We start from the raw sequence: 1,153,433 nt of genomic DNA, 5'->3' as shown, positions 1-1,153,433 counted from the left end.
TTAGATCTTAATTAGGCAGGAACTGTTATAATACTTATATAGTTTCCTTAAATTATTATAGAAGATTAACCCGAGGGCATTTTTTAATCTTATGCAAATACCATGTTGAAAGTAGAATAATAAGTAAAAAGAGTCAAGTTAATGAGGTTTGGGGAAAAAATCCTTTAAAAGAAAAACTGTATTTAAAATTATTTTTATTTTCAGTACCTACTGGAGAAACTGTGAACATATTGAGAAATGCATAAGTGTTTGTTAAAAATAGAAAGAATTTAACAATGAAGAGTTTCAACCACAATATTATAACTCTTCCTAGGTAGATGCCACATCAAGTTTGTAAGAGTTCAAAATACTTTATTCCAGCTGGATAGGATTTGAAATGTTTCTATTTTTTAAAATATTGTTTAGATGTTGCTGGACCTTTATTTTACTCATTTATTTATGTGTGGTGCTGAGAATCAAACCCAATGCCTCACACATGCTAGGCAAGTGCTCTACCACTGAGCCACAACTCCATCCCCTTAAATGTTTCTATTTTTTATATACTACAGTTTCTGTGAGAGTGAAGTAAAAAATATAAATATAAGAGCTAGAAAATTATGAACAGGTTACTTAGGTTCTATATAATCAGTTGACTAATATTTATGTGCCTAGAATGTTTTTGAAATATAAAGAATAAAATAAACCATGGCAGGTGCCTTCAAGAACATAATGAGTCAGAACAGAGCAGAATGTTCTAGGCAAAGCTCCAACTTTGGGTCATTGTTCATAGGATGGTGGGTTTGTACAACACCCTGGCCTGTGTAAAGTTAAAACAGACCATGGCTACATGCAATTCCACTCTGCTATTTAGCCTTAAAGTATGTGAGTCCAGAGCACCTCACCAAGTATAGCCAATTCTGTTTTTTCTTTAAAAGATGAAGCTGTTGCCTGAAGCATAGAGTAGCTATCTTTGCTTAGAGGTAGCATCAGGAAAGACTTCAGGGAAGAGGTACTTAAAGAGTCTTGAACTCATTCATTCACAAACTTCTTGAAAGTCTCCTACATTCCAGCAACCAGTGAGAGTACAGACATGAGCATTCAAAGAGCTCACACCGTGGTGGACAACCCAAGCAGACAATAGACATGATATCGTGGGAACTAAGCTATGCAAGAGGTAAGCCCAGCATGTAGATTTGAGAACTGGTGGAAAGTTATGACTGACCACCATCTGACTTGGATAACCTAGTGAATGGGTAATCATGATAGGCAATTCAGAAGGAAGAGGGTTAATTGGAGAAGGAGTTGTTGAACTCTTTTGTATATACTGAACGTGGGGCAACCCAGTAGTGATGTTGAGTCTACAGCTGATCTATAGATATGAAATTCAACAGTGAGGTCTGGGAAGGGGAGATGTCTGTTTGGATGTGGTTCCTGAAGAGTGAGAAAAGAATCAAAATTGGGAACCCCGAGAAACACCAACATTGAATGGGAAAATTGGAAAAGTGAATTTAACAAAGAAGGAATTTAGAGAAGGCTGAACAAAGGCAGAAGTATTAGGAAAGCAGAGATATAAGCATTTTCTTAAAGAATGTCTGGGTGATAGTGTTAATTGCTCAGAAAATTACTGATAAGAGAGGAACTCACTGGTGACCTTAGCCAGAGGAACTTCAGTGGACTCAGGGGCGGAAGCCAGATGGCCGTGAGTTGTGTAGAGAAAGCAAGGTGAGAAAAGAAATGAACTCTCTGGGGATTTTAAGAAGTTTGACTCAGAGGAACAGAGATAGCAACCTAGAGAGGATAAATATCCTTATATACTGAGAAGACTGAGCAGAAAAGACTGAAAATATGGAGGAATAGAGGAAGTAGGAAGCAAATATAATGAGAGCATTGTAGAGAACCTACTGTTAGAAAGAAGGATATGTCTTCCTCTTCATCCACAAAAGAGAAGGTGTGGATGTGGACAGGTACAGCTGTAAGTATGAGGATGAGTTATTAAAACCATTCAGAATTGATTTCCTGAAAATTTTATGCAAAATTCTGCATTGACTCAATGTCAAATCGTTTTAAACCGCAATTCTTTTCAACATGTTAGTTTTTATTTCCTATCACATTGACACCATATTATTAAAAAGGTTCCACCTAAGCCTAAATTTTATTTCTAATTGATTTTGGCATAGCATCTCAGAAGACTGCCTCAGAGAACAAGAAGAGCTGGGGGTTTTCCTCTTGGATTGGAGCTGTCTTAAAAGATGCAGGCAATTAGAAGGGTTAAAGGGAAAGTGGAGACTCTTCTTCCATCTGGAGCTGTCTGGAAGAAGGGGTAGGAAGAGTGAGAGAGGGAAGAGATTGGCTTCTCTCCACAGAGGACACATGTTGGAGAGTTGGGAGTAATGAGTTTGGATCATAGCAGGCAACAGATACATTTCCTCTCTTAATTTCACTTCTTTCTGTATTTTGTTGGTTTGTTTGTTTGTTTCATGCAGGGGATAGAATTCCATTTGGTAGCTTTCTCTTTGTTTTACCCACCTCTACCCCAGTCTAGTCCCATCTTCCCAAGCTCTGTTAACTTCTGATCTAGAAACTGCTTTCCCTGTTTTACACCTCTGTTCACAGCTGTCTGAGAGTTTCCTATTATACTTTATACTTTATACTATATATTATAAAATGCAGAGTTACTAGTATGGTCTGTATGGCTCCTCTTGTTTGTTTTTCCAGCCTTATTGAGATACACTTTGCATATTAGATACTCTTTTAAAGTGAGTGCCTTTAGTATATTCAGAGTTGTGCATCCATCACCACATTCAGTTTAGAACATTTCATTCCCCTCACCAAAAAAACAGACAAACAAACAAACAAAGACTCTGCACCTCTTCTTAATCATCTCCCTCCTAAATCCCCTCCTCTTGGCTCTAGGCAACCGCTAATCTACTTTATGTTTCGGTAGATAGGCCTATTCTGAACATTTCATGACATTTAAATCATACAATATGTGATCTTTTGTGACTGACCTGTTTCACTTAGCATAATGTTTTCAAAGCTCATTTGTGTCTTAATTAGCATGCATCAGTACTTTGTCCCTTTTTACTGCTGAGTAATATTTCATTGATTAAGTAGACCACATCTTGTTTTCCATTCATTGATTGATCTACCTTTGGGTTGTTTCACTTTAGGGCTATGATGAGTAATGCTCCTACTAACATTCATGCATGTTTCTTGTGTGGATTTATGTTTTCATTTCTCTTAGCAGTCAGATTGCCAAAATATATGGTAACATTGTTTAACCATTTGAGGAAATGTTGTTTGCCAATTATACATTCCAATGGACAATCTATGAAAGTCTGACTTCCTCATGTCCTAGCCAAAACTTATTATCTGTCTTTCATAATTTCCATTTTAATGGGTATAAATTGGTATCTAATTGTGGTTTTGATTTGCTATCCCTAGTGATTAATGATGTTAAGCATCTCTTCATGTGCTTATTGGTCATTTTTATATCTTTCTTGGAGATATTCAAGTCCTTCGCTCATCTTTAATTGGATTCTTTTGTTATAGAGTTGCAATAACCTCCTGTGTATTCTAGAGACATGTATTCTAACTGTTCACAATCTGGCATGTTTCTTGTACCCTTTCTCAAATTAGCATAGTTATTTCTCCCTCAGTCTAAAATAGCTTCCATTCTCTCACCCATATTATTTTTCCATAGCACTTTTCACTGCTGTAAACTGCATCGAGCATCTATTGATTCTTTGGCTTTGGGTTTGGCTCCCACGTGGGACTGTGCTTTCTGTATCGTCCATTCCTACATCTCAAACCCATCTTGTGAAGATGACAGGCTGCCATGATAGAACTTATTTGCCTTGGAACCAGAGTCCAATTCCCAGTAGGTGTGAGACCCTGGGCAAGGACTTAGTTTCTTAGTGTTTTTATCTTTTCATTTTAGGGATGGGAATAATTAATAGTTTTTGATTGATATAGTTGTGTGTGTGTGTGTGTTTACATGTGTACATATATATAATTTATAACAGTAGCTAACAAAGACATAATAGAATAAAGTAGTCAATAAATATTTTTGAATGGATATACATCTATAAATGAATTCTCCTTCTATTAATGAAATTCCTTTATTTTTTGTATCAGGATTACCCAAAGTTGCTTAACCACTGAGTCTCATCCCCAGCCCTTTTTTACTTTTTTAATATTTTTTATCGATTTTTTAAAAATAAATGACAGTGGAATGCATTACAATTCTTATTACAGATATACAGCACAAATTTTCATATCTCTGATTATATATAAAGTGTATTGACACCAATTCGTGTCTTCATACATGTACTTTGGATAATGATGTCCATCACATTCCACCATCCTTGCTAATCCCCTGTCCCCTCCTTTTCCCTCCACCCCTCTGCCCTATCTAGAATTCATCTATTCCCCCCATGCTCCCTCTCCCTACCCCAATTATTTTTATTTTGAGGCAGGGTCTGACTAAGTTGCTTAGGGCCTCACTAAGTGGCTAAGGCTGGCTTTGAACTTGTGATCCTCCTGGCTCAGCTTCTCAAGCTGCTGAATTTCCTCTCGAAGCAAATACCTAAAGGCTCAATCACTTTCATCAACATACATCCTTATCCTGACCACACAGGTGTGTTCTTTGTGGAACACATACCAGTTTTGCTTTGTATAAGGACTGATCTCTTTGGTGGTCTTGAAATTTTACTGACTGTCTACCATGTGCCATCCCTTCTGTGTGTTGCATCTGATGGAATCCTTGCAGCCCAGGGTACAGTTGTGTTATTGTCCTTTCTACCAGTTGAGGACCCTGAAAATTAGGGTGGTTAAATGCAGTTCTGAGATCACGGAGAAGTAAGTTGTCGGTTAGGATTCAAACTCCATTTGGTTTGGTTTAGTGATAAAAGTGTCCACATTCTGACTTTGCTGCCTTGGGCCGGGGCTCCAATTACTCACAAAGCATTTCCCAGGTCATTTGTCACTGTGTTCCCCAACATGCCAGTTTTATGATGTTTACTATATTTCAACATCTCTGTTAACTTAGCCCTTATTACTGAATTTCCAACATTCTATCCAGTCTATCTCTAATCTAAATGCAACACCTAAGTTCTCATTTTCTGAACTACTTCATTGTAGGTCTTTCTGTGATTTTCCCAGAAAAAGACATTCAAGTATCTAGCTTCCTACTCCTCTTTAAGCCGGAGCTACAGAGCAAGAAGAACCCAGACATTGGACATGGATTTGAATGTTAGCTCTTACTAATAGTACTACCTTAGTCACTCACCTTAAGTTGGGAATAATAACGTCCACCTCCTTCGATTGTGATAAGATTTAAGTAAGAAAATATAACTGTAAGAGGCCTTGTCCAAGTGCCTGAGTCAGGCATCAGTGTAGTTACTTGTAACCATTTCTGAAAACCTCGTGTAATTTCATTTTTACCTATTGCCTTCTTTGGATCATTGTAAGCATCTTCTATTATTTCCTGCTACCCCCATGGTCTGATTTGAAGTCTCTCTGTCTCCCAGTACATTCATTTAAATATTTGTGATAAATTATATTAAATGCTTTTTAAATATCTTTTCCTTTCATTTTGTTCTTCAGAACTGCCCACTTAGTTTTTGGGTTTTTTGGTTGTTGTTGTTGTTGTTATTGTTGTTGTTGTTTGGGTTTTTTGGCATTTGGAATATGCCCGTCACTTTTCTAATTTTAACATTTGATTGACCTGCTAATGACAAAATGTAAAACGTGAACATCTCATCCCCTGTGCATCCAAGTTAATAGTTTTATGTGTGTATTACATATGCTTTTGTCAGTTTTTCTTAATTTGTAAAATGAATTTTAATTTGTAAGTAAACTATTCAGAAGATTCTTTCCTATTTCATTAGTTTCCAGATATAATATCAATGATATAATATTATCTACTTTGAGTATTGCGTTTATTAATCTTATATGCTAAACTGAATGTTTTCACCAGCATCACTTTTTGCTCTGTACTGTGGATATTTGTACATTTTATTTATAAATATTTAGTTCATTGTTTTTCTAAACTTCTTATCACAGAGGCAGTGGCCTCACCATAGTTTGCTTTTTTTTCTTAGTAATTATTCAGTCCTCATTCAAAAAGGCAGTGCTCTGGCTGAGCCCCTAGTTGTGGAAGGGAAGCTGAGAGGAGTGTCCTTGCCCGTAGGAGCCTCCAGTCTGCAGTGGGTTCTGAACATGGGAACAGCGATCCAGGTGTGGGGACAGAGCAGGTGAAGCTTCTTCTAAGAACACAGAGCTCAGGCTGGGGCAAGAGGAGTTAATGAGATGAAGAAAACCTAGCCAGCTTACTCTGGAGCAAAGTCTTCCTTTCATGAGTACTGTTGTCATTCATTTTGAAAATATGTTTATGTGTAAGTTAGATCTTTAAAATCAGGGATTCCATAGTTCTTCTAAGGCATTTTACTTTTGTACATACCTTTTTGGAAAAAAAATTAACATAGCCCAAGTTGTACATAATGTGATAGAAAACCAAGAAGGATTGAACATGTAGAAGCAAAGAACAGTTTGGTTTCTAGAGACTGGGGAGTTGACAGGAAAAAGGGAAGATGTTGGTCAAAAGGTACAGTGTTTCAATTAGACAAGATGATCAAATGATAAGAATTTGAGATTGATGGATATGTTGATGAACTTGATTCAGTAAGTCCGTCTTTTATACATTTATCATAGAATGCCTTTTACCTCATAAATATATGCATTTATTATTTGTCAACATGTAACAAAAATAGCAGAATAAAAATTTAATTTCAAAAGAAAACCAAGAAGGTCAGATTCCCTCAGTAATCTGCCTCTGTGATATAGTGAGGGGCTATTGGTTGATGAAAACCAATGAAGATAATAGGCTGCAATTGGATAGCATAGGACAAAGAGGCTCAAGAGGACAGTGCCAACCTCTGATTGGTCATGTGAGACAGCAGGAAACCCAGTGTTCAATGACCAGCTTTATATAGACAGATTCATTATAACTCTTTAAAACCACCCAAGGAAAGGGATCAGTTAGGTTCCTGACATCCTCCAGGCTCAGCATATGACATATGACACTGTATATACAATTGCTAAATTTTGAGATTTGGGCATTCTTCTTCACTGTAGCTATCCACCCTAATGTTTGTACTTCTGGGGCAGAGGTTTTATCAAATCCATCAGTTGACACCCTAAGTCATCAATAAATAAATTCAGCACTCATGTCTCACTGAAGGTTTTTATTTTGTAGCCTCTTGATTTGTACAACAGAAAAATCTTTCCTAAAAAAAAAAAAGAAAAAATATATCTTTTTTATTAGAGTGGCATACACCACTCTCCATTCACTGAGAACTTTATCCATTGGCATAGTTTCCCCTTTTCTCCAGGAGAATAGGTGCTTAATGAAGATTTGAGTACCAAAGTTAATAAATTAATTAATTAACATCATTCTAGTACACTGATATTCATCAAATTTCTTACTTGTGGTATTTTCTTACATTTTGATAAGATTGATACTTTTAAAATAGCTTTGTGGAACAGCAAAACAATAATTCAGAAGGGGCATTTATTTCTCTAAAATCTTTCTCATGTGCTTACTGATATGCTGTGCATAGAGCCCTATCCTCCAGCTTTAATGGAGTATTGGTAAATAAGTTCAGGACACAAAATAATCTTTCCTGGCCTGAGCAGATCGATGCTAACATGTGTAACTTTGCTCAGTGAATAACTTGCTGTTTGAGAATCACCTTCTTTTTTTTTTACTAAAATACATTCAGCAGATGTTTCATTCTATAATTTCTCTTATTACGTCTCTCTTTCTAAAATATGTGTTCCCGTGACCAGTGTTGCAAAATGCCCTTAAGAGAGGCCTAGCGCTGAGATATTTACATGAAAAACAAGGCAAATTATATTTTTAGTATTAGACTGAAAGGTTTTTCCATCCTCCAAAGTTTTCAGGATAATGTGTTCTTCAAAATAGCAAAAATGACACATTCTTCATATATCAGTGTGTATGAGAAACACATTGTACAATTTAAAAAGTAAGTCAGAATTTACTAGGGGTGGTAAAACATTGACTGTCTCAAGGAAATTTGCATCATTGCTTGACATTTAAATTTGTTTTTATGACATAATTTATAATTAATTCATTTCCATATTTTATTTGCTTTCAGCAAATTTAAATATTGTGCAAAGTCTCAGATTTGTAATTTGTGAGCTTACATTTGTTAATGACACCTGTAATGAAGAAGTACATAATTGCTGTTTCTTTCTTGACATGAATGGCTTTATCTGAAGGGAAGATCAAGTTCAATAAGCTATAAAGTGGTTCTCAGAATGTACTTCAATGATGAGCCAGACATTCACTTTTTATCTGTTCCTTTCTATCATGAAGTAGTAAAACCAGAGCAAATAAATGGCTCTAGAATAAAGTGGAAGTGCTTCTGTTTCATGTGGATGCAGAGTAGTTAGCCTTTGGGATTTGAGATGCTTCAGTGTAGCCAATAGTGAATAGTTGAGGCAAAGTCTGATACCCAAACCATCAGCACAAGAATCACCTGGGAACTTGTTGGGAATGCAGATTCTTGGGCTTTACTTCAGAACTATGGACTCACTTGGACTTTAATGAACCCTGCAAATGATTCTGGTGCAAGCTAATGCTTGAGAGCCACTACTTTGAGAGCCTGCTCCGTTACTTTGCTATTCAGCATGGCCTATGCTTGAATCAGCAAGAGCACCCAGGCCCTTAGAGAAATGCACCATGTCAAGTGGGGCCCTGAGTGTCAGCATTAGAACCTGTCTGTTCACAAGATACCCAGCTGATCCTGAAGCATATGAAAACCTGAGAACCATTGATTTGAGTTTTTAAGGTTTAGAGCTGGGAACTGGCCAGTGGGAGAGTATTCTTAATCAGAGGCATTTTGGAAGCTTTCAAAGTAGAACTTCATCAATACTTTACTGTTTGTATATCCCTGTCTGCCTCCTCTGGAGTAAAGAAAAGGAAAGAGGAGTATAAACTTCTTGGCTACAGTGTTCAGAACTACATAAGGATGTACTGTATTTACATCATGAGATGGAAAGCAAAGTGTAAAAGAGCTCTTATCTAGGTAAAAAAAAATCATCTATTATACATGTATATACATGCACATGTACACATATGTAATATCCAACAATGATCTAGATGTTTATAAAAAGCATTTTTCCAATCTGTGTTTTTAAGCTTTCAGTTCTCTAATTAGCTTTTTATGTACAAACAAAGCTATTTTGAGAGTTTTTTTTCTTTTAGGTTGTTTTCTATCTTTGCATTTAATTTTCTGTCATACGAATTTTTTAAGAGAGTCTTTTTATCAGTGAAGGAAGCTGCAAACTTCCGAGGCTCTCCATCTTTCATCTGGATAGGGTGATTGTCATGGTGCTGAGGGGTCAGGAGACAAAGCTTTCTGTGAAGGTGATAAAGTTCGCCTCTTTCCAAGGCTTCCGCATCACTTTATATCTCCTGGTAGTGAACCCTGTGACCTGGCAGGCAAAGAATATTAGACCAAGTAAAACCTTATTGGTAAAAAATATTTTTATCATGGAAACACATGAGCATTAAAGGGTTTGAAAAAAAAAAAAAAAAAACCTTCTGAAGTCTTTGCACAACCACCCCCCATATGTAAATAGGACTGTCACTCCTGTGTTTGTCCACAGCTAGAGCTCCAGATGAACCAGTGTAGTGTGCGATGACAGGAACAGCTGACTCATTAGTAGAGAGCAGTGAAAGGTAATTAACCCTGGGAAAAGTACAGCTGCCGTGCGGGCTGTTCCTTTCTGTAGGATCTGATTAGAAATTAGTGTTAAACCACTGATTCTTTTTTTTTTTTTTTTTTTTTGAAAGACTGTCATTGATAATTCACTTTCACTCTCAGGTGTGTCCTTAGAAAAGGTTCTCAAATGTACTTATATACAAAAGGGCTCAAATCTAAAAAGCATTTTCTGATAACAGTAGACACCTGTTTTTCTTGTTAATCGAGAGTTCTTTCAGATAATATTATGTCTGACTATTGAACATCAGTAGTACCCCAACCCATATTCTGATAGTCAGTAAATTACTTGAAAGGATTATTATATATAGTTAATAAGATGTAGATAATTGCCATTTAATCAAGTTTTCTCTGCCCCCCCTCCCATATTTTCTCCGATGATGCTACTCTGAAGCAATGGACACTCTCCAGTTCTAAACCATTAGCTGTTAGGGAAGGTAAGTGAAGACTGTTTAAAAATAAACTTTCCTCTCAAAGAGAAGTAGTTCCAAACTTTTCTTTTCTCTCTTTTTTCTCCCTTAAATCCTAAATTTCTCATTGTCCTTCAAAAATCTGAGAGATTAAGGAAATTAATTTCAGAGGACCAGCAATGATGTTTGACTTGTTAAACATTGATATCTTTGTGGTAATTTGGGCTATATTTGTATATTTTCATCTTGACTTAGGTCTTCATATATCTGATAATGAAGAACATTAGTGCTTTAAGACACTGAGAATTCACATAAGTGACTAAAGTATGTGATAAACAAGATAATGCCCCACCTCCCTCACCCCAGCAAGATGTCCCTGTCTAATCCCTGGGACCTGTGACTGTGTTACCTTGTGCAGCAGTGAATGAAGAACTTTAAAATGGGTAGAATGCCCTAGATTATTCAAAAAGGCCTAACTGTTCCCATGGCCCTTAAGATAAAGGCAGAATGAGTCAGGGAGCTGTGGTGTGCCCAATCCACCATTGCCAACTATGAAGATGGAAAACAGGGACCATGAGCCAAAAGGATGCAGGGTTCTCTAAAGGGTGGGAATGGCTCTCAGTTTAGAGTAAACAAGAAAACAGGGACCTCAGCCCTGTAAGAGCAAGAACTGGAATCTGTCAATAATCCAAACAAGCAAGCAAATGAACTCTCCTGAGCCTCCCAGGAAGGAATTCAGGCTGTGAGACCATACCAGATCTATGATCTCCAGAACCGTAAGATAATAAGTCTGAATTGTTTTAAGCCAGTAAGTTTGAAAATTTTGTTACAGCAGCAATAGAAAACTAATAAATAAAAGAGGTCAACCAAGAGATGGGATATATTTTACAGAGAGCAGAACACAAACCTATGAAGAATTTCCTTTGTTTGAATAAAGAGAAAAATTTCTTTTGTTGTTGTTGTAGTTGGACAGAATATTTTTATTTTATTTATTTTTATGCAGTGCTGAGGATCAAACCTAGTGCCTCACAAGTGCTAGACAAGCACTCTGTCACTGAGCCACAGCTCTAGCCCCAAGAAAAAATTTTTAAGAAACCAAAATGGATATTCTGTAGAAATTGAAATATTTATTCTGTGGATCCTGAATGATGGTTATGGCCGACCCAGAGATTTTTTACCTTCTACTTTGTGATACTACTGCCCCTCTGCCACCCCAAATTCTCTACATATTTTTTTAAACATAGTGCCTATATCATGAGAGGTGCAAATATGTACATGGTTGATCACACCCTGTAGTGAGTGTGCATTGAGCTGAGTGTGAGTGAGAATATCCAGGAGTATGCAGGGGTGGAAGGACACACCTCTGCCTCTGAAACAGAGCTTAGTACATGGAGGCAGATGGGTGCTGTGTGAATCCTTGTTCTACCTCCTGCTACTGTTGTGAACACAGGAGAAGGTGGTGATCTTATTGAGCTTCCCTTTTTACATGTGTCTTCCCATAGGCCTGCCATGATTATGAAGGACAAATATTCAAAGAAGGTATAAGAGAATGCAAATGTGAGGGTGTTCGGTAAAGATGAGCTATATTTATTTAGAAAGTACTGCATTATTTCTCTGTTTTGATAAAAAGATGGAAGAAAGAGAATATTTTTCTTTATGTCTGTGCCATTTTTCTCCCCAATACAAACGTCATCAGTTTGGAGTATATGGCTATGCATGGTTTAAAATAAAATATAAGTGCACAATAGTCAGGACATTCTGGCAAATTTTGAGAGAGAAAAGGGAGGTTTTTCAGAACTAGGGATGACAGAGTTTAAAATGAGTTGGAGGCTTTCCTAGACAGTTTTCTTTCCAAATTTGGAAAAATAAGACAAACCGTATTTCTGTTTTACATTGGGCTTTTATTCCCACAAAAGGGCCAATTTAAATTGCCTTCATGTTTCACGTAAATGAAGTAAAAGTAGACATTGGGGAAATCTGACCATAAGATCTGTCACTCTTCACACTTGCACCTTTTTGCATTTTGTGATCAATGTTTTCAAAATAAGGAAAGAAAAAAATTGTAAAATCTCTTCAGCTGGCTTAGTAACAAAAGTGGCAAAACCCATAGTATCCCAGGTGTTCAACATCTGGGATGTTTTGTATGAAAATCCAATTAATAAACTATTATTCAAACACCTGAAAAGGATTATCTTTTGGTTTTATTACAATTAAATTCAGCAATAATTGAGCAACTACTATAGACATAAAGTTACATTGCATCGAAAGGTCAATAAGACACAGCCCTCATGGGGCTACCGAAGGCTTGGGAAAAGGAAATAGACTTGAGTAAGTTGACTATCAGGTAGAACACAGTAATGAAGATGAATGTGCCAATCAGAACACTGTTAGAATGTAGGATTCTGGGCAATGGTCTCCACTGCAACATGAATGACAAAGTGCATTTCCACAGGCATGGTTTACAGTTCTGACGCTGAAAAAAAAAAAATCCTTGGAAAGTTACAAATGAAATCAATAGGTTCAAAACATTTAATTTCAGCTATCTAAATCGACCATCTCGTCTCTTTGATCCTCTTGTAACTATATAAAAATATGGCTTTAATGCATTGTTTAAACCAAGCCAGTCTGACTATTGGTGTCCTTTCAATTGGTCTTTGGAGACATTTATTTATTTTAGTCAAAGTTCTCTGAATCTCTCTAGGGATAAATTTTTCAGTAATTATCATCTGGAAGCATTTCTAAGTCTGTGCTCTTGTTTCCTCTGTTCTAATACTTTGTGCATCCTACTAGAATCCTCACTTGCTGGTTTGTACTTGGGGACAAAAGTTGTGTCTTATATATCTTTTTATATCAACTGTCTAGCATGGAGGAACATATAGATTGCTACTCAATGACTGTGTATTGAACCAATAATAAGTAAATTTTTAAGAGAAAGATACTTGTATTAAAATAATCTCTATTAAACATCCTAATTTATAAAAATTAAAATCCAAGGACCATCCTGCAAAACTCTATTACCACATTGGCCTCAGTGATTGAGGCAGGTCTTCTTTGTAAACCTCAGTAGATTCTCCCATTCCATATTCATAGTCAGATAATGAAGATAAATGACTATATTCTATTATCTTAATTCATATTTACAGAATATAGTAATGATGTTAATGAAAAGCATACAGTTACTGTTGAGAAAAACAGCAGACTTGTTAAAAAATTATAAAGAACCTCTTAAAATTGGATAAGGAAAATGGAAAATTTCCAAGGATATCAAGGATATTGTGTGACAATCTATATAATAAAACAGCTTAAATAGAGAAAATTCCCTTTACATAATGAAAAGCCTCATTTTTGAATCAACAAGTGCTCTTTGAACTTTATTAAAAGTGTTTTGACATTATAAGGTTGTTTAGTATAGATTTACTCAAAATAGCACATTTAGTTGCAACACAAGCCTTGAAGTTAAGTGGTTAGTTTAATAAAACAGAGTTTCCATAGTTACCGCAGGAGAACAGCGAATAACTTTTATTTCTTAGGAAGCCAGGAAGGGGCTTTAGAGAAAAGATTAAGCAAACAGACCCAGGCAGGTTCATTATGCGTGGCTTCACACCTGATTGGCTTTTTAAAAGAGGAAACTCTCGATATTACAGGAAATTAAAGTGTTGCCACTAAAATCTCCAGCAGCACATTGAGAAGTCTGGACACTGCTTTTCTCTGGGCATTTTGAACTCTATTCTGAGTCAAGAGAGAAACTAGTTTAACCAGATGTCTCTGTGAGATGCATTTTTTGCTTATGGTATTTTGTTAATAAACCATGTCCTAAATAAATGGTTAAAACACTACATTGAAGACAGCAATGCATAGCTCTACATGACAGATCATGCAGCCTTTGGTCTAACTTTGTTATTCATGACCAACATTTTGATGAAAGGCCTGATGGGAGGGGAATTGAAATCCATGCTAGGGAAGATGTCTTCTTGTGCCGGCTTAGTCTCAGTTGAGCATTGAGATGTGCTTTCTGTGAGTGTTAATGGAGGTCACTGTCATGCTGTCCTTTGCTGAGTGTAACCCAAGGAGTTCTTCACAGTTGACTATTGAGAAACAAAATGATGTGGTTTCTAGAATCTCACCTTCAGCTCGCCAGCCTCTAAAGCAGCAGTGATTAACAGGACTTTTACAAAGTTTCTATGTAGTTACAAGGACAGTTTCAATCTTCTGTCATTTTTTTGCATTAGCTATGATTATGCTTTTACCACAAAAATGCATTTGTTTTAAAGGTAACAATACAGACTGGGAGAATAGCTTATGTTTCATCTATATTTATCAGCACTCACTGTACATTTGTGTCTTCATTACCAGGAAATATTAAGGGACATTGTGCCATCTATTCCTGTTTACAGTTTATTATGCAGAGATAGGAAACACTTAGCATGTAAAATGAATGTAGAAATTATTCCTGGATAGAAACACGGACATTTCCCACTCGTTGGCTCTTTCTCCTCCATCACCGGATCAGAGTGTAATTGTCAGTAATCAGGCCTGCTTGCTGCTGATAAAACCACTCTGAATGCTAGCAGCCTTCTTTGTGTGATGACTCAATTATTCCAGAAGTGCCTCATCAAATCTGCCCCATCAGCTGGGCTAATAAATAAGGAGAAGAAACTGGCCCCCCAAAGCAAATTATAAATCCATTTGCATTAACCATTTCGCTGGTCCATGATCTAGGCAGAAATAAGCATGGCAGATTGTGTTAAGCTTATTTGAATATGTTTATAATGTTTACAGCATGCAACTTTTTTTCCCACAAGGTGTTGGAATTATCAGTCATGAATGGCATCTAAATGTAGTTATGTTAATTACAGCAAGGCTTTAAGTATCTTTGAGGGCTATTTTGTTACTTAAATCAGGTGACAGTTAAAAATCTTGCAAGGAGAAATATAGGCCTTGTATAAGTTATTGGAATTGTTTAAGACTTTAAGGAGAAGAGATCTGTATTGTATTTTTACAGGGACTGAAAGGACAAACACAAATACTATCATGCCTACTAGTGCAAGTACAATTATCTCCTGTCTGTCACAGTGGAAAACCAGAAAGTTATTTTGATGCTCTGAATAACTTCGACAGTCTGCAAAGCAAAAACTGCCTGCTTTGGGAACAGATCAAACTTGCTCTATTACTCTTTGTACTTAAAATTCTACAGAGCAGAGATTTCAAAAATTTGGGAAAAAACAGTGAAAATCAACTCAATCCAAAGTATATTGTTTGACAAATTTTACTTTATTCTTCTTTCTAAGTGACTGTTCTGAATTTCGAGAAGTTTTGTTCATATTTGAACTTCAGTGATAACTCAGGGAAGCCAAAAGTATTAAAAGTGGATCATGAGGAACAATTTGATTGCCAATGTAAAAAATTTCATTGTATTGAACATATAGTGATTTAAAATCTGAAACATCCTTCCTAAAAGTAAGTGATCCCACTGAACCACTTTGCTCTGAGAGCTGTTTCCTGCAGAGTGATTCCAGTTTTGCAGAAGCTCTTCCTACTGTGATCAGGCACCTAATTATGGGCTGGTGGTAAAAGTAAAGCTTGTGGCCAATAAGCAGTATTTTTCTTTTCCTAAAACATTTTAAATAAAATTCAATATTTATTTTCATTTGCTCCAGCCAATGAAGCACATTCCCTAATAAACTAGGGAGCTAAGCAGAAGAAAGTCATTTTCAACAGCATAAATATTAAGTAGGAGTAGTCTCACAAAAATTTTGTGCATCAGTTTCTAAATATAGACTCTCTTGCTATGATGGAAAAAACAACTCTATAGTTCATTGATTTTGAAAATCCAAAATAAAGGATTTAAATTATCATTAGAAATTTCAAGGTGCCAAACGGCAAATGGAAAACTGGAGAATTCCATTGTATTTCCAGATAAAGATATGATCGAGATTATATATAAATATATGTGAGTATATATAATATAATAGTACATATATGATACAAAATTGGCTGTAACTTAAATTATCATACTGATTAATATAAAAACAAACATGGAAACTTAGAAGTGTAAAGAACTTGCCTTATTCTTTTAAAAAAATGAAACAGGCAAGGATAAAATCCCCCTTTTCATCATTCTAACTAATGAACAATTGGTGACATATTAAAGTTAGAACAAGCCAGGCATGGTGGTACACACCTGTAATACCAGTGACTTGGGAGGCTGAGATTGGAAGATCCTGGTTAGAAACATGGTTATTTCCCAATCATTGACTCTTTCTCCTCCACCACCAGATCAGAGTATAATTATTAAAGGCCAGCCTCAACAGCTTAGCTGGACTCTGCTTCAAAAATAAAAAGGGCCAGGAATGTAGTATAGTGTTCCTAGGTCCCTCATACCAGTAAATAAACAAATAACAGTGATTGAGAGGTTAAAACTGTTCAAAATTGTGGAGACAGGGGTTCAAGGGATAGCAGTTCTGAAGTAAATATGTTGGCATTCTTATGTTTACTTTCTAAAGACTAGATCAGTGAGTGGTCTTTGGAGATTGTATTAACATTCCAATCCTCAGAGAGAACTGTCATGCAATTCCTGCCTGATTGAGAACAAATGGGCTGGTTTCATTGGAAGGCAGACTGGGAAATTGGTGGTGGCAATGACCTCATATTAGTTATATTATGAGCCATAAGTGCTATATATATTTCACATTAATTCATTTGTCCGTTCACCAAATTATTCATTGTGTTTAGTTTGGAGAATCTTTAAAATTAGTTCATCCTTTGGGATAAGTAAATCTGTGGATCTGCAGTCTATAGGAATGCAGTGGACATATGTATCATTTCACTATAGGGGTGGTAGTGCACACCTGTAATCTCATTGACCTGGGAGGCTGAGACGTGTGGATCCTGGATAGAAACAAGGACATTTCCCACTCATTGACTCAATACAATTTGATGTATTTCCTGTTTAAAAAAAAAAAATAGCACAGCAGATTCATTACATTGTATCATATGTTTGAAGATCTGTCTTTTTCAGAAGCAGGTACTCATCCATGAAGCAGCTATAAAGGCCTGAGAGTCCTTAATTATTGGCAGATAGAAGAGCAGAAAAATGGAGTACTTGGTGATGACTATATGTAACAAATAAAGCCAGGTTATGATTAGAGATCACACTTAAGAACGGTGTAACTCATTAGGTTACTAACACCTTGGTTGTCATATAGTTTCATCTTTTAAGATTGCTGTTTCAGAAAAATATGGATTTCCATGCAAATGTGTTCATCCTGGAAAGTTTTGGGAACTTGGTCAGGTTTCCAAGTCTTGGGTTAACCATCTTAAAAATGTGTATTTCCCATGAATATTTTATTAAGCCCTTAAGTTTTATAAAACAATTTAAGATCTTCAGAAAAAAAGATTAAAGAATGGCAATTAATAAAAATGGAGTTTTAAAGGTATCTCCTGATATAATAGCACACGTGCAGAGGGGAGAGGGGACATTTCAGTGGATGATTCCTTCTGGTATCTGCCAAGAATGGCCTTCCAAAGAGCAGGTGGGTGGAGTTGTTTGTGACAGACGCTTGGAATGAGAGCACGTGAAGGGCTCCTGGTTCCCATTTGTATTTTGGTGTGCTTCGACTTCCTGAGCCCTTATGTGTCAAATCATATTCCTAAACTTATATTTTCTCCATGCCCTCTGCACACTTCTCCAAGCCGATCTCAGCTGTGCTGCCTCCGCCCTCCTCCCCAGGGAGGGGAGCCACAGCAGATGGGGTTAGGGCAGAGGGCTGATGCATCTGACAGCAAACGGCCGGGTTGTTGAGTGGAAGCTGTGAGCGTCAGGAAGCTCCTTTTCCCCTGAGACCCAACTAACCACTGAAGAAAGTTGAAAATGAGCCCTTTGAGAAACGCTATTAAAAGTAGTAAAAAATTGCAATTGTGCAGATGATGTGCTGCTGTGCGCTTATTCGGATGCTAATGAGTTTGACATTAGGGAACTCAGAGGCTTTACAGCTACTCCCTTATGTGATTCAATTCTTTATTGGCAATCTTTGAGAAAATAAATGGAAAATGTATTGCTAATAAATACATAACACGATAGGGTATTAGACAAAAAGCCATTACTTTCAGGATTTAGAAAGAGCTTTGTTCACCAGTGTGACTATTTTCCAGGATCTTTTGTTTTAGGTTAGTGTATGGCAAACAAAAGGGAATAGGCAGGTGGAGAGCTGCACAACTCTTTCTGAACTGAGGGTGCAGCAGAAAGGGCCAAAAACATTTGTAGAGAAAGCTTTTTTTTTTTTTTTTTTTAAAGTTACAATCAAACACAAACTAAGAATTCCCAAGCTCCTCTGCTACTTTTCAGTTGTTACACCATGTGCAGCAATCTGTTATGTCGTATGAGAGAGTTTTTATCTTCATGTTTCCCCAGGAACTACAGTTGCAGACTTAGGTTGACGAAGCATCTGCTTCATGTCTGGTCAAAGACTAGAAGTAACGCAGACATCTATGCTTCAGAGGCGGGGCTCTTCAGTATACTGCAAGGGGTAAAAGACGAGATGACAGAAATCTTCTGAAAGGAAGGTTGGTGGCTTATGTTTTAAAATTCCAGAACTGCCAGCCATAAACATTTAAAGCCTGTGGTATCTGTATATGTGGCATTGCTATAAACAGGCCGTCTTGTGCGTGTTGAGTACACTACATGGAATTTCAAAGTTTTTTCTCAAGGGCCAATAGCCTCTGAAAACAGATTCTGTTTTCATCCCTGGGGCCAAATAGAGGGGATGCAGCTCTGTGCATTGTGACTGAACCAAGTAAACCAAGGGTGAATTGTTGCCTTGGAAAGCAAGTGAAAACATTTGCCAAAAGATCAGTAGCATTTTATGATGGCCTCATTAGAAAAGTCTAAGTAACAAAAGGTTATATTTTATATTTTATGATTTCTTGAACAAATCTAGTCTCAAGTTTTTTTTTTTTTTTTTTTGGTGGTTAAAAATGAAAGTAATAGAAATACTAGGGTTCAGAATGTAACCAGTGGTGGATGCTTTGCCTAGCACATGTGAGGTCCTGTGTTCAATCCCCAGCACCACTAAAAATAAATAACGATAATAGAGCTAGATATAGCTCAGTGGTTGAATATCTGTTTAGCATGCAAAGAGCCCTAGGTTTGATCCCCAGCATTATAAAATAATAATAATAATAATAATAATGAGAGTCCCTTATCCAATTTCTCAACTAAATAGAAGACCTGATATATATTATATATATATATATATATATATATATATATATATATAGTAAAAATATTTTTCTGATTGATATGTAGTATTTTTCTGATTGATATGTAGTATCAAGTTTTTAGTATAATCCAAAGTACCAAGTATGTAATATAATCCAACCAAATTGTCAACTCATTGTTTTTCATTGCAATGTTTATTCTTACTCTTCTATTAATTTGTCCAGACACTTACTCCTTCCTTCTTTTATTTTTTCCTCTTAACAGAATGAGTTTCAAGCTTTCTCACTAAATTGGACAAAGACATTGAGTCTCTTTGACGGAGCAGGGTGAACTGAATTGTTTACAAGTTACTGGAGAAAGAGAACGGTATGGCTACATTTTCTATTTATTAAGAAGTAGATATACTGAAAGAAAATGAGATCAATTAAAGAATTTATATAAAGGCTCTCCTCTACAACAGTGTTTCATCTCTGTGAATTTGCTTTTGAACTTTTGTTAATGCTCAATTTAGAATTGTGATTTTTGTTATAAGCACAGTCAACTTAATATTTTAAACTACTGAATAGGTAAAAGTCTCTGAAGAAACCCTTTTGCATATTGGTTGGTATGTGTTATTTGTTCATGTATGTTTGTCCTTAAAGAAAGGTTCATTGTTAAAATAGTTTTAAAGATCCAATTTGAATTTATTTGTATTAGAAATTTGTTTGCTTAAAGACTAAGAGCTATTGTGAGATATTTGAAAAGATTTTAAAACAGGTGACTATTTTAAAGCACTACACATGACATCTGCAATTAATTCCTACAAACAGTAAAAAGTAAAAAGTTTAATAGTCCTTGGGAAAAATCTATTTAAAATAACATATCCCTATAGGATGAAGCTTATTTTCTAACACATATTTTACAACAGATACATCTCAAACTATCAGCAAGAAAAAAATTCAAAGGCCTTCTTAGTGGGTTACTTGCCCTATTTTTAAACAGGGCATATTAAAAAAAATTATATATATATATATATATATATATATATATATATATATATATATATATATATATATATAAAAATCTCCTGAAACATAAAGCTGGTGATTGCCCCCTAATGTCACAAAGCTGTGACTCTGAGGCCATGGTATGGCAACTAATAGAAATCCTTGGCACACATTGGTTACCTAAGGGAATAATAGAATTATTTACTGGAGTCGTTTGGCAAAAGGACACAAACATATGGCTTTGGTTTTATTCAGCATTGCCAGTTGTACAAAGTTACAGGACAAAGTCTACAACAGCAGTGACAACTCAGAAATCAGAAGAAAGAGTCAAAATAAATCCGCCTCCTTGTAACAGTACCCAAGCTTATCTCGGGTCTAAGATGTCTTTTGTGCCCAGTGACTCTAGAAAGTTCTCTTTGAAAAGCATCTCATCTGTGGGTAATGTGCATGAATGAAGCTCTCAGGTAGAACCATTTCCCAGGGAACTGTACTTAATCTGATAGCAGACTGAATCTGCTTCATCCTTGAGGTTTATATTCATGGGATATAAGAAGAATTAGGAGAAATAAGGAGAATTATCAAAAATCTAAAGCATATACAACATTGAATTCACCAGCATTTATACAGAGTTTAAAGACAGTACAGTAAGAGACATGCAGGCACAGAGAGTTGAAATCAAGAATAGTGTGCCCCAAAGAATGAAAAGTTCAAAAAAATTACAGATATATCATCATGGGTGGTATTTTTTTAAAATAATTTTTTGAGTATATATTTTTTAGTTGTTGATGGACCTTTATTTTCTTTATGTATGTATGTATGTATGTATTTATATGTGGTGCTAAGAATTGAACCCAGTGCGTCACACATGCTAGGCAAGTGCTCTACCACTGAGTCACAACCCCAGCCCCTAAAAAAGCATTTTTGTTACGATTCATTTTTTAAAGTTTATTTTTTGAATGTGCTCCTATTCTTCCTGAGTAATGAATAAATATATTAAATATAAAATTAACGCACTCGGTCCCCTTTTATAAAGTATTTTTAAGCTAAAAAAGAAAAAAAAATGAAATTAAATTAAATTAAACAGAGTAAGAGCAGAGAAAAAACAAATTTAAACATTCTAGGTTACCCTTGCTCTCCAGAAGTCAACATTCTCCTTCATTTAGCCTTAAAGCTCATTTCCCCATAATTTTTGCTTATGTGACAGGTAAGCATCTTGGCTACCATTTTAGGCTGGTCCAAAGCTATGTTTAGAACAAATTGAGGCCAGCATTATCAAAAGAAAGGTCACTCAATGTAGGGTCCTTTGTTCCTCAATCTGGACAAATTTCATCCCAACATACTGGCATCATCTAGTTGCTTCATTTTGAAATTTGCCTTTTCCTACTTCCCGGGTTTCTCTTTCTCATTTTTTGTGACTTCATTTGTGAAAAGTATCCACTGAGGAAAAAGTGTTCCTCCTGGAGAAGATCCTAGAACCTTTTCTTGGCAGCCACAGAACTTCCTCTCACTATTGCCATGAGTTCCTCAGGACTGAAAGAATATCTCACAAGAATAATGTTCTACAACATACAAAAGCACATTGCCAATTCAAATGTCTCAGGAGAGGCACACAATGAAATCTGCTGAAGAGGGGAAATCACTGCAAGTTCAATGTATGCAAAGGACTTCTCAAATTAGAAGTCTCCGCATGAACTAACTAGACAGCATTAAGATTAATTGTGTAAGGGTTTTCCAAGGGTGCCTTCAAAACATGATCACCAGGACTTCTTCTACAAATATTAAAAACTCAAGACTACTAGTAAATTATACTAGTAATGCGTCTTATAAATATATGTTGAGGTCATTGTACAGAGTTCTGCTGAAAGGAGAAAAAAAAACTCAATATCACCAAGGAATTTGTTTTAATCAGTTTTTAAGAAGCGATTGCATATTTATTTGGAGAGATAGGGGTTTTTTGTCTGTTTGTATGTTCAGTATTGGAGATTGAACCCAGGGTGCTCTACTACTAATCTACATCCTCAGCCCTTTTATATTTTGAGACAGGGTGTCACTAAGTTGTCCAGCCTAACCTCAAATTTGTGATCCTCTTGCCTCAGCCTTCCCAGTCACTGGGATTACAGGTGTGCATCACCTCATTTTAAATTTTTATTTATTTACTTATTTGTCATTAGGTTAAAATCGAATTTTGAGTGAAAAATAAAATATAAAGGAATTAAATACCAGTAAGAGGCTTGCATGAATGAAATCAAAATTGATTTTTTGAGTTTTACGTATTGTTTCTTGAATCTCTTCCTCAACAAAGAAGCAATTCTGAAACTTTCTGTTCAGCCCCAAATAAGGTCCCAGATCTGTGGCCTGGGGTAACAAGAAAGAGAACTCTTTGATGCCCCTGATGTAAAAAAACATATGGGCAAGTACAAGTAATTCAGAAACCACTTTGTACACTTCAGTATAGGTTTATAAGTATATAAAGATGTTAAATGGGAGTTTTCCACATTCAACTAAATAGTTCATGTTATTCTAAGGTCAAGTTTTCTTCTTCACTACAAATCTACTTATTTCCATTTCTAATTCGTGTGCGCATCCTTCCTCCAAATTTTGCTTTTTGACCTTTGGTATTTTATAAAATTCTTTCCCTCTTGCAATTTTTTTCATGTGTTCACTTCTTTCAGTTCACTCCCTGGAGAACTGAAACATGAAGCCTTTTTAAAAATTTTCTTTGTGACTTTATTATGAATTAAATGCTGAGCAAGAATACTTTTTTTCTCCTTTCTATTTAAATATTATATACAATATGTCCATATTTGTAGGTTAAATGAGATTTTTCTTAAAGTAAATGTTTCAGATCAGGAAAAATTAGAATAACAAAGGTTAACTTCAGTCTTCTTATCCCTGCTGAGAACTGGATTGTGAAAGCCAGAAAGAGCTCATTATAGGAATCTCAGCCTATATCTTCTATTGTTCTCATCCTTAAACTATGAAATCTGGAGAAGGACAAGAGATTTTAAAAAATAAAATTTCCAGTCAAGAAAAGGAATAACTCAAAAGTTTACAAAGTTAATTGCAGTCTTTTCAAAACTATTGGGTGGGGGGTGGTAAGCAATATAGATAATTAAACATTCTTTTGAAGTGGAAAAAAATAAACTCTCTAAGAAGTGGTATATTCAAGATTGCAATACGTGTTGTTTTAGGTCATTTTCTTGAATCATACTATGAACTTGTGACTCTTCTATCATTCTGGAAGAATTAGAAAGTATGATAATTGACCCCTAACTCTGGGTCTTGAGACAGGTACTGAAGTAGAAATCTCTACCTTGAATGACCCACCACCTGAACAAGGTACCTTTGAAGACAAGGGTTCATTTTATGAAAATAAAGTCTTTCCATTGGCAATTTATTCATGGAAATAATCCAAATTAAGAATACTTTGAATTTTCTATTCTATGTACAGGAACAAAGACCTGTTTTTGAGTTAGGGTGGATGAGGAGAGAGAACCCTCTCATAAGCGTTTAAATTCCCCACCCCTAAAAATAAAAATACATATACTTTAGTTGTCTGATACATGATTAGAAACTAAACTTAGTAATTATTCTTCCCCAGTTATGAAGGACAGAATGAAGGTGAAATAGATAGCTCATAAATAATGGCCTTGATCTATTTTACTCTTACTCAGCCCACAAGCTAAATTTGAAAACTTAGTTTTATGAATGACTTTATCAGTTTTTAAATGTTTATAGAGGGTGAATGTGCTACACCAACAGGAGAACAATAGCTTAACAAAATACAATTATGAGACCAGCATTCCAAGCACATTCATGGGGAGGTCCATGAATATTTATGCATTCCTTCCAAGGACTTTAATGTGGAGATGGTTGCATGGGGTGGAGACAAGACTCAGACCCTTGAATAGAGGAACTGCAAAATAGAATCTAGTTAAAAGTTATTAGAAAAAAAGGTTGCATTTGAGTATGTGTCTGAAACTTATTATGTATAACTTCGGGCATCCTTTGCAGTGTGTGCTTCGGTTTTAGTAAGAAACTCATGGAACTCAACCTCTCCTTTTTGCGGGGAGTATTTTTTTCAGGTGGCTGGGGAGAGTTAATAGCACCCATGTTGCAGGATGATAGACTTGTGTTATGTGGATGCCCTCCCATGGGAATAGCTTCCTCAGAAATATTTGATGGGTTTCATCTTTTTAACCCTCACATGCTACTGATCTCTCTTAATCTAGTTATTTGTGTAGCACACAGAAGGGCCTTGCATGAGTTGAGCCACTTTATATGAAACAGGGATGTTCCCAGGAGGAGGGGGATTTCACAAGGCAGTGCTCACCATCCTGAGTAAACCAGGCAGTGTCATATTTGTCGTAAACTCGTGCAGTTTTAAAAGAAGGAAAATTGACAGGGGAAAAAATCACCTCTGTTTTATTGTTGTTTTCTCTTATTGTGTAGTTTTAAAATATTCATAACAATGAACCATTTTATTTAGACGAAAGCAACTGCTGTTCAACCAAAGTGGTGAACACTTTTTGTTTGCTAATTTAAAAAGCAGTTCAACGATTGGTATGGTGTTTATTATGAAGCAATGACAAAAGAGTTCTGGTGGTTTTAATAGTTTTAGCTTACGAGAGGTGTCGTTAATTTCGTCTGTAGTGTTGCAGGTGAAAAAATGCACAATGGATAAATAGTCTATATTGGTTTAACTGAACATAATATATAGTGTGTTCTGGAGTTGTTTGTCTCAATAGACTATAGTAATCAAAAGTAATGAACCTATTATGTGCAGGACCTTGGAGAGCGTCGAATGGCAGTAAAAGTGTGGCACATAAAAGGTTTATTAAAGGAAATTAAAGTCCATCATTGCCACACCTGCTCCCCTATTATAAGTCTATGGCAGGTCAGTGCCTTCAATCACAACCTAGCCTCAGAGAGCAGAGACGCAGCTCCCATTACCATGGCAGTCACACTGCCTCTCTGCTCATGTCAGGATTTAAGGATGGGAGCCACGGAGTGCGCCTTCTGCCTGCCTCTTATTTTCAATGGACACAACAACTTATTTATATTTAAGAATTCTTTCTGATAGCGTGCAGAAGTGAATTAAACTAAGAGAATGATGAGCAGATTCTAGTGAAATGGATAGGTGTCTTCAAGTCAGAGTCCATGAAACTAAAGTGCCTTGAAAGTCTTTGCATCCCTTTGATAGTTTATTTGCTTGCATTTAAAATATTTAGTAATGATGGGAATTTGATACTGCCACAGACCTTCACCTTCTGTTTACATTCATATGATTATAACCAGTACGTTTTTTTTTTTTTGGAATTTGGGGTGTAAATATAGGTTTTATTGATAGAATTTTCTAATGGTATATTCTAGGGGCATTACATGAGTTTGGCTTCAAGTTGCTTATTTAGACAGTTATTTTTCCTTAGAAAGAAGTATGTATAGGGAAGGGTCTATAAATGTAAAAGAATCAGATTTTAATAAATCCATCTGAAATATTTTGATTTAGCATTTGAGGTTTTATCCCTTTCATAACCACAGTAATCAGACTTTTTTTTTTTTTAATCACTATAATGCCAGATACATTTGAAACACAAACACTTGTGGGCAAGGATATCAGCCTTCTTGTTGCTGTTCTCTCTGGTTTCCAGCATCTGGAAACTAGTAGTATTTGAGGGCAGTCACAATCAGTTCCCCAGAGAGTCAGAATGGAATTCAAGGGCAAGGAAGGGCACTCTGTTTTTCACAGTGACCTTCAGAACTTCTAACTGCATGTTTTCGTATTTTCGTCAATGTCAAAGGCATGACCTCAGAACTTTGTGTTCTTGTTACAGATGGATGCAGAGGCTGAAGATAAAACGCTGCGGACTCGCTCTAAAGGAACAGAGGGTGAGTTAGCAAACAGGTTTCCTGACACCGTGCCCACCATACCATGAAAGATGGGAGTGCCAGTGTCCTCTGTCCCTAGCGTGTAGTCAGAATGATTACACCTTCCTCAGGGCTTTTTTTAATTCAAATCAAGCCAGAATACTGGCTCTTGGCATTGAGAAGCTAAATATTATGAACTAAGAGTTAAAGGACTCTGGAAGGTCCAAATGATATATGATGCTCATTTTTACAAAATACAATCGTGAGTACATTTGAACCTCATGCAAAACATCCTAAGGTTCAGCAAGGGAGGAATGTTTCATGGAGACCTTCAGATTTTAAAAGTGACCTTAAATGACCAAGGGAAAAACTGAATTGTTAGTTTATTGCTAAAGCGGATTTTGATTTTCATGTTATCTGGTTTAGTAGCTCCCAATCTATACTTTGTTCAAGTAAAATGATGATGTTTGTTTTTTGACTATTCCTGCTGGGAATTTCCAGCAGCTCTGCAAAGTAATGTTTGGAAGGTTTAACTTGTCGGTTATCCCTCTCTTTTTGTAACCAACAGATGGTAATGTAATATTGAAATATAAACAGGCCCTTGATGATCTAAACATCTGGAAAACAGGATTGACTGGCAATAACACCCCTCAAGGAAAATAACTTTTATTATAATTAGCTATATTTTTGTGACCCTTAATTCTAAGTGGGAAACTGTAGGTTCACCATGGCTCTGACAACACTCTGGGTAGCTGTTTTCCCCACCCCACCCTCCTCAGGGTCTACCTTGCTTAAGAAGAGCTGAGCCCAGCTGTCACCCTCCACTTATCTGGAAAGATTTTGACATTACAGTTGAAAATGGCTAATCAAGTTGAACACTTTTGTTAGCTATCTGTTTACATATGTCAAGGTACTTAATTGCTGTTTAAGCAAAGTCCAAAATCACAAATATTTTTAACAAATTCAAGAATGCTTTCATTTCTTTATTTAAAATGTGACCAGTGCTTATCATCAGCGTTGCTACCCAAACTTCAGAATATTTCTGCACGTCACATAGGACTTTTCTCTACCCAAACATACTGTCTTGTTCTTCAATTTTAGTGTAGATTAGTTTTAAAGTAACCATATTTTTTACACTCATTTGAAATTTAGTAATTCTAGACTCTAAATTTTCATGAGGGTAAATGTCTCACTATTATACAAATTTCAGAGTTTCTTTCATTAGTTAAGCTCATACTTTTTTTTTTTTTTCTTTTTTGGTGCTGGGGATTGAACCCAGGTCTTTGTGCATGTGAGGTGAGCACTCTACCAACTGAGCTATATCCCCAGCCCTGTATTTGGAGTCTTCAAATCTCTTATTTTGACGTCTCAAAGCGCACTACTCTCTCATACTTTCTAAATGAGGGTCTTTAAATTTGCAATTCTTTTTTGGACTTCGAATTCTTTTGGCATATGCACACGTGTCTTAAATAGAGCCAAAATGTTCTTCTAGAAGTGAAATGACTGTTTCTTGTGAAGCGTGAGTAATCTTGAAAACCACCTGTTGCCTCCCTCCATATGCTGCTTATCCTGGGTGTAGGCAGGTATTTATAAACATGAACTCTTATAGTTCCTAGCGTCTCAGTCAGAAAAACTGAAGCCCTTTTTCTCTAAGTTTCTTATTTTTAAAAGGTCATTGGTATTAACATTTTTGAAGCTTATGAGCATTTCTTTCTTCCTTATGTAGAAAGTTTATGAAATAAAATCTTGGGACATATTCATTAGTAAAGCCTTGCCAGTTTTATTTGATTACTTGTTTAATGTCATTAAATATGTTATCTTGGGACTGGGTATAGCTCAGTGGTAGAGTGTTAGCTTAGCATGCATGAGTCCCTGGGTTCAATCCCCAGTATAATCCAAACACACAAACACACACACACACACACACACACACACACACACACGCTCACGCTCACACACACACATATCCCCACACAAAGAGAGAATAATATTGAAATTCTTTTGAATAATTTTCTATTAAAATAAAATTTATTTTAAAAAATAATTCAGATCTTCTACATTCTTGTAATTTTTCAATGAACCTCTAAAGACAGATACTTAAAAAGTCCAAACTGTGACTACAAGGCCCCAGGGCCACCCAAGATACTAAACACAATGAGCCATCCTGGGACATACTCACCTGTCCTCTTATCTCCAGAGGACCAGAACAGAGAAGCATTAAGCCATACAGTGAGAAGCCACGTGGGGTCTATACTAACAATTCATCATTATTATTTTTAGGTGGGTAAATACTTTCAATCACTTTTGAAAATTATCAGCTGATTCTTTCTCTTCTCTTTTTTTTTTTTTTTTTTGTTTTTTGTTTTTGTTTTTCCAATAGTACCAATGGATTCCCTAATCCAGGAGCTCAGGTAAGATCTGCCCTACATTATTTTTTCTCATATTGATTGGCTTTAATTATTAGAATGATTTATACTTTTCAAGCCTCACAATCCTTGTTTTAGAATAAGAAACAAGCCAAAGGGCTTATAGTCTCCGTCTAAACACCAAAGAAGCAGAGAAAGGGAGCATCTATACGGATAATGGATCCAAAACAATTTGATCTAATATTCTAATAACAAAACATGGAATCATTTTGGTATAATGTGAGTAATTTCCCACTTTTCTTTATAGAATGTGGGCTGCCACACACTTTTTATACACCTATATGGTTAGATTTTATACCAAGGGTCAGTGAACTGAACTGCCATCTGTGATCTGATTAATGGATCACTAAGATCCAAAGTTATACACTTTTTATTTTAAATAATTAGATAATTCCATAAGGTAGCCACAATTTGTTTTTTTTTAACCTACACATTACAAGGTAATGTGACAAATAGGTTTTTTGAGTGGGTCCATATATTTCTACCTTAGATATCATAACTAACACCTCAGACCTAATACTCTGAAAATTCCACCTGGTTTTGCAGAATAAATTTCAATTAGATTTTCTTTTACAGAGTCTTTGTTGAGATATAGTAAAAAAAGAAAAAAAATGATGAAAAATATACTTAAGAGGAAAAAAATAAAGAAAATGTGCTGATGATACATTTTTTTGTCAGGAACAAGATGATCCCCTTGCCCATTTTCAAGGTTTGCTATTGTAGTTTCAGAAAGTCCTAAATTCACTGTTTAGTCTGCCTTTTTAAAAATAGCAATGGTCTACATTTGTCCTTAGGGAAGTGTTTGGAAAATAGAGGATGTGTTACAGTATCTGACGCTCTTGAAATTTAGAAGGTATGCATTAACAATTTACATAGTTCTTTTTCCAAGCAACGGTCCTTTGTGGTTCCCTGGAACACAGGTTGTCTTAGTTACTTCCCTATTGCATATGACTCATTCTGCCTCAGCCTTGGTCCACCTGTTTAGAGGAACACATACCTATTACAATTCATCCTGATGCTCTTTTCTGTAGAAGTTTGCTTGTAGGGAATTTATGGCCATGCCTGTGTTGTTAATCTTATCATTAATTTTTTTATTTTATGAACTATTTTAATAAGAGCAGGACATGTAGTACATCCACACAATTGCTCATCCAAATTTCTATCTTTTTGGAGACTTTGTGTATTCTGTAAAAGGATTGAGAGAAATTTAAAACAATCAAGTGCTCAAAGTGTAAAAGATGTTTGCAGCACTGTGAGAGGGTTTCCTGATGGTCTACCACAGAAACAGTGTCCATGACCATGACCAGCACCCCAGTGAACATAACTGTCAGGACTTTTAGGGAATCAAAGCATTTCGAAGGCAAAAAGAAATCTTTTTAGTGATATATCTTGAAAATAACTTGAAGAAACAAGAATTTTTAGGGAATTAATGTGTGCACTGACCTAAGGAAAAACACATAATTCAGAGAAAATGGAAGGAATTAACAGAGAAACAAATTTATGGGGAAAAATGTTTAATATGACCTTTGTACAGAATTGGAAATTACTCTTTAAGCATGTTATCAGCATTAATGATTATAATAAACTAATATTTATTGAGGTCTTACATGCTGTACACTCAAATTTTGTCATCCAATTATCTCATTTAATCCTCAACAATAATCTCATAAGGTAGAAACAATGACTATTCAAGTTTTCAGAAAAATGAAGTGAAAATAAGCATTATATGTAAATAGCCCAAGGCTACAAACTAGTAAGCAATCCAAACTTCAGACTCACAGAACAGCTTCTCTATCACTAGGTTATGCTATCCCTCATCCATAATTAGTACCATCCAGAACATGAAATCAAAAAGAAGTAATTCATTGCTTATGTTTTTTTGAAATTCCACATTTTAACCTTCAGAGTTATCTTTCAACAACCTAGTTTTCTAAAATTTGGACAAAGAATTTATTTTATTTAGAAATGATAATGTTTCCTGTTCTCTTAGTTCTTTAGAAATCATTTATCTGTCAAAAATTCCATTTGACCTAATTTGTTATTAGACTGATTCAGAAAGATGTTGGTAATTTCTGGGAAGATTCATGCATGAAACAAATTCCCTTATTTTTCTTTAATAAGAATGAGTTAATAGAAATTACTGATAATTTTAGAATTTACAGTAATTTATGTTAAACAGAATGATCGTGTTTAGGCTGAAGAGGTACCAAGCCATCTCCTAAGTGGCTTAAGTTGACCTAGGCAAAATCACTAATTATTATTCTATATACATCTTGGGGATGGAGAGTACTGGTTTATTTTTAAAAACTTATATTTTTAGTTTCTTTTTTAATTTTTTTGCAACTTTTTTACAACTTTATTCATTCCCTATGATGCTCTTCTAATTTATTATACCGATTTATTGTGATTCAGAATTGCGATCATGTGCTTGAATTTCTGAGTACCCTTGGGGAATGTGGCATGTTTTCCCCAGTATGAAAGTTATGGCTATTTCGTAGAGAATACTGGCAACTTATTTAGTCCTTCTTTTTAGAATACATTGGACATGTTATTGCTTCCAGAGAGACTACTTACAAAAATACTAATACAAATGAAGCTAATTTAAATATACTGTATATTGTTCATGGCACTAATAAAAATTGATACTGACATTCTCATCTTCTTATTATACTCTATGTCAGCTACTATCATCACCATTAAAAAAGCAATTTATAACCACAGGCCCACCTTTAATCATATTCCTTATTAGCATTTCCAGTCTTTCCTCTAACACAATTCAGGTTACAGGTGGTGTCGAGAAAGCTCTCTTGCGTCTTTCTAAATCATGCCCATTGCATTATCTCTGCTCTTTTCTTTTATTACTATTATCCTTAATCTGAACCTCATGCTATTGCATTTACTAATATTGGTAATTGTCTCATGCATTGGCAAAGTGTTTTACATCAGTCCAGCCCCCTTCCTCTAATTAGGAAAATATATTCTCGCTTCTGAAATGGCTTTTCTATGTGACTCCTTAGAGAGACAAATGAATTCAAGGCTCTTAAGTATTTTAGAGTCACATCCCACTGTCTTTTTGTGGTTTATTACTGCTTACCACTTTGTTGATTTAAGTTTTGTAATAAAGTCTCTAATTTTGATGTATTTTTATTATTTTATATTATTTTATTTCATTTTTCACTTCATTTAAAACTCCTACTTGGGAGGTTGAGGCAAAAGGTTTGGAGGATTACAAGTTCAAGACCAGCCTGGACAAATTAGTGAGACCCTTTTTCAAAATAAAAAATTTAAAAAGTGCTAGGAATGTAGCTTGGTTGTAGAACACCCCTGGGTTCAATTCTCAGTACTACAAAATAACAGCAACAACAACAACAACAAAACATCATTTAGCATTTTCTTGTAACTTTTTAGTATTAAAATATTTTATGAGCTCTTCATTCAATAGGTAATAGATTTAGTAACATTTTATCAGTATGTGAAAGTTTTGAGATTTGGAGCTTTAGATGGATTTTTCTTTTTTCCTTCTATCACATTTCATTTACTATAATCTTTTTATCAGTTAAATATTTCATTTTTATGTTTAATAGTTTTTTCCAATTTCTTTTTTTTAATAATATTTACTTTAGTAGTCATGATTTTATTGGAACTTCCATGTTGAGTAAAGACTTCCAGAGACAACACCTAAAGAAAAAACGAACAGGAGTTTATTCCTGATAATATGCATTCTATAAATTCCTCATTCAGGTTAATTAATAGTTTTAATGACAAGTTTGGCTGAAAGAACAGAGAAATCTTCCTCTTTACTTTCATTACTATCACTTCCAGATGCAGGAGTATATTTTGGATATTTAATGGCAGATTACTATATTCATATTGCCAGTATATCTTTCTAAATATTATGGACAAATCTATAAATTACAATCTAAGAAATTGATATTTAAAGAAAAACCATTTTTTCCATAAGTCACTCTCAGGGAAAGTAAAACTGACAATCACAGAAGATGATGATATGGATTTAATTTAGAAGATCAATGACTATCCAAGGCAGGGGGAGGCACCTATGGCCAGTCGGTCCCTCTCTTCACCTCTCTCATCTTCACTCCTCAGTAATAGTGGGACTCAGAATTAACAGGCAACTTGGACTCCTGACACTGACACTCAAGGGAGATTATTTTGTTTTTACCATGTTATACTGACAAGGGTACAAAAGTGTCTTAAAATATGTCAGGTAAGCTTCTGAATAATGAAACAAAAGGAGTTTGTTGTTGAATGAAAAAACTTGACCAATTGTAATGCTATCACGTATTTGTCTACTTGCTAAGCCTCTTGCGGCATTTAGCTTGCTACAGAGTAGACCCTCAATAGGTGGGTGTTGAATGAGCTGTTGAAGTAGTATGTACAGTATCTAAGTGAAGACATAAAAAAAGGCTAAAAGGTATTTTTCAAGGCAAATGACATTATCTATTTTTAAGTCATGAGCTGAGTTTAGGGAAGTGAAGTACTGAATGCATGCTCTTTTAACTAAGAAGCAACTGAGCCAGCATTCCATTTTTACCCTCCACATTTTGGATGAGATCTTAATTTAAACTTTATCAATAAGTTAATAAATCAAGTTGAAACACATCCTGACCTACAAACAAACCCTGTTACTTTTTTTTTTATCTTTGCACAGCCAGTCACAGAGAACCTACTCTTCTTTCCTTCTAAATTGTTTTTCATGCATGTGATTTTAAATCTGTGTGAAGATATCTAGAAATGACACAAATATCTATTTTTCCCTCTCTCAAAATGTCACCTCCCAGGTGATGAGCTAGCAAGGGTCTTTTACTTCAGATTTTGCAGTGTAGGAGGGGTGAGTGACTTAACTTCCATGTGAGGTCCTTAAGAATCATTTTTAAATGGGCTAACAATGGAATCCATTCCTTCTAGCACATACAACTCAGAAGACTAAATGATTTTTGTTTTCTTCTATTTGTACACAATATGTATTGAGTTGGCCCTCAGTATCCGTAAGTTCTGCATTTTCAATTCAATCAACCATGGGATGGGAAATATTTAAAATTTTTAATATTTTTAATTTTTTAAATTACATCTGTACTGAACACATAAGACTTTATTTTATTGACATTGTTCTCTAATCAATATAATAGAACAACTAATTATATAGCATTTACATTGTAGTAAATATTAGAAATAATCTAGAGATGATTTAAGTGTAGGGGTGGATGTGCATAGGTTATATGAAAATAATACAGAATTTTATATGAGGAATTTGAGCCTCTGCAGATTTCATTATCTGAGGGGGTCCTGGAACCAATCCCCTGAGAACACTAAGGGGTGACTGCATGTATGTGTGTGAGTGTATGTGTGGGTGTGGGTGTGTATATGTGTGTGTGTGTGTGTGTGTGTGTAAATTGGAAGTATAAGGGAGGTGATATTTTGAGAGGAAAAAAATAGACATTAGTGTTATTTCTATATATTTTCACGCAGATTTAAAATCACATGTATGAAAAACAATTTAGAAGGAAATGACAGTGGCCTGTATATGTAAATATATATGCATATATGTTTATATATGTACTATATATAATATAGACTGTATGTATTATATATCACATATTATGGCCTATATATTATATGCTATATACATTTGGTATATCATATATCTAAGTGTATATAGATTATATATTTATATGTATTATATATTTTTTTTACATACACAGGACATTCCCCAGTTTAACTGTGTATATTCTATTTTAAATTATAACATCTCTCTTTCCAAAAAATATTATGAGGCTAAAAAAATTTGTCCATAGACTTAAGAGACTCAGAAACAAAATAAGAACAAGAAAACATGCTGTATTTTCTTTACCTTTTTTTCCTCCAGGTTTAAATATTATCACAAAGATATTGGTGACTTCAACCAACCATTGGTTTATAGAAGTCAAAAGCCCAAGGCACTGACATTTCTAGAAATCTGAGCTGAGGCAAAATATCAACTTTGCAGGCTGCATGTGAGGACTTACTTGCCCTATTGCTTTGAGATTTTTAGAACTCACTTACAGAGATACTGTGTACATCTATTTACCATTTTTTTCTCATAAAATAAATCTTTTTTACCAGCAGAATTTACTCCTCTTGACTGAGGCGTGACTATATCTTTCAATATTTGTCCACTCATTGCTTCTTCTGTGCCATTGTAGTATAGGTATTGAAGTGGGTACATATGAACAGCATTGATAATAAATTCAGCAAATTACATAATAACATGGCGGGAAGTGACACAAACGAAGTGCTATACAGGCATGGAGAGAAAGATCACTTCTCACTTGGGACTCAAAGGTGACCCTTGAGCTGTCTGTCCCAGAGCAACAGCAGCAACCCTGGGTACTAATTAGAAATGTAGGCTTTCAGGCTCCTCCACAGACTTGCCTTTTAACAAGATCTGTAAGAAACTAAGGTGCCTATTAAAGTTTGAGAACACAAGACTCCATGGCTTACCCAGCAAAGCTCTTCTCTCCATTGCTGTTGTTCAGTGGCAGAGGTTGGCAGAAAAGTCGAGTCTGGCTTCTTTGGAATTATCTTGATTTATGAATTCTTGGGAAATGTTATTGGTTGTTTGCATTTCTGTTTGATGAAGGGGAACAGAATAAGATATGTTGACAGTCATAGTAAAAATCACATACTTTTTGGTCTTTTGTGAGACTGTATTTTTATCTCTTGGAAGTGTTTGAAATTAACCAGATCTTCCTTAAATATTTGTCACATATCATTAGAAAAAAAATTTAGGTAAAGACACGTTTCAAACACCATTTTATATGCCTCCATAAGGGGCTCTATAGCCATCTAGATTGTGTTCTTGATATTTAATTGTTATTATGCATCAAACAAAACCTATAACCTGTCAATTTCTGTGTCACACAACTCCCTTGCAACTCTGGTATGTTGATGACAGATGATGCAGAGGCTCCTTTGAACTTGGTCAGGTATTTCAGAGTTAGTTTGTTCCTTTTGGTCCATCCCCAACCCAACACAAAATTATTTAACACCATTTCTCCTTTACCCTCAGTCCTCATTGAAGGAATACATTAACTTTAGTCATCAGAAAGAGCTCTTTTTATCTTTGTGTTATATTTTAAGTAAGACCTATCTGAGGTCCTATTTCAATTGTATTATATGCTTACAAACATGTTTCTAACACCTTGTAATGTTTTTCCTACTCTAAGTGTGAACAGAAATAAATATGTGCTATCATGTTGACAAAAATGACTTCTCCCTACAATAAAAACTTTGTATTCGGGTGACTTCTTCTAATTCTAATGTGAATTCTCATGTAGAATTTGACTGAGTCATGTAATGGAAAGAACACTGGGTTAATAGCTGCATTGGGTTCTGAGAGAACTTACTAGTTGTGTGACCTTGGAGATGAGTAAAAAGGTCAGCACTTGCTGCTCTCTAGACTAAGGAAATGCTTTTCTATAAAGCACTTTTACTCCTAATCTGTGGGTTCACCCTCCCCCACCCATCTCAAAGCATACTGAAATTGAACCTGTTGCTTTATTCGGCAGTGTCTTCTGAGTTCCTTTCTGCCTTTAAACTTGGGAATTTTCCTTGCTTAATTTTTCTCCGTGTTAATTTTTTCTTCCCTATAAAAGGAAATAATATTTTTTAAGCACCCACAGTCCACCCCAAAATTTTTGTTCTTCTAATCTTGTCACCATACTGTTTTCTAAGGAAATTCTATACCTAAGGGTGCTTCTCATTTTTCAGGTTATAGAACACTCTTTCAAAAAAAACAAAAATAAAAAACACTCTTTTTATCTCAACTCTGCAACAGACTGTGCCTAACAAAATTCCCTCCTTTGTCTTTTCCCATGTGGCATTTGTGCTTATCATTTAAATCTCAGGATTCACATCATCTCCTCCTTGAAGTATTCTATGACCTCCTAGGCTGACAGACATTTTTTTCCATTGTGTTTCCAAAGCATCTCTCTACTTGCCTGTTTTAAAGCACTTATTACTTTGAATCACAGCTCTTAGGTTATTCATTCATCCATCTGTCCACCCATTCCCAAAGAAGCAGGTGTTCTTCCATTGCGTTTATAGCTTTGGTTGGGGAGATGATAACAAAAGGAACACATCATATTTAAAAAAAAAAAAAAACTTTAATTGAGCATATGTAATTCTGCCTTCTTTATATGCCACCAACATCTTAAGGGCAAGGAATCTATTTCATTCCTTTTAATCCTAGTACATTCACTTGAGAAATGTTTATTGTACATTATCTAGCTGCTTATTTTGGGAATAGATTATGTTAGTGATGCATTGTAAAGACATTTCAGTTGAACCTATTGATTCTCTACAACTGTCTTAATAGTGCCTTCAATTTCTTTCTTTCCAAATTCTCAGGTTCCTTTCTTGGTTCTTTTCTGCCACTTAATTTTAAAGAAAATTTTATTATATTGTGATAAGAACACTAACATCAGATCTACCATCTTAGTAACCTAGTTCTGCCACTTTATAACCAGGACTATTCAGACAGAAAAGCTCCCATGGTCCCTCAACTACAAATCAACCTGTTTTCTGTTGAATTGTTTCTAATTTGCTTTTCTACTATCCCTAAATGTTTTTCTCCATCAGTATATTTTATCAATATATCAAATGTAAAAGTGAGGAGCATGGGTTGGGGATGTGGCTCAAGTGGTAGCATGCTTGCCTAGCATGCGTGAGGCACGGGGTTTGATTCTCAGCACCACATAAAAATAAAATATTGTGTCCACCTAAAACTAAAAAATAAATATTAAAAAAAAGTGAGGAGCTATTCTATTATAATCTCCCTTGATCTCATTTGGTCATTTTCAGTCAGGAAGAGAAACCAAAACTGAAACAGAAGTGCATGCTTCCTGTCCATTTGTGAGTTGCTTCTCTGAAGGGGTCAACTGAGTTAGTCTGTGGGCAGGAGTAGTCTTGCACTATAAGGTCACAAAGCCAAGACACTTCCAGGACTTGTGAAAACTTAGAAGAAATCAAGAATGAATGAGCTCAGTGGTAGAGAGCACTTGGCTAGCATATGCATGAGACCCTGGGCTCCATCCACAGAATGCAAAATTAAAAATAAAAGTAGAAGACAAAATGAAAGGCTGGAGCAGCTAGCTTCAGAAAAGTGTAGATAACAGATAACACCATTTGAACTGAGTTTCCTTTAGGATCTTCATGGTGGTTCTCATCACAAGGACACACCATACGATCTGTAGAAAGACTCAGAGATAGGATAGGGAAGCTATCTCTAGAGACTCATAGCAAAATCAAGGGCAGGAGTAGGGGTGCATCCTGTAGGGAAACAATTGCAAGGTGCCTGTGGGAATATGATCTTCACCTTCCCCCACTGTAGAAATCATAGAGTACACTCTGTTCTTCCAGGTTAATCCTGTGAGAATTGAGTAAACGTAGACTCCTGGATTCCTTAAAGTGCTCGTGATAATTGCTATACAGCCCCCAAGGATCCTGAGTCCTTGTTGTATGTGGAAGTGGCACAAAACCTGCAGTCTATCCCAAAGGATTACTCAAGCTTGAAAGAAGGACTGGAAGACTCACCTTCTTATGGCCACAAGAAACTAGATATCCCAGTACTACAGCCTCCCTGATTTCCTCCTACCTCTCAGACTATATCTGCTTAGTCTTCTTTCCTGGTCCCTCCTCAGTTACCTAATCTCTAAACACTAGATTCCCAGAGGTATATCCTTGATCCTCTTTGCTGGTGATTTCATTCACTCAGGGCTTTCAGCACATTTGCATGTAAATAAATTTACCTCTCCAATTCTCCTCTCTTCCCTGAACTTCAGACTGCAGACTCATCTCCAAATGGGTCCCCAGGGAGTATCTCACACTTCATACAACAGAACTTGAGATAAAAATCTTCTACCATAAATCAGACATGCCTACAGCCTTTCCCTGTCACAGCAAATGGGGAAGTCCAAGAACTTTGAGGACATCCTTCCTTGCCTCATCTCTGTACACTGTATGCAGTCTGTCCACATGGGACAATACCTCTAACTCCAAGTAAATCTTCAGTCTGTTTCTCACCACTACCACTGCCATTACCAGGCCCCCCAGTCACCACTGATCACCTGAATTATTACTCTTGCTTCTTCAAGGGTTTCTCTGCTCCAGTTCTTTCTCACAGTTACTTCATCACAGCATCCAGGAACCCCCCATTTGGTTTCCTTTTTATTTTTTTTTTCAGAGGAAAAGATGAAGTCTTTTCTCTGGTCTGTTCTCTCTCCTTTCCATTGCCTCTTGCCTTCCTGGGTTCCACAATCCAACCTCCCAGACTTGACACTGCCTCTGGCCTTGGAATGCTCCTCCTGGTGCCTGGATGCCATTACCCACACAGCTGAGTGTCTCCCCCCGTCACCTCTTCATGTTTTTACTTAAATGCCTCCTTCTCAACACAATCTTGCCTGACCTTTACAGTTGCAAGTTCTTAGTTTTCAGCTTTCTCTATCCCCTTTTCCTTAGTTTTGGTTTGGGGTTTTTGTTTTGTTTTGTTGTAGTTGTTTTTAGTGTGTGTGTGTGTGTGTGTGTGTGTGTATGTGTATGTATGTGTGTGACCTTCTGACATAGAATTTGGTCGTTTATTTACCTTGTTTATAGTCTACCTGCATTCACCACAATGTGTGTTGTGTGAGAACAGGAATTGTTATCTCTGACATCATAGATAACATCCACAACACCTAAAATAGTGCCTGGCACATATTTGGTGCTAGCAAAAAAATGTTTAATAAGTGAGTGGAAATTTTTGAATAAATATGTTCTGTATACTCTAGAATGAGACACAGAAATTCATAGGTTTTGAAAACTAACAACCAAAAAAATAATAAAAATTTACTGTAATAATTCCTGTAAAATAGATTTATGTTGGGAACACAATGGAAGGAGCAATTTATTCTGGCTGGGAGTTTGACCAGAGTTTGCAGGAGAAGCTCCTACTGTCACAGAGCAGGCACTCTGTAGAGATGTATTAAATTAGGCTGAACTACATACTCTTCAAGCAGCCTGGTTCTTGACTTGCTGGGGTTTTTTTTGTTTGTTTTTGTTTTTGTTTTTGTTTTTGTCAGCAGGAGGTGAAGGTGAGATCAAAAAAGGAAATATAGATAATAATAAAGATGGTCCCTTGAGTCCACATGAAAAACACTTCTTCTCTCCATTGCTTTGAACTCACTTCTTCTTACCCACCTTTAATAATATATTCCCAAATTTTAAAAAGCAATGTAAAATCATACGTCAGAGAAGGCATATATTCTAAGGGCTACATATCTTAACTTTTTATAATTTTGTGTTTTAATGACTTGGCTTTGATTTGCTTTTTGCCATATTTAAAACAGATATAGGGCAATTTCTTGATAATACAGTAGGGCCAAGCCTGCAAATAGGTTTTAACCTCATGATGCTTATTTACCGTGGGAACATCCTTATAAATAATGATTGACAGAAGAGCTCTCAGAAGTCTGTCCAACCAGTGTTGGGTCACATAGGAAATTGAGTATCTTGAGCCCTTCTCTGACTTATAGTGCTTCTTACTGTGTTAGTAACTGTGCAGACACTTTCACATATCCTGTGTCACTTGATCCTGAGCACCATGAAGTTGGTGCTACTGCCTACATTGCCTGTTTGAGTGAACTCTGTTTGAGTGAACCATGTTACTCATAGGTTGCTTCATTCCCAGAGAAGGACTTAGTCCATCTTATGCTGCTATAATAGAATGCCACCAAGGGGTTAAATTATCACAATAGAAGTTTATTTGTCTTATGGTTCAGAAGGCTGGGGAGTCCAAGTCCAGGGGATTACATCAGGTGAGGACTTTGAGCTGTCTTAACATCACAGAAGGCATCACATGATGAGATGAAGTGGAAAAGATGGCAAACTCCACCTTTTTAAACTAACCTATTCCAGAGATTGAGGCCTTAATTGTTCATGAGGCAAGTTCCCCCATGACCTAATCACCTCTTCAAGGCCCCACCTTTATGATGGCAGCTAAATTTCATCATGGGCTTGGAAGGAACATTCAAATTATAGCAGGGGATAACCATTTTATATTAATGTGAATGAGAATATAAACTGTTAAAAATATTATATGAAAAATGTTATGTGGTAGAATATTAAATCAGGGTGCAAACACTGGTAAAATGTTCTGTCCTACCCTCATTGGTGAATGGAAATGTTGGGGCACCCTGTGAAAACCTGCAAGGCCAGCAAGGTGCCCAGCTTGCCAGGGTAGATAAATGACAGGCATAATAGGATCGTTGCATTGGACACATTTGGGGCACTTGCAGCTCCCTAGAAGAGGAAGCAGGTGGATCAGGGAGGGGCCATCCCTTCCAGTTGTGATGGTTGGGAAGAAAAGCACAGATATACCCAGAAGGGGTTAGGGTTACAAGAAATGACATATGGAACACTCAGGCTTCATTTTTAATTGAGTGACTCTAAATCATGGACAGCCTTTAAAAGCAGTTATTTCTGATTCAGTAGCATAGTTGGCTGCTAAAACATTTAACAAATTTGTGTTTATACATATGTATGCATACACACACATACACACACAATCACACACACACAAAGGATACATTATACATACATTTATATATGCATAATTATAATAATACATCAAAGTAGATGATCCCTCTGAATTAAATACTCATTTGACTATTTCAACACATGGTCCTCCTTTTACGTATTATTCTAGTTTGCTTGCAAGGCCTATTGAATAATTTATGATGTGTTTTGGTGAAGGTGAGGATAAATGGGAGCTTTCCAAATATCAAAAAATTCTTTCTCATATTTAGCAGAGATCTTGTATATATCTATAGGTTTCTAACTTTTTAGTTCAAATGAAAAGAGGAATCCAGATTTATGGGCAGTCAGGTAAACATCAAGAAATGAAATGGAAATTTATGATACTAGTTTCAAGCAGCCACATAATCTTGAGAAAGTCTTTTATCTACTTTAAAGCCCTGAAATTACTAAATTACTCATATTACTGGAAAAAATGTATAGGTATGTATGTGTATATATTTATTTTTTCTTGTTTTCCTTTCCCTCTCTGGGTCTTAATCTCATGTTCCTATGTCTCTGTCTTCTAGACTTTCTTTGGTTTGCTATGTGTCTTTATTTCTGCCACTTTTTGGCTAACTCATTCTCTCTCTCTCTCTCTCTCTCTCTCTCTCACACACACACACACACACACACACACACACACCTTCATTTCTTTCCTTCTTTCCTTTTATTTCCTCCCAATCTTCATTCTTTTTATTCCCTTCATCTCACTGTGTATACTTACCCTTCCTTCTTTTCATCTTTTCTTTCATTCAAATTTTTGTTTCAAACATTCATTCTAGAGAACAGAAGGATATCAGTGGTTTATTTTTCTCAGTAATAATTAGACCCTATGTTTCTAGACCTTCTTTTAAAGCCCTCTTAAACTGACTTCACTTTACTTATGTGGCCCTGGTTTGAGTGTTTATGAGGATGATTGACCCATCGAAATAATGATGGATGTTCCAAACTCATCATCAGTTAACTCATTATCAGTGGATAATTGAGATCATTCTCATTAGTAAGGATGTGCCTGCCTCCTAAACAGAAACAGAAACTTAATCTTTGATAGGTTTGGATGTGGTGCCTAATAGAGATCATTTTTTTAAGTTGTTCACAGTAACCTTTCTTCCCCTTTAAGTTGTCTAGCCAATTCATTTGAACTCAAGTTTAGGTGCATTCATGAAATATTAATTACCTTTGGTTGTTTTGTTCAAGAGTAACTTGAGAGCAGACTTTTAAAAAGTGCATTATACAGTCATTGTCAGTTATTCCATTCTGGCATCCCCATTCAGAAATGAGAGCTAAAATTTTTGAAATGGAGTTTTGCCAGTATGGGGATATTGGTTCTGCAAAATATAAAGTTCCTGCTTTAAATGAAACAATGAATAAATGTTATTCATTTTGAAGCTCAACACATATGAAAAAGTTAACTATTTCTCTTTCCTTAGAAATGTGCATGCAAGTGTTCTGTTTCTCCATAAACTGCAGAAAGTTCTGGCACAGTGCCTAGAGGATACATAACAGATAGCCCGTGGCCTCCAGGAAGTTTCAGGCACTAATCTACAGCTGAGATACAAAGTCAGGGAGAAGATGCCCAGGATGTCAGTGCTTACAAAATTAACTCAGACATTCATCAAACAAAATAAGCTAGGATGTTGATTAAGTGGTGGGATGAATGAAGCTTTCTGCACCATTCAGGAGAGTGATTTGAAAATATAAAATTTCCTCCACTTATGATGGAGTTACATTCCAATAAATCCATCATTAATTGAAAATATTATATGTTGAAAATGCATTTAGTACTAAACCTCCTTGCTTAGCAACACTGTAGAGAGAAGCTTGTTCACCCTTGGGATCACATGGCTGACTGGGGGCTGCAGCTGATGTCCAGCGATCTTCCCTCATGGCAGTAGCCCAGAAAAGGTCCAAAAATCTAAGTTACAAGTGTGATTCTACTTGAGAGATTATCACTTTTGCACCACTGTAAGTCAGTTATTAAGTTGAACCATCACAACAAGATGGGTATTTTGAAGATACTTGTTTGGGTTTTGTTTGTTTATTATTGATTTTTAAAAAATGACAGTGGAATGCATTACAATTCTTATTACTTATATATCTCTGTTTGTATATAAAGTATGTTGACACCCAATTTGTGTCTTCATACATGTACTTTGGATAATGATGTCCATCACATTCCACCATCCTTGCTAATCCCCTGCCCCCTCCTTTTCCCTCCCACCCCTCTTCCCTATCTAGAATTCATCTATTCCTCCCATGCTCCCCTTCCCTATCCCACTATGAGTCAGCTTCCTTATATCAGAGAAAATATTCGGCATTTGATTTTTTGGGATTGACTAACTTCACTTAGCATTATCTTCTCCCAACGCCATCCATTTACCTGCAAATGCTATGATTTTATTCTCTTTTATTGCTGAATAATATTCCACTGTGTATATATGCCACATTTTTTTAATCCATTCATCTACTGAAGGACATCTAGGTTGACTTCATAGTTTAGCTATTGTGAATTGTGCTGCTATAAACATTAATGTGGCTATGTCCCTGTAGTATGCTATTTTTAAGTTCTTTGGGTATAGTCTGAGGAGAGGGATAGCTGTATCAGATGGTGGTTCTATTCCCAGATTTCCAAGGAATCTCCATATTGCTTTCTATATTGGCTGCACCAATTTGCAGTCCCACCAGCAATGCATGAATGTACCTTTTTCCCCACATCCTTGCCAACACTTATTGTTGTTTGTCTTCATAATAGCTGCCATTCTGACTGGAGTGAGATGATATCTTAGAGTAGTTTTGATTTGCATTTCTCTGATTAATAGAGATGATGAGCATTTTTTTCATATATTTGTTGATTGATTGTATATCCTCTTCTGAGAAGAGTCTGTTCAGGTCCTTGGCCCATTTGTTGATTGGGTTGTTTTTATTTTATTTATTTATTTATTTGGTGCTTAGCTTTTTGAGTTCTTTATATACCTAGAGATTAGTGCTCTATCTGATATGTGAGGGGTAAAAATTTGCTCCCAGGATGTAGGTTCTCTGTTCACCTCACAGATTGTTTCTTTTGCTGAGAAGAAACTTTTTAGTTTGATTTCATCCCATTTATTGATTCTTGGTTTTAATTCTTGCACTATAGAAATCTTATTAAGGAAATTGGGGCCTAATCCCACATGATGAAGATTAGGGCCTACTTTTCTTTCTATTAGACATAGAGTCTCTGGTTTAATTCCTGGGTCCTTGATCCATTTTGAGTTAAGTTTTGTGCATGGTAAGAGATAGGGGTTTAATTTCATTTTGTTGCATATGGATTTCCAGTTTTCCCAGTACCATTTGTTGAAGATGCTATCTTTTCTCCAGTGCATGTTTTTGGCACCTTTGTCTAATATAAGATAATTATAATTTTGTGGGTTAGTCTTTGTGTTCTCTATTCTGTACCATTGGTCCACCAGTCTGTTTTGGTGTCAATACCATGTTGTTTTTGTTACTATTGCGCTGTAGTATAGTTTAAGGTCTGGTATAGTAATGCCACCGGCTTCACTCTTCTTGCTAAGGATTGTTTTAGCTATTCTGAGTCTCTTATTTTTACAGATGAATTTCATGATTCCTTTTTCTATTTCTATAAGGAATGCCATTGGTATTTTGATCAGAATTGTATTAAATCTATATAGTGCTTTGGGTAGTATGGTCATTTTGATAGTATTAATTCCGCATATCCAAGAGCAAGGTAGATCTTTCCATCTTCTAAGGTCTTCTTTGACTTCTCTCTTTAGGGTTCTGTAGTTTTCATTGCATAGTTCTTTCACCTTTTTCATTAAGTTGATTCCCAAGTATCTCTTTTTTTTTTTTTTGAGATTATTGTGAATGGGGTAGTCTTCCTCATTTCCTTCTCAGAGGATTTATCACTGATATACAGAAATGACTCTGATTTATGGGTATTGACTTTATATCCTGCTACTTTGCTGAATTCATTTACTAGTTCTAGAAGTTTTCTGGTGGAGTTTTTGGGGTTTTCTAGGAATAGAATCATATCATCAGCAAATAGTGCTAATTTAAGTTCTTCTTTTCCTATACATATCCCTTTAATTTCTTTCTACTATCTAATTGCTCTAGCCAGAGTTCCAAGAACTATGTTGATTATAGGTGAATAAAGAGGGCATCCCTGTCTTGTTCCAGTTTTTAGAGGGAATGCCTTCAGTTTTTCTCCATTTAGAATGATGCTGGCCTGAGGCTTAGCGTAGATAGCCTTTATGATGTTGAGATATGTTCCTGTTATCCCTAGTTTTTCTAAGATACTTGTATTTAAGATTTTTCTCTTATATTTGAAGTTTGGGGTTTACGCTTTCTCCCAAGGAAAAACTAAACTAGTGAGGGTGGTTCCTCCAGGTGGGGAGGCACAGTCTTACAAACCTAGCCCAGAAGGCTGGGAGACCAAGGGCATCTCTTAATGCTCCCTTCTGCCCTCCACCCAAGTCCCCACCCTGTACTTAAGCAGCCCCTGAATCATTTGCTTTTTTAACTAACCATTTTTTGCAAGCATATTCTGCTAACTGAAATCTCTACTAGATACAGTTACTATTTCCAGTTATACAAAACGGTGTGCTAGGGAAGTTGAAGGAGAGAAGATTTCATGGTCAATATAAAAAAAACAGAATGTTGGTGATCTTATATATAAAGATTAAAGCATGAGATTTTTAGCTCCATTGTTGTAGAATTTCACAACTCCCATTTTACTTTATTATTATTTCCTGGTAGAAATACAAAAGTGAAAAAGAGAACTCAGATTATTGAAAAAGTCATTAGTTGCTTAGTGCTTAGGAAAGAGTCACTTTGAATTCAATTCTGTGAGTTCATTTAACTTCAGTTGTCAAGATGTTCATTACTTATTTTGTTTCATATTCATTTTTAACAGATATAATAAAATACTTAAAAAATGCCAACTAAAATGATGCACTAGTCTCTTAATATTTTAAAGTATGGTTATTTTAAATATCCCTTTTTTAAATATAGTAATTATTTTGGTAAATGAAACATTTATGAACTATGTGAATTTCATGTTTGTATTTCTCCATGCTAACATGATTTCTGTTTAATTTTTCTTTATACTTTTAGTTTTATACTGCTATTTGACAAAATATAAGATCATGTATATTTCATTATTTTTTATACTTAAGGGAAAATATTTTGAAGTGTTACTTAATAAATTAAAATAATTAGCAGTGTGGCTTTACTGAAGTGAAATTTACCAGTGTACACTAAATTTCTATTTGTATTTAAATTCTTTCTGAATTCTTTCAGTATCTTGATTCTGAAATCTATATTATGTCCATCTCTTACTTCCTTTTATTTTTTTTTTTAATTTCACAATGATATATTCAACTTACACTTTTTGAGGGAAATCCCCAAAACATAATCCATCATATTATGTTTCCAAAGACACCAGTGAACTTTTATATTTTGCATCACAGTATGTTAACTGAGTTGGTTCATCAATCCAAAGGTAATTAAAAGAAGATTGACAGTATGCACAATATTTAAGTAAAATCCATTGTTTGTCTTTGGATATCAATTAGAGAAAATTTATATTTTGTAGTAGACAGTTTTCCAAATTTTGGATAACGTTGTGTTTTAGTTAATGATTGAATAGTTATTTATTGAGAAAACTTGGACTCTATGAAAACTTAATTATCTTTAAAATTCCTTGGTTGTTCTGCATTCTTGGAGAGTATAATATGGGACTAGCCACTCCATAATATCGTGGTCATTTGGCCAATCTTTGTGTAGGCCTAGTAGGATTTCTCAACTCTCAATCTACTGCTAACTTACTTCTAGCTTTTTTTGAGCTGTCTTGCAAGCCTTGGTGGCAAGGAGAGCTAAGTATAGAAGCTCACATGGATCAGTAAGCTCTTGTTCCGAGAAGGGGGGGTTGGCCCTATGATTTGTGCATTTAATGGGCTTTTTTATGTATCTCCTGTAGAAAGGCAGTTTAATAGATTTGTGTTTGCACTGAAGTCCAGTTTTATATGCTTACATCTGGATGGAGTTCAACATTAATGAACATTTACTGAGCATGTTACTAAGACACAGGCCTTATACTATGTACAGGAGATATAAAAATGAGCAAGAAAAAGTTTCTGTTCTGTTGAAGATGTTTCCAGGTTAATTTGGGAAACAGCTATAATTTGGAGAGGTAAGTTTTATCATCAAGGTAAATGCCACATGCTATGGCAACATAGGAGCAATGGGTTGCAGAGAGTGTTCACCCAGCACAGAAGGGCAACTGGAGATTTATGGGAAGACTTTTCTGGCATGTGTGTGTGGTGCTGGGGATTGAACCCTGAGCCTTATGCATGTAAGGCAAGCACTCTACCAACTGAGATACATCCCTAGCCTAAGACTTCTTAACTCCATGTAACTATTACTTCATGATTCAGAGAAAGTTTCTTATTATTCCTCTTGATTTTTATTACAATATAGTTGATTTTTAACAACTTGACTATTTTAAGAAAGACCCCTGTTGTTACACAATTAACTTAATAATTCATAAAACTTAATCTTAAAGGAGAGAAAAATCATCTATTAGTTCTGGCCTTATGGGGAAAAAATCATCACCTCTTATAAACCTGATATTATCAAATAACCTTGGCAATGGAATCACTGTTGCATGACAGCAAAGCAACCATTGATAAATAGCAACAACTTATTAGATACCAAATTTATGACATGAGTAATAGGAGAAGCTTGAATTACATGCCTACTTTTGGGTACACTACAGCATGACAGAGCTCTTTAAACAAGAGCATGGTTCACAAAGTTTCTAAGACACAGCCAGAGAGTCTGCTCAAGAATTTTAGGGATTATCCTACAGAATGAACAACAGCTTCATAATCTTCACTGCATCAAATTAAATGTATTGTTTTCAGTGATCTGTTAACTCTCTTAGAAATCATTAGGCCTTTTTCAAATGGATGTGCATGACTTGGTCTTCCCCCAATATCCTGTCTCTGGTTTACTAAAAATGCAGCGAAAGGAGATGCGTACAGGTTGTTTATATATCCTATAGCACTGTGCACCATGGCTGAGGGCTTCAGGAAGTGAATTGACATTTTTCTGAAATTAAAAAAAATTAATAGCAAGAGAATATAGAATTTTACTGTCATGTAACATGTGGGGGATGATTACACATTTGTCTGAATGCTTAGCAGAAATGATTTAAGCACTTAGGTTTATCTTGTGAGATGTGTAGTGGGAAGAAAATAAACTCAGTTTCCTTTTTTTCTTAAAAAAAGTAAGGTTTGTAAATTTTAATGAGGGATATCTTAGATCAGTGTAAACTTTCTTATCTACTAAAACAGAAAAATGTCCAGTCCATGTGCTCCTGAACCCACACATATTATCTGTATCACTCCTTTGAAATTTAATTACACATTTTCTTGTTAGTTACTGTTGTCTTATGTATTTGCTTTCCATCTCCTTAGATTATGAGTTCTTGACAAATATAGAATATCTCCCACTTCTGGTTTTTATTATATTGATCTAATAACAAGTCACATATATCTGTGATTTTTTTTAGATTTTAGAATTGAATATATATATAATATACTGTTAAATATATATATATATTATATATTATATAGTATATATATATATTATTAAAGACTGACCATGAATGAATATTCTAATGGAGCATTATGATAAACATATGTCCAAGAAACCTACCGTGCTGTCACTAGACTAACATGTTTTTCACCATAAAGCACTGTATGTATTATTGGCTTTCTAAATGAATTATCATGAATTTTGTTCTACTACCTTGCTTAAAATGGAGTCAAGAGCAAACCCACATACTTCAGCCAAGAACACATATCTTCTAGACCTCACCTCACCCTGGCATCCAAAATAGAATCATATGATCAGAACAAAGACTGCAAGAGGAATTATATTCACACTCCCCAAGGCATCTTTGTCTTTGTTAACAAAGGTCAAGGGCAAGCTCCATAATCATCAGCACATCCAGCCTCACTACCAGTCCTGGCCTTCAGCCCACTAGGGCTCATCTCCACATGCCCATGCTGCAAGTTAGGTTCCCCAGGAGACAGACTCTGAGGAAGGAATTTGTGTGCATAATATTTGGGGGGTATGCTCTTGAGAACATTACCTTGGGGTATAAGGGAGGCAGGTCTGGGCAGAGGAAGAAGACCACCTTCAGTAAAATGAGTTGTAACACAGTTGAACTGCATTGCAGGATGATTGTAATGCAATTGTGAGGGAAGCTGCAACCTATCCTGCAGAGAGCTCAGTGCTAGATTGCTCTTCAGAGTTGGTCCTACCTTAAGGCAAGGGTGAATATGGGATTCCCCCTGGAGTAATATTTTGGGTTAAATGGTTCTCTAGCTGGGGGCAATTCCTAGAAATGGATTCATCCAAGGTCTGTCAGATCCCAGTACCCTCAGCAGGTGGAGAAAGTGAATACCCTAGTCCTAAAGAGAGGAAAGGGGAGTAGCACTATAGTTTCTGCTGCATACTCATACCTTTTCTCTTCATCCCTGCCAAGTACTTCTGGTTTACTTGGTGGCATGACTCAGATCTTCATCACTGAATCATCTGAGCCCCTCACCACCAAGACCTTCAGATCCTCTGGGTAATTAGCTATTGATTTGCTTTCATATTTGGGCCAGAAACATCTAGGAGACATCTTGGTGTGTCATTTGGGTGCCAAATATATCCTTTCCTGTCCCCAGAGCCTAGTAACAGCCCTTGTCAGTATCAGTAACTTTTTTCTGAGATAGTGAATTTTTTTCTTGCCTGCTGAAATCTCAGCATGAAAAGCCCAAGTGAAAGACAGTCAGAGCTTAAAGTTTAAGAAGACTCTTACAGTGTCTCCTGGCAGAACCTTCTCCCTTCAGAAACAAGGCTCTAAACCCACAGAATTTAAATTTGGAAGTAGGAAATGTACAAATCTTGCAAGTTGGTCACTGGGAATCATGATAAGTCTACTTCAAATTCAACCTTTTAGTTCTTGGATTCATGTATTCAGACTATTGAGGACACAGCATTATGTAATGGTCTTCCATATTGCCTTACAGGAAGGCACCTGATCTTGACAGGGTATTTTCTGCAAGCTAGTATTTCGGTCATGTCTTCTAGGGGCCCTTCCATCACTCCATCGTACCAGCAATTTCTGGACTGTCTAGTGTTTTATACTATCCATGGAGCTTGTGATTGTATTCCCGTGGTTATTTTCATAAGTAAGTTCCTGGGTCCAATGAGTGGTATGAGGATTTGCTTATAGAGAAAATATTCTAGATGCCCTCACACAATTGTACTGGCTGAGGTTCTGAAGGCAGGAAAGACAAACTCACACCTGAATATGTCAATTCCAGCCAAACTGAATTGCTGCCCCTTCTAGAATGGTAGAAGTCCAATGGCTTTCCTCATTTCCTCAAGAAATGAAGTTATGTTGGAAGAATCATTATATGTTTCTTTTGTAAGTCAATTAGACATTGGGCTGAGGGAGTAGAATATCAGTCTTAATGGGAGTTTATGCTGTTGGGTCTAACAATGCCTCAATCCCCTACCACTAATGCTACTCCATGAATAACTCTATTGTTCCAGTTCTGGGAAGGCTGAAGACAAGCTAGTCATTCTGTATGGTTGATGAGTCAGTGCTTTTTCCATGGGGTGTGTGTGTGTGTGTGTGTGTGTGTGTGTGTGTGTGTGTGTACACATTCTGGCAGGTGTTACCATGCAAGATTAAGACCTCTGCATTCCATTCTAATTATTATAAGTCCAATAACATGCCTGTGCCTCAGGCCTCCTTGTCCCTGACCTTCCAGGTATACCATTCACTCCTTACTCCTGACCGACAAGGAGCTATTCATTTGCACCAGGGATTCATATATTTTCTTACCTTGGCCAATTTTCTTTTCATACAAAGTGGAGAACCATATGTGCTCCTGCCCAGAAGCTTTGCCTATCAGGATTTCTTCTGTCTGTGCCTTTCAGAGCCCCTATAAGTATTGTCCAACAAATCATTTTCAGATTACACTGGATACAGAGACAATCATTTAGAAACTAAGTTTATACTTTTCCTTCCTGTGTAGCTGGTATGCAGGAGCCCCACAGGTACCTCTCTGTGGCAGTTGAGGATCAGATACTACCACCACAGTAAGAAGGTCATGGGGACTTGGCTGCCTGCTCACATGGCTTACTTGTTCCCTCTATATTTGCTTCAGTCTCATCTTGGACCTTTAATATTATGTTGGATTTTTTTAGATCTGATTGACATTATGACATGAAGGATCTAATAGAATTTGGTTCATGATGATCAGCTCTGACTTCACAGTGAGGGATTCTGTCTATAGTAGGACTGTGTTTCTAATAATATTATTCTCTGTTGCAAATGACAGGACTTACTCCAGGACCCTGTAGGTGTTCATTGTGATTCTTCCACTCAAAGCTAATTATCCATCTCCCTTGTCTCTCAATGCACATATCAGAGAAGCATTCTCAATTGTGGATATTCCAAATTCTGGGGTTGCATATTGCAAACCCCAGAACCTAAAAAGGACAATTTGGCAATGTGTTCCTTGTCAGTTTTAGGAAATGAAAAATGCAATAATTTGTCCTTTTTTGTAAATGAGCACCTGTTAGATCACTGGGCCCATAAGCACTTCATCAACTGAATTTTGGCTAGATATGTGTTATACCTCTCAGATGCAGATGTCTTGCCAAGGCCTCCAAAATACTGGTCACTTCTTACTTACCTGTTTTCATCAGCATAATTCCATCAAAATAATTACATTTTTAATTTTTCATTTTTGTTCTTTTTTAGTTATACATGACAGTAGAGTATAAGTTGACTTAGCTATACAAACATAGAGTACATCTCATTCTAATTAGGATCCCAGTCTTGTGGTTGTACATGATGTAGGGATTCACTGTGGTATATTCACACATGTACACAGGAAAGTTGTCAGAATCTCTCCACTTGTTCCCAACCTCTCTCCATTTCTCTCACTCACCTTTATCTAATCTACTGAACTTCTAGTCTCCCTAGCACCACACTTGTTGTATGTTAGCATTCACATATCAGAGAGAACATTTGACCTTTGGCTTTGGGGAATTAGCTTATTTGGCCTAGCATAATAGTCTCTAGATCCATCCATGTTTTGGAACATTTCGAAGCCATTCTTTTTTATAGCTGAGTAACATTCCATTGTGTATGTATATCACATTTTCTTTATCCATTCATCTGCACCAAAATAAATTATTAATGTGGTGGGCTGGGGATGTGGCTCAAGCGGTAACGCACTCACCTGGCATGCGTGTGGCCCGGGTTCGATCCTCAGCACCACATACAGACAAAGATGTTGTGTCCACCAAATACTAAAAAATAAATATTAAAATTCTCTCTCTCTCTCCCTCTTTCTCACTCTCTCTCACTCTTTCTTTAAAAAATTATTAATGTGGTGATGTAAGGCAGATCTGGATTACACAGGTCCCTTCAGAATGTACATGGCAAAGGACAGCAGCAGCATTAACAGAGCAAAAATACAGATTGACGCTCTTTTCCTTATCATTGAAATATTAACTGCTCCAGATTCTGCTGCTGGTAGGAATGGAAAAGAACACATGTGCCATGTTAGGAACTTCAAACTATGTATAAGTTGAGTATCTTTTATCCAAAATGAGACCCGAAGTGTTTTTGGAATTTTTTGGATCTTGGAATATTTACATATTCTAAGAAATATTTAATGTTGGGGAGGGGACCCAAGTCTTAACACAAAATTCATGTGTTTTATAAATACCTTATACAGATAGCCTGAAGGTAATTTTATACTAATGTTTAGTGTTCTTAAGTTTTGATTATGACCTATCACAGGAGGTCAGATGTAAAATTTTCCATTTCCAGTGGCATGCTGATCTTCAAAAAGTTTCTGATTTGGGGGCATTTCATATCTCAGATTTTCCAACTTGGAATGCTTGACCTCTGTTCAAGTCCGTGTTAATTTCCTAAGGCAAAGATCTTGTATTGTGGCAAAGCAGCTACAGCTGGAATTATTACTTATTTTGAGTTTGTGGTAGTCCACTTTCAAACTCCTGAGTCACACACCAATGTGAATTATATGGAAAAATTATATAGACAATCAGCCACACATTCTCTAATTTTTAAGAGTGGTACCCATCTTTACCATATCATGTTTTGGATTTACTTCTTGGGTTATAGGAAGGAAAACATTTTAGAAAATTCCCACTTAATATAACTCTTATGCCACTAACCAAGAAGCCAATATATTTCTGTTCCAAATATGCACACAGAGACTAGGCATACCACTGAGGCGGGTTTATAGAACCAAGATACCCTCTGGGACAGGGCTCCTTCAGTCCTTTGGTATCGTATCAGACAGTATATAACAATTCTTGAAATGCTTGCACACTCTTTTCTATCCAGGGTAATTATTCTCTAAGTACATGGCCAAGGGTCTTTATGGGAAAGGACTTGGTGGGACAATTGCTGAGTAGACTTGACTTGTTCTTGTAAGAAACTCCCTTAAGGGAAACTGGCCTGTCTTTTAGTTCATGGGTTCTAAAAATGAAAACTGTATCAAGCCCATAGAGTTGGCAAGAGATCATGACATGTTACATGTTACTGAGTGGGTTCCCTGGCCTGGGTAAGATATCCATTCCAAGGATTCCCAGCTCTCTGCCCACTTCCTGTCCTAGTTTGCAGTGGCAGTTCTGGAAATTCTGCAATAGAGTGAACCATTGCTTTTCTAGGCTTTGAAAAGCCAATCTAGCAGCATGTTAGTACCATCTCCCAGGGTCCTTGACAGAGTGTTAAATCCTGTAACATGAGAGATGGCTTCCACACCGACTTTCCCTTATCCAACTTGATGTTCCATGCCTTTGATCCAGCACCCCTGGGATCCAGCCCATATGTACTCCTTCAGCTCCTGCCATGAATATTAGCTAGATCCTGCAGCTCCTTTGGCATATGGACTATTTCTACCCTTAGCAAGCCAGATGATGTTGTATGTTGACCTTGGTTTTTGTTCAGAAGGCAAGACATGGAAATGAAAGCATGTATTATCTTGCAAAATAGAAATTTGGAGAAAAGGACGACTTCTGGGGCTCAGAAGGTCCAGGGCACTCTTAGGATTTAATATTTTTGAGTATTGTCAACCAAAATATCCCTATCTTGCTTCCATAGGAAGTGAGCATGTATATTTAGCATGTTCCAAAAGGCACATCTGACCTGTAACCTTCCCAAATCTTGAGTCTTTGAGTTCTTCCTTCTCAGCAATGTAAAACACACAGTTTAACCTCTTAACCTAAAAACCTTGCAGTTATCCTTGACTCTACGTTTTCTCTTACAGCCCCCTCTAATCTCTGAATAATTCCATTTCTCTTTATTTTCCAAATATATTCAGAATCTAACCACTCTTACCACCCCTATGGCTACCACCATAGCCCAAGTCACCTATCAACCCTTATCTGGATTATTGTAATAACCCCCTAGTCACTTTCCTTGTTTCTACCCTTGTGACCTACAGCCTGTTCTCAACACAGAAGCCAGGGTCACCCTACTAACATGAAAATCAGTACGTGTCACTCTGTCAAAATAATGCAAAGTCTTCACATCTCACTAAGGGTCAAAGTCCCTAACACGATCTGTAATTCTCAGCACCATCTGAATCTATTATTTTTGTAGCCTAATGTCCTATTGTACCCCTACTGACTCGTTGTGCTTGAGCCTCTGTGCTTGTCCTCAAAATTCTGTGCACAGTATTGCCTCAAAAACTTGGCACTGGCTTTTCCTTCTGCATAAAATTCTGTGCCACCATCTTTCTGTATGTTTTCTCCCTTATTGCCTTCAGATCTGTACTAAAATTCAGTCTTCTTAATGAGGCTTTTCCTTATCACCCTGTCTTCTATGGTTTGGATCTGGTTTGGATCCTCCTCTAAGGTCCATGTGTTAAAGACTTGGTGCTCAGGCAAGTGCTAATTGGAAGTGGTGGAACCTTGAAACAGTGGGGCCTAGTTGAAGGTCTTTGTCATTGTAAATGAAGCAATGAGGTGAAGAGTTTGGACATAGTGCTTCCACAATATATTGCCTTGCCATAGGCCCCAAAACAATGGTCTAACCAGTCATGGACTGAAACCTCCAAAACTATGAGCCAAAATAAACTTTTCCTATTTTTAAGTGGACTATCTCAGGCATTTGGTTACAGTACCTGATGTAAAGCTGACCAATGCACTATCTGAAGTTCTGACCCTTTTTTACCATACATTCCCTGTTGCTCTTTTCTTCTTTATTTTTGTTTTATAGAGCATTTATCTTCAAATTTTCTGTTTCCTTTTTCTGTATAGAAACTCCAGGAAAAGAGACTTTTTTTCACCTTTAATCAATGCTTTTCCTTTATTTGGCTCTAAATATGCATGTATTGAATGAATATCTTCTTAAGTATATAAACTGAAAGTACTGAAAGGATTGTCCATATACATTGAATCCTGGGATAGAATGTAAATGAACACTCAGACATGATTTATTAAAATAATTTACAGATTGGTTAATTATGCCAAATGTAACATGAATATCATTTGAGAACATATGCAAAAGAAACTTTCAACTAAAAAAATCACTTCTCTTCAATCATGCTTTATTCTTAGTGCATGAAAGCTGTCTTTCTATTTCTAGGTCAAAGAAAATGTTCCCCAACAATATCTCAACCTAATGATGTTATCCTATAAAAAAAATTCATTGTAATTTAAATCAAATAAATTTCATCAGTGGGTTTCATTTCTGGCCTCTACAAGTAACATGAGCATTTGGAAAGTTCTTTATGATTGGCTACCATGATAGACTGTGTTCATTCCTTAATTTGTTATATCTGTTTATTAAATCACTGAACACTTCAATACAGCTTTTGAAGAACAGTCTTAAATAATAATTAATAAGTCAGAATTTAGGTCCAGACTTGCTGGATTCCAATATAGACTCCTCCATTAATAGCTGTTTGAAAATTGATAAAACAACCCCCCTAAGCTTCAGAGACAAGAAGCCTAACCTCAGAGTTATGAGAATTCAATGAACTGACACATGTAAATAATTCAGAACAGTAGTTCGCACATTGTAAATACAGACACCTCTCTTTATCTGTTGGTTCTGCATTCAAGAATTTAAACAATTTAGGATTAAAAATACTTAGAAAATGACTGTATCTGTACCAAATATGTACAGACTATTTTTTATGGCTAGTGCCTAAACAATACAGTCTGACAATTGTTTACATAGCATTTATAATAGGTATTATAAGTAATCTAGAGATGATTTTAAATATATTGAAGAATGTGGGTAGTTTATATGCAAATTATATGTCACTTTATATAAGAGATTTCAGAATGTTGGTATTTGGGAGGGGAGGGTTTCTTGAACCAATCTCTCAGGAATACCAAAGGACAACTGCGCTCACTAACTCTTAACTGACTGATCATTAGCTCCACTGGATTACAAACGTACACTTGAAGTCTGGTCTTTTGACTTTGAATCTATAAGTACTTGAACCAAAGAAACTTGCAATTCACATTATCCCATGCTGCAAATTGACCTGCTAATTGATTTTTAAGTACCTTTTAAAAATTGTTTTTAGTTGTAGATGGACACGATACCTTTATTTTTATTTATTTTTAAAATTTTATTTATTTGTTTATTTATTGTGGCATCCAGGGTTGAACCCAGGTCCTTGTGCATGCTAGGCAAGCACTCTACCAACTGAGCTATATCTCCAGCCCTGATACCGTTATTTTATTGGTTTATTTTTATGTGGTGCCAGGGATAGAACCCAATGCCTCACACATGCTAGGCAAGCACTCAACCACTGAGCCACAACCCCCCAACCCCTTAAGTAACTTTTTGTTGAAATATAACCCACATGCAGAGAAATACACAAATTATATTATGCATAGCTTTATAAATTTTTACAAGATGAATACAAACTTTATTAGCATCCCAGGGGGGAACCTTCATGATAGCCCCAGTCACACCCTCACTAAAGTAAAGATTAATTGTGCTAGTGTGATGGTTTTAGACTTTATATATCTATTCTTCTGTTATTTTGGTTTCTTTCACTCAACTGTATGTTTACGGGATTAACTGGTCTTACTCAATTGCCTTTTCCTCATGGCTGAGAATTATTCAGGTGTTGTAATATTTCACCACATTCTACCCATTTTACAGTCAAAGGACTATGTCATAGTTCCCATTTTGGACATTGTGTTCCTGCGACTATTTTTGTGACACATCTTTTGCTGCATATAAATACACATTTCTCAGGCGTACACTTAGGAGTGAATTTCTGGGTCATTGGTTACATATATACTCAGCAAAGCATTTTTCCAAAGCCACTGTAACAGCTTACCTACACGGGCAGTGTGTGAGAATTCCAGGTGCTCCAAGTCCTTATGGACATTAGGTGTTGTCAGCCTCTTTATTTAGCCATCCTGGTGGGTATGAAGGGTACCTGATTGTGTAGAGACAAGAGAAACAGAACACCTCTTCATTTGTGTAATTGGCCAATATCCTGTTGTGAGGTGACTGCTCACGTCTTTTACCTTAAAAAAGTTGGTGGCCTACCTTTTTCTTTCTTGGGGAGAATTATTTACACATTCTGAAATATATACTATCATTTTTGATGTATGTATTACAGTGACCTTATCCCATCCAGCGGCTTGCTTTTTCACTCTTAATGGTATTTTAGAAATGGTTTTGAAGAGTGTGCACATGTAAAATGGAGTACATTTAGGAAGAACAGAGCTCAATGAAACATCACCAACCTGAGCATGCTTGTGTAGACTGACCAAGAAACAGAACATTGATAGGAAGCACACGATACTGGTTGGTACCTTCTGAATCACAAACATTTTTAAGTTTAATGTGTTCTAATGAATCAGTCTTTCCTTTAAATTTGTGATTTTCTTATAAACGTGACAAATCTTTGCCTAAGGCCATGAAGATATGGCCTTACATTTTCTTCTAAAATCATTATTACATTTTTTTTTCTAAAATCTTTAACAGTGTTAAGTCCATAATTCTTCTGGAATTATTTATTGAACAATCCTTATCCATAGGTGATATCTTCATTGAGCTCCATCCGTACTATTTTTTCCTCAGTGAAGAACATTCAACTTTTTGCCTTATTAAAGGAGGTGCTTTACAACTTCTATTTGGCTTCTTCATATTGCCAGCACCACTGCTTTTTGTGTTTCGGGATCTTTATTAAGTAAAATAGGTTACTTGAAAACAAGCACTGTGATACTGCTATAGTTGATCTTATAACCAAGATGCCTACCGACTGACAAGTGTGGGGGGTGGTGGAGCTTTATATAGCATGGATCTTCTGGACAAAGGGATTCACATCCTAGGCAAGACAGAGAAGGATAGTGGCAGATTTCACCATGTTGCTCAGAATAGTATATAATTATAAATTTATGAATTGTTTATTTCTGGAATCTTTTGTTTAATATTTTTGGATCCTAGTTGACTATGGGTAATGAACTAGGGGAAGAAAAGAACTGATGAAGGAAGACAGCTGTATATACTGTGAGTTACAAGTCAAAACATTATTTTTAGATGGACCTAGCACCATTCACCAAAGAAACAACCCTTTCCTCAGTGACACCTTTGTCATAAATAAATTAACCATACATGTGTAGGTCTATTTCTAGACCCAATAGATGGGACATTTATTCTGTCCCATCAGCTTATTTGTTTATGCTTGCCTTAATAACACCCTATCTTGAATATTATAATTTTATTTTAAGCTTTTACATCCAAGACTGGCAGTTTTCCAACTTTGTTTTGTTCTTCTTCAAGATTGTCTTTACTGTTCTTGCTTTTAGTAATTTCCACAGAAATTATAGAATTGTTAATTTCTTTTTAAAAAATGCTCTTAGGGTTTTGATAGGTATTACACTGAATCTAACAAATTTGGGGAGAACGGAAATCCTGCTCTACTGAGTAATTTATTCTATGTACATCTTCATTTATTTAGATCTTCTTTAATTTTCTCTGCTTTGTATGGGTTTTATACTTCTTTTGTAAGACTTACCCCAAGGATTTTATATTTCTATGCTATTTTAATGGTTTTTATTTTTCATTTTTATTTTCTAATTGTTTGTTACAGGTTTAGGGAAGTACAATTAATTTTTTAATAGTAACCTTATTAGATTTATTTCCTTACTATAAGATTTTATCTGTAGATTCTTTTGGATTTCCCTCAAACACAGTCATGTCTCTGCAATATAATAACTTTTTCCCTTTTCAGTCATCATACCTTTTTCTCTTCCTGTGAGCCTTTTTATTCTTGACTCAAATTCATACTTTTTAGCCCTTTTTGACGAGTCTATGATATTCTGCTTTATTCAAAGAAATCAGTAGAAATTTCTGCAATGAGTTTTCCATGAAAATGTTGGAACATAAATGATTTCCTTAGACTCAGGGTTTTATAATCTCCATTTCTATTTCTGTATAATTCTTTTATTGAGGGGCTCAGGCTATATCCATTGGTGGACCTACTCTTTTAAAATTGGTTTCTTATCTTGTGATAACTTGTATTGAGAATATATTACCACAAAAGCTGGAAGACTGCTTATTGGATAGAATTTAGGAATCTGCAGTTTTCTTATTTTTGTTGTTGTTGTTTTTTTCTGAAATCTGAAAGTTTAATGAATTTGTCCTAAACATGATTCCAGAACTGAATCTGGGTCTATAAATACAGATCCTTTAAATATATTTTAATAATATTAAAACATGAAATATGGTGTTGAAAGTATTTGGTGCACTGATAAAGTTCCCTGTTAGGGGGCGGGCGGTATCTGGATGTTTAAAGCAACAGTTTGATTGAATAGAACAATAAATGCAGAGCTGAATGTATTTTTTTCTCTCTTTCTTTCTCATCTACTAGAAAAATATAGATAATAGAGCTCATTTATTTCCTTAACATTTCAGAGCTCCGCAGATGGGAAAACAACCCAGTGGAAATGATTTCTGGCAACCTTGAGAAGATATGTTAGCATTTTGTGGCATTTCTCTCAGTGACATGTAAAGCATGGCTTTCCCTCATTGCAGTGTCACAGTGAAGTGTCACAATAAAGCCAAAATAGTGTGCCCTCAGGGAAAACTCAGAAAAGGGACCATTTTCCATGCACACACAAAGGGTAATATTTATTATGAAGCCTTTCATTTTAGCTCCAAATGCTGCCTGGGCTGTGAGTACTTTGCAAAGGAGAAATGTACAGAATGTGAGATTTAATGCAGATGCTATGTGTAAATCTGATGTAATTTATGTAAATATAAATAATATGTAAAAAGGTATAATGCACTTAGAGACATACATGCAATCATACTCTGCCGTGTGCCAGGTGAAGCTGCAGAGCAACAGCATGAGGCGGTGTTGATGGAGTCCAGGGAGCACTGGGCAAGGAGTCAGACGGCTCCATCTTTACCTCTTTTTTTGTCACTGTCAACACAGATATTATCTCCTTTATCCTCAAACACGTGATATAGAAATTATCATCTCCATTCACTAGAGGAGAAATTTGATGTTCGAACAGATTCAACTGATGTTGCAGATTACATGGGTTAGGATTACTGAAGATATTTCAGATGCCCTTAGTATCAAATACCATGATTTATTTTAAGCCAAACTTGTACTTTTAATAAAACCTTACCTATTCCTTCATCTTACATTTGCACAATTATTATTCTGACATAAATATTGAGCCCAGTTTTTATTACCGTTAAAAATCATCTTGCTAGGTGTGAAGTGCACATGATTGACTAAGGCAGGAGGATTGCAAATTTGAGGCCTGTCTCAACAACTTATTGAAACCCTATCTCAAAATGAAAAGCAAAAATGACCAGAGATCTAGCTCAGTAGTAAAGTACCCCTGAGTTCAATTTCCAGTACCCTTGTCCCCAAAAAAGTCATCTCATCAAGGTCAGCTACTTTTTCCATCCATTTAAGGAATTGTTGTTTTTTTGTTTTTTCCTTTTATTGATGCACTATAATTATACATAAGAGTGGGATTTGTTGTTATATATTTGTTTTCACACACATTACTACTGTAAGGGGATTCTTTCTTTTTATTTATTTATTTATTTATTTTTTACTGGGGACTGAGCCCAGGACAATTTACCACTAAACTGCATCCACAGTCCTTATTTATGTTGAGACAGGAACTAGCTAAGCTGCTGAGGGTCTTGCTAACATGCTGAGACTGGCTTTGAACTTGACCATATTCCTCCCTCTGCCTCTCAAGTTGCAGAGATTACAGGTGTGCCTTACTGCACCCAGCTAAGGGGATTCTTAATTAGTTTTGCAATATGTTTTTTCATTGCTACAACTCAATAAAATCTTCAGATTGTGTAATTGTCCTGTGTTTCTACAACCAATTCAGTGGGCAAGGCCTTGGAGTGAGCACCTTCCTTCTCATTAGAGAGATCACTGTTTTATCCAGGTTCTAATTCAATGAATTCTCAAATGCATGCAGAATTTTCCCCAAATCTGTTTTTCCCAATTCAGCAGAATTAAAGAGGCAACATCAGTTTTGGGGACCAGTAGACTTGGGTTCAAATATCAGCTTCATCAATTACTAAGTTATTTGATGATGGGAATAATATGTATCCTTATAAGTAATATTCACAACATGTGAATATTATCACCTGTTATTATCTTGCAAGGATCAAAGTCCAATTATGAAAGAAAGAAAGGATATTTTCTCCTGACTGACCAGTCCTTCTTAACTATCCCCACTATACCTCTCTCATGAATGAATGCTTCCTGATGCCAACAAATCTCCTCCTCCCCTCCTCACCCTTCTCCTCCTCCTTCTTCATTGTCTTAAATTTTATTGTGGTAAGAACATTTAACATCGTATCTACCTTCTTAACATGTTTTTAAGTGTGTAATACACATTGTTGTTACCATCCATATGATGTTACATAGCAGATCTATAGAGTTTATTCATCTTGTTTGACTAAAATTTTATGCCTATTGATTCTCCTCATTTCCCCCTTCGCTCAGCCTCTAGCAACCACTATTTCATTCTTTGATTCTATGAATTTGACTATTTTGTATTCCTTATATAAGTGGAAATATGGATTTTTTCCTCTGTGTCTAGCTTATTTCACTGAATTTATTATTAAATTTTCACGTACCTAAAAAAACTTTTCTTGTAGATGAGTAACCTTACCTTATCTCTGCCCCCTTCTCCTTAAAAAGCGAGTCTCTGTTGACCAGAAAGGCAGGTGTGGGGTAGTTCTCTTTGTCTGTTCCCACTCTCCACTGTACCTGTGTGGTGGAGACCCCAATGTTTTCCTTCACAGGTCAGCAGACTCAGTCATGCCCATCTCTATTCTCTGCCAAGTAGTCTTACATAGTATTTTTGGCTCTCATAGTTATCTGGTTATATCCTCTTTTGCTCCATCTTCAAGAGCACTTAAATTTGGACACTTCTGGTCACTTTAAATTTGGGTTTGAGATATTTTGTGAAAGCACATTAGTTTATTTAGGGAGCTCACTCATTTCTTCCTGTCAGAATAATTTTTAATTTTCCAATTTTTCATCTTTTTTTGAAAGATTTCTGACTCTTGAATTATCTCTGCTTCCGGCATCATTTTCTTTTCCTTTTTCTGAGAAACAATGACATTTTCTTTTCCCTTAGATGTTTTTGCATCTGTTCTTCTATATTCAGGAATTCATATACAACCATAACCAAACTGTTTTCATGAATAGGTCATCATCTTTGCACTGACGTTTATGCAAGAACAATTTAAGTTCTTTAACTGGTTAGTAATATTGCTGAGAATTCTATTATCTTTTAGAGATGGAGTTAGTAATATTACCCTGAGTCCAAGATTCTTTCCTCTGGATCTTTTCATCTAAAGCTTCTGCATTTTTCTTTGGAAAGCATTTAATAAATATCTCTCATAGACTTACTGTTGGCTAAACTCTCTAGTCTTCAAGGATCTTGCGAAGAAAATGTTTTGTCTTAACTTCATACGTAGAGTGGTCTGCATTTCCTAGCTATATGTAGGAAATCTGTGTTGAAAGGGCCACCCCTTCAGGAGCATTTCCAAATAAAACCATGTGAGAACAGAAATAAGGATAAACTGTTGTCCATTTTTGTGAAATCCTATCTTATTTCTCTTCTTTTTATTTGTTTGTTCTGTGTGCCAAATGGATGAGAATCAAAAGGCAGAATGTTATTTAGCATCTTTTCACTTTATGTGTGTATATGGAGGTGGGGGGAAGATTGGGAATGGATTGATTAAATGTTCATAGCTTGTCCCCTCATTCAATGGCCCCTTCATTCAAGTCCTTGCCCAAGATCTGTGGCACCTCCAGTCCAGGCCACAACTGTGGAAGAGATAAGCAGTTTCAGTGGCAAATAACTATTTGAAAAACCTTGTGATTTATCCATACTGGATGCATATTTTGTATCTGGTAGTATATTTTTCACATTAGCTGTTTCTTAGGATTAGCAAACCAGTGCAAATCTTGTTTCATCCCTCTCTGGGTATTTAGTGTCGCGCCAAGCAAAGCACAGATTAACATATGCTTACTTAGGATTAAGGATGATTTTTTTCAAAAAAATATCTTCTGATAGACAGTAAAATAGAATACACACAGTTCAAGGGATTCCACGGATGGGCTGTTTATGTTAGTGCCAATAGCTAACCCTAAACCTCCAGTCCCAACTTTCCAAAGGCTTTGGGTAAAGCCAAATTCCAAATACCAGCAAATGCTCTTTTACCATGTTCTTAATTTGCCCCACTCACTACAGTGTTGCATATGATTGCTCCATGGCGAAGAAGAGAAGGGCTGAAGAGCAGGCTTTGGGTGTCCCAGTCAACAAAAGGAAATCCCTGCTAATGAAGCCCCGACACTACAGCCCAAACATGGACTGCAAAGGGGACCGAGACGACAGGACCGAGGATGATGGCCTCTCTGAAACAAACGATCGCGCTGCTGCAGGTAGCGAGGGACAGTGGTCCTGATTTTATCTACTCCTTGGCGTCAAAGATTCAGTCTTAATTTATGTAGAAATTATGTTTGGTATGGTGTAAAAGTATACTTGGCATTTGGAAGAAAAACCAAACATTGATTTCATTCACTACTCACCTCTTGATGATCCATTTTTTAATTAGTATCTATAGGGAGGGTCTGTAGATAAACAGCATAGTCCTTGCCCTGAGTTCCTTCAAAAGCACTGGACTGGGCTATGAAACTTTTTGAAGAAAATAAAAGCCTTAAAGGTGAAGAGTATTTTATGTATGTAATATTGTAAGTATCTAATTGCTGAAAGACTCCTTCAAATTACAGGGCTTATTTAAGCCTTAAAATACCTTTCAATGCTCAAATTCTCTATAATGTTCATTGTTGATTATCATTAATGATTATTGTGTGTGTATGTATACACACACACACACACACACACACACACACACATATATATATATATAGCTGAACATTTATTTTTACTTATTTATCAACATATATAGTCACATATAGTATTATTTAGAGCCCAAAATATAATTGGTAGTTGGCAACAACAACATAGACCAAGGCAGGTGGTTTGTGACCTTAATATTTTTCATATTTTTGAATAAATATTTATAGCAATAGACCGTAGAAATAACCTGAAGTTATCTCCTAGAAGCTCCTTCAGTAGGAAAATTATATAGAAAATGTATCACCGTGCCCATTATTTCCAAAATAAATCATTTAAATTTACCTTTAGGTACACATTATAATTCATGCATTTGATTCTTAACTCTCCTTAAACACCCTTTGCATGCTAAGTGAAATGTGGTTATTTTGAAGCTTTAGAATTTCTTTCTCCCCAGTTCATAGCTATTCTCACTGGTCTTGTGAGCTCACATGCCTATAGGAGTTGGAAAATCACTGATGGCTTTGTGCATGAGACTGAAACTGAGGACATGCAGAAGTCTCAAAAAATAATGAAAAAGCAAATTCAGAGCTAAGGCTTAACTTAGTAAGAGATGAAATGAGGTATATGCATGTTCTAATAATTCTGAACATGACTTTTATGGAATCAAAATATACTAATATTGAGAGCCACAGCCGAAGGGGCCCCAGCCAGACTGTGGCATACTAAATAATTCTTTATGTGAAAAGAAATTATTATACAAACAAAAGGGCTTAATTTCTTAGATCATAATTATTTATTATAGTTATAGGTATTAATTTAAAAGATATAAAAGTATATTGACTGAACACAAATCTCAGGTCAGATTTATCCTATCTTGACTATCTTAGCTTAGAAGCAGTTGAAGATGCTGTGTTTAAAACAAAGTTGATTCTGGTGCAGTAAATCGTCTAGCTTTTCTGTATTTGGTAGATGGTATATATGTATGTATGTATATATGTATTTACTGGATACTGAGGACTGAACACAGGATCACTATAACACTGAGCTACATCCCCAGCCCTTTTTACATTTTAAGACAGGACTTCACTAAATTTCTGAGGTTGGCCTAAAAAAGGTTGATCCTCCTGCCTCAACCTTCCAAGTTTCTGGGATTGCAAATGTCCAATATAGTTTAAAGACTCAGGGCTCATCTATAAATTATAATCATTCTCCACATTTTTTTAATTTCCTTGAGATGGTCAGTTTTACTTGTTGATTCATGAAAATTACAGGTTGGGTCTAGTTTTAGGGAAAGTCATTGAATCACTGCAAATAGAGTTGAGGTTCAACTCACCTAGCTGGCATTACTTAGGCAAATATTTAAGAAAATGACTCTGATTTTGCATCAAATACCCTTATAAGTCAACGAGGCCAAAGACTGTGTCTAGCTTGCTGTCTTCTCACCTTCTACTATAGCTATTGATCATCATAGATGCTTAACATTAGCCAAGTGAATATATTGCTCAAATGTATTTAGTTAAGCATTCAGTTATATGCACTGCAGAATGTCTATCTGCAGGTTTACAAATGCTAAGTATTTTTATATTTAGTATTAAAACTACTTCTGATGATAATGAATATACTGAAATTGCAGCATTAGTGACCATTATTTTTTAGTTTTTCATATATTCCAGGCATACAAATTATATCACTTAATCCATACTACAGTGCCACAAAGATATATAATTATGGTCACAGTTTTACAGACGAGATCATTGGAAATCAAAGAGATTCAATGCTGAAGGTAACACAGCTTATAGATATTAGAAATAAAATAATTAGGAAACAATTGGAAGGACAAGCAAAATAATTATTTTCCAGTTAACCATGCTCTGTAATCCAATTCTCCCTTTCCTCTGATACCTTCAGAATGCTGACCAGGCAAAGTTTGACAATGTCAAATCATTAAGTCTCAATTTCTAGAAATGGCAGGTCATAGTTGTTGCTATTCCTGGTAAACAGAGCAAAGATTCTAAGTTGCTTCAACCCTCTTCAACCCTCTGCACAAGTTACCCCTACCCGCCAGAAGGAACCAGAGCTAAGCTAGTGCCCAACCTAGCAGAAGTGCTTTCCCTCTAGCTTCTCATTTACTCTGGATACTCTAGTATCTTTACCTGGCCAGATGTGTGCCAAATTTTATCTTCAGCTGGGACATTCATAATGACGGTATACAGTGCTCATGACAGCTAAGGTCATTTATAAACATCTTCTTCCATCTTACGGCACAAACTACATTCCATATTCTCAACTAGCTGTCTCAGAGAGATGCAGGTGGGTATTTAAAGGGACAGAAAAGAGTACGGACAAAACCATACAAATATCCCTTCTTCACTGGGAATTTGAGTTTGCAAGCACTATCCAGAAGCAGGACAGGAACACTTTCCCAATGCAGACCGGGAGAATGAGAATCAGCTCAAAGCGGAATTAACCAAGAAAGTGCATAGAGTTCCCAGCAATGTGACCGAATGCTCATGATTCGAGGAAATCTAGCCTAATCATAGAAGTTTTAGGGGTTGGAATGATACTTTTAACAGATCACCTCTCAAAGAATGGTAAATAAGGAATAAATCACTGCAGTTTCAGAATTTTGAATGATGAATTAATTTTTCTGGAGCTTTTTATTCCTGGTAAAATTTGGAACTTCAAAAGGTCTTGAAAACTTAAGTTGCCTATAAAAGTAAACTTGATAGTTATAAACAGAACTGAAATACAGTGATAATAATATCCCATTACACAGAAGAAGTCTATTCAAAACATGTTGTGATTTACAGAGGATTTTTTAAGTTGTTTTCAAAGCAGAATAGCCAATGTGTATGTAAGAATTCATCAGTGTATTGCTATAGGATTACCAAAGTATAGACCTTGGTTTAATGTAAACAAACAGGTGTGAACTTCTATATATGAGAAAAAAGCATTTTTAAAATCTGTATACAGGAAAGCCTCCCAGTCCCACTTCCTTCCTCCCCCATACTTTGAGATGCACACAGAACAGAGAAAAGCCTGTACTGTTCACAGTGACCCAACTACTTGGCTGTGTCCCCAAGAACACAGGAATTTTCCCACCTATCATGTTTATAGTACTAGCAAAGTCAAGGTTGGTTTGCTTGTTAGTTTTTGTGTTGTTGTGTTATTTGTTTTGTGTGTTTTTTATCTGTAGGATACGATTATCTTTTTCCATATTGCATATTAACAATGGTATTTCTGGTTCCTTTGTGTAAATTCACTCTTTTTTAAAAATTTTTTTCCACATTTTTATTGGTACATTATAGTTGTATATAATGATGGGATGTTGCTACATGTTTATACATGCACACAATATAATAATATAATTTGGCTAAACTCACTCTTGAAAATATTCAAACTTAGGAAAAGAATTGGCTGTGAGTAATGTTAGCAGTTTTTTCTGGGAGTGGCTGTGTTTGGTAAACATTAGTTATGGCACTAGTATTCTTAGGCTTTAGGTTGTAGAGTAGCATGTCATAGAGGTGAGGACATAGAGTTGAAGCCAGGTGGCCAGGAGTCTAGGGCCCAACCCTCTGCTAAGTAGCTATGTGGTTTTGAGCAAGCCCTTAGCTCCCTAGAACTGTGGTTTCCTGTCTATAAAATCGACTAGAAAGGACCTTTCTCATAGTTATTGTGAAGATTAATTGAAATAACAAATGGAATACCTTGCCAGGGACGTATCAATTTATTGTCCTAAAAAGGGTCGTTGAGTCATCCAGTCATTAGGTCATTGAACCATCCTTATTTTGAAGATGAGGAGTCTGTACTGGGGAGACCAGGGACCTGGTCAGTGTCATATAGGCGAGCAGCACTGGGATAGCAACTCGAACCCAGGCTCTGGATTGACATAGATTGAGTAAACTCACACCCCATGCATTTGTGCATGATGCACTGGCTGCCAGTTTTCAAAGGCAACTGCTGAACGGTTCCAGAGTCTGTGTAGGTGGTGAATCCACTAAACCTTCTCATTCTGTGGACCTTACTTTCCTTAGGCATTAGTTTTCCTGGTCATTCTAAATGAAGAACAGTCCCACCTCATTCCACATGCCCTCTGCCGTTACTACTGTTTTTGAAAATAATATCCAGGAATGGGAAGAAGAGCCATCATTTACAGAATGCCTTGTTAGGTGTTCCCATGTAACCTCACAGAGTGCACACAGGGTGATACTGCTGTCCTCCGGATTTGAATAGAGACACCAGGTTTAGATGAGCTGAGCTACCTGTCCAGTGGTCACAAAGAGGAACACCAGCATCAGAGCTTGACCCTCGGCCTGTGGGCTCTATAGAGCTTTAGTTATTTCAGTGGCAAAAGCTCAAAATACATCACTGTCCCACCCAGAAAAATAAAAACTAGCCTTTAAAAAAAAGGCAAGTGGCCCATCACAAAATGGGAATAACCTGCATGTGCTCACTGATCTGTCAAATTCAAAAGCAAACTCAGATTTTTCCTTATGACCACAGTGAAAGCCAGGTAGGTGTTTGGGAACGTGGAAAGTTGGACTGCAGCTTGAAGAACATCCCCAGAAGCCAGCGCATGAAATGCACGTAGGCACCTCTGTCGGCAGGCTCCTCTTTTTCTGAAGAATAATTAATAAATATTTTCTTTTAGCATATAACAAACAGTTGAACCAAACAATTATGTAAACTGGAAATGACCCAAAATGCTAGCAGTTGGCAGCCGCACAGTGAAGTGCATTGTCGTGCACATGTGCATGTTTGTCACACCCGCCTCTCTGGTGATCTGCACTTAATAGGAATATTTTAAACTATGTAGCTAAGCAACAGAGGTAATTGTTGCTTTCTAGAGCTTTTGTTAGCACTCTAACACAGCCCAAATATGCATAATTAGGTATAATGTCTATAAATCATTATTGTACACATGTGGGTAGTTAAGTGGAGTGAGAGAATAGTTCAATGAATTGAGCATATTCACTGAAAATGCTTTTTATTTGTTTTCTGTAGTTCATAATACTTTAAAATTATCATAACCCTTTACACTTTCTCTTAATAGCCAACCGTGATATTGAGAAAAACTTCATTTGCATTTTAGACTATGTTTAATATATTATTTAAACCTGGAGTTCCTCTGATATGAATTCAGGAGAGGATAGGCCCATCCTATCAAATATTGTGTGCCTGTTTATCCAGCCTCTTTTCTAGGAACTAAAATGTTAAATTTTTCAGTTTACGTTGAATAGATCCCAACAAAAGACTGCACCCTATAATCAGCATTATTTACAGGGGCCAGTGTTGTGACTGAATTCTTCCCTTCATCCAAAAATGCTTTTAGTTACTATGGCAATATTTACTTGATCCTGGCAGTCCAGTGTTGATTTAGGAAGATAATTACCAGAAAGGAAGATGATGGAGATGTATTTTTGAGTGTCCTTGTCAGAGACAATGTTTATAAAAAATTAAATGAGACAAAAAAGGCACATTGTCTTCCACACAGACACCCTCTTCCACAGCCCTCGCACCAATAGCTGTTCTTTTCTTCCTCCAAAGATGTTTATTAATACAGAATACACTTCACTTGGTGTCTTTAACAGTCTTAAAAGGGGCTTATTATTTTGTATTTCCCATCCCCCCATCTTGCCTTTCAGATACAGAAACAGTTCATCTTTTTCCTCTTTGTGTGTATGTGTGTGTGTGTGTGTGTGTGTGTGTGTGTGTGTGTTGTTTTATTTGTCCTAGTGGGTGTCAGAGAACCATTCTTGAGGTATTTGGTGCATTTCATAACCTGTTGTTTGCTGGGCACCACTCCACATGCTTTGGGTTGGGATTGGTGTCCCTAGACAGTCCAGACCCTCAGTTGGTGCATATGCATTGGGGTAGGATTGAGTAAGCTCACCACTCTATATCTAAACTGTCGCCCTCAATCAGTGAAGGGATGACTCTGACAGCTATCTTAGGATGGCAGCCATTTCTCTGATTGTGTTGGGTAGACTGGCTTTTGGGGCCTGCTCCAGGTCACAGGATACCTTGACTTTCAGAACCCAAGATGGTTCAATATGTACAGAGGACAACTAGCTTGTCTCTAGCCTCTCCAATCAACCCCTCCCCTCGTCTCATTTTCTTTTACACACGTGCTCGCAAGTATCAAACCAGGAAATGTGTTACTATTTAAGCTACTATCTGATAATCCTTATTATTCCTATTTGTGTTTTCCTCAATATGGAATTTTAGTGTGACAGTTGCAAAGTAAACAAGAAACCTGAAAGCTTCAGAGTTCCTTCAATTATCATCTCTATGTAGATGTATTTTGTATCTTAATTAATATTCCATAAAATCTGAGAGTACATCTGAGAAAAATGGAGAACATCAACCAAATAAGCTTTGAAAATATAATCCCAAATAAGAAGAGAAATGAATTACAGTAGATAGGGTAGAGAGAGAAGATGGGAGGGGAGGGGAGGGGGGATAGTAGAGGATAGGAAAGGTAGCAGAATACAACAGTTACTATTATGGTATTATGTAAAAATGTGGATGTGTAACCGATGTGATTCTGAAATCTTTGTAATGCTTTGAATAAAAAAATAAATAAATAAATAAATGAAGAATTTAAAACTCAAAAAAAAAAAAGAAAATATAATCCCATGCTAACACAGTAATCTGATGAATATTTTATTTACAATATATAGTATTATGCATATTCAATTTTTCTCATTGGCTAAGATGTGGGAATTCATATAATAGGTACAGTGGCAATCATTTTACCTCTACAACTCTACTGTTGTTAAATATCATCTTTTTGTCTTGGTCAGTACCTCCGAAGCACTTAGCTCTTAATGTACGAAAATTATAATAGTTAATTGATTTAAAGACAATTTCAGAATATTAAGCTTTTAAGTTTTATTTTAAGAGCATATATATTTTTCTAATGTTTATAAAATTAATAGCAACCACATGTTACACATATTAAGTATGTATTTGTGTATATATATATATATGCATGTGCATGCACATACATATGCATGGGGCTATATATTTGTGTATATGTGTGTGTGTAATATTTTTTATTCTTGATTTCCAAATATTGATGTTCTTTTTCTATAGAAGAAATCATGATAAAACCTGCGGATGAGAATCTTCATTCAACTGCACAAGAAAACTCCCCTCGGAAAGAAGACCAATATACTTGTTATCAAGAGCTGGTAGTCAAATCTCTAATGCACTTGGGGAAATTTGAAAAAAATATGTCTGTCCAGACTATAAGTGAAAACCTCAATGACAGTGGCATCCAATCTTTAAAAGCAGAGAGTGATGAAACAGACGAGTGCTTTATGATTCATTCTGATGATGGAAGAGACAAAGTGGATGATTCCCAACCTCCATTCTGCTCTTCTGATGACAGCGAAAGTAACTCTGAAAGTGCAGAGAATGGGTGGGACAGTGGCTCCAACCTTTCAGAAGACACCAAACCTCAGAGAGGCCCAAAGTACATGTTAGCAGATAAGAAAAAAGATCTACTGGAAATTCCTGAAATAAAAACAGAAGGTGACAAATTTATCCCTTGTGAGAACAGGTGTGATCCTGATGCAGACCGGAGAGAACCGCAGAATGCTCATGTGGAGCCCGTGGATGGCAAAGCCCAGCCTGCCTTCCCTGAGACTGAGGAAGAAGACAGGGAGAGCCTGGCCACAATGACAGAAGAATCCAGTGATCTGGAGAAAGCCAGGGGGAACCTGAGTTTGCTGGAGCAGGCCATTGCTCTGCAGGCTGAGCGAGGCTGCGTTTTCCACAGTACTTACAAAGAGCTGGACAGATTTCTGCTAGAACACCTGACGGGGGAAAGGCGGCAAACCAAAGTTATTGACATGGGTGGAAGACAAATCTTTAACAACAAACGTAAGAAAACGTTTTTTTTTTTTTTTTTTTCATTCATTTTAGGAAAAAATTACCTTAGGGTTAAGAGATTAAATTTTGTTATTTCTTCCAGAAAGCTTTTTGACCGCTGAATGTTCTTTTAAAGTCCCAGTTCATAACTGGGAAATAAATAATTTCTTATTTTTACCCCCTACTCTCTAGATTATTATTGAATCAAACTTGATTCGTTTTGCAGGAACTTCACACCGAAAAAATATTATTGCATGTATTTTTTTTAAATGTAATTGCCTTTTTTTAAGTTTTATTTTTTATTCTAGCAAACTAGACACAACAGCATTTACCATGTAAATTGCTTTTTAAAAACAGATCATACCTTTAAAAACTACTTTATTGGATATTGTGAGAAGTACAGTATCACTTGTTGCATTTCAAATCATTTTAATTATCAAATCAATTCCAGAAATTTAATTTTTTTTTTCCTACTCTCCTTCAAAATCATCTGGCCGCTTTTGAGCTTCAAAATGATATCAAGTTACTTGTAAGCCAGGCAGGGTACTCTGATCCTTCTTGGGATAAAACTGGGTGTAAAATGTGTTTGTAGTCTTCCCTGCTCTCTAATGCAGGGCCACAAATATCTGGGTCAAATTCAAATACTTTGAGGATACTTTAAAATCGCTCCTCAATCTTTAACAAAATTTTGTCCCCTTCTCTCCATGGAGTATTCTGCCCATTTCTCGCACCAGATAGGCCCAGTGGATTCCAACAGTTATGTGGAATTTCCCAGTAGTCTTGCAGGGCCTGGAAGTCCCATTTAAGATGATTATTTTCAGGAGCCAGATTCAGAACTCCATAATTTGCATTTTTTTTCAATAGTTCTTAGGTGATTCTCAGAATTAGGGGAAGAATATCTTAGAGAAAATCAAGATCATAGATCTAAAGGGCTTATAGGAATGCTATTTTGATATGGTTTAGAAGTTCTGATTATCTAGAAATGAATTGTAAATTTTGTCATTTAATTCCATTTGCGTACTCACCTGCAATCTTAACAAATAACGTCTTTCATCTCAGAGCTGAGAAAACAGAAAAGACTAAAATAATGTCATGTAGTAAGGAGCATGATCATAATGCGATGCAAATATCCTACAAGGGTTGGAATAGGGACAGAATACTAACAACTAACATGTGGTTCAGGACAGGGCATTGTATTTAGCTCTGTGCACTCCCACTAATATAGTTTTTTTTTTATTTGTCTGTTTTCTTTTAATGAACTACAAATCTGATAAAAAGATGAAATTTATTCTAAATTTTGCAAATCTGTAACTTCCTCTGTGTGTGTGTGTGTGTGTGTGTGTGTGTATGTATGTGATGTGCTAGGGATTGAACCCAGGACTTTGTAAATGTGAGGCAAGCATGCTACCAATTATATCCCCAGTCCAAGTCTGTAATTTCTAATATACCATGTTTCATTAATTCTAACATATATAGTTTCCCTGTTCTAATGACTCTGAAATCAGAAAGGTACACACTAGTTTCTTAACTGCATACAAAGTGATCTTCCGTCTTACAATTGATATCTTACAACCAATGAAATCCAATGTTTGTAGAAACTTTTTGAGCCATAGCTTAAAATACTTGATGATCTTCTGGCTTTTTTTTAATAATGCTTTTTAAACTTTTTTTGTTTTCAAAAACTAACACAGCAGTAGAATCTGTATTTATAAATGGTGGGTCACTTGGAGACATGACTCTAGGAGTCAATAAGATGTCCTGTGGCATAGGGTCTGCTCCTGCTTTAGGGTGTATAAGCCTCTGCAAGATCAGGACCAGGCTCCTATGAAACAGGCAAAAAAAAAGTGAAACCTGTATTACAGGGGAACTATAGGCTTAGATAAGGATGCTTGTGAGTCTAAAGTAAGTATTCACATTTCTGTTCCTTATTCCTGATGGGGAAGCACAAGAGGAATTTTTCTTCTCTAACATGCACTCTATATTAAGTGAGCATCCATCCCAACTGATAGCCCTCTTCTTCAAACAATTCTGACTTTGTGTACACCTTGGACATACAACTCCACTGTTAAGAACACTAGAATTTTAAAATATCATTTTACCCAAGCCTTCAGATGAGTCATTGATTCTACAATAAATTTCAGTATACTATGGCTACTAAGCATTTAGAGACCATAGGTCTCAGTGTAAGTAGAGTCATCATGTAATTTATTGCCCAACTGTGACACTTTTTAAGTAAAGGGGGGCAGTAGGAACAATTATGCAAGTCTACCAGTTACGAAGACAGTCCCAAGAAAACTAGGATCTAACATATACTAGAGTATAAGGTCACCCTCATTGTGCAACACTGTGCAAAGAAAATAAAAGAAGAACCAGCTTGAGAGTTGCCCTGAGCTCATGCTCTGGCTTCTTATCATGCGAACAGGTTCTGCCCTCCAGAGCATTTCAAATCTGCATCTTTGTATTGCCCAGCCAAGGAGAGACTTGAAGACAAAGGTGCATGGTGGACTGTCAGTGGCCCCACCTGGGCAGGTGCCAGCCTGCGTTATCTCCAACACCCTCTCTGGCTTCATGCAGACAAACAGCGTGGCAAGGACTGGGAATGCTCAGCGCCAAACCTTTCAATGCGGTTTAGAAATGTGGCCTCGCCTGGAGGAGATCCAAGAGAGGAAGGGCATCAAAATACACATTGTTGCTCTTCTGCGTCCTGTGAGCATCTCTCTGTTATGGTCTCAGCCCCTCTCGGCTCACTTTAATCAAACTTCAAGGTTTTTGACTAGTGGTCTACAGATTTTACATACCTAAATCAACTTGAAATTTGGCACCAAATTTAGAGTAAATGGAAACAGACATGCACAAAGTCACAGAACATCACAAACTCTTAATATGCTTTTTTTTGTCCTTTATAAAATAAAAAGACAGTAGTCTCAACATCAGTCATTGCTTTTGAATCCTATCTGTGGTTAATATAAATACCTGCTACTGAATGCGTCCCTATCTTTGGCTGCTCACTGCTCATTTACAACTCACACTTTCTGTGTCCTGACCCTTCCTCTATGGGTAGTACAGGCGGCAACTTGAAGGATCCTTGCTCCTCCCTCTTTCACTGAAACCATGCCCCCATATAATTGCATTACATACAACCTGCTGTGTCCCATCTGCCCAGGACTGTTTGTAATCCAACAACTGGGGTGACATGGTATCACAGAAGCTTGCCTACTTGCCATATACTGCCCCAGCGATGTTGTTCATATCCTGTAAGAGTAGCCTGTTCTGGGTGCCCCACTTGGAGCCAGGAGCATGCGAGGGATCCACATCCTCGAGCAGCAGGGCCCTTTCTCATACTCTATCACCAGCAGCTTCTTGGGCAGAATCATTTGGATTTTTTATTTTTGCTGTCAGCATCAAGCATTATGCCTGTTGCTTGGCTTTCTGAGAATCCTGAAGCCTTCCTGCAGTCCCCTTTTCTCTCTCTCCCATGGCTCACAGTCTTCTCATCCTTCTTCTAAACACCCTGAATGCTGATGAGGAACAGAATTCTCCATGATTGCTATCATTCCAAGCATGAATTAGGGGCAATTTGGGCTATAAGACAGTATTTCTGTTAAAGTTTATCAACCATCTCAATCACAAATATATACATTTGTAACTAAGGCCTCCTCTGCATTAGCTCTGACCTCATCAGTATTCCTGTTCCATACTCATTTATGTTAAGTATTTATATAACCTTTTATCTAGCCCTCCACACTGTGATGCCAGAAAAATTATAAAACTCCTGAGCGTGTCTTTGGCCCTCTTCTCTCCAGGCTCTTGTCCCATAGCAGGCTGACAAAATGTGTTACAAGGTAGCCCTTTCCATGCCTAGCTGCACCTGAGAACCATGCCACACCCAGCTGCACAGTAGCACTCTCCACACCACCAGGAAGGCAGCCCCTACCCTCTCTGTTTTCTGAAAGTCCCCAGCAAGATCATTGCTTTTCCAAGTCTCAGTTCTTGCAGTCAGTAAAATCAACAGCTTTTCACCACAGTCACTGTGCATGGAAACTAAGTGGCAGCCCATTGGGGTTTGGGAATCTCAGGACTTTGCAGTACTGGTTAGGCAGAACACAAGTCTTATCCAGACTCTCATCAGTTGCTCTGAAGGAAGCTACCTCTGCTTGTTCCTGAGCTTCTGGTTGGCCCTCAACCCCAGGGCCACCTGCTGCTAGTGACTCATGGGGACAAAGCCAGAGAAGCCTTTCTCAGATATGGTAGTTTGTTTTGTAATTTTGAATCTGGCTTTTTCCAGACTCTTTCAATAGGAGATGGTTTGGGATTAAATAAATATTTTTCTTCTTTCTCACTTTTTTTTTCTTTCTTTCTTTTTCCTTTTCAGGATCTTGTTCACCCTCTGCCATAGGGGTGATTTTTTATAATGAGGCTTTAACTATAATACGTGACATGACAACTTGAGACCATCTTTGTATTTTAACAGCCCCTTGCCCTGTGTCAGTCTTTGCTTAGGAAACCAAGAAAATTGAAAACATGTTTTATGTTTCCACAGGTCTTAGTTGAGGGTCTTATTCAAGGCAATGTGAGAAGAATGTTTATGATGGTAAAACTGAATGAAGTGAGAATGTCACCCTGCAAGGCCACTATTGAATAGGAAAAGAAAGAAGAATAGCCAAATGAATTTCTCAATTTAATTTCTCTGTAGATTCACCAAGGCCTGAAAAGAGGGAGACCAAGTGCCCTATCCCTGGGTGTGATGGCACAGGACATGTGACAGGGCTCTATCCCCACCACCGCAGCCTTTCAGGATGTCCCCACAAAGTGCGGGTTCCCCTGGAAAGTGAGTACTGCCTATTCCTAAAGATTTCATTGCTTTCTTAAAAGTACCAGAACATCACAATATTTGTTGCTTTCTTTTCCAATTTGGAATTCACAATGGAAACAAAGTTGTCTCTGTGTCAAGCAGTTTCCATCTAGCTGTATGTTTTAAAATGGAGTGTATTGGTAGAAAATTTGAGGGACAATAAGTCCAGCAGATAAAGAGAAAATTGCATTGAGAAGATATCTTGCTACCCATATTTCCTAAGAGAGGGGGTCTCATCATGCCACTGGGGTCATATGCAGAATCCCCAGGTTGTGTCAGGAGGCAAGGGCAGGAGGAACTTTAGGCCAGAAGTCTTTAGTTTCTATGTAAAGGAGTATACAGGGCAGGGTAAGTGAGCTAAGGGTTGTTGGTTCCTCTAGCTCTGGGGTATAAGGTTTGTCCCTAGTTCTTTGGTCCATGACCCTAGGATAATTAGGGAAAAGGACTTTGACCCAGAATATTAGAACCAAATGAGCTCCTTGGGTGTAGGCACCAGAGTTTAAGAGTGTTCTCAGCTAGTAAATTGGGTGCCTTCTTTAGGAGCTGGCTAACTCTGGGAGGGGCAGTTCCTCCTGGGTCAGCAAGTCCCAGGTGTCAAAGCATCACAACTACAAAAAATAAGCCATATTGCCCTGCGTGACTGCTCAGTTCTTTCTCAGCCTGAGGTCTGACCTCCAATATATCCAGGGTCAAGCTTAGCCTCAGGACATCACAGGGAGGTCTCCGCATCCTCCTGGCCTCCACGCATTGTGAGAACACGTACTCTGTAGTGTTGTCTTAGGACATCCTGTCACAGCTAAGAGCCCTGAGCAAAGGCAATCCTCAGTACATCACCCCATCCCTGTCCTACTGTGAACCAGGTCTCTATAGGTAAATAAAGGGCTGCCACCTTCCAAGCTACAAAGATGTAACATACTGTTTGAATCTCTTTATTGAGACACCTCTTAGGCCATACAAACTGAAAGAATAGGGACACCTTAGCATTCCCTTCCTTAATATTAAGAGTTAGCAAGTCACTAATCTAACCAAATTAGTTCTGTGCTGCTGAGTTAGCAATTCCTTAGACTGATTCTCTGATGATTCAGTCAGCCATACTCCTCTCCCTCCTCCCTCCCTGGTACTAGGCGTTGAACCCAGGGACACTCTACCACTGGGCTGCATCCCCAGCCCTTTTATTATTAATTTCTTTATGTTGAAACAGGATCTTACTAAGTTCTTAGGGCTGGTCTCAAACTTAGGTTCCTCCTGCCTTAGCTTCCCTAGTAACTGGGGTTACAGGCAGGTGCCACTCAGCAATACTTTCTCCAATACCACATGGCAGTGGATGGTGGTTGGAGAAAGAATCAATATAGCATCACTTAGGAACTAAAAAAGACCACAGGCAGAACTTCAAATTGGGGAAAAGGTGGAAAGAGCTATTTGGCAAATACTGTTCTCCAAACACTCCTCCAGGGGAAGCACTTGAATGTGGAAGGAAGGTGATGAACTTTTCAGTTTAAATTAAATATGAGCTGAATAGAGTCGTTTAAGTCTATGGTTAAATATTACTTGGAGTTCAGAGCAGTTAACATGATAAATCTTGCTAGATTTAATTTTTGAAGTTCTGGTGTTCTTATTTTTTTTCAACTAAATATATCTGGGGAGGGAGCATAGTGGATTATGTAACAAGTCATTTAATTGCAAAATTAAGAAATGAACATGTTGATTTTTTGTATGTTTATGGTAAATTATTCTTCTCTTTAATGTGCTATTTTGTGATTAGTTCTTGCCATGCATGAAAATGTGCTCAAGTGTCCCACCCCTGGATGCACAGGAAGGGGTCATGTGAACAGTAATCGCAACACTCACAGGAGGTAATTCTGATGATTTGCTAATGATTTTACATTTTAAAAAATTGAAGCTTTCCACCAATCAAATTATGGGCTGTGTGTTATGAAAATCACTGCATCACTATCAAATATGTTACCGCTTGAAATAGATAAGGAATAGTCTCAACTTTTGCAGAGTCAAAAAGAAAGAAAAATCACCTCATTATTTCCTTCCATAGAAGTTTTTTTATTAGCAGCCAATTTCAAAAATGAAAAACTGTTAAATTTGAAGATGCTGGTGTTACATGTTCATTTAGTCAGACAAATAAAATATATTCTCTTCTACGCTGGAAGCCCATCATTATAGTGTTGGTACTGAAAAGAGTTGCTTATGGGTTATCTTGGATCCCACCCCTTAGGCATTAAGAAAGAACCAAAAGGGCTTCCACATACAGTGGTTTGACTGTTAACCAGGCAATGAGGTAACATACTTCCATTGAGACTGCAACTAAAATAGAACATTTATGTGCATTTATATACAAATGCATTATGTGTGTGTATATATTTGCATATGAAAATGTTGATTGTTTTGTGTGTGCATTTTATGTGTGGACTGTGATTATGAGGTACTATTTGAATTATAAGCACATGGCCAAGAAAACTTCAATTTAAACTATAAGATTCAATCCCTCAAATTTGCTAAATATCCTAAGATAAATTATAGAGTTACCATGCTAATATCTATAGCTAGACCCATTGCATTTGGAATGAGCACAGACTGCTGAAAATATTAAAAGTTTCAGAATAATTTAATTATTGTTCCCTTATGTAATATTTTGATTTTTTAAAATGAGCTTGTTACCTTGCATCACTGAGATGGGGTTGGGGGACAAGTATTGACAATGTAGTTTGAAAACCGCTTTGGGATCTTTTCATATGAGAATAGTGCTAAGTGAACTATTAATATGACTTAACATTTAGTGTGTGCCAAGTATGCTGCGAGGCACATGCCAAAGCAAATCATATTATCATTTTAACTCACATCCTCCCGCTTTTCTTTTTTGAAACAGTCTTTCTGGTTGTCCAATTGCTGCAGCTGAAAAATTGGCAATGTCCCAGGATAAAAATCAGCTTGATTCTTCCCAAACTGGGCCATGTTCTGACCAGGCACACAGGTAGGAGCTCCCAGGAAGTTTCTGATGTTCTCTTCATGCCAGGATCCAGCTCAATAGGACCTCATGTCCCTTATGTGTCACTTCATTGTGGCCTGACCCTCATTTTCAGCCACCAGTGGACCTGTGTGGGCAGCTCATTGGAAAGGCTGGTCTAGAGAATGATACTTTCTCTCTTAAGTGAGCTAAGAGACCCTCCAGAAGTTTAACTTGAAATTGGTTTCTTTGCTAAGGCAACACAATATGGGTAGCGTCTAAAAAGAATAAAGCCTTCAATAATATACAGTGATCAAAATTCTGATTCATTAATGTAACACATCCCTCAAGTCAGGTAAGCTTCCCTTTGTGATTGACTTCACCTTCTCTGCCTGGAGAAAATACATCATAAACTTCTAATACCCCCTCAAAATATGTGATATTATATGTTTATCCTTAAGCCCCCCATATACATGTAGTTTTTAGAGCAAAATTTTATTCTATGATGGATAGCTATTAATAAAATAACTTCCATTTGTCCTTGTAGCTCCCATATTCTTTGTATCTATTAGTTTGGAAGATCTTATACCTAAATAATAAAATATGTACGTTGAAGTTTAATGTGACGGTGTATGTCTATTCTACAAAAATCAGACATGTAGGAAAAACGATTTCAGGATTGAGAGAAATGATCAGATAACTGTTGTTAATGAGGTGCTAAAATGTCAAAACAGCTCTTATGCATTTCAGTATTTTCAGGGCATAGCTTCCCTTAATATTTTGTTTCTATAGATTTAATTAAAAGAGTAAAAATTGGCATTCGAATCACATGAATAAAAACATATGTCAAGTGACAATCATGAATTACTGCTTAAGGAGCAATTAGAAATCTTAAAATGGGATTCTAGGTTAGTATTACTGTATGCTTTACTTTCTCCCTAAGTAGATTATTTATCAAATAGAGAAATAACAAAAAGTACACTTTGCTAATTTCATAAAGGATTGATGTTATTTTAGATTAGAACATTTATGCAACTTTAGGACTATAAACCAAATTACATATATAATAATAAAATTCACTAATCCTGCAAATATGTGTATGTAGAAGCTAAACTTTCCTTTATTTAATCCAAAACCCATCATTGAAACTAAAGCCTCACAATTTTTTTTGGAACTCAAAATTTGGGAATCAAGTCTTCTGGTGTCTACACTGTCCCATAGGCAGCAGGCATGATCATAACAATTAAATAATTAAAATTGTTAATTATTAGCAATGAATGATCATAACTATTCATTGCTAATAATTAACAATTTTAATAAGCAAAATGCATACACCAGTGCCTTAACACATACTTTAGTTGTGTAGTCACACATCACTTTTCTCTGCAGAACTTAAAGTGCCGACAACATGTTACTCATGACATCTTCATGAGGTAAATGGAGACTGCATATTCTTATCTTGCCAGTGGAAGACTGGAACACTAAATATGTAGTAGAAATCATAACCAGGCAGAGTCCAGAACATCCCTCCATCTCTTGCTCTGTGTCCAGAGTACTCTGCCTTCCTGTGTTGTGACCACTTTCCTGTTATTGTGCAGTGTCTCTGTGGGTACCTACGGGCAGTGACACTTCTATCTTGGAAATTTTGACACTCATACACTCATGATGATCTCATTTTATTTTGAACTACTTCCCCACTCTCTTCAGGACAAGCTTGGTGAAGCAAATTGAGTTCAATTTCCGATCACAAGCCATCACTTCTCCCAGAGCCACAGTATCGAAAGAACAAGAGAAGTTTGGAAAAGTACCATTTGATTATGCCAGTTTTGATGCCCAAGTCTTCGGTAAACGTCCCCTTGTACAAACAGGGCAAGGACGAAAAACTCCACCATTTCCTGAATGTAAGCTTCAAATTTAAATTCTTATTCCCCTCAAATGCATCTTGTGTAAATGTGTGATGTTGAGGGAGGCTGCTCAAGTATATACTATACTACTTAAAGCTGACAGGAAAAAAATAGATTGTGCAGCAAAATAAAATAATTGATCAGCGTTACTGCTTTTATCCTGAAGTTACACTGAATGTAGTGAATAGTTAATGAGTTAATTATTCTACAACTACTCAGCCATTGTTGCATCCAAATGTGGTAATTTTAAAGAAACATTTAATTCACATTTAGGATTAGGATTAATATATTTAAAAATGCAATGGCTATTGTGATACATTATTTTTATTCACGTTGAAATGATGGAAATTATCAGATAAAATATTGAAATGCTACTCAATATATTACTTAGGTCAGCAAAAGCATTCAGGCTGAAGATGGGGTTGGGAAAAGTGAAAGATCTAAGAAGAAATTCAATTCAGGAATCGAGATTTTTACCAGGAAAAAAATGTGCGTGGCTCTCATGGCATGTACTCACAAATTTAAGAATTAATATACAAATATTTAAAATAAACTAATACTCTACTTCTGCCAGGTTCATGTGGAAGATATAATGTATAAAACTTGGTGGTTTGGGGGTTTTTTGTTTGTGTTTTGGGTATCAGGGATTGAATTCAGGGGCACTCAACCACTGAGCCACATCCCAGCCCTATTTTGTATTTTATTTAGAGAAGGGTCTCACTGAGTTGCTTAGCGTCTCACCACTGCTGAGGCTGGCTTTGAACTCTCAATCCTCCTAGTTAAGCCTCCCAAGTCACTGAGATTACAGGTGTGCCACCATGCCCGGCAAAAACTTGATGTTTTTACTTACCTATTTCTTCAGGTTGTTTGGAGTACCTAAATATTCTGATAAAAAGGTGAGAAAATAAATATTGGGAACAAATACAGAAAATGATTTTTGCATTAGGTAGCTTAACTTCCATTAAGGAAGAAGCTTGATTTTTTTACAGCAATACAAACCCCTGAAATCCTTTAGATCTTGCACCTAGACTGAGTGTAAAACCAACAGTAAGGCTAGAGATGCAATTTGGAGGTAAAGCCCTTGCCTAGCATGTTCAAAGTTCTTTGTCTGACGCCAGCATCGTAAATGATAAAATCTAGCAATATATAAACAGATTTGAAAGGACTTTACCCATTGATAAAAAGTACACTTTATTCCAAAAGATATTTTGCCTATTCTTACCAAAAAATAGGTCCCAGCAAACTTAAATAACCAATGACAACTTGTTAGATTCAGGGGAAAAAAAAATGTTATACACACAAACAATGTTTTATATCTATCTGTACAGTTTTACAGATATATAATTTTATTTTTATGCACTTCATATATACACAAAAACATATGTTTAATGCACATACAGCCATTTAATAAGAACATTCTATATACTCACATAATATGGATATTGATTTTTAAAATGGCAAAGCATTCAAAGACATTTTTATATTCTTGTAATTATAGGAATAACATTTGGTAATATTTTATATTGGGTCTTATGAAAAACAATCAAATTTTTAAAATAATAAATACTCAATGAAAAATAAACAGGTGAACACTTTTGTATCAGCTCTTATTAAATCTTGGGTGTTTCTCCTATTACCTTGAGTAATATTTACAGACACCCCACAGTGAAGAGAAATATGTGTAATTCTATCTCTCAGTAATGCCTTGCTACTCCAAACAGAAAAATAAAATATAAACTCGGTCTTGATAACCAAATTGCCTTTCTGTTCACCTTGAGAACATTTCCTCCCTGTCCTTTGCTTATCTCGCTCTCCCTGAATATGCAAAATGCCAGCTCATTAAAGACTCCACCATCTATTTAGTTTCTTCTATTTGGATGAAGAACACTTTCTACTAGTTCAAGTATGGAACAAACCTTTGTGTCAACAAATAAAAATACAATTACGTATCTAAGTATAAATTATCATTGTGAAAACAAATATTGAAAGGATGTATTTTTTCTGTACTGGAATTATGGGCCCTATACATACATAATTTTTAGATATACATGCCTTAAACTCTCTGTAGTCCCTGATAGGTTTTGCTTGTAGGGTTTTGAGCTACATTTTTTGCCACAAATGTTGCCAGTGCACCTGCCCCATAACATTAGTCATAGAGTTTTTGTCATAAGAAATGTCAATACAAAAAATATTAAGAGAATAGGCATTCTCTCCCAGCAATCACATCATTTGATCTGTGAACCTCCATAAAAACCCATCTGAATAACCTTCATTTAACATACCAATGGATAATGGCTCATGCATTAATTTATTCTTCACATATTTTAATGCAAGAAGTTATATCTTTAAAAAACAAATCTATTTAATGACTAAAACCACGTACATGCAATTGCTAATCAAATCTCTCTTCAACAGCAAAGCATTTTTCAAATCCAGTCAAATTTCCTAATCGACTGCCTAGTGCAGGCGCCCACACACAGAGCGCGAGCCGTGCCAGCTCTTATAGCTACGGTCAATGTAGTGAAGACACCCACATAGCAGCAGCTGCTGCTATCCTGAACCTTTCCACCCGCTGCAGGGAAGCCGCAGACATCCTCTCCAACAAACCACAGAGTCTGCATGCCAAGGTAGGCCAGTCCAAGAGCCCGGAGGGTGGGCCAGCGACAGAACCGTGAGAATAAACTGCCTTTCATGTTCCTAACCACATTTGCCACCACTCAGCTCCTCCACCCTAAAGCCATCCCCTCCCTGTCTTAGGAAGAGGAACATTGACAGTGGATGAAGTTGGTGGGTCCAAAGAAAGAAAAGTGTGCATCCCTTGGCTGGTGGCTCTTCTGGAAAATGGGGTACCATAGTTTAGGGAGAAGTGAGTTATGGAGACTGGTAGGGGAGAATTTACAGATTTCAAAGCTATTTTTGTTAAGGGGATTTGATCGAATAAGAAAAGAGGATTGATATTAAAATAAATCTTGATCATAGAAGCTTTTGCTGCCTGCAAATCAAAGATGATAAGAAATATTTGATTAAACAGCAACTGGCAAAACATTTGCAAAACTGACCCATGAAATTTTATTATTGCACATGTTACTGTCTCATAACATAATATAGTCTAGGTTGTGGGAGCATTCTTAGAAGACACATGGGAACTCCTGGGTATATTAAATCAGCAGAGAGGTTTGAGAACTTGTAACACTCTAATCCAAAATCATATATTGTGATCTTTATGAAAACACTGCATTTCTGAAGCCCATGAAATATGAATCAGATTTTTTTCTACAGCTTCTCCTTTCCACATATGAGAAGTACATGGGTATGCTCATGGTAACCTGACTAATACATACACAGAGCCTTCATGCCTGGCCTTTTGCCAGTGAGAGACTTTGCAAGTGCCCAATGATCCACAAGAGGAGGTTGTAGGGGCTCAAGCTACTTCCTCCCACTGAAGCCAGTAACTCCTATTTACACAAAGCACTTCAATTAAAAGAAATTATTTCCCTACCTAGATGGCTGAAGCCAGCTGAAATAAAGTGCCCAGGCTTACTTGATAACAGCTTTTACCTTTGCTGTAAGTGGAAGATTCCCTAGCTTAAACTGAAACCCTGAAACCCAGACAATTAAAGCCTGTACCCTTTTTTCCCCTTTAAGAACAGCCTCTCTGGAGTGGTCAGCTGCTCTCCTGTGCCGTGCCAGGCCTTCAGGAGAGCAGGTAGTGCAGTGCCACCGAGCATTTGACAGAAGAATCAGAATTAGCTTCTGGACAAAACTGAGCCAAGTAAACCCCAGGAAGAGTTGGTGGCCAAAAAGCACTCAAAAACAATTTTTAAACAAATGAGGTTCTTAAACAAAGAAGATCACATTCTCTAAAAATATAAAGAAAATACCTGACTGTCTGAATTCAAAGGAATCCCAGCCACAAACTATTGCCATAGGCAAATGATTTGCAGGATTTTAAAATGCAACTTTATTTTTAAATCCACATTTTAAATTTGAGTAAATTTCTTTTTAAAGGTATATTCTAATAGAGATCTGGTTGCAGAAATACTAACATAGCTTCCTTGCTAGTACTTTATTTCTTGATGGTTTAAGCTGTCCTGTGAAAATAAGACTACTGGTATTATAATTATTAATGTCACTTAAAGTACTCAAGTAATGGTGCTAAGATGCATGCTTTCCCTCTGCACATGTAAATGTGCTCTGCTCCTCAGAATTCTGTCTTTCACCTTAAGATTCTTAGTGTTCCATCAGATTGCTCACATCAACAATGTAACAAAGATGGCAAACATTTGAGTGTTTTTTTCCTTATTAGTGTATATTCTCTTTTAAAAACACATTTCTGATCAGAAGACTGACTTTAATTGGCACAGTTTAAATAGTCTATTTCAAATGTATATTCTTCCACCCCTTGTGCCAAGGCAGTTCTGTGGAGTGGATTGGGCTTGCCTGGGGTAATTGTGACTCCACTGTAGGGCTCAGCCTCCTGCTACCAACTCAGCCAAGTCTGCAGAGACCAAACCATTGATTTGACACTGAGGAGGGAAGAAACAGAAAGTGCTGAAAGATGTTTTTAAAAAAAAGTGATCTGTCAGGAGTTTTAAAAGCCATTTTCTTATGAACATTATCTCCTTGGACATAGTGATTGTTAAAATAGAATAAATATGGCACCCTGCAACGTCACTGTGCAGAATCCTGCCAACATGTACATTCACACACAACTCTAACAATTTATAGAATCCTGCCCTTGTTGGATCCTATTTTCTGAATACAGAAGAATATCTCACCAATTCCTGAAACAAAAAAAAAAAATTTCTTCTAGTGAAAGTGAGAAAAAGCCAAGGCAATTAACTCTGAAAAATGGCCTCTGAGCAAACAGTGCCTACGTGGGTCCTTTCTGTTGTTAGTGTCACACTTTACTCTGAGCCTTCTCCTAAAGCAAGGTTGAGTATAGTCTTCCTCCCCACATTGAATGCTAGCCTGATTCTCCTTCTATTAGATTTGATTTTCCTCCATGGCAGATTGCTAGTATGTTTATCTCTGATAGCCCAGATAAACAGATCTCTTGATCTCTTATTTCTTACTTAACAGTGAGAATGTAGAAATATACAGCTTTTCCTTATACTTCTGTAATGGAGAGTTCTTGGTATATTAGAGAGACATCCTGGCAGAGAACCCATAGCTATACTCTCCAGAAGGTCTCTAAGTGCTAGATTAAGGGTAGATTAAGCCACATATCTTACCTTCAAGGAACTTACAGGCAAGCAAGATAAAAGAAATGACCCTCTGGGCCTGGGTATGTACCTTAGTGGTAGAGCACTTGCCTAGCATATAAAAGCCCCTGGGTTCAATTTCCAGTACCCCCCCCCAACACACCCTTCACAAAAAGTGACCTTCTGGTTATGGTACCTGACTTGCATTGTTTTAGATAAAGCATAGAGTTTGAAGAGATGAGATCAATTATTAATTTGATCATAACTTGGATGATAACTGATTTCTTATTTTCCCTTTGTTCCCATTTGTTCCTTACTTTTATGCAATGAATATCTCTCTTCGGTTGTTTAACACACCCAATAGGAGAATGAATTAAAGATCAGACTGTCACTTATTGGCACAACCTTTTAAAATCAAGTCAAATGCCACTAACTTAAAATTTGCCTGCGTGCCTACTTGGTGGGGCTAATACAGTTTTTTTTTTTTTTTCATGTCCTATGTGAGCACACAACTGACTCCCAAGGTTAGTGGGAGATCTGAATCGGTAATTTGCAAAATCCCCACCCTTAAGGAAAATCAAGGGAACACAGGTTGTTTTCAGAGGAACAGTAAAACTTTAGAGTTCCTGCATAGCCTAAAAATAATGAAAGATGATACAGATAAACGAAAATACACTTTTCCTCAGATATTTTCTTAGCCTCATACACTAAGACACTTTGCTTCTCTGTCCCTTCCCAGCACTGAAGGCGCCTACTTGTGTATGTTGTTGTTCATTCACCCAGCTAATCTCCACCAAGCTCAGGCGCCCATTGTGCTCAATGTGGAGAACACCAATGCTTGTCAGTCATTGCTGGTCACTGCCCAAACATAACCCTTTGCCTCCTAAAAGTAGAAGATTTTTAAAGGAATTATTTATCTGTTAAAATACCATCTGGCCTATGCATAATACATTGGCACCACCAAAATTGCCTGCGTGTGGTTTAAGTATCTTTTTAAGGAATCGGGTCAATAGAAAACAATTAGTACTTTCCAGTCTTAGAGGAATATCATAAAGGTTAAAGGTAATTCTGTGTGACATATAGTACTCTCATTGGTTCTAAGATGTCTATCATGTTCCACATTTTAATTTGGAATTCATATGAGTCGTGAAACATAAATGAGCCATGGCTTCCAACACCTCCCCTTGGTCTTGATACTGTGACTCCTGGCAAGAGCAGAGCACCTGGTACCTACAGGCAGGGAGTGAGCCTCATGGGTTTGCTGAGCAGTTTCCTCCAGTGCCCCATGAGAGCCGTGCCAGCCTGAGTCAAATCCGCTCCCCATTTTCCTTCCTTCCTCCCACCCTGATCGACAGAGGTAGGAACACGCTTCACAGTCTATCTTTATCCTCATCTGCTGCTTGCCAAGCATTCTGTTGTTTGTTTTGGTGTTTTCCCCACCTGTTTAGACAAAATGACATATGCACAGTGTGCCTTAAAAGAAAACAAAAAATTGACACTTGCTTGAAATGTTTAAAGTTCAAAGTCTGTTTTGTGCTTGAACAAGGCCTCGAAACGACATGATGTCGCAGCACCATTCCTGCTGCCTCTTAACAGGAATAGCCTGGTGGCCCTGGATGATTACAATCCAAACACAGTCTTCTCCAGTAACTTGAACATCAGGACAGATTGAACCATACGACGTGAGTGAAATGTGATAAGGGTCTTGGCCCAGGGAGCAAAAGGACTATTCCTATAAGTGCAGGAAAACTAGATACTTAATAACCTAGGGGTATGTCTCTTTTGATGTTCAAAAACCCTTATTAGCATCATTTATGGAACACCTACTATATGCCAGGCACTATACATAAACACTTTGCCCATATGAATCCATTTTAATCCTAATATTCTAGAAGTGAAGTAGCTAATATTCTCTAACTTTGAAGAGGAAGAAACAGTACTGTAAAGATACTAGATGATTTTCTCTAACTGGCACAGCTACAATTGTTGGAATTAAAATTTGAATTCTCATCCATGTGACTTCTTTTTTTAAAAGACCTTATGTTATATAGACTGTCGGTCCCCCCAAGAGTTTAATACTATGATTTCAAATGCCAGACAAAGATTTTCGGGAAGTGGCTGTAAATTTTATTTAAATTTTACACTATACATTAGTCACTTCTTCTCTGCACCCCATCATTCTGTTTCATTAAATATATTACACAAGCTTATAAGCTAAGAGTCTTACGGCTTGATTGTCATTGAGTAAGAATAAAATATTTCCATTTCATTTACTTATTAATAACCTACCTACTTCAAAAACATACTGAAGATAGCTTCCAATACAGAGAGGGTACTCCCCAGATAAAAAGAACAGAAGCAAGAAGGAAAGAACAGAGGCTGTGAGAGAAGGCCAGGGGTGAATTGCAGCAGAAACCTAAGTGGAATGACACTTAGGTTGCACTTCCTTCCTGCCAAGTCAAAAGATGGCAGGTGATCTCTCGTGGGTTAATAGAGAGTTTGAAAAAGAAGGAAAGCAATATGTCTTATTTTATCAATGTTGTGAAAATTAGGAATTTTCATAATCAGAATATTTAGGTAAAATGATAATGTTGTTTTCACATCAGCAACATATTTAAATGTATGAATTTTTATTCTAATTAGTTCTACATGACAATAGAATGCATTTTGACACACCATGCATAAGAGGAGCATAACTTCTCATTCGTCTGGGTACATGATATAGAATCACACAGGTCATGTAATCATATATGTACATAGGATAATAACGTCCAATTCATTCTATTCTCATTCCTACCCCCATTAAATGTATAATTTTTAATTGTCAAAACAAGATAATATTATCATTTGCTTGGAAAATAATGAAGGAAAACAGCTGTAAGCCTATTCTCTAAATACAAGTATGGTAATTTATGTGTTTTCCCTCTTAGTCTTCAAAAACAAATTGTCTCTTTTCCCTAGTTGTAAGCATAGCAGGAATGTCATGCTCTTTCCTATTTTCAATGATATGAAGATTTTCCATATCACTTGTTACTCAGACCTCATAATTAACATTTTACTGACCATATAATGTGTACCATTTCATTAACCATTTTTCTGTTGTTGGATAGTGATGTCAGTGCTTATTTTGTGGTACAAATAAAGATTATAATCATTAATTCTTTCAACTTTCAATTTAATAATAATAATATATACATATAATTATCAAATTTTCTTTCACTAGAAATCTATAGGCACAAAATAAGCCCCTTCAAGGGAGGAACAATTTATTTCTCAAGTTTATTTTTTCTCCAAAATATAGTATCTTAAACACATTAAAATGCTTTCGCAGTAATTTATTGAATACATAAAAGGTAGGTAGTATCACTCAAAAATGGCTGAAATAGATGGACCTTGATGATTTTCCCAGGATGGAAAGTATACCCTAGCCTCAAAAAAACTTAAAACATACATGTAAATACTTAATATAAGGATCCCAAATATCACTTTGAAGAATCAGAATGTCAGAAGGGGTAGGAGGGACAGGACCATATGAGCTGTGACTGTAGCCTCTTCCCTCCACTGGCCTCTCCCACCTCCCCCGCCCCTTTTGTTTTGCCATTTAGAGTTTCAAGCCCAGAGAAGTGATGCCTATTGATATTGCTCTGAATAAAAAACCATGCTATAAATGTGCGATCTCCCATCTATGGGCAGAAAGGGACCCTTAGCTGTTACTGTGTGTAATTGTTGAATGCATCTGTGTGCTTACTTAGAGCCCATCTGTACCCGGCTCCCCAACACGCAGCTCACTCTCCGAGTCAAGTCAGGTGCTCAGAGCAGCCGGCTGGGGCATGGGTCTACAAAAGCACCTCTTTTAAACATTAGGAGGGATTTTATTTTTCACTCAAGCCCTGATTACTCAAGATGTATAATCATAACAACTCCTAGAATTTCTCATATTTAAAAAAAAATTTACTATCTGGAATTCTTTTTCCTGTAAAAACTAAAATATATATGAGTGTTGTCTTGGAATAGTTGTATTTTTCAGAGAGATTGAATCTGCACTATTTATGGGTTTTTCACTATAAAACTCTGCAGCCCAGTCACATGGCTTCTTTTTCCTAAGCCATCTGTCACAGAGGTCTGGAATTTTATGTGAATGTTGGTTGTGCAGTCTTAACCCAAGTTTTTTTTTTAATTTTTTTATGAAAAATGTCAGCAACTACAATATTTAGCATTTTACTTTACGTTGGCCATTAAACTTGATTACTATAGCTCTCTTTCATTGCTATAGTTACATATCAGCTATAAAGCCAAAAATTGTTTTGATGCGTTTCTGGCAGAATACATTGTGAGATCATGGAAGGGAGAGAGCACATGGCACTGATATGGTTAATATCTTGGATTTTTGTAACTAAGGTTTATTAATGCTGGTATAAAAACGTATTTGATATTATACAGATGGCATAAGATGTTGTGGTTACTACGTTATTATCCAGGATAAGCTGTACTGTCAAATTCAGGGCTTAAAACTATCACAGGAGATTAAACTGTTTACTAAAAAGGGACAGAAAGATATAGCCAAAGCATCTTAGTACAACATATTAGAAGTGTATTTACCTCCTACAAATATAATGCACCATATCTAGCTAGTAGAATGAGAGATTGAAAATATGAACTTTGTGCATAAAACAAGCAAATAGACGAGGTGCTTTTATTTTTTTTAATCAGGCATAAATGACAAGTCAGACTAAGTGCTGCCCAGGACTCAGTGGCAAATGCTCAGAGGACAGAGGGTAGAAGTAGGGAGAAATTAAAATGCAACCCCAGGAAAGTAACTGTTGATGGTGGGCATTAGGGATCTTGCTAGTACATTCAGGACTTTTGCTTTACCAACCAAAAAGAAAGAGTAAAGAAACTGTCAAGAAGTTAATTGTGAATTGATAGATGATGTTGAATGTACCAGAAAGGTGCTATTTGACCTATTTGGAAAAATGAAAAGCATGTTCTTCCAGCTTTGTGGAGTTACTGCATGGCAATGTTTGCAATTCCTGACTCTATACAAGCCACCCTGTGGTGTGAATCTTGAAGCAGATCCAGAACACATGAGCAGTTTATTGGGACTTGAGCCAAATACAGAATGCAATACTGTTTCTTAAAAAATTAAAAATTGAAAAAGCTTGGCAAAAGGTATCACAAGGAGCAACATTAGTTTTAAGTCTCATGCTAAGCATCTGCAAAATAAACATCTTTTTCCTGAAGTTATCATTATTAAACCCCAAATAGTCACACCATCAGCTGCTACCTGAGGGCCCCTGAGTGTGAAGTCTGGTTGCACTGTCTGCCTCTCTCTTCTCACCCACCATGATTTAACAAAGCTTTCCAGTTCAAATAACCTAGGGTGAAACATTGCTTTCATATTTATATGATATTCCAATAAAGATTCTCTTCCAGCTGGTTATGTTTGCATATTTCTCATGTTACTTTAATATTGTGATGGGGGAGTTGGGGAGTTATATGTGCCTTTTGATGAACACAAATGTTAATGCTTTAAATGATGAATTTGGAATAATAATTCTAAAAAGTAGAAAAGAAGATTTACAGCTAAACTTTAAAAATGTGTACATACACAAAACAATTTTAGCCAATATTCTTAGTATTTGGAACATCTTATTATTTATATTAAGCTTACTTTATTTAAACCCAGAAACATGAAGCTCACTAATGGAACTGTTCTTAAAAGTCTGCCTAAGAAATGAACATTACCCAATGCAAATCAGAAAGCTTGATTTAAAAGCAGATATACTTCCATAAAAGCTTACATTTAAAATTATCCCTTAAAAGCCCCACATGGCTCAGCTATAACTGCAAACTGCTTAAATGTTTTTCTGTTTCCTGTTGTGTATCAGGGAGCCGAGATAGAAGTGGATGAAAATGGGACATTGGACTTAAGCATGAAAAAAAATCGAATCCTGGACAAGGCTGCACCCCTAACTTCCTCTAATACTACCATTCCAACACCTTCATCTTCCCCATTCAAAACAAGCAGCATTCTGGTCAATGCAGCATTCTATCAGGCTCTCTGTGACCAAGAGGGCTGGGACACTCCTATCAACTATAGCAAAACTCATGGGAAGACAGAGGAGGAGAAAGAGGTATTGTTTCAATGTGTCAATCAATAAGCTGGAGATAGATCATGACTGCAGAGTATTACTAGCTTTTTTCTCCTACATGATATTTCATATTCCTTTTTTATAGTATGGAATCCTATACCTTGTTTTAGATTGTGATTAAGTGATAGCTTTAAATTTCACATGAAATTTCACCTGCCTATATTTCACTTGCCTAAAATAATATTCATTATAGTAGCTCTTATCCCCATGACAGTGACAATTTCTGCACTGCAAGATTGATTTTATTATCTGTCCCATCATAAAGGGGAAATGCCAGCTCACTAATTCTTTTTGAACCAGAAGGTTGAAGATGAAATCCAATCAGAAACAGTTTTGGAACCATGTCAAGTCTGCTTCTTTGGTTTCATGAAGGAACTGTGTTGGCATGTCTGTGTATAGAGTCGTTGTTTGAAGTACTGGATCATAAATGTTGGATGTCTAAATTGTATCAATCCCAAAGTTGAGGAGACTTATTTGTGTATTTGGTTATCTCAGAGGTGGTTTTATCCTCAAAGCCAGAAGTTGTTACCTGGCAGAGCCAATTTAACCTTTACCTCTATAGACTGAATTGCTTAACTTGGCCTGATTCACCATGAACTACTTAGTGTCACTTAAAAGTTTGGACAGTTAGAACTCCCATTGTTTAAGCCGTCTATAATTGCAGGTGTGTACATAATAATTCCAATGAGTGATCCTATTTTGCTTTTTGTCAGAAAAGTAGTTGATGGGATTGTCATTTGATACGTTTAAAGGACTGAAATAGCCATTCTCTACAGAAGTATACACCTTCTTTTTCAGCTTTCTGAGTTCACAGACTTGCAGGAGGTGGGGATCTAATATGATTTTGGCTTTAACATCTCAGAGTGTGAGTCAGTATACGCAGTAGTGATCACAAGATTGGGCTGTTTCCAAATTCTCCTTCCTTTCCTTCCTTCCTCCCTCCCGCCTTCCCTTCTTTCTCTCCACACACTTTCACTGGCATCTCCAAGTCCAAACAGTGAGTTGCAGCAACAGATAGACCCACTTCCATGATGCATGTGCATCTCAGTCACACCTGTGCTCAGAATTCAATAGGAGGACTAACCCATATCCAAAAGCACTGGTAAACAGAGTAGCACAGGCAGACACCCAATATAGAGAGGACAGAACAGCTAACCCTGCATGGGGTTGTCAGAGATGGGTACCCAGAAGAAGTCCCACCATCCCTGATATCACGTGGAAAGATGAAGGGAGTCATACCACAGTGGCTTTTAGTCAGAATGTGCCCTACTGACTTTCTTCACTTTATTTTGCTGGGCTTCTAAAACTTCACCTAAAGTCTGGAATCAATCTGTCACAATACAGCAAGTTGAGTACCCCTTATCTGAATTGCTTGGGACAAGAAGTGTTTCAGAATTTAGAGGTTTTGCATGGACTATTGGTTGAACTTCCCTATCCCAAAATTTTGAAATTCAAAATGCTACAAAATTGAAAGAAAATTTTTAAGTATCATGTTGGCATTTTGGATTTGAATTTTCAAAATAGGGTTTCTCAAGCTGTATTTTAGGAAATACTTTTATTTAAATAATGTGTGATGATTTTAAACTGGAAAAGGTACGTCTCTTCTGTCCACCATAATAATCCACTGCCGTTCAGGCTTGTGCAAAAAAAAAAAACAAAAAACCTTACACTGAACTTGCATCTGTTTATAAAATCTAGAAATCTGTCCCCATTCACATTACTTGGTCATGCTGCACCACTTGTCTGAAATGGAAGTCTGAAGCATGCTAGAAAGTAGGCAGGTTGCTTGGAGGTAAAGTCCTCACAGGTCAAGATTGTTGATTTAATCCCACTACATACAAGTGTGCTTTAGCAAAGGGAGACACTCTTCAATTCACAAGACTGCTTAATCTCCAGCCAGTCAATTGCCAGTTAATCATGGCATATGGCACACACTCCCTTAAAGGCATACCTAACACTAAGCACAGGATCTGTGGATGTGGGTTGAGTAGAAGTCATTATTATCCATGAAGGATAATACTTTACAAGGTAACTGTAACTGCCTCCCTGTTCTTGCATGAATTGTACAGGGTCAAAATCCCAGGGTGTTCTAATCTCTGGGAGCATCTCAATGCCATGTGCAAAGTGGCATCTAGGATTTCTGTCCTTATCCATGTGACCATGTTGTCAAGGGACCTTTGTCAGTGCATTCAGCAGAAAGCTTCTTCAGTATTCAAACTCATGTCAGACAGAGAGATCCAGTCCTGAGTAGTAGTAAAGCAAATTTTCTTCAAGTAGATTCTCATTTTTGTGTAGTGTATCTTGTATTGTTTGGCATTGATTATAATTGTGTGCCCTTAGCCTTAGTGTCAACATTGCACCCCTTATATTCTGAATACCCCCCCTCCATTATCTCCTTGGCTATGTTTCCCATTACCCAGAAAGGCAAAAAATGAGTCTCATAACAAATATTTTATATTTACTTTCCAACTGTGTTTTTTCGCATAATTTTAAAAGACACTTTGATTCATCTTGACAACTTTAAAGATTCAACTGGAAAATGTTTATCTAATGCACATAGATTTGTGACAGTATTTCATATCCCTGCAAATACACAAATATTTGAAGGAGGGTTTTTTTAAGGTGTTTTTTGTTTTTGTTTTTGTTTTTGTTTTGAGAATGACAAACTGACTTCAGGTTTCACAGCTGAGTCTTTTACTGCTGCAATTTTCAACCTGAGTATTCTGAAATCTGGAATTTAGAACCTATGTCAAAATTCAGGGCCACTGACAGTGACAAGGAGGACACCAGAGATTCTCATTTTTGGACTCGAAGTGCTTGCCCTACGTTTGAGTTGGCAAAATATGTTTTTAGGCTGAAAGCTTATTGTCCCAGCTGTTGGCACAGGGTGAGTCATTGCTTGAGAAGCTATAGTTGATGGGGACACACACAAAGTGCTCCTGAATCATTGTTAACTCCCCAGTACAATTTCTCACCCTTGTACTTTGTTCTTTTATGTGTGCCAGGGTGATCTACTAACGGAGTATTTATCACATCCTGTTCTGAATCTTGAAAATAAAATGTGAGGCTTGATAGGTATTATTTTGAAAAGGTAGTTTGTATTCAGTGTCATCATGGAGAGGGTATTAGAAGGATACTATGTGCAACAAGAGTAAAGACAAAGAATGTTTCTATATAGTGTCTCATTATCCCAAAACTCCTGCAAGGCAGGATTGGCATCACATTTTTTTAGAGGAGAAAAGTGATGCTTGGGGAGTTATAGTTGTTGGACCTTGTTATACAGAATTTAAGTATTAGGTTCAGAAGGGAAAATGGAGAGAAGGGGGGAGCCGTAATGCACTAAGACACACAGAGAGAGGGAGAGGGGAGAGAAATTAAAGTTTACAAATAATGAAGAGATGGTGTGTGGCAAAGTGTGATGGAAGCCCATTGTCACTGATATTTTTGAGGGTGCAAAACCAAAGTCCTCTGACCTAGGCAGGTCTCCATATGTGTACACAGAAACCAGTTACAGCACTGGGTCTTTCTTGTCACTTCCCAGTGAGCTCTCTTGAATTGCTGCACGTGGCTCCGACAATACATCAAGAATGTTTGAACACCAGAATGTGGTGTGTCCTGCTCCTACCCGTCCTTCCCTTTGCCACTTTGCCACTTTGCCACCTCCTCTGTGCCACACACAATATACACACAACATTCACATGACCAGAAATCGAGTGATTATTTCTAATTCATTGTTATCTAGTTCATATGCACAACAGTTGCTTAATTTTGGTGGTAATTTTCAGAAAATATTGTCTGTCTCTCTCAGTGAAATAGCCTGTCCAGATGCCCCCTTAAAAAAAAAATCCTGAATTTGGAAAAAACTCAAAATATCTCAAAAGGAAAGTACTGAGAAATAACTAGGGCTGTCAGTTTCATTCAACTGTCAGTTCTCCAAAGATTTCAGGGCTTAAAATGTTAAAAGTGCCAGATGCTATTATCTGTTATTCATGTTATCATTATGTTCTGGTCTTTACTGAAATCAATATAAACTTCCATCTGTACCTTAAAGAATTTCATTGCATACACATACTTGAAACACACATGTACATACCATGTTCTCTCTTACATATTTTGCATAGGATAAAATTATTATTTCCAAAGTGATACTTTAAATTTTGGTTAAAAAAAATCTCATAAATGCTATCAATGATTTTACACTGGGTGCTCTTTAGGAATCCATCCAGTATAAAGTGTTTTTGTAACAGAACTAATCTAAGAATTCTTTTAGTGATGGCCACATGTATTTGAATATATACTCTCTGCAAGTTTCCTGTGGTAGAATGTGAAGCAAAGAAAAGTGAAAAAAGATGGTTATTTTACAAATCAGTTGCATACATGAGAACCTAGAGGTTTTTTTAAGTGATACAATATTTAAAAGGTCATCACCAATAAAAAATATATTTTTAAAACATTGTCACATATTATTATATCAGATTAAATACCATTCATGATAGTCAGGCACAGTAGCATATGCCTGTGATCCCGGCTACTCAGGAGACTGAGGCAGTTTGTGAGTTTGAGACCAGTCTGGGCAACTTAGTGATACCCTGTCCCAAATAAAAAATAAAAATCGTTGGTGAAATAGCTCAGTGGTAGAACTGCCCTGGATTTAATCCCCAGTACTAGGGCAGGGGGTGTGGGGGATATATATGTGTGTGTGTTTGCATATATATGTTTGTGTGTGTGTGTGTGTGTGTGTGTGTGTGTGTGTGTGAATGCCTTTTAGTCAAATATAATTCACACACTTTTGTAATTGATCATTTCTTTCAAAATCCTCCCCCTTCTCTTGCCTTCCATAATGTACAAATTCAGCCATCAAACAACAATGGAAACATTCATATGTTCCTGTGTAAATGTGCAAGGCTCCTCAGACTTTGTTCTGAACTCTATCATAAAGAAAATAATGAAATGATACTTTTTACTTAGTGCCATTTTTGTTAAAACGTCAGCATCTAAACAGAAAAACAAAGGTTCTTCCACACTGAGACAATATTGACCTTAGCTTTAGCTTTTGCCTCTATTTTCAAAAAGCCAAGACATTTCTAAATTAGAGTGGAAATTACTACCCAAACTGAATCAGATTGTCCCAAATGGAGTGGATGGGGGTGGGGGGAGGCTGATCAGGTTTAGCCTTTAAAATTAGGAATTGCTTTACTTTAGTCTTTTACACCGTAAAACTTTAAAAAGATGATCTTCAATCATGTGTCTTGCTGAGAATTCCATGGAGGTGACTTTAAAATATTAGCACTTGTCTTTATACCAAATAGATAACTATTTTGAAACATACACTTCCTTTGACTTTTGAATGTATATTTCCATCAGCTAGTATGTTTTTTAATTGTGAGATAAAAAATTATTTTAACTTGAATCAAAGTGTGAAATATGATATATCAAGAACTATGTAATGTTTTGAACAACCAACAATAAAAATTAATTTAAAAAAATTATTTTAAATCTTTTTTTAAATTTTTTTTAGTTGTAGACAGAGACAATACCTTTATTTTATTTATTTTTTTTCTTCATGTGGTGCCAGGGATTGAAACCAGTGCCTCATGCAAGCTAGCAAGCGCTCTACCACTAAGCCATAACCCTGGTCCTATTTTAAATCTTTAGAAAATATTATTTTTATTTTTAAATACCCTCTCATTATTTTAAAATTATTTCTGCCTAATAAATCTTCACTTTTTATCAATATTCTGTGTTATTCCAGTGACTAAATGTTTCAGGGGGAAAATGGTAGAAATTTTCTTAAATACCTGGAGAAAAAGCTAAAGTAAAATACACAGAACATACTAAAGATAAAACAGTAATATTGTCTGTTAATAGTATAATTGTACATGGTATCCAATGGATAGTGAGCATTTACAGTACTTAATTTGTTACCATTCCATACAGTCGTAGTCTGTTGGTCCAGTTAGTTCTTTTCATCTGCAGTTTCTTCTTTCAATGTGTAATTTGGACATAAACTTTACAAAATCAGCTAGTATCTTATTTTTCAGTAAAGTATCATGTAAATAATCTGAAGACGGAAATTGAACCAAACCAAGTTCTTTTAATTTGATCTAATAATAATATCACTTGAAATAGTTACCAGTGTATTTACTACAGCATACTCGTGTGTAAAATAATTGAACTGTTACCAAGTAAAGAATGAAGAATTTACATTTGCCTCGATGATGATATCAGTGTTCAGAATTTTTCATTGGTTTAGAAAATTCAGGAATTTTTGTTTTTCCATTGCTTTTGAATGTAGATTCAGAATCATTAAAATTATATTATGCTGCAGCATTTTTATATCCGTTTAAATTAAATGAAATTTGGTTCAAACAATCCAAAATAGTTTACTCACCCTAAATAGATCAATACTTTAAAGATTTGGAATTTGGTTTTCTATATTAGTTAACATGATTTTAATTTTAAATCCAGAAAGTATTATGTTTACTGGATATGAGCTTAATGATAAAAGTAAGCTAATTATGTGACTGAGGAAAACTGTCACGAGTTTTCTGTGATATAATATACCACTTGGTAAATGAATGATTTGGAAAGATTAGTGACTCTTATGGGATCAAGATCAATATTAAGCTTTAAAAAAAACCATGAAAATCAATAATATCCAACAAGAAATGCCATCCAATGATTAAAAGCATTACAAGATACTAAGTTAGCAAAAAAGAAAAGAAAAACAAGAAAGCGTTGTGAAAATAAAAGCAATTATCCATAAAAATGAAATTAAATGGCTAAATACCATGGCCCCAGCTATTACAGATTTAAACACATAATTTAGATGTTAATTATTTGTATATTGGAATGAGCATTCTGTTAACCTAGACTCGTATGTTTAAAACTCTGTGATTCATTTTTGAAATATTCCTTTCATCTTACTGCTGCTGTGACTGCTGTAAAGAATTATGCCTGTGTGCTCTAGAACTACTTATTGCACAGAAAAAAAATTGAAACATACTAACATATTCACTCAATTACAAGAAATGTCTCTATAATTGTATTTGCTAAGAACTTTTCAAAGGTATTCCCCAATGATTATAATTTCTCACTCTTCGCTTAGTGTAAAGGTCCCTAGCAATCAAACATATCCTTTTATTCATTATCTTATTTATTTCTTATGCAAATTCTTTGTAGTATTTCAGCTAAAACTCAAACCCGACTCCAATCACTTCAAATTGAGTTGTCATTTCAGGGTTCCCTAATGGCTTCCGTCTTTTTTTTTTTTTTTTTCTCCTCCAGAAAGACCCAGTGAACTCTCTGGAAAATTTAGAGGAAAAAAAATTTCCTGGAGAGGTCTCTATACCAAGTCCTAAACCCAAGCTCCATGCAAGAGATCTCAAAAAAGAACTAATCACGTAAGTGGTATCCAGTGCTGTACCCTGTAAAATCCTGGAGTCAAGAGACTCTAGTTCATGATTTTTGATAATAATATCTGGCTTGTCCATTTGACTTTAGGACTCTTAGGGCAGTTTCAATTAGTTGGTACTTAAATGTTCAACCTATCCATTGAAATAAGTGTGCTATAAAAATGTACATGATGTGGTCCTTTGCTAAGAGAACTGAAAATCTGTTGATTAAAAAATGAAATAATCTATGGGCTGGGGTTGTGTCTCAGTGGTAGAGTGCTGGCCTAGCACATGAGAGGCCCTGGGTTTGATCCTCAGCACCACATAAAAATAAATAAATAAATAAAGATGATATTGTGTCCAACTAAAAAATAAATGTCTAAAAAAAATGAAATAATCTAGAACAAGTAGAAATGCAGATATTTCGGTCTGAAGTTCCCAACTTGAGGTCCATTGACTCCAGAATGTCTAAGGCTTGGCTTAGGAAATCTGCTAAGCTTGTAACATTTAACTTGGGTAAAGGAGTGAATGATTTTCCTTGCATACTCTGAGGAGTGTTTTGACTCAAAAAAAGGGGTTTCAAGATCAATTACCCTGATTTGATCATTATACAATGTAATACATGATCCGAGCACACATCATACCCCCTAAATATGTACCATTTTCAAGTATCAATTAAAAATAAACATAAAATACAGACAGAGGTACCAAAAGCAGTACTAGTAAATGAATGAAACGCAGGAAACTATTTTTCATATATAAATGATTAAATACTAATCAACTATGCTTGTACATAAATACATTTATAGCTGCCAGTTAATGAGAGTTTCCAGAGAACAGTAACTTTTCCACTTAAGCACCAAGTGCTTATAATCCCTACTCTGTATCTCTCTGCATAAAATACTTAAATTTGTCCATTAAAAGTAAATTTAAAAACTTCTGACCCAGGAGACTCTCCACCTGGGTGCTCTCTCTTTTTTCTTTTACTGCTGAACTCAAGAAAGTTGTCAATAGTGTGTGACTCAGTTTTCCTCTTGAATCTTTTCCAGACAGGCTTTTATTTCATTGTTCCTGTAAAGCCACCATAAGGTCACTATTCTTGTTACATTCTGCAGGAAGCCCCTCCCATTTGGATGTCCTGATTCTCCTGTTCTACCATCTCTAACTGTGACTTCCTGATTCACATCCTGCAGCAGGGAGCTCTGTCTTCTCCCTTCCCCTCCCACTTCCCTCCAGCACACCAAGACAGAACCTGCCCCAGGTCCTTGCAGTTGCTATTCCTTTTCCCAGAACTCTGTCCCCAGGGCTTCTGTAGGACTCAACCTCTGCTCCCTCAGAGGTCTTTTTGCTACAGCAGTTCCTTACCTTCCAGTCTTAACATGTCTGCCCAGTTTTCTAGATCTTTTCTTTATCAGCAGCATTTTTCACCATCTGACATATGCATTTCCTTTCACCTCTGCTCTTTAGTGTCTGTCTCCTCACCAAGAATAAGGCCCGGAGGGCACCGGTGCTATTCCTCAAGTTTTTGTTCCCCGCTTGGAATTATAACTGTGCATAATATATACTTTGCAGCCTCTTATTCCCCAGCTACATGCACAGTGACCTGGGAACACATCTCAAATGTTGGTGCCAAGTACAGAGACTTTGAACATACTAGGCATCCAATGGGATTATTCCCAGTCCAGCATCAGTTTGCTGTGTCAACATGTGAATGGCTTTTACATAAGTTCAGAATGTGCATTATTTAAGGATTTCATAGGCTCAAATATTATGTTCTTGTATGAGTTCAATATTCACCTGAGACTTGTGGGTAGACACATAATGGATGGTATCAAACATATAGTAACTTAGATTCCATCAAACACTGTTTCTTTCCAAGAGACCACTTGGGTGAGCCGTCCACTTATTCCCACATGGACCTACCTATTTGAGCTTGCTTATCTTTGGATGGATTTTCTTTCTACACAGTATTTTTTAATATATTCAAAAATAGCAAATTTTTATTTTTTGAGGATGGATTGTTGGAAATTGCTGGAAGTCATTGCAAACTTAATGTCATGCAAAATATTTATTGTAATCTGCACTACTCAAGACACACATATATAAACAAAGCTAAATAAAAAATAGGAAACATCCCAAAGATTTTGAATGAACTTTTTGGCATATTCATGAATTCCTAGGAAATTAACTCTCTCAGAGACCATACAGGACACCTATTTTACAGGCAGGAAGAGTGTTTTGAAGGATATCATATATATATATATATATATAGTATTAGTATGTTTTATGAAAATCTTGCTACTTACAGTGTCACCCTACCTTATTATGTTTAACTTTGTTTCTAACATTAAATTAATTATACTTTAGAATTTTTTATTATGTCAACTATTTTTGAATTTGTGTAGAGCTTGAATGATACTCACTAAGGGAATTAACTAATTATCTGCCTTTAATTTTGATATTTTCATGTGCAAACCTTCCCAGAATATATCATCCAGTGGTTATTGGCATATGTTATCATGTAAGATTTTTCACCATAGATTTGGAATTAAATTTAGCTATCAAAATCCTAAACAGAAACATTTTCCACTATAATGTTGCCACTTATAATTTCTTTATTTTTTGACATTTATATACCACCAAACATTTTTTATAAAAATTATCAGTTAATTAAATGCATATCTTGTTACTGTGTTTCATAGGTAATGTACATGTAATTAGTCTAAAAATAATTGTAACTTCTTTCCCTTTTTTTTCCTACTTTTTTCTAGTTGTAGTTGGACACAACACCTTTATTTTATTTACTTATTTTTATGTGGTGCTGAGGATGAAACCCAGTGCTTTGTGCTAGGCAAGCACTCTACCTCTGAGCCACAACCCAGCCCCTACCTCTTTGCCTTTTGGGCAATGTTAATGTAATTGAAAAAATAAAATTAAAATTAAAAATAAAATAAAAGCAATACTGCTGTGGAACACTAGGTGGCGATGAATTCCGAAGTGGAGAGTGAGCAAATGAGACAGATCTACCTTCTCAGGATTCCAGATGGGTAATGCTCAGAAAAGAGTTGTGGATGAGATGAAGGGCACTAGCAAATAATAATAATAATAATAATAATAATAATAATAATAATCCTGTTAATTTATCTTTTATTTTTTTACATGTATTTATTTTAACTTTCTTATATCCTATCCAGAAAAAGGGGAGAGTTAGTTTACTCAGCTTGAATCAAGCTCTGAAAGCCAGACATCCCTTTGAGAGTTCTAATGATTGTAGAGTCTTTAGATTACCTGAAATTTATTGGAAAGTACCACTTGGTGGGGGATACTTAGAAAATAATAATTCAGAAAATATTGGAATGTTAAAATAATCTATTCCAAAATCTGCCTTCAAAAGATTAAATTCTTGGGGCTGGGGTTGTGACTCAGTGGTAGAGCGCTCATCTAGCACTTGCGAGGCCCTGGGTTCTATCCTCAGCACCACATAATAATAAAATAAACAAAATAAAGGGTTTTAAAAAAAAACTAAAAAATAGCAACTAAAATGGAAAAATAAACTTAAAAAAAAAGGTTAAATTCTTATTCAGAATGTATAGGTAAGACCTCACTCTGGGCAGGATATCAGAGAAAATAAGATGTACAAATGATGTAATTGATTTTTTTCTTCTGATTCTTAACTCTGCCACAAATAGTGCTAAGCAGATGGGGTCAATCTGCTTCCTCTGAACAAGTGACTCTTCAGCAGCATCAGAGGAAATTAAATGACTGAAAAACCAAGGAACCTACTAATTGTGGAAGGAAAACTTCTAAAGATAACTAACTTCTTGCATTATTTTTTTAAACACACACAAAAATCCCAAGACACGATCTGAGTTAGTGAAGTGTAGGGGCTTCCATTACAGTGGAGCACCTTTGGCAGATGTCCCGAGAGTATATTCTTGGGCTAGTCATGAATTAGGGATCGTCTTTATTGAGTTATACCTTTGGGTGAAATTGCTCACAAGCTTTGCCAACTAAACTTTCCTGTACTGTCAGCAACTTCCCCATCTAAAATATCCACTTATTTTCCAGTGAAAGATTTTCTTCTTTTGCTTTCAGTGTTTATGAAGTTATTAGGTTGCCTAGTTTTAAAAACTTACAAAAATTCCTTTCTGGAATCTATCATATAATTGGTGCCAGTATTCTTAAAATCTGTAGTCATAATAAAGCATGGATTTATAATGTTCATTTTTATAGAATTTATATTTTCAAAGAAATAGAATACTAATTGTTGCTGACTTACAAAATCACCAAGATATACATGTTAGTGTCATGTTCTTACATCATTTGAATCAGAGAATTGAATATGATGTTGGACACAGATAACTAAGAAAGTAATTCAGCATGCTCTGTTTTTAGTGTACTGGTTCTTATATAAAAGCCAATATAAATCCTTATTTCACTATTTTCTGCTTGTGCCCTATACAGTGTTAACTTATCTTGAAGGGAAAAGCTGCTTGGTAATCTATCAGGTAGGGTAAATGATTCTGTGAAATGCACTTGACTCCAATGTTGTGTTTTTCTATTGACCCAGCTGTCCAACACCAGGATGTGATGGAAGTGGCCATGTCACAGGAAACTATGCGTCTCATCGCAGGTACCCAACAACCTCCTGCACAGTCAGGTTTTCCTCATCTTGCTCTGTTGCAATTACTTATCCTCATTTGTTCTAGCAAGATATCATTTGGATCAGGAAGTAGAGATGAGTTAGCTAGGTTTGGGTTTATTTTTGTTTTTCAGAAATAAAATTATGACATATAGGAATCATGATTCTCGGCAAAAAAAAAAAAAAAAAATCTAGTGTAAGTGACAGAACCAGATTTAGGGTTCATGTCCAGCTTTGGTCCTATCTAAATCTAAGTGAAGGCAACAGAATGGCTGGAGTGGATCTGCCGAAGCAGTACCTTGATTCTGGGCAGATAATAACTCAGGACCTTGGAGAGATTAACAGTGCAAAAAGCTTTGTTGGAACTTTCTGTTTACCTTCTTACTGACATGATTTGCTTTCTTTTTGAGCACTAGTTTAAAACTTCCAGTCATCATGACTTGGTGCTGCAATAAGAAAGAACTTTGTGATCATTGTACCATGGAATTCCAGAACTGGGGAGTCTCATTGGATTAAAGCCCTTCATTTGATAAATAGCAAATCTGAGTTTATGAGAAAACAATTGAAATGCCAACAGACCCAGACTCTAATAGCAAAGCCAGATTCAAAGTTTTGTTTGTTTGTTTTCCCAATCTTTAGTCACCAGTAATTTAACATACGTTACAAACCCAGGATGCTCTTTGAGTCAGGTTTGTGTATATCAGTGTTGTGTATAAATATATATATATTTTTTCTTTCTCCTCTGTAGTGTTTCTGGATGTCCGTTAGCAGATAAGACTCTTAAGTCCCTCATGGCTGCCAACTCTCAGGAGCTTAAGTAAGTGTCAGGAGCATGGCCTCTTTGCCCGTTGGCTCTCCTCATTCTCTGTCAGTGTAACCAATAAGGAGTAAATTTTACCTAACTTAATGATAAAAAAAAAAAAAACTTTTCACCAAAAAAGTTGAAATAATATTAAAAAGTTACTATCATTTAATTTGCTTGCTTCGAGGGCATTTTATTTTATAATAGCTTTTAAGGGAATGATGTAATTATTAAACACAATACTTCTTTTTCTTTTCTTTTGTCTTTATTCTTTTTTTTTTTTTTTCCAGTACTGGGTATTGAACCCAGGAGTGCTCTACCACTGACTTACATCTCCCAGTGTTTTTTATTTTTTATTTTGAGCAGAGGTTGGTCTTGAACTTGCAAACCTCCTGCCTCAGTCTCCTGAATTACTGGGATTACAGGTGTACACCACCATGCCCAGAAAACTGTAGTTGTTAATTTCAGAATTTATTAAGTCAGACTTATGAAGGTGTGGCAAAGCATTTATATCATCTAATTTTAAGAAAATTACACATTTTACCTTTTGTTCATTTAAAATCATGCAACAGCCTTTCATTTTTGCTTGATAAACACATTTTTGGCTGATTTCTACGTCATCTCTAAGATCTCAAAGTCACTTGTGTATTTATATTTACTTATTGATTTTATTCTTTCTTGTGTATTTATATTTACTTATTGATTTTATTCTTTCTATTTTTATCTTCTCTATTCAAAATTTCTCATTTGTCTATTTTTATATTGTTTTATTACATATGTAATAATAAAAAAGTATAGTTCATCTTATGTCCTTGATAATGAACCTGTATAAAAATTTGAAGTTTTATTAACAGAAATAGTAAAGAAAACTATGAAGTATACAACATTTCTCATTTTCAAAGTGTTAAGAACAATTTGTTGTGCCAGGACAGATTCTAGAAATCATTTTATTGACTTCATTTTTCTAGACTAAACTAGAAGAATGTTCAGCAGAGATTCATAACAGATTGAAAAGTAAGATGCACTAGAATATTTTAATCACTTCTACATTTTCCACATCTTAATTATTGCTATCAGTTCTCTTAAGTATTTTCTCTAAACAGTATTTCAAAAACACGTTGGTAATACATTGAAAGCATGTAGATTGAGAGATGCCATGGCACTGTGCAGTATTTTCATTTTTTATGCAGGCATCTAATAAATACTATGAATGGTTTTTCCATATAAGATATTTCATTGACCTCTTGTTTAGATATTCAAGGAAAAGCTCCCCAGAAAGATTATTTGGCACTGGTATTTTCATAACTGCTCTGGGCTAATAAAGCAATATTTCACAAAAATGTTAATAGAAAAAGTTAAGCATGCAAACCTTTTTTACAATAGAGAGTACATATTATCTCTTTGAGTGGTTAATTAAAGACTTGTGCAGGTGTTTCCCGTTAGCTGGAAGAGATGTGTGTTGATATTTTAAAATTTCATTGCAAAATAAAAAAGTATTTATTCCCTATTTAGAAATTAATGTTTCATGAAAGTTCATTGGGATACAATTTAAGAAAAGAAATAGTATTCACAGGTTTCTTTGGATTACCACTTTTTCTCAAATGGAACTCTTGTTTGGGTGGAGATCTGAACCATAGGGACCAAAAATGTGAAATAATACATAAAGATAATCTGTGTAAAAACTTTCAGAAAAGCAAATATTTTGTGACGGTCTGTTTTCATTTCTATTGGGGATTTTTTTTAAAAGCAACATAAAGATGAAAATCTGTATTTATTCTAGTGTATTTTGAAACTGATTCCTAATCAGCGTTTCAAGTAGAAATATATTCCTTTTCCTCTTTCACCCTTCTCCTTCCTCAGTGGTTGATTGCTGATAATAGATAATAGTGAACTTGGGTAAGGCAAGAGGGAGCAGCAGGTGCAGGTTATGTACGTTCTCTGGTGATAATATTAATGCTCCAAGTCTCTGGAGTTCACATATACCACTGTTGTTCATGTGGAATTAGTGGGTTATCATGGCAGGACAGGATGTCAGAGAAAATAAATTATTCATAAAACCAATCTGGAAAATTGTTCTTCTTACATGAAAGATGAGAACTTTGCATGGTGTAGACAGAAGCCCAGCAGTAAGTTATGGGCTCACATTCAAGTTCTTCTCAATATAAGGTTTAAAAAAAGAAAACCAAATGTATAAGAACTAACAGCTAATGCCATTGTCTGCCCTGCATCATTCAGTAGTTACGTCTTAACTTTTTCTTTAAAAATGAATCCTTAGCCAAAAGCTAATAATATTTAAGCAAAAAGAATCCCACCAAAAGCAGCTCTTTATATTCAATTCTATTGAATGTGTCACAATCCTCCTCCCACCCCTAACCTGAGGGTCATGCTCTACTCCTGTGTTTCCAGGTGTCCAACTCCAGGCTGCGATGGGTCCGGGCATGTGACTGGAAACTATGCTTCCCACAGAAGGTAGGACTGATTCCTTTCTGAGAGGGGGGCACAGGTATCCACAGTAGTACTGAGATCACTTATTTGTGTGTTGTTCTTTGTTGGTTGTGTATTGTAGCTTGTCCGGCTGTCCTCGTGCAAGAAAAGGAGGCGTCAAAATGACTCCTACCAAGGAAGAAAAAGAAGACCCTGAACTTAAGTAAGTGCAATGGTGGCAGCATTGGGGTCAGCTGTGTCTTATTGGCCAATTGGAGGAGCCTTGGTTGGGATGCAGTTGAGCAACAACTGAATCCCGGGGAAGTCACACCCTGCTGAGCACCAGAACTACTGAAGCAAGAGTCAGATTGTTTGGAGGTTTGAGAACATTTTCCCATTCAGAACTAAATTTCCATATTTCTTTGACAATGCAAAAAAAAAGGTGGGAGATTTGAACTTTTCCCAGTTGTTCTAAAGGAAAGCTGCATTGTGGAAGTTCTCTAGAATGACAAATCCAGCCACATTTTCTCCTGAGATTTCTGTTTTGCATAAGGCAAAATTGTATCTAAGTTGAATTTTCTCCTCTAAGAAATATGCTAGCAGGTCTTGGGCAATACAGTGTAGTTATAGACATTTAAATCGCTTTCTCTACAAGAGTTCTAAATACAATATTTAAACATTTGCAAATCAAAAAAATCCCAGTGTCAGGAGCAATGTGCTATGTATCATTATCAAAGCAGTAAACTCTTTATACCCTTGATCTTTGTTCAGAAGCCATATAACTTAGTGCTTATATAGTTAGCTCTAGCGCTAAAAAGTACAGGCTTGAACTTGGCTCCATTTCTTCTAAAATAGATGAAGAGTCAGCTAAGTTCTATAAGCCTCATTTTCCCCATCGACAAAATGGGATAATAACACTCTCTATCCTGTGGGTTTGCAGTGAATATTAAAAGAGATAATGCATGGAAATTGCTTAGAACAGAGCCTTCGGACTATTACGACTAATATGATGCTGTTTGCTACTGGTGGTGGCCTTTTTTAAAGGTCTGTAATTTCATGAATTTCCTCCAGGATGGTATGGAACTGTTTCTGCCTTTTCCCCAGCTGGTAATGTCCTCTTGTGTCTCTCTAGATGTCCTGTAATAGGGTGTGACGGCCAAGGTCACATATCAGGTAAATACACATCACACCGCACAGCTTCTGGCTGTCCCCTGGCTGCCAAGAGACAGAAGGAGAATCCTCTCAACGGGGCCCCTCTCTCCTGGAAACTGAACAAGCAAGAGCTGCCCCATTGTCCCCTGCCAGGTTGCAATGGGCTGGGCCATGTAAATAATGTTTTTGTCACCCACAGAAGGTAACATTTGTTTCCTGCCTTTTTGTTTTGTTGTTACTGTGATTGGTTGTCATCTGATTGCTGGGGGTCAGGGGTGGGCAGCTTCCCTTCTAAATGTCATTAATTACAGCCCTTAATTAATTACATCATAACATTATCATGCTAAATAGATATTTGACTAGTCTGAAGAATAAAAAATGTTATTTTCTATATTTCTGAAAATTCACTATAGTTTTCGAGTGCCCTAGAAACTGTGCACTTGTGTTTTTTTTTTTTTTTTGTATTCTAAAATATCACATATGCTGCTATTTTAAAATTGTTCAGTCTTTTAATGGTTCACTTCAGTTCCAAGTGGTGATATCTACTCTATTATGTTATATAATTGTAAACTTTCACTTTACATATTTACACCATTCCCTCCCTCTCATGCATTGGCTCAATTTCAGGCCAAAATTGTAGTTATTTTGCTGCTAGGAAGATGTGACTCATCTACAGCAGCCAGAAAGAAAATGGCTTAGCAACTGCTAAGTGTACAACAGGATGAAGGGAGATTTAGAAAACCCTTTTATAGTTTCACAATGACTTAATTCCTTTATCACCAAGTGTCGTGTATTTCGACTGAGCCCTTTGTTGGACAAGAACTATCTTAGTCCACCTTTGGTTTGCTTTCTACTTAAAGAAAAAAAGCTAGAAGATTTATGATCTATTTCACCAATCAATGGGTAATGAGTTCCCTTTCTAGTCTTTCAGACCACTGTGCACAATGCTGACTTCAAAACCAGTGAAGGTTCAGGAAATCTTTGATGCTTTGTTTATAAGCAGTGTACAAATTGAGCAAAGTTGGAGCATCTTGACCCTGCTCAGTTTTTGGGATGTAGATCAAAGGCATCAGAAAATGAAGCCTTCCAGGAAGTACTTATTTCAAGGTTGTTATTGAAACTTGCTTACTGAGAAAACTTGAATTTCTGTGGGTTTTTTGTTTCTTGTTTTGTTGATATCTTTCAGATGCAGACTAAAATCTTCCATAGCTCACCTTGTTTTATTCTGAGTTTGGATCATTGTTGTGTAGTCAGGAACAACTGTAACAAATCAAGTGTGCCAGTAATTGTGTTACCTTCCATTTTGCTTTAAGAAGGTAGATGAAGATAAAGCTTACGTTGCCTTAATATGCCTTCATAGAATTTCAAATTAGGCCAAAGCTATATAAGCCCATTTTTTCCCCTGCCTTTCCAATATGTAGTTCCAAACCCTGAAAGTTATACCACAGACCTGCCAAACTCCATCTTCAAAAGATAAAGAACTTATAAAATATTTTTTCTGCCCAATTCTTTAAAATATTTTCACTAACTCAGAAGATAGATAAATATCAAGTGGCATTTTTTAAACCTAAGCCCCACTTCCATAACTACATGCTTTGGTTCTAAGTCATGTAATTATGGATGGACACTTCATTAACATTTTTACAACACTGTATCACACCCTGGAAATTTACTACAAGTTATCTAAACAAAACTGATCCTTTAGGGGAGAATGTCAGAGGACTTCAAAGGACATGTTACTACCCATTATGTTACAAACAGACGTACTACAAGCACCTCTAAATATGCAGTCTACCAACTAAATAGTCATCCCTTTCATGATAATTTTCTCAGAACACAACATGTAGCAATAAAACAAGACAAACTTGCATAACTCTTCAGAAAAAGAAATAATAAGAAAGTGTATATATCAGTCATGATTGACAGTGAGAAGCTTCCGGAATGGAAATTTGTGGTGCTGCATTCAGTTTGTGTCTCTCATTCTTATCCCCTGTCAAACAGTTTATCTTTTATCAAATTTGAGCAAACCACATAACCCTCACTTTATATATGATGTCGCCGATACTATTTATTATTATATTTTCATATATCAATATTTTTCATATTTCATAGAATCTTAACATAGAATAATTTACTATTCTTTAAAAATACAAGTGATTTACATTTATGAAGGGCTTTGCCCCAGAAATATTTTCTTCTGCTTTTCATAGTATTGCAAATTTTAGTTCAAAAATAATTGTTTTATAGATGAATTATAAACCACATTTCTATGGATGAAAAATATTTTAAATGACTGGTTAGAATCATTTTTATTTTGATCTAAAAACTGTTTGTACAAAGACACAACAAAAATGGAAAAGAATTAATGGCTGCTTGGAACAATGAAATTATCTGATCAGAAACGATGGCAACAGGTTTTGTTCAACGTTGTCATTATCATATTGGTGCAATTTAAATAAAACAGGTAACATTAAAGGAAAGGAGTGTCACTGAGGAGTGTGACTGTTCAATGGGAAGGGTCATACACACTGCCACAGAAAAACAGACCACCCGGCCAGGACTGCATCTGAATACACTTGCCGTGGCTTCCTTTATTCTCCTTTCAGGGTAGAGACTTTTAAAATGAAAAAATAATGTAACAGTTAAAGGGAAAAAATCAGAAACTTTCCCACAACCAGATTGAATATGTGATAGGAAAAGTGGAAAGTCATGTTTGACTTTTGTTCATTTGAGTCATTCTGTAAAGATCAGACTATACTTCCTATAAAAACAAGAACTAGATTCTGCTTTAGTTTTCATGGAATTTTGATCAGTTAGAAACCATCATCATTCATAATCCATACGTACAATTTTCTGTTTATGGAAAATAAAGTAACTACCACTACATCAGGGCACTCACATGAGTGCAGCACAGAACATAATGAATTAAATCACCATTATGTAGCAGCAATGACTATTTTTACTTTGATTTAAAGGGAAAAAAAAAACCCAATACATTTTCCAGGTCTGGGGGTAAATCTCCAGAGATAGGGTGCTTGCCTGGTTTGCAGGAAGCCCTAGGACCCATCCCTGGCACTGCCAAAGAAAAAGAAAAAAAAAGCCACTCTTGAAGGCCTTTTGCCTTTGCTCTAATAGATATTTATTGGTTACTTTGTACAAAGAGACTGTGAGCTGAGATATAATTAGTGGGCAGGCCAAAACATCAATGGTAAAAAAATTAATGATTTAAGTAAATCAAACATCAATAATAGGTATGAATAAAACTCTTTAATTTTTATAAGAATTAATATGTCTTTCACACATTAGTATAAATTCTGTTTTCTCAGCTTATCTGGATGTCCTCTCAATGCACAAGCTATCAAAAAGGGCAAGGTCTCTGAAGAACTAATGACCATCAAACTCAAAGCCACTGGGGGTAAGTCACCATCTCCATTGAGATCTAAATGGTAGCCCTCAAAAGGTTCAGCATGTTGAAGAGTGTGCAGTATGCAAAATATAATTTTAAAATACGAAAAGAATGGTAGAATTTGGGTAAAATATAACTGAGCAACAATTCCTTAGCTTCTCCCTTACTTCATTTACTTATTAATTTACCTTTTCCTGTGCTGGGATGGAGTCTGGGGCCTCACACCTGCTGGGCAAGTGCTCTCTCACTGAGCCACACACCTGCCTCTCTTTTACTTTCTAAAAAAGATCTACAACAGAGAAAGTCAGGAAATGGTATCCAGTGGATGGACAGGCACACATAGAAGTTGTGACCTTCAGTCTAATTAATGAGATGCCTCTCTCCCTTGCTCTGTGTGTGTGTGTGTGTTTTCCTGCTTGTCTCCTGTCAATTTTCAGGAAACACAATGTCTAGAGTCTGTATTTGAACACTTAAATGTTGTTCTTCTATACTCAAAAATTTTTTACAGTGATTCTGGATGACTTAGACTTCACATCTATATCTCTATTTCCATTTCCTTACATATTTCCCAAGTGTCAATCACTCATCAAAATTAAAATATGTAGTTCCTTAGTTCTAATTTGGATCTTCCCTTTTTTCTCTGGTCCTTGAGCACTTTTCTAAGATTTCTAATCAGCAGTGTCTCAGGTCTGCAGTACTTTCCATCATAGATCTTTCTAAGGCATCTGAGGAATGATGGCAAGGCAATTATTGTGCTTCAGAGATTTTATTTGTAGTGTCTTTGCCATGTGATTAGAATTGAGCTGGAGACTTTTCTCTCTCTGTGTGTGTGTGTGTGTGTGTGTGTGTGTGTGTGTGTGTGTGTGTTTGACGGGAATTGAACCTAGGGCTTCTAATATGTTAAACACATGCTCTCCCTCTGAGATACACCTCCGCTCAAGCTGAAGACTTTTAACTTTTGTCATTCTGTTTCCCTGAAAGCCCTGCTCACAGTTTTTAATGTGAACATGAGGGTTTACCCTGAAGGTATGCAAGATCCATGGGAGGAGAGCTTCCCTTTTGTAAGGACTCTGGAGCTTCCACAGTTTCCCTTCCCAGTGAGACCTTCATCTGCTTTATTTAAAGTGGGTTAAGGTGGGCTGGGATTGTGGCTCAGCAGTAGAGTGCTTGCCTAGCACCGGCAGGACCTGGGTTCGATCCTCAGCACCACATGAAAATAAAGGCATTATGTTGAGTCCATCTACACCTAAGAAATAAATATTTTAAAAATAAATTAATTAATTAATTAAGTGGACCCTTAGGAGACCAGGCAACACTCACTAGAGCTCGAATGAATGCCCTAGATTTTAGTGGGGGCTTGAGTCCCCCACTATTTTCAACATCCATAAAATTAGTAGGGGAGCTTTCCCCAATGCTTTGGGTTTCCCTAGGAAATACTCCCCACTCTCAAACACCTATATGTCTTCAAAATTGGGACAATTTAGTGTGTACTTATTTATATAGCACCTTAATTCAATTAGTATTTAAAGGCTAAGTAGAGCAAAGCTACAGGGAAAAAAAAAGCGACTTAAAAATTAATTGAAACTATGGGACAGAGGAAAATCAAAGATAAGAAGGCAAGATAGAGAAAGCCCAAGGATAAAAAAAAAACAAACAAACAAAAAACATGCTACCCAAGCCATTTCACACTCAGTAAATAAGGATCTCAAATCTGACTCCACTTTTTAGAAGCAAAAAGAGAATGTAATCACTAGAAGAACCATACTATAGTAAGTTAATTCAGAGCAAATCTCTTTCTAGAACTGAATGCATGAAGCAATATTTCCTATGAGTCCTTATTGTGAGCACAGTAACAGCACCTATTGCCTAAATAGAAATCACAGTGCTGCTCCTAATAAAGATAAAACCAGAACATTAAGCCTGTGGCATTACACCAAATTATGATGAAGCCATAAAAAATAAAAAGAAAAATTAAATTGCAGTAAAATATAAGGTGCATATGAGTTTAACCTTGCCTACGGTGTTAAACTAAACTAGATAAAAGTCATTCATTCTATTAGTTGAGTTAGATAATGTTTCAGGAGAATATTGCCAGTTCTCACATGGAAAGCCTAGGCCAAAAAATGCTAATATTTATTTTAAAAGAATTAATTGGTCTTTGGTTCTCCATCCATGCCATAATTATTATCACACTACTTTTTTAAAGGACCACTAGCAGTCCTTGATCGTCAAATTTAGTCATCTGCACAAGAAACAACACTTGCCCTTGGGCACAAATGAAGTAAAAATTAGGATAGTTGAACCATGTACATATTCTCACACTGAATAGATCCTTCTGGCTCTTCCCATTGTTCCTTAGTGGATATTAAATCTCCTCAGATCTTTAATTACAAATGTGGTAAAATTTACACTTAACTCATTTTTCCTTAAATAGAAAAAGAAGCCAAATTTTAGTCTGTAAAACCAATATAAAAATAAAGTTTCACTCAAGAAATATATTAGAATTTGTTTGAAATATAATTGATTTATTTTGTTTATATAATATGAAAAAATAACCACTAATCCCCCTTGTAAATCATGTACACCTGCTACACATAGGTGTTTGCATCACTCGTATAATTACACATAATACAAAGAACATGTTATTATAAATTACATAATAATTGACTGCAAATTAGGGACAGGTTACTACCAAGTAAAATAAGAATTATTGAGTAAAAAGAAAGCAGATTTTTTGCTCTTTCATAGATGGACTCTACATTAACAGCAGGATCATTGAGTAGTCACGTAAAATATTTAGGGGAGAGTTAATATGGTTTTCTTGGTCAGCAGCAATACCTAGCTAGTCTAACATTTGCCTCTGCTTATAAAGGAACATTAGTACATAGTTTTTTATTTGTATTTGCAAAACAAGTTACATATCTGTGAGTAAAGATAACATCACAATAGTGTCTCCTTTATCTTCAGAGGTTATGTCCCAAGACCCCTGTGGATCCCTAAAAGTGAGAATAGCATCAAACCCTATATATACTATTTTTTTCCTACATAACATTATCTATGATAAACTTTAACTTATTAATTAGGCATGGTAAAAGATAAGCAACTAATAATAAAATAGAATAATTAAAACAATGTACTTTAATAAAAGCTACTTAAAACTTATGAATTATTTCTAGAACCTTCCTTTAACATTTTCAGACTGCAGTTGACCACTGAAGCATCAGAAAGCAAAACTGAAGACTTGGGGGGGGGGGGCGGCTACTGTGATTTTGTGTGTGTGTGTGTGTGTGTGTCTGTGTGTCTGTGTGTGTGTGATGTCCCATCCCATGATGATACCTACCCCAGAAGCTCCAGACACTTTTTGTTAATAGGCATCGTCCTAGTATTACCATCTTTATTAAAAGACTTCATAAGTTTTTCCATTACTATAACAAAATACCTAAGATAAACAACTAAAAAAAAAAAGATTTATTTTGGCCCACAGTTTTGAAGGTTCTAGTCCAGAGTAAGTTGGCCTATTGCTTTGAGCCTGTGGTAAGGGAGCACATCATGGTGGCACATGTAGAACAGCAAAAGTGCCAGGAAGAAAGGAGAGAAAGAGAAAGGAGCTAGGGTCCCATAATCCCTTTGAAGGCACACCTCCAATAACCTAAAGGCTTCCCACAAGGCCCCACCTTGTAAAGTCTTACAGCCTCCCATTAGCACTACCCTGGGGATTAAGCCTTTAACACATGGGTTTTTAGGGGACATTCAAAATCCAAATTATAGCAGTTGTCATTATTAAGATCAGACATCAATAAAACAAAAAGAACCAACAGTCCAAGCTCTCACTTAAATACTATTCATGAAAGCACTCATAACTTAGCCAGTAACCTTTAATTGTGCTACTGGAAGTTATTGCCCAATACTACTTGCTCCAGCCAAAACAAGCAGACATTATAGATTCTCCCCTTCTCTTGCCCCAAACCTCCAACCTCTAATCCATTATGAATCTTGCAAATTCCTACAGATGATACATCCATTGTTCCTGCTCCCCAGGCCATGAGACACAAGGCTGTGAGACTCAGCCAGGACCACAGCAGTAATCTCCTGCTGGCTTCCACTCTGTCCCTCCTCAATCCATTCTCTACTCAAAAACCCAAGTTATGTTCTCCAAGTCAGTCAGATCACACCAACTCCCCCACTTAAAATCCTTCACTAGTCCCATTGCTCCTGGGATAAATCCAAGCTCCTTGGGAGGTCCTCTGTGGGTGGCCCCTCCACTACCTTCACCCTCTTGCAGTCTGGGAGCATCCCCTTCCTGTCCAGGACAACTGTGCACTTCCTGCTGCTTCAGTGCGATGCTCACCTCACAGCTCACTTCTCGTTTCCCTGCCTCCCCCTTAGCTCTCAAGTCTCAGATGAGAGAGTCTCCTCCAGTGAGGGTCCTCAGCACACCACCTGCTTCCTTCAGAGCTCCTGCTTTTTGTCTGCCTTACCAGATGTTATATAAGAAATGCCAGTCCCTGAAGTGGAATTTTATTGAAAAAAAAAGACAGAAAGGAAAAACAATATATCAAAGAAATATAGCAATCGAAGTTTTTGTTTGCTCAGATCAGAAAAATTTAAAGTGCTTGTAGCACTCCAAATACCTATTTCATTGAGAATCCACATATTTCAGTCCTACCTTCCTATTCTTACCTGTCACTTGACTGAGAGATGATTCTTCTACCAGTGTCCTAGACAGTTCAAGATGGTGCTCAAAAATGAAATAGAGTTCTCCAGATACAGCCCGTCAGCACAGAATAAATCCCATGTCCAGGATACTATAGTGTGGGCCTGGGTAACTCTATTCATTGTTTTGTTTTGGGATTTTTTGTTGTTGTTTTTGTTTTTGTTTTTATTGTGCAGTTCTGAGGATTGAAACCAGGTTATCACGCTTACTGGGCAAGTGCTTTACCATGGAACTACGTTCTCAGCCCTCATTGTTTTCTTAGTAGCTGTGTTAGGCTATTGATTCATTTTCAGATTGATCCAGGTACTAATATACATGCATCTTAGATGTTGGGTTGTTTGGTTGGTTTTTGTTTTTTGTTTTTTTTTTATTGAATCTCAGAGCCTAAAGTGAAACTAGTCTTGGAACATACTCTTTTCATTGGCCCATTCATCCCCCATTTTTATTTAGGTAGTTAATTTTAATAAAGCAATAATGACCTACAAAAGATCCACCTGTTTTATCACATTGTATGTAAATGTTCAGGGTTTGCTTTTTTTCTCTTTGCTTTATATTATGAAGAGTTATCCACATTGTTTTGATGGAGGCATAAAGCTTGTTTCTAGGTTAGAGTTTTGTGAACAGTACTGCTGTGCATTTCTTGAGCATGCATCCTATTGTGTATGTCCACCTGTCTGTCTTGAGTGCATACCTAGGAATGGAATTGCTGGGTCATGGAGAATATGAACCTTCACCTTTTAAGGTGAGGATTAAGGATTTTACTCCCTTTTCTGTTGCTATAACGAAATACCTGAGACTGGGAAATTTACAAAGAATAGAAGTCTATTTGCTTCATGGTTCTGGAGGCTGGGAAGTTCAAGAGCAGGGCACTGGCACCTCCACAGCATCTGGTGAAAACCCTCATGCTTCATCATAACAAAGAAGAGGGCATCACATGGCAAAAAGAACAAGAGCGCTATCATGGGTCTCTTTTTCTCTTCTTACAAAGACACTAATCCTATCCTCGTGACTTCATCTATTCCTAATTACCTCCCACAGGTCCCATCTCTAAAAACCATTAAATATGATTTTGGACATTAAGTTTCCAACACAGGAACTTTTAGGGGCACATTGAAGCCATAGCAGTGAGTTATAGACTATCTTCCAAAGTATTCACCCCAGGAAGTGTAAGAGTCTGGATCTCCACCAAATTGTCAAGCTAAGCCCCATGCATGTATCCTGCTCTCATGAAACTTCTTATTAAATCTAACTGCCAATGTTTACATTTATCCCTCTTCATTGTCAACACTGGTTTAAACTCATTCTTCTGGGAAATTACCTTTAATCCTATTGGTGGCATTCATAGTATCAACTACCATTCCCCACTTCCCCAATTCATGCTCCTGTGAAATGTTGATGAGAGCCAGGCTGGTGGTGAACACCTGTAAACTCAGTGACCTCCCAGCGACTTATAGGCTGAAGCAGGAGTATCACAAGTTGGAGGACAGCCTGAGCAACTTAACAAGACTGTACCTCAAAATAAAACAATCAAACAGAAAAGGCTGGATGTGGAGCCCAATGGGAGAGCACTTGCCTAGCATGTGCAGGGTCCTAGTTCAGTCCCTAGCACCCCAGCAAAGACAGACAACAAAAAAAAGCAATGATGGAGATAATGCCTATCTAGTCAGAGTCTACTCTGATTCCGGGCTTTGCATTTTACTGCTTTCATTCTCACTGCATAATACTATGCCTATTTTACAGAAGATGAAATGGAAACAAAAAGAAGTTAATTAAGTTGCCCAAATTCAAGGAGAAGAGAACTCACAGGAGTTGGAGTTTAGACCAGCTCCATCTCGGAATTTAAACTTGATGTTATTTAACTTCTGTCAGTGATTACTGAGGTCTCCTTTCACTGTTCTAAAGCCCTGAGTCTTTATATATGAAAAGTGGATGATGGGACATGCCCCACAGTGGGCAAAGAAGTGTAGATGCTAATGTAACTGAGCTGACAGTCTACTTTTCTATTTCCTCTTTTCTTCCTTGCAAAGAATTAAATCCCATGACTCCTCTTAACCACTTTTTCAAAATCCTTCATATGCAGGTTGTGATGAAAATGCTCACACTAAAGTCTCAAGTTTGAATGATCAAATGGCCAATTAGATGTAAAATGATTCACAATTGCCACTACTGCATATTTTCATTTTGAACTAAGCCTGAATTCTTCACAGGTATAGAAGGTGATGAAGAAATTAGGCATTTGGATGAAGAAATAAAGGAACTAAATGAATCCAACCTTAAAATTGAAGCAGATATGATGAAACTTCAGACTCAGGTAAAAATAAAACAAATTAGTTATCTATAAAATAATTATAATGTTTAGTGGAAGCAAAACATTGATCTTTCTAAGCCTGCAAATATCCTGACATCTTATAGGGAAAACACCGAGATTTTCTTGATTACACAGTTATTGTAAAATCCTGAACAGGTGGATCATCCCAGAGCACCATTGATTTGTAACTTTAGGCAAAGTTACACTTTTGCCCCAGTTGAATCAATGCCTTCATAAACAAATAAAGTAGCAGATCATTCTGTGAAGTGTCCTGTAGAGCATGTGGTGCTTCAGAAAAAATCATGAGAGTTAAGTGTCCTTAGGTTTATTTAAAATTAAAATGAAACATCACAACTGCTTAATTTTTCTAGAATATCTCTACATATATAAGTGTCTGTTAGAAACAGATCTTCCTGAACAAATGCTTTATCCAAAAATCTAAGCAGTTTATCAACTTTTCATTCTCCATAATGCCTGCCCCTGATTAAATTTTTGCAAATGGAAATCAAAAGTTAAGACCAAGATTTTTTAAATATAATAAGTGATGGAATAATAATAATAATTATTATTATGTAATTCCCAGAATTCTGTCTTCAGCCTGGCCTTCTCCACAACTTCTCCAGACATCTTCATACTAACTAATAACTATTACAAGTCAGAAGAAAAAGGAATGAGCCCAAGCAGAGGTGGAAAGGTCCTTCCCCCTTCCCTTCTTTCCTCTCCTTTCCTGAAATGCAGGGTTTTATGCCACCATGGTTACGGAGTCTCCCAGTATTCCTCAGCTTAGGTGACTTAAGACTATCATAATTCATCTGAAATGCCATTTTGGTGTTTTTATTCACTGTGAACACTGCAACAATCTCCCATGATGGCAGTCAGGTCCACAAAAAGCTTAATGCTTTGGTTTGGAAATCACGGGAGCTTCTCATGGGAACCATGAACAAGAAATGCAAAGGCCTCTGTCCTCATGGAGACTGAAATTTAGAAGGGGAAGATAGAAAGTAACAAAAAAAAATCATACACAATAAAGCCTGCTGGAAGGAGGGAGGAATGGGTTAAGTGTCTGGATTTCAGTATTAAATAGGACAACCAGACCCAGATGGGCCAGATGAGGTATGAAGGAATTAACCAAATAGTTATGGAAGAGAATATTTCAGACAGAAAGAAACACCAAGTACCAAGGGCTGGAGATTTGAGAAATAGCAAAGAGGAAATGTGTCTGCAGGTGAGTGAGCTGAGCAGACTGAGGGCCACTCACATGGGGCATCGTAGTAGGCCATTTTAATGACTTTCTTTATTTTTCTAAATGACTGCAGAACCATTGCAGGTTTTGAGCTAAGGAGTAGCATGGTCTTACTTGGCTTAGATTCTAACTTGCATTTGAAGAGGTTTGTTCTGGTGACTATGCTGAAGAAGGATCAAGAAGAGACTACATGAGGCTCTAGGCAGACATAGGACCACCCATGAAAAAACCATGCAGTCTGCACAGGTGACAGCAGCATGGCAACAGCCACATGGGTGGGGACAGTGGTCCCATTCTGTAGTCTTAAAGGAGATGCCCAATGGATTCAAGGTTTGAAAGAGAGTCCTGGGGACACCTTGAAGTCTGAGCATCACTGGGATTCCCACCAACTGGAAAGGAGAAGACTAGATAGAGTAGGTTTGGAGGAAATAGCAAATATTTGCTTTGAGGAAAATTGAGTTTGAGATATCTAACATAAAGTCATTAGGAGACACTGGATCTGCAATCCACAGAGAAATCTAGGCTGAAGATATAAGTCTAGGAATTATATTATTATATAATAATTAATATAATTACTTATGTTATTTATTATGATTAAATATTTATGTGATAATTAATTATTAGTGTAATTAAATAATTACTATATGATAATTATACAATTGTTAAGTATTATCATTATAATTATTATTATTCCAACATTTAGAGCAATATGATGGGAATGCAATTTGGAGCACTGCGGTAGTGGCATATGCATTCCTATATTCGGCCGTGCATTTTCCTTCAGAGACAGACCTTTTGTACTCCTCCCAAACTCTACTTCTCGTGTTCCTATATTATTTCCATTTAGATCACATCAATGGAAACCAACTTGAAGACAATAGAGGAGGAGAACAAACTCATAGAACAGAATAATGAAAGTCTGCTAAAGGAACTGGCAGGTCTGAGTCAAGCTCTCATTTCAAGCCTTGCTGACATCCAGCTTCCACAAATGGTAAGTTGAAGACCAAGACTTTGCTGCTCCATTGCAGGTATTGTAGGGACATCATGCAGTTGTTCAAGGGGCTGCCAGTTAGCAGAGAGATCTGTTAGCAGTCACAGAGATCTCCTGATTACATCACGGTCTTTCTCCCAGGAATCTCCCGTGATGGAAAGATGGTAGATAGGTACATTTAAATTATAGGAAGGCTAAGGATATTCTTAAAGACCAAGTTCATCTAAAGATGAAGGTTTATTCAAAGCCTGTTTTATAATATAATATGAAAGTTAGAGGACAAAACATCTTCACTGAAATATATTTCCAAGTGTAAAATTTCATGTCTTACAAAGTCTGAGACCCAGACTTTGCATTATCTGCCCAACTCAAGAATTATTTTAAAAAGTTAAGTTCCCAATAAACTTGTTTCATATGTAAGTATGCAGAACACAATTCAGTTCTCAGACAGCATAAAAACAGAAGTAAGAAAGCATTCTTACTTCCAAAATATAAACATGTATTTTTAAGTATGCAACTATTTAGAATTCATTAAAAAAAGTTTATTTTACATTTTTATAAATATAAATAAATATTTGGAGGAGGAGATGTAGTATTGAATATTTTTAATTTCTTCCAAATTTACATTCCTAGAATAAGTTTTCTAAAATTTCCAATTTTGTATATAAAATGGTTTAAAGATGCAGCAATATAATTAAGAAATATAGTTGGTTTTGCTTAAAACAAAACAAATACCTCAATTTACTCAGCTTTCTAGAATGGAGCCTTCATTTTAATTCCAATGTGTTTCTTGACCTAAAAAATAAATAATACAATAGTCCAAAGGAATTTTTTTTAATTTTTATGGCTACTATTCATATAATTACTGGATATCATTTTAATGTTATTCATCAACACTTATCAACTTCATACTTTAAATTTTAGAATGGCAAAATTTTGCCCTTCTAAATTTTGCCCTTCTAAAATTTAAATTTTTTTTCTTCAGCCCGAGCCGTGAAAAAAGATAGACATCATACAAGATAACTGATACCTTTGATAATCACTATACAAAGTACTCCACTGGTAATTCTTTAATATGCTCACATGAGATGTTGACAAGAGCCCTAAGGACTGCCATTGACATTCCCTTTCTGTAGTTGAGGGACTCTTCCATTATTTGATCAACGTTCCAAAGCCAGCATGAGTCAGGTGAGTCTGGCTTCATGCTAGAACCTTTATCTGCTCTGCCACCCAGAACCTTTTGTTAAGAGAATGGCACAGAAAAGGCAGAAACTAAGAGAGAGCCAAAAATTATGACTAGACAATATTAATAATCTAGAGCAGTACTTTGCTGAATATGAACAAATACTCTTCAAATTTAGAAAGCTTGCCTTCTAAATAGCAACAATGACAACAATATCATACATCTATAGTACTTAGACCTTTAAGAGTACTTTCTTCCAAGCACCTTCTGAAGTAAGGTGTATGTCATGCATGGATCTTTCAAAAGGGGGAAATGGAGGCACCAGCAGTGGCTGAGTTGGATTCCCTTTGTGCCATGAACCTCCTGTCACTCATGCATGCCATTTAGATCTAGTCAGTGTATACTCTTTGAAGCTTCACATTGGACAAAGGAGACACCAAATAGAATAAAGGTGAATGAATTTCAACTTTGTGAAACTGGTATTCTACCTGAAGAGACAGAGAGATAATAAATATATATTGCAATGTTGCGGCAAAAGAAAAATGGACACAAAGGCATCTGAGGAGAAAGTAGAAATATTTTCCATCCCAACTGGTTGGTAAGCAGTTTGCTCAGATCTTAATTTCTGAAACCCTGGCCCATCACTGTTAAAAGAGCCTACTGGCGCAAGCAAACCTGCCCTCCCAGCCTCAAACATCCACCTCCCTCAAGGAGAAGCGAAACCTGCCCTCCCAGCCTCAAACATCCACCTCCCTCAAGGAGAAGCGTCTTGTGCTGCACAAGTTCCATTGAGGCCACGGCTCCTCCCTAAAGAAATAACCCAGTTTTGAGTTCAGCTCAGTAGTGCACCTTATTTGGCTCCAAACTGACCTGCAATAATATTTCAAACAATCACGTTTCTCCAATCCCATAAAGAGGAAACAAATAAGTCCCAATACACACTCAGATCTCTCCATTTTCCCAAACTCCAGTAACTAGGTGAATCCTTGCCTTCCCTCCCAGATCCTGAGTCACTCACCTTCTTTCTTGTTACTTGATCTTCCTTTTGCCTCACAGTGATTGGTTCAATGTGTTTGTCTCCACTTAGGGACCTATCAGTGAGCAGAATTTTGAAGCATATGTAAATACACTCACAGACATGTACAGCAATCTGGAACGGGACTATTCCCCGGAATGCAAAGCTCTCCTGGAAAGTATCAAACAGGCAGTGAAGGGTATCCATGTGTAGGATCACAGTGCTGCCGGGCAACAGAGATCACCAACAGCAGTCAACTCCAGATGGACCTGTGAAGGGGTTCATGTACTGCTAAGGCTTGGAGGTTGCCATATGCATTTACAACTGCAACATTGCACTAATTTTTCCCCAGCTGACATAAAAAGGAAAGAAAAACTATGATAGACTCTTTGGATTAAAAGCAATGCAGTCAATGATTAGATCTTATTTATTTTCATATGTTTTTCTTTTATTTCTTCATTGCACTCTTTCTTTTGTAAAGTATATGTAAAATAAATGTGACATTTTTATATTTTATTTATTACTAATCAAAGAGTTTTTTATCTTTTAACTGCATTTTGAAGTCTGCCATATTTTTACAAGTGTGTTTATTAATTTATTTTCTAATAGGACTTAAATAGAAATGCTATTCTCAAATCATCTATCTTGCTGGGTTAAAATGAGAAAACAAAAAAAGTGTGAAAGAAATCCTTGTCTAAGGACTGCACTATGGTTCGAGTTTGATTTTTATTGCACACTTCTTTTTCCCCCTCTTCCACTGGTTTTTGTATTTATAATTGAATTTGCAGTAAGGTGAGCTGCGTGGAAGGAATAAGAAGATAAATGGCGCCCACTGGTGGGGAATCCGCACTCACAGAAGCACAGACATTGGAAAACAGCCTGCTCAGAATTTGTTAGCAATAATTAAATATAGCAATCAGCAAAGTATTCAGCTTGGCTGTGTGGTTTTAGTTCCTATGAATTATTTATTTGAAATGTCTTAAAGAAACATAAGCATTTTTTAGTGATGCAGATTTGTCTGTTTTTCAAGTCATATCACATAGTTGGCAACTCTTATCCTAAGACGAGAAATAATCACTTGATGTGACCAGCCAGGCTTTCCTGCCATATGTTGGTACAATATACAAGTGACAACATTGGTGTAGATTTGTACTTAGCAAATGCAAACACATCCAAATGGAAAATTTTGTAGATACCATATCCCCTGAAATAGCATTTATCTTACTGGGTTTGACTGGAAAGGAATGGAAAATAGAGTAAAATGTGAAAAAAAAAAATATTACTCCAATCTGAATGATTACTTTGAACACTGGCAACATTGCTATCACCATCCTTAGGAGACAGGATTCGATTTGATAAAAACCTTGCCATTGATACAAAGCATCCACATGCTTTCACGCACACAAACACACAGGCACATTCACACACACACACACACACACACACACACACACACACACACTCACAGACACCCATCCACACATAAAATTGAGCCCGCGATCTTGAATTTCTGAATGGGTCAGAGTTTAGTAGTTGCTATAGTAAAGGCAATGTCTATTTCAGGGACTGTAAAGTAGTTAAGCATTGTTTCAAAAGTTTTTTTATATTTATTTTTTTTAAGGAAAAGGTATAGACAACCAGCTAAACTGCCTTTTTGGTGTGCACACACATTTCATGTGCAGACGTGCCTCAGTGTAAATGTACACATGAACTTAGTGTGGGCTTAATTTTCTGTGCTATAACAAAAGTGTTTATTTTTGATTAGCCTCATGGATATTTAGATTGAATGTGATGGCATTCACAGGCTTGATATATTCCACTCTTGCTAAAGTTACCTGCACAAAAACACGAAAAGTGATATCCCACAGTAATTCCACCTCCATGAAATTGTGGTCATTGTTATGCATCAAGTGGGGCTTCTCTTTGGTTTGGGGTTCATTTGAACTCTTGAATCTTAGTTTAGTGAAGATGAAATGTCTGTTCTTAGGTAGGAAAGGTGTTTATTTAAAAATCAATTTTAAAGAAAAAGCTACCATATGTGCTGTCTATTATAAATGGGACACCAAACAAAATTTTCTATTAAAGTTATGTACTTGCAAACATTTTGCTATACAGTACTTCATAGATGCATACAAATGAGTTCACTTATTACAAAGACAAAAGTTTAATTTGCTAAATATTTTAACAAGTTTGTTATATATTTTATTTAATTTAAAAAGAAATCTCTTACCAACCTATGTATTTATTACTATAATTTACTATGACTTCAGGTTAATTTATTTGTGTTTGCATAGATTGAACAGGATGTTTTTGTGAAGTATGTTGGTATTTATTTGCCTCCTTTGTACTTGATGTGTTTTGTAATGTGCACTGATTTTTTTTCTTTTCAACTATGTTAATGATCGATACTGTAAATTGGGTCTTTTGTAAACAACAAAATGGCAATGATGTATGCATTTTTTTTAATTTGAGGTAGTTTGTTTGTATCCTGTTTCTCCAAACAATTAATATTTCTTACATCAAAGCAACAAAATTGTGTTCAGTGCTGTACATTTGGTGTATGGTAGGAAATAAAAATTGATAATGAGTTTGGCTGTGATCATTTTCAGGCTACTATATAGCTATTCCATAGAGACCTACGTTAACCTCCCACAAACCCTCAGTTCCAGAAGGAGCCCTGATGTGGTAGATGTGCCCCGGTCTGTGAGTAATTCAACTGTTCTTTTGTTCTGACAGCTGGTCTGCTTGGCTTAGGTTTTTGCCCCAAGTGAGGAGGACTTTTGGCCAGTGGGTGACTTGTCACCATCTTGGTGTGGCATATTCTCCAGAACAGAGATGCCTTGGACACAATGACACCTTCACTAGCATGAGTTCACCCAGATTCAGTGAGCACAAAGATACAAGCTCCACCCTTCTGATCCCTTTTTATTTTTTGTTTTGAAACAGGGTCTCACTAAGTTGCTTAGGCCTCACTAAATTGCTGAAGCTGACCTTGAAGTAGAGATCCTCCTGCCTCAGTCTCCTGAGTCCCTGGGATTACAGGTGTATACCACCGTACCTGGAGAGCTGGTTGAACTATTAAAGAAAAGTGATAATTACTTCTTGACAACTCCTATTTTCTTGTGTGTTTTTTCTCACCTAATGTCAAACAGCCAACCTAACTTAATTTTCCAGTTTCTGCCCAGATATACACCTCTCTGGGACTACTTATCTGTTATATGCAAAATGGTTTAGGTCCCCACAGGAAAACCAGGGCTGTATTGGGTAAACCTTCATATAACAAGGGTTGGCACACGACAGTTAATAAAGAGCATAGCTTTCTTTTAGTCACCAAGTTAACTTGTACAAGATGTGCAAGTGATGTAGCCTTTGAAAATGGACCACAAGATGAAAATCTGCTCAGCCAGGTTCTTAGCTTCCCCTTTGCTGAGTTACATTTTTACATCTCACCGTGAGTATGATTTTATATCAGTGAGTAGTGCTGGCAACATTTCGTAAGAGGAGTGCCCTTGCTATGGGAAATAAGGAAGGCATAATGAGTAGGATTCACCCATTCACACAACAGATGTTCAGTGAGATGCACGCTGATGCCAGGCCCACTTCCTGACTTTCCTGTGAGTTCAGCCTAATGGGTAGGGGACAAGGAGATACGCAAAAGGCATTATGATTGTGATATACGTGAGCTCCTACAGAAATAGTGCAAGGGTTCCCTGGCACTGTGATTTCCTGAGAAAAGTCCTGGTTCCAGATTAGTAGGGAACATTTGAGAAAAATCATTGTAGAAAGCAGGAACCTCATGCACCAAAACAAAGCAGTGTGATAAAACATGGAAGGAGCTGCTGAACATATTTAAAATAGCAAAGGAAAAAAAAAAAGTGGGGTTAGAAATGAGAAGAAAGGTAGCAAAAAGCCCGGGTAAGTAGGAGAGGGGGTTGTAGTATAAATGCCTGACTTCAGAGTTCAAATATCTGCAAATAGATGTCAGCATGCTAAAGAAAGCCTTAAGATCAGGACTGGGAGGTAGCTCCCTGGTAGAGCACTGCCTAATGTGTGTAAGACCTGGGGTTCGCCTTCCAATACCTCTCTCATCACCTCCCCCTAAAAAAATAGAAGAGTTAAAATCAGAGAATGTTAGGATGTCTGTTATAGACAATTTGGTCCATGAATTCAAACCATTAACATTCCAAAATTGTGTTCAGTGCTGTATATTTTGGGAATAATAAGAATAACAAATTTTTTCTTAGTCATTTTGAAATGATATGAAAATCCTGGGGTCTTCAGACATAGGACTAAAATGCTTCTATTGGAATCAAAAATCCTGAATGAAAAGAAAGGGGTGAATGATTCCTTGATCTGCCCCATTAGAAAAAGTTTTAATTAACTTGTTCTGGTCCATAAATATTTTATTAATATTCATAAAAACTAATGTTTTCCTATGTCTCTTTCCACACATTACATCTATTTGATGATAGTCTGGGAGCAGTACCCTGCTATTTCCTCTCATTATTCAGCAGATAATTATAAAGTAAGCAGATTTAATTGGCTAATAACTATCTACACTGTCAGACACAATCAATGATGCTTTGTAGACTTCATCTCACAAAATCCTCAAATTTGTGGAGTTGATATTACTACACTCAATTAACTGATGAGGAAACTGTTCGAAAAAAAGTTAACAACTTGCCCCAGACTATAAAACTAGAAAAACGTGTAGACAAAATTCGACCTCATGTGCATTCAATTGAAAAGCAAACCACAGCTTCTTTCCCCTGCTTTTAGGAAAACTGTAGTACTTTGTATAGTTTTACTATGGTCAGGATAATGGCAGAACTCACCCGGCCTGCATTTTCAGAAATGAGCAAGTAGACTTCTGGACCTAGTGGCTTTAGGTTCTGTGCCACATGTTGTCTCATCTGGAGAAAGAAAGAATTTGGTGAGATTAAGATATGTGCTAGGACCTTCATATATCCCAGTGAATCTATGCCTACCTGCTAATATTAAGTTCCTGCCTAAATTCTCTCTTCTAGTCTTCATAGCTTCATTGCAATGAAATTATTATGATCAGTGCTATACTGATAGAAACTGAAGCTTAAGAAGAACAAAGAATTTGCTTGATGCCCTAGAAAAATAAGTACCAAGAGCAAAATTCTGCTTAATTCTTACCCAAAGATGAGCTCCTATCCTTCAAACTCTATTCCTGCCTCCAGCCAACCCCTCTCAGGCTGACCGATGTCCCAGCCTGCCTTGTTAATCATGGAGTCATTGGGCAGGAGATGGTCTGTCCATCACCACTTCAGAAAAAGTTGTTCAAAGAAGTATCATTTTCACATTTAGACCACGCTATCTTAAATGTATTTTTCTTGTAAAGGCATATCATAAAAATGTGATGCCTTCATAATTTATTTGATGAATTGGGATTGAATATTTTAATATGCATTGCAAAATGGCCCAAAATAAGAAAAATGTAAATAACTCATTTTTCAGTTTCTTTCTAGAGCAAAACAACATAATTATTTTGTTCTGTCATTAGCTGCTTTGTGTATGACAGTTTGGGATTGCCCCCAAAAAATTAAAGGACACTTTCCAGTGACCTTTACCAGCTATTAAATATTTTAAAACATAAAGAGAATGTAAAGATCCCTGCTCTTAAGAAATAGCAGCTGTTTTAGTAGAGTTTTCCACTCAGATATGTATTATCATATGTAAAAGTAGTCATTTTCTTTCTGAGTGATTGCCTTTTTCAGTTTTAAATGAAATCCTTTGGATTTATAGGCTAGCTATTTTAAAGTACAAATAGGATATGTCACTCTAATAATGCTTTTAAAGAATCAAACTTTCAACTCTTAAAAAATCTTTGTAAATAGACTAATGCACTTGAATTTCAAAAACATGGAAGAGAACTGGTGCCTCATCAAAGACCTCAGGACCAGAATCATCCACATCCACACACCTGGTTGTGTACATGGGCCATGGTTGACTGTCTCTGGGCAAACAGTAACTATTGGATTGGCTTTATCAACATGAGCTCACTATTCCAGGAAATTCTTGTCCAGGAAGGAAAATTGAAAATACCTTCATTATATTTGTTCCAGGAACTTCCTAACAATCCACTTATCTGAACTAGGTAGAACTGAAACTTCTAGTCCCAAATAAATACATTGGGACAGCAGAGAGCATTAAATAATTGTTTTCTCTTGAAGACTTACTTTGTTGTTTTTTGTTGTTGTTGTTGTTGTCCTGAGGATTGAACCCAAGGGCATTCTACCACTGAGCTACATCCGCAGCCCTTTTTAGTTTTTGTTTTGAGACCGATCTTGCTAAGTCACCAAGGCTGACCTCAAACTTATAATCCTCAAATGTATAATGCCCCTGCTTCAGCATTCCTAGCCTCTAGATTTACAGATATGCACCACCACATCCACACCCCTACCTTTTAGTTTTGAGGTGGTATGTCCCAAATTAGAAAATATGTAATTGTCTAATCTGGGAATTATCAGGTTTTTTCAGTCATATTATAGATTCATGAATGTATCACATGTGCCAGCACAACTTGAAAATCTTCTCATTTTTGCGTTTTATTATAATTACCCATTTACATAACCAAGTTTTACTGTAGTGAAGCTGGTTGCTGTGATGCATTCCTATAATCCCAGAAATTCAGGAGGCTGAGGCAGGAGGATTATAAATTCAAAGTCAGCCCTAGCAATTTGGGCCCTAAGCAAGACCCTATCTCAAAATCAAAAGGGCTGGGAAGGTCGCTCAGTGGTTAAGTGCCTCTGGATTCAATTCCTGTACCAAAAACAAAACAACAACAAAAAGATCACTGCAGTGAGATCCTGTCTCAAAATAAAAAGGCTGGGGATGTAGCTCAGTAATACAATGGTACAGTGTCCCCAAGTTTGATCCCTAGTATTAAAAAAAAAAAATCACTCTGATATTGGAATGATTTTTTTTTTTTAGTATGAATTTCTGTGCCATACTGAATTAGAAAACCTATTTGAAATTGGAAAACCGAAAGAATATTTTAAGGAAAGAGCCAAATGAAGGTAACACAGGTTTATTTGGGATAAACCTGTAGAGTGAGGCCCAGTGGAGCCTGACACAGCCTGGGGTCAGCATAGGGGAATGAGGAAGGGGGCAATTTTTTTGGTTAGGCCTTTGTTAGGGAGTTGCAGAGAAGACTCTTCATAGTGTCACCTTCATAAGAAACCAGGTGTCTTTCAGGATTTCAGCCCCAGATAAAAATTTCCTTTCTCATGATGATTGAGTATTGTTTAGGGTTAGGTCAGGCTGGAAGGTGACTCTTGAACTAAGGATATGTTTCAAAATGGTGTTGCCTGTGTCAAGTTCTTCCTAACAATTATCAGGAGAGTCCCTTCCCTTTAAGCAACAGCAATCTTCTGTTGAGGAAAGTGAGTCTATGCCTGCTGCGGTAACGCATGCACAATCCTGACAATCTTAGAAGCTTCTAGAAGGGGAAGACAAACCTGGGATATTTACAGTTTGAAGGTTTTATTTTCTGAGGAGCCTTTCAATGGCAAGAGTAGGCAAGGTTTGTTTTGTTTATTCATTTGTTCACTTATTTTTTGAGAAAAAAAAATAAAAAGAAGTTTAGTTGCTTTGATAGCAAAGGAGAAGCACAGGGGACTCCTGTCCCAGAGGCTGTGATTCTGCCCCTCAGGGAGGACAGAGGTTTTTCTAAAGAGGTGATTCGAAGGCTGTTACATTCCAGGTGTCCCTGTCCACAGTTGTAATTCACTTGTTAATTTGGGAGACCGATAGCCATTTCTGCCACACGTGGTGGTGCACATCTGTCATCTTGACAACTTAGCAAGGCCCCAAGCAATTTCGTGAGACCCTGTCTCAAAATAAATAAATAAATTTAAAAAAAAGAGCTGGGGATGTGGCTTGGGTGAGACGGGTCTGGAAAATCAGGATCAGGTCTTCATTTTCCCAGTGTTGAAGATCGAACACCCGAGAAACGCTGAGGCAAGAGCAAAATTTTATTTAAAGGATAGAAGTGGGGCCAGGGGTGTGGGGGGGTCTCCTCTGGAGACGAGGGTCAGGAGCTGGTGACAGCGAGAGTGGCAGTGTCTTGCCCCTTTTATAGATTTCAGGTTTCCTTTCTTCTCAGGTCTCCTCCTCCTCTTATCCTGCCTACATGACTAAAAGTGACCAAAAGGGCAGGAAGAGAGCCATCCAAGAGGTGATGGCTTGTGCTGGGAAATGTGATTCTCCCCGTCCCCTGGAGGTTGCTAGCAACAGGGTGGTGCGGAGTGTTAGCTACCCATTTCCTTTTCTGTGATAATCAGCTGCCTATCTTTTTCCCTGGTCTCAATCCCTGGTACAAAAAATAAAGATTGAGTCATTTCTTGGATCTCCCAGTGTTATCCACGCCCCCCCCCCCGCACCCTCAAAGATGAGGGAGGGGAAGATGAGGAAGAGGGAGACAGAGAAGAAGAGAAAGAAACATATCCATTTTTAAAATAAGTCATAGTGGCAGAGCAGCTACTGCATCCAAAGCATGAGGTGGGCCATGGTTACTTTTCCCTGTTGTCAATTTCTACATTCCATTTCTATGGAAAACTGGCTGACGACATCTCCAAGCTGCTACCTACCGGGAGAAGGCAAAGTTGAGAGAAGTTACCCAAAGTCATTGTTCTCTCTCAGGTGGGGCATGGAGGTAAGGTGAATTCAGCATCAGGGCAGGTCAGAGTAGAGAAGGTTTATGATGAAGCCATTTACAGCTGCTTGTCACAGGTTCAGAGGTGATCTCTGAATGAAGCCTTAGAAAGGAAACAGCTATCTGATACTTTCTACTGGAAGCTGAAGGGTCTGAGGTCCATGTTAGTGGATTTTCAGGAAGCTCCTGAAATGATCAATAAATTTCTTTTCAGATTGTATCTTCCTGGAAAGAATTATCTGGAATAGTAAGTCCTGTGGATAAAGACAATGCATAGTGAAGTCATGTTAATTTGTACTGTAAACTGTGTAGGGTAGAGGGTTTCTTACCTCCATAGTAAATTTGCATATTTTTTCCTTTAGAGTCAAGGAAACCTGAGCCTTGGGAAAGGTGTGGGGACCAGGTAGGCCAAGTCAGCAGAGTTCCTTCTTTGCCCTTGCCCTTAATAGGTAGACCTATAAGCTTTGAGTACAACAGGTTCAACCAGCAGAGGACTGTGGTACATGGAGAAGAAATGTCTCATGCCAACCAAATGTTTGTAATCTTAGAAAGTCTCCCCACTGAGGCAGGTATTTGTGTCCTTATTTTATTTATGCCTTCCGTGAGGCTCAACAAAGATGAGGAACTTGTCCAAGTTGGCAAATAGAAGAGCTAGGATTCAAACTCTGGTCTGTCTGACTCTGGACATAATGGTTCTCCCACCACATTATATTGAATTGGATCGTTCATTGAGAAAAAGTCAAGCCAGGCCTGCTAATCTGAAAATCCAAGTCTGAGATGCACCAAAATCCAAAACTTTTTAGGCCTGGACATGACACCACAAGTGGAAAATCCCATATCATGAAACTGTGTTTCATGCATACAATTATTTTAAATATGGCATAAAGTTGTTCTTGGGCTAAGTGTATAAGGAATACATGAAACATAACTGAACTTTGTGTTTAGACTTGGATGCTATCCCCCAGATATTTTACTATGTGTATACAAATATTTCAAAATCCAAAAAATCTGAAATACTTCCAATTCCAAGCACTTTGGATAGGGGAAACTCAACCTCTACCAGCATTGTATGGGGTTGAAGAGGACAGCAGAGAGTGAGTTGGGAAGATCACTGGGGACGTGGCTGCAAAGGCTGATAAAACAGGACACCCTAAGCAAAGGAGAAGCATTGGACCTGCAGAGGAGGCCAAGTTCTAAGAGACGTTTTGAAACTAGAATTATTATGACTTTGACCTGAGTCAAGAAAATTGACACCTGTGTCTCATTTGGTTTCCTTATTGCTTAGGATATATTTTATTAATTTCAGATGAATAAAAATACTGATCCTCCAACTCTAGGTCTTCCAAAGTGTGAGAGACTGGCCACAGTAAACTTGAGGGGCCTGCCCCATCGATAGGAGGGGTGACAGTTTTTGCTGAACAAAGATGAAATACACTTGACAAACTGAAAATGAAATCTAAGTTATTATCTTCACAGAAATTCCACTTATCATTAGGTTCTTGAGGATTGCAAATGAGCTATGGGATAACCTGGCTTCGTGTCCACTGGCCAGCATTCCATTGATAGGGGTGAGGTTCGTCTCAGCACATGTATTTTCACATTATTTGGATGATATTGTGTGTGCAAGTTGATTAGTTTCCTTGTCTTATTTTGTTGTATTTTGATACACAAAAGTGAATTGAGAGCTCACAATTGATTCATTGATGCGGAAATCTACAGGTCTCAATTTCAGCACAAATATCTCAACTTAGAAAAACCTATTCCTGGGGCTGGGGATGTGGCTCAAGCGGTAGCGCGCTCGCCTGGCTTGCGTGCGGCCCGGGTTCGATCCTCAGCACCACATATAAATAAAGATGTTGTGTCCACCGATAACTAAAAAATAAATATTTTAAAAAAAAAATTCTCTCTCTCCCTCTCTCTCACTCTCTCTTTAAAAAAAAAAAAAAAAGAAAAACCTGTTCCTATGAAGCAGATACTAACATTCTCCCTTATGCTAAATGGGGAAACTGAGGCACTATTTTAGTTCATTTGGTGTTGCTATAACACTGCCATGGACTTATAAACAACAAATTTATTCTTCACAGTATGGAGGCTGGGGAATTCAAGATCGAGATTTGGTGCCTGGTGAACACCTGCTTCTCTTAAGATGGTCATCTTCTTGCTTCAAGTGACAGATGGGGACAAAGCAGCTCTCTGTGGCTTCTTTTATAAGGGCACTAATCCCATCTATAATCCCACCTCCCCCAACCCCCACCTTCTAACACCATCACCTTGGGAAGTAAAAACTTCAACATCTGACTTTTCGGGGCCAAGCAATGTTTATTGGATCTACACCTGGGACACTGAGCTTTCTTAGGAGCAGAGCTTGGGTTTGAACCATGGTGGATTTGGAGCCCACAGGTGTAAGCACTCTAGAGAGAGTCCTGTGTTGTTATCACCTAGGACCCCTGATATGTTTTTGCTGAATGTATGACTATTTTTGATCCATTATTTACACCTAGTATCAGTACTCACGGAGCACCTGCTAAGTGTGAGAAAAAAGTAGCGTGTTAGCACTAGAATAAAACTGGTGAAACTCGAATGCCAACCCACAAACAACTTCATTTACAGAGAGCAGCTGGCATTGCAATATGCCTCCAGATCTTAATGGAAATTTTAAAAATTATCTTTGGACACTGAATGCATATTTTTGTGTGCTTTGTGAAGAACTAGCAAGTGAGTTGGAAGGGTTCTCTCTAATAAAGGGGGAGATGGAGGAACTGCTTGAGAGTTTTTTTAAATGAAGAGATAAAGACATTTGTTAATCAGGGTTAATTAAAGCCATTTTTAAGACTTCATAAGGCTGGGTTTTTTTCTTTTCTTTTTATTTTTTTTAATGGAGTTTTACCAACTTCTCATGTCAAAGATATTCAGTGTCTTGCTTTTACTGAACCTGTAACTTGAAAGCTGAAGTGTTATAATTTCTAACATTGAGGATAAGGTAGCAGGATAAGGTAGCAGAATTTCCTGAATAAAACCAGCTATGGGTCCAGCATTCCTAACTCCTGAAGTCAAATCCTTCACAATACTTGATTATTTCTTTTATTCACTGAATAAAAAAATTAGTGGCCCATTATTTTTTGCGTTTAGGAACCAAGATGAATACTTCCCCCAAAGCTTTCAGAAACTTATGCAATGAAGAAACAAACTAGGAATCCATTTCCAGCTACTGTTCAAGTTAAATTTAATCTCTTGGTGCTTTGAACATTAGGTATTTGCCAATTTCATATCTTTGAAGCACTTACATTAGTAAGGAGTGAGAAATCTCACATTATTTCTGGGTCCAGATTGAATGCAAATATCCAGAACTTCCTGCCAGAGTCACCAAACAATAGTTTCCATCTTAATGACTTACAGTTATGTTAGAATTTCCTACTTTACTAGAAATAAAGAACACATAATTGTATTAGACAGAGTTGGTTCATCTGAACAAAACATAAAGCTGTATTAAGGTAGAAAATTATCTCTTTCTACCCTCCTCCAACAAGGGATGTTAGGCAATTCCAGGTGGGCCCAGTTTCATCTCTTCTAATATCCCATCACCCTATCACTAAATTGTATCCTTAAAGTTATCACATCACCCACTTGTATTCCAGACTGAGAGTAAAAAGGGATCCCCAGAGGGCTGGGGTTGTAGCTCAGTGATAGAGTGTTTGCCTTGCATGTGTGAGGCACTGGGTTTGATCCTCAGCACCACATAAACATAAGTAAACAAAATAAAGGTATTGTGTCCATCTACAACTAAAACAAATTCCTTTTTAAAAAGTGTGGGGGCGGGGATCCCTAGAGCTTAGCCAAGTCCCTTTAAACAACCATCCCAGATACCACATGTAGCACCTGTACTTCCTTTTTGCCAACTGGAATTAGTCACCTGGCCTGACCTAACTCTAGAGGAAGTCTTTTCTCCTAGGTGATAACCGGGCTCTAGCTAAGAAGTGAGAATAAGTTCTTTTCTTCATCAGGAAGAAAATGCAGATATGTCGCCTGAGCCAACCCAATGTGGAGCATGAACCTGTGGCTTATTTATCCTGGGTAGAATGGGGTGAAATTCTTCAAATAGTAGCAGCACCCATTTCACTGCAATTATTTTTTAAAGCTCACTATTTTATATATATATATATATATATATATATATATATATATATATATATATATATATATATATATATTCTGCTTGTTCAATTATTTTTTTAAATTGTCATTGATCTTCTTTCTTCCACTTGAAATTATTGGACACACTAAATGGATGGCATATGCCCAAATTTTGATATGCATTTATCTATCTGACTCTATTGGAAGAGGCTTAAAAGCCCAGTTTACGTGGAGGCCAATACCACTGAGTTCCACTCTCCATGGGTCATGAACTCTCCACCAGCGGACGAGCATGTGGTTTGAAATATCAAACACTTGTCATTAGTTTATGACTGTTTACTCAACTCAACTGTGAGCCAAAGGGGGCCAGATCTCTACCATGGTCACCATTGTTTCGCAGAAGAATGGAGAGTCACCAGCACAGTTTGAATAATTGTGTGAATGAAGAAAGAACGGACTGAGAGAGTGACACCTAAAACATCACCGACAGGTTGGGGGTGTAGCTCAGTGGTAGAGCCCTGCCCCAATGTGCACGTGGCCCTGCGTTCTATCCCCGCACCAATATAAATAGAAAATCATAATAGTAACCAAGTAAAATGTCACTAGATCTTGGCTATGTCCAGTTTTCCCAGTATAAAATAAGATATAACCCAGTTCTCCTCGGGTTCTTGAATGATCACAGTTGTGAGAGAACATAGAAATATTTTTTTAAACAGAGCTATCTCAATATTACTTTTCATATCAGTTGTGATTATTAAGAATCTTCCACATAGTAATGCTGTTTAGTTTTAGAAATGGCTGAGGTATCCTGAAAAATTATCAAACACACTGGAGACAATCCAACACCACATAAATTCTAGACTTTCTTTTCATTTCTACCATCTTTGTGATTGTTCAGAAAAACACTGAATTTCTCTAGTTCATTGTTTGCCCCTTTTACAATGAAATGGGGAAGTGACACATTTTAAAGTTCTAGAAAAAAAGTGGAGACCGAGGTCATCAGGAAGGGACTAGCAAAAAGTACAGGGTTTGAGCCCCAGCTCTCCGCGTACCAACCGTGTGTCCTGTGAAAGTGGGGACAAGAGAGATGGCCCTTGGCTCTCCTGAGGCCTGGACACACAATGCAGGTGCCTGGCCTCATCACCTCATTACCTCCCCATGACACATGCCACCAGGGGTCACACATTGGCCAGGGCTATGTGAGCCAGCCTCCTCTGACAGGCTCCAGGACTCTCCACCAGTCAGGGAATCTTCTGGAACTCCATTGCAGGCTATGCGCCTTCCACCAGCCTCTTCCATCTCAGAGCAGGCTCAGTCCAGACACAAGACTCTGCTGCCTTCAAGGGCAGGCAACCCCTTTGCCCAGTCATATCTTGGCAGCTATTTCTCAGCAACATGAATGAACAGATTTAGTCTCTGCTTCTGTTATGGAGTGAGATCATCTGTGGTAGTTTTAAAGAAGACAGGAATGAGTGGTGTAGCTCAGTGATAGAGCACTTTTTTAGCATGCTCAGTGCCCTACGTTTAATCCCCAACACAACAAAAAGAAAGGGAGGTGGCAATGCCAAGGACATTGGCGATATGACAATAGGACAAATACCTTGTCTTGCACACTACAGAGCAAAGTCCCCATGGGCTCCCCACCCCTCTGTACCTACTGATTGTAATCATGGCTAGGCTTGTCTCCACCACCTGAATACACACTCTTTCTAAATCTACATGTGGTGGCCAGGACAGGAAGTCAGAGAGGATGGAGATTCAGGAGCCCACGCAGAGCATCAGGGATCAGAAGAGGAATGAGGTGGCAAGGCTTTGAGCGCTGCCCAGGGTCTGGAACTTGGAGTCAGAAGCCCCAGTCCCAGCAGAGGCGGCATAGAGCTGCCTACAACACAAGGAGTCATGGGAGACCTTGAGGAATTGGCCCACCCTTCTGTGGAGTGCTTCTGCTATGGTATTTGCCAGGAGCAGTGCCTAGGAATATGCTTCCCTTCCTCTGGGACTGCCCTGGACTGTTGCAGGTCAGCTCTCTCCTCCCTGATCCACGCTGTCCTCAGAGCTAGCCAGAGTTCTCCTCCACGGGCCTGTTCCGTGGACTTACCCTGACATCACTGCCTAGCTTTCCCTGGAAATAATTCCTATCACCTTCACAGGAATCCCTTGTAACAGGGACTTCTGGAGGAGACAGCTAAGACCCCACAGGGACAAGTGGGAACAGCACAGTGGGCAGAGGAAGGACAAGGCCAAACACAAGCAGTATCCACTTCACAGTGGCCGTTTAACCCATCAAGTTCCAGATTTTTAAATCTGTGAATATTTCCATGAAATTGATAGATGTACATCAAAAATAGGGTTGGAAATAAAAATCAACAGCTCACATACTGTTATATAAATTAATGTTGTTATTAATAATTATCATATCATATACTATTGCTAGAAAATCATATTTATACAGTATATACTATCTGCAAGGTTTAGAGGTATTTGATATCTGGGACAAGGGGGGAAATGGGTTAATTCTGATATCTTAATCTTGGAGATCAGAGGCACAGGCAGGCACACACAGCCCCGTGAAAAGACAGCTAATTTCAGCCTTCCACCTCACAAAATACTACTTGATAGGTAGGTGGTCAGTTTTCTCCGCTCAAAACTTGTACAAAACTGACACACGTTAACAAAAACTGTACCATTCTTCAGTGAAATATTTGTTGTCTTAAAGTTAAGAAACATCTGCATCTGTATGAGCATGGTTTTATTTTTTACTTTTTAGCTCAAGGGTTTTGGCACTAAGTGGCAGAGCCTGAAAAATACTACAGCCTGACTCATGTTAGCTAATGTTATATAGATTTAGAAAAACAAATTGGCCAACACACAGTTTTTCAAAACTGCTATGCAATAATCTAATGCTAATTTCTCTACTGCAATTACATTTGGATCTGGCACCAAACAATGAGTAAATCAACTTTTCAATAGCCTTTTTTAGCCTGTTCCTATCACTGCATTATACACATCTCCCACGATGCTCTTAATTTCAAAACTCATTTCCTACTATCGTGGATATCATTTTTCTGAATGTCCCTTCATAATTTTGAGACTTGTTTCTATATTTGATTCCTCAAACACCTGATTTTGTTAGGACACACTCTGAAAGGAAAGCTTGTGTCAATATAGGTATATATTTTTACTCTTTAGTGAAAGGGTTGGTTTACATGGTCTATGGATAGAGTCTCATTAAAATGGAAAGGGGAAATTTACATGCATTTCATAGAGGGGAACAATGACCTACTTTCAACACCTTCCAACAAATCATTTTAATTTGTCTTCTATCTCTTTTGCTCCAATAATTGTCTTTCACTCAAGCCTATATAATATTCTATTTGAAAAATTAATCCAATTTATTCTATAATTTAATTTATTAAAAGCCCACATTAGTAGATTTAAAGTCAATTGATATCTATTTAGTCGACTCAAAACAATTTCCCTTGATAATTTCCTTTGTCTATTTATTCATTTATTTATGTGTGTGTGTGTGTGTGTGTGTGTGTGTGTGTGCGTGCACGCATGCATGCATGCGTGTCACTGTGGATTGAACCCAGGGCCACACTACCATTGAGCTACATCCCCAAGCCCTTCTTATTTTATGTTTTAATTTTGAGACAGAATCTCCCTAAGCTGTTTCAACTGCCCTCAAACTCGCAATCCTGCCTCCACCTCCTGAGTCACTAGAATTACAAGTGTGTGCCACCACACCTGGTTTCCTTTAATTTTCTCTAAAGTGTTTGTGGCTTTTTCTAAAAATATCCATAATAAAGTTTACCTTTATTAGCTTCTGGAAATCCAAACAAACAATCGGACAAAGTACAACATACAGCCATAGTGTGGCATGTCCCAAGAATTGCCAAGCAGACATCACACCGTGCACAACTTCCTGGGGGTACCCCCCTGCAGGGCATCCTCCCAAGACAGAAGGGTCCTATTCTCTGTTGTCTCCCTCCTAGACCCACAAAACGCATCTATCCAATACAGCACATGAAGCTGTCAAGATGGTGCCGTGTCTTCCCTTGGGGACACCACTAGGCCTTCTCAGAGAGAAAATGGAAACAGGGAGTTCCCTGAGGCTACTCTGGTGACATATATGCCTCATGCTTAAGTCACGGAATGACAGCTCAGGCTGTCATAGCAAAAGAGCAAAAATGCTCAACGTCACTAATCACCCAAGAAATGCAAATTAAAAACCACAAGGAGATATAACCTTGGATCTGGCGACTTCCACAGCTGAAATGTTATTTCCTCACAGTTTGGGAGTGTGGAAGTTCAAGACCAAGTTGTCAGCAGCTTGGGTTTCTCCTGAGGACTCTCCTTGGCTTGAATTGGGGGAAGGCCCAATTTGGCCCCTAACATTCACTTTGGCTGTGTTGTATGTACCATGCTCTTGTGGTGACTTTGGCAGGTCCACCAGGGACTCTAACCATAGGTTTGGAGTTTGCTACCATTGAATGTGTCTCCTGCAAAATTCGGGTTTGGGCCATGTGATAGTTTAGCAGGTGGGGCACTTAAGAGGTGACTGGGTTGTGAGGGCTCCTTCCTCATTCATGGGATTAGTGCCCTTTATAATTTAGCCAGTGTGCTCTTCTTCCATGTGAGGCTAGAAAAGAGCAGCCTTCACCAGGCAACCAGATATGCTGACCCTTTGCACTTGGACTATTCAGCCTCTAGAATGATGAGAAAATACAGTTTTATTCTTTATAAATAACCCAGTCTCAGTTATTCTCTTATAGCAGCACAAATGGACTAAGACAGATTTGTAAAATCTGGAGACTGCTAAATCAACTCTGTATTTCTCTCAACATCTCAGCCCTTCACTCCTAGGCAAGGAGGCCTGAAACTTCAGGTAATGCCCAAGCCAGTGAAGCCCCAAATGAACAGAGGGAGCATGTTTTCTCTGGGGACACTGAGGTGCTCTTAGTCTATACCTGTGGCAATTGACTATGGGTACGTAGCCAAAGTGGATCATGACTTTAAATCAAAGGAAATTCTCAAAAACCCAGGTGGAGAGGGTCCAGGATTCAGAGAGACAAGGAATGTTTAGATTTCTGTTTAGCAGAAAAGTTGGGCCTTAAACATGAAGATCAATGTGGAGCTAAAATAGATTTTCTTTTTTAAAAAAAAATAATAATTTTCTTTTGAGAAGTATCAGATGTCCAGATCTTTTGCCCAATTTTTTTTTCTTTGCCCAGTTTTATGCTTGGTTATTTGTTTCCTTGCTCTTGAGTTGAGTTCCTTATATATGTTGAGTTCCTTATATATATTAGTCCCTTATTAGGTGTATAATCACAAATATTTTCTCCTAATCTGTGCATTATCTTTTTACTTCGTTGTTTCCTTTGCATTGCAAAGGTTATTCAGTTGGATGCAACACCGTTTGTCCAGTTTTGCTTTTGCTACCTATGCGTTGGGAGTCCACATCAATATCAGGGAACATTTCCTTTACATTTTCTTCCAGTTGCTTTGCAGTTTTAGGTCTTCTGTTTTAGCCTTTTGGCCATTTTGAGTTGATTTTTGTAAGTTGTATGAGATAAGCATTCAATTTCCTTCCTCTGCATGTGGATATCCAGACTTTCCCAGCATCGTTTATTAAGGAGATTGTCCTTTGCTCAGATACCAATGGCCAAAAGATATATGAAAATGCTCAACGTCACTAATCACCGAAGAAATGCAAATTAAAAACCACAAGGAGATATAACCTTATATCTGTCAGAATGGTTATTATCAAAAATAAATGAATGATTTGTGTTACTGAATATGTGGAGAAAAGGGAGCCCTTGTACATTGTTGGTGGGAATATAAATTAGTACGGTCACTTTGGGAAACAGTGTGGCAGTTTTTCAAAAAAAAATAAAATAAAAATAGAATTTCTATAAGTTCCAGCAATCCTACCTCTGAGTATATATAAAAAGAATTGGCACCAGTATGTCAAAGAGCTATTTGTATACACTCTGATATTCATTTCAGAATTATTTATAATGGCCAAAATATGGAAGCAAACTAAGTACCTATTAACAGATGACCAGATAAATAAAATGTGTATGTACACTAGTCGAACACTATTCACCCTTTTAAAAGAAGAAAAGTCTGCCATTTACTATAACATGGACTGAGGTTGAGAACATTATCTAAGCAAAATAAGTTGGGCACAGTAAAATCTCACATATCTGTGAAATGTAAAAAAAAAAAAAAAAAAAGTGGATCTTGTATAAAAAGAGACTAAAAAGGTAGTTACCAGCTGGGCACAGTGGGGCACATCTGTAATCCCAGTGACTTGGGAGGCTGAGGCAGGAGGATTGTGAGTTCAAAACCAGCCTCGGCAATTTAGTGAGGCCCTAAAGAACTTAGCAAAACCCTATCTTTAAATAAAATATTTTTCAAAGGGGCCTGGGGATGTGGCTAAGTGATTAAGTGCTCATGGGTTCAATCCCTGGTACAGAAAAAAAAAGTAGTTATTAAAAGCTAGGGGAAGGGGAGAGATAGAAAAAAAAAAAGGAATATGTTAATTAAAGGATACAAAGTTTCAGTTAGATTGGAGGATTAAATATAAATGACCCATTGCATCCCATAAATAACACACAAATATTATTTGCTAATGAAAAAGTTTTAAAAATCACTTTCTACAATGATCCAATTGAAATCAAGACTTTTAGAGACTCAAATTCACAGGCTCCTCATGAGATCCATGGGAAGTTATCCTTTAAAAAGATCCTTTAATGAGCCAAAGAACCAGGTTGCAGACATAGCTGTTACCTACTGGCCACATGCTGTTGGATGAGTTTCTTACCTTTTCTTAAACTCAGTGTCTACTGTTGTATAAAGTACAGGTTTAATTGAGTTCTATGTTCATTGCATTTCCACCTAGGTATAAAAATCCCAGTTTCCATCAAACAACTCTCAGTCTCTCTATAAAGAGAGTAAAAACTAGACTGGATCCCTTTATAAATGTTGATCAGGACCAAGACCCTCTGCTCTGTTCAAGTTCGTAAGACGTGCACTGCACAAACATCCAGCTAGGAAGAGGGGGGGTCACAGGAAGGAGATGCTGAGGTGAAATGTGCATAGACACCATTTAATGGAGAGTGTCCTTGGGGTCAAATCCTCTAGGGGACACAGAAGCAGGATGGGGCAGAGGGACCAGTTGAACTGTGATGCTGTCACCACGAAGCCCAAGGGAGATCTTAGAGATTGGAGATCCCTGCAGAGCTATTCCACTTTGAGGCAAGGATGCCTGGCAGTAGATGTGACCTTAGATCCCAGCAGCCCTGCGGAGAGGGCCTGACTTGGCCAAGGCCACTCACTCCGGGAGAAGACCCAGCTACCAGCTGATGGTGACCTACCATCCCAGTGGCTGGTGGAGGGGAGGAGAGAGGGTGAGTACTTTAGTCTGATAGTGAGGAGCTTGGCACCCACATTCCAGGAAGCCCTCTTCCTAAATGTCTTTATTGCAAAACAAGACACACCAAGTGCTATGAAAGAGGGGGGAAAAATAGCAACCAAATCACCTGCTCTGAGGTCGAACAAAAACTCTCATGCTGCCAAAGAAATTTCACGGAAGAAGTAATATTTCAGCTGGGATTTTATGACTGTATAATTTTGGAACAGGGGAGGTAGATGGGTCTCCTAAGTAAAGGAAATAGCATGAAAAGAAGAATAAAAAAATGTAATGTGATGGATAAAGGGCTTTTTTTTTTCCATTTTGGGCAAATATAGGGTGGTACAAATTGGGTAGAGTAAAAAATCATTAAGGGAAAGGAACTGGAGGGAAACCCTGTCTCAAAGATGTGTGTGAATGAGAAGAGGCCAAATGTGAGCAATGGAAGTAGGAGGCAGAGGAGAATTTTCTGGTGTCCATGATGTGTCACCATGACATCCCCAAAACACTCAGGAATAAGGTCCAATAGCTAGAAATAAGGTTGACATTTAACCAATAAAGATCGCTTTGCTATTTTACCTTCTACAAGAGGAACTAATAGCTCTGGGCATCCTTGTTTATAAATATTATGGACTTTCTCAAAGTCTAGCTTCTGAAACATTCAGTTATTAAAAGAACCAGTGTCTTTAGTTTCTACCCATCTCTTATAGTCATTCCAGCACCTTCTCTGATACAAACTTAGGATTCTCAGAGGGACTGTGCGTTCCTGGTCACCATTCACTCAAAATTCTCACTTGCCCAAATTTCTGGTCACCCCTTGTGCAATGACAGTGCTAGCCTTCATCCATGTGGCTTGTTCCCCTCATGAACACAAGCAGTTTTCCGAAGAGCAGGGAACAAGACAGCCAGCGTTTACACAGCTTTGAAGAGGCTGACCTGGAACCAAAGCTGGGCCTTAGAGACCCCAAACTCATCTATTCCATCTTTACGTTAGTAGATTCAAAGAGGGAAACAAAACTAAATTCTAAGGACCATAGGCAGATTTTACTGAGTTTTAATGTCTAATATGCTCTTGTGGAGGTCGGGTACTGTGGATTGAACCCAGGGGTGCTCTACCACTGAACTACATCCCTCGCCATTTTTTATTTTAATTTTGAGACGGGGTCTCCCTAAGTTGCCCAGGCTTTGATTCTCCTGCTTCAGCCTCCCTGGTCACTGGGATAACCAGCGTGCATCACCACAACTGTCATTCACTACTAAGGTGCATGTCACAGTCTAGTTATTATATACAAATCATGAGCATATTCCTCTCATTCACATCTCCTGCCTCTTTAAAAAGATATGAGACTTTATATATCTTTATAAGAGTTACTTTAGCAACAATTGGGTAAATTACATATCATGATAAAAGCTTCCAATTTTGTTACAAACTCATGAACTATTCATTTTATTTAAAAAGTCAAGGTAATGAATTGTTGCAATTTTAACTATGCAATTTACAGTAATAAGCTTATCCTTTTTTGGATCCATGGAAAATCAAAGAAAAACAAACATGCTGCTACATTTCATATACACCAGAAATAGCTCTTTATTATATTTCATGAAGAACACAGGAATTTTTTTTCTGCCATGTATTTATTTTATCTGACCTCGGGCAAAAAAGAACAATTATGTTTTTATTATTTAATATGTTTACATTTTTTCTTACAAATTCTTTCATACAAGTCCATTAGCAAGTAAGTAGTGGAAAAATGTACTGACAATCAAGAAATACAAATATTACAAACAAAAATTTTTTTTCTGGATATTGAACCCAGAGGTACTGTACCACTAAGCTACACCCCCCAACCCTTTCTATCTTTTATTTTGAGACAGAGTCTTGCTAAAATGCAGAGATTGACCTCAAACTTGCCATCCTCTTGCCTTAGCCTCCTGAGTTTCTGGAAGTACAGACGTGCACCACCATGCCTGGTCAAACAGATTTTAAAAACATTATTCTCTTAACATGTACACATTATTTATCAGCAACTATTGCCTGTTTTAGCAATTTCCTTGTCCTCATCTTTTCCAATATTCCCTCAATAATTTGCTTAACACAATTTTTATAAATTTTTTTATCACTAGACAGGTAAGTTGAAAAAAATTCTATTAAAAAAAAAAACCTTTTCTGAAAATACTGAAAAAAATCTGTAATTTTCTCCAGATAACATATTGCTAGTTGCTTTTGTGCATCCTGCATTCTCAGAAAACATGAAAGGTGTATGTATGTGAATATTGCTTTAATTAAATATGCCAATCTCATTTCAGAGAAGAATGCAGGGGTGCTTAGCTGAGCAAAGTTGCACATGTCTATAATTTGAGCTCTTTGGAGTCTGAGGCAAGAGAATCACCATTTCCAGGCCAACCTGGGAAACTTAGTGAGACTCTGTCTCAAAAAATATTTTTTTTAAGGACTGGAGTTCTAGCTGAAGTGTAAAGCACATTTGGGTTATATCCCCAGTACCACCAAAAATAAAATCTAAAATACGCAAATAACCTATAATACTAGAAAACAGATCAGTGGTGTCAAGAATAAATTATACCAGACAATTAAATAAATGATTTTATTCAGCCTATTGCAATTTGAGTTGGTTTCTATAAGAATACAATTGTTTAACAACATTAAAATATTTACTGTTAAATTTTCTCAATTTCTAGGAAATTTAGGAATATTCAGTTTATATAAGCCCTTATTTATCTTCAAGACCATGTAATGTTCCTTGACTTAATAGATTTTACAATCTAATTCATTAATACCATCTGGAGGTAGGAAAATGTTATACACTCACAGAATCAGAGGTAAAGGTTTTTTGGAATTATAGACATAGTAACAGAACACACGGAGAAAAAGCTTATAGCTACAATTTAAAATTTCAGCATGGGTCAGAGGTAAACACAGAATTATGGAACTCACTGGTCCGTATCAGCAAGCTGTTCTCTTTCCAGGGAATATGAATGCTTAATTGATTTGAGTTCAAAATAGGCAATCAGAAAAGACTAACAAACCAGAATCTCTGTCATCTTGTTCTCAACAGACTCAAGTTCGTTTACAGAGAAGAGCAAATAGTTAAACCATCTATCCAAAAGAAGCTGGCGCCAGAAACCAAATGAGTACTCAAAAAGTGGTGTAATTAAAACCTTCAAACACTCCCAGAAGAGTATTTTGAGAAGTCACAGTCCTGGACCAAATATCGGACACACTGTTGGGTCTCAGGATGTGGAACTGAGCCCTTCGAAAACCTGAGTGGAATAAACAGATTCAAAGTGAGATCCAATCCTGTCCAGAGTATCATGCCCTTGAATCCAAAATGCATACATAGTTTTATTCAGGCTATAGCAATAGGGAGAATGCTCATTTCTAAGACACACCTCACAGAAAAGAAAGGGGGTGGGGTTTGTAAAGGCAGGTAGAGATGGATTCGTTCAGAGTCCTACAGGAGTCAAGAGAAAAGATGAGATGGGTCTTATATCAGAAGAAGTGAGGCCAAGCCATCCTTTATGGTTAGTTCCCACCCCCATCTCTTAAATGTAAAAATGGTGGGAAAATACATTCTCAGTAAACAAAAGATGTGGGAGGAATTCCTTAATCTTTGCAGTTTTTTTCAGGAGTCTAGGGCTCAGTTGAAGTATTGTCATCAGTTGCCTTGAATTAGGGGAAGGGTTTGGGAGGAAAGGACTGGCACAAGGAAATTTGAGGTACAGGGAGTACCTTCATTAATTTAACTGAGATGATGGTTTCATACATGTGGATGTGAAAAGTTATTGGACATTTCAAATGCATAGTTTGTTATGTATCAAAACATGCTTCAAGAAAAGTATTGCACAAATCTGATTAACAGATTTGCCTGACAAACACTTTTCTTCTCATGTGACAATTTTGTGAATTACTGTCTTAAGTTCAAAATTTTGGAAGTCAGACTACTATTTAAAAGATATGTGGCATGCGTTCAAAAAATGAGACCTTGTATCAAACTGTCCTCAATATTTAGAAACTAATAATCATTTTAAGAGATATAATTATACTATGTATCATAAATTTCTATCATCATTAAGAATTCTTAACATTCAAGTGCTTGACTTTTGAGTTATTTTCTCAAAGTAGCCATTGCCATTATATTATGAATCACCAATTTTTTTGTCTTGTTTAATCTACTCTGCTTTAATGTAATAGAAGCAGTTTCAAAAAGATATGGCCAAGTATAACTTTTGTCAATTAACTATATTTAAAATCAATAAAATAATTCAGTATTCATTTTTATTCACCTCATCACAAATTAGGTGAATAAAATGAATAATAATTTTTTAATGATTAATAATAATTTAGCATCTTCTTTATTTCTTTTTCTTAGGATCAAGAAAAAGGATGGAGGACCATATGCAAAGGTACATGTTGCTAGGAGAATCATGCATTTTATGTGCCAACTGATAGGTAAAGGTGTGTTTTTAAGTTGCTAGAATAGGATTCTTCATTGCTTCCTTGGGTGAGAGGTCAAGATGCGAACTAAGATGGGGAAGAAAGATCAAAAATATACAGATTATATACTAGTGTGGCATAATAAAATATAGTGTGGGAAGAAATGTCTTTAGAATGACCGTGGGCATCTGTTTTATATTACTGAAGGGAGGCTGAGCTGTATGAGGAGAGCCCATGTGGTGGAACAGGGCTTGGGATGCAGTTTGATGTCCTCATGGATCATGCGGGAAGTGGGATATGATCGTATGTTTTATAAAGGGGATGTACACATCAGCAGAGCACTCCATCAGGCCAATAGGACTGAAAACCATTTGAGCAAAAACCATTTGTACGTACTTCAAGTGGAAAGACATTAGCGCTATTGAATTATCTAAGACACTTGTACAGTCAATCTGCTATTTCGTTTAAGTTCTTTTTTTTTTTGTAATACTGCCGGTCAAACCCAGGGGCACTTTACTGTTGAGCTACATCTCCAGTCTTTTAGACAAGTTTTTGTTTTGCAATAGAGTTTCGCTAAGTTACTGAGGCTGGCCTTGAACTCTGCCTCGGCCTCCCAAGTAGCTGATCACTGGTGTCACCAACACACCATTATTATGTGTAATGTTTTAGTCATCAACATATATCCAGATTATATCAGCAGTATTCTTTTTTTCATGCAATCCAAATACTATCAAATTGGGACCTGGTATTGCCTATTTATTATAATTTTGTTGACATTGTCTTTGACTTTCCATATATAAATTACTTATAGCAAAAATACTTTGTCGGTGTTATGGGTTGAATCATGTCCCCCCAAATTCATACGTTGGATTCCTATTCCCTAGTACCTGGGAATGTGGCTATATTTGAAGATAGGGTCTTGAAAGGTGTATTTGAACTAGAATACCATATTGGACTGGGCCCATCATCAGAGTGGGCCCTAGTCCAATATGACTTGTGCCCTTATAGGAAAATGAGATTAGGACATAGATACATGCATATACATCTGTCTCTTGATATTCAGGGAAGACTAGTTCCACAACACCCCTCAGATACCAAAATTTCTAGAAGGTCAAGTTCCTTATATGATAATGGTATAGTATTTACAGCCAACCTACACACATCCTCCAGTATAATTTAAATCCTCTCTAGATTTATTTATGCTACCGAATACAATGTAAATTCTATGCAAATAGTTGTTATATAATATTGCTTAGGAATAATGATAAGACAAAAATCTTCATGTTCAGATGCACTAATTATTTTTCTGAGTACTTTCTATACTGTCTAGAAACTGTAGATCCAAGGACAGGTGGATGTGAAGGGCTGAGTATGCCAGGAGAATGCCCTGAGAAAGTGAAGATGGACATCTATACACCAAGGACAGAGGCCAAGAACAGGTCCTCCTCTCGCTCAGGATGAACCAACCCTTCCAACACCTTTAGCTCAGACTTCTTGCCAAAACAAAACAAAACAAACAACAACAACAACAACAAAAAAAAAACCTGAGAAAATAAATATCTGCTGTTCGAGCCACCTAGTCTGCCATACTTTGGTGTGGCACTTCTGGAAAACTAACATAACAGCCCATATGCTTTTAAGATATGTAACTGAGTCTGTTTATACCATATTGTAATGAGATTTAAACTTCAGGCCAGACCTAAGGTTGACTGTCATCTAAAGTCAGATATAGCAGCAAGCCAGCAAACTAACTGCTATGTTAAGCGGAGAGCAGAAGACCAAGAAAAGGAAGGATGGAGGAGACAGAGGAAGAGAAGGGAGAGGAGAAAGGAGAGGAGGAAAAGAATAATGAGGAGAAAAAGGAGGAAGAAGAGGAAAAGGAGAAGAGGAAAATGGAGGAAGAGGAGGAGAAAGGAGGAAGAGAAGGAAGAGGAGGAGGAATTGGGGGATGGCTAAGAGAAGAACATCATGCCCTGCTCACAGGTAACTGATGTTTCACCCACAAGCCACCTGTGGTTGCCCTGGGAAACAGCCCCACCTGGATATCAATACTGTGTACATTTCAGCCCCAAAGCAGCCAGGCACCATGTGCTGTTTACTTTCCCACTCTGAATGTACAATTCTGAAACTAATATACAAATAAATAAAGAAATAAAGTTTTCTTATCCAAAATAAAAGAGCTTTTATTCAGTTCTAATAAGCTTGAGGAAAATACCTGATCTAGAAGACACATTTTTGGATAAGAAAAAAAAAAAAAAGTTTGTCAACTTGCTGCTCTTTCTCAGTCAGGGTAACTTTGAATGACAGTCAATTTTAGGACAGGCTTGAAAGTTAATTTAAAAAAATCCCAATATGGTATAAAAAGAGTTACACATGGTGGGGGGGGGTTGTATTTGATAAACTTGTTTAAAACTAGTGGGAGAAATAAGGATAAGATAACTTATAAGGATAATAAGGATGATAAAAACTTTTGAATTTTCAAAATTTTGTCCTAGCATAAAACTATCATTAGCTAAAATGTGAAATAGAAAGGGATCTGTCATTTGTGATTCATTATCCCCTTACATTCTCAAGGTGATAAATTTTAATAAATACTCGAATACCCAATAAAGAATTGGAGTTTTAGTATTTTCCAAATTCCCTTTCCCTAGACGTTGGTTAGGAGAGAAATTCATTCTCTAGGTGCATAAATTGACAAAACTCCTGGGAGAATTTGGGAATAAATTTTTAAACGATGAAAATAATATCCTCAGGAGGCTGAGGTAGTAGGATCACAAGTTCAAAGTCATCTTCAGCAATTTCGTGATACCTTGTCCCAAAATTAAAAAATGAAAAGGTCCTGAGATGTAGCTTAGTGGTAAAACACCCCTGGTTTTATAAAAGTAATAATAACAACAACACAATAAATGTGAGTGGTCACCTCTTCTTGCTATTAAAAGTATACAATTCTTCATGGTAAGTAGATTTTTTAAACATTAAGTAGATTACTAAGACATGCCATGTGTAAAACCCTTCTTCAGAGAGATTAGAGTACCACTAGTAATTCAAAGAGTCGTACTTTCCTGTTGATTGTTGACGGTATCATACTCCTATAACTTTAGATTCTAGTGTTATGCATTGTTCAAAATTTCACTATATTCATATTTCTATTAAGCAATTAATCTCAATACTTTTTCCCCTTATGGGTATGTATAGGTTTTCTCTCCCCCACTATATAACATTCTCTTCTTGCCTCCTTTTTTTCTACCCCCATCTTTCTATTTAAGACATTTGCTTAGTATTGCCATTAAGTCATTTGATTAGAAATCAGGGATCAACTTGTATTAGTTAGGTTGCATTGGACTGAACATAACATATCCTGGCTACAGCTAGATGAAACAAGGATATGCGGCATCTTATATAACAGATTTCTAGAGAGATCATGAACTTCAGGGTTGATTGACTAATTGGCTTGATGTGTTCAACCAGCATCCAGGTTCCTCTCATCTCTGTGCTCTTTATTCCTGACAATTCCAGGCTGGTGTCCAGAGGACAAAGACAGTCTGTTCCTTCCTACAGCACTCCTTAGCAAGGAGGGTTTTTTTTTTCTTTTTTTTTTTTTCCTCGAATGCCTGCTACAGACTTCTCCTGTCTCTTCTTCAGCCCTTCCTTGAATCAGCTGCTGAAGAGGGAATGAGAGATTAGTTGGGTTCCTGTTCTATCTTTTCTGTTCTTTGTCACTGCACACTTTTGCTATGCAAAGTGCCGTGATTCCCTTTGTGCTGCCAGGACCCAGGCTTTTTGCTCTTCGGCTTCCCTGCATTTACACAGCCTCAAAGATTCAACCCACTAATCTGGACCTACCTCACTGGACTGATGTTGATCTCACCTCTATCCACAGATCATGACCTCTAAGATCTGCCCATGTCTCTTGTCCTTCAACCACTATCACTAAGCTGCCTGGTGGTTGATGACCTGGTCTGTCACCTTACAGTTGACTAGGAACATTCATCAAAACCCAAGAGCTCACCCAGCCTAGAGCTTTGCAGGACATAGCAGATCTGTAGAGATAACACAATTCAATGATAAAAGCGATGTTTCCAGAACCATCTCCCTAACAATTGAGCATCATTCTTATTTGAGCTCATTTGAATTGCAATTCTTTCTCTTCAACAGAGTTCTGTCTATTCAGTCACCCATTAGCTGAAACTCCCCAAGGCTTGGGTCCTTGCTGGATTTACCATCCAGGCAAGAGGAATCACAAGTTCAAAGTCAACTTCAGCAACTTCGTGATACCTTGTCCCAAAATTAAAAAAAAAAAAAAAAAAAAAAAAATGAAATGAAAAGGTCCTGAGACCTGACCTGCCCAGTTCCTTGCAAAACAAGCCAAGAATTTCATGAGACCAATACTAAAGCCTTAAGGAGCTTCAAGCAAGCCAGGAAGATCAAATGCTTAATATAAAGAGGTGTGAGTAGGGTCATCAAAAGACAATAGACAAGACTCAGTGGAGATGAGGTCAGAAGATAGAGAGCGGATGGAAGGAGCAAGGAGGGCTCTCTAGGTGGGCTCGGGAGATTGACACAGGAGTCTGGGGACAGATGCAGAGTGGATGCTCACATTCTTAAGGCAGTACAGAATAGTACTGACTTCTCAAGGTGGATGAGCGGGAGCTTGCAGAGTGCTGAGTGCCCCCTGTCTGGGCAAAGAGAACTTTTTCCTTCTCAGCTTTTGTCAGAGTGAATGAGATAATGCATACCTGGGTTGCAGAGGAACGACACATCCTACATCTTGAATTTATCCACATTCCCCCTCCCTCCTCCCTGGTACTATGTGGAAACAGATGTTCTGCATTATCACGGATCTGAACCCTGCCAGTTAGATAGCCTCGCCCATCAGTCTCTCCTCACCTCTGTCAATGTCGTGGCTTGGACTCAGAATTTCAGAAGTAGTGTAGGCTCTGTTATCCCCAAATTAATTGATTGTGTAATTAAAACAGTGCTTGGCACATTGACTATTAATATTTTATTAATATTACTATTACTATCCTTAGGAACTAGATCTGAGAAGCAAATTCATTACTTAGGATTTCTAAAATAAAAATGTATATGACTAAACTTTTATGTAGGTCAGGAAAGACATATAGGCCAAATACAATTTTGTGACTCTATCATTAGATTACTATAACCAAATATTTTTGTGCCTCACTTTTGAAACATTTTCCCCACACTAACCTAATTTCTTTGGAAGATTAGGTGATTTGACAATATATTACATTAACATTAAATTAATTATCTGCCTTCTCTAGGTGCTAAAATATGTTCAAGTAGTTAATATATAATTTTAATGATGAATTTTCAGAATAATTCAATTAAATTCCTTAGTAAGCCATGTGTACATTATTTCAAATTCTTTATTTAAAGGAGCACAGTCACATAGTCTAGAGAAAATTGTTTCATACTTCCTTCTGCTGGTGAAGGAATGAGAGATGAGTTGGGTTCCTGCTCTATCTTTTCTGAGGTTTAGATAGTTCAGAAAACTGTACTCTAGAACACTATCCACAAAAAGAAATTGCCATAATTTTTCCATTTAGTGTTCTAGACGGAAAGAGAAAGGACACTGAATTAAACTCAATTGATATATAATTCTAGTCTTGGGCCTACAACTTACATCAGATAGACCATTTTCATTCTCTGGCTCAGCTTCCTACAATAATAAAGAAAGAGCTTGAATTAGACCATCTCTTAGGTATTTTCTTCTTCTGTGATCATATTATTAAAATCCTCCTAGTGAAATAATTTCAACCACTGCAGTTATCTTGTTTCTGTGCTATTTTCCCTGTATCTCTCCCTCACACTCCTTTTTAACACTAGCACTGATGATAGAAGCTAATGTTCCTATAACAGAATGCATCTGGTCAAGGCTACAGTTTATAATGGATAAGTCAGAGCAAAACAAATTAAGAGGGTCGAGTTTGCTTTAAAAAAACATATTGGAACAAACAAAAGAAATTCTATGCCCATCAAGAGAATTATTCTGGAACTCGTAAACTCATTTAATCTAATAATTCCACATTAATATAATTTTCTATTTGAGGCTGAGCCACATGCAAGCTTATTTATGCATGAACAGAGCAAATCAACATCTTCATTCTAGATTTTTCAGCCACTTCTCCAAAATGACTGGAGGGAAGTTGTTCTACTGATGACAGATTAAATCCACAGTGGGAAAAGATTATACTGTGTGTTGAACTTTCTTAAGGTGAGCAGTTTCTTACTTTGGACAGGATAACTTTAACCTATGGATAATTTCTTTTTATTTATACCATTAGTAAGAAAATTGGTCTGGTGATATTTTTCACAGAAAAAAAAAGTAATATTTGTTTTTCAATTCAACTAGCTTAGATAGGGTTTTTCAAGATGCCTTTGATGTTCCTCAAAATTAATGATGTCTCCATTCTCTCTGATGAGCTTTTGGTTCTTTGAAAACAAACAGGGAGATGATCATTCTGTGATGAGGGTGAGGCCATTCAAGGTTTTCTATTACCCGTTTATCTTCCGTCCATGATTCTGTTAAATAAACACATGTTATTTACACTAGTTCCAATCTTCTGCTGGAATCATTTAAGCCATCTGCAAAAGAGAGTTCTCCTTTTTCTTCCCCAAAGGTCCAAATCAATCATCAGCCTCCCTTCTTTGGAAGGGCTGGTACAGAGGGCTTATCAGGTGATTCTCTGATGGTTTAGGTATAGCCAACACCCCATCTCTCCTCTCCTGGGGCAAAGATGATGAACGTTGGACAACTAATGGTTCTATTTTCCAGGAGTGTTCAATAGACCCTCTTTTAATCTAAGAAGGACACAAGAATTAAAAATACACACATTTAAAATATGCATGATAATATTTCAAAGAAAGGTGTGAACAGATCCTGATTTAATTTAATTTTTTTTAATTTAATTTAATTTAATTTAATTTAATTTAATTTAATTTAATTTAAGGACAACAGGTAACAACAGCCACAAAACCTGCCAACCCCACAGGGCTGTTTCCGTAAGAAAGGGAAAACAATTGTGCTTTTCAAGGATCCCTACAAGTACCTGATAATCCACTTGGTACCAGCGTTGTTGCTGTTGGTGGACAGGGATGATAAAGGGGAATACAGGGAAGGAAGAGAAGCTATTTTCCTTTCTTGAACAGAATTTTTGTACTTCCCACCTGCACACGTGCCAGTGATCATCAGTATCCCTTGGTTGGTTTTGTTTTGTCATTGGGCTTTCGGTAAGAAATGTTCCCAGAGGGGAATTATTTTCTTTCTCCAGGCTAGAGGCTGGCTTAGGAATAGTGAGAGCCCCTGTCCAGCAGCTATACTCTGAACACTCCACAGGGCCTGGTATGGGTAGGGAAGGTGAACTTTAACTCTGCTGATAGCCCACTGGTCTTCACCCTCATTGCTCAGATTTTTTTTTTTTCTGTGCTATCTCAAGAGGGACAGCCACTCTGTGTGCCTTCCCCATGATTCCTCCCTACTGAGCTCACGGGAGACCGTCACTAGAAGTGTTCATCTTGGGTATATTATATGCAGACCTGTGTTAGTTTTTCTTCATTGTGACCAAATTTGCCTCCCAAGAACAACTTAGAGGAGGAAAAGATGGCTTGGGCTCATGGTTTCAGAGATTCATTTCATGATCAGCTGGCTCCATTGCCCTGGGCCTGGGGCCATGGTAGAACATCATGGCAGAAGAGTGTGACAGAGGAAAGGTACTCAGCTCATCATAGACAGGAAACGGAAAGACCCGTAGAAGCACCAGGGACAAAATACAATCTCCAAAGCCATGCCCTAGTGACCTGCCTAGAGTTACCACCCAGAAGTCCTCTCAAATTGTTAATCCATTAAATGTATTAATCCACTGATTAGATTACCACTCTCCTAATCTGGTCACGTCACATCTGAATCTCCTGCCTTGTCTCATACTTGAGCTCTCATATGAGGGAACACCTCATATCCAAACCATAGCAAGACCCATATCGATGGCAATGTAAAATTTCTTATTAGCTTTGTAATAGCTGTGAATGAGGGGCCCTGAGGATTGAACCCAGGGTGCTCAAGCACGGAGTTATACCTCCACTTTTTTTTAAATTTTATTTTGAGACAAGGTCTCACTAAGTTGCCCAGGCTGGACTCAAATGTATGATCCTCCTCCTTCGATCTCCTGTGTAGTTAGGATTACAGGTGTGCACCACCACGCCCAGTTTAAAATTTTGTTTTACTTTTTATTGGCATATAGTAGCATTTTAAAAAATACGCAAACAATAACACAATATCAGTGAGTCCTTTCTTCACAGATCTCTAGGGTTGAGGTCTATGAAGGAGATGGGAAGCCAATGGTTATGACTAGGAAAGGAGCCAAACCATGGACTCCCATTCACTTTTCTCTTTTAATTTCTGAAAGTTATTATTATACCAGTATAGGTAATCTCCTATAATAATCTCCCACTGAGGGTCTGAGCTGTGTCTCTACACCGACCCATTTTTATTCCCCTTTCCCAGACCTCTTCCTGGCATTTCATCTTAGGCTTTACCTAAGATTCATCGATTCCCAAAATTCCCCACTCAGTAGGCCTGATGCCCATGAGGACCTCAGCTGAAGGACCTTCCCTGTCCTTTTATGAAATCCAAAGAAGTCTTTCCATTTAGTCATTAATTTAACCCAGCATGCTCAGTGCTTAAAAAAAGTGGATGTTTCATTTTCCCTGTTGTGTGCATATCTGCATAAAAAACTTCTTTAAAAATCCAAAGAATAACAACTTAAAATGTTGACATCCTAAAATTCAATTTTTAGGCTGGAGATGTAGCTCAGTGGTATAGGGCTTACCTAGCATGCATGAGACCCTGGATTCAATCCTCAGTACTGTAAAAAAAAAAAAAAAAAATTAAATTAAATTAAATTTTTAAATTAAAAATGTATTCTTAAAATTGGTAAATTTGAAGAAAAAGAAATAAAACCAGTATTGATAAGGGTCTTACAAAGTAAACTTTCTATTATGTGGCTCTCAGAAACATAAATTGTTACATTTCTGGAAGAAGATTTGACAATATGTATCAAAACCTTAAAAATGTTAGTACCTTTGATATAGTCTTTTTTTTTTTCTAAAACTAAGACTTTATGAAATAAGGATATGTACAAAGGTGTCATTGCAGCATTGTTTAATAAGGAAAATATAGGACTATTTCAGGGACAAACAGGAAGATAGTTTAGTCATTCATAGCACATTCATGCATATTAATGGTATATGATTTTTAAAAGGTGATACAGAATTGTGTAAAATAATATAAAATTTCTTGATATAGTCAGAAAAATGTAAAAAATGTCAAGTACAGATAACAAAATCTGTTAAGAAAATATCATCAGTGGTTAGCTCTTGCTGCAGGCCGGCTGGCTGCAGCAAAATAACCCGGGGGGGTGACGAACAACTTGTGTAGATTGATACAGCAGGAGAGCTGTTTATTGTAGGACAGGAGAGGTATTTATACATGCCACACAGCTTATCTTAATTAACATAAACTAGATACAGCAGTCAACCAATAAGAAATCTCCACACTTAATGTCTCACTGGCTTTACTTCACAAACCACTCCCTCTGGCATTTTGCCAGACGCCATCCTGACTTGTTTACAGACTCTAACAAGTTCTGGTTAATGAAATTATAATTAAACTATTTTTATTTTATTTTTTATGTGGATATTTAAATTTTACTGCCATAAACTCGTATTATTATATATTCCAATCTATTTTTTGGTAATTTTGTATTTTTTGCTGTCCTGAGGATCATGCTGTACCACTGAGCTACATTCTCAGTCCTCAAACCTAATTTTTAAAACTTACATGTTGACTTCATTTTTTAAGGCATCAGGATTTTTAATATACCTAGTCCAAAATAATATTAAGACAAATTATTGAAATGGCAGATATAGCTCTTCAGAAACAAAAAAACAAGGAGGAGGAGGAGGAAGAGGAGAAATCAAAGAAGGCATGAATAATTGAAAACTAGATAATTTAAACTGTATCTCCCTATCTTCTCTTTTTAACCAAACACACAAAAAAGATTCCCAACTCTTGAGTTGAATTTCAGTAATTGCTTATGTTCCTTGAAAAGGTTTTTGAAACATGAAATTTTCAAAATTAGGAGATTTTAGTGAAGGAAGTAGAGCAAAAAGTAGCATATATCCCCCCAAATAACCAACCAATCATGCACATATAGACCTATTGATTTGGTCAAGGTTGGCTATAAGCTCTTGATAATCCATATTCCTATTTAATTGAAAGAGATGGGGGGGACCAGGAATTTTGCTGGGGCTAAGACGGGGAATAAGTTGCTAAGGAGTGAGGTGTAGACCCCCTGGGTGTGTCTTGTCCTTGCATTTGACCTTTATGATCATTCTATTTCCTGTTAGTCTCTATACTCTTACTAAAAAGGACGCACCTCACCTGCTCACACCTGTATTTCCATTTCCCTCTGTGTGCCCTTGAAAAACTGCTGTGACTCCATTTTTGAGAAACCAGCCTCTACCTCAGAGCAAAGCCTGTCCAAGGAAGGGGGTGTGACCCTTGTCCTTGGAAAAACCCACAGAGCACTCCTAGGCACATACCCACCCTGCTGAGTTTGTCTGCAAATAAAAGGAGAGATCTGTGGCGCCAAGTGTCCCTGACTCAGTTAGGCTAGGTGAGGACCCATAGCAACCCCCTAGCAACCACCAATCATCATGAGACAAGGAAAATACCTGGGATGCCAGATGACCCCCACACACACACCAGTAGTTTATGGTGGTTGATAACATGTTGGGAAACCATGTAGTTTAGCATGTACTCCCCTCGCTCGTGGCCTAAACCAATCAGTTCAAAGGAATCCCCCTCTTGTACTAACCAATCACCCCTACCCATCTTGTTCCCACCAGTGAATGTGCTAATCAATGTTAAGAGTTGTTGTTTGACTTTCCCGCAGTGTGGAATGATTTGCTGTGTGATGTTGTGACGCATGGAGTATCTCCAAAAAACCTATAAAATCTCACTGAACAAAGGACCAGGACTTACTCCCTGGGACTGCTGCGTGGGGAACGGTTGTGAGTCCAGGCTTGCAATAAAGACTCTTATGTGATTGCATCAGATTTGGCTCCTAGAGGTCTACTGGGGTCCCACGAATCTGGCATTATACCCTGTGGGGTGACATTGGAGGTGCAAAGCGTTTGTGAGTGAAAAGAGCCATGAGCCTTTTTACTGAAGCTCTTCCAACCCTAAAGCACATCCAAACCTCAGGTTTTTGCTGCTTCTTGCAGCCAGGTCCTGGAGGATCCCCTTCACCACATCTTGCTCAGCCTCAGTGTCTTCATCCAGCAAGAGAAATTTTATCTGTTACAGGAAACGTCTTTAAAAAGAAGTAGCCATGTGAGCTCCTTTAAGGCAGGAATAGAGATCCTTTGTACTTCCCTGGAATCCTGAGGACTGCCCCTCCTGGCCTCTGACTTCCTTTTCTCCCCTCCCTTTCAGCTTCAAGTTTCAATGAGAATGCGGGGTAAACCTATTTGTAACAGAGAAGAAAAATCAAGTTGCTCTATGGGCATTTTAATTCAATTCCACACATTTCTTAGTCCCAGAATGTCTCAAATGGGAAAATGTGGTCTGAAAGTCTTCCCTCAGCATTCTCCAAACTACCATTTGGCGCCTGGATAATGATTAACACCAATCTAATAATAAGAGGACAATCTATTTGTAGATGTTTTTCTGGCAGTGACTGTGATGGTTTTAGTGCACTTTGAATCGTTAAAAAAAAAAAATCATCTTCTTATGTTATCCAACTGGTAATTTTTATAGTTTAAAAAAAATCTTTTTATATAAATAAAAAAATTAATTAAGAAAATTTTCTATTTTACTATGGCAAGAACTTTGCCTTCTGCATTTCTTCTCCCAAGTAAATCCAAATTATTCATGAATAATAATGAATTACATATGCTTCTTTTTCTTTGGATTTTAGGGTTGGTTTATGCATTTTTTCCACTTTCTAAAATTTTATTTTGTATGAAACAAATAACAAAATAAAATTACACAGTAGCATACATTATAAAGGCATGCAATAGGACATATGTCATTTGGAAGTCAGAGGTTGCATGAGACTGTGGTTTATTAGTTTGATTTCATATGATCTTTTTTTTTTTTTTTTTTGATACCAGGGATTGAACTCAGTGGCACTCAACAACTGGGCCTTATCCCCAGTCTATTTTGTATTTTATTTAGAAAAAGGGTCTCACCAAGTTGCTTAGTGCCTGGCTTTTGCTAAGGTTGGCTTTGAGCTCTTGATCCTCAGTCTCAGCCTCCCGAATCACTGGGATTACAGGTGTGCGTCACTGTGCCCAGCCTGAATATAATCCTTCTAACACTGTTCTTCCAGCTTTATGCCTTCGCTCCTTCTCAGCTGTATCAGTTGTGAGCAGGATGTGAACATTTGTTCACAGTTTCTATTTTGTTAATGGTGCCGACCTACCGAACTCCACTCTCCTTCTCCCTGCCTCCTATGATTCTGGCATCACACTGAACTACCACAGAATTACAGTATCAAACACCCATAATGTTGCATGCAGAACCCGAAGGCATTGGGTACTGCCTTATGCTGACAACTCCTAAGAGTGTGCCTCCAATCAGATGGAACCCCAAATTCAGCATCAAATTCAGTTTTATACCTAACACCAGCACTTGATCAACAGGCATTTCAAACTCAACCAAACTCAACCACAATTCTTATCTATAAGTTCCTACATGTAATGTCCTCCCAGTCTTCCCAGCCTGAAATTCTAGCAGCATCTTTCATACCATTACTAAGTTTTAAAACCAAGGGATGCTGTAAACTCCACCTGACACCCATTCCACAATTAATTTTCTTAAATAAATCTCGAACTAACCCATTTTTCTTCTTATCTGAACTACTAAGATGCTCCTATATTTGACATTCCATTCTGCTCTTAGAAGCCTAAATGATCTTTATGGAGCATAAATCAGATCATTTCACCTCAAACCACACTTGAAGCCCTTGGGATTCCTCTCACTGCAGTTTGAGAAGACAAAACAGAAACAACAACAACAACAACAAAAAAAAAATCCTAAGTTGCCAATGTGGCTTTTTCATGAGCTGAATAAATATGTATCTAACTGGACACAATAGTCAAGTCTGCAAAGGCTTCCTGTGTCCTTCCACTGTTCAGAGAAGGCAATGGTCCAGTGGGACTGCTGGCCCTGCAGACCTGGAGGCTGGAAGATTAACCCAAGCTCATCATATAGCTTTGTCACCTGGCATAATGCAGACCTGATGCATGTCCTCTGTAGGCTGGTAGATCCCCGATTCCTCCAACAAGGAGAGAGCCAGAGGACATATATTCTCCTACTCTTCCTCCCTGGCTCATAGTTTGGTGAACTCACTGGTCCCCTGGAATGGAAAGAATCCAGGACACTCCCTCTAATGGAGAGATCCCCCCATGGGGACTCAGCACTCCCCAGTACTCCCCCACTGCCATGGTCCTCACCATACTCCACCCCTCGGGGTTTTTCAGGGACCTCCTCTCTAGTCCTCATACTTGTCAAGTTGTTTTCTCTCCTATGTTTGCTTTTGTTCTTTCTCTGCCTGCAAAAGGCATATCCCAAGCCAGATGCTTTTCATCCTTAGGGTCTCAGATCAAATGGCATATATTGGGGGATGATAAACAGAACACAAAATAAGTCTTTATGATGGTGCTAAAGCCATATGTATGCAGTGGATGCATACTTCAAATTCTGAGTTTTGAAAAATTTACAATTTCGTTCTACAAAGAATGTGCCTATTTTCTACTCTGTGAATAGACAGACTTTCTTGTGTTGACTGTTTTTTAATTAATGTTAGAATAAATTCTTATTGTGTAAATTAACCAATAGGTGGCAGGACTTCAGAGAAAACTGACATTCTCCTGTCCCATTGCAAAACACTATCTGCATAAATCACCAGATGATTAACAAAGATATAATAGTTCTAATTCAGGGTTTTAAATTCAAGCTTTGCGTGTTTATATTTTAAATGCTAGGCTGCTTTCTTTCAATCTAATAATAATTTTTCAATTTTGTGTAATTTTAATTCAAAAACATTCCACTAAAAACATTAAATATGATGATATGATGCAGTGTTAAGGAAACCACAATATTTAAAAAGTAAGGGAGACACAATTTATTTTAGAATACATGGCTCTTAGTTTAGGGAGATACGATTTTTAGGGAAAAGATAAGGCCCCCAGGGTACAATCTGGAAGGAGATGAAAAATAAAGAAAGCTGATTTTTGCAGCTTAATAGAATGATAGAGAGATTAGGATAGAGAAATTGAGAAGCTCAGGGAACCAAGAAAAAAGGCAGGCTTATGAAGACTCCATGAGAGATCTCTCTAGGCAACGTCCCTCCCCTCTTTCCCTATAGCCTCTTTTAAACTTCTCTGCAAAATTTGCAGTTTCCTGCAGGACCCTGTCCTGTTGAATAGTGTATAATGTCTCCCTTGGGTCATGTGATCATGGGTGCTATAATGTACTATAAGCCTAGACTTTATTCTGATGTATATTTGGGTATTTTTGCAAATGTTTTATACATTTTGCAGAATCTGCCCTCAAATTTAAATCTACAAACAGCAGCTTGAGTCGAGTTTTGTAAATTAAAATAATTTTCAGGCCCACTGGAACATTTGTAGCCTATGTTCTCCTGGAACTCCTGTCAGGAGTTCAACAGTAATTGCACACTGCATTAATATTAAATAAGCCCTTTAAACATGCTGTTCTGAAGGTGGTGATGCAATTTCAGTCACTTTTTTCTCCTTATGCATGTGTAAATACCAAGTTGGTTTAGTAGAGAGGCACTAGGAGGAGACTTTGCCACAAGCTTTACATCTTATAATAATCCTTTGGTACACTACGTGGAAACTCCCAGAACTATGGTGTTGAAACAAAAGACACAATTGTGCTGTTTAACGTCAATGCCATCAGTGCTGACGTCAGTGCCAAGGATTGTTGATTTCAGTAATGAACTTAAGGCAAGAAGCGTGATATGTCACTGTTGCTGGTCAGAAGTGTGTTCTGGTACAGTTGCACATTTCTTGAGGCCATGTTACTAAGCAGGATGGAGAGATCTTAGGACCTTTATACCAGGCCACTATCAGGAACAGAGAAGCTTAGTTTTAGGACTTGCTGGGTTTTCCTCAAGATAGAATCAAAGCCTCCTAAGATAGGTCTCAAGATAGGCTAATTGAACCCCAAATTTGTGCAATCCTTCCTTTGTTTGAGACTCCTTTGAAGCAAGATGGCAGAATGAAACAAAAGTCCACATCTTATTTTCCAAAACCAAATAAAATAAGTAATAACAAAGCTTAAAATTAGTTAAAACTATGTAGGAATCCCATACAAAAGAAAGAGAACAACTTCATGTCATCTGTTCCCTTTGAAAGGGAAATATTAGATGAAGAAAAACGTGATACTAAAGATTTTGAGTGGCTCATGCTTTGCCTCTCAACCTACAGAAGTATAATGTATACAGGGGAGATAGTGAGTTAAGAAACCTCCACAATCTTTTATAGTTTAGAATTCTTTTCTGGTTTTAATTTTTTATTTGTCTAAATTTTTATTGGTAGATTATAGTTATATATATAATGGGATCTGTTCTTACATATTCATGCATGCACATAATATAACAATATAATTTGGCCAATATCACTTCTCGGCCCTTCCCCTTTCCCTCCCTTTTTGCTACACTAATGAACTCTCTTCTATTTTCATTCCACCCCCACACATCTTTCTTTTCTTTTTTCCTTTCTAGCTTCCACAAATAAGAAAAAATATGACACTAGAATTTCTGAGTTTAGCTTATTTCACTTAAAATAATGGTCTCAAGTTCCATCCATTTTCCTGAAAATGACATAATTTCATTCTCCTTTATGATTGAATAAAACTCCACTGGGTATGTGTACTTTATCCATGCATCTGTTAATGGACACCAACGGCTGGTTCCCTAGTTTGGCTATTGTGAATTATTCTGCATGTGTCACTACAGTATGCTGACTTAAATTGTTTAGGATAAATACCAGGGAATGGTATAGCTGGGTCATATGATGGTTCCATTATTAATTAGTCTATTGAACACTCCACAATCTTAATAATACCACCAAATTTGCAGAAAAGTGAGCTAATTTTGAGGATTACTACACACACACACACACACACACACACACACACGAAAGAAGAAATATCTTTTATGACTTCAAAGTTCACTGAGGCTTAAGGGGTAATGCCAGAACTTGTCTTAGTTTTGTTTTGCTTTCTGGGATAATGAGGAAGAGTGGGAGGGAATTGACCTAGGCTTGGAGAAATAGATTAATGCAAAAAGGTAATATCACAGTGTTGCATTATTTTCCTCATGTTGACATGCCAGAATACCAGAGACTGGGAAGCTTAAACAACTGAAATTTATTTTTCCACAATCCCAGAGGTTAGACGTCCAAGATCAAAGTATTGGCAGGTTTGGGCTCTCCAGAAGAGTCTCTCCCAGACTTGTAGATGGCCACCTTTCCTTATATCCTCATATGGCCTTTTCTCTGTGCAGACACATCCCTGTGTGTCTCTTCCTTTTCTTAAAAACACACAAGTCATGCTAGATTAGGTCCATTTTTTTTTTTTGGTGGGGGTGAGGTGGATAGCAGGATTGAACTCAGGGGCACTCAACCACATGTGGGCACTGTGGTTGAGTGGCACTGAGCCACATCCCCAGCCCTATTTTGTATTTTGTTTAGAGACAGGGTCTCACTGAATTGCTTAGTGCCTCTCTTTTGCTGAGGCTGGTTTTGAACTGGTGATCCTCCTGCCTCAGCATCCCAAGTCACTGGTATTATTGGCATACGCCACCATGCCCAGCTAAGACTCATCTTAATGACCTCATTTAACATAATCACTTATTTAAAGGCCCTATCTCCAAACACAGTCAAGACCTAAGGTACTGTTTGGACTTCATCATTTGACTGAAGTGGAGCACAATTTATTCCACAATAGTTATTGAAAATGAATTTTAATCTATCAGTAAGTCGAGCTTCAGTAAAAAACTGAAGACTTAAGAGAATAGGTTTTTCAGTTTCGGCAAAAAGAAAAAGTGGGGGAGATGATATCGAGGGATCACTTTACAGTGGTATTAGTAAAAAATATTTCGAAATCAACTATTTAAAAAGGTCCTAAAGGTAAGCAGCAAATGAAGAAACATTCATTCATTAAAACTCCATGAGAACAGCAAGAATCTATGGCATTTGGACCATGACCAACTTTGTCTCCTTCCACTGTAATGGAAACTCTACTCCAGGAAGCTGTAGCCAAGAACACAGAGCCCACTCTCCCTCTATCATATGTTAAAGGACAGAAGTATTCCCTTGGGAAAGGGCAAGATGCCAGCATTTCTTATTCTGCCTCTAGCAACCTGTGGTAGAGGCTAAGTTCTGAAAGGAGACATCTAAGAGATGAGGGCTTTGTTCTTCCACCTGGCCCCAACTTATGGGGTTCTATTTTTGAGAGGGATATACTGAGAATACTGGGGCCCTGATTGCCCTCAGCCCATCTCCATGCACAAAGCAGAGATTCCATACATGGATAAAAAACTGAAAAGATACAAAGTCACTATCACCCTTGCCAAGCTCCAGCTTCTTAGGCAGAAATGTCATTTCCAGAGTCATGGCTCAGAGGCTTTTTCCAGAATAAGAGGCATGCTAGAGATCTTCCCAAAGGAATTGACTTTATTTACAAAGTGTATAAGGAGATTCAAGTCCTTCAAACCAATGGAGGTCACCAAGAAAACAAGCAAGGAAACCAGTAGATTCATTAGTAATACAATTGTCCCTTGGTATCCACAAACAATCCCAGGAGCCTTTTCTGAAACCAAAACCTGCAAAGGCTCAAGTTCCTTATGTAAAATGGTGTAGTATTTGCATATAACCTACACACATCCTCATCTTTCAATTATCTCTAGATTACTTATAACTTAAGTAATGTAAATTGTTATTGTATTGTTTAGGGAATAATGACAAGAAAACAATATTTGTATGGGTTCAGTAGAGATACAATTTTTCCAAATATTTTTGATTTGTAGTTAGTGGAATTAACAGGTGCAGAACCTGTGAACAGGAAGAGCCAGTTGTAAATGCTACACCAAAGGCTATCTGGTTTACCAGAGATAACCAAGGGAAAAGACTGGTAAAGTTGTCCTGGGATCAGAACAAATCTCAAATGTTTATCTTCAGAAATCAACATTTGATTGGTCTGGTGTGTGGAACAGCGTATTTCCAAGAGCATTGTTGAAGCCAATAGGGCAGTCAGCTGGCAATTAGTAGAGCTTAACATCTGGACATGGTCAGAGCACACAAAGAGAACCTGCCTAAAGCACTGTCATCTCACAGTGATGTGGGCATACTCAGGTTGGCACCCCTGAGGAGCAGCATCCCAGGCTTCATACTGTGAGGAATACCTGCTAGACTGAACTCAAATAATCCAGCCAGTCACTAAATAAATAAATGAGCAATGTGTGTAATACACACCAGATTGGGGAGGAACCAGTAAGAAGCAGAGGTTCTACAACATATTACCCAAATGTCTAGTTTCCAGGATAAATATTGTGAGACATCTAAAGAAACCAAACCTCTGGTTCATACTCATTTAAAAAGAAAAAACAAAACATACAGCCTGCCTGTGAGAATGTCCAGATGTGAGATCCAACAGAGAGAGACTTCAAAGAACCCATTGTAAATATGTTAGAATAACTAAAGGAAAGCATGACTGAAGAGTGTATGTTGGTAATGCCTTCATCAAACAGAGACTATCAATAAATAGATAGGAGTCTCAACAGTGAACAAAATGAAAATGCTAGAGCTGAAAAGAATAATAACAGAAATGAAAAGTTAACTAGGGGGCTCAACAATAGATATGGGCAAGGAGAAGAATGAATAAGCAGACTTGAAGGTAGATCAATAATGATTATGTAAGCCAAAGAACAGAAAAAAGAATTTAAGAAAGTGAGCAAAGCCTCAGAGATATATGGAATGCATTAAACACGTTGACCTACATGCGATAGTAATGGCAGAGGAGAAGACAGAAAAATATGGAAAGAAGTGATGGTTGAAAACTCTCCAAAGAAAAAACATTAACCTACACATTCAAGAAGCTCAGATGCTTCAAGGAGAGTAAATACAAAGAGAACAACCACAGGAGACACGTTTTTAATAAAATTCTGAAAGCCAAGAACAAGGAGGAAATGTTGAAACCATGCTGGTACCTGGAAAAGGACCCATACAAGATTATAGTGGAATTCCCATAAAAAATGATCTAGTATGCATGTATAGTATACATAATACCCTAAAAATGAAGGAAATGTTGTCATCCACTACAACACAGATCAAAGTGGAGAGTCAAATGAAATAAGCCAGGCACAGGAAGTCAAATATATAATCTCACTTATACGTGGAATCGAACAATCTACTAAAATTGAACTCATGGAATTAAAGAGTTGAAGGGTGGTTCAGGAGCTTGGGACATTGGAGGGGGACTTGGGGTGATGTTGAAGAACACAAACCTTCAGTTAAGAGGAATCAATTGTAGAGAACTATTTACAATATGATGACTACAGATAACATGGATGTACTGTATTCTTACAAGTTCCTTTTAAAAGAAGATTTTACACATTCTCACCATTAAAAAAAAAAAGTAAGCCTATGAGGTAATGCATGTCCTAATTAGTTTAATTTTCCCATTCCACAGAGCATACATACTTCAAAACATGTTGCACACCATAGATATACACTATTTTGTCAATTAAAACATAAATTTGAAAAAGAAGCCAAAAGAAATGGGGGAGGGAGAAGTTGTTAATGATAAGAATCTTATCTCCCACAAAGCAAAACCAAGCGCATTCTCTTACAAAAACTTAGAAAACACGTTGCTAGCAGACCTACTTTACAAGAAATACTTAAGACCTCAAGCTGAAAGCAAGGGACCATCATTCTAATACACACAAAAAAACTAAGGGCTAAAAACGAATTACTTTTTGTTATTGTTGTTACCTAAGATTCATCTGATTTCATTTTTTATTTATTTTATTTATTTTTTTATTATTTCTTACATCACAATAGAGGAGTGCATTACATTCATAATTTTTTTTTTTTTGCATTGCAATTCTTAGTGGAAGGAGACGGTCATCATTATACAAAATTCATGTATGAAGATGTGAATTTGGTGTTAACATACCTTACATACACATTTGCTAAATTGTGGTATAAAGGTGTATTAAAAACTAATTACTAAACATCCTTAGGAGGCTCGAGCCCCCCCTGGCGCCCGGGACGCGCGCAGCGCAGCGCTCCCCGCCCTCCCGCCCTCCTCTGCCCACCGGCCCTGCTCGCTCGCGCTCCCTGCCGGCCGCCCTCCGTTAGTACGCTGTTGCCTCCGGAGCCACCCGCCTTCAGTCTCTGGCTGGGCGACTCTCCTCCGACAGGCGATCTCGGCGGCGGCACAAAGAGTCCTCTGAACGTTTCATCAGGAAAGTTCAAGGTACTTTTGTACAACTTCTGCCACACAGGCCGTGCGTTTTGCAGCACGTTTGTAAAAAAAAAAAAATAAATAAATAAAAGCATTCCTGAGAATTTGAACTGGACGCATGATGATGGGGATGCAAAGAGGATAAGTGGCCAAGACCCAGGAAGATCGTCCAACTCCCCCAGACCCTGACATGGAGAACGACCGAAGCAAGAGAGTCCTTTAACACCCCCGGGTTTCCCCCCAGGACCATGACTGCCCTCAGGAAGAAGCTGGTGATCGTTGGGGATGGAGCCTGTGGCAAGACATGCTTGCTCATAGTGTTCAGCAAGGACCAGTTCCCAGAAGCCTATATGCCCACGGTGTTTGAGAACTACGTGGCGGACATCGAAGTGGACGGGAAGCAGGTGGAGCTGGCTCTGTGGGACACGGCGGGGCAGGAAGACTACGACCGCCTGAGGCCCCTCTCCTACCCGGACACCGACGTTATCCTGATGTGTTTCGCCATCGACAGCCCAGAGAGTCTGGAAAACATCTCCGAAAAATGGACCCCAGAAGTCAAGCACTTCTGCCCCAGCGTACCCATTATCTTGATTGGGAATAAGAAGGATCTGCGCAACGATGAGCACACGCGGAGGGAGTTGGCCAAGATGAAGCAGGAGCCCGTGAAACCCGAAGAAGGCAGAGACATGGCCAACAGGATCGGCGCCTTCGGGTACCTGGAGTGTTCCGCAAAGACCAAAGACGGAGTGAGGGAGATTTTTGTGATGGCCACGAGAGCTGCTCTGCAAGTCCGGCGCGGGAAGAAAAAATCCGGGTGCCTGGTCTTGTGAAGTCTCGCTGCAAGCACGCCCTCAGGCGGTTGATTTCCCAGGGCTGTTTATTCATCTTCATGCATGATTCCTGACCTTTTTCATTTATCTCTAATTTACCTCGGATTACAAATCAGTATTTAGAAGCCAACCGTGATTATTAAGGATGTCCAACCTAACGTCTGACCCGCCAGGGTCCTTCTGACGGCTGCTCTAATAGCCCTCTCTGCACTCCACCTGACACACCAGGCACTAATTCAAGGAATTTCTTAAAGGTCTTGCTTCTTTCTAGAAAGAAGAACTGGCAACTTTTGTGAATTAGGCTGTAACTATTTTATAACTAACATGTCCTGCCTATCACTTGTCCCCTGTGAAGAACTCTGGTGACTCATTCCCTTTGGAGCTTTTACTCCTCAACAGATTTCATTGGCCTATCTCTGGGGTGGGCACCCAGTTTCTTGAAAATGTCCTCAGCCAGAAAGTCCCAAGTCCATGCAGCTGTGGCAGAGTTACAGTTCCGTGGTTTCATGTTAGTTACCTTATGGTTACTGTGTGATTAGTGCCACTTAATGTATGTTATCAAAAATAAATATATCTATCCCAGACTATGCGTAGTATTTTTTGTATAGTTGGATTTCCTGATATTGATATTTGTCATCTCACAGAAAAGTGTATTTTTTTTTTAGAAAGAAAGTGTATTTGGAAATAAAATCAGATGGAAAAAAAAATTTTTAATTATGTATTTATATGACAATATAAATGCATATTTATTCCCCTTTCCCTTAACTTATATAAAAATCAATTATAATAGATAATATTGTTAAAATCATATTGTTGGACTTATAAAAAATGCTAATAAGTCCCAAAGGATGTGGGTGAGAACAAAACTGTATTGGACTATGAAACTGACTCCAGATAGCTACTGAAAGTTACAGAACAAATGAAAAGAACCAGCAATGATAAAAAGATTAATATAAAAAAGTAAATACTTGCCCTCTTTTCCTCTCTCAGCTTCTTTAAGGATATAATTACATAATTTTATAGTAATATATTGTTGAATTTGTACATTTATAGACAAAATATGTACCTTTATAGATATAATATCATACTACAGAAAGCAATAAAGGGGAATAGAGCTACATAGATATAACATTTCTAGATCTAATGGGATTTAATTAACACAAATATGAAGCTAATTCTCATAAGTCAAGGTGTATATTGTAAGTCTTAGAGCAACCACCAAGGAAACAACCAAAAGAATGTAATCAATCATTAATAAAATGGACTGCTGAGGGTGTAGCTCAGTGGTAGAGGATGTGCTTAGCATACATGAGACTCTAAATTCAATCCCAAAGAATGCCCAAAATAAAAAGAAGTACATTATGGAGCTGGGGTTGTTACTCATTGATGGAGCACTTGCCTACCACGTGTGAGGCGCTGGGTTTCATCCTCAGCACCACATGAAATATAATAAAGGTATTGTACCCAACTATAACTAAAAAAATTTTTTTAATTAAAAAGGTATTTATGAAATACTTACTTAAATGAAAAAGCATGACAGAGGATTAAAAAGACATGAGACATAATAAAAACGAAAAATGGCAGGTGTAATTTGGACTATGTTAATAAAAATATTAAATATTAATGGATTAAATAACCCCAACCAAAATTTAGAGATAAATATTTTAAAAACCCAATTATATGCTGTCAAGTGGGAAAACATTTTTGATTCAAAGATACAAAACAATAATCAAAAATAAACAAGGACATTACTTCCAATCTTAGAGGGAGAAAAGGATTATAAAGGAATAGTTTAAGCAATTGTTTCAATAAATTAGATAAGTAAGATGAAATGGACAAATTCTTAAAGAAACACAAACTACTAAAATATATTCAAGAAGAAATAGAAAATCTGAATAGACCTATGATAAGAGAATTAGTAATTAAAAAGTTACCTTCTATGAAATGTCCAGCACAGCTGTCTTCACTCGTGAATTCTATAAAATGTTTAGCAAAAAACTAACGCCAGTTTTCGGTAAACTATCCCCCTAAAATGGAAGAGGAAGAAATACTTCTTAACTCTTCCTATGAGGCCAATAAAATCAAAGACACTATAAGAACACTATAAACCGGTATATCACATGAAATAGATGCAGAAATTCTCATCAAAATACCAGCAAGTTGAAAGTAGAAACATCCTAGTATTATAAGGTTTGTTTACCATCTGAAGATAAATTACCATAAAATATCATATAAATTGAATAAGCAAAAACTGCATGATGATCTTGAATAATGCAGAAAAAATCATTTGACAAAATTCATCATAAAAATATTCAATAGGCAGGGCATGGTGGTGCACACCTGTAATCCCAGCAGCTAGGGAGGCTGAAGCAGGAGGATTGAGAGTTCAAAGCCAGTCTCAGAAAAGCAAGGTGCTAAGCAACTCAGTGAGACCCTGTCTCTAAATAAAATGCAAAACAGGGCTGGGGATATGTTTCAGTGGTTGAGTGTCCCTGATTTCAATCTCCGGTAACCCCCCCAAAAAAAATTTAATAAACTAAGAATTGAAAGGAACTTTATCAAACTGATAAAGACATCTAAGAAAAACCAATTGCTAGCATCATATTCAATAGAAGACTGGGAGCTTTCTCCTAAGATCAGGAATTAAAGAATATCTGTTCTTACCACTTCTATCCAACATGATACTGAAGATTCTAGCCATGACAATTATGTAATAAGATAAAATAAAAGGCATCCAGATGGAAAAAAAGAGCTAAAAACTGTCTGTCTTTGCAGATGGTATCATATATTAATAGTATGAACCTTGAAATAATCATCATAAAGATTAAATGGGGTGATTTTTTCAAAAGGACCTGCATGGGACTCAATCAATGATAGCAATTAACAGAATTAACAGAATCATCTAGATTAAATTGAAATTTAGGTTGACTTATGAGGACGGAACTGGACAAGCAGAGATATATGCATGTATGAGACACATGGGTTATTTTTATTCTGTTTTTCCAGTACTAGGAATTGTAACCTGGGCCTTACAGATGCAAGGCAAGCGCTCTACCACTGAGCTATATCCCCAGCCCACAGGTATGAGACACAGGCAGATGGCTTCCTGGCATTGCTATACATGATGAAAATAATCACTGCCTTTTCTAAGATTTTGCCCAACATCTTACTAAGCACATTACATCTAATACTTCTTTGAATTCCCCTAGCTTTATAAAGTAAACAATATTATTATTCTTATGTTATAAATGAGAAAACCAAGGCTTAAAGAGACGAAATAACTTTCTAAAAACCTTTCCCAATGTCATGCAACTAGAATTAATAATATTGATCAACTTTCATAAAGCATTTTTAAAATAGACTCTTTTTAAAAATATTTTTTAATTGTCAATGGATCTTTATTTTATTTATTTATAGGTGGTGCTGAGATTCAAACTCAGTGCCTCACACATGCTAGGCAAGCGCTCTACCCCTGAACCACAAGCCCAGACCCTGATAAAGCATTTTCTATAAACTATTTTTTCTTATTTTACTAATTTAATCCTTTTTGCAATCCTGTGAGTGAGTGCTATCATAATCCCCATTTTACAGAGGAAGATGAAACCATTGAATCACAGATTGGTGAGTGGCCAGCTCAGGGTCACAGAGCACTTTGGGGCACTGGCCAGTCTCAGCTCTTCACCATTGTGCTGATCTACTCCTCAAGAACCAGGTGGGCTGAAATCAGAGTCTCCACTCTTGACAGACCACTGCTTCATGGTGGCTAATTTGGGGGGATGGTTATTTGGGTTTGAGAGAAAGGGGAGGAAGGGAGAAAAAAATGGACAACTCAAGTGGAAATCACTAGGCTTTTGCTTAGGCTGAAGAGGAAGGATCCCACTGCCACTTCATCTCCCACGTGTGAATGGAGTTTGAATTTTCCTGACACACGCAATTAAGGTCAATCACCATAGTGTCACATCTCAAGTCTAAAGTACATGCTTTTTCTTATGCTGAAATTAGTACGTGTTTTACGAATAATACATATTTTTAATGAAGTCGTGCTTCCTTTCCCCCACCAAAAAAAATACCATTAAGTGAATAAAATAAAGCAAAATAAAAATTTTAATGGATGCATGAAATGGTATAAATTTATGGGGTTCCATGTAACGTTTGGATAAATGAACATAATGTATGATATTCAAGTCAACCCGTCTCCTCAAACATTTGTCAGTTGTGCAGAAAACATTAAAAAATTCTTTGAGGTTTTTTTTTTCCATTAAATATATAGTACATTGTCACTGTGCAATAAAACGACAGAAGTTCTTTCTCGTCCCTAACTATAACTGAGTACCCACAGGTCAACCTTTTCCACCCTCCTTCCTTCTAACTGCCCACACCCAAGATGGTTCTCCAATCCCAGGGACACACACTGCACCCAGGGGTGGAGGTAATAGTAGTCAGAAGAGCCACAAAAGAAGGAAATAAATAAATGCTGGGAAGTCATGTCTTTTCATTTTATTTTTGTTATTTTGAGATATTTCCAACATATCAGAAGGCATTGAAAATAATGTAAAACACTATGTACCCGGAATCCCGCTGGAGAACACAGACACTATAAGACACATTTTGTTCTTATGTGTTTTGACATTCACTTCATTTGTTCAGTGCCCTTTATTTTAATTACATGACAAAAAGTCTGAAGTGACACCTGGACAAGTATTAAAATCAAAATATCACTTCCTTTGGCTGAAATTCAGATCAGCTGAAATCTTTGTGTCATTATTGCTACCAGCTATGACAGGTTTTTATTTTTACTAGCTCAGAAGTAAACAGAGTTGGAAAAGAGAGAGAGAGAGAGGAAGATTATTTTAAAATCAACATGCAAAACCTTCTAACAAGCTTCTGACATTTGCCTATGAATATACATTCAAAGAAGTCATCACTATTAATTACCTTTTATTTTTAAAATAGGCTTTTTGTTATTCACTAGAGATATTCAGACAATTATTGACAGTAACATCTACTTTTTGTTTTGTTTTTGTGATACTAGGGTTGAATCAAGGGCCTCACACATGATAAGCTTTTATTCTATTTTGAGACAAGTCTTGCTAAATTGCTGAGGCTGACCTTGAACTTGTGATCCTCCTTCCTCAGCTTCCTGAGTTCCTGGGCTTACAGGTATGCACCATCATGCCCAGTTTAGGCTTTTTGAATTAAGAAGTACTCTGAAAGAACTGATTGGTCACCCAGACCTAGCAGCAGAGAGATGCATGAACTAGCAGCAGAGAGCATTGTTATTTTGCAAATTAAGAACTTTTCAACATTCCACCAGGAAGAATAAATTTTGAGATATAGCCAGTTCTCATTGCAACCTAGTCTGGAAGTTAAAATAATCTTTCAAGCATATGGTTAAAATTCTTATAAAATTATCCTTGTTAGAAATTTGCAGATTTTGAGCAAAGCATTTGCATTCCAATTTATGAAGACTGGTTGATTTTTATCTTGGTAAATATTTCACCAAGATTTTTAAAACAAATTTTCTGTTGAAGAGTGTTTTGCTTCAATAAAGTTGGATGGTTGTCCTTCCCAATGTAAAATTGTTTAATTCTCTGATTTAGTGAGGATATATATATCTATCTATCTATATCTATCTATATCTATCTATCTATATCTATCTATATCTATCTATCTATATCTATCTATATCTATCTATATATATATATATATATATATATATATATATATATATATATATATATATTTCATGTTTACTTTTTTGAAAAATTATGGATTGGTCACAGTGAATTTTCTTTTAGACCTTTGAATTAGCCAAGAATTAAGATTTATCCATTATTTAAGATTTAAGATAAATTAAGATGTATCCAAATGTAACCTTGGGTATGAGAAAAGAATTTGGAAATAGAGCTAACACATTTTTCCTCAGTTTCCTGGAAAAGGGAGATTGTGGGGTTAAATCTGGATATATGCTTCACGCTGTATCGTTCACTCAGAACAAAAGTGAAAAATGAAATGGTATATGAGTTTGCTAGGGTTTCCATGACAGATTACCAGAGTCAGGGTTGCTTAAAAAGCAAGATGAAGGGGTCGACAGATTTGTTTTGTCCTGTGGTTGCCTTCTCCATATTGTGTTCATGTCATCCGTGCGTTTGGTGTTTCTGTGTCTTAATCACTTCTTCTTATGAGACATCAATCACAGTAGATTACAGCCTACCCTAATGACCTTATTCTACTTTAATTACTTCATTAAAGACCTTATCCCCAAACACAGCCACATCCTGTAGTGCTGAGATTGAGACTCCAACATATGAACTTGGAGACATAATTCAGTCCAAAACAATTAATTGAAGAGGACACTTCCAGAGAGAGCCCAGAGGTGAGGACCCAGCTTCTCATATAGCAGCAGCATGGAGCCCCTACCTGAAAGTAGCTCTGCTTTAATTCAACACGATAATTTTTATCTTCCTTTTCAATTCTGATTAAATGTTCACTACTACAGCCCCACCAAAGAACCAATTAAATAGTTACAGGAAGAGAAAAAAAAAATTGTGGATATTCAGCCAAAGAGAAAACATTCACTTTAATTTCTTAGGACTTCCATGTTTAGTTTCTCTTCTACCTTTATAATTTCTAAGGAGGCAGTGGCCTCTGCTGACTATGAAATCTCCACTCTGCTAGCAGAGATCAGTTTCAACAACCCCACAGGAGTCTAAACAACTTCCAAACCACAAGGTGCAATTAGCAGGGTGCATGTGACCCTGCGGTCTAGACTGTGTGTGCACGTCACTCCAGAATCGAGCTGAGTCCTGCCTCTGTGAGTGAAGAGGTGTGAGACTCTGCTTTTTGCCTTCACACTCTTTTTTTTTTTTTTCCAGAAGTGCTTAAACTTCAATCAAACACTTCCAAGCATGGGCACCTCCTTACACGTATAAAAATTATATATATTCTGTCATTTTATTTGCATGTATGCAGAAAATGGAATTTTCAACAGAATGCATTAAAGAATATCATTTTAGAGCGGAGGATGTAGCTCAGTGGTACAGCACTTGCCCAGCATGCTTAAGGGTCTAGGTTCTGGGTTTGAACCCCAGCACCACAAAATAAGTAAATTAATTAAATTTAAAAATACAAAAGATAATTTTATGCCTTGAGTATTCCTAACATTCTTAATATCTATGACTTGACAAGTTATGACTATCCAGTTTCCATGGCTAAGGAATTTCTTGGATAATCTTCACTGTCACAAGTGCACAAGCATTCAGTTCTAGGTCAAGTGTGGGAAAGGAGAAGCCCCAGGATAGGACCGTGCTGGGAGCAGTGCATGTGGCCACAGGAGTCAAGGAGCCATGGAATCCACAAAGAGACCCAAGAGACACAGAAGCCTCTGGATGGAAGGAAAAAACAATAATATAAAAATAATAATAATGGACACCCGGTGAGCATAATACTAGTTTCCTTCCTTCCTCCCTTCCTTCTCCCCCTCATTCTTTCCTTCCTTCTTTTTTTTTTTTTAACCCATTAGTGAGTTTCAGATGTTGTCTAGGAAGATTTGTGTAGTTTCTGAAGGATTCTATGTTCCTGCTGCTTATTTCACTCTCCACCTGCTCTTCACACAGCCTGCAATATTACCTGTAAGTTCAAACCTGGTTATTAAAGAATCATTAGATACTCGATGCCTGAGAACTTCAAAGAAAGAAGAGGGGAAGATCCTGAGGAAGAGGCAAGGGAGGAGCCTCAGGGATCAGACTTCACCAGCTCTGTCCTTTTCCACCAACAGAGGAGAGCTCTTGCTGGGGGAGGCAGGCTGCAGAGCCTCAAGCAATGCAACAGCCAGTGGCTGTTCAAGCCACCGTCACCCCGCAGAGGACGCCACCCTGGAGAAGGTGTGGATGCTGTAGCACTGGTCAGAGACTTGTCCACTGCTCAACCCTAGGAGGCCAGGGTTGCCAGTAAAAAAGGGTAAATAGAAATAGGGCTTTGATTATGCTGGATGGAAAGAAATGCACTTGATAAAACCGGCATCTGCAGCTAGTGAAAATGTCTAAATTTTGTAGGAAATTTTTCAAAATAATGAAAATAGGCAATAAGCATCCATGAGCTTTTCTTCCAGCTGTGACGAGCTTGATGGGTAAGTTCTTTATATTAAACAAAAGTCTATACAAAGTACAGCCTCATGGCTGACACTGGGGTGTGGCTGAAATAAAGATTGGCCTGATTTCTTTTTTTCATCAGATGTCAATCTGTCTTTGCCACAATTGGTCTCAGGTTGGTACAGCAGTGTGCTTGCAGATTGTATTAATGCCTGGGTCTTGTAGATTATATTAATTGCTGGATGTATTTTGTTCAGATTAACTGTGATACCAAGAGAGATTTCTTTTTATAAAGAAACAGAATCATTGCTGTTAAATTATATATATATATATATATATAGAGAGAGAGAGAGAGAGAGAGTTGCTTATGTATGTGTGTATTGTACATGCACGAGCATGTGAACATGTATGTGGATTGCATGTATGCAAACGTGTTTGCCTGCATTTGTAAATGAGTGTGTTCATTATGTAGGTGTGCATGTGGGCATGTCCATGTTTGGTGGGAGAGGGCTGGCAGAATGGTGTATATTCTATTTTGAGGGGAGGTGGATGGATACTGGAGATTGAACCCAGGGGTATTTTACCACTGAGCTACATGCCCAGCCCTTTTACAACTTGTTCATTTTGAAACAGGGTCTCACTAAATTGCTGAAGCTGGCCTCAAACTTGCAATCCTCCCTGCTTTAGCCTCCGGAATCTCTGGGATTACAGGCAATGTGCCACCATGCCGGCTCTATTAGCTCTTTGAATTCTTTAGAAAGTGAAGCCATAAGTTAATTGGGCTACCTGAATCCACTGGACTTCTAAGGTCCTGAAGGAAATATAGTCTGGCAGTCACAGCATGGCCTGTGGTTTACTACTGGAAACCACAGTGAGGACTTTTTGTCTGCTGAGAAGAATAAAAACTGGTGAGGATCATTTATGGTCTCTACTTTCTCACTGGAATTCGTTAGCCTATAGGACTTAACAAGGCTTCAAATTTGGAGCATTTTTGCATCGCTGGTGGTGTGCAATGGGAATATTTGTATTTGGTCTTTCAGGTCCAGATGTTCACTTTCAGATGTCCAGAACATCTATACTAGACATCTATACTGCTGGGCTGGACCAGGGCTGCAGAATAGAACAGAAAAGAAGCATCAGTCTTAAAATAGCCCCCTGGAGGGAAAAAAAAAAAAAACACCATGATGAGCGAATGAACAGGTGCAACTCCCATGCATCCAGAGTGGGGAAGGCCAGCTGGGGTGCCAGGGTACCCACCTTGGGAAAACTGGAGCATTGTTGACAGAGAAAACATTAAATTGCTGATTTCCTCCAACTACAGGCCAGTTTAAGAAAACAAAGACCCCAGGAATGTTCTCCATGCCTTGTTTCTGTGAGGCCTCCTAGAAGAATACACCTCTCACTCTGCCACTGCCCCACACTCACGGACTCCAAAAGAGATGTGACTTCCCTGGCTATTCTCAAGAGGAGGCATGGCTTCCCTCACAGTCCCAAAGGGAGCAGGATTTCCTTGATTGTCCCCAAAGAAGGCAGGAATACTCTAGTTGCTGAATTCCTAGAGTGTCATTCACCCTTTCCTCTCTAGTGACAACTGCCCGTCCTCAAAACCTGTCACCCCTTCCTCTGCAAGGGAGGCCTGTGGCTTGGGCAGTCCAAACAATTCAAGCAGGCAGGAAGGAGGTGGAGGGGAGGAGGCCTGGGGGTACTGCAGAGCCCAGTTGTGGCCTGTATTCCCATTTTAGGCTTATCAGCTGTACAGAGAATGTGACTTTGACCATGGGCCTGGTTTCTGCATCTAATTCTCCACTGGCCCCAAACTTGGAGAAGGGACCAAGGTATCCAGGATTATTGCCCCTCTATCTTCAACTGTGGGAATAAGGGTTTCACTGGACATGGCTAGGATGGGAGCAACAGGAACACCAGTTTGCTCAAATGCATTCAAATTTCTGCATTCCTGTGTCTATGACCGCTCAAATACTTGCACATATGCTCCAGGGAGACATGATGTCTGTCCCTTCATAGATTTTTTTTTCTTTTCTTTAATCACTGAAACTTAGCTAACAATATACCTGGTGGATAGTTGAGGGAAATAAAATCCACATCCGTGAATTTTTTTTTTTTCACTAGGGATTGAATACAGGGGTGCTCTACCACTGAGTTATACCCACAGCCTTTTTTTAATTATTTTTAATTTTGAAACAGGGTCTCGCCAAATTGCTCAGGCTGCCCTCAAACTTGTGGTCTTCCCTCCTCAGCCTCAGGAATTGCTGAGATTGTAAGCACCACCACCACTAATGAGGGCATAATTCTAAACCATGGTTCCAACTTCCTCCTCAATAATGTGTTTTTTTGTTCAGTTATTAAACCCCAGGGACATTTTAAAACTGAGCTTCCTCCCCAGCCCTTTCTTTGTTTTTTAATTGTGAGACAGAGTCTCGCCAGGTTGCTTAGGCTTTCACGAAGTTGCTGAGGCTAGTGTTGAACTTACAATCCTCCTGCCTCAGCCTCCTGAGCCATTGGAATTACAGGTGTGTACCAATTGCACCCAGCCTCAATAACATTTTGTGTGTGTGTGTGTGTGTGTGTGTGTGTACCAGGGATTGAACACAGGGATACTTAACCACTGAGAAATATCCCCAGCCCTTTATTTATTTATTTATTTATTTTTGTTTTGAGCCAGAGTCTTGCCAAATTGCATAGGGACTTGCAAGTTGCTGAGGCTGGCTTTGAACTTACTATTCTCCTGCCTCGGCCTCCTTGAGCCACTGGGATTGAAGGCATGCACTACCATGCCCCGCTCTCAATAACCCTTTTAACTGCTACCAACAGTAACAACAATAACAACAACAAACTTTGTAACACAAATCCCACTTTCTGCATTAGTGTTCCCTCCTCATTGTAATCATAAGTGTTTCTCTCTCTTTGGTGAACTTCCAAGGTTATCCATGCTTCGGTAATGACTTTCACTACATTCTAAGGTATTGAAGTCTTGGTGGCTTGTCTGCTACTTGACTCTAAGCCACACAGGGGCAGAGGCATGATCCTGGTCTTTGCTTGCTTTTCAGATAGGGTCTTACAAAGAGCACCTGGTGCAAGTTTGTTCAACGAGAGAAGTTTTTACCTCCTGTCAAAGGTATTTAAAGAGCTTAGCATTACTGCTCTGTGCAATCATCCTATAGGGAAATATTCTTTACCACCCAGAAATTATGAATTGCATTTCAGATGAAAGCTTTTGATTAAAACAGGCCTGGCTGGCAAAGGCATCTCATGTCACTGGCTGCAAAGTGTTGCCAGGATGTGAAAATGAGCCAGGTCCCATCCGGCTTTCGGATTTCAATAAACATCAATACTCATATGTTTAAAACTGAAGCAAAATCCCTCAAAAGATCTTAAACTGTGTGGAAGTGAAGATGAAAGATACTGCTGATCTGAGAGTTGGCGGGGCACACAGAATTTCTGAACCCTTTGATCAAGGCTGAAATGGGCTGAGAGTCTCACAATGAAAAAAAAAAATCATTGTGTAGCTTATGCCGCCAAGTTTCTACCTTTATAGATGAGGAAACTGAGGCCAGGGAGGATCTGTGATGGAATCAATGACTTCACAGCTGACCAGTGGTTGAGTAGAGTCAGAACATAGGTTTCCCTGGTTCCAACTGAGACTGGGCTGAGGGGCCATGACGATCTCTGCTGGAGACTGAGCCATGGAGAGAAGCACAAACGGTTTTGAGCACAAGATGCCACGATCAAAATTGTAGAAATAATGGCCTGGAGGTGATGCTTCAGATGAGGCCAAGGGTGGAGAAGCAGAGGAGACAGCTACACTACAGAGACCTGGGCCAATAAGAGGCATGTGACCAGGTGACAGCCATTAGCAGATAGCACGGGATGTATGGGACGGATTGGCAAACGCAGTGTACCATTTTATAAGAACAACTTCTTTAATCAATTGCTTTCTAAATAAACAACAGGTTACTAATGCTTATTCTGCTTTGTTAGCCTTATTTTCCAGTGCCTCCTGCTATGTTTTCCTTATGGAAAAGAATTAAGATACGATGAAATAAGAGGGATTTTTTTTTTTCCAAAAAGGAAAATGTAGCCACTTATATCCACCTCAAAGAAAGAAGCCAAAGGCATATATTCATAAAACAGAGCGTACATATGCTTTGGAACACTAGGCTGTGTGGCTGTGGAAAGACAGAGCTTAGGCAGTGACAGTGGCACCATTCCAAGAGCACACCGTCATTCTATAAGTAGCACAAATCAGAACACTCATAGCAGCCTGTTCACTTAAAAAAAAAAAAAAAAAAAAAACAGATCCAGGTGATATCAGCTTACAGTGATATTTTAATCTTCAGTTTCAGCTATTTGTGGTCAGTCACAGTCTGAACATACCAATATTTGTCTTGACTCAAGAGAAAGAGATCATGTTCATGTGATTTTATTTTTAAACGGGTTTTTGGCATATTGTCTAGGCTGGTCTCAAACTCATGGGCTCAAGCGATCCTCCTGCCTCAGCTTCCCAAGTAGCTGGGACTACAGGCGTGCACTACCACATGCAGCTACACAATTTTTAATATATTACTGTAATTGTTCTATTTTGTCGTTTATTGTTATTTTTAAATTAGGTTTTATCAACAGGATGTATGTGTGGGGGAAGAGTACAATATATACATGGTTGAGTGGCATCCTCTGTGTCAAGCACCATCAAAGCAAACAGCACAGGAGAATGGTACTCAATACCCCTTGCATTCATAAATACACACACACAAATACCCAGAATGTTCTAGAAAGGAAAAGTAAACAAGCCTTCATTGATCTATATCCATCCACACTGTTCAGATTTTTGCCAAGAATGTACTTATACGATATTTTTTGACAAAAATAAATTTAAAAGCGAGTTACTAAACCAATTATTTTTTCATCAAAAACAAAATCTGTACTAAATTTTATCGGCAAAAGCTCTCATGAGCCAGGCAAAGTGATACACACCTATATTCCCAGTTATTCAGGGATCCTGAGGTGGGAAAATCATTTGAGTTTAAGACCGGCCTGGGCAACATAACAAGACCCCATCTCAAAGGAAAAAAATAAATGCTATAATGATAATCTATGAAATATGTGGCTTGGAAAAGTTCAAGATGAACCAGTCCAAGAGACTGTAGCTGGGTGGCTGCTGGTATGGCATAGCACACACCTATCTAGGAAACCTTTGGATGTCAGACCCTTGAGACAGCATGGCCTTACCAGCTAGCTTCAGAAAGGACCCTGCTAGACCTGATACTGTATACCAGAGACTTGGAGATTCTTCTAAGTCTGGAGCTGGGGCTGAGGATGTGGCTCAGTTGTAGAGCTTTGCACAGCATGCACAACCCCCTGGGTTCCATCCCCCGCCTTACAAAAACAAACAAAAATCAGTCATGAACCACAGAATTTATTACCCAACTTACCGTACAGTTTAAGCAATAATGTTTGTGTTTGTTTCTTTTCTTTCTTTTTTTTTTTTACCTAGGTTAATTTATTTTATTTTTAAAATTTTAGCTAATACATGGAAACATAAAAGCTGTATGTATTAATGGGGTACAACACAATGTATAATATATCTATATATTGCATAATGTTTAACTTTATATAATAAAAGCTTTCTTTTTATTCAGTTGACCTTAGTACATCAAATAAAAAAGCTTTCCAAGGGCTCAGGGTGTAGCTCAGTGGCAGAGCGCTTGCCTAGCATGTGCAAGGCCCCAGGTTTGATCTCTATACTGAAAAAAAAAAAAAAAAAAAAAATGAGAGAGAAAAAGAAAAATAATCTTTCTATAGTAGTTGGGTTTTTCCAACTCAAAGAGCAGCTTAAATGATATTAATATTTTCCATTGCTTTCCTTTCATTCCTTTATTTTCTTTCTTTCCTTATCAAGAGATCTGAGGTCTTACTGGTCTAATTCTATTTTATTTTTGCTTTGAAAATTACTTGGACTCAAAAAAAGAAAAAAGAGTGATCTGGAAATTAAGTAGTTGATTCTTTTCAAGATTAATTGAGGATTGCCTGGGGGACTCTAATTTTATTGCAAATGTATTATCCTTAAACTACAGAACAATCACCGACTTACTTGAAGCTGTGGGAATTTTGTTAATATAGATCCAAACTAACACCGAATGTGCCCCCTTTTAAAATGAGAAAATAACCTTCAGCTCCTCTAAAATGTAGAGTTTGGCATTTTACTAAATTTCATAGGGAGAAAATGTAATGAGTCAATAAACCCAATTTGGAGGCTGGTTATTGTCACATAAATTAATTTGCCTGCTAAATGATCGGATTCACATCCACCTTTTTCCCCACCATCTGCCTCACAACAAAGTTGGCATTGTACTCCTTTGAGGATGGACTGTAAAAATGTCATTATTTAAAGGCTTATTATCCACCAAGTCATGTTTAATTCCAATTTCCCTGTGCTTGCAGGCTGACCAGGTAAAGAGCACAATTTGAAATTTTCAAATTTTTTTTTTTTTCCTGTACCAGTGGTAGACATCAGGGCTTTTCTTTTACTGGGCTCTGGTCCAAAGAAGCAATGATGCCCCGTGACCTTGGACTCCTGCTAGCAGACCACTCCCGTTCAGTGGAACCACAGCAGCCACGTTTCCATGGCTGGGTTTTGACTTGTCTCTCCAAACACTTGTGATCTGTGAAATCTCTCCTGACTGTCACACTGAGTGATCCCATCCCATTTCTCTGCACAATCAGGCACCTGGCAGCTCTGCCAAACAGAATGCTGGTTAGGGAGGGGTGGGCAGCCGCCAAATCTCTGCCCTAGCCAAGTCCTAAATGTGACCCTAATGGAATCCAGGGGCCAGGATCAGCCTGACCAGGATCTTCATACCAACCTTGTTGGGTGGGAGAAGGAGCAATATGTTCAGTAGGGAAAACGTGGTCGCTAGAGAAGAACTGTTTAATGTTTAAAGACTTTTAAAAAATCAGAAACTAAACCGAGAGTCATGAGTAACAATTAAAAAAATAAAAAGACTAAACTATCATGATGCAATTTTTTGGTTTTGCTTTTTGTGGTTTCATTCCTTCCCCTCCAGCAGTCAGAAGGTATTCGAGACACCGACCCACGCTGCACTGTGTAACTTCGGCCATTTCTGCCTCACCATAATAATAGGATGCAACTCAAATTTTCTTTTAAATATGTAAAAATGACTTTTACTTAAGATACAGATGATATATAATTGAAGGAAAGGATACTGGGAAATATAGTTGAATCACAGATTTTCACAACTTTATTTTTAACCCAACTGAAAGTTTTGAGGACTTACTGTACATTAAATATTCAAAAACAAAAGGAGAAAGTCCATTCCCACAAGACTCCCTGTCCAGACTCTTAGCAGCTGAGGCAAAAGGATCTATAGAGTTTGAGACCACTCTTGGCACCTTAGGGAGACCCTGTCTCAAAATTAAAAACATAAAAAGGGCTAAGGATGTAGCTCCGTAGTAAAGTGCCCTTGGGTCCAACCCCATTACTACTCATAATAATCTACCTCAGTATATATGAAAATATCATAGCCTGATGTGGTGGTACACGCCTGTGATCCCAGCAACTCAAGAGGCTAAAACAGGAGGATCACAAATTGGAACCTCGCCTCCGCAACTTAGTGAGAACCCGTCTCAAAATAAAAATTGAAATTAAAAAGAGTTGGGGATATAGCTCAATGGTAAAAAGTACCCCTGGGTTAAATCCCCAGTACCAAAAATGAAAAGAAAATATCATGATAGGTCCACTGGAAGGACAAGTTAAAGGATCATAAAGGGCCTCCCAGTGAGGTCCCAGACAGGAGGGTCCATAGGAGGGGTAGACATGTGACATTGAAGTCTGCAGCTAAGTGCAGGGCACTAGCCTGGGAGATGACTGGGGAGCATGCAAGAAATAGGAGGAAATTCAGTTCTTAAGCGTTTTGAATGACCCGTGCAAAAAACTTTAGAATTTGTCTGGTTGTAAATCCTCAAAGTTTTTTTTTTTCTTTTTGCTTTGTTTTGTTTTGCAGTACTGAGCATTGACCCCAGTACCTCATGTATGCTAAGCAGCTGTTTTACCACTGAGCAATATCCCCAGCCCACACTGAAGATTATTAAGCAGGAGAATAGCATGATCGGGTATATGTTTTTGAAAGCTCATTTATCCTTCCTACACTATAGCAAATGTATTGTGACAGGGGGTTGATATTTGAGGTATGGAGACCAGAGACCAGACTGGAGGCTATTGTGAATAAATCCAAGCAGGAGATTAGGAGGATTGGAATTAGTCAGTGACAATGGGAAGGAAAAGAAGGGGTGAGATGATGATGATGGGTAGGGATGATCCACAGCCATTGGTGAAATTAGGATAAAAGTCAAGGGAAGGGAGATGTCAACGATGACCCCCAAGTGACTGTAGATGACAATTCAATACAACACGTGGAGCGAATTTCCATTTCCGATGCAAGTTGCGAAAATGCAAAGCAGTGAGAGGCATTGATTTTTCTCTTTACTTGAAGGACAGTTAACTCTGCGGATGAGAAATAATGAGATTATATTCTCCCAACAGCATGGAGACGAAGCAGAAGGAAAATGACAGAAATCTAATCATCAAATATTATTTATTGCTCAGCCATCTGGAGAAGTATTTTGGGAAAGTGGAACAACAACAAAAAAATGCCCAAAGGGTGAGGAGGACATAAAGCAAGTGAGTTTGGGTTTTAATTTTTGAATTTGGATTAGAAAACAATGGAAGAACGAATAAAACATTAAAGCATGCTGGATTACTCAATTTTCTGTTGCTGTGACAAAATACCTGAGATAATCAACTTAAAGCAGGAAAGGTTTATTTTTGCTCATACTTTTGGTGGCTCTACCACTTCCCAATACAGCCTGGAGACCAAACCTTTAATGCAGGGGGCCTTGGGGGTACATTTCAGACCCGAATTATATCGCAGGCTAATTCTGTCTCTCCTGGCTAGCAGTTGGAGGTATCTCAAGGTCAGTTAGGAAAGGGAAATGTTGCCTAGAATACAGAGGGTCAGGGTTACCCACCTGTATGTGAGCCACCTCAGCACACAGAGAGAAAAAATACCCCATTGCAAAAGAATGAGGTGGCTTTTCGGAGCTTTCCATATCCAGGGTCAGTCTCTGAGTCAGTGCAAAATAATCTGTTCCTCTGTGAGCTTCCTCTCTAAGATCCTGCAACATCTGGCTGCTCTGAGCCCTGGGTCACTGAAGAACAACTGAAAACATGGCACACACTGAAAGAATACCAAGCCAAGCTCCCAGTACTGAGAGTTGTGGGCTAATGTGGAATTTGTGAGCTTAATTCAGATTGTGGAGACGAACTGTTGTGAGTGGATTTGTATCTCCTCAAACGTCACCTGTTCAAATCCTAACCCCCAGTACCTCAAAATGTGACTGCACTTGGCAATAGGGCCTTTCAAGAGGTAATTAAGTTAAAATGAGGTCATAGAAATGGGCCCTAATCCAATATGACTGATGTCCTTGCAACAGGAAATTAGGACACAGACACCCACAGAGAAAAGACCATGTGGAGTCACAGGGAGAAGGAGGCCATCTGCAAGCCAAGGAGCGAGGTCTCAGAGGTCAATGCTGCCTACACCTTGATGTCAGACTTCCAGCTTCCAGAAGGAGAGAAAAGGAGTATCTGTTGGTTCAGCCACCCAGATTGTAGTACTTTGCTCTGTCAGCCCTAGAAAACAAGCAAAGTAAATAAAGAAATCATCCTATAGATTCTTACCTTGAGACATTACATTATTTGAACCCACTGGTTTTATTCATTCCAAACTGGATAATTTTCAGATAGTACTTTCACCACTTAAGACTGCATAGACTCAGCTTTGGGGTTCATTTGCAGAAGGAATTTTGCAAATTACATCACAGCTTCATTGTAGTAGATTAAAGAGGTCCCTCCCAAGCACAAGGAAAAAAAAAAAAAACAAACTCATTCTCTACTGTGTTATTATGGAAACAATCCCAACATCCAAACACAGGTTGAGTAGATGCGCCGCTATTACAAATAAAATGTATTATAGAGAAATTACACGTATACACTATCTAATTTGCATACAGAAAATATTATGTCTATTGTAAAATTCTCAGTGAATGATTTACCTGATTGAGTCTACTTAAAAAGATTGCAGGGCTAACTCTAGCTTTGCATAACAGTTTAAAAAACTTCTATCCTCTACTTTGCTAAAATACTTTGGATTATTTACATATTATGAATGTTAGTGACAATGGTGCAAATCCATCTGAGTTAGTTGCTACTTGATTTTTATTTTATTTATTCAATTTTCACTTTTGTAAAGATCAAAAATATTTGACTCAAAGCTGCCAGTTCAAGGATTCAGGAAACACTTCCAGAAATTATCATTTACATTGTAATTATCATGTACATTGGCTTCATTTAAAATTTGATTCTATCTTAAATGTGTGGAAGAATAAGCATTTTTTTCCTCTACAAAAGAGTTCTGAATGACAAAACACACGTTAGGAGTTTTGACTCATTTTTAATTTTGGAACAAGTCTAATAATGACTATTTGGGGCTAACATGAAAACAAATTTTTATTGTTCAGATTTTTTATAGATCAAATCTTTATGTCTCTTAAGTTGTGTTTTCTTACAATTTCTGAATTCCTATCAAATATTTGCCCTATTTTCTTGTTCCAATTTATTATTATTACACTTCATGTCAACCTGTTAATTTTCATTCTTCCCTATTTTTTCTATAGAGTAAAAATTATACATCTAATACACCCTTAAACATTATCCTATTATTTTTTAATAATAAAGCAAATGTTTACCACAAAAAATGGTGATAGAGAATCAGCACCCAAATCCGTGAACATGTATATTTTCTTCCTGAAAATTGTGATAAATCTGAATACGAGTCAACTCAGAGGAGCTTCCTATTGGAATAGGATTTGTAGTCTTTCAAACAAGATGAAAAAATAAAAGTGAAATGTCAGGGATTAATTTAACACTGAGAGGATGTGCACGTGTATACAAATAACCACACATACACACTACGCACACACATCACCTACATACCACATATCACATACACATAAACCAGACACTGCATGCAAACACACCACAAATACACACATCACATACATATAGCACATACCACATAAAACACCGTCGAATACACACGCCTCATCTGTTTAACAGAAGTACATTTAGAAAGCTTGAAACAAATGGGTATTTGTCTTAGAGTCAGAGACGCCAGAAGATCTACAGCACATGGATCTCTAGTAGCAATTCTGAACCAGTGTCATTTAAATTGAATTCTCCTAACTCAATTTGATAATAGGATTATGTGGTTGGATACTGTTTGTCACCCAGAAGCAAGCACACTTTGCTATTCCCAGCTGTTCCAATTTGAAAAATACACAGTGTTTCCAAGACCCCTGGCCCTAACTGTTTATTTTAAAGACTGTGGAAATATCTACTTTGCTATTCAAAATAAAAGAGATACTTGTTCTTTTGTTTGTTTGTTTGTTTTGGGTAGTACTGGTGATTGAACCCAGGAGCATTGGCATCCACTGGCCTTTTGCATTTCTAGAATTGTATATCTGTCTCTGTTGGTTGTACCTTGTGGGGGGGCGGGGCTCTCTGGTCTAACTCCAGAATTTGTGTTCAGTTGTACAAACTGGGAACTTCAAGCATCTCACCCACTAGGCTCACCCTTTGAGCAGTCAATTTCATTAACCCCAGATATCTGCACTTGTGTGCATCTATCCATTGTCTATTGATCTCATTGTGCCACTGAGATACAGCCCCAGCTCTTTTTATTTTTCATGAGACAAGGTCTCAGTAAGTTGCCCTGACTGATCTCAAACTTATGATCCTACTGCCTCAGCCTCCTGAGTCACTGGGATTACAGGTGTGGGCCACAACTCCTGAAAAAGGAGCTGTATGTATTTGACATACAAATAGCATAAAAAGAACATCAAATGAAAAACAATTGTTTGATTTTTAAGAGAATCTAAACCATATTGAAAAAAAATCCAAAAAACTAAAGCCAATGATCAACGCAATGCAATATTTTGGTCTCCACCTTTTTATCACTACTTATAATAAACATATATCTCTATATATTTTTGTACCGATGATTGAATCCAGAGGCACTTCACCCACTGAACTACATCCCTAGCCTTTTTTTTTTTTTTTTTTTTTTTTTAATTTTGAGAGTTGCTTAGAGCCTTGCTAAATTGCTGAGGCTGGCTTGGAACTTGCAATCCTCCTGCCCAAGCCTCCCAAGCCACTAGGATTACAGGTGTGCACAACAGCATCCAGCTAAACATAAATGAAAAGAGCAGTCCACTCTTGGTTTTTTTTGAGCACACTTCAAATAGTATCTTAGTGTCTTATAGTTGAAAGATTGTAATATTTTAATGTAGGATGATCATATATGCAAAATCCCAAAGCTATGTTTATAAATATGATAGTAGTCTTCAAAGAGGATGGGAGCATTTTTATCTTTATAGCTTCTCTCTTCCCAATCTCCCAGAACCTAGCATATAGCTGATGCTCAATAAATATTTGCTGAATGACAGGATGGAAAGTTTCTAACACAGTGTGATCAATGACCAGAAAGGCTTTAGACAACTAGAAGATGCCATGAACATACTGTGTCCCTTTCATTCTCTCTATTGGATTCTACTTCATACTTATGGGAAAAGCTAAATATACAGTGGACATGTTCTCTGACTTAAGCAGTTATACTCCTTGCCCCCACTGGCAGAATACAATGGAAGCAAAGAGACCAATGAATAATGGATAGATGCACACACATCAGCACAGAATCCTGCGCTAGGTGGAGCTGACTGCTCAAAGCGTGAGCCTTTTGAGTAAGATGCTTGAAGATTCCCAGTTTGTGTGGTTGAACACTGTGGTGCATTATAGAGAAGACCAGAGAGCCCCTCTGGTCTTGAAAGGCATAACCAATAGAAATAGGTATAGAGGCTAAGCCTCAGGCTAGCATCATTCTGAATGGAGAAAAACTGAAGGCATTCCCTCTAAAATCTGGAACAAGACAGGGATGCCCTCTCTCACCACTTCTGTTCAACATAGTTCTCAAATCACTGGCCAGAGCAATTAGACAGATGAAAGAAATTAAAGGTATAAAAATAGGAAAAGAAGAACTCAAATTATCACTATTTGCAGATGACATGATTCTTTACCTAGCAGACCCAAAAGTGTCTACAAAGAAACTATTAGAGCTAATAAATGAATTCAGCAAAGTGGCAGGATATAAAATCAACACGCATAAATCAAAGGCATTCCTGTATATCAGCGACAAATCCTCTGAAATGGAAATGAGGACAACCACCCCATTCACAATATCCTCAAAAAAAATAAAATACTTGGGAATCAACCTAACAAAAGAGGTGAAAGACTTATACAATGAAAACTACAGAACCCTAAAGAGAGAAATAGAAGAAGATCTTAGAAGATTGAAAAATATACCCTGTTCATGGATAGGTAGAACTAACATCATCAAAATGTCGATATTACCAAAAGTTCTCTATAGGTTTAATGCAATGCCAATCAAAATCCCAACGGCATTTCTTGTAGAAATAGAGAAAGCAATCATGAAATTCATATGGAAAAATAAAAGACCCAGAATAGCAAAAACAATGCTAAGCAGGAAGTGTGAATCAGGCGGTATAGCTATACCAGACTTCAAACTATACTACAGAGCAATAGTAACAAAAACAGCATGGTACTGGTACCAAAACAGGCGGGTGGACCAATGGTACAGAATAGAGGACACAGAAACCAATCCACAAAATTACAACTATCTTATATTTGATAAAGGGGCTAAAAGCATGCAATGGAGGAAGGATAGCATCTTCAACAAATGGTGTTGGGAAAACTGGAAATCCATATGCAACAAAATGAAACTGAATCCCTTTCTCTCGCCATGCACAAAAGTTAACTCAAAGTGGATCAAGGAACTTGATATCAAATCAGAGACATGGCGTCTGATAGAAGAAAAAGTTGGCTATGATCTAAATACTGTGGGGTCGGGCTCCAAATTCCTCAATAGAACACCCATAGCACAAGTGTTAATAACTAGAATCAACAAATGGGACTTACTCAAACTAAAAAGTTTTTTCTCAGCAAAAGAAACAATAAGAGAGGTAAATAGGGAGCCTACGTCCTGGGAACAAATCTTCACTCCTCACACTTCAGACAGAGCCCTAATATCCAGAATATACAAAGAACTAAAAAAATTAGACAATAAGATAACAAATAACCCAATCAACAAATGGGCCAAGGACCTGAACAGACATTTCTCAGAGGAGGACATACAATCAATCAACAAGTACATGAAAAAATGCTCACCATCTCTAGCAGTCAGAGAAATGCAAATCAAAACCACCCTAAAATACCATCTCACTCCAGTAAGATTGGCAGCCATTAGGAAGTCAAACAACAACAAGTGCTGGCGAGGATGTGGGGAAAAGGGTACTCTTGTACATTGCTGGTGGGACTGCAAATTGGTGCGGCCAATTTGGAAAGCAGTATGGAGATTTCTTGGAAAGCTCAGAATGGAACCACCATTTGATCTAGCTATTCCCCTACTCGGTCTATTCCCTAAAGACCTAAAAAGAGCACACTATAGGGACACTGCTACATCCATGTTCATAGCAGCACAATTCACAATAGCAAGACTGTGGAACCAACCTAGATGCCCTTCAATAGACGAATGGATAAAAAAAAATGTGGCATTTATACACAATGGAGTATTACTCTGCATTAAGAAATGACAAAATCATAGAATTTGGAGGGAAATGGATGGCATTAGAGCAGATTATGCTAAGTGAAGCTAGCCAATCCCTAAAATACAAATGCCAAATGTCTTCTTTGATATAAGGAGAGTAACTAAGAACAGAGTAGGGACGAAGAGCATGAGAAGAAGATTAACATTAAACAGGGATGAGAGGTGGGAGGGAAAGGGAGAGAGAAGGGAAATTGCATGTAAATGGAAGGAGACCCTCAGGGGTATACAAAATTACATACAAGAGGAAGTGAGGGGAAAGGGGGAAAAATATAAGGGGGAGAAATGAATTACAGTAGAGGGGGTAGAGAGAGAAGAGGGGAGGGGAGGGGGGAGCGGGGATAGTAGAGGATAGGAAAGGCAGCAGAATACAACAGACACCAGAATGGCAATATGTAAATCAATGGTTGTGCAACTGATGTGATTCTGCAATCTGTATACGGGGTAAAAATGGGAGTTCATATCCCACTTGAATCAAAGTGTGAAATATGATATATCAAGAACTATGTAATGTTTTGAACAACCAACAATAAAAATTAATTTAAAAAAAAAAGAAAAGAAATAGGTATAGAGCTCTGGAAATGTACAAGAACACTGGGTCCCAATGAGACCTACATGGGCAATGGATATTTTCAAGTCAGAAAATCACACTTGGGTCCCTTGCCAGCTGGGCCCCCTAGAGCAACTTCTCCTCCTCCTCCCCTTCCTCCTCCTCCTCCTCCTCCTCCCCTTCCTCCTCCTCCTCCTCCTCCCCTTCCTCCTCCTCCCCTTCCTCCTCCTCCTCCTCCTCCCCTTCCTCCTCCTCCTCCTCCTCCTCCTTCTCCTCCTCCTCCTCCTCTTTCTCCTCCTCCTCCTCCTCCTCCCCTTCCTCCTCCTCCTCCTCCCCTTCCTCCTCCTCCTCCTCCTCCTCCCCTTCCTCCTCCTCCTCCTCCTCCCCTTCCTCCTCCTCCTCCTCCTCCTCCTCCTCCTCTTTCTTCTCCTCCTCCTCCTTCTTCTCCTCCTCCTTCTCCTTCTCCTCCCCCACTCCTCCTCATCTTTTTTTCCTGAAACTCCTAAAAATTGAGTTTACTTTCTTTCTTCTGCACATTTCCCTTCCCATAGCACACTCCACCTCCCTTCTCTGAAGATTGGCTGAGAGACTTTTAATTTCTCCAGTTCCATTTCTCCTCACTGTCTCAGATAAGAGAAACATGGCTTTACATTGTTTTTTTGTTTTGTTATTTGTTTGTTTTGTTGTGGTTTTGGTATCGGGGATTGAACCCAGATGTGTTTAACCACTGAGCTACGTCCCCAGCCCTTTTTATTTTTTTTATTTTGAAACAGAGCCTCGCTCAATTGCTGCTGAGGCTGGTTTTGAACTTGCTGGGATTACAGGAGTGTGTCATCATGCCCAGCTGTATTGTTTTTTATTCTGCCAAAAGTTGACAAGAAAGTAGTGAGTGTGGAAGAAAGTTGCAAAGGCTCAGGAAACCTCCCGAAAATAACTGGCATAGTCCTTAGGTGCGCTCAACACTGTTCTAAGCACTTTTTATGCATAGCCACATGGACCCTCATAGCAACCCCAATAGAGGTAATATCACAATTTGTCCTTTTTTTTAATAGGGAAAATAATGTTCACAGAGTAGTTATTCCATTACTTTTGATGTAGAAGAAGCCAGATCTTACTTCTCACATCAAACCCTTCTAAAACATCTGGGGATTTCTCTGCCTGGAAATTATTTCTCCTTTGACTCTTGGAGTTCATCACCTACATTCATCACCCCAGTCAAACATTCTTTTAGGATGTCTTACCCTCTCTGTGTGAAGTAAAGGGAGATGCACTTATGGAGGCGTTGTAGGTGTTGTTGTTGTCACCCTATGTAATAATCAGAGAGAGATTCTGCAAAGAAAAACAGGATATTTGGGAATAACCAAGTATTGCTTTAGGAATGCACATGCCCTGGAGAACCATGAACCTTTTCACAGAGGTGGAGGCAAGGGGAAATGTTTAGAGGCAAAATGTTACAAATTCACTTAAGCTGTTTGGACGCAGAGTTCATTGGTTTTGGAGAACTGAGGCAGGAGTTGGTGTCAGTTCATTGGTGGGGTGCCATTACTAGGTAAGTGCTCTGTCCACTGTGTCTTGTCTGAATTGCTTCAGACTTAAGAATGCCGAAGGTAAACTGTGTTACAGAAATCTGTGCATACAGGCAAGACATGCAAGGCATGAGTTGTGTGTACTTTTTTTTTTTTTTTTTTTTTTTTTGAGTTGTATGTACCTTGAGAAGAAATTTCTTTTAGATCTTTAGAAAGTCCTGGAGAAAGTACTTCTCTCAGACAGGCACCCGTGACTTTCTGGCTCTAATTTTGTCAGGGTCTGACAACAATGATTTCATCTTGGTATCATCAACTTTCTTATTTTATATACGCTTTCTTATTTAATTCTCATAGAAAATTTAGGAAATATTTGCCCAAGTCACAAAAGAAGAATATAAGACTTAAAACAATTTTCCCAATACCTGGAGCTGGCAGGTACCAGGGGACTTGATTCTTTGCTAGTGTATCATTCCATGCCACCTGTCATTTATCAGGCAAGTAGTGCATGATAAATGCTGCTGCTCACAACAAAAGATCTGTAGAGGTGAAGGCAAACAGCCTCTATAAATTCAGAAAATGAAGCCAGTTGCACAGGGGCCAACATCTAGAAGCTTGGGCTGGGCAGGAAGAGAAATAGAATCCAGGTGTGTACACAGATGTCAGAGTCCTGATTCCCACTGAGCACAGAGAGGGCTCCCTCCCAAATGTGGGCACTGAGTCGAACTGTGTAGTGGTTGTGTACAGCTTCCTTTGTTCTCACACCTGCCTCACGGGTAACTTCAATGTGGCCCTCCAGAGGCACCCTTTCTGCACCCCAAGAGGCAAAGGAGGAGAACTAGAATGCAGCTAAGCTTTATCCCTGTGCCCCCCAAACCCTGCCAGGGATTCCCTCACCCAGCTTTTCTTCATGCAAATGGCTGGATAAGCCCTTCCCTTCACTCTGAGTACCCCCTGGTGGTTTCTTATCTCCAGACCTCTTCTTTTGAAGGAGCCTTTTAATGAATCTACCCTAAAGATCCTCATGATATCTTCTGATTCCCGCTGACCCCTAAGTAATACCCACGTACAACTACAAAACCAGTGTGAGGACTTTTTAAAAACTTTTATTTTTGCTGAGATGGGAATCCAACACAGGGCCTTGTACACCCAAAGCGTATTCTCTACCACCAAGCGATACTCACAGCCCCGGAACACTATTTTTATCATATTTTCCTAACTTTAGAAAATTTTTAAAAAGAGAGAAAAATTATAGGAGAAATATAAGTACTTTCCTATAATTATACCCATATCTATTTAAAATTAATCGTGGTGGGTCTGCAGGGTATCGCTCAGTGGTAGAGCCATGTTTAGCATACACTAAGTCCTGGATTCAATCCCCAGAATGAAAAATAAGTTAATTAATTTAAACAATCAAATTAATTTTTGAATCATTGAAAGAATTCATTTACATGAAATTAAAAGGCCAATAGTTGTCAGGCATGGCTGCACAAGCCTGTAAGCCTAGAGACTTGGGAGGAGGAGACAGGAGAATCCAAGTTTGAAGCCAGTATGAGTAGCCTAGCAAGACTGTCTCAACCTTAAAAGTTAAAAGGACTGGGGATGTAGCTCATTGGTGGAGAGCTCCTGGGTTTAATCCCCAGGACTGGTAAAAAAGAAAAGCCAATAGTTCACACCTGCCCTGCCCCTCCTGGGTATTTTCCCCAAAGCCTGCCATATTCAACTCATTTAGCTGTTTCCTCAGCATTCACCTTTATGTTTCCCGTTGTAGGCAGAGTCTGCAACGTGTTTGTTGATTTATTTAGACACATCCTACTGGTATCAAGTGTGAAGGACAGGGATTTGGGGCTCTATCCTGGTGGCCCTATTTTCTCCCACTTTCTTCCCAATAGAATCATCTCTCTCTCTCTCTCTCTCTCTCTCTCTCTCTCTCTCTCTCTCTCACACACACACACACACACACACATACACACACACACACACATGCACACAAGAATCATCACATCACATTTCCTTATTAATGTGGGGTGCAAATGCTATTGACAATCAGTAGTTTTTCCACTACCGAGACAATCAGAGTACTATATATAGTTGTCTTAGTATCCAAGGGGGTTGGTTCCAGGACCACCTGCAGATACCCATGGTTGCCCAAGACCCTATGTATCTAATGCAGCATTTGCAGATAACCTTCATACTTCCTCCCATACACATCAAACCATCTCTAGATGAACTACAGTACCTAAGATGATGCTGATGCTGTGTAAACAGTCGTTATATTGTTTAGAAAATAATGACAAGGAAAAAAGTGTATACATGTTCAGTATAAATGCAATTTTTAATTTCTGAGCATTTTCAATCAAAAATTGTTTGAATCCCTGGTGCAGATCCATGGACACAGAGTACTGAATATGTACATTTTCTTATCTGTACAGTTTTATTGATTGACTCATTTTTTTCATTAGCTTTATTTTGTATGTCCCCATCACTAGTTCTTCTTAGCCTTCACCCCAGTGTCACTTAAACACTTCTGAGTACAGTTTAACACACCGTCCACATGCAGTTTAGTTAGTTTCAGATGTTTTCTCCTGGAAGCGCTTATGCTCAGGCTCCAGTGTAATACCTGGCACTGCCACAAGGCGGCCTCCTGGTACCCAGTGTCCCTCCTTCGGTATCACATGGCCTGTGCTCTGGAACCCGCCTCTCACTGTATTCTGGCACCTGTGCTGGTATTGGAAGAACCACCCTCATTTCAACTGACTTGTCTCATAAGCTTTTGGATAGCTCCCTTGTATGGAGTTGTCTTTGCTGAACCTTCCCAGGGTAGAATGAATTTTCCCTGTCATTTTGAAGGTATGTCTCCATTGTCTTTCTCAATCCCAGTGCTGATTTTGAGATATATGGGAACACTCTGATCTTCTGCTCTTTGTCCTAAACACTTACTGTATAGTTTTGCAAAAGGCTCTTTTCTTTATTGTTCCTTGTCTTTGGGAATCAAGATAGGAAAAAGAGAGGCATTAAACCCCCAAACTAATGTTCTTTGGCTAGGAAAAAATTACTTCTGCCAGGTGCCTTGGTGCAGGCCTATAACCCCAGCAACTAGGGAGGCTGAGGCAGGAGAACTGCAAGTTCAAGATCAGAGATCAGTCACAGCAATTTAGCAAGAACTTGTCTCAAAAAAAAAAAAAAAAAAAAAATGCCGGGGATTTAGTTCAATGATATATTACCCATTATTGGATTCAGTCCCCCAATACCAAATTTTTTTAAATTTATAAAATCAAAATAAACAATTATATATGTGTGTATACATATATATATCTTCCTCGTTTATTACTTCTCTTTTTTTTTCCTTTATAAATCTTTTATTTTTAATTGTGGTAAAATATACAGAGCATTAAATTTACCATCTTAGTCAGGGGTGGTGGTGCATGCTGTAATCTCAGTGGCTTGGGAGACTGAGGCAGGGGGATCACTAGTTCAAAGCCTGCCTCATCAATTTAGTGAGACCCTAAGCAATGCAGTGAGACTTTGTCTCTAAATTAAATATAAAAAAGGGCTGGGGATATGGCTCTGTGGTTGAGTGCCCCTGGGTTCAATCCCCAGTTACCAGTTATATATGTATTTTAAGGACACTATTCAGTAGCGTTAATTCCAGGCACATTTGATGCGCGACCACCATGACCACCTCCAGAGCTCATTTCACCTCACAGATCTGAAATTGCACCAATTTAACTACTTCTCTTTTTTTAAAATATTTTTTCTCAAGTTTTAGGAGGACACAACATCTTTATTTTACATTTATGTGGTGCTGAGGATTGAACACAGTGCCTCATGCATGCTAGGCGAGCGCTCTACCACTGAGCTCCAACTCCAGCCCTATTACTTTTCTTTTCTGATGAAGTTATTTAAGAGACCTTGAAATTCATAGACTTTTAAATTTTTGTTAGCTTCTCTATTTTTAATTTTTTTTATCTTTTAATTTAATTTTTTTTTAAGTAGGCTTTCTATTCCTAATCATCAACTGAGCTTTCTGTTCATTTCAGTTCCCACATATTTTATTATCCAGGTTTCTTCCTTGTTTTCTATTGGTGTCTTTTTCATTGCCTCTTGATATTTTTTTTTTTCTTGAATAAAATGTCATCTCGTTTCTCTCAGGGCATTAAATTTACTTCTTATTATTCTATTCTAATACTTTTAGCATCATTTTCCCCATTGAGTTTATTATTGTCATTATTATTATATCATTTTCCTTTTTGATCATTGACTTCCCTCAGATGGCCAGTGATTGTCGGCTATTTATTCACAACCAAGAATGAGTCACTGGGCCAGTAAGATGGGCTCAAGGTTGACTCAGCTGAGGAGAGGGAGGACTCCCAACTCCCTGAGGTCCAGGCATTTTCTCTGAGGCCACTCATTTTCTTCATGGAGGACTCATCCAATCTCCTACCTGGAGGAGATTGCCAAGAGCCAATCAGGAGGGGAGGGTAAACATTCCAGCATTCACCTGCAGAATTCCTCTCAGTTCACTATCTTCAACTCATCCCTACCCTTTGCTGAGCCTGTTGGCTCTAAGTTTAAGTGCAATAGTGTTCATTTGTACCAGGGAACATACCTCTAGTGTCCTTGTGGAACAGGAGGGGAGAGGAGAATCCAGCTGTTGCTTGGATTCCAGATGCTCTTCCTGCTTTCCGCCCCAGCCTCCATCCTCACCTGGTATGTCTCCTTCTGAGATCTTTCCGTGGACCCCACGGGAACTGGCACTGGCTGCCTCCTCACATCTGTCACAGCCCTTTTGTCCCCAGCAAGCTCTGATCTGGTTCCGTCCTCTCTGTGTTTTTATCACTCATCACTCTTTCTCCTGATGTAGAATAGACAACAGTATCCTTTATTCACTTTGATATGTGGACTCATGCCTTTCTAAGTCTTTTGCCTTCCTCTAGACGTAGAAGAAACTAAGAGTACAACTTCATGTGGTAGCAGCGGATGCTCGATATCATATGAGCATTATCTTCCCCAAAAGCTTTGAGCTTCCATTTCAAACTTTTCCCTTTTATTTCCAAGCAAAAACAAAGACCCTATGAATGGGTCATCAATTCAAATGACGTTTTCTTTTTCATGCAGCACAGAGGATGGAACCCTGGGCTTGACAATGCTGAGCAAGTGCTCTACCTCTGAGCTACACGCTGTCTTCACTGCCATCAGATCAATGCCTGGTTTTTATCGTTCCCTATTCTTTACTATTCAAAAGCATTAGAATTTAATGTGATTCATACAGCCAGGTTTTTCAAAACTTCTTCTCAAAGGGTAAAATAATTACTTTTCCTTTTTTGTTCTATAGGATAGTTTACATTGAGACATTATAGATAGTCTAGATAGGAACAAAACATCTAGAGAGGAAGCTATGCTCAGTGTTATGGTTTGGAGATGAGGTATCTCCCAAAACCTGCTGTGTTGACAGATATTCAGAGATGAATGATTAGATTATAAGAGTGTGACCTCATCTGCTTGAATGAACTGACTAGGTGGTTGGGATGGCAACCACCTAGTCTTCTCTGCAGCCCTCTCCCTCCCCTCTCTCATTCTCAGCTACCAGGAGCAGAACAGTTCCTTTCTGCCATGATAGTGTCTCAACTTAGGCCCAGAGCAATGGAGTCAGCACACCATCAACTCGGACCTCTGAAACCATGAGCCCAAAATCCCAAATAATTTTTTTTTTCTCCTCTAAATTGTTCTTGTCGGGTATTTTGGTCACAGAGAAAAAAAAAATTGGCTAATATCCTCAGCCAAAGAATAATATTCAATATTTTGACTGAATGCATAGAAGAGATTCTGTTAAGCTGTCACAAAGGAAAGCCAAAAGCTGACAGTCCTAGTAAATAAAATTTTTGTATTTATATCTGAATAGGAATAGTGCTGCCATTTTCCTAGATAAGGATTTCACTAGGCCCCGAGCTGTTAGAGCTGTTTGAAGAGCTATGCACCAAGATATGCATGGCTTTACTGACACAATGCCTATTAACCTACCTGACAGAAAGTTCAAGTTTCCCAAAAGACACCAAAAATTTACCAAGGAATTATGTATCTCTAGCTTGAAGTTAACTGGGGGAAAAAATTCCCTAAAACAAAAACAATTGACCAAACAAAAAACGGAACCGGATTTAACTTTTATTTGTGTCCATTTCTTCCACAAAACACAAACTATTTTTTAAAAACAAATCACATAGTAAACAAGACATGTACCTGGAGTTAGATAGGGCTAAAATTTTAGCAAGGCAAAGTGTTTTCACAAAGCAAGGTGCTTAGATTTTGAGCCTTGATTTTCTCTGTGAAATAAGAATATAAACAATAAGAACCAAATCTTGAGATGATGGAATTAAAACATCCTGAGAAGACTGAGTTTGTAGCTCAGGGGCAGAGCACTTGCCTAGCATGCATGAGACCCTGGTTTCCATCCTCAGTGCTGAATAAAAAAAAATGAAAAAGGAAAAGAACAGCCCTAGAAGCACAAAACTTGTGACACACTGTGAGGGTTAATTTTATGTGTCAACTTGATTAGACTGCAGGGTGCCCAGATATTTGGTCAAACATTATTCTGGGAGTTTCTTTGAGGATGTTTTTGGATAAATTTAACATTTGAATTGGTAGACAGGGCAAAGCAGAGTGTCCTTCTCAATGAGGGTGAGCCTTAAGCAATCAGTTGAAGTCCTGACTAGAAGAAAAGTCTGACGCTACCCTGAATAAGACAAAATGTTACCTCTCCCCGGTTCTGCAGCAGCTTCTGGCCTTCATACTCAAACTGGGATACTGGCTCTGAATATTTTGAACGAGTCTCTTTCCTTAAGTGGACTATTATAAGAAACCACACGAGCCAATTTCTTATAATAAACCTCTTTCTCTATATATGCATATGTGTGGGTGGTTTCTCTGAAGGACCCTGAGTAATATTCATGGTTAACAGTATTGCATCTCAACCATTAAGAGCTCCACCACACCAAGGGCTTCTATGGAGGCGCACACAGAAGTACAAGGGGCAGCTTTGCAAAGCCCACATGTCTTGATCCTTCAGTCTCTTGGATGGACTGAGGTATTTGAGATTTAGGGCTCTGAGTTATAGAATACCACCTGCAAACTGATACAGAACATGACCTAGGAAGTCTGAGGAATTATTAACTCAGAAAGTCTAGGAGGACCTATAATGTAACAAAGACTTAAGACTTTTTCACTTTTGCCTGCAAAAGTCAATGGGTGGCTAAAAGCAGGATTATTGATTTGGTACCTTTGCTTCTATTTTGCCTCCATTATTTTTATTCTGAATCACCTTGGATTTCAGGAACAAGGTCTGATCAATAAACATCTTGTGGTGACTTGAAGCTAGCTCCCCCCACCCACCAGCAACAGCATCTTTCTTACCTGGGACAAGGCCCCACCTGACCAATCCTGAGATAATGATGGACAGACCACACCTGATCAAGAGGACCTACTTTGGCAACTGTGAAAAGCCTCCAAACATATAAACCCTCAACCCTTACCCTTTTCTCCTTTCTGTAAAACTTCAAGGTCATTGTCAGTCTCTGGAAGACAGGGCAAAGGATTTGGGTCCCCTTGACTTGCAGGTGTGCCTACACTGATTAAAGCTCCTTCAGTGCTTTTTACCCTTGCCTTTTCTGTTTGGTTTTTTGGGATGAGTGGCCAGACCTGATCTGTTGAATCTCAGAGTCGGGGCGCTGGCCTAGGACTGTGATAACAAATCTAGTCTTTCCACAGCGCTTAGAATACAGGGAGAATTTTACTCCTTCATTGAACAACAACAACAACAACAAAAAACCCATCAATTAGCTCCTTTGAGGTTGTCTCAATCCTAGGTTCTGGGCAGAAGCCCTTCTCTCATGGGGTTTGCATTGTGGTGGAGACAGTAGAGGTGGGGAGCGAACTTGTCAGTGACCAGCAAGTAGAATGGAGGTGGGGGACCAGGAGAGGCCTCACTGGTAAGTAACATTTGATCAGAGCTGTTAAGGGTTAGATATGAAATGTCCCCCCAAAAGCCCATGTGTTGATGCAGGAATGTTCAGAGTTGAAATGATTACGAGAGCTGTCACCATCTGATGGATTAACAGTTTGAAAGGACTACTGTACCGGGTGGTAACTGTAGGCAGGGGGGGCGTGCCTGTAGGAAGTAGGTCACTGGGGCATGCTTGTGGGGTTTTTATTTTGCCCTTGGCAAGAGGACAGCGCTCTCTCTCTCTCTCTCTCTCTCTCTCTCTCTCTCTCTCTCTCTCTGCTTCCTACTGCCAACTTAGCTAAGCAACTCCCCTCTACCATGCCATCCCGCCATAATGATCCATGTCACCCAGGCTCACAGCAATGGGGCCAGCTGACAGTGGACTGAACCTCTGAAACTGCTAGTCCAAAAAAACTCTTCCTCCTCCAACTTGTTCCAGTTGGGTATTTTGGTTACAGCAACAAAAAGGTAACTTAGTCAAGATTGGAAGAAAAGTGAGAGTCAGTCAGGCAAAGTTGAGAACAGAGGAAACAGCAAATATAAAGGACTTGGCGTGGGAAGGAAGATGGGAGGCCAAGGTGGCCTACGTAGAGGTGTTGAAGGTGACAATGGCGAGAAGCTGTCCAGGCAGCCATGGGCCCCACTCAGGGAAATTGTAGGTCATCTTAAGCACTTTGGGCTCTACTCTGAGAATGAGCAGCCTCTGGAGGGTTTTGAGCAGAAGCGTGCCGCTGTATTTTTTTAGGTCTCTGGGGTTCCTGATGAATACTAAACCTAAAAAGAAAGGGACAAAAATAGTTAATATAGTGCTCATTATTTTATTATCATTAAATTACAAAGAACAATATTTGACACATAGATGAGTAACTGGAATGGAAAAGTCTAAGTGCTTCTCCACTTAGCAGATGGCAGAATCCCCTGGAGGCCCTGGTAAAACACAGATTCCTGGACCCTGCCCCCAGGGCTTCTGTCCTTGTCCATCTGGAATGCCACCCCAGGATGTGAATTTCTAACAAGCTCCAAGGGGATGCTGCTGTTACTGGCCTGTGTCCACACAGAGTAGCCTGGCCTAAGTGATCTGTATGTTATGTTTTCTTAACATCAGTAATAGGAAACTCAAAAAAAAAAAAAAAGGAATTCTTAGTTAGCCAACAGTTATCAGGAGGAAGCTGATATGTGAGTGGTAGTAATATGTAATTGTCAGCAAGCAATAATTGTTGGTAGATAAACATTAACCTATATTTTGATAGTGCTTTACATTTCAGAAGGAATTCATGATTTTATTTGGTTCCACAACGTAGAGCAAGAGAGGAAAAGGTGTGGTGACGTAAACCAATCTCCTACAGACACAAAAATCATGAATGAAGGAGCCTGAGCCTGGAGCCAAGTGCTCCAGAGGACAAGCAAGTACATTTTTCCACCAAGCATTAATGCCCTTCTAGAATCATGGAAATGAAGAATAAGGTCACATTGTAACCTAGAAAAGTAAAAGCCAACTAAAACTTCTGATAAGGTACTATGACCTTAAATTCAATTTTTTTCCTATACAATTTTATTATATTCTCCAAAACAAACAAACAAAAAATCTCTTAAAATATCTTCTTTAAAGCCAGATACAGTGGTGCCCACCTGTAAACCCAGTGACACCCAGGACGCTGAGGCAGGAAGATTGCAAGTTCAAAGCCAACCACAGTAACTTAGAAAGGCCCTGAGTAATTTAGTAAGACCCTGTCTCAAAATAAACAATAAAAAGGGCTGGGGATATAGCTCAGTGGATGAGACTTCTGTGATACTGTGATCCTCAGTACCATTAAAAAAAAAAAAAAAAAATCTTAAAGGACTGGAGATGTAGTTCAATGGTAGAGTTCTTGCCTAAGCCTGCATGAGGTTCTGGATTCAATTTCCAGTTATCACACACATACACAGCCTCTCAATATATACCCTTTTTTATGTATGCTCATTGAAACAAAATCATGGCAATACCAGATTATTGCTAATCAAAGTAAATCAAAAAAGGCATTGTACCTGCATGGCCATTGTTTAGGTAAGTGGACCCTGCATACTTCCAAAGACTCGATTATTTCTTTAACTTGTCTACTACAAACACTAAACTATTCTCATGGCAATTTTTAATTTTTTGTTGGAACAATGTGTTGTAGAAATATCTGCTAAACAAATAAACGAAAAACAAATATCTTACTTTATTGAGTGCTTTGAGATTTGAAGACCACGTTCATTTTTCAAAAATTCGCTGTCACAGCAAGCCTTTTCAAAAAAAAGTGTATCTAGGAGTTTTATAGTCATCGTTTTACAGATGAGAAAGCCGAGGCTCAGGAGGGCTGGCAGCCGGTTCTCAGTCACGCAGGAGCCATCTGTCGTTAGACATTCATTATTGTGCAATGGATTTGAGTGTCACCACTTGACGTTGCTTAAGATAATACTGAGATTAAAGCAATTTTCCCTAGAAAATGAATGTGTGTTAGGATTCTCCAGTTATAAGCAACAAGGGTGCACCTTTCATAACAAATAGAAAGGCACACACTGCCAGGTCCTCAAGTGGTTCCTAGAATTGAAGGGAAATAGCTGATGGAGGCTTCAGGAAGACTGGAATGGTGGGCAGCTCTGAGGTCCAAGCAGCAGGAATGAGTGAACACCTGCTCATCTGGTTCAGTGGGTGGGATGGCTAGAGAGCATCCAGTTGGTCTAGGTAGGTCACCAGGGATTGAATGGGAAAGCGGACAACATCTTGGTTTATAGTCCTAGCAAAACTGAGACAGTACGGGGGCGGGGGTTAAATCCTATTGTAAAAATGAAGGTGATGTGTCCAGAGGAGGGACAGCCACCTGCGTGGACAAAACAATACTTCCTGGTGCACAGCCCTGGCTTATTCTTGGTGATACTAAATGCAAAGTAGCCAAAACTAATCTGTGTTATCTTATTGCTAATTAGTAGGAAAATATGGTTTAATAAATGTAGAGTTGGGTAAAATCCCAAAGAAGTTGAAATTTCCAAGCCAACAGGAATAACTGTTTTATAATTGTTGCAGTTTTCTTCCAGAGAATACAGCTATCAGAGCTGAATAGAACGTTAGAAGCTCTGTAATTAATGGTCTGAATTAGGTTTGATTTTGTATTTAACCAAATTTTGAATGATTGAGGACCTCTGAGTTATACATTTTGAGTTTAAAGGATAGAAACCAGTTGTTTCAAGCCTGAAAATGATTTTGTACAAATAAAGCAAGGAAGTAGAATTTGGATTTCTGGTTTTTCTCCTTAATCAGAAGTCAAACTGAAAATGCGCTATTATAGAATGACAAGATGTAACTAAAGTCCAGCTAGAGTTTATATACTTAGTTCTACCTCAAATCCAGCTAGATTTTGTATACTTGTAATACATTTATTAATAAGTACATTTATTTTAATATATAAATATATTTTAATACATTTTTATATATATAATATTTATACTGGTATGGAAATATTTTAGTTGCTTTCTCCACCAATGCCCAAATTTAATCTCCACTTACATACTCCATCATTTATTCAATAAATATTTGAGAAAGTACTACATGCTAGACACTAGAATACAAGAAAGCAAGGATGAACAGAATCTTGAAGATATCATAATTAAACCAGTATGAATGGAGAACAAACAACACAACTTTTTGATTGCCTCTTACATAATGGCACCCCAAATAAATATGACTATTCTCATTGCATAGGAGGGTTGGTACCTAAAGTCTGCAGAGCTGAGAGTGGAAATGTTGGAATTCAAACACTGTGCTCCAAAGCTTGTGCTATTTTAATACGGTAAGAAGGGCTGCAGTTGTAGCTCAGTGGCAGAGCGCTTGCCTACCATGTGTGAGGCACTGGGTTTAATCCTCAGCACCATATAAAAATAAATAAAATAAATAAATTAATTAATTAATTTAAAAAATGTATTTTAAAACAAAGAGTTTTAAAATAAAAAAATATAGGGCTGGGGATGTGGGTCAAGCAGTAACTGTTCGCCTGGCATGCATGGGGCGCTGGGTTCGATCCTCAGCACCACATAAAATAAAATAAAGATGTTGTATCCACCAAAAACTGAAAAATAAATATTAAAAAATTCTCTCTCTCTCTCTTTAAAAAAATAATGAAATAAAATAAAAATTTATAATAAGAGAAGACATTCTTGGAGGAATTGGATGAGCACAGAACTGTCCAACCTCTGGGAAAGGCTGTAGGGGTTGAACACATAGCAATAGGGCCAAGGAAAAGCGTATGATTCATTCTTTTGAGAAAGTGACGTTCAATTTGGGTCTTGATGAATATGTATACTGTGCCAAGAGAGACGAAGAGACATTGCATATAGAAAAAAGAATTCAGCAAAAAACAGAATAGAGATCTAAAATGAGCAGCATTTTCATGGAATGGTAAATAGCCACATGGTAGGATAGATGCTGTAAGGGCTGCCTAAACATGACACTGAAAAGACAAGGCAGATCCAGTCCATGAAGGTCACAAAAGCCATCAAGACCAGTTTTCATTCCTTGCTGGCCAGCTTGGCTTTATTGTTTGTGTGTTTTGGTGATACTGAGGACAGAACTCAGGGGTGTTTTACCCCTAAGCTACTGGCCTCAAATTTGGGATCCTCCTGCCTCAGCCTCCCAAGTCACTTTTGGAAGCATAGTATGTTTAGATGAGTCCTTTCTAAAAATGAGATCACTGATCATGTGGAAAACAGGAACAGGAGAATCTGGAGTATAGCGGAGCAGAGTGAGGATCTGGCAAAGTCAGAGACACTGAAAAGTCAGGAGTGGTTGGAGATGCAATTGAGAAAGAGCGCTTCACGTTTGGGTTAAAAAGGGCCTGAGAAAGGGGAGTGGGTAGTAAAGCCATTCATCCTTGGCCTCTCAGGAATACTATGTAAGTAAAGAGCAAAGGATCTTTCTAATTTTGCTTGCTCGATAGACTTAGTACTCTGATGAGGCTGAAGGCTGTGACTAAATGTGGCCCTTTTGACAGAAGTTGCAAACTGATGTTTTTATTTTTTCAATGTCAAAGATACAGATTGTAAATCTGAGAAAGGAAAATATAAAAATATACACTGGAATTGTTGTAAAATTCAGAATATAAGTACATGCATTCTCAAAAATCATCAATAATGCACCTAATTTTAGAATCTGAATTCTAATTTTCAGGTATAATTTGGTAGTTTTTAGAAAACACACATTACAGAATGATGTGTATATACATATTAATTTTTTTGTCTTTCCAAGCATATTTCATTTACAGCCAGGTGCAGGGGTATACCTTTGTAATCCCAGCAACTTGGGAAGCTAAGGCAAGAGAACTGCAGGTTCCTTAGCGACTTAGAAAGACCCTGTCTCAAAATTAAAAAAAATAAAAATAAAAAGGACTAGAGATATAGCTCAGTGGTAAAGCGCCCATTTCAGTGAGGTGAGGCAGGGTAGAACACCTGTGTAGCCTGTGTAAAGCCCTGGATTCTATCCCCCATACCACCAATAAAAAAACAAAAAGATCACAACAACAATAAGACAACATCAACAAGAAGCCTAAGGATAGAAGAAATCAGAAATTTGTGAAAAAGGAAGGATGAGAAATACGAACTATTTAGGCCTCTGGTCTTTCAGAACTATTTTCACAAAATACGTTTTTCTCTTTGTAACACATATTTTACAAAATTGTTCATATTCCAGACATCTCAAATCCTGAGTAACACATTACAGCATCTGGGTCTATAGCAAAAGGAAAACAGGTAATGACATTGAATTACAAAGACATCGAAGAAATATAACACAGATACTTAAATATTATTGAGAGTGCTTAAATTAGATTGACACAATCCATTACATGGTATCAAACAAAATATTTTCCTTCCCACTTCCTTCAACAAAATCCCCATTCTAACTCCATTAATTTCTTTTTTTAATCTTGCCCTAAAGGCAATTATTTATTAATATTTATTGTTTAGTTTTTGGCAAACACAACATCTTTGTATGTGGTGCTGAGGATCGAACCCCGGGCCGCATGGATGTCAGGCCAGCACGCTACCGCTTGAGCCACATCCCCAGCCCCATCCATTAATTTTGAGACAAGGTCTTACTAAATTGTTGAGGTTAGCCTCAAACCTGCAATCCTTCTGCCTCAGCCTCCCAAGTAGCTAGAATGATAGGCATGAAGCACCATGCTCGTGCATTTTTATTGTTTTTAAACATTTTATGTTCAATAAGATTTTTTATATTATAGATACAATAAAAGAGTATTTATAGGTACTGAATGATATAACATTTTAAAGAATTCAGAAATTCAAACAAGACACTAAGTTTGATTTCCAATTCCAAAAAAAAAAAAAAAAAAAAAAAAAAAAAAGCCCTTTGCTGATATTTTCCAGAAGAGGAGACAAGGTGCAAGGGTTCAGTTTTCCTCAGGGTAATGCCTCGTGGACTTACCTCCATCCTAACAGAGTCCAGGAGGGCTCACCACAGACTAGCATGCTGGGGAAGAATCAGGATGGTAATTTGAGCTGGGAACCCTACTTCCTGCTCTCCACAGAGCAAACAAAGACCATAGTCTTCTGTTTCTTTCTAGGAAGAACAAATTTGAAAGAGGCCCCAGAATCTCCAGCACGTCTGATTGGTGGAAGTCATCTCCCACGCAAGGTCAGTCCATGAGGACCAGTAGATTCATGGGCTTTGTCAAATGTGTGAACGCCAACATGAAAGAGAGTCAAGAAAAACGTAAAACCAGGTGCAAATGTTCTGTCATAAAGATACCCACTGAGGTCAAAATAAAAAATGCATGAGCCATGCGAGAGTTTCAATAAATAAATAGAAAATGCAAAAATATTTAAAACAAATTAAAAAGCTGAAGAAAGCAACTAAACTAAAAAATTCACTAGGAAGGTTTAACAACAAACTAAATCAGGCAGAAAAAAAGATCAACAAAATTGAAGACTAGCCATTGAAAATGCAAGTTCAAAGCCATCTTCGGCAATTTATGGAGACACTAAGCAATTCAGTGAGACCCTGCCTCTAAATCAAAATGCAAAATAGGGCTGGAGATGTGGTTCAGTGGTCAAGTGCCCCTGAGTTCAATCCCCAGTATCAAAAAAAAAAAAAAAAAAAAAAATCAGTTTCAGCAATTTAGCAAAAGAATGATTCAGTCAGAGAAACAAAAGGAAAAATAGAGTGAAAAAAAAAATAAAGAAATCTTAAAGGACTTGTGGCATAGCACCAAGTGATTAGTATACAAATGAGGGAGTTTCCCAAGGAAAACAAAGAAAGGATCAGAAAGTTTATTCAAAGAAATAATGGCCCCAAACTCCCCGAATCTGAAGAAGGGATCAGATTCCCAGATTTAAAAAGCCCCAAGTCATCTTATTGATGTACCAATTAATCCATATCAAGATGAATTTTAATCAAAGTATCAAATTTTAAAAAAATAAATTTTGAAAGAAATGAGAAGAATCATGTACAAGGGAATGTCTACAAGACTATTAGTGGCCTTTTCAGTAGAAATTTTACAGGCAAGTAGGAAAGAGTATGATATACTCAAAGGGCTGAACGGAAAAAAATGCAAACCAAGGATACTAAAATAGTCAAGTATGTCCTTCAAAAATGAAAAAGAGATAAAGACACTTTCTCAGACAAATGTTGAGGGAGTTTGTCACCCCTATTCCTGTCTTGCAAGAAATGTTACATGAATTTCTTTATTTTCAATTTATTTTTATTTTTAGACATACATGGCAGTAGAATGTATTTTGATCTATTATATTCACATGGAGTATAACTTATTATAATTAGGGTCCCATAATTCTAGTTGTACTTGGTGTGGAGTTACACTGGTTGTGTATATAATTACATAAGAAAGTTTGGTCCGATTCATTCTGCTATCTTTCTTATTCTCATATCCCCTCCCTTCTTGTCATTCTTCTTTGTCTAATCCAATGAATTTATTCTCCCCTCCCCTTTTTGTGGGTTAACATCCACATAGCAGAGAGAACATTTGGCCTTTGATTATATGGGACTGGCTTAAGTCATTTAGCATGATAGTCTCTAGTTCCATCCATTTACTGGCAAATGCCATAATTTCATTCTTCTTTATGGCTGAGTAATAGTCCACTGTGTATATATACCACATTTTTTTTTTTTTTTTACTCATTCATCTAGTTTGGTTCCATAGCTTAGCTATTGTGAATTAAGCTGCTATAAACATTAACTTGACTACATGGCTGTAGTATGCTGATTTTAAGTCCTTTGGGTATAAACCAAGCAGTGGGATAACTGAGTCAAATGGTGGCTTCATTTCAAGTTTTCTGAAGAATCTCCATACTGCTTTGCAGAGTGATTGCATCAATTTGCAGCCCTACCAGCAATGTATGAGTAAACCTTTTTTTCCAACATCCTCACCAATACTTATCATTATTGGTATGTATGTATGTATGTATGTATGTATGTATGTATGTATGTATGTATTTATTGTAGTGCTGGGGATTGAACCCAGGGCCTTGTGCATGAGAGGCAAGCGCTCTACCAACTGAGCTACATCCCCAGCCCCTCATTATTGGTATTCTTGATAATTGCCATTCTGATTAGAGATGGCATCTTAGTGAAATTTTAATTTGCATTTCTATTTTTACTTCTGTTTAGTTCCTTTGCCCATTTATTGATTGCATTATTTGTTTCTTTGTTTTTGGTGTTAAGTTTTTTAAGTTCACTGTACATCCTGGGGATTAATGCTTTGAGGTGCAGATGGTGAAATTTTCTTCCATTCTGTAGGCTCTCTCTTCATGTTCTGGATTGTTTTCTTTGCTATAAAGAAGCTTTTTAGTTTGATACTGTCTGATTTATTAATTCTTGATTTTACTTTAGGAGTCTTGATGAGGAAGTTGCTACCTAAGCTGATATGATAGAGAGTTGGGCCTACATTTTCTTCTAGTAAGTGCAGAGTCTCTAGTCTAATTCCTAGGTCCTTGATCCATTTTGAGTTGAGTTTGGTGCATGGTGAGAGATAGAGCTTTAATTCCATTTTGCTACATATGGATTTCCAGTTTTCCCAGCACCATTTGTTGAAGAAGCTATCTTTTCTCCAATGCATGTTTATGGCAACTATGTCTAGTATGAGATGGCTGTATTTTTGTGGGTTAATCTGTTATTTATATATATATATATATATATATATATATATATATATATATATATATAAATATATATTATATATATAATGTTATATATAAATAATGTTGTAGATGAATACAATATCTTTACTTTATTTATTTATTTTTATGTGGTGCTGAGGATAGGACCCAGAGCCTCACATGTTCTAGGCAAGCACTCTGCCACAGAGCCACAACCCCAGACCCTAGGCTTTTTTTATCGGAAAGGTTTGATTACTGATTTGTTCACCGTACTAGTTATAGGTCTGTTTAGGACTTCTTTCTATTTATTCATGATTTAGTATTTGTAGGTTGTATATTTCTATGAAATTATCCGGTTTGTTGGTATATATTATGATTCTTTTGTGGTATCATATATATATATTATTTTTTTAATCCCAGGACCAGATGACTTCACTGGTGAATTCTACTAAACATTTTTTTTTAAAAGAATTAATGCCAATAATCTTCAAATTCTTCACTTATAATTGAGGAAGGTGGATTCATTGTTTGTTGCAACTAGGAAGAAGGAACAACCGTGGGAATCCATGGACATCTCAAGAAGAGGGGGTTTGGAAAGAAACTCTAGAGTCCCAGTAAAATAAACCAGATGCAGAAAGATAAGTACTGCGTGATTCCACTTATATGAGATATCTAAAACAGTCAAATTCATAAGAAGGACTGGAATATTGATTATTCAGGGCTGGGACAGGAAGAACTAGGGAGTTATTAATTAATAGGCATAAAGTTTCAGTTAAGAGGTAATAATAAAATGTCTCTGTTCCAGAGATATACTGTAGGACACTGTACTTACAGTCAACAATAATGTATTTTAGACTTAATATGTGTTAAAAGGATAGATTTCATGTTGAGTGTTTGTACCACAGTAGAACAATTTTTTTTAAAAAAAAAAATAACATTTTTCATATCACAAAATGACCAAATATCTCCCTCTCCTGGCTAGTGTAAGTAACTGCTGCTGCTTCATAAATTCACAGTTTAATCCTTGCTTCTCATTTTATAAAAGATATATTAAGCTATTCAGTTATTAAAAAAAAAATCCCCCTGCTTCCTGATATTGTCAATCCTCAGCAAAGCACCCCCCCCCCCAAAAAAAAAACAAAATCACCTACCTCAACTCTGAATCCTCTAAGAGTTTCTTTCCAAACCCCCTCTTCTTGAGATGTCCATGGATTCCCACGGTTGTTCCTTCTTCCTAGCTGCAACAAACAATGAATCCACCTTCCTCAATTATAAGTGTGTTCTTGGGGAGGCGAGAGGGGGGGGCGTTAGTAGTTCCTTAATATGATGCAGCTTTGTATTTGCTATTAAGTGTGAAAATTGAAAAATAAATTACTTGTACTCATTTTTCAAATGATTCAATACATTTTTTGAAGTATAGACTATTGAATGGAGGTGAAGTATTGAATATTGTAGAGATGAGACCAGAAACATCACATTTAGAATCAGATGGTCATTTACTGAGAATCACATTGTAGAGGACTATTTACTAGCAACAGGCAGGAAGTTAGCAGACCATGACGCTGGTTTGGGTTTTTTTGTTTTGTTTGGGATTTTTGTTTTTGTTTTAGTACTGAGAATTAAATCCAGGATGCTCTACCACTGAGCTACATTTTTTATTTTAAAACAGGCTCTTGACAAATTGCCCAGGCTGGTCTCAAACTTGGGACCCACCAGCCTCAGCCTTCCCAGTAGCAGGAATTACAGATATTTGCCAATGTGCCCTTCAGCACTGAGTCTTTCATGTGAAAACTAGAGACTCTGAGAACTGCAAAGGTCCTGGATTCTCAAGATAGAGAAAAGTGTGTGCATTGAAATCACAAACTGGCAAACTTCAACCAGGCTATTTATAAAGAATCACAATGTTATCTAGGAAAAATATTATTAAAGAACATTTTAAAATTTTTAAATTATCATTTATTTTGCCGGAACTTTAAACTTTCTTTCTCTAAAAACCAACAGGGGTGATTAAGTGAGATCTTCTATATTAATTAACATATCTACAAAAATGCAGACATTTGTCCTTTGTCTTCTGGATGCCTGCTTGGTGGCTATTTGGCTATCCGAGATATTTAGGCCAGGATTAACATATCTCTGAAGACTCATTGTTACTGGTTATAAAAATATTTTTCAAAATTTTTCTTGTTGATAGTCTCAATTTTTTTGTGCTTCATTGTTAGATCTCATTAGTTTTTTTTTTTTTCCTGTGTTTGATGTAACTGATAATGAGCTTGTTTTAGATGTGAGAGTAACAGCTTTATCATTCTCTTATTTTTAGCTTGTGCTTATGTTGGTGCTGTTATTGTCAGTTTATTATTTCTTTATAGGAGTCTTTTAAAATCTGATTCATTTTGTTATGTTTGGTTAGTTAACACTAGATAATGGGGTCTTCAAACCCAATCTAATAATGGGAACTAGGTATCGTGAACTAGACCCAACCAAACTTAAAACATTAAAATATGCTGAAGGGAAACAGAGAGACAGTGGTATTCTATATCCAGATATTATGGATCCCTCACTATTCTTTAAGTGGCCTTACACCTGTGACGGAATAGTCACCAGTTATCCAAGCTAGAATGGACTGATTAGGTTATGGCTCTCATAATCATTTCACCACTGAATGATCCTGCATTAACAGAAGCTTTGTGGGGGACACTTCATTTCCAAACTATAACCACCCCTGACCCCACAAAAGTGTGGGAATCACAATTGAATCAGTTTCCTATGTCGGGTGTAAGAATGAACATCTGGAAGGAATATACAGAGGCAAAATTCAAATAGTGAGACAGTGTCAGCAGACCAGACCTACCCAGATGGGGGCTTTAAAATCTAACAATTCTAGATGTCGAGAAAAATCCAGAAATGGAAGTGAGCCTTTTGGTATCACCCTAGGGCTACGATGACGATGACAAAACACCACAGACAGGAGGGCTAAAACAACAAAAGTTTATTTGGTCCCAGTTCTGGAGTCTAGTAGTGTAATACCAAGGTGTGGGTAGATTGGTTTCTCCGGAGGCTCCTCCTCCTCCTCCTTCTTTGGCAATGTGTATTAAATTCAGGGGCGTTTTACCATAGAGCTACATCCCCAGTCCTTTTTATTTTGAGACAGGGTCTCCCTAAGCTGCCAAGGCTGACCTTGAACTTGGTGACCCTCCAGCCTGAGCCTCCAGAGTAGCTTGGATTACAGGTGTGCACCACCACGTCCTGATGTGGCCTCTCATCTTCTCCCTGTGTCTTCACATGGTCTCCCTTCCCTATGTGCATGTTTGTGTCCTAACTCCTCTGCTTATCAGGACACCAAGCTGAGTATGGTATGATGGCGCATGCCTATAACCTCAGCTACTCCGGAGACTGAGGCAGAAGGATCACAAGTTCAAGGCCAGCCTCAGAAATTTAGCAAGACCTTGCCTCAAAATAAGAAAAGGGCTGGTGATATAGCTCAGTGGTAGAGCACCCCTGGGTTCAATCTCCAGTACTGGGAAGGAAGGAAGGAAGGAAGAAAAAATAAAGACCCTAGTAATGTTGAATTAGGGCTCATCCATATGGCTTCACTTTAACTTAATCATCTCTCTAGAGACCCAGTCTCCAAATATAGTCACATTCTGAGGCCTGGGGGTTAGGACCAACACAGGTGAGGGCCGCAGTGCAGTCCATATTATCTAATTTGGAGAAATGTTATCCCCACCATATGCAACACTTTCCGTTTTCATTTGAACTTATCATGAAACTTCTAAAGTGAATTTCCACGTTTCCAGGAGGAAGGAGCTCCAACTGCCCTGCCAGAGTACCACCATTGTAAAACAACAGGCTGATACTTTGGTCCCATTCAGTCTCTGAATCCCTAAATAAATTGATGAAATTATATTCCTAAAAATGCAAAACTGAAGATGAAACTCTAATGCCCCTGGTCTGTACTGCTCAAGGGATCACAGGCACACAGAGTCTGTCATGAACCCCCTCTTCATAAATCCTCCACCCAGTGTGCAAGGCCACCTACCTGGCCCCCTGCCCTCCTGCCTACCTGTGTTCCTACCCTTTGCCCCTTGCCTGCCTGAACCCCAGTCCCCTTGTCACTCACCCACTGTCCCCCTGCCTGCACTCTGCCTACCTGCCTGTGCCTACCTGCATTGGCCACAGGTGAGGCCAGCCCGCACTGGCTCTTCACCACGCTCACTGTAAATCCCATCTGTGACAGCTGTGGACATCAATAAGGCCCTCCTTCTACTGCCCCCTGACATGGAAAAGGTAGAGCAAAGAGAAGGAGAAAGAAGTCACAGGGAAGAATAGAGATATCTCTACCCTTAAAGACTGAAGGAACACCTGGGCATGTTGATTAAGAGGCCCATGACCGCCCTTGGGCTAAGGATCTTTCTGCCCTAGAAGAGAAAGGTGGAAGGGACCTGGCTCTGGAGCGATCGGACCTGAGTTCAAAATAGGTTCTGCCACGTACTAGCTATAGAAGTTCAGGGAGGTTATTGAACATTCAAACTTGCCCTGGAACTGTGCTGTCCGTCTTGGGGCCACGGATCACAATTGGTTATTCAGCACTTAAAGGGTGGGCTAGTCCAAATAGAGAAGAACCAAAACCGTAAAATTCACACAAGATCTCATTAACAATTTTTAAACTGATTACATTGGCTATACTGGGAAAATACGCTCTAATTAATTCTACCTGTTACTTTTACTTTTTTGGCTACCAGAAAATTTAATGTTACATATCTAGCTCACATTTTATTTCTATTGGACCTCACTGATTTACAGCATGAATCATATGAGCATCTATCCTGGGGCACCCAAAACAATCTGGATTACACTTGATGTTCTATGGAATTGTTCAGTTCAGCACTTTCCCTAGATGTGTGTGTGTGTGTTGTGCTGGGGATGGAACCCAGGGCTTCCTGCATGCTAACCACACACTTTACACTGAGCCACAGCACCAGCCTCAATTCTTTTTAAGATTATACAAAGTGTGGGGCTGGGTGTCGAAGACTAGAAGGAAATTCTCCTTCAAAAGATTAGCCTGACAGCCCCCTGGGAGACATCCTGCCCGGGAGGCATCCTGCAGCTACCTATCTCCCTGGAACATCCCATGGTTATCAGGATCATCAGACATCTTTATCAGGATCATCAGACATCTTGCACCTGGCAGTTTTACCACCCACATCCAGCAATTGCTGATTAGAGAGCTTCCCCATCCCCAGCATATAAATACCCCTGTGTGAACAATAAAAGTTTGCAGCTTGATCAGACCCCTGTCTTGCTGTCACCTTTCGTGTCTCTTGTCCCTTCATTCCTTTCCATCTAGGTTCGCTGCCCACGTTGATGTGTCCTGCCGGACGGGACAGCTGAGGATGTGGCTCAAGTGATAGCGTGCTCGCCTGGCATGCGTGCGGCCGGGGTTCGATCCTCAGCACCACGTACAAACAAAGATGTTGTGTCCGCCAAGTACTAAAAAATAAATATTAAAAAATTCTCTCTCACTCTTTCTTTAAAAAAAAAAAAAAAAAGATTATACAAAGTGGTACTAATAGTTGCATTAGAATAAGCTGGCCTGAGTTTGGGTTTGTAGGTCTACTCTCCATATTTCCAGCTTCTGTGGTGCCCTCAGCATGGGAGATGGGCAGTGAACAGAGGCTATATTTGATCTACGGTCAGTTTTGTCATAACAAATGTCTGTTCTTGATCCTCTCCAAAAGCAATATTATGGGCAGGGATATAGTTAAGTGGTAGAGTACTTACCTAGCATGCAAGGAAACCCTGTCTTCAGAACCACAGGGGGAAAAAAAGGCAATATTACTTGTATGGCTCTTTCACAGACATCTGCAGGCACTTGAGGATTAAATGAAACGCATTCAGAAATTCACATGTTTACAAATACTTGTGCATTTTGACAGCTGCAGCTGTAGACTGGAACAACTGCAGCTGGTGTGGACACAACTGTGAATTATGTCTGCACCATCCAAATCCATGTTGTTTCTGCTTCACAGTTTTCTTGACTGAGTAAGATTACCATTTTTAACATGTCTCTGTGTCCCATCAAAAACATTTTGTGTGATTCCAAAACAAATTATCTTCCACTTGGAAGAATTTGCATTATGCTTACTAAGTGCTTCAACACCTTGGAGAATTTTTTCAACTTAAAGTATTATGTGGGGCTGGGGGTGGAGTTTAGTAGCCCTTGCCTAGCAAGTGTGAGGCCCTGGCTTTGATCCCCCAGTGCTGGAAAACAAACAAACAAAAAAAGTATTATGGTCCAAAAGTCAATAGAAAGTATTGATAACTTTGTTAGCTTTAAATGCAAAAAAAAATTTAAAAATAAAATTGCCTATAGTCCTTTTTTGCTTTTAAAATAAAAAAAAAAATAGCTACATTGAAAAATCACATTGCCCATGGTACTTTTTAAAATTGGTTCAAGCATTCAAATATGCATAGTCCCTCCATATCTGTTGGTTTTGTGCCCATGACTTCAATAAAACCTTGGATCAAAAATATTTTTAAAAATTATATCTGTACTGAGCATATACAAATGTTTATCTTGTCCTTATTCCTAATCATGCAGTATAACAACTATTTATATAGTATTTACATCATATAAGGTGTTATAAGTGATCTACATTTAAAGTATGAGAGGATTGCATAGGTTCTATGCAAATGCTGCACTATTTTATATAAGGAACTTCAGCATCCACAGACTTTGGTGGAGAGTTAGAGAGATGACTGTACACTAAGAATAATGATTCTGCTCAATTTTAATGATCAAGTGATCCATATAGGGTGGCTTAAGATTTTTATTTAATGCATACAATTTTATGCTATTATTATGCTCTTAGAATTTGACAAATCATTTTAGTGTTATTAAGTATCACTATAAAATTTTAATGTGCTGAGCAGTAAATTAATTTTTCAAAGGAGAACAACTAAGAACAGAGCAAGGAGGAAGAGCATGAGAAGATGATTAACATTAAACAGGGAGGTGGGAGGGAAAGGGAGAGAGAAGAGAAATTGCATGGAAATGGAAGGAGACCCTCATTGTTATACAAAATTACATATAAGAGGAAGTGAGGGGAAAGGGAAAAAAAACAAGGGGGAGAAATGAATTACAGTAGATGGGGTAGAGAGAGAAGATGGGAGGGGAGGGGAGGGGAGGGGAGGAGGGAGAGTAGAGGATAGGAAAGGCAACAGAATACATCAGACACTAGTATGGCAGTATGTAAAACAGTGGATGTGTAACCAATGTGATTCTGCAATCTGTATACGGGATAAAAATAGGAGTTCATAACCCGCTTGAATCAAATGTATGAAATATGATATGTCAAGAGCTTTGTAATGTTTGAACAACCAATAATAAAAATAAAAATAAAAATGTATTAAATAAAAAAAAATAAAAAAAGAGAGAGAGACAAAATTTCCAAAAACAATAACAAAATGTTCTGTTTCAGGAAATCCAAATGTGGAAAATTTTAAATAATTAGGTTTCTTCTATCTCAAAGCTGGCTTTGAATAAAGTCTATTTTCCGACCAAAAAAAGAAAAAAAAAAAAAAAGTTAAGGGCCCATATTCATCCTCGAAGGTGTTCCAAGTCAGGCAGCCTACCACTCAATCACCTGACCCCAGGAACACTCATACCACATCTGGGCCTTTGGTGATCTAACACTGGACATCTTGGCTCAAGTCTACAGGTAGCTGATGGACATTTTTTTTTTGGTAGGTACTGGGGATGAACCCAGGGATGCTATACCACTGAGTAAATTCCCAGCTCTTTTTATTTTTTATTTTGAAACAGGGTCTTGCTAAGTTGCCCAGGCTGGCCTTGAACTTTCGGTCCTCCTGCCTCAGCCTCCCGAGTAGCTGGAGGCGTTTGTATGGGTGTGGACAGTTTTACACATACACATCCTTTCTGCTGCATCATTCCTCCCCTGACCTCCTAGCCTCCAGGGCTCCTCTGATGTCCCTCTTTCCCTCATATTTCAGCTTCATCTTCAAAGGCCTCAACAATCAGTCCCGGAGTTGTAACTGTGTTGAAGCAGCCTACAACTAGGAACTGAATTGTTACCATAGAGAATCTCTCACCCAGTTTGCCTTTTCTGAACAACTGTCCTTTCAGGGACTTCATATTGTGATATGGGACCAAAACAAGTCTCCTTTTCCTTGAAATGCACCAATTTTCTCAACTTAACCATTTTTATTACTTAGCAATAGTATCTTTCAAGTTAAGAGAACACTAATTAAATCAAAGCCCTAATGGCATAATTTTTAATCATTATTTAACTCCCCAATATATTTTTAAGTGTTAAACAAAATACAAAGTTTAATTAGGTCATGATTATATTAATTACATTAATTTACTAAATTTATTAAGACATCATCAAATACCGAAGATGGAGTAAAAGCGATCATGTTAATGAAAAAGATGACATTGGACTCAGGGAGATTGAAACCAAATTCCTTTACTGTGGATTAGATTTATGTTTTTAACATGGGTGGTCTTTCCAGGTATTTATTTAGATTTTATGGTTTAAAATGCAAAATAAAATCTTATAAGTCAGTAAAAATTCATCCTGCCTATGATTCTAAAAGATGTGGGAATCAGGTAAATTCAGAGGGGAAAAAAAAAAAAAGAAAGGCTTAGGTTTCCCTATCTCATTCAGTTTTAATTTCTCAGCCTGTGCTGTGAAGCCCTGTGCCCATTAACAGCAGCCCCTCCAGGAAAGACAGTGGTGGAGAGGCCCCCAGCCAGCCTCAGGAAACCAGCAGGCACAGAGCTTCCCCAACAGCTAGTTCCTGGATCAGCAACAGTGTCTGAAAAGGCTCAGAATTTCTGGACCTTTCTACAGCTGTATTCTTTCATGAACCACAACCACAGAAAGCTTATTAGAGATCAAGCTCAACTACTGATATTAAAACAGAGTCCCTGCAGGCTGGGTGTGTAACTCAGTGGTAGAACGCTTGCCTAGCATACACAAGGCCCTGGGTTCCATCCCCAGCACCACAAAAGGAAAAAAAAAAAAAATCCTTTGATTTGTGACCTTAGATCTGAGAGCAGTACTGAGTCTCTTTCTAATAGGAACTAGCCAACCAAGGCACAGGAGCATCAAAATTAATCATAAAAAAAAAAAAAAAAAAATCACCTGTGCTTGATAGCAGTTAACTGACAGAATCAAGTGGCTGAGGCATTGGCATCATGCTGCCAAGGATTCTATGGTGACCATGATCAGGAATAGCTTTTCTAAGTGACCTGGAGTGCTCACAGAAAATGACCAGCTCAGAGGTTTAAACTACCAGACAAGTCACAGTCACAGAACCAAGAAATTTTCCACAGCCTTCCTGAAAGAGCTTCTTATTTCTTGTAGCTGAAAATTATACACAAAATTTAATTGTGAAGGTTGCAGAATTTTAATATAAGTTGAGACCATAGCCTCACCAAGTCCCTTAAATGAAGAATTAGCATGAACTGATAAGGAATGGAATCTGAGACATTTTTGTTTAATTTTTTGATACTGGAGAGTGAACCCAGAGCTACTCCACCACTGAGCTACATCCCCAGCCCCCCTATTTTATTTTGAGACAGGGTCTCACTAAGCTGTGGAGGTTGGTCTTGAATGTGGCAATCCTCCTAACTCAGTCTCCCTAGTTGCTGAGATTCCGGGGGATCACCACTGTGCCCGGCTAATCTGAGACTTTTATAGGGAGCATCTAGTTGTCTCAGATAAAGTCAAGACTCCAATTCTCAAGTCACTCTTAATATTCTGTATGGGAATGAATCCTGATGATGTTAGACCAAGGAGAACGTATTATAATATTATATGGAGCTGAATTGGTTGAAATGGGAGCACTTCCTGGGGGTTCCAGATTTAGCTGGGTGCAGTAGCTCAGGCCTGTAATCTCAGTGACTTGGGAGGATGAGGCAGGAGGATTGTAGATTCAAGGCCAGCCTGGGTATATTAGTGAGAAGCTGTCTCAAAAAGTAAAAAAAATTAAAAGGGCTGGGGAATAGTTCAGGGGTAGAGTGCCCTGGGTTCAATACCCAGTACACCCTCCCTGCCAAAAAAAGAGAGAAATGTATTAGTGAGTGGACTGCTTTTCAAGGGAGCATCCTTAAAATTCTCTGTGGCTATTCTCTGTGTCTTCCATAGACCAGGTATCACAAAGGAAATGCCACCATTGAAATGAGTTCACTAGCTGGACCCAGTGGTTCACGCCTGTAATTCCAGCAACTTGGGAGGCTGAAGCAAGAGGATCACAAGTTCCAGATAAGCCTCAGAGATTTAGCAAGACCCTGTCTCAAAAAAATAAAAGGACTGGGGATGTGGCTCAGTGATAAAGTACCCTGGTTTCAGTTCCTAGTACTAAAGACGGAGAGAGAGATGGACTCCCTGGTTGTATAACAGTGGTCCACTTCACCTTTGAATATAGCTCTGAGGCTTATTTTTAAAAGGGACCTGTTTTCCTTTCCCCCTTCTCCTTCTCCCCCTCCCTAGCCGGGTGGGGAGGGGCATACAAGATTACTAAGAGTTATCTGTGCTCCACAGGAAGTTGTCTAGGAAGTGAATATCTTCCAAATTAACAAGTGAATCCTAAGGCATCAGCAGGGCACCCTGGGACCCCCTGTTAGGGCACACCTGGAAATCTAGCCTTTGAATAGCTCCTTTTAAATCCCCCATTCTTGTTGATGGGCAGAATCACAGCCTCTGGGACAGGAGTTCCCTGTGCTTCTCCTTTGCTAGCAAAGCAATAAAGCAAATTTTTCCTTTTTTTCAAAACTGCGTCCCATTACTAAACTGGCATTAATTGGCATTGGGGACAAGGACCCAGCTCTTGATTATAGTTGCGAGTGATATAACAAGATTTCCGAGGTCAATGAGCAGTGCCTAGCTTTCAAAGACAGTAGGGGGCTGGGGTTGTGGCTCTGTGGTAGAGCACTTGCCTAGCACATGTGCAGGCACTGGGTTTGATCCTCAGCACCTCATAAAAATAAACAAACAGGGGTTGGGGATTTAGCTCAGTGGCAGAGCGCTTGACTAGCCCACGTAAGGCCCTGGGTTCGGTCCTCAGCCCTGGAAAAAAAGAAAAAAGGATTAAAAAAAGGTCAAAAATAAATACATAAACAAACAAGCAAACAAAATGGTATTGTGTCCATTTATAACTAAAATAATAATGATGTTGATGATGATATTGATGATGATGATGATGATGATAAAATTAAAATAATAATAAAAGAATGGGTACTGTAACTGTAATGGACAACAGTTGAAATAGTCACCAAAATGTTATGACCCACAGAAATCATGGACAGTGGCTAATTGATCTCAGTGTCCCTACAAAGGAAAGAACTAGACAGCTTCTAAAATGTTACTTGATCTATAAAACAAGAAAGCCAGAATCTTGACCCATCATCAAAGGGGAGGTTATGGGCTGGGGATACAGCTCAGTTGGTAAAGTGCTTGTTTCATATGCAGAAGGCCCTGGGTTCAATCCCCAGCACCATAAGAAAAAAAAGAAAGGGAGAGTCGTTGTCTTTTTCTCAGCTCCATATTTAAGTCTTCAGACACATAATTTATTGACCAAAATGTAAGCAGATGTCCTTGAAGAAGGACCCTATAACACAAATACAAGTGTACACTACCATTCCCATAGTTCATTCCCATAGGGCCCCACAGGGGCCTGTGACCATTTAATGAAATTACTATGACCTGGAAAAACAGAAATACCCAGGCCTTTGGGGGATCACAAAGCATTGTGATTGACAATGAATTGACACTGTCTTTAGGAGACTTGAATTGCTACTGTGGCATATGAGTAAAAGTGGATAAATGACATTTGGGACCAAGTTTGAATCACAGTGGGCCAAACTGTCTGTGAACCAAACTTGTGGTTATTTTCCAACTTTTGCTGAACGTTTAATTAGAATAGGCCTATTCATCAAATGGCAGAATACCCATGCTGACATTGTGACCCTGGAAGCAAAGTTCACTATGATGAGAAAAGCCAAGTAGGAGCCCTTGAAACTTTCTTTCTCTTAGGATAGAAAATCAATACATGTTTCAGAAGGAATTGCAGAGATGTGAACCATCATAAAAAACCTGAAAAATGTAGTGTTAATAATAAATACATCTCTCTTTAATTTGACTACGCAACCTGTGCAGATGATGAATGGCTCTCTGAGATTATTATAAACATAATCATATAGGGACTGTAATTGCAGTTGCTATTCCTAATGTACTTTCTCCCCCCTTCCCTCCCCTCCACCAGTACTGATGAGTGAACCAGAACCTCACATATACTAGGCAAATACTGTACCACTAAACCATACACCCACCCCTTTTTATTTTTTTAGGACAGTTGCTCAAGGCTGACCTTGAACTTGTGATCCTCCTGTCTCAGCCTCCTGAGTAGCTTGGTTTATACGCATGCGCTTCTGCACCCATGTCTTTATGTACTATTAGTACTGAAGAAAATTAATATAGCCTCTAATATGCACCTGTTGATTTGAAAAATGCTCCTTTCTCTGTACTAAGTAATAAAGATACTTAGAAACAGTTTACCTTTCAGAACAACATTAACCTTCACAGTCTTACATCAGGGGCTCACTCTTGCTCTCCCTTGGAATATGGGTCACAGAGATGTTGATCATCTTGATATTCCATCAAATATCACACTAGTCCACTGCACTGATGACTGCTATGGTCTTAGTGTGTCCCCCAAAGTTCATGTATTAGTAACTTAATACCCAGTTCAATAATGTTTGAGAGGTGGGACCTTGAAGAGGTCATGGGGCAGAGCCTCATGAATGGATTATTGTCACAATCACAGGAAGAGAGTTATTAATGTAAGAGTGGATTTGTTGTAAAATTATTTTGGCATTCTCCCTCCCTCTCTCTCTGCCCTTTCCTCTGTCCCTTCACTCTTTTTCTCTCTCCCTCTCTTTCTCTCTGCCTTCTGCTTAGAAAGATGCAGCAAGAAAGCGCTTGCCAGATGCAAACCTTTCAACTTTGAATTTCCTAGCATCCAAAATTATCCAATCTCAGTTGTTCTATTTTAACCGCACAAAATTGTTCAGGGATCTAACCATAAAACCTTGGAGCACCACTTACTAGCTGTATAACTTCTGGTAAATTCAGTCATCTAAACTCTGATTTCTTCATCCGTAAAAAGTGAGAAAACACTGCTTTAAACTGAGGATTGAGCTGGGTACTGGGAGGCTAAGGCAGGAAGATTGTAAGTTTGAGTCCAGCCTCAGCAATTCAGTGAGATCCTGTCTCAAAATAAAAAATGAAAAGGGCTCAGTGGTAGAGCACTCCTAGGTTCCATCACTAGTACCCAAACAAACAACTGAGGATTAATACAATTCAAGTCAAACAAGTTTATTAATGAAAGCCACAATTCAGATGTAAAGAAATAAAACAATATTTTTCTATCATGGAAGTTAGCTAACTCACCACTGAAACAACTACTTCTGTTGATGGTGGAACTAATTTAATTTGGCCAGCCACTGTGATCCGTTCTCATGTAACCCCATCATTCCCAGGTAAACTCCAGTGATTGTCCCTTTTTGGGGCTTCCTTTTTCTGTTTTCTTTCTTAGTCTGCATGGTGGCTCCTGGACTCACCGGAAGCTCAGGTAGCAAGACCATACATAGCACCCTGTGCTCATGGGCTCCTATGAGGTCTTTCATCCAGCCTGTCTCCAGGTATGTGACTGTCTTTGATCCCTACTGCAAGACAGTGGGCAGACAGCTCAATAATAATGGCTCTCAGCGATTAGAGCCACCTTTTTCTCTGCACACATACACACCACCCAACACCCCAAGTCAGACCCTACCTCAGACTTGGTTAAGCTCCCTAGATCCCTGGGTATCCCTGGCCCAGAGCTTTAAGAAGTCAGAAGACTTGAGCCCATTGCCTCTGGACCTCAACATCCCAGGGTATCTGACCTCCCTCCTCACAGGGAAGGCGTGAAGAAAATTCTGCAAACACCTCAAGACACTGTGGACTTGTAGAAAGAGTGAAATGGAAATGCAGTGGTTTACTCTTTCCCTCAAGTCACTCTGTACTGTTCAAACATTTTTATTTTTCCTTCTTCTTTTTTCCCCCTGGTATTGGGGGTTGAACTCATGGGCACTCTACAAACTGAGCTACATTCTCAGCTGTTTTTACTTTTTTGATTTTGAGACAGGAAATGCATGCAGTTTGGGAAGATCAGGGCAATTCTCTGCTCCAATAATTGTGGGTTTTATTCACACAAAGATTATTGCAGGTTTACGGTAGATGAGGTTTGCTTCCAATTTATTATACATTATTCTATGAAGCATTTTTCATTATTCCGCATTTGTGTGAAAGATGATGTCTTTAGCAGGCAAGAAACAGAATGTGGCTAGGGAGTTTACCGAAAAACAATTGGTTCGAAGCCATGCTTACTGATGATTATCCTTATTGGAACAGGGACAAAAAAAAGAACTGGTTATGTATTAGCAAAAATCAAATTGTGATTTAAAGGCATTAATTTGGTTAACCAAATGTATGCGTGTGATTAAAATGCAATATTGCTGTGATTATAATGCAATCAGCAAATTATTAAACTGCAATCAAAATGTAAACAAGTCCTATGTGTCTGCCAGGAGACTCCTCAGCTCATTATTTTAACTGGATCTGTAAACTAGTTTTTAGTAAATAGACTCTTTCATATTTCTCAGCTGTCACATTCCATTTTTTTTCCCTTTTAATTTGTTAACTGAAAGAAAATATCAAGGACTTTTTTTTTAATGTAGAAATAAAATATTTTTTTAAAAAAAACTGTAGTGTATCTTTCCAAATGTAATTCTTAAAAGTATACAGATCAGATTTTAAATCTGTATTACTGTATAAAGCTTGATGTGCTAAAGGAAAAAAAAATAAAGCAAAACATCTTGCTCACATGTTTAAATCACAAAGATTAAGGAACATGTTAATGTCTAATGAGTAACACTATCTTCCTGATTGATAAATTAGTTTACAAATTAATTTTAAAAGAAAATAGTATATAAATGTGCCTTTCCCTCAACACAAACATGGGATATGATCACATCTTAAAAATATTTTCAGCAGATGTAGCAATGTTAAGATCTCAAAAATGTAACTAGAAAAACAGTTATTTTATTTAAATCATACATGTAAACCAAATTCCTAGCTCTCTTTTTTTCTGCCCACATCTTAAAAAACACCTTGGGGCTGGGGATGTAGCTCAGTGGTACAGCACCTGCCTAGTACCCTTAATTGCTAGGTAGAGTGCCTAGTGATGCAAAAAAAATAAATAAAATTTAAAAAATACCTTACTGTTTCTGTGATCCGAAATCATATAAGAAGGAAATCTAAACTCTAAAATATTTTACCCAACCAATCCCAGGACATGCCCTGAAAGAAAAACCTAGAATATTTTCATCAACAATGTCCTCATTTCTATTTCCACTTAATATTAAAGTGCCTATTGTTTAATATGAACCATCTTCTCCAGGCGTCTGTGGCATCCTGTAATCTAAGCTTCAATAAAGCTTTGTTCTTCATTGGGGGAAAAAAAAAATCTTGTAAGAAGCTCTGACTCTAACTGTGGTGTTGTAGGTGGGTCGGGCTGTCTTCAAAAGGTTGAGACACAAAGAGCTCATTTTCATCTAAGCAAAATAGAAAATCTTGGAATTGTTTTGATTAGGGTGAGGTCCCACTGGCAATTAGGGATTTGAGGCTTCACTTCCAGACAGCCAGCTTGAGAGCATGCATTGTCCATCTCACTGCCTAGAACACTTCGGAGTCATCTTCAAACTGACCTCGTGGTTAAGGAACTCATGACACCTCGTTTCTATGGTATGTCTTCACCCTTGAAATAACAATCTACTAAGCTAAAGAAAAAATGGTAAAATATAACTTTCAATTCTCACCTTTTAAACATTCAAACTTATATACAAAAATCACTGGATAAATATTATTAGGTATTTTATTATCAGCAGATAGATTTCATGAAGGGCTGAGTGTGTAGCTCAGTGGTAGAGTGCTTGCCTAACATGTGTGAGGCCCTGAGTTTTATCCCCAGCACCACAAAAAAAATAAAATAAATTAAAAAATAATGAGTCTACTTTTTTTCACATCTGCCTTTTAATTTGTCATATTATTCTGATGTTTTTTTCATTCTATAACTTATACATTTGAGTTGTTTCTGGTTGTAAATAATAATTTATACCACTATTTTTATACAAATGTTTTTTCCACCTTCAGAATAGATAAATAAGATGAATTACTTATGCAACAGATAAAATAAAAAAATACTAAAAATCATTATATTAGTAATATTAGCTGGGCATGGTGGCACACACCTGCAATCCCAGTCACTCAGGAGGCCAAGGCAGAAGGACTGCAAGTTCAAGACCAGCCTCAGCAATTTAGTAAGGCCCTAAGCATCTTAGCAAGGCCCTTTCTCAAAACAAAAATAAAAGGACCAAGAATGTAGCTCAGCGGTAAAATACCACAGGTTCAATTCCCAGTACAAAGAAAAAAAAAAAAAATCATATGTTAAAGAAAGAGTTCATCACAAGGACTCAGGAGACTAAAGCTGGAGGATCACAAGTTTAAGGCCAGCCTTAGCAATTCAGCAAAACCTTGTCTCAAAATAAAAAGTAAAGAGGGATAGAGATGTAGCATAGTGGTACAATGCCCCTGGGTTCAATTCCTAGTAGTGCAGCAGGGGGTAAAAAAAAAAAAAAAAAATCTCATTAAGAAAATACTGTGTAGGCCCTGTGCAGTGGAACATGCCTGTAATCTTAGCCACTTGGGAGGCTGAAGAAGGAGGATTGAAAATTTGAGGGCCAGCCTCAGCAACTTAATGAGACCCTGTCTCAGAATGAAAAATAAAAGAGGCGGGGATAGCGCTCAATGGTACAGCACACAGGAGGTTTAATTCCCAGTACCAAACCAAAAAAAAAAAAAAAAAAAAAAGAATCATGGAACTCAACACTAAAATAGGCAAATTTTATTCTATGTAAGTTATATTTAATGAACATGATTTTTAAAATGATTTTAGCTGGGCATGGTGGTGCTTGCTGGAAATCCCAGTGAATCAGGAGGCTTAGGCAGAAGTATTCCAAGTTCAAGGCTAGTCCAGGCAATCTAGGGAGATTCTGTCTCAAACAACTAATAGAGGTCAGGACTGGGGGAAGCAGCTCAATGGTAGAACATTTGCCTAACTTATGTGAAGCTCTCTCGTTCAGTTCAATTACCAGCACCAAAGGAGAAAAAAAAAAAAAAAACGGTGGTGGGAGGGATTGGGGGGGACGGGGGCGGGTACCAGGGATTAAACTCAGGTGTACTCTACCACTGCACCATGTCCCCAACCCTATTTTGTATTTTATTTAGAGACAGGGTCTCTCTGAGTTGGTTAACACCTCGCCATTGTTGAAGCTGGCTTTGAACTTGAGATCCTCCGTCTCAGAGGTTCAGGATGCTCCTGAGACACATGGGAGCTCAGAGGAACTCAGAATGAGGACAAGCTGAGCATGTTACATCCAGGACTGACAATTCTGAGAGCCTACATTTTCCATGTGAACCAGAATTTGTTTAGAGCAGAGAGAGAGCTGCATGCTGAGAAACAGAAACCACAAAGATGACCCATGAAACCCTGTGTTCTTGCCAGGAGGATGATGACGTGGAAGAAACGGAAAGGGACACTCTTTGTCTCCTAGTCCCACCTCGTTCATCAGTAAGCCAAAGGCAGGGGACCTTGGCAAAATGTACACGCGTGAACTAAAAATAAATAACTCCAGAGGCTAAGGCAAGAGGATCACAAGTTCAGAGCCAGATTTGGCAAGTTTGAGGTCCGTCTGGGCAACTCAGCTAGATCCCTTATCAAAATGAAAACTATAAAGAGGGCTGGGGATGTAGCTCAGTGGTGAAGTGCCCTGGGTTCAGTCCCCAGTACAAAAATAAGAGGAAGAGGAGGAGGAAGAAGAGGAGGAGGAAGCAGTTGTTTTTGTGCAAATGTTCTCACTGTTCTGTTAAGAATTAAATGTGGTGAGAAAAGCAGGCACATTAAGATTCCTATTTTGGGTTCAGTTCTGGTGTAAGTAGGGACGGTCAGAACACTGTATATGTAAACCTGAGTGATTCATTTTTAATTTTTCCTTCTTTCTCCTTTTTTTTTTTTTTTTAGGCCAGCCTTGGCAATTTAGTGAGATCCTGTTTCACAATAAAAAAAATACAAAAAAGGGCTGAGGATATAGTCTAGTGATAAAGCACCCCCGAGTTCAATCTCCAGTAACAACCAAATATATATGTATGTTTACATATCAACTTGAATAGTCTCCATAATCGAGAAAATGCACTATTTTAGATATATGCCAATATGTTTGACTTAATTCCATCTCAAGTAATATCAGATTCCAAATTAAGAGCGTTTTCTCTAAATTCGATGGTGGAGAAAATTGGTTTCATAAATAGGACTTAGAATTAGATGGAAATGTCTTGGTTCCGTGTTTCAAGAAAGTCAAGTAATGAGTCTCTAGATCATTAAACTCTTAATTTAGAGTTTCTCTGCCGAAACATTATTATTATTAAATAGTGAAAATATTTTAATGCCAATAATATGCTGTGAAGGTTTGAAAGAAAACAACTCATTTGGGGCCTGGGTATGTGACTAACATATTTAGTCTGCCTAATTCACCACCTAACGTGTTTATGTGAGCATGTTTGATGAAATAATCAGTATGGAATCTAACTTGTTACATTTTAAATCTCTGAGATTACTGTATGACTCCTATGAAATATGATTTGCCCATTCATGTGTGTCTTAATTTCACAAAGAATTTAAGAGTCAAATCAGCTGAGGAGGCTGAGGCAGCAGGAGCATGAATTTAAGGCCAGCCTTGGCAACTTAGCAAGACCCCTATCTCAAAATTAAAAGGACTAGCTCTATAGCTCAGGGGTAAAGCACCCCTGGATTCAATCCCAAGGCCTTAAAAAAAAAAAAAAAAAAAAAAAAGAAAAGAAAAAGAAAGGAGAGAGAGACAGCATACAAGGCTGCTGCCCACCAATACAGCAGGAAAGACAGGGGGATTACTTTAGGCCCAGTCCTGATATGAGTAAGGACCATCCGTCTGAGCACCATATATACAATCCTGAGCAATTTCTTTCCTTCTTTTTTTTTTTTTTTTTTTTTTTTTTGAGTACTGAGAATTGAACCCGCTTGTGCTTTACCACTGAGCCACATCCCCAGCCCTATACTTTTCTTTTGAGACAGGGTCTCATTAATGTTTCTAGGGCTGACCTTGAACTTGTGATCCTCCCGTCTCAGCCTCCCGAGTAGCTGGCTTTAAAGGCATGCACCACCACACCTGCCTATCTGAGCAATTTCAAAATAAGCCAGTTGCTTTCTTAGGTTTTCCCAGAACCAGATGCATAAAAAGGGGCTTTGGCTGGGCATGGTAGTGCACACATGTAATTCTAGCAGCTTGGGAGGCTAGGAGGATCACAAAGTCAAAGCCAATCTCAGCAAGTTAGTGAGGCCCTAAGCAACTTAGTGAGACCCTGTCCCAAAAAATAAATAGGGCTGGGGATGAGGCTCAGTATAAAGCATCCCTGGTTCAATCCCTGTCACCAAAAATAGATAAAAGGAATGTGTAAGTTGAGAGTTAATTCCAAGAATCCCCATAGAACAAATTTAAAAATAAAATTAAAAACAAAAACAAAAAACACCACCGTAGAGGAGTAAGGAAGTGAGATAGGAAGAGAAAGAAGTCAAAATGAGTGTGTTATCTAGTGGGTCTTCCTGGGGTTCTTGAAAGTGAGTACTGTGGCAGCAGGGACACCGGGTGTAGGGCACCAGTGTGCCCCATAGTGACGAAGTGGGTTTCTCAAGCTCTCTACATGAGCAGAGACCTTAAGAATACTAAAGGGGGCTGGGGATGTGGCTCAAGCGGTAGAGCACTCGCCTGGCATGCGTGCGGCCTGGGTTCGATCCTCAGCCCCAAATACAGACAAAGATGTTGTGTCCGCCAAATACTAAAAAATAAATATTAAAAAAAATAATAAAAAAAATTAAAAAAAAAAAAAAAAAGAATACTAAGGTCTGTATTTCATTTGAATTTCACTTGTTTTCTTCCTCCCCAAAAGAAAAAAGCTTTCTACTCCAACTTTCTTTAGGCTTTAGTGCCATGTCTTCTGTTGTGGGGCAGAAAATACACCGAGTTCCAGTTTTGTCCAAATTAAAGGATCTTTATTTAGCTGGCCAGCCAGCTACTGCTCCCTGCAGGACCCATAACTGTCTCTGCATGGAACAGCCCCAAGCCTGAGCATTTTAGGATATTTAAAAGCAAAAACTACATCTGGGTTGACGTAGCTGTAAGCAAGCAGGTACAGAAGCTGGACTGGGCAGTCAGCGAGACAATGTAAAGGGTACATTGGCATTTCCCATGGGACTTTCCAGGTTGGCATAGCAGCAAGCAAGCAGAAGAGAAGTGGGTCAAAATGACCTTAGTTGAGTACAAGTTAGAGAATGGTTACTAACGTCTACACAATCAATCTCTGACAAGGTACATCACCCAAGAAAAATGGAAACCAAAGAGAACACTTTTATATTGTATAAGAATTGCTATTTTGTTTTACCAAGTATGTTATGCTAGGTAACTACTAATGGGTACAGAGGTGGAGCTTTCCCACGGGAGAAGTATTTCTTACATGATGTGGAGTCTCAGGGTAAAATGGAGTCTGTTTGGTCATTGCCCATATGGCCTGGCCCATAACATTTCCATTTCTGATCTGGAAGAAAAAGAAAACAGTTTCTTGTGATCCATTTTGCCTCTAATTTTGATTTAACCCAATAAGTGTTATGACAGAGTATTTTTCATTGCTGTGACAAAATATCTGGGGAAAAAAAAAAACTTAAAGGAGGAATCATTAATTTTGGCTAATGGATTGAGAGAATTCAGTTTGTGGTTATCTGGCTCCAGTGCTTCTGCACCTGTGGTGAGGCAGAACATCTTGGAGGAGATGAAGGAAGAGTATGGCAGAGCAGAACTGCTGGGCTCACAGCAGCTGGGAAACAGAGAGAAAACAAAAACAGGGAAAAAGAATAGTCCTCAGGGGCACCCTCCTCCCCTCCCAGGGGGGCGGGGGGCGGGGGGGGGACCACTCTCCCTTCAACTAAGTCCCCTCTCCTTGAGTATTTTTGTTTTTAGTTCTAGGGATTGAATTCAGGGGTGCATGACCACTGACTTATATCCCCAGACCATCCATCCATCCATTCATTTAAAGACAGGGTCTCATTAAGGTGCTGAGGCTAGGCTCAGACTTGTGACACTCCTACTTTAGCTTCCCAAATCACTGGGATTTCAGGTGTGCGCCACTGTACCAGGCGCCACCTCCTACAGTTTCCGCCACTTCCCAAGAGTTCATTCAGCTGTGGATGCATCCGTGGGTTAATCTACTGATGAAATCAGAGCCCTCGGGATCTAATTATCTAATCCCCAAAACTCCACCTCTGAACATTGCAGCAGTGAGAGTCAAACCCTCCACACTTGAGCCTTTGGGGGATATTACAGACCCAAAGCATAACAAGGAGGTGCTGGGATCAAGTCACTGGAGCACACTGGGGAACTGCAGCCACCATCGAATAAGCTGGAGAAGGCTTCTAAAGAGATGAAAGAAGATCTCTGAAGAAAATCTAAAGAACAAAAATCTCTTTATCATGTATAATTATGATACACCAATAAAATATGTGAGAAAGAAAAGAAAGGAAATAAATGAGCAATAAAGAGATGAATTTTAAAATGGTAATGAGGCTTTTTTTTTCTTTTTTGGCTTAGCTCTCCAGCCATCTTGGCAGCTGCTGTTGGTTGGGGGCCCTTCAGTATCTAAGGCAGGAAGATGGTGACTGCAGGGGCTGGGGATGTGGCTCAAGTGGTAGTGCGCTTGCCTGGCATGCGTGCGGCCCGGGTTCGATCCTCAGCACCATATACAAACAAAGATGTGTCCGCCGAGAACTGAAAAATAAATATTAAAAAAAAAAAAAAAAAAAAAGATGGTGACTGCAAAGAAGATGAAAAGTCTCTGGAGTTGATCAACTCTAGATTCCAGCTTGTAATGAAAAGTGAAAAGCACATACAAGAAGACTCTCAAGATGATCAGACAGGGCAAAGTGGAATAAATTGACCATCCTCACCAACAACTATCCAGCTTTGAGGAAATCTGAAATATGCCATGTTGGCCCCAAACTAGTGTCCATTACTGAAGTGGCAATAATATAGAACTGGGCAGAGCATGTGGAAAATTCTACAGAGCATGCACGCGGACTATCATGGATCCAGGTGATTCTGATATCATCAGAAGCATGTCAGAACAGACTGGTGAAAAGTAAATCATGCAAAATGTTTAATAAAACTTGCCAGAGTCTTAATTAAAAATAAATAAACAAACTAAATTGCAACAAAGGCCTAGGTTGTAGCTCAGTGATAGAACACTTGCCCTGAGTTCATTCCCTCTCATTGCAGAAGGAAAAAAAAAAAAAAAAAGATATACAAGACAAGATCACTAGACATTGATAAATAAGTTAAAATCACTTGCCTCAAAGAGTAGGATTTGGGATAAGGAGTGGAGACAGTGATGGACAATTTAACTCTTAAAACTCTGGACACAAACATGTTACTTCACTAAAAGTAAAGGTAATTTGCCAGGTGTGGTGGAGCATACCTGTAATCCCAGACTCAGGAAGCTGAGGCAGGAGGATAGCAAGTTCAAGGCCATCCTGGGCAACTTGGTAAAACCCTATCTAAAAATAAAAAGGAGTAGGGATGTGGCTTAATGGTACAGGACCCCTGGGTCCAATCCCCAGGACTGCAGAAAAGATAAATAAATTAAAAATAAAAGTAATTGGATTGTAATCTCACAGTGCAATATCTAAATTAATGTAGTTAATTTGGAAATTTTATTTGCATGATACGCCATAACATGTACATCATTGTTGCCCACGCCTCCTTCTAAAAGGGCGGTTGCACTTTGTGACTGATTGGTAGATAGGCTCTGAAAAGTGTTCTTGCTTCTTTAAAAGGTATTAGAATTATAGTCGATAAAGGCTCATGGCTTTTTAGTGTAATCTTAGCAATTCGGGAATCTAAGGCAGGAGGATGGCAAAGTCTCAGCAACTTAATGAAAACTTGGCTCAAAATAAAATAAATATGGCTGGGGATGTTGCTCAGTGATGAAGCACTTACCGAACATGTGCAAGGCACAGAGTTTAACCCTCAATACTGAAAAAAGAAAGCTACTTCAGAGTTTTGTCACACAAGTCTGTGGGCTTGTGTATGCCTGCACATGTGTGCATAAGATTTTTCCAGTGATCACTAGAAAATAATCAGTATTTTATAAGTCCTTGAAGAACGTTAAGTGCAAATAAACTGAATGTTTTTCCCAAGAAATTCTCTAAATGACAGATACATCTCTTTTTATTTTATTATTTTTTTGATACTGGGGATTGAATCCAGGAGAACTCAAACCCCTAAGCCACACCCCCAGCCATATTTTTGTATTTTATTTAGAGACAAGATCTCACGGAGTTGCTAAGCACCTCACCATTGCTGAGGCTGGCTTTGAACTCGCAATGCTCCTGCCTCAGCCTCTAGAGCCGCTGGGATTACAGGCATGCGCCACTGCACGGGGCAGATATGTCTCCTACTGGACATTAGTAATTGAAATGCAAAGGTATCTGTACATCTCTGCACTGTCACAAATAACATACAATCTATCAAAATACTGTTCCATAGGGTATATTACCTTAGACATAGAATGGCAATACTAGACAGTAGTTGCCTAAAGATTTTTCTATGGTGTTGGTGGATTTCCACTGTGTTACCACCTCCCACACTCAGTCCCCTTGATAATCTTTGATGAATATTTTTTTAAAGAAAATTTTTTTCACAGCTGGGGATGTGGCTTAAGTGGTAGCACGCTCGCCTGGCATGTGTACGGCCCGGGTTCGATCCTCAGCACCACATACAAACAAAGATGTTGTATCTGCCGAAAACTAAAAATAAATAAATAAATATTTAAAAAAAAAAAAAAAAAAGAATTTTTTTCACAACACCTTTATTGTATTTATTTATTTTTGTGTGATGCTGAGGATCAAACCCAGCGCCTCCCATGTGCTAGGCAAGCACACATAGTAGGCAAGCACTTTACCACCAAGCTATAACCCCAGCTCATATTTGACGAATATTTTCACAACAGCTGATCAGAGTTGATTAAAACTACATACTAGAATTGTAATGCAAAAAAATACATAAATAAATGAATAATTTTATTTTTTAGAATTTTTTTTAATATTTATTTTTTAGTTTTCGGCGGACACAACATCTTTGTTTGTATGTGGTGCTGAGGATCAAACCCGGGCCGCACACATGCCAGGCGAGCGCGCTACCGCTTGAGCCAAATCCCCAGCCCTGAATAAATTTTTTTAAAAAATCTAAAAAAAAAAACAACAAAAAAAAAACCATCCACATACTATGCAAAACTAAGTGACCTATACAGAAACCAATGGAGTTCACATATTGGCATAGGCTACATTCGCTCTGTTGATAAAACATACACATTGTCTCACTTTGTGCAGCTAGAAGAACTACGTTAAACTCGTTTAACTATGTTAAAACCTCTGGTAGATTAAGAAGTGTAGAGGCTGGGGATGTAGCTGAGTGGCAGAGAGATTTTTCTAGCATGCATGAGGCTCTGGATTCCATCCCCAGAACCACCAAGACAAAAGATGAAGTGACATCTACTTTGCAATAAAACTAACAATTTAGACAAGGAAGAGATTTGCCAACGATGTCACAAGATAAATATTAGTAAGAGATAATCATACAGCTCCTTTTAGGAGTGTTCCTTGGACAGCACTTTGAAACACACTCCAAAATATTTTGAAGTGATAATTTTATAAGCACAAGGTACTCCCCATTTACAAGAGTTACGGTTATCCATCTCATATGAAAAAAATGTACAACTATCTGGGTGTGGTGCTGCATGCCTGTAATTGCAGCAAGTCTGAAGTCTGAGGAAGGAAGATGGCAAGTTTGAGGCCAGCCTGGGCAAGTTAGTGAAATCCTGCGTCAACATAAAAACTAAAAAGGGCAAGGTAATGTGCCTCTGGGTTCAATTTCCCCCATACCACAAAAAAATGTACAATGTTTTATTTCATATGATATCAGAACTATGGCATTGCCATGACCTTAAAACATTAGGTTTATAAAATTAATAAGCAACCTCATTTCCTTGAGGCACTATCCCTGAAACTTGCAGCCTATGCCACAAGGTGGCAGTAGGTCTCTTGCTTTAAGGAATCTACCGCCATTGTTTGGATTCAAATTTTTAACAATTTTGTAGAAATGCTATATGTAAATACAGTATATGAGTTCATCAAACCAGTTAAGCATAATAGATGTGAAGAGTGCATAAGGCAGTCTTATGAGCACGTACTCAGAAAGGGGATTTGTGTCTGTTCAATCCCTACCGTGCCCAGAACCTAAGGATGGTCTAACACTAAGTAGCTGCTCAACAAATATTTGTGCACTGGGTGAAGAAAGAATAGAAGAACCTTCTAGAAGTGGGTATAATTTGACCTTCTTCTCAATAATCACAACTTTATTCTCAGCACTACCATACTATATTGTGTTCATATACTTTTTTTTGTCACAAAAGTCAAATCCCTCCAAGTATCATTCCACACCCCTCAGGAGAAAATTTATTTCCTTTTTTTATCTGTTATATTTGTTCATTAATTTATTTTGTGGTACTGGGATGGGAAATCAGGGCCTCACATGGGCAGGGCAAGTGCTGAACCATTGACCTACACTCCCAGCCCCAAAGCCTTATTTTTATTTATTTAACATTTTTTAAAAGTGTTTTCCTTTTGTGGTGCTGGGGATTAAACTCAGTGCCTTGGGCTTGCTAGGCAAATGCTCTACCACCGAGCTACGTTCCCAGATCTTTTTAATGATTTTATTTTGAGACAGGGTCTCCCTAAATTGTCCAGCCTGGCTTAGCACTTTGAGCCTCCTGCCTCAGCCTCTCAAGTAGCTGGGATTACAAACATATCTGGGCCACCATCATCCTCCTGCTCATTTACTGGGAATTGATTCCAGGTGTGCTCTACCACTAAGTTGCATCTCCATCTCTTTTTATTTGGAAATAAACACTTACTAAATTGCTTAAACTGGCCTCAAAAATGGGATCCTCCTGCCTCAGCCAACTGAGCAACTTGAATTATAGGTGTGTGCCACCACACTCTGATGTGGGCCATATCTTTTTGGTCGTCCTATTGAGAAAATCCTTTATGACTTCTTTTCCTCATATAAATATTATTCTTCCATCTTATGCTAATGGTTGTGTTCTTTAGTGAATTTTCTCTAATTAAGTGGTGCTTGACTTTTGGTTCACATACCTTTGGAACATGGTAAGAAGTTCTGCACCGTCTGCCCTTCTAAAACAAAGTTTTTTTAAAAAAATTAAAACACAAACAAACAAAACCCCAAAGTCCTAGATAGGTTCACATTTCCCCAAAGACCTTGTATGGAATAAAACTTTATGGAAGTCCTTTGTACCTACTCATTTCTAGATACATATTTTTTTAACATTTTCAATTGGTACCCCAATAAGAAATAGATCAAACCCACAACTAATAACAAATTTTATGTAAATTAATGTTTATGTTAAATTTAATTTTTTAAATGCATGTAGAAAAATGGAAATAAACAGAAAAGCAAAACTGTTAGCAATTCACTTTTGCCAACAGATTAGAAATCTTTTGAAATATAAATACATACAGCACTGGGGGTCAAACCCAGAGACTTGTGCATGCTAGGCAAGTGATCTGGCATGGAGCTCTACCCGCAGTACTGCCTTCTGAAATACAATGTTGGTGATATTGTAACAGTGGTCTACTTTATGCTTTGAATATAACTCCTGCTGTTCCACCACTATGACTTATTTTTAAAAGGGCCATGCTTCCTTCTCTTCCTCTCTCCCTTCCCCATTCTAATCTCTCCTACAAATCTAATATATATATATATATATATATATATATATATATATATATATATATATTTCCTCTGATTTCAGGGGAAACAGGATTACCTTTCTTTCCCATTGTACCCAGAGTTATCTGTCCTTGAGCACATACCCTCCACAGGACCCCAGTAATTCAGACTTCGGGGATGGCACCAGAAGATCTCAGAAATGACTATCACCCAAATTAACAAGTGAATTAATTACAACTCTGGACTGAGAACATGTACAATGGACCCTTTGAATCACCTCTGTTTTAGTCAGTGTTTTGGCTACTGTGACTAAAAGACATCACCAGAACAATAGTGGAAGAGGAAGAGTTTATCTGAGGGCTCACAGTTTCAGAGGTTTTAGTCCATAGAAGGTCAGCTCCACTCTTGGGGCTCCAGGTGAGGCAGAACATCATGGCAGAAGAGTATGGCAGAGGGATGCAGCTCACACAGGGATTAGGAAGCAGAGAGAGTCTCCAGCCTCCAGGTACAAAATATATACCCCATTGTCACGCCCCCAATGAACCACTTCCTCCAGCCATACCCCACCTGCCTCTAGTTACCACACAGTTAATCCCATCAGGGATTAATTCACTGATTAGGTTCAGGCTATAACCCAATTATTTCTTTGCCAAACCTTCTTGTATTGTCTCAGATGTGAGCTTTTGGGGGACATCACGTGTAAACCATAACAACCTCTTTAAAAGTCACCTGTTCTCCCACAATGAGCAGAATCAGCCTTTGGAACAGAAGTACCCTGTATTTCTCCTTTGCAAGCAAAGCAATAAAGCTTCCTTTTTCCTTTTTCTCAAAACCATGTCATCATTATTGAAATGGCATCGGGGACAAAGACTCAGCTTTTGGTAAGAATATTACATCTATGTTATATACTTTTTCAGTTAATACTCATAAAAAAATACAGTTCTTAATTTAATGGATTTAAGTAACTGCATTAAACTCCCTTAAATATAAACATTTTCTAATTAGGTTATTTTAAATTTTGACATAAAATTTTGAATATATTTTATTACTCTTTGAATGAGTCACAGTATAAGATCATTGAATCCAATATTATGCTTTTTTATGACTTAAAAAAATTTTTTTAGTTGTTGATGGACCTTTATTTTATTTATTTATGTGTGGTGCTGAGACTCAAACCCACTGCCTCACACAAGCTAGGCAAGTGCTCTACCATTGAGCTACAACCCCAGCCCTTTTATGACTTTTTGATACATCCTGACAAATTTTCCCTAAATAAATAAAATAGTTTTTTTGTTTTTTATAGATAATTCATGGATGTGTAAATACATGTGCAATTTTTACTTTACATGTTCCAATATGCACAAGTTTCAGTTATCATGAGTTAGTTAAATAAGCCAGGCATGGTGGTGCATATCTGTGATCCCAGAAGCTTGGAGGCTGAGGCAGGAGGATTGCAAGTTCAAAGCCAGCCTCAGCAACTTAGTGAGGCCCTAAGTAACTCAGTGAGACCCTGTCTCTAAATAAAATACAAAAAAGGGCTGGGGATATGGCTCAGTGGTTGAGCAGCCCTGAGTTCAATCCCCAGTACCAAAAAAAAAAAAAAAAAAAAAAAAAAAAGAAGAAGCTAGTTAAATAACATAAATAACATTAGTCTAACAGCTCAAATTTCAATTGTTATGGTTACATAGTAGAAGATTTGACCTCAACTCGACTAAGGTGAAAGATCTTTGTCCTCCATATCTGGTAGACATGTACTCTTTACACTCTTAGAATATTTGAAGCAACAGCACAGTGTTCATTATTCATGGGGGAGTCCCCTGTTCATACCTAACGGTTTATGCTAGCAAAGGGATTCATGTTCATGGTGGGTCCATTGGACCTGTGATATTAGCCTAACCTCATACTGGGTGGAGTTGGAACTGACTTCAACCATGGGTAATCAATCAATCAATAATGACTATGAAACAAAGTCCAATAAAAACTGGTCATGGAAGCTTGAGAGGCTTCCCTGGTTGTTAATACTCTGAGTGTATTTTCATACATCTGGAATGAAGGTAACATGTCTGGGGTCAATGGAAGCTTTGCATTTGGAATCCTTCCAGAAATATCCAATATATGATGAAATATCATAATTAGCCAATTTAGAGATGGACATGCCTGCATAGCTCTGAGAACAGTTGGAAACATAATAAAAATACAGTATTTGTATTGAGTTTTTCAGGTTTCTGAGTACTTTCAAAAGCATTCATTGTCTTATTTATCACTGAAAATATTCCTGAGGTTTATCTGCTTCTTAAGAAAGATAGCTGTTCTTCTATGATTTGTGAGTCAGGAAATTCAAGATGGATGGATGGATGGATGAATGGATGGATGGATGGACAGACAGATGCACAAATGGGCAAACAGAACAGTGACAGATTCATGAGATCTTCCTCTTGGAAAGGACCTTCAAGATCCTGCCCTTGACGACCTAGTCCATAGTATCTCTGAAAGGTAATGAAGATTGCCCAACATCACAAAGCCAGTTTTATTGGCAAGGTGCCCTGATGCTTAAATTTTCCACTACTCCAAGGTGCTATTCCACATATCTGTAGAATGGGCTTTTAAAACAAAATGATCTACGGGGCAGGGTGGCACATGCTTGTAATCCCAGCTACGGCGAGGCTGAGGCAGGAGGATTGAAATTGGAAGCCAGCCTGGGGAATTTGGTGAGACCTTATCTCAAAATAAAAAAAAAATTTTTTCAAAGGGCTAGAGATACAGCCCAGTGGGAGAGCGCCTCTGGATCCAATCACCAGTACTGCAAAAATAAACAAAGCAATAAATCCTAAAGAAAAAAAAATCTTTCCTCTGGACAGCCATGGTAAGAAATCAAAACTCCTTCCCATGGATAATTATTCTCCACAAAAGTGGTGTTGAGAGCGCTCAGGTGTGTGTAGGCACTGAGTATGAGCCTTAGCTGTACACCATGGGCAGTTACACAGACAGTGGAGTCAGGTAAGTAAAATTACAGGTTTGGGGTTCATCTAGACCCAAGATTACCTCTTGGCCCATGTCATTACCAGCTGGTTTCTTAGCTACTTATCTAATCACTCTGAAATCCATTTCCTCACCTATGTACTGGGACTTGTAAAAGTAGCATTTGTGTTAAGAAGATGTTGAGAAGACTAACTTTGAAGTTCTGCATAAAGTATTTGCGTCAAGCACATACAAGTACTTAGGAAATTTTAATTATACTGTATATTTTTGCAGCATATGTAGCATTTTCCTGACTTTAGGATTTCTCTGAACCCTTTCACCCCCACCTCAAATCACAGCATTTCTATGTAGCCTATTCCATCCTTGGAAGTCTGACTGTGTGTGTGTGTGTGTGTGTGTGTGTGTGTGTGTGTGTGTTTCGGGAAGGGATACTGGACATCGAACCCAGGCCTTGCACATGTTAGGCAGGTGCTTTACCACTGAGCTACATCCCATAATTTTTTAAAAAAATTTTGAGATAGGATCTTGCTAATTGCTAAGGCTAACCTCAAACTTGAGATCCCTCCTGACTCAACCTCCCCAGTCTCTGAGATTACAGGTGTGCTCCAGTGTGCCTGGCAAATAGTCTGTTTGTAAACACAATAGAAGGTAAAACTGATTCTCTTCACTTTTGTTAGATAACTGCTGAAGTCTAAACAGTTGCCATGTTTCAGTTGTTGACCAACAATGGAAAAGCAACACAGGGAATTCTTACATTTTCTGTAGAGAAAAACTTACTGAGCCAGGCGTGATGTCACATGTGTGTAATCCCAGCAATTCTGGAGGCTGAAGCAGGAGAATTGCAAGTTCAAGGACAGCCGCAGCAATTTAGCAAGGTTCTAAGCAACTGAGATCCTCTCTCAAAAACTAAATAAATTAATTTAATTAAATTAAAAGGGGTTGGGATGTGATTCAGTGCTTAAGTGCTCCTGGTTTCAATCCCTGGTAGAGAAGAGGGGTGGAGGGGTGGGGGGATGGGTTGGGGGGTATACTAAAACAGTGATTGAAAGACCTGCTATTTGCATGGTATTATTTTACAATCTCCCTAGGTCACTTCTAAGGGAGCAGTTCATCTTCTTCCTAGCCATTCACTGGAGAAAAAGAAGACTGAAGGTCTATAAGAGTTCTGAGATATCCCAAGTACTCACCATTCCTGGTGGACACTGTTCATTATGAAAGTTATATCAACAGCATATTTTCAACTGTGTGGAGAATAACCAAATTGAAAGAATGGAAAAAACTCTGTTACAAGAAGTGTCACCTAAATGAAGTAGCATGCTTGAAACTTACTTATCCTTTTCTTTGTCCCCCCTTCTCTCTCTCTCTCTCTCTCTCTCTCTCTCTCTCTCCTTTTTTCTTTTTTTGTTGGTACTGAGGATTAAACCCAGGGGTGCTTTACCAGTGAGCTATATCCCCAGTCATTTTTATTTTTGTTTTGAGACAGTGCCTCGCCAGGTTGATGAGGCTAGCCTCAAAATGATAATTCTCCTGCCTCAGCCTCCTGAGTGACTAGGATTACATGCATGTGCTATTGTACCTGGCAAAACTTACTTATCTGAATGAAAATCAGTCCTTTTGAATAGGTGAAGTAGAGAACTTCTGTACATGAATATCTCCTCCTTCTTCTCAGTCCTGGGACAGGGTTTTATTAATTGCTGAGGCTGGCCTCAAATTTGCACTCCTCTTACCTCAGCCTCCGGAGTCGCTGAGATTACAGGAGTGCTCCACCACACCCAGCTTCCACTGCTTTTAATACCAAAGTTATTTACCTATCATGAAGGGTGAATTTATATTTAGGAAAAGTTCATGTGATTATACCATTATATAGAAATACCTTCTAAGCACTGCTATGTACGTATTCAACCCCATTTAGCAGTTGTAATGATGTAGCAAGCACCATTTTAGTGTTTCTCAGTTGTTATGAAAACTGAAATCTAAACAGCCTCAAGTTTTCTAATGACTATTTGCAGGCTGAGGATGTAGCTTAGTGGTAGAATGCCTGACTAGTATACTCAAGGCCCTGAGTTCAATACCTAGCACTGCCAAAAAAGAACAAGGAAAAACTTTGTTTATGAGCACTAAGATTTCAAATAATAGAGAAACCATTTGACATGGTAGAAACAATAGTGTATTCAATAATAATTTGAAAACAGGTTATTTTTTTTTTACCTTGTTGCAATGTTCCCAAAGTAATGGTTTAACAAATTTTGTACACAAAGTACCAGTACTATAGGAAGTCAAGCCCCTCATGAGGCAGATTTATTATCGTTCAGTCTGCTACTCAGCAACATTCTGGATCTATGGGATGTTTTTCCAAACTCCACCCCTCTCTGACCCTTTATTACGCTTTATTTTTCTTAATAGTGTTATCCCCATCTAAAATTTCTGTATTTTTTTCTTTTTTCCCCTCTTTTAGTGCTGCTGATTAAACCTAATAGTGCTTTTTCACTGAGCTATATACCCAGTCTTGTGTTGGGATGCAGGGTGGCTACTGGGGATTAAACCTAGGAGATGCTCTGCCACTGAGCTACATCTCCAGTCATTTTTTAAAATTTTATTTTGAGACAATGTCTCACTAATTTTCCCAGACTAGCCTTGAACTTGTGATCCTCCTGCCTCAGCTTCCTGAGTCACTGGGATTATAGGTGTACACCACTGCACCCAGCCACATCTGAAATATTAAATTGTGTTTATTTATATAACTAATTAGAACAAATTTTAAAAAAAGAAAAAAATTGGGTTTATTATTTATATATTCCTTTTCACCTTCGCTCTAAAAACCTATACACAGATTTTCTTGTTCTCCACATAGAGAATGGTGCCTAATCACAGTGAACACTCCGTGCATATTTGCTCAGTGAATAAATAAAAGTTAATTTTAAGCTATGAACACAAAATGTTATAACCTTTCTTGGTTCTCAAGTTATGAGGAAATGCAAAAATAAATGAATCATGAACTTGTCACCAGGAAAAAAATATGGGACTGCTCTCCTGGCCTCAAGCAAACCTTTGTCCTCCCTTGGGAACCATTTGTCAAAACTCCTTACCCTTTTCTAGAGAGTTCTGCTTGCAGGGTCAGCTGTTCTGAAACAGAACCATGTGACGCCGGTCTGCAGAAAGTCTCAGGTTCTAAGAAAAGATTTAATGTGAGTTAATTGGTTCAAGCTCAGAGAGAAACAAAGAGAGAGGTATAATTGGCAGCAGTTAACATTTGGTGAAGAGAGTGATAAATTCTATCTAAATGTTTGTGTTATTTTAAAACTCCCTCAAAATTGCATGCTATTTTCAATCCTGGTGGTTGGTGACACTTGCCTGGTACAGCTCAAGGCTTCCTTCTTCCTTCCGGAGCAGCTGCATGTTGCTACAAGAAACTACAAAGTCAACCTAATGGTTTCACTTTAAATTCATGGTCTGAGCACTGACATGGACCCTTGCTGCTGCCCAGGAATCCTACTGTCAAAGGAGAAGAGATGCCTCCAAAGAAAGGTCCGCAGAGTTCCCAGCAGGAAGTGGGGATCTTGATTCAGGCAGTGGGGTTCTTGGCATATGTGATGAAAAAGAATTTAGGCTTGTACCGGTCAGAGGCATAGACAGAGGTTTATTTAGCAAAGTGGATACACATTCAAGGGAGAATAGGGGCAATCTCAAGAGAGATGCCTTTGGGGTAGATCAAGGAAGGTGCATTCAAGGGGTAAGACAGGCCACCCTGAGAGTGAGAGACAGGTTTTGCAGGTTCCCAGGTCTTCTCTTAAAGGAAACCTGGTGAGGGGTGCTAGGGACAGTATGTAGGAATCACATCAGTGCAGTGATCTCAGGATGGGTTCTGGTGGTCTGTTCAGTCTCAGGGCCCTTAGGCTGATGTCTCCAATATCTGATCATGATCCGGAAAGTCCCCTGAATCATACTTTTCTCATTGTATCTCTCTTTACTTCATCAATTTATTTTTTTTTTTTTTAATTTTTTTTTTTAAAGAGAGAGAGAGAGATTTTTTTTTAAATATTTATTTTTCAGTTCTCGGCGGACACAACATCTTTGTGTGTATGTGGTGCTGAGGATCGAACCCGGGCCGCACACATGCCAGGCGAGCGCGCTACCTCTTGAGCCACATCCCCAGCCCTACTTCATCAATTTATTAGGGGACTGATTAATACTGCACAGGTAGATTTATGCATTTCTCAGGAATCTGGGTGCTATGGGCCTGGGAGAGAGACCCGCTTAGGGAGTGAGGCCTGAAAATGTGAAGAAATAATTCTTTAGGGTGATTTCCTGGCCCTTTCTTTATGTCCTGCCTACCTACTTCTTATTCCTTCTACCTCCCGACTATATTTCTTTAGTAGGAAGGTTCCCACTTTCCTGGGCAACTATTCCAAGCTTTTTTCTTCATTGAATCTTCTCATCCTTGTTGGAATCATTGATGAGAAACTGATGTGACTCCAATTTTTAAAATGAATAAATAACAGCAGCTTCTACCTCAAGGCCTGTCCTAAGGAAGGGGGCGTGACCTTTGTCCTTGGAAAAACCCACAGAGCACTCCTAGGCACATACCCACCCTGCTGAGTTGTTTGTCTGTAAATAACAGGAGAGGTCTTCAGGGGGCGCCAGGTGTCCCTGACTCAGTCAGGCTAGGTGGGGACCCATAGCAGCCCCCTAGCAACCTCCAACTGGCATGAGACAGGGAAATACCTGGGATGCCAGATGACCCCCAAGTAGTTTATGGTGGTTGATAACATGTTGGGAAACCATGTAGTTCAGCATGTACACCCCTCGTGGCTTAAACCAATCAGTTCAAAGGAATCCCCCTCTTGTACTAACCAATCACCCCTACCCAACTTGTTTCCGCCAGTGAATGTGCTAATCAATGTTAAGAGTTGTTGTTTGGCTTTCCCACGGTATGGAATGATTTGCCGTGTGATGTTGTGATGCATAAAGAACCCCTCCCCCAAAACCTATAAAATCTTACTAGAAAAAGGACCAGGACTCACTCCCTGGGACCGCTGCGTCGGGAACAGTTGTGAGTCCAGGCTCAAGCTTGCAATAAAGACTCTGATTGCATCAGATTCGGCTCTTGGAGGTCTATTGGGGTCCCACGAATCTGGCACTACAATCGAGACTCCAGAAGCCATGAGATTTGCACCTTTGGGCCATTCTACCACCAATCTGTACAGCAGCCACGCCATCCTCATGGTTCTGCTCATTTTGTTAGAGGACAAGGAATGTTCTCCCCTGAACCGGGTTACAGTGTCCACTCTCCACGCACACCGGGTTCAAATGTTAAAATCCTAATCTGCAGTACCTCAGAATGTGTCCTTCTTTGGAGATAGTCCTTCAAGAAGTAAAGTTAAAATGAGGTCATTAGAGGGGGTCCTAATCCTGTATGACTGGTTCTTCACAGAGAAAGGAAATATGGCAGCTGGGGCCCTGAGTTTGGTCTCTTTAAAGCTGAGGGGATGAGGCCTGGCATGAATCCTTCCCTCCAGGGCCTGAGAAAAAAAACAATTCTGAAATCACCCACTATCCAAACAGCCTCCCCTCCACATATCAGAAATTTAACCCAGGGCCTCACATGCGCTAGGCAAGTGCTCTACCACTGAGCTACAACCCCAGTTTTTGTTTGGTTTTTAATTTTTGAGATAGAGTCTCATTAAATTGCCCACGCTCTGCTTGGACTTGAAATCCTCCTTCCTCAGCCTCCCCAAGTTGTGAGACCAGAGGTGTATGCTACCATATCCAGCTCTGCCGCCACCATGATTTTGGACTTGGAACCTCCAGAACTGTGAGACAATAAAGTCTGTTGTTCAAGCTGCACAGTTTGTCTTACCTTGCTAGGGAAACAATGTAACAGGGCAGCTCTTTGGGGGAGTTGTCCTTGGCAGAGTTTTACAAGGGCGTTATACCCCTCTCCTTTGCTCAGCATTTTCAATGCTAAAGAGAGACCCAACCTAAGTGGTTGAGATGTTAACTGTGAAATGGTTCTTTAGAGTCACAGAACCCAGAACATCTGATGGCCTTTGCAAAGCCCCTCCCCTAGTTATCTGAGCATAGGTGGTCCAAGTCCATTGAAATGTTCAAGTCACAGAAAAAGAAAGAGGACACTCATACAGTATGACCACTTAGCACCTGACTGCCTGCCCTGCCCCGCCTTTATCTCCCTATAAAAGTCCTTTGGGTCCCTGTGCCCCCCTCCACAAAGGTCTTTGTGACAGGAGTCCCCTTTTCTTTTCCATGAGCTTGCATTTCAAATAAAGTCAGCTTCCTTATCTGGGCACCTTGTCTCTTGACTTAATTGACTTGTCGCAGGGGTGAACAGCTGGACCGGTTGGGTAACACTAGAGCCCTCCTTGTACCATGGGAAAATCTTGTCACCTTGCTTTGCTGCTCATTCCTACCTTCCCTAGACATTGCCTTCTTCTAACCACTTCTCTCAGATATCTTCTTGTCTTCTAGATCATTCCTCACCAGTATGGAAACTGTCCCTGGATCCTTTGTCCAACCCACCCAAATCTTCTCCATCTACATGTAACACCAACTTGGCTTCCTTGATTCTCCTTTCCTCTGAGCAAATCTCTTCTGGTTTTAGCCTTGATCACACCAATTCTTGCCAAGCTCACAGACTTTCCCGTGACTCCATGCAGTGGAAACTTCTCTGTCCTCATCTTAGGTAACCGCTCAGCAGCAATCAAGCACAGCTGCTTGGTGTTTGGGGGTGTAGCTCTGTGGTACAGAGTATGCTAGCTTGCATCACAAAACCAAACAAACACACAAACAAAAACCCCACAGAGTTCACCCCTCTTACAACACCCGGTCCCCTCAGCTTCTAGGTCTCCATCTCCCTTGAGTTTTTCCTCCTACCAGATTGGATTCTCCTTGATCTCCTTTGCTGGCTTTCTTCAGGAGTAGATCCTTGGCACTCCCTTCGCTCTGCACTTTGTCATAAATGGTTTTGTGGGGGAGCAGAGTATCCCACCCTAAATAGATTTCTTTGGCTATTTTGAATTGGTTATTTCCAGAAATTGCAAACTCTGCAGTCATAGGAATGGCTCTGAAAAAACCTGTTCTTTTGTAAAAGAAATTTGCATCTAGGTACCTCTAAAAAGGAAATGCAGACAAAGCACAGACTCCCTTCTCCTCCTCCTCCTCCTCTTCCTCCTCCTCCTCCTCCCTCCTCCTCCTCCTCTTCCTCCTCCTCCTCCTCTTCCTCCTCCTCCTCCTCTTCCTCCTCCTCCTCTTCCTCCTCCTCCCTCCTCCTCCTCCTCCCTCCTCCTCCTCCTTCTTCTTCTTCCTCTTCTTCTTCTTTTGCTGGTACCCTGGATTGAACCCAAGTGCATTCTATCACTGAATTACATCCCCAGCACTTTTTATTTTGAGATAGGCTTGCTAAATTGCCCAGGTTGGCCTCTGTCTTTCAATCCTTCTGCCTAAGCCTCCTGAGTTGCTGGAATTTCAGGTGTATATCACTGTGAGAAACAGAAAATCCACGGTCCATTTTCAGAATATAGCATTCAGCCTTAACTGGATCCATTTGTAGCTATTTTAATTATAGCCCTTCCCTTTGCCCACCCTAATTTTAAAATTAGCCAATCCCATACATTGTGTCCCTGAGTCCTCCAATTAGGGAGAAGAGCAGCACTGCCTTAGGTACATAAACAGGTGGACTGCCCTCCCAGGTACAACCTTCAGGGAAGTAAATGCCTTGCCCATCCAGTTTAGAGCACTTTCTTGTGGCACCTTGATATTTCTACCACTACCGCACCCATCTCCTTTTTATTTTTATTTATTTATTGCTGTAAGAAAGGGTCTCACTAAGTTGCAAACCTCCCAAGTAGCTGGCACTGCGGGCATGTACCAGCTCTGTGTCCTTGTCTAAGCTCCTCTGCCCTGTGATGCCCAATACCTGCCCTCAGACTCTTCAGAGTCCCCACAAGCCAAAAGGTGTCCCCACCAGATGCAGCCTCTGACTTTCCATCCTCCAGAACCATAAGCTTAACAAATCTATATTCTTTGTAAGTTACCAAGTTTGAGTCTTAAAAAAGAAGAAGAAGAAGAAGAAAGTAAGTAAAAAGGAACTTGTGACTTGTGTTTTGTTTTGTTTGGGCTCAGTTTCGCAATTCTCCTACCTCATCTGCCTCCTGGGATTATAGGTGTATGCCACCACTCCTGGCCCAAATCCTAGACTTAAGAGAAACAGCTGTCTCAATCCACACCTTCAAGAAAGTAGAAAAAAGATACAAGGATTAAGTTTCTAAAGCTCATCTGAGAAGTACAAGCCAGAATGGTACCGTAAGGGAAAAATCAAAATGAAGCCAAGAAACATGAGACAATTTATGGTGTGGTGCAAAGCTTCACAATCAGCCGCAAACCACAGGAACACTCTCTCACCCAGTCTGTCCCCATGCGGGACTTTGGAGCAGCCCACAGCAGAGTAAAAGGAAGGGCAAGCCTATTTATCCAGCTCCCACTGCATCCCAGTTCTCATTGTTCCAGGATCACTCTGCAGAGGACTAGCTCCCCCACTCCTGGCTCTTGTCATTTGTCCTCTCAGTGGCCACTTGGAAAGCTAATGGCCATGCTACTTAACATTTCATCCAAAATGAAAATGGAGGGTAGATCAACAGGAGTGGGCCACCAGTCAAGAGAAAAAGGAAGGAGTCAGGGGTAGCCGAACCACAGCAAGCCACCTGCAATCTTGGACTTTCTCTATCATTTCCTGGATAGGAGTTCATTCCAACTAAGTTTCAGCACTTTCAGAATGAGCTTCCTTTTATTGTTAGGAAGTTCTAATTATCTGGAGCTCCAATGTGATTCCCTGAAATCATGCTTTTATTTACCATTTATGAACCTTTTTACTAAGTGCCAAGCAATGGGTTCTAGAACATTCTAGATATTATCTTAAATTTTCCTTACAATAACCCTAGGAGGTTATTATGATTATTCCTAGAACAGAGTCGAGAAAAAAAAAATGCTTAAGTACATCAACTGGCAGGTCCAAGTTTCCATAACTAAGGTGGAGTAAACTGGCATGTGACTCTGAGATGCTTGGAAGCTTAAGCTCATGGTGTGCCAGACTGTCCTCTTTCACCACTCCGTTGTCAGGATTTTTCCTCTGAGTAAATCAGAAGCTTAGTCTCTCATCAAAATAGAACCCTTCAGGGTTGGGGTGTAGCTCAATGGTAGAGCACTTGCCTGGTAGCATGCTTCAGTCCCTGGGTTTGATCCTGAGCATGGGGCAAGGGGATATATATTCCTTCAAGCACTAGAGACCTATTCTTTTCTTTCTTTTTCTTTTTTCTTACAGTACTGGGGATTGAGCCCACTAGGCAAACGCTCTTCCTCTGAATTACACCCCAGCCTTTTTATTTTATTTTGTGACAAGTTGTATAGGCCAGCCTCAAAATTACCCTCCCAAGTAGCTGGGATTTTGGTGTGCACCACTCCACCTGGGATTGTGGCACACTATCTCTACAATTCCTGGTCCAGCCTCTGTAGTCCTAAAAACTTGCCATCCTCCTGCCTCCTGGGATTACAAGTGTGTGCCACCATGCTTGGCTATTTCCTACCTTTGAGTGCAAAAGAGAAGAAAAGCAAAAGTTGAAAGACCTAAGCAATCTCATTCTACTTGGGACCTCATTTTGCTCTGAAACTTAACCTCTGACCTACTGCAGTCCTAAAGTCAGGAAAATACCACAGAAAAACTCTGTGGAAACAGAGCCTCAGATGGTGATTACCAAAGATAGGCCAAGATATCAAAATATCTGAAATTCCAGATGGCTCCCACCTAGGTGTGGTGACCAGTATCTGAACTAGAAGCCCTGCAGCTTGGCACGCACCCCCCTTGCGACATCCTCACTGTTTAAACCAATCAATTTAAAATTGATTGTGTCAACCCCTTAAACTAATCAATAATCCTTTCCAGATTCTTTCCTGCCACTGGATATGCTAATCACGTTTTAGAGTTGTTTTATGATTTTCCTGTGGTGTGTGATGATTTGCTAAGAGATGCTATGATATATGTAAAGTCCCTGCCTTCCCCAAAGAGTGTATAAAACTGCTGCAAACCCTGGGCTCAGGGCCTCTCAGCGTCACCAGTTGCTGTGTGCGTGCAGAGGACCCAGCTAGCTCGCAATAAACACCTGTTTGCTGCTTACATCGATCTTGGTCTCTGGTGGTCTTTTGGGGGTCCCGAATTTGAGCATAACACTATGTTGTAGGATTTGGGGGGAAATTAACAAAATAACAATAGTTTCTGACTCAACTTTGACCGTCAGAAAATGACTCAGTGTTTTTGATGAGGGCTGTTCTTACCATAGCTTCATAACATATAAATAAGCAAGCTTTTAGGGCTGGGGATGTGGCTCAAGCGGTAGTGCGCTCGCCTGGCACGCGTGCGGCCCAGGTTCAATCCTCAGCACCACATACAAATAAAGATGTTGTGTCTGCCAAAAACTAAAAAATAAATGTTAAAAAAATTTAAATAAATAAGCGAGCTTTTCTGTTTTCAGTACAATTGATCAATAACTTTCATATGAAAACATTTGCCTTATCAGAGTCAACCATCAAACACTTCCCACCATACTTAGTGTCTCTGTCAACCTGTTTTCAGGCAAATAAATGTCAAATATTTCAAAAGGAATGTGAATTCGAAAGGGTCCCCCAGGAAAGACAAATATCTCCCAATACATTAATAAGTATTTCATGGGAAAGGTTCTTAAATGAATATATCTAGGCATCCAGGAAACAACAAATATGCTAGTCCACCTTAAGAATTCACTTTTACGTATGACAATAATGCCTTACAGAATTCTATGACAAAAAGTCTGTTTTTAATTTTTCTTCCTTCCTCCCTCCCTCCCTTCCTTCCTTCCCTTCTTTCTTTCATATTGGGGATTGAACCCCGGGGTGCTTTACCACTGAGGGACATCCCCAGTCCTTTTTCTTTTTTTTTCTTTTCTTTTTTTTTTAAAGAGAGAGAGAGAGAGAGAGAGAGAGAGAAATTTTTAATATTTATTTATCTATTAGTTTTCGGCAGACACAACATCTTTGTATGTGGTGCTGAGGATCGAACCCGGGCGAGCGCGCTACCGCTTAAGCCAGATCCCCAGCCCCCCTTTTTATTTTCCATTTTGAGACAGTCTCTGGTAAGTTGCCCAGGCTGGCCTTGAACTTGTTTGCCACCCATGCCCAGCAAGATTATTTTTCAGTGAGACATATTAATTAATTTATTTTTTATGGCAAATTAAGACCAGAGACTTTCTCACCTAGAAATACTTGAAGCTATTTTTAATTTTTTTTAATCATGGTAAAATATGCCTGGCATAGCATTTACAATCTTACTAATTTTTAAATGTACAATGTGGCAGTATTAACTATGTTTACGCTGTTGTGCAACCAAACTCCACTTTTAATCATTTCAAACTGAAACTTTGTATTTATTTAAACATTGCCCCATTTTTCCTGTCCTTAGCTCCTGGCAATCACTGTTCTACTTTCTGTCTCTAGAAATTTGACTACTCTTTCAGTGCCTCATATAAATGGAAGCATACGGTATTTTCCTTTTGTTTCTGACTTATTTCACTTAGCATGATTTCCTCAAGGTTCAACAAACACACCTTTTAAAAATATCTATTCAAAATAAGCCTGGCTTAGGAAACAATAAATACGCTGGTCCATCTTGACTGAGTCCATCTTGATAAGCAGATGCTAATCAATAATGGGGGTGGTGGTGAAGGAACTTTTGGTCAAAGATTTTTGAGAAAGTTCACCTCTGACTGGTGGCTGTATGAGTTTGCAACAGCTGCCATAACAAAGTACAACAGACAATAGAAATTTACATTATAATAATTCTGGAGGCTGGAAGTACAAGGCCATGCTATTGGCAGGGTTGGTTTCTTGGAGCCCTCCCTCTCTCTTTGGCTTGTAGACAGCCCTTATTTCTCTGTATTGTCACATGGTCACACATTTCAGTGTGCATCTGTGCCCAAATTTTCTCTTGTTATGAGAGAATGTTAGATTAGGGCCTATCCTAATGATCTCATTAATTTTTTTTTGAGACAAGGTCTTGCTAAATTGCCCAGGCTGATCTCACACTGGGATTACAGATGTGTGCCACTATAACTCAGTTTTATTATTATTATTATTATTATTATTACTATTATATTGTACTGGGGATGAACCTGAACCCAGGGCCTTCTATAAACTAGATGAGCTATCTACTGCTTAGCTACACCCCAACCCCTGCAGTCCCTCCTATCTTGTCTGAACTTCCCTCTTCCTTAGTAAATGGGCTTCAGAGGTTCAGAGAAGGATTTTTTTTTTTTTTTAAATGGCTAGGCCTTGACTAAAAAATACTTTGAAGTAGAATTGATGTTGGGTGTATTGGTGCATACCTGTAATCTCAGCTACTTGGGAGGCTGAGGCAGGAAGATCAAAGGTTTAAGTCCAGCCTCAGCAATTTAGCAAGTCCCTATCCCCAAATAAAAAATTAAAAGGTCTGGGGTTGTAACTCAGTGGCAAAACATCCCTGGGTTCAAATCCTGTACCAAGAAAGAAAGAAGGGGGGGAGGGAGAAAGAGAAAGAAAGGAGGAGGGAGGGGAGGGGAAGGGAGGGAGAAAGAGAGAGATGAAATGAAATTAAATGAAGCAGGCCTGAGATGTACAGTCTCATCCCAGGCTGCTGCTGTTACATCAAGTCAATGTTTTATTTGTCCACTAATTTAGCAGTCATCAATTGAGGCATTGCATGTAGTGCTCTAGATACCGAATCTGCACCGATGAGTGAGATAGACCAGGTGCTTGCTCCTGTGCAGTTTTTCTTATGGCGGGGTAGACAGTCCACTGACAAGTAATGAAAAAGTAATCTCAACAATGGTGAGTGCTGCTGTGGTGTGGGTAAGCCTTCCTTAAAGGCCCATCTGGTTAAGGTTGGTCCTCAGAGTGACACTATTGGAAGGTGGCGGAGTCTGTAGGAGGTGGGGTCCATTGGTAGATCCTTAGGTCACCGGAGGAGGATGCTTGAAGGGGATGGAGAATCCAGATCCCCATTCTTATGATGTAGATGCGGTGACCCCCAAAAGCTCGCATGTGAGACAATGCAAGAAGGTTCAGAGGAGAAATGAGTGGGTTATAGCCTTAACCTAATCAGTGAATTAATCCCTGATGGGATTGGTAACTGGAGGTAGCTGGGGTATGGCTGGAGGAGGTGGTTCATTGGGGGTGTGGCTATAGGATATATATCTGTGTTTGGCAGGTGGAGACCTCTCTGTCTGCTTCTGATCACCATGTGAGCTGCTTCTTCTACCACACTCTTCTTTCCTGTTTTTCCTGAAGAATGGAGTCTGCTGTCTGAGACCTCTGACACATGAGCCCCTAAATAAACAGTTCCTCCCTTACAATTGTTCTGGTTGGGTCCCTTAGTCACAGCAGTGAAAAAGCGGAAAACACTCTTCTTGTTCTTTTGGCTTCCCTGCTGGGAGGTCAGTGTTTTCACTCCACCGTGCACTCCCACCACAGTGGGCTGCCTTGCCACAGGCCCAAAGCAACAGAACCAAATGTGAACTAGAACCTCCAAACCTGTGAGCCAAGATAAACCTCTGCTCCTGATTAATTATCTTGTTTTTGTTTTTGTTTTTTTAATAGCCATGGACAGCTAACAGAAGTACTATGAAAAACTTTTAAAGAGTGATGGGATATGGGGTTTGCTTCATACTGGGGGACTGGGGAAGGCAGCCTGATTAGGTGACCCTCACTAGAAGTCCCTCAATGGAATGGTCCCTGAATGACATGAAGACCACCCAGATACAGACGTTGAGGGCAGAAACATGCCTGGGGTTTTTAAAGAACAGAGAAAGTAAGTCCCTGTGACTGTGAGGCAAGGAGTTCTGGTTGGGGAGGTCTGAGAAGTCTGTTGTTGTTTGTTAGTTACTGGAAATTAAAGCTAGGGGCTCTTTACCAATGAGCTACATCCCCGGTCCTTTTAACTTTTTATTTTGAGACAGAATCTCACTAGGTTGCTGAGGTTAGTCTCAAACTCCAGATGCTCTTGCCTCAGCCTTCCAAGTTGCTGAGTTTACAGGTGTGCACCCCATGCCCAACTTGAAAAGCCCTATTAACTGTTCTATGCAGCACCCCAAAGAACCCCCAGCTAGTAAGGAGGGGAGGGTTTAGTTCCAGCAGCAGTAGGGATCCAGGCCAAGTGGCCTCACGAGGCAAGGTCCTGGCGAAACCTGGTGGAGCCCTGACAGACATGCACAGTGCACATGACTGTCACACGGCACTGGCTGGAGGCCATCCCCAAGGGAAGCCTCTCTCACACATTTAGCCCAGGGCCTAGCTCTTGGAGAGGAACGTAGTGGTCAACTCATCCCCTTTCTGAGTCCTGAGTTCTGCAATAGCACAATCAGTTTTGTTGTTGTTTAATGCTCATGCTTCTTTTCTTTAATCCACTCTTTTCTCTAGACAATATACTCTTCATGCTGTGGTAACCTTGCCATTTTCTCTCCCTCCTCTATCTGTAGTTTTCTTCACTGTTTTATGAATTTCCCAATAGACAATGTTGGAATTTGAGAGTCATAGAAAGGAAAAAAAAACTTGGATGAGCAATTTTTAAGAAAAAATATAACATTGTTTTGTTTTGTTTTTTAACTGGGGATCAAGCTCAGGCGTGCTTTACCACTGAGCTACATCTCCAGCTCATTTTTATTTTTTATTTTGAGATAGGGTTTCACTAAACTTCCAAGGCTGGCCTTAAACTTGTCATCCTCCTACCTCAGCCTCCTGAGCTGCTGGGATTATAGGTGTGTACCACTGTGCTAAGTGCCTTCAGGTCTCTCTCTCTCTCTCTTTCTGTCTGTCTTTTCTGTATGGTTCTAGGGATTGAACTCAGGGCCTCAGTCATGCCAGGTATGTGGTCTACCACTGATCTATAGCTCAGCCCTCTTTACTTTTTTTTTTTTTTTTTTTTTTTTTAATTATGAGACAGGTTCTAAGATGTCCATGCCAGACTTGAACTTGCTCTCTTCCTGCCTTCCTACCCAGCTGTCTTGGGTAGCTGGCTGGTATTACAGGCATGTACCATCACGCACAGCACTTTCTGATTTTTTGTTTGTTTGTTTGTTTTTAAGGAATCCAAACTGACTTGAATTTATATCATCAGTGTTGCATTTATTTTAGAAAATAGTGATTGAATTTATACTGAGTATTGACTACATAATGAGTTTAGAACTGGGAAGGGGAAGTGAGGTGAGATAAAATGTACGTGGAAAGAAGGATGTATTTGGGAAACATGATGAATTCATTTTCTCCCATATAGGCAACCGGAGCTCAAGGAGGCATCAAGGGTGAAAATACAGATTTCCAAGTCAATAAATTCTATTCCATGGAACCTGGGTTTGGGTTCTTTGTCTCACAATTCGAAGAATGAAATCCATGGACCCAAAGGTGGGAGCAAAGTAACAGAATTTATTAGTGTTAATAGGAGGAAAGAAAGCAGAGCTCCCAAAGGGGAAGGGTCCCAAGAGAGGAATTCTGGAGAGTGGCTTTGTCTGGGGGTTTCTATGGATCTACAGGGTTAAGGGAGGTAGCCCCCTACCCAATCCTGGAGACAGCGCTCTTCATATGCTTTTTGGTCCAATCAGGTTACCATGCCTTTTTTGGTAGGACCTGGGTAGCAGGCAGTAAATATCTCACTATCAATTCTTTTTTTTCCTCTCTGCTTACTCAGGAGTTGGCCTGATCTAGAGGCCTGGCTTGTGTCTGTAGTTTCTCAACCCCTGTTACTAGAGACCTAACCTTGAAGGAGCCCAAGTTTCCTGCCTGTCCTTTTTAACCCTCTCTTCTGCCTCACTATTTAATTTTAAATAATTATATTAGGCTCAATCTTCCTTTACGAGTTAGAAAGAACCTACTCAGAGGCTAGCAGATACGACACTTCCACAGATTACACTCTACCTCTGGCCACTTGCTTACATGCAGGCACACAGGTACAGCACTGGATATACAATGTTTTTAATTTGTATCTGTGTGAATTGCTCCTTGGACTTTTGGCTAAAATCAAGTGCGGTCTCTGAGAGTCCAACCTGGAACCGTTCTTCCTCTGGGGTGATGATTGTGGCAGTGCAACTAGCTTCAGACACTTTTGTTTCTTTGAGACACTACTCCCTCCTCCTTTTTCTGGTGTTGGTTTTGGTTTTATTTTGCTATTAATACCTTTGGCCCCAGCCATCTGCCGGATATTTCTCACTCTAGGAAGTGGTGAGACAGGGGTAGATCTGTGGTGTTAGTTGACCTAGAACAAAATCAACTTAGTTGAAAACAAAGAAATTGTATTTATTTGGCGCTAATTAGGACTTCAATCTGGGGAAACACAGATTGAAGCAATCTAGAAAATATACTACAAGGTTTTACAGAACGGAGAGCATATTTATAGCTTGAAACCCCAAGGGGGTTAGAAATGACATCATTTGTTATCTTGTTATCCAGGAATTATAGTTGCCCAGGGCAAAAGTTTTGTTTAAAAAAAAAAATAAAACTATTTTGTAAGCAAGGGATTAGGAGAGGTTTGGTCAGGGTGGTTTGGGGAAAGTCTGTTGTACAGAAGGTCAGCAGAGGTTAACAATGTTTCCAAGGTCAATTTGTAACTTACATTTGAGAGCTGGGAAGACCAGGGTTTGTCTGTTACCTAGTTAGAAGGTTCAACTGCCAATGCATCTAGAACCTGGTAAACAATGATTTCCTGACCCTATTTTAAGTGTGGGAATTGACAGTGGAGGGGCGTTGGAGGAAGTACCACCAAAATGGAGAAAGGAACCTCATCTCAGCCAGGTGAATTCTTTTTTCTTTTTTTTTCCAATATTGGAAATTGAACCCAGGGTGCTCTATCACTGAGCTACATTGCCATCCCCAGCCTTTTTATTTTGAAAAAAAAAGGTGTCTACTAAGCTGTCCAGGCTGACCTTGAACTTGGGATCATTAGCTTCCCATGTAGCTGGGATTACACGCATGTGTCACTGTGACCAACATAATGTCTCATTTAATGTGTGTGTGTGTGTGTGTGTGTTTTCTTGGGGGATTGAATCCAGGGCCCCTTAAAAACTAAGCAAGTGCCCTACCACTAGCTACATCCCCAGCCCTGAGTTCTTGACTTTTGCAGAGAAAAATTTTCACACCATTTCACGGACTTATTCAGTAAAAGAAAGCAATAAACTAGGTGCAATGGCACACCTCCGTAATCCAGCAATGCAGGAGGCTAAGGCAATAGGATCACAAGTTCATGACTATCCTCAGTAATTTGACAAGGTCCTTAACAAATTGAGACTCTGGGGATGTGGGTCAATAGTAAAGTGGCCCTTGTTAAATCCCCAGTACACACACACACACACACACACACACACACACACACATGTACACACACACACAGGAAAAGAAAGCAAGCAATAAGGCAGCATATGCACTCAGAAGAAGAGTAGGCACTGGAGAGTGAGATTCACCTTTGGAATCTGGGGCTCTTCTTTTAAAGGAAACTTGTGATAGGGTGGGAATGGGAATGTATATGAAGATGACATCAGCCTGGTGACCATGGGTCACAGGACATTGCTGGTGGTCTGGTCTCTCCAGCATCTTCAGGTTGACATTGTCTCCTCCATCTAGCTGATGGCTTTACAATGTGCCTAAGTCATAGCTTTCTTAAACCATATCTCCCTTTGTTTTATCTAATCTGGAAATATGTGGCCTAGTCTAACAGTGCACTTAAGTTTTAATCAAAATAAGGCAATTTTAATAGATAAGTGAATTTACAGTAACTCCAAGATTCATAGATTTCTCAGAAATTTTGGGAGTGACTGGCCAAGAGGAGAATAACAAGTCTAGGGAATGAATCTGATCAAGGGGCTTTTAGATTTAAAGCTATAGTCTCTTTTTTCTTGCTCTTTTCTCCTTTCTACGTATCTATATTTCTTTTATCCTACCACAGGAACCAATACTACTCTGTTATTTTTTCTTGACACATTATGCCACATGACAGGTGAAATGTCATGGAAATGCAAGGCAATGTACTTTGGACTACCAAGAGACAGAACTCAGTCACTTATTCCTTCCATCACATAATGCACCTGTAACTTGAAGCACACATCTCTGATCCACTGGGATCCTGATGCCTGATACCAGGAAACATTTTGCTTTTGAATTCTTTCAAGGGGATTGGACATTCAAATGGGCTAACTGAAATGGAAAAGTGGAAAAGAGAGCAATATATTTTACAGATAAAATGCATAAAAGTATTCTAACCTCTGAAACTATCTGAAAGTCTTAACATTTAACTATATGTCTGTAAGGAAATATTAAATTTACTCTTTTCTTGCCAGGTACAATGGCATACTCATGTAATCCCAGCAACTTGGGAAACTCGGGCAAGAGGTTCATAAGTTTGAGATCAGCTTTAGCAACTCAGTGAGGCCCTAAGAAACAGCAAGATCCTGTCTCAAAATAAAAAATTAAAAGGGTTGGGGATGTAGCTCAGTGGCTGAACACCCCTGGGTTCAATCCTCAGTACCAATAAATACATAAATTTACTCTTTTGTCTGTGGAATTTCAATAATTTTAGTCTAAGAAGTAAACCAAACAATTAACAGATAAGGAAAAAAGAGCATATAAGTTTTACACATGCCTAAAGCATGGGAGTATTAGGCTCAAAAATGGGTTATATGGAGCTGTGCTTGGTGGTGCATGCCTATGATCCTAGAAACTCAGAAGTAGGAGGCAGAAGGATTGCAAGTTTGAGGCCAGCCTCAGAAAATTAGCAAGGCCCAAAGCATCTTAGTAAGACCCTATCTATCTCAAAATAAAAAAATAAAAAGGTTGGGGCATATGGCTTAGTGGTTGAGCAACCCTGGGTTCAATCCCCAGTACCAAAAAAGAAAGAAACTATATGGTTGACTCTATTATAGAGTGTTTAAGGAATAAGGCTTGAGTTTTGGGAGCAAAGGGAGGAGGAGTAGTCTGCAAAAGGTTGAAAGGAGGATGTGTACAGGGGGCCAGGGTTGTCTTATGATGTAGATAAAATCTCCAAGGTCACAGTTAACTGTGGTCCTCTCTGTCTAAGCCAGGTGTCAGATCCCCAATGTCTTCTTCCTGTGGAGAAACCCCTCCTAGGCTGAAAGGGATATACATCAGATAGAAATGTCTCTGTCTCCACTTTACCAGAGGAGATGGATGTAAATTTCTCTTACACAAGAACAGTGTTTCGCAAAGGACTTAAAATTAGCATATTACAGTGACTTAGCCACAGCAAGTTGAGACTCTGTCTCAAAGTAAAAAAATAAATAAATAAAAAGGCTGGGGATGTGGGTCAATAGTAAAGTGCTTCTGGTTAAATCCCCAGTACACACACACACACACACAAAAAAAAAAAAAACCCACAAACACACACACACACACACACACACACATATGAAAGAAAAGAAAAGAAAGCAACCAATAAGGCAGCATATGCACTCAGAGGAAGAGTAGGCAATTTACAATAGATAAACTTTGGAACCAACCTAGTTGTCCTTCAACAGATGAATGGATAAAGAAAACGTGACATATGTAGTTTTTCAGAATTAACCAATTCAAAATAACCAGAGAAACAGAGAAATATATTTGGGATGAATATCATACTTTCCCACATACCTATAATCATTGTGCATTAAAAAAAAAAAAAAAAAAAAAAAACTTAACACAGAACTTAGAGAAAAGTGGCAAAGTTTCACGTTAGACAGTCCCACTCAAGTGGAAGATGAAAATGAAATGTCTGGCTGTTACTTGAGTTGTTTGGGCCATTCAGCATCCAGAGCAGCCATATGGGGTCAGGAGCCATGTGGAATGTGGTTTTTCCTACCATTAAAGCATTCACCAACAGGAGGGATCAAAGATCAAGGGTTTCCCCCAGACAGGTGGTAACAGCTATGGGGACCTTTGAATGAGCTCACACCTCTCATGAAATTCAATATTTTGGTTCAGAGTAGTTTCCTGAACTGAAGCTGTCTCATCTTCTATAGAAGCCTTTTAAAAAATTATGTGGGGCTGGGGTCCCGGCTCAGTGGTAAAGCGCTTGCCTAGCATGTGTGAGGCACTGGGTTGGATTCTCAGCACCACATATAAATAAATAAAATATAAAGGTCCATTGACAATTTAATTTTTTTTAATCATGTTATATTCATGTATAAATATATCACAATGAATCCCACTATTACATGTAATTATATACAAATGAAAAGATTTTTAAAAAGATAAATTAACCTCCACTTTACAAAAAAAAAAAAAAAAGGAATAAATAGAGCTTCCGAATATCCATTGAACTGTTAGTAACAAGAGAAGACCACAGAAAGTTGTGAGGGACCTTAATGGAATAAAACTAGCAACACAGGAGCAAAGTTCTATGTTTACTAAGTTCTGTGTTTACCATTGTCACAACATGAATGTGCTACCAGACAGGAAAATGGGAAGAAACAGGGTAATCCATTAACAGTAATCAACTCTAAGATTGCTCAACACAAATTGCACTGACCTCTACAAACTTGAATCTGAACTTGGCTTATCCTGAATCCATTTTATGTACCATTAATATGAAATTTCTCATGTCTTAAGACAGTATTTGTGGACACTGAAGAGTAATTTAAGCAGGGGGAAATTACAATTCAAATATGGGCATCATAATGTTGAATAGTAAATGCTTATTAATTAAAACTGTCATTGGAAATTATTAGCAATAAAATTTTAATAACATATAATATTAATTGAGTAAAATTAATCTGCTAATAAAGTTTAGTATACTGAGTAACCTTACATGAAAAGAATTTAGTTACAAATATATTTATGTCACTGCATATACTTTAAGATTATAAGAAACTGTTTGAAGTTGGAGAGAGAAACAAGAATAGAGAAAGTAATCTGATTAATGACTCTGGATTTAGCTTGTTCTAAAAGTGTGACTTGAACTATTGCAGGTCGTGATAGTAGCCTCGGCAGATTATGTTGGATTCTCCTGGTGAAATGGGTTTCTACGAATAGGCTTTTTTATATCAAGAAGAAAATCATGAGTCCTAGTCCTGCAACCTATCCAAATAGAAAGTTAAAAATTCAATGAGTGTTTGCAGGTGTGAAAAATAAGGGAATCCAAGTGACTTTAGGAGGTCACAAAGGGAACCAAGCTGAGCTGGAACTTGAAAATGAATCTTGGGACAGGTGTCCAGTTAACCTTTAGTGGTGCCAGATTGCCTGCAATAAATTAAATCACTCCACCTCCTCTCCATTTGGAGAAAGCCTGCTTTACAAACAGCTGGGTCAAAACCTTCTTTCTTAAGATGATCGCTGCCTCTCTCTCCCCCACCTGCTGGCTCTTTCCTGGCTACCTTGAGCTGAGAAGCTTTCCTCGGCCATACCTTGTGCTGTGGAGTCAGCCGGCCATGGACTGAATCCTCTGAATCCATAAGTCGAAATCATTCCTCCTCCAAGTTGTTTTTCTCAGACAATGAAAACCCCATGGACAACATAATACTTTTTTCTTTCAACTGTTCAACATCTTTTATTTATGGTACGGGGGATTGAACCCTGGGGGCTACTTCCCTAGGTTCATCCCTATACCTCCTTACCACTGGACTACATCCCCAGGTTTATTTTCTTTCTTTATTTTTGAGATAGAGGTCTCACTAAGTTGCTGAGGGCCTTGCTATGTGGCTGAGGCTGACCGGGAACTTGCCATCCTCCTGCCTCAGCCTCCTGACTCACTGAGATTACAGGCATGCTCATCAGGCCTGGTTTATGAACGTATTTTAAAGAACTCAAGGAAAAAGAAAAGTCTGCTCAGCTGGGTGCGGCAGCACACGCCTGTAATCCCAGCGGCTTGGGAGGCTGAGACAGGAGAATTGCAAATTCAAGCCTCAACAACTGTGAGGCACTAAGCAACTCAGTGAGATCCTGTCTAAATGAACTACAAAATAGGGCTGGGGATGTGGCTCAGTGGTCAAGTGCCCCGAGTTCAATCTCTTGGTACTTGTGCCATCACTATAAATGTCTAACAATCCTCTGGTCCCAGGGAGGACAGGCACAGGAGCAGAGCTGCACTGGCTCAGCAAGTCCAGCCCAGGTGGCAGAATGAGAAGTTCATCTTCCACAGAGCAGAATATCCAGTATGGTTTTCATACAGACCCCAAATGTGTTTCCTCTATCCTATTTCTTCAAGAATTTGGAAACCCTTTGGACAGTGTCATCCCTCATTAGGCAAATGACAGAGGTGAGGAAGCCAGAATTGAGTGATCCCATAAACACCCAAGGCTGACAAGCAAACAAACAAACAAAAATCATAACCAACTTTCTTTTTGCCTCCTGCTACCTCTCACCCATTGATTATTTGCTGTAGCTCCTCCACCAAGTTATAGAAAATTTTGATGAGAACTTTGCAATATTCATACCCACAAAACAGTGATTTTTACCTTTGTTCACGAAGAATGTTTTTGCTTTTTTTTTTTTTTTTTTTGGTGCTGGGGATGGTACCAACGGCCTCAGCATGGTGAGCATGTGTTCTCACACTAAGCTTCACTCCCAGCCTATTTTTAAAATAAAAATTCAGGCTGGGATTGTAGTTCAGCAGCAGAGTGCTTGCCTAGCATGTGTTAGGCACTGGGTTCGATTCTCAGCACCACATAAAAATAAATAAAATAAAGGCATTCTGTTCACCTACAACTACAATTTTTTTTTTTAAATCCATTACTCTCCAATAGAATACTTTTTGGGGAAAATATGTGTACTTATGTTTCTAAAATCTGGATCATCATCAATGTTTTCTAAATTTAGATGTTCTCTATTAAGGTTTTGACATTTATGTCTAGATTTTTTTTTCTTTATTTTTCTTGCAGTACTAGTGACTGAACCCCGGGGTGCTCTACCACTGAGCTATATCCCCAGTCCTTTTTGAAAAATGAAAACAACCTTTCTTTAAAAATTCCAAAATTTTGTTTTAAGATATGATGTCTGAGTGGGCACGGAAGTCTTCATTATATACTAAATGTTTCATTTCAGCCATTTATAATTAGTAGCTTTCTAGGAATTTAGTGAATCCATAGTATATCCCAGCATTTGTGAAATGACTCATTATGTAATATTTTTACTTTTCAATATTTACATATATATGAATATATAAATACATATATATATATAAACGTGTACATATATTCATTCATATATATTATTGGTTTTTGTTTGCTTTGCGGTAAAAGAGATAAAAGCAAGAGCCTCCAGTGCACTAGGTAAGTGCTCTACCACTGAGTTACATCCCCAGATCTTTTTATTTTTAAAATATTATTATTTCATGTAAAAACAGAGTCTCACTAATTTGCTGAGGCTGGCCTCAAACTTGTAATCCTCCTGCCTCAGCCAATCAAGTTGCTGGGATTACAGGTGTGCACCACTGTACCTGGCCAGAGTGTATCTGTCAGCTCAGGCTGCCATAACAAACTACCATAGACTGGTAGGCTTCAAAAATTGAAATTTATTTACTCAGTTATTTTGTTTTTGTTTTGTAATATTGGGGATCAAACCCAGGGCCTCCCATATGCAAGGCAAGCAATTTACCAGTGACCAATACCTCCAACCCTTATTGTCTCACAGTTTCAAAGCTTGAAATCCAAGGTCAGAGTGTCAACAGGTAAGTTTCTGGTGAGGTCTCTCTTCCTGGCTTATATAGATGGATATTCTGTCCTATGCACTCAACTATATCCTCCCAAACTTCACAGGTTGATTTATCAAAGATTCTATTTCTGAGTTTTTAAAAAATGTGGTAAGTAAGTGATCTTTCAGGAAGCAATCATTTATCTTAGACTTGTGCTTATCTTCATTTTATCTATAAAGCAGGAAATGATTGTTGAGTGTAAAGCTATAGTGAATTCCTGAGATCCAAGGTTTTCTGTCAACAGCTTTGGCTGGATTGCCTTCACAGTGGATGGGTAAATCCCTGTGATGTGAGCGCACAATAAGGATCATCTGCTCTGGGACAACATTTGCATGCTGGTAGGGAGCTGTGTTTACTGGTTACATTTAATTAAGGTATAGGTTCAGCTTCTGTGACCACTCTGTTTTACATTAAATTATAACTTTCCTTCTTGATGTGCTATTTAATGAATAAAATATTTAAACTAGAGTTATGAAATTTTAAATCTATTTATTTATCTTTTGCAGGCAATTTCTTATTTTGATTATCGAATGATAATATCATAAAACATTTCAGAAAAAAAAATTTAGCAAAGAGATAACTGTAGCTGGGCGCTATGGCACATGCTTGTAATCCCAAAGGCTTGGGAGGCTGAGGCAGAAAGACCACAAGTTCAAGACCAGCCTCAGCCATTTAGTGAGGGCTTCAGCAACTTAGCAAGACCCTGTCTCAAAATAAAATTTTTAAAAAGGGGCTGGGGATGTGGCTCAATGGTAGAATGTTTGCCTAGCATGGGTAAGGCACTGGGTTTGATTCTTGGCACCACATATAAGTAAATAAAATAAAGGTCCATTGACAACTAAAAATATATTTTTTTTAAATACAACTAGCTGGCCAAAATTGTGAAAAATAAGTTCTGGTGGGTAGAGCGGCGCCTTGCTTCTCTCATTTCTGTAGTGAGCTCTGTGGTATCTCAGAGTTTACCTAATGCTTGAGATTTGAAGGAAACCTTCCACATCGTGAAGCGGCAGGTACACTGGGAGTAGACAGGGCTGGCCAGACATCATTAGTCCCCAGCTTTGAATGTCAGCCATACTGATCTGGTGTTACATTTTTTTTTTAAATAGCCAGTTATTAAATTAATACTTAGGAAAGTTATGTTGGCTGAAGGAGAAAAAAATAATCACAGAGTTAACAGAAAACTACTATGATTTATTATTTATTTATCTACAATTTAATCATCTGATCATCCAGACACTGGACAAAACACTGCGGATAACAAAATGTGAAGTCAAGTTGGGGGAGACCCCCTACTTATAGCTCTCTAGGGACTTCCAAATCTGTGATCCTGGGTGATGGCTCATCCTGGATTTACCTAACCTGAGCTCTCCCAGGTCGCACTTTCTAGCCTTCTCTCTGCCCACTGGTCTCAGAGCTCTTCCTCAGGTGCACCAAGCATGAGTCTCCTTCAGGACTCTTGCGTTGCTGTTTCCTTAGCTAGAAGATTTACACTCAGATGTTATCCCTGCTCCATGCTCTGCCCAAAAAGCTATCTCCTGAGACCTGGTAACAATTTCCCACATTTGGAGACTTCTGGTTCCTACATGGGTTATCTCTCAGCCTGCTTGCTTCGCGTCTCTCCATAATACTTATCCCTTCTGAAAACATCATAAACCTATTTACCCACTGATTTACTGTTAATCTCACCAACTAGAATATGAACTCCATCGAGGGCAGAGATTTTGTTTTATGGATGCCGTGTTCCCATGGATTTAAAATAGTGTCTGGAACCTAGACAATAATCAATAAATATTTGTGTGGGTGAATGAATGAATAAAGACATAATTGTTAGGGAGTGGGGAGATAGACATGCCACAAAAAAATTACCACAAGGAGGCACAAAGTCCAAATCCTTTGCGGGAGGTGGTAAAGAGTGAAGTCTTCCCAAACAAATGACTTTTGAGAGAACTTTGAAGATAAAGATTTTGGTGCTAGTGGAAAAGTAGAAAGGGGCATCCTATTGCTGGAGGGGAATCAACATGTGTAAAGGCATGAAGGTACAGCACTATTAAGTTCAAGGAAAGGTTGGATATTTGGTGCAAATACAAACAAAAGGGCATCATACGCTAGTGTTAGAAAGTGGAGAAATCACAACTATCATCCTTCACAGGAGTCAGCTCTTGGCTCACTCAAGTTAGATAATATTTTTTTCAGGGCTGGAGATCAAACCCAGGCCAGTTAAATGCTCTACACCCCCAACCCCAAGTCAGATAATATAAGGAGCATTACCAGATTATTTACAAAGGTGGATCCATGATTAAATACACCTACTAGAAATAATGCCATCCCCCAGGAGATTTGGCCATTGAGAGACCTGACAAGCAATGGAAGAATGACCAAACCCACTAAGGGCAACCAGAAAGGACACTGCCAATTCTCGGGACCTGGTCCCAAAGTAGCAGAGGTACTCAAACCTAGACCTTGCCTTCTCTCAGTTTCCTGTCATGTCTTGCTTTCTCCCATGGGACAAACCTAACTGGAAACCTAAGATGAGAGAATTTTGCTAATGCAGATCCCAGACTTCCTGGGCCACAGAACAGGACACAGAGAAAGTTCCAAGGGACAATGAGACGGTATCCATCATAGGAGAATTATCTTTAGTGGGGAAAAAAATGCTTTAATTAGCATTGGAGATATGTGATGAGACTCACAAGTCATGTCCAGGCAACCAAAACCACACATCACTAAATACTTCATATACAGCAGTGAGAGAAGTTTTACTCTGCCCATGGGAAGGAACTGAAGGAAGGATATGAGGACAGAGAAAAGAGAGAAAAGAACCATTGTATATAGTGTACACAGTGTAGCTTCTCCCCTGGAAAGAACCAAAGATGGCCAGTGATTTAGCACATCCTGGCCAGACACATTGTGTGTATGAGTAGGTCATTTATTTATGTTCTAGGGAACTAGGTTTCTTATATAGGACATCTTGGTGGTACTCAGAGATAGCAGCACCATAGAAACAAAATCATGGAGGTAGAGCAGGCCCTGAAATTCCTACAAATCTTTCAGGCTGTAGGATATTGTGAAACACTGTGAAATTGCTAAGGTTTGCCAAATTCTGCCTAGATTTTGCAGTTCCAAAAAGTGGTGGAATTTGCTTTCCAAGCAAAGGTCAAAATATACATGCATGTATGTGAAGAGTTGTGGTGGTGGCAGTGCAGAAGTTGGGTTGGAGTGGGAAGAGACTGAGGCAGAGTGGACCCCTCACCTATAGCAAAACCAGTAAGTTTGGATCTTCTTAAATATGTAATACCCCAAATTTAAGTCATAAATGTCATCATTAATAAAATCACTGAGACTCTATGGTTTCACATTTTCTTAGACCTTGTGCTATTTCATTTAAATCTCTCATTTGTTCAACTGCCACTAATCACTTCCTCTGCACATTATTTTTTTCTCTTCTTCCAGTTTATTTTGAATAAGGGTAACAACTTCTCTTCTCTCTCCCACACAGTGTGGTACCATGGTTCCTCCAGATCACCTTTCATGCACACTCCTTACCATCTGTTGTTTCTGTGAATTAATTATTCTAACCAGGGAATAACGGTTTCATCTTACTAGTTATAAATTTGTTTAAGAAGCTGGATGCAATAGTGCAGGGCTGTAATCCCAGTGGCTCTGAAGGCTGATTCAGAAGAATCACAAATTTGAGGTCAGCCTCAGGAACTTAGTGAGACCACAGCAACTGAGAGACCCTGTCTCAAAATAAAACAATAAAAGGGGCTACGGATATAGCTCAGTGGTAAAGTGTCCCCGGGTTTGATTCCAGTACTCACCCTCACAAAAAATTTCCTTAAATATTCTATTGTGTTGGAAGACAGAAGACAACATTAAAAATAACAAATTGCATTCTTTTATTTTTTTTAAAGGAAAACAATGTTTATAAAAGCTAATACTGATTTTTTTCATTAGTATATTTCTTCTTGTTTTTAGCTAAGATCAAAGTAGAATCCTGGGCTGTAGCATGGTAAACTTGAGCACTTTGAAAAGGCCAGAGATTTCATAATATCATCCACATGATCAAAATTAACTGTATATAACCCCAGTGTCCCACATGCTTATCTGTAAAGGCATGACTTAATAGGAATGTTGAGATTTGAAAGGCCATTGTCCTTGGTAAGGACAATAACTTCCTAGAATTCAAAAGTTTTGTTTCCTGTAATTTTCATTTTTGGGAAACCCATGAGTTTTATGAAATCTGATGTTTATTTATGGTACTGTTTTTAAGAAATTGTCAGACATGAGCCATTTTCTAGTTCTCATAAAAGGATACAGGTATTGAAGTGGTACCCCCTTTCTCCACAGAAAAGTATTAACAGGGCTTCTCCAGAAATCTTCACCACGGCTGATTTTAGGACTGTCAGCAAAAGTGTCTCTGCAAAAGGGTTCAATTTAGATAAACTTCATATTTTCCTGTCGCCCTGTTTCACTTGGCCATTGTCTGGGAGGATACCAGCACTCCAGGTCTGGACACCCCTTACTAGTTTTTCACAAACGTATCCAGTATAGTAGTTTGTAGAAATGTAAAAACATGGCCTCTGGCCTTGAGCTGGGGCTTCACAGAGATGTCTACGTTTTTAAGATAAATTACAAATGTGCTCCATGGTAACAGCTGGCAGGGGGAGGAAAGAAAGGGGAGAAGAAGCTCTCCCCTTCTCAGGTGTTGTCCTTGATGGGTTAACTTGCCCAAAACAGTGAAAGAAAAAGCTGCTTTTATGTGAACTTCTGCAGACTGTGAACTTCTGAGCCCCTCCCCTTACATGCTGGGTATAAAACTCTAACTCCCTGAACTCGGGGTTCAGGGGATTGATTGATTACAGCAAAAGCTGTGTCCTCTGAACCTGGCTGCAGCCAAACAAAACTGTTTCCTGCTATCTTTGGTGCCTTGCCTTGTCTGTCCCTACAACAGTATAAATTAAGACTTGTATAAAATTCACTTTCAAACACTCTTATCAACATACTTTCATATACTTAAGTATATCCCATGGCTAAAAGAATACTTGGTTGAATATCATGATTTGTCAGGAATTTTTCCTATTTTTGATAGAACTACTTAAGAAAACACTTTTGAACTTGCTTCCATGATACAGAACAAAGGCATTGAACAGAATGCCCGTGTACAAAATTGGGCATATTCTCATTGCAAAGACATCTTCACACCCAGACAAATGTTATTGTTTTGGAATACATGCATGAGCGTGCTTGATCCACTCAGTTGTTTCTTGGTAGTTTATAAAGCAATAAAGGAATTAAGGACTTTAAGGGTTTTTGTTGTTGTTTGTTTTTATTTTGGTACTGAGGTTTGAACCCAGGGATGCTATACCACTGAACTACTGTTATGCTCGAATTTGGGACTCCAAAAGACCACCAGAGACCAAGATCGATGTAAGCAGCAAAGAGGTGTTTATTGCGAGCTAGCTCCGTCCTCCGCGCACACACACAGCAACTGGTGACGCTGAGAGGCTCTGAGCCCAGGGTTTGCAGCAGTTTTATACACTCTTTGGGGAAGGCAGGAACTTCACATACACCATAGCATCTCTTAGCAAATCATCACACACCGCAGGAAAATCATAAAACAACTCTTAACATTGATTAGCACATTCACTGGCAGGATCAAGTTGGGTAGGGGTGATTGATTACTACAAGAGGGGGATTCCTTTGAACTGATTGGTTTAAGCCATGAGGGGAGTACATGCTGAACTACCTGGTTTCCCAACATGTTATCAACCACCATAAACTACTGGGAGGGTCATTTGGCATCCCAGGTATTTCCCTGTCTCATGCTGATTGGTGGCTGCTAGGGGATTGCTATGGGTCCCCACCTAGCCTGACTGAATCAGGGACACCCTGCACAGCAGATCTCTCCTGTTATTTGTAGATAAACAACTCAGCAGGGTGGGAATGTGCCTAGGAGTGCTCTGTGGGTCTTTCCAAGGACAAATGTCATGCCCCTTCCTTGGACAGTTTGCTCTGAGGTAGAGGCTGGTTTTTCAAGGCCACCTCAGCAATTTAGCAAGATTCTTAAGCATCTAAGCAAGGTCTTATCTTAAAATTTAAAAAATAAAAGTAAAAAAGACTGGAGTTGTAGTGAAAAACCAGCCTCTACCTCAGAGTAAAGCCTGTCCAAGGAAGGGGGTGTGACCTTGTCCTTGGAAAGACCCACAGAGCACTCCTAGGCACATATCCACCCTGCTAAGTTGTTTATCTACAAATAACAGGAGAGATCTGCTGCGCCAGATCTCTAAAGTATTGGGAAACCTTGTAGTTCAGCAGGTACACCCCTCTTGGCTTAAACCAATTGGCTTAAACCAATCAGTTCAAATGAATCCCCTTCTTGTAGTAACCAATCACCCCTACCCAACTAGTTCCCGCCAGTGAATGTGCTAATCATGTTTTAGAATTGTTTTATGATTTTCCCGCAGTTTGTGATGATTTGCTAAGAGATGCTATGATGAATGTGAAGACCCTGCTTTCCCCAAAGAGTGTATAAAACTGCTGCAAACCCTCGTCTCCGGGTCTCTCAGCATCACCAGTTGCTGTGTGTGCACGTGGAGGACTGAGCTACCTAGAAATAAACACCTCTTTGCTGCTTACATCGATCTTGGTCTCTGATGGTCTTTTGGGGTCCCGAATTCAAGCATAACACAGCTTGAGTCCATGCTATTCCAAAGGCACTGTGTCCCTTCCCCTATAGACATCTCCTCTCGGAAGCTGAGTCATCATGGAAGGAAAGTGAAGAAAAACTTGAAACCCTGGGCTAAGGCCTTGGGCCAGAAGTGCCCAAGTTGCCACTGTTCCATTTCTTTGATGAATAGTTAGTCCAACTTCATGGAGGCTGCTGGGAAACATAGCCAGGTGCTGTACCAGGAAAAGGGAGATTCTGTTCCACATCTTGCAATCCTGATGAAACTACTCCACATGGGTCACTGCTTTGGGTCTTGGAAAATGAGAGTAAGAGGGAGGAGAGGGGAGGGAAGAGAGGGGACGGGGGAGAGAGAAAAAGAGGAACAAAGTGGCTGCCCACACAGAGCTCACATTCTAGTGAAGCAAGAGTCATAAATGCATTCATGACATCAATTCACATAGCGACAAGAGCTATGAAGAAGATAAAACAGGGGCATGTGCAAGGGAGAGTGAAAAAGGGTAGTAAAAGGTAACTGCAGAGCATGTGTCATGCTGTGTATCTACTAGAATGATAACTATTAAAACACAGGAGAGCATATTTACGTAATTAGAGAAAGAAGTCTTCCCGGATTACATAAGATCAAAATCAGGTATTGTAGGCACCCTTCTGTGGAAGCAAGACATTCTTACAGATCAAATAGAATCTATTAATAGAAATTGAAATCTGGAGCCATTAGAGGTACAGACTGAGAACTGTTCAGTGAGCACTTGAGGTTCTGCTAGGAGGAAGTAGCAAAAAAAAAAAAAAAAAGCAAGAAAAGGGCCAACAGAACCCACATGAGACAAGAATGAAAATCCACAACAGATATGTAGCTGGCTAAGGGTTTCAATTTTAAATGAAGAAAGATGGAAAACAGAAAAGACTTTTTTTGCATGAAGTCAGGCATACTTGAATTACAAAAGACACTAAACCTATTCCCAAGTAATTCTTCTCATTCAATCCATTTTATTATCTATATTTATAAAGTCCCAGGTTGAAGAACCCTTCTAATTTAATTATGATTTTATTATAATAATAAAAATGACATCAACCTTAATAGTTTACAAAGATTGGAAAGTGGGAAGGGGAAAAGAGATGGAGAGACTGTGGAATAGGAAATGTAGGCATACACAGATTTTTCTTAAAGATAGGAAGATATCGTAGAAGAAATAAATTTACTAGAATAAAAAGATAGGAGTACAGCAACAAGGGCTAAGTGAACAGTCTTCGTACCCGTCCCTGGGAAAGGGTGGCAATGTCTAATGATGATACTAAACAGCAATGGCTTAGTGCATTTTCTGTTGTTGTAAGAGATGCTGAGGCTGGGTAATTTATAAAAACAAATAGGTTTATTTAGCTCATGCCACTAGAGACTGGGAAATTCAAGACCAGGAGGCTGTATTTGGTGAGGGTCTTCTACTGTATCATGATATGCTTGAAAACAAGTGGAAGGACAAAAGAGAGAGGATAAAAAAGGGATCAAGGGCTGGGGATGTGGCTCAAGCGGTAGCGCGCTTGCCTGGCATGCGTGCTGCCCGGGTTCGATCCTCAGCACCACCTACAAACAAAGGTGTTGTGTCCGCCGAAAACTAAAAAATAAATATTAAAATTCTCTCTCTCTCTCTTTAAAAAAAATAAATAAGTAAATAAGGAAAAAATAATAAACTTAGTTTAAAAAATAAATAAATAAAAAAAAAAATGGGGCTGGGGATGTGGCTCAAGTGGTAGCGCACTCGCCTGGCATGCGTGCGGCCCTGGTTCGATTCTCAGCACCACGTACAAACAAAGATGTGTCCGCCGATAACTAAAAAATAAATATTAAAAAAAAAAATTAAAAAAAAAAAAAGGGATCAAAAGTTTGATGACAAACTGCTCTTAATATAACTCAATCTCACAGCAACTACATTAACCCCTTGCATGAGGGGAGAGTCCTGAACATCTCTTAAAGGCCCTGCCTCTTCATACCATTGCACTAAAAAGTTAAATTTCAAGATGAATTTTGGCCTGGTTGACTCACATCCACACCATAGTAAGCAGTTAATATAGTTTTAGAGAAAGAAAAGGAGCATCACAAGAATTTGAAAAGGAATGATTAAAACTGGTGTTGCCTCGGGAGAGTGGGCCAGAGAATAAAGGAGGATGGGACAAGGGAATATTGATTCTGTGACGTCTTCTAGCAAAATTTGATTTCTGTTAACCAGGACATATGTGCTAATATACATTTATTCATTTTGGTGCTTGGGATTAAATCCAGATTCCTGTGCATACCAGGCAGTACTCTATCACAACTACATTTCCAGGCCTTGCACAAATTTTTAATTTTTTTTTAAATTTTATTTTTAGTTGTAGAGGGACTCATACCTTGATTTTATTTATTGTATATGGTGCTGAGGATCGAACCCAGTGCCTCGAACATGCTTGGCTGGGGACTCTACCACCAAGCCGCAAACCCAGCCCCGATTTTTAATTTTTTTATAAAGATCTTAATTGGCTTTATTTCTGACTCCAGAATCAGGCAATGCTTTGTTTCAAAAAATAGAATGAGTGTTCCCTCTGTTATAATTTGAAAATGAAAATGATAACCTTTCCAGGTATCACTATAAATAAATATCTGAGTCAGGTGGAACATCAGGTGAACTGTGACCTGCTTAGAATGCTTATAACAGGTAAGTAAGGATGACTCTAACTATCAATGTGCTACCTGAAAACCTACATCAGACTTTCCTGAGGCAGATGTTGCAAATTAAAATTCCTGAGCTCAACTTGGAACTCTGATTCTGAGAGTGGGAGGATGCTGAGAACTATCATCTTAATACAATATAGTTCCTCTTCTCACATTTAAAAAGATTTGGAGATTGGAAAGCATTTTAAATACTAGAATCTACATAAATCTGAGGTGTGAAGGCCACCTCTGTTTGGGATACAATGATACTTTTTATACCAACATTATTTTTAAAATGTAGGAGTTAGAGTTAATGCCATACGCAATAGACTGAATGTCTGTATATCTCTGAACTTCCTGTGTTGAAATTGTAATTCCCATGGATGGGTATTAAGAGGTGGGCGTTTGGGAGGTGATTAGGAAAGCAAAGCTGCCCTGGATGGGATTAACACCCTTATAAAAAGATCCCCAGAGAGCTTTCTTGTCTCTTCCACTATGTGAAGATGCAGTGAGAAGACATCTATGCATAAAACAGGAAGTGGGCCTCATTGAGGACTGAATCAGCAGGTACCTGATCTCAGACTTCTCAGCCTTCATAATTACGAAAAATGAATTTTCACTGTATGTAAGCTATGTATCTCTGTATCCTTTTTTTTTTAAAGGGAGAGAGAGAGAGAGAGAATTTTTTAATACTTATTTTTTAGTACTTGGTGGACACAACATCTTTGTATGTGGTGCTGAGGATCGAACCCGGGCTGCACGCATGCCAGGCGAGCGCGCTACCGCTTGAGCCACATCCCCAGCCAGTATCTCTGTATCCTTCAGGCTCTGGGAAACAGATTTGAGATCCCAGCAGGAGAAAGAAGATGTGAGGTGCAGTTGGATAATCGACAGGCTTTACTGGAAGTCCCAGTGAGGGATCTAACTATAGCCATCTTATAGCTATCTTGGGCCTGCCCCACACTTTGGTATTCTTTTACAGCAGCGTGAACACACTAGGGCACCATAGCTATTAGGTACCTAAATCTGTTGCTACCAGAGCTCCTGGGTCAGTAGTGAAATGGAAAGCATGAGCACGCAGGGTGATTTGGACAGTGATAGGGAGAAAGGACACATCTCTTATATGCAGGAGCAAAGGGGGAGTAGCCACAATTACGGTCAAGAGTACAGAACAGAAATGGGCACAGTGGCACATGCCGGTAACCCCAGCTAATTGGGAGGCTGAGGCAAGGGGATTACAAATTTGAGATCAGCCTTGGCAATTTAGGAAGATCCTAAGGGCTGGGGATGTAGCTCAGTGGCAAAGCACTTGCCTACTGTGTGTAAGACCCTGAATCACAGATACAAACTAATAAAACAGAACAGAACAGAGCATGGTTCCAGTGCTATAGCAGGTGAATCATCCAATATCCACTCCAGTGCCTTATGAAGGGAGGAATATATATATATATATATATATATATTTGGAAATAAAGTAGGACCTCTGTTTACTTGACTTATGGGACCTGGAGCCTAAGGACTATTTCTCTTACTGCAATTATTTTTTCCTCATGGCCTTTGGCTATGCCTTCTGGGGCTATTGTTGCCTGAGAAAGAACATGGTGTTTGAAACAGAAAATGGAATATTAGTATTTTTTTAAGATTCGGACCCAGAAACCATTTTTAATAATTACATGTATTTTTAGCAAGCATTTTAAAAAAATTGGGTGTGTTTGTATGTGTGTGTGTTGTTGTTGTTGTTGTTGTTGTTTTTGAGATAGAGTCTTGCTATGTTGTCCAGGCTGGTTTTGAAGTATTGTGCTTAAGACATCCTGAGTAGCTGAGACTACAGGCACAGGCCACCATTCCTGTCTATCAATCACTTATTAAGCACAGTCTGTGGTTCACTTAATATGTATTGATGACGTGTTTGACATTATGGTGTGAAAGGTAAGAGAAAATGTTTGCCCATGAAGATTCAATTCAGTTAAGAAAGCAAACAAACAATTATGAAAATGGTGAAGAAGTAGTCTGACTCAAGTTAGAACAGGTGGTGTACTTTACATGGTAAGTTCAAAGATGAAAATGAATCCACTTGTAGATACATCTGCAACTATAAGTAGCTTGATATCATCAGAGGGTTTTCGGGCTATGAATGACAGTGGAGATGTAGGCAGTGGCTCTACCTAGGCTGATCACTGGAATCATCCTCAGAAACTTTTTTTCTTTATTTTATTTGCAAAAACAGGCTGCTGGTTGCAGGATAGTTTGCCAACCTCTTTATAATTCTAAAGACTTTTTTTTTTTTTTTTTGGTGTTGTCAGATATGAAATCCAGGACTTTTATGCATTGTAGGTTTATGCTGTACTACTGAGCTACATCCCTACCCCCAGAAACTTTTATAACATTGCAAGGGGTCAGCAAACATGGCCAAGGAGGCAGCTCCAAATGTTTCTAACTCCATAGGGGGGGGAAAAAAAAATCAACCAGAAATGGTTAGAACCAGCTTTGCTAGAACTGTGGAAAATAGCCCACAAGTGAACACTGAATGAAGGAAAGATGGTATGAAAGCTTGGTGGCATTTTTATTTGCCCTTGTCATACCTCCTCCCAGGTTGGGGTGGTCTTAAAGATAGCACTCTATGTTCCCAGTGTGGACCCTGATCCCTGGTCTGGAGGGAGTAAAGCAGAGCAGACCTTGGTGGCAAAGAATTATGCATGTCTGTTCAAACCTGTCTGGGGTATTTGAAGTTCTGATACAGAGCAGTTATCAATTTAGAATTTGCAAATGCTGGGAAAGTAGAAAGCATTCCTCAAAACATTGTACAGTGAGCAAACTTTTGTTAGTTTTCCATTACAAAAATAATGTACCTCAGATAATTAGCTTTAAAAGGGGAAAGGTTTACTGTGGCTTATAAGTTCAGAATTTCAGTCAATGACCAGTTGGCCTTGTTGCTTTTGGTTGTGGTGAGGCAGCATATCATGGGGAGAATGTGGTAGAGCGACCTGTTCATCTCTTGGTGGCCAGGAAGCAAAAAGAACAAAGAAGAAGGTGCTGGGGTTCCAACTTCCTTTAAGGGCACCCTGCCAGTGACATAACTTCTTGTCAGTAGGCCCCACCTCTTAAAGGTTACACCACCTCCCAATAGTGCCACAGGGTGGAGATAAGCCTTTAATACGTGGACCTCTGGGGGCACTTCCAAACCATAGCATCCAACAACTCAGATGCATCTCAAAGGCATTATCCTCAGTGAAAAGAAAGAGCCAATCTCAAGAGGTGATTTACTGAATGATTCCATTTACATAAGAATTTTTACATAAAAAAAATGCAGATGGAAAACAAATTAATAGTTTTCCGTGGTTACGAATGGTAGCAAGGAATGGATATGATTATAAAGGGGTTCCAAAAGAAAGATCTTCATGATGATAGAAGAGTCTGTCTTGATCATAGTGCTGGTTACAGGAATTTACATGTGATAAAATTACATAGAATTATGTACACAGATTGTACCAATGACAAGTTTTTAGTTTTGATGGTGTTTTATAATTATGTATGATATAACTATTGGGGAAAACCAGGTGAACTCTCTCTTCTCTCTTTCCAACTTCCTGTGAATATGTAATTATTTCAAAATAAAGAGTGAAAGCTGAATGTGGTGGCCCATGCCTGTAATCCCAGTGATTTAGGAGGCTGAGACAAGGGGATTTCAAGTTTGAGGCCAGCTTCAGAAACTTGTCTCAAAAGAAAAAAGAAAAAAGTCTGGGAACTTGGCTTAGTGGTAAAGCACCCCTGGCCTCAATCCCCAGTACAGAAAGATCAAAATAAAAAAGCAAAACAAGGGGTTGAGGTTGTGGCTTAGTGGTAGAGAACTTGCCTAGCAGGTGTAAGGCTCTGGGATTGATCCTCAGCACCACATAAAAATAAATAAATAAAATAAAGATATTGTGCCCATCTACAACTAAAAATATTTAAAAACAGTGAAATGTATTCAAATAAAGAAATGATTAGAAATTTTCAAGAGAATTGAAATATATTGAACATGGACTATTTTTTTCTTACTAATAAAGAAAAAAAGCAATCTCTAAAAGAAGAAAGACAACAAATAGTCTTTAATAAAGCAATGATGTATGATATAACTAAATGAAAACTTGGGTTGATTTTAAGAAAAAAAGTTAGATATAAGAAAGGAGCATCAGTTTGAACAATTCTTTTTTATTTATTTATTTCTTGACTCGAACAACAGAAATTTGAACATTTCTTCATAAGTGGTAGATTGATTATTTCTGGAGAAGACAACATTTTCATAGCCTTAATAATAAGATTATGTTTTGTGGTTTTCAATTTTTGGGGGTGGGGGGGTACCAGGTATTGAATTCAGGGGCACTGGACCACTGAGCCACACCCCCAGCCCTATTTTGTATTCTATTAGAGACAGGATCTCACTGAATTGCTTAGTGCCTCACTAATTTGCTGAGGCTGGCTTTGAACTTTCCATCCTTCTGCCTTCACCTCCCAGAGCCACTGGGATTATAGGTGTGTATCACCGTGCCCGGCTGGTTTTCAATTTTTAAGACTTAACTGCTGTACTAAAATGTAAGACAGATATGGCTGTAGGACAGAACAAAATGTGGACAACTGTCTGTTCTTTTGACTTAAAATGTATTTTATTTTAAACTGATACATAGTGATTTTTACATTTTTATGGGGAACAGTATGACATTTCAATATGTTTATAATGTATAATTTTCAGGTCAGTGTAATTGACATTATCTATCACTTGAAACATTTAGAATTTTATGCTGGGAACTTGGAAAAATCCTCTGGTGCACAGAAGTGAAATCACAATTTACAAAAGTTGGAAGATAGAAAGGGACAAAGAGGGTGGGGGGGCGTTCAAGGGAATGAATTTTCAAATTTCAAAGTGCAGAGTCAGGAGAGTCCGTCTTTGTGAATGTTACTTTTTAAAGATGTTTTGGTGTATGATTTTGGGTGTTATGGTTTGGATGTGAGATGTCCCCCCAAAGCTGTGTGTGAGACAATACAAGAAGGTTTAGAAGAGAAATGATTAGGTTATGAGAGCCTTGACCCAATCAGTGAATTAATCACCTGATGGGATTAATTGAGTGGTGATTGAAGGCAGGTGGGGTGTGGCTGGAGGAGGTGAGGTGTAGCTTTGGGGTATATATTTGTATTTGGCAAGTGGAGCTGTCTGCTCTCAGATCATCATGTGAGCTGCTTTCCTGCATCATATTCTTCTACCATGTTATTCTGCCTCACCTTGAGCCCCAAGGAATGGAGCCTGCTGCCCATGGATTGAGACCTCTGAAACTATTAGCCCTCACATAAATTTTTCCTCCTTTACATTTGTTCTGTTTCAGTCCTTTAGTCACAGCAGTGAAAAAGCTGACAAAATATAAAATTATAAAGGTAAAAAGTAAGAAAATAAAAATACTAATAATACTGTAAAGGGGCATTAAATCTAAATCTTTGAAAAAGTCCAAAGTTGATAAAAGCTGATGAATCAATAAATAATGGCATAAGCACCTTGTTAAGATATAAAGAAAGAGCCAGGAGCAGTAGCTATTCAGGAGGCTGAGGCAGGAGGATTATAAGTTCAAGGCCAGCCTCAGTAACTTAACCAGATCCTCAAAATAAAATAAAATAAAATAAAAAGATTTGGGGATAAAATAACTCTGTTGCAGAGTGCTTTCTTAGCATGCAAGAGACACTGGATTTGATCACCAGTCCCATGGAGGGAAAAAGATATAAAAGAGTAGTCATAAGAGCTCAAATAAATGATTAAAAATTGTTAAATTAAGCAGGGTGGTACATATCTGTAATTACAGCTATTTGGGCAATTTGGGAGGCTGAGGCAGGGGGATTGCAAGTTTGAAATTAGCCATAGCAACTTAGCAAGACCCTGTCTCAAAATAAAAAAAGGTTGAGGATGTAACTCAGTCATAGGACATATCTGGGTTCAATCCCCAACACAATATACACACACATGTACTAAATTCAAATGGGTCTATTATATATATATGTGTGTGTATATATATGTAGATATATATGTAGATATTTTATATGGTATATATTCATACAGGTGCTCTTACATAAATAAGTACTCTTATTAAGGCTCTGCCCTTAGAACTTACAAAATAACTAGTCCTGGCTTTGAAGGGACACCTATCTATAAGTCTGGTTTTCAATACAAATGGCATTAGCTGCACAGTATGAGATAAATGAAGCCACCACTCTAGAACAACTTCTTTGGCTGCTAATATTTTTATGAATAGTAATGTAGAAAACTTGTAAGTCCTCTTGATACACTAATAAGAATTTTTCATTCGATATTTTATTCTACCATATACAGGTGCAAAGATTTTATGTATGTATTTTCAGCCACTCTCAAGTGTACTTGGGGGTGAAGCCTCTGTCTGATACATGTCCTTACCTTCTTTATAGCACTTAGTGCTCAATAACTCTTTGGTGCAAGCAATGGTTATTTTTCTTTTCCTGTATTATAATAGTCATTTGCTTCTAGTCAGACAATACTTTTCACTAATGAGTTTGCATTGTATGTTGCAGTTTAGATACTGCATATTGAATTCCATATCAGAGAAAAGAGGTTAGGCATTTTTTCACATATGGGTTTCTTAGTTTAGTCTTTTTTTTTTTTTTTTTTAAAGAGAGAGTGAGAGAGAGATTTTAGTATTTGGCGGACACAACATCTTTGTTTGTATGTGGTGCTGAGGATCGAACCCGGGCCGCAGGCATGCCAGGTGAGCGTGCTACTGCTTGAGCCACATCCCCAGCCCTTAGTTTAGTCTTTAAAAAGTCAACAAATGATTAACTTTCACAGAAGATATAATAATAAGACCATTAATGCAAGTATATGAGTTAGCTTATGGCTTTTCTTCTTAGCTACTGTGTAAATTCAAAGGTATCAATGAAAAAATTCACCTCATTAAACAGGCAAGAAAGACTTTATTCAAAACTATCTCAATACTCCCAGTATAGTAGGGTAGCTGGGGATTTACATGCAATGGGCAGGCAGGGTGAAGGAGTCAGTGGATGGAAAATTACAAAGACAGGCTTGGTTAGGTATTGTTATGGACTGAATGTTTGTGTGTCCTCCCATCCCTTATCCCAGATACATATGTTGAAGCCTTAACACCTTAGTTTGGCTGTATTTAAAGTAACCAATTAATTATATGAGGTCATAATGGTGGGGTTCTGATGCACTGGGGTTAGTTAGTGTCCTTACAAAAAAGAGTCACATTCTGCCTCTCAGCAAAGAGGTCACATGAGCATACAATGAGAAAGCAGATGTGTAAACTGTATGGGAGCGGTCATCAGAAACCATACATGCTGGGCTGGAGTTGTAGCTCAGTGGTAGAGCGCTTGCCTAGCACCTGTGAGGCACTGGGTTTAATATCCAGTACCTCATAAAAATAAATAAATGAAATAAAGGCATTCTGATCTCAGACCTCCTGAATTGTAGGAAAATGTCTGTTGTTTAAGCCACTGGCTCTGTGGTATTTTATCATGGCAGTCTGAGCAGACTTATCCAACAACGGTGTTGGGATTCTTGCTAACTGAGCTCAGTAGGCCAGGGGTAAGGCCTAGTTAAGAAGAGGGCTAGAAGTATCTTAACTAAAATTTGGCCAGTCTCTCCCTTTTAAGGAAAGAAGAGACATTATTTTTTCCTCTGAACAATATAAATTCATTTCTTGCTTGGTTGTTTTATGTTTACTAAGGGACAAGCTAAACTATCCTGTTGAGATTTGACAGTAGAAAATTAAAAAAAAAAAAAAATTGTAGTTGTAGATGGACAGAAAGCCTTTTGTATTTGTTTGTTTTTATGTGGTACTGAGGATCGAACCCAGTGCCCCTTGCATGCTAGGCAGGTGCTCTGTCACTAAGCTACAGCCCCAGTGGGACAGTAGAGAAATTTTGCTGAATGGTACAAGCATATAATGAAGGGCATTTCTATGAAAATAAAAGGAAACCAAAGACAAATGGCTGGATCAGATGATAAACCCCGTTTGAGAGTGCTGATTATGGGCTTGAAATGTTTTTAAAAGATGGAGTAAAAGTGACAGAGGAAATCTAGCAGCAGACCAATTCCTGGTCTTCAGTTTGAGTGTTTTGGTGATGACAAAGATATCAGAGAGGGTTTGGTAAGATCATCCATGACCATGGTTATTTTGTGAAGCAGGGCATGGCTGATGATGGAGGTCCAGTGAGCATCCTATGGGACACGAAGTCTGCCGATACATGATCATCTGTGAAAAGTCCTTCAAAATATCTTATTCAGATATCCAGCCTCAGCTCTCAAGGATTTTTTAGATTCAGGGAGAAAGGCCAGGCCAGCTTCAAAACAACTTAGAGACCAGTAAGAATGTGGAGAGCCAGGTTTTATTTACTTGTTTTTATGGAACTGGGGATTGAACTTCATACCTAGTAGGCAAACGCTGTGCCACTGAGCTTCATCCCCAGTACTTTACACCTTCTTTTTACAAAAAAAAAAATTAAAGCAGGATCTTGCTAAATTGTCCAGGTAGGCCTCAAACTTGCAATCTTCTTGCCTCAGCAACCTAAGTAGCAGGAATTACAGGCATGTGATACTATACCCAGTGACTGACAGGTTTAAGTCAGGAAGGTGTGAGATAGGAAAAAAAAATTAGAAATGTTTAGAGAGTTCTAGTCAAATACACAGTAGGAATTGAGAAGAATTGAAAATTTGGCAAGAACTCATAAAATGTGTGAAAGAGTAGAATCCAGTACAATTTGCAGGGAGGCAGCAGAACCAGGCATGTTGCAGGGTTGAAAAATAGCTCATAGACAACGAACAAGAGTAACATCTGACTGGGTGCCATGAAGCACACCTGTAATCCCAGGAGGCTGAGACAGGAGGATTGCAGTTTCAAAGCCATCCTCAGCAACAGCGAGGTGCTAAGCAACTCAGTGAGACCCTGTCTCTAAATGAAATACAAAATGGGGCTGGGGATGTGGTTCAGTGGTCAAGTGGCCCTGAGTTCAATCCCCGGTACCCCTTCCCTGTCCCTCACCCCCCAAAAAAGAGTAACACCTGTTAGCCCACAAGTGTGTTTATATTGAAATGTAAGCTTTCTTTTTACAGCCACAACCAATAATTTTCACACTGGATATGCTAATAGTCCATTAATGCACCTGCAGGAAACACTAAGGGTCTTTATTCCTGGCTACTATTTAAGTTATACAGCTGTAAGATAAACATATATGTTTATCTTTTTGGTACTGGGGATTGAACTCAGGGCACTTTATCACTGAACTACATTTCCAGTTCTTCCACCCACCTTTTTGGAAAATTTGAGACAGAGTCTCATTAAGTTGCTGAAGGTCTCACTAAATTCTGTGGCTTGCCTCGAACTTGCGATCCTCTGCCTCAACCTCCTCTCTGGGATTGCAGAGTCATTGCCCCAGCTAGCTAGATATATATTTATAAAGTATTCATTAATGATTTTTAATTTTTTTACTGTTAATGTTATTAGACTGAAAGGATCTTGAATCATCTTTTGAATTTTTTCTTGTCTGCTGTTGATTCTTTTTAGTGAAAAATAAAACTTTAAACTCCTGACTCTATTAAGTTGGTATCCTCACAGAGTTTTTACCAAGACTGTGACTAAGCATGAAGGTAGTGAGAAGTCAAGGAACATTCCTCTCCATCTAAGAATATGTTTTTCAGTTTCATAATCCCCCAAATAAATAAACTCTTTGGTATTTGGCTTCTTGTTTGAATATCTACCAGAGATTTTGCTCTTATTTTCAGAAAATGGACAATTACCTACCCTCTTGCAGATAGACTGAGCCACTGGAATAGTTCTGGGTAACGAGTTGTGGACAGAAGCATGTATGTCATTTCTAAGCAAGTTTACTTATTTGATAGCATAAGAAAAATGTAAGAGAACCGAGCAAGGGGCACATGCCTATAATCCCAGCTATGTGGGAGGCTGAGGCAGGAGGATGGCAAATTAAAGGCCAGTGGAGGCAATTTGGCGAGACCCTGTCTCAAAATAAAAAGCGGTGGGGATGTAGCCCAGTGGTAGAGTGCCCCTGGGTTCAATGCCCAGTCCTGGGAGGGAGGATCCCCACGCAAAACAAAGAAAAACAATAAAAAAAGAAAATGCAAGAGCTCTCTTTGCATCTTTACAGTTGTGGAAAGCACATATTAATGTGGCACTGTTTGGAATGCTGAGCCCATCCAGGGAGCAAAACTGCCCTAGAATATTATCTGATAAGTAAAAAACTGAAGTGTTGAACTAATTCCTTTTTGCATTAGATCATCATATCTAGAAGAGGCAGATGGATACAGCTGAATGAATAATTTGTTAGCAAACTAATTTGTCATCCAAACCTGAAAACTTTTGAGAATGAAAGGGGACTCAATAATTACATCAGAATAGCCAGTTTGTAAACTGGGACTATTCTAAGAAAATCAGGATGGTCACCTTACAAACGTGGTAAGTATGGGCTGGGGATGTGGCTCAAGTGGTAGCGTGCTCGCCTGGCATGCGTGCGGCCCGGGTTCGATCCTCAGCACCACATACAAAGATGTTGTGTCCACCGAAAACTAAAAAATAAATATCAAAAAATTCTCTCTCAAAAAAAAAAAAAAAACGTGGTAAGTCTGTATACACAAGTGTTGAGACCTCTGATTACCTGAGAGCTTTCCAAGAATATTTTCTAGTAATTAAAACCACAGTAGATGACACGAGTGTTAGATCATAAGATAATAGAGCTAAAGAGGGTAAAAATCTTAGTTTGGAAAGTTTGATGGGCCATCTCAGAGACGTGGGAGGCTGAGGCAGGAGGATCACAAGTTCAAGGACAGTCTCAGTAACTCACTGAGATCCTGTCTCAAAAAATAAAAGGGATATAGTTCAGCAGTACAGTGCTTGCCTAGCTTGTGTGAGGTCTGGGTTCAACAGCCAGGATTGGGATGGGGGGGGTGATTTGGGCTCTTACACATGATCAAATCATTGAAGAGGCTCTGTTGGTCAGGGGCCAAAGATTGTGAAATGCCCACTATCCCTGTTGTAGGGACAAACGAGGCAAGGCACCGAAGATAGCAGGAAACAGTTTTATTTGGCTGCAGCCAGGTTCAGAGGGTACAGCCTTTGCTGTAATCAATCAATCCCCTGAACCCCGAGTTCAGGGAGTTTCAGAGTTTTATACCCAGCATGTAAGGGGAGGGGCTCAGAAGTTCACAGTCTACAGAAGTTCACATAAAAGCAGCTTTTTCTTTCACTGTTTTGGGCAAGTTAACCCTTCAAGGACAACACCTGAGAAGGGGAGAGCTTCTCCTCCCCTTTCTTTCCTCCCCCTGCCAGCTGTTACCATGGAGCCCATTTGTAACTTATCTTAAAAATGCATCTCTGTGAAGCCCCAGCTCAAGTCCAGAGGCCTTGTTTGCACATTTCTTCAAAGTACTATACTGGATACGTTTGTGAAAACTAGTAAGGGGGTGTCCAGCACCTGGAGTGCTGGTATCTTCTTGGCCAGTGGCCAAGTAAACAGGGCGACAGGAAAATAGGAAGTTTATCTACAATGGACTATTTTTCTGACAGTCCTAAAATCAGCCATGGTGAAGAGGGTTTCTCTGTGGAGAAAGGGGGTGCCACTGTTATGCTCGAATTCGGGACCCCCAAAGACCACCAGAGACCCAAGATCGATGTAAGCAGCAAAGAGGTGTTTATTGCAAACTGGTGACGCTGAGAGGCTCTGAGCCCAGGGTTTACAGCAGTTTTATACATTCTTTGGAGAGGGCAGGGACTTCACATACATCACAGCATCTTTTAGCAAATCATCACACACCGCGGGAAAATCAAATAACAACTCTAAAACATGATTAGCACATTCACTGGTGGGAACAAGTTGGATAGGGGTGATTGGTCAGTACAAAAGGTGCTGGGAGCCATTAGCCAAGTAGGTATGACAATTTCCTTGCCAGCGTACCCCTATGCGGCTTAGTGGAAGGACTCCTGGAAAGTGACCTTGCTCAAGGACCAGGGCGGATCCGTGTTTAGGGTGTTCCCGGTTTAGGATAATCCGAGTTTAGGGCGTTCACAGTTTAGAAAGATTATTCCTGCCAGGAATAGGGCGTATCCTGCTGCCTGAGTTCCTCTTGAGTTCTTAGGGTCAGACAGTTTTATTGGGAGACAGAAGCCCAGTGGAGGTGTGGATTTGGGCAGAGAACGTGGATTTCCCCAGAACGTGTTTGTAGACGGCTGGTGTGAGATCGGGAATAAAGAATTGCTGTTTGAATCTACAAAGCTGTGAGTGGCTCGTGATTTGTGCCCAGACAGACTGCGGCAAAAAGGGGTATTCATTTGAATTGATTGGTTTAAACCAAGAGGGGTGTACGTGCTGAACTACCTGGTTTCCCAACTTGTTATCAACCACCATAAACTACTGGGAGGGTCATCTGGCATCCCAGGTATTTCCCTGTCTCATGCTGATTGGTGGCTGCTAGGGGGCTGCTATGGATCCCCACCTAGCCTGACTGAGTCAGGGACACCTGGGGCAGCAGATCTCTCCTGTTATTTGTAGATAAATAACTTAGCAGGGTGGGAATGTGCCTAGGAGTGCTCTGTGGGTTTTTCCAAGGACAAAGGTGACATCCCTTCCTTGGACAGGCTTTGCTCTGAGATAGAGGCTGGTTTTTCACCACTTCATCCCAAGTGACAAGAATCCTTCACTTCTGGAGATTCTGCTGATTGCATTTTATATCTGGGGCATGAAGAAATGAGGTAAAGCTAGAAACCCAAGATCTGAAGGTCCTGCCTCCCTATGTGATCCAAGCATCCCTCTCCCCTGAGGGCTTATCTCATGCTTGAAGATAGTAGGTCTTCCAGCCCTTTGTCAGAAATAGATTTTGTTGCTCAATGCATCCATAATCCTCTCTTTTATTCTTACTCTGAAGAGGGGATATAGCTCAGTTGGTAGAGTGTTTCCCTCACATGTACAAGGTCCTGGGTTCAATTCCTAGCACTACAAAAAAAAAAAAAAAAAAAAAACAGAAAGAAAGAAAGAACAAATAAAAAAATAAAAAAAACAACAGAAAACACAACCTCAAAACTTCACCAAGATGAGAAATCATAACACTTGGTTACTTGCTGTTGTGGTATGAATTAATCCGTTGATGGGAGGTGGCAGAAGGTGAGGCCTAGTGGAGGGAGTAGGACATTTAGGGTATATCCTTTAAGGCTATATTGGATCCTGTTCTCTGCTTTTCAGTCACCATGGAGTGAGCAGTTTTGCTGTGCTGTGTGCTCCCTGCCATGATGTTTTGCATTGCAATGGGCCCAAAGTGATGGGGCCAAGTATGATTAAGTTTCTGAAACCATAAACCAAAATAAATCTTTCCTCCTTTAAGTTGATTTACCTCAGTTATTTTGTCACAGCAGCAGAAACCTAACGCTAAAGCTGCTAAAACAGATTAAGAGAAAGGGAAAAGGTATGGAATAGAAGCATAAACTAATATTGCAGAGAAATATCTCAACTTTCAGTGTTTAAAAATTTTTTTCCATTTTATTTTATTTATTTATTTATTTATTTTTTACATACCTGACAATAGTGGAATGTATTACACTCATTATTACCCATTTACAGCACAATTTTTCTTAACTCTGTATATAAAGTATGTTCACGCCAAATTATGCCATTACACATGTACTCCTTTTTTTTGCATTACAATTCTTTATTTATTTATTTATTTTTTTTTTTAAATTATCGGCAGATACAACATCTTTGTTTTGTATGTGGTGCTGAGGATCGAACCCGGGCCACACGCATGCCAGGCGAGCGCGCTACTGCTTGAGCCACATCCCCAGCCCGCATTACAATTCTTAATACACATATATACCACAATTTTTCATATCTCTGTTCAACTTTCAGTCTTTTAATTAGTAACTGAGGGAAGCTAGGGAAATGAAAGTCCTGCCTTTAAATTTAGCTGTACCTTACCCTGAAGGTCTAAATTGCCAATAAGTAATGGGACATCATTTTTAATTTATTTGCAAAAATTTTAGCTTGAGGGTTTATTTATTTATTTATTTTTTAGAGAGAGAGAGAGAATTTTTAATATTTATTTTTTAGTTTTCGGTGGACACAACATCTTTGTCTGTATGTGGTGCTGAGGATCGAACCCGGGCCACACGCATGCCAGGCGAGCGCGCTACCGCTTGAGCCACATTCCCAGCCCAATTTTTTTAATGAAGTGTTTACATAAAAATATTTCTGTGCAGGGAAACAAAACTGAGTTTACATAAGAAGCATTTTGTCATGAATTCCTTCATCATATGGTCTCTCAACATGGTACTAGGTGAGTCCTGGGACTAATAGAACACACTGCACTAAAAGGAAAGGAAATGTTGGGTCACAGAACAATGCAGATGGAGAAGGCCTGGGTGACATTATAGAGGTTTGGGCACCCACAGTGCATTTACTGAGGTGACCAAAAAGAGTGGGAGGGTGGTTGCCACACATGCTGCTCATGTTACACACTGATTTACGGCCAGTTCTGGCAGCAGAGGCCATGGGGGCAGCGTGATCCAATCACTTGTGCTTTTTGGACTGCGTTTGTCACTTCGCCATGACCTTCAAAGTGAATAACACTGAATACTTTTCCAGAAAGTTTGGGGTTGGCCAACCTCTATAAATATCGCTTGAAAGGATATAGAACTTAAAACACACTGATTTTTCCACTATTTTTGCTAAAAGGAATAACATTATTTAGCCTAAGATTTTGCTTTAGGATTTTTCATTTAAAAGTCTCTGTTCTGCCTTAATGGATTTGTTGTCATAACTCCTATTATTATTATTTTAATATTTATTCTTTAGTTTTAGGTGGACACAATATCTTTATTTTACATTTATGTGGGGCTGAGGATCGAACCTAGTGCCTTGTGCATGCTAGGCGAGCACTCTACCACTGAGCCACAACCCCAGCCCCCATTTTTAATATTATTTTAGCAAACTATTCAATTTAAATGGAATTTAAAAAACACAATATAAGAAGATTAGTTAATTCTGGTCAATTCTTGGTAATTATTGTACTTTTCAATCTCTTCAGAACAGGAAGAATCTATAAATCAGAATTATCAGTTCAGTGTCTGGTCTTATTACTGTGGTTCAAAACCTGACCAGGAAAGATGAGTTTATTGAACAAAGAATTCATCACCTTCATTTCAGAATTCAAATGTCAGTTTAAAAAAAAGGAACACTAAGTTTTGTCTCCTTGGTGTCTACTGCATCCCCTCTAATGGTCACCCAAGACTGGCCAGTCCAGTTTTGGGAAAACACATCACAAATTATCCGTCAGCGTTACTCTTTGACATCCCTGTTTCTAAAATGACTATTATTATCATTTCTGTAATTTGAAAGTTCTTATCAGAATTTCCCATCTTGATTCAAATTTGACTTTTGATAAGAAATACTTCTATGAAGCAACATATTTTTTTTTGTGTGTGCTGAGGATTGAACCCAGGGCCTTGTGCATGTGAAGCAAGCACTCTACCAACTGAGCTATATCCCAGCCCTGATACAACATTTTATTTGTACCCTTACTATTATATCCTGAGTAACTTTCTTCCATGCAGTTCTTGAAAACAAGTTTATGTGTTATGCTCGAATTCAGGACCCCCAAAAGACCACCAGAGACCAAGATCGATGTAAGCAGCAAAGAGGTGTTTATTGCGAGCTAGGATTTTTCATTTAAAAGTGACACTGAGAGGCCCCGAGCCCAGGGTTTGTAGCAGTTTTATACACTCTTTGGGGAAGGCAGGGACTTCACATACATCATAGCCTCTTTTATCAAATCATCACACACTGTGGGAAAATCAAATAACAACTCTAAAACATGATTAGCACATTTACTGGCGGGAACAAGTTGTCTAGGGGTGATTGGTCAGTACAAAGCAGGTATTCATTTGAACTGATTGGTTTAAGCCAAGAGTGGTGTAAGTGCTGAACTACATGGTTTCCCAACACCATAAACTACTGGGAGGGTCATCTGGCATCCCAGGTATTTCCCTGTCTCATGCTGATTGGTGGCTGCTAGGGGGCTGCTATGGGTCCCCACCTAGCCTGACTGAGTCAGGGACACCTGGTGCAGCAGATCTCTCCTGTAGATAAACAACTTAGCAGGGTGGAAATGTGCCTAGGAGTGCTCTGTGGGTTTTTCCAAGGACAAAGGTCATGTCCCTTCCTTGGACAGGCTTTGCTCTGAGATAGAGGCTGGTTTTTCACTTTCTCCATTCTTCACTAGCAAAACACTAATTTTACCAAATTTGAAGGTTATATACCAGTGTAATACTTTTCAAATTCATGAAAGAAACTTGATTAAATGCAACTCTCTGGAAGAGAACTTGGTATAAAAAAAAAATCTAAAAATGAATCTGAGTCCTGTGTAAAATAAGAGTTTTATCCTTTCTTAAATATTAATTATCTCTGAAAATGGAATGACTTACTTTTTCTACTTACTAGGATCTGAATACTCATAGCAGAGAAAAATACATAAGAAATTGAAAAAAAGGAGATGTAGAAGGTGAAAATTTCATGGAAATATTTTTTTTTTTTTTTTTTTGGTGGCACTGAGGGTTGAACTCAGGTGCTCTAGCACTGAGCTACATTCTCAGCCCCTCCCACTACCTTTTTTTTTTTTTTTTTTTTTTTTAAATAAATTTTGAGACAGGGAAATGCTAAGTTGCCCAGGATGGCCTTCCACTTGCAATCCTCCTATCTCAGCCTTCCAAGTAGCTAGAATTACAGGTGTGTGCCACCATGTCTGGCTGGAAACAGGATATCTTCAATTTTATTTTGTCAATAAAATAACAACTTAATTATTGTTATTATTTTATCCACTATGACATATAGTTAGCTATTTAGACTAAATCCTTCCCTAAATAGCGATTCTAATGAAAAAAAAATCATATTTGATATACTCATTATTCAAATATTTCAATTGTTTAAGATAAAATAATTAGAGTTTTTATGTTTTTATGTTTTTCTTTAGTATAATGAATTAGCCAGCTGAAGATGGAAAAAGCAGATGTATTTTAAAGTAAATTCTTACAAATTGAGAAATGAGACCTAAAAACCATTTAAATGTCTTTGATACTATAATGTCAGATAAAGTAATAAGGAGGACATTCATTATGCATATTTATCACATAATGCATATATATTATGGCTTAAAGTTATTAGAGATTATATTTGAGTTAATTTGCAATTGGATATAAACTGTACAAATTTTATTTATTTATTTTTTATCTCATTTTAAAAATTTTAATTTGTTATCTATGACAGCAGAATGAATGCATTGTAATTCATATTACACATACAGAGCACATTTTTTCATATCTCTGGTTGTACACACAAATTTTATTTTTAACATTAAAAAAGGCCAGAATTTCTGAAGTATTCACTTAAGATTAAATAATTTTAGGAAAGTATATTGTCATAATTTATTTTCAGTTGCACATATAATACCTTAGATTTCAATAGTTACTAAATTTAAGCCATTAAAAACAACCTTAAAAATTTTATGCTTTTCAGTATTTTTCTGTGAATATATATATATATATATATATATATATATATATATATATATATATTTTTTTTTTTTTTTTTTTTTTTTTTTTTTTTTTTTGTGGAGGGAAATGGTAGACTATAGCAAATTGTGTATATTTACAATTGTTATGTGTCTTACAAGAGTAACATTCTCTTAGAGTCCAGGTTGCTTTTTCTAAAGACTTATTGTAAAATAACTTTATAAAAACTTTGTCACAGTTTCTGAAAGTATTAGGGAGTTTCAGATAATAGAGAATAGTTATGAAATGCTTGGAAACTACAGGAGTCTGCTATCAACTTGGGGATTTTGGTTGAGCAGTTTTGGAAGGAAAAAAACAAAGAGCAGCTAAAATAAAGGTTAAGGCCCAGTATAGTAGCTGTGGTGTACAATTTAGGCAATCTTCCAGTGGGGAAAGGACTGCTTGTGCCGTCTTTTCAGTCATATCTACAAACACACACAGCATTTTTACTAAGAACCATGATGGCAGCAATGCAACAAAAACATACTGTGGCCCAAAGGATTAAGAAAGGTTCATAATGGAAGAAATACTGGAGCAAGTCCATGAACAATGGGTGCATTTTCCTCAGCTATTATAGGCTTCCTTTTGCAAAAATGCTTCATTTTAAATATTGCCAATATTTAAAATGAAGCATTTTTGCAAAAGGAAGCCTATTTTCTACCCACTCTTATATGTGTGAATCACGTATTTTATATAAAAATCAAAACCTGACAAGTACAGTTTGTGGTTTGAGTCAATGGTTCTCAACATTTAATGTGTATCAGAATCATCCAGAAGGCTTGTTAAATTTGTCAGACTAGTCCTAAGAATTTGCACTTCTTAGTTCCTCTGAAATTTGATGTTGCTGGGTCATTAGGGGAGGACTGTCTTGCTCCTTTCCACCATGTGAAGACACAGTAAGAAGCTGCTGTCTATGAACCAGAGTGAGCCCTCACCAGATATCTACATGGTTTTCCAACAGTTATCAACCACCATAAACTACTGGGAGGGTCATCTGGCATCCCAGGTATTTCCCTGTCTCATGCTGATTGGTGGCTGCTAGGGGGTTGCTATGAATCCCCACCTAGTCTGAGTCAGGGACACCCAGAGCAGTAGATCTCTCCTGTTATTTGTAGATAAACAACTTAGCCGGGTGGGAATGTGCCTAGGAGTGCTCTGTGGGTCTTTCCAAGGACAAAGATCATGTCCCTTCCTTGGACAGGCTTTGCTCTGAGGTAGATGCTGGTTTTTCAGTTGTAGCAGCCTTAACCAAGTAATACAATTATCATCTTCTAAACAAATTAAATTTTTTTTTTAAATTCATAAGGAAATGCTGATGTGTTGTTTTTGCTTTTCAAATAGAGTAAAATTAAGTACAATGAAAATAATTCTTTCAGAGGAAGTATTTGTTTCATTGGCATTTTTTTTTTTTTTTTTTGCTGGGGAGTGGGTAGAGGTCATGGACCCAACTAAACTAGTACAAGGAAATAAAATTGAAGAATAAACTAGTTCCACATTTAGTAGGATATTAGTTTTGGGTTTTCTCCAAATATTGTGGATAAAATGAGACACGAGTAACAAACTAGACTTGGTTCTAAAAACCATAGTCAAAACCTATTACATGGGCTGGGGATGTGGCTCAAGCGGTAGCGCGCTCGCCTGGCATGCGTGCGGCCCGGATTCGATTCTCAGCACCATGTACAAAGATGTTGTGTCCGCCGATAACTAAAAAATAAATATTAAAATTCTCTCTCTCTCTCTCCTCTCTCACTCTCTTAAAAAAAAAAAACCTATTACATGACACAGGTGTTAGGAAATTACTAAACAATCAAAACAAAACAACAACAACAAAACAACAAAAGAAAATAACAAAGACAAAAAGGTGTTAGGAAGGAACTAGATGTTTTAAGGTAATATTGGCAACACATGGAGATTTCCAATTCTCAAGGACAAATAAAACAGAGTGAATGTCATGTCTATGGGAAATGTGAACTTCTAGGATGATGAGAGTAGTTTGTATATGGAACATGGTTCAGTTTAATAAATATTTGTTGAATGCTTTATACATTTAAATAACAGAGTCTTTCTTATATAACAAGGGTTCTGCCTACACAGTACTTTCAACAGAGTGCCAAACAGCTATACTATACTTTGAGTATTTTCTGCTTAATAATAAAATTGAAGTGACCCAGTATGAAGAATTATTATAGCAAATGTTACCTCTGTGGCCAGGACCAGACTTGCTGTAACAATGGATCAAGAACATTTAAAATTTAAATTACCATTCAACAATGGGTATTAATTTTGTAGCAAACAATGGGTGCAAAGTATTAATATTGTAGCAAACCAGGCTGTGGAGAGAAACAGTGGACACATTGGACACATTAAGAATGCACCCACCCTTTATGGTAAGTAGGAATACACATTCACAAGAATTAATGATATGCAAAAAGTGTTAAATGGAGACACAATCCGAAATCCTCTAAAGGTGGAGGTGGGTGACACCCTGAGGTATGTGTACCACAGGAAGGTAGAGTTGATAGCTTGAATATTTGTAGTTCAGCTATTCTCATAAGAGTAACACTTGGTTCTTTTTATTAACAAAGTACTTATTACTAGCCTGATTAAAAATGAAATAACAAAAAAAGCAAAAGAGAAAAATGAACTATATCTAACTTTAATTCAGTAGAAATCTAGTTGTGAAAAATTGCTATAGCAGAAGGGATAAAGAAAATATACAAAGAAATGAAGGCAAGTCAAAACAGATGTTCAATGATTTTAGCCCTCTTCTTAATTTAGATTACCATTTGTACTCATTTTGTTTATGGTAAGATATTTTCATGCACTAAAATTTCTGCTTGGAATAGCAGAAAACTAATCCTGTAAAACTTGTTATGCGATCCCATCAGTTAGGAGTGCTCTAGGCTCAGGCAAGAGAGCCAAAGATGGGACTAAATGAATCTGTGACCCATAGCTATACTACAGAAGACAGATGAGCAGAGATTTTTGCACAGATCAGAGAACTGGATATGCACTCATACCTTAAATTCAAAATGATGTGGAGCTGAATGGTAGGTCACTTTACTAGCAATTTTGTTCTGAAGTTATTTTATGATTTGAAGCTTTGACCTTGCTAGTGTGTTCTTTCACACACTGTACACGATCAGTTGGATCAGTTGCCATGGAAAGCAGTAACCTGGGCATCGAGGGTGTTCTAACTCTATGTACCTTAAGAACTCTATAAGGGTAGTCTTCAATCATTGATAACAAAGCTGAAAATCAATACAATTCAAGCAATGCAAAGGAATTGTGCTCTAACCGACTAGTGGTTTGGAGGGGAATACACACACAGAAAGACTAGTGAACAGAAAAGCAGAACAATGTGACACTGGATGTTTAGCAGAGAAATGATACCTTTTATGTGTATTATAATCCATTGAAAAACATTTTGTGTAATATGTAGCTTTCCAGGAGTTAGGGTTAGGGTTAGTCTTAAAAAGCACGAATAATATGTTTACTATTCAGGACCATTAGTGGCAGTGCTTTTCTAGCTTGCTTGATCAATATGCCACTCTATCCCCTTCTCAACTTTCTTTCCTCTTTCCTTTAGATAACGTGTGGTTAAGCACACTAAAAGAAACTTGCTTGACACAGTATCTTCAGTGTGTTGAATGCTATGCACACTTGGGATGTTCAAGCGCCCACGCCCATAGCTCCCTCCTGGAGTCAGGCCAAGGTCTCTCTGCAGGTCCACCTTCAGGAACCGGAGGCGAGGCGCGCACGCTCTGGAAGCGCTGACGACCGGCGTGGGGGGCGGGACTTTGGGACGCTAAGTGGACACTCTAAAGCGGCCCAATCATGAGAAAAGCCCTGAGCCCTTAGGATCAATTAGTGTGCACCCGCCAAAAGAGCCGCTCAAAAGTTACCCTGAGGGGTATCGCCCCGACCCAGGAAAGCCCTTTGAAAATGCTTCAACACCCGGGAGGTCTTGTCCCCGGGAGCGGCGGGGACGTCGAGGTGCCTGTTTCCTCAGGACCTCCACAGCCCCTGAACACCAACGACACCGCGACCGGAGTGCCCAAATGTTGGAAAGAGGGCGGGGAGGCAGAAGCCTTGATCTCGCGGGATCTCCTCCCACCGCTGTGGTCTCCAGGCCCCAGAGCAGGCCTCGCGTTGTTTGGGGATTGGGGCGGGGCGAGCCCCAGATGGGCGGAGCCAAATGGGGGCGTCCCCACTCCTTGTTGACTTCGGCCTCCTGACGGAGCGTCAGTCTCTCTCCGGGCTTTCCGCGCATGCCCAACTCTCTGGCGGTACAGGAGGCCGGGACAGTCCGGCTGGCCCCGGCGCAGGTCCGGGCCCCGCCCCTCCCCCCCAGCGGCGGTGGCTGCGGTGTTGTTGTTGTGGTGGTGGCGGCGGCCGGCGGCCTCGGAGCTTGCAGAGTCCTAGTGCCTGGCTCCCGCGCCGCTGTGGCCGGCCGGACCGACCGCCGCGCCACAGGTAACGCCGCTGCCCGGGGGCTTAGGGTTTAGGGTTTGGCGTGTGCCGGGTCGTCGGCGGGGGAGCGCGTTGGGAGACCGACTCCAGGGGTCTGGGCCGGAAGGTCGGGGATCCAGCACCGGGAGGGCTTGGGGGCCGGACGGGGCCTGGATGTCGGGGTCCCGGACATGGAGGGGCGGGAGGCCGGGGACTCGGGGAAGGCCAGGGTGCCGCGTCTTCGAGCGGGTCCTGCGGCTCTGGCCTGGGCTTGGGGACCGCAGAGACCTGAAGCCGGCGTTGGCAGACCCCTGCGGCCCTTTAGGGCCTCCTCAGACCGACCCGGTGACTTTCTGTTGTTTTGGTTTGGAAGCTAAAGAGTCCAACCTACGTCGGGCTGGGGATGCCTGGGGCTGGGGAGAGACTCACGGGATTAGAGCCGGCGCTGGCATTTTCCTGCTGACTTTTTGTTGTTGTTGCTTGAGCGTACTACTGTTGGTGGTAAGTGCCGTGCCTGTCGTGTTCCTTGGGACCTTTTTAAACACCGGCGTAGGGAAGACTCAGGAGTAGAACTAAAAGGAGTAATTTTGCAGATCCACGATTTTCCTTTCAGTTATTATTTTGTTTTCGTATGCCCTCTTTTTAAATTCGAGCAATCATAGCAATGTTTTGAACAAATCAGGAGAATTTGGGTAGGGCGGAGTAGGTTTTTAAGAATAGTTTTTTTTTTTTTTTTAAATTACAAAGTACTATTGAAAAAATATTAAGCTGCCAAACAATGAAGACCCCATACCTTCTCCTCTGACCCCCAACCCCTGATATTTCCTTTATTACTGGGTAACCAGACTTCGACTGTGTATAGCCGGTCAGGATTTGTGTGTGTGTGTGTGCGCGCGCGCGCGCGCGTGTGTGTACACCCGCGCGCGCGCATCTGAGGGTTATGCTTTAGAAACAAAATTTGAATCATATGTAGTATATTGTTTTATTGGCCAACAAAAACATCACGAATACCCCTCCATTTTGTTAACATGCTTCATTCTTTTTAAAACCTGCATAACTGTGTAGTTATTTCTTTATTGTTGAACTTGGTTTACAAATTTTCAGTTATCAGTTGATTTAAAAGGCCAGTGCTTTGAAACAATAACGTGGTGAAACTTTCAGAATGTACAAGGCCAGATGTGATACTTTCATATGAAATAGGTTGAGTAATATGTTTACAGAAAGCTTAATGGTAAGTTTACATGGGGCTGGATGACTTCATAAAGCAGGTTATTAAAAGAGTTTACATTTGTTTTTTTTCGAGTACATTTTCCCAAATAAATTTAGATACCATATGGTCAGATGAAAACATTTAATTCCTTGAACATAAAGCAGCGATTTGTGGAAAAAAAAGGTAAAGTGGAAAACCAGTGGCCCAGAGCTTTGTATTGGGGGGTGACTGGGGAGGAAACACCAGGGTTTAAATATTTCAAAAAGTAAGCCTTAGGGAGTTAAGCTGGAAGTGGAAGTGTGGTACTACCTGCTTATTATTAAGACAGAAAGCAAATCCCTTGTGCATTTTGTATTTTTGTGTACAGAAGAGCTGGAGGCATTGTTGATTTAATTACTAACTTGTATTTTTTAAAGATGCACTGTTGTGTTCATCTTGGTAATAGTTTCCAGGGAAAACAGAACTGAGAAAATCATAAACAATGGTCTGCATCTAAGCATGTATAGTCTGAAATCTTAGTCTAACTTGTATAGCATTTTTTGGGGGGGGGGGGAACTGTGCTTAAAAGGAATCAAAAACATCCATGGCATTTTAGTTCTTGTTTCTGATAATAATAGCTTTCTCTTAATACCAAAATAAGTAACATTTCCCCCATTCTATAGATTAGTAAACAGGCTCTGGGAGATTAAACTTCTTAAGAACCCATTGCTTTTTAAGTAGTGATGTCTGCATATACCCAGGTGTACTTAATTCAAGAACCTGGATTTTTTTGCTCTGCCTTGTCTCCCATTTATGCATATCGCCTTACAAACTGTTCATCTTAGTTTTCTTTCTTTGAAATGGCAAAATAGAGATGGAGATAATCATGTACATTGAAAATTGTCTAAAGGATACATAGCCCAAAACTAAAACAGTATCTTTTTTTTTTTAACCTTTATTTTATTTATTTTTATGTGGTGCTGGGGATTGAAACCCAGGACCTCACAGGTGCTAGGTGAGTGCTCTACCGCTCAGCCACAACCCCAGCCCTAAAACAGTATCTTTTTATATGAGGTTTCTGGTGATGTATTATTAAAATATTAAACTTGTTTTTATGTTGTTAAACAAGAAGGTAAGGGATTGTGTTGTGTTAGTCACTGTTCTATGCCATGGTAAATTTGTATATCATAAATTGTGGCTTTCACAGCTGTTTATTTTTTTTTACAAAGTTTGATAATCTCATTTCAGTAAGCATTATTTTTATGGATTTAGTTGAACATATAATATGCTAATATGCTCAAAAGAACACAAAGAGCTCCCTAAAAAGTCTAGAAAGATTGAAATTGCTTTTTTAAGTTTTGGTATTTTAATCTGTTAAAATACATCAATAAGATGTGTGTCATAGTATTTCAATTTATTTTAGTTTTTTAGCAGATGTGACAATCGTGTAAAGAAGTAGGGAAAATACTGAAGATAATTAAGTATGTAATATATTGTAATAAGTATTTGAGAAGAAACCCACAGATATTCAGGATGATAATCAGTCATATTTAAGTGTCATATCTGCTATTGGTATCTCTTAGAAAGCTGATGTTGGTTTGTTACTAGGTTTTATAGTTGTGTGATACCAAAGTGTTTCAGCCACAGCAAAGTCTCTTCATACTGTGGAACTCGTGCTCTTTGTGTGTATCTTATTGCTGGTGGAAAGAAATTGAAAGTTTATTTTTCAGTTTAACCTCAAAGTCCTTTTGGGGACATATATTCATGAGTAGTCAGAAATAAATCAACTATTTTTGGTCCTATGAATAGTACCAAAAAAGCATCAGTGTTGATCTCTAGAGTTTAAAACCCACTGGGCTTTTTTCTTTGTTAGGGAAATGAACACAAAATTTATTAAGTGCCTAGGGCACTGCAGTATTAGACTCCTATTTAAAAACTAATTTGTATAAAATAGCTATTGTGTAATTGCATAAAGACTCTGCTCCAAGGTAGTTCTGTTTTTTTTTTTTTTTTGTGAGAAACTAGTTAACAAAAAGAGACACCAAAATGGTGGTGGAAGAGGGAGGATCTGAGAATTGGCTGTCAGAGTAGATAATGGAGAGGGATTTCTACAAAGAGGAGTAATCAGTGGAGTCAGATGTGTGGATTGATGTCAGGGAAGATGAGAGCTTGCTTGAGTTACAGTTCTGTGAGCTTCCGTATGCTGAAAAAATATCTAATTATAATCATTAGCATGTATTAGCTGTGTCCCGTTAGGGATTGAGTTGGAATAGGTAACACTTCCGTAATCTGTAGACTCTTGTAAGCCCCTATAATAATCATATTATTATAAGTCAGTTCTTGTAATCTGGAGTTCTAGTGAGCATTTGCAGAGCTATAGAGTGTAAAGTGCTATAGAGTCCTATCTCCATGCCTTCTTCAAGCCAGCACCTCCAAGTCATCCCTCTGGGGCCTGTGTTCATATTCTCTCTCTCTTCCATGATTTTAGCTATTACCTTAAGTTTTGTTCTCATCTTTCTTTTTAAATTATTATTATTATTATTTTTTTTTTTAAAGAGAGAGAGAATTTTTAATATTTATTTTTTAGTTTTCGGCAGACACAACATCTTTCTTTGTATGCTGAGGATCGAACCCCGGGGTCACACGCATGCCAGGTGAGCACGCTACCGCTTGAGCCACATCCTCAGCCCCTTCATCTTTCTTTTTAGAGTTGAGTTTCTCTTCTGGTGATTCCATAGCCCTATGATTTCAACAGCCCACCTCTTTTTTTTTTTTTTAACAGCCCTCCTCTTTCCATTTGCCCAGGCTCCTTGTTCTGCATCACCAGTCTCATTTTCTTGCCTAATCTTCAGATTTTTTTTTTTTTTATTATTCTCCTTGATAAACTCTTTTTTTTTTTTTTTTAAGAGAGAGAGAATATTTTAATATTTATTTTTTAGTTTTTGGCGGACACAACATCTTTGTTTGTATGTGGTGCTGAGGATGGAACCCAGGCCGCACGCGTGCCAGGCGAGCACGCTACCACATGAGCCACATCCCCAGCCCCTCTCCTTGATAAACTCTTGCTGGCTGTCATTTTTTTGAATCATCTTTTCCCTTAATTTCCTCAATTATATTAGTCATCCAGGCTTAAAATAAAAAGACCATTTTTTTATTCCACATTTTTTATTGGTGCATTATTGTTGTATATGATAGTGGGATTTATTGCTACTCAAAAGGTCATCTTTCATTTTTCACTCTCCTTAGATGTTGTTTTTTTGTCATTTTATTGTGCTTCCTGATTCTTCTGCCTCCCTTCCATTTTTCGAGCAATCATGTGCAAATGAGACATTCCTAATCTCTAGGGGGTTTTGCCATACCATTCATCATACATATTGCTATTAAACTGTCCTACCTGCATCCTTGAACATTATAGTCTCTGCCTGATGACAAAACAAAAATCCTGAAACAATTATTGGCTGTGTATTATGTCAGTCGTCATCTGAGTGCTTTGTTCTCTTTTGGTCGTACTAATTTATGTTGGTAGTTTTTATGATCCCCACTAAATAGGTGAAGAGGTGGAGACTTCACCAGCTCAAAGGAATTGCTAATGGGTAGAAGAGCTCAGATTTTAATTTTAAGCATGTCTTTCTTGAGAGGTTTGTGTTCTTAATCACCGTGCCTCTGCCCAAAGGCTATTTTCATCAATGCTGTAATAAAGTTCCAGTTACTCAGCATTGTTTTTCTGCATTAATTGGCCCCAGTCCATTTTGAAACTTAGTTGTTCTTGTGATCAAACTTGGGGTAGAGAGAGAAGAGGGGAGGGGAGGGGTGGGGAGGGGGAATAGTAGAGGATAGGAAAGGTAGCAGAATACAACAGTCACTAATATGGCATTATGTAAAAACGTGGATGTGTAACCGATGTGATTCTGCAATCTGTATTTGGGGTAAAAATGGGAGTTCATAACCCACTTGAATCAGATGTATGAAATATGATATGTCAAGAGCTTTGTAATGTTTTGAACAACCAATTAAAAAAAGAAAAAACTTATTTTTTAACATGTTCTCTGAAGAATGTAAACTTTAAGTTTTTTGGTTATTTATGCATTTTTATTTCTTGGAATTTTTTCTTATCTCCTCTGTGTAAAAGGTTAGCTCATACACGATTATTCCCCACTCCTGCCTTTCCTGTTTGTGTAGTAGTAAAGTCTTTGTTCTTGTAGCCCTTTAATCTTTTATACTTTCTTTTTTTTAAAATTAATTTTTATTGTAGGTTGTTCAAAAATCTTATACTTTCTACTCTTAATTTGTTTTTGAGTATACTAACAGTTGTAATTGGAGTATAAGTTTCTGGAAAGCAGAAACAATGTTTTATTGTTTCTGTATCTGTCAGTAGTCTGAGCATCTCTCAGTAGCTGCTCAGAAAATAGGGGTAAATGAATATGGAAATGATCACTGGAAATTGCCCCTTTCTTTGGCATTTAAGTAGTGTTTGATTTTAGTGCTGAATGTGTCCTCCTCTCACTCATCCCCCACCACAAGCTTATTAGAGTTTTGTGTCTATAGTAACCAGGTTTTCTTTTTGTGGGCTGCTATATGAATTCTTTATTTTTCACGTTGTTAGGTAATTATTATCAATCATTTATTAAAAATATCAGTTTATGGTGGGGCTCGGTGGCACATACTTGTAATCCCAGTGGCTCTGGAGGCTGAGACAGGAGAATCATGAGTTCAAAGCCAGACTCAGCAATAGTGAGGCGCTAAGCAATTCAGTGAGACCCTGCCTCTAAATAAAATACAAAATAGGGCTGGGGATGTGGCTCAGTGGTTGAGTTCAATCCCTAGTTAACCCCCCCCCCCAAAAAAAAAAAAAAAAAAAAAAACAAAAACCCAAAACAAAACTAAACAAAACAAAACAAAACCCAAAACAGTTTATGCATGTGATTTCTTGGTGTCGTACATAAAAATGTGTAAAATTAACATTTTGCGTTTGATTTCTTTTTTATGTTCTTGTTGGGCAAGCTTCCTAATGAACTGCAATATTCTCATAAATTGACTTCACAGCTTCTTTTGTGTTCATAGAGATGAAATATGTAATAAAACTATTTTTTTACTATGTTGTTTTATTCCTTTTGGTGATATCAGGAAGATCCAACATAGATGACACATCACTTTTAGATTCCTGAAGAACTCATAAAATTTTAGATTTATTTAGATTGCCTATAATTGTTAATGGTTATTATGCAGAAGTTAGTTTTTTTCTCTTACTTGTCTTTGCAATACATTGTGTTAGTTTAGATACTTAATTTTTGCTTTGCTAATTAAAAATATAATGCTGGTAAGAATCATCAACCTAAGATAGGTTGGTGATAGTGATGTTTGTTTTTTGGAATGCTAAAATGCATGAATGTAAAGTGAGATTGGTTGTCAAGCTAATCAGTTGGTCACTGTCTGCCCTCAACTTAATCATGGTAATCACAAACACTACTTTTAGGTTTTAAGCAAGTTTAAATTATTCATTGATTTAAAAAATAGACAAAATAGTTACATGGTTCAAATTTTAAGTGGTTTGAAATATATAGTTTGAAAATATCTCTTTCTTGGTCTCCTAATTTTTCTACTTGGAGGCAGCCACACATCTCAGAAATGATAGAAACTATTAATTTATATACATACAAGTAAATGTGAATAAATATCTTTTCATATAGGTAGAGATGAGGCACACTGCAGATTTTCATTTGCATTTTTTACCTGAAAGTATATCTCTTAAATTCCATGTCAATAGATAAATAACTACTCCATTCTTTTAAAAATACTGGCTGCCTCAAAGTCTGGTTTTATATATAAGTACAAGTTTAGATTGTATATTTCATTTAACAATATTTTCTTCTGATGGGCATTTAGATTGGTTCCCGATTTTACTATTATAAACTATTGAGGCAACACATTGAAGGAAAAGAAGAAAAAAAAAAGTAGGTGATCTTTCTCTGTAGGGGGAATAAAGTTTGAAAGTTGAAATTATTGTGTAGGGGTGAAAAATGTATATTTTTTTCATTGTAAGAATCGAGAACTTAAGAATATATAGCTGTCTATTCTGAATATTTTAAATTTGTTTAAATAGACTTTACAGTATAATCTTTAATAGTTAAAAGTATGGCTGTGTAGAAGTGTGACTAGACAAAAAGTTCTGATGTAATATAGTAAACGGAAGGGGGAAATGTAGCAAAACCTAGTTGTTCAGGTTTGTCTTTGTGTCTGTTTCAGTCCTTCCTCAGTATGGTTAGGTAAGACCCTTCTGGTTATGATCTGTCAGACAAGGTAGGACAGAGAATTTCCTTATGACCAGCTTTAACACAGAATGGCAGGGGAAGGTCAAAGTAAAATATCTAGGTTTTTGTGGTTGACCTGGGGAGATGAGCTTTAGTTTCTGTGATCCACCTTAAGGAAGAGGAATTCTAGTTTCTGTGGCCTACCTGGGGAATAAAAGGAATAGGAGAAAGGACCAGAGAAGTTAGAAGATAATTTGCTCTTTTTTTTTTTTTTTTTTTTTTTTAGACAGAGTGGGAGAGAGAGAGAGAGAGAGAGAGAATTTTTTAATATTTACTTTTTAGTTCTCGGCAGACACAACATCTTTGTATGTGGTGCTGAGGATGGAACCCGGGCCTCAGGCACGCCAGGCGAGCGCACTACCGCTTGAGCCACATCCCCAGCCCGATAATTTGCTCTTGAGGCTGTCTGGTTTACTCTAGTTCAAAGTGCTTGTCTTGCCAAAGCATCATTCTTTGCAGTGTGTTTTTCTGAGCCCCAACCGATGCTTCTTGGTTAACACGTTTGTGTGTGTGCTTGTGTATGTGAGTGTGTGTGTGTGTGTGTATGCACGCGCGCACGCAAGGGGAGGGAGTGAGGGAGGGGGAAGGGTTGAAACTAGTGATGTTCTGCTAGTGAGCTAGCTACATCCTGAGCCCTCTGCTTTTAAATTAAAAAAAAAAAAATCTTTTTTTTTTTTTTTTTTGGAGACAGGGTCATGTTAAGTTGTTCAAGATGGCCCTCAACTTGTCATTCTTTGCTTCAACCTTTGACTAACTGGAATTATAAGCATGTGTTCCTTACTTGGCTTTGGTTTCTTTTCTGACCTGATTAGTGACCTGGATGGAGAGAAATCTGGGATCATGTGAAGACACCTGTTAAAATCTGTTGATTCTAAGTGACAGTAGTGATGGGTAGTAGCTTCCATGATCAATTGTCCATTCCACAAGGTTCAGCCCTCTATGTATTTAGCAGTTCAGTGCTTAGAAATGATACTGACCTGGAAGGTAGTGTTTGGGACTATGGCCTATGTGATGTTTTGGATGTGCTTTGCCTGTCCATGTGTTGGAAGCTTGGTCTCTTTGTGGAAATATGGGAGGTTCTTAGGTCATAGAGCAACTTGCCCTAGAAAGGCACTAAGTTAGTTTTCATGTGACCCCTTGTTAAGATCTGAAAAGAGGTAATTCTTAAAAAATGTTTATTATTGTGAAGGAGTGATTATAAAAAAGCTGAGCCTGCCCCCACCCCTTTTGACTTCCTGTCTTGTGATGTAATTTCTTTTCCTACATGGAATACCATCATTGCCATCTGCCATGATGTGGTGAAGTCAAGACAGCCTTCACTGTAAGTGAACTGATGCTAGCACTGTGCAGTTGAATATCCAAAACTATGGGCTAAATAAACCTTTTTTTAATAAAGTTTTTCTGTCTAAGGTATTTTGTTATAGTAATGAAAATCTAATTCAGCTTGTAATAGTATATCTTTAATATGGGAAATATGTTTGGGGATGAGCTAAAATGCCTGAGTGTTATGTAGAAGAAAATTTCATAGCCTCCAATAAAATGTTTTATTTTTATATGGTCATTACCTTTTTTTTTAAACTTTAAAATTATGTTCAAAAATGAGATTTAAACTACTGAAATAATTGAAGTTAAACAAATTCCTCCTATAGGGCTTTCCATCTATGTCTTTATGAGTTGCCAGAGTAATGGTTTTTCGGAGTTTGGTGTGACTCCTTTCAGACTTTTATGTATAAACAAAAACCATATATTTGTGCTGTCTTAAGAGCATCAGAATTCTCTTGAAAACAACTGGTAGGAATGATGAAAGTCAGAATCTTATTGAATAAAGAAGTGATTAAAATGATGATGGGATAAAAGTTAAATTAACAGTGAATGTTCTTTGATTCCTTCAGACCAGAGATGCTATAAATAGAGTATTATTGTGTCAACTGTAATAGCTACTTAGCTCCTGTTAGATGGTTGATTAGGTTATGTGTGACAAGTCACTTAAGGTTTCCCAAGCTGTGTATTTTTAAAACTAGTAATAGGAGATTTCAGTATTTTCTGATAGGTCTCAAAAAATTAGATTTTAGGTGTTTAGATATTATGCTACTTCTTTTGAGAGTGGTATGTATGTGCTGTTGATTTGGTCCAGTGTGACTTAGTTTTTTTTTTCTTTAAGTGGTTCTTGTAATTAACCCATTTATGAACCACTATGATTCTCTTTTGATCCCTTATATTGTACTAGACAATGTAAACCTAGACAATGTAAATATAGTATCATTTATTTGATTTTGATTTTTTCTCCTATAATAGTGGCAGGAATTCACTGTATAAAAGACCTTAAAGTATGAAGAAGAGTCAGATTATCAGCAGTGTTACCACCCAGTGGTGGTATATCCTTTAATTTAATTGTGTTTATGAAGTCACCAACTTTGAAAAACCTGCCTTTAAGGTCTGCTGCCATATAAGAAATAGATTTGATGATAGAAATATGGAAAATACGGGGTTGCGGTTATAGCTCATTGGTAGAGCACTTGGTTGTGCGTGTGAGGCCCTGATCCTCAGCATCACTTAAAAATAAATAAATAAAAATAAAGATATTGTGTGTGTCTACAACTTAAAAAAATATTAAGAAAAAAATTATGGAAAATGTGAGTGACTGGAATGTTGTAGGCTAGGAAGTTGTGCTTTAGTAACCCAGGTTGTGATAAAGCCTTAACATATCAGGGAATTTCTGCACATAAACAGAAATGGTGGTTTAATTGTTGGTTATGGAACCCACTGGTGGATCAATCAATGTACCTCTGTCACTGCCAGTGGATAAATAGTGTAGAACTTTTGTTGTGATAAGTATCATTGTATCTTTGTAGTCCATCTTTAAAATACTGAGCGTTGGGGGTGTAACTGTGGTAGTCTTGCTTAGTATGCTCAAGGCCCTAGGTTCAACCCCCAATACTGGAAAAAAAACAAAAGCAGGGCCTTAAGTTTAGTAGAATGAAATATTTAGAAATGCCACAGCTCAAAAGACAAATGCAAACAGTCTTTGGTTTACAGTGAACAATTAGAACAATTGCTTGTTTTATTCCTGTGACACCTGTGTTTTTACTCTGAATTTTCATTCTTTGTCTTTTTTTTTTTTTTTTTTTTTACATTTTATACAGATCATACATGTTTTTTAAGGGTCATTTTCATATGCATGATGACTTTTTATATAAAGAGTTAGATGAGTCTTTGAAGACATCTCATATACTCTCATTCTTTGTCTTTTGATAACTAGAGTAGATTTTCTAAAATCCTGGCTCATCTTCAGACTCAAATATAAGAGTGGATTTTGGAACACATAAAGGAAGTCACTATAATTTTAGTTTTAAGAAAAAGACTGCAGTGGTCTATAGTGACTTAACATGCATTATAAATCCATCCTGAAAAGTTTCTTTAAATACTTCTAAAACATTTAATGGAATTGACTTTTCCCTTCAAATAAAATTATTTGAACTGTTTCTTTCATGAACCAAAGATAACTAGAAATGGATATTGGCAATTATACAGTAATTTATATCTATATTATACTATATTGTTCTATACTATTGTCTATTTCTGTATTATACTTTTCATGAAACTGATTGGCTTTCAATGAAAAGAAGGGAAGAAGTCACCAGGCATTTATGGTAATTGAACAACCTCATTTTTTATGAATAGTAAGCTTGCTTTTTCTTTCAAAATTTTCTTTTTTTATATTAGTTGTAGATGGACACAATGCCTTTATTTATTTTTATGTGGTGCTGAGGATCGAACCCAGTGTTTCACACATGCTGGTAAAGTGCTCCACCACTGAGCTACAACCTCAACCCAGCTTGCTTTTTTTGATAATGACTTCTTTTATCACTATTTAGTAATCACTGATTTTATTGTATCTAGCACTTAATAAAATGAGTGTAGGCCATACTGAAATCATAAGTCTTATATTTACACACATACATTTGAACATCTGATGCACAACTTAGAAGGCACCATTTATATAGATAGAATACAATGTAAATGGCATTCCCTCTATTGCTTCAGGAGAACTCCTGATATTTTTTTTATTAAGTGGTGGTTTTAGTCAGTTTTTTCTGCTACTCTGACCAAAACACAGGACAAAAGCAATTTTAGAGGAGAAAAAGTTTATTTGGGGTTTACAGTTCCAGAGTTCTCAGTCCCTCTGTGGCTCACTCCATTGTTCTGGGCCCAAAGTGAGGCAGGACATCATGGCAGAAGGACATGGAGAAGGAAGGCAGCCAGGACACTGTACCAGGAAGGAGAGGGAGAGAGAGAGAGAGGAGAGAGGAGAGAGAGAGAGAGGAGAGAGGAGAGAGGAGAGAGGAGAGAGAGAGAGAGAGAGAGAGAGAGAGATCTCCCCTTACCAGATAAGATATATACCCCAAAGGCACACCCTGGGACCCACTTCTAGCCATACATATCCTACCTTCCTACATTTATTACCCAGTTAATTCCTGCCAGGGGATTAACACACTGATTAAGTTAATACTCTCATAAACCGATCATTTCACCTCTAAATTTCCTTGCATTGTTTCATACATTTACTTTTGGGGACACCTAATACCTAAACCACACAATGATGTTTCCTGGGTTTTTCAGGCAGTATATTGAGACCCTGATGCTTCCTGGGTTTTTTAGGCAGTATATTGAGACCCTGATATCTTTGATGTTAACATTTTCATGTTGTTAAAGAGGCAAGCGAGTATTATTCCCGTTTTATAGATACATAGACATCATTTTTGTTTTATAGACATCATTTTTCTGAATCCATTTTGTTTTCTGTAAAACATTGGTGATATTTTGCTATGCGATATATATAAAATATTGGTGATAGTTTGCTATGAGATATACTGAATCCTCAACCTGTTTTGGTTCCTTGTAGTTATAAAGGCTTGATAAAGTTATTTATTCCTTTTCTTAAATTTCCACCCTTGAAAATAATGCTGTGTACATAAAATTTTTTGAAGATTTAAATGCATTAGTGTACTGAAAACACTCCAAAGCTTTATGTGCAATAAGTGCACAGTTAATGGTAGTTGCATTAATAATCAGTAAAAAAGGCAATGTTCTTTTTGAGTTATCTATTTTTTTCAGAGATTATGAGATCACTTACTTAGCAGCAGAAAGTGAGGGATGTAATACATCAGCCATATACATTTAAGCAAAGGCCAAATGTGGATCAACTGGTACTCATTTATCAATATTGTAAACAATGAGCTGAAGAACCTAGAATAACAAGGAAAGGAATTGTTACATTGTCAGGATCAGGCTGAGCCAGATTAGGCTTCCTACAATGTGTATAAAATAAAGGAAGAGATTTTATTCATCTGGTTACACAAAAAAAGAAATGAGAAATTACTAAACTTTAGAGTTCTAAACTTTGGAGTATTTATACTGTGTCTATGATCCATTAGGTATTTCTTTTTGGGTGGTGCTGGTGATTGAACCTAGGGTGTCACTCATGCCAGGCAAGTGTTCTGGTCAGCCACAGCCCTAGCCCATGAGGTGTTCCTGACTAGCATTATCACTAATGTTCCTCATAATAACTTTGAACCATCAAGAAATGGTTGAGTGGGAGGGGAAGGGAGGGGGCATGGGGTTAGTAATGATGGTGGAATGTGATGGACATTATTATCCAAAATACATGTATGAAGACACAAATTGGTGTGAATATACTTTGTATACAACCAGAGATATGAAAAATCGTGATCTATATGTGTAATAAGAATTGTAATTCATTCCTCTGTCATATAAATTTAAAATTAATTAAAAAAATAAAGAAATGGTTGAATTAGAACCAACATACTATGGAAAGACTTTCATAAGTTGTTTTTTAATCTTTCGAATCTAGAGTTAGTTACCTGTCCATTAATTCCTTTTACTCTTAATGGTGCTTGATTGAAGTAAAAAAAAAAAAAAAACCCTAAATTTGAATATGCTTATTATTTCATTTGATTCATAAAATTGAGGTAAGTTGATAGTAAGGTTATTGGTCAGTTAGGGTTAGGGTTAGGGTGAATTCAGATCTTAATAAATATGTTTGATTCTGGGCCTTTTTCTCATTGTTATTCTAAAGTTTATTTGTAAAGGTCAGTGTCTGTTTGCTTCCTTTCAAACCCTTTGGTGCTTTCTGTTAATAGGGAACATCACTAAAATAGTCCTGCTCCCAAATATTTGTTTGTGTGTGTGTGTTTGGGCTACTGTATCTCCTCATTTATTTTAAGAGATACAAAAAAAAAAAAAAAAAAAAGCATTTACCTGCAAGGAGAGATGTATTTTAGAAGGATGTTTCCTTTTGAGGCCATTAAGATTTTAATACATTTAATGCATTAACATTTTGAGAATTTTGAATCTGCTATATATGTCCTAGTGGATGCCTACAGCTAAGAAAAGCGTGGATTGGACTGTCTTATACAGGATATTACTCAAGCTGAACTGAATTTTTGTAAATGCTAAATAAATCCGTAGGGTAGCTTTCCTCTATCCTAAAAGTAAGTTTAGTAATTAGAATGAGCCAAAAGCAATTGCAAGCTTGAAGTTTATGTTTAAGTACAATATCTCCCAATGGTGTAAGGTATTAGAAATGCAGAGTTTTTTCTTTTAAATGAGGAAAATATGATTGCATGGCTTGGTAATTATTATACCAAAAGGTTGATGGTTTATTTGTTGTTTCAGGTTGGTGCTTAAGTTTAAAATTGAGTTTTAGGACTTTCATAATGTTCTTGTACAATGTATCTCTAGTGTAGTATTTATTTCAGTTAGAGGACTTTAGGCCATTTTAAGAATATAACCATGCATTATGTATAGTGAAGATGAATTCCAAATTGCATCAAGCAATAATAAGAGCATCTTTCTTGCTACCTATCTTTGTAGTATCTTTAGTTCTTCACCTGTGTCCTAAATGAGAAATGGAGATGTAAAGATGAATTTAGTCAGCTAGCATACTTATTTAATTTGAATTGTGTTTGCTTCCCTATGTAGAGCAGTATTCCTTCCACTCAAGAGTAGAGGGCAAATACAATTTGGGTAGTATGGTAGGTAAATAATGCCCTCTCCTTTTGCCAAGAGGTCCATATTTTAATCACCAGGAACTGAATATGTGACCTCATGGCAAAGAAGAATTAAGGTTACAGATGAAATATGGTTGCTAATCAGCTTACTTTAAGGTAGGAAGATTATTGTGGATTATCCTGATGAGCCCAGTGTAATCACAAGGGTCCTTAAAAGTAGAAGGGGGAAGCAAAGTTGACAGAACTAAAGAGAGAGCAGAGTGAGAAGGAACTATTTTTTAAAAATATTTTTTAGTTGTCAATGGATCTTTTTATTGTATTTATTCATATGTGGTGCTGAGGATTGAACCCAGGGCCTCACACATGCCAGGCAAGCACTCTACCTCTGAGCCACAACTCCAGCCCCAAGAAGGACTTATTTTTATGGCTCTGTATTTGGAGATGGAGGAAAAGGCTAGGAGCCAGAGAAAGCAGAGCCAGACACTGCCGTGCAAGGGAACAGATTCTTCCCGAGAGCCTCCAGAAAGGAATAGTCCTACTGACATCCTTAATCTTAGCCCAGAAAGACCTATATCAGACATCTGACCTTCAGAACTGTAAGAAATACACTTGGGGTAATTTAATTTGTTAAGGCCGAGATAAAAGGAATATGAGTAAGAATATTGTGACCATTTGGTTATTTAGGGAAATGAATGGTATCCAGTATTCTATTAAGTTGGGAAAAGTGGGATCATTTTGAAGTTCATCACAGTAATCTAGGAAAAAATGTTAAGAAAGAATAATGTCAGAAAGGGATTTTCACTAAGGCCAGTGGAAGTAACAAAAGGTGGTTTGAAAGTCGAGGGAGGCCATGTTGAAGGTATTGGTTGCAGATATACTGCTTGTTTTTTTATTGGGGATTGAATCCAGGGGAGCTCTACCACTGAACTACATCCCCAGCCATTTTTATTTTTTATTTTAAGACAGGGTCTAGCTAAGTTGCCCAGGCTGGCCTTAAAACTGTGATCCTCGTGCCTGGGCTTTAAGTTGCTGGGATAACAGACATGCACCACAAAGCCCAGCTTCAGATACTCAAAATTTGAAATGATGGTGGCAGTCTCCTTCCCTATGAAGTTAATTTATAAACTTATTAAAACTTAATTGAATGCACAGAAAAATTTGTACTCAAGAGGGTGATGTTTCAAATCAGTAAAGCCTTAAAATCTCAGAGGTAGTATGTTGAGGAAAGAAAGGACAAAGTTAACAGCCATGTAAATAGCTTGCCAAAACAGGGGTTCTTATAAATTTTTTTCCAGTGTGGTTGAGAAAGAGCCTAATACTTGAAGAAGTTGTATTTATTGTTCTCAGTAGGACTGTGTCTGAGTTCATTCTAAATATAAGAACACATTTCCATTCTAGGTTCAGGTGTTTCTCGATGACAGTAATATCATTGGGCAGCACAAATTTCAAAAATTTGCTATCTTTAAAAGTAGTTTTTGTTCCTCTAAAACATTATTTTACTGCTTAACACACACCACAATAAAACACATTGTCTTGTGTGACATAAGGCTCTCTTTCTGACAGTTACCACTCTTTCATGGTGCTCATTGTATAATATTTTATCACAGTAACTAAGTGTGTGGTTTATTTAGTGACATTTACTGTTGCTTTATTCCAAAATTGTTTTTCTGCTAAATAGGTGGTCTAACAAATTTATTGAATCCTTTAATGCCTATGCCTGCTTATATATTTGGTTTTCATTCTGTACTCTTACAACCCTGGGTGTACTTTTTTTTCCCCAGAATTTTTTTTTTTTTAAATTTTTTCCTTCAACTTGAAATGTTATTGACAAGAAACAAAAAATAACCTTTACTATTGTTAACCCATGCATTGCTTTAGGAATTTGGGTTACCATTTCTCTGCTTCTTTGGATTTCTGTTTTTAGCCTGCCTATCTGCCTATATGATGAAATTTAAGGAGTTTGTCAATGGATTTATTTTATTCTTTTCCATGTGTGTTAATAATTAAAGAGGTCTGTAGGGGAGAAACAGGGACACAAAAAAGATCCTGTGCTTCAGTTAAGAAACTATTCAAGCTCACTTGCAGTAGATGAAATCCCTAAGGCATCCTCCTTTCTAAGTTTGACTGTAGGGTGAATTTCCAGGGCAAGAACTTAATGATGGCAGTTTTGGTAGCTGCTGCCTTCAGTGGTCTTAGTCACTGTTGGCATCTGACTTCTTGTAGAATGGATAACTTTTTTAACACAGAAAATCTGTTAACAAGTTTTTAAAAATTTCCCAAGAAGCTAAGATAAACTCCCTTTTACCCCCCAAAAGGAAGGGAGTATTTGTGTAATGTAGTAATTGAAGTCAAATCCAGGGGATCGTGGATGCTTTGGCTTAGCAAAGATCATATTGTATTTTCAATTCATTTTATTGCCCAACCACTGTCTTTATGTCCAGTGGCCTAATTGTTGTTTTTCTGGTGGTGTTCAGGATTCTTTTACTCTGGGTCCAGTGAGGAAAGGGAAATCACACAGTAATGAGAACAGAGAATGTTTAATGTTTACTTCTTACTAGCTAACAGCTAGTAAGAAGTAAAGAGAGCTGTAAAAAATGATAGTAATTGATGTAAGAGCACTCTGTACCTGTTAGTGCTGTGATTGAGTAACCAAGCAAGCAACTAGCCCAGGTTTTGAGATACAGGCCTTGTCAGAGAGGGTTTGTCTATGACTCATTGGACAGCAGAGAAATTGTTGATGGAATTTGATAGAAACTCACTCTCACTGGTACCAGGAAAATATGTTTTTAGTGGGTATTGCTACTTGTAGCCTTGTAGAGTGAGAGGAAGCTGTGGGCTGTGGTGCAGCACAGGAACCTGGTGCTGGAGAAACCTGCCAAGCAGTGCCTAGACCAGGAAGTAAAACTCTTCTTTCCTGCAGTGTCTCTCTGGTGCCATCTGCTAAACATTACCCATTAGTTGGAGTTGATACAGAAAATAGAGTAGTTTTTCTTTGTACCTAATCCCTGGTAGAATTTGGGCAACAAACTGCTGTTCTGGGCTTTTCTTGAAGCGTATGTTCATAGATTTTATACCCTTGCCATCCAGAAACTTTTTCTTGGAAGTAAAGTGTTGGTAGATTCCTTTTGTTTTAGAGGCCAGTTCCTGCCTTTGTTGTTCTCATTTAGCTGATCATAGTCATTTTCCTGCTTCCTGCATCCTCTCACATTTTTAAATCTAAAAAGGAGTCATGGTCCTGGACCAAATTTTGGGATATTTTTTCCCCTTTAACTATAGTGATAAGATTATGTCTCTTTTTTATAGCTTTAAGAAGTATTACATAGTTTCTTTGGCTTATTTTAACATAAGGTTTTTGTTCTTGTTTTATAAATAGCAGACAAAAAGAAAGCAGTCACTTTTCATAGCTTTTATTTTATGAAGTGTTGAAAATTAGCCAAGATACTACAGCCATGAATTCTGTCAGTATGGCTTTCAGTGAGTAGTTTTGTCCAATGAAAGTGTAAACTAGGTAATTTTAGGATTTTCTTCTTTCTAATTATTTTTCTTGACCTGCTTTGCACAAATATTAAATTTTTGTTTGGGTTTATATTCACAGGGAAATTATGATGCAGATGCTTTAAAATTTTATAATGGGGTTTCAAGCGTTGTTAATATAGTGTGACTTAAAATTTTTTTTTAGTTGTCAATGGACCTTTATTTTATTTATTTATATGTGGCGCTGAGAATTGAACCCAGTGCCTCACACATGCTAGGAAAGTACTCTGCCACTAAGCCACCACTCTAGCCCCTAGTGTGCCTGTTATTGATTAGCTCTCATTTTGTTGCTATTGTCACCATAATGTAACAACCAAGAATTCAGAGGCCAAAAAAAGCTCATGTAACCTATGCTAGCCAGGTTTTATAGGTCAAGGGAGTGATTTAGAAAATATTAGTATACATACTCTTAGATTGTTAATGTTAGGTTGTTTTCAGGTAGGCATTCTGAACACATTTTAAAAAATCTCTTGGGCATTTTACCAGTATTTGTGTATTTATAAAACTTTAATATATTTGCTCTTCTCTGAAATTTACTGTGGTTAAACATTGTATAAATAATTCTGAAGAGAATCTGTTGCCTCTCTTTCTTCCTGCTGTGTGTATATATCTATACATTTTCATGTTAATTAATCTCTCCACTGGCTAACCTGAGGTCACTGAAATATCAGCTTTTCCAACTTTTTTGGGGACTCTAACATCTCCACTCATTTCCTCTTTGCTTCCTAATTTACAGTGTTATTCAAACCATTGGAAATTATTTATAAGTTTAACTGCTTTATAATTTGATAATACCTTTGTATCAGAAATTTATCCTGTCTATTGTATTCCTAATTAATTTCTCCTGATTTTGAACCCTTGAAGCATTTGGCTTACCCTTTTTTCCCCACTTTTTTTTTTCCCCTTACTTTTTCGAGTGGTATCATTAACTTAAATTGTAAGCTCTTTAGTATTGCTTTTCTCTAATGAAATGTGTTCTTTTTACATCTAATTTAATTAATTTAGATTTTGCTCTACTGGGAAGTGAACCCAGGGGTACTGTACCACTGGGCTATATCTCTAACCTCTTAATTTTTTTAAATTTTAATTTTTTTTTTTTATTAAAGACAGGGTCTTATATAAGACACAGTCTTCTGAAGTAGCTTATTCTTCTGGCTATGAACTTGTAATTGTCCTGCTTCAGCCTTCTGCTTCACAGGATTATAGACGTGTTCATTGCCCCCCACTCTTCATATTTTTAAATGACTTGGAAACTAAATTGCTCATTTGCAGTGGTCTTGAATAGTCTCTGTTATACAGCATTATGCTAAGTGAAAGAAATAAGCAGGTGAATAGCATTTAAAACTTTAGTTTGAAATAATTTTTTTTTGGTACTGGGGGTTGAACTCATGGGCACTTGACCACTGAGCCACATCCCCAGCCCTATTTTGTATTTAATTTAGAGACAGGGTCTCACTGAGTTGCTTAGTGCCTTGCCTTTGCTGAGGCTGGCTTTGAACATGTGATCCTCCTGCTTCAGCTTCCCAAACTGCTGGGATCATAGGCATGGGCCACCAGGCCTGGCTAATTTTTTTTTTTTTTTTATAATGGGGATTGAACCCCTTTATTTTTTATTTTGAGACAGGGTCTTGCTACTTGCTCAGGCTGCCCTCCAACTTGAGATTCTCTGCCTCATCCTCCAAAGTAACTGAGATTATATGTGTGTGTGCCACCATTCCCAGCATATCCAAAGGATATTTTAATCATCCTGGAAATAGGAGCTGACAGTATAACTGAAACTGTGTCATTAGTTCCATAGACTGTAGGGCCTAAGGTTAAAATTGACTAGAAAACATTAAAGAAATAGGATATTCTTGGCCCTTTGATTTTTTTTTTTTTTTCTTTTTCATTTTTTTTGGGGGGGGGGGGTTACTGGAGATTGAACTTAGGGGCACTTTACCACTGAACTCCATACCCAGCCCTTATTTTTTTTTTAGTGAGACAGGGTCTTACTAAGTTGTTGAGGCTGACCTCAAACATGGGTTCTTGGGCTGGGGTTGTGGCTCAGTGGCAGAGCGCTTGCCTAGCATGTGCAAGGCACTGGGTTCAAGTCTCAGCATCACATATAAATAAATAAAGACCCATCAATAACTAATAAAAATATTGTTAAAAAAAAACATGGGTTCTTCCTGACTCAGCCTCCTAAGCTGCTGGCATTATAGGTTCGTGCCATCACATTCAGCTAAGCCTACCTTGAAGAGGCTATGGTTCAGTGGGTGGGAAATAGAAGAACAGTTTTGTGGAGAGGTGATAGAAGATACACCCAAGGTGTTTAAGAGCATAAAGGGACTAAATTCATCATTGAAACCCTGAACTCTCGTGTGACAGTTTTTGGAGATGGGGCTTCTGAAGAAGTAAGAAAGGTTAAATAAGGTCATAAACCTGGGGCCCTGGCCCAATGGTATTATTAGTGTTCTTTCAAGAAGAGACATCAGAGAGCTCAGTCATGCTTTCAGGTGCATGTATACAAATGAGGTCAGATGAGGACACAAGATGTTGTTCATTTTCAAGCTAGAAAGGAAGACTGTTCATGCTGGCATCTTAATCTTAGACTTCTAGTTATCAGAACTGTAAGAAAATACATTTATTAAGCCCCCCACCACCCACCAGTTGGTGGTATTTTGTTATGGGAGTCCAAGTAGACTAAGACAGGTTCATGAGTATTCTGGAGGTGGGTTTAGAAAAATTTTTTTAGCAGGAAGGGGCTTATTTATGGTAACTGGTTAGCAAAGAATTTCCAGGTGGAGATTTAATACAGATGAAAAGGCATGGAGACATGACAAAATATGTGAAGGGGAGAAGGGAACGCCAGTGAAGGCTATGCTATGTCAAGAGATGTTTGGAGGTGCTTTTGAAATGGTATGCAGGGTCATATCAGACAATCCATAGTTGGAAATGGGAAAAAGTGGAGCTCAGATGTGCATACAGTTGTGTGACTTTGGACATAGACCACAGTTTTAAGCCCAGTTCTGAATTTCTTCCTGAAATGGGTATTGTTTTTTGTTTTTGTTTTCTTTTGTAGCACTGGGTATCAAATGCAAGACCTTGTGCATGGTAGGCAATCCCTTACCAATGAGCTGTATTTCCCAGCCTTTTTGTAGATATTTTTGGTGAAGAATTAAGAGATTTTTGTGAAATGCTTGTTTGTGTACCAGGCATCTAATAATATACCAGTAAAAGGTGGAAAAAAATAAGCTGTGTTTGATTCAAAACAAAGGTTGAACTCATTACACTCTGTGGAAGTGAATGGGGATTAGTTGTATATTGTATTTATGTGGGGTTTAAAAAGTTGCTTTTTTTGTTTGCTCCTATGTATGTATCTATCTCTGTGGAGGATAAAGCAGGACCTTTGTTGAATGAGGAAGATCTCCAGGAAGATCTGGAGAGATTGGAGAAGCAGGTAATGAGTTTGTTGTAGAGAAGGGAGCCAGAGCTGAATAAAGGCACAGAGATTGCTGGGCATGTTGGCACACACCTGTAATCCCAGCAACTCATTTGGCTATAGCTGGAGGATCTCAAGTTCAAAGCCCCGTCCCTAACAACTGAGTGAGACCCTGTCTCAAAATAAAAATAACTGAGGATCTAGCTTAGTGGCAAAGCATATCTGGGTTTAATCTCCAGTAGCTCCTCCTCCCTGAAAAAAAATTGAGGAACATGAATCTTGAGGGGCACCAATCTAAACAGTAGATTTCCTATATTACTTTACAAAGATGAGAGATTATTACCTTGGTCCAGGATCAGGAGTTTGTAAGATTGGGTGAGACAGAAAGAATGAGAGGTTGAGAGAGTCATTAGCTGAAAGCAGTGTTCATGGGATCTATTTGGTTGTTGAAGAAAGTGATATTAGCAATTGTCAGCCAGTTATGGCCCACAGGACAAACAAACATGTCCTGTTGCTTTTTTTAATACAGCCTGTGAACTAAGAATGATAGTTTTGTTTTTCAGTGGTTGGAAAAAACATCAATATAAAGATATTTTATGATATGAAAATTACATGGAACTTCAATTTCAGTATCCATAAATGAAATTTTATTGGAACACAGCCATGCGCTTTCATTTACATATGGTCTGTGGCTACTTGTGCCTTAAAGCAGTGGTAAGGTTCAGTAGTTGTGACAGAAAATCTATTGTCTGCAAATTCTAAAATATTTAACATCTGACTTTTTATAGGAAGAATTTACTAATTCTTATTCTAGAATAATAGCAACATTGAATTTAATGACAAGAAAATGAGCAAACTATTAAGATCAGATCAGAGAAGGAAAGTAAGGATTCAGATAGGACAGATGGGTAAGTAGTAGATAAAAGTTGAAGGAATAAAAATGGTTGCTACTTTTGGGAATTGAATAGCTTGTTCTCTAAACATTGAAGAAGCCCATGATTATGGTAAAAGTTGAGCAAAGAAGACTAAGGTAGAGATGCTGGAGTTCCCAATGAAGGTAGAAGAATTGATGTTTCAGAAAAGGAGGTTAGGAGATAATTATTAATAATTAGTAATTAAAAATGCCAAATATGTTTTTGACAAGTGTTTTAAAAAATCATCAATCTTACAAGGCCAAACATTCTCTAATTTTGCATATTTGTAATTGCATATTTTAAAACCTAATTTTATGTTTGCTAGTGGTTTTGTAATTATTCTTGCAAATTCCTGTTGATGACCACATCCTCTGTTTTTTTTTTAAAAAAATTATGTTTATTTGTGAATACTCTTATACATTAGGATGATAATAACCTTCTGCTACATGATGTAACTTTTTTCCCAGTTGTATGTATTCTGATATTTTATCATGTGTTTGTTTTATCGGTGTGCTTTGCCAAATGGAATATTTCATTTTTATATAGTCCTCAGTCTATCCTTTGTGATTAAACCTTTTGCTTTTTTTAAACTTAGAATGTCTCTCTGCCTTAAATGAGCTATGTAATTGTCTCTTTTTCTGGTTATGATTGCTCGGAGGCAGACAGGTGATTGAGCTTTTGTTTTGGTTGCTCAGAGGTAGATGGGTGACTGAACTTTTGAGTAATTGGTGATTACTCATATATTGTTTGTACTTAGTTTTCTCATAATCTAAACTTCTAGTAATATGTACTTTTCTGGACCTGATTTATATATGACTTCTTATAGACCACTTTAAATCCTTAAAGAATAATGTGTTGGAGATGATAAATTAGAGATGATGGTCATGTACATGGTGTCTGTACTGTAGTCTGCTCTTTAACTCTTACCATAATTGTAGGATTTTCAATGTATTGTAAACAGTCTATTCAAAAGAAACAACCATCATGACTTCTCTAACTCTTGTTAGAATTTTATTTTCTCTTTTTACTTTCAGTCTCTATGTCTTTTGATGAGGTGAGGTGTGAGGTAAGTTTCTTGCAGTAAACAAATTGTAGGGTCTTTTATAATTTAATCAACTAGTCTGAGTCTTAATTGGAGAATTAAGACTGTTACTTTTTCCTGTCATTTTGTTGTTTTTCTTCTGATTGTTTAAATAATTATGTTCATTTTCCCCCCTTATTTATCTTAGAGGTTTGATGGTTTATTGAATTAACAATGTTTGATTCTGTTCTAACTCTCATTTACTTATCTACTCTTCTGTTGAGACTTATTCTTGGAAAGAATATTTTTGGTGTGAACTCATTTTTTGTTTATTTTTGACATATCAGTAGAAGAAAACAGATACAGAGTATCTTGAAGTGATGAGTAGCCCCCAATTGTACATTTTTACATTGGGATATTCTGTATTTGTGTGTTGTTCTTTGTGAATTTACAGCCTTTAAAATAAAATAAGCCCCATTTCAAAAGTCTGACCTAGGAAGAACTGAATTTTGGAGGTGCATAAAGTACTATAACTTTCAAAATAAAGGATTCCAGCTTGACATGCCTCATCTGGTTCTGTGTAGTTTTATATTCTTTTATCACCTCATATCCTATACTTTAAACTGTAACAGAGTTGCTGCCTACTGTTTCTCCACTTTGTGTTCACACTGTTTTGAAGCCAAGAGGAATAGGAAAATTGAAAGGATGAGGGGGAGGGTGGAGACTGCATCTGTGACTAGATATCTCTTAAAACTTGCCAAATGCTGAAATGTGTAACATGAATGCTTCAGAAGGAACTTTCTTTAAAGTGTTGAATTGGAAGAGTAGGAGAAGGAGGGGCTGGGGATGTGGCTCATGTGGTAGCGCGCTCGCCTGGCACGCGTGCGGCCCGGGTTCGATCCTCAGCACCACATACAAACAAAGATGTTGTGTCCACCGAAAACTAAAAAATAAATGTTAAAATTCTCTTTCTCTCTCTCTCTAAAAAAAAAAAAAAAAAAAAAAAAGAGTAGGGGAAGGAGACAATCTTGAATTATTTTGTGACAGTGAGTTATCACCTATCTGATGAGATAAAGATTTGAGAGTTCAGGAAAATACAAAGGAAAAAAATTCTTTAATTTTTTTTGTAGCTCTTTGGTATATTCAAATTTGAATTGGGTACATTCAAATCCAAAGCAGAAAGCTAGATTTTACCCTCACAGTAGTCAACAGTTATTTATTAAATGGTTGCTAATACTATATAACTACAATGGATTTTCTTTTTCTTTTCTGTTTTTTGTTTTGCTGTGCTGGAGATTGAACCCAGGGTCTCATCCATGCTAGACAAATGCTATGCACCTAGCCCTGACTGTGATGAAGATAAGACATTATTTTTATGTCTTCACTGAATTTATAGTTTGAAATTAAAAGATGTGTGGAGCTGAAGAAAACTGTTTAAGACAGTTTTGCTAAACTGTATAACATGTACTCTGTAAAGGGAAAAAAAGTTAGCAAGGGCAAAAGTTAGCTAATGAGAGCATCTGACTAATCCTTTCTTCCAAGATTCCCAGTGAGTACAAAATGACAACTACTCATTATTTAGGCCTTAAATCTAGTTGATCACAGAGTATGGCAAGAAATACCACATTGTGCATTTCAGCCAAACTTAGGTGTAAATGTGTATATTCTCCCACCTTCTGTATATCCTGTTCTTGGTTTTTCATCTTGTTACCTCTAACTTCAGGATTTGCATTTCTATTCTTTACTTCATTAGGTGATAATGTCACTAGATTTGAGAACTAGTGCTTTTTGTTTCCTCTTTTTGCTTAAAATGAAAGTTTAGAATACTCTATTTTTATCACAGAAGTGAAGTAATATATTGGAGATCTGCATGTCACAAGTTTTATGTGCAGGATATTATTTAATCTTTACAGATTTATAATGTGGCTATTATTCCCATTTTACAGTAAGAAAACTGAAGATCACAGAGTGTTTCTCCTGAGGATGCATAGATAGTAAATAACATGCTTTCTTCTACTTCTTTATGCCTTTCTGAGAGTACTAAAGGGAGACAAAGTAGGAAATGGGAAGATTAAAAGGAAGGAAAGATCAGAATTGATCATCTTACCAGCTAAAAATTAATTTCATTCACGTTGGTGTTATAGGTTAGGAACCTTTGAGTAAATTCTGTTTAGAAGAAGGCTATCATAGGTTGGAGTTCAGTTGTGGTTCGGCGATGCAAGACATGAGCTGTGTTGGGGGTATTTGAACTTTAATGAAAGGAAGAATGAAGTGGTATGAAGAATCAGAGCCTGGCAGCAAAGATTTACAAACACAAAGTGAATGACTCCTACATGTAAATTCCAAAAAAAAAAATTAAGGTTTGTGTTTATTAAATAGAAAGTTAAGTAGGTGTTTTGGGAACTTTTGGCAAGTGAGTAGTGAAACAACTTGTTCTTTCATAATTATTTATATTTTATTACATATATCAGCCCTATCCGTGAGAAAAAAATTTTACTCCTTGTTCCATGACTCCCATAACAGGAGCTTTTGGATATGAGGAACATTCTTTGTTCATTTCCTCAAATAGTGTTCTTTGGATCACTGGTCTTTTCCCCCACACAGCTGGTTGAGCATTGTCCTCACTTGCGGAGAAAGGAGCAGCAAGGAGCACTTGGCTGCTGCTTCCTGGGATCTAGGAGGGAAGGAAAGTGAGTCAGCATTCATTCTGTTCTCCCACTCCATGACATCTGTCTTCCATCTGTCTGCTTCCCACCTCCTTTGACTTGTCAGCACTTACCCTACACAAGGCATTCTCAAGTCGCCTAAAAGACACCACAATACTGAAAGATGGCCTTCAGCAGTTCCTTTCTACATCAAATAGATTTAAGGCACGAATCTAAACTTTGGAAGAATAGCAAGAAATGTTTGAAATATTTCATAAATCATTTCAGGTGTGCATATGTGAATGTGCCTTTTTTTGTATACTCTCTTCCACCCCCACCACATTCACATACATACATACACTAGGGAGAAAATGCCAAGGAATAAAATTGTGGTTTTTGGCTAAATATTGAAGACTTCCTTCTCAGGTTGATGAATATTAAGTGCTTATGCTATTCTATTCAGTCTTTTATTCTGCTTTCTGTTTTTTTTTCCTCTTTCTCTCAATTTCTTATTTTGCTTTTATTGTTTATTTTAGGAATTGAACACTTTTAAAATTATTTCCTCTCTGGAAGAGAAAATGGCAGGAATAGGTCAGTAAAAATTGACCAAAGTAGTATAAATGTTGAGGGATGGATGGGTAACTAAAACTTCACTGGATTCAAATGCAGGTTTGACTGATGCTGAAATAACAGGGAAATTAGAGCCCTGTGGGACTTGATGAGTCACAAAATTAGTATTTTTATTTCACAGGTGAGGGAATAAATGTTCTGGAGATTTATGCACATCCAATCAGCAGTGTTATCTGTGGAAGCAAGAAAGAATAGATATTGATGTGTATCTGGCAATTTCCCTTGATCAAGATGGGATTATCCAAGAATTGACAAATTATTTTCTATATATATATATATATATATATATATATATATATATATATATATATATTTTTTTTTTTTTTTTTGTAGTACTGGGCACTGAACCCAGGGACCCTTTATTATTGAGCCAGATCCCTATCCCTTTTCATTTTGAGACAGGGTCTTGCTAAGTTGCTGAGGCTGACCTCAAACTTTCAGTCCTCCTACCTCAGTCTCCCTGAGTAGCTAGAATTACAGGCATGTACCATCATACCCGGCTAAAGTAGTCATTATAATGCAAACTTTGTTTTACAAGCTCCTTACATGTACAGTGATTATAATTTATTCAGAATCCTATTATCTTGCAGTTGAGGGATTTTTACATCCTGGTATATCCATGTGGAGGAATTTCATGCCTTTGGATTTTGGAAGAATATTTGATGGTATGAAAAAGTGCTTAGGATTTATTGAGTAAAACTCTGAAAAAATATTTACAGTATAATGCCAATGTTGTGTTTAAAAGAAGTATATAAATACTTAGCAAAGCATCTTTATATAGTAATTGGTTCTGTTTGCTGGGTGGTGGCAAACACCTGTAATCACAGTGACTCTGTGATTCTGCCTCAGGAGACTGAGGCAGGAGGATCTCAGGTTTGAGGTCAGCCTCAGCAACTTACCAAAGCCCTAAGCAACTTAGGGAGGCCCTATTTTAAAAACAAAAACAAAAACAAAACAACAAAAAACAAACAAACAAAAAACTGGGGCTATAACTCAGTGGTAAAGTGCCCCTGGGTTCAACCCCCAGTACCAAAAAATTATTTCCATTCTACTTTAGGAATAATGTATATCATGAAATAAGCTGTATTTTTGAAGCTCTGTGGTATATATAATTATATGATAATGTTCTTTTTCTTGATTTTTCTGTTCTAGTCTATCTTTCTTGTTAAATATATTTTTATTCCTTAGGAAATTATTCTCTATGTGTTTTTTTTTTTCCTTCAGTGTTGTGCATTGAACCCAGGGGTGCTTTACCACTGAGCTTATGTCCCTGAACTATTCATTTGTTTATTGGATTGGGGGTTGACCACAGGGATGCTTTGCTACTGAGATACATCCCCAGTCCTTTTTATTTTGAGACAAGGTCTCCTTTACTTCCCCTGACTGGCCTCCAACTTGAGGTCCTCTTGCCTCAAGTTACTCCAGAGGCTCTCGAGTAGTTGGGATTGCAAGTGTGTATCATGTTCCCCCTTTCTCCATATGTCTTTATTATGCTGCATGTAGTCTCTACACAGAAGACCTTTATTTTCCCCTTGTCAGTTTTGTTTACATAACTCATGTACACAGTTTAGAAAGATCCACAAACCTGGAAGCCAAAGCTTAATAGCCCATTAAAGCTAAAATGAGTCCCTTATTGTTGGATCCTTTTTTAAAAATTCATTTAGTCACTCCGTTAGTCTCCAATTCTGATTGGAGAATTTAGTCTATTTAAAGTGATTATTGATGGGTAAGAATTTAGTATTGACATTCACTTATTTATTTTTTTGCTTTGTATTTCTCTTCCAATCTTGCTGACTTTCTTAGCGATATATTTCTTTTTTAGTGGTATTCTTTGTTTCCTTCGATTGTTGTATTTTTGTAGTTATATGCTTTGTGTATCTATTAGAGGATTTTTATTTTTATCTTCTGTATATCTATTAGAGGGTTTTTTTTTTTTTTTTTTTTTGTGGTTGCCATAAGGCTCAGATAAAACATCTTACAGTTAAGTTGTAAAATCCTAATTTAAGCCAGTTCTACTTTGACTTCACTAATACACAAAGACTTTTTTTTTTTTGGTATTAGGGATTGAATCCAGCAGTGCTTTACCACTGCTATATCTTCAGCCTTTTTAAAAATTTTTATTTTGAGGCAGGGTCTTGCTAAGTTGCAGAGGCTGACCTCCAACTTGCTGTCCTTCTGCCCTTATCTCCCAAGTAGCTTGGATTACAGGTATGCACTGTGCTGGACTGTTTAAGATTTAAAAAAAAAATCTTAGAGTCTACCTAGAACGAAAAATACCCAGCCAGGCACAGTGGCACATGCCTGTAATTCCAGCGACTTCGGAGGCTGAGGCAGGTGGATCACAAGTTCGTGGTCTGTCTCATCAATTTAGCAAGACCTTGTCCCAAAATAAAACATAAAAAGGGCTGAGTATGTGGATCAGTGACTAAGAGTGCCCCTGGGTTCAATCCCTGGTCCCCTCTCCTAAAAATACCCAAGAAGAATTCCAGGAAACTATCAACCCATTATGAAAAAGCCATTGTAAATCAATCAATATGGGATCGAGAGAAGATAGAAAATAAAATGACTTCAAAGAAGGGAGCTAGCTACATTTTGCTATTGATGTCATGTTTTACATCTGCTTAATTGTATATATGTTAACCATTTGTTTATAGATTATTATTTTTAATTTGTTTTTTAACCCTTTTAATTCAGTGGTTTACATGCCACCTTTACAACATATGAAGGCTCTGAATTGGATTATATATACCTTTTTTAAAAAAAATATTTTATTAGTCGTCGATGGATCTTTATTTATTTATATGTGGTGCTGAGAATTGAACCCAGTGCCTCACACATGGAAGGCAAGCACTGTACCACTGAGCCACTATTGAACTTTTACTTTCATATTATATTGTTACTTGTCTTGTTTCAAGATGAAGGACTATTTTTAGAATTTTACATTCTCTCTCAGCTTTGTCATAGAATGTTTTTGTCTTTCAAATTTGAAGGGGACTTGTCAGGGCATAGTATTCTTGGTAGGCTTTTTTTTTTAAAGCAATCTGAATGTCAGCTTCTCCCTGTAAGCTTATATTTCTGTTGAGGAGTCCACTCATAGCCTTATGGGAGATCTTTTATATGTGATGAGTTCTTTCTTACTGGTTTCATAATTCTCTTTGACTTGATTTTTTTATTATGATGTGTCTTTAGTATTCAATTCTTAATTGCTCTAGAGTAGGATACTTTGAGCATTCTGAATCTGTATGTCCATGTGCTTCCTAAAATTTGGGAAATTTCCAGACACTATTTTTTTTTTAAGCTTTCTTTAAAATCCTTTCTCTTCCTCTTCAATTATTCCCATAATTTGTAGTTTTGTATGTTTGTTAGTGTCACATAGACCTCTTATTGTCTTCACTCTTTTTTAGTTATTTTCCATCTTGTTCCTCTAATTAGCTAATTTTTAGATGTACTTTGAGTTTTCTAATTCTCTGTGATCACATTTACTATTGCAATTTTCTATTGAAAATTTTTTTTCAATTCTGTCTCGGTTGGTGGGATTCCCACTGGAATCACATTAGAGTGAGTTTGATTGGGTCATGTGGATTGGGCTGGGTCCACAGTGGAGATGATGGTTGATGGACCTATTCCCAGGGTTCTAGTAAGCATGGGTTCTATATGGTCCATTGGTGGACTGGACTCCAGGACCCTGATCATGGTGCTGACACTAGGACGGAAGTGTGCTTCATGGCCCTATTACCATGGGTACTGATGGGTGTTACTTCCCGTGGGTCTTTGGGTGGGCTCCCATTTGACCACTGGAAAGGGTTTGTGTGCTGGGCACATCATACTCCAGAGTATGACTGAGATGGACTGATACTGATTCGTGGCTGTTATAGGTTTGCAGCTGAGACCAAGGTCTTTAAGACGGTCTCCAGGTCATGAATTTATGTGTCTTCCAGTGGGTTCTGGGTGAACAAGCCTATTCTCAAACTGTAGTTTCAAGATTCATATTGTACACAAGTTCAGAGCATCAACCTGCAGGGCACTACTTGATGTACTTCCCATTGGGCCTCCAGCAGGTAGGACTGCTCAGTCCATAATTGAGAGGGGCCAGAATCCAGATCCAGAACCACTTGAAAATATGTTGAGGGACAGATAATGACATGCCTGCCATAGTGACTTAGATTGTTATGTCCCTTGGCAGGATTCTAGCTGGGGAGAACTCCTTCCAGATCATATCTGGAAGGGACTGAAATTAGACTTCAGGGCTGATACAGAATCTGCTGTGAACCACTGCTGGTAGGCCTAAGCTGGTGGGCCAGGTTAATTTTAATTTAATTTCTCAGCAGTTCCCTATATAGGCAAGATTGCTCACAAACTACAGATGAGAGGCATTACAACTAACATTCAGGGCCCTTTTAGGCATTGCTGCAGGACAGAGTCCAGGCTCCCAGGATGCTTGTACAGGTGGGCTAACTTTCTAGGCTATGCTTAGGGGGGTGGAGCCAAGACAGGGTTTCTTCAGAATCTGCCTTGAAACAGGCTGTAAGCATGACCTTGTGGCACAGATGGCACGAGCCTCCCTCTGTATACTTGTACAAGCAGAACTAAGCAGAGACCTCAGCTGAGAGGGCTAGAGCCTAGTTACAGGATAACTTTACACTTAACAGTTGTGATCAGTGTTGGTGGGCAGATAACTCTGTCCAGGGCACTAGTGTGTGTGATTCATCTTGAACTCCTTTCAAGATGGCTTTTGGTAGCATTATCAAGGGCAAACTGGGCTGCATCCACGCCTTTTGGAAAATGGAGCCATTTTTGGGTTTGAAACCAGGAGCAGGATGCTTGGATTAGTTTATAAAGCACCCCTCTAATTTAAAGGCTTTCAGGGGTTTCCATTGTTTGCAGGAGGAAGTTTAGCTCAATGTACATGGCCTGCCTGTCTACCTGACTCCTTTTTATTAGACTTGATATGTACTACTTTGTATCTATGTACTTTATAGCTCTGCTGTACTATTTGTAGCGTCTTGAGTGGGTGTGTTGCCTCTTGTCTCATTGTCTTTTCACATGCTGTTTCTGCATAACTGAATGCCTTTCTTTCCCTTGTGCCTTTTGTGTTTACCATTGGTTCATTTTCTCTAGCAACATCTTCCAATCCTTCTGTTCTCACCCCCAACATACCTAGATTAGGTGCTCTATAATACTCTTGTATAACTTCATCGTAGCTCTTCATTTTTATAATTGTTAATTTCAGTTCTCCAGATGCAGTCTGGAGTCCTTTGGTTTCCATAAGATCCTTTAAGATCTCTGAGAGGTCAAGTACTGGATTTTCTACTGTAATATCTAAAAACACCTTATGTTTTGAAAAATCAGGATAAAAGCATATTACTCAAAACCTATAACCAGTATAACACAAAGAAGTAGCAATATTAATGACATTCTTACCACAGCTAAATCTCTACTTGCATTTGCACTTAGTATCATAGTCAATATTCACAGCCATAAACCCTAACATTCATCTTCCTTCCTCAAGATTTAGACTCTGGTCGCTAATTTGTTTCACGTAAATATACGAGAATTTAAAAGTCCAAACCTGGATGTATCTTTTTCATTAATCTGCTGGGGAAAAATGTATTAGCACTTTCTCATTTACATCCACAGCTTCCCCAGATCACTTGATGCCACTATACCAGCATATTGCCTTCTAGAAAAGTGCTCTGTATGATTACAGCTTTTTGCTTAAAGTCTACATAAATTGCTAAGGGTATCTCTTCAGTATGAAGACTCTTAATACTTCCTGATCATTTTAAAGTATAAAAATGTAGTATGAGCCACATTTTCTCATTATGGTCACAGTTATTACTCATATTAAGTGGATGAGCTAATTTACATCAAATAAATAAGCATTTTAGATCGTAAAGGAGTTCCTCTTACCTTCCGGAGATACATTCCAAGACTCTTGGGAGGAATACCTAAAACCTTGGGCAGTGTTGCACCCTGTAATTAAGAATCTCTAAACTGAAAATCTCAAATTGAAAATGCTCCAAAATCTGAAGTTTTTTGAGTGTCAATATAATGCCATAGTGGAAAATTCCACACTTTACGTGATGGGTCTTAGTTAAAAGGTAACTAAAAATACTGTATAAAATTACATGCATATAGTGTATATAAAACATAAATGAATGTTTATGTGTTGATATATTCAAACTTGGGTCTCGTTAATGAGATATTTCATTATGCATATGCAAAGTATTCCAAAATCTGAAACATATGGTTCCAGGTATTTCCGATAAGAATTCTCTACTTGTATCTGCTAATTTTTTTTCCTGTATATGTATACCTATGATACGCTTTATAAGTTAGGCATAGTAAGAGATTAATAACAATAAGTAATAATACATTGGAACAAGTATAACAATGTAAAGTTATGTGAATATGGCCTTTTTGTTAAGATATTTGTACTATACTCTTGTGATGTGAGGTGATATATGTAAAGGATGAGATGCAGTGAGGTGAATAACAAAGACTTTGTTACATAGCCTTATGATAACTAAGATGGTTACTAAGTGACTAATGAAGGTAGCATATAGAGTGTAGATGTACTAGAGAAAGCGATTATTCACTTCCTGGGTGGGATGGAGCCGGACAGCATGAGATTTCATCATGCTATGATGAAAAGCCATGTTTTGAAAACATGGAAAGTGTTCATTTGTTTACTTTTTCATTTAATGTTTTCAGACCATTGTTGAGTAGGTAGCTAAAGTCAGGGAAAATGAAACCAGAAATCAGGGAAAATGAAACCACAGTTGCAGGGGGACTACTGTATTTTCAGTTTCAGGAAACTTTTCTCATTGATTCCCTCTTGGATATTCTCTCAGCTTTCTGTTCAGATTTCCTTATTTGCCTTTTCCTACTAGACTATAGGGAAAGGAGTCTGGCATATCAAGTTTTACATTCTTGTACTGCTTCTTCTTATGTAATGTTTTTTCCTAAGTACTTGGTTTTAGGCATGTTGCTGTAGATCTGAATGAAACAGGTCTTTTAGACACAGGTTATATCACACTTGATGTATCTCTTATGGAAATGGAATTGCTCCTCACCAATATCTCAATCTGATTGACTCTTTTGCCTATAATAGATATTCTGTTCTGTTTTTTTTTTCTTCCCTTACTGGGGATTTAACCTAGGGATGCTTTACCATCGAACTACTCCCCCAACTCCCCCCCCCACCTCTTTTTTTTTTTTTCGATTGTTTTGAGACAGGGTCTCACAGAGCTGCTTAGGGCCTTTCTAAATTGCTGAGGCTGGTCTCCAACTTGAGATCCAGCTTCATTTATAGGCATGTGTCACTTGCACCTGGCTATTAGATAATCTTCAAAATGAACTCGTAGGTCTGTAAGAGATCATGAGCATGGAGCTGTGTGTAAATTTTTTGATTTGTTCTGTTTTTAATAGGGAGAGAGTCAGTAATTTGGTGAGACTGTCAAAAAGTTTCATTGCAAAAGAACACTCTCAAAAAAAAAAAAAAAACCAAAACAAAACAACACAAAACAAAATAAAACAAAAACAAAAAAAAAAAAAACAAAAACAGAACCTGAAAACAACAAAAAACAAAAATCACTGGCTTACCAAATCTGTTCCAGTGCTGACAAAAGGCCAAACTGTAGGTAATTTCTCAATCATCATTTGCTCTCTTGATTCAGTCAGTACCAGCTATTTCCTTAGTCTACAGTTCCCTTACTTCTTTAAATGTTCATGCAGTGTATGCTTTTAAGGAAGCTTTTCTTGATCTCTGGTTATAGGTCCCACTTTGGCTTCCTGTGCTTTATAGCACTCCACCCCTTTACATAAGTGATTTCAAGTGAATGACATGTGATGCTTTCTTTGTAGGCTTATTGTAATTTTTAAGTGAGATAATATGCAGGTAATGTTTAGAATAGTGTCTGTTGGTAAGTGGTGGTAGTTTTTGTTTGATTTCTTTTGCCTCTATTTCACCAAGATTGTAAGGTGTGTAATAAACAACAACATTTACTTATTTTGCTATGATATTTTTGAACAGAATGAAGTTCAGGAGGAACTAAGAAGGGTCAGATTCTTAAGCTCCTGGAATCAACATGGGGGAAATAATTTTTCAAACTAATAAATTGTGCCATTTATAGTATTAGAACTGTATGTTAATTGTCTGTGTAATCAGAATTACTCATCCCCAGCCCTATTTTGTATGTATTTGGAAAAAGAGTCTCACTGAGTTGTGTAGCATCTTGCCATTGCTGAGGCTGCTTTTGAAATCATCATCCTCCTGCCTCAGCTTCCCAAGCTGCTGGGATTACAGGCCTGTGCCACAATGCCCATCTCAGAATTACTCTTTAAAGGCATTTGGCAAGTGCCACACTGGGTATACACAGAAATGTCTCCAAGTCTAGTGTAGCCATTTTATTTTCACTTTGGAAAAAGATTTACTCTTTAAGTTATCAGATGAAAGAATTGACTTGTGCTCAGAGGCCATGTCACTTAAAAAAACTTGAAATGCTAGAGTTGCTCTCAGTAACTCTGGGTACTTCAGCTATAAAAAAGGTTGTTGAAACAATGACATGTTGAAGGAATAGTGGATTAACATCTCTTCATTGCATTACATGCTGCAAAATGTACTCATTGGCAAAGGAGGGTATGATAAGCCCTTGTCGCTTTAAAATTATTATTTTGAGGTTGGAGGTAGGAGTGGAGCCATCCAACTTTTTAAAATTGAGCTTGAATAAATTAAATTTAAATGAAATGTGAGTTTAGTGTTTCCTCTTCCTAGAAAGTTCTTTTTAACATTTTTCCCCATTTCTTTTTTTTTTGTGTTATCTTTTTTAAAATTCTAGTTCGTTATATATGATAGCAGAATGCATTTCAATTCATAGTACACATGTACAGCACAATTTTTCATATGGTTTTAATTTCCCCATTTCTCTTATTGGTGCATTGTAGTTGCACATAAGGGTGTGGTTTGTTGTTAACATACATGCACACAATATCACACTGTCATTTGGCCTATATCATTCCCCAATATTTCCCCTTTCACATTCTTCCTTCCTCACCCCTGGTCCTTTCCTTTGTTCTAATGGTTTCTCTTCTATTTTCATGAGATTCCTCCTTACACCTTTCTTTTCCTTTTTTCTTTGTACCTTCCACATATGAGAGAAACATGACCCTTGACTTTCTGAGTTTGGCTTATTTTGCTTAACATAGTGTTCTCAAGTTTCATCCATTTTCTGCAGATGATATTAAACCATTTTTCTTTATGGCTAAATAAAACTCCATTGTGCATATATACTACATTGTCTTTATTTGAGAAGTTCTTAAGGAGATTGTAGGAAAGAACAAAGGGAACACAGGCAAAGTTAGTGTACTGACAGGCTCACTCAAGGCTCTGATGGGTTTTCTTATCTAAAGCCAAGAGTAAGGGTGTAACCTTGCCAGAGTTGACTGTTATAACTCTTTGTTTTGGCCATGAATATTTCATTTCATACTTTCCATATTTATTCAAAATTAATACATGAATTTAACTATTAATGGTATAAGGTTAAATAGTATATTCAGTGTTATCTATTGAAATTTATTAGTTTATCAAGGTCCACTTACATTTCCACCTAAAATGCTCAGCTTTATCTGTTAAAGATGTTTATTGTGTGTATTGTTTGTATATAGTAGGGATATATATATAACATTTGTTTTAATGCTTAGACAAAGTTGTTAGTAAACTTTGTGGTCTCATTGTTTATTACAACAAGGTTTACTGAACAAAGCACTGTCTTTGTATACACACAAATGTGTGAGTCTGGCATTATTTGCATTTTATATTCATTGTTTACGTAATATATTTAACATTTTAAAGTCACGTAGTACATTTTAGAGTTACTCTTTCATCTTAAAGATTCAGAACTAAGGCCTGGCAGTGTCCAGATCAGCACTATACAGAGTGGCAGCCATTGGCTACATGTAGCTATTAAACACTTGAAATATAGCTAGGTTGAGTAATTGAATTTTACATTGCTTTTAATTGAGATGTAGATAGGTAATTGTGACTAGTGGCTACTATAATGGGCCATAGTACTATGGGCCATAGTACTAGTGACTTCTTTTTCCCCCTTTTTCATTGTATGATGATACATAAGCCACCTTTTGTGGTTTTGTAAGAATTAAGAAAAAAATAGTATACTTAAGACACTTAACATTATGCCTGGAGAAGAATATATTCCTGAAAAACGGTAGTTAATTTTAATGGCATATATTTAATAAAATGGAGTTATTTTCCTCTTGAATAGTAACTTATTTGTTTTTATTCTTTCCTTCCAGGATCAGTTTATTTTTGGAAATCAAGTGCAGTATTAAAAAGAAAACAAACCACACTACATTATTGGAAACCATTTCTACTGATCTTATTACATTTTAAAATTTATGATTTGATTTGAATATTATCATGGGAGGAGCTGTGAGTGCTGGGGAAGATAATGATGACTTAATTGATAACCTTAAAGAAGCTCAGTATATCCGTACTGAAAGAGTGGAGCAAGCCTTCAGAGCAATTGATCGTGGAGATTACTATTTGGAAGGCTACAGAGACAATGCTTACAAAGACTTAGCCTGGAAGCATGGAAACATACACTTGTCAGCACCTTGCATTTATTCTGAAGTTATGGAAGCATTGAAACTTCAACCAGGATTATCTTTTCTTAACCTGGGAAGTGGAACCGGATATTTAAGTACAATGGTGGGCTTAATTTTAGGTAATTTTATTTTTGTAAAATTCTATTTAAAAAAAGTAAGTTGATTTTGTAGTACTGTTGGTAATTTCCAGGCTTTGTAACTTTGTATACAGTGTGTTGGAATCTGTGTACTCAAAGTAGTTATCTTCTTTACTCAAATTTGGAAACTCAAAGTAGTAGTAATCTTGTCACTCCTAGCCCTGACCCAGGTAGTTTTTGCACAGATCTAGACTTCTGATAGCTCTTGGAACTATTCTCCAACTCTTAGTCATTGTACTTAAAATTGAGCAGTTGGTAGACAGAAAACTCAAGAATTATTTAGTATACTTCAGGTAAAGTGTTATGTTTACTGGCTTATGAATCTCATTTTAAATGGAAAGAGAATTATGTCAGTTTTTTGTTGGAGACACAGGAGTATGTGCGATATGGAGGGTGTAGCACTGGTGTACCAAAACTAGAGACTGAAGAAAAACACAGAAAAGGATGTGTTCACTAAAATCTTATCAAACTTACTCCATGTTTGTTGTGCCAGGCATTGTTTCTGGTGTGATATAGCGGTGATCAAAAGGGACAAAGATTTCTGCTCTCAAGGAGCATACTGGGTTTTTTAGATGAGTGCTAGACATTGTTAAGGCACTATACATGTAACAACTCACTCAGTATTCCTGATAGTCCTTGTAAGTACATACTGTTATACAGCAGAGTAAAGTGAGGCACAAACAGGTCAAAAAAACGACTTGAAGTCTCTGTTAAGGTGGAATACAGGTGGGAATAGCATGGATGGAGGAAATTCTGCTACAGAGACATTGTGTTAGATGGAGGATGAACTTGAAGTTTATTGAGTTATTTAGAACAGCCATCACTTTTATCAAAACATTAAGGTAGAAACATAAAGGCACATATCACTTTTGCTATTGTGGGGAGAGATTAGGAAATGTAAACATCCCTATTTAGCATGATAGGTGTGGATAATTGAGGTGTATGCTCAAGTTATAGGAATGAGACTGGTGTAAAATTCATTCTAAAGTGATCAGGCGTCATGGAAAGGTTTTAAATAGAGAATGATGTATCCTCTAGTAGGGTGACTGTCCCAATGTGGAACTGGAGTCACATTTTGTCACTTTTAAGGCATTTTTTGGGGGTCTGAAATCCCCTTTTCATATACACTAACTCCTCTTTTAGTCATGGAATCTGTGAGCTAGTTCATTAAAATAGGTGAGGGAGTACTTTCATTTCTCAACTGGTATAGGTTTTTTGTTTTTTTTTTCCTTTGGTACTGGAGCACTTAATCACTTAGCCACATCCCCAGCCCTTTTAATATTTTATTTTGAGACAGGGTCTTGTTAAGTTGCTTAGGGCCTCACTAAGTTCTTGAGGCTGGCCTTGAACTTGTGATCCTCCTTTCTCAGCCTCCTGAGTAGCTAGGATTATAGGCATAAGCCACAGCACCTGGCTGGGTTATTATTATTATTTTTTTATGATTAGTGTTATTTTATTCTTGCAAAGATAGATGAAATTACATAGAATTTGGTATCAGATGATATACTGTAGTCATAAAATGAAAAATACAGATAACTTTAAAAAATAGAAAAAGCATTATTGAAGTAATTGAAACAGACACCCTCAGTAAAGGAAGATCTTGGTTCAAGTTTGAAATGATATAGGTATCTCTCAGAGAAATCCTTTAACTTAACAAAATGTAAAATAATTCTACAAATTTCCAGACAATAATTTAAAGTTGTAAAGTGATTGAATGTAGTAAAAATACTCTAAAATTACAAAAGCCAATGCCCATTTAGTGACTGGGTTAATTCTTGATGTTTAACTACTGCTCAAGAAGGTAGCAAACAAAAGAGAAATTTAGACTTTTATATTTAAATTTGATGGTCTTCCTCATTCTGAGATATGAATTTTTTAGCAGGTTGAAACTTCCACATGTCTATCACTTTCATCACCAGAATATCTAGGGTTTATGACAGTCTCCGAAACAAAAGGAAAGTAGTGGGAGTGAGTAAGGAGAGCTGCTACTATTAAAAATGAAAGTTGCTGACCTTAACCAGTACATTTCTTGCTCTGGCAACTTTCCAGCTCAAGTTCAGTCCTCATAGCGTGTCTAGCCAGCCTCAGAATGCATGTTTATCCTGTCTTTGACTTCTCCAGTGCCTGCCAATTGGCTCCTACTGAGTAAGGTCAGTCTAGCCAAAGGAAGGTTAGCAGATGTGTGCGTCATAATTAGCAACCTTGCTAGCAATGAGGTCTCCTCCTTAGACTCCTTGCTTAGTCCAGTCTCCAAGACATAAGATTCCTGTGGTCAGATGCCCTTGTAGGCAGACCTCAGACTTTATTGTCTTGTCTTTTAATTCATAACCAGAGGGTATTGTGGAAGGAAGTAGACAGCTTGGGTAGATGATCTACAATGTGCTAGGTATTTTCCTCCTGTTATAAGGCTAGAGGGAGTCATGGATCTGTAGTTGGATATATATGATCATGACTTCTGGATACTACTCCAAGACCTTTTTGTGTGTGATCCTGCACAGTGAAAACTAAGATTTAATATTCTCCTTTTGATAAAACTATTCATTTAGTGGGAAAGATAAAAATTTTGAAGAAGGCAAGTCAGAACAGTATGTAAATCTTGATTATAGTTTACTTTGATTAAGCTTCTAAGGAAACTTAATCTTTTATCCCTTTGTCCCTCGCCCATTTCATGTGTGTTTTAAGTCAAAGAAGGGAGGGAACATATTCATAAAAATCACTTAGAACTAGGTCCAAAGAAGGATGCAGTGCACACTGTATTATCTGAGTATAGTGAATCAGATTTGGCACTTTTGCTTCACAGTGACCTTATTAACAGACATTTTCTCCTTAACAAGAAACTATAGCACCATGCTTTTAGCGTTTTTTGGTCTCTCAGTCCCAAGATATGGGTGATAGGATCCATAGGCAAATGGGTCCTACCTGAGGAACCACAACATACTACATACCACATACTTTGGAAGAAACCCGGCTGAAGCAGGGAGAGCAGGGCATCTGTGGTTTGGTAACACTATTAGGGAAGATGTCTCCTGGGGAGTTCCCACTTCGCTTCAGAGACACACATGTAATCGCCTCTTGTTGTTTATAAGGGGAAGTTTGTTTTTTCTTCAGGAAATTTCTTATGAATAAAGTATGCTTGATGCAGTTATCCATAAATGTAATTTTACCCTGTACATGGAGAATGGATCACTTGAACTAGAGTTTCTCATAGAGGCATCTTCTTGCTTTTCAAACTGAAGATAAATTTTTTGTGTTTTGGTCACTTCTCCTTGAGGGTCTTCCCAGGACTAAGAATTTTTATAGTGAATTGAGTTATTTAATTGATTCTCTTCTCAGTACTGTCTTTTCATCCTTTCTTAAGGAATTCTGCTGAAAAACCGAGTGCAGGAAAAGAGGCCTTCAAGTACTGTACTTTACCTTTGCTAATCAGGATTCAATTGAATATTAGAATTATGAAGGCAAGTTATTATAATCTCTTCTGATTCAGGATTATATGGTTCTTCTGTGTTCGGTTTCTTTTTGCTTAGGGATTCATTCCCATTTTTCTTATGTAATCCATAATATAACAATTATAGATTCTTTAAAAAACCTTATATATATATATATATATATATATATATATATATATATATATATATGGCATGCGCTACAACATTCATTCCTAAATTCATTTTTTTTTTTTTTTAGAGAGGGAGGGAGAGAGGGAGGGAGAGAGAATTTTTTTTTTTTTAATATTTGTTTTTTTTTTAGTTTTGGGCGGACACAACATCTTTGTTTGTATGTGGTGCTGAGGATCTAACCCGGGCCGCACGCATGCCAGGCGAGCGTGCTACCGCTTGAGCCACATCCCCAGCTCCTCTAAATTCATTTTTAAAGATCAAATAGTTGACAAGCAGGAAGTATCTTGTCAGCTTGTATAGATACTTGCAACAGCTGAATTGTCCAAAAGGGCTGATTAGTTAAGCTCTGTGCTGCCATCCTGTTTGGTTTCCCTACTCTTATTTTTTTTAACCACAGGACGTTAAATAGTCCTTAATCATCTAACCTTTATTACCTTTGACCTCAGACTCCCTTTTCTCTCCCTCTCTGTTTAATAAGGTGTGATTTACATATCAAAGTTTACGTTTATTGTATGTGCACAATTCAGTGATTTTTAACAGGTACCTACAAAGTTCCTGTAAACATTATCACAGTCCAATTAGAACACACTTCTATTATGCCAAAAAAACCCCATGCCTAAGTGATGTACTCCTGACTCTACTCCAGCCCATGGCAACCACATGTGTACTTTCTGTCTCCATAGATCGGCATCTTAAGAACCTTTGCATCAGGGTTCTTTCACTTGGCTGTATTTTCAAGTTTTGTACATGCTGTAGCTTGTATGAATTATGGCAGGAAATACTTTTTATAGCAGGAAATGTTCTGTTGACTAGATTTACCACATTATGTTTATCCAGACATCAGTCAATGAATAGTTGAATTACTAGTTTTTGGCTGTTAGGAATAATGTTGCTATGAGCATTCAGGTGTATATCATTGTTTTCTTTCATTTGGCTGGATTCTTAGGAGGGGAATTACTGGACTATATAGTAAGTTTATTTAACTTTTTAAGAAATAGATAAACTTCTTTCTGTAATGGTTGCACTGTTTATGTTCCCACCAAAGTTGTATGATTGTATGAAGTTCCAGTTTCTAAATATTCTCACTGATAAACACTGCATCCCCCCCGCCCCCAACTAGCCCACAGTGATGGGAATTGAACCTGTGACTTTTATGTGCTAAGTACACAATACCACTGAGCTACATCTCCAGCCCTGTTGTTTATAAATAGCTATAAATGGATGTGCATTGTTATCTCGTTTAGTTACAGTATGCCACAAGCCTAATTAATGATGTAGAGCATCAATTTATATGCTTTTTGGTATTGGGAATTGAACCCAGAGGCTTATTTTTTGGTTTTGTTTTATTTTTTTAATTAATTTAATTTTTTTTTTAACTAATTGCTTTTATTTTTTAAATACATTACAGCGGTTATTTTTTTATTTTGAGACAGGCCTCTAACTTGTGATCCTTTTTTATTTTGAGGCTGGCCTCTAACTTGTGATTCTCTTGACTCATCCTTCCAAGTTGCTGAGATTACTGGTGTGCCACTGTGCCTAGATCATTTTAATTGGGTTCTTATTATTGAGTTGTAGGTATTCTCTATGTGTTTTGAATGTAAGCCTTTATTAGAAATATGATTTTCAAAGCTTTTTGTAATTGAAAAGGCTTTTTAAACACTTCTTTAAAATTGTTTAGATCCCCAGTTCTTGGCAAGATAAAACACATTCTGCAGGTGTCAGGGTTCCTTCGAAGGTAAATAGTATTTTCTAAATTGAACTAAACCTCAGTTTTTCCTCTTGCTCTCTCCCCTCCCCCCTTTTTTTTCTTTTAAGATTTTGTCTTTTTAGGAATTACAGTCTTTTTTTGAAATATGACTTGTTTTGTCCTCTGTGAGCAAAATTATTTTGAAAGCAATGTTTTCTTTAAGGCTAATCACATAAAACTCACTATTGAAACTATTTCTCAGTTCCAGTTAGGCTTCAATGTATCTTTATCCTTATATCCTGTACTGAGTTCCTACCATTGTTCTATTTTTTAGGACTTTTTTTTTTTTTTTCCTTTCTGACAATCTATTGATTGTGGAGTAGAAATAGATCATTATTGTCAACCATCTCCTTCATTGCTGTCACCTCTAAAAATCAATACTTAGGTGATCTAATTTATGGCTAATATTACTGCTTATCATAGAGCAATAATAGTAATAAAAATAACGAATATTAGGAAGTAATACAGTTTTAAGAAATTTTTCAGTGTCCATAGTAATTTCTTCTGGCTATATTTCTTTATACTATTAGAAAGCATGAGGAAATTCCTTTCATATGAAAAAGTATTTTAGATGGATCTCTGAGCATCTTGTGTTTATCTTTAGGGATTAAGCTTTTCCCAGCCTAGATCATCTATATAGCAAATGCGGACAATTCTTATTATTATTTGCAGATTCACTCTTGGAGAATTTGTCTATTTGTTAAAAATTATTTATAATCCCCAAATCAATACAGCACTTACACAATTATTTGCAGGTTTGTGTAGAGTAGCAAAGAACTTGAATTACTTGCTGTATGTTTTCCTAAGGGGTAGGACAAGCCTTAGCTCTCTCTGCCTTTGTGTCTCAGCTGTTATCCAGAAATAAGCAAAGGATGGTGACCTTAGGGGCCAGGACAGTCAAACAATTTCTGCACTGGAGACAGTTGACAAGGCTTGAAACTCAAATCTGATGCCAGTTCCTGGGACTTGTTTTCATTTTTGTATAGTAAGAAAAACAGACAACCAGGTTGAATTTTTAAGATTTGATATTGTAATTTATTTGAGATATGTCTGTATGTGCACTACGTATTTTCCGTAGAAACAGTGGTTCAGTGTTTGCTAGTCAGTATTTGTTAGCTTTATATAACATTATTATAGATAATGAGAATTGGCTGTATATTACTTTCAGACAATTATTAAACTTTTCTGAACTTTGTTTCCTTATGTGTTAAATAATTTGTGAATCTCTATCTTTCAGTATAGGAACTGGCACCTATGGAATTATCTTATCTCTGTGATACAGTCTAACCTAGGCCTGGTTGGATGTTGGTCAGAATGCTTCAGAGCCAGTGATTGATCCATTGTTAGCAGGTTGGCTTAGTCTTTTTATTGGAGTTTTTGATCCTCTCTGGAACCTGCCTTTGCATTTGTTAGGGTTTAGCTCTGGCAGGGTCAGCCCATGGGCCCTCCCACTCCCTTGGCCTTCAAGGATTTTTTTCCTTGGATTTAAAATCTCCTTGTGTTGCCTTTGTAAATGGTTTCTTTGTCCTTTTTTGAAATCTATTTTGGCTTTAGTCTGCAGTAAAGAATGGATCTTTCTTTTGTCTTCAAGTAATCTCTGTATGCGGAGGAGTCACAGATTTCTAGCCCCAAGGTGTGTCTGCTAAGCTCTGTAACTGGGTCTTTTGAGCTGTACTCAAATCTGAATACTTAAGTGGGCAGAATGCCTACATTATATTTCTTCTTAAGTGGGCACAAGACTTCTTTGAGCCTATCCTCAAGTCAATTCTTTTACTGTCATCTACACAAGACAAAAATTTGAACACACTCTGTTTCTTGGTGAAAGTATTTTTTCTCCTTTCAAATTACTCAAGGCAGAAACTTGAATGTCAATTCTCTTTGTTTAATTTTATTCGTGCTCATTTGCAGGGCTCACAAATCCAAAATAATCAACAAGAATACTTGTAATATTTTCCTTCTCTCTCTCTTCCTTTCTTCTCTTATCTAGTTGCCTCCCCAATTCTACAGTAACTTTATAAAGCCCCAAAGACACCTTAATTTTTCATAATACACATTGGATGTTTATAGTAATGGTAGCTGGCATAAAGTCAGAAGAAAAAATTCTTTAGAAATAGAAGAAAAATGTTAATTGCATTCTATAAGTTATCCAACAGATTAATAACTAATTATATATATATATATATATATATATATTTGGTACTGGGGATTGCACTCAACCACTGAACATCAGCTCTATTTTGTATTTTTATGTAGAGGCAGTATCTCATTGAGTTGCTTAGTGCCTTGCCATTGCTGAGGCTGGCTTTGAACTCATGATCTTCCTGTCTCAGCCTCCTGAGTTGCTGGGATTACAGGCATGTGCTGCTGTGCCTGGCTAATAAATTAATTTAAAATGTATTTATCTCTAAGATTTATGTTTGTGGAATGCCTTATTCTCTAGTATCAGATATAATACTGTTGACATACAGTGCTTTTGATATACATACTATTTTGCCATTATGCTTTATTTAAAAAATCAAAGCATGAAGAATAAGCCTTTTATGCTTTGTTTATAGTGTTTGCCTCCATCTTAGTTGCAAACCTTTTGGTTTTTGTGACCATAGCTAAATTTACCTATTTTCTTCATGTTTTAGAGAAACATTTATTATTTTAGACCCTGTGTCAGCTTTAGAGGATACAGCAGTACATAAGATATGTCCCTTAACCATTAAATTCTATGCGATGTTTAAGAACTAGTAATAGAAACATGGTATTGCTCTACTGGGTGTTCTTCATTTAGTTCTGTAAATATTTATTGAGCATTTTTATAAATCAGTCATATTCTGGCCCTGGATATCTTTAGGTACTTTAGAGATAAATATTCAGTGAAATAAAAGAGCCAATGAAAATGATTTCTGGGAAAAATGAGATCTGAAGCTGTTCAACTTAGCTTTTTAAATGACATTATATTAAAATTGAACAGATTTTATTTCAGTTTCCTGAATCTGCTTGGTGGAAAAATCTTGATTGTAATGTTCCAGTATACATATGAGATCCAGTCATGGTTGCTCTGGACATTTGTATTTGAATATATTAGCCCTTTGAGTAGAAATATGTAAATGAACTGTCTGTTCTTGTTACTTTTGACATATGAAACATAAATTTACCTAGGGCCTTTGGTCCATTTTCAGTAACTCTTTAAAATCAGTATTTTCAATCTGGTGTAAACATGTTTAAAAGGAAGTAGTGCTTGGATATCCATGGACAGAGAGAAGGCCTGAGGGTTGGAACCTATTTCTGGTAAGTTCTGGGACTTGTTTCCTACTCCTGTAGAGCAGAGAACAAGTCTCTAATCCTGTTAGCATCAGAGTAGTTAAGAGGTTTTTTTCAGTATTACACAGAAACCACAAGAAACATTTCAGCAAGTGTTATTACATTAGAACAATTAATCATGTTAATTATGTAGTTAATTAGATATTAAATATCTAGTAACTGAGACTTTTGCTGATTCTGTTTTCTCCCCTTTCCTGTATCTACCTTTGGACTATTTTGTGTCTGCATTATACTTCATGGAAAGAATGAAACCTACTCTTGTCCACATTTTATAAGTAACTAGAAGTATTCTGAGATAGTAACAAGTAAGTTACTATCTCAGAATACTTCTAGTTATTTATAAAATTATTTATAAAAAGTATTTAGTTACTATTAATAAAGTGTCATTGTAATTTAATAAAACATCTTTACACATACATTTTCATCTCATTGACTTTTTTACTAGTTTCATAGAAACCAAATAATTGATTCATCTACTCCCCCTTGTGGTAAATATTTAGAGTTAGCCAAAATGCTTTTACTTGTAGTTATTAACTATCAATACTGTTTTTACCAATGAGAACTGAAATTTAAATAATTTAAAACACATTTTAAGGCTCATTTAGATTGGGCTTTTTATGATAATTAGATTGTGGCTCATGCTGAATGCTGTTTACATTTAGAATTAGGTGCATGCGCCTATCTGGAGTAGGATACAGGCATTTACAGTTTGAATCTGTCTTTTAAATTTAATTTATAATTAAAGTAGATATGTAAGTAGATTACATAATTCTCAGGTTATTCTGATATGCAGTCAGGGTTGAGAACCACTTGTGTAAGTTATGATCTTCTATAACTAATTCTGTATGGAAGAATGTGCATCATAATATCTAATAATAGTTTGTCATCTGTCTTGTACTTTCTAGTATATGAAGCACTTTCACATAATCTATACAGTCTTCCTTCCCAAGGATCCCTTTTGTTTAGTAACAACCAGACTTCAGATAGTAACTAACTAGTTTTAGATTGTATAGCAGTTAAAAGAGAGAACCAGGATTAGTAATCCAGATATCTTGACCTTAAATCCTGCCTTTCTTACCTTATCACAGTCTGCAACTGAACTGATAAATCTTTTTTTTTTTTTTTTAAATATTTATTTTTTAGTTTTCGGCGGACACAACATCTTTGTTTGTATGTGGTGCTGAGGATCGAACCCGGGCCGCACGCATGCCAGGCGGGCACGCTACTGCTTGAGCCACATCCTTAGCCCCTGATAAATCTTGAATTATTTCATCTTTAGAGTAATTTTCTGGTTATGTTTTAGGGAGTACTTTTTGCCTGTGACTGTGGTCTATGAATCAGCTTTATATGAAATACTTAACAATGTGGTGACTTCATACAAACAGTGTAAAGCTCCTAATGGGGATTTCCTTGCTCTCTGTAAGAGAGCTTTCTTTCTATCCATACTGAGTTGTCAAACTATTGGACATCATATGAGATTAATATAGATGTAAATAAGAATATAGACAATTTATACCTAAACTTAATATATATTGACTTTTATGAGATATAAGCTTTGGTTATTGACTAATTGAAAAAATAAGCTAGATTAGATCGAATTACTACCAAAGAAGTCATCTACATCTTATATTAGAATTTTATTATTTATCATTGCTCATAATAAATGAGCTTTTGTCAGCCTTGATCATTTCTAATATTATAGGATACATAAATATTTCTTATTTGTTTTAATAAACTGTTTTCTTTAATGTTTAGCTGTTAAAGATAATAGTCAACCATTAGCATTAAGACTTATTATTTCATAGACTTTTCTATGAAGTTATATTCAATGTAATGAATATAAATAACATTGGAATCTATTGAATACAAAGTCAAATTTATACCTCATCTGGCTTGTTTTATACATCTTCTTGAGTACTGTTTCATTTTTTCTTTTGACAGTTTGTACCTTTCTATTATAAATACAAAAGTATTATTTGTTTATTTTATTAGAACATTTATGGTCTTATTTTTTCATTCTTTCACTAGCCCATTGTTTATTGAAAATCCTATTGCATATGATTAAAACACACTAACAACAAAACCATGTAATGATGAAAATGTTCCTTTTACCCTAGACCTGTCAATCCTCTTTCTCAAAAGCAGCTATAAATGTTTTTTGTTGTTGTTGTTGTTGTTTGTTTGTTTTCTGTCTCATCTTTTCTGGTTGTTCTATTTAATAGAGATGTCAAATGTAAGTTGTAATAATCAACATCACACTATAGTTTTCTGGTAACATTTTATGTGTTCTAGTTGTATATCAATTTCTAAATAAATATTGTGACATTGCTATTTAAGTTCTGCTTTTTTAAAATGATTTTTGTATTTTAAATTTATTTTCAATATATTAATGTTTTCAGATTATTAGGTAATTATAATTAAATATATGCCTCCGTGTTGCTTTAAAATTAAGAAATGCCATCTATTAAAAAAATGGTGTTTTTTTTATTCTAGCTTTTTTTAAACAAATGGTGTTTAAGCTAGATTTTGACAGTATATTCTACATGTATATTTTCATTGTTATTGAAATTATTTCTATCATTATTAACCATCTTGTTAAGGCAATATGAAAAGCAAGTTATGTGAAAAAACATTAAGAAATTAAACTTTAAGCCTTAATTCTGAAAGTTGCCACTTTGTTTTTAGACAGTAAACAGATAGCAGAACAGAGACCAGTGACATCTGTGACGATAGCCTGTCTAGTTCCTTTTGACCCAGAACTCTGAAATTTAGACTCCATCTGTTAATAAGGCAGTGTGGAATATGGAATGAAAGCCTTAATTTTTCAGATTCTTAGCCCCTTTGTCACTTGAACTTACTTGTGCATTGTGCCTTATAGGAAACAAAATTCCAGCGATTTCAACCTTTTAAATTGATTTCTTAACTCTATAGTTCTGATTATATATATATATATATTAAATTGGTTAACTAGTATAACTAGATTCTTAAGGGACAATGAAAATATGTCTCTGTTAACATTTTACATTCAGTAGATTATCTTTAAAGGGTAAATGAGTTATTGAGTCATTTTACAAAACAGTATTTTCTATACTGTATTCATATTGTGAAAGTAATTATAGTTTGACCTTTTTTTTTAATGAGGAAAACTTTTTTCCTAACATTCTATGTTTTGATCTCTATGAAAATTCAAGTTCTCAAAACATTCAGATCCAATGTTAAGTTTTGTATGTACTTTTCTAAGTTTAATCAGACACTTTTTTTAAATGAAATTTTGTTTTCCTCAGATTGTCTATAATAATAGTAAGGAATTATATCAGGTCTTGAAATGATTTTGCACTTATGTTTTAGTTTCTGGATAAAGGCTACTTATAGTTTATAAGTAAGGAAACAAAAATGCAAAACATTTAAGATTGCTTCAGTCACTTCACTTCTAAAAATATGAAAAGACTGCAAAGAAGTTAATTCTCTTTGTTGAGTTCTTTTTGATTTAATCTACCTATCTCAATACTTTTCAAGTGAAATCAGTTCTTAAAAAAATAACACTAATAGAATATGACAGCAACATAATAGGTGAAAGCATTATCCTTATCTGATTTTGGCTGAAGATTGCAACCGAACAATTTGGTTAAATTTGTATAGTTTGTGTATTTCCTAAATTACAAACCAATTCATCTTGTACCCTTTTAACATCCAAGCATACTAATTTATGAGTTTTTTCCCCCCTGTGGTCAGTAGAAATTTAAATTGAATTCTTAACTATATAGTTCTATTTATAGGCACTGTTGTTTTTAGTGGCACTCAGAAGATACTTCCAGTTACATATTTCTTAAAAAAACAGAAAATAAGTGAAACACACATTACTAGAAGCCCAATCTCAAAAATGTTGACTGGAAAATATGATCGATTCAGTTGCAGAAGTTAAACTAGCATAACTAGATGTGGTCATGTGTTATTTATATATACAATAGTCTTAGGAAACAGTCCTTATATTCTCAGTGTGCTTGTACCAGAGTGAGGAACCAACATCATCTGGAGTTGGGGACTGAGAAAGCCTTCCCTCCTTTCTCGCTCTTCTCCTGGGAGAATATTCCATCCAGGATCATGTAAAAAGTTAATATCAAATGAGAAGTGTGAAGTTTGTGGGAACACTGGGACTCACAGAGCTCTGTGGAGAGTACCTGATGGCCACTTTCTGCTAGACAGTCGGAGCTCCAAAAGGCAGAGAATGTGGTGTTGGCCCTGGAGGAGTTTAGCATTTATCTGCTGGGAGTGGGATGCTCTAAGCACTTATATTTTATTTATGTCATCCTGTGGTTTCAATCCTAGAATCATCAAATTTGAGCAAATGATAAGTGAAAGTATTGGTAAAGAACTTAAACTTCATATGAATATATCATGATTCTTTTGACATTAGTGACCTACCGGATAAGCAACTCTCTTTGGAGACTTGTAGGTTTCAACTTTATGCACCATAGTATTTTTTTTTTTTTTTTTTGCAGAAAACTCAGGTGAATTGTTTTTTCCTTTTTTATATTAAAGTAATAATTAGATTTCCATTCAACTTTCATATCTGTAGCTAGCAAGTATTTGCATATTCTAGCCCTCTTTAAACGCTCCTGTGCTAAATAAATGAGCATAAATTAAAAGAGCTCTGTAAGGGCATATTATTAATATTTTTTATAAAAATGCTGCTACGATTGCAGGTCCTTTTGGAATAAATCATGGGATTGAGCTTCATTCAGATGTGGTGGAATATGCCAAGGAAAAACTGGAGAGCTTCATCAAAAATAGTGATAGCTTTGATAAGTAAGTATTCATATCTGTAGTTTTGGTTTGAAAGCACTTGAATAAATAAATATGTATAATATGTCTAGAACACTATAGCTTAATATTTATCTTTCTCAGTTGAATGAAGCAAAATCAGTTATAAATGAGGAAAAAATTAGGAAAGTTACTTTATGCTATCATTGTTCCATGTATAACATTTTCTGTATCAATTTGCCAAATTATACAGTAAATTATATATAAATAGCATTTATTTAGTAATTTTGTGTTCTTCTCATTTTGTTAGTAATATTCCATTGATTAAACATCATACAAGTATCTTTTGGAAATAAAAAATAAAGATGCTTGTGTTTATAGTACTCTTATTGAGCTGGTTTTGAAAATTTTGGTAGTAATTTAATGGTTCTATCTAATTTGATTTGTAACATAAAGTTGGTACCTGTCGGCATACAAAGGGACTTTGTTTTAAATATTTAGTTATTTTATGATATATCCAGAAAAAATTGTCACTGAAATACATTGATAAATATCTTATGGTAGGATTGTATGTAAGAAAAAAAATTATTTTTGTTTTTTGGTACTGGAGATTGAACCCAGAGGAGCTTTACTACCTATCTACTTTCCCAATACTTTTTAAAAAAGTGTTTTTGAGACAAGGCCTTGCTAAATTGCAAAGGCTGGCCTTGAATATGTAATTCTTCAGCCTTAGCCTCCTAAATCCCTGGGATTACAGGTGTGTACCATTGTTCCTGGCTGAAAGTTTTTTATGGAAACATTGTTTTAAAGAAATATTGCACGGGATTTGATCCTTGAGCTGGCAGGGAAGGTTGAGCTGGTGTATAATCTTACTAGAAATCTGCCTTGACAATACTATGGACCAGGGGCTCTTAGCTGAAATCTGTGAGCTGTGAAATTATGTAAATTTGGAGGACTTTCACATCTCTCATTTTTCTTTATAACTTTTCATATTTTCAGAAAGAAAGCCTTAAAAGGGTAGAAAACGTAAGCTTAGATCATAGTCACTTTATGTAACAAAGTTTATGTAACATTCAGAGTTCCATCTGTGCTTGTTGGGAGTGGACCCTCATCTTCAGCCCTGATTGTCACATTGGTGACAATCAATGTGAGAAACTTAGGGGAATCTGGATCATAACTGGGGGCTTTTCTCTAAAGAGAATTGGCTTGGAAGATAGTGCTAAGAGACTAGCCAAGAAGACCCTGTGAATATCTTCAGGGGTGTGTCTTTTCCTTTTCCTTTCTTTCTTTGCCCTTCTTCCCCTGGTGCTTTTATTCCCCCTTGCCATTGCTGGTTTGTCCTTTTCTGGCAAATGACACTTGAACTCATTGCTAATGTCCTGCAGTGAAATCCTCAGTGCTTCGAGGTAGGGTAAGGTCTTAGGCCTACCTAGATATGATTATAACTGGGTTGGTTATTAAAGACCTCAGTTCTGAATGCTTGGGAGAGTTGGGGAGTTCTCAGGATTTTTTTTTTTTTTTAATATAATTAATTCAATAGATTAAGCCACTGGAATTTTCTGTATCAATTTGCCAAAGAGGATACCTTCTCTTATTTATAATTATCTATAAATAATTAACATTTAATTTGCATTTTCAGTGATTTGCAATTGCTTACTATGTTGGTTCATATTTTATTTCCAAGACAAACACACTTGTCAGAGATAAAAAGTTTTTAACCCAAGTTATTTGATTAGAAATTAGGATTCAACTTTAGTATCTTTTGTGTTTTTATCATTTCTGTCTTATGATTTCTAGCCATGGTAAGTGCTTTAAGATGTGGACAATGATTATTTTTTATATAGTTTTTAGAACTATAGAATTTTTGAACTTATTTAATTCCTCATTTGTTTTGATGTTAATATAAATGTATGGCTTTCTGAAGACATTTCAGTTTAAAATGTATAAAAGTAATGGTTGTAAAAACATTTAAAGTTTCTTGTAGGGTCTGTTAGTTATTAATAAATTTCATCTATTAATAAAGACAATTCAATTTTGGATCATTAATTAGGTAGAACAGACTTAAATAAGTATCTTAAATTACTGAAGCAACTCAAGTTTATTGCTGATAAGTGGGTATTGTTCTGGGAAACAGTAAAACATCATGATTTTAAGTTTTTCTATCTTGATGTAATTTAAATATTAATCCGTAACACTTAAATTTGAAAACTCTGTATATTTGGCTCAATTAAAGAACTTTTAAAAAGTTGTTTTCATACAGTTGTAAAATCATAAGATTTCAGTGAACTTGTCTTTCTTGAGTTTCATTTTGTTGCTACTAGGTTACACAGGTCTGTTATTCATAAAATGGTAATTCATAAAATACATTGATATGACTGGTCTAAATGTTTCTCTGTCATTTTATCTTACTGTTTTTAAATAACTAATCCTTATGATACACTTGTATCTGAAGTGTTACAACTTATTTTTGAAACAAGTTCTTATATTAATAAGCTAGTTTGAAGAAGACAGTTCAGGAAATTTTATTATCCTGATTTTTTTTTTTTTTTTTTTTTTTTTTGGTGCTGGGGACTGAACTTGGGGCCTTGTGTTTTCTAGGCAAGCACTCTAACACTGAGCCACATCCCTAGCACTTATTATCCTAAATTTCAAGCAGTGTTCTATAATATTACTGTTACATATTTCAGATTATAAGTTTCATATACATAAAGTGTCATACATATGAAAATGTTTCATTTTATGTAAAGTAGTGAGTGGTTGGAAGTTAATCAAAGTTCATAGGTTGTTCAGTGGGTTTGTTTTAAAGTTTCTTTTATATAATTTTGTTTTGATAACAAATTATAAAAGTGTGCTCTTCACTTTTTTTTAGTTGGCAAAAGAGGGATATTTTCTTTCTGTTTTTTAATTAATTATTTTTAAAAATTAGGTATATATGATAGCAGAATGCATTTTGATTGATTGTACACAATTGCAGCATAATTTTATGTTTCTATGGTTATATATGATGTAGTGTCACACCATATGTGCAGTCACACATGTACCTTGATAATGATGTCCATATCATTCCTCCATCTTTCCTGACCCCATACCCCCTGCCTACCCTACCTCTCCTTTGCCCAAAGTTCCTCTATTTCTCCTATGCCTCCCCCCTTCCCTGTCATGGATCAGCTTTTTGTTTTAACGATTCCTTTAAAATTTTTTATGTTTGAGGATAGTATTTATTTTCAGTAAATTTTCTACTTATATTCAATTTTAAAAATATATGTGTAGGGCTCTTTCTGTGGCTCAGCCGTACAGTCCTCCCTTAGCATGTGCAAGGCCCTGGGTTTGATCCTAAGCAACACGTAGAAACGAATGAATGAAATAAAGGTATTGTGTCCAACTACAACTAAAAAATAAATACTATAAAAAAAAAGTCTGTGTAAAGTAGTATTAAAAATCCCCTTTCCAAGCAATGTCATTGTATTTTAATTGTTTATGGGTCATAAAAAATATACATTTTAATTAATAAGATATGAAGTGAGGAAAATTAATTACTAATTATGTATCCCTTAGTATCGGATTATCCTTGATTATGTTTCACATGGAGAAAATGAATAGCTAAAACCTAGTACTCTTCGTATTTATCTGTTGGTTTGATTTATTTATTTTTTTGTTGTTTAAATCAGTCCCTTTTTCAAAAGTATTGTCACGTTACTTAAGATTTAAACTACACTTTTAAAGCTTTCTTTTACTTAATTTTTAATTTTTTAAAAATAAATTACAGTGGAATGCATTACAATTCTTATTACACATAGAACACAATCTTTCATATCTCTGGTTGTATATAAATTGTGTTCACACCAATTCGTGTCTTCATACATGTACTATGGATAATGATGTCCATCACTTAAAGGTTTCTTACACAAATTTATTGGAGTTCAGAGTGAACTCCATAATATAATGGAGGGCTGGAGGAAATCTATAAGTATATTAGCTTTAGAATGTATGATGGTAGTTGACCTTGTAAGAAATATAAATATGTGGCTTTTGTTTGTTTTGGTATTAGGGATTTGTCTTTTTGTTCTGTTTTTGGTACTGTGGATGGAACCCAGGGGCATGCTACCACTGAGCTACATTCCTAGCCCTTTTCTTATTTTTTACTTTGCAACAGCATCTCACTAAATTGCCCAAACTGGTCTTGAACTTTGGATATTCCTGTCTTAGCCTTCCCAGTTGCTGAGATTTATAGACATGCATCACCATGCCTGCAAATACTTTTTTTTGTGTGTAATAATGCTTGGATCCTATGTTGTAAAAATGGTATTTCTTCTTTAGATACAAGAATATTTATTGTAGTACATGTCTTTTAAACTTCCTATGTCTTATGTCATCAGCAAATTAATGGGGTGGATACTCTGAATTTACTGTATGTAAAGATGGAAGACGGGGATCTTTTATCCTTTGATACCTATAATATTCCCAAACTAACTGAAATTTCCTTTTAAAACACTCTGATTTCAGGGGTCTTCTAAAACATTTGCAAACTTTTTCTGCAAATGTCTAGATATTAAATCTTCTAGGCTTCCTGGGTGAAAAGGTTTTTGTTGCAACCACTGATTTTGTGGAGATGTTGTGGGGAAGAAGCAGTCATAGTCACCAAGAAAATGAGTGGAACTGGAGATGTTCTAGTAACTATAAAAACAAGCTGTAGATGGGAGTTGGCCTGCTTTCCACAGTTCGCTGACCTCTGTAATGGTTTTGACATTCTTAAAAACATGCTTTTTTAAAAAACTCACCCTGATCTAAACAAGTCTTTGGTTCTAACTTGCCTAGGATTTAGAAGCCTTGAAGTCTCTGGCTTTTCTGAGGGAAGGTGGCCACTGGAGAAAATAAATTTATATAACTCAGTATTTGTGCATGTACAGTAAGCGATCTCCCCAACTACTGTTACTTAGGATAATATTTTAGTTAAAGGATCCTAAGTTGTAAACATACACTATCAAATATTTTATAAATGGTTTGGTGATTAGTAAAACATTTATTTATAGCTGCACATGTGTATTTAATATGTATGCATCTATGTAGTTGATTGGGTTCCCTAGAACTCATAGTTCAGAGAGTACTATGTCCTTATAAGGCAGTTGGTCAGTAGATCCTGTTATCCTCTTCTCTCCAAGGTGGTTGTAATTATGATTTTGGAAATACTGTAGTAACAGTAGCCAAATGAATGCAATATGATTTGAATTATTGAGGATTTTCATTCCACATGAATAGAGGACCATTGTTTCTATATTGTCCAGTAAATGAGTCATGAGTAATAGAAATAGTAATGAGGTGATAAAGAAATAGTACCTAATATTCAATGTCTACTCACTAAAATGCCATTAACTATTCTACATTCTTTCCCTACAATCTTGGAGACAGTGTATCTACATTTCTCAGATGAAAAAACTGAGGATTAGCTAGAGAGCCTGTAACCTGAGTCAGCAAGTCTTTAAACTTAGTTCTGGTTTGGCTCTGATCATGTAAACATCTGTTTATTCTAATCTTTCTTCCTAGAAGTTAGTTGCTATCATTGAATTGCAGTCTAACAACTTAGCCCATTATGGAATTTGAAGGAGAATTTTTACTTTTTATACTATTATTTCCTTCAGATTAGAATTAAGGAATGTTCTTGAAGTGGTTAAATGCACACCTTGCTCATTAATGATATTTTGGCATGATTTTATTGGTGAGCAGAAGTGGAAAAGGCAATGCACTCCTCATCTTTTATACTTTTTGAAAGATTTAATTGAAGTGTAGTAATATCTTATATCCTAATTTCAAGTTATAGGTTTATTTTCCATGTGATTTGCATTTGAAAATTAAATATTTTTATATTGTGAACTTCTATCACTAGAGTGGTCTACTACTACATCTTTAAGAGAATTATGGCAAACCTTTTTGCTAGATATGATTCATTATACATTCAGTTTTATTTCACAACATTACTGAGATGTTTGTCCATTTTGATATTATGATATTCAGAATTAGTCTAATGAAAATAGTTATAAATTTTAACACATTTTAAAAATCATGACAAACATTCAGATGTTGGAATAGAATCCTTGAAAATAATTGTCAGGGCTATCAGTTACATATATTAACCTCCACTAGAAATGGCTTTGGAAAAGTTTTATGACTTAAAATAAGTCGTGTCTCCTCCACCCCCTCCTGCTCCACCATACCGGGAATTGAACCCAGAGGTACTTCACCACTGAGACACATCCCCAGCTGCTTTTTTTTTTTTTTTTTTTAATTTTTTAAAAATTAGAGACAGGGTCTAACTGAGTTGCTTAGGGCTTCAGTAAATTATTGAGGCTGTCTTCAAACTCGTGATCCTCCTGCCTCAGTTTCTCAAGCTGCTGGGATTATAGGCGTGTACCACTGCACTGGCTAAAAAAACATTTTTAAGGAGAGGAATTATTAAAAATATGTGAAGTCTCACCTGTATATTACTCTTACCTGTTGCATTTCCTAGAAAATACTTAGAGACTGGCTTTGATCCTACAGATTTTTCTAGTGCTTTATTCAATGAAAAATCACTGTGTTCACTGTCAACACTTTGCTTTGTGAAATGTTTGAGTTATTCTGAAATGAGTTTGATGCAGTTGGAAGGGAAAACACTTGAAAAGGTAAAGTCTTTATTTTGCTTTATTTTAATAGCTTAATTATTGATTTTAAGAGTATTTAAATGGTATAAGTATTTGGAGATCCAGACTTTTGACAGTTCCCTTGTTTTTTTTTGCCCCCTGATAGAAAGGTCTGAAGTTTTGTATTGTTTTAACAAAGTAGGCATAGATCTGAAAAAAAATGTGTATTTTAACAAATGTTTTAAGAAAAAGATTTTGTAATTCATTTAGCAAGTTGTTTTGGATGAGGTATGAGAACAAGGTAGGATTCTTTTCCCGTGTCCTTGAAATTTCTTTATTCCATTGGAATAATTGTCTAAAATTTCAATGACAGTATCCTGTGGCACCTGACAAACCAGGTGTGCAAATTGTCAGCCCCCACTTCACAGTGTATTGAAGGGGAATGTTGTTTTTTCTACTCTCAGTCAGCTCCTAGACCTAGACTATCCGTCTAAGAGGGAAGCTACAGGGCAAGGCTAGGTCACCCTGATCTCCTAGCAGCTTATCAAAAGAATTATATGGGCAAGTTGGCAAGGTCCCTGCTGTGAACGAAATCATCTGTTCATCTCAAGATGAAGATATTTCAACATGCACCTGTAAAGAAAACCACTGCTAAGGTAAGTGTTTGGAATCCTGGTCTTATTTTGGGCAACTGTTCATGTTCTAAACCAAGATACTGTGTGTGTTCTATATTTTCCCATAAATGGTTTTTAGTGTACATCTTAATAAGAATATGGCAAATATATTTCCTTCTGCATAAGAGAGTCTAAAAAATCGGGCGCCTTGGTGCACGCCTATAATCCCAGTGACTCCTGTGATCCCTGTGGCTTGGGAGGCGAAGGCAAGGAGGATTGCAAGTTCAAAGCCATCCTTAGCAATGGTGAGGTGCCAAACAACTCATTGATACCCTGTTTTTAAATAAAAATACAAAAATAGGGCTGGGGATGTGCCTCAGTTGTCCAAATTCCCGGTACCAAAAATGAGTCTGAAAAACAATCTATTGATTTTCAGGTTTAAATCAATAGATGATTATAAAGCCTAGAGCAAATGAACTTGTGGCTCTTACACATATTTCAGGACAGTTGAATTCTTTTTTCTTTTTTTTTTCTTTCCGTATACAGATGCATTTTTGGTAGTGTAATTTAGGAGTGTGAATCGTAAATAATCTCTGAGAAATTTTGCTTTGAAAATTTTCTAAAAATAATAAAACAATTGCCAATTTTCATTTTACTTATTAACATAAAATTACAATGTACTTTTTTGTGTGTGTGTGATTGTAGGGATCAAACCCAGGGCCTTGTGCAAGTGCTCTACTGCTGAGCTACATCCCTAGCCCTTATTATATACTTTTAATTCAAGTTAAAATTAGAAAAAGAATTCATGAATCATTCTTTGATTACAAAGTAATTACAACCACACAAGTTAACATTTTCGTAAATTCCTTTTTTATTTCCTTCTCGGATTTCATTTTAGATTTGATTTACATATGTAAATTTATAAACATAATAGTACCATTTGGTGATAAACTGAGAACTTCTGAGAACTTTTTTCTATAATCTTCTAGAGTTTATAGAAATTATATTTGTTGTTTATAATATGTCCTTTGCCTTTATAAGTTAGTAGAAATTTAGGTAAGGTGTAGCTTTTGGAAGATAGTCGAAACCTAAGGAAGACAAATGTTCTTGTTTTCCTTCTCTCCTTGGAAGACGCTCTAGGAGTTATAATTTACTCTGTTAGAGATAACATCTATGTCTAGAATCAAGTAGTTGTTCAACATAAATATAAATATAAATGATCTATAAAGGTTTATCTGAAATATTTTAATTATAGACTTTTGAAAAAAATCAGCAATATAATTTTGTTCATTCTATAATCAGATTGGTATTAGTCTATTTAATGAAATGCTGTTTATAATAATAACCCATAATATTAGTATCAGAATTTAAGATTCTCAACATTTAAGTTTTTCAACTATTTAAGATTCTTTACCTAGTCAGAAATACTAAAGCATCTGTATAAATTATTAGAAAAGTTAATCCATAAACCATGGGCAGGTTTTCAGAAAAACATAACATTGCAATTTGAAAACTTTTGTTCTTAAAATTAATTGTGAAAGAGTCATATATGATGGGTAAAAAGCCATAGTTAGAAGTATAATAAATAATCCCCGATAAAACACTTTCTCTCGTAGACATTTTTCTTATAGTACTAAATTGATAGTGGTACAGTTTTCTTGTGGGTTTGGCATATGGGTTCTCTTATGTTCTATATGTTTTTGGTGCCAACATTTTCTTCCAGTTTTATATGTGTTTTTCAATTTTTATGATTTTTGCATCTACAAATAGTCAATTTTGGGGGAAATATTGTCTTAAGTTCAAGTTTTCAAGATTGAGTGTTCTGGTAAAGAAAATATGCTAAGTAGAAGTGTAAAGACTGCATGCGATTGTTAGTATACAAGTATATCATTAGTATTAGTAGAAGTTTACTAGAGATTTGTTTGTTCTCTGCAGTGACCCTTTGATTGAAGTAGATATACTTTTTCTGATCTCCATTAGAAGGGAAAACATTTGTTTATAAGAAGAGTAAGGGTGACTTATTCGAGATCTTTAGAAAGCTCCCCTGCCCCATGCCTTTCAGTTATATGATATTTATTTATTAAAGGCAAAGGTTTATATTGTTCTTTACTATTTAAATTTTGTGTTTTTGGCATGTTAGGAAAAAAATCATGTATTCTATAACATGAGATTGCAGTTATTATAGTAAGAAATTTAGTAAAACATGAGCCATTCTGTTACTGTAGAGTGCGATAGGCATATACTTTTCCTGTAACTTTATTTTCTAAGCAAATTCCCCTTCTAGCCTTGAGATTCTCGTGATTGTCATATTTAACTTAACAAATTGGGTTCATATTCAAAGTTGGTAAGTTAAAAAGTTTAAGTGCATTCATGTTTATTCTATGGTTTACTTATTTAGTAAATGTGTTTTGAGAACCTTAATAGGAGATAGAGATAAAAGTACATTCAGAAATATTCAAAGAGGTAGCAGGAAAATACAGAAAATGTTTCAAAGGGAAGAGTGCATTAATTGGATAAAGTATTTGAGGCACTTTTTTACCTGTAATAAGTAGAAGGGTAGTTTTTTAGTTTTTTTTTTTTTTTTTTTTTAATGTGACTAACAAAACAAATGCACACTAAATATAAAACATAAAAATACAAAGTAACTATTAAGATATTTGAGTTTTTTTTTTTTTTAACTCATCTGAATTTTATATTTACTTCACTTTGGACTAGCCCTATTTTAAGAGCTACTATGTTTTCATATGGCTAGTAACTACCATCTTGGATAGTGTGGCTCTAGATTGTTCTTTCTGAACATCTTTCGTGGCTTATAATAATTTCTCAGGGAACCATTATTACATCCCCAGATCTGTCAGTTTCCTTTCATCTTCAGTCTTAAGGAATCTTTTTCCTTTCCTTTAAAGCATTTATCACAGTTGTAATTTATACTTTTATGAATTTGGATTGTTTGATACTTGTTTCTCCCATTGGATGTGGGCTTGAGTATATTTCCCATTGTATTCCTAGTCACCACCCACAACTGATTCTCAGTAAACAGTATTTGGCTGAAGGAACTATGCAATTACTGCTGTTAGGTAACTTGACCAATCATGTTTGATTTTAAAATCAGGCACTAAATTCTTTTTAAAACGTTTTTCTGTGATGAGACTATGTAAGATATCACCAAGGGAGAAGTGATTTTACTTGTAATTTGTTTACCTGTAATGGTGTTTTCCTTGGTAATAACAGTTCTGTAACTACCTTGTATTTTAACTAGAAGGGACTTTTTAAAACTATAAATATTAATTTTAATATTTTTAGTTATAGATGGACAGAATACCTTTATCTTGTATAGTTTTATGTAGTGGGGGGATTGAACTCAGGGCCTCACACATGCTAGGCAAGTGCTCTTCCACTGAGCTACCACCCCAGCTCCTATAATTATATTTTTGACTTGATTTAACAAATATGATGAGTTTAATAACTTAAAATTTTTTGATTGTTTAAATTCCCTGCTCACCTTTATCCTGAAAATTGTTTGATGTAAAATATTAAAAATTTAAAGCATTTAAAATGAATTTTATAAGTATGAAAATTTTTGGATAGAACTTATTAAATAACTTTTTAAAAGAAAAGAATGCTTGCTACACATTTGATAAAAAAATAAAACTCTGGTTCATAGTGTCTAATTACTTAAAAGCAAAAAATTATATTTTGGCCATGTTTTAAAAAGTAGTTAAGAGATTGCTATATATAGTCTCATATAAGAGAGAAATTAAATGTGATCCCCAATCTAGATAAGTTTATATTTTTAAAGAATTAAATAAGATTTCATTGTGAAACTGATATTAGGCCTGTATCTTCAAAGAATAGTAAGCATTTATTAAAGAAAGAAGGACAGGGATGGGCTTTTAAGTTAAAGGAACAGTACATATACAGATACACGGTTTCAAAACACTTCATGTAATGTTTCTCATAAAAAATTAAAAGCAAATAATTCAATCTGGCTGCAGAATATTATGTACAGGTTGGGGAGAGCTAGGGAATGAGTCCAAAGGGGCAATTTGTTGTAGAATCATGGTATTAATCTCTTTTTTGTTGCTGTATCAGAATAACTGAGTCTGATTACTTAATAAAGAAAGAGGGTTATTTTGGATCATGGTTTTGGAGGCCGAAAGTCTAAGTGCATGCAACAACATTTGGTGGGGGCCTCATGATGCGGTATAACATGGCAGCTGGTGGGAACTTATTTGAGAGAGGTTAGCAGTATATCTGGAAGAGGCCAAACAGTGTGGTGACTCCACTTTCTAACAACTTATTTAGTACTTTGACAGCTAACTTACCCCAATGAGATGGGCAATTTTCCTTTCTGAGGGTGTTTTCTAATTATCTCCTCCTAGATCCTACTTCTTAAAGAGTTCACTACCTCCCAGCATTGTCAAACTGATGACCAAGTTTCTAGCTCATGAACTTTTGGGGGACACATTCTCACCATATCCAAACCATAGCAATCATCAAGATGTCAAATGCTATGCCTGGAGGGTTGAACTTATTCTGTGTAGGAAGAAGGAAAATGATAGAAAACAGACCTGCAAAATTGAACAGTGAGGTGGTTGTTATAGTAAAAGAAATAATGGGACATTGACTAGCTTAGTGTGAGGATTTGGAGATGAGAGAGTAGATATACACTGATTACCCCAACCTTCCAACTTAAACTCTTCCTACTTCCCCTTATCCTGTCTACCAGGTATAAAGGATATTAAGGACAGCACATAATTCTGGTAAACTTTTCTTTAAATATGTTTATAATGTGTATTTTAGTGAATTTTTAAGGAAGCTTATATGATATGTATACATGATATGTATTACAAAGTAAAAGTCACTGTGATTTAAGCTAGTGTCATTTTTTTACTGCATGCCCAAGATTTTAATGTAAATTATTTCATTTTCAAATAATAGGTTGATTTTGCTGTATGGTCATATTGACTATAATCAACTAAAAAGAATAAGAATTAGTTTAAAAATATTACATACCTTATTGGCTTATTAGGGTTTTAATTTATGTCATGTGTTAGTCTTTTCAATTTTTATCAGAATTTAAGAGATAAAGTAGAAGTCTAGTTAGAGTAGTTTGTAAAAGCCTAAGTCTGTGTACCATGAACCAACACTGTAACCGGGAACAAGTGGCCTGGAGGAACTTCTTTGTTGCTTAGGGAGATTCTAGGGGCCAAAGCAGCAGAAGGAAAACAGTGTTCATTTCACTCTCAGTACAGTTTTGTAATGTTGCTCAGCCAATTTTTATTAGAAAACCTACTTAATCATAGTGGTTCCAAGGGATTATGATCAGGACATTGGTCTGTCTGCGTCTGTCTGTCTCCAGATCTCTCTCGCTCTCTTTTTTTGTGGTTCAGGCGATCAAACCCAGGCTACATCCCCAGCCCTTGATATCTTTTCTTGACAAAGTTCTGTCACTGTCACCTCCAGCAAAAATGTCAAACAAAGATGAATACTTATATAAGCCCTTTTCATTTCCATCAGCCCCTGAAGATTTTTGGAAAACATGGTCTAAAGTTGAGAGCCTTTTCTCATCTGTTGACTCTCAGGATTCTTATGATCCATCATTTTGGCGGTATCACAAAATTGGTGTTGTGATGGGCTTTGCATTATATTCATTGTTTAAGCTTTAACTGGGGTTTCAGTATGGCTAAAAATAGGCTGTTTTGAAAACCTGTACCATGAATAACTGATGAGAAAACAACATACTTAACCAATGCTAGCTTCATAAATCTACTTAAATCAAATTTTATAATCAACCATGAGATATAGATATATATATAGATAGATAGATAGTTAATTTTGGTAACTTCACTACTTCAAAAGACTAAATTATGGTAATTTTTAAATTAATGTTTTGTTTAAATGAATTAAAATATATTTGTTTTTCCATGCAGATTTGAGTTCTGTGAACCTGCATTTGTGGTTGGTAATTGCCTCCAGATAGCATCTGACAGTCATCAGTATGATCGAATTTATTGTGGAGCTGGAGTTCAGAAAGACCATGAAAATTACATGAAAATATTACTAAAAGTTGGAGGCATACTAGTTATGCCTATAGAGGATCAGGTAACTTCCACTGTCCTTTTGCTTAGTGTCACAGAAAACAAGTTAGTTGAAGATGAGGAGTTGTTCCTTGGTGAAAATGAAAAATACATTTTACTCTTTAAAAAAGTACTCTTCACAGGTCTATGTGTATAGAAAAAACTTGAAACAGACTCTAAATTGAAACAGACTCTAAATTATTTAGGCAGAGCAGATGTAGGAAAAAATTCTGATTGTTGTTAGAGGAGACAGTGGTGCTTGTGCTCCTCCACTCTTGTGTGGCATTCAGCAAGCTGCTCCCTTCTTTGGTTCCCGACTTGGAAAGTGTTGAGTTGAGTGTGATGACCTGGACAAACTGTCCAGCATCCATCCTTCATAAGTTCTTTGAACATATTGAAAAGAAGTCCTGTTTATGCTTGGTTTGAGCTATTTCACATCTTTAATAGTGAGTTTTAAAATCTTCATTTAGTATTATCTAGACTCATTTGAAAATATTCTTTAGCTATTTATGAACATTATTGAATTTATCTTTTCTTGCCTTGGTTTGGAATAATAAATGTATGAAGTACAAATTTATTCAGAAAGAAGGACCTTTTTTTTTTTTTTTTTTTTAATTTTGTACTGGGTTGAACCCAGGGATGCATAACCACTGAGTCATATCCGCAGTCTTTTTTTTTTTTTTTTTTTTTTTTTGAGACAGTGTTGCTGAGGCTAGGCTTGAATTCATGATCCTCCTTGCCTCAGCCTCTTGAGTCTGGGATTACAAAAATGTGTCACCATGCCTGACAAAGAGGACCCTTGAAAATTACATTACCTTTAATGTTTTATAAAAATTCATTTCAAAGAAATATGATCTTTTATATTCATAGTAACCTAAATCTGAGCTGCTTAAAACACTTTGCATTTTCTATAGTAGAGGTAAATTATCTAAGATAACCGAGACCTAACATGACAGAGTTTATATATCATAGGAGTCCCTTGACATCACAATATGTCATTTACACCATTACCATGCACTGTGCTCTGAAGCATATTGTTAGTGATTGTGAAGGCAGAGTATTAAAAGTATTAGTAAAAACATTCCTGGAAAAATACTACTTGAATACTTCCAAGGTTTAGACGTTCAGTTAAATAATCTTTTCCCCCCATTTTTCTTTAATGTCTTCCAACATTTAAAATATTTCCTGCTTGGTGTGGTGGCAATCCCAGCGGCTTGGGGGGCTGAGGTAGGAGGATCACGAGTTCAAAGCCAGCCTCAGCAAAAGTGAGGCGCTAAGCAACTCAGTGAGCTCCTATCTTAAATAAAATACAAAATGAGTTTGGAGATTTGACTCAGTGGCCAAGTGCCCCTGAGTTCAATCCCTGGTACTCTGCCCCCCCACCCCATTTTCTTATCAATATTTTATTAAACATTTGTGCTATAAAATTTTACAAATACCAAATACAGTAATGGGCTTTTTTTTATAATGAGTTGAAGATACTAGTTCAACTTGAACAAATTACATACTGAACTATATTTTTTCCCTAGGACTGTTGATGGTTATTTGCTGAGTTGGTAAAACTCCTAGTCATTTTGTGATTGTGTTTACTTGTGAAATATCAAGCCAGGGTTAGAATTAGGTTCTAATTCAATAGCATCATGGAAGAGCCTGAAGTCAACTTGTTGGTACAGTTACAAAATATAGTTTTGTTAAAATGCTTTAGCCAAATGACTGAATCTGTGAGACATATATTTTGGGAGGTAATAGCATGTATAGATTATGGTACCACTAGAAGATATCAGACCTTAATTATAACATGCAGACTCACCTGGCCATGTTTGGATTTCCCATTTGGATTGAACTATTCATCTCAAACAGCAAATGTTTTTAATTCCTTTTATATTAATTTATGATTCCTAAATGGAAGTAAAGTAGTTGCATTTAACTATAAGTATAGTTCTCACTGGCAATTATTCCTTTAAAACAAAAATTTGACTATAATGTGATCACATTACCAGAATTAAGCAATTATCTTTTTTTGTTTTTTTTTTTTATTCCTCTAAATAGTTAACACAGATTATGCGAACTGGACAAAATACTTGGGAAAGTAAAAATATTCTTGCTGTTTCATTTGCTCCACTTGTACAACCGAGTAAGAATGATAATGGCAAATCAGATTCTGTGGGACTCCGTAAGTAGGTCTTTGAACTTTCTCACTGAATTTTCACTTAATAGTGTTAACTCATACACTTGGAATTTAATAGACTATATAAAGAATGAGTTAAATGTGCTATAATGTGTTCAGTGGACTTACTTACCATTTAAAAAAAAAATAAAAGCCCCTACCTTGTGCAGGACATTGTGAATTGCCTTCACAGGAACATGGAAAGGGGGCAGGTCAAACCAAAAGTGAACTTAGCTTGTGCTAGACAGCAACTGGTTGTGAGGAAGAGTATCCACTTTAGGTGTTGTGGTAAGGAAAGCCTTTCTGCTGAGGCAACATCTGATTATAACTGGAAAAGAGACTGTCATGTCAAGACTTAGTGGCAGCATTTTCTATACAGAAAGACAAAAGACTTCAGGAAAAAAAAGCTTGAAGGTTCCCACTCCAGGAATAAGGTCCAGGGTGATGGAAATTCATTGGTTGGGCTGTGGAGGATGGATTATCATTGGGGAAATAGGCCAGTTTTGAGTCTTTTCTCATATCTAAGGAGAAAGCTGGATATGGTGTGGCTATTCTTTGAAGGCAGAAAAGTAGTAGACTGTGTGGGAAGTATGGGTGGGGGAAAAAGGAATCAGTTTTCCCTTGTCGTTAGCTGAGTAATTCCATTACTGTTTGGAAGACTGGAGTGGCATAATTTGGAAGTAGATGTAGAAGGAAAAGACATTTTCTTTTGGCCACCTATTAGGTTGGGGTGCCTGTTAGCATAAAATTGGGGTGTCAGATAGTCACATGGGTGCAAACCTACTGTACAACAGAAGCATGAATTGAAAATCTTCAACAAAAACAGGGCATTTTAAGCTATAGTTCAATGAAAATGGTTGAGAATGTTGACTTCATAAGGGGAGAAAAGAGTTACAGAAGAGCTGTTAGAATTGGATGTATGTTTCATGAAATTTAGAGATAAAACAGGAAGACAAATTAGTGAAGGGGAGAGACCAGAGAGGTAGGGGGACTAGGTTATACAGGATGTCAACGATTAAGAAAGAAAAATTTTAAAATGGAGGGAATGCTCACCTTTCTGTAGCTAATACCATCTTGAGAAAGGAGAGTAGCATTAGTTTGGCATATATCATGGTTTTGTTAACAGCTAAGTAAAATCCTTTACCACAAATGAACTTATTGATTTAGTTTGCTTTTATTTCGTAGGAATCTGGCTTTATATTTTGTTTTCAGTATATTTGTTTTTACTTTCTTTTGAGCTGTATGACTTAGGGACCTTTTAAGATGGTATCTTAAAAAATTATATGGGGTAATATTAGTAAAGTGCTTGTCTCAGAGCCTGGTATGTAAAAATTGCTTAATAAAAAGTGATGTGGGTGAGATACAGAGAAGCCCATGGGGCCATGTGGTGTCTCTCTCAGGGAGTTTCAATTGCTTGGAAGAGGTATGTACACCCGACCCTGGATAGTGCTTCATGAGCTATCTTATCTAATGGGAGCCACTACACTTAAGGATTCTTTAAGATTCCTAAATTCTGACTCTGTGCTGATACTTTGATTTCATCTAGAATGAGATAAGCACTCAGTTCTAAAAAATTTTTTGAAATGGTCATGATTTAGAAAATGTTCTCAACCATTTTTTTTTTTTTTTTTAAATGCTTGTTGGTTGAAGTCAGCCAAACTCTGAAAGTCAGGAGTTGTATGTTTTCTCTCATAAGTGGAAGCTAGAAAGGATAAAGAAAAGTTGGTGGAGGAATCTCCTAAAAATCCAAGAGATATCAGTGGAGCAGAGGAAAGGGATCAGGGGGAGGGAAGAAGGATGGGAAAGGGAAATACTGGGGAATAATATTGACCACAGTATATTGTTATATCATGTGCATATATAAATATGTAGTAATCCTATTATGTATAATTATAATGCAAAGTTATAATTATAATGGAATTATATACTTATTGATATTATATATTTTGGCTAAACTTATAGAAAATCCTTGAATTAAAGTCTGCAAAAATTTCACATAAAATAGGAAGATTAAAAATAAGAATAATTTTTTAAAAAGCTTATTAAAAGGGAGACTTATTCTGTTAGAAGTGTAAAGTTACTGAGCTATGTTAAATATAAGCTTCTTTCTAGTCTAGTCAAAGAGGGTACATGCTGGATGTATCCTGGGACTAGGAAAGTACCATCTAGCAGGAGAATCAGATGGCTGTCTGAACTTGTAATTGTTTACATTATGATCATTCCATAAAGTCTACTTTTAGTAGACCCTACATATTTAGTATAGATAATATTATGTTTTAGTTATTAAATACCTAATTAATTTTTTTCTAAAAGCAGGAATAATAACACAGTAAAACTGTTTTCTCCTATTTTTAAAACATTAGTTGATTAGTGACTAATTTATCATAACCAGATGGAAAGTAATAAAAGTAGTGAAAAAATTCTCTGACACAGTTTGATTTTGACAGTGGCCTTACTTAAGCAACATGCATAGCACATATAAGCATAATACCTCTAGAGTCCCCTGTGGATTTTGTATAATAAGCTATATTTCACTTTGTAACTGATACTGTCAAAAGAGTCAGAATTTTATCTATAGTCATTTCCTTTTTTTTTAATGTGACAGTCTTCCAAGTTTAGTTTCTGTTAAAGAAGTTTTAATTGTAAATGTAATTTTATAGTAATATAATTTAAGAATGACATGGATGATATGCTGTGAAAGGAGCAATTTTCAGTCAGTCATGGTGGTAAATACCTATAATCCTAGTGACTCAGGAGGCTAAGGCAGGAGGATCACAAGTTTGAGGCCAACTTCAGCAACTTAACAAGGTCCTCAGCAACTTAGTGAGACCCTGTGTATCAAAAAAGGAGTGAGGCTATTGTTCATTGGTAAAGTACCCCTGGGTTAAATCCTTACCAAAAAGAAGGAGCAATTTCCATTCCCCCACATTTTAAGGGTGTCAACACAAATAACCTAAGTAGCTGATGAGACTATTATTGGTTGGGTTGAGTATTTATAATGTGAATTGTAAAATAGAAATAAATTCAGGATAAAACAGAGTGTGGATAGCTAAATTTTTCAAAAATCATTATACCTCTGAGATACTTACAAATGAAATAAATATGTCTAAATATTATCACAATAATCTGGGGAGGGAATGGTTAGAGTATGAGGGTGTTGATGTGATGATAATAGTCATGAGGGAGAATTGGTGAAACTGAGAGCCAGGTGTACAAGAGTTTATCATACTGACTCTTCCTGTACGTATTTGAAGTTTTTGTAATAAAAAGGAAAAAAGTAATCAGTTATCAACAGCAATTTATAAAAATGAGTTAGGAACTCTGCGATTTATTTTATCAGAATACTGTAACTTCATTAAGGACCAACTGGACTCAACATAGAAAAAGATTCAGACCTGAGTTTAGTGACTTAATACTCTTAGAAGTCCTAAAATAGCATTTATATGAGCTCCATTTAAAAGTTCTTTTGAATAACATAAAAACATTTAGGTAATTATCAGTCCTACCTATAGTAATTTAGGTAGTAATATATAGTCCTACCTATAGTAAAAACATTTAGGTAATTCTCAGTCCTACCTATAGTCCTACGAATAGTAATATTCACAGAATGAAAAAGGTTGAAAATCAGTATTTGCCAAAATTTTGTAGGATGTATGGAGATTAAGAACATTCTTTCTAATTAAGGGACATTCTGTTCATTATAGGGAATTAAAATCTACAAAAAAAAAAAGTAAATCCTATGCTGAATGTTTCTTATAGCAATAAAATTGTTTATGTTGAATAGCTTATTAGAATGGAGTTGCAATTTTTACTCTGGTCCAGTATTCGTTATTCAACTTAAAGGTCATATTTGTTTCTGTGCTTTTATTTGTGTGTATGTACAGATGAAATTCTAAAAATAAGGATATGTTATTTAAAGTTCATGGACAGAAGAGACTTTGTATAACAGTGAGCTATACATATATTCTTTAATAGGTCAAGCCAAAAACATCAGTTTTATGTGGTTCAACCCAAATAAAATGTTCCTTTCAATCTTTGTTGATAAATGAAAGTGAAAGTCCTGACCCCTAAGTTACCTATGTTGAGCCTCCATTTTGGGGAAAAAATGGCGCTTAAATGTGTAGGTTAGAGATAACCTCAGTGTTTTATGTTATTCAAATGAGCTCATGTAAATGCTGTTTTAGGACTTCTAAGTGTGTTAAAGCCACCAAATTCAAGCCTGAACCCTTTTTTTTTTTTTTTTTAGAGAGAGAATTTTAATATTTACTTTTTAGTTTTCGGCGGACACAACATCTTTGTTTGTATGTGGTGCTGAGGATTGAACCTGGGCCGCACGCATGCCAGGCGAGCACGCTACCGCTTGAGCCACATCCCCAGCCCCAAGCCTGAACCTTTTTCTATGTTGAGTCCAGTTGGTCCTTAATGAAGTTAAGTGTTTTGATGGTTTAGGATTGAAAGATTCATCTCTGGATAGCAGACATTGTTGGCAGTGGAAGGAAATTATTTTGTTGTTGACAGAGAATACAGTAATGAGAGAAGTTTGAAAACAGACAGATGAGAAGGTTAATATAATTTCTATTTCATAGGCTCTTTATAATTTTAAAAACTTTAAAAAAACAGATTTAAACTCTACCCTGTCTCCTTTTGCAGAACGCTCTCGGCTTAGGCCTCTCCTCTTCTCTTTGTGTATCCTTCCCATGTACTTTCCTCCAGCTCTTGGTCTTTGCATTTCAACCTGGGCTGCTGATTCCCATATTGCTGTTTCCAACACTGGTGTTGTACCTAAGCCTCGGGGTCAGGATCTGCTTTTAGTTAGAAAGAAATCATAGTTTTCAGTCAACACCCACATTTGGGCCCCACCTTAGTCACTTAGGGCCTTGAGCAAGTTGTGTAACCTCTTAGTATTAAGTGAGTTCTTACATAAAAACATTATTTATATATTCTTATGTGGTGCTGAGGATTGAACCCAGTGCCTCACACATGTTAGGCAAGTGCTCTAGAGCTACAACCCCATCCCCGGGATTATGTTTTCCCAGCCCCAGGATTATGTTTTATTTATTTTTAGACTTTGGAGAAGGATCCTTGGTAATAGTTTTATTTCCATAAGGTTGGAAAGTAGGAGACACCAGTTTCAAGTGAGACATAGAAAATTTATTTCTCTAAAGTACTGGGAACAGGCTAAAATAGTCATTCTCTAGAAGAGTATGTGTACTAAGGGAGATAGGAGTGAAGCAGACATGAGATTGTACCAACTGTATGACGTATTGGATACATGTAAAAATCAGTAACTTAAAAACTGTCTGTGGTGTTTGAGCTGCTAATGTTATTCACAGCATAACGTCTCCTTGCCATGGAGTAGGTCTACTTGGTGATTCACAGAAAGAAAGGTAGAAGCTTATGTGAGTGTGATAGCTTTATAGTACAGACAGAGGCCAACTATTCAAATGCTGCTTTTGAGTTTTGTGACCAGTTGGTCTTTTTCATGTGATACAAATGTCAAATAATATAAAAGAATATGCAGGGTAAAGTCTCTTTCCTGTTCTTGTCACTTTATCACTTTGTTCTCACTTACCCTGTTTCTAACCTTTTGTTTATCCTTCCAGAGGACCTTTATGTATACACATGGCAACACCACACACCCTCATGCTTTTAACCTCTCTCCATTGCCACTTTCCTTGTACCTAGAATGTCATGAGTACCGCAAAACTCAGTTTTAATAGTTTTTGCTTTTTTCTAAAATTTGCTAGAAAAATGTGTTCTGTTCTATGTAGAAATTAACAAATGTATAATGTTTTCTTTTTTGTGCTTTTTGTTTGTTTTTAGCTCCCTGTGCTGTCAGGAATCTACAGGACTTGGCTCGTATTTACATTCGGCGCACACTTAGAAATTTCATAAATGATGAGATGCAGGCCAAGGGGATTCCTCAAAGGGCTCCACCTAAGAGGAAAAGAAAGCGAGTTAAACAGAGAATCAACACTTATGTGTTTGTGGGTAATCAGCTCATTCCTCAGCCTTTAGACAGTGAGGAGGATGAAAAAATGGAAGAAGATAACAAAGAAGAGGATGAGAAAGATCATAATGAAGCCATGAAGCCAGAGGAGCCACCACAGAATTTACTGAGGGAAAAAATCATGAAGCTGCCCCTCCCTGAGTCTTTGAAAGCTTACTTGACATATTTTAGAGACAAATAACTTATATCAAAAAGAATGCCTACTGATGATTCCTTTAGTCTTGAAAATGTAGTGTTTATTAGGAGTTAAAAGAAAGAGAATTATTTGTTTCATCAGAGTGAATCATAGTGGAAAAAAATATAACTTGTTTCTCTTAGTAACAAAGATGATGTATTCAGTGATGAAAAAGAAACTCTTTTATAAAATCTATTTTTCTTTAAATCTTGGGAAAATGCTGTTTTAACTCAGTGATTTCAAAGAGGAATGCAGCAATAGTCAAGACTTTGTGTAATATAAGTCCTTTACTGATTCCCTACAGATTTGTAGAGGTGAGGGTTAGATTTAATTTTGTACAAGTAATTGTTAAGCATATATAATCTGATTTGAATTGCAGTTGTTTGCATTTCCTCTATGAAAACTTTCTTATCTAATAAGGAAATCAAATGCTTTGTAGACCTATTTACCTTACTTTTGTTGCAATCACTGTTGCTGAGTTGCTGTAGATATGTTCCGGGCAATATATGAGTGCAATAATAATACAAGATATTGAGTAATTTAGCTTTAAAGAACCCACAAATTTCATGAAATTTTACAGCCCTGCGGCTTTTACTTTTGAATTTATTGCCAAAAGACATGGGGAAAATACCTGCTTCTCTTATAGAGATTTTAAGAGCACAGCAAGTGAATATTAAAGTAGAAAGTATATACTTAATACAACTCAATTTGTATGGACCCTTTACATTTTCAGTATTTAAAAATAACGAGGTTATCTTAACTCAGAATTTTCAAAGGTAGTATATTTAGGATTGTTTTTCTGTAGTTCACTGTACAAAGTATTTGGTTTTTAAAAAAAATCTATCATCCTCTCTGACTATAATAGCATAGAGAAAAGAGTGAATAAATAAGCACGAGTGATCACCACTTTCTCAGCTCCGAATAGCAGGGCCAGAGCAGATGTGGTCAGCTGATGCACTTTAGCAAATGGGACTTCTAGCCTATCTGTATATTTAACTTTATAAGATAGGGATAAACTTGCCTACATTTGCTTTGGATCTTTCTAGTGTAAGAAATATTCACAGAACTTGTATGTAGACACATTTGTGTTAAAAATCTGGTTCAGAATCATAGTGTAATCTTTGGGACCTACACCATGTGCATTCAACTTCTTCCCATATTTTTCTGTTTCTTTGGTAAAATTATATATTCATTTTTGCTTAATGTTGCGTACTTAAGCTACATAGTGTATCAGTGACAAAACAGGTAATTAATGCCGTTATTAGGATTTTTTTTTCCTCTTAAGGCTTGGAAACACTCATTCCTTGTTAAAATGTACAATGTAATATATTTACTACTTAGTGTTAACATAGATCATGTATTTTTTAAAGGGAAAAATTTGAAATTACCATTTATTACCACCAGCATCATATTAAAACAGTTGCTCAGATTTCCTTACGGAAACTCAAATCATTGTATAGTGAAAGACTGTTATCTCTTTACTAAGATTCAAATATTGTTTCAAAAATCTCAGCTCTAGTAATTCCACATATCTAAAACACTTGTTTGGGGTGAGTACTTAACTCAGTGGTGGACCCCTTGACTAGCATGTGTGAAGCCCTGGGTTCTGTGCTCAGAACCACAAAAACAATAACAAGCAATTGTTTGAAATGATCTAGACACGAATTTGCCCCCAATCATTTTAGTAATGTGAGAGAAAATTTCTTGGAAGGTATTTGTTTTATATTCATGGCTGGGAAATGGAATGGGGGATTCTAAATTTTTTCTTAAATAATTATTAAACTTTTATTAAGAAATTCCCCATCTCATTTCTAAGAAAAAAAAATCAGTTTTATGCTTTTGTTATCTGTTACAAATATTCATTTAATTCTTGAGTTGTTTCAGAAGTTTAATCATGAATTCCTGGTACCCACATTTTTATCTAGAAAACCTAGGAAGAGTTTTCATCTTGTCTAATTCCCCACTCCCATTTTTTAAAAAATTGTTGTTATTTGAGCTGGTGCCAGATGCGTAAAAATACACATGTTTTTTGTTGATGCTCTTACCCATTTGGTAAAATTTTTGTTAAGGATATATTTGAAGATGGACATTTTCATATTGTCTTTCATTCTGTTGACCTTAGCAAAATATATAGTAGTTTTTCATGATCACTGCTTATTTTTTTTGTCATTGAACTGTATCTTTTGTGTTCTTAAATGCATTTATTTTACAGGTATGACTTTTATCGTTGACTTTAAATAAAGAGGTAGAAATAAAATTTGAAAATTCAAGTGAGAGCCTTCTTATCTATTATGCAAATATATTGGAATAAGAATATTTTGGGTTTGTGTTTTTAATGAATTCATATTTACTTGATTATAGAAAATTATGCTTTTATCAGTAGAGAAGTAGCAAATGAAGATGAAATAGAAGTAAATGAATGTGATCGGGAATATCATGGAATTTTATAGATAGATAGATTAGATATCATCTAATTGAGGCATTTGATTTTGCAAATGAGAAACTAGGCCTACAGTGGTGGCATGTTTTGCTAGTTATATAGCTAGTTGGAGAAAGGGCTTGAAATAGTATTCAGCATTAGCGAAATCCCAAGAATCTGGCAATGATACCATAACTACTGAGAAGCTAATTTAAATCTGTACTGCTTACTGGTTGATACATGTGGTTCTGATATTAATAAAAAAATTAAAATAGCATACATAGTGATTACAATAAAATACAAAAAGCGTATTGATTTCTAGCTGTTTGAGATAATAAAATTGAAACAAAGCCTGTTGAATCATTGGAAGACTTGGAAAGTCATTTTAAATAAAAAATCACATATAATTAAGCATCATTTTCTAGTGGCCTGGCATTTCTTTCTTTCTTTTTAAAAAACTTATGAATTTATATGATCTCAATATACCTGTGAATGTAGGTGAATTATGGTTTATGGTGGTCCCTGTTTGAACATCTTTGTTCAAACTTCTTTGTGCCTATTGCCAGCTCTGAAGGATGTAGTTTTTATTTATTTATTTATTTTTGGTAGTGGGTGGCAGGGTAACGGGGATTAAACTCAAGGGCACTCAACCCACTGAGCCATACCCAGCCCTATTTTGTATTGTATTTAGAGACAGGGTCTCACTGATTTCTTAGCACCTCGCTTTTGCTGTGGCTGGCTTTGAACTCTATCCTCCTGCCTCTGCCTCCCAAGCTGCTGGGTTTACAGGCGTGAGCCACCATGGCCAGCTAAGGATGTAGTTTTTTAAAAATTATTTTAATAAAATATTCATGTATGCATATAAAGTACCAGGAATAAGTTCAGTGTAGGTGCATGTGTACATACTGTAAGGTTGGACTACTAGCATAACCAACGTCTGTGTGCCCCTTCCCAATCTCAATCCCTCCCTTCTCAGGGATTAAATGAGATTTATCCCTCAGGATAACTGTTTTTTCTGACCTTGGTTTTTGCTGTTATTTTGCCACTGGCTTGTATTTACACAACCTGTGTATTATTTGGCTTCATACGTGGCTATATTCATACTGTATGTATATATTCTTCTGCAGCTCTCTTCTTCACTCCTTGCTACTTTTCTGAGGTTAATTTATGTTGTATGCAGTTGTGTTACACTAACAATTCATAATTTATTCTATGATGGACATTTTTTTTTGTTCCTGCAAATAGTTTACTATGAACATTCTACATGTATAGTGGCTGTGAGAGTTTTTTCTTAGGTTGTACATCTAGGGATAGAATTACTACTAGATTATAGAACATACTTATATTCACTTTTACCCAGATGGTACAGATTTGTTTTCCAAAATAATGAACAATGTATGTTCTATCCAGCTATGTTTACATTTTTTGGTTATACCACATCCTCACCTATATACACTATAATTTTTTGCCTGTTGGGTAGTGTGAAATATCTTATAGGGACTTTGTTACTTATTAGGTAATGAGTTTTTATTTTTTAAATAATTTCAAGTGTTGTTTTGATTTTAGGTTTCCTTTCTGAAAAAGGAAAACTTTGTCAGTCAAGTCTTATACGTTTTTTTCATGGATAGTTTCTTTTTAAAGACTTACAGGAGTTCTATTTGTAGCCTTGGTATTATTCCATTGTCAGGTATGTGTGTTGGAAATATGGTTTATTCTGAGCCAAATATGAGTGACCATGGACTCAAGTTACCCTGAATGGCATGTACCACTGTGGAAGAGGTTATGTGATTTATGATAATCACAGAACCAAAGTCATAAATCAGTGCATTTGGTGATCAAGTGTGGGAGCATCAGGTAGGTGGGCTTATGGCAAGGGGGGATCTCTCTTCTGTAGGTTTCAGATGTTACACTGTCTTAGCTTTAGGCCTGCTGCAGGCTAGAGGTCTGCTAATCTTAGTGACACATTCTGAGAAGTTATATAATAGTCATCAGAAGGTTACACCTGATGCAGAAGTGAAGGTAAGTGGCTATCAAAGGGTCTGAGATAGCCTGAGATAATAGTCTCTCAAGTTATGACATTACCTATGTCTGCTTAAACAGGGTCAAGTAGTCTGCAGGAACTTTTAATAGACATGCAGCTTTTTCAGAGAACTTCATTTTACAGTTCCCCCTGTTGGTGCCATTTTCAGTTTTAAGTTTCAAATTCCTCTTTTTACACCTTCAATACAAAGATCGTGAAAATAGTATATATTTTCTTGCAGAAGTTTTTATGATTTTTTTCCTTTCACATTTGAATCCACAATATACCTGGGATATTGATCTTTGTGTGGTCAGAAATATGGTCCAGTTTGATTATTATTTTTTTCACTTGTTTGATCAATTGTTTCATGACCAATTTTTAAAGACTTTTTCCTCTCCTTTGATCTACAGTGGTAACTTGATCACAAATTAAGTTTTCATGTATTTGTGCTCATATCTAGCTTTCTTTTTTATTTTATTAATTTGTATATCCCTCTGCTAAACCACACAGTTTTATTTACTATAGATTTACCCTAATTCTTGATATACTAAGCTAAGTCTCTTCAACTTATGTTCCAGGCATTTCTCAGTTATTCTTGAACCAGTAGACTTTCATGTAATTTTATGAACAGCTTTTCAGATTACACATACACAACATTTTTGGGATTACCTTGGAATAATATTGAATTTAAAGGTCAGATTGTGCCCCTCTTGCCAAGCTTATGATATGAATACATGAATATGGTACTTCTTTCCTTTGGGGTCTTATTAAATGTTTTAATAGTTAACACAATTTGGCTCTAAGGTCTGTCATCTTTTGTTAGGTTTATTGCTATTCTTGTGTTCTGTTTATTAAAATGGTATTTTAGACTTTTTATTGATTTTTGTACAATATTTATATCCTTGTCTCTTGTGACTTTTCTAGGTTTTCTACACAGAGACTCATCTTTAAATAAATTTTAGACAGTTTTGTGTTGTTATTTTTTCTTGGATTTTTAAATTTTACCTGATGTGTTTGGGACTTTCAGGACAGTGCTAAATGTCTTGAACAAGAACAGCCTTATTTCTTGTTTTATTAACCTTATGGTAATTTTTTTAAATATAAATGGCTTGATGTGTCTAAAAATGTACTGCAATTTTTTAGTGTTATTTTTTGTCGTGGTTTTTGTTTTTTTGTGGTGCTGGTGATCAAACCCTCATCTTCATGCATGCCAGGCAAGCACTCCACTACTGAGCCACATACCCAGCCCACTGTCATGTTCTATTAATGTCAATTGAGTGCATTTTTAAATTGTGTTGTTCAAATCTAATATGACTTAAGAACATTTTTGTTCATGTGCCTACTTGGCATAGCAAAATGATACCTAGTATACTATTTTATTTTCAGCTTTTGTTGTTGCTTATGTTTTAGATGATGTTTCATATAAACAAGAAATAGCCAAGTTTCTTAAAAATTTATTTGTACAGTCTTACTTGATGCTTTCTATTGACATTCACTTTAAATATTACTATCAAATGAATTGTTGAGCTATATGCCTACTATATTTCTTTTCTATATTCTTTGGATTATTATTCATTTTTTTTTCTATTTTTATTTTTGAAGTTATATACTTTCCCTCCTGCTATTAGTGATTACACAACATTTTAATGCATTCACTTAATTTATTAATCTTAAAAATCAGCCACTCTTCTATCACCTTAAGTAATAGAACACTAATTCTGAGGTCATCACCTCAAAATGATGTGCTGGCATATGTTTTACTTTTAAAATGTGAAGCTGTAGCATACCATTGCTGCTGTTTATCTAACCAATGTTAGATTAGATATACTCCCGTTTTCACCTGTTTTGCTCATTATTCCTTCCCTCCTCTTAGGCCATCCTAATTTCCTCTTCCCAAGGGTATGTCCTTTTGAGTTTCTGTTAGTAAAGGACTATGGTTGCAAACTCTTAATTTTGTCTGACAGAAAAAAAATCATTTAAAAACTATGTCCATTGTTTTAAGATTTTAGATTGGCAGCATTTCCTCTAAAGGATTTGTGATTTCTCTATATTTTGTCTTCCATTGTAGTTATTAAGTCAACTGATGGTCTTTCCTTTTGGGGGTCATCTGTCATGTGTATCTGCTTTAAAGATGTCTTAACATTCTTGTCTTTGCATCGTTAATCCTTTGTAGTTTCATATAATGTGCCTGCGTGTGAATATCTTCATTTTTCCTACCTGCTATTTACATGTCTTGTAGCTGTGTTGAGTTGTTCTCTTTTGTCAATTCTGGAGATTCTTGGCTACCTTTTTCCCCCCTTACAAATACTATCTTGACATTTCCTCTCTGTGTTGAATTTTAGATCATTTCTTCAGATATATTCATGGATCATCAGTTCTCTTTTATGTATTTATGTATTTTTGGCATGAGGGATTGAACCCAGGGCCACTTTACCAGTAAGCCATATCCCTAACCCTTTTTTATTTTTTATTTTGAGAGAGAGTCTCACTAGGTTGCTTAGGACCTCACCAAGTTGTCTGAATTTGTAATCCTTCTGCCTCAGCTTTCTGGATCCCTGGGATTATGATTGTGTACACAATACCTGGCACCAATTCTCTTTTAAGGTTGTTTGAAATTTGCTGGTTAACCCTTTAAGTGAGTTTTACTATCTGCTTTGTTTTCTAGTTCTTTTTTTTTTTTAAAGATCAGCTGGGTTGTTTTTATTAATGTGTTCAGTTCTCTAAATGATACCAGTCAGGAATTGGTCTTCAGTCCCCTGGTTTTGAAGATTAAACACCCAAGAAATGCATAGAAAGCAAGTTTAATTTAAAAAGAGAGAAATGCAGGGATAGCAGACTTCTTTGGAGACTAGAGGGCCCAGAGGTGGTTGCACTCAGGAATGAGTGTGTTTTGCTCTTTTATAGACTCCCAAACCTCCCACCTTTTCTTCTCTGTACTTGTATAAGATCCAGAAGGAGCAGCTTGGGGTAATCCTTAGCAATTCCTTGTGCAGGGAAGAGGTTAGCTATTAGCAACTTATTCTCTTTTCTTTGATAACCAGCCCTCCTCTTCTCAACCCCCATCATTCATTACCTACATTGACTGCCAGACCTTCAGCTGCTTGCCTCAGTCTGTTGAGAAATGTGATATTTCCTGTCCACCCAGGACAGAAGGCCTGTAGGCAGATTGCTTTTTGGCAAAGTAAGTATGTGGGGAGTCAGTACAACAGACTCATTTCATTGGATCATTCTCTTCACCTCATGTACCCACCATCCTCATCTATTTGTCTCCTTACGTAAACACATGGAACTTAATTATTTTGTATTCCTTGTGTGATTCCAGGTGTAAATTCTGCTCATGATGTTTCCATGGCTAGCGCTTACAACTTTTGTAGTTTGTGGGTTTTGACTGAGTTTGTATTGTACAGCTTTGACCATGGGACTCTTTACATCCTTAGTTAGGTCTTCTGGATCACTCAGATGGAGTGGGATGATCTAGAACTGCACTAGAAGGCAACTTTGGAGTTATGACAGATCCAGGGAGATTTTACTTGCTGCCTCCCCACTGTCAAACCTTGAAATAGGTAGTTTTCCTTGTGTTGTCAGGGTGAGTAGGTGGGTGGGCAAGGGCAAGAGTGGGAAGTGTTCCCAGTTTATTTTTAAAATAGAGCTCTGGGGCTATACAGATTTTTCCAGGTGAGGACTCCCTGCTTAGTAGAGGGGGTTTCTATCCTAGTACCTCTCCTATTCCAGTCCCAAAGTTACTTTCACTTAGTTATGCAAATAACCTCAAACTGAACCAGCCTTCAGTGAAGCCTTATGGGCTTCCCATTTCACTTCATTTTTGGACTTTTGTAAACACCTTGCTAACTAAGTCATGGCACATAAATGCATTTTCAAAAACGTGTTAAATATTTTATCTAATACATTTAGTTGTTTTTGGTGAGAGTTGTCCTAAGGTACTATCTGGAGGGCCATGTAGTGGTGTGATGCTTGTTCTTTCCCTTCCGAAGCCCTGTACTCAGTAATCAGTAATCAGTGTTCTTTTCCCCCCAGTTCAGTGTTAACACAGGCTTCTAAATTAGAAAGATTTTAATCTATCCTTCTGGAAGAAGACCTTATGAGTACAGATAATATTTATTATATTTTTGAGCTGAAATTGTAAGGCACTAACCTGCCCATCTGGTTCACATTTTCCAAATCCAACACTGACAAGTAGTAATTGTACTCGTAGTAATTGTATGAGTACAGTTGAAAGGAATTTGCTTTTTAAAAAAATTTTTTGATATACTTTGACAATAAAACACATGAAAAATGCCAAGCATACTTAAGGTTTATTTAAAAGTCATCCTGTTCACATAGATTAGTTTGGTTCTTTCAGTCTTTTTGTATTTTAAGCCCCCAAACATCACACATGTAGATGTGAACATTTTGCCAAAAGAGGGCAGTATTCACCTACAGTAGAATGTACGCAGCCTGAAAAGACTATTGCGGAAGGATGCATTTATTTTTTTCCTCTTAAAACTGATAAGACTCAACAGAACTCTGCATTTACTATATTAGAGTCCCAATCTGATCACCTGGGTTTGACCATACAAGTTTTAATTTGTATTTCTAAAAAAGAGATTTGTTGGAAAACTTTAATTCTTTAAAGATAAAATCAAATCAAGACTCCCCCCACTCCTCTTTAATATCTGCTTAATAGAATGCCCAGAGTATAAGTGTTTAACTATCAATCCTGTTCTTCCAGACATCCTCAAAGAGGGGCCCACTCACTTCCTGGAAATGCATGACAATGACAAGCCATTCTCCAGCCAGCACCTGCACTACTTTACATAGTTACACGTTTGTCCACCAGTTGTCTGTCCTAAGAGTATATGAGATCATGGTTTCAAACATACAATTTTAAACATTAAATATTGAAGAAATCTGAAGTAGGCAGTTTGAATCTTACCTGAATGAAATGTTTTGGGTTTAGGGGTAGAATATAGAAAAAGGAGGGAAACCATGTTTTTCAGAGCACCGTTTGCAGTAAGGTAGGAATTCGTGCACCTAGATCAACTCATTAGAACTGCCTGCCCTTTTAGGATTTGGTAATGTTATCAGATAAAAAGAAGGAAAACTGTTCTGCCTGGATTCAATAAATAATTAATCAACCTGAACTTCAAAAGGAGAGCTAGGGGCTAAGAGGCTGGGGCTTACATAAAATGTGCAGTGGAAGCAACTTTGGAAAAGTTTTTATTTGCATCACGCTGCCTACAGAGCCTCTTGCACTCACAAGTCCCCCTTGTCCTTGGGAGTCTGATTTCTGTTTAGAGCCGCCCCCTGCCTTCAGCGTCGTAATGTGATCTCTCTCCTTCTGGATTGGCCAGGGGGTGCCTCTTCCCTGGGAGTTGCTTTCAGGCACTGCTCCCAAGCCCCGTTTCGCCCAGCCCCGACTGTCCCCACCACCACTGCTATTGCTGCCGCAGCTGCTGCTGTCCAGCCGCGGATGGAGCAATGGATCCCAGACTCCTCTGCTGGACCACTTGCTTCCTCCTGGCCAGCTGGTGTCTGCCGGTGCTGCCCTGCCCCAGCCGGTGCCTTTGCTTTAAGAGCACCATCCGCTGCATGCACTTGATGCTGGATCACATTCCTCAGGTACCACAGCAGACCACGGTCCTGTAAGTTCACACAGATATCCCCAAGCCCTGTTCAGCCATGCTCTATTGCTTCTTGGCTGGACTGAGTGTAACTCCTTTTAATTGAGGATTTCTGATAGTCTCCCTGCTCGCTTACTTGGAAGAGTTTTTTTTTGTTTGTTTGTTTTTTTCCCCCACTTAACAAATAACTTCCTCGTTCTACTCTGTTAGACTTTAAATTGTTTAAATTGTGAGACAAGACGAGTTGGCGTGGGTACAGTTCTCTTTCTCAACATCTCCAAGAACTTAACCACTGAGAATTCTCATCTTTCTTTTTCCTTCCTCTCCAAAGGGTTCTTTCAATTGATTCCTTTTCATCATCATCTCCCAAATCTTTGGGACTCTTAATTGGATGTCCCTCCCATTTGGAAAGAATGAATTTAACTTCAAGAATGTAGTTCCATTTGATTATGTGTTGCTCTCTGCTTCCTAGGAGTGTGATGTCTTCACTCCCAGCACTTAGTCACTATCTGTCCCAAACAGTTCTGCAAATGGTCCAGCATAGCTCTCAATGCTTAGTAGACTTGCTGAACAGCTACTAGACTAATTTAGCATTTAGTATTTAGGAGGCATTGTAGAATGGTAGAATAAACCAGAATTTAGGAGTCAAACAAATCTGATTCAAATCCTATCTCATTGTTATTAATATTGGGATAAGAGTAGTATAATTGATACTTAGATTAAATATATCTATTAAAGAATTAGTAGAGCAAATCTCTTATTATAACTTTCAAGCTTTATGTTACAAGAAGGGGAGGGGATGCTGAAAGACCATGCAATTTCAAGGGCTTTCCTTGGGTAAAGATGAAGTTTTTGTGATTGCATCATGTCTGTGGAAGACAGAACAGCTGTCAGAGTTTTCAAGTTTGTTCTTGGGCAGAGGGAAATAGCTCCTGGAATTTGGAGATTTCTCCTAATCATGAAATAATTCTTGATAATGAAAAGTCCAAGTTGTATAGAAAATGACATGTATGATTCATAGGTTTTTATTATTGCAAAATATTTTTTTGTTAATCTTATATGCATACAAATATGAAGTAAGTCTTAACTGTAAAAATAGCAAGACATTCTCAAGCCTAGGGCCACTGCATATGGCTGTGTGGACAGCTCTAGAGGTGCCTTTAAACTCAGAACCATTCATTTGTCATTTTGTATCCACAGCTTTCTGGCAGATAGCAGTAAAGCCTTAGAGAAAGGGCAACTTGTCTAATCAACCAATATGACATTAAATAAAATGCTAACTAAGTAAGGTCCAATCTCTATCTAAAGTGTACTCCCTAGGTGTTTCAAAGAGCAGCACCCATTAGGTACTTCCAAAGGCGATTAATTGTAAAGACATCAGTTAGAGGAAGCTTGCTACCATGTGAAAAAGAAAGCTTAGACTCTGAGCCAGTTATCCTCTATCTACAGTCATTCCTACCAAGTGTGTGGCCTTGTGCAAGTTGTCCACATTTCTGTCTCAGCTTCTGAAACTGTGAAATGGGGATTCAGATAGTGTTCACCTGTTATTTTGTGATTTTGGGGTTGGGGTTGTGGGAGTACTGGAAATTGAATTCAGGTTTGAACTCAGAAGTACTCGTCCACTGAGCCACATCCCCAGCCCTATTTTGTATTTTATTTAGAGACAGGGTCTCACTGAGCTGCTTAGTGCCTTGCTTTTGCTGAGACTGGCTTTGAGCTCGTGATCCTCCTGCCTCAGCCTCCCCAGCGGCTGGGATTACAGGCATGAGCCACCGTGCCTGGCACCTGTCAGTTAATTTGAAAATTAAATGAGTTAGTGCATTTTAAATACTTGGGAAATTGTCTAGCCCTGGTAAGCACTGTGAAGTTTTAGTTGTTATCATCATATCTACAATTAAAGACAGGAGTTAGAAACTCAAAGACCTCCAAGAACCTGGCTGGTTAATTTGAGGGGTGTAGGGTGAGTGAAAAACTACTGTGTGAGTAGAATGAGGGAGAACCATTGGCCTCAAGCTTGGAGTGCATGGAGACAGTTGGGAGCATGGAAGACAGTGACGAAGGCTGTCTGGTCATATTTTTTCCAAGAAATTATGGATGTCAAAAATAAAATTCTTGCCAGGTGTGGTGACAACTGTAATCCCAACTACTAAAGAGGCTGAGGTCAGAGGATTGCAAGTTCGATTCCAGGCTAGGCAACTTAGTGAGACCCTGTCTCAAAGGGATAGGGACGTAGCTCAGCTCAGCGGTAAAACTGACCCTGGGGTTTAATCCCCAGTACAAAACAAAACAAAACAAACAAAATAACTAAAACCAGAAGAAGAAGAAAGGAAAGAAGGGAGGACGAAACTCCTAGCTTTTAAATGTTAGTAGCAAATAAATTTTTAAAACGTGAAAGGCAAAAATATCCAAGTTCACAAATGCTTTTAGCTGAAGGCCTTCAGTTTGTGACTGCTATTAAAGAAATGGTGCAAAAGCTGAGAAATGAATGTAAAGCCAATATAAATTGATGTCCTGCTCCTTTGGGGCTAAAAATCTTTGATATACAATTATATTTTTATGTAAGCAATTTCATGAAGGACCACCACTGACCTCGTTAAGAAAAGATTTGTGAAAAAGCAAAGCCAGTCAACCTTTGAAAGTTACGGTGAATGAATGCTGGCTGAATTTTTCCTAATAGAAGCATCAATAGTTTCTGTTAAACCACACTTAAATATATATGTATTGTCACTATAACATAAAAAAAATAATGTAAATAACATATTTAGCACTGCAAATGGCCAAAGTGTTTAGTAAATACTAGTTAGTAGTATTGCTATAGTTTTCTTGATTTTTTTCATCTTTAAATGTTTACAGTTTTAACTTGAGTACAGAAGATATTTTCCTCATCCACAGACAAGAAAACTTAAATGTTTTTAAAGATTATGATGATCAGGATTATAAGTTCAGAAAGATACAAAACTATCCCCTTAACTTTAATTTGATTCCATCTTATGTTAGTCAACTTTTTATCTTTGTGACAAAATACCTGAAAAAAACACAAGGAGGAAAGATTTCTTTTGGCTCATGGTTTCAGAAGCTACAGTCCATGGTCAGCTAACTCCATTGCCTTGGACCTGATGTGAGGCAGAGCATCATGGCGGAAGGGCAAGGTGGAGGAAAGTATATCTCATGGCAGCAGGCAGATAGATGGTGGGGGAGTTGGGGCTGGGCACAAGATATACCCTTCCAGGACACACTCCTAGTGACTGTGTCCTCCATTGAGACCTTAGATCTTGTAATTTCCACCACCTTTCAATAGTCTACTCGATTATGAACCCATGAAGGTGTTATTCCATCAGTGAGGTCAAAGCCTTATTCAATCACTTCTGCAAAGTCTCACCTGAGCTTTGCTGCACTGGGGACCAAACCTTTGCAAATGAGCCTTTTGGGGACATTTGAGATTTAAACTATAACACATCCAAAAAGATGACATTGTATATTCCAAACTAATATCCCTTACCATACAGGAGACAACCATTTAGAAAATCTCAATCTTCATATTATGAATTTCAGTATAGAAAAGTCTTTTAGAATCATAATTTGCAAACTACAAATTTTCTAAAAATGAGCACAACATTTTAAGGGAGACTGTTCAGTAATCAGAAGCATTATTGTTTGATTGGCTTTAGTTGATTCCACTTTATCCTCAGGCCATTAGATTGTACTTTCCAAATCTTAGTTACCAGTTAAGAAAGGTGATATTTTCACTAACCAACATATGGAATCAATTCCATATCCAATACCTAATGCCCAATGGGGAGTGGTTAAAATGTGGTACACATAATCAATGGAACATTATTAAACCATAAAGAGAAAATAAATCCTGTCATTTCAGGAAATGTGGATGGAACTAGGGGATGTTATGGTGAGTGAAACAAGGTACAAAAAGATAAATGTCGAACCTACAAAAACTGATCTCATAGCAGTAGAGATATACCTGGAAGAGTATATCTCTCAGAGTAGAGAGCAGAAGAGTGGTCACTAGAGGCTAGGAAAAGTAGAGGGCAGAGAGGAGAGGCAGATTGGATGAGTATACCAAAATACAGTGCCATAGGATGAAGAAGTCCTCATGTTATACTTCACGACAATTCATTGTGTGTTTTACAAAGAACTAGAGAAGAAAAGTTTAAAGGTTTTCAACAGGGGCTGGGGATGTGGCTCAAGCGGTAGCACGCTCGCCTGGTATGCGTGCGTCAGGGGTTCGATCCTCAGCACCACATACAAACAAAGCTGTTGTGTCTGCCGATAACTAAAAAAAAAAAAATAAATAAATATTAAAAAAAATAATAAAATAAAGGTTTTCAATATAACAAATGATAAATGAATGTTTAAGGAGAGGGAAATGCTAATTACCCTAATCTAATCATTACACAATGTACATATATTGAATGATTTCAGTGTACCCCATAAATATGTACTATTAAAACTCCTTTTAAAAAATAAAGACATGAGATGTTCTTAGGATTCCCAGGAGTGGGAAGATGCCGAGGCAGATGTGTTCTGTCACTAACAAAATGGAACATACTTTGAAAACCATCTTGAGCACATTAGAAAAATGTATAAGCTTAGGGCTGTTTTAATGACTGAGGATTTGAAGATTTCCCCCCAAATTCTTAAAAACAAGTATGGGGTACAGTGGTCATGTGCTTGCCTAGCAAGTGCAGGGCCCTGGGTTCAGTCCCCAGCACTGCCAAACAACAACAATTAAAAAAAAAAAAAAAAAAAGCAAAGCAAAACCATGTTGAACATAGAATCCTAATCATTGAAGTGAAGGCATTTTCTTTATGTAGAAAGCATGCCTTGCCCTCAAATAATACAAAACACAGGGAAAGGTGGGGTTGGAGAATGGAAAATGACTTACACTCAGATAAGAAAGAATGGATTTGGCTGATAGAATTTTCATCTTGTTCAAGAAGGGTTTATTTAGTTCTTTTAGCTAGACTTTTGTTTTTTTCATCTAACTCTCTGAGGTTACTTTGACCTTTTTCTTTTTTTTTTTTTTTTTTTTTAAATTGTAATTTTTTTATTGGAAAACAAATATACAACTTGGAATGGATTTGAGGCAAATTGTGCCATAAGCAGATTTTCTTTAAGTGGCTAAACAAAGTTTAAAAAGCAAGTAACAATAAAAGAAAATGTTTCTGGTACAAGACCAGCAGTACAAAAAAATAGTGTACGAGTACCTGGATAATACACCCGTTTTGCAATAGTGCAACTTTTAAGTACATATTGTTGACTGTCCATAGTCCACGCAGAGTTACAACTCCACACTTCAACAACAACATGCTGACAAGTCCTAAAGAAAACTACTTTTAAAAAAGGCATAACCCAGATGTTCCCTCATTTGACCAACTCCATCTAAAGTTTGGATGTGCAGAAGGGCTTAGATATATCCAGAGTAAGCCACATGCAACATGTTACTTGATCAATTTTCTAAAATAAGGTATCAGGACAATGACAGTAAGATAAGGGAAGAAAACATGGAGGAATGAAGTCCTAATTACTATACATGCATATTTTTTTGACAGTAGGGGGAAACCTTTTACAGATAAGTTACAAACAAAGAAAAGGCAAATAAACAATTTTGTACAAGAAATTTAACACATTCTGTACAATGTCTTCACTTTGCTGTCATCATTTGTACAAACTCTTCATAGTTTACTTGACCATCACCATCAATATCTGCTTCCCTGATCATTTCATCAACCTCTTCATCTGTTAACTTCTCTCCAAGGTTTGTCATCACATGGCGAAGTTCTGCTGCACTAATATAGCCATTGCCATCCTTATCAAACACACGGAATGCTTCTCTAATTTCTTCTTCGCTGTCTGTGTCTTTCATTTTTCTTGCCATCATTGTCAGAAATTCAGGGAAGTCAATTGTGCCATTACCATCAGCATCTACTTCATTAATCATGTCCTGTAACTCTGCTTCTGTGGGATTCTGCCCAAGAGACCTCATTACAGTTCCCAATTCCTTTGTTGTTATAGTTCCATCACCATCCTTGTCAAATAGTGAAAAAGCTTCTTTGAATTCTTCAATCTGCTCTTCAGTCAGTTGGTCAGCCATGCTGCAAGCGCTACCGGTTTCCGAGACACGACCACACAACCACTCGGCTCACTCGCTCCACTCGGACTCTACTTTGACCTTTGAAACAAAATTTTTCATAACTTTTTATAACTGATGTCACTTACTGGCTTTGAGTGATCCCGCCACAGTAGTGAACAGGGATGAATTCTCTGGACCTGCCCCCAATCTGGTGTTATTGAAATGAAGGCTGACAGGACCCAGATGAGCTCTGTCCAAACTTGAAATGTACACAGTGGTACCTTTGGTACCGGTTAGGGAGAGAAATGGAACCGAAAGTTGGGCCTCTTTCACTCTGAAGCTTTCTCCATAGTAAGTCAGGATTGATTAACAACTACAGCAAACAACCCCACCCTCCGGTCGACCACCTGTAACCCCACTGCCCTTAGGCCTCAGGCCTGTGCAGTACTGGGAAGTGGGCTGGGGGAGGCCCCAAGGAAGCTGGAGAAGGGTTGATGGAGCCCAAGCAGGAGAGCAGGTGAGGGGCAGGCAGGCAGGTCGAGGGGTGGAGGCCGGGGCCTAGTGGCATTGCTGGATATCATCCTGATAGAAGCAAATGTACAGAATTCTACACTTGGGAGGTCGATGACGCCAGGCTCCATGTTAGTGGTCCTGGGATTTCCTATGATCTTACATGGTATGAGCTGACGAAATTATTGGAATATGACAGAGTTTCCTGCACTAAACTTCATTTCCGTCCTCATTGTAGAGTCTATAAGTGAGGTGAGGGAAGCATTATGGGAATAACAGCTTTGGCTGTAATAGGAGGCAGCAAAACTGGTCCCGTTCTAGTTGAGGAACTACTACACACGTGGAAAGGCAAAGAGTAGAACAAGTCTGGTGTGAGAAGAACCTCTTCTGTTTTGCCTTTATGGAGTTGTCAAGTAGACTGGTCATGCCGAGAGCAAAATTAAGTGACAAAAGAGGAGGAATAAAATTGTAGAGAGAATTTGTTGGATTTCCCCCAGGCATCCTGGGGTAGGAGATAGGGGCTGAGAAGTAAGCTCAGTTGGGAGATAAGTGGAGTGGAAGAGATGCAATTGAGTCATCAGGGAGAAGGGTGTTTGTTAATTAAGTCAAAGGGAAGGAGTCAGATTTCCTGGGGGAGGGGAGTTAGAATGAGAAAAGGCCATTGTCTTCGATATGCAGATGCTAGCACACAATAAGGAGGTGGTGGGGGGGTGTCAACATACTTTATATACACAACCAGAGATATGCAAAATTGTGCTGTATACATGTAATAAGAATTGTAATGCATCACGCTATCATTTATTTTTTTAAAAAATCAATAAAAAAGGAATAGTACTTTGGATTAGACAAAGGGGAATGAAGGGAAGGGAGAGAGAATGAGAAAAGGAAAGACAGTAGAGTGAATGGAACACAACTTTCCTAGGCTCACATATGAATACACTACCAGTGAAACTCCACACCATGTACAACCACAAGAATGGGGTCCTAATTAAGATAAATCATACTTCATGGATGTATAATATGCCAAAATACATTCTACTGTCATAGGCTGGAACTCTGGCAAGCCCTGCAGGAAAGGAAAAAAGAAAGAAAGAAAGGGAAAAAAAAAAAAAAAAAGCACAAAAGAGCCCGGATTGATAGTCCGGCTGTGAAGGCAGTGCACTGCACAACTCCCAATTGTGTAGTCATGCCACGTGGTGAGCCTGGAGAAGAAAGAAGGAGGAAACAGAGAACACAGAAACTGAGAAGGAGGAGGAATACTAGGAAAGAGAATTCTCTGTATTTCAAAAGACAGGAGAGGTGATCAAATCTGGCAGAAGTTGGTGTAGCAGAGTGCAAATTTTGCCTCCAAGACTTTGGAATAGAAGGAGAGGGTCAAAGGGATTTTGTTTATTTTTTATTTTTTAAATGGAGAGAGGTGGCTCTTCGTTGTAGGAAAAGGAATGAAAATAGTGTAGGAAGTGGGAGGGTATGAGGGAAGAGAGATGAGTAGGGTTTTTGTTGGACTTCTCAGTTCAAAAGAGAGGTGCTAGTAAGACATGAGTATATTACACAAGTTAACTGGGAGCCCAGAGTCCCCCTGGGTCAGGCAGGCTGCAGACCTCCTGACTCAGTGGACAGATGGGAGACCTCCTGCCAGCAGGGAGCCAAGACATCTGGAGGCCATCGTGGCTGCAGCAGATGGCCTTCCCCATGCAAGGCAGAGAGAAACCAGCAATATGGAGGACAGCAGATGTTCAACCACTTGATGTTTTTGTGATTTTTTTTTTTCTTCTGTAACAATGGTATCTTTCACAAATAATTTTAACCAAGTTTTGTTTTACTTAATGAAATGATAAATTAGTTGCTGATGGTGATTCAGGTTTGAATGATCTAAATGTTTATTAAAAAAAAAAAAATGAATAGGTACCAGTATGACTAAGCCATCCTGGTGATTTCCTTACTTAGTGTAAAAATGTTCCTTTCTGTTCTGAAGTCCAGGGCCTGCTTCTCAGGATATATGGGAGAGATGTGTCACACAATCCTCTGGCTATTGCATAAAGATGACCAGGTCTGACCAAAGTTGAAATCACAGGACACTTTCCACATTCAAAAGGAAAGCATTTATTTATTTGAGGTGGGTCCTGCTGTGTTACCCAGGTGGACCTTGAACTCCAGAGCTCAAGCAATCCTCCTGCCTCACCCTACCAAGTAGCTGGGACTTTATACAGGTGTGTGCCCCTGTGTCTGACTAAGAAAAACTTTAAATGTGCCTTTCTTTCAGTCAATAGATGAACCATAAGAAATGACAAAGGTTTTACTGTCAAACTCTAGACTCTGCCATGAAAAGCTCATATATTAAATTTGTTTTAAATAAAACAAAGTTTTATATTTAAAACCTACCTTGTTCTCCTGTTCCTGGTTGGTTTGGATAACTTTGTCGATGCTCCCATGCTTCATCTAAGTAGAAAAACAAAAACAAAAAATGAAATAACCCAAATTACAAACTATGTGATTTTTTGGATTTTGTTTGGATTAAAAAAAAAACATTTAAATATGGTTTCAGTGAAAAATACCATAAAAAAATTCTCAAGTCTGCTAACTTCATTTTTTTCTTAAACTATTAGAACCCAAAGTCCTCATTTAACCTTAAGTGCTGCAGAATGCTAGTGGTTAGATACATAATAGACTTCTGTAATATTGTGTGCAAATGAGTTCCAAGAGGAAGGATGTCTAATTCCTTCCTTCCTTCTTCCATCCCTCCCTCCCTTCCTTCCTTCCCTTCCTTCCTTGCTCAATGCTAAGGATTAGATGCAGGGTTTCTGTTATGCTAGGCAAGTGTTGTCCCTCTGAGCTAAACCCCTAGCCCTAGGATATAGATCCTAAGATTCATCTACCCATCGTCAGAAGTGTGAGCCCCATGCTTAGTGAGATGTGGCCGTGGCCTACATGCATTGCACAAAAACCCTAGAGGTCGCCCAAAGATAGACTTCCCAAAGTTTACTAATTCCTGGCATTTTTCATGAGTTGCCTTTGAGTTATATCAGATAAGACTCCTATGAAAAAAACCCATTTCCTCTTGCAGGAATATGGTCTTCTTGCCAATTAAATAGGATGACTTCATCACCTTATTAAATGAGCACCTACCAGAGTCTTGCCTCTGATACAATTAGAACATAAGTGGATTATGTTTTGTTTTTGGTGCTGGGTATTGAACCCAGGAACACCTTATCACTGATCTACATCCCCAGTCCTTTTTTAAAATTTAATCTGAGACAGGGTCTTGCTCAGTTGTTCAGGCTGGATTTAAACTTGTGATGCTCCTGCCTCAGCCTCCCAAGGAGCTAAGATTACAGGCGTGGAGACTATAGGCACACATCCCCCCTCCCCAGCCCAGTGTGGATTATGTCTTATTAAGTCACAGTAGTAAATCTGGGGACACAGTGCTGCTCTTCCTGCCTGAGATGCATCCACACCCAACTTCCTGAGCTCAGTCCCTCCTGCTTGTGCTACAGAGGTCAGCTCTGAGTCCACCTCAAAGAAGACTCCTCCATCTTTTTTGGCTCATTCCCAGTCTTCATGAAATGCCCTCCGGTTTTACCTGAATCATTGAACATGCCATGTGGAATAAGTATTATTAACCTGTCTTCCCGCCATACTGAGTCTCCGCAGGACTGTGAAGATAGACAGCATCTTTTATCTGTACCCTTAGGGCTTGTCCCCAGAAGATGTTGACTACAGAAACGAACCCTTTGGCACAGTGAGGGGTGCTGAAGGTGTCACACCTTGGACAGTTTTATGTAGAATTCCACTCTGGAGCTGCAGGCCACAATGTTGATTGTGACTCTGACCCGGTGCTTCACCACCTATGTGGAGGATCACTCTCCTGGAAAGGGCGTGTGGTGTGGCTGAGGAAAATAGTTCCCCAAACAAAAGTCCCTGGGGAGAATGAGTCAAGGCAGAAAACAGAATTAGAGGCCAAAAATTCTGACAGACGGACATAAAATTTTTTCATGGTGATGTATGTTGATGCTTAACCCTGAAATGCTGTGAGGGGCCGGGTGTGGGTAGGAGACATTGATGCAGATCTCTGTTTCTCTGCTTGGTGCCTTGGTTTCATCCTGGGGTAGACAGACTGTGAAATGGTTTGACCTGGATCAAGACACCTTCCCTCCTAGAACTGTTTCCTTTCTGGCTTACCCTGCCCTGTTACAGAGACAGATTTTTGCCGCGGACTTTATTTTGGCCATCTCTAAAGTTGAGCACTGTTGGAAAGCAGTTGCAATGTGGAGAATTTACTTTTAAAATATTCCAAGTTGGCTAAATACAGCCACCAAATGGGGATTATAATACAGTCCCTAGGGGGAATCCTGGACGTTCTCACAGTACTGTCCCAAGGAAATGGTACAATCAATCATTATCCTTTTAAACTTACCAATATTAGTTCTAGTAATATTTGTTTTATTTACTCATGCCTTACATTTTCTCATTAAAGACATCAAGTGTCTGGGCTGGATTGTAGCTCCGTGGAAGAGAGCTTGCCTGGCATGTGTGAGGCACTGGGTTCGATTCTTGGCACCACATATACATAAATAAAATTAAGGTCCATCAACAACTAAAAAATATTAAAAAAAATAAAAGGTATCAAGTGTCTGATTGCTGTTTTCAGTTAAGGGCAAAGGTAAAAATCAATGTTTCCCATCTACTTTTTTAAAAATATTACTTTCTCTTTTTGTACTTATTTTATTTTTAATCATATCTTTTCTCTGAATCATCATCTATCTGAATCCTAACCCATATACATTATTATATTAAGAATGGAACTTATACAAAGAAATCTTCAAGACTGAGATGTACCTCAGGGGTAGAGTGCTTGCTTAGCATGTGTGAAGCCCTGGGATCGATCCCCAGCACCATACAGGAAGGAAAGAAGGAAGGAAGGAAGGAAGGAAGGAAGGAAGGAAGGAAGGAAGGAAGGAAGGAAGGAAGGAAGGAAGGCAGGAAGGCAATATAGGTCATTATTAGGCACTGATGGATTTTACATATGCTATTGAATGTTCATTTGCCATTATCTAGTAAAACAGGACAAACTTCGTACAATGTGATGCAAAACTTCTTGTGTACCTTTTTGGACTTTTTTTTTCTCTGATGGATTTGAAAAAACAAGATCTGACCAGGATAGTAGAGAGTCACCTGACTGAAGTTATCATGGATACACTTGGTTTCCCCAGTCCCTGGCTGCTCCCTCAGTTTAAGAAGGGCTTTTTGTTTTACAACCTTCAAGTTCTGAGCAGTTGCAGTTGTTCTGCACAGGGCACAATCCTGAAGGATCCCATGTCGTGTCTGTGAGGTTTGGATGGCACCTCCCATAGTCCTGGCCAATTTGGACCACACAGTTGTGAATATGATTCTAATCACGCTTAGAATAAATTCCAACAAAGGCATATGACTGTTCTGGCCCCAAAGCCACCACTATATTTTAGCAAGCTGCTTGGTGTAGTGGAAAGAGGAAATTCTTCCAAGTTCTTACTGACCATAATACAGTTCCTAGTTCTCTTAGCCATGAACATCATAGTTCTGAACAAAGTTTCATACCAGTGGAAACCAGAGCTTGTACATTGTGCATGTTTTTTAACGTCTAGCTTGCATTTATCAGAACTCTGAGATGAAGGCAGATTCAGGAAAATTCTCCCTTCATTTTTCCATTGGGAGGTATGTTTGGGAAAGAAGGAGAAATCTTTTAAGATTTAGAAATTAGATTAAGAAATCTTAATCTAATTTAATTAAATCTTAATCTTTGTTTTTGTGTATGCACAGCTGAAAGAGTGTAGAGTTTTAGTTTTTTAAAATAAAAGAGAATCTTTGGAGAAGTACAATGTAGCAGTCTAGAAAGGATCAGGAAACTCTGGAGATCTAGAAGGAACCCAGAAGGGGCAGGGCGCAAACTGGGAAAGGAAACCACTTTTGAGCTCCAATCTCTTGGGAACAGGAGAGGAGTGAAACCAGCATTAATATCGGGAGAGAGAGCGGATTGCAGACAAATAGAGCAATTCCCCAGACAGTCCGTGAAGAACCTGGTTTCCTGCTTGGGGCGGGGCGGGGGCGGTGTGTGGTCTGTTTAACATCTGAGCACACAGACCTCAATCTGAGATTTAAGACAAGTATATACAAACCTGTTTTAAAAGGTTAGGTCCTTCTGCTCTGTATTTCAGTGCTCTATTTCAAAGCATTTGTACTTGCTCCTTGACAGCTTTAATCAGCATTTATATTTACTTACTTAATCTTTCCCCCTGACATTATAAACTCTGCAAAGTAAGGGATCATTCTCTCTTAGTTATCACTGTATCCTCAGGCCATCAGAGAATCAGGAACATAGGAGGTACTCAATAAGCATTTTCCAGGTGAAGGAACTTTCAACATTTCCATTAATAATGTGGCAATGGTGATACATGCCTGTCACCTTAACTACTGGGGAAGATGAAGCAGGAGGATCATGGGCTTGAGGTCAACCTGGACAACATAGTGACACTGCATCTAAAAAAAAAAAAAAAAAAAAAAAAAAGTGACAACAGCAAGCCTGTCCTGGGTACCTGTCAGTTGACTAAATGTAGGAAGACATCTGCATATAGATCCTCAGCAGTTTTTACAACCCCCTGGAAAGCACATGTTATCTTTAACATTTTACAGATTCAGCTTTGCATCTGCCACCTGCTCCTCTGCTGGGAAAGAGCAGGGCCTTTCCTTCTAACAACAGAGCCAGGAGGTAAGATGGTTTTTGTGTTTATTTGTTTTTTAAAATATTTATTTTTTAGTTGCAGATGGACACAATGCCTTTATTTTGTTTATTTATTTTTATGTGGGGCTGAGGATTAAACCCAGGGCCTCACATGTGCTAGGCGAGCGCTCTACCACTGAGCCACAACCCCAGGCCCGTTATTTTGTTCTAGTTCTGGGGATTGAACCCAGGGGCCCAACAGTGAGCTACAATCCCCAACCCTTTTTAAGATTTTTTTAAAATTTTGAGGCAGGGACTGGCTAAGCTGACCAGGCTGGCCTCCTATTGACAATTGTCCTGCCCCAGCCTCCCGAGTCACTGGGATGGCAGTCGACATTTGCCACAGGAGAGCTAGGCTTTGGGGTAGGGGAGTTGGCCTGTTTGGTTGGAGGGGTCCTGAGGTCCACCAAGGAGTATGAATGGCAGGAAGGAGCAGTGTTTCCAAAGTCGGGGCTGAGCTGGATCCCGAGGCAGAAACAAGCAAGACTGGTGCTTTTAAGACAGGCAGAAACAGATGAGGAGAGAGGGGAGGCAGGAACCTCCTTTCCAACAGGCAGGAGGGGTGCTCTATGGACTTAGCAGATGCAGCACTACCTTAGTGATTAATGACCTTGAGATCCTGCCTCCCACCTCGCTCTCAGGAATACCCCTGAGGTTCAAGGTCTCCAAGGTGGTGGTGGTACAGAGCAGGGCCCATCTGGTGCTCTCCAGGGACCACACCCAGGCTCTATTTCTCCTGGGAGCCCTCAGAAAGATGCTGCCCCACTCATTTCCTGGCACCTGCCATTGCCACCTGTCCAAGCCACCCAATCTCACCTGCTTTCCCGCAGTAGCTTCCCAGTGGGCCCTTATTTCCCCTGGCCCCGGAAAACCCATCTTCCACACAGCAGCAGGAGGAAGGCTTTCATCCAGATGCTACTCCCACCCCACCCAAGGCTGGGTCCACTTGGAATTTATCACCCACCACCATCCACCATCCTTCTTCCCTTTCCTCCCTCAGTCCCTGGTCTGCAAGTCCTTGTCCTTCCAGTAAGCCCTAAGCCATGGCATCTAGGACGGTGTCTAATAAGAGTAGACCCTTAACCATTGCTTGATGAGTGGATAAAGAAACAGAGAATCCTGGAATCTATATACCTCATAGAAAAAAATAATAGTGTTCCTCAATTTCTCTGGGATGTGAGGAGAGCAAATAAGAAAAGGGTGTTCAGGAACCATACTTGGAAAAGAAAGCCTGGCTTGCATGCTTACTTATTTGTTTATTGCATTACAAAGCCTTATCCGTGCTAGGCAAATACTCTCCTGCTGAGCTACATCCCTAGCCTTCTTTTTTATCTTGAAATATGGCAGAACTCTCCACTAAAGTAATAGTACATGAGATAGGAATGCAAAGGGAAATGTTATAATTAATTTAATGGTTCCTTGAATCTTCATAGTTTGGGATCTAAGGCAAGCTTTACCCCCAAATCACTTAGCGGTAGACAAAATACCACACTTGTAGCTGGAATCAGTGGTGTACAAATCCCAGTGATTCAGGAGGGCGAGGCAAGAGGATTGCAAGTTGAGACCAGACTGGGCAATTTAGTGAAAGTCTGTCTCAAAATAAAAATATAAAGGGACTGGGAATGTAGCTCAGTGGTAAAGCACTCCTGGGTTTGATCCCCAGTACTGGTGATGGTGATGGGAATGGCATATTTGATTTTTTTTTTGTGTGTGTGCCAGGTATTGAACCCAGAGGCACTTTACCTCTGAGCCACATTCCCAGCCTCTTTTTAAAGTTTTAATTTTGAGACAGGGTCTGGCTAACTTGCTGAGGCTGGCTTTGACCTTGTGATCCTCCTGCCTCAGCTTCCGGAGCTGCTGGGGTTACAGGCATGTGCCACCACGCCCAGCCACACTTGCTATTTGAGTGCAGGTGTGGTTGATAATGAATCTTCTTTGTTTTACTCTTGCCTCTATAAAGTATAAGTGTCTACACTTGATATTTCCTTTTCTTTTTGGTGTGTGAGCTTTGGGGTGCAGCAGGGGGAAGGGGTTACTGGGGATGGAACCCAGGGGCATTTAACCACTGAGCCACATCCCCAGCTCTTTTTATTTTTTTATTTTGAGAAAGGTCTCACTAAGTTGCTTAGGCCCTCAATAAGTTGCTGAGACTTTGAACTTGGGATCCTCCTGCCTCAGCCTTCCAAATCACTGGGATTATAAGCATCTGCCATTGCGCCCTGCATATTTCTTTTTGATTTTTCTTCAAAACAGAGTGTGCACCCAAAAATATATCTATTAATGAAAATTGGCATGAAAGAAAATTTAACTTGTGAGCTGCTCCCATGCCTGTGTCTAATTAAATCATTGTTTTCTTTTTCTCATACAGTTTACTGCTTTTTTCCTTTTAAAATATACGACATTTAATTATCCTAGAAAAATCTCATAGCTTTTAATGCATGAGATAAAACATTCAAAAAAGTAAGCATCTACCTTGGATTTTTCATTTAAATATTGTTGCATTTTAGATTGATGTTATAAACTTCCCAGAACTGAAAAAATAGTGAAAAAATTTACTACATGTTTTGCAAATAACATTTATTATTGTTCAGGCAATAATAATGTTCTGGAATAACTCAGTCTTATGTATGAGAATTAGCCCCGAGGTGCACTTAGACTGGGTAAAGAGAGGCAGACAGATCCAGGATTGCACAGAGTGCAATTTATCGGGGGACTTACTGTCATAAGCAAGGTCCCAGGTGGTAGCAAAACCAGTTGGGTCCTCAAAATTTGGGTTAGAAAGAGATGTGTATTTGTGTGTTAGGATAAAAGTGACTTTATCCTATCTGGAATGTACTTGGTTTAACTTCACTGGATATCGAAGAGTCAGTTACATCCCTGGAACCAGGGTCTGGTTGTAAAGCTTCACGTACTCTCTAGTGGCTTTGTTTATTTATAGTTTCCTGGGAAAATATGCAGGAAAATCTATGATAATTCTGGGAAAATCATGGTGGTTATAATTCAAGATGGCTGCAGACACTCAAGTGGAATCTATACAAATAATAATGGGTGTAATCGTTTATTTTTTAAAAATGCCTTTATCCAAAAATAAGTAAGCCCAAGGTCCTTTTAGTTTCCAAATATTTGTTCTTCCTTCTAAACTCTGAACTCCTTTGTGTGCGCTTTCTTCTAAAACATACTTCTTGGGTGGATTTATCTCTCTCTCTCTCTTTTTTTTTTTTTTAGTTGTTGATAGACCTTTATTTTAATGGTTTACATACAATGCTGAGAATCGAACTCAGTGCCTCACACATGCCAGGCAACTGTGCTACCTCTGAGCCACAGTCCCAGTCCCAGATTTATCTTGTAAAGATAAGTCTTTTGTCGTTGTGGTCTTGGATGTGTTTTGTGGAAAATCAAGCCCATGTAGGATCGGAGAGAGTGCAAAATAGAAGAAGACAATGATCATTGTTTTTTGGTCTTTTTTTTTGGTGATGTGGTGTTGAAAATTGTGCATACTTGATATCATGGTGGGTCACAAGTCAGATTGTGTAACTTGTTTTCTTCTGTCCCTTACAAGATATATGATTTTGGATAAGTCTTTCAAGACCTGTCTCTGGGTTTTCCTTTTCTCTTAATCAATAAAATGAAGACTATACCTGCTGACTGTCCACTGTTGCTCATCTGAAAACTTACATATCCCATTTCACCTTTGTTCATCATTTGTGCCTGTTAAATTCAATATTATCCTTGCTGAAAAAGAGAAAAACTGAATTTTAGCTCTCTGGCAGAGTGTTCTGAATAAATATTGATGAATGAATGAATAAACGAATGAATGAATGAATGAATGAATGAATGAATGAATAAATAAATAAATATTTTCTAGAAATATCAACATATATATATCAATCAAGGATAGGTCTTCAATTTTGAGTGAACAAAAACATCACCATATGAATGACACAAAAACACAGCAGAGACAAATATCAAGTGCACTGTAGAGGAAAAACAGTCGGCTGAGACTCATTGTCCTGTGATGACTGAGTCCCAGGAATTTGTCCTATTGAACAGGGGAGGTAGGAAGGTGTTAAATGTGGTCACCCTACAAGGATGGTCCGAAAGCACCACGTCCAAAGAAAGAGCATGTAGAAAGAAAAGGGAAGAGGAAGTGCATTAGTGGGGTGTGTTCTCCAGGGGGAAGCAGGACCCGGGCATGGAGACCTTCAGCCTTAGAAGCCAGAGCCTGGGACTCCCTTTTCCAGAAAAGCTCCCAGGCCCATGAGATGTGGGACTGTGAGGAGCAACAGCCAGAAGGGACCAATGCTGGGAAGAGACAGCTAGACCCAGTCACTCCCTGTCCACAGGACTTTGACACTGTAGATGAGAGGAGGGAGCCCATGATCCCAGACTCCTTGCTTTGAAGACATCTGAGATCAAGTTTGTGGAACAGTAGATACTAGTTATACTCCGGAGGGCTTGAGGCTCAAATGCATCTTTATCTGTGACATTTGTACTTTTGCTTTCTTCATTTCACACCCAAGGTAGAATAATCACTGTTTCCTTCATTCCAAAGGCTGTTCCACAAATAGTGGAATGGTGGGAAGTGGCCTCTGGCCACCACCTCATCAGCAAGGAACTTTCTTTCACCTTTGCTTCTATTCTCAGCCCCATATTCTGGGCGAGAATAATTTAATCCTTAACTCCAGAGGAGTGAGATTTCCTTATTCTCAAAATTACTGATGTTTCCCAAAATTATTAGTGACTTTATATATATTTATTACTAATAGCTATTATATTAATGAAATAATGAACTAACAATAACAATATCCCATTCATTCCTTGAATTATCCTTTTCTTTTTTTTGTATTAGGGATCAAACCCCAGGGATTCTCTACCACTGAACCACATCCCCAGCCCTATTTTGTACTTTATTTAGAGACTGGGTCTCACCAAGTTGCTTAGTGCCTCACTATTGCTGAGGCTGGCTTTGAACTCACGATCCTCCTGCCTCAGCCTCCCAAGCCACTGGGATTACAGGTATGTGCCACCACACCTGGCCCCAGCCCTTTTTAGTTTTCATTTTGAGACAGGGTTTTGCTAAGTTGCTTAGGGCCTTGCCAAATTGCTGAAGCTGGTCTCAGACTTTCTATCCTTCTGCCTTGACCTCCACAAATTGCTGGGATTACAGGCAGGCAGACTCAACCATGCCTGTGTTGAGTCATGCCGTGAGCATGAATGTTCTCAGTATTATCTTCTGAACCATGCTAATTACGTCATTCAAGTCCGTTGGCTGCTCCAAACAACCAGCATATGTTGTTTGTAAGAAAACCAAAACAAGGAATTCTGAAGTTAGAGTGAGAACAAGCTTCAGAGAATGTTCAGTGGATCAAGTTCATGCTAGAAATAGCTTGTTCCATTTAAAATATTTAATTCTATGAATGGTCTTGATGATGAGCCCAAGATTTTCACTGGAGACTATTTACCTGAGAGAAATGTAGGGCCACTGATGTTTGAAAGGCATCTCGGTTCTTCTTCATGTAATTTTTGACCATAGAAACATGGCATTCTGGAACATTAGGTTATTTCAGTAAGAAAATATATATGTGAAGTCATTTTAATTTAACAGTAATATAATTTTTCCTATTATAAAATGGGTTAAATAAGTCATTCTGTTTTTTCAGTTGTTTCAGTAAAATTTTGTATTATTTTTTTCCTACACAGATTATTCTGTGTTCTGAAATTTACAGAGCAGCATTGTAAAGGGGAACAATGAGGGATGACAACTTCTAGCTGCAGGGAGAAAGTTCTGGGCCTCCTCCTATGTGTACCTCTGATGAACGAGTGCGCAGTTTATTGTGTGTTCAGGCATTCCTTTATCTTTTATTACTAGATGCAAATTGCATTTGTTTCCATGTAATATTGATGCGATTAGAAGCGACACTTGTATAAAAAGAGATGAAAGGAGCGAAGAGTCACTGGAAGTGGAGTACATCAGCCAGGCTATCTGACTGTCATATTTTCTACTTAATGTTTATGAACTGCTGAAAGTCCCTCAGGTTATTTAGCTACTCACAAGGATTCTCACATTGCCTTGATAACAAATGTGAACAAAACATAAGAAATCCACCAATGAGACACTAGTCTGAGTGAATTATGCTGATTGGGTTAAGGATTCACAAAAAGCATTTTAAAAAGCATAATTTGTTAAGGAGAAATGATTAGATTTTGACTGTTATCACATCCACTTGGGTTTCTTGGTAGTTTTACATGGACTTTTCACACATTACCGGATACGAAAGCGATGTCGCATGGCTATGCTTTCACAGGAGTTGACAAAGGAAGTAAAATTATTTGTAAATATGCCCATTTCTTTGTTTTTGTTTTGCATTACTGGAGATTGAACCTAGGGGGACTCTACCACTGAGCTACATCTTCTGTTCTATTTTGAGACAGGCTCTTGATAAATTGCCCAGGCTGTCCTTGAACTTGTGATCCTCCTCTCTTAGCCTCCCCAGTAGCTGGAATTGCAGGTGTATGTCACTGTACCCAGTAAAATAGGGTCTTTCTTGCTTGAAAAAAGAAGAGCTTTTTTTTTAGTTTTTTTTTGTTTCATAAGACTTTGTAGTTGCTACACTAACACTATGTTAAGAAGTGGTCTCTGAGCAGTTGTATTATGTCATTTCCTACTCTATTAACAAATGGCTACTAATATACATTTCTCTTCCAAACTCTTCCAAATTGTTTTTTTTTTTTTTGAAAGAGAGAAAATATTTAATTGAAGTCTATGTGACTACCAGAAGAGATGGACCATCACTGCTTTGGGATTTCAAAAATCAAACCACTAGCTGGGTGCGGTGCTGCACACCTATAATCCCAGTGGCTCTGGAGGCTCAGACAGGAAGATCGCGAGTGCAAAGCCAGCCTCAGCAAAAGCAAGGCACTAAGCAACTCAGTGAGACCCTGTCTCTAAATAAAATAGAAAATAGGGCTGGGGATGTGCTTCAGTGGTGGAGTGCCCCTGAATTCAATCCCCACTACCCCCCGCCCCACCACCAAAAAAACAAAAACAAAAACCATCAAACCTCCTAATCTATTTTAGGAACATAATTTTAGCACTATTGACATAAAATGTTTCAATTCCATTTGGCCAATTCCTTTCCAATGAGAATACTTCTGAACCTTGCTGAAAGATATAATTTTATATTGATACTATAACAGGAGCTTGGCTATCTGGCTAATTAAACCACTTTAGTTCAGAATTCCTATACCCTGTGGAATTTCTCCCTGCTGTATAGAGATTCCCAAAATTCTGATGTGTATTAAATTTCAGTAATGGTTTTCCGTTAATTTATCCTCTATCCTGTGTCAAAATAGTAGGATATTAATTCTATATACTTTATTTTTAGTAATACATGAGTAGGAAAAAATATCAAAGTTGTCAGAATATCTTTTTTTTTTTTTTGCTATTGACTTCATACAGCTGGAGTGAAGTCTGCAAAGTTTTAAAGAAATGATGTGAACATTCTAGAAGGATAAACAAAGGCACATAGCCAAGATAAGTTATTTAATTCCTGTTCTCTGTTTCTTCCCTGAGGACAACTATTCCGAACCACTTCACTTTCTATTAGTAAAGGCATTAAGTGTTATTGGACTCAGCAACCTAAAGAGATTTTCTGCAATGTCCAGTAGTTACTGGCATTTCAGGCTGTGCATACATCAAGGTGAACATAATAAAGCACTTTACTTCATGCTGTTAGACGTGTGCACAGCTACTTGATGCCAGGTAGTTCTGAGGACCAATTGCAATGGTTTAAGAACTCATCTTTTGGCAAAAGAAATTGGAATCAACCCAGTTGGTCTACAATTATACTATGCTAACTTAAAAACTATTCATATATGTAATATATATATATATATATATATATATATATATATATATATATATATATTAACCCTAGAAGAAGCTATATCAGTTATTATGGTTTGGATCTTACAAGTCCTCTGAAAGCCCTGGTGTTGAAGGCTTGGTGGCTAGCTTGAGGCACTATTGAGGCATAGAACCTTTAAGAGGAGGGGCCTAGTGAGAGGATTTTAGGTCACTGGGGGTGTACCCTTAAAGGGAATAGTGGGACCTCCAGCTCCTTCCTCTCTCTTTATTATTATTATTATTATTATTTGGTACCAGGGATTGAACCCAAGAGTGCTCAACCATTCAACCACATCCCCAGCCATTTTTTATATTTTATTTAGAGACAGGGTCTCACTAAGTTGCTTAGTGCCTTGCTGAGTTGCTGAGGCTGGCTTTGAAATCATGATCCTTCTGTCTCAGGCTCCCAAGCTGCTGGGATTATAGGTGTGCACCACTACACTCAGCTTTTTCTCTCTCTTTTTGCTTCCTAACCACCTTGAGGTGAGCAGACCTCCTCCACAACACACTCTTGTCATGATACACTGTGCAACAGCATGCCCAGAGCAATGGGATCAAGTAACCACCGACTCTGAAGCCATGAACCAAAATAATATTTCCTCTTCATAAGTTGGTTTTCTCAGTTATTTAGTCTTGGTAATGGCCATCTGATTAACATACTGATAATTATGCAACACTGTATTTTAAAACTCAAATTGTATAAAACTGTATACATGTCTGTGCATTTCCCATTGCTTGTACCACCAGCAACTGCAGACCCAGGAGGGCTGTACCCTTATTATGAGTCAATTTACTTTATTCATATTAAAACCTCAATTGACCAGCTTCTTAAGTTGAGTACAGACGTTTGCTCTGTGGGAAAATTGTCTGATATACTCAGGACATCCATAAAACATTGAAGTGAATTTTCTGTCCACAGGAAAATATTATGGGGTAAGGTTATGTTATCTCCAGAATATTGCTGTGTGATCTTGGTCTATTATCTATCTTTTTAGGTAGGTAGCACATCTTGAAGACATTGCCTAGAAGCTATACCTCATAGACTCATATCCTTCCTTTTATTTAACATATTATAAAGGAGTGAGCATATGCTAGGCAGATCATGCAGCATAACTCAACTCATATGAGCAGAGGTTGAGAAGCATCTACCTATAATCTTGTTGGCCAATTTGTTCAACAAATATTTGAATCATCTGTCAATATCCTTTAGTGCGACAATTTATTCAACAAATATTTGACTACTAGGAGACTTGCGTTGTAGTAAGAGCAAGGGAGAACATCATGCAGTTCTGTAAGGAGCTGGTAGTGGGTGGAGAACGAGAGTCAACTGTCAAAAGCGGTGTGGTCCTGCAGGAAGGGCGAGAGCAAGTTGTGTCATTAAAGACCAAACAAGCTTGTGTCTTCACAATGTCAGAATCTATTGAATAACAATAAGTTCATAAGCTATACCACTTTCACTGAATCCTTATGGGTCACCTGATAGAAGCAGGGTAATCACATGTCTTTTAATTCCATTCCAATCTTAACTTCTAATATGTTAACAGTCAAGTCACACATCCTACTTTACACAAATATATACATAGATCTCACAGATGACAAACCTGCTGAAGAACTTGTTCAGGGCACGGAGTGTTTAACTTTATTTTAGGCTGGGGTAGAAGTTTCAGAATGTCAGCTTGGAGTGTCAGCTGGAGATGTCAGTGGGTTGCACACAGTCATCACGGCCAGGAGAAATTGGATTGTGCCGAAGCCAGAAGACAGAGAATCAGAGGTCTGGTGCTGTGGCAGATTTCCTGGTCAAGGCTGGGATGAATGACGAGGTGACAGGTCAGTGTGCCATGCTGTGTCCGGTCTTAGGGTGCTCCTCCTTTATGGGTCTTAGGTGAGGGAGTTATATCTGTTGAGATGGATAAGTTGTGTCTGGGTTCCTGATATGACTGGATATTCATTCACGTGTCCCAGGGCCCCTGATTTAGTTTGACAAGTTAACACAAATAAGTTGTTTATCAATTAGTGCCTTATTGGGGTGGTCTTTTACTTGTAAAAACAAGGTAGAATCATTCTACCTTGGCACCTGTGGTCAAAATGGAGTAACTGATGGTCATCCACTGCTTTAAAAAAACGGAGTAACTCAGGGTTAGGCACCGCCTGAAAACTGCTGTTCTCTACATCATGGAGTAACCCACAGCAGGGTACAGTCTGTTCTCCCTAAGGAGAAAGGAATGAGTGCAAAAAAACTTTTATCTAGACAAGTCAGGGCTCAGTTGACTTCTTGGTGGCTTTGAAACATGGCAGCTGATTTTTTTGACCCGCTTCAGCATTGAAGTTAAACCCCTCTCCATGATCTTGCAAGAGCTGTGAATATTCAACCCCAAAGTGAGAGGGAAGCCCTCGGGGCCCAAGGTCCAGCTAATGCTGTTCCTTACTGCAACACTCCCTCCTGATCCCTGGAGCCCTTAGCAAAGGCCAGACCTCAGAGTCATGGGTGGGCAAGGATCCTGTGAAGCCAGGCTTTCAATCTTCTCATCTGTGATTTTAGATACCAGTGGACAGAGATGAGTCCACCCTGCTGTGTTCTGCTGGACTTCCTGACCCACACATTGTGGGAAGTTGGGCAACAATTGATAAGTGGAACACATTTGAAGAGGTGATCACCAAGCATGCCCTGGGTGGAGGGAGGTAAGCAAGTGAGGGGACAGGAAAGCTGCTCTGGGCAGAAGCAGCCTTGCCGAGGCTGGTAGTTAGGGTCATTTTCTGTATGCATGCCTGTTGCCTCCATGTGGCTTTCTTTTTCTTGGTCTGGAATGAATCATGACATTAGTAGATAATATCTAAGAATGGGGATTTAGTAGCAAGAACAAAGAGTTTCTAAGCCCATGTGATCACCAGATAATGGCCCTGGAAGGACCATTCCCATCTTTCCCCTTTGGTAACAATTTCCCTGTCGCTTTTCTTGCTTTGGAGGGAGAGACTCCAAAGGAACATGTTTTATATGAAGATAACTCTATGCCATAAACAGAAGTGAGATTTTTCCACTCATCCTGGCATGCAAGAGGTCCTAGGGTTGAGTAAAAGAAAATAAATGAGAAGCAGAAGAAAATTGGAAGTGAACCACTCTCCAGAGACTAGATTCTGTATAACCGGATGCAGAGCCATGGAGAAACTGATGGGCTTTAAGACATTGCAGCATCCCAATGAATTATGAAGATCCAACTGACTGTGACTGTGCAGTCCAAAGCCATCAGAATCAGAGATCCTTTTGTGATGGCCACAAGCATGCTCATTCTTTAACATGTTTAGAGACCGTGTTTGAAAATAGCAAATCAAGGCCATGGGCATGTATGTGCCCCAAGGATTTATGGAAATCTTGCAAAGCATGACTAAGAAGACATTCCCCCACAAAAGGAAGTAAGTTTTTAATTTATAGAGGACCTTTTTCCACCCCATGCATGTCTAATACAAATATTTTTATTTAACCTAAGTGCTATAGTTCGAATGTTTGTGTCACCCCACACCCCCAAATTTATATGTTGAAATCCCTTACCTACAATGTGATGGTTTTATGCGGTGGGACCTTTGTGAAGTGATTAGGTCATGAGGCAGAAACGCTTATAAATGACATTAGAATCCTTATAAAAGAGGCCCCAGAGAGCTCTCTCAGCCTTTTCATTATGTGACTGCACAGTGAGAAGATTTTATAAGCGATCTAGTTTATGACAGTTTGTTATGGAGCCCAAACTAGGGCAGTATCCACACATCATTTTAAAAGCTCCATCAGTTTAAGATAAACAGGCATGCACACATTCTTCTAGAACAGTGTTTCTTGATGTCAGGTTCTTAGAATCAAATAAATTTACACATAGGTTCTTTGCTGTCTGAGAATTTTTTTTCTTCCATTCTCTTTCTTCCCTCCCTCCCCCTTCTCTTTCTTCTCTCTCTCTCTCTCTCTCTCTCTCTCTCTCTCTCTCTCTCTCTCTTCCTTCCTTCATTCTTTCTTCTTTTCTGTGGTGTTGGGGATGGAACCCAGGACCTCATGCATGCTAGGCAAGTGCCTACAACTAAGTTCCATTCCCAGCCCCGTATTATTCTCATTTTAGTATAACTACATAAATAGATAGCTTCTCAAACTTTATTATGCACAAAAATCACCGGAGGATCTGGTTATAAAGCATGTTCTTCATCAGTTGGTCTTAGGAGGGCCTGAGATTCTACATTTATAACAAGCTATTGATAGCAATAGGATGAGCCTGGGGACAATGTTTTGAAAGGCCAGGGTTGAGATGCCAACTTATACCCTATAACTGCCAAATGATGTCACTGTCTGCATTGTGTGTGTGTGTGTGTATGTGTGTGTGTGTGTGTGTGTGTGTGTGTGTGTGTGTGAGATCATAGTTGATCCAAATTTCACTGCTGCAATTATGACTGGTAAACACAGAATCAAGACAGCTATTATTTGCAGCCTTCTGGTTGCCAATAGCAAGCATGCTATTAAAGCAGAACACGTGAAAATTTATCGACGTATACATTTGGTGGAGCAGAGCTGGGAGCTCTGTGCCATCGACACTCTCCATCTGTGTTCACCCTTCATTCCTGACCTGACTTCTCTGGGCACATGGCTTTCTCCAGGTAATGGGAAGGATGCCATCCATGGCCCCAAGTTCACTGCAGTCCCTCATTGCTGGACTCTGCTCTGCCATTTCCATTGGACCTGCTTGATTCCTTCCCTCATTCTTAATGCCAAAGATCCTTACATCTGGGAATTTGTGACAAGATGTTTGATTTTGATGACAGTTCCCTCTAGGACACTCACAGAATTTTCCATGCGGATTTCCACTTTACCAGACTGTGATATGCTCAGACCTTGGTTGATGTGAAGGGGAAGAAGGCATGTTTGCATTACACAGAGCTTGTGTACTGAGGAGAAACTATACTGATAACCACAAAATTTTAATCTTCACCTATGGTCTGACTGCTGTATTATCTTTTTCTCTATCCCCTTCCATGTTTTACTAGTGGCATCTTAGAATTTTTCCTTTGTTTTCAATCGTAAGGGGTATCATCTTTTAGAGTCGTATCAGGACAGTGGCGGGGTGATACCCCTAAAATGGAAAATGAAGTCCAGATGCAGCAAAAACTAGTCGCAACCTGAAAGTTCTGCTCAGGTTGTCAGCTTTTGCATACTTGAAAAACCTCAGAACTGCAAAGAGCAAAATTCAGTGTGTTCTTTAACAAGTAAAAGAACATGCTTTTGGAAGAGAATACTTGCAAGAACTGATTCATAAATAAAATATAGCTTCTGGCAGAAATTGAATACCAAAAAGAAGACAGAAGGGCTATTTTAAGAATTATGATTATTGTTCGTTTAAAACTGAAGGCGCGGGAGGCCCCTGAGCAGAGAACAAGTTGGGTTTTGAAGAATTGCCGTCTTGAGTTTAGATCTTGGTTCTGCCGTTTTCCAGGTCTGACATCTCAGGCAAGGTGCTCCATCTCCTGGAGACTGTTTATTCCCGGTGGTAATAGTATCTAACTTGGGAACTGATAGGAATGAAACAAATAATGAGCAGAAAGTGCCTATAGAGTTTCTGATCTATAGTAACTGCTCAGTTAATGAATTGTTCTGATGGGGAGAATCAGGACGTTCAATTGACAGTGTGATGTGATGATTTCAGGGGAGCCAAAGATTAGGGTTGAGGTATATAGCCAGCCACTTAGCAGACCTGGGAGAATGGCCTAGTAGCTGCCCTCCAGAAGCCGACACTTCAGGAGGTTCGTAGTAGTGAACAATTCTTAATAAAGAATACAAGGTCAGACTGGTTTAGTACACTTGTTAATGTATCAGTGAGCATTTATTGCAGGTGTTGCGCTGTGAACATTTGCCAATGTGTGTGTCTGCCATCTCTGGCTCTAGATTTCTGTTCCTTTTGTGTTTTCTCAAAACGCATTGAAGAATAACTTCAATATGTCTGAACCGACCTTATGAATCCTGTGTCCTTGGCAATGGCTCAATTTGTGGCATACTTGGAAATGAGACTGATCAAATCACGTTATGTGCATCTATGAATATGGCATCAGGAATCCTACTATTATGTGTAATCATAATGCACCAATTAAAAAACATCCAATCAGCAGAAACTTGAGAACAAAATTTTAAAATAAATTCAACCACTTCTTTCTGTTAATAGTTCATATTTTGTTGAGAATTATCCCATTCCAGATGGCATCCCAAGCACTTGACATGTATCAACACTTTTAATTCTCACAATAATCTTACAAGGTAGAAATTAATGTTATCATTATTTCAGGAATGTAGAAGCAGGCTGGGAGAGGTGAAGTGGCTTGCTTACAGGTACTTTACAGTAAATGCTGGGAATCTGGAACTTGTTTTTCCAGTTTGGAAAGAAGCAGTGATTGTGTGTGTGTGTGTGTGTGTGTGTGTGTGTGTTTCTGAGGATTGAACTCAGGGCTTCATACGTAGTAGGTAAGTGTCTACTGAGCTAAACCCCCTGCCCAGAAGCGGTGATATTTAACAGAGGGTGTAGAGACTGTCACACCACACACACACACACACACACACACACACACATGAAAATAAACTGTACTATATATATATATAGTGGGCACATAGCTATAAGACATTATATAAGGATTTAGTAGTTAATGCATTAAAATGCTCATATATTTATTTTATATATTTATATTTATATAATATATTATATATATATTTATTTTATTGTGAGAATATTAAAGTTTTGAAACAGGACTTGTGTAAACCTGTAATGAAATACCTTAAGTTGCTACTTACTATAAGGTGTAGAATAGCTATGTTATGGACTTTATATATATATATTTATTACTGGATTAATCAACAATATTAAAACAAGAACAAAACAAAAAGAGAGGTGTGTTGGTCAGCTTTCTGTTACTGTCACAAATACCTGAGATAATCAACTTTACAAATGGAAGGGTTTGTTTGACTCACATTTTGGAGGCTTCAGTGTGTTTGGTTAGCTCTGTTGCTTCCAGGCCTGGGTTGAGGCAAACACATCATGGTGGGGAGCATGCATTGGAGAGAAACCAATCACCTCAAGGTGGTTGTGAAGAGAAGGAGAGACAGATAGAGGCTAGATTCCCATAATCCCCTTTGAGGTCACACCCAAATGACCTAAGACCTCTCTTACTAGGCTGCCTCTTAAAGGTTCTATCTACAGTCCTGATAGCACTGCGGGCTGGGGACTGTACCGTTAAAACACGGGCCTTTGGGAGCCATTTATCCAAACCATGTTAAGAAAAAAATTATTCTGAAACTTGTACAAATGATAGGGAAGACTTTATTCAGGACTTATCTCTCACACATGGACTTCAAAACAGGACTGTATGATTTGAATGCAGTGAATGAAACAGCGTGTTGAATATTTTTCTTGGTTGATTAATTTCATGATAAAATTAATAAGTTTTACATCCACTCATTTTCTACTTATTCTCCAACTTAGCTTCTCCTCTATTGAGGATACACAATTTCATTAGCTTCATTTTCACTTTTAAGCTGCTGAGTCTTGTTATTGTAGTAGTCAGATCAGCCTGTGAATTTGTGCTTATGGCCTTTGTAAATGATAGATACCAATTAGTAAGCAAGTTACTTAAGTAAATAAGTATTGTATAAACATATGTTCATTGTAATTAACAGGAGAACAGAACCCATTAAAAGCTATATTATTCTTATGTACTTATTTAATTTAAGAAGGAATTAAATCACTCCCAAACCAATGATGTAGAATCCTCTTGCTTGAATGAATTCTATGTAAAGTGAGATACCATAATGTCTTCAAAATACATTATGTATTTTATTCTTGGGTGTAAAAATGTATTATAATATTGAATTAATTTTTCTTGACATTTTATGTAAATGTTATAAGACAATATGGGGGAATTAGTTGCCAAACTTTTCTACCCAAAATTGTAGATTTTTTTGTGTATTACTCTTTAGTTTTGCTAAGATCATATGAGACCAAAGAATTAAAAAGCCACATTGGTATTCTAACAAGAAAAACCAAAGTCCACTTATTTACAGACTTTCAGTTTATCTTTTATAAACCTCTTTGGTGAACTCGCATAACCAGAATGTGTACATGGGTTCTTTTAAATGCCTAATCAATCTAAAGTTGTGATTTTTTTTTTTAATCTTACCACCTTGGATAATTTAGAAAAGTAGCATCAATAACACTTCTCTGGAAAGCAATAAAGAATTGTCATTTTAAAAGTGTCAGTTAACAAAACATTTTTATTAACTGGTGAGTGCAGTTGAAGTTGAGCTCCTTTTGATTTTATGAACTCCCATTATTGCTGTTAAGTGGGGAAAAAATTCTGATGATCCTCAGAAACAAAGCGGCAGTTAGATGGAGCACAAATCACAGTGTAAAAATTCACTTAAAGTTCTGAATAGTATAAAATGAAAGAACTCCTGTTGTTTTCATTACCATTAAACAATTAAAATTATAGAGTGCTTAATTGACATCTTATAAATTATATTATGACAGATTAAAGAAAACAGTCATTTCCAGGTACTATATTGACAGTATGCTGACAATTAGTATTTGATGCTCATTTAAAAATCTCTCCTACATACTAACCATCTTTTCATTTTATCAATTTGCACGCCCCTAAGATTTTCTGAATAGAAATCCCGGTAGCAATGATAATTTTTAAGCTAGCATTTCATGAAAGAAGAAAAAGTCATAAACCACTTTTTCATACATTTCACATAAAGAGTCAGTGCAGTGGAACAATCTCACTTGAGCAACTAGCCATAAAAATGGACCACGGCCAACAAGGTTAGATTGTATGTTTCTTGGAAGGTCTTTTCAATGTGAAAATTTACAAATGCTCTGTTTCTGAGCAGAATGTTGAACTTAGTAAATGATAAGCCAAAGTAAGCAATCTTGTAAAACCATTGTAATTTGGCTACATCTGACTTTTAATGATGAGTCCCAATACTAAATCAGGCTGTGCTGAGCTTCTTGACTTCCGAGATGGAAAGGTGAATAAATTCTGGAGAGCGATGGAGGAGGGAACTGTATGGCTAGTCTAGATTTTTGGTGTACTTCCCCAAGTATGTCTAGCATCACACAGAGAGCTGCTATTACAGGTCCTCAGAGGAAGCTCAGTAGGGCTGGGCACTCTCTTCCCCACAAATGCCTTTGTCTGTCTCTGTGGCCAATGGGGTAAACAGGTGCAGAGCTGGGGGGATGTGATGCTTCTTATCACAGACTCTAGAGTCAGGGGGAGGGTTGGAATTCCAGCTCCAGGACTTAGCAGCCCTTATCTCGAAAATGAAAAACAAACTAACTACATACATATCGTAAAAATACATCAATCCCCTCCCTGCCTCCATCTATGGACTGATTTCCTGTGGTTTTAGTTATTGATGGTGTACTGAGGTCCAAAAATATTGAGTGGAAAGTTCTTAAAATAAATACTTCATCAGTTTTAAACTGCATGCTATTCTGAGTATCATGATGAAAGCTTGCACTGTCTCACCCAGGATAAGAATTATCCCTTTGTCTAGGGTCTTCATGCTGTTAATGCTGCCTGGTCACTTAGTAACCATGTGGGTTACCAGATGGACTTTTGCAATATCACAGTGCTGTGAGCAAGTAACCCTCACAGGGCAGTCTAATGCGGCTTCCCAGTGCCAATGTCATTCACCTCACTTAATCTTATCACAAAAGCATCGTATCATCTCACATCCTTGCAGGAAGAGGGTGAGAAAACTCCATGCAAAACAAAATTTTGAGAGAGACACCACATCCACATGACTTTTATTATAGTATACTTTCACAATTATTCTATTCTGTTATTAGTTATTGTTGTTAATCTCTTTATGTGCCTAATTAGGAATTAAACTTTCCTATATGTATATTTAGGAAAAAACATAGGATATAGATCATTTGGGACTCTGTGGTTTCAGGTATCCACTGGGGGTCTGTAACATAACCCTCATTGATAAAGAGGGACTACTAGACTTTCTACGTGGTTCTTTGCACATTTCAGGCTATATTTTATCTTGAAATTTTAGAGCATCATAAAGTCACCCTTTGGAATGTGTGGAGGATTGGTTGCAGGATCCCCTGTGAATACCAAAATCGGCAAATGCTCAAGTTACAAGAAATGGTGTACTTTCTTTTTGTTTTAAAATTTTAATTTGTTATATATGACAGCAGAATGCATTACAATTCATATTACACATAGAGAGCACAATTTTTCACATCTCTGGTTGTACACAAAATGGAGTCACATCCTTCATGTCTTCATACATGTACTTAGGGTGATGATGACCATTTCATTTCACCATATTTCTTACCCCTGTGCCCCTTCCTCCCTTTCTTCCCTTTGCCCTATCTAGAGTTCAATTAATCTTCTTATTCTCCCACCCCCAAAATGGTGTTCTTTCATGTAACCTATGTACATTCTCCAGTATACTTTAAATTATTTCTATATGACTTGCAATACCTAATATAATGTAAATGCTATGCAAATAGTTACCATACTGCATTGTTTATGGAATAATGATAAGAACAGAAAGTTTGCATGTGTTTAAGACAGATACAATTTTATTTTTGAAAATTTCCTAACTGGCTGGTTGAATGTGAGAGGTGAAACCTGTGGACGTGGAGCAGACTGCATATGTAAATTACACTAATTGCATTTTTTTTAATAGCAGTAAATGCAGTGTCTAATTTCTTTATCTGCTGTTGCTATTAATGGACCAATGTCCTGTCTTGGCACCTTCTCAAGTCTAGCTGGTTCCTTGATCCTTTTGGTTCTGTGGTGACTCTAACCTCACAGCTGTCCCCTCCCCTTTGCCATGTTGTTGTAATTCCATGCTCGGTCTTCAGCCTCCCCCTCCTGTCCACTCTCCACATCGACTTCCCATGGCCCCAGAGTTACCAGGTGGCCCCAGCTTGGAGATAAAACAAAATCATTCCCTGGATTGCATTCCTTTGCCTCTGCTTGTCTAAGATGACCCCTCCTGGGACATTCCTGGACTCCTCAGGCTGATCTGGGTACTGTGACCTCTGTCATTTCCCACTGCAGCCCAGCTTGCTGATGCCCACAGCAGAGCTCTGCTTGCCCTATCCAGGGATCCTTTACTCCAGCCTTTCCCACCCACCCTTCAAGCCATTACCAGAATCTTTTTCCTGAAAAAGCAAGTGTGATCCCTACAAACCCACAAGGTTCTCTGACACCCCATGGTTTCTCTAGGAAGCACAGGCATCAGTTTTTGACCTTCCATACAAAAGAGAGAGGGAGGGTATAGGAGGATATGAGGCGGGGTGCGCAAAACACCTAGAAGGTTCACCTTGGTTTCCCCTTCCTCCACACTCATAATCTTCCTGTTGTGTCTTGTCACCTCCCTTTTCTGTTTACCTCTTTGACTCACTGTCCCGCACACCATTCCCACCTCCATATTGTTTCTCTGGTCACTTTGACTAGTCCAGTTCTGGTGGGTCTTGCTCTTTCTCTGTTTCTCTCCCTGTCTCTTTCCCTATCTTTGTGTATCTCTAAGTCTTTGTCTCTCTCCCCGGCTCTCCCTGGTTTCTCTCTCTATCCCTGTCTCGCTCTCCGTTTCTCTTTCTCTGTCTCTCTCTCAGTCTGCATCTCTGTCTCCCTCCCTTGTGTCTCTCTGTGTCTGTCTTTTCCTGTGTCTCTTTCTTTCCTCTCCCTGCCTCTGTCTCTCTTGGTTTTTCTCTCTGTCTTCCCTGGAAGTCTAGAATTCCCCTCAAGCTGAAGGACACACTTGCAGATTCTTCTACCTTCACTGTCCTGTCCCCAGGGACGGCTTAGGGCTCTGGTGTCTTGAGAGATAGCTCTTGGTATCTGGTGTCCTTAGAGCACTTTTCATGTGTCCTTACACAGTTCTTGCAAAAATTATGGTCAATAAAACAGATTATTCCAATATTTGTTACATGTTTATTTTCCCACCAAATTACAAGCTCCTGTTGTCATTAGGCAAATGTGTTCTTTTTAAAAATATATTCTCTTAGTTGATCACAATACCTTTTTTTAAATTAATTTTTTTAAATTTATACATGACAGTGGGATGCATTACACTTCTTATTACACATATAGAGCACAAATTTTCATATCTCTGGTTATATACAAAGTATATTCACACCAATTCTTGTCTTCATACATGTACTTTGGATAAATATGTTCATCACATTCCACCATCATTTCTAACCCCATGCCCCCTCCCTTCCCCTCCAACCCCTCTGCCCTATCTAGAGTTCGTCTATTCCTCCCATACTCTCCCTCTCTACCCCACTATGAATCACACAACACCTTTATTTTATTTATTTATTTTTATGTGGTGCTGAGGATCAAACCCAATGCCTTGCACATGCTAGACATGCGCTCTACCCCTGAGCCACAACTTCAGCCCCAGCAAAAGTATTCTTTATAACTGTCCTACTTCAATGACTGACTGTAAATGAATAGATTAATGCAGTCTCTCTTTTCCAGAATCTGTCATCTTGGATTGCTGTGGGCAGCTTTGTTTGCTTTGAAACTTTCCCTAATATTAGTTCTCTGTGGTATTGAGATTTATCAGGAGCACTGAGTGTTTCTTGGGCTGTTTGATGGATTTGGCTAGACATATTTTTATTTTAGACATAGTTTTGAAAAACCCAAATGTAAGCCTGTGGTTTTACAACACTCTTCACTTATTCTGTTGTTTTTGGCTCCCAGACACGAGACTGATAGCAGTGTGCTATCGAATGTGTCATTGTCCACAAGATTCCAAGATTCTGTTCTCATTGCCGCTGCTGTTCACGTCAGTGATGCTGCAGGGAACAAGCTCTTTCCTTTCGTGGGAAGATGGTGTGGTATGCAACAGTGGTTATTGTTAGATTTTTATGTCTTGTACATACGGAGCCTCCCTAAGACAGCTGCCTGCAGAGCTGCTCCATCTGCCTGACATCAGCCGGACGACACAGCCCAGTGCCTCAGACATCCTGAAATGTATTTTTCTCACTTTATCAGGTTCATTTGCTCCACTTTAATTTGCTGTGAAGATACCTGTCTCACTGAAGGCATGAGTGCTCCTTCTGGGATAGAAATGTGGTATGACCACCTTGATTTTATTTTATATATATATATATATATATATTTTTTTTTTTTTTTCATTTTCTATTTTTATTTTTTAATAACTTTAAATTTCATTTATTTTTAAAAGTCAGGCTTATTAAGGCATAATCTGCATTTCATAAAATTCCCCAATTTAAAAAAGTACTCTTCTAAGCTGAGAGCGGTGGCACATGCCTGTAATCTCCATGACTTGGGAGGCTGAGGCAGGAGGTTTGCAGCTTTGAGGGCAGCCTCAGCTGCTTTAGACCCAGAATCATTCATGAACATTTGGTGGAATAAATGGAAGGGGGTACATTGAGATTTGAGGTGACTCAACTAAGAAATACGCAGTCGATTCCACAATTCCTGTTTGTCAACCATGGGCATTCTTTTTTTTTAAAAAAAAAAATCATAATTATTAGTGCTTATTAATTATAAATGTAATGGATTTCACTGTGAGATTTCCATACATGCAAAATGATATGTATCCTTATTTATTCTGTTTTGGCATGATGTATAATATCTAAACAGTGGTGGTTGTTGGATATGCCAAAATTCTGTATTTTGTAGTTGGTGTATAAATGTTTGTGTGTGCATACATACTGTGTGTGAAAGGTTGACCCAACCTTAGCATTCAAAGGTTCCTTTTTCTTCTTTTAATTCTTCCTTTTAATTATTTTGCATTCTGGTCCTGTATTAGTATAACTATCTGAAAATTCAGAACTAGGTTTTTACTAGAGACATGAATTTTCTGATGAGTTCTTTTTCTTTTTTCTCAGAAGTTGCACTTATAAGTTAACTTAAACTTAATGAAGTTAACTTTCTATTATTTATTTACTTTTAATATAGCAGAAAGGTCACTCAGTTTGTTGTGAAACTCAGATTGTTATAAAGATTCAATTATCTATGAGCTGTGTGACCATGATCAAGTCAGTTAAAGTCTCTTGGTCAGAGAAAGCACTTTTTTTTTTTTAAAATTTTTATTGTTGGTTGTTCAAAACATTACATAATTCTTGATATATCATATTTCACACTTTGATTCAAGTGGGTTATGAACTCCCATTTTTACCCTGTATACAGATTGCAGACTCACATCAGTTACACATCCATTGATTTACATATTGCCATACTAGTGTCTGTTGTATTCTGCTGCCTTTCCCATCCTCTACTATCCCCCCTCCCCTCCCCTCCCCTCTTCTCTCTCTACCCCCTCTACTGTAATTCATTTCTCCCCCTTGTATTATTTTTCCCTTGAGGAAGCACTTTTGTAATGGCAGAGAAATGACTTCCAATAATATGTTTCTCCATCAAAGCAACAAGAAAGAATGCTGGTAAAAATTGACAAAATAAATTTCATTTTCCCCCAGAAATTCATAATTAACCAAAGGCTTGCAATAATTCAAGAAGCATTTATGCAATCAAAATGAAGTCCAAGTGCTGGTGCTTACGCCTGTAATTCCAGTAATGTGGGCAAAAATGACCTTATCTGTAAGAATGGTGAGCTCCATGATGTCGTAACTTGATCCATTACTTTTCCTTTCTTTCCAACTCTACAGTTGAGAATTGAGAGCTTCACAATAAGAAAAATAGGAACAAAGAAATAACTAAGAGGGTAGAATGTGGTTGGAAAGGCTAAAAAAAACCCAATCGGTGTCAGTATTTGACCTATCTGGAGACTCCCTGGAAAATTCTTTCATAAGTCTAAGACTTAATCCACAAGGCATTGGTCAAAAACAATCAGCAGCAATTATTTAATGACATAGGTTTCAAGGACAAATAAGGACAAATAAAAATGTGGCCAAAAAGAAATTAGATGTTTGTAGCAGGCTTTGAAAAGCTCTGACATATTCTCGGGATCTATAAAGTTATTCACATGTGCAGGGAAAGTTTGCAAAGGTTGCCTATAGGTGACCTGGAGGCCCTTTGTAAGAGAGTGAAGGCTAGGGCACAGTTGTGAGCTGCTTGGGTGTTGAAGGTGTGCCTCAAAACACACACACACACACACACACACACACACTTGAGCAAAGCGGACGAAACTCATTAGAGATTTATTGGTTCAAGGCATCTAATTAAATCTCTGTCTAATCAAGAGGTAACTAATAATGAACCAGCTGAACAATAACCTTAATGTCTTCAAACAACAAATGATACAGGTTTTAGAAAATTAATATAAATAATCAACCAAACACAGCTGTAATCCTATTATGCTAGCTATAATCCTAGCTGCCTGGGAGGCTGAGGCAGGAGGATTGCAAGTTTGAGGTCAATTTGGGCAACTTAGTGAGACCCCATCTCAAAATAAAGAATAATAAGGATTGGGGATGTATCTAAGTTGGAGAGTTCTCTGAGTTTGATAAAACAAATTTCCACAGTTATATTATATTATGTGAAATGTTTAGTTTTTATAAAGAGGCAGTGAGAGGAAGAAGGAAGGGGGGTAGGAGAAGAAAGAGAGGCAAAGAAACATGAAAGTACGGTTCTAAAAAGGGGGAGGAAACAAAAATTTAAAGGTTGAACTTCCTAGAGGAAGACAGTAAATCACCTGTTATGAATATGTTTAAAGAACCAAAGTCAACCACATCTAAAAAATTTACAGAACAGTATAGGAACACTGTCTTACCAAATAGAGAAAATAGCAATAGAGATAACAATTATTTTAAAAATTAGGTAGAATTTCTGGAGCTGAAATATATAAACAATGAAATGAAGTATGAACTTGAGAACAAATCAGGGAAAATTATTTAAGTTGACTCGTCTGAAAGACTGAAAGAAAAACGAAAAAGAATTAAGAAAAATAAACAGAGCCTAAAAACTCTATGGAATGCCCTCTATTGAATAGCGTATGGGATATTGACACACACATGGAAGAATCCTTAAAGGAGAAGAAAAGAAAGGGACAGAAAGAATATTTAAAGAAATAATAGATGACAACTTCCAATGCAAACAATTAATATGCACATTGAACAAACCCAACAATCTCCAAACTCCATTTGGAGATTGTTGGGTTTGATCAATGTGCATATTAATATAAACTCAAAAAAGATCTTCATTTAGACACATCATAATCAAGATGTGGAAAGAGACAAGGAATCTTAAAAAAAAATGGATTATGTACAAAGGAGCCTCAATAAAAATGACAGCAAATTTCTCATCAGAAATGAAGGAAATTAAAAGGCAGTGGAATGACATATTCAAGGAATGGAAAGAAGAGAGACCGTCAACCAAGAATTCTCATCTAGTAAAATTATCCTTCAAAAATTAAGAAGAAATTAAGACCTTGCTAGTAAACACACTGAGAAGTTTATCACCACCAGACCTGCTCTGCTCTTCCAGGTAGGCTGACAGGACATTTCTTTCAGGCTAAAACAAAATGATGTCAACTGGAACTGAGATCCCTATAAAGAAGTAAAAAGCACCATAAAGCATACTATATAGGCAAAAGTATGTACATATTTGTTGGTAAGACTTTTATTTTTCTCTTGATCTAAAATATAACAAGATAAAACAATTATAAAACCATGTTGATGAGCTTAGAGATGACAATTATATAACAAAGGTGTAGGAAAGGAACAGAGCTAGAGCAAAATTTTGTATATTCTTGAAATTAAAGTAATATTATGGACACTAGCTTAAGTCAAGAAGTTAACTGTAATCTGCAAGTTAGCCACCAAGAAAATAGCTCAAAAATATAGTAAAAGAATCAACAAAGGAATTAAAAGGGGGGTAGCAGAGATTTTGATTTGACAAAAAGAAGGCAGTTATGATGGAGGAGAGGAAAAAAATGACATAAGACATATAGAAAACAAAAAGTAAAACTGTAGATGTAAATGCCACCTTATTGTACCTTGTTTATAATATTATTATTATTAATAATAGTGTAAGGGTAGGGGCTGGGGCTGTACCTCAGTGGTAGATCACTTGCCTCGCAAGTGTGAGACCCTGGGTTCGATCCTCAGCACCACATAAAATAAATAAATAAAGTTAAAAAAAAAGACTGACCCTTTTTTTTAATCTAATTTATTTATTTTTTTATTGTTCAAGACAGACTCTTAAAAAAAAAGAATCCTTTTATTTAAAAAAAATAGTGTAAGGTAGTTTAATGCCACATCTTGATAATTTTATTAAACATGGATGGATTAAACACTCAAACCAAAAAGCAGAGATTTGTAGAATGTATAAAAATATGATTCAACAATATGATATTGACGAGAGACATGCTTTGGATAAAAAGACACAAACAGGTTAAAAGGAAAATAAAGAAAAGGCAGCATCCAAGAGATTCACAGTAGCTACAATAATATCAGACAAAATAAAATTCATGAAAACTTCTTACTAGAAGCAAAACAGTATATTTTAACATGACAAAGGAGGGTAATCCAGCTGGATATGACGGTGCACACCTGTAATCCTAGGGACTAGGGAGGCTGAGTCTGGAGGATTGCAGGTTCAAAGCCAGCCTCAGCAACTTAGTGAGGGCCTAAGCAACTATCGAAACTCTGTCTCAGAATAAAATATAAAAAAGGCTGGGGATGTGACCCATGGATAAGCACCTCTGCCTTCAATCCCCGGGACCAAAAAGACAAAGGGGAGGGGGAATAATTCATTAGGAATTATTTATGATTATATACATACCCAATAACTGAGCCCTAAAACACATGAAACACTTAAATAAATAATGAGTCAAAGAACAAATCCCATAGCAGTGAGAAAATACTTTGAGATGAACAACAGAGAGAACCAAACTTAACAATGCTTGTGGGGTTGGAGCTGTCGTCATGGTTAGAGGGACATTTGGAGTTGTCAATGCAACTCCAATATTTATATATTTAATATATACTATTATAATAATATATGTTATTATATTTTATTATATATTATATTAAAATAGGAAGTATATTATATATTATATTTAATATAATATATTAAATATATTATATTAAAAATAGGAAAATTCTTGAATTAAATAATGTAAGTTTATACTTTAAAAACTAGAACAAAAGAGCAAACTAAATCCAAAGTGAGCAGAAAAAAGGAAATAAAAAAGCAAGGAGCTGAGATAAATCAACAATCAACAAAATTGACAAACATTTAGCTAGATTAACCCAAGTATAAATGAGAGAAGAGGCAAATTACTTGAGTCAGGAATGATGGCGGGGAATCATGGTACTGACTCCCTCAAGAACACGCATGAAGTCTGAAGGAAGGTTGCTAAGTGACCCAAGTCACAAAACACTCAATGCTGTGTAATTTCATTAATGTAAATGGCCAAGCCAGACAAACTGTACGGACAGAAAAATATCTTAGTGATGGGCAGAGATAGGAGGAAAGGAAAGGGGAAATAGGGGATTACTGCTAATGATTATGGAGTTCTTTTTGAGGTTATAAGAAAGTCTGAAATTAGGTCGTGGTCATGGTTGTGCAATGTGTATTTTCAATGGATGAATTTTTGGATGCAAATCTAATGTTAATAAATCTGCTATACTGTTTTATTTTTTTCTCCATGCCTTCATTTTCTCATTTGAGAAATGAGAGGACTGGAATTGATTATCTCTTTAACTTCTTCCAGCTCATTATATTCAGTGAATGTATGCCTTTGAAGCCGGGTGGAAATCAAACTTTTAAAAGCAGAGCCCTAGCTACTCATTGTTTAATTTCCCTTGTTCTCTGTTAATCCTACACTTTAAGATTCTCTATCCCCAGTTGTTCTGTGGAGTATATAAATATGTCAAAGCTTCCAAAGAATGTACACTAATTTAAAAATTAATGTGTGTGTGTGTGTGTGTGTGTGTGTGTGTGTGTGTGTGTATGCAATACATTATGAATGTTAGGTGTAAAATAAATCATTTTTTATAATACCTTTATTTTGTTTATTTATATTTATGTGGTGCTGAGGATCGAACCCAGTGCCTCACACATGCTTGGCAAGTGCTCTACCACTGAACCACAACTCCAGTCCCAAATAAATCATTTTAATCTAGCAAGAGAAGTGTTTTGAATTAGGTGAAATTTTCTGTAATATACTTAATTTTTTTTCAATGAGCATTTTTGGAGTACTTTTCCTCGGGTAATAATCTCTGCAAGCACTGAGGTGGGTGCATATATTTTAGATGAAGTAGGTACAGTCATCTCATGTAGAAACAAGAACTCTAAAAAAGGCTGATGAGAGCCAGTTGCAATGGCGTATGCTTGGAATCCCAGTTACTCTGGAGGCTGAGGCAATAGGATCACAAATTCAAGGCTTGCCTGAGCAAATTTATGGGACCCTGTCTCAAAATAAAAATAAAAAGGAAAAAAGGACTGGGGATGTAGTTCAGTGGTTCAATACCCAGTACACAAAAAAAAAAATTCTGCCGAAAAACTTGAATTTTATTCTTATGTGAATTTTATTCTATGTAGAGCTTTGAATCTTAGTTGCTTTATTGTAAATATATGTAACATATGTGTGTGCATTTAAATATATGTGTGTATGTATACCTGTCTAACTACTGTGTGGCACACTCTTAATATTTAAATTAAATATTGAGGAATTCATGCATGATCTCATTTAATTCTTCAAAGCATCACCTATAATAGAAATTATTCCTTGTCCCATTGTACAGATGAGTGAAAAACCAAAGTCATCAGTTTAGTAAGTGGCAGAAACAGAACTTTTGGTCTCTGGGAAATTTTCTTCATCATACAGTCTCAGCAAATGCCCTGAGACCTCTGATGACTGCCATTTGTGAATATCGAGTAATGTCTTAGTAAGGAGCAAGTGAAAACCTTACTTTCCCTTCAGGCTAACAATGACAGGGGACAGGGGATTTGCAGTGAACTAAAGCACACACATATTACTGGTCCATACAGACAAAGAGAATTTCAACGCTCGTCTAGGATATCGATGCTTGGTCTGAGCCCAGGCCCACCCACTACCAGCACTCTGCCAGTACTTATAGCAGATATTAAATGTTGAAGCTTTCAGATGCGACAAATTCATTTTATTAAAAAAAAACTGCTTTATAAATGGCATGCTATTCAGATTGAAGGTGATCTAAATCTCATTACAATACATTAGCATTACATGGAGTTAGAAAGTTCAAGCACTTTATCACAGAGCGAACTTCTCATTTTAATATATGGGTAAATCAGTGTACATTTGTCTCACACCCTGTGACACATTTCTAAGGGAGGAACTCATTTTGTTTTTGTGCTGTGAAGTGGGAGTTAAACATTATTTGTGTTTAGAACATGCTGGTATTTCATCATAGCCTCTTTCTTTTCAAGTTCAGTAAACTATGCTAATGTTATGAGATTATAATAACATTCTTATTCCATCCTACTGGCCTGCCATCTTGTTAAGCTAAATCACCAGTTAGTAGCTGGAATTAGGAAATCAAAATTAAAAAATTAACTTATATTTGTGTAAGTACAATCATCCCACTGTGTCCTCCAGGGATTGTTCCAGGACCCCCATAGATACCCAGATCTACAGATACTCATGTCCCTTACATAATATGGTATAGAATTTGTATATGCACATTCTCTTGCATACTTTAATTAATCTAGATCATTTACAATACCTCACCCAAGGTAAATCTATGTAAATAGCTGTTATAATGTATTGTTGAAGGAATAATGACAAGAAATAAAAGACTGAATATAGTCAGCATAAATGCTTTCTTTAAAAAAAGATATTTTAAATCTGTAGTTGGTTGAATCCAGGGATGGATTCACAGATCCAGAGGGCTGACTGTATACACTTATACACCTTGTTAAGGATGAGCGATTTCCAAATAAATTTTGACAAGGAGTCAAGTTTTGATGGACCTTTAAAATTTTAATGTATCAAAATGTATTTTTATTTATAAAATATAAATAACAACAAGGTTGAGTTTTAAATTGTTGAAAGATTTGATCTTTTTCCTTTTCCTGGAGAAAAGCAGTCCATGAGTTGGTAGAGAACTTTCAGATCTAAGCTATGTCTGAAATGGAACCTCAAGTAGCAACATCTAAGGGGTGTTGATAAGTGGCTGAATTCAGCAGGATTTACTGAGAATTATTAGGCCCCCCCATGCACATGTGCCTTAGCTAATTCATCTCTGTAATAACCTGTCACTGAGCAAGATATCTCATAGTGCAAGGAAACGGAGACCCGCGTTACATTAAAAGCACAGACGTCTGTCTAGGAAATTGTAGTTGGTAGGGACCTTACCTCTTTTGATGTTCATTCCACTATAATTACCAATATCATTAACAGAACAATATAATTTTGTGCTATTATTGCTGACTTTTTTTTCCCTTTCTTTTAGGTTCCTGCAGCATAATAAGCTATTAAAATATGACAAACTAATGAATAGTTATTTCTAGAAGTATTTTTAAATGGAGAATTGATCTGTTAATAATTCTTGCCTATGGAGAATTTTCCAGGCTCCTTCCCTCTCTCCTCCCTCTAATATTTCTTGGGGTTCATATTTTGTACCAGTCTTAGTGCTTCATGGTCCTTTGCCATGGCTCCTAAGCTCAAAATGGGAACATGGCTAATAAAGAACAAACAGATATACAGTGCAAATTCTGAGATGTCTAGTGTGGGTAACACGGTGAGGGCACCTTGGTGATGGGGGAGGATATCAGGGCTAGCCTGACTGAGAAGGCTGTATTTAAATTGACACCTACTGAATTAGGAGGCAGCATCTGAAGAACTTCCAAGGAAAGGTGTGAAGTCTAAGTAAGGAAAACAGCTGGCACTTACAGAAAAGGAAAGCAGAGCAATGGAGTTGGTTGGAGCTCCAATCAACCAACAGTGGTTGAGGGGAGAGTATCACAGAAACTTGAGAATATGGAGTACCTCCCTCAATCAACCCTGGGCACACAAAAATCCCAGGGGGATTGCTTCTGGGTTCCCATGCTGTGTGCCCAGTATCACTAATATCTGCTCTTATGGTCCCCTCTATTCAGGATCCAGGAAATGCTTAACACTCTCTTATTAGCTGTTTGTCCTCAAAGCAAAGATGGCATTTTTTTTTTTTTTCTAAATGCTGCCAAGGTGTGTGGGTTAAACACATGGTAACACTGGAGAGGGTCGTTGCCTGGGAGCTCAGGGAGGATCTGAGCTGTGGAAACTGGTGGGCAAGGGGACACATGCATGCATTTACTTGTCAAATTCCTCCATCAAGTAGCAGTAAAACCATCCATATTCTTATAGAATACATTTTTCTAGGATTGCTGAACATGTTTCCTTGCTTCTCTTAAAAAAAAATAAGTCAAGTTCCAAAAGTACTCAGAAAATAGTATGAAATTTGTGATGGTTGCACATGGTGGCTAAGGAATATTAGACAATTCATCTTAATCTTAAATTCACAATATTGATACATTGGTATATATGTACATTCAGCCATAATAGGTATGAAGTGTGATGTAGATTTTGTCCACTGGTAATTTGATAGATCTTGAATGTGTAGATACAAATAGATTTACTTTTGTGAAACTTTCATAAGGTAATTATTTACATAGTTAGTAAAATATTTTAGTTAATTTTAATAAATTTGATGTAAAATTTGATAGATAATAATTTGTATTTGCTTTTAGTTTTTGATAGTTTAGATTATTTTAAAAGAAAAAAATTTCAATTGTATTTGAAGGGGCTAGGGTTAGATTTGAAGGGGCTAAGGGTATAGCTTAGTGGCACTGCACATGCCTAGTATGTATGAGGCCCTAAATTTAATTCCCACAACACACACACAAATCTAGTTTTTTTAACAGTTAATTTGTGTATTTATGAAAATAGATTAAATTTTTATAGTCTTTGGAAGACACTTGTAATTTAAAAAAATTCTTTAAATCACTGAGAATAGGTACATGTCAAGATTGACCTACAAATAGAAGACTCATATTCAAAAATAGAGCTGAGAAAAGGAGAAAAAAAAAACCAGGAATAAAAATAGAAAACTTCACAGGCAATCTGCTTGTATTTTAAGTCCTTAAACATTAAAAGAGTAGGCTTTTGTCCAACATGACCCATATAAAAATTTGCATATTTTAATGTGATTTTATATTCTTAAAATTTAATTATTGATTAAAATAATAAAAACAAGTTTATTGGACACTACAATTTATTTATATTTTTCCTAAGGGCCAAAACAATGAAATGAGCAAGAAAATTTTTCTCATGAAGTTGACAATTTGATCCCAGATCCATGAAACTTCATATTCTTTACTAAGCAAAGGTTTGTGAAAGTTACTGATAGTAAGATGAAATCTCTAGTCAGACCCAGACAAAATTAGAGCTGGGAAGTTAGAAAAGGGAAGAACTCACATGTGTTTCTCTGAAATAAGTGGTTTCTCAAGGATTTCTAAAACCACACAAGAAATTCTCATTCTATGAGTACTCCAAGCTTTGCATGCCTAGTACTCTAGTGGGTGCAGACAAATTTCATCCGTCACTTCTTTTAAGAATGCAACAATTCAGACAAGATATTCTCACCAGAATCGATGCACAACAATGGCAACTCCACCAATGAGCTGATGTTAACTCCTGCCCCTGGTCTCTAAGAAAAATGAACTTTGCATCCGAGCAGCATATGCAAATATTCTTCTCTTTTCCCCTATCCATTTTTCTCCATGATTTATTTTTTGCAGTGTTGGGGATTGAACCTAAGGTTCCCACATGCTAGGCAAAAGCTCTCCCCAGAGCTACATTCCCATCCCTTTTCTTCTTCTCCTGTTCCTCTTCCTCCTCCTAATAAAACCCTTCCCTTCTGTCAATCTCCTTGAATACATGGTTTCCTGTGGCACATGTATTCCCTTTGCAATGCTCTCCTATTCCCAGATAAATATATTATTGTTTTGGAGATTTCTCTCTCTCTCTCTCTCTCTCTCTCTCTCTCTCTCTCTCGTTATTTAGTTTGACAGGTTGAAACACTGATGAAAATAATGAGAACAAATGACAAAAGTATTTACATCAACTTCCTAACTCAGAAGCAACAAATGCAGCTGTGCCAGCTGTTAGATAATGATAGACATTCCTTTCCAGAATCAGTCAGGGGGATGAATACAGCCATGGAACTCTGCTGTCTTTTGGAAGCTGACCCTGGACGGTGCCTTTCTAACCTCGTAGTCAGGAAGCTTGCTTGTAGAAAACAATCGGATTCAGATTAATATTGCAATTTTTCATTAGACAAAAAACAAACTGATAGAAACTCACCTTTAAGTTCAAAGATGTGACTACTGTTACATTCTTTATGGCCAATCCTCAATGCCTGTTATGGGTGGTGGAGTTCCTTGGGATGGAGGAGTTAGGTTCCTGACTAAGAAAATATAGAAAAATCACTAACTTAGAGAAATGTGCACATAATAAAATTATTGAAATTAAAAAAATCATAACAATAGCAAAACAATTAGTACTGCTTTACAAACAGAAGTAACAGCCAATATAAAACATGGATATGATGACGTTCAATATTTAGCCAAACCTAAAGATGCTTTTTTTGACATTAGCCATACGATATTAACTGAAAGCAATGGGCAGTTTCTGAGTACAGAAGAGATGACTTTGGAATTTGAGCCCAGTATTACTGAACGTATAAGATAGATCTGAAAAATAAAAGAAAGTGAAGTTATCTAGAGTAGGAAAATCAAATGAAATAATCTTTTTACATATAACAAAGGAAAAAATTGCACATAAAATTTTTTAGTGAAAATTTTCTAAATTTAAAGATATTTTGTGTGATGCATCTAAAGTAACATACCTATAAAGTATAAGGAAATCAGGGAAAGGAAAAATATATTTGCTGGTTACCAGGGTTCATGTATAAATAATTCCAAAACTAACCTTCTATAGAAATTATTTTTCTTCTGACAATTGTAGACTGAGACACAGCTGAACTATAGATTTGAAGAAACACAGTGTCATATTGTTTCTTTTGGTTTTCTATGTAACATTCCAGCAAATACAAATTTGAAAAGAATTAAGAAATATGTGGGTCCAGGCATTTTGTAAGAAATGGTGAGATTTATCTGGAGGCCGAGGAAGGAGGATGGCAAGTTCAAAGCCAGCCTCAGCAACTTAGTGAGACCCTGTCTCAAAAAAATAAAAAGGCCTGGGGCTGTTGCTCAGTGGTTAAGCTCCCTGATTTAATCCTTGGTACCAAAACCAACAAGCCAACCAACCAACCAACCAACCAACCAACCAAACAAACAAACAAACAAAAACAACCAACCAAACAAGAACAAAAACAAAAAAGTAAATAAGAAATGGTAAAATTTTTAATATAAGCAATGCTCATTTTTATGCTGTGGCATTTTCTAGGGCCATGATAATTTTTTTCATTTGTAATGTGCCTTACAATTCAAAATGTAAAATTTGTTGTTGTTTTTTTTGGTCTAAATATTACCTAAAAGTAAAGAATGATATTGACAGTTGCTGCTACCTTAACAGAATAAAATGTCTTAAAACTGAAAATCTAAGAACTACAGTGACTGAAAAAGATGGCCTATTTGGCATGACTCTCAATAGTGCAAAATTATGTGGAAACTCTTAATTGTGAATGCTTAATTAGTGATGTTGCTGACATGAAGGTAAAACATAAATTTTATGGAGCAAATACATGAACATTTATGAGTTGTGTTTGCCTCCATTTTCTTACATATTCAGTCCCACTTGTATATCATCAGAGCATCTCAACTTGGGCACATTCTGGCGTATTGTCCCCACAACTCAACTGTTGTAAGTTTTCATCATTTTGACGCATACTTGTCAAGACAGAAGGGTCGAATGTATTCCATTTAGAAGTTTGGTTTACAATATTTCACCATTTAGATGTATGGTGTGTGGTCAATTTGTGTTATGGTCCAGTCTCTGTGGATGTAAGGGCAAGCCTGAGTGGAGTGTATAGGGAGCAGGGGAGACTTCCCTTCTCCCTTAGAAGATTTGCTGGAATGAACTGACAATAGATTAAATAGGAGGAAAAATGCACAAATTTATTACATGCATGGAAGCAATTACAAAGTGTAGCTATCCATCAGCACAACATGATTTAGAAACTTCTATACCCCTTTTCTGAAAGGAAGCAGACTGTGGAATGTGAACAATTTTTAGGGGAATAGTAAATAATTTTTTAGGGGAATTCAGTGGATTTGGAGAAACATACAATGGCCTAGGACAAAGTCCTTCAGAACTGTTAGAATAGAGGGCGGTTTGTAAATGATACTCATTGGAATATTTAATGGGAACAAAATAGAAGACAATGGTCTGTGACAAAAATCACTCAGGTCTGTTGACAGACCTATCTTCCTGTGATACAAGATTGAGTTAATGAAAACTCAGGGAAAGGGCCAGAGAGTGTTCTTTTCTTCTTGGACTTGGACTTCAGGCAAAGAGATCAGATTGAAGCCTCTTCCAGAATCTGCTGCTAAGTTCCTTGAATTTAAGATAACTGGCATACCAGGATGCCATATCGTGGGGTGGCAGCCCCTTGACTCCTTAGGAAAATCTTCTATCATTCAGTATTGTATTCTTTGAGTTCTCCAGGAACTGGTGCAGAGTAAGTGCTTAATAAATGTTTGCTGAATAAATGACTGTGGCCCGATCCTACTTCCCTCAAACACTACTTTGTCAAAAATGACTTCTTTCAAAGTCTGGGTGAACTAGCTTCATTCTCAAGAAAGCCTTCCTCAACCAAAAGCCATTGCTCTTCCCTCTGACCTTCTGCAAACAAGACACCAGAAAAACACTGACCATTTCCCAAAACTCCAGAGAAAAAGACTTGAGACATTTGCTCTGGTAAATTGGCATATTCCAAATATGTACAGGAGGGAGGATGGAAAAAAAAACAAGAACCTTTGAGAGTATGTCAGAGCTCTAGGGATCAGGGGTTCAGGGGCTCCAAGGGGAAGGGTTACAGCCAGCAGCTAAAGAAGCAAACTCATGTGGTGGACCAAAGGTGAATTCATTGGTTTAATCAAGTCAAACAAAAGGAATGCATGCCAGTCCTGGTGGTGAGGGAGTTATTTTGTGGAGCTCAGCTGCTCTACACAGGCTTTGGGGTAGTATCTTTCAGCCTTGCTTATTTTTTTTTTAATGAATTTTATTGTGCATACTTAAGGTTTGCAACATGATGTCATAAGATATGTATATGACAAATAGTTCTTTAAGTGGAACAAATTAACATAGCTATTATCTCATCCAGTAGTATTGTTCCTGCCACCAAATCCTCTAGCCATTAGCCATAGCATAGACAAAGTTGGAGGCCAGCCAGACACAGAAAGACAAATATTACATGATCTCACTTTTATGTGTAATAATAATAATTTTTAAAAGTTCAAATACCCATAGACAGAGAATAAAACAGTAGTTACCAGGAGTGGGGGTGGGGATGGGAGAAGGAAATGGAGATCTGAAGGCCTGGGTGCAGTGAGTAGGATGGTCAAGTCCAGTGGTCCAATGGAGAACATGAGGACTACAGGGACTGAATATGAATATGTGCCATATCCAGTTTTGCTTATTTAGTTGTAAGTCTGCTTTTGTAACCCCTTTGCCCAGCTTGGGGCACAGGATCAGCTTGTAGCTACCATAATTTTCTCAGCAAGTTTTACCTTAAGGCATCTTATTCCCCCCCCCCCCTTTTTTCTTCTTTTGAAAAGAATTTTGCCAACTTTACCACAGATCAATTTCTCTTTGTTCTTTTTTTCCCCCTGCTTGCTTCAGGCAAAAAAAAAAAAAAAAAAAAAAAAAAGGAACCAGATTGCCAATGAACCTTTTAGTGTGAGACGTACAGGTTTGAAGACTTCATTGAGTTATGATTAAAGAATGATTGTGTGATACTGTGGATCAGAATGGAAGCATAAAAGATACTCTTTTTCAAAAAAAGCAGTTCCAAGTGAAATTTTATCAGTTTATCAACATTCGAAATACATTCTCATTTTCCCAACTGCTTGATAAGAATAAAGGGATTCTTAGAATTCCTGTGGGTCTTCACTCTTTTCTTTAAAGGACATTCTTTAAATATTCTGCCTTGTATTTGTTGCTTCCCACCTGGGAATCATGTGGTGGTATCTTAAATATGAAAATGAGTGATCACAGTTCAAAAAGCACTTTTATAAAAAAGTAGTTTTTTTATTTAAAAAAAACAAAACAACTAGCTAACCATGATAGCACTTCATGGCTTTGGATAAACTTTAATAGACAATGGAAAGAGGAATTTGATTTCTCTAAAAATTATTCTGTTAGATTTTATGGGATCAAGAGAAAGCACTTTGCAGGAGAAATCTGTGCTATGAATAATGATTGTGCTATTCCTTATTTATTGTTGGGTTGTGCATGGTCAAATGCTTCCTGCTGGGTGGGGCTCATGGCACTGGCTAGAGGACAGTCAAGAGTTGGCAGGCACCACACTGCCTTCCCGCAGAGCGCAGACAGGCACTCTTGATCTGAAACACCTCTGCTACCCAGTTTGTAGACACCCCCAGCACCCACACATGGATTCTTCATTCTTTGTGAGCAGCCTTTGTAATGTGGAAAATATTCATGGTGAAGAGATATGACCATCAAATTAATTTCCATCTGCAATCAAAGCCAAAGTTTCCCCTCATTGCCAAATGGGATTGCCCAGGGCAACTATAACTTAGTGCTTTATTATTGCATGAATATCACTGAAGGCATGAACAATAATTTAATATAAAGTGAACATTCAGAAAACAAACAATGAGGGCAGCGAACTTTAGTGTGAAGACATGGGCCCATCTAAAGAATCCATTTGGCCAGAGATTGTTGGTGGCAGTATATAGGTTTGGTTCATGCTGCTGGAATAAGCAAACTATAACAACAAAGTAGCCTTACTCTGTCTGAATTGCAATATGGAAGTACTGCACTTATTTAAGATAATAAAGAGAGAAAACTGGAGAGAAGATGCAATCATAACTACAAGAATGTAGTAGTTATGACCGAATTTATTTTTTTGTTGAGATTATTAGATACTGAGCAGACTAATGGGAAATGAAGGGAGAAGAAGTACCCCAGCTTTTCTCCCTATAATTTGCTCTTCGTTGAGTCTCCTGTGATCTGAAAGCATGATTGGAGAATTTGATTGTGATTAGACTAAGTATGCATATTTTTTGATACGAGGGATTGAACCCAGCTGTGCTTAACCACTGAGCCACATCCCCAGTTTTTTAAATATTTTTTTTATTTTGAGTCAGGGTCTTGCTAAATTGCTGAGGGTCTTGATAAATTGCTGAGGCTAGCTTTGAACTTGTAATCTTCCTGCTTCAGCCTTCCAAGTGGCATGTGTGTACCACCATGCCTGATTTGACTAAATATTTTAATGCAGATTACTTTTTTTCTTATCAGATCTTTGCAATCAATGTTGACTTGGGGTCATCTAACATATGCTCAGAGAAAACATGAGAGCATATGAGAAAAAAAGCCAATTCATTTGTTCACATGTCATAGAGAAATAATTCACTGGGAATGGTTGCTGAAATTTAAAAAAAAAAATATTTTTTTTTTTAGAAAGAAAAAAGTATGTGTAAAGGAATTATTCAGAAAATTAAGATTTAATAGTATTGTGATATGCAGGTATAGTGGCTTTTGTCATTATAAACTGTATTTTATAAATGATTTCAAGCTTTCAAGTAACTGAATCTAGAGCAGATCTGCTTACATATTTAGCATAGTATGCCTGAGGCCTTATGTTACCCAGAACATGTTTATAGGCCCTAGAATGAGATTTCTCAATTTTTCTTGGCACAGTAAGAGAAACGATATTTCTGTTTGAAAAAATCTTTGCAACTGTCCCAACGCACGTTTCCTCTAAAAAGATTAAAACATTTTCATTTCATTTTTTTTTTTTTTGTAAGCTAACTGGAATTTCCTCTGGATAGAGTTTGCATTTTTTTCCCCTGCCATAGCGAAAAGTTGAAAACTGCCAAAGCAATTGCAACTCTTGTTCCCAGTCAAGGAAGAGTTTCTGGTCTGTCCTGCCCACTTATTAGCAAGGACAAATTGAGTATTCCAAGGTCTATTTTTTAGAAGGTGTCCATGTTGAGCAACAAAATTAAACTTTGAGTAGAGAGTGGAATAAAAAGGGACTTTGTTCTCTGTGGGTTCTTTGGCCATCTTTGCTGAGAGCCTGGATCTATGTGAAAATTGGGATCTATGTCATTTAATCCACTTCTGCCTCTTCATTCTTCATGGAAACCTGAGATGATTTAGGAACATAAAAACTGATGTGGTTCACATTCGGGAAGGTATTGAAATGTCCTCCACTTTGCATCATTTGTGTGCTTTCCTCCTTTCTTGTCCCAGCGTTGTGATCAGTATGTCACTTTTGATTGATGAGGTACTTTGGAAGCAATACTTTATATCATTCTAAACAGGCACTGGGATATTTTTAATATCTGTACAGCATGACTTGTCCTGCCTTGAGAATACATTCTCTGAGAGATGAAGGGGATATAAAGGATGAAAAAAACAGGGAGATGCACATTGGTTATCTGAGTGCAGTATCCTGAATTCATAAATCAAGTTTGCTCTATTTTAGGTATTTATAAAATATTTTAATAACTAAGTCCAACACACATTTATCCACCACCCCATTCCCTGAAGGCAGATCAATTTGCAACATGAGAGCAAACAGGAGATCCCGAAGAAGACCTTGGTTGGGATTTGAGCAGGTGATGCCATCTGGCAGAGGTTCCTGACTTCACCGTGTCTCCCTGAGGGTCCCAATTCAATCGGAGCTTTTATTCAGAGATTTTGAAAATGCAACAAATCATATCAGAATCCCTATTGGCGGAGCTCTTGTGAATAGGTTTCTGAGGACATGTCAGGGCATGAAATTTGGTGCTAACTCGGTGGTGATGCCGCCCTAAGGAAGCCTTGAGGATGCTTGGTGTCTTGCTCGGGTGGCAGTAGGTAGCACTTAGCTTATTCTCCTCTTATGGAAGCTTCATGGGAGCTACCACTGCACTTTTGAAATACCCCCACATTGGGGAAGTTGAGGGACATCACGTCTTAATACCTATTCTGTGAAAGAATTTTTGTTCTGGTGAGTTATGTCACAAGTCCTCCAACACCTAGGAGCATTGGGTACTGACTTGAAGAAGAGAACTTTCAGTATAGTTGACTCTTGTTATCTGTTGGGGAGATTACTTTGAGGATACTCACATATCAAAATTGGTGAATGCTCAAGTCCCCTATCAAAAAGTTGTGTCATTTACCTATTATCTATGCACATGTGCCTGTATACTTTGAATCATCCCTAGATTTCTTAGTGTACCTCATGCAATGTAAATGCTATAGGAATGGTTGATAGACTGTATTGCTTAGGGATTAATAACAGAGAAGTCCATACATGTTTAGTACAGACGTAAACATCACAGGCTTAACTACATGGTCCTTGAAGGATCCTCCAGGTGGGCAATGCTCAATGGGTGCTGGGGAGACTGAGGACAAGTGCAATAACAAAATGCTACAGGAGGGCGGTCTGCACATCCCTGCATTTCTGTGGATTCAGCTGAGTGCTTAGGGTATGGCAAATTCAACATTTGCTTTTAGAACATTCAGGAATTTTTCTTTTCAACTATTTTTAATCCATGGTTGGTTGGGTCCAGGAGTCAGAACTCACAGACATGGAGGGCCAAGTGTAGTTTTAGTTAACTAGCAGGATAGTAAATAAAAGAACATTATCTCATGTCATTCTGGATTTGCAGGCAGATTTAAAAACAGCTCTCACTTAAATGTTATCTGGAGTTTAAAATAATTGTCAGATACACCATGTCCCTCAAATAGATTACTATTTAAATCTTAAACCTTTCCAGGAGATTGTTTTTATGGATATTCTGTACAATAATCTGCAGGTTATTCCTTGAAGTGATTTTACCTTCTTGTACTGCATAATGAGTATCAATGAATAATTTAGAGCATAGAGACCAGTGTAATTAATACTGGTATCAAAATGTTTAAAATTACTTTAAAAGAATTCATAACAATTCCTTTGAAACTGCAATGTTTTCCCCCAGACTTTTGGTTAAGTGTATCCTATTATTTTCAAACTCCTTAAGTCTTTGAATTTTTAATGAAATCTGAATGAACTTGTAAGAGAGCAAAGTTAGCTTTAAATTAACCTAGGTTCTTAAATAAAATGCATTCTCCTAATTTTCAGTGTCTTAATTATGAAAATAAGCACCGTTTTTCCCTAGGTAGTTTTACATAGATTGTTTTGAACTCCTGATGTCTTATTTATCCGTTTGTGTATTTTTCAGGGCTGGGGATTGAACCGGTGGTTGCTCTACCACTAAGTGACATCCCAAGCTCTTTTTATTTTTATTTTGAGACAAGTCTCACTAAGTTGCCCAGGGTGATCAGGAACTTGTTATTCTCTTGCTTCAGCTTCCCAAATAGCTGAGATCACAGGTGTGCACCATCATGCTCAGACTGACGAGTGTTTCAAATCCCAGCTGCACATGTGAGGATGCAAGATGCAAAGACAGAGGATGGAAGTTGTCCCTCAAGGAAAGCAGTGATTTTGGACACGTGGGTGGGCTCATGGTCCATGGTTCAAATTGAGCTGCTCCTCAGTCTGGGGCAATCCCAGCTTCCATCTTCCAAGTCCAGGAACAGAAAGACAACATCCACTAAGGGCAAACCCCTTTTCATCCTCCTCTTCTAAAATGTGTCCAGAAGAAAGAAACCCAACTTCAGTCTTCCCTCTTTTCAGTATCCTCAAGGAAGCAATCTTCAAAACTGCAGGCAAACATTCCTTTCATATTTACTGTTGCAAACTGACAAGGGTGTGTGTAAATCCCAGTCACAGCTTATCACTTGTCATTTCCTATTTTAGTAGCTACTATTTTGGTAAATGTCCTAGGACTTGAAGAGCCCTTGAGTTAGGAGCCCTTGAGTCCTCCATTCACAAATTATTATGTGAGTTTAAATAAGTCACCTTGTAGATCCTTCTCAATACATTAACCTATCTGCTACTCACAGTGAGATTCTTATACAGCTTCTATTCTTGCCTCTGTTTTTTAGGTGCAGAAACTGAAACACAGGATCCCATTCTACCAGCTTGGGGGTGGAAGCTGAGAGCAGACTCCCACTTAGGGGTCTCTGAGAATTAGCTCTTAGCCCTGTTCTTTGGAAAAATGTGACTTAAACACAAAGTAATTTTTATATTTTTTTTCTAAGACCATCTTGAATTCATTAAAACAATGGCCTGGGAACAGACCCAATTTCATCATCTTCGAAAGACAAAGCTAGTGTGACACCAGTTAATTGTACTTTAACTTGTTTTAAAGTGTCACTTGTGGGTGTTTCCAGACACCGCCTCAGTTCTGCCATCTCCCAATAGTCCCAGGCCGCTCTTGCACCTGAGGGAGCTTGTGGGCTGCATCGGCTCTCTGCTTTCCTGTGGTTGGCAAGAGTGATATTTGCATTCAATGTTCGGTTCTGGTAACTAGACTTCAATCCTGAAGAGCACTAAGATTTGATAAGTTTGAGCGAGAAAAGATGAAACCTCCAATATTCTCTTGAGAGATTACCTTTAGTTTTTTGTCTTTCTAGGATGGAAAAAAAAATCTTTTATAAAAATCACTAGTATCTGTGAAACTTGTTAAAGATAATAGATTAATTGTGAAACAGTTTATTGGTCCTTGATTTTTACTCACATCTCATATTAATTTCTATTGCCTTACTCATATTTAGATTTAGCTCTTTTAATTAAATTGAAGTAGAAAGTAGAACAAAGCTATAGTTTTCAAATTTGACTTATATAAAATGGAAATAAGTGTTATGCTGTGAAAATAACTTGTTTTTCCAAACTAGAGAACATTTTGTTTTCTATTTTGTATGTTTCTATTATTTTTTTCTTAGATATTTTAACATGTTAGTGTTGGTTCATGCTAACATAGACCAAAAGATGGTTAGATAAAAATTTCAAATGTATTTTTTAAAATTTAATAATTTTTTTAAAAAAATTAGTACATGTTTAATAGTATAATAAAAACTAGTACATGTTTAATAGTATAAATAATCTGTGTACAGCATGATTTCTTCTAGGTGCTTTGTGATCTTGATCAGTTGATGAATTTCTGAAGAAAGAAGTTCAATGTTTTTGTTCTATTTTTAGGTGTTAGGGATTTACAGTTGTATGAAGTTTAGTTTCTATTCTATCCTCCTATAGTAACTACAAATTTAGTAGGGCCAAAAACTTCAGGCAGATATATTATAGGAGAGCATTTTAAACTCATCATAACTTAAGCAGACATGAACAAGTGTTGTGTTCATCATGTGGTATACAAGTGAGTTAGTAAGCTTTCTGACACTGGGACAAAATACCTGAGAAAACGATTTTAAAGGATGAAAGATTTATTGTTACTCACAGTTTTATAGGTCTCAGTCCATAGCTAGCTAACTCCATTATTTCTGAACCTGTGGTGAGGCAGAGCATCATAGTGGAAGAGGGTGGATTAATCTATTGACGAAATCAGAGTCCTGGTGATATGATCATTTCCTAAAAGTCCCACCTCTGAACACTGGTGAACCAGGGACCAAGCCTTTAACACATGAACCTTTGGGGGACATTGTGTGTCCAAATCATAGCAACAATCATGACATAAAAAGAAAAAAGTCTTCTCTAGAAATGTCAGGGATGTGTCTGAGTTTATGCTCTTTCTTGGGTCATGAATAGGAATTCAGTTTACCTGTTGAGTAGTTTGGAATGGGTATAGGAAAATGAAATCACATGCACATTTAAAAAGAAAAGATGAAGGTGTCCGGTGCTTTTCTGCTGTAATGAATGGCATCGTTTCTCTAGAGCCTGGGATATTTGGTGGAGAATGGCGGGAAATCTGAAAAAAAAAAAAAAAAAAAAGGTATTAGATATTCATTGCTGTGACACAATCCCTGAGAAAAACAAGTGAAAGGAGGAAAGATTAATTTTGGCTTGCAGTTTCAAAGGTTTCAGTTCATTGTCAGCTGACTTATTATTTCTGGGCCCTGGTGAGGCAGAATATCATGGCCAAGGGTGTGGTGGAGTAAAGCTGCTTATCTCATGGTATCTGGGAAGCAGGGAGAGAGAGGGAGGAGAAGGGATTGAGGTCAAGATGTGGTCCCCATGGGCATTTCCCCCAAGGTTTCACTCCCTTCAGCTTGGTTTGACCTCTTACTGTTTCCATCACCTCCCAATAATGTCATCAGATTATGACTCCATCAGTGGATTAGTCCACTGATAAGGTTGACACCCTCATGATCCAATTATTTCCTAAACACCCTGCTTCTGAACAGTGCGGCATTGGAAACCAGACCTTCAACACCACCTTTGGGAGACATTCCACACCTGAACTGTAACAGATGAGTTTGGATTTACATTATAGACAAGTAAATCTCCATCATGAGTTTTTTGGCTTATTAAAAAAATTTCCATATTCGCATACAGCTTTCTGTTTTTCTTGAAAATTTTTTTTGATAGCTTTGTTGACTATACAAGCAACACACATCCTCCAATCACAACAAGCAAATATTACAAGAGTTTACAAATACAGTTTAAGTATCCCTCTCCAATTAAATAACCTTGCTTCTCTAAGATAAATATTTGTGTGTGTGTTGACCCAGAAATGGTGCCCTTGATCCACTACTGCAAATTATGGATGCTACAATTTCTCTCATTGGAAAGAAAGTCACCCCAGGTCATTGAGATACTCCTCTGGGTCCTAGTAGGAAGCAGGCACAACCCTTTCATAGATCATACACTGTCTAATATCCTTTACCTGTTCTAGGTGAAAACAAGGGAGAAAATCAGTTGTTATTATGTGTCCTTGCAGAAAGCTCAGTTGTTGCAAGCCACCCTGTCTTTTCTCTCTGAAGGATGGGACTGCTCTGTGATAAGTGACTTGGAGAGATTGACAGGGCCTGCAAGGAGAAAAGACTCACATTTGTTTCTCTGATGATGCCTCTTTAATTGTAGATTCATTCTGATACTATTCCTGGAGAGAGAATTCTTGGAGGTGAGGAGTTTAAAAGTGAACACAGAGATGATGCTTGCTTCTCTGGAGATTTCTAGAAAAGGGGAGTCTTGCTAAGACAGGACTGTGGAATGGTGTGTCTTCAAAGAAAATAATGGCGGTCTTGGTGGTGGGAGGTCATAGCGTATTGCCATATTCTTGAAGGGTGTGGTGGTTGACATCAGTAGTTCCCATGTTTCTACACCTATAAGAATAGAAAGGATAGAGGACAGGACAGAGGTAAGGCAGGGGCATGGATAACCATCAGGGTTTAAAAGGAGACATGGTGCCAAGAAAGGCATTGTCACCTGTGTGGGGACATTTTGGGGGACATTTCCAGATCCAAACCATAATACACACTCTTGTCCAGGAAACTAGTTTTTTAAACAGAAGGGGAGGACGTAGTTATAGCCTTTTTGTCACGCCTCCTCTACTTTGGATCATAATGGGGGGAAGAGAAAAAAGCCCATATCAAAACAAGTCTAGGCTATGATGGAGAAGGGGCAGAGTTTTGCATTATTATTATAAGACGATATTTGAAACTGAAGTGAACTCAGTTTTAACAATAAAACATAATGTGAAAGTTAGGGATTCTGACTGAGACACTAGGGGAGTTGAAAGTTCAAGAGGTCTTTTGAAAACAGTAGTCGGGGCCAAGGGTGAGTGAGTTGGGGAATTGATTTCATATCTTAAGAAACTGAAACTCCTCACATTTCACATGTACAATATATAAATGGGTCAGACTTTTGTAGCTTGAGGTCTACACTGAGCAATATTGCACAGTCAAATTTCTGTGTCAGTATAGTTCGTCATTTTTATTGCTGTGAGGTATTCTGTTGAATTGACTGTTATATCATGAGCTACCCCTTCTTGATGAACACTTAAAAATCATGTATAGTACACACTGCTGCAATAAACAGTTCTGTAGTTATTATTTTGAATAGTTATTGAAATGAAATTTCTAGTTATCAGGGTAAAAGATATTTTAAGTTTTGTTATTTACTATACAACAACAACAACAACAACAAATCTTGATTCTTGTCAGGCATGGTGGCACACACTTGTAATCCCAGTGACTCAGGAGGCTGAGGCAGGAGGATCGCATGTTCAAAGCCAACCTCAGCAACAGTGAGGCACTAAGCAACTCAGTGACACCCTATCTCTCAATAAAATATATAAAAAGGGGTAGGGATGTGGCTCAGTGGATGAGTGCCCCTGAGGTCAATCCCCAGTACCCCCGCCAAAAAAAATTAAAAACCTCAATTCTTTTGGTCCAGCGCCTATTTCTTGCTTCCATTTAAATTCATGTCCATCTCTCTAGCAAGCCTTTAAAATAAGAAAATATCTTTATATTCTTTTAAAAAACTAGACAATCAAAAGGAGATATTGCACTAGCTGCCGATTTACTAATCTTCAGATCATTTGATTAAAATGAGAAAGCAAATAGCCATGTTGCTCCTAGGGTCATAAATCAACACTCAATGTTCCTGAAGTGCGATAGTGACAGATGGGGAGCCCCATGTTCGCTACTAACATCAAGTCAAAACAATCTAAGCAGTCCCTCACAAAGCAAGCATCAGTCTGTTCCACAGCCACCTGAAGGGCTCACATGGAACTTAAATCTTCAGCACTCTTGTTTAGATTATAAATCTTCAATGTTGTGGTAATTTTACTAATATGAGAGATGAAGCAAAATACAAAAAAACAAAACAAAACAAAACAAACAAACAAACAGATTTAATATCTTGCATCCTATCAGATCATAATAAAATAAAATTAGAAATTAATGATAAAATAAAAAGAAGTTACTCTAACACCTGGAGAAAAAATAATATACTATTGAATGATGAACAGACAGCAGAAGAAATCACAGATGAAATAAAAAAATATTTTTAGAGGTAAATGAGAATAGCAATACGGTATATCAAAGTCTCTGCCACACTATAAAGGCAGTTCTAAGAGGAAAGTTCATTGTGTTGAGCTCATTTTTTAAAAAGAATAGAAAGTAAACAAATAAATAACCTAACATTACACCTCAAAGCCTTAAAAAAAAAAAAAAAGAGCTAATCAACACCAAAAGCATAAGACAGGAAATAATTAAAATCAGAGCTGAAATCAGTGAAATTGAAACAAAAGAAGCTATTCCAAAAAATTGATAAAACAGAAAGGTAGTTCTTTGAAAAAATAAATAAAACTGATAAACCCTTAGCCAAGCTAATAAAGAGAGAAAACTCAAATTACTAAAGTTCATGATGAAAAAGGAATTATCACAGATGATAATCAGAACCTATTTTGAAAATTTATACCCTAATAAAATAGAAAATCTTGAAGACATCAACAAATTTCTAGAGATGTACAACCTACCAGTGTTGAATCAGGAGGACCTAGAAAATTTAAACAGATCAATTTCAAGCGATGAAACTGAAGATGTCAAAATACCTACAAAGAAAGAAAAGCCCAGGACCAGACAGATTCTCAGCTGAGTTCTACCAGACACTCAAAGAAGAATTAGCACCAATCCTTCACACATTATTCCATGAAATAGAAAAGGAGGGATCCCTTCCAACCTCATTCTATGATGCTAGTATCACCCTGATGCCAAATCCAGACAAAGCCAAATCAAGGAAAAGAAAACTTTAGACAAATATCCCTGATGAATATAGATGCAAAACCAAAGAAAGAATGAAAGAGAAATCAGTAAAGATTGGCAGTTAGCAAAGAAAAAAAGAGAAAGAGATTCAAGGGAAAGAGATAAGTGAGAGAAAAACTGTATGAAATAAAAATTCAAAAAAATTAAAAATAATGTTAATAAAAATAAAAGAGTATAAGCACAAAAAAGATATTTTTTAAATTTGTTTTAATTAGTTATACATGACAGTACAATGATCTTGACATATCACACATTTGAATCAGATGGGGTATAATTTCTCATTTTTCTGAATGTACAGGTTGCAGAATCACATTGGTCATACAGAAAAACGATATATTCTAAACAAACATCTTAGACCTCAAAATACGGATCCATGAAAAATAACTGCCTTCAAAAAATGCTAGGAATGAGCAAAAATAAACAGAAATGAACACGTATAAGTTTTCATGGACCATCATGTCACATTTGAACAGAGAGAAGGAGGAGAAAGAAGGAGGAGGAGGAGGAGGAGGAGGAGGAGGAGGAGGAGGAGGAGGAGAAACAGATCTTGATGAAAAGTTAGAGAGATTTTTCTGTTGGAGTTAGAAAATTCTCAGTTTCCCTTCTCAGGTGTGTTCAGCGGGGTTGCTGGGCTGTAAAGGGAGATCATATTGGGGGGACTTCTGGGGGTGGGGTGTAGAATTAGGTATGCTCCAAGTTCTTTCTTAAATAGTGACTGGTCTGAAGATTTTTAAATCAGCACCCCTTCTGGGTTGAGCAGTTGCCGGACCATGCAGGGAGACTGTCCCCTAGGAAAACACTCTTGGGTTTCACTTATGCAATTGAGGGACCAATCCTCGTTCCCCTCAGTCACTTGTGAACTTCATGCTTTCTAAACTATGGGTTCAGACTCTGAACTCAATCAATTCCTACCCTGCCCTTTGGAATTCCTGGTCCAGTGCCTCTCTTCCAGCTGATCTTTCAAGTGTGGATCTGGAGGGGATGGGGTGGGGGTGGGGGGACGACCAGGTGGGTTTCTCTGACCAGTATTCTTCTGTATAAATCCTCCCCATGTTGATTTTCTCCTGGTCACTATGTGTTTTGGGTTTGACAGACCTGTGTTTCAGGCCAGGCACAGTTTCCAGGATTCTGTTCCCCCAGCTGCCCGTCCTCTGCCCTGGAGCTACAATAGTTGCTGCCTTTGTTCTCTCTGGCAGCTGGGAGAGATATGGCTTCTTTCCCACACCAGGATATTCTGCAGGATACCTTTCAGATTAGTCAGGCAGTGTCTTTGGCTTCTGATTTCTCTGTTCTCAGACACATGTCAGAGCTCCTAAAAATGTGGGTTCCTTTGATTGATGTATCCCTCCACTATTTTATTGCATGGGGGATTATACTGGTAGTTGCTACTGAGTCAACAGCAGTGCTGTGGATTTCTTATTTATTTTGTTCTACCCAACCTTCTGTGTCCCAATCTGCTTTGAATTTCCAGAATTCTTTCTCCATTAAGTGCCCCCTTCTCACCTTGCTGAAAAGCTGCATGTCTCATTTCTTGGTTTCATGCCACCAAGCAATGAGAAAGTGACCTTCTCTAATCCACCGTTTTGAATTCTCTGTGGGTCCTGCAATTTGATCACGTAATATTTTTTCTTTAGTGTATTCATGTGATTGATTTTCTGAATGCTAAATCACTAAATCCCAGCTGATTGTGGAATTTGGCTTAAAAAACTTTGTTACTACACCAAGATACCTGAGGCAGTTACTTTATAAGGAGAAAAGATTTATTTTGCTCAAAATTGTGGAGGTTCAAATCCAAGATCAGTGGCCCCATTGATTTGGCCTCTAATTAAAGTAGTAGATAGCAATGGTGAGAGCAGTACATGTCAGAGTGCAGAGTGAAGGGTCACATCTTAAGCCAGAAAGGAGAGTGGGTAAAAGTGTCCCACGATCCCTATTGAGAACATACCTTGCATAAATACCTTCCATAAGGCCCCCATTTTTAAGTCCCTCCCATAGGTTTACCTGTCACATAATTAAAAAAACAAAAACCACTTTCCAGTAATACCACCATGGGTATTTATAATAGCTCTAAAGAAAATTAAATACTTACTATACACACCTAACAAAAGGTATATAAGACCTGTGTGCTAAAAATTATAAAATGTTAATTAAAGAAATTAGTGTTTCTAAATATATGGAAAGACAAGCTGTCTTCATGAATTAGAACACTCAACATAATAAAATTGTCACTTCTCACATTGATTGAGGTTTAATGCAATTATTATCAAAATTCATCAAAATTTCTTTTGTAGATATTGAAAAGAACTTCAAAAATATGCATCCACATCACAACAGTGTATAATTTATTTCACACTGTGCAAAATTTAGCTTGCTGATATATTGCCAAGAATTTTTTTGTTGGAAGAGTGTGAGTTAGTTCTGTGTACTTTGGTTGTACATGACACCAGGGAAGAGCTATAATGAGCTGAAAGAATCTTTAGTGAGAATTCGTTTTTTATGTTTTGCAAATCTTTGAAAATTGCCCCATGACAAGAGATTGAAAACAGTTAATATCTCCCTCTTGGTATGACGGGCAGGACAAATTCACAGATATTGGGTACCTCAGAACAGTAATGCCCACGGTGTTCCTTAGTGTTTCCTAGCTCGAAGCTGTGTCTCAGCAGTTTTAACTTATCCATGTACTCCAAGGAAATAACTAAGTGTACAAAGCAATGTTTTTTTTTTTTTTTTTTTTTTTTTTTTTTTTTTGGGTAACAGGATAAGACTTGGAAGCAATCTAAATTTCCAATAACAGGGGAGATTGGCTGTATCTTTCATGAACCAAGTAGTATTTGATGTGATCATAAAGCAAATTATTTCCAGACAGAAAAAATTCATGATATACTATTGAATAAATTTACAAAAGTTTACAAAACAATACAGACTGGTCAATTGTTAAAAGAATTGTTTTTTACTCTGGAATAAATTTGTTTGCAGAAGAGTCCCAATGATAGTACAGAGAGTTTCTGTCTGCACTTTCTCTCGTTTCCTTTAGTGTTAACATCTTACATTAGTATAGTACTTTTGTGAAACGGAGAGATTAGCACTGATACGTTACTGGACTCAGACTATGTTTGTTTTCCACCTGTTCCCCCATTAGTGTTTTTTCTCCTTTCCAAGCATCTCATTCTTTATACCACATTGCATTTATTATTTTTGTTTTTTTTAAAAGTTTGTGTAGATAGGAAACTATCTGTAAAGTTATAATAAAAATATTAACTGTGATCATAGCTGAGTGGTGGAAGTAAGGGAGATTTTAAAGAATCCTAGTGCATCGTTCAATTTTTCTGTGTTCATCATGTTACATAATTAAAAAAAACTAAAAACCTGAAGCCTGAAAAAAAGAATTTTTGTGTCTAAGTTCATGAGAGATGTTGATCTACAATTGTCTTTTGTGTACTATCTTTAAAAAAATTTTTTTTAATTGTAAATGGATACAATGCCTTTATTTTGTTTATTATTTTTATTATGTGGTGCTGAGGATCGAACCCAGTGCCTCACACATGCTAGGCGAGCGCTCTGCCACTGAGAGCCCACTCCAGCCCCTTGTGTACTATCTTTATCTAGTTTGTTTCAGGAAATATTTGCTTCATAGAATGAGTTGGAATGTGTTCTCTAGTCTCCTATTTCTTGGAGGAGATTATATAATGTTAGTGCTAGTTGCTTTAAAAATGTTAGAATTCTCCTGTGGAATCATCTGGGCTTGGATATTTCTCCTTTTGGGAATTTCTAAACTACAAATTTGATTTCTATAAGGGTTATAGGACTATTTATATATTTCATTTCAGATAGGTTTTGATAGCTTGTGGTTTTTGAGGAAGTCTTCCAGTACTTTCTTCCTCCCCCCAGCACAGGGGATATAACCCCAAGGGTGCTTTACCAGTGAACATCATTATTTTTTATTTTGAGACAGAGTCTTGGTAAATTGCGCAGGCAGGCTTTGAATTTGCAGTCCTCCTGCTTCAGTCTTTCAAGCTGATGGTATTCCAGGCATGCAGCCCTGTGCTCAGCTCTATTTGTTTTATATGATCAAATTCATGAGCTTGAAGTTGTTTCTGCTCTTCCTGATGGCGTCTGAAATCATCCTTAGCCTTATCTGATGTACCCCAAGGCTCTTGTGTACTATCTTTTTAAAATTTTTTTTTTTTTTAGTTGTAGATGGACACCATGCCTTTATTTTGTTTATTATTTTTATTATGTGGTGCTGAGGATAATAAATGAGTCCAATAATGAGTATCAGTGGAGCTCCCCCCCCCACTCCCGCCACTCTCCTCCCAGAGAAGTAGTTTTCTCACTGTTTGAGTCCCAAGTCATGGAGCTGTGAGAATAGCCACTTCCTGCTAATATACCATCTTCCAGCTCCTGAAATAGCCTTGGAAGTTGGGTATGCAACGGTGGTTAAGAGGGCTTCTGTTCCTGCCTCCACAGACCTTATTATCCAACATGTTACTTTAACCAAATTTTATATTTATATCCATGTGTAATTTTGCTAAGTTCCTGCAATACAAACTCATAAGGAGTTCTAGAACCTGTTATAGTGTTGCCTATTTTAGTTTAGGAGGGCCTAGAAAACCTTATCTGAGGAAATGATACTTGTCGTCAGATTTGAAGAGTAAAGAGCAATTAGCCATGGTGGGTGGCAAGTGCATGTCTTTTGTCAGAGGGAATGGCCTGGGTAAGAGTCACATAGGGAGAGAAGTCCAACACATTCTTGAATACAGAAGACTGTTGTTTCAGCCAAAGAGGCAGATGAGCTGAGCCTGGAGGGGCAGGCTGACTGGGAGGGGAAGGGTCTCAGAAATCGTATTAAATAATTTCTGATTTTTAAAAAAAAAAAAAATTTTTATTGTAGTTGGCCACAATACCTTTATTTTATTTATTTATTTTTATGTGGTGCTGAGGATCAAACCCAGCACCTCACATATACTAGGTGAGTGCTCTACCGTTGAGCCTCAGCCCCAGCCCCAATTTCTGATTTTTTAAAAAAATTCTAAAGGCGATGAGAAGATATTCGTAAAGTTAAGAGATAAGGCCATTAAGCCCTGTCTTTTTAAAGCTCATTTTTTTTTTTTTAAACTGGAACTGGAACCCAGAGGGCTTTACCACTGAATTACACCCTCAGCATTTTTATTTTGAGACAGTGTCTCACTACGTTGCTTGGGGTCTCGCTAAATTGCCGAAGCTGACCTTGAACTTGCAATCCTCCTGCCTTCATCTCCGTGGCCACTGGGTTTACAGGTGTGTGCTACCCCATTTGTCTTAAAGTTTGTTGGTTTTCTAGTGTGGGTGGTATAAGAGGATGCAGTAAAGCCTGTTACAAGGCCCTGTGGGTTCCCGTAGGTTTGGGAGGTATAACCAACCTCGGTGTGTCTACCTCTATCCTAAATGAAAACTCTGCAGTCAAGTCAGGGTCAAGGTTCTTTGCTGTGTGACAAGGAGATAGAGCACAGAAAGGAAGGGGAGGAGGATAAGACTGAGAATGGTAGACAGGTTCAGGCACCATGCTGGCCATGGGAGTTTCATAAGATGGTTGGGGCAGGTGTTAAGCAAGGTGAGTCTTTATATATCTACATGGAGAAAGCATTTCGGCAGGAACGCTGAGGCTTAGGGTGGCTGGTGAGAGGAAATAGGCAGAAAGAATTGGTGCAAGTGTCTGATCATGGCCTTGGCAGAAAGGTAACTACATCTAATGTGCACAATCTCTAGGCAAGGACAAGGCCAACTGGAGAGGAGGCAGGACACAGAAATGACCCACTCTGGCTGTGCAGGTGAGAACTGCAAATAGAACAAACATTTCATGCCAAAGTGGAGGGGGATATTCTTCATGGGGTAAAAGAGGAGAAAATGTAGTGTTTACTCTTTCCTTTATTCCTCATTTGTTGAAGAAATATCCGTTGGCATCTGCAGGATCAAAGTCTATACTAAATCATTGGCTTATGGAATCAAGTAAGATGGCTTTTTCCATTGTCCACATGGGAGTTTCAGTCTTTAGCAGTACTCCTCTTAAGTACATATGTTTGTTACAAGAGGAATGGTGAAACAATTAAATGAAGTGGAATAAAATTAAATATTTCTGAATAGCGGAAACTACTATAAGGTTTCAGATTAGAGGACAGATGGTGGTTCCATTATTAGAAAAAGTTGTGGGTTTTTTTTGCCATTTTTAAATGAAGGAAGCATGATAAGTCAACAAGGGCTTTCATTCAGAAATGAAGGTGTCTTACACTAGAACACTGGGTTGAAAATAAGACTGAAGATGTTGGTGAGAAAATGATGAACCCAGAGTTGCCAAGTCCACAAGAGGAAAAGAAAAATCCAGAGAGGACATTTAAAAAAGTAGTTTGAAGCTGGCAACAGTGGTCTCTGCCTCTATTTCCAAAGTCTCAGAAAGCTGAGGCAGGAGGATCACAAATTTGAGTCCAACCTGGGCAACTCAGCAAGGCTTGTTTCAAAATAAAAAATAAAAGATGCTCCCGAGGTACAGCTCAATGGTATAGAGTGCCCCTGGGTTCAATCACCAGGAATGAAAAAAAAAATTAAAATGTCCAAATTCTTTGTATTATGTTTCTCTCTCTCTTTTTTAATGCAAGAAACAAAAGCAAAAACAAAGTACATGTATAAAGGCATGAATTGGCATGAACATACTTTATATACAGAGATATGAAAAATTGTGCTCTATGTGTATAATAAGAATTGTAATGCATTCCATTGCTGTTATGTATTTTAAAAAATAAAATCAATAAAAGATAAAAAAGAAAGACCTTTCTATTTTCTTTTTATAACTTTATTTTATTTATTTATTTTTATGTGGTGCTGAGGATCCAACCCAGTGCTCACACATGCCAGGCAAGTTCTCTACTATTGAGCCACAACCCCAGCCCCCTCAATTAATTTTTAAAGAACATTTGTTTTTGATATGTAAAGAAAGTTACTCTTAAAGAAATCCATTTTAAACATTAGAAATGTCAGTGGGAATCTTAAAACTTTATACACAATTAATATTTAGGAAGATTCTGAATTATTTCCTTCCATTTGTTTTTATTTTGTTTAAAGCTTTCTTGCTTTTGGAAAGTTTTAATTACAGATAAGATTTAGCTATGAATATCTGTTGAACAAAATTTGAAGGAAATGAGAATCTTAGTATTTACTCTTTATTTGTTCTATAACAAATAACAACTAGCAATGTGCATATTTAATGCTATAACACTGAATATTCAATGCTATGTGGCCTGCTGTTTTATGGACTAAGCTATATTCCGCACTGTTTTGGTTTAGATATGAGGTGTCCCCCAAAAGCTCCTATATGAATGCAGGACTGTTTACAGGGGAAAGGATTGGATTGTAGGAGCTCTAACCCAATTAGTTTATCTTAGATTGAATGAACAGGGTGATAACCATATAAAGGTTATGACTGGAGAAGAGGGTCATTGTAGCAAGCCCTGGAAGGATGCATCTTTCCTGTGGCAATTTCCCCCTACTGTTCCTCTCTGTCTCTGATTTCTGATCCTGTCATGAGCTGGGTAGCTTTTCTCTTCTGGGCCCTTCTTCCATGATGTGCCACCTCACCCTGGGTCCAAAGCAATGGAGTCAGTCATCTATGGATAGAGATGTCTGAAACTGTGAGCCCCATAGAAAACTTTATCTCTTATAGTTTGTTCTGTTGGGGTATTTTGGTCATAATGATGCAAAAGCTGACTAAAAAGGAAATTGATGGGGCTAGGGATGTGGCTCAAGCGGTAATGCGCTCGCCTGGCATGCACGGGGCACTGGGTTCGATCCTCAGCACCACATAAAAATAAAATAAAGATGTTGTGTCCACCCAAAACTGAAAAATAAATATTAAAAAAATTCTCTCTCTCTATCTAAAAAAAAAAAAAAAAAGGAAATTGGTACTGAGAAGTGGGGTCATTGCTGTGTCTAACCTGTCCAGGTGGTTCAGAGCCTTTGGAACTCATTGGTGGGGGGAATGTTGGAAAGTTTAGAGATGCAAGTTAGAAAAGCTTTAGAATGTTGTAAATAGAGTTTAATGGCAAGAAGATCAGAAATCCAATAGGAATGTGCTCATGTGGTTTCACAGGGAAATGAGGACTCTATTGGATATTAGACTAGAAGTCACATGTTATATTTGACAAAGAACTTGGCTACAGTTTGCCCATGTCTTGAGGTTTTCTATGAGGCTGATTTTAAAGGTGATAGACTAATTAATTCGGCAAAGGAAATTTCAAGACAACACAGCATTCTGTCAGAGGCATGGATTTCATTTAGGTATACTGTGAGAACTGGGAGTAGAAAACAGGGCTGAAGAATTTTAAAAACTTGCAGTTTAGCCAGAAAAAAATGCATGTAAATCTGGTGCCAAGAAAGGTGTGTTTGTTGAAGGTATTAGAGCCCCTATAGAGATTGTAAGTACTTTGCATAGAGACAATAGGAATAATACCTGAAGGGCATCTTAGGAACTCACTAGATCATATTCACTATAGGTTCCAGGGTACAGAAGAGAAAATTACTTTGAGACTCATGGGAATGCCGTGCTTGCACAAGGGAGTCTATGTAATTGTTTCAACATGCTGAGCAGCCTGGCATGGTGACACATGCCTGTAATTCCTGTGGCTTGGGAGGCTCAGACAGGAGGATTGAGAGTTAAAAGCCAGCCTCAGCAATGGAGAGGCACTCTAAGCAGTTCAGTGAGACTCTGTCTCTAAATAAAACACAAAATAGGGCTGGGGATGTGGCTCAGTGGTCAAGTGCCCCTGAGTTCAATCCGTGGTACCAAAAAAAAAAAAAAAAAAAAGGAAAAGAAAACATGCTGAGCTTTGCAGGTACTCAGGGGCTGCTGCATCTGTGATTCCAGGGGGCTCAGGTATTGTATAAGCTGGAAGAAGACCTTTGTGTCATCCATATGGTGCTGGTTCTGCAGTAATACAAGATACTAAAGTTAAGGGTTCATGGTGGCTTCCATCAAGATTTCAAAAGAAGGCCTGGGTTCAGAGTGCAGCAGGGTTTTGGAGTTCCTGTGGGCTGCCCGAGAGGTAACGTGTAGGTGAACACATGTGAAGGTGAACCTAAGGCTGAAATAGAGATCCCAGGAATTAAAAGATACCAGTAACATGGACTGTCTGCTGAGAAAAGCTGCTGGCTCTGGATAGAGCCAGGTTGAAAGAGAGCCCATGTGTAGTGTAACCAACAAGGTCAAAGGGTAGAGGCTTCCCAAGCTTTTTGGAAACAATGTCTTGCCACCATGTGTCTCAGATGGTACACGTTGCGTTACCAGACCCATTTGTGTGGCTGGATTTTTTGTCTTGCTCTGAACCCATTCCTTCTTCCTATGCTCCTTTTCTTTCCTTTTAGAATGGCAATGTTCATTCTGTGCCTGTAGATTGAATATATGAAACTTACTTTTGATTTTTACAGTGGCTCTGAACAAAGATTTTTGTGTCTTATGCAAGACTTCAAACTTGGACTTTTGGGGCAATGTGTAAACTGTTAGGGTTGTGGGCCTCTTGGAGATGGACCAAGTGCATTTTGCATTGTGAGATAAACATGAGCCTTTAGGGGCTAGGGATTGGAATGTTATAGTTTGGATATGAGGTGTCTCCCAAAGACTCTCAAATTAATGCAGGAGGATTTAGAGATGAGATGATTAGATTGTGAGAGCTATCGTCTAATGAGCCCATCTTACTTGGAATGGACTGGGTCACTGAGGCATTCCCTGGAAGGGTGCATCTTCTTTGTGTCCCCTTCCCTATCATCTCTCTCTTCTCTGTCTCTGCTTTCTGAACCTGCCATGAGCTGAGCAGCTCTTCTCCACTGGACTTTTTCCCTACAATGTGCTGCCTCACTTGGGCCCAGAGGAATGGAGTTGGCTGTCTACAAACTGAGACCTCTGAACCCATGAGCCCCAAATACACTTTCCCTCCTGTAATTTGTTCTTGTCAGGTGTTTTGGTCACAGCGACACAAAACCTGACTAAAACACGTGCTTTAAAATGTATATGACTGTTCTCAGAATTCTGTTTCTTACAAATGACAACTTTTTAACTTCTCTTAGATTATGTAACTATAAAAAATCACAGAAAAAAATGTCAGTTGTGTGTGTGTGTGTGTTTTCCATATGTCTAAATTGGTAAAGAAATAAGACTTATCTCAAGGACACAAGCATCCATTAAAAACATAATTCATTAGGGGTCGGGGTTGTGGCTCAGTGGTAGAACGCTTGTTAGCATGCTTGAGGCACTGGGTTTGATCCCTAGCACCACATTAAAAAAAAAACAAACAAACAAAGTAAAGATATAAAAAAAACCCCATAATTCATTAGTAATTTAAATTAGGAATTTTTCAGATTTAAAGTGTGGTAGTGGACATAAAGTAGAAAGATAACATTTTCTGGGAGATCTCCCCACTAGCCTGTCCAGAAAATTGTGCCATCGTTATCTCTCTTTTTAATCTATCCAGCTGAAGAATTAATTATGATTTTTTTTTAAAGACAGAGAGAGAGAGAGAATTTTAATATATATATATATATATATATATATATATATATATATATATATATATATATATATATATATATTTTAGTTTTCAGCGGACACAACATCTTTGTTTGTATGTGGTGCTGAGGATCGAACCTGGGCCGCACGCATGCCAGGCGAGCGCGCTACCGCTTGAGCCACATCCCCAGCCCAGATTATGATTATTTAATCCTTTATTTTTAATTCATTTTTAAAATTGACATTGTATATTTTTATGAGTTTGTGCATGAGTTTTAGAATCAATATATTTTATTTAACCTAAAAGAATATTATTTGACCATGTAATCCATATAAATTAATAAATCATTTAACCTTCCTTTAATTTTCTTATTAAGTATTCAAAAATCTAGTGTAAATTTTACCCTTACAGCATGTTCCGGTTTTGATTGGCCATGCTTCATATGCTCAAAAGCTACATGTGGTTAATATCTTCTATACTGAGTAGCACAGATCCAAACTGTTCACAATAGGAGACAATATACTATCTTTTTCATTAAGAACAGTCTTCCCATTTACTAAAGAAGATTTTCCTCATATATCAATTGAAAGTGGCACTTTTTGCCTTATGTTTAAAACATTACTTATATTTTTCATTCCCCATGAAACTAGAGAACACCTTTTTATAATTTTACCCATGAGACAATCACTTTGTACACAAAATGTTTTGATATATGTATACATTGTGTAATGATTAAATCAAGCTAATTAACATATGCATTACCTCACATACTTACTTTTGTGTGTTTGGCAAAGACAATTAAGAGCTATTCTTAGCAATTTTTAACTCTACATTATAGTGTTATTAACTGTAGTCACCATGTTGTGTAATAGATCTCCTAACTCATTTCCTCTGTTGAACTGAAACTTTGTATCCTTGGACCAGTATTTTATAATCCCCTGTTCTTTTTATGTTTATTTGAATTCAGTATTCTGAACCTGGGATTCCTAAGAGGTTTCAGTATTCACCTTTTATATTCTCTTACTTCTGTAATTCTAATTTTTGCCAACTTTAATTTTGAGTCTCAGCCATTCTATGCTTGACTTAACACTGTCTCTTAATTTTCCTTGGAGATTTTAAAGAACACAGTAGAAAATACTGTCTCCATTTGATTTATTAGGTGTCAACCTAGAAAAAAAAAACAGAAGGTTTTGTCTGATATTTTTTCCTTACATTTAGGAAGAATATGTGTTTATAATTGCTAGGCAAAATGCCTGATTTTATTATCTAAGTCTTTTATCTCTCTCTCATTATGATTTAAGATGATCATACAAATATTAGGTGTTGATGTTGATGAGCTGTTAATTCCTAAAGAGTTAGGATTATTTACTCGACTTTTAGACTTCCTTTTTTTAGTCTCCAAATGTCATAAATAAATTATTTCCACCATTTTGCAAGTACAAAATAACAGTTTATCCACACCCTACCCCAAAGGAATTTAGGGTATAGAAAGAATATTTTCATATATGCCCTCTAATTTTACTTTTTTTTTTTTCAGTTCTCAGTAATTTATTTATTTGTTAATCTGGCATGTCCCCCCCCTCCCCCCGCCCCTGGTAATTAATTTTTTTTTAATAAAACTAGTTTGTCTCATTTTTTTTGGTAATTATTCTTCCCTAAAAACTTTTTATAGAATAAAAAAATTACAAAGCCTTAAGTCCTATAGAATTCTGATGGTGAGGAACTGAGAAGGAGCCCATGTTGTTGATCTTCAACATTCCATAATAGACTGAGGGTGAAGTTTCATGTAACCATGAGAACCACTCTTTGCTGGCATGATGAAACATCATTCCTCAGCTTTAAAGACACACTTGAATCAGGGATGTTTGATGTCAACCATGAAATAGGAACTCAAACCCTTTATTAACGTAAAATGAAATATTTCTTTGCTGGCGTGTTACTTAAATTTATTATGAGCTAAGCAAACTTTCTGGTATCCCCTCTATTTTTTCTTTATTTATATTTTACTCCACTGTGTTCCTTTCTTATTCAAGTTTCTTCCTTTTCTGAAAATGAATCACTAATAAACTAGGCTTCTATTTATGAAAAACACCTGGTATGCAATTTTTTTACTTTATACTAGTTTTCCAGAAACCATTTTTATCCAACGGAGCATATCTGAGTGATGTTTTAACACAGTCTTTCAAATCCAGGTCAAACCCTTGGGCACAAAATAAATGCTCATAGTCTTCACCTGCTTTATAGGGCTCCTTTGGGGTTGGAGAGGAGGAAACAGGAAGGAAAAATATTATTTGTGTGTGTTCTTCAGAATGCTAGGGAATATGTTTTATAAACTCAAGAAGGGCCACCCTTTCTTTTTAGCCTTAACCTCTCAGATTTGAGTTTAAAGCAGTTGTTCCTGAAGTTATGCTCATGCCCTGGATAATCACTGAGTACCTACTATGTGACAGGCACTGTTGCAGAAAAGACAGGTGAAAGGAACTTAAGACTTTTTTAAGGAGATGGGCTGCTCTAAAAATTGCCACAAGATATCTTGGGTTTTGTAGTGAACATAGAACAGATTGTTGAAATGCACTTGGGATCATGTCAGTATTTATTTATACAAGAATATTAATTATGATCTTTTACTTTTCTATCTTCTTCTATTAGAGGGTTATTCTTTATAGACAGATTATTTATCTTAGTCATCTTTGTGTCCCCAGCCTAGAGACACTCAATGTTCCACAGTAGACAATTATTAAACTGCTCATAGACTTAGGAATTCACTCTCTCTCCAAAATAAGAAATAAAGTTTACCTAAACTTAGATTATAAAAATAAACCAATGATTGAAACTCATAGAATTTTCTTTAATTAAAATTGGTTTAAAGATCTAGAATGCATGGTGCAGGAAAGAAAATAAATTCAGGAAAGGTTATTTGATTATGTTGACTTTTTGATTAGAATATAATTTAGAGCCAATTTTAGTTCTAAAATTGAGTGGAAAGTAGAGAGTTCCCATGTATCCCAAAGTGTATCCCCTTCCAACTTCCCCCACGATCAATAGCCCTCACCAGGGAGGTTCATTTATTAGAACCCAAGGATCTCCAATGTCACATCACTTTTACCCAATGTCCATTGTTCAAATTAGGGTTCACTCAGTGTTGTACATTTGATGGGTTTTGAATGAGTATCGACCATGACACTATTGTACAAAGTAGTTTCACTGCTTTAAAAGTCATCTGTGCTCCTCCACCTGTTCATTTTCCCTAAGCCCTGGCAACTACTTATCTTTTTATTATCTCTTTTTTACCTGTTCCAGAATGTAATGTGATTGAATCATACAGGTATGTAGTCTTCTCATTTTGGTTTCTTTGACTTAGTAATATGTATTTGTTTCCTCTATGTCTTTTGCTAGTTCGATGGTTCATTTCTATTTCTGTATTCCATTTTCTTCATGTACGACAAGTTATTTATTCATTCACCTATTGGAAAACATCTTGGTTCCTTCCAAATTTTGACAGTTATGTAAACATCTGTGTGCAGGTTTTTATGAGCGTGTATGTTTTAAACTCCCTTAGGTAAACATCAAGAAGCATGATTTCTGGCTGTATGGTAGGAGGGTTTAGTTTTCCAAGAAACTGCCAAATTATCCCTAGTGGCTCTACTATTTTGAAGTTCCATCAGCAATGAATATGAGTTATTGTTATCTAACAACCTCTTCAGCATTTGATAGTGGCAGTGTTTGGGATTTTGGTTATAAAAATTGTATAGTGGTACATACCATTTTGGATAACAGGTGTACAGTGATATCTTTTTGTTTTAATTTGCAATTCCCCTGTGAATGATATTGAGCAGTGTTTCATGTATTTATTTGAGATCTGTATATTTTCTTTGGTGAAATGTCTTTTCAGGTCTTTTGCCTTTGTTTGTTTTGTTTTCTTATTGTTGAGTTTTAAATGTTCTTTGTGTATTTTGAATAAATGTCTTTTGCAAATGTCCCCCCGACCACCCACTCTGTAGCTTGTCTTTTCAGTCTCTCCTTAGGGTATTTCACATAGTAGGTTTTAATTTTAGTCAGGCCCAGTAGGTCACCTCTTTCATTGATTGTGCCTTCAGTGTTCTGCCTAAAAAACTCATCATCAAAGTCATGTAGATCATCTGCTTTTACCTTCTAGGAGTTTTATAGTTTTCCATTTTGCATTTAGGTCTATACTCATTTTGAATTCATTTTTGTGGGAAATGTAAGGTGGATTCACATTTGTTTTTGCATGTGGATGTCTAATTTCCACTACTGTTTGTTGAAGACTCTTTTTCTCCATAGTGTTGCCCTTGACTCTATTTATTCATCTCTATTTCTAGTCTCTTTATTTAATTCCATTGGTCTATTTGTCTCTTCTTTTGCCAATACCTTTTTGTCTTGATTATAATAGCTTTATAGTAAGCTTTGAGGTCATGTAGGGTCAGTTCTCTGGCCTTTTTCTTCTTCTTCAGCCAGTGTGTTGGCTATTCCACATCTCTTATCTGTCCATATGAACCTTGGAATCAGTTTGTCAAGAGCTGCAAAATAACTTGCTGGAATTTCGGATGGGATTGTACTAAACCTATATATTATTTTGGGAAGACTTGGTGTCTTGACAATTTTGTGCCTTTCTATTGATGAACATGGACTATTTCTACTTAGTTTTTCTTTGATATTTTTCATCAAGTTTTGTAGTTTTCCTCATGTAGGTCTGATACATATTTTGTTAGACTTATACCTAAATATTTGGTTTTGGGGGGTGTGTTCTAGTGTAAATGGTATTGTTTTTCATTTTCTTTCTTTCTTTCTTCTTTGCTTTTCACTTCGAATTCTACTTGTTTATTTTGGTACATGGGAAAGCAATTAATTTATAATTAGTTTTCTTTTGGTGGTTTTCAATTTCCTTTTCTTTTGGTTTATGACATACATGGGATCACTCACTATTCTTGCCATGGATCAACATTGAAGCCAGATTGGCTTTTGGGATTCCTTCTGCCTTCCACTCAGAGGCATCATGGGAACTTTACAAAGCTTATTCTTTGCCTTATGGAGAATTTCATCTGTCCAACTTTTAAAATGATATGTTAGGCTTTCTGTATGCCTTATATGTTACTGTGTGAAATTGTCAGGTTTTTTTTTTTGTCTTATCAGTAAAAAATTAATCTACTTCATTTTAAGTATGATAAAGAGCACATTAGAAAATAGTTCTTTGATAGTGTTCCATGTATTTATTTGAGATCTGTATATTTTCTTTGGTGAAATGCCTTTTCAGTTACCTAGAGTGCGACTAAAATCAAATATTAGTTGTTTGCACCACAAGATATGAATGGATGCATTCTGGGTGAATAAATAATTAACAAGGGCAACCACAAAGTTAGTTGGGTAGCATGAAATTGAACTCTATTCCTTAACATGTTTGTAATGTAATAAGAGAGACCACTGCACCTTCCAGGGTAGTGTGATTACAAATTTCATTACACTAGATCCTTACTACATATATATATGTATTTATATTTACAAAAAAGTAAAATATATGATCTTTGCTTAGAATCTTAAAATTGTTTATAATCTGTATTTATTTGGGATGAGATGTAGACTTTTACGAAAACAGATGGGGATTTTAAAAGGACGATAAAGTGATATCTGGAATTTAGTACTATTAAGGTATGGGTGTTCATCAAATTAGCTGTGCAACATATAATGATTTTAGATAAAAATATAAGATCAAATATTACAGAGACTCATCCTGCTCTAAATGTGAGTTATGGGCAGTTTGCACAGTGATATACTTTTTTGGGGGGAAAGTACCAGGACTGAACTCAGGGGCACTCGACCACTGAGTCACATCCCCAGCCTTATTTTGTATTTTATTTAGAGACAGGGTCTCACTGAGTTGGTTAGCACCTCTCCTTTGCTGAGGCTGGCTTTGAACTGGCAATCCTCCTGCCTTAGCCTCCTGAGCTGCTGGGATTACAGTCATATGCCACTGTGCCTGGCTGCACAGCAATATTCATCTTAAAACTAAAGACTTTCTATGATCCAAAAGTAGGACAAAACAAATGTTTTATTTTTGCTGAGTGACTCTTTAGAATTTGTTGCCAATGACCTGCCAGAGAATTTAGTGTTTTATACATAATAAAAATGTAATAGTTCATATTTAAATTAATATTTATTAAGTAAATTATGTGATATGTAAAATAGATTAATATAATTATATTATAGTTATTAGTATTTATTTATTTTTGGTACTGGACATTGAACTCAGGGGCAATTTTATCACTTGAGATATATACCCCATTCTTTTTATTTTTATTTTGAGACAAGGTTTTTGTGAGTTGCCCAGGCTGACTTTGAGCTTGTAATCCTCCTGTCTCAGTCTCTAGAATCTTTGGGATTCCAAGTATATGCCACCATGTCTAGATATAATTATTAATATTTTAATATTCAGTACTTTAAGCAATAGGAAAATTGTGAGTTTGAAGAGAAATAAAATTTTAAATTGGGCACTGTGGAGCACACTTGTAATCCCAGTGACTTGGGAGGCTGAAGCTGGAGTACTGCAAGTTCAAGACTACTAGCCTTAGCAATTTAGTGAGGACTGAAGTAACTCAGTAAGACCCTGTCTCAAAATAAAAAATAAAAAGGGCTGGGATGTGGCTCAGCAGTTCAATGCCTCTGGGTACAATCTCTAGTGCAAAAAAAAAAAAAAAAAAAAAAAAAAGAGAGAGAGAGAGAGAGAGAGAGAGAGAATAAAATTTTACTTTTTTATTCTTTTCTCCCTTTTTACTTGCTCTGATAAAAGAAAAATTTTAGATGAAATACATTTAATAAAATTTATTTGAGAAAAGAACAATTCATGAATTGGGCAGCATTCAAAACTGGAAGTGGTTTAGAGCTCCTACTCCAGCAGAGTGAGTAGTGAGTTTTAAATGTTGAATATGGGAACAAAGGAGAGAAATCACCTGATTGGCTACAGCTAGGTGTTTGCTTTAACATAGTGTGATGGGAGGTCCCTAGTTATATTAACGAAGCAGCTGGTTTGCTTTTTATAATTGGCTGATACAAAGGTGTTTTTTTTTCTGCTTTTTTTTTAAGTCAGTTATAAAAACTGCTTCCAAGTTAACTTTCAATTTTCTCTGGGTACACAGACAAACTTAGGCTAATGGTGTCTTTCTTAATTGCTTTAACAACTCTATACTCCCCCCACCCCCAAATCCTTGGATTTTATATTTTTTGTGAGCTGTTCTGCAATAACAGATAATGGTAAATATCAGCATTGTCACAAAGAGAAATGTTTATATTGTATTTTGATTAGTGAGTTTGTTTAATATTCATTTGTTTTAATATTGAATATTTTAACATTCATTCATTGTGTTATAGTGGGTTATGGTACAAATATATGGATTCCTACTGTTTACTAGTATCATGGAATGGTTTTAGTGTATTTTTACTTTGTTCAGTTTTAGTTTGTTCAGTTGCAAAATGATCCATGAATTTAAAACAACCCTACAAAGCAAAATGCCATTCTTTTTAGTATAAGCCAACAGTATAAGGCATTTGAGGACAGAATTTGGAATTCTCAGGCAAACTCAGTCCTATTCCTAGTCTATATTAACATTAGTCACCAGTTTTCAAGCATCCAAGGAACAGTTTCTTTCTTGATGCAAAACATTTCTTCTAATTTATACTATATTGGTACCATCAACTCATTCAAGATGTAGTAAATAGTCTCAAACTTGAAAAGACATGGATCATGGTTGTTGTGTCATCCAATAGTGTGACCAAATTCTGCTTGAACTCCAGGAAATTAGTTAAAAATTTTAGTTAAAAGGATTTAGTTGAAACTGGGTTAAAACTTTGAAGTATTGCCTGGGTCTATAAATCTAGCGCTGCTTTGTAAGTCACTTCCAGTAGAACATTTTTAAAGGGTGACAAGTGAAATCAATCTTTTCAATATAGGCTATTTTGTTTTTTCCAACATCCTACTTTTCTTTAATGACTCAATGTAATGAAAATGTTGGAGGTTGTCAACTAGATTCCTCAGCTTTGTAAATGACCTCGAGGTTTATTTATTTTAGGTTAAACATTATGTTGTTTTAAGTATGGTTTAACATTCCATGAATCTGTTGTCTTGTAACCCAGACTGTGAATTAAAGACTGGCCCAAGCAAATAGCATAGAATGATGATTAGTAAGAAGGTTTTACAGCAAATGCAAAGCGTTACCTTCATCACTTTCTACCTATCTTTTCACCATCGCACCTGCTTTATTCTGGTCCCAGGTGGTTTCCTTAAGTACAAAGAGGCATACTAAGAGTAGGAAATGAAGGCTATGGTCATGGGCATTTTAATGAATCACATTTCTCTGGATTTCATTTATCCCTGTGCTGAAGTGATATGTGACCAGGTTAGAGAAGTGCATGATTTGGGTATGGCTTGTATCCCAAAATTTCAGGTGTTAAAATCTTGTTCTTCAGTGTGGTTGTAAGAGGTGAAGGAACTTAAAGAAGTGGGACCTGGTAAAAAGTGATAGGGTTTTTAAGAGGAATTGACACTTTTCTTGAAGTAGTACATACTTGTCATTCAGGAAGACCCAAGAGAGTGGGCAACAGTACAACAGTACGCAAGCCTGGCTTCTACCCTGAATCTCTCTTATGCATGAGCAGCTTGCTTCTTTTACATATCCTCCCACCATGATGCTATTACCATAATTCTCTCACCCCACCCCCCCCCCAGGCGAGCAAATGTCAGATCCATGCTCTTGAACCTCCAGAATTCTGAGCTGAATAAACTTCATTTCTTTATGAAGTACCCAGCGTAAGGTATTTTGTTACAGACTTGCAAAAAGAGAAGAAGCAAGACATGAGATCCAGCATGCTGATCCACTCAGTAAGGGTCTTTGGACCCTTAGGTGCATAGAGCTGTTCAATCTCCCCAGGGCCACAGAGGTAATGGGACTCAGCCTTGCTGACCTGGAACTCATGTTAGTGTCAGAAGTGGCTATTAAATAACTTTACTTGAATAGATTGAAGTTTTTGTAATTTTATCTTTTTGAAATTTTAAGTCGCAGAATCAATGTTAGAATTTCAAGAGGTTCAAAATAATTTTAGACAATCCTAGACAGTTAAAACTGAGGCTTGGAGATTGAAGTGATTATGTCAACACTACATCATTCCTGACTGTGTTACTGATTGTGCTGAAATGTAGACACTAATGTCATTTGAATGGTCACTGGTACCACTTAAAGCTAATGAAGCTATGTTTTTAAAACAAAAGCTCAAAAAGTGAATTTATGCTTAGAAGATGGTCTATGTTTAATCTACGTTTGAATATTTGCCTATTGATTACTTAGTTTTGAGTATTTAGTATCCATATTTGCAAAGACCAAAAGATTATAAAGTGTGTTATTAAAGAAAATTGTACTCTATCCCCATCAAAATGTTCTTCAGCTGTCCCATCTCTCCTAGGACTTATAATGCATGCCTGGGAGCACTTGGCAATACTGATATGATGACAACTTGGCAGTTAATGGGATGTGGCACTCCAGGAGCCTGAGGTGGAAAGTGTTCCCTCCTTGGTGATAGCATTCAGGGAAGAAAAGGGAACACTTTGACCTTGAATGCATTCTTAGAAACCTTCTATTCTAGAAGCACTAATTTCATTTTGTAGCTAAACTTACTGAAATACAATAATAAGTTTTACAGCACATGTTTTCAAAACTAATTAGGATTTTCAATCAATGTACTTAATATATTTTCTTCAGTATTACTAAAAAGAATACACTTTTATTTCCAACTCTGGGATTTCTTGACAATGAGAAAGGTAAACACCCTGACATGCCTTCTGTGGCAAATGTGCTATTCTTTCTGTGACCAGTTAGCAAATAAACTGTGAAGAGGATAGTGTTGTTGACCTGTCAACCAGTACTTATGGAAGAAAGGCCTGGACACTGCTGGACCTGTTATGTTTACTGAAAGCCATCAAAGAGACCCTGTCCCCAGGACCATTTGCAAAGCAAAAGGAATACAAAGTAGACCTCATATTTTGAACTGTGAATTTTGATCTTTTCCTAGGTTATCAATGTGTGGTCCAATACTCTCTTGTTAGGCAGTGGCAGGAGCTGCAGTCAAAATGATCCCCCGGGGAGCCACCAAGACTGTGCAGTGCACAGTGCACCATATTATCAAGTTGTGATGTTTGGTAGGTCAGGCGTATTGCACATATTTTTGACTTGTGATAGTTTTAACTTATTATGCTATAATGAGGATGTGAACGCATTAGAAATTGTGGAGCATCTCTGTATGGTTAAATAGAAGACACCAAATACTCAGAAATTACACATAAACAGAGATCATTTCAAGTGTCCAAAGAGTAGGAGTGGAGGTTGTAAGAGAAGAGTTTGGTCCTGGGTGAGATGAGCAAGTAGGGAAAGTTTCATGGAGAAAGAACTGGGCAGAGGGGCAACCAAAACAAGTCAATTGTAGAGAAAATCAAAGAGCTCATAGCATTCACAAGGATAGGGTAGGGAATTCATAGGCAATAAAAAAAGATTGATGTGAAAGCTATGAGCTCTTAGATGAAAGTTTTTTTTTTTTTTTTTTTTTTTTTTAAGTCTCATGTGGTCTAAACCATCATCTGCAGAGCTGGGATGAGACCATAGAAAACTTATCATTCGTCCCTAGCTACTGTGGACTTTGCTAGCAGTGACAATTATGTTTCATTTGCTTGGAAATGCTATTTTCAAAGCAGCTCTGGGCTGGTACCTGCTCCTGAAGGTCGGACACACCCTCTGCAGGTGAACACAACGTGAGGCTTTCTTGAGAATGGTGTCTTTTTGAGACAGGCATTTCCCTTGCCTTCTGCAATGACATCATGAGCTCTTTGTTAGCTAAATTACATAATAGCTATCTTTGTTGCAGCAGGCGCCATTCTGTGGTGGGAGAGTATAATGGAAAGCAGTCTGCACACATGTGCAACAGCATCTGCTCTCCTAGCAGACATTTTGCAACTAGGTGGAGAGCTCCATCATCCAGGAGTGAGCCAAGGGAGGGCCATCTAATTTGTGCTTCTGTCTTCTCTTTTCTGCACCCCTGGCTACATTCGGTTCCATCATTGAACCCCTCCATCTTATCTCCTCTCTCCCTTCACCTTGCTATTATATGTTCAGGGACTAATCTCTCTCCTGTGTTATTCCAAGGGACTCCTACCAATTTAATTTTTTCCTGATCTATTCCTTTAGTTATTGGCAAAAGTAAACTTTCTGTGACAATAAGTCTGATAGTGCCTCTTTCCTGTTTATTTCCAGCTTTGTGACCCCTGAGATATCTGCCTTGGCTCCCTCTCTCTCTCTCCTTTAGAGCAAAGCTATGTTGGGGCCATGGTGGGACAGCTTTGGGAAAGATTTGCCCTGGCATCATGAGCATCTGTGCCTGGGATGCCAAGTCCTTTTGTTGTATTTGGCAATATGGAACACTTGTTCTTATCTTACATCCACTGCTGGTAGTGTGAAATTACTTAAGGCCAGAGGGGCGCTGGCAGTAAGAACGAAAAGTACCATGACAAATTTTCTACTATTTGTATTTGTACCTATTCTGTTGTAAGGGTGTTGCTTGATGTCTTAAATGTTTCACCCAAATAACCAGCTGCTAAGTAAAAAAATATACTCAATTTTCAATAGTTGATGATTAATTTATCTTGAATTTAGGATTAAGTGAGAGTTCATCTATATTCTGCTCACAAAATAGCCAAAATACTTTTAAAATACCAAGGGAGCACATTTAAAATTAATTTTGGTTAGTAAGAATAAGCACAATGCTATGTGTAAGTTCTCAAAAAAATCATGTGTTTATTTACATGTGATTTGCATAAAAACATGATTGTGCCCAAAAAGACTGATTTATAAATAAGGTTTTATAAGCAACAGCTGTCAGTAAGGCTAGGAAACTAGAGATGAATGAAAATCTTCCATTTTAAAGACATTTTCAGAAAATAATAAAAAAGTACTGAGTATTAAATATAGCCTATTAAGAATAAGAAAAGAAAATAAGTGTTATACATACAAATTGATTTGTAAGAAAAAATTGCTTCTTTGTAAGTATTCCTCCAAAATTCAGATAAAGCTTTCCTTGTAGTGTGTGTGCCTTTTAACTACAGTACAAGGTAAGTTCAGGGTCCTATAGAAATAAAAACGGCTTTTAAAGTTATAAAATCATGGAAGAGCTCATCATGGATAATTCATGTAAGACTATCCAAAGACATTTACAAAGAAGTAGAATTGTTCAGTCCTTGGCGTCTGGTGAGTTGTCGCAATGACAACTGTGAAGTGAGATACCTCAAGCAGATGTGTCTGTCAGTTTCATAGCACTTGAAAGACGGACCACAGCACATTTTTTTTCAGAAGAATCCTTTCAAAGAATATAACAAAAACAAATGTGACGGGTGAGCAAGGGCAATACATGAAGAGTCAAGTAAAGATAAATGCTTACATTTTAGCTAGAGTTGGTATTCGTTCCTGTGGGTGGCTGCCATCATTTTTGAAAAGAAAAAAGCATGTAGTTGAGTTAGAGACGTTGGTGCTCTTCCAACCAGGTCACTTACACAGAGGAGAGCCCTCCCTGGGTCCAGGGCCAAAAAGATGCAGGTCCTTGCACTCTCCCCAGCTCACCCATTCCCAGGCCTTGGGTGTCAGATGGGGACCTCCTTCCAAGTGACTGTGGTGTTGAGTCTGCCTGGGACAATCCCAGGACCTGCTTCTCTCCCCATGACCTGGCCACTCGATGCTCCTGTTCTGTCCAAAGCCTGTCCTTTTCAGTGACAACAAAAGCAGCTCATTTAAGAGAATGGGTGACTGTGTGCTGCTTTCTCTTGCTTAGAGAAATTAGCCATTTATAGTAATAATCTTGAAATCTTCTCACTCAAAGGACAAGAGTTTAAGAGGAACTATGCTCAAAATGACTCTCCCTTTGACTTCCGATGACAATAAGGTTTTGGAAATCCCTCTTACAATTGGCAAGGGACAGGAGGCAGACTTTGCCGGTGGCATATCCGCTATCTGTCCCCTTTCCTGTTTTCAGCACAATCCTTCAGGCCTGACCAAAAAATGCTCATCTTTTTCTCCATCTCTTGCCTTTGTCGGGACCTGAAAGTGCTGGCCAATGAGGCCTCTCCTGGGGTGGACTTTGAGTGTTGGTTCCTCTCATTCTCTCCTCTTAGTGCAGCAGCCTTGTGACAACAGATTATGTATACTATCAGGCGTAACCTGACAGCGTATGCCCCCAACCTGGTGGCAGTTTTCATTTCCCTCTGAGCTTCTCAGAGACTGTGACCTGGAAACCGGCATAACCCCAGAATGTGGGATACGTCGGAGAGAAAAATACTTAAAAAAAAAAAAAAAATACAAGGTTCATGGTTGAGACCCCTACTACAAAAGACATTACCAAGATGAATTACACAAATTACCTTAATATAAGTTGTCCTTGACAGAGAGTCATCAGATAGAGGGTTCCTATAAAACGGGAGAAAACTGCACTTTTATGGCTGGTCATGCAGCAGTGTGATTGGGGGGCAAAAAGGTATGACCTCATGGTCACAAACGGGGGAAACATGGCAAGGTCTGTGTTGTGGTTTGAGTGTGTTCCCCCAAGTTCACATGTTGGAAATGGAATTCCCAATGCAACAGTATTGAGAGATAAGACCTTTAAGAAGTGATCAGGTTACAAGGGCTCTACCTTAATGAACAGATTCATATTACTATCATGGCAGGGGGGTTGTTATCTCCAGGTTGGGTTTGTCATAAAAGCAAATTTGCCCCATTCTCTTGATCCTCTGCCTTACACATGAGAGGATGCAGCATGAAGGCCCTCGCCTGACTACAACTCCTTGATCTTCAACTTCCCAGCCTCCAGAACTGTGATAAATCAATGACTTAGTCTGTCGTATTTTGTTATAGCTGCATCAAAATGTACCGAGACATCCTGTTTGTTCAGATTCTTCTAGTTGATTATATCATTATTCCTTTCCTCTATGTCTTTTCTTTCCTCCTGTATAGGGTACCTGAGGATCTCATGGCTTACTTCTGGGGAAGGTCAGGTGAGGTTTATGGCTCACTTAGCTAGAGTTGGTATTGGTTGGTGATGAAGGGCAAGGGGATTTCTAGCTCCTATGACTTCAGGAGATAGAGCAGAAAGTCAGAGAGGTCTTCTTTCTGTTTCTGCAGTTTTCTCAATTTCCTTCAGCTTAAAATTTGTGGTCTGCCGAGGTACCGAATTTTGGTGCAGCATTTCTTGTGCCCTATCAGCTGTTAACACTAGTGGAAACCCTCGTGACTAGCTGGGCATGAGAGCCAGTGGATAGGGTCAGCCAGGTGTACATTCTTAGATGCATTTAGGAGGCTCCCAGAAGTTTGTTTGCAGATCATCATGATGGTGGCGGATTGGAGAAAGCATCCTTAGCCTGGCATTTCCTCCTTTCCAATTTACCTCATTCCTCAGACATTCCTGGGGCACACCTGGCATTGACACAATTACAAGAAGTCATGGAAACATGGATCAAGTGCATCTTTTTATCTATCTATTTATTAATCATTATTATTACTTCATTTTTTTCATGTAAATAAAGTTTCTCATCATCTTATTACCAATTTCTCCTCTTGTTTTCAGCAAGGGGCATCTTTTTTAAAAGGAGAGACTGATTCTGTCGGTAGGTTTCTCCTTTCTTGTTTCTGCTGATAAAGGAAACAAACAGAAAAATCATTTTCATCATGACAAATATGAAGGCTACAAGCTGAAGATGAGAAATTAAAAAAGTTTGATAGCTATAATCTCCTCCCTGGACAGATCCCCTGTCTTCCTGTAGGGATTTTCTATTATTTGTAGTCAAAATAATTCCTAATTGACACAGTATAAGAATGTTTTGGAATTACCATTCTCGAGGTATTGATTAAAATCTTGCTTAAAATAAAATCCTGCATTTCTTCCCCACGTGTGCTGAAGGAGCCCGAAGGAGCTCACTATATTTTCCTTGATGATTTCAGGAACTGCAGGTGCGATAGTTTTCTACCTGCCCTTGGCTCTGCCCAGTGTTTTTCTCCTACTGTTTCCTTACTTTCCCATAACACCATTTCTTTTCTACAATAAAAAATAATGGCACACATTCATAGTTTTTACTGTTCTTAAGATTTCAAAAATGTCTTCTATTTTCATAAGGCCTTTTCCTAACTAAAGATGAGGTTGACTTTTCTTTATTTGGCTTTGTTTTGCATCAAGATTTCAGTCAATTGCAAAAAAGCACAGCATATTCCGGATGAGGTAGTACATGCCTGTAATTCCAGTGGCTTGGGAGGCTGAGGCAGGAGACTTGCAAGTTCCAAGCTAGCCTCAGCAATTTAGCAAGGCCCTAAGCAACTTGGCAAGACCCTTTCTCAAAATGAAAAATAAAAAGAGGTGGGGATGTGGTTCAGTGGTTAGGCACACCTGGGTTCAACTCCTGGCACAAAAATAAACATATAAATAAACCCAACCAAACAAAACACTAACCAAATAAACAAAAACCCTCAAAACAAAACAAAACGAAATAAATGGTCAGAATAAAAAGAAATTAGATAAGTACATCTCAGGTTAACTATTTTGTCTGATTGAAACTTAATCCCTTTTTGTGGACTCAGCAAGAGAAAAAAGTTTTGTTTTTTTTTTTTTTTTGCATTTGAGCACTTGAATAAGTGTTTGTTTTAGGACTTTGTCTTTTTTGAAAGGTATAGCGATGTAGCCAAAATTGCAGTGGCCCCAAGGTACAGCTGTCAAAAAAAATCTACCAAAAGGGAATTGCTTCATTAAACATAAAACTTTCCTTTGTTCATTAGGATCTTGCCAGATGGGAATTCAGTGTTTTTAAAGCAGGCACCTATGTGGAATTTTGTGTCTGACATTGATGAATGACTGTCTGCACCCTGAGATGGAGGTCTTCCTATAGGGCTTCAGTAAATGCCAGTCCAGGGTGTGAGGATAGGTTTTGTTCATATGGAGATGAGGAGACGTCAGCCTGTCTGTGGTTGAGCAACCACAGTAGAACTTCCTGTCCCTGATATGGACCACAGGCCTTGTAGGTGAACACTGGGGTGCAGATCAGAGGAACAGGAGATCTGCTATGATTCAAGTCACACTACTTTCACAAGTTACCTGGTTCTGCTACCTCTTGCATCCAGGAGCTTGATTAGAAAGCCTGCCCTTGTGTCCTTCATAAGTATTACTAAAAGATGAATAAACTAGTTCATATTTTAGAGTGCCTTTTATGGCAAGTGCTGTGCTAAGTATTTCTCATTGTTGTGTCCCAGGAAGTTGGTCATGTAGCTATTTATGACATGTCACTAAACAATGAGGAGGATACATTCTGAGAAATGCATTGTTAACTAATTTCATCATTGTGCAAACATCATAGAGGGTGCTTGCCTTAACTGGGGTTGTATAGCCTACTACACACCCAGGCTGTGTGGTGTAGACTGTTGCTCCTACACTATAGACCTACACAGCAGGTTACTGTACTGGATACTATGGGCAATTATAACACAACGGTATTTGTGTATCTAAACTCAACTAAGCATAGAAAGGTACAGTAAAATATGATATAAAAGATAAAGATTATTTACACCAGCAGCATAATAAATACATGAATAAGGCATTGTACCATGACACTAGGTGATAGAAAATTCTCAGCTGCATTATAATCTTATGGGACCATTGCTGTATGTGTGGTCTGTCATTCCCTGAAAAATTATTATGAAATGCATGACTATATATTTAAAGGGAAGTCAATAATTTTTCTTGGTCATTTAGTAAATGGCACAACTGAAATTCATATTTGTCTGACTCAAAAGCAGTGTTTACTGTATAATTAAAACTGTTTGGTGGGGTCAGTCAGAGATGGGTTCAAATTCCCTCCTTGGGCAAGTAACTCAACCCCTCACCTTCTCTGTTTTATCAATCAAGAAAGCTGCTGTATCTCATTGTGGTTTTGATTTTTATTTCCCTGATGATTAGTATTTTGAGTATATTTTTGTGTTCTTTTTCCCATTTGTGTGTCTCCTTGGAGAAATGTCTATTTAAATATTTTGCCCATTTTTAAATTTTTGGAGGTATTTGTGGTTAATAATATTGTATTGTGTGCTTAAAAGTCTGTTACGAGGTTGGATCTCATGTTAAGTGTTCTTACCACTACCATTACCGCCTCCCACAATCCTAAAATAACAAAACAACAAAAACAGCTATGAAATAATACCTACCTCCATGTTTACCCAGGCAAAGAACTTTGTATAGTGCTTAGCACATGATAACTATTGATACACTCGGGCCCTTATTGCTGTCACAGATAATGGTGCATTTACCCGTCTCACCTGTGCTCATTTACTGCTAGAAAGTTTTGAGCCTTGTTCTTGCCTATGTCCACATTTTTCTTTCTTTCTTGATTTTTTTTTACACTCATTTTAAAATATATGAAGATGTCTTTTATTTTATTTATTGCATTAAGCTAACTTACATTCCTTATGCAATCATGGAGGATGTAAAATAGATACCTACAAATAGACCTTTCTCAGGGAATGAGTACCAGGCCATATTTCAACACATGGGAATGTCTTTTCTCCACTGGTCAGTTCAGAATCTCATGGGCTTTGATAACAGGTGTACCCTTGAGGTATTGCATATTCATAGATATTGTCTATATCTTAGAACTATGGCCCAGAATCCATATATGTCTGTTGAATCATGGGTCATATTTGAAATAGGTTAAGGAGTTAGGACTGGATTGTTTTATTAGGAGGTGGGGTATCAGGGGTCAAGTTAACTCAGTTTATGGTTGGGTAGTAGAAGAGAATGAGGCTTAAGGGATAAGGTAGGAGAGTGTAAGGATGAGACAAACTATAAGAGAGATGAAACCCCATCCATCGACTGTTCTGCTTGCTTAAATTAATCTTCACAGCACCTTTGCCAAATTGTGGTTTAGCTGAATAAAAAAAAAATAGCTGCTTTTATAAAGTGATTTCTGTGATCTAGGAACTGGGTGTTATATATTAGTATAATATACATTCCTAACATGCATAACAATATTTGTTAAGTGTTTTGATTTTTGTTAGAAGATGAAATTGAAACTCATAAAACAAGTACTTTTTCTGAGATCTACAAGTATGTTAAACCCATGCTCTTTTCTAATATTCTTTATAAAGTCTCATTTTTTAAGGTTTTTAATTTTATTTTCAATTTGTTCTATGGAAAAATAACTTGAAATGCACCAAAATTCAACTTTCACAGCTAAACTTTTATTCTCTGGTGACATTAATACTAATATATGGCACAAAACATAAAAGTATCTAAGGAAATGGTTTATTCTAATCAGGAGGTCATTTCTGAGTTCCTGGTTGAATTCATGTTTTTAGAGTTGATAGTTGAAAGTAGAGCCATCTACGCTACTGTTCGCGTCATGTCTATTTACACTTAGACAAATCCATCCCCTGATTTGCTGCTGTTTCGGTGAGATGCTATATAATTACAGAAATGCAAGTTTTTTAGTGAGAATAAATCACAGAACCCAGACCGATTTGCTTTTTGGTGGCTCTCTCACACTTACCTTAAAACACATAAGCAACACCCCATCCCTGAAATTAGATTTCCTGACTTCAAATTCAGCTCTCCCACTTACCTACCATGTGACCTTGGGCAAGTCATTTAACATCTCTTGGCACAGTTTCCCCACCAGAAAAATAGAGGTAATAATATTAACACCTACCTTAAGGGTAACAAATGAGTATTAAATGAGATAACACAGGTAAAATGTTTAGAGTTGTGCTTGGAATTTTGTATGTCTTCAATAAGTCACGGCTATTACCATTACCTTATGCCATGGAACTGGTTGAAGAGCAAATATTAATAAATAAATGTTGGCAGAAACCACACTTCCAAACAGATATTGATAAAGCACAACATTGTCTTGCTTTCTCATTCAATCTGGGATTAAGACAGACATATTTGGTCTTATAAAGGCTCCTTTATGCGAAAGTCGGCAGCAGATTTTCTGCCACGTTTAGTACTAGTGGCTGAGCAGAGGATTCAGAGACTATTAGCAATAATAGTATTCATAATAATAAGGCAAATAAATTTAGGCTGCCAAAAATTCTTTCTGGACTAAGTGAATGGCTTAGAAGACAATGAGGAAATGGGTGCGTGTGTGAGTGTGTTCATGTATGTATGTGTGTGTATGAAAGTGAAATCAAACGTCTGTATCCAGGCATAGAAGAAAGAAATCACATTCATTAGTTCCTTCTGTATAAAAGTGATTAATAAGCATATTAACTTTAATAAAACCAACTCTTCTTTTATTAAGTGATAAGGAAAACATTGGCTAAGCCACTGGCAGCTGTTCAGAAAATCAAAGATTTGCATATTGTGAACACTGGTGCCATCTTAAGATTTCTGTTTATTCAGAGATTGTGAAAATAGGAAAGATTAGCCAAAGAAAATGTTTGCCAATACTCAAATGAAAAAAAAATGCTAACTTGGCTCCTTTTCAGTGGACTAAAACAATTCCATAAATTAATTAAACCTGAAAAGTTATGATATTATTCAAGGTAGTGCTGACATCTGATTCAGAAGGCCTGTGGAGTTCTCAGGTGACTTGGGATTGGTTCCTCCTTTCCCCATTACTAGACACAAGGTGTCAGACTCATCTCTAAGTCTCCCAATGTTTTAATTCCCTCATTCATACATTTAGAAAACAAATGACCCTTTGGTGTTTCTTCCTAGTGTTGGGTATTATTCTTCTCCTTTATTTTGTGTGAATAAATGAGGAAACCATCTCCTTTTTTTTTGTAAAGCAAACTTCCTAGAAAGTTATTTCTTTTTTTACTTCCAAAAAATGCCCCAATTTGAGATAATTTAGGTGAAAACTTTTTATTTTATAGTTATTTTAATATCACTAAAAACCTAATCATGCATTTTATAGAAGTAGAATAAGGTGGCACCCATAAAGAAAAGCAGATTTGTCCTAGTCAATCCATTTGAAAAAAAAGTTTGTCAAAAACAAAATGATATGGAAAAAATAAGTGTGAATGACATAAGAAGAAGAAAACTAAACCTCACAAATGGCACTGTCCCCTGGCTCAGAGAATTGCATGTGGCAACAAGAGTGGAGTAGAGAAGGACCAGAGATCACAGCAGGATAGTACCAAATAAATAAAAATAACCAGGGTTGACTTGGTTTTCAAAAACAAAGTATCACTAAGTTTATTGACATTACTGATATAGGAAAGATTTCTTCCTTTACAGTCAAGGAAGGTTAAATTTTTATCATGCTGCCATATTGCATTTAATATTCATCTTTTAAGCAATGCGTGGGCCGTGGTGGTGCACACCTGTAATCCCAGCTGCTCCGGAGGCTGAGGTAGGAAGATTGTGAGTTCAAAGCCAGCCTCAGCAAAAACGAGGCCCTGAGCAACCCAGTGAGACCTAAATTAAAAAAATACAAAATAGGGCTGGGAATGTGGCTCAGTGTTCCAGTGTCCCTGAGTTCAATCCCCAGTACCCTCCCCTGCAAAAAAAAAAGGACAATGAGACTTCATAAGAATTGAAGAAAATGGCAAAAAATGCTGGTCTTATGATATCTGACCACACAGTAGAAACTTGGAAGGGGCTTTACTGTTTGTTCCTGGAGAGGATGGATGTGTTTCTTTATTATACCTAGGATTTATTTCTTGGTGGAAGGCTGAATATTAACATCTCATTGGTGCTCTCTCTGTTTCCTTGAAAAAGGATAATAGCAGATTTTGCATTTGTGAGTTGGAAAACAGTGCATAACATCAGAGCAAAAGGTATCTGAATTGAAATATTTAATTAATATGTTTGTTCAGAATTTTTTTTTTTTTTTTTTTTTTTTTTAGTTTGCAAAATGGTATGATGGAACAAATATATTACCATCTTTCTTCCCCCTCTGGTCAGTTGTTTTCCCTTCTAAACTGTTATATTCTTTTCTCTCTTGAGTCATTCTGTGAATATTTTAGTCCTTCATGGTTTTCAAATGCTCTTGGAGTAGTATTATTGTGGTAGGAGCTCAATTTTTAACAGTCTCAATATTTAAACTTGAACGATTTCGTTAATATTATGCTCAAAATAATTTTCCCCTTGAGCCATTAAAAAAAAAGAAAAGAAAAAGAAAACACAGATAGCTTTCCAGAATGACTGAAATATCTATTCATTATAGATATATTTAGATGGTCTACTATCTACTGGTAATAGAATGCTATTTGAGAATTCCCCAGCACTATGTATAGAATGAAGATGGTGGGAAATAGCATTTCAGTATGACTCAATCAGTGAAATGATTCTTGGACTCATTAACAGTGCAATGTAGTCAACGATAAGCAATCATTCCATGCAGCCAAAGAGAGAATTTGGATGTGTAAACTAAGTATAGTCATATTTGTTAAATCAAAATGTAAGGCCTAGTGGATAACATTTTATAAAATGTGACCAATTTAAGCAATAGTCATTAGGAATGACTTAATTTTACCACATACAATTTTCTAATCTTAACAAGGGATTGAAATCAATGTACTACCTCTTTCAAAATGCTTTATAAAGCATTTTGAAGTAATGCAGAATACTGGATCTTGTTATTTTTGTAATTTTGTTAATTTAAAAGCTCCATCCAAACAATATACACTTTTATTTTATGTGTTTTGCAAATATAACCATGTAAAGAATTAAGTGATACAGAAAAAAAGGTAAATTTATTTTTATAGTTCTCTTTTACTCTAATTAAACAAGTGACTGTTTTGCGTGGATCTTACACCTAACGTATCTTGGGAATAATTTCAACCCTAATTAAGATAAATGCCCAACAGTGGTAAATTCAGATTGTTGTTAATCAGCTCTTCTTATACTACAGATGATTTCTCAGAAAAGTGTATTCATCTTCATGAAGACTAGTTTATTTTTTCATTGATTTTTTTCCTACTTAAATTACAAAAGGTTACAGCCTCTTTGGACTAAACAAGTCTTTGGCACATCAATTTACACTTAATGGATCTTTCATGGTTAAGCAATTGGTCTTCAGTATGTATATGCCCATACAGGTGTGAGTCCTTGGCCAATCCAGAGGGTAGGTGACAGGAGGCTGCTGTCTCAAGGAGATGGTGAAAGGTATTTAATTCCTTTCTCAAGTGTTCTCGTTGGAATGCCAAGTTATATCATCATTACAGTTAGCCAGCTGCTGCTTCTGATAAGAATGCCTGGGAATTTAAAGTTCTTTTATTAAAAAGGGACAGGCGTATCAAACTTGAGATAAGAATACCTTGTGGCACTATCTGTTTCAGGTGAAACTTTTTATGTGTTTAGCCTTAGGGTAGCTCTGCCTTTGCATAGCTGCAAGTTGGTATTATAAATACTTTCTAAAGTTTGTCTAACAAGATTTTCGAAAGATAAGGGATGTGTGCTCACTTAAGGTAATGTTTTTCATGTTAAGTCATTAAATTCCAGACAGATTTAAACCACAAGTATTAGTTAAGCAGAAATTTTATTCACTCACATTTTAGGGGAAAGATAAAAGTGACTAAAATTAACTCGCAGAAAGGATTTAATTATAGTCAGTACTTTTTCAGCCCAGCCTACCATACTCTTTATTTTGTTGTTTATTGTTGCAAAATGAAAATGCTGAGATCCTGCAAAACTGTAAATAACAAAGAACTGTCATATTTTATTATCCATTAATTACATGGCATTAGAAAAATTTCCAAAATAGAAGTTGGAAAGGAATATTTTAATAGCTAGGAACTCAATAAAACAGATTATACAGTTTCTTCAGCATTTTTGCATAATCTAGATTTGTCTATAAAACTTGCCATATAATGTAAAAACTTTTTTGCACTGTAGGAACTGAAGTCATTTTTCCTATAAGAACAACTTGTCTGTTTCCATTAACTTCCATACATGCAATCAAAGTTTAAACACGGATTCAAGGGATGACTTTTAAATGGGTAACACTGCTCCAGACGTCATCCCAGGTACAGTGAATTAAAGAGAATTTTTTTTTTCCCTCTCAGTGGCTTACATTTCCTAGGGGAGGAAGAGAAAATAAAGTAGAAATGCAACAAAGAAGCCTACAGTTAGTATTTTAGATGGTTATAAATGATGAATAAGGAAGGAAATAGGAGTAAAGGTAGTCAGGTGTGTGTGTCTAAGAAAAATTATGCATCCACAAGTAGTTCTTAGACTAAACAGGAGAGCATTTGTATTTCACCAATACATATGCTGTATTCTCACAGAAACTGGGTTCTTTCTTGAGCAGTGTAGAAGACCTTTGTCTGTAGACTGTAGAATACAAAGAACCTTAAACAAACAAAATCATTTAACAAAGCAAATCAGCAAAAGTAATCACAGAATGAATCTAGAACTCATAGCTCTCTGGGGCCATAGCATGTTTTAGGTTTTTTTTTTTTTCTTCATTTTTCTGGAGCTTCATGACCCACTGTTAACTATAATACATATCTGTAATTCATATAATCTGGAAACAGTGTATTGGATATTTCAAAATGAAAGTAAACTCTCAGTATAAAAAAAATGATACCTATGTGAAATAACAGTTAATGTGGTAATTAGTTTGAGTTAGCCATTTTGCAAGGCATACTTTTATCAAAACATCATGTTTGACACCATAATATAGGTAATTTTTGTCAGTTAAAGTAAATAAATAAAAATTTAAGAATATTTCACGTTCACCTGAGATGAAAGTAGAAAGCTTTTTGCTACTACCCAAATTTTATCAATTTAAAATTGATAAATTTTCTTACTTAGAATTTCAGCACAGGATGGAGGAGGGGGCATTATAAAAATCATCTACTTCCCAGAAGACGTATGTTAAAAACAAACAAACAAATGAAACACTAAGTTGTGTCTAGCATCAAAATTTTAATGCTCAAAAGTAGCTTTGCCAAGCAAAGTTCAAACAATAGAATTCACTTAATAAAGCAAAGGCTATTATATGAATAAGCTAAAAAATTACATCTTGTGTATTAAGCATAACTTTTATTTGTAAAGCAAAACTATCCATAGCATAACAACATTCTGACTTGGGTTCACGCAGAGCCTTTATTTCAGAAAAGGATGATAAATGAACCGAATAAGGCAAATATTTAAGCACAAACTCTGGTTGCTTAAGCCATTTGTCTCTCTTAGATTCAAGCTCGTGAATTGTTTAGATTTCAGTTGTGACCACAGTTCTCACTGTTGAAACATTGTCCACTTTACACAGAATTGCTAATCTACTCCTTTACAATTTGAGAAATTGCAAGTGTCAGTTCTACAACTTTCAGTTTCTAGTATGTTTTAAAGAACATTCAATTATTCTTTCTCCAAGTCTTTATTGATTTGATACAAATATTCTCTGCAGCGGAGCTCACATATGGAAAACAAGATAGTTTCTCCCCTCCAGGTGTTACTAATCGAGTTGAGACAAGAGGTACTGCGATAAGTGTGTTCACAGAAGCAGACAGAAAGGACTAGGGGAGCCCAGAGGCAGAGATGTTTAATTCTGCCAGGTTTTCCAGCAAGATCACATGGCCATATAATACATGCTTGTGATGGAAATGGAGTTTCTGCAAAATAGGACTTTGAGCATGACTGTCAAGAGCTATAAAGAAAATGTATTATGTTTCTTTATAAAATATTAGAAATTTAGTAAACAAGCAAACACCCTATATCCCGAGCTTCCTTTCCTTTACAGCCTCTCTCGCTTGCCTGTGCTCTGTGATACCACATCCTGACCCATGGTCTTATAAGACAGGCTGTGCAGAATCAGTTATTCTCTGGAGTCTCAGAGCATCTCACTGTGAGTGACTGCAGAGAGATGAGTACAGCAGCCAAAGATGAAAATCCAGGAATCAGGAGACGAATTATTGATATTTCACTTTTTTTCAAAGTTAAAATGCCTTGATTGCACCCTGTGGTTAAAAAAGCAATACAGGAAGAGTACCTCCTGAAATTCTTGGGACCAGAAATATTTCTGATTTCAGTGTTTTTCAGATTTTGGAATACTTACTTTACATAATGAGATATCTTGGGGACATGACCCAAATCTAAGCAAGAAATGCAATTTTATATCATACTTACCACTATAAAGTGGATCTGAAAGGCCATCTGAAGACCCCTGTCTTAGAAGCATGGTCCCTGACCTGGGGTGCTGTGGGGAAGCAATGGAATACTCAGAGGTAGAAGGTCAAAGGTTTTGGGTGTGTACACTTACAGGGTGGAACCCTTCAATTGTGGAACCCTGGACTCTTTTTGTTTTCCTTCTTTGTTTCCCTGCTGCCCTGAGGTGAGCAGCTCCCTCTGCCACTTTCTTTCACCATGATGTGCTGCCCCATCATAGACCCCAAAGCAATGGGGCCATCTGAATAGAGACTGAAACCTCCAAAGCGGTCAGACAAAACAAACTGCTTTCTTCTTGGGAATGGGATCTCATGAAAACCAAAGGGAGATCAGTAGAGTAGAGGAAAGGGACCAGGAGAAATGACCCGGGGGGGAGGGAAAAGGGCGATAGTAGGGAATAATATTGGCCAATTATATAACAATAAATAACAATATTGTGTGCATGTACAAATATGCAACAACAAATTTCATCATGATGTACAACTGAAATGCACCAATAAGAAATATGAAGCCGGGCACAGTGGCCCAAGCCTGTAATCCCAGTGCCCCGGGGAAGCTGAGACAGGAGGATGGTGAATTCACAGCCAGCCTCAGCAATGGTTAGGCACTAAGCAACTCAGTGAGATCCTGTCTCTAAATAAAGTACAAACTAGGGCTGGAGATGTGGCTCAGTGGCTGTGTGCCTCTGAATTCAATCCCCAGTACCAAAAAAGAAAATAAATCAAAAATTAAAAAAAAAAACAACAACACTTCATTATTAAGTTATTATCTCAAGTATTTTTTATAGTAATGCAGCTTAACACAATACCCTATACATGTAGCCTGAAGGTAATTTTGAACAATATTTTTAGTGCACATATGTTTGAATTACAACCTGCTACATAAAGTCAGGTGTGAAATTTTCTTCTTGTGGTATTATGTTGGCACTTAAAAAATTTTAGACTTTGGAGGATTTTGGCTTTTGGCTTTTTTATTTGGGATGCACAACCTTTATATGGTTATTATAATAATGCTTGTGAAATAATAAAAACTTTAGCATCAAAATTATCCATAGTTCTAAACCTCAGAGAGAGAATTGTTATTACATTTGGAGTCTATTCTTCTGGACTAGTTCTATGCAGAGATATTTGTATATTCACTGAAATTTCATTCATGTTATGTCATTACAACAACTTTGTATTAATATAATCAATTTTGTTTAATATGATTCTACCAATGGTATTTTTGTTACAATATATTGTGAATATTTCATGTATATAAATATATATATATTTATATATATTTCATGTATATAAATATATATATATATATATATTTATATATATATATATTTAAATACATGGATATCCTCATCATTTTAATGATTACCATAATGGATCTCTCCCTTCTTGGTGGAAGTTTTGTAATTTTCTCATTATCAACAGCACTATGGTGTGTTTGCATGCTTGCGCTCCTGTCTGGTTAGTTTCTTAGGATAAATTCTTAAAAATGGGATTGTTGGGCCAAAAGATATCCAAAATTTGTAAGTAAAATTTTGCAAGATTGACTTCCTGCTGGCATTAATAATCAAATTTACTAATTCTTACCAATATAACTGGTCCAATTTGGTACTTAATAATTTAATTTGCATTCATTTGATTATTAATGAGGCTTAACACACTTTATACATTTATCGGCCATTTGACTTACTTCCCCTTCCTCCATAGTGCTCCCTTTTCTCCCTTCTTTCCTTTCTTTCTTCCTTTCACCAGGGATGCTCTACCACTGGACTATATCCCCAGCTCTTTTATAAAATTTTGAGACAAGGTCTTGGTAAGTTTGGGAGCCTGGGACAGGAGGATCGTGAGTTCAAAGCCAGGTGAGGTACTAAGCAACTCAGTGAGACCCTGTCTCTAAATATATTACAAAAAGGGGTTGGGAATGTGATTCAATGGTTGAGTTCAATCCCTGATACAACCACTGTCCTCCTCCCACTCCCCCCAAAAAAAGACTCCCAGGCTGGCCTTGAACTTGTAATTGTCCTGCTGTGGACTCCAGAATAGTTGGGGTTACACTACTGTGCCACTCTGCCTTGTCAAAGTGTTCCATCTTCACCCCTTATTAGTTTTTTGCCTTTTGCCTAAATGCCGGAATACCCTGATGTCTCATCTCAGGTCACCCTCTCTGCTCCCACTACCCATCCATCTAATTACTGTGTCTGGTTGCACAGCCTTAAATATCACTTGGATGCCAGTGGCTCCCAAATTTACCACTCATGCTCTGACTTTCTCAAATTCTACTACCCACTTGATACTGCCATACCAAGCTTGCATCCTGTGCAAGATGGATTCAGCAATTATTTCCCATTAGTTTTGTTTAATTCAGACTGAAACTAAGGTCTTCCCTCACTTCAACATTGTTTTCTATTATGTTTTTGAACACTCTTTCCCCAAAACTGTTGTCTTCTGCAAGGATCCTAATTAATCCCATCCAGGACTTCCATTCTTCTTCTTCCATATCTAGGGTCTTTCGGATTACTTTGATATCTTTATTCTTTTTCTTTTATTACAAGCTTGCATTTCATATTACTGATCTACTTTTTGGGAGTGGCAATTCGGTTCTTGACAATTTCCTATGCAGTTTTAATTTCACACGAGTTTTGTTTCCTTAAAATTTTTCTTCTCTGTCAGTCTGCTCTCTATTTCTGTCTTCTTGCTTAACTCCATTTTCTTTTCCCCTCCACCATATAACCTTACAGTATGTGGTTCTTGAAGATAAGAGAAGAAAATAGCACACAGAGTGGAGCTTCACGGAGCCAGTTGTCTCATTGACAGGCCAGCTCTGGGGCACCTCCTTCCAGCTCCAGGGAAATGTGGGCACCTTTTTCTGTGCTCCGGTCATCCCATGTGATAACAATCATGGTGCTCATCTTTCTCTGATTTACCTGTTTTCTCCCTTTGAATTTTGAGAGGCAAGAATTTTCTCTTATTTGACATGTGTTCTTGAAAGCTAGTGTAGGAGACTGGCACAAAGTGGGCCTTTGAGGAAAAACCATTAACTTAATGAATATATAAATGAGTTACTATCATGAAGGTCTTAATTTGTGTGTGTGTGTGTGTGTATGTGTGTGTGTTTATGTGTGTGTGTGTGTGTGTTTCTATAAAAGCTACTTGTTGGCCTTGGTTATACAGAACAGGTCAAGAACTGTCTGAATGGGGTTGGAACACATGGAATACACATAGAGTCGAATATTATTCAGGCTTAAATAAGAAAGAAATCCTGTCATTTACAGCAGCTTCAACAGACCTGGAAGACAGTGTGTTAAGGGAAGTAAGTCAATCTCAAAAGAACAAACACTGCAGGGTTCCCCTTAATGAAGTATCTAGCATAGTGAAAGTTTTAGAAACAGAGACAGCAGCATGACGGTATCCAGGGGTTGGGGGGTGGAGAATATGGACAATTGTTGAAGTTTAAGTTTTTTTAAGTTTAAGTTTTGCAAGACAAATAAGTTCTAGAGATTTGCTTTACCACATTGTGTCTAGTTAACAATATGGTATTGTACACCTTAAAATCTGTTAACCCAAAGGACTTAAAAACAGCATACTACAGGGACACAGCCACATCAGTGTTTATAGCAACACAATTCACAATAGCCAAACTGTAGAACCAACCTAGATGCCCTTCAGTAGATGAATGAATAAAGAAACAGTGGTATATATACAAAATGGAATATTACTCAGCAATAAAAGAGAATAATATTATGGTACTTGCAGGTAAGTGGATGAGTTGGAGAATATCATGCTAAGCCAAGTAAGCCAACCCCCCAGAAAACCAAAGGTTGAATGTTTTTTTTTTTCTGTTAAGTGGAGGCTAATCTATAATGGGGGAGGGCATGGGATGAATGGAGGAACTTTGGATTGGGCAAAGGTGGGGGAGGAGAGAGTAGGGGGAATGGGAATAGGAAAGGTGGTGAAATGAGATGGACATCATTACCCTAGGTACATGTATTGTACAAATGGTGAGACCCTACCTCGTGTACAACCAGAGAAGTGAAAATTGGTTCACTATTTGTGTATAATGAATTGAAGAGCATTCTGTTGTCATATATAACTGATTAGAACAAATAAATAAAAAAAAATTAAAAAAAGAAAAAAACACATTATGAGAACACTCATGTTAAATGTCTTTCCCACAAACTAAACAAACAAAAACCACAAAAAAGAACACAAAATTTGTAGGTGAATGATATATTCAGTGCATTGATTGTACTATCATGGATGGACGAATATGTCCAAGTTCACTAAATACTTATGACATCATATATGAGTTATTTTTTTGGTATGTCAACTAGTCCTCAGTAAAACTGAAAAATTTTCCGCTCAAAGTTTTTTTTTTTTTTTTTTTAAGCAGATTTTCTGTATTTGAAGGATACCAGTCTAAATTTAAATCTTCTCACATGATGAACTTATTGACATGCATCTTCCTCCAGTGACGCAGGGAGAAAACGCAAAACAAACCTTTGGAAATATCAGAGAAGCTTAGTTCTACAGGAAGTAGGAGGGACACATAATAGATTATTAAAATAGCTTATTTAATACATTTATTTATGAGGACTAGTTTAAATTTTAGACTATCATAAGCAATCAAAGAGTCTGTATAGATTCAGGAATGGTCCAATTCTCCTTCAAAATACTACATAAAACAGAACTTGCCAGAAAATAAGACTTAATCTTGAAAGAGCAGTCCATGGTGAGACCGGATGATGGCCTTTCAATGCTTGGTCATTACATACCCAGTGCAAAAGCAGTGTAAAAATATGTCTGATAGTTCTTTTTTTTTTTTTTTTTTCCAGAAATACATGAGTTTGTAAAAACCAACTTCAGGCAACAGAAGTAGGAGGACTCTCACACTGAATTCTGATTTGTTGATGGCATTTATTTCAAATTCTTGACAAACATAGCCTTTTCTTAAGGGAGGCCTTGAAGCTCCAACATTTAAGAAAATGGTCTCTGTAGTTCAGAATTTAAAGGCTGTTGTACCTTCATTTGCATAATGAGAATACTATTCCCATAAAAATAATAGTTAAAAGGATGCAATCCTTTTTTCACGAGGGGCAACCACTGATAGAACTGGAGGATGTTATGCTAAGTGAAGTTAAGCCAGGCATAGAAAGACAAATAACACATATCTCACTCAGATGTTGAATCTAGACAAATTGATTTAATGCAAGTGGAGAATGTAATGGTGGATAGCAGAGGCTGGGGGCCACAGCAGAAGGAGAATGGGGAAAGGTTGATCAATGGGCACTAATTAGAGTTAGATAGGAGCAAAAAGTGCTCTTGCACAGAGGGATGACTAGAATGTTTTTTTCCTTCATAAACAGATAAAAGTTTCATACTGCTTTGTTCTGGAAATATTAGAAAAAAAAAGCAAAAGCTCTAAAGTAACTGTCCAATAAAATGTTCTAGTCTTACATAAATTAAAACAATTTTCACAAGAGGGTTTTAAAATCATGGTTCATTTAATCTACTAAATTTTATTTAATTATTTATTTATTTGGGTGCATCATAAATTTATTGATTGGGTTTTTATTTGCTACCAGAGATTGAACCCAGGAGTGCTTACCCACTGAGCATCCCCAGCCCTTTTCTTATTTTTTATTTTGAGATAGGCTCTTGCTAAATTGCTTAGAGCCTTGCTAAGTTGCTGAGGCTGGCTTTGCCTCAGCCTCCTGGGTCGCTGGAATTATAAGAGTGTGCCACTGTGGCTGGCTGGTGTGTTAGAATTATAAATAGAAATGGAATTTGTTGTCACATATTTGTATGTGCATGTGATAGACCACATAGCTTGATCAATTTTGTTCCCAGTAAAATTGCTTATTATTTCAAAATATATACTAGAATTAATAAGATCATGAGTTTAACAAACTCAATTAAATTGAAAATCCTATAGAAAATGATTCTGGGGGGGGGCACTAGAAGTTTTAGGATGAGGTGCTACTTGTTGCTTTGAGATCCTGAGTAGTTCAATAGGGCTGGAGTTAGTTAGTTCAGTGCTTTTATCAAGCATATCAAAAACAGGTGTTTTAGAGAAACATTGGAGTTAATTGGAATTACCAGTGCACAAATTTTGTCACAGAAAGGGTGGAAGAGCAAAATAAAAACCACGTTGTGAACTGTTTTTCTTTTTTCTTTTTGCAAAGGTAGGAATTATGCTGGTTCATTTGAAAAACAACAACAAACTGAGCAGATAAATTAATGATCAACACTCTCCATAAATAAAGAACATGTAATTATAGGGAAAATTTTCAGAAGTGTTTGTTTTGACGGTATTTTGTGCATAACTGTTAATGAGAATCTGCACTATCTCCTTTGATATGAAAAGAGCCTCAAATTGAAGAACCTTTGTTGTACTATTAAATTATACCTATGGCGAATAAGTTTGATTAATGTATTCAATTTAAGTTACTTAGAAGGTTGAAAATTAAAAGAAATGCCCTGAGAGCTAAAAGATTAATGGCAAAATGCCATGTGTTCAGCAGCTTTGTGCACAGCATACCTGGTGCTAGATGTGCATTGAACCTTCCTTGATTAATGAAGAGTTCTGTTAATAGCAGCAGTGGAAAGTGTAAAAGAGAACGTTTCCAAAAAAGATTATGCTGTCTTGATAAGAATGAGCTAATGAAAGATATGAAGCTACGTAGGTCAACCCTTTGTCATTGTGACCAAAATACCTGATAAGAACAGCTTAGAAGAGGGAGTTTTTTGGGGGGCTCATGGTTTCAGTGGTTCAGTCCATGGTTGGCCAACTTCATTGCTCTGAGCCCAAGGCAAGGTGTCATAGTAGAAGAGTATGGCAGAGGAAAACTGCTTAGCTCATGGCAACCCGGGAGTAGAGAAAGAGTGACAAGAGCCAGGGACAAGATGTAGTCCAAGGGCATGCCCCCAGTGACCAACGTCATCCAGTCATGCTCCACCTGCCTACAGTTACTACCCAGAAGTTCTTTCAAGTTATTAATCCATTAAATGAATTAATTCATTGATGAGTGTATAGCTCTCATAATCTAATCTAATCTAATCTTATAATGAATGTATAGCTCTCATAATCTAATCTAATCTAATCTTACTTCAGAACATTGCCTATGATATGAGCTTTTAGGGAGACATTAAATACCCAAACCATAATAGGAGTATACCTGAATATTCAGATTCTAGGATCTTTCATTGTGTTCAACTGGATTATACTGACATGGAAAACAAGAGCAAGAAAGTTTCATTTTGCTGCTTCATTTTAATATATTTCTGGACTAGTAGGATGCATTTGATAATGACTGAACAAGTGAGTACTGCTTTTGAAACTCTGATATTCGAAGTACAGTTCAGAAACATGATAATAATTCATGTTGGTCTCTGAAATGAGGCTATTTTAATTTAATCTTCCTATCATTCTTATGGGTAGGTGCTATTATTATATTCATTTGATAGATGGGGATACTGAGGCAAGCAAATTTAAGTATTTTTGTCTAATGTTAAAGATGGTGAAACCACAGGATTAAAATTCAGGCCCATTGACTTTCTAATCACTATGCTAAAATATTTCAAAGTAGTTGTTTGGATAAATATAGGGCATGAGTTGATTCTGGCCTGTAAGTTCTAGTGAAATCTGGAACATCTTTTTTTTGCATGGTTATGAACCTGGATTTAAAATAATTTATCATTTTTCCTTTACTATATTCTAATAGCTTATCTCTAAAATCTCGACCATTATTCTCATTCTATTCTTTCCCTAAATTTCCCAGGGCTCTTATGAGCAAGGGTCACATTTCCCAGTCAGCTCTGGGTCAGAATCTTCTGGCAGTTATTTAAGCCGCAGAGTCAATGCCATTCAGCACAATCATTCTGAAGTCAGTCTGAGAGTCAGTCTTTCTTCATTCAGCTTCTTATAGGAGACAGGTGGATAAAATAACAGGCTATGGCATTGCAATATTAGATCTGTTATGCAAATGACTACACTCTGCTTGAAAAATTGGAGGAAAATGCAGAAAAAAATGGTTCTTTAAGTGAGCCAGGATAGGACGTATGCATTTCCTAGTACTATAAACACAGGTGGGTATCCTTTATTCTTCATCAATATTCTTCCATGCACCAATACAGTATTTTTGCTTTTAATAGATTAACAAAACCTAAGTTGGCTAATGGGAGGGGATTTGGCATCAGGGGTTTGTTTAAGTCCCCAGGTGACTCTACTGGGCATTCTGGCTGAGAGGCCTTGTCTTAGAGTCTATTTCCCATCTAAGAACCATTGGATTTGGTTCCAAACAATTAAAAGGATTGCATTCTTTTTTTTTTTTTTAATATTTATTTTTTAGTTTTCGGCGGACACAACATCTTTGTTTGTATGTGGTGCTGAGGATTGAACCCGGGCCACACGCATGCCAGGCGAGTGCGCTACCGCTTGAGCCACATCCCCAGCCCAGGATTGCATTCTTATATCTGAAAAATCTTGTCCTTGTCTTTTAATCAAGATGTAATAGAGTACCTCAAAATTCCTGGATCGAAAAAACAATTAGACATTCAAACAGAGTTGAAGTTTGTTTTGCTAGAATTAGAAAAGTTTAGTGGAAAAGAGAATCATCACTAATGTAAATCGATTATGTTGGTAATCTGTTTAATTACCACCATGTCGAGTGTGTTGTGAAATATATGACTGCAGAGGTGTTACTAATTTCTTTAATTAGCCACCAAGGACTAATAGTGAAGAGGATTGCTTAGTACTGGCAATGTGAAATGGAAGAAGGAGTGTCAGTTTTGGGCCTAAAAGTTAAGCCTTGGAATTTCTAGTTCATCTTCCTCTAAAACAAGGGGGAAATTGACAACAATACAATAACGCATTGAATGTGTTCTGGAATGATAGTCACCACAAATTATTCAAAGCAACATCTGAAGACCTACTGAATATGAAAGAGGAGTTTATAATGCAGACTGGATGAAGGAGCCCAGTGACTTGCTGTGTGAAATTCACCTGCATTCATGAATTTTAATATTATTCTCCCCTGCAATATAAATATAACATTTATCTAAACACAGTAAAGATTAAAATGGTCTCTGTAAGTATATGTGAAGTACTGATAACTATATTTCTAACAATAATGCATGTAACAGATCATCTTATGAAGAATGTTTTCCTGAATATACTTGTAATTCATATAATTTTGAAAAAAAATGTTCAGTGTTAGGAAGTTTTCTATGGGAAACTCATCTGGATAGTAACCATTTGGAAGGCACACATTGTATTAAAGTTTCTCTCTCTCTCTCTTTGAAGGAGTATCATACTTAGTGTGAGTTCCATAATAAAGACACAGATGAGGTGGTTTAAATGACAGAAAGTTATTGCACACAGTTCTGGAGACTGGAAGTCTAAGATCAGGTACCAGCAGAGCCAGGTTCTAGGGAGGGCCCTGTCTCTGGTTTGCCGATGGCCACCTTTCACTCTGTGCTCATGTAGTGGACATAGAGTACTTGGCATCTCTTCTTAGAAAGACACGGGATCAGGCTCCACACTAAGACCTCAGCCAACCTTAATCACCTCCTTAGAGGTCCACTCTCCAATACAGTCATGTGGGAGTGCATGGCTTCTGCATATGCCTTTTGGAGGGTCACACTTCAGGCACAGCAACGAGGGTCTTATCTCTGACTTACGGTGAGCCCAGCATTATTTTCACTGCTGTAGCAAGCATACAATGCCAAGAACTATAGGAGATCACAGGGAAATAAAAGGCATGATACTTATTTCAGGCAATGTCATGTCTGAATTTGTACCTTTGTGCTGTATGATAAGAAATTGGGAACTGAAGTTTTATTCACCTCTAAATGTACTTCTTTGTATCAGACCTGATCCCTGAGGAAACTGCACAAAGCTGGTTGTCCAAACCACTAGCCTGTGAAGGATACTAAGTAAGAGGCGAGGGAGCATGGAGCTGGAGATCAAATAACCTTCCAATTATCAGCCTCCAAGGCACTCAGTCCTTGAAGCCTTCCAGATTTTGTGTTCAGTTGGTTTCAGATTTACCTTGGCTTTCTCTGGCAGAAGAAAGCTCATGTTTCCTTGAATAACAAGTCAAATTATTTAATGTGAAAGTGAAGGGGAATCCAATAGCCTACATTATACAAATGGCTGCCAATATTCACTTTGGGAAGCAACCTATACATGATGGTCTCTGAGGATCTCACTCATCCAACATACTCATTATATAACCAAATAACACCCAAACCAAAGTGGCCACACCAAACATAAGGCAAGTCATGGTGTGTGTGTGTGTGTGTGTGTGTGTGTGTGTGTGTGTGTGTAATGGCCCTAGAATGTACTACCCTATCATGTCCTTTGGATATAATTGATAATAATAATGATAAAGTAGGAAACTAACATGTGCCAACATCTGTGCTAAATGGACGATTTAAATTACTTCTTATAAAAATTCAGTGATAGTGGTAAATGGGAAACAAAATGTGGCAACTGATAGAAAATGATGGAAAATGAGGCATTTATTTTCTCTTCATTTTTTTCCCTCTGAAGTACTAGGGATTAAACCCATGGGTGCTTTACCACTGTGCTACATCCCCAGCCCTTTTTGTTTCTTATTTTGAGGCAGAATTTTGCTAAGTTTCTGAGGCTAATCTCAAACTTGCTATCTTCCTGCCTCAACCTCCTTAATTGCTGGGATTATAAGCATGCACCTCTATCCTGGCTCCTTTCATTTTTAAGAAAAAAATTTTGACAAATGTGATGGTAGAGGAAATTAGTGAGAATATGAAGATGATGCTATACTTAGTGTGAACCAGGGAACCACACTGGATGCAGATGTCAGCAGAGGCTCTCCTGATGCAGTCTCTGAAGTCCGCAGCCCTTAAATTCCATTACTATTACTTATAATAAATATTGTCATGGCTGGGCATAGTGGTGCACACCTGTAATCACAGTTTCTCAGAGGGCCCAGATAGGAGGATTTTGAGTTCAAGGCCATTTAGTGAGTCCCTGTCTCAAAGTGAAAAGAAAAAAAAAAAAAAAAGGACTAGGGATGTAGTTCAACATCCCTGGATTCAATTCCCAATATCAAAAAGAAAAGAAAAGAAAAATAATAAACATGATTAAGCGAATGTCCTCAACTGCCTCACTCAACATTCAGAGAAGCTCTGAAATTACTTGAATAGAATCACAATGTGTGATTTATGTTTCAATATTCTATATCCTGAAAAAGAGAATAAAAGTGTTTTAAAAGTAACTTGTACATCAAAGATATACTTTAAACACAACGTCTCATACAAAGTTATGAGATTTAGAAGCACATAGATTTTACAAAATTTTAGGTCAAAAAATACCCAAGGACAGTTTATTCTAATGTCAATGCTTGTTTGTTGAATTTAAATAAAATATGATACTGCTGTGCTACTTTACAGATGGAAGAACCAGAGAACAGAGAGTTAAGTGCCTAATGTCACACAGCTCACTGAGAGAACGGATTGGATTCTCACTATCCCCTTCAAGGGCATACCCTCAATGACCAGAATGTCTGTCACTAGGCCCCCACTTCCCACCACCTCCCAATAGTGTCAACCTGGGACCAACTCTCTAACACATGGGCCTTTGGGGAACATTCAAGATCCAAAATATCTGATAATATAGACCATACACTGTGATGATAGTTGTTGACAATAAAATATGTTCTTTTATGTCATTTATAGCCCATGAATATTAAGAGGCTGAATTGAAGAGATGGTAGCCCTGGCTTCACATTCTTTCATGAGTATTAAAGGTTGAGAAGAGAACTTAAATTTTTTCTTATCTTGGTGAAGGGAGGACAAGAATAAAGAGCAGAAAACCAGTGATGGCATAAAATTAAAATAAATACCTTGTCATTAATCCTAATCAAATGATAGTTATAGATTAGCAGTCTTGATCTGAAACACACAAATCTTTGGTATATTTTTTTTACTACATTGACTTTAGTGTTTTTGGCCAACTTGACTGTTTCCTTTTTTGGATTGCTCTCCTGCAGTACATGAAAAAGATTTTCTTAAAGTCTGCAAATTTTATGACATTTATTTTAATGTTAGAATTAATGTAAATAACACCAGCTACTTTTAGTATATTGGGATCACTGGGTGATTTTGAAATGGATAAAGGGTCTTGTATAAATTATGTGTAAGCCTAGAAAATTTTCCTGAAAATAATTTTAGAATTTTTCTACCAGAATAATAAAAGTCACAAAATTGTGATTTCTGATGTGAATTTAATTTATATATATATATAATTTGTAGAGTGTGTTTAACTATTGTATTTTTTTTGTGATGCTAGGAATTGAACACATAGGCAAGTGCTCTATGACTGAGCTACACCCTTATTCCTTACTATTGTATTTTTGTGTCATTTTATTTGCATTTCAATCTGAATAAGTTGAGAAAAACTCATGCAACTCCACTACAGCCTATTTTCCATGAGGAAGATAAGAACATTCTCTTCTTGGTTAAGGCAAAGAGGATTTTTGGTGGGAGAAAACTGAACATTTTAGACCAGGATCTACCACACTAGTGAGTTACGGTTTAATCATAGTAAACAAATTAGTTTATTTTAACTTGAAACCTTAGAATCATTGTGTTTCATTAAGTTGTTAAGAGGTATCCATCTGGTGAGTTCCCCACTCTGTGTTTTCTATTGCTTCTTCCCGGAGTTTCTTTTGGGCTATGCTCCAAAAAAAATTGCCCCCTCCCTATTCTCCTAGCTCTTATTTATAAAAATTTTGATTTGTTACTAAATTTTCAAGTATAATGATGTGTTATTTGATGATGAAGATACAATCTGAGGAGTGCATTACTGGGTGATTTTGGCCTTGTGTGCATATCACATAGTGCACTAACACAAACCTTGGTAGTGTGGCCTACTATGTGATCCTTGAAAAAGGAGCAGAGACATCAAACACAATGTCCTTGAGAAGCCCCTTTCCATTCCTAAGACTCTAGCCAAGTGGAGGGGACAATGAAAACAGGCCCAGACCAGAATGTTGGAAAGGTATTATCTGACAGAACACTGACTCCCTTATGTGCACACTGGGAACTAGGCAAGCAAGTGTTATTTGTAAGAAATATTCTTTATATATGTCTGCCAGTGGCAGCTATTCTTTAGAATTCTGGTCGTACAAAGAAGGAAGAGAATTAAGAAGGGCAATGCATATGTAGCAGAAACTATGAAAACCCTAGCTCAGTAGTAACAGGACAAGAATGATACCTGTCTCAATGGCCATCACTGAACTCTGTTAGTCTACTTTCAGTCAGATCTATGTCTCTGGTGCTTTATTTGGTCTCTTGGCAACCTACCCGACTGCTTGAGTATTGCCAGACAATGGATAAGACCCCTATCACACACCTAGATTATACAATATAGCCTATTGCTCCTAGGCTACAAATCTGCTTAGTATGTTACTGTACTGAATATTGTAAAAAATTACAACACAGTGGTAAGTATTTGTGTATGTAATCTTCTAAATCATAGAAAAGGTACAGTAAGACTATACTAGGTAGTAGTAGTGATAGGAATTTTCAGTCTCATTATAACATATATTAACATATATAGTTGTATATAAAGTCTATTGTCAATCAGAACATCCTTTTGTGGTGAATGACTGCTCATGTTGAGGATATTTGGTACCTGAGGCAAAAATGTTTTATTTTCTTATTGAATTTTCTCATTTAAGACTTAATCCTTTATTCCCTCATAAACTTACCACTGCAAATTCCCATGTGAATCCTGACTGGAAGATACTGAAATGATTTCTTTTCAAAATAGTTTTATATCTGTCATACACAAAGTTTTCTTTTTGTGTTTTTTTGAAAAGACACATTTAAGTACAAAAAAAAATAATTAAAGTAAAAGGTATTAAATATTCTTTCATACTCATCGGCCAAATCCCTGTAGATTTGTAACATATTTTATGCGTTGACAGAAAGAAATGAACTATGGAAGTTATTCAGGCACTGCTGTTCAAGAGGTGGGGTCTGGCAGGAGGTTTTATGTCATTGTAGGATCCTGGTCTGTTCTTCTTTTCTGGCCATGAGGTGAGGGTCTTGCTCCACTCTACAATACCTGCCAAGATGTGCTGCCTCATCGCAGGCCCCAAAGCAACAGGACCAACCAGTCATTGAACTGAAACCTCTAAAAACTGAGTCAAAATCTTTTCTCTTTAGAACTTGATTATCTCTGGTTTTTGATATAGTAATAGAAAATAATGACTGTACCCAGGAGTTTGGCTTATGACTGACTGTGTCTGCTTTGGCCTTGGATACTTGTGGCTATTTTGATTCTACTCATGATCAAATTCAAATTTAGATGGTAAATCCAATGGAGACGAAAGTTGAAAGAGTGGATCAAGTTGGGCTCTGGCGATGTTATAGTTTGGAATAAAAAATGTCTCCCAAAGAGTTCATGTGTTAGTCAATGTAGCAATGTTCAGAGGTGAAAAGAATGGATTAATCATTTGGATAGACAAGAGTATCGGTTGATAACTATGGGCAGAGATGGCTAGAGGAAGTAGGTCACTGGGGACGTGCACAGGTGGACTATATCTTGCCCTTGGCCCTTCTTTCTAGCAACCATAAGCTGAGCAGCTTTCCTCCTCATTCCCTTCCGCCATGATGTTCTGCCTCACCTCAGGCCCAGGGCAATGGAGTCAGCCAACCATAGATTGATCCTCTGAAGCCATGAACCCCAACTAAACCTTTCCTTCTCTGAGTTGTTCTTGTCAGGTCTTTTGGTCTCAGCGACAACCAGCTGACTAACACAGGGGATTTTAAATGTATCCTTTGAAACTATACTTATGGATGTAAGTATAGTTGCCTTTATCCCTCTACTAGCCTGTGCCAAAGAATTGCATGTGGGGAGGAAGACATATTGTCTTGAAATTGTTCAGTGATCTTAATCAGTTGTGCCTTTGTTTTGATGACTTTTGATGACCTTCCTTAGATGGTTTTTCTCAACTTTATTTTATATTTAGAAAAATTTTTTTCCATTTTACCTTAAGTCAAGCCAACTTGCAAATACTTAACTCCAATGAGTAGCTATTTTCTTCAGAAGGGCAATGCTTTTTTACCATGTTTGAGATTAGCCCATCTCATTTGATAACCCAAACACAGTTATGCTAGTTTGGTCTTTGCAGAAGGGAAAAACATAAATAAAAAGCTGACTTTTATTATCAGAGAGGTTAGGAGGATGTGACTTCTTCAATTATTTCTCTATTACTTCACAGAGTCTGATATAATCTTTTATTAGACTTTCTTCACCAGCTGTTTGGAAGGAAATTAAATGGGCAGTCTATGAGCCCCAAGGAACATCTTTGCTGTGTTAAACCTTGGTGGATGCTTATATTTATCAGAGATTTTAAAATCTAAATGTGTGCTAGGTTAGTATGGTGTACAGTGTGCCTCAGTGGAACATCATTCTTTTAAGATTTCATGGAATCAATCTCCACTTTATTTATTTCCTTTGATCAGTAAAATGAAAGGTGCTAGTAGGTAACTTTCTAGACAGTTCACCGACATTTTGGTTTTCTTATAAATAGAATCATGTTCTTTCTATCTTGTTTTACTTTAGGGCTTACTGGGAGTGGGAAATTAAGCTGCTTATTAGAAAAATGATCAGATAACAGTCTTTTAATATATCACCGCTCTAGGTATAATACTAACTGCTTCAATTCATAAAGCTAACTGGTTTTCTGATAAAGAAAGAGCCCCTTTCTCAGAAAAGGTAAACTAATGACTCAAATGAGGAAAGAAAGATTAGCCAGGCATTGAATTCATCAAAAGAAAAGCTATGGAATGTAAGTCACAAATATGCAAAGTTCTCCAGTGGATTCATGTATTAATTTCTTCCTAAAATGAAGTGAAAGATCTGATGACTGAGATGGTCATAAATTGGAACTGAATGCAAAGACTTGAAAGAAATCATGAAGAACCCAAAGTCCAGGTGTGTTGATGTTACCCAGGTGGTTAAGCTTCCTGATGCAGACTGTGGCTCTTGTGTTTCATTAGATGTCACTGTAAGCTTGCTGTAGTTCCCATCCTTGACTTATAGCTGGGCTCTGATTCCCTAACAGGGTACCAGGAGACACTCTGTGGTCAATCCAGATGCAAGGTGTCTAAATCTACAATATACAGAAACGTCTTGTCTCTTCATCAGGAATGAAGATGGCTCTCATCCTGGAGCGTAATGCTTCCTGGCTTTCTAGCAATGAGAATAAAAGTTAACTTTTTAAATTAGATGATTCTTTTGGAAAACGTGTCCTCCTTCATTTTGGAAACATCAGTTCACCCAGGAATAATTTTCTGTCTTCAGTTTGGCTAGTGTTTGACATAATTTTGAACCAATAGTGACCTGAACAGATGTATTTATGGTGCTGTATCACCTTTCTTTTCATATTTTTAGCTGGTGCATTATAATTATATATAGTAGTGTGATTTGTTTTCATATCTGTAATGCACACAGTGTAACAAAATAATCCGGTCAATATCATTCCCCAATATTTCCCTTTCTTCCTCCCTCCACCTATTCCCTTTCCTCTACTACTGTCCCTTGATTTTCATGAATTCATCCCCCCTTCCTGATGACTTTATTTTCCTTTTTCCTCTCCAGCTTCCATAGATGAGAGAAAACTTATGACCCTTGACCTTCTTCTGAGTTTGGCTTATTTCACTTCACATAGTGCTCTCTAGTTCCATTCATTTTCCTGCAAATGACATAATTTCATCTGTCTTTTTGACTGAATAAAACTCCCTTGTGTATATGTACCACATTTTCTTTATGCACTCATCCATTAATGGACATCTAGCCATGCCATCACTTGATGGGGACTGCAAATATTAGAATTTTAAATATAAGGGCTAATTAGATAAAAAGATTTTTATCATGTTGTCATCTTTATCAGGAAACTCAGGGCCACCCAAGATTCCACCCTCTTTCTCTAACGATCCAAAAGTTCTTCTTCTCATTTAACTCAAACCTGCCTGCATAAATTGTCAACTTAGGCCTTTGACCTCACCCCACTTTCCATCCTATACAACGTTCTGCTTGTCAGTCCTGCAAACAGCCAGAAGAATTCTCCGTCGAAAACACAAATAAGATTGTGCTATTCCCTCAAAACTATGACATGAATTCTAAACACCTGTAAGATAAGGCCACGATCCTTCTGCCTGACTACAGGGCTCCTGTGCTCCTGACTCCATCCCTCTGTACCCCAGGGCCACAAGCGTCCTTCCCTCCGCGGGTGCTTTTGCACCATCTCTTGCCACCCTTGTCTGCGGCAGTGCTTGTGTGATGAGATTTGTTACATTAAGAAATATTATGAAAAAGTTGTTAAGTGAGCACAATTTTTCATTCCAAAGGAAAAGGATTTCTATTTTCATTTAGGAAAATGTAGTATAATTTGACAAAAGACTGTATGTATTTTCTCAAAATATAGATTTACTATTTTATTGAACAGAAGAAATTATTGAGACCATCAGAACTGTGAACTTCAATATCTGTGATATATATATATCTTTTATATATATGTTTTAATGGGCTATCAGGCGAGGGCTCATTATCACCCTTATTACAGGGACTATTTCTTGAAAGGTGGCTGGACTATAAATTCCTTGAACACAGGGACTTTAATCTCTATTGATTATACTTGGGATGTCCTAATTATAATTATTTTCAACCTCATGTAGAAAGCTTGGAAAAGAAAGATAGCAAGACTCAGTACCACAAAACCAGACATGGTTGCTGCTATGGTTTGGATATGATGTACCCCAGAGTTTCATGTGCCGGAAGCTTGGTTCTCAATGTCAGGTATTGAGAGGTGGTGAACCTTGAAGCACAGGGCCTACTGGAAGGTGATTGGGTCACGTGGGAACAGTTCCGGCAGAAGAAGTTCAGTTCCCCTGACAGTTGGTTGTCATAAAAATGCAAGCCTGGCTTCTTCACAGTGTCTTGCTTCTTCGGTGGCCATGTGATCTCTCTTGTGTGGGATCTTACCACGTGATAGGTCACCCTGACCTTGGACATTTCAGCCTCTAAAACTGTGAGCTACTGTACTTTATAAAATAGTGTAGTTAACATTTTTCCTATTCCCTGCTAGATTTACCTCTAGTTACATACCATATATAATACAGTTGGGATAATGGCCATAGATACACTTTTTTTTTTTAAAAAAAAATTACATCATAATTTTACTATATTTTATTATTTTTGAGAATATATTTCTAGAAATGGAATTATTGGACCAAAGTTGTTGACGTGTCAAGGCTTCTAAAACATAATGACAAATTGCTTTCGGAGACAGGTGTTAACAATTTTCACTTCCAGCACACAGGTGTTTGGTTTTGTAACATTTTGGTTACTATTGAACATTTCATATTAGTATTAGTTAACCTTTTGCCATATCATATTATGGTTTAATCACAAGATGAAAAATTATATTTGTATTTCTTTTGTTAGTAAAAGAATGGTAGATTTAAAAAAGTCTGGTATTCTTTTGTATTTATTTTACTGTGGAGATGTCCCTCTATTGACCCTTGCTATAGTTTGGTCTGGAATATCCCCCAAGGTTCTATGTATTAAAGAGTGGTCCTTATCTTTGTGCTAATGGGAAGTTATTAAAGAGGTGGAGCCCAGGAGGAAGTCATGGAGAAGAGTGGGACTTCAAACCCTTGCTGTCTTTCTCTTGGGCATGAGGGGTGTGGTTTTGCTGCACTACATGCTCCCTGCCACACAGTGTGTGCCTTAGCACAGGTCCCCAAACAACAGGGCACTAAAACCTCCAAAACTGTGAGCTAAAATAAGCCTTTTATTTCAATAAGTCAATTATCTCAGGTATTTGGAAAGCTGACTAAACTAGATTGTATTCAAGTTTACATAAGGGTTTTGATGTTTTTCTTATTGATCTATTCAACACAAAATATTAAGTGGAATGACCCTTCTAGCAAATTATAATCATTTCTTAGATTGTTTGCTTTCATTTTTTATTTATGATTTGTTTGTTGTGAGGTATTACATTTTTCAGTGTTACACATATCTTTTGATGTAATCATTTATCATATATTTAATTTCTTTGTTTAGAAAGCATTTCACACTTCAAAACTTAGAAATTCTTACATTTTTATTATATTGTTTTGGGGATTCACTTTTTATCCATCTGGAAATTATTTTGATATTTTGTATAAGGTGAGGACTAAATTTAATGTTTTCCCATTAATTCTTAGAAAATTATCATGTGTGTAAATCTCCATCATTATAAAAACTACGCTTGTCTCCATCCTTCCTGCTTAATGAGTATTAAAAATATTTGTCTTGGATCCTGATAGCCAAGTGGGATTCATTAAATCAGAGAACCTGAGTGAGGAACAGGAGAAGGACCACTAGTAATTACTGCTATTTTGCTGACTGTTATTTATTGCATGAAGCAATGAATGGCAAAGGCTTCATGCTTTGGTTACCATATTGGCTCATAGCTATGTGAATCATTCCACACTGGGAACAAAGAGTGGCTTTGGTTCCTTATATTGAATTATCTCCTGGGATAAGGTTGTGCCAAACCATCGCTATGGGCCGTTATCACATTACCAAGTGAGTTCTACAGAATTGTTTAAAAACAAGTTGGACTTGGCTAGAGAGTGATCTGTTTCCAAATGGATCTATTTCTCACCCCATTGAGAAGAGGAACTGAGGACAGAAATTACATATACTTTTCTCTGACTTATTAAAAAGAGTGGGGAGATTGATGGCAGAGGAAGTTAATTTTTTTGGCATGCTATCCTTGGAATTTGAAAGATTTTTTGAATTTGCTCAATGGAGAGAATTTCCAAAATTTGTACATGTGACTGTGTGCTAAAATGGGAATATTTTACTCATATTTTTTGTGTAATATCAATTCTTTAAACATTTTTTGCCTTTACTTTTAAAAAGTAATGGGAGAGATTAACACAGCACACAAAAACCACAATATCAAATATACCACTATATTAGAAAGTACAGAATGGATTAAAGAAGTTGGGAGACAACATGTTTATTTGTGTGTGTGAATAAGGAAGATGAGGGTTTGAAACTTCAAGAACATAGGACTTGATGAGTGTTTCAAACAGTGCCTGTGTATATGTATGTGTGTATAAAGGGTGGTGGGGGGGAAGGCATTGAAATTAGGGAGGATGGAGTATATCTCTATATATCTATAAAAAAGTATATCTATATCCTCAAATTCACAGTGGAGGAAGTAAAATGAGCACTGGGCTAGTGACTGAAAAATAATCAATGTATTCACCGAATAAGAGATAGCTGAGTTCCCAGAGAGGCAGAGGTGAACTAAGAGAGTCCATCTGTGCACGGCTAAATCAGTGGTACTTACAGAGATGGTTCCATCCTGTGGGGACTATGATTTTGGTTGCCAAGGGAACAACTCCTGGCATTTGAAGAGTAACAAGCAGCACTGGGGCATTTATCAATAGAGGACTTTCCCCATATCCTTCACTTTTAAATTCCCCTCCAGGTGTTAGTCTAGGTGAAAAACTTATGAACCTAGAAATCAACTCCAGTTTACATGATAGGATGATAGGATAGGTGGTAAAGAGAACTGTAATACCTACAAGCAGAATAAGACAGGAAGGGAATAAAAGGAGAATTATTTAGATACATTGGTTTGTATAATTTAAAAAAAAACAAAACCCTGACAAATGTCATTTTATTGCTTCACAAGGAATTACCACAAACTTTCTGCACAATGACAATATCCATTCATGGTCTGTCAGTCTGTCATCTGGGTGTGGCAGGGATAGGGGGCTTGCCCAGGATTTCCTTCAGCTGAAATTACTTGCCACCTGGGGCTGCTCTCTTGTCTGAGGTACGGGTCCTCTTGCATGCCCACTCAGGTTGTTGGCAGAATAAATTTCCTTGTAGTCGTAGGGCTGAGGTCCTGTTTCATGGCTCACTGTCACCTGGGACCATTCTTAGCTCTCAGTGGCTACCCACTTTTCTCTGCCATGTGATCCTTACCCCTAAATAGCCATTTGCTACTTTGTGGTCAGCAGGAAAATGTTTCTGTTGTTTCAGATCCTTGACACTCTCTTTCTCTGACCTCAGACTAAAAGGTCATCAGAATAATTTCCATTTTGATTAAGTCTGAGTCAACTGATAAATGACCTTAATTATATCAACAAAATCTATTTTGCATGTAATATAATAATGGTAGTGATATCCCATTGTAGCCCCAGGTTCTGGTTACACTGAAAGAAAGGGGATTATGAGGACATATATGAGGGAGTGGGAATCCTGGGAGTCATCTTAGAAATCTGCCCCCTACACTGTCTAGAAGCATCTAGAACACTTTTTTGTTGAGACCCTTATTTTCACAAGCATGATGGAATAAATACTTAATTCGTAAGTCAAGTTTATAAATTCTAGGCTTGAATTTTGCTCTGGACTCACCAGTGGATCTGATGCAAAGAAATTATAAGAGATTTGTAACTGGCACAATCGCTGTTCCTTTCCTGATAGAAATCATGAAGAGGAATGTAATATTATTTGTGTAATATTAATTCTTTAAACATTTTTTGCCATTACTTTTAAAAAGTAATGGGAGAGATTAATACAGCACACAAAAACCACAATATCAAATATACCACTATATTAGAAAGTACAGAATGGATTAAAGAAGTTGGGAGATACATATATTTTAAATGCGGTAGGATACATAAAACTGAACTCTGTTTTAATGTACTGCTCTGTAGGTGAGGAAACAGCAGAGATATTGCAAAAAAGTTGCAGCGACTCTGAACTGCTATTTAAACTGTCTCATTTATCAAGTATAATTTTATTTTTCACGTACCTTTATTTTATTCCATTTGGATGTATTTTACAAGTAAATAGATAAAAGGGAAAGAAGTGGGTTGGGGGTTGTAGCTCAGTGGTAGCGCACTTGCCTAGCACATATGAGGCACTGGGTTTGATCCTCAGCACCACTAATAAGTAAATAAAAAAAGGTATAGTGTCCATCTACACCTAAAAGTATATTTTTTTTAAAAAGGAAAAAAAGTAGTGGAACAGTCAAGTCTAGAATAACAGATTAGAGGGAGAAGAGGAAGGTGAACCTTGAAAATCATTATGATTTGCCTACAATCCTTACCACGTGTTTTGGAATCTTTTTTCTTATGGTCTTACTAAAGTTCTGTAGTTTGAAAGCATGGTCTATGAAAAACCAGGGGATACTTTTTTTGGGGGGTACTGGAGATTGAACTCTGTGATTTTACCACTAAGTTACATCCCCAGCCCTTTTAAAATTTTTAAAATTTTGAGATGGGGGTCTCACCAGGTTGCTGAGGCTCTCCTCAAACTTCCAATCCCTCTGCCTCAGCTTCCAGGGTCCCTGGGATTTCCAGCTTGTGCACCACCACCCTGGCAGGCTACTTTCTTATAAATGTATGTAGTTATGGGGGAGTTCAATCTGATAACTAGATAGATGTTTACAATGTGTTATGGTTCAGATATGAGGTGTCCTCCAAAAGCTCATCGTGTATGAGACAATGCAGGAAAGTTTAGAGGTACAATGACTGAGTTATGAGAAACTTAATCTAATCAGTGCATTCATCCTGATAGGGATTAACTGGGTGGTAACTGTGTCTGGAAAAAGTAGGTCACTGGGGGCCTTACCTTGGGATTTATATTTTGCCCCTGTTGAGCAGAGATCTCTCTCTGCTTCCTGATTGCCGTGTCCTGAGCTGCAATTCCTCCACCACACCCTTCCACCAGGATGTTCTGCCTCCTCTTGGGCCCAGAGCTATGGAGTCAGCTGTCTATGGACCGAGACCTTTGAACCATGAGCCCAAAGTAAACTTTTTCTTCTCTAAAATTGTTCTTGTCAGGTCTTTTGGTCACAGTGGCGAAAAAGCTTGACTAGAACACAATGTGTAATGATCAAATCAGGGCCATTTTTCTACCTTTCTTTGTGTTGGAGGTTTTGAACGATTTTCTTCTAGTTCTATGTAAAATATATGATAAATTGCTGTGAGCCATAGCCTCCCACCGTGCTGCAGGAAACAGAGACTTATTCCTCCTGTCCAACTGTATTTAATGAGTGTTTCTATTTTGCTCTTCTAGCTTACTTACTCCATCTTGCTGATTGGGCTTTGCATAGTGTGTTTATTAGTATTTCTGTGGCTTTTGTTGTTGTTGTTGCTGTTGATCTTGGATGTTTCACTATAATTTTGTTTATACATTGGCTCCATCATGACTCATCCATAATTTTTGGTACTTGCTATTTGGAGTAAGGGTATTTTCTAGTCTTCATTATTATTATCATTTTCTTTCCAGTTTTAAATGTCAGTTGCGTTTTAATATTATTTAATTTACTGTGGTAATAAAACTTTAACATGAAATCTATGTTCAATATTTTTTAAGTATCCAGTACAATCTTATTTGTTATAAGGATAATGTTGTCTAGCAGATCTCTGGAACTTTTTCATCTTGCACAATTGAAACTGTATGCCAGCTTCAGATTTCCCCTTTCCTCCAGATCCTGGAAATATCAGATAAGAAATTAACTTCCAAAATATATAAGGAGCTCCTACAACTCAATAGGAAAGAACCTAATACCCTGATTAAAAAATAAACTAACAGCTTAGGTAGAATTTTCTCCAAAGAAGAAACACAAGTGGCCAATAGTCATATGACAAGATGCCCAATATCACTAACCATAAGGAAAATTTGAACCAAAATCACAATGAGGTGTCCCTCCCCAGCCCTTTACATTTAGGGTTTCTCTAAGTTGGCTAGGCTGGTGTCAAACATGATATCCTCTTGCCTAAATATCCTGATTTGCTGGGATTACAGGCATGCACCACTGTGCCTGGCCTGAATATATTTCTATCACCTATTTATATCTGTCTCTGGATTTCTTATTATTGAAAGGTTGGAGGCAAACAATAATACACACTTTCCCCCTTAAAGTAGCATATTTAGGTTAACAAAGGTGAGCTTGAGCACAGTGGGAGACAAGGCAGGTCAGGGGGATGCAGTGGCACAAGGCTACCACAGATGTGCAGGCCAGCTGTTCAGCACCACACAGGTTAAGGCAGAGCTGTCTGTGCACTGAGAATGCGTGAACACATACATGCAACTGCTTATTCTTGAGGCAACATGGACACTGCCCCAATGAGGGGGAATCCCAAGGCCCCTTCAAAAGTGCTTCCACTCTAGGGTAGATCAGTTGAAAAGCTCGAATAAGCTTCTTGGTATCATTTTTGGTTTTCTCTGTTTGTCTCTATTTTTAAAACTGAAACGGTGCAATGGTTGACACTAGCTCTCAGTAGCAAAAATACCCAGAAAATGCCAACTTTTTGGCAGTTCTTTTTAAAAACATCTTCCCTGACTACAATTCTTCTTTTTAAGCTCCTTCCTAGATAGCGTATATCATATTTAAAATATTCTATTCAGATAAGTTTATTACTTTTTTAAATGTTCGCTGTACAATAGCAGCACCATGGCACTGGTGTAACATGCTCTGCTAACTGTATTTAGCCTTGGATTATAAAGATCACTCTCCTCTTAGAGTTATCTCCAAATGGTATGATTCTATATATTTTTCTTTCTTCTTTGTAGTTTTCCCTGTTTAAAAATATTTTATAATGAATATATATTAATGTATGCATATAAAATATATCTTAAATATGATCTTAAATGATCTAATACCTTTTAGATTGGTAGAGTTATACTGATTTCCTATTAAAGAGTGTTTTAGATGGTGTCCAGTGCAAACCAGCTCCTCCTGCCGCACCCACCACCCCACTCCCCCACCCCCCCCCAAAAAAAAAAAAGCTGGAGCTCACAGACGGTGAGCTGGAAATACAGCATTAACATACTTGGAAAAAAAAATGCTTCAAGGCTGTGTTAAAGCAATGATTTCCATTTACTAGTTGGGTTACTTTGAAAATGCTTCAGTGCTTTTTTTTTTTTTCCCCTGTTAATGTTACAACCTTGTAAAACTAGTGGGTTCGTGGCCACATGTTGTGTATTCCCTGAGACAGACTGGGAGGAAGATGGCAGCAGGAACCTAGGGTGGGTTTGTTGGCTGAGTCTGAGGCAACTCAGCAGTGCCACTTGAGTTCCCATGGAGTGCTGTCTTGAGGGTCCCAGGGTCCTGACATTTTGTGAGAGGTGAGTAACTGAAATAGCCAAAAGCCAAAAAAAGCCAGAGGATGTGTGTAGACTATTCCAAAGAACTTCAAGAATGAATACTAAGAGGTACAGACACCCATTTTCAGTTCTGTGGGACCTGAAATGGGAGAGATAGTTGAGATAAAGCTATGAATGCTCTGGGGAATGAATCTTAAAACTGGAGTTAAAAAAAAGAAGTAAGAGGTAAAACAGTTATGGAGAGCGGTTTTCCTATGAAGATTTTTTTTTTTTTTTAAGAGAGAGAGAATTTCTTAATATTTATTTTTTAGTTTTTGGTGGACACAACATCTTTATTTTATTTTTATGGGGTGCTGAGGATCCAACCCAGCGCCCCGAGCATGCCAGGCGAGCGCGCTACCACTTGAGCCACATCCCTAGCCCCAAAGATTTTTTTATAGGATTCAGGTGGTGTTAGGGGCCTGAAATCTTAAGGAGGGGAAGTTTGTGTTTGGCTTGTGTGTACTGAAGAAATCTATTTCTGTATCCCCATAAAGAGTTTGCTGGGGAAAGAAAAAGAGTTTGCTGTATTGAAAGGGTCCGCCCCAAGCATCTTCAGATTCACTTGACAAGTTGCACCAGGGTCCTGGGTTGAATCTGCAGTTTCGTCATGCCCTTCTTTCCTTGGGAGTAATAGCATCTCTTACAAATTCACTTCTCACATCTGGACCAAGAACTTCCAGAGACACAGCCAACATGTCCCATTGATGTTTCTAGGCAAATCCAGAAATCTTGGCCTCCTTGGAATCAGGCCTGGAAAAAATGGAGAGCTAGGCAATTCCACATTAAAACAGTACCATCTCCCACTGATTAAAATCAATGTGTTTCACGGATTAATTCTCACATTCTCCAATCTTCACACAGTCTTATGAAGCAGATGCAGTTTAACAATAAGAAAGCTGCAAGATCACACAGATGCAGGTAGTTATCATAAGTAGAGCATGGAGGCCAGGCTGCAGGGTGCAGGCAGTCTCTGTGACCTCACACCTCTACAGGGCATCAAGGAGGGCATCGTTGGTGAGGGGACAGGCTACCAGTGATGGACCGGCATTTGTTTTTCCCACTCAGTAAACTTTTTTGTCTGTCACTAGGATTTGACTTCATATGTAAATGTAGTACACATGTAAATAGGTGTTAGAGTCAGCTGTTTTGCTGCTGTGACTAAAAGACCCAACAAGAACAATTTTAGAAGGAAAATTTTATTTTCCGTCTCATGACGGTTCTATGATTTGAAATTCTCCAACCATAGACAGCGGGTTCCATTCCTTGGGGCTTCAGGTGAGGTAGAACATCATAGTGGAAGAGTGTGGCAGAGAGAAGCTGCTCACATGATGATCAGGAAGGAGAGAGAGAGAGGGGTGGGGGGAGACTCAACTCATCAGATACAAAATATAAGCCCCACAGGCATGCCCCCAATGCCTACCTCCTCCAGCAACCCTACAACACTCATGATGAAGATTTTGGATAAAGTCAAGAAACAGCTTAAGTATAAAGGTCCACCCCTATTTTTCTGGTTTTTTTTTTTCCTATTTTTATTGGTGTGTTATAATTTTACATAATAGATTCATTTTGTGTATTTGTACATGCACACAATATAACAATATAATTTGGTCAATAACATTCTCCAGTCTTTCCCCATTTCCATCTCTCCTCCCTCCTCCTGGTGCCTTTTTAGTCTTCTGGGTTTTAAAGAAGGCAATCCTCTTTCATGACCCAGGAACCTTTAGTGACTCATGTACACCACACACAGGGACCGCGCAGCCATTTGTAGCTGGTGAAGTCTTTTGTGTCTGCATAGTGCCTCTCAACCATGGATAAAGTGGAGTCATAGCATTAAGTCATAAGCACAAGTCTGGAGCCTTTGATACTCCATCTTAACCACCGGAAGGGAAATCATCAAAGCTTATCATGAAAGATGAGCAAGTGAATACTTTCAAGCATAAGTCAAAGTAAGTGATGGGAATAGAGGTAGCCTGTGAATTTTATAGTGTATTATTCATATACAAATTTCAGGGAATGATAACTGAGAATTAAATGGAGCAATTCTTTGTAGCTAATGGACATCTGTGTCCCCGGAGAAAGTTATTAGTATATCAACAGGGACAACTGTCGACCTTTCGTTAGGCATTCTGACTTTGCTCAAGTTGCCCTGCCAGGATGAATAACTGTGGTTTGTTCTTAGCTCCCTAAAGGTGATGCATATTCATGAAATGGGCACTTGTCAGGCAATCATTCTGTGCAATGAAAGGGAATTCTATTACCAGGCTTTGAAGTCTATCAAAGTGCACACAACACTGCACCACATGCTAAATGTCTCTCTCCAGAAGCCAAGGCCTGGGGCCCTAATGCAAAGCCAAATGTCTGGTCCCTGACTTCTCAGGAATGACCATGTTAAATAAGTAAAATAAATGCAAGGGACCCAAGGATGGGCATAAAGTAACACTACTTTATCTACACTAGTAGATACAATTTATTGAGTACTTTGAACCAGTCATTTTATACCAATTATCTCAACTTGTTTTCTCCATCTTTGTGAAATAGCAAATTCTACTCCTATTTTCAGATAAGATGTTAAGTAATTTGTTCCATGTTGAACAAGACGCATGATTCTGAAGAAGAGTGTTCAAGGTGATCTGTATGCACTAATTATAGTGCAGAATCCCTTTTTGTAGTTGAAGAAACTGAGGATAGTGGGTTTATACAAATTGTCTGATGCCACAATACCAGAAAGTGTGAGACATGGACTTTTCACAAGGTCTCCATGTCCAACGTGTGTGTGCTCTTTTCACTATTATAGCCTGTTTTTCAGGCTCCAAAATAAGGAGAGAGCATGGTCTAGCCTAAAAGAAGTTAATCAGATGCTTGTGATGGCAGAGGATAAAGAGTGTCAGACCCCTTTCTTGGCATTACCTTAATCATCATGTCATTCCACGCACCCACTTTCTTGTAAAGAGTCACTTACATGGTCTTTCTCTAAACCAGATATTTGGAAGGGCTTGTCTTCCAAGATTTCTATTTTCCTCACTGTTTCCCCAGAATTCAGAACTATGCCAAGGTACATGGTAGGTATGAAATGAATGTTGTTAGATTGAATTTGGTTTTGTGTACCCCAAACAAACTAGCTACAATAAGAGGTAATAGTTAGATAGCATTATCAAATTCTATATTTTTATAAATATTAAATCTACATGATTTCTACATAATATCTTCATGACAGAGGGATACGCAAAAATATGCAGTCCCCAATTTACAATGATTTGAATTACCATTATTTGACTTTATGATGTTACAAGACTGAGATGTACTTTGGATTTTGAATTTTTCTTGAACTGGTGGTCTGCTGTATGTCTAATACTCTGTCATGGCGTTGGGCATCAGAAGCCAGCTGCAGCTCCAGACAGCCACAGAACAAGAAAAACAACTTAAACATCAGTGCACTGTGCTGCTATTTAGGTATATTCAATGCAATTTTGATTTATGATACTTTCTATTTATAGTGGCTTTATCTGAAAGTGCCCCTATTGTAAGTCGAGGAGCCTGTGCAGTTATTGCCTAAATGCGTAAGTAATGCCCTACAAATATAATAAGCTCATGCTAGGCTTTAAGCCTTTCCGTGATCACTGTTGAAGAAATGAGTCTGAGGACTGATTATGTCAAGACACTCAAGAAAATAATTCTCTACATGAAATGCCAAGTTGAAGCTTTAAGCAGAAATGATGAAGTTCTCTGATGGATATCAGAATGTGGAGCAGAAAGGTGTGAAATTCATTTTGGTTTAAGCACTATTCTACCCTACAGTTAAATGTGTCTTGGCATTTTCTTACTAAATTCTTAATGAAGGAATTACAGTTTACAAATGAGGAACAGCTATGCAGTGGTGATGAGGAGATGGCAGATGAGTAGGTTTGTGGAGAATATGAGGAGGTGGCGTAAAGAGTGATTCTCATTCTCTGTGATTGAGACAGTGGGGCTGTTATTTGGTGCATGGTGAATTGTAGTGTAGTAAGAGCAGGAGTGAGGGGCTGGGAGTGTAGCTCATAGTAGAGCACTCACCTAGCATGTGCAGAGGTCCTGGGTATGATCCCTAGCAACACACATATAAGCAGCAGAGACTTCTGGAGAACTGCCACAGGCTTCGTATTCTTCCCTTTTTCCAAGAAGTACAACAGCTTGTCTCCAAACAAATGCTCAAAGAGTACAGAATTATGCTAAGGAGATCCAAGTTCTCCTTTCTTCCTTCATGATGTTCTGTGGGCAGCGTGCCTTCTTCTCTGTCTTATTGTACTCATTTGAATTAAGGGGTTTTAGGAGCTATGTCTCTGGTATCCGTTCTATGATTTGAAATTCTCCTGTGTCTATCTTTCCATTCAGCACATTCTCCATCAGTTCACCAGGTCCTACCTGATGAAGGAGGCCTAATTCCTAGTCCTAATTCCTAGTACAGGTATAAGTTTTATGAAAGCTTTTTTGTTTATTTGCTTAATTTTTTTTTTGCAGTAGTACGAATTGAACCTAGGGCCTCAGGCAATTTAGGCAAGTGCTCTACCACCAACCACCCCGAACTATCCCAAGGTTCAATCCAGCATCAAATACTCAAGTAGTTAGGAAACTTTCTATGTCAACTTTGACTGTGGAATGATAAATTAGTGCGCTCTTAGAAAACGGAAATAATATATTTAAATCCCATTTTATTTTGGGCACAGATTTTATGTAAAGTAGTAACAGATATTTATTTAGAATTTGAAACCAACATTACACATTAATTTTTAGGCCAATATCTCCCAAACAAAAGTCATCTGGTTTAGAATTAAATATTGACTGTTATGGTTTAGATATGAGGAGTCCCCCTGCCCCCACCCCCACAAGCTCATGTGTGAAACAATGCAAGAAAATTTAGAAGTGAAATGATTTGGTTGTCAGAGGGATAATCTAATCAGTGCATTAATCTCATGATAGGGATTAACTGGGTAGTAACAGGTAGGGTGTGTATGGAGGTGGGGTCAATAGGGATGTGGACTTAGAGTTTATATTTTGTCCATGATGAGGGAAGTGCTCTCTTTCCTTTTTTTTCTTCTTTTCTTCCTTCCTTCCATCCTTCCTCTTTGTCTGTCTGTCTGTCTGTCTATCTCTCTCTCTCTCCCTCTCTCTGCTCCCATATCCTGAGCTCCTCCTTTACCACACTTTTTGCCTTGTATGTAGTCTATTACACAGATTATCTCTTTGTATGGAAGAATAATCAGGAGATCAAGTACTAATGAGCAAAGAGGTATACAAGGCAACACAAAGCTCCCAGCAATGGAAAGTCACTCAGATATTCAGTACCAGAAATGCTGACTTGATGTCCTACCTCACATTGAACCCTGAGGAATGGAGGTAGCCATCTATGGACCGAGATCTAGGAAACCCAAATAAACTTTTCCTCCTCTTAAATTGTTCTTTTCAGGTCTTTTGGTTGCAGCAACCAAAAAGTTAACTAAAATATTGACTTGATTATTTCAAGACTTTACTCATGTATTTTTAACTCTTTAACACATTAATATGGGAATTGGTGGTCCTATTCTATACCAAAAACATAGTTCTAAATCATGTTTTTTTTTTTTTTTTTTGGTCATTGTACAGGGGATTGAGCCAAGTGATTTCCAACACTTTTTATTTTGAGAGTTTTGCTAAATTGCCCTGATTTGCCTTGAACTTGCAATCTTTCTGGATCAGTCTCCTAAATAGCTGGGATTACAAACATGGACCATGGTGCCCTGCTCAAGATCATGATTTATAAACTGGCTGTCAGATACCTCTCGGATACTTCTGGATTCTGTTATTCTAAGCACCGGAACTGCTGGCTCAGTGTGTGTGTGTCTTTTAGATTTTAACTAGGTTATCCTTCTCTTATCCCCTTCAAACAATTTGACAAGTTTCTTTTTTTCTCCAGAATGGAATGGTCTAATAATCCCCCCTCCCGCATCAGCTTTAAGAAGCAGAGAATAATGACTTGGCTGAATTCAAGGAATGTATGTAGTCTATTACACAGATTATCTGTTTGTATGGAAGAATAATCAGGAGATCAAGTACTAATGAGCAAAGAGGTATGCAGGGCAACACAAAGCTCCCAACAATGGAAAGTCACTCAGCGCCAGAAATGCTTACCCAGTATTTTCCTCCAATTCATCACCATAACAAACAGGAAAAGTAATTAGAAACAAAGCAAAGGCTCTGGCAGCTGGCTCTCATCTTCTCAATTAGAGCTGCAAGTAAACAATGTGTTTGGATCCTTCAGCTGCCACAACTGTAACTGCTCTGGATTAAGGATTCTGTTAAAGGAATACCCCTGTGCTCTCTCTGGTTCCTTCTTCAAATGACCAATCTCAGTAACCAATTCCCATCTGAAATTCTACTCTGAGCCCCTAGCTGTTTCATTATTTCCTGATCCCTGAAAAAACTTGAGATTACTTGATGATTTTTGTCTCACTCTCTTTTGTTCATCAAAGAATATTTATTATGTGGCCAAGGGATGTATGACAATAAGCCAGGTAATATGCAGCAATGAGGCAGAATAAGAAAATAAGTCTGTCCTAATAGTTTTAAAGACTAATTTAGATAAGAGGAGGTGGGGGCATTTGGCAAGAAATGCATTTCCCTACCTGGTTTAGTGATTTTTCAACCAGGTGGGAGTCTTATTGATTCTGGATGGGAAATGGGTCAGTATCTGTAACAGGAATGAGAGCGGCAGGACAAGTGGTCAAAATCAATTCCATCCTGAGAGAACCACAGAAGAAATACACTGGGTCAGAGAGCAAAGGACTAGTACAGGTCAAAGAATGAGTTTGGAAGACACAAGCAGCACATTCATAGAAGATAAAGATAACATCACTAATAAGGCCAACTGTAATGTGAGTAATGCTATATTTGTTTAGGATTTAATTACTTATACCTATTTAATGATCTTAACCCTGTTTATGGAGGAAGAAAGGCTTAAAACTTTTGGTTACTTGCCCAAACAACAGAGATTACTGAATGTTGTGCAAAGAGTGATTGGAGAAAAATTATGAGAAATGTAAAGGGATTAAGGGTCTAAATAAGTGACTTTTAGAAAATCTTCCATATTGACCAAAGTGGAGCTGCCGTTTAATAGTACACTGTAGACAGGAACAACAGTATTCTACTGGATAAATGACTAGAGTTTATAAGAGCAAGTAAGTTCCAAGACTGTGAAATGAATGCTTGAATGAAGGGCTATTAGAGAATAAATGGTCATTAATGGTTCAAATCTAGCTCTCAGTTGCCCAACAACTTACCCTGAGAAAAGGCCTCCAGGTTTTGAATTTTTACTTTTGCGGTCCATTTTGGGGGAAAAAATGAAATTTGTTCATAATCTAAGGCAATACAGCAGAGCTGCAAAGTAAATACTTTGGAATGAAACAAATCTGGATGTGAAACCTGGCTTTGCTATTTACTACCTGAGCAAATTGGTAGGACTTGGGCAAGTTATTCATTTGCCTCATACATTAAGTAGGGGAAATACAGCCAAATTCCTGACATTTAAGTCCATGTTTCTTCAGTATAGCAAAAGGCTCCCATATCTATTCCAAGCACCATCTTGAATTCCACAGGAAAGAATGAACCACACTAAATTCATGATATAACTCATCTCAATGTGCTACTTTTCCTAGAGAATGTACCATTCAGGAACAGTGGCTTAGGTTAAGTCAAGAACGACAAAAAAACCCCCTGACTCTAAGGTTATTTGAAGGAAGCTATCTGTAAGAAGTTTCTCTTTGTAAAGTCAAGCCTTCCAATTATTTCAGGGGTCCTCCTTTATGTTCCATTTAAGACAGCCAATTTGCCATTATTTTCTTTAGGTTTCAGTTAACTAGCTTTGAGGGAGTCAACTCCCGGGGCTATTCAGCTTTAGTCACTGAACCCATCTCCGCACCAGTCAGCCTGCGTTTCATGCGTCACTGGACAGAATCACAAGGCTGCAATGTGATCTTTTTTGTCTTTTTAGGGGACATAAAAGAGTTGCCTTTTCAGCAGCAATAAGGGGAAAACAGGCAATGACTTAACTCCTGCTCTCAGGATGGAGAAAATAGCAGAAAAATATATGTAATTGAGAGGCATTGAATATACTTTGTAAATTTCAAAGAGATGAAAGGTTTTCTCTCTCTCTCTCTCTCTCTCTCTCTCGCTCTCGCTCTCACTCTCTTTCAATGAAATGGTTGAAAATTATTAAAAGCAAGAAAGTTTCAGGTCCATTAGTTTATTGCAGCTTCAGGATTTGGGCCTTGTTGTTTTAACCGATGCATTTAATAATAATTTCTGTAGTTCTCAGAAATTGTTTGAAAACATTTATGTGACATCTGTGATCTGTTGGCATGAACTATTTAAAAATGGAAAAAGTTATACCTTATCCACACACCTATATGAGTCTAAACTTTTAAATCTAAATTGCTAGAGGGCTGGAGTCTTTTTGTACATCATCTATGTATTTCATGAGGCTGGACTTCATATTCCTTTTTATCCAGCTTTTTACATTGAAGGGGTCTTAGATTATTTGCATTAAAAGGATTGCAAAAGCTCAAAATATCTTCTGCTTGATTTTTCTTTAATAATATACCATTTAGGTCAGCATGTATCCTTTGTAAACTATCTGCAGTCATGGTTGCTGCTTGCTTGCCAAGGCCATTCATTTTATTGGACAACCCTGATTTAGAAACCTAATATGTTTATTAGGCTGAAATCGGTCTCCTTATAACTGATCTTTTCTGTTGACTTTAGGGAGGAACCTATAAACATATTTTTGATTATAATAACATTATTCAAATATGTAAAAGAAACATTTGTTTGTTCATCGAAGAAACTTTGGAAAGTATAACAAAGAAGAAAAAAACAAAGCAAGACTCATCTATATTTTTACTTTGCAGAAATACTCACTATTGGCATTTAATATGTTTTCTTATAAGTTTTCCATGTGTGCTTGTAAATACATTCAGCTGCAAAACTGAAATAATACTGGCTTTATACACTGTTTTCAGAACTATGACTTATGTTGTGAAATTTCCTCACATCATTAAATATTTTTCCAAAGTTTTGCTCCCCCAGTCCCCCATCAAACCCAGAGCCGTGAGTATGCTAGGCAAGCACTGTATTATTGGTCTACAAATGCAGCCCCAAACTATGTTTTTTAAGTAGTAGCCCCAATTTTGATATGTCATAATTTACAATTAGCTCCTTGTATCCACATGTTCCACATCCTTTGATTGAACCAACTGCAGATTGAAAATACTTGGAAAAAAATTTGCATCTGTACTTAACATGTGTAGACTTTTACTCTTATTCCTTATTATTATTATTATTATTCATTAAATAATGACAACTATTTACATTGCATTAAGTATTCTAAGTAATGTAGAGATGATTTAAAGTATAAGGGAGGATTGTGTAAGTTATTTTCACATACTACACCATTTTTTATAAGGGACTTGAAGCACCCTTGGGTTTTAGTATCTGCAGGGGTCCTGAGACCAATTCTCCACAAATATTGAGAAATGCCTATATTTACCATTCTCTTCATTTGTTAGTCATTTAGTTCAGATAAATATATGTACTTAAAACTTAATATTTGTACCCTACAAACGTGTGTGATTCTACGAATGGTGTGACTCTACTTCATGTACAACCAGAGAAGTGAAAAATTGGGCTCCACTTGTGTACTATGAATCAAAGTGCATTCTGCTGTCATGTGAAACTAATTAAAACAAATAAATAAATAAATTTTAAAAACCTTAAAATTTGTGTTCAAGTATTTGAAAAGCATGTGTATGTATGTGCCAAGTCTTTTCAGAGTTAAATATCCATCAGTTGTTTATTTCTTCTCTATTGTGTTCTCTGCCTTTTACCGTAATCTCTTTCTTCTTAATTTGTTTGCTTGTACCTTTCACCCACAATATTTTGGTTGGTATCTGAGCATTCAGACCAAATCAGAAATATATATTTTCCCAGAATTGATGAATGCTCCATAGTCTAATAATGCAAGGTAATATTTCATTTGTTTTTTTTTCATTGACTAATGCCAGCTAAAACTATATTTAATTATTTTTGTTTACAGAACTTCACAGAGTACTTGGTGTATAGTCCTTGGTAGACACTAATTAAAATAAACAAATATTTTCTTTATCCTAGACTTAATATAATTTGATATTTATTCATTTTATACTTAAATTTGTGTTATTATTGCAAGAACCACTTAGAATATGACTATGATAGACAGCATATGACCTTTTCTGCAAAGCTTCGTGTTATTTGCACATTTAACATGTCTTTCTCTACTGCTCTCTGTTTTGTTAATAAGGTATTGAGCCAGACAGAAATGAAGCCACAGATTCCAGCAGCCTTAGAGAAGTCTCCTTCTAGTTTGAAATCAATCCATATACCTGTGGCTATTGACAAGCTTTTGACCAAACTTACACCTGGTTCTTGTGAGATGATTCACTTAAAACCACCTGTATTAAGTTTTCTGGGTTTGTCAGATTCCCAGATTCTAATAAAGAGTGATTTGACTTGTACTAATTAATTCATTTTTGGTGGAACCATGCTAATTTATGGTAATCATTTAAAAAAATATTATGCACTCAATAACCTTCTTCAAATAGTTCTTTTCAACTCTTCAAAGATAAAAATCAAATTTATTTATTCTTCAAATGAGATCTTTATTTCAGTGATTGAATCCAGAGCCTTGCATAAGCTAGACAAGGTTACACAGAGCTACATTCCCAGCCATTCAGCCATTTAAGTGAGTCTTAAGCTACTTAGCTTTTAGTTAATTTCTATTAGTTCTTTTTTTCCTCTTTGTTTCACTTTGAATAATTTCTATCGCAATTCTCTTTTCCTGTAATGATTACTGTACTAGCAAGCCCATCCAGAAGCATTTCCCTTTATAAACAGTATAGTTTTCCTTTCTAGAAATTTTAGTTTAATATCTTCATGGTAAGTTTTAGATCTATGAAATATTTACGTAATTTGTGTCAACTAATTTTTCAAATTTTTATTTGTTCTTTTTAGTTATACATGACAGTAGAACACATTTTGGCAAATTATACATAGAGTATACTATTCTATTTAGGATTCCACTCTCGTGGCGTACACTGGAGTCACACAGGTAACTTGGTAACAACTTTATGTGGAGTTAACAATGGTTGTGTATTGAGATACAAAGCTAGGAAAGTTATGTCTGATTAAGACTACTGTCTTTCCTATTCCCCTCCTCCCTCCCTTCCCTTCATTTCCTTTTGTCTCATCCAGTGGGTTTCCTTCCTGTTCCCTCAACCTCCCTTGTTCTGGGTTAGCATCCACAAATCAGAGGGAACATTCAGCCTTTGGCTTTTTGGGATTGGCTTATTTCACTTAGCATGAGAGTCTCCAGTTCCATTCATTTGCTGGTAAATGCCATGATTTTGTTCTCTTTTAATGCTGAGGAGTATTCCATTGTGTCTATATACCACAGTTTCCCTATCAGTCTGTTCCTAAGCTGTGTGTCAACTAATTTCAATGTCTGCATTGGCTCTGGATCAGTTTCAATTTGTTGATTTTTCTCCTTATTATGAGGCATTTTGTTTTTCGGACTATTTCCATGCCTAGAGATGAATGTGACTGGATGTCTGACATTGTGAATTTTACCCTTTTTGATGCTGGGCATTTTTGTATTCCTGAACATCTTCATGAGATTTGCTTGGGATTATTTGGAAACAGTTGACCCTTTTGATGGCCCTCTTCTTGGCCCTGTTCATCTGTTCCAGAGGTCCTTTCTCTGACCCTGGGTGGTTTCTTCACACACATGTGCTAATCAGTATTATGCTTAATACTCCAGGAGGCTTTCTTGTGATATCTAGGACTCTTTATGTGCCTTTCTCCTCTCTGAAGTCATGTCCTGAGAACTCCAGCTGTTTTGGTCTCCCTGGAATCTCAGCTCCATCTCTCAGTTCAGAGAGTCTATTAGGCTGTACCTGGATTCCACCCTATTGCATATGAGGTGGTAAAGTTTCTCAGGATGGTGAGGAGAGATAGTCAAAGGCTTGCTTCATTGCTTTCTTTTTCTTCTTCTTCTTCTTTTTTAATTTCTGGGGAATTGCTGTTTTTCATTTTCTGCTTTCCAGTACTAGTGTTTCATATATTTTATCTGCTTTTCAAAAATTGTTTTAAATGGGAGGGTAAATGTAGTTTTGTCTTGATTATCCCATGTTGGACAGAATAGAACTGCACTTTGGATATAAATCTTAGATTTGTCACATAGTAAGAGTAGAATCTTGGTCTTTCGTTACATAATTTTCACAAGAACCCTGGTATTCATTCAAGTGATCTTTGTTTTCTATGTGAAACATTTAGTTCATTTACAGAAATACTGATATATTTTGATTTATTTTTGTCTTCTGGCTTCTATTTTTCTTATCTTTTAATATTTTCTTTCTTTTTAAAAATAATCTTTCTTTCTTGAATTCATTTGTATTGATTGCTCAATTCTCTTCTCAGTTTTCCTTCTGGTAGTTTGGAACTTAATTTCAGTTCTACATTTAGTGGTTATGCTAGAAATTTTAGCATGTATTTATATATATGTATACACTTAATCTATAGGAGTCTATATAAAATCAATATTTTCATCATATTCTCAAATAAGGACTTCAACAACATTAATTCTAACAGTTCCATCTGAATATATATTCCATTTATCATTTATTTTAATTCTCTCTTTACAATTCACATGAGGGATTATTTTTAAATTTATGCCATTAATTTATAGTTACGTTTTCTCACTTTACAAATTTTTTGCTTTTTATTTATTCTTACAAATAGGTTTTAGCATTTATCTTCTGGGGAAAAGCTCTGAGCTTTTATTTTTCTACCTAGAGTACTGACCTTCAGATAGAAATAGCCATGCCTACAGAAGTACACAGACAGACTGCTCCAATAAATGACCCTGGTGGTACTTTTCAGCATCATATGCCTCTTGAGAAATTTTCATTGCACCTGTTTCTCAGAACTGCTGTCCTGACCCTTCAGACTAGATCTATACCCCCCACCCAGTGCCTGCCCTGTCCTTGATGGGTATTTATTTATATCTTCTTATCCACCTAAGTGGATACTTTTCCTGTAAGACAGAGTGTTTTCTGGTTCCTCTTCAAAGAGTTGACAAAATAAAAAACAAAATGAAACAAAAAGGAACTTGGTTAAGATTTACACAGAGTGAAGAGATCCATGATAGCTCTTTTATATTTCTTTTACATAATAATAACTTGGATGCATCTATTCATCCTCAAGTGTCTCTAGCTCTCTTGCATGAAGGTGAGCATCAGTGAGAGAGGAACGATATAGGAGGCAAGTGAGAGTGTATAATTCTGGTACTCTGGTGGTAAAGTTGCCACATGAGTGGCCTGTATTCCTTCAGAGTCTGGGCCTGAAAAACTGAGATTTACAGAAATTAGGGATAAAGAAGAAGGGAATATGGAATTTGGAATATGCAGATACTACTCAGTGAATGCATTCTTTATGGAAATGAAAATATTGATAATAATAGTTATTCACTTAGCATAACTGATGATAATTTTATATTTCATTATTAGATTTACCAGGGATATCACATAGGACAGCTCATCATTTCCCTGATGGGGAAATTTTAATATGCAGAGACTAAAGAGATTGGCTTCTGGTTAACAACAACTTAAAAAAACAAACAAAACAAATACAACTTCTTGATGCATAATAATTTTACATAATAGTGGGATTCATTGTGGCAAATTCAATTTGTACTTTGATTCAATTTCATTCTCTAGTCTCTCCCCTTGCCCCTCCTTCCCCTCCTCTCCCTCTGATCCCTTTCCCTTATTACACTGTTCTCCCTTCTATTTTCATGAGATCCCCCCCACCCCCATTTTCTCTCTGGCTTCCACATCTAAGAGGAACCATATGACCCTTAACTTTCTGAGTCTGGTTTATTTTGCTTAACATAATCATCTGCAGTTCTATCTATTGTCCTACAAATGACATAATTTTGTTCTTCTTTATGGCTGAATTTTTATGTATATATGCTACAAACTCTAATATCCATCTTACATTTTTCTTTATCCATTCATCTGCTTAAAGACACCTAGGCTAGCTCCATAACTTGGCTGTTGCAAATTGTGCTGCTATGAATATGGGTATGCATGTATCCCCATAGTATGTGGACTTTAATTCTTTTGGATAAATGTCAAGGAGTGATATACCTGGATCATAGGGTGGTTCCATTTCTAATCCTTTGAGGAGACTCCATGCTGATTTCCACAGCACTTGCATTAATTTACATCTGCACCATCAATGTAGAAAGGTTCCTTTTTCCCTGTATCCTTACACTTATGTGTATTCTTGAGGATTTCCACTCAAACTAGAGTGAGAAGAAATCTCAGTGTGGTTTTGATTTGCATTTCCCTGATGGAGAAAGATGTAGAACAGAAATTAAAAAGGCTGTCTTTTCTTTAATGTATGTTCTTGGCACATCTGTCAGGGAAAGCTAAGCTAAATTTAATTTTGCTCAGTATGGTCATTTGACTCTTGATAGTTATTTTCTAATCTTTGGTAAATGAAGTTAGGAATTTACTCTTTTACATGTGTGTGTGGTGTATGTGGTAAGATCCTGCCAACCTGGCAGATATTTGTTGGTCATTTGCATTTCTTTTGAGAAATGTCTTTTTAGTTCATTTGTCCATTTATTTATAGGGTTATTTTATTTTCTTCTTTGGTGTTAAGGTTTATTTTTTTTAGTTTCTTTTTTATGTATTCTGGATATTAATCCTATGCTAGAAGGGTATCTGGAAAATATTTTCTCCTATTCTGAAGGTTCTCTCTTTATGTTATTGTTTTCTATGCTGTGTGAAGCTTTTTAATTTGATGTGATACTATTTATTAATTCTTGGTATTATTTCCTGATTTCTATTAGTCCTATTGAGTAAGTTGAGCCTGAGCTTATATGTTGAAGCGTTGATCTTTTGTTTTCTTCTACTGATGCAAAGTTTCGGTCTAGATGCAAAATCTTTGAGCAATTTAGAGTTGAATTTTATACAGGGTTAGGGAAAGAAATCTAGTTTTATTCTTCTGTTGGTATATAGATACCATCTAATATATGGATATCTAGTTTTCTCAGCACCATTTGTTTAAAAGGCTGTCTTTTCTTTAATGTATGTTCTTGACACTTCTGTCAAGGATTAGGTGACTGTTTTAGTATGGGTTTTTAACAGCAGATCTTAACATAAAATCCAGTGTTCTTTTTACTGCATCATACTTTATCAGCATTGAATGACTTAAAATAAGAAATCGGAGATACCGTTTTTCATGTCTGTCTTCCAACCAAAGTAAAACGTCTTCACAATGGTGTTATTTTATTGTTTACAAGTGCATTTGTTGAATTAGAGATGGCACGCACATTCTATGTTCTTTAAGATGTTCATGGATGTATCATGTTTCTACAAAAGTGTGAAAATGTCATTTTATAAACGTATAATCTCACCCATTGGAGTAGTATGACTTCGTTTTGGATTCTGAGGTTCAGGCTAAATTTAATTCTGCCCATTTTACTCTTGATAGTTATTTCTAATCTTTGGTAAATGAAATCAGGAATTTCCTTTTTTACATGTGTATGTGGTGTATGTGGTAAGACCCTGCCAATCAGTAGCTTCAATGAAACCCCAAATGTACCCCTGACAATTCTGACCAACTCTATCCTGATCAAGAGACTAAAGGGCGCCAGAAATTATAAATTGGCTAAGAAGTTGGAAATGCTTCCAGACCTAAGCAAGCAATTACAGTCATTCCGCCATTCCAGTCATACAATAAAACTGCTGACTAGAAACTACAATGACTTGTGCAGTGTTCTTTTGCTCGTTATAAAAACATTTCCTCTGAAAATAGGTCATTGCAGAACATTTTTTTTTCTCTTTTTAGTTACTAGACACAAACAATAATGTGCTCTAATGGAAAATCACTTTAATCAAAGTCAGAAGATCTGAAATCTCCTGTGATGAACAGGACGAGATTCACAGGTCACAGCTAATTTTGTGAACTTTTCTGGGCCATGCTTTCTCATTTTAAAAAAATCTGAACTGAAAAAAATGATTAACAAAATTACCTACATAATATTATAAGTACTGTTTTTTGGTTAACCTGAAGGGTAAAAATTATTTTTAATGTATTCACTCAGTGTTATTCATTAATTCAATTATTTATCATACAATTTCTGAGTGACTTCACTATGAAAGCTATTGTATTATTTATTTCAAAATTATATCTACTTTAATTAATTAATATTCATTTTCTTATAGAAGGAAGATAAATAGAGTAGAGGAAGGGGTTTGGGAAGAAGGGAGGAGGGGAAGATCTGGGGAAATACTGTGAATGAAATCTATCAAATTATGCTATGCTTGTGTACAGATATATCGCAGTGAAATTTATATATTTATACATACACAAACATATGTATATACATATACAATATGCACTAATTTAAATAATAATAACAATAAAGAAGGGAGATCAGTACAGGAGAGCAAATGGATCAGGGGGAAGGAGGGAGAGAAGGAAAAGGAAGGCATGAGGGAATGACATTCATCAAATTATTCACGAATAATGAATATGGCATAATGAATCTCATCATTATGGATAATTGTAATGCATCAAACAAAAAAAATAAGAAAATATTTATTTTCTTCTTGGAAGAGCCTACACCCATACCTTCCCCTCTCCCTCCATCCATTCCTCCATCCATCTTTTATCAATAAATATGTATTGATCACTATTGCTTGTGAGTCTTCACAAGTTCATGGACTTTCTAATAAGGTAACATTTCTACATTACATGGACGATTTGATTAAAAAATATATACAAATCTTTACCTCATCTATCAATTAAAAAGAGAATAATTTTTGGAAGAGAAGATAATATTATTTAATGTGTTATTTAAAATTTGAATGAGTTTTGTAATGATAATGATATCAGAATTTATATTAAATTGAAATATGAGGAATTTTGTGTGATGTGAATTGTGATTGTGTGCTCTGATCTGACCTGTAACACCAGAACTCATATAAATCTATACTAACAAGTTATGATGCTATTTAAATAAATGGGTTGAGCAAACTTCTTCCCATAAGAGAAACAGTGACCAATTCATGAGAAATAAGTGATCTATTATGGTAAAGACTGGAAGATAGTAATAATATTCACCAAAATACCCAGCTAGTGTTTCTTCATTTAAATTTCTACGGTGTTATTAACCTTGGCAGAAGACTTCCTCTCCTGTAAAATCAAAAATGGGAAAATTGGATGATTCTTTATTCTGCTGCTTAGCTACATTGTAGGTAAATTTGTTCCTCACCTGGTGTTTCCTTCAGAATAATGTTTAGGCATTGAATTCAGATCAAAGTAGATTTGTAAGATTGTTTATGACCTTTAAAACATTTTTTTTTTTTGCCTTGGAATGAGCAAACATGTAATATAACTACATGCTACAGGCCAGTTCTAGACATACCACTAGTACAAATGGATTCAGAAAAAGCAGCCCCTGCCTTCCATCTGTTTTTAGGAAGAGGAAATGGTACTTTCAAAGAGTCCTACTGAAAATATTCCTTACCTCTGAAAGTCACATTCTTGGCATATTGATTTTGATTTGCTCACTTATTCTACAATGTAGTGAGGTCACAGACATTTATTTAGTGTCTGTGGCTCTTCAGATAAGATACATATTTTCTTCTTGGAAGAGCCCACATTCCCTCTCTTCTTCCTTCCCTCCTTCCATTCATCCATCTATCCATCTTTTGTAAGTAAGTGTGTATTGATCACTGTTGTATGCAAGAACATTTAAAATTTTGTTGACTTTCTGATCAGGTAACATTTCTAAAGTATCTTGATCAGTTGATCTCACTGTGGAATAAATTATAGTACAAAAATACTGTCATAGGGAACTATACATAAAAAATAGCAGATTGACTAAAACAATAAAAGAAAAGAAAGAAGGCAACCATTTTTTCTGTAATGTGAATGCACTTTGTGTGGTTTTTGCTGTGGGTATTTAGTAAAGAAAAAGTAAGGGGTGGGGGAAAATCATTCTGTTTTTTTTTTTTTTTTTTAAGAAATGGTGTATTTCCTCAGAACTACAAAAACGCAGTGTATTTCTTCTTTTGTCTCTTAGTGGCCATGCTTAGTGCCTGGTACCCAAACTGGGAGCTCTAGTGCATGGTGCTTACAGAATAGCAGCCAATGCAGGGGCAGCCACACTGGGTCACAATCAATCTTTCTTGTCAGGTTAAAGGCTTTATAAAAGGCATCATCACTGAGCAGAATTTTTGAAGATGAGTGGATATTTCTAGCATAGAATGGGGGGAGTAACTCTAAAAAAAAAAAAAAAAGGACAGTAGATAAGATATGAAAGTATGCATTGAAAACAAAGGGTGTCACAACTGTTGACCCATGTAAGGAAGGGACGTGGAGGAAGTTAGGACGGGTTTCACACACCCACACCCCATAAGCAGCTCTGATTGGGCTCTCTTGGCAATAGAGTGTCATGGGAGGATTTAAAAATAAACCAACAGAGCAAAATCATTTGCTTTCCTAAAGAAAGCTCTCACAGCTGCATGCCAGAGGGACGAGGGGTATAGGTTAGCCAGTTCCGTGGTGACAATGTGGGCATAGGACCTGTCAGGGGAAGGTGCAGGAGATGTAGAGGTTGCCTTGGCTACATGGGCTCAGGAGGAGGGAGTAGCTCTCAGGTTTCTGATTTTGTGTCAAAGTGGATAATAGGAAAATGGGAAAGAGGAGGATTTTTCTGGACTTTGGGAGAAATTGAGGTACCTTGTATAGTGCCTCATCTATTAGATCAGATGGATGAATGAACATCGGGCATGGAAGATGTGGTGAATATATCAATCTAAAAAAAAAATACAAAAATTCTTCAAAAAATACTTCTGTTAATTTGTGACTAGCAGAATATTGGAATAGCAGACACTGCAATGGGAATACTTAAACCCTAGTAAACTGTGTGCATATTCAAATTGATTGAAGCAAGGGAAATTTGTTAAGGCAAAAATGAGGAGGATTGCATCAGATATTTTGTGACAACAATCCTTGGCCACAGTGATTAATGACAGGAGTCATGTTCTTCTGGTTGCATAGATAGTTGCTGGGGAGGTGTCCTCACAGAAGTAATGTGCGTCTAAGGTTGTGGTGGCTTTTGTGCATATTTGTGGTCCTGCCAGTCTTTTGTGATAGTTAATATCAGGCAATCACATATGAGAATCTTTCCTTTATAACCTCTCAACTTCATTTATTATTGGTTAGGCTTGACAAATGTAACTCCATTTTGATTCTAGAAGAACAATAGAATTTTGTTATGTTTACCTATGTACATGAATGTATGCATCTCTCCCTTCATTGTATGTACATATATATAGGTATGTGTGTATAGATAAGTATACACACACACACACACACACACACACACACACATATACACATACACATACATTTATACTACCTTAGAATTCTTGAAATACTTTTTATTCACTTTTATATAGTTACTTGAAAGTCAAAAGAATTTCTTATGAAGGTCAAGGAAGGAGAGAAAGGGGCCCAAGGCAGAGACTGAAGGATAGTAACATTGTAGAGATAGTCCCAAGAACATGATTTAGAAAAGAAATTGGAAATAGACTGTTTATAGAGACAGGAGAAGAGCAAGAGGAACTTGAGGAGGAAGACAGCAAAATAACCACCAAAAGGACAAGCACAATGACCACCAGATTTACTGAGTGTCCATCCAGAGTGGACATGCAACCCAGGCCAGGGTCACGTGCATGAAGCAGGAAAGGAGGAAGCTGGCTTGCAATGTGTTGAAGAAGGAATGCAACTAAAGTGCTAGATGTGGAAATTGACTTATCTTAAAAATAAGTTTAGGAACTGTTTTTCGTTCAGTTGTTTTTATTGGAACACAGACATTGGCATAAAAGATAAAGCAAAAATATATCAAATAATTTACTAAAATTTTGTTGGATGAAGATATGTTTCCCAAAAAAGGATATAGCATAGCTGACAAAGTTTAGACTATTGCAAAATCTAATGTCTCTGTCAGTTCCCTTGTGTAACTCCAGGAATGAAGTGGTGAATGTATAGAGAGATGATTCCCAGCAGTTGGCAAACAGGATACATTTCCCAACACTTGAGTAGGTCTGGTGCCTGACACTCAGGCACTGAACTTCAAGTGACAGTGACCTGCTTGGTTAGTCTCATTTCTGTTAACTGGGTGTTTCTTTTCTTTCTCACAGTTGATTTTGAATTGGAAGAAAGTATATTTTGAATTTTCATCAGACAGCATGTTTTTGCTAACGTGTTTTTTTTTTTCCCTTTACTGATACAACTGTATGTTGCTGAACTGAAACTGGTTCTATATTTGCTTTAGATTTCTAGTATTTCCTTTTTTGATTTCCAGTATTTTTTATTTTTCTAGTTCATTCTAATTTTATTGTTCTTATTATTTTGGTTTAATACTCAGGATCCACAGTATTGCTAGGGATACAAAATTTCCATTTGTGTACATAAAGGTAGTGAGACAACCTCTCTGATGAGGCAGAGATACGGTAACTAGACGATGACAATGTAGTATTTAAAATGTTCTAATAGCAGAATATATGTTGATACCTGTAATGTTTTGACTACTGGTATACATTAGACACTATCCCATCAACTTTGCATGCCTTAGGACATTGAATACTGAGTTTCATTATCCTAGTTTTATGATGAGGAGCCTCTGAGACAGTCACATAGCTGGGAGTGGCCAAGTGTCACACAATCAAGTATGTGTCCCTGGCTCTGAAGTCTGCTTTTCTAACCACTATGCTACACTGCCTGTCATTTCAAAGGCTGAGGGGAGCACAGGGGAATTTACAGAGAGTGGGATGATGGGGACTGCTTCTCTGTGCAACTGAAGGATAGATGTGGAGGCTCATCAATAGCATTCCAGTAGTTTTGACATCAGGAAGCACCCAAACAGATGGTGTCCCAACTCTTCTTCCTTCTGACTTTCTTTAAACATGCTCTCGAGGTTTTGTGGCAGAAAAAAGGAAATGGCCTTCTAGGAGAAGAACAACGTGTATACACATGTAGGGTTGTAAAACAGAGTGGCCAGGGACTGATAAAAAGTTCTACCCAGGACTGGGAAGGAACCAGGGAAGGCCAGGGTATGGAGCTGAATAAGAGCTATGCAAACTGGTTCAGCTCTATTTATAACAGGGGCATTAGGGGACCTAGGAGTACATCTCATGCCTGACAAGCCCCAGATCACCAGATAAATGGTCAAAGACCAGATGGTGAGGTGATGTTTCTGATTCCCCCAGAACAAAGTAGCAATCTAGCTATAGGAAACAGGAAGGACAATCAGGATAAATATAGGACAATATAAGGATATAACCAAGTCTGATCTCAGTGACTCTGTAAGACTCTACTTTCAGACGATATTTATTGGGTCACGTGTAAATAGGCCTGCCTTGTCTAGTGGGATTGCTGATGCTGATACTGACCTGTCCTCCCTTCCAGACACAGGAGCATTCTGAAAAGCCACACAGAATCCCAGAGAGAGCATAAAAGAGTGAAAACTATTGCATAGTAGAATACTGAGTCTGATACTATGGATTATATTAAATAATTACTTTCAAAGGCTAAATATTACTATTTTGAAAAACATTTTCGGAAGGAATGACAAAGTTAGGAATGTCTTAATATTCAACAGGCTATGGCACTTTGGTTTTATATGAAAATCCACTTAGAGCTTCTTATTACCAAATAAAAGACACTATTTGGTATAATATGATGTTTCATTACCTTTGAGTGAAGCTTTGGTATTGGCTCCTATTTTCACATGCAATGGATGGTGACTCATATTCAGTCTGTGGCCTCATACTGTGACATTCAGGACAAATTAAGCCACCTCATCTCCCTTGAAATCATTTCTCTGACTTGGAAGACAACTACTATTTAGTGACACCTGCTGGAAGGACCAAATATGCAGAGGATGAAAATATCTGGAACAGACTGTCAAGGTTTTTGCAGTTTGCTCTGGGTTTCCATGAACGGGTATATTGTGCAGAATTATAACACTCTTTTTACATGAAGATCCTTCGAGTTATTCATGCAGCTGTACCCTTGCGTTAAGTACTGACTTACCTTGGACAGGTTAATACCTTCCATTAACTGTGTCACTATTAGCTCCTTTGAGGAAACAAATAATGTTAATTTTAACCAGGTAATCCATGAAAGAGAAGGGATTTAGCATGGAGCTCTCACTGTTCTGCCTGAGAACAGCAGGAATTTTCTTTTACATAATGAGTTGGAAAGTGTGTTCATGTGAGGATCAGGAGACATGTTTTTGGATGCAGCCTCTGGACCTCAGTGGCTGATGGTGAATGTACTTGTCCATCCTGGGATTTCAGTTTCCTCACAGTATGTTGGAGGTCAGGTGGGACACTGGAGGCAGAGCCTGCTTTGTGAGCAGATATCCTGGAAGGTTGTTCCCGGTGGCCACTTCTTTTACTTTTAGGGAAATGATATATTCTGGGTCTTAGTTTTTCAGCTCTAAAATCAGCATGTTAACATTTGCCTTGAAACAGTAGTGTTCATTTTCAGCTTGGCTGGATATGCGAGTTTGTTGTAGTTTTCTCCCCTCCTCTTGACTTTTTTCTTCTTTTTCCATATGTAAAGTCAGAGGTTGGTCTGTACACTGGTTTCTTTTTAAAAAGAAATGGGTGTGGCTCAGTGGTAGAGCATGCACTTAGTATGCATGAGGCCCTGGGTTCCACAAAAAAATAGAAATAACAAAATGTTCAAGTTTTTAAAGGTTATAAAAGTATTGGTCCTCTGTTTGTTGTTGTTGTTGTTTTGTTTTTTTAAAGGTAAAGCTGGGTGTGGTGGCTCACACCTGTAATCCCAGCAGCTCAGAAGACTGAGGCAGGAGGATTGCAAGTTCAAAGCCAGCCTCAGCAACTTAGCGAGGCCCTAAGCAACTTAGTGAAATCCTGTCTCTAAATAAAATGTTTTTTAAACATTGTGAATGTGTAACTGATGTGATTCTGCAATTCGTATTTGGGGTAAAAAAGGAAGTTCATAACTCACTTGAATTAAATGTATGAAAGATGAAAACAAAATAAAGAAAATCTAATTTAAAAAAAAAAAAGGGCTTGGGGATGTGACTCAGTGGTTAAACACCTCTGGATTCAATCCCCAGCACCAAAAATAAAATAAAATAGAAAAGGAAAAAACAAAACGAGGACATTAAAGATAAGTGCATCCTTTTAGATTTTATGTGTGTGTGTGGTGTCTATTATCTAATTTTAACTCTCTAGGACACCTGACCTTGCTCAGCGCTTTAAGACCCATAAAGTAATCGATTCACTGATCCCAGGGATTTTGTGAACAAGCACTCAGCAGAGAGAGCCTCAGTTCTGCTTGGTCTAATCCACAAGCTTGAGAGGGGATGAAATGGTTTTCTAAAAAATAGTGTGGATCTGGGCGGGGAATTTCATTGAGGAGCAAAATGAAAAAAAGCTTGATGATGGAAGAACAGTTGTAAAGTTGTTCTAGTATCATCTTTGAAACCTTTATAATATTCTTATGTTTGTAAAAGTACTTTAGCCATTGTTGTAGATATGTACTAAACATCAAATAAGGACAAAAACAGAAAAAAAATAATAAGTTAGCCCACAACCATGTGTACCAAACCAACCCTGGCAAAGTTCCTACAGGGTCTGGCTTCCTTTCTTGGATTCCTACGGGGTTGGCTCTGTATAGACTTGGTTAGAACAATGACTCCATACCAGGGACCAGGGTTTGTGTGTGTGTGTGTGTGTGTGTGTGTGTGTGTGTGTGTGTACACAGGCAGAGAGATTTAAGCCAACAGACTTATGTACACAGAGGAGCCGATGTTGCAGTTCAAGTTCAAGATCAGTCTGGGGGACTGATCAGAATTTCCTTGCAGGAAATTTTCTTTTTTCTTTTAAGGCTTTCAACTGATTGTTTAAAGCCCATCCCCATTATAGAGGGTAATCTGCTTCATTCAAAGTCAGTTTATTTGAATGTTAATAACATCGAGAGAGAGAAAAAAAAAAAACCCACAAAAACACAAAACCTTTGGCACAGTGTCTAGATGGGTATTTGCCCTAAACTGGGTACAAAGGGTACTGTGGCACAGCATAGGGGGGACTATGCAATGAGAAAGCAGGACAGCAGCTGAGGGAGGGGACAGCAGTGGGTCACCGAGATTATTGAGAGCTAGGACAGAGTGAGAGCTGGACTAAGGCAGCAGTCTACCTCACACTCTGAAGCCAGTGAGGGCCCTGTGGCTGCCAGGAGTGTGCAGATGTGAGCTCCTTGCAAATGAAAGGATGACCCTGCTCTTGAGAGTCATCTTGCTTCCTTCTGCCCTTTGAAGAGTTCACGGAGTGAAGCAAATGGCGTACATTTCTTTCCACAATTGTGTGCTTTTGCCACTACAGTGACTTAATCGTATCCCCACCTTCAACAGGAATGCTTTCGGCTCAAGAATGAATCTGCTGGATCTTTATTTCATGAAGATAGGCTTTCTGCCTGAATGACTATTTCTCGGTTGTATGAGAAACAACTAGCAAATGCAAACAGAGAAACAGCCTGTTAAGACAGGTGCTGAGAGCTCCCGTTTATTTGTTTTGCTCTTTCAGTACCAGATTTTTTTTTTTTTTTTTTCCTAAAATGGCCAGTATTTTACTCCAAACAAACCTGAGACTGTCTTTAACCCCGGACATTATTAGGAGGTTTGCAGCACAGTAGGACCAGCTCTGTGGACTGGGTATGAGAGATTGACTTGACATTTTTTCTTCTTAGAGAAATTATGCATCGGGTCCCAGACTAGGTCCAGCTAGCAGTATTCTAAGGGGATCACAGTCATCTTACAACTGAAACTGGACTGCGCCATCCATGCCACACACATCATTGAATGTGATCTTAAAAATGGCTTCTGCAATTGTTGTGTGAATTAGTTCCAGACAATTGTATATATTTTTTTTCTTGTACATTAAATGTCAGTTTGTTTAGTGTAAACATAAAATGTGGTCTAAATGTTATGCTAAAAGGTGGCATTTATAAAACATGCTAGGAACCTCAGGATCTAGACAAGGCCTGGACCTCTCTCTCTTTGTTGTCTTGCTCTGGACGTTTTTGCCCATGAATGGGTTGTGGATTCCTATAGCCCTCTGTCTGGCATGCACTATTACTGAAAGGGACCAATTGGCATGAACTTGAGCAGCACTAATTCCTTTGGGGTTAGTCCACCTACTCTCTGTCCATGTTTCTTTTTAATTCCCACTCTGTTATAAGGAATCATTTAAAAATCCTTTTAGCAGGAGAATCTTCTGGTTTGAGTTCAAGTTAAAAACCTATCTCTTCTTGGTTAGAAACATTGATTCCAAATTACTTACTATGAAGAACACATAATATTTCCTTCTCAGTTTTTTTTTTTTTTTTTCCAGTTTGGATTGGAGGAGGGGAGGGGAGACAGGCAAACACATCATCTAATTTTTGTTTTACCATTCTAAATAAACTCTCTGGTTTTACTGGAAAAAAATGGGTGGAATGAAGCTTGTGTTATCATGAATATTCATCAATATTATATCTATAGAAATTGAAGCAATTGTGAAGGATATATAGTAATTCAAATTTCACTCTGCATTAGGTCAGATTTCCAATGCTATACCTAAATCCCTGAGGGTATTTTGGCTCATATTACAAGGTTAAAAGGTTTATTTTGGCTCACTGTTTCAGTCCATGATTGCTTGGCCTTGTGGCTGTGGGCCTGTGGGAAGCAGAACATCATGGTGGGGGAGTGCACAATGGGGCAAAGCTGCTCACTTCATGGCAGCCAGGAAGTAAAGAGAGAAAGAGGAAGGAGCTGGGGTCCCAATATCACCTTTAAGAACAGGCCCCCATGATCTAATTTGCTTTCATCAGGCCCCACCTCTTGAATATTCCATCACAATTGGTGACTAAGCCTTTCATATAAATACCTTTGGGGGACACGTAAGGTCCTAACTGTAGCAGAATCTAAATGTGTAATGAGTGAAAATGCAATACTAAATTTTAGGCTAAGGGAAGTTTTATGGAAACAATACATTTTGTATAAGCCAAATTGCTAGTGACCTATCTTGACCAAGAGAGAGGCAATCTGGGAAAAATAAATTGAATTCTGGGGTAAAATTTACACAGAAATCAGCACGATGCAAATTTTATGGTCATTTGAATTCAGATGATCTAATTTGGGGTTTAATAATATAAGAATGAATTTACCCTCTTATAGGTAACAAATTATACAGTGCCCTATATATTTTAAAATGACATAGTTAAAACTATGAGGGGAGGCCTTTCCCTAGAATTCCAGTTTACAATGCACTTGACTGTAAAATTTTGTGTGACAGAATATTGCCAGTTAAAGAAGACAAGTATTAACATATTCATTGGGTGCATTTGAATATGCCTTATTGGAATTTATGGGAAACAAAATATTTCTAACTTTGCTTCTCAGGCAGAGATTCCCTCAGTGCACATCAGAGGTGAGAAGAGGTCATGGCCACAGTTCATGGACCATGCTTCTCACAGTCCACTGAACAACCCTTGGGATCACAGAGACCTCACTACAGCATGACGTTACAAAAATATTTTGTATTTGTGTCAGGGGAACTTATTTTTGCACACTTATGCAGAAGTACAAGTAAGGAATTCTGGTAATAGGCGTAACACTTTACTTTCATATCAATCCAGTGGCAAGTTTAAATTTATAATTTGGTGATTAGTTCAAGCATGGTTTTGCATTATTTTCAATTAATTAAATTACTGTTATAATGTATTCAGATGAGAATATATTTGCAATTGACATCATGTTGTAAAATGGAAGATATGCACACCCTATGCTAACAATCCCAGTTTTGAATGTATGCCCTGAGGAAAGATTTTTTTTTTATATGCACCAGGAGATATTCATGCTTGCTTTGTTGCACTGTTGCTTTTAAACAATGTTGCAAAAATCAGGGAACAGTCAGAATGTCTGACCCTATGAGAACATACAAAGGTATAGTGGTCCATCTGCATTGTGAAGTACTATCAAGTATTTAGGAATAAACATTCAGGCTTTCATGGGAAGACAAGGAATAATAAAGAAATGATATAGTGAGAAGGGATAAGGGAAACGTTGACAACCATGTAAAGTTAGATGCATTTTTTGTAAATTTAAATCCACTTAATATTTTATACTTACCCACATATTATATTTTCATATTTATATATGCATTTGTTATGGTTTGAATATGAATTGTCTGCCAAAAAGCTCATGTTGGTGGGACTGCAAATTGGTGCAGCCAATCTGGAAAGCAGTGTGGAGATTTCTTGGAAAGCTCGGAATGGAACCACCATTTGACCCTGCTATTCCCCTTCTCGGTCTATTCCCTAAAGACCTAAATAGAGCATGCTACAGGGACACTGCTACATCGATGTTCATAGCAGCACAATTCACAATAGCAAGACTGTGGAACCAACCTAGATGCCCTTCAATAGACGAATGGATAAAAAAAATGTGGCATTTATACACAATGGAGTATTACTCTGCATTAAAAAATGACAAAATCATAGAATTTGGAGGGAAATGGATGGCATTAGAGCAGATTATGCTAAGTGAAGCCAGCCAATCCCTAAAAAACAAATGCCAAATGTCTTCTTTGATATAAGGAGAGTAACTAAGAACAGAGTAGGGACGAAGAGCATGAGAAGAAGATTAACATTAAACAGGGACGAGAGGTGGGAGGGAAAGGGAGGGAGAAGGGAAATTGCATGGAAATGGAAGGAGACCCTCAGGGTTATACAAAATTACATACAAGAGGTAGCGAGGGGAAAGGGAAAAATAATACAAGGGGGAGATATGAACTGCAGTAGAGTGGGTAGAGAGAGAAGAGGGGAGGGGAGGGGAGGGGAGGGGGATAGTAAAGGATAGGAAAGGCAGCAGAATACAACAGACACTAGTATGGCAATATATAAATCAATGGAAGTGTAACTGATGTGATTCTGCAATTTGTATACGGGGTAAAAATGGGAGTTCATAACCCACTTGAATCAAAGTGTGAAATATGATATATCAAGAACTATGTAATGTTTTGAACAACCAATAATAAAAAAAAATCAATTGACCATAAAAAAAAAAGCTCATGTTTAAAAAGCATGATCCCCAATGAAATGAGGTTCAGAGGTGGGGCTTTTAAGCAATGATTATAGCATGAGAGTTATAACCTCATCTGTTACAGCTCATTAAATGGATTAATCCATTTAGTGGATTAATAATTTGAATGGACTACAGGGTGGTAACTCTAGGCAGATACTGCAGAAAGTAGGGCACTGGGGTTGTGGCCCTGGGGATAATATCTATCCCTGATCTGTTGTTCCCTTCTTTTTCTCTGCTTTCTGGTTGCTATGAGCTAAGAATCTTTCCTTCTCCACACTCTTCTACTATAATGTTCTGCCTCACCTCAGTCCAAGATCAATGGAGTCAGTTGACCATGGACTGAATCTTTCAAAATGTGGTCCCCAAATAAACATTGCCTCTTTTTAATTGTTCTTGTGAGGTATTTTGTTTATAGTGACAAAAATCTAACATATTTTATCTTATTATTATGGTTTAGATATGAGATATCCCCCCAAAACTCATGTGTGAGACAATGTAAAAAAGCTTAAGGGTGAAATCATTGGGTTATGAGAGCCTTAACTCAATCAGTATATTGATCCACTTGAATGGATTAACTGTGTGGTAACTGCAGGCAGTCTTTACTTCCTTGTGCCATGTTCTGAGTTGTTTCTTTTTCACCACATTCTTCCACATTTTTCTGCCATTATGTCCTGCCATACCTTGGGCCTGGAGGAATGGAATTGGCCAAGTTATGCACTAAGACTCTGAAACTCTGAACGCCAGATAAGCTTTTCCTTCTCTAAAATGGTTCTTATCCCATCTTTTGGCCACAGCAGCAAAAGGCTGATTGAGACATTTTTTACATGCATATGTATATATATTTGGAGAGAGGTGTCTAACTTACAAATGCCTTGTATTTGGAGAGGGGAGGCAGACATAACAAAAAGACTGTGCTTAGAGGAGATCTTTTTCTATAACATGTTTTTATATGTAATTGGTATAGTAAAAATGAAAATATGTAGAATTATACTAGAATGAACTTTATCAAGGTATAAATAGCAGTTAATTTTTGATGTGGATTCTTCTATCATTTATATCTTTCTGAGTTCTTCAGAAATTTCAAAATCTAAAGAAGGGAAATTGTTGATCCTTTTATATTTGCTTCCTTCTTATATTGTTGGAACCTCATTTCTGGGGTCATTATTAGGAATTATGATTTTAAGATGAGAGGAGAGTCCTTTCTGTAACTATTAATTTAAAGCTTCTATTTTTATGGGAAGCCCATAGTTCTTAGCATATATAGGTATATAACTTATATCTTGTATGTTTATATACGATTAGGGAGGGTCTTATATAACTTACAAAGTTTCCTTCTAAATTTAATCTAATCACATCAAATAGCCATTTATGTTGCTTAAACAGTGCATTCTATCTAATGAGGATATAGTCCCTGAGTTATTTAATGATTTTACTGGAAAATAACAGCTCCTATGAAATTGTGCATATTCTGCTAAAGTCAACTCCAGAGAAATATAAAATGGTGAATGGGATTTAAAGACAGTCTTATAAAGATGTGTGAATTAAGCATTCTAAGAACAATTATTTATGGTGGTAAAGAATTTTGATAATTTTGATAATAATTAATTAAGTGGAATTGTTGATGGTTTTCTACTATGGTAGTATAATAGATTTTGTCTTAGTTTTTACTGATACCCAGTGACCTGTAAAATTTCCCTGATATAATTCCTCTCAGGTCTCACATTTCCAAATAAATTATTTCATCTTTCATCTATGCTCCTGCATTAATATTAAAAACTCAGTTCAAATTAGCATATCAAAATCGACACACACGGCTTCATGTATCTGAGTCGTCAAAAGCTAAATATGGCATCCAGGCATACCTGGGTGTCTCTTTTCTCAGATTTTGGCACTTTTTTCTGCTTGGTCTTATTCTCAAGCTGGGTCTTTCTAGTTTGGGCTGGATAGACGTTAACATCCCTAGATACTCATTTTCCTTGGAATTTTGAATTACAGCTAATGACTGTAGCTATATTTCATGTAACAGCCATATCAGCACTCACAAGGTCCCCAACTTGCCTTGCATGGTCTTGTATTTCCCAAGGAAGAAACAATGCATGTAGAGAGAAACCACCCTCAGCTGGTTGGCCTCTGTCACCCTCTTCACAGCCGGCAGAGGCACATGACTGACATTTCCACCACGATCAATGGAATTAGGGCAGGTGCTTCTCTCACTGACAGAAGATTCCAGGCAGACCAGTAATGAGCCTGGTCCCCGGCTCTCATCGTATGAGTATGTTATTTGTGTGATCCTCACAGATGCTCTATGCTCTAGTGTTGTAATAGTTCACTTGTTAATCTTGCTGGAGCATCCATGCTCAGTTACAAAGACCATACTCTGCTTATCTTTGTAATTCCGGTGCTGAACATGTGGCACCTAAGTGACACTTGAAAATTCTCAGGCTGACTAAAACAGTGTTTTCATTGCTGAACAAAAACATTGGTATGGAGAATTAATTATCTCTCAAACTACAATCATGTGTCAGTTAATGATGGGGGTAGATTCTAAGAAATGTGCCACTAGGGTAATTTTATTGTGGGGTGAATATTGCAGTGGGTGCTTAAACGAAGGCAGCTGTGACGTCCTTGGGTGTTAGGGTCTTAGGACTGCTGTCATATGTGTGGTCTGTCATCAGCTGAAATGTTATTGTACTGTTTCTGTAATTATCCTGCTGACTCACTTTCAAATTCCTTAGAAGGCCATTGTATTGGGCTGGAGGTGTAGCTCAGTGGTAGAGCGCATGCCTAGCATGTGCGAGGTCCTAGGTTTGATCCTCAGCACCACATAAAAATAAATAAATAAATGGGGGTATTGTGTCCAACTACAACTAAAAAATAAAGTATATTAAAGAAAAGAAGGCTTTTGTATTCCTGGGCTATGTAGAAAAATTAACTAATTAATAACTGACTAAATTCAATCAACAGTGCTCTGTTGAGTTGCTATGTGATCTTTAATATATGAATGTTATTTACCAAACCAAATATAGTCGATTGACATATCAGTGTATACTGTATATATTTTGGCATCAAATATTATCTAAAGTAAATGGCATTCTGCATCTTGACAGGTCTCTAATGACATATTTTTCTGACATTTTTGAACTAGCATAGAGCACCAGATATGAATAATCTGCTGTAAACAAGGTACATATCTAATGATTAATGGGTGATGTGCACTAATCTTGTTTTAATTGTGTTTAAATTTAGTGCTGTAGGTTTGGTTATAAAAAGAAATAGACTTCTAGAAATAATGACAGAATAGAAGTCAACATATTGTAATTTTCTTCCCCTTTTTATGTTCCTAGAGACTTGAGGTTTAACAGAATAAGAGAAATTCCAGGGAGTGCCTTCAAGAAACTCAAGAATCTGAACACTCTGTGAGTACTTATTGCTAATCTGTGGGGTTCCTAAAATTATGACCTACTTGGTTTGCAATTTACCATGAAAAGTCATTTTGAAAAATAAAGAACAGTCTATAAAAGAATGAAATCTAGTTAGGGGACTTGTAACCAGCATAATTCAGTTGCTTTTTTCCACAGCCAATATTTTTCTTTACTTCTGAACTTGGGAAGATATTCCTCTTTATCTGACATTTATATTTTACTTGCTTAGAAAAGTTTCTCAAAATGAAGAAACGGAGAGAAAGAGTGATGATATACCTTGTCTGTGGGTCCCCTGGCGAAAAAGCCATAGAATGGAATTAAGACTCATGACTTCCTGAGTCCAAAGCCCGTTCTCTCTCCAGTATACTGCTGTATTTTATTTGCGATATCACAAGACCCCTATAAAAATCACATAGAAGAGAAAAATGACAATTTTATGGCTAAGCACTGATAAAAATTTCCAGCGTTTAAAAACTTACATTTTATTTACGGAACAGCTATCCGTTATCTCTTTTGTATTTAGCAGTTTGTGGGCTTTGGATTCAGACTCAAATGTACCTGAATCTGCTGTGCTGTAGATTCAGCTGTCCCTTGTGGAGTAGTCAGTAAACAAAATTCCAACTCTGTGGTGGTGGGATTGTAAATTAGTAGGAGCATTTAATCAATAAAGAGTTTCTTCAAAAGACTTGGCATGGAGCCACCATCAGACCTAACTATATCAATCCTCAGTATTTCATCCAAAAGAATTGAAGTCACTATACTCCAGAAATATAGGTACATCCACATATATAACAGCGTAATTCACAATAGCCAAGTTATGGAGCCAGCCTAATTGTCTGTTAACAGATGAATAGAATAAGAAAATGTGTTGTATGTATAGACACAATGGATGAAAAAGAACGAAATTATGTCATTTGCAGGAAAATGGATGGAACTTGAGAGCATTATGTTAAGCAAAATAAGCCAAACTCAGAAAGTCAAGGGTCATATAGTTTCTCTCATATATGGAAGACAGAAAAAGAAAAAGCTAGGGCAGCATCTCATAAACATAAAAGGGGAGATAAGTAGAGGAAGGGGTTAGGGTCAGGGGAAGGGAGGAAAAGAGAGCAAGGGGAGGTACTGGGGATGAAAATGGCCAAATTATATTATGTGCATGTATGAATTTGCCAGGATGAATCTCACTATTCTGTATGTATAACGCACCAATAAAATTTTTTAATAAGCCAAGTCAGAGTACATAACTAATTAAAAAAATATGGTAAATGGAGTGCTTGGAGCAATGATGACAGGAGGCTTAAAAGTATTAAGAGTGCTCAGTGTTTAAAAATCATTGATTTTAACCCCCAGAGAGAATACACTAAAAGTTAAGACTATCCAGTGTGGCTAATCCCATGTGAGTTCATTTGTCTTCTTGTCATAATATTCTCATAACAGAGTTAGCAATCTTATCAACATGGTTCGACTTCTCACCATATTCTGGCCAACTTATCTCTTCTAACTTCAGAGCTGAGATCATGACTTTACTTGTACTTTTCCCATCTGGTTCCTTTCCAATAAAAGATGCCTGCATATACATATTTTATCATGTCTTCGTTTGGGAGGATATAAGAGCATAACAAAGTAGAGACTGCAGGATTTATATATATATATATATATATATATATATATATATATATATATATATATATATATATATTTTTTTTTTTTTTTTTAACAAGCAAGCAATTCTTGAACATTATGCACAAAAGTTTCTTGGAGTGCTTGTGGACATGCTTCTCCCTCTTTAGCAGAGATCTGATTTAGTGCCTCTTGGGGACAGCATGATTGAAGCCTTCTACCACTGTCTACTGAAACATGTAGATGATAAATAAGTATCATATTTATTTATTAAATTGCTAATATTATGAAAGTTTATTAATAATGTTATTTAATCTCTTCATTTGAGATAGTTGACACTTAAAAATATTTTTTTTCTGAGAATAACAAAAACTGATGATTTCTATTGCAGTTAGGCTATTGTGGAATTATAATGTGTAACATTAGTGATTAGCGAACAATCCAGCTCTTCATTTGGAAGAAACTATGCTTATAATTAATTTTTGCTTAACTATTTTAATTCCAAAACCATAATAAAACGATTTAGTAATTAGTGTGAATGACAAACCTTGTTTTCTGCTAGTTGCTTTACACACATTATCTCCATTTTCTGCTACTATGTTCTGTGGTAGGTGTTATTATTTATAAAGAGATGAAGAGACTGAGGCTCATGACTAACGTAATTTGCCCAAGTTCATCCAACTCAAGGGGCAGGCAGTGTTCACCCATAGTTTGATCAGTGAAATTTTGGACTGTGTAGTTTGTGGTGACAGAATTCAGGAAAGCTATTTCCTTGGAGTAATAGATGGTAGATCACCTAAATAGTAAAGTGTATGTGTATGTGTGTGTGTGTAAGTGAGAGAGGGAAGGAGGGAGGGAGGAGAGGAAGTTCAGGGTGGGAGGAGGAATTGTTCTTTTCAGAAAATGAGCTAAGAAATGAGACATTGAAAATTCCTAAGACTCTAGTTAAGAGAAGACCCAAGGGTCTTTACTAACTTATTGTAAAGGCAAAAGTAAATATGGATCAAAATTTTAAAAATAGAGTGAAACATTTCATGTAAGAATATGAAAAAATCTTCACCATATGGCTCTGATACCTATATAGCAATATTAAGTGTTCCCATGTCTCTGGGCTGCCTTTGTACCATATTACGTAGATGTTCCTTTGTTCTTGTGTGGTTTAAAACAAATGCCAACCACCTTGGTCCTGAGTTATAAAAGGGAAGGATTTCTCAGGAACAGTTGGCATTTTGTATTAAACCCAGAGCTTGTTAAGAGGTTTATTTAAAAAAAACCCTGGAAATGTTATGTATCATCAAAGTCTATGAACTACAGGGTAAGCTCAAGGATCTGTTAACTAAACACTCTAGATTTTGCCCCCAAAGTACAGCCAAGTGAGACTTGGCAGAACTTGGTGACTCACCACGATGTGTCAGCCTTCCCATTTCTGGGTGAAACTGATAAGAGTAATGTTTGGGAAGCAGACTGGAATTCCATGGTGGACCATTCAATTATGTTTATGAAAAAGATGCTTTCTGGCCCAAGGTAGTTCAAGTTCACATTGAATGTTCTCTGCCACAGATGTGGAAATAGCTAAGGGTAAAGGATGACCCTGGTTTCTTTTGGTGGGCAATAATATTTGAAACCAGAATCTGAATCATTAAATATGTAACTGTATACATACACATACACACACAATCATGTGTTTATATTGATGCCTCCAGATCAATTCTAATGTCACATGGTTTTTCTCCCTCTATTTTTTCCCCCCATTCCATATTCACATCTTTTTGGAATCTGACAATAGAATGTATTTACTTATTTAGTATTTTATAGAATGCTCAAATAGTTTCAGAACTATTTTACACCAAGCATGACATCACAACAAGTGTACTAAATTAAGTGGAAAATAGCTGTGCGAGTTTTGTTTTCTTGTGTGTCAGGGAGAGTACAGTCAAAATGCTGTGTTTAAATTACTCAAATTAATCTTTTCGTTCCTCTGAGTATCTATTTGCTGCATAATTAGATTTGTTTTCCTTTACATTGATTTTCAGGATTTGTTTTTATCTTGTTTGATACATGGTTCGTCCTCCATTTCCATTAATTCTGTATCTCTGGATTCCATCAAACATGGATCAAAACTATTAGGACAAATAAATCACATTTGTACTGAACATGTACAGACTGTTTTTCCTACTTATGATTGCCTAAACAGTACAGTGTAAGAACTACTTATGGGGCATTTACATTGTGTTTGCTATATAAGTAAATTTGAAATGATTTAAAGTCTATAGGAGGATGTACATAGATTATATGTAAACACAATACAATTTTATATAAGACACTTATGCAGCAACAGATTTTAGTATGTACAAAGTATGCAGCAACAGATTTTAGTATGTACAAAGTCCTAGAAAAAAATTACCTATGGATACTGAGGAATGACTAATATTGATGTAAAATTCAGAAATATATATAAAAAAGACACATGAAATCTTATTACTAACCTTAGGTATAAGTATCTTATTAAGATTTAATATCCATTTTTATGTTTTTTCTTTTGATATGTTTATATGTATACATGTATTTGATATAAATACATATATCAAAACAAAAAAATGTATATATATATATATATATATATATATATATATATACACACACATACATTCATATATATATCTTCTTATTGCAGCTTCTTTTTTGCACAAAGGTGACATATTTTACTTTTTATTGCTTAATGACATCTCCTGGACCTCATTTCATTAATAGTTCACAGTCTTTATAGAAATATTTAAATGGCACCATTGTATTCAATTGTGTGAGTTCTACGTGGACATTAAAGTTCTACCCAACTTTTTTATTCCTACTAAATATTATTCATACTGAAATATCAAATTAACTTGTTCACATATTATCTTCTACTTGAAGGTAAATTTTTAGGATTGAGGTTGGTAGATTACTGAGTCAATGCTTATACCATTTGTTGAATGTTCCTAATGGTTCCTGTAGCAGAACAATTGACACTGTCACCAACAATGCATATGGATGTCTATTTCACTATAGACTTGCCTAGGCAATGGTCACCAAGCTTTTAAATTTGATGATTTTTTTTTTCTGATCTAATAGGTATGAAATGATATCTCAGTTTAGTTTTAATTTTCATTCTCACATCTGAGTGAAGTTAAATCAATTTTATATGCTTAAAGGCCTTTTGTTTACTATTTCCTGTGACCTGTCTATTCATGCCCATTGTCCAGTTTTATATCAGGAGTTGACAATATCTTTATTTTTAACTCTTTATATTTATTTAGCCTTTTCCTGCAATGTGTGGAATAAATATGTCAGTTTTTAATTTGTCTTTCCTGAAGATATTCTGTTGTTTATAGTACTAAAGTTTTAGTTTTTAAATTTTTCAGTAGTTAAATTTATGCATATTGGGGCTGGAGGTGTAGCTCAGTGGGATAGAACTCATCTAAAATATGCAAAGCCCTGCATTCCATCCTCAGCATCATAAATAAAAATTACCTCCTTTCCTTTTTTTTTGCTTTTAATTTTTGAGCCATAATTATAAAGCTTTTTCTTGTCCTGAATTTATAAAAGAATATACCAGATTTCTTTTTAACAGCTGTATGGTTTCAGATTTTTACATTTAGATCTCAGATCCATTCAGTTTCTTCAGTGCTTCATATATAAATCCAATTTTATCATTCTCCAAGTGCCCAGCCCTGGTTATACCACCGTTTATTTCAAAAGTTCACTGATTTAATGTCACTTTTATTACATACTAGATTTTCATATGTAGTTGAGCTAATTTTCAACTTTCCCTTCTTTTGTACTAATAGACTATTTTTAAAACAATCTCTGACTTACAGAAAAATTGAGGTGCTAGAATAGAGTTCCTATCTGTTCCCCTCCCTTGGCCTCACACAGCTTTTTCTATTATACATATCTTACATTAGTATGGACCATTTATCACAATTAATGAAATAATGCCAATATCTGATTACTAACTAAAGAATATCATTTACTCAGACTTTCTTACTTTTCACCTATGATTTTTTTTTTTTTTTTTCTGTTCCAGGATTCCCATCTAGGGCCCCATGTTGCATTTAGTTGTCATGTTTCTTTAAATTCCTTTTGGCTGTGACAGTATTTTTAGAATTTTCCTGTGTTTGATGACCTTGGGAATTTTGAGGAGCACTGGGCAAGTAGGTCATAGGATGTCTTTGTTACATATCGTGCTGTTAAATCACATATCGAGTTTTTTTTCTTTTGGTTTCTTGTTAGTTGACAAAATGCAATCAATTTTTGTATATTGGTGTTGTATTCAGTGACCTTGTTAAATAAATATTAGTTCTAATTTTTTGCTTATAGATCTTTTGAATTTTATATGTTCATAACTATGCCCTTTGGGAAAAAAGTTTTTCTTGTCAATCCTTATGTATCCTCAGGGGACAGCGTCTTGGTTTCTTCATATTAGCTGATTTTTTGGAAAAGGTTGTTTTGAGAATATAGTGGCATACAATGAAGTAGTGATTGATTTGTGGCAAACTACAGATGACTGATCATTCTGTCTTCGCTCTTACATGATTATGAAGTAAATGAATTATTCTTTCTTTTGTTGCTCAACAGTTAACCTCATCACTAGTTGCTAATGGACTAATTTTTTCTCCACAAATTTGGCACTGCAGCATAAATTCCATTCAGCTTCCCCAAAATGCAGGAATTTTTCTGCCTATTGACCTAATTTGATCCCAGATGTGGTTCTCATAATACAATTTCCCATAATAATTGGGTCAGAGTACCAATGGCAGTAGTAGACAATTGGAAAACAGTCACAGAAAGGTAACCAGGGAGGGAACACTCTTTTTCATCTTAGGATGGTCTCTTCCTAATGAATTTTTCTTCCTCATAATCTTACAAAAGGAAATTACACCATCAGAAGAATTAAAGCAGAATTAAGGGGTCTTGATGTCTATCATTCAAGTCTTTGCAGTAGGTCATGGCAGAAATATTTAGTGGTAACTAGAGGGCTAGTAGAAAAAGATCCAGGCAGATCAGAGAAAGCTCCCAGTTAGTAAATAGCTGACTCCAAGATCTATTTGTAGAATTCTCAATTTTATTTATCCAGAGATTTACATGATCACATTTTGAATACTATTCTCAATCTCTTGACTCAGTCACTATTTTGCTCTACATAAGGGAGTAGCTTTTGTAATACAGTATTCCTGTGGAAGGAATTCAAAGGTCACTAACTGGATTTTCATTTTCAAAAGAATATTTTAGTGGGCTGGGGATGTGGCACACTCGCCTGGCATGCGTGGGGCGCTGGGTTCGATTCTCAGCACCACATAAAATTAAGATAAAGATGTTGTGTCCACCAAAAACTAGAAAATAAATATTTAAAAAATTCCCTTTCTCTCTCTCTCTTTAAAAAAGAAGAATATTTTAGCTGTGAAATATTTAGTCAAAAAATTTAAACATACAAATGAAATGCTCTATTCTGCATAATTATTAGGCACCAATAAAAATAAAATAAAAAAGTTAAAAAACTAAAATGATGAAAAGAAATCAATAACAACAACATATACAATATCACAGTACTAAATATATTAGTAAAAAATTTGAAAAAATTTAAACACTATTTATTATTTATTGTATACATGTTATATGTGAAATATTATGGCAAAAGCTTTACAATGACTAAATATATGGCCTTGGGTAAATTATTTACTTCTGGGATCATAGTTTCTTCATTGAGGGGCTCAGGGATTATGTCTTCTCTAAGCATTAGAAATTCAGTTATTTCTAACAGAAAAAAAAAAAAGATATGGCAACAGGGAAAATTTATAAGGAATATTGTTAAATTTATAGGTTAAAACATAAAACATATTTCAAGATTTCAAGTCCCATAACAGGCATATGCTATTGGCAAATTCCCCTGTTTCGTGTAATAGGTTGCTTTCAGATAAGTGGGAAGAAATGATTATACCTATGTTGGGTGTTAGGGTTTAGATGTGAGGTGTCCCCCAAAAGCTCACATGTGAGACAATGCAAGAAGGTTCAGAGGAGAAATGATGGGGTTGTGAGAGCCTTAACCCAATCAATGATTTAATCCCTAGATGGGGATTAACTGAGTGGTAACTAAAATGGTAGAGTGTGGTTGGAGGAGGTGGGAACTGGGGGGTGGCTATGGGGTATATATTTTGTACCTGGAGAGTGGAGACTCTCTTTCTGCTTTCTGATGACCATGTAAGCTGCTCCCCTCCACTACACTCTCCCACCATGATGTTCAGGCTCACCTCTAGCCCCATGGAATGGAGCCGGCCTTCTAGGGACTGAGACCTCTGAAACTGTGAGCCCTCAAATAAACTTTTCCTCCCCTAAAATTGTTCTGGCCAGATCCTTTAGTCACAACAGCGAAATAACTGACTAAAATACTGGGATCTGTCTTGTCACTTCAACTGCTGCCATGTTTTTTTCCTTCAATGTACCTTGTCTGAAGAATTGAACACACAATTCTCATCCAAAGAGCTTTCTTTTTTTTCCACCGGATTGTTTGGGGGCATGGGCCTTGTGCTGACATTTTTTTTATTTATTTAAAAATTCTTCAAAAATTGTAGACGAGATGGTTGAACTTATATTAATTGTTTTCTATATTAATATTTATTCTTCATTTTGCATCCTAGCTACCAGAAGAAAAAGAAAGCCACAGCATATAAGTAGAAAGAGTTTGTTCATACCAAGGTGTGTCAGCCCTGACTTGAATTTGGAATCCTTACTCATTCATAATTTTAAAATTATATATTATTAAATGTGATTTTTGACATACTAATTTTTATGCATAATAAAACATTTAAAAAAAACACATGAAGTCACTGTAACAATAAAAGCATAAGCATAATGATAGTTTTGGAATCATCTCCCTGGGTGACAGTTCTAGATCTGGTTTTTATTAGCTGTTTGATGCAAGTTTCTGTATTTATAAAAGAGGGTAATCCTAGTTCATGGAATTAACACAATGATTAAACAAAATAATACATGTAAAACACAGTGTATGGAATTTAAAAAATGTATATTAGTTTTTTAGGGATGCTGTAAAGTGTTACTAAAATCTTGAGGTTTTAAATCAAGGGGAAATTTAGTTCATTTTCCCATAAGTTGACGAGGTTATGATTCTATTTTCATTATGATTCTATTTTCATTAAATTTTCTGAGTTTTTAAAGAATATTTTCTGATTAATCCTCTGTCAGAAAAGAAGCTGACAAAGATTTTTCTCCCATATTTGTAGCTCACTTTTCACTCTCTTGTTTACTTTGCTCTGCAAAAGCTCTTCAATTGGATGTCACACCATTTATTGATTCTTGGTTTGTTTCTTGAGCTTTAGGAGTTTATTAAGGAGGTCAATGCCTGCATCTAAATGTTGTGTGTTGGTGCTACATGTTATTTGTGCATGTATGAATGCAATGGATTCTATCATTATGCATAATTATAATGCACCTATGAAAACCTAATAAAATGTATAATAAAATAAATAAAAATAAATTTTCTCACAGTTCTAGAGGCCAGAAGTCTGAACTGAAGGTGTTGGGAGGGCTGCAGCCCTCCTAGAGGCTCTGGGGGAGCTATTATTTGCTTCTTTTAGCATCTGGTAGCCACTGGCACTGCTTGGTGTTGCTTGCCTGTGGGACCATATAACTCCCATGTCTGCTTCAGTGTTCCTCCTCAAACTGCCTGCTCCTCTGTGACTATGTGATCTCTTTCTGTCTCTCTCTTACAAAGACACATAGGATTGGATTTAGGGACCCCTTAGATAACACAAGATAACCTCCTACCATGAGGTCCTTAATTTAATCACATCCCTGAAGGTTCTGTTTCCCTTATCAGATAACATTTACAGATTCCAGTAATTAGGATCTGGACGGTCATTATTCAGCCTACTACAGGAAGGTAAATGCTTATTATTATTATAATAACTATTATTATTTATTAGTGATAGTAGGAATTAACAAATGGTATCATAAAAGTTGTTGTATTATAAAAGTAGCATATATTTAAAGATATTCTAATTCAGAGTTGCAAAAGGAAGAATAATATATAGAAAAGACTTTGGACTTTGGAAATTAACACTATAAAAGGAAACATTATATGAAGCCTAAGATATCGTGCCATCTAAGAGTCAAATATTAAATATTTTGAGAGTGCTGCTCTTGATATTAAAAAATAGTGAAAAAAAAGGTGAGAGAAAGAGAACTCATATTGTGGAGTTGCTGCTCTATGTCTAGTAGGATCTAATATAGAACAATAAATAATAATAAAAATAAATGAAATCATATTATGGAGAACACTGTTCCGAGTGCTTTTCATCTGTTTAGTCGTTTAATAAACCCTGTGAAGCACTCCCACGATCCCTATTTTATAGCTGAGGAATTTGTAGACGAGAAGCTGGCTAACTTGGTCAAGGCTGCAGAGAGTTTCCGTGGAAGAGCCTAACCTGAATCAAGGTTCTCTGGCTTCAGCCACTTCTTCATCCCACCCCTCATATGCAACAGTCTCCGTGTAACTTGGAGAGATTTTACCTTCTGCATCTATAAAATGATGACTGTAATATTTTTCTACATTACACAGATATAGAACCACTCTGTTTTTTCTAAAAGACTTGTAAACTGTTTAGTTGATCACAAACTAGGTTTGGGGGAGCTGCAGAAACAAACTGGTAAATTTTTTTTTACCAGTGTGACTGTAATCCCTCATCTTCCCTGACAAACTCCTTTTACTGTTTTTCCTTCAGTCATCTCCTTGGCCCAACTACTGTCATGAGTTGGCAATTTTGTACTAGATAAAAACAGAGGTTTTTAGGGTGGGCTCCAGGGGAATATGGCTCATAAAAATTCTATGCAAAGCCCTTCTCCAATAGGCATGACCAAATATTTCTTGGCTTAAGGCAGGAACTTAATACTTGGGCAGGAAGTTCTCCTTAAAGTCTCACCAGTTGTCTTGGTCTTAGTTTATGCTACTCGGAATTTAGAGATCCTGATTATAGCAGGATGCCTCCTGATAATTCCAAAAAGGAAGTTCCAAAAGAACTTCCTTTTTGGAATTATCAGGAGGTGAAAAGACCCATGAACATGCAATTCTCTTAAAAGTTCTTTTGGAACTTCCTTTTTGGAATTATCAGGAGGTGAAAAGACCCATGAACATGCAATTCTCTTAAAAGTTTATTACATCATTTTTATAATGAATCCATGTTTTCAGATGTGCCAGTACTAATATATTACCTATCTTCCCACCTGCTATCCTGAGATAACTATCTAAGATTATAGGTGCCCTGGATCATAGTCCTTCCCCTCCAAAGCCCTGGCAGACTCTTGAGATGGATTCCTATCTGATTGAGGTGTTTCCTGTCTGTCATCAATATGGCCTTTTCTATTGTACCTTTCACACAAAGAGGTATTCTATAATCTCTGTATTATTAAGAAATACACTTCTCTCACCCCATATGTCTCTCTTCCTAGCCATGGGCTATTACTCTGCTGTCCTCTAGATGTCCATGAGCTTTCTTTCCTTTCTCTCTCAAACCTACTCCAGTCAGTTTGCAACACTTCTGCACCATTTGCTTTTTGTTGGTGTATGTGTGGTGTGGGCTGGGGATATAGCTCAGTGGTAGAGTGCTTGCCTAGCATGCATGAAGTCCTGGGTTTGATCACTAGCACAGTAAACAACCAGTCAAAAACCCCACAACCAAACAACAACAACAACAACAAGAGCAGCAACAATACTCTCTTCAAGGTAACCAGTGTCCATAGGGAAAGTAGGCATTCCTCCATGTTTATCCTGCTTGACTGATCTATGATATTTGACACAGGTGGTCAATCCCTTGCTTTCGACATACTTTTCTTTAACTGAGTTCTGAGCTACCACTTGTATCAGTCAGAAGCTTAAACAACAATATTCTCACCATCTGGGAGGCTGGAAGATTAGAATTAAGGGATAGGCAAGTTTGGTCTCTTCTGAAGCCTCTCTCCTTGGCTTGCAGATGGCTTTTTTTTTTTTTTTTTTCTCTTCTGTGTGTGCACACATCCTGGTGCCCTTTCCTCTTCTGTTAAAAACACTAGTCCCAATGAGGTCCTCACATGTATTAAGGTGATTGGATTAGTCCCCTTAATCTAATTAATGGTTCATACTTAATCTTAATTACCTCTTCAAAGACTCTATCTCCAAAATCTCCAAATATAGTCTTATGTAGGGTTGGGGCTTCAGCATAAGAATTTTGTGGAGGGTGGTGGGAAAGTTATAATTTATTCCATATCACCCCTCTTTCCTTAATTTCTTCCTGAATCATTACATTATGTGGCTCCTCTTGTTTCCCTTGCCTGGATTTCTCTTCTCTTCCTAGGTTTAAAGCTGCCTCAAGGCTCAGTCAGTATTCAGCCCTCTGTATTATTAAGAAATATACTTCTATATTTATATGCTTATCTATGCTTACTTTTGATATGAGAATAACCAGTCCCCTTGGACTCTGTTTCTCACTATGGCTTCTTTGAGCTTTGATGTTATTTAACTGTGTAAGAGCCAACGGGGGTCTTGCATTAAGTACGTTTGAAATCAAACTTTTGGTTTATATTTTTAACCAAAATGTTCTTATTATAAGTTCCTTTATTTCAGCCTATAGTACTTTTTATCCTGTCAGTTACTTGGCCTATAACTTCAGGGTTATTCTTATCTTTCCCTTTACCTCACACCTACATCTATAAGTTTAGTTCATTCTATATTCAAATACAGAGGTCCCCCCTTTCCCTCCAAAGAGAAGGGGACATCAACTTGGCTCGGGCAGGTTCTTTTTTTTAAATATATATATTTTTAGTTGTAGATGGTTGCAATACATCTATCTATCAATCTCTCTATCTCTCTATGTATTTATTTATTTATTTAATGTGGTGCTGAGGATAAAACCCAGTGCCTCATACATGCCAGGCAAATGCTCTACTACCACTGAGTCACAACTCTAGCCCTGGACAGGTTCTTAATGCTTGCCACAGAGAATAATTCTAGGAAACATTAGAAGGTGAGGCACAAGCAGAGATTTTTTTAGACCAGCAAAGATGTGGCACCTCAACACAAAGTGTGAGACCCCCTTACAGGGAAAGATACACTGTAGTTTTCAAATCCATGCTTATTTTTACATTTTCAGTTTAGAATGAACAAACAAGCAAACAGGTGGGGATTGAAATAGCACAGTCGCCATTGTCCACACGAATATTACTGGCCCAATAGTTCAGATCATTTCCCTCTCTATGGGTACCCCGTTTTTAAATCACTTTTCTCTCTACATGAACCCAGTGGTTACCAATAAACAAACTTATTACATATAGTCTTGCCACAAGAATGGCTTTGCAGTTTATAAGTGACTTATTTATAAAAGAATTTTGAGAGTTTTTATTTCCCCACAGGATTCCAAAGTTTTAAAATTTATTTTTCCTTTTTCTCCCATTCACTTAATCTCAGTTTCATTTTCCACAGTTTCAATTACCCACAGTCAACCATGGTCCAAAATATTAAGTGAAAATTCCAGATATAAATAATTCCTAAGTTTTACATCACACCTCTGAGCACTGTGACGAAATCTTGTAATGTCATACTCCAGGCTACTTTGTCCAGAGTATCTACACAGTATACACTATCCATCCATCAGTCACTAGGATTATATAAAGTTTGGTATTATCTGTGGTTTCAGACATTCACAGGGGATATTGGAATGTACCCTGAATGGATCATTATATATTTCAAATCAGATCTGTTGACTGTCTTATCAGTTGGCTTCATTTTTTTTTTTTTTTTAAATGTAGAACCACAGTTTAAGGGGCTGAGGCTGTAGCTCAGTAGTAAAGTGCTTGCCTTGCATGTGTGAGACACTAGGTTCAATCCTCAGCACCACATAAAAATAAATAAAGATACTGTGTGTTCATCTATGACTAAATAAATATTTAAAAAAAGAACCACAGTTTAACCATATACTTAACTATAACTAATTAAGCAAAATGATAGCTGGTTAAGAACTATTTCTGGATGTGTTTGTGTGGGTGTTTCAGGAAGAGATTAGCATCTGAATTGGTGGACTTGAGTAAAGCAGTTGACCTACTCACTGATGATAGGAACATAATTGGCTAATGCAGATAGCTTGAAATTGTTAAAGAATTATGAATAAATTGGAGGATCATACACAAATAGTTAAAAATAGCTAATTGCATATTAAATCTTACTTATTTTTTCCAAGTATATTAACCACTAGGGACTTTTTCAAACTTACCCAGAATCATTGGAAGCAAATCATGAAGAAATTTAGTGTGTTAAAACTCCTACATGTATAATCAGCTTATGATTTTAGATATGGTTCATGATTTATTCTTTTCGTGAAAATATGCCATTATTATTATTATAAAAATCAAATGTATTAGTTCAAATAGATATGCTTTGTTGATTCTGAGGAACTTATTAAATGTGCCTTTGTATGTTTGTTAATCTCTATTGTGAGAAAATATAGATTCAAAATAAGTGTCACAAGGCCACCCCATGACAAAAAGCTTAAGTTGTTCAGCGGACATGGCTTGAATGATAACAGCTTTTATTCTTTCTGCCATTGCTCACCATTTAATTTCTTTTTGGTGGTGGTGGTGGGGTCATGGGCATTGAACCCAGAAGTACTTTACCACTAAATTACATCCCCAACCCTTTATTTTTTATTTTTTTTTCTTTTGAGACAAGGTCTCCCTAAGTTGCTGAGAGTCTTGTTTAGTTTCAAGGCTGACCTCAAACCTGCAATCCTCCTGTCTCAGCCTTCTGAGCCACTGGGATTACAGGTGTACACCATTGCATCCAACACCATTCAACTTTTTGATAACCAAAATTGCCTCTGCAGTTCATAATGACAAAGTGATTGTCTTTTATATGAAGTTTTATTTATATTTGCTGCGTTTACTGATTTGAGTATTTATATTGGATATTTCTCAAAATAGAAATTGCCTCTTTGGTACATAAGGAAAATCTGGATTTTATAATATTTACTTTTCTTTCTTTCTTTCTTTTTTTTTTTTTTTTTGCATGTGCTATTTTCAACGTTTGTCAGTATCACTGAAAACACATTTATCTGGTGATATCCAGCAAAAACTGAAGATGGAAAGCTGGAAAGTTTGTTTGGAGGTTCTGAGCAGAGTATTTATCTATCTGGGGAAAATGCTGAGAGAAGATAAGGGAAACAGTTGTTTTGTGAAGAATGCACATAAAAAAGTGAAGAGAGAAGGGGCTCTGCTGGTGAGCCAAAATGGGAATCTCAATACCATGGACTGCTAGCTATTGCGGTACTTTCTCGGTACTATTGCGGTATGAAGGGTACTTCATACCCTATTTAATGAAGGAGGTTTCAGAAAATGAATCGAGGTACAGCATAGTTTGCTAAATATACCAGAGCAATAGTTTTTATGTCCATGAACTGGAAAGAATAAAAAATCACTGAAGATTGTCTTGGAGTGTATGTTTTAGTTAGCTACAGACACATGGGTAGGAAGTCAGGAAACTATTAGAACAGTGGATGGTATTCAGTAAGTACAGTTTAAGTGTTCATTTTTATTATTATCCATGGTAATTTAAAAATATTGTCTCATTAATTTAGATAATTTGATGATGGTGATTAGCACATTTTTAGTGTAAAAAGTAAAACTATATTTAAAATTAAAAATTTTTAAAGGTTTTCAGAGGTATTGCTTCCTGTTAAGGTTTGGATTTAAAATGTCCCCTGAAGTCTCATGTTTTCAAAGGTAGGGCTTTGGGGAAGTGATTGGATCATGGAGGCTTTGACCTTATCAATGAATTAATTCATTGATGGCTGAGTAGACTGGAGAAATTTATCTTCTCTCTGGCTCCTTCCCGTCTCTCTCTGCTTCTCATCTGCTGTGATCTAAGCCCTTCCAGCATGATGTTCTGCTTCACCTTAGGCCCAGAGCAATGCAGCCAGTTGACCGTGAACTGAAACGTCTGTGACTATAAGACCAAAGGAATCTTTTCTTCTCTAAGTTGTTCTTGTCGGGCATTTTGGTCACAGGGATGAAAAGCTGAGTAACTTCATGACAGAAATTTGGCTGTAAAAGACCTTATTTCTGGCTCACTACAATGAAATCCTAATCTACTCATTATTTTGGGAAGGCTCAAAGACTACAGAATATGCAAAGAAAAACCTTTAAATCCTTTGTTTTGTTTTTGTTTTTTTACCTTTTGTTTTTTACCTTTAAACCTTTGATTGGTTGTTTAGCAAGTCTGATTATAAGGAAGAAGAGAGCAATAGAATTCCAGATCACGATTTCTTCCCTCAGGGTATTAAAAAAAAATCTTTTTCAATAAATATTTTAAAGAGAGGCAATTATTTTGCTTTGGCCTGGAAATTATGTCAATGCTGTTTTTTTTTTTTTAAATTTCTTCCCTTTTTCTATTGTGTGACTATAACTTGCAACTTTGTTCTTTCCAACTTATCAACTTTGTTTTACTTTTACGGAATTCTAATCATGTGCTACCATGTTCTGATCAGAATTTTTACTTTTCTTTTTGTTATCCTTCCAGACCCACTTCATGAAATTTGGAGCCTAACATTTTCATTCTATAAAAATAGATTTTTCTCTATCAGAAATTATTGTGTTTATATTTTATACTGATTTTCAATTTAAGTGACTCTCTAAGGAGTCCATACAGGTGGTTGTAAAATGACTGAGTTAGTCAGTGTGATTTGGCTTCTTGGAATTAGCTTCAGGATTAATCTAATATTTGTGTTTATAAATATTTGATGGGGATGGTGTTTAGAAGTCACATAAGTGATACATAATTTATGAGAGTAATATTTTAACATCACATGTCATTTTTTCCCCTATGGATACAAGATCCTTATTTTGTTTTTTCTAAAAATTCTAACAATTTCTGATAGAGCAGGCTTTATCACTGGAAACAGATGTTAAGCAAATTATATAAGCACAATAACCTGGAACTTGTGTATCTAACCAAAGGAAATGTCCTTTTTCTACCATGAAGCTGCATTCTTGGATACCTTTGGTAATTTTTCAGCTTTCTATTGACTATATTTTATTATCTTTATATCTCTCAGAATTCAAGGTTGTCTTAAACATGGAAGGCAACTTTTCATGATAATTACTTAAAAATTAAATAATTTAAACCCATTATTTAATTATTCATTAAACTTTAAAAGTGTGATTTAAATAGTCTTATTGATTAAACAAAAGTTAATGGATATAATGATGATAATCATATATAAATGAGCTGGGCATGGTGGCACAAGCAGGAGGCAGGAGGCTGAGGCAGGAGGATCATGAGTTCAAAGCCAGCCTCAGCAATAGTGAGGTGTTAACCAACTCAGTGAGACCCTGTCTCTAAATAAAAATACAATATAGGGCTGGGGGTGTGCCTCAGTGGTCCAGTGCCCCCAAGTTCAAAGTTCAATCCCCAATATGTGTGTGTGTGTGTGTGTGTGTGTGTGTGTGTGTGTGTGTGAGACTGCTTTATCTTGACTGATTGCAGATTTGGGTTTGAAACAACCCCTTAGCTGTGACTTTCCAACTGGTAACTCTAGAGCCCTTTTATTTCCTGATCAAATCTGATTTTTTTTGCGGGGGGAGAGGATACCAGGGATTGAATTCAGGGGCACTTAACCACTGAGCCACATCCCCAGCCCTATTTTGTATTTTACTTAGAGACAGGATCTCACTGAGTGGCTTAGGTCCTCGCTTTTGCTGAGGCTGGCTTTGAACTCAAAATCCTCCTGTCTCCGCTTTTGGAGCTGCTGGTATTATAGACAGGAGCCACTGCACAGGCTTCCAGATCTGATTTTAATAATGCTGAGTCTACTATGAGAAAAACAAAATTTACATGTATCAGAAAGACATAATAAGGTAGAAGGAGCTTCTAATCACCACTTCTCATTTGACTTTTTTAATGTTGGCAATTATATTTATACTCTTTATTGTTGTGTGTGATAGTTTGTTTTAGAATATACTATTTCTGGGGCTGGGATGTAGCTCAGTGGTAGAGCACTTGCCTACCATCTGTAAGGCCCTGAGTTTGATTTCCAACATCACAAAAAGAGACAAAGAAGCAAAAATAAATAAAAGAAGAAAGAAAGAAAAATACTATTTCTATTCAGCAGAACCATAGCAGCCTGTAAGAACCAAAGTACCAATTTCTATGGTGTAATGTAAAATGATCAGGACAAGAATACTATTTTCAGTAGAAATGTGAAAATGCTACATTCAAAGCAATGTTACCAAAACAATTTTTTTGGTAATAAATACTTCCCTCATGGCTCAAGTGGGAAAAAAACAAACAAAAAAGGATCTGACTTACTGTATTTTCTCTCCACTTTTGGGTCAGATTCATTTTTTCCTTAAGGTCCGGGTCCAGCAGGTGCCCCAAGAGGCAAACCCTGAATTGCTAAGTGTGGACAGCAGTTCTCCTTCACACAGTGTCTGGGGTTATAGGATCTTCAGACTCATTTCTGGCTAACTTTATTCTTCTGGGATTAACAGCATTCTGGCAAAGAAAAGGGAAATATTCTACCTGTGTGGATTTATCTTAATTGCTAGCTTCAAATACTGTAAGCATACTCTGTACAGATTTTTTTTTCCAAAAGGGGAAAGGAAGAAAAAAAATGTGTAAGAACCAAAGAAATACAACCACAGGGTGGGGCATGTGTCATTCACCATTTAAAGAGCACTTATGACTTCTTAGTGAGCCCTGGGTCTGCTGGGTGCTGTGAACCATCCCAGTGAAAGAGAAAAGTCTATCACCTTCTGTATCAGGGGAGGAGGGCAGATTACATGATTAAATACTGAGGTTAATTACTTGAAAATAAACATAGGCATTCATTACAAAGCTTATTTGTTTGCTCAGAGCTCTGTGAACCTGAAGTCTGGCAGGCTCTTATTAGGGTGTCTGTGCCTGGACTGCTACCTGGAAGCCCTGGGGAGGCATGTGCCTCCAGGCTCATTCAGGTTTTTGGCAGGCATCAGTTTCTGCAGTTCTACAGAGACTCCTGCTCCCTTCCTGGCTGATGTTGAGGGCGATTCTTATCTGCTGCAGGCCTTGCTATGGTCCTGGTAGTTTTCCCTTTATCTTGAAAGCCAGTCAAGGTCCACCAAATCCTTCTTAAGCTTTGAGTCATCTCTGACTGCCCCTTCTGCCAGAAGTAGAGAAAACTCTCTTCTTATATTAAAATTTCCTGGGATTCAATCAGGACTACCCAGAAAAAATCTCTTTGGTTAATCTCTTTGATTAACTAAGTAGTCTGATTAAATTATGTGTTAATTTTTTATGTATGTAAGGTATCATAGTCATGTGCATGATATCTCATTCTATTCAAAATCCCATCCTTGTGGAATAAATCCTGAAATGGGGCATCTTAGAATTCTGCCTACTGTATTCTCCAAAGTTGAATCTGGGGCACTAATTTATTCATTTTATACAGGCACACACTAATGCACACAGAGAGACTTTTGCAATATCATTTTTATATGATGTGCTCTATTTTTCTCAACAAGATTTTAACTGCACCAGCACAGGTAGGCAATTAGTAACATCTTTTTAAATGCTCTATAGTTTTAGACTATCAAGTTTTGCTATTTTTCACTTACATTATACACAATATGTGTTTGTTTATTATTATAAAGCAATCAAACATTGTTCTAAAACCTATAGATTAGTAGCAACTTTATGAGGTGTGCATATTTGGAATATATCCTCATGCTTGGAAGTCGAGAAAATTTGTATATAATATTAATATACTCCATTTGAATATTGATGTACTTGATGTATGTTCCTTCCAATTTTTTGAAAGGTGAAGTTAGCAAGGTAGCAAAGTACTTTCAAAAATTTTCACAGCATATTGGTAATATATGGAAAGTATAACTCATAAATCAGTCTATTACTAAACTCTTAAAGTGGTCAACTATATTGCCATTCAGCAATCTAATTTCCATTTCTTTTGCAGCTTACCAAAAGAACAATATATTTTCCTGAGGAAATACACAAAAGTAATTTTTTCAATTGCAAGAAGAAACTATTTGTGTGACTATAAATGGTTGAGTTGTAAGAAAGTCTCAACTGGAAATATGCAGATACCATGGTTACCCAATGCATGTGGCTTTTGTAATATATAGAATTACAAGAAAATAGAAATAGGAAAGAAAATAAGAGAAATGCCATAGAGTACCTACAATACCTCTAGAAATAAATTATACTGTTGTGTCTGGTGAATTTAAAACATTCTTTATTTTTCACCTGAAAAATATTGAGAGTTTTTAACTCCTGTAGGAGTAGAGGTTATTTGTGAAAACTTCCTTGGGGATATCTATAAAAAATTGACTGTACGCCATCATGTCTTTAGCTATTACTTTCAGTTCCATGACAGATTTTATTAAAAGTTTTCATTGTGTGCAGAACTTTGTATTTAAGTGTTCCCTTAAAAATACAAATAGATTTTCAAATCAAAATCTGATCATATTACAGATCATATGTTCCAGACTATACTTCCTTGTTCTGAGCCATTTTCTGAAACACACAAGAAATACTAGAGTATTTGCCCAGGTAAAAAAAATGCTAGAACCTAATAGAAGAAAAAGTAGGCCCAAATCTCCATCATGTCAAATTAGGCCCCAAATTTCTTAATAAAACTCCTTGTAGCTCAAGAATTAAAACCAAAAATCAATAAATGGGATGGATTTAAGCTGAAAAGCTTCTTCTCAGCAAAAGAAACCATCAGTGAGGTGGATAGAGAGCCTACGGAATGGGAGCAAATCTTTACCACAAGCACATCAGATAGGGCACTAATCTCTAGGATATATAAAACACTCAAAAACCTTAACACACACAAAAAAAAACCTCAAGTAACCCAATCAATAAATGAGCCAAGGAACTGAACAGACACTTCTCAGAAGATGATATACAATCAATAACAAATATATGAAAAAATGTTCAACATCTCTAGCAATTAGAGAAATGCAAATCCAAACTAAGATTTCACCTCACTCCCGTCAGAATGGCAGCTATTAAGAATTCAAACAACAATAAGTGTTGGTGAGGATGTGGAGGAAAAGGCACACTTACACATTGCTGGTGGGACTGCAAATTGGTGTAGCCAATCTGGAAAGCAGGATGGAGATTCCTTGGAAAGCAGGAATGGAACCACCATTTGACCCAGCTATCCCACTCCTTGGTCTATACCCAAAGGACTTCAAAACAGCATACTACAGGGACACAGCCACATCAATGTTTATAGCAGCACAATTCATAATAGCTAAACAGCACAATTCACAATAGCCAACCTAGATGCCCTTCAGTAGATGAATGGATAGGGAAACTTTGGTAAATATACACAATGGAACATTACTCAGCATTAAAAGAGAATAAAATCTTGGCATTTGCAGGTAAATGGATGGAGTTGGAGATTATAATGCTAAGTGGAGCAAGCCAATCCTCCCAAACCAAAGGCCAAATGTTTTCTTTGATATGAGGATGCAGATGCATAATGGCGATTATGTGTGTGGTGGGGACATGGGAGGAACAGAGGAACTTTAGATAGGACAAAGGGGAGGGAGAGGACAGGAGGGGGCAAGAGGGTAGGAATGATGGTGGAATGAGTTAGATATCATTACCCTAAATACACGTGTAAGACACAAATGGTGTGAAAATATTTTGTGTACAACCAGTGTCTTGAAAAATCGTGCTCTATAGTATAATATGAAATGAATTGCATTCTGCCATCATGTATAAAAAATCAGAATTAAAAAAAAAAGAATGCTAGAACCCAGAAAATTTTTAGTACTTTGAATAAGAACCACCAACATCCTTTGTGTAAATGTTAAGGTCTAGATTTGTTTAGGGAAAGGTATTATTATTTTTCTCACTCTGCAGGCAAGGGAGTTAGTCCTGGGTCTGGAATTGAAATTTGAGTCTGCTTGAGTACAGAGCACCAAATTTTAACCCCTGTACTTTGCTGTCTTTTTCCGGAATGACCAGTTCCCATATGGAGCAGCAGCTTCCTGATTTCAGATTTCTCTCTCTCTCTAGATCTGCTCTTCCCTGGAGGAGGCTGTAGGCACTGACCTTTAACAGGTGTCTTCCCATCAGGATGTGTATCTTCAGGGGATGTCAGTTGAGAACTCACTTCTTAGTGAACTGAGCAAATGGAACTAAAATATTAGCCGTTGGCCATATTTGGAAATTACTGTACCCTTTACTTTAAAGGTGGATAGATAAGATTTTCCAAAGAAATGCAGTAGCAATTCTGGGGTATCTGGTTCTACAATTATAGCTTCATCTCATTTCTGCCCCTCATGGATCTATCAGGCACGTTTTATTCTAAACCTTTCCTGTTTAGTTTACTGAAGTCTAGGGAAAGGGACTTTCTCCCAAATGCCAACACCTACTGACTTCCAGGTTGTAAGCCCTCGCCTTTTGGACTTTGCTTTGTTTGTGTTTCCTATTTCTGGACCATTCTCTGCTTTGGTAATCGCTGGTGTCTTTGTCCTTTAGCTTCAGACCTGCTGTTGCCATGTGGAGAGCCTGGGTGATTGGCAGCTTGTGTAGAGAGACGGCACCTGGGGCTCAGAAGACCATTTTTGTTGCACAGTAACTCAACAGGCAGTCACAACTTGGCAGTCAAAAAGAAGCAGGGAATTTCAAAATGGTGGAGTTTTATTCAAAAATCATTTCGTAATCATCTTTATATTTGAATGTGGCTGTTAATGGAAGACCCTTGCAGTGTGTGTACTCACGTGCATGTGTATGTGAATATATGTATGCATGTTCCACTAGAGTCAGAAGGAAATGGACAATTTTTGAAACCTCCTTGCTTTCTTTTACCTTTCCATTGTCAGTAGGAGATATGATCTAGTAGGTATCTCTTCAGCCGATGAATCATTTATGCCTTTAAACTAGTGTGCTCCTTTCATGTAAAATGAATGCCTACTTGTGTAGGGATGGCTATAGACATCTCTACCCATTTTAGTCCTTAATTTGGGTATTCCATTGGATCTAGGAATCAAATTAACACAAGCCAGATTAGTGGATGAAAAATATGTAAGCTTTATTAATTTTTATAAATACATGGGGGATATTCACAAGAGATAAAGATCCAAAGGAATGGCCAAACCAGGAAACTCTTATACTTTTTTAGACAAAGAATGATAAGCACTGTAAAGAAATGACAAGGCAAAAGGTTCTGGGTTAGGGGTAGTAAATTCCTGGGGCATCAGTATGAGATATATGGTGTAAATCTAGTGGAAGAGTAGGGTTATTTCAGGTAGTTTATATGGATGAATTTCAGTATCAATTTGAAGTCACTGGCTATCTTCTTGTGTTGGTACTGGGAAGGGGTCTATCTCCCAGGAATTTTTATGGCTCGTACAGGTGAGAGAACAGTTAAGATAGCCCTTTCGCAATGCCCCTTCTCATATGCCTTCATCTCAAAAGTATTTATGTCAAAGAGGCATATTTTAGGGAGATATAGGTTTTCTTTACTTGCTACTGTTGTCTTATACTGAAAAGTTGAACATTAGCAATGAAACCTAAAACAAAGACTCAACACTTAGAGAGTGCAGTCTTACTAACATTTCCATTCATATTTATTGATCTAGAAGTTGTTATATTTTCAGTTCTATTTCTTTTAGTTTCCCAGCCACTATGTGGCATGTGTGAAACCGAAATGGAAATACAGCATTCTTTTTCGTATTGCTGTTTCCAGTAGCAGCTAGAGAATGAAGAAACGTCCATTTAACAGAAACGTTTCATCCTGGAAGAATGTAATTCTGATTTTGAAGTTAACTAAAACAGATCAACAGAATGATTGTATGTTCTATTTGCCCCCCGCTTTTTTTTTTTTTTTTGGTGTGTGTGGGGGTACCTACTGTTAATCTTTTGCAAATTAAAATGACCAAGTATAGAGTATCATAAATCATTTGATCTCAAAAACTAAGTAACTTCAAATTAATCTGCTTTTGAGTTTTATGTGCATTTATTTAATTTAAAAGACTGACGGAGATGGGGATGGCCTTTGGCCAAACTGTCAAACTGGTGAATTATGCATTTGATTTATTCCTCTCAAGCCTCCCCAGGGATTCTGTGTTAAAGGTCCAATTTCCTTGCCCTTCTCAGAGCCTCTTTTCCTCTCAGATATTATATATAAGTATATTTGGTCCTCAGTATCCATGATCTCTGCATCCCGTGTATTTAACTAGATGCTGATGGAAAAATATGAAAAACAAAACAAAACAACTGTACTGAACATTTACAGATTTTTACTTCTAGTCATTATTCCCTAAACAATATAGAATAGCAATTATTTACATAGTGTTTACATCGTATCGAGTATTATAAGTAATTTAGAGATGATTAAAATATATGGAAGGATATGCATAGGTTGTATGCAAATACTACCTCATTTTAATAAGGAATTTGAGTAGATTCTGGTATCCCTGGGGGTCCTGGAACCATTCTTTCATGCCTACTGGGGGATGATTATATATACATAGATATTAATATAGATCTGAATACAAATATGTGTGTATTTTTCTATAGAAATATTTTTATTATTTTAGTTTTTTACCTCCAAGAAATACCGTTTTGAAGAGAACTTGTAGGGGAAGTATACCTTCAATGGTCCCAGAGGGAGTTTGGGGACCACCCCACATGCATAACTCTCTCTTCTCTTCTATGTGCAGCTGCTCTAACACAAGCATCTTAGAAAAGTTCCAGAAAACATCTGTGCAGATTTTTTGAGTGCACGATTTCCTGTTTTTTTTTTTTTTTGTTGTTGTTTGTTTGTTTTTTTGAATGTGAGACTCAGAATGTGTTGCCTTCTTGAGCCTCAGATTGTGCAAACACATTCAAAGGTACAACCTAATAACCTGCCGTAATTTCTCCAGGTAAATTCAGTTCAGACATAGGCTAAACCCCATCTGCTGAATGCTACCATGTGTGGATTGCAGATGATCTTTGTAGGTTGGCATGCAGCAGCCTTTGATTTGATAGTGAATGGCAGTCTGTGGACAGAGTCCCTGACAGGGTGAAAAAGGGCAGAGACTCTTACACAGACACTCCCATGAAGGCATCATGTTCACACCGCTACAGTGATGGCTGTTTCATGCTGCCATTATAATGATGCCATAAATTTTCTGATGAGCTAGAACATGAAAGGAACAGAGGACTGATCTGAAAGTCATATGGAGAATTTCCATCTATAAAATTATATCTTCACTTTATTGTGTGTTATAAATGTGGTATCCCAGTGACTGTTCATCACTGTTAAAATATGTTATAAGGGGGTTGTTATAACTAATTCCTAAAATCTGTCAATGACTCAAACTTAAAAGGGAGTCTGGCAAAAATCTCACATGGGAGAAATTAATTCAAACGGAATGCCTGTTTCTAGCTGCAAGTTCATCTCACAGCTAAGTCTCTATAGGAATTTGTGACTCCATTTCTGTACTTTCTCCTCCATTTTCTTTTTCCAGATTTACTGAGACTGGATTCTCTACATTGATAATGCTAAAGGAAATAATTCCTGATCAATTCTGAGATATACATTTCAAGAGACAACACAGTCCAGTCTGTCATTATAGAAACAAACAGTTTTATGCCCACCATCCTTAGAGCAGATGAAATCAGTTGCAGATAATATTATCTATTTACTATTTTATGTGATAGACATAGAGAAGTTGACAAAAAGAATAAGACAATTTCTTCATATGTTAACTGAACAGAGGCAAAAAAATTATAAGGTGTTTTTTCTTAAAAAAGTAAAAGTGAATTCACTTGCAGTCTAAAAAATATAAATAAGAAGGAAGAAAGAGCACAGATATACTGTTTCATGTTGTTCTGTTAATGGGGATTTGTACAATGTACAACATAAAGATTAATTTGAAAGTCTCAAAGAAGAAAACCACTAAGCACATCTGATTTAGGTCACTGAAAAAGTTGTGAAAATATGCATTTGATTTTCAGCTAACAGTATTAAGTAAACTTTTTGAAGTTCAACTATGAAATGAAATTAGGAATATATAAAAATCAACTAAGTGATTTTATTCAAAGATGACCAATAATGAGAGAAATTTAAATCATTTGTTTAGATGTTTATGTCTGTCATCTTGTACTTTAAAATTTACATCTTGAGAAAATTTCTCTTACCAAAAAGTTATTTCCAAGATTGTCTTGCTCTCTGAGGAGCCCCATATGTAGTTACTTTAAATTCTTCTCGGATTTTTGTGCTATATCACGTTTTTTAAGTACAGGCAGGTCATTCTCATTTCCATAAAACTTGTACATAAGAAAAATGTGAAAAATTCTAAAACTAGTTTTTAAAATAATTTGAGTGAATCTACAAGTTGCCATTTATGATAGAATGATCTGATCAAAATAATTGCTGGAATAACAGAATAGAAATTATAACAGAATGATTGGTTGGTGTTGAGTATTCTATTCCTTTTAGATTTTCTGATTCTCGAAAGAGAAAGTCAATTCTCTAAATTTTAATATTTTAATAGACATATTAATTGTACACATCTGGGGGCACAATATGATGCTTTGACACATGAATGCAATGCATAATCATCAAATCAGGGTAATTGGCATATGTAGTACCTGTAGCATTTATCATTTCTTTTGGAGTGAAAACATTCAAAATCCTCTCTTCTAGCTATTTTGAAATATTCAATACAACATTGCTAACCTTAGTCACCCTACTGTGCAATAGAACACTGGAACTTATTTTTCTTGTCTAATTACAGGCTGCTTGAAAATCACTTTTCACTCAATCCACAGGCAGTGAAGAAAACAGAAAAGTGTTGTGACTGCAGAGGGGGTATGCTGAGTCCAGAGGCACTGAAAATCACTCCCTGCTCCTCAGGGTCTTTTTTTTTCCACAACTGGAGAGCCAGAGCAGAGGGGTTGGGGCAATTAATACTATGCAAATTGAATAATTTGGATGATGCTTAGATTGAAACCAGACCAAACTCCCTATAATGGTCTCCTAGTTGAAGCACTTGCTCCCCTAATCAATGACTGATGCTGCTAGCTATTGAAGCAATGTTGAGTGAGGCAAATAAGACTCTGGCTTCTAGAAGTTTGCATTTTAGTGGGCGAGACTGACAAATAAGCAGTAAGTATAAACTACATAGACGGTGAAATAAATACAGATCATTATTAATTCTACGAAGAAAATAGAAACAGGGGAAGTCTGAGAGGGTGACATTTTAGTTTAAGTATGTCTGTGAGGAGTTGCTAAATCATATAATGTGTGAATAACTGCGTTATCTCTTATTGGACTTCTTAGTAGCATCCAATACTAATGACCACTCCAGCCTGGAGACACTTTTTTTCTTTTTCTTTGCAAGTTTGTCTTTCTTCTCCTGCTCCTTAACCCTAGCATTACCCTGAGTCATCCCTTCCTCTTTTTCTAAGATCTCAGGGGTATCTCATGTTCTTTTCCTCTCTGCAGATACTGTCTGTATACCAGTTTGTACTCTGATTCATGTCTCTAGACCTTATCTTAGTCTCAAGACCTGAACCACTGTACTTATATTTTTGTTTCTTGTGAGCCCCTCAAATATGTTTCCTCCCAAACTGAACTGATGACCAGCCCCAATTAAACATCTCCCTTTCCTCCCGGCCATATTTCGTTTCTTAGTGGATGTTGATTTGACTCTCTGGAAATTCAGACCTGAAATCTGGGACTGATCTTTGTCCTCATATTCAATTGCTTGTCAGCTATGACTGATTTCAGCTCTGATCTTTCAGATAATTTTTCTTCCTACCTAGGGTGTTAATTTGGATCCTTGCCAAGCCTCCCTTAGCTGAGTGCACTGACCTCGTATCTCAGTTTCCTTGGGTCCTTACAGAAACAGCGCACCAATTGGGCATTCTGAAGAGAGCTTAGTTAAGGCACTATTATGAAGGTTGGAACATGGTGTACAGAAACACTAGGATAAAATACAATATCTGAGGCATCCTTGGTCCATGGACTAGATGACTCCTAAACAACATAAGTTTATTTCTCCATGATGGAGGCTAGAAGTTCAAGAACAGGTGCCAGCATGGCCAGATCCTGGTCAGGGCTCTCTTCCAGGTTGCAAATGCTGACTTCTCTGTCATCCCACATGGCAGATTGGGAAGGGATATTGCTGGTCGCTCTTTTTTGAAGGCACTGATCTCATCATGAGGGCTCCACTTTCCTGACCTGATCACCTCCCAAGGTAGTAGATTTTACCACCCTTAAAGGGTCAAAGAGGGAGAGCAGAGGCCAGGTAGAGACACAGAGGTGCAGAGAGAGCTGTGGGAGGAAGATGCTCAGTAAGAACTGAACTTCAGCTGGAGGCAGTCAGCTATTTGCACATATGAGGGAAGGGAGCCAGGGAGTAGATACCTTAATTTCTCTTCCATTTTCCTCTTTGATATCCCACTACTGCTCCCCATTTCAGTTGCCTGAAGCCAACTGAAATCAGAGGACAGAGGAACCACCATTTCAGGCCCCAGAGGACAGTTCAGGGCAGGTCAAGGAGGAGTGCATCCCAGGAGCAAATAAATTCTCTAATATGCTTTCTCCAGTGCTAGCCACTTTTCACTGTCTTCCTTTATCTGCTTTGAATCTATACAAACAAAACAAACACTATCACCATTTTTGTCCTCTTAATTGATATTTGTGAATGCCATTTTTTCCATTGGCTAAAGGGTGTTAATGAATCTCCAGCTTTCTGTACAAGAAGGAGCATTTCTACAGGGCATCCGAGGTCCTTCATAACCTACCTCTCTTTGTTCCTTTAACTTTATCCATCCCCATTTTACCCTTTTGCCCATCGCTGACACTCTGATTTCCTCCTTAGATTTTTAAGTTTTTCGAGGGACACACAAATAAGTATCAGCTATATTTAAACATTTATTATAAAATATTCAAGACCCCTTAAGACGTCTAAAGCAATACAGTGAACATCCATGTAATCACCAACCCAATTAGGAAACAAGCTAATAATAAACCTAATTTCCTTCTTTTCCTACCACAAAAGTAATTTCTATACTCAAATTCTTTTTTTTTTCATTCCTATATATTTATTTATGTTTCTAATATGGGTAGTATGTATTCCTAAATAAACATGTTTTGCATGTTTAAAATTTTTATTGTGATGCCACACATATTGCTGATACTGTTAATCATAATAATTTGAGTGAATAGATGAATATATCCAAACAATTTGTCTTTACTACTAGCTCCAAAATTCAAGGCGGTATGAAGAATTCTAAGATGATTCCCAATAACCTACCTAACGGGACTTCCCTTGAGTATAGGCAGGGTCTTTGTGTGAGATAGGATATCACTTATATTACTAATATTACATATATTCATCCATCACTCATTTATACTCACAGTGAAAATACATGTGCAATCACTTACACTAATAGCAAAGGCAAAAGGATTTTGCATATTTAATGAAGGTCTGTAATCATTTGACTTTGAGCCATTTAAAAGGGAGATTCTCCCATGTAGGCTTGGCCTAAGCAGTTGAGTTTTTGTGGGAATGGTAATTAGCAGACATGCTCTTTCTAGCCTGGAAGAAACATAGCATGCTGTGAACTGTCTACAGAGAAAGGTGGTTTCTAAGGAGGGTCTCAGTGCTTCAACTGCATTCTAAATTCTGACAACAACCTGAATGTGTTTGGAGGAGGATAATGAGCTCTAGTTGAGATGCCTTGATTTCAGAAGACTCATGTGTAGACCCCTGGGCCAAGGAAATTGAAATAATAAAGTGATGTTGTTTTAAGCAGCTGAGTTGATGACCATTTATTTGTTTTCTAATTACTTTAGAGCATGTCCTTTATTAAACGTCTTCCAGGAATATCTTGAAAAGATGAGGAAAAAGGTCTATATATTAACAATAATAGTCTATTATTTATTATTGTTGAATACTATTAGGATCATAATAGCAAACACTTAATTTTTAATTGTTATTTTAAATTTTATTTGTAATATTTATTTATACTATTAGAAAGAAAATATTTGCATGCCCAAGGCTGGGTACCATGTCAATGGAACTTAAAAACATTTTTTTAAGTGCTAAAGATGAATTTATTGACTAAAAGCAATAGTGTTTAGCTTTGGAGAATGAAATGACTGATGTTCAATCAAAATATATCAGAGGAAACAAATATGGGAACAAGTACTTATTTTACCCTTGGTCGTTTTTTTAACTTGAAGAGGAATAGACCTTTTGAGAGGTCTACAAAGAGAAATAGACCTTACATTTGCCTTGGGGTAAGAAGCAAGAAATGTTGACAAACTTCTCAACTTGAATGTCAGGGTTGGTGACACAAATGATGGAAAAATGATATAATATCTTCTATAAGGAATATATTTTAGAGGTAGGCATTTATTTATGAGACTCATATATAAATTCATTTATGGAAAATACTTGTTGGTATTTACTATTAATGGGCAGTAAATGGGAGGGAAATTTTGCTCACTTCTGTGCTTTATAATATAAATTATAGTTTTAAAATGTGTTTATACTTGTTAACTCTCAGATATATTTGAATACAAATTTTAAAACATTTTAATCCAATGTAGAATCTGGGTGCCAGAGACTGTTGGGATATAGTAGAGTTGCTTGAGAATTCTTCTCATAAGGACCAACAGGTATAATTTGCATTTAGGACAATCATCACAAGGAATAAAAACTTTGGAAAAATTTTGGAAATATTTCTTTTAAAATATTTTGATTCAGCAGGTGTGGTGGCACAGCCCTGTAATCCCAGTGGCTAGGGAGGCTGAGGCAGGAGGATTGTGAATTCAAAGCCAGCCTCAGCAAAAAGCTAAGCTACTCAGTGAGACCCTGTCTCTAAATAAAATAGGGTTGGGGATGTGACTTAGTGGTTGAGTATCCCCAAGTTCAATCCTTTTGTACCTCTAGGGGTTTTGTATTTGGGACTGGGGTTCCTGATGACTGCATAGCTGTGGCATGTTTGGTGCTTGGGAAAGTTTTTGTGTAAAGGCATAGGATGCCTGGTTGTTATGGTAATGCCTTCCATGTTAGAGTCTTACCAGCTTTGACTTTAATCTTAGGTATACAATTTCTGGGAATAAAGGAACTTGCTTGCTTGATAACTACAATGTTTTATCATGTTCCAGTGCTCCTGGAGCTGCCTGCCTAACAGTAACTTCAGACAATGGACCTTTTTGAGAGTTGCACAAAGCTCCTAACATTGCATATTGTAACTGTGAAATGTAACTGCAGAATAAGCAACCTTACTGATACTCTAAACAATAGTCTCCTAGTCTCCTAATGGTACTAATGACCTAATGTTAACTATTGGTATAAATGAACGTGGCCGCTTGGACAAAGAGCCACTCTGCCACCTTCCCTGCCTCTGCGGGCGGGGGGGATACACACACACACACACACACACACACACACACAATTTGAATTACTGTGCTCATTCCTGGTGGCTAGAAGTGAGTTTAAAAAAATGCCAATACCCTGTTACCTTGATACTTGTGCTCCTTAGGCAAATACTGAGAAATGGATAAAGCAGGACTTTCAGGATATGGTACATGCCACCCATGCTCTCCCCAAGGCCCTTCACAGGCCAGACCACAGCCATTGCCCAGGTGTGATGGTGGTTATCTGGTGATGCTGGAAGGCTCTCTCTGTACAGTTAAGATGTTGAGAGCTTTCCCAATCCCATGAGGAAGAGGTTGAAATAAAAGCTGCCATCTGGGGGAATCACTTCTGGGAACTGAACATACGATTTTGTCCCTCTTTTCCCTCTCACTGTCCCTGGATTTTCCTGTTGCTCCCATGTCATTCTTGCCCATCGGGTGACCTTTCTACCTGAACTTACTGCCCATGGCATGTCTCACCCAGTGACTCCACTCGCCTCTGTCACTAGGTGGGCCCATTCTGGCTTGATTCCTGGGAACTACCTACTTCTAACCTCTGGATTCTTCCTGCGTTACTCTTTTTCTTCTTTCAGATACTCTCGCCAGCCCTAATATTTAATCTGTAAGAGTTGAGATGGTAAGTTATTTCAACACCCAAATACAGCCTGTGAGTACTGTATGTCCCCTTCTTATTAAATATTAGAATCTCCTCCTGGATATTTGAAAACTGAGGAGTTGAGAAACTGGAGACTACGACTGGGATCATTCTGTGGGCTTCAGGCTCTAGGGTGGTGGTTCTTAGAAAGATGTTGGCCCCCTCACCTCCATAGGGAATATTTGGAATAGTTTGCCACCTGTTGATAGAGCCCAGTAATGTTGCTAACCAGCCCACAATTCTCAGAACAGCACCTCTCCCAATGTGGAATTACCTGGCTTCAGATGTCAATGACACTGAGATCAAGGACCCTGGTCTTCCTGATGTATCCTCCCCAGGGGAAACCTTATTTCCAGGTAGTTCCCCCGCCATAATCCCCATCCTCTATAAATAACCACTTGGCTTCCTTCTCGCCTTCCATTTTCACAGAAATTATCTTCTTTTAATTCCAAATCAAGTGGGGGGTATCCAGATCAGTTTTTATTAATGCTTCCCCCCGCAATCAATGGGAAAGCTCAAACCTCAAAATATAATGTAATCAAGAGGATTTTTTCAGGATTCCACCAAATGACGAGGAGTTATTCAGTAGCATTTCTTGCAGTGAAACAGTCTGTCTCTTAAGTTTGTCATCCATCCTTACAGAACCATGAAAGCCTTAAAGACAACTTTATAACAACAAGGGGTGACTCTCAGGATGAGATCTCTAGAGCTCTCAGGTTCATCCTGGTAGAACTGGGAGAAGGTCAAGGGACCTGACCAGAGAGCACTTCATCAATTCATCAATTGACTATTTTGGTATTCAGGAGTCATATAGAAGATGAAGTTCAATGCAGAGAAGAAGAACAATTTTATTGTGTCCCACTTAGTCCCCGCTTTCACTATTAATACCTTATAAGAAAAAGGAAACTTGGAAGTTAGCAAAAGGGGTTCTTAGAAGATGACCCCCATAACATAGCAACATGCCCCCTAGCTATTCCCTTCCACTTCCTCCCCCTCCTCCTGCTCCTCCCACTCCTTCCCCCACCCTTCTCCCCCCTCATCCCTCCCCCTCCTCTTTTCTCCCCACTTTCCTTCCTTCCTCTTATTACACATCCCTAACACCTTTCATGCACAGGGTCAAGGTTCTGGTTCCGACAAGAAGTTCAACACTTTCAAAATAAATTTTGATAAACCGGGCATCCCAGGACAGCAAAATCCAGTGAGAGGAAGATGGAGAGCAGCTGCTCGTTGGCTGTAGCTTTTCTGGACAATGAACAGAGATTCTTTCCACGCTTGCTCCTGTTCTTGCTGGGCTTATGGGTCGGCTCTTGATAGATTCCACCTGGCCTGGTTGCTTCTCCTCCTCTTTGATTTCTGAGACTATGTGGTCAGTCTTGGGGACAATTCAGTGAGAACCATTCCAGCCTTTGAGGGTCCTGTTCAGGCTATCAGAGCCTTGCAGAAGCAGTGTCATTGAGGCTGTCTGTAGCTGATTCATTTACTTGTTCTCTAAGGCATAAATTCTACTCACCCCCTGGTATGGCTGTCAAAAGCATGCTTCTCACCTTCAATAGAATTTGGAAAGATCTTTGTGGTAGTTTTACAGCTTAGACATCATGGGGTTACAGAAAGACAGAGCTGCATACAGTAGCTCTTCCTCCATCTTTTTTTTGCCCATAGGGTGACCTTTCTACCTGAACTTATTTATTTATTTATTGTTTATTTATGACAGCAGAATGCATTACAATTCTTATTACAGATATATAGCACAATTTTTCATATCTCTGGTTGCATACACAGTATACTCACACCAATCCGTGTCTTCATACCTGTACTTTGGGTAATAATGATCATCACATTCCACCATCATCAATAACCCCCTCCCTCCCCGTCCAATCCCTCTGCCCTATCTAGAGTTCATCTAATCCTCCCATGCTCCTGCTCCCTATCCCACTATGAATCACCCTCCTTATATCAAAGAAAACATTCGGCATTTGTTTTTTTGGGGATTGGCTGACTTCACTTAGCATTATCTTCTCTAACTCCATCCATTTACCTGCAAATGCCATGATTTTATTCTCTTTTATTGCTGAGTAAAATTCCATTGTGTATAAATGCCACATTTTTATTTATCCATTCATCTATTGAAGAGCATCTAGATTGGTCCCAGAATTGTGAATTGTGCTGCTATAAATATTGATGTGGTTGTGTCCCTGTAGTATGCTTCCTCCATCTTTGTCAGCAGTCCCTCCTGTCCCCAGAAGTTGCTTGGCACCCTTGTGGGTCTTAGTGGGAGCCTCAGAAGACCTGGTGCAGTTTTTTTCAGGTGCCCAGAAGAGGTGGCCAAAATGGTGGTGGCAAGGTGGGCTTCGAGCAGCCAAGGGGATGCTGAGCGCAGCCTGGAACCATCACCATGTCGTTTGTTGAGATGAGCAGCCTTTGTGGGCAGAGGATGCTCTCAACAGTGTAGTGATTACCCAGAATTTTTCATCTTCTAGCTGCAGTGAAGTAGAAAGTTGATTGAGAATCAGGGCAATTGCTGCCAATCCAAGAGCCCAAAATAACTGGACTTTACGTCCCCTTTGCTTTGACCATTAGGGATGGCAGGCTCTTAAAAGAAATAAGAACATATTCATGGCTTCTATTTGAGTGAATTAACTCTCACAGAATTAACTCTGGTGCTTTTCCACTGGAAAGCTTGAGATGTGAATGGACAGTCATCGGATGGGCTCAGGAAGAAGCTTCTAGCTGCCTCCCCTCCCCATTTCCTAAAAGCTTCTAGCTGTTCATCCATATACAGAAGGCTAGGAGATTATAGAGTTTGTCATTCAATGAAACATTTGTCTTTAGCATGTCCTGTTAAAGATATGGCTCAAGCAGTTCATATTCTATAGTATATCTAAGTACGTTAGTTTATGAAAAAGAAAATATCTTATGGGGAGGCTGTCAGTGACTCCCCAGGAGTCTTTTTTCCTGCCCAGGAGGGTATAAGCCACCAGAGAAAATAAGTCAGAAATAGTGAAGAAAAAAAGACTCAGAGTCAGAAAGAGTTTTGAAGCAGAGTACCTGATAGATTCAGTCCACAGAGGAGCTGGAGCTGGATAATTAGAAAATGGCTCCTTTGGTTGCTTTAAGGGGGTACATCAAAGGCAGGGATAAGGTTTCAGGGATGGAGTCTTGCTTCACGATGTCTTGCAGTCAGCAAGTTGATTGGCATCTTGGCAGGTTACACCCATCTCTGAGAGGCTGTGTGGTTACAGCAGGTCACCCCATCTCCAGTGCTGTGTGGGACCAGGCAGAGCTGAACAGGGCTCACAATGTGTCTGGGTGATCTTGGCCACAGGAAATTTCCACTGGAAGTTCCCAGACACCAGATTCTCCTCTTCACTGGCTGCGATGCTGATGTAGTCCACACATAGCCCGTGGATGGCTCTTGACAATCCCTAATACAGACATTTTGGTAAATGGCATGCAGAGGGGAGGTGAGTTCTTCCTGAGGTGTAACAGGACAGTTTTTTTCAGGAGCAAAGATTTTGTAGAAGGTTATGGTGGAATGTTAGGAAAAACAAAGCCGCAGTCCAGAGATGTCGATTGAACACTTGAAATATAGTTAGTCTGAATTGATGTGTTCACTCAGACCACAAAACATGTGAAAATAAAATCATAAGTATTTTAACTTTTTATATTAAATACACCCTAGAAGGATAATAATTTAGGTATACTGGGTTAGATAAATATATGTTATTCAAGTCAATTTCACCTGGTTCTCTTTACTTTTTAAATGTGGCTACTAGAAAATTCGATATAGACACATGGCTTGTATTTTGTGCTCAAATTATACTTCTATTGGTCAGAGTGACAATAGATGTAAAAGACTCATTTTATCTTGTTAAACACTCTGTTCCTTTAAGTTCGAGTTTGATTTTTATACAGTATTATTTCCAATAGTGGCAAGTGCATATAAATGTTTATTGTATTTTGTTTTTCTTGAACTATACAAAGACCAGAAAGATGATGTCTCATCTGTTCACCATCCCAGGGGAACACACCCATTCACACTGTTAGCAGGCAGTCTCTGAGAGGTGCAGGTTCACTTCCTTAAAAGTGAGCCAGATTGGTTGTACACACTTGAAATCCCAGGAGGCTGAGGCAGGAGGATTGAGGCCAGCCTGGGCAACTTGGAGGAACCCTAGCTCAAAAAAAAAAAAAAAAAAAAAAAGGCTGGGGATGTGACTCAGTGGTGGAGTGTCATTGAGTTTAATCCCCCCTACCATGAACATATAAAAACAAAATCAGAACACAACCAAACAAAACTTCCTCTTCCCAAAAAAGTACCCCCTCAAAACCAAACCAACCAAGCAAACAAGCCAATCCCCAAAAAACAAATGCCGAAAGTTTTCTCTGATATAAAGAGGTTTACTTATAGTGGGATTGGGAGGCAGAGTATGGGAGGATTAGATTAATTCTAGATAGGGAAGAGGGGTGGGAGGAAAAAGGAGGGGCAGGGGATTAGCAAGGATGGTGGAATGTGATGATTATCATCATACAAAGAACATGTATGAAGACTCGAATTGGGTGTCAACATACCTTATATACAAACAGAAATATGAAAAATTGTGGTATATATGTGTATAAAGAATTGTAATGCAAAAAAGTACATGTACAAATTGACGTGAACATACTTTATATACCGAGATACGAAAAATTGTGCTCTATATGTGTAATAAAGATTGTACTGCATTCCACTGTTGTCGTGTATTTAAAAAAATAATAAAATCAATTTTAAAAAAGGGAAAAAAGATAACAAAAACACTGCCATGAGAAACAGATGCACATGTCATGAGCCTCAGTATTATAAAAATCAATTTTTAAAATTAGTTTCATTATCATAAAAATTTTTGAAACAAGTAAGACAGTTAAGGTTAAATAAATTTTAAGGTTTCTTTAGGTCTAAAGTTCTGTGAGGCTCTATTGCTACAAGATTACTTCACCCCCTTATCTCAGGTATAGTTAGTTATCTGTCGGTTCAACATCCTCAAATTCAACCCACCTCGAATGGGAAATATTCCAAAAAATAATTTTGTCTATACTGAACATGTACATTTCTTGTCATTATTCCTAAACAGTATAACAACTATTTACATGATGTTTACATTGTATTAGGTATAAGAAGTCATGTAGAGAAGAGCTAAAGTATATGGACAGATATGTGTAGGTTATATGCAAAGGTTACATCATAATTAAGAAGATAATTTGAGCAATCTTTGATTTTGATAGCAGTGTGGAGTTCTAGAACCAATCCTATGTGGATACCAAGTGCTGGATATGAGTAGTTTAACAAGAAGAGAACTTGATTGTTAAATGTTAGTCATAATTTACCAACATATAGTTTTTGTGATTTTTTTAGAAGGATTATCTAACATTAGTTTTTCTTTTAACATTTAAAAAAACATTTTAAAATTGATAGGATTTATTACTAAACATATATTTAAGAGTCCTATCTTTGACCTTGGATTTTACAATGTATTTAGCAGATTGATATTATCCTGTGTATCTGACTTTCTCGTTTTCTTTTTAAAAGATTAATATTTACATTAATATTTTTAATGTGTATATCTGTATGTATTTCACATGTTTTCACTTATATCTTTCTTTTTTTGTATTAGGTAAAGCATTATAATCATAACTTTTGGAAAACAAATAGTCACATGGCCAAATATGGAAGAAAGGACAGAAAAGTTGAGAAGCAACCTGACCTAATTAATATTTCAGCAGATCTATGAAACTATTCTTTCAATTTTATAATTTCACTTTCTTACTCATCCAAATTCTATTTAATTATTTTTCTAGATGCACATAGATGATGAGAGAAAGTTACTGTCTTTGACTAGTGTATGTTCTCATCTCTATCATACTTATATCCTAGAAAAAAATTGTATTTTATGTGGTATAAAGAAAGTATATAAGAAAATGCAAAAATTATAGGTGTTTTCTCCTTTATGATAGCTCCTCTTAATTTTTTTGACTTTATGGTAGAATAAAAGCCATGCATTCAGTAGAAACAGTATTTGAAGTTTTGAATTTGGTCTTCCTCCAGGTAGTGATATGTAATAAGCTCTGGTGATGCTGAGCAGCGCAACCAGCTGCAGCTCACAGTCAGCCACACAACTGCATGATCACCTCCTATCAGAAAACCTTGGTTTTGGATGAGGTTGCCCAACTACCAGATAATGCCAGTGTTCTGAGTGCTTGTAAGGTAGGCTAGGCGAAGCGATGACATTTGTAGTTAGGTGTATTTAATGTATTTTTTACTTACAATATTTCCAATTTATTACAGGTTTATAGGGACATAACCATGGTAAGCCAAGAAGCATCCATAATCCTTATCTGACCAGGGACAATTTATAAACATTTAGCTGTTCTATCTAAAGTTTGGGAGACATTTACCAAAATTAAGTAACTATTTCTGAGTAGAGATGCTTTTAAATCTTCCTTGTTCATATTTATATTTTAAAAATTGCTACATAAATAATCCATGCTAATTATAGAAAACTTAGGAAAATAGAAAACAATTAGATCAAATGATAGCATCACAGTTGCACTAAAATGGAAGTTGTGTGAGGATGCCTATTTTTAGAACTGTATCAGTTAAGAGGTGGAGGTGTTTGTGTATTGGGAGATGACACAATAGCTGTCACATATATGTATGCATGTTTGTATATACCCATGTATATTGTATCTAGATTGGGAATGGTAAAAAACTTGAAATTGTGATGTTTTAACATAAAGATCAAAAACTGTTTAAAAACCTAAAATCAGAGGTAAAATTTAAGTATTAATAATGGATTTTAGGAACTAAATGTTTATTTACTTATTTTGCAATGGTGTGGCTTAAATACCAGGCCTTATGCATGCCAGGCAAGAGCTCCACAATGAGCTCCACCCCCTCTCCTAGGAATTGAATAATTTAATAAACTAATTTTAACATAATTTGAGGGGTAAGTTTTTTACACTGTTCTAATATGTTGACTATATTATAAGAAATGCAACCCTTCATTGGCTATGGTATAGAAATAAATACACCCTCCATTTAGTTACTGCTCATGATAGTAATTATTTGTGGTAAGAGGAATCATGAGCATGCGGCCACTATTTATCCATACCCTGCTTCCTGGCTTAATAACACCCTTGCCTGGCAAATTCTTTTCTTTACTTCTACTTACTTCCCTTTTAAAGCATCTAGTTTGTAACTTTCATAATTATTAAAGATGAAAGTCTAAAAGAGTACCTATTATCACCATTATTTCAAAGTACATTTTAAGAGGGTCATTAAGTCTTATTGGGTATAAGATAGAAATGAGGTATCATTATGGGAAATACTGTGTTTGGAATGGGAGATAACTTCATGATTCAAATACTCACAGTCAACTAAGAAGTGGTTAGAAACAATAAATAAGCGAAGTAAAGAAAGTTACAAAACTAATGTTCAAAATTCAATATCTCTCCTGTATTAAAAAAATAATCAGCTAGGAAATATATTGTAATAAAAGATTTGTTTTAAATTGGGAACCCAGAAGATGAAATAGCATGAGCAAATTTAGTAAAACATACATTTCGGTGTTAGTTTTGGAAAAAAAATAGTTCTAGTACATATTATAAGCTAAAGCTAATTTTTTTGTATACCAAAAATTCTTGACAAATCAAGAAAGGCAAGCAATGGAATAGAAATATGGAACCAAAGATGTGTTCAGTTACTTTACTGACCAAAAAAATAAATGGCCATTAACATAAAATTTCAGGATAAGTATATCTTTCTTTTACTTCAGTCTTAGATAGTCATTACTGACTTTGGCCATGAATCTCTTACTTGGTAACAATACAAATAACACAGGAATCATAGATAATGCTTATTGAAAGTTTTGTACTCTTTTTACTTCAGGAAACATGGAAATGAAATGCACAACCTCTCCATGTTAAGGGTAGCTGAACCCCATTTGGGGGGAGTTCAAAAGATAAGGAGGACAGTGAACTTGTTGGATTTTTAAAAGAATTTGACCCTCAGAAAGATTTCACATGTATATCTGCACTTCCTTTTGAGGAATATGCATGAAGTGAAAAGTTGATAAAGTCACTAGATAATAAATTTGTGCTCTGTAGATGAAAATGATCCAGCTCCTTTGCTTTATTTCCCCACCATTTTGAACTGCAAATGATTTATATGGTGCCTAAAATAATATAAATATTTTTCTGTGGTATTGGCAATGATAAATTATCCAGAGATAGTCATTACTGACTTTGGCCATGAATCTCTTACTTGGTAACAATGCAAATAACTCAGGAGTCATAGATAATGCTTATTGAAAGTTTTATACTCTGTTTACTTCAGGACACACAGAAATGAAATGCACAACCTCTCCATGTTGAGGGTAGCTGAACCCCATTTTTGGAGAATGTCCACATGAAAAGCAAGCACAATCATACCATGCAAAAATAGATCAACATTAGCACCACTTACCAAAAAATCAAACACACATATGCACACAACAAAAAAACAAAAACCTGTTTCATTTGTATGTAGTTATAAAGATTATACTTTCATAGTAAATCTTGGCATTATCCCAAGTAGATATTGCATGTGAGATGCAAACAAGTTCTATTTTACTTGTTTCTCCTATTGAGGGTTTATTGTTTATTTATTTTAAAAAATTTCATTAATGTGTATTAATTATAGATCTGTATTGATTTCTTTGGGATCTGCTGCTAGAGAGTTATTATGTTCTTTCAGAAGCATCTTATTACCTTGATTTTTCATATTTCTTATTCTCCTGTGTTGAGATTTGTGCATCAAGTGGATCAGGTGTCTCTACAACTTTTGTGGAGTGGCCTGATCCACCATAGGGACCACCACGCCCATTAAAGGATTAGCCACATAGTGAGTACACACTCTGTTTGGAACACAGAGTGGGTCTTTCCAATTCTGCCACTGTATGTACTGTGTTCAGAGTCATTAATCACAGCCAGAGAAGCTCCAGGAGGACAGCACTATGATACCGGGCTGGAGTTAGAGCTAACTGGGCATAACAGATCAACACCCAAGACACATCCTTGGGAGAATGCCTTCATGAATTGTATTTGGCCACCCCTATTCACATGTACCCAAGGGTAGGGGACAGACGGCCAAGGGTTGTCAGGGTCCTCTCACCATGTCACTGTGGCAAGGCAGGAGTGGAAAACAAAGTGCACCTTCCTCATCTTGTTAGTAACAGGCACCTGAGTACAGCAGAGTGAGGAGGGGCAAATGGAACCCTGTGGGTACCTGCCTTTGGTCCCAGCACTGGTGTGGGTCCACATGTGCCTGGTCACACCCTGTTCTCAGGGGGCAAGGACCTGCATCCTCTGTTCTCTGTGTTCTACCTACCCCCTCATCCCTACAGTGCAGGGCACCCTGGGCTTATATCACAGTCACTCTGCTGGGCCACGTTGGATTCTTGAGGCAGTTACCCCTGAAACCATAATAGCAGAATGTGTGTGGAGTCTCAGAGGTGGGGTGTGCAGGGTTTCTGATCCCTAGAACAATTCAAACAACAGTAGGTCCCTTCTCAAGATGGCTCCTGGCTGTAGCACCCTAGGTGTTCTTAGGAGATGATGTGAGATTCTTCCCCAAAGCAAGACAGCTGTGCAGATTTCAGGTTACTTATCTAATTAGGCTCTCAGCTGGTAGGGATGGTATAACTTACAAAACACTTTTATTTTTCCTAATAGCCACATTATTTTTTTCCCCAAATATTTCCAAAAGCACAGTCTATATTTGTACAGTATGAAATATATGAGTGTGCATGCTACAGGAAGGCACTCAGTGTTTCAGCAAAAATAAATAAATAGATAGATAGATAGATAGATAGATAGACAGATAGATAGATACTACAATGAGCTAATGCAGGTGATACAATGACTCATTGGTCTAATGCTGGTTCCTCTTTTCTCCAAGAGCTTGATCATCTGAGTAATCAGCTATCCTGTCTTTAGAAATTACTTTCCTTTATTTCTTCAATAAAAATGTAACATTTTTTCTTGTAGGAAATTTTGTTTGCTTCTTTTTTTTCCCCCTCCTTGACATTGTAGGCAATAATAGGTGTATTAGTCAGCATTCTCTAGGGGAACAGAATCAACAGGAAGTAAAATTATAAAAAGGGGATTTATCAGTTTGGCTTCTGCAACCAGAAGCTGGATAGTCCACAATGGCTGGAGAGCTAGAAGAACCAATAGCTGCACAGTCCAAGAGGCAGAAGTCCCAGAATAAGAGGATTCAAAGGTGCTACCCTAGCCCAAGACCGAAGCCTTCTGCAGAATCACTGGCAGAGTCTACTTTGGAGGGGTGAAGAAGTGCGAGTCTGATATCCTCAGATGATCTAGCAGCAGTCAGGAACCTGTTCAAGAAGAATGGAGCTTGTATCTACTGCTTCTTCCTTGCCAATCATTCCTAGACACACCCTCATTGACACACCCTTAAGCCTCTTAGTAATTGGCTACTCTTAATCCAATCAAGCTGGCAATTCAAATTATCCATTACATAGAATATAGAGCACAGCTACAAATTTACTGAGCTTGTGTTGATTTTTTGGTGAAAGGGCATTAGGTATTGTTTTATGTCCTGAATTTCTGTAGATTCACTCATAAATTTCAATTGCATTTTATTTATGAAAAAATAAAAGAAAAATAATAGAAATGATAGCTTCTATAATTACTTAATCAAAACACAGCTAGGTGAAGAATCCATCCATTAAAATTATAATACAGATATTTTCATGGAAAACACGGTGCTTTGAATAAAGTTTGACAAGAAATATGTGTTGGTGATTGAAGAATACATTCAACTGTGAACCACTGTAATGGATTTGTTTTTTTGTTAACAATAAAAACATTTTCAAAAAACCCTCAAATTAAATTGTTTGATCTCATATTTTAGGTTACTCATATTCACAGTGAATTATAATGTTAAGTTGTATGTTTTACTTTTACCATAATTTAGATAAGTATATAAGAATATGTGGAAACATAGATTTCTCACACATTTTATATATTAAAGAAAGATTAATTGCAATACATAGTATCTTTTCCTTCTCTTGGTTGTGGTTTTGGTCATAGATGAACAAAAGCATCTTTAAAAAAAATTTTTAATTGTAGATGGATACAGTACCTTTATTTTGTTTAGTTTTTTAATGTGGTGCTGGGCGCTCTACCACTGAGCCACAATCCTAGCCCCTAAAGCATCTTCTGTATAAAACAAATTGACTTCTTTCTCTTAAATACCACATCCTTGGGAAAATTAAGAAACTAGTCACTCAAATTATTTCCTGTGGTCAGTGGTTCATATGAGATTGAGATTACATATACTGATCACATTATACACATCCCAGCAGAAGTGTAAATTACATGCACACACACATTTTATTCTATGTGCATTAGAATAATCATTCTCTAAATAACAACATTTCTGTGATGGTTGTTTTGGGATCTAAAGGAAAGTGTATTAATTGATTTGGAACAATAAAATGAGAGTGTGTACAGAGAGAGTAACTAAATGAGAGATTCTCTTAGGACAACACGTGTGTCTGGTATTAATCATATATTAACTAGCTATGTTGATTTCAGCCTGCTTAAAAATTTCCTGCACACATGGTGGACTATAAATTTTATTGGATCCTTGACTAAGGAGTATCCATGACAATTGGCATTATCTCTGGCTGGCATCACTTCTAATGCTGTAGATTTATTGTTCTGCCTCCCCAGTGGCCAGAAGAACTCTGTCACAAATGGTGAAGAGTGACTTGGGTAACATCCCTGGGAGTCACATAGTGGCTTCAGATACTATTTGGGGAACATAGCATTCAAGCCTGTAGTGAACAGGTTAGGAACAGATAAGACTGGAGACTTGTGGGCTTCCTGTGGCATTGTATGTAATGACTAAAATGATCACTTGGCTGAAGCACTTCCGTTTTCCTAATCAGTCACACACACAGAGAAAACCACAACAAAAAATTCATCATAACACTCAAAGTGAGCCCTCCAGCATTTGATTCTGGCCATAGCTGTTAAGAAGCTTTGTTTTTTTTTTTTGATATTAGAAGAACTTCAGAGATAAGTGAACTAAGCCAACTAGCACACATTTAGACATGCCACCATAATTTAAATTTGAAAGAAATTTTAAGTGTATTTATCCAAAAATATGATTTTCATTTGCCAGAGTACTCTTTTCAAAGCTTTCAAAGGTACAGAAAGGTGATTTTCTGTAACTTGGTTTACTGTTCAAATCCAATTTAGTTCTGCCACCTGTTATTTTTCTCCTTGGATTTTTTTTTTTTTTTAGAAGTCATTTTTAGAGCCTTTGATATCACTATATAAGAGCCTCACATCCTATGGTGTAATTGACTCTGGGTTTGATAGTTCAACAAATACACAATGAGAGTCCATTGTGTGCCAAAAGCTGTAATGTTTATTTTTCCAAGGAAGCTGCTTCAACCTAAGTGTTTGCAGCTCTCCATCTGTTAGTTTAGGAATTTGTCCCTTTGTTACTGTGACAATATTGATAATTTCTCTTTTAGATGATAGGCTTCAGGAGATGGAGAATTTTGCCTTTGGGTTTTTGATGCTCTTCTAGTGATATTTTGGGGATAACTTATTATATTTTTGAATAGATTAATATAGCCTTCCTAAATAGAAAATTAAAATTTCCAAATTTAGCGAACCCTGTCACCATGTTAGTAAATATTTTTCTACTGTGCAGAGCATTACACTTAAAAGTGGAACAGTTAAAATGTTTGCAGAATCAGCTTCTCATTGTGGAATTGTTTGTTTGTTTTCTTTTTAGTCTTCTGAACAACAATCAAATCAGAAAGATTTCCAGAACTGCTTTTGAAGGACTTGAAAATTTGCTGCATCTGTAAGTTCTAAGAAAAATCAACAATGGCTTATTTTGTTGACTGATTATTTTTGCCTTCTTGATTATTTTAACCTAAGCAATTCTTCACCTTCCTGAGAAGTACTGGCAACCTTAAAACAGAACTGTTATCTGAACATTTCTAAGGACAGCAAAGTGTTTCTTTCAATAGATCGTGCATCTGAGGACATTTGAATATTTATGTACATTTATATCATTCCACCCTTGACATGCAATTCTAAATTGGAGAAAAATGAAAACAAAGTTTAATCAATACCTCACACTTATATCTAATTAATCAATAATTATAAAAAATCCACAAATCTGAAAGGAACTTTTGTGTTAATAATTCAGTCATCTAAGACCTCTTGAGGCTGGTGAACGCATTACAATTAGGAATGTTAATCAACTTGGGTAGGAGACAAATTTTGAAAAAAAAAAAACCAGCTTATAAATACGACCATTGACAATTATCATGCTTTTGATGTATTATTATTGATAAATGAATAAAAAAAACACTTAAAATGATTGCTTAAGTCAGAAACCAATGTATGTTGATAAAATGAATGTTGGATGGTGGAGAATGGATAGGCTTATGTTGGAGGCTGAAAAAAGTAAGCACAGGGACACTGGTTTCAGGTAGGAGTGAGTCCTGCAACTTCCTTTTAAAAAAATGTTAAAGACAACGGGAGGTAAAGCTTAGTAGTAGAGCACTTGCTTGGCATGTGCCAGGCCCTGGGTTTGATCAGTAGCACTACCAAAAAAAAGTATTAAGGAGGTAACTAACATTTTTACAAAAAATGTCTACTTGTAGATCCATTAAGCAATTGGTTTAAAAAGTGATAGTAATTCTTGTAAAAAGAAAATGCTGTCCTACTTTTTTTCTAATTTACATATCTGTTGTACTTTTCTAAAATGGAATTCCCATTATACACCAACCCAAGAGCTTTATAGCTTTCTTGTTTTGAGATGCCCCAGCCCTAACACACAGGTCTCCCGTAACTCTTTCCATGAATCCACCATAATGTCTTGATTTGCTGCCCTAATCATGCACAGCCAATCTAACATGATCTGTCGGTGCATGGCACTTTTGATCTCTACCAAGCTTTTAGACCAGTGCTGTGAAAAGTCTGCTCTTTGTTTGTGAAGAATCTTGACTTTCTCCCTGTTTTTCATCTCGATCCTGGCCTGTGGTTCTCTACTTACCAGCATGTCAAAAGTAACTCCCTCCAGTGATAAAAGTAGCAGACTAAACAAAACAAAAAAAACCCCCATGACTTTGTACATAATGGTTTAGAACAAATTTCATTATTAGTGCTAATACTAAATGAGGAAATTTAGTTAAATTATAGCTGTTAGTAGGAAGTTAATATTGGATAAAGTGCTCATTGTTGCTGATGTTGGATCAATTACATGCACAAGAGTATCATATGCTCTGGATGAAAACAAGAAGAGCATTTCATAAAACTTCTATTCAATGTTATGACAAGCTAAACATTGCTTTTTAAGTGAAAGATAAGTCTTTGGGCTTCTGGAAGATAAGTGACTTATGAAAAAGTGAGGATAATTTATAAATGTGTATGATGTGGGTGATGAACACTTTCCCATGGTCACTGATGTGCATCTCTCTATGTTTTCACTAACATTGCCAAGTGAGCATTGCTTCTCAAACTGGAGAAGTTCCCAGACAGGGGGCTGTAAGCAAGAAGATCCACTCAATGCACATGGTACCTGCAAATTCATCTTCTCTCTTTCCTTTGCATTTTAACCTCAATCCCTTATTATTTTATTTCTTCGATCACAATAAGCACATACACACTTCCTCCTCAACCTGTGCACAGGATGCTAATTATTTTCCTCTTGGCTATTTTACCAGGCATAATGTCACTGTACTCCCAGTGACTTAGGAGAGGGAGGCAGGAGTATTACAAGTTTGAGGCCAGCCTGGGCAATTTAGTAAGACTCTGTCTCAAAATAAAAATTAGAAAGGGCTAGTGATGTAGCTGAGTAGTAGAGTATCCCTGGAGTGAATCCCCAGTAAAATAAATAAATAAATAAATGCAGCATTTTCTCTTAGTTAAATCTCAGTTTTAATATCACATCCTTTAGGAGTCCCCTGAAGTCAGTTAACATTTTTTTTCTCTCTCTCAGGGTGTCTTGTGTATTTCATTTATTACATACTTTATACAAGTTCATTTTTCTTACCTATTTGTTACCTTGTTTATTTTTGGATTTCCCCACTTGGATTCTGTAAAGACAAATGGCCCTGTGGCCGTACTTCTTTCATTTATTTGCCATTTTATTCCAACATCTAGAACTAGTGTCTAGAACAGAGCAACTGCTCACAATGTATGTTCATACATTCACAGATGTATGAACATAAGGTGCTCAGTAAATGCTTGATATTTGATTGATTAAGCCTCTTGGCTATGATGTGTTAATTAATCTTATGAGAGACGAATGATAACGCTATTATGTGCCTTGGATTTTTCAACAACCTGGGTATTTATCCATTATTTATAGTGTGCCATTTCCCAAGGATTTCCAGTGTTATATTACATAAAATAGTTATAATGTTTTCATACTGAGGAACTTAATTTTCATTAGACTATATATACCAAAGAACTTCAGTTTTACCTCGCCAAACATAAAGGCTAGAATATTTTTTTTTCTCTAAGACAAAAGCGTTTCTAAACTCATGTGAAATTGTAGCGTGTTTTGTCCAAAACATATCATTGATTCCCTTGGGCAAAAACAAATAGAAGTATCCTAGGACAAATTTTGCTTTCAGATTCACACAAGAAAGTACAATTGTTTGAGAGTATCCTTGGGAACTGTGGTTCATTTAAGGTTAGCTGAATTTTAAAGCCAAGATATATTGTAGAAGTGGGAGCAAAATATTCCTATTCTTTGATTCAGTAGACCAGTTATCTCTTAATAGCATTGTCAGTATTCATTATTGTGAGTTAATCTAATGATAGACTCCAAAATAAAACTTCTTGTTAAGAAGCATCTTGGTGTCCCAATGATAAGGATCTTATTGTTTATCAGCATTGATAATTGAAGAGGTTTTTAAAAAGAATTATTTGTAGGGGGAAAACCCTGGCATGTTTCTGCAGGTTTGAGATGAATTGAGCATCATTTGTTAGTATTACAAAAAGGGAAATAAATGTATCCCACTTTCAAATCTGTGATTCTGTGTCTGGCTATGGTCCCCATTTCCTAAATTTGGTTTTGTTCTTTGAGTTACAGTTTCTTCCTTCCAACGCAGCCCCTGGACATCTTTGTCCTCATGAACTCTCACTCCTGAATGCTACACCCTATACACAAGTTCACCTTCTTAAATCATTGTCTTGATGTGTCACTTGCAATTGTGTACTCAGCCTTTTCCATCTTTTGTGATTTGGGTGGGAGGGGGCACTGGAGATTGAACTCAGGGGCACTTGACCACTGAGCCACATCCCTAGCCCTGTTTTTCAGTTTATTTAGATACAGGGTCTCCCTGAATTGGTTAGTGCCTCGATTTTGCTGAGGCTGACTTTGAACTTGGGATCCTTCTGCCTCAGCCTCTCAAGCTGCTGGGGTTACAGGCATGTGATACTGCACCTGGTGCTTTTGTGAATGTGTTTGAACTCGGTCTCATTTATTTTGCAACTTATAGATTTTTTAAAAAATCACTTTTTAAAAAATTTGTTTAAACTACTGAGCAAGAAAATGTCATCAAAGAATCTGATCTTTAATGATGTAACTTTGAGGGACTCAGCTCTCACCATTTTTGGCTACACTCACTGCCTGAGTTTAAGGACAGTCTTAGAAACCGAGTGAAATTTGCATACAGTTTCTTGTTCATTATGTTAGCTTTCCTTTCTATAACAAACCTCTGCAGGATTTAGTGCCTTAAAACAAGGAAGAGGTCCTATTTTTTCATGCTTGATTCACGGGTGGCCTGGGCGGTTCTAATCTGCTCTGGCTCAGACCTTGGGTTTAGAATGGCATCATTCACACATACCGCAATTCCACAGTTATCAGTTGGAAGGGCTTTTTCTTCTTTCTCTGGCCAGCTAGATTGTGCTTGTTCACACAGTGATCTATCTCTAATAAAAGCCAGGGATGAGTGCTTTTCAAGCCTGGCTTTTGCTGTTTTTTAGTGTCGCCATTTGGTCAATCATGCCACATGGCCCAAATCTAATTCAAGCACAGGAAGATCTTGATGAGTGAAGCAGCAAAATCATCTCATAAAATGTTATAAATCAGGGCTGGGGAAATTTGTGGCACAAAGTGCAATTGACCACTTTAACATGAGGAGTAGAGTTTTCTAAGAGTTGAGCTTCAGATTGCAATCACAATCAAGCCCACTCTGGCTCCGTCACCAGGATGGACTTTTCTGATGGGTACAGTAGGAGCTCAAAGGGAGAAGAGGCCTGGCCTATTCTGGGGAGACACAAGGAGTGGAGGGCAAGTTAGATTTGAGGGAAGGAGCAACACTTTTACTTAATTTTGAAAGGCTGTACGAGAAGAGGTAAGAAATGGTCTTCTATGATTTGGTAATAATATGGGCAGTATCTTCAGTGGCTGGATGGAGCATTGATGAGAGATGAGACTGGTGAGTTTGATATGCAAAATAATAGGGGGTGAATGGTTTCGATGCCTGGTTGCCTGCCTTCCTGTTTATAACTCTTTCTTTCTTCTAATCATGCCAAATTAGCTTCTGTTCTTACCGCTCCACTAAAAGTGCTTCAGCAACGGCCACTCATGTTATTAGACATATTGGCCATTTAACATTTAACATTTAACCCTGCCTCATGGTGTCTCTTGTTGGCCACACCCCCTCTTGATCCCTATGGTGCTCTTGATTTTCCTTTTCCTGGTAAGGCTGCTCAAATTCCTTCATCCCGGACTCTCTCCTGTACTTTGCCACTCTATTGGTCAACATATCTGCTTCCGTTGTATCAGTCATTATCCAAATGTTGCTACCTCTTAAATCTTTATTTCCAGCCCAGATTGTTTTTATATTTGCACACAGACACCTGTTTCTTTACTCAGTATTTCTACTGACATGTTCCATAGGATCCTTCAATTGACATGACAAATATTTGTCATGTCCTTAATTTTCCCCTTCAAACCCACTCCTGATTTCCCCTTCAAACATGAAGCTTCTTATTTGGGGAAATGTTTGCACATTCATACAGCCAGTCTGAACTAAATTTCTACATTGGCCTCCTCCCATTTCCTTTACCACGGTATCTAGTTATTTTTCCATCCTGTGGGTTCCATGTTAACATTATTCATATCCCCCCTCTCTATTTATCTCAATTTGGCTGCCTTACCTTCAATCCTCATTATCCGTCTTCCCTACTGTTAACAAAACCTTTTATCTCCATCCACGTTTTTCCACTTTTAAATCTCCAAAAGGTAACCAGTCATCTTTTAAAAACAAAAATTCAATCACGCCACTCTTCTCAGAGTTCTTCAGTGGCTCCCCATTGTTTTGGGGATGAAGTAGAAATACTGTCTATATCCACGCTAAGATTCAACTTCACTTATATCTTTAGGGTTCTTGACAATCACCTCCCCACACTCTGTGCTCTGAAGTTCCTGATGTGTGGCGTTTGATATCCTATTGAATTTCTACCTTGGGATGCTCCCGGGGTTACTGGATTTTGCTGGGGCACTTTGTTTTCCTGGGAATCCTTTTGGCTCCCTCGGATACTCAGATCATCTCACAGGTCACATGGGCACTAATAATGTATATCGTCTCTAACTGCACAACACACCTGTGTGGCTTTACAGATGGGAAAGATGAAAGAGTCATTATTAACTTCACCAAGGACACTGGAAACTTTTGAAGAACAAATCTGGGAAAAAAGGGGACCAAGGAGTGGGGATGCGGGGGGGAGGTGGTAACACTTGTCTCCTACCCTTCCTTGGGAGACAGTGCCTTGACTTTGAGTGGAGAGGTCTAGTCCACTCAGTAGGCTCATCCACTAAGAGGCAGAGCTGCATCCAACTATCATAACTCTATGAGATTAAGAACATCACCCACTTTCATTGTGTCCTTTCGATTGTCATCTGAATCCCAAATAGATTTGAGGTCAGGGAAAGAATATGCTGACTACCTGAGAAGAACAGTTCAATCTTCAAGGGACGTATCCCTGCTTAATTAATTGATTTATCAAACTAGTCTTTTTTTTTTTTTTAAATGATTTTAACTAGGGTGGATCAGTTTCCAAAAGAAGAAAAGATACTTTGGTGCTCTGACTAAAACTATTTCCTAGGCTAAGCTGAGTAACCCAGATAATGTCCTTTGGGAGATCTTCTCTGGGCTATTCATTTCGCCTCCCTATGCAGTATTTGTCTTTTCTCTACATGCTTGCAACTTGCTTGTAAAAATCCATCTCGGCATTACTTTACTTTATTTATTATATTTCTGACATATAATCACTTTGTAAGCATTGCTTGGCTAGGAATTTCATCCATTTGTCTATTTGTTCATCTCTTCACCCAATAATTCAACAATCTATTTGATAGCTGTAAATCTACTCATCCATACATTTACCTATCTATTCATCCTCTCAACAATCATGTAGCAAACAACTACCATGCCAGATACTGTACTAGATCCTGGGTAAGCAAAAAGATTTGACTGATTCTTACAGAATCTAGGGACGTAAACAGCAGAGAGGCATTATTTGTTCATGTTCCTGCCTTAATATGTAAATAGAAGATTATCATTACCTGTATAGTAATGAATCAGTGATGTCCAATGGAGTTTAGAAAGATTGAGGAGGGGAGAGGAGGCATTACACAGAGATACAAAGGATCATAAAAGACTATTGTGAACAACTATATACCAACAAGGTTACAGAATAATAACAATTGAGGAGATTGACAAAGAACATTCCAGAAACTGAGGAATTCACGGCTGAATTTTACCAAACACTTAAAGAAAGGATATCAATCCTTCTCAAATCTTTGGGAAAAAAAAGTTTTAGTTATAAAACTAAAACTATTGAAGAGGAGGGGATATTTCCAAACTTGTTTTACAAAGCTGTCTTACCCTGATACTAAAGACAAGGATATAATAAGAAAACTATAGAACAATATCCCTGGTGAAGATGGGGATTTCTATTTGGCTCTGACTCTTTGATGCCTAGTTTTTTTGCTCTCATGAATTTCCCACAAAGGTAACTTCACTTTTTCTGATGAATATGTATTTATGAATCTGTTTGGTGATACAAGCTCAACCTTGCAGATGGTTGAGGTCACCTACATGAGCCAAAATGATTCAAGAACCACAGAAATTGTTTTTCTCCAGAGATTTCCCCTTCACTCTTTCCTCCTTCTTGACTTTTCTTTGATTTCTGAAGGCCAGAGAGGCAACCACAGCTGTCTCTCACCCACTCCACAGGGGAGGATCCCTGGTGAGATAATCCTTTGCAGGTTTCCAAAGAGGGAGAGAGGAACGGATTCAGCCTTGCTTTCAGTTGAATATTTGCTGATTAGGCAAAAAAATATCTTCAAAGTTTGCCTTCCATTATAAATCTTTTTGATGAAGTATTCACATCCTCCAGGAAACTTTTTCCAGGTTTTCCCAATGGGGAAGTGCTGCTTACATTTGAAACATCATTTCTCTTTTTAAAAATCTCTCGGATTTCAATATTTAACTTTGTCATATAGCAATCAATTCTTCTCTCTTACAAAATGATAAGCTACTTGTTATCAAGGAATATTTTAACTATTTTCATATGCATATATATTTTATTTATTTTTAATTATTAATAAGAATTTTTAGGCATATATATTTTAAATCTGTAGTCTGATTGGCTTTGTTAGAACATGATATATGAAAGTTTGGTGGACATATGTGTGGAACAAATTATCCTTATATGTTAAGATAAACTGAATTGACCTTGGTGGTTTCAGAGAATAGAATATGGGCTTAAAAAAAGTTACAGGCATAATGAGTTCAGTTAAGCTACTCACTTATTCCATCTTCATTCATTTAACAAACTTTTTAAATTAAACTTTTTATTATGATAATAAATTAGTATGTAGTCATAAGAAAGAATAAATAGGATTATAACATCTATTTTTTTTCTGCATTTCCTCACCATTGGTAAATGTTATGAAACTATTATCCAATAAAAGACCAGGATATTTGCACTGATATAATCAATATATAAAAGTCATTTCTATTACCCCAGATTCCTCATATTGCCCTTTTATAGTTGAAACCACTCCCTTTGCCTTACTCCCTTTTTAAACCTTGGCAACCACTAAACTATTCTTTATTTCCAAAATCTTGTTATTTTAAAAATGTTATGCCAATATAAATATGCAACATATAACTTTTTGGGACTGCCTTTTCCCATGCAGAATAATTCTTAGGAAACTCATCCAAGTTGTAAAATATCAATAGCTTATTACTTTTATTGCTGAATGTATTTTATGGTAAGAATATACTACAGAATATACTACAATTTAGCCATTTGCCTACTGAGGGGCATCTGGATTATTTCTATTTTCTGATAATAAAAATATGTGTACATGTTTTTACATAAACAATACTTTTAAATTTTTTAAAAATTTGCTCTAATTAGTAATACATGAAAGTAGAATGCATTTTGACATCATACATAAATGGTTACATAATTCATTATCTTCTGGTTGTACATGTCCTTTACAGATGAGAAAGACGAAATCATGTAATCATATGTGCATATCGGGTAATAATGTCCAATTTATTCCTACCCCCATAGCCCCTTATTGTGTAAGGGGGTAATCCAAAATACCTCTACTCTTCCCCTTGCCAGCTTATTGTGAATTAGCATCTGCATATCAGAGAAAACCTTTGGCCTTTGGTTCTTCTGAGTTGGCTTCTTTCACTTATCGTGATATTCTCCAGTTCCATCCATTTATTGGCAAGTACAATAATTTCATTCTTCTGTAAGACTGAGTAGTATTTCATCATGTATATATACCACAATTTCTTTATCTGTTCATCTGTTGAAGGGTACTTAGATTGGTTCTACAGGTTAGCTATTGTAAATTGAGCTGCTATAAACATTGAGGTGGCTGTATCACTGTAGTATGCTGATTTTAAGTCTTTTGGGTATAAACCTAGGAGTGGGATGGCTGGGTCAAATAGTGGTTCCATTCCAAGTTGTATGAGGAATCTCCATACTGCTTTCCACAGTGGTTGCACCAATTTGGAGTCCTACCAACAAAGTATGAGTCTATCTTTTTCCCCACATCCTCCCCAACATTTATTGTTACTTGTATTCTTGATAATTGCCATGCTGACTGGAGTGAGATGGAATATCAGTGTAGTTTTGATTTGTGTTTCTCTAATTGTTAGTGATGTTGAACATTTTTTCATATATTTGTTGATCGATTGTATATCTTCTTCTGAGAAGTGTCTGTTCAGTTCCTTAATCCATGTGTTGATTTTGTTATTTGTTTTTTTTTTTTTTTTGGTGTTAAATTTTTTGAGTTCTTTATATGTCCTGGAGATTCATGCTCTCTGTGAGGCGCATGTGGTAAAGATTTTCTCTCATTCTGTAGGCTCTCTCTTCATGAACATAACTTTTTATTCTCTGGAATAAATATCTGGAAAAACAATTATTATTGAGGCAGGAGATAGATTACTTATAGGCAGATGGAAATTGGGACTAGGAGAAAGGGGTCCCACTACCCCAGATTGAAACCCTAGGCTTTTTGTTTTTGGCTGCCTGACTGGAAAGTCCCACTCATGCCTGTGTACCCATGCCCTAACATTAGTCAACCTCAAACAAGCAGTTCTTTTATCTTAAGGAACAAGAATGGGTCAAACTCAGGTCAACAAAGACATTAAACCATCCTATTATGGGAATAAGAAATTAAACTTGTACATTTTCAGTTGTATCAGAAAAAGAGAACAATAAAGACTTTTCAATTATAGGTTAACTCAGTAGAGAATTTAAAACCCCTAGAATATAGATACCTATTGGCATCCCTCTCTTGTGATCCCCTCTTTGGGATCTTTGGGAGCTTTGCTTTCTATTGCTCTAATAAATCCTGTTATTTTGCTTCCTCTCACCATTATGTTGAGGATTTCATTCTTTGAATTTGCAAGACAAAACCCCCACCCATCCATGTTCTGTATTACACTAGGTTATGTGGTGGTTTCATGTTTAATTTTTGAAGAAACTCACAAATTTTCTGGAGTAGCCATGCCATTTCACATTTCCACCAGTATCACTGGTTAAGTTTCTTTGCAACTTTGCAAGCATTTTTCACTGTCACTATTTTTAAAAAATTTTCATAGTGATATCTCATTGCAGTTGTCATTTGTATTTTCCTAATGATTAATGACGTTGAATGTCTTTCATGTGCCTATTTACTCTCTCTATATCTTCATCTGTTCATGGCTGTTCAGGTTTTTAGAGCATTTTCTAATTAGATAATGGGATTTTGTATTGTTTTTATTTTTGTTTGTTTTGGTACTATTAAATTTTGAGATTTTATGTACTATAGAGGTGAGTCCTTATTCAGATATGTAGTTCTAGAATAGTTCTTGGTTAGATGTGTAGTTTTCAAGGGGTAGAGGATATAGCTCAGTTGGTAGAGTGTTTGCCTCAAATACACAAAGGTGCTGGGTGCAATCCCCAGCCCTGCACTCCCCAAATGTGTAGTTTTCAAAGAAATACTTGTTTAACTGGATCTTTTGAAGGGTAAATATTTTAATATTGATGAAATCCAGTTTATCAAATTATCCTTCTATCTATTGTGCTTTTGGTGTCAAGTCTTAAAATACTTAGTCTAATGGTAGATCCAGAAAAATTTCCAAAAAGATTTATAGTTCTACATATTGTACTTAGTTCTGTGATTCACTTAGATCACAGAAGTAAGTACAATATGTAGAACTATAAATTTTAGTATAAGATTAGACTTAGGTCAAGGCTCTCCCTGCCCCCGCCCCCGCACTTTTTTCTTTGTTGAAAAGGCTTTCTTTCCTCCACTGAATTGCTTTTACATCTTTCTCAGTAACAAGTTGACCATATTCTATGAGTCTATCTCAGAGCTGTCTTCTATTCTATTTACCTATATGTTTACCCTTTGCCATACAGTCTTGATTACTGTAGTTCTATAATATGCACTACATCCAGGTAGGCAGCTTCTTTTTGTTTTATTCTTTTCTTTTTCAAAGTTGTTTTAAGTATTCTAGCTCCTTTAACCTTCTATTGAAATATGGAGTCGTCTTTTCTATATCTACAAAAGTCTTTCTTGGATTTTTTTAAGTTTGTATATCAACTTGCAGTTGAATGACAAATTTATTCCTTGTGATTTCTAATTCATGAATAAATGTCTTTTCACTTATTTAATTTTTTTTAATCAGCATTTTTTAGTTTTTAGAACAAATATCCTCTGTAGTTTTTGATAGGTTTGTACCTAGACATTTCATTGTTTAAGTGATTGAAGAGTATAATAATATTTTATTTTTTAAGTGATTGAAAAGAGTATTATATTATTTATTTTAATGTTCACATATCCATTGCCAGAAACTAGTAGTACAATTGAGTTTTGTATTCTCTTATATACTGTGATCTTGCATATTCATTTTTTAATTCTAGAAGAATTTTTTTTTTTTTTTTGGTTAATTCTTTAGAATTTTCTATGTAATCATGTCGCCTGTAAACAGGAACTTTTTTTCTGTCTCTCTTTTATAATCTGTATGTATTTTTTTGGACATTTTTTCATTGACTGGATTTTCAGTCATTGTGTCTAATAAAGTGGTGAGAACAGATAATACTCTCTTGTTCCTGGTCTAGGCAAGATGATTCAGTTATGAGCCATGACATAAAAGATTAGATGATTTTTGTATAAGATTTGATGATTTTTTTTTTTGCCAAATTCTTAACTAGGAAGCTGAGAAAGCAACCCCGTAATCCTATTTTCTTAGAGTTTTAATCATAAATGAGCACAGACTTTGACCAAGTTTCTTTTCATTGATTTCTGTGACCAGGTGACTTTTCTTCTTGAGCCTGTTCAATACAGAATTCGGTGAATTTTATGGATAAATTATTGAATATTGAACCACTCTTCTTTCCATGGAATAAACAACACTAGATTATGGATTTTTAAAAAGATTGCTCAAATGTGTTAGAGAATCGTTGAGAATTTGCATATTTATAAGGGCTTTTGGTCTGATGCTTTCTTTTTTTTTTTCTACTGTTTCTCAATTTTGGTTTAAAGTTGTGATGCTAACTTCACAGTGAGTTGAGAAGTGTTCCTCTTCGTCTTTTCTTGGAAGAGAGTGTGTAGATAATTCTTTAAACATTTGGTGGAATTCATCATAACTTAACATGGGCCAGGGATTTATTTTCCAAGAGGGTCTAAATTGTGAATTCAATTTCCTTAATAGTTGTAGGGCTGTTCACATTATCTACTTCATAGTGGGTTAGTTGAGGTAGCCTGTGTTTTTTGAGTATGTGATCCATTTCATCTAAGCTGTCAAATTTATGTGTGTAAAATTGTTTGTTATAATTTGATGGCTGTGTGATCTGTAGTCTATTTCCCTACTTTCATTTCTCATTGATTTTTTTTTGTGTCTACTCTTGTTTTTTGTCACTCTTGCTTGTGGTTTTACAGTTTTATTACTACTTTCAAAGAATCAGCTTTTTGTTGGTTCCATGATTTCTCTATTTTTTAATTTTTTTAAAAATTTTATTGATTTGTGCTCACTTTTATTATTCTCTTTCTTTTTTTCTTTGAATTTGTTTTGCTCCTTTGTTCTAATTTTTTTGAGGTGATTGCTTTGGTTAGTGGTTTGAGAGTTCTCCTCTTTTATAATATATGTCACACGATAAATTTGACTCTCTGTACTACTTTATCTATATGCTGCAAATTTTGACAAGTTGTATTTTCTTTTTTTTTTATATTTTTTTTATTGTTGGTTGTTCAAAACATTACATAGTTCTTGATATATCATATGACAAGTTGTATTTTCACTTTCATGCTATTCAAGATATATTGTTTAATTTTTCAAATTTTCCCTTTTACTCATGAAGTATGTCATTTGATTTCCAGGTGCTTAGATATTTTCTATCTTTCTGCTATTGACTCCATTGTGTTCAAAAAGTACACTCTATGGTTTCAATGCTTTCACACTGATGAAGATTGTTTTTGGCCTAGGATGTGCTCTACCTTGGGATGTGATCTGTGAATGTGACCCCAATAGGATATGGATCCTAAGTTTCTGGGCATGGAGTGTTGTATGAATTTCAGCTAGGTTCTGTTTTTTAATGATATAATTGAGTTTTTCATATCCTAGCTGATTTTCTTCCTAGCTATTTTATCAATAAGTAAGAAATGGGTATTAAAGTTATCTATCATTGTAGATATATGCATTTCTATTGTCAGCTCTGTCACTTTTTGCATCACAGATGTTGATGTTTTGTTGTTTTTTGCAGACATTTAGGATTGTTATGTCTTCTTGTTGGACTGACCTTTTGACCATTATATAATTTTCTTTTTTGTCTCTAGTTATTACCTTTGATCTGAAGCCTACTTTATCTGACATTAACACAACCAACCTGTTTTCTTTTGATTGGTGCTTGCGTGATCCAACTTCTCTTGTACTTTTACTTTCAATTTGATTATTCCATCTTACTTGAAGTCAGTTTCTTATAGATAGCACATAGGTGGACCACTTTATTCTGCAAATTTGTGTTTTAATTGTTTAGATTGTTTCTATTTAGTGTAATTGTTGATGTATTAGGCTCAAGTCTCACACTTTAATTTTTGTTTTCTGTTTGTTCTGTTTTTCTTTTCTGTGATTTCCTTTCTGGTGTCTTCTTGTTTTCCTTTTATTCTTTAGAGTTTTGTATTTTGTCTTTTCATAGTTTTGGTTGCAGCTGCTCTGCATTTTCTATATTTACATGTAGCTTATCACATTCTAATATACTCATTTTACTTGCTTGCGTTAAACAGAAATCTTACCTTTCTTGAAGTCCCTTAATCCTCCCATAGTTCCTACATAATTGTCTTAAATATTTTCTCTACATGCTTTGAAAACTACAGCAGATGATGATATTATTTTTGCTTCAATCATCAACCATAATTTAGGAAGCTGAAGAGAAAAGGTACAATGTATCCGTAATTTTTGTTTTTTTCTACTATTCTTTCTTTTTGTTTCATGTTAGTTTTATCATTTTCTTTCCGTTTAGAAAACTTTCCTTAATATAGCTCTAAACTTGATAATTCTCCCAATTTTCATTCTTTTGAGAATATCCTGGTCAACTTGTCATTTCAGAAGAATATTTTAGCTTACTTATATAGAATTCTGGATTCATTATTTTTTTCTGTAAACACTTGAAAGAGGTGCAACTCCTTCTACCTCTGTTATTCCTGATGAAACAAAGAGTTTATAAATTTCGAATGTCTTGGGCTGGGGTTGTGGCTCAGTGGTAGAGCACTTGCCTAGCATGTGCGAGGCACTGGGTTCCGTCCTCAGCACCACAAAAATGAAAAAATAAAAGAAAGGTATTAAAATTTTTTTTGAATGTCTTTCTCATATGTACTTCTTGACAAGAAGAAAGAACTAATAATCACAACTCTAGTGTGTGATGAATTTTTTTTTAAAAAGTGGCAAATTATATGTAACATAATATGTGCCATTTTAACATTTGTTAAATGGACTATTCAGTGACATTTAGTGCATTTATAAAATAATGGTCACCAGTATCCATTTCCAGAACTTTCTCATCATTCCAAACAGAAATTGGACCCTTTAAATAATACTTCCACATTTCCCATTCTCCTGACTCTCGTAACCTCTGCTTTCTGTCTTTCTATCTTCATGAATTTGCCAATTCTAGATATGTTAATAACTGGAATGTTTACCATTTATCTGGCTTATTTCAATTCATATAATGTCCTTAAGGCTCATCAATGTTGTAATATATAACAATTTTATTCCTTTATATAGCTGAATAAAATTCCATTGTATTGCTACAACACAGCTTGCTTAATCATTCATCCATCTACGGACATTTGGATTTTTTCCACCACTAAGCTATTATGAAAATGCTACTGTAAATATGGGTTTGCAAGTATCTGAGTCCTTGTTTTCAATTCTTCTGGGCATACAATAGAAATAAAATTGCAGGGCTGGAGATTTGGCTCAAGCGGTAGCGCGCTCACCTGGCATGCGTGCGGCCCAGGTTCGATCCTCAGCACCACATACAAACAAAGATGTTGTGTCCACCAAGAACTAAAAAATAAATATTAAAAAAAAATTTTAAAAAAATTAAAAAAAATAAATAAAATTGCAAAATGTATTGTTATGCTATCATTTACTCATTGATTCATTAATTTATTTACTCATTCACTTATTTAACACACTACTTGGTAATCATTTATTTGCCAAACATTGCATTGATATTAATGTTCTATATCTTACTTATTTACATAGTGTTTTATGGAACATTTCTATAGGTATCTCATGGAATTTTCACAATCATCCTATGACTTGATGTATTAATACCCCAACTACACAAATAAAGAGTTGTATTTTTATAAGCTTAATTTTCTGGGAGTTCCATAGCTAAGTCCAGATTCATACTTCCATCATACAGTTTTGAGCCCAATACTCTTACAGGTGACAACCTGGAAATATTTAAAGTTTAAATTATCATGTGAAGAGATGTTCTAAAAATATATTCTTATAACCCCAGAATCTTTTCCATAAGAAAGAATCTTGCAGATTATATATAAACCATCTTCTACGGTGTTTGTTAACTTAAATCTGAATTTTTACAGTTGGAAACAATTCCTCTGGAAATGACATTGTCAGAGATGCACATAATTTAATGCATAAACATTTAGTGAAACATACTGATATAAATTTTTATCAATTTGTTGATTTTTCATACATACCTATTATCTAAAAACAATTTTTGGATTCTGTGATTATGTTTCTTAGCTGAATGACGACTCGACCTTCTTGGATCCTCTTTTCTGACAGTAATCTAAAACTTTAGTTCCAAAATGAATAAATGTTAAATCAAAAGTGATTATTTAAGTTTTTGGCATTGATTGTTGTAGAACAGAAATAAATTTATAATTGGGAGACCACATTCTAATCTCAAGTGAAAATATTTCTAGAATATTTAATACATTTTAATAAATAGAATTTTATTTTGATTGGATTAAGTTATCTGGGTTTAAATTTTTTCAGAAAAAAAGGAGTGAGATAAAGGATGATCTGATTTTTTATTAATTAATTAATTTTAATTAGGTATATCTGACAGCAGAATGCATTTTGATTCATTGTACACAATTGCAGCACAACTTTATATTTCTATGGTTGTACACAATGTAGTGTCACACCATTTGTGCAATCATAAATGTACCTAGGGTAATGATATCAATCTCATTCCACCATCTTTTCTGCCCCCATGAACCCTCCCTTCCCTCCCTCCCCTTTGCCAAGAGTTTCTTCATTTTTCCCATTCCTTCCCCCTCCCCATTATGATCAGCATCCACTTATCAGAAAGAACATTTGGCCTTTGGTTTTTTGGGATTGGCTTTACTTCACTTAGCATGATCTTCTCCAACTCCATCCATTTACCTGCAAATGCCATAATTTTATTCTCTTTTAATGCTGAGTAATATTCTATTGTGTACATATGCCACAGTTTCTTTATGCATTCATCTATTGAAGGGAATCTTGGTTGCTTCCACAGTTTAGCTATTGTGAATTGAGCTGCTATGAACATTGATGTGGCTGCATTACTATAGTATGCTGATTTTAAGTCCTTTGGGTATAGACTGAGGAGTGGTATAGCTGGGTCAAATGATGCTTTCTGTCCAAGTTTTATTAGGAATCTCCATACTGCTTTCCAGATTGGTTGCACCAATTTGCAGTCCTACCAGCAATGTACGAGTGTGCCTTTTCCTCCACACCCTCGCCAACATTTATTGTTGTCTGTATTCTTGATAACTGCCATTCTGACTGATGTGAGATAAAATTTAGAGTAATTTTGATTTGCATTTCTCTGCTGGTTGGAGGGGGCGGTCCTGGGATGATGTAATTTTTAATCATTCTTTATCTATTATTGTTTGGACTTTTGAAAAGTATTGAATTATTATATCTCGAAATAATGTAGGACACAGGTTTAGGCCATAAGGGAAACTTTAGTTTCCCCCCAAAATATGAAAACAGAAGTAAAGTGAGTATAAATTTTCCCATTTAAGAAGTATTGCATTTGTATAATTTGTTTTAGTTATAATTGGCATAATGATTTTCAATTTATTGGATTTTCAGTAAAAATTTCATGTTGCTCATTTGCAGTTGTTTTGAATTTTATATCTACTTCTTTGAGCCTCATGAATTTTAGCTTGATTGTTAGAATTACCCAATGAGTAAATTACAATGTTATTTTTTGTATAAATATATATTAATGGTAGGGAAAGGAATGGGAGATAATTTCTTCAGGTGGCAATTTTTAAACATAAAAACGATTCAGATTTGGTGAGTTTTTAGGTTGCTGAAATCTTTATTGGGAAGAATTCAGAGATGAGGAGGATGAAGAGGCAACAACTGAAAAAAAAATTGGAGATTTTTTTCCTTTTCATTTTACAAAATACAATGTCAGTTTAGGTTCTCATTGTTCTAACCAATCAAAACACACAACGTACTGGGGGCGGCATCAATATCATAGAATGCTGGTCTATGAGCAAGATCGACCCAATGGCTCAAAAAATTTCAGTAAGAGCCCAGTTCATCTGCATCCCTCATTCTGGCCTTCCAGCAGGTTCCCTTCATCTACCTGTTGGACTCTGGAAGTTTCATGTCTCTTCCTCAAGTTAGCCAAACTTTTTTGCCAGATTGTTCACACTGCTCATCTGGGGAAGAGGATGGGTTTCTTCTGAGAGCTCATGAAGCAGAAAAATGAAACATATTTAATATATGAGAAATCAAGCAAATGTCCCCTGTGTTTCACGGGCTCATATCCTTCCTGGAGCCAATCCCTGTGAGAAGACTGAAACCTCCAGGCTACCTCCAGGATGGCTGTAAACAAGTCATTAAGAAATGGGAGGTAAACTATGATGCTTTTCTGCAGAACAACTGAATGGACGGACTTCCTGGACAAACATGGTAACTCCTTTTTTTTTGTGAAATTTTCTCAAGTCAGGCACTTTGGAGGGATTTTGTGGCCATATGACGTTTTATTGAAAAGAAACATGGCTTTACAGAATTTAATTAGCCGTGAGCTTTTCTGGAATATTAATTAGATCTTAGACTAATACTTTTTCATGGAATAAGGTCATCTTTGACCTTGGCACGTGTGGCTGCTGGCTGGCTCAGCAATGCGCTCTGGGCCTCTCACTGCATGTAATCTGGTGCTCCCACTGGGCCTGCTTGGCTGCTGCTGCCTGCTGCCTTGGGACCCGCTGTATGATTAGGTCACAGTCTTCAAATGAGCAGACGTATTTCTCAGATCTGTGGTCTTCATGGCCACACATTTATGGAGATTCCACAGGGCAGTGGAGTCCACTGCCAGGCACAGCATGACCTCCGTGAGGACAAGCCATTACTGCTCCACCAAGAAGTTCCCACAGGAATGACTAATCTGGACCCCGAAGCTGGATTAAAACCCACAGAGCATTCTACAAACATTCTCCCCTGGATGGTTAAACTTCAGTGCACTTCTCTGTTTTTTTTTCCAGTATTACTGGATTGAAGAACTGCTGCTTCTTATTAGGAGGTTCATTTCACTTCCTTTTACTCCTCACTTCATACTCAAAGCACTGAGAATATCAAGTGGAATATATTGAAGTAGACTTCATGTACTTTGTATCATTTCTGTATTAATTTTTGAAATTCTCTCATAACCCTATTGAGTGTTTTTTAACTAAATTATCATGGCTTGAATGAATTGCCCTGCTCCTGTGGAAGCCACATACAAGAAAGTGAAATTACTTATTACACACAATCCAACCGAGGTAATCTTTTAAAAAACACGTTTTTTAAGTTTGTTCTAACTAGTTGTACAGAACAGTAGAATGCATTTTGACACATCATACTTAAATGGAGTATAACTTCTCATTTCTCATTGTACGTGATATAGAATTACACAGGTCATATAATCATTTATGCACATAGGGAAATAGTGTCCAATTCATTCTACTATAATTCCTACCCTAAAGCCCCCTCTTTCCCCAAAGTCCCCTCTGTCTAGTCCAAAATACCTCTATTCTTTCTTCCCCACTTATTGTGAATTAACATCCAGATATCAGAGAAAACATTTGGCCTTTGGTTCTTGGGGACTGGCTTAGTTTTCTTGGCATAATATTCTCCAGTTCTATCCATTTACCTGAAAATGCCATAGTTTCATTTTTCTTTGATGCTGAATAATATTCCATTGTGTATATATACCACAGTTTCTTTATCCATTCATCTGTTGAAGGGCACGTAGGTTGGTTCCATAATTTAGCTATTGTGAATTGAGCTTGTTGTAAACATCGATGTGACCGTGTCATTGTAGTATGCTGATTTGGGGTATAAACCTAGGAGTGGAATGACTGGGTCAAATGGTGGTTCCATTCTAAGTTTTCTGAGGAATCTCCAGACTGTTTTCCATAGTGCCAACCTTGTAATCTTAAACGCATTCATAGAGGAACTTAAGTATGGGGATAAAAAAGAAGTATGGTATTTCCACAATAGAGTATGTGATACAATTTATGATGCTAATGTTGTGGAGAAAGAAGGCATCCGTGTTCTCCATTGGCCTTTTGATGATGGTACGCCACTGTCCAATCAGATTTGGAGATGTCATGGCCTAAAAATGTGGCTGTGCTTCAAAGACTCTAATGGTCCTAGAAAGAACTGCTGCATTCAATAAAACTAGGGCACCTGATGTTATTGCCTTGAAATTTGAAACTTGAGGCAGGACCTAATTTGTCATGCATTATTAGCCAACATGTCTGTGTGGTGAATAAGTTGATGAAGCTCCCCCAGGAGTCCTGGAAAGCAGTTTTACCAGGTCACAAGCTTGACAGAATTTCAACCTCTATGTTTGGGTTATGATCAACATGTTCCGTCACTTAGCAAAATATTATTGATGTTTGCATTTAAAATGTGCTTCTCATTTGTACCAATTGACCTTTCCTGAAATAATGTGATATTGAGTTAATGTATTTAAATCTATTTCCATACCAGAATCTTATTAACATATTAAAAAATTGAGAAATAAGGTGCCAAAATACCCATCACAAAACTTGTATATTTTTAGTATCATTAAAAAAAACCCAAATTCTAAGAATTAAGAATACTCCAAACCTTTACTCCTTCATTCATTTCAAACACTGTGGAGCCTGTATAGTTATTTGCCTGCTCACTCTATGTTTACATTTCCCACTTTCATATTAGTACGCATCAAGTTTTTTTTTTGAGTCATTTAAAAAAAATTTCATGATGTCTTAGGGTGATTCCAATGTCTTTCTATGAATCTTATTTTATGCCAATATGGGAAATCTATTTGAAAATTTAAGTTGCCACAGAAGCACATGTCTTTACTGTTTGTACTTTGAGGTGCCACTTAACAGGGAGGGCCTAAAAAAAGAATCAGAGTGGGCTTTAAACATTTTTAGTAAAATATTGCCTTTGTCTCGTGCTGAACATGTAGAATGAGACTTTTAGTCTAGCAACTATTTTTTAAAAGGTGGAGATGCTTTGTTATTGTAACTAAAAAAAATTCTTAATCATAAAATGTTTCAAATTCTTGTAATTTTTTCCCATAATTATCAGAAGTTTTTTTTATCAACTCATTTTTTGTTTGAAGTGTGATTTTTTCCCCTCTCTTGCCAATTTCTTGCAATTTTTTTTTCTACTAATGAATTGAGCAGACATCAAATATTTTATGTGCCTTGTTATTGGGATACTTGACAATTTTGTTTTTTATTATGTAATTGATAAAATGGTGATGTGTATTAATGTCAGTTCAACCATGTATTTATACTTCTTGGGAATCTATTGTTACAGTCCTATGGGGAAAATAATTTGTGAGTGTTTAGAAGCTTGTGAAAATGTAATGTGAGTGCTTAAACATCTAAATAACTAATGAAATGCAAAATAATAAATAAATAAGATAATCTTCTGTTTAATATGTTTAAAATATTTAATGGCCTGAAAAGATTGTGGTTAATAAATATAATAATAAAATCAATCTCATAATATAATTCAGTAGTCCCAAATGCTTAGAGTAAATGTTAGCTTTAGATAATATTTTCACATCTTGGAAGAAATCTCTAATCTTTTCTGAAAGGATAATAAAAATCAATATTAAATTATATTGCTTTTAAGTAAAGAAAAAGTTTATTTTCATAGATTGTCTTTATAAAGACACATACAATTGTCATATTTGCTGAAAAGCATGTTTGTATATATCCCTGTAATGCAACATAAAATCTTTGAAAGAAGAAAAAAATATGTATTATTTTAGTTATTATAATTCTAATCTGTTTTATTTTTTCCACAAATTTTAATTTGAAAACATTTTTAAGCACACATAAAAAAGTAAACATCTACATAACTATCATCTAAAGTGAAACTCTAAGAATCATAATTAATTGGAAATGTCTATATTTGCTTTGTATATTTTATGCATGACACATTTTTACTGAGGCATGTGAAATTAGTTGCAGATGACTGAAAGACAAGTGATCCATCAATAGTGAAAAAATATTTGCCTCCAATTCTGTTATATGGTACGGTATGTCTACTTTTCATTGAAAAATTGTAATACAATGAAGAAGAAAGCAAAGCAAAACAAAACAAAACAAAAACCAGTTCAGCAACATAAGGCTGGCATCATAAACTGACCCAGATTTGGCAGAGATTTTGCAATTAGGGCTCAGAGATTTAATATAACTATGATTAATGAAGGGATTAATGAAAAGAGATTTAATGAAAAAAGTGGACAGTATGCAAGAACAGGTGAATAATGTAAGCAGAGAAATTGGAATTGTAAGAAAGAACCCAAAGTAAATACTGGGGTCTGGGAGCAAAGCACTTGCTTAGTATGTGTGAGGCACTAGATTTGATCCCCAGTATTGAAAAGAAAAAAAAAAAAAAGCAAATGCTAGATATAAAACAAACAAACAAACAAACACAAAAAGAAAAACCACTGTAACAGAAATGAAGAATATCTTTGATGGGCTCACCACTGACTAGAAAGGCCAAGGAAAGAACGCATGATCTTGATGATATGACAATGGAAACCTCCTGAACTGAAATGCAAAGAGAAAAAAAGTTTTAGAAAAAGTGGAAAGAGAAAATTCAGGAAATCTAGGATACTAACAAATGGTGTAATATACAGGCAATGTAAAGACTAGAAGGAAAAGAAAATGAGAAAAGAATAGAATAAACATTTGAAGTTATAGTAGCTATTTTTTTTCAAAAATAATATAAACAGAAAATAACCAAAAAGCTCAGAGAGTACCAACACACATATATTGCAAAAAAATGACATCCAGGCATATCATATTCAAATTGCAGAAAGCCAAAAACAAAGACAAACTCTTGAAAGACAGATTTGATAAATCCTTTTCCTCATTAAGTATGAAAGAATCAAAGGCACATGGAGCAGGTTCTTAAACCATAGTGGAATTAAAACAGACATAATAACTGAAAGACAGATGGAAGGGCCTAGAATATTTGTAGGTTAAGCAACATGTTTATAAGTAACACACAGACCAGAGAAGCAGCCTCAGGAGAAATTAGAAAAAATATTTTGATGAAATATGATATATCAAGAACTATGTAATGTTTTGAACAACCAACAATAAAAATTAATTTAAAAAAAAGAAAAAATATTTTGAACTGAGTGAAAGTAAAAACAAAACTTGTCAAAAATTTCAGGATGTGGTGAAAACATCATTTAGAAATACGTTTCCAGTGTTGAATGACATATAAAACAAAGGAAGAGGGTATAAATTCAATGATCTAGGCTTTCACCTAGGAAGATAAGAGCAGGAAGAATACAACTAAGGCAAGCAGAAGGTGGAATGGGATGGGCATCATTGTCCAAAGTACATGTATGAAGACACTAATTGGTGTCAACATACTTTATATACAGAGATATGAAAAATTGTGCTGTATATGTGTAATAAGAAACAAATAATTTTTAAAGACTCAGCAAGTTCAATGAAGTGAGAACAGGAAATAGGGAGTTTTACAAAACCAAAAAATGATTCTTAGAACTAAGATGAATAAAGATGATAAAATTCCAGCCAGGCTAATGAAGAAAAAAGAGAGAGAACATACAAATTACTAATATCACAAATGAAATGGGGTCATCCCTACTCAACTATAGTCATTAAAAAGATAATAAAACAATATTATGCCCATAAATTTGATCATCTAGACAAAATGGACTGATTTTTTAAAAGGCATAATCTATGAAGTTGCATAAGAAGCAACAGTCTGATTAGGATCATGTCTATTAAACAAATTGAATCAATAAATAATAACCTTCCCAAAGCAGACCCAGATGATTCCACTGGCAAATTCCACTGGATAGTTAAAAAATAAAAAGTGCTACCAATTTTCTACAATTTCTTCCAGAAAAATAGAAGAAGGGAAATATTTTCCAACTAATTCTCTGAGGCCAGCATTATCCTAATACCAAGACCAAAGATATTGCAAGAAACAATAATAGAGAACAAAATTTCTTATGAATATAAGTACAAAAATCCTCAATAAAATATTCGCTAATCCAACCCAACAACATAAAAAAGAATTATAAACTCCAACCAAGTGATTTTTTTTTTAGCAGGTATGTCAGGGTAGTTCAGCATTTGAAAATCAACATAGCCAGGCTCAGTGATACCCACCTGTAATCCCAGCTACTTGGGAGTCTGAGGCAGGAGTACTGCAAGTTCAAGGTCTATCTGGGAAATTTAGCAAGACTCTGTCTCAAAATAGAAAATATAAAGGGTTGGTGATATACCTCAGTGATATAATGCCATTGGCTTCAACCTTTATTACTGCAAACTAAAACCAACCAAACAAAAAATTTGTCATTGTAACCTATAACAGCAACACCCAAGAGTAGGAAAGACTTAGAATTATATAGAAGGTGCATATAAAGAACTTGACAAAAACTAACATCTGTTTATGACAGAAAACTCTGAGCAAACTAGGAAGAGAGAGAACATTCTTAATTACATATAAAAAACATCTATCAACAAACCTCTATGATTGACATTATATTTAATGGTGGGAAATTAGTTTTTTTTCCACTAGGGTGAGGAATAAGGAAAGAAAGCCCTCTTTCTCCATCAACATTCACTATCATACCAAGGGGCTAGCTAATCAAATAAGGGGACAATAGATGAAATGAAGCTGTCTTTGCAGATGATGTGATCAGTTACACAGAGAATGGTCCAAAAAAAAAAAAAAAAAAAACTACTAGAACTAATAAGTAATTACAAATAGCTTGATATTGGCACCAAAATAGACATGTAGACTAATGGTACAGAACAGAAACAAACCAACACAAATACAGTTATCCTATACTTGACAAAGGCACCACAGACATACATTGGAGAAAGATAGCCTTTTCAACTAATGGTGGTGAGAAACTGGAAATCCATATGTAGCAAAATGAAATTAAATCTCTATATCTCATTCTGCACAAAAAAACAACTCAAAGTGGATTAGAGACTTAGGCATTAGAACAGAGACCCTCTGCCTAATAGAAGAAAAAGTAGGACCAAATCTCCACCATGTTGGCATAGGGACTGACTTCCTTAACTAGACTCCTAAAGCACAAGAAGTAAAATTAAGAATTAATAAATGGATGGAATCAAACTAAAAAGCTTCTTCTAATTGAAGGAAATAATAATGTGAAAAGAAAGTCTACAGAATGGGAGAAAATCTTTACCACATGCACCTCAGATAGAGCACTAATCTCCAGGACATATAAAGAACTCAAAAAACTTAACACTAATAAAACAAATAACCCAATCAATAAATGGGCTAAGGAAATGAACAAATACTTCACAGAAGAAGAAATATAATCATTCAACAAACATGAAAATAATGTTTATCATTGCTAGTGATTATAGAAATGGAAATCAAAACTGCTCTTAAGATTTCATCTCACTCCAGTCAGAATGACAATTATCAAGAATACAAGTAACAAAAGTGTTGGCCAGGATGTGGGGGGAAAGATACACTCATACATTATTGGTGGGACTGAAAATTGGTGCAACTACCAAGGAAAGAAGTCTGGAGATTCCTCAGAAAACTTGGATGGAACCAACATTTGACTCATCCCTCTCCTAAGTTTATACCCAAAGACCTAAAATTAGCATACTACAGGGACACAGCCACCTCAATGTTTATAGCAGCTCAATTCACAATAGCTAAACTATGGAACCAACCTAGTTGCCCTTCAACAGATGAATGGCTAAAGAAAATGTGGTACAGATACACAATGGAATTTTGCTCAGTCTTAAAGAAGAATGAAATTATGGCATTTGCTGGTAAATGGATGGAGTTGGAGAATATCATGCTAAGTGAAATAAGCCAATCCCAAAACCAAGCTGAATATTTTCTCTGATAAGCAGATGCTAATCCATATGTGGGTGGGGAGTAGGGAAGAATGATGGAATTTTGGAATGTGCAGATGGGAATGAGGGAAGGGGATGGAGGGTGGGGATGGGAAGGATAGTGGAATGAGATGGACATTATTACCATGTATACATGTATGATTACACTACTGGTGTTACTCTGCACCATGTTCAGCCAGAGGAATGAGAAGTTGTGCTCTATTTGTGTACAGTCTGTCAAAATGCATTCTACTGTCATGTATAACTAATTAGAACAAATTAAAATAAGTAATTACAGCAAGATCTGCCAAGATCCTAGGTTAATACACTAAAGCTAATTGTGTATTAGTATACATTGTATATTAGTATATATTAAAAATACACTAAAGTTAATTGCTTCCAAATGTACAGAATTTCACCAATGGTTTTAGCATCCATTAAAAATATTGCTTTTATATTACGTTGCAAAATTATGTTTTTTTCTAATTTTATCACTTTCTACATTTATTAGCTGTCAGTCTACTAAAAAGAAGAATTTTTTAAAATTCCCTGCCATATGTTTCTCTTTCTCTTTTATCTCTATGGACTCATAGAACATGAAAAATTCTACGTATTATAATCAGATACCTCATCATTCATTCTGATTCTCCAGTAGCCCCAACTTAGCCAGTAGAAGACCCTTCAGGCTTTGTCTTTTTGACATGATCCCATTAGACTTTGAGTGCATTTTGTCAAACAATATAATAGTTTTTTCTACTTTGGACTTAGAAGAAGATATTTCTTCAAAGATCTTAATTTCTTTTAATGAAAAATATTAGCTTGAAATAAAATCTGAATAGTGGGTATTCTTATTATACTGGGAAGTTATCAACTAAGTTCTTCTAGGGAATAGATATGAGATTTTTTAAAAAATCTATGTACTTAGACATCATTCTTTCATGACTTCTCTACTCTGAATTAACAACAGCATATATTTCACATTTTCAAGTTCTTTTGTGTTTTCATTTTCACACATATTATCATTTTATCTATAAATATATATGATTCATTTTCACATTATGTTATTAGTTTTTGTTCTGCATGGGCTTTTGAGGTATAAAGTTAAGTTATTCTTCAATGCATTTTAAAATATTATTAAAGTGAACATGACCCCATCTAAGACTGAGAAAGATGTACAACTTTCTGCTGCTTACTGTGCATATTTTCACATGGAAACATGAATACACAGTAAACACAAGAATATAAAATGGAATATCTGATAGGTGTGACTACACTAGTTTACATATTAAGTAGTGTAAAATATAATTTTATTTTCTTATAACCCATTTCCTATTTTGAACTTCATTTCACATGATGATAGAAAATTATTGTTTCAAGTCCAGTTTGGGTAAATTTATGATTTGGAATAGTCAATACAGAATGTTCTTTTTCTCTATTCAATCTAGGCTGCTGTTAGGGACTGATTGTTGATACCCGCTCACCCCCCTCCCCAAGTTAATATGTTGAAGCTCTACTGCAACATGATGGTATTTAGAAATGGGATCTTTGAGAAGTGATTAGATTTACATAAGTTCATGAGGGTGAGTGCCACGCTGCAGGACAGATGCATGAGGAAAAAAAGTGTGATATATACATGCAACAGAAAATTATCCAGTCATAAAAATATATCCAGCATATATACATGCTATAATATGGATAAATCTCAAAGACATTATGGTTAGTGAAATGAGCCAGTCAGAAGAAAATAACTACTGTATGATATCACTTATTTGAGGTGTCTAGAGTAGTTAAACTCATGGTGACAGAAAGTAGAACGGTGATTGCTAAAGAATAAAGGAAAAAGGAAACTAGAGAGTTATTCCTCAATAAATAAAGTTTCAGTTTTGTAAGACAAGAAAGTTTTGCAGACCGCACCACAAGGTAAACATACTAAATACAACTGAATTGTACATTTAGAAATGGTAAGATACTATATTTATGCTTGTAGTTTTCACCACAACTGTAATTTTTAAATAAATTTAAAGTATAGAGAATTTAATCACAATTATATAAAACAAATGGGTTTAAATAAAGATAAAAATATCTACAGAGGTGACAAGTATAAAGTTTAGCATAATTTCACTATCCTTTTTGTGCTTTTCTAAATTTTCAAAATTTTTGAAAATAATTATGCATTAATCTATTACTTATATACTTTTACAATGAGTACAAATTTATTTATAAAATGTGTAAATTTGAAAAATAAATTCATCTATATTCTCTTTACCTCAGAAACTAATGTTACTTTTTAAAATTTTTGTTTTATATTCATTTTCATTAAAATGTATGAAATATTTTGTCATTTGATTTTGACCATAACTAGAATATGTTAACCAATTTATTTTTTTAATCCCATGCATGATTCTTTTCCTAAGCCCAGACAATTAAACATGTAATATTTTAACCACAAAAATAGTTAGACACAGAAAATAGCCACAGAAAACAAACATCAAAATTGGGGGTATTTAGTCTCAAAAAGTAATAATCTTGGTTAGACATTGAAAAATTTGAGAAATGCTTGGTTACTTAGTATATTAACTTTTTCTCTCCATTCTTCCAATGTAGATTTAAAAAAAAAAATACTGGGCTATTGGACTGTTATGGTTTAGAAATGAAGTGTCCCCCAAATACTCCTGTGCTAATACAGGGTATTAGAGGCTTAGTTTGGATTATGAGAGTCATAATCCAGCCTAGTTTAAATGGATTGATTGGGTAGTTACTGTAGGCAGGTGGGGCATGGCTGAAGGTTTGTCCCTGGAGGCACGTCCTGGAAAGGTTAATCTGCCCTGCAGTGCCTCCTCCCTCTGCTTCCTGACCCCACAGGAGCTGAGCCTCCACTGGGCCCTTTTAGTTGTAGTTGGACACAATACCTTTATTTTACTTTTATGTGGTGCTGAGGATTGAACCCAGGGCCTCACACGTGCTAGATGAGCGCTCTACCACTGAGCCCCAGCCCCAGCCCCAGCTATGCAATTTTTGTTGGTGTGAACAGGGGTGTGTAAATATCCCTTTGTGATCCTGCTTTCAAGTTTTTTTGGATTTATAATCAGAAGTGCAATAATTGTATCATTTGAATTCTATTTTATATTTTTAAGAAGCATTCAGACTGTAAAGAGGCTTCATTACTTTACGTTTCTAACCCAAAGGACTCTTATTTCTGTACATACTTGCCAACACTTGCTACTTTGATTTTTTTTTCCTATTTCCACATTTTTATATTGGTGCATTCTAGTTGTACATAATGATTGGATTTGTTGTTACATATTCATACATGCACAAAATGTACATTATCATTTGACCAATATCATTCCTAACACTTCCCTATTTCCACCCTTTCTCCCATCCTTAGTCTCTTTCTTCTAGTGATCTCTGTTTAATTTTCATGATATCTCTGCCCTTCCAACTTTTTTTTTCTTTTTTCTCTCTAGATTCCACATATGAGATAAAACATATGACCCTTGACCTTCTGAGTTTGGTTCATTTCATTTAACATAATAGTCTCAAGTTCCATCCATTTTCCTGCAAATGACATGATTTCATTCTTCTTTATGGCTGAATAAAACTCCATTGTGTATGTATACCACATTTTCTTTTTCCATTTATCCATTGATAGACACTTAGGCCATAGTTTGGTTATGTGAGTTGTGCTTCCATAAACATGGGTATGTATGCATCACCATAGTATGATGACTTTTAAGTCTTTAGGATAAATACTGAGGAGTGGTGTTGCTAGGCCACATGGTGGTTCCATGCCTAGTCTTCTGAGGAAACTTCATGCTGATTTCCATAGTGGTTATACAAATTTACCATCCTACTAACAGTGTAAAAGTGTCCCTTCTCTCCACATCCTCTCCAGCATTTATTATTATTTGCATTCTTGATGACTGTCATTCTGACTGGTATGCAGTAAAATATTAGTGTGGTTTTGATTTGCCTTTTCCTAATTGCTAATGATGTTGAACATGTTTTCATATATTTGTTGGTCATTTATATTTTTTATTTTGAGAATTATCTTCTTGTATTCTTCCAAATGAATTGTAAGACTGTTTTTACCAAATCCATGAAGAATATTATTGACATTTTGATGGAGGATTGTAGGTTTTTTAGTAGGTTTTTTTTTTTTTTTAAGGCTATTGTGAATAGGATAGTTTTCCTGATCTCTTTCTCAGCAGATTCGTTGTTGGTATATAGGAAAAGTATTGATTTTTGTTATGTTGATTTTGTAACCTGCTACTTTGTTTATTTGCTCTTCAAGATTTTTGATAGAGTTTTTCTTACCTTCTAAGTATAGCCTCATATCATCTGAAGATAATGATAATTTGTCTTCTTCCTTTCTCATTTTTGTCTCTTTATTTACTTTTCTTGCCTAGTTGCTCTAGAATTTTTAGTACTATATTAAATAGAAGTGATGAGAGTAGACATCCTTGTCCTATTCTAGACTTGAAAAGAAATGTTTTCAGTGTTTCCCCATTTACAATGAGGTTGGCTTTGTATTTTTTCAGATATAGCCTTTATGATGTTGAGGTAGTTCCTTCTATCCATACTTCTATCCTTAGTTTCTTCAGTGTTTTTATTATGAATGGGTGCTGTAATTTGTCAAAAGCCTTCTCTGCATCTATTGGGATGACTAAATGATTTATATTCTTAATTCTATTTATGTGATAATTACTTTTCTAATTTTGCGTATGTTAAACCATCCCTGCATCTGTGGGATTAAAAACCTTGGTCATGATGTACAATCTTCTTAATATGTTGTTGAACATAATTTGCTAATATTTTATTGAGGATTTTTGTACCTAGGTTCATCAAGGATATTGTTCTGGAATTTTCTTTCCTTGATGTATCCTTGACTGGTTTTGATATAAGTGTGATACTGACTTCATAGAGCGAATTTGGAAGTGTTCCATCCCTTTCTATTTCATGGAATAATTTGAGGTGTATTGGCATTAGTTCTTCATTAAAGATCTGCTAGAATTCAGCTGAGAATCCATTTGTTCCTGGGCTTTTCTTTACTGAAAGATTTTTTATTACTGCTTCTAAGAGTTTGTCAATACTGTTTATCTTTTCAAAGAATCAACTATCTGTTTCACTGATCCTTTGTATTTTTTAATTCTCAATTTCATTGATTTCAACTCTGATTTTACTTATTTCTTTCCTTCTACTGGTTTTAGTAGTGGTTTGTTTTTCTTTTTCAAGGAATTCGACATGCATCATTAGGTTTTTTATTTGGGATCTTCCTGATTTTCTTATGTAGGAACTCATAGCTATGAACCATTCAAATGGTATTTCAATTTCCATCCTTTCACTTTTAAACCGTGGTGGCTGTCTTTGCATGTAAAGTGTGTCTCTTGCAAACAACACATAGTTAGGTCTTGTTTTTTTAATCTAACCTGCTAGCCTATATCTTTTAATTGAAGAATTAAGACCATTTACATTTAATGTTATTATAGAGAAATGTTTAGTAATTCCTGCCATTTTGATTTATTTATCATATTTAGTTTGGTCCTGTTTCTCATTTGCTTAGCTAGTCACTCATTTGTGAGTTCTGGGGCTTGGTTTTTATTTCTTCTATGTGAAGTATTTCTTTAGGTAAATTTTATTGTGCCAGGTTTAGAAGGTGTGAATTCTTAGTTTCTGCTTATTTTGGAAGGTTTTTATTTTTTCTTTGATTTTGATAGTTAGCTTTTCTGGAGATAGCAATCTTGGTGGATAGTTATTTTCCTTCAGGAGTTGGAACATATCATTCCAAATCCTCCTGCCTCATAGAGTTTGTGCTAAAAAAATCACCAGTGATTTTGGTTGATTTGCCTTGAAATGTGACTTGATTTTTTTTTTCTTTTGAGGCTTTTAAGATTCTGTCTTTGTTGTATATGTTAGGCATTTTAATTATATCATGGAGAGGTTCTTTTTGATTTGTCTATTTGCGGGCTTTGAATACTTCCTGTATCTGTATGTTTATCTCATTCTGTACTGCCTTTCTTAATTCATTTAGTTGTTTTCTGTGTTATTTTGGTCATTTTTAAAAACCATTCTTTTGAATTATTTACTGGTATTTCATCCATTTAAGTAATTTTAGCATTGGCTGCTGGTGAATTATGAACATTAGGGGGTGTTATGTTCCCTTGTTTTTTCATTTTTCTTGTATTTCTGTGTTTCAGTCATCTGTTGAGAGGGATTTTTCTTCCACTCTTACATGTGGGTCTTTTTAGACCCAACTTTTACTTGTCAAAATGTCCTAGATTGAGACCTCTCATAGGTGTCATATTCACAGACTTTGGTTAATTCTCTCCGTTTTTCTGTAGTAGCTGATGTCCATGAGTGGACTAAGAGCTTACCCCTCTATGTTTCTGCCTGGGGCCTGGTAGTTAGTTTGGAATTTTGTCTTTTTATTCTTTGTATTAAAGCACAGTTGAAGATTGAGTGTTGTTACTTTATGTGTGGAGCAAGGTGCTCTGTCCTTTAAGTTTAGTTCAGCAGCAGAGTTTCTACCTTCCGAACTGGAAGTGTCCCTGTAAGTTCCCAACCTCACAGAATGGGGGAAATAAACAATAGCAACAACTGATGCAAACATTATATAGCATTAAAATAAATACCTGCTTTCTACTATGGGATCTATAATGTTAATTACCACAGGAAAAAAAACAGAAATTGCCAACAGCAAAAAAACAATAACCATAAGCTAGATCTGGCATTAAAACAAACAATAGGTGTCAAATATGTTATCTACAGCAGTAATAATTGCAACTGCATTAATGGTGGAGACAGAAATTAGATAAACCAATTAGTTCTAAAAGATGGTAAAAACACAGTTAATTAAGAGAAAAGAAAATATGATAGGGTGGTAGAAGAGAGTTTACCATCTCAAAAAGTGAACAGAGAGAATGCAGAAGAGATGTAGCAGGTGAAGGTTGTACGAAAAAAGGAGAAAAAAATAGGAAAAATAGTAAATGGAGAGAGAAGAACAAGAGAATTGGGCTATTAGTGTGAGAAGAAAGGAAGGAAAGAGAAATAAGAGAAACAAAGAAAAACAAAACAACAAAACCAAAATAAACCAAAATCTCAACCCTCAAAAGAAGGAGATGGAAAAGTAACTACATTAAAAATCCTAAAATTGAGGAAAAAATATGCATATATATATTCATGTACCAATCACCACAGCAAGGAACAAGAAGAAGGAGGAGGAGGAGGAAGTGGAGGAGGAGGAGGAAGTGGAGGAGAAAAGGATAAGAGATTCCTAATGAAAAATGAAGACGTCATCTCCACTGAGGTGGTCAAAATAGTAGATGAGAATGGATTTCAATGCCTATGTCCAACTATCTTTTCCATTCCTTCTCGAGTGTTATAATTTGGATGTGAGGTGTCCCCCAAAAGCTCACAATGCAAGAAGTATGACAATGCAAGAAGGTTTGGAGGAGAAATGATTGTATCACAGCCTTAACCTAATCAGTGAATTAATTCCTGAGGGGATTAACTGGGTGGTAACTGAAACAGGTGGGGTGTGGCTAGAGGAGGTGGCTCATTGGGAGCCTGGCTATGGAGTATATGTTTGTATCTAGCAAGTGGAGTCTCTCCCTCCCCCTCCCCCTCCCCACCCCCCCCCACCCCACCGCTTCCCTCCCCTCCCATCAACATCATCATGTGAGCTGCTTCCCTCCCCCACACCTGTCCTCTATGATATCCTGCCTCACCTGGAGCCCCATGGAATGAAGCCGACCTTCTATATGGACTAAGACCTCTGAAACTTTGAGCCCTTAAATAAACTTTTCTTCCCCATACAATTCTGCTGGTTGGGTCCTTTAGTCACAGGAGCTTAATAGCTGACTAAACATTGGGCTATGTACTGAGAGCCGGGTGCGGAGACACTGAGCAAGGGTTGGGAGTTGTTAAACCCTTCCTCTGTTAGTGTTGCTCACTGAGCTGCCAGTCAGAATGACCTAAGGTAGGATGGAATGGGAAGGACTGTCAGTTGGAGTTTGTCTGCACACATCAGATCAATGCACTCCCAAGGGTGGGTCTGCTGCAGAATTCTGCTGGATGGGACTTGGATCTAATCAGGCCTCAGGGGCTTTGTTGGGTGGGGTCTGCTCTGGAGAAATTAGATCCGTGCACCTGATTAGAAATTAGGGCACCCCTTGGGCCTGGCAGTTGCCAATATCTGTCCGAAGAGCCTTCCAAGAATTCTACTCACAGGGGAGGGGGCAGGAGAGCCAATCTTCCACCTCACTGCCCATGAGCACAGCCTTCCCGGGTTTAGCCCCTGACTGTATTCACAACTACCTCTTCAGATTCCTGACCCTCTTCAATTGGTCATGTGAGATGTCATACTCAAAAGAAAAGCAACTTGGATTTCCCTTCCTTTTTTCTGTGTCACATTCTACAGGGCTGCATGGTAGACACTTGCTAGAACTCTATGGTAGTGTTTTCTCCTTTCTTCTCTTTCCCACAGCTGCAGCTGCAGCGTGGCCTCCCCCAGACTGCCCACCTCAGTTCTTCACTGCCTGTTGAGAAATGCAGAGTGCTTTTAAACACCAATTCATAGTGCAACATCTGGATCAACTAAGTTCGGCCTTTTTTTTTTTTCTGATTGCATGTTTTTCTGTACCAAATCTGCCCAAAGTGCTTCTTGGTGTGTTATCCCCTCTCACTGTGGTGAACCAGGGCTGCTACTGCTATTGCTGCTACAACCGGCTTGGCTCCAATGTACTCTTTCTTCTTTGTTCAATGTACCCAAATTTCTGAGTCAGTAAGATACTCTGACTGTCCAGTAGTAAATTTTAGTGAAATCCCTCTTTCACCCACCTCGCTAAGAAGCAATATTCCTGCTGCTTGGATCCCAAGCTATGGAGCAACGAGGGATGCAGCCTTCTTCTCTTGTTTTGCTTTTCTTAAAAAAGGTAACCATCCTGGTGGGTGAGGTGATATCGAATTGTGATTTTCATTTGCATTTCAATGCAATTTACAATCTGCTTGAAATAACATTGTTCTAGAAAATTCTATTATCATTTTTGTGACTTTGGGTCTTAGCCGGATTTGTCAAAGAAAATCAGAGCTAGATAGAAGTTGTGAAGGCATATTTTATTTGAGACTATTGCCATAGGGCAAGAGAGACCTGAGGGTAAAAAAGGCTTCATTCCATATATACCAGGAAATTTATAAGCCAAGGAGGAGGATATCAGTGGGTAGAAAATTGCTGAGAGGAGACAGAATTTTGGGAGTATTTCTGTCTGGCTGAACCAACCAACCTAATAGGATTCCTGCTGAAGGCAGGCCAGAATGATCAGATCTTAGTCATGGGGCAGTGAAGAATTATGATGAAGAATTATGATCAAATATTGAGGTGGTCAGATGGTGAGGATGGAAAATTCTTGCTAAACTACCTTTGCAGAGTTATTTTCTAAAAATGAATTCTATAAGGAAATGCACACATTGGCATAGGAGAAGAAACTTGATTAAGTTTGGCAGAGCTAAAAGTCTTTGATCTTCCATAGTATCAAATAATACCATGGGAAAAAATCTCCAGTTAGACATAAATCCACATTAGTCACTACTACTCTGATAAACTTCTTGGGATCTTAACCTCTGGGAAGAGACACCAGTTTGGAATTTCCAAAGCTTCACAGAACAGTTTTTTTTAAAAGCATTCCTTTCATTTTTAGCCAGAGTGGTGATTTCTATGCCATCTAAGTGAATCAGGACTGCAGTGTGCTAGAGTAGAATCACCCACCCAAGAGCATTGGATTTGTGGGTAGGATGTGGAAAGGGCTTTTCAACCAAACAGCAGGCAAAGGGTCATCCACAGTACACAAAGGCACATTCTAAAAGCACTTGGAGGAAAGATTCAGAAATTCTGATTGCCTCAAACCCGGATGGGCACATGGTGTACAAATGATCCAGGATTTCATTTTGTGATAATCTCAAGGATCATGGAGATGAAATAACTTTGTAACCCCGTGGTTGAATCCAAACAACATAGAAAGTGCTCCCATGTCACATACATGACTTCCATCATATATTTGCCTAAGGTTAGTTCTACATCATATTTGTAAATCTGCGGTATGCTTTCCTGTAGATTTTCAGTGCCAGTCACAGGAGGACCAAAATATATCTTATGGATCTGTTAAGATGTTTTTTTTAATCCCATTAAGATGATTCATATGGTGATATTTGCCAGCTTTGCAAAAAAATATAACTCTCAAGCGAATATATTCAGTTTCACAGAGTCGATTATAGTCAAACTTTTTTCATAGAAAAGTTGCTTCTCAGTAACATATGATCTCATTAGTCAGAATTTCTTCATGGTCACTTTACATTTCTTAATATTTTGGACCAAGGAGACCTTTGAGAATTCAATGAGAGCCTTGGCATTTTCTTACCAAATTAAGATATTTAAATGAAACCACAGTTTTCCATATTTTCTTTGGGGAATCAATGAACACCCCCCCACACACACACACACATGCATGGTCCTTAGATCCATTGACTTTAGTTTAAAACTATTGATCCAAACCATATGATATATATACAAATTTTTCAGTTTAAAGTGATTTTATATTTATATTTTTCAGGTACCTGTACAAGAATGAAATTCATGAACTAGATAAGCAAACGTTTAAAGGACTCATATCCTTGGAACAGCTGTAAGTAATAGAAATGTTCTAATTGAATCACTGATGGTTATGGTTCAACTAGAAAACATTTTAAAATGCAATTGTGTGACAGTTGAACAATTATTTCAAGCTTTGTCATCAAGTTTGAATGCCTGAATATTCAGTCATCACTTGGATAAAAATCAGAACATATGATTGAGTTGGCCTGAAGGCAGGAAGATAGACAACTCAGTTAGGATCTCAACTTCTTTGTTTGTTGCAGGACTTTGGGAAAGTTACTTTCCCTAGGCCTCTGTTTCTAAATCTCTGAAATGCAGATATTTCTGCTGTGATTTGATTAAGCTTATCATGCAAACAGACAAATTTATGACTTGCCGCAAAATAGTCATTTTGCAAAAGTTATAGTTGTCCTTTTACTTAACTTATGAAATAAGTTCCAAATTTTATCTGATGTAGGAATGCCAAGAACATGAGATACAACTTCTCATTTTACAGATCATATAATCAAATCCACTGTTAATTAAATGACTTGCCCCAAATTAAAAGTCTGTGACATGATTACAACTCAGACTTGACTTCTACCTTAGGGTACTTTTCAGCATTTGATGTCTCATATAAACCTCAGATTCACCTGTCAGAATTTCAATGTGAAATATGAATTCATCAATATAAAAAAGTTATATTATCTACTCACAGCGCTATTGAACTGCAACTTGATGTTTTATTCAGAGATTTCTCAGTTGTAAGTGTATGCAATACAGATTCTAATTAGACATTTGAAGAGATTTCCCCCCACTGATGACAAGTGGTGGATATTTTTTAAACTCAGGTATGTAGAATGTGTCCTAGTTTTTAGTTGTTAGTAAATTCCTTTGTATCAGAAGTGTTTGACTCCCAACTTTGTTTTCATTTTCATTGTGGTTTCTTAATTTCAAAAACCTATTTGCAATCATTTCTCTAATAAACATGTTTTAGTGACATTTGAATTTCTTTTTCTTAGAAAGCCAAAGTGTTAGACTGCAGTATTAAAATATGATCAACCATTGAAATATATATTTCTAAAAATTATCATTGCTTTTACTTTCTTTTATTAATTTTCTTTTACGTGATTAGCAAGCTATCCCCATAATAAAGGGTGTTTCTTCATCTTTTCCTTAAAAATTGTGTAATGTTTTAAGTAATTTTTTTTGCTGTGTTGCAGAATCCTCACACAAAGCAAATGTAAATTCTTTTTTAAAAAAATTATTTATTTGTTCTAATTTGTTATACATGATAGCAGAATGTATTTCAATTAATAGTACACATATGGAGCACAACTTTTTATTTCTCTGGTTGTACACAAAGTAGAGTCACACTATTCCTGTCTTCACACATGTACCTAGGGTAATGATGATCACCTTATTCCACCCTATTTCCTACCCCTCCATTGGCCCTCCCTTTTAATTCTTCCCCTTTGCCCTATCCAAAGTTTCCCCGTTCCTCCCATGTCCCCTCACCCACGCACATTATGGATCAGAATCTACTTATCAGAGAAAATATTTGACTTTTGGGTTTTTTTTTTTTTTTGGATTGGCTTACTTCACTTAGCATAATATTCTCCGACTCCATCCATTTACCTGCAAATGCCAGAATTTTATTCTTTTTTAATGCTGAATAATATTCCAGTGTGTGTGTGTGTGTGTGTGTGTGTGTGTGTGTGTATAATAGTTTCTTTATGCATTCATCTATTGAATGGCATCTAGGTTGGTTTCATAATTTAGTTATTGTGAATTGTGATGCTATAAACATCGATGAGGCTGTGTTCCTGTACTATGCTGTTTTTAAGTCATTTGAGTATAAGCCTAGGATTGGGATAGCTGGGTCAAATGGTGATTCTTTCTATTCCAAGTTTTCCAAGAAATCTCCATACTGTTTTCCATATTGGTTGCACCAATTTGCAGTACCACCAACAATGTATGAGTGTACCTTTCTCCCCACATACTCGCCAACACTTATTGTTGCCTATGTTCTTAATAACTGTCATTCTGACTGGAGTGAGATGAAATTATACAGTAGTTTTGATTTGCATTTCTCTAATTGCTAGAGATGCTCAACATTTTTTCATATATTTGTTGATCAGTTGTATATCATCTTCTGAAAGGGGTCTGCTCAGTTCCTTAGTCCATTTATTGATTGGGTTATTTGTTTTCTTAGTGTTAAGTATTTTGAGTTCTTTATATATTCTAGAAATTAGTGCTCTATCTGATGTGTGAGTGGTAAAAATTTGCTCCCATTCTGTAAGCTCTCTCTTCAGTCACTGATTGTTTTTTTTTGCTGAGAAGAAGCTTTTTAGTTTGATCCCATCCCATTTATTGATGCTTGATTTTATAGAAGTCTTGTTAAGGAAGTTGAGGACTAATCTGATATGATGAAGATTTGGGCCTACTGCTTCTTCTATTATGTGCAGGGTCTCTGGTTTAATTCCTAGGTCCTTGATCCACTCAGAGTTGAGTTTTGTTTATGGTGAGAGACAGGGGCTTAATTTCATTTTGTTGCATATGGATTTCCAGTTTTCCTAGCACTATTTGTTGAAGAGGCTATCTTTTCTCCAGTATTTGTTTTTGGTGCCTTTGTCTAGTTTGAGATAACTGTGGTTTTGTTGTGTGGGTTTGTCTTTGTATCTTCTATTTTGTACCATTGGTCTACAGTCTATTTTGGTACCAATACCATGCCATTTTTGTTACTGTTGCTCTGTAGTATAATTTAAGGTCTGGTATAGTGATGTCACCTGCTTCACTATTCTTTCTAAGGATTGCTTTGACTATTCTGGGTCTCTTATTCTTCCAGATGAATTTCGTGATTGTTTTTTCAAGTTCTATGAGGAATGTCATTGGGATTTTGATTGGAATTTCATTAAATCTGAATAGTGCTTTTGGTAATATGGTCATTTTGACAATATTAATTCTGTCTATTCAAGAACAAGTGATATCTTTCCATCTTCTATGGTCTTCTTCCATTTCTTTCTTTAGCATTTTGTAGTTTTCATTATAGAGGTATTTCACCTCTTTTGTTAATTTGTTTCCCAAGTATTTTATTTTTATTTTTTGACGGTATTATAAATGGGATAGTTTTCCTAGTTTCTCTTTCAGAGGATTTGTCATTGATGTACAGAAATACCTTTGATTTATGGGTGTTAATTTTGTATCCTGCTACTTTGATGAATTCATTTATTAGTTCTAGAAATTTTCTGGTGAAATTTTTCAGATCCTCTAAGTATAGAATCATGACATTGGCAAATAGTGATAGTTTGAGTCTTTTTTTTTATTGGTTTGAGTCTTTATTTTCCTATCCATATCCCTTTAATTTCTTTTATCTGTCTAATTGCTCTGGCTAGAGTTTCATATACTATGTTAAAAAGAAGTGTGAAAGAGGGCATCTCTGTCTTGTTCCAGTTTTTAGAAGGAATGCTTTCAAATTTTCTCCATTTAGAATGATGTTGGCCTTGGGCTTAGATAGCTTTTACAATGTTGAGATATGTTCCTATTATCCCTAGTTTTTCTAGTGTTTTGAACATGAAAGGGTGCTGTATTTTTTTAATGCTTTTTCTGCATTTATTAAAATTATCATATGATTCTTATCTTTAAGTCTATTGATGTGATGAATTACATTTTGATTTCCATAAGTTGAACCAACCTTCATCCCTGGAATGAACCATACTTGATTGTGGTTTACTATCTTTTTGATATGTTTCTGTATTCAATTTAACAGAATTTTATTGAGAATTTTTGCATCTATGTTAATTAGAGATATTGATCTGAAATTTTCTTTGATGTGTCTTTGCCTGGTTTTGGAATCAGGGTGATACTGGCCTCATAGAATGAGTTTGGAAGTGCTCTCTCTTTTTCTGTTTCCTGAATTAAATTGAAGAGTATTGGTATTAGTTCTTCTTTAAAGGTCTTGTAGAACTCAGTTGTGTATCCATCTGGTCCTGGGCTTTTCTTGGTTGGTAGGCTTCTGATGGCATCTTCTATATCATCACATAATAGTGGTCTGTTTAAATTGTATATATCATTCTGATTCAATTTGGGCAAATCATGTGACTTAAGAAATTTGTTGATGCCTTCAATATCTTCTATTTTATTGGAGTATAAGTTTTCATAATAATTTCTAATTATCCTCTGTATTTCTGCAGTGTCTTTTGTGATATTACCTTTTTCATCATGTATGTTAGTAATTTGAGTTTTTTCTCTTCTCTTTATTAGCATAACTAAGAGTCTATCAAATTTTATTTATTTTTTTAAAGAACCAACTTTTTATTTTGTCAATTTTTTTTTAAGTTTTCTTTTATTTCAATTTCATTGATAGTCAGCTCTGATTTTAATTATTTCCTGTCTTCTACTACTTTTGATGTTGGTTTGTTCTTCTTTTTCTAGGGTTTTGAGATGTAATGTTAGGTCATTTATTTGTTGACCTTTTCTTCTTTTAAGGAATAAACTCCACTCAATGAACTTTGCTCTTAATACTGCCTTCATAGTGTTCTAGAAATTTCAGTATGTTACATCAGTGTTCTCATTTACCTCTAAGAATTTTTTAATCTCCTCTTTAATGTCTTCTGCAATCCATTGTTTATTCAATAGCTTATTATTTAGTCTCCAGGTATTGGAGTAGTTTTATTTTATCATTGATTTCTAATTTCATTCCATTATGATCTGATAAAATGCGAGGTAATATTTCTAATTTTTTATATTTGCTAAGAGTTGCTTTGTGGCATGATATATAGTCTATTTTAGAGAAGGATCCATGTGCTATTAGAAAGAAAGTGTATCCACTCATTGATGGATAAAATATTCTTTTTATGCCTATTTAGTCCAAGTTATTGATTGTATTATTGAGTTCTATAGTTTCTTTGTTTAACTTTCCTTTGGAAGATCTATCCAGTGGTGAAAGAGGTGTGTTAAAATTACCCAATATTATTGTGTCATGTTCTATTTTACTCTTGAACTTGAGAAGAGCTTGTTTGATGAACGTAGATGCTCCATTGTTTGGGGCATATATATTTATAATTGTATGTCTTGTTGATGTATGGTTCCCTTAAGCAGAATAAAATATCCTTCTTTATTCTTTTTGATTAACTTTGGTGTGAAGTCTACTTTATATGATATGAGGATGGAGAAACCTGCTTGTTTCTGCAGTCCATGTGAGTGGTATATTTTTTTCTAACCTTTCACCTTCAGTCTGTGGATATCTTTTCCTATGAGATGAATCTCTTGAAGACAGCATTTTTTTTTTGTTTTTTTTTTAACTCTTTTTTTTATTGTTGGTTGTTCAAAACATTACATAGTTCTTGATATATCATATTTCACACTTTGATTCAAGTGGGTTATGAACTCCCATTATTACCCCGTATAGAGATTGCAGAATCACATCAGTTACACTTCCATTGATTTATATATTGCCATACTAGTGTCTGTTGTATTCTGCTGCCTTTCTTATCCTTTACTATCCCCCCTCCCCTCCCCTCCCCTCCCCTCTTCTCTCTCTACCCCCTCTACTGCAGTTCATATCTCCCCCTTGTTGAAGACAGCATATTGTTTGGTCTTTTTTAAAAATTCAATCTGCCAGTTTATGTCTTTTGATTATGAGTTTAAGCCATTAACATTCAGGATTATTATTGAGATATGATTTGTATTCCCAGGCATTTTTGTTTATTTTTGATATTTTACTTGACTTGGTTTCTCCTTTGATTGGTTTTCCTTTAGTGCAATACCTCCCTTTGCTTATTTTCAGTGTTGTTTTTCATTTTCTCCTCATGGAATATTTTGCCAAGGATTTTCAGTAGTGCAGGCTTTCTAGTTGTAAATTGTTTTAATTTTTCTTTATCACAGAAGGTTTTTATTTCACCATCAAATCTAAAGCTTAATTTTGCTTGATGATTCTTGGTTGGCATCCATTTTCTTTCAGAGCTTGGTATATGTTATTCCAGGATCTTCTAAATTTAGGATCTGTTAATATTGATCTCCCCCAATACAAACCATATATAACCTTAAATCAAATAGCTGCTATTAAGATATTTATGTTTTTGTGACAATATACAGAAATGTTGAGTTCAATTATTAAGTACAAAATGAACAGCAGGTTTGCAAAAGGGTTTACAGTTTCTGATGATGGACAAAGAGAGAACTGGGGGTGGGATGTAGGATGAGAAGTTAAGAAGGTAGGAGATGAGGATATAGAGTTACTAGATCTTAGAAAGCATGAAAGAGGAATCTAAAGAAGTTGGCTAATAGAAGGTGAAAAGAGAGAATGTGATTTGGAGAGACAAGTAAATGGGAAGACAATAGAGAACAACAACAACAACAACAAAACAAACATAAAAATTAAGAAAATAAAAAAATATAAAAATAGGAGATAAAAGAATATACAACACAACTGTAATATACTATTCAGACATCCTAGTTCTCAGTAGCCTAATCCATGAAAAGTACTTGGTTTCACAAATGTAGGGGATGTGAGCGTGGGAGAAGAGAGAGAAAAGAAAAAAAGAAAAAAAAAAAGGAGAAAAGAAACAAAAATCCCAAAGGAAAATTAAAGGACTATTTCTGTTGGAGTTCAGTATCTTTCCTGCTTCTCTTCTCATCCAATAGGTGGGGTTGTCTATTGTTTGCTGGTATCTCCACCCTCTGGATGGTGAAGGTTATTAGGGTGGGAGGGTTGGTCTTGGGTGCAGTACTTCTGGAGGTGGGGCAGAGCACTTGCTGTCCTGATGGGAGACTGCATCCCAAGGATCTCCTTTGAGGGGCCTGCTCGTGTGATGTGGGAGCCTGGTCTTATATCACCTGTAGAGTTCATCATTCCGGGTCTCTAATTTAGTCTCTAAACTCACTTACCCCCACCCTTTCTACTTCCTAGTAGGAATCTCTCTCTCCAGTGGTCTTGTGCGCTGTGCCCTGGGGCCCGCGTGCCTATTGCAGAGGGCTGTTTTGTATCAGGCAGATCAGGACAAGGTTTTGCAAGCTAAGGACTGGCCATGTAGTTGCAAGCACTGTATTGGGTTAATGGCTGCAGGGGAGAGGGGGAATTGGGGGACTAGAAGTACCTTGATATTGCTTCTAGGTCCCAGCTGGTGTCCCAAGTTGGGAGTTGCCCCAACTAAAAATGGCAATTGTGGTAGCAGGGAAAACCCAAGTTAGCCACAAAGGTATTCCAAAATGGAGGTGGCTACTTTCAGAGATGGGGTGTTGGGAAGGGCTGGGTAGTGGCGTTGGGCAGTGTGTTCAGAGATGCAGCTCTGTGGTATGCAGTATTGTGGCTGGCAGCAGTCTCCAGACCCTCTTCAGTGACCCCAGGTGCAGGCAACTATAGCAGTGGTTGCATTGTACCAAGATGGAGGCCCCTGGGAGAGCCCCACACTGATAGATGGGTGTCCACACAGGAGTGGTGGCTGGGGTTCCTGTGTGGACACTAATGCTAGGGGTCCTGCTCAGCATGGTGACTGGGGTCCTGTGTGGACATGGCAGCTGGGATTCCTGCAAAGGAGCAGCTGTCGAGGGTCCTCTAATAATTCCAAGAGAAATAATATTCCCACTACTTGAATCCCAGGTCACAGAGTGACACAGAATGCAGCCTCCCTCTAGCCTGCCCTCTTGGATCACTAAATGTAAATTCTTTAACAACAAGGATACTGAACAAAATCCTTATCAATGTGAAAGTGTTATATTTTATTTTCATCAAATATGTATGCATGAGTGATTTATAAAATTAGTATATGAAAAGTTCTTATGCCCATTTAAAGAGCACAGAATTTTCATTAATAAATGCTTTATATTTTGATAGCAATGGTCTTACTAATGTCAAGTAATGCTCATGCGTAAAGCATTTCTGCTGTCTGTTTTTAAGCACAATTCCACGCTCTTGTGAATTCCTATTCAAAAGGGATTTTTGGTACCCCCAATGAAATATATAATCCTTGAAATTTTTCATAATTCTAATCATAGCTCCACCATGCAATTTTACTTTAGTTTATCTCCACAAAACTACAGTGAATCTTGAGATGTCTGAGATTTTTATTCTTTAAGATCTATTCACATTGCCTTTATTTTAAGGATTCTATTTTACCTAATCATTTTTGGCTTAGATTGCTTTTTAAGGAAGGCAGGGATACATATTAGATGTGTGCAGGAGACTTGACAGTTGTAGGGAGCAGCAAGGCCAATTGTGCTACTTACTGACAAGATCATTCACAATCAGCATGAAAATACACTTCCCGATTTTCCTGTAGTCTTCAGGAGACAGCCTTTGATCCTAAAATGTGAGGGCACGAAGTGAGGAAGGGATATTAAAGAAAGATTTGTAAATTGAATTCTTTTTTTTTTTTTGATCTTTTTGTCAATTGAAAATTTGACAAGCTACATTCTTTTTCAAGGATAAGTATTGTCTCTGTGTTGCATGAGATTATTTTCTGTGTGTTTGGCTATATGAATAGAATTTCTTTTAATATGTTAACAAAGCAAAAACAAAAAGTGATTTTATGCATCTATTAGGCTTAGGTATTTCTAAGAAAAACTTGCTTGTGTACTAATTACAGAAGGGTAATAGGTGGTGTAGGGAGGGGAAATTATCTCTGTGAGAATTACGACCATGGATTTTTACGTAAGAAAATAAAATTATCCCATTTTAGAAGCATGTATTAAAATGAATATACTTGTGAATATATAATGAATTTTGCCAGATGTAAACACCTTTTGCTAAGTTGTGATTCTCTCAAATCATACCTATCTTGCTAACCTAACACCAGAAGAATACAGATTTTTTTTTCAAGTGAAAAAGGACCATTCACCAAGACAGACCATATTCTGGGAAATGAAAGAAATCTCAATAATTTTAAAAGGACTGAAATAACATGTATTTTAAAATAAAAATATGGTCTAGAAGTCAAAAAATAGAAAATTATCATGAAAATTCCCAAATATTTAGACCTAATAAGTAATTGATGTGTCAAAGAAACCATAGAAAAAATATTTTAAACTGATTAAAAATGAAAACACAATATATTGAAATTTTGGGTGATGTATCTGAGGTAGTAGTTAGATAAAATTAATAAAATTAAATATTTAAATTTAAAAAGAATAATAATCTCAAATTACTGATGCAAGCTTCTACTTTAAAAATCTAGCTGGGTGTGATGGTCCACACTTGTAATCCCAGTGGTTCTGGAGGCTGAAGCAGGAGGATCATGAGATCATAAACCAGTCTCAGCAACTTAGCCACATACTTAGCTACTCAGCCAGACTTTGTCTGTAATAAAATATTTAAGAAAGGGCTGGGGATGTGGTTCAGTGGTTAAGCACCCATGGCTTCAATTCCCAGGGAAGGAAGGAAGGAAGGAAGGAAGGAAGGAAGGGAGGGAGGGAGGGAGGGAGGGAGGAAGGAAGGAAGGAAGGAAGGAAGGAGAGAGAGAAAGAAAGAAAACAGGAAACTTGTATTCAAAGTGAGCAGAAGAAAGAAAATAATAGAGATGGGAATTGAAATCAAAGATAAAGAAGACAGAACGCCAACAGAGAAAAGTCTAGAATGCAAGATTGGACCCTGAGTAGAGCAGTAACATTGATAAAGCTTATATCAAACTATTAGAACAAAAAGGAGAAAACACAAATGATCCGAGTCAAGAATGAGTGGAGGAGCACATCACTATAGATATTACAGATAGTAAATAGACATAAAGGAAATATCATGAACATTGTCATGACAATACATTTGGTAACAATGACATGAAAAGAATTATGAAAGGTACAACTTATGTAAAGTTCATTCAAGAACAAAAAGATAAAAGGTAAAACAATTCCAGTTAAAAACAAAACAAAACTCTAGGCCCAGATGTATTCACTAATGAATTATAGAAGACCTTGAAGGAACAAATAAATTTAATTCTGTACAGATTCTTTCAGAAAATAATGAAGGGACTCTTTCCAACTCATTTTGCAAGTTGGAACTTATTTTATGGCACCAAAGTCAGACAAAAGCTTTATGAGAAAAGAAAACAACAAGCTTATATCCCTAGTAAATTTAATGCAAAATTCCTTTATCAAATATTAGAAAATTGAGGTCAGTAATGTATGAAAGGGATAATGAATGTATTTTTAAAAAGCAAAATATAATCCATTGTATTTACAGATTAAAGACAAAAGATCATTTGAGCATCTCCATATCTACAGAAAAAGCATTTGGCAAAGTTTCTTATTCATTCATGATAAAAACTTTCTGCAAAGTAAGAATATATAGGCGCTTTCTCAGCCCGATAATAGTTATCTAGGAAAGGTTCATGGTTGTCTTCACACACAACATTGAAAGGCTGACGAACAAAGAAAATGTGTCTGCTCATACGACTTCCACTAACGTTTTACTAGAGATTCTCAATTACTGTATTAAGAAAAGGAAAGGAAGTGGAAGATATTCAGATGGAGAAAAAACTCTGGGTATGATTCTTCCTGGGGAAGAATTCCTGTCTATCTGTGGGTCCATGAAACTAAAAAACAGGTTACCTGCTATCAAAAATAACAGTTGTAGATATTTTCATTCTAAATGGGAGAAAATGAAGGAACGAAGAACCATCCATTTCAAGCAAATTCAAGACTTCATGGGGAAAATTACAATAGGTTTCACAGCTTATGTTGCAACCTTGTTACTCTACCCTCTGTACCCAAGACTCTGCCCTCACAGTCAGTTTTCCTTTCTTGAAGAGAAAATGCTTTCAGTGAAGTAGCTTTGTTTGGTTGCCTGTAGAATTTTGGAAGTCCAATAAAGAATTTTATTTTTTAAAATTATTATCACTTTGTTGTGTCTCTACTCCTTTCAGCTCAAACTGTCATAGTGTTTTGCAAAAATAACATTTTCACAAGCCTTGTGGGTCTCCACTGTCTATGTTGAGGATTCATATCATTAGAGAAGATGTTCCACAAGATAAGAAGGTATTCCATAGCCCCTTTATGAAAAATTTCTAGTTTCTACTGAGATGGTTAAGTGAATCATGGGCACATCCTTAAGCTCTTCAGAAGAATGATGCCATCGGCCTTCTCTTCAGAGCAACTTTCCTGGCCAGTGCATCCCTTGTTATTGTCATCTTTTGGAATAAGAATGAGGTGAGGATTTTTCAAGTCAAATGTAGATTCTTTTTAGCTTAACAGCACCTTCCTCAATTTGCCTCTTTCCTCCCACATTTGGCTGTAAGCACAAGAAGAAACCAGGCCACCCGTTCAACACATTACTTGGAAATATTCTCGGCCAAATATCCGAGATTGTTGTTTACAAGTTCTGCTTACCACAGAATTGGAAAACACAATTCAGTTCAGCTTTATGTCAATATATAGCAAAGATGACCTTTCTTCCAGTTTCTAATGATATATTCCCATTTCCTTCTCCAAAAGTTACTCCATATTTCAATTACATTCTGTTTATAATGATATGAATTCCCCAAAACAAGAGAAGCTTTTCTACCATGTTCCTTACTTCTTTCAGAGCCTTCACTTTTAACATTCATATTTCTTCTAAAAGTACACTGAAGGCAGTCTATACTTTTCCTATCATGCATCATAAAAATTTCCCAATTCTATCCATTATCCAATAGCAAGGCCACTTCAACAATTTTAGATATTTGTTATAGCAGCATCTAATTTCCCAACACAAAAATTTGTATTTTGGTTTGTAGGGTTTTCAAAAATCATACAGCTTTCTCTCATTGTATCCTGTCTCTATCTCTTTGAACACTGAGAATTACCAAATCAAAGACAATCTAATAAATGAAAAAACACAATCTTGTTATGATACATATTCTTTCCAAATTGATCCATAGCTTCCATGTAATTCCCACCAGAATCTCAGAAGGTTTTGGGGGATATGAGTGGAGGAATGGTTAGAAATCAACAAGTTAACACATATGAATGCGAACATTTTTTGAAATAAAAAATGAAGGATGGAGACATTTCATTCTCTAAATTCAAGATACTTCGGATCTAAAAAAAAAAAATCAAGACTGTGGTATTTCCATAAGGATAGATACATAGATCCATGGAACTAAATATAGTGCTCAGAAATAGACTTATACATAGACACTGAAGTGCTACTTTGACAAATGTATCAGGAACATTCAATGAGTAATGGATAGTCTTAGCAAATAATACTGCTCTAATAATTTAATATACATATGCAAAATTTTTTTAAAAAGAATCTGATTTGTATTTCACATTTTATACAAAAATTAACTCAAAATAGACCTTATACCTAAATAGAAGAGCTGACAGTGTGATACTTCTAGAAGACAAGGTAAGAAAATGTGCTTGTGACCTTATGTTAGGCAAAGACAGCTTGGATAAGACACAAAAAGCATGAAATCTAAAAAGAAAATATTGTTAAAAGAAATTGATAAGTGGAGAAAAAAACAGGTGTTTAAAATATACTACCAAGAAAATAAGACCAGCTACAGGCTGGGCCAAAACAAAACAAAACAAAACAAAAAAACAACTTGAATCTGCTGATGGACTTCAGTCTAGTATATAAAAGGGACTTCTAGAGGCTGGGGATATAGCTCAGTTGGAAGTGTGCTTGCACAAGGACCTGGTTTGATCCCCAGAACCACAAACAAACAAAAAGGGACATCTACAATTCAACAATAAGAAAAATAAGTTAATTTGAAAATGTGCAAAATGTTTGAACAAGACATTTTATCAAAGAATAAATATGATTGTCAACAAGCACAAGGAAAGATGCTCACTTTTGTTAGAGAAATGCAAGTCACAACCACCATAAAACACTGATTGTGTACCTCTTAGTATGGCATAAGCAGACTGAACCTGCCAAATGTTGGGGAAGCTGTGGAGCAATTGGAACTATCTCATGCATTTCCTGGTAGTAATTCAATTTTAGAATTGTAATTCTAAAATTGTAATTCTAGAACATCCAAATAAATAATAAATAATTCTAGAACATCCAAATAAATAATAAATAATTTTAGAACATCCAAATAAATATAATACTACTCAACAACAAATAGGGACAGATTACTGAGACCCACTACAACATGGATACATTTCAAATGCATTAAATTTAACAAAAAGATTCAAATAAGTCAGTTTCCATATGGTCCTATTACATTTATATGACATTGTGGGAAAGGTAAAATTATAACCCCAGAAAGCTGATCACTTAGTATCCTGGGGCCAGTGCTGGGAGGATAGGATTGACTGTAAGGGTCATGAAAGCACTCTATGGGATTATGGAAATGTTTTACATCATGATTGTATACATTTGTCACATAATGACTACATTTATCACAACTAATTTATTTGCCTACTTAAAATTGGTGAAATGCTATTACATATAATAAAGGACAAAAAACTACCTCATGATTTACCAGAGCAATTGTACACATTTACTCTTATTCCTGCTTTTGATTGCCAAACCTACTTATACTGATTTATAGTATGTCTTCAGATCAGATAATAAAATGTCTTTAATGTTAGTTTCTTTAACATTTTTTAACGACCTCATATATATTTTAGAATTAGCTTATTTCTAATCATATTCCCACTTTAAAAATGCCCTCTGAATTCTGATGGAATTATACTAAAGAAATATGTCATTTTGTTGGAACTTCTGTCATTAAATATACTATAAACTTACTCAAACTAGAGGGAATAAAATGGGTTAACTTTGGGTAGAATTATACCAAATAAGAAATTTTTATTACTTAAATAGTTTGGGTAGAATCGAAATCTATTTCAGACTGAAAATAACCTCCTGGATACCTTGGATAACTGTTGTGCCTTTTCTAGGAGCTGAAGGACTTGAGGGCAGGTGTGTAGTCATCAGAGGTGACAACTTGACCTTGTTTTTGAGAATCAGTAGAAGTCTATTTTTTAGCACCTTTCTAGTAATAGTTCTGTTCTTGCATTATTTATTCACTTTTAGGAGGAGGCACTGGGGATTGAACCCAGGACCTGTGTTATGCAAGGCAAGTGCTCAACTACATCCTCAGTCTCATTCTCGATTTATTTAATTTTGTCTTCCAACTGGCTTTGTGACAAGTTTAAGATGATATCGTATAACTATTTTTCTCATCAAATGTTATCCAGTGTTGACTCCTGAGAGAATCCCATCCTGGGAATAGGATTGGCTGCATGTCAGGATGGGTGGAAGAGTGTGGCCGTTCCAATCCATTCCATTCTGTTCTTCACTGACCTGTGAATTTAATCCTAGTGGGACTTCTTTGGGGGGGCACTACATGAAAAGAACAGGGTTTAAGGGCATTTCCCTCTCCTCTTGCACAATTGCAGATAAAATCTGTATGCTGTGAAGAGTAATCCTGACTTTGAAAATGCTCAAGTTTGTTCTTTAACAGGAAGTAGACGTTAAAATCAAAAGTTCTCTGATATCCTTTGGAGCTCTCCAAAATTTCCTATGAAAAGACCCAGACACTCACACTGAGAAATAGGCCAGAGAGGGTGGAATTGAGTATCCCTCATGTCCCCTGTTGCTTGCAATTGGCTGGGATCAGTGGGACATAGGGGGCTCACATTTGACTTCAAACACTGCTGTTGTTGAATGGCTGGAGAGCAGAATAACATAATTAATTCTGAATGTATTTTGAAGTGATTCTGTAAACAACAACTGCTGCCAATTAATGTAAGATTTTTGGATTGAATTTTCTTTCTACTTTATGTTTTAAGAGGAGAGGTGATAGATTGGTCAAAACTTTTATATCTGTCATAATGGTGTTCAGTAGTGTCCTGAACCAGAGGCTGTCTGGATTGGCAGCATGATAACATCACTCAGGAGCTCATAAAAATAGTACTGCCTGCCCACCCTCGCAGTAAATCAGACTCTCAGGAGGAGGGTGTTGACGTTGGCAGTTTCTTTTATGAGAGATTCTAATGTGCAATCGGAGTTAAAAATGATTTTCTTTACCTTAAAGGTTTTACATGCCTTAGAGATACTATCTGATTCTTATCTGGGATTTATATTTCCTTTTCTATCCACCACCCACCCCTAACAACCATCTTCCATAGTTTATAAGTCCTATTATCTAAAGTTCATCTTTATCTGGCATAAAAGCTATGCTAGGTACCAGTCATATACCCCCATTAGGTTAAATGGATTCTTATAAATATTAGTTTAGGTATCTAAGAGTCAGAAACCATGAAAATGTTATCTTCTTAATGTGTTTTTCTACACCTCGAAGCACTGGTGTGGCCAAAACCCCTTTCTCATACACATGCATTTGTTCTTGATGTAATTGCATAAAAGCTGCTGGGGATCCAGACTCCTCCAGCTCTGTTTACTGTTGTAGCAAGGATTCATTTTTGTCCGACATGAGCCTTTGAAAATCAGATGCTATGATACATTTCGAAAAAGAATTTTAAAAGCTTAAAGAATAAATGCATTTATGCTTTTTAAAAGACCTGGGATACTTAACCAACTTCATGTTGATATTATTCTGGGTACTATCCTTCCTTCGGTGCTCTGGATTTATCATATACTGTTCCTGGGGGCTCTTCTCCTTTGTCTTTTTCTCTCCTCTCCTTTGTGACCCACTTCCTTTTAGATACACTCAAGTTTTTCTTACCATGAAAGCCAGTTTTTGAGCCAGCATTCCCGTTTAGCTACTCTTCTCTTCCCTCCCTTTATGTATATCATGAAGCATACATTCTATTTTAAGTGATATGAAACTCAAAGTGGTTTCAGCAAAGACAGGGAAATGATAATCTATATTTATACAGAGTCATACCCCTCCTGAACAGGTTTTCCTCTCCATTTCTTGGTCCTATATCCTTGGTGTTAGTTTTATTCTCAGACACTATAATGGTACAAAAAAAGTACTTCACCTTCAACCTCCTTATATTTTCCAATTTGTTCTTATTAAGAAAAACCTGATACTCAAAGCTAGGAAAATGTCAAGAGTTGAGAGTCTTTGGCCTTGATTGGACTCACTTGTATGGTCAGATACACACTAATGACCCTATCACAGTGACTAGGAGTCTGAATCCTCTGATTGGTCTGAACCCAATTACTGGCTCCATCCCCAAAAGCTGGAGTTAGCTTTTACACAGACCATAGGAAGCTGAAAATGTGGTAACGGTTGCAGTCACAAGGGCAGATGCCGGACGACAAGGCAGCAAAAAGCTCTACCTTCCTTGTGAGATCTTGAGGCACTGTTACGATTTGCATATGAAGTAACCCCTAAAAGCTCATGAGATAATACAGTAATATTCAGAGATGGAATGATTAGATGATGAGAGCTATGACCTCATCAGTGGATTAATCCATGTGATGAATGAATAACTTGAAAGTATGACTGTATTATGTGGTTAAGAGAAGGCAGGTAGGGTGAGGTTGGAAGAATTTGATCATTGAGAGTATGCTTTGGGGGTTTATTTATCCCTGCCCTCTAGATCTCTCTTTTTTGCTTCCTGGCTACCATGAGGTGAGAAGCTTTCCCTTCACCGTGCCCTTCCACTCTGATGTTCTGCCTCCCTTTTGTCCCTGAGCTTTGGAGTCGACAGACCATATAGAGAGACCTCTGAAAATGATCAGTATGTAATAAATTTCTCCTCCTTGAAATTGTTCTTGTGAGGTATTTTGATCACAGTGACAAAAATCTAACGGATACAGGCACTAAGTATTTATTTATTTATTTTTAAGGAAGGAAGAGAGGAAATGAGGGAGGAAGGAAGAAAAGGAGAAAAGAGAAGTTCACATCGATGCCTGTCAATCTTTCATAAGCATATGAATCACTTGGTGATAACAAGTCCCTTGGTATCTGCAGGGGATATGTTTCAGGAGCTCCTGCAGATACCAAATCCAAGGATGCTTATGTCATCTGTGTATAATGGCATGAAATGGTGTAGTAGTTGCATAAAACCTATGTACATCCTCTCATATACTTTAAATCACTTAATTACTTATAATACCTAATACAATGTAAATGCTATGTAAATAATTGTTATATTGTGTTGTCTAGGCAATAAGGAGAAGGAACAAAAAGTCCATACCTCTTAGGTACCGATGTGGCATTTTTTTTTTTTTTGAATATTTTTGTTCTGTGCTTGGCTGAATCTCTGAATTCACAGAACCTGATTGTACTTTTTAAAATGAAGATTCTTATTCATAAGTTCTAGCATGGGGCCAAATTTCTGCTCTTCAATAAATTCATGGCTAGAGCAGTGGTCCAGAGAACACACTTTGAATTAGAAATTGCCTGAAGTTCTATATTCTACTTACATCTTTTCCATTGAGCCTAGTTTTTTTTTTTTTTTTGCACCAATGACTAACCAAAGTAGAAGTTAAAAACCAAAAAAAAAAAAAAAAAAAAAAAAAAATCAAGATGCTACCTCCATTCATGCTCAAATAGCACAGGAGTAATAACACCACATGCCTGTGTTAGACTTTGTGGTGAATGAACACATGATGCCATTTCATTCTCTAGTAACTGTGAGGCAAGTATTGCTCTCATGAAAGGTAAAGAAGAAGAGTGTCAGAGTTTAATAGCTTTGTGCATCACTGCATCCTTAGCAAATGGTAGAGGGAAATAAAAATTAAGGTCTTTTCCTTCTGAGGTTTGGGTCTTCATGAGCATATCATTGTTGAATACTGTAAAATGAGAAACTTTGCCATTTTGTTCATCTTTTATATTTTTACTCAGTTGATTCTCAAGTGATAATAGCAAAAAAATATTTATACATCTTTAACTGACTGCTATCAAGTCACCTTAAGGGGAATTCTGTCAATAGGACAAGAGTTGGTGGGTTTATCTGCATTCTGCACCTTTTGCAGATCAGACCTCAAGGCCTCAATCATCAGCCGCACCTTACTATGCACAAAATCTGCAGCAAAGATTTGTAAGGTATTGTAGCCAAATTCAGTCAAGAGAAGTTGGATTCAAAATATTAAACGGTTTGACAGACACTAAACAGTTACACAAGAAACTGCACTTTAGGGAATGTACTTGTTGAAACTCTTCACCATTACCTTATATTATTATAATTCTCTAGAACATTTTTTTTTAACAGTGCTTTGGATTGATCCCACTTCTAGACAAGCACTACTCCACTGAGCCACACCCTCAGCCCTCTTCAGCATTACATTAAGATGTTAAAATTAGAGTTTGGCAATGGCTGACTCCTGTTTCTGTATTCTACATGGAGTGTCTTCCACTAGGGTCTGCATTGACCAGGAATGCACCCTTCCCTTCTCTCACCTCCAAGTCTTTGCAGAGGCTCTTCAGTCTTCCTGGAATCTCATCCCTTTCTTCTTTCCCCGACTAAAGTCCTTCTCGCCCATAGGTGTGTTGTACATTAGGGCTGTGTTCTGAAAGAAACAGCGAAAAAAATCACCTCAAGGTTTCTACTACTCATCCTCTCTGTTGGCCCAGCAGAGCCTTGTGTTCATACCCTCTTGCTATAGAGTGACCTGCCTGCCCCCAGGAACCAGCCACAGATCTGCTGCCAACAGGGTCAGGAGTTGCTGTACCATGCTGTTCCCCACAGCTGCTCCTCATGTGGCCTCCAGGTGCTGATGGCTGACAGACAGGTTATCCACACTTCTTTAATGTATACCACAGAGGAAAAAACAGAATAAATGAAGGGAAGAAAACACTACTTAGAGACAGTGGAGAAACCACAGTCATCACTGGTCTAGGATGCATGTCCCACTCCGATGAGCAAAAACCACAGGAATCTCTCTAGAGGACTGGTTAAGCAAGGGGCACATCTTTAGGCTCTGGCTAACCTACTTCTTGGGGCATTTGTTGGGAGATGGTTCTCGCTGTGGGCTGGGAAGTTTTAGCTGGATGCCCCCTTCTGTTGATGTCAGTTTGGAGACTGAGGGATTACTTTAAGATTTAAAAATCACCGACTATAACTTTCCCCATTTAGACTTTCTTATGACCAGAACTAATTTATTACTTCATTCATTCATTCTGTGCACATTCAAAATATTGAGCGTCTGATTTTTGCTGGGCATTTTCTAGGCCCTGGAAATCATTAGTGAACATGAAAGAATGTCTAAGACTCAGTCTGTGTACTTTCTGCGGAGAAGGAAAACAGAACCATGGAATGCATGGAGGAGCTAGGAGATGTTTGTGGTATAGTGCTGGGGAATGTGTGAAGGTGAGGTGTGATGTTACTTTAGGTGGGGTGAGGGGAAGCTCAGAGAAGAATAAAAACCTAAAGGGAGGGAGGGAGGGAGTCTTAGGCACTACCTCCCTGGACAGAGGGCAAGTGCAAAGGCCCTGAAGTAGGAAATCATTAGGAGGGCTGTGTAGTCCAGTATGTTCCTAGGTGAGCGCAGAACAACAGACACCTGCATCATGGTGGGCAGTTCACGCAGACCTGGTGGCACCTTTGGCTCTACTGAGAGCAAGAGAAGAACAATATTGGGGATTGTGAGTTGAGCAAATGACAGGTGTGATAAAATCATTCTGGGTTTTTTGATCTACCTAGTAGGAAGAAGGAAAGAAGACTAGAGGCTAGGAAGGCAGAAGCAGAATGAGAGTGTTTCTATTGTAGACAGAGGTTGAAGGTAAAGTAGATAGGATATCCTGGAGAACGGGAATCATAGAGTAAGAGTAAACGAGAAGAGGGGTCCCAAAATTTTTGGTCTAGACAACTGATTCTCAATAGGGGGTTTGGGGATCTTGCCCCTCCAAGGGTCATTTGTCAATGTCTGGAGCAGTTTTGGTTGTTTAGCTGGGGCAGAGTGGAGCTGAGGAAGCTGGTAAACCTCCTACAAAGCAAGGGGCATCCCACCCCCCAGCATAGCAAAGAATTAGCAAACCCAAAGTATCAATAGCACATGGCCTAGAAGAAGTTTTAATTCACCTAGATGTGGAAGAAAGTAAGAGGTATATCTGGGGGCAAGAGATCAGGAATTCAGTCGGGACGCATTCAACTGGAAGTGGCTGTCGGATGCTCAAGGGAGATTCAGAAAGGTGTCCAGTGTATGCTTCAGGAGTTCACCGTCAAAGCCTAGTTTGGAGATCAGTATTTATGAGGAAGTCACCATTTCTATGGGTAACATTTACATTCAAAAGATGAATGAGCTGAGAAGAGATGTAGTGTGTGATTCCTAAATCATCCAGATATTGAAGATGGAAGGAAAGAGAAGACCACAGTAAAAAGAAAAAAAAAAAAAAAAAAAGACTTGGAAATCCAAGCAGCTCATGAGAATCTAGAGAAGAGGTTCTAGAGAAGAGGTGTGAAAAGTAATCGAATGAGGGAGGATGAAGACAGCGGCATTGGGGACAGAAAAGGAGTATATGGAGTAAAGAAAAGAGAAGATACAGCAATGGATGCTTAGTGGGTAGGCGGGTGGAGAGAGGCACTTGGTTGTCTAGATGAATAGTGGTATTTCTGAATGAAGAAGCCAGAGAAACTCATTGGAAGAGACTCTTTCTGCCATTTTGAGTTAGAGGTGTAGTGGGCAGAAGGAAATGCAGGTCTGCCCCTGGAAGAATAGATTGGAAATTTATCAGCATAGAACTGGTGGTAGTCCACGGAGGTTTTTATGGTAACCCTTACTTGCACCAACCTCTTTAAATGCCAATTCAAGTGTTAAGTGCCATTAACACCATATACTGGGAAAAAAAATGTCATAAAAAATATGTGTGGTGCGTTTGGAAACAGAGCCTGAGTGACAGATATAGAAGAGGAAGGAGGAGGTTGGATGGAGAGACATTAATATGGATATTCATAGTGTTTATCCCAGAAATAGAAATTTTCCTGAACTGCTTGCTCATTTTTTTTTCTCCTAGACTTATCTATAACCACAGATGCCACCTGTCACCAAAAAACTTTAGACACTACTAGATTAACAGGACAAATTTCGTTAACACAGTGATCCTGAAGCTTGTCTCACAAAATGATGAAGATGCCCCAAAGATTCAGCTGCTCAGTGATCACTCAGCAGATCGTTCAGGTTTAGTTAGTTCTGATACACGCTGGTATGCCGTTTCTCTCCTGCAGGTGGCACTGTTAACTCACAATACCGTCCTGGCCCCATAAGCTGCCACTGAGGCCAGGATTTCATTCATGGATCTGTCCTAATGTACACAGGCCTCTTGTGACCAATGGCATGCATGTTGGGAGGATTCTGAGGACAGATGATAGTAAAATTAGGGCTACAATGATATTTTGGTGACTATTTGATTTTTGGCAAGAGAAAAAAAAATCTATGTGCAATAAAATTTCAGGCACAGGCTTATCTGGATTTCTGTCAACATCCTTCCTCCAACACAGAACTGTATAAACTACTATGCCCTTTTACATACAGCACAGTATTCTGGTTTGGTTTTCCTGTTTCTTATTTGCCATAAATCTGTCTGATCAGGTTTGTGTTTTTTAAGCCTATCTATTGGAGGGTTTAAAATCACTCATTAGTTTGCATATTTTACCAGGTAATGTGGTTGTGCACTGGCCTTGTGGTGTACAGTTGAACAAGGACACTTTCTGGCTTTTTTGGTAGTCTGTGAGTGTTCTGCTAAGAGGACAGATATTCTGAAAGAGGACAACAAGGAATCATTGGTTTTATGGTTGTGTTTTTAATTTTGTCTAGCATTTGGGATCAGGCTGATACTTACAGCTGGATCTTGATTTCCATTATGTAAAAAGGGCTCCATATTTAGAACATATTTGTTGACTGAAATGGTTGAGTGAATGGAAAGTTATATTAGGTTGGATACATATTGCTGAACACGTGTAATATACAGAGAAAAGCAGAAAAAGGGGCAGCCATAAAATGATACATGGGACAATTACTGGGTGGTTGGAAATTTGGAGTTATTTTTTTTTTAACATACTTTTCTGCATTGTTTGAATTTTCCTCAAGCAATGCATCAATTTTAACAGCTTTGCGGATACATCATTTACATATCATAAAATCCACCCATTACAATATTATGCAATTTTTACGAAAATGATAATGCCATTAAAAATTTGGAAGGTCAAACAAAATATACAAGGACTTCACAGAGCTTTCTTTGGCTTTTCCCACTGTGAGGAAAATGATAGCTATGGAGACTTTTCAAAGTTTTTTTTTTTTTTTTTTTTTTTTTTTTTTTTTTTTAAGAAGGTGACATAAACTCAACCAGTAATATTTAAGAATTGAAAAGCAGTGTTTGCTTTCCAATTGTTCCTCCTTCTTTTAGCTCTCTGCCCTCTGGGACTGCACCTCATCAGGTGCAGTTCAACACGCCTTTGTTTCAATAAGGAAGGTGAGCGATTCAACAATTTTAGTGTTTTCTGACTTGGCCTGGAACTTTTGCATTTCTAACCTTAAACTTGTTCTAAGATTTAGAAAGTCTCAAGATTGCAGTATCGGGTTGGAAAAGTCCCAAGAGCAATTTCCTATGAAATTGCACTGTTTCCATTTCAGGAGAGAGAAAGAATAGAATTTTGATGATTTCTCGTGTTGTAACTAGGCGCAAACAAAAAGCAAAAGAAGCATCTTACTAACACATCTAGACCGCTCAACGGATCTCTTCTGAAAGACAAGTGAAGAATTTGTTGGGAAAAAATTTATTTTACATTAATGGTTTTATTTTTTCAGTTCCTGATGACATCCAAAAGAAAACCCAGGGTTACATATTTATGTGGTATCCTGGACTCCATATTAAGTGAGGAGATTTGCTTAAATGTGAGAGTTCAAACAGCTCAGAGAAAAAGATTCAGGGAGTGTTTTGTAAAAGCTTGGGTTGTACCAGTTTCCATGCATTGCCCTAATAGAGAAAAACCAAGCTGTTGATCCAATTGCCTGTAATATACTAACTATTTAAGCATATTATTTCCTAGTTCTACAATCTGCTTCTTGGCAATCTGCTTCTTGGCAAGGGCTTTAACTTTTATTTTGTTTTGCTGGTATTCGTTATGTGTCTATTATGAGCTTTGCAGTTATCTATTTTCATTACAAGAAAATACAGCCTTTCAGAGGATTAAAACAAAGTTCATGTATAGGAGAGTATTTAGAAACATATAATAATATGACTATATTTAAAACAAGGTTATACCTCAATAACTATAGTTCCCATCATGATAAATTGGGAGTCATGCACAACCTAGGTGACATATACCTATGATGACAGATAATAGATTTGTCAAGTTGGCACCACGCATATAATTATGTGTGCCTTATCCTGCAGCAAATACCCTTGAATATCTCAATTATGTGTTTAAAACATTTATTGAAAAGTTGAGCTTGTGAAATTCAGGCAACAGACTTTTATTTTCTACATTGCCCTCTTTAAGCATTCTTGGAGATTTTCCTTTTTAGCCCTGATTTCATCTTTTGAAGATCAGAGAATTTCCCAATTTGTTTTAGGAATTAAAAAAAAAAAAAATAGCCCAGTCTAGTTCTATTTTGAATCAATTAAAGTTTTCCTTCTACTGCTTGAGTTGTTCTCTGGGCCTGAAGTACATCCTGTATGAAGGTACAGGGTTGCATCTGTCCACCTTAAAATAGGAGGTTAAATGCCTCCTTGGTGACATCTGTTGATGTGTACAGGTGGGAGAAGGGGACCATTTGTGGTGATATTACATTCCTGGGATAATGTGAGCTTCTGTTTTGATAGAAGCATATTATACTGAGCTACATGGACATGCCATTATTGTGTCTAATTCTTCACTTTGTATTTTATTCTTAGTTAATAAAATTCATAACCAGATAAATTAACTGAGTTTCTGGAAGTCACATGACAAGTTAATGGCAGAACAAAGCTAGAACCCAGATTTTTAGATCATGAGCCAACTATTTTCCTGTATTCCTCAAATTCTTAATCATTATTGATGGCCTACCCAAAATGTGTACAGGGAAAATTATATTTTTAAAATATGTTTATAATTGCTACTATCAAAATCAGAATGAGTAAAAAATAGAAAAGGATAAATATTGCAGGTGCTTTAGAACTTTCTATCACATGGAGGAATCATTTTAAATGTCTGTCATGCATAAATCTTAATGTCTTGATTAAATATTTTGCATAATATTTTTCTAGACACATTCTAAATATTTAACTATGTTTCTCTTTATGTGTCTATCTCAAACTGAAGGTTGCATAGTAGGCCTTTTATGAATATATATGGTATAAATTATCACTAAAAGAATTCTTTTTCTTATAGTGAAGCTTGGTAGCATTAAAAAAATACCACTGCTGTAGGTCATTCCATTTCTAGATAAGGAGACTAAATTACATGTTTGTATTTCCCACCAAGAAAAAAAAAAACTATTAAGTGAGAAGAGATTTCTATTACATAAAATGCCAATTACAATAGAAGAAATGAATGTCCATTTTCAGTGAATAATGGACTTATCTGTGAATTTGTTTTAGTTTTCTGCACTCCATTGTATTTTTCTCAATGAGTTCTTTAACGTCAGAACTCTGCTTGCCTATGTCTCTGTTCAGAGAATCAACATTTCATTTATACTCATGCTCATTTCATATCAGTTGACAGACTGGACATAAGGATTGTCAAAACAGGGACCCTGAAGAAGGAATAAAAATACCTTTATATAAATTTGCTAAACATTTTTCTTATCTTTGCTTATCTTTCACTTAAACATATCATTTAGGATAGATGAGTTCTTCCCATTGTATTATCAATCCATAAGCAAGCCTCAATCAACTTTCTTAGTTCTGAAGTTCATAGCACATCATCATTGTCAATATTATTTTAAAGAAATTAATAATAATAAAATATTATGCTTTGTTTCATTAACTTTTTTGTCTGAAGTTCTTCTTTATGTAGATTCTGTGGTTTTCTGTTGCAGGTATGTGAATCTCAGGTCCTTCATTTTCCTGGAGGTGCTTGTCTTTTTAGATTCGGGGATAGTGGTTTGTCTTGAGACCTCCGTTGTCTGATAGGCCCAGGAAAGATTGCTGATTTTCATTTTCTTGAGTTTGTTTATATTAGAAAGACAGGAATCCTGGCTTTCAAGCTCTTTGGAAGCCTTAGTAAAAAGCCCCTTTGTTCTTCTATTTTTCTCTTCATTTCTTTTGTTAATTCCTTTTTAGGGGGTGTCGGGGATTAAACCCAGGGCCTTGAGCCTGCAAGGCAAGCACTCTACCAACTAGTTAATTCTTGTTTATTCTTGAACTTAAATATTAGTTTTATATCAGCCTTCATTCTATAAATTCAGTCCATATTTTACACCTTACTTTATTTGTCCTTTAATATTAGAATTAAAGTTGCAAATGACAATTTTTTTTTTTTTGCCTGTATTCTCATCCACTCAGAGTAAGAAGAATCAAATCTTATTTCAATATTGCTCCTTTCTTAGTGGCCAGATCACTGTCCTATTCCAAGATTGCTAGTTCCATTTTTTAAAAAAAATTCTCACTACAATTTTGGAGTCATATTTTATTTCCCACCTCTTTCATCTTTTCTTTTGGTCTTTGATTCTTTTGTTCCTTCTACTCTGTCTTCACCCTCGGTACCTCTTTTCAATAAGTGACATCTGCAGTTGCCACCTGTTCCTGTCTAACCTATTCTTTGTATCTGGGTTAGACTTACCCTTAGCTGCTTTCCATCTCCATGTACAGTTGCTCCATGATGCTGGACAGTGATGACACAAAATTCCCTCCTTTCTCATTCTTGGGATACTCTGTAGCCTAACTTATCAGTCACTTTCTACTTCCATAGTGCACATAGCCTCTAGGAAGGTTAGATGCTTTTTTATTTTTTCTTGCTATGATTTATGCTGTTTTCCTACCACTCACTCTTTCTTATGTTCCCTTCTCTGTAAGAGTTCCTCAAGACACAGTCAAGATGACAATCATATCTTTTATTATCCAAAGCACATGTATGAAGACATGAATTGGTGTGAATATACTTTGTATACAACCAGAGATATGAAAAATTGTGCTCTGTATGTGTAATAAGAATTGTAATGCATTCCGCTATCACATATAAATTTAAAAAATTAATAAAAAATAATTTTAAAAGATGACAATCATATCTTTCCTGATAACTTCAGTCCACAAGATCTCTGTTATGATTGGGCCAGTTAAAACCCTAAGCTTTATCCCACAGTTTGAAATATATGTTGTCTTATACAGTGACTGTTTCATGGGCACAGGTCTTGTTTCTCCTAGGTATTCTACTCACTGAGAATAGGGACATGGATAAACTCTGGACCAAGGATCACTGGCATCTGCCCAGCTATAGCTTCAGGATGACTCTCAAGGCAAATTGAAAATGCAGGGTTGGCATCCATCTGTGGCAGGCATAGAGATTTGGCCATATATTTCTTATTTGCACCCAACAGGGATCCATGTGTTCAAGAAAGCTGATGAGGAAAACAAAACAAGATGCACGGTGAAGTCAGGGAAGAACACTGTTAAGAAATAGTCCCCTTAAAGAGGCTTATTGGAGACATAGCCTTGCCATTACACAAAGATAAATTGAGGAACTAACTACAAGAAACAGAAGCAATCTGTTAAAGTCAACATTAATCAAAACCCCAATTACATTTCTTTTGATTTTACACCCAAGGATAAAGGAGTAGAGTGGAGAACAAAACAACTCTTTGGCTTCAGCTATTAATTTAGAAGGGCTAAAAATATATATCTATATATAGTCATTAATAAATTATTGATTAGATGCTGATCTTCACAAACTGGAAGCAACTGTTGTAGTATACCAGGGTGCAATTAATCTCAGCTTTTCCTCTGAAGATAGTTGAAAGCTTGTCACCAGTTAGGAAAAAAGAACAAGTTCATATGAAATTGTTCCCTGATAAAACACATCAGAAGCAGTTACACATATAATAGTGTTATCACTCATCTTTGATGTGTCATATAAAGCTAATATGATGAATTTCTATTTTGCGTTAGCATTTTAGAAGTAAATCCACAGCTCTGGGAAAGGAATCAGACCAATCTTTAGAACCCTGGAACAAGCCATAGTCCATTCTATCTAAAATAGAAAATGGTTTTACCATATTATTGATTAATTCAGTTTTCTCTCTCTCTGTATGTAATGTGTGTGTGTGTGTGTGTGTGTGTGTGTGTGTGTGTCAGCTATTGTTTTTTTAATTTAATTTAATTTATTTTTATTAATCTCAAACCTTGGGATAAAGATGCATATGCAGAGCACAATTTCCAGGTTGTTTCCTGATTTGTGGGACTATAAATATTCCAAATATGCATGACCTTCTTTTTTTTTTCCTTCCCCAAATCCTTAAAAAAAAGAATCAATGCATTTGGTTACATTAAATTTCAAGACTTTTAGAATGGTGATACAAAAGAAAGGTCACCATTACTAGAGTGAAAAAAAGTAGATATCATTTGGAAGGTGACATTCACCACACAGTTAACTAACAAAGAATTCTTATACAGGTAAACACACCTCTGTGTATGTGTGTTCTGTATTGCCCTGTAACAAATTAGCCTAACACTTAGAAACTTTTGACCGCATACATTTATGTCATTACCATTTCGGTGGGTCAGGAATCTGGATGTGACTTAGCTGGGTCCGCTGCTTCAAGGTCTCTCAAAGATTGGGTAGATACTTCTACCTCCTAAGCTCATTCATCTGATTGTTGGCTGGGTTCATTTCTTGTGGGCTGCTGGATTGAGGCCTCGGCTGTTGGTTTTAGACTTGTTTGAGTTTAATAAAAATACTTTGTACCTTATATCATTATCATTTATTCAGAAAGTACTTTCATGTATTTCAGTATGGCAAGAGATTGTATTTTGTTACTAAGAAGAGATGGTCTTTTCACTAGAACATCATATAAGTATCACCTGGAGAATTGGTGAAAGGTACCAATTTCAGAGTCCACCCAGACCAATTAAATCAGAATTTCTCAGAGTGGGTATCTGACATCCAAGTCAGATATTATAATGAACATTATAATGTTCAACTAGTGTTGAGAATCAATGATGAAGTTTACTTTGAATTGAAATGAATCCTTAAAATTGCTATATTTATTTTTGAATTTTTTCTTCAAAGAGAGTAGAGGGCAGAATATGCTAAAACAAAATAAAAAGTGGGTAATTAAAACTTTTGATAACCAAGATTAATAATAAATAGGAGATAACAGTATTAAAGTCTATGGCTTTGATAATTTCTAATTCTTTTCTCTGTCAGGATTTGGTATTGAAGTAGGGCGTGGAGGCATTTTAACGCTTTTTAGGGCACCAAGCATCTATTTAATGCACGGTTTTACAGCTTAATCGATCCCTAGTGTCAGGAAACAGTTAAAATAGCTCTGACAGGATTTTATTGCCAAGGAGTGAATTATGATATAGCCAATGGCAAGAGCAGATTGTATGACTTGAGGCAAGTTATATAATTTCCCTGTATTTCTCATCTCATTCTAGCAAATGCAAATAATATGGTACTCTCTAGGAAATGCCAATATTTTAAAACTAATTTCATTTAGGAATATATTGGGGTAGAATGTCAATTTAAAGTAAAATGAAGAGTTGTGAAAAGATTTTAATTTATTTATCATGGTGAATTTTCTGACTATCAATCCTTTTACTTCGAAGGAGAAATATAAATGAAAGTATATTCTTGGAAAAACTGTCAAAGGCAAGATTCTCACAGAGGCTCAAACTAAGTGCCAGTTTATCTGCTCCATGGGCCCAATGAAAATTAACTTCTCTCTAGAGTTGACTAGAACTTAAGTTCTTTATCAAGAGCGGCTATGTTGTATTTTCACAATCGAGCTCTGCTTTACACCTGGCCTGTTTTACATGATTTGAATAGAAGGAATATAACATATTTCTTTGATTTAAATTATGTGATAGAGCTATTCATCTCAGAAGGATCTTTGTACATGCAAAATTTGCTTTTCAAAATTGTATAACTTCATTTTGAAAGAAGCTTTAATGACATCCTTTCAGAGACAGAAGCATCGAGAAAGAAAATCCACCCAAATCTGAAGCTATATCCTTTCTATTGTTTTATTATTAAAAAAAAGGTGTGTCTTATTATACCTCCAGTTATGATCCCAAATTGAAGTTCCACATTTCAGTGGCTTAAAAAGTTACTTAGAAGATTAAAAAAAAAAAAAAAAAACTTCTATGTCTTTGTGAGTATGAGAACTTGAACCAGGTGAGTACTTTAAAATTTCATAAACTTCAAAATGAAGAAAAGAAGGAAAACCTAATGTAAATATGATCTTAAAGCGATCACAGTTATTAAGTGATAGAACTGAGTTTTATATGTTTATGAACAATATTTTATTCATCCTCATTCAATCTCCAAAAGATTTTTTTTTCACTTGTGGCTGGTTAGAACGATAGAGAGTCCGCCCACTATAGTAGGAGGCTGTTCTCTGTATAAATCCTAGGCTATGTCAGCAAGGAAAGAAAAAGGTTGTGCAATGGAAAGGTGAAGAACGTATCTTCCTTACAACTTCCAAGATTTTTAGCCATGGGCAGGGAAGATAAACACTAATGAAATACCTGAAACATGGTTGAATGTTCAATGGATATGAAGATGAGGAGCAGGAGAATCCTGATGCTGGTTGTTTCCTTTCTGAGTCAGTTCCCTGGACTCACAGACAAGTCCACGACACTGACCACGTTATCTCCACTCCTCCCCAGCCCTTGGGCTTTCCCTAGCAGTTGAATTGATATACAGACATCTCATTTCCCATGTCTGCCTGTGTGTTTAGAGATTAATTCCTACTTGTCCTTCAAAGCACTAATCAAATATTCTGCATTCTGCAAAAAAATTTCCTAATCTCTTACTCCTTGTGGACTGATTCTATAATCTCATGTCTTTTTAGTAGAACTCCCTCACTACATTTTATTTACTTACAGCCTTTCTTTATGACCAGCCTATAAACTCCTAGAGCATAGAGACATGTCTCCTTTATATGAGAATTACCAGTTCCTGACATCACAGCATACACTTAGCTAAGTGCCCAATGAATGTGTTTTGGATGAATGTGTGAGTAAAACAATGACTGAATAAAACTACAATTATGTCTGGGATGAAGGCAAAGTTCAGAGAAATCAGACAGAATGTTATTTGGGTTGTAAAGGCGTGCGCAGAAAATTTTCAGGTGGAGAACTGGGTGAGATACCTCATACATAAAACAATAACATGAGAAAAACTACAAGAGAGATTAATCTGGTTGAACTTAGGTATAGGAGTGATGCAAGAGCTGAATGTTTGAGAGAGTATTTTGAAAATATAGCTTATTAAATTGCAGAGCCTCAAGAATTTGTCTGTAGATTGAGTTTAAGAAGCCCTGAGTTAGAATCAGGTTGTGGAGAATACTGCAGATACACATTAGGTTGGGCCATTCAAGTTTTTAGACAGGCAAATGGCATTTATATTTGTAAAAAGAATTTTCATTGCAATATGGGGGAAGCATTAGAACAGAGGAAGACTGGAGATGGAGAACCAGGTCAGAGGCAGTGTGGAAAAGTGTTCTGAGACAATATGGAGGCATAGGAAAAGGCATTGTGGTGTGCTGGAGTAGAGTGAGTGCTTCATCACCAGAGCCCAGAAAGTTGGCTCCATTCACTCCATGAGCTTCTGAAATGGCCAAAAATCTAAAAGAACCAACCTTCCTTCCTTCCTTCCTTCCTTCCTCCCTCCCATGCATTCTTCCATTCAACTGCTGCCGAGGACTGCTTTATACCAGACACTGTTCTGCAACCTACAACTCTGGGTTTTAACATCTTATTTGGGAAAAACAGAAAACCAAAAAAACATAACTACAATGTTTTTTAAGTGGAAGCTATAGCTGAGGAATGCTCCCCAGTGAAGTGCCAGCCAAAATACAAACATTTCAACGAAGCCAATAAGGAACATTTATCCACTTGGAGAGTAAAATATTGGGGAGATGAGAGGATCAGGATTTTTTAAAAAGCTTTTTCTGGAAAGAGCTGTGTTGTGATCTCTTTGTCTCCATGGTAAAGGATGGATGGGATTCCCTCCCAACTCTAGGGTAAGCGGCCACTTCCAAAGTGTTTCTTGGAGTTTTGAGGAAAGGACAGACTGGGGTCTCCTGCCTAGAAGACCTAGTGGGTGTGGTCTGAGAAAGCTGACTAGCTACATTGGTGCCACACTTTAAAAAAGAAAAAGAAAACACAAAACAGTGTGTGGATCAGTGACCTGGAATTTATTAAGTGTCAGATGGTGAAACAATGAAAGGTTTTGAGCATAGGAGTAGTAGTATTTGGTTTGCATATTTAAAGGATCACTCACTTGTCTGGGGAATAGACTGGAAGCACCTTGGAAGGAGTGTAATTTACGATGATGGTCCAGGTGAGAGATGGTGGTGGCTAGGTCTATTAGGGTAGTGGTGGAGGTGATGAAACATGGTCAGATCATCTTTATATCTGGAAAGAAGTGATTGCAAGATTCCCTGATGGTTTGGCTATGGAATGTGAGAGAATGAAGAGCTAAAAATAACTCCTCTATCTTTAGAAGGATGGGACTTCCCCCAGCTCAGATAAGGCAAGTGAGGACAAGGAGATATTGGAGAGGTTCACCTTAGTGTTTGCTTGGGCTGAGTTTGAGATGTCTACTAGACATTAAGGTTTCAAGTACACATTTTCTCATATGGAACTGGAGTTCCCAAGGGAAGCTGTAGGAACTTGAGAAACAAATTCAAGAATTTTCAGTGTATAAATATCATTAAGAGCCATGATACCGAATGAGATCACTTAGGGAGTGAGAGTAAATAGAGAAAAGAGGAGAAATAAGAAATAAATCCATAGAACCTCAATTATTACGAGTCAGGCAGGTAAGGAGGGACAAGAAAAAGAGATTGGTCACCCGAAACAGTGTCAGATTGAACCAAAGGCCAGTTGCCTCTCCTGGGATCTCTGTCTCGGACCCAGAACTTCACAGCATGATGCTCCAGATAGGCTGCTGTCCCCCAACTTTCAGCTACCACCCAGGAAGCATTAGAATCTACACGCTCTTTGTAGATCTCCCATCTGACCTCCTTTGGCTGTGACCTTGAAGAGCTCTGCAACTCACTGGGCAGCATGTTCCATAGCTTCAGGATTTTCCTTGAATGCTCCTACCCATTTCTTTCTTTAGCTGGTGCCAAGCTCTGTTCCTTCAGCCCTGAGGTCCTAACATCTCTGAGGGGCGAAGCTTGGCTGGCGTGAGGGTGCAGCCTTCTCTTGTTGTCACACCTGCTGTTTCACTATCTATTATGATTTGAGGACCGTTTTCCTTATTTTATGCATTTCTTTTCCTGAGATAGTGTCATGGTGTTGCTTCAGACCAGAGTTCCTCAAAGTGTGTCTCTCCAAAGCCCATGTTATGAAATAGGAATTTCACACGTAGCAGCAATGGTTTGAAGGGAATAAAGAAAGAGGACATGGGCTTAAGTTCAAAGGAATCTTTTCTTCAGTACAATTTGTTTCTAAATTATCAATGCCGGGATATATCTTTTTTTTCCCATTTTTGCCAGGACCGTGTTTAATGAGGCTTGGGACTCTCCACAGAGCCCCACAGGGCTTTAGACTGTTTCCTGGATTCAACTTGAGGTATTTGAATCAGCCTTTTCACTGCTACGGCCAAAAGATCTGCAAGAACAATTAGAGGAGGAAAAGTTTACTTGGGAGCTCATGGTTTCAGAGGTCTTAGTCCAAAGGTGGCTGGCTTCATTGCTCAGGACCCAAGGTGAGACAGGACATCAGGGCAGAAGTGTGTGGCACAAGAAAGCATCTGGGGAAGGAAGGAGAGAGGGAGGGTGCCCCCCTCACCACAGACAAAATTTAAACTCTGAGGGCCCACCCCCATTGACCTAGCTCCTCCAGTTACCCCCCAGCTAATCCCTAGCAGGAGATTAATGCTCTCATAACCCAATTATTTCATCTGTAGACTTTCTTGCATTGTTTCAAACATGAGTTTTTGGGGGACACCTCACAGAACCATAATATGGGGTGATACTGCATATGTGTGCAATGGATATATCCAAGTGAGTGTTATTTATCTGATATATTGAATGATTGAAGACTCAGAAGCCCAAATTAATTTTGGTTTTACCTTTCTTTGTCCGAGCACTATATTAGAAGAAATTTAGATTGTACCATTTTAAATGGTGTCTAAAAGATTGATATATTACGAATAATTACATCAAAAATGGCTCAATTATCAAATCATGTGCATTTTCATAGGATAGTATCAGATCTACCTAACAGTCTTAAATATTTTTACATTTGAAAACCTTCATCCAGTGATGAAGTAACTGTACAGTTTTATGCTAAATATGAAATAAATGTTATAAAAGTAAGAAACAAGGAGTATAATCTGTCCCCTTTTCTGACTAAAACAATTGAGTCTTCTTTGCAATTTTATTCATTAGCTATTTAATAAAACTATCATGATGGCTTTGTCTTTATGTCTTTTCCTGTCTTGTTAGCCTCTGAAAGTTAAAAGTTGTAAACTATTAGTTTATTTATTATGCTTCTAGCTGAGATAGAAGCAATTTATTCTTAATGCAATATGCCCAAGATTTCAAGCAGTAACAAACTTCCCCGATGAGGAATAGAGTTCTGTGTTCTTCAATTATTGTTAGCTGGTCTATTCATGGTTGACAGTCCTCCTGTAATCTGTATATGGCTTAAATCCAGAAAAGAAATATAAAATAAAACCATAGTTATGGGCATAGAGAAAAACAATATTCATTTACGGGCAGCTTTGTTCAAAGCCATTTCTAGTTTTCTCTGAGATGTAAATCCCCAGGTGGCAATCAACCATGTCCGGAAATTGGATTTATGGGTTCAATTGAGAGAATGTTTCAGCCCAGAACATTTAGAGAGCTATGGAATTTTAGAGTTGGTAAGGATCTTGTGGAGCGAACTTAAATATGACTTTTACAATGTATGTAACTGGTGAATTTGAGTTTCTGAAGCCAACTTAAAAATAAGAGGAGGTACACATATGTGCATACAAATTATAATTCATAGTGTGTCGTTCTCTCTCATTATTTTGAAAAATATATTTACAGTAAATCTTAACATTTTGTGTATCTAGTGATTTATACTAGTTTTGTGTATTTTTCATTAGAGCCTCATTCTGTTTCTTAGAACCTTTGGTTATTGATGTAGTAATCTGATGCCATGCTTATTTTAAGTCAAAAAAGAAGGCACTGGAGGCATATTGGTGTTTAAGCTCAAGGTTTCTCTGACTTCGTGTGACTCAGTTGCCCACGTATTCATATGTAGGCCTCCACTTTCACCCTCAGATCTGTCCCAACTCAGTTTTGGAAGAACAACTTCCACAAGGGGAGCAGAAATAAATCTCCATTGCCTGATGGGCTTGCAGGTAAGGCACAGGCCAGGGATCTCCAACACTGGTCTCTTGTCCTTCCCTTTTCTTACTACTTCCCATCCTCTGGGTCTTCTTGCAGCTAGTGTCATCCCTTATGCCAACGCCCAACCTTGAAGTGCCCAGCTACCTTTGGACAGGAGCCCACTCCCGACATTAGCCAGCAGTCACAGCTCTTTAACCCTGGTGTCATTTGTTAATCTCTTTAGTATCCAGATTCTTAGTTCACCTGCTAGAGTCATGTTCAGTCTGAGCGGCATCTGAACTTCCTGATGCTGATATAGAATTGATCACATTTACATGAGGAGTCTAGAGGCTGAGGGACAAGGTAAATCACTTTCTACCATGTAGAAATGGTCTCTTGCGAAATGCATCTTTCTCCTTAGGATCTGTCCTGCATATTTCCCTTTCTGTATACTACTCTCACAAACAAATTGTTACGGTTTGGATCTGGAACATCCTTGAAAAGTTTTTGAGCTGAAAGCATCATCCCCAGTGCAATAAGGTTCAGAGGTGGGGTTTCAGGCAATGATTAGAGCTCTAATCTTATCAGTAGATAAGATTAGAGTGACAGCTGAGCAGATTACTAGGTGGTAAGTTCTGTTGGATATAGACCTGGTCTCTTTCCCTCTCTGCTTTCTGGTTGCCATGAGCTGAGAAGCTTTCTTCCACTGCATCCTTCCACCATGATGTTCTGTTTGCCTCAGGCCCTGAGCAATGGCACAGATCATGAACTGAGATCTCTGAAACTGTGAGCATAACATCAACTTTTCCTGTGAGATGTTCTTGTCCGATATTTTGGTCACAAAGGCTAACCCAGAAATCTATGCATTATGAACAAGATAGGGTGTAGTGTAACGTTTTCTCCTTTTGGGTTTTAGTCTTTTTTTGTCTGACTTCTGTCTATGCCATCTTACTTCTTAGAAATTCCCTGGAACACGTTTTACTAGGTTTGTATTTTAGCTTGGTCTTCACATAAGCAGGTGGCTTAGTCTTTACACTTCTTTAGCATATTTCCTCCTCCACTGGATCTAACTTGGTTGCTCCATTTTCCACAGTGTGAACTCTGATATCTCTGTATTATGTTGCTTTTACCTGAATACTCAATACTTTTTTTTTTCCATTTTCAAAGTTTTAATAGATGTATAAATTGTGGCAATTCCCCATCTGGGAGATTTTTATGGAAATGGTCTCAGAAGGAGCCATCTGACCCGATGAATATTGTCCCCTGTCACAATGTCATAAAATTATGGTGCATGAAGGAAATGTAAGATCATATAGTTATTCCCTTGGTGTTAAGTTAAACTAAAGTCTTTAAGTAAGTAAGCTGGCTAGGTGGTGGGGGGTATTAGAGCTCAAGAGATTAGGAGACATATTACCAATATAGTATATTGGAGAGAAGGGATATTTATTTATTCTCTTTCTTATGTTTTTCTAATTTTTTCCTCCTCAAGCATACTGTACCCATGGTAGGAAATTATCAGGTTCTGTTCTTTTTATTCTGGACGTTTCTCCCTTTACCCTGGCACATTATTAGGGGTAGCAGGGAGTAAATTTGGCTAGCTAATAATGATTGATATTCTGAGACCAGGGTGGCTTTGTGGTGACTCATGATGATGGCTAGCCAGTCATGTTCTCTTTACCCTTTCTGTTTACAATAGCCTACAGCTGGAGTATGCTGAATAGTCCTGGGCATGTCTGCAAATAAGCTTCAGAAGGAGGATCTGATTATTTAGATTTGGAAGCAGGCATAAGAGGCCCCTTTTTGGCCTTAGCACTAAATCAAATTGCCCATTCCAGTTTTTCAGAAACCCTGCATTGGGAGTCAGAAAGTGCTGGTGTACATACACTACCTCTCAGGGGGCTCTTAGCCCCATGTGTGCAGTATGGTCCATTAGCACCGGGAGGAAATGAGTGTGGGGGCAGACCTTGGTCAAAACATCCCTGCCTCAGTTCCTGCCTGAACTTTTAAACCACATGGCATTTCTCATCTTTTCTTCCCCTGTACTTCCAGTCAAATGTCTGGATATTTGTCATGTTTCAGGAAGGTGCTGGGTATTTCTCATATATGTCCACCACCCTCATATCAAACAACATTAACGCCAGCGTCACAGAGTGAGTGAGAGGTCTAGTGAGTGCAAACTTCCTTGTGCCCTGTTGCTTCATGCCATAGAAGGCCGATGGGACCCTTTTCTCTTGGGATTGCCCCATGTTATAGGATGCCTGTAGTTTATTCATCCCAAGCCCTCATTTCTTCCTCTCTAGACCACTATAGGAACCTCATAGTTGGTTCATCCATTGCTCTATTCCATTGTGTTACCTCTGCATAGATACTGCCCTTAAATTTCAGCATTTATGGTGTCAATGCTATGAACCTTAAATCCTTTACTTGCTCTTAAAAACCCATAGAAGCAAACTCCTACTTCTTAGCATTAATGGGCAATTATAGAACCATTTATAACCAGCTACCTTTCAGATTATAACTACCTTGCAGATTTCTCTTTTTCCCTTTTCCCCATCCACATATGCAGAAAAATGCATTTTTCTTCGCTGTTACATTCATTTATATTGGATATATTGCTCCCCAATTCCTACCGCTCTTTGTTCATTCGATTGTTGAACATCTCTCTCTTCTTGAAGGACCATTTCTAATGCCAATTTCTTCACAAAGATTTTATGTTTTTTTCTTTTTTTTAATTTTCTTTTTGCTTCATTGAGTTTTTTGTTTGTTTGTTTGTTTGTTTGTTTGTTTGTTTGTTTTTTTAGCACTTGATGATTCTCTGCTTCTTATGGTATTTATCTTTTTAAATCTTTTAAGGACTTTATGTAATTTCCAAGCTAATCGATTCTCTTTTTGTCTTCCCAGCACCAAATGCAGTCCCTCCCTCCCTATCTTTCTTTCTTTCAACTAAATGCATTATTTTAATAGAAAACAAAATACAAAATAAGTCTTCTGAAAACAGAAATATTTAACCTTTTCAACACCAGAACTTGCTTTACCTTCCATATAGCTGTATACAGCAGGTCCACTGAGAGGCACAGGGCCTGACAGGGTGGACCACTGTGGGAGGAAGACTCAGGCTACCTCAACAAGTGCTCCTTTGAAGACACAATGTCTTGTGAAATATTTCAAATTATCTTTTATCATAATCTTTCTTTATTCTGTGCTGGGGACTGAACCCAGCCAGGGCCTCGCACCTTATCTTTTCAGGGGAGAGAATTACTAACAAAAAAGCTTGCTGGGGGAGCTGTAGGTGGGCTGGCTGCCACAGGTACTCTTGATGTCCCACATGCACATCGAGTGGTCCATGAAGGCAAAGGCAACCAAACCACTGTCTTGGCTGAAGGTGAGACTGGTGATGCTGTCCGTGAAGCATCTCATCTCTTGGAAAAGGGCCAAGGACGTAAAATCAGCATACTACAGAGAAACAGCCACATCAATGTTTATAGCAGCACAATTCAAAATAGCTAAACTGTGGAACCAACCTAGATGCCCTTCACTAGTTGAATGGGTAAGAAAAATATGGCACATATACACAATGGAATATCACTCAGCAATAAAAAGAGAATAAAATCATGACATTTGCAGGTGAATGGACAGAGCGTTAGAGAAGATAATGCTAAGTGAAGTTAGGCAATCTCCCCAAAACCAAAGGCTGAATGTTTTCTCTGATATAAGGAGGCTGATTCACAGAGGTGTAGGGAGGCGGGGCATGGGAGGAATTAGACAAACTCTGGATAGGGCAGAGGGGCCAGAAGGGAAGGGAGGAAACATGGGGTTAGAAATGGTGGTGGAATGTGATGATCATTATTATCCAAAGTACATGTATGAAGACACGAATTGGTGTGAATATACTTTGTATGCAACCAGAGATATGAAAAATTGTGCTCTCTATGTATAATAAGAATTGCAGTGTATGCTGCTGTCATATATAAATTTTTAAAAATTGTATTAAGAAAAAAAGAAAGAAAAGGGTCCTAGAAGCCAAGTCCCACAGCCTCAACCTCTGGTCCTTGCCAGTGGAGTCCAAGTACTTTCCTTTGGGAGAGGAGGAAGGCCCCTATGGCCAGAGATGGCTGTGGGGTGCTCCACAGCTAGTCTTCTTAGTCGAACCTGTGTTCAAGTAGATGGAGTCAGGGTGGAACCTGACACAGTCCCCATCAGTCAGATGTCCTGTGTGTATCCTCAGTGGGTATGTTTGATCCAGCCACCACAGCCTGGCAATGAGGTCTTGGGACCCACTGGCAAAGGAGAAGCTGTACGGCTGATGTCCAGGTCCCACGTGGGGTAGGCGTGTCCCTGGATTAGCATGATGTTGCTGAAACTGCCCAGGTATCAGATGGACATGTTTTCAGAGCATGGACATGTTTCTATCTGGGAGGAACCTATGCTGGTCTGCAGTGTCCCCACAATGTCTTCAGGTCTTTGCCCATGCTGTCGTCCTCGGAATCCTCCTCCAGAGTGTCACAAACCGGGCGATTGGGCGACGTGTCCTCCTGTCGACTTTAACTTCTTGGGCTGCCAACTCCAGAGCTTGACGCGGGAGTTTTCAAACTCAGCCGCAGGCAGTTTGCTGTCGGGGGAGACCTCCACCGTGTTGAGCAGCGGCTCTGGGTTGTGGAAGCCGTGGAAGCAGATGGTGATGAGGGAGGGAGGACCGTCCTTCACACGCTCAACGCTGTCCTGCAGGACCTCCAGGGTGGCCTTGTTCTGCAGAAGAGGGCTGGCCCGTCCAGGGGCTCCAGGCTGCCGCTGTCACCAAGGGAGTTGCCACTGACGTAGAGCGGGTCATCTGTTCTCTTGTCCAGCTGCACGTCCAGGTGGCTGTGGATGGTGATCACCCTGCACAGGGCACTGTTGCTGTCCCTCTAGAGGTAGTGCAAAAGGTAGCTGTCGCTGTTCCCCTGGAGACGGACCACACAGTTGTTGTCCAGGAATGTGCAAAGCTGGAAGTTGAACAGTCTGTCCTGGGTGTCTGCGTGCTCGGCAGCTGCTGGAAGACATTGTTCTGGTGGGCATTTTACAGGACCATCCCGTGGAAGCGGCTGTAGAAACTTTCCCCCATGTGTTCAGGACTGTTCTGAGCCAGGTTGAGAGGGAGGTAGATGAAGAGGGGGCAGAAGAGGGGCATTACTTCATGGCGGTGCCAGCAATCAGAATCAGTGAGAAAAGTCCACAGTCTTCCAAACTGTACTTCAAACTGCTCAGGTTCTGACTGGCAAGAGGCTACATAGACACTGTGTGGGATCAACGAGGTTCTGAGCGGACTGAGAGGTTGGCCACCATCTCCTCCGCACTCTGGGTTAGCCGTAGGCCTTGCTTTAGCAGACCTTGGAGTCCATGTACTGCAGGCATTTGAGTAGCAGGAGCTGCTCCATGCACATGTGTTTCATGACCTCCCACCCCTGAGCCCTAGTGGTCTACGAGGCTGCCCATTTCCAAGGCCAAGTGCTGCCCAGCACACAGCCACCTCCCATGGCGCAAGGGGAAAATACAGCACTTCCTGTGAGTCTTCACTCAATAGAAATGTTGTAGTCATCCTATAGCATAAAACACCTGGCTTTAGGAGAATTGGGATTTTTTTGTAGTGCATGGACTCTGTCTTGCAGAATATTCTGGCCTCTACTCCACTCTAACAAACTGTTCCCATCTTGACACTTGGCACCTTCTTATGCTTTGAAGCTACCGCCAGTGCTCGAATCACCCATTTAAAGACATCACCCAATCAGCCTTCAGATCTCCTGTGCTTCCCTAGGTTAAGTCTCAGACTTCCTTCATGTGACAATTCTGTTATACCACAGATTTACCCATTTCTTTCAGATTTAAGGCATTCTGTGTGTAGCTGCTATAGTTTGGATCTGTAATGTCCCCCCAAGTCCCATGTGTTAAAGCCTTGGTTTCCATCTGGCCACTCTCTGGAGTTGGTGGAACCTCTAAGAGGTCAGGCCTAGTTGGATGTCCCCAGGCCATTCAGGGTGTGTCCTAGAAGGGGATTGTGGGATGAATGTCCCCAGCCATGAAGTGAGCAGTCTGCTCCACACTATGACGTGCTGCTGCCTTACCATAGGACCTAAAACCACGAGACTGACTAACCATGAATGGAAATGCCTAGAACTATGGGCCAAATAAACCTTTCCTGTTTTTAAGTTGATTATCTCAGGTGATTTGTTACAATAATGGAAAGTTGAATAGCACATTGTCTTATAAAGTTAGTCTTTTGTTTTCATGGGTTCTGCATCCATGAATTCAATCAAATCTGGGTCAGAAATGGTGTCTGTAGTGGACACATAGACTTTTTATCTTGTCATTATTCTCTAAACAGCACCATATAATAACCATTTGTGTAGCAAATATATTAGGTATTATAAGTAATGTAGAGATGATTTGGAATCTACAAGAATATGTTCATAGGCGATATGCAAACACTCTTTTGTAGAAGGGATTTCAACACATGTGGATTTTGATATCTGCAGGGGTCCTAGAACCAAACTCTTGTTTAAATTATTACTTTCCCCAGCATGTTCTAGTCTATGTTCCTTTTGTCCTTCAAGCTCAAATATGAATTAACTTCAATTTCTATTTCTTTATTTCTACTTTCTACTCCATGGTGTTGGAGAGAACCATAAAATCTCATATTTTGAATCAACACACCCATCTCAAATCTCAGATAGATTCTCAAATAATCCAATTTTTCTGAATTTAGTGTTAGGAAGGAGGAGCTGTAGGAGAGTGTGGTATTTCAGAGCTGGAAGAAATGAGTTTCTCAGTGGGATCAATACCAATGGGTCAATAGAAGGTAAAACTAAAACTTGACCATGGCTCAGTAATCATGATGGAGTGAGGAGAGCTCCCTCTCTTACTCACTCTTCTGGTCCTTTTCAATGTTCCTCTTTCCTTAGACCAAGAGTTCCCTCCTTCTTCTTGGGTGGCCTCATCTTCTACTTTTCTGAAATTCTGCGCTATGTTCTCGTGAGAGTTATCAGTGATCTTGCAATAGCCTTGTCATATAGATACAGTTTTGTTTTTCAGATTTTTATCCATGAGTTTTCGTGAGTGCCTTCTTTATGCCAGATTTAGGAGCTGGGGTGTATCATGAAACTAAACATTTAAGTTCTCTGCCCTGGAGAAAGTTGCATTCTAGCAGGGAAGGCAAGCATTAAAATTAATAAACAGATAAGCACATTACATGGAATTATGCAAGTCTATGGCAAAGATTTAAAACTATACAAGAAGGGTAAAGAAGGATATTGAGAATTGCCAGGAAGGGGAGATGAGGCTGTGATTTGAAATAGGAAGGGAGGATCAGAGGAAACTCATTGAGCAGGTGGCGTTTGAGCAAACCCTTGATGGGGGGAGGGAAGTACGTATTTGTATACCTGTGGGAAGGACATTGCAGCAGAGAAGATGTCATTGCAAGCGCCCCACGTCAGGGGTGTGCCTGGCCTGGCCGAATAGAGGAGCAGTTTTCCTTTATTTGCGTGTAATCTATATACATCTTCCTTAATACTTTAAATCATCTCTAGCTTACTTATTCCTAAGAGTAAATGCTTTATAAATAGTCACTTTACTATATTGTTTGGGGAACAATGACCAAAAAAAAGTCTGTATATATTCAGTGCAGACACAACTGTTCCAAATATTTTTCATCTGTGGTTGGCTGAATCCATAGAAGTAGAACCCACAAATATGTCAATTGTGTGTGTGTGTGTGTGTGTGTGTGTGTGTGTGTGTAAATATACACACATATATAATATAATCTGCCAATTAAAAGAAAGTGAATATTTTTAAATGAAGAAGGTAAAGGAATCAGAGTGATCATTTAAAAACATGTCAGATTAGTAGTATCATCTCTTCTAAGTTATAACCCATTTGAGTCAAACGTATGATATGTCAAGATCATTGTATTGTCATGAGCAACTAATAAAAAAATAAAATTAAAAAAAAATAAAATAAAAGCCTCCCGTGTTCACTCAGAACAAAAAACTGTCAATCCCAATGATGCAGATGGGCATCATCCTGGCAATTCTCAACACCCTTCCGTACTCTTCTTGAATATTTTTAAATCTTTGCCATAGACTTGCATAATTCTATGTAATGTGCTTATCTATTTATTATTTTTAATGCTTGCCTTCCCTGCTAGAATGCAACTTTCTCCAGGGCAGAGAACTTGAGTACCCATTGATTTTACTATCTGTGGGTGTCCTGAAACCATTCCTCTTTTGGGTATAGCTATCTTCCTGATGCATGACATTTATGTTGATATATAAATAACTTTATGGAATGTCTAACTCAAGCTAATTAACAAATGCATTACTTCTCATCTTTATTTAAATTATGTTGACAGTAGCTTGTGGCCAGGCAAGGATGTGGACAAGAGGGTTTTATTATAATCTAGGCCAGAGATGGTGCCTTGGGAGGCATGGGTATTGGACGAGTGCAGATTCTGGCTCTATTTTGAAGCTAACCACCTGGATATGGGATGCTGGAGAAGGATAGAGGTCAAGGATGTTACCACACTTTCCGGCCTAAACAGCTCCCAGGAAGTGATGTCATCAGCCGAGAAGTAGCAATTGTGGATAAAATGGGTTATCAGAATTCCAGATTTGCATCTGGTTAAGTCTGAGATGTCTTCTTGACAGCCGAGCGGGTATGTGAGTGAGGCAGTGAGGACGGGGGTCCAGAACATGAAGTCTGGGCTAGACATGCAACTGGGTGTCATTTGCATCTGAAAGTATTCAGAGTTCTGCTGCTAGGTGGCACTGAGTGTGGATAGAAAGGGGGGGGGGGTGCTGAGGACTCACCTCTGGGCATTCCGATAGAAGATGTTGGTCAACAGAGAAGGAAGCAGCAAAGGGATCTGAAGAGCACTGACTATTCAGGAGAGGATCTAAAGAAAAGTTTGGTATCCTGGAAACCGGCGAAAAAGGTCTATCGAGGAGGAGGGAGTTACCAACTGGGTCAAATGCTGTTGAAAAGTCAGGTAAAGGAAAGGGCTGAACACTGGATACCAGCTTCAACAGTGATGATAAAAGTGAGCTGAGCTTCTTGTCTTGCTTTCCATAGTCACAGTGTAAAATATGCTCCTCTGTCCTTATTTCATACAGTTGCTTGCATTTCACACTTGCCTTTGCTTTTGACTTTAGGGAGAAAATTGAGAGCAAATGCTAATAGACATCTTACTGACTTGCCTTGTGACCAGATCATCATGATGGGTTGATGTCCATTTTCTTGCTGTTTGTCACAGCCTGTCTTTCTGGCACACTTCCCTTCTTCTTTTTCATAGTGATATTTTCCAATATCTATTATCTTTTATAACCAGGAATTGAACTCAAAGGCACTTAACCACTGAGCCACATCCTCAGTCTTTTAGCCCTTTTTATCTTATTTTATTTTTTTTTTTAATTTTGAGACAGAGGCTTGCTAAGTTGCCTAGGGCCTTGTTATGTTGCGGAGGCTGGCTTTGAACCTTGATTTTCCTGCCTCAGCCTCCTGAGCTACTGGGATTACCAGCATGCATCCCAGTGCCTGTCTCCAATAATGTTTTGATTCCTTTCAATCCTTTTGATTCTCTACATAGTCTTCCTCAATTTTCTTCCATGAATTTGCCCCTCTTTTCCCCTGGCATGCCTCTGATTGATTTCTAATGTCTTGTTTTTTTTTTTTTCCTGGGCTCTACAGTGTCACTCTTCCACTTTTGCAGCCTGCAATCTGTGCTACATCCAGCAGCCATTGTCACTATCACTCCTCACTGCTTAAAAAATAAACTGAGGCTTTAGCTTGGCATTTCTCATTCTCAGCACTGTTGGCATTTGGGTTTGGTAAAGTCCTGGGGGCTGGCATATGTATCAAGCAGTATCTTTGGTCCCCACCTAGTAGAGGCCAATTGTACTCCTGCCTCCAGTTGTGATAATTCACAGTATCTCTAGACATTGGCCCAAATCATCTCCGGTCAAAGTTATGCTTGGTTGAATACACTTGCAAACCACTGCTGTAGCTTGTCTCTGTCCAGCTAACTTACAGTCCTTTATTCAAGTTGCTGCAGGCAATGTTTATAAAATGCAAATTTTATTAAGAAATTCTATTTCTTTAAGTCTTATAATGGGTCTTGATATCTTTTTTTTTCCTTCAGTATAAGGGATTGAATTCAGGGGCACCCAGCCACTGAGCCACATCCCCAGCCCTATTTTGTGTTTTATTTAGACACAGGGTCTCACTGAGTTGTTTAGCATCTCACTTTTGCTGAGGTTGGTTTGAACTCATGATCCTCCTGCCTCAACCTCCTGAGCTGCTGGGATTACAGGTGTGTCCTGATATCTTGAAAGGAAAGTTCATACTTCCTTGTTGAGTACTTAGAAAAAGTATGATATGGTCCAAAACTCTGCAGGCACCTGTGCATCTGTCCTGTCTGGCTACTTACCGTTCCATAAATGAGTCTTGCATTTTAATGCCTCTGTGCTTCTCATGTATTTGTCTTCCCACTTTAAAAACCATCTTTTCTCTTTTACTCTTAGGTAAGTAAAGCTTGTCCAGAAAAAAAAATAGCTAAAGAATCCTTTTCTTTGCATAGCCTTTCCTTATCTTTAAATTCTTAGAACACTCCTGGTATTTCTTGCATATTATTAGCATGATATATATCCTTCTAGTTTGTGGCCATTGATTTCTTGTCTTTTACCTCTTACCTGAGTATAATCTCTGAGAAGGTCAAGGATCTTGTCTTGCACTTGTGAGGCACTCAATAAATGCTTATTAATATTTTAATATACTAAAGGATCACAGAGAAGTGAAGCTACTCCTGACATGAGCAACCCACTAAATCCAGAATGGAGAAATAACCTTTTGAAATGAACTTAAACGGGTAAGAAAACGTTTTGAACATTTGACTTCTCAAAAGAAATAAAATAGCAGAAGAGGTTCGGAGATGGCAAATTCCTTTAGAGGGTGATTAGGTTCACGAAGGAAGAGGGAAGTCACAGATTGGCACTAAATCCTGGAAAGCCTTGAATTCCGGCTGAAGACAGTGGGAAGATATTAAGATCCCTTTAAAAAGAGTTGGTGCTGTTTTTTTTTTTTTTTTAGGAAAAGCTATCAGTTAATCCAATACAGATTATATTAGAAGGAAGAGACTGAATTTAGATGGACTATTTACAGTTATTAGTTTAGGCAAAAACAAATAGAATCTGAGCTAAATAGCAAGAAATCACTATCAGACTATGTGTAAACTTAGAAATCAGATTTTTTTCTATAACTGTCTAATTTAGTATTGAAATAACTTCTTGGTAAGTGAAGCTTGTGCAATATGACTTTTAACTGGCTTTAATTCTTGAGGAATAGATATAATCCTCTGTATAATTGATTTTAGAATATGAGAATAAATATGAACCTTTGTACAATAGATTTTAGCATACATTGTTATTGACTTCAGCATAGCATGCAAATCAGATACTAGAAAGCTATTCTCTTGAACTTAATGGATTATGGTAATTCAGTTCTTTTTTCCCCTTTAGAATCAGTTAAAAAAATTTACTGTGTCTGAAACAAAGATCTCCATTCAGATGCTTAATTAATTCCTAAACTGCATGAATAATTTGTTTGGTCTAACAAATCATTTTTACTTGATATTGTGTAATGAAGCTAAAAAGTACATACTTTTATCTCATCTGACTTTTGGGGGGAGTTGGAGTGATGCATCTGGCATGTACAAATGATCTGGTGGCTGTAGAAGTAGGGCAGAAAGATCTTCATGTCAGTTGTCAACCCTGGTACTTCTCTGTGGGATCTGTCTTCCGTGTTAGAATTGTCGAGGTCTTATTTAAACCTCAACTTCATGCTGCAGAAACATGAAGTCAGCTCATGCTTTCCATACCCATGGACACATGTGAAATTACATATACAGACACACAGAGACACAGACTGACAGCACTTAAGTCAGCCTCCTCCTACAAATGCTTTTTCTTTTTTTCCTCTTGGTCTCCAGGCTTTTGAGGAAGTAAAAAGTAGCTACATTTTACAAAAAGGTTGGGAACATTGAACTTACATTCTTTTTGGATTGTGCAGTTAGATACACATAAATATAGTGTTCTCCCCATCTCGGCTGTCACTTTGGAGCGTGGTTGCCAAGGTGATCCTCTGGCACAGTGAATTTGTTTTTGTGTGACTGGGTGAGTTTGTGCTGAAAGCCAAAACAATACTGGAAACTTCTCACCCTGGGAATCATTCTCTCTGTGTTATTTTTATTGTCCTTCTCTGACGACATGTTCTTGCTCTCTATGTTTTGGAGGGCTTAGGAAGATTTTTTTTTTTTTGTCATTATTTTGGTGGCCTGTTTTATGGGGTGGTTGTATAGGTAAACATCTACTCAGGTAGGAGCTGTCAGTCATCTTGGTGATGTTCACATGTGTGATCCTAAAACAACCCTTTGGAATGAGAAGAATTTCCTTTAGAAAGAGAAGAATTTCCTTTAGAAACACCTAGGAAAATTTGCTAGATGTCTTATAGGTTCATTAGTGCCTGATGATTTTGTAAGTTCTTAGGAGATGCAATAAGACATACATAGTGATACACCTCACAACCGTCAGGCTTGTGTTGAAGTTTGCCATGGCTCTTCCTCAAGGAAAGTGTTGCCCTTATAGAATGTTGAACCAATATTAATTATAAAAGCTTTAATTAGGGTTTGAACCCCCATCCTATGTTTTATAGCATAGAATGTGATTGGAGGTCAATGTCTCAGCCGTGTACATGCAAAGGCAATGCTTATGCAAAACTACTGGCCACTCATTCATTCTTTCAGTGATCAAGTGTATGTCGAATGTCTACATGTCAAGTCCTGTGCCAGGAAATGGGATATGAAAATTAGTTTCAACTCGATATGGTTTCTGTCCCCATGGTCCTTGGAATCTAGCTATGGAAGATAGACATGAATTGAATTATGACTCAAACAAATATAAAATTGCAGCACACACTTGAATCCATAGTGAAATAGGAGTTCAGCAGGCAAAATGAGGGGACAAGGGTTTCCAGACTGAGCAGATAAATGTGCAAAGAACCCTGTGGGCAAGGGTATGGCAAGGACAAGACCAAGGGATGGCAAGAGTGCTGGGGTAGTGTTGGTGAAGAACAGGTACAGGGGAGGGGGGACAAATTTCAGATGATACCAGGCAGGCAAGGATTGGGGTTCTGTTAAAGAACTCTATTTCTTATGGAAGTTGAAAGCTATGTAAGATTCTTAAGAAAAGTTTCTGTAAGGGGGAGAACAGATGGAAGTAGGTACATTAGTTGCATAGTTCTTGCATTGCAGTATCTGAGAGTATAGTTTGCTTAGTGTGAAAATAGTGGCTGAAAGGAGAATGGAATAAATTCAAGAGATATTTAAGAGGCAACATCCAAGGAATTTGGAGTTGGATAGGATACAGGGAGTAAGAGAAAGGAGGGTCAACACTGACTTTCTGACTTGTGCAGATATATGGTGGCACTGTTAGTGGACGCTAGAAGCAATGGAAGGTGGTAAGCACAGCAGAGGAGGAGCATGGTTTGGATTTCAGGCATGTTGAATTTGATGCACCTTTGGAACATCAAGAAGATATTTAAGAAGTCTGGAGTATACAAATCTAGATCCTAGAGTTAAATCCAGGCTGGAGATATAATTTGTAAGCCTTCTGAATAGAAATAATAATTGAAACTGTGGGTGTATGTGAGATCATCTAGGGAGGTTATGTATGAAAGAACATGAAATAATAATGGCATTAACTTTTTGCCTTCTGTGTGTGAAGTGATAGCTACTGTCCATTTATCTCAAAATTTTTCAAAGTGATTGAAACAGATTTAATATTCTTACAAGCAATCACTCACATTTATCTACCTTCAATGGATGTCCAAAAGTGTCAGGATTATCAACAACCTAGCAAAAATAAGGTTGTAGAAGAATATAGAATTGCTGTATTATCAAGGCTCAATAGGGAGAGGAAATCAAAGTTAAATCTCTCTTTATTTGACCAGGCTAAAGCCATCACATAAATCAAACAAACCTAACTTAAAGTATCCTACTGCTTTGAATTGGTTTAGAAGTTAAAAAAAAAATTACTTTTGAAAAAAATTGTCAGGAAATTTGTCAAATCTCATGGAAAAAAAAAAGCTGTTTAAAGATGCCTGCACTATAATCAAACAGAACTCTCCAGGTTGTCTTATTTCCCTGCAAAGAAAAAATATCTACTTTTGTGCATTTTTCACATTCATTAGTAGTGAATTCAAAAACCAGTTGCTTATCCTACTGAGTATTAGATTGAAGTCCAGCAGAAATCATGCAACCTGTAGGGCTTCCTAGGTGAGACTGGAATTGAGGGGATTTGTTCTAAGGAAGCATTGGTGGAATGGGGAATAAATGGGGCACTGTGATTAGTACAGTCTCAGTGGGTACATTCTAAAAAAAAAAAAAGAAGTTTTGCATATCTTAAGAATTTCTAAATATAAATTGCTACTTTTAAACTATTTTAATGCAAAATCAATATTTATCAGCGACTTTAATTACTGTGGAGTACAAATTTCAAATTCTACTGACTATAAAAGATAGTTATATAATTCAATCCTTAACATCATAGTATCTTTGATAATGGATAAACTTTTGCATGCTATTTAAACCCTTGGCCTGCCTGTTCATCCTGATTTTAATTGTCTGGGCATATCAGATATATTACTCATAGAAAGCAGTTTTTGTTCTTATTCTAGTAACCCAGACATCTGTGTAGATTATGGAGGATGCACATTGGTCGCTGATGGCAGGAACGCTACTACCAGTTAAAAATATTCATCATAAACTTAAATTTTCTTTTTGATTAACATTGCAATATGAAATACATTGCTCAAAAGAAGCATAAAACGAAAGAAAGGAAAATGAATGTCTAGCTAATTTCTGTGCTAGAATATTCACTTGTAAAATCTTTGAGTTGGCAATGTATAGTTGGCTAAACCACAGACCTAGCTTGAAACTTCTTTTCTTGAGGCCTGTTAGGTTACTCCAAGACTGGAACGTGATGCTTTCCTCTAGTTAAAAACTCCACATCTTACAGAACTGCTAATGTAAGCAAACTGTGAGGCAACTTCTAAGAGTGTTTGAAATCACAGGTTTTGCTAGATACGTGACTTGGATTTTCCCTTGATTAGCTCTTAACTCTTCTTGTGGAGGATTTTTTTTTTTCATACTTGAGAAAGATGTCACTCCTGGAATTGTTATATCAGGTTTCAATAGGTTATAGATGCATATCTTGCATGTCAGCTGAGATTGTGTGAGGCTACTCTTGTACCAGTGATGGAGACTACTGTGTCCAGGTGTTAAGAGAAACATCTCCTCAAACTGGGTCTTGGGCCCAGAATTTCTAAGCTGTGCAATATGGAGCAAATTAACTCATCTCACTGTACCATATTTTCCCCCAATGAAATAATGGGGATATTCATAGAACTTTCACTGTAGTTTTGAAGATTTAAAATATGACTAAGTGCATTTAAAACACTTGTATATGTTTTCTACTGTTACTATTATTTTATTTACTTCATGTAAAATTCAAGGCCTTTATCTGCACCTATTCATATTCATCAATACATGTCCATTTACACTCTATATTATTGAGCATATATAACAAACTCAGAAGGTTGAAATCCAATGATACAATGCATTCTGTATGGAAGGAAAAATTCTACACTAGATTTCTCTCCAAATCTTCCTATGCTGCAGTCACAGAAGTTTTTCTCTCTTTGCCTTCTTTCCTTCAGCACCCAAACATCACCCCTAACACCTTCCCCATAGTTTCTTTAATTTTTTCCTTCACTGTGTGTTGGACCAATTACAAAAGATAATGATTTTGTAAGGGACAGTGTGTATGTGTGTGTGTGTGTGATGTGTGAATGTGCTTGTGTGTGTATATATATATCAAAAGAAACAAGGATAAAGTTGTTTTGTGCAAATACCAAGGCAATTATCACAGTGTCACCAGTGTAGCACTTATAATGAACAAGACCCTTGAGAGGAATGCATGGCATCACCAGCCAGGGAGACAACTTTCAGAGAGCAGGAGGGTGCAGCACTGATTTTAGGACTGAATCTGAAACAGTTTGCAATTATGATTCCTTTTCATCTACATCCTTTTTATTCTAATTATTAAGCTTTTCTATAGATATGGGGGGGTAGTCTTGCTATCATAATTCTTTTATAAAAAGCCTAGGAAGAGAATTATTCCTTTTTTTAAAAAAAGCTTTCTAAATTTCTTCTTTCAAAAATATTCCTGCAATTAAATAAATGTTATATGCAATTATAACCATAAGTCTTCTCCATTTATTTCTGTGTCTTTACTTCAAGTCAAATAACTTCCCATTGACAAAGTCAAGGGCCATTTACTGTGTCCTCCCACATGGACATAGTGTCCTCTTCCCAATTCAGTATGAAACTTTTTGTTCCTTTGTATGGTATCTAAGGTACTTCCTGCAGGCAAGTCACTATAGTGTATTACTGTTTATTTCACAAGATGGTTTATGAAAACTGTGTTCACAAATCAGGTGCAGCCTGTGCATTTACATTTTTTGAGAGGAGGATGTGGCCGCATCCATAGATCCTGCTTTTAGCAAGATTTACTTGGCCAGAGGTCTTCTCAGCCCTCTGATTTGGAAGCATGCTTCTCCATTTTATCACAGAATTTTTGGGAAAAATACGAACATTTTTGTTATCAGAAATCCTGCTTTAAGAGCGGTTATTCTGAAACAACAGCTTTGGGAAAACCTGCAGGACCAATTGCATAGAGGAAGACTGAAAAGGCCTCGTTTTAAAGAACCTCTCTTTAACCCTTTAGAGGTAACCCTTTAGAGTACTTTAGAGGTACTTTAGAGCTTCTGCTTCACATATTCAGTTTATACAACAAATTGGACTGCCCTAGGGATCAGGACATGTTGCTGTAAGCTTAAGATACATCTTTACCTTTGTGTTATAAAGCAGTTACTGTAAGACATTTTCTAATCTAAAGTCAACGGAGAAAAAGATGATCAAGGCTCATTCCTCCTCCAATGTGATAATTAATTCATTTCTAATACCGCCAAGTGTTACCTAACAGAATTTTGGTCAACAACTGGCCACAGTTTGGGAGGTGGTTCCATAAGGTCATATTTGAGCTGAAACATTCCTATTGTGACAAAACAGCCAGTGCAATATCATAGTGCAACATATTATGCGTTTGTAGTGATACTTGTGTGAACAGACTTCTTGTGTTTCTAGTATATTAAAATATTCTGTACATTACCTAATACTTGGTAAGGATAATAAATGACTATTTCATTTGTGTATTTATCTTACCATACTTTAAACTGTTATTTTGGAATGTACACCTTCTACTGATAGAAAAAATGTTTACTCTCAATTATGCCAGCAGCCACCACATGCACCTGGTGTTCATTGTCTCTTGGTTGCATCTAGAGGCCATGTAGAACAATGACCTGCACATCTAGGTTTGAGTAAATGTACTCTCATTTTCACACAATGACAAAATTGCTTAATAATGCATTGCCCAGAGTATTTTCCTATTGCTAAGTAACTCATTGTTGGATCAATCATATTACTTCAAATATACTTATTTGCCTCCTCCAGATAGCAAAAATTTCCTTATTATGAAATGCAAAAAAAAGTGCATGGTCACTTGTTACGTGTGTATTAATGGTTACAATCTGTATTGTTATTCTAGCTTCACTTGCTTGCGTTTTTTTCAGTAAGAAGAAGAGTAATTTCACCAACTACTCAGCATCTTTGTGTTCCGGACACTCCATGAAAAAGGGGTGGTGTCTGGCTCCTCTGTATGGGCTTCAGTTTTCCCTTTGGAACATCAGACTTTTAGACTCACAGCTGTGAAGAGCAAGGAGACTTAAATTCTTGTATCTGCTGTATGGTGTTTGGGTCCAACAAAATAAAAAAAAATCATTTTAAGATCTTGTTTATTCCTTAAACATTTTATTTTACTAAATAGTAAGGAATAACTAACTTGGTTTTGTGCATTGCAGGTATATCCATTTCAACCAATTAGAAACACTACATCCAGAGACCTTTGAAGACCTTCTGAAATTAGAGCGACTGTAAGTGCTGACCCTTTAGATGTCTTTACGTTCTGCTTTGCATATTCTGTTTATCCAACAGCTTGGATTGTCATGGGGATCAGGACATTTTGCTATAAGCTTAGGAAACACCCTTATAAAACAGAGTTACTGTAAGACCTCCCATAGTTTGAAATCTATGGAGAGATGAATAACCCAAATAAAAACAGGGTAAAAGAGATGATTGGCTACTTCATAAACGGGGTTAAGCCACTTGGAAAGCTGTTGTGGAACCTACTACCATTGAACATACATATCTCCTATGAGCTGTAATAGCAATTCCACTTCTAGTTACACACTGCTGTGGACTGAATGCATAGTCCAAAATTTCATGTATTGCAAATTTAATCCCCAAATTTATATGTTAATGGGGTTTTAAAATGGGCCTTTGGGGTAATAATAAGGATCAGATGAAGTCATAATGGTGGTATCCCCTGATGACAATAGTGACTTTGTAAGAAGAGAAAGAGAGCTGAGCTAGCATGCTCTTGCCCTCCCACACTGATGCCCTCTGTCACGTTGTCATGTGGCGAGAAGGCCCTCACCAGATGTGGAACAGGTACTGATGTCCTGTCCTTGACTTTCCACCTTCCAGGACTCGGATCCAAATAGGCTTCTGTTCTTTATTATTACACGGTCTCAGATAATATGTTAGAGCAACAGGTGAGAACTAAGAGATTCACAACTGAAATGCACATCTATGTGCACCAGAATATGTGTTCTCCACGTTAGAATAAATCCAAGTCTCCAAAAATAACAGTGAAAAACACATTGTGAGTTTATAAAATAGAAAATCATAAAACAACACTGATGAACCTCAGAAAAATCTGAGAAGAAACAACCCGAACACTGAAATTACATAGCTTTATTTTGTTCTTAAAAGAAATTTATATGCACATAGCAGGAATATGTGTAGTATTTAAAAGTTCAATGGTGGTAAACTTTGGTGAACAGAAGGTGGCTGGGAATGGTGGAGGAAGTTTCTGTGATTCTGGCAATGTTTTTTTTTTTTCTTCTCATTTTTCCTGGGCAGTCATCACACACCTGTGTTCACTTTGGGGACACACGTTGTGCTCTATTATCATGGCATCTGCACTTTTCTAGAAAACTGAATTTTCAACAAAACTTATATAGACAAACAATGACAAACCAAAAGGACACTGGTACAGTCTCCCTTTGTCTTATCTATTTATCAGGTGAAGGCACATTACCACTTCAGTTTCTCTAAGACCTTTAATTAACAAATTTATTGTCTTCAGCTTAAGGTATTTTTTTTTTTTTTTTACTGCAAGCAATTTTAATACAAAATGTGTCTTGTTTTTAAACAGTTCATTGGTAGAGCTTCAGTTTCTGCCTCAATTAAGACCAATTGAGATAATCACACAGCAACATGGTGGGAGCTGTAAGAGGAACAGCAGCTAAAAAAAACAGGAGCCCCAGACAGCCCCTCTTTGTGGTCACTTGGTCAGTTGACTTTATTACGCACACACAAAAAAAGACAGAAGCAGACAGGACTGGTGAACGAGTGTGCTGGTGAGCTCTGTCAGAGAATGAGCAAGTGTTTGTCGGAGGCCCACATCTTCAGAATAGGCTCGTGGAATTCATTCTTCAGTTTGTGGGAAGTTGATCGACCATTTGAATAAATAGCAAAAAATGCCAGATAAACAAATCTGTAATTCGCAATGCCACCAAGGATTATCCCTCACCAAAGGTCTGGGTCCTGGTGAGTACAGGAGTAATTGATGGCAAGGCTGAATAATTACAAATCAGTTTAAAACCCCAATGTTCTGACATTTTGTGAACAGTTACATTTACCCCTGAATTCTCACTTTTTTTGAATAAAAGAAAATGTAAAATTTTGTAGATTATTAATCATTAATCTGTTTTCCTAAAAAAAAAGAATGAATTAGGAATTTATAAGCTTCAACAATGATGCTCTTATGCACAAAATAGTAAGAAATAGTAAAATTAAAAGATAAGGACTAGTCAGCCACTTTCCAATACAGTTACTCCAAACCAGGTTGCTTCTAGAAGTATAGAGGTCATAACACATGGAATCACACTGTTTGGCTTTGTTTGCTATTTTGCAAGGTCTGTGGTGACGGATAGGTAACTGGGTAGGAGAGCGTATGGTACTCTTCCAATAACATGTATGTTCAAGAGGTCCTGTGTGTGACAACCATGGTGTTCAACACATGTCATGGTTAAGATTTACAGTTACAATAACTCAAAACTTCAAAAGAACTGGGGCACCAGATTAAATTTGGGGGAACATTTTGCTGATGAAAGAGCATTGCTTTTCAACAGTATACCAGAGCATTTATTAAGACTCTCACAAGCCCACCTATTATTCTGCCAAGATGGGAAGGGAGTGTTGTCCTACCAGAGGAGACGTGGAATTCCTGAAAGGCCCTATAGTGATGGCAGTCTCATTTTCACAGAAGAGACTTCTTATTCTGGGATCCATGAATAAGCTCAGAGGGGACAGGAAAGTGATCAACTCTTTTATCTTTTGTTTTCCTTTCTATTATTTAGATAAGTAATTCACCTATTTATTTTATCCTAGAGATGCAGCCATGTGCTATCAAATCAGAGTTCAATAGAGCCTGTGAAGGAACATTCCCTAGCTTGACCCTCTTTCCAAAGGCTGCCTCATTAAGCCATTTCTCTTTTATATTATTCATGACTGTCAACATAATATCCCTAGGTCTTTGCTTCTTTACTTTTCAATCGAACATTGTGTTAATTGATTCCTTATTGTCTTATCCCCAAATATGATATATATGATATGTATATATTTAGTTTAGCCCATAGTTGAACTTCTAATTCTTGCACTGATTATTTTGGTAGCCTCTCTTGATTTTCCTTTTGAATTTTTTAGATGACTAATTTTATCTTCTTTCTGTCATTTTTCTTCCTCTTCCACATGTGCTTTCTGTTAAATATATTATTATTATTATTATTATTATTATTATTATTATTATTAGATTTAAATATTTAGTATGTTTATCCTAGCTGCAACTATAATTAAACTTCCTTTTGTTGACCATACATCATCTCTAAAAATTAAAAAATAAATACATGTATTGACTGTACATTATATATACATATATTACGTACATGCACATATATACATTTTAACTAATGTATTAAAGAATCAGGAACTTTGTTATAATTTCATTTCTAAATATAAATATCACAAATATGACTGCTTCAAAAATACCTTTCTTTACAAAAGGAAAATTAATTTTCTGTTCTCACATGTTTTAAAGTATTTAAAATAATGTTCTTTGTGCTTGCTTCAATTTAGAACTATAATTTTTTTTTACAGATTTTTTCTTTCCTTGAACATTCTAATTATATTAATTAATATGTTTTAAAATACATTATGTGCCTTTGCAAAATCTTTACATTTTTTTTATACTGCCAAATTATACAAACCACACAGTCTCCTTTTTCTACCAAAGATCCCAGTCTTCTAATTTGAACTGGCTTTTCTCTAAATAATGTCACCAACCTGACATTTTTCAGCCTATTCACCATGGTTTGAGCCCATGGTTTCTAGTATTAGTTCTTCTTTTTTTCTTGGTTTACTTCTTTATTCTGCTGTTGTACATACTTAAGTAATTTTGTATGAAAGGGCTTAAGGGAAAGCACTGATTATCCTTCATACTTGGAGATATGTAGGTTCTTTCTTCATACATAATTGACAATTTACCTGGTGTAAAATTTTAAGTTCAAAAATGGCTTCCTCCGGGGCTGGGGATGTGGCTCAAGCGGTAGCGCGCTCGCCTGGCATGCGTGCGGCCTGGGTTCGATCCTCAGAACCACATACAAACAAAGATGTTGTGTCCGAAAACTGAAAAATAAATATTAAAAAAAAAATTCAAAAAGAAAAAAAAATGGTTTCCTCTGGTCACAGTTTTCAACTGTTCTATTTCTTCCAGCAGGTTATGTTTTATTTATTCTATAGAAAATAAATTTATTATGCAAGGAGTTTCAAAAGTTTTCTCTTCATTTTTTTTTTGTATTTTGAAATTTTATATATTTGAATCAAAGAAGGATCTTTTCAGGCTAGGTATTTCATGTGTTCTTTCAATTCTAGGACTCAAGTCCATTTACAGTTTTAAGAGCTTCTCTTTATATATTTGACTAGTTTTCTTCTTCATTCTTTTTGTCTCTTCTCTTAGGAGCTTCTTAAATAAATATTAGACTCTCTGGGTTTCTGTATCTTTTATCTTTCATTTCATAATGTTGATTAAATTGTCGTTTGGCTTCATAATCTGACATAAGTTCTTAATTTCATAACCAAATTTTAATGGAATTTTAATCATATTGTAATTCAAAAGAGTTCTTTCCTGTTTCCTACTTATTTCTGTTCCATGGCGTCTCACTCTTGTTTTATAGGTCTACTATATATTCAGGTCTCTGAGTCTATTAATCATAATCTGTTCTGTTACTATTTTTTAAATTCTTTGAATTTATTTTTTCTTCCTAGGGTTAGTTTCATTTTATTTGTTTGTTTGTTTGTTTGTTTCTCTCTTGATTAACCTCTTGTGATGCTTAGTTCTTTATTAACACTAGAAAATATTGCCCAGGTAAGGTGAGTTTCTACCTGTCTCTAGGTAGGTCTGTTTGTTTCTTACACAATTTCCCCTTTGGTGGGAATTTTAGTTTGGTCAACTGGGTGAAAAATGGTAGATTTATCTCTTCATCTTCCTAAAAATGTTAGAATGAAGAAGGCTTTCTCTTGAGTTCTAACTCTTACACAGAATTCATTTCTTCTGTCAATCTGTTCAATTTCCTTAGAGAAGAAAAAAATCTCTCTCTCTCTCTCTCTCTCTCTCTCTCTCTCTCTCTCTCTCTCTCACACACACACACACACACACACACGTATCACACATATATTTTTCCTCTAGGAAGTTGGTGTCCTATAAAGGGTGGTAGTGTCTGAGTAACTGTACTTCTCCATTCATGTGTTTAATGACTCCCTGTGTTTTCAATCCCTCTTCTCATTCTTGTCTTTCTGCCCCAACTCTTTAGTGTCTCTGGATCAAAACAATTACATTGTTCCTGCCTCATAGTATTCTCTCGGCTGGAGCTTTGCCTATTTCATTTATCAACACTGTCCCAGAAATATTATTCCCAGAATTTGCTGAAATATCTTATCTGGGGTTACTATCTACATTTGTATTCTGATTATTTATGGGTTTATTTATTTGTATTGACCCTCCTCCTGACTATTACCAAAGTAGAGTCTTGAAAGATCTGAGGCAAATTTGTATATCTAGTTCACAATTTGACCCAGAATTCTTTTCCTTATAACCTTGAAATATGTTTGCTGAATGATTTATAAATACTAAAATTAAATTATTTTATTAACACCTCAATCCACCTCTTGTTGCATGTGCCTAACACTTGTATGGGAACGTTCTTTTCAATGGAGGTGCCACACCCATACCAAATTTTTTTTCTATAATAGATAAGCTTATCTTGAAACATGACACTATTTATTATTCTATTGCCAAACAAAAGCATTTACACACATCTTATGGATCCATGTTGAACTTTTTTTTTTTAGAGTTTGATACATAAGCAGAAAATTAAAGTAGTATATTAAAGTATGTCAAAAATTACAGAATTTTGACTTTTTGGACTAATAATTCATGATAAGTATTACAGAATATTATAATAATATCATTTATCTCTGACACCATTTTCAAATTTTATATTGGTATGGCTGTGGACACTGTTGGCAAAGACAGTCCCTTGTGTTTCTCTTTCATGTGCCCATTAACAATACCAATCAATACTTTATACTTTCCAGTCATCTTTAAGAGTCTTCATTGATTCAACTTTTAAAAAAGCATAAAAAGTACACAAAAAGGAAGTAAAGCCTGGGTATTTTGTACCCAGAAAGAGCTCACATGACTCTTGAGTACACACTCCAATGAACACATGGCTTGAGGCTCTTTAGTGCCATCATGGGTATGGAGACAGCCAGAGTAGAAAATGTTTTCTTTATTAAATAAGTATTCTTCTCAAGAAAGCCAGGCCCTTTCCAAGAATATTTCTCAAGTAAGAACTGAACAGGAAGTTTTCTCTACTTTTTAGAAATTTTCTGTATTTTTTTGTGGGATCTGTCTTGGAACATTAACTTAAACCTCAGGCAGATTTGCTTTCTCTTTTTTAGAATATTAATGGGGAAAACTTATTCATCACTTGGCTTTTTTTGATGACATATATAGTTTTGTTACAGGAAAGAAAGATCTTCGTAATAAATTCTCTACTACAGATACTGCTAAAATATGTGTTTTTTTGACAAAGAATTTTTGACAGAAGACATTCATAGCAAATAATTATATAACATTTTCAATACAAGAAGTGCTTTTTAGCACTCAAAGTGATTCTATAAGCAGGCTTTAACAAATACCCTTCAGAACTGTTTTGATTAACTTCAGGGAACTTGAAAAGAAGAAAGCAGGAAAAAGAAAGAAAGAAAAGAAAAGAAAAAGAAAGAAAGAGAGAGCATTTGTTTTTGTGCCCTTAATAAATAGGACTGTTGAGACAATACTACTATTTTTAGTATTTAACTGAGATAATATTCTTAGAGAAAAATAATGATATTTGTTATTATAAAAATTCTTATTTTCTAGATAAAGAAACTGAGACTTAGATAAATTAATCTGCTTGGGAAGAAAGAGTTACAAAACAAATCCCAAGAGGAATAATCCTTTATTTGGAAATTATGATATGTATGATATAGACTAAATATTGAAAAATATTAATTTGGATAACTAGTCATGGCTTGTGTAATATTTAGAAAAAAGTTCAACAGTGATTTTTCAATATTTACATACCTTGCTTCAAGTCTCTGTGATGATAGAAATGTTTTGCTTTTCTTGTGATTCGCTTCTTAAACAATTATTTCTGGTCTACTTGGCTTTGAAAATAGATAACATTTTTTGATCTGTGACTATTGATACAATTTTCAGGCTTTTAAACATATTTGCAGAGGCCTTTTTTACTATTATTGTCACATAGACCTACACTACTTGTAAAATAATGAAACGATACAGATTAGCAAAAATAAATTATGTAAATTGTAAGTTTATGTAAATTACCCTCAACTGCAATATTCTACAAGCTATTTCTCTACCATGAAATTGTGATCCAATATTCCTTGGAATAAAGAAATGGCATAGGGATTAGGGCTTTTGGTAGAAAAAGAATTGCAACATGACATCAATTGTTAAAGGAAAAAAAATCAGTGTCACTTGTTCTTAAGGAGCATATGGTGATCAGACCTTACTTGAGAGATAGTGGAGGATGAAAAATTTGGTCATGTGTCACAGGTAGGGGTTCTGCTTAAACTGACTTAGCAGAGTTCTCGCTAAATTGACCAATGCAGAGCTGGATATGCATCTGAAAGTCAGATCTAGTTGATGTAGAGGTCTAGGGAGCCCCGGGGCAGCTTACTTAAGGAGAGGGTGTATTTGACCATCTTTATATTACAATTTCTTCTGTAGTCATTGATTCTGAATTTGGTGAATTGGGAAGGGCATGTAAAGATGAGTATAAGAAATCCATATAGGAATATTCAGAGGAAATTATTTCCTTTGCAGATGTATCAATGGAAATTCAAATTTCCAGAACCAGAAGAGTTTGACCCCAGTTTATTCCTTTTTACTTTCACCCCTAACCTGTAAAATAGCCAAGATAAGTCCAAAAATGTAGCAGAGATAAAAAAAAATGTGCCCCAGTGACCTCATTTAACTTTGAGATAAGGATACTAGGCTGGGAGTAGGACTCCTCGTGCAAAGGCTGGAGATGACTAATTGCTAGAATTTTCTAGATATGATGTGATTTGTTTCCTTTAGTCTCATGAGAAATGGTATGCATTTTTGCTCTATTCTGCAAGGAACATTTCCCACCCTCCACCCTGTTCATATATGTGATCTTTTTTGAACATGCATTTAATGGTCATATTGACCACATGGGCTCTAGCTGGTTCCTTCTATAACCATAAACTTTCTAGTCCTGGGAGGAGGTGCTATGGTAAAGACAGAATGAAGGAAGCTCAAACCACTGCAGGACTGTCTAGGTGTAAAGAGAGAAAAGGAATACTGCAGCCTGGGTCTCCTCTACCTCCAGCCATCCTTATCACCTCTCAAGGGCACAGGAGCCTGGGACATGCATTCCTCTGCAATACTGCCCTGGGTGTGAGTATGTGGGCATGATTTGAGAGCTAACATGTGAATGACTGTCTGAGCCAACAAGCTCTGCCACACCAAATGGGCCTCTCATTAAGCAAAACTATGGTTGGCCAGGAAGCTGAAACACAGGCCAAGTGCTGGCATCAACAGGATCTAGTTAGTCACGGATCATTTGCAGACGTCTGCTATCATATATTTTTTATTGTGCCATCCATTTGTTATTAAAAATTTAATTGACAAAAATATATTGCATATATTCAATTTGTACAATGTGATGATTTAATAAGTATATACATTGTTTACTGAAAATGAAACATTTTTTATTTACCTTGATTTCTTGCATGCTTAGATATTTATTTTTATAAATTTCTCTTTAACATCCGTAAACAAAGTAACAGATTCAAAAGACCACAGATGAGAAAATACATGTATAATGCTGTATACTTAAGAAGAAATGATTACATAATTGACATTTTGTTTTCTGTTTGTTCTTTCTCATTGGAATATTTTTTTAAAAAAGTAATGGAACTGCAGAATGAAATTAACCAAATTATGCAATGTGCATGTGTGAATATATCACTGTGAATCCCACTTTTATGTATAAATGTAAATGCAGTAATTAAAAAAAATAAATTGAAGGCAGATCAGTAAAGTAGAGGAGGAGGTCAAGGAGAGGGAAGGAGAGGGAGGAGGGGAAAAAAGGGGAAGTACCAAGAAATGAAATGAAGAAAATTATGGTCTATTCACTGATGAATATGTCACAATGAACCCCTCTACTAAGTGTAACTATAATGCACTAATAAAATATAATGCACTAATAAAAATGAAAATATAATGCACTAATAAAAAATTTTAAAAATTGATTTTACAATTAGGTTAAAAAGAAAAAAAAAACAACAACAATGTTTTGTTTCCCAGGCTTATTGTTACTATGTGGTGACTGAAACTTATCTTTTATTTTTTTTTTCAGATTTTTGCATAACAACAAATTATCTACAATCCCAGCTGGGAGCTTTTCTCATCTGGATTCATTAAAAAGACTGTAAGTAAGAGCAAACCCATGAAAACAAAAAAACTTGTAATTTTCTCGGAAATAAATAAATCCTAAACACCAATCAGCTTTGGTTTCTTCTGCTGTGAAATATCACTGCAATTCCAGTGTATTAAGGAGAAAATGGTGTTGTTTTTTTTTTTTTTTTTTTTGAACTGCAGGGTGAAAGAAGACCCAGATAGTCTACTGAGCTTTCATGTATTCCCTTAGAAGTGACATTCAAAAGGAATATTGAAGATAGAAGTTTTCCTCACTGGTCAATTTCCTTGCTGGTCAAATCGAAAGATTCTTAAGACTTTTCTTTTCCTTTAAGTTTTATTAAAAAAAAAAAAGAGATGTGAGATATACCATAGACAGTCCGACTCCTCCATTGAGGCTTCAGTTTTCCCTTGTTGCACATAGAGTTATCAGTCCAGGGCATTTACTCCCACATTAAATAGAATGAGACACAATTCCCAATCCTCTGATGGTTCCCCACTCTGGGGGCTTTCCTGCTCCTGTCTGTCTTCCACTTTGCCTCACTTTCTACCTTCCCATGTGAACCACTTTTCTGCCCTGTCTCTTCACCCTCCTCTGTGTGTACTCTTGCACTGATAATGTTTTATTTTTGTTATTTTGTTCCCTCAGTACACAGATATAAGTTCTAGTGATCGGGTGGAGGACATACTTGACTCACTGCTCCCCAGATACCAGCTGGTGAGCACATAGTGGAAAATTTACGCTCTCAGTTACCTTCCTTGGAGGCCAGTTTTGTGGCAGTGGCTCTTCTGATATGGTGTACCTTGGTACAAGTTCATGAGTAAAGGGGATTAAGTAAAAAGTCAGAACCCGAAGGAACATAAATTTGCATTTGATTCCAGTCTAGAACAATTCTTGTAATCTTTGCACTTAAAGAATAATTAATAATCAAGAGGACAGTGCATCCACTCCAACCTCATTTCTTCAAGTCCATACTGCTGATGATATCCTTGGCACTTCTCATAGCAGACACACACACACAATGCTGCCTCATCATTCTTGGGCTGTGTCCTTTGTGTTCAAACCCACAAAAAACCTTGATTGATGACTCTCTTTATTTTGGTCAATGTTTTCCTACTTGTCAGAACTGGTTGTATCACAAACATTTGGAATAACACACTTAGTTATTCTTGCTTTTTAATCTTGTGTGGAAAATGCAAAAGAGCAAGACATTTTGTAACACCCATAGGATGCTTCATTTTGGGGGTGGGAGAAAATTGTGTTTTATTTTTAACTTGCCATTTTTTCCTTTGCTAGATTTGTGATATCACTTACAGTTAGAGTCGCTGTCATATATTTGCAATTATAATGCTTCTTGTCTACATGGGTTTCTACCTGAGTCTCATTCTTGGCTTCTAAGATGCTCAGAAAGTCTTGAAGTGCTAAATCCCTTAGCTTTTCTTAATACCTTTCTATTATTCTTTCTTAGTAGCGGCTTTTCTGTTCCAACTTCTTGCATTTTTTTTAAAGATCGCATTCACTCCATTGCTGGAACACATGTGCAAAAGTAAATGTTAGTAAGAAAGTGGCTGAGGGAGACCCTACTAACAGGGGTGTACCAGTATTTTACATACTTGCATTGTATCTATTTAAAATGTTTTGAAGTAATTTTTGTTAGTATGTCATGTTGATGATCTACTTTTATGAATAGGAAACTGACATACAGATGATCTGAGCAAATTACTCCAGGATTCACAAAATCCTGATCATTCTGAGACAAGGTGAACACTAGCACCTAGTTATCCCAATTCCTCAAAAGTGTGTCCTACCCAGACTATGATTTAGATGAGAAAAACAGAAACAGGAGAGTGATGGGCACTTAATAAATGAGCTATATGTACTAAGAAATAAATTCCACTTTCAACAATGAAGTTCATCAACAACTGGGGAATGTCAATCACCAGTAGTGCCGGGATGGGAGTTGGGGGGTGTCCCTTAGCGAAACCAGCAAGAGTCATATTTGACAATCACCACTTCATCCTGGGTTTGACCTAGTGGAAGTACCCTGACATTGGCCTTTCCGTCTATATTTCACAACGTTTCTTACAGGCATACTGTAAACATTGATAGAGTGCCTTAAAAGTGTTTTGAGATCTTTAAGTATGAGCAATTATATAAGTACAAGTGATATATTATTGTATTTTCAAGGAGAAAATATTAATATACTGGGCACCTTTTTACCTTTGAAATTGTCCACTGAATAGTGACTATGCCAAGTGAATAATTATTTTAGTGTTGTGATCCTTGATTGAATACTGTCAGAAGGAAATTATGTTTTATTATTCTTGGTGTAATATTTGATGGAAGAACACTTTCAAAATGTAAAGTAATAAAATGGTAATGATTCTAACATAGTATATTACAGCACTTAATGTAGTCTAATATAGGTTAGTAAGAACCATCTTTCTCATTAATTTATTCTATAGATTTTTTTCAAATTGAAAATTTTACCATAAATTAAGGCATAGCATTAAAAAAATGCTTTTTAATTATAACTTTGTAAATACTTTATTTACAAAGGGTCTCCCCAAAAGATTAGCATAGAAAATTATAGTTCTAGTACTCTATTAAATATTTTCTAAGTATAAAAGGAGTTTTTAAACTGGTAAATGAAAATATACATACGGTGGTTTCACTTATTTTTTTGGTTTCAGTTTATGGATGAATATCTTAACTGAAGTGGACAGTAATATAAGAAGATACTAAATCCTGAGCTCAGTTGTTACAAAAACACGCAGATATAAGGATACCTAAGAAGTGTGATCATTGACTAGTGGAGAGTCACTAAGTCAGCAGTAATGACTTCTGAGAATGGAACATTCTGGAATGTTAAGGTCCTATGCCTATGATGATCCCAAAGGATTTATATCAACATCCTTGCTGTGTTCAACTCAGAGCAACGTCATGTTGATATTGAAAGTAAAGGCATACTCTTTAATATATGATGGTAGACTACCTTTAATAAAATTACCAGAAATTAAACTTGAAATGCAAATGTGCAGTTTTGGACACAATAATGCTGAAATAGATGCTTTTTAACGAAGCAGCTGATAAAATAAATCGGTTGGTAACAAGGAACAACCAAGGACACTAAACCAACAATGCATCCTTGAATAAGGGCTGGTCTAATATTTTACCCATACTTTACTCTGGATAAGGCTGAAAACATTCTCTATTATAGCCACAGCTTTATTTTCTCAGTTTTGTTTGAAGTCTTGTTGGAAATATTAGGCAAATAATAGCTGTACCATTAATTTTTCAGTGAGTGTGAAATTTTTCCCCTGACTCTAGCATTTTAAAACTACTGAACAGCTATTTTTTCAGTGTACTATAATAAAATTTAAATAAACATAACAACCTTAGGAACCAATCATCTATAGTACATTCCGTAGAGCTGTCATTATATTAAGTTTCCCTTAAATTCATTAAAATGAAGACATATATTTTTAAAAATATTCTAAATTCTAAATCTAGAAAATATCATGGTTTTTTTTTTTTATTTCAGGTTTGTTTGTTCCAGTAACTTTATATTAATGCAAATTCCTAAATTAATACTAGGTGATCTTTTATTCCATTTTCATACTGATTCCTATAGATTTCATTTTTGTTTGCTTTCCCACATTTTTAAATAACTTTTTGTACATGTGTAATCCTGATTAAAAGTTATTAAAAAATCAATATTTTCTATTCTGCTTCACTCTTGTAGAACACATCCTTATGATAGAGATATTCAGCCTCATAACAGGCCTCCTCCCTATCCTAAATACATTCATATTATCCTTATTTCACTAGAGTTTTCTTTCATTGAGTGACCTGATTACTTCCATAGGAGGAGGTAAGAATTCCTTTTAGACAAATTCCCTTTTTAATTTTTGGGAAGGAATAAAAGGAGAATTTATCATACCTGGGTTTACATCTTGTTCTACATCTTTTGAAAAGAATGAAGATGTATATAATAAATCTCTTTGGCTACCTATCAATTTTATTTCCTGAGTAAAACATGCTAGAAAGGATTAAAAATATGTAAAATTTGACAAAACTGAGAAAATTGTGTGTCTAGGTGAAGAAATATCACAAAGAAGTGCAAGGGGCCATGACCTTTCCAAAAAGCCTGCAAGTAAACAAAGAGGTGGATCTTTTAGCGTGATAATAATAATAAAAAAAAAATGTTCAGTTTCTGTCCTTTAGAGAACACATGCTTATCCGTGAAGATGCTAAGGAGGTTTACAAGAGAAGGCTAGGTACCTGGCTCATGCTGGTATTTCCAGCAACTCCAGTGGCTGAGCCAGGAGAATCTAAAGTTCCAGGCCAGTCTAAGCAACTTTTGAGACTGGCTCAAAATTTAAAAAAATAAAAAACAAACAAACAAACAAACAAACAAAAACAGGACTGGTGATATGGCTCAATACTAGAGCACCCCTTGGTTCTATTCCCACTACCCTCCCTCTCCCCTATGCACACACACACACAACGAAGGAGTCACCTGGGCAGCTGCATGAATCTTACCCAAAAATACATTAATAAGCCTCCTTTGAGCCCATGGAGCCTCTAATATTTAAGTAATCTCCATGAAAAAGTTGAAATATCACCATCAAGTCATAGTCGTTGCTCTTTATCATAGAAACAAACTCTAACATTTCAGTACTTTTCTTAATTTTCTCTAAAACAAATAATTACATTTTATCCCACAATTAATAATTTATAATCAATATATTGTATGTTATGTGGAAGTTGCATTTCAAGTCTTAACATGGATTTGTGTTATGTGCAATTAAGTAAGCAATTCTTTTTTATTCTTATTTTTATGGAGACATAATATTTGTATATCTTTATGGGTGCAGTAAAATGCTATATGTGGACAGTGCATTGGTAATGATCAAATCAGGGTAATAAACACTTCCATTTCCTCAAACGTTAATCATTTCTTTGTGCGGGGAATTTTTGTTAAGTAAGCAATCCTTAAAATGTGTTTGTTGGTAACTAGAAATCTTAGAGTCGAGACATGAGTGATATGGTAAATTAGAGAAAATTAAATATTTTCACATGAAAGATTCATCGTAGAAACAAATGGTCACTTTTAACAGTTATAATTCTTGCCTGCATGCACAGGCGTCTGGATTCCAATGCTCTGGTTTGTGACTGTGATTTAAAGTGGCTGGGGGAACTTTTACAAGGCTATATCCAGAATGGCCAAACTCAGGCCGCTGCTACATGTGACCACCCCAGAGGACTCCATGGGCGCCCGGTTGCATCAGTAACAGTGGAGGAATTTAATTGCGGTACGTAACTTTCTCTGAGTATTAAAAAAAAAAAATTATTTTCGTTGTCCTTATCCTGCAGAGGTTAGTAAATGATGTTGCACTTGCAAGGGTACATTATCAAACATGTTTAGAAGAGATTTGGTTGAAAGGATTTCCAATTTCCTTTGCATCATCTACACTTTTATTTAAAGAAGTTGTGGTATTAGAAACTAAGGTTTGGGAGAGACCCTGGGGATCACTTAATTCCAGAGACAAAATACAGAGAAGTAGTGTCCAGCCTCAAACTCTCCATTGCACTTCAATATCAATTAGTGCTGAACATGAATAATTTCTGTTTCTTAACTTTATGTCAAATAATTGCTAATATTCATTGCTAAAAATATCCTTCGATAAATGCACATGAGACCGTGAATATAACTGAAGTGAAAATAAGAATCAGTTTTACTATCTCTCTGTAATTTTTTTAGTAATGTAAATCTTGGACTTAATAAGCATATTTTTATAGTCAGATAACCTTAATAAAATAATCAGGCTTTATTTAAAGAACTGATTATTGTTGCTTAGTATATCATTTAATTTTCATTTAAAGCTCAGATATAATTATTTTTAAAGTTTCTATATTTCTGTATCCATCCCTACATATAGCTTTTAATGAAAATAAATTAATACATACGTACATAAATACTTATATCCGGGGGTGGGGGAGAAGAGTGGAGAGGGGAATTTAGCTTCTTGGAAATTCGTGCAGATGATTTACTTACAGTAGAAATTTGCTTTCTAATATCCTTTCACTGAAAATCCATTTAAAAAACGTCTCTAAACAGATAATTTGAAAAATCAAATTGATATAATTTAATTCTGTCAAACTGAGAAGAAAAATGACTTTGTCTTTGTGGCCAAGTTTCACGTTGGTCACGTCTTTACTATCATTTGTATTTCACATTACTATTGTTTTGTGTGGATCACACAGTGTCTTCACCCAGGTCTCAACTTTCATTTTTCTCTCTCTATTCTGTTTTATTTGGAAAGATCTTTTTAAAAAAATTTATTTGCTTACATCATTCTTCTGCACATAATCCTTCTATAGCTGCCTACCTCAAAATAAAGCACAGCATCCTTCCAAGGTCACATTTCCATTTTTCGCCCCAGGTTGTCCTCTGCAACCTCCATTGGTTCTCCTCTTCCCTTACTGGATGGTGTTGCTGCTATGACACACTTTCCATTTTTGAAAATCCTTAAGCCTTTTCTCCACGCAAGGATTGTCCACATGCTGCTTTCTTTTCTAATACTATTATTTTTCTACGTCTTCGTCTTATTATAGTCCTCTCCTAAGTATTAGTTACTTGGAGAGGCTCTACTCAATCTCCCTTCCACTCACCTACCTGTGCTTACAGGTAGGTATGTCAAATTCCTTCTCATAATCTGTGAAACTGTCCCTTGTTCTGGAGTTTAGCATCCATCACAGTTTGTTATCTGTATTTTTTGGTGTTTGATTAATTAAAATTGCTTCAATGAAACTATAAACATGCAAGTTCAAATGCCTTCTCTGCTTTGATCATGGTTACATCACTTGATGATGAATTATTCCTTAAAATAAATACTCAAATGTGTAAAGTCAAAAGGGTCAAGCCAAGTCGTAGATCAGATGGACTTAAAGGAAGTAGTTAAGATTACTCAAGATCTGTGCAATGTAATAATAGGTATGATTATTAATGAGAAGAAATCTCCAATAATTCATTTACAAAAGGAAGAATTTTGTCATTTAGAAAGGTTTGAATCTCTAAACTTATGGTAAAATTCAAGTAAAGTCTTTAGTAAGACAATTTAAGATTACCATAAAAAGTGAATATTCCCTTTTTACATTGTTCTCTATAGTTTAAATTTAATAATATTGAATTCTTTAAAAAAAATCAATCACTTCACTTTCTTATTGAAATGATTCAAATATTCCCATGTTTTTCCACTTAATTCTTATTACTTGAGAATGGTATCATTTATTTATATTGATAAGTAATTTTGCTTAGATTTGAGATCAAGATGCATAAATTCTTATAAACTATTTTAAACAGTCAGATCGCTAATGCCTTGGGATAGTGTTTACAAAATTGCAAACTCAGTTCAGGTACTTGGTTTGAAAAATTGATCCATAAAAAATCAAAACTTTTTCCATAAATGTGATTGTATTGAACTATACATAAATAAGACCGCGTTTTAACTCTATAAAAATACAGGTAAATTTCCTTAAATTACTTTTATGTAGTAACTCTCAAACTTCTAAGGTTGAACTCAAATATATGTCTAATAAGTAAACGGGTATGTGTATTACTTGGTTACTTGGTTAATGCAGTTTGATCTGTAAAACTTTAATATAGAAAGAAAATTATTTACAGCATTTTCACAGCAATAATTTAGAATACTATAATTAGACAGCTTTTTAAAATACTAATAATTTTTTGTTGTTGTTGCAGAAAGTCCCCGAATTACTTTTGAGCCCCAAGATGTGGAGGTAACCTCAGGAAATACTGTTTACTTCACCTGCCGAGCTGAAGGAAACCCCAAGCCTAAGATTACATGGATACATAACAAGTAAATACTGAGTGTGGGCATGTGTTGTAATTCTATTTTCAATTTCCAGTCATCTCTTATCTTACTTCAAATAATTTATTTGGAGAAGAAATTAGTAAAATTATAAGAATTTGTTAGAGATAACAGTATCTTTTAATTCTTATGTTTTGACTTGGTTAAGCTATGTGGGGGACTTTTCCTTAAGAATTTTATTTTTCTAGGCATCAAAAATTTTGGAATTGACTATAATAATTTTGTATTATTTCTAGAAGGAATTATTGGGATTAACAACCAACTATTTGTTTTAAGTCAAAATATAACTTGATATTGTCTCATCTAAATTATTTTAGGTACAAAATTTTTCATATTTGACAGTTCAAGTTTTCTATAGTAAATCAGTATAGGTTTATGTAAGTGAATTAGTAATAAAGGCTATGCAAGATTATTTAAAATACTAGTCATTGATTTAATTCTCATTATACCATTTGATAAAACACAAAACTGGAAGTCCTAAGACCTATGAATAAAAATTTATATAGCAATAACAAATTTTTTTAAAGTTAAAATAAAAATGCTATAAGGAATATTTAGCTAACATAAATACATAAATTAACTTTATTCCTGATAAAATTGCATTAAAGTTCTTGGACTTAATAATATCATTAATTATTTTATTGATAACTAGCAAGGTTTTTGTGTATGTCTTCTGTCATGAGTAAAATAAACTCTGAATTTTTATGTATTTCTCTTTGAAATATGCTGAGAGATATTATAAATAGTGTATATAGTTTTGATTTCTAATTTGAGTGAGAATCTCAGATTAAGTTGCTAAAATGTGTTTTTAACCCTTGAAGAAACTAACAAGACTAGGTTAAAAATAACTTGCATGGATGGTAATTGCTAATACTATTAAACTGAGAATGTAGCCCAGGAGGAAGACTCAACTGATAGAAGACTTCAATTTATTTCCATTTTGAAATTGTTCAAGGGCACTTGAGAAAGAGAAATTGCTGATTGTTATATCTTAAAACTGCTTTCTCTGACTTTTTTCTTAGTTTAAATTTAGAAATACATGTTCAAAGTTATAAAGCTACTGAGGAGTATTTTGAAAGGAATAAGTAAAAAGTTATATTGCCTAATAAAATTCATAAAGTTTTCAAATAAAGTGACTAAAGAAGCCAAGGGATTCAAAAGGAAAGAAATATATCTAAAAAGAAGGAGATGGGAAGATGAAGAATAGGTTGACATTCCTGTTAAAATTTTAACCAATTTATACAGAAAAGTTAAAGACAAAAGGGAAGAGTTTATGACAAGACTAGTTTTAATTAACAAGTCTCATCTTACTTACTGTTTGTTAACTATTTTTAAGTAAAATAATATTTATCCTGAATATGGATAAAGTAGAGCATAGCAAATAATTTGAAACTGGACTGGGGCTATAACTCAGTGGTACAGCACTTGCCTCGCACACATGAGGCATTGGGTTCAATCCTCAGCACCATGTATAAATAAATAAATAAACTCTATGCATGTATGAAAATATCACAATGAATCCTATTAATATGTACAACTAATAGATTAATAAAAATAAGTTAAAATAAAAAATAAATAAATAAAATAAAAATCTTTAAAAAATAATTTTAAACAGACATTTGTTTAATGTGAACCAGGCTTAAAAAAAAAATACTACAAACTTCATAGAAGCTACTTCTGGATCCATTTCTTATGATTATCCTTTTCTGCTCCTTTGGAAATAACAGCAGGAGACTTTAGAGCATTTAAAGAAGAAGGTTAAGAACTGATTAGACACAGCCATATGTAGAATGAGAGTACTAGAAGGTAGACCTGTGGATATAAACTAGATTTCAGAAGGGTTTGCCTTCTGAGACATGGACCCCATTCAAGTATTCAGTGTGAATCCAGTAGGAATTCAAAAATGAGAGGTTAGACAGATGAGTCAGAGGCAATGGGAGAAGGGGCAATACCTGCAAATTTTCTAGAAGTGAAATTTCAGACTGAGAATTGTATAAATTCTCAAGTAGGATTTATAAAAAATTTCTATGTGATAAATTATGATCAAAACATTGAAAATCAGATAAATTTTTTTTATCCAAGGTAATTTGCAAATTACTTTAAAATATTGAGCAGTTACACTTGCACCAATCTTTTTTTTAAATTTTTTTTATTAGCTACACATGACATTATAATGATCTTGGCAATTCATACATTTGATTCATTGGGGTATAATTTCTCATTTTTCCAATTGTACAGATACTTGCACCAATCTTTACATCAGACCTAAGGTAATGAAGGAAGATAATTAATTTCCTTCAGCTTTACATCCAACTAAGTTATCTATCTAGTAAGGTAAAATGAAAACATTTTTAGGCAATTAATAAAGCTGTAATCAGGGATAGCCACTGAAAGAATTAAAGATAGATGTGTTTCAGAAAGCAGAAAGTTGAAATGAGGAAGACATTATGTGCAAAAAGCAAAGATTTTAATGACAGTGCTGGAGACTGAATTTGGAATCTCTTGCTTGTACATTGTACCACCAAACTACATTTCCAGACCAAAAAACAGTTTTTCAACTTACTGATGAAATGAATAAAATGAGATTGTTAAAAAAAAGCATTGAACAAATTTAAAATAAGGAATGAGTAAAATGTTAGATGATATTAATTGAAGACTGTAAGGAGAAAATAATGTACAATTAACTTTGCATGCCTCATTTTTGGGATGAAGACTCACATCTACTTTAAGATTTTTTTTTTTTTTTTAAGTCAAGAAAGCCAGTTAGGTTAAAAACCTAAGATGAAATACCAACAAATAGAAAGGTTCTTCCATAGTAGGGGATGAAAGAAGGTACTTAAAGAAAACTGGATCAGTTTAATACAAGAGAAAGAGGGACAGTATTACAAAGACGGGGAAAAGTCTGGGGAAAGAGAAAACATAAAATAACTCATTGAAAATATTTTTAAAGAATTAGTGAAAACAATAAATAGATTATTAAAGGACATTGTAAAGTTGGATTAAAAAACCCAACTATATGGTACTTATAATAGATATAACACTGAGCAGCATAAGGCTGAAAAAAAAGTATATTAATCAATATTTAGGGGGTATAGCAATATTAATAAAACCAAGATGAGCAATTATGTATCATTAGTGTAATTATGTATCATTAGATCAGATAAAATACGTAATTCATCTGAATGTAAATTCCTTTTTATACCTAATAAAGTATCTACCAAAAATAAAACCTAATTGAGAGAAGCACAGGGATAAATGGGCACACTCAACTGTGGTGAGAAATTATAATATTACTTTTTGAAAATATTAAGACCAAAAATTAGAATTTGAAGGAATATGTAAACATAATTAATAACACTGATGATGATGATATGATGATGAGGGTGTATGATGAAAAGCTAAACTGTGCTACATTTCAACCAACTATGGAATATTTACCAACATCAACTACATATGAGAACGCAAAATATCCAATCATAGCAAAAAATCAATTTCATAATGATCTTGACTTGGTTGATTTTCTGTTGCTAATAACACAATACCAGGGTCCAGGTAAGTTATTTAAAAAGAGATTTAATTTGGCTCATGGTTCAAGGTTGAGAGGCCACACCTAATGACAGTCTTCTTGCTGGCAGAGTCCTGACACAGTGCAGGGTATCACATGGTGAGAGACAGGGAAAGCAGGAGAGCCTGAGCCAAACCAGTTCTTAGAATAGACACACTAGAGATTTTGTCTCAGATCCACTCCTAAATTAATCCATTAACCAACCCTTAATCACATGAGTGGATTATTGTATTCATGAGTGTGGAGCCCTAATCACCTCTTAAAGGTCTCACTTGGTCCAACCTCTTAATGTTGCATAGTGAGGATTACATTTTAACAGGAGTTTTGGAGAGCACAAACTATATTCAAACCAAAGCAGATACATTTATCAAGGTAATTTTGGAAATTTTTCAGGCTTCCCAGGAGAAAAGTAAAATGATTGCCAGCACCCAGCAATAGCTCTCCATACAAAAATTTTAGATAATTGCTTAAGTGAGCAATTATTTCTCCTTCAAAGAGGATGGGAAGCACTCCAGCGACTGGAGAAAGGATGAGTGCTGGTACAAAACTGAAAACAAATATAGACTAGGTTCAGGAAGAAGGGTAGACCTTCTTGTATAATAAAGATTTTTTTTTCTTTTTTTCTTTTTGGTCCTGGGGATCAAACCCAGGGCCTTGTGCATGCAAGGCAAGCACTCTAACAACTGAGCTCTATCCCCAGCCCCTAGAGTAAAGATTTTTATCTCAAGGAGAATCAGAACAATAGACTGAAAAATAACCAGAAAGTTAATGACTTTGGCTTTCAGTTGACAAATTCTGAGAGTCACTTGAAGATGTAGAACAAGACAGTGACATGATGAAAGAGGTCTTTAAACCAGCTGTTTTTTCCTTAATGAGATTCTAGACCATGGAAATTCCAAGCCATTCTAAAGAAATGTAAATTCTGTCATGTATATGATTATGACATTTCCAGCAGATTACATGCAAACATTGCAACTGTATCCTTACTTGTGGTTGATGATAGCTTTGTATGTGGTAGATATTTTTAATTGGTATGATGATAAAATATCCATTTTTATATTTCTGGCACATGGAACTATTTATACATGTTCTTAGAAAGCGCTTAATAAATGAACTACTTTAATAAAAGTTAGGGTTAATTATTAGAGGTAATTTATTGCTGCTAAGAATTAACTTTAACAAAAATTATTGCTACTTTATATTTAAGTCAAATGTGTCTATTTACACATTTTTAAGGAAAAAAATCTAAGTATATTTTACTTAGATAAACCTTTGTGGTTTTTCGCAACATTGTATTTTGTTTTACATACAGTTGCTATACAGCTTGCATAAAACTGACAGAGTGAAAGGAATATATTGAACCATGAAGGCTTATTTTGATTTTTTTCAAGCAACATCATGATTCATGAGCAAACAAGTTTTATGAGTATAATGAAGAAGACATGAACAAATAGGGAAATAACCAGGAAAAGAAATGATGCATCTCAAATTTATGGATGTGATGTGCTGCTGCCCATTTTATATCATTTTTATCATAGTGAATCTTGGTGAATTCATTGTCTAGACATACTCAGGATATCATGAACACATCCTGTAGTCTTTGGTATTTCGTGGTACAGAGGTTTATACAAAAATTTCAGAAAACTAGGTATCTTTTGAGAAATGCAATTTCATCCATTCTTGACATACTCCTTTCAAACAGTCTTCATTTGATTGAATGTTAGATAATCTTAGAATTACATTCAAAATAATTAAGTTTAATGATATGTGATCCTTTGGGGTTTTCACATTTAAAAAATGTACTTTCTGATGTTTATGCCACATTATCAATATCGAGAAGCTTTGGCAGCTTATAGTTACAAGAAAATCCAGTACCAGGATTTACTTTCTTTGCTTGTGCCTTACATTGCAAAGTCATTCAAAAGCACTGTTTTTTTTCCAAAGCTAAGCTTTTGAATAAAGTTCTCACTGACTTTTTTTTTTTTTTCCCACGTTGGGCTTTTCTCACTGGATACTTGAACACATTGCCTGGCATCTCTCTTCCATTACAACCTAAATAATAAATGTGAAATATGGTCATTGTCTGCTTCTTTCTTATCTTTATGACAAAAATTATTGAATAAGGATTATTTCTTAGTCTTTTTAATGTGCTTTATTCTTTTTGCATATGCAAGAATTCCTTGAGTGTTGGCACAGTTTAAAATTAGTGAACAAATATTTACCTGGCCCTCACTGGTTTTGTAAACCTAAAAAATTAAAGGGAGAGCAATAGAGATTCTTTAAATGGACATTTTCCTTCAGGAAGGGTGTTTCTAGTAGGTGATATACAGTAGATGCTTAATAAATGCTTATTGAGTGATAAATGATGGAGGTGGTAGACCTTATTTTTTCTTTCTTCCTTTTTTTTTTTTTACAACTAATACATTGTTAGTACTAAGCATACTTGCATATACTTTCTCATACATGATCATTAAATATTTTTAAAGAAAAAATAAACTTGATCAGAAAGGATATGCTGTAAAAATTTCTGACATGTTTAGGTGTCAGTATCTTTATATTTATTGATTAAAAAAATCCTCAAATCCTTGCTAACCCCCTGCCCCCTCCCTTTTCCTCCCACCCTTCTGCCCTATCTAGAGTTCTTCTGTTCCTCCCATGCTCCCACTCCCACCCCACTATGAATCAGCCTCCTTGGAGGAGGCAGTGGGTTAGCAAGGATGGTGGAATGTGATGGACATCATTATCCAAAGTACATGTATGAAGACACAAATTGGTGTCAACATACTTTATATACAACCAGAGATATGAAAAATTGTGCTATATATGTGTAATAAGAATTGTAATGCATTATGCTGTCATTTTTTAAGTCAATAAAATAAAAAAAAGAAAACATCATGCTAAGTAAAAGAAGTCAAAAACAAAGGACCACAAATTGTATGATTACATTCACATGGAATATCCAGACAGACAAAAGGTAAATTAGTGATTGTCTAGTGTCTAGGGAGAGGCAAATTATGAGAAAATGCCTGAGAGGTACAAAATTTCCTTTCAGGGTGACGAAAATGCTCTGAAATTATGGTATATGGTTGCACAACTCTCTTAAGATACTAAAATTCACTGAACTGTAAATTTTAAATGGCATAGGAATTGTATAGAATGTGAATTATATCTCAATAAAGCTGTTTAAAAAAATTTTTTTAAACCCCAAATCATTCCCTTGCTTTGATTATTAGTGTAATATGATGTTACATGTCTGAACCTACTTGTACTCAATGGATCATCCATTTAATTGATAAATGAATAATAGGCATTTTCCTAGTATATAAAAAATGATCCCTTTTAATTCATAAGGCCTAATAACTAAGAACTGGTAAGTACCATGTGCTTAGTTAATGCTTAGTCATATAATTATACTGGGCTTTGAGCCATGTTGATTTGAATACAAACATTTCTTTTACAATTTACAAAATATGGAAGGAAAGTTGATGACTCACTGGGAAAATGTGAAAAGCTTTCATATCACCATCTGATGGTGATCCTTCTTCTTCTTTTTTTTTAATAGAAATTTAGGGGTGTTAAACTGTGCTGAAGTAATCTTCATACAGGAGAGATTGTAGCAGTGTCTAAATTTACCCTGCTCAGGAAGGAAGGGCATTTAAATTTTCTTTCCGTCTATTATGGATTAACTCACAGTCTGTAGTCAGTGTATTATCTCAAGATGAAAAGGAGAAAACGGAATTTAAAATAAAATTATTTGAATTATCAAGGTCGTAAAAATAAATCAGCTTATCAGAATTCATGAAACATGTTCTATATTCCATCTTATTAGGAGTTTGATAGAGTTAAATATGAATGGAATTAAGTAATAAATATATATAATATATTTCCAGCAATTCATTGGATCTTGAGGATGACACTCGTCTTAACATGTTTGACGATGGGACACTCATGATCCGGAACACCAGAGAGTCAGACCAAGGCATCTATCAGTGTATGGCCAGGAACTCTGCTGGGGAAGCCAAGACACAGAATGCCATGCTCAGATACCACAGTCTTCCGGGTAAAACTTTATTTTCTGATTGAACTTCATACAAATGCATTAGGTATCTATAGTTATTTGCACTGAAAAATGACCTTAGATTACTTCTTTAAAGTAGGTAATGCTTCAAAGTGAAACAATTGTCACTGATTTTTTTTGTACATTTTTTAGAGAAATTTTTTCCTTGAAGTTCGTTTTATTTATTTTATTTATTTACTTTTAATTATATAATAAATTATTATTATTATTTTAAATATTTTTTAGTTATAGATGGACACAATATATTTATTTCATTTTTTTATGTGGTGCCAAGGATCAAACCCAGTGCTTCATGAATTCGAGGAGAACACTCTCCCTCTGAGCCACAATCCCAGCCCCTATTACTATTATTTTTGATGGTGCTGGTGATTGAACCTAGGGCTTTGTGCATTCGAGGTATGTACTCTACCACTGATCTGCACCTGTAGCCCTCAAAGGTTTTTTTTTTTTTTTTTTTTAAGTTACTTGCTCAGTTCTGTTATTTTCCATTGTATCACAGATGTGATTCCAAGATTTTCCAATTAGCCTTTCAATTACCGATCTAGCTTTCTAACATCTTGAGACAGATTGAACCAATTGCTCCCAGGCAGGAAAATCATCCTCTTTAGAAACTCATTGTCCTTTATTCATCACAAATTCATTACAAATGTTTATTGAATGCCCACTGAGCTATTGTTGAAGATTTCACACCCCTTCAACTACCCAGAATCTTTGCTCTGCCATAATTTCAATGGCATATATAAATCAGACACAGTGACTAAGACAGATTTTTATTAGTATCATTTTGTGATGGTAGAAATGCATCATCTTTCCCCTTTCTGAGCCTGTAGTCTATTAGGCAATAGCCATAATTCAACCAAGTTTTACGATGTGTCAGGAGAGGGATGGAAGCATAAAGGACAGTTCTCTACCAGTAAACATTTAAAACCCAGCATTGGGAAAGGGCTTTCTGATTTGCAGCATTGACTAATACCTAAGGTATAAATAATCCTTCCATGGTCAATTTCTAGTTACCAATGTGGCATGACTGAAGGTGGAGTTGGGAGGAGATGTGCAGTAGGCACCATGAGGCAGTGTTTTCACCACAGAGACATTCATAGATACAAATCACCTTAGAACCACAGAAAATAGGAAAATAGAGTCAAATAAGTAGAAATAACGAATGCCAGAATTTGTGAACTTTGATGTTAATGACACTTATTTAATCGTATGTTTACATAATTTAACTTTTAATAATGGGCTAGGCTTAACAACCAGCTTGCAGAATATTCAAAATTTAACAGCTGCTTCTCAAGAGCCAGCTCTGGTATAACCCCCTGAGATTTTAGTCAGGAAAAGGAGCAGTATATGAAGAATTTGAGATCACTGGGGGGTTATTGATAATATCAACAGAGAAAGCAAACAGGAGCAAACGGATGAAGGGAGAGAAGGGGTCCCTTGGAGCAGGGACAAATGTTCATTTGTCCCCAGCAGCAGGGACATCTAAGTAGACAGCGAGGACAAGTAAAAGAAAGTTAGATAAGTAGAGTTGAAACATTATTTCGGAAGAAAGTATGATATAAGGGGAGACAGAGCAGGATGCATCCAAGAGATGAAAATCCTTGATACTTCTGGAGTCGAGCCAAAATCGCTGATTTGGGGAGGTGTAAGGCAGGTCAGACCATTCAGGTTGATCATGACTGTATAGTAAGAGTGGTCAAAATTAGATTTTTCTTCTAGTAAATATTTCTGATAGCAGTCTGGAGAAAAAACAGGATGATGTGATATAATGAGAAAGTTGGTTGACTGCAGCCATGAAGCAGGACATTGTTGGTAGGGACATGGATCAGATCACGGTAGAGCAAATGGATAAAATTCACTGAATATGCCTGGGAGGGCGGGAAACACAGTTGAGTTGGAAATTAAGTTGATCAACTATGGGGATTCCTTTCATGGTTTCTAAATAACTTCTAATTGACAGCTGTGGTAGCTCATTCCAAACCACCATCTCTTTCCTTCTTTGACTTTGGGGACATCACTTCCTCTTGATCCTTTCCTGACATTTTTAGTCTTCTTTCTCCTTAAATGTCATGTTCCCCATAGTCCTCCCCTTCCCTCTCTTTCTCAAATTTGGCCTGGTCACATTGCTTCTTCCTCCATTTGAGATCTCTTTCAATTTTAAAGGAATTCTTTAGCGTTCAACTTTAATAATTAAAATAAAACTTATAAATATATTGTTGCTATCTTTTCCTGAAATTTGAAACACTATCATTCCTGCTCACCTTCATATGTAATCTTTATATGCCACAAACAGATTTGCCTGCATAAACCTCTTCCTTTCTGTTTGCTCTCTCTCTCTCAGGATATTTAATGTCCTTCAACAACCTCAGAGCCATCCTCTGTTGCTGTCTTCTTCAGGTGTCTTAAAGTATACTTTGAATATGGGTCAGATCAGAGGTTCCTTCCCATGTCCACTGTCACAGACTTGCTTCAAAAATATTTCTCTTTTAAAATATTTTTATTAGTTCATCAGGGTTATACATAAAAATGGGGTTTATTTTGCATGGAGTATCACTGGTTCCATTTCGGTCCCTGGTTCTTCCTATTGCAATGATGACAATAGTTTTCCCTAGGCAGTGCTTCTTCACCATCAGCATGTTATATGGCACTTTGCACCCAACTCTGATAAAATAATATCATCACTATACTGTAGTTGATTTATTTTTGTCCTCTAACTATGGCATACAAGGAAACGAAGGTATCTTATGCATCTTTATATTTTACTAACCCTTAAAATTTTACTGATATATTTTAAGACATTCATATTGCCAAAAATTGAATTAAATTTTGGTTATTAAATTAGATTAACTCAGTTTATTCCTATTCTCCAGGGTATGTTCATCTCAGAAGTCGATGAGCCCCTCAAACTGAAACTTTATCATTAGGCGTTTTTAACAACTTAGTCTTTATTTTATGCTTGAGATTCCCATAAAAGATGTAAGCATTAGTAAGCATTAGTAAGAGTGGAATGCCTATAATGAAGACTAGATTCTCTGGTTTCTTGATAAATCTATTTATAATATATTTATCTTGAAAGTAAACCAAAACTTGACATGGTTTAAACATACAGTGCGAGTATGTGTGTGTGTGTGTGTGTGTGTGTGTGTGTAGGTGCATTGTTTGCCACAAGTAGTGTAGAGGTAATCTGTACAGAGAGGCCCCAGTACCCTAACAAGCCAATGATATTTTTCTTCTACTCTTCAATCCTTTGTACATAGACCTCTTTTCCTCCCTTATAATTGCCACTTCTTCGTTACATGACAACTTCCCACAATCCAAACTCATGCCTGATTTCCAGGTAACAGGAGGTAGAGCGATGACTACTAGTCTTAGCCCTTTTATTTGGGTAGGAAATTCTCTCTTTCCAGTGACAAGTACCTGGATCTTGCTGGGAGAACTGTATTTAAAAGCATGTGAGTGTTTTTCAATTGAAACACTTGGACATTTAGCCCCTAAAGAATAGGTATTCAGTGAGCACATTGCAGCATCTACAATACAAGAGGTTGTTTTAAAAAATATGTACTTATGTAAAAATCAACATTTAATTTATTTTAGATTTAATTCTTTGATAACTGTGAGTAAGGGCATTTTGAAGGCAATAGTGATACGGCCAGTTATCAGTGATGAGTTCAACTCCTCAAATGTTGAAGTATAACATTAGAGAAGCACACTCAGGCAAGCATATAAAGCACGGTTTATTTAAAAAGGGGTAACATAGACTTCTCCCTCGGAGGGAGAAGGGGGCCATAGCTGGTATCCTTTTCCTAAGTAGCAAGGCAGTCTGCCTTTTTTATATGTCTTAGGCTTCTTTTGTTTTGTTCTCTTGCTTTCTTCCCCTTATCTCTTTCCTTCCTGCTTACCCCACTAGGCCCTGAAGATGCTCAGTGGGATGGCCAAAACTTGAGAAGCAGATGGACCAGAGGTGGAGGGTTGGCAGAGGTGTTGGATGGAGCAGCCCAGGACACATTAATTAACAACTTTAGTTCTCTCTGTAGGAGGGAGGGGCAATTCCTGGGACAGGTTACCTTAGAAACAGTTTGGAGCTATGGCAAGTTATCTTGCTAAGAGCGAGGAAGGGCTCTGAAGGCATTTCAGTCCTTCAGGGAACAGTCTCCAATTTCCTCGACTCACTCAAATTGGCCTCCTTGATCCGACCTGACTCTATTTACCTATCTATACTGATTGCCTGTCTAATTCTGGCTTCAATGATAGTTTTAAACCACAATGCAAAATAAGTAATAAATAAATAAACCTTCCTAATTGTTATTGCTTATATTTTGTTTTGTTTTCCTCTTACCCTTAGCCAAACCTAGCTTTGTAATCCAGCCCCAGGACACGGAGGTTTTAATTGGCACCAGCACAACTTTGGAATGCATGGCCACAGGCCACCCACACCCCCATATAACTTGGACCAGGGACAATGGAGAGGCACTGGATGGATCCAGGCACATAGAAACCTCCAGTGGACTCCACTTGCAGAGCATCACCCTGAGAGATCACGGCGGATTCACCTGTCACGCCAACAATAGCCAAGGCTCTGTTCATGCCACGGCCAACATCATTGTACAAGGTATGGGAGCAGAAGGTCCTGCTTGAAATGGTCCTTCTGTCACATATGGAAAATTGTTTTTCAACTTGAAAAGTAATATCATGTAAGTCAGCAGAGAGATTTTTTTATTTGCCTTTTATTTTCTTGACATAATAGAATCTTCAAAACGAATCTGCTTCATGTTAAAAGCTGGGCATTTTTTCAACTTAAGTCTTTATCCAAATGCCAGAATCAGGCATTAGTAATAAAAGAGATGAAGTCATTAATCTGGCAGCAAACTGTCAAAAGATATTTGTGTTTCAGAATATTTTACAGATAAAGGGAAGACACTCCAGCTACGAAAGTGAAAGGCTATGCCCCAGGTTCACAGTCATTTACCAAACTGTCTACTCAACATAGCCTGAGAATATGCTTAGGACTTTAGCAGGTAGCAACCGCAGTGACAGGCCATTCTGAACCCCGAGAATAAGCTACATGTGGGTGATTATGTTGTAAAAAAAGAAATGCTTTTCAGTTGTTTTTCTTTTCTTAACCTGGAACTGCCCCTTCCTTTCCATATTCGTTGTTGTGGTTGTGTGTGTGTGTGTGTGTGTGTGTGTGTGTGTTTGCACATGTGCAATCCTCCTGTTGGTTTAGAGGTTTCATAAACAGAAAAATTCATGTTATTAAAGAGATGCCACAAGTCCTAGTCTGTCCCATCCAAAACAGTTTTCTATTATATCATAAGGGTCTAAAAATTTACAACGTTCTATTTTAAGGATCTCGGGGAGTATGCATATTTTAATTGAGTTAGGAGGTTTTATTAATTTCAGATTTGCATAAGATGTTACCTATCAAAACACCAGATTTGGAGAAACGCAGAGCAAAGATAGTCTAGAACATGGACTGTCTAGTGCAGTTCTAGTGCAGTTCTAGAATTGAGGGAACTTCAGAATGGTGAATCCTGGCTGCATTGAGACTGGTATTTGTCTTCTAAAGGTGCAGAACTTCACCCAGCCTGGGTTTCCTACATTCAGTGAAAGTTTGTTGAATTGAATCAACTCCTTCAGTTAGAAATAGATCAATCATTTCTTGTTTCCATTGACATATCTAAAGAAAAAATTGTGTTGTCCCCTAGAAATGCTAATATTATGAAAACACCTTTCTTGTTCTAGAAATAAATTATAGAAATGAAATTTTTCTCCTTGTAGTCTTTGGCAACTTCAGGTGAGGTGGGTAGGGGGAATTACTTTTAAAGGACCCAAACATTATTTTTATATTTGTTTCAATGCATTGGGATTGAAAAATGCTTTAAAAGAAATAGTGCGTGGTTTCTGTTTTGGATCCATGATTTTATGTTTTAAGTCTTAGTTTTTTAGAAACCCAATGCCTAGTCAAACATTTGCATTTTAACAGTCTCTTTTATTTCACACTATGTTAGACTCTGCTTCCCAGCTTCTTGCAAGTGGTTCCTATTCTTTCTGTTTGATCATCTGCATCAATTGATATTTAGCTAAACTCTGACAACATTTACAGTCCTGCTCTTTTTGGATACCACAAAACACTAATCATTTCTTCTTACTGGTCAGTTTGCACTGAGATTGCCATCTCCTTGTCCTTTGTCACTTGCAACTGTGTTCTTGTGCAACTTGCGGGTCTGTGTGTCAAGATTTCAATTAGTCTTAAAATGGTCCATTAATCATTTTATACATTTATGAAAGAGGCTTCTTTATTTGCCTAGTGCATAAATATTTTAGATGTACCCTTTTGGGGTTATTTTAATGGGTATTCTATCAGTTTTCTCTAGTTCTTTTAATGTTCAGTTATGCTGAATCACAGATGTCAGTTACCCATGGGTAAACACCTCTTTCCCTCAAATGGCTGGAATGAATGACAAATAAACTTAAAAAAAAAAAATCCAGAAAGCTTCATTTAAAAGGCATGAATCACAATGTGGGGGCTTAAGTGAGAAGATCTATTGTCCTTAACAGTGTAAACAGAAATGCTTTTCACATGGCATTATGGTCATGAGTAACCTGCAACTTGGGGCAGGGGGTTGTAATAAAAATAGAAACATCCTCCATCTCCACAATTGTGCTAGTTTAGCATCAGCAGTGGGATTCATTGGGCAATTGTTTAAAATAAAAGCTCAGAAAGGTCAACCTTAATTCCTCCAGCCTTCACTGCCTGCCTTGGTAATAATGTTCAGGGTTTTTTGAATGTCTTTCCCACCAGATTGAAATTTCTTCTTTGATCTAGGCAGTTGGTCATTTAGTATAAGGGACAAATGTAAATTGCTTGTTTACTTAAACTTTGCCTGTTGTTTGCTAGCATGCAGAATCTTGGGACTTATTTTTATTTTTATTCATTTATTTTTGGTACCTGGGATTGAACCCCAAGGTACTGAGATACCTGCCCAGCCCTTTTTTATTTGTACCTTGAGACAGGGTCTCGATAAGTTGTTGAGGCTGGTCTTGAATTTGTGATCCTCCAGCTTCAGCCTCCTGATTTGCTGGGACCACAGGTATGCACCATCATGCCTGAGTTTTTTTATTATTATTATTATTATTATTATTATTATTATTATTATTATTACAATTTTAATGATAGTGTAGTGGCACCACCCTGCCCCCATGGAAAATCTTAATTAAGCTTCTCCCGAGGACCCTCCCCCCCAATAACTGTTCTTAGACTATCAACAAGAATTTCTGCAGCAGAGTTTTCAGGCTGGAGGTATACTACAGAGGCAGGATGTGATAAGAAAGACCAATCCAAGGCCTCCACAGAGGCCTTTGTATTTCAATAGACAATAGTCAGGTCCTTTGGAGCTAGCAGGCTGGAGGAAGGAGAGGAGAACTCTCCAGGTCCTGGGTGCTGATTCTTGCAGAGAGTGTCCTTGATTGTGTCTGGATTCCACTGTTCTGGAAAAAACTGCTTTTGTGTGGGCTGCTGCAGATTGTGAGCTTCTGAGCCCTGCCCCTACACTTTGGGTATAAAGTTCTGAAACTTTCTAAACTCAGGGTTAAGAGGTGTGATTTGATGGAGGTGGAAAAACGCCCTCTTTGAACCTGGCTGCAGGCAGCCTTTATAAACATACTTCCTGCTATTCCTCTGGGTCCAGCCCTGTCTGTCCCACTATAAGAGCACATGAAGTAATTCAATATTTTTTGCCCAGACCTGGCTAACTAAATTTTAATTATTACTAAACAACTGAAATCAAATTTCCCAACTTAGAACACTGGGTAGATTTTTTTTTTTTTTTTTTTGTCTTAACTACGACCTACTTTTATTACATACTTCTTTTACTGTGTCATGAATTCAAGTTTTAATGTAGAAATATTTTTGTTCTTTTTAAGCCATTCCTGGTAATTTCAGGAGTTAGTGTAATGTTCTGGAAAGAACATCAGTCTGGGGGTTGAGTGACCTACATTCTCACAGTCTCTGCCACTTACTGGTTCTGACTGAGAGAAATTCAATTCAAACTCCTCCAGTCTGAATTTCTTCATCTGTAGAATGAGGAGCTTGACACTGCTGGTCTGTAGGCTGTTTTCTAGAAGTCAATTACAAATAGCTTTCAGGCATTGCTGAGGGTCTTCATGCTTATGTGTAATTAATCTTATAATATGGTATTCAGTCTAGCACCTTAATTAGAATTTATGAGAACCTTTAAAAAAACCTTTATTATCTGCACATAGTATGAAACTTGCAACAAATATGCTTTGTCAAATGGTATTTACTTCATCATATTTATTGTATTTGCTGATGGCAGGCAGGAACAAGGGGTACTGGGATTATGCCTGTCATCTGGGAAAGAGTTTTTGAAATTGTCACCACTCAGATATTATTGAGGGTTATGGGTCTTTCTTAAATGGCCACACTGATTTCTTTTTTATAGTAAAGTATTGTGAACAGAATCCCTTTCTATAAATGGTGTATGTAGCTATTAGCTATTCATTATTTATATAAAATCAACTATAAACATTTTGACTATTTGGGACTATAAATTTTGACGTAAATGGCACTTTTTCAAAAGCATAATTTTATGTGTTTGCAGGAGCATCTCTCCATAGAACATATTTTTTTTTTTTTTCTGAAGTAAATAGAGCAATTTGATTTGAATTTTATTCTGTATGTGAACATTTGGAGAGAACCATTTTGTTAATAATTTAAATATGAATTGTAACTTTAAATATGTATATTTCAGCTAGTAAAAGATAAGCAGGAAGATCTAGTGATATGAAGCAGCTTCCATAAGACTCAGAAATGGTCCTGTTACCACTGGTTATCCGTGACAGTTCTGCTTCCTCACATGTTGAAGTTGGAACATTAGAGAAGCAGCCGAGGCAAGCAGATACAGCAGGGTTTATTTTAAAAGGGGTAACAGACTTACCCCAGGAGGGTATACCATAGCCGGTATCCTGGTATCCCAAGAAGCAAGATGTTCTGCCCTATTTATATGTCCTAGGCTTTCTTTATTCTCCTGCCCTCTTCCCCTTTCTCCCTACAGTGTATGTGACTAGGCCCAGGAGTGCTCAGTGGGATGGCCAAATGGTGGGAAACAGGTGGGCTGAAGGGGGAAGGGCAGGAAGGAGCAGCCAAGGACACATTAATTAACAACTTTAATAACTCCCTGTAGGAGGGAGGAGCAATTCCTGGGACTGGTTACCTTGGCAAGAGGTGGGAGCAGGGAGAGGTTCTTGACAAGGGTGGAGGAAGGGCTCTGAAGGAATTAACATTTGAATCCTTCAGGGGACAGTCTCCAACTTGCTGGACTCATTCAAAATTGGCCTCCTTGAGCTGACCTGACTTGATTTACCTATCTGTACTGACTGCCTGTCTCATTCTGGCTTCAGTCCATATTGGTTATTTCTGTTTTTTTTTTTTTGGTTTCCTTGCAAGCAGGCACAAACATATGCAAACACTTCTATGTTTTCATATCCTTGCTGATAAATCATTGGGAATGTGATGAAAGGAGTTCCCAGAGAAGGGGGTCCTCGACTCAGGATATGTGGGATCCTTGGAATTTGTGACAGAAATAAATTTCAGCATGCACCAGTCAGCTGAGACACAGACAGTTTTATTAAGAAAGCAGATACATTTTTAAGAGTTCGCTATCTCACAGGAGAGACATCACTTGGGGCAGAGTAAGAAACACATTAAGGGAGAATGCTGGCCATCTTGAGAGTGAGTTTTGGGGGTAAAGCAAAGAATATGCTTCAAGGGAGAATGAAGGCTATCTCCAGAGGAAGAAAGACCCACCCATTGGTGTGTGGCATTTATATTTATAAAAGGACAGTTGGTAGGGACTGAACTAGAGTCAGGACAGAATGTAACACAATTTTGCACAGTTTTCTCTTTGCTTGCACTTTTGTACATTGTTTCTTTTGCAGGAAAGCGCATAAACCAAGGGTACAGGCAAAGGAAAAGGTCTGGGTTGCGGAAGAATGCTTATTTTGCCTTTTAAAGGTTCTTGGGTGTTTACTGTTTTCCAGGTGTTGGGCTCCTGGGGACTTCTCTTTTGAAACTCAGTCTCTCTTTTTCTCTATCCTCAAATTGCTATCTCAAAACTAATTCTAATTACAAAACATATTTCAACTTTTAAACATATTTTCTTTCTTCTCGAGTTGTTATTAAAATGTTCCAAAATGATTTGTGATTTTAGTGGCCTCTTTTGTCTTCAGCTCCACCACAATTTATAAGAAGCCCCATGGACCAGGTGGTGTTGGAGGAGCATGCTGTAGAACTTCTTTGTGAAGCTGAAGGCCGCCCACCACCAGTTATCCTCTGGACCAAAGCAGGTATTAGCACTTCCATAAATGATTGTGGGAGGAAATGAGTACCTTCTCTTTTTGGAAAGTATAAAAAATAGTTTAATTATCACAAGTACGTTGTGGACATCTAAACAGCACACTTTAAGTACAACACCATCTTAAATTTTCTGATGTTTTAAGTTTTGCTATTTGAATGTATGGCCTTCCTGAAATCATACTTTTACTCTGGGACATAGATTCTAGACTTTAAAAATAAAATTATTGGAAAGTTTAGTGTGTTTTTTTTTTTTTTTAAATACCAAAAGCTAGCCTGCAAAATGTTAGAGATTTCTTTTGAATTAATCTTCAACTTGAATCCAAAAATTCTTTTAGTACAAAATGAAATCAGAAATTAAACAAAATGCTAAATGAAGTTCCAGCTTATTAAACTTAAGTGAAACTTTCAGAATAGTGCTGCTGTTCTGAAAGTGTGAGTAGCCTGGGTACAGGGCCTGGCAGGCAGGGTCCAGCCTCCCATCCAGAGGGACCAGGTACTCTTAGGGAACCTGAGAACATTGTACAACAAGATGCACAGTGGGCTGGATGAGAGATTGACCAAGACTCTCTGGGCTTGGAAATCTTGGCTTCTACATTAGTTAAAGTGCTAAGTTAAATTCAAAATATGTCTATGCATTTTGAAATTTTTGGATTAAAATTTTTGCTCTGTTCTTGCTCTGGGACTTGGAGAAGTAGACAACAGTGCTTACAAGGTGGACTTTGGAGCCCTAAAGCCTATATTCATCTCTACTCCCTCATTTACTAGTTGCATGAATTTAGCAAGTAAATTAACCATTGTTTATTAGCGTACTCTCAACTATGTGCTAGGGGTGATGAAATGTACTACATTATCAGACGATTGTAAGAATTGCTTAAAATTTTAGATATTTGGAACAAGTAGCTACCAACCTGTGTGCACACTCAATAAAGTTAGCTATTGCTTTTTCTAACTGTAATAAGACCTTAGTAAGCTATAAGTTTTTACTGAAATAGTTGAGAATGACAACCGTATTTAATTGCTAGTGACCATGAGGAATAAAGTGTTGAGAAGGATCCAGAAGCTCAGTGTAAGTTCAAAGGTAAGAAGTACAGTGGTGGCTTGGGGTGTGGCTCTGAGGGTTATTAGCAGGAGTGTCACAAAAATACCACATTTGGTATGCTGCCTAAGCACTTTAAATATTCTTTTCCCATAATTCTTTTATATTCTCAATATTGTATACATTTGATGAACCAATATTAGAGAGGTATTTGAAAATTGTATTAGTATTCAGACTGGTTCTGAAATTTCCATTCTAATTGTGGTTAAAACTGAGGAGGCAAGCAGGCAGGTGAGGGGATTCATAAAGAGGCCAAGCTATTTTCCTGGTGGGAGATGATAAATCCTTGCAGTACAGTGATACTGCCTGTGGGTTATCGGTGACAGAGTTCTCTTCCCCGACATGTTGAAGTTTGAACATTAGAGAAGCAGGCTGAGGCAAGCATAAAAGCAGGGTTTATTTAAAAAGGGGTAACATAGACTTCTCCCAGGATGGAGAAGGGGGCCATACCTGGTATCCTGGTATCCCCAGAGGCAAGGTGTTCTACCCTATTTATATGTCTTAGGCTTCCTTTGTTCTCCTGCCTCTTCCCCTCATCTTTCTCCCTACAGTGTATGTGACTAGGCCCAGGAGTGCTCAGTGGGATGGCCAAAAGGTGGGAAACAGGTGGGCTGAAGGGGGAAGGGCAGGAAGGAGCAGCCAAGGACACATTAATTAACAACTTTGATAACTCCCTGTAGGAGGGAGGGGCAATTCCTGGGACTGGTTACCTTGGCAACAGGTTGGCGCCAGGGCAGGTTCTTGATAAGGGTGGAGGAAGGGCCTTTGAAGGAATTAACATTTGAATCCCTCAGGGGACAGTCTCCAACTTGCTGGACTCACTCAAAATTGGCCTCCTTGATCCGACCTGACTCGATTTACGTATTTATACTGACTGCCTGTCTAATTCTGGCTACAACAGTGGCGGAGGTTGGGGGAGGTCAGGACAAGGCTCATGCCATATTTTGGGGAATGTGATACAGAAAGGAGCCATCCTAGTTTACACCCCAAGGATTTCCTGAAAGAAGGATCTCAGCCTTTATTAGGACAGTCATGCAGTTCTGGCCTTTCGCTCCTTGAGTCATACAAATGCAATACAGAGTACTTTCTTTTCCTCTTTTGCAGGAAGACGGCTCCCTGTGGAAGGCCGACATACAGTTCTTTCCTCTGGCACTCTGAGAATTGACCGCGTAGCACGACACGATGAAGGTCAATATGAATGCCAAGCAGTCAGTCCACTGGGGGTGAAAAAGGTGTCTGTCCACCTGACCGTAAAGCCCAAAGGTAATAAGTGCCAAGATTCATTTTCACATCCTAAAGAGATTCTCTCTTCCCATGTTTTCAAAACACCCAGCCGAGACCCCATTACTTAGAGTTAAACAAATTTTTTTTTTTTTTTAGGATCTAAGAAATCGATAATTTCATACTTTTCTTCTTCTGTATAACTTCTCTTTCTACATTAAAATTTTACTTTTATTAATAATAACTGCAATCATGTTTTCTTTAAAAGTCATTTCATGGGGCTGAGGTTGTTGACTCACATATATATAGACTAATTTACATTTTCTGCACTCTTTGCATCTTGATATAATTTCCTAAGTTTCTCTACAAGTCCTGCATAATTTGTTTTCATGTAGTTGTTCTATTTCAGAGGTAACACATATTTAGATAAGAACATATGATAAGTAGAAACAAAGTTTAACCCTATAGAGCAATGTAAGCATAAGAAGAAACATGAGTAATGCCAAACTGTTCACAATAAACATGAACACATGAGTATATCACGTTACTACTATGTATTGATGTATTGTCTATTATTAATTATTTTACCCTTTTATTTTAGACATTAAATGCTTTTTTTTTTTTTTTTTTTTTGGTACTAGGATTGAACCCAGGGGTACTTAGCCACTAAACCATATCTCCAGTCCACTTTTTTTTTTTTTTTTTCTGAGACAGTCTCATTAAGTTGCTTAGGACCTCCCTAAGTTGCTGAGACTTGACTTTGAACTTGTGAACCTCCTGCCCTCACTTCCTGAGCTGCTGGTATTATAGGAGTGCAACACCACGCCCAGCTTAAATGCTCATTTTTAAATGAAATTGAGATTCCAGAGGAGAAGTTAGCATTGGCATCCCAATGTGCAAATAGCAACTCAAATGAGTGGGAGGCTTTGAAATTCAATTATGGAAAGATGAAGGGATATGAAATGCCTCTGGCGAACCCATTTCTGTCTAAGAGTAAATATCGAAAACTGCTCTGCAAACTGGTTTTGAACTAATTTTCAACTAAAGCCCATCCACCAGAAGTTTTTGGATCAATGTTTGAAAACCATGGAAGTGATATTAAATGAACAAATATTAATCAAATAAGATATAATACGCAGATGCATACTGATTGATATATTGATATTGATATCGATTTACAAAGATTGATCTTCCTTTTTCCCCATTTTCACATCTTTCAGTTGTCCGTCTCCTGTCAGCCTTCACACCTCAATATGGAAGCCACTGATCTTCCCTAAGGAAGACACTCTCTAAGGTGTCCCTGTTTAAGTGAGCATTAGAGTATACCATTTAGTCTAACCAAATACTGCTAGAATATGCCATTTAATTTAATCTAATTAGAGTATATCATCGGACACATGTAGAAGTATTTGATAAATCCATCAAATATCCATAGCCCAGAAAATATTATGAGCAATATTCATGAATGTGGAAGTAAACCAACAAGTGTTTTAAAGAATAGAGGTATAAGTGTTGTAGCAGATTGTGTGAAGGGTCTGAATAGCAAGGGCCAAGTGGATGGAAGTCGCTTGAACAGTTGGTTGTATTAGACCTAGAATAGGTCTTGATTTCATGCTACGTAACTATTGAGTCTTGATCAGATCCATGTTTTAGAATATAATTCAACCCAAAGTGAACAGTATAGGTTCTAGTGAAGAAACCCTAGAAACTAGTAAGAAACTAGTCACTTGACCTGAATTGGGATCACAACAGTGGGAAGAGTGAGTGAATTCAAGAAAAAATTATGACAGATGGAACCGTTTTATCTATGAGATTATAAAGAGCATTTTTTTCCTTCTTTCCTTCTTTTTTAAAAATATTTTTTACTTGTAGATGGACCTTTATTTATTTGTAAGTGGTGCTGAGGATCAAATCCAGTGCCTCACTCATGCTAGGCAAGCGCTCTACCACTGAGCCACAACCCCAGCCCTTTTGCCTTCTTTTCCAATCCCTGAAGCAATTTAAATATATCGTACTGTGATGAAGGAGCCGATAAAGATGGGGGCCCAAAACAAACGCATCAGGAGATGCCATTTAGAGAAAGTGGTGGAGGTGACTCCGTAAAGACTTGATATTTGAGCAGAGACTTGGGTGAAGTAAGATTTAAGGTGTTTGATAAGAGATGAATAGAGTTTAGTCCAAAGATTGTATGAGGGAACACATCACAGATGGAAGCAAAAAAGAGTGACATCTTTGAGAAGAGACAGAATATCGTATGTTTCAAAGTCCTGGGAAAAGAGCAGTGTTTCTGTAATTTAGTGAGCAAAGGAGAGAGTGTCTCTGGAGGAGTCTGAGGCTGTGGGTAAAAGAAGGATTGGTTATGCCAGAAAAAATTAAGAGAAGTAGATACCACTGATGCCTTAGAGACAGGGGCTGAAGTGAGGCACTCAAAGTCTGCTAGCTTCTGTTCCTAGAATTTGGGGGCAAAACCAAGCATTTATTTTTAGACATGCTTGGGAAAAACCTATTTTCCAGTGAAGATATTGAATTATCAGTGGGGAATAGAAATCTGTATTTCAAAATAGAGGCCTTGGCTAGAATGTAGGTGTGGGAATCACTGCAATTGGGTGATGTTTAAAAAATTGGCAGAGAAGAAGGAGAGACTGGAGAAGTGGAGCCCTAAGTCATTTCCTGTCTTGAGTGCTGAATAAAGGAGGAAATGTCAAATCCTGCACAAGAGGGAGAAGTGGTCATAGAAGTGTGAAGAAGTCAAGTCATGACATATAAGCCCTGAGAAATGTTCAGGAAAGCTCTGTGGACAGCTCATCACGGGAAGGAGAGTGCAAACGGACGGATACAACTGGGCAAAATCCTTTTGTGAGGTGCAAGTTATCCCAGCAGTTAGCAAGAACCCAGGCTGCATAAATTATAGTTAATTAGAATGGGGCTTCTGGCCGTCAAAGGAATAGAATCTCTGAAAAATTCTGTTATCAGATTTTAAAAAAATATTTCCTACATTAAAAAATGTGATTTATTATACTGCATTACTAGGCTGGCAGAAAGTAAGCTGAAGTTATTTCAACCAAAAAGAAATTAAAAAAAAAAAAAAAAAAGAAAGTTGGCTGATCCAAAATCAGAATGTTGAGAAGTATATGTGCACAAAAGGAAAGGTGACACAAATTGGCCATTGCCTGTCATGACGGCAGCACAGACAGGGAGATTTGGAGGAGTGGCAAGGTGGTGAATGCAAATGGTCATGGCCTTCTGAACCAGGCAGGGGAGCTAGTGTGGACGACAGAGGGCTCACAGAGAAGCTAACACAGACCCATATGGAGAAAAGCATTATGTGTAGGACTTGAATTTGCCTAAGATTGGATACATCAAATCAACAAAGGGTACGACACACCCAAGAGAATAAACAATGCAAACATAAGAATGAGTAATGAGTAATTTTATCAATAAATAGATAAGCTTAAGGATTTTAGGAATTAGAATAAAAAGATCTGTTACAATAACATCTGAAACATTTAAGAAAATAAAATTTATCATAAAAATGAGGAGTCAACAAACATGAAAGAGTCAGATAACACAAGTTTTCTCAATAAAAGATAACATCATGAAAAAAATTTTAAGTATATGTTAAATAGCAAATTAGGCATGCTTAAGGGGAAAAAAAATCAGTGAACTAGATTGAAAGTGTAAGATATACAAACAAACTGAAAACACACCGAGGACAGAAATGGATGTTCTCGGTCTCAAGATAGAAGAAAGGGAAGGTAGACAATGTTGGAGAGCGTTTAGCTAACATAACTAGAACCAAGGAAACATAAATCCAGGCTAGGATGAAGCAGTATAGATTAAGCAGAATAAATGACATATTTCTAAATATGAATAATTTACATTGCTGTCAGCAGCAATAGGTGTCAGGCGATGTTGGAACCAAGTCTTCCAAGTGTTTCAAGAAAAGTAACTGTAAATTTAGATTGTAAAAGTATCAAATCTTCTAATAATAGGAATTAAGGACGTTATGAGAAAAAAGTTCTGAATAATCTCAACACAAAATATCTAACAGAACCCACAGACATTACTAGGTTAATGGAGGATTGATTATCATCAGATGCAGAGGAGTTTGGTTAAATTTGTTATCTCTTCATTGTTTAGAAAAAATATATTAGCAATATAAAAGTGAACAAGTAAAAACTCTTTTTGTGAAAAAAGAGACCGTAGGAAAGGATGTTTTTCAAGGTGAAATGTTAAAAATATTCTCTTTAAACTTAGAAAGTAGACTGTATTTGTCTGATATTATAAGGGAAGCTCTTAGCCTGTACAAAAGGGCAAGAAATAACAGCAAATCTTAAAAATTTAGAAGGAATACAAACATTCTATGATTTATATGTAATAGAATTTTTTCTTATACACAATCCAAAAGTAGCTACAGATACACTATCAAATAGGGTTTGAGTAAGATTATTAAATCTAATGTCAAGTACAAACTGTTTTCTATTCTATGTGCAGGATGCTTAATTTTATTATAAAAATGATACTCCTTAAAATAGCAAGAAAGTGTAAGTTAGTTAAAAACAAATCTAGCAAAAGATATACAAGAACCATGTGGAAAAAGGATAAAATATCATTACAAGAAATTGAAGAAGATAGACTTACTATTGCAAAAAGTGTTAATTTTTCTAATATTGATTTATAGCTCAATGCAATTCCAGATAAAATCCTAAAAGAGTTCTTGGTGGGAGATGAAGGGATGATTCTAAAATGCAGATGAAAAGAGAAAGATCCAAGAATAACTAAGATGATTATACATCTATCAGAAATTACATATTTTACTACTGGCCCAGAGATGACTTGATCAATTGATCAGTAGTCAATTCAATTGATGGCAGCAGTGGTGTTGTGCATGACTATAGAATCTAGGTATCCTCAGTGAATTGTTCTGAGCAACTGGTTGTCCACGGGGAAACAAAAGTATGTCCTTACTTCACCCTATATCCTCAAATCAATTCCAGATTAAGAAAAATGACTCTAATATCTAAAACAGATATTTAACTCTTTTTGAATAACAAGTAAAATTTATCTGATGGTAGTGCAGAAGAATTTTCAAAACAAATTACAACATTCTTAGCCTAAAAGAAAAGATTAATGTTCAGATCTTTGATTCATATGTCACAAAGAGAAGATTTTGGCAACACATTTAACTAACAAGTGTTCTTTGATATCTGTAATATACAAAGAACTCCCTAAATCAGAAAGAAAATAAATAAAGAAAAAAAATTTAAAAAATGAGCAAAGATAGTACAATTTAGGAAAAAAATGTTAATTTTCTATACTTTCAGGGGAATAATGTAGATGTGTAAGATGAAATTCTTTTTAATTTTAAAGGGAACATTTCATCTTGAAAAATGCCCTTTCTTACAGTTTTTGTGTTTTGGGGGAGGGGTATTGGGGAATGAATCCAAGGGCGCTTAACTACTGAACCACATCCCCAGTCCCTTTTTATATTTTATTTAGAGACAGGGTTACACCGAGTTATTTAGGGCCTTGCTAATTTGCTAAAACTGGCTTTGATCTTGAAATCCTCCTGTCTCAGCCTCCTGAGCCTCTGGGATTACACACCTAGCTATTTCCTACAGTTTTTTTTTTTGTTGTTGTTGTTTGTTTACAGAAAAGACTTAGAAGTCTACATGAAGTCAAATGAGGAAAGGGCAGTAGAGAAAAGAGTTCTGCTCTAGGGTGTGGAATTAGATATTTCCAAGATATTGTAAGCAGTGGCACAGTCCATGGTAATGAGAAGCTGTGTGACAGCAGGTCAAAGTGGCTGGAGATAAAGCAAGTCAAATAATGAGGTAGAATGTGGGGTTTAGATGCGTGAAGTTCATGGCTCAATCAGTTTCCCTGAGATCCTTAAGCAATGTGCACTCTTTGTTGAATATTATTTCCACGTATGTTCATGTCATTGATTAATTTTATTTAAACCTTTAATTTTGAGATAATTGTACAATGACATTCAGTTGCAAGAAATAACACAAAAGATCCCATTTGTCCTTTTCTAGCAGTGACACCTTTCAAAACAATATTACAACCAGGATATTGTCATCAAGATACAGTTTCTCTTCCTGCAAGAATCACCTATATTGTCCTTCTCAAAACCACACCCCTCTCCCTCCCATTTTCCTGCCCTCTCACATTTCTCACCTCCCAAAACCCTGACAAGTACCAATGTGTTCTCTATTTCTATAATTTTGTCATTTCAAGAATTTTATGTGAGCTGGGTGCAGTGGTGCATGCAGCAGCAACTAAGGAGGCTGAAATGGGAGGATTACAAGTTGAAAGCCAGCCTCAGCAGCTTAGGGAAGCCCTAAGCAATTTAATGAGTCTCTGTCTCAAAATAAAAAAAATAAAAGGAGGTAGGGAAGTGGCTTAATGCTTAAGTACACCTGTATTCAATTCCTGGTACCAAAAAGAAAAAAAGGAAAAAAAAAGAATTTTATATAAACAAAATCAGAGAGTATATAATCTTTTTGGATTGGTTCTTTACTTAGCATAATTATCTAGAGGTTCATTTAGAATGCATATATATCAGTATTTTGTCCTTTGTGTTGTTCTGTAGTAGAACTCCAAGGCATGGATAATTTGCTCTTTGTTTTATCATTCACTTGTTGAAGGACATCTGGGTTGTTTCCAGCTTTGGGCTATCATAAGTAAAAGTGCTGTAAAGACCCATGTACAGGTTTTTATGTGAACTTGAGTTTTTTTTTTTTTTTACTCAGGGATAGGTGCCTAAGAGAGCAATTGCTGTATTATTTGGTATTTGGCATGTTTACATTTTTTAAAATAAATTCAAATCCTTTGCAGAATGGCTATACTATTTTATAACCTCACCCGTGGTATGTAATCTAATTTCTTTACATCCTTGCCAATGACTTCTGTTCCTGTTATATAAATTTTATTTGTTTTAGTCATTTTGATAGGTATGCAATAATACCTCATTGTGGTTTTAATTTGCATTTCTACAATGTCTAAATGATGTTAAGAACCTCTTCACACACTGATTTGCTATCTGTATATCCTCTTTGGTACAATGATATGTCTTTGGCCCACTTTCTGTTTGAACTGTTGATTTTTTTTCCCCTAACAATTGTTTTTTTAGGTCCTTTCATATATTTTATATACTAACTCTTTGTTGTATATGTGTTTTGCAAAATATTTCTTCTCCTTCCCTAAGTTGTCTTTTAGTTTTCAACCTGGTCTTTTAATAATAAAAATTTTAACTTTGATGAAGTGCAGTTTTCTTTGATGGATCTCACTTTTTATACAGAGTCAAAACTTTGGCCTATTATAAAAGTTTTCTCCTCTGTTTTCTTTTTTAACTTTCATAGTTAAAACAATTTATGTTTTATTGTTAATTGTGAGTTAATTTTGTATAAAGTGTGAGACTGTTTAGTGAGTCAAGATTCATTTTTCTGCCTGTGATTATTCAATTGCTCCAGCACATTTGTTGAAAGGCTTTCATTGAATTGCTCTTGCACCTTTGTCAGAATGAATTGGGCATGTTTGTATGGATCTTGCTCTGCTCCATTAATGTGTGGGTCTGTGTCCATCTTCTCAGTACCACACACTTTAATTACTATAGCTTGTTGATCTGTTTTTAAATCCAGTAGAGAGATTCTTCTCACTTTATTCTTCTTTGACAAAATTATTTAGTTTCCTTTGCCCTTCTAAATAAATTTTAGAGTAATCGTGTCTATATCTATAAAAAATTCTCTTGCTTGGATTTTAATGGAAATTGCATATCAATTTGTGAAGAAATGGCATCTTTACTGTCTTGAGACTTCCAACTCATGAATACATTGTTTAGATTTTCTTTCATTTTTTATATCATCCTTCTGTGGTCTTCCACACATGATTGTTCTGCTTGATTGAAACCTAAGCATCACATTTTTTTTTGGTTTCCTTTTGCTGTACTGGGGATTGAATCTGTGGGTGCTCTAGCACTCGCTTACATCCTCAGTCTTTTTTGTATTTTTTTAACTGTAAGGCAGGATCTTGCTAAGTGCTGAGGCTGACCTGTAACTTGTGATCCTTCCGTCTCAGTCTCCTGAGTCTAAGAGATTACAGGCCTGTGCCATCCATACCTGGTGCATACCATGTTTTTGAGCAATTCTGAATGATACTGTTTTTAAAAATTTTTTTGTGTTTGTGTGTTCATTGATTGAGTCCACAAATATGATTCATTGATTTTCCATTTATGTTGTATTCTGTGACCTTGCCAAACTCACTCTAGAATACTTTTGATATTTCTTAGAATTTTTTTACATGGATAAAGGTGTCATCTGAAACAGAGTTCTATTTCTTCTTATCCTATTCCTTTGCTTTCCTTGTCCTTTACTTGCTATAATGCAATAGACTTTTCAGTTCTAAGTTGGATCAGAGTGGAGAGAGCACATGCCCCGGCCTTATTCCCCATCTGAAGAGAAGATATCCCCTCACTACTCACTACTTACTGCAGGATTATTTTTCAAGCTATGTAGGTTCTCTGTATTTCTGTTTTTCTGAAAGTTTTTTTTTTTTTTTTTTTTTTTTTTTGGTACCAAGAATTGAACCCAGGGGCATTTAAACACTGAGCTACATCCCCAGCCCTTTTTATTTTTTCTTTTGAGACAGGGTCTTGCCAAATTGCCCAGGGGCTCATTGAGTTGCTAAGGCTGGCTTTGAACTGACAATTCTCCTGCCTCAGCCTCCACATATCACCATAGCTGGCTCTGAGAGCTTTTTCTAAACCATGAGTGAGTTGAATATAGTCAAACACATTTTATGTATTGATTGATATCATGTGGTTTTTATTTGTTAGCTGTTAAAATGGCAAGTTATATAGGTATATCCACTGATTTCAAATATTGAATCAGCATTGCATCTCAGGATTAAACCTTAATTGGCCATGATGTATAAACCCTTTAATATTGATGAATTCTATTTACCAACACTTTGTTGATGATTTCTGTGTACATGTTCATGAGAGGTATTGGTCTGTAGTTTTTTTGTTTGCTGCTGTTGTTGTTTGGTACTGTCTCTATCTGATTTGGATGTTAAGGTCTGCCTCCTACAGTGAGTCAAAAAGTATTGCCTTCTTTTCTATTTTATGCAAGGAATCATATAGAGTCGTCATAATATATTTTAAAATCATTTAGTAGAATTCTCTAGCAAAATGATTTTAATTCTTTGCTTGAGATTCCCTTTTTGAGGGAAGGTTTTTCCCCATATTTTTACTGGTGCATTATAGTTGTCAATAATGGTGGGATTTATTGTTATATATTCATACATGCACACAACATAACAATAACATTTGGCTAAGATCATCCCCCCTATTTTCCTATTTCTTCCCCCTTTCCTTTACTCTACTGATCTTCCTTCAATTTTCATGAGATTCCTCTACCCCCACTCACCTTTCTTTTCCTTTTTCCTCTCTAGTTCCATATATGAGAGAAAATATATGACCCTTGACTTTCTGAGTTTGGCTTATTTTGTTTATTATAGTGTTCTGAAGTTCCATCCATTTTCCTGCAAGTGACATAATTTCATTTTTCTTTATGGCTGAATAAGACTCTATTGTGTACATATACTACATTTTGTTTATCCATTTATCCATTTTTGATGGACAGCAGTTTGGCTATTATGAATTGTGCTATTATAAACATGGAGATCTCTCTCTCTCTCTCTCTCTATATATATATATATATATAATATATATATATATATATATATATATTTATATATATATGTAAATTTGATGTTAAAATTTGATGTTAACTGTGTAGCTTGCTTTTAGGTTTACCAAAAGATATTGAGAAAGAATAATGAAAACCTTTGCACCCACTCCTCAGCTGAATAAATAAAATATTGCGAATGTGGTTAACACTTGTGTGGGGTATGTGTGTATGTATAAAAATAAATAAATATAAATATATATATATATATATATATATATATATATATATATATATATATATAGTCTTTAATATTTTAGGATTAATACCAAGGCGTGCTATATGGTGGTTCCATGCCTAGTTGTTTGAGGAAACTCCATACTGATTTCCATAGTGTTTGTACTAATTTACCATGCCACCAACAGGGTAAAGTGTCCCTTTTTCTCCACATCCTCTTCAGCATTTATCATTGCTTGCATTCTTGATGATTGCCATTTCTGACTGGAGTGAGATGAAATCTCAGCGTAATTTTGATTTGCATTTTTTGGGGGAGGAGGAATTTTTAAAGATTGTAAATCCAATTTCCTTGCTCATTGTGGGAGCTATTTTAATCATCTAGTTCCTATTAATTGAGTTGAGATGGTCTGTGGTTTCTGAGGGAAAAAGAATTCTACTTTAAAAAAGGCATCCTTTTATATTAGCCAGAAATAAAATTTGATGTTAACTGTTGGGCTGGGGATGTGGCTCAAGCAGTAACATACTCGCCTGGCATGCGCGGAGCGCTGGGTTTGATCCTCAGCACCACATAAAAATAAAAGATGATGTTTCCACGAAAACTAAAAAATAAATATTAAAAAAAGCTCTCTCTCTCTCTCTCTCTCTCTCTCTCTCTCTCTCTCTCTCTCTCTTTAAAAAAAAATGATGTTAACTGTGTAGTTTGCTTTTAGGCTTACCAAAAGATATTGAGAAAGAATAATGAAAACCCTTGCACCCACTCCTCAGCGGAAGAAATAAAGTATTGCGAATGTGGTTAACACTTGTGTGCTTTCCTCTTCTTTTATTCCTGCTTTGTCCTCTGTCCTAATTATCACCAGCCTGGATTGGTGTTTATTATTCCCCTAGATGACCAAGTAAATTGACTTTTTAAAACTAATGTGGACAACCAATTTAGCATTTATATTTATACTGTTTGATGGGGTTGGCACATATTGACTAAAATGATACCGACAGGATATTATCTTGGCTCATTCCTACAGCTCTCCCAGTGTTTACTCAACTTCCTCAGGATGCAAGGGTAGATGTTGGGAAGAATATAAACATTTCATGTCATGCTCAAGGAGAACCGCAGCCTATAATTACTTGGAGTAAGGTAAGATCTCAACTAAAGCTTCTGTAATATTAAAAACATTGACAGGTGTATTGACCCACTGAAACCCAGGCAATGATTCTCCTATGGATTTATTACTGTTGTGATTTTTGCTAGCAGGCGATATTTTTCATGCTGCAGTAGGTTTATTTCTTGATCCTTTTTTTTTTTAAGTGACTGAATCTGATTTTGGCTCAGGGTTTTGATAAAAATTTTGTCCTTCCTCATTTGCTTGGTGATAAAAACTTCATAAGCGTAACTAAGTTCCTTGAAGAAAAAATTGTTTTGCCACATATAAATTAAGCATTGTCGTGGCTAGCGAGAAACCATTGTAAATTAATAACTCTGAAATGCATTAAAACTAGATCGTTAGCTGACAACAAAAAAAGGAATAAAAAATCCTGATATTAAAGGGACATGTCAAAAAAAAAAAAAAGCACTTCTAAAGGTTGAAAACTTGAATGGCTTTAAAGAAATAATAGATCTTTATTTATATATCTTATTTCTTTTGGTTCTTTGAGCTATAGTCTTGCAACACAATTGCTTCTTCCATTTTAGGTTTTTCATCACAATGAAATGATTGGTCTCAGATTTCAATGTTCTTAAAAAAAATCAATGAAGGTGTACACACTTGAATGACAGGTTTTATGGAAAAGTGTGACAAAATGTGAAATTTGTGAAAGATCACAGAACTGTGTTTACTAAAACCACTTAGTTCATTTTTGTTTGTATCAAATGGCAACAAAGCCACCTATTTTTGCTGGCTCTCTTCTTTTGTACTATAGCCGAGCATGGCGTGAGGTTCTCTATGAAGAATAAGTTCGGTGCCTCCAATTGAGCTTGTGTCCTCTCACATAGTCTTGAGTATTCTTTTGTGAGACAGAAATCTCACTATGTTCCCTGGCCTGGCCTTAAGCGTGTAACACCTCTGCCTCAGCCTCCTGGTAGCTGGCACGTGCCACCATGCCAGTGTAAACTCTTTTTTGATTTAATACTGTCTATCCAAATGTTTTAATACTAACACAAGAACTCTGGGAAATATATATTTTTGTCAGTATAAAGCCTTATCTGACATTCTACTAGATGCTTCATTATCTAATTATACCAGCAAAATATCTCAAAAGTCCACCTTTTGGAAGGTAGGTTCTAATCACATATCGATGGGGTGCTACTGTATGCCAGGTATTTTACGTATATTATCCCATTTCATCTTTATAACAATCTTCCTCAGCTCAAAAGTTTGGAAAGGGTTTGAGTTAGGAAACCTTTCAAATAAGTAGATAAGGGATTTATTGGAAAGCTATCCGATTGCTCCTACTCTAAGCCAAAAGCACGGAGCTGGGAGTTCTGGTACTAAGTGAGAAGAAGGGAGGGGAAAATAATGAATTTGGAAAGAAGATGCAATGGTGGTCCAGACAAAAGAAGGGAAGGGGAAAGACCACCGGGGCCCCACACCTAGGCATCTGGTCTCCTCAGATGTGCCCCGTGTATGATCTCTTTCCAGCTACTCTTCTAGCAAGTAGGTCCTGTCCTCTCTCCTACTTCCCATCACTGCCTAGCCTGAGTTACCATCTGCCTGTCACCTTGGATTTGTTTCCTAGCATTGTCCCAAGACAGCTGCACAAATCTGAAAAACAGATTGTTTTTCAAACATTCTCAGACTCTAACCTTTATGGTTACTCTCTGGCCCGTTGGCCATTACAGGAGTATGAATTCTTTTGAAAAAAAATCTCTCTTGTCTTTGGTTTCATGAGAGTCTTTTGGAGAGGGGCAAGATAATGGTATCTCTACTGCAATCTCTGAAAGCCAATTTCTTTTTCTTTTTAAAATTAACATCATAATGATGATGGACATTTAAAAATATTTTATTTTAAAAAAATATTTTATTTTTTTTGGGTACTCAATCACTGAACCACACCCCCAGCCTATTTTGTATTTTATTTAGAGACAAGGTCTCACTGAGTTGCTTAGCACCTTGATTTTGCTGAGGCTGGCTTTGAACTCATGATCCTCCTGCCTCAGCCTCCTGAGCTGTTGGGATTATAGGAGTGTGCTACCGCACCTGGCAATAAATTCTTAATAATTAGTAGATAATGCACTTCAATAGTAGTTTATATAAAATTAGTTACTTGTATCTTCTTAAAGTATATTTTTTTAACTGGGAAATACAGTTATCTATATACCAGTGCAGCTATCCAAAATGTGTATAAGGAAGTCAAAAATAAGGAAACATTTTGATGTTTTCAGGTGGTGGATTTGTGAGCATTTTTCTCCTTAAAATCGTGTTCTTATTTTTATTGTCAGAATTGTCTTTTAGAAGTAAGCAGGTTGTTAGTACTTTGTATATATCCATCTATTGAGTGATGGTTTTAAGATAATCACATGCTAAATAATACACGACTGAACTTATGATTGTCATATTTATTTTAATTAGAAGACAAAACAGCACTTCTTGGGAATCTCTTTCTTCTCTTTGTTCGATTTATTTGATACCTCCTATAGTGCTTGATACATGGCAGGCACTCAGTAGATATTTGTTGAACAAATGGAGACTACATCAAATGAAGTGTAAATATTTACTGTTTAAGGACCCACGCTTTCTCCCAATGACAACCCTTTTTTACTCGGTAGGCAGGTATACAGATTACTGAGAGTGGTAAATTCCATATTGACAGTGGAGGCACACTGACCATCTACGACGCAGGCCAGGCTGACCAAGGAAGATATGAATGCTTGGCTCGGAATTCATTTGGCCTTGTTGTGGCAAACATGTTTCTTACAGTCACTGGTAGGTATTCAGAGATCCCATTTACAACAACCAGATGTGTTTGCACAGCTTCTTGCAATCCTGGTTCATCTTATTACTCATGTTCCTTTTTGCATTCTTTCTACTCAAATGTGTTAAAAATCAAATCAAAGCTATCTTATTATTTTAAAGTTTAAACTCTGTTAGTGAATATGAAACAAAAACCATTATGCCCAAGGAGCATAACCAGCAAGGATTTGCCAATATGTCTCATGTTATCTTGGAAGTTGGCAATTATAGAATGTAAGATGTACTCATTGCCAAAATGTGGAGCGAAAAATTGAAGCATTACACGGAATTTAATGTGGCTGTTACTCTGGCCTAGTATATCCTAGATTAAAATAAAAAGTTAACCAAACGGCTAAGTAAGCTTTGCTACCATCTTATGTCTGGAAGCATTTATTACTGGCCAAAACAAGTGGTATTGCTTTCTGCATTTTATCATCAGCCTGGTTAAATAGGCTTGTTATAACCTTTTGCTGGTTGATTTTATATCATGTTTTAAAAAAATTGCTTGCTATAGCTTTATAAAAAAAAAAAAAAATACCCCCTTTCATTGGTTCAGTTCAAATTGGAAGTGAGGTTTGGAATGTTCTCTGCAAAGAGGAAGCAATCCAGAGAAACATGGCATGTCCTCTTGTAGGAATTGACATCCAAGTTTTTTTCTTTCTTTCTTTTTCTTTGAAAGTGAGTTTAGGAACTTTTCCTGTACTGAAAAATAGTGTTTAAAATAAAAACTTCAGTTATATGTTGCTACAGTGCTGTTTTGGGCTTTGTCAATCATTCAATTTCCTTATAAATGGGCCAATTTCATAAATATGGGTTTGCATTTATTTTCCTCTTTTTTTCCCTAGCCCTTATGGGTGTACAAGAGAGATTGGGTAACCCTTTTATTCTAAATATAAGCCTGATTAAAAAAGAGATTATCAAATTCTATCCTAAAATATCTATTTTTCTTCTAAATCAGTAGTCTCATATTCTTCCACTTAAATATTCTTTTGAGATATTAAATTTCTGAGCATTTCATCTGTCTGAATACTGTATGCAAAACATATATTTTCATTAGTGACACATTAGTTTTCATGCATTTATTATATTGTATGGTAAAAATATACTAACTGTAGAATATTATTTTGAAAATTGTAAAAAATGTAATTTAGTAACCAAAAAACATTAAATGCATGAAAACTAATGTGTCACTAATGAAAATATATGTTTTGCATACAGTATTTACAATCACATAACAGAGTAAGTAATTCTGTATTGAATATAATTTCTGAATGCTACAAAATCTTAAGTCTCATTCTAATGTTATTCTCTATGAGTTCATGTTTTTCCTGGTTTAAAATCTTTGGTAGTTGTATTTCTTCTTATAAATTTATGGAGTTTTCTTTCTGCTCTTCAACTATTTACGAGACCCGCAAAAAGAGTGTCCTTGAGGTATTTTGGAAAAGAGCCATCATAGCATTTAAAGTAACATTGCTATCTTCACAGATGTTAGAAATCTGTCCATTAAACAAACAAACATTTTTCTGTATCTGTCTCTGTTTTGCTTCATCACACATACAAAAGACTCTAATTGCAGTGAAAAAGCATTTTAGAATCTCTAAAATAAGAATTGCAGTTAATTGACAGAAATTTAACTAAGCATCATTTAATATATTTATAGTTACATATGCATATTTCATATAACTATCACTTAATATATAATATATATTTTAATTTACATAACAATATATTATATATAATTATATATGATTTATGTAAAATGATGGTTAGTTAGAACATCATTTAATGTGTACATATACTTTATATATGTACATGTGTATGTGTGTTTCAGTCAGTTTTTCACACTGTGATCAAAAGAAATAACAAGAACAATTTTAGGGAAGGAATAGTTTATCTGGGGCTCATGATTTCAGAGGTCTCAGTCCATATTGGTTGGCTCCTTTGCTCTGGGCCCAAGGTGTGGCAGAACATCATGGTAGAAGAGTATGGTAGAGGAAAGTAGCTTAGGACATGGTCACCAAGAACAAATATACACCCTGAAGGCACAACCCAAAGATCCACCTCCTCTAGCCACACCTACCTGCCTATGGCTACCACCAAGCTAGTACCTATTAGGGGATTAATACATTGATCAAATTAAAACTCTTCTAACCTAATCCCTTCACCTTTAAACTTTCTTGCATTTTCTCACACGTAAGCTTTTTGGGAACACCAAATATCTAAACCGTACACACACACACACACACACACACACAAAGTAAATTATTCAGATTAAAATGTGTTAAGTAAATCTATCAGATTTTAAACAGCAATAAGTAACATTCATCAATTTTCTGTTCTACTGTGCAAAAAAATTTAAAAAAATTAAAAACCCAGAAAATCAGGTTATAGGGGTATAATAACACAATACAAAAGAAGTTATTGTACCAATATACATGTATATATTTTGCTCTGGGGACATATAGATGAGGGAAAATTACTTTGGGTCTGCTTTTCATAACACATAAATTTCATGGTAGTATTCTTTTATATATAGAGAAGACATGACAAAATAATATAAATTTAGATTTTGATAAATTTAAGACAAGGAGTATGTGTTTGCTTACAAAATCCAAATTAGGCTCGGGGTGATGACACGTATCTGTAATATCAGTGTCTTGGGAGGCTGAGGCAGGAGGATCACAAGTTCAAAGCTAGTCTCAGAAACTTAGCAAGGCCTTGAGCAACTTAGAGTGTCCCTGACTCTAAAAAACATTAAAAAGGGCTGGGAATGTGGCTCAGTATTTAAGGGCACTTGGGTTCAATCCCTTGTACAAAAAAAACAAAACAAATAAACCCCCAATTATCAAAAGAAGGGAAACATATAATATAGAATATACTAATAAAGCATTTTATGGCTTAGACCCTCTCATTTACTAGGTCTTTGTAATGAAAAGGAAAAAATGCATGCATTGTAGATTTGTCCATTCTTGCTTCCCCCACATAACAGTTATGAAATGCTGGAACTCCTCTGTGTAAAAAGTGATACAGAGTATCACATGTTTTGAGTTTCTATTCAACATTGGGGAAAATAGCCATTAAAAGTAATCCCAAATGATAAAAAGTACACAATAACATTCTATAAGAATAATATTATAAATAATATTTATAAATAATATTTATATTAAATAATAAATATTATAAATAATATTTATATTATTTATAAAATGTGAATATTACAGACGGATGTCCACAGCAAGGTATTTATTAATTATTTTATGGTACTGGAGCTTGAACCCAGGGCCTTATGCTTGCTAAACAAGCACTCTATGCTGAGCTATACCCCCATCCCTTTTAAATTTATTTTATTTTTTATTTTGAGAGAGAGTCCCACTAAGTTGCTGAGGCTGTTATTGATTCTGAGCCTCTTGTAGTTGAGTTACAGGTGTATGCTACCAAGAGCATAGTAGGGCATTTATGATAGCAAACAAACAAAAAACAGAGAGGGAAAGTTTCCATGGTTGCAATTTTTTCAGGAAATTCATTTTTCCCCTTAAGATTTAATAGTTTTTAAAAAATATCTATTATTTATGTATTATGTATGTATTATTAGATTTAGGTGGATATATTAGTTTGTTTTTATGTGGTGCTGAGGATCAAACCCAGTGCCTCATGCATGCTAGGCGAGCACTCTACCACTGAGCCATCACCCCAGCCCCAAGATTTAATAGTTTTTAAAAAAATAATTTAAACAGATTTGGATAGCCTGTAAGGCTAATACGGTATTTTCTAGAACCTTTTTGTTTAGGGTGTCCTCAGATACTTATACTGGCAAATATTATTTGTGTCTGCACACTTCTTTTTCTTTGCTAGATAATATTTGGCATCTGAGTGCTACTCATTTTATTTTAGACCCAAAGGGAAAAAAATCTTCTGTTCAAGAGCAATTTACTTTAACATCTCCTTTCTAAATCGGCATAATGACATACTCAGTCAAACTGACAGCAAAGACATTTATATTGAACATTGAAAGTGTGAGATGGTGGGAGTAAGTTATCAGACTTTCCTGATCTCAGGCACTCTGGATAACTTCTTCACCCATAACTGGGATTCATTTTCTTATTTTTTAAAAAAGGTAGAATTGTCACCTCTCGAGTCCTTTTTGATTCATTATTTCTTTTTCTCAAGTAGACCAAAATGTACAATAGTAATAAGGAGGTAGTTTACACTGTATCTACACGATAGAATTCTTACTCATATAATGAATGTTAGTTAAAATATTTATTAGTGAAAAATGCAAAGGTGAAACTGAGTTTCTTAAATGAAAAATTTGGAGCACAAGTAAATAACATGCAAACTGTTCTAAATTATATAAAAATAAATTTAAATTTAAGCAATGCTGTCATCTCTGAAATTTTGGTTTTCGTACCTTAATTATCTATGGCACATTTTCTATTGATGGAAGTAGAAAGTCTCTCCCTCTCCTTTCATCCCTTATTTTCTTCACAGCTCTTGATTATCAACTTTAGTCACCCTTACTCTGAGCAGTAAGACTGAGGATCTCCTCCTGATTTCTTCTCCTTTCTGTTCTTTAACCCAGCTACTAAGTCTTCCACTTTTTCCTTCCAATATTTGCATCTTTCTTCTTTTTTTTTTAAAATTTTGCAGTGGGGATTGAACCCAGGGCCTTGTGCATGCTAGGTAAAATCTTTATCATGAGCTATTTCCCCAACTCTACTTCTCTTCTTTGCATGGCTTCTTCCTCAATAGCTCTTCCTCTCACCATTTCTTTTCTTTCTTTCTTTCAATTTTTTTGTATTTAAGTTGAACCCAGGAGTGCTTAACTACTGCTTAAGCACTAAGTTGCTTTGGGCCTTGCTAAGTTGCTGAGGCTGGCTTTGAACTTGTGATCCTCCTGCCTCAGGTTTCCTAGCCACTGGGATTACAGGCATGTGACACCGCTCCTGGCCATTCTATCACCATTTCTAATTTAGACTTTTGTTTCAGCTCTCTAATTGGTCTTCCTACCTATGATATTTTCTACTGCAATTAAATTCTTAATTCAGTCACTTATTGTTGAACTAAATTGAATAAGGATTTAAGGTTACCTTAGTTGACTTTTAGTCTGTGGGGCCCTTTTTACAAAGTTAATTACATGAACTTTATGGAACTCATAAAGATATTACCAATAAAATAACATTTATCATTTATTGGGCATTTTATCATGTGTTCCAATACTATTTACTAATTAACTTATTTGATTTTTGTGGATTATTGTTATTTTTTAAAACTCTGAATGACTAATTCACTGACCATTTCACACTTGAATCCCAACTTTTGTCATTATGTAGAGAAATTCTCTTTTTATTAGCCACTGAAGCTGTTGCATAGTAAAGAGTGGACTTAAAGGTATCAGAAATACTAGCTATATGCACTCAAGCATGTTAATGAAGTGAAATTGAGAATTGAATCATTTAAAATTACTATTTTACTCTACTTGCTAACTTACTTGTTAGTTCACATATTAATTAAGAGGTACACGACAATCTTTGTTTTCCTGTCCAAACTTTTACAATGGGTGAGGAAATATTTCTGTGAACACTGTCATCTGGTTAGTATCCATACACATACATTTTATAAAACTTTTAAACAAAATCATTTTTTATATGTTTTATATAGAAAGCCTATAAAGAAAGCACATTTATATCCTCAGGTTAACCACATGTTTCTCAAAATTTTAGCCTTAAATTTCAACGTTAGTAAGTTGCATTTCCAGATTTTCAGTGTTGTAGTATTTGGACAGTTTTTTTTTTTTTTTTTTTTTAAGAAATTATAAGGAAAACCAACAATCAAAATAAAAGTCATAATCCAAACACAAAAACCTTAAAAAACCGTAGATGGTACCTTTCCTTTTCCAGGGGAGATCTCCAAGGTAGTGAACCTGTCTGCATGTTTAACGATGCAGTGACGGGCAGCGCAGTTAGGTCTGCTGAAAGAGAATAATTTTGCTCAGACAGTCGATTCACATTAAGGTCATTTAACGTGCTGTGCAAGTACCTCTCTGGTTTCCTGGGACAGCCCTCACAGTATTGGGGTTATTCTTTTAGGGGAAGAAAGATCAAGTGTGATAAGGTGTATTTTAGTTAAAATAGTTGCATTATCTGGCTAGTTTTCTCCCCAGGGGAGAAAGAAAATATAAAAAGTACTTACGAACCTCACTGGAAATTGTGAAAGAAACATGGCCTTTATTGAGAGCTAGGCATTTTGGAGCGAGATTGACTGAATTTGAGTGCAGAAGCTGTCCCTCTTCTGGGTTCGGTCCCCAAATCACCCAGAACCAGGATTTTGGTGTGTGGATACAAGAGCAGTGAGTGACTGTGTGACCAGCTCCCCTTTCCTGAAAGGACTCAGCTTTACCATTTGATTTTACCATCCGTGGGGATGATGGAGTCTCAGAGGTTACAAGGATAAGATAGAAAGTTAGATGCTCATTTAACAACTTCAAACATGTATTTATTTCAAATATCTACCAAGGCCTTTTACTCATATGCATTAAGCCTGAGATTTAACAAAGAAAAATGATCCAGTTCTCCCTCTACCTCTGCAAAATTTTCTTTTTTGTTTTTTTAATACATGACAATAGTAGAATGCATTACACTCATTATTACCCATATACAGAACAATTTTTTGTAACTCTGTATATAAAGTATGCTCATGCCAAATTATGCCATTATACATGTATACTTTTTTTGCATTACAATTCTTAATACACATATATACCACAGAATTTTTCATAAAAAGATGTAGAATGTTCTTAAAATTTTCTGATCATTCTGTTTTTTTAAGCCCTGAATTGAGGGTGTTTCAGAGCCAACTAACATACTAACAGCATTGATTGATTCTAATGTGGCCCCAACAAACTGCTTTGCATAACACAGTGCTAATCTTGAGAAGATTTATGGACATATTTTTTTTCAATTTGTACCAAATTAAATAAACACTGAAATAAAATGAATAATTAAAAAACACATGGTTTTAGGGTTCAATGGGTTTACCATATGATGTTTTAAAAAGTCATAATTAAAATTACATAAAAATGAGAAAGTGTTTTGCTAAGGATGTTTTTGTGTGAACATAATACATATTTAATGTACTTTTAAGAATCAAGAACAAACAATTTGATGTGTTTTCTATTTGTACACTTAAGAATTTAATTATTTCATAATAATATATGATACATAATATAAATACATAATAATAGTTACATATTATGTCACCTTTATTGTTATTTTTTTTTAATTCTACTTATTAGTTGGTATTTTGTTAAGATTGAAAAATACTAACCAAATTGACAGATGATAGGATTACACATTATCAACTCATGATAATAAATAGATTTTTTTTTTACAGGTTTTAAAGCACCTTATATTTGCATTAGGATGTGTAGTTTTTGGAAGAACTTTTAGAAATCTGATATTCACACTGATCACCTGCTAAGCCCTGTACATAATTTATGCTGGGGAAATTGTGTTATTTCCCCTTTATGGGTGAGTTAAGAGATGAACATGAACATTGCATAATCCCTTAAGCTTATAAATTTTATACAACTGTACAGCAAAATGATTTTATAAATAGAATAAAAGCAAACTTAACAATCAAATAAAATTTAGATTGTTAAATAATGTTTTTCTGAAATTTGTACGTCATCTCCCCAAGTTCTGTTGGCTACAGTAAACAGTTTTGTCTTCTCACTAGTGCTATGTCATATGTGAAAACTCAATCCCAGTGCACAGTTTTTCTTACTTTCAAATCTAAGAATACCTTTGGGAGTGTATTTATCCTCAGCTGCAGAGAACCAAAGATAATACTTGTCATGTATAGAAGCACATCTATGTTGGCCTGCTTTTTGTTTCTGTGACAAAATGCTTGGGGAAAAAAAAAAAACTTAGAGGAGGAAAGTTTCATTTGGCTGATGGTTTCAGAAGTTTCAGTCCATGGTCAGCTGGCTGCATTGTTGTAGGCATGTAATGAGGCAAAAACAGCATGGCTGAAGAAAGCTGTTTACCTTGGCAGCGAGGAGCAGAGAGAGACTTTGGAGGACATTCCAGATACAAACCATATAATAATATAATTAATGCTACTTTCTACACTGAGTTCTCAAAGGGAAGGACTGAAAAGGAAATGAAGAGAAAAAAAAATCTTGATTATATAATCAGGTCAGCCTCTATGCTACCAGAGGTTGATTTGATTGATCTTGGTTGCTTTATTTACAAGTGAAAGTCACAAATTAAGTAGACTTATTCTTTTTAAAGCTTGTTTAATTATTTTTAACACATATTAAGTGTCCATGTTAATGGGTAAAGTGTGAAATTTCCATACATACATACAGCATGCACTGATCAAATCATTCCTCCCAACCCCCTTGACCCTTCTCAAACTCTAGTAATTACTATATTGTTTTGTCAACATTTTGTTTAGCTTCCACATATAAGAGAAAAAATATGCAGTACCTGTCTTTTTGTGACTGGCTTATTTCACTTAAACATAATGTCCTTCAGTTGCATCCATTTTACTGCAAATGACAGGATTTTATTTTTTTATGGCAGAATAATACCCCACTATCTATTTAATTTTTTTTTTTTTTTTTTTGGTAATTGTAGATGGACACAATGTCTTCATTTTATTTATTTTTATGTGGTGCTAAAGATTGAACCCAGTGCCTTACACATGCTAGGCGAGCGCTCTGCCACTGAGCTACAGCTACAGCCCCCACTATCTGTATATATCACATTTAAAAATAATCCATTAATCTGTTGGGGGCGCCTAGGTCAACTCCATATCTTTGCTGTTGTCAAATAATGCAACCATAAACATTATCATGCAGTCATCTCTTTGATATGCTCATTTCATTTCCTCTGGATCTATATTCAAAAGTGGTATTACTGGATCATATGGTAGTTCCATTTATTTTTTGAGAAATCTCCATATTTTTCTCCAGTGTGGCTGTACTAATTTATAGTCCTACCAAGAGTGTTTTACACTTTGTTTTTCTCCAATTTTGTCAACATATATTTTTTGTTTCATTTATGATAGAGTAAGCTTGTTTTTGCGTTTTTAAAAAAATCAGATTTATGTAGCTATACAGATTATATTTAGTTTTCTTATAACTATTGTAATTGATTAATTAATTAAATGCACTCATTTCCTTTCATATCTGTATCCTACACCATCCTGCCTACTATATAGGTAACAACCATAAGGCATTTAACTACTGCATATTTTAACTCAATCAATTATGGAGATATATGTTATAGTTTATATTAGCTTACATTAAGCATTCTTTTTGGCACTCATTGGTGTCTACATCCAGTGAATTCAAAGTGAACTGTGATATTTCATGTGATATTCCCTATCATATACCCACTACATTCTTCTTGCCCACATTTCTGTAGTTGTACAATATATTTTCCTAAATTCCTTCCATGCAAAGTTGCAATGAACGTTCTCATAACGACCCTTATAGTTTTGAATTATAATTTCTCTAGACATGTGTTTGGGCCTGGACTTGGTGTAGGAAAGGGTGTATGCACATATAAGTTTTACTAATTACAAACAAAAAAAGTCTCTCAATAAAATCTCTAAAATAGAGGTGTCTGTTCTACAGAATCACCAGTATCCTGAGGATTTCTATGTACACACTCCTGTCAAAATGCAGTGCTAACAAGTTCTAAAATTTTTTCTAGTGTAAGAGTAAAATATTAATTAATTGACACTTTAAAGTTAATTTTTATGTTTACATATAGTATATCCTCAACTTTTGGGGCTTCCCTCTTTTATAACTTGCTTGTATGTACTTTTTTTTTCTTAGTGTACTAGAAGATTTCCTTGTATGAAATGGAATATTAATTCTGTGTTAGATTTAAACTTTACAAATATTATCAACCACTATGTCCTTTTGTTTTTTAAGGTTTTTTTTTTTTGTTCATGTTATTCCTCTGAAAGAAATGTTTAATTTTGTATCATTGAGCTAACCAATTCTTCTCTCTCTCTCTCTCTCTCTCTCTTTCCATTTATCTTTACCTCATACATTGTTGGTCCAGGGTTAATTTCTTATTTTTTTTTTTTCAGATTTAGAAAAGACAGTGGTGACTTTCTAGATCCTCAATATTGTGGTAATTCCAAGGCAGAATTGGATTGATAGCATAGCCATCTGCTTATAACTGCTGCACATAATCTAGTTCACCAAAAATGGTTTTCAGCAGAATGCTTGATTTGATTGTCTTTCTTTATAATATCTCTGTGTCATTGGCATTTTTTTTTCTTAAAGTAGTTTTGTGTTAGTGGTCTTCTTAAAACAACTAAATCAATCTAGTGTGTATACATAGTCAAAATATAAGACTTTTCTTACATGCAGAAGTAGAATGCTTATAGACCCATTCCTTTCAAAATATATGAGCCTAAATATGTGTAATACACACATGTATAGAGAGATAGACACATGCAATACTTTCACAGTATAGTACAAACTTGAGTTTAGGCTTATATTAGTTACTGTATTATACATTCTTTTTGATAATATGTAGAATATATACCTTTCTATTACTATTTAAACTTTTCATCTCTTATTTTCCCTCGATGATATCATTTTCATCTTTACTTTGGATGTCAATATTTAACAGTGTTAAAAAGTTGCTTTAATTGTATCATATAAATTTTTATTTTACTTTCAATATTTCAAAAATGAACTAAATATTATGGATTTGCTAGATTATTTCTCTTATATGAGTTAGATCTTCATAATCATTTTCATTTAGTACTTATTCCTTTAAGATAAGCCTCTTAAACCATCATTGACAGAAGATTCAATATGTTCAACTCTTAAGTGAACAACTTCCTTTGTGGTATTCAGCTTTTTCAGTATTCTCACATGTTGGAGAACTGTAGAAACAGCAAGGATTATTTTTACTGAAGAGTTCAGTACTTGCTTTAAGAAACCTCTATGGGGATTTGATGCTGTGTACTTTGTTTTAATGTTTAACATTAAAGCAAGGTGGTTGAAGAGATAGCTGTTTCAGACCTTCCCTAAGATGACAAATTGCTAGCAAGCGTAGATCCCATTTGAATTGATGTTGTAAAAAAAGAAAATATTTCACACAGCTTTACTGTATTTGGGAATGCTTTAATTTCCTGAATAACATTGTTATTGTTAGTGGAGACTTTTCTTCAAGGATAATCACCTACTTCTCTGCAATGAACATTATCCTATAGATATTGTATACCATTTTTATTGGCTTAAAAGTTTTCATTTCAAAAATGTAATGCCATTTATAGCATATCATTCCTAACTTCAAGGTCTGTTTGATCTTTTTAATCATGGAATTGATTTTCAAAGCAATACAGGTTAAACAAGCTGGCGATGACTTTGTTGAATCATCTATTCTTGACGCCGTACAGAGGGTTGACAGTGCAATTAACTCCACACGAAGACATTTGTTTTCACAGTAAGAATTAATATTATTTTGATTGCAAAAAAATGTTTTCATTTCTGTTCTACCCAGTTTTTATAATTTCCGTATACTCTAACAGGTAGGATGTGTAAGATTGCCAGAATGCTTTTAGTTCTTGTGTATATGCCACCCTCTGTTCTAGCCATCAATTTTTGATTCAGGCTCCAAGAGAAGGAAATTTTTCCCATGGAGTAAAAATGGCATTAATTTATGCACAGATCCATTCTAACTGTCTGACAAAAGACGTCAAGACAAAAAAATCTGGTATGTCTGCATTCACCAGATAATACCAGACCACTGCTCCTATAGCCTGTGGATTGAGAGTGATTTTCAAGATGAACACACTCAGTCAGATGCTGGTACCCCACAGGTAAAAACTTGGTTAAGGAAATTGGCATTTTGCTTCATTTTAATTGAACTGGAAAGTGTTTAGATTTCTGAAACTTTTCAATCTCATAAATTACTTTGTGTTGGCAACACTGAAATATGGTTAATACATTAACATTTTTTAAGAAAAAACATGAGTATTGTTTTCATAATCATAGTATACATACAGTATTTTTAGTTGTTGATCAAAAAGGGACAGTTTAAAATCCCTTAATCAGGTACCACTCAAACTCCTTGCATATCCACAAACAGTATGGCTTATGGTCATGGACTCCTATTTGAAAGCCATCCTGCCCATTTATATTTTTATTATTGTTCCTCATCTGTTACTTTGTATCTGGATAATCTTGGGCAAGTGACCTGACATCTTTGTATCTCACGTTTATTGCCTGTAAAATCAGGAAGTCAATAAGATCTGCTGTAGGAGTGTGCTTGCTTGTGTTCTTCAGTAGGAGCACTGAAAAAATACAGATAAAATGCTTCAACATTACCTGGTACACATAGAGTGCTTAATTAAAGTGAGTTATTAGTATCATTGCTATTATTCTATGATCTCAAGTTGTTATAATTCAAGACAACAGAGAATGAGATGTGCCTTGGTTGACCAAATCTCTAAAACAGTTTGCTTCGTAATCTTAGGGACTTTAATTGTATTTTTAACTTATTTCATTTTTCAATAGGGCATTGTATGGGTGAGCTTTCTGTCATTATGAGAGAATACCGAAATAAAAGGAGAAAAGGTTTATTTTGGCTTATGGTTTTAGAGGTTTCATTCCATGGTTGCTTGACCCTGTCATTTTAGGCCTGTGGAAAAGCTGAGTATCACTGGTAGGTGTACATAGTAAAGAAAATCTGCTTACCTCATGATGGCTGGGATGTGAAAGAGAAAGAGGAAAGGGTCCCAGTACACCCTTCAAGGTCATATCTCAATGACCTAACTTCCTCCCATTAGGTACCACTTCCTAAAATGTCTACCACCTCCCAATAGTGTCATTAGGTGGGGATCAAGTCTTCAACACGTGAGGGTTTCAGTGACATTTAAGATCTGAATCATAACAGGCACCATTTCATACCTAACCCAGTTCTTTCTTTAGTAGGGAAGACAACATGTCAGCAATTTAAGTACATCTTGCTGAGTACATAACAAATATCTGAAGGGATACAGAAGTAATAGAGAAGATGGAGTGATAGCTTGTCAGAGCCATCAGGGAGACTGTACCAATAGAGTGGTGCCTGAGCAGGATTCTAAAGGCAAGGGGGAACTTTCAGACAGTTACATTTGGGGAAGGAGAAGACAGCAATTACCAAGATCCAAAAACTGAGAACGTGGTACACTGTTTCAAAAGGTTTACTGAGTACCCTGGAACTCACACGTGGACTTCTTACATTTATCACTACCACCAAAGATGTTGCTTTTTATCAAGAGATATTGTTTAAATCATTAATTTATTTAAAATATGGTTATTGAGTTTGGCACTGTAACCGGCACTTAGGATTCAGTGGTTAAAAAAGAAAAATAACCTACAACTAGCCTGCAAAGTTCATATTCTAGTGGTGGATATTTTATTCTTCTTTAACTTTTGGCAAAAATCTTCTTAAGTGCCCAGCCTATGGAAGCATCACAGAGACTACAGTTTTGCCTTCCAAAGAGACATGTGTTTTGTCATTTGCAGAAAACCTCACACTCCCAGTGATCTGCTGGCTCAGTTTCGTTACCCAAGTGACCCATTTACTGTGGAGACAGCAAGAGCAGGGGAAATTTTTGAGCACACACTGCAGCTGATCCGGGACCGTGTGAAGCAGGGGCTGACCGTTGATCTGGAAGGCAGAGGTCAGTGTGGAGCCCTTCTGTTCTATGCATACTCTCCACAGCACAGCACAACTGGACATCACTTCGGCAATGAATGTGAACTTTCCTCTCCAGAACATCCTATGACTTCAAAATTAATTTACTTACCACTTTAAGTAAATGCAGATGTTCCTCATGAGAACTATAATTCAAAAGTAAAGATGATAAATACATATGTAAACTTGTCTTGAGGTTTGCCAATTATTTATATTGGACAAATGTAGGGGAACCATTTGGGGTGAACTTTTCAAATCCAAATGATATTACATTTTATTTAGAGAAATATTTTAGTTCCTTTCACTTATCATGGTGATTACCTAAATCATTCCGTAAATTTATCTGAAATTGCTTCCATCATCTGTAACTTTGATATCACAACCCCCCCCTTTTTTTCTATTTTAAAGTTCTCTTGTATTTTTTTTACAAAACAGACACCTACTTTGTAAATGTCAAATGAGGTAGTATAAAATGCTTTCAGATTTTCTAAGTGTTTCTCTTTAAAATGAAACAAATGAACGTGATACTTGGCTGTACACTATTTGCATTGAGTGTAGCAGCAACTCATACCGTTCTCTACTTTCTTCAGAAAATAAATGGGACACGGGGCAAAAGGTCCATTTGTATTCATGCCTCAACCCCTGGGTCTTCTGAGCAATCACTGCAAAGTACAATTGCCTGTGCTTAGTCTTCCATGTTTGTCTTGGGTTTTCAAAACTTCCCTAACCAACATGTCCAGTGAAATCTTCATATCAGGGCTTTAGTTAAATATATGATTACTTGAGTTTGAATCACACCAGGTTATCAGTTAGCTCTGTCCTTGTCTTCAAAAAAGCCAATTCTATCTGTTTCCGCAGCCGCAAATAAAGGTGAGGCCCACAGTTATTTAGCCATCGTAGAGTAGAGTTTGTCTATTCAATCATCTCTAGTAGAAGAAGAAAAATTATTAGGAATAATATACTCTAAATTTGTAGCTAGAAGATTAGAAACAATAAAATAATTTTGTTTTGTTTTGTTTTTTGTATGTGTGTGTGGTGCTGGGGATTGAGCCCAGGACCTTGTGCATGGGAGACACACACTGCCAACTGGGTAGGATCGCCAGCTCCAAGATTTATTTGGTTGATTCTAAAAGTCAGCCATTGTTCATAAGATAGGCATTACTAAAGTAATTCTAATTTTTGGTTGTGTATCTATTTCCCAATCCTTTGTCCTATAGTGTTTAGTTGTGACCTGACTCTTGTTACAAGTAGGAAAGACTTCTACACACCCCGGGGTGGGGGGGTTCCGACTGCACTTAGTTCCAAGTTCTCTGTTCCCTTTTCCTGCGCTACTCTCACTGAGGTCACTGCTTGGGTTTCAGAATTCCGCTACAATGATTTGGTTTCCCCGCGCTACCTTGGCCTCATCGCCAATCTGTCCGGTTGCACGGCCCACAGACGTCTGCCTAACTGCTCTGACCTGTGCTTTCATCAGAAGTACCGGACCCAAGACGGAACGTGCAACAACCTGCAGCACCCGACGTGGGGCGCGTCCCTGACAGCCTTGGTGCGTGTCCTGCAACCTGCCTATGAGAATGGCTTCAATTCGCCCCGTGGGGCTGGCCGCCACAATGGGGCCGGCCGCTCTCCGCTCCCGCTGCCGAGGCTGGTTTCCACCGTGTTGGCTGGCACAGCGGCGGTCACTCCAGACCACAGGTACACACACATGCTTATGCAGTGGGGACAGTTTTTGGACCACGACTTGGATCATACAGTGCCTGCACTGAGCACCGCCCGCTTTTCGGACGGGCAGCCTTGCAGCTCCGCCTGCACGAATGACCCTCCTTGCTTCCCTATTGCCATTCCGCCAGAGGATCCCAGGGGCACCCAAGCACCCTGCATGTTCTTTACACGCTCCAGCCCCGTGTGTGGCAGCGGCACAACCTCTTTGATGATGAATTCAGTCTATGCACGAGAGCAGATCAACCAGCTCACAGCCTACATTGATGCTTCCAATGTTTACGGGAGCTCAGAGCGGGAATCCCAGGTCCTCCGAGACCTTTCTGCACCTAAGGGACTGCTGAGGACGGGCTTGGCTTGGTCCTCTTCTGGGAAGCACTTACTGCCCTTTTCTTCAGGCCCACCCACCGAATGCACTAGAGGTGAACAAGACAGCCGCAGGAGCCCCTGTTTCCTGGCGGGGGACAACAGGGCTAATGAGCAGCTGGCTCTGACGGCTATGCACACCTTGTGGTTCCGGGAACACAACAGGGTGGCCACAGAGCTGTCGGCCCTGAACCCCCACTGGGATGGAGACACCCTTTATCAGGAAGCCAGGAAGATTGTGGGTGCCGAACTGCAGCACATCACCTACAGCCACTGGCTGCCCAAGATTCTTGGGGACCCCGGCATGAAGATGCTGAGGGAGTACCAGGGGTACGATCCCAACGTGAATGCTGGGATCATTAACTCTTTTGCCACTGCAGCCTTTAGATTTGGCCACACGTTAATCAATCCTATTCTTTACCGATTGAATGATACCTTCGGTGAAATTCCCGAAGGCCACCTCCCACTCCACAAAGCTTTCTTTTCGCCGTCCAGAATACTCGAGGAAGGTGGGATAGATCCACTCCTTCGGGGGCTATTTGGAGTAGCCACTAAATTGCGGGTGCCCTCGCAACTTCTCAACCTTGAATTGACAGAGAAGTTGTTCTCCACCGCCCATTCCGTGGCCCTGGATTTGGCTGCCACCAACATTCAAAGGGGCCGGGATCATGGTATCCCTCCCTATGTCGACTACAGAGTTTTCTGTAATTTGACTTCTGTTGAGGACTTTGAGGATCTTCAGAATGAAATTAAAGATTTGGAGATAATACAAAAATTGAAAAAGTAAGTACACAAATGTTGCCCGGATTTTAAAAGTTTTGGGAGAGGTAGAAGAGTTGAAGGGCATTTTGTGCAGGTCGAATTGGGTTTCCCCGGGATGTCATTGCCAAACCATTAGTTAATTGTGGAAGAAACCTAATATTAAAGATAGGATTCTCCAGAGACTGAGATACTCTTTTTTTGTTTCTTCATGTATCCACTGCCTTTGTAAATGCAAATATTGCTGCCTCTCATTAACTAGAGAGTGCATCTTAATTATGAGAGGGGAGGAGGGCAAGTCTACAGTTCATTCATGTTCTGTAGTAATCCAAGCAAGACAATTTGGTTGACAAAAGGCCATAGAATTTGATGTCAGTTGGCCCATTACATAGACCATCATAGCAAAGTAGAAAAAAATGAAAGCAAATTATTATTATTATTTTTTTGTCAAAATCAAATCATTCTAAGCTTATCATTACAATATAATTTGGGTCTTTTTTTTTACTGTATCCTTTGTGTCTTTCGGAAAAGTAAATCCTTTTTATACATGATTCAAATTTTCTTTGAAGTTCCAAGTTTTAAATATTCCAGAAAATAGCTTCAGCTGTTCCTCAAACACCCCATCTTTTTGTCCCTTAAAATACGGTAAATCAATAAATGTTTCATCAAGAATCCTTGTTGATAGGCTAAATAGAGACTAATATTTACTAGTAGGTTAGGATATATTAATGTGAAATCTTTCAGATATTTTGAAAATTGTGTTATGTAGCCAATTATCAATATTAGGACCATTTTGCATGATTAGGGAATTAGATATGTTAATGTCACTCGAGCTTGTACATATGTGGAATCTCAAACTGAAAATGTGTCACACATTTAAAGCACATCCAAGTATCAGTCAGGTTGAATTTGCAAGTTTCTAATTAGAAACGACATTGATTTTGGATTCACAGAGACCTGGTTTAAATCTCTGTTCTGCTACTCGTTAGTATCGAGGGCTTGTGGAAAGCATTTAAACAGTTTTTGAATCTCAGGATAAAATGAGAAAACAGTGGCTCTTTCCCATATTTGTTTAAGTATTACATTATATAAAATACTGCAAATACTTAGTCCAGTTTCATCAAAGGCAATCAGTAAATGATAGCGGTAGACATTTTATTCTAACAGTATCATGTCAGCTGTCAGGATCATTATTGCAGTGCACATGAGCTGAGATCCAGCCCTGTGCTTGGTGCTGGCAAGAGATGAAGGTACCAGCATCCTTGCAGGGGAGAGCCTGACAGCATGCTGCAGATGCCGCCTGTTGTGATCAGCGGGCAAGGGCTTGATAGGGGTGGGAAATAAATGCTACGGGAACATAAAGCTGAGAAATGGAAGGTATGGGGAAGGTTCACAGCAAGCTACTCATAAAAGATGCCATTTGATCTGGTCTTGGAATTTTTCTGAGCCTAAGATGGTAGATGAAGTGGGAAGAGTGGGCAATCTCTGGAAGGGGAGCTCAGAACTGGAAGGTGTGGTGTTGTGTGGCAGGAAAAGAGAATGGGAAGGAACAGGGGATTGGTTTTGTTGTTTCTGGTACTGGGGATGGAAACTGGAGCCTCACACATGGTAGACATGCCCCCGGCCACTGAGTTGCATCCCTAACCCATAGAAGAAATGTATTTTTTTTTTTTTTTTTTGTACTGGGGATTAAACCCAGGGCCTCTCTGCCACTGAGCTACCTCCCCATCCCATTGGGGATACTTTGTTTTTTCTCAGGACAGTAGATTAAATTCGGTGGTGCTCTACCACTGACCTACATCCCCAGCCTCCTCCCCAGTCCACCCCACCTTCTTTTTTTGAGACAGGGTCTTGCCAAATTGCCCAGGTTGACCTCCAATTTGCGATCTCCTGCCTCACCCTTGGAGTAGCTGGGATAAAAGGCATGTGCCACTGCAGCTAGCACAGCTCCTTTCTGTTTGTTCCTTTGGGATCTTAGTACTGCAACCCATTTGAACCTAAGCAGCCAGACATTATCCTTGCCTTGGGGAATGTATGAGACAGGTGAACTCTGTGCCAGCAGAAGCAGAGCATCACATATCAGCATGAATGGGTTTCTCCAGCTCAGGAGGGGTAGCCATTCTGCCTTCCCATAGGCTGCTGTGGCCCCTGTCTTTCCCCTTTATTTTAGTCAGCCCTTTCACCCCTGTGACCAAAAAGACCTGATGAGAACAATTAGGGAAGGAAAAGTTCATTTGGGGGTTCATGATTTCAGAGATGTTAGTCTGTTGCTCTGGGCCCAAGGTGAGACAGGACATCATGGCAGAAGGGTGTGGTGGAGGAAAGCAGCTAAGGCCATAGTGACAGGAAGCAGAGAGAGATTCCCCTTATCAAGGCCAAAGTATAAACCCAAAGCACATACCCATTGACACTACCCCCAACCCTGTTTAGCTATACCCAACCTGCCTATAGTTAACACCCAGTCAATCCCTATCAGAGGAGTAATGCACTGATTAGGTAAAAACTCTCATAACGTAATTGTTTCACCGCTAAATTTTCTTACATTGTCTCACACATAAGCTTTTGGGGGGACATGTTTGTAAAATGCCCATTTTTGGGGCATGTTTGTAAAATTCCCATTTTAGACTTGTTTTACTGTGAGCACAAAATAATTACATTGGAATTGTTTTTAATAGCCCCATCTTCCAGCTCTGGGATTGTAACTTCTTAAGAGCTAACTGTGCTGGTGAAGAGGGTCTGGCTTTCAATATCCCAATTTACATAGTTATCTCTTTATTCTCTCCTGTTACTTTTTTCCTTTTGTATTAATTTACAAATGTACTTTTAGGAGTTTGTTTTGAAATAACGTTGGTCAGTTTGGAAAGTAGGTAGAACATTTGTGAATTGGCAAAATAAATACTGACATGTGGCATTAAAAGCTTTGTATTCTGTAGGAGTGATTTTAAATGCACATATCTGCAAGCACATGTTGCTTGTGTATGCAAGACCAAAAAGTGTTTTCTTTTCTTTTTTTTTTTTTATTGTTGATACTTTGCACATGGATTTGCTGCCAAGAGTTCTAACCTGTTTTGGCATAACTATGCCCACACTGAATCTTTCAGGATTACAAGGTTGTTCTAATAGGTGAAAAAGAATTTCCCATGTAGGCAATGGTGTGAAGATGGATTCCTTTTATATGTTTATTTAATTAACCAGCATATGTCAGTTGTACATGGGCAATTTATTTGCAGCAATTTTTTACTTTATTTCTTCTAAAACATTGACTGTAGTTTTCACAGAATTTAAGTTGTCTACTTTTTTAAACAAATACTTCACTACTTTACATATTATTTAATTAAATGACATAATTGAAGTTCCAGATATAGTTGTGATGAGCAAGTTTGTAAACTCTATGGAGTACGAACTGACTGTTCAAGAGGAGGAGACTGGTGCTTTGGGAGGTGTCAGTCCTTAGTTGTCAGGAGGGGACTGCACTGGTCAAGGAGAATTTTCATGAAAGGTGTTGTTTAAAATAGCTAGACACAGGTGGTTTACTGTAGAATTCTGTGATAATTAAAAATTATTAAGATAAGGAGCTGGGGTTGTGGCTCAGTGATAGAGCGTTTGCCTCACATGTGTGAGGCACCGGGTTCAATTTTCAGCACCACATATAAATAAATGGATAAAATAAAGGTCCATCAACATCTAAAAAATATATTTTAAAAAATTATTAGGATAAGCTGAAGGGTAATAGATGATACTATAAATTTCAGAGAAATCTGATAGAGTAATCTGTGGTAATAGCAAGATTTCTCAATGTGTCCAGAGACCTGGGCTCTTTCTGTTCAAATTAATTTGCATGATATTGGATGAATTAAATGGATTTTCTTGTTTCTTCCTAAACTGAGGATGTTTCACTAAAAAATCCCTAAGGTCCTTATAAATCTAAGCATTCTAAGGTAATTATGTAATTATTTAGGTAATTATGTAACAGTGGTCCACTTTATGCTTTGAATATAAACCTTCCTGCTCTGCCACCGCAAGGTGTTTTTAAAATAAACATGTTTCTTTCTCTTCCTCTCTCCTTATTCCTCCCTAATCTCTGCCTTTTCCTAATCTCTGGGGAAATAGGATTACCTTTCTATCCCATCCAAGGCAGAGTTATCTGTCTTGAGTATACACCCACCACTGGAACAAAGTAATCCAGATTTTGGGGGATGGTACCAGAAGATCTCAGAAATGATTCTTTGCAAATTAACAAGTAGATTACAACTCCAACAGAGAACGGGTGGAATGTAGCCTTTGAGTCACCTTCTTTAAAAACCTCCTGCTTCTGCTGATGGGCAGAATCACAGGCTTTGGGATAGGAGTCCCCAGTGTTTCTCCTTTGCTAGCAAAGTAATAAACTTCTTTTTCCCTTTCTCAAAACCGTGTCCTCATTATTGGATTGGCATTGGGGACAAGGACTGAGCTTTTGGCAACAATTACTTGCAGAGTGATGGATTAAAATGATATTTAAAAAAGATACTCTTTCAATAATAAATTGTAATCCACAACTAATAATATCTGAATGTTCCAGGAACACTTCCCCTGACCTTAAGGGTCTACAGAGCTAATGGTTTCCTTTTACTTCACTTAATTTTAAAGCCTTCTGTAAGTTTGTCACCCAGAAGTAAAATCTATTTTTTCTTGTCACCTTCTATAAGGACCTTCGCATTGGATCTCTTTGATATTTTTAAAGTCAGAGCAACACATGGAAGTCTGTGCTAATTTTTTTCTCAAATGACCATCTGGGTCTGGCCAGAGCAGCATGTCATCTGTCACCCGAATGTCACATGGGAATAGCTTTGTGATCATCCTTCAGTGAGGCTGGCCGTGTTCTGGGGGTTCACCTGAAAGAGCTCACGGCACAGGACAGGGAACTCACCGACCTCAGAAGGATTTCTTCAATAAGATGGCATGGGTCTTAGTCCATTTTGGCTGCTATAACAAATTATATGAGACTGGGTAATTTTATAAAAAAGCATGTTGCTGAAAGCTCAGTCCTTGTCCCTGATGCCAATCCAATGAGGACATAATTTTGAGAAAAAAAGAATGTTTATTGCTTTTCTAGCAAAAGAGAAACACAGGGGACTCCTGTCCCAAAGCCTGTGATTCTGCCCATCAGCAGGAGCAGGAGCAGGAGGTTTTTAAAGAAGGTGACTCAAAGGCTACATTCTACCTGTTCTCTGTTGGAGTTGTAATTCACTTATTAATTTGGGAGAGAGTCATTTCTGAGATCTTCTGGTACCATCCCCAAAATCTGGATTACTTTGTTCCAGTGGTGGGTGTGTACTCAAGACACATAACTCTGCCTTGGATAGGGAAGAAAGGTTTCCCCTGAAGATTAGGGAAGGGGAGAGATTAGGGAGGAGTAGGGGGAGATAAAGAGAAAGAAATATGACTATTTAAAAAATAAGTTGTGGTGGCAGAGCAGCAAGGGTTATATTCAAAGCATAAAGTGGACAGCTGTTATAAGCAGACCTTTAAACTGGGCATTTTGGCACAGCCCTGTAATCTCAGCAGTTTGGGAGACTGAGGCAGGGATATTTCAAATCTGAGACCAACCTGGGTGAGACCTTGTCTCAAAAAAAGAGAAGAAAAAAAAAATCGGGTCTTTATTTTTTCTTTCTTGGCACTGGAGGCTGGGAATCCAAGACCAAGGTTCTGGCATTTTGAGTGTCTAGCGAGGGGTCTCTGCTTCCAAGACAAACCTGAATACGGGGCCCCACGGAGCAGAAGGGATGGAAAGGCATAAGGGGAAAACACCGAGTGGAGACATTTACCAGCATTGATCCCAATGATCACCTCCTAAAGGGCTCACTTCCAAATATCAACACACTGGAGACTAAGTTTCAATATATGAATGGGGTCGGGGTGGGTGGGTGGAGAGCTCCTTCTGTCCACAGCAGCAGCAGAAACTCAATCCTCAAGAGAAGTGGCAGTTTTCTGAGAAAGCCCCCTGCTAGCTGTAAGAATGATGACAGAGGTCATTTGTGATGTAAGAAATGAAGGGTGGAGGGCAGGCCCAGAGCCTGTATGATCAACTAGGAAGGAAAAAGCTGTGGGATTTGTACCCAGGAGACAAATCCTAGAATCAGTATGTGACTCAAGATGTCAGGACGTATTAGGGAAGTGACAACTGTGTCTTTAAAGAAGATGACAACAGAGGAGTCATAAGAGGCAGGTGAGAACAGTGTGGGTTCCCTTGAGTTTACTCTCCTCAGTTCACCTTTCCTGGGTCCAAAGACCCTAGCAGTTTATTAAATGTGCAAGCCTTTTAGCACCTTCAGTACCAAAAGCTCAAGGAATGTTTTTTGGTTTTTTTTTGGTCAGGAGTGGTTTATTTTTTAAAGAGTTCATTTTATTAAGAGACTGTGTGAAAAGGAATTATTATCTTTTTATAGGATTATTCTTGCTCTCAAGAATCATACTGTTTCTTTTTATTTTTTTTTTTCAAAGCATATAATGAGCAGAATGTGAAGATTAATTATCCACTGAGTGGTGAACATAAATTTTGAAACAGAGGCTATGTTTAAAGCTCCTTTCAAATCCTCCTTTGAAAATACGTATGATTTTTTTTTTGAAGATGTGTACTTTTGGTTTTGAATAAGCACAAGTTTATCTGTCACCTTTTATCATAAGAATGTGTAGCTGCCTCATCTTTTAAGAAAAATGGTCCACCATTTACCAGATCAGTAGTTTATATTTAGCACATATATCTATCTTATAACTGCTTCATTTTATAACATTAAAAACAAAAAACAAGCAGACCAAAAAAAAAAATTCTTAGTTTCTTCACGCTTTCCATCTAAGGTTTCCAAAAGGTTAAAGTCTGCAAGAATATCTTCTTCACAATTTAGGCCACTCTCCTCTATCTTCCTGTGAATCCTCCCTGTGGGTGAGCTCTTCCTTTCTTAGGATTCCTGACTCTGTTCTCCTCCTAAGAGTTTCTTCACTTTCATATTCATACTTGTACCACATCCATTAACATCATCCCTTCGCCTTTTTTGAATATTTGGTATGCACAGATACAACATTGGCTGCTGTCAAACGGTGATTTTCAACCATTTCATTTGAGAGGCTGAATTCTACAAGTCTGACACAAGATGTGAAATTTCCTTTACAAAAATAAAGAATAAGTAAATAAAAATTTTAAAAAATACAACACAGACAAACACACCAACCATTCTGTTTATATTTTCAAAGGACTCACAAGTACCTGGAAGTCACCATAGGCACTGTTCTTCCATTAATTCAATACCGTGTTGATCTGATGCCCCTACATCCCCTGAACATCTCAGGCATAGGAAGTGGCCTTTGACAGGGGCCATGCCACATACCACCAAATAGGTGCTCCCTTAGCCGAACAAGCAGGTCCCACATTTGAAATTAACATTGTTCCCAGTCAAGGAACCATCATTGTCCTCTCTCCTTTTTGGAGTGAATGGTTTTGCTCTAAGTTACAGAAGGATACTGGACTGGATAAAGAGAGCTGGGCTTCACAAAGACCCATCTCTCTGCTCTTCTCGCCTCTGTATCTTTCTGTTAAGACCTTCCTTTTTTAATTTTTTATTCTTGATTTTAGACACAGGGCTCTGAGATCTTTTTTCTCACAGCTCCAAGTTCACATACTTCATGTCATAGCTAGCGCAAGAATTTTTATCCTATTTTTTCATATATTTTTATGATATTATAAGTATACCATATCTGTTGCCCGTTTTTCATTACTGCGACAAAAATACCTGACAAGAACTTAGGGGAAGAAAAATTCATTTGGGTTCTTGGTTTTAGAGGATTCAGTCTATGATTAGCTGGCTTCGAGGCAGAAACGTCATGGTGGAAGCGTGTAGTGGACGAAAGTTGCTTTGTTCATGGGATCTGGGAAGGAAGAAGGAAGGAGAAAAAACAGAAAGAGAGTTAGGGGATGGAGAGAAGATATACCCTTCTAGCTCAAGCTCCCAGTGATCTACTTCTTCCAACTATGTCCCACCTCCCAATAGTGCATTAGCCTATCAGTGGATTAGTCCATTGATGAGGTCAGTGCCCTCACAAGCCAATCATTGCCTAAAAATTCCACCTCTGAACCTTGCTGCCTTGGGGGACATACTTTATATACCTGAACTTTGGGAGAACATTCCAGATCCAAGCCATAGCATATTCAATTATACCACATCATATTACAAGAGTGTGTTCTCCTTGATTGCAGACAACTTGACAATTTTATTTTTAAATCCCCAGAGCTCAGCCCAGGGCCTAGTGCCAATCAGCAGCTCACTGGATGATAGATATTTTATTAGGGAAGTGTGACCTAGCTATGTGAGGATCATTTTAGTCCCCTAAGGTCCTTGATTTAAAAACTATTCTCAGTTCCAAACCCCTGACCAGATAAAGTTTTCTTATATGAAAATAGGTTTTACACTTATTTATACCAATTTAATTTTCATCAAATATTTATTGACCTCAATTAACTATGGCATATTATAACTTTGTATACAGAAGTGAAAAGTTACCACAGAGAAAACCACATATGTTTGATTATTGCATTACTTTACCCCCAATTCAAAAACAATAAAAAATAACACACATATGTGAAGACACACACATATACCACCGCCCCCACACACTTACACACCCCAATCAAAATTCGTTCAGTTAACTCTGTAGCCCTGCAACTCTGAAGATTCAAATGAAGTGACAGGATCAACTAAAAATCAGGTTGTTAGTTATCTTGAAAAGTTTAGTTCTTAGAAGTTACCCTATTCTATTCATTTAGCAAAACCAGAATAGAAATAATTGCTTCAACACTTTAAAGCATGACATTTAACACTAAATATAGATTTTATAGTAGTAAGTTTTAGAATAGAGCATGTATAATAAAGTTTAATATACTTTATGAATATATATATAACCATTAAAACACAAAATATATATTCTTTGATATTTTTATACATGTATTTTTAAAAACTAATTTTTATATGTGCATTATAATTATACACAGTAGTGGGATTTATTTTGACATATTTTGTATATGCAATAACATAATTTGGTCAGTTTTATTCTCCAGTACCTCATAGGTATATTCTTTGAGAATCTTCCTTTTCCACACTCCAGCTTTGCCTTTGAAAAAAAATGGATGCTATACTGTGTTGTTGTTATAATAACTGAAGATGTCATCACCAATATGTCATCAGAATTTAATACAGAAGTTAAAATACTATAACTCAGTTGTTCAAGGTACCCCTGGGACAAAAGGACAAGTCAGTGTAGACAATGAGAGATTGCATCAGGAAGATGGGGGGGGGGGCTGCTGATTCAAAGGAAATAAAATGATGAGACCTCCAGAGCACTTCCCCCTGCTCTAACCTGTTGCCAAGGTCACCTGCCTCCAGGGAACTGTTCCTTCCAACAAGGAGTTGTTAATGAGTTCCCCCTGGGCAGCTCTCTGGCAGCCTTTCTGGGTAGCTTCTCTCCAGGCTTTTGGTCACTGGTCACTTAGGCAGGATAACAGGAGGAAGGGGCAGGATACCTCCACTCCCTTGGGCACCAACTTGGGAGCCCCTCTCTCTCTGTTCTATTATTTAAATAAACTTTTTGCGCTTGCCTCGGCATTTCTCAGGTGTTCATTCTTCAACACTGGGAGGATGAGACTCAGATCCTGATTCTCAACACTGGTATCTGTGATTGTATACAGTATGGAATCATAACACATGCTTTATAGGTAACCTTATGTTGAACAAAATAAATGCTTAATTTCAGTATTATAGTCTGTTTATGGACAAAAAAGTACACTTCTAGTTGCAGCTTAAGGGCACTTTGTCTTTAAATCACCCAAATCTGACTAAACTAAAATTCAAATTTTAACCAATGTTTTGTGGAAAAAATAACATGCAATATAAGACTCACATTTTAAATGAATAATTTAATTACTTTGAGCAATTTTTGTACCTCTGTGGTTAGTTATTACCACAGTAAAAGAAAGAATATTTTCATCTCTCTAGAAACTTACTGCATGGTCTTTGTGTTACCGGAAGCTCAGTCCTTGTCCCCGATGCCAATCCAATAACAAGGGCATGACTTCGAGAAAAAAGGAAAAAGACAAGTTTTATTGCTTTGCTAGCAAAGGAGAAACACAGAGTATTCCTGTCCCAGGGACTGGATTCTATTCATTAGGGAGAGCAGGGGGCTTTTAAAGAGGTGATTCAAAGGTGAAACCCCACATGTTCTCTGTCTAGAGTTGTAAATAGCTTGTTAATTTGGGAGATGTCATTTCTTAGATCTTCTGGTGCCATTCTCAAAGTTGCAATTACTTGGATCCTGTCTGTGGTGAGTGTGTACACAAGGACAGATAATGCTGCCTAGGATGGGAAAGAAAGAGGAAGAGATTAGAAACGGGAAGAAGAGAAAGAAACATGTCCATTTTAAAAGTCAGTCACAGTGACAGAGCAGCAAGGGTTGTATTCAAAGCATAAATGTGAACCACTATGTGTTTGCAGTCATTCTTCCAACCTCAGCAACCATAGGTAGGATTTCTGTCACTTTTTTTTTTTTTTGTTTACTATGAGTGTTCTTTTTTGTAGGAATAGACAAACATTTGTTTATTCATTTACTTGAGGAGACCATTTAGGCTGTTGCCAGTTTTTATATATTTCTTGAAGGGAAAGTGAGGAATGAGAGATGGGTAAGTGAGAGATGAGAGATGGAAACCAGGCAGAGATACACATGAGAGTTTATTTGTCAGAGCTGACAAATGAAGGTCATCTCTCTATAGGAGAGAGGGGCAAAAACAGGCTTGAGTTCAGGGAGTTCTGTGTGAGGCTCAGGAATCAGAGCTGCCTGTGGGTTGGGTTGGTATGAGGGAGTGGTGAGCCATTCTCAGAAATGCCCTTGGGTGGGAAAGGGAAACTTTTTCCTTAAAATGGCCATCCAGATGCTAAGCAAGGACCTTATATTTCTAAATAACTCTGCCATCACAACTCAGATGCAAGTGTTTTTGAGGATCCATGTTTCCATCTCCTTTGCATAAAAACATAGCAGTGTCCTTTCTAGGTCACTTGGTAACTCTATGTTAATCTTAATAAGAAACTGCCAGATTGTTACCTGAAGTGGTTGTTGTGATAGTATCCACTTCCGTTGTCAATGTAGAAAAAATTTATTTTTGCTTCATGTTTTCTTCTGTGTGTTCTTCAGGCTGGAAAGTCACTAGTGATCTTCTTTTTTTTTTTTTTTTAAATTCTTCTGTCATCTTCCATCTCCTCTTACATACATCAAGTGAAATTTTCATTTAAGTTATTGTACAAGTAGTTCTAGAATTTACATTCTTATGGCTCCTGATTCTTTTTTGAAATTTACTTAAACGTTAGCTCAACAAGATTGTATCTCCTTTAATTCTTTGAAATGCATTTATAATAACTGCTTTAATGTTCTTTTCTGATAAGTTCAACTTCATGGACATCATTGTCAGAGTCGATTACTATTACAGTTGACCACCTATTTTCCTAAGTGTAGATCCTTTTTTTGGTGGTTGTTTCTTTTCCTGTCTGGTAATTTCTAAACATGTTATTAATGACTGTGACTCCACCTTGCATTTGCATAGGCTTTTTGCTTTCTTTGGGTGGAGATGCAGAAAGCTTAAGGTGTTCCCTAAACTCTGCTGACACTGTAACCAAAAGCTCCATCCTCTTCCTTGATGCCAGTCCAATAATGAAGACAAGATTTTGAGGAACAGGAAAATATTTTATTGCTTTGCTAGTAAAGGAAAAACAATGGACATGGTATTCTCGAGTTTGGGACCCCCAAAAGACCACCAGAGACCAAGATCGATATAAGCAGCAAAGAGGCGTTTATTGCTCAGTCCTAGTGCACACAGCAACTGGTGATGCTGAGAGGCCCTGAGGCCAGGGTTTGCAGCAGTTTTATACACTCTTTGGGGAAGGCAGGGTCTTTATATATATCATAGCATCTCTTAGAAAATCATCACACACCATGGGAAAACCATAAAACAACTCTAAAACATGATTAGCACATTCACTGGCGGGAACAAGTTGGGTAGGGGTGATTGGTTAGTAGAAAAGAGGGATTTGTTTGAACTGATTGGTTTAAACCACGAGGAGAGTATGTGCTGAACTACATGGTTTCCCAACATGTTATCAACCACCATAAACTACTGGGAGGGTCATCTGGCATCCCAGGTATTTTCCCTGTCTCATGCTGATTGGTGATTGCTAGGGGGTTGCTATGGGTCCTCACCTAGCCTGACTGAGTCAGGGACACCTGGTGCAGCAGATCTCTCCTGTTATTTACAGACAAACAACTCAGCAAGGTGGCTACCTGCCTAGGAGTGCTCTGTGGGTTTTTCCAAGGACAAGGGTCACGCCCCCTTCCTTGGACAGGCTTTGCTCTGAGGTAGAGGCTGGTTTCTCAAAAATGGAGTCCCATCAGTTTCTCAATTGCTTTGCTAGCAAAGGAGAAACAATGGATACCTATCCAGAGCCTGTGATTCTGCCCATCATGGGGAACAGGGTGTTTTTAAAAGACGTCATTGAGTAAAAAGAAGATCAGAGAGAAGTGTAGGGGAAAAATCAGGGAAAAGAAGGAGAGGAGAATGATAGGGAAAAGTTTGGGAAAAAGAAAAAAACAAGTAAATTTAAAAGCGACAAGGGATACAGTCAAAGCATCAAGTGAACCCCTTTTACAACACCATGTGGCCCAACCTCCTAAGTCTGATCCCTATATAAATCTTGGACAGGCTTGGTTTTAGGCTCTGTTACATAACCAAAAGCAATGGATTTTTTGATGAATCAAAGCTTATAAACACAACCAGGAGGTAAGAGTGCAGAGAGGTTTATTATTTACAGCAAGTAAGGAACATAATGGCAATCATTCTAACTCAGTGCCTCCACAGCAAACAAAGTAAAGGGCTTTTATTGAGGAAACTTGTGTATATTCATGCAAGACAGATTCACTGTCACAAGTAGAGGCAGATACACTCTTGAGTATGCTCAATCCGACATCATGCCTTGGCATCATCACCTGTTCTAAAAATGGTGTAAAGAATCACCTCTGAGTAGAGAATTTAGTATTAGAATGAACAAAGTTCACTTCTAGGTTACTTGCAAGGGTAGAGCAGGATGGCTCTGCAAGTTTAGCTGCCTAGAGTTCACCTCTAGGTCACCTTGTAAATTTCTCTGACTGCTTTGTTTGAAACAAAAAGCAACTTTATTTTCCTGTGATTCACTTTTCTCCTGAAAATAGAAGGGAGATCAGTGGGGTAGAAGTGGGGGGGCAATAAGAGAGGGAGGAGGGGAGGGAACTGGGCAGAACTGCGGAATGAAGTTGACCAAATTTTGCTATGTGCGTGCATGAATATATCACAGTGCATTCCAATTTTATATATAACTATAATGCACCAATTAAAAATAAATAAATAAGGAAGACCAGTAGAGTAGTGAATGGGGATTAGTGGGAAGGAGGAAGGAACAGGAAGAGGAAGTACCAGGGATTGAAATGGAGCAAACTGTTATATGCGTATATGAGTATGACAAAATGAACCTCACTGTTATGTATAACTAGGTGCTAATAATAATAATAATAATAATACAACTTTAGAGGTGAGCTTGTATTTAAAGAGGCCATAGCTTTTTTCCCCTGTGAGTTGAGGACATTGTACCTCATCGTATTGGCTAAGTGGCTAATAGTTTGAGTAGGTTTTATCCTTGTAAGAACTTACTCCAAGATTTGGTGTTTTGCTCTCTGACTGGCTCTCTGGGGTGTCACTGAGGTGTTAAAGTGGTCTTCCAGTTGTGATTCACCTCCCTATAACAATTGATCTCTAGGAGCCTTAGTTAATCCTTCCTGCTCTTGTGCCTACCTGGCCAGCCCTTCCCAAGAATGATGAGGCTCACCCACTGCAGGCCCTGTCTCCTGTTTTCAGCTCTTCAACTGCCCTGAACTTCAACAAGGATCATTTCCCCTTACCCAGGCTCCTCCGTCTTACTTCATCCCATCCAGTGGGAGGACTAGTCTCCTTTCAGTTGCACCACAGAAAGAAACAGAATCTAATATTTATTTCATTTAAATCTGTTTTTTTTTCTGTTTTATGATTTTAGCATGTGTGGCATTGTTTAAATAAAAGCGTCTACAGTAATTCAACCTATATTTTAGGCTTCTGCCTACTTACACCTGGAAGTCTGTAGCAGCTTTCTCTGTATCCTTCTGCAATACTTCCCTTCTTCCATACAAAATTAGATTTATGCAAAGCAAAAATGAGATATGTCATTTCTCTATTTAAAAACATCATAGGATCTTTTTCTAGTTAGATCACACAAAAAATCCTGTGCTTAGGAACAAATCCTTTTGGGTTCTGGTCCTAATGAGAATGTTCAGCCATATTTCTTGTTCTTTCCAACCCAAACTCACACTTCCTTTGCTTTAAGGGTGCTGAGGTTCCCTTTTTCAGAGAATCCATTCTTCCTGGAATGCCTTTGCATAAGCTCTGGCTGAAAATCATTTCTCTCCTTTTGCTACTTGGCACATGCCTATTCCATCTTCCAAATCTGGGATATTTTTTTCCCTCAAATAAGTACAAAATGCTACAATCTTGTAGCATTTTGTACTTATTTGGATGAAAATATAGGCAATTTTGTCTGTTTATATGCTTAAGCTCATGAATAAACTTAGCATTCTGAAAGGAAATAGCCTGTCTTCTTAAACTGTCTCTCATGCATGTCTAGTAATGCCAGGTTGTTAATAGATACTTGCTAAACAGGTAGAAGGATTAATGATCAGATTTCTTAAGTTTTTGTTTTATTTGATTTTTGAGATATTTTAATTTCTGTGGCCTCAGATTAGGACTTTAAAATATTAAATAATTTGTATTTTTTATCTCTCTAAACAGGAAATAAACAACTACAAAAATCTTCAAAAGTATAACTTGGTTGAGAATGGAATAATAATACAAACATGGAACTGATTTAAAACCCATTTCTAGTTGAAAAACTAAAATGAGATTTTTTGGCAGGGCTTATTGCTTATTGTTTCATATTTCAGAGAATCTTGCTGTTCAAGAGCAGCCCCCAGTAGATAATCACTGCAGGCAGCACTAAACCAAAATATGTTATTAACCCAGTTCTTTTTTTTAACATTTACTATTTTGAACAAATTTGATTAATATGCAATAATTTTACATATTTATGGGCTACAATATGAAATTTCAGCATGTTTACAACATATATTGATTGAATTGGATAATTAGAATTTCCATTTCCTTGGGCTTACAGAATTTGGGCTCCTCTCTTCCAATTCTTCATAAAATCAATAATAAGTTTTTGTAAACTTTTGCCATTCCATTGTGCTGTGGAACATTGGAACTTATTCTTCCTGTCTAACTGGTTACCATTGTCCAAGTTCCCTTTACCTTCTCTCCTCTCCCTCTCCTCCGTCTCTAGTAATCATTCTCCTACATACAGATCCACTTTTTTTTTTTTTTTAGCATCCACATATTGATAAAAGACATAAGATCATATCTAAGATAATATAATGGAAGATTGTGTCATGTTCTTGGGGCTTGTGTCTTTGCAGGACAGGATTTCAAGCAAGACAGGAGACTTAGTAAAAGTATAGCAAAGTTTATTAGAAGAGAAAGAATAAGGTGGAAAAGCACCCTCCAGAGAGCTGGCAGACCTTCTCAAAGACGGAGAGCAACAACTCACTTGTGTCGCTTTTACTGGGGCCGGAGGGAGATTGTTAGAAGGTCCCATCCAAGTGTCACCTCTCAGCTCTGAATGGACAGTTTACAGTAAGCTGTAGGGCAACTCATTTTACAGAATTTGTGGTTGGTGGTTTCATTTTAATCATTCCACTTTCCTTGGCCTATAAATCTCTGGTCTGTATTGTTTGTGCAGGGTCTTATTTAAGGTGTCTTATCCATTAGGCCCTTTTGAGCAAATATATCCTTGCCCTTTGGTTCTTACCACCTGATTTTATCTATCTTCCTTCTGTTGTAAGAGGCATAGTTTATAGGGCTGAGATCAGGCAGGGGTCCAGAAATAGCTATCTCATCAGACCTTGCAATAGCACCGAGGCAGGACTTGATTAACAAATTTGTTCTGTACCAAGTAATTTTCAGAAACTCCTCACCCACTGCTCATGTCTAATTGCTAAGTAACAATATAAGTATCAGACCCCATATGTAAGGGCCCATACTTGACAGATATGTAAAGATCACCATGGAGCAGTATGGTAGAAACGTCCATCAACATGTCTAAGAATGAAGTGTGACAAACTGTGATCAAGTCCTTATTTTCCTTCTATGAGGAGAAAAATAGAAAATCTCATCATAGCTTTTGTGGGGAAACTGGTCCTATTAGTTCTATATTATATTTGAATATCTTCACTAATGTACAAATGGTTTATTGATCAATTTTTTAGTCCAGATTCAAGTTTCCATGTAGTAGAGAGTCTCTCACGTTATCGTCGGGGGAGACATATGGAGACAAGGGCGGCTCTGCTTTCTGGTTGGGAAGGTCTCTGGGGACAGTGGGTCATCTGAGTCCCTGTGAGGAACCACCCAGAATCACACATGCAATGCCTCTGCAGTGTTGCCAGTGGGTGTCTCACACGGACATGTTCTGAAAGAGAAAAAAAGCTTTGCCATCTTGATCACAAATCATACATGAATAACTCCTGCAGTCAAATTCTCCCTGTCAGTCTCTCCTTTTTTCTCTGAGCCGTAGGTGGTCTTGCTGAAACAGATTTCCCTGCCAGTGGCCCTGTTTATTGCCAATCTATAGAACACATTTATTTCTCCGCCAAGTGGAGCTGAGATCCATTAGTGTCAGTACCTGTAGCAAGAGAGGCCCAGGTAGCCATAAATTAGCTACAATCTTCAATAATCTTCCCTTAGAAAACCCAAAAAAAGGAGCAGTTGGTAGCTGTGGAATTGTCTTGTGACAGTTCCATTACCTGGTGGCATTATGCAGTGGATTAAAGGGTGGCAGGTTAACTGCCCTGAAAGTAAATTGAAGTTAAGTGTGGGTCTCATTAGGAAGTAATAGATTTTTTTAAGTTTTGCAAAGATCTTTTTTTTCCCTTCTGCTAAAATGAAGAGAGAGAGAGAGGAAAGAAAGAAAGCAAGACAGAACAACAGCCACTTACTGCCTGTCTCCAATGCTTCTGTCCTCATTCTGATGTCTTCTACTGTTCATTCCTCTTCAGTTACTCTGTGGCATTGATATTAAAACTTTTAATTATATTAATTATATTAACACTTTTAATTCTTCAGCATCTTCTTTTCCACAGTTTCCCCTTTTTTTAAAAAAAAATATTAGATGCATACTTTAAAAATTTTGCTCCTTTCTTTAGTTTCAAAATTTTAACCCCCTTTTTTGGATGTACTTATTTTATAGTATGCCTATTTTGTTGTATTTCCTCATCTAGTGGCTTTTCTGCTCACACCAAAGGCTTTGATATGTCAATCCCGTAGATTACTAAGCCCCTGTCCACTGATGTAAATCAAGATTTGGAGGGAGCGGGCGGCCTAGATGAAGTATATGCTGTTCCTGCTGCATGTGGATGATCTCTAGTGTGACTTACTAGGGTGACTTTACAGAATTCGCACAGTCACAGGCGAACAGTTCATGGATGGTCCTTTGCTCAGCATTTGGAGCAGAGTCTTCACAGTCAGGGAGGACCCGAAGCTCCAATGACACATCATTTAGGAACACAGGACTGTGGGAATACATTACATGCTCTTTTTAGGGGCTGGGAGGGGCCCTGCAGTTTAGGGATCTGAAGAGTTCTTGTCGTTTGCTTCATAGTAAATTTGTCCATGGGTAAATGGAGGTACCCGTCAAGGATACTCTTTCCTTGTCTGAACCCATCTCTCTCAAGGTTGTTGACTGAACTGCATATTTGTAATACATGACGCAATTAGTCAACTTGTTGTTGTTTTGTTGTTATAACTCAATGCCAGAGGAAGATTAACTATATATATATATATATATATAGAGAGAGAGAGAGAGAGAGAGGGGGGGGGGGGAGGTGTTATGGGGGGTTATTTAGGTCACAGTTTCAGAGGTTCAAAGTCCCAAAGTCCTGGTACTGGCCCCTGCTTAGTTCTGGTGAGGATTCTCTGGACTGAATCCCATCATGGTGCATGGCAGTGGCAGGTGTGTATGTAACAGGAGGGATCCCATCTCAGACAGGAAGTCAGAGGGGGAGACTCAGGCTTTTATGACAACTCACTCAGGTATGGGCTTTTGTAACAACTTGATCTCCTAAGAACTTACTCCAAGGGACCAGTATTCTCTTCCCAAGGTGGTGGTCCCCAGTGACCTCAGAACCTTCCACTAAACCTTTCCTCCTGAATTTTCCCTCAGCTCCCACGTCATGACACTGGAGACCTAGCTCCCAACACATGAACCTTTGGAGAAACACACTTAAGTCACATCCAAGCCGTGGAATGACCATTACATCCGTTTGTCTGGGAAGATCCCTGTTTACACCTAAAGTTCCTTCAAAGTGAATCAATACACGCTCAAGTGGGAGAAGCAGGATTGGTTCCTTGGCTCCTTGACAAGGACTTTCAGGCCTGTGTGATGACAGGTCTAGGGTCAGGTAGTTCAGGGTACTTTAGAGAGTAAAGGAGGGCACTGTGACTGCTAAAAGCTAAAGTGAATGTCCTTCAAGCTGGGTGTCACTCAAACCTTGGGTCAGTCACTGTTCTTACAGTTTTACTGTTATACAGCCAGACACATTTATTTACATATTGTCTGTGGCCACTCACTTCTTGCCATACAGTGTTGAATTATTGCAACAAACACTGTATGCCTTGAAAAGCCAAAACCCTTTGCTCTTTGTCCTTTATGAACAGGCTGCTGATATCTTCCCTCACAGAATAAAAGCACAACTGAAGAATGGTATTCTTTGATGAATTTTTCTAATTTATCTTGTCTAGGGACTGATATTGTTCATCTTTGGGGTTATCATTTTCTCACCTCAAAATGAGACACTCACATCAAAACTATCTGAATGGATGTTGTTTTTCTTATTAACCTTTTCGATTTTACAGATGGGAGAGCTTTAACCTAAGATTAATAATACTTCTTTATATTTGGTTGATGTCCATTGCACAAAAAGAAATGTTCTGGGATGTGCATTTTCTCTCATTAAGACAATTTAACAATGAGTTTAACACATGAGCTTTTGCGTGCTGCAAAATGAATAAAATGGTTTTCCATACGCCATGCACATTAACACCTTTTAGTCCATTGTGAAGTGGGTGTTAACTTTCCCAAGGATACACAGTTTGCAAGTGGAGAATGCAAATTTTAACCTGAATCTCATAGATGATTCCAAAGTTTGTGCATTTAGCCACCGTTATTGCTTCCTATGACTACTGTAACAAGTTACCATAAAGTAGATGCCTTAAACCAATATGGATTTATTATCTTCTAGTTCTAGATGTCAGAAGTCTGAAGCACTTTTTGCTGGGCTAAAATCAGGCCTCCATCCTCTTCCACAGCCTTCAAGGTAGCATTCATTTCCTTGACTTTTCAACTTCTAGAGGCTGCCAATGCTCCTTGGCTAATGGCCCCCTCCTTCTTAGTCTTCTCCCTCATTTTTCTACTTTTTAGGAACTCTTGTAAATATATTAGGCTCATCCAGATAGCCCACAACAATACTTTCATCTTAATATGCTTTACTTACTCACATCTACAGTGTTTCTTTTGTCATTCAAGGTAACATTACAAGTTCCAGGGACTAGGCAGTGGACATCTTTGGAGGGTGGGGTGGGGTTCCCAGCCACCATGCAAAACTCACCATTGTCAATGTCTGATTTTGGTTTTATATTGTTGCAGTTATACCACAAAAGAAGATTGGAGAAGCAATCTTAGCACACAGAATACTGGCATGAGAGCTCTGGTATCAAACCATGGATTTCTCATGCACCGTGTAACCTTTTGTTATCTTTCCTAGTCTCATATTTCTCATACCTAAAGTTAGAATAATTATATAAATATCTCATCTGTTTACAGAGAAGATGAATTTTGTTGTTGTTATTGTTGCAATACTGGGGATGAAAATGAGGGGCACCCATCTCTGCGTAGGTCACAATTCACTCATTTTCCTTTCCAGCATCATGACATTTGCAGGAAAAGTGTATTTCCAGAATGGAAACAGAGAGGATGGCCTTTAAATTACACAAAATTCATAGTAAGTTAGGTGTAGCTAAATATTTTCTTTTACTCATGAAATGCCATTGGTGTACTCTCTAATTTTCTTTTTATATTAAAATTGTTGAGGAGCTTGGACATTAATTTTTATGATTATAAATACAATTTCTCCTAACTTCACGATAGAAAGAACTCTGTTGCTACTGCTGAAACTCTGTGCTTTGTACCATCTAATTAGGTCAGCTTGTCTTCTCATTAAACAAAAAGAAATCCTAATAGAACTTGAAACTGTGTTTTTTACTTTTTGCTTGGAATTGAGGAAAGCAGTTGTGATTATATGTTTAAGTACATGAAAAAAAGCAATAATAACTATTATTGTGCAAAATTTGTGGAATATATGAAAAGCTTTTTAAGGTATTTGTAAAGCACAATAAAGATATCTGTGAAATAATATTAATACTTGTCACTCATAATAAATATGAAGAAAGTGGAGAATATTTAAAGATGCACTGAAAATACTGGGTTCATTGGAATTGACTGACCCATATCCTCATGTTCATTTTAACAAAGGATGATACTTTATAATCATTTTTAACTAGAATAGAACTCTCTTCTTCCTCCTCTTCCTTTTCCTCTTTCTTTTCCTCCTTTCTTTTTGACATGGCTTCTACGTCAATGAAATTATTAGCTTCTCTGCTATTTTTAATTACCCAAAGTGATATTTGCAAATGGGATTGAAATATATAAACATAATGCACAATATATTATATTCAAACTTTGTTTTTCCTGCCTGTTCTATTATTGGAATAAGGGACATAAAAGCAGCTTTAAAAAGAGAATGACGTGCTTTTGAAAGCATTTGACTAATAGCCTCCTTCCAGTGACAGTTTGACACCAAGAGAATTTCTTGGCAAGTAATCAATTTCGTAGAGTAAGCCTCCTTTTTTTTTTTTCCTAAAAATACTTACCAGCTATTGAATAAAAACTAAAAATATAAAGAATTATTTTAAACAGAAACAAGCTCAAAAGGAAGGGCAGTTCTTATATGCCAGAAAGGATAAGGAGACTAAAAGTCAAGTAGGAATCAGGAGGAAGTGCTGTCTTGGCTCAGGTGTTACTATACTGTACTCAGGCACACTCTTGGACTTAGGGATGGAGAGATGTATTTTAAAACCCAAGTAAGGTAAGGAGACATGGCCTCCAGCCTTCTATAGGCACCACTCCCTGAAAAATTCCTACCTCACTTCTGTAAGGGAGGAAGGGAACTAGAAAACCTGTTCCCTTCAGGAAAGAGGAAGCGACTCTGGACTAAACATTAGGAACTAAGGTTAGGATGAAAGATGAAACTTTGTGGGAGTTTTCTTAAAAATGGAACATTTTTTTTTCTTCTTTCTAGAGATGTGACATGTTTTCTGGTCAATAACACCAAACACTGTATGAAACTTAAAGTGGCAGATAATCGATGAATTTGTCCACCACCTCCTTCTCATGTTGAGCTAACCCCGTGGGACACCATCTTGTCAGGAGAGATTCTCATAGAAAGAGGAAATTATAGAGTCCCTACCTTCTCCAACAGGAAACCCAACAAATGGCTTATATAGAAAGGATTTTTAAACAAATGTGTACAAGCACACTTAACATACGGTAACAGCAGGATAGCTTTAGTCTGTTTCTAACAAAAAAGCACACATTCGTTGGTGCTCAGAGAAACTGGTACAACCAATATGAAAAGAATTTTTGTCTTCTCAGCACTAACATCTAAAAAGTACACACGTGTGATACTTTGATCTTTTTTCTTAATTTACTGTGGTATATTCATATATATACATAGGATAGTTTGGTCAGATTCTTTTCACCACTTTCCCTACTCCTTTTCTCTTCAATTCCTTTTCTCTAGTTCAATGTAAACTCTTCTGTTTTCATAAGATTCTTCACCTCCACTTCCCCCCCCCACATATGAGAGAAAACATTTAACCATTGACTTTCTGGGTCTGACTTATTTCACTAAACAGAATCTTCTGCAGTTCCATCCATTTGCAAGAAAATGCCATGATTTCATTCTTCTTCATGGCTGGGTAAAGCTCCGTTGTGTGTATAAATACATGACTTTTTTTTTTTCAAAAACTTTGTCGAAAAGCATCTGGATTGGTCCCATAACTTGGCTATTGTGAACGGCACTGCTATAATCATTGATGAGGCTGTATCCCTATAGTACACTGATTTTAGGAAGTGGGATAGCTGGGTAATATGGTGGTTCTATTTTTAGTTTTTTTTCCTTTTGTTTTATTTATTTGTTTTTTCTAGATGTATATGACAATAGAGTATATTTTGACATATTATACATACATAGAATAAGTATAACTTATTGTAATTAGGATCCCATTATTGTGGTCATACATGATATGGAGTTAAATTGGTTGTATATTCATATGTAAGGATAGGAAAGATATGTCTGGTTCATTTTACTGTTTTTCTGTTCCCATCTCCTTAACCTTCCTTTCATTCCCTTTTGTGTAGTCCACTGAACTTCTGATCTTCCCTTCCCTTGTTGTGGATGAGAATCTACCTACCAGGGAGAACATTCTGCATTTGGTCTTTTGGGACTGGCTTATTCCATATGGGATGATCATCTCCAGTTCTATCCAAATGTCATAATTCCATTCTTCTTTATGGCTGGGTAATATTGCATTGTGAGTGGGTATTTGTGTGTGTGTGTGTGTGTGTGTGTATGTGTGTGTATGTGTACATTTTCTTCAAAGCAAATAATCCAATCAATAAATGGGCTAAGGGATTGAACAGGCACTTCACAGAAGAAGAAACACGAATGGTCAAACATGTATGAAAGAATGTTCAACATCTATAGAAATAAGAGAAATACAAATTAAAATACACTGAGATTCCATCTCACCCCAGTAATAATGGCAATTATCAAGAATACAAATAGTAATAAATATTGGTGAGGATGTGGGAAAAAGGTACATACATTGCTGGTGGGACTGCAAATTGGTGTGACCACTCTGGAAAGCAATACGGAGATTCCTTGGGTAACTTGGAATGGAACCGCCATTTGACCCAGCTATCCCACTCCTCAGTTTATATCCAAAGGACTTAAAATCAGCATATTACAGTGATGCAGCTGCACAATGCTTATAGCACTTCAATTCACAATAGCTAAAATATGGAACCAACCTAGGTGCTTTTCAACAGATGAATGGATAAAGAAAATGGAACCCACCAAGGTGCCCATTCCTATTTTTTTGAGATATCCCTACACTGCTTTTCAGAGTGGTTGTACTAATTTGCAATTCTACCTACAATTTATGAGCATACCTTCCCTTCAACATCCTCACCAGCATTTATTATTACTTGTATTCTTGATATTTGCCTTTCTGACTAGAATGAGATAAAACCTCAATGTAGTTTTGATTTTCATTTTTCTGATTGCTAGAGATGTTGAACATTTTTTCATATATTTCTTGACCACTTATATTTCTTCTTTTAAGAAGTGTCTGTTTAGTTCTTTTGTCCATTTATTATTTGGGTTATTTCAGTTTTTGATATTAACTTTTTAAATCCTTTATATGTTATGGATATTAATTACCTGTTTGAGGAGCAGGTGGCAAAGATCTCCCATTCTGTAGGCTTTGTGGCAGTTTTAATCCAAGCCTATACTACATGAGAGGAATTTGAATTTTCTCAACACCATGGTGCCAAGAAAGACAAGATGATAAAGTATCATGAAAACTAAATCCCCTGAAACTCTAGAAAACAGCAAATGAGTAATCACTATCCAGGCAACTTCCACAAGCCAGTGTGGATAGACAGGCCCAGCAGGACAAAGAAAACACCCTCATCCTCACACACATAATTTAGAATTCACTTTAGGAAATAAAGTGCCACCAGATAGCAATGAGAACAAATGAAAAGCATTAAACTAAAATAAAATAAAACAGAATCTAAGGATGCTGAAATAATTCAAGAAACTATAAAATAAGTAGACTTAACATACTTGTATAGGTGAAAGAATGAATGAACGAAGCCTCTTTAAAGAAGGAAAGATAAAAATTACAGATAACCTGAAAAACTAAATTTTAAGGCATGATCAATAGAGTTCAAATTAAAATCTATAGATATTTTAAAGTTCAAATTAAAATCTCTATAAATATTTTATCCAGTTACATAAGTATAACTGGATAAAGGATGATGTTTTGTGGGAACTAGAAGATAAATTTGAGTAAACTGGGCTGGGGCTAGAGCTCAGTGGTGGTGCACTTGCCTGACGTGTGAGGCACTGGGTTCGATTCTCAGCACCACATATAAATAAATAAATAAATAAAGGCCTATTAACATCTAAGAATTTTTTTTTTTTTAAATTGAGTGAACTGGAAGATAAATTTGTAGAAATCATTCAGCTTATAGTATAGACAGATGGAAAGAATGCCTAAGGGAGGTTAAGAGGCATGAAGACTGAAAACCAAGTTTTTACAGAAGTTCCAAGAGGAGCAACACAGGAGTGGAAGGTATTTAGACAGAGCACCAAACCAAAGTTATTTTTCAGTTTTGAAAATATGAATAAAATTTACAAGTCAAGTATTAACAGCTAAGATTAAAGTGGCCAATAAAAATAAAATGTTTATAACTTAGCTGGCCTGTAGAAAAAACATCTATATAGCTATCCAACTAGCAGTTACCTCCTGACCTAACTTTCTGTTGTAGTTGGGATCCGGAATGATCCTCAAAGGCTTGTGTGTTGAAGGCTTGGCCTTAGTGTAGAAATGTACCTAGATTGGGGCTTTGAGGAATGGATTGGATCATGAGAGTTCTAAACTCACAAGTGGATTAATCCATTGATAGATTCATAATTTGATGGCATGATTGTGAGGTAGTGGAAACTCGAAGAGATGGGGCATAGTTGGAGAAGGTGGATCCATAGTTGGAGAAGGGGTGTGGATTGGAAGGATATGTCTTTACCCAAGCTCCTCTCTCTCTCCCTGCTTCCTATTTGTCATGAAGTAAGCATGACATACTTCCCTCTGTCATATCCTTTTATTACGTTCTGCTTTGCCTATGGGCCAAAGCAATGGGGCTGGCTAACCAGGGACTGAAGCCTTTGAAATCATGAGTCAAAATAATTCTATTCTCCTTTAAGTTGCTTTTGTCAGGCATTTTTCCATAGTGATGAAAAGCTGAATAATGCACTATCATTTCTCTCTCTCTCTCTCTCTCTCTCTCTCTCTCTCTCTCTCTCTCTCTCATCTGTCTATCCTTCAGTTATATATCAGGCTTAGAACTGCTAGTATCATGATGTATGGGGCATGATTTTAAAGACTTAGAAGAAACCTCTCAACATTTGTGTCAAATGCCTTGAATTCCACCAGTGGAGAGTTATTCTTTTGTTCATTGTCTTATTCTATGTAAATATCATGATATATTTTTATATACCATTTAGTGTTTTAAACACCTGTTGATTTCCTGATCGTGCTTTCTAAAGCAGGGTCTGTTGACTAGTTCTATTTTTAATCTTAGATTAGTGCTAGAAAACGCTATGAGTCATTAAGAATCTTTGGACTGAATTAAAGGGGTTAATTTTTTAATGTCATCATCAGTACTTAAAAGTATGATTTATTGCTGTGATTACTTGCTCCCTAGATGATGTTAAGTAATTTTACATGATTTGTAAAAATGTCTAATAACATTGTCCCACACAGTATTCCTTTTTTCTTTTCATTTATTTTTCTGTCTTTTTGATTATAGTGTGAGGGTAAATTCTCCATTTTTAAGGACTGCATGTTTTTAACGCCTAATACTTGTCAATCAACCTTTTAATCAAAAAGAGAACACAGACTCTGAAATGTCAAAGGGTTGCAGTATGTAGGCAGAATTTGATAAAACTGTTTTTGTAAAAAATATTTTGTCCTGATCATGAAAAATATAACAAACAACAAACAAATAAAAAACCCAAACAAACCAAATTTATGATTTAGGTCTAATATTGAGGTTAAGAAAAAAAAGAATTTAATTGTAAATTGTTGCCATGCTGTCAATGTTTATAATGGTCAGCTTTCCATTACTATAACAAATACCTGAGACAAATCAACTTAAAGATAGAAAGGTTTATTTCTGATCACAGTTTTGGAAGTTTCAGTCCATGGTTGGTTGGTCCTGTTGCTTTGTCCTGTGGTGAGGCAGCACATCACTGTGGAAGCATGTAGTCGAGACATGTACTGTTTACCTCATACCAATCAAAAAGCAAAGAGAGAGAAAGGTGGGGCTGGGGTCCCAATATCTCCCTCAAGGGCACACCTTTAGTGATCTGTCTCCTTCTCACCATGCCCCATCACTTAAAGACTCCACTTTAACACACATGGCTTTAACACATGGCTTTTGGAGGACATTCAAGATTAAAACTATGGAAATATCCATAATTTAAATATCCATTTAAAGATATCATCTTTAAATGTTTGTTCAGTTTGCCAGTATCCAAGGCACATGGATTTCTGATGGCTATGAGTTTGTTTGTTTTCCAATGTGAATGTCTGCCCCAGTCTCTATGATTGCTTGTAGGTATCTCTGTCTCGATATTGATGCCTCTGCCTTTGTTGATACTGTTTTTATTTTTCAGTTTCTTCCTTTTGTTTTTCCTGGTTATCTGTCCTCTCTTTCCCTTTTTCTCTGTAACTGATCATAAGATAGAGCTTAAGTGATTAATTTTATTTTTAGACATAATTGTAGAGTTCTATATTTTGTACTCTGCTTTTGGAAATTTGATGACTATTACATTTTTAGTCCTGCGTAAAATATGTAAAATAGCTTAGCTTATTTTCCTCCTGTAAAATTGGCAGCAGAAAGAGAAGTTCTTCCTCCTATAAAAGCAAAAATTGGGTAGTCTTTTATATCCATTAAAAAATTTAAAAAGTCACTTGATTGACTTTCTCCATTTATTTACTTTTTGGTGCCATTTCTGTTCCAGAGCTAATGTTTCTTAACATTTACGGATAGCTCTCTAAAAATGCCTAAAATTTTAATTGTAGAAATTTGAAAGAAGAAAAAAATAGTCTCCTTAAAAATCTTTGAGGAAAAATTGAGTCCTGAGACAAGCTCTCAGTGAAAGATATTCTGAGGAACTCTGCTTCTCAAAAAACAAAACAAAACAAAACAAAAAAAACCAAAACAACAAGAAAACAATTTTCTTTCTGATGTTTTCAGAGACTATAAATTAATCATAATGTTATTTTGTACTGTGTTTCTGAACTGACTAATCATGCTAGATGTTCTCATTGTTTTAATTTCATTGGTGTGAAATGCCATTTACTTTTCTCCTATAGAAGCAGCCATCCTGAGGCAAAAGAAATTTTATTTTTGTGTGAGAATACACAAGGACACTTTGCTTTTTTGAAGGACATGTTTCAAATGTATTTTTCTCTCTAAAAAAAAGCCACTAAATGATCATATTTATTCTGAAAACTCAGGAGTGTCTCAGAAAGCTTTTCTGCAAGGACACTTTATCACAAAGCACCATTCCTCCATGTTTATGGGAATGGCTTTTATTTGTTTCATTAAAATCATGCATTGCTGCATTATCTGCCTTTCATTCTCTGAATCAGGTAAGCATGCATAGCTCCCCCAAATGCCATATGGATATCTGTCCTCCTGTCTCTGTGAATGATCCAGCTGAATGAAAGTTATTATTATCCATCCTTCTAAAGCCGACTTTAAGTCAAACTGTGGTTATGAAATTAGATATAGATTGACATTGTAGTCTTTGTGGCAAGAAATAGCTCATTTCAAGGTCTGCAAATATTTTCTCTCAACTCTCTGTACATAAAAATAGCAACAAAAACATTTCTTTTCTCTCCTTCTCTTCTTAAACATAACTTGTCTCCTTTTGTTCTTATTATTCTACCTGTAATCTAAAAGGTGGGAAACTAAATTAAACACAGCTCATTGTTTAATTATCAGAACCAGGAGATTCTTTATGTCAATGGTTTTCATTCTTGCTTTGAAACAGGGCTCTCTATACTATATGCATTCAGAGCAGTTAAGGTTAAAGTTACCAGGCCTCCGTGATGGTTTTTGTTTTCAAAAGAAAGGGGGTTTTACTATCAGAAATGCCATCTCAGGTTGTATAACTGTACCTTCATAACCATGTTGCCTCACACCAGATTACTAGTTTTAAATATGGAACAAATGTTTAATATTAGCTTTGGGGAGGACAGTTTTCAAGTGCAATGACATGGTATTAATGCAGAAGCTATTTCTTTATTCTTACTAATGACTAATTTTAAGCAAGAAAGAAGTGATACAATGTTTATAATGGAAAAAGTTTTTTTTTTTTTTTTTAAATTGACATGCTTCTGACTAATGCAGATGAATTGATAAGAAATGCTCTGAGAGTTTATCGATCTCAAACTTTCCTCTAAGGAGACTGGAGTTGATTTGAAAAACCAAACATAGGGCATACACAATTAATAAGTTTCTCAATATAAGGCTTGTAACAAAGCTCATTGAAGGGCTCCCTACATTTCTTGGAGATGATATGGTGAGCCATGGTAAAAGCAATAAGCAGTAACAGGAATAAGAATGGTTAATGTTTAACTGAATTATTTAAGAGATGGGTAACATCAATACCAAGTGACTGTAGTTAACAAAACCATGATTATGCTATCTGAGAAAATTCAGTATTCTAATATCTAAAACCTCCATTTACCATTTATTTTCTTAACACTTACAATTCACGGATATGAACTCAATTTAGTTTCTGGTTTCCTTTATCCATTATTTCTCATATTCTGTATAATTTGATTTTAACCAGAGTTAAACTACATTTGTTTTTCATTTCTTTTTTATATCAGGGATTGAACTCAGGGGCACCAGCCATGGAGCCACATCCCCGGCCTTATTTTATATTTTATTTAGAGACAGGGTCTCACTGAGTTGTTTAGCGCCTTGCAGTTGCTGAGGCTGGCTTTGAACGTGATCTTCCTGCCTCGGCTTCCCAAGCCACTGGGATTACAGGCATGGCCCTACTATTCTGGGCTAATATTTGTTTTTCAACTTTCTGTAAATTAAAAATAGCAACAAAAGCATCTCTTTTTAACATAGTTCAACCATGTTTACTCTTATTAATTCACCTGTAGTAGACTAGGTGAGAAACTAAGTCTAAACACAGCTTAATGTTTCATTATCAGAGCCAGAAGACTTGTTGTGTTAATGGTTTTCATACTTGCTTTGGACAGGGACCTCCATCCAATGTTATATGCATTAGGGACAGTTATTTTGAGGATCAAGGTATATTCTAAAAAATTAATTCAGAAGGTATGTGGGAAATCCCTCTAGTTCTGCTCAATTTAGCAGGGAATCTTAAATTCCTTTAAAAAATTAAATATGTTACAAATTAATTTAAGGATAACTTCAAAGATAAACTCAAATTATATTAACCGTAAGCAAGTGAGAGGAATGGGATAATGGTAGTATGTTGGCAGGAAAATTATTTTAAAATTAGAAGTGAATTTAGCTTGAAATTATGGGAATTAATTATTATGTCAGTTTCCTAGTGCTGTCATAGCAAAGTACTGCAAACTGAGTGTCTTATACCAACAGAAATTTGTTATTCCATAGTTCTGAAGCCCCAAATCAGGGTATTGGCAGAGCTGTGTTTCCTCTGGAACTGAAAGGGGAGAATCCTTTGCTCCTTCTAGTTTCTGGTAGAGGGCAACAGCCCTTGGCTTGCAGCTGGGGTACTTCAGTCTCTGCCTCTGTCATCACATGACTCCTTCACTATGTGTCTGTGTCTACACAGTCCTCTTCTTATAGGGACACCAGTCATATTGGATTTGGGTCCACCCCAGTGACAGCATCTTGACTTGATCACATCTCTATAAAGTGTCTTCCCAAATAATAAGATCACAATGATAGGTACCAAAGATTACTGATTTGACCTATTTTGGGGGACATAATTCAGCTCATAACAATCATTAAACTAAATGTTTCATGAAACCCAACAGACTTTTACTTATTTCATTGGAAATAACAGATTAAATCAGAACTGTAAGAGAAACAAATTGACTTGGCAAAATACTCTAGATAGCTTAAGTTTAAATGGAAACAAAACTTTTCAAAATATGCTTTTGAAACATGTTATTCACCTCATACCTGGTTCTCCGTTTATAAATATAATCTGAACATTTCCAAAGGCCCTGGAGTCTCTCAAAGAATACGAAAAGAGGAACACTATTTAACTGGCTTCTTGAGGTCAGTAACATTTTGACTTGAAGATAAACAATATCAATATGAAGAAGGAAACTTTATAAGAAAAAAAGGTCATATAAATTTAGATAAAATTTTTTTAAAAAAACATTGGAAATCCAAGTTGAGCAATGTATATCTATATTTATATTACACACATTTATATACAACAAATGATATGTTTAACTTTTAGAAAACACTTATTATCATTGTTGAGCTCTTAGTAATAAGTGTGATATCAGATCAAGCATATACAAAAAGACTGGTGGAACAGACCAGAAGTGAATGAGAAAAGGTGCTCATATTTGGAAGTATCATATTTGAAAGAACTGCTAGACATAATGAGAAATGCGTGATAAGTGATACACAATAATTGATTTTCTTTCCAGGGACACAAAAAAGAGCATTTTGTTTGTTTGTTTTCTGGTGCTGCGGATTGAACCCAGGGCCTTGTGCATGCAAGGCAAGCACTCTTCCAACTGAGCTATATCTTCAGCCCGTAAAAAAGAGTATGAATTCATATCTCACATCATATGAAAACCAGTTCTGGGGAAGAAAAGAAATTTGAAGTAAGATATAAAACATAATAACCATAAAAATTTATAACTTGACTGTATAATTAAAGAATATATTTTTTTATCAAAACCCAACATAAATGGGAGTGACCAAGAACAGCACGAATATGGAGTAAATACATTTGGACATAAAAAAGTATTAGCATCCAGAATATATATTTATAGAGTTCCTGATAGTAAGAAAGAAAACTATGCCCCCATTAAAAATGGATAGGAAGTGTAAATAGGCACTTTTACATAAGAAAATAGTTGAAAATTAGACTCCCAATCGATATGTAGAGGGTGCTCAATTACATAATTAACTTGAAAAATGCAAAATCTACATAAAACATAATTTCATAGCCATTAATTAACAAATATTTAAAAAGTCATATTTTCAGGTTATACCTAGGAAAATGATTTTCTCTTGATTTTAAACTTTCAACACAGCCTCCTCCTCCAAAACTATGAGATCAGCAAAGAGGGTGCACAAAAAATAACACACAACCTGTGCCTTCAGAATTAGCAGAGACAGAAGGGTGTGAATTCCAAAATAACTGTGTTTAAAAATAATCAGCAATATGCAACAGAACTGCCCATGAACTCTACTTCCCCTGCAACTCTAGAGCTTTCAGGGATTGGGTACTTTAAAAATCTTCATGGACAAAGAAAAGGGGAAGAGAACTTAGATGAAAAAAAAAATTTCTCTAGAAGGAAAAGTTCAACACCAAGTACTATTTTGTCAAAAGTAACTGGAAACCAGAAGTTCACAGCTCCCGCTACAAATCTCAAGTGTCCAGCGATAGCATTTACTTATGAAAGAGGAAGTGAGTAGAGAAAAGACAGTGACCTCTTCTGATCTGAAAGCAGAATGAAGTGAAATTACAGATGTTATGGGGGGGAAAAAAAAAGAAAGAAAACATTTCAATTCCTACTTCACTGTCACCACTAACATTGCCATTAAAAATGTTGTACATCACCATAGTGATTGAAGAACAAGCTATCGAATGAGAAATTCATTTTACAAATATTTCAGAATGAAAAAGAGGACAGACAAATGTTAAATAAAGGCATGTGACAATAAGACAGAAATGCAAATTGCCAGGGTCCAGCCCCAAACGAGTGCTTGGAAATATAAAAAAGCACCTGTTGTCAGAAATTAAGAAACCAAATGTAAGATAAAGGGAGAGAAAGAGAAGCTGAAGAAGAGAAAGATGGAAAGATGAAAGAAGGAGAAGGAGGGTTGAGGAAGGGAAAGGGGAGGAGAAAAAGGGGGAGGATATTAGAGTCTAACAACAACAACAACAAAAAGATAAAGACTAAATTAAGTTGTGCCAAGGGAGGGGTCCTGAAGGAGGAGTGGCATTGGTGAAAGAAGAGGCAGGTTACAAGTGGGGAGCAGCCTCCAGAAAAACATCTGTTGCCCCTAGAGGGGCCTTTATTTTTCTATCTTTTTTACAGGCTTTCTTTTTTTTCAGGTGCTTAATGGATAGCCTCAAAGCCTGAAACTTCTTTGATTTATATGATTTTCAAGAGTTACAGTCTTAGTTCTGACATATATTGATTACCTAAGATATTAAGTACATTGTTTAGAATATTTTTCTATAACCTTAGCCAATCATGATTACGCTTTTACATTTTCACCTCAATCACTAGGTGCTAGGCTACATGTCTCTGGACCTATTATTAACTTCTAACTTTAAGCATACCTATAATTATTTCATTAATCTTTAACTTTAAAGCATACCTCTGATTATTGATAAGCTTTCTTACTTCTAAACTAAAGTTCCAGTAAAACATACATAAAATAGTGAAAGTCTATCACTTAAAAAGCCTACTATTCTAAGTGCCTCTAAAATATATCTATATTAATTTTACATTATTCTATTTTAAATTTCCAAGGTAAATTTCCTTTTTTTCAGATGAACTATTTTAACTGCTTTCTTAAAGAGTTTCCATGATCCTCGGTCAAAGCACACCAATTCTTATATCTTTGTGATCTTTAACTAAAGGGCAGGCTCTGCACCTCAACCCATTTGCCATTAATATTAACTATGTGTTTTCCATTCTCATCATGAATTCCTGTGTAAGGCAAAGGAGGGTCTGTTGGTGGGGGGGATGTATGTTGTACAGGTTGTGGCTTTAGAATGGGGGTGGGGTGGGGAGCTTGTGTAAGTTGTTAAGCTTTTCTCAGGAACCTAGATTTGCAATCTTTTTTTCCTGTGAATTTCTTGAGGAATAACACTATTGTTTGTATCTTGAGAGATATTGAAATATACCTCGTGGTATTTCTCAATTGTATTTTTTAGTAGGATACAATTCTAGGAATTTTCCTGCAATCTCAGGCAATATATACTTTTTATCATTGATTGACATACGCCCTATTATCCATATCATGAGTATCATAAACAAAACACTTAACATTCCCCATGGTTCCGGTTTCCAGATGGGTCTGTCCCACCGCAGCATCCCCAGTGCTGTGACCCTGTCAGACATCGGGTGAAGGAACGTCTTCGCCAGCAAATGTAAATATTTTCAGAGGAAAAATCTTCCAGAAAAAAACTGAAACCTTGGGAAAGAACAATTTCACATTAAAACTTGAATTAAATAAGCACTTCAGCATTCAAACGAGTGCTTGGAAATATAAAAAAGCACCTGTTGTCAGAAATTAAGAAACCAAATGTAAGATAAAGGGAGAGAAAGAGAAGCTGAAGAAGAGAAAGATGGAAAGATGAAACTAAGAAGGAGAAGGAGGGTTGAGGAAAGGAAAGGGGAGGAGAAAAAGGGGGAGGATATTAGAGTCTAACAACAACAACAACAAAAAGATAAAGACTAAATTAAATTGTGCCAAAGGATAAGTGAGTCACTTTGCCAGGAAATAGATTACAGAGAATTTCTATATGACTATTGTGGAAATGTGAATTTTTCATCCACTTTGGATAGCATTTTGCATTATTTATGAAAATTAAAGGAATGCACAAGGATATGTATTACAGAAAAATTCTATATGCTCATTATAAAAGTATGAATTGCACATCCATTTTGGACAGCATTTCAACCTTACAATTGAAGGTGTACTCTGCAGCCATCTTCTCTGGCTCTAACATCAATATCTCCAAAGCAGATATCTATAGATCATTGCCTGCTCACTAAATCTAACTGATTGAATGATTTTGTGAAGCTGTATTGGAACACAGTTGTGTCCCTTTGTTTCTGTGTTGTTTATGGCTGCTTTTCTGTAAAATGGAGGAGTAGTTGCAACTAGACCAATTGTCCCAGAAAGCTGAAAACATTTACTCTCTGGACCTCCATGGTAAAAGAAAATACCAGTGCTTAGCCTAGAGATCCTCTTATACATTTGAAGAAACATGTGAGAATGTTCATAGCACTTAAACTGAAAACCTCACAGTATTCATTACCAATAGAGTAGAAAACTAAATTGGAATAGTTTTCAGTAAGGAACTATTTAATATACAGTTGCGAAAATGAAGGAGGTACAGAGGTGTTCAACAACACGATTGCACCTCTGACTAATTTACTGAGTAAAAAAGAAAAAAAGGAAGCAAGGGCACCATATTTTTATTTGTGCCAAGTTTAAAACATGCAAAGTTAAACCATACGCAGTGTAGTGAGTCATTGCTTACAGTAAAATAGATGAAGTAAAGCAAAAACAGACTAACTTTGTATCATGTTTATTGTTTGGAGACAGGGAATACAATTTAACCAAGGTGGCTCCTAATTGGAATGTAGGACATTGCTCATATTTTACCCAATCAGTTAATGGGCAAAGGAATTGAACAGGCACTTCACAGAAGGAGAAATACAAATAGTCCAAAAAAAAAAAAAAAAAAAAGAGAGAGAAAATGTTCGATATCTCTAGCAATTAAAGAAATACAAATTAAAACTATCTCACTCCAGTCAGAATGGCAATTATCAAGAATACAAGTAACAATAAATGTTGGGGAGGATGTGGGGAAAAACGTACACTCATACATTGCTGGTGCAACCATTATGGAAAACAGTGTGGAGATTCCTTAGAAAACTTGAAATGGAAACACCATTTAATCCAGTTACCCCACTCGTTGGTTTATACCCAAAGGACTTAAAACCATCATACTACAGTGATGCAACCACATCAGTTTTTTCATTTTTATTTAAGTAGGTTGTGTGCCCAGGCCTATTTGGCTTATTATTACTATTTGCATTAAGTAATTCTTGTTTGTCTATTTGTTATTTAGTTTTTAAAATGGCTCCAAATTCTAGATCAATTGATCATTGACTTTTTAGCAATTATTTAATGCTTGTGATTTCATTATATAACAATGAAAAAATATATTATTAAAATAACCTTATAATAATACCTAATAATGATCACACTAATATGTTATTTTATAGAATGTATAATATCTATTATTTATAATTATATTTATAATAATATAATTATATTTATAAATATTATATACTATTATACATTCAATATAACATATTATAATAACTATAGTAAGGATAACATTGTAATGTATTTATTATTATAGTAAATATGATAATTATGATCCACAAAATATTTTTCACTCTGAGTTTTTGACATATCTATTATATACACTAAGATGGAAATTTTTCATAGTTCAGTGTTTTTATTTTCTACTGCCTCTGAAAGAATTAGTTGTATATATTGACATATATGGATATACATACAACTATGTAAAATATATTTACATTTCATTGTTTCATGAGATAATTTTGAAGAATGACACAATGAGTGATTTTTGGTGTTAAATTCTGTTGGTTAGATCACAGCTCTGCTTCCTGTCGGTTGGGTGATTCCTGCATGCCTTTTTTCACCTTAAGTGTTTTTTATCTGTAAAGTGATAATAATAATGATATTTCCCTTTCCATTTTGTGTAACTGAACTAAAAATAAGGTTTAATAGTCATTCATGTAAGGACTACTTCCAAGTGTGCTATCTGCCTTTCTTGTTCCAGGTTGTACAGCACCCCAGGTGACATTGATTTATGGCCCGCCCTGATGGTTGAAGACCTGATTCCTGGTACGAGAGTGGGACCGACACTTATGTGCCTCTTTGTTACCCAGTTTCAGCGGCTAAGAGATGGAGATAGGTGAAGGATTATCTGTTATACTTACCAAAGATAACAAAAATTGTTTTCTTGCTCCCAAATATATGTGTAAAATAATATTATTGTGTGATTCCATATTTTCTATGATTTCAAATTTATTAAATAATAATAAGTAAAAGGTAGGTATGGTCTCAAAACTTTTCTGACCACCGATAATATCAGATGACATTCCTTTTGTACATCTTTGTAAGAAGAAAAGAAATAGAATGTCTTGGAAGGGCACAGAAGTCAGTGGTTGAGAGGATGCATGTTAGAAGTACTATTGAGCAATACTCCTTATAACTGTTTAACTTTGGGCAACACCTGACTCTGTTCCAGGTTCCTCATCTGGAAAGTGTGTGTGACTATAGTGCCTGTTCTGCAGTACCCCCGCATCCTTAAATGATATTGAGAGGGCAGAGGTTGATAGCAGTTCTGAACCTCCTCCTTCTAGTCTCATGGAAGGAGAATTATTGGCCAGCCTCTTTGTAAAATCATACAAAGATGGCATTGAGTGAAGAGATAACTGGAGACTCTTCTCTAAAATTTCCTGATTTCTCTAAAGTATTTATAGAAAATAAATTGAATTTATGAGATTTTGGAAGAAAGCTGACTGGAGAATGTAAGTTAGTCATGCAATTTCTGTTATCATTGTAAGACTCAATATAAAAGCTAAGAAATCCAAACCTACTAAGCAGCTCCCCTGAATGCTCTTCTGGCACTTGGCACCAAATATGTTTCAAGACATGGTATCTTCTGATTCATTAAGATAGTTTAATAGTAAGATTTAGGATTTTTGTGAATTGGTTTAATAATTCAACTTTTTGTATTATTACGGAAATGATGTATATAAAGCTTGAAACATAGCCTAGACTTTAATTAAATTTACCCTAAAAATTATTCCTAACATTTTTCTTCCAATTTTTTTCCACTTAAGGGTGATATCACAAAAAAAGTAGCAAAAGATTTAATTCCCTTAATTATACATTGGCAAATATTAATAATATATTTTATTGAATTAGTTTTGTAAATTATTTTTAATGCTCTGGATTTCTTGCCTTATGTAGTTGGCATAAGATATTCAGTTGGCATTAATTTTAAAACATACATTGGCATTCATTTAAAAACATACATAAACACTGGAAAAGTTTGGGAAACTTCCAATATTTGGGGTAAGTTGTCTTCCCTAAGTGTATTAGTTTGCTGGATTTGCTGTAACAAAGTACAACACAGTAGGTACCTTAAATAATATAATTTGATTTTTCCCACAAGTCTGAAATTTAAAACTCAGATCAAGGATTGGCAGCGTTGGTTCTTACGAGGGCCTTTCATCCCAGGTTGCAAATACCTGTCTCTCTGTATTTTTATATCTCTCCACACTGGGTTAGGACCCACCTATATAAACTAGTTTTACTTCAGTTCCTTCTTTAAAGAGGTCTTGTCTCCAAATATTGTCATCTTTCAAAATACCTGGGCTTAGTACTTCAACATGAATTTTGATGGATACTCAAGTGAGTGGGCAGTGTCTTTTCACCTACTGTCTTAATTTACTGTTGTACACCAGTATGAAAAAAGCACACGTGACATTAATATTTAAACATTTATTGAATGAACAAATACAAGACTCACTTTATCAGTTCACTTTTAAATTACATCCTTTCGTTTAAAATTGGATCCATTTATTCTGATTAGTTGGTAAATAGAACCAAAGGGTATATGTGGAATTTAAAAACTTATATTTACTTTTTAGGCAAACACATTCATCTTAAGTTTCTTGGAAAATTTCTAAGGCCAGTTCATAAAGTTTAAATTAAAAAAAATGTTTTTTTTCCTTAAATAAGAATTCTATAAGACTTTGAATCACCTTATAAAACTTGAGTTTGAGAGTGATAATTCAGAAGAATAGGGTTGATCAGCTTTATAAATATTTGAAAGAATTAAAAGTATACTTAGTTGGAGCATAAACACGATCTTAGATCTGCTTTGTATTTTTTCTTTTCTTTTTTTGTGGAGCAAAGTCTCACTGTGGATGTTGGACATGTACCTGAGTGACCCATGAAATTGTGGCTTTTCTGTTAACTACCAGGTTCTGGTATGAAAACCCTGGAGTTTTTACCCCTGCACAACTCACTCAGCTGAAACAGGTGTCATTGGGCCGTGTGCTTTGCGACAATGGTGACAACATTCAGCAGGTTCAGCCGGATGTGTTTGTGAAGGCGGAATACCCACAGGGCTACCTGAGTTGCGGTGAGATCCCAAAGATGGATTTGCGAATGTGGCAAGACTGTTGGGAAGGTCAGTAATGACATGTGCACATATAATGCTTTCAGAGCCAAAGAGACTCCCTGTGTTGTCTCACGTCTCTTCTATTGATCTTCCTCTCACTCCTTTATTCATTTATTTTTGACTGGTACATTTATATATGTGCACAACAAGCTATTGCTTATTTCATTCTCTATTTCTACCCCTTTACCTTCTTTCCTCCCTCCTCCTTCGTCTTTTCCTTCTACTCTACTGATTTATCTCCTTTCCAATCTCATTTCCTGCCACCTTCTCTCCCTTATTTTGCTATAGCTTCTAATATGAGAGAAAACATTGGGCTCTTGATTTTCTGAATCTAGCTTATTTTACTTAGCATGATTTTTTCTCCATTTACCAGCAAATGCTTTTATTTTATTCTTCTTTATGGCTGAGTAAAACTCCATTGTGCATATATACCACAATTTGTTGATCTATTCATTTGCCGGTGGATATCTGGGTTTGTTCCATAATTTGACCATTATGAATTGTTAGCCTGCTAATTGTGGTGGCTATATTGCTATAGTATGTTCATTTTTGTTCTTTTAGATAAATACTGAGTAGAATCCTGGGTCCATATGGTCATTCCATTTCTAGTTTTTTGAGGAATCTACATATTACTTTCTATAGTGGTTGTAATGAATTTGCAGTCCCACCAATAATGTCTGAATATAACCTTTCCCCCACATCCTATCCAGCATTTATTATTGTTTGTATTCTTGATCATTACCATTCTAATTGGGTAGAGATGAAATCTTAATGTAGTTTTGATTTGCATACCCCTGATTGCTAGAGATATTGAACACTTAAAAAATATATTTGTTAGCCATTTGCATTTCCTCTTTTGAGAAGTTTGTATTTGACCTAGTTGAAGTTTCATTGACCTATTTGTTAATTGGATTATTTATTTTGGGGCATAGAGTTTTTGAATTTTTTATATATTCTGGATTTTAATCCTCTGCCAGAGGAGTGGCTGGAAAGACATTTCCCTCCCCCCCCCATTCTGTAGGATCTCTCTTCACCATTTCCTTTCACGTGCAGAAGCTTTTTAGTTTGATAATATTTCACTTATTGGTTCTTGGTTTTATTTTTTGAGATTCAGGGGTTTTGCTGAGGAAGTCATTGCTTGAAACCATATGATGGAGTGCTGACCCTATATTTTCCTCTAATAGTTGCAAGCTTTCTGGTCTAATTCCTGAGTCTTTGATCCATTTGATTTGATTTTTGTGCAGGGTGAGAGATAAGGATTTAATTTCATATCTAATTTCTTTCTTCTAAATATGGATATCCTTGATAATTGCCATTCTGACTAGAGTGAGATGGGATCTTTGCATTTCTCTAACTGCTAGAGATGTTGAAAATTTGTTCATATATTTGTTGACCAATTGTTTCTCTTCTTTTGTGAAGTGCTTGTTCAATTCCTTAAGTGCTTGTTCAATTCCTTTGCCCATTTATTAACTGGGTACTTTTTGTTTTTGTTTTTGTTATTTGGTGTTAAGTTTTTTGAGTTCTTTATATATCCTGGAGATTAATGCTCTGAGGTGCAGATGCCAAAGATTTTCTCTTCCAGTCAGAAATGCAATAATCAAGAATACAAGTAACAATAAACGATGGTGAGGCTGTGGGAAAAATGTACACTCGTACATTGCTGGTGGGTCTGCAAATGGTGCAACTAGTCTGGAAACTAGTCTGGAGACTCCATAGAAAACTTGGAATGGAATCTCCATTTGAGCCAGTTATCCTACTCCTTGGTTTAGACCTAAAGAACTTAAAATCATACTACAGTGACGCAGCCATATCAATGTTTATAGAAGCTCAATTCAAAAAAGCTATAAACTATGGAACCCAATCTAGGTGACCTTCAGCAGATGAATGGATAAAAACTGTGGTATATATACATAATGAAAATATTACTCAGCCATAAAGAGAAATGAAATTATGGCATTTGCTGGTTAATTGATGGAACTGGAGAATATCATGCTACGTAAATAAGCCAATCTCTACCCCCAAATGCCAAATGTTCTCTCTGATATGCTGATGCTAACACATCACAATAAGTGGTGGTGGGGGGGCGCGTAAGAAGTACTTTGGATTAGACAAAGGGGAATGAAAGGAAAAGGGGGTATGAGAATAAGAAAGATAACAGAATGAATCAGACATTATGTTCCTATGTGCATATATGAATACATAGCCAATGTAATTCCACGTCATGTACAACCAGAAGAATGGGAAGTTATATTCCATATATGTATAATATCTCAATGTACATTCTACTATCATGTGTAACTAATAAGAACAAGTTTTAAAAATTTTTGAATGATAAAAAAATAAAATAAATGTGGATATCCAGTGTTCTGCATTTTTGACACCTTTACCAAAAATCATATGGCTGTAAGTATTTGAGCTTGTCTTGAAGTCTTCTCTTCTATTTTATTGGTCTTCATGTATATTTTGATGTCATAGCATGCTGTTTTTGTTACTATAGCTATCTAGAATAATTTGAGATTGGGTTTATGATGCTTCCTGCATCACTTTTTAAAATTGTCTTGGCTATTCTAGTTTTCTTATTTTTTCAGATGAATTTGAGGACTGATTTTTCTAGTTCCATGAAGAATGTCATTGTTATTTTAATGGGGATTGCATTGAATCTGTATATTGCTTTTGGTAGGATGGTCATTTTGATTATATTAGTTCTGCTTATCCAAGAACTTGCGAGGTCTTTCTATTTTCTGAGATCTTCTTCAATTTCTTTCTTGAGTATTCTATAGCTTTCATTGTTTGGTTCTTTCAATTTCTTGATTAAATTAATTACCAGATATTTTATTTTATTTTTTCAATATTTTATTTTATTTTTATTGTGAAGAGGACAGTTTTTTTCTGATTTCTTTCTCAGCCAAATTGTTGTTGAAGTATAGAAAAGCTATTATGTACTTATGTATGTGGGGCATGTATAATAAATATTTTCACTCTAAATTATGTTGTATAACGTTTTTTTTGATAGACAATATATAGTATACATTCTACCTGTTTTTCTTTTTCTAAGGCCTTGAAATGGACCATAAGTTTATTTATTTGGGATCTATCTATATTTTTAATGTATGCATTCAATGCAATAAATTTTCATCTTAGTATTACTTGCATATTGTCCCAGAGATATTTGTATGTTATATCTTTGCTTTCATTTGTTTATAAGAATTTCTTGGTTTTTTTTTCTCTCATTTCTACTTTGGTCCATTTTTAGTTTCAAGAGATTAGTGTTTAACCTCCATGTGTTTGTGTGGTTTCTATTATTTTTCTTTTTTTTAAGAGAGAGTGAGAGAGGAGAGAGAGAAAGAGAGAATTTTTAATATTTATTTTTTAGTTATCGGCGGATACAACATCTTTGTCTGTATGTGGTGCTGAGGATCGAACCCGGGCCGCACGCATGCCAGGCGAGCGCGCTACCGCTTGAGCCACATCCCCAGCCCTATTTTTCTTGCTGTTGATTTCTAGTTTCATTTCACTGTGATCTGTCACAATGCATGGATCATACCATTTTTTTTTTTTTTTTTGTATTTGCTTAGACTTACATTGTGACCTGGATTGTGGTCTATTTTGGAGAAGGTTAAATGAGGTGCTGAGAAGTTGGTACATTCAGCTGTTTTGGGGTAAAATATTCTGTAGATGTCTATTAGTTCCATTTGACTTATAATGATATTTAGGTTGGATATATCTTTATTGATTTTATGCTTTGTTGACCTGTCTTGATGATAAGGGTGTGTTGAAGTGTCCCAGTATTATTGTATTTTGGGGTTCATCTGGAATTTAATGTCAAGGAGTATTTTTTAATGTATTTGGGTACATTGACACTTGGGGCATTATTATTAGCTATCATTATTTCTTCTTGTTGAATTGTTTCCGATACCAGGTTGTAATGGCTCTCTTTGTCTCTTTGGACTAATTTTTGTTTGAAATCAGCTTTGTCAAATATGAGAATGGCTACCTTGGCCTGTTTTTATAGTTCATTTGTATGGAATACTTTTTCCAGCCTTTTACATTCAGTCCATGAATGCATTTACCTGAGATGAATCTTTTGCAAACAGCATATAGTTGAATCTTGTTTTTTGATAAATTTTTCTAATCTATGTCTTAATTGCAGAATTGAGACCACTTATATTCAGTGTTATTATGGATATATGCTTGTGGTTTGCTGCTATTTGATTTTTTGTCGTTGTTGTATTTAATCCTGCCTTGGTTCTCATTTAGATGATTGGTCATTGCTTGATTTTCATTTACTTGGGGGTTTTGGATTCTCTTATTGAGATATTCTGTGTGCAATTTATCTTTGAGTATTCTTTGTAGTGCCAGCTTATTTGTTTTATCTTTTAGTTTATCATTGTCATGGAAGGTTTTTAATTCCCCATCAAATATGAAAGAGAGCTTTTCTGGGTATAGCAATCTCAGTTGGCAATTGTTTTCTTTTAGAGTTTGAAAAATGTTATTCCATGCCTTCCTTGGTTTTATGGTCTGAGTACAGAAATCTGAAGTGAGTCTATTTGGTTTGCCTCTAAATGTGACTTGTTGTTTCTCTCTTGCAGTTTTTAATATTCTTCCTTATTTTGTATGTTGGGCATTTTGATTATGTTGTGCTTTGGAGAACTTCTCATCTGGTTAGATCTATATGAGGTCTTGTTCACCTGTATGTGGGTATGTAATTTTTTGTCCAATTAAAAAAAAAAAATTTAATGCTTGTTTCAGTTTTTTTTTTTTTTTTTTTAGTTTGGGGCTTTCTGGGAATTATTCATTTGTTTGTTTGTAAATTTTAGCTGGCTGTGGGGGGGGGGGATCCCTTTCTCCCATCTAGTCTGTTGGTGGTTGCCTCAGTCACAGGCAATAGCTGCTTTTCACTTAGGTAGTGCAGAGGGGTGAGCTGCTCCAATGCTCAGATTACTGTCCCCTGAGGAGCTCTAAGGCCAAGGTGCCCTGATCAGAAAGTAGGTTGAGGTCTTCTTACCCTGGGGAAACTCTGAGAGGGACTCTTCTTTCCCATGAGGAGCTCTGGAGGTGGGATGTGGGCAGTTCTCAAGTAAGAAGCTTAGGGACAGGTGCAGTTGCAGGCCTTCAGGGGACATGGAGCATTTAGGCTGCTTTCTCCACCTGTGCTTGGTAGTGTGGCTGTCATACCCTTTTCCTGGGGAGTCCAATGGCTGGTTTCACTGTCCATGAGTGCTTTCTGGCGGGGTGGGTAAGTCCTCTGAGTCCATTACAGTCAGCCTCTGTAATCCACAGGTTTCTCCAAGTCAATTTTTCTTCTCCTTCTCCTCCTCCCTCCCCTTCTTTCTTCCCACTTCTCCCTTCTTCTTCTTCTTTTAAAGTAAGCTGTTTATCCGTGGATGGCACCTTCTCCTTTGCATGTCTGTGCTTCTCCTCCCTAAGCCATTCTTTTTATGAAACTTAATCATCTACAGATTTTAATATTGACAAGAGTCATGGGATCAGTCCCTCAAGGATTCAGAAGAAGGAGTACTCTGTAGGTGGAAGATGGTATAAGTCTAGAAAACTACATGTTTTTTTTTTTTGTGTGTGTCACTTAGCTATAATGCTATGGGTTTGTGTGGGTAATGAAATTGTGGACAAACTTGGGGTGATAAAAGTTGGACTTATTATTTCCTGTGGCATTCATCCCATTCTTTGAAAAAACCTTTATTTTTCTACTCTTCTACCCATAATTTAAAGTTTTCTCTTTACTGAAACTGGAAATGATTCTAAAATGGGATGCCTTTTTTTTTAATGCCCTAAAATGTTGCATGTTACCATATATTTAGGCTTGTTTCATACCTTGTACACATTTTCCCAAGTCATTCTGTTCAAAAATAATTAAATCCTTTATTTGTTGCTCAGTGTTTAATGAATGCCTTAACATATGTCAAAATGTATGCAGCCATACTTTACATATATACCTCAGTATTTACAGTTCCATTGTCTGCTTTTTATAGAATTCCAAAAGCAGATTTGCTGAGTTAAGGGATATATGTTTTTAAATTAAGAAATGTCAGATTTATTTCTGAAAAGGCAAACTTTACAGTTCCATGAACAATTATGTGAGTACCCATCTATTCCTTCACTTCTTCACCGGTAATTGATATTACAGCTTTGTTTTTAATAGTCTAGTGAGTGAAATATCCTCAAGTAATGTTATCAAATTCACCACTGTGTAAAATACTATAATAGATATTTTTTATGCTCAAAAATACTTTCTTTCTGAAAAGTTAGGGCCATGATACTTGTACAGGATTTATGGACGGTGGTGGTCTTTCTCACAGTTTGCACATGTTCCTTTTCTCATATCTAGATTGTTACACTGAAGTTAGAAGACTGGATGCCAGCCTGGTGCCAATCTGGGTCATCCTCCTTTTATACTTTTCAATTTAATTTCTTAGTTCCAACAGTGTTTTGGTTTTGGATATTGAGTATTACCTGGAAAGCTCATGTATTCAGCAATCAGCAATTTTTAGAGATGGAATTGTTAGATTATGAGAGATGTGACATCATCAGTAGCCAAATTCATTTGATGGGTTAACAATCTGAATGCATTACTGGGGAGTAACTGTAGGCAGATGGGGCATGGCTGGAGGATGTAGGTTACTTAGGGGATGGGATATGGTCCCTGGCTCCTCTCTCTCTGCTCCTCAGCTGCCATGAGCTGAGCAACGTTCCTCTACCATGTCCTTCCTCCATGATATTCTGCCTCACCTTAGGCCCAAATCAAAGGACTCAGCTGACCATGGACTGAGATCTCTGAAACCACAGCCCAAAATAAACTTTCCTTCTCTGTGTTGTTCTTTTCAGATATTTTGGTCACAGCCATGGAAAGCTGAATAACACAAACATCATCTATCTGTTCAAGCTTTAGGAAGTCTTTCTCTGCACATCTGCAATGCCTTACTTTATTATTTCAGTGAAATGTTTTTCTGTCTCCTCTGTCCCATGGGGCATACCTCATTGTCCTCTCTCTGGCTATTCTGGATCCTTTAATGAGTAGCTGCTCTTCCTCTCTTGGATCACAGGAATTTGCATCAGGCTGTGGAGTGGGTTACCTCCATGGCAGAAATGTAATAGAAGATTGAGAGGCTCACCTGGTTAAGTGAGGATAAGAAGGCATCCCGCCTGTTCAGTCCTTTCTTGGTAGACACTAAGAAAGGATAGACTCTTTCAGAACAACTTCAGAAACATGAAAATCAAGTCCTTGAAGAGAGGCTAGTTATCTTGAGTCCTCAGCTCCTGTTGACATGGCTCCTCAGGGGGGGCTATGGCCTTAACAGGAGGATTTTCTGCTTGTTTTTCCTCAGGGCCTCAGTGATTCTATCTTTCCCCACAGACTGTGGCTGCCATGTTTCTGTGCAGCTTTCCAGGCTAGAAGGCTAGGCACTGGAGCTGAGATCAGAGAGGGAGGCCCATCTTCAAGTGCTCATCTTTGGGGTGCTGTATTCCCCCAAATACTGGTGAGCTCCAGATCTGGTTGCTTCTGTGTTGAGGATCTCTTTGCGGAGACCAGGCTGAAACCTTTCTTCTTGCCTTTTACTGAGCTGCAATATGATCAAGGTCTACGCTCTTTGGGAGAAATAGAGTACTCGAGCTCTCTTGTATGACAGCAGTAACCAGCTTGTCTGGTTGTTGAAGGTCATGGAAGTTCCTGTTTCATCATTTCATGCACATGGTTCTGTGGGCTAAAAATGTACTGAGGCAAGCTGCGAGAAAACCAGTTTTGATCTGAAGCTAAGGGAGGAACTGGAATTCAGTAATGAAACACTGGTTTCTTTGAAGATGGAAAGAGGTTTTATATAAATCCACAGGAGTTTCCATAAGGGAAAAGCAAAACTGGTATTAACTGTGTACTGCCATCTGTCCCTGCTCTATATTCTAGTCTAGGAAGAAAGAAGAAGTAAATCCCATGAACTTTCAGCCATGCTTTCTAGGAGTCTGTTTCATACCGTGTTCAAAGACAAGTTATCAGGATTTTTAATCTTCATTAAAATCAAACTTAGGAGTTTCCATGGGGTCATTTTTCTCCTTGTGAAGAAACATGAAATGATTCTCAATTCTCCTTTGATATGACATTGTATTTACCCCCTAAAGAGGGTTCTTTTTCCGGTGACACTTCATTTGCACTAAATAGACATTATTCTGACTCTTCATATTTTTTATGGTACATGATTTAAACTTTCTCTACTAATAAGATTTTTCATATTCATTGTTTTCTTGGAATCAATATCTTTATTAAAGTGTGATATCCAGAAGGTAGCTTAGCTAGCAAGGAGCATTATAGAAGTAGAACTAAGTTGTAAAGTCTGATATATTCCCTTCCTATACAAAGATAAACCCACAGGCCCTCTGTTAAAAAAAAAAAAAAAAAGAAACATGCAGTTAGTCTCCAAAAATTCTTTAAAATCTCCCAACCCTAGGTATTCTATTTGTTCCATTCCGCTAATGAAAACATTATTTGTGATTTGTGGGTTTACTTCTCTGCCCATAGAATTTTGACACACAGATTTAAACTATTTAATTTCATCTGTCTCTGATTCTATGAATATGAACAAATTGCATCTAAATGTAAATGAACAAGTGCAAATGCATCTAATAGCAAATCAGATCTTTTCTACTAGGATACCTTCAAAGACCATTTCTAGGTATTATAATTCTGTATAATTTCATTGTATTCAGACCACACAGAAGCACACTGGAAAAACCATCCTTGAAATCTGGTAATTTGTAACAGGCACTACTATCAGTGGTGCAAGAAAATGTGGAAAAATGGAAGAGGCAGGACTGGAGCTCTGTTATGCTAATTCCATACACAAACTTGCATGATAAATGGATGCCTGTGGTACAAGTTATGTAGGAGAAAACTGGAGAACTTATAATTTAGTCCTTTCATATAGCATTCTGGAAGGATGAATGCAAGTAGGGTAAAGAAACAACATTCTGATTCAAATCATGAGAGATTTTGGTCAAAGATGATTTAACCTGTTGTCCCTGAGGAAGTTTTTATTTTTCTGAGTTCATGAGGAAATGTTTTTCAATTGACAGTGTATCAATTGACAGTGTATTTGACATTGTTATGTCAAAGCAATTGACAAATTGTTATGAAGGGGCTGGGGTTGTGGCTCAGAGGTAGAGTGCTGGCCTAACATGGGTGAGGCACTGGGTTCAATCCTAGGCACCACATAAATATAAAATAAAGATATTGTATCCACCTATAACTAAAAAATAATAAAAAAATGTTATAAAGTATAGCTAAGCTGTCAGGCAGTTGGTGGATAAATACCAAATAAAGAAGTTGCATAATTTTAAGTTATTATTCTCTTAGCCAGCAAAAAAGTAATAATTCATTGTAATAGATATGTACTAGGAAAGAGCAAATGCCCAGTGAAAATATGAAAGCAAAACAAAACAAAACTGAGGAGTGAACGGAAAATCTGAACATCTCTTTTTCAAACTATTGATTGATTTGATTTGATTTTAAGGGAAACTTTGTGGAGCAAATGCTGACTGTGTAATTATCAAAAGACAACAGAAGTCACGACTGGAAGGACATATGATAAGAAATACAGTAAGGAAGCCAAGAATCATACTTTACCAACATGTAAAACAAAAAAAAAATCACATTTTCATTTTGAGATTTATATTTTATATCACTTAACACAGTTTACAAAATATAAAGCAGTCACATTAAATTTCTAGTTCTTTTCCTTTCTTAGTTTATTTACAGGGTTTTTTTTTTTTTTTAACTAGAGATGAGACTTGAGATCATTTGATCAAAAGACAAAACAGAATAAAACAAATCCAATTTTCCTTTTAAGATTTAGAAGAAAAAGTTGAAAAGATTTATGTGACTTTCCTTCCCTTAATTATTAGCAGAGGGATGCAGAAGGTGTAGCTCCGTGGTACAGGACTTTCCTATCATGACGAGTCCCTGTGATTGATCTCCACACACACACACAATTAGCAGAGCTAGAGATAGTACTCAGTTTCTCCAATTTCAAGTCTGCTCTTTTTTTTTTATCCCATCATATAATCTCACAACTAGCTTTCCTTTTCTTCTATTTTCTATAACTTCTTTGAAGTCTCTTTTACCTTTAGCAAATTTAGTAACTCTTCTTTTGCTGGATGACCTTCCTTTTAGAATCTTTGGATAACATATTACAAATGCAAGTATCTTGTCATTTTGACATTAATTATATCTCATTTTCAGTATCAGCTAATCAATAAATCGAGAGTCTGCATGATATGGCAGAGCCTTATGGATGCAATTACACCATATTCACAGGTCCTTTTTATTAATCAAATTACTTTAGCAAACTCTGTAAATGGCATACTTAGCTTGTGTCATAAATCAAATAAATAAAAACTTAGAGATAAAATTAACTCTGAGTATAGCATAAAACATTTCCTTGTATATCAAGCAGAAAATGATTTGCTCTTCATTTACTTTAGGAATGAAAACTTACATCTAATGCAGGTGGTGGGTTGCCTAAGACAAGGCAAGGGATCTGCTAACACACTCTGCCACTCAATTAAATAAAACTTCCTTCAAATAAAACAATTTCCCAAAGAGTCAACAGATGTATATTTTCTATTAGGATTTATGAGACCATCTGGTCTTGTAACTTCCAGCTGCATACTTTGCATTAAGTTTTGTCTTTAAAGCATCAAGTAATTTTAAATACAGTATATTTTATGTATAAATGTAAATATATTTAGGTTTACTCATGACTTTCTTTCGAATAAATTGTGCTTATGTTTGTAAACTAATGAAATTTAAATTTCTTCCATAAGAGACTAATTTTATTACCGTAATATTTCATGATACTATGGCTGATTCATGCTTAACTAATAAAATGCCTTCAAAGTGTTGCTAAAGAAGTAAGATTTCAGGAACTCCTGTAAAGCTCTAATGAACCAATTAACTTGCACCATGTTCTCAGGTTTGTCTTTGAAAGTTGTTGCTATTTTTAATAGGACACCATAAGGACATCTGTATTCTCCTTGGTTCTTCTAGCACATAACATAAAAAGCTTGTTGAAATCAAGGTGAGAACAAACATCACAGCAGGAGAAAGGGCACTAACTAGTTCTGAAAAATATGGAACAGAATGCATTCAAAAGTGAGATAGTTAATGAATCAAACTCTATTGATAATATCACCTTTACATAGAGTAGAAAGCATTCCTTTGAAAATATGGTTCTCATAAGTTCTGAGGATAAGTTATCATCCAAACACAGCATTTTGCATTTACTTACAATCAATCCCAGGAGAAAATTTTTTTCAGTACCAGAAGGAGGTAATTCATAAGCCAGGTTTTCTTATGGTGTTTAAGTTAGGAAATAGCTTCAAATATTAGAAATTTATTTTTCTGTCAGATATGTGCCTCTTCAATATACAAATTTAAAATTATCATTGTACTTAGAATTATTTATATTGTCTAAGCATCAACATGGATAAAGAAAGAAAGAAAATAGACACGAATTCATGAATTGATGAATAAATCTAGTAGTTTACAAAATAAAGGAAGAAGTAATAAACATATAAGTTATTATGTTGGTATATTATACAATACCTATCTAATTTCTACAACATAGTAAAATATATAATGATAGAGCCTCTTTACTTTTTAAATATTCCCCAGAATTAGTTACTAGTGATTTTTTAATGTGTCTTTCATTATGTTTATAATCACATATTTCTAAAAATTTAGCCATTATCTCTCACTGCCTATATGAGCTAGTTTCAATAACATGATCACAATCCTGAGGAGCCAGAAATAATTTATACAGAGACTAATAAGAGACATTAAAGAGACATTAAAATGAACCCAAAGATATACAGGTAGATACAAGCCTTAGTGGAAAGCAGCTGGAATTCTAGTGGCTGAATTTTTAAAAAATTAATATGTTCATTTTTTAATGTTTTTTAGTGCATTATAATTATATATAATAATGGGTTCATTCTGACATTCATAAATGCATATAGCAGTTTTCTCCATTTCAATTCCCAGAACTTCTTTTCCTCTCCTCCACCTTCCTCTGATCCCCATCCTCTACTCTATTGGTCTTTTTTCCTATTTATTTATTTAATTTTAATTCGTGTATTATAGTTATATATAAAATTGGAATTGTGATATATACATATGTATATATACACACACACACATATATATATCAAAAGCTGGAAATATATATATATATATATATATATATATATATATATATATATATATATATTTATTTCCTCTTTTGGGGGGTGGTTCAGTGGAGTGTAGTTATTTCTTTTATACTAAGTCCTTTGTTGTTGGTATCTCCTAGCCTCAGCACATAGGCTCAGTGTAATCCAAGTGTTAATTTCAATCACTAATGCCTGGTCTTTTGTTGTAGGACTGATGCAGTTATTCACTTTTGTAGAGCTGATGTCACATTGTGGGCTTTTCTGAGCCATCATTTTGCCATGGTTGTTACCTGACTTTATTGTAGAAGTATATGTCCAAAAATGGGACCTGATGTCCCCTCTAGTCATTCTTACTTGCAACATAGTCATTTGTTTCAGGTTTTTCTCTCCTTTATTCTATGTGTTAAATTATTGCTGATATTTGAGTAGGGTATGTTGTGTGTGGAGGAAGTTGTGTTGTCTTTGTGTGCCGAGTTGGGAGTGTAGTTCAACCATGGAGTTTCTACCTTGTGAACACACTCTTCCTAGGCTTTCTCAGATAAGCAGAAAACAAGAAAAAACAACAACAACAATTGTGATCAATATCCAGCATTAGAATCAATGTCTGGTGCCTACTATGGCATTGAAACCATTAATTACTACAGAAAGAGGAATGGTGGAGTCAGCATTTAACAACAGAAAAAGCAGTGAACTGAGGTGAGCTAGCTCTAGCACTGAAGTATGCAGCAGGTAGCTACACCCCAGTAAGAAGTTGCCACAATAATGTGAATGGTAGGGGCAGTGATTATATAAATTAAATTAGTCTTAAAGATAGTAAAATTTCAGTTCACTAAGAGGAAGGAAACTGGGGTGGGAAAGTGAAAGAAGGTTTAAAATATTAAAAAGTGAGCACATTATGTACTTCTGTGTAGCAGGAGAGAGGTAACAAGTGGTGCCTATAAAGAAGGAGGAGTAAAAAACAAATAAAATAATTTCAATGAATAATGAGAGAGATAGAATAAGCAAATTTGGTTATTGAAGGGGGAAGAGAGTTTATAAAAGAAAGAAAAACAAGAGCCAAAACAAACAAAATGTTCAACAAGAACAGATAAACGATAAATGTTGCTCCTCTAAAATCAAAAGCAAGTAAAATAATACACGATTGAGTAAATTTTAAAAAGTGAAAAAGCAAAAACCTGTGATAAAAATGATAAAAAAGAATAGGTACAATGCACATATGTATATTTCATTAGCCAATCAACACAGCTACACAACAACACACACACACACACTGTATTGTCACAGTGACACACATAAATACAACCCTTTACACTCACATTCAAAGGAAAAAGGAGAAAAGTAGAAAAACAAATCAATAAAAAATTAAAGAGTCTCTCCATTGATGTGATCGAAATGGTTCACAAGAATGGATTTTTGTTCAAAGCCAATACTATACTGTCCATTTTTTTGGTAGGCTATTTAACCCTTGCGAGGGCTGGAGGTTATTAGAATTTAAATATAAAAATTTTGAAGAGATATAGTTCAAACATTGAAAGTGCATTTGTGTTGTTTAAGCCAACTTCATTTGTGGCACATAGTTATCCTGAAGAATAAACAAAAAAATGAGATGGCAATGAGAGTATGAAGACACATCAGTGGTTTTCTGGGGGCGGGGGGACATCTTTTCCTGTCAAGATAATTTCGGGAAGTTTAGTGTTGATTCCAATTCAAGTGAATCATCATCTGAAGATAAGAAGTCTTAGTAGTCTTGGTTCCTTTTTCAGAACTAGGAATACTTTGCTGTAATGTACATATGCAATATAAAGTCACAGGTTTGAATAAACCTATTGTCAAACTCCTGCCATAACGAATTGTCATTTTTATGTATTTCTTTTAAATTATTCATTCTCTTTCTCTTCTTGCAAGCAAAAAAAAAAAAAAAAAAGTTGTTCTTATAATTTGGATCTTAAGTGTCACCCAAAGGTTCATGTATTAAAAGATTGCTTCCCAGTGTGGTACTACTATTGGAAGGTTATGGACACTTTAAGAGGTACCCTAGTGGGAGGTCTTCCAATCACTGAGGGATTGCCTTTGAAGGGGACTGTGGGATCCCAGCCCCTTCCGCTTTCTCTCTTTCACTTTCTGGCTGTGAGGTGAGTGGGTGTGCATATTTGCCATGGTGTGTTGCCTTTCTACTAATCCAGAGCTATGGGGTCAACCAATTAAGGACTGAAGCATCCAAAACTGTAAGCCAAAATTAACCTTTTCCCTTTATAAGTTGATTATTTCGGATGTTGTCACAGTGACAGAATGCTGCATAATCCCCCAAACGGGTACCTCATAGTGGGATCATTGCTGTGACTAGACCTCATGATGTGGAAAAGTCTTTGGAATTGGTGCCTTTGGAAATGGTGTTCAAGAGGAGTTTGGAAAAGTTTGGAGATGCAAGCTGAAAAAAGACGAGAATTCTCTAAGCTTAACAAGGGATTCCTTGTAAGGGACAGAAGACCCAAATGTGATAGTAATGCTGATAGGCAGTAAAGGTGATGCTGAAGAGGTTTCTGATGGAAATGAGGATTCTACTGGGAACTAGACTAGAAGTCGCCTTTGTTACACTGTGGCAAAAAAATTTAGATGTGTTTTGCCCATGCCTTAAGATTATGTGAAGGTGAGCTTAAAGGTGATGCTCTAGTTTATGTTGCAGGGGAAATTTCAAGGCAGTATAGCAAGCAGACAGGGGGATGTGTAGTACTGGCCTCTTTTATTTCAATTTATAGGGAGAATTGGGAGCCAAAAAAAGAGCATAGCAGAAATATTGGCAAAAATATTCATTGAGTGTGTACTTTATGCAAGAGCTATGCTAGATACAAAGGATAATTTGATAGGTAGGACTGAGCCTTCTTCTCAACATCTTCTTAGATGAAGGAGAGTAGTATGACAAAGTGTCACAAATTTCCATTTTATGTGCTCTCGGTAGTTCAGGAAAGACTTCCTGGAGGAGCTGGGCATGGTACCTGTTCTCCGATATGACCAAGTAAAGCTGGAGCTGGTCTAGTTGCTATGAATTGTGCCTTAGAGAGAAGGCAAGATTCTGCTGCATAAGTAAACCAGGGAAGCAACTTGCTTGATTTAATAAGGCCTAGCATAGCTCTAGGTCACCAATCACAGAGCAAAATCACATTCAGGGGCTGTGGAAGTCAAATAAGACTAAATGAGTAGCTAGATACAGGCACACATATATACACATGTACACACACACCATATTATGCTTCTTGAAAATGATCCATGTGGCTGTGTCTTCATCCACATCTCTTCTAGGTATATTGAAACACTCCATGTGTTATATATATGTTGATCAGAAATTTGACAACACTTTTGAGCCAACCTAACTTACCTTATGTCTTTTTACCTTCAAGCCTAGGCCTAACTATTCATTCATTCAATAACAAATAACGCCACCATTATTTCCCTAGTTGCACAAGCCAGGAATCTAAGAGTTCATCTTGTTAGCTCTGCTTTTCTTTCTGTGCTGTAAGGTAGTACCAGCAGATTGGATGTCTTAATTCCAACAGTCTGTATTAAAATCCTGTTCCTTATGTAAAAAAGTTGTAGAACTTTGGACAAGTGAATGCAATCTCTCTGTGCTTTGGTTTCCTCAAGTTAACAGTAGAGATAATGACATAGGTTATTGTACAGTGTCAAATAGAACATTCACACAAAGCCTAAGAACAGATCTAGAGCATACATATGTATGTACGCGCTCAGAGAGAGTATAGCACATACATATTTAAGACCTATATGCATAAGTATAAAACCAAAACATTTACCAAATTAATATGCTATTTAAATTCAAATGTTGTTCACCTAAGAACTAAAAACTATCAATCAAGGATTCTCTGCAATTTTTGTAGCAACTAGAGATAAATACCAAGGTAAATTTAAAAAAAAAGATGTTTGAAATATAACATCCTAGCTGTCACATTAAAGTAGAGCTGCACTTTTACTGCAGTCCCGTGGATTGGTTCTGATCATGTGTTTCTCTCTATACCTACAATGTTATATACACTAACTCTTTGCTCTTGGGTTTTATGCATATGACCTTGTACATATTCTGTTGGTGCTTTGAAATGAATACATTCTAAAATTGCATCTTTAAAAAATAAATGAGAGATAATAAATGATGACAGTTTATCTGCAGTGCACTTTATCTACATTTTTTCCCATTTGAGGACTTGAAGGGACAACATTTAGCTTATCTGGAAATGTTTTCCTGTACTGGGAGTATGCTTGTACATTGTTCAAAACCAGGAACCATACTTTATTTCCCCAAGAATACCTCATCTAATACCTTAATGTATATGTTCTCTGTAAATATTTATTGCTCAAACCCATTTCTCTTCAGAAATAAAAGCAAAGTTTCATTACATGATTGTAATGTACTTTCTTTAGTTGTATCATATAAAATATTTTACTTACTTTTTTGTCACACAAATCAGCAAACATTTGCAAATTTTTGACTATTAATAAAGTATTAGTTGAAGTAACAGAGTAAAAATCATGGGAAACATAAATGTATGGGTCCCTTGGTATAATTTTATATCCCTGGGTATAATTTTATCTAGAATATCTTGATTTTGTTGTTAGGAAAAATAGCAAGATAAACGTTTTCAATGGTACACTTTTGCCACAAGTTCTTCACCAGAGCTGCCCAGTCAGTGTTCATTTTAATTGCCACCATTCTGCCCCCTTATTGAATAATTGTTTTATAGATTCGTAAAACTCATTGCTTGTTCTCTTGCTCATTAAAGTGACTCAGCCTTTGAAATAACCCTATCTTTCTGTTAAAGTTGCATTTACAGGGCTGGGATTGTGGTTTAGTGGTAGAGCGCTTGCCTAGCACGGGTGGGACCTGGGTTCAATTCTCAGCATCACATAAAAATAAAGGCATGTGTTGTGTCCATTTACAAAAAAAAAAAAAAGATTCATTCTCTCTCTCTCTCTCTCTCTCTCTCTCTCTCCTTTAAAATTTTTTTTTAAAAAAGTTGCAATTACAGAAATCTTTCATTCAACGATGGCAACAGATAATGATGTGACAATTCACTGTTGCACCTTAGTTTTTCACCTTGCCTTGGTTTTCCTCCGGATGAATTGATTTTGGATTTTGCAAAGACAAAGGCTTATTCTACTGAAAACAGAGATACAACAAAACGTAGAAGTGAAAATAAAAAAGAAAACAACAACAGATGACCAATATGATAGTTATATCATTGCTACCATTTTTGAGTATTTTAATTCTGGTCTATTTTCAATGTCTTCATGACAATGATCCCATATTTTATTTCATATTTGTATGAAATTTTATTTTATTTTGCCTAGTTTTATAGTGTTTGCAGTTTATTGTGTTAACTCAAAATGCTATCCTAAATTTGCTGTCTATATTTACATAATAATCTATCATAAGGCATATTCTTCTTGAATTTAATTTATATATAGTAAGTGAAGATTTGTGTGATTCTTACTATTTAATTAGAAATAATTTGCTAATTACCCAGTGCAAAAGGCAGTAATCTCTTCTTACCTTCCAATTTATACTGCCTAATATAACATTTTAAATTTGATTACATATTTGGGGGTCTGTTTTTCCCACCAGTTTAAGGCTTTTAAAAAAGTTTTATATAAAATCATTTTACTCTCTGTGAAAACAGATTCCTACAACATTCTTCTTTTTCAAAATACCTTAGTTTCCATTCCATCTGTTTTCAGATGAAACTCTTGTGAGCATTTTTTTTTAAATTCACATTTATTTGCAAAATGTTTTTCATATCATGCTTATGTTTTTTATTGTGGTAAAAACATATGACAAAATTTACCATCTTACCATTTTGAAGTGTCTACACAGCAATCTTTACTATATGTTCATTAGTGCAATAGAGAGCATTTACAATGCATATCTCAGTTGGTCATAGATGTGCATGAAACAATTTGAGGAACCTCAAAATTTAAACCATCCCACCTACAGTGCTTCTGCTCTTTTCCTCATTATGACAAGTCCTTAAAACGTACTATGTAATCAATGCCCTTGCTACCATTCTGCATCACTTACTCTGTGGCTCCTCTATAGTGTTTGCAGATGCCCTTGTATCCTACCTGTTGCTGTGAAAACAGATTCAAACACTTGCAAACCCAGCTGTTGTGACTGTGGGCCCTCAGCAAAGTTGCATTGACCAGAGGAAAATCTTTCTCGCTGTTGCTCTTGCTCTTGTTCCTTGCTCTTATTTGTGCATGCACACTTTGGCCATTAAAGAAGTAATCTAGATGAGCATCAGACTCCCCATCTCACAAATGCTATTGTGGATACTTATTTCCCCACAGAATGCAGAAGTAGAGGGCAACCTAGAGCATTCACACCAGAATCTCGAAAGAAACGCTCTGCTCAACGCAGCTACTCTGGCAAGAAAAAGGTGGACCTAAGTGATCCGCTTAATAGGTATGTATAGAAATATCTCATTTTTATAGACTACTTATTATAGGCTTCCATTCTGCAACTTAATTTTTTTATAGATACTACAGTTGGCTCATTTACATGTAAGACAAACTATATGAAAAGGCACAAACACAGATGAATTCCATATGTTTGAATTCCATTTCTTCTGGAGCAGTATATCCAGGAAATTTATCTCAGTAAAGTGAAGAAAACTTCATGGTATTGATATTATTTTTGACTCTTTATATAACATCATAAGTGTTGATAATTTTCAAATTTATTTTGAAAATATGAAACAGCAAATCATAAGAAAGTTGATACTATTTATTGTTCAGTTGATTTTTGTTCATGAACAGAGTATTGCAAGGAAGGCTTAATTCAGGCCAAGGTAAAATATTTTTTTTAATTCTTAAAAAATTGGGAAATAATCTTATTCTTTTAAAATCTCTTAGGACTTCTTTCATGAAATTTATATACTGAGTTAATATGTAGTTATTCCTTTACAGAGTTTCTCTTCCTTATGTACTTGAATACTTCGGAAAATAGAAAGTACATTGTACAATGATATGCCTAGTAGTTCTTTTTCGCCAAGTAAACTCTCAATATGTGCTGGTGTAATTAAATAAAAAGAAACATTGCAATTCACAACTCCATGGACAAGGCAGTTTTTTTCAAGCAACTCTGGGTAGTGTCTGTTTTTCGTGGCTGGCTGCTAGGTGGGATTTTATTCAGTTAAATTTAAAATGCACTGTTAGGTTCCATTTTCTCTACTGTATGAATTTGTGAAGTATGCAGAAATGAGAAACATACAGAGTCTGTATTTTTGGGTTTAATATCTAGGAAGAGAGATAGTGTGTGATATGGAGGATGAAGATTTTAGAATCAAGCACACTCAAGTTCAAATACTTTACCACTGCTTGATAACTATACAAATGATGTCAAATTTCCAGGTCTATTTCCTCTGCTGTTAAGTGGGCATGTAATACTTACATGGTTATTGTGTTAATGTGGAATATATATCTGAAGTACCTAATACCAATAAAGTAATTAGCATAGTATAGTTATTCCATAAAACACAAAATAATAGTAAATGCTGTTATAACAGTATATACTAAATATTCTTTTAAAGACAACAATATTATTTCATTTAAGGCATTCATATACAGTTATGAACCTGATCAAAATAATGAGTAACTCAGAACAATGAATGGTTAGTTCTAACTAGGGACCCTGGATGGGGCTATATAGAGGAAATATCTCAAAAGAATAAGCTAAGATTCTCATAGAATTTAAGGGAGTTCCTATCATTCCTGGAAAGAACAACGTAAGGAAAGTTAAAGGAAAGGGAAGTGAGAGGTGTGTTTGGAGAATGGTAAGGATGGTGATTAGTGAGTTTGGTATGTTTATGGATGGACAATTTTCTTGGAAAAACACTCTAAAAGAAGATCAAGGCAAAGAGTGGAGAGCCTTAAATTCCAGGATAAGAAAACAAAATTTACTCCAAATGTTCCTAGAGCTAATTCTTGCAAGATGTCAGAATATTGACCAAGAGATGCAGCCCCTGTTAGAACCATCGTTAAATAATTAAAGGGTTAGAAAACAATCCCTTGGCCCTTTAATTTGGCATTTTATTGGTTTTTTTAATTGACTCCAGCAGGTGGTGTGTCTCACTAGTGCACTCCAGCATGTGGTGTGTTTCATTAGAAATGAATGTTGGACTCACATTTTAGAAGGACAATCCCTTGTCTTATAAGATGTTAATGAGGGTCTGGCTCTTGTGTGATATGGATAATGACACGCATTACCTGCCTTCTGTCCTGTTTCACAGCCATGCCCAGGTTCTACCACAAAGACTTGTTCACTTGTTTTAGGATCAATGTTCTTTTCTAATTTCATCTGAACTCTTATGTCTCTGGGTGGCCTTACTAAAATTCTGTTTCTGTGTTTCCTCAATACTCAATTAAAGATTTGTTGGTTTCATTTTTAGCTTTCTGCCAATCTTATGGGACTTTTACTATCAGTTCAATTTATCATTTTTCCGTTTAGGATAAAAAGGTAACAAGAGCTTTCTTTTGTCTTGTAACAAAAAGGGTACCATTGTTAAGGGTACCATTGTTGTTCAGACCAGAGGGGCTCAGATCCCCTCAATCAATATATACAGATCACTTAGGATGCAATTTCACTTTGCTTTCTCTGTGTTCATCTTTCTTGTATTTTCTCTGTCCTTTATCCTCATTTAAAAAAAATTCCATCTTGATTACAATTCGAAACTTCCTTTCAACCCAGTATTTAGGAATTAAAAATCAATTCACCTTGATAAATCTTACTATCTTCCTTTAGGATGGAACTCAAGCAATATACTGAGTTTCATGTTTTCAATACAAAAGTGAAGTATAACGACTTCCATAATGTCTGTTTTCTTTCTTTCTTCTCCTCCTTCTCCTCCTCCTCCGTCCCTCCCCACTCTGCTTCTCCTCCTTGCAATAAACTTCCAAAGTAGTCTTTTTTTTTTTTTTGCTTCTGTGCTCTACCTCCACACTGTCTAAAGCACAAATCTGACCATGTTCAAGACAACCTACTGTTGCCCATGAATGAAAAACAGTCTGCATAGTACTTAGGAGCCTGAGCATTTTTCTTTTTTTAAATCCTGATTTGCATCCCAGCTGAGCAATTTACCAGTGACACGCTGTGGGCATGTTAACAACCTTCTAGGCTGCAGTGTTCTCATCTGAGATGGAGGGCTAAAGTGTCTCCAAGCACTGTTGGGCATGTTGAGTGACAGGACAGGCTCTTTCAGCATCAAGAATCTTGCCTGGAATAGGGAAGGTGCTTATAGTGACTTGAAACAGGAGGTGGATAAAGGCTTGGTATTCTCTTCACACAGCTCTCCTGACGAGTTCTCTACTCCACCCTCAGGCAGACGTCATCATCTTGTTTATTTATGCATGAAAACATTTTTGACAATATCAGTGATTTTAATTTTCATTTTATGTGAGGTTTTTAGTATTTTCTATATTTTTTTTTCTGATCAAGAATCAACCAATGGAAACTACTTTTTAAAATAAAAGAATCAATTTTTCTTATGAATTTTGATGATTTTTTCTTCTATGCTTTTGTATTGGACATTTTTCAAAAATGAAATATGTAATTTTTATTAAGAAGAACCTATTAAAAAGAATATATTGAAAATATAAATGCTTATTATAATTAAAAGTTCATTCTTATGAGTAAAGGTAATCTTTTCTCCTCATTTTTTGTTCAGAGTACAAGTGACTTTTTTCTCATAAGTATCCACATTCTAAAGTAATATATAATTCTTTCTAGGGACAAAACATTTTTACTACATTTTTAATTTTATTTTAGTGTTGTAAAAATGCTTAAGATGAGAAAATGAGATCTGCCTGCCTACCTTTTTTCCCCTAGTACTGAGGACACTCTATTACTGAGCTACATCCCCAACACTTTTTACTTTGATACAGGGTCTCACCAAGAGATTGGTCTTGAATTTTCAATCCTTCTGCCTCAACCTCTCTAGTAGCTAGGATTACAGGTGTTTGCCCCCACTTCATGCTTAGTCCTCATAAATTTTAAGTATTGCTTGTCTATTTATTTGTTAGTAGAAATTTAAGGTGTTTTAATATCTTTGTTAATGTGAATAAAGATGCAATGAACCTGGGGGTACAGTTTCTCTTCAAGATCCTAATTTCACTATTTTTGGAAAAATACCCAGAAGTGAGATTGCTAGAACATATAATAGTGCTATTTTTGAAAACTTTTTAGGAACCTCTGTACTGTTTTCCACACTGGCTACACTATTCTACATTGCCACCAACAGTTTATAATACTCACCTATGATAGTAATTATTATTTTTTTAATATTAGTATCCTAACAGGTATTAGGTGATAGATACGTCATTGTGGTTCTAGAGGACATTATACTAAGTGAAATAAACCAGTTGCAGAAAGATACTACATGATTCCATTTTCAAGAGGTGTTTAAAACAGTCCAATTCACAGAAATAGAGAGTAGAATGGTGATTTCTAGGGTTTCGGGGAAGAGGAAATGGGGATAATTGCTCAATAGGCTTAGAAGTTCAATTATGCAAGACAAATAATTTCTAGAGATTTATTGCATAGCATAGAACTTACAGAAAAAAATATGGCATCATGCTCTTAGAAATACATTAAAAGAGACTGGGATTGTAGCTCAGTGGTACAGTGCTTGCCTAGCACATGTAAGGCACTGGGTTTGATCCTCAGCACCACATATAAGTAAATAAAAGAAAAGCATCATGTCCATTCACAACTAAAGATTAACAAAAGATAAGCAGGAATACATTAAGAGGCTAGATCTCATGTTAAATTCTTTTTTTGTTGTTGGTTCTTTTTAGTTATATATGACAACAGAATCCATTTTGACATAATATAAAGGCATGGAATATATGTTGTTCTACTTCTTCTTGTCCTTCCCTCTCCCCACCCCATGATTCCTTTCTGCTATTGTTCTTTTGGCCACTTACCCATAGTTTTTTTTTTTTTAAATTAATTTCCTTTGGATGTATACAATGATGAGATTCACTATGGTATATTCATATACATACATAAGGTCTTAATCACAAAAGTGAAGGATAAAAGTTAAAATGAGCATGTACAAAAGAACATACAGAGATTTCTGGAGATGATGGATATATTTAGTGCCTTGATTCTAGTATTACAGTGTATACATCATTCAAATGAATTAAATATAGAGAGCTTTAAATATTAATTATGCCTCAATAAATGTAAAAATGTAGTGCTATTGACTATAAGTACACTGTTGTTCTTATTAATCCTCTTGATACAGATATTTCTTGCTTGCTTACTGGCATATTCTTTTCCCTGAGAATGTGAGAAACCTAATGGAAGCCCCTTATATTCTGAACCTATCTCTCTTAGCATAACATGCACCCCACACTTAATCATATAATTGCAAATGCCATACAACATCTGGTCTTGCCCACATCAGCCACTCCATGTTCCCACATTTCATACTTTGAGTCTTGGCTAGGTCTTCATACATTCACCCAGGCTTCTCTGTGATTAAGTTCCTTTTGACTAGACACTGAGGATTTACAGGAGAGAGCACTATACAAATAAAAGGTGTCCAGTAATTTTTATTAATATTATACATCTTATTAATAGTATAGTTATTAGCACTTTACACTTGGGCACCTGCATCGATTTAAACAGCACTATAGTAGGAGCTGGTTTTGTGGCCACTATTGATTCATGGTGCCTGTAGTTCACAGTAGGGAACACAAGAGTTGTCTAATGACCAATGTGCTGCGGTGTGTAACTTCTCTTCTTTTTCAGTGTTTCCCTATTGTAACTTCCCTAACCAATGTTAAGATCTGTAAAATATCTCTGATTTAGAAATTGTTTTTATAATCTCATAGGATGTATTCTCTTTGGCAAGACATTTTCTCCTTTAACAACAGAAGATGTATTTCAAATAGAACGAAGTGAAATGATTTTGAAAGTCATGATGGCTTCTCAGGCATTAAGTTTTAAAAACTAGAAAATAGTTGAAAACTTGAGACACAGATATCACATCAACTAAATCAAAGCCATAAAAACTTTTTTTTAACAATATGTCATATGCATAGATGCCGGGAACTTTCATTTCTATTTATCAAATAAGTTATTTGCCTGTGATTTTTTGAGGATGTCAGTAAAGCTCTAAGAAACATTGTCAATTCACACAAAAACTTTTTTAATTTTTTTAAAATTATCAACAGTACTCAGCTATTTTGTGTCTGGTTTGATATCAGATTTTTGTCATAGTATCCTTATTCTTAATTTAGTTCTTGCCATGAATTTATAATAGAGCAAGGATCTTTCCCACCTGGGTACTGTATAATATGTAATATCTAATTTGTCACAGCTTTTTCAATGTGTAAATTGAAATGAACAATTCATTAGCAAAAGACATACTTTGAGGTTTAAATAATATGTCAAATGTATACGAAATGCAACATGACATTCCCTTGATTTCATAAAAATCCCTATCATTTTAGATAAACTACATAAAGCGGATGTGACACTGGATTATCATTTTATATGCCATTTAATTTTAATTTCAAATTCCAGTCATACCTTTTTCTTTTAGGATTATACAGAACACCAATCATACTGCTTTGTATATTCAAAATGTCAAAGGAATATTTGTTGATATTTAAAAATCTTCATGCAATTTTTATTTTTCAACATTTCATTTGTTTCTTAAAACAGGCAACAAGACAGCTTGAACGTGGATGATGATGCTACAATTGTGTTGCTTCTGGCTAAAACAAAGTTTTTCCAGGATTTCAGCAATTTTGCAGCAGAAATTCAGAAAACCATTACAGCTCTCAAAGAGCAGGTTAGTTTTCTCCGCCAAGTAACATGTCCTTGTTGTGTGGATTGGAACAAGTAAACTTAAAAAAAAAAAAATCTGTCCAACATTTTCAAAGTCTTAATGCAATATAAAGATAATAACTACATAGATAGGGAGTCTTGTCATAGTCAGAGCTGCATCAGGGGGAGAAGAGGTAGGGGAAGCCCCCACCACCAAGATGCAGAATGACTTATTCCACCTAATACCAATGTCTTCAATGCACATGAATTTGGGTGGTCAGGAGCCCTGTGTTGTGTTTCTGAATTTTTCACCAGCACATTTCTGAATAATTGAGTTTGGGTGCTCTCTTTATCTCTAGAAAATACAGATAATTTTCAGTGGCACAACATGTTCTTTTCTTATCCATTTTTTTTTTTTTTTGATGGAGTCAAGGAAGCTTCTAATGATTACTGGTTTTTCTGGCTTTCCTTTTCTTAAAAGTTATTTTTAAATTTCCCATACTCCCCTGCAATTTTGCTTCTTTTCTCAGTTGTTCTGGCTCCTGCTTTGATTTTTCCCTACAGTTTGGAACGAATCAGTAGAGGGATTTGGCTAGTATTAGGAATGGCAATCAAGATGTTTGCATTTAGAAATGCAAGCCTGGTTTCTTTCAAGGCACAGTTCCAAGCTCTCTGTTCCTTAGACATCAACATCAGTGTGAGGCATACACTTTTCCTCACACTATCAAAAACCTTGGAAGAGTATGTGGTGAGCCCAGGATTTGCTTTTTGGAAGTTCTGTTCTCACTAGTTGTCTTGGCAATACATTTAATCATTCAGACCTACTGTCCTCATCTGAACTTTGAGGGCTATTGTGAGGATCAAATGAAATTACACAGCAGAAGTATCATAACTGTTCTTTTCTGGAGATGTGTCATTGCCCACTGGGTATGCTCCACCAATAGGCTGGCACTACAGTGCCAGGTGGGCTGTACCACATTCCAAATTGGTGTGTGCACGTCAGTATCCTTCCTCTGATTGCGATGCCCCATTATTGACACATACCCAATGTGAACCTAAGCATAAATCTGAAGGAGGAGAGGCTTGTTTCTAAGAGGGCTAATATAAAATATTGTGGAATGGATGGAGTGGCCTAGGGCTCTGCATTTAGAAACCCTATTTGCAGTGAGTGATTATGTCAGAGAAGAGAGAAGGTGAAATAGAAGGAAGAGTTCTTGGTGTTAGGCTAGAGAAGGTGAGCCTAGTGATTTCAAAACTCTTTTTCTGTAAATTTATTTTATGATTTGCAAACATAGGTAGACTCCATAAGCAACATTTCAGTCCAGTTTGGTCTATATATTGGTGGTGATAATTTTATCTTTCATACATGTACAGTAGTGACTGAAAGCATCGATACCCAAAGACTGCATTAGATGACCTTTCTCAGTTCCAATAACATTCTGAATTCATACATATCTCTAAATAGATCAAAATTGAATGCTTTTACCCTTTAATACTCTGTCTCTTTGTTCCCATTGAAAATTTCTTAATTGTTGAGACTATTTCACTGGGGAACTTTCATTGATGCAAAGTTCATGTCCCAAAATAACCAATTTCTTTGTGTCGGAGCAAAGTTAGCTCTGGATCTGTCAGGAGTCCAAGGTGTGTGACAGGTTAGTCAAGGTTAGAAAAGGGAGTAAGAAGATGCTATGATCTCTAGTATGAGTCAGAGGATTACTTGAGTCCTGGCCAGGCAAAACAGATGGGAAGAGGTTACAGTGGCTCACGGTGCCTTGTGCACATTGAATGTCAGAGAGAAATTGTCCATCAGATTGGATATAAATGCGTAAGTAAACATGACATAACACCAGCAGTGAGGAACATTGACTGAAGCCAGAAATCAGCCCAGATCATCCAAAAGGAATTGGGAAAAATAAAGAGCTAAGAGTGGAAAGCAGAGATAAGCTGAGCTAATTTCCTGGGAGGCCCTCAGGTGTAACTCCGCTGGAGCCAGGCGAGTGCCCAGAGGTGGATGGGAACAATGAAGAGAGACTTTCTGGGGACAAAGGATCTTTTCAGATATAGCAAACTCTTAGGATTTTCAAATTTTGCATGTGCTGCTCATTTCTCATTTGCTGTATAAAGACATGAGTTGTAACAGCCCATGTTGAAAAACTGGTTGTGAAAGTGAGTGTGTCAGATGGAAAAGGGCATTTCTGAATGTGCAGATGTGCAACTCTGTGGTTTTTCTATTACTCAATCGGGGTGGATGCAATAAGTCCTGTGAAGAATTTTCTTTAAACAAATCTTTGTTTTATAAAAAATAAGCACAGAAATAGGTTTTGATGCAAGAAGTCAGGGAATTCATAACAGCCAGAGGAATAGCTGCTGGATTTGCAGGGCTCACTAGGAAGCCACAGTCACATCTCTGAAATCTTTGCTAGATCCTCAAGTTCAGTCCTTGTGTAGGCATCTGCTGACAAATGTGCTTCAGAATCATAATGGCTTTTCCTTCTGAACCTTATATGAATGTCTCTCATTGGTAGATTCTAACCCAGAACCCCAGAACCATGGAGGGAAGGATTAGCAATGATCCACTGAAATCTGTGGGCACGGTGGGTGCTTATGAAGAAAGCTGACAATAGAAAAACCTCTTTCTAGGAAAGATTATGTGTTTCACTGTGACTTGGTGTTTGGTTGGGTATTGGGAAAGACAAAATGCTTGTTCTGATTGTCAGTTTCTTAAAATTTATTTTTAATTGACACCTAAAAGTCATACATATTGATGGGCTATAGTGATCATTTAATACATTTATACAATATATAATGATCAAATAAGTGTAATTACCATTTTTATCTCCTCATTTATCATTTCATTTTCCTCTCTTCTTATTCTTTTAAAGATAAATAATAATAATTTTAACCTATAATGATTACAATTATGCTATAGAACATATAGATGTTCCTTGATTTATCACGGGGTTACATCCCAATAAATTCATCAGAATTTCAAAATATCATAATTGCATATTTCCAACCTATCAAACATCATAATTCACTGCAGAAATCGTTACTTTCCTCTTAGAATGCTTGGGCTCGCTGGGGAACTGCAGCTCCCTGCCCCTGCTCAGCATCATGAAGGAGGAAGATATCATGCATAGCTAGGCCAGGAAACATCAGAATTTAAAACATGAAGTACAACTTTTGAATGAATATTGTTTGTACTCTATAGTGAAGTAAAAAAAAAAAATGTAAGTTGAACCTGCGTAAGTCAGGGGCCATTGATATACAAATAGATAATGGAGAGAGCTATGGAAATCATTAGGTTGACTACTAAAACTTATTAATCTAATTTAGATCCTTTTTTAAAATTATGAAAGGTCAATATTAATAATCAGTCCAAGAAAGAAAAGAATGAGACCTATCTCAGAAAATCCAGCCCCATCACATTATTGAACATGTACATGAAGATGAATGAGAAGAAATGAACCTAAGTTATTTCAGAGGCTTTAAAAAAGAGAGTCAGGTAATGTTGTTACTAAAGTGACAATTATAGTAGGTGAAAGTTAAGTTTTAAAAGGTTATAAAATCTGTAAGAAACTGAAAAATGTCCAGTGTGTCTGCAGATCATCTGACCAAGAAAGGGAAAAAAAGGCATGAGATGGTTGGGTGGCAGAATTCCAGATGAGACCTCCTAGGACCATGTAGATGATGTTCTCCTGGGCTCCAAGTGAATGAGAAAGCTGTTAGGGGAATTTAGCACTGCTCTGGGTTTGCATTTAAGGAATGCAATCTGATGTTCCTGTGAGAGTTGAACCAAGGAATATAAAAATAGTCATAATAACCTGCTGTTGTCACCCAGGGGTGTGATGATATATGGATTACACTATGGTGATGATCTTAGAAAAAAGAAAAATGGACACGTTTTTGGAGATGTAATTGTTTAGTAGTATAAGCAGGACCTGGTTATTATGTGCCATTGCAATTCCACCTTAAAGCAAGGCTTTCACTCTAGCTGGGGTTTTTAGGATGAACCTCCTGAGAGTTCTCCTGTGCTATGGACAGAGGACAGTGAACTCTCCTTATACAGGGAGAGTCCTGAGGTTGGGGGAGCACCTTAATGAAAGAAGGTCTGGGACAATGAGAATAGTGAATGCACAGTTATTTTAGAAAGAGGAGCCCACCAAGATTTGAAAGAGGCAGTTACCTGAGCATATTTTAAAAGGCAACAAGAGGGCTCTTGTGCTTGTGAGGTCATCCTGGGATTATCAGGACACTGTAGGAGTCAAAGATACCAGCAGGGAATGATGTTTAGAAGCAGCTGTGCTAAATCAAACCCTAATGGTGGGCTGCTCCATGTTTCTTTCCTGTGCCTTCACTGGGCTGCATGTTGACTATCAGAGAAGACAGTGTTAGAGGGCAATCAAAGAAGACAATTAAGTTCTCCAAGTGCAGTGTACTTAAATCAGATATAAATACCCCAAAGAAACTTTGGGAATTAACAAATACATGGAAATTAAATGCAATGTTACTCATAATAAATCACAAGAGAAATGAGAATATTTTCTGAAGTGAGTGGAAACGAACCCCAAACACAGAAAACAGACGGATGGATGTAGTTAATGCAGTGCTTATAGGGAAAAAAACATTAAAGGAAAAATATCTCTAATCAATAATCTACTATTTTCCATTAAGAAACATAGCAAGAGTGAATGAAACTGAAAACAAACAGAAAGAAGTAAATATGGCAGAGTGGATATTAATGAAATAGAAAACAGAAACTATAAGAAAGTCAACAGAACCCAAAGCTTGTTCTTTGAAAATATTAACAACAAAGTTGAGATACTTCAGCTAGACTGATCAGGAGAAAATTCAAACTACTGAAATTGGGAACAAAAAGAGGAACATCACTACTGACATAATAGAAAAAAAAATGATTTTAACACTGTGAACAATTGTCTATAAACAAATGGAGATAACTTAGATAAAATGCATAAACTCCTATGAAGATGTGAACTACTAACATGAATTTAAGAAGAAATACAAAACATAAATAGACCTAAACAGCAGCTGATTGAATCAGTAAAACAAGAGACAACCAAACAAAACTTCGCAAAGAGAAACCTAGACCGAATGAACCCAAATAGCTTCCTTGATGAATTCTTTCAGACATTTGAAGGAGTCTTAGCACCAGTACTTCACAAAGTCTCCCCAACAATGAGAGAGAGAAAGATACTTTGAATTTTTTCTATGAGGCTGACATTATGCAAATACTCAGACCAAAGATATCAGAAGAAATTACACACTTACACCTCTTAAAGAAAAAATCCTTGGCAAAATACTAGTCAACTGAATTCAGTGATTTATAGGAAGGGTTTTGAACCCTGACTAAGAGGGATTCATCCCAGGAATTCAATACACCTGAAAAATCAATTAATTCAGCATACCACATAAAGAGAACAAAAGACAAAACACCTAGTAAATTTGGAAAAATCATTTGATAGAATTAAATATCCTTTTGATATAAAAATAAAGGTAGAATAGAAGGAAATTTTCTCAACTTGATAGAAGCTATCTGAAAAAACCTCATGAAACATCATATTTAATGATAAAATATTGAATGTTTTCCTTCTAAAATCAGGAATAAGATAAAGATGTCAATTCTTGCCACTTCTACTCAACAATGTATTATAGGTTTTAGCCATAGCAATTGGGCAAGAAAATTAAATGAAAGGCATCAAAATTAGAAAGGAAGAAGTGAAATCATCTTGAGTTATAGGTGATATGATTTTGTATGTAGAAAATTCTAAAATGTATCATTTTTATTTACCAATTTGAGTGTTATTATAATAGTTTATTAGACCTAAAAAACAAGTCTTTCATTATTGCATGATACAAAGTTAATATACAGAAGCTAATTATATTTTTTTTCACTTGGAATAAGCAACCTGGAAAAAAAATTAAGAGACATTCCATTTATAACAGCATCAAAGCTAGGAAAATATTCAAGAATAAAACCAACAAAGAACTATAAATCTTTAATTATGCAACTCATAGAATGTAGTGGAAAGAAATTTAAAAAGACTTAAATAAATGAAAAAAACAGCCCATGTTCACTGATTGGAAGACTTACTATTTTAAGATTTAATAATCCCCAAATACTCCCTAAGTGTGGAACACCACAATTCATATGTTAAAGTCCTGACTCCCAGTACTACAGAATGTGAATGCATTTGAAGATAGGGCCCTTAGAAAAGGTAACTAAGGAAAAATGAGGCTGTTAGAGTGGGCCCTATTCCAAGCTGGCTGGCAGAGGGGATAAGGACATAGGACAGATGCTCAAGATGAGCCTACACAGAGGAAAATGTGATAAAATGCACTGTGTGAAGACATGCATGATGAGAGGTGTGCTTTTGCAAGCTGAGGAGAGGCTTCAGAGGAAACTCACCTGCCTGAACCTTGATCTTGGACTTCTAGACTCTGGAACTTTGAGAAAACAAATTACTGTTGTTTGAACAACTTTCTCTGTAATGTTGTTTTATGTCAGTCCTAGAAAATTAACACCATTTTTTTTTTTTTTTTTGCAGAAATGGAAAAATGAATCCAAAGTTCTTATGGGATTACAAGGGACCCCAAAGAGCAAAATTTGTTTATGTCCTAAAGTTCTTAGAGATTTTCTGCCAGTTTCTTCTTTTTTTTTTTTCTCTTTTTGCATTTCAGTTTGAGAAGTTATTGTTGCTGTATCTTCATGTTAAATGATTCTTTCCTTGACCATCATGGATATGATGGTTAATTTTACATGTCAACTTGACTGAGGCATGGGATGGTCAGATATCTGATTAAACATTGTTTTTGAGTGTGTTTGTGAGGGTGTTGCTGGAAAAGATTAGCATTTTAATAACCAAGTAAAGCAGATGAGCCTCCCAATTTGGGTGAGCACTAATAAATCTGTTGAGTATGCAAATAAAGTAAAACACGCAGAAAAGAAGGATTTAGGAGATTTCTGCAGACTGTTTGAACTGGTGCATGGATCATCTCCTGGTTCTGGTTCTCAGGTTTCAGACATGGTCTGGAATCTGCACAATTGTCTGTGTGGCTCTCAGGACTTCAAGTCAGATCACTGGCTTTTCTGGATCTCCAACTAATGGGACTTTTCAGTTTTCATAATCATGGCAGCCAATGCCTTATGATAAATCTTTTATAATAGATTGATATGATATGGAACATATCCTATTGGTTTTCTTTCTCTAGAACATCCTGACTTAACATCAAGTCTACCACTGGAGTCGTCAAAGGCATCCTTTATTTCGGTTATGGTGTTTTATTATTTCTGGGATTGTCTTTTTATTATTTCTTAGCCATTCCATCTATGTGCTTATCTTACCAATCTTTTCTGCATGTTCTCTATTTTTCCCATTTTGGTCCTGAGCATATTAGTCATAGTAAATCCCTGCATGATAATTCAACATCTGGGTTACGTCTGAGTTTGCTTCTGATATTCACTGTAAGTCATAAAATGTCTTTTACTTTCTTTTGATCATGCCTTGTAAATTTGGTTTAAAGCCAAGCAAGACATCTTGAGTGACGGAACTGTAGTAAATAGACCTTAGCTTTAGGTTTTTATATCAAATACACGACATGCTGTTCTGTGTTTAGTGTTTCATGTAGCTTTAGGTGTCAACATTTCTCTAGCATCCTTGTTTTTCTTTCCTTTGTTGACTTTGACTTCCTTAGGTATCCTTGCTCATAGCTGGTCTGTGGCTTTCAACTGTCTCTGCTGTAACACATGGTTATCATAGCTGGGTGTCCTGGCTAGGTGTGGGGGCAGGGAATACTATTTTTATCTTCTGGCTAAATCTTGGTTTCTTGGTGGTCCTGTTTTGGGGGGCTGTCACCTTCACAAGTGTTTCTCCAATGCTGTGACTTTCCCCCCTGACAGCAACAATTGTCCCTGTCTGGGCCATTCCTAATCAATTTCATGGAAAAAATTGACCTTTAGTTTCTCTATTCACCATATGAGCAGAGCCAGGAAGCCTGAGGATGAATGAAGTGAGTAAGAATTCCCTTCTCCGAGTTTGGACAAGGTTAGATCTCTGCCCTGGCAAATCCTTCCTCTTGGCATATAGGTATTTCTTACAGAAAAGTCTCTGCGTGTGTTTCACAAAGGATTTCCCTTACCCTCCCCAAGCTAGGGCAATGGAAGAACGTTTGTTAGATCCTTTCAATACAACCTCATGAAGTTCCTTTTAATAAAGCCTGTGAATGTGTGAGGCCCCATAAGACAGTAACTTCCAGCCTTTGGTCTGGTTCACATGGGTTCTCACTCAGTCTTGAGCAATTTTACCATTAAGCAAAATTACCATTAAGTTTGTTTTACATTCTCCACAGATATAGAACAAATGGATTGATTTATTGTATACTTGCTTATTATATAACACCAGCTCACTAGGGTGAATATAGAGAATAGCAACCACAGAGACTGTCAAGTCCATTCTGCAGTGTGGTCCCACAGGCTCAAAACCCAGAAGAATCAGTGCTGCAGATTGGAAGGTTGTCTTCTGGAGAATTCCCTCCTGCTTAGGAAGGCCAAACATTGGCTCCACTCAGGCCTCCAACTCATTGGGTAAGGCCCACTGACATTGCAAAGGGCAGTCTGCTTTACCCAAAGTTCAGCAATTTAAATGCTAATCTCATCCACAAACATTTTCTCCGCGTTAACACAGACATAAAGCTGTCAGTGTTCCTATCCCCTTGTGGCTTCAATACTCATCAGTCTGCTCAGTAAGCAGAATGTGGTTGCCATCTCTCTCTTTTTTTAAACTTTTTTTTTTTTAATATTTATTTTTTAGTTTCAGGTGGACACATATCTTTATGTGGTGCTGAGGATTGAACCCAGTGCCTCAGGCAGGCTAGGCGATCACTCTACCACTGAGCCACAATCCCAGCCCTGCCATATCTCTTTTAATTTACTTGTCTTCTGAATTTCAGAGGGTCCTTTACCCTCTGAACCTAGTTCTCCAAGAAAAGTCACTGATTTTCAGTTTGTCCAATTTTTCTTGTAAGGATGAGAATAATATGCTTCAACCTCCTTGGTTTATTCTTGACTCATTGTTATAGTTTAGATATTAGGATTTCCCCAAAAGCTCATGTGTGAGACAATGTAAGAAAGATTAAAGGTGAAATATTTTCCATGATGTTCTGCCTTACCTCAGGCACAGAGCTATCGATGGACTGAGACCTCTGAAACTGTGAGACCCAAATAAACTTTTCGTCCACTAATTGTTCTTGTCAGTCTCTTGGTTATAGCAGTGAAAAAGCGGAATAAAACACTCATCATATTTCTGAACACAGACAGATTTCTTCACTGTTTTATAACAAAGAGATGAGGAACAATGTCCAACCACGGCCTTGCATCTTGTAGGTGTGGGCCTGCAAATTTACAGGCTGTGTTCTCTTGTGAACCATCTGGAGACAGATCCTTTATGCTCTGAATAAGCATTTTGGGCTTTCAAATCTTGAGCCTTAGAGAGAGTGCTTTTGACTTTACAATTCAAGTTTATACACTAAGGATGCTTCTGTCCTTTCCATCCATTTCTTTTGAATTTTCCGTACAAAAGGTTTTCAGCAACATGAGTGGATCAATGAGAAAATCACAACTTTTTCATATCCACGTTCATGCAGCTATAGACAGATGCTTAAATGATTTCATCTAGAATATCAATGAAGAAAATAGCCTAGTAATTCTTGTTGTTTTGATTCGATTTCTGCTTTTATTATTGTTTCATCTGGCAGCATGGCCTAGATTAAACCATGAATTAGATAGGCCCGTGAAGCTATGCTGCAGTAATAATTCTGAATCTTAGTGATTCATATCAAGAAGGATTTATTTCTCAATCAAGTTTTATGCTTTTGGGAGTTTGTGTCTGTCCCCCACAGATTTTTTTTTGATTCTTTACACTGAAAAACATCCTCATCTGGTGTATGGTTTGCTTGCAGCAGAAGGAAATCAGCAATGCTGGGCCAGGTGGTCAGAACCTCTCCAGTTACAACTTACGTTAGTTCTGCTCACATGCTCGTGACCAGGGGGAGTTAAAAAGTCAAGTCTGATGACATCAAGAGAGAATTACACTTTTCCAGGGAGGGTGACCAGGAGGGGCCCACAGGAATAGGCCCACTAGAGAAGGCCACTGAATGTTATTGGAAAAACACTGCAGTCTAGCGCAATCTACTTCCAGGGTGGGAAACTTTGGTGACAAAATTAAGTGGACCTCAGAAACAAATGACCATTTAATAGAACTGACCCAAATTCTGTCAAATATACTAGTATTTCTATACATGTGATTTGAACAAACTGTAATTCAGGATTTTTTTTTCATATCTTCATACATGTTGACGCCAATTCGTGTCTTCATACCTGTACTTTGGATAATGATGTCCATCACATTCCACCAACATTTCTAACCCCATGCACCCTCCCTTCCCTTCCCACCCCTCTGCCCTTTCTAGAGTTCGTCTATTCCTCCCATGCTCCCCTTCCCTACACCACTATGAATCAGGCTCCTTATTGTCAGAGAAAACATTCAGCATTTAGTTTTTAGGGATTGGCTAACTTCACTTAGCATTATCTCCTCCAACTCCATCCATTTACCTGGAAATGCCATGATTTTATTCTCTTTTATTGCTGAGTAATATTCCATTGGGTATATATGTCACATTTTTTTTTTTTATCCATTAATCTATTGAAGGGCACCTACGTTGGCTCCACAGTTTAGCTACTGTGGATTGTGCTGCTGTAAACATTGATGTGGCTGTGTCCTTGTACTATGCTGATTTTAAGTCCTTTGTCTATAGGCTGAGGAGTGGGATAGCTGAGTCAAAGGGTGGTTTCATTCCTAATTTTCCAAGGAATCTCCATACTGCTTTCCATATTGGCTGCACCAATTTGCGGTGTAATTTGGGATTTTTAGATGTCCATCAGTGGACAAATAGATATAGAAAATGTTCTTATATACACAATGGAGTTTTATTCAGCCATAAAGAAAAATGAAATTATGTCATTTGTGGAAAAAAATGGATGGAACTGGAGAACATTACGTTAAGTGAAATAAACCAGACCCAGAAACTCAAAGGTCGTATGTTTTTCCTCCAAATATAGTTATGCCCTGATATACTGGGGGTTATGACTTCATTACATACATTTTGTGGGGAACTCAATTCAACCCATGACAATGCAGCCACAGTGCTTTGACAAGTCACTCAATATTCTTGGACTTGGTCTCTTTTAGTTTAATTTCTTCATACGTTATTACTCTTTTGCAATTTATTCTCTAGAATAATATCCTGTTGAATGTCACCATTATTTATGCACCTGATGAAAACTGGATCTTTGGAGCTATTGTGGATTCTTCCCTTTTTCTCCACCCCTGATCCAGCCAAGCACCTCTACCTGCTGAATGTCTCTTGTGACTCTTGCCTTCTCCTCCTTCTCTGGAGCATATAGGTCTCCTTGCCCTTTCTTCTGTTTTCGGTCACAAATCCCACCAGTTGATCCTCTGTACAGCCATAGTAGTGAATATGGTGGTGTTATTTCCTTCTCAGTTGGTAGTCAGTTAACTTACGACAGTTTTAGGATCTGCGTACTCCTCAAGTCTCAGTTCTCACCAAACTTTGCTTGTATTCCCCAACGCCTCCATCAGTTTTCATTCCTGAAAATACTGACCTGCTTGTGGTCTTGGTGGTTGGACACATAATTTTTCCATTTGTCTGAAGTGTCTTTTCTCTGAAATATTTGTTCTGAAATATTTGTCATTTTTTTTTGCAGCTGACATTGTTTTTCTCATGGAAGACATATTGTAATGTCTGCTCAGGCACTGTAACAAAATACCATGGGCTAAGTGGTGTAAAAAACAGAAATTGATTTCCTTGTATTTCTGGAGTCTGGAAATTCAAGGTCATGGTGCTGGCTGTGGCTCTTTCCTCTGAGACCTCGTTTCCAGCTCACTGATGTTCACCTTCTTACTGCATCTCCACTTCCTCTATGCAAACTCCTAGTGTCTTTTTCTTGTTTTATAAGAACACTGGTAAAACTGAATTAAAGCCCCACCCTTACAACTAATTTAACCTTTAATTATATCATGATAGGCCCCATCTCTGAATAGTCATTGCAGGATTAGGACTTCACCCATGAATTTGGGGGGAACTCTTCAGTTCATATACAGGGTCTCCTCTACCTTCCTGGGGTGGGCTTCCCCAAACCCTATAACCCCTCATTATCTAACTGGCTTTTAGCTATTGCGTTGCTATTTCTACCAAATCATAAGCACCTTAAGAGCCTGAGTTTCTTGCTTTCATTCTTAAAACTTAGTGCACGTTTGTTAAATGAATGTTAATACAGAACAGCTTGGTAACAAGGAAGAAATAAAATATTGATTTGTTGAATTGTTGTTTCTACTGAGATTTTTCTAAATATGTAACTTCACTTATTTGATCTGAAATCCCTTTCTTTTAAAAAAATGTACTTCTTCAAATCCTAGATCCGTGTTCAATATTCTTCCATGCATAGGAAACTGTTTATTAGTTTAGCTGCTGGGTGATTCAGATGTATTAAGTTCTGGGGGGAAATGTGAAAGAGAAATAATGTGGGCTTTGAAGTTTCCTCTGCCTTCTAGGAGTGTGCTTTACAGAGTGGAGCATTTCATCGAGCCATGTTATTTATCAGCTTTGTTGCTCCTACTTGAATTCCCACTTTCCTCTCCTCTCCTTCTTTCAGATAAACAAGCTGGAGGCACGCCTAAAGCAGGGGGGATGCAGGGATGATAAAGGGACGCACAGGAGAGACCGGGAGCGCTGGATGAAAGAAGACTGCATTAACTGTACCTGTGAGGTATGTGCTGCCAGAGGTCTTTCTATCATTTTCCTGCTTTACTTCTTCTTGCCAGCCAATTGAAATACACCTGAAAAATTCAAAAACAGGGAAAAAAAATCTTTTTTGTGAGTAATTCAGGAATTTAAAAGAAAAAAAATTGTACAGTACAGGGGATTGAGGCCAGGGCCATGAAAATGCTACATAAGCACTCTACCACTGAGTTATGTTCTCAGACTGTTTAAGGCATATTTTTAGGATCAAGAGACTGGTGTAGGATTTTTTGAGACTTCTGGTTATTTATATAAATGTGGCTATGATCTAATGAAGTGATTGCCAGACAGCATGTAGACCTTTCACATCTTCATTCACAGATGAGGGAGCAGGATCTAGGCAAATGTAAGTCACTCATCCAAGGTCATGCAAGTCAACTGAAGCAGAAGGGGATTTCGAGTCATCTCGTTAGTTATTCTCCACTCAGATCACCACAAACACTGCCCGAAAGAGCTGGTTAGATAATGAGTTCCTATAACAATATAAAAATGATTTATCATAGTATCCACCATTTTTTTTAATGCCCCAAATTTGTTATTTAGTTTGCTTTCTGAGTAGAGCTAATTCCCACCAGCCCTCTGGAAATGCAAGAACTGTATAATACCAGAAGTCATGCATTATAGGGTTGTATTTCAGGCCTTGCTTTTCATGCTGCAAATGTGCAGAAAGAAAGAATGAATAGGATACATGTGCAAATATTAGCTCAGACCCTGGGCACTTTTTATCATATTGAGATATTCAGTATTTCATTTCATACTTCTTTTTTTTTTTTTTTTTTAACTTTTCAGAGTGGCCAAGTCACATGCATGGTGAAGAATTGTCCCTTGGCTCCATGTCTCAGTCCTGAATTGATGAAAGGAAGCTGTTGTCCAGTGTGCAGAGACCAAGGAATGCCAGCTGATGCCTCCAAGAAACACTAGCCAATATCTGCTCTTGAACCCTGAACAGAGAATTTCTCAGGGAGAGACACTTAGGAGTTCAACTTTTAACCTGTAGTCACATCCTTGATACGGAAACCACTGATTTAAGAACAAGCTAGTTCATTTAAACCTTAAACAAATTGAACGTCTTTTATCTTTTCATTTTCTAATGAGCTTTGGAATAACGCAAACCTAAAAAGGGTATTAAGGGCATAGGAATGATTTCATCTTAAGAAAATTTTCTGATTGTAAGCCATAGGTTTTAAATATAAGGTAGAAAATAAAAGAATATCCTATAATAATTTTTTTAAAAATATGAGTACTCTGGAAAGTACCCATCAAAATTCAGAGATTTCATCATCTGAAGGAATTTTGGGAGAATGAGTTTTGCATGTGGAGAAAAGAACTATGAAAAATCTGTGACAATGTTGTGATGCTCTTCTCCCCACCCAACTCTTTTCTTAGATCTACATCCTTGGCAGTTGGCAGATTTTGCTGGGGAGGTGCTTGTCTTAACTTTCATTAGTTTCTAACTTCTGAGACATTAGGGAAAAGTCAGTGAAAGAATATCATTATTTTAGGGAGCTTGTCAGTTTTGCATGTGGCTGGAAAATGCAAACTCTATGAGAGAGTGACTTCAAAGCAAAATTTCTCAGTATCTGCCTTTCTCTTACTTGTCATTATTACAAGTCATGAGATGTCAACATTGAAATATAGCCAAGATTGAAATTCAGGCACAATATGAATTTACTATCAGAAAAATTGAAAAGTGTTCTTGACTTTTACAAAAGGTGTTCCTATGGAATTCTCCTGATTTTGGTGCTTTTAAGCATTTCATACAAAACCCCATAGTATTCAGTAAATTATGTGATTTTCATTTACTATTAGAATGAAAATATGACATGAAATGTGATGTGCACTCATATGTGGGGTTTGGATGCAGTTGTGGGTAAACAGCTTTAAATGAAACTTTGTGCCAAAACTTCATGTAGTGTCCTGCCAAGACAGGATCTCAGGGAGATAGCTTTACTGATTTCCAATCACAAAAGAAACTTTTTAAAACAAACATAATTTCCCAAAATTTAGAGTTATTACGCAACCTTCTACATTAGTTTTAGACTAGATATTCTTGTGGTTTTAATATCATGAGTGTAGGAAGATGTTTTGGAGTTTGATAAAATGAGTATTATAACTTAAACACATGTACTATCTTTTGCTTTCACATATATATTTGTATGTATATGTATTGGTGCTTGGGATTAAATCCAGGGCTTCACACATGCTAAGCACATGTTCTACCACTGAACTACATCCACAGCTTTATATTTAATGTGTCATTTTAAAAAGTCATATTGCACATGATAAAATTTTCAAATGTTTCCCAAGGTTATATCAATCTCTGTCCTCCATTTCTACAGTTCAAATATGATTACTCTTTTCAGTTTCAGGGTATGTTGTATCTGTCTGTGTTTGTGCATATGCATGTTTCCATGTAAATATTCTATGAAATACAAGCATTGACAGTGTTTCTTCCTTAGTAATTTTGTTTGTTATAAGTAAATTTAAAACATTGGAAACTCAAGTGAATTTGTTAACATTTTAATATATGACATTATGGTACAACATCTACTTGAGATAACATTTATTGTTTCTTATGTGTGATGATACTCTTCTGATCTGGGACAAAAGGATTTAGTAGATTTGACATCCTCTACTTTCACAGGAAGGTGTATATACAGAATGCAAAGCATTCCTGGGTTCACTCTTTTTCAGATTTCTTCTAATTTTGAAAAACAAAAGTTTTTAGCCAGGCTGTGTGATTGCATGAGAGGGTTCAAAACTGTCTCCTCTTCAGGAGGACTTTAATTACTTTCCTAGGCCCCCTGCACATAAATGACCATACTGCACATAGAACAGCAGGACATGAAGTTGAAGGGGTATACACTATTTTTATTTGGGATTAGCAGTTGAAAGTAGAGCACTTATCTCACAAGTAATCTTTAACACTCAGGACAAATAACAGTATACAAGAAAAATGAGTGTTTCTATTGATTTATTTGTTTTCTAGAACTGCATTTATGGGTGAGGGCAAAGGTAGGGAAAATGGGTTTTCTAGTAAAGATTTTTTTAAACCATTTTTAAAAGTTAAGTTTAACTGTATAGTTAATGTCCACTCACTGAACTGTACTTACTACAACTATCCCAGGACCAATGTCATGTGTATGCATTCTAAGCTTCTGTTTCAAATAAAATATAGTTCATTAGTAGGTCAAATCAAGTTCAAGGACAGCTCATATAGAAATCCTTTCTACCATGTTCAGAGAAATATGCAATATTGAAAGCCACATTTAGTTGAATGTCCTCAAAAGTTATTGGCATGGTAGAGTTTATGAAAAATTACATAAGATCTGTTTTATGAATATACAAAGTGAGAGATGATATAAAGACAAATGATTCTAAAAGCTGTATCTTAAATGTAACGTTGTAACTCTACTTTTAGTCCTTGTGTGAGATAATTCGATGACTTTTGATATAAGCCCAGAAATGAGTCAATATTTAAGTCTTCATTTTAAGTATAAAATAGGAAAAAAAAGGGTATGTAATGTTTCTCAACATTATGAAGGCACATATCCTTTTCTATTAATAAACTTTGTAAAAGAATGAGACAGGGTTTCGCTAAGTTGCCCAGGTTGGCTTTGAACTTGTGATATTCCTGCCTCAGTCTCCCAAGTTACTGAGATTACAGGTGTACACCTCCATCCCAGCTAACTTAAAAAAAAATAATTACACTTTTATTTGTGAGTGGGAAATGTACTATAAACTACTCATTCATTTTTTTACCTGGCTACCCATCAGTCATATTTTGGTTAAAGAAGTCTTGAAAAAGCTTAATTCTACGTGCATGAATATATCTGATATGTTGAGAATAAATGAAGTTTTCTCAAGGAAGAATCTACCAGGATCTTTGTCTACTAAGAATGCATTTAGTGGGCTGGGGATGTGGCTCAAGCGGTAGCGCGCTCGCCTGACATGCATGCGGCCCGGGTTCGATCCTCAGCACCACATACAAACAAAGATGTTGTGTCCGCCGATAACTAAAAAATAAATATTAAAAAAACTCTCTCTCTCTCTCTCTATCTCTCTCTCCCCCTCTCTCTTAAAAAAAAAAAAAAAAGAAAAGAAAAGAATGCATTTAGTGACCTCCGGAGGAGGGGACATGTGGTGTAGTGCAGAGCCCAGACCTCAGTCTTGGAGATCTTAGGATACTGTTTCTAGAACTAAGAGGAGCTAGAATGAAAATATTTTTCTTATTGAGAATTACTAGTGAATTTTTAATTTGTAGAAATTCTAGTTGTGTTCCGATTTTAGATAAATAACATCAGGATCAACAATTCAAGTCAAGGCCACATAAGCTGAGACAGCTTACTGGAATGAAGCAGTTAACACCATTTGGGGGGAAAAGAGACTAAATTGAATTAGAAGAAAACTTGGGTTTTTAGAGACTTAGAATCTTCCCAAAGTTAAAAGAATCAGGTGTCCCTTTTAAATGAAAGCATATGTAAGAGAAATAGCATGATTTTCTGTCAGAGCAGAGGAGTACGTGATCGACTTGGGAATCTCAGACTCGAGCAAGTGAGTAGGTTTCAGTTTGCTCTCAAAATAAAGAAAAATAGTTTATAAAGAGAAAGCATCCAAGCTGGATGAACAGGTGTCTATGAGGAGAGAAGAGTTTAGAGCCAGAATTGACGGGACAGGCCTGGGACCCACACAGCTATAGAATGATGAACCTGGAGATCCCAGAAATGAACCCAGCAATAGGAAGAAGACAGGATCCCTCTGGCTCCTGTAAATCAAAGCCCAGACTGTTGAAGTGCCAGGAGCCTTCAGGAGATGTTCCATGTCCTAACTGCCTCAAATTGCTAACAATATGGAGAACTGACAGAACCACAATTCTGCTCTTCATATTTCTAGAAATGCTCAATAAGGATGACAAAAGCATGCAATGTGTAGTTGAACACAAGAGGAATGTGTGCCAATAGAATAAAAGATGAACCAGGGACAAAATTAAGTCAGATGCAGGGTTTAGCAGGTAGGGGATAGTAAATTTATAAAGGGTCATTAAACAAACAAAAAATCCCATAAACTAAGTCACTTCCATAGGATGTCTTTCCCCATGAATGAGGCCTGGAAACTGTGATCTGAGCCCAGAGATGCTGTAAGAAAGTTCTTTATTTAGAACTATTCATGGGAGCAAATCTCTCATAACATGAGGAGGTGTGTAGTCCAAACTAGCAATGAGGTGAGTGAATCTGCAGCCAAAAAACTAATAAAAGTAGTTTCTTATACCAATAAAGAAATCAAAAGCCACATGAAGATACAGGTAATCCTACGGGTTAGTCAAGGATCACAACAAATAAGATTATCAGTATTCCATTTCTAAGAATTTGAGATAATAGAATATTATAAAAGAAACTACAATATTCAAACTTTAAAGTTGTAAAGAGATGAGAGGAGGGAGGGAGCCAGAATAAAGCAGTCTACAACAAATTTAAAAGAGGTGTGAAAAAAAAGGAACAACTAAAAAAGAAAATTAAAACCAATAATATATAAGTTGATTCAGGCAGAAGATTTAAATAATATTAAAGAGAATTTTAAAAATGTAACATAGATGTATGAAATATGCAGAATATAAAGTGGTATCACAAAGAAAGAAAATGCTATTATAGTAAAATAATAAATTTCATACTGTTTTTAAATAAGGAAAAACTAGAGAGATGAAAATATAGCAACAATGTTAGATATTCAGAGTTTAACAATTCTAAAGTCATATTTTGGTAAGGAAAAGGATCTTACACCATGTCCCAGCATTGTGTGCTCTTTGTGTGTGGTAGCCAAGAACCATCTCGAGAAGGGAGCTATTGTCCAAATTTAGACAACTCTAGGAATCAGAAATAGCTGCATATTTCTGTGACCCCACTGACATCCTACAACAGAGGTTTGGGGGGTAACTAACTCAGAAACTTAATTTGGCCCAGTAGAGTGACATAGATGAAAGTCCAATGGATGCTCTGTACTATTGGAAACAGGTGTGACATGGAAGTGAATGGGGGTACCACCCTCAAGACCCAAGGGTTCAGTAATAGATTCCAATACAATAGTAGTGGGGATTTAGTACCCCACTTTTATCAATGTACACACCGTCCTAATTAAAAGTCAATAAAGAAACCAGATATGTCAGAAAAATATCAAATGGATTTAACATTTACAGAGCATTCAATCCAAAAGTTTCAGAATATACTTTCTTTTAATTATTACATGAAATTCTCATTAGAAGAAAGCATATATTATACCACAAAAAAGTCTTAAAAATTAAAAAAACATTAATGATATATCCCATATCTTTTTTATTGCAGTAAAATAAAACTAGAAGAAAACAAGGAAAGTTTAGAAATTGTACTAATGCATGGAAACTGAACAACACAGTTTTGAATAGTGACTCATTAAGGAAGTCATAAGGGGAATTTAAAAATTCTCAAAAGAAGTAAAATGAAAGCACCATATATCAAAACTTGTGGAATGCAGCAAAAGAAGTCCTAAGGGGAAATTTATGACAGTGAATAATCTATTAACAAAACAGAAGGAGTTCAAATAAACAACCTAATAATGAATGTCACAGACTTAGAAAACCAAGGACGAACCTAAGTAGAGGAAAAGAATAACAAAGATGAGAGCAGAAATAAAATAGAGGAAAAACCACAAAAGATCAATGAAACAAAGTTCTTTGAAAAAGAAACAAAGTCAGCAATTCTTTGGCCAGACCAAGAAGAAGAAAGAGAAGGCCAAAATAAAATTAGATGTGAAGAAGATATTACAACCAATTTCACTAAAAAAGAATCATTAGAAGCTATTATGAAAAACTAATGGCAATATCTAGAAGAAATGGACACATTTCTAGACATATACAACCTACAAAAATTGAACTACTAGGGCATACAAAACCTGAATAAATTTATAACAAGTAATGAAATTCAGTTGATATTAAAAGGTCTCCCCAACATGCACAAAAAATATTCCCGATACAAATTGCTTCATTTCTGAATTTTACCAAACTTTAAAAAAGAAGTCTAATTTTTCTCAAGCTATTCAAAAACTAAAAGGGAAGGAACTTTTCCAAACTAATTTTATAATGTTTTCATTATCCTGTTACCAAAACCATACAAGGACACAAAACAACAAGAGAACTATAGACCAATCTCCCTGATGAACATAAGTACAAAAATACTAGAAAATCAAATTGATAATATATTAAGAAAATTATTCACATGACCAGGTTGGTTTTATCCCAGGGTGGTTCCACATATACAAATGAATAAATATAACACATCACATCAACAGAATGAAAGATAAAAAACATAATAATAATAGATGCAGAAATTTGATTAAATGCAACACCCCTTCCTGAAAAAAGCCTTGAACAAATTAGATATGGAAGGATTATAATTTCATGTAATAAAGACTATATATGACAAGTCCACAGCTAGCGTCATATAGGATAGGAAAAAGCTGAAAGCATTTCTTCTAAGATCAAGAACAAGAAAAGGGTGCATACTCTCACTGAATATAGCACTAGAATTTTAAGCCAAAGCAATTAGGCAGGAGTGTTAGGGTCTGTACACGGGAGGAAGAAATAAAAGGCACACAAATAGGAATGATAAAAGTAAAAATATCTCTGTAGATGATTTGATTCTAATTACAGAAAAACCTAAAGATTCCAACAAAACCCCATTGAAACTCATCAATGAATTAAGTAAGGTTGCAGGGCACAATATCATCATATCCAAGTTATTGTACATCAATAATAAATTTGCTGAGAAATAAATCATGAGACAAATCAGGTCTACAATGTTAATCTCATTAGTAATACCTATGAAAAATATCTAAGAATTAGTTTAACCAAAAAAGTAAAATACTTTCTATAATGAGAGTTCAAATCACTGATTTAAGAAGAATCAAAGAAGGCACCAAAAGATGGTAAGACCTCCATGTTTATGGATTGAAAGAGTTATATGATTAAAATGTTCGTACTAACCAAAGTGAAATACAGATTCAACACAATCCCCATTAAAATATCAATCATATTCTTCACAGGATTAGAAAACAAAATACACAATTCTCATGGACACACAAAAGATGCTAAAGATGCAAAGTAATCTTGTTCAAAAATAACTAATCTGGAGGCAGCACAATGCCTGATTAGAAGACATACTATAGAGAAATAGTAACCAAAATAAGGTGATATTGTCATAAAAATAGGCACATATACTAATGGAATGGAGAATAGATCCCAGAAATAAACTGATGCATCTCCAGTCAACTTTTTCTCAGTAAAGATGCCAAAAACAAATATTGGAGAGAGGACAGCCTCTTTAACAAATGGTGCTGGGAAAATGATATCAAAATGCCAAAGACTACAACTTGACCCCTAACTCTCACCTTGTGCAAAAGTCAACTCAAAATGTATCAAAGACCTAAAGTTAAGACTTTAGACTCTAAAAGTATTAGAAGAAAATTTAGGGAAACACTTCAAGATAGATGCACCAAAAATTTTCTGTGAAGACTCCCCAAAGCATAGAAAACAAAAGCAAAAAATGACAAATGAGATTGCATCAAGTTAAGAGTTTTCTGATCAGCAAAAAAATAATCAACAGAATAACAAGATAACCTGCAAAATGGGAGAAAACATTTGCCAGTGATTCATCTGGTAGAGGATTAATATTCAGAGTATATGAAGAACTCAAAAAATAATTAACAACCCAAAGCCAATTAATCCAATTTAAATATGTACAAATGACCAGAATGATCAAAATAGATATTTATTAGAAGGGGAAATAAAAGTTGCCAACAAGTGCATGAAAAAATAATCTATGATTATCCTTTAAGGGTCTTCCCTCATATGTATAAACTATAGAGAAAAAAGAAGAAAAAAAGGCAGTGGGGGAGGGATGGGGGAAATCTGATGAATATAGGAGATCAAGGGAAGGGGGTGGCTCAGAAGAGGGAAAAGAAAGGGAAGTATTAGGGAATGAAATTAAGCAAATTTTACTGTTAAATACCATGTAATGTATACTATGTGATGTACAAATATGTAACAATAAATCCCACTGTGATGTATAATGCATAATAAAATGTAAAAAAAATTAGAAAAAAATCATTTCCATATATGAAAACACATAGAAAACATATATACATGTATATATATGTATGTATATGAACATAAACATATACAAACACACCCAAATTCACAAATAAGACACAAATAATGCATAATGACACAGGAAAGAAAACAATAGAAGGACAAAGATATGCCATATATTTAATGAATTTTAAAAGAAACTCACTATGATTTGAATTGTGTGCCTCTCCAAATTCATGTGCTGATGCCCTAACTTTCAAGTCCCTCAGAATGTAACTATATTAGGAGATAGCATCTTTAAAGAGGTGATTTAAGTTGAAATTGGGTTATCAGGGTGAGTCCTGATCCAAAATTATTAAGGAATCAAATTCTTCGGTGTAGTTTTCTTAGTTTACAGACTGTGATGATGACACATTGAGAAACCTAAAGGAGTCAGCTCGGATTGGATTGTTAGAATCACATCTCATCACAATAGCTTTGAGCATATAGCTTTTTGTTTCTGTAATCCCATCTTCACATTTGCTTTGTGTTAAAGTTCTTCATGTGCTGTCTATTAAACTGTGACATTTACGAATCCTTTAAATTTCCTCTCTTATGGGTTCTTCCCCAAAGCAGTTTATGTTTGCATATGTTAAATAAACTCACTTCCAATAAATACATGTCAATATAAGTAAGCCATGGAAGAGATGCTAATTATTTTTCATTAAAATAATTTGCATACTATCAAATGTTTTTTGCAATCATAAGAGGAAATTTTCATTGATGGTGTATTCATTAATTTAATCACTTTCTATTTCCAAATGGCAATAGATAACTTAACATTCCACCCCTGTATTGTGTGTGGCAAGGGCTACAATGTAGTATTTTGAAGTTCTAAACAAACATTTTCTTGTACTAACAAAATGCAAATTCATTAATTAGACCAAAAGAATTTGCCTGTTGGAGGTGTTTTATTGTAAAGTAACTTTCTTATAGATGAAAGATTCTAGTGTTCTAGTCACTGCTGGAGATTCCTGTCTGAGCAAAGGGAAGAACGTGAAATGAAATATGAGCTAGTTTTGTTTTGGATCGCAATGGGGACACAAGTTTTTTTTTCTCTCACACAATTAGCTTCAAGCAATGAGATAGATATTTTTGTTGTTGTTATTTAAAACTGAAATATGTGGGCACTATGATTTCCAGGAATGGTAAAGGATCTTACAAAGAAGCAATTTACTGAAGCACAGTTTGAAGCCAAGTGTCATTACGCTAACAGCTAGGAAATTACTGGAGCCAACTACCACGCTGGCATTGGGATTGCCAAAGGCAGTTAGAGATGGAGTGGCTCTGCTTCCCCAAACCTGCACTGACCTTTAAATAAGAAGTCATGCTGATTTTGAGCCCAAGACAGTGTTCTCAGCACCAAGATGCTCTATAGGCAGTGGCCACAGTGGTAGTTTCAAAACCACCATAATTTGGGGACACCACCCACTAACACTTTCACCATCTTCAGAGTTTACTTAGGAAGGGAGTAACACAGCACAAGAGACCAACCAACCAGAAAAAGCTTTTTTGTGATCATTTAAATAAGGTAACCATGAAGTATCTCAATTGGAAATGCAGAAAAGTGTTGACTTCTTGACACAGAACTTACTCGAAGACAGGGGTTACAGATTTAAGCAAGCTGTCTCTCTTTTATAGTATGAAGGAACCCTTAAATTCCCAGCCCCATACCTCAAAAACAACAACAACAACAACAACAACAACAACAAATCAGGTCTGCAACAAATATATTGGTGATAAAATAAAAATCCCACATTACCTGGGGAGTAGAAAGACCAAGACAAATGTAGGTGCATGTAGGAATCCAGGGAGCTGTACCTACCCAAATTAGAAAAACTCAGTCTAGTTGTTGGAGTGTGTTTGACTATACACTGAAATTTAAACAGAAAATCAAGTCTGTTCTTGAGGTCACTCATTAGCAAATATTAAAAACAGAAGCAAACTAAGGGAATTGATAACCAATCATGAAGAGCCCAGAATTCAAAGTAAAAAACTTGTGGGGAAAGGCAAGGATATATATGTACAATATATGTGTTTGTGGGTGTTTTGATAAATCCCAACATTGTCTTGCTAGGTCTATGGAAGCTATTTTCATTCTTATATCACATTTATATATTCTTTTATGTAAAAAGAGTTGAGACAGATGTGACAATATCCAAGGCAGAGGGCAAAACATTAGCATCTACTTTATAATGATATATTTTAAAGTTCTTATCCCTTTAATATATGGTTTCAAATAGGAAATAGATTCAAGACTTCTGTAGTAGCAAAACAAAAAAAAAATAGCATATGATAGATGTTAAATTATAATAAGCAGTAAAAACGCACCAAGTTTTTCAAAATGCAGTCCTTGCTGCTTAAGGAACTGACTTAATAATAAATATATTATAATGTTAGTCTAAAACCCAATCAAAAGACTGACTGTCAGTTTGAATTTAAAGCACACACTAACACACAAGATCTAACTACACCCTGATAATAGGATACTCATTTTATATACAAAGCCAGGAAAAGTTGAAATAAAAATATGGAGAAGATATATCAAGATAAATTTTGGCTCCTTTATGAAGAGAGAAACTAATGTCTGGACTAATAAAGATAAAATATATATTAAAACAAGAAGTTACTAGATGTAAGAGAAATGTTTAATTATATAAAAGGATGAATTCATAAGGAAGATATCACAATTATAAAGATATACATATATATATATACCTGAAAGCAGCAGCCCTCCAAATATGAAGCAAAACAGATATAATTAAGGAAGAAATAGATAAATTTAACAATAATAGTCAGAGATTACAGTAACTTATTTTTAATAATGGATAGAATGGCTAAGCAAAATATGAACAAGTTTATAGGAAACTTTGAAAATACTATAAACCAAGTCAGACTTAATAGACAGTAATAAAGCATTCCGCCCCCAAACAGAATCATGTATATTCTTCTCAAGGATCTATGGAACATTCTTCAGGATAAATACCATGTGCTCAGCCATGAAGCAAGCCTCAACAACTTTAAAATGATCGAAATCATACAAATAATTTGTGGTTTTTATTTTTTTGTGAACTTTGATGCACATGTTCCCAGCCCCATACCTCAAAGCCTGGGAACCATCATTCTGCTCTTTATTTCTAGAGTTCTACTCTAAATTCCACCCATAATGAATATGATACAGTTTTTGTCTTTCTGTGCCTTTCACTTAACACAATGTCCTACAGGTTCATCCATGTTGTCACAAATGACAGAATTTTTTTTTATATATAGATAGTATTCTGTTGTATATCTACACTACATTTTCTTTATCCATTAAACTACTGATCAACAATTAGGTTGACTCCCATATCTTGAGTACAGTGAAAAGTGCCACAATGAATATGAAAGTGTATGCACCTCTTCAACACACTGATTTTCATCTTCTTTGGATAAATAACTAGTACTGAAATGGCTGGATCAATATGCAATAGTTCTATTTTAAATTTTTTTAAAAAAATATTTTGTTGTTGTTGTTAGACCTTTATTTTATTTATTTATTTATATTTGGTGTTGAGAATTGAACCCAGTGCCTTACACATGCCAGGCAAGCACTCTACCACTGAGCCACCACCTCAGCCCCTATTTAAAATTTTTTGAGGGTAGTTTTATGGAATTATGTTTTTCATAATGACTAATAATTCATATTCCCACCAACACCGGGCAAACATTCCATTTTCCCTAAAACTTGTAATTTTTTTATGATAAAAGGTATCCCAAAAGCTGTGGAGGTATTGTCTTGTGATTTTAATTTTAATTTTTCTATATATTTGTACTGGTGAGCATCTTTTCATATACTCATTGGACATTTATTTGTATGTCTTCTTTTGAGAATGATCTTTTTGGGTCCCTTATCCATTCTTACACAGGTTATTTGTTTTCTTACATATTAAGTTGAGTTCTTAATTATATCCAATTACACAATGGATATGAACCCCTAATAAAATGTATGGTTTGAAAATACTTTCTCCGATTATATAGGTTGTCTTTGTACATATTAATTGCTTCCTTCGATTTGCAGAAGTTTTTAGTTCAATGCAATCACGTTTTTCTGTTTTTTGCTCTTGCCACCTGTGCTTTTGAGGTCCTACTCAAAAAATCATTCCCCAGACTAATGTTGTAGAACTACATAGTTCTGGTTTCTTTTTGTAGTTTAATAGTTTCAGTTTATATTTAAATAATTAGTAATCATTCAATTCGTTATGAGTTGATTTTAGCATCTGGTTTAAGATAAGAAGTATCTAATTTCATTCTTTTGCATTTAGTTTTTCCATCACTGTTGCAAAGACTGCTCTTTTCTCTTTGTGTTTGATAAGTGCAAGGGTGTCTTGGAACAGGAATGGTTAGCTTTCATAGTTTCTGTGGTGAGATATCCTGAGAAATTGCAAATGCCTCTTGGTCAGGTCTTTGGAATCAGTCACAATTAACATTGGTTCCTATGTATCAAAATTATTCTAATGATTGGTGAAGAAATTAATGAGGATATTGGATTCTATTACATATTCTATGAGGTACAAGTTAAACCAATTATTCTGGCTTTGGGGTATCATTTCATTATATTGAGAAGATTTATTTGAAAGACGTATGTGTATTTCAGATTTTATTATGAAAGAATGATACATGTCAGCTGTCTTATTTTGTTTTTCCTCAAAAATGTCAAATGAGCAGATATCACTGTCAATAGGCAGAAAGATTGAATTGAATGCCAAAAAGTAGCAATTGATTTTTATATATAAAAGTGGATTAGTGCTATTGAGCTCTACTTTGTTTGATGTATTATTCATGCCTGGAAGTTATTTATGCTTGTATATCATGAAAAAGTGACTGGAAAAACCGTTTAAAATAGCTATTTGACACAATCACATAATTTATGGTGTAATTGAAGCTACTTTTGACGATGCATCACAACATTTTCTTAATTGTTGATTGAGATGCAATTAAGTATTAAGATTGAAAATTGATTAATTCAAAGTAAAGGTAAAAGCATAGCTATAAAACATTAGCAAATTAGATATAATCTCATCTTAGTACAGGAATATTTTGGAGATATTGTCGACTTAATTCTATACTTCCCAAGAGTGAATATCACAATAAAGCAAGTCACATATGTTTTTAGCTTCCTCATGCATATAAAAGGAATTGTGGGGTGGGGGAGACCAAGGGTTGAACCCAGGGGCACTCAACCACTGAGCCATATCCCCAGCTCTATTTTGTATTTTATTTAGAGACAGAATCTCACTGATTGCTTGGCATCTCACTGGTTGCTGAGGCTGGCTTTGATCTTGCAATCCTTCTGCCTCAGTCTCCTGAGCCCCTGGGATTTTAGGCGTGAGCCACTGCACCTGGCTAAAAGCTATCTTTATGTGTGTATTAATAAAATTATATCTAAAAAACAATCTGCATACTTAATTTAAAAATACTTAGGTGCTAAATAATATAGCAATCATCTGAGCTGTTAAAAAATGGTGTCATTAAACTTTCTGGAAGTAGGATAGCAGAAATTCAGTTTTTAAAAAATATTCAGTATTAGGAAAATGCAATACAATAAATCAAAATAAAATGAAATATCCCTGTAACAACTATATTAGACCCTGGAGATAAATAAATAACACTCTCATCCTGAGGAACACACTGTGGCTTTTCAATGCTCATACCTTTCTGGGAGTATCATACAAGTAATTGCCAAAAATGTGAAGATGATGGAAGGATATAGGTAGAAATAAATGAGATATAGTCCCTCCTAGCAAGAGTCCCCTTTCTGAAAGGGAAAATAAATGCCTAGAATAATTATCCAGTTGTGGAGAAGTTACTAGTAACACAATTAAAATTCCATGGGTCATAGATGCATGTGTTCTATTGAGTTTCTAGATGAGATTTAATGATTCCAAAGTATTTCTCAGATGAGTACTTTGCGCGGGCGCGCACACGCAGACACACACACACACACACACACACACACAATCTCATAGTTTGTTTTCAACAAATGCATTTTTACTATGAAACTTTTAAAGTATTAGAATAGTAGAGAATACAATAAGGTACCTGTGTGTAATACAATTTCTGTTTTTAGTATATACATATCTTTACAAAATATCATCAAATTACTCTGCAATGTGGATGTGCAAATTTAAGGCTCCACTAGAAGAATATGAGATTCTATTTCTCTATATTTGTCTTTAGGTGTGTGAACATTATTAGGCTTTAAAAATCTTATTGATATCTGATATTCTGCAATTGTAATATTAATTTCTTTTTTTAAATGTGTTTCAGCACATTTTTATTTCCTACTGAGAAGTACATGATATTGACTTATTTGTTCTTTCTTCTAAAATGGTTTATTTATAGTATTATAGTGTTTCAAAGTGTCCCCTAAATCTTTCAAATGGTAGGAATATATATATATATTTTGTCAGTTTTGAATAAATGTGTAATATTAATTTCTTGAAAAGAGTTAAGCTGAGGGCCTATGGGGTGTAGCTCAGAGGTAGAGCATGTTAGGTTTAGCATGTGCAAGGCCCTGAGCTTAATACTCAGTACAAACAAAAAACATAAAACATTTTTTTAATATATTGATTTTTCATTCATTTTTCTATTTGTTGGTGTATTACTCTCTTGTGTTCTTTGCCTGTTTTTCAATTAATATGTTCATTTTTAATGGTCATTTTGAAGAATTCTTTATATATCTTGCATCCTAATTTTTTGTCACATCTGTACATCACAAACATTTTCACCAGTCTTGACATGGTGATGTGTTTGTCATAGTACTTTTTATAGTACAGAAATTTCAGATTTTAAAATCATTGCTTTTAGTTTTTCCTTTATGATTGCAATTTCTTATGTTTCAAGAAATCCTCCCTACTCTTGAAGTAACAACATATTCTCAGATTATATTTTTGTAAAACCATGTTCAAGTACTTTTTATTTATGTTAATGTCAAGTTTACTTGTAATTTTCTTTTATATATAACTCTAAACACATTTTTCAGTAAGAGTAAGCAGCATTATGCCTTGAAACATTGTTCAACTGTTTTTAGAAGGTGATTAGTTTTTATTCATTTATTTTTGTGTGTGGTGTCGGTGATTGAACCCAGGGCCTTGTGCATGCAAGGCAAGCACTCTACCAACTGAGCTATATATATCCCCAGCCCCTTGTTCAACTGTTTTTAAAGGTATCCTCCACTGCATATGAAGTTTCCTTGTGTCATGGGTTTGTTTCTGGGTTTTCTGCTCTGATTCACTGATCACTATGTCTCTACTTGTGAGAATTCTAGATAGTTTCAGCAGTATAGCTTGATAGCAGGTTTCCAAGTTCCAGAGAATTCACTGTTTTTTTCAGGGTTCTTAACTAGTTTTGGTCCTTAGAATCTCCATATGAATCTGAAATCCACTCTAAAAGACATTGGGCCATTGATACACACACACACACACACACACACACACACACACACACACACATTAATTGCATTGAATTAATGGGTAAATAATTTAAGAAAATGACATTTTATGATATTGATTTTCTATGGTTTTAGGTATTCCTCAGATGCTCAGGAGTCAATGCAGATGTGTTCAGAGGTGAAATGATTTGATTATGAGATTTATAACATAATCAGTGGATAAATCCATCTGATGGATTAATAATTTGAAGAGATTGCTGTACTTGGTGATAACCATAGGTAGGTATTGTATGGCTGGAAAAAGTAGGTCACTTGGGGCATGTCTTTGGGCTTTATACTTTGTCCTTGGCACGCAGACCTCTCTTTTTTCTGTATCTGCTTCTTGGTTGTTGCAAGTTGAACAGTTTTCCTCCATCATGTCCTTCTGCCATGAAGTTCTGCCTTACTTCAGGCCCAGAAGAACAAAGCTAACTGACCATGGATTGTCACCTCTGAAACTAGGAAAAAAACAGACCTTTATTTCTTTAAGTTTTTCTTGTCAAGTATTTTGTTTACAACAAGAGAAATCTGACAAACACATTATTATTTTCACATATGAATAAAATGTCTTTCCATTTACTGAAGTCGGTTCTATTGTTTTTCAGTAGCGCTACATGTTCCCCCCACAAATATGCTATCTTTTGTTAACAAAAGATAACAATCACTTAGAAATATAAAGCTACTGCAGCTATTATAAAATGGATACTTTAAAAAATATGTTTTCTGTATGTTTGTTGTTGACATGTAGAAGTGCAACTGATTTTTATATTAATTATGGAGCCAAAAATATCTCTTCTGAATTTATTAATTAGTCCTGTTAATTTTTACAAATTCTCTTGAATTTGCTAGGCAAACTATCATCCTACATGAGTACTGAAAATTTTGATTCTTTCTATTTACATAAATCTGTATTTTTTCATTACTATCTCCACTAGTATTTTATTAGTCAACTTTCCATTACCATAACTAATATTTAAGATAAATAGACTCGCAAAAAGAAAAGATTTATTTTGGCTTATGGTTTCAGTCTCAGTCCATAGTTGGTTGTCACTGTGGCTTCTGGGCCTGGGGTGAGGCAGTACATCAAGGTGGGACATGTGGTGGCACAAAACTGCTCATCTCATGGTGGCTGGGAAACAAAGATAGGAACAATGAAATTTGATATTTGCTATTAAACCCATTTGACTATCATAGCAATACCGTAAGGTAGAAAAAGGTAGATATGTCCATTCTGCGAAAGAGAAAACTGAGGTTTAGAAGTATTAAGTGGTGTGTGTATAATTACTCATGATGGCAAAAATAGGAGAACTCAGGACTAGTGACCCCGGGGCTTGAGCTCTTAACCAAACCTCATGCTGCTTCCCTAGAGTGTCGCAGGGTGACAACCAACCTGGGCAACGCACTGTCCACACACTGAATGCAGCAGGGTATGCAGAACCAAGGTGAGAACTTCCTTCTCAGCTGCACAAGACAAGCTCCGCTTGACACTAAACATCACCCATCAGAAGGGACATTTTAAAGTGTCACTAGTTCAAGGTTAGCCATTTCCCCCTGGTGGGAAGTGTGGCGAAGGTCTCAGGCTGTCAAACAAGATACCGCTATGCATTGGGGAAGGATTCCTTCTGGATTATTTTTAATAGATGGAAAGATTTGTCACCTTTTCAGTCTCACATTCAGATCTGTTGAAGAACTTTTTTTTTTTTAACTAAAGTTACAGTAGGCTTTTATTTATTTATTTTTTAGGTGTAGATGAACACAACACAATGCCTTTATTTTTATGTGGTGATGAGAATGGAATCCCGGGTCCCGCCCATGCTCGGGAAGAGCTCTACCACTGAGCCACAATCCTAGCCCTCTGTGGAAGAACTTTTAATAAAATCATCAACTTTGTGTGTAGCCACCCCACACATATTATGTAGCTCTATCTTTCAGAAGCTCTAATTAGGAAATTTTTAAAAGTTTGAAGGTGTGCGTGGGTGTCTTCTGAATTCTTTATATTAACTTTATTGTTTGTGATGTTCAATTTTTAACTAAAGGATGCAAATGCTGCTTCTGTTATTTCATTATATGATTTTTAAATTCAGATATTGAATGCTATATGTATATGTGTATCTATGTGTTTAATCTCTGTGTGTACAGGTCCATCAATCTATCTACAGCCACCTCCTCTCTATACCCCTCAGTTTCTAATCGGCTACCCTTCTTTCCCTCTCTGGAGTGGCTGTGAGTTGTTCTATATGCTGATAGCATGGAAATCACTTTCCTTGCTCTTTTCTATGTTCTCTGTTGGAATCACTGTCTGCAATGTGACACACATCCCAGTTTTCTACGACTTGACATTTCTAAGGTGTATATTTCTATTTGTAGCCCAAACAGAAAACAGAAAAACAAAGAAGATTGAGCAGTGTCAGTGTAGAGACGCATCACCTAGATTTATTTTTAGAACACAAAATAACATATACTTTATCCTGAAGAAGACTATTCGAATATAATTCCTTAACAAATGAAAAATAAACTACGTAAATGAACATAGACAGGTCAAATAATACACATGGGTTTCTGAAATATTATTAGGAATACAAAATTAAGTATTTATATCAAATATTCAAGTTAATATTTTTTATGAAAATGCTGTTTGCCTTTCTATCTCAAAAACTCTGGTTCATTAAATGAAGGTTAGAGTAGATAATGACAAAATTGTATCTATATAAAACTAATTACATATGAACTCATAAGCATAATTTCAATATCCGTAAAAGGCAAATAATTAATAAAATTAAAATAAAATATCTTTTGCAGCCCTGATATGGAATGAGTGCAACACTGGGGTCCTCTATAAAGTGGGAATGCTGGGTGGGTTTCAGAAATCCCACAGGAGATTTAACTTGGTGAATGTGCTACCTCCTGGTTTTTTAGACTAATAAAGTAATATTGAAATGGTAGAGTAAGATAGTATTAATTGTTTTAAAAAACCCTGCTTTTTAAATGTCAAATTGTTTTTGTTTTATTTTGCAGCACTGGGGTCAAACCCAGGGCCTTTTGCATTCCAGGCAAGTGCTTTACCACTGAGCTACATCCTCAGCCTCAATGCAAACATTTATTAAAGAATGCAATTATGAACATGTGCCAAATATAGAAAAATACCCTATCTTATCTGAGAGAACCTGTTTTCAGTGGTGGCTTCAAAGACGGTGAAAGTCAATATCCCTAAGCTACCCTCAATACATGTATATTACAATGAACTCATGTCTTTCTTTATTGGTACATATCAATGCTACAGAATGGGTTTCATTGTGATATATTGATACATGCACAAGATATTATTTGATCAATTTCATTCCCCAATAAATCCCCTTTCCTTCCCCTTTTCCCTCCCCTGTACCCTGTCTTCTCTCTCAATGCTCTTCTTTCTACTTTCATTATGTCCTTTCTCATTTGTGTGTTTGCTTCCCTTAGATTCCACAGATGAGAGCAAGCACACAATACCTGTCTTCCTGAGTCTCACATATTTCATAAGAGCATGTTTTTGATACACACTTGCTTTTACTGCCCCTTTTTGAACTTTTCCTCCTCATCCATTGGCATGATTAAGCCTTGTCCACTGAGAGATTCTAGAAGCACTCAGCCACAGGATAGAGAGGCAAGAGAAGGCAATTCTGAGAAGCCCTTGCCCTCTGCTTCTGCTCATCGACTATGCGGCTGGGGCATTGGGTGTGTTTCTTAACTTTTTATGTCTTAGTTTTCTCATGTTAAAAAGGGATGAAAATATTTTGCCTCCTAGAACTATTGTGAGAAATCATACATTTAAATTGTAAGCACCATGGGGCTGGGGATGTGGCTCAAGTGGTAGCGCGCCCATGCCTGGCATGCGTGTGGCCCGGGTTTGATTCTCAGCACCACGTACAAACAAAGATGTTGTGTCCGCCGATAACTAAAAAATAAATATTAAAAAATTCCCTCTCTCTCTCTATCTCTCTCTCTCACTCTCTCTTTAAAAAAATAAATAAATTGTAAGCACCAACTTGCATATGGCAAAATTGTTACCAAACCCTCGTTTGGAAGCTCATCACACAGAAAAACCAACATCCAAGATGAGCATTGGAGAGAAATGAAGGTCTTATTCAGGGCCAAAGAATGGAGAAAAGAGAGTTTGGGAAAAAAAAAAAAAACAACTTTGCAACTCCAAGGTATTATGGATTGACAGACACAGGACAGGAATGAGGAGGGAGAAGAATGGGCTAGTTAAAAGGATCCTTGTGGCTTTTCTAGGATAAGTGAGATCAGGAAGGTAGGTGCCACTCCCTTCACTTATTTCACAGTCTGGTGTTTCCAGTCATAGTAGCTGGTAGGTGTCTTTAACCTTACAGGGTGAGAGAGAGGGAAGGAGGGAGGGAGGGAGGGAGGGAAAGAGAGACAGAAAAAAATACTGGTGAGTTGAAATGAAGCTTAACCCATGTTAGAATTCTGGACAAAACATTTCTCGAATGATCACCATGTCCAGATGCAGTGCTGAGTATAATCTGAGCCACAGGTTAAGGCAACAAAGGAGACAGATCCGTTGTGATGACAGAGGTGCCAGACCTTTTCATCCCATTCCAGTGGAGAGTCAGTGTTTCAGCAAAAGCAGCCTTCAGGTCCCTGAAGAGTAACCTAGGCAACCATTATCATCAAAACCCACATGTCAGAGGCATTATCTACAGCAAAGCTAGTGTGAGATTACTAACGTATTGCCCAGCGGCGTGACCTCAAAAATTAGTGATTTTTTAAAAGTTAACTAAGAGCAAGTGAAACTGGAGGGTTTATTTAGGTTTTCCCTTGGTAGTAAAATGAACTCTATTAAATATTACTGGATTGAATACTAAAATATTACTTATTAAGATAATAAATTTCTACTGTGGTCTCAGAAGAGTCGTAGTTGAATTCCCAAGGCTGAGGAGAATGGCTGATTCAGGTGAGAAGGACTCACATCAAAAGAATGGTGATTCTATGCACCAGGTTCTCCAGATTAACAGAACCAATGGGAATCAGTCATGTAATTTTGGAAACTAAAATCTTGAGGATGGTTTACAAGCTAAAGAACCAAGAGAGACAATGGTACAGTTCCAGTTGAAGTCCAAAGACTTGCTTGTTTTTAGCCTGAAGGTCAACATGTCCAAGACCCAGGAAAAAGTAATGTTTCCATTAAAGGCATGAAAAAGACCACATTCCTCTTTGAAGACACTCAGGCAGGAGAAATTTCTTTCTACTTGTGGAAGTTCAATCTTTTTTGCTCTATGCATGCCTTCAACAGACTGGATGAAGCCCACCCACCATATGCAATCTGCTTTATTTAGTCTACTGATTTAAATGTCAATCTTATCCCAAAACATCCTCACTCAGAAAAATAATTAAATAGGCATTCCATGACTAAGTTGAACTGACACATAAAATGAACTATCATGGTTCTGAGTAAAGAAGAGATCTAGGGACCGTCAATGTCTAGCTTAAGAGCCTGGAAAGAATCCTCCAAGCTAAATACTGTTCAACTACAATGAATGTGTTATAATTCTCCTCTAGGTGATTTGCCTCTACTTGAAAAACACTAGAGATATCTGGTGAGAGCCCAGGGTTCTGAGGAAAGATATACTAGTATGTTTAATATTTTTCTCCATTTTACCATCATTATAGCCTCAGATACAACTGCTATATGGATAACAAGTTTTTGATGTGGAACACAGACTAGGTCAGGGACTTTTATCCTCTCCAGAATTTTTAATAATAAATAGGAATGAGCACTTATAAAAATTGCTATAATTTTCTGTTGTATCAGAAATGATATAATTATTATTTTTGTAAATGTATTCATTATATTTATAGAAAATAATGCATTCAAATTAGAAGTGATGACACTAATTTCTCAAGACAGAAATTTTATTGATACTCAATCTCCTGAAACTATGATGTTCATAAATCTGTATCTCAATTGTATACATTAAAATCAAATAAAAAATAAAGCCAAAGTTTTGTTATTTAATCTCTATTATTTTACACTTATAGTTAATGTTTGCATTTTAAGTTATATATGATGGAACATTCCAAGTAGTTTCAATTTCTAACCTTTAGAGCTGTCTCCACATGCTTCAGATGTCCCTGTGTTCTCCATACCCTGTGAAGATTCTTTGAGCCCGTTCACTGGGTGATTATGTAGGGTGTATGAGAACCACACTCAGCATCCTTTTTTTCCATAGAAGTCTCCCTTTTAATCTTCAATCTTTTTCTGAAGTCTAGACTTCTTTCCCATTGTGAGGAATGATGGGCTCATGAGAGCATAACTGGCCTTAGGCTGCCTGTCAGTGTCTGTACCCATTCAGTCTGGAACATCTGAGTCACTGACAGCATCAAATCACTGAGAAAGTTCTTCTCCTTTAATTCCTATTGAATAAGAGGCGATGTGCTAAAGTATTTGCTTGGGAGACCCAGGTTCCCATTAGCAATACATCTTAAGAAGCAAATGTTCTGCTTGACATTGGCCAAACCTCAAAGTAGGTCTTGCAGATTGACCAGAAGGCTCATGCATCCTTGAGAAGACAGTTCTCAATAAGCCAAAGAGAAATTTGTTCTATGCTGTGGTATTGAGATGTTGTGACTACATACCGTACTCAGAGAGGTATACAGAAATGTCATCTTTTCTTCCAATTCTTTAATACTTTCTTCAAGTTCAGAAAGAAGAAAACCATTTTTAATTTTTTAATTTTTTTTTTTGCATCCCAACCAAAAGCAGCTTTGCTCACTTTTGTAGGAGGAGATATTTTAATAAAAGTCAAGTCATATTTGACCATTTAAAATTCTTGAAGGTCTTAAAAGTGCTAGGAATTCATATACCTTTTTCAAAAGTACTGTAAAATGAAAAAATGTAAAAAAGGCAAGTTACTAAAAAGAGTTCTAAAAATTTGGAAAAAGTAAACTGATAGTTTAGTTTCATTACAGAATATATAAATAGATAAGTTTCAAACATTTAGGTTTATTTGAAAAATAATGATATAGTATGGGGAGAATCAGCAATTTTAGTTGCAAAAGTGATATTAGCCAAATGTTGGCTACATTTCAAACACAGCTTTTAAAAATACTTTTATAAGAAAGTTTACTTAACATGCTTGACTGTTTCTGAGTATCCATCCAGACTCTCTGAAGAACAATAATAGAGAAAAAAAATCTCTCAATGAGAATAATGCTCTACCTACTGGTCTTTGCAAATTCGAAAAGCCTCATTAAAAGCTTATATGCCATATGTAAGCTTCATTCTTAATTATTTTGCACATTATTTTAATCTTTATTGTGTAGTCATTAATTAGAAACTTTGGAAGTTGGCAGCTGCAACACATGCACCATTAGGACTTTTAACAGCACATTCAATTTTGCTTCTCATGCAAATTAATTGCAAAGTCAGGTACTATTATGCATTTCCTGAAAGATATAAGAAACACACTGCTTATTTGTGCTTACAGCCAATAAGGAACTTTTGGCACTTTGAAAATTCAACATACTCCAACATATCTTTAGAAATTTGCCATTTAGTGGAACCAAATCTGACATTTGTTTCTATAGGACCATGTAGAAGCCATGATTCACTAAGGTGGTGTTCACTGTACCAAGTTTGTTAATTCATTGTGCTTATAACAAAACACATAGTTGCATGTGCATTTTATTATCTCTTAATTCATTGAATAATTTATTGAATGATTCATAACATTTAAAATATTATAATATTAAATATCACAATCAATATTTAATCATTAAATAAATATTGCTTAATTTTAAATAAATATTAAATATATAACATTTCAATATTAAAATATTAATGATATTAAAAATATTGAAAATAATTTTAATACAAAATGACTAATTATGACTTACTCTATATGAATTGAATGCAACCATTTGAGTTCAATCATTTGTAACTTCAAGTGGTAGATGGTAAGGAAAGCTATTCTACTTTTAAAGAGTTGTTTTCTGAGAGCAGTCTGTGCCCTGCTCTGAGTCACTACATGCTGCATAGAGCAGTAGTTCTTAGATTAGGCCTAAACCCACATTACTCCATTTTGTAAAACAGTAGTTTGCTATAAACTACTCCATGTCAGTTTAAGTGCTGAAGTGGAAAGACTGTACACTTTGTTTGTACAGGTAAACAACCACCATCTGCTTAGAATGACCATAAGGCACAAAGTAATAAATTAATCATGCTGATCAAAAATGAGTACTCGAGAACTTACTAAATCAATCAGAAGCATGTGAATGCACCGATTTATCAAACTCATACTGGAAAATCCAGGCCATGAACTTATGAAACAAACCAGACTGGTAAGTGCAGCAACCTCCTCACTTGAGTCCCATAAAAGGAAGAGTTCCCCAAGATTGGACACCACAGTACCCTAACCTTATCACCTGGTCACTCCTCATCCAGACCTTTCCCAGGAAAATCACCACAGTGACAAACTTCCTCATCTCTCTCATTTGGCTTAAGCAAAGTATGGTTTCCCCTGCATATGACGACCATGCATGGTTCCCCTGCAAGCTGATATCTCAGGCTGACACTCCAAGCTGATACTCTGAAACTGCCATCCATCCAGACTCCGGTCTGAATTAAGTTCATACACTTTGACAACTTGGTCCCTTAAACCAGCCCAGTTCTTTGTCTAGTTCCTAATCTCATCTGACCACTTATAGTGAATCTTTTCATTCATATTTAAATCATGACACTCTAAAGTGTGTGTGTGTGTAAAGTTAGACAGCAGGAAATACTAAGAATGCTAGAATATTCAATGAAAAGTATTGTCTTATTTGGAAGAAAAGAACTGAAACTCTGGGGCAAAAGACATGAGGAAAAAAATTCCATAAGTACACATTGGAAAATGTATAAAATTGGATGATACAAACCTTCAAATAAACTTCTTTCACCAAGATTACATACAGATAAAATAATGAATATATGGAAAGAATTTGCCCAAAACAAGAATGTAGGTTATATATATATATATATATATATATATATATATATATATATATTTTTTTTTTTTTTTTTTTTTTTTTTTCCAATGACAGTGAGACAGTATTTCTGATCCTTCTGAGTCTGCCTTGTGACAAACAGGACATCATTGAAAGAATGAAGGCCAAACAAACATGTGTATTCATCTTTGAAGGAAACTGCATGTACAATCTTGGTCTCATTACCAATGTTAGTTATCGGACAGTCTGAGCAGGAAGGCCACAGATGTGGAATCCACAGGGCTGTTAATGAAATCTACACATTATTGGTATCTATCTAAAGAGACAGAGGTAATGCCAAGTTGCACAGCTGTGCCGATATACATTTTATTGAATATCCCCTTCAAAATAAAGAGCAGAAAATTCCCTGGGCCATCAAATTGAACAATCTTCTTTAATATTCTTTGCATTAGCTGTCTCTACTGTAGAAGAACTCAGCCCAAACATCATGCTGATCTGACTCCAACGCCATTCTGAAGTGTCCTGTTGCTAAGTAAAAAATCTACTACTGTTGTTCCCTATCAGATCAAAGGACACATCATGTCCCCAACATGATTCTTTGATAGTTCCCAGACCAGCATGTTTGTTTACTACTTTCCTTCAATTCTTGTTACTTCTTTTGGTCACTCGAAAACCTGAAAGTTCCCCTGCCCCCCCGCCACTTCTCTTTCTTTCTTATTTTACTTTCAGTTCTAACATATAATGAGTTGCCAAGTTCTATAAATTCTGTCTTTGAGGTGCTTCTCGAAGTCCTTTTGCTATTTTTTCTCTGCAGCTAAAGTCTCTATACTTTAGTTACTTCTCACTAGACGGTGCAAATAGCTTCCTATCTGGATCATTCTGCATCCAGTTTCTCTGAATTTTAACCTGGCCCCAACACTTATGGTAACTTTCATTTGTAGTTTCACTGCCCAGCTGCAGGTAACGTGAAGCCTGAGTCCCATCGAATGACATCCCTTTGGTGTGGCAGTCTGGGGAGTCTGTCTTCTTTTACTTTGTATATGAAATGACACAGTGAAATCAAACTGTTCCTTGTGCTCTGAATAGTCTCTGGATATACGTGGCTTCACAGTTTGTGCTAGCTATTCTTTCTACCAACATTGACCTAAAATCTGCTTAACTAAACTCTGCACAATTTCCGGGATGTTCAGAGATGTCACATGACAGTGACAAAGAACACAACAGCAATCTGAACACCAGCAATGTTGATCACGGTCCAGGTGCTCAAATAAACATTTTGCAGTCTTTGGCTCACTTCGCATTGAAAAAAATCACATTGTGGGGGTCATTATCTTTACTCCTTTTACAAAAGAAAGCATTTGCTACTTGAAAGTGTTTTTTGAATTTTGTGGAGCTCTTTTAAATGTCTCCTAGTACTTATTAAATTCTGCCCAGAGTGCTGTTAATTCTGTAGGTGCTTCATCTTCCTGGCTAACTGGTAAGTTCATTGAGAAAAGAACCAGTCTTATTTTTATGGGATTTTCATGCAGCTAATATTTGGCACATAACAGTGCTTATCATGTTTGATATGCACACCATGAATCTTTTCATCGTAGTGTATAAAACTACAGATAGTTTGACTTATCATTTTTTAAACTTTACAACAGTCCAAAAGTGATATACTTTGAGTAGAAGCCACATTTTTTTATTAGTTTTTCATGAGTATACAATGATCTTGACATATCATACATTCGAATCAAATGGGGTATAATTTCTCATTTTTCCAAATGTACAGGTTGCAGAATCACATTGGTTATATGGCCACGTATATACATACAGCAATTTTGGATTCTGGATTTTGGTCACCTAGGCTAGCGATATGTGGTCTGAATCTCAGTTCCCAATCAGCTATAAGATCACTAGGGAAAACAATACTTGATGTCTAATAGGTTGGACTATTGGTATTAGACAATAAGTATTAAGTGCCTTTCCAACTTACAATGCTTCCAATTTATGATGGATTTCTGAGGATTTACCTCCATCATAAGTCAAGAAGCATCTGTATTCAACCTCCTTGTACCCCGATTTATACCTGACAATATCTGACTCATGTCAAATCTTCATTCCAAGCATCACATTTTCTGTAACATCTTTGATTTCCCTATATACATTTGGCCTTTCTCTCAAACATTATAATTTGATAGCTTATGTTTTAGTTATTCATATGCTAGTTTTAATATATTTTCCCTCCAAACACATCCACTAACCTAAAAGCTTCTTAAATTACTAATCCTGTCTACTTACCTTTTTTTTCTTCCCCTTAATAAACAGTACAACATTTGCATAATATTTGCTAAAATTTATTTTAATTGAAATGAACTATCCAACTTTCTTGTCATGGATATTAATCATAGTAAAATGCTTAGCTAATGTCATAAAAGACCTCAACACATTAAGACTTAAAGGACAAAGTTCTTTATTTCTCCCCTATGTAAGAATTTGTGATGAATCTTATACATCATTGAGCAGCTCAGAAATCTTTGTTTCACAAAGACATTCACAGACATAGGCTGTCAATGACTTTTCTCTTTGGAATGTGGATTTCTCAAGGTCCTCTGGTTTCTCCAGCCAGCAAGAAAGGAGAAATAGCAGGGCAGGGTACACTCAAACGACTTTGCACTCAAACGATAGCATGTGCTACCTCCACTCACCCTGCATTGACTGTGGAGTCACATGCCCACATCTTGCTGTAAAAAGGACTGAGAAATAGAGTCTCCATAGAGCCTACATCCCAATTCCAAGCTACGATTCTGCAAATATGAAGGAAAGAACATATTTATGGACAATTAGTGGTATTTGCCCGTTAACCAGACTCACACTTCTTCACATAATAAATCACATGCATTCCTTATTAAAGTAAGGCAATTTGAATACAATCATTAAGTTTAAAATTTGTGTGCAATGAGCAGACATTTCCATTGGGTTGGAACATTAACACACTATGCTATGGTAACTTTCAAATGAAAGGCAAATGACCTGTTTCCCTTACATCCTTTCTTCCACACACATAGATATCTGTGGTGAAAGACCAGACCATAGCGTAACAACAATAAAGAGCAGGAAAGCATGGAAAAACACTAATGATTTTATTTCATAATACCTATTAAATCTTGCTGGTCAGGAATTACACGTCTGTTTGGCCCCAACTGTGAGATCTTTTCAGAGTTAACCTCTCTGTTCCTTCCTTGTGTTGAATTCTAGATCAACCCCTTTTCTGTTCTTCTGGGCTCTTGACTCAGTCGCTAGGGGATTTTTTCATTGACCTTGGTATTTCATTTTATATTTGTGTTGGATGTTGGAAATTATGCATCTTTTAACAACCTATTCCTGGGTGTTGTGGGTTGAATAGTGACCCCCCCACACACCAAAAAAAAAAAAAAAAAAAAAAAAAAAAATATATATATATATATATATATATATATGTTCATGCCCTAATCCTTGGAAACTTTGAATGTAACCTTATTTAGAGAAAGCCTTTTACCTATCCAATTAAGGATCTGAGGATGAAATCATCCTGGATCATCAAAGTCCTTAGAAAATGACAACTGTAGTTTTCAGAGACAGAAAAAGAGAAGACATGGATACAGATAAAAAGAAGGTCGAATCAGAAACTGGAGTTATAGACACAGGGTAAGGAGTGACTGGAGCTACCAGAATTCAGAAGAAGCCAGAAGATTCTCCTCTAGAAACTTCACAGGGAGGATGGCCCTGCCTGTAGTTGATTTTGGACTTCTGACTTTCAGAACTGTGAAAGAATAAATTTCTATTGCTTAAGAACTCAATTTGTAGTTATTACAACATGCACAGAAACTTAATTAACTATGCAAACTTAAAAGCATTAAGATCAGTTTTAGAGCTGAAAAATCCCAGACATTTTCAGTCCTGGCTCATAAATTTCAAATGTAGCAAAAATTTATAAGGTGTTTCATACTCTGCTATTGCTTCTTCCTGGTGGCACCATCTACAACTCGGGTAATGCTGTCATTACCCTTGCCAAACTTCTTGAGTCCTAGTTAAGGCCAAGCGCTTCATGGCTCATGTGCCCACAGGGACCCTGAGCTACCCTTCCATTTCTTGGCTTAAATAAGAAGCCACATCAGATAACATGGGACATGCTTCCTTTGTGGCACTGTGGGACTGATAGATGGAACTTACAATTAACGTGCCAAGAGAAAGTCTAGAATAATGGGAAATGGAATGGGAGGAAGCCAGACTGACGGACTCCCTCTCTCTGTCCCTTTTGTGGAGTGTTGTGAAGTATGGTTATAGTCTCTTCTGACAATGAGCTTTCTTTGAAGCTCATCTGGAAGCAATAGGCATCTTAAATTTTTGTTTGCTTTGCTTTCTTTTTCATCACATTTACCACCCTGGGCTTGCACCTTCCAAAGTAGTATGGACACTTTATTCCTGGCATCAAGCTGTAGGTTCTAGAAGAACTGGTCTCTGTGGTAGGTTTTTGGCCTATTGCCTTCCACTAATTCTATGAGTCAGTAGCCAATTGAAGTTTTCTTCTGGAATTAGTGACTATGACTGCTTAATTTTACTTCTTCCCTACTCATCTCAAGTCATTCAAATGACTTAATAGTCATTTGAGTATATTTGGTTTAAGGGAGATAAGTCAGAATTTCACATCTTGTTACATAGGTTTCAAAAGTATTTGGCTTTTCCAACTATGTAAGTACCTAATATTTGATATTTGTTGTTTCCCTTCTATTGATACTTATAATTTGGATAATCTTAGATTTCTATATTTTCTCTAAAGAATTATTATTTTCAGAGCACATGTTTTCTTCATGGAAATAAAACAGATTATAAATATAGCATATATTTGATATATCTGTATTTCAGTTCCAACTTCTTATATTACTTTGACACATTAATAAACTTGTTAAGGTTTCATTTTTGTTTTTAAGCAATGGTCAAAAACTATACACCTGTATTATTAAATAAATAATTTTTACAAATATCCATTAAATAAAAGACATTTGGCAAATTTAGAATAAGTAATGGTTTTGTTTTAAAGTCTCATGAGCTATAATAGATCAACTAGTTTTCAACTAGTAATTAACAACCCAATACAATTAAGATTAGAAGAAGTACTTTGTGTTCTCAATAAATTTAATTACTAATACTCATCTTAAATCTCTATTAGTTATTCAATTCCAATACAAATAAAGTATTTCCCCAGCCCCCACTGGAAAATGCCATGGTTTGGATATGGCTTGAATGCGTCCTCCAAGGGTTTTTGTGTGGAAATTTATTCTCCATTGCAAGTCATTAAGGAGTAGAATATAATAGGACAATGGTGTTTAGATGTGGGCCTTTGGACAGTGATTAGGATTAGACGATGTCATCAGGTTGGAATCCCCATGATTGAATTCTGGTGGTATTTTGAAAACAGGAAGAGGGACCAAAGGCACCACCCTCATGCTCCCTATCTCTGCATGTGGTATCCTCTGCACTCTGGAACTTTGCCACTAAGAAGACCAATGCCAGATATAAGCTCACAAACTTCCAGAAATGTGAGCAAAATAAGCCTCCTTTTGTTATAAAGTTACCCAGTCTCCTATTTTTCATTCTAATAATGTAAAATGGACTAATACGAGGAGTAAGTACTTATATGAAGTAAAACTAAAGTATGTATGCAAGGAATAAAAAGGTTATTGAAAAAAACAAGGCATGTGAAATAGCAAGTTATCTCAGATGGAAGAAAGGAAGGCAATCCAACAGGCATTTTGGTAAGAAGGTGATAGAAGAATAGCATGTGGGAGAATGATCAGTGTATTGTTTAACATACAATAATATAAAACTTTTATGTGGCATAAATGCTGATAAAATCTAGCCAGTTCTTGCAATAGACATTTCTTTTAAAAAGTTTGTATTATTTATTCAAAGACTTGAACCCTAAAATTTTTCTACAAAGGTAGCAATGGAATAGTTAGATTATGTAGAAATTAAAATTTGAAGACCCTATTAATCCTTATTCCAGGAGACCTTTGGTTAGTTTTCAGCTTTTATTAGCTTCTGGGGTTTCTTCATGCCATTTCTCTCTGGCAGGTGCTGATATTTTTCCTTCTCTCTTCTCCTCTCTCTTGTCACTGCTTTTTTCCTCTTCACCTTCAGTTTCATTACAGAAGCTTAGCACTCTGGCATGCTTTATGTTTATATGGGTGCAAATATAAAATGTGTCATATGAATGCCAGAAATGATATAACTTTCTTTTATTAGTTACAATAAAGTTTCATCTATTGCCATTATAACCACTTTAATAAAAGGTGGAAAGAAAAGGAAAAGAGACACTTTGGGCACTTCAGCAAAAACTCTTCCAATTCTACCTACTATGTAAAAGTTGCATAATCATTAATTAGTTATTTTAATCTCTAGAAATTGAGAAACCAGCCTCTACCTCGGAGCAAAGCCTGTCCAAGGAAGGGGGCATGACCCTTGTCCTTGGAAAGACCCACAGAGCACTCCTAGGCACTTACCCACCCTGCTGAGTTGTTTATCTACAAATAACAGAAGAGATCTGCAGCACTAGGTGTCCCTGACTCAGTCAGGCTAGGTAGGACCCATAGCAACCCCCTAGCAGCCACCAATCAGCATGAGACAGGGAAAATACCTGGGATGCCAGATGACCCTCCCAGTAGTTTATGGTGGTCGATAACATGTTGGGAAACCATGTAGTTCAGCATGTACTACCCTCTTGTGGCTTAAACCAATCAGTTCAAACAAATCCCCCTCTTGTACTAACCAATCACCCCTACCCAACTTGTTCCTGCCAGTGAATGTGCTAATCATGTTTTAGAGTTATTTTATGATTTTCCCATGGTGTGTGATGATTTGCTAAGAGATGCTATGATGTATGTAAAGTCCCTGCCTTCCCCAAAGAGTGTATAAAACTGTTGCAAACCCTGGGCTCAGGGCTTCTCAGCATCACCAGTTGCTGTGTGTGCGCAGAGGACCGAGCTAGCTCACAATAAATGCCTCTTTGCTGCTTACATCGATCTTGGTCTCTGGTGGTCTTTTGGGGGTTCCGAATTTGAGCATAACAAAATCAGTTGATGTCTATACTGAATAGCCATGTATTTTTCAAATCACTGTTGTCTTCAGATACTCAGATGAAATAGACAGATGAGGTGTTAGCCCATTTAACTTTATAGAGATATTCAATGTGGCAAAATTATTATCATTTAATTATTTTTCTCCACACTGGACTTATACAAAAGATTGGAGTCTTTATGAAAGTTAATTTAAAATGCTTAAAACAGATTTTTTAAAATATTTTTAAGTTGTTGATGGACCCTTATTTTATTTATTTGTATGTGGTGCTGAGAATCGAAACCAGTGCCTAATGCATGCCAGGCAAGCACTCTACCACTGAGCCACAACCCCAGGCCCTAAAACACATGGTTTTTAAGGTAAAAAACAACAACAAAAAAACAAAAACAAACAAACAAACAAAAAAACACTTAGTCTACAATTTACCAAATAAGGTGATTAAAGGTGGGTTTTATCTATGAGTAATGTAAGTTCTCTAAATTTTATATTTTCTTGTAATGCTAATTAAATGCTTACTTTGCTAAATTTTTATTATTGCTTTTTTCTTGATGATGATAAAAAATATTTATACATTTCTTTTTGACTTCCTAGAAAAGAGGATCTTAATGCGTATCTGAAGTCAGGTTTCATAATTAATGAATTTTTAGGTATGACAAAAGAAAAGCATGATCTATGAATGAAATATTTGATAGGCTGGGTTTCCTTAATTTAAGAATTTCTGCTCTGCATAACATTGCTAAGATAGTGCAAAGAAAAGTCACAGATGGAGGCAAAATATGTGCAAAAACATCTGATATAGGAATGCATAAAGAGCTCTTAAAACTCAACAATAAAAAGATAAACAACTCAACTGAAATTTGACCAAAACCTTACAATATTTGTCAAAGATACACAGATGACAAATATAGAAAAATATGTTCTACATCATGTCATCAGGGATATGAAAACTAAAACAAAATTGAGATATCACTGTATGCCTCTTAAAATGGACAAAATAGAGAATACTGGAAAACTCAAGTGTTGATGAGAATGTGAAGCAAAAGGAGCTCTCATTAGTGGAGTGGGAATGTAAAATAGTATAGCCACTTTGGAAAGCTATTTGGTTATTAATTTAAAAAACTTAGCATGTTTTCACCATCTGATAGTCACAAATTTTGGTATTTTCTCAATGGATTTGAAAACTTATGTTCAAAGAAAAAAAACTATACAAAGGTTTCGAAGCTTTATTCATAACTGATGTAAACTTCAACGCCGCCAAGATTTTTTTTTAATAGAATAGATAAATTGTTGTATATCCAGATAATAAAAAATGTGATGCTGAAAATAGAGCTACGAAGCCATGATAAGACATGGTGAAACCTTAAATACATACTACTAACTGAAGTAAGATAGTCAGAAGAGGTATGATTCCAGTTATATGACATTCTGGAAAGGAGAAAGCAACAGTAACAAAGACAGTAAAACTCAGTGGTTGCCAGTTATTGGGGAGAGGAAGGAGCACACAGGATTTTTAGGGCAGTGAGGCTACTGCAAATGATACTATCATGGTGGATATAAGTTCATAATTTGGATGGTGAATGTGTGTCCTAATCCATGAAATGCACCACACAGAGTGAGTGCTAATGTGAACTGGGGACTTTGTGTGGTCATGCTGTATCAATGTAGGTTCATCAATCATAGCAAATGTACCATTAGGGATGTCAATAATGGGGAAGTTTATGCATGTACAGGGGTAAGGAATTCTAAATAGAACTTCAAACCTAAGACTCTTCTAAAAAATTAAGTCTTAAAAAAGAAATCTTATGATAGAGCTTTGAAGCTTTTAATAATACAGATATAATGTTTTCAAGGTGGGGGGACTTATATTACTGCTGCTCTGTTTTTTCTTGAGCTGGGCTTTCCACATGTGTGGATGCTGTGATTTCATTGTGTTGTATATACTTAATTGGCCTGATGAGTAAATGACCCTCCTAAAGAGCAAACCTTTTTTTTTTTTTTTTCTTTATGAGGAAGATCAAATTCATTAAATGTGGTTTACTGGAATGCGTTAGAAAATGTTCTATGAAAACATGTATGTGAATATTTATTTTAATAGCTGAGACAAAATTAAATTCATTAATTTTCCAAGTGGAATATTTTTAAAAGAATTATAGAGTACCAGATTTAGTTATTTGCTGGTGAGTTCAGTCAGTGACAAATTAATTGATGAAAATAATCCCTTAAATTTTAGAGATGATGAATAATTTCTTTGTAGAATTTAGAGAAATGGATTACTTGATGTAGAAGAGATGTGTAGTATAGTAGTTTGACAAAAGCAAAAACCCACACCAGATCCAAACCAAACCAAACCAAAGCAACAAAGAAGGAGGGGAAAAAGAGTAACTACAGAATTCCAATATGAAAGCTGTGATGAGCTTCAGAAAACACACTGAGTGCATTGGGAGTTTCAGGAGCCATTGAGAAAAATCTAGGGACCCAAAAGCTTTTTTTTTTTTTTTTTTTTTTGAGTTGTTCAAATGACAATTCTTGATAGAGGCTAAAAGAAGATACATCAGCAAAATAGAATTCTTCAGAAATGAATACAGAAGATCACTTTCTTGGCTGCTCTGTGGTATGAAATCAAGAAAGGTATGTGATATGAAATCAAGAATTAGGCAGCTTCTCAGCAAGGTGGGTAAACAAACAAACAAACAAACAAAGGAGGGCGACTTTACTGGAATTTAAAAGTAGACATTCAAAGCAGACTGAGGACTCAGGAGGTTGGATATAATAAAATAAGGAAGAAATCCCCAGCACCACAGCTGCTACTGCTACCAAAGGCACCAGCCAGAGTGGTCCTTTTGTGAGCAAAATGGAGGGATAAGGGAATTAAAGAAATTCATACTTTTAGGAGGCTTGAGGTGTGTCTTGGTATAGAATGTTTAGAGATCAAGAACATTGCCCAACTAAGTTGAAAGGCATACTGCACAATATCCTTGTGTGGGGAAAAAAGCTGTTGTTTTCCCAGCAGCATGTGGAGCACAGAGGAAGGAACAATTTTGCAGCTATGGCATGGGAGCTGGCAGCTGAAGGAGCTGATCCCTAGAAAAACCAAGTTTGGCCTGAAATATAGGCTTGGCAAACACAGACTGCATAATATAGAGTGGGTCTAAAGGACAAAGAGAAAAATAAAAAATGATTTACATGGGGACAACTGGTCATTGAAACCCACCCATCTCTCCCCCTTCTACTCCAGTCCAGCTACTTGCAGGACTGGCTGGGAGAGATGGGCCTAGCTTGGAATTCTAGAGGGTGTGGGGTAGGAGAAATTGAATTTGGGGACTGAACCCAAGACTAGGAAATGTAAAATATGCAGGTGATGTAGTGGACTAAGGATCTTCCACCATACAAGTGGAACCCAGGAAAGATTCCTGGGGTGCAGTCTTCAAGTGTGGACTGGGAATTGCTGGGCCCTGGAGGTGTGCTGATTAAAAATCTTCTGAGCAATTGGCATTCAGCAAAGAACCTGGAGCCCACCTAAGCATAAACCCTGCCTCCAGGAATTCCGCCTATGGGATTACCTCTCTCACTTCTGAAATCTGAAGAATGGAGCATCATGCTCCAAATGGCTCCCCCTAACACTGCTGAGAAGCTGAGACTCTTTTGAATTCCAATGGAAGCAACTCTTAACTTTTCAGTGAATTTTTTTTTCTCTCTCTCTCTTTAATATTTTTTCCTTTTATTTATTTTTTCTCTGTTTAATTGTGACCTTAATGATTCATGGACATTTATACATATTCATATTTGTTTCTTTTCTCACTTATAGCATTTTTAAAGTGAGTTATTTTTAATGGATCAGTATTTTGAGGACTAGGGTGTTTAATTAGTATACTTCAGTTTTGTATTCTTATATATATATATATATTTTTTTTTTTTCCTCTCACCAGTTTCCCTTGATTCTCTTTCTCTCTTAGTTAACAGCTAATCTCTATTGTTCGTTCTTTCTACAATTTTTGACTTCTATTTTCTCTCCTCCTCTCTCATAATTATCACAACCTATATCACTTCTGTCCTCTCTCAGTTCAACATTCAAAACTGTAAACCTTTTACTGTTTTTATTATAGGCAATTATAGATTATATTATTTGTTTATTGTGAAAACAACATTGTAGACATCATTGCAGGAGCTATTTGGTTTAATGCTGTATATAGTTTGCATTGCTTATTGCCATTATTTGTCTCTCCTTAAACAGTGAGGCATTGGAAACATTAAGAAACAACATATGTCCACAGGGTAGAAATTTTACTGCCTCAAGAGTCATACTGTTAGATGGGTAGACACAAACATCATTAAAAATAAATGGAACAAATCACCCCAAACAAACAAAGATACTCCAATAACAGAATTCATCAACACCACAGTGGAAGAAATGTCTCAGAAAGAGTTTAGAATGTACATAGTTAAACTGATCTATGAGATAAAGGACCATATAAGGAGTGAAATTAGAGGGAAAACACAAGAAATTATAGATCACTTCAATAAACAGAGATTCTGAAAAAAAAACAGCATAAAACAGAAATCTTCAAATGAAGAAACCAATAAGCCAAATTAAAAATTCAATGAAAAGCATCACCAAAAGACTAGACTACTTGGAAGACAGAATTTTAGGCAATAAAAACCATATATGTATATTTGACCATGGAGAGAAGATGTCAAGAGACTAATGAATAGAATGTCTAAGAAATAAAGGATAGCCCGAAAAGACCAAATTAAAGGTTTATTGGGGGAGAAATGAATTACAGTAGAGGGGATAGAGAGAGAAGAGGGGAGGGGAGGGGAGGGGAGGGGGGATAGTAGAGGATAGGAAAGGCAGCAGAATACAACAGACACTAGTATGGCAATATGTAAATCAATGGATGTGTAACCGATGTGATTCTGCAATCTGCATACGGGGTAAAAATGGGAGTTCATAACCCACTTGAATCAAAGTGTGAAGTATGATATATCAAGAGCTATGTAATGTTTTGAACAGCCAACAATAAAAATTTAAAAAAAGAGGTTTATTGTGATAGATGAAAACTTGGAGATACAAACCAATGGAATGCACAACCTTTTAAATGAAATAATATCAGAAATTATCCCAAACCTTAAAAATGTTATGGAAAATCAAGCATAAGATGCTTACAGGACCCCCAAAAGTTAAATAATTCACAACTGGAACATCTGCACTACAAAATATACTCAATAATATATTTCATAAAGAAGAAATGAAAAATAAAAGTGAAAACCAGGAAAGGGAGAAACTACACTTAAAGAATAGTCAATCATAAAAAACTAATTCAAATTAAAAACCAGAAACATTAAAATGATGGAGAATAACTCTATAACAACATTGAATATAAATGGCCTGAACTCATCAATCAAAAGGCAAAGACTGGCAGATTGGATTTAAAAGCATGACCCAACAATATGCTGTCTCCAAAAGACTTACCTCATAGGCAAAGACATCCATAGACTGAAGAAAAAAGGATGGGAAATTATATATCACTCATGTGGAACTTATAACCAAGCAGGGGTTTCTATCCTTCTATCAGATAAAGTAAACTTTAAGCTAAAGTTAATCAGAAAGTACAAAAAAGGACATTTCATACTGCTCAAGGGGATAATAAATCAACAATATATAACAATCATAAATATTTATGCCTCAAACAATAGAACATCTATGTATATAAAACAAACCTTTCTCAATTTCAAGAAGCAAGAAGACCACAACACAATAACACTAGTTGACTTTAACATACACGTCTCACCACTGGAAAGATCCTAAATAAAGAAGCTAAACACTAAATAAAGAAGATATAGAACTAAAAAATACAATTAATAATTTAGATGTAACAGACATATGCATAATAATTCATCCATAAATGACTGAATACACTTTTGACTCAGCAGCCTATGGATCCTTATCTAAAATTGATTATATCTTAGGCCACACAGTAATACAAAAAAATAGTGATAGTATCTTGCATTCTATCAGTCTATAATGGAATGAAATTAGAAATCAACAATGAAATAAGAAAAAGAAGCTACTCTAATACCTGGAGACTAAATAATATGCTACTGAATGACCAATGGATAGTAGAAAAAATCATGGAAGAAATTTAAAAAGGTACTTAGAGGTAAATGAGAATAGTGATATAATATATCAAAATCTCTGGGAAACTGTGAAGATAGTGCTAAGAGGAAAGCTCATTGCATTGAGCTCATTCATCAAAAGAGTAGAAAATCACCAAATAAATAACCTATTATTTCAACTTAAAGCCCAAGAAAAAGAAGAATAAATCAAAACTAAAAGCCATAGAAGACAGAAAATAATTAAAATCAGAGCTGAAATCAATGAAATTGAAACAATCCCCAAAGCTGGCAAAACACAAATTGGTTCTTTGAATATGTAAGCAAAATTGATAAACCTTTAGCCAAGCTAAAGAGAAAGAGAAAGAAAATTTATATTACTAAAATTCATGATGAAAAAGCAAATATTACAACAGACACTACTGTAATACAAATAATCAGAAACTCTTTTGAAAATTTATACTCTAATAAAATAGAAAATATTGAAGTCAGTGAGGAAAGGAAATTTCAGACCAATAACTCTGCTCTATATATATAGATGCAAAAATTTTTAATAAAATCCTGGAAAATCACATACAAAAACCATATTAAGCTAAAATAAAACAAATAAAAGATTAAAAAAAAATTAAAAGAGGTGCACCATGATCAAGTGGTGTTCATCCCAGGGATGTAAGGTTGGTTCAACAAATGGAAATAAATAAATGTAATTCATCACATCACTAGACTCAAAGACAAGAATCACATGATTATTTCAACAGATGCAGATAAAGCATTTGACAAAATACAGCATCATTCATGCTCATAAAATCTAGGCATAGTAGGAACATATTTCAATATTATAAAGCTATATATATTAAACCTGAGGTCAGCTTTATTGTAAATGGAGAAAAATATGAGGCATTTCCTGAAAAACTGAAAAAACAAAAAGATGCCCTCTTTCATTGTTTTTATTCAACATAGTCCTGGATACTCTAGCCAGAGCAATTAGAGAGAAGAAAGAAATTAAAGAGATACAAATAGGAAAAAAAAAAAAAAAAAAAAAAGAACTCAAACTGTCCCTATTTGCTGACAACACAATTCTATATTTAGAAAATTCAAAAAACTCCTCCAGAAAATGTCTAGAACTCATACATGAGTTCAGTAAAGTAGCAGGATATAAAATTAACACCCATAAATCAAGTGCATTCCTGTATATTAGTGATAAATCAACTGAAAGAGAAATTAGAAAAACTATCCCATTCCTCAAAAAAATTGGGAATAAATCTAACAAAAGAGGTGAAACCTATACAATAAAAAGTACAGAACTTTAAGAAAAGAAACTGAAGACCTTAAAAGATGGAAAGATCTCTCATATTCTTAGATAAGCAGAATTAGTATTGTCAAAATGGCCATACTACCAAAGGTGCTATACAGATTAGTGCAATTCCTATTAAGGTTCCAATGACGTTCTCTATAGAAATAGAAAAATCACTCATGAAATTAAAAAAATCAGTCATGGAATTCCTTTGGAGAAATAAGAGACCCAAAATAGCCAAAGGAATCCTCAGCAAGAAAAGTGACGCAGGAGGCATCACAAATACCAGATCTTATCTTATACTACAAAGATACAGTAACAAACACTGCATGGTATTGGCACCAAAACAGACATGAAGACCAATGGAACAGTATAGAAGACACAGAGACAAACCCACTTAAATAGAGTCATCTTATAATAGACAAAGGCACCATGAACATACATTAGAGAAAAGATAGCCTCTTCAACAAACGGTGCTGGGAAAACTGGAAATCCAGATGTAACTAAATGAAATCAAACTCCTATCTCTCAGCATGCGCAAAACTCAACTCAAGGTGGATTAAGGACCTAGGAATTGGAGTAGACCCTGTACCTAAAAGAAGAAAAGGTAGACCCAGATTTTTACTATGTTGGCTTAGGAACTGACTTTCTTAATAAGACTCCTAAAGTGCAAGCAGTAAAATCAAGAATCAATAAATGGGATGGAATCAAACTAAAAAAAAACTTTTTCACAGCAAAGGAAACAATAAAGACCATGAAGAGAGTGCCTACAGAAAGGGAGAAAATCTTTGCCTCCTATACCTCAGGAATAGTGCTAATCACCAAGATATATAAAGGACTCAAAAAACTTAACACACACACACAAAAAAAACCTAACCTATAAATAGGCAAAGGAACTGGACACTTCACAGAAGAAGAACTATGATCAGTCAACAAATATATTAAAAAATGTTCCACATCTCTAGCAATTAGAGGTATGCAAATCAAAACTACACTAAGATTTCATTTCACTCAAGTCAGAATGGCAATTATCAAGAATACAAGTAACAATAAATTTTGTCAAGGAATTGGGGAGAGAGGTACACTCAGACATTGCTGGTGGGACTGCAAATTGGTGCAACCACTCTGGAAAGTAGTATGGTGATTCCTCAGAAACTTTTTGACCCATTTATCCCACTCCTCAGCATACATCCAGAGGACTTAAAATCAGTATACTACACTGATGTACCCACATCAATGTTTGTAGCAGCTTAGTTCACAATAGGTAAGCTATGGAACCAACCTAGGTGCCCTTCAACAGAAGAATGGATAAAGAAAATGTAATATATATACATAATGGGATATTACACAACCTTAAAGAAGAATAAAATTATGGCATTTGCTGATAAATGGATGGAACTGACAACTAAAATGCTAAGTGAAATAAGCCAATTCCAAAAACCAAAGACTGAATGTTCTCTGTGGTATTCAGGGTTCAGATGGAGGGAGGAGAGAAGGTTCACTGGATTGGATACGGGGGAGTGAGAAAAATGAAGGGATATAAAAATGGGAAAGTCAGTAGAATGGATCACACATAACCTTCCTATGCTCTTATGTGAATATACAGTGTAATTCAACATTATGTATAACCAAAAAATTCCAAGTTATACTCCACAAATGTATGATATATCAAAATACATTCTACTTTCATGAAAAACTAAAAAGAATAAATAAAAAATATTGAAAATTTGGCATTCTTCAAAAAGTACCAGTAATATCCTAAGTGTTTACTTTTGTTTATTAGCTATTAATTCTTCTGTATGTAGAATAATGCAACATAAAATATTCTTACAGTTACATATTTAATATTGTACATATTTCTCAATATAATGAAAATGAGTTATTTTGATATAGATGTATCATAGTGCAGATGGAGTTTATTCCTTTGGAAATTGCAAAAGATATTTTTGGCTGCTTAAAGTCGCTAAATTATTCTTAAGCCAAATATGTAAAACATTCTGTTAAAAATCACAGTTCTTACATAAAATAAAAATTTCAAAATGACCTGAGACACATCACAGACCATCTTGGAGTCTTCTTAAACTCTGACATAAGAAAATATATCAAAAAAGATACCAAAAATAAACAAAACAAAACAAAAAACCAGAAAGAAAATAGGTGATAGTTTGGCAGAAGCCCAGGTAATATTTCCAGGTAACAAAACTTAACATTTATTAGCATGAAGAAAGCATAATTTATTTATGTAGATATACATATATATATTGGTTTATATGTTGATATTATACATATGTATACACACATAAACAAATATATTCTGTTGAATGCAGATTATATTTTTTGTATATAGTCTACATATACTTTATATGTAGATAAAGTAACAGGTATTAGTAGTTTCATTTTTAACACATGGGAACAGATGGCATATATCCAATAACATGTTTTAACAAATGAAAGGAAGAGAAAAGGGATTCTATAAAACCTTAAGGTTACAATCTGGAGACGAGAACCACATTTGAGTGGGGTATGGTGTGCCTGCATTTGTCCCCTCTACTTGGATCTTCTTTTTATTACCTCTTCCTGTTCCAAGAACAATTTCCTCTCTTCTCTAGATTATTCATGTAGCAAACTTGGGCACATTCTTTAATCATTTGTGTAAAAATTTAAATATTTATAAACATTATATTGTTTATTTTTTATATTTTAATAATACCAAACTAAAAAAAAAAACTTTCTTGCATTTTGCTTGTCTTCATTCCTAGAGTAAGATACTTTGTGAAAATCCTGACAAATCATTGATCCAAATTCACTTTTTTGAATAGCGGATACTATGTCTTACTGTTAAAGTATCAAGGTATCTTTATCAAATCCCCAGATTATGCAAATTTAGTTTGTCTGAAGCTGTGCTAGAGTAAGCATTCTTTTTTTATAAGTTTTAAATTTTTTTATATCTCAGGTTGATTCTAGGAGGCAACTGAAGTTTTACTTTTATTTCTGTGGATATCAAATTTATTCCCCCCAATGCTCTACTTTTCGTGGTAGGGGAACCAGGCAACAGGGTAGATTTTCTCCCTTAACTTATCATATCCGATGAAGCTTCTGACAATTCTGAAGTGGTTTCCAGAGTTGTTCTGGGATGTTGTTTTCATTCCACCTGCCCCCGCTGTAAAAACAGAACAGGAAAAACCTTCATGAGAAGTTTCCATGGGTCAATTCTGGAAGTGGTACATGGTTTTTCCTTTCAGAATTTTTTAGCTAAAATTATTAGCCAAAATGATTAATTGTAGATATATCTACCTGCAAGGAAAGCCTGGAAATGTAGATTAGCTGTACAATCAGGAAGGATACTATGGTGTTTTTTTGTTTCTCTGCCATAGAGGTTGGAACTCTAAATCCATTTGATTTTTTAATTTTTTTTTAATCAAGTAAACATAATTATTTTCCATCATTTATTTAAAAATTGCTTCTGTTTCTTTTATCCTGTTGTGTGTGTGTGTGTGTGTGTGTGTGTGTGTGTGTGTGTTTGTGGTGGGGGATGTTCCTGGGCTACCATGATTTAGTCTTTTAGATCTATTACTTCCCTCACTTATTCCCTCATGATTTATATCTTTTTAAAATTTTGCTCTCTGACTTCAAATATTTCTTCCTCAGAATAAGTCTCAATTATGACCCAATTTTTCTAATTTATTTACCTTTTCATAGTTTAGTTTTCGTGAAAAACATACCCTGCGGTGATCTTCAATAATTCCTCCCATCTGGTGTCCAGAACGATCCCTCCCTGTTGAATGTGGGCAGGCCTTGGGTCTTATTTCTAAGCAAGAGAAAATGAATGGTAATGGATTTCAGGCCTTCTGCTCCTGCTGAAGCAAAATGACATGCTGGAGAGGGCTCATGGCAAGATCCTGGAAGCAGCCAACAGCCAGCAAACAGCTGAGGCCCTCATCTCTACACCTGTGAGGGAATAAAGTTCAGGGACAACCTGAATGGTTTGGGAAAGCATCAAATCTCCAGATGAGAAAGGAACCCAGCCAACATATTCACTGAAGCCTTGTGGACTCAGAGCAAACATACTATCCAGTTACACCATATCTGTCCTCTTACCCCGTGGAAACCATGAGAAAACAACTTAGTGCTATTTAAGCTGCAGTGTTTCTAGTTGCACAATTATTGGTGCAATTTGCAGGGGAGGGGGACTTGGCCCATAGGTTCCTAGACAAGGTGGTGGCAATATTGTAATAGCAGGAATACAGTAGGTATATAAGACAAAGGGCTTCTCATTTATGTCCCCGCTAAAGTCAAGCTATACTTGTGTATTGAGATTCTTAAAGAAAGACTCTTTGTTCTATCCCTGTTTCTCTGTCTTGAGGATACTCAAAGTAACCATCTTGCCTTGTGGGAGTCCAGGAAAGCAGAATGGTCAATATTTACCTTCTAGTTTGTAGTCCCAGATATCAGAAAACAAAGATCTCCTTAGGACAAATTTCTTTGCAGTTATCATTATTAAGGTCCTACACAGGTGGATGAACCCACATGCAAGTCCTTTCTATTGGAACCCTGATAGAACTGAAAACATCAAACACTGTTATCTCCAGGCCCTAGTAGACATTTAAAGATGCAAGTCCATGCATTTCACAGTATGGGATTGATTAAGTAAACTTGTTTTCAAAATTTTTATGTAATTGTAATTGCCAATATTTTAGAGTTACACATTTTTACCCCTACAGGAGATTATTTCCACTCAAGATCAATTTATTTTTTTTTTTTACTGTAGTTAATATCATTTAATCAAAGTTTTGGGGTTTTAGTACCACTCACAGGAGAAACCAATCTGACAGAGAATGTATTAATGAGAATAGAAAAAAAAGCATAAAGCACTTTCAAAAATCTCAAGATATTTTTAAAAATTTTTACCTAAAATGGAGCAAGTAATATATTTTCAAAATTTATTTTCATTTTTTTTGTCAATTAGTCAGTATTAAAATTTGTCTTGTAAGCCATAACTAACTTAAATAACAATTTTTATGATAACATTAGTTATTGATTTAAATCATTTGTCTCTTCTGTAGTAAGAAAAGTATTGTTATTTTATTGATTATTTATCTTCCATTCTCTAAAGATGTCATATTACTTTTTTTGTTTTCCTCAAGTAATAAGTTTTATTATAGAATAAATTTAATTAAACAAATAAGCTCAAATAAAATAAAAGCTAATTTTTCTATTATTGTTAACATATTAGTGTATTTCATTTTTATATGTTTGTTATTTTAAATTTTAATAAATTCAGGATCATACCATATAGATCTTAGTTTGTTTTTCACTTAATAACATATAGGATACATTATTACATCTCAGTAAATTTGCTTCTGAATTTATCATTTCATTCACTCCTAGAGTGATGCTTTATTAAACACATTTCACATTATTTATGTCATTCCAGAGATTTACATTATTATTAATAGTATCACAGCAAATATCTTTGTAATCCAACATCATCAATTGTCTGCTTTTTTACTTCAAAAAAATTGTTACAGGTGGAATTCCTAACTTACGTGTGAAATTTAAAGAGGAACAAAGAATCTCTTTTGGGTTTGAGTTGGAAGAGTGAGGAGAAGGGGAGAGAATGGGATTGGAGAGGCAGGCAGAGGCCAGATCATGATGTAGGGTCATGCAGGGTCAGAGATTGGACTTTATACTAAATATCACTAAATCTAAGGAAGTGTTTGAACAAAAGTGTCTGTTATGCATTTGCAAGAGCATTCTGGATGCTTCATGGAGAGCTGCATGTGAAGGGGCAAGAGAGTCATCAGGGCAACCTTGCCCCCAAGAAACTATGGAGAATGGTGGTCAAATTCCAGGTATATTTAGCAAGTCCACTTGCTAAATTGGTTGAATATAGGTATAAGGGGAAGTAACAAATAAAGATGTTGTCTACATTTTGGCCTCATCTTTCAAGTGCTAGTAGAAGCATTTCTTTAGGAAAGGATGGTCATGACTTGAACCTTTCATTTTGCTTATGTAAATTGGGACATGATTGGTTAGGTTAATGAAAAATTGAGCAGGTACCACACTACCCTAAGAAAGGACAGAACTATAGGAATAGTTTTTGTGATCATAATATTTAGAGCTATAGCACAGCATGAAATCACACACAAAAACAGAGGGAGCGTGGATTAAAAAGGAAGGAAGACCAAGGATGGAGGTCTATGGCAATCCAGTTCAACATTTAGATATGGAAAAGGTGAAGATAAGGAATGAGATCAAGAAAAGATGTCTAGAGGAGTCAGAGGAAAAGCAAGTGAGTGCATTCTCTCATACTTAGTGGAATTAGTGTTTATAGCTGAACAGCAAACAGTTCTCAGAGAGGAAATTTGTGGATTTGAGGCTTATTTGCTCTAATCAGTGTGATACTTGAATTAGTGTGAGACAGAGAAGTTATTCATTATGGAAGACAGAAAATAAATGTTCACCAAAACATTAGGGAAGTGAAATGGTCAGTTAATTCCAAAAGTTTGCCTTCATAAAATTCTCATATTATCCCTAATTTACTTTTTCTCAGTATCTCTTTCACAATGAACTAGCTAATGAACTATAAATAAGTATGAAATCAGTATATTATTAATCATCTCAATACATATATAGACAAGGAATCTTAATGAGCTGATTTAAGAGACTCTAAGAAGTGTGTGATTATGTCTTACCTCCTAGAATTTATTGAATTTAAACTGATTTTAGTATAAAGCAGGATTAGGAAAATATTTGACTTAAGGAATTCCTTTTTAAATCCTGAAGGGGCTTAGTGTGAACAAATACATGAGGTTGAAAGTTAGCAGAACATGTAGAGACACTAGAATGAGATGTATGAGATAAACGGTCTGCAACAGTGCAAAGAGGATTAGTACTCAAGGTGCACTCAGAACTGTTCTTCTATGCCTTATAAAATAGAAGAATGAAGGTGAAGAAGTTGTTTAAATCCCCTTACATATGTGATGGGGTTTTTCCATATCCCTAGGTGAAGGATGGGGGAAAGTCCATCTTCAATTGTTTGATTAATTTCTGGTGGTTTATTTTTTTAAGCAGTGTTTAAAAAAATCAATAGAAGAATAGATAAAGAAAATGTGGTATCTGTACACAATGAAGTATTACTCAGCCATAAAGAAGAATGAAATTATGATAATGAATGGAATGGAGATTATCATGCTAAGTGAAACAAATCAGTCCCCAAAATTCAAAGATTGAATGCTTTCTTTGATATAAGGAAACTAATCCAAAATAAGAGGCATTGGGCCTGGGAAAGAGAGGGAGAAAGAGGGATGAAGGGAGAGGAAAGAGAGAGAAAGAGAGGGTCAGAGGAAGGGAGAGAAATGGGGAGTAGGAATCTCATTCAAATAGAGGACAAATCAGTAAACTAAGTAAATTGAGGGCAGGAAGAGGGGATGGGAAAAGGGAAGAATAGTGAAATGAATCTGAACTTTTGTCAGACAGACATACACAAATACAGCACATACATGCATATATACACTTCATACATCTATGACTATAGCTCATTGAATACCAATATCAATTATACCTAAAGATACTAATAAGAACTAAATAAATTGCATAAAGATCAGTAAAGGAGAGGGAGGGGATCTAGGGTAAGTGAATTAGATTGAATTAGAGCAAATTATATTCCACACTTTTATGATTATGTAAAAATGTATCCTAATGTTTTACATAACTCAAAAGAATTAATAAAGAAGTAAAAAAATCAATGCTTATGTATCTTTCAAATTTGAATAATCTGAAATTTATGTAATCCATGGTATTGATAAGCAGAATTTTATGTATCTCTAATTTTCACCTTGTTTTTTCCTTTAGTTTGAAACTCTGAACCCTCTTATATCACAATAAATCTTAAATTTGGTCTTTTGATGGTGTCCCATAATTCTTGAATATTCTGTTCATGGTTTTTTTAAACATCTTGACTGAGGTCAACTTTATTTTCAAAATTGTATATTCTGTCTTTATTGTCTGAGGTCCTGTCTTCCAAGTGGTCTAGTCTTTTGGTGATGCTATCTATTGAGTTTTTTAATTGGCTCCTTGTTCCTTTCATTTCAAGGATTTCTGTTTGTTTGTTTTTTTCAGTATATCCATTTCTTTCTTGAAGTAATCTCTTGCAACCTGTATTTGTTCTCTTATTTCTTTGTTGGAGTGATTGGTTTTTGCCTGTATCTGGTCACATAGGCCATTCTTTAATTCCCATATAATTTTGGTTATGTATGTTCTGAACTCTTTCTCTGACATTTCACCTACTGCGCTATCTATGGATTCTGTTGTTGTAGTATCTTGGTTTGTTTGGGGCACTTTCCTCCCTGTTTTTTTCATGATGTCTATGTGTCTCCCTCTCTTGCAGTATAGAGCTGAGGTATTACAGCTTCTGCCCTATTGTCTTACAGTGTCTCTATAGTTTATCATTACCTCACTTTTAAGGGAGACATCAATATTACAGCACTCAATGTACCCAACATGCAGCCATATATCAATTAGCTTTTATTTTTACATTTACAGTTTTGTCACTATAATCAGAAAGGATGAGTTTGGTTATCTTCTACCATATAGTCAATAGGTTTGCATAATGGTTTACAGTTTCTGATGATGGAATGGGGAGCTGGGGGTTTGGCTGAGATGTTTTTGGGGTAGAGTTTGAGAATATGGAGGTATTAGATTATATAACAAGTGAGAGGGTGATCATGAGAAGTTGGCTGTTAGTAGGAGAAACAAGAGAGAGGCAACCTCATGCAAGACTCCCTGTTACCTCAGCAACAGAATAACTGTTAGCACCCCTAGTAGAGAAACCTCTGAGACAGTAGAGAAACCACAGGGACCTTGGTGATGTCTTACCAGGTCCTTGTTGTTGTCCCTTGATAGAAGTGGTGATATCCCAGTTTTGTAGCCATGGCAGCCTCAAACCTATATGTACCCAGATGTTGGGCTGTGAACCCATGCTTTGGTGAATATAGAACCCCAGGGCATGGGTGGCTCTCCATGTGGGTATGGGGCGGGTGGCTCTAGGGATCTCTGTGTGCTGGGCGGGCAGGCCTCTCCCTACCTTGTTTTTAAATATTGCATTAGTCAGCTATTTGTGGCTATGACAAAATACCTGACAGGGACAATTTAGAGGAGGAAAGTTTATTTTGAGCTCATGGATTCAGAGGTTCAGTCCACAGTCCCCTGGTTCCACTGCTCTGAGCCCAAAGTATGGCAGAACATCATGGCGGAGGGGCATGGTAGACGAAAGCTGTTCAGCATGTGGCAGTGAGGAAGCAAAGGGAGAGATTGAGGTGCCAGTGACAAGACATAAACCCCAAAGGTACACTCTGAGCTAACCTACTTCCTTCAGCCTCACCTTACTTGCCTAAAGTTACCACTCAGCTCAGTAGTCCCATTAAAACATTATTTCATCAAAAGGATTAATTCACTGATTAGGTTACAGCTCTCAAATTTTGATCATTTAACCTCTCAACATTCCTGTATTGTCTTACAGCTCATGTGAGCTTTTGGGGGAGGTCCAAACCATAACATACATATTGATAGAGATACATTTGCTTTTGCATATTATCATATCGCAATGATTTTATTGGTATATGAAATTCTCTATTTTATTTTCTCCTGGTAACTTGGTCAAATTTAAGGACCATGTACCTTAAGGCAAACCAGCCCTCAGTTTTGGGGAAAATACAACTGCTTTCATAAAATGAAAAGCTGCTAAAACATAAGCAGACACAAATGACTCTTAGTCATAATTCTATATTATGAAAAGCCATGCTCTTTGACACACACAGAATAAAATGCTACATCGATCATGGTGATTGTATATCTGTTAGGTAAAGAAAATGCGTGTCTGATTTTATTTTCTGCCTTTAATAAACAGCATAGGTTCTCTAGTATTATTTACAGTGGTTTATAAGTTGATATTTTGTATTAGTGAATGATCCGAAGTATTGGTATATATGCTCTCTGAATTGCTAGAACCTGGAGTTTTGACCATGCTGTTTGATTTAAAAATAATATCTCAAGATTCATCATTTAAATATTACAATCATCTCTTGGTATACATGTGAATTCTGTTGCAGTATTATACTCCAAGAATGCCAGAAGACATGGATGGTTCTTTACAAAAAAAAAAAAAAAAATGGCATAGTTTTTGCACATAACCAATGTACATCCTCCTGTATAATCTAAGTCACCTCTAGATTACCATAGCTCTGACTCCACTGTAAAGTCTACATAAATAGTTATTATACTGTATTGTTTAGGGAATAATGATAAGAGAAAAGGAACATCGGTATTATGTGCAGATGTCATGTTTTAGCATTTTGTATTCACTTTGTTTGAATCCACAGATATGGAATCTATGGGTATAGAAGGCTGACTTTACTTGTTAATAGTTGACTTATCTAATAATTAATATTGAACACTTTTTAAAATTTATTGAGTACTGTGATACTGTGTTTAGTCATGAATAGATAACTGGTTACCATTTTATTAAACATACAAGTTGCTTTTATGTTGAGTTTTCTCATCGTATACCCATTTGAACTAAATAAAGGCTAGGACTACCTTCTTAGGCCAGATTTGATATATATATAATATAAGGGTTTTATGATACCACATTAGTAATGGATTCATGAAAGGTAGAAATAGATGGAAATGACCCACTTGCAGACTTAAAAAATTAGAAATTTTTCTTTTTTCTTGAATTCTGTATTTAGGAAGTATAGTAAATATTGTGTTTATTTCTACAAAATCCTTCAATCAGTCCTCCTCTCTCTAGCAGCTATACATTTTGAGGGAAACTTGAGCCTTTTTCCTGGTTTAGGATGGACATTGATTATTTTGCCTGAATCAGATTACTCTTATCTCCCTCTACACAATGATTTTTTGAGGCACTGTAAATTGCTTTAATTTCCTTAGTGGAAAGGATTAATTAGTTCAGGAATGAGCCTTTGGCCAGATGGAAGACATAATGGTGGATGTGAGGACCATCTGGGGAGTCATGCTTCTAACTCTTAAGAGTAAGTTGCAGGAAGTCAATTCTCTCTTCCTCTGGGCCTTGAACAGATGTGAAACCTGAGGAATAAAAGCAACACACAGAAGAAGAAAGTATAAGAGAACCATAGAGAACTGAAGTAACTAGAGGTCTATTTGAACTACATCTATTTACATATTTTTTTCTGAATCTTAAGGTTTTAAATAAAGTTATTCTAGTGATTTTAAATGATCCTTCTTTTGAGTTTCTTAAAAGCTGTTTTCTAGTTAAAGTAAAATTATTGATTTGAATGTATATAAAAGAGATATTTAATAAAAATATATTTGTGTATATTTAAAGAATGGGCAGCATGAAGAAACTTAAATACAGCTAGAATGTCTATACTTTATTTGAAGTGCTAAAATATCAATACCAGTAGACTGTGATAAGGTGTATAATGTAGATTTTAATATCCAGTGCAACAACTAAGGAAATTACAAAAGCAATTCATTCAAAAAAAACATACATAAATAAAAAATGCAATTCTAAAATGATCAAATAACTCAAAAAGGAAGATTAAAAAGGAGAAACAACTAAAATAAAAACCAGGAGAAATATAAACAAAAAACAAACACTGTAGTGCTACCATGTCAATAATTACCATCGATGTACATGTCTGAATATATCAATTAAAGATAAAGATTGCCAGAAGAAATGAAACAACAACAACAACAACAACAACAACAAAAAAAACAACAAAACATATACAACCATATGCTGTGTTCAATAAATTACTTCAAATATTGTATAGTGAGATGGAGAGTAAATGGATAGAAAAATATAACATGAAAACATTAATTTACATGTGTAAATTTAAAATGCATAAAATCAGATAAAGCTGACGACTTCACATCAAAGAAAATTACTGGAGACAAAGTGTAGATACATACTGACAAAAGTGGCAATCAACAAAGAAAACATAGTAAAGTTAAGGATGCATATACCACCAACAAAAAAATGTAAAATATATGAAGGAAAAATTTACAGTATTATTTGATAAACAAACATATGCAAAAATGCTCAACATCTCTAGCAATCGAGAAATGCAAATTAAAACTACACTGAGATTTCATCTCATTTCAGTCAGAATGGCAATCATCCAGAATATAAGCAATAATAAGTGTTGGTGAGGATGGGGGGTAAAAGGTTCACTCATACATCGTTCATGGGACTGCAAATTGGTACAACTACTCTGTAAAGCAGCATGGTGATTCCTCAGAAAACTTGTAATGGAACCACCATTTGACATAGTTATTCCACTCCCAGGTTTATATCCAAATGACTTAAAATCAGCACATTACAGTGACACAGCCCCATCAATGTTCATAGCTGCTCAATTCACAATAGCTAAACTATGGAACCAACCTAGGTGCTCTTCAATAGATGAATGGATAAAGAAACTGTGGTATATAAACACAACTAAACAGCCTTAAAAAAGAATAAAATTATGGCATTTTCTTGTAAATGGATGGAACTGGAAAATATTATACTAAGTGAAATAAGCCAATCCCAAAGAATCAAAGGCCAAATATTTTCTCTGATATGCAGATGCCAATTCACAGTAAAGGGGGGGAGTGGGCAGAGGTATTTGGGACTAGACTTTGGGGAGTGAAGGGAGGCGAGGGGACATGGGGGTAGGAATGATAGTAGAATGAATTATTACCCTCTGTGTATATATGATTACATGACCTGTGTAAACTTATATCTTGTACAACCAGATGAATGAGAAGTTATACTCCATTTATGTATGATGTGTCAAAATGCATTCTACTGTCATATATAACTAATTAGAACAAATAAAAATTATTAAAAAATAAAGGTAAATTAAAAAAATTATAGTGCTAAAAAGAGAGAATGTCAAATTCACAATTAAATTTGGGAACTTAAATATCCCACTCAATGACTGAAGAACTATTAGATAAAAAAAATCAACAAGAGTGTGAAAGAACTAAAAAACATCAAGTAGCAGGATCTAATTGACACATCTAGAACATTATGCCCCCAAATGAATATACATTTTTTATTCAGGTACCAAGGGAGCATTCACAGAACTGAGACTAAAACTACTTAAATAATATAAAATATTATTGTCCAACAATTAAGGAATCAAACCTACAATCAATGACAGAAGGATAAAAGGAAAATCTCCAGTTACTTGAAAATAAATTGCATTCTTCCAATTAACCTACCAGTCAAAAAGAAGACTCAAAGGAAACAAAATGGTACATAGAACTAAATGAAAATTAATATATTAAAAGATATAATCTATTTAGCTAATGATGTGTGATTCAGCTGAAGCAGTGTTGATCGGGAAATTCGTAGCATTAAATGTTTATGTCAGAGAAAAAATTTGAATGGGTTATCTAATTTCTCACTTCAATAAACTAGAAAAAAATCAAAGGAAATTGAATTCAAAGTGAACAGAATGAAGGAAATATCAATGATAAAAGCAGAAATGAATAAAACTGAAATCTGGAAAACAATAGAGAAAAATTAATGAAACAAAGGACTACTTCTTTGGGAAAAATCAATGAAATTGAATAAATTCTAACAAGATGGACAAAGAGAAACACAGAGAAGATGAAAATCAATAATATTTTGGGGAAAAAAACCCTGGAGGTGTAACTAGGGCTCCTGGAGTCAATAAAAAAAATACAACAAAAACTTCACTCTTAAAAATTTGCCAACTTAGAAGAACTAGATGATTTCCAAAATATCCACAAATTACCAATACTCAACCAAGATGAATGAACACCAATACTCAACCAAGATGAATGAACAAGTTGAATATTTTCTATGCTACAAAAAAAATAGATTGAAAAAAAATAGAAAAAATAGATTTTTTCTCAGGAAAAAAATATTTCAGGCACAGATGGGTTTAATGGAGAATTACAACCCAAAATTAAAGAATTAACCCTAATTTTACAAAATATCTTCCATAAAATAGAATATGATGAAATCATTTCCAACTTATTTTATAAGGCTAGTATTATGCTAATGTTTTAACTAGACAGAGTACAATAGAAACCTATAGAACAACATCTCTCAATAATTTAGACACAAATATCCTCAACAAATACAAACAAATTAAATTTGCAATTTATTTCTACATAATACAATGATATTGGAAGGTACTTTTACTCTTTTTAATAGCTGGAAAATGATGCCAGAGAGCATAAATAATTTGGCCATATGTTTAACTTTGAAACTAATAGAGTTGGGGTTCAATATAGGTTATCTAAACTCCAAATCTGTGTCCTTAATTAACATCATCATAAAATTTTCAAATTTTCCTTTCTATGTCTGAGGCTGATAGTTTCCAAAAAACCATTTCTTTATTTTTCTTTAGATATAAAAAGCCTATTATTAGTATATCACTATCCTGCTAAAACATTACATTCTTCCTTCAGTGGATGGTCTTGTTACTAAATGATAGTAAATGGTATTTCAGTAAAATATTCTTTGTGATATCAGGGGAGACTTCTTTTTCTGTGTTGGTGATTGAATCCAGGGTTGATTTACCACTGAGTTACATCTCCAGTTTTTTTAAAAAGATTTTATTCTAAGACAGTGTCTCACAAAGTTGTTTAGGACCTTGCTAAATTGCTGAGGCTAAATTGTGACTTTTCTGACTCAGCCTCCTGATTCACTGGAATTACAGGCATGGACCACCATGCTTGGCAAGAGGGGAACATTTCTTGGAGTGATTTAATTTGTTCTTTATTTTTTTTTTTTTTTTTGATAGTGCTGGGAATTTAATCCAGTGACTTTTGTAGGCAAGCACTCTACTATTGAGCCACATTCCCAGTCCCATTCTTTATTTTCTCTAAGTATTTTAATTTGTTCTTTATCTTCATTCCTCTTTCCTACTGCCTGGATGACTGGATCCATAGTAACCCCACTGGATCATGAAGTAAATTGAGAATGGCTATAGCATTCCAAGGATGATAGAGTCAAATTTGGAGCCTGCATCAAGGATTATAGTGGAGTGTCCATATATATTATTATGTGGCCTATTTTCAAAAATTATTTTAGAAGATAAAGAAATAACTATCTTTTTAAGCTCTAGTTACTTTGGATTTTCAGATATATGGAGTCGATCATAATCGTAACTCAAACTTCTTCCATATTCTTCTAGTCAATTCTTATACATAATGAAAGCCATCAATATCTAATTTATATTCAGTTCTGTGAATGTTAGAAATGTAGTCACAATCATTTTGCCATTTACCTACATCCAATTTGACATTCTTACTTGCTGTGAAAAGAATGATGTCTTTTTGAGGTTGTTATTTCACCAATCTATTATCTTTTCACTATTATTTTTAAAGTCTGACATTAATAGATGTTTTTAATTAAATTCCTTGGAATTGATGCTTGACAGAATTCAGACAAAAGTACTTCCTTCGGGCTTCTCACAAAATTTTGGCTTCACCCATAAAGTGGCTTAGCCCGCCGCCGACCTCTGCAGACTGACTTAATGCCTGCCAGCACTCAACAAGCTGAGAGAACAGAGGCTGAACATGTCAGGGAGAATACTGTAGAAGCCCATCTTGGACTAGCAAGAGATGTCAGAAGACATTAGTATTCTGCACGATTTCTTTGCTACCTCATTATTTTTCTCTTTTTGCAATAATGTTGACTTTCCAATGGTATTTCTTCTTTTTTTCTTTTACTTAATTTTAATTCAATTAGAGGAAAACACTTCAAATAGTTCTTTATATTAATTGCCTGGGGATATCTTCATCAGACTCCATATTTAGGGAGGGGTACCAAAATAATTTAATGGGGTTATCTTATTAAAATTTGAACCAAACTTTTTAAGATGAACTACATAATATAATGATATGTTTTAGGCCCATAAAAAATGACATGCTATTCAAAAAACAAACAAACAAGCAACCAAAAATGAGCAAACAAGTAAAGAAGTCAACAGAGAAAGACTCGATGTTAAGTCACACAGTATAATTTAAATTGTGTCATCATTGATATGCAATGAATAAATTCTTTTTTTTCTGTAACTAGATTGAATATTATAAATACTTTCAAGTTAAAAAAAAATTTTCTGGCTCATGAGTCGGTAAAGATGCTTATTTATAGTGATATATATATATATATATATATATATATATATATATATATATATATGGCATTTCTAAATATCTTAGCATTGCATATCAGTTTTGATAAGGTCTAGACATCAAACATACAGTGCTCAGAAACACAGGGGGCTGAATTGAGGGCTTTGAATGATTGAATCTCATATATAAACTTTAGGACAATTTAATTGAATTATGATGTTGTTCACCTTCACATCCACAAATAGTAAGAAAAAAAAAAAAGCCCAATCACTGGTTCAGACATATATTGGTATGCTAAGGCATGCTTTCGTCTGTTTCCTGGTGTCAGCCAGCTGAGTTCATGAAATACACGGCAGACAGTTGCTTAGGCCACTCATCCATGGGCAGAAAAGTGACACTTTTCGCTCACATCAGAGAAAACCACTGATGTGATAAGAAATGGCGCCTATCATCAGTAGGAAATGAGTGTCGAAAATAGCTGTGGATAAAACTCCTCAGGAAAAGTTTCAACGAGAGAGCATGGCTGCCTGTTGGGACCTCCTTGCAGGGGTGACAAATGGATGTTGACTGAAATAAGCACTTATTCTAAGCTATTTCGTTCTTATCTTGTAACATAAGGACTCTCAGAGAATAATATTGAAAAATCTAAAACAGTAAATTTTGTATTGAACCCAAAAGTCTTTCTTCTGTAAAACACAAATGAACAAACCAACAAACAAATAACAGCCAACAAAAAAAATACTCTGACCTGAGCGGGCCACCCTCCTGTCACTCCAGGCGGCTCACTGGAAAGTAAAATGTGCAACAGAAGCACATGTCCCTTAAGCAGATAGGCCAGACAGGTCCAAAGATTTGTCTTAATCATGTAGATGACCCTGTCCTTATAAGGACCATAAAGGAAGTAAGGCATGTTTATTGGGTGGAGAAGGTAAGAGTGAAGGGGAAGGAAAGAATGTAGTTATGTAAATTTATATTTTTCCTCTCACAAAATATTTCTTTTCACTTTGCCCAATTCAATGGTCCTTGGCTCATTTGTAACCTTATGCATACCACAGAAGGCACTATAGTGGCACAAATGGCAACAGTCTCACCATTACATTTGACATTAAATTGCTGCCTTTAAATTTTCTAAAGGCCCAGTATAGTAGGCAATAACTTAATCCCATATACTAATATTCTCGGGGTAGGGCCAAAGATATACGTTCCCAATGCTGCTGTTATCAAAAGCACAGTGTCAGAGATACACTACCTTGACCGTAGATGAGGATATAAATATAAATGGGCAATAAATAGAAATGGAGAGGTCACAGGAGATGGAAGATGTCTCTCACATGAGCCACACTGCCAAGCATAATATGATGATGTGAAAGGTAAGTGACCACAACACTCGGAGCAACCAAGAGATCTTTATTGCAGCAGTGCAACAGAGGAGAAAAGACAGAAAGAGAAAGAGAGAGAGAGAGAGAGAGAAGAGAGAGAGAGAGGGAGAGCGCAAGAGAGACAGAGAGAGCAAGAGCAAGAGAGAGAAAGACAGGCCCAGCAGAAGGGAGTTCTTATAGCCCAAATCTAATGGGATCTCTGGGTCTGCAAGCTACCTTCTTGGTACAAGGGGGGTTAAGTGATCAGCCTTGAGCGGGGGGATTGAGTGTTCAGCCTTGAGTGGGGTTGAGTGTTCAGACTTCACGAAAACAGGTGATGAAGGATCAGACAGAGGGGGTTTGGGGTGCGTGGGTTATCCTGCAGCTAACATTTATTCAGCCTGCCCTGCAGATAACATAGTTCAGCCTGTCCTGCACCTAACATGATGTATTTCCAGAAGACTGGTTCAGAGCAAGAGAATAATACACTTGGCTATTTTTGTTGGATCTAGTACTGACTAAAGTTCAATCCTGGGTGAAACTTTGGTTTTTATTTTCATTGAAGAGGACTGGGTTACTACTCACCTCTTCTTAGCTCTGCCTTCATTCTCCACCTGGATAGCTGGGCAAAAAGAAATAAAACAATGTACCTGCTGATGCATCCCACAGGCAGCTCTCAGTTCATTGCTTATAGGGCACATTTATTGTTATGGTTTGGATCTGGAATGGTCTCTGGAAAACTCTCATTTGGTAAGAACTATCCTCAATGGAGTAAGGTTCTTAGGTGAGGGTTTTAGACAATGCTTAGAGCTCTGATCTCATCAGTGGAGAAATCCATTTGTGAGATCAATCCGATAGCTGAGTGAACTTTTAGGGAATAACTATAGGTAGCTGTTGCATGGCTAGAGGAAATAGGTCACTGTGGGGGTATGGCCTGGACCAATATAAGTCCCTGGTCCTTTCCTCTCTCTGCTTTCTACCAGTCACAAGCTAAGCAAGTTTCTTCCATAAAATCTTTCCACCATGATGATCTGTCTCATCTCAGGCCCCAAGTTATAGAGTAAGCCTCTGAAATCATAAGCACTCAAATAAACTTTCCTCTTCTATGTTGTTGTTTTCATGTATTTTTGTCACAGTGATGAAAACCTAAGTGACACATTTACAATTCTGTAAATAGACATTGTAATCAGGCCAAAAGGGAATATTTATGGGAACAATATGGAAAGCACAAATTATGGCAGAATATCACTGAAGCATGATCTAAATCATTTGTTTTTATATATTTTTATATGGACAACATGTAGTAAGGTTTTTTTTAAAAGATATTCACTCTGGCAGTTTGTCTTTTGATGACTGTGTTTAGTTCTTTGATAGTGAACATGTGATTGCATTAATCAGCTTTCCATCCCTACTACAAATATTAAAATAATCAATTTATCAAAAGAACATGTTTATTTTGGATCATAGTTTTAAAGATCTCAGTCTATGTTAAGGTGGACCCATTGCTTTTAGGCCTCTGTGGCAGGGCACAAAGGTAAGGATGCCAGATGGCAATGGCAGGGTGTGTGTGATGGAGCAAAGTGCTCACCACATGACCATGAAGGAAGGAGAGGACTAGGAAGGGATTGAGTTCCCACTACACCTTCAAGGACAGCCTCCAGTGACCTGAAGACCTCCCACTGGCCTGTGTCGTTATCCTTTTGTCACTGTAAATAGACACTTGGTAAGAAAATCTTACAGGAGTAAAAATTTATTTTGGCTCATGGTTTCAGAGAATTCCATTCATGGTTGATAGTCCCTAAGGCAGAAGAAACATTATAGCAGAAGAGATTGTGGAAGACAGTTCTCTGCTCCTGGTAGCTAAGAAGGCCAGGTGAGGGGAGAAGGAGGATGAGGAGGAGGGGGAGGATGGGGAGGAGGAGGAGGGGGAGGAGGAGGGGAGGAGGAGGAGGAGGAGGAGGAGGGGGAGGAGGGAGGAAGAGGGAGGAGGGGAGGAGGGGGAGGAGGGAGGAAGAGGGAGGAGGGGGAGGAGGGGGAGGAGGGGTAGGGGGAGGAGGGGGAGGAGGGGGAGGAGGAGGGGGAGGAGGAGGGGGAGGAGGAGGAGGGGGAGGAGGGGGAGGAGGAGGAGGGGGAGGAGGGGGAGGAGGAGGAGGAGGGGGAGAAGGGGGAGGAGGGGGAGGAGGGGGAGGAGGGGTAGGGGGAGGAGGGGGAGGAGGAGGAGGAGGGAGGAGAGGGAGGAGGAGGAGGAGGGGGAGGAGGAGGAGGAGGAGGAGGGGGAGGAGGAGAAGGAGGAGGAGGGGGAGGAGGAGAAGGAGGAGGGAGGAAGAGGGAGGAGGGGGAGGAGGAGGGAGGAGGGAGGAGGGGGAGGAGGGGGAGGAGGAGAAGGAGGAGGGAGGAAGAGGGAGGACGGGGAGGAGGAGGGAGATGGGAGGAGGGGGAGGAGGAGGAGGGGGAGGAGGGGGAGGAGGAGGGGGGGAGGAGGAGGAGGGAGGAGGGGAGGAGGAGGAGGAGGGGGAGGAGGGAAGAAGAGAGAGAAAGAGAAAGAAAGAAAGATGAAAGAAAAAAAGAAAAGAAGGAAGGAAGAGAGAGAGAGAGAGGAATGGCCCAGGTACATACATAGTCCCCAAGGCCATGCCCCTGGGAACCTACTTCTTCCAGTCATATCCCACCTGCCCATTGTTTTCACCACTTTCCAATAAATCTATTCCAATAATTGGTCATCAATTGTATTAATCCACAGATGAAGTTAGATCTCTCAGGAGCCCATTATTTCACTTCTGAAAATCACTGCGTTTCCTATCACATAAGCTTTTGGGGGCCATTACAGATAGAAAGCCCACCTCATAAAGGTTCCATCACTTCCTAATAATGCCATCCTTGGGACCACATCTTTAACAGATAGCCCTCTAGGGTGTATTCAAGCACAGTAATAGCAGCAATCACCTCATGCACTTGGATTAATGTCTACCATAGTCGTCACTTTTTTGTTTCACTTATTCTTAGTTCCTTCCTTTGTCCTTCATATTTGTTTTAACAAATTACTGTGCATGAATCTATTTTTTTATTTTATTTTATTTTATTCCTTTTATTTAGTGGTTGCCTTCGTGTTTTCAATATGCACTTACTAATCACCCAAATTCTCTTTCAAATGACTGTCTACCACTTTGTGGGTAGTATAGGCACCTTATTACAAAGTCTGCAATTATTCTCTTCCATCCCTGCAACACTCTTTTGTTTACTTCATGTATTCTTAAACTATAATAATCTTTATTTCTATTATTTTAAGTACTATAGTTTAAATGCTACACCTTATTGCTATTTTTAAAACGACTTGTAATCAGACCAATTAATAATATAAAAACAATTTATTTTACCTCTTTTTATTTCTTCTTTAATATTTTTATTTTCTTTTTGAATGCAATGGCTTTGAATGTATATGTCCCTCTAAAATTCTTAGGTTTGCATTTTACCCCCAAGGTGATAACCCCTGATTACGAGTGGAGCCTTTGGGGAAGTGATTAAGTCATGAGCTATCTGACCTCACAGATGGGTTTAATACCCTTATTTATTTAGTTATTTATTTAAATTTTTTTCCACAATACCTTTTTATTTTTTAATACCCTTATTTAAAAAAAAAAAAAACAACTTCAGAAAATAATCTCACCCCCCTTTCCTGTTCTATCATATGAAAACACCATGTGTTCCCCCTCTGGAGAACATAACATCAAGGGATCATATTATCATCAGAACATGAGCCCTCACTAGACACTTAATCTGTTGATCTTGGACTTGCCAGTCTTCAGAACTATGAGAAATATCTTCCTATTTATAAATGACCCAACCTCGGTTATTTTGTCATAAATACAGATAAATACAATGGAGATTTGAGTTCCTGGCATATTACTTTTCTTCTTTTTGAAGAATTAAAAAAAAAATTATTGCAAGGCAGATCTACTGGCAACAAATTCCCTGAATTTTTGTTTATCTGATAATATCTTCCTATCTCTTTTGCATTTGAAAAATGATTTTTCAGAATACAGGAATCCAGTTTGATAGTTTTCTTCTTTCAACCCTAAGCATTTTCTTCTACTCTTTTCTCACTTGCGTAGTTTTGAAAAGAAGTTATATGGAACTTTATCCTTGCTCCTCTAGAAGTAGGATGATTTTCCCCTCTGGCTTCTTTCAAGATTTTCACTGATTTTCTGTGGTTTGGATTTGATGTGACCAGGTGTAAATTTTAACTTGCCTGCCCTGAACCTCCAGCAATTTCTCAATTATAGTTCGTGTTTTCTACCTCAGCTTCAGCAGTGGGTTTTGCTCCTGGATCTATGCTCTGATCAATTGTGATTCTCTGTGTATTCTTGTCTGTCTTTCCAATTTGGGGGCAGGGGAGGGGCACTTGATTGACCTGTTTTCTAATAGATCTAAGAACAGTTGTTATTTTTCAGTTTGTTGTTTTCCCTTTTTATTGGGCTAGATGTGATGATTTCAGATGCTGTACCAGAAATTATAAGTCATTATACCTTAATCTTTTGCTTTTATTCTTTGTAAATCACACATGGCTAATGTACAACTCTAAGGAATTTATTTAAATGGACTCCTTTCAGAGCAAGTGGGACGTTAAAATTTTCTCCAAACATCTTTTATCTTATTTTACCTTTTGAAGAGACACCTGTGGATGATATTTTTAAAAAATCTATTTATTTCTTTATTCTAATTAGGTTTATATGACAGCAGAATGCATTTTGATTCATTGTACACAAGTGCAGGGCAATCTTTCATTTCTCTAGTTGTACATGATGTAGTGTCACACCATATGGGCAGTCATATATTTACCTAGGGTAATGATGTTCATCTCATCCCACTATCTTTCCTGCCCCCATGTCCCCTCTCTTCCTCTCCCTCCCCTTTGCCCAATCACAATTCCTCTATTTTCCCCATTCCTTCCCCCTCTCCATTATGGATCAGCATCCACTTATCAGAGAGACCATTCGACCTTTGGTTTTTTGGATTGGCTTACTTTGCTTAGCATGATATTCTCCAACTCCATTCATTTACCTGCAAATGCCATAATTTTATTCTCTTTTAATGCTGAGTAATATTCCTTTGTGTATATATTCCACAGTTTCTTTATCCACTCATCTATTGATGGGCACCTATGTTGGTTCCACAGTTTAGCTATTGTAAATTGAGCTGCTATGAACATTGATATGGATGCATTACTATAGTATGCTGATTTTAAGTCCTTTGGATATAGACCAAGGAGTGGGATAGCTTGGTCAAATGGTGGTTCCATTCCAAGTTTTCTAAGAAATCTCCATATTGCTTTCCAGATTGGTTGTACCAATTTGCAGTATGGACAATATATTTTCTAAGTATGTTAGTACTGAATATGTACACACACACACACACACACACACACACACATGCTAAACTGTGATTAATTCAGTCTTCTTTAATTACAAATGTTTGAATATTTGTAAGGTAAAACATTTATAGATATAAAACCCAATTTAAAATACTATTTACTTAAATATATATTTAAAACTATAGCTTCATAGGCATTGCTATTACTGATTTTTAAACCCATAGATTTTAGGACTAAGATTCTTATTAAGTTTGTTGTTGGACTCTAAGGAAGTTACTATCAAAGTAAGACCAGAAGGTTAAATTTAGCCCATAACATATTTCATAAATAAAGATTTATTGGATCAAATCCCCCAACTCACAAGTTTACATAGGATCAATGCCTATGTTCCTGTTACAACAGCAAAGCTGAGCAGTGGCCACAGAGCTTGCATGTCTCACAAAGATGACTATGACCTTTACTGTCTCTCTTTACCAACAAAACAAAACCCCCCAAAAATCCAGAAACAGAACAAAAGAAAAAGAAAAGATTAGCAACTCTTAATCCAAGATGGAAGGATGATTTTGAATTTTTTCAACATACATATATTTTACAAGCTATATAAACTATAGAGGTGAATTTGCTTGTTTTTAAAATGTTTGTATTTAGTGTAGGTCATCCATATTTATGTTTCTAGGGTGCTAATTTAAAAAGGAGAAAATTTTTTAGCTATAGAGTTCATTGGAACACTTAAGAATATGGACTCTAGAAATAAAATGAAATATTCTTATAAATTTCTATTCCACAGTATTAGACTTTTTATGGTGAATTTCATATCTTTATGTCACTTTTGCTACATCTTCTTGTCAGTTATTTGCTTATCCCCACTCATTCCTCTTGACTCTTTGGTGACTTTATCTTCTGGCTTAACACTTCCCTTCCGTTTCCCTCTCTATCATTACTCTTTGTGACTTCAAAAACTGATTGTAGATAATACATTCATTCCATCTCCTTACCCCTGAGTTTGGGCAGACAGCACCACTGCCCATTCTCGCTTCATACCATTAACCTCATCGCCAACAAAAACTGTGTCACTGCCTCATTTTTTCATTGTTGCTCATATGTCACTATCCTGCTGGGATTTCATGGTGCTTTGGAATGATTTCTCTTTTGCAGACATTCTTAACTCCCTCACCTCTTTCTCCTGTCAAGTTTCTATGACAGCAATTCAGACTTCCTCTTGCTCCTTTACTGCCCAAGAACATTGCAGTATAGTGCTGAAGAGTCTTACCCGAGTTTATAATCACAGGTCTCAAAAGGATACTACCAGTGCCCTGAATCCAACCACACTTTCTTGTTATACTTTTTCTTTTTCTAAAATGACTATTAACTTCTGTCCCCTCATTCACACATTTAAATCTAGTCTCCTTTTACTTTCAGCTGATATCTCTCTCTTTGTTCATAGATGGAGAAATATAGAGATTATCTGAGACACTTTGCCTTTCTTTTTCATAATCATATCAACAAACAACTGACAACCAGTAGTTTGTTCTCTTTCTTCTTGTTAAAATGAATAAAACTTCCCTAGCTGTAATCAAAGGTCTGCCTTTGCTTGAATATTGGAGCTCATCTGGTCTATTTCTTAAATACTTAGCTCTTGCCCGTATCTCTTCTTTCCCCTGCATGATTAATCTTTCTACTTTTATTGTTTTAATTCTTGCAGCATAAAAATCACATTTTTCTTAAGACAAAACAAAACCTGTCACTAAACTCTTGATTTAACATACTCTTCTAGCTAATGTCTCATCTCTTGACTCCACTTAATAGGAGAACAGGCAATGTGCACTGACTAGAAGGATTTCTTTAGACACTCTGTTCTCACATCATAATCTCTCCTCACCTCTCCTTAGTCAGGTTGTGACCTTACCTTGGTATTGTCAAATCCGGTGTTCCCATTTCTGTTTGTGTTTTCCCCAGCTGATCTGCAAGGTTTGGCACTGGTGATCAGGCATTTCCTCTTGAACTCTTTCTTCCCTGGGCTTCTCTGAAAATAAACATTCACCTTTTTCTCCTATGAAATACTTTGTCATCTACTTTTTTTTTTTTTTTTTTGGTGCCAGCGTGTGGTGCTGGAAATCAAACCCAGGGCCTTGTGCACACGAGGCAAACACTTTTCCAACTGAGCTATGCCCACAACCCTACTTTCTTTTTTTCCTTTTTTTTACTTCTTCTTTTCAAAATATGGCTGGGATTTTTCTATTTTTTTTTTCTACTTACCTTCCCTATTCTCTCAACTCTTCACTGGTTTTAAATATACCTCCGTGTCAGTGACTCTTAAATATATCCTTTAGCCCTGACTTTTCTCCAACCCCAGACATGAATCAAGCTGTCCCTTTGACATCACCATTTGGCTGTTAAATAAGCATTTCAAACTGATGCCCCAAATAAAACTCTCACAATCATGTTCCTTAAACTCCAAAATTTTGAGTAATGTATCAATAGTAATTGATTTCCCCTTCTACCCTCAGAGTCCAGACTCAATCCATCAGCAAGTCTTATTTATTCTAAGCTTAAAATACACCCCGAGTCTGACCATTCTTTACCACCTCCACATTTATTTCCTTAATGGAGACACCATCAACTGTCACTTGATGAATTTCATCCTTATTTCACTGCCTTTAATTCTAGCTCCTTTAAATCAGGTTTCCACAGAGCAATCAGTGGAGAGATTTCTAAAAATATGACCATGACACACCCGTATTTAAAACCCTCCAGTGATTTTTAATCCCAAACATTTATCCTTGCCAAAAAGTGTCGGCACCATCTGGCTGGTAGGTATATCTCTGACCTCTCTCTCCTTAATTTACTGTGTTCTGGCCTGCCTGACTCATGTGCGGGCACTTACGTCCATTTTACTCAATCTTCACTCATTGGCTTTTCCTTCCATTTGGACAGATCTCGTCCCACATCTTCACAGAGGTTGCTCATATATTTTTTTCCCCCTTTGAAAAGGGTTATCCTGACCAACTATTGAAAGATACCACTCACTTTGTCGCCCATAACCTTACTTAATTCTGTATCTAAACTCTGATCAGACACTATCGCCCTTAGAATGTGAGCCCCCTGGGATAATGAGTGCTAGGGATTGTGCTCAACAGCATGTAAGTTAGTGAGGGACAAAAAGAATCCAATGAGACATCATGGAAATACCTATGAAAACTATGGTTCTACCAGGTGGGAAGAAGGAAAATCATTTCAGGACAGAATTTGATGGTAAATGAATTTATTGAATTCAATCAACAGATGAGAGAATTTTGTCAGTAGGTTTCAGCTTTACCTGAAAGTGATGTGTAGGCCCTCTAGTCCATGGTGAGACACGGACCTTTGCTTTTGTGATCAGAGACCTTCATTTTCTCAATTTGTTCCTTAGGAACCCAGACCAGCATCTTGAACAAAAATCTATAGTTGATATAAAAATACTAAAAATAGAATCTTGATTTGTTTAGCATGATATAATTATTAGTAGACATGCACATGAATATGAATATGCACAAGAACTTGAATTAAAAACTAGAAATTACGAAGAAATCAAACTGATCATTTGAATGTTTTTGTTCCTATGTGAAGAGATCTAGAGATATATACATTTGCAACAACTGTGTGTCTTTAGTATTGGAATATTGAAGATGCTGGAAAGAATTTGGTAGATTAGAGGCCTAACAAGTAAATCTTACTTTTTCATTTGAACTGTGTATAGAACTAATTATATTTACACGGATGATTTAAAAGTATCAAGGTATTTTCACCAAGATTTGAAGTAACACTGGAATATATCTACTTTATGCGCTTATGTCATTAGATGCTTAGAATTATTTCAAAACTGGGAACATTTAGTTTGTTAAACACTTAGATATTTAGAAAATTGGATACTTTAAATTTGTGATGTTTATAAGTATCTTAACTAAGTTATAAAAACCTTGTAAATGACTTGATAAGATGTACTGATTTTGTAAGTAAAATACTAACACTTCTGAACTGAAATACCTTAAAATTGTTTTTTATTTGTATTTCAGTATGTTGAATAATAAATGATGATTTCAAAAGAATCTTTTCTATGGATAGTAAAATGAAACATCCAAATTCTAGTATACAGTGGACATTTGAACAAAGTGGAGGATAGGTAACCATTCTCTAGGCAGCCCAAAATCTGTGCATAAATTTTCACTCCCCTCAACTTTACTGTTATCTTACTGTTGTTAAGAAACCTTGTTGATAAGCAAGAAGGTTATCACTTATCTTGGATGTTATATGTATCATACATGCTGAAAAGTACATGAGTACTGTTGAGAGATGACGTTTTACTGTGATCTGTAATTTACTGGAGAGATATTAGTGTCACACCTCACTAAGCAAAAGCTGTCAACACTTTGGTTCCCCAAAACAGCAACAGGAGGTGGCTATAGAATAATTATGGTAGTACCATATACTATAGTTAATTTATGCAGTTAGAAATTATTCAACAGTGAGAGACAAATTTGAATTTCTCTCAACTGTGAATGTCACCATGTATGATCTGTGTCTGGTTTTGAGTAATGTTTACTTTTTGTAATAGATTTCTATATATTTCATGGTAACAAAAGATATTGTCTCTATATATTTTAACCCTAACCCTACCATCCCTATTTTTTCTTATTTTTTTTTTTTGTGATATTTCTAGGCTACGCAGTTTGTGAATTTTTCCAAATCGTTGTAAATCTCCCTCCCACAAAATAAATTTGTAGATAAGTGGTTTACAGAGTTGAAATGTGTGCTGTTCAAGGGTCATCTGCATTACCCAACACTTCCATTTGATCTTTCTGGATAAATTCATGTGAGGGGGCTATGTGAGAAATAGAAGTTGAGTGGTCTATATTTTCCAAAATACCGCATTTAGCTTCAAATGTAAAATGGCCTGGGATGTAAGCTGCAGGGGAGAGCAGAATGGAAAGTTACAAGCAGTTAATGTCAGAGTGTAAAAAATTCACAGCCCCTTGACCAACTGGAGGTGAGAAGAAAGTCCCCTGCCCACCTGACCAACAGAGAAAAACTGTGTACTTGCCAAAAGGCACTCTGTGCAAGGAGACTTTACCACAAGAGAAAACAGGCAGGCAGGGCAACTAAGGGCATATTTCTTTAAATAAACCACTAAGAGACAGCAAAACTTAGGTGAAGTTTGGGAAGATGGTACGCCCCATAATAATCAGCCAGTGAAGGACTAGGGGAGGTACCTTGCACATTCAGTGATAAAATACAGGTTGTATCCACTCCAGGGGTGCCTGCTTGCCCTCAAACTTCCAATCTTGCAAGACAGTCATTAAAGGCTCACTTTTGCTGTTCCTTGTGTCTCTTAGTCCTTCTTTTGAGCTGGGACAGGGGAGCATGTTTTCACAGCAGGAGCTAATACTATGCTTTCTTTTTTTTTATGGTAGAATATAGAAATTCACACTGGCTTCATGGGGAAACTATACTCCAGATCATCTTGGGGCCTTGTTTCCCATGAATCCTTCCTTCCAACACTGTTTAACCTTCATCTGTCTCCTTTTAGCTGATTCTTCTTGTGTTTCTCCCCAAACTCCTCCCGTCAGCCCTGAAAATAGAAGACATTAGCTTTCCATGCACCCCTGAGCTTTGTGTGCACGTGTCACAGCATATTTACTGCCTGGCTGTTTGTTTAGCTATTTCTTTTCTTTTTCTTTTAATAATTTTTTATTGATTTTATTTTTTTTAAATACACGACAGCGGAATGCATTACAATTCTTATTAAACATATAGAGCACAATCTTTCATACCTTTGTATATAAAGCATGTTCACGCCAATTCATGCCTTTATACATGTACTTTTTGCATTATAATTCTTAATACACATTTATAACACAATTTTTCCTATCTCTGTTTGTATATAAAGTATGTTGACCCCCAATTCGAGTCTTCATACATGTACTTTGGATAAGGATGTCCATCACATTCCTCCATTCTTGCTAATCCCCTGCTCCCTCTAGAACCTAAGCACATTATTGATAAAGGTCCCATTTTTCACAATTATAAGCTTTATGACTTGCATATCTTTTAAGTAAATAATAGGTGTTAAGTAAACATTGTTGTGAAATAGCTATACTAAGAAAATAGTCCCTAATGATTGAAATTGAAAAGTTGGATATCATAGTCTTTTGTGATTAAATAAGTAAGAATATTCTCCTGTGGAGTTCAAATTGATTTTCAGTGGGAAATGGCCAAACAGGTTTATATTTTCAGAAAATACAGCTGAAAGAGCCTGCATGAGTTGGAAACCAAATATATATATATATATATATATATATATATATATATATATATATATATAATTATATATATTATATATAATAAACCATATTTTCAAATTCTAGGACCCCTATGCACTGCCTAGCGTCCTCAGTATCCCCAACCCCTTTAGAGTCAGACATTGATCAGTGCTATTTACAGGATAAAATCCCCCATCCTTCTTTAGTTGCTGATTCTCTCCAGGTCAAGCAGATGGGGATGTCATGGAATGTACAATACCAGGCAATGCAGGCGAAGAGATAGTGAGGTGGGATAAGAGTTGAGAACTTTAGGAAACACAGAGATCCCTCTAGGCTGGAGCACATATGTAACTCTCCTGGCATATGTACCTACAGTTAACATACCAATGAGTGGCTGGTCCATAGAAAGAAATAGATATTTTCACAGTGAATGCATCAATGACTGCAGTTAAGTTCCAAACTTTATGAGTAAAAGTTATTTATAAAATTCTATGACCTTTTAAAAGTATTTAGGAAAAATGCTGAATTAATGTAATCTTCCCTTTGCTTCTCTCTCTACCTGCCTACCCCACTGCCAACAAAGCCATATGCATCTTAAAAGTGACGTTTTAAGGCCTTGACCTAAAAAATGATTACTGTGAAATGTTAGAATGGGAAAGGGTCCTGTAAAGAAAAGATTTTGGGAATAGTCACAGCTAGTCACATGAACAGGTGCCTGCTTTAGTCTAGTAAAACATTTAAACAGAGGCATTTATATTGTGTTCATGAATGAATGTATAACAAAGAACATAACATTATGTATAATTATAATGCATCATTAGAATGTGTGTGTGTGTGTGTGTGTGTGTGTGTGTGTGAGTGTGTGTATGTGTGTGTGTGTTTGTATTTTTAGGAGGCATTATAGAGTCTTCATAGAGGAAGCCCTTGGTTTCTCACTTTAGCACTTCCATATGGAGAAGGGGCCAAGGCACAAAGCAAATGAGAAAATAAGATTAAGGCACTTTCCTTTTATTTTCAATGAATTTCCTTGCAGTTGACTTCCTTTTGGCTACTTTTGCCTTTTGACATATTTGTGTTCGATGAACACTTTTGCAATTTATGAAACTATTTGCAAATGGGAATTTGAAAAAAACTTTTCAAGATACTAACACATCTTTGGTAAAATCATCATAAGATCAAATGAAGCTCTAGGTCAATCAAAATTATCAAAATGGGATGCAAAACAAAGATGAACTTTATTATATTAAATAATGAATTAATTTAGGTCCTCAAATATATGACAGTTCAAAGGAAAAATAGAATTCTGAAGTTGTATTTTCAGGAGTATTGCATTTGAGTAGGTCACAGATTTAATCATTTTAAATTTGTAAATGCTTTTAATAATATTATGCAGCAGTAATGGAAAACAGGACTGAATAGCCACATTGACATGGGGCTCAATGTGATATTTCTCTCAAATCTTGAGCAATTCATTTGCTATGTTGAATCTATGGGTACTCAAGTTTTTCATTAAGATTACAAGTGTTTTCTGATTGATCCAGATCAATATTATTCCCACAAGTAGCATTAATTTATAAGAGGAAAAAATTAAGAGATACTTTCCAGGTTGATTGAATCAGGCTAATACATTATTCATGAATTTCCAGCTAGTTTTTGTAAATAAAATAATTTCTAATTAGTAAGTTTGTCAAGAACTTTTCATCCCCAAACCATGATATTGGAAAATGTGTCATTTAGAAGTGTAGAGAATATTCCAAATTGTTTAAAATATATGTGAAATTTTAAAATAATTGAAATTCAACTTTATTCAAGAATATCAGGTTAAATATTAACTAACTTATCTATGACCACCAATGATAAGGGCAAAAAGAAAAATTCAAACTTTTATATTACTGGTTCACTGAAGTATTGCCATACTTTTCAGTGTTATATAAACAAGTTATTTGCAAATATAAATTTTTAAAAATTAATGTGGTAGAATAACCCTTTAAAACTTCAATGTAAAATGTATATTTTAGCACCATGAATCATGCATATTTTACTATGGTTCATGTTTCTCTTGGGTTTACTAACTTCCTTTAAAAATTTATATCAAAATGAAAGGTTCACACGTGTGACTGGTAATTATGATTTTTCCCAGGCACACTAAAGAAAACCAATAATAACAAAAAGAAAATAAATAAATCCAGAACACATTTATAGCAGATATTTGTTCCATTTCTAATTGTTCAATTCAGTAGTTTACCTTTATTTATCTTATTTTTCTTGTTTCCAATGTCAGTATAGTAAATGTGGATAGATTGCATTCACCTGTGACTGTACCTTTCTATCCTGGAGATTCTGCTGGCCATGCTTACTAGTAAGGACAAGTTGGGATTCACATGACTCTCATCTGAAATTGAAGGCCAAAATAGTTGATATTAATAATTACTTATTTAAATGATCTTGATTCCTCCTAGAAAAATGATTTTCATCCTCAGATAGCCAGATAAGATTTTTGAATGCCTGGATTATATGTTTTTATTTGCATATTTCTGTGTGGTTGGTGAAATTAATCTACACCTTGATTCAGGGAGCCAGACTCCTTCCTTGTCAACCTTACTCAAGGTCAGGCATAAGTATGAGAGGATGGAGACAGTGTCCTATCCATTGTCACAATGAATAAGCAATGGCACTCTCTGAACTTGTTTCTTTGTTTGTAAAATGGAGAAGATAGATTAATTGATTTTCTGACATTAATAATTTATGAGTATGCAGTCACAGAAAATGTATTATAGAGGGCATCACCTACGGAAAACTTAAGGAAGATGGTTGGCATACATTTTTATATTCTAGAAATTTGGGCAAAGCTTTCTGCTTTCTTTTTAAAATACTGTTTAATTCTTATGCAGAGACAATGCAAGAAAAGTAAATTGTACATCTAGTAACTTAGATACAAATTAAAATATTCTTAAGTACACCATCAAAGTAAGCATAAATGAACAAAATATTTAGTGATTAAACATGATTAAAATTAGGAAGTGTAACAATAAAATAATAAAATATTTTTTAGAAAAATTACAAAGGAAGATATTATTTGCATTGAAAAGACCCTACAGTATGAAAGATGAAAAAAAAAATAAAAATAAAAAAATAAAAAAATAAAAAAAAGAAAAGACCCTACATAACATTCATAAATTATTTCTGAAATAAACATTGGAAAACCAGTAATATAAACAAATTCTTTAACATTTTAAAATATGTTTATATTATACTATTAACTAACATAATGTACCAGTAGAGTAGTAGTACCTAAATAGGAAACAAAAGTGTCTAAATTAATTATCATTATCAAAGTTGCATATAGGATAAATAAATGAGAAATGTAAGTATTCAAAAGGCAAATACATGACTATTATTTGCAAAGGAAGTGGTCATATATTTAAAAAATTAAAAGAAGAAATAGAAAAATTTAGAGAATCTGCAACACAACACTGATCTTAATATTTTGAATAAGTTTTGCAGCTATTATGGTCAACAGGTCATTTTGGTGAAATGTTACAGTTGAAAATCTGGAAAAATCAAGTTTTCCAATGTATCCGCAATGACTGATGGAAATGTACAATGAGGAAAGGGATTACATTCACACAACAATTAATTCAATCAATGCATTTCTTAGAGGTAATGAAAATTATTTGGATTAGTTATAAAGCAATGGGAAGCTAACTTTCTGTAGAAATATAGTCTCATGAAATAGTCAGAGATGGTGACAAAATAAAAGACAGTTCTCACTTGCTTTTTTATACAGAAAAAATAATTTTTAATTTTAGTAGTAATGAATTTAGTAGCAAAATACAGATTGAGTGCAATGGCATCGGAGTAAAACAGGTATCTATCTAGAGTTCCACTTCTGGCACATTCAATCTGTGTGACCTTGGACATCTTCCTTAATATCTCTGGGATTCAATTTTCCCCATTGCAAGAGAGTTCTATAAAAGCATTTTTATTATTAAGTGATGCTAGTGCTTACAAAGAAACTCATGATATTATGTTAAGTAAAAAAGCAAAATACATATCACCCAAGTTCTAACTATACAATCAGTATATCAATTTGTATATAGACAGGCATACATTATAAATAAGGCCACAGTGCACATAGTGCTATGTATCAGTAAGAGAGGGAATTAAGTTCTTAAATTCTTAGGTTTTAAGGTCCCTTTCTCTTTATATCTCTTTACGGGGCTTGGGATAAAGTAGATGCCTTATTTCACTAATTACATCAGAAGTGTTTGTCTTACAGTCGTGGAATTAAATCTAGGAAACACCAGGACAAAGGCAGTAATTGGCAACAGCAATTTTAATAGGTAAGTGTCCCAAGTTGCTGGGCATTTTTCCTCATCACTGGCAAATTCCAGGATAGTATGCTAGTTCAACCAGTGTCATGCCAAACTCCTGAGAACTGTATATGAAAAACTCATATACAGTTGTTTTTTCATTATTCAAGTCTCCTATTTAATGCTTCAATCTCCAAGGCTCCAAGTCCTTTCCAGGGTCTAGATGCTCTTTCTGTCCTCAGGCTAGTTCATTAATTGATTTGTGATGAAGAGAAAGGTATTTAGAAGTGGAAGAAAGTAAAAGTATAAAAGGCATTAATACGAAACTGAAGTTTGAAAGAAATCTGGAAAAGTTATAAATCACACTAATGATTCTTAAAGAAAGGCCAGTGGACAGAAAAAGTCAAATTCCTGTCTTGTAATTCTGTGCAGTGCAGCATCTACCAAATCCAAGGTATAAGTATCTTGAAGAAAACTTACAACTAAGGTCAGACAGTAGAAAGAAAAGGAACGAACATAATATTATCTTTCTAAAAGGATATTCATGTAAAAAGGTACAGAATTAGCACTCTGACAATGAGATAAATACACTCAAAGGACATCAAGAGGAAGGTCAGTGTACTCACACATTATTTTCATACTAATGGATTTGAAGAGATTGAAGAGCTTCTTTCCAGGAAATTACAATTTGGTAACATCTGTGGTCATATTGATTAAAAGAAAACATTCATAATTCACTCATTTTATTATTTCAAGCATACCTTTAAAATTCGATTTTTTGTGAGTGACCTGCAAACACAAACATAAGATAAACCAAATAAACAATTTATGCGCAAATAAAGCCTTCTAAGTTAAGTTAAAATGGCTAAAATTCATGTTTCTATCTGACCATTTATCTATTTTCTAGCTACCATCTAGCTATACATATTTACTTTACAGAAATCATTGAAATGCTGAAACATTATTAGAGTTGAAACTTACTGAGATCAAAATCCCAAATCTGGATTTGTAAGAAGCAATTCCATTGGATTGAATACCATGATTTGGCTCTTTCATTCAGTTTTTTTTTTTTTTTTAAGCACACATTAAGTGGCTTATCCAAAACCCTGGCTAGGTAATGAGAAATGAATGATCAAAAGACAGATACAGCTTAGTTTATGTTCTAAATAAGAGGGATAAAAAATTTTAACTTATCACAGTATGGATAAGTTCATACTGTGATAAGTTAAAATAAAAAGAACTGGACCCAACAACAAAATATTTGGGTAGGAAGAAGCTGCATGCTGTATCACTCGATATCCAACCAGGGAACTGGAAACTTCATCAAGTGTATTTATATTCTGCAGGAATCAGGAAGTTGATCAAAATAGTTCAATTGTCACAGGATTCAAAGTAACAGGTGGGCAAATAATGCCAGCACAAAATTGGAGATAGCGGAAGCAGAAGACTAGGCAATTTAAATAAGCTTATTGAAATCAAATGCCTCATTTCTGTCACAATGACATGACATAAAGAAAGATGCTTCATTCTAGAAACATGTTTCCTCATTGGCATTCATGTTGTTAACCAGCTGAAAACTATGCTATTATCTCAAATATTGGATGGCTGGGATCTATAATTATAGAAAAAAGATACAATTTAGATTAGCAAGTTTCATTCTCATACACTAAATACATTTTCAAAATGTCAAAAGCATACAAAATATATTGCTACTGGCAAAAACCCAAGAATTCAAGACAGACAATGACAATAGCGAAATAGAAGCTTGAAGGAAAACTAAAACCTTTGCTGTTTATCCACAGAGTCAATAAATGTTTTCTTTGAATCTTGTCCTGCTTACTTGTATATATATATACCAGTTGATTTGAAATGGATTCTATTCATCATTTTGCAATAATCTTATCATAGTTTTGAGATTTTAAAGTCTGAAGGCAAATTTATGCTCAGACAGATGAGGTAGTAGTGATTGTCCCCTTGAATTTAAGGACCTGAAACTGAAAATAATTGTTGAGATTAAGCACTGTAGAGAACTTGCTATCAGCCTTTTTATACTACACAGTGGAGAGTGTAGACTGCTGCAGTTTTGACTAAGTTGAACCCTGATCCTTTTTGTTTGTTTTAATTAGTTACACATGACAGTACGATGACCTTGACTTATCATACATTTGAATCAGATGGGATATAAGTTCTCATTTTTCTGAGTGTCTAGGTTGCAGAATCATATTGGTCATGCAGTCACATATATACACATAGTAATAATAATGTCTGTTTCATTCTACTATTTATTTGGGTTCCATCCCCTCCCACTTCATTAGGATATTCAGTTTCCAAATTGTCCCCTCCTACAGTAGCTCTTTCATCTCTGGCTTCTGTTTCTTAAGTCAGCAACTATTCTTAAGATGCTATCATTTAGTTAGAAAGATACTAACCACCCAAGAAGCTAAGCAATTAAACTAATGATAATACATGCGAATTTGACATTATTTCTCCATCTAGACTCTTTCTAATGTTTCCATGACTTTGGTCTGCAAAATTCTTAAAAAAAAAAAAAAAAAAAGATAAACTTTGCTCCTTTCCTTCCAATTTCTACTCAATTAACATACAAATTACTAATTCCTTCCTTCAAATCTACTCTATCTCCTCTAGGGGACTTTACCACTCAGGAAGCTACCCAGGGTGAGATGAGACACGTAATCTTTACTCATAGAATTGGAAATAACAGTTTTCACCTGTTGAGTCTGCAATGAATCAGTGTCTTCCTTGGGAGGTTTCCTTAACTCTTTCAACTACTCAGGTCCCTGCTGGGATGATGAATTCACATTCATAGGGGCTATTCATATTAGACATAGGCTTAAGGAAACAACTGTAAAACAACTCAAAAATCAGAAGGTCCAAATGTGAATTTGAGGATATAATGTTTTTAAGAACAGCGATTGTTTCTTACTTATGCCCAATACTTGCTTATCGAATACATATGGTCACAAGTCACAGAGGATGGAAACAAAAGACCAGTTTCCTAATGAAGAGAACATGGACACATTAGGGTGTGGAGTGTTGGCTAGGAAGTGTGTTTCTGATTCAAAACTGGAATCTCTGTGAGAGGCAGAGGCCTTGTGACAACCTTTGAATGTGCTGGTTGATGGGGTCACTGACGGTGTCTTGATTTGTTCATGGATTGGGGACCTGTGTGGCTGCTTGCATTTGGCAGCCCCTTCATGGGAAATGAAGCCAGAGTGCTCGCCTATCCACTGTAAGAGGCAGCAGGCACACTGGAAACGGCTTCCTCTTCAGAGCCCAGCATCTCCCTTCATCCCCTAGCATCCCCAAACATACTGTTGGGGGGAAGTAAATGAGAAAACCAATTGAGTTGAAGGCTCAGATGATTTCATGGTTATTCTTTAATATTTACCCATGTTGTCAAGTTTATGATACAACAACACTATATACCACCCACCCAAAAAATAATCCACAACTGAGGTAAATTTCTTAACTTCCACGGCAAAAGCTAAGGATAATATAAAACAGAAGCACAAAGTTATTTTAGGTAACAGGGGAATGGGCTCCACTGGGGGGAAAAGAAGTAGCAACATGTTTTAATTTGAATATGGCTTAAATAAGTGCATTTGATATATAAAAAAATTATAATGAACAATAGAGTAGCAGAATATCTGGTTCCCAGACTTACCATAGTCAAAAATATCTTTATTCTGTATGCTATAAAGTATGTATTTGAGCCTCAATTACAGAGACTTAGACTGATTAGCTTTTGATTCCATTTGTGCATTTGATAATTTTTCTTGCCAAAGAGGAATTAACTGATAAATGCATTCATTTGAAAAATAAAATCATTTCTAGACTTTAATGACCATTTTCTAGAGTCTGTAGATGTGGCACTCTTAGAGTTGGGATCAACTGAACAAGAGGAGACAGAAGCAGTAGGTTGTGGCACTGGGACTCTTAGTAATCTTTTGAACTCTACAATCCTTCTTACTAGTCAGTAAGAAGGATTGTAGAGTTTTCCTTTTCCTATTTTACCATGAAATAGGAAAATGATAGAAAGCAAAACATTTTAGTATATATGAATATTTTAATAATATCAATAATCATATAGGTGAAGACAACAATCCAATAAAATGTTCATAATACTACTTACCTTCTAACTCATTTAAAATTTGTAAGAACTTTAAAGTCAACCAAAAGCTATAGTCTACCATATCACTCTGCCCTGTTTTGTGGAATTCTAATTGAAACTGCTCATATGACTTTGGTACCACATTTCCAGCATCCCTGGAGTCTTTACCTATCAAACCTCATACCTGCTCCTAATTTCATTGTTTTCTATTGATGTGATTTGTGCTCATATTTTATAAGAAAATTAAAATGTCTCTAAAATATGTGACAGTATTGTTGCTGAAGAAAGGGGAGCAATAAGATATCATGTCCCTCAAATGTCCCCTTTTGCTCTGAAAAAAAAAACTAGCCAAATTGAGAGAACAATGAGAGCAATCTTGAGCCGGAAAGTACAGATACATATTATCTTGAAAGACACTGGTTTTTGACTTATGTTCACTGGGAATCAAGGCAAGTTAGCATTATCTGGAGAAAGCTACTTGCTTGCACATGCTCCACTCCTTGGGATGCTACTGATATAAGCAAACTAAGCAATCTGATGCACTCCTTCTGCAGCCTAACATAAAACATCCTTTCTGAGTGACTGTGGGCATGGAACCAAGGCCACTGTGTCACTAGTCCAATCAGCTGTCACTGGACAAAACATCATGAGGGAGAGGAGGCATTGTTTGACAAAGCACGGTGAGGGTCAGAAATGCTACCAGTTCAGCTTGCAGTCACTGAACTTTTCTGGGAGCAGTCACTGATTTCTTGTAAGGTTTTCCGGATAAATCATATGTATCCTATGCTGTCTCTGGGGACTTTCTTTGGCCTGTTTGCAACTTCTCTGTTTTAGTTGTCTTTTTTTTTTTCTGCTACGACCAGAAGAACTGATGAACAATGTTAGAGGAGGAAACGCTTATTTGGGGCTTCATGGTTTCAGAGGTTTTAATCCATAAATGCCCAACTCCATTGCTCTGGGTCAGAGGTGAGCAAGAGAGAAGGAACATCATGGCAGAAGGGTGTGGCAGCAGAAAGCAGCTTGGTACGTCACACCCAGGAAACAGAGAGATTGACTGAAGACTAAGGACAAAATACAGACGCCAAAGGCATGCTCCTAATGACCCACCTCCTTCAGCCACACCCTACCTGCCTGCACTTACCTCCCAGTTAATCCCTATCAGGGAATTAATGCAGTGATCAGGTCAAGATTCTCAAAAGCCAATCATTTCACCTCTAAGCTTTTCTGCATTCTCACACATGAGCTTTTGGAATATTTCCTATCTAAGCCATAACACTACCTCATAGTCCTGACACAATTGTCCTGTCTATGTGACAGTGAGTTTTGAAATAGGTTATGTAAAAAAGAGTGATGGCACCATGTTTTATGAAAGATAACCACTTTAAATTTTGTGATAAATTTTACTGAAAAATCAAATAGAAATATTTCTTTGGAGGCACTTCTTCAGAAACAGGCCAACTTCTTCATTTTAAAAGAAATTTTGTAATGTTCTCAGAGATTTACAAATTGAGACAGTTTATCAATATATCTTCATGAATGAGAAAATCAAAGAATGAGATGTTAGGAATTTTATGCATAGTCTAACAGTGGTGATATCATGATTTAAAAAATTGTAATTACATTTCATAGTGAAATTTTAAGCTGACGCAAAGTTTAGGAAAGCAATTGTCTAATGCCAAAATAAGTTCAGAACCATGGTTGCCCTTGAAAGTGAAGACAGACTATAGTATATTACAATTCTGTAAATTTATAATTTTGTGGATGTGATATAAGAAACATTTTTTTTTTTGGATTTTCTATAAGAAACATGCAACATAGAATACTACTTTGCTTCGACTGAGTGGTGGGCTGCTAACCATTGTACTTATTCTAAAGTCAATTAAATATCTTCAACTAGCCACCCCCAGTAGCTTATAATTACCACCTGAGATATTTTGTATTATTCTGATAATAAGTGCTGGCATCTTTGTTATTTGGTAACTTTTTATACTAAATATGAACTGAACATTGGGGGACATGGGATGCTTTAATTGTATCAATGAGATGGACTACTGGTGCTGGGCTACATATTCAGGGAAAGGATGGATGGAAATCAAGATATCATTTCAAAGGCATAAAGGAAGAAGATCACATGCCTCAGATGGACACTGAGTTGGAAAATTTTCAGTTGGCCTAGACCCAGTGTCACCATTCACAGGGGTTTGAATGTAAATCAAATACATGGTCCTGAAAACTGAGGCCTTATATATAACACCCAAATGTGATTCAAGCAAGATAATGCCTTTAGGTTTCTGATCAAATAAATCTCAAAACGTCTCTGAAATCAGCATTTGAGACAAAGGCATGGAAGTTTCCCCAAACAAACTACCAAATGACTCAAAATCCCAAATCGTATAACACTTGCAGAAACAGTCAGGGATTCAGAAAAAGAAAGATTCAATTCCAATGAGAATGTGATATAAAGTACTAAGTTTGTTTGAGTGATTAAAGATATTAAATATATATATATATGTAAAATTCTGGAAGATAGGCTTTACCTAAAATAAGAAAAATATTGCTTGGATTTTAAGAAAGAACCAAATACATTTTCTAGAAATGAAAACATAGCCATTGAAATGAAAAATGCAAAATATAGGTCAAATATATTGCCAAAGTTGAAGAGAGAATAGATGAACCGAAAAATAGATCTGAAGAATGATATAGAATGCAAAACAAGAAACGAAAAGAGGGAAAACTAATTTAAAAGATTAGGAAATGGAGGGTGGAATGGGTCTCCTAAATTAAATCTCATTGGATTTGCAGAAAAGGACTATAGAGAAAATGTGCAGAAACAATTTGGAAGAGATCATACTTAAGATATTTCTAGAATAAAAGAAAAATATAGATCTTACTACTGGAAGTTCAGAGTTCCAGTAACAGAAGAATAACGAGAAAGTTTTAAAAGTAGTGCCCAAGAAAAAGATCATTTATCTTTAGGAAAAACAAAATGAAAAGCAATCTTTTTGTTAGTAAGAGTAGAAGACAAAAGACAGTGCAATATTATATTCAAGAAGTTTGGAAAAATTCATGAGTTGAGAATTGAAACTCAAGCTAAACTCTCCTTTCACAAAGATTTTATATATATTTTCAAATCAATACAAACGAGTGTGATGGCCATTTTCAGTTTCTTACAGATGAAAATTCTGAAAGAAAAATATAAATATGTATATATATATAAGAATATTTATTTATACTTTAAAAGGAAACGGAATTTGACATGAAGGTCTGAGGTGCAAAAAGAAGCAGTGAACACAGTTTTAAAAATGCTATAAAATTTTAGAAATCATGGTGGCAATGAAAAATGGTACAACTTCTCCAGAAAACAGTTTCGTAGTTTTTAAAAAATGTTAAAACATTTACCTCTTCAATGACTCTGCAATCCCACTTCTAACTATTTAACTTAGAGAAATAAAAATTTATGTAAAACCTAAAAATGCTCACTAAAGTGTATAGGAGTATTTGGTATTCTTAAATATCAAAAGTTTGAAATAATACAATTGCCCTTTCTCCCCTGACAGAATAATTAAACTGTGGTACAACCATACATTATGACATTATTTAATAATGGGGAAAAAACAAAAACAAAAACAAAAAACTATTGCTATAGATACAACAACAGATAATCTAAAATATGTCATGCCTAGTGAAAGATGCCAATCTCACAAAATTACATAGTATATAAATTTGCATTAGAACATTCTGGAAGAGGCAAATAAGAGAACAGGTCAGTGGTTGCCATCATTCCAAGGTAAAGGGATGTTTGATTACAAAGTGTGGTACAAGCAAGATTTTAGGTGTTAGAATTGCTGCCTCCTGCTTTTGTTGGTTACATAAGTATTTTTTGTATTACAAATTTATAGGATTTTATCAAAGAATTTATACTGAATGTAAATTTAAATTTTAATATAAAATCTAGCAAGCCCTATTCTCCTATCTAACAGAATAGGAGAATTAATTATTTAGATTTTTCTCTTAATTAGGAAATTTTGCCTCACAATCAACTGGTACTTGTTACCTTAATTTTAGGATTATACATTTTCAATTTGAAAAAAGATTGAGTAGCAAAAAGAAAGTAGAAAAAAAAAACAATAAAAAACTGGTTTTATGTGGAAGAAGTACAAATATGAGGAAATATTTAATTTCTTGAATCAAGTGATACATAATACTCTAAATAAACAATTTTTTTTCTGTGTATAAGCACAACATGACCAATATAAAGAATTGAGACTATTAAAATCATCTACAATTTCATTCTCTATGAAAAAATAATCATTGGTTTTATGAAACAAGAACAGCATTAACAATATTAATCATAATCACAATTTATTTAGAGATCTAAAAAGCAAACTAAAATAGTTGAAAATAATTGCTTATAAAACGCAAAGGCTATAATGACCTTAATGCATTCTAAGCTTTGTAATATTGCTCAGAAGGTGGATGGAGATGCTGATTACATTTAACTTTGTTAAGTATTAAATTAGGAAAGAATAACTGCTATAAAGAGCAAAACTCAGTGGATTAACTCAACAGAAGTTTTCCTCTAATTGCTGATAGATTCTGAAATTCTGGTAGGCAGTCTCCTGGAAGCCCTCATTGTTAACTGGGAACCTTCATACCCAACTAGAAACTACATTTGCCCATGACTCCTTTACCTTCATTTGTGGTCCTTTAGTTTGTGGTCTGGTCAATGATCTATAAGTGACACATTGTGAAATACTTTTAAGAAGTCTCCTGGAAAGATAGGAGGTTATTCTTTCTTACTCCTTCTTTCTTTTTATTATCAGAAACATAGACAAAATAGCAAGGTCCCAAACAACCATCTGAATTGTGACACAGAAGTCATTTTCTGTAGACGGAACAATCATGTGGAAGAACATGGATCTGACACCCAGGAGTCACTGAGCCACTTTTCACATGGAAAAGAAATAAACTTCTACCATGTGTTAGACACAGTTATTTGGTGCCTTTGTTACATGCAGAAGAACTTGATCATGACTGATGGAGTAAATATAGTAAAGGCTCTAATTGAAAAAGTGTTCCTCTATCTCTCTCAATTCTGTTGAATGGTGGTATGTAAGAGGCAGGTCCTGTGAAGTCACAAACAATAACGTGGAGATTCACATTTTTTTTCTTCAATTTAACATTGCATTTGCAATAATTGGTAAAATAGTAAAATAAGAAAAATAAATAAAATAACTATGCTTGGAAGGTAGAAATCATTCTGTCTTTTTATTTTCAGACAACATGATTTTCTGCATAGAAAACAAACCAGAACGTTTAAACAAATTATTAGATTTTTGTAATGTAGTTCAGTGAAGATGGTAGATTTCAAATCAATTTAGAAAAGTAAATTGCTTTCTCATACCATGAAAGAAGTGACAGAATGTAATTTAATAAAATATAACATATATAAAACTACTTTAAAATTTGTGAACAAGGAGAAAATAAAGACAGTACGAATATTTTGTAAAGGAAGCAATAAAGAGTCCATATTTTTTAATAGGTGGTAAACTATGTCTCAATATCACAAAACTGTTATCAATTCCTTTAAAGCTACAAAGTCAATGCAATTCCAATCAAAATCTTAATGAGTTTATTTTTACTTAGACTTGATAAGATATTTCAAAAATATACATGGAAATTTAAAAACCCTATAATTTGGTTAATTCAGAAGATGTAAAGATAAGATGGATTTCTGACAGAGGCAAAAATTTTTATGATTGTAATTATTAAAAGACAATACTACTAAAGGAGTGGCAAACAGATATGCTAGTGGTATATAACAAAAAGGATAGAAATTTACTAAAACACATGATGTAAGACAAGTGTCAATATGAATCCATGGGGAAAGAAGGGCTATTTAATAAATTAGGAGGCTGCTAATCCATATGGAAAAAAATGAATTATATCCTCATGGAAAGCTGACAAAATTATTTTAGTTTACAAAAAACCACAATGTGAAAATGAAATGATAACAATATTAAACGCCCATCAATTTTTTTAAAATTACTGTTTATCTTGAACTAAAATAAGAAATTGAAAAAAAGGTATTATAAAACAAAAATAGTCATGCTATATAATGGGAAAATCAATTTGCAATAAAGATTCCCTCCAATGATTGCTATGATTACATAAAAAAATCTGCAATTAATAGAAATCTGGGAAAAAAAATCATATGATGATTATGTTAACCACTTTTCTGAAACAATCATGAAACATCTGAGGTAAATAACTTATAAGGAGGAAAGGTTTATTCTGGCTCATAATTTTGAAGTTTCAAAGATCAGGCAAACCCATTGATTTGGGTGTCTAATAGCTAAGCTAGATGAGAATGGTGGGACAAGCTGTTCACCCCATGACTAGGGATAAAGAGGGTAGAGGAAGAGACTGAGATCCCTTAATCCCTCCTGAGTGAACACCTCAAATGACCTAAGAACTTCCCACTAGGCTCTACTACCACATAAGGTTTTCACCAACTTCCAATAATGCCACTTAGGCAGAAAGCCTTTAACATGTGGACCTTTGCAGGTTATTTAACACCAAAATTATAGTAATAATTATTTTCTGTGAGTGGTAAATGTAAGCTAAATAAATATATAAAAATCTGCTCAATTTTTCTAGAAATTACAGAAATGCAAAATAATACCATAATGACAAAAATATAAAAGCAATTGATGTTTAAAAAGTAATGTCTGGCCATAGTGATAGATTATGTTCTATAATATAGAATGTAAGACTCATAAGACTAACTGTGCCAGAGGAGAGTAATTGGTACAATAACTTTGGAGAAAAACCTGCTAGAGGCTAAAAAGTTAAAGATATGCTTATATTGTATTGTGATAGATTTTATTCTAAGTATTTCTCTTAAAAAGAAAGAAAGAAAAAAAAAGAAAAAGAAGGAAAAATGCACAAATTACACATCTATGAAAATAAGAATAAATATTCTCTGTGTATTTATGCAATGAAACACCAGAAGATAATTAAAATTAATCAAGGAGAGCATTAGGTATCAATCCAAAGTATAATGTTTAAAAAACAAAGGAAAATGCAGAACAGGGTGATATTACCTACGTTCATTATCCTTGTGATTCTAGTTTCTCAATGAAGGTCAGGGTCTATGTCTCAGAAAGCCTCTGGGACTTTCCTATATTCTTCATTTCCTTTTTTGCAAGTCTTTAAAAATTAATTCTTTTTTAGTTACACATAACATCAGGATTTATTTAAAAATGCATTTAGCTATACTTACAAAGTTCATCTACATTAAGATACACAATTCAATGAATTTTACTGTAGAGAGTTGTGCAAATATCATCATGATCTAATTTTAGAATATTTTTATTACTCCAGAAATATGCCTGTATCTGTAACAGTTTCTGCACCCTCCTGCCCCACCATATCCTCAAGTCTTTGGCAAACATTAATTAAGTTCCCATCTCTGTAGATATACCTATTTTGGATGCTTCTTATAAATATTTTCATAATATATGGAAAATTTTTAACTGGTTTGTTTGTCTTAGCATGATTTTTTTTTAAGCTACATCTGTGTTGCAGACTTTTTTCTTTTTTTTTTTAAACTTGGAATAATTATACATTCATAGGAGATCACACAGATGGTCCAGAGAGGACCTGTATTCTTTGCCTGCTTCCCCTTGATTAATGTATCTTTCAAAATTAGAGCATAACATCCAAAGAGGAAAACAGATAATGACTCAATGCTTAAATAAAAATGCTAAGTCATTTTATCTCACATGTATATCATGTAACCACCATGAAATCTAGATCCAAAAGTCCTCACAAATAACTCACTCTTGCTACCCATTTGTAGTCACACACTGCAACCATCATCACCATGGTTAACCCCTGGATCTCAAGGCAACCTCTGATCTTTTCTCCATTTCTATGACTGTGTCATGTTGAGAATGTCATGTAAACGGATTCATGTATTATGCAACGGTTTGAGACACACATTTTTCACTCAGCAGAGTGCCTTTTAGATTCATCCAAGTTGTTGTATTAACGGTTAATTCTTCTAAATTGCTGAATGATAGTCCTTAGGAGTATGGTTCTATTTAATCATTCACCTATTGAGTGATTATACAATGAGGCTGAAAATAAATTGATGAATGTAAACTTGTGATGTATACGTTTCTGGTTACATAAAAGTTTTCATTTCTCTGAGAATATCCGGGAGTATAAGTATAGTAAGGAGAGTAAGTGTATATTTATTTCTGTTTCATTTTCAAGCAATTGTAAAATTATTTAACCGAGTGGCTGCACAATTATGAACTCTCACTTGTGAAGTTTGAAAGGCTGTTTTTTTAATAAATTCTGTCCAAAATTTATTGTATATGAATTTTGATCTTGCTGTTTTGATATGCAAGCACAGACATCACAGCATAGTCTTAATTTTCACTTCCAAAATAGCTGGTAATGTTTAGTTTCTTTTGTTGTGAATATTTGGCATTTATGTTGTCTGCTGAAGTGAATCACAAAGACCTGTCCATTTTGGATTAAATTATTATTATTATCATCATTACTATTATTTGCTACTGCGAGTTTTTTATGTTTTACATACTAGAGTTCTGACAGATAAGTGATTTGTGCATATTGCCTCCCAGTTGGTAGCTTGTCTTTGTATCTTAACAGGATCTTTCCCATAGTAAAAGTTTATGTGGCATGCTTTTGTTGTCAAGGCTAAGAACCCTTCACCAAAGACAACTGACCACAAATTAACTTATGAACTCTTTTATCCCTGTTTTATTGGTCATATAACATCTAATAATTCCTCATTAAATTCAAATTTATCCATAAGACTTAATAGCAAATTTTTTGTTTTGCTTATTTTTTTTTAAGTCAGTTTCTTCAACATTGTGACCAAATAACTGACCAGAACAATTTTAGAGGAGGAAAATTTATTTGGGGTTCATGAGTTCAGTGGTCTTCATCTATAGACGGCTGACTCCATTGCTCTCTGTGAGAGCAGAACACCACGGTGGGAGAGTGAGGTAGAGGAGAGTGGATCAGGATGTGATCACTAGGAATCATAGAGAACCTTATACTCTCACCAAGGACAAAATATATATGCCCCCAAAGCATGCTTCCAATAATACTGCTCCTCCTGCTACGTCCTACCTGCCTACAGTTACCATCCAGTTAGTCCTCATAAGGGGGATTAGTGTGCTGATGAAGTCAAAACTCTCGTGACTCAGTCATCTCACCTCTAAACTATTTTGCATTGTCTCACACATGATTTTTTGGGGGGACACCTAATATCTAAATCGTAACAGCTATACTTAAAAACTATAAAATTTCATTTGATTCTACTTTATGATTTCTGCTGATTTATTGACATTCTATAGTTGGTGAAATTTTTTCATCATATTTCACATTAATTCCTTAGACAGGATTTCTTGTAGATTTTTGAAATTTTGAAATTTTTGTCTGTTAAATCCAATTTATGAGCTTTTCCAAGGCAGTTTCTAGCATCTGCCTTTGTTTTTCCTTTTTATGACAAAAATTTCTAGTTTTTTTTCTTTGCATATCTTATTTATTTATTTTTAATAAATGACAGTAGAATCCATTTTGATATATTTATACAACCATAGAATTATATTATTCTAATTAGGATCCTATTCTTGTGGATATACATGATAATGGGATTCATTGTGGTATATTCATATAGTATATAGAAAAATTATGTCAGATTCATTCTACTATCTTTTCTTTTCCTATCCCCCTCCCTTCCTTTCATTCCTATTTGTGTGTGTGTGTGTGTGTGTGTGTGTGTGTATGTGTGTGTGTGTGTGATGCTGGGGATTGAAACCAGGGCCTTGTGTATGCAAGTTAAGCACTTTACCAATGAAGCTATATCTGCAGCCCTCATTCCTCTGTTTTTAATATACCAAATTTCTACCCTCAATCCCAATGTGTTTTATTTTTTACATATCTGTGAAAACATTCAACCTTTGGCTTTTTGGGTCTGGCTTATATCACTTACCATGATGGTCTTCAGATCCATCTATTTACTAGCAAATGTCATAAAGTCATTCTTCTTAATGGCTTAGTAATATTCCATTGTGTAATAAGGGGGTGGAGGCTAGGGAAGACTAGAGGGGAGTGAAGGGAAGGGAGGGGATATGTGGGTAGGAAGGATAGTAGAATGAATCAGACATTATAACTTTATGTACATATATGGTTACATGACTGGTGTGATTCTACATTGTACACAATTAGAAGAGTGAGAAGTTGTACTCCACTATGTACAGTGTGTCAAGAAACATTCTACTGTCTTGTATAACTAATTTGAATAAAAAGTGTTACTCATCAAGAAAAAAATACTCCATTGTGTGTATATATACATATTTTCTTTATCCATTCACCTGTTCAAAGGCACCTGGTTTGTTTCCACAGCTATAGTGAATTGAGCTGCTATGAACATCAATGTGGCTGCATCACTATGAATACTGATTTTAAGTCCTTTGGGTATAGACTAAATAGTGGGATGACTGGGTCAAATGGTGATTCTATTCCAAGTTTTCTGAGGAATCTCCATACTGCTTTACAGAGTGGTTGCATCTATTTGCAGTTCCACCAGCAATGTATGAGTGTGCCTTTTCCCCACATACTCACCAACATTTATTGTTATTGTATTCTGGATGATTGCCTTTCTGATTGGAGTGAGATAATATCTCAGTGTAGTTTTCATTTGCATTTATCTGATTGTTAGAGATGCTGAACATTGTTTTTTTTTTTTCATATATTTGTTGACCAAATCAATCCTTAGGGAGAAAAGCAAAATAGGACGTATCATAATACCAGGCCTTCAGTTATACTACAGAGTTGTAGTAACAAAAACGGTATGGTATTGGCACCAAAAACAGGCAAGACGACCAAAGGAATGAAATAAAAGACACGGAGACTAATGTGTATAAATATAGTTATCTCACATTAGACAAAAGTGCCAAAAACATACATTGAAAAAAAGACAGCCTCTTCAAACACAGGGTGCTGTGAAAACTGTGGTTTAGGCTGGGAATGTGGCTCAAGCGGTAGTGCGCTCACTTGGCATACACGGGGCGCTGGGTTCGATCCTCTCAGCACCATATAAAAATAAATAAATAAATAAAGATGTTGTGTCCACCGAAATCTAAAAAATAAATATTGAAAAAATTCTCTCTCCCTCTCTCTCTCAAAACAAACAAACAAAAAACATATGTGGTAGAATGAAAATTAACCCCCATCTCTCATCCTGCTCAAAATTCAACTTAATGTGGATCAGAGACCTAGGAATTAGACCAGAAGACCTGTACCTGATTGAAGAAAATGTAGTTCCAGCATTCCAACATAACGGCTCAGGAACTCACTTCCTTTGCACGACTCTGAAAGTGCAAGATGTAAAATAAAAAAATTCAATAAATGGGATGGTATCAAACTAAAAAGCTGTTTTACAGCAAAGGAAACATTCAAGAGCATGAAGAGAACGCCTACAGAATAGGCTTGCCACCAGCACCTCAGAAAGGGTGTTAATGTCCAGATTACATAAAGAATTGCATACCCTATATTTTTATTTCCAAGAGGGATATCACTGTTTTATTAGTGGGCATGGGGGAGAAGATTGATAACTCTTGAGCATCTCATATTCTTTGTCCCAGTTATAGGAAATTTTCCTCATCAGTGAGCTGTGGCAGTGGTGATTTGAGCCCCAGTATATTTTCAGCCATTCTTGTCTGGGTTGAACTTTTGCCCTGTGAGTGTCAACTGGGTGAGGGAAGGGAACCCTACTCCTCTTGGCTGTTTCCCATAATAAAGACTCCTGCAACAGGGCGTGGAGGGTCGGGGATAATAGTAACTGCAGTCATGTCCAGATGGGTACTAGCAAGGAGAGGGAAAGGGAGCTCTAATTCTTGATTGCATTGTCTAAGAATAAAGATTCCATATAACATACATGGGTGAAGCATGCTGTGGTTTGAATGCTGCAGGCTTGATACTCCTAGAGTTAGTAGATGGTCTTTGATAAATGTTCTCTATTTGTTATATGCTGCCGCAGTCCAGCTGCAGCAAAATAACCGGGGGTGTGGGGGGGTGACGAACAACTTGTGTACGTTGATACAGCAGGAGTGGGAGCCGTTTATTGTAGGACAGGAGTGGTATTTATACATTCCACACAGCTTATCTTAATTAGCATAAACTAGATACATCAGTCAACCAATAAGGGATCTCCACACTTAATGGCTGGCTGGCGTTACTTCACAAACCACTCCCCCTGGCGTTTTGCCAGGCGCCATCTTGACTTGTTTACAGACCCTAACATTTCTCTGGCAAAATGCCAGGCGCCATCCTGACTTGTTTACAGACTCTAACAATATGCCATTACATCAATTTTCAGAGATTTTAAAATGTCTGTTTCTTTTAACTTTTCCTAGTTGTGTGGTCATTTTATTGTGTAAGGATTGCAAGTTTCTTAAACAGTCTTCTAGAATCCTGTATGCTTGTGGCTCATTGGTGTAAGCTGTTTGGGAGAGTCCCCAATACCACAGTCACATCAAAGGCAGGGATGTTAAGAGGGGGGAAGGAAGAAGCAGCAACAGTTCTGGGTGTTCAGCTGCTTATTTATTTATTTAAATTAGGTGTGTATGACAGCAGAATGCATTTTGATTCATTGCACACAATTGCAGCACAACTTTACATTTCTATGGTTGTACCCGATGTAGCGTCACACTATATGTGCAGTCATACATGTACCTAGGGTGATGATGTCCATCTAGTTTCACCATCTTTCCTGCCTGCCCTCACTCTCCCTACCTGGGTGTTCCTTATTTTTTTTCTGAAAGAACTACCACTTTCCCAGACTTCAGCATCAAAATTCTATAAATGCTTTTTGACCAAAATCGTATTATAGTGTTGTTCATAGCTGCAAAACAATAGTCACATATGGGTATTTATTTTTCAATGCTTCAACTTTGTTGCAATTGGCAGTCCAAAGGAAATTACAAATGCTCATTGCCTATTTTCATAAAACAAAATTTTTTATGAAAAATTGAATGGCACATTAGTAGAAAGAAGTACAAAAGTTGGGGCTAACTTTTGACATAAAATAAGACAATATATTTTGAATTAGATTACTAATTCAGCAACAATTTCAAGCTTACATATTAACAATAAAGGATGGACATAATTGTAAGCTTCACTAATTAATAACATGATTGAAAAAATAAAGGCTCCTAGTCCTTGTAGCATCTCCAGGAAGACCTGATGTCTCTGTGTTCCAGATGTTTAGAATGAATTTGTGATTTTTTTTTTCCTGTGGCACCATCTGGCGCCTATCACATCAGTTGTTTTCCTGGCAATATATGAAGTTATATCAATAGCTGGATATTCTCTAGTGATTATTTAGCTATTTATAATGGTTTTGGGAAAAGACTCATGTGCTTTCAGTTATTCCTGTATGTCATTTTAATTTATTATAATCTTAGTTAAAAATGCTCTTTTTCATACATAAGCAATCTTTTTGGAGTTTAGACTGGAGTCATCCAAATAATACGTTAAGTCAAAATCTTGATCAGTGCAAATCATCGTATTTATGTTACATATTTGTATAGTACACATAAGATCCTAGCAGATACTGAAGGAGATTAAGCTATCTGACAAAACTTTGAAAGATAACTTGTAAAAGTTTTGCAAAAAGGTAAAGAAAAGAAAATATCTAATCCTGTATGAAAAACGATAATGAAAACTTTCCCATTCTGTTATTTGTAGGCTCAAACTGAATCCAACATAGTGGTGTTCTGAGGATAAGAAGATGCTCTAAAGATCCTGTGCATCATTTATTCATGGCTTACCTCTGTACTTGACTGCTATGAATTTCTAGAAAGATTTATCTCTTTGCTTCTGACAAGTGTCTGTTTATCAATCATTTGTATCAAAGTAGTTAAGCCAGGAATTTGTGTATAGCTAGATCCAAATCCTGGGATTATATCTCATAGGTAGTATTGAAGTCATAAACCATCCAGGATATCCAGTAGGTTGACAAGGCTCTGAGATTGAATTTTCTCCTCAGGGTACAAAGAGATAATATGGAGATATATATATTTGATCATTGCAAATCTAAACTATATATATATTAGTTTTCCCTGAATTAGGTTTCATAAGGTTATAAAACACTTACAAAATATTTTAATAATCAGTCTAATCTTTGCTTTGCAGTTACGGTTGATATTTATGGAAAATCATCAGCTTTACTTGCAGAACAATTTAGATCCATTTGGATGTATCTGTGAACACATGCAGAAGCAAATAGTTAATTGATATTTACAAATGTACATTTGTCTCCAAAAATTATTATAATTTTATCTGTTCTATTATCTTAGAAATAAGAAAGCAAAAAATTACATTGGGAGTTTGAAATACTACAAAAATTTTAGCAGTTAAACATTATGTAAAAAAATATGCATTTTAAAAATTGAAAGTATAAATATGGACTTTCGTTCAATAGAAAATTAAAAATAATTAGTTGACCCTCTGTATCACCATGTTCTGCATTTACATGTTCAAACAATTATAGATGAAGAATAATTTAAAAAATTGTATTTAATGAACAAGTACTCTTTTTTTGGTCATTATTCCTTGTATGATATAATATAATGCCGCAGTCTGGCTGGGCACAAATCACGAGCCACTCACAGCTTTGTAGATTCAAACAGCGATTCTTTATTCCCGATCTCACACCGGCCGTCTACAAACACGTTCTCTGCCCAAATCCACCACTCCACTGGGCTTCTGTCTCCCCAAAATACTGTCCCTAAGAACTCAAGAGGAACTCAGGCAGCAGGATATGCCCTATTCCCCGCAGGAATAATCTTCCTAAACCAGCAACGCCCTAAACTCGGATCCACCCTGGTCCTTGAGCAAGGTCACCTTACATGCAAATGTCGCTGCAAAATGTCCTATTTCCACGAGTCCTTCCACTAAAGAAACATGGGGGTACGCTGGCAAGGAAATTGTCATACCTACTTGGCTGATGGCTCCCAGCAATATAACAAATATTTACATCATATTGTATTAAAATTAATCTAGAGGTGATTTAAAAATATAGTGGAGGATGCCTGCATATTATGTAAAAATATTACATCATTTTAAATAAGGGATTTGGGTATCTGTAGACTTGGGCACTCACAGGGTTCTTGGGTCCAATACCCCCATCCATATCAAGAGACAACTCTGATTGTTCAATGTGTTCAAGGTTTTCTCATAAAAAAAATGATTACTGTGTTTGGCAATTAGCAGTAGAAAATTGCGAAAAATTTATAAAAAAGGACTTAAAATATACTCAGTGGTAGAGCACTTGCCTGGCATGTGTGAGGCCCTGGGTTTAATCCCAAACACTGAAAAAACAAACAAACAAACAAAAATATGAATAGAAAATTCTGGATTCTATGAAAATTTTTAATGTAACTGTTTTATAAGAAATCATATTGACTTTAGAATCTAAAGTTTATAGCATCTGAACTAAAAATATGAATCCATGGTTTTCTATGTATAAATGGAAATTAAAGCTAGTTACAGTTTTTCTGGATATCAGGTGGGCTTGACTCTTGGTGAAACATATTTTATTTATACATCATATTTTTAACAGAGTGATAATCATGGACATCTAATTACTGAATGAAGACACTGACTTACAATGATCCTATTAATATTTAGATAGTATGTCTTTAATTTCAGAAAAAAACAGATGATAATCTGTTCTGACCAAATGAGTGAACACGTCCAAATTTATATGCAAATACCATTGTTTCCTCTGCAAAAAAAAATGTATGTTTATTGTATTCAGAAGAAATGGAGCTGGATTCATTTCCAAGTCTCTTATGGGATTCTGTATCATTTTTGGCAAAAGGAAGGCATACCTTTTTAGACTATGACATGAGGATTTGACTGTAGTCCTGTTATATTGGGTAAATCAATGAGACCCTCTCGGTTCCAGTAAGTTTATTTCTAAAATTGCATAATACTTTGTTCCTCATAGTTTTGGCTTGTTTTTAACAATAGCAAGTTTACTCTTATTTTTTTGTTCTACAGTTCTGAAAGTGGGATTGTTAGTAGATTCTGAATGTAAACTATGTACCTTAAAAATCCTTAAAGATCTTTTCATTCTAGTTTACTAAATTTATTTTTGATATTAAAATATAGTTTTTGAGGATTATGAAAAAGCTGTAATGAACATCTGTGATAGATTTTTTTTTTTTTTTGCATGAACATTAGTGTATTTCTCTGGGACACATTTCCAGGATGCACATGCTGAGTCGTATGGTAAACATATGCAAAGCAAGCTACCAAACTGTTTTACAGATTTACAGTATCCTTCTGCATTCCCACCAACAATATAGGAATGCTTTAGAGTCTAGGCCATCTCGCCAGCATTTGGCATTGTGACTTGTTTTTATTTAAGTCATGCTAACAGGTGTGTCATGATACCACTATGGCTGATAATGTTTAACATCAAGTCCTGTGCTAATGTGCCATTGTGTAGCCACTTCCGTGAAATGTTTTATATCCTAGCTCATTTTATAAACAAGGTATTATTTTTCACTCTTCAGTTTTGAGAGTTCTTTATATATTCATAAATGTGATTTGCAAATATTATTTCATAGTCTTTATTGTTTTTTATTCTCTGAACAGAGATTTTCAGAGTGACTGATTTTTTTTTAAAACTGGATGAAATTCTACATATCATTATTTTTCATTATATGAATGATGTTTTGAGTGTCAATTCTAAGAATACTTTACTTAACCCTGGATCATTTACCATTCTTTTAAGGTATGTCTATTGGCGACAAATTATGTTTTTATGTTTTCCACCATCATGACTTCCCTCCCCTTCATTCTGGAAGTAGATTTTACATGGAATCAGATTCTAGGTTGACAATACTTCTGTTTAATCACTTCAAAGATATTGTGACACTTCCTGTTGGCTGTGAAGTCTTCTGAAGATAAATCTTCTAAAATTCTCATTAAAAAGAAATCTAGGGGCTGGGGATGTGGCTCAAGCGGTAGCGCGCTCACCTGGCATGCATGCGGCCCGGGTTCGTTCCTCAGTACCACATACAAAAAAAAAAAAAAAAACAAAGATGTTGTGTCCACCGATAACTAAAAAAAATAAAAATAAATATTAAAATTCTCTCTCTCTCTCTCCTCTCTCACTCTCTCTTTAAAAAAAAAAAAGAAATCTACAACTAAGCTGGCATCTCTCTCATTTCCTTAAAATTACTTGTCTTCATTTTAAATGTTTAAATGTCATGTATCTTGTTGTAGGTATATTTGATTTTATCTATTTGATGTTTACTCAGGTTTGTATCTTTTGCCAAATACGGGGAATTTTTAGTTATCATTTCTTACAAGTATTTTCTCAGTCCTCTTTCTTCTCTCCTTGAAACATTTTTTTTTTTTAGTTTCAATTATTTTCTTTTCTTTTTTTTTTTTTTTTTAGAAACCAATCCACAAAATTACAACTTCCTTGAAACATTTTAATAACATAAATGTTGGATATTTTGTTACGATCCCATGTGTCTCTAAGGTTCAACTTTACTTATTTTGATATGTTTTCTCCATTATGCAGGCTGGGTAATTACAATTTTCTGTCCTCCAGTTCACTTTTTCTTTTTCTGGTCCCTCCATCCTAGGCTATGCACATATAGTGAAGCTGTTATTTCAATTATTTTAATTTTTAGGTCATGAAATCTGTTAATTTTTCCATTTCTTTCCTGAAACTTTTCATTCTTTCACTTGTTTGCAGTGTATAATTGTAATTGCTCCAAGAAGCATTTTTATCATGGTTGAATTACAGTCTTTTTCATAATTCTACCTCCTCTGTCACCTGGGTATTGTCATCTGTGGATTCTCTTTTCATTCATGTGGAGATCCACCTGGTTCTTGGTATGAGGAGTGTGTTTTCCCTGAAACTTGGGCACTTGGGCATTGGTTTATGAGGCTCTAGTATTCATGTAAGCCTTCAATTTTAACTGTTTTTCTCTGATGTTGCTCCAGCATGAGAATAGGGAAGACCTTTTTTTATGGCTAGAGACAGAAATCCCAATTCCTCGCCTGATCTTCATGGACACATAAACAGAACCATCCTTGTTATTGCTGGACAAGGTCAGGAGTTCCAGGTACCTACTTATCCTTCACTGAAATCTTCCTGACTCAGTTCACAGCTGCTTCCCATGAGGCCTCCATTGGCATGTGTGCAAGAGCATGTACACACACACACACACACACACACACACACACTCACACACACACACCCTGACACACACGAAGGTGGGAAGGGTTGGTGGCTTCATTACTGCTAGGTGATGGTGATAGCTCTGTGTCTCCTGCGATATCACCCAGCACAGAGGGGAATGGAAGCCTCTTCACTGCCAGGAGATAGTGGGGACTCAAAGTACTCATGGGGCCTCCGGGACACCCTGGTGGACTGGGTCTAATTAAGGTCTGATGAAGGCATTCTCAATTTTTGCATCTCATTTTCTCTGTATTTACTTGCTATTGTTACTTATAAATTATCACAAAATTAGGAGCTTGAGATAACCTACATTCTATTCTCTTATAATTCAGGTGGTCAGCAGTCTGAGATCAATAAATTAGCAGGGCTGTATTCCTTCCAGAAGTTGATGGGAAATTGTTTCCTTTCCACTCAAACTTTGGAGGCTGGCTGGATTCCTCAGCTCATGACTTCTTCCTCTGATCACTTTACATCTTGTTTCCATCAGCATTTCTTTTACTTTTGCCTTTGACCTTCTTCTTCCCTCTTTATAATGACCCTGGGATGACACTGCACTCACCTGGTGCTAAGAACCACAGCCAAGTAATATGATACATGGCATTTTTGGTTGAAAGGTGACACCAACAAGCCATTGAGATGATATGATTATGTTAAGATCTGCATTCATATGGATATTGGACTCCTGCTGTCCACCTTGGCCTGCTAGTTCCCATTGGTTGGGGAAGTGCGGTAGGAGGGAATTCCGGAGGAGGAACCGCCTCTTGGTTTCCGGGAGAACGCGGCTTGGGTTGATTGGGAATCTTCCCGGACGCATACTGAGCATTGGCGGCAGTTTCAAAAGATAAAGTTTGTTCCTGCTTGAGTGGCTCTTGTTTTTGTGCCCAGCCAGACTGTGGCAACCGGGACAATCTAGAATGATCTATCTATCTCAAAATCCTTAATTTAATCACATCTATAAATTCCTTTCAACATATAAATATCATTCACATGCTGATGGGATATTTTAAGGGGGTTCAGCTTACCAAATCCATAGTCAATTCTTATCATCTACCTCTCCAAAATATCAAGGTTTTCATTTTCCACTCCACTTTAATCACCTTGGTGCAGTTCACCTTTTCTCACCTTGACTACTGCCATAGGAGTTTATGTAGAGGCAAGAATTATAAGTTACAAACTGGAAAGTCTTTTACAAAGATGACAGTATGACTGAATTTTAAAAGGAGCCCTCACTTTGCGCACAGTGTTCAAAGAGGACTTTAGTCATGGATGATTACATATACACTGGCTCTTACTTATTTTCTTCCATGTGCAAGTCCTCACTGAGTTTATACACACAGGCAAAACATCTGAAGTGAGCAGACATGTTAAAATATCTGAGACAAGACTTGCATGAATATTTTGTTGGAATATTAAAATGATGTGAAAGTTGAGAGAGAAGGTGACAGTGAATTGCAATTGCTGACAGAAACTAAGAGAAATAAATTCAAATAAGTTCAACCATGGGTCAGACCATCAACTAGGAATTAACTATAGAGAGAATGCACAGAGCACCTGCCTAAATTAGTTCCAAGTTAATAGATTTAATAAGACATTTAATTAAAGCACAATATTGTAAATGAGCCTGAATTGCTGTGTAAAGGTTCTTAAAGAATTTGCCTAAAAAAAAATCATTGTAACTACTTTTTTTTGTTACCATGGTGGGTATAGTAGAGAATGTACAAGATACAATCAGGAAAAAGAATTGATTTATTATTACAGAATTATAGTGAAAATCATATATTGACCAAATTCATACAAGCAGATGGGGTAAACACAGTGAATAACCATCACTAAAACAACTTAGAAGATGAAGAAGCAGAAATGAAAATGAGAAGAGTTGAAGATAATTTAGGTATTTTAGCCCTCTCATTTTCAGTAGCATTCTTTCTTAATTTCAGAAAGGTATTTTTTTTGTTGTTGTTTCAAAGGAAATAATTTTATGTTCAGACAGTTCTGCAGAAATCAGGAATGGGTCTGATTATATTAACATTATACTGATATGAATTGGCACTTTTTCTGAATTTTACAACAAGATATAGCTATGACATGTTTTAGTGTTAAAATATCAACTCCAGTATCACAGCAGATTTGAAAGGTCAAAGTTCAACTCAGTTTTCTACCTACAACACAAATTGTTGAATCATGGTCTATACTGAGCTAACTAACGTTTTAGAGACCCGAGGTGTTTTTCAAACAAAGAGGGATTTGTTTGCATATGTGGATATTAATGACCTGCTAAGCCTTTGACATAATTAATCAATAAGTACATATAATATGGAGATTTTAGTGGTCCATTTGGCATAATAGTTTATGAAAAAGATTTTATCAAATATCTTAGATATTTGAAAACATCTTATAAAACCAGATTTTAGAGTTTTAAACATGTCTGGCTATTGACTAGGTTTAGAAGTGAGTCATTTTTGCCTGCTGAGAACTGGCAGGGTAGATTGTTACTGGAACTGAACACTCTTAGGAAACAGTAGCAATTTATGTTCCCTCAGCAGGGCATGTGCCCTCCAGCCATACACACAAAAAAAGTGGTTTGTCTTAGCAGAAGAAATATATTAACATTTTAATTCAAGAGAACAAACTTATAATTTCAGTGTTATAATAGAGAAAGTGATAAAAAATAATTAATTAAAATCAGATAATCATGTAGGTTCAATATAAACTATAACCTGATTTGCATATTTCACTTATTACAAATTTGATTGATAATTACCTAATTAGTATTATCTTTTTAAAATATTTTTTTCACCAACCATCCAAATTGGCCCGCTAAAAATATTTTAATCACATCATTAAGCAAATTCATGTTTTTTTTTAAACGTTGTCAATTTTGCTCTTTTAGAGGGTTACTTAGGGGTACATCAGTAGGTCTTGAACATTCATTTTTACAATCATTGGCTGATTTTCTCAGTCCTTTCATTTTCTGAAGTGATCATTTTTGTGATTTTGATTTGTTTAGAGTTTCTGGTGCTGGGAATTGACTCCAGGGTCACTTACATGCTAAGCAGTGCTGTGTCCCTGAGCTACACTCTCAGATCTCCTTGTTGGTCTTTAATCATCTGAAATTCTCACTAATGTTTATGCATACTTGCCCTCATATTAATATCTGTGTGTGCACTTACTAACCTAAGATAGATATATGCTTTTATCCCTGTCTATTGAAAAATATAGAGTTTTTAAGCAGTACACTAATTTATTTGGCAAAACATGAAGAGGGCATCCTCTGGATATAAATGGATCTCTTGATCTCTCCATCAGTTCACTGACATCAGTTACTTATATTCTAATATCATTTCCAGGCCAAAGCCTCTGTTCTCCTTTCCTGAAAACAGTTCCAGATGCTCTGAATCCCCCCACAATCCTTATGCATATATCATACTGTTAAGTCCTTTTTCTATCTACAATTTGGAAAGACCATGCCAATTCTGTTCTTATTCTAAAAGAATCATGCAAAATTTTTTCAGTTCAATAAATTTTGACAGCATGCATCTCACTTCAAATAGAATTCTGTTTTAAGTTAATAAAAATTATTAATTTTATTATGTATGATCCATTAAACCTCTAGGAGGTTTATGATATTTGATACAAAAATATTAATATTAGTTTTAAAAAATCATTTCAATTCTTAATGTATGGATCTTTAACTAAAAGTATTTAGCTAAGAACTTATTATTAAAATGGGAAAACTAAAAGGCTGTGTTGACAATATAAGAACTACTGTGATATTCAATAAGTCACATGTAAAATTCTTTAACCAGTATAAAATAGATCTAACTTAAAAGACTTGATTCATTTTTGGAATACATACGACAGCCAAAAGACAATGAATATGTAAAGTCATAAATATGTATTTCTATAAAAAAAGTGGGCCTGGTGAGGTGGCTCATGCTTGTAATCCCAACAATTCAGGAAGCTAAGGCAGGAGAGTTGCAAGTTCAAAACCAGGCTCTGCAGTTTAGTGAGGCCCAAAACAGCTTGGTGAGACCCAGTCTCAAAATAAAACATACAAAGGGCTGGAGAGGTGGCTCAGTGGTTAAGAGCTCCTGGGTTCAACCTGGTAACAAACAAACAAACAAACAAAAATGGCATGGGTGTAGGAGGCCTCTTGGTCTAGAAGCCACACCCACTCAAAAATTGCTATAGTTCTATAAATATAGTCCCTAGAATCCCCATTAAGGACCTGCACAGTCACAAGTAACTTCACTTTAAAAAGTCAAAGACAGAAGGATCCCATAATATGTTTTCAACTATCACTGCATGAAACAACTTACTACTGGGTTGCTTTTACTGTGAGCAGCATTGCCTGGTAACACATACCATCAGCATTACCCCTTAGGGTAACAGGGGTAGGGAATCAAGTAAAATCCAAATTCTCATGAAGAAAGGGAAGTTTTGTTAAACCTTGTGCAAGCTCTTATTCTATTTGTGGTTTATTCTACTCATGTGTTGAATAACATTACTTGATTTATTAATGTTAAACCAAATTTGTAATATCACCCTACTCAGTGATAATATACTATACTTCTTATAATGGCAGTTTTCACTCGTGTTACTTTTGTTTGTTTTCTTTTTGCCACTCTGTTCAGATGGATAATTGGTCTCTATTTTTTGTCATATTTTTATTGGTGCATTATATTTACATGTAATGGTGGCATTTGTTGTTATATATTTGTACATTCACACAATACAACAACACAATTTGGCAAGTATCATTACTCGGTATTTCCCCTTTTTCTCCCTTTCTCCCCCAATATGTGTCTCTTTCCTCTGTTCTACTGGTCTCTCTTCAATTTTCATGAGAATTGCCCCTCCACCTTTATTTTCCCTTTTCCACTCTAGCTTCTGCATATAAAGGAAAACATATGACATAACTTTCCTATTTTCATGTATGAATCCACCACCAGTGAAATTCCACATCATGTATAATCCAAGAATGGGACCCTAATTAGAATAAGTTACACTCCATGTATGTATAATATGTATAATATTCCACATTTATCTAAAAAGAACAAGTAAACACACACACACACACACACATACACACATAATGCTTAACTTTCTGAGTTTGACTCAGAAAATGTTCTTGAATTCCATCCATTTTTTTTTGTAAATGATATAATTTTGTTCTTATTTAAGGCTGAATAAAACTTCATTGTGTGTATATACCACATTTTCTTTATTCCTTCATCCATTTTTGGACACCTAAGCTGGTTCCATAGTTTAATTCTTGTGAATTGTGCAGCTATAAACATGGGCGTGCATGTATTGTTCTAGTAAGATAACTTTAGTTTTGATTTCCATAGTCACTGTACCAATTTTCAATCTCACCGACAACATAAAAATGTTCCTTTACTCCCCAAAACCTCTCCAGAATTTATTATTGTTTATATTCTTGATGGCTGCTATTCTAACCAGAGTATGTTTTATTATGTTTTCTTATTATGTCATTGTCAAGCTCTTTATTTTATTCTGTCTTCTAAAAAAATGTTTATATATCATTGATCTGTAAATTGTTGATGGAATTCTCCAGCAAAGCAATTTGGGCTTAAGAGTATTTTTCCTATAGGATGTTTTTAAGTGCAAATTTAAATTTTTTAGTAGCTATAGGCAATTTTAGTTTATTTTATTGCATGTATTTTAATGATTCTACTTTTTCAAACAAATTTGTACAATATATCTAAGACTGTGAATCAGCTGACAGAAATTATTCATTATATGTAAGATTGTATTGTAATTAAAAATATCTCTCATATTAGTAATCTATATTTAATTATTCTCATCTTTAACTCAGGCTTCTTGTTAATCATTGCAAGAATAAAATTTGGCTGTGTTGTGTTCTCTTTTTTAATTTTTCTATTTCGTTGATTTTTTGGATCCAATTTTCAATCCTTCCTCTCTAAAAAAACCGTAGTATCAGCCAAGAAACACATGAAAGGATGCTGTCAACATCAGCAGTCCTTAGGAAACTGCATGTCAGGAGCAGAATAAAGTGCCACTTCACATGCACTAAGATCATGACCAAAAAATATAACCAGTAAAAAATAACAAAAGTTTTGGCAAGAATGTGAAGAAACTAGGACTTGCACAGTTTTTAAATGGAAATTCATCAACACAATCAAGGAAAACAAACATGATCATTTCAATAAATGCAGAAAAAAATGATAAAATTAAACATTCCCAAGGATAAAAAAAATGTGAGCAAATTAAAAACTGTGAACAAATTAATTATAGAAGAAAAGTACCTAAATACAAGGAAGGACCCATATCACAAAGTTACTATTAGCATGCTACATGGGGGAAATTTTGAAAACTTTGCTTCTAATGTTGGCAATAAGAAGGATACTCATTTTTACCACTTTTATTCAACATAGTACTGGGAGCCCTAGACAGAGCAATTAGGTAGGAGAAAAAAAAAAAAAAGCTATCTACATTGGAAAGGAGAAAGTCAAATTGTTCTTATATGATGATGACATGACTATGTACAAGAAAAACAATAAAGACTCAGCCAAGAAACTATTGGAATTAATAAACAAATTCAGTAAAGTTAAAGGATACAAAATCAACTTGTAAAAATCTCTGGAGCTTCTATGCACCAAGGGTGACCTATCTTGAAAATAGAAACTCATCTATTTTCAATCACTACAAACAAAATAAAATACTTAGAATCACATTTAATCAAAGAAGTGAAAAATATCTACATGAAAGCTATGAAACCTTGAGGAAGGAAATTGTAGTGCACACATTCCATGTTCATAGATTAGAAGAATTGATTTTCCCTTCCCAAAGAAAGCTGTAGATTTAGTGTAGTCCCTATTAAAATTAAATGTTATGTTTCTCTGAAATAGAAAGATAGCAATCTTAAAATTAATATAGAGCTACAAAAGTCCTCAAAGAGCCCTAAGCAACTGAGAAAAAAAAAGACAAGGTTATCATAATGCACAAATACAAAATGTACAACAGACTGTAATAGCCAAAATTATACTGGGATAAAAATAGACAAATAGACCCATGTAACAAAAAAGAACACATAAATGAACCCATGAATAATTATTGAATAATTTTCAACAAAGGCTCCAAGAATACACATATGGGAAAGGAAACTCTCTTCAATAAACAGTGCTGGAAAAACTAAATGTATGTGCATGGAGAAGAGAGAGTATATTCATATACAAAAATTAACTTCTTCAAGAAGGAAACACTGAAGAAATTTTGTCTGGCATTGGTTTTGGCAAGGGCTTTTTGAATGATATAAACACACAGGAAAAAAAAAGAAAAGAAAAAAGAGACAAACAGAACTATGTCCAACTCAAAACTGCTTCACAGAAAGGAAATAATGATAGTGAAGAGACAACCTACAGAATGGGAGAAAATATTTGCAAATGTTCCTGTGGCAAGAGATTAATACCCAAAATATATAAGAAACTCATACAATGATATAGAAAAAACAACAAATAATCTAACTAAAAATTAGACAAATGGTGGACAGACATTTATCAAAACAAGATACACAAAAGAGTAATCACCCAAAAGAGTAAAACCAAAACCACAGTGAGATATTATTTTACCCCAGTTAGAAAGGCTAGAATAAAAAAGATAACAAGTGGTGGTGAGGACGTGGATAAAAGAGAAGACTCCCACTCTCTTGGTAAGAATGTGAATTAGTGTAGGCAATCTGCAAAACAGTATGGAGTTTCCCCAAGACATGAAAAAGAAAAGTATGGTATGATACAGACAAGATTGGGCACATGCAGAGGGGTGCGATTGAAGCCTGCCATAATGATCCAGAAATCTCAATACTCAATATTCATCCAAAGGCAATGAAATCAACATTTTAAAGAAACATCAGCACTCTCATGTTTATTACGGCACTAGTCACAGCAACAAAGATATCATTCCAAAGTATAGAATCAAGGTATTCAGGAACAAATGAATAGGAAATGTCCTGTCACCTACAGCAACATGGATAGATATTAAAATGTTAAGTGAAATGTACCAAGTAGAGAAAGATAAATACCACATGGTTTCATGTATATGTGAGTTCTAAGAAGAGTGGAGCTCCTAGAACTACTAGGCAAAGTAGTTGTTATCAGATGCAAGGAATGGATAGTTGAGAGGGGGCTGTGCAGAGTTTGATTAATGAGTGCAGAGGCATAGGTGTAAGAGAAAGAATCCTTGCTGTTATATTGTACAAGGGCTGATTATAGCTAATGACATTGTCATACAATTTAAAAAAGCTAGGGGAATGATATTGTAGGTTCTCATTACAAGGAAATGGTAAAAGTTGGAGATGATGGATAAGCCAGGCATCCCCAGTTGAATAACACATAATGTACAAACATATTGAAACAACCACTGTCCCTAATAATGATGAGCAGTAATTGTGTTAGTACAGAAAAACTAAGAATTTTTAAGTGTGACAACAAGTATGGAAAACATAAGGAGTATCTTCAAAATATTAATCCTGGAATTGGGAGTATGGCAACAACTTGATCTAGAAAAGATGAATAGAAAGTGCTATGATGTAGATATGTGTGATACAATGCAAGAAAGTTCATGGGTGAGAAAATGCATGAAAGTTCAGAGGTGAAATGACTTGTGTTATGGGAGCCTTAACCTAATCAGTGCATTAATACAGTGGTACAGATTGATTGGGTGGTAATTGTAGGCCCATAGCATATGACTGGAGGAGATGGGTAGCTGAGGAAGTGCTCTTGAAGTTTATATTTTTTCTAGGGTGATGGGAGATCTCTCTCTCTCTCTCTCTCTCTCTCTCTCTCTCTCTCTCTCTCTCTCTCGCTGTCTCTCTCTCTCCCTCCCTCCCTCCCTCCTTCCCTCCCTTCCTCTCTCTGCTTTTTGGTGGCCATGTTTTGATATGTTTCCTCTGCCACACTCTTCTAACATGATATCCTGCATCAACTTGTGCCCAGAGCAATGAAGTTGGCCATCAGTGGACTGAACCCTCTGAAACTGTGAGCTCCAAATAAACCTTTCCTCCTTTAAAATTGTTCTTGTCAGGTACTTTTGTTGAAACAGTGAAAAAGCTGACTAAGATAGAAAGGATCATAGAAATCCTCAAATATTTTAAAATTAAATAACAATTCTAAATAACATTAAATCAAAGAAGAAATCAAAATTGGAATTAATATTTTGAATTAAAAGAAAATAAAAATATATTTTATCAAATGTTTTGAAGGCTGCCTAAACAGTTCTTAGAGAAAAATACATAAATTTGAAAACATATTTAGAGAATAAGAAAGATCTGGAATCAAATCTTTGCTCTCACCTTAGAAAGTAGAGAAAGAGGAACAGTTTAAATCTAAAAAAAGAAATAAAGAGTAAATAATGAAAATTGGAGCCAAAATCAATGCAATTTAAAGCAGGAAAATGAAATAACTATTAAACAAAATACTGTTTTCTTTAAAGATCAGCAGAAATAATAAAATTCTCACCATAAAATAGAGAATAAACAACCAATATTAGAAATAAGAAAGTTATTGATATTAATTTTTAAGACACATTAAATTAATTAGAAAGATATGAATAACTATCCCCCGCACCACCAAAATAGATAACTCAGTAAAATAGGCTAATTCATTTGAAGACACAAACTACATAACTCACAAAGGGAAAAACAGATAACCTGAATAGTCAGGTTTTTATTTAATAGTATATTCAGGTAATGAATAAATATTTAATACCTCTCCAACAGTGTAGTCACCAGGTCAAGTGAATTCACTGGTATATCATACACAACATTAAGGAAGAAATGATACCAATTCTTCACTATTTTTTCTCCCCAGATTGAAGCAAAGTAAAATTTTCTTTTTCTGTAAGTACAAAATCATTTTACTATCAAAACCAGATAAACACATTAAAAGAAAGTACAATGAGAGACCATCATCTCTCATGAACATAGATGCAAAACATCATCAACAAAACATTAGTAAATTGATTCCAATAATGAATAAGAAAGAATTATACATCATGACTATGTTGGAGTACAGGTATGTTAGTTTAGAAAACAAATCTGGATAATCCATGAAATAAACAAACTCAAGAATAAACATAATGTCATATCAATTGACTCATATCAATTGGGTGGTAATTGTAAGCCCGTAGATAACTTTTGTGTGCTTTAACAAACAAAAGATGTTCTGTCTTACCAGTTCTATTCAAAATAGTGCTGGAATTGCTAAATAGTTGTCTTCATTTACTTTCCATTGCTTTAACAAAATATCTGAAATAATCAGCTACCTAAAATAATCAGTAAAAAGTACAAAAGGTTTGTTTTGTTTAACAGTTTTGGAGGTTTCAGTCTGTGGTTGGTTGGCTCATTGTGTTTGGATTTGTGATGAGGCAATACATCACGATTGCAGCATGTGAGAAGAAGCAGTGCTCCTAATTAGAACCGAGAAATTACAGATACGAAAAGAGGAAGGGCTAGGGACCCAGGGTCCCCCCAGGGGCATGCCCCCAGGGACCTAACTTTCTTCCACCAGGCATTGCCTCCGAAAAGTTTCTCTACCTCCTGTGGACTGGGGATGAACCTTTCAGCACATGGACCTTGGGGGACACTAATTCATTGTAGTAACTGTACTCCTAGGTACTCATGATGAGGAATAAAAACTAATAAACTCAATGGACTGACATAGTCAAGACAGTTGGTGGTAATCCTCAAAACTGTTATGATATTTTAAATCACAGAAAGCAATATAAAGGAGGAAAAATAATTTGGGCTCACTCTGTCAGAGGCATCGTCCATGTTCACTTGGCCCCATTTCTTTGGGCCTAAGGTGAGGCCAAATGGCATAGCATATTGTGCATGATGGAGCCAAACAGTTCAACTCATGGCAGCCAGGAAGGAGAGAAAAGAGAGAGACAGAAACAGACTGAGAGAGCTGGAGTTAGGATATACACTGCAAGGGCATGACCCAGTGACCTATTTGATCAAATCAGACCTACACTCCTACAGTTTCTACCACCTCCCAATAATCCATTCAAATATGAACCAGTCAATGGGTTGATCTATTGATGGGATCAGGGTCCTCATGATGTAATCACTACCCAAATGACTCTCCTCTGAACATTATGGCATTGGGAACCAATTGTTCAATATGTGAACCTTTCGGGGACATTACAGATCTAAACTATGACACAATTGAAAAGTGTTGCAAAGCAGCCTAGATGGATTCTGAATCAGAAAAAGGACAAGAGGAAAACCTGAAGAAATTTGAATGACGGATAGACTTTAGTTGGTAGTGTAGCAGTATTATTAAATGTAACAAATATGCTACACCAATGTAAGGTGTTCATTGGGAAGTGTTCAAGTGAAATGTAGGGATCAAGATGTATGGGAATTCTCCATATTTCTCAGAATTCTAGAAATCTAAAACTCTTCTTAAAAAAAGATTTTTAAAAGAAAGAATCAAAAGTGTTGTTTCTCTGATAGAAATAGAAGTATACTTATTTCCAATGTTAGGAAGAGAAACTGACTTAATTTGTGCATTTTTTCACAAATGTATACAATTTTAAATTAATTGTGTGGATAGTAGCATGAGCCTGTCATGCAATGTAATTTTGTGTTGCTATTGTTCTAAATACCTATGTAATGCTAGGAGGAGTTAGTAAATTTCCCTCTGACAAAGAGATACAGGATATCACATTTGCCTCTTTTTCCCTATTGCTCCAAAGCATCTTAATCTTTTTCTTCTCCAATTGCATTTCCAGTTTTGTTGCTTTCTTTTTTTCAATTTTTTGAAACTAGCATCAATCTATTTGGATGAAAAAATGCATGAATAAATTAAAATGTACAATGGTTATTCTAGTAATTTTTGTCTTCTTTGAAAATCTCCTATTTTTGGACTGTCTTGCCCCCCTGAACACACAAGTTTTTTTTGGCTACTTTAAGATTTTATATCTTGGATCATTTATCATAACATTTTGCAAAGGCAAGAAAAATAAAAAGCAAATCATCTTAAAAATCTCACTTTCAAAACATTTTCATTCTAATAAGAGAAACAAAGGACATTTAAGTGTTTCAATAATTTTTACCTATACACATAAAGAGAAATCCCCTAATACAAATATATGAGGTCAAGAATAAAAAAAACATCTTATTTTGGCAAACTATCAACAAGTTCAATGAGTCTAGCATTAAAATTTTTCCTCACATATTTTGACAAGTTTCATGTGTATGGTTTGTTTTAAATAATCCATACTAATACAATAAAGCCAACAAAACATTCCTTTACTTTGTTTGAGAAATGGGTCTCTCTGCAAAATCAGCTTTTCAGCCCCTCTAAAATCCAAAGAACACTTTATTGTGCTCCTTCCCAAATGTATTCCATATTTTTTTCATGGTAATTGGCAGAGTGACTGGAGTATTCATATGAACTGTGAATCTCATAGGTGCCCTGGTTGTTGCTGTAGCTGTTAGGATCCCAGAAATAGATGGCCACCACTTACAATATTCCTGGAAAGCTATCAGACTTCAGATGTGTCCCTGTTTAGTTCTAACAACCACAGATCACCCCTCTAATCTGGGTAAGACACCAGGGCTTAAGAAGTTAAATAACATGAATGAGTTGCATCATCAGGAAGTGGGATTTTCCTGACTCCAGCACTCATGCTGTTTTTAATTGAGCATATCACTTTTCAAGAGCTTTTTTTCAGAAAAATATTCATTAACAGGTATACACATACATTCATGCATGAACATGTGTGTGTTCATACACACATAATCAGGGCACAAAATTTGAAAGACATGTTTCTTTCTGATCTTTTTCACAGCTGGTTTTCAGTTCCCCACTTTGTAAAGTTACCTCTGGTGCCATTTATTTAAATTTCAAAATCTTTCTACCCATGTTATATTCAGCTTCATTTAAAAAAGGTATAGCGTTTATCTAATCTCCATCCACACTTTGTCTTTGTCAACTAACCCAATGTTGTTTTCATAGCATGATTTTTCAGTACAGAGACTGATCTCAGATGAGGTGTCTATTAGTTACCATGTTCCTTGATTTCTATAACTCTCCCAGCTTTGCCTCTGTAGGCTAACACCAGGGATGGTGTGGGACTGAACCTCTGTTGAATTACTGTATCCGTTTGATCTTTACTTAAGCATTTTAAAGATTGTGGTGTTCTCTATTTCCTGTTATTGCAGGCACGTGTGGATTTTTTTTTTTTTTTTGTCTTTAGTAATTTTAAGACTCACTTGTTTTATTTTGTTGAGAAGAATGATTCCAAGCAATGGCGATTGTTTCTCACCCTGCATATGCAATTTTTAAAATTTGCATATCTCATCTTTTAGCTTTTATTTTTAATTGGTGCATATAATTATACATATTGAGGCAGTTTTTTGAGGCAAATATGTTCTTCTCCACAATGTGAATTAGCTCTTGATATTTCTATTTTATGCTGTTTTCATTCAAATTCTGATGTCCTTGTGGTTTGGACTGAATCCTACTGACTATTAAAGAAATCTCAATGATCTATAATCAGTTTCCACTTTATATTATATTTACCATATTCATTAACCATGATTAGAAACATATTCCAGTTATTCAAATTTCCATCTGTTCCTAGAATGTATGTTCTAAGACTTTGCTGCTTGGATTGACCAATCTCTTTGATTAGTCCCTTTTTTTCAGGACCCTCTCGTTTCTAACATATTTTGAGATTAGATCATTTGTTTCATTTTTACCTGAGATGAAAACTGTATATGCTTAATTTATTGTAACATAACTTTCCTTTGTCTATGAATGGACATTTCCTGTGTTCCAGGACTTGTATCAAAGCTTTAATACATACATTATCTCACACATTTAATGAAGGCTAACACTCAGCCACCAGAAATTTTAATGTGGTAAATGTCAGTACTGTAAGTTTAGTACAAAACACTGGGGCACTGATCAGACCCACATATTTTTACAAAATACACATTTTTAACCATTTTGCATGGAGTCTCTTCTTCACTATATACTTCCAGATTTATTTGGTGGCATTCTCTCGACTTAAATAATCTTAACATGTTGTACCAAAACAGAAACAAGAACATGAAATGAAAAGTCATACCCTTCTCTAAAGACGACCTATACCTGCTCTAGACTATTAACTTAAAATATTAAAATGAAATAACTATTCATTTGTCCTTTGAGGTCTCCCTTCTGCCATTTCCACCTTACTCTCTGTCCTAGGGTGTTGAGCTCCGTGAACATCAGCAGCAAGTTCTTTTGCCCTGTAACTTAGTACTATATTTGGACAAGGAGAGCATGTCAGAGAAAGTGGGAGGTGAGTTTGGAATTTTTAGTTTCTGGGATTCTTTTCTGTGGGGTCAATCCTGGCTGACTATGTGCCTCAACCCAAAGTTACAACTCTTTCAAAGAATGTATGAATTAAAAACACAGATTTTCTATGCAGTCTGGAATAGAACAATTTTTCAAAGATGTAAATGGGGTCTATCTTCATAAAAATGTGATATCAAAATTTTCTTTATTTTTAAATTTTTGATAAAAATTTATTTTCTATCTTATATTTATATTAGTATTCCAAAGTACATTATTTTTTTAAAGAAATTGAAATAAGCTATTTGGTCTACTCTTATAAAATATAGATTTACATATTTCTTGCTTTATTTTATAATGATATTTTTGGATCAATATATGAATGTAATAAAGGCTTAATAAAACTGATTTTCGCCAAGAAGGTAATTAGTTGTCATATTCTGACAATCCAGGTATACTCAACATCATTAACATATAACATGATACACCTGTCTCTAGCCTTTGTGTGTGAGTATTGGGCTAGTAAAAATATTGAAAACAGGAAGATAATACATAAAAAAATATAATGAACATTTTTATATTCAAGTTGGGTTAATGTGGGGCTTATCTGCCAGTACTGCCTTGTGTAGAATGTGATAGTGTTCACACAGGACTTCTGATTTTTATCCAACATAGTTAAATAGCAGAATGCATTTCATTAAATAGATACAAAATAAATATTTGATAGGTTAGTAAATATTGCTATTAGTTCAGGAATCAATACAGTAATGATATGTTGAGCAAGTATAATACACTTGTATCTGTATAAAAAGTCACAAAAGATAAAAAATAATGATCCTTTTAAACATTAATGAAGAATCTTAACATATGAATCAAAGGTCATTCTCTCCAAAGAAGTCTTCTCACTATCTTAGACAAGTTAGGTGACCCAGTTAATGCATTTACAAATCAAAGACCATTAATTTAATCTCCTTCAATTAAGAATGCACAAGAAATTATCTAATTTTTATGATTGTGAAAAACCTGTTCATATTTTAAATCTTGGGCTCTATAAAACTTCTGATACGTACAGATTTTTCTCTTATATTGAGTAAAAAATTCTATTAAGTACACAAATTCATAGACCATACCTCTGTAATTCTTATATATAAAAACAGGTAGCCATAGTTCAAATCAAAGTATAGTGCATTTACCAACCCCACAGGGCTTCCTCTGTATCAGTCCCAATGTTCTGCAGACCACATCAACATATACTAGTTTTGCCTGGTTTGGAATTTCAAAATAGATGAAATTATCCTGTATATGCATTTATGTGGATATAAAATTTATGCTTTTGCTTGTTACATTGATTACTTATATTTGTTGCTGTGTAAGAATGCTCTTTTATGGTCATGTCTTGGTATATTTATTCATTCTAGTGTTTATAGACATGTATGGTTTCATTTTTTTGTAATTATGAATTATACAAGTATGAACATTTTTTGCCTATTGCTAGGAATGGAAGTGGTGGGTCATAGCTTTACAAATATGAATGACCAATTTATACTCCCACCAAGCAACATAAGAGAGTTTTAATTATGCCACTTCTTTATTACACTTGGTGCCATCTCTCATTTTTGTTTTAGTCATTCTGTTACGGTTTTAATAATACTTCATTCTAATTTCAATTTTTAATTTCCTGGTATTTGTTTTTCTTTATTGTTCTGGCTGATTTTTAGAGTCATTTATACATTCTGAAGATAAGCCTCTATTAAATATGAATTGAAATTATTCCCTCCAAGCCTGCCTAAATTATTCACCCTCTTAATGACTCCTATCCACTTGTTGAGATACTTATTTTAATAAAGGCATATCACTAACCTTTACTTTTGGATTATTGTTATTTGTGCTCTGTTTAGGAAGTCTTTGATTATTCCAGCATTAATAAGTTTTATGATGTATTTTTCTTTTGTCACACAATTGTTGAGGTGGTACACTATCAAAAAGAATTTTATTGGGGTCATAGTTCTGGAGGTTCAAGAATGCTGGCATCAGCTCACCTCTGGTGTGTTCTTCTTGATGTATGATGTCAGAATGGTGGGAATGTGTGCAGAAGAAGAAAACAGCCACCTTATCAAAGTGGCAAGCATATGGGGTAGTGCTGCTGTGAAACAACTTAAGCTCATAAAATTCATCTAGTCATGAAAGACTTGACCCACACAACAATGAAGCATTAAACCCTTCAAGAGGATGAAGCCCCCATGACCCAATCACCTTTGTGTTAGTCACCTTTCATCACTGTGACCAAAATACCTGATCAGAACAATTTAGAGGAGGAAAAGTTAATTTTGGTTTCGGAGATTAATTTCATGGTTGGCTGATTTTGTTGTTCTGAGATGGAGATGAGACAGAAAATTATGGTAGAGGGGGATGGTGGGGAAAATATGCTAAGCTCATGACATCTAGGGAAAAGAGAGAGGACCCGGGGTCAAAATGTAATCCCCCAAAGCATGCCCTTCAGTTACCTACTTCCTTTAGCCATACTCTACCTGCCTATAGTTACCACCCAGTTTGTCCATTCAGATTATTAATTCATCAAATGCATCAGTCCACTGATGAGATTTTGGCTCTCATAAGCTAATCATTTCACCTCTGAACATTTTTGCATTGACCCATAAACTTATGGCGGGGACACCTCATGTCCAAACCACAACAATATGTCCCCTGGCCCCACAATGTCATGTCTGTCTCAGAGTGTAAAATTCATTTAGTCCATCTCCAAGAATCCCAAAATCTTAACAGTTCCAGAACTGACCAACAACCCAAGTCCAAATTCTCCTCTGTGACTCAAAGCAAATTCTTTACTGTGAGTCCCCATAAACACAAAAAGCAAGTTGCATAAAAGTAGTAAAAGTGAATATTTCTATTCCAAAAAATGAGGAATAGATACATAGGAAGAAAGGATGGGACCAAAACCCAGCTGGATCAACGTGAGTTCCTGTAGCTCCATGTCCAACATCAGTAACATGGTGGTGAGATGTGGTTTCAAGTGCCTTAGATATCCCAAGTCCTGTGGCCTTGCTGTCTCCAGCCCTCATGTCCTCTTCCTTAGCCTATCTCTGTTCACAGCTAGCAGCCTTTCTTGGCAGATGTTCTGCATTACAAGAATCCCATAATCTCACCTTTGTTTTACCTTCACACATCACCCTTGCAGGAGTTCAGTACAGAGGTTTCACCTTGGTCTCACCTTCACACATCACCCATGCAGGAGCTCACTGCAGAGAGGCCATACTTCACTTGGCCCTCGAGGCTTTTCATTAGATTCTCAGTGGAAGCTTCCTGACTCCTTAACTCTAGCATCATGCATTTCTGCAGAACCAAGAACACAAGGATAATGCCACAGTCTTCTGGCAGCTCAAGTAGTAGTTTGGAACACAGCAGCCTCTGAGTGTCTGGGCATCTGAATGGTACCATCAGTCTATGCTGGTTTGAATGGAATAATTGGGTGGTAACTATAGGCAGGTGGGATGTAGTTGGAAGAAGTGGGTAAGTGGGAGGATGCCCTGAAGGATGCATCTTTCCTGTGGCCCCTGCCCCTACTCCCTGCTTCCTGACCATGTTAGGAGCTAAGCACTTTTCTTCCTCTGGGTTCCTCCCTCATGATGAGTTGCCTCACCATGGACTCAGAGCAATGAGGTTGGTCATCTATGGATGGTCTCATTTAGAAGTCTCAACCTCTAAAATGATGAGACCCAAATAAACTTTTCCTCCTCTAAGTTGTTCTTGTTATGTATTTTTATCATAGTAGCTCATAAATTAAGTAAAATGTGGTGTTAATCTCTTTAACAACCACACCACCTTCCTTGACATCTGCTTCGCTGGAAAAACTGCAAAATTTTCTAATCTTCTCTCCTTTCTGCTCCAATTCTCATATTAAAGCTGGCTAAATGACTGAAGGAATACCCATGCCACTGCCTGCATGATGTACTGCCTTGATGTTTTTTCCAACAGATTAATTAGTTCATCATATTTAGATTTGGCCTTACATAAAGTCTCAGGATGTGGGCAAAATGTAGACAAATTCTTTGCCAGGATGTCACATGAATGTTGTCTAATTCATTTCCAAAGAGAGTCCTCATTCCCTTCTAAAACCTCATGCACAGTCTTTATTGTCATAATTTTTTATTGGCATTCTGGTCTCCTGAGCTCCCCCAAGTATCAACAATTAAGTTTTGCTTCCAACATTTAAATTGTTCTCCAGGATGCATCTCCAAAACTTTATCAAACTTCTTCCACAAACTACTTCCAAAGGCTTCTGAAACAAGGTCAAGCTAGCCACCGCAATGACCCCCCTTCTTGATATTAATTTTGGTAACTAGTCAGATTTTTGTCCTCGTGGCCAAAATGCCTGACAAGAACAATTTAGAGAAGAAGAAGTGTATTTGGGGCTCATGGTTTTAGAAATTCAGTACATAATCAACTGGCTTTACTGCTCTGGGCTGGACATGATGACAGAAGAATGTGGCAAAGGAAAGCTGTCAGCTCCTGACAGCTGGGGAGCAAAGAGAAAGTGAGGTGAGGAGTCAAGGACAAGACACAAATCCCAGGTGGGTGCAGTGGCACAGCCTATCATCACAGCGGCCTGGGAGGCTGAGACAGAAGAATTGCAAACTCAAAAGTGAGGTGCTAAGCAACTCTGTGAGACCCTGTTTCTTAAAAAATACAAAATAAGGCTGGGGTTTTGGCTCAGTGGTCAAGGACCCCTGACTTCAATTCCTGGCAAATAATAATGATAATAATATACAATCCCCAAAGACATGCCTCCAGTGACGACATCATCCAGCCATGGCCCAACTACCATATAGTTACTACCCAGTTATTCCATTCAAATTATCAATGCACTGATCAGGTAAAAGCTCTTATAATCTAATAATTTCACCTCTGAACATTCCTGCATTAGCACATAAACTTTTCAAGGGACACCTGGTATCCAAACCATTAATAACCTACCACTAGGAGCCGCTTCTTAAAGCTTCCACCACCTCAACACTGCCACATTTCTAGCACATGTGATTTGGGGAAGAAACCATATCCAAAACCCAAATTTGTTTGTTTTAGAAATGTGATCATTTTAGGTTTAACAATAGGTGTATGATCCATTTCTCAGTACATGGAAGGGGATCCCCACAGCCTATGTTGATGTGGGACTATATCTTTTTATCAAAAATAAACTGGCATGAAATAAATTCACTTATTATCCTAGCTCTGAGATATTATCCCCCACTACGCATCTGGAAGGAGAGAATTCATCTAGATAAATGAAATAAATTATTCAATATTGTTAACTCCAATTGTCTTTTGCAGTAGAAATTAGTAATGGAAAAGTCTATGATCGATAAGTCTCATGCGTCCATCAAGATGATTTCCTCCAGTGGTGCTAGCCAAATAAGTGTTAGAGGAGAAGTGTGCAAAATTCGTAATCACAGAGAGGATAGGTTTTGATTGTTGTCTCTAATTTATTTATACTATATTTGTATTGGACTCTGGAAAGAAGATATCTTCAAATACATAGAGTTTATATTAATTATTAATTTATTTTATTTTCTCCTTATTTGCAATTTACATGTTAATAAAGATTGCAAAGCCAAATTAGACAATACTGTAAATTCTCTAAAGAGTTGACTACATTCAATACAACTGTTAGATATTCCCAAAAGAATAAAAAGAGGCATTTCCAGGACAATAGCAATACAAACATTTTTTCAAGCCATTTATGTTTAGATATTTATCATGAAGTCATTTTCATGTGTTAAACACCAAAAATACAAACTAAGTTAGCAATGATGTGATCTACAAGTTTTTCAAAATTCTTTACAGGATCCATCTGTATCAATGTGAAACTATGCTCTTATTCCTTTCAAATTTTTGCTCACTAGAACATCAGTGAAGTTAAAGTAAGGGAGTCTATAAAATAGAAGCAAGTAAATAAATGTTACACATAGGATGTCCCCACATTCTTAAAACAAATGGTCATTTAGCTTGTATATTTTCTCTTCTTTCAGCTTAATCAGATTTTAAGTTAAAAACACATCAACAATATTTATTCTAGCTCTATTACCCACAATTAACAAGAACTCACATAGTCTACTTTAATTAATGCATCAATTGCATTAATTAATTTTGCCTAACTGATGAGAAATGTGTTTGGTGGAAATCACCCTTTTCTATAATTGAGTAAAACAGAGATTAGCAGTTTGTGTGGAAAAATTCACAATTAAAGAATGAGACTGAAGGATGGGTAGTAATCAAGAACCCCAAATGTCCTCAATGATAAGCCCCATGAGGTCCTTAAAAATTCCTGGTCCTGGTTTCTGTCATTATAATTGACACTCAATCCACATAAACTAACCAATAAAAGTAAAAAGAGCCCCTGAACTATCACTTCCTCTCCTCTTTAATAGAGGCTGGGCAACAAGGGGTACATGCCTAATGAAACAAATGTCATTTTTCTTTGAAGTCAGTATTACTGGACAGTACTTATTATCTGTCCCCATTCCGATCCCAGAAAGTTAGCGCAGAAAAAAGCACAGGATTATTGTCTTCATCCTTCGCAGTTGAATGTCCAGCATTTAGAAAATGTTTTCATGGAGTGATAGGAAAGCCCACAACATGCAAAAATGTGAAACAACTAAAGATTCTAGTGATTACCACCTTAAGACGTTCTGTAGGGTAGGGATTATAAATTATTAGATAATCATTGAATTAAATTATTACACTTCAAATTTAGTTATTTAGGTCAAATCAATTTATTATTTTTAAAATTAAAATGACAACAAGTTATATGTTGTGGATAGAGTCACTAGGAAAGACATTAGTCTCAAAATTCACATAACCTACTGTGTAATTCTAATTACCAATGGGATTAAGATTTTCCACAAAATACCATTTGGAAGCTTCCAGTTTGAAACAATTAACCTGAGTGCCTGACAAACAATGAGAATTTCCTGAATACTGTTTTAATTCATTTTTTTAAATATTTTTTATTTTTCAGTTTTATGTGGTGCTGAGGATCAAACCCAGCGCCCTGTGCATGCCAGGCGAGCCCATTACCACTTGAGCCACATCCCCAGCCCCTGTTTTAATTCATTCTTAACTTCTAGTCTGTGTTTAGTTTAAACTTGAAACAGAGTAGCACATTTTTTTTTTAAGTTGAAGACTTGATTGGAAAGATAAAGAGTAATTGTATCTCTGTTTATAATTATAAAATGTATAATGTATCAACTCTGTAAGTAGCATCCAATAGAAAGTGTGTAGGCTAAAGAATATGGCTGAACTGTATATACTTGAATATGCATCACATGTTAATTAATTGATTAACCTTGAATAACTTATTTTTTGTTTTGCTCAGTTGCAGTTTCTCCATATGAAAATATTGATAGCATTATCACTATCTTAGAAAAAAACAGTGGAGTAATGATCTCCCAGAGTTCCAATCTGACTCATTTTTGTTATTTTATCTGGGATCTGTGTGTGTGTGTGCGGGTTAATAGCCATTTAACACAACTGTACTAAAGCAAGATGGAGTAGACAAACTTCAAGTAGATAAAAACAAAGTACACAAAATGTACATGCTAAAGAAATCAAATTCAGGTAAGGAAGTGTAGCTGTTGACTACTGAGCTTAGAGAGTGACTTAAAGTGGAAATATTTCTCTCTTGTAGAAAATTGCTGTGTCTCATGTTCAGTATTCAAATCATCCAATTCAAACGATACATTCTAGTCAACCACAATAGCAGTACCTTCCTTTGTGGAGATGTGTCTGTGCTGCAGACCTTTCCACAGATGACTGTTGTTGAAACTGCCGTAGACCTCAAGGTAAAAAGAGAGATCATTCTTTAGGATTGCAGTGTCTTAAGTGAAGTGATATATAACACCCATGCTCTGTGTAGAAAGGTCATTGGTATTCGAGATGGCAACACTGCCAGCGCAGGTCATCTTTCATATGGAAAAGATGACATATGCCCTGCATTTCCACAATCTAGAGAAAATGTGGCTTCAAAATCCTTCAAAACAACCGTTCCTCTGGAGTGTAGCCATTCTTCTAAACTGTATGAGAGAGGTTATCATAACATATACCAGTAAAATAAGATTTATGATTTGATTTCCATTTTTAAACTGCTCTTTAAAACATAGTATATGCCTTTATAAAACTTTCTCTACCCAAATAAATTTAAACATATCAGATACTGATATTAGAATGAACAGGTGAAGCACAGATTGAGCATCATTAATCAGATTTAATTTTAATTTTAGGGAGGCCAGGCTATGCTGTGCACTTTGGTGTTTGGGACGTAGGATATTTTCAACTTACAGTGGGTATATTTGGAAATAACCCAATCGTGTGTCCAAGAGTATTGGTAGAGAGAAACTTTAACCCTTCACTTTGGTGGTCTCTAAAAGTAATGAACAAGGACATGGCACAACAAATTGATGCTTGCTTCCTTTAGAAATTTATTTGGGTCAGTGCCGAGGACTGGCCAGCTGTGAGAAGGGTAGTTTGCTGACAGCACCCAGCTATTGGATTTTTCAGGACACACCTCAGCTCTCTCTCTCTCAGCTCCCATTCAGTTGCTAATAATACCTAGAAGCTAGATGTCAAGACCATTCTTTTTACTGAACCACCCATTCCTTTAAATCTGTCATTAAATCATGGAAGTTTGTTCTCCAATGTGTTATTATTTAGTCCTATTTTGCTTAGATTAGCACAATTTAGTATGAACCAAGTTAAATTGATTATATATATATATATGAAAAAAATATATATCCTTGATACCTCTACAGTGATGTGTGGCTTAATAATGGATGCATTCTGAGATATACATTGTTAGCTTATTTAATGTTATGTAGAAATATGTAATGTGGTCACACAAAACTAGATGATCTAGGTCAACCATTCAATTCAGTCATTCGTTTTCATTATCAAGTATTATGTGTTATACATATTTTGTATATGTTATATTCTTATATGACTGATAATGCAGTAGGTTTATTTATACTAGTATCACTGAAAACAAATGAACAATGCATTGTGTTAGGACCTTAGAATGGCAACGCTGTCACCAGACAATAGGAAAATTGCAGCTTCATAATAATCTTATATGACAATGGTCATATATCCAGGTTTTTCTTGAACAGAAGGTCATTATGTAGCACATGATTATGTTAAGCAGGCTATTTCAGATTAGATTAAGCTGTATGCTGCAGAAAACTCATGGCTGCAATATGGCTAATTTTTGTCTTATTAAAAAAAAGGAGCCAAAGAGAAAATAAAAGGTCAGTATAATGGTTTCATAGTTATCAGGAACCCAGACTCACATATTCTTTCCTCTGCCATCCTCAATGTATGGTCCTCAAGTCAATATTTATTCCAGGTGACTGTGAGAGCTTCTTCCATCACATTGATATTTCAGACCAAGAGCAATTATGCAAGATAAATAAATAAAAGGGATACATATAGAAAATGAAGAAGTCAATTATTCTTATTTGCTGGTAATATGATCCTCTATTTAGAAGATCCTAAAAGTTCTACCAGTCAATTTATAAAACTAATAAGCAAACTCAGAATACAAAGTAGCAGAATACAAAACCAGAATACAAACCAACAATAAATCAGCTGAGAAAGAAATTAGAAAAATAATGACATTCCCAAGAGTTTTTTAAAAATAAAATACCTAGAAATAATTCTAAATAATAAGGTAGAAGATCTATATAGGAGAAATTAAAGAACACTGAAAAAAGAAATTGAAGAAACACTAAAAGATGGAAAGATTTCCCATATTCATGGATAGCAGAAGTGATATTGTTAACATATCCATATCACCAAAAGTTATCTACAGGTTTCATGTGGTCTCCATCAATATACCAATGGTATTCTTCACAGACTAGAAAAAAATCCTAAAATGTATATAGAAGAACAAAAGACTCAGAATATCCAAATAAATACTGAGAAAAAATTATCTAGGCAGAAGAATCACAACACCTGTCTTCAAATTATACTTCATAGTCTAGTAATAAAAACATCAGATACTGGCATAAAAATAGAAAGATTGATGGAACAGGATAGTAGATACAAAGACAAATCCATGAGGCTATAGCCATCTTATTCTTGTCAAATGTGCCAACAATATGTCTTGGAGGAAATTCACTCTCTTTAGCAAATGGTCCTGGGAAAACTGGATATATGTAGAAGAATAAAATTAGATCTCTATCTCTTATAGTCTGAGTTGTTCAAAAGCCAACTCAAAATGGATCAAAGTTTTATGTATAGGACTAGAAATTTTGCCACTGTTAGAAGAAAGCAGAGGGAAACACTTCAACATTGGTTGTAAAGTAAAACAACACCTTATATGTTTCAAAAATATTTCAGGCTTTGGAAAGAAATAGTGTGCAAGGTCATGCAGCCCAGCTAAAAGAAATATTCTACAGACTTTCCAGAGGTTCCTCACCATCTTGTTTACATATTATTAGCAAATAAATAGAGACATGGTCACCGAAAGAAATCTGAGGAACGTAGGATTTTAGTGAAGCACACATTTTTAATTTAGAAGGAGACCATCTTTCATAGTCAAATGCATGTCCTCATTAATTATCATTCTTCATATATATATATACATTTACATATATTGTAGAGTAGTCAGAGTGATCTCTTTGTTCTCTTAAACTCTATATTTTAATTTGACTGTATTAGTTTTTACCTATTGTACTTTGCTGCTCTGGGAGGCCCCACAGAATATTATCTTTCACTTAGTCACTCTAAGGCTTTTTGCCCTTGTCAATTGGCTTTGCCAATTCTCAGGCTTTCTTTGATTTTGATTACCTTGTCAGTTTTTAGGCATATTGGTGTGATATTCAGCAAAATGTTCTTCAATATCAATACCAGTTTGTCTGGTGATTTTCTCAAGGTTAGGCTGGGCCTCTTGGTTTTGAGCAGGGCAGTAACAAATGTTAAGGACAATTCACAACATATCACATCAAAGAGCTTGCTCCCTAAATAATTTTGAGGTTGATAATGATGTGGATCCTGATTGACTCAGGTGTTTTTGGCCAGGTTTCTTCACAGTAAAATTACCTCCCCTGCTTTACACTGAAGTATTTGAAAGTAAGCACTAAGCACACCCTGTAAGTACAGGATGCTACAGCTTCTTGGAGAGGGACCATGTATATAAATTATACAAAATTCTTTTGGGGAGATTATCTCTACATTTCCGTGTATTTATTTAGCCACTTACTTATATTGATAGTGACTTATAGATTTTTTTTTTCATACTTTGGGTGATGATCCAATATTAGTTTGTTTTTTTCATCACTCAACTGTTTCCAACTTTGGCCACTGGAAGCTCTTTTGCTGAGCTCCAGAACCCCTTTCATCCATTCCTACTATATTGATTTTAGTACTTCCTTACTCTCTAGAATTATAAGATATTCCTGTTCCATCTTGTATAATCCCTGACCTGGACCTGGAATTGGACATTTCTCTAGAGAGTTCAAAATTTTACTTGGAGAATGATAACAGAAATCAAAATATCACTAGATTTGCTTGCTCTACTGGGATATCATTGTTTCTAGGCTCATTTAGTGAACAAAACTAAGAAATATATGTATGCATACAGACTGTATATATACACACCATATAAATGTACACCATATACAAACATTATATATATGTACACCATGTACATTAAATGAATATGTACATACCATATATACACAGAACTTATATATGTATGTATATATATCCACACCATGTATACATAGTCACTAAACATATATATGTCCATTAGTATCTATATTATGCTAAATGGTTAATACTGATGTCATTGCCCAAACTAAGGGCTCCAGGCAATCCTGTATGTGCTCTGATATGTCCTATAAAGAATGGATCTTTTCTGTCCCATATTAGACTTTGTATAGTGGAAAACAAAGAGAAAATAGTAGAGGAAGGGGAAATCCTACCAGCATCTTCAAGGGATAATATAGCATTAACTATATACTGACTATCAGAAAATAAATTAAATACAGAATCTTTAAACATCACAAAAGCTTGTAAAACTGCATTAAGCTCTACCTTTTGAGCTGATTGTTTGGGCACTAAAAATGTAAAAGTTTGATCAGGGGTAACTACTGCTGCTGTACCATTATTTGACCCATCAGTGAATACATTTGGAGCATTCATGATAGGGGTTTTTCTTGTCATTCTGTAAAAACTATAGGATGCAAAGACCAAAAAGACAACAAAGGATTAGATGGTAAGTGATTATCAAATGAAACATTAGATTTACACATGATTATTGCCCAAGTATTTAACTCATTAGCTAACTCATCAATTTGATCCATAGTATATGGAGTAATAATTTTATTGGGAGAAATTCCAAATACTCCCTTAGCTGCTTTTATTCCTTTGAGTATTAATTGTCCTACAGCCTCAGGATACCTAGTAAGAATAGTGTTAGGAGAATAAGATAAATGTATCCACAAAAATGGACCTTCTTGCCAAAATACTCCTGTAGGAATATTTTTTGTTGGTATTACAATAAATAATAAAGGCAAAGTTATATCAATTCTATCCAAATGCATATTTTCCATATATGTTTCAATAATTTTTAATGCCTTTCTTGCTTCAGGCGTTAACATGCGGGGTGAATTTGGATCTGATGGACCTTTTAGGATATCAAATAAAGGTCCCAACTCTCCTGTTGGTATGCCTAGATAAGGCCTTATCCAATTTATGTCTCCTAATAACTTTTGAAAGTCGTTAAGTGATTTGAGTTGTTCTACTCGTATTTGAATTTTTGGTGGACGGACCATGGTTGAGGATAATAGAACTCCTAAATAATTAATTGGAAAATTTAATTGTACTTTATCTATTACTATGTCTAGATTATAATTTTTTAATAAATTTGTAAGTGTGGCATAACATTCTAGCAATGTGTTTTTATCTTTGTGTGCTAACAATACATCATCCATATAGTGAAATATTTGTAGTCTAGGATTTTGATTTCTAAGTGGCTGGATTGCTTTGTTAACATAAATTTGACACATAGTTGGGCTGTTAGCCATCGCTTGAGGGAGTACTTTCCATTCATATCTCTGATCAGGACCTTCATAATTCAGTGCAGGGATAGTAAATGCAAAACATGGACTATCCTCAGGATGAATTGGAATTGAAAAAAAAAAACAATCTTTAATATCTATAGCTAAAATGCACCAGGTTTTTGGCAAAGCAGACAATTGAGGAATCCCTGATTGAGCAGGTCCCATAATAACCATCTCATTATTAATGGCTCTTAAATCTTGCAATAATCTCCATTTACCAGATTTCTTTTTAATGACAAAAATAGGAGTATTATAGGGAGATACAGAAGGTTGTATATGTCCCTCCACTAATTGTTGTTTGACCAGGACATGGGCTGCTTGTATCTTTTCTTTAGTCAGGGGCCACTGAGGAACCCATACTGGTCTTTCTGATTTCCAAGTAATTTTTATTGCCTCAGTGACCCCTTCTGAAAACCCAGTCCATGTCTATTTATTCCTTGATCTATTTGAATTGGTGCTGCTATACCTTGTTCTCCTAATCTTTTTTCTTTCCTGAAACCTTGTCTAGCCCTAATAGTGGGCACATTTGGATTGATGTTATTTGTTAATGTCAAACCTAATTGATCTAGGACATCTCGTCCCCATAAATTTATAGGAAGATGATCCAATACATATGGCTGTATAGTTCCTTCACATCCTTCAGGATCCTTCCAATCTAATACCATTGCACTTCTATGGGGATTAGTTGCCACTCCTAGGCCTCAAAGCGTTTGAGTGGCTTGTTGTAACGGCCAATGTTTTGGCCATTCTTGACGAGATATGATGCTAAGGTCTGCACCTGTATCCAGTAGCCCATTAAATTCATGTCCTTGAATATTTAGTTTTAGCACTGGGCAAGAATCTAAATTTAAAGACAGCATAGCCCAATCTACACCTGTGGAACCTAATCCCCTTGAACCTCTTTCTTTACTACTACTGGAAAATTTATCATGTAGGCTGGGTATTATTAATAACTGTGCTATTCTATCTCCTGGTGAAATTACTGATATACCCTTTGGAGAACTAGCTATAATTTTTATTTCACCTTCATAATCGGGATCAATTACCCAGGGACTTATCATAAGTCCTTTTAAAGTAGAAGAACTGCGTCCTAACAATAAGCCTACTGTTCCTTGGGGAAGAGGTCCTTTTACTCCTGTGGGAATGATTTGAACTCCCATCTCTGGAGTTAGTATTGCTCTGGCGGAGGTGCAGATGTCCAACCCTGCGCTCCCTCTGGTTCATCTGATGAGAGATCTGATGGATAATGTGTCCTGGGCACTACCCTGATGCTGTTGCTGGGTTCCTCCATGGTGTTTCTGGGTTCCTCCAGTGCCCCATACATTTGTGGTCGTGGGCCCCGGAGCATTGGGCCCCACTGTCCGTTTTTTGGCAATGGAGCCCGATGCCTTTCTCTACGATATTGTGGGTAAACACCTGATCTTTGTCCATTTTTTGATAACAGAGTACCCTCTATGGTGGTTTGAGAATGGCATTCATTAGCCCAATGTCTCCCTCTACGGCATTGTGGGCAAATACCCGGCATTCTATTCCTTTGATACCTAGGTTTGTTAAACCCTCCTCTTATGGGGCAACTTCTTTTAAAATGTCCTGTTTGTTCACAATTGTAGCATGTTTTTGGCCTGGCATCTAAAGCCTGCTGTACTGCTGCCAAGACTTGTCCTTGTTCATTAATGTCTCTACATAATTTAATATATGTGTTTAAATCTTCATGTCTCCATGGTCCATAATTTAATATATGTGTTTAAATCTTCATGTCTCCAAGCAAATCGTTGCTTGGTCATAAGCCAGTTGTTTTATAAATGGCATTGCTTGTTCTGTATCCCCCAAAATTCTGGAAGCTGCTTGAATAAGCCTATCTACAAATTCAGCGTAAGGTTCATTAGTTCCTTGTATTACCTTAGATAACTGTCCTTATAAATCTCCATGCCCCTGTAGAGTTTTCTATGCCCTAACCGCATCTACAGCAATTTGTGTGTATACGCCAGGATCATATTCAATTTGTTGCCGTTGACCCTCATAAGGTCCTTTTCCTAACAACATATCTAGATTTCTTTGAGGGTAACCGGCTGCTGCATTTCGCCTAGCTGTCTCCCTGCAAAATTCCTCATTGGCAACCTTCCATAACAAATATTGTCCTCCATTTAGCACAGATTTACACATACTAGCCCAATCTGCTGGTGTCATGTCCAAGTTGGTAATGGATTCGACCATGCTTACCGTGAAGGGTGCTTGGGGACCATAGGTTGTTACAGCCTCCTTTAACTGCTTCACTGTTTTGACATCTAAAGCACGGTGAATTCGCTGCCCTCCTGCCTGCTCAAGTACAGGGCATGCTAATCTTTGAGGTCCTGTCTCAGGATCCCATCTATCAGCTACTGGGGTTGAGGGCCACTCAGCTATCTCCATAGGTGGAGCTGTTGGTTGAACTACGCCCTCTGGTGTTAGAACAGTGTTAGTAGCAGCCTCCTGTTGTAGCTTTTTCCCTAATAGCTGTTTCTCCTCTAAGCTTTCTTCCTTCAGATTTTCTTCCTCTGTCTGACTAGCTCGAGAGACCTTCTCTTTTGCTTGATCCAAAATGTCTTTCTCCATGGTCTGAACCTCTAACAATTTACTTAACAATTTTTCAGTTTGCTTTTTACTAATTTCTAATCTGTTATAAAGATAACGCAACCCAATAAGATAACACAAAACAAAACCGAAACGGAATGAAGCAAAAACGGAACAAAAGATCGTTGTATCAATTTTCCTATTTTCTTGACATGTGCATTTGTGGTCTATTTCTATCTCTTCCTCAGGGGCGAACAACTTCAAACCTTGAGCCAACCATTTTTCCCAGTCTGCCTGAGAAAATTCTAGGGATAGGCAGCTTGAAACAAACACAAAACAAATCAAAACAAGAACACATTATTTTTTAAAATGGTCACCCATTCTCTCGCCTTCCCTTAGGGGCAAGCAATTTCACTTACCCCGAAGCTTCAGACGTTGCCCGCACGGGTCGCCAATTGCTGCAGTCTGGCTGGGCACAAATCACGAGCCACTGAAGCAGGAACAAACTTTATTTTTGAACTGCAAGAAAAAACCTCACACACGCCCCTGGGGAAATCTCCCGAATGCCACGTGGCTCCTCCAGGAACCCCCCAGCCGGAAATATCTCCTCCAGAAAACCCTCCTCCTGTACTTCCCCAACCAATGGGAACTCTCGGGGAATCCCTGGAAATCCCCACGAGAGCTCGAAAGTAGTTCGAGAACTCAAAAGTAGCGGCAGAGGCAGATAGTAATGCCTCGCCTGTCAATCAATACTGTTGGCAAAATGCCAGGGGCCATACAGACTCTGCTGGCTCTCAACACACTTGGCCACCACAAAGCCATGTTTTAATGTTAATCATGTTTTCTACAGATAGAAAAGAATAAATTTAAGTAAAATCAAGATAAGTTGTTATACATTGCATGAGATTGTGTTTGTGTGTGTGTTTGAGTCTGCACGTGTGAACACTCATATCAGTGAGTTGTACTCCATGATTTTTAACACACAAATCTATCAAAAAAAATAGCAAGAGGGAGCTTGAATAATGAGTAAGGTTTAACATGCTACCAGTTTCTCTACTTAATCTTTATTTAATTTCTAATTCATAATCATACTCTTAAGAAAAAGGAAAGAGTTTTGAGGGGCTTTGTTAAACAGGATGGGAAGTTCAGACTGGGCTTTGACAACCTCAGAAATTTTGAAGCCACTTTTTTATGGGAGATGAATAAACAAATATTCAGAAGTTGAAAGTTAAAAATTTCAACTGAAAGGGAAGCAAGGGTGGGCTTCCTCAGCATCTCTTTATTTTCATTCATGTCTGGAGTATATTTCTTCATGTTTTGGTTTTAAAAGGACTCAATTATTTGATGCTCAAGTTTCTCCAGTTTGTTTTCTTAAAATCAATGAAATATTTGTCTCAACATTGAAAAAAATATATGACATCTTAGTATTGGCATGAGTGATAATATGGATCAGGTACATGAACATATGCCTTTTTGAAGAAAGTTTTAAAAATATTAATAAGTTAAACGTTAGCTTTGCCATGGTCAGAGAACAAATCCATAGAGTGCCAACTTGAACAACTGCCTATCCATTTTCCTGCTAAGAGGGACAGTTGGACAATCACGGTGAGGATTGATCCAAGTTATGTCTTAGATCCTGTTTCCTGACCATCAAGCATACAATCAATCCACAGGTGAAACAGTCAGCTGATTGGTATTAAGGCACTTTCTTGTTGTATCTAGAAATGCAGTCTAATTCTAAAATATAATTTTAGTTTCTCTCATGGCCCCTAAAAATATAGCTCAATAAATAAGAAAACCTTTCTCAGTGAAAAGCACTGAATAAGCACTTTTCCTTAAATGACTACCACATGTATGCCAAGAGCTTATTTGTGTTCTCCTATGATTTCATCCAGTCGTATGAGAGTAATCATTTTTCTCCTTTTGTGCAATTTCCACAGTGATAGATTGGTTGGCCAATGGTCATTCTGTCTTTGACTAAATCATAAGATATTTTATTAACTTTGGTACAGGTTATTAAGCTTTTCAGTAATAACATTGTTTCATTATGATTTGTATTCCTTAAAATGATATTTTCCTAATTTAGGTCTATTGTAAAAGAAAAATTATTGCATTGCTTATTATAAAACACATTTAAAACATTTTTAAACATTTATTTTTAGTTGTAGGTGAACGCAACACCTTTATTTTATGTTTATGTGATGCTGAGGATCCAACCCAGTGCCTCATGCATGCTAGGCAAGCACTCTACCTCTGAGCCAGAACCTCAGCCCTATAAAACACACTTTTGATCAAGATCTAGAAAAATCAAAAATTTCAGAAGATGACAATGATACCAAGTTTGCTCTGGCTTTATGCCATTTTCTGACAAAATTTATTTAAGACAATATAAAGGGAAGTAGGGATTTTTTTGTTCCATATATTTTTTTAAGTTAATTATCATTGTGCTTGCTATTCAAAATTCCCTTTTTTGGAATCCGCATACAGTCATAACATTTCAATATTCTCATATGCCAAATTTCATTCCATGAGTCATTTTCTTCATTTACATTTATATTGCTATTATCTGCTTTTGCTTATTTTTGTACTTTGGATGTTAGTGTTTCCTTTTCTACTAATTATCATTCTTTGCTTTAATGAGCCTTTTTTAACCACTGATGCGTGTTAAGGAATTGGTGGTACAGTGAATAATATTTTAATATTGTTCAGTGATGTGTAAATGTGAAAATAGGTTACCCAAGAGAAATAACACTAAGGTAAATTAAGTTTTGCATGAACCAATTCACTTACTGATTGTGTCTATTACAACTAAGGTACAAAATTAAGTGTGCACCAAAAAAAAAATACAATAATAAAGAAAAATAACAATGCCATAATTTAAAAACCTTAATTAGTACAAAAATCCATGAATATCAAAATACTAAACTTTCAAGTTGGGATCTACATTACTGATTCATTTTTGCAGTGACTCTAATATGGTTTAAAAGTCAATGAAAACCAATCTCTGGGTAAAACTAAAAAGACATACCTGCAAATTAAGATATGTTTATAAACCAAATTCCTCCACATTTTCTTATGAAACTGTGTGAGAAATTGTGAACCACTTAATAGGCATTTGGGGATTATGTAGATATTGTTTTCTAAGAAAATTTGTTGAGATAAAGTGACCCATTTCATTCTTTTATTCTCTGAGTAGACAGACATACTTTGTGTGTGTACATTTTTTTAATGATAATATTTGCTCTTAAAATTCCTTCATTTACTGGAGAGCTACGTATTCCCACAAAAGCTCTTCCTGTGAAGCTTAGTCAAATATTCTTGAAACTATTTTTCCCATTCATAAGTATAATAGTTTTCAAAATTATATTATTCAAATGCCATCATGATATAAGCAGACTACAGCACCTGCATTATCATACATAATCATATGAGATAAAGAATTAAACACCTTAGTTTTATTTCAATCCTGTTTTTCTGGAACTTGTCAAGGAAAAACAGGTATAATGACCCAATCTCTTAACTGTGAAGAAGTGAGTATTATATAATACCTAATTTTGGTCAAAATATGCTTTAGCATGTTAAAGAATGTGCAGTAATGAATAATACATTTTAAGTTTAAGCTCTCGGCTTCCGACATCAAAGTCAAAATTTCTTTTAATGGCATATAAAGTGTTTATGATGTCTGAGCAGATGAAATCACTCAAGAGATTATGTATGCGACATAACTAGTGTGCCAGGAAAAGAAGAAAAAAAAATACAATGTGGCCCCTAAAATCCCACTCTATGAATACACTATAAAAAGCCTGAGACTATTCCAGTCACTCCTTCCATTCCAGCAAGAGTTGGAGGGCTTGCACTATGTGACAGGAACACTTGGGCAAATGTTATTGTGATCACACCACAGCACCTTCCCACCTTCAGTTTCCCTTTAAAGGAGCTCTGGGAGCCTTTTAAATATGAGATGTTTGCTTGGTGGTACAAGTTTTGAAATATGAAATGATTTTGAGGAAAAAATAATTCCCTAAAATGAGGTTTCACAGAAGGAAAAAAAAAAGATAGAAAGAAAAGAGCAGGTCTGAGACTATGAGGCCAAGGTGGTCTGCTTACCAGCAATTCACTTTTCTGAACAAAGGATTGTCTTTTGTGTTTGAAATAATTTGTAGTTTGGTGCATTCTTCTCCCTTTTAATTGGTTTTAATGTCTCCAAGACACCTCAATCCAAGATTTAACTCAAAAAGCAATTTGCATCATTGATGAACTTGAAAAAAGATCTCAAGGCAAGAAACATATAATAATGCTAATCGAAGAAAAAATACACTTACGGTCATGTTCCATATATTAACATGTTGAAAGAAAACTGATTTTAAAACTGTTTTAGCAATCAGTCTTGATGATAACTTGAGCTATTTCTTGAGAGATACTTGCCACTGCAAAATAAATACGTAAACAAATAAAGATAAACAGCTTCTCTGTATACAATGAGAAAGACTGAGCTGAAAAGTTCTGGGCTCTTATTTTACTGATTTAATTTTAAAATATTACTACTTATGTGAATAATGTCTGAGAAACATAAGTTTGGACTTATTCACATCAGACTTATAGTAACAAAGCTAGAAGGGTAGTTTTTATCTTTGTGCAAACTACCTGGAAGGAGTAGTTCACTCTTATAAGTGAATGCAACTCTTTTTTTATTAATAGTTTTAAGAATTATTTATTTCATATTTTCAACAAAAACTAGAAAATTTCAATTCTGTGTAATTTTCTTAGGATCACAGGAAAAGATGGAAGACTATTCAATTTATTTTCTATAATTGGAAAAACCTCAAATCCAAAATATGACAGTCAGTACACAGATATACAGAGACAAAACCCATTTAAGAATATTAAAGCAAAATTTGTAAATAAAATATCAGAAAATAGATTTAAGCAGCGTATTAAACACCAGTATACCACAACTAATCAGAGTTCATCTCAGGAAGAGAGAATGCAAATCTTAAAGGGGGTTTTTAGACATCACATCTGGGAGATTTGGTAGAGGACGTATAAGATATGTGTCCCTAATTAGTAAAACAAGGTTATGAAGTGAAGGAATCACTTTAAAATGGATGGGAATATAACTTATCAATGTGTCTCTTGGGGAAGATACAGTACTTGGTTCATTATAAATGACTCTTATTTAGATGGCTGCAAAGCCTGTCTCTCAGTGAAACCAAGCTTTAAATAAAGATGAAAGTAATTGATAATAAGTTTAGGATAGCTTGATAAAATGCACATGGCTGTTAGAAGAAAATCAAACTTCTGTTCATCATTTTGATGTAGTTCAATGACAAGAAAAGAATGAAGAACTCAAAATTCAGAGTGTAAATGATTAATAAATGATAATGACAATTACTAATTTTGTATAAAGATTCTAAGTTTTTGTTTATGCCTAAACCCCAGGTTTGGTCTTAATGATGCATTTACATTGTTTACATAACTGTGTGTGAACAATCTCATCCAACTTTTCACCCAGTGTCATGCAGTGGTGGTATCTTAATTAAATAACATGATATTAAAATAGGAAATTGATATTAATACAGTCCATTGACTTTATTCAAATAATATCAGTTTTATGTGCAGTCATGTGTGTACGTGTATGTGTTTGTAGGTGAGAATTTTGTTCTTTGAGATTTTATCACACATGTAGACTGGTGGAAGTACCCATATAGTCAAGTCAGAGAAAATTCTATCACAAGGATTTTTGTGGGACCCTATATAAGCCTACACCTCCATGCTCATACACCACCAATCCCTAAAAACCACCAATGCCTTCCTCGGGTCTGTAATCTTGTCATTTTAGTGATGTTTATTAAGTAGAATCCTAAAGTATCTAATCCTTTGAATTGGTTTTATTCACTTAAAAAAATTTCCTCTTATATCTGTTCAAATGTTTGTGTGTCTCAATAGTTTCTACACCACCAATAATTTTAATCAATTGCACATTTAAAATTTGAAAAAAATTTGCATCTCTAGTGAACATGTAAAGATTTCATTCATTACCATTACTTCCTAAATAATACAGTATAACAACTATTTGTATAATATTTACATTGAATTGTAGGTAATCTTGATATGATTTAAAGTATACTGGAGGATTTGCATGGGGTATATGTACATATTATGCTATTTTATGTAAAAGATTCCATGATATATACACTGTGGTTTCTTTAATTATTCAACTGTTGAAGAGATATGTGTTGTTTGTATGGTTCAGCTGTTACAAAAAAAGGTCTTGGAAACATTCATACACAGGACTCTGTGTGGTACATTTTTATTTCTCTGGGATCAAGGCCCAGGAGTACAATTGCTGGGTCATATGTTAACCACATGTTTAGCTTTTAAGAAACTTCCAAACTGTTTTCAGAGTAGTTATACTGTCTTACATTCCTGTCAAGATATATGATCCAGTTTTTCTACATCCAAGTCTGCATCAGACTTTGTCATTTTCCCCCCAAATTTTAGCCATTGTAATAGGTATGCAGTAATATATTATTATTAATTTTTCTAAGGGTTGATATGCTTAGGTGTTAAAGAGGTGTCTCCTAATGCCTTCGTCCCTTTTCTAGTTGGTTATCTTTTCTATTACTGAGTTTGAACATCCTTTGTATATTCTACATCTGAGCTCTCTGTTGGAAATGTGATTTGCAAGTATTTTCTGCCAATCTGTGGCTTGTTTTCTAATTCTCTTAACAAGAGCTTTTATAAAGTAAAATAACAACAACAACAACAACAATAATAATTTTGGTAATATAAAATTTAACACATTTCTTTTTTAAGAATTGTGCTTTCAGTATTAACTCTAAGATGTCTTCACCAACTCTTAGATAATTTTCTCATAATTTTTAATTAAAATTTAATAGATTTGTGACTTAAGTTTATGTCTGTGATCCATTTTGAGTTAAGTTTTAATTAAAGTATTAAGTTAGTCGGAGGTGATTTTGCTTTTCTCCTATAGATGCTCAAGTAACATTTGTTAAGAGGCTACCCTCTCCCTATTCAATTGCTTGATTATTTGCAGATTTGTCAAAACTCTCTTAAGCATATTTGTGCAGGTTTATTTCTGCATTCTCTATTTTGTTTCATTGATCAATATGCCCCTTCTTTGGTCAATACTGGATTAGGGTTACTATAGCTGTATATTAAGCCTTAACAGTGATTGTGATCAGGTAATTATTGTACAGTGGTTATTTCCATATTATTTTCTGTCAAATTGTTTCAACTATGCAAGGTCAAGAATAATGTCTTTTCGTATATTTTAAAATAAGTTTATCTATGTATGCAATAATACTTTACTGGGATTTTTTTTTTAATATACTGGGGGTTGAACCCAGAGGCATTCAAGCCATGAGCCACATCACCTGCACTTTTTATTTTATATTTTGAGACAGGGTTTTGCTAAACTGCTTAGGGCCTGGTTAGATTGCTGAGGCTGGCTTTGAACTCAAGATCCTCCTTCCTCAGCCTTCCAAGCCACTGGGATTGTAATACTCACATGTCACAGTGCCTGGCCGTTGCTGGGATTTTGATAAACATTTTATTAAATCTATAGATAAATTTGGGAAGAATAAAGAATTGATTTGTTTTTGTTTGTTTGTTTTGGGTTCTGCAGATTTAACCAGAGGTATTTACCACTTAGCTACACCCCCATTCTTTTTTTTATTATTATTTTTTTTTATTTTGAGACAGGATCTCACTGAGTAGGGCCTTGATAAATTGCTGAGGCTGACCTTGGACTTGTGATCCTCCTGTCTCAGCCTCCTGGGGGGCTGGGATTACAGGTCTGAGCCACTGATTACTAGTGCCTGGTAAGAATTGACCCTTTTTCTAAAACTCAATATTCCTATCAATGAGCATAGTTTTTCTCCATGTATTTAGGACTTCTTTCATCTGAATTTTGTAATGGATTCTGTACCGTTGTTAAATGTATGTCTATTTAGATTTTGTGAATATCCGTGTTAGCATCATGTTTTTAACTTCTATTTCTATATGTTTATTATTATATGGAAATGCGATAGGATTTTTTGTTTGTTTTAGTACCAGGGAATGAATCCAGGGGTGCTGAACCACTGAACCACATCCCCAGCCTTTTTTGTATTTTATTTAGAGACAAAGTTTCTCTAAGTTACTTAGGGCTTCACTAAGTTGCTGAGGCTGACTTTGAACTCGCGTTCCAGCTGCCTCAGCCTCCCAAGCTGCTGGGATTATAGGTATGTGCCACCGAGCCCAGTTGCTATTGAAATTTTAATAAGGCTTTTATTTTGAATAATTTTAGATTACCAGAAAGTGTTGAAGACTGTCCAGAGTTCTCACAAATCTCACATCCAATTGCATTCATCTTAGATGTTTCACACCAATATGGTACATTGGTCACAATCCAAGAACACAATTTGTTACATTATTACCATCAAGGGTCCATACTTAATTCAGAATTCCTGAATTTCAACACAATCTCTTTATGTATGTTCCAGGATCCCATCCAGGACACTATACTACATGTAGTTATCATGTCTCCCAAGGCTATCCAAAACATAACATTCCCTTAGACACTTCCTGCCTCACCTTGACAGGTCTGAGGTCCATTGGTTCATGGTGATATAAATAAATAATTTAATAATAAATAATAAAAATAGTGAGAAGACTAGATGATCCTCTATGCAGAGGAATTACAAATAATTTATGTGAATAATTGCATCGTTCATAATATTTACTTTCTGTATTTTTTGATGCTTTGACATTCATATCCTCGCTCATTCTGATCATACAAATCCCTCCCAGGGTTATCTCATTGCCACAGCAAATAAATAACTTGCCTGAAAGTGCACATATGCAAACCAAGCACCGCCTGGCCAACACCTCCCAACCACTTCCTTAATTTAACTGTGGCACACCAAGTCAATGCTTTCCCAAGTCACTAGTTTCCCTATTTAAATCCTACAGAGACCCGGCACAGTCAAGAGTCTATCATATTCATGTAAAGTAGGCAATACTAACTTTGCTTACCCTTCACCTTTTGAATGAAAACCACAATGAAGACTTCTGTCTGTTTCCCTCTTGCTCTTTCTGCTTCCTGAATGATCCTGCCGCTTGTCCATGTGGCACTCTATGGCATGGCATGTCCCCTGCTGGAAACTGAGTAATGGCTCTTCCTGAAAAACCACTGCTTCTATATCTGTTATCTTAGCATATCTGATTAAACAAACCATGGGAACATTTTAAAACAGCACTGTGTTCTCAAGGTGTTTGTGTATCAAAACTCAAAATCATACACCTGAAATGTATACTTTTGTATTTGGTAGCTATATTTCAAAAATATTGGAAATAAATAAACATTAAAAAAGCAAATTTAGAAATGTACTATATTTTTAAAAATATTTTCAAGAAACTATTTGAATATTAACTATTTTCTAAGTCCTGATTCCATTTCTACCAGTGTCAAAAAACATTCTCCAATAACAAAAATATTGAATAAATAATAGTAGAATGTGAATTAAACTACAATCTATCTAAATTAGAACTTAAAATGCCATTGCCAAATAGCATCAACACGTTAAACTATCCAAAGGAAACCCAATATTCTACTTAGAATTTTTTAGTCATGAAAATACTTCATATTAGATCTTATGAGATACAGTAAGAAATATTCAAAAGAAGGTAAATCCTTCAATGCTTGTATTTGTTAGAAAGATGAAAATTAATAATGTTTGAATTAATAATTTAGATTAAACATATCAGTGGAAATCCACAATCGAAAAAGAGAAGAGCAAAAATTACTGCAATGAAATTATACTCAATGAAATTATACTCAGAAATTTGTTGAAAAGAAAAATTCAGTAGAAAAATATTTGGTGAGACATAGCAATAGAATTCAAGCATTTTTACCGCACTATAAAAGTTAAGGAATGTATTTTGTCAGATTACACAAAGTCTATTGATTATATTGTGGTACTAGGAGAAATAAAACCATTTATAATTATTTTCTTTTTTCTCCTTTTATATCTAATTTTTTTGGTATGTTCTGTTGCAATATTATATGACACACTAGAATTTATAATAATGATGTATTTGCTACACAGTCTATCCATTATTAATCTAAAGTCACAGTTCAGTTTTTATTGTATAAACATAAAATTATTTTAATTTTGATATTTAATACTCTGCCATTTCTTTGTATTATCTAATGTAATTATTTGTTCACTCAATTTAAAATTTTTGAGTCAGTATATATTACACTTGGTTTTCTTGTATATATCATGTGGTTTTTTTAAACAAATTGAGAAATATTTTTTCCTAATCTAAAATCATTCATTGTAGATATAATAGATGTTAATCCTAACTATGCTATATTTCCTTGCATTATAATTGTTTATAATACATATTAATTGTATTTTCCTTTTGAGTTCCTGATCCCTTCTCATCTTTAGCTCCATTGATAAATGCTCTAATAATTGTTAGACATAGTGAAAATATTACTTTTTGTTCTTTAAATTAGACTAGCAATTCAATTGCTTATCTAAAATAAAAGGAATTTGCAGCTGGTTTATTCTTTATCCATGGCTATCATACATAAAGAAAACTATGTAAATATGAACTTCAATATTGATGAGTTATCACAAAGTGAATTTGAGCATTTAAATCTCAAAACTTCATCCTTACTCTCCCCAAAGGCTTATTGGGGAGGGTTATTCTAATTTCTAAATATAAAGATCATATTTCTTATTTACCACAGTTAACATAAATGTATTTGTAGAACATTCACTATTTTGCCTGTGGCTTCCTTAGCTCAACATTTTGTTTGTGAGATTCAACCATGTTATTACTTCTAATAGTAAATAATATATTTTTTATGACTATAGCATATTTCATCACAAAAATATATTTTTTCTAAATAGTATTTATTGAATAACAGAATTTATTAACTCTGATTTTAATGTGGCATTTTATCAATCATTTTGTTATGGTGGTAACATATTTAATTTGTTAGTAAATATTTCTCAAAGCTACATTTATATACATACTACTGGGGATGGTCAATTTAAGGGTCAACTTGTTTTTGAATGAGACTGACATTTTAGTCAATAGACTAAACAATACCTCTGTAATGTGGGTGGGATGTAATTAATCAGTTGACAGCCAGCAAGGAATAAAGGCTGATCTCCCAAGTCAGAGAGAATCCTCCTTCTGCTGGTCTTCTAATGGTAATGTCAGATCTTTCTATTTGTACTGCATCTTCTTTATTTGGAACTCAATGGCGATCTGAGCTCTGCAGATTTTGAACTTACCATCACCCACGATCACATAAACCATTTCCAGATAATAAATCTCTTTATATATTTCTTATTAGTTCTTTATCTTGAGGATTCTAACACATTACCAAGCTCTTATTTGAGCAGCTTAATTGCTATGCCTTTGACATTTAGACCTACAGTCTACCTGTAGTTGATTTTTTTCCTCTCACATGAAGTAATGGGCTTCAGAAGGTTATCTAGATATTTTGCATAAATTTATGCAAATAGATAAATTAGCATAAGTGATATCATATATAATCTTATAGTTCTAGAAAATTTCTGGAAGAAACACCAGGATCTATTAAAAGTGATTATTCAGGACAGTAAAATGTATACTTTATCAGATATAGGGGATATGAATTTTTACTTTATAGGGATCAAACAGAATATACATACTTAAAATCTGTCTCTTGCCCAGTAGATCTCAAATATCATGATTTTGTAGGGTACCAGAAAAGACTGAGATGAAAAATGCAACAGAAGGAGCCTTTCAGGAAGCCAATGCTATCTCTTCTCTTTCCCATTGTTGTGGCGAAGATCAAAATTATAAAACATTCTTCTTGCTGAGAGTCATTACATCTCTTCTAACATGCCACTTGGATGGCTCTGAAGAACAGCGTGATCCTAAATAGTTACACTGGCTGTTTCTTCTTTTTTTTTCCAAGTAACTTGATACAGAAAATACGTGCTGTAAATAGGCCAAGTAATAAAACCTAAAGGAATTAAGAGCTTCTTTTATAAGCCTCCTGCGATTTCCAATAGACAAAACTAATTTAGTCAAGACCAGGTCAGGTTTGATTTGCTTATTTTATGTCATGACACAACATTGAGGGAGCCTTTGGAATAAACCTATAAAAACTTACTGTGCCTGATGGACTTTCAAAGCCAATATCTTAATGATTCAAAGCATAACAGTGAAGATTCTTGCAATATGATTCTGAGAATACGAAACCACTTTAGTGCAATACATGTTAACACTTAGCTTGTTCTATCATGTGGAAAAGAATGGAATTGTGTAGTAATCTAAAAATGATGGCTGTACCCTTTAGTCTAGCATAATCAGAGTTTAAGTCTTGTAAAGAAAATTTACAATTAATAAGAGAATGAAGAATAAATAAAAATATACATTTTTCAGCTAATATATATGTATATATATATATTATATATAGTGAATATATATATATATTCACTTATGTTGTTAAAATGATGCAGTTGATCAAGTTGAGTATTAATCTAAAGATGAACTGTGTGAGACAAAAACTTATGGAATTATACTACTGCTAGCATTTAGGCAAAATTTAGGGTTTGCTCTGACCCATTATTATAGTTCTAAATTTTCCATTCCATATAAAATGATGGGACGTAATGGGTTAAGTGGAAGTGAGGTTTATTATTCAATGACTGAAATTTGGGGTCCCAACTGGGCATGGATCATGGCAATAATCATGAATTTTCTAAATAAGTTGAAATTTCGGATATCTCTAAGTGAGATCAGAGTGCTAAGTAGGATGGCGGCACTCATTTTCTTTGAAGAAAGGGCACTGGGTGGGTGCCCTTTGTGAGGGGGTAGGTTAGTATTGGGGATAAGTGACCTGGAGCTGTGGGATATTATTAACTGAGAAAGCCTACATGAAGGAAAGCACCTTACTCCAACGTTCTCTCTAGGCCAGTGTTCTAACTTGAAGAAGATTTTCTATCATCATTGATTTGTGTTTGCTTAGGAATTTGTGCTTTTCTCTGCTGATATCTTCAGGAAGTTATTGCCGTCAGAAGGTCCTGGCGCCAGGGGATTTCATATTCGTGTGATACGGCAGTTCAGTACCAAGAAATGTTTTGATTCCCTCATTTTTTAAATCGGTGCATTATAGTTGTACATATCGACAGGCTTTGCTGTTACATACTCAGACGTGTACACAATATAAAAATCTAATTTGGCCAATATCACTCCTCAGAATTCCCCCCTCCTTCCGTACCTCTCGCCCCAGTTCCTTTCCTCTACTGATCTCCCTTTGATTTTTAGGAGATCTATCTCCACCTTGTCCTTTTTCTTCTCTAGCTTCTGCATGTAAGAGAAAACATAAGACTCTTAACCTTCCAAGTTTGACTTATTTGTCTTAACCTGATGGTCCATTCATTTTCCTCCAAATGCCATAATTTTATTTTTCTATATGACTGAATAAAACTCCATTGTGTATCTGTACCACATTTTCTTTATCCATGCATTGGTTGATGGACACCTAGGTTGAGTGCCAAGAAAATTTTATACATCAAGGTTAAGAAGTTGTCCTAGAAGTCTGGGGATGTAGCTCCCTAACAGGTGAGGCCCCTGAGATTGACTTCAGCCATGAAAGATGAATATAGAGATAGGTTTAAAAAATCACCAATCCCGGGCTGGGGTTGTGGCTCAACGGTAGAGCGCTTGCCTAGCACATGCAAGGCCCTGGGTTCCATCCTCAGTGTCACTTAAAAATAAATAAATGAAGGTATTGCATCCAATTACAACTAAAAAAATAAATATTAATAAAAATCGTAAATCCTGAGCTGGACCAGATTACATTGTTTCTTTCCCCTATAAACAACTTTTAAACTGAAGTCAAAGGAGCAAGTCTCTAGAGAAATAAGTAATGTGAGATCTTTTAAGCTGGGTTAGCTAAGAAGATTCCTGGTAGCCTTGTGAAAAGAATCATTTTGTTTGAGAATGAAGCAGACTCCCAGGTAAGAGATCGTCCTGATGAAAGTACTATGTGTGTCAATTGAATCAATAGTATATCTCTAAGCACGTTATACTCTCATTTTGATTTGACAATAAAGATAAAAATATTAATGAATATTTTCATGTCTCGAGATACAAGAAAATAAAAATGTGACTCTCAGACATATTGGGCATTAAACAGCAGAAGAGACATTATGACAACTATTGAGAAAATGGTAGATTTTCCAACTTCAGGCTGCATAACAATTAGCAACCTTCATGTCACTATCCACAGAGGTCCAGGTAATTGTATTGGTGGTGGGATTTCCAGACTGAATGGGATCTCACCTTTGAGCCGTGGGCACTGGTGCATCCTAGTGAGGAAGCTGATGGATGCTTTAAGACTCTCATAGTAGGCATTACAGAAGGGATCTGAAATAGGAGATCTTACAACATATCTGACCCCCTAGGCATGACGAATGATACAGTGGATTAGAAGCCTGTAAGATTATGTACTAATGAAAGTCAGCCCTGGGTGATGGTAGGATTGGGAGTGGACAGGCACGGAGTTAATGCTGAAGATTCTGTCTATGTTCACTCTTCAAGTTGGTGAACTTCAGAAAGGTGGATTTCGTATATTAGTACATTATTCAAGTGCCATCAAATTTTATTTTCTTTCTAAAAAATCTGAAATAATCCTTAAACATATTTATTATCAGATAAGCATTTAAAATTATGTAATAATCTTTCAAAATATGTCATGCCAACTATAATCTATTTTCTTTTTTTGGTGAAACTTCCACCTAATAACTACAATAGCCAACAGAATACTTTACTCTATTTAGTATTATAGTGAAGATGTAGATCTCTCATCTATCCATCCATCCATGTATCCATCTATTTATCACTTACCTACCTATATTATGAACCCATTGTTTTATGTGTAAATCTTGACACAAACAGTATTTCAAAATCCCATTACACTTTACCTGGGAAAGCAGCTGTTTGTATTATAAAATATATATAGGGATATACCTCAAGGAAATGAGAAAAATTGGGGAAGAAATACTCCATAAAATACTGCTTTGTGATACCAAGAATGATATGAGTTGGATGACAAAGATTAATACTTTATTTTAGAATTCTGCCATGAATCATGTCTATAGCAATGAAAACTATGGGAGTATTATTTGTTTTTAAAATATGAAATTGAGTTGACTTTCCTTGGATATTACAAATCAGTACTAAAACCAGCACAAAATTACCTTTATGTCTCTTTCACCTTATAGTATTCCAGATTTGGACAAAAACTTTGAAAGTTCATTTGCCTGTCTCCTGACTAAAAAAAAAAAAAGATACTTTTTCAAAAGAAGCTAGGCATATGTCTCAAAGCAAACATGACTTAATTTGTACCGTATGAAACAATATTACAACAGAAGAAATGAGAAGTGGGCTAAAATATGCTATACCTAGAAATCAATGCCTTCCTTTGTTTTAGAGTTACAGTCTTTCTTCCCTTTAACCACTTGTTCTTAAACAAAACATAATTTTAGAAGAAAATTTTCCACTTAATGTCAGAAAGAAAGAATGCTTGCTTGCAAACATGATAATGATAATTTCCTGGGAATTGGTTTTAGCTTACTTAGTCTCAACTAATTATGTCTGTGTGTTTGTAGATACATAGATTCAGAGAGAGACAGAGGCAGGGTGAGAGACAAACAAGAAAGATTTATCAGTGTGTCACAATATCCATTAAATTTCAGTCTTCCATATAAATGATGAAGGATGATAATACAAAAATCATTTTTATGGCTTTATGGCTTCCATTTGAATACCATGTGAAAAATTCAGTTCAACAGTGCAGCTTGAGACCATCTTTTCTAAGACTCAAAAAACTGTACTTTATGCAGTTGCCCTCATATTTACTTTTTCCCTGACATTTCTTCTTGCTGAGATTCATTTAAGAAAATATTGGCAAAGAAACCGAGATATGGCAGATACTGAATTAATGTTAATCCCCTTAAGTTTTGATATTTTTCAATTGTAATAAAAAGGGCTGCAAAACCCATTTCCCTTTTACCTCCTCAAGGTTGAAATTACAGGCATTTGCCAAGACAAAGTTTGTCTGAGGTCCATTAAAGGATTTGCATATCTACTCTTTCAAATTAAAGTAACAGAATTTTGAATGCAAATGTCAATCCCTTCTCATCTTTATTCATGTGTTAATAAAAAACATAAAACATTTTATCTAGAAAATTGAACTCAGCCTATAAAAATAAACTCCAGTTATTTTATTAGAGACCAAAAATGAAATCTACCTAGTAAATTACAAGTGTATTACTCTTATCATCATAACATCTGATATTTACCATCAGTACCTGTTTGTCATAGTAAGATGGAGCCCTTGAAATTAAAACTATAACTTAATTTTGGTTCTTCTCAATTATTTCAGTTTTTCATTTTTAAATTTATGTATATATATATATATATATATATATATATATATATGTATATATACACATGTATACACACACACACACACACACACATATATATATAAATATATATGTATGTATATATACACATGTATATACACACACACACACACACACACATATATATATATATATAAATATATATGTATGTATATATACACATGTATACACACACACACACACATATATATATATATAATTATATTATTGGTAAATGGCTAGGAATATTTGGAGTCAGACTATCTGAATTCAATCCCCTTAGGAAACCATAGATAATTACTTATTCCATGTGTCAGAAGTTTTAATGATAAGAGATATCACATAGGAAGGTTCTGAAAGAGAGATGAGATGAGAGGCTAATAAATGTAAGTTATTTATTTTCCTTACACTTAGTGAGTAATAAGCACAAATGTTTACATGATAAATTTCTACTCAAACACAGATTACACAAGTGCACTTCTACTGTTATTGTTTTGGTCATAATTCATGTTGCCACATTTAGCCAATTCAATAATTGCAAGAGTTGAATATTGCCTATGGAAATTTTTATTGATTTATTTGTTTTATTTTTTTTTAAAGACACAGACACATTTACTTAGGCAAGTAAATACACATTCAAGGGACAATGTATGCCATCTCCAGAGGGAGTATTAGCCTCTTGTGGAATTTTTTAATAAGAACATTAAAATAATACTTCAATTTTAAGTAAAACAAATTTAATACTCAAGGTAATTTATTCTTAATGGAAGCCTTTTGTTTATATGCTAGCATGGAGAATATTTGAAAATTTCCCTAGAAAACTGCTTCCACTATTCTGTTTCTTATTTTCTGCTTACCCCATAGTAAAGAAAATGCCTTATATTGTGGACAGAGCTAGGACTATAATGTTGAACCACATGATGTTATAAAAGAGGAAGTTCATGCACAAATTAGAATTTTAAAATGAAGGTGACAAAAAGATCATATAAGCCCCCAATGATACTATGCTGCCTCTAATAGCACTGCCAGGACAAATTATTTAAAATTTAGCAGGAAATCAATTATTAAATTATTTAAAATTTAGCAGGAAATCAATTATTATGCTGATCAGAAAAAGATACCATAAATATACACAACTGAATTTTATTATATTTTATTTTTACTTTCAATTGATACATAAAAATGACGTATTTATGCGATACCACATGATGTTTCATATGTTATGTTATGCATTTCATAATGTTCAAATTAGGGTAAACTAAGCCCATTGTGGTGGGTGAAACAGGTGTTTAATCCTAGCAACCTGGGAAGGTGAGGCAGGAGGAGCACAAGTTGCGACTTAGTGAGGCCCTAAGTAACTTAGCCAGACCCTGTCTCAAAATAAAAACTAAAAAGGACTTGGGATGTGTTTTAGTAGGAAAGCACCCCTGGGTTCAATCCCTGGCTAAAAAACAAAACCAATCGACCAACCAAACAACAACAACAAAAAATCTCAGTACACCTAGTATGGTAAGCCTCTATTTTCAAACATTTATCATTTCTGTATGGTGAAAACATTAAAAAATTCCTTTCTTTTTTTTTCTTCTAAATAAGCAGCGGTACATTACCATTACCTATCAATACCCTACTGTGCAATTGAAAATCATAACTTTTATTTATTAACTATCTATAACATAGTTCCCATTAATTGACCTCCCCTAAGCCTCCCTTTCCCTTATCCTCCTCAGATTCTGGAGACGACCATTTTATTTTCAGCTTCTAAGAAATCAATGTTTGAAAATTCCACATTCGAGTGAGGACATGTGGTACTTGTCCTTCTGTGCCTGGATTATTTCACATAAATGTAGTAACCTCAAGTTCCATCCGTATTATTGCAAATGACAGGGTGTCATATTTTTTATGGCTAAATAGTATTACCTTATGTATATTGCCCATATTTTCATCATTTAGCATTCAAAGTGTGGGAAAAAAACACATTGAAGAAAGAACAATCCTTTTAAAAAGTGATTATGAGAAAATTTAATATCCATATGCAAAAGAATAGAACTAGATCCTCATCTCTCACCAGCTATAAAAATCAATTAAAAATGTAATGAATCCTAAAGGAATGACCTCAAACTATGAAAGTACTAGAAGAAAGCATAGGGTGATAATTCAGGACATTGGAATGGCAAAGGTTTTTGGAGGAGACTCCAAAGCACAAGAAACAAAAGAAATATGGCCAGCTTCTACAGAGGAGAGGAAACAATTATCAGAGCAAGAGACTTTCTACAGAATGGGAGAAATATTTGCAAACTACACCTGACAATGGGCTCATTGTCATTCCGTCCAATAGAAAAATTCACACAGTTCAATAGCAAAATAACCAATAATCTGATTAAAATGGGCAATAAATATAAATAGATATTCTTTCAAGGTATACATACAAATGACTACAAGGCACATAAAAATGCTCAACACTATCAATAATCAGGGAAATGAAAATCAGAATGACAATGAGATATCACCTCACCCATTAGAACTGATTTTCAGTAGGCAGATTTCCTTCTAGGACCTTGATTTTGTTCCATTGTTCTGTGGTTCAATTTTATGCCCATGGATCATGATGTTTTTAATAAAACATACTTTGTAGTATATTTTGTTTTGTAGTCAAGCAGTGTAATGAACTATGCTTTGTTTTTATTCCTCACAATTTCTTTGGATACTTACAATTTTTTTTTTTTTTTTTTTAGTTCAACCTGAACTTTTTTCTGTTTTTCTGTTTGTTTGTGCTAATTATTTATATATAACAGTAGAATGCACTTTGTTACATCATACATAGATGAAGTATAATTTCTCATTTTTCTAGTTATACATGATGTAGAATCCCACTGGTCTTATAGTTATATATGTAGGGTAATAATGTCTGATTCATTCCTTCCTACCCCTTACCCCATTCCTTCCCTTCACCCCATAACTACCTAATTTAAAATAACTATTCTTCCCTAGCCAACTCCCTTAGTGTGAATTAGCACCCACGTATCAGAGAAAACATTCAGCCTTTGTTTTTTTGGGATTGGCTTGTTTCATTTAACATGATAGTTCCATCCATTTACTTGCAAATATCACAATTTATTTACCCATTCATCTGCTGAAGGGCACCTAGATTGGTTCCACAGTTTAGCTATTGTGAGTTTATGTGGATGTGTCACTGCAATATGCTGATTTTAAATCCCTTGGTATAAACTGACTAGTGGGATAACAGTGTCAAATGGTGGTTTCATTTCAAGTTTTCTGAGGAATCTCCCCCGAATTTTCCAAAGTGGTTGCACCAATGTGCATTCCCACCAGCAATGTATGACTGTACCTTTTTACAAACATCCTTGCCAGCATGTATTGTTGCTTATAGTCTTGATAATTGCCATTCTTACTGGGATGAGATGAAATCTTAGAGTAGTTTTGATTTGCATTTATTTAACTGCTAGAGATGTGGAACATTTTCTCATATATTTGTTGATCTATTGTATTTCTTCTGTGAAGTGTCTGTTTAATTCCTTAGCACATTTTTTATTGGGTTATTTGTGCTTTTTTTTTTTTTTTTTTTTGATGTTGTTTTGAGTACTTTATGTATCCTGGAGATTAATGCTCTATCTAGGGAGCCTTTGGTAAAGATTTTCTCCCATTCTCTAGGCTCTCTCTTCATGTTATTGATTGTTTCCTTTGATAAGAAGAAGTTTTTTAGTTTCAATCCATCGCATTTATTGATTCTTGACTTGTTATGACAAAGAGAAATAAACTAAGAGATACGAATAGGAACAAAACAAGACAAAAAACAAACAAACAAACAAAAACCCCTCAAACTATTACTATTTGCAGATGACATGATTCTATATTTAGAAGATACAAAAAAATTCCACCATAAAACTTCCAGAACTCATAAATGGGTTCAGAAAGTAGCAGGACATAAAATCAACACCCATAAAGCGAACACATTCCTAAACATCAGTGATAAATCTACTGAAAGAGAAATTACAAAAAACTATCCCATTCAAAATAGTCTCAAAAAAAAAAAAAAAAAAAAACTAACAAAAGAGGTGGAAGACCTCTACATTGAAAACTACAGAACACTAAAGAAAGAAATTGAAGAAGACCTTAGAAGATGAAAAGACCTCTCATGCTCCTGGATAGGCAGAATTAATATTGTCGAAATGGCCACACTACCATAAGAGTTATACATATGTAATGCAATTCCTATTAAAATCCCAATTTCACTCTTCACATAACTAGATAAAGTAAATATTAAATTCATTTGGAGGGGCTGGGGTTGTGGCTCAGTGGTAGAGTGCTCGCCTAGCACATGCAAGGCCCTGAGTTCAATCTTCAGTACCATATGAAAATAAATAAGTAAAATAAAGGTATTATGTCAAACTACAACTAAAAATAAATATAAAAAAAATCATTTGTAAAAATAAGAGACCCAGAATAGCTCATGCAATCTTTAGCAAGCAGAGTGAAGTAAGTGGCATCACAATACCAGACCTTAAACTATACTATAGAGCCATAGTAACAAAAACTGCATGATATTGTCACCAAAGCAGACACATAGACTAATGGTAGAGAATAGAAGACACAGAGACAAACCGACATAAATATAGTTATTTCATACTAGACAAAGGCGCCAAAAAGACAGCCATTTCAACAAATGATGCTGGGAAAATTGGAAATCCACATGTAACAAAATGAAATTAAATCCCTCTCTCTCACCCTGCATGAAACTCAAAGTGGATCAAAGACTTTGGCACTATAACTGAGACATTGTGCCTAATAGAGGAAAAAGTATGCCCAAATCTTCACCATGTCAGCCTATGATCTGACTTCCTTAACAAGACTCCACATGAACTTTAAGGTGGCTTTTTCTAGTTCTGTAAGAAATGTCATTGATATTTTTGGTAGGGATGGCATTGGGTGTGTAGCTTGCTTTGGGTAGTGTGGACATTTTAACAATATTGATTCTTCTAATCCATGAACACAACATCTTTTTCCATTTTTTTGTATCCCCTTCAATTTTTTTCATCAGTGTTCTGTGTCTTTGATGATAAAATTTTTCCAGTTTGATTAAAGTTATACCTAGGTATTTTTATTTTTTTATAAATACTGTTCAATTACTTTCTTATTTTTTACATAATTTGTTATTGCTAAATGAGAATGCTATTACTTTTACATTCTACAACTTTGCTGATTTTGTGATTTCTGATAGTTTTTTTTTTTTTTTTTTTTTTTTTTGGGTAGAATCATTGAGGTTTTCTCTCTATAAAGTTACGTCATTTTCCAAAAGTGGCAATTTGACTTCCTCCTTTCTGATTAGTATGCTCTTTATTTCTTTCTATTACATGATTGCTCTGGCTAGTGTTGGCATAATTATAGCCACCTTCCTTTCTCCACACCCATTTTATGAATACTGTTCTTATTCTGAGGAAACAGAAACTTGCCAGAGATAAAAACTTACTGATCTAGAGACATGCTGGTCTCTCTGTTCTCTCCTTGAGAGATAAATGACCTGCCCATCTCCATTCCCAAGAAACAGAAACTTGCCTTCTGCAAAATTAAGGGATGAATTGCTACACCAGTCTCAAGGGCTAAATCGGCCTTAATGCAGGGCCATGATTCTAGCTTGTAAAAAGTAACACTCAAGAGGGAGCTGTTGCTGCTACTGCTGCTCGCTCTCTCGTGCTCTCTCTCTCTCTCTCTCTCTCTCTCTCTCTGTCCCTTCCTCCCTCCCTCCCTCTCTCCCTCTCTGCAGAGTACCCCTCAGTTCTCTGACAATAAATCAGCTTAGTATCCTAGATTTGTGTTTGATCAGTCCAGCTAGGTCTTCAGAACTATGTTGAATAAAAGGTGGAAGTGGGTACCCATGTCTTATTTCTGATCTTAGAAAGGGAGCCTTCTGCTTTTCCCCATGAAGTACGATGTTAATTGTGGGTTTGTTGTACATGGTCTTTAGCAAATTGACATTTGTTCTTTCCCAATACGTAATTTGTTCCAAGTTTTTATCATGAAGTGATGTTTAATTTTAACAAGTGTATTTTCTGCTTCTATTTAGATGGTCATGTGTCTTTTTTCCTTCATTATTTTGATGCTTTATATCGTATCTATTGATTTGCATTGTTACGATTTATATATGAGGTATTCCCTCCAAAGCTTGTTTATAACACAACCCTAGAGAGTTTAGAGGTGAAATGATTGGGTTCTGAAAGGCTTAACCTAATCAGTGCCTTAATCCCTTGGTAGGGATTAACTGGGTGGTAACTGTAGACTAGTAGGGAGGGAATGGCTGGAGGAGATGGGTCATTGGTGACATGACTTTGGGGTATAATATTTCTCTCTCTCTCTCTCTCTCTCTCTCTCTCTCTCTCTCTCTCTCTCTCTCTCTCTCTCTCTCTCTCTCTCTCCTTCCTGGTGCAATGTCCTGAGCTGCTTTTCTCTACCACACTTTTCCACCAGGATATATTCCTCACCTCAGTACCTGAGACATGAAGTTGGGAACTGAGATCTATGGACTGAGACCTCTAAAACTATGAGTGCCAAATAAATGTTTCTTCATCTAAAATTATTCTAGTCAGGTCTTTTGGTCACAGCAATGAAAAACTTACTAAGACTCATAGGTTGAGCAATTCTTATGTCCCTGGGAGGAATCTCACTTGATCTTGGTGAAAAATCTTTTTAATGTCCTTTGTATTCAATTAATAGTATTCTGTTGTAGTTTTTTCATCTATGTTCCTTACAGATATTATAATGTGGATTCCTTTCATGTGTGTGTTGTTTGTGTGTTTGTGTGTGTGTATTTGTGTATCCCTTTCTAGTTTAGTTTTAGGGTAATGTTGGCCTTATATAATCAGTTTCAAAGTATCCCCTTCTCTTCATTGTTGTGAAATAATTTAGAAAGAATTGATATTAGTCAATATGGTGAATTTTAGTTTAAATATACAATTTTAATTTGGAAGATTGGAGAGCCTTGGTTTATAGAATAATCATTGGACTTAAGGTCGAAGACATGTGTTCCAAAAATAACCTTGCTGTTTGTTTCAAATTGTTAATTTAGCTAAGTTTTATGTATGTTTCACATTAGGACTGCAATGTTGCAGCTGATGAGAAATAAGAGAAAGTTATTCATTGAGACAGTCTTCTAGGTCCTGAGCCTAATTTCTTAGGGTAGCATCATGCTGAAGTGACTGTTGTGTTTTAGTTCCTGGTTTTCAGCTTTAAACTTTAAGAAACTTGAAATTATCAATTACTCCAAATTGGTTGATCTACATATAATTATCTCTCTATGATAAAATTCACAAAAAATGACATCTGATCTGGAAAATAATTTTTAAAAATAGAATAAAGGAAAAAAGAGGGAGGAGGAGAAAAAGGAAAAACAATAACAATCTTCAAATTACACTGAATTCCCAGTAAATAAATACTCTTGGGAAGACAAATATATTCAAAAGATGCTTGGTGAGCATAGAATCAGAGGAAAATAAAGTCTAATAATAACTCAGCATAAAATAAGCCTGGTTTTTATTCTTTATATTCTAGTGTAAATTCACCCAAATTTTTATTAGAAAATTATTATTAAGTTTGATTATTCTTTAACAAATAATAACCTTAATATGAAACATTTTTGAGAACAATTTTTAAAGAAAATGGTGAATTGGTGATCAGTTCTGTAATTTGAAATGATTAACATGTGCTTACTACGAAGTAACAAATGATCTTATAGCTGATTTTTGCCTGTGGTGTTTGCGGTTTGATTTTAGCAGACTAACGTCTGTTTTCACAATTAGTTGTGTTTTGGGAGGACAAAACACAGAAAAGGCTCCCACACTACTTGTACATAAAGTCATCACATAAATCTAGCAAATTGATATGTCCATGACCTTCAGTGAGGTCATAAACTCTAAAGTCAACTGCTCACCCGGTTAAGTAGTTTGGAGCAAGTCACTTAAAAAATGCTGCATCAGAACACGACTGTATGCAGTTCAGAGATAATGAGAACGTGTAACAAGTTCACCCATTGTTTGGGACACACATGACAGAAGAAGAGTATCTGGAAACGAGTTGCTGTAATTTTATACCAAGAATGACAAGAGTGCCAAGTGCCAGGAACTATCCCCTTCATATAGCTCATTTAACTGCACCCACTCCAGCTTTCTGAGGGGCTACTGTTGTTCCCTGTCTGCAGTTTAGGACTCCAGGGCACAGGGAGATGGAATAACTTGCCCAAGGTTCCCATTACATTACTGCTTATGCTTGTCTTTCCATGATTTGTTCTGGGAGCCAATAACCTGCCCCTCCTTTTTGCCCACACTGGCTTTATTTATTTTTTGTTCTTTTTGGATATGCATGACAGCAGAGTGTATTTTGACATATTATACATACATGGAGTCTAACTGGGATCCCATTCTTGTGTTTAAACAGGGTGTGAGTCACACTGGTTGTGCATTCACATATGAACATAGGAAAGTGATGTCCAGTTCATTCTACGTTCTTATTCCCAGTCCCCCTCCTTTCTCTTCATTCCCCTTTGTTTAATCCAATGAACTTTTATCCCCCCCCCCAAACACACACACCCTTATTTTTTGTCAGCTTCCACATATCAGAAAGAACATTTAGCCTTTGGTTTTGGGGGCTGGCTTATTTCACTTAGCATGACAGTCTCCAGTTCCATCCATTTAGCAGCAAGTGCCATAATTTCATTCTTCTTTATGGCTGAGTGATATTCCATTGTGTATATATGACATTTTCTTTATCCATTCATCTGTTGAAGGCCATACTGGTTTTTCAAGCTGGATTCTATCACATGCAACAAAGCATTCTAACTGGATTTTTTCTAATTTGCACATTCCTTTACAGAGTCTAACACGATGGTACAAATCGTAAAGACGCCACTTAACTCATGCAAGAAATAACTTCTTCCAGGAAAACTGCTTCTATTTATAATCATCAGACCTCAGCTGTAGCTACAAGGCAACAGGGCACATTGCAAGGACACATCTTCTCAGAGGGGACACTAGCCTTTCTGCCAGTGGCACACATTATTGGAAGATCCAGTCCCCATCCCCTTTTCCTTGCCTGCCTGGAAAAGCAAAATATTCACTTTTTGCTTTCTGTAAAGCAAGGGCTGGCCAGAGCCACAATTCTGGGCGATGCAGAATCTCGCAGCATGGAGGGATTGTAGCATATACTGGCTGCAAGTACCAGCTCTTGTGCAAGAATGCCTGGATTCCCTGCCATTTCAGCTGGGTTAATTTGGCCATTTACCTAACCTCTGTCCCTTGGGGATAATGACTAGATCTATCTCATGGTCAATTGTAAAGATTTAAGCAATTTAAATGATGTAAAGAATTCAGAAGAGTATCTGGTACGTAGTAAACATTCTATAAATCTTCAAAAAAAAAAAAAAAAGAATGACAGGAGGGGAGAGGGGATAGTAGGGGAAAGGCAGCAGAATACAACAGTCACTAATATGGCATTATGTAAACATTGTGAATGTGTAACTGATGTGATTCTGCAATTTGTATTTGGGGTAAAAATGGAAGTTCATAACTCACTTGAATCAAATGTATGAAAGATGAAAAAAATAAAATAAAATAAAAATAAAAAAAAAGAAAATAAATGAAAACTTGCCTTTCATACCAGAGTGGACTTGTCCATTCCTTGTAGGCATTCCTTCTCACAACTAGAAAGCTGGGAGGTGCCTGGTGTCCTTGAAGACCTGGGTTCCCTGGGATTCCTTGTAGTCTCCAGTATATACTAGACAGAGCACCACAGAACCTTCAACTCAGAGCTGCCAATAGGCACAGGCAAAATCTCCTGGAAAAGCCAAAGGACCAGGAAAGCATAGGCTAAAAATGGTAATGCCAGTCCTCATCCATCCAAACACACAAAGAAATCCATGCCGTGTCACATTCTAATTAAACTTCTGAAATTTAACACACACACACACACACACACACACACACACAAATACCCTCAAAAGTAACTGAAAATAATAATTATTGATGGAAGAAATATTGAGTGAAATCTGACTATTCATATGAATCCATGGAAACCAGAGGAAGAGCCCACCATCTTCATTTATAACAGCTTTATGGGAATATAAATCACGCATACCATTCATCTCACCAATTTCAAATAGACAATCTAATGTTTTTATGATATTTGCAGAGCTTTTCCAACCAACACTTCAGTCTAATTTTGGAACATTTTCATCACCACAAGAAAAATCTAGTGTCTATCATCAGTTCCTCCTGTTCACATTCACATCACACCTCAACAGTGGGCAGCCGCTACTCTGCTTTCTGTCTATAGATCTGTCTAGTCTGGACCTTTCATATGCACAAAATAAAATATTATTTGGTAGTTTTTGACTGGATTTCTTCACTTACCCTGATATTGTCAAGGTTCAAACATGAAGTATTATTTCCATATTAAAAATATATCATTAATGCATTTTTATTATTAAATAATATTCCCTTGTATAGATACATGCATACTTGGTTTATCCCTTCATGTTGGTCAACATTTTTTTTCTACTTCTTATATATGATAATTAATGTTGCTATGAATATTTATATACAAAATTTTATGCATATGTATTTTTTCTATTGTTGGAAATACCTAGAATATACCTAGAAATTGAATAGCTAGGTAACAGAATAACTACATCTTTAGCATTTTGAGGATTGCCAACAGGCTCCTCTTTTTTGTGGCAAAACATCTTTTAGAATAAAAATGTGTTCAACTATTAATAGCAGATATTTTTATTATGAATGGCGGTTAGTGTTTTTCACATTTCTCTTATATTTATTGAGAAGGTGAATAATGTGTTTTTATTTTAATTATTCTGTCCCAAATTAGAGGTATCTTTCTTCTTCAATTTAGTACTATCAGAACTCATTTACACTTATTTTCTTTGTTCTTTTCTTAGTATCAATTAACAAAAAATATAATCAGTTTAATGTATAGGGTCTTTTTTAAAGCGGACCTTGAAATTGGATCCTGGAGACATATTGTAATTTGATGTAGATTGAAGTCTGGTAGCTTGAAGCATTTTACAGTAGCACTTAAAGAACACTAACGTGTCTGCTCCACGTATCTATTTGGTGAGTTCAGTGGGATCTCTAACTAAGGCAACTGTGAGAGGAGAGAGGATTCTACGCCTGTCATGGAAATCCACTATGTTTGGAAGTGTGAGGGTCTAAGAAACATTTGAATCTCCCAGATCAGCAGCACTTTACTTGGAAGGGGCTCTTCTTTATGCATTAGATCTTGAACAGGAGGAACTGATGTTTGGGAAGAAATTTCATAACAGTGACAAGTATATTCACAGCAATATTCAGGATCTAACTCTGTTCCTGGTTTTCTTATCTCTTTTCCCGGAACCACATGACACCAATGGTTAGAAATTATTTTAAGGCAGATATAGAAACTTGTTCATTCCCTGACAATGATTCAAACAAAGAAATGGAAATTAGACCTGTCTACATGTAATCATTAACTCTATAAGTCAAGGAAACTATTAGAAAGGGCTTCCCACTGTAGGGTGAGCCCATCCTAATACTTTAGGAAGACACACAATCCACACAATCTTTGTCATCTCATTCTGGGTAATTGTTTCCTACTAGTATCCAAATGTTTTAGTCAGTTTTTTTTTTTTTTAATTGTTGTGACCAAAATAACTGACAAGAGCAATGTAGCAGAGGAAAAGTTTATTTGAGGCTCACTGTTCCAGAGGTCCCATCATTGCCCTGGGCCTGAGGTGAGGCAGAGCATCATAGCAGAAGTGTGTGGAGGAGAAATGTAGCTCAGGACACAGCAATCAGGAAGCAGAGAGCTCTCCACTCACCAGGGACAAAATATAAACTCCAATGGCATGCTACCAGTGACCTCCTCCAGCCACTTTTCTACCTACCCACTGCTAATCCATATAAATGGTTAGGTTAAAATTCTCATAACCCAATCACTTCACCTCTAAATTTTCTTGCATTCTCTTCGACATGAACTTTTAGGGAATACCTCATTTCCAAACCATATTGTAATTTCATTATACTCTTTGTTTACTTCCAATCAACTAGACCAGACATAGAAAGAATATCCCTAATTGGAAAATGATAAATCTGAAATTCTTAAAAAGATGGAACATTTTAGATGGCTGATAGGATATCACAAGGGAAGATTCCACAATTGACCTCATGTGACTGGCCACAGTCAAAATGCAGGTGCACTAAAAATATTGTATAAAAATCACCATCATATTAAGGGTATCATGTGTATATGAAGCATAAATAAATTTTGTGTGTAGACTTGAGGCCTATCCTCAAGATCTCATTAGGTATTTGTAAACACCATTCTGAAATCTAAAGAAGAAAACCTACAAATACAAAAACAAAAACTGACTTGTGAAACACTTGTGTTCCTAAACATTTTAGATGAAGGATATAGAGCCCATATTCAATTATTCTGAGCTTACAGTGACAGACCACATTTTTTTCTTTACAGCTTAAATAGAAGGATTTATTCAGTGATGTTAACATATAAGATATCAAAAGAATAATAAGATAATAAAAATACTAATTTTTAGAAGCTGAAGCAAAAAAAAACCCTGCATATTTAAATGACACAGGGGTGCTGTATAAGGAAACTCAGAATTTTCTTACTGCATTTATGTTCTAAATGTTTTTGCAAAGAACATTTATCCCAGTATATGCAGTGTTCTACTGCTAGTTTGGCTGAAGGATCAAGCATTTAAGAAAACATACAAAAGATACTTTTTTAATGTTGGTTTTATATATTTATTTTTTAAATTTGTTTTGATTAGTTATTCATGACAGTAGAATGCTCTTTGATACATCATATATTAATGGAGAATCATTTCTCATTCTTCTGCTTATACATGATGTAGAATCACACTGGCTGTATAGTTATATATGCAGCTAGGGTAATAATGACTGATTCATTCTTCTATCCTTCCTGTTCTCGTGCCCTTTACCCTCCCTTCAATCCCTTCTATGGAGAGTAACTATTCTTCCCTAGCCACCCACTCCCAAATGTGAATTAACATTCACAAATCAGATAAAACATTTGGCTTTTGTTTTTTGGGGATTGGTTTATTCACTTAGCATGATATTCTTCACCTCCATCCATTTACCAGCAAATGCCATAATTCATTCTTCTTTAAGGCCAAGTAATATTCCATCAGACACACACACACACACACACACACACACACACACGTGTGTGTGTATATACATTTTTTTAACCTATTCATCTGAAAATATTTTCTGATAACATGGCTGTTCCCCTGAAATTACTTAGGGGTGGCAGATGTAGGGGCACATTGGAGTTTCTAAAACTTGGTATTTATATGAAAGTCATTCTCCCTTTGGGTGGTACCATTGAAATAGATGTTCCTTTTTGTTGTGTGTTTTTTATTAAATTATTTATTTATTCTAATTTGTTATACATGATGGTAGAATTTTACACATATAGAGCACAACTTTTTAAGTCACTGATTGTACACAAAGTATTTTCACTCCATTTGTGTCTTCATGCATGTACTTAGGGTAATGATGTCTATCTTATCCCACCATCATTCCTACCCCTTTTCCCCCTCCCTTCCCTTTTGCCCTATCTCAAGTTTCTACATTCCTCCCATGCTCTACTCCCCATCACCATTATGAGTCAGCATCTCATATTACAAAAGACATTCAGCCTTTGGTTTTGGGGGATTGGCTTGTTTCACTTAGCATAATAGTCTCCAACTTCATCCATTTACCTGCCAATGCCATGATTTTATTCTCTTTTAATGCTGTGTAATATATATATATATATATATATATATATATATATATATATATATATATATATATGTTTCCCTATCCATTCATCTACTAAAGGGCATCTGGGTTGGTTCCCCAATTTAGCTATTGTGAATTGTGCTGCTATAAACATTGATGTGGCTGTGTCCCTGTAGTATGCTGTTTTTAAGTCCTTTGGGTATAAGCCAAGGAGTGGGATAGCTATGTTAAATGGTGATTCCATTCCCAGTTTTCCAAGGAATCTCCATACTGCTTTCCAGATTGGCTGTACCCATTTGTAGTCCCACCAGCAATATGTGAGTGTGCCTTTTCCCCAACACCCTCACCAACACTTATTGTTGTTTGTGTTCATAATAGCTGCCATTCTGACTGGAGTGAGATGAAATCTTAGAGTAGTTTTGATTTGCATTTCTTTAATTGCTAGAGATGTTGAACATTTTTTCATGTTTGTTGATTGATTGTATATCCTTTTTCTGAGACCACCAAAAGCACTATACAGATTCAAAACAATACCAATCAAAATCCCAGTGACATTCCTCATAAAAATAGGAAAGCAGTCATGAAATTCATCTGGAAATATAAGAGACCCAGAATAGCTAAAGCAATCCTTAGCAAGAAGAGAGAAGCTGGTGGCATTACTATTCCAGACCTTAAACTATACTACAGAGCAAAAGTAACAAAAACAGCATGGTGTTGGCAACAAAACAGACTTGTAGACCAATGGTACAGAATAGAAGACACAGAGACTAACCTATACAACTACAGTTATCTTATATTAGACAAAAGTGCCAAGAACATGCACTGGAGAAAAGAGAGCCTCTTCAACAAATGGTGCTGGGGAAACTGGAAACCCATATGCAACAAAATGAAATTAAACCCCTATTTCTCACCATGCACAAAACTCAACTCAAAGTGGAACAAGGACCTAGGAATTAAACCAGAGACCTTGCACCTAATCGAAGAAAAAGTAGACCCAAATCTCCATCATGTGGGATTAGACCCCAATTTCCTTAATGAGTCCTATAGCACAAGAATTAAAATTAAGAATTAATAAATGGGATGGATTCAAACTAAAAAGCTTCTCAGCAAAAGAAACAATCAATGAGGTAAATAGAGAGCCTACAGAATAGAAGCAAATCTTTACCACAAGCACATCATATAGAGCACTAATCTCTAGGATATATAAAGCACCCAAAACCTTAGCATTGCAAAAACAAATAACCCAATCAGTAAATGGGCCAAGGAACTGAACAGACCCTTCTCAAAATGTTCTTTGATGCTAAACAAACCTGCCATCTTCACTATCAGTAGGCTTTCATTTGTTCTTTTTCGTACTAAATCAAATTTGTATGTCATCACCAGGTATCAAACATCTACTCAGACCATTTTCTTGTCATATATCTGGATTAAGCAATCTTATGTACACAGGGAATTTCTTTAAAAAATAATGAATATGTTTTCCTCTTAGTGCTGATGTCATTATCCTTCCATGCATGTCAAAATACCTTGATAATCAATGTTCGTCAATTTTTTAATAAGTATTTGCATAAACATAATGATATCTTTGGGATAGGACTCAAGTCTAAATGAAAAATTCATTTTTTATATAAATTTTACATCCCTAGCCCAAGAGCAATTTTATATATTCTTAGGGCACCATCATTTTGATTGTGTCCCGTCACATGAGCTCTGATATAGAATTTTCCTTTATGGCATGTCAGCTCCCCCGAAATTTTAGATTTTGGAGAGTTTCAGATGTTATATTTTTTACTTAGGGATACTCTTCCTGTATCTGAGCTAGTTGATTGGCAGCTAGTGAGGAGTAGCATTAAATTATGACACTGACATGGCTCCCTGGCTGCTGAGCTGCTATAGCCTGCCACTGGTCATGCTGAGAAGTCGCAGCAGAGCAGGGGAGCACTGATTGGCTGCCTGGATGGATTGGAGGCCAAAGTGGCAAGCATGCACCATGGCTTCATATAGCCTGCCATTCAGGCAGATCAGGCCTGAGGCATAGTGGGTCAGGGCAACTGACTCATCACCCCTGCATCACGTGGCCCATATACCCTACACACTGTGGGGATGTCAGCTGCAGAAGCACATCCCCTGCAGTGCTGCAGCCCCATCCTGTGACCTTACACTCCTGCTTCCTGACCTGCCATGACAAAATGAAAGTAGAGAAGACTTGAATGAAAGTTGGGACTCAAGAATGGACCTATAGTGTTAGTACTTTTCCAAGCCCTAATTAGCATAACTTTGAATGAGCAAAACCCCTGCCTAGCAAACTCAGGGGGAGAAAACCTGCTATCAGATCCCCTCTTGCAGTGCAAGAGTTTTGTTCTTGTTTCTAGTCTTCAATAAATCCTGCTTCTACACTCAACTCATCCTTATCTGTGGATTTTATTCTTGAATTCACCAGAGGAACCCTGAAAGAGGTGAGCTCCTGGGGTCTGCTGCAACACTGGCCTCTGCTGCAACCCTGGGGAGCATGACCCGCTCTTAGGAGCTGCAACATTTCTCGCCTGAAGAGGCCACAATTGTGCAGACCCCATCTGCCGGCAGAAACAATAAATCAATTTTCATTTCAAAATTCTGATTTCAATATTGTGTAGCTGTGGGTACCAGCAGGAAACTGTGTGTTAGGATGAGGGGCAGAAGACAAGAGTTTGATTTGTGTGGCTCCCCACACTATTGGGCTTGGCTCAGCCTGGTAAGTTGGGCTGGCCATTTTTAGCTGAACTTTATTCTTAATGATTATATGTAGCAATAATTGCATGTGCTTATGTCCTGTCTATGCTAAGAGAAGGATTCATCATCTTGAAATTCTCTGTACATTTTTAAGACTCAGATCCCACAAAAAGCAGAAGTTACATTTTAAAGAATTTGAAAGCAAAATACAAAGGTGGCAGACAAAGTTCTGGTGAAAAGCACTTTAACTACAAATGTCATCATCGAACAGCAGACAAAGGTGAAAACATATGGCCTTGTCAAAGGAGAACTGACAATTCTCTAAGTTTTTCTAACTGAGTAATTCAAGAAAACTTGATAAACTGAGTAGGCTGAAAAAAAAAAATGATGAACATCCGTTAAAGCTCAACATCCTGCTTTGAGCTATCACCTTAAATTCAGATGTTAATGCAGGTATGTGCAGTATTGCTTCCTATTGACGAAACTCTTTTTTTGTCTTTGATACTTAAAAATGGCCTCACAAAACACAATGGATATAGGAAATAGTATCATTATTATTTGCAACAAAATGATACTGACCCTAGCTTGCAGTGATGAGACCCAAAACAGAACTGCTATCATCATAGGATAGGATTTATGAGTATTGATCAAATAATCAGTTCCCATGGATTAAAAATATTTTTACATAGGAAAATTTTGAATTTTATTTTATTTATTTAATTTTTTTTAATTTTTTAAAATTTTTTTTAGATTTGTGTGCTTAATCCAGCATCTTGAACCAATCTTCCTGCCACTGTTAAAATTTTGAATTTTAGATGAATATAAGTATATTGTATGTTTCATATACACCTATGAAAAATATTCAGGAAAAATTACTGTATTTATATTGAACATGTACAGACATTTTTCTTGTCATGATTCCCTAAACAATGCAGTATAATATCTATTTATATAGCATGTACATTGTATTAGGTATAATAAGCAATTTAGAGATGATTTAAACTACATGACTGATGTCCATAGGTTATATGCAAATAATATATCATTCTATATAAAGAACTTGAGTATCCATGGATTTCTATATTCATAGGAGTCCTTGAACTGATCCTCTGAGAGTAGTAAAGTTGTGTATGTCCTATAGGCCACTGTGTGACCATAAAATTTGTATATCAAAATGTTTCTTATCTAGGTTTCATGACAAGTATGTATTGCCATTGTTTGCTCTAAAAATAATGATACTAGGATGTCTGCAGTTACATATACAGGTATTCTCAGTTACTTGGGAGATAAGTCAGGATGATCTCAAGTTGAAGGTCACCATGGGAAATTTATCAAGATTGTGTTTCAAAATAAAATAATATTAGAAAAATGACTGGGGTGTGGCTCAATAGTAGAGTGTTTGCCTAGTATGTAGGAGTCCCTTGGGTTAATCACCAGTATTGCAAAACAAAAACAAACAAAAAAAATAAGCAAAAAATGATTTACATGTAAAGTAATATGATTTACATGTAAAGAATCCTATTATTACTGAGAGATATAATTTAGGTTCTGAAAAAAAATGCTAAATTAGTAATTAGCATCCACAAAGAAGTAACATAACTTACAGGCAGAAACTAGCATGTTACAGGACAGAAAAATATAGAAATTAAGTCCAAAATATCTTGAGTGCAGTTTATCCTCTGTCATTTACTTTTGTATTTGTGTAATATTTCCCAATCATCATTGTATTCTTCAATTAAATCAAAATTAATAATAATAGCAGTAGATAAAAATAACTAATGATTTAAAAGAACAAAATGTATCAATGTATACAAGTTTTCTAGTTTTACCTTTTAACTAAATGCTGCTCAACATTAATGAGTATCTGCTTATTTTCAGTGAATGAGCATATTTTATTTCTGCTATAGAATATTATAGGCAAGCATTCAAAATGTTAAGATTTAACTCTAAGCCATGATAATAAGCTACACTGTTTCATATATTGCCTATCAAAATAAAATATATCAGCAGGTACTGATAACCTACTCTTAAAGTCTTTTACTGTGGCCCACACTTTGCACATCAAGTATAAGGCTCCTTAATGACTTTTTCTACGCCTAATTTAAAAGCACTATATGACACTGGAGTGGGAAGAGTTCATTGTACTGATACGAATTTTGATTTTTCTAGTGAAAGTGGGAAGTTAAAATGTTGCTTTAATAGAATTCTTGGAATGTTTATTGAATCACTAAATGTATTTTAAACAGTTTTGAATCATATAATTGCATAAATTGAGGAAATACTAAGAATTTGGAGTTGTTGAGTCATCTCTTTTTCCCCCCAGTTAAAAAGTTGGTGAGGATGTGGGGAAAAAGGTGGGACTGGAAATTGGTGCAACCACTATGTAAAGTGGTATGGAAATTTCTCAGAGAACTTAGAATGGAACCACCATTTGACCCAGCTATCCCACTCCTCAGTTTAAACCCAAAGGACTTAAAATCAGCATACTACAGTAATGCAGCCACGTCAATGTTTATAGCAGCTCAATTCACAATAGCTAAGCTATGGAACCAACCTAGGTGTCCTTCAATAGATGAATACATAAAAAAAAATGTGATTTATATACTAAATGGAATATTACTCAGTTTTAAAGAATAAAAAAAATTACAGCATTTTCCAGTAAATGGATGCAGTTGAAGAATATCATGCTAAATGAAATAAGCCAATCCCCAAAAACCAAAGGCGGAATGTTTTCTCGAATATATGGATGCTAATTCTCAATAAGGTGGGGAGCACTAGAGAAGAATAGCATTACCTTAGATTAGGTAGAGGGAAGTGAAGGAGGGGAGAGGAGGGGATGTGGGGGTAGGAAGGATAGTAGAGTGAAACAGACATTATTACTGTATGTATATATGTGACTGCATGACCAATATGATTCTGCACCATGTACAACTCAGAAAAATGAGAAATTATATCCCATCTATGTATGATATATCAAAGTGCATGACAAATGGGAGATAGGTGAAGCACCTCGTCCTGTGCAGAATATGAGCATGTGCTTCAGACCTGGACAATTTGCATCCTTTTCTGGAATATTTCACATTGAAGATGGACAGGTTTCCCTCTCGTCTGCTTGGATGGGAGGTGTAAGTGCATGAATCTGTTGGTTGGAGTCATCCTTCCCTTTTTGGGAAAAACAACCTACAAATGGAAACAAGAGTTGAGAAACAGAGAGAGAGAAAGAGGGAAAAGACTGGCTTTTGTCACCACTGAGTGCCCAGTCCCTAGGCCATAGCTCAGTTATCTCAATCAACAAATGATCTTTTTGCTAAACAAAATGAAATAAAATGAAAACCTCACATATAATAATGCTGTGAAGAATGTACATACAAAAGCATGAAGATGTATGTGGCATTTGAAAGAAACTTTAGAAATCTATGAGGCATTAAATTATGAGAACAGAAATTGGTGAGAATACAAAAAATTGCACATCAACTTTCAAAAATCAAATTGAGATGAGGAAAAGAGTCAGTCAGTATTATCAAAACCTGAGGCCATGATGGTACTGGATGTATAACTTTATCATCTTCGTCTCATCTGTTTTGCTAACATAATCCTAATGGATATAAAAATATAATTTGGTAGGTTCATTGCATTCATAACTGAATAAAATGGAGTTCGAGTATTTGCAGTGATTTTTTTCATGGGTACTTTCTAGGAGCTCATGAAAACTCCGCTGTCTTTTCCCCTGGTCATATGATGAGGGAAATGCTTCCCAGCTGGTCGCGGTATCATGACCATCACTACCTACTACCATCTCCTCTTGCCTCTCTTTACAAAGGATGAGAAGCCTCATGATAGCGCAATGTTGGAATGTTTCTCTGGACATATCTAAGAAAAACGTTATTATTTTTTTTTAAGTGTGTGTGTGTGTGTGTGTGTGTGTGTGTGAGAGAGAGAGAGAGAGAGAGAGAGAGAGAGAGAGAGAGAGAGAGAATTTTTTTAATATTTATTTTTTAGTTCTTGGCAGACACAACATCTTTGTTTGTATGTGGTGCTGAGGATTGAACCCGGGCTGCACGCATGCCAGGCGAGCGAGCGCGCTACCACTTGAGCCACATCCCCAGCCCAGAAAACCGTTATTTTGAAAGTTATTTTGAAAATAAACATAAAGAGGAAGTTTTTCCCTGAAGCTTGCCGGACATGATATTTGAATTTACTTTAGATTCGGATTGGATGTTTTGGGTACTTTTTCAAAAAAGACAAAGAAAGGAAAGCCCATTAATACACTATCTGTATACATATAATCTTTAAAAGCAGAATTTTTTACTTGAATACTCTTCAAGTATATAGAAGAACTGATATGGTTTGCATCTGGAAAAGTATCCTCCAAAGCTCATGTTTTGAAAGCATAATTCCAAATACAGTAAGTTTCAGAAGGGACTTTTAGGCAGTGATTAAGGCTATAATTTCCTCAGTGGATTAATCCATGTGATGTATTAATAATTTGAATGTATTTCTGAGTGTTAACTGTAGGCAGATGGGGTGTGACTGGCAGAAGTAAATCACTGGGGATGTGTAGGACTCTTGGCTTTGTATCTTGTCCCTGACTCTTTGCTTCTTTTCTTTTCTTTTTTTTTTTTTAAGAGAGAGAGAGAGAGAGAGAGAGAGAGAGAGAGAGAGAGAGAGAGAGAGAGAGAGAAATATTTATTTTTTAGTTTTTGGCGGACACAACATCTTTGTTTGTATGTGGTGCTGAGGATCGAACCCAGGCCGCACGCATGCCAGGTGAGTGCACTACCACTTGAGCCACATCCCCAGCCCCTCTTTGTTTCTTTTCTACCTCCTAGATGTCACAAGCCAAGCAGCTTTACCCCTTCATGTCCTTCCACCATGACATCCTGCCTCATCTTGGGTCCAGAGGAAGAGTTGGCCAACCATGAACTGAGACTGAAATCGTGAGTCAAAATCAACTTTTACTCCTCTGATTTGTTCTTGATAGGTATTTTCATCACAGGGACAAAAAGCTGACTGTCACAAATACTTTACAAAATAATCATCCTCTCTCCTTTATCAACCAAGAGATTCCAGTGTCCCACAAGACTGTGAGCTCTCCAACCAAGTTTCCTAATGGAACAAGAGCTTACCCGTGTAGTATCACTGCTGTGTTCAGCCAAGTACAACTTCATGCTTTACAGCTTTTCCGTCCTGCTATCCCTTCCAAAAGCCTTATAAGAAAAGATAAAAAAAAAAGAACAAAACAAAACTATTACCATAATTTTATGGAAAGTAATCGAATTTATTTTTATTTTATTTAGACAAGAATCACTTCACTTTAAGACTTCTTCACCTTGAGATGTCTCTTTGCAAAAATAATTAAAGGCTAATAGTAATGTGAATTCCTCTCTTTGTCAAGAGATAGTTTTTAATGTACTATTAAAGATAGGTTTATTTTTTCAGTAGTTAATTTGCATTCTTTTTAGTAATATGCAAAATATGACTTTAAAAATACTATTTTATGTAGTTGTAGAATCATTTATTGCTAAAGTTGGCTCCGGAACACAAATACAGTCCTGGTGGAGCTTAACGGCATATTTTACCTTGGATCTCTGGTTCATTTTTCCTTGAATCTCCATTACTAGTGTAATTTGGTACATGTTCTGCTCATTCACATGGCTAATGGATGTTGTTATATTCTCGAGTACTGAGCGTACAGTTAGTCTCATTTCAGTGGTTATGGATTTCCATTTGTGAGGTAGTTAAAATAATATCCTTGCTTTCCAGAATCACCAGTCAGGTCACAGTTAAGCACTAATATGAAATCATTTAATGGGGATCCATTCCAATACCTGATTTTTAAAAATATAGGTTTCAATGACATTTTTTTGGCACTCATATGCTGTGATTTAAAAACAAAAGCAGTGTTCTAAGAGCAGAGTTGCACTGTCATTGCGCCAATAATCCCCGTGAAAGACTTAATTTTACAAAAGCAGTCAATAAGCGAAAAAGGCCTGTGGATAATTTTGGATCTCCCTCTTAATTGAGGCTCTTTATATTCTGCGACCGAGGAACCTGGGAACACAGACTATTCATCTCCTACAGAACTTCAGGAGACTCAGAGTGATTGACTGATAAGCCAAATAAAAAGGAGGACTTTATGGTGGTTTATCTGCCCCACACACTACTGGACTTGGGTTGCAGGTTAAAGTTCATTAAATGAAAACTAAGCAGATAATAGAGAAATGTCCATCAGCAGCTGTTTAGATGGGCACTGTAACAGCTTTGAAAGAAGCTTCTCTGATTTGTGTCCTGTAATCACCACAATAATACATTCAAAATGCAATTTAGTTTATTAAGCTCGTATCCTAAGTGTGAGATAGGGATGTTTATGGAGCACAGAAAGAAAACAGAAAAGCCTCCCAGATACTTTGCAATTTAAAATTTCCCAAGGAGGTAGCTTGCCTTTGGAAGCAATTTGACCCAAAATGGGGGCTTCTTTTCTTTCTGAAATGCTGAATAAGATTTTCATATAATTAGAACCAGATGCTTCAATGAACAAAGCTAGGGATTTATGCAACATGTATAATAAATAGAGCTGGTTTTAAAAATAATTTGTACTGTTTTCTTCAATTTGTATGTTGTCTAATAACTTAAAAACTGGATAGAGATCAACTTTACAGTTATTACAGTAGTATTATTTAGTAGCCAATTAGCAGAAATAGCCAATAGAGGATTGTACTATTTTAAAATGAGTTTTAAATTCCCATTTCAGTATGAATATAGATCTTTCATGAATTGATTTCAAAGTGTTTAATTCTTAAGAGTTATCCACTTGTGAAAAGTAATGGAATACAGCCTATTTTCCTTTTCTTCTATTTAACAGATGAACCAATAAGTGTGTTTAAAAGTATACACACGGCTCCTTTCCTTTTGAGTAAATGAAATGGATTTTTCGGGGAGCAAATCATTATGATCCAATAGGTAGACAAAGCACTTTTGTGCCTAGGGAAATAGCAGAAAAGGAACATTTATAATTTGTTAATGCAGTGTTTTTAAAAAGGTACTTTGTCATCATGAGAAAGTAGTTTCTTATATTTTATTTCCTTTCATGTGAATGTAGTATTATTTTTATCTTACATTTTTTTTAAGAGAGAGAGGAGAGAGAGAGAGAGAGAATTTTTTTTAATAATTATTTTTTAGTTTTCGGCGGACACAACATCTTTGTTTGTATGTGGTGCTGAGGATTGAACCCTGGCCGCACGCATGCCAGGCGAGCGCGCTACCACTTGAGCCACATCCCCAGTCCTATCTTACATTATTTATGGACTTAACAGAATATTTTCCAAATCTATAGGTCTTAATCTGCCTCTGCCAGGGAGACAGTTCTGTGGCCTTCCTCTTTAGAGCCAACACTGAGAGGCCCTGGATGCTCTTAGTTTTGATGTCTCTTCCTGTCTTTTAATTGGTAGGTTCTAGGAAGGTCCCTCTGACCCTGACCCCTGGTGTTTACATCCTATATAGTGCCCTTCTCTTACGCAAGGATGAGATCAGTGATTTGACTCTAGCTAATAGGAAAATTCCAAGGTGAAAGGACTCTGAAGATGTAATTAAGGACTTCAACCAGCTGATATTATTCAAGTGAGAAGCTGTCTTCAGAGGGCCTGACCTAATCAGGCAAAGGCTCTTAAAGAAGGGACCCCCGTACTCCTTGAGGTACAAGCCTCTCCTTCCTGGCTGTAGGAAGTAATTGGCAGATTCAAGAAGCCTGTGCCACAAGTCATTTGTTGGTGACCTCCAGCCCACAGCCAGCAAAGAGCCGGGGCTCTCCGTCACACAGTCACTGAACATGAATTCTATCTCATTGAATAGATTCTTTCCTAGTCCATAGTCCAGAAGAGGATGCATCCTGACATCAGCTTGATTTCAGCTTTATAAGATGCTAAGGAGAGGGTCCAGGGGAGCTCTACCTGGATGCCTTGGAAGTGTGAGACAGATGGGTTGTGGAGAGCCATTCAATCTGTGGTAATCTGTTACACATCCAGCTGGTGTACCGTTTCTGCCTTGTGGCCGGCCTTGGGCACAATCTGGTTTTTCTTTTTGAGTTTAAAGTCTGCCATCATAACAGGAGACCCAGGAAATATGCTGTTTCTTTCTACTAATTCCTGAGAAAAAGAGTCTCATAGGTGCTGAACTAGTCTCTTCCCATGTATGTATGTATGTATATATATATATATATATATATATATATATATTTTGTTGTTGTTCAATTTTGGCAGACAATAATTTTCTGCGTTTTGCTACCACCATTGTGATCAATGAAAATCAGCAGTGTCCAACCCTTGTTCTTATCAAGTTCACCAGTAACTCATTATTTACTGGATTCTAATTAATACATTACAACTTTTCCTCGACTCTCAGAGTAGTTCATTCTAGCTGCAAAATAGATTTTTTTTTTAACAATGCACACATTGTTTATTTCATAATAACAAAGCCATCTTTGCTTTGGATTATACAAAAATCTCTAGATAGTCTTTTTCTTCCAGTTTTAATAGATTTTCTTCTTTGTGAGGTCTTCTAAATGTAAGTGTATGCCTTTAAGATATTTTTCAATACCAATTTGTTGTAATGGCTTTTGTTTCGTTTCTTAAGGAAAATGAAGCCAATTCTTCATCATCTATTCTTCATAACAGGTTCACACCGAATGAGTGAGATCACCATGAATTTGCCGGATGTTTATAGAGGGTGTTACTGGCTAGTGGGATAAAAAATCAATCTTAAAACAAGAAAGCAAAAAAAAGAGGATGATGGAGAAAATCTGATCCTGGATCAAGACAAGGAAAATTACGTTGATAATTTGTGTCTGAATAAGACCACCTCCTGTTCCCTCGGCCCAAGCAGGGATGTGGAGAAACTTGTTTAAGCAACTTCACTGAAGCCAGACTGTCCTCTGCTAGTTTCAGTCCAGTAATAATCTTCCATTTCTGTTTGCATGGATGTTTCCTTGTGACTATAAATGATGCATGGTGCATTGTTAGTTGTGTTCTGTAATTTCCACATAGAATTTAATAATCTGTGTAAGAAAACACATTTTCTGGTTCATTTACTTTGACAGAATATAGGTAAAGAACAATGAAGTATGCTCTTTTGTCCTGGTTATCCTGTGACAGAAAAGTCACATGATATTAACCCAATAAGGCTAACATCAAAAGCTTCTGATGATTTCTTATTTAAGTACAATAAGTCTTAGAGAGAAGGGAAAAAAAAAAAAAAGGAAGTAAAAATGACATCCACTGAAAAGAGATGTTTGCTGTACCTGTCAGGCTTTGTTTGCCCCTCTCCTGTTGAACCCGGACAATCAGGCACTAAGCTAGGCATTGTCCCTCAGAGCTAAGCAACGACCATTCTACCCAATTTTAATGTCTTGTCCTTACCTGCAAGTCTCCTTGGTCACAGGAAGTAAGTATCCGGTAACTGCTCTATTTTACTTTGCCCCAAATAGATACCGGTTATTGCCACAGGCTTTTTCTGTTCTTGCTCAAAGGGCAAACCCAAATGAAGTTCTTGGATTTTATCTTTAAAATAAAATCAGTCTCTTTTTGCTCCCTAGCATGTGTTCATGCTATTATTAACTGTCATTAATATTTTTCATTTGTTATTATTATTATTATCAATTTTCCATTGTGGCCTGGTGCACATTCATGTTGATTCTTTTCTAAAGAGAAAACGTGGCTAAAGCAGATTAAATTCAAATGTGTATACATATGTGTGGATAGGTATATATAATTCAATATTAAACATTATCCACTTCTCTATTAATTCAGATAGTCAAGAGTTTACATATGTGATTATTTAATCTAAAAATCACGTTCATACCTCATATAACAGCTAATATGGCATTTCATTGGGTGATTATTAATTTACTTTTAATCCTGATACTTTCTCTGATGGATGGTATCATTTCCGTATAAATTTATTACAAAAGCTTCCTTTGAGGAGTGGGATTTGATTTTCTTCCCAAAGAAATAGACACCCTTAATCTTCCTGCTCTAGAAATATTTAGAAGTTAAGTACAGTATCATTTCCAGTGAAGCCTACAAGGATAGCCATGTACCAGAACTATTCTTCAGTAAAAGGGTGAATGATTAGTAACAGCACAAGTAAAATCTCTCTTACAGTTTTTATTATCCTTTAATGTAAAGTGAACAAGGGAGAAAGAAGGACAGAATCTGAAATGAGGGAAATCAAGGTGAAATGATTTTCATCACATTCTGTGCAGTGATTTGCTGCCCCACCCCTTCCCACCCTTGCTCAGCCTCTCCCCCATGGATGGAAGAGTCAGGTCTAAGACTCATTCATGGATTCATAATAATATTTCACTTTTTGTATTAACATCTCCATTGGCTGTGCTTTACAGAGGCAAATAAAAGCCTTTCTATGAATCTCAACTGATTTCTCCTGAATCTCTTTAATCATCACTTCTTTATAGTGATTATCCTTTCCATCTCAGTATGTTTATACAAACTTTTCATTAGTAAGATAGGACAGGCGTCATTTTCAGAATTAAGTAAGTGTAATTAATTAATAAGGTATCTGTTTTCAATTTTCGTCTGTGGATTCAAAATTTGAATTCTTGTCACTCCATTTGGAATTATATTGGAGTAACAGGACTCATTTTGGTTCACATCACGTCCCACTGAACTCATCTTAACCATCTATTATTAATAATATTTGGGTGCAAATGGTTATTCTTCTGAGTATTTCACTTTAATTCTTTTTTTAAAATTAATACTGTTAGCATGACTTTCTGTATTCATATGCATAATTCACATCAGAAAACTCCCAGTTATCTAATGTTTATGAAACTAAACTTTCAGAACTTCACAGCAGAACATAGCAGATTAACATGTCAGCCTATTCCGTAGATCCAGGTCTGAACACATTAGGGGTTACCTTCAAGATCTGTAAAACTGTTAAATTACCAAATCAATTTAATGAAAACTGTTACCAATATATTTAATTCAGTGATTCCCATGCTTTTTTAAAATTTATTTTTGTTTTTATTCATGCCTAAACATCATACTTCTCCCATATATTTCTTTTTGAAATATTTTGCTTTTCAAAGTATAAGTATTAATCTAAAATGTTTTATTAAGATGTATCATCAACTTTTTGAAAGATTATACAAAGTTTTAAAAGTCCATTACTCAGTTCCATAATGATGGAAACAAGAGACTTAATTATTATCCTAATATGCTGTTTAGTTCTCCTGGAATTAGAGGTCATCATGCCCATTTGACCAAGAATCTTTTCTGTGAATTCATGCATACAATTGAGGAAGCCAACAGAGACAGTGATACTGTTTTACCTAAAAGTTCAGTGGAAATCTGCAGTGGAGATGGGTGCATTAGTTAGTATTCTTTAGAGCAATAGAGCCAGTAGGATATGTATGCATATTATTATAAAAGGTATTTATTAGCTGACTTACATCATCAGTAGCCAGATAGTTTTATAATGACCACCTGCATCCTGGAGAGCCATGAGAACCAGTAGCTGCTCAGTCAAAGAAGCTGGAGTCTCAGAATAAGAGGGACCAATTGTGCACCCTCAGTCCAAGAATTAAGGCCTAAAAGAAACCTGGAGTATGGCTGGTGAGCGTCCACACTAGAGGATTGAAGAAGATGGAGTCTCCTATCCACAGACAATGGCAGCAGCAATAGAGACACACACTGGAGAAGAATAGAACTTGCAGCCACTGCAGCTTCCTGCTTCTTCTACCCTTTATTCTATCTGGACCCTTCGGACTGTTAAACAGTGCTGCCCACATCTAGAATGGGGACTCCCCTTGAAGGTTGCTGTCCCACATACCAACCATCTAAGGAAATATCCTCATGTACACACCCAGAAATATCTAAATCCTAGTCATCCCTCAATCCAATCAAGTTGACAATCCAGATTAACCATCACAATGGAAAACTTTTGAGTCCCCTGTTTAGAATCCTGCATATCCTCTGCTCTCATGTGAAAAATGTAGCATTAATAATGTAGTTAGGTGGTCATTTGCACCAATCCAACCTTTACAGGAATAGGAGTGTATTCTCTACATAGCCGTGCTCAAAGGAGAATTGTGAAAATGATCTAGAGTGCGCACTCACACACACACACACACACACACACACACACACACACACACACACACAGGATTATTCACAGAAAAAAGCAAAAGACCAAAGTTTTTTTATTTAAAACTTATACCACAAAAATATGATCAGAACTCCATCTTAAAAAAACTGATGTTTAAGTGAATTGCAATTAGCTGTAAAATTTAAGACCTCATATGGTTCTGCCCATCTTCTCTGTTGGATTCACAATTCCAACTTTTCTCATAAGAATTTTAACATAATAAAGATTTGCTGCTATTTATTTGAAAAACCTAATGTCTAATGGGAGGGAAGATTCAATATGCATTTTGTCTATAATTCTTCCTTCAATTTACATATTTTACTTTCTACTTGCCTTTTGTATTTGGTTAATATGAAAGATTGTTTGTCCTTTTTATTATGTATAAATTCATTTCTTGTATTAGTGATCAGGAGTATCTTTTGCCTAAGCAAGACACAGATTGACTTTATATATTTTTGTGTCAGTTAAATATTTAGTTAGCAACTGTACTTATTCGCTTGTACCCTTCATTTTTAAATTAAGCATTTAATTGCACAAGCTACTGCATTAGTCTGAAAGGGCTGTCTTAACAGAATACTACAGACCAGGTGGCTTAAACCACAGGCATTTATTTCTCACTATTCAGCAGACTAAAATTCTAAGATCAAGGTGCAAGGCATTTCCAAAGTTCTCTTTTCCTGACCTTGCAGATGGCCATATTCTTGATGTCCTCACATGGGGAGGGAAGAAGAATGGGAGAAAATCTTGTGTTTCTTCTAACTCTTCTTATAAAGATCCTGCCTGGGTTATGACCCCTTCTTATATCCTCATTTAATCTTCATCAACCCTCCAGTGTTCTTATTTCCAAATACAGTCACATTCTGAGGAATGGGTAGATTAGGACTTCAACATATGAATCTTGGAGAGACACAGTTCAATCCATAACAGATATATATATAATATGTGTCATTTAAAATATTACAATAATTCAACATTTTTTTCATATATATGTTGGCCATTTTGTCTCTAATTTTTAGAAATATTTATTTAGATTTATAATGCTCTAATAAGAATATATCACAATAGTACATTTTTCTGGTATAGCTAATACTTTGATGTCTTATTCTCCTGCTTGTCTCCACCATGGATATAATTAAATTGAATAAAATACAGACACCCGGTTTGATTTTATTTTTTAAAAAGTGATTTTTTATGTATAAATACGTTCCAAAGAATTGCATCATATGCATTTATAATAGGAAATTCATATTGAAATTGGAAGTATTCTTTTATTCATTAAATATGGTAAATCTAATGCCTCCTCACTATCACCATGACTAAGACATTTATTCCCCCAAACACTAACAGTTGATTCTTTCCCTGGGAATTACCTACAGCTGAACAGAGCCCCATTGAACTACTACATGTCTTGCAAAGAGTTTCTGAAAAAATACATAGGCCTGGACTCCCCTCTCCAACTTAAGTCTGAACAGCCATACCAGATCCATAGCTTCTTGAGACAATTGCCATTAGCCTAGTTGGAGATAAATTCACAATTAAACTTCCCACTCTGTTCACCTCACTTTCTTCACTGCACAGGAAGTATTGATCTCAGGATTTCTCCCTGGTGAATGCCCTGATGGAGAACTTCATCTTAGAGCAGACTTCTTAGGGACCAGATCCTTTGGATGGATAACTCAAAGGCTCTTTATTTTGAATGAGACCTAAAGAAGAAAATAGCTCTTCTAAGACCCGGACTATGGTGCACCCAGACCTGTCACATGGAGTAAACGACTCATTAACCTTCTCATATTAAAATTACCATGTGGAATCTGAGCAAACCCCAACAGGAAAAGTACACATTTCTCTCTAGAGCACTGAATAAGGTCTAACCATCTACAGAAGACAATGAAAAAATTGCAGACATTTAAAAATATTCCATCATGAGTTTTGTTATATCATAACCATTAAGGTATAAAATCACTGGGGTCAGCAGTAATCCGTATGAAGATGAAAGACATACCTCTTGCATGAGGAATTGACAAGGACCTGAGGAAGGATAAGATGCATTAGCAAGTATCACAGACCCTGTGTATCTCACTCTGTACCCAGACTCTGCCTTGGATTAGGAGCTGGCTAGATGAATGGGGAAACAACCAAACTTGGTTTGCCAGTCAATCACCTCAGGCACAAACACAGGCCAAAATAGAGAGGGATTAATTTCATCCCTACCCATGGTTTCCCTGAAAGACAATGGGAAATAAAAATCTACCAGAACAACAGTATAGTGTAGCATCCAGTAGGAGTGGAAAGAGAAGTGGAATAATGTAGGGACTTATGCCTATGCATGGTTTGTCTTGACCAAGAATATAGAAGGAGAAAAAATTAGAAAATTGAGCATGGAGAGGCCTGGGAAAGACCAGGTGAATGAATTGCTCAGATAGGCAAAGAATGTGAGGATGTATGTGACCCATGGGACTATCTCAAAAGGGCATTTATTTTAAGTGAGATGCTCATTTATTAGCAGAAAAGACCAGTATGGAAAGAGTGCCTTGCTTATAGACGTCGCTGTTTTCCCTCAGTGCTTATGTGGTTAATTTGCATAGCTTTGCAGGTAGGAATGGAAGCCATGTCGGGTTTCAACAATAGGGACTCTCTCACAAAACAGGTCTGGCTATCAATCTTGTTGACTGAAACCTACTGGACACATGAAAAAAAAAAATCTCACACTGTGTGTGATGCTTAATTTTGGTTAGCAACTTGAGTGATTAAGGTGACAATCCCACATGAGTAGATTAGGTGGTATAAGTGACAGTGACATTGGAGCATTTAGCAACTCATGATATCCGAGGAGTTCTTGATATTCTTTTCATGGTATGATTTCCTGGTATTATTGGAAAGGGTCTCCAGCCAACCAGAAGTACTTTGTATTTTGTCTTTTATCCCATGGGGCACAGGGAATAGTAATTTTCTCTGGGAAAACGTATAATTTTCATTTACATTTGTTTTCTTTCTTTACCTATAACAATAAATTTCCACCAGCATTCTTCTCTGTGGACATTCAACATTTTTTTTTCCAATTTGGTATTCCACTATGAAAGTATTTCACAGATACTATTTGTAACCAAGGAATTTGGTTATAGGGAAAGGAGTGGGAAACGATCCTCACCTTTGGATTCTGTTTTTTATATTCCTTTCTAAGCTCTGTCTTGATAGACACATGATGTGGATCTTGAAAGGCTCAGTCATGGCACAATCTGAGAGATAGTAGGTGACAGGTCTTATATCCTAGGAAGCAGACCAAGAGGGGGCTTAATGTCTGGTGTACTTCTTGGTAAATTTCTTTAGTACTGTTATCTGTGAAAAAGAAGGAAATAAACATAATTAGGTTGAGAAAGAAGGAAACCTGTGATTCAGACCTGACAGTCTCAGAAAACCTATGGAGCATCCTGGAGTTGAACTGGGTTGTATTGTTTAATATTAGGCCCACAAGTCTGGAAATTTACAACCAATCTCAATCTCTATTTGGATATGGGACACATGGAGAAAAGAAATAATCTTGGGGAAAAGCATCTGTCCAGAGCTTGGGAAGAGTCTCTGGACCTGACTTGCACAATTGTCTGCTGATAATATTCCCAGCAATGGGACAATAGTCCTTATAGGAAAACTTAGTAGTGGATCTCTATGTCTACTGTCACCTATGCTTCAAATATGGAATATAAGTCTATTGGATATAGTGTTTGCTCTAAACAAACATCTAATATGTGGTTCTATCTAAACCTAACTTGAGAATACAAGGGTCCAGAGCCAGTGGTACTGCTGGAGGGATTAATATTTCACCTTCCAGTCATAAGGGAGATTTTGGTTCCCATCTCATTCTTGAATTTGATGGTTTGGAGGTCCTAGTTCCCCAGGGAAAACCACTTTTACCCAGAAAGATAGCATAACACTGGATATTCAGATATTTCTTTAGACTATTTAAGGGGACAGGCAGGAAGGTACCTGTTGGCTCAGATGAGTGGTCCCACTTGGCAGGAGGAAAGAAGGTTGCTTGAATAGATTTGGTCCAAGGGATTACATGTAAGTAGTCAGATGGCCCTTTGTGAGCCATGGTACTCCTAAGACAAAAAGTAAATGCCAGTGTCTTAATAAAGACTACTGAGGATTTAGAGTTGCCAGAATTGAACGTTTTAATGCACCACTTATCGTAGGACCCCATTTAATCAAGGTATTGGAAGAAGGTAAGGAACAGCGTGCATGATGGAAGGAAGGCATGATCATAACGTTGGTCTAATGATCTTTTATAGAGGTCAGGTGTGGCAAGTACAGCTACTTTAATTTTTACTGTTTTTTTTCTATTTATTTTTCAATATCCTATTAGCATATAAATGGAGCATTCTATCATAATTTATGTTCCAAAAACAGGTGTCATGATATTTATATCACATCGTGATACATGATGCATGTTGATACCTAATAACCATGATCATTAATAATGGTTCTCCAGAGAAACAGAACCAATAGAACATATACAATTAAAATAATGGGCTTTTTGAGATTTGTTCACAGAATTAGAATCTGAAAAGTCCCATACTGGCTATGTATAGGCTGGAAAGCCAGAGAAACTGGGAGCTGTTCAGTCCAAGGAACTGGAAGGTTCAGAACCAAAGAGATAAAGGCTGATGATGCAGCCCCACTTCAAAAGCTGAAGGGTGAAATTCTGAAAGCCCCCTGGAGAACCACTCATTGGTGCAAGTCTAAATTCAAAGACTGAAGAATTTGGATTCTGATGTTAACAGGGACAATAGAAGCTAAATAAATAAATAAATAAATACCAAAACAAAACAAAGAAAAAAAACCCACCCCACCTACTTTAAAAGGGTTGAGTATATGAGTATGAACTTCCCCCTCTTCCACTCTTTCACCTGGGATTCTAGCCTACTATATGATGGTGCCCACATTCATTGGGCTTACTGCACTCAGATCTGAACCCACAGGCCAATGTTCAATCAAAGTGCCTTCACAAACACACCCAGGATTGTGTTTTATCAAATTTCTAGGCATCCGTCAATCCACTGACATTGATTACAAAAATCAACCCTGGTACCTTTGTACCTTGTGACTTCCTTATATGTAGGATGAGATTTTCTTCATGTGAACAATAGGGAAGAAAGAATACTGAATGGAGAGAGAGTTGAGTTTTATCAGTTCTTCTCCATTTGCCTCCGGCAAACACATTCTCTTTCTTACTCTGGGAACCACAAAGCTCCACCTGATGTTCACCATAACCAGATTCTTGGCATCTGGTTTACAATTGAGCGAGATACTAGAAGGTGGAATAAAATAGAGGCCAGGACATTTCTTCCCTGCTTTCTTCCTGCTGTAGTATCTAATAGTTGCTCCTTCTGATACTTCAGCATAGATTGCTGTTTTCCTTAACCCTAACCACACTCAATATGTAGTAGCAACACTTAAACCATCTAGGGTTATATTCTATTTCCTCCTGGGACAATTAGGCATTGTTTGAATTACCAGTATCCAGGTGCTTGAACACAAACCTCTAAACTATAATCTTTAAGATCTTTGATCTCTTCCCACCCAAGCATCCCCTGGTTTCATTTAAGCACAGCCATGCTGTTGGTGATTCTGCAAGGTGACTGCTGTTTTCAGATTCATCTGAAAATGTCACCATACAAAATAGCCATTACCAACTGTCTGTTCCTGATTGATTTGTCAAAGTCATCAATATAGGGGTTGATCAATAGCAGATGAAAAGCACTTCTGAATGAATTTTCCACAACATAAGAAAAACTTGAAAAGGAAGGTCCCATATTGAACGTGAAAGGAAGGACAGGAAGTTCTGATGACAAATGCCGGGCAAACAACCCCATGAAGAAATCCACATTAATGTTTGTAGTTTAATAGATGAGGAAACAGCTTCCCAGGGCCAAAGTGATGTATGCTGTCCCGCACAGTCAGTGTGAGGTGTAGGATTAGAATCACTGCAGTGCCATTTGTGTGGAGAGCCTCACACATCATTCCTGACATTACTCTTTTGTGATAGGTTTTGGGGTCTATTCTGTTATCTCTATTTTCTGATTAAAAATTCAAGGAGTAAAAACCTCCTTGGGTGGTCGGTCTTCCATGGATAAAATTGGATTCCTTGCTTAAATTATACTTTAGATTTCTTTTGAATTTTTGGAATCATATATATTTAGAATTGAAATTTTATATGCCTCTTGCCAACACGAGCCCATATGTGCTCAATAAAAAAATTCTCTCTTGAAAGTATGATGTGCATTTGACAGATTACAGTGATAGAGGGGAGAGAAAATGTAACACTCTTGCTCTCACCAAGTTATGGCAAGTATGTGGGATTCATACCCTTTTGTGCCATCATTCATTTTTATTAAATGTACTAGCTGCCACCTCAGGCATCTAGCTACTCCTTACAAAGTTATTATTTCTTTACTCTAGGTGACAGGAGATTGATCAAAGCTGCTTGTCGAAATCTAAATAACATCAGTAACATCGGTGAGTTGGTCATGTTATTTTGAACCTGTCCGGAGTATTTCTTCAGAATGAAAGTATATAAATGAAATTTTGAGAAGTAACCCTCAATTGATATCAACCAATGTATCATGTTAGTTTAAGATTGAGGATAAAGACTGATAAACCTTAAGTATTAAGTAGTACATGTGGTTTTCTTTTGTGGTCATTTTAGTTAAATAATTATGTACAATATATAATAGCATAGTATGTATTAAACATATATTATTCATTAAGCATATGAAAAGATACTTGAAACTTTTTATTCGAAACTTTTTATTCAAAACTTTTTATTCTGTTACAATGGAACATTATAGGACAGATATTTACCTAGTTCAAACGTATATAAAACAGGTCTTGCTTCTGACACTATTAAGTGTTGTTTTTTTTTTTTTTAAGCATCATGGTAATATGAAAAAATGGGAAATATACCCAAAAAAGTTTGAAGTTTTTAATATTCTAAGTTAATGTCATTAATTAATGAAATAACTAATTGAAAGTATTAATTTCATAATTACTTGCTAAATTCCTTATTCATCCCACTAATGTTTTTAGACCACTACTTTGTCTGAGTACCTAAAAGTCACATAATATCTAAGTTTTTAGAAGAAAACAGGCTCTGTGCCAACTGCTGTATTTAACCTTGAAAGTGTTATTGCAAAATGCTCACTTTATATTTGTTTACTTATAATCTCAATCTGTATTTTCTTGAACATTTGTACTGATGACCTTCTTCCTCATCTATATTTTTTCTTCCGACAAGGGCAAAACTGTGTATTTTGCTACCTAGTGTTGATCATGGCTATGTAGCAATCGTGGATAGTGTACATAGAAGAGGACTATTCCTGATCCTCCGATGCTATCATTTATGGTATGCTTCCATTCTGCCATGAAGGAGGCTCAGTGTCTTATATGATTTTTCACTTAATACTCAAAACTCAACAGGGTAGATTATTGGGGATATCAGTATCTGAGCACAGACATTTCAATTGAAGGGGGTGCTTAAGCCTGATGTTCCACCAACACTGTTCACTGCTGTTCCCTCTGTGATTAGCAACAGAGGCAAAGGCCCCTCCCTGGCTGGAACTCCCTCTGTCTCAACCTCATGACAATGTGGCAGTGTGACTGATTCCTGAACAAAGGAAAGGAAGAACTATCGCACCCAATATAAAAAGCATATTTTCATGGAAGAATCATCTCCCATGATACACAGGTGGCAAGTTATGCCAGCAATGAAATTTGTCTGGGGTCTAGTCTTTGACTTCAGTAGAGTGCTTTTTGGGGGGAGAGGTGGGTACAGGGGATTGCACTCGGCGGCACTCAACCACTGAGCCACATTTCCAGCCCTATATTGTATTTTATTTAGAGACAAGGTCTCACTGAGTTGCTTAGTGCCTTGCCATTGCTGAGGCTGGCTTTGAACTCATGATCCTCTTGCCTCAGGCTCCCGAGCTGCTGGGATTACAGACTTGTGCCACCACGCCCAATGAGTAGGGTGCTCTTTTACTGGTAATGTATCTATGATTCTAAGGAAAGTTCAGCCTGACCACTCTCCCAATATTGATGTCTTATTTAAACAGTAATGATAGTTCAATCTCGTTAATGATGTATACAAAAATTATAAAACAAACATCCAAAAATTATACAACAGTATATTTATTGATATTAATTTTTATTTTCTAAAAAGAAAGTTTTATTTATATAAAAGGGTACAATTTAAGTTAAGAAATGTTGGTCTTTTTCCACCAAATGAATTAACAGCATGACACAAATCACTACACAGCATGCAATTATTTGGTAATGAGTTGTAATCATAAGTAATTTCCCAAAGAGTAAATTAAGTATTCATTAGAAAATGTAATCACTATTAATTCTATTAATTATTTCAATTAAAAGGTGGAAAATGAATCTTTATATGAATCTAGACATTATTTAGTTTCCCTTTGAAAAGTCTCTTGTTCACTGAACTTTAAAAAATAAAAAAAAAATGAAAATAAGATGAGCATAGGAATATTTATATACATCTGTGTCTACAGTGTGTGAGGACTTAATGAAGTGATTTATGTGTTCATTTTTTGTCTCGGTACTCATGAAATTGTAGAGTCCGTAAAGTTGATTAATTCTTTCTAGGAACATTGTAAAATCTTTTTCTGCACTGCATAATATGATATAGCTCTCATATTTTAACATTTCAAACCTGTATTATGGGTAACTTCCTAATTTTCTCAGTATAGTGTTATGACAAAGTCTCCTCCCACAACTACTTTCATTTATTCTTCATAGTTTATTTTATATTCTAAGAACCCGGGCTCTACCCAAGTTCACAAATACTTTAGGTACTTTTCTACTTCTACATCTTAGTTTGTATTTCTTCTTTATTTACTTTCCCTGTTTTTTTTAAATTTATTAATTCACTCAATTTACCAAATTCGTTGACATTACATTTTTTAATCATTGTTAAATTCATAGTAAATTGACCATTTTAAAGGCATGTAGCATGAGGTTGTTCAACTTCTGCATCTATCTAGTTCCTAAATATTTATGCCACCCCTTAGGAGACCCAGGGGCCACTAAACAGCTGTTCTCCATTTCTCCCTCTTTACACTCCACCAATATGAATTTTTCACTATATGAATTCACTACTCTGAATATTTCACATAAATAGTATGATTGTGTCCTGCTTTCTGTCTGCCTTCTTGCACTAGCATAAGGGTTTTTTTTTTTTTTAACCTTTTTTATTGGTGCCTTATAGCGGTACATACTGATGGGATTTGTTGCTGTTTATCTATACATGACTGCAATACACAATATAGCAATGTATTCAGTCAAAATCACTCCCTCAGCACTTTCTTCCTCTCTCTCCACCTCCCGCCCCTGGGCCCCTTTCCTCTCCCATTGTTTTTCATGAGATCCATCTCCATCTTTTTTTTTTTTTTTTTTTCCTTTTTCTCTCTGGTTTCAGCTTATGAGAGAAAATATTTGACCCTTGACCTTCTAAGTTTGATTTATTTAGCTTAACAGGATGATCTCCAATCCCATCTATTTTCCTGCAAATTGAAGCTTATCACTTTGTAGCATATGTATTATATGCTTTTTTATAGCTGAAGGATATCTCGTTGGATTTATATATAGTAATCTCTTATCAAGTCACCCATTGATAGGTATTTGAGTTGTTTTCATATTTGGCTGTTGTGAATAAGTCCTTCTGTGAAAATAAATGCATGAGTGTATGTTTGTTTTTATTTCTTTGGGATACGTTGGATATATACTAAAGAACAGAATGGCTGGGTCATAATTCTATGTTTAATATTTTGATTTTCACAGTGGCTGCATCATTTTATATTCTTACCAGAATGCATGAGGGTTCCAATTTCTCTAAGTTCTTGCCAATCTTTGTTCTTTTCTCTTTTTTAAAAAAAGTTTAATTTATTTTGTTGGAGCATTATAATTATAACCTCAACGGGGTCCATTGTAGCATATTTGTACACACACATAACATAATTTGGTCCATCCTAGTACCTTTCCTTTTCTTTCCTTCTTCTCCCCCCCAATATGCTGTCTCAACTCATTTTCCTTTTCTTCCCCTTTCATTTGTGCTGTCTTTATCTCTGATTATTGACCTAGTGGGAGTGATGTGATATTTCACTGTTTTGATTTGCCCCAAGGGGGCATTGGTAGCCTGTATCCTAAGCTTTTGTGCAGATACCAGGAACACTACAGAAAAGTCTTTACAGCCCAAGAAGGGGAAGAGGAAATCAAAATAAAGGTCAGACTCTTTGTCTATTAAAAAACCATAGTGCTTTTTTTTTCAAAAAGTACATTTTTTTTAAGATTAAAAAGAAAGGATTAAAGATCTATGTAAAATTTTGATTAGCAGCCCACAAAAAGTACATCATTGTTTTGTTTTAGAAAATAAAATTGTACAAATATAAAAAGAAAAGAAGGATGTATATCAGAGACCCCTGAATACTTCAGTAATCTTTGTTTTAAGAACCATAGTCTCCTGAGAACAAACTGCACATTACCCGCCTGGTGTTATCAAGCCATACTAGGGACGTGAGTTGCTAAGCCCAAACCAGGATCTCTGACATTGGCTGGAAAAAAAGAGATGGCTGGATTCACAAATGCTCCTACTCTTTATTGCCATAAGTCCCCCATCCTTGTCTTCATTAAGTGGTCTTCTGGTTGATCTACAATTTTGGATTATATTAAAATCCTGAAAAACTGATTCTAAGATTATTTTTGAAGTGAACTTCCCTTTCGTATTATGAAGACATTGTCTTTTGTTGACAAGATTAAAATTTAACCCAAGCTAAACTAAGGTTTTGTTCAATTATCCTTCAAGTTAGCTCTTTCTTGGTTTTACCCATCTCAGTAATTGATAGTTCTATTCTTCCTGTTTAATTTATTTTTGGTTTGTCTTACACCTCTATCACGTAATCAAGATCAAGACTCCCACTTAATTCACTGCTATTACCTTATATGTAGAAAATATTGTAAGCTTTCAAAAATATTTGTGACATAGATGTCAAATTATCTTCTTCCCATAACATTCTACTTGGATTCCCCCAAATGAATAAAACTCTTTTCTTTACATTACCATATTTGTCTCTTCTTGCAACTTGTGTCACAATTTGCCTCATTCCATAGTCATTTTATGCATTTCAGTAACTGCAAATTCCTAGAAAATGAGAACAGGTTTTGTTTACCTACCACAGTACTTGGCCAGACATAGATGCTCAAATACTGCTTATGGTTTTAAAATCCCCATATGGATCCTAAAAAGAGCAAATAAGAGCTTTATTTTTAGGAATGTCATGAGTTTGCTTCACTTTGGGAGCATGACGTGGCCTCTGAAGATTATGCCTTTTAGGGGACCCTTTCAAATAAAGCTGTGCTACCCAGGACCTTAGTTATCAGTGACACAGAACTTCCTCGTCTCCTGCCATATAAGGTTTAACTGCGCTACTATATGTATCAGTTTTTGTTGGAGAGACCAGCTACATTGTTTGGGTCCAAAAAATTACTGAAAATTATCAGGAGTCTGGGTGAAACGGAGTAAAAATTCATCCCAGGGGTCTCTGATATACATCCTCCTTTTCTTTTTCTACTTATACAATTTTATTTTCTAAAACACAACAATATACTTTTTTTGTGGGATGCTAATCAAAATTTTATATTGATCTTTAATCCTTTCTTTTTAGTCTTAAAACAAGGCGCTTTTTGAGCAGTAGACTCTGAGAAAAGGTAAATAACAATGACTAGGACAAAAATGTATTTGAGAGCTAATCAGAAACAGACATCAAAAACATATTTTTACCTATCATAGTATTAATAATGATAAAAATACGAGTGATCTACCTTTATAGTTGGGCAATTATCAATAATTTGCATGTTGTTATATAGAATGAGACATTATAGATTTTTCAAACACCATTAAATAGTATCAAAAAAGTTTTCACTATGTAATGTTAATTAAAAGGAAAAAATTATTACATTGTAAGATACAAATTTTGTTTAAAAGCTGCCATTTTATTAAACTGGTAGAAAATATATCACTAATTTAAATTGCATTTCTGGGTCCTGAGAATAAAAAAACATTGATTTTATAAATTTTCATTGTTATCTACATAACCCAACATGTGCATTTATTCCACTATTTTAGAGAAAATATATTCAAAAAATAAAATATATCAGTTTAGGTTATCAATCTAATTCTACATATTTCTACATTAAAAGCTTAAAAGCTTCTATAAGCTCATTTTTAAGCCTAAAGTTTATTTTAGCGATCTACCAAATATTTTTTCATTATACAAAGTGTGTTGATTACTGTGCTAGATAATAGAGCTGAGTTTTTGCATGAGATAGACAGACTCTGCACTCAGAATAATGGATCTTTCTTATAACTGCTAAGACCTGGAGCCACATCTGGTCTATTTCCCCACTGGACTCACATGATTTAAGGTCAAGGTTATGCCAGTGATAGTTACAGGCTAGGTCCTACAGTTATTAAAACCAAACTTTGAGACAGAAGTAGATTCTAAAGGTGTGTGAGGTCTGTGCAAGCTTCAGGTCTCTGTAGCCAAGAAAATCTGTTGTAGTGTTAGCAATAAAGACAAAGGATGCCTACCCATAGTATCTGCTATGACGGTTACAGCCAGCAAAGCCAAGTTCTTCTCTACTACCATTGTGTGGTGTGTTGCAGCTTATAATGGCAGGCTCTGTCCTCCAGTGTTGCAGTAGACCCCAGAAAATCGCTGTCAATTTCTTTTTTCTGGATTCTTGTCTCATGTATTCAAAAAATGAAATCCACAGATGAGGAAGAAAGGTGCAGAAGAATAGGATTTATTCATGAGAAAAGAGTGTTTTCATAGGGTAAAAGGAGACCACATAGGAGTTGCCACTTGGGTCTGCTAGTCTACAGGTTTATATAGCTCTTGGGTCAACATTATTGCTCCAAATTTATGATTCAGTCTTTGTAAAAGTGACTCTTGGTTCAAATTTATGCTAATCAGGTTTTAGGAAAATACCAATGTTATTGTTTCAGATTTTTGCTAATCAGGTTTTATAATAGTATCTAAGCTATTGGTTAAAATTCATGCTTATTTGGTCTTTCAAAGTGCCAACACTATTGGATAGCCCAGCAATCTCAATTTGGGTCTGCACATAGAGAAGTGAGAGATTGGTTGAGGACAGCATAGTGGACGTTGAAGAATTAGTATTGTTGTGTTGTATGAAGCAGGTGTCTGCACTGGGCCTGTGCTGGGTCATTGCTGGTTCAACAGAATGAAATCCCCTGGCTTGCCTTGGCCTTGATTCACCATGCATCAGGCCCAGCACGGTGGGCTCTCTGTGGCCATAGCCCACCATTGCTCCACTATACCCCCACTCCATCTCTGCTTCTCAGCAGGGATTTGTGGACTGGCAGCATAGTTCAGTGGTTAGGGAGCCATTTCATTATGTCTGACATGTAATGAAGACTCAGTTTTTGTTTTTTTGAATGACATATTTAACAATATTTTCAAAAACTCTAAAACTCAGTGTAAGTTTACAAGATAGTACTTGCCAATGACCTCTGGAAGATTAGCTGTTATTGTGAGATATGCATAGATAAAACATGTTGCACAAGAATTTCTTAAAGTCCTAATTTTTAGATGTTCTGGCTCTAAAAGAAAATTATAAGCCACAGTAAGAAAGTAAAAAGTTCAACAAAATAGTTTTTAAATATTTTTAAACATAGGTTTTCATAGGAAAATATAATAAAATAAATCTTAATAAAATATCAGGAATTTGGGATAAACTCTTTTAAATTTGCCTCATTTCTTTAATGTAAGCATTGGCAGTTACAACAAATTATAAATGGACCCTCAAAACATCAGATGGATATAAAAATAAGCCACAAAGATTTTATAATAAAGAAACAAATTGGAAAATTTTTTGGAAGTTAGAATGAAGAAAATAACTTTTTTCTGGTAACTCAATAGGATATACATGTGGCCTTTGGATTTTCATTTTATTTTTCCTTATTTTTTAATTCATTAACAAATTTTGCAATTCTGGGGATTGAACCCAGGGGTGTTATACCATTTAGCTACATCACCAGTCCTTTTTATTTATTTTATTTTGAGTCTATTTTTCACTGAAGTGCAAAGCATAGCCTGAAATTTGTAATACTTTCCAAATTGCTGGGATTACAGGCATGCTCCACCATGCCCCACTGGATTTGGGGTCTTATTATTGTTCAGATATATCACAGGCCATTTGTTTTAGATATTAAGAAGCAAAGTTATATATATGGTATTTATTTTAATCTTGAACCCACCTACAATTTAAATCAACATACTGAATATGACTTCAATCTGTTATGAACACAAATCATATCATTTAAACATATCTCAACATTGTTTTTTTTATTTTTAATTGATTTTTTTAAAAAATAAATGACAGCGGAATGCATTGCAATTCTTATTACACATATACACCACAATTTTTCATATCTCTGGTTGTATATAAAGTATGTTGACACCAATTCATACCTTCATACATGTACTTTGGTAATGATGTCTTTCACATTCCACCATTTCCTTGCTAATCCCCTGCCCCCTCCCTTCCACTCCCAATCCTCTACCCTATCTAGAATTTATCTATTCATTCCATGCTCCCCCTCCCTACCCCACTATGAGTCAGCCTCCTTATATTAGAGAAAACATTTGGCATTTGTTTTTTTGGAATTGACTAACTTCACTTAGCATTATCTTCTCCAATGCCATCCATTTACCTGCAAATGACATGATTTTACTCACTTTTATTGCTGAGTAATATTCCATTATGTATATATGGCACATTTTTTTTTATCCATTCATCCACTAAAGGGCATCTAGGTTGGATCCACAGTTTAGCTATTATGAATTGTGCTACTATAAATATTGATGTGGCTGTTTTCTGGTAGTATGCTGTTTTTAAGTCCTTTGGGTATAGTCCAAGGAGAGGGATAGCTGGGTCAAATAGTGGTTCCATTCCCAGATTTCCAAGGAATCTCCATACTGCTTTCCATATTGGCTGCACCAATTTGCAGTCCACCAGCAGTTTATGAGTGTACCTTTTTCCCCACATCCTTGCCAACACTTATTGTTGTTTGTCTTCATAATAGCTGCCATTCTGACTGGAGTGAGATGAAATCTTAGAGTAGTTTTGATTTGCATTTCTCTAATTGCAAGAGATGTTGAACATTTTTTCATATATATGTTGATTGATTGTATATCATCTTCTGAGAAGTGTCTGTTCAGGTCCTTTGGCTCATTTAGCAAAGTAGCAGGATATAAAATCAACACCCATAAATCAAAGGCATTTCTGTACATCAGTGACAAATTCTCTGAGAAGGAAATGAGGAAAATTATCCCATGTACAATAACCTAGAAAAAAAAAAACCTAAAAAAATTGAGAATCAACTTAACAAAAAAGTGAAAGATCTATAAAATAAAAACTACAGAACCCTAAATAAAGTAATCAAAGAAGACCTTAGAAAATGGAAAACCTTGCTCTTGAATAGGCAGAATTAATATTATCAAAATGACTATACTTCCAAAAGCACTACACAGATCAATTCTGATCAAAATCCCAATAGCATACCTCATAGAAATAGAAAAAGCAATCATGAAATTCATCTGGAAAAATAAGAGACCCAGAATAGCTAAAGCAATCTTTAGCAGGAAGAGTGAAGCAGGTAGCATCACTTTACCAGGACTTAAACTATACTACAGAGCAATAGTAGTATAGTTTAAGTCCTGGTAAAGTGATGATAGACCAATGGTACAGAATAGAGGATACAGAGACTAACCCACAAAATTGTAATTATCTTTTATTAGACAAAGGTGCCAAAAGCATGCATTGGAGAAAAGATAGCATCTTCAACAAATGGTGCTGGGAAAACTGAAAATCCATATGCAACAAAAAGAAATTAAACTCCTATCTCTCACCATGCACAAAACTTAACTCAAAAGGGATCAAGGACCTAGGCATTAAACCAGAGACTCTGCATCTAATAGAAGAAAAAGTAGGACCTAATCTCCATCATGTTGGATTAGGCCCCAACTTCCTTAATAAACGTATTTCAATATTAATAATAAAATATTAGAATATGTTCTCTATCTTAACTCTTTAGTAGTAATGCCATGAAAGAAGACATGTTTCTCAAGAAGGGTCTGAAGAAGCACCTGAGAGAAGGGGAATTCTAACTCAGGACTAGCACATTTGGGGCACACGTGATGGAAAAGAGATAGAAACTTGTTGTTTTGCAATGTTAATATTTATAGGAGGTTGGTATTAGGGCCATAACTAGAGGTGAAGCCATGGTGGAGTTTTACAACTTATCACCAGTTTTCCCTTCTCTCATGCATTTTCATCATTTTGCAAGGGTACAGGCCAAAGGAATGTTATTCAAGGGTTATAATTAGTCCTCAGTACTTTCTGTATCTCAGTGGCTCAATGGGTGTCTTCTTTAAGACCCATTATATCTCTCTCTTTATCCTAAATCCCTGTCTCAGTAACAGTCAAATCCTAGAAACAAACCACATGTCCTTTAACAGGTGATGGTTCAACTAACTATGCTACATTCATATCACAGACTACTAATCTATGATGAACAGGCACAAAATATTGACACATGTAACAGCCTAGATAAATTTCCAGATAATTATACTGAGAAAACACATCAAATCCCCAAAGTTATAAACTCTCTGAGTTTATATTCATATGACATCATGAAATAACAAAACATAGAAATGTGAAATTGATTGGTTACTGCTTGCGGAGGGCCATGGCACATGACTATGGCTAGAAATGCACAACCAGAGAAAAACTAAAAGAAGACTTCTGTAATTTGATTGTCAATGTCAAAGTTAATGGCATAGTTTGGTTCTGTCTTACAGTTTTTGTTACAGTTTACATATGAGGTGTCCCCCAAAAGTTATGCTTGAGACAATACAAGATCACTCGGAAGTGAAATGATTAGATTATGAGAGTTGTGACCTGATTAGTGAATTAATTCTCTGATATGTATTAAGTAGGTCATAGCAGTAGTCAGGTAGGGTGTGGCTAGAAGAGGTGTGCCCTTGGGGTTTACATTTTGTCTCTGGTAAGCAGAGCTCTCACTGCTTCCTGATTGCTATTTCCTGAGCTGCCTTCCTTCCATCATGATGTTCTGCCTCACCTTGGACCCAGAGTGATGAAATTGGTCACTAACCGACTTTGACTTCTGAAACCATGAACACCAAACACACTTTTCCTCCTCTAAAATTGTCCTTGTCAGGTCTTTTGGTCACAATTTGAAAAAGCAGACTAAAACATAGATTGGTACTGAGAAAGGGTGTCACTGCCATAACTAACCTGGACTTGTGATTGTTCAGAAGCTGTTGGAGCATGTTTGTAGGGGAATGATTTTGAAAAGTTTAGAGATTCAAGCTGGGAAAACTTTAGAATGTTATAAATGAAGCCTAATGGGCGATTTTAGTGGAAACTCAGAAGACCAAAATATCAACAGGAATGGGGATAGTAAGACTGTGGTCATGAGGTTTCACAGAAGGAGGATGCTCTTGTAAACTGGAATAGAGGTCATTCATGTTATGCCTTGGAAAAAACATTGTCCACATTTTGCCAGTAAGAGAGGTAATGTAGTAATTAAACTGGTAGAGGAAATTTTGAGGCAGTAGAGCATTCAGGTAGTGGCATGGCTATGGCTGGTAGTTTTGGTCAAGTTTACTGTAATAATCAGGAGCAGAAAGCAGATAAGAAAAATCTGGAAAAAAAACCTTGTAGTTTGGCTAAAAAATGGCTTGCACAATTGGGGCTAAGGAAGGTGTGGTTTTTAAAGGGATTACAGCTACTAATAACTTCATGTAGAAATACCTGGAAAATGGCTTGTGGGCATCTCAGGAATTGGCAAGGCCACTCCCATCTCAGACTCAAGGGGGTAATATTTTTATATTTTTGTCCATGGTAAGCACAGCTCTTTCTATTTCCTGATTTTTGTGTCCTGAGGATTTTTTTTTTTTACTATGTAAAATTGTTTAATCCAGGTAAAATAGGTGGATACAAGGTAAAGTAAGGCATAATTTGAGTTTTTAGGTGTACTATCTCATTTAACCCTCCTACCAAACTATAAAAAATTGTAAACTATAACAATTGCAAACTATAAAAAACTCATAAATCATTACAGAGATTAAAACATAGACTCAGAAGGGATAAAAAACTTGTAACTCATATACTACTGAGTACACAGGTATCATTCAAATCAAGAAACCTCAGATATCAATTTTCTCACTGCAAATTCCTAAGGCTAAGTGTACACAGCAATCCATTGACTATAATGCAGGATTCTTACTTTGGTTATGAACATAGCTGTGTTAGCTGGGTGAGGCACTTTTTGTTCCCTTGATTTAATCTGGCTAATGACCTTAGGGTAAGGTGTTGAAAAATGACTGGCAAATCAGCCTATTTTCAATGATTGGTTCTCTTATGATGGTTAGCTGTGATAACAACTCCTATAAACACTGGAAATTATTGAGTAACAATGAGAGCCATTGCAGTGTTTGGATGGGTACATTGTGGCAGAGAGATCCCTGTGAGCAAAGACAAAGAGGTTATGATTTCCCATGGTCTATATTTCTGGAAAACGACAACTCTTACTACCCCTGTTCTAACATCATCACCCCTGGGAGAAAAGACTCAGAACTAGTAGGCTATGTGACCCCCTTCTCCAGAGTGTCCCTGCCGCAGTCCGGCTGCAGCAAAATAACTGGGGGGGCGACGAACTGCTTGTGTACATTGATACAGCAGGAGTGGGAGCCGTTTATTGTAGAACAGGAGGGGTATTTATACATTCCACACAGCTTATCTAATTAACATAAACTAGATACAGCAGTCAACCAATAAGGAATCTCCACACTTAATGGCTCCCTGGTGTTACTTCACAAACCACTCCCTCTGGCAAAATGCCAGACGCCATCCAGACTTGTTTACAGACCCTAACATAGTGTCCCCACTGTAAACAAAATGCCTTACCTTGGGGAAAGTTTACTATTTGTCAGATACTTCCCTTAATCCAACAGGGCATTCAATTATTATTATTATTATTATTATTATTATTATTATTATTATTATTATTTTAATGAAGACTAGAACATAAGTATTTCATTTTTTGGGTTTTTTTTTCATAGTTTTTATTGGTGTATTACAGTTGTACAGATTAGTGGGATTCCTTGTTACATACTTGCGCATGCACACAACGTAACAATAAAATTGGGGCATTCATTCATTGGTATGCTTCCTTTCCCTAGTCCACTGAAAGCCCCCTGAAAGCAAAAAAGTCTACCATTGTTTTTCATCTCTGTGTTCCAAGTTCCCAGTGCCTGGTCTGTAATGATTTCCCTTTGAAAGTTTATATATTCTATTGAAATTTTAGAGAGTCTGATTATTGAACATTTTTTTTATTTTGGCTATTCGAAATCATTTCCTATGGGAGAAATAAAGATACAATCAAGGCAGGAGTTCACAAATGATACTATCTATTGCCATGATAACTTTTCTTAGGTTTGCAGGATATAAAGAAGGGGAGAGTAATGTGAATAAAAAATCCCAGGCAGTATACTCTGTAGACGAGGTACATGAACAAAATATTTGAGTTCTAAAATGATGAAAGGGTAGTTGATCAGTTAGGGTGGGAGCAGGCCTCCATGGAAAGGAATGTGTGGTGAAGGAAATAAGGAAGTTGTAATTGTAGTGGACCTTTATATGTACAGCTCCCAGAGAAGCTGGCTTGACCACTGTGGAGATCCTTCATGACACAGGTTTCAGCCAGGCTTGAGGAGGGTGTTGGACGATGTGCTCTTAGAGATCAGCTCCAAGGCTGATGGCCTGAAGCACTCGTATTCAGAGAAATGCAGAGAGAGTACAGTCCTGCTATAGCCCAAGCTTTCAAAGTGTCAAATTTTTGAGTTAATTCACTCCCAAACTTTAAACTGTGTACTTGGAATCATTTCAAAGCTACACAAGAGTCTTGCAATTACAACTCCAACTTTTCCCACTTTATAGAACCCATGACTTGTTCCTTGGACCACATCTTATTCTTCTGTTCAGTTCATACATCTTTCAGTTACATCAGCTCTACCTTGGAACCATCTGACATTATTCAATGAACTGATAAAGTACCATTAATTAAAAAGCCATTACTAACTCATGTATCTGAAGAGAAGCACAATCTATTGGAAAGGTTTGTCCATAGACGTTAAACAAATGAGACCTCATCAAATTGTTGCCTTTATCTTTGAAGTAATGTGAGTACTTTTGCAAATGATCCAGTCTCCTATTATAGTAGGGAATGGCATCACTATCTGTTAGTCATCAATATCTTAGCAGGAAATTCTAGTTAACTATTTTAACTGGTTAAATTTTTCAAATAAGCATGAATAATTACATGGTCACCCTATAATCACCGTCACAGTAAAGTAATTGTTACATATGACTGTTATTGTGTTATATTTCTAATCTAAAGTGATATCCCCGGGAGAATTCACTGATAAATATTTCATATAAGAATATAAAAAAAATAAGACATTTCAAGGACAAGACTTAATTCATTAACTGTCAGGAATAAATTTAAACACCTGAAAAATGGTCATGACATTTCCTGACTACTGTCTGAATGTTCATTTATTCATGAATTATTGAACTCACACTTTACAACACTGTTCTGAAACTAGAACAAAAGATATCTGCCCTAACAAAATCTGGGACTTTATAAATGAGAATTTAATACAGTACTAAGAAAGACATTTTAATGACGAGAATGAGTCATTGACTATTGAGAAAATAAATACAATTTCTCATAAAATATTACATTTATTCAATTTAAAATATAAAAAAGATGATAAATCTGATACATGGAAAATGCATATTCTAGAATAAAGATGCATTATATTACTAGCAATAATAAAATTTCATAATTAAGCAAATTTAGCAAATGTTCAGAGCCAAAATATAGTAAACAAGTAACGACAGTCTGTTACATTTCAGACAAGATACTTTTAGAAAAGTCTTCTGTAAGTTTCATTTTATCAGCTTGATTCATTGTTGGAAATGTTTTAGTAATGAGATCAGTAAAAGGAAGCAGTTGCCTTATATCCATGAATTTGTGGTATATATTAAGGAATCTCATTTAAGAAAAAAATTGGAGTCTACAGGCAACCACTTATTTAAGGGAAGAGAAACAAAGGGCAGGAAGAAACAAAATGAGTAGAATGAAAGATCAAGGAAAAGTGCTACAAAATGAATAAATGAATTGATAAATGTTATGGGAAATGATGTGGATCAGAAATCTTTATTTCGAGGCCACAGAAATGAGTTTAGTACGTAAATAACTTGATCTTCAGCTGTTCTTGCAAGGAAGGGAGAGATTGGCATTTAATGATTGTCAAAAAACAATAATGGTGGAGGAAAAAGTATCCCAGCTGCTTGAAAAAGCTGAAAGCATACCATAAAGAGATGGCTGCTTGGGTTCTGATTAAAATCATCCTTGGATGTCTGGAACCAGGCACCGACAGTAAAGGTATAATGATCTCCCTACTTGCTTTGAGAGAGACTGAGTAAATAAGTCGACTGGCTTTATGTGATGTATCCAATTCCATTGACCATTAAATAGTAAAAATGCCTCTGAATTCTAGCAACAGAGGGAATGTGCATTCTGGTTTTGATTACTTACTTGGATTTGGAGGTAGACTGTTATACTGTAATCCTTTAGTGTAAGAGCCTCAAGATTTGTTTGTTCATTATGTTGCACTCTGTGAACAGAGAGGAACTGAAGAACAACAGCTTGAACATGGACTCAACCACAAGCAAATGACAGAGGGGAACAGAAAATGAGCTTGCTGATAGCAGGAAATGTCCAGGGAGGGGTGGTGAGTATGTTTTAGGTATAATATCTTTTGCCTGAGCCTGACAGTCAGGCAGTGAGGGATCAAAACCATATTATATCAGTACAGACCAACCTGCCTTAAAAAAAATCCTTATTGAAGACTGAGCAAGCCTTCTTGTGGATATGGAACAGAACCAAAATTAAAATAGAGAGGTGGATCAGAGGAGATATTTTGACCAATAAAGCTGAAGAAATAATATAACATAATATTAAAGAAAGAATTTCTGCCTTGAAAATAGTGCATGTTCTGACCAAAGGAGCTCACTGATTCAGTGAAGTCAGTCTACATAGAATTTCTATACACTGATGGCCAAATGGCCTCAATGGCCAAATGGCCAAATGGCCTCACAGAGCACTGAGTAAAAAAGGAGGGGTTCACTCTAGACTTTCTTCTTGGAAATTTGTGTGTAATTAGTGAAATGAATCAAGGAATATTTGTGGGCATGAAGGGACCCAGAAAATGCATTTTCTCTTCTAAAATAATTACTTGAAAACATCCTCCTGAGATGAATCCTAAAGAACAATGTAAGAATTTCCAGTGACATTAAAAATGGCAACATCCACAGTGAAACTGGACACTGGCATCACTCTGCATGCCTTATCAAGAGTGGGGACTGAAACCAGGGACTTGCTTCCTGTCTTGAGGTTCATCTACGGTGGAGCAACACCTGTTCCTCAGCTTTATAGGGTGGTTTCCACAGGTGGAGGGAACCTCATCATTTAACCACTGAAATTAGTTTCAACTAGAGTCCCTTTGCTTCCTTGCCTCTAGGATTTAGAATCCTAGACTTCAAAATTGATAATTTCAGAAAAATCAGTTATTCAGAGTAGGGAGAAAGGAGAACCAACAAAACAGTCTAAGAGGAAAACTATAGCACCTATGTTTGCTACCCTCGAGGTTAGACCCCTTCACTTATATACACGCAATTTATTATAAGTCAATTATCCTTCAATAAGCTCTATTTTAAAAGAGTATACATGAAAAAAAGTCTTGACCACCAGAGTGAGTAGGAAGGTTTTCTTCTGTACTTTTTAAATCAAATGCATGTAACCATGCACACCAGCCCTCATAAGGGATAAGCAGATTCCACTGACACTATACCTCAAACCGCAATAAAGACTAAAATTATAATTAATAATAACAACAGAATCGGCAAATCTCTCTTCTGCCTGCAATACCCCTAACTGGAAAAGAGAAAGAATCTTTGGAATTAATAGTTTTCTTTCACATGACTATATTCTTAGGTAGGATATTCTCTCCTGCTGGTCCCTGTGGATGGATGAGGAATATTCCTAGAACAACCTCCAGCCTCAGTTTCAGGATTCGTGTGTTTTTTTTTTCTTTTTTGGTTCTTAGTTGCATATTCATACAAACTCAGCACCAATTAAAGTGATAAGTGCTATGAGATAAGAAGAAGCTAACAGAATTCTGTTGAGACTAAAGTCATGTGCCACACAATGATATTTTGGTCAAAGACTGACCACATACACAATAGTGGCTCCATAAGACTGAAAACTTATCACCTAGTTCTGTTGTGGCTGTCATAATGTATAATGCATTACTTACAGTGTTGGTGGTCATACTAATGTAAACAAACCAGTAACATTGCCAGTTGGAAAAAAGTAAGACACATATACTTATGTCTAGTACATAATACTTGATCATAATAATGGATGACTGTTACTGGGTCATGTATTTACTATACTGTACTTTTTTTTTTTTTTTTTGGTACAGGGATTGAACCCAGCAGTGCTTAACCATTGAGCCACATCACCAGCCTATTAATTATTTTTTATTTTGAGACAGGGTCTACTAAGTTAATCTAATCAGGGCCTCACGAAGTTGCTGAGGCTGGCTTTGAACTTGTGATCCTCCTTACTCAGCCTCCTGAGTCTCTGGGATTACATGTGTGTGCCACTGCACCCTGGCTAAAAAACAACATGAGATGTTTCTCTGGCAGTGACCTCGTTCATGCTTACTATTTCTGTCTCTTATTTATGTTTATGTCATTTTCTTTTTTGCCTGATTGAATCTCACATTGTTTTGTTCAGCATGGCCCCAGGAAGAATAGAAATATGTGGGTACACACACAGACTCACCTCACATATCTTAAGTATATAATAGGCGACACCATCTAGTTCTGTGTAAATGTACTCTGTGATGCTGGTACAAGGATGAAATTGCCTAATGATGTTTTTCTCCCTGTTATTAAGTGATACGTGATTATAACCTTTTCTGTGAATAAAAAGGCAACCTCATTTTACTATATCGGGTACTACTAAAACTCTGCACCCCTCTAATTCTTTTTATCATACCATGTATTTTACAAAGGCAAACCTATAAGTACAGGAAACAGACACACAGGAGCCTGCCATCAGGAGGTAACTATACAGGGCAAAGGGGAGGGTTTTCAGGCTTTGTTTTGTATCTTACATGGATGGTTACTATTTGGGGTAGTAACCATGTAACCCTCAATTTCTAACTTTACCTACCTGTCTATTTCGAGGCTAATAACCTCTTTTTTGGGGGGTACTTATTGAATCCTATAATCTATTTTAAATACATATCTTCCCAATAACTAATTTTAAATCATTTCTTCTTTTTATATACTTAGATGAATGTTAGAAATTATTGAACCCTTGTTTCTTAATGTTAGAAATTATTTTCTCTGGCAATTTTCTTCTGTTTCCAATTAAGTTAAACTTATAGGTAATTGGGTAGAGTCAATATGTTTTTAATAGTAGACAATACTCACAAAAATGACATGTATCTTTATTTATCTTCTGCTAGTATATAGAAAAACTTTTGATTATATACCTTATCTAATTTATTAAGCATTTCTATACCCAATTTTCAAAGAAAAAGTGTCATTTTGTATAATTTAGTTATTATCTTTGTCAATTTAAATACGTTTGTTTGGATAATTCATTGATTTGGAAGACACAGGATTGTTTTTGGTTTCATTTTCCTCCTTTCCTTTCAGTTCCTCTGCAGTATGACATTAGTATTTCAGGGACTCACCACATGGATGATGGAGTGAGGGGTGGGAGTGACTGACCTTGTGTCCTTGGGCAGGTCTTCTGTGTGAGCGTTGGATGCTACTCCCAGCCCTGTTGAGTCCAATGGTGACATTGGGTGTTCAACTTGCACTTGAAACTGAAGTGAGTCACAGTCTACCCCAGGAGAGCAGGAAAGTTCTATTGCTGATTGGCTCCAAGATTTTTCATCAGCACTTGGAATCCTTAGGTCTTGCTTCATTTGCAGTGGGTTTGGAAGTCTGCTCTCTAACACTTGTACCAGTTAATTCCCTCCCACCATGGCATCTTAATTCAATCATGCTCCTTAACCATGTTTCCCACTCTCCTTTTGACACTTGTGTGAACTTTTGAATCTTTTCTTTCCCCCTAGGAGTTAAGGACTGGTCCCTGAGCATGCCAGCACCCTCAGACTTTCTATTGTGCTAACAGGAATTGATAATGAGAAGGAAAAATTTTGAGAAACATTTTATACAATGGAGCTGCTAGTCTACTTAAACACTAGTTCTTTCACCTCCCCCTGCCAAAGTAGTTTTACTAATAGGAGCTAGAGAACTGGGGTAAAGATGTAAAGCAATGGTTATATCACAATACAGGCACTTAAAAAAGGTCAAATGAGTGAGAGAAGAAAACTTCTTTCTGGTAAAGTAAATGCACTTTGCATACTATAAATTTCATTTTTCCCCCTCCAAACTGTTAGTTCATGGATTCCAGTGCAATAGGGTTGGTTGTATTTCCTTGAAAAATGAATAACCTCCATTTTAGCACTGCAACTATTGAGAGATGCTGATGGAGAGAATACTTTCTGATGTTTTATATTTCAATTTCTATTCACTTCTAAAGAACTGACATTCTATTATAACTAAGTACTGGTTTGGGAAAGTTAATTTGTCTTCAAAATTTGCTCACTCTGTAGATACATCAACTCCAGGTTGATAATCAAGGAGATTCACTGTGTTTCAGAGAAATAACAAACTTATTATTTTCTAAGAAAATCCCCTCCTACTTGTATAGCTTCCATTCAGACAAAATAACTATTTCTTAAATAAGAAACATGATTAGTGTTTGCACAGGGGTCAGGAGTACTTGTATGCTTTCTTCTCACGTAGCAAATAATGGTCCTAAATGCAATGAGGTTCTGACCTGGGATCAACCACAAATTTTGGCAGATAGCACCTTTCTTCCAGTAAGTTAACCAACTGTTACTGAGTACCTATATAGTGTGTGTAGGGCTGTGGGTTAAGTCCAATAGGGAATAAAGATATCCAAGTCATAGCTCTTTACCTCCTGGAGTAATATGGTTTATTTAAGAAAAAATAAAAAGCATTTTGATAAAAAAATAAAAACAAAACTAAAAACTAAGTACTTTCATTAAAACAAAAGAAAGTGAAGTCATCACTTCCTTAAAATTCAAATGAAAAGTGGGCCCCAATGTTCTTCTTACCTTTTCTCCTATTTCTTTCCATGATTGGCGGGAGGGTTGTAACACAAGATTTTAGCCTTACATTCTGTTTGATACCTTCTCCTATTGTAGCTCTCTTAGTTAACAAAGTACAACCTTCCTTTTCTCTGTCTATGAGATAAGGACTTCCTGGGTGTCTTAATCCTTGGCCTCTTCACCGGAACCACAATAGTATAGGTGATGCAAGCAGGAGACATGGCTTAGCCTTGAAAATGTTTCTGAAATATTATTCCCAGTAACATATTCTTATTGCAGGTGGGTGTAGAAAATTTGATTGGGTTTTTTTTCCAAGTGACTTTCCTGTTAGATAAAATAATTCCAATGATTACTATTATGCATAATACTGGTGGTAGTTTTAGGGCATTATTTTCTCTTAATTAAATTTCCTTTTTTTGAATACTATGAGATTTTAATTAAGAACAAATGTTGAATTCTTTCAAATGTCACCTGAGGCACAATCAAGCAAATAATGTTTTTGTTTGTTTGTTTGCTATATTTGTCATTGTAAATTATGCTAATTGCCTTAAAACAAATCTACTCTATTGTTGTATATAATTATCCTAACAAAGTATCATCTTATTTACTAGAATTTTATTCACCAGTTTTGTTGCTATATTGATAAATGTTATTAGTTTGTTTTTCTTTTCTTTCTTCTTAGTCTATCATTAGAGTTGGGTTCTATTATTTAAGATATCATAAAAGGCCAGCTTTCTTTACATTGGAATAGAGTTACTTGGGGCTCTTAGGGCAGTGAAGAGTTAACATTTAAAACAAATAATGTGGAAAAAATATATTTACGTCTGTAAATAATTGTTATTTGCAAAATAATGGGAAATTGAATAGGAAGTTTCAGTAATCAGAGTTCTAAAAGCATGAGTAGACATTTTGTGGCTAGTTTGTATTGTTAAGAAACAGAACTTAGAATAATTTTAAAAAATTAGAAATATTGTTCAATAAATCAAACTTTTGCTTGACTTTTAGATGTTGGAAATAAAAAAAATCATCAAATAATTTTTATGAAACTTCTCAATTTTTTTTTTACTCATTTCATCATCATGTAAAATCGAAACTATATCCATACTGTCTTATATTGAAAGAAAAAGAAAGTTGTGAACAAAAGACTAAAATCAAAGGTTAAGGAATAAAATTAGATAATCTTTAAAAGAAGAAGTACAAATGGTCAATACTTATTTTTTTCCATCATCTACAAATTTAGTGGTTCCCATAATAACCCTCTTGAGGTTTGGTGAATTGCTAAAATGACTCAAAGTATTTAGGATAGCACTTACTCTATACTACAGAATGATTACCAAGAATGTAACTCAGGAAAAGCCCAATGGGAGAGATGCACAGGGTGAGACATGAAGGAAGCAGGCGTAGAGCTTCCATTTCTTGGGCAACCCACCTCCCCAAACCAGCAGGTGCTCACCAACTCGAAAGCTCCCCACACTCCATTGTCTAAATATCTACAGAGACTTTGATGCATAGGCATGACTGACTATTGGAGATTGAACTCTACCTCCAGTTCCCTTCCCAGTATTCAGGACAGGTATTGAGGAGGGTAGAACTGAAATACAACTGAATAATCATGCCTCCTTCTTTCATGCCCAGTCTCATCTTGAAGCTCTCTGGGAGTCCCCAGCCAGGACTTATCTCATTAGTGTAATGGCACTCTTACCACCTTGGAGATTCCAAGGGTAGGAGAGGCTGTGCCTGGAACCCAAGACAAAGAATAAATATGTATTTGATGTTATAACACAATTTATTATCCATTTTGTGTTTATTTCAATTTTGCTATTCACTTGTTCCCCTGGTCTCACCACCAATATTTAAAAGTCAACGTACGATGTCTGGGTAGCATCTCGGATATTGTGACATGGGAGAAACCCTCTGAATCAAGTGCTCCTAGTGAGTACAAATCTTGTTGAAGATGCTCCAGTGAACTCAGTGGCCTGAGAAATAGGGATAATGTTTGTTTTTGCAACATTCTACTTTCGGTGTCTCCCGATTCCAACAATAGATTTCTTGCACAGTATCTATTAGTTATTCATTGTCTCCTCTTTGAAGATCTTCCTTGTTTCGTCAGAGCTTATGATATTGTTGTTGTTGGACCATAAACACTCTTAGTCGTTGCTTTTCTTTTTCTTAGAGCTGTGAGCCACCTATTGGGACGGGAAATGCTAGTTATTCAACTTCATAATCTGTTCCTAAATAAAGCATGGTTACATTACCCAATCCTGGAAAAGTTTGTACTCTTCACCTCACCTGTAAATGAAATAGATGAACTGTGAAAGGAGAGAGCCCCTTTGGGCATTAAAATGTCAAAATAAGAAACTTGGTGTTGTTGCAATACCTGTAGAGGCAGGACCTAAAAGTGTATAAAATCATGATGAGACAGATCCAAGTTCTGAAACTGAGTCTCTAGTGCTAGAATGACCTAACCTGGACTTCCCATTATATGTAAGAAATAAACCCGTAAAGTGTTGGCCTTTTTATTCAGACATTTGACCAAAAGCAATATAATACACTGCATAACTGTGTGCAGAGAACTGCTCACATTTCATTAGAGTGATTTGCTGTTTGTTTCCTCCTGTGTGTTCTTAAGCATCTGATAGAAGAGCTTATGGATATTTATCTTTGCATGCCTGTAACTATATTTGCTGAGTGTATGAATCTACAATTATTTTCTTTGGGGGATTTTCTTGTTATAATTTTTCCTGTGAAATCAAGTTTCTCTCTTTCTGTAAAACTTATCTCAGCACTTATATCCTCCCTGAAGCATTGCCCTGCATAAGCACAAGCTCATTCATGTATTCCCACACTATTGTATTTGTAGCACTTCCTTATGGAATTTTTATAAAAACCCACATTTTTACTGTTATAAAGCTTGCATTCATTGAGGTATTCCTGTGTTTTCAGCTCAGCTCACCAAATTACAGAAGTAGACCACGATTATGGAGAAGCAATAAGAACCAGTGGGAAAAAAATGTCATGAATTCATTCAACAAATATTTAACAATTATGAAGAAAACAGGTATGGCTTGCTCTCAAAAGATTTACTTTTCAATTGATCATACAAATATTAAACAGCTAATCTCTACAGAAATAGATATCCAGTGTGAGTTCATGGAAGGTCTCCTCAGGGAAGTATTTGACCTAAAGTTCAGAAAGGAAGTTAAGGAGTTATAATGGCATGCATCCCAAGCTGCCAATCTCTACAGCCCACCTACTCTACTGGTTCCTCTCTAGCAGAGCAGTGGAGTGGCAGCCCAGGTGGATTGGAGCCTGGTGGAAAGCACCACCCAGTTGCTGAGAGCCAAAGCCAGCTGAACTGTTACTCTTGGTGGACAGGCCTGGGCACAGTACAGAAGCCTGCTGCAGGAGCTCATTCCATGCAGCACTGCAGCATAGACCCTCGAAGGACCTTAACCTCCTGCTTCCTGACCTGCACAAGAAAATGAAAGTGGGGCAGATCTGAATGGAATTTGGTACTCAAGAATTGAACAATTGTGTGAATACAGTTCCAAACACTAATTAGAATCAATTTGGATGAATAATATTAGTACTTTTCCAATCCCTCATTAGGATTATTTTGAACCAATAGCACTGGTACTTTTATCAAATGCAAATTAGCATAAGTTTGGACCAATCGCAGTGAACCAAATGCTATGTAAACCCCTCAACTAGTACACTTGGCAGGAGGAAACCTGCTTCTATCAGTTTTTCTCTTGCACTGCAAGAGTTCTGTTCCTGTCTATATTCTTCAATAAATCTGACTCAAATCTCACTCATCTTGGTCTGTGGATTTCATTCTTTGAATTTGTGAGTCAAGAATCCAGAATAAAGAAGAAATTGATGATGGGTTCCTGGGGTCTGCTGCAAAAATAGCTTACTATTAAGAGCTACAGCCTTCTCTGCTGCAGAGTCCTGTAAACTTATGCAGATGCCACCCACCAGCAAGAGCAGAGAAACTACAGTCTCACCTGCCAGCAGAAGCAGGGAATTGAATTTCCTCTGCAACCTTCAGTTTCAATAAATGGGAGAAACATCATTTAAGGAAAAAAATGCATATATTATATAGTTTGAATCTGTAACATCCCCTAAATGCCCATGTGTTGAAGGGCTGGTTTCTAGCTTGAGGTACTACTGGGAGCTAGTGAATTATTTAGGACTTAAGTCCTTGGAGAGAGTAATGGGGCAACAACCCCTCACACCTCTCTCTCTCTCTCTCTCTCTCTCTCTCTCTCTCTCTCTCTCTCTCTCTTTCTCAAAATCTCTCTCTTGGCTTCCAACTACCACTAGATGAGCAGTCTTTCTCCACCACACACTCTTACCATGATATAGGGTGTCACCACAGATGCAAAAAAAAAAAAAAAAAAAAATGGAGCCTAGTACTCATGAACTGCAATCTCTGAAATCATAGGCCAAAACAAACCTTCCTCCTTATAAGTTTGTTTTATCTCAGGTGTTTTGTTACAGTGACAGAATGCTGACTAACAAAATAACCAAAGACTTAGGAAAAAAGTATATAGTATCTTTGAGAGGCAAGGGGTTATATAACATAATGCCAGGCATATCATAGCAAGGCATCTTCCTTTATCCTGAAATAAAAGAGGTATTTCCATGTCATATCAGTGGAGTGAAAATGAAAGAAGAGAGAGAAAAATAAGGACATCTCGTCAGATTTGCTTTTAAAATGACCATTAGGCTACATTTCAAGAAAGGGGTGGATGAGGATGATAAGATCAGATACTATGGGAAAACTATAATACTATTTTTACCATTCAGAGATTTCTGAATTTTTCTGTAGAGAATCATGGTATTTTCCTAAGCTAAAAGTCTCAAGAGAATGGAGTGAGAAGGCCATTAGTTCAGATTTGGGCTAGTGGGATTTTCAGTGTTTATGTAACAACTACAGGAAAAACTATAGTCAACAGTATTTTGAAGATGAATTTGAGTTTGATGTGAGGTCTTTGTATGTTAACTAATTGAGAGTAAACTATGGGGTCATTTAATTTTACCATTCATCAGAAAGCCTGTGGGTTTCCCTAGTCATTAATATTCTCCTGCATCATCATTTCCTACCGTCAACTCCCTTGGCTCCCCCCAAGCTGTAAATAGATTGCATACTTTAAGCACTTGTCCTAATTCCTCAGATTGATTTTTCTATGCATATTAGTTATGAAAGTTTAAGTCCCACAAAAATTTGTTACAGATGTCAAATAAGATGCAATAATATTCAAACACATGGAATGATTTCTTGGTTACAGATGGCAATTGCAGTGGTGGTCATTCTTTGTATCAAGGATTCAGGATGACATAGTTCTGCTTTCTTCCATTGGCTTCTAAGTCTAAACCCCTCAGTGACTATCTCCACTCCAAGAACTAGGAACTAGGCATGGTACACAGAAACATGAATGGAAAGTTTTCATGAGCCAAGAGTAGGAGGGATCCACATTGTATCTCCTTATTACTTTTGATTGAGCTCAGTTACAAGACCACACTGAACTACATGGGTTCAGTCTGGGTGAACACAGAAAGACAGTGATGTTAAAAATGAAATCAAAATTTCATTTTGTTGCATATGGATTTCCAGTTTTCTCAGCACCATTTATTATTTATTTTCTCCAATGCATGTTTTTGGCACCTTTGTCTAATATAAGGTAATTATAATTTTGTGGCTTAGTCTTTCTGTCCTTTATTCTGTACCATTGGTCTACCAGTCTGTTTTGGTGCCAATATGGAAAGCAGTATGGAAATTCCTTGGAAAACTTGTAATGGAATCACCATTTGACCCCAGCTATCCTTTTCCTTGGTCTGTGCCCAAAGGACTTAAAAACAGCATACTACAGGGTCACAAGCCACATCATTGTTTATAGCAGCACAATTCACAATAGCTAAACTGTGAAACCAATCTAGGAGCCCTTCAGTAGATGAATGGATAAAGAAAATATGGTATACAAAGGAATATGACTCAACAATAAAAGAAAATAAAATTGTGGCATTTGCAGGTAAATGAATGGAGTTGGAGAATATAATGCTAAATGAAGTTAGCCAGTCTCAAAAAACAAATACTGAATGTTTTCTCTGATATAAGGAGACTGATTTCATAGTGGGATAGGGAGGGGGAGCATGGGAGGAATAGAAGAACTCTAGGTAGAGCAGAGTAGTGGGAGGGGAAGGGAGGGATCAGGGGGTTAGAAATTATGGTGGAATGTGATGGACATCACTATCCAAAATATGTGTATGAAGACACGAATTCATGTGAATATACTTTATTTACAACCAGAGATATGAAAAATTGTGCTGTATATGTGTAACAAGAATTGTACTGCATTCCGCTGTCATTTATTTTTTAAAAAATCAGTTAAAAATTTAAAAAAAATTAAATTGAATTAAAAATGAAATCAAAAGTATCAAGGTAACAAAAAATAGAAATGTTGAAGAACTGTCCCAGTTTAGAGGAGACAAAAAGTCATGACCAGTAAAGGTAATGTGTGACCCTGAACTAGAAAAAGGACATTAGCAGAACAAGTGGAGAATATGAATAAGGTCTGTAGATTAGATATTAGTAAATCAATATTAATTTCCCAATTTAAGTGATTAGACTATGGTTGTGCAAGTTAACATTTTGAAAGGCTCAGTTTATCTATAAATCTTAGCATACTCTGCAATATTTTGCATGGGAAATTGTTTCAAAATGACAAATTTTAAAGAGAAAAAAAGGACCTCATAGACTCGTAGAGACTTGAAGAAGATTTAAGAAAAAAATTTGCAGTTTGCAAGGAATTAAGGAAAAGTATATTAAGAGTAAGTGGAGGCCACTTCTATTAGAATAAGAAGTTTTCATAGCACATTCTTAGAATTTACTCTTTCAGAGGGGGAGTATATTTTCTTAAACTTTCTATTACATAACAGTGTACTCATTACTCTTCACTTCTGTGTAACAGGCTTTAGATTATGAAATGTAACACCATCTTATTTTTAGCTGATGTTCTCCTAAAAAGCAGAATTGGAGACAAGGGCTTCTATGCCAATAGTTTAATTTAAAAACACATCCTAGTGAATAAAACTGTGGGGGATTTGGAAGGGTAAAATAAGAAAGGAAAGGAAATCAGATAATTGAAAATTAAGTTGACATGATTATAAGAAAATCAAGCTTGGTCATTCTGGGGAGCCCATGAGATTCTGGTGAGAACAATATGTTGTACACATAGGAGAGACTTGTCTACCACACCTGCTTCCACTAGCCAAGATTTCCCAAGGGTGGTAACAGTGTCACGCTTCCAGATTTGTACATGTACTTAACTGGCTCAGTTAACTCTGTTAGGTGACCTATGTGGCACCAATGCCCAGAACAGGAAAAAATGTGTATATATACCATACTTATATACATATTCCATTGTGTATATATACCATATTTTCTTTATCTATTCATCTGTTGCAGGACATCTAGGTTGGATCCATAGTTAAGCTATGTGATCTGTGGATGCTGACTCATAATGGAGGGGGAGGGTCTAAGGAAGAATGGAAGAACTTTGGATTAGGCAGAGAGGAGTGAGGGGAGCCATGGGGGTGTGGGAGTGAGAAGGATGGTGAAATAAGACGTACATTATTACCCTCTGTACTTGTATGAATGCATGAACCATGTGAGTCTGCATGGTGTACAGCCAAAGAAATGAGAAGTTGTGCTCCATTTGTGTACAACGAGTTGAAATTCATTCTGCTGCCATGTATAACTAATTATTATAAATTAAAAAAAATTTAAAAAGACATAAGTTCCCAGACTCTACGTATGCTCAGCTGGTTGCTGTTACATTTGACCAAGTGGACAGGGTACAGTCAATGCTAAACACAGTCCACCCCTTGCACTTTGAATCTGCTTGTGATCTTCATTAGGTAAGTCAGGACTATCAATAAATCTGTGAGGTGGTAGTTGATCACAATTGCTACAGAAGCCAACATAGTTTATAGATCTTGCAAGTATAACTGGTTGAAGGTTGTAAATTGTGTTAATAATATCCATTTCTACTATACATTTTGGGTTTTTCCAGTCCTTGCCCAAGTAGTGAAGAACACAAGGGATAGGAGTCATTAGTTGCTTTTGCCATTATTGGGCCAGAATTATGGGTCCACTGGACACACAAGCACAAAGAGATAAATTTATTCCTTTTTGTCTCTGTATGTAGTCACATGCCTTGATCCTCCCCATAATGAGTGTCAATTAACCCTGCCAATATAGTAATTTCATTTATTGTTTGTTGTAAAACCAACATGGGAACTCCAAATTATCAGGTCAAGTCACAGCTTTATACTTAGTAAAATCCTCACTGTTTATCTGTAGGAAAGTACTGATTCACAACACACATACCTAGTACAAGCCCTTTCCTAATCCAGAATAACTACAAACAAATGAAGTAAAAATCCCTCCTTTTTATTACTGGCATTAGTACTGATGGGAAGAAATGCTGATTCTTCTTATTAAGTCTTTGTGTCAAAATATATGTATTTTAGATCTTGTAGATACTACATACTGTTCAGTTTGGGGTTAATCAAACATTATAAATCCTTTAGAATAGCACCCCAAGCCTCAGCTGATACTTTAACTGATCATTTAATAAACTACTCCACCCTCTCTTTCTACTAGTCTGACTGTTTCCAATCAATGTCATACCTGAAAGGAACTGTGGGCCTCTTAATTAAATACCCATTGTCATTCTTTCATGATAAATAGTCCCTTGGTTTGAGGAGATCTTTCAGGGACTTATGTAAGTAAGTTGAGCATCATGTACACCCTCAGATGGTGGTGTTGGCAGGCTTATTTTGAGAAGGGAAGGCAAGACTATTTCTAGAGTGTGTGTCAGTTTTAATAAAGACAAATTTCGACTCCCTTCAAGGTGGAAAAGATTAAATGTAATCAATTATAATCAATGTGCTACTAAGAAGCTCACTCATCTTTTTAAGGAATGTGCAGTTTCAAGGGCTTACTGTTGGTTTCTGTTGAGGGTTGCTCTTTTAAAAGTAGTAGCATTTAGACTGGCCTCCGTTAGATGGAGTCCATACTTTAGAACTAGTAATGGGCTCCATTCTGTCCTCATGACCACTCTATTGGAAAGGCTATTGTGCAGGTATGGAAAAGCCACTCTAATGCTTCAGGTCGAGTCATCCTGACTGACTATTCAGTGCTTCCTCTGCACTTTGATTTGACACACTGGTGAATGGGGCCAATCTTTTTTGCTCCTCTGTATTCTGGTACATGACTTCGGCTTCCTTTGGCAAAAGATTGGAGCAGTATTTATTGTGTATACATGAGTGGCTTTTAAGATCTTTTCCCAAGTGAAATTGCCTGGCTTTTTTTATTTTAGGTCTTTGGTCAGAATAATGGTTCAGATTTTAAAAACTGGGGAGAGAATGGCACTTTACCATTCTTATGGCTCAATTTATTCTTTTGCTTTTAAGTCACTGTTATTTTTCTCTGGTTAAGTCAAGTAATACCCTATTTGGATTTACATTTATTTTGTCCCTTGTTGTCACAGTCTGTTTGGGTTTCTAATAAAAACACATAAATTGGATAGACTCAAACAACAGAAATTTATTTCTCTCACTTCTAGACTATAGGAAGTCCACCATCAAGGTGCTGACATATTTGGTGTCTGACCAAGGTCATACATGGTGCTTTCTTGTTGGGTCCACGCATGATGAAAGAAACTAAGTAGCTTTGTGTTATCTTTTTAAAAAGCACTAATGCTAATCATGAGGACTCCTATAACTAAACATAACAGATTTTCCTTTTGGGGAAGGCAAAGCCAATAAGCATAACCAAGAAATAAAGGAGTAGAGAGCAGCAAGTAAGGAAAGGACTGGAATTATCTGCAAAGTGACATTCTCCCCAAACAAATAAATAATATAATATAGAGAAGCACATGTACGGGCAGGTAAATATTCCTAAGTTTGCTCAGATAAGGTCATAAACTATATCTTCTAAAAGAAAAGTGGGTGGACACATTTCTGAATATGTCTAGGTCAAGGTCATAAGTCACATGTTGAAATGGAAGATGGCAGACTGACATGGCTCTCGGCAGACTGCTGGAATCAAATGTATGAAATAGGATATGTCAAGAGCTTTGTAATGTTTTGAACAACTTATAAAAAAATCAGCAAAGTTTATTCTAAGTGACCTAAAAGAATGAGTCAGAGTGAATCTTTAACCTTGGATGATTCTCATTAATTCCTCTAAATTGTATTACCTGAAATAAAAAGAAGGATCAGCTTTGAAGGTGCATCAACAATAGAAAGAAACAGCAGCTTTCTTTCTATAAGTATAGGAGTTTGCCTGTAAAGTTGCCTGCTTTGCTTAGTAGCTACCACACCCTTATGATGATGTGATCATCTTCCGAAGTTCCAATTGCTAATACCATAACTGTAATATAAGAATTTTAATGTGCAGATTTGGGTGTGGGGTTGACATAAAAGTAAGCGGACAGATAGATGAGGATGGTGGGAACATGAGGTGAAGAGAATAATTCTGTAAAATGAACCCACTGTACCAACTCCCCAAGTGCTTTCTTTGCCGAAAAAGCAATCTGCCTGCAGCCTTGCCCAGACTGAGGGGACAGGTAATGTCATATTCCTCAAGAAACTGAGGCAAGGGGAGGAAGACCTGGCAGTCAGTGTAGGTAATGAATGACGTGGGTCAAGAGAGAGCATGATGTGGCTGGTTATCACTGGGTTGCTAACAGGGATCATACTTCCCAGTTCAGTGGGTTGCTAACACCTCCAGGGATCATACTTCTTAACACAAGTGATTACCTTCTGTGCTCCTGCCTCTTCCTACATGGAGAAGAAAGAGAAGGTGTAGGTTCTGGAGTCTATAAAAGAGCAAGACACACTCAACTTGCACCCAGCTCTGGGCCCCCTTCTCTCTGGAGAAGTCTGCTACCTTTGTCTCTGTCTCTTTCTTAAATAAAACTTGCTTTATACACTTGCCTGTTGTTTCTTAGGTGTTTAGTCTTCAGTACTGGGGGAACGGAGACCTGTTCCTGATCTCCAAAACTGGCATCACAAACATTGAGTCCATATCATCTGTATCATCTTATGTCTGTGCTCTATGGAATATTATCATGTCCCTAATGTCCCCACATCATCAAGCACTCTGCCAGTGCTTAAACCATTGCTTCATTTATAATTTGTATCTCATTATTATCAACCACTGATCAGACTTTAGTGACTGTAATGTTGTCTTACATTGAGAAATTAACAATGTTTTAATTTCATATGCAATGTGATTAAATTGTCTTCTGTGTGATAAATGGGGCCATTCCAGAATCCTATTTGTGGGGACTTCATCCACAAGTATAATATGATTGGCTGAGGTTTCTCCAAATGCACAGCTGGATAAAAAGGATTGTTAGGAAGTTATATATATATATATATATATATATATATATATATATATATATATATAGTAAAGGGGAATTAAGTAAAGGAAATATAATTGAGATCAAAAAGATCAGAAACTCATAAAGTGAGAAATCCAATGCAAGAGTATACATGAAGTTAATAACAATTGTGGATAATTGGGACTTATCATAGTGGGGGATTCTGAAAAGTGAACAAAACAAACAATACATAATATACCTCATAACATTTTTTTTATGAAATGAAAGTATCAATAATTGGTCAAAGTGATAGGCGATATTAAATACCTTGTATTTATACATTTGCATAATTTTCAGAATACTTTAAAGTATAGTTATACCATGTGGCAGCTGCAGAGAATATCCAGGCAGAAGAACAGAAAAACAGAGTCAAAGGAATGTAGAAAATAGAGGACATGCAAAGGTCCACATTATGGCTGTGGCTAAAGCAAAACTTTGTGTAAGAAGATATGACTTGAAGCATAGAGGTCACCTTAAATTATCATTATTCCAGGGCTAGGGTTGTAACTCAGTGGTAGAGTGCTTGTCTAGCATGCATGAAGCACTGGGCTCCATTCTCAGCATCACATAAAAATAAATAAATAAAATAAAAATATTGTGTTCGTCTACAACTAAAAAAAAAAATTTAAAAAACCATCATTATTACATAATTCCTTCCTGGGTTCCCATCTGTTCACTACTATTCCCAAAGATTAGCACTGTTTTTGTTTCTAACAAATTATTTTTGCCAGTTTTTGAACTTTTTTATAAATAGGTATACACATATTTTAGTAGGTTTTTCATGAAATTTTCAATGTAGTTGTACCATTTTCCTCACTAGTATATGTATGAAGATTCTATTACTTCGTTTTTTTTTTAAAATCAACTCTCATATAATCAGACATTTTAACTCTCACTGTTCTCATAGGTGTCTCATAAAATGAAACTAAGATGCTCGTTTGCATTCCCCAGATAGCTAATGCAATTCAGTACACTCTAATATGCTTGTTGACTTTTTGGAAATCTCTGTTGTGAAGTAACTTCAATTTTTTTGCGTATATTTCCACAGTACTATTTTTTCTCTTTACTGAATTATAAAATTTTATAAATGTAGTTATTTGTTGCCACATGCTCTGAAATTTATTTTTATTGTCCATTTTTCTCCCATATTTGTTTTATCTCTCATCACTTTCTCTTAATGACTGCTAAGAATTTTAGATGAATAACCAAAGAATCTAGGGATGATATTCTCTTTTTTTCATATAGGATATAATCTATACTCTAGCAGTTTGGACAGAAAACAGAAAGCCAGATCACCTCAGATGTATTTGAGATTGAACTGAGTCAGTCTTGTTGATAGTCTATAAGTTGCAATCTATCTCTATTCATTCAGACTCTTCCTGTTTATTGTGATAGAAGAGCTGATTGGGAACCTGAGATGATTGCTAGATACCTCCTTTTGGGGGATCCAATATTTCATTTTCTTTTCTAAACTTATAATATTGCCAACAATTTTACTCTGATTTACACTTCCTTTTCTGGTTTGCTTCTTATTCTCCTTCACTAAATAAATTATTGACATGCTTTTCACATATAGATAATTGTAGACAATATCTTAATGCTTTTCACTATATAGATAATTGTAGGCAATATCTCAATGGACAGGAGGCTCTAAATATTGCTTTCATATCTGTGCACATCTCCAATCTTCAGATCTTGACCACTTACCTCCTGGTGGTTTCTATTCTGTGAGATTTCTCAAAGTTCTTTGGCTTGTCTTCCTCTGAGCATCTGCCCTGCAACTTCTTAATATTTTCCTTAACCAAAAATAAGTCAATACATATGGGAAAATATATCTTACATAAACTTACACTCTCCTGAATAAGCTTCCCTTTATTTCAGGATCTAAACTTTTACTTTTTGAATATAATTGAAGTTCTGTCATTTCTTCAAATAATCTTTGGTATTTTACTTACCTTTTCTAATAGTTCTCAATGAGTGCATTCATGCATGCCAAGCTTCTCAATCAAGAACAGCCATCAGTGAAGTTTTCAAACACATAATCTTGGTTTCATTTTTTTGTTGTTGTTATGTATTCCAACAATTTCCTCTAGTAATGTTTCCTGTTTTCTCTCACCTCTATTTTAAATGTCTTTTTCTGGACCAGAACTTTTACCCTCTAGCTATAAATGTTCTTACTTTTCTGTTAACCCAATGGAGAAAAACAAATCAACAAAACGAAAGAACTTTTCACCTCGAATTACACTGGCAAACGGCTCTGTTTCTCCCCTAAGGAAAGTTTATATATATAAAAAGGTTTAATATCTCATATCTCCATATACCAAAATGCCTTATTAAACTTCTATCTCTAAAGTTTATTTTTCAGGCCACAAGTCCACTTATGCAATAAACAACAACAAAACAAAAAGAAAACAAAAATCTACTCTAGATTCCATGAATGTTTCAATTCAATTCAAAAACGTTTTCTTAATGAAACAATTACTTTTAACAACACCTCATCTTTCTTTCTTAAACTGGAAATGGCTAAATTTTTGGTTCTGAAATTTTTCTTCCCTTAACATCTGTGGTGGCTATTTATTGTACTTTTCACATTTTCTTTATATTCCTTTTTATGCTTATGTGTTTAATGCTGTATTTTATAACACTAGTCCATTGCTCTGCTTATTTTTTTATGCTTTCTTTGGGAAACTTGATATTTTCCTTTGATTTAAGCTACTGTCAAAATGCTGGATGACATGAAGACATGGATTTTTATATCAAGCTTTGACTATTGCCTTGATGTTTATGGCTTAGATGTTAGATTTTCCCCAAAAGCTCAGGAGAAGAGAGTTTAGAGGTGAAATCATTGAGTTATGAGAGTCTTAACCTAAAATATATCAGTCCCTGATAGGGATTAACTAGGTGGTAATTGTGGACACGATAGGGTGTGGCTACAGGATGTGAGCTCCTGGGACCAGGCCTTAGGGGTTTATATTTGGTTTCAGGTGAGTGAAACCAACTTTCTCTACTTCCTGCTGTGAAGTACTTACTGAGCCTCTTTCCTCCATCACATTCTTCTGCCATAATGTCATGCCTTACCTCAGGCCCTGAGGAATGGAGTCAGCCATCTATAAACAGAGACCTCTGAAACTGTGAGCCCCACAACAAACTTTTCCTCCTCTAAAATTGTTCTTGTCAGATCTTTTGGTCACAGCAGTGAAAAAGTTGAGTACAACGATCATGGTCATCAAGAATAAGGATTCCAGAATCATGCCCAAATATGGTCTCGTCCTTGATATCTAGTGTTTGATTAAACCTAGATAAATTAATCAATATAAGTAAAATGAGCACAATAATAAAGAAATATTTAGGATATTTGTGGACATTACTTACATATTGAACTGATTTATGGCTTATTTAGAGTCCCTGACAAACACATTCTTCAGCTCATCCTAAATCAGCATAAGACCAATAAGAACAGACCTTTAACTCATCCATAAATTGAGGTTAATGTATTTTGTAAGATATTTTTAATATTTAAGTGATTTCATTAATGTAAATTATCTTGAACAATACCCAGTAGTTATGGAGGCTTTTGTTGTTAATATTGTAGTTATTTACTATCATGAGTATTACCACTACTATTATTATTATTTGGTAGGCACAATGAAGGTACAAGAAATGGTGAAGAATCTTTTGATATGTAAGTTAACTGTGCATCAATCTTACAGAGCATACCAGTTAATAATGTAAAAATTGCCACTTAAGCAAATAGTTGCTGAATAGTATTCTAACATTATGTGGTTAGAATTAATGTTCCTAGCTAGAGTTGAAACATTTTCATTAAGTTTAGGCATGAAAAGGGTTTTGAGAGGATTTTTGTTAGATGTTCTTCAAATAATTTGGAGTCCAAAGATGTAGTTCAAAGTCTAAGCAATGTTTGCCTTTAGTAATACCTTTTTTATTTACTTAGGATCTTTTTCTGAAGCTTTAAAAAAATTTATATATATAAACTTACAGTCGTAGGATGAGAGAGAATGATTAGATATAAGCAATATACCCATAATCTCATCACATAAATTATTTAAACATATAAGTATATTTATCTCTGTATTTTCATAGACACTAAACTTGTAATTTGTCTCCATCTTGATATAATTTTATTTTGTATGATTTTGAAATTTAATAAGAAGTAGCATTTGAGGAGAGACTCTTAAAGAAAAATATCTCAGCATGTTTATAGATTATTTGCATGTTAAATGGGAATACTTCATGAGAAAGTATTCTCTTACTTTATATGTCCTATTTTGAAAAGGGTTATCAATATTTACATTAATTTCAGTGGACACTTCATTTAAGTGATTGGCTGGAGTTCTGAATCCTAAAACAGAAGCTTAACAAAGTAAATCACACAGTTTATAACAAATTAGGGGTTTTGTTGATAACCATTTTTAGCTGCCAGTTCCTTCTTTTGTTGAGAAATGCACAATCCTTTTGTATTACTTTATTATTGAGGGTTATTAAAGGAATAACTTTCCTTGTTTTTCTATCTCATTGATCCTTCATAGAAGCAGAAAAAGAAATGTAACAGTATCCTTTTAGTTTTGTTCTATTGTTTTCTCAAGTTGAAACAAACTTGTCTTGGTTCAAAATAGTAGTTTTTATACTCATATCTGAGTTACCTTTTTTTTTTAACAAAAGACTACAATTTTTCTTCTCAACATTTAATTTTTCTACACTTTTAATGGGTATAATACAAGAACTGCATTATCTTTCTCACTATTATTTTCATTATTAAAATATATATTTAGTGTAATAAATTTGTAATTATATTACAGAAAGTAATGAGGCAATTATAGAAGATCCAGAGGATCTATGCAAAGACAGAGGACTAACACATTTTACAAAATATTCCATAAAGAAGCTATTAAAGAAAAACTTGTTTTGTATACTAAATACAATAATAATTTTTCCATGTCTTTTTGCTGGATACTTTAGGCATTATAACACATTTTTGTTCTTATATACCTACATAAAATGTTATATTCTTTGCTTATAAAAGGAATGGTATTGTAGAAAAAAATTAGTAAACACTGGCATATACTGGCTAACAAAATCCCATATGTAGATCATTAGACCTTGTGTTAGCTTTTTGTGTCTGTGACCAAAATACCTGACAAGAACAATTTGAAGGGGAAAAGTTTATTTTGGCTTAAAGTTTCAGAAGTTCAGTCCATGGCTGACTGGCTGACTCCATTCCTCTGGACCCCAGGTATGGCAGAACATGTGGTGGAAGTGCTTTACTCATCTAGACCAGAAAGTGGGTTTGGGGTGGAGGGTGACATTCAGGCTCAGGGAGGGTGCACCATTACAGGGCACACTCCCAGTGACCTACTGCCTCCAGTTACCACTCAGTTACCTTCAAAGTAGGATGGACTAATTAAGTTACAGTCTTATGATGTAATCATTTCATCTCTGAATGATGAAACGATTAGATCATAAGACTGTGTTAACACAGAAGCTTTGGGGGAACACTTCATATCCAAACCAGGACAGGCATATGATAAGAAATTGGTTTTGAGATGTGTCAGTGTTTAATTTTGGTGTTAATGGGATTTTTTTTCCAGTTTCAGAATTATTGAGTAGGGACTCAGACTTGAAAGAAATTTGATATAGTACATAGGTTATTTTTAGCTCTTTATAACTTCACTTTTAATATCTGTATTATTCTTGAAAACCTAAGAGATGGCATAGACACAGACAGTTCACCAGATACTGGTGAGGCTATGCTAGTTTTAGTATAGTTCGTGGAAACTGGATATATAAATTACCCACATTAAAAGAAATGTAATCCCAGCAGTTGGGGAAGCTAAGACAGGAGGATCCTGAGTTCAAAGCCAGCCTCAGCAAGAGTCGACATAATGAGCAACTCAGGGAGACCCTGACTCTAAATAAAATACAAAATAGAGCTGGGGAGGTAGCTCAGTGCCCCTGAGTTCAATCTCTGGTTCACTTCCAAAAATAAAATAAATAAAAAAATAGCCCCTGTCAATATTTATATACTACTTTTGTGTAGAAATATGTTTTCATTTCATGGGATACATATACATGTAGAGTAACTGGATCATATGATAATATATTTCTAAGAGTTTGTGAAATTGTCAAAATGTTTTCCATGTGACCAACATTGTCAATTGCCACAAGCAATGTAAAAGTGTTCCAATTTCCCCCTATGATAACTAATGCTATCTGAGATTTTAGCTATTATGGTTCCTATGGGCATGGATTGAAATCTGGTTTTGATCTGCATTTTCCCATGACTAATGACGTGCACTACTTTTTCATGTGTTTATTGGTTACTGGCTTATCTTCTTTAGGGAACTCTCTATATGCTCATTTAAAAAATCATGTCATCTTTTATTGTTTTGATTTGTAAGGGTTTTTTTTCTTAACATTTTCAGGATATAAATGCCATGTCAAATATTTTCTTTGTAAATATTTACTCTCATCTTATGGGTTTGTGTCATTTGATTATATTGGCACAAATATAAAAAAATAACCTTACAATAAATGTAAGGGTATATTTCTGTTATCTTAAATATATTCCATTGATCTACATGTTTTTCTTTATGTTTCTACTACTTTTTTGTTTACTGATACAGTTTTTATAATTAGGAAATATTAATCTTCCTGAGTTTTTCTTTTTATAAAAATTACTTTTGGCTATTTTGAACAATTGGAACATCTATGTGAATTTTAGTATCAGTTTGTCAGTCTCTGCTAAAAATGGGCTGGGGTTTTGAGAAAGATCTTACTGAATCTATAGACTAATTTGTGAAGTATTGTCATCTTAACAATATTAAATTTTCTGTTTCATTAATTATGATAATACATTTCATTTCTTAAGATTTCCTTTAACTTTTTCCAACAATGTTTTTACTGTTTTCAATATAAAACCCTTTCTGTTCTTATGTTCAATTTATTTTTAAATTATGTTATTCTTCTTGATGCTACTGTAAAACCTTTTAATTAAGTGGAATGACTTAATGGTAATATGGATTTTATTTCTTTTTTTATAAATCCAATCTATTAGAGCATTTGGATTTAAAGTAACTAGTGGTATGATTAGATTATATCGACTATGTTTGTGGTTATTTTTCTGTCTTTAATTCATTTTTCCCCCTCTTTCTGATCCTTCTGAGTTAACTGAATATATTATGATTTTAACTGAATTGTATTATGTGATTGAATTTTATAGTCCCTTTAGTTTGTAAAGTATGCTTTTTTCTTATTTTTGTCATTTTTAATTAATCTAAGCATACTTTCAAATAAAATATATATATAAATTTCAAATGATATATACACATAAATTTCAAATTTTATATATATATATTGCAATGCAACGTCTTAAAAATAAAGATCCACAGCCCCTTCCTTCTATAATTTTTAGGGGTTACCTCAATTATGCATGTTACAATAATATTGCCTTATAAGTATTACAAACAGTTTTCTCTGGTTTGTTGAATAGTAAGAAAAATATAGTCTATTGTTTACTTGCTTTGATTCTTCACTGATATTCTTTCTTTATTTAGATCAAAGTAGAACACATTATTTTTCTTTTCCTAAATATTTCTTTTTAATTTTTTATGGTCATATCTTCTGGGAATAAATTTCCTTACTTTTTGTTTTTCCCTCTGGGTACCTTTCTTGGTCTTTCTCTTTGTTTTGGTTTTCTTCAGTTTGAATATGACATGCCTAGGAGTAGATTTTTTTCTTTTTCTTTCTTAGTACTGGAAATTGAACTCAGATCCTTTCTTCTGGTCGGCAATTGCTCTACCACTGAGCTGCTTTCCGAACTTTGATTTTTGATATTTATCTTGTTTTGTGAACTTCCAAACTCTATGATCAGGTCTGTGTCATTAATTTTAGAAGATTATTATCCATCATTATTTCAAATATGCTTCCTCTCTATTCTTTATTTCTTCTCCTTCTGGTATTCTAATTGTAAACACTTTTGAGTTTTGAGTTCCATAATTTTTGTAGTTCTTGGATATCCAGCCACACAACCCAATTCCTTCTTTTCTTTGTATTTCAGTTGGGGACATTTCTAACGCTCTATCTTCAAGTTTACATGGATTCTTTCTTTGACTCTTGAGCCCATCAAATAAATTCTTCATTTCTCTTATAATTCTTTTTATAATCTCTGCTATTCCTACTCTTTCTTAGATTTTTCACTCTTCTGCTAGCATTTCCCCTCTATTCTTGCATATTGTCTACTTTTTAGATGAAAGCCTTCACAGTTATTTTACATTTCTTTGGTAAAAATTCAACACATATGTCATGTCTGTTTCTGTTGTGTGCTTTTTTTTCCTTCAGACTCTACATATTCCTACATTATGGCATGATTTTCATTGTTTCAAAGAATACAACATGTTAAAGAATTATGATTATTAAATAATTTATAAATCATAATTATAAATTATGCCACTTGATAGGAGTTGAGGTCAAGGGTCCTTTAATGTGAATATTTATCCTAACATGGCTAGGAATTGAGTTCTTTTGCTCTATGTTTTAATGTTTGCTGTTGCTAATGCTACTATTGTTGCTACTGGCTTCAAACTCCTCTGTTATCATTTTTTTTGTGTCTCCCCTCTTAACTTTGGGTTTTCATAACATTCCTCCTTTTGGATGTAGTTCTTACCTTGCAGCTCTCCCGGTCTTAACCACTGTTATTGTGTAGGACCTCTGTGGCCTTTGCTGTAAATTCTTTCCTGACATAGCTTCATATTTTTCCTCCTTACATGAGACAATCAGGCTACCTACAGTGGTTAGAGAAATGCCTTCCCCACGTGGGAAAAGGCCTTCCCACGATATTTCTTCCACGCGACAGTCCTTTTGTTGTGACAAGCTCTCTCTCCCCTTCCAGAGGCACATTGTGATCACAATGACACGTTGGTGAGTTCCTGGAAGTCAGAATCCCATGAAAGTGTGTCAGGCTCCCTAAGACTATGTCCCCAGAATTGTTTCCCTCCCATACCAGCTCTCATTCAATATCTCATGGCTCATTGAAATTAGTTGCGAGTGTTTTTTATCAGTTTACCGTCAGGTTGAGTAGATCTTGGTGTCCGTATCTATCTGGATGCTTCTGTGTCTTCAGATTTCAGGACATTGTTTTCCTCTCCTTCTGGTCTCTGGCTCAATAAATTGTCTGCATTGCACTTTGTTCTTTTGTTGTTCAGGTCACAGCAGTGCCACCTCTTTAACTCTTTACGTTAGAACTTAATATTACGAATTTCATTCTAATTTTCTATTCCTTTGAATAAATGTTTTGTCTCAGTTTATTGTCTTGGGGATTTTTATTAGCACTTTAATGTAAAACAATATACGTAGTTTTTTTTTTTTTATTAAGGTGGTGCTTATTTATTTATACTGCCATTTAACCATAAAAAATGAAATCCTGTCATTGCAACATGGATGAGTCAGGAGATCTTCATGTTAAGTGACATAAATCAGGCATAGAAAGACCAGTACCACATGTTCTCATGCATCTGTTGAATAGAGGGGAGTTGGTTTCATAGCAGATGAAGTTTGAGTGATGGTTTCTGTAGCCTGGGAGAGGAGGGGAATGTGGAAAGTTTGACCAATTGGTGCTGGATCATACTGGATGGGAGATTGTGTTGTGCTACTGCAGTGTAGGGTGACTACAGGTAATGGTAGTGTTCTCCAAGAAGGGGATTTTGACTGTGTTTACATAGGAAGATGATAAATATTTGAGAAGACAACATTTCTCAAATATTTATGACACAGTATATACCTGTGTGAAGACATCACATAGTATCCCATTAAGATCTTTAATTTTCATGCTTTTGCATATTAGTTTACACATACATTAAAAACAAAAGATGAAAAATATTCATAAATACAGATTTTTCATAAATGAGGAAAACCAAATTGGTGCTTTAAAATTAATGTAGGGCTTATGAAGATGTTAATAAAGTCATGATCAAACTTTGAAATTTGTAATTTATTCCCTTTAATATCAAAAATTATTTGCAATCTATCATAAATGTGCCAAACTCAGCTGTAATTTGAGAATAATGGCAAATAAAGGTTCATGTCTTAAAGTTTTACTAGTTTTGATAAGAGTTACCCACCTCATTTATATTTAAATTATTTATTTTCTTATTTTCTCGACAGGTATGGAATTTATACTTAGCATTTGAAGATAATTACATGCAAATGTTTAATACATATTTAGATATATAATATTCTTTGAGTCTTATGTTAACCTGTAACTTTTACAATACAAAAGATAGCTTTTAATGTTAACTTCTTTTCAGTTCCCATGTTATGTTTTCCGTTAGTCTATTTTTAAAACTACAGATACATACACAATTGCTGGCATTACTGAAATTATTTTCAGCACTTTTTAATACTTCATACATGCTTTACTGATATTTTACTCATCATTTTTTCTCTGGGCTGAATTTTCTTTTGCTTTATTTTCTCTCTAGGTAATGGTTCATTTCATGAAAAGTTCTCCAACTTGCAAAGCTTTTTTGCTCTTTCAGATAAAAAAGCCTTCATTTTACTCTCACTTTTGAGTATAGTTTGGCATAGAATATAGACATACAATTTTAAATAGATAGTAATTTTTCCCTTCACATTTTGAAGTGTTACTATATGGTCTTAAGCCATTTTATCAAATCTGAAACAACTGTTATTATCCTGATTGTTTTCCTTTTGTAGTACTTAATGTTTATATTGTTCAAATTCTGCACTTTTGCTCTCTTATTTTTCAGGAGCCTGAGAGTCTGACTTGCAGAGATGGTGGATATTAGATTTCATTCCTCATTCCACAGCCTGGAATTAAAGATTGGATTTATTTATATCCATGATAGCAAGTTGGAGAATGACACATGAAGGCCACATTTCTGCCTGTACACCTGTTTGGAAATGTTTCTAGAGTTATATTTTATGTTGCATGTCTTCAAATTTAATGAAGTCACATGAGCTATCCCTAATATCTCCAGACTAACTTCTCCACAGAAATCCCAAGTCATTTGTGTGTGATTGTGTGTGCATAAAATGGCTGCATGACAACAGGCATCAGTGAAGCTTTGATGGCCTCGTGTGACAATCACACATTGAACAATAACTTTTACTTAAAATTCTATGCATACTTTATAAACATTTCAGAATCAGGAAATTTGTATTTCTAAATCTCTAGGATAATTTTACTGGACTTCCTGACATAAATCTTTGACTATGCTGACTTTCTTCTGTTTGTTGGAGATAAATAAATCTAGTAAGAATCATCACCTACAGTGCACATCGTTTCTTCCAGTCAATCCGAAGTGATTTGATGTTTTTATTCTCCCAGTGGGGCTGCCTTATATTTGCCTAAGTATGCATTTTTGTTTCATTTATAATTTATCCTGATCATTATTTGGGACCATTTTTCAATCTGAAGTATTCATGTCTTAGTTTTTGGAAACAGTCCTGGAAATATGCATTAAATTTTGCTGCTTCACCATGTTTTCTTTCTTTCTTTCTTTTTTTTGTTTCCTAGAAGCCATTAAATGCTTGCTAGAATTTTCAATCTGTTTAATTTTTTAAAATTTCTCTTCTATAGTTCCTAATTTGTATTCCATAATATTCAGCTGTATTTTCAAAACCCTATTATTAGAGGAACAGGAGTCTGTACACTAATATGTTTTAGGAACTTTCAAAGTCTAATGTGTAATTTTTATTTTATTCTTTATTTTTTAAATTTCTAAAATATCTAATTGGTTGTTTTTGTATCTGATTTTCTTGTTTTATATTTGCTCTTTTTCATAAGGTTCTGATATTTTTGGTGGATTTTCTTTTTTTTTTTTTCTTTTTCTTTGGGAGAATCTTGAACATATTAAGTGAAGCAGCCTTTTTAGAGGCTTGACTGAATCTTTTTTTTGAAAGGTATTCTCTGCCTACTTGTGGGATGTGATGATTGTCTATTGCAGAAAGAGGTTTTCTTATATCTCTTCTTTTAACAGAAATATTGAAATATAATTGGCATTTTAATAGCATTTCTACTGTGCTTTTTTCTGTGTATTAAGTATGACTTTCAATCATTGATACTATGTGAGGTGAAAATGGTAGTACACTTCCTAGGTACAAGAATATTTTCTATGAATAAACTTCTTCCTCATTAAAACCACATGAGGCAGACACTATTATTAATCTTTTTTTATAAACAGGGTATTTCAGGAAGGGAAAGCTTAATTTAAACATCAAGGACACTTCATACTAGGTGAAGGATAAAAACCTAGGCAACAAACACTCTTAATGAAAAACAAATTAGAAACAAGGACAGATCTTTGGGTGATAGGCTCAGATATGTATCTCCTTTGTATATGTGATATTTTGAGTATGATACTCAAAATTAAGTCGTTCAGCAGAGTGTTGCAGCTCTAAGTTTGAAGAGCATGAATCATGTAATATTCACTATATCATAAAGTGTTAATGCATTTCATAGTTTCTATGAAACAATCTAGGTATATGTTCTACACAGTTATGTTATTGTACCTAGAAAACTCCTTGTATAAAACAGTGCATTTGGGGGCTGGGGATGTGGCTCAAGCGGTAGCGCGCTCGCCTGGCATGCATGCGGCCTGGGTTCGATCCTCAGCACCACATACAAACAAAGATGTTATGTCCGCCGAAAACTGAAAAATAAATATTAAAAAAAAATTAAAAACAAAACAACAACAACAACAAAAACAGTGCATTTGTAAAGTGATTTAAAATGTATCTTTGCCTTTAAGGAGTTTTCTGGTATTGACATTGTGTGACAGCCAACATTTATCTCTGGTGCCCACATCTCTGCTGTACCCTATGTGTTGGAGAACACTTTTGTCATCTGTTTATGGAGACAAGTCCTTTTTTGATGAGCAGAAGATTATATTTTGAATGAGGTTTTATTTATCATTCATTTAATTTCATAAGTATATTTTTGTGTGTACTCTTTAAGAGATCATACCTGGCCCCATGTTTACACAGTTTTTCTCATGTTTTCTTGTTTTCATAGCTTTAAACCAATGTTTGAAAGCAGGCACCCTTTAAAATCAGTGTGTAGACTTCACATGCATCTTACCAAGCCCAATATTGGAAAATTTACTTAGAAACACCGCTGTCAAAGGGTTTTTAATTAAAAAAAATAAATTGGTAAACTATTCAATATACAAATTCACACTAAAGTTTTAATGTTTTTTAGCTATTTTTGAACTGAGGTTTTTTTGTTTTAGTTGTTTTGGGTATTGGGATTGAACCCAGGGGCACTCAAACACTGAGCCACATCTCAGACCCTTTTTATATTTTATTTAGAGACAGGGTCTCATTAAGTTGCTTAGGGGCTAGGTAAATTGCTGAGGCTGGCTTTGAACTTGTGATCCTCTTGTCTCAGCCTCCCTAGTCACTGGGATTACCGATATGTACCACCGTGCCTGGCTGGATTGAAATTTTTGTATTAAGTTCAAAAAAATATTGAGTGTTTATTGCAGACTTTCTGTCTCAATGTACCTTCAGCAAGGAAGATATTTTAAGGTGTTTGAATCTTTTTAAATCATTAATTATAGCACTAGAGGAAAGATCTTCAGAAAACTCATGCAGATCTCTCCAACATCTCATGCTCCCAGACAAATATTTTTAATATGACACTATTAAGTCTCAGAGATACTCTGCACTGACTGTAACATGATAGTAAGATCAATAGCAAAACAAGCTAGTAAGTTGATAGGAATTATACAGTGATGCATTTAAATTGAGACCATAAGATCATCTGATGACCTCTTCTGTGTTCAAGCACAAAATTTGAAGATTTTTGTCTTCTATTCTTTTTGATCTACTCCCACTTCAACCAAATTAAAAGTGCTGAAAATGGCGTCATGTCCCAGAACATTGTTGTTTTTTAAAATCAGAGCTCCATGACATTTCCCTACATCCTGCCATACAAATTTCTGTTCCTACAATAAGCAACACAGTAAAAAATACTCCCTTATATTCTCATTCTCTCTCCTCCACCACCTCTCTATTTCTCTCTGCTTCCTGTTTTGCTCCTCTAGTGACATATTAGAAATACTGTTTCAAGACTAATGGTCAGGAAGCATATTTAAATCAAAACTCCAGTTATATAATCAAAGTTCATTACTTCCCACAAAAGGAGGAATGTGGCCAACAGTGCAAAGTTTCCTTTAAAATTATGAGCAATTTTTCACTCGTTTGCCTTCAACTCTAATAAGTACATGGCACTCCTATTTTTTTTTTAAATCACTAACTTAAAATATACCTTCCAAGGAATAGATTTGCATAGGAGAAATATAGAACACTCCTGCTGACTGAAATACACTTAATATGATTCCCTGCTGAATTTCTGTAAATTCCACAAATCTTTCATAGAGGCCTGAGGAAAATTATATTTTCAGCCATGTTCACTGTTTAGGTAGAGATAGTTAGAAAATTCAGGTCATCTTTATTCTTTTTTTCCCCATGAATTAAGAGAAAGTTTCCATCTCTGTTTGCTCCCCAAATGACACAGGTGGAATCTCATAAGCTAGCAGATTAAAACCTATGTGCCAGACTATTATTAAGTCACACTTTGATTTCAAGCACATTTATAGGGCAGCTGTCCTTTAATATATATTATTCACTCCCTGAAACTCATTTTTTTTTCACTTCTATCAAAACCAGAGAGTTTATGTTCTGTATAGAGCAATATGTAAAAAGCAGAGCACAACACAGTGACTATATTAACAGTTTATTACATGGATTATGGTGATAAAGATGTATGCACAAGTCTCACATGGTGCATTCAATGCCTTAGGCTGTAGGTTTTGCTAAATAAACTTAGACCAAGTTTTTAATAAAGAAGTGTCCTGGTTGTACTCCAAATGCTGTTGCTCATACAGCTACACGCTGTTTAGTAATCATGTCCTTCTATTAGTGTAGAAAAGAGAATGTTTTCTTTTAGTAATTGGTAGTTGAAAAGCAAAGCCATTTGCTTCTGGACCTATAATACAGTGTTTATTACATCATATGATTTTTTCCTTTTTAAAAAAAAAATTTTGTGTTGTAGATGAACACAATATTGCTGTTTTGTTCACTTAGTTTTTTTTTTTTTTTTTTTTAATGTGGTGCCAGGGATAGAACCCAGTACCTCATGCATGCTAGACAAGTGCTCTACCATTGAACCACAACCACAGCCCTCATATGATTTTTCTAATCCTTGGTTTCTAATGCTCTGGTCCAAGTAGGTTCAGACATGGAAGCAATGGAGGTTGGCTCCACATCTATTTGATCTTTGAATTAATCCATTTCATCAACCATTTCTCCTCAAGAGAGTTGGGCTACAAATAACTCAAATCATGGCAACTCTTCACAGAGGCTGTTGATGAACACTTTTTAGTTGCCTTGTTTCCTGCCTTATGAATGGATTTGATGTCTGGGACTGCAACTGTCTTTATGATCAAGACTTAGGGTGAAGCAGGAGCTTGGTCACACCAGTATTTGGATCAGTTTTATTTCCAGACTTCTTGTTTTGGAGTTAATAAATGATCTCATTGTTTAAGTCAAAATGAATTGAAAATATCTTTTCTTTACACTCAAGGATATCTGCCCCTGAGGTGTTAGTTAAACACCCTATTGAAATTAACATTGTGAAATTTCTACTCTTCAAAAAAATAATAAATTACTTTTTTTATAAAAATGTTTTCAGATGTAATATTTATTTCCGAACATATAAAATATAGGAGCTACAAAAAAAATCAGAATTGAACTTACAGATAGGGTCCTGCATTCACCTCTAATTTATGCATGGCACTTGTATTTTTATAAATTCATGTAACTTAAAATGTCTTCCGAAGAATATATTTGCATAGGAGAAAGCCATAAAATACAGAGCACTCCTGCTGATTGAAACACACTTAATGTGGTCCCCTGCTGCATTTATGTAAATTCTGCAGATCTTTCAGAGACACCTGAGGGAAGTTATGTTTTCAGCCGTGTTCACTATTCAGAGAAAGGTAGGTAGGTGAAGTTCAAAGTTCAGGTTAGTCTTGTTTTTCCCCTGCGAATTAAAAATAATAGTTTATTCAATGTTTGCTCCTCTATCAAGACAGCTAGAAATCTCTTTAGGCAGTTATAACTTCTTACACCCCCATTTTTTCCCAATAATTGTTTGAATATATGAATTATAATATATACACATCATTGAATAAAAATAAGGAAGTGTCTGAACATATACCTTCAGATATATTGAAAGTGGCTCATTATGACTTGGTTGTGAAGCATTTTATTTGCACTACTGAAGGCAACCTTTCTTTCCATCTTCTCTAAGCACAGACCACATGGAAAGGCTAAGAAGATGGAAAGAAAGGTTGCCTTCATAATGTAAATAAAATGCAGCATGAGTGTTCACAGTGAAGAAAGTGTGCTGTTGCAGACATCATCCGAATATGACATTCACAATTCCACCTCCCTTTGTTTCTTTCAACAGTAGTTTGAGAATTGTTTTCTGAAGGGAAAACTATACTTATCTTTTCTGTAAACATTTGATTTTTAAGGTCATTAATATTTCCTGATTATTAGAGCATCATTTCCATTAATATATAAAGGGGATAGTAACATTTATTCTCCTGATATTAAATACAATTTCAGAAGTGAAATAACCTGACAACACTATTGACATTTGTTTTGGGGGAAAACTACCTTCATCCAGATTTTGCCATATATTTGCAAGGGGAAAACGGAGTCACAAAGATGATCAGTGCCTTCGTTGACGTATTTAATTTCCTTGTGATCTAAAGGTATGTACATTTAACTATAGAAATTTCATTATTATAAAGAATTCTGCCTTTATTTTAAAAGACTCTCATACATATGTTTTGCATTTCCTTTACATATTTTATTTTATACAGTAAAATGCCAGGCACCATGTCTGTTATTCACATCCTGACTTCACAATTATCACCCTGTCATCAAGTCTAAAGTCCCAAGTGGTACCAACTGTGCTTACAGGAAGACAGAAGTTGATATTGACTTTAGGTGAGCAGATAAAATGCTACACTACTAAGTCAATATCAACCATATTCAATACATTGTAAATACACATTTGTCTCTCCTTATCCAAAATGGCTATGTCTCAAGACCCCCATAGATGCCTGAAACCATGGGTGGTATTGGACTTTAAATATACTATATTTTATATTGATGTGATGCTTCTGGCTCTCAGTGTTCAGCATTTGTTTTGTTTTTTTTTTAACTGAGTTTAAGCACCCTGTCTCAATTCTAGTAATGCAAGCCTAAAGTTATCATTCACTGGAGTGAAACTGTGAAGCCACCCCTATTGCCAGTCTTTGGAGTTAATCTTTAAATTAACCAAAGGATGTACCTATGGAACTTTTGATAAATAAATATAAATACAAACTTATGCTAAAATTTATTTTATAAATTAAACATGGTAAGATATTATCAATAGTTAACTAGTAATAAAACAGAGAAAGTAGAAAACTATACTGTAATAAAATATTTTTAAACCCTATGACTTATTTATTTCTGCAATTTTCCATCTAATATTTTCTGACCACTATTGGCTGTAACTAAAACTGTTAAAAAATAAAACTATGAGTAAGATAGACTACTATATATGTTTAAACACTCTCTCAGCTCCACCAATCAAGCTCTGAATCGTTAAGAAGGTGTTGTAACTTGTGATAGTCAAGCCAAAGTGAGTCCATTTTGTTTTGTGACTCCATTTTGTAAAACAACCATGCCAAGGAGAAGGGTCATGACCGGGGCAAGATGTTCTTTTCCCTTTTGCTATAGAAACCTTTAAGAATATGGAACTACCTAACGGGGCATTGTTTCTGTAACTAGGGTAGCAGGGCTCTGTTTTTGTAACTGGGGTAAATGGGCTGACTGTGATTGGCTAAGCATCCCGCCTCCTGACTGCACTCTCCAGCTTCTGTAACCTGGCTGGCTTGCATTAACTGGACCCCCAAACGTCCCTTTCATGGTTTTCAGGCTTATAAAGAGCGCCCTTGCAATTGTTCGGGGCTAATCAGGGGAACAGCTTTATGTTCTGTTCAGTCGCCACCGGTGTGCTTCAATAAAGGCTTGATTCGATCATATGTGAGTGGTCTGGAAGTCAGTTTATGAAACCCCAGGACAGTGCTTTAACTATCACAACTATTATATTAAAATCCCTGCTTTAGAAATCAGTTTATTCACATAACTGATTAATTTTTAATGAAATAAGAACAAGTTGTGTGTCTTCTTTCTAAAACGCACTAACAAGAAATGTCTAATGAAGATTTGACTCCGTTTAAATTCCCTTTTCTGTCTGGGTATGGTGTTTCCTCTTCTGTAATACCAGCCACTCAGGCGGCTGAGGCAGAACAACTGCACAAGGCTGAGGATGTATCTCAATGTTAAAGTGCCCTTGGGTTCATTCAATTCCCAGCACAAAAACAACCAAACAAACAAACAAATAAATATGAAAGACATTTTTTTCTCACCCCCAGAAAAAGTTATATGTATAGTTTCTCCCCATAGTTCATTTTTCTTCACATAAAATGGATATAACTGGTTGGAAATCATTTTGCACTTTAGGATGTGGAAGGATGAGCTGAAATCAGAGTGATGCTTCTGGCTCTCAGTGTTCAGCATTTTTTTTTTTAAATTAATTTAAACTGAGTCCAAGCACCCTGTCTTAATTCTAGCAATGCAAGCCTACAGTTGTCGTTCAGTGGAGTGAAACTGTGAAACCACACCTATTGCCAGTCTTTGGAGTTAATCTTTAAATTAACCAAAGGATGTACCTATGGAACTTTTTTTGGGGGGTGAGAGAGAGAGAATTTTTTAATATTTATTTTTTAGTTTTCGGTGGACACAACATCTTTATTTTACTTTTTATGTGGTGCTGAGGATCGAAGCCAGCGCCCCGCGCATGCCAGGCAAGCATGCTCCCCCTTGAGCCACATCCCCAGCCCACCTATGGAACTTTTGATTTAATGCACAGATAAAAAATTGAATACAATTTAGGGTATTTTAATGATAATTTTGGCTTGTTATCTAGCAACTTAGAATTCCTTAAGAAATATCAAGCTGCTGCAACATTTTGAAGTGTAAAAAGATGGGGGCATGTGGTTTTCTTTTCTGTCATCTTCCTAGGATTCACATAAGCACTCAACATTTGTGCCAATTCCTCAGACCTGTGGCTGAAATTAAAAAAAAAAAAAAACAAAAAAACATATCTTTTTCTCTCTACAGTATATCGTTGTTTTGATCAATAGTGATTTTTAAAAAACTTTTTTTGTAGTTGCACTTGGACAGCAAACCATTGTTTTATTTATTTTGGTATGTGGTGCTAAGGATCAAACCCAGTGCCCCACTCATGCTAGGCAAGCGCTCTGCCACTAAGCCCCAGCCCCAGCCCTCAATAGTGACATCTTGAGACACCACAATAACTTGGCTCCATCACCCCATATCACTCTTTTTTTTTCTTTTTTTAATGTAGTTGGACACAATACTTTTAGTTAATTTATTTCTTTATAAGTGGTGCTGAGGGTCGAACCCAGGGCCTCACATGTGCCTCTACCCCAGCCCCCCATATCATTCTTAATGAATACAATTTTGAAAATTTATTCTTAAGCATATGTTGCTCAATTAAGTCTGATGATTTCAAATCACTTTTAGTTCTCACCACATTCCTAACAAAGCACGTGTGGTCAAATCAGATACTAATTTTTCTTTTTTATCATTTTGGAGAAGAAATGTGATCCATAATCAGTTTGTAGAGGGATATAAAAAGTTTCCTCAGAATTTGTGGAAAAGAACTGGAAGTGAGATCTACTCAGTTGAAATTAATGAATAAGAACAGATACAAATAAAACACTTTTGATGTTGAAAAACAACCGTACTTTAGGAGATGTTTATAAAATTATTAGCCTGAGCCAAGAGCCCTGTGATAGTAAATAGCAATGCATGTTAGAAAATTAGATACTTTTAAGATCTCTAAAATCCTCCTGATTTTAGAGCAAAATGCCATTTGATGTTGTGCTTACCAGTACATATGCACAATAATCATATGTTTAGCACAGAGTTTAAATATTGTTAATGATTTGAATTAAAAAAATTAAAGTGTTATTGAACTGAACCTTTAAAATTAACAATATCTCTTAAAACCCAGACATATGGTGACCATATTATAAAATGTTAGCATTAGGAGCATATATGTGAAACAGAATCAGAAGTGTTAATTTGCATGCTATTTCTTAGTAACCATTTCTTAAAACATAAGTTCTAGTAGAATCTTGGCAGTCTGATTTTTTTTTTCACATATGATATTATTTCTTTGCCTTTGCATATAATTAATGGTAAAGATCAGGATATTATAATCATTCTGGAGACATACTTAGGAAGTAAAGGACTTGGCTGTAATTTTAAATATTATTTTCATATAGATGGATGGAAGCTAATATATGAATGCAGTCTCATCACTGGGGACATACATATGTGTAGATTTCTGTTTGTTTTTAATTTAATCTAATTTGGTTTCATTTTGAAACCATTTCCAATTGTCTCACATGCAGGAAATTATTCCAACTTTATAATTTTGCTTGTCCTGCTATGATTGCCATTATGTAACAATCACTATTTATTACCATTCTTATTCTGAAAGATATACTATGTTCAAATCCTATCTATACACTAGCTATTTATCTTCAATGAGGCATTGATTTGTTTCAATTTTGTCCAAAAATGATGAAAATAATGATACAAGTATGTCACCAGGTTCCATAAGGATGAAAGTTCATTAATGCATGCAAAGCATTTAACACTCTCTCACAGAGTAACAGTTATTTCTATTAGTGATACAATCATTGTGTATTTGTATTAATAATTATATCTTAATGTATAATGTAGCATAATCATAAATTAATAATGTTTGTATTACCAGCAGTCATAATTCTGTTGGGTAAAACTACTATGTTTTATTTATCTTTGTGTCTCCTATACCTATACCTAATAGTGCATCTAATACATAGTAGGTTTTTTGTCAATGTGGAATTCAGATAGGAATCAAGGAGCTGATAAGATTTGACTTAAAATTTTTGGGTTTCATTACAAAATCTGATTCTAATCAGGGTAGCAGCCCTAGAATGCAAGCATTTTTATGGATGGAACTGAGCTTTATTCTAGCAAAATAACACCTATTGGGTGCTCAAAACTTATATTTATTCAACTTTTATTGAAGAAACTTATTCTCTCATCTCTTTTGAATTCATTAGTAACAGCCAATATTAGCAATTATGAAAACTGAATTTAATAACTTGCATAAAGTGGGAAAAATGATTCCATAAGAAAGTCAAAAAAAACCACTTCAGCTCACATTATAACTCATGCCATAAATGGAAAAAGTTTTATGCCATGGAAATGCAGACTACTTGAAGTCCATCATCTTTTCTCCATGTTCTTTTAAACATCAGGAAAAATGATAAAATAATTAATAAAAGTGTTAATATTATACCTGTGGGAATTCTGATAATTTTCTGAAAGTGATCACTTACACACATGCACCCACACACAGGCACTTAAAGGAAAAACAGCCAAATTAGATAAAACAATTTAATTGAGCAAAGAATAATTTGCGAATTGCACAACCTTTAGAACCAAGAGAGGTTCAGAGAGCTCCATTCTCCAAGTTGGACAGTTTTGTAGACACAAAACAGAAGTGAGGTATAGCTTGACTGGTTATGGCTCTACCTTGAACTTCTTTGGGCATAGTCTGATAAATTGACATCCTGGGATTGGCTGAAGTTCAGCTGCCACAACCGGCTGAGACTCAAATGTTTATTGCAAAAATACATAACTCCTCAGATAGGATGTAGTTTACTTGTGTACTAAGTAAGATTGCAGTTTGTTACATAAATACTCAAAGTAAAGAGGCAGATTCAGAACAAATGTGTTTGTGTGTGTGTATGTGTGTTCCTATTTCTGTGTTTTTACTCTTGCTTAATTGTATGTTGCTTCTATAACTAATGAACTACTTCATGAGGTTACTGAAATTGCAATTTCCTTAATCAGTGCAATTTCCTTAATCCTCAAGGTGTGATGTGAAATTTTTCCTTAAAAATCTGAGCTTTAAATATTCCTTACTTCAAAAAGATGAATATGTTACTGTCACATCATTTAATATAAATGATAATTCAAGATTCATCATTATTTAAGGTACTAGGAAGGAAAAAAGCACTGCACAATAAATTTTATTATTATTTTTTGTTTGAATCTTTTGTCTTTGTGAATTTTCTTAATTATATACTTATCTAACATTAGGTTTTTTAATAAATGAAAAAGACAACGTAAAGAATCTAATTGATGTATTTCTAAAGAAATCTTAGTGTTTTAGAGTTCAATTCATTTCTGTACTTTTTAATTCAAAGTAATTGGTGTTTATGTTTTTCTACAAATTCTTGTCGTCTGCACTATTAAAAAAAAAAAGGAGATAATTGCTTTTCTTAATGAAAGCTCCTCCCTGGTATTTTCTCTATTTCATTGACAACCATCCCATGGTGATGCTGGTTTTGATTATATCAAGAGCTATTATTGGCATATGTTGAGACAACAACCTAAAGTTATTATCATCATTTCTTCAAATGATTCTTAAATATTTTCCCCACAGTTTGGATCAGGAGTAGCCTGTAAGCTTTCATGTGTCAAAGGCTTGGTCCTCAGTTTGGTCTATGGGATGAGTGAGAACCCTAAAAGGGTGGGGCACAGTTGGAGGAAGTTAGGTCATGGGAGGCATACCCTTGCCAGAGATATGAGGACTTTGACGGTTTCCCCTTGCTCTCTTTATTTTGAGCTGCTGATTGACTCAGTTCCTCTGAAACATGCTCCTATCATAATGTACTGTGCTGCCCAAGGACCAAAGGCAACGAGGCTAAGAACCCATGGACCAAAACCATTGAACCATGAATCAAAATGAATCTTTCCTTCTTGTAAATGGATTATCTCAGGTATTCTGTCACAGTGATAGAACACTGACTAACACAGTTCTGCTAACTGACATGTTGAGTGGCTGTGGCGGACCACACACGTCACAAGGAAGAGAATCAATTCAATACTTCTTATTTTTCTTATGTTTTTAACCTTTTCAGTCACATGGTCACAAGTGAAATTATGAACCAAAATACTAGGTAACTTAGCATAAAGGTTTGATGTTTTCTGTTCCATAATAATTTTATCCATTTTTTTCTGACAGCTTGCCTGACACTCATTCAAATTTTTGAGCGTACACAACAAAGTTATTGAGGGAGATTTCATTGTTAAGAATTTCATTTAGGGATTAAAATGAGGTAAAAAGGAAGAAAATTAAAGTTTCACAATGATGTGCTGTTTTTCCTAATTAGCATTCGTGACCTGGTCTTTGTAGCACTCACATTAAAATTTTAAAGCATGTCAAAATGGTGGCTAAATTAATAATTTCTGCATAGTTTAAAGTTTTTTTTCCAGATTTAAATCATATTAGAAATTAAGTAGCTTCTGGTCAAAGGAGACAGGAAATTTCTAAACCATTAATGTTTGATGCTTTAAAAGTAGTTCTAGCTAATGCATGACTCAGTCATGCCAATCTATTTTTGTTGTAAATTTCTCATATCTATTATGAAGCATTTGTCAATTTTCTTGCTTCTTTCATATCAGATACCATTTAACAGGTTTTTTTTTTTTTTGCAATATCTTCATAACAAGCATAACAGACTTACTTAAAAGTATTTTCTTAGGTTCTTTACAGCATTTTTTTTTAAATTCACGAACAAACACACATTTGTTCCTCCAAAAGCAAATATTTCTTATTTATTACATGCAAGATTTGTTAGGATTCTGCTTTTGTCAATAATTTTTAGTTCAAATTGAATTATGCTATAATTTTAATGCATTAAATGCCAACTAAACCAAACAAATGTAAAATTAGTCATGCAGACTTCTCAAAATTAAAGACAATTTGAACATTTGTTTCCAAATTTGCCCATGTACATATACTGAGAAGTACCTTGTGACAACTGCCAAGCTGACAGTGACTTTCAGACATATTTATGGAAATATACAGTTATTTATAGACATGATAAAATGTGGGAAATTACACCTTAAATAAATAAAACCTAGGCTTTTTATAAAACCGTGTTTTAAAATTAAAATGGCCCATTATCTCATTTTAATTTGTGGAAGATACCACAGGCAACTTATTCCTGGCTCAAAAACAGAATGTGAAGATGGTAAAACTCTATGTGACTCATCATATTTTTTATGACAGTTTAATGTATGATTTTTAAGGTTATAACCTTTTGGCATTATGATAAAAATGTGGACATATTGCTTTTAACTGAAAATTTTCATACCATACTTGAAATATCAATTTGAAAATTTATAGAGATAAGGTATGGTGGCTGACAAATACCAACTAAAGTAACATTAAAATCTGTGTAATTCTCTACCATTTTCATATTACAAAGTAAAAATTCTGTATTGTTTACTCTAAGAAAAGAGAGAATTAGACTCATAGAAAAGATTCTTAAAGAAAGGTTCCTGTGTTACTATAACAAAAGAACACAGATTGGGAAATTCAAAAATAATAAAAACTTATTTCTCACATTTCTGGAAACTGAGAAGAGTAAGGTCAAGATTCTAGTGGGTTTGGTGTCTAGTGAGGAATGCTCTTGTATCACAATGGTGCGTTTTTACTGGATTCTCTGGAGGGGACAAAACTGTGACTTCACATGGTGAAAGTGACAGAGGAAGGTACCCATTCTTCAAGCTCTTTTATAAGGTTTTAATCTCACCCAGGAGTGTCCGCCTTTATGTCTTCATCAAATTTTAAAAGCTCCACCCACTTCTTAATACTATCGAGTTTGCAATAAAGTTTTAAACTATAAATTTTGGGGGAGACATTCATATCATAGCATGCATCAAGAATTCATAAAGAATAATAAATCACTTCCTGGAGATGTTGATAAGAACCATCATAAATTAAACAACCTAATAATGCATCTCCAGGACTTAGGAATGCAAGTCCCAAAATTAGTAGAAGAAAAGAAATAACAAAGATAAGAAAAGAAATAATCAAAGCAGAGACTAAATATACAATATAAAGGATTAAGGGGATAAGCAGGCGTGTTGGCTCAGGTCTGTAATCCCAGCTACTCTGGAGGCTGAGGAAGGAATCTCACAAGTCCAAGGCCATACTGAACAACTTAGAGAGGGACCTTGTCTCAAAATAAAATTTTAAAAAAGGCTTGGGAAGTAGTTCTCTGGCAGTGCTTACCTAGCATTGTACAACCCCCACTACTGAAAAAAAAAAAAAAGAAACAGTTGTTTATTTGAAATAAATATAACTAACAAAATTTTAGCTAGAATAACCTAAAAATAAGAAAAAAGTAGCAAATTTCCAAACTAATAAACTCAGAGATAAGATCCCAAAGATAAACCCATGTGTCTACAGCTGAAAAATCCTCAACAAACATGTCTAAAACATATGTTGGAGGAAGCATAGTCTCTTCGATAGGTGGTGCTGGGGAAACTGAATATCCATTTGCAGAACACTGCTCCCTACGTCCCCCATCTACAAACCTCAATCTAAAACGGATCAAAATCCTAAATGTGAGGGCTGAAATTTATTAAACTACTTGGAAATATTTAGTGGAGACCAATTAACACTTCAATTTAGGCAATCTGACTCCCAAAACATAGGCAAAATAGTAACAATAAATATACAAGATCATATAAACCTAAGAAGCTTTTTCAGATCAAAGGAAACAGCAAAGTGAAGAGATAATGCACAAGATGGAAGAAAATATTTTCCAAACATTCATTTAGCACAATATTAATATAAAAATATACAAAGAACTAAAAAATTAACAAAAAATCCAATTAAAAAGAGATAAAATAAATGAATAGATATTTCTCTAAAGAAGAAATACAAATGGTCAAAAAATGCTCAATGTCTTTACCCATCAGGGCAATAAAAGTGAAAACCACAATAAGATATTGCCTCACCTCAGTTAGAATGAGTACTATTAAAAAGACAATAACAACAATTTCTGGCAAGAATGTAGAATTGGGTTACTCATATGCTAAGGGAGGGAATGTAAATTTGCAGAGTCCTTATGGAGAGAGCTATGAAAGGTCCTTAAAAAACTAAAAATATAGCTACCATATTATCCGCTAAACCCATTCCTGTATATACATCCAAAGGAAGTGGATTCAGTCTAACAGATACCCATATGCCCATGTTTACTGCAGCACAATTCACAATTGCTAAGGTATGGAATAAACCTTGGTGCCCACTAACAAATGACGGAATAAAAAAAAATGTGATACAATCAAAATGGACTGTTATTCAGTAATAAAGAAGAATGATATCATATTATTTGCAGCAAAATGGATAGAACTGAAGAGCATTATATTAAGTGAAATAAACTGAACAGAAAGACAAGTATCACATGATCTCTCTTACATAGGGAAGCTAAAATCAAGTTGACCTCATTGAACAATACTGATTACTAGAGGGTAGGGAGTGTGAGGAATTGGGAGAGGAGTGAAGGAATAATGGAGGTTGAATAACAGGTATCAAAATGTAGTTACTGGCTGGGGTTGTGGCTCAGTGGTAGAGTGCTTGCCTAGCATGTGTGAGGCACTGGGTTCAATTCTCAGAACCAAATATAAATAAATGAATAAAATAAAGGTTCATCAACATCTAAACAATTTTTTAAAAAATGTAGTTAGATGGAAGCAATACATTTTAGAGTTACATTGAAAACAACGTAAAAGAATACTTATTACCATAATTATACAATTGCAGTCATATGTTGTTTAATGACAGATATGTATTCTGACTCAGTCATGCTATTTAATTTTATCCTCACATAGACATTATATTACACAAACCTAGATGGTAGTGGTGAATCACTCCGTGTGTATTGATGCTACAGGAAATGATTGTGGCCAATACTGGCTTAACAAGGCAGTGTTTCCTGGTAAACTTTTCAAATTAGAAAAAGTACACTCTAAATTAACTATGGAAAGAATAGTTTAATAAACACATAATCATGGCTGTTTATCATCAAGTATTATGTACTGAACCTAATTGCACATGCTATAATTTTATGTGAATGGCTTTATGGTTGTTTTTTTTTTTTTTTTGTTATCACCACCACCACAAACACATGAGTAATGCATTACACTATGCAAATCACTGGGTGACAGAAACCCTTCATCTCTAATGTAATCAAGATCACTAAGATATATATAATCCACTGTTTACCAAAACATGATGTCCATGGCTATATTTAACTCTCTAATGTAATTAATTTTTGAAGAATTAGTGAATTTCATTGTAATGACTGGTTCCTCAACTAAAGCAAAGCTAAAGGATACATACTATTCTGTAGCTCTGTGACAAACACCTGCATACATGATTTCCTGAGTAGGTGTGCTTAAGGGTTAGATTAAATCCCCTTACTAAGATTATAAGAAGTTAATCAGTTAACTGTAAGAAAACTATCTACACCACTAATAAGAGGGTTATATTTTATCTCTAAAATACCAAGTATTTAGGACAGACTATGCTACAGAGTTATCTTTTAACAACTTGATTAGGAGAATGAAATGGATACATTTGGTAGTCTTAATCAGCAAACTAAGTGACCAAAGTGTTTCAGTGTTTTGTTCCATATGGTGTGAATATCACTATGTATTATTTTTTTCAGAGCATATTTAAAATATTTCTTCTTTAAGGATACAAAAACTCATTTTCATATTTATGAGTTGGAAAGTATCATATTTCAAACAGATTCTAGTTTTACTCACTAGCATTTCAGTAGAAACAAAGATGCATTAAAATAAAGGAATGCCAAAGTGGAATATGGTCTTTTATCACTATTTCATCAATTATCCCTGTAACAAAGAGATTCAGATTTTCAAGTGAATAAAAACTATTGGATCATTTGGGGATCATCATGACAGTTATTAATATCTAATACTTTGTCAGGTCAAATTATTGGTAATTGTATAGGTAAAGCAATCCAAAACTGTTTGTATGCATGTTAGGTTTAAGAAATGTAGTAAATATGCTAATTTTCTTGGGAGTAGACTTATCAATGAGAAAAAAGTCGATAGAAATACGAATATAAAAAGGCAAAAATGTCTGTGATGATACCAAAATGCCTGACATAGAGTCAAATCAAATCCAGCAATGATCAAAATTAATTATATATCATTATCAAGTGGTGTCTATCCCAAGAACATAAGATTTTAACGCTTGAAAAGAATTGAATGAAATTCACTAATTAATGGAAGAGGTTGAAAGAAAAAATCATCTTTATCAATCAAAAATAGGCCAAATTTAGCCACCCCTTGCTTTTGTAAGTCAGCTTTTACACACAGCCATATTCATTCACTATCTGCTTTTTTTTAAGATTGTGTTCTCTTTTTTTTTTGCATTACAATTCTTACTACACATATACAGCACAATTTTCCCTATCTCTAGTTGTATATAAAGTATGTTGACACCAATTCGTGTCTTCATACACGTACTTTGCATAATGATGTCTATCATATTCCACCATATTTGCTAATCCCCTGCCCCCTCCCTTTCCTTCCCACACCTCTGCCCTAACTAGAGTTTTTCTATCCCTCCCAGGTTCCCTATCCCTCTATGAATCAGCCTCCTTACATCAAAGAAAACATTCAGCATTTGTTTTTTGGGGATTGGATAACTTCACTTAGCATTATCTTCTCCAATGCCATCCATTTACCTGCAAATGCCATGATTTTATTTGCTTTTATTGCTGAGTAATATTCCATGGTGTATATATGCCACATTTTTTTAATCCATTCATTTACTGAAGGGCATCTAGGTTGGTTCCACAATTTAGCTGTTGTGACTTGTGCTGTTATAAACATTGATGTGGCTGTGTCCCTGTAGTATGCTGTTTTTAAGTCCTTTGAGTATAGACCGAGAAGAAATGTAGGTCCTAATCTTCATCATGTGAGATTAGGCCCCAACTTCCTTAATAAGATTCCTATAGTGAAAGAATTAAAACCAAGGATTAATAAATTCAAACAAAAAGTTTCTTCTCTGCAAAAAAACAAAAAACAAAAAACAATCTGAGAGGTGAATAAAGAATCTACATCTTGAGAGCAAACTTTTACCCCTCACACATCAGATAGACCATTAATCTCTAGGGTATATAAAGAACTCAAAAAACTAAGCACCAAAACAAAACAAAACAAAACAAAACAAAACAAAAAAAAAAAAAAAAACAAATAACCCAATAACTAAATGGGCCAATGACCTGAGCAGACACTTCTCAGAAGAGGATATACAATCAAACAACAAATATATGAAAAAATGCTCATTATCTCTAGCAATTGGAGAAATGCAAATAAAAATTACTCTAAGATATCATCTCACTCTGTCAGAATGGCAGATATTATGAAGACAAACAACAATAAGTGTTGGTGAGGATGTGGGGGAAAAGGCACACTCATACACTGCTAGTGGAACTGCAAATTGGTGCAGCCAATATGGAAAACAATATGGAGATTCCTTGGAAAACTGGGAATGGAACTACCTCCTGCTTTCATGCTACAATAAGTTAGTTGTACAACAAGTTAGTTACAATAAGTAAGTTGAGTTGTTACAGCAGATATTTTATGACTTTATGACCAGGAAATATTAGAATATTTTTCTATGTGAACCTTTACAAGAAAAAGTTTGTGACTCCTCACCTAAATACATGTGTAAAAAAGTTTTGGTAAAATTTAAGGGCAATTTGTAATAACAACAACAACAACAACAACAAAAATCAGCAAACCAAGTATCAAAAGGAGATATATTGGGCAGATAAATAACATTTGTGAAAAACTACAGCTAGCAATATTCTTAACACTGGAATGCTTTTTTTCTAAAATCTAGTAAATGAGAATGGTGTTGTCTCTTGCCACTTTCATTCAACAGTGTACTATTTTTCCTTCAGGTACTAGTCAATGTACTAATGCAAATAAAAGAAGTAAAGGATTTCAGATGAAAGCAAAAAATGTGTCCTTATTTGTAGATGAAATGTTGACAAATGTAAAATAAACTAGGAAAACTATGAAACCACTGTTAAAGTATCAATGAATTTAGTGACAACACAGGAAACACTGTGAGTCTAAAAATCAATTTGTTCTCAAGCGTCACTAAAAGTGTCAAGATAAGCTATTGGAAAATTCTCTTCTCCACAAAAGCAAAATAACAAGTTGGCAAAAGTTGTCAGCATCAAAATTTTCAGACTCTAAAAACTGAACTTCCATTGCTATTTAAGAAAATAAAATGAATCTTGGTGAGAACAGGGTGTTTTAACTTGGAGAATCCTTACCCACAATGATATTAATATAAGTATCCATGGAGAATTACTTCTGTTAGGTAACAGAGAGTAAAAAAAAAAAAAGGACTTTGATAAGGCAAAGACTCAAAAAACAAAGACAAAAAGTAGAAAACAAAATTGAAGAAAGGTTTTCAGCAGGGTTTATAATATTGTTTAAAGTGAGTGTGTGTGTAAAAGTAAATATGTGAAAATATCAACAATCACTATCAGGGAACAGATGGATTGAGTGATACTTTTAGAAATTATTGTGCATCCAACATTACAATATTTTAAATTTTAAAGACCAAATAAAAACTAATAATAGAAATGTAATATAATAAATAAGATAAGTAAATATGAAGTCATGAGCTTAAACCTTGTCAAAATCTTCTGGGACTATGGGCTACTTTTGGGAGGATATTTGTTGGTAGGTTGGTATAAGAAAAATAATTTGGTGTGAGATGTGAATCATTAATATATCTAGAGAATTCAGTTGTCTAATTTTTACCAGAAGGATGGATTTTGAAAAATCTAAGAGCACTTTTAGAAAATCACTATGTATTATTTTTCTAATGATTATAATGAAATTCTCTAATAAGATTTCTGGGATCTGACATTTACTTAGCTACTTTATTTAGCTGTATTCAATAAGCTACCATATTAATTGAATAAAAAAAATTTGAGCATCTACTGAAGTTTACTGTAACTGAATTTAAATAAGAAATGCGGAGCTTAAGAAACTACACTGCACAGGATAAACACATGACAATACATGGGGATTGAAAACGCAGTACCCAGTTTCGAACTTCTCTTATTTCAAAACACAATAAAGAGGAGAAAAAAGGAGAATATAAAGAAATTCAGACTAAACCTCTTACATAGGCATGTTTGTATATTAGAAAATTGATACATTTTAATTAATTTACAAATCAATTCCCTATCCCCCCAAGGTTCCCAGTCTAGGCAAATGATAATCCACCTTCTGTCTATAGAGAAAAGAAGTTCACTTTCTTGAGTTTTAGGAATGATTGGTCACCTATGGTTTAGAAGTGCTTCCCAAAGGCCCAAGTGGTTAAGGCTTGGCCACCAGTTTGTGGTGCTGTTGGAAACTGGTAGAACTTTTGGAGCCAGGGAAAGGAGGTAGGTCAATGGTGGTATGCCCTTGAAGGATACATTTGGACTTTGGCCCCTTCTTTGATTTCTCTCTCTTTGCATCCTAGCCATTCTGAGGTGATGACCCTCTCTACCACATTCTCTCTCCAGGACACACTGTGCTGCCCCAGGGTCAAGCAATAACAGGCAGAAACCTCCCAACTATGAGGCATAATGAAGTTTTCTTCCTTGTATGTGTTTATATCAGGTGTTGTGCCATAGTGATAGGATGCTAACTAATGTTCCTCTGTACCTGCAGTTCTTATGTGGGCTTTTTGGCTGTATCTATGAACCCAATCAATAAAAGTACTGATGAACATGATGAAAGCATAAAATTTTACAAATTTGCATGTACATGGGGATTTTTAGAAGATAGCGAGATCTGAAGAAATGACTAAAGCATGATACTTACATGCTTCTTAGATAAATGACAATAAATTTGTGAAGGGATGATAGGAAAGATGGATCTCTGAATTAGGGTGATTAATCCTAGGGATGCTACTAAGAAATATATGGGGAGGATATGTAAAATGAGTAGAAGAAAACAGTTACTCCAATGATATTGTTCAAGTTTATTATGGTCCCAACTACCAGTCTGTTGATCAAGGGTATTTTATTTTTGGCTGTCGTATGTGAAGGAAATCTCTAACAAAAGTGTACTTATGACTTGATACTTATTAAAAAGAGATCAAATGACCTTTTCTGAAATACAATTCTTCAATTTTAGCTTGTGCAGCATCGATTTGCCAGTGCAGCCTATTTTTAGATGGGATGTTCTTAACTTCATTTTGTCTCTATAAATTTGTCCATTTTATGTAAAAAAAAAGATACAATATTTGTTCTTTTAGCTTTTTTCCTTAGCATAATGTGTTCAAAGTTCATCCACATTATAGTAATCTTCGTAGATAATTTATTTATTTGTTTATTTTTGCCAAATAATATTCTATTGTGTAGACATACCACATTTTCCTTACCATTAATTATTTTAGGAACATTTGGCTTCTTTACACTGTTTAGCTATTAAGAAAAATTGTGTTATGAATATTTGTGTGCAAATTTTGTTCCATGACCCATGCTTTAATTTCCTTTTGTTGCATAAATAAGAGTTGAATTGTTGAGTCTGAATACTATGTTGGTTAAAGGTTGTATTTAAGCCCCTGGTACTAAAAACAGTTTGTCCTAGTTAAAGAATCTGTATAGCTTAGAAAATGCTTGCAAGTCTGAATATCTCCCAATCTGTTTGCTCCTGAGTTCATGCAACCTAGAATACACACCTACAGCTTTCCTAAACGTTGAGGTTCCTGGTGATCTCAACAGGTTCTTATTAGTCATTTTCTCTGGTTGTCTTTGATAAAATGTTGACCACTTTTCTATTTCTCATGCTACTGGTATCATGAAGCTCCATGTACATACAGTCTTAATTGATCTAATCAAGATCCCCATTGCTTTTTACATTGTCCATTAGGTATGTGATTCTTCATGCTCTTTTCCAAATAAGGTCAATTCCCTCAGGTAGTTATGAATTTCTTCCTGAAGGCACGCCTTTTCATCTGGGTAGAGCATCTTCACTCTCACATGAGACAAGAGAATTGGGTATTGACCAACATTTCCTAGAGTAACACACCCCTATCCTTTGAATGCATAAAGGGTATGTAGTGTCTCCTTAAATGCTTTGTTTGCTCTTTTCTGCATTTAATTTGAATTTCACAAATGAACATGGATTAGGGTGATTGGAGACACTGTGTTAGAGCTTTTTCAGCTAAGCCCCACGCTGGGTAGGTTTCATCCTAAAGTAGGCCCTGTGTGGGCATTAAAACCTCAGTCCCTGGGAATGCATCCAATCAGAAGAGAGGTTCTGAAACAGGACTAGGAGAATGTGAAGTGTCAGTGACCCACCCATCTTGGGGTGAAAGAGAAATGCTAGAGTAGGAGCTGAGAAGTGAGTGAAACTTGGAAATTTTAGCCATGTGATCCAGAGTAGAATTTCTAACACTGAGATGTGAGGTGGGGTTAAAGGGGGTAGTGGCACAAATGCAGCACTTATTGCCCTTATGAATAGTTAATAGTTCTTTTTTTTTTGAATGGATTCATTTGCTGTATGACCTTGGAATAATTTCCAAAAGCTTTTGATAGTTATTTTTTCTTAATAAATTTCTCCAACTAAGTGATGTTACTGCAATGACAATCTATCAAACTTCTCATTTTACTATTTAGGAAGCCCCCATTCTCTAGCGGCATGTAAATATATTAATATTCATTCTGCAATTCATACTTTTTTCTACCTATAATCTTATGTGCTTTTAAATAGTTTAACTGAGGAAACTTCACTCACTATTCTAAAAATATTTAATTTTTCTTCACTCATGTCACCTCATACCTATGTTTGAGGTTGTACCTTACACATCTGCAGTGGACACCCTTCAATAGTCATTGAATAGCCCTACTGAACCAACAATCCGGTCTTTACCAATGACCCTGAAAAGATGAATCATCTTTAATCATCATTTTTAAAATGCAGAGTGGACTTTTAGATTAATATAATATTGTGTGGCAAGTGAACAATGATTCAAATTCAAACTCAACTAAATTAATATGTCTCAATCTTTAGATGTCTATTATTATGTGGATCTTCATATAATTGACTATATGCATGAAATTCTTTTTCTCAAAAAATACAGATTTTCATCATTACTCATTTCTGTATATTTTATACATAATTTTGTGCTTTTCTATCTTCTTCAATTGTCAAGAAGGTTTTAATGTGTTAGGTATATTGGAATGTTTGGGAAGGGAGATTATAGAAGGAAAATGCCTTTTTTATCATATTATATCTAGGGTAGTGCTGTTAATGTGAATTACCACTGCTGATGTTGAGCATGATCACTTGGCTGAATAAACATTCTCTAGGATTTTCATTATTGAACTATTATTTTATACCCTTTTATATACTGTGTTCTTTGGAAGGAAATCTCTATGTGCACCTGATACTTAAGAATTGCAAATAATCAAGGAGACACTCTGAGATCCTAAGGTTTTCTACACCAAACATTTGGAATTTATTTACCCAGGAATTTGTCTTTTTCCCCCATTTATTTATTCTATTATTTGCTTAAATCAGTAAGGAATAATTGATATCCATTTTATACTTTAAGTTATAATTCAATACTCTTATTTATTTGTTTTCTTAACTAGTTCTAGGTTGGCCATTAGGAAATCTTTTAATTGAATCCTGAGTATATTTAACACATTTTTATAATTTTTAATCATTTCTCTCATTCATTTTTTTTGGGGGGAGTGCTACTGAGTATTGAACTCAGGGATACTCAAACACTGAGCCACGTCCCCAGCCATATTTTTGTACTTTATTTAGAGACAGGGTCTCACTGAGTTGCTTAGCACCTCTGTTTTGCTGAGGCCAGCCTTGAACTCGTGATCCTCTTGCCTCAGCTTCTAGAGCTGCTGGGATTACAAGAGTGTGCCACCGCATCCAGCTCTCATTCAGTTTGAACTATTAGAACACCTGAAACTGGTCAAGTTATAAATGAAACAAAACAAATAAACAAACAGAAAAGAAAACACAAAAATTATTTCTCCTAGTTCTGGAGGCTAGGAAATCTAACCAGGTACCAGCATTGAATCAGTTGAAGTCCTTACTGTGTCCTTACATGGTAGAAGGCAGAAAGGTAAGCTGGAGAAGGAAATGTCACATGAAACCTCTTTTATTTAGATCTAACTCCCACTAATGAGCAGCAGACTCATCATGATATTTATAAGAGACTTGAGTGCTATGGTTTGGATGCATCCCCTTCTAAATTCAGTGTTGCCATTGTGACATGGTAAAAGATGGAGTCTTTAAAGCTGATTAAGGTTATGAAGTCTTCTCCCAAGTATTGGGACTAAGGTCCATTCTAAGAGGTTTCACACAGCATTCTACCTCTGTCAGATGCAACAAAAATGTCCTCACCACATCCAATGCCACTAAATACCTTGGTGTTGGACTTCTCAGACTCCAGAACTGTGAGAAATAGGATCTTTGTTCTTAATAAATTATCCAGTCCCAGGTGTTCTAGATAGGATGATTACAGACACTTATAACTAACAGAAACCAAAACACACAAAAAATAACTTTCTAATGTGATGTGCTCATGTGCTATTATTTCTTACTCCAACCCAAAAATCAAGCCTTTTTGCTAAAAAGCCATGCTTCTTTCTGTTTACAAAATGGTATTAAAAGGAAGATCTCCATGCTAAATTTCCCATTGGTACTGGGGCATTGTTGACCTCACATGTAAAATAGAAAGAAAGTCACTGAGGGATACTAACTGGTGCATTTATATACATCTATAGGTATTTCTAAATGTACTCACCTGTATGTTTATTAAGCATAATGTGAATTCATAAAGATATTTTCTCTTCTAATCCATTACTACATGAACCCTTCTAGCCTCTACCTTTTCCTATCTTTGTATTTTTTTTTTTTTTTATGGTTTAGCATCCATGAGTGATGACATCTGAATTGTTAACACCATCCCAGGGGGGGAAAAACAACTTTATCAACTAGAGTTTTATGGATATTTTTGCCTTCATCTTATAGACACCATCCATTTTCAAAGTTACTTAGATCAGTAACTTTTGCTCTTGCCTCATTCAGAAAAGGTGTTTTATACACTTTTAATGGTCAATTGTTGTGTCACATTCTGGATTCCATCTTCTAATAACTGATCCCCAACTGATATTTTTTTTCACTTGCATATGTCAAAGTTTATACTTTTTTGCTATAATGTTTGTGAATTTCAGCAAGTTCATAAATTCATGTACCCATGTTACCTTCTTTACTGCTGTGATGAAAAGGATCTGACCAGCACAATTACAGATGAGGAAAAGTTTATTTCAGGGCTCACCATTTCAGAGGTCTTAGTCTACTAGAAGGCCAGATCCATCCCTCAGGTCAGGCTAAACATCCTGATGGAAGAATGTGGCTGGAAGTGCATGGTGGAGAAAGCAGAGAGGGAGAGGCTCCACCCCAGATCCATAACCATTCCCCCAGTGAACCACTTCCTTCAGCCACACCGCACCCGCTTCCAGTTACCACTCAGTTAATCTCATCAGAAATTAATCCATGATTAGGTTAAGGCTATAACCCAATCATTTCTCCTGCAAACCTTCTTGCACTGTCTCACAGGTGTGCTTTTGGGGGACACCTCGCATCCAAACCATAAGACAATCCTAAAATTTCTTAACATTTCACTTCTTCACCATGTTCTCTCCCCATACCTTTGGTAACCAGTTAAAGTATTGACAGATATTTTTGCCTTTACATAATGCCCTGTAATGACCTTGCAATATGTAGCTTCTGAAGACAGACTTCTTGAAGTCAATGCTATGTAAATGAGCCAAAGGCAGACTTTGTGTCTTGACCCTTAGAGTGTTTATTTCTCCACTGCTGACCGAGACTCCTAAATTCAAAAGTCTATCAGTAGCTGGGTGCAGTAGTTGCATGTCTGTAATCTCAGTGGCTTGGGAGGTTGAGGCAGGAAGATCAGGAGTTCAAAGCCAACCTCTTAACTTCAAAAGTGAGGTACTAAGGAACTCAGTGAAACCTTGTCTCTAAATAAAATACAAAATAGGGCTGGGGATGTGGCTCAGTGGGCGAGTGCCCCCGAGTTCCAATCCCTGGTACCGCCCAAACAGTCTATCAGCACCAAACTCAAAATTTTTGCATATATAACATTTTAAAAATAGCTGAAAGAGAATTTCAGAACTGCAGCTTGCTTTCTTTGCATACCCCCTGAGACTATACCCAACAGCTGTTTTCTATGATGTGATAGTGCTTGGGTTGTGATAAAGTTCCAATCTGCTTCTGTCCATTGGGATTTCTCACACACAGACACTCTGCGATTTGCTTAGTGATCTGGATTAGTCCCCTCTTTGATTTCCCTTTGCTCCAGGAATTCCCTTACCCTTCTCTGCTTTTGAGTGGTGGCCCCTTCACTATGATTTTCTTTAAGGCCTCATGGTATGAGGGAGTTTACCTCTCATGAAAACCTGTCCAAGAACGACTAATAGAGATTCTTGGGTGCTGCTGTCTCTTGTGAGCGTGTCTTTTTTCTTGATCATCTCCAAATCCCATAAATCCTACACATCTAGCAACATAAATTTAAGATTCTCCTGTGTCATTTTTTAATTACTTGATACCTCATTTCCTTTTATTGGTGAATAATATTACCTTGTCTGGATTCTTTTAAAAATACATTTGACAACTAAATACCATCTTGATGGCTTAGTTTGGGGCCATTATGAATAAAGCTGCTATAAAATTTTGCATGCAGGTTTTTGTGTAGGCTTAACCTTTTCAAATAATTTAGGCAAATTGAAGTATTGCTGGGAATCATAGTAAAATATGTTTTTAAAAATCTGTAGAAATATCTTTCAAAAAGTGATAACATTGTGCATTTCTACCAGGAAAAAAAAAAAAAGAAAAGAAAAGAAAGAGCGAAAGAAAGAGAGACTGAGTTCTCTTTAATTTGATTCTTTATCAGCAAGTGATATGTTGGGTTTTTGTTTTCTGATATATATAAAATATAATTTCATTGTTTTTGTAAGAATATCTTCTTGTGTGGGTTCACTCTCTTGACTTCTAAATGGAATATTGGGAGGGGATGATCAACTATTTCTTTGCTTGCTATCCCCCAAGAATGCCATATTCTAAAAAAAAAAAAAAAATGATTTAATCTCAATATCTCTCCCCACACACCCTCTCTTTCTCTCTCTTGCAAAATTTACTACAAGGGAAAAGAGAAGGAGAGAATGACACTCTCAAGTAAGAGGAGAGTGATAATGTACTGCCTGTCTTCAAACTTAGTAATTTTTTTTGCTCTGAAACCCACTTTCTATGAAAATCCTAAGATGACCCCAGTTTTACTTTGATTACTGTTAACATATCTTTATAGATAAAGTGGGTTATTTATGGACAACACAGAGTTGAGTCATATTTTTTATATACTCTGATTTTTTATTGATAATTTAAATTGTTTTAGTTGTAAATGGACAAAACATCTTCATTTATTTTTATTTTTGTGTGGTGTTGATGATTGAACCCAGCATCTCACACATGTGAGGCAAGACCTCTACCACTGAGCTACTACTCCAGTCCTACTTGATATTTTTAGACAGTTCTCATATAAATTTTGATTAACAGCCACCACTTTGTAACTATTTTCATTTCATTGTGTTTACTATTTTTTCTCCTATCTTGTTCCTATTTCTTTGACTATAATTGAATATTTTATGTTATTTCATTTTATTTTCTCTTTAGAATATCAATTGTATTTTTAAAAATATGCAATTTTTAATATGAATATCTTAATATGTAATTTAAACTTTTGAGTATTCTATGACATCTGCCTTAAAATAAAAGTTTATTTTTTTCATGCATAGTGCTGATGCTTTATAACAGTATGCCTCATTTCCCTTCCTTTCACGAAATTCCTTTTATCAATTCACATTACCTACATCCTAAGATCACCTCGTACTTTCATACTATTATTACTATTGTTATATTCAAATGTTTTGTTATCATCTACAAGTTCAGAGTAAGAAAACTAAAAGAATTTATTTTATTTCAGTGTATTCCTTATCCCATACTTCTCCAAATTTCTAACCTGTATCATTTTGTTCTTCCGTAAAGATATTCTTTTAATATATATTGCAAAGCCAGTCTGATGGCAGTGAATGTCCTCAGTTTTTTTTTTCCTTTATTTTTTGCCTGATAATCCTTTTAGTTCTCTTTTACATTTGAAATGATCATTTTCCCTGCTCTAGAATTCTAAGTATTTTTCTTTTCTTTTAACACTTTAAGTATTTTACTCCATCATCTTTTGCTTTCTTAGTTTTTGACTAGAAGTTTGCTGCAATTCTTACCTTTATTCTTTACAGGTAATATGATTTTGTTTTCTTTTATTCTGCCAAGATTGTTTTTATCTTTGGTTTCCTGCAGTTTGAATATGAAGCAACCAAAGTATAGAGTTTTATTGTTATTATTTCTATAGTTTGATATTCTCTGATCTTTCTGCATCTGTGATTTCATATCTGTCATCAAATTGAACCATTCATTTTTGTTATTACTTTGGTAATTTACAATGATGTGTCACATAATGACATTTTGGTCAAGGATGTGGTCAAGGATCTTTTAGTAACATACTTTTGTGTAAGTAAAATCTATGAGGTTCACAGAAGGGCAAAATCACCTAAAAATGCATTTCTCAGAATGATTCCCTGTACTTCTAATTGTGTTCTAATTTTCTTTATGTCTTTTTCTAGTATTCCAAAATATCAGATTACTAAATAGTTCCAATTTTTTTTTGAGTATCTGTTTTGATTTTTCATTTTCCGTTTTCCTCCTATCTTTGCACTTAAGTTTAGGAAGTGTGTTAGTCTGTTTTTTATCCCTGTGATCAAAATACTTGATAAGAGCATGTTCGAGAAGAAAAGTTTATTTTGGGCTCATGGTTTCAGAGGTGCAGTCTATGGTTGGCTGACTTCAGCACCCTGGGCCCGAGATAAGTGAGAACATCTTAATAGAAGGGCATGGTGGAGAGAATATGCTCAGCTCCTGGTAGTTGGGAAGGAGAGAGAGAGAGAGAGAGAGAGAGAGAGAGAGAGAGAGAGAGAGAGAGAGAGAGAGAGGAAGAAGAAGGAAGAGGAGGAGAAGAAGGAGGAGGAGGAGAAGAAGGAGGAGGAGGAGGAGGAGAAGGAGGAGAAGAAGAAGGAGGAGGAGGAAGAGGAGGAGGAGGAGAAGAGAAGAGAAGGAGGAGGGAAAGGAGGAGGAGGAGGAAGAGGGGCAGAGGTGGCCCAGGACAGATATAGCCCAAGGCCACACACCTGTGACCTATTCCCTTCAGCCATACCTCACCTGCCTACAGCTAACACCCAGTAGTTCATTAAAGTTATCAATCCAACAAGTAGAATAATCTATGGATGAGATTATAACTGTCATAATCCAAACTTTTCACCTCTAAATATTACTGCATTGCTTAATATGTGAGCTTTTCTCGGGAACATTCCTAGATCCTCACCCCAAGAGGAAGTTTCTATTGAAATATTTTCAACTAATTGCTTTTCTTAGTCTTGTCCAGTCTATCCATGAGTGCCTCAAACATCCTTTATTTCAATTAGTTCTTTTGATTTCTAACATTTCCTTTATATTCTTTCTTATGCTATCTGTATTTTATCTCTTTTTAAATGTTGTCTAATTTTTCCTTAAAGCTTTTAATATATTATTCATAGTTATTTTAAATCCGCTGCCTAATAATTTGAACATCTATGACACGTCTGAGTCTGTTTCTGAATTTATCTCTCCAGACCAGTGTAATAGGAATTAAAGGAAATAAGCCTTGAGCATGAACAGTTTTGGGAATCTATCTAGGAATTTGAGCTGTGTTCAGCATTTGACTTAGATATAGGTACCAAAAGCTTTCTATTCATCTACTGCCTTTGCTTTTATTTTTCTTTCCCGTTTAGTTTAATGTTCCTAAAATCTTCTTTTCAGAGGCATTCTGCTCTTTCAGATGGAATCTGTTGTTGTTAAGTTGGCTCCCTGTTGGCGGTGATAAGGTGTCAGGGAGGGAAGTGCTATATAATTTTAGGATTAAACCTCAGCTTTATGGTGGCCCTGTCTCTGAACAACAACCTTCTCCAGTGATTAAAAAAAAAAAAAAAAGCCCTTTTGTTTTGTTTTGTTTCCCTTCTTAGGTGAGACAGAAGGGCTACAAAATCATGCAAAGTCATGCTTTTTGCCCAGTTGGGATCAGTTCCAGTACAACCCACCCCAGCACATCTTTGTTATGTAGAATGCACTCTTTCTGATATTTTGGTGAATTCTCTCTCTTGTTTTGACACAACCACAGGAGATCGATCTTGGCTCATCACCACGAGACTCTTGCTAGGGTTCCTGGAAGTAAAATTCATGACCCTGTGAGGTCTCATTGCACTACAGTGGTTTCCATTCTTGAGCCAGCCCACATCAACCTCCAGATATTGGTCAAACTTGGCTTTGACCTGTTCCTCATGGTTTATGACTTCAGCACTTCCACCCTTTGTAAACTCTTAACATGACTCTCTAGATCTGCCAAGATTCTTCAGATTCTGTGGCAGCAGATTTTGTGCAACCCCTGATGAATCAAAGGGGAAGTTGTTAATTTTCATATTACCCAGCTCTTTCTTATTGTTAACATGCAGGCAATGACTTCCAGGCTTTTTTACTTGTCAGAAATGAAACTAGAAATATGAAATTATTTTTTGCTTTCTTCTATTCATTTTCTATTTGTATTAGTCAGGGTTCTCTAGAGGAAAAGAACCAACAGGAAGTATAATTATAAAAAGGGAATATGTTAGGTTGGCTAATGTGACCAGAAGGTGGATAGTCCACAATGGCCATCTGCAGGTTGTAGAGCTGAAAAAAACAGTAGCTGCACAGTCCCAGAGGCTAAAGCCCCAGAACAAGAGGCATCAATGGTGTTACCCTAGTCTGAGATCAAAGGCTTCTAGAAACTCCCTGGAGAAGTACTGGCAGAGTCTGCTTTGGAAGAGTGAAGAAGCAAGGGTCTGTGATATCCTCAGATAATGGCACGGGCAATCAAGAACCCATTCTAGAAGAATTGAGCTTGCATCTGCTGCTGCTTCCTAGTTCTTCCAACATTTATTCCATCCAAGCCACTATCCTATTGGTAGGTGCTGCCCATGCTTAGGGTCTCCATTTCAGTTGGCCACCCCACATGTCAATCATTGCTCATTGACACACCCAGAAGCCTCTTAATCATCAGCATCTCTTAATCCAATCAAGCTGACAATTCAAATTGACCGATACACTGTATCATTTTTGCTCTCTCAATCACTTCCTTATGAAGAATTTCTTCTGAAGGCCTTTTTATCTCACTGAGTTCCAGCTTAAGCTGCCAGTCAATTATTTCTGTAGAGTTTTTTAAACATGATAATGTAATAGAAGTATGGATAAATTCTATACAAGGGTGTAATGGGAAAAGGAAACTATTATATGAATACCATTCTGAGGGAAAAGCACATAAAGTAAGTTTTCAAAACTCAGTGTATCCTAGTGATTTGGGTTACTGTTTTGGAGGCAGAATTCTCAATTTCAAATTTCAACTCTTCTCCTTTTTAATTATTTGTGTTTTTTTGGCTGTTTGTTTTTTTTTTAGTTTATGGTTTATTTTTGCTTATTATATTGTAGAATGAAGTTTTAGGGGTAAAATAAAGGCTTTCCTTTGCCTCCAAAGTCTCACTGAAATGAACTGAATGGGCAGTTTAATAGGATAAAAAGTATACAGATTTATTAAAAATGTAGAGGGAGAAGTTAGCACTGCATTAAAGTAACACACAAAGTATGAGTCTTCCCAAAGGGCCAGAGGCATGAGGCTTAAACAATTTCCCACCCACAGAAAACAACTGAGGAGTGGATAGGGAGGGTCTTGAGGTACCCTGGAAGATAGGCATAATATAATGTGTGGAAGGAGTGAGGGGATGAAGGCAAAGAATGACAAAGACTGTCTTATTTATAGATGACATTTCTTAGGTAATCTCTCATAGCTTCCCTCAGAAGAATACAATACATGAAAAGTCTGCCCATTTGCAGTGTCTAGGGCATAGGGACTTTCAGTCTCTGCACATTAATTTTTCCTGGTTAATTTGTGAAATTCCCAGGGAAGGGGCTGCAGACAATTGCCTTTCTTTTGGAAGAAGGTTTCCTCAGTTAACTAAGGGAAGTCCAGAGAGTCTTCTCCTGAATTTGGGGACAGAAACAAGACAAGATTAGATAAACCTTGATTCTGAGGAATCTTCTAAAGCTTCTAAATATTATCAGTGTGTCAGTTTTAGGCTATGGTTTTCTGATGCCCAACATATGCCATTGTCCACTAATGTACAATTAATAGGTGGATAATAGTACCTACCTCACAGGCATATTGTGTGGAGTTAACGTAGATGGGATGCTTTCCACAATATCCAGCACACAGCAAGTCCTCAACACATCCTAGATGTTAGTTATGGCTCCTTCCTTCCTTACCTTTCCCTTCCTCCCTCTTTTTCTTCCTTCCCTTTTGTTTTTCCCCCTCCTTTTCTTCCTTCCTTCTTTTTTCTTTCTTAGATTATAAGTCCGTGTTACCAACATTAACTGACCATATATCATTCTACATTTTTTTTCCTGCTAGTCCAAACACATACAGATATTTAGAGTTGTATTTACGGAAGTTTAACCAAACCATATCATTGTCAATATTGAGTACTTTTTATCATGAATCTGTTACACTGATGTGCCAAATGACTTTGTGCCTCCTTATTCTGCCTTTGCAAAAAAAAAAAAAATACATATTATTTTCATTTATTGTAGATGTTGATCTAGGAAAAAAGGATATTTTTTGCCAATTACCCAAGGAAAAGAGAAAGACAGGGTAAGTAAAATCTTATCTTCTTGTATTTGACATAATGTTTTATAGATTGTAGAATACTCACCTCATTCCCTTTTTACAAGATTATAAACTTATCAAATAGTAGTAAATTATAGATGTGTTTGAAGGCTCGTATGTTCAAGTTACTCTTCAAGGCTACAGAAAATCTCCAAGGATTTAGCTAATAGTCTATATGAAAAGAAACCAGAGAATCATGAAACAGAAACCTTCACTCATGATTCTATAGCAGAAAAATACTGAGAGGTATTCTACCTGGAAAATGAAAAGGTGTTAGATAAAGTCTTAGCAAAAGTAATCAGCTGAAATGTATACATTTTGGGAAATATTTTATTAAAAATGGATCTTTGATGAGAAGAGGGCAAGATTGTTTGGTGGTTTATTAGTCGTGTAACAGGAAACATGGGTTTATCAATAAGGATTCAGTGAAGAGCTGAGTTCCTGTGAACATGGTGGTGGAAGATTTTTACTCCTTTATGTTTCTCAGAGTTCCCCAATTTGGTGATCAGGAAGGCTGAGTTTGATGTAGTACTTTGATCTCATCTGTGTTTTCTTACAACTTTTGATTAGTGCAACTCATTTGGACTATAGTCTCTGATCATTGTTGATAAGGGCTTCTTGATACTTGCCATTTTGTTATGCATCAATACTTTTATGGATAATTGGTTTCACTGAACCACTTAACACTTTGGAAATAACCCAGCAAATTACATTGATCAGAAAAATTAACATTTACTATTTATTATGATTTTATTGGATGTTCCTGGCACAGATCAAGTTGTTTAAGCCTGTGACCTTGATCACAATAAAATTAACTGTATATAAACCAAAACCTTTGGACATTTACTAGTGTATCTTATTTATTGTGTGATTATGAATACAATCCTATTGTCCTTTTTCTGTCTTCTGATGATGTAGAAAGCTGCTTTGCTGGAAAGCAACCATCATAACAATAGCAAAGAACCATTAGAACTTTTATTTCCCATTGAAAAATATCTACTAATTTGTGTAGTTATGAGGGCTGCATTGCACTGTAATAGTGATGTTAGTACCCTGTATGGATCTGCCTTTCATGGGAAGCTTCACTCTATAACATCTTCAGTCCTCAGGAAAAGAAGAAATAAATTTGTGTGGACTCGATGTATCAGAGGCTCTGCTTTTGTAAATGTATTTCTGACTCTTTGTCTTTTGTTCTTCACTAATTATTTTAGACTTTAAGTGTTCAAATGACTTACACCCTCCTTGGCAAGGAAGAAGAACACCCCATGAGAAGGCAGTCATCCCCATTAAACAGTATCTTGAAAGAAGCACAGGTGGACTTTTCAGCAGAATCTTTGCAGGTCACAAGGAAGTGGATGACAAATTCGAAGTGGTGAAAGTAAAATAAAAATGTCAATCAAGAATTAAAAATCCAGTAAACTGTTCTTCAAAAACCAAGAGGAAACTAAGATATTCTTAGATAAACGAAATCTAGAGAATTCACTACCACTAAGCCTGCCCTAGAAGAAATGCTAAATAAGTCTTTCACGTTGAAATAAAAAGATACCAGAGAGAGAGAAAAAAATTAAGTGAAAATATAAATATTATCAGAGAAAGTGAACACAGAGACAAATACAGAATCTTGCATTACTGCAATCTGGGTGCATAAATGAACTTTTGTATAGAATTTAAAATAAATCTCATAAAAGTAACTATAATAAACTATGTTATCGAGTACCCAGTAAAGAATTAATTTGTAACATCAATAATATGAAGAACAATAAGCTGTAAAGGTGTAGTTTTCATATGTTCTTGAAGTTAAGTAGTTATCAATTTAAAATAGTAATGGCTTTAAATCTAAAAATAGACCAAGGCTAAAAGTGAAAGAATGTGGGGCGGGGCAGGGGGGTTGGGGGGGTGGGGGGTGGAGAACTCTATTTGAATGGCAACCAAAACATAGCAGGGTGGCAATACTAATGTCAGACAAAATAGACTTTAAATCAAACACTGACAGAAGAGATAAGGAACATTGTGTAGTAACAAAAGCATCAGTTCAGCAGGAAGATATAACAGTAATATATTCATCAGACATCAAAGCTCCTAAATATATGAAGCAAATATTCATAGGATTGGATGTAGAAATACAGAGCTACACCATAAATAAGCCACTTACAAGCCACTTACAATAATGGATTCATTACCAGACAGGAAGTGAATAAGGAAATAGAGGACATTAACACCATGGAACAATTAAATCAAATGGATAATATACAGTGTAGTTCATCAAATAAAAGCAAAACACACATTCTTCTCAATTGCTCATGAGATATTCTCCAGGATAGAACATATGCTAAGTGACAAAACAAGTTTTAAGAAATTTGAAAGGACGGAAATCATGTCATTCTGATCACAATGAAATAAGACTAGATATCAACAGCAGAAGGGAAACTGGGAAATCCCCAAATATATGAAAAGTTTTACTCTTAAGTTAACATTGAGGCAAGAAGAAATCACAAGGTGAAATACAAAGTATCTTCAGACAAAAATAAAAATTTACCCAAACTCATGGCATGTAGCAAAAGTAGTGATGAGAAGGACATTTATAATCATAAACATATTGGAAAAAAGAGGGAAAAAAAAAGCCATGGTGGTGCATGCCTGTAATCTGGCTACTTAAGAGGGAAAGGCAGGAGGACTGCAACTCTGAGGACAGTGTCTGCAATTTAGTGAGATCCTCTCTCAAAATTAAAAATCAGCAACAATAATAATAAAGGGCTGAGAATGTAGCTCAGTGGTAGAACATTCCTGGGTTCAATCCCTAGTATCTTTTACACACACACACACACACACACACACACACACACACTAACAACAATAACAACAACAACAACAAATAGGTCTCCAATAAACAACTTAAGTTTGTACTTCAAGGAACTAGAAAACAGAAGAACAAACTAAACCTGAAGCTAGCATAAGGAAGGAACAATAAAGATAGACCAGAGATAAATGAAACATAGAATAGAAAACAATAGGGGAAAAATCAGTGAAGCCAAGAATTGTTTTTTGAAAAGATATACAAAATTCGCAAACTATTTTAGCTATATTAAGACAAGCAGAAGTTTTAAATTGTTAAACCTAGAAATGAAAATGGTACCATTATAACCAATGTCACAGACAAAAGATACTATGAGAGTACTATTAACAGTGTTATGTCAAGAAATTGAATAGCCTGAAAGAAATGGATAAATTCCAAGAACTACACAACCTACTAAGGCTGAATGATGAAGACACAGAAATATTGTTAGAATTATAACTAGAAGCGGGATTGAATCAGTAATCAAAAACCATTCAAGAAATAAAAAATCCCCGATCAATTAGCTTCACTGGCAATTTTTACCAAACATTGAAGAGGAATAAACATCAATTTTAAATCCATCTAAACAAGCAAAGAAGAGAAACACTCCCAAATCCACTCTGAGGCTAACTTTACCTTGATACCAAAATCAAATGAGGATGCTACAGGAAAAATAAGGTTCTATAATCTGATAAATATTGTTGCAAAAATCCTCAACAAAGTACTAGCAAAAAAAAAAGTTAACCACGCAGTTAGAGCATTACACACTGAAACTAAGTTAGATTTATTCCTGGAATGCAAGGATATTTCAGCCTATGAAAATCAATAAATGCAATACATCACATTAACAGAATGAAGGACAAACTCAATGAGCCTTGAGAAAATTATGCCTCATGAACTAAGCCTCTTACATCACCCCCACACAATTCTATATAATTCCACTTATCTACAGTAGTCAGAATCATAGAAGCAAAAAGTAGACTTGCAGTTATTAAAGAGGGAAGGATGGGTAAAATTGAGTTGCGGTTTAGTGGATATAGGTTCTCAGTTTTACAAGGTGGATAAATTTCAGGTATTCGATCTATTGTACAATAATGTGAATATGCTTAGCACTATGAACCTGTATACTTAAATCTGGAAAGGATGGCAATGCTTTTTATTGTAGTTAAACATAAATAAAATGGAGGAAGGCAGTCTTCCATAATTTAGTCTAGGCTAAGAACTTAGATGAGCTTATTTTGTCAGAATACATAAAAGAACAGTTAGTAATCCAACATCAACTGGTTTTATGAAACCCAGTAGTCACCTGATGGTTTTGTTGCTGTTATTGGTGGTGGTGGTGGTACTGTTTTGTTTTGTTTGTAATTGTTTGGAGAAAAACAAGATTATCATCCTATTATTGATATTTTATTTCAAGTGGTGTCATGGCCAAGAAAATGCATTTGAGTCAGACAACAGTGGAATTTATCTGGAGACTGGTTTTCTTTTATGCTAACAATGTGTACAAAATATTAGAGCTCCTTTCATTTCTGGTTAAGATTGAAATATTTGTGAGAAGTAAGAAATTGGCTGTATTAGTCAGGGTTTTCTAGAGGGTTAGAGTAAAATGGGATATGTATATGAATGGATTATAAAAGGAGATTTATCAGGTGACTTAAAACATCAGAAGCTGATTAGTCTCTCAATGGCTGTCTGCAGACTGGAGAGCAGGAGGTATAAGTAGCTAATCAGTTCAAGAAACTGGAGCCTCAGAGCAAAAGGAATCAATGATATAGCCCCCAATTGAGACTGATAGTCCAGAAACTCTCTGGCGAGTACCTAGTGAGAGTCCACTTAAGAAGAGTGAAGGAGTACCGGGGCCCCAGCCTATTGGACAATGCTGAACACACTTAGATAGGTCTCCCCTATCAGCTTGCTATCCCACAGGCCAATCATCTATGGAAGCATCCTGATGGATAAACCCAGAAGTCTATCAATCCAATCAAGTTGATGATCCAGATTAACCATCACAGTGCTACTAGAAATACTTGGGTATATTAGTAATTTTTTTAAGTGGTTAAAAATAAATATTGTTAACGTGGGTAAAAAAATGCTTACCCATGTTATGAAATTTCCCAGCATAGTTTTATCACTGTGAAATAAGCAACTGTGTTAGACTGATGGGCCGCTACTGGGCTGAGGGAAAGAAGCAAGGACATAAGGTCTTATTAATAGTTCTTAGGTCTTATAATCTTATACAAAGTGGAATCCACATCCATTTATCTTTCAAATTGAAAAAAAAATAAGTACATTACAAAGGCTTATACAAATGATAATTAGTCCCTTCAGGACTTACATGGGTACAATGAACCAGAGTCCTTCAGTGACCTCCAGTGGGTACTGAGCCAGCTTCATTAAGGGTGTAGCTGGATTAATTGAGATCTATAAAGGTTCACCCTCCTGTGCTCCACAAATCTGAATTATTATTGCTGTGGACAGTACTGGGGAGAGATTCAAGGAAATTTAAGATGATGTCTAATGAATCTGTGCCATCATCAAACATTAGCCTGACGTTAGAGAAAGAATCCATCTGGCCTGCACTTAAGAGTGACACCCTATATTTAGAGAGCTTTGATCTTAACAAACTCACTGCAATAGAAACAAGAAACAAACAAACAATATTTTAACTGATGAGAGAGGCCAGGAAGATGAGAAGTACCTGACACAAACAGAGTCAGGAAAGTTTTGAGATTCCTACTACTGAAACATTTCTGTTGCCCTAAGGAAAGAATGTTGGGAAGCTGAAAGGTTCACCGCAGAGACTATAGTTCAGGGGTTAAAAAGACATGTGATACTCTGTTCTTTGCAATTGCACGGATGTTTGTCCCTTTGGTACCAAGAGGGACATGGACAACTGGAGCAACGGCCTTCTTGGAGGCATGCTGTTTTGTCATATTGTCCTTTTCATTTTAGTGTCTATCTGGCAAACTAAGTCAGGAAAATTGTTCTTTTAGTGTCCCTCTTTTTTTCTTATGATATTATCAAATGTCTGCCTAGAATAGGCATTTGGTGTCCTCGTCCTTGGTCTTATTTATATTATTAATGTAAGCATCTATTAATTTGATTTATAATTTTTCTTAATGAACAAATATCTTCAAAAGGCTCATCTCTCTCTTAAGCATAAAGCCACCAACAAAGAAAAGCAGTTGTAGTGACATCTCCGTAATTAAGACTAGACTATTATATTTTAGCATAGAAAAATGGTCTCTCAAGTTTACATGGATTTGTTTTTTTTCCCTGTATAGTAGGAATCAATTTTCAAATTTTGATTATGACAAATCAAATTTGGTATTCCAAACTTCAATTCTCATGACCATATAGAGTTAATATCAATTATCCCATGCAACCATGCACAAGAGCCAATCTATATTCTGCCTTATATATTTGCCTTTTCTGAAAAATGTATACAAATTACTTCATATAATATGTTATCTCTTGTGTCTGGCTTTTATTCATTTAGAATAGTGTATTTGTAATTTATCTCTGAAAGAATGTATGAGTATAGTTTATTACCCTTCATTGCTAAATGACGTTCTATTGAATGGGGCTATACCTTCTTTAGTTTATACCTGCAATGATTGATGGGCATTTAGGGTGTTTACAGACTGAAGCTGTTATGAATAATGTAGGTATACACATTTCTGTGCAATTCTTTATGTGAATGTGTTTTAATTATGTTAATTATAAACCTACTAGTAGAATTATCAGGTTCTATGCAGTTTCTTATTCAACATTTTAAAGAACTTCCAAACTTCCCTAAGGGGCAATGCCATCTACAATGTTATGACCAACATTTGAGGGTTCCTATCTTTTTGACTTTTTATAATCTGTGTTACTTATTAATAGTCACTGCAAAGAGTGTAGTCATTCCAAAGAAATAGTATTTCTTTATGGTTTAATTTGTATTTTTTTAATGATTAGTAATGCTGAGCATCTTTTCAGGTGCTAATTAGCTATTTTTACACGTTTTAAATCTTTTTTCATACTGTTTGGTTTTTAAGTTGATTGTTTATCTTCTCAATATTGGAGTGTAAGTGTCATTTGTGAATTCTGGATTCAAGTATTTTATCACATGTATTTCAAATATTTTCTCAAGTACTTGTTTTCAAATTTACTTAATAGTGTCTCTTGACATGCAGAAGTGTTGAATTTCGATGGTGTCTTGTAATGAAACAAAGGGAGACTGAAGCAAGATGCAGAAGCAAAAATGGTTGTTCACTTAAGCTGCCATCTTTATTTACACCATTAGGTCACTGGCACCATTAGTATATTATTGTCCACTATATCATTAAGCAGTGTACATTAGTTATGGTGTAAGATGTTCTTGCTTATGATTAGATATTTGTTCCCGTCAAGCATGTATTAGTGATACTAATAGTTCCTGGGGAAAAAAAACTGCAGAATGTTCCAGCTGTGGAAAACAAGATGCCTATTGTTCTCTGGGAGTTTGCTCACCAGAGAAACTCGCTGTCTTATACTTTTCCACAGACAGAATCCTCACAGTATCTCATTTACCAGTGTTATTTCTTATATATTGTTCTGTTGATTATTACCTGAGAAAATTTTGTCTAATCAGAGATTTTGAATAAAAAAATTTTGCTAGAATATTTACTTTATTACCTTTAAATTTATGATCTAAAATTTTAATTAATTTGACATAGAATTTGAAATAATGATGAATTCAACATTTTGCACATGGATATCAGTTGAAACTGCAATTTGTTGCATACACTTCCCTCTCCCAGTTAACCTCCCTCATCAAAAGTCAAGTTACCAGGAGGGGTACTTCAGGAATGATGGAATAAAGATGTCCAAAAAACCTGTTTGACATCATATTGTCAAGATAGCACAAGTAGAAACACTACGAAACTGTTAGGATGGTTAAAGTTGAATAAGTGACCCTACAAATTGCTGTTGAATTAGGTGAAGCAATAGAAATTCACACTTACTAGAGTAGCAATACAAAATATACATCCATTTTAGTAGGTAATTTGGCAGATTCTTGCAAAGTTAAGCACAGAACTACCATATAATCCAGTAATCATGCTTCCTGGTATTTTTGTAACTGATCTGAAATCTTACAGACACATAAAAATATGCACATGATAGCAGCTTTTATCATAATCACTGTAAACTGTAAGCCACTTAGTGGTCCATCAATAGGTGGATAAATAAGCAAATGGCAGTGCATTCAGATGATGGAGACTATTCAGTGACAAAAAGAAATAGGCCACAAACCCACGCCAAACAAGGAAGAATTGTAAATGAATATTACAAAGTGAAAATCTAAAAAAAAAAAAAAACCCACCAACATACTGAACAATTCTAATTATATGGAATTCAAGAAAAACAAAGACTTATTTAAAGAGTGAGTAGTCAGTGACAGCCAAATGTTTGGATACAGTGGAACAGAGATGGGTAAGTTGAGCACAAAATAAGTTAACTCATTCTATGTAGTACTGAAATGTTGGATATATGTCATTTACAGAAATACATACCATAAGTGTCAGATCTAGTGCAAAACTATAGACTTTAGTTAATATTTATATATAAATGTTGGCTCATTGGTTGTAGTAAACATATCACTTTGCTGCAAGATGTTGATAGTAACTGATTCTTTGATCAGGGAAATGGAATATAAGGATAATCTTTATCTTATTGCTAAATTTTCTGTAAAAGTGTCCTAAAAATAAAGTACATTATTTTAAAAAATTGATAGAACTGAAAAGAAAAACAGGTCTCTCAATTATTACTATTTGAGAACTCCACATCTCTTTTTAATAATTGATAGAGGAACCACACAAAAACGTCAGCAAGGATATGGAAGAGCTCAACAATGTCTTGGACTAGCTAGAGAACTTGTCAAAAAAACAAACAAACAAACAAACAAAAAACACAAGGCATATTACTTTTAAGAAACTGGAGAATGTATTCAAAGATAAACTATGTCATCCTCCCACAAAGGAGACTCTCAACAGATTTAAAATATTTGAAACCGCATAGTGTGTTCTTTACCCACAGTTGAACCAAATTAAAAATATGTAATATAAAGATAATAAGGGGGGTTATGGGGAAAAGGTATACTCATACATTGGTGGGACTGCAAATTGGTGCAACCACTGTGCAAAGCAGTATGGAGATACCTCAGAAAACTTGGAATGGAACCACCTTTTGACCCAATTATCCCACTCCTTGGTTTATACCCAAAGGATTTAAAATTAGCATGCTATGATGTTACAGCCACATCAATGTTTATAGCAGTTCAATTCACAATAGTTAGAATATGGAACCAAACTAGATGCCTTTCAACAGATGAATGGATAAAGAAAATGTGGTGTATACATATGTAATGGAATACTACTTAGCCTTAAAGAAGAATAAAACTATGGCATTTGCAGATAAATGGATAAAACTACAGAATATGCTTAGTGAAATAAGCCAATCCTGAAAGCTAAATGTTTTCTCTGAGAAGTGGATGCTGATCCATAGTGGGGCAGGGAGATAGGGAAGAGTGAAGGAACTTTGGTTTGTGTAGAAGGGAATGAGAGGAGGGTTGGTGTTATAGGGCGAGAAGGATGGTAGAATGAGACAGACATTATTAACCTATGTACATGTGTGATTCCACTAGTGGAGTGAATCTGCACCATGTACAGCCAGAGGAATGAGAAACTGTGCTCCATTTGTATAGAATATGTCAAAATGCATTCTACTGTAAAAATAATTAATTAATTAAAAATAAAAAAGATAACAGGAAATTTTCCAAGTGCTTCAAAATAAACTGCACATTTACACTATCCATGGTTTGAACATGAGTTCCCTAGTAAAGTTTTAAAAATTCAATGTAGATTGAGTAAATTATGTTATGTGCATGTACGAATATGGCATAGGAATCATGCTATTTTGTATAATTATAGTTCACCAATAAAAATCTTCAAAAATTACATTGGAAACAAATGAAAATTAAGATATAGCATATGAAAATATGTGGGACAAATGTAAAGTTTGTTGAATGAGACATGCATAGCAGTAAATGGTTAAAGAAGAGAAAACCAATAAACTAGGCTCTCACATCAATAACTTAAAGAATGAGATATGTCCTAATCAGTTGTAAGAAAATTATAATGATAAAAGCAGAAATAAAGAAAACTGAAAGCAGAAAAAGATAAAATCAATTTAGAAAACAAATGGTTCCTCCAAGTATTAACATAATCAGGAAACCCCCCAAAGAGGAGGCACAAATCACCAATATCAATATCAAAACTGGATACTTTTGCAGACCCCGTAGCCAGACAAAGAATAACAAGAGAATACTACAAAAAATTATACAGATATAAATTTGACAATTGAGATGAAATGGACCACTTCCTGAAAACCAGAAAGGGCTATGAAATAAATCTCTTGGTCTGCAACACGTGACTTGAATAACATTCTTGTAATGTCTTACTTACATGTGAGCTTTTGGGGAACACCACATCTAAATCATAACAATAGTGCCTGATGGATTTGCTGAAGAATTCTTTCATGTGTTTAAGGGAAAAAAATGATTCCAATTCAATACAATCTATTTTAAAAATAGGAGAGGAAATAACATTTTCAAATTCATTTTGTAAGGTAGGCATGGTATGACTTTAATAATAAAACTAGGAAAAGAGAGTATCTCAAAGTCTAACTAGATATCAATACCAACCACAGATATACTGGTAAAAATATTTTAGCAAAATATCTTAACAAAATCAAATTCAGAAACATAAAAAGAATGACACATCTCAACAATTTGGGGGTCAGCATATTAACAGGCTAAATAAGAAAAGACACATGATCATATAAATTTATTTTCCAGAATTCACACATTCATGTTGAAAAATCAGAAAACAAGGAATAGAGCATACCTTCTTTAAATTATTAAAAACAATCTATACCACCTACAGAAAACACTATGCTAATGGTGAAAATTTGCATGCTTTCACCCCAAGATAGGGGTAATCAAGAATGTACATCCTCACCACACTTACTTAATAGTAGTCATAATTTTTTCCAAAGAAATAAAGGAGATAGGTTAGAAAGTAAGAAATAACCACTCTGTACAGATTATTAATTTATACAGAATATCCTCTGAAATCATCAACAAAAATATCTATAGGAAGAAATTGAATTCAGCAAGTCACACGATGCAAGATAAATACAAAAACTAATTTTGCTTCTGTATACTAGCAATGAGCAGGTAGACACCAAAATTAAAAGTACAAGAGCATTTCAAAATTACTGAAAAATATGAGATCATTACATGTAAATGCAATTTGATTCCAATTACCCCAATAGTATATGCAATGTAATTCAAATTCCAGTAAGTTTTTTTTTTTTTTTTTTTTTTTTGTAGCTCTAGATAAAATTGTTGTAAAATTTACAGGGAAGGACAAAAGAACTAGAATACTGAAAACAACTTTGAAATAGAAGCATAATGTGGTAGAAATCACATTAATTTACAGCCTATGATATGGGAAGAGAGATGAACAGATCAATGGGATGAAAGAACCCAGAGATAGAAGGATATGCTGACTTTTGACATAGTTAAAAAAAATTCAAGAGAGAAAAGAAAGCTTTCCTAAAAAATGATGATGAATCTATTGTGCACTCCTAAGGCAAAAAAAAAAAAGAAAAAGAAAAGAAAGAAAGGAAAAGAATCAACCTTTAACTATTGCAGCTTGTACAAGAACTAAGAATTGGGAGAAAAATCTAGTTTAATCAAAGAATTATTATTTTAACAGCAAAAAAAAAATCTATAAAGTGAAAAAAATCCTAAATTGACCTTTATTGAGAGTAAAACCTTTTGTTCTGTGAAATATCCTGTTAAGAGAAAGAAAATGCAAGCCATACACTGGGAGAAAAATATTTATGCACCAGGAATACATTAAAAGACTAGTAGTCACATACATAAAGCATTTTGAAACTCAACAGTAAAACAAATAATACAATTAAAAAATAAGCAAAAGAGTTAGCTATTTACTGAAGAATATTTATATATATATACATTATGTGCTTATTTGCTGACTATATATAGTCATGTATTCATATATTCATATCAGCTATTATTATCATAAACAAAAAGTGAAATAAACTATGTCCTCAGCAAGTAAACTAAGAACTGTGGTATATGTACAACTGTAAATTACAGTTTGGCAATAAAAAAAAAAATACAGAACTTGCATGAACCTCTAGTGATATTTTTGAACGAAAAAAGGCAATCTGAAAAGGCTATATACCATGTAATTCCATTTGTACAACATTGTTGTAAGGGTAGTATTTTAGAAAGGAAGATGAGATTAGTATTTTCCAGGAATTAGCAATTGGGAAGGCTTAAGAATCCATGCAATTGTAAAAGGGATACTTTTAACAACTGTTTTGTATTTCACTGTTTTGATGGATAAATAAACCTATATATGCAATAAAGTTAGGAACAGTTAAATACACACACAAATGAAAACAAATATAACTGGAGAAATCTGAATATACTAAATGGAATATATCAATATAAATTTCATAGGTTTTATATTGTAGTATACTTTTGTGAAATAGTTCTTATGGGGGAAATTGAGTTAAAGCCACCTGCATTTCTCCAGGTTATTTTTTTAGGGCTCCATGTAAATCTACAGTTATTACAAAATTAAAAAGAAACCTGCCAGAATTTCAATTGTCTAGTGCTATTGACTCAGTAACGGTTGCACAAAGAGCCAACTACCATTTGATGACTCTTTGATTGACTTGCTGTTGCTCATAGTCAAAGGTGGAGAATGAAAATGCAGTTAATCAGGCTCTTCAAAATTGCTGAACTTCAATTTCACCTCAGTAGTCAGATCCTTGAGTAGGGACACAGATCAAATTAAATATTTTTTTTTGCAAAGAAAGGAGGAAAACAGAATTACTTTGCACTCTATCAAGGGAGAAAAACTCTCAGGCGTCTGACTTGATTGTCCCTTCACCAGAACTCCATTCTTGTCAGTGGATGTCACAGCAGAACAAAAGGTCAAATCCTGTTCCAAGTCAGGTCAGTAAAAAGTGTAAAAGGAAATCAAACAGATCACCAGTAGGCATGCTTCAGCAGGAGAACCACTCCAAAGAAGATGCGTGCGACCTTAGGAAAGACAGGTGGAATCTTTACAGAGATTTATCCAGAGGAGTCAGAGGAAGTTTAGCTGATCTCAGAAAGAGCTGTCCAGGTATAATTTCTTTCTTTTTTTTTTCAGAGAAAAAAGTACTGTCCTCATATTTTACCAATGGTCACTGGAGAATGTAGTTTAGGTTTAGCAAGAGGCATGGTGAAGAATCTCTGGGAGTTAAAATCATGTGTAGGTCCCAGCCAAAAAGTTGCACTGCTCCAGAGCATTTTATAACCTATAGATTTGCAGTTATTTCCTGTTTTCCTAGTGGGAAAACAATCAAGGTATTTTCAGTGTGATTCTGGAATATTTTGGTGCTTTGAGACTTTTTCTTCATGTTGTTATTAGTCAGGATGTGATGACAAATTCTCCCAGCAGTACCACTTTTCTCCTTTCATAGTCAAAGTTAACTCTGGACTTTGTTCTTTTCTGACATACTTGAACTCTAATTGAGAATAACTGATTTCCTACATGAATGACCTTTCTCCCAGGAGACCAAGATAACCACTGTTATCTAACAGAATGGTTGTAATTGTGGAAAATTGACTTAGAAATGGAATTGGTTGATTTCAAATGTAGACTAATTTAAAAGCAGTAGATTTTTTTTTCTATGGTGAAAGCACAAAATTATTGTTCTATGATTCAAAGGAAATAATATAAAAATATCAGAAGCTCTCCTAAATCCTAAACTATTCTGCAATGTATGGACAATATTTCCTGTGCTATTAAATATTACGTACATGGGATTATAAATAACTTACTTATTAATTGAAAGCAAAATTGAACCATTAAAATAAAACTAGCAGTTTTCATTTTTTCAGTTAAGTAAATCTAAACTACAATTATATCCTATAAATAACTAATTCTTTCTCCAACAACATTGATTTAGCGGCATTGTAATAGATAGCAATTTAATAAATACATAGGCACAGTACTCACCTTAAAAAAAATCATATTTTAATGGGACAGATAGACACAAAGTCATATTGGAGCCAGCAGTAGTTCCATGACTACATCTGTATTTCCTGGCCATAACCCCAATCTCTATTCTTTCAATAGCAAACACATGCTGTAGCAAAAGGTCATGTGTATGAATGAGGCTGTGGTTCTAGAACAGTCCGCGGAGCCATGGGTCTCTAGACTTAGGATCAGCATCACACTAAACGACTCTGATGGTCTTCCTGATTTCTGGAAGTCTAGGTGAAGGTGAACAGGCAACTAAGTGTTAGAGGGAACCAAGGAGAATGGGATCAACAATTTTTTTGTGTGTGGGAAAGGATTCATTGGAAGCAATGAAAATTGACTTCTCAGCAGTTTTACTATGGAGACCACAATTGACCAATGGCTCCAACTCTTGTACTCTGAAATCTGTCACAGTGGTTTCTTATGAAGGCCAACTCTTAAGGGCTGCTCCCATAGAAAGGCCAATAGCGGTAGAGTACAGAGTAAGGCGGGCTGGTGCCTAAGAGGCAGGGTCTCATCTGATAGATGTTTTGGTTTCAGGAATTTGTATCAGCCCCATCAAGCATTGTCACAGCTGTTCCACAGTCTAAGGATCGTCCATCCAGCCTCCCTTGCTTCCTAGAGTCCTTCACAGGGGCCACATCTGTGTCCTGCTCATTACTGCTGTCACCTTCCTGTGGCTCCTTCACCATCTTCTATCACAAGCATTTCTCCTGACAAACCTCTTACATATGGCATGGCTCATCTTGGCATCTGCTTTTCAAGGCTCGAGGATTAACCAAAGCATTTTTACCTTTATCCACACATCAGATCATTGACATGGTGCACCAATAATTCACCAGTGGGCATACAAAAAAAAAGAAAAAAGAAAGAAAGAAAAAATCTACCACCACCACGTATATGGGAACCCAGACACCAGGTAGAAGAATAATAAATAGAATACATGCTCCCCCAAAAGATGAAGAGATCTTGAGGATATGTGATTTGAATGGATAATCTTAGATTTTTAATAACAAAATGAAAATACTTGATATATAAGAATGACATTAAAAATTATATCCGAGTCCAAGCATAAAACATAAAATCAGTAGGAATTCTCTATCTAGTGGTTACTATGTAGATTCAAATTAACGTCCTGAAATATGGAATGAAGATCAATCTTTAAGTTGAGTGGAAAATTACAAGAGCAAACTCATAATAAAGATGATAGATTCAGAAAATCTGATATGTAAATATTGAGAGACCCTGAGGCATGAAAGGGGCTGATAAAGGAGGAAAAAATTAGCAAATCATAATATTATTTTCCTGAACTGAAGATTAGAAGAGAAAATCACCATGGCATGGCATGAATGATTTCTATGTTTTCAAATACCTAAATTTCAAAGAAAAATACTTCTGCAAGTATTCTTTAAAAGAACATACTATATTAAGGGAAAATTGAGTTGGTATCAATGTTCTCATCTGAAATGTTCAGAGCAAAACACCTGAAATATTTTCTACAGAACTTTGAGAATCATGGTCTGAAACTAGTAAATGATATGCACAGGCAAGATATTCTCCCTACTGGGATTAAAGAGAGATCTTTACAGATAGGTAGGGATTCAGAGTGTACATCATCAAATAATACACAGGAAAAGCTTTTTTACTGAATTCTTCTATGTAGGTAGGATCTTGCTAGCATTTTATGTACATCAATTTATTTAATCTTTACAACCCTGTGAGATAGATGGATTTATTCTATTTTTATACGAAGAGTCATGGCTTAAAGAGGTTAACAATTATGGGCAAAGCACCTAACTGGTGTGCCATCGCTGCAGGAAAATTAGGTGATTTTGATCTTATTCACTTTTTAAAAGCATCATTTTTTTTGAGGTAGCTGATTGTGATGGGGATGTAAGTACTAGTTTTATATTTACTGTGCTATATTTTTGGAAAAAAATAAAACTTTAGCCTTTTTATTTTCAGAAAGAGGTTTTCCAATAACCTTCTAATGTCTAGCAAATTACGTTTCCAAAAAAACCCAAAAACCAACCAAACAAACAAACAAAAAACTCCAATTTTTAAATTTTCAAACTAGTTATGTATAAGCATCTATAATTTGTACTTAAGGTCAAAATGCAAGGTACATGCTTAAAAAACTCACAAATTTTCTGTTTATGAGAAATTCTATAGATTTTTGAAATGTTAAGCACACTTCTTAGAAAATAGAGAAATTAATGACATATTTTTTCCTGCAATTATTTTATAAATATAGTTACTTTCATCCTATCATGAAATGTCAACCTTTTAAGAAGATATATGGACCATATAATACATCACAGTATTATTAAAATGACATAGATCCCAAGACGCTCAAAAGAATGAACAGATTTCTGACTTCTGATACCTATTGGTTTAAACTGGAAATACTCAGGGAGTATGTCAGACACTGGGAGGCCTAATTCAGAGTGTTATTTCCCTTGAGTGCACTCATAATGAAACAACAAAGCTTTGACCTTTGTTTTTCCTAAGCCATAAGTTACAGTCCACCTTCTCTTCAATTCCTGACTTTATATGACTTCATTGTCTGTTCTGTGTCCAATGAGTTCTTCATTACAAAGGTTTAGTTCATCTGACAGACTGCAGGATGGCTGAGTATCAGAATCTTTCAAATAAATTTTAAAAGTTTTGAATCATCTTGAGATTTCTAAGAGTTTTGACTTGTGAATTTAGGGATTTTCCCTTGTGAATTAGGAATTTATAGGTAGAGGCAGCAGCATTGTTTTGATGAGCATTTCATGGAAAACTTCAATATCCCTAACTTATTATGGCAGTGGGGAAAAGAAGGAGCATATTTTTCAAAAAGTATAGCTTCATAATATCATTAGACACAAAAGAGAAAGAAATCTATAATGATAAAAATTAGAATCACATATCAGAGCTTTAAAGCCACTTGAATATATTTAGAGTTAATACCTGAATTTATGAGGAAATGAGAATTATTTCTAATGAGAACATTGAAAGGCATATGTTAGGTGTTGAACATATTTTCATGCTAATTGTTATATTAATGTGATAAAAATGTTCACATTATTGCTAGATTCTTGTTTGGCTGCCTTAAATGATTTTTTTTATTAGCTTTGATTATGAGCTGCTGTAAATTGGGACCAAAGGAGTGTTTTAGTCAGTTATATGCTGGACAATTTTATTATACTCTGGCTGTAGATACCAGCAGTGTACCTTTGTTAGAAAGAGATATAACTTTTAGTTGACTTTAATGCTTGGACCTTATGACCTTGTTAATAAACCAAAATAGTATATAAACAGCTTTATTAGACATTAAATATCATAATAATGACTATGACCTTTCATTTGTGTAATGGAAACTAAATGCACATTCAATCTTCCACCCCGGGTGCACATTACCTGGTTCTTATAGAAGATTATATCACTGCCTATTTAAGAGGACATCTAATAAAAATATTGAATTAAAATAATGACAATGCTTGTATCAATCATTGTTGTTATATTATTGCCTGTGTCTCCTGGAAAGCAGCTGAGTGTCCCAAGGGCTAACTATATAGATTCGGTATTCAGAAACTTCATTTTTTTGCTATTGTACAGCTAAGATCCAAGAGGAAATTGAGGAAAGAAACAAAACAATATATTTATTTCAGATGAAATAACAATAGAATGGCTCAATCAGATGTAGTACCTGATGGTGCCCAACATGCGCATGCATGCCCCCCCACTCACATACAGACACACACACACACACACACACACACACACAGCCCCTGTAAAGAACAATTCTACCACACATGCAGAGCTGCAGAGATATAGCTCTAACTACCTCAAACCTTTGCTGTGATCTTTCCCTGATTCATCTACTACAATTATCCATTTCTGCTTCCTTCAGTCTTTGACGGGTGCTGTTTTGAAGGGTAATCAGCACAAATCTATTTCAGCTTATTTCCTAGGGAATTTAACCTTAGATATCTAACAAAGTTTATGTAGTAATTTAAAAACCTGTTTTACCATAAAATGTTATTTTCAAGACTCTTTCTTAGACAAATCTATGTTGGATATGATATCTAATATATGGACTTCATTATACACTTTCAAGTCTTTTGAATGATGGCCATCTTTTCCAATGGCAATATAAAATCAGTTTCATAAGGGAAATGGAGCATTGCAGACATCAAATATATAACCATGTAATTTTCTATTGAGCTTTTAAATGTTTCATGCCATGGTATATCTTTAAAGTATTTATATTTAGGGACCTCCTACATGAGTGAATATTATATGTCGATATTCTCAAAAAGCTATGAAAAAGCATGGCAATATCTTTGTAAGGTGTAAAATTTGAAAAGAAAATTACACATTTTTTTCATGAAACATGGTATATTAAAAAAACGAATTAGATATTGTTTTCAGTCATAACAATGTCTTAATTTTTGCTTTGCACAGATCACTATATTTTATTCAGCATGATAACTCTTAAATTCAAGCAGTTTAATTTTCCCATGAAAAGGCTATGATGGAAAATATGAAATTTATGATTTACCTGGTTAAAAAGATAAAAAGTAAATAATTAAATTCAATTTTGGTTTTGAAAAATGTTCGGTCACTACACTTTATATACTGATACAATGTTTGAAGTTTTTGAAAATGTTGTCTGGCTTGAATTTAATCATTCAACTTCTCCAAAAATACTTGATAAATGTGATTATACTATATACAATATAGTATATGATTATAGTAGTACATTTTGGTTAGCAATGTATCAACATAAATGATTTTCTTCCTTCAAAAAGGGTAGTATGTTTTGAAGAAAATATGCTAATAAATTAAAAATTTTATTATTCTGAAGTCAAGTATTCAATCATTTAATGTATATTTATTGAAATTATATGAATCATGCCATATGAGAGTATTAGCCAGAATGTTAAGAAAATGGACCAAGGTATCTAACTGATTTTGACTTGTGTATTTAGGGAATTTAGGGGTTTTGCCTTGTGAATTAGGAATTTATAGGTAGAGACAGCAGTATTTAAACTAAGCCTTCTGTAGTAGGGCAATAGTAATTTGAAGGCTCATATAAGGTTAGCAATAAGTATGTTCATTGTATGAAGTGAGTCCATTGTAAATGTGTCTACAAGATAGACTCTGTGAGCCTCAAATAGAAAGCCAAAAGCTGGAGGAAGAAGGTTGGAGTCAAGATTTGGGAAATGTAAGTGGTGGTTCTCAACCTACCTTCATTTTGAATCAACAGAGAAGCCTTAAGAAAGAGTGTAGGAGCCTGAAAGTCACCCCTATCCTACAGGGGATGGATAATAAATTTGATACCACTGTCCCATATGCATAATTGAACAATCACATCAATGTATTGAACAGGGAGGGAACCAGTTTTCTCATTGTTGGAATGTGAAATTACTCATAAGCAAGTGGAAGAAGTTTGAGACATTCAGGTGAGAATGCATTAGAATTTGAGCTGGAAGAATGAATTCATATTTCAACTGCAGATATTTAGAGGTAGCCATAAACCTACAGTTTAGTAGACATGTATTCCCCTGCTCCATTAGCAGACAGAAGCTATGAAACAAAGACACCCAAATAGCAGTGAGCCCATCAATTGCCCAGATCTAGGCTTTTAATACCATTCACCAATTAAAAGGACCTAGAGTCTTGGGAAAAAAAAAAAAAAAAAAAAAAACTTATTCTGGGCCTGTGAGAGAAAATGTACAACATGAACTTCAAGCATGCTCTAGCATCAGAAAACAATGAAGTACCCAATATGAGACAAGTACAAGCAAAATAGCAATGTACCAAAAAGACAGAGAAGCAAACGGAAGAGTTCCCAATGGCTCAAATGGGAGTGATTTGGGAATCAAATACGTAAAGTATAAAGTAAATATCCGCAGGTCCCCACAGATAAGAATTAGTGATTAAAAAACCACTATTAGAGAACTGACAATTCTCCTCCAGAGAACAACTCCATTTAATTTATGTAGATAATCTTCCCTCCAGGAAGTGGAGCATAACTCCTCACTCTTTTTTTTTGTGTGTACAGATGCATAGTAACTTCCTTGCAAAGCACAATATGAAAAGAGAAAGAAAAAGGAGTAATTTCTAAGGGAAGCAATATTTAACACCACCCTTGCCAGAAGATCATGTCTGTAGTATTTACCTTAAGGTGTGATGACAATGACACTAAATCTTTAGTTTTCCTCCCCAAACACATAGAGCCAATCTCATTATGAGGAAACCCAGACAAAAATTTCAGTGGAGAGAGATTCAGCCTTTCCTTGTTTTAGTTTCCCTTAGCACAAATCAGGTCCACTGTCACAACCAGAAGGATCCATTTTAGTGTGATACTCTGGATGGGAGCCTGGGGTGAAAAAGGACATTAGGTAACATCTAAAGAAAGTCTGAATGAAATATAGACTTTAGTTAATAACATATTAGTACCAGTTCTTTAACTGTGAAAAAAGGAGATTATTTTAAAAATCCAAACAATAAGGAAAACAAAGAGTATATGAAGATTTTATACTATTTTCATATTATTTCTGTGAGCATAAAATTATTGTAATTTGATTTTTTTTAAAGCACACATCATAAAATTTTCATACTTTGCTATAGGTGGGTTACAAAATGAGCTCTATATTTTCCAGAGGCAAGCATAAAAACATAGCCTATGCCTTTCTCAGACTTCACAGTGCCAATGGGAAAAAGGAAATGAAAGACTGACATCATTTCTTCAGAGCGATGAAACAGAAATCCTCAGGAATAAGATTTCAGTACTTTTATAATATCTGTAGCTGCTTTGAATGAATGCACAGGACTAAATATTGGTTGTGTACATTCAATGGGTTTGAGTATATATATAATGGCAAGTATTTACATTGCTATATCATACAAAATACTTTCGGTACTCTACGACTCTTCTGTGAGCTTCATGTTTTCATTAGTAAAATCTGTTGTAAAATATATGCCTTACAGAATTATAGTGAAAATCCAATCATGACATGCACATAAAGCACTTAGCATTTACATAGTTAAATATAAATAAAGGAAAGCACAGTAATAAGATGAATATAATAATATTTAATTTGGGAGGGGGTACCAGGGATTGAACTCAGGGGCACTCAACCACTGAGCCACATCCAAAGCCCTATTTTGTATTTTATTTAGAGACAGGGTCTCAGTGAGTTGCTTAGTGCCTTGCTTTTGCTGAGGCTGGCTTTGAACTTATGATCCTCTTGCCTCAACCTCCTGAGTTGCTGGGATTACAGGTGTGCACCAGTGCACCCAGCACACTATTCAAATTTTAATAAAAGATAATGTAACAATATTTCCATTGACCTTGATATTCATGAATCATATTAGTATTGATATTTTAGGAAATGAGGTGATCAAATGTGGTGGGGACAGAAATAAAAATTGAATGGGACTGAGAGGTAAATGAGAGGGCACAGCATGCAGGCATGCGTAGCGACTGCTTCTGAGAAAAAGAGGTCAACTTTGAGAGGAGAAACGGGGTGGTAGAATAATTCAAGATCAAGGAATGAGTTTATTTATTTTACTTATTTACCTTGCCCAGTGGTACATGAGAATTTCTGAAATTAGTTGATTATAGGCTTTCAGGAAAATTGTAACATAGAAGAAGAGGTTGGTGAACTCAAGACGATCAGGCTGGTCCGGTACTCAGAAAACAGTCCCTGGTCCATAGCAGCTCTGTGGTATATGTTTTGGCACCAGTAGAGTTAATGAACTGGACTTAGGTGAATTAGGGTCAAAGTGAGGGTTGGTCTTGGGCTGGTCGCATATGTAAGCTCTCATTTTGTTGAATGTTTTCTTTTTTAATTACATTTCTTCTTTAAAATATGAAATGTATGTCTGCCTATAAATTTCACATGTTTAAATAGCTCAAAATAATGTTCCTGATAGCCGGAATATGTTTACAATAAATTCAGGAGATTTCATATAAAAGAGTAAGTAGTTGGTGGATAAGTGTGATATTTTAACTTAAAATATGTATGTGGTAAATACTAGATAAAAACTCATTAATTTTCTTTAAAATATTTTTGCTTATGGGTAGTAGACTGCACTTGAAGTATATATCTGTATAAGTAATATTTTATTCTGTATACTTGCATAAATATTGTATACCTCCTCTGACTCTTTCTGTGCATTTGCTCCTCTCTTTTCCACACTGAATATTTTTATTATTTCTGCTTTGATTCCTGTGCACTGTTCCTTGGGCTCCTTCCTAATAATGGGTAAGCTAAATGGTACAATTTTATAGCATAATCAAAACCGAAAGAGACAATAGAAGAAGCCAGCTTTCCCTTGTTCCCTGACGTCTTGCACCTTGCCCAGTTGGTACCATTATACATGAGCATTTCTGAAATTGAGACAGCAGTAGCTCTCATCTGAGACGCTTCTTAGAGGAGTTTACCAGATTGCATCCCACACTGCAGGAGACTTTTGTTATTTCAGCATCCTCAGATCCCAGTGGTAGTGGTTTATTTTATTTATTTTTTTTTATTTTCTACTTGCCAGAAAATTTTTAAATGAGGACCTGCTTTAGTATTTTCCTGGGGTTCTGTTAACTCTGTTGACTTTAAGATATTTCTAGGGGACAGCAGTGTCTTTCAATTTCATTCATAGGTTCCTGAGCCGGTATACAGGTAGCTTTCAAAAAAGTTAGCTGACCTGCTTGACCCTGACCACAGCAATATCCATCTTATTCACAAACCCCACTCACAGTAGCAGGGGAGAGATGGAGATGAATGAGCTATATAGGTAGGCCAGTGGTTTAAAACATAAATCTTACTTTCTTTTATTTCACATATTATCCCCTCTCTTACATTTATTCTAACAAAATTGTTTGGTTTATCTTGTAGGCATGCTATTTTATCACAATGAGTAGATTTGGATTTTTGGTGAGAAACTATGCTTTGTTTCTTTGATTTTGATAATTTTGGTCAAAAGCAATTGCGATATATCAAAGAAAGATAGGAGAATCTACATTTACTATCAGAAAGACATTTTTCTGATTTCAGTTACTTTGGGAGACAATTCATGAAATCAAGACATAAAATGGTTTTAATTTGGATTGCCTAGTAGCATATGAAGTCATCTTCTATGTTTTCTACCACCATTAAGATGAAGGAGTGGCCTTGATTGGGGGAATTCTAATAGAGTACCAGCACTGTGAGCAAGGAGGATGCTGAGGAAGGTGGACAGAAAGAAAGACCTTACCTCCATGGAGCCTCACCATCTCAAAACAAGGGTGTCCTTGCACTGAGGAAGACTTGGTTACACCTCAGGTTGTACTAGTTTGTAAAGCATCATAAGGGGAGAAACTTTATTTTTTTAAAGTGGTGCTGGGGATTGAACCCATGGCCTTGGGCATGCAAGGCAAGCACTTTACCAAGCAAGCTATATCCCTAGCCCAAGTCCTTCCTTGATCACATCACTTATACCTTCCCAGAGAACCAAAAAATACATAGCCTACAAATTCCATTCCATTCCTGTATTTTGAAAGTTCTAGGGAAAAGTATTCATAATTCATATGCTTTTAAGTATTTGTAATCTAAGTGCTTTTTTCCCCCCCAGTACAGGGAATTGAATCCAGGGGTGCTTTACCACTGAGCTACATCCCCAGCTTTTTATTTCTTTTATATTTTGAGGCAGGATCTTATTAAGTGTCTTACCAAATTGTTGAATTTATAATCTTGCCACCTCAGCCTCCCAAAATGATGGGATTATCAGCATGTGACATTGTGCCCTGCATGTAATTCATATACTTTTAAGTATTTGTAATCTATATGCTTTAACCACATTTTCCCTATTATTAGGATTTGTTTTCCAAACATAATTTAAAACAAAATGAATCTTGTTTTTGTTCCTTAAATTAAATCAAATTTTTCTTTTTTCACAAATTCCTAGCAAACAATTCCTACCTCAATACAGTTAAATTTACTCAACCACTTTTAATGTTCAGACATGGAGAAAAATTTAATTTTTCACAATTTTAATATTATATCTATAATTTTCTAAGTACATCCTCTCCCTAAGCACTAAATAATTCTTCATATTGGAATTACTAGTTTTTGAATTGTGCTAATTTTTCTATTATTTTAGTTATATTTCTATTATCATTTCCTATTATGTTTTATAGTAGATTTTTAATTTTAGGTAGATAAAGAAAAATAATGTCAAATTTAATAATCTCATACATTTTACATTAATTTAAAGCCCCCAAATTCTAATATCCATCAGAAGAATTATATAACTAATTATAATTAATAAAATAAATAATTTGACATTGACAAAATACTATTATCAATCTCACAGTTCATATTTAAGTTTAGGGACCTTCTCCAATATGCATTAGATATCAGACCATATCAGTTCACAGATGACTCCATGCTTTTTACTTCTGTATATGATGTGATTGTGCCATAATTTATAAACAGTTTTATAGGAATGAGCATTTTTAAAAATATTGACATATGTTCAACATACTATACTTTGCTAGAAATTTGCATTGATCATATTTTATTTTATTTTGCTGGTGACCATCATCATCTTTTCAAAATCCTGTATTAGCCTGCCGGCCAGCATCAGTAAATGTACACACCAGTATACTATCTTGATTTTAAAAGGTATTTATGATACAGAGTGAAGGTACCTATATCAAACATACACACAAACTCAAACCTGACTCCCTCTCCCTCTCTCTCTCTCTCTCTCTCTCTACACACACACAAACACACACACACACACACACACATATATATATATATACACACACATACATATATATGATTTTAAACCGATTTATTTTATTCTGTTATCATATTTTTTAAAAAATAATAATTAACATTGGCTGAGGAGAACTTTTGTGAACATTTTGAATTTGTGCCCAGAATGAAGGTTACTCTAAGGTTAAGAGCTTGTTTTGTTCAGCTTTTAAACAAGGGCAGTCTTCCAAGCTGGCTTTTCTATAAATTGAATATAAGGTAATATATTTATTCTGGGTACACAAGGCTTCTTTCAGTGCAGTGACATAGGATTTTCTTGAATGTACCACATAAAAGAATAAATAATGTTCTTTCCCTTCATGGCATGTTGTATAATGTGCCTGCAAGGTGAGCAGCCAGAATTTTGCAGCAGTTCCTCTATTTACTATATGTTAAAATGCAGATCGTGTTGTTACCTGAGATCATGGTGAGCATTGGTTGCTGGTTTCAGAGCTCACCTATTTCTGTAAATACACATATTTTCATCTTTGGCTATAACTTTTCAGAGTGCACCTTATATTTAACAAGGAGATAAGTTAGAAATAAAAACTGAATTGTAATTAGTTCCTTTTTCTTAGTCTCTTCTCTCCCATAATCTCAATTTCTTCAGCCTCAGAAAAATAAGTCTATCTGGTTTCCTACAAATTTCGCCAACCAATTTTTTTTTTGCTTAATGCTCCAATCTTCTCAGTTAATATAAATAAATTTTACTTTCTGTGTTTTGCAAATACCCTCAATGGCCCTACGATGGAAAAGCCTTGGTCATTTTGTCCCCATGGTTGCTAGACTATATTCTTGGCTTTGACCTTGTCCCACCTGTGATCACGTCACTACAAATTAAATAACTTCATTTTATCTCTGAATATGAAAAGCAAACAGCTGTTCGCCTGGCACAAACGGAGAGCTAGAATTTTAGTATTAAAAAATCAAATTAAAATGAAAACCCTCAATTGCCTTTATTTGTCCTCAGGTGGCAAAGCTCAAGGAGGAAATGAGTGATACAAAACAGTTTTTGCAAAGACCAGCCAGGGAGCAGTTAGATAGGGCACTGGTGGATCAGCAGAGGGAACTGGCATTTTCATCCACACCCTTGGTTATACTTACTAAAAAGAAATTCAGAAGCAGTCCTAAATTTGAAGGCACGGGGCCCGACACAGAGAAAAGAGGTTGAGAGCACTCCTGAGAAAAACAGAAAACACAGGAATTCAGCAGTGGCTTTTCCATTTCCCTAAGTGCTGTCTCAGGGCAGATGTGCATTTTAGAAGCCTCAGTCTGAATTTCCAGAATTCTTCCTTTTTGCCATGCTCCTTTGGCCTCCAAGGAATGTTTTCTGGAAACCTTCTGCTAGCTGGGATGTGGTCCTGGCCACACACACCAGGGGCTCAGAGAGTTCCGTCTAATTCGTTTAGTTTAGTTTCCAGACAGGCTGAAATAACTAGGAATAGACAGCTTTCACCTGAAAGAAACAGCTGTTTTTAAGGCACAACTAAAATTTTCCGTATACCTCCATGTCATTACTCCCTTGTCTACACCATAAGGTAAAGAATGGGAAGAGGGATGAGATGAGCCGCTCTCCTCCACCACACCCTCCCACCATGATGTTCTGCTTCACCTGAAGCCCAGAGCAATGAACTCTGCAGTCCATGGATTGAAACCTCTGAAACCTTGAGCTCCAAATAGACTTGTTCTCCTCTAAGGAGAAAAACAAAGTGTTTTGGTCATAGTTATGCAAAGTTGACTAATGCAACACAATGTTTTTCCCTGTATGTAGAATTAAAATGATATTGGGAAGGGGTAATTTGAGAAGATATAGAACCATTATTCCCACTGTAGCATGCAGAGATTTTATGTCTGCTAAGTACTGACCCTCCAACCAGAGGGAACAAAGGGGACAAAATTAAATGTCTTCTAATAAAATTCAGTCATTTGTGTATTATTTTTATGTACCAAAATATATGTCAAAAGCATGCAGTTATTTAAAAAATTATTCAATTTCAATTTTTATGGAAACTTTTGATTTTTGGGTCTTATGAGGGTTTTTTTTTCTTTCATTCATTTGAAATATTTCTGTGAGAAGTCAAGAGGTTACTGAATATTTTTAAAAGAAGCAAACTAATGTTTTAAAATAAAATTTAACCTAGTAGGTTACTGTTTGGTATCCCAAAGACTTTCAATTTCTTTAAAGAAAATGGACGATTTATGACTCTAAAAAATAGATGATCATTATGATTTAAAATGTAGGATGATAAAATGCACAAAAGGAAAAACACACACCATGGCTGGATTTTTTGCTAATTGACTGGTAATGCTGAGGCATTTCCAAGGCAAATCTCTTGCACATTGACATGGGTCATGCCCAGAGTGCAGAGGATCTGACTGAGAAGAAAGTAATACATAGAGGAAAGAAAAGAAAAGGAGAAGTCAGGGTGGAATATAATAGGTGAGCGGGTTGGGAAAGGAAAGTATATTAATTAACAAAATTCCTCAAAATTATTTTAAAATTTGAGATCCAATTTATACATAAAAATCATGAGAATACTAAATTGTATAGTTATAATCTGTTTACACTTGTAACCAAGTTAGATTATAACACACTATGGTGATAATTTTAGGAGATAATTTTAGGCCAAACTTAAAACATGTGTGAAAGCAGGCTGGGGCCAAATTTAATAAAATCAACCTTATATAAACTGAGATAGATTGCATTACCGATTTCATTAGTCTGAGCTACCAATTTTGACTTAGGCTATACCATGTAAAGCAGAAATCAAGTTGTCCAGACCCCTAGTTTATAGTGTACATAAAATTTATAATGCATAGCAAATTAGTGGTAGTAGTGCAACTAGAACATACATCATTTGCTGGTTGCTGTAGCAGAGCGGGTTATTAATTTCTTTGACATCCTGAAGATATAGCTGAAGTTACGGAGGTTTGTGAAGTTGACCATGGTTGTCATAGATCATATAAGTAATATGTAATTAGCACAGACTTGGTGATATTTTTCTTCCTATCAGATCTACCTAACTTGACAAAATCCTCATGATTTTGTCAGAATTTTCCAAACACCCCATTTCAGTGATTTTTCTAGAACCCAGTACCCAATCTTAAGAGCATGATTTATTATGTAAAAAGGAAATAAAGCAAAACCAGGAAAGTGAAAAGGCACATGGGAAAGGCACAAAGGAAAATAGGCTCACACTTCCAAAAGTCCTCTCCCAGGACAGTCACAGAGGCTGTGCTTGATTCTTTCAGCAATAAGTCCTGATAACAGGAGAAAAATATTTTCTACCAGGGGATCTTATTAAAGAACCACTGCCCAGAGAATTTAATGAGGACAGCCATATAGGTTCCCTTTGCTCGGCACATACCAAATTTAAGACTCTCAGAAGGAAAACAGGAATTTGGCGCAAATGACATTGTTTGTACAAACAGTGTCAGCATACATAGCAAGCCACTCTTATTAGTTCTGGGAATGGTAGGAGCTCCTAAAGTCTAAGTTCCTGTTACCCCAGAGCCAATGTTGCAAACTGAACTTTATTAGGACAGCAGCAGACCTGCTATGTTAACCCGTGTCTGCACAAATAAATATTAGGATAATAGAAAATAGAAACCTGTACAGGCATAGCCCCTCTAACATATAATTCAAAATGTAGTGCATTTTATTTTACTTTCTTTCTCATGTCTTTCATCTCTTACTATCCATTTGGTATATTGTTCCTGGACTCTCACAAGCTATTGAATTATGTATTTCACTGAGGTTTGGGGAAAAATATTAGATACCCTACTTTTATTTACTTTAATCTAGAGATAGAAAGTAATTAAATTTCTGTCTTATTTAATGAGATAATACTTCCTTTTGCTAGACTCATTTCTGAATGGAGCCTCCTCAACCTGCAGAGCAGTATGTACTACTCTTCACTGAGACCATTGTGTTTTTTCGTGTTTCTTTATGCTAACTTGCATTCATTTCTCCTTTATGATATGATCTGTGTGTTGCTTTTTGCATGTGTTATATAAAATGACCCAAAAGGTATTATGTAAAGCAGAGGTACTCATGGGTGGTAGAACTCTTCTTCCTTTATTTAATTTAGAATATATATTTTATGTGTGCTAGGTCCTTTATTTATTTTAGAATATACATTTTATGTGTGCTAGGTAAAGTCAACACATCAAAATTTCATATAAAATGGAGGTGAGTAAAAACACATCTTGCCAAGAAATTCTGAAATGAGTATATGAATACAGTAAGTGTAAATGCACAACAAAAATTAGACACCTCTTCTGTTTGTTGTATGAGTTTTTGGTGTGACTAATTCATTGCAACAAAAATTCTGATCACCTAATTGTATCTGACATGAAAAAGGCAAGAAAAAACGTAGAATTGTCAAAATGACAATCTGAAATATTAAGATATTTTCTATATAGTTAATGTGCACTAGGGAACGGATAAGTGCATATTGTGCCAGGAGTTATTCCCTCCTGGTAGGTTAACGACAAACTTACATTGAGACCATGTTTAAAATTATTTCACTGTAGGGGTTTGCAATCAGGAAACTTGACAGTAGGGGAGTATTATTTTTAGACACTATAATGTTTTGTTCAAATTCTTTGCCTGTTTGGGAGGAACCACATTCAGGTCATATCTCTTTCTATACATCAGTAATAATTGATTTTGCTTCACCAACAACAGGGCATTTTCCTTGGCATTAATGGTTCTAAGACATTCACATCAGTCTCTTGTAGAAATCAATGAAAAGTTTCCCTCAAGCAGCGTAAGCCTTAAAGCCTTAATAACACTATAACCACTGACTGGATTATGGCTCCCTGTTTTTAGTGAGCTGCTCCATTTTCATACTGTCAGAAAAATTAATTAAATTTACAGACTGCTCTGGTGCATTAGTCTGGGCTTTTATATGATGATTTTATATTATATCCTATTTCTCTGGGTACTAATTCAAAATAGCAAAAAAGACTTGGTGCCTGCCTAGTAATGGAGGGAAGAGGGTATTAACAGATGATTTTAATAATGTGCAATAGATTCTATGACAAAAATAACTTGTGGGTTCTATAAAACCCCTCATATGAGTAAGTTTTAATATGTATACTTCATCATTTTAAAACTATATGCAGATATTTTAAAAAGAAACCTTGAGGATATCCTTAAATAAAACTCCTCATTTAACTGCCAAATATCAGTAGTATTTTTATGGAAGGACCCTTTGTGTCTATGAAGCTGTGTGCATATAAAACTTAATTTTAAAATTATTTTGAGTACTAGGGAGGTGACTTAGTGATAACATGCAGGATTATTATGTGTGGGTTCAATCCCCAGCACCACAAAAATAAAAATTGATTATAAAAACTGACTTCTAATCCTTTCTATGCTGGAGTTCCCAAGAGATAATCTGGATCTTATGCTCCCCTTTTTACCTCACAAAGTAGACCTACTTTAAGTATTTTTTGAGTATTTTTAAAATGACCTTCTCTGCTTTACTGATTATTTTTGTCATAGAATCTATTACCCCAACTTGCTACATTACATATATTTTTTAGAGTTGATGAATATTTTCATGAGGTTAATGATGCTCCATTCACAAAATTCTCACCTTTGATCCAGCCTGCCTGAATTAGCTTTATCAGAACTATAGCACTACTACTGCTATATTCTCATAAAAACAGTTGTATTAGGCATAAGTACATTTGAATAACAACAACAAAAATGATAATTTTTTTAGAGAGAGAGAGAACTTTTTAATATATATGTATATATATATTTTAGTTTTTTCGGCAGACACAACATCTTTTTTTTTTTTAAAGAGAGAGAGAGAGAATTTTAATATTTATTTTTTAGTTATCGGCAGGCACACCATCTTTGTTTGTATGTGGTGCTGAGGATCGAACTCGGGCCACAAGCATGCCATGCGAGCGTGCTACGGCTTGAGCCACATCCCCAGCCCAACAAAAATAATTATACACAACATGTTTACAGTTATAGAAAAGATGGGGTCATGACCCTGTGTCTAATAGAAGAAAAAATAGTCCCTGATCTTTAAATGGTGCTGGGAAAACTGGAAATCCATATGCAACAAAACTGTGATCAAACCTCTATCTCTCATCGTGCATCTAATAGAAGAAAAAGTAGGCCCTAATCTCCATCACGTGGGATTAGGCCCCAGCTTCCTTAATAAGACTCCTATAGTGCAAGAATTAAAATAAAGAATCAATAAATGGGATGGAATCAAACTAAAAAGTTTCTTCTCAGCAAAAGAAACAATCTGTGAGGTGAATAGAGAGCCTACATCTTGGGAGCAAATCTTTACCCCTCACATATCAGATAGAGCACTAATCACTAGGGTATATAAAGAACTCAAGGGGCTGGGGCTGGGGCTCAGTGGTAGAGGGCTTGCTTAGCATGTGCAAGGCACTGGGTTCAATCCTCAGCACCACATATAAACAAATAAATAAAATAAAGGTATAAAAAAATCACACCAATATTTCTTTTAAAAAAGAACCCAATACACTAAACACCAAAAAAAAAAAAAAAAAACAAAAACCAAATAACCCAATCAATACATGGCCCAAGGACCTGAAGAGACACCTTCTAGAAGAGAATATACAATTCATCAACAAATATATGAAAAAAGTTCATCATCTCTAGCAACTGGAGAAATGCAAACCTAAACTACTCCAAGATTTCACCTCACTCCAGTCAGAATGGCAGCTATCATGAAACAAACAACAATAAATTTTGGCAAGAATGTGGGGGAAAGGTACACTCATACACTGCTGGTGGGACTGCAAATTGGTGCAGCCAATATGGAAAGCAGTATAGAGATTTCTTGGAAAATTGGGAATTGAACCACCATTTGACCCAGCTGTCCCTCTCCTCGGTCTATACCCAAAGGACTTAAAAACAGCATACTACAGGGACACAGCCACATCAGTGTTTATAGCAGCACAATTCACAATAGCTAAACTCTGGAACCAGCCTACATGCCCTTCAATAGATAAATGAAAAAAACCCAAAAACGTGGCATATATATACAATGGAATTTTACTCAGCAATAAAAGAGAACAGAATCATGGCATTTGCAGGTAAATGGATGGAGTTGAAAAAGATAATGTTAAGTGAAGTTAGACAATCTCAAAAACACAAATGCCAAATGTTTTCTCTGCTACAAGGAGGCTGACTATAGTGGGGTTGGAAGGGGGACCATGGGAGGAATAGATAGGGCAGAGGGAAGGGAGGGAAAAGGAGGGAGCAGGGGGAATGTGATGGACATCATTTTCCAAAGTACAAGTATGAAGACATGAATTGGTGTGAATATACTTTGTATACCTCCAGAGATATGAAAAATTGTGCTCCATATGTGTAATATGATTTAAAATGCATTCCACTGTCATATATATAGAAAAATCAATAATTTAAAAAAAAGAAAAGATGGGGTCCTGAGAGTTGATAAGGAGATTGGAATATGAAGAATGATCCAAACTATTGTTCACATTTTAAAAATAAAACAATGAGATTCTGGATTGAGGATAGCAGGAAAGATGGTAAAGTTATTCTTTTTGTTTTATAAATTGTTTTGAATCTCTCATTTGAAAACTCAATATGACTAGAAAGTAAAAGCAAAGCATATAAATCTTCATTTACAGAAAAAAAAAAAAGGTTGCAGGTTATCTTCACAAAACTCAAACTCCAAGTACAAGTGGAGGGAGAAAATCCACCAACAATCTTAACACCTGCATGCATATAAAAGGAAGGAACCCTGTAGATGATAAACCCAAGAATTAAAAGTCCATAGCTAATGAGTGAGGCAGACATAGAAGATAAAACTGGCATGAGTTTTGCATCTTCTGCATGTTGTTGAGTACAATGTGCCCAGTGTGGAAAGCGTCGAAGGACTCAAACTTTCTAACTTGTCAGAGCTCTCAACATTGACAGCCTGCTCATCTTCCTAGGTCCCACACTGAGGAGCCAGATGTGCATGTGGATATAAAATTGAATAGTCAAGAATATTAAAACAGAAGGAAACAAGAGCTCATATAAAACTCTTGGAAGCAAATAAGTTTGGGGAAATTCAAAAGAAAACAGCAAAAAGGAGGACTCTGAAAAGTGAAAAACTATCCTGAATATTGCCTCTTATGGACTTCAGAAAAACTAATTTTACATAAAGATGAATCACAGATAGGGCATGTGGGTGAATAACTGCAATTCCAGCCACTCGGGAGGCTGACAGGAGGATCAAAATTTCAAGGCCAGCCTCAGAAACTTAATGAGACACTATCCCAAAATTTTTAAAAAAGGGTCTAGAGTGTAGCTCAGTGGTTAAGTATCCCTGGGTTCAATTCTCAGTATCAAATAAATTAATTAATTAAAACCAAAAACAACCTCCCCCCTACATAACTGAAAAGTGTCACTATCTGATTTCTCACAGAGTCATTAAGAGTTGATTCAGGGCAGTATAACATCCCTCCTACACTGGAAGAACACTAGAGAGACTTCCCTAAAAACTGTTAAAAATGGTCCCTGCCATTCAAAATATGATAAAGCACACTTAGAAAAAGATGGAAGAAATAAAAACAGCAAAATTAGAAAAAATGTAGGAATAAGTTGAAATATTTCATTAAAAAATAAAAATTAAAAAAAATTGAACATAAATTAAAAACTAAAAGGAACTCATGAACAAATAAGCATAATGGATAATGTCTTAGGAAAAAAAATAAAACAGAACGAAGAACAATTTTGGAGGAATTTTCTTTCCTTTCTTTCAGGGCAGAAGCCTGAACTTGGGGCCTTGTGCATGCTAAGCAAGCGCTTTGCCACTAAACTAAACCCCCAACTCCTGGGAAGAACAATTCTTAAAATGGAAAATTAAGATTGAGTAATAAATTATACTTAGTAAGAGTAAGAAGTTGTGGTATACTGTTCCACAATAGAGAGTACAGATAACGGTGATGAAATGTATTTTCCAAAAGGTTTTAAAAAAAAACATTCGGCATTTGTTTTCTTGGGATTGGCTAACTTCACTTAGCATTATCTTCTCTAACTACATCCATTTACTTGCAAATGCCATGATTCTATTCTCTTGTATTGCTGAGTAATATTCCATTGTGTATATATGCCACATTTTAAAAAATCTATTGTCTATTGAAGGGCATTTAGGTTGGTTCCACAGTTTAGCTATTGTGAATTGTGCTGCTATAAACATTGATGTGGCTGTGTCCCTGTAGTATGCTGTTTTTAAGTCCTTTGGGTATAGACCAAGGAGAGGGATAGTTGGGTCAAATGATGGTTCCATTCCAAGATTTCCAAGGAGTCTCCATACTGCTTTCCATATGGCTGCACCAGTTGCAGTCCTATCAGCAGTGTACCTTTTCCCCCACATCCTCGCCAACACTTATTATTGTTTGTCTTCATGATAGCTGCCGTCCTGACCGGAGTGAGATGAAATCTTAGAGTGGTTTTGATTTGCATTTCTCTAATAGCTAGTGATGATGAACATTTTTTCATGTGTTTGTTGATTGATTGTACATCATCTTCTGAGAAGCGTCTCTTCAGGTCCTTGGCCCATTTATTGATTGGTTTATTTGTTTTTTTTTTGTTGTTGTTGTTGTTGTCTAGCTTTTTGAGTTCTTTATACACCCTAGTGATTATAGTGGGATAGGGAGAGGGAGCATGGTAGGAATAGACGAACTCTAGATAGGGCAGAAGGGTGGGAGGGAAAGGGAGGGGGCATGGGGTAATCAATGATGGTTGAATCTGATGATCATTATTATCCAAAGTACATGTATGAAGACACAAATTGGTGTGAATCTACTAGGTATACAACCAGAGATATGAACAATTGTGCTCTATATATGTAATAAGAATTGTAATGCTTTCTGCTGTTATAGATAAATAAAAAAAGAAAAAAAAATTTAAAAAAATTAAAAGAAAGGATGTTAAATGTTTTCACCATAAAGAAATGATGAATGTTTGAGGAAACAGATATATTTAACTCTATTTAAATATCATACAATATTTACATGTAATAAAATATCACATAGTAACTGATAAACATGTACATTTTATGTATCAGTTAATAATAAATTTTAATAAGACCAAAAAAGGAGAGAGTTTTAATTCTCAACTATATGGAAGAAACCATTAGAAATGTGAAATACAGGTTTTCAGACATAAAGCAAAGGACAGTACAGTATTGTATTTTCTGAGAAGGTGTAAAAACAAGATGTTCCCACAGAAACTACAAGTCTATGATGAGAATCAATTTTCAGACTGAAGTATTGGTAAAAGAGGACCTAACAGAGCCTGACACAGCAGGTTCCAGGAGACCACACCAGCCTGAACAGAAGATGGCAGAAAAGAGAGCTCCAGGTATCTCCTGAGCGTTCCCATGATCCTGCAGCTGGGTATGGGTTTGTAGAAGTGCAAAGGAGGAACTATTTGAGGCTAGGGAAAGAAACTTCACAAATGAAGAGACAATGTGCAGTGTTCTAACAGGGTTGGTAATAGTTTGCTCTCCCACAAGTCTGAGTAAATAAAACTTCCAAAGCTACGGGAACACGTACAATACCAAATATTGAAAGCAAACGACTGTGATCTGACTTGATTCAAAGTAACTTGACCATTGCCAAAGTGAAGTTGAATTTTATTGCAAGAAATAAAATACAACAACCAATAACATAAAATTCTAATACATGGCATTTAATACATTTCTAGACTAGGTGAGGTCGCACACACCTGTAATTCCTACAATAAAGGGGGCTAATGCAGAGGATTGCAAATTCAAGATCCTAAAACTCAGAGAGACCTTGTTAAAAATCAAAATCAAATAAAAATGACTAAGGATGTGGCTTAGCAAGACTCTAAACAACTTAGAAAGATCCTGTTTCAAAAATCAAAATAAAATGAAAATGACTGGAGATGTGGCTCAGTGGTAAAGTACCCCTGGGTTCAATATACTATATGAAAAGAAAAAAAAATCTGGACATTCAGAAATCATGAAATCAGGACTCTATGCAGCAGAAAAAGGAGCCAAGAAAAACTTACAAGAGATGGCAAAGATGATTGAACTACCAGACAAAGTATCAATTTATAAATATGTTCTACGTGATTAAGAAGGCTGAAGAAAACATAAATATTATAAGGTGTTTGATAGAAGAGAAGATTCAAATGGAACTAGCAAACATGCAAAATCTAGTATCTAAAATTAGAAAAGAATCATCAGGGAGAATGACAGCAGATAAGTTGATACAGAAACAAGGCATCATACTTGAATTCAAAGCAACAGAAATTGTCCTAAAATTCTACCCCCCCCCAAAAAAAAAATCTTAAATTTTTTTAAAAAAGCATAAGAAAAGCGCATCACTGATCTGTATGACAATATTAAGCAGTTTGATGTTCAGTTAATTTGAATTCCAGAAAGAGAGCACATAACCAAAAAAAAAAAAATGCACTGAATAAAAGTAGAATGAACATGAAGGCATAATAACATTTCTGAAAAATCAATGGATGAGAAACAATCGGAAAGGAAACCAAAGAAAAATTATTCATTACATACAGAAGAAGATCATTGGACTTCTCCTTGGGAAAACTGTAGGTAGAAAAATAGAGACAGATATGTTTTTACAGAACTGAAACTGAAATTACATATAAAATAAAATTCTTTATCAGCAAGATATAAAGACAAAAAAGAAAAAACCCAACCAAACAAACAACAACAACAACAAAAAAAAAACCAAAAAACTTTCCAGACAGAAAAGCTGAGAAGCTCAGATTTCATCATTATACCTGTATGGTAAAATAGGTAGTAAGGATTTCTTTCAGAAACAAAAAACTAAATAAGAAAATTAAAAACTAAAATCATCACATAGTTTCAAGGAATGAAATTGGTAAAAATGAGTAAATTTAGGAATTTTCTCATTAATCCCTCTCCATGTTGATCATTTTTTAAAAAGGAAATGCATATTCAATGTATTGTAGAACATACAAAATATGTACAATTAAAATGTTTATAGATAAGAGAATAAAAAATGATAGGGAAAAATGAAAGAACATTGTTATGGGTTTTCTCCCATTGTAAGCAAGAATGATAGTAAAGATGGATAGTAAAGATGGACTATATTAGGTGAAAAACTTACAGCAATTAATCACAGCAAGCAAGAAAGAAACTGATAAAAATGAAAATCTGAAAAATTTTAAAAATCATAATCCAAAATATGATTGAGATACAGTAAAAGCAGAACAAAGTGCTTATAATTAGAAAAATATTAAGATAATAGATTTAAGTCCAACTTTATTAATACTCACATTTAAGGCAAACTTTTAATATCAAAATTAAGTCAGAAATCATTGGATTGGACCCAACTAGCATCTGTCAAAGGAAATCAACATGAATAAAAAGCCAAATACATGTTAAAAATAAAAGTGACTAAAATAGTGGAATGAATCTGATCAAACTTTCCAGTGTGGCTCCACAGTGAATCTTCCCATCCTGTCCATCTACAACACTGGGGTCCTAATCAGAATAAGACATGCCCCATGCTTGTATAATGATATCAAAATGGGCTCTACAGTCATGTGTAACTAAACATAAACCATAAAAGAAAAAAAAGAAAGGGACTAATCAATGAAAAGATGTCCATTGAAAGAAACAGAAGGTCAGATGGCTTTAGAGTCATAAAAAAAGTAATCTTTACGAAGAGGAATATCACATGAATAAAGAGGATTATTTCAGAATGATAAAGGGATTAACTTATCAAGAGAACACAGACACTTAAAACTCAACTTAAAATCGTTTAAATGAATTCTGGATATGTAAAGAGAAGTAGAGAAATTCTACGTGGAGGTTTCAATCCGCTATTTTTAGTAATTGTTAGAACAAGTACGCAAGAAATTAGTAAAAGTATAAAATCTTTCATTACAACCAACTAGGTCTAATTGATAATAAAATATTTAACTAAAACCAAATGTACACATTCATGTCACTGTGCATGTGACACTCACCAGAACAGAATCTATGCAGAGGCAATTTTTTTTTTTTTTAAAGTCTGATATGTAGGTGAAGGTTTACTAATTCAAAGTGTCTTATCTGACCTCAAAGCTATTAAACTATGGGTCAATTAGGAACAGATAATAGGAAAATCCTAAATATATAAAAAATTAAAAATACATTTGTAAATATTTCACAGGTGACCTAAGAAATAAAAAATCAAATTAGAAAATATGTTGAACTAAAAGAAAATTTAATTCATACCACACACACACACACACACACACACACACACACTTATTTCTGAGATATAGCTAAGGCACTGCTTACATTTAAATTTATGAAAGTAAACATTCACATTGGAAGGAAAAAGTAGAATTAAAAATTCAAAGATCTAGGAATAAACCTTCAGAAAAAAAAAAGAAAAGGAGAGAAAGTTTAAATAAGGATAACCAGTTCTAAGAAAATAATACTGCTAAGCACACAGCTCATTGACAAAATAGATTCAGTAGAGAAAATTAATGCTACTCAAATTTGATTACTTGAAACAAAATTAATAAACCTCCAGTGATGCTGATGGGAAAAAAGAGAAAACACAAATTACTAACATCAAGAAAGGAAGAGAAACTAGCACCTCAGATTCTGTACAAAATAGAGAGTAACCAGGGCACATCAGGAGCACTGTTTTGTCAATACATTCAATAACTCAGAAGAAATGGACAAATTCTTTGTAAGACAAAACCTACTAGTTAAAGGAGAAAAAGGAGATCTAATAATCTTACATTTACTAAACAAATTTAATTTATAGCTAAAAAAATCTTTCACAAAGTAAATTCCAGACCTAGATGGCAGTTTCAGTGTTGAATTCTTTCAACTTCAACAATTCAAGTCTTCTAGCAAACAGAAATGGAGTAGCAACTCCTTTCTAAATCCAACATTAGTTTGATATCAGTTTGATATCAAACCAGAAAAAGTTATTACAGGATAAACTAAAGAATCAATATCACTTAAAAATCCTTAACAATTTCTTAGCAAATTTAACTTTAACACATACACAAAAAAATAATACCTTTTGGTCCAGTTGCATTCATTCCTAGAAGGCAAGTTTTAATATTTAGAAATCAGACACAATAATCATTATGTTAACTCACTAACCTTATATGCTGTCAATAAATGCAGTGTGATACGTTTGACAGAACTTAATGTCTACTCATGATAACTTTGTCAGAAGTTAAGAGTAGCAGACACTGCCTTAGCTTGATAAAGAGCTTTGTGGATAATGCCGACAGCTTACCAAATAATGGTAGGACATTAAATCCTTCTTCCTAAAATCAGAAGTAAAATAATGATGTTCAGAGTTAGGACTTTCACTTCTCATTGTATTAGTGAAATAGCCAATGCAATAGAGTGGGAAAATTCAAACTATTAGACTGGAAAAGAAGAAATAAGACTTTTTTCTGGCAGATGACATGATCATCTCTGTACAAAGTACTCCTGAATCTTCCAAAAAAAAAAAAAAGGTTACTATTTTATAATAAGTAATATTAGCAGGATAGCAGAATATGAAGTCAATATACATCAAATGGTTGTAGGATTTTTTGTATTAGCAATTAAATATAATAACATGCTTATATTTTAATATTCTATTTATAATGCGCTTACCTCAAACTCTAAAATAGTAAGAAATAAAAATTAACCAATGTGTGTAAATCTCATAAAATAAAAATTAGTCAGCACTGGTTAAAAATATTTCTGAAATAATTTGGAATATTCCCTGCACATGAGTGTAAAAATCCATATTTTTATGATGTCCATCTTCATACAGTAGACCAATCAATTCAACAGGATTATAGTCAAAATTCCAGCAGGGTTTTATTTCTTTGATTTTTAGTAACAGGTGAGAGAATATTTAATATTAAGCAAAGGCTCTAGAATAGCCAAAAGTTTAATAAACAACACAATACAAAAAAAAAAATTGAGAGGATTTTTCTTATTCCAAGTTTTACGAGCTTCATTAAGCAAGGCAGTGTGATCTGGACAAGAAAAATACAGAGGTACACCTGCATAGAAAGGACTTTAAATATGTTGTGTTGTTTTAGTTTTTATTTTTAAATTTTTATGAGAGTTTAATTATGGTTTAGAAAAAAACTGAGTGAATAACTTCTCATGAAAAAAAGTACTGAATCTGTAGACTGCAGGTGTTGGGAGGGAGCAGTTAGAAGATTAAATTACCCTATGTCCTTATTGTGAAAAATTGCAAAACATTCCAGTTCCATTTGGTTAGCATGGTGCTGCGCAGCTTTGAGAATTAGAGCATGTATTAATCAGGGTTCTCTAGAGGAACAGAATCAACAGGATATGTAATTATAAAAAAGGGGATTTGTTAGGCTGGCTTACACAACTAAAAGCTGGATAGTCCACAAGAGCCGTCTGCAGGCTGGAGAGCTGGAATCACCAGTAGCTGAACATCCAAGAGATGTTCCAAGAGATCAATGGTGCTACCATAGTCTGAGACTGAAGGCTTCCAGAAACTCATGGAGAATCACTGGCAGACTCGCTAGGAAGAGCGAAGAAGCCAGTGTCTGATGTCCTCAGATGATCGAAGCAGCAATCAAGAATCTGTTCAAGAAGAATGGAGCTTGCATCTGCTGCCACTTCCTAGGTCTTCCAACTTTTATTCCACCCATGCTATCAACCTATTGGAAGGTGCTGCCCAGGCTTAAGGAGGGTCTCCATTTCAGTAGGCTATCCCACATGCCAATCACTCCTAGATACACCTTCATTAACACACTCAAAAGCCCCTTAATCCTGGCATCTCTTAATCCAATCAAGTTGACAATTCAAATTAACCATTACAGAGCACCTCAGTAAACCCTGCTGCATGATCCCCCTGCTACTCAAAGAAGGGTAGTTTTTAAACAAATGTACCAAGAGCATTCAATTTGAAACAAAACAATATTTCAATAAATAATGGAAACCAAAATGCAAAATAATGAATCTCAACCTTTATATCATAACATATGCAAGATTTAAGTGGGAATGAACCATTAACTTATGTTTAAGAAGTGAAAGTCTAAAAATTTTACAAGAAAATATGGAAGAAATTTTTGGCATGATGAATTAGTCAATGTTTCTTAGATGAGAAAGAAAAAAAAAGAACATGTATAAATATACCACAGTGAATTCCATCTTTATGTATATCTATAAAGCACCACTTAAAAATAAATAAAAAGAAAAAATATCGGTAGAAAAGAGGAAGAAGAACAAGGTGGGGGTGGGGGAGAGAAAAAGAGAAGTACTGCAGACCAAAATGGAACGAATTATATTCCATGTGCTGTCATTATGTCAAAATGAACCCACTAATATTATAATTTAATGCACTAATAAAAACAAAATAAAAAGACAAAAAGACTTTATTAGGTTTAAAGACTTTATAATAAAAAGAGAGTATAAGAATTTATGTTTTATTTGGATGTGTATTTTGATCTCCTTTTTAATTATTTTGTGGAGGAACATATTTTTCTATTTTCTCACTTCCACAAATCTTCTCTTCCCTATTAAATATATTCCATTTGCATTCATACTTCAAGTTTCCTGTTTATTTCTCTAGATCAGAACTCAGCAAATTTTTTCACTAAGGATCCATAGAGGAACTAGAAGAGACTATGCTGTCTTTTGGGAGACATAGTCTTTTTCAACACTTCTTAACTCTGCCACTGTTGCACAAAAATGTCTTTAGAGGTAAAAGAAAACTTTACTAGGAAAACAGCCAGCTGGTCAGAATTGACCAAGAATTATAGTCCAATTTTTATTCAACTGTCTTTCCTATTCCTATTCCTTTGCCTTTCCCTTCATCCCTTTTTGTTTACTCCACTGAACTTCTAATCATCGCCCCACCCTCTTATTGTGGGTTAGCTTCCACATATCAGAGAAAACATTCACCCTTTGGTTTTTGGGGATTGGCTTATTTCATTTGACATGATAGTTTTCAGATCCACCCATTTACAAGGAAATGCCATAAAATCATTTTATGGCTGAGCCATACTCAATTGTTTATGTGCATCACATTTTCTTTATCTATTTATCTATTGAAGGGCGTTAAGGTTAGTTCCATAGCTTAGCTATTTTGAATTTTGCTGCTATAAAAATTGATGTAGCTGCGTCACTGTTGTATGCTGATTTTAAATCTTTGGATATATACCGAGGAGTGGGATAACTGTGTCAAATGGTGGTTTTATTTCTAGTTTTTTTGAGGAATTGCCATACTGCAGTTTTCAGAGTGGTTGTATCAGTTTGCAGTCACATCAGCAATGGAAAAGCATACCCTTTTCCTTAGATCTTTGCCAATATTTATTATTATTTGTATTCTTGATAGCAGCCATTCTGACTGGAGTGAGATAAAATCTCAGGGTAGTTTTAATTTGCATTTCTCTAATTGCTAGAGATGTTGAACATATTTTTAATATATTTATTTAACTTTTATGTTTCTTTTGAGAAGTGTCTATTAGGTTCTTTTGTTCATATGTTGATTGTTTTTGTTTGTTTTTTTGTTCATTTTAGGTTTTTTTTTTTTTTTTTTTTTTTGGTGTTGTTTTTGCAGTTCTTCCTATATCCTAGATATTAATATCCTATTTGAAGAAACAATCAAGAGAGCAAGCTTCTTGAAAGGGTATGTAAATGAAGGAGAGCCCAGGTCAATGGATGACCTTATCATTGACTCTTGCTTTTCTTTCCTAAGATTATTGCATTACAGAAAAAATGGAGGACAAAAACACTAGTAGATTTTTTTTTCTTTTCTTTCTTTTTGTTTTTGGTTTATTGTGCTAACATTTCAGATTCAGTGTTGATCTCTTCTGTCACTGGTTTACAGCCTGAAATTTCTGCTAATAACTACTTCTTCCAGGGTAAATTCTCCCCGTCTTTACCCTACAGATTGAAATAAGGGTTATACAGAAAATAAATTACAATTTGATATTTTGGAACAGTACATTGAGATAACAGTACTCAAACTGTAAACGAGACAATAATAGAGTGTTGATTTTTAAAATGTAACTAAGATGATATATTTCGGTAGAGTTGAGTTATATATAGCTTTATGTGGAGTAGCACCACAATAAAAATAATCAGAGGTCATGTTTTTTTTCTAATTAAGATTTGTGACATCTTTATTGCTTACAATTTGGAACACTTCAATCTCAGATTTATAAGGATGATGAGAAGACATAACTAGTCTCTATAGGAAAAAAAAAGTTAATGAAACAATATATATGGGATAGCAGAAACCAGAGGTAAATTAAATTGTATTCAGGTGCATTGTAGTGGGGAGGAAATTGCCCTCTATTTTCACTAAGGAGAGAACTGAAGAAAATTAGCTTCAACTGTAATAGAAGCAATTTAGTTTAGGCATTGCAAAACAAACAAACAAAAAAAAAAAACAAAAAACTTTTCTTCAGCATCAGGGTTGCAAAAGAAAGTGTTGCCATGGGAGTCTTTTGGCATTTCATTTTCTCAAATATGTGTGTTTTCAAGGAACGGGTAAACAGATAATAATTTGAGTGTATTACTGGGATATAACTTTTCCCTAAAGTACAGAGAATGTAACAGAGAAACAGTAGTGATTCTTTCACTCCTTTAATTTTCTGTTCACTTAAAGATATAAGCATTTTTCTCAAATGAAAGGAACAAGGAGGTTTGCTAGAAAGGGAGGGACCCTGGCCACAACTAGCCGGCCAGTTCTTGGTTAAGTGTGGATACATGGCAGTCTCCACACTTTTAGGAGCTCTGCCTGTCAAATATCATAAAGCAGGACAAAATCAAATTCAGAAAGTCAGATTAAATAGAGAACATGTTTCTGTATGATCTTTTAAAATATGTACATAATTAAAATGGGTTAAAAACAAGATGTTTCATTATTTTCAAAAGAAAACTGTGCCTACAATTTTGCATTTGATTTAAAAATGACTATTATAACTTTCATCTCTTATATTTTCCTTTAATAATAAATAGTGAGGGTCACTAAAAAATACTCTAGTTTCTCCATGTTTTTTTTTTACCTTGAAAGAATGCATAGTTTCTTTTTAGCTCTCATAAGGGCTTTAGTAGATAACATAGGAATTAGTTTCTAATTTTTATTCAAATATTTAGTGAGCATGTCGATTGATTAGTTATTTTATATTCCTTTATATGATCAATTACTTTTCTACAAATATTATTAAGAGAATAACTGTCAGTTTTCTCTTGCTATATTAAAATATGTGAGACTGAGTAGTTTATTAAAACAAATGAGAGTGTTATTTTGCCTCCTCATTCTGGAAGCCCAAGAGCAGGGTTCTGGCATGTGCTTGGCCTCTGATGATGTGCTCAGCCTTAGACTGTTCCATTCATGACCAAAAGGTGAAAGGGCAAGTGGCACATGGAAAGAGAGTCGATAACACGGGTGGATGTTTTGTAACAACCCACTTTCCTAATAACTACTTCAAGCCTGCAAGAGTGAGAGTTTACTCACTCCCACTAAATGGTATTAACCTATGTGTGAGCCCTCCGTACGATGATGGAAACATCTTCTGCTTGACCCGACCTCCCAACGCTGCCACATTGAAGAATTAAGCCTCCACCTCAGTTCTGCAGGGGAAGACACTTATTCAAAATACAGCAGGACTAACTTTACTAAGTTAACATGACTGGTTAAGTTAACACTATCAGCAGTGGGTGCCATACAGGTGCCTTCTATGGTGACACTGAGTGGCTGTGAAGGTGGGTGGCATATGAGACTACAGGGTGTGTTGACAACCCTGTGTAACTCAGCTGGATGTATTCTGGTTCACCTGCTCTCCTCTAGCCCTGCCCTATAAGGTTACTCTAGTGTCTTAGTTGAGATTGTACTTCACAACATGTACTTAGTGAAAGTATAAATTGAAAGTGAAAAGTGAAAGCCCATGTTCTATACCTTCTGACTTTCATTCACTCAGCAAATAATTGCAGTTAATTTGTCCCCATCACAAAAATTTCCATTGACAAAGGATTTCCTCTTACCATTCTGTGGCCCTGGAGCATTCCTTTATGATACCTCCCCCCCCCCATTTTAAAATATGTAAAATTTTTATATGAATATTCACTATTTAGCCCACTGTATTTTAGTTTCTAACAATCCTCATCTAGATCATGTTCAGTTCTTCACAGGATTGACCCCTTTCTGAGGAGTCTCTATGGCATGGTTTGCGCCTAGACTATAGTCTTTGATTCAGTTCATACATTTTTACAGGATCCTCTAATGTCTGCATGCTCACCAAATAATAATGCACCCTTTTACTTTGAATGCTCTTCCTCAACAATTTGATATGTGCCTCTATCTCCAGTTGCCATAAGTGGTTGATGATTTTCAAATCTGTATAATCCAATCATAAATATTTCTGACTTCCCAGGTCACAAAAACTATTGCCTATCTCACAACTTCATCTGTGTAGAATATAAAACAAATGAATTCGCTACATTTTTCTGTAAAGTTTCTTTACCTTCTGCCTTCCCTCTTTGGTTTAGACATTTACCAGCAAATCTTGGAGTAAACCTAATATCTGAGAATTATTCTCTGAGCTCACACTCATTAGTCACATCCGGATGGTACCAGTCACCAAGCAGTATTTTAACTCCCGAATGTTTCTTAGAACACATAAAAACTTGCCGAGTTAAAGAAAGCCGGGATTATTAGGGGAGAGTGAGAAGAGGCCTAATTAGGGAACAGATCTATTTCCACTTTAGGCTAATCTTTTGAAACATAGTGGTGTGTATGTCTTCCAAATGACATTTAGGCTTCCCAGAAAGAAAAAGTCATAATCAAAATCTAAATAATTTTCTATAATTTATAGACTTTTTAACTGTGGTGGAGTTCACAAAGAAAGCATCAAAATAAATAGCATAGGTTTCCAAATTACTCTTTGCACTGTTCATGTGTTTGTAAATAAAATTCTAAGTCTATTGTAAAGCCATTGATGTTAGAATTGGCTGATTCTGCAGATAATTCCATAGAGGGTAAAGCTAGAGCTCTGTATGGAGGGACTTCTTCCAGGGTGTCTTGGGACATTCAGTACTGCAATGCTTTATATTTGGAGAAAGAGTGGTGCTGGTATACTTGTCACATACAAGTCTGAAAACTAACTCCATCTTAAAAATGTTTCCTACTGTCAACAATAGATTTATTCATTCTCTCTGATGGAGACTCCTCCTCACTACCCAGGGACAGACATTTTTGTACATATAATTGACATTAAGTGTTAAGAGAGAACTGACAAAATTACCTCTGTCTAGTATTATCATTGTTATTTCTGTTGCAACTATGATTATTTTTAAAAATATGTAATGTGTAGGGCTCTGGGGTTGCTTATTTTTTTACTGGGATCCTAATTAGAATAAGACATATTCCCCGTATGTTTAATATGTCAAAATACACTCTAGTGTCATGTATATCTAAAAAGAACAATAAATAATAAATAAATAAGAATGTGTAATATGTAGTTTTAAAGAAATTTCACAAGAGTTAGAATCTTGTTTGCAACAAAAATGTGAAAGTTTCTGATGTCTTTTGTTAAATAGTTATTCTTTGCTCTTCCACTATCAGTACTGTCACCTTAACATGAAATCTAAAATACTTAAGGACAGAAAAAGCACCTTCAGGTCACCACGTAGGAGTTGTAACTGCTTATTTTCCATCAGAATCTCTAGTGAAAGACACATATTATAAATAAAGTTTTTATAACCATTATTCTTCTTCTATTCTCTTTTCCCTTCCCAAAGGTAAACTCCACTATGCATTCAACACATGTTCTTTTCTTTTCCCATGTGGTGCTGTCAAGTGTCTAGGGCCTTCCTAGTTCCTGGAGTCACCAGGGTGAGAGGACCCGAAATTTACATCTGTGAAAGCATCTCATATCCTGGGCATACGGGCCACACATTCTCAGGACATAATTTGTTCTTTTGGTCTCAATTCCCTAATCTTCTGTCCTTGGTTGGTGTAGAAGCAGAACAAATCTATTCTTGTTCACATTCGTTCTGAAATGTATCCTTCTGGGGCTTCAGCATAGAATATCCGAGTTTCCTGGATTAGATTCCTCACGGAGCAGGCTCAGAGCCTTCTTTTGTCCCTGGGCCCTGGGATTTGCCTCAAGCAAGCCTTTGGCAAATGTCCTCAAGGAAAATAAGCCTGAGTGCTCTGCTGCCCCTTGGTCTTTACCATCTGTAGGCTGACATCTGGAGACAGCCTCCATGTTTTATCTAGCATGTTTGGTTGTTTTCAGTGGCATGATTGGTACCAATTCCCTCTACTGCTCTTACCAGAAAGGGAGAGATCTACAATTTATTTCACTGCAACATGTCCTAAATGTTATTAGTAATAAGTTATTAATGAAGTGTGGTTATGGAAAAATTCAAACATTTTGAATTGATTTATAATGTGTGCACATTATACTGCTTTTGTGTTGAGGAGAATTGTTTTTAATTCTGCTTCAAATGTTTGGTATAGTTCAACTGTAAAAGCTTCTGCAGTTGGAATTGTCTTTCTTGGGAGGTTTTTGATTTTGATTACTGATTCAATACTTTTATATAAGACTATTCAGATTTTCTATTTCTTTATCCTTTATTCCTAATATCTTGACTGTTTCTAGATATTTGTCCACTTTACTTGGCTTGCCTAATTTTTATTGAGATAAAATTATTTGTAGTATTCTTTGATATTCAATTGCAATGCTTCTAATATCATTTCTGATTCTATAGTTTAATAGTTTTTCTTTTTTTCCTGCTCATCAGTTACAACTAAAGGTTTGTCATTTTTGTTGATATTTTGATTTTATTGTTTTCCCTATTATTTTTTCCATTCTTCATTTCATTTACTTCCACTATAATGTTAATTATTATACCTATACTAGCTTTATTTTAATTTGTTCTTGTCATTTCTAGTGCCTTGAAGTTTTGAGTTATTGATTTCAACTTGTCCTTTCTGAATTTTTGCATAAAGCAATAAATTTTCTCTTAAGCACTGCTTCCCAACATTCTATAAGTATTTTCATAGTGTGTTTTCATTGTTATTCTGCTAAATATTTTCTAATTTCCCCTTCAATTTCTTCTTTGACTTTTTTTTAAAAGAGGGTTTGTTTAATTTAACATACTTGTGAATTTTCCTATTTTCTTTTTTGCTTTTGATTCCCAGTTTTATTTTACGAAGTCAGAGAAGTTACACATATGATTGACATTTTCATATTACAATACCTTGAGACATGATACATAGCAGAAAATATTCCATGTGCTCTTGAGAATAATGTACATTCCACTACCAGTGAGTGAAATAGTCTATGTATGTCTGTCAGGCAACTTGGTTTATGGTGTTGTACAAGTCCTCCATTTCCTTGTCAATATTCTGACTTTTCTAATCATTTTTCAAAGTGTGCTAATGAGTTCTCCCAATAATTATAGAAGAGCATTTCTCCATTCAATTTCTGTCAATTTTTGCTTGATGTATTTTAGGACCACATTTTAGTTGCATATACATTTATAGTTGTTATATTTTATTATAAATTAATAATTTGTCAGTACATAATATTGTGTGATGTAACAATTTCTGATGTAAATTTTAGTTTTTAAAATATTAGTGTTTTGGTTTGGATATTAAGTGTCCTCCAAAGACCCATGTCTTTGTTGCCAATGGCACTATTGGGATTTTGGTGAACCTTTGAGAGGTGAGTCCTTATGGAAGAAAATTAAGCCATTGGACACATTTTTGTTTCTTTCTTTTTTTTCTTTTTTTTTTTTTTTTAAAGAGAGAGTGAGAGAGGGAGAGAGAGAGAGAATTTTAATATTTATTTATTTTTTTAGTTATCGGCGGACACAACAAACATCTTTGCTTTGTATGTGGTGCTGAGGATCGAACCTGGGCCGCACGCATGCCAGGCAGGCGCGCTACCACTTGAGCCACATCCCCTGCCCCATTTTTGTTTCTTGGTCACTATGTGGTTTGAAACTTTGCTCTACCTTGTGTTCCTCATAATGATGTCCCACAGGCAGCCCCTAAGATGGTGACATGTGAAGTTGTGAAAGTGAAGCTAAACTGCAGTAGAGATCCGAGGAAGAAAGAGATGTAAGGGATATGGAATGCCTATCTAAGAGGAGCTGTAGACAGCAAGCCAGTCTGAGAAGTGGCCAAGGTGGCTGCAGCCAGAAAGCCCAAACAAGGAGAGCTATCGAATCCCTTTGTAGTTCACTTCACACCGCAGTGTGTACCAGTGCCAGACATGTATCCACAGGAATTAGTATTTCTCTTGCTGGGTTTTGGTCTTGCTTCGGTCTAATTCTTCTTTGCTATTTTCACATTTTTCCTTTTTGAAATTCAAATGTACTTATGCCCTTATATCTTAGAGGTGCATAACTACTACTTCTTCTTCTTTTTATATATATATATATATATATATATATATATATATAAAAAAAAAAAAAAATATATATATATATATATATATATATATATATATATATATATATATATATTTTTTTTTTTTTTTTTTTTTTTTTTTTTTTAACAAGGGCTCACAGCTAAGAGTTTGACTTGAATCTCAGAGGAGATTTTGGGAACTCTTAGAAATTGATTGAATTTGGGCTAGGGATGTGGCTCAAACCGTAATGCGCTCGCCTGGGATCGACCTCAGCACCACATAAAAATAAAATAAAGATGTTGTGTCCACCGAAAACTAAAAATAAATAAATAAATAAATATTAAAAGATTCTCTCTCTCTCTCTCAAAAAAAAAAAAAAAAGAAGAAGAAGAAAGAAATTGATTGAATTTATTCTGCAATACGAGACTGACATCAGTCTTTGAGGGTCAGGGGTGGAGTCCCCCAAAGCCTCATATGCTAAAGTCTCTGTCATTAACCTGTAGCACTATTGGTAGCTGGTGGAACCTTTAGGAGATGGGGCCTTGTTGACGAAATTAGGTTATTGGAGGTGTGTCCTTGAAGGGGATTGGGATCCTGATCTATCTATCTCTCTCTCTCTCTCTCTCTCTCTCTCTCGCTCTTGCTCTCTCTTTCTCTCTCCTTCCTGGCTGCATGAGATGAGAAACTTTGGTAGACTACACTCTCCCCACTAAGATGTTCTGCCTCACACAGTTCAAAGAACAATGGAGCCAAATAACCATCGACAGAAACTTCTGAAATCATGAGCCAAATAAACAATTCCTCTTTTTAAGTTAATTTTCTCAGACGTTTTATCATAGTGATGGCATTTTGAGTGATATAATTAGTATAATCACGCCTGGTCTCTTAAATCATTGATGGTGGGAAACATTTTTCCATCCTTTCATTTCCAACTGTTTTGTGTCTTTGAATCTAAAGTGAGTATGTTGCAGATTGCATGTAGTCAGATATTTTTCTTTCTTTCTTTCTTTTTTAACTTTCTTTTTTTTAGTTGTTGATAGACCTTTTTTATTTTATTTATTTGTATGTGGTGCTGAGAAAAAACTCAGTGCCTCACAGGTGCCAAGTAAGTGCGCTACTGCTGAGCCCTAGCCCCAGCCCAGGTTTTTTTCTTTTAAGATTTATTGCCATTCTAGTTTTTAATTGAGAGTTTAGTTCCTTTACATGTGAAGTAAGTAGTAATGAGAAAGGATTTCTAGTAAGTAGTAATGTAATAATGAGGAAGGATTTCTGTCATTTTGTTATATATTTTCTCTATGGCATATGTTTTGTTCTTCATTTCCTCCATACTCTCTCTTTTGTTCGTTAATATTACATCGTTTGATCCTCTTTATTTCCTTTTCTGTATTTTTTAAGTTATATTCTTAGTGGTTATGGTTAGGAAGACAATTTACATCTCAACTTAGAAAAATGTCTAAATTAATACAAACTACCTTCAATACAAAAGGGTTTTTTAATAGCTCTATTCATCTTTTCCTATATTGTGGCCATAAGTTACATCTTTACACATTTGTAACAATTAACAAAGATTTATGATTATTATTCTATTTACTGCCATTTAAATCAAGTTGGAAAACAGGAGTTATAAACCAGAAGTACACTAATACAAGCTCTTATATTTACCTATGTAGCGACCCTTCGGAATCTTTTAAAAAATTTCTTAATATGGCTTCATAAGGTTTTCTGCCTAGTGTCTTCTCACTTCCACTGTCTTTGGGTCCTTGGTTTCTGATAAGAAATTGGCAGCCAATCCTATTGAGGAATACACTCAGGATACATGTCACTTCCCTATTGCTTCAAGGTTCTCTCTTTGTGTTTGTTTTTGAATATGTTTCTCACCTGTAGATCCATATATTGGGAAGTTTGGGTCATTATTTCTTCAATTATCTTTTCAGCTGCTTTATCTTTATTATTTTATGGAACTTCCTTTATTTGCATGTTGGTCTATTCAGTGATCTCCTACACATCTTTTAAAAGCTATTTTTTTTTCCATTCTACTCAATTGATTTAGTACAAAGTTTAATAATCCTTCTTTTTTTATTGGTTCTTTTTAGCTATACATAACATTAGGATTCATTTTGACATATTCAAAAAAGCATGGAATAACATTTGCTCTCATTCAGACTCCAGTATTTCCCCTTTTCCTCCCCCATTCCCTTCTGTCTAATCTGCTGATCTTTCTGCTATTTACTTATAGGGTTTTTTTTTTAATTAGTGTCTTGTGGGTATAATGGTGAGATTCACTGTGGTATATTCTGATATGTACAGAGGAAAATTAGGTCAGATCCATTCCACTGTCCTCTTATCACTCCTCCTTCTTCTCAATCCCTTTCTTTTGCTCTATTGTCTTTCTTCTCTTTCAATGGAATTTCACTCTGCTCCACTTTTCCACTTTTTTCTTTCTCTGACCCCCCCCCCCCATTTTATAGAATAGCTTCTGCATATCGGAGAAAACTTTGACCTCTAACTTTTTGGGTCTGGGTTTTTTCACTTACCATGATAATCTCCAGTTCCATCCATTTACCAAAAAATAAATAAATAAATAAATAAATAAATAATCTGTAATTTCAATCTTCTTTGTGACTGAGTAATACTTCATTGTGTATACAAACCACATTTTATTTATCCATTCATCTGATAAAGGGTACCACCATCAAGGACACCACTATGAACTTTGGTTCCATAGCTTAGCTATTTTGAATTGAGCTGCTATGAACATTGATGTGCCTGCATCCCTAAAGTATGCTCACTTTAGATTTTTTGGATATATATCAAGGAAAGAGATGGCTGGATTATCATATGATGGTTCCATTCTTAGTTTTTTGAGGACTCTCCATACTGCTTTTCAGAGTGGTTTTACTAATTTGTAGTCCCACCAACAATGTAAGTGTGTACCTTTCCTCCCACAACATTGCCAACACCTATCATTTGTGTTCTTGATAATTGCTATTTGCAGTGAGATGAAATCTCAAAGTAGTTTTGATTTATATTTCTCTGATTGCTAGAGATGTTGAAACTTTTTCAAATATTTATTTATCATTTGTATTTATTCTTTTGAAAAGTGTCTGTTTTGTTCTTTTGCCCATTTATTTATTTTTTATGTCAAGTTTTTTTTTTTTTTTTTTTTTTTTTTTTTGGTGGTGGTGCTGGGGATTAAACTCAGGGCCTAGTGCACGCAAGGCAAGCACTCTGCCAACTGAGCTACATCCCCAGCATACGTCAAGTTTTTATATTCTGGATATTAATCCTGCATCAGAAGAGTAGCTAGCAAAGATTTTTCTCCTATTCTGTAGGTTCTCTTCTCACATTTTTAATTATTTTCTTTGCTGTGCAGAAGCTTTTTAATTTGATGCCATCTCACTTATTGATTCTGGGTTTTATTTCTTGAACTTTAGGTGTTTTGTTAAGAATTTTGGTTCCTATGCCAACATGTTAGAGAGTTGGACCTATATTTTCTTTTGGCAGTTGCAGAATTTAATGGTCTAATTTCTAGGTCTTTGATCATATTTGCCCCATCAAAGACAGATTTATTTATTTGTTTTTGTGATACTCTGACTTGAACCCAGGGCATTACACATGCTAGGTTAATGACCTGAGCTACATCCCCAGCTCTTCTCAGACTAATTTTTATTAATTTATTCTTTTAATCTAAATGGGCTACACGCTCTTTGTTGTTGCTCTACGCATCTCATATTCTTTATAGAAAAGTGAACATTTTCACTATTATATTGTGATAAATACTGAAAATAAATTATTCGTCTTTCTTAGATTTCATTCTCTTTTTGTCATAGCTGTATGTTTGTTTCATGCATTTTGAATAAGATTTTTTAAATATCTAAAACCACATAAAACAAAAAAAAAAAGAAAGAAAAAAAATGAAAGGAAGGATGAAAGGAAGGAAGGTGAAAAAAAAAAGTAAAAGACTCTTCCAGTGTTTGATTACCTCTGTTAGCCAGTAGCCAGTATACTCCAAATTCTTCCCTACATTTTAGTTGAGGGCTGGTGATTGGGCTCAGGGCCTTGTGCACGGTGGGCAACACTATACCACTGAGCCATATCCCTAATCTCTTTAGCCTACATTTTCTGTTTGCACTAAAGATCAATTGGAGGTGAAAGTTTAGGGCCTTCTCAGTTCTCTTCTGAGCACAATTTTCTACCTGTGTATGTATATAACTTTCTAGATATTTCAGTATGTGCAGACAGACACTTTTGAAGCCTTTATTTCCCAACGTAACTCTACTTATTTTTTCTTTAAATTGTCTTGATGTTGTAGGGACAAATGAGGCAAGGTACCGAAGATAGCAGGAAACAGTTTTATTTGGCTGCAGCCAGGTTCAGGGGGCACAGCTTTTGCTGTAATCAGTCAATCCCCTGAACCCCGAGTTCAGGGAGTTTCAGAGTTTTATACCCAGCATGTAAGGGGAGGGGCTTGGAAGTTCACAGTCTGCAGAAGTTCACATAAAAGCAACTTTTTCTTTCACTGTTTTGGGCAAGTTAACTCTTCAAGGACAACACCTGAGAAGGGGAGAGCTTCTTCTCCCCTTTCTTTCCTCCCCCTGCCAGCTGTTACCATGGAGCCCAGTGGGTAACTTATCTTAAAAATGTAGACATCTCTGTGAAGCCCAGCTCAAGGCCAGAGGCCTTGTTTGCACATTTCTTCAAAGTCCTATACTGGATACGTTTGTGAAAAACTAGTAAGGGGGTGTCCAGCACCTGGAGTGCTGGTATCTTCTCGGCCAGTGGCCAAGTAAACAGGGAGATGTGAAAATAGGAAGTTTATCTACAATGGACTCTTTTTCTGACAGTCCCAAAATCAGCCATGGTGAAGAAGGCTTTTCTGTGGAGAAAGGGGGTGTCATTTCATTGGTGTATCTACAGTTTGAGCCAACTGCAATGTTTTGTCCTGGGCTGTAACAACTTATTAATTTTCTGTATAATGGTACCCACAAATGCCATCCTATCATACCCTGTATACCCTGCCAGAATTTGAATTAAGCCAAACAAAAGCAAGTGCCATTTGTCAGTCAATCGGGGACCCAAAGACAGGTTAAAATAGGCAAAAAATTTCTTGAAAACAAAATCCAGTCTTCTTTTTTCAAAATCAGATAGTTATACAGGGAACATGGGCTATCATAGTCAAAAGCATTGCCTGGCCAGATAAGTGGAATGAAGCAAGACTAAGTTAAAATGTTGCAAAGCCTTCTATCATGTTCAAGTCACCTTTTTCTTGAGCAAGCATTCACTTGGTTGTTATAAAACTTTGACTATTTTTCAGAGTTGAGACAAAGTTGATTCTGACAAATTATTCTTTGTCTTTCATTTTTGTTCTCAGTGTTTCCATAGAGGGACAAGTTCTGGTACCTCCATACTCTGCCATTTTTACTAAAATGGCTTTTCTTGCATGGTTCCTACAATTAATGGAATATTAAATTTGTAAATAAATACAACGTTAGCTTTTATGTCAAACATATGTCTTTTGCATCTTAGAAAAAAGACACAAATGCCTATTTCATGTAGTTTTTGCTTTGTTGTTGATATTAGATTTTTAACATGCTTTCTATATGGGAATGTAGATTATCTTATTTATCTTTTAAGGTTTATAAATATAGATAAATATATTAATGTTTTTCTCCCCCTCTTTTTTTTTTTTTTGTACTAGGGATTTAACCCAGTGGGGCTTTAACACTGAGCTACATCACTAGCCTTTTTTTTATTTTTTATTTTGAGACAGGGTCTCACTAAGTTGCTTAGGGCCTCTATAAGTTACCAAGGCTGTCCTTGAACTTGCAATCCTCCTGCTTTAGCCTCCTGAGCCACTGGGATTATAGGTATATATCACCATGCCTGGCTAATATATTTCTTAATAATGAGCAATGTTTCATTTCTGAAATCAATATCTTTTGGTTATATCATCTTTTTAATATGCAATATTATCCTATTTGTATTTATATTATTTCAAATTTGTGAATTGATATTTGAAAGAAGTTGGAAATTTTCTTCTCTTTTAGTGCTCTGGAGCATTTAAATGTTCCTGGAATTATATGACATATGCCAATATCTTTAAATACTACTAAAGTTAATATTATAGGAAAAATTATAAATTAATTTTGCATACTTAAAATATTTTTTGAGGTTTAATCTTTTCAGGTATTTAAATAAAATGAAATAGGACAAATCAAACATGATATTTAATATCTTAGTGTTATAAAAATTAATCTACCTACCAAAGTAAAATTAAATTCTCATTTTTTACAATGTTCCATGACATTTTTTTCATGTGGAAAAGTGGATAATTTAGGTTAACTTTCTTCCTCAAGGATAAATTCTGTATCAAAGGCATCAGGTGCTTAATTTCATCATTTGAGAAAGATTTCCCTTCATTTTAAAATGTGTGAACATAAATGTTAATCTTCATTTATCTTACATAAAGCTGTTGATTAAATTGTTCACACCTCTTCAGTTGCTTTTATCAAAACTTCATAGGACAAAATTCCTGAGGCAGTCTGCCAAGACATAAGCAAATATTTGGGAAAATATGTGTTTGCATCTCAAGTCTAAAGAGATGGTTGACTGAAAATACATATTTTGAAAGCGACAAACATGATGTTAACTAATAAAGTTCAAGTAATGATATTCAAATGGAAGAAAAAAATGAGTGAATTATTTAGAAAAGTTACAAAATAATTTGAAGAGAATTATAGCTTTTTAAAAGAAAGCAAACCATATAGGCTAGGATTAAATTCTTAATAATACCAACATTTACATTTAAATTCTTAAAATTTTCAGTAAAACATGCTTCCACATGGTGGACAGATAGTCTTTTATGCACTTCACATATTAGCAATTAAGCTGTTGATGTATTCACATCCCTGCAAATTGATCCCTAATTACAGGGAATATTGTCAGAGGTTTCAAAAATCACTTAAAAATTGGTGTTCCAACATCCTAAAAGAACCAGGAAAACCATAACTCCAAATCATGGGAAAGCAGGTGAATTCAGAGACATAAATGTTTGTGTAAACTATCACAGGAGCATAAACTGATGGGGATAGTGGTGAAGAGCTGGAGTCTGAGTGTGAACTAGCATGAGAATGAGCAACTCCTGGTAGTGACAGTCTTGTTAGGGGACCTGCTTTCATGGGAGTGATAGCCATTTAACCCCACCAAGTTTATCATGTGAGAATCACGCTCAGTCTCTTTAAAGGGAAGGAAAAAGTAACAATTATAGAAATATTAAGAGTTATTTCCATAAGGAAGGACTCCAAAGGAAAAGATGCCAAAGCCAATTCTGAAACCTTAAATTCAATTTGGAGAAGGGAAGTCATCTACACTCTTCCATCTCCAATCTTATTTGACCACTTGGGAGGAAGGGAACCCAAACCAATAGGAAGCAATGTTTTAAGAAAATGCCTAAAGAATGGTAGGGAATGGAATCGGAGCCAGAGGAAACCAAAGGAATGATTCTACTGGAGTAGTATGAGCAAAGATTGGAGTCCTGAGATACCAGCCAACTAAAACACTGAGATGTAACTGCACATTTATCAAAACCCCCCTTTTTTAAGCAAACTTAGCACTGCACCAACCTGGCTCCAGTGTAGAAACAGCTGGAGGGGCTGAAATTTATAGTTAAATTAATAAACAGGCTGCCATCCATATTGGAGCAAACATGATCCAATCTGCTGAGGCTTGAAAGAACAGGCTGACTGACCTCTCCTGAGAAAGGGGGAGTGGTGTGAGAAGACTGCATTTGGATTTGAATGCATCATCAGATCCTTCTGGATTTTCAATCTGCAGCCATTCTATGGATTTTGCCCATTTTAAAGATCCCACTCTTAGCCAGACTTGATGTCCTATCCCTGTAATCCCAATGGCTGGGGAGGTTCAGACAGCAGGAACAAGAGTTCAAAGTCAGCCTCAGGAATAGCAAGGCATTAAGCAACTCAGTGAGATCTGTATCTAAATAAGTTACAAAATAGTGCTGGGGATGTGACTCAGTAGTCCAGTGCCACACAAACACACACACACACACACACACACACACACACACACAAAGTTCTTAAAATACATTTTCCCTTTCTCTATATATTCATGTTCTGTAAAATCCTGATGAATACAATATATAAGTGCAAAGACAAGAAGAAGGACAAAAACAAGGACAGAAAAGAAATTTAAGATAGGCAGAACTAACATCATCAAAATGGCGATATTACCAAAAGTTCTCTATAGGTTTAATGCAATGCCAATCAAAATTCCAACGGCATTTCTTGTAGAAAAAGATAAAGCAATCATGAAATTCATCTGGAAAAATAAAAGACCCAGAATAGCAAAAGCAATTCTGAGCAGGAAGAGTGAAACAGGTGGTATAGCGATACCAGACTTCAAACTATACTACAGAGCATTAGTAACAAAAACAGTACCATACTGGTACCAAAACAGATGGGTGGACCAATGGTACAGAATAGAGGACACAGAGACCAATCCACAAAGTTACAACTACCTTATATTTGACAAAGGTGCTAAAAGCATGCAATGGAGAAAGGATAGCATCTTCAATAAATGGTGCTGGGCATTTCCCAGCCCTGAGGGTGAAAAGCAGACCCTCTCTAGTGCTTCAGGCTCTCTCCAGCCTCTTTCCCTAACCTTACTTTTTGCATTGTAGGTTGTCGTCAATTGACAACAAATCAGAATTCTCAGAGAAGGCTCAGGGGGACATCCCAGGGACCTTGCTCACCTGAGCAAAGCCTTTATTTTGTTTTGTTTTAGCTTAACTAAAGAATTTTTCAATGAAAATTGATTTAGGTCCTTTTTTTAATTTTGTAAAGTTAGCACCAAATAAAAATTTGATTAACCAAAAAAAAAATTAAAAAAAATAAATGGTGCTGGGAGAACTGGAAATCCATTTGCAACAAAATGAAATTGAATCCCTTTCTCTCGCCATGCACAAAAGTTAACTCAAAATGGATCAAGGAGCTTGATATCAAAACAGAGACTCTGCATCTGATAGAAGAAAAAGTTGGCTCCCATCTACATATTGTGGGGTTGGGCTCCAAATTCCTTAATAGGAAACCTATAGCACAAGAGTTAAAAACAAGAATCAACAAATGGGACTTACTCAAACTAAAAAGTTTTTTCTCAGCAAGAGAAACAATAAGAGAGTAAATAGGGAGCCTACATCCTGGGAACAAATTTTTACTCCTCACACTTCAGATAGAGCCCTAATATCTAGAGTATACAAAGAACTCAAAAAATTAAGCAATAAGAAAACAAACAACCCAATCAACAAATGGGCCAAGGACCTGAACAGACACTTCTCAGAGGAGGACATACAATCAATCAACAAGTACATGAAAAAATGCTCACCATCTCTATCAGTCAGAGAAATGCAAATCAAAACCACCCTAAGATACCATCTCACTCCAGTAACAATGGCAGCCATTATGAAGTCAAACAACAAGTGCTGGCGAGGGTGTGGGGAAAAGGGTACACTTGTACATTGCTGGTGGGACTGCAAATTGGTGCGGCCAATTTGGAAAGCAGTATGGAGATTCTTTGGAAAGCTGGGAATGGAACTACCATTTGACCAGCTATTCCCCTTCTTGGAATATTCTCCAAAGACCTTAAAAGAGCATACTATAGGGATACAGCTACATTGATGTTCACAGCAGCACAATTCACAATAGCTAGACTGTGGAACCAACCTAGATGCCCTTCAATAGATGAATGGATAAAAAAAAAATGTGGCATTTATACACAATGGAGTATTACTCAGTGTTGAGGGCCACATCATTCGAGATTTTGCCAGAAGGGAGTGGTTGAGAGGTGATGCTTCTCGTGGGGTTCGGAGAGTGAGTGCGGGCGCAGGCCGGTGGAGTGGGAGAGAGCTCCCAAGGAGTGTGCGTGGAGTGCTGGTGGAGTTCGGGCAATAAAGTTTCCTGTTTGAACATGCAAGTGCTTTGTGGCGGCTCGGTTATTTGTGTCCAGCCAGACTGCAGCACCTCAGCACTAAAAAATGACAAAATCATGGCATTTGCAGGGAAATGGATGGCATTAGAGCAGATTATGCTAAGTGAAGCTAGCCAATCCCTAAAAAACAAATGCCAAATGTCTTCTTTGATATAAGAAGGGCAACCCAGAACAGAGCAGGGAGGAAGAGCATGAGAAGAAGATTACCATTAAACAGGGACGAGAGGTGGGAGGGAAAGGGAGAGAGAAGGGAAATTGCATGGAAATGGAAGGAGACCCTCATTGTTATACGAAATTACATATAAGAGGAAGTGTGGGGAAAGGGAAAAAAAACAAGGGGGAGAAATGAATTACAGTAGATGGGGTAGAGAGAGAAGATGGGAGGGGAGGGGAGGGGAGGGGGGATAGTAGAGGATAGGAAAGACAGCAGAATATAACAGACACTAGTATGGTAATATGAAAAAACATGGAAGTGTAACTGATGTGATTCTGCAATCTGTATTTGGGGTAAAAATGGGAGTTCATAACCCACTTGAATCAAATGTATGAAATATGATATGTCAAGAGCTTTATAATATTTTGAACAACTAATAAAAAAAGAAATTTAAAGACTTTTTCCTGTATCCAAAAGAAACAATAAACACAATCCAGCACTTACCTAACAAATAAATACACTAAATGCAATTTATTTCAATTCTTACTACTAAATATCTTTTATCTTTATAATCACAAATTTATAATGAATATTTCTCAGCCTGAATCACAATAACAACATATCACAGAGTGGGATAAGTGGTGTGTGTGTGTGTGTGTGTGTGTGTGTGTGTTTGCTTCATTAACATGCATAATATATATAAACATTTATATTCTACAAATGTGTTATATGACAAGGTTTTAAGAGTAGTAAGAATCAATACAAATTTTGCATTGAAATAATTGTTTGCATTTAATTTTCACTATTTTAAAATTGTTTCTGGTTTACATAAAAGTTGTAAAAGTAGTGGAAATAATTCTCTTTTTCCCACCCATGTTTCCCCCTATTTACAAGAACTTGTATTGGTATGTTAAATCTGACACAAATAATGAAACTTCACTAACAGAGTATTAGTAAAATCTATAACTTTTACAGATATATTTTTTACATGGATCTTACTTTTGTTATTGTAGTTTAATTTCAAATTTCAATTGAATATAAAAAAGAAGGGCTGAAGATGTGGCTCAAGCGGTAGAGCGCTCGCCTGGCATGCGTGCGGCCCGGGTTCGATCCTCAGCACCACATACAAAACAAAGATGTTGTATCCGCCGATAACTAAAAAATCAATATTAAAAAAAAGAATATAAAAAAGAAATAGATATTTCTTGAAGATATACAAGTGGCCAAGAAATATACAAAAAGATGCTCAAGCTAGTTATACTTTAGAGAAATATACATTACAAACATAATAATATACCAGGTCACAGTTAATGGTACTGCCATAAAAAAAACAAAACCAAAGAAAAACAAACAAAAACAGTAATAAGTGTTAACAAATTTAGACAAAATTGGAATCCTCTCAAATTTTTGGAGGTGATGTAACATGTAAAATGTCCACACCTATGTGGAAAGTATTTAATATTCAAAAAATGAAACACATAATTAGTATATAATTCTATGATTTCACTCTTAAGTATATAACCAAAAAAACAGAAAATAAATATTACAGTCTGTAAATATACCTGTGAGACTCCCCAAATAGACAAAAGATGGATAGAGCCAAAATGTCCATCAATTGAATGGAAAAAAATATGGCATAAGCATACAATATTATTTAGCCATAGAATGAAATTTAAGTGCTAAATTATGAATATATGCAATAACATGAGTAATGAAGACTGACACAAAAATTCACATATTTGTGTGATTCCATGTACAAAAAAATAACCAGAATAGACAAATGCACAGGAACAGAATGATGAGGTTTGGTTGCCAGGTGAAGGAGGGTAGGGGAAGATTGGGGAGAAACTGTGTAATGAATAATTTTTTGGAGTGATAGAATTGTTCTGGAGTTAGATTGTATAACACTTGTACTTTTGTCATTGAATTGTGTTTATTAATTTAAAATTTATTTTTTAAGAGTAAGTTCAAAGACAGCATAGGAAATTCTGAACAGCTTTCTTAGTACTGGTTTTAAGGATATTGGGAAGACAGCATCAAACTAGACAGCTCCCTAAACTAGAAATTTATTTAATGCCTAACCAGTTTTTGAGTGCTTACAACATGCTTAGGTGATTGTACATTACTGAGATACTGACAGTTGCTGACACTCCTGAGTCACAGCATGATTTGAGCCAAAGGTTGAAATCAATTTCAGCACATCGATGTTAGTGCTTCCTCTGGAATTTTTTTTTTTTCGCTCAGAGTAAAACTTTGTGATATATTTTATACTCCTAAAAATGTAAAGCTAGAGAAAGCCAATAAGGAAAATGGCTTTAATTATTTTTTTTAAAAAAAGATATGTGTAACCTCAAAATACTTACTTCACTTAATGAAAGTAACATTATTTTAAATGACAACCCTGTTAGAATGATTTTATAATTCATACGTTTAACAAACAGCAAGTAAAATTACCCCATGAAGTATGCTACTTGAAGATGACTTTAAGGTACTTAAAATCAGATGCATAAACAATAAATTAAACTGAATCTGTGATGGGACTTCTTATCTCACAAAGATTCTACTAAAATAAAGGAAAACTCTAATGGTGTTTTACAATTCAAAGAGTGTCTTCTTAATTTTTTATCACTTCTTTGTGCTATTGTAAATCAGGAAAATTATAGTAGATTATTAAATCCTGCAGGACATAAAACTGTTTCCTCATTTTATGTTTTGAAATGAAAGTGTTGTTTGATACCGTAGAAAGTATTGTCAGAATATACTAGGAGAGAGGTTTTATGTGAATATAAGGACTGGGGATTGTGTGGCTACATGTGGTAATCAGGGTCTCTAAAGTAAATCATATACAAAAAGTAGAAATTCAAAGAAAAATGAACATTCCATTTTATAAATAAAGTAGAATAAGAAGAAGCATAGGTAACATCTGAATAGGTAGAAAAGGTTCAAGGTACTGGAATGATATGATAGCTAAAGTGCTCACTTTTCTTCTTTGATGATGCAAATTTCATCTGTTCTCACCTCTATTCTCCTTCACTTTTGTGATCCCTTGGCCACCTATAAAAATGCTATTACTACCGAATGCTCCTTTTATTTGCTTGGTTAATGTGTTTAATCCATTATTATTTTTTAAACTGGATTTGATTAATCTCCTCTTAATTGCTAACTTATCCTTTAAAATTTCTTTTAAAAGGTATTTGCTCTGGAGAGACAATCCCTGCCCTCTAACCTGATTTAGATTTGATCTTTGAGAGAATCAGTATATATCCTTAATTTATTTTTAAAATGTTATTTGATGACCTGTGAAAGGAAGAAAAAGTTAAACCCTAGTGAGAAAATTTGCCAAATAGGAGTTGGAGACAATGTAGGGAAGAAGCCCTCCCAAAGGACAATATCGGAATATGAGCATTGATGGTGAAAAGCTATGATGAGCCTTGTTTCTGTTCCCCAAACACACTGATGGGCAAAGGCAAACTTCAAGATGATCTGGCCTCTTAAAAGTGTGAGACAATGGGTCACAGCTGACTCCAAGAAGGTAGTGATGGGAATGGTAGTCAGACTTGATTCCTGGAGTGCTCAAGGTGTTTGTTGGGGCAAACATCTCAAATCACCATTCAGGAAGCTGCCTGCTAAGAATTTAAACATGCAACCAGGTATCCAGGAATATGAGTAAGTGATAACTTAAGTGTGTTATTCAGATGTCTGTTAATGCATTAAAATACCTGAAATGAACAAGTTTTAAAAAGAAAAGTTTTATTTTAGCTCATGTTTTTAGAAGTTTCAGTTCAGGATTGGTTAGCTTCCTTTGCTTTTGGACCTATTGTAAAGCAGATCATCATAGTAGGAGCTCATGATGTAGCAAACTGCTCACTTAATGGCTTCGAGGAAGCTGGAAAGAGAGGAAGAGGGGCCAAGGATCCCAACATCCCCTTCAAGAACATGCTCCAGTGACCTAACTTCCTCTCACTAAGCTCCACCTTCTAAAGTGTCCACCTCTCAAGAGTGTTATATGCTGGGAACCAAGCCTTAAACAGATGGACCCTTTGGGGGATATTGAAGATTCAAATTACAACACAGTGTATGCCATGTGCTTTGAAGTGCTGTTCTATCAATAAAGGATGAAGATCATATAAAGGATCAAATGGAATCATAAATGGTTTTACCTGGACAGGTCTAAAGGAGTCCCACCAAAAAAGCAAAGGAGATAAATGTGGGGAGACATTCCATTCTCCCCCATTCCACAGGCTCTGGGGTATAAATAGGTCATATTTGTAACCTGGTTGCAAAGGAATATGACCCTCCAGTAAGTATTTTTGGGGAGAGATGCAGTCTAGTCTTTGTATCATGATCCTCCCAGTCCACCAGGCATGTGTAGGTGCCAGCTGGAGTTTATTACAGTATTGATCATTGTGTTCCTTCTCATTGTAGGTGATCCTTTAAGGATGCAGAAAGTTCCACCAGGCCAAGTAGAAAGCATGCAATGAAACAAGTGGTAAGTGATCCTTGTGATAAAAACTGGAGACGGAAGGCTACATGTTTGATGACACTATTTATTTTTACATTTCTGTGGCACTGTTATTGCAGACCCCATGACACAAGAGGGCACACACCCCTGATAGCCATGTTTCGTCATCTGTGATGTTTGATACCTGAAGGTTTTTCTAGATTTAGAGATTTTTAGTGAACTTTTTTTTTCTGGCTAGAATGTTCTTTATAATTTTTAGTAAATCTAAGGAGTTTTAAAGATAGTGATCGACACCATGAACCAGGGCAATAGATATAACCAAACAAAGTTTGTACTTAGAAATAGCAGCAAAAATAGCAATAGCAACAACCAAAACCACCTACGGACAAGATATATGCTTGTTTTGAAATATAATTCTGCACTGATAAATAAGGTGAGTTCTACTCTTAGCATATATATATATATATATATATATATATATATATATATATATATATATATATATATATATCACGACTACCATTAATGGCAAACAAAATTGATAAGTGGGGAATGGATTAAGGAAATAACAATATACACAGTGATCAGAGGAAAAGCAGCTACTCAGTGAGGTGCTCTACCAAATCAGCAGAAAATAGTATCTGCTGACTAAAAGTAAAGCTAATGGGATTATTATATATTTAGTTCCCTGGGGATTCAATATATACTTCAGATCCCAGCTTTACTTTCTCATTCCTCTCTACACCAATATGGCTACAGAATAATTTCTAAAAGCTCTGTTTTTCCCCCTCTTATTTACAATTTACTTACTGTGGTGGTTAGTTGGGACTGTCAACTTGACTTGATTGAGAGACTTCTGGGTATGTCTATGAGGGTGTTTCCAGAGACCATTAGCATGTGGGACAGCAAACTCATAGAGGAAGCCTTTCTTGGATGTGGGCGCCACTGTTCAGTAGATGGGGGGCATTGACAGAATAAAGGGTGAAAGAAGGAAGGAGCATCAGGATTGCTTCTCCTGTCACCTGAAGAAATCCGTCTCCAGCTCCTTCACCCTGACCATAAGGAATTCAGGGATTATACACAAGCCTTCAAACTGAGACTGGGGCTGCATCATTTGTCCTTCTTGTTTTGAGGTCCCAGCTTCTTGGATGGAGCAGCTACTGGTTCATCTGAGGGTCCAGTGTGCAGATGGCCATTGTGGGACTTATCCAACTTCTGACCATGTAAATTACCCTAATAAATTCCTTTTTATGATCATATGAATACATATTCTGTTGGCTCCATTTGTCCTGAGAACCTCAGCTCGTACACTTATCCTTATTATCCACTTGGCAATACACCAGTACTCATGGCCTATCTGGGTCACCATTGGTTTCCTAGATGTTAGCAAGAAACTTGCCTAAGGCAGGTGCTCTATAAGTAGGAGGGAACATATACTTCTGCAGGTGGTGATAAGAAGGCTCCCAGGCAGCTGGCTTCTTATTGTCTTTAAAAACAACCCAAGAATCTTGCTTAAACACATGGATTCACTGTTTTTCTGCACATGTTTTATAGGAAAAGGATATATTTATCTTGGGGAGCAGAAATATTTAATAAACAATTCTCCAGCAGGATTATGAAGCTGTTGGGCACATGAAAATCTCTCTTATCCTAGTATATAATTAAAATCTAAATGCAGTGCTCATGGCATGCAATTTCTAATTATTTTATACAATCAAAAGGGATAAAATTAATGTCAATAGCACTTCCACAGTAAAGGAATGACTTGTTTTTATCTTTCTTTTGTATAAATTTTTAAACACAGCATAACATACAGGAAAAAAAAAGCAATGCAAATTCCAACTATATGGCTTGATGAATTTTTACAAAGTAAATATAACAGAGCTTCAATTTAGAAATGAAACATAATATTACAAAAGCACTTCTAATGCCTAATGCTCAAAAATAACCACTACATAAATAAAACTTACATGTTTTCATCATTTATATGAACGGAATCATACAGTCTATTACCCTTTATGATTAAATTGTTTTTGCCAACATTGTATCATGATATCTATCCATTTCATTGTACATAGTAACAGTTTGTTCTCCTTGACCTATAATATTCCACTTTCTGAATAGAGAAAAATTTATTTTTGAACAACTTATTTTACTTTTAATTTTCTATTTATTACTGACTCGGTAATTAGGAAGAATACTGTTGTGATCTTTGGCACATATTTATTATTTTAAATGTATATTCATTTTGATGGTATGTATGTGTAATCTTCTATTATCTGTCTGTATCTGTTTATCTGGAATACCGTATAATGGAACAGAGATGCTCAGAAAACCAGTTTACCAAACGGTTTTACTAATTTACACTCCTACTCACAGGGCATGACAGATCCATTTGTTCTATAATCTCTACAGTATTAATGTTTCATGATTTCCTAATTCTAGCAATTCTGGCTGGTATGAGGTGTTAATAACAGTAATTTTGATTTGCATTTTTAATAGCTAAAAATGTTTAGCACAGTAACTTGTTCTGAGAAACATTTATTTTATATTGACATAAATGGTTATATTTGTTTTGTGAAATATGTTGCTTTGACAAAAAAAAAAGAAATGTGTACATTGTGAGATAGCTAAATCAAACTAATTAGCATATGCATTTCCTAGCAAACTTGTATTCTTTTGGAGTGTGAACATGTAATATTCACTCTCTTAACAAACCACAATTTTTCAAACTTCATTTTTGTTAATTATAAATACCACATTATATATTAAGTCTCTTACAATTATTTCTATTGTCCAACCAGACATTTTTTTTTTATGTTTACTTGGACTGCCTTTCTTTGGTGTGTTTAGTCTCTTTTACTTATTTTTCTATGAATTGACTGCATTTATTATTAATTATATTTGGTTCAAGGAACATATAAAATAATTTATTTATTAAAAGTCAGTTAATAATTACTTATTGTCGATCATCTATACTCAGAACTTGAAAATGTCATAGTTCTGATTTGTACCCAACTGTGATATTATCCATTATTTCCCAAGGTTGAAGAGAGCAATCTTTTCTAAGAATAGAAGATGCTGTTACTGATATGAAGTTTACTGGACAAAATTTAGTGGCAGGTATTTCCTAATTAACTTTAGAAGAAATATTTTATATTTCTGAACAAGTGTAACTCCCCAAAGCGTGTTGTAACACCTGCCATTAGAAATTAATGAAGAAATATCGTGAGAATAAAATTTAATTCAAATACAGGTTTTCAACCCTGATTTTTCTTGTGTGAAGAAAGGCATTTTTGTTTTGAAGTTCAAAGATTTCTCAAGTATCTATATTTCTAATGCATATGAAGTAAAATTTTTATACCTTTTAACAGAAGTTTTATAAGAGAGTATCTGAAGCACTTTCTCACTGCTGCTCAAGGGAATGCTTACCCCAATGCCCTTAGAGTCCTGTCCCCTGTCTGTCTTCATCTGCCTTTTCCATTACACTGCAACATTAACACAATTGCTTTGTGATTTTTTCCAAACACGCTAAGCTTGCTGCAAAATTCACACCACTTGCATCTACTTTTTGCTCACATTTTCCTTTGCTTGGTAAAGTCCAAGCTTTTCAGCCCTACAGGTCAGACAACCCACCCATTTACAGTAATGCCCATCCATTTGTCCTGGTTTTTGTTATTCTTTTACAACAGTTTCTGTTAGTCAATGCTATGAGTAGCTGATGTTAGCTCGGTTATTCATTCATTTTCCTATCTGCCTTATCTTTCCACCCTGAAATAGAACATGACCTCAAAGAGATCTGGATGTGTGTTTGCACTCATCAATTTGTCTGTTACTTTGGATGCATCCGTGACAGAGTGGGACTGGGATTTGGAGAATCCATAGCTTAATAAATCACTTGGATAGATTCTTTACCAAGTATTTGTTTAAAGCTTATAATATGCTAATGTTCATCATCAAACTTAAGTGGAGATTATTTTATAGGATTTACAAAATATATTTGAAACTGGAACCTCCCATATACCTTTGTCCTTTCAAAACACTTACAGCATTTTCTAGAATATTTGAGTGATATTGATGTTCTTTTGGATACAGTTAAAAAACATGAGAATATTTCTTAAAATAAAATTACCAAAGTCATATGTCTGTTATTTTAAGGGATATATTAAGTACTCAAATAAATTTCATGCTTTATAGTTTTCATAGTGTTTATAACAATAATGACGGAAGTATAAAATTTATTTTTAAATTTATAAGTGTTCTTAGTTTTAAATATTTATAGAAAATAGCAATTCATAAATATTGTTATGAAAATTCCTACATCTGTTATATTTTTACATATGCAAAATTGTGATAATTAGTACCTGAGCTAGTCATTAAAAGTCAAAAGCTAAAATAATCAAAAAGAATAATGATTTTCACTACATTTGGAAAGCTAAAGAGCATAACAAATCACATTTTTTTTCCTGTGAATGTTCCACTAGGAAAGGTTATGAATAAACTGGCTTAAATTTGAAGGTTAAACTACAATTAATGCCATCTTTTACTGAATACTAAATGTGCCATGCACCTTGAAAAAAGAATTCTATATTTCTATTTTTTAATACTGAATTTTTAAAAATAGCAACTTGAGCCCAAGTAAAATGGCAATAATACTCAAAGGGAGTTTAAGAAATTTACCTCATTTTGCTTACTTTGTAGGTATTTTAACCTGGAGAAGACTCTCATCAGTCTACTCTAAAAACTTTTTCTTAAAGTTGTCTCAACTCAGTTGCTATTTCAGTAGGTCTGAGATTCTGCATTTTTTTTTTTAATTATCCCTTTATTTTGATTGTTGAGAGAATGAAATGTACTTTTGTTGTTGTTTGCTATGGTGAATATTAAACCCAGGGCCCCTTACATGATGAGCAAGCACTCTACCACTTAGCTACACCCCAGCCACATCTTCTGAATTTCTCAGCAGCTGATGCTGATGCTGCTAACCCAGATAGTATACACCAACTACCAAAGTTTTACTGTAGATTTTCTGTAGTTGAAAAATGACAATTACTATATGTATGTGACCCACAGAGGATCTTAAGTGATTCACTATAATTCTTCAAATAATGCTAAGGAAAGGGAAAAATCACATTAATTATTCACTACAAAATCATTTAGTATAAATGTGTAATCTACATTTTTTTGAAACATAGTTTACGTATTTTTGTTTTGGTTTGCTTTATTTTTTACTTTCTTACCTTTTATATAGTCCTTGTAAAATTTCACATGTCCCTAGGATGGTAGTATAACTTGGGCACTGCACAAATGTATATCTTTTATTGATATACAGCTGTTTTCAAGTTTCTTTTGGGAAAAAAAAATCTCCTTTCTAATCTTAACTCTTTCTGATAGAGCTTCCAATAACCACACTTATTAGCTTGTATTCATTATTTATTTACAGTATCCTGGTGACTCATTAGAGAGAATCACAGTGAAACTATTTTTGATCAGACATCAGTAATCAGTGATGAGATAGTCCAGGTGGCATCAATAGCCATTTTTTCCATTCTACATTCCCCATCCACCACTGGGTCAAGACTGCATGTAGGAGGAGAGACCGAAACTGACAAAAAAAAAAAAAAAAAAAAAAAAGGAGGGGGGATATCAGAAGCAAATATTTAGTGCTAGGGAAAAAGATTATGATGAGGAGGTCACATCTCCAGAATTTCCAGTTAGAGGAACCAATAAATTTCTTTGTCAACAATTATTTGATGTTCCTTGGTGACATTTAAAGTGTCCTGGAATCTTCGTCTCTTCTGTACCTCATCTTTATCACTCATCAGCTTCTTGAAAAAGTTGTTTTACTACTACTACTCAATAAATATTAATGACTTCCTGGATTATTTTGAGAATACCATGCATGCAGAAAGTGAGCATTTGATATTCACTGCATGAATTATAAAATAATCTGATGCAATTTAAAACTCACAAGGACTCTCTTCATTACTGACTTGTCTGAAAAAAACAAACATCTGTGATGAAGATGGACACTTCGATACTCCTCTCTCATCTTGCTCTCACATTTTTTTCTTCAATAGCACTTAACCACTTTCTAGCATAGTATATAATTTTTTAACTTGTCATTTTACACTTCATTTTCTATCTCTCATAGAGAATATCAACTTCCCAAGAGGCAGGGAAGGATCTGGGTTTTGGATACTGATGCATCCAAGCACTTAGATGAGAGTTAATAGGTTCTAAGAGACTAAGAACAGATACTCAAAAATAGTTGTTGAATAAATTCATAAATTTAAAAAGTTTTTTTTTTTTCTGTTGTTAGGAGACTGCAAGAGAATTGTCAGGGTTTCCACTTGTTCCAGATAGACAGAATAGAAAAATACCCGCCCTGTGGAAACAATAAGAATCCAGGCTTCATATGATTTTGGAGCCTGAATTCAATCTATCTGCATTCCTATCAAGTTCAAAAGAATTCATTTTAAAGAAGGCTCTGGTTTGTAGTGCCACAAGGTATCTGGCAGAAACAAATGCTAATTTTCTCCTAAGGAACAGACCCTTCAACCCAGAAGCATCAGTAAAACCCAGAATTCCACTGCAAAAATATGAGTCAGAGTAAGCAAAACAAAAACAAAATAAAATAACACAGAAGTCACAAGAACAATAAATATCAAAATCACCTGCTGCAGAGCCTTTGAATAATGAAAATTTCAGACTGTGAAATCCATCAAAAGAAATGCCAGAAAGGGAGAAAACCCTAAGTAAAAATTCCCTTGATAAGAAGATAGAAATAAATCCAAGCTATTAATAATCATTATGAACTTATGGATTAACTCTTCAATCAAATTTAAGATTGTCAAGTTACCAAAGTAAAAATATAGACAATCCCAGTTAGAAAGTATAATGATACAGAAAGTTTAAAAAATAAAAATATAGGCAGGTATGGTGGCACATGGATACAATTTTTGCTACTCAAAATGTTCAGGTAGGAGGATCATACATATCAAAACAACTGGGGATACATAGCAAAAACCTGTCTCAAAATAAAAAAATAAAAAGGAGTGGGGATGTAACTCAGTGGAAGAGCACCCCTGGGTTACATCCCTAGTACTGAATATAATAATAAAATAAAATAAAGATACAGAATACAATAAATTAGGTTTATAATAACTAGATAAGGTTGTATAGCAAGCCACAATGGCATCAGGAAAAAAAAAAACTTAAAGAAAAAAAATGCATTTTTAAAGATAAAGTTGCTTAAGGAGTGACTAAGGAATACATTAATCAAGAGGATACAATAAGTAATTTGTATCCAATGAATAGCATTGTCCCAAAATACATAAATTGCACACTAACAAATCTATAGGATTATATTGACAAATCCATGATACTAGAGAAGGGTTTGTCATGTATTTCCCACTTATTGATGATAATTTATCAATAAATTATGTTGTAGTTTACAAGAAAATTATTTCAAAATTTTCATAGGATAAAATGTTTCCAATAAGAAAAAACTATAAGAAGTACAAATAACACCAGAAGAAACCATAATTTTCTTAATTTATTAGGATACATTCATTGAACTTTTGGATATTTGTCCAAGAGAAAAGAGAACCTGTACATCAATGTCTACAGAAGCTTTATTTGTAATAATTAAAAATAGGAAACAACCTAGATGTGCTTCAAAAGTGAATCACTATAAATTGTCTTGCATCAAGACCATGGGATACTGTGCAGCAATTAAAAGTGACAAATTATTGACACATGCAACAATCTGCATGAATTTCTAAGGGACAAAGCTGATGAAAATGCCAGTCTCAAATGTTATATGTTTGATTTCAATGACATAACATTTTTGCATTGACTGTCTTATAGACACGGAAAACTGGTTAGTGACTGTGAGGAGTCAGGAATAGGAGAGGGTTCTAGGAATCAATGGGTAATGCAAGTGATCCACGTATTATATATTTGCTGTCATCTTGGTAACACAGACCAGTACATAGGATAAAATTTTTCACCCTGATCTATGCACAAAGTGCACCTAAAGCAGATGGAATCTAAACAATTTTGGTAGATTGCCCCAATGTCAAGTTCCTGGTTATAGTGTTACCCTATTGTAACATGTTACCATGGAGGGATTTAATGAAGAGTATCTGAGACCTTTTAATTATTTCTTATCACTGTCTATGGATCACAAGTAGTGCAAAATAAAAAGGTGTGACAAATGATGGTAGTTAAAAAACAATACATTTCTTTAAACTTAAAATTCCTCTGCTCATATTTCGATGCGCATCCATATTTCCTTTGAGTAGTTGTTATTTCATCCTGTACTTTTTGTAAAAGTCAAGTATATCAAATTGATTTTTGTGCTTGATAAGAATTTTTTAAAATTCTGTAAAAGACATTTAAGCATTTTTACTGTTGTTCTGATTTTATTATCATTATACAACTTAATCTTTTCTACCACTCACCTCTTCATTATGAAATAGGCTCCCTTTTTACTCAGCATAAAACAGGTTTTGATCCTCTTTCCAAAATATTCTACTCTAGGACAGATATAATAGGTATATGCATGAAAATGGAGAAAAACATGTAAATGTTAAACAACTTTTTTGGGCAAACAGCAGGTAGTCAAAATACTTTTAAGTTAGCCAAGCAAGTGGATAATGTGATTTTTTGAAATGTTAGCAATTTCACATTGCTTCACTGAACAATACTATCTAGAAAATATTGTGATGATGTTTTGTGTCAAACTAAGTAAAAACCTTACATATGGAAATATGCTTAGAAAGACTTTACTATTAAAAATTGTTATGCAAGTGCAAAACCTGATGTTAAGGTGATCTTAATGATTTCTTTGTGGCTACAGTAATATCATATTAATGATGACTTCCCAATATTGCCCTAAAGCAGTAGAAATACATTTTTTCCACTTCACAGTGTTTTGTTTTTAATTTAAAGCATGATGCCCAAATAACACCGACACTATCAATCCAAAAGCAACAAACTAAGAAAACCATCAAAATGCATTATTTACTGCAGATGCTAACATGCCTTTTTATTTCAAATAACAAATTATACAATAACTTAGAATTCAGAACATTCCAGTATATTGAACTAAAGTCATACTGTGTCATTATTTTGTAGCACTGTTTGAGGAAATCTTGGTTAGGTTTATGGTAAGTATAACAATATGCCATCAACTTACCTTTAAAAACTTCCTCAAAAGAACTTTAAAGTTCCTGTTTACATTTTTTTTTCCAAATTTATTTCTTCTGTTTATTCAATGTTGTAGACTGAATTGTGTCCCCCTAAATAAGCACAAGTTGATTTTGTAATATCACAGATTATGACTTTATTTGGAGATAGGTGTCCTTAAAGAGATAATTAAACCAGATTGAATGTATTAAGGTAGTCCCTCATTCAATATGACTAGTGTTCTCATAAAACTAGGAGTTCAGACTCTGATGTGCATGATGGGGAGACCATGTGAAGACACAGGGGAAAAAAAAAAAAAAAAACACCAAGGGACAATCCTACAGACAACTCAATCTTAGACCTTTGGCTGCAGAACTTTGAGAAAACACTTTTCTGTTGTTTAAGCCACCCAAGCTAAAGTACCTTTACTGTGGCAGAACTCGGAAACTAAGACATTACAGTCAATTGTCATGAGGAGCGATCTCAGAAAACACTCTAAGTCCAAATTCAAACAAAAGAGAGCTTTATTTACGTGGTCAGGGATTGTCACCCACCCATAGAGACTGATGCTCTGTGGGAGAACAGCAGCTTCCTGGCCTGTATCTTGGGAATATAAAGACAAAAAACCACAACTCAGTGACTTGTTTAGTGTCCTGTAAGCAAGCCAATCACAGAAGTTAAAACCGTAACTAGTGGGACCTAAGCAGGACTGGAATTTTCCAGTTACCACGCAAGCAAATTACAGAAGCTAAAAAAAAAAAAAAAAAAAAAAAAAAAAAAAAAAAAAAAAAGTTGGCTTAACCGCATTTCGGTCCAAATAAGTGTAAGACAACCATGTCCTAAGTTTTAGCTGAGCAGGGGTGATAATCTATCTTAAAGTCATATAGACCCATAAATGTACTCAAACCCAGGATGTAACTCACCCCGAACGCCACCATATCCTGAGTTGGGTACATTCTGTAGGGTACAGAGTACAGAAAAACAAGTTTTTTAAAAGAAGACAGCTTTCGTTTCTGTTTCTCAGAAATGGGTCATGCAGTTCCCTCTGAGAGGAGCAGTAACAGAAAAACTAGGATGGAGTCTAGAACAGCTAAGACAGAGTCCCCACGGCCACACTTTTTGTTCATATAGACACAACGACTTCATTCCCACTGTCCCAGTACTAGTAACTTATTTGATGCTTGCCGTTATCTCATTTACTCATCATTTTACTACTGATATCTATAAGCCTTGTATCTACATGATCAAGCTAGTACAATTGTTCACAACTATAATGATTTAACCATGTCTATATCTGTATTAACCTATCAGCCTATATTTATCTATAACTATACTGGCATACTGACTTATCACCTTTCACTGTTCCCTATCTTTTTCCTGTGGCTTAAATCTTATGTCTTACAGTTACATGATTGTATTACTATTACTTAGGCTTACTTTTGATTAACTTATCTATGAACTTATGTCTTACTGTTCCTTATCTATGTTACCTTACCTTATTCCTATAATCTATAACTAAGTCTATGGCTTATTGATTATATGGATCACTTCACACCACAACACAATGAGAAGGAAAAGATGTTTGGGAAAAAATTTAGGAACTGCCCTAGGTGTGTACTTAATTTTACCCAATGGAGGCACAGAGGGCAGGACTGTGATTGTGTAGGATGAATGACTCACAGGATCCTTAACAGCTGAAAGAATGAACCAAGGAGCTAATTCAGCACACTGAAGCTTGACAGTTATAATACCAGGTTTGTAATTAGAGCATAAACAAACGAAGTACATTGAAAGTTTTCATTGAGTGGGTGAGAGAGCAGGGAGTCTGCTTTAAGTAGATTAATGCCAAGTTCAGGTTTGCAAGCTTGGTTTTTAGCACTGGTTCCTAGCTATCAGGGTTCTAATTCCATCTTTCCTCTTTTCCTGAATCATGGGATCTCACAATCGTTCTGAGCTTCAATTTCCTCATTCTACAATCTGATAAGACTACCTACCTTGGAGCGATGGAAAAGATTAAGAGAGTTAATGCTACCAGAAAATTTAAGCACTGACTTGTATATGGTCCACACGTGGCCAGAATCAATCATTATTTTTTCTCAATTCACTTCTCACAGCTCCCCAGAAAAATCCCAAATATTTCACTTGACTACTACATTCTATATCCTGTAGGTAAACTATCCAGAGAAAATTTAAGGTTTATATTTTTATTTTTTAAAATAATACTTCAATTTATGAATAAATTGCCATAAAGTATATATATATATTTTCTTCTTAAATTAGTATGTTGAATTAATGAATAGCTTATTTTGTAAGTTGCCTTTGAAAATCAGCCCATCAACCTTTATAAGATTTGGACCAGTTACACCTCTCTGAGGAAGGGTTATTGTTGGAAGTTATGTATTCTGAATCAAGGGAGTTTCCTTAATTGGAGGTCAAAGACCAGAAGAATAAAATTAGTGACATCTCTTTGTTACCAAAATTGAGAGAAAGAAAGAAAGGCAGTCTCTTAGGTGGACAGCAGTGGGCCCTAACTAAGGATGTTCACACTCTGGGCACTATCCTTGTCTGGAGTACAAGTAAGACCTCATAACTCATTGTAATGAACAAAATATAACAAAGTGATGAACTGTCTCTTAGGTTTTCTGCTAAGAGCCACAGCCAAGTATACGATGCATGGCATTTTTGGTTGAAAGGTGACGCCAGTAAGCCATTGAGATGATATGATTGTGTTAACATTTGCATTCATATGGATATTGGACTCCTGCTGTCCACCTCAGCCTGCTGAAGGACTCCTGGAGAGTTCCCATTGGTTGGTTGGGGAAGTGCGGGAGGAGGGAATTCCGGAGGAGGACCTTCCTCTTGGGATGGGGAGAACGCAGCCTGGGTCCATAGGGAATCTGTCTGGACGCATACGGAGCATTGGCGGCAGTGTCAAAAAATAAAGTTTGTTCCTGCTTGAGTGGCTCCTGATTTTGTGCACAGCCAGACTGCAGCATTTTCAGAAGGACCATGGCTTCAGTATTTCTTGCTCCATTTCGCTCTCTTGTTTGTTCTTCTTTTCTTTTTTTTTTTTTTATTTGTCCTAATTAGTTGTATCGGACAATAGAATGTATTTTGACACATTATATCTAAATGGAGTATAACTTCTCCTTCTTCTGGCTGTACATGATGTAGAATCACAATTCTCCTGTAATTATATATGTACATAGGCTAATAATGTCTGATACATTCTACTATCCTTCCTACCCTGTACCCTTCTCCTACCTTTCCTTCCCTCAGCCTAATGTGAAGTACTTCTATTTTTTTTTTTTTTTATAGCCACCCCCCTCCTTATTTTGAATTAGCACCTGCATATCAGAGAAAACATTCGGCCTTTGTTTTTTTGGGGATTGGCTTATTTGGCTTTTGCTTGTTCTTCTTGATGAAAATAAAATTCCACATTGTGATCTGGATGATAAAGAGGACCCTAAGTCCAGGAACTAAGAAAGGCCTCTGTTCCCCTGACCATAAGTAAGCAAACTGGACGTGCATCTGGAAGCTCTGTTTAAATCTGCCTGTTGTACTAAAATTGGGCAGATGGTCATTTTTAACATAGACTTTTGAGCAAGTACTGGGGAGTCTAGATCATCCTGTCCATGTGATGTTGGAGATTTTCCTCCAGTATGGATGCTCTGGTGAACAATGACATGAAACAGGAATATCTTGGCACTCTGTTAATCTCAAGAAATCTATCCACCTTTTTCTTGGTTCTTCTTGTCACCAATTTTCTTTTCTTTCCTTCTTTTTCTTTTTTTTAAAACTTTTGGCTAACTAATCAACCATTATCCATTATAATTTAATTGATAGTGGTTAACTGCTATTCAAGAATCAATAGGTACAGAGCCATGCCTCTTTTCTGTCAATGTAGACAAGTCCTGGTGCAACCTACTTTGCCCTTATATTTTGGATCACCATCGAGCAGGGTTGGAATTCAGCATCTGTTTACTTGTGGCCAGTGCAAGTGCATGATGACTGTAGACTGCAAATTGACACATTATATCTACATCATGTGACTGCCTACCTCAAATATTACCTGTGCTTTTTCCTCTTGTGTTAAGTAGAATTCCCTACTAGGGAAAGTAGGTAAATGATGAAAAGAAGCTAAATGATGAAAAGAATCTGGCATGAGGAATTCACCTATAAACTGAAGTTTACCTGCATTTGTTAAGATCTGTTTAAGACCCCTGTCATGCCCTCTACCTGGAGGGACAAGAACATTTTTCACTTGCTGGAGACTGGGAATCTATTCAAAGTTTTATGTGGGAGTTGCCTGATAGGAATGGTAGCTTCACACTGGTGAACACAGTAAAAATGTAACAATTCAACAGTGAGATACCCGGGATAGTACATATTTGTTCTAACACTCTTTCCAAAGTATCCTCTTCTATCTTCTAATATATGTAACTGTACAAACCCAGCAGAAAAGCAGAGAGCAATAGTAATTGCAAGTCCATCAAGGTCAGAAGTCAGTTGGCTTCTTAGGGAGGAGAGCGCGATGGAAAATTGTAGAAACTAGATCTAAAGAAGTAAGTGGTAAGTACCCAGCAGAATCAGTAGGCATAATTTGTTTTCAACACTTTTCTTAATCCTTAAATTTTGTTGTGCTTCTCTTGATCATATAGATGATTCGCTATTTTGTTGGTTGGTTTAGTTTTAATCTAATTCTCTTACCTTTCACTTCCAAAGTATGTTTAATTTTTTTCATTATTTTAGCTGACTGATTTTAACCATTTGGCTGCATTTGACTACACATGATAGAAAAATCTTTTAAAATTATTTTTTAATTTATATGTGACAGCGGAATGCATTACAATTCTTATTACACATAAACAGCACAATTTTTCATATCTCTGGTTGTATATAAAGTATATTCACACCAATTTGTGTCTTCATACATGTTCTTTGAAATAATGTCCATCATATTCCACATCATTTCTAACCCCATTCCCCCTCTTTTTCCCTCCCACCCCTCTGTCCTACCTAGAGTTTGTCTATTCCTCCCATGTTTCCTCTCCCTACCCCACTATGAATCCACCTCTTTATATCAGAGATAACATTTGACATTTGTTTTTTTGGGGATTGAGTAACATAACTTAGCATTATGTCCTCCAACTCCATCCATTTACCTGCAAATGCCATGATTTTATTCTCTTTTATTGCTGAGTAATATTCTATTGTGTAATATGCCACATTTTTAAAATCCACTCATCTACTGAAGGACATTTAGGTTGGTTCCACAGTTTAGCTATTGTGAATTGTCCTGCTAGAAACATTGATGTGGCTGTGTCCCTGCAGTATGCTATTTTTAAGTTCTTTGGGTATAGACCAAGGAGAGAGATAGCTGGGTCAAATGGTGGTTCCATTTCCAATTTTCCAAGAAATCTCCATACTGCTTTCCATATTGGCTGCACTAGTTTGCAGTCCCACCAGCAATGTATGAGTGTGCCTTTCCCCCCAGATCCTCGCCCACACTTATTGTTGTTTGTATTCCTAATAGCTGCCATTCTGACTGGAGTGAGATGAAATCTTAAGAGTAGTTTTGATTTGCATTTCTCCAATTGCTAGAGATGTTGAACATTTTTTCATGTATTTGTTGATTGATTCTATATTCTTTTCTGAGGAGTGTCTGTTTAGGTCATTGGCCCATTTATTGATTGGGTTATCAAATGGAGGATTGTTGTTTCCTAGTCAATAGGAATATAAGCAATAGCCATTCCAGGACTGCTAGAGCTATGTGTTTAAATGGATCCTTGGAATTTTCCCTTCACCTTTCTCTATCTATAGCTCTCAACTTCACAAATGCAAAATTCCTGATTTGTTTGCAGACATCACATTTCCATTATGCAATCAGAAAGTGATGGTGATGATGAGATAAAAGTTCTTGGCATTTGATGCTATATCCTTTTTTTTTTTCCCCTCTCATTTTTATAAAACATGAACTTAATCCATTTTTTTTTCAACAGGACCCTGAACTACCAGTAAACAAAGAATGCTTGTCAGTGATCATTTTATGCTGGTCATGATGACCCTGGTGAAAGAATTAGAAATTCTTCTGTTAAGAATATGAGGTGTGCCAGGCATGGTGGCGCATGCCTGTAATCCCAGTGGCTCAAGAGGCAGAGGCAGGAGGTTCATAAATTCAAAGTTAGCCTCAGCAACTTACCAAGGCCCTAAACAATTCAGAGAGACCCTGTCACTAAAATATAAAAATGGGCTGGAGATGTAGCTCAGTGGTTAAGTGCCCTTGGGATCAATCCAGTATTAAAAAAAAAAAAAAAAAATCAGGCAACCATATAGTAGCACCTCACCTGCAACATGTTATGCTTGTGTATCATCCTTCTTTATATACTGTGCTCTTTGGTTTTGTCTTTTCTCCTTTTGTGACTTCTGTTTGCTTTTTTTTTAAATGCATTCCATTTTCTTCCACAAGTATGGGAGCTCAATGTTCTCTTTCTATTCTTCAGAGATGCACTTAAATTTCTAATGTGTATTTGCTTAGTAACATTTCCTAACCAATACGTCGAGCCTCTTTTAGAATCATAATATCCTTTAAATGCTTTCACTATGGTAACCTAAAATCTGAAAGAACATTTAATAAAATCTATTTGTCACTGTCTTTCATACGAAATGCCTCTGGTGAGAGCTGGGCAGACATATCCTGATGTAGACTGGATGAGTTCAAGCACAGGGAGGGTTTGAACCTCTAAAATGGCCACGGAGTACTGGGAAACACTCCTGTGCAGGAGATTTAAAGTTTCTGCTTGTTCCAAAAAAATGTTCATGTTGTCACAAATTGACTTATTAGGATATTCAAGTGTGGGGCCAAAGAGGAAGAATGGCGGAAGCTGCAAAGGTTAGCAGTTAGTCATCTAGAGTGGAAAGCACTCTTTCCCACAATAGCTACCTAGCACTGTTTAATTCTTCTATTCTTTAATAGCAATCACCTGGATAAGGAATAGCAAATAGCTCTTTTTCCAGGAGCATTTTAAAGATAGCATTCTAATATAATTTTAGCTTTTAATATTGCTGCTGAGAGTTCTGCCTCTTTTACGATAATCTGTCTTTTTTTTCCCCTGGATGCTCTTAACATTCTGTGTTTATTTGGTGTCTGTATGGGATTTGACAAGAACTTGTCAGTTAAATGATTAGTATTACCAGTGTGGCTCAGAAAACATGCTCCTCTAAACCTGGGGATTTCAAAACTCCCATGATATTGACTATGTATCTCTTGCATTGTCTCTAATCTTACTTCCAATAAGTTACATGCTGCACTATCTTATTCTATTCCCCATTTTTTAAAAGCTTTGGTTGTATTTTTCAAGTCTTCATCATCGTTCCAGCCTGTTTTTCGCTACTATAACAAATACCTGAGATAAATTAACTTAAGAAGAGAAGATTTATGTTGGTTCAGAGTTTTGGAAATTTCAGTCCAAAGTCCTCTGGCCCTGTTGCTTTTAGGTCTATGGTGTGCAGGAGTAGACATGTAGCAGAGGTAGCCTCATATCAAGGTGTAGAAAGGAAAAAATAAAGAGTCCCGCTAGGGACCAACATTAACATCTGGTTCACTAAGGGTCACTATATAAAACAGCAATTATTCCTTTTTTAAATTATGGTTTCTTTTCACAAAGTTATTTCTTCATTGAACTGATACTAGTTCGCTGTTTAGGCATCACTGAGTATTTAACACCAATGTTTAAATTCAGTTATCTTTTTTTTTGCATTCATTGAGGACCAAGAAATACAGGTTTATATTTTAATGCAATCAAAATGTTTTTCATCCCACAAATATAGACATATTATCTATATTTCCATTCATGACAAATGCATTGTCTTATTAATAGGTTTTTAATGAACTAAAAGCACTGCCTTTATCATTTCCAGGTACTTAAAAATGTCACAGAAAATAAACATTAAATTTTGTTTTTCAGGCAAAACTATAGAATAATCTCAAACCAAAGATGAAAAAATCTAATTGTAAATCTTAGGAACTCAGAGAAAATACACCATGATGGTTTAATTTGTAGAAAAGAGAATAGATATAAAATTCCATATGATCCCTACATACCAGGTCTCAAGCTTTTCATCTTTGATTCAAGGAGCGTGAATCTCATCATAACAGATATAATGCATTTATTTTCATTAAGGACATTTAAGTGTCATACAGCATTTTGTAAAGGCCAATAAAGTTGAAGTCGTTCTATTGGGATAACTTTCATTTGTGAACTGAAAGCATATTTTATAAAAGCCTAAAAGACCAGCAAAGAAATTCATTAGGCTCCCTGGAATTAAAGGGGAATTGATTAAGTGAAAACAATGTTCACAGCCCTTTTACACCCCATCGCACCTGGGGAATATCATCCACTCTTAATGATATCAATGCTTCAATAGCGTTGTATTGTAATTTAGAGAAATGGGATGAGAAGAAATAGATCATGGAAGATGTTTATCATTCTACTAGGGGAGACAGAGAAAGTGAAGGTCACTCTGATCCACCTCAGTGAAGGGTGGCTCCTCCTTTTTCTTTTCTTAGCTGTGAGAAATCCCTGATAGAGCAGGGAAAATGATTTTGAGTGGCATCCTCTAGACATTTCTGTTTGATTTGCCTTTTAATTAAGACATTAGAATAATGCTTTTTTTCTGGCAATTATATCAATAACATAGGCCCAGTGAATACGACATGTGAAAACCTCACTTAAGTAAACCCAGTAACCAAGAGTTACCCTTCATAAAAAAGAATAAATCAGAATCACCATTTACTCTCTGACTCCAAAAGGACTTGTTTTAGGATTTTATACCTTAAAACTTTAAACAAGGCATTTTATTAATTTTATGCAAGAAAGAATAAAGAAAAAGGGCTGGGGATTTTACTAATTCAGTGAGAGATCCCTTGCATAGCAACTGTAAGGCTCAGGGTTCAATTTCCAGTACCACAAAGTAAATTAATATTTAAAAGGAAAAAGTAAGAAAATAATGAAAAGAAGCTTTATTTAAAATTGTGGTAGAAATTTTACCATAATAAACCCCAAATGTTTTTGTTATTACAGGATTTTCAACATTTGTTCATTTAGATGGGCAATATTCTCTGAATGCAAGTAACTACTTCTCAGTTATCATGCATGTATTTTGCAAATACTAATATAAAATTCCACACATCTCTAAGTTTGAGCTTATCATTACTAGTGATTCTTCTTGCATTTGCATCATCAAACTACAACACTTAGCTATATAGTTTCAGAGGAGTCCTTTTATTCTTTATTGATAATCATCATTTACAGCAATCCGTCTAATGATTTTTGATATAGCTATACCATTTATTTTCTTCTAAACATCTTTGTATACAAAGCTCCTTTTATAATTTCTTAAGTCATAAAGGATATTAAGTAAATTTGGGCTCATTAACATAATGAAACATAAAAAATTAAAAAAATTCCTCTGCGACTTTTGAAAAAAAAAATGGAATGGGCCAGGATTTTGACATCAATTATTTCTATTTCATGATAAAACCCTTCCTGTCCTGTTGAATGACTAAATTGGTAAGAACAGTCGTTTTTTTTTTTTTTAATTCTAATTTGTTGTAGGACAGCATAATGCATTACAATTCATTTTGTCCTTTCACAAATTCCTAAGTTTTAAGAAATTAATTTAGATACTGTCTGAAAACTTATCTATTTCACTTGTATGATCATATTCACTATAGTCTAAAGTACTGAAGTACTTTACTTTTATCTCCTGATTGGTCTAATAATTGTGACATGTCTTTGTCAATTTTGCCCTCTTTGACATCATAAGTAGAGAAAGAAAAACTCAATTTCTATTGTGTTCGGTAAAAAATTAAAAGCAGTTTACAAAGATGGTGCCTCCAGTCTTCTTTGAAATATTTTGAAAAAGCAAAACTTTGGGAACGACAATGGGAAAGTTGAATGTTAATGTAGTCAGGACCGTTCACTGCACTAGTGTTATCATCATTTTAAGACAGCCAATAGTCAAATCTTTCTGTAAAGAGCAGAGTAGTAAATACTTCAGCTTTGTCAGCTGTACAGATTCTGTCACCTCAACTCTGCTGTGCAGCATGAAAGCTGTTACAGACAATACATAATGAATGTGTTTGATGTGATGCCATAAATATTTATAGAAACATGAAACAAGTTGGATTTGGTCCTCAGTCACAAATTATCATCTTTTACCTAAGAGATCTATAATTCTTCTTTTAAAGAGAGAGAGAGAGAGAGAGAGAGAGAGAGAGAGAATTTTTTTAATATTTATTTTTTAGTTTTCGGTGGACACAACATCTTTTTTATTTTTTATTTGTATGTGGTGCTGAGGATCATGCCAGCGCCCGGTGCATGCCGGGCGAGCGCACTACTGCTTGAGCCGCATCCCCAGCCCCTATAATTCTTTTAGTTCCTAATTATTTTAACATAAAAAAATTTTACCCTAGTTGGGAACAGTCTATATATGGTAATGAATATCTAATTTCTTTAGAAAGAAAAATAGCAAATGTAGCAAAATAGCATATAGGGTATAGAACAATAAGTTTACTAAGATACTATGATGTTCCTGAGATTGATTGGAAGATCCAGTGATTCTCATTGCAATTAAAAGACAAAATGTATAATAATATATTGAAAATTAATAAATTTTATTTTTTTGTATTTGAATGATCTTTAAGAATAAAATCACAAAATACTCAATCTTACAAATACTTACAACAGCTTGTAAATTAACTCATAAACTAAAAGTATGCCTAGTGGATACTAGTGGGTTTTTTTTTGTATAGTACAAAAAGAAAATCTTGCATTAGTGTTGAAAAAATTGACCCTTTCCCATTATGTGAATGTTGTTCATGGATATGACCAGAAAATAAAATGACCATGTGCTGGGGAGATTCAGTAGCAGCACTGGTATCCATCTACTAAATTTTGCAATAATCAGGGAGTGAGGAGCACACTCTTGAAACAAGCACCGGAGTCTCAGTCAGTTACAGAAACTGGGCTTCAGCCAATCCCAGAGAGCCAAAGATCCTGATAAAGCAAAATGCAAGCAGTGACAGATCAAACTGTCTCAGAAACTCCCTTTCATTCTGTGTCTATAAATGCTTTCTGGCAAGTTACATGCTGGGATTCTTAGGAACCTGTTATGGTTCTGAGGACAGTCCAATTCCTAAATTGTCCTTTGCTAATTAAACTTTGTTAAATTTTCCTAATATTTTTCCTTCTAACACTTCCTGATAACTTTATATCTTCAAGTTCTTTCAATGTCATATTTATCCAACAAAAACATAAATGTTTATAAAATAAGAGGTGATGTGATAAAAATCACATAGTCAAACAATAAGATACCATAGAAATTATGAGAAAATATATCTTTCTCCTTTTATATCTCTGCATCTATCTACTAAATTATCATCTATTTCAACATTTATCACCTATCAATTATCTATATCATCATCTATCATCTATTTATCTATTCTCTTTATCCTGTCTATCATGTATGTATATATTTCTTACATTTAGCTTTATCCCTCAACCCCATTATCTTTCATCCTAAATTCTTACTCAGATCCATTTCTTTTTCTCCACTACTTACCATATTGAGAGGTGGTCATAATCTCTCACTTGGGCTTTTGTAGAATTTTACAAACTGACGTGACCTCCCCATATCAAATCTTTCCCACTCAACTCAACTCACTGTAAGTAGAAGGTCCTTTATTTATTTTTAAATGAATGCCTAATCATGTAACTCATCCTCTTAGAGCATGTTTACTTACTATCAACTTCTTAAAACATTGAACATTAGGAACATTCTTGGGATAAAATATAAAGCAACTTTTTCTTGGTTGTTCTGTTTAGCATTATCAGTCATCATGTTCTCTTTTCCATCAGCCATACATATTCATCATCTTCTGCCCCTTCTCGGGTCCTGATTTTATTTTTTTGCTATGATTTCCTGTTCTCATGATTGCCACCATCTTTCTCTTGGTGAACTTAGTCTTCCCAAGTGAGCTCATTACCAAGTTCTCATAGAAGAACACGTAAACGTTCCTTAATAGAGTTTCCTTAGTATAATATGACAAATTATATATACCATTGTGACAAAAATTTCCTAACAAAAACAGTTTAAAGGAGACAAATTTTATTTTGGCTCATGGTTACAGAGATTCAGTATATGGTCAGCTGGTTTCATCACTCTGGGCCCAACCTGCGGCAGAACATCATGGTGAAAGATCTTGATGGAAGAATGCTATTTAACTCATGGTGGCCAGTGAGCAGAGAGAAAAACAGGAAGGGACCCAGGGAAGGTAAACCTTTCCAGGGCATACCCTCCACATCCTCTAGTAACACATCACCTACCTAGTTACTAACCAATGTGGCAATTCAAGCTAGGATGGACTAATTTGGTTACTAATTTGGTCATAATATTTTGCTCTCAGCTTTCCCAAAGCTCATGTCCATCTCACAATGCAAAATGCATTTATTCTACAAGAATTTCATAGTGTTAACAGTCCCAGCATTTCCCCAAAGTCCAAGTCCAATGTCTCATGTGAAATGCAAAGCAAACTTTTGGCTTTGAACCCTTGTAAATATCAAATAAAGTGACATATAGACAATATACTGTAGCCCAGAGTGAACATTCACATTCTAAACTGGAGGAGTGAGGGCATAAAAAAAAAGGGATTGGACCAAAACACAGCCAGACAAAAAGGTCCCCTAACTTGACATAAGGCATCTAGGACACTTGGTGATGAGATTTGCTTTTCAAAGGGCTTGGGGGCAGTTCTGCCCTTCTGGCTTTGCTACATGGGCTGTTAGCCTGGCTCTTTCCAAAGCCAACAGATTTCTTTGTCAGACCACCTTCTTTAATGACATCTCTTCATTCTTAAGGTTTGTATTCTAACTTCTTTTTCACCTCCACAGCTTCACATGTGGCCCTCTCAGGGGCAGCCTACAGGGATTCAGACCCTGCTAAATTAAGCCTGACTAGGTCTTGCTTTGGAATCTTGGTGGAAGCCCCTGTGATCCCTTAACTGGTTCATCCTGCATGCCTGCAGAACCAGCACCATATGGATGACACCAAGATCTGCAGCCAGCTTGCTCAGCGGTTGGGCCCCCTGTAATCACAGCTGTTGCAGATTTTGAGTCCCTGTCCTCTGAGTGCCTGAGTAGCTGAGCCTGGAGAAACAACTTCTTATGCTCCGATCCCCACGGTGAGAAAGGTGCCTCTATGATCTTTTCACAAAGAAATTTTCCCTGCGCATGGGAAGGACATGATCTTGCAAATTTCTGAGATGCCCTAAAGCCACCTTTCCTATTGTATCTGTATAAAATATTTAACATCTCTTTATTTGCTGTAATTCCTTCAACAACCCACAACTGTCTTGGCTCCAGTTTTCCATGCAACTTTCTGGCTCATGTGCAAATTTTTCAGATTCTCCTTCTTTGTTTTTCTGCTCCCCATTCTCACAGCAAACCTGAGTAAAAGCTTTCAGCAGTAGACATACCACTGTCTGCATACTGTGCTGCCTTAAAATTTTCTCTGCCAGATTAATTACTCCATCACCTTCAAATTCAGTCTCACACGAGAGTGTCAAGATGTGGACAAAATATAGATGATTTTAATTTTTTTCTTGCCATAATATAAAATGAGTGCCTCTAATCCAATTTCCAGTAGAGTCTTCATTTCCCTCTGAAATCTCAAGAGATTAGTCACATTCCCATCAGCATTCTGGCCTTTTGAGTTACCCCAGAATCACCCATTGAACTCTGTTTGTAACATTCTGAGGTTTCTTTTGCCTGATCTGTAAGCTTTTCCAAATCTCTCCCATAAACCTGGCCTCTCAGGGGCAGCCCACGGGGAATCAGACCCTGCTAAACTATGCCTGACCTTGAAGGTCAGGAATGTTATTCAGGAACTCCACATTGAGTTATTGGCTCACCAATGACCCACTTCTTGGTACCAGTTTCTCTATTAGTCAGTTCCACATCATTGGGCCAAAGGACCTGACAAGAACAGAGAAGTAAAAGGTCATTTTGGCTCATGGTTTTAGAGGTTCAGCCCATGGCTGACCAATTCCATCACTCTGGGCCCAAAGTGAGGCAGAATATCATGGCAGATGAACTTGATGGAGGAGAGAGAATCAGCTCGTAGTGTCCAGTGAGCAGAGAAAAAGGGGCACAGGGAAGATGAATCCTTCCTGGGTCCCCCGGTGACCAACCTTCTCCAGGCATGGCCCCTACCTGCCTACATTTACCACCCAGTTAGTGGATTCAAACTAGTAAGGGCTGATTAAGTTAGAACTTTCACGATTCATTCATTTCACCTTCAAACATTCCTGAATAAACTCTGTAGGGGGTTCGGGGGACACTTAATATCCAAATCATAAGAATATAAATTCATAGCACTTTGTATTTCTCCTTGGCAGCACTTTTTAACAGGGTTAGCTGAGTGACTCTTTTGTTAATATCTTTCCCTCCTACCAACTGTTGGCCCCACAAGGGAAACAAAAAAAAATCACCTTTGATTCCCTCTCAGCACTTAACATAATGCCTGTCATATTGTGAGCGATAAAAGTATATTTACCAAGGAAAATGATTGAATAATTATCAGCATTTATGTGATGAAAACATAATTGGGCTAAGAAAATGCTACTATAGTTACTGTCATGTGAATATTTTTTTTGTTAAATGAAGAAAATCAGTGTGGCATGCCATCAACATAAAAGTAAGCAAAATGGAACAGAATAAATGAATTGCAAATTTGTTTTTTTTTATTATGAATGGCACAAAGAGAACCACTTGTTACTAAAAATTAAATGAATATTACATAAATTGATATTTAGTTAATGTATTTGCATTTTTAAGTAAGTATTCTTAATTCTGTATATTTGGATAGGAAGAAAAAATATTCAATATTTTGACAATAATAGTGAAAAAATTATCATAAAGGAATTATCTAAAAATTTTTAAGATAACTTTGACCTGTTCATCTGCATATCTTGACTGTCACCTAGATTTTGCCAACTCACATATTTTATAACTACTGAATTTATTTTCTGTTTATGTAAGCTCTGACCTGTCTCTGGCTCCTGCCTTCAAAGTATTCAATATGTAAGACTGGCATATATATATATTTTATATTATAATAGGCCTCAAATGATAATAAGACAACATAAAAATGTATAAGTAGTATTAAAACAATTGTGTATAAAACATCTTTATAAATCACATCAAAATAATACATTTAAATTTATAATCAGCAATGAAAGAATATTGGGAGAATTTGAATGACATAAAAAATTTAATTAAAATTTTATTAAATTTTTTACATTACTAATTCTTATTAATAAAGTAAAAGTTGATCAAGAAATGATAAATAACCTTCCAATGGAATTATTTTCTAATTTTTAAAGTAAAGCAGAAGTTTATTTTATTACATGATATCAAAACACATATTACTTCAATCAAAATATTTCTAAGAATACAAATAATTGATTTGATTTTTAGCTTCAGAAAAGAGGATTTAAATCATTAACTTCTCTTTTAAGGATAGGTGGCCACAGTGAAAATATGACTTAAGTAGATTTTTTCCCCATATGTTTGTGTTTAATATTTACCAATGTTAATAGGTAGACATAGTGAAAGTCCATCTGTCTAGTTGTAGATGAAACTCATGATTATAGATATGGTTTATACATTGCTACATATGAATATATTTGGATAAACATACATGGAAATTTATGTGGATACAAATACACACATATACATAGAAATGTAAGTAATGAGTACTTAACATATTAATACATTCTCACATATCAAGTTAATATCACAGACAAAACATATCCTTTCCCTCAAAGCATTACAAATTATGTGAGAGTATATATATGTACATGTTCATTTATTTATGTATTTACTATGGGTTCTGATCCTAGGAAATTGAGCATACTAGGGAAGCTCTCTACCACTGAACTATGTCCCCTAACCAAGTGTGTGAACTTAAAGAAATCAATTTAT

General features: G+C 36.2%; 4 protein-coding genes, 1 non-coding gene and 3 pseudogenes across 16 annotated transcripts; 5 read left to right on the top strand and 3 right to left on the bottom strand.

Annotated features, from left to right (window-relative positions):
• Positions 1-64,150: 64,150 nt before the first annotated feature.
• Positions 64,151-125,188, top strand: St18 (ST18 C2H2C-type zinc finger transcription factor). Of its 4 annotated transcripts, XM_076835669.1 has the most exons (19): positions 64,151-64,337; positions 71,854-72,235; positions 72,323-72,645; positions 77,327-77,461; positions 79,248-79,338; positions 80,364-80,468; positions 82,149-82,342; positions 84,761-84,972; positions 93,438-93,683; positions 100,989-101,104; positions 105,666-105,728; positions 106,486-106,554; positions 108,946-109,008; positions 109,106-109,186; positions 110,096-110,317; positions 113,442-113,530; positions 120,443-120,546; positions 122,634-122,777; positions 125,048-125,188. In XM_076835669.1, exons 1-19 carry the CDS (start codon positions 64,166-64,168, stop codon positions 125,186-125,188), a joined length of 2,952 nt encoding a protein of 983 aa, XP_076691784.1. In that variant the 5' UTR covers positions 64,151-64,165. The 4 variants fall into 4 exon arrangements, with proteins under 4 accessions (XP_076691784.1, XP_076691783.1, XP_076691785.1 ...); XM_076835668.1 differs by having other exon boundaries at positions 71,854-72,645; XM_076835670.1 differs by lacking the exon at positions 93,438-93,683 and having other exon boundaries at positions 71,854-72,645.
• A 45,303-nt stretch (positions 125,189-170,491) lies between these two features.
• LOC143382088 (transforming protein RhoA-like) lies at positions 170,492-171,073 on the top strand. Of its 4 annotated transcripts, none has more exons than XM_076835967.1 (2): positions 170,492-170,620; positions 170,681-171,073. In XM_076835967.1, the coding sequence occupies exons 1-2, from the start codon at positions 170,492-170,494 to the stop codon at positions 171,071-171,073; spliced, it is 522 nt and encodes a 173-aa protein (XP_076692082.1). The 4 variants fall into 4 exon arrangements, with proteins under 4 accessions (XP_076692082.1, XP_076692083.1, XP_076692084.1 ...); XM_076835968.1 differs by having other exon boundaries at positions 170,492-170,647; positions 170,900-171,073; XM_076835969.1 differs by having other exon boundaries at positions 170,492-170,647; positions 170,760-170,834.
• A 41,469-nt stretch (positions 171,074-212,542) lies between these two features.
• Positions 212,543-212,616, bottom strand: Trnae-cuc (transfer RNA glutamic acid (anticodon CUC)). The gene has a single exon. It is a non-coding gene; the product is annotated as a tRNA-Glu (tRNA).
• Positions 212,617-228,328: 15,712 nt separating this feature from the next.
• Positions 228,329-235,605, top strand: LOC143381852 (large ribosomal subunit protein eL30-like; annotated as a pseudogene).
• Positions 235,606-298,196: 62,591 nt separating this feature from the next.
• On the top strand, positions 298,197-373,794 carry Pcmtd1 (protein-L-isoaspartate (D-aspartate) O-methyltransferase domain containing 1). Of its 6 annotated transcripts, none has more exons than XM_076835840.1 (6): positions 298,347-298,434; positions 335,418-335,848; positions 349,246-349,348; positions 362,465-362,636; positions 364,661-364,784; positions 370,602-373,794. In XM_076835840.1, exons 2-6 carry the CDS (start codon positions 335,542-335,544, stop codon positions 370,967-370,969), a joined length of 1,074 nt encoding a protein of 357 aa, XP_076691955.1. In that variant the 5' UTR covers positions 298,347-298,434; positions 335,418-335,541; the 3' UTR covers positions 370,970-373,794. The 6 variants fall into 6 exon arrangements, with proteins under 6 accessions (XP_076691956.1, XP_076691961.1, XP_076691955.1 ...); XM_076835842.1 differs by having other exon boundaries at positions 364,661-364,788; positions 370,602-370,751; XM_076835841.2 differs by lacking the exon at positions 335,418-335,848 and having other exon boundaries at positions 298,197-298,434.
• Positions 373,795-380,880: 7,086 nt separating this feature from the next.
• Pxdnl (peroxidasin like) lies at positions 380,881-812,310 on the top strand. The gene is made up of 23 exons (XM_076836074.1): positions 380,881-381,044; positions 533,577-533,648; positions 578,227-578,298; positions 614,502-614,573; positions 666,843-666,914; positions 676,119-676,190; positions 681,327-681,496; positions 683,947-684,064; positions 691,532-691,701; positions 696,062-696,328; positions 701,968-702,084; positions 704,295-704,453; positions 715,360-715,472; positions 718,101-718,257; positions 729,656-729,764; positions 731,831-731,988; positions 733,364-734,870; positions 770,820-770,954; positions 773,038-773,246; positions 791,802-791,916; positions 798,184-798,313; positions 811,037-811,150; positions 811,972-812,310. The coding sequence occupies exons 1-23, from the start codon at positions 380,881-380,883 to the stop codon at positions 812,101-812,103; spliced, it is 4,404 nt and encodes a 1,467-aa protein (XP_076692189.1). The 3' UTR covers positions 812,104-812,310.
• On the bottom strand, positions 386,170-387,189 carry LOC143381910 (calmodulin-1 pseudogene; annotated as a pseudogene).
• On the bottom strand, positions 646,964-654,196 carry LOC143382311 (TAF5-like RNA polymerase II p300/CBP-associated factor-associated factor 65 kDa subunit 5L pseudogene; annotated as a pseudogene).
• Positions 812,311-1,153,433: the final 341,123 nt, after the last annotated feature.

Source organism: Callospermophilus lateralis, chromosome 16 (assembly GCF_048772815.1).
Source record: "Callospermophilus lateralis isolate mCalLat2 chromosome 16, mCalLat2.hap1, whole genome shotgun sequence".
In the NCBI taxonomy this organism is placed as follows: Eukaryota; Metazoa; Chordata; class Mammalia; order Rodentia; family Sciuridae; genus Callospermophilus; species Callospermophilus lateralis.
Note: the sequence above shows the minus strand (reverse complement) of the source record. Positions and strands in the feature narration are given on the sequence as shown.

What these genes read in the sequence shown, in the direction of transcription:
- St18 (XM_076835668.1), top strand. Translation starts at nt 64,166, where the DNA reads ATGGCGAAGAAGAGAAGGGCTGAAGAGCAGGCTTTGGGTGTCCCAGTC. An exon ending in CACAGAGTCTGCATGCCAAG is followed by an intron (nt 84,973 to 93,437) that starts GTAGGCCAGTCC and finishes GTTGTGTATCAG; the next exon opens with GGAGCCGAGATAGAAGTGGA. An exon ending in AACTATGCTTCCCACAGAAG is followed by an intron (nt 109,009 to 109,105) that starts GTAGGACTGATT and finishes TGTGTATTGTAG; the next exon opens with CTTGTCCGGCTGTCCTCGTG.
- LOC143382088 (XM_076835966.1), top strand. Translation starts at nt 170,492, where the DNA reads ATGACTGCCCTCAGGAAGAAGCTGGTGATCGTTGGGGATGGAGCCTGT.
- Pcmtd1 (XM_076835840.1), top strand. Translation starts at nt 335,542, where the DNA reads ATGGGAGGAGCTGTGAGTGCTGGGGAAGATAATGATGACTTAATTGAT. An exon ending in AATGGTGGGCTTAATTTTAG is followed by an intron (nt 335,849 to 349,245) that starts GTAATTTTATTT and finishes CTACGATTGCAG; the next exon opens with GTCCTTTTGGAATAAATCAT. An exon ending in TTATGCCTATAGAGGATCAG is followed by an intron (nt 362,637 to 364,660) that starts GTAACTTCCACT and finishes TCCTCTAAATAG; the next exon opens with TTAACACAGATTATGCGAAC.
- Pxdnl (XM_076836074.1), top strand. Translation starts at nt 380,881, where the DNA reads ATGGATCCCAGACTCCTCTGCTGGACCACTTGCTTCCTCCTGGCCAGC. An exon ending in CTCATATCCTTGGAACAGCT is followed by an intron (nt 614,574 to 666,842) that starts GTAAGTAATAGA and finishes TGTGCATTGCAG; the next exon opens with GTATATCCATTTCAACCAAT. An exon ending in TTACAGCTCTCAAAGAGCAG is followed by an intron (nt 798,314 to 811,036) that starts GTTAGTTTTCTC and finishes TCCTTCTTTCAG; the next exon opens with ATAAACAAGCTGGAGGCACG.